Source organism: Phyllostomus hastatus, unplaced genomic scaffold, assembly GCF_019186645.2.
Source record: "Phyllostomus hastatus isolate PE091 unplaced genomic scaffold, TTU_PhHast_1.1 phas_scaffold_501, whole genome shotgun sequence".
Taxonomy (NCBI): Eukaryota; Metazoa; Chordata; class Mammalia; order Chiroptera; family Phyllostomidae; genus Phyllostomus; species Phyllostomus hastatus.
The window spans coordinates 48345987-49347224 of NW_025334033.1; the positions used below are offsets into that span (position 1 = coordinate 48345987).

General features: G+C 43.5%; 2 protein-coding genes, 3 long non-coding RNA genes and 1 pseudogene across 21 annotated transcripts; 4 read left to right on the forward strand and 2 right to left on the reverse strand.

Annotated features, from left to right (window-relative positions):
• Positions 1-20545: 20545 nt before the first annotated feature.
• Positions 20546-350647, forward strand: SIPA1L1 (signal induced proliferation associated 1 like 1). Of its 12 annotated transcripts, none has more exons than XM_045822209.1 (25): positions 20546-20606; positions 21239-21298; positions 55034-55128; positions 93657-93723; positions 175408-175470; positions 221972-223771; positions 243244-243374; positions 249124-249312; positions 261838-262012; positions 270800-270903; positions 274231-274388; positions 284197-284767; positions 285381-285655; positions 290916-291185; positions 306711-306860; positions 311621-311745; positions 314640-314758; positions 317267-317709; positions 330571-330810; positions 332093-332258; positions 337215-337461; positions 345337-345480; positions 346880-346988; positions 349627-349711; positions 350308-350647. In XM_045822209.1, the coding sequence occupies exons 6-25, from the start codon at positions 222274-222276 to the stop codon at positions 350449-350451; spliced, it is 5343 nt and encodes a 1780-aa protein (XP_045678165.1). In that variant the 5' UTR covers positions 20546-20606; positions 21239-21298; positions 55034-55128; positions 93657-93723; positions 175408-175470; positions 221972-222273; the 3' UTR covers positions 350452-350647. The 12 variants fall into 12 exon arrangements, with proteins under 12 accessions (XP_045678165.1, XP_045678164.1, XP_045678175.1 ...); XM_045822208.1 differs by having other exon boundaries at positions 20589-20655; XM_045822219.1 differs by lacking the exon at positions 20546-20606 and adding an exon at positions 314140-314202 and having other exon boundaries at positions 20942-21298.
• On the reverse strand, positions 107370-112680 carry LOC123808013. The gene is made up of 4 exons (XR_006783748.1): positions 112596-112680; positions 111778-111896; positions 108882-109179; positions 107370-108033 (listed from the first exon to the last, which is right to left on the reverse strand). It is a non-coding gene; the product is annotated as an uncharacterized LOC123808013 (long non-coding RNA).
• Positions 350648-453854: 103207 nt separating the features above from the next.
• Positions 453855-456008, forward strand: LOC123808968. Its single transcript, XR_006783859.1, has 3 exons — positions 453855-453983; positions 454540-454628; positions 455656-456008. It is a non-coding gene; the product is annotated as an uncharacterized LOC123808968 (long non-coding RNA).
• Positions 456009-473302: 17294 nt separating this feature from the next.
• Positions 473303-943626, forward strand: RGS6 (regulator of G protein signaling 6). 6 transcript variants are annotated; one of them, XM_045822473.1, is made up of 19 exons: positions 473303-473343; positions 497136-497239; positions 808496-808595; positions 860293-860343; positions 863546-863652; positions 864886-864937; positions 870899-870963; positions 873962-874038; positions 876397-876478; positions 877882-877956; positions 878691-878789; positions 879886-879947; positions 888414-888524; positions 896101-896226; positions 902869-903055; positions 918837-918926; positions 922648-922701; positions 934651-934717; positions 943159-943626. In XM_045822473.1, exons 2-19 carry the CDS (start codon positions 497156-497158, stop codon positions 943329-943331), a joined length of 1662 nt encoding a protein of 553 aa, XP_045678429.1. In that variant the 5' UTR covers positions 473303-473343; positions 497136-497155; the 3' UTR covers positions 943332-943626. The 6 variants fall into 6 exon arrangements, with proteins under 6 accessions (XP_045678429.1, XP_045678427.1, XP_045678431.1 ...); XM_045822471.1 differs by lacking the exon at positions 473303-473343 and adding an exon at positions 473664-474043; XM_045822472.1 differs by lacking the exon at positions 473303-473343 and adding an exon at positions 474222-474360.
• LOC123808372 lies at positions 651776-685212 on the reverse strand (annotated as a pseudogene).
• Positions 943627-974204: 30578 nt separating the features above from the next.
• On the forward strand, positions 974205-975613 carry LOC123807946. The gene is made up of 3 exons (XR_006783733.1): positions 974205-974314; positions 974550-974628; positions 975487-975613. It is a non-coding gene; the product is annotated as an uncharacterized LOC123807946 (long non-coding RNA).
• The last annotated feature ends 25625 nt before the right edge of the window (positions 975614-1001238 follow it).

The following is a 1001238-nucleotide window of genomic DNA, read 5'->3' on the forward strand; positions in this document are numbered from 1 at the left end:
GTTTTTGTACAGAGAATCTTAGCAATTAGAATATCTCATAATCGCCCCCTTCGTTTTTAGGTTAGTTCAGGTTTTTCAAGAGGCAAACACCAAGATGGGCTCAGACATGTAAGAGACTTTGGAGGGGAATGATCTTCGAAAAGTAAAGGGAAGGATGCAAGAGTAGCAGGGACAGCCTGCAGAACACAATGCCAAGTCTAACGCCTGGGAAAAGGATGGGGGAAGGAAAGAGGACTAGTAGGAGGAGCCCCAGACTGCTGTTCCTCAGTTCTGAGAGATTTGACCAGATAGATGGGAAGCTTTCCAGACAAAAGGCCACGACGGGAGTTCTGCCACCAGCAGGAACAAGCCTGCACAAATGTACGCCCACCTGCTCATGTATTGGCTGGGAGCAGCTCTGGGGGCGTGGCCTCAGAACAGACACAGTCAGGGATCCAGAAGACAGATGCTGGGACTGGCAGTCATCTACTGGGGGATCTGAAAGAGGGCCTCCTTTTCACGAGTGCTACAGCTTCGTCTCCCGGTATACACAACAGAGTCGGGGTAACACGCCGGTGCTGTCACCACCGATAGGATCACTGAAAAGGGTTAAAATGCTTATTATGTACGTGCCGTCTCCAGAACCCCCCTTGTAAAAATACTTTTATAGTTATGATTCAGAATGTAGTCACACACAATTAACAACAGGGGTATGTTCTGAGAGATGTGTCATTAGGTGCCTTTGTCATTGTGAGCATCATAGAGAGTTATTTACACAAACCTAGGTAGGTGTATCCCTGGGGTACAAGCCGTCCATTGTTGACAGTCGTTGTTAAGTTGAACGTGACTGCGTCGTCGTCGTCAATTGCATACTGCCTTCTCCCCCTTTCAACCCTGAGTTACGACGTTCCTATTTTACAAATCCGGGCTAAAGTTACGCACCTCCTCTCCCTTTACTGCCTCCTCAGTCCCTACCATAATCAATGTAACTTGACTTTAGTGTCTCCTTCCGTCTTTCAGAAAGGAACTGAAATTCGGACCATAGCACACACAGTCTGGTTAGTTATACGGATCTAAGTGATGGGTACAGGTAGGTCTATGGCGTGTGGTCGTACCAAACCCCATGACCCAGGGCTGACCTGATGGCTCAGTCAGCAGGTGGACGTGTGACCTGCACCCATCTTCCCATGCTGAGGTAACCCACACCCCAGGGCCAAAGCAGGAGTGCAACATCCATATGAATTTTTTTTCTTTTTAGTAAAACAGATCTTGAGGAAGACATAGTTTTGAGCAGGCTCCTGCGAAGACTGTTGGACATCAAGGCAGTGTGGGAGGCCAGGAGCAGAGTGTGTGGCTCAACCCTGCCGCTGGTAGAGGCGCTTCAGAGACATGCGGATCTATGTAGAGCTTAGGGAAAATTTCGTGGCTCTTAAGCACAATTTAAATAACAATAAATGGAGATTCATAAAGCAGCTGGTGCAGCAGAGCACTTAATTATTCTGGGAGCACAAGTTTTAGTCTGGGTTTTGTGTCTTCCCTCCCTTTCTTACTCATGGCCCCAGAGTTTTCACAATTCAAAATGGCGCTGTAAATCAGTTAGGTACACAGAGACAAATCCAGGCAAACTTGTATGCGTGAGAAGAATCCCATTAAGGTTCCCAAGATGAGGGCTCTCTGTGAGAAAGTGCTGTTGACATTTCTGATAGTTCGGCCTTGAGTGAATATGTGGAAAAGTTACAAAGGATCTTTGGCCTTCCATATGACAACTGATTAATTTTTTCTCTCATTTCCTTGATCTTTACCCAAAACTGAACGGTGCTGGCCTTCCAGATGCTGGTGGTCTGCCTCAGTGTGCTCACCAGGCTGCTGTGGAGTCCACTGTGGGGAGTCTTGTTGGGCAAAGCAACTGTCACCTGGCATGGGGACAGTAACTACCCAGGTAGAGAAATTCATTTCCAGTGCAACCATGCCCACTCCCAGTCTCCATCCACCTTACCTCTTAGATTTAAGAATAAGGATCAAAAAGCAAATGTGTTTCTGGCTTTGGTTCCTGATTTCTCTTCAGGGTTCAATTCTCCCCACTCAAACCAAACACCTCCCACCTGCCAAGAAAAAAACAATCTGGTGTTAAAAAAAATCAGACTTATAAAACAGAATATGGGCTGATTATTTTCATTACAAGATTTTTCATTTTCAAGGAGAGCATTTGCCAATAGATTCCTTTAAATAACCAATTCCCTGGCATGTCTAAAAGGAGATGTGATTGACAATGGCATGAGTTATGTAGAACTTTTTTGGTAACATATCTCATACATGTCGTTGGGGTGGGGGGGGCTTGCCAGACATGGACAGTGGAAATCCAGGTGAACCCAGGTTGCATTAAAATAGGATTTCTAGAATCACAGTGGAGAGAATTCATCTACGAACACCTGTTGTCTGACTCAAATGTTATAAAGCCAGGTTGTGTCCTGGTCCTTGCCCCTTCAACCAACATATTTAATTTGATTTGGTTTGCAGTTGGAGGCTACGGTAAGACTTAAGGTCACAAGCCCTAGAGGTTGACTGCCTGGAATTTGGTCCCAGCTGTGCCCCTTACTACGTCTGTAACCTTGGGAGTTATTGAACCTTTCGGAGCCTGTTTTCTCATCTGGAAAATGGTTGACATGAGGATCAAATGTGATAATATATTAAATGGGATAATATATGCAAAACCCAGTCTGCCTAGTATGTACTCAGTTATTAATAACCATTAAATGAGCAGGGTGCCATCTCTCAGGCCCAGCAAACAGGAGGACAGATGTCCTGTTCTATTCTGATTACACAATCCACGAGCCAAGAGTAGGCTCAATCTGCAGCTTCTCCTAATATCTAATTAGCACTGAGAGAACAATTCTAATTAGTTAGGCTACACTCCAAACTGCTGTCTTCAGCTAATACCTCCTTAGAGTTCAAATGGTCAATATTGAACAACTGCTTCAGGATACCAGTTTCTGCAGAGCACAAAGGGCCAGCTATACTCTCACTTCCCCTCCATCCCTGACAGATACCATTAGTGAAGCTGAGCATCTTTTCCATTGAGTCTAGATGAAATCTCAGAACCCTTTCCAACACAGTGCCCACAGCAACTACACTTCAATCAGAGTTGGCCTGCCGGGTCAGTGGATGGTACTCTGAGGTCTCAGGTAAGCATTCATTCAATTACTTGAATTTCCCTGAAGGAACATTGTAGCTTTATCTTTAGCAGTCAGGAGACCCTCAGGACAATAAAAAAAAATAAGTTGAATTTCTGAACTTTTATAATCAAACATCATCCCTGACATGTGCATACCTAGTAACCACAACACACGAAATTTCCCCCAGTTAGCAACATAGGCACCACGTCTGTAGTACAACCTCTTGCCAGAAAGCTCAACCTTGATCTTACTGCCATTCAATATTGCTAAACCGTGTTAAATGCTCAATTGACATAGTATTAAAGTCACATGTCACTGATCTCTTTACTTCTAGTTATTCTAATAAGCTACATTTCATAAGAAGCTAGATCACAAAAAATTTGTATAACAGGAATTGATTAACTTCAATCCCTTTGGGCTGTCCCCCTTCAAAAAAAAAGAAACAAAAACTATCTTTGTAAAAAGACTGTTCAATGGCTTTCCATAGCCTATATATATTATACAATAAACTGATAAAACCCCAGAAAATCAAAAACTTAGCAGAATTATGTGGGTGGCACCGATACCAGGTTGTGCAGTATTCTCAGCTCTGAGCTACAGAGAAAATGATAGGTTAAATAATTCTCATTATCTGCATAAAAGAAAGTATTTCCACTCTTCATATAAGACAATTTTCTGGAATATACATATCAGGATTTATACATGATGTTGTTATATTTGCTACTCTGCTTTTCTATGTTTTCTGACTTTCTGCTTTTACTTCTTTTACCTGAAAGCTTAGTCATCAAATCTTCAGTGGAGATTGGCCATACAGCACAAGATCAACCCACATATTCAGACTTGTTCTGTTTTATCACTGTTGTTGGGGTTCATTATTCAATGCATGAAACTTTCAAAAATTTTTCTTAGAAATGGAACTTCATTTTTCTTTGACCACACTGCGTAATAAATTGAACTTAACTTGCTACAAATCTTCATTGAATGAGGTCACTTCCTTAATAGCGTTTCTGACAGATGGCTATTGCTGTTTGTAATAGCAGTTGACATCCTTGGAATTTAAATATTCAAAGCAATTCAACAAGAATTTATTTAGTAACCTATTTATGTATCATAAACACCGTGGCTTGAGCTTCAAGGCATGCTAGGGGTTCCCAGTTAGGAGGAGGATTTGAGCTAAAGCCAGCCAGACCGAAATCCAATCCAAGTCCAAGTCCAAAATGAAGAAGTCTGAATAGGGAAAGGTAAAATGGGGCATGAAGCAGATATTCATGAACAACAAAAAGTTCTAGTTCTTAGGGGTCAAGTCTGAGTCCAAGATCAGGGACATTTGGTGAGATTGCTGAAAATTAAAACTGGTTGCAGGGTCCAGAGAAGGAGATTGTTAGGAATTAGCTGAATTTGTGGCTTCTATTTATAGCTGAATTTCAGGTCTAGCAGGAAACTGGAATAGATACCAGTAGGGGAAGAAGGGAGGCTGTACCAGGATGCATTGTTGCCCAAAGACTAATTTCATCCCCAAGCAACTTAGACATTGGCTACAGGACCGCAGATGACTTTCATGCTCTACCACGGCAGACACTGCTACACGCCTCTCTGGTATTTAGGACCTTTTCCTTCCTCCCTTCCTCCCTTGTTTCTGGGCAGCAATGTGCCCAGCCCCAGGCAATGGATTATGAAAGGTCTAAGCTAATCATAGCATTCATGTTCTCCAGGCTCCTAGACTCCCTTGCAGCAGTGAGTGTCATGTGATCCAAGTGTAGCCAATGAGACAGGGGACGTTTGCTAAAGATGCCTTTGGGAAAGTTTTTATTTTTCTTTTAGAAGGAACAGAACAGGCACAGTCCTTCACTCCTTTTTTTTTTCCTGACTTGCTTGTACTTATAACTAGGAAGAAAAGGCCAAGGGAATTGAAGCCAGCTCTGCCATCACTGGGCCACTGTAATAATGCCAGCAACCCCTGTTGTCTTGTCTGCTATTACATAAGAGTTATAAACCCTTTTCTTTAAGCCATTGATAGATATTCTATTATTCGCAATAGAAAGCATTCCTAACTGATACCCTACTCATAATGGAGATGGAAACCCTAACCATTATCACACTCAGAAATGGGTACTGAGCGTACATGTGGCAGAAGGTGGGAACTGGTATGTGCTTGAGGCTGAGGGCCACAGAAAAAATGGCAATGGTCCTGGCTTGAGAGTCTTATAATTTCATTTGGGAGACCAGACTCATGACATGGTCTAACCAGATCCCATCTGAGATATTTGCTCTAGTTAGGAAGACCATGTTTTAAGATGGACGTTATCTAAGATTAGCCTAATATAGTCAAGATGTTGGAAAGCATATCATGGAAGAAATAGTTGAAGTAAGAGGACTGCAGCAATGAGGATGTTGGTATATGGAAGGTGTTCCATAGAGGTGAAGTATCATTCACTCTTCACCTGTGCTCTACTGGGCAGCAGAGTGGTGGTCTCTAGCCCGTCATAGATGGTCCCAGTCTGGGTTCCAGCCCCTGGTGGCTATATGATCTTGACAGAGCTATTAAAACTCACTATGTCTCTAATGTAAAACATGATGACTGCAGTTGATAATACAGTATTATATAACTGAAATTTGCTAAGAGAGCAGAATTTAGATGCACTCACAAAAACAAGAAACAGGGATGGGGGAAAAGGCAGAAAACTACTTGAACAACAATTAAAATAAAAAAAAAACAAGAAACAGAAAATCTCACTATCTCTGTTTTCTCATCCTTTAAAATGGGACAATAATAGCACCTACCTCAAAGATATATGTGAAAAATAAATAAAATAATCCATATAATGATTTAAGTAAATGCATGGAACCCAGGAAATATTCAATAAATCTTATCAGTATTATTTTGAGTAGCAGTTGAGTACATGGACTCTGGAGTCAGACTACCTGGGTTCAAATTCTAAATTCATCATTTCCGGCCATATAACCTTGCCTGAGTCTCAGTTTCCTCATCTGTACACTGGGGGTAATGATAGCACCAAAGGATGATTGTGAGAATAAAATCAAATAGTGCAGTCGAAGCTCTTGGCACAGTTAAGTGCCCAATAAATGTTGGCTTTTATTATGATCATTAGCTAGACCTTGAACAATGTGAAATATATAGGATTGACTTCTTATTCTCAAAATGCTTATTATTTTAGTTTCTAAAAATTATATATGTGCAAGAGGAGATCAGGGAGAGAAATAATCAGCTGGGAATGAAAATGATAGGGAAAATACCCTGGAGGTAGTTTTACTTCAGTGATGGGTAAGGTGGGGATACTGAGGAGAACGGAGAAAGGACAGGGATTACCGGTATCTACCACTTTCAGGAGACCACTTTATACCCATGATTACTCTTCCCTCTCCTAGCCTTATCTTCCTTGAGTAAATGGGATATTTTAATGATGCGATTTAGAAAAACACAACATATGAAATAACTTACTGCTTATTTCATAACTGCTCAGCTAAGAAACCCAATGACATTTTAAAATCATTGTACAGTACACAGTTCAGATCATGTCTAAATGAAGAACTGTATAAGAACAGGCAGCCAATGAGCTCAGGGACTGGTACCAAGACTCAGTAGGTATTTGATCTCATATAGAAATTGTGTTTAACAGCGATGATTGCGGAGATATATGTAGCATGCAAACACTATTCTTTTTTTCTGTGAAATATGGCTTATGACTTTGGAAAGGGATCTATCTTGAGTTCTTTGAAGCAAGCCAACAAATTTCTACTTCTGGAGTGAGGAATACTGGCTTCAGAAACTTCAGCAGAGGACTCAAGTCTCTTCCTAACGTGGCCATGCCTATATTGCTAACCCTCCCTCCCAACATTCTCCAAGCACCTGTAGACACTGGTACTGGAATAGTCTCCTCAAGGTCTCCTGAGTGTGTCCTGGTTCCATACTTTGCTTCTGAGCAGCCAATGTCTGCCATGAAGTATATGCACAAAAACCACTGGCTGGAAGCCATTTCTTCCATGTGCTTCTGGAAGTTCATTTCTTACATGTGCTATTTTGACAGCCTGGAATCTTCTTCAACATCTGTGACTAGCTAACACTTATATACCCTATAAAAGGTCTTTTCCCACCAAGTGGGTCCTCACAGATCTCTCTCTTGTCTAAATAATAGCAGTTGTCATCTGCATCACTACTAGGAAAACATGTGCCTTCCAGATACTGGGCTACTTGGGGCCACTATTTTAGTCCCAACCAAATTCTAATGTTTTCCTTTCCCTTTTCCAGTATGACCCAGGGGTTCCAGGTGAGACAGCAACATGGGTGAAGGCCAGGGGCCCAAAAGAACATGGTATTCAGGGAACAGTTTATAGATCAGTGATTTGATGGCCATGTCCCTCAGGAGATACCCGCAAAAAGCAAAATCTAAACCAGTTACTCCATAGTCAAAATCTTTACTATATTTTTGCTTTCTGAATACAATATCCTGTTACAGTCAGACCATATTATACCAAACTCTTGCTAGACATCTCAAACCTGAACTAATTGTGACATGTCAGTCTGTTAAGCTAAGTGGCTTCATGCCTAACAGCTCTGCTTTGGGGCCAGGCAGCGTCCTAGCTGTAAAGCTGCTGCACTTGAAGCGTTGTCTTCCCTCTTCTCCTAAGAAGATGATGGGTGATTGCTTTCTCTTTCCTTTATGATCTTAACAATCTGTTACAAGAGTAAGCCTTCTCTGTGATTGACAGGCTTGCCAGGGGTGATAATTGGCTTAACCGCTTACCTTGCAGATGAGAACTAAAGTCATTTAGAATTCATTCCTCTATCACTGAGCTTGGATGGCAATTTCTTCTTAGTATGCATAAGATCTATTCCTCAAATAACTTGTCTCTGCCATTTATTTTTCCCTTTAACACTTCAAGCTTCAGCTCCACATCACATTTTATTTGTGTGCCCAGTATTATTAGATAAAGACATTTGAATTATAAGCAACTGGAGATTTTATTAGACAGTGGATTTTTTCCTCTTTTACCTTTAAAGTTATGTCCTTCTAAAATTCATCCCTAACTGCACTGATTTATTGTCTTGGAGAATTCCTGAAAGATGGTGAGTAGAAACTATGTAACACATCAGTTTCTCCTCTAGACTGTATGCTTATTAGTGGCAGGGAATAAGTTGACTTTCCTCTGTGTTCCCAGAGTCTTACACTGAGCCTGAGCCTACATGCTCCACAAACATTTGATGAATAATCTCTGTGATGTGATTAAAGATGGCCACATATTCTTTACTATTCCTCTCTCTTACTGCACAGGCAGAACTGTAATTGCTTGACAAATAGAATATGACAGAAGTGACATGCCATTTCCAGGTCCAGGCCTCAATGGACTGGCAGTTTCCACTTCCTGTGCCTCAGAACACTCAGGAAGTTCTGCCAGTAAGACTGACTACCCCGAGACTACTTTGCTAAAGAAGCCAGTTGGCAGTCCTAGCAAAGTTCAGCCTTCCCCCCATCCCTACCAAGATGTGGAGTTGGGAGTAAAGACTCTAGACTACCAGCTGGATGCCACTTGGAACAGAAGAATCATCTGGCTGGGCACTATCGGAATTCCATGAGCCACAAAATTGTGGGATATGATAAAATGGTTATTGTTGGGAACCATCCTGCCTGGTTTCAGAAGCTGTAACCCCCCATGGATAAGGCTGAGTAAAAAGACTTTGGGACCATAAGCCACTAAGCAGACAAAGCTTATCCTCCTGGCAGGGGAGCAGCCTCTGACCTCTTTACTTCACCCTGCTTGGCTCCAGGCAGATGACCGGTTAGCCAATGACAGGTAAGATTCCTGAGGGGAGGGACAACCTAAGACAGGCATGGTCACAAAGGGGCCATTAGGGAAGAACCTAGGGGATTATAGAAAAGGGGTGATGGACCCTTACCCCTCAGCTTTGTCAGAGCCTGAGTCCTCATTCTATGTGTAAGAAATCTCCTAATCTCTTGGCTGCCTTACTTCCCCTGCCTGACTTAAGCCTAAAACAATGCTGGGGGTGGGTTTGACTTTGTGCTAGAAAAGGAGGTTCCCTGAGGTGATCAAGCCTAGGACAGAATTTATAAAATCCTATGAAACCTGCTTTGCTAAGAATACCCTCAATTTAAGTGATAAGGGTCTAAGCCTAAAATGAGTTTGTTTCCCAAAGTTTTATGGACCTTTGGCTATCTGACCCTGACTCAGAATAAGTCCTCATAGTTCTTTGAATGTTATCTATTGTTTGATCCTTACTGCCTGACAATGATTGATGAGTTTTACCTGTATTCCTATGCAAATTAAACCCAGTAAAAGCCCATTGAGGAACAGGCTCAAGGACCTTCTCCTCTGAGAGATTGGCTACCTTTCCTCCCCAAGCAGATCACATCTTGGTAGACTTATTCTCATCCATAGCGGGCAGATCCCCCTCCTGCCCCCCCCCCTGTCCCCCCCCCCTTACAGGCTGTTTTTCAAAGCTTCTTAGCTTTAGGGTGATTTGTTATACAATGATAAATAATCAGCACACAATCCTGGGGGAGGCTTCATGTGTATTACTCAGAACCCCAGAGGTCAATGCCAGAGATACTTAGAGCTGTCATTAGCCTGGCTAGATCAGGATGGCACATGTGTGAGAAAAGTTGGGCAAATTCACTGCAGATAGTGATGGCCCAATAAATGTTGTTTCTCCTCTTGTGTGCTCCTGGTGATGAGACCAGAGAAGCAGACCAACAACAGGACACAGAGATTTCAAATAGGATTATGTCCGGCCCTTGGAACACAAGAGAACTGGGCCATCATAGTTGTTTCTTCTGATTATTGGAAGAGTCAACCACTGAATAGAAATAACATTTCTAATAGAATGGGATTTGATAAAAATTAAATAGGAGACGCAAAGTCTATTCATGGTAGAGTGATCACCACTGGACTAAATGAATATAATAACAGAACACAGATGCCTTTCCTTTCTTGTCCCAATGATAGGTCCAAAAAAATATGGTTGCAGAACTCAAACTGGGGAATAAGACAAGGAATAAGGTTAATTTGAGCAGAGAAGGAAGAAAGCCTAATCATTCTGTGTGTACTTGGAATTTCTGGTTAAAGTGTCTAAAAAACATCTTATTAGCATTTAAAACTTTTCTGAAAACAACTGAAGGGAACAATTCAAGAATAAAATAATGACAAGATAATGGCTTAATAAGAAAGCCTTTGGGTGGGATGTTAAGAAACCTCAGTTACAGTCCCAACACCTTGGAAATGATTTGACTTATTCTTAACTCTGTTTCTTATTGTAAAATAATACTGTAATAGAAATTATGTAAGTAGAACTACAGGAGAGGAGATAAAAAGTGGCTTAGAAAGAAAAAACATTATGTGATTAATAAATAGTACCAACTCTTGAGATGTTTAGAATAGAAACTCTTCCTTTTCAAACAATCTTCTTTAAAGAAATTAAGGTAAACAAATCACTCTTTTACTATTATATGAATGCTGATTATTCAGTTTATGCAAACATTAGCTGTGGTTAGATCATGAAAGAGAAGTGAATGAATTAGTGAGACATAGAAACAGCAATATTGTCTAGGAGGAATTCAACATCTAGACAGTTTCTGGTGCATCACAGGCTGTGTGATGAAGGTTAGATCAGCTGGTGATCAAGTGGCCCCTCTGGGGATCGAGGACATGAAAGAGCCTAGGAGGTGGCCACGGTGGTGCTGGCTGAGAACAGCTGTCCTAGGCCATTACAAGGGTCCTCATAGTCTGGTAGTTAGCTGCTGCCACCCAGGGAACACACTCAAAAGGAGAAGCCATTTCTTTTGCCTAGTAGGCAGCAACAGTGTAGACACCAGTGGTTCTCAAGCTGTGCTCTGCAGACCCCCTGAGGCACAACCCCTAAGGTGCTCACTAACGTGTCCCTTTGTGGGGCTCATCCCAGACCAACTGAATGAGAATCTGTGCACCAGGAGCCCAGCAATCTGGGTGCTTTCACTGTACACCCCACAGTTTGAGGGTAGCTGCTCTGTGCTGCCTTGTATGTTCACTCCACCCTCATTTCCTTTGTTCACTGTATCACCCCCAGGACCTCTCTAGTCCCTCCACCTTCTTCATTGCTTGGGCCTAGGTGAGCTGGCTTCATGGAACCCAACTTTCGATCTCTTTTTTCATAGCTTCTAATTATGCTACTTAATCCTGTCTTCTTTTCTAACCTCTTTCTTGTGTAGAGTCAATCCCCCTTCATAGCGTAATTCTATTCATTCCTGCGCAGGGCAGGTAGGTCCCACTTTAAATGTTTCTGAGTAGGCCTGTTTCTTAGCCATTTTTTTTTTAAGAAGTGCTTTTATTTCTTCTCTCCCAAAGAAGGAGGAAGGACAATGCCTATACACCACACCCACTGTTGCATTGGGCTTCATTGATTGGACCTACAGAAGCACAAGATTTCTTCTACCACTATTGATTGTTTTGGGGTTTATTTCTTTTTTTAAACATTATTTCCCTCAGCATCAAAATCAATTTTAACTGAAGACTCAATGTTTCTTAATGTTTTTCAACTACGAGATAATCCCTTTAAGTGCTAAAACCTAGCTTTCTCCTGTTATGTAACTCCTCCGCTCTACACATTTATTGCTGTCTGCTCTTTCTCTCCTCTGGGAACTGCCACCCCCCACAGACTTGTCATGGTTCTTCTGTGCCATTTTATGCAACATGGCCTGGACTCTTGGTCGCAGCTGATTGGTCTAGAGGCAGGCACCTGATCCAAAGCTGGATTAGCCGGGTCCATTTATCTCCAGGTATTTTGTAAACTTGGAAGATGTTTGAGTTCAGAATGAACCTAGGAGGTATTTTCTCTATGTTGACCAAAAAGTCAAAGAAGCATCCTACGGAATGAGGGGAATGCGGTGGAAGCAGCTGCAGAAAGAGGGGCACACACATGAGCGACGGAGAGAGTTTGGGTGGCACTGTATTTCTAGCTCTGGGAATCTGCTGGAACTCAGAATTTTCAGAATCAAGTCCCTGTTTTGTAGCCAGTTCTGGGGGCTTCAAGGAAGTCTGGAAAGAATGAGGACAAGAGAAAAGGGGGAGTGGATGGCTTTTAGGTAGCCAATCCACAGAGCCTAACCAAACATGTATTATCTCACTTAATCTTTAAAACAACCATGTGTTTTAAAGTATCATCATCACCATCATCATCATTATTGTTATTGCTTTAAGGTAAGAAAACTGAGGCTTAGGTTAAATAACTTTTCCCCAAATCATGTAGCTGCTAAGCATGAAGGTGAAAATGGGACTTGTGGCCAGGCTGACTCCACCATGCAGAACTGCTTTCAGGTGAAGACCAGTGGGCGTGACACTTTGATTCTTGCCCCCCACCCCCGCCCCCGCCCCCCGAGTATCAACCCATGCTAGGGGATTTGAATGAATTCCACAAGTCAGTCCTGCATCTTTGAGTTGTCTCCAACTACTTGGCAGGGACTGTGATTTGTGCTGCCCTCTAGGGGAAGTATGGAGCCAGTGACAGGTAACTGCCCAGTAGCCTAGGGACCTAGCAGCTGGGAGGCAAACTAGCCAAGGTGGGAGCGGCGGGGTGCAGCAGTCCTGAGGGTTCCACTGCCAACCAGAACAGCTAGTATGGGCTGGCCATGCCACAGCAGTGATGGAGATCCACTGTAGCAGTGCCAACCACAGCCACCAGGAGAGCACTACAGGAAGGAGGTGACTGAGGATTGTTCAGGGGTCCCCACCCCTCCCAACCCTCCCAGCAGGAGTGATGGTTGCTCTTGACATCTGAGATGGGGTTGTGGAACGTGGGTAGGGGGCAGAAGAGGTGAGGCGAGGGTGGAAGGACAGCACCAATAGGAATGGAGGGAGGTTCAGGAAACTTTCTCTTTTTCAGGCCTCAGATTCTTGACTAAGAGCATGTATAGACAGACCCCTGAGAGATGGCAACACATCAACATACAAATGTTTAGTATAGAAGGATGGGTCCTTAGTCCTCTCCTTTTGCATGTAAAGAAAGAGAAGTCCATAAAAATTAAATAACTTTGTTAGTGTTGAGCCGGTTAAGTCAGAGTCCAGAAACCCAAGCTAGAGCCTAAGGTCTAGTAGAATTTCTTCCACTCCACGGGGTGATATTTTCTTTGTGTATCTATAGGATACATAAAAAATTACATGTAATGGCCTTGGCCATTTCTCATACCTGAGTAAATATACTTACCACTATGCCCCAAAATGAAAAGAACAAATATCACGGAAAGACACTTTTGAAAGCTTTAATTTCTAAAAACTGATTTTTAAATCAGCAGGGTGAGTGCTGAGCTGTTTTAAGGTCCTAAAATATAGTTGAAGTATCAGCTTATTTTTTCCTCTCTTCCCTTAAATAAAGGTTCTATGGCTTCAACATTCCAGCTATGCTCCTCGGTATGCCCATAAAAACACTCTCATCATATCTGCTTCCTGAGCTCAGGAACGTGCAAGGGTTGACTTCTCCTGCAGGCTCTCCCTGCGCTCTTCTTGGATGCTGTTAGGCAGTTGCAAGGCAAGTGCCCTGCAGCTCCTGGGTTCTTGCGAATGTTGCCTTGACTCAGGCTGGCAATGAAACAAGCCAGATGGTTCTAGGAGTCCTCAGCCCACCACTTCCAAGTCATGAGCAAGCCTCTTCTCATTTCTAGGGATTTCAAAAAGACAAGGGAGTGCAGAGAGATCTTTTTTCCCCATTTTCCTTCCCTGACATTCTCGACTATGAAATCTGATGAAAGGAGTAGAGACGAGGGTTATTTGGAAGAAAAATTCCAGCTCCTAAGGAAATATTCAAGTTATTTTAAACAGTGCAAAGAACTCCTTGAAAGGAAATACTATTGGAGGGATGAATAAAAATTTTTTGAAACGGTTCAGAGAAGAATTCTTTAAAATATTAAAGCTGGAACAGCATGTGCTGTTGCCCACACAGAGGAAGGTCAAAAGGATTGGGGAGCCGTGGGATTTTTACTGAGCCCATGTTAACAAGGAAATCATCAGAAAACCAGGAGTAGTGTGAACCATAGCTCAATGGAATATGTTTCAAAAGAAGATATCTCTGAGAAGAAAAGATTATTTCTGAGGGTGCTTTTAATTAAAATGTTATCTAAATGCAAAAATATGTCAGCCACTATAAACTCCTGCCTCCTGCAGTTATGACTGTAGTTCTGACCTTTTCTCTGACCCATGAGTTTCTAAATCTAAGGCTTTAAATAGGCTATCCCTACCAAATGCAAATTTGATTATGTCTCTGCCTTGCTGAAATCCTTCAGGGGCTCCCAGTTGCCTACAGAATAAAGCCCAAGCTCCTTAAGATATCACACAAAGTCCCTTGTGACTTCTCTCATTTCTGTTGCTGACACTGATGCCTAACCCCTGGGTTTTCTCCCTGCCTGGGACCCCTATGTCTTCATGGCTTGAAAAGCTCAAAGGCTTCCTAATAGCAAGGTGTGTTCTTCCCTTTCCGAGGTCAGGTAAAGCCAGTTAAGTGATGTCACCACGCTATCAGGATGGGAGCTCTGATTCTGTTTTGCTATTAAATGTCATGTTTTAATCCCACAAACATTTATTGAGTGCCTTGCTTGTGAGAGGAACCACGATAGACACTAGGGATTTAAGAGTGAACAGGACCTATATCCTGTCTACAAAGAGTTCACACACTGAGAAAACTCTGTGTGTTAGTTTCCTATTACTGCTGTACTAAATTACCATACATTTAGTGGCTGAAAACAACACCAATTTATTACCTTATGGTTCTAGGGGTCAGGTGTCCAAAATGAGTTTCATTGGGCTACAATCAAGATGCAAGCAAGGCTCTACTCTTCGGAAGGCTCTAGAGGAGAATTCGTTGTTTGTCTTTTCTGGCCTCTAGAGGCCACCCACAGCCCTTGGCTCATGGCCCCTTCCTGCAGTATCAAAGCCAGCAGAGTAGCATCCGCAAATCTCTCTCTGATTCTTTGTCCATGGCCATATCTTCTTCTCTGACTCTAATTCTTACTCTCCTACCACCCTCTCACGAGAACCTTGTGATTATATTGGGTCCACTTAGATAATCCTGGATAAACTCCCCATTTCAAGATCCTTAACTTAGTTGCATCTGCAAAGTCCCCTTTGCCACCTAAGGGAACATCCCCAGGTTTCAAACATTAGGGCATGCACATCTGCAGGGAGATCGGTCTGCCCACCATACTCTGCTAGCCCTTTCACTTTGTCCTAGAAACAGCCCTATTTGCTCATTCAGCAAACATGTATCAGATGCCTCCTGTGTGCCAGGCACTGTTCTAGGTGCTGGGGATGCTGTGTGTTACAGCAATACTATATAGCAGTAACACACAGCCATAAAGCTCCTGCTCTCATGGATCTTACACTCTAGATGAGAGATAGATGATAAAACAACAGTTACGGAGTATGTCAGGGTGATGAGGACTCTAGAGAAAAATAAAGTTGGGTCTGGGAAGAGTGGGATTGGGGTGATTGCTCTTTCATAAAGGGTGGCTGTAACAGTCAAAGTCCAGTTAGGAGAACGGAAACCATCTTGGTCATTTAAAAAGAGGGACTTTAACCCAGGGGAACTATTACACAGGTGGTGGAAGGGTTGAGAAGCTAACCAGGATTATAAGGCAACCCAGAGGTTCTTGACACTAGATAGCAGCTGCTACCACCCATAGGCTAAAGATGTGACCAGAGCCTGGGAATGGTGCAACCTGGGGCCAACCAGGAGATGCATCTGCTGCTAAACACTGCCCAAGGCACAGAGAGAGGAGAAGAAAGGCTGGCCCCTTCCAGCTGTCCAAATTCCTCTCACGCTTCTCAAAGACTAAACCCATCAGTAAGCTCCTGACAGAGGACCCTGGGAAAGAGTCCAGGGTGGGGCGGGGGGGAGGGTTTTGGGGGGTGTTTCAGTCACAGAAGGGGAAGAGAGGGCGCCAGAGAGCAAGCAGGTAAATGACAGTACAGCAGCTCTGAACAGACACCTAAAGGAACTCAGAGAATGAGCCATAAAGTGATCTGGGGAGAGAGCATTCCAGGCAGAGGAAACAGCAAATGCAAGGTCTGTGCCTGGTGTATTCAGGAAACAGAGAAAACTCAATGTGGCTGGGGTGGAGAGGGGGAGGGGGAGGGGGAGAGGGAGATGAGACCAGAACTCTAGGTAGGGGTCAGAGACCAGAACACAGGTTGGGAACTTCGGCGTGTTCTCTGGGTGAGATGAGAGGCCCTGGTCACGTCTCTGCTCCAAGGCCTTCCAGGGCCTCTCAGCATCTCTTCACACAGAAGCCACGTGTAGAAATCATTTCAAGAATGACAGTGATCAGCTTCTTCCCTGCTCCTGAGCCCCACAGTGAGGTGAGGGTGGGAACTGACCACCGGATTTAGAAAGGAGGCAGTCACTAAGAGCCCTGAGAAGTTTAGTTACCTTCTCCCCGGAGTGGTGGGTGTGACAGCTCAGAGTGGATTCGAGAGAATGGGAGGAGAGGAACTGAAGACACGAAGGCGAGTGTGGAAAAACATGTTGAAGATTCCAGTGGTAAAGTGAAGTAGAAGGAAACATGAGATCTAGAAATTGTTTTATTTTTACCATGAAAAATAATACAGCACACTTGTGAGCTGTTAACATGATTCAACGGAGAGGAAGGCTTTCCTGATGCAAGAGAGAAGGGCAATTTCTCCATCAGTGAGTGTCCTTGAGTTGGAGGGGATGGGACTCGAACGCGGGTGGAGAAGTTAATCTCCGCTGGGAGCACTGAGAGTGCATTCTGAGCTCCAGGAGAGAAAGATATTTGCAGGTAGGTTGGTAGACAGGGAGTGTGGCTGAGTTCTCTTCTGATTGCTTCTGTTACACCAACGAAAGACGAGCACGGCCGTTAGCTGTGAGTAAGCTGGAGGGTTTGCTGAAGGAGGAGAAGCTATGAAATAGTCCTCGAGGAGAGTGGGAGAGTGGACAAGAAAGTGGAGTATCTTTGCTGAGGAATAGTAATTGATTGTAAAATAGCTGATGTTTTAAACATGTAATAAATACTGTTATGGAGATGAGAGGCTGAGGTGTTTTAAGACATCTAGTAGTATCCAGGCAAACAGTTATACCACACAGGACTAAAACAATGAAACCCTTGAAACAGCATTGCATATCATTTAATCTTTGATGATTTGGAGGCACTTTGGTTCTTTTTAATAGTTGAGTCATTTTTCTGAATATTAGTTAACGATGCCCTGTAGATATTATATGTAGCCAATAACAGGAAGTTGTGAACTTACAATAATAGGATGGATAAACCAGCTTTTAACTGCAAAACATGCAGATGTGAATCAATGTTTATGTTATATAAAAATATATATCAATTTTCCTTGTTTGGTAGGCTTCCATGTCAAAATTCTTTCTGTATTCAATATGTGAGGGCGTGTTGTTGAGTAAGAGTGAATGACCAGAGGGTAATGAATCCAGCTACACTTGAACAAACTAAGGAGTGAGCAGAGAGGGAGTGAGGCGGTAAAAGACTGGATGCTCATCTTATCACTAAGAAAGGTTACACCGCCCTTAGGTGTGTGCGGGAGGGGTTGTGCGGAGATAAGAGGAGCCCAGAAAGGGAGCAGACAGGAAGTGGGCTGAGACCTAATCTGTGCTTGGCAAACTCTCTACTCTTCATTTCCTTTCTCTGCCGCCCCTTGTCTGCTATTTTGAAAGCTCTGGAAGGTCATGGAGGATATAGAAGGAGTCTCTGACCCAGAGAATGTGCAGAAGCTGGAACCTTAATTTTGGTGGATTTTGCCTTTCATTTCCTTCAGAAACATTGGTGAAAGTTCTGCCACTATTGAGGGATAAACAGTAGCCCTTGAAAGAACAGTTTTTTTTTCCTCTGGAACAGTTTCTACTAGTTTAGGACACCTGAAGGTTAGGGAAGTTATCTTTGTAATTTGAGGCCAATACCCATTTCTTGAGCCTGTAAGAAACACTGAATAAAGTGAATAGATTTGGCTAGCACTTAGGTCAATTATTTCAAATGTATCAAATGGCTACCTGGAAGTCATAAAACAGGTGGCCCTGAAATTGCACTGTCTGGTGAATACAGATTGGCAGCCATCCTTTCAAGGGCAAAACTATGTTAAAAGTTGAGCCAGAGCAAAGGAGCAACGGATTGTGCGCTGTACTATGAGAGATGGTTCCTTAAATAGATCAGCAGCTTGATGGTGATGCTCCAAAAATGTTATAGTAAAAATACCAGTCTGTGGCCCTGGCTAGCTAGCTCAGTTGGTTAGAGTGTCATCCAGATATGCCAAGGTTGCATGCAGTTCCATCTCCCTTTAAGGCACGTACAAGAATCAAACAACGAATGCATCAATAAGTGGAACAATAAATCAATTCTCTCATTCTTTCTCCCCCTCTAAAATCAACCAATTAAAAAAAAAAGTCTGTGAATTTAAGGCCTTCTTTAATTCCTTCCTTCCTTTCCTCCCTCCTTTTATTCCTTTCTTCTTTGGTGCCATCCTTCTTCCCTTCCTTTTCACCCTCCTTCCTTCTTAAAGTTATTTTGGTGGGGGTGTGGATGTATTTAGTTTGGGTCTTTGGTTTGAGTTAGCATACTTATTAAATAATAAGAAATGTGTTTTGAGTTAGTGTAAAAGCAAACCAGCAACAATGGATTTCCTTTGAAATTACTGTAACATGGTCAATATTTTTGTTGTTTTTATACTTGAGACAAGAGAACTTTAAAATCAACTTGTCAACATGTAGCTGAGCTTTGTGAAACTGACCTCTATAAAATGAAACACTCATGTTGTTTTTATTCTGTTTGATGTAAAAAGAAAATATCTGTTATTTATTGGAACTTTTCTACGTCTAAGAGCTACAGAATTTTAAAGCTGTGATGCCCTAACATCTGGGCTACCCTCATTTTACAGATGAAGAATCAGAAAGATTAAATAACTTCTCACAGATACTCAATTATTAGTGACAGAAAAAACTCAAACACTAGTTTCCTGACTTTGTCTAGTGCTTTTTATCACCGTATCACAAGTTTCTAATATAAAAACTTTCATCCATGTAGCATTTAAGCTTGTATGTTAGTAACCTAAAAGAGTCTTCATGTACTTTTTTGGGTTTATAATTCTTTGGGATTGAGTTAAATAATGGTTTCCCCATATTGATGTAAATAGGGATGGAATCTATTTCAAAAATTGATTTATAATTCATATACCATGGAATCAATTTTCACTCACCCATTTTGAAATCTAAAGTTTAAAGTTAATTTCTACTTACAGTATCTACTTTATTTAGGTAGTGGGTATATAAAACCCCCAAAGAAAAGTTTCTAAAATTAAAAGAAAAAAAATAGGAATGAAAAGATTTCATATTCATGCTTAACAGCATTTTGGAATAGGCATGAAAGCATATAAAGAAGCTTAATGATTAAAATAAAATGGCCCCCAACCATGCTGATTAAGATTTTTTATGAAACAAAGATGGAGAAAGGAGGGATTATAACTATTAAAAACAGACACATTCTGTGTGAACGGAATTGAGAGGTTAGATTAGTAGAGCCAAAAACATAACTGTGGAGCAAAAACTTATGTTCTAAGCCTAAGCGTTTTTCCAGGGTAGGGTGAAAGAAAAGTTCAGGGACAGAGTATTGCGTCCATCCCCCACGTTCCTCGCCACACACACATTAAGTAAATACCTACTATGTACCAAGCCTGTGGAAACGCTGAGAATACCAAGATGAATCAGTCAAATCCTCTAGAAGCCCAGCCCGGTGGTGGTGGCGGCGGCGGCGAGATTTTGCACACGGGGTGATGGGTGGGGAGGGAAGAGAGGGAGGGAAGAGAGGGGGAGGGCATAGTGGGTGGGGGTTGAAGGATGCTATTGAGAGATGGTTGAAACATTGAATATATATATGGTAGAAATTTAAGGTGCAGATATGCATAGACTTCTTTGGCAGAAATCTGCCCCAGAAACTCTTAAAAACAATTAGCCTCATTTGCCAGATTTGGCCAGCTATCATGACGGTGGTCTTCTACAGATGTTTTCTCTAAGTCTGAAAATCCTCCTCCCGCTTCTAGCCCTCGCTTTCCCCACCATTAGGGCACGGGTAAGGGAGGGGGTAGGTTGAGAACTGCCACCACGTTTGCTGCCTCTGCTCTCTGCAGGAGACAGGAATCCAGGGCTTTGTCGTCGTCATAGCAACTAGGAGTTTCCGCGGTCCTCCACCTTCTTCCAACTCCTACTTCCCCCGTCGGCGGGGCAGAGCTGCCACTTCTCTCGCGAGATTTGCGAGCAAGGCTCGAGCAGCCCAGTGGTGATCTCACCCGAGACCTGGGGAGGGGGCTGTGAAGGAGGGGAGGAGTGGGGCGGGGCGGGGCGGGGAGGGGAGGGGCGGGAAGGGCGAGTGCAGCGCCGCCCCCGCCGGCAACTTTGTGAACGAGTTCAGTGCGTGCGTGAGCGAGTGAGCGAAAGTCAGTGCGGCGCTGAGTACCTGGGAGAAAGGTCCCCGGGGAGGGCCAGGTCTGGGCTTCGGAGGCCGCCCCCGCCCCCCACCCCGGCCACTCTCTCCTCTCCTGCCTTCGTGGCTCCCTCTCCGTTTCCTCCCCCCACCGATCTTCCCTGGCCTTCCCGCCCCCGTCAGCAGTTACCTGTCCCCCTCCCCCACTAGGCACGCACCTCCCCTTTCCTAGGCGCCTACTTTGGAGCTCTGGACCCCTGACCCCCAAACTCCCCGCACTCGCTTCCCGCGCCGGCCGCCCCTTCGGCTCTTTCTCCCGAGGGTGGGGGTGGGATGGGGGGCGTTGAGTATACAAGGCGGCGCGAGCGGGGACCCGAAAGCCCAGACAATAGTTGATGCCCGGGGATGGGGCACCTCCGCCCCCTACTCCGCCAGGAACATGCCCCCCGCCGGCTGCTCTCCAATCTGCATTCGGGGTCCCCTTCAGAGCCTGGCTCGGGAGTTGGACTGATTCGCCCCCGCCTCCCCCGGGCCCCTCTGAGCTCGGCGCCCGCCCCAGCCCGGCCTCGCCGCCTGCGGTTCTCTGCAGAGGAGGCGGCGAGTGAGCGCGCGCCGACGGTGTACACGGTTTCTTTTTCTCCCCAGGGAGAGCGCGCGGCGGACCCGCCCGGGAAGCGCGGCGGAACGGGGAGGCCGGGCCCAGCGGTAAGTGGCTCCCGCGCCCCGGGTCCCGGCAGGGGAGCGGGGATGCAGGACTCTTGACAGTTCTCACCCCATATCTAGCCGGGATTCGGGTTCAGGACCCGGAGCAGGACACCGGGAGGCCGGTCAAAGTTTTATTTCCGATTTGGTGGCGTGCTGATAGCTCAGCCGGGCGGGGGCGAGTCCGGGCTGTGCGCGCGCGCACCTTGGAACCCGAATCTGCACAACTATCCGACTGGCGCCTGCGGGAGAGGCTGGGAGACCCGCGCCCCGGTTGGGGTGACTGTGTCCACTCCGGGGCTCTCGTCTCCTCTGGGCGACCCTTCCCTTTCATTCACCTGGGTGAGCGCTTTGCAGGCTGAGCTAGAGGGGGCAGGCCGAGAGGTTCAATCGTGAGATGCGGAGAAGAGGAGCTTGGTGCTGTGGGTGGTTAATTTCTCCCCTGGGGGTCTGGGGGGCGGGTAGTGAAATTTCGGGATGCTCTAACCTGCTGCAAGTACACCGCAAGAGGGCTGGGGAGGCGTGAGGGTACTGCAAAAAGAACTTTTCCTCCCTCGCCCCATCTGTTTCCAACTTCCCTCCTGGCCATGAAGAAATTTGCGTGGCTTTTTATCGTTCCACGGCGTTTCTAGGAGGACAAGTAACCGTGTTTGGGCAGGTTGAAATTTCATTGGGTTCACCATTTGGAAAACATATAGACAAGGGAAATGGCTCACTTTCAGGGAAGATGTTTAACTGAGTCGTTGGTACTCGTTTTGAAGGGAAGCCTTTGGGGGACTGATAGCTCGTAGACGACGTTTACCTGATACTTATTTCTCATGACGGGAGACATCAGTCACAGAAATTGTTACTATTTGACAAACGATTCTATTTCTAAACTATTACTACGTGCTGAACGATTCTATTTCTAAACTGGAAGCCAGGGATAAGATGCAAATTTCAGAGTAAAGGTGTGGACTTTCATCAGGTTCCAGGTCTATCTGGATGAACTGGGGTTGCAGTTTCCTCTATAAAGCAAACCTTTCATGTTGAAACTCTGACTCAGACTCTTAAAGCAATTGTTTTTAGACTAGTACTCTGTGGGAATTAAGTGTCAACTTTCTCTTGTTTTCTCACAATGGGCTCTTCGTCCTAGGCAAAGGTTCTCTGACTTAATCTTTTGGAAGAGTACAAGATTAAGTCCTATGGAATCAACTCTCTGTAGCTGTTTTGTTTTATTTTATTTTATTTTATTTTATTTTATTTTATTTTATATAAGCTTGATTGGATGACTTTCACTTTTCGAAAGCTGCAATTAAGCCACTTTTATGAAGATGGAACAAAAAGCTGATGGGAATAATATAGAACAGTGGTAACAGCAGTAGTTTCAAATAAAAGGTTTACATAACGCAGTTTATGGTCACTGATACTCTATTAGATGACATCAGTTATTAACAAAAATATCAATATTAAAGCATTTTTCCCATAGAATAAACTATTGATACTAAAGCATTAGCAATTAACAGTGCGTTTAAAGTGACTTGGGTGATGATTCACACATAAATGGTTAAGGAGCAAAATGAGAGATTTGGGGGGATGAAAGGTTTCATGTGGCTGATAATTTATTTTATCTCATTATGCTTAAGTAAAGGACTGTAGAAGTTCACTATCATTAGATTTCTCTTAGTTGACTTGAGAGAACAAGTTTGGCAAGTGGCTCAAGACAGTCAGTAGGTGTTGCTGTTAGCTTCTCTGCAGTTGCTGGAACTGCTCCTTGAATGTAAAATTGCAACTCTCGTGCAAGGAGCTTAGATCTGAAGCATCAGGCAGTGTTAGTGGTGACTTGACTGTAGAATTCCATGGCACAGTTGACTTGAACTCTTGATAATAATTCCAAAGCAACTCATTGAAATTGTACATTGAGATTCTTTTAACATCAAACTTTCACTGTTTTCTGGCATTTGTATTTGCTTTTGCTTTGAATTAGGTGTTTAATTTTGGTGTCCCACCCCCCCACATTTTAAAACAGCTTTTTAAAAGCTACCTCTTAGTAACTTCATCAAAGTTATAGATTGAAGATTACTTGGGATAGTAATTCAGTAGACTTGGGGGGATCTTGGTTGACTGTGAGTTGAGGTATGTATATTTTCGGGTTTGCAGTTTGAGTTGTTCTGTACATGACTGTTTTCTGTCTCTTTAAGCTATAAAGCAGGAGCATGAGAAGAGATGGGACAGTATAAGACTACAGGTGCCCTGGATCTTTCCCATTTAGGGGAAAGTATATGGTGATTAACGATAACTTGGGAATGCTTCCTATTGGTCCTCTCTGTCATGTTATAATTTCTGTTGGTCCACAGCGGTGCACATAAAAAGTTTGAATAGTCTGAAGATTTTCTGGTGACATTTCAGATTTGAGGCTTTGGTTCCCTGACGAAATTGGACTTTCTCCAATGAGGAGATGAGGAAGACAACTAGATTCATCCCCATTAATGGAGAGTTAGAGCTCTGATGTCGCATGCTTCTTTCTTTCTTTTGACTCAAATCACACAAGTTCATATCTCAAATTCAGACACCCCCAATAATCTCACTTTATTCCTAACCTTTCAAGATTCGTGGTGAGTCAAACAGTAGTTAGTGAGTTTGGAAAGCATGCTCTTTGTTAAAGTGTGTTGTTCCTGGCCTCAAGGAACTTCTTTGCAGTGGGGCCATTTGTAGTAACTTTCCTGGTTTGGTGTTTTGATACCCTGATGCCCCATAAAGGTTTTGGGTAATAGGCAGTTATTTTTGAATTTTAACTTACTTAAATTAATTTTTGAAATAATTAAAAAATTTTTGTAAAATAGTTCTGAAATAATGAAATACTAAAGTGTGTGTTCTCAAAGGTCTGGGCTTGAATTTTCCAGCTATGAGAATCTTAAAAAATAATTGAGCCTTTTTCTGAACTGTCTTTCTGAAAAGCTTTTTTTGCAGAGATGGGCACCATACTTGCCTCACAGCTTTGCTGCAAAAATCGTGTGACAATACTTTGTAAACCATAAAGTCTTACTTGCAATTGCATTTGCTTAGTTTCTCATGAACAGATTCATAGATTGTTGGGAGCTAGAAGGGATTTTGAGCGAAAATCATTTGGCCCATCTTCCCCATTTTACAGATGGGTAAACTGTCAACCAGAAAGTTGAAGTGATTTGTTGAAGGTTATAGAACTAGTCAGTGATCAGGCAATTCATGGCAGGCAGGTTTTCTGAGTGAACTGTACCCCTGTTTCCTGTTTTTCTCCCCCTACCTTAGAGCCTATTATGTTAAAATTTGTTTACTACTTTTTTCCCTTTGCACTTAAGTGTTCAGTGTCCATTATACATCTGAAATGAGGACAACAAATCTTAAGGAAACAATCTGCATAAAGATTGAAAAGCTATGAAAACAGCATTGATACAGTGTTTGGTAACTAAGCTTTAGTTAGAGTTACTCAAATTACAAAGTTATGGAAAAAGAAATTATGAGTTAGTTGAACTATTTACATGGTAGAGCCTGTAGGCTTTTTTTTAAAAAAAGGAATCTTTGTTGACTCAAAGTACAACGTACTTGTATGTTCTTTAGAGAAGCCAAACTTAATTTATTCCAGTTTTCCATTTTCTTCCCTTTTTAAACTTGTTTTTCATTTGTAAAAGAAGTGGTTGTTATCTCCCTCATTTCTGGAACAGTGGCAACTCGTAGATCTTCTGTCTCAGCTCTGTGTAAGGGTCCCCAGGGTGCAGGGGTTGGGGTGGGGAGGGTCGGTCAGGTGGAAGGATAACTGCACGGAAAACAGGAAAATGTAGGAACTTCCTGTTGAGAACGTGACTGATTTATATAGTGCTGCCCTACCTTCCCCTGGGGTAATCTGAGCCAGGAGACCAGAAACATTCCCGCCAGTTGGGTGACTGCCCTTGGGGGAGGGCTGTCCTTGTTCCGGGGACGGTTAGGCCTTACGGTATTCCTTCAGTGCTCACTCGGAACTTGGGGTCTGGTTCCCCATACAATGCTATTTAAAATGTGGATGTTTCACTATCACTTGAACTTGACAATCCAGTCTTCTGTCTACTGCACTTTTATCTTTTTTGGTATAAAGTAAATTGGCCTCATTGGAATTGGGATTTTTGTTTTTCTTTAAAAAAAAGAACACCCCAGAACAACCCCCCCCCCCCCAAACTAAAGACATAATAAAACAAAGCCCATGCACTCACACTTCTATGGCACTTTGTTTCTCAAAGGTTATACAGTTTATCCTTGAACAACACAGGTTTGAACTGTGTGGGTCCACTTACACGTGGATTTAAAAAAAATGCTTAGAATGTTTTATCTCTTCCTTATAATTTTCTTGATAATGTTTCATGTTTTTCTAGCTTACTTTATTGTAAGAATGCAGCATATAATGCATATAGAAAACATGTATTAATTGACTGTGTTATCAGTAAGATTTCCCGTCAACAGTGGGCTCTTAGTAGTTCAGTTTCGGGGGAGTCAAAAGCTATAATCAGAGTTTTGACTGCACTGGTGGGGGGTGGTTGGAGCCCTCCACCCCTACATTGTCCAAGGGTTACCTGTATATAAGTTAATTATTCTTAGATGAAGCTAATTTATTCTTTCGATAGGCTCTTGATGAGCCTTGGAGTGGTCAGAGAATCTGGGTAAGACTCTCTTTTGTTTGGCTCTCTTCAACATCGATGATTTGAGTGGGGATGGACTCAAACGAGCATGAGAGGGTTTGTGATCATAAGGGGTAAGACGGTCTATCCGGTGCATCTTTTGAGGGTAGAGAGGCCAGTCCACATCCATTTTCTCCTTTCATTCAAGCTTGGGGAGAGTAAGGTGAATTCAGCTGCAAATAGAACACGAATGCTTCCTTGAAGATACAGAAAGATGACACCATAATTACACAGGGGGACTGTCAGGGGCTTCCTCAGCTGGACCTTAGTAAATGGCAATGCTTGGTGGGTGTGCCACTGAGTCAGGGGAAGCTGTTTCTCTTTGCCTCCGGAGGTCTGTGATGAGCATGTCCAGCCTTTAGATTTCTAATTTGTTACTTGTCCTGTTGCACTAAGTTGTCCCTTTAATTAGGTTTCTGGCATGCCTAACTTTAAACTGTGGGAAATGGGCAATTGCATAATGTTAGATTTCCCTTTTTCTTCAATTCAGGAGAGGCAGGGGGAGAATGCATGCTTGTTGAAGAATGCCAGCTTGGAGAGGGAGAGTTATGTTTGTATAAACTCAGGGATCGCCCAGAGGCAACTTGAGCAGATAGGACAGCCACCCGTGGCCGCCACTGGATTCCATTCTTCTCTCCTCCCAGAGAGCAGGCCCAGGTTGAATGAATTTCACAGACCCAGTAGTGACTGTTGGTTATTCCTCTTTCCTCTGTCCACTCTTCCCACAAAGCCTTTTACCGAAGCTACAAGTGTAGTCACTGATTGTTTTTTTGTGTGGTTTAGCATCTCGTTTCCTTTTAGAATGAGTTCTGAATTTCTCCGAATAAAGCTATTGAGAAATAAAAAGCAGAAGGCTATGTGCTGAATGATTGTGTTCCTGTAATCAGGACTGGACTGTAATCAGTGTCTTTTACTTTGTTTGGCTCCTCTATTCTTTTTCCATAATTCATTTTTGTTCATATTCTCCATTATTTGCCTAGGTAGGAAATCTAGTTTGATACATTGTGAGATCCTTGCATTTCCTCTAATAGTCTTAATGCCCAGAACTGATCGACTATTAGTATTTTAAGTTTATTTTCCGTTCTTGATGCTTGCAGAGAAGCAAAGTAATTAAACAATGGTATTTATCGCATTCCTTTAACGAGAGAGAGTACTTATAAGGAGATGCCTCTGAGATATGTAATTACAAATTTATAAAATGTTCTAAAATTTTCACCCCATTTAGCTGACTTTTATTGCTTTTTTCACTGGTGTGTACTTAGGGGAAAAAATGGAAAGCAATATTTTTCCATGTGTTTTTGCAGGAAGTGTAAGATGGTGACTTGTCAAGAACCATGCTACTTGTCTTTTGAAGGCTTCAGAAACACATGTTCTTGGTCTTGAAGTGGGGGTTAGAGTGTAAGTTGATTTGACACCTCCCTTTTCCCTAACCATCCATCCTTCTGGCTGTTCCAGTGAAGACCTCAGAAGTTTCTGCCAATATACTTTGCCGTCTAACCTCTGAGTAGCTGGCATTTCATGTGTAAAGAGAGTTTACTCTGTGTGTATGTGTGTTTGGGGTGACATTTGACCCCTGGCTCAAGGTGCACCCTTGGAAAACCTGTTAGGAAGACTTTTCCCGACTGAGTCTGAATGTAGCCCCCTAACCCTGTCTCTTTTCCAATTTGAGAAATGCTTGTGATTCTTCATAGAGTCTCAGTGTTACTTTATTTTTAAAGTTAGGATCTTAGTGCTGATCCTTTGTAGTAGGAAATGAAGATAATAATTGCAGAGCTAAACTGTTTTGGTAGATACACGAGAGGTTTTCGAGAGCTGCACGATCCACAGAAAAGACTTATTTTAAGTCCAGGAACCTCAGCCCTAACAATTGCTTTTAGATGTGCAGAATTGTTCTACAGGCCATTTTCAAGATATGTTTTTAAAAATAATGGTTTTCAGTGGCTCGGGTAGGATGTGTTTGGGGGAGCAGTGAGTGCGGGTGGAGAGGGGGAGAGAATCACAGTGAACGCTGAGGCTTTTCTCTGAGGGAGCGTGCTCGGTGAATAGGTGGTTTGAAGAAGCTCAGTAGGTGGTTCTGTTATGCTTCCCTCCCACCTAGTTGAGAACACAGTGGCTTTTATACCATTTTTGGATGTGTGCTTGACAATAGGTAAATAAGAGCGGGCTTAAACCAGAAAGGAACTGCCTGGGGATTGTGGGAACTTCATGTTGGATGGGAGAAGAAGAGAGCCTCCTACCCTGTGTGCAATTCCATTGATTAAAAGAGACAAAAGACGACTTGGAAGAAATTTGGAAGTGATTGTCAACAGCTGAAAGGGCCAGGCTGCTTAACCCCTGCAGCGGAGGTAGAACATGTAAATCCAGTTGGAATTGCATGTTGGCTCTTATCTCCTATTTTTTTTTTCCGTATTGGGGTAAGAAAGCATATAACATAAAATTTACCATCTTAACCATTTGTAAGGGTACAGTTCAGTAGTGTTAAGTATATTCATATTGTGAAACAGATTTCCAGAATGTCTTTATCTTATGAACCTGAAACTACCCATTAAGCAGCTTTCCATTTCTCCTTTCCTCATCCCTGGCAGCCACCTCATTTAACTTTCTTTTTTCTTTCTTTTTTTTTTTAAAGATTTTCTTTTCTTTTTTTTTTTTTAAGATTTATTTATTTATTTTTAGAGAGGGAAGGGAGGGAGATAGATAGAGAGAGAGAGAGAAATATCAATGTGCGGTTGCTGGGGGTTCTGGCCTGCAACCCAGGAATGTACCCTGGCTGGGAATCGAACCTGGGACACTTTGGTTCCCAGCCCACGCTCATTCCACTGAGCTACGCCAGCCAGGGCTCATTTAACTTTCTGTTTCTATGAATTTGAGTATTTTGGATACCTCATGTAAGTGGGATCACGCAATATGTGTCTTTTTGTGGCTTATTTCACTTAGCAAATGTCTTCAAGGTTTGTACATGTTGGCATGTGACGGGATTTCCTTTCCTTTTAAGGCTGATTAATGCTCCATTGTATATATACACCACATTTGTTTATCTCTTCATCTGTGGATGGATGTTTGGGTTGCTTCCACGTCTTGGCTCTTGCAGATAGTGTTGCTGTGAAGATGTGTGTACAAATATTGACATCTCTTTGAGACCTGAATTTCAGTTCTTTTGGTTATATACCCAAAAGTGGGATTGCTGGATTGTATGGTAGTTCTAGTTTTGATTTCTTAAAATAACCTCCATACTGTTCTTTATAGTGATCACACCATTTTACATTCCCACCAGCAATGTGCAAGAGTTACTCCTCATCCTTGCCAGCACGTTCTTTTTTTTTTTTTTTTGATATTAGCCATCTTAATGGCTGAGGTGATATTTCATTGTGGTTTTGAATTGCATTTCCCTGAGGATAAGTAATATTGAGCATCTTTGATTGCCTGTTGGTCATTTATAATCATCTCTGGAGAAATGTCTATCCAAGTCTGCCGGTTTTTTAGTTGAGTTATTTGCTTTTTTGGCATTGAGTTTTCGTTCTTTATATATTCTAGATATTAACCCCTTAACGGATAAATGATTTGCAGACATTTTTCCCATTCTGTAGTTTGCCTTTTCACTCTTTTGATTATACCCTTTGATCTGGGAACGTTTTTAAGTTTGGTGTAGCCTTGTATGTCTATTTTTGGTTGTGTTGCCTGTGCTCTTGGTGTCACATCTAAGACATCATTGCCATGTACAATGTCACGAAGCTTTCCTCCTATATTTTCTTCTAGGAGATTTATAGTTTTGGTTCTTATTTTAGATGTTCAACACATTTTGCGTGAATTTGTGTATATGGTGTAAGGTAAGGGCTCACCTTCATTCTTTTGCATGGATATCCAGTTTTCCGAGTGCCATTTGTGAAAGAGACCGTCCTTCCCCCCTGAGTGGTTTTGGCATCCTTGTTGAAGGCCAGTTGAACATTTGAGTGATTGTCTGTTTCTGGGCTCGCTATTCTGTTCTACTGGTCTATTTCTCTTTATGCCAGTGTCATCGAGTTTTTTTTTTTATATTAGCTTTGTAATATATTTCAAAATCAGGAAGTATGAATGGCACTTTTAATTTATGCTGTTGTAGGGGTTGAGTAATAGAGAAGTAATAGGGAAGTCAACAATAGAAAAACAATTCAAATAATTCTTCATTTTTTTGAGGGAACTAGGCACACTTAAAAAAATGAGGTAATGTGATTTAAATGGCAGAGCGTATGCCAGGCTATCAATTGGCAACCAGTATAGTAAGAGCTGTGGGCCAGCAGTTCCTAGTTAACAAATGCTTTCACACATGTTTAGGCCAATGGCTTGGGAAAGCTTCAAAAAGGTGATGGACCTTGAATTGCTCTTGAAGATTGGATATGTACTTAAATGTATATGAATACCCAAAACCATCTGTGTCAATTGCATTACAGTGCTGTAGGGAAGTCTTTAATGAAAGTCTCTAGTAGTCATGTCAAGATTTTCAATGGGCTCAATTATTGTAAGAACTGTCACTTGTGATATTTTTTCCTTGACACTATATTGACTTTCCTATTCCAGTCTAGTAGTTCCTGATTTTTCCAATCTGTTCATTGAATAGCAGTGGGTCACATACAAAGACAGAGTACTTAGCCACAGCACTGTTTTAATTTGTACAATGTGCAAAAAACAGAAAATTAACCTGTTTGGGTTGCACAGGACGAATTGAAGGAGAGAGATTTACCACAGCAGCAAATTGAGTGGCTGCTTTAATAATTTAGGATACTTAAGACCTACTTTCTCACCTTCTTAATAAAGCAGTGGGGATAATTTTGATTGGGTGTATTACTTGCAGGAACATTTGTAGAATTTCTATAGAGGAGAATTGTAGTATGCTTACATATAGTAGGCTTGTAGTAGAGAGTTATTTAACAGTGACCAGATGAAATTATGTTCACATGGGTAGGTCTCTAGGCAGTAACTTAGCTCATTTATCCCATAAATATTTATTGACTTCTAACTTTTGGTCAAGATGGAGGCATAGGTAAAAAACAGCTTGCCTCTTTGCATAAACACAGCAAAAATTACAACTCAACTACGAAACAACTATCACACAGAATCATCAAAAAATGAAGCCGTATGGAAGTCCATACAGCTCAATTAACCAAGGAATTAAAGAAGTCACATTCATCCAGATGGTAGGAAGGGTAGAGATGTGGAGACGTGTAAGTAGTGGTCTCAAACCCATGTGTGGTGGATAAAAATTGGGAGGATACCTTGGGAGCAAGGGATCCCAGCCCCTCACCAGACTACCCAGTCCAGGGTTTCAGTGCCAGGAAGATGAGTCCCCATAACTCCTGGCTGTAAAAACCTGTGGGAGTTGGGGTGGCAGATGAAACTGTGGGATTCTCAGGAATCTCCTCTTAAAGGACCCATCACAGACTTAGGACTTAACTCAGACTCTTTCTCTCTGGGCTCTAGGACTGGGGCGAGGGGGTGGGGGGGCAGCAGCTTGAAGGGCACCAGTGGCATATGGGGAGAAACTGAAGTGTCTGGCATCAGGGCAAGTGCTGGGGTACAGCTTCCCCCTGGACAAAACTCCAGAGCCCAGGCAGTGGCCATTGTCCCTTTTCTGAGCCCTCCCCCACACACAGCCACAGAGCAGTGACACCATATCTGAGACTCCATCAACCTGGTTCACACGGGTTGCCCCGCCCTGGTGATTACCTAAGGCTCTGCCCTGTCCAACTTACAGGTGTGCTTTTCTGCAGTTGGCCACACTACTAAGGCAGGGAGTCAGAGCATCTCTACCTAATACATAGAAACAAATGCAGGGAGTCAAAAAAATATGGCCCAAATGAAAGAACAGAACAAGACTCCAGAAAAAGAACTAAACAAAATAGAGATAAGCAATCTCTTAGATGCAGAGTTCAAAACAATGCTTATTGGAATGCTCAGTGAACTCCTTGGGTACTTCAACAGCATAAAAAAAAAACAAACAAACCCAAGCAGAAATGAAAGGTGTATACACTAAGTGAAATAAAGAAAACTTTGCAGGGAATCAACAGTGGAGGGATGAATCCAAGAATCAAATCAATGATTTGCAACATAAGGAAGAAAAAAAACTTCAATCAGAACAGCAAGAAGAAAAAAGAATACAAAAAAAAGTGAGGAAAGGGTAAGAAGCCTCCGGGACAAACTCAGACATACCAGCATTTGGGTCACAGGGGTGTTGGCAGGAGAAGAGAAAGATCAAGAAATTGAAAACTTACTTGAAAAAATAATGAAAGAAAACTTCCCTAATTTGATGAAGGAAATAAGTATATAAATCCAGGAAGCGCAGACACATCATAATTAAAATACCAAAGGTTAAAGGTAGATAGAGAATCTTAAAAGCAGAAAGGAAAAGCAGGTAGTTACTTACGAAGGAGTTCCTATAAGACTGTCAGCTAATTTCTCAAAAGAAACTTTGCAGGCTAGAAGGGATTGGCAAAAAGTATTCAAAGTGAAGAAAAACAAGGACCTACAACCTAGATTATTACTCTACCCAGCAAAGCTTTCATTTAAATGGAAGAGAAGATAAGGTGCTTCCCAGACAAGGTAAAGCTAAAGGAGTTCCTGATCACCAAGCCCTTATTACCCAAAATGGTAAAGGGACTTCTTTAAGAAAAGGAAGATCAAAACTGTGAACTTTAAAATGGCAATAAATTCACAGCTATAAGCAATTGAATGAAAAAAACTAAGCAAACAAACAGAACAGAAAAAGAATCATAAATATGGAGATCATTTGGAGGGTTATCAGCTAGGAGGGGCAGGAGGAGAGTGGGGGAGACAGTGTAGGGATTAGGAAGTACAAATTGGTAGGTACAGATAAGGCAGGGGGATGTTAAGAGCAAGTATAGGAAATGGAGTAGCCAAAGAACTTACGTGCATGGCCCATGGTCATGAACTAAGTGGGTGGTTGCTGGAGGGAATGAGAGGTCCCAGGTGGAGGAGGGTAAAGAGGGAAAAATTGGGGCAGCTGTAATAGCATAATCAATAAAATATATTTTAAAAAAGGATAGATACACGGTTCCTGCTTTCAGGAGGCTGTTTCTGTTCTAGGGATTGTTGGGTTCTTTTCAGTGTTCTGTCCTCTCAGTTGTTAGCATTTTCTTTTAGTCAAAGACTGCTTATGTTACTTCTGATCTAAAAACAATGGTAATTGTTTATTATGAAAATAGGCCTGTATTAAATACTCTTTGTGTAGAGGAAGAAACACTGGATAATTCTGCTTTTTGGTTTCCAAGGAGATATGTCTTGGCTACATTTATTTTATCAAGTGCTTTTCTAAGTAACAACCAAAGGAAACTGGCTTTAATGAATAGTGGTTAAGGTTTTCCTGAGGAACCAAATAAGGTTTTTAAATCTTAGTTTCTCTCTCACATCTGCTCTAAGAGGATCTATAAACCTGGTTTTGGCTAATTCTGGGTTTTTCCATCGTCAGATCTTAAAAGAGCCATATACCCTTTTTTGGTCTTCTTTCATTTGCTCATTTGTTTGTTCATGTAACAAATTTTCAATGTGTACTTTTTATATGCCAGGTTATATTTTCATTTGCAAAAGGAAGAAGGTTGAGGGTTGAAGAAGTAAGTTTCCCCAAAGGCCAGCTGTTTAAAAATTCTGTGAATATTAGTGTGATTTATTGATATTTGGGGGTTTTTGCAGATAGTAGAAATGTTTTTGAAAGAACTAAAGATATACAAATTTAAAGTCTTTGTTTTGAAATCTTAAGACATTTTAGTGAGAAAATTCTACAGTGCTGGATAATTTTAGCATTAGTTTCACTCTGATCTGACAACAATCAACATTTTAACTCAACTCTGAGAGTCTTTCCTTGTATTTTTGGTAGAAGACAGTTCTGAGTCTAATCTTTCCGCTGTTATTTGTAACACCCTAGAAACTTAATTCCTGTTTTGGGTGAGTGGTTTAGTGTCTGTGCAGGAGATTTAGAAATGCTCATCACCTCTAGCTGCTCAGTTCCGAATCTTTCAGAGCTCATGTCCTTTAAGTGTGTGGTGGCCTTGAGATATGGTGACATCATGGAACTGAATGCAGAAGTTACACAGAAGATACAACTGCACTGTGATAATTCCCTGGCAGTTGCCCATGTTGCCAAGTGTGTGATGTTCAGATAACCCAGTCTGAGTTCTTGTGGCTTTATAAAGTGATATTTTCATTTTAATTTGTTGTTAGAAATTCAACAGAGTGTTGCTTATGTGTTATTAGATTCAGTTATGCAAAGGAAAACGAAAATTTTCTCTGATGTGTATTGTAGTGTTGGCTGTTGGAAATCTGGCCTCATCGTCGCTAATGAACATTGGAAGATTTGTTGCAGATCTGGCTCTGATTTGGCCATTTTTCTTTCATTGCTTATCAGCAACGTTCACTGAGCGCCTTCTAGATAGCAGATCCTGGCCTCATCCTGGATGTATGGACAGCAGTGAACAGAGTGAGATAGGAAGCCACTAGGTGGTTCAAAGGGTTTTGATCTGACATATTTTTAAAGGACAAAACTCTGCTGTGTAGAGAATAGAATGAAGTGGGGCGGGGGAGGCAAAGGTGAAAATGGAAATGAAGCCATTTGGGGTTCTAGTGATAATGCAGGTGAGATGTGGTGATAGCAATAGCGGAGGTGATGAGAAGTGGCTGGATTCTGAACTTAACCCAAGTGGGGCTGAAGTAATTCGCTGACGGGTAAGATGAATGGAGTGAGAAAGAGTGGAGTCAAGGATAGCACCCAAGTTTTTGGCCTGAGCAGCTGCAATAATGGAGGTGCCATTGATTGAAGTGGGGAGGACTGGAGGAGCAGGTTTGGGCGGGGAAGTAAGAACTGATCTGTACACGTTGGGCATGAGATACCAGTGGCTGTGCAGGTGGGGAAGACAAGCTGGCAGCTGGGTAGGTCTGTTCATCTTCTCCTTGTGACATGGGGAAAGTGTTTGCACTTCTCAATTCTTGAGATCGAATGAGGAATAAAAAGGTAAAGCTTCTAAAGTTATATCCTATAGCGGTGATATTATTTCTGGAAAGTAGACTGTTACCACCTTAGGTACTTTGGGGTCTCTTTTGAGCTAGTGGACTCAGAGGCCGGAGTGCACTGTGGACAGTTGGCACTTGCCCTCCAAAGGCTGGCTTTCTCCCTGAGTGGATGCAGAAGACTTCTTGGGTCCATTCCGTGACTCCTGGGCACCTTCTGCAGGACGTGGTGTTGTGGTCCCTCGCAAGGTGTCACGGGCTTCACTTTGTGTGTAGCTGTTGGAGCACTGCAGGGGTGGCGCCACACTCGCCCCTTCACAAACACAGTTTCAGGCGAATGTGATTTTATTTGGGTGGGAGGATATGGTAGTAGGAAAACAAAAAGGCCCTTTCCTTTCTCAAAGTCTTTATTGTTTTAGGCTTTCCTTAACTTAGCTCGGTTAACAAGGAAGGTCTCATAGGTCAAAATTACTGGGGGGGGAGACCACTGTCCATGTTTCTTGGTTCAGAATACCTGCTTATACAAGTATATTCCTAGATTTTTTTATTGCTTAAAACTTTGATACAAGCAGGCAAAATATGTAAAATATATGTATTTAAACCCACTGAGTTAAAATTTAAGATACAAATTAAAATGTTGACAGAATCAGTCTTATAGCTCAACAAATGGTATTTTGAATTTATTAAATATTTTTCTCAGAGGTTGTAATATAAGTAGTTATGTCCTTAAAATGTAGTGTTTGTTGGTCATTGATTTCTTCCCACCAGTGAGAGGTTGCTTTAGGAACACCTGCAGTGACGAGATGCGGTGCCGGTTCTGGGTTCTGCTCGCCCGACAGGCAGCTCAAACAGAAATACTGCTGCTCTTTCCTCCCCGCCCTGCTGGTTTCCTCGTCTGTCTGTCTGTCTGTCGGTCTGTCTGTCTGTCTGTCGCAGTGATTTTCACCCCGGGTGCTGCAGGGCGCAAACACGCGATGCCTGACTAGTCGGGGGCGCTGGCCTCTTTTCCCTCAGATTGTTGAAAGAAAAGGACAACAGTCAAGACAACAATAGCCACCAGTGTGAATGAATCAAAATGATTCCTATTTTCTTCTCAGATGGGCAAAAAATACACGTTTTGACGTGTTGCAGAATTCAGTCATTAGCTTATGTGTGCCATGAGATGGAAGAGGTTGGAAATCAGGGGACTTCAGGATTCAGTCGGGCATCTGCTCTCTGTGCCCAGGGCAGGCGATGTGACTGAGACAGTGAAGTTGTGTGCCTCTGAGTGCCTGATGCGTGCTGATGAGTGGCAGTCGCCGGGAACTCTAGGTAAGCACCCTGCGTGTGCAGTGGGGCGAGGGCCGCAGTGGTTTTAATGAGGGGACGTGTCAGGTTACAGGAACTGTGTTTGTTGGTAGGGATGGTGGGGGAAGAAATTATTCGGGTTATTCTCTGGTGTCTTTTGAATGAGGACATCTATGTTATTGTTTTTGTCATATCTCAAATTCATAAAACAGACTTACTCATCTGCTTGGTAATTGTTATGTAATCTGCTTTTCACTGAATTGGCTAACATTATTTTATTTCAGCTTCTAAAAAACTGAACCATAGGTGTCTGGTATAATGCCTCCTGACGTAATTGTTGGAAAGCGAACCCGTGCCATTGTCTTTTCTTTTGTAGTACATATTAGAGTGTTTAGATCAATTGCGAAAAATAATTTTAAAGGAATATATACATGTTTAGTTATCTATTTTTCTTAAAGATTTTATTTATTTATTTTTTAGAGAGGGAAGGGAGGGAGAAAGAGAGAGAGAGAAACATCAATGTGCGGTTGCTGGGGGCTGTGGCCTGCAACCCAGGCATGTGCCTGACTGGGCAACACTTTGCTTCGCAGCCCGAGCTCAATCCACTGAGCTACGCTAGCCAGGGCTTAGTTATCTATTTTTTAAAAAAAATTTTTTAGAGTTTTATTTATTTATTTTTAAAGATTTTATTTATTTTTACCCAGGGGAAGGGAGGGAGAGAAACATCAATATGTGGTTGCCTTTCTCATGCCCCCTACTGGGGACCTGGCCTGCTACCTTACCATGTGCCCTGACTGGGGATTGGACTGGTGATCCTTTGGTTCCCAGGCCGGCGCTCAATCCAGTGAGCCACACCAGCCAGGGCAGGGATATATAAGTTTAAATCTCTACGTTTTCTAAGCTTGATTCTCTCTAAAAGGAGTAACACTCAGGCTTTCTAAAATATCTTTTAATATTTTCCAAATTATCTGATGGTTTTTATTTGAAGTCTAATAGTCATTTTTATTGGGGATATAGTCTAAGTTTCTGAAGTCACAGTACTTACTTATGCACTCCTGAGTTTTTTTTAGCACCTTTACTGAGTTATAGTTTACTTACTATTCAGTTCTCCCATCTGAAGTGTACAAGTCCACACTTCTGCACTTCTGAGTACACTTATAGAATTGTGTAACCATTTTCATTAACAATGTCAGAACATCCTCATTACCCAAAAAGAAAAACTCCAGCCCCATTCGAGCCCCAGGCACTCCCATTTCTCCGAAGCCCCTCTCCACCTCGCCACACCCCGCCCCGGCCACCATCAGTCATCTTTCCGTTTTTGTAAGTGTGCCTAGTCTGGTTGTTTCACATTAAAGGGGTCATGCAGGATGTGGTCTTTTATGACTAGCTTCTTTCACCTAGCTCTGTCAAAGCACATTTGATTTTTTTTGTAAGAATTTTAACTTTGTTGGTAAAGTTACAGATTTCAGATTCAAAACCAGATATTCCCTGAGTGCTGACACAAACTGCAGCCTGTGCTGGTACCAGAGAAAGTAGCAAAACCACATTACCAGGTGTGTTTGTAGCGTGGGGAGTGAACTTGGAAGCTTTCCTATACAAAAAGCCACCCAGGCACTAATCCACAAGTGCCCTTAGTATACCCGATGGCACAGTTATGCTGCCTCTCCTTGCCTGGGCATTGTCTGCTTCTTCCTGAAATTTTTAGATACTTCTTAGAAATCACTTCTGATTCTTCTCTTTCTTTTACCTTTGGTCTAGTCTGGGACCAAGCTCTGCCACTTTTTTTCCTGTTACATTGATTCTTGTTTCCGCTTGCTCCCCTTAGTTTTATCAGCACCGTGTCAGAACAGACTTGAGTTTTACATCTAGGTGGCAGTAGTGGTCTCGTTTCTGACCACCTGGACACCTGGTGCCCCGTCTCCAGCCCTTCTTGTCTGATTATTTCTAATGTATTATTGAGGTACAGGTGTCACTCTGCAGAAACTACAGTGGTTCCAGCACCTCACCACATTAAGCTCGCACTCTGCTGCTTGCTTTTGTGACATTTCTCTTGGGTCTCTTCTTCCTAGTGTATCTGATTTCTTTGGCCTTTTCAGGACTGTGCCTCTGCCTTCCTGTGCTGGGCCGCTGCTCTCTTCTCTGCCCAACTGTTGTGACTTCCATTGAGCCTTTGTTCATTATCAGTTTTAGTTTTATCCATAAAAATAGTTTGTGAAATCTACTAAGTTCCTCACTCATAGCTTTATCTCTTATCCACTTCCCTGCATGTGATGCCCCTTATCGTTGCCTTGTCTCCCTTTCCCCTCTGATGCGGTACCAGCTCCTCGACTCTAGTTTTATCTGTGCCTTTCTCATTCTTCAAGATCCACCTCCTTCACTGATAGCTTTCTGGTTTCTATAACGCACTTGAATTTCTCCCTTTTCTGAAATGCTGTTGTACTGTGTTGTGTGCTTAAAAAGCTTAGCATTTAATAATTAATGCATGACCTGGCTAGTGTGGCTCAGTGGATTGAGTGCTGGCCTGCAAACCAAAAGGTTGCTGGTTTGATTCCCAGTTAGGGCACGTGCCTGGGTTGTGGGCCAGGTCCCCTGTTGGGGGTGTGTGAGAGGCAACTGATTGATGTATCTCTCTCACATAGATGTTTCTTTCCCTCTCTTTCTCCCTCCCTTACCGTCTCTCTAAAAATAAATAAATATATATAAAAATAATTAACACTTGGCTCATCGAGAATGTTTAACCTGGAAAAAACTCAGAAGGGAAATCATCCACTGTCGGAAGACTTGAAAATCTGTCATACGGAAGGAGGTGAGATTACCTTTGTCTCCTCGGATCCACGGGGTAGGACAATGAGTAAATACAGATATTTGAATGAGCACCAGAAAGAGATTTTCTAGTAGAGTTGTGTGCAGGTATGGCAGGCGAGCACGGGCCTGGTCATGCTGGACTCGGTTGTAGTTAAGGGCGTTCAGATCGTCCGTGGGAGCTCAGTGACGTTAGTGCTTTTCAGACTCCAGAGAGTGTCAGTGCCACCTGGGGAGCATTTCAGGCACATAGGTCCTCAGTGTTTGGAAAGTTTAGATTAAGCAGTCTGTGAAACCCTGCTTGGAAACTCATCTGTTTACCAGATTTATCGAGTGCCTGCATGCACGACAATGGGAAGTTGTGGGTTTTGTCTTCGAAGGACCCGGAGTCAAGGGGGGATGAAGAACACAGGTAAAATCACGTGGTTTCTGGTCAGGTAGATGGGGATTCTCAGAGGATAGGGGCCATTTCTCATTTCGTGGGTTTATTTGCCCCAGAGGAATGGGCATGCTGGCATTTATTCTTGGGCGGCAGACCTGCTGTTTACTGGTTTACTCATTGTTGCAAGGCTTGTCACTCGTGTTCTTTGTTGTTGTCACACACCTTAATTTCTTGATTGAAAAGGAGCCACTCTGTCTACAGTTGCTTCGTGGCAGGTTCAGCCTTTTGATTTTTGTTGCTTCCTAGTAATAAGATTAACATGGACTATTATTTATTGAGTATCCAGCGTGCCAGGCACTTCATGTCACATTACTGCCAATCTTTATGACAAGCTGCAAGATAGACACTAGGACTCTGGCTGGGAGCCAGGATGTTGAGTTCCTGCTGTAGAATTTCTTCTTATATTAACATACATTGCGGCAGGTACTGAGCTGAGTAATGGTCCAGTGCAGTCATCTGTTGGGACTAGGGTAGTGGCATTCCTGTTTTAACTGTGTGCATAGAATATATCTTATTGTTTGGAATGCCAGAAAGCCTGTCTGCATATAATAGGGTAGCAGTGACCATCACCCTGTTGGTTAACTGGTAATTTGCTTTAAACGCTGTGCCACACTGATGATAGAAGCTCTCCACCCATTTCTCTAATGAAAGCCTGGTAGATTTTTAAGGCTGGGTGTGCAGTTTATCACTCATCCGTGTGGAGCCATGGAGTAGAGTCAGGAACTGTTTTCCTTCTATTTTCAGTGATGATCAGGATTTCCCGGAACTGGCACGTGACCCGCTTGGCATGTTTCCCCCGTACCAGGTGCCGGACTTGGGCCTGTCAAGGTGACCTCCTGAGTGCTCAGTTCATAAGGCTCGTAAATGTCTTTCGCTGAACTTTACCAATAATTGATTCTGTGCTAGTTTTCTTTTTTTATACCATCTCGTTTTGTCCTTATGAAACTCCTGGGAAATAGATACCAGCATTTACCCGACAATGAAACTGGAGCTAAGGAAGGTTAGTCACTTGCCCAGCTTTCAGACTCCCATCTGTTCACGTTTTTCCAGGGCTTGCACAGGAGTGACATCGTTTCTTTTCATTTCTCTCACCTCTTACTGTTGGCTTTACTAGGAAAAATTAAGTGGCAGGTGAGTAAACTTAGGAGGTGAAGGAGAGGAAGACTCCTAGAGCAAATTCTTGGATACTGTATTTGATTTTCTTACCTCCAGGGGAGTCAAGGTCATGGTTGTCACTGAATGTTCTCTCTGACCATCTTAACTGAAATCTGGGAATCAGCCTTGCAGCGGGCCCACATGTGTTGGAGAAGTTCAAGGCCTGCAGTTGCAGGTGTTTCTACTACAAATTGCTAGGTGAAATGTAAATATTTATAGTTCTGATGAAATAAACATAAATCTTCACAGAGGTTGTAATAACCACAGAATTCTTTTTCCTGGTAAGAACACTTTCACTTTACTTCCCAACTGAAGGCAAGACAGGAAATGTGAGAAATTTTTATTTTGGGGCACATACTTTCTCGCAGCCTGGGTTCTTCTGGGACATTGTCCTGTCACTGAGTTCTGGCTGTGGCCCTAAAATGATCATGCTGTCATCAGCTCAGCATCCGCTTCATTTTGAAATTAGTGTTTTAAGAGTCTGGAAGCCTATTAGAAATATATAGATTTTTAAGGAGAGATTAATGAACTGAAGTTAATTGAAAACACAAAACAGGTGTAAGATCAATCTTGGCAATCAAGTGTGCTTCTAGCAAATGTATTCAATTCATCCAACAGAATTGAAGTCACTTATAAAAGTTCACTTAGAGCACAGGTGGCAAACACAAGGCCCGTGGGCCAAACCCGGCCCTCCACCTTGTTTTATCCAGCCCAGCACCTTGTTTCTTAACTGTTAAGGAGCATTTATACAGTCCTAAAGTTACATACGGTCCTTTGAAGGCAACTGCAAGGCTGACGTGGCCCCTGGTGAAAATGAGTTTGACACCCCTGACTTAGATCATGGTGAAAAAGGGGAACGTTTTTACTGCTTTAACTTTTCTACTGAATTGTAAGCTATGTAGGTTTAGTGAATCCATTATACCCTTCTTAAGCTCTGTGCACAGGTCATTTCCCCAAACCCAGTATTTGAGACTTCTCTTTCCTTAAATAAATCCTCAAGATTTTCTGCTTTGGCTTATTAGATAAGGATCTTTGGTGGCGTGATAACATGGTTGGGGTGGTTTTATCGTAATCCCCTGCTTGCTTTAGTATTCAGGCTTCTTATTTAATCTTAAGAACAGAGATTAATTTTAAAGAGTATTGTTAAACTTTGGTGGCTGACCAAGGCCAAAATGAGCCTTCTAATGGGGCAGAGAGCTCGGAGGCAGTATAAGGAGTTCAATGCTGGGTGCCCTCGTTAGAGCAAGAAGCACACAGTCCTTAGGTTTGTTCACCGTCCTGTTCTTGGTTGACCACTGCAGCAATGAATCGCCTTGAGCAGCTCACCTGGTCTTCAGGTTTAACTGCTTTGATTGTTTGAAAGCTCTCTTTTTAACAGTGATGTCCAATTGAAATAATCCAAGTCCATTAAGGGCATGCCCCATTCTCTCCTTGGTTTACCTGCCTTCGGCTGGCAAAGCCCATTTTTAAGTATTACCTAATATTTGTCACTCACCCAACGAAGACTTACTGAGCTGTTTTGTGCCAGGCACCTGCTGTGGATGAGGGGCTGCGCTGAGTTTTGTGCAGAAAATTTAGCAGTGCTATTGTCAAGATGTTTCTAGCTCATTGGGGAACTTGGGAAGAATAGAGGAAAACGTCCAGCAGGAGATGAAGGCAATACTTGAAATATATTGTCTACTTTCTTTTTATTATTATAAACACATTGCTAAGGCTTTGTGGAAAATTTGGGAAATATAGAGAGTCTGAAGAAGAAAAAAAGTCTTCCATTTTCCTACCACCCAAGGAATACCATCACCATTAACATTTTCATGTCTTGAAAGGTACATGTTTCCTGTCTTTTAAAAGTGGCTTCTAGAAATAAGCAAAACACAGAGGTCTGCCCTGTGAAAGAGGGCTTTCGGGTGAAGTTTGACAGGGAGGAGAAACGAGGCACCCAGCAGACAGCAGTGCGTGCTCCATGGGAGATAGCGGCATCGCTCGCGGCAGCTTGAGGGAGGGGAGTCTGGGATTCCTGGGGGTGGGGGTGGGAGTGGGGTGGAAGATGCTGGGAGCACAATCAGCAGCGGCACTGACCTGAGGTTCTCTGTGCGTGGTTTCCAGTTTTCCAGTGCATTGTGTTCTGAACCTTGTGAAATGGTGGTTGGCATTCCAGTTGCTTTTCTCAAACATTAATTTCATTTTAGTCTATTCTAGATGAGTAAGACAGAGCCCGCCCTTTAGGACGGGATATGAGAGATGGTTTACAGATTACGGTGTGGCCACTGCTTGTCCGCGGTTTAAGGAACCACACGCACTGGAGAGTTCATGACAGAAGGAAGAAAAGAAACAATTTTAGTTTTGAGGATCTGTTATGTACTAGTACTTTTTTTCTCTTTTTTTTGTATATTGTCTCATTCGTTTCCATAGTGAGCATTTGAGGAAGGGCTTTTCCTCATTTTTCTAGTTTAGATTTTAAAAATGGATTCAGAGGCTAAGTTGCTTGTCTGGGTGACGTGGTAAGTGGACGGCTTTGGGATCAGAGACCTAGGTTCCGGCCTGCTAGTGTGACCTCAAGCAATTCCTTCCTCCCTGTCTTCTTTTTAAAGACAGGGACAGTGATGATGCTTATCTCACCAGGTTATTGTCACCATGAAATGAGACACTGTGTGTGTGACGCCCTTCCCACAGTGTGGATTCAGTTCCAGGAGGTGGGAGCGCTTCTGCTGCTGGTTGCGTGGCAGCGCGCACAGTGCACAGCGCCTGGCGTGTAATAGAGGTCCAGTAGGCGTCAACGACCCGCCCTTCCTTCTGACAAGCCTCACAGCTTTTCAGGTTTCCTTGAAGTGAATGATAAACTTCATTTGGGTTGTCGTGGTGGGTTCTTGGGATTTGTGAGATGCAGCTCATCTGCGTATACAGGAAAATCCCATCTCATCGGAAGCCCTCTTTGAAAGGTCATCCTGGACATTTTCCCTGGGTGTCAGATGGCGGAAAGCTAGGGGTAGGAAAGCTAAGAGCTGAGAAGGGGAAGAGGGAAGGGAGCAGAGGGAGGGATCTACTTGGGTACTTTCCAGTCTTAATGTGCTACCTGCCAGCCTCAGCAAGGAATGTACTGTGGCCAGGCGTGGCTGGGGTGTGTAATAGTGAGCAGAGGTAAAGAGGGCAGGGTTGGTGGCTAGTGGGAGGAACCTGGTTCTCCTTGCATACTCGCACATTCACAAACAGTTCAGTTGACAGCTGGTTGAAACTCTCTCCTCTGTTCAGGGAGGGCATTGTTAGTCTTGGGACCCAAAGGGAACATCCGTCCTCATGAGAGGAAGCCAAGTTGACAGACAAGTAACAGAAGATTACAACTTACTTTTTAAGTGCCAGGGTAGAGGGAAGCTGGGGGAGCTTTGTCAAAATATATTAAAATTATTTTGCTGCATTTGCTTCTCCTAGGAGACCTTGACGGCCAGGACTGTGTCTTTTGCAACTTTGTATTCCCAGAGCCTAACCTTCAGTGCGTCCCTGAATAAATATGTATAAATTCAAAGCTGGCACAGGAATAAGGCAGTCTATAAATAGTGCGTTTTAACTACCTGTATATTTGTGGAAATTGCAACCCTGTAAATGGAGACATCTGGCTTATTGGAAATTCTAGTTTTGGAAGAAAGGTGGGAATTGTGACTAACTGATTCATGCTGAGAACTCTGGATGAAAGTGGCTGTTTCATCTTGGGGTTTCCTTACCATGGAAGAGAGTATCTTATTGCCGAGATTTGTAGAAAGAGATTTCACAGAGCTCAGAGAAGATAGTATACCTTCAAGGCCAGCAACAGTTTAAAAAGGAGTATGGTTTCATCTAGGTGGGTGGGAACCTTCGAGAAACAAAAATTATGATGTGCAATTTCAGATCATACTCATAAGCGAAAGTGGGGCCCACCTCTGAGGAAGGCAGCACAGCTTTTAGGGCCATTGCAGAAGAAGCCAGATTCACGGGCATGGACCACAGGGTGGTGATGGCTGGGAGGAGGGGTGTATAAGGGGACTAAATGGTAATGGGAAAAAATGTAATAAAGATTATATATTAAAAAAATAAAAAAAATAAAATAATAGTAGCTTTATAGATATATGTAATTCACATACCATATAGTTAGTCCACCTAAAATGTATAATTCAGTATTTTTCGTGTATTCACAGCTATGTGCAGCCATCACCACAGTCAGTTTTGGGATGTGCTCATCGCCTCAGAAAGAAACTACATGCCCTTTAGCCCTCACTTCCCCTTCCCCCCCCTCAGAGTTAAGTAACCACTAATGCACTCTCTGTCCCTATAGATTTGCCTATTCTGGGTGTTTCCTACAAATGGGATCATATAATATGTGTCCTTTTGCGACTTGCTTCTTTCGCTCAGCGTGATGTCTTCAAAGTTCATATGTGTATCAAGTCCTTAATTTTTATTGCTGAGTAATACTCTGTTGTATGGATATGTAACATGTTTATCTACAAGTTGATGGACATTTGGGTTGTTTTCACTTTCTGGGTATTAAGAATAATGCTCCTATTCATGTACAAGAGTTTGTGTGCACACGTTTTCATTTCTCCTGGGTATATACAAGTACATACGAGCAGGATTGCTGGCTTCTGTAGTAACTCTGTGTTTGACCTTTTGAGGAACTGCTGTATTGTTTTCCAAAGCAGCAGTCTTCTGTTACATCCCCACTGGCAATGTATGGAGTTTCAGTCTGTCCACATCCTTGCCCACACTTGTGCTGGCTTTTCGTTTTAGCTCTCCTAATGGGCGTGAAGCAGTGTCTCATTTGATTTGCATTTCCTTTTTTTAAAACATAAGTTTTCAAATAACTTTGAAATAAATTATCCTTTTTTAATAATTTGTTTTTTACAAGTACAGTTGACACGTTAGTTCCAGATGTACAACATAATGATTACACGTTTATATAACGTATGAAGTGATCACCCCGTAAGTCTAGTTTCCATCTGACACCACACACAGTCCGTACAGTGTGGTTGACTGTATTTCCTAGGCTGTGCTTCACATCCCCTTGGCTGTTTTCACAACCGGCAGTTGGCACATCTTACTCCCTTCCCTATTTTTATCCATCCTCTAAACCCCTCCCATCTGGCTGATTTGCATGTCCTTAATGACTAATAATGCTGAGCCTCTTTTCATGTGTTTATTGGTTATTTGTATATCTTCTTTGGAGAAATGTCTCTTCAGATTCTCTTTGCTTTCAAAAATTAGTGTTTTTATTATTGAGCGTAAGAGTTGTTTATATGCCCTAGATACAAATCTTTGATCAGAGATGTGATTTGCAAACATTTTCTCCTATTCTGTGGGTTGTTTTTTTTACTTGTTCAGGAAGCCAGATTTTTGGTGGCGCACAGAGTGGAGACGGGCACATAGTGGGCCCGGAAACAAACAAGAGGCCGACCAGCTACAGACGTTTGAGAGGTTACACCTACGATGACCTGTGTCTTGTAGGAAAAAACCTGAAATTACAGTGATTAAAAAAACTCTTAGAGGTGCTACACATGTCAAGTACACAAATGATGAATGTACAGCTCAGCAAATTACCAGAAAACGAGTACACACGTGCTGTCACCACTCGGGGTCAAGGGGAGGACGTCACCAGCCCCCCAGGACCCTGTGTTGTCGTCCTGTGGTCGCTAGCCCTGCTTCTGCCTTTACAGTGACCATTCTTGTGACCTCTAACAGCATGGAGTAGGTTTTACAAACACACGGAAAAGTGCAGAGAGCACAGTGTGCAGTGGGACACATTTTCACAAAGTGAATATGTTCGTGTAATCAGGCTCAGATTACGACACATACTGCCAGCCCCTCAGAAGGCCCGGTCAAAGCTTCACCCCTTCACCATCAACACGACAGCTTAGTGTTTGGGGCCACTTTGGGAGCTTTATGCTAATGTGATTATGCATAATAGTTTGTTTCTGGCTTCTTTCCCCCAGTGTTGTGTTTGTGAGGTCCATTCATGTTCTCGCAAGTATCTGTGGGTTACTTATTTTGTTGCTGTGGAGCATTCTGTGGTATGATGACACCACAGTCGCATCCTGTTTCTGACTGGTGAGCGGCGCTGCCGTGGACGTCCCAGCGTGTGCCTCCTTGGTGCAGACATCTAAGGGGACTTAATTAGGAGTGGACTTGCTGGGTCCTGGGGTATGTATGTATTCACTTCAGTAGACACCGAGAAACAGTGTTCCAAGGTGCTTGTGTCAGTTTATACATCCATCAGCAACCTATGAGAGCTCCATATTCTTGGCAACATTTGGTGTTGCCTGCCATTTGCCTTAACTGTTTTGGTGGGTGTGTAGAAATATTCCATTGTGGCTTTAATTTGCATTTCTCTGAAGACTAATGCAGTTGAGCACCTTTTCATGAGTACTGGCCACTTGATTCCACTTTTTGAATGGAAGTGTTCTGTTTCTTCATCATGCTGGTGAGAAGTGGTCGACTACGGACACGTTTGGAGAGTGAGACTGACAGGATATGCTCAGGGCCTGGAAGAGGGCTTGGTGGCATCAAACCAGATCTGGGTTCAGCAACCTCCATACTTGAGTTCCAGCTAAGAAGGAATTCAGAGTTAAGACTCAAATATAAGGAAAATTTTATTTAGAAAGTCACAGAGGTAGAAGAGGTGAGCTGTAGAAGAAATAAGCTCAGGAAACAAGTTACAGAGGCCAAAAAAAAAGGGCCTTTGGAGCTTTGGAGAAAGAGAGGCAAAGAAAATGTGCCTGGGGGAAGGGGGTGGGGAATGGCAGGGGCATGCTCCAGAGAGAGAGCCCCACTGGGTCCTCCTTCTTGAGGGCATCCTTCTTATCTGGAGGCTCAGAGGTGGATCCCAATGGAATATTCATCAGCTTTCCAGGTGTGTCCTTTCATGGTCATGGTCTCTACAGATTGGTTGGTGCCAGGGCAGGGGGTGCTTCAGTCAGTGCTGCAGGTCCTGATGTCAGCCATTGCTTCGTCTGATTTTGTTGCTTTTCTGGGCCTGGAGCTGAAACACCGCTGAGGCCTAGATGTTACTCCCCAGGGTTCAATGCCTAAGGGAGTGGTCGTGCCAGGGCCCATGTGGGAGTTGCAGGAGGCCACTGTTCCCCTTGGCTCCTTGTTCCTCTTCTAAGGTTGTCTGCCACATGACTAATGACGGGCAAGGGGAAGAAAGGTCAGGGTGGAGACTGAACCCCTGACCAGCAATGTGCTAGGGGAGGAAAGGTTATCCTGGGGGCAAGGTCGTTGTTTCCCCAGTTTGCCCTTTGCTAGGCTCCTGGGGCTTTCCACCCCGGTGACCTTCTGTACCCGGCCCATTGTCCTTGCTCTGCTCATGTCTGTAACTGCCAACCACAGGGTGTGAAAGAGAGAAGTCAAGAATGGCATTAGGTTTTATTTCATTTACTGTTACTGTTTGCCTGCGTGACTGGAAGCGGGGGAGTTGGGATGTGGGAGACAGGAAAGGCAAAGAAGATCTGGAGTTAATTGTATCCAAACCTTTGCACTTTATGCATGTAATTCAGAAAATGTCAGCATTTTATAAAAGACCATTTGACTACCATAGAAATTAAAAAAAAAATGGAAAGGGCATAATCTCAGGATAAAAGGCAGCTCTTTAAATTGGATAAATTTAGCTTTATGAAATACTCGTGAACAGGTTCTTTTTTTCTCATTCCTCTGAGGGCGTACAAATGCCGGTATTGTTTTGTAGAACAGCTTTGGGAATCACTGATGGGTAGCATTATGTATCCTTTTTTCATTACTGTTAACAAATGAGCATCATATCCATCCTGAAACTTTCAGTGAGATTGATTGAGGTTAGAGTCTAAACATGAGAAACCATAAAAAGCTTCAGAGCAGGCCATGTGCCATTTCTAGCCGAGGAATACATTTCTTAAAGAGAGAGAGTGAGCCAGATGCCTCCACGGAACACATATGGCACACGTGCAGTCATAGTAAGGCCGACACGCATCTTAGTAACTTCCTTGCTCACAGGCTCTATTAAATTATTGTTTCTAAAAGTTTGTTTTGAAGTAGCCCAGCGCAAAGTTTTCTTTAGCAAATCGCCTTGCCTTGTCTTTAGGGACAAATATAGTTATGTTTTAACCTGCAGATAGTCAAGTGACTACAAACCCCCCAGGTGGGCAGTCAGTTGCTTAAAACATCGTTCAATTACACCAAGGTTGCAGATTCGATCCCTGGTCAGGGCACATGCAAGAATCAACTAGTGAATGAATAAATAAGTGGAACAACAAATTGATGTCTCACTGTCTCTCTCTCTCCCTTCCCCCCGTTTCTATAATCAATAAAATAAAAAATATTAAAGAAAAGCAAAGTGTACTAAAACGTGTTTGGGAAAAGCCATTCGGGGCAGCAGAAGGGGAAAAGTGGTACTGTGGTAACAGAGGTGGAGGTGAGTGCCTGTGACCCAGGGCCTGGTTGGCACTAACAAGCAGACTTGTCTTGAAATCTCCGCTGAGGCATACTTGTGCTTTCCTTTGGATTGAATACCCATCTTCTATTTGGCGGAGCTTTGGGACGCCTTCTCAATGAGTATCAGTGTCATTAATTGGCTTCAGAAGTGTGTAAGTGATCTCTGTGTAAAAGTGTTGCCTTTGAGTATTACTTGAGAAATATTTTGTGCAGTTTGTTAGTACAGAGTAATTCAATTATTCAAAGATATCCAATGTCCTTTGTAAAAATCTATGACTATGTTAAAGAACAGTATTATTAACAACTTTCCCATCCTGGCCAACTGGTTCTATGGGACTTAATAATGCCTTTCTTTCAAGAAGAGAACTTTTAACATGCATAATCACTTCTTAGCATTTTGAGTCTGCTTTTGGGGTTAGGTGACTTTGTCATATTTTAGTTACCTGATGTGTCTCTGGTTTTAACTTGACTGTCTCGCCCTGAGGGATGGGAGAAAATAAGTGAAAAGTTCACTGCTGCTTTGTGAATCCAGTGGGGCCTTGGCACAGGGCGCCGGCCACTTTGGCATCCAGACACAGCATGAGATCACCTTGTCTGCAGTTTGGGAATGTTCTCTGACACCTAACACTGCAGCGTTCTCCAGAAACTCGGGCCGGTGAAAAAGTGATGTTTATTGTATTCCGTTCTCAAATATCTTGCCAAGTTACTGTCATCAGACTCTTTACTGATAGAAAATTAGTTAGGCAAAAATCATTTTCTTCTCCTTGCACGGCAGAGGTGATGAAATTTATGAGAAAGTACCTAGAAGGAAAGGTTGGACGTGTTGATGGTGGATTTGAGCCCTGGCTTGAAACAAAGAACTCTTGACTTATAGTGGAATGTCCTGTGTATCCCTCGTTTCTTTCAGTCCCGGCGCTTGTATGTGAGATAATGAAAGGAATATGTGCTACGTGGATCGGCCAGGGTTTTTGGTTACAGACACTAAGATCTATTATATTCTAGATCATGCAAGCACAAAGGGGTTTATTAAGGGTGGTAGACAGCTTAGCAGATCATCAGCAGGGCTGAAGAAAGGGAGTGGTTGCCAGTGCTGCACGGTGGGACTGGCCCTCCAAGGGGCTGCTGCCCTCCGCTGCCGAGGCCAGCGTGCTGCACAGCAGGAAGCCAGGGCCAGGGTCTCTCTGCTTTTGTCTGCCAGCAGACTGGATGCCATGTATTCGGCCATCTTGCTTCTTTCCCCAGGTAGCTCTGTTCTCAAGGAGTCCCCTGTGTTGTGTCTGGTTGGCAGAACAGAATCCGTAAGTTTTCCTGTGCTAAAGGGTGGGGAGGCAGGACACGTAATCCTCCCATCTCTGATTTGTTCATTTGTTTCTTTTTTAAACTCTACATGGGAAGGTGGGCTTTACTCAGTAGGGAACTATTACCCTGTGGTGAGAATGGATCAAAAGTTTCGAGTCCCTTGAATAACAGTTGCTCATTACAGCATGCATTTGAAATCATAAAACTTGTTTCTGTCAAGTGAATACTTGGAAATTTGTTCTTGAGCTATAAGGAAAATGAATCACAGAAGTAAGAATTTTGTTCAAAACCACACTCGGGGAAAAACGCACAATGAGCCTATCTAGTCGGAGGTGTATGTTTCAGCTGGTAAACCAAGCCGCACACATGCAGGGGGCTTGTCTGCAGCTCTCTTCTGTTTCCTCTTCGGGGCTGTTGGTGAATGTGCCGCACACAGCTCTCTGCGGAAGGCGTTCGTCGTTCTGTACATAGTCAGCACGAGGTCAGTGTTACCAGGAAACTTCAATCTGGCTCGTTTGCCACCTCCTCCAACTCTTTGCCCAGACCCACCTTTGCCGTGTGTCGTCCCCTGACCTGTTCTGTCGAAGACCGTAGCCCCCCCTCCCCTCCATTCATTCCTGAACCCTCTTACTCTGCTGTCTGGCCTTTTTTTTTTTTTAATAGCACATATTCCCTCTATCATTATGTGTGTATGTCCCATGTAATTTATATACTGATGTTTATTGTGCGTGGTGTGTCCCTTGCAGGCGACAAGCTCCATAAAGGGAGGCTTTTCTCAGTTTGTGTAGCCTTAGCGTGAGGAGCAGAGTGTCTGCCCTGTACTGGGTATGCAGTAATCAGTGTTAAGTGAGCGAACTTGGCAAACGCAGGTTCTCTTCAGGATTCCTACCAGTAAAGACATAGATTCTCAACCCTAGTGGTTCTTTATTCATGAACTCATTGTGGACGGCAGAATCATCAGTTGGAACATAAAGAAGATAAGTGTTAAGTTGTGTTATATACGGTATTCTGGAACCCCCTTCTGTTGACTGCTTTTTTGGCAGTCAACAGGGAACTTGGATTCAGATTTTTAAAAAATCGTAACATTTTCAGATATTATCAGTGGAACACATTCTTTAGCTATTAAAATCTAGATTACTAAAGAACACATTCTTTAGATATTCAAGTCTAGATTACTAGATGATAAAAACACAGAGTTTTTGAAATGCAGACTTGAACATTAGCTGGTTTTAAACGATTTAGGTTTTCCTTTTCTTTTTTTCCACTTACTCATTTATTTTTATTTTCTACATTGTGGCAAAAACAAACAGGTTTGAGAGTGCCAGGGAGGGCAGAGGCAGGAACTGGGGTCTCTGCAGAATGGAAAAATGCTTTGGCAGAGCCATCCAGATGGGAGAGTACGTTGGGAACCTGTTTGGAAAAGCTGAGACATGAGACAAGGAGGTACATTTCATGCAATTACAGTCTGTAATGTCCTAAAATTTTCATTTAGCAAAGCTGGAGATAGTTTCCAAGTAAGTTCTAGGGTATAATATAGTTTATGAAGGCTAATTTTATTATTTAAAGATATACTTGACTTTTAGAATTCAAAGGAAATAAAGGTGATACTCAGCGTTTTAGGGAGATGTTAAGACAAAGCTTAAAGGACATACCTATAGTTCATGGCAGAATTGCTACTAATTTTTGTCACAAACTTTTACTGAAGTATTCTTAATAGGAGAGGTGTGTATAAACCTGTCTTTCAAGGTAATCCAGGGAACAATGATAAATTTATGTATAGATTTATGTTTTATCTTAAAAAATTTAAAAATTCATGCAGATATTTCATTCTATAGAAATTACTATGGCCTTCTGTTTTTATGCTTATAAGCATGTGGTTTTTTGTTTGTTTGTTTACAAAAAATGTGCTTGTTTGAGGAACTGTCATTTGGAATTTGAGGAAGTGAACTGAGTGAAAGACCAGGGTTACCGAGACACGTTAGGAGTACAAATTCTTGCACCCCCCTCCCCTGCCCACTCCCATTGAATCGGAGGGGCTGGGGTGGGAGCCCAGGTGATTCCGCTGTGTGCTGACATTTGTGCACCTCTCTCATCAGTGAGTGAACGCCGCTTCCCTGGCCACAGGTTTCTGCTTACTGCCAGGTCTCGGTCCCCAGAGCTCTGTCAACTCCTTCTGTGAAAGCACAGGTCGCTCCCTGGCTGTGGGTGGCTACATAGACAGTGGCAGGAAAATTGTGTTCAAAGGTGGCTCATTGCTGTCTGGGTATTGGGAAACAGCACATTACTCGCCTTGAATGTATCATATCCTATTTGATTACATCCCTTTCTATCAAACCTAATAAAGAAACAAAAAAAGAACGCCAAAAAAGAAAAATCACCTTTGGTTGTTGTCCTAGAAATGTTTAAAAAGAAATCAGAGTTTTATTAAAGAAAATAACGGAAATAAATCTACTTGAACTGTTTTGATGTTAAATATATTACATTAGAGGGAATTACTTATAGTACAGTGAAAATATCTGATGTAGAAAATATTTTAAACCTCAATTTGAGAAGAAAGCATTACTGTCTTTGTCATTTTAACATTCTGTGTAAATGAACTAAGATACTGTGTCTTTGCATCTTTTCGCTAGAGGTAGTAATTTGGAAGTGATTGCGTAAAAAGAGAGAGAGAGATGATTTGTCTATAGAATTTGTGCATACTTTTTCCTGACCATGAAATTAGACCATACTTGTATGGAGAAAGACGGCCAATCCCCACCCTACCCCTTCCTCAGCAGAGGATACTTGAATCTTTTATCTAAATTGTTCTCTTGTAGCACACAGTTAAATGAGATTTATCATGCAGCTGAGTAGTGACTTCATTTTAATGTGCTCCAAAATATCGATTAGAGAGCAGGCTGTCGTAGGAAGAACACTAAGCTGGCAGTCAGGAGATTTTGACTTAACATTGCGTGTAAAATGAAAGTTCTGCAGTGGTAAATGAGATATTGAGGTCTCTTCCAGCTCGGAATGCTATGATCTGTATTTGCTCAAGATCCGCTTAATGCCTCCATACACATAATTTCTAAAACTTAAACATACAAACTGTTGTGCGTATTTCAAATTTCATTGTCTCCACACAAAGCACTTCCTTTGAGATGACTATTCCGGTCGCTAGTGCCCCTTGCTGTAGTCTGGTCAGTGGGTTCTCCTGCGTGGCTACCAGAGAATCATGCAAAAGCTTGCCGAGCGGTCACTGGTGGCTTTAGAAAGGTCCTTTGCTGCCAAGCAGGGTGACTCTGTGAGCCTCTTAGCATTGTTGAGGCAACCTCCTAAGACATGGGGAATTTTCATGCTGGGCCTGGGATCTTTAGGTAATGGACAGTTGCTACCCCTGAGCAGTTTGCCACTTGGAATCCTAGTACTCATGTTGGACGTAGCCATCTGATTTTTTATTGCCTCGTGATTGCAAGCTTTTTGTTGATTGTAGATGTAAATGTAAGGAGGCCTCAGCAGACGTGTATGCAGCAGGTCCTCTCGTGATGTCCTGTTATAACTTAACTTTTATTTGTAACAGCCTGTGGCAAAACTGGTTTCATTATATGCCATTTCACTTAAAGTTGCAGAACCTATTGATGACACTAAGGGAGGACTTACTGCACACGACCGTTTTACTATGCTGGTATCGTCTACCCGTGGTCTTTTCTCCTGGAAGGCGTTCCGTTGTCTGTGTTTTCAGTGAAGTCCGCATCTCACCAGCTGGTGTACTAGCTCTAGGTGGAGAGGCAGCTGTACTCTACCGAATTATTGGAGTCTTACCCCAATCTGGCAGAGTCATGTTTAGAAGTTAATGTATGGAGTGTGTTGACAGGCACGTCTTGACAAATGCTGAGTGACTTGTGGGTGGGGAAGAAGTGCAGCTGTGGTTAAGACGACTGGGCTGGAAGCCCCTGCTCCACAGGTGTGTTGTTATTGTAGCTTAGCACTCCAAAGAGATTCACTTCTCATTTTTTAGAAATCATAGCTTGAAAGTCAGAGAATTATTTTGTGATTTTGCTCTCATTATTTTTTATATCTTCTGGATTGGAAGTTTTGAAGAACTTGGCAGTTTGCTCAGATATGGTCTAGATAGAATAAGCCATTAAAGACTTATTGTGAGCATGATTTGTGTGGGTCAGTGGGTTGGGCATCGTCCTGCAAACCAAAAGGTCACCAGTTCAATTCCTGGTCAGGGCACATGTCTGGGTTGTGGGTCAGGGCCCCAGTAGGGCATGCGAGAGGCAACTGATTGATGTTTCTCTTGTGCATTGATGTTTCTCTCCCTCCTTTCTCCCTTCCTTCCCCGTCTTAAAACAAATAAATAAAATAAAAAAAAAGACTTGTTGTGAGGCTGAAGAAGGCCTTTATTCCTCTTTTATTTTGCTAAGGTATGACAATATTAGAGCAGATGGAAGGCTAGAGTTTGAGCTTCATTTGTGTGAAAACTTCATCAGCCAATTGGCTGACTCTTAATAGTAAGACAGGAAGAACCACCCACGTTTTCCATTTTGGATTTGAGTCACAGAAAACAGGTTTCCTGCAGAAACCATTTGGCTTTAACAAGTGTACGGAAATTTCATCTTTGATCAGACTGATGTTTTTCTCTTCATTGTGCATGTATTTCAAATTAATTATTCCCCTCTTTTCAATCCATAGGTTCAGTTTCAAATTTGAATCTCCTGTAGTACTGACTGTAACCTGATTTTCAAGATATTTTTATAAGAAGTAGATCAAAAGGACTGTACTTTCAGGTAAGGATCTAATTTTACTTTAAATAATACACAGCTACTTTGGCAGAAGTCTAGGCTTACCCTTACCTTCTTTCACATGAATGAAAGTATAGGTGAATTTTTTTACAAGATGGCAAATTGAATTCTCCAGGTAGGTTTTCACACGTTGGGGATTACTTAAGAGGTGTTAATGGGGTTGGTTACTTAAAACATTTAGAGAAGCAATCTGTGGTGGCAGTTAATACACACACACACACACACACACAAACACACACACATGCGTGTGTGTGCCCATTTAAAGTGGCTTGTAAAACTGTGTTTAAGTGTTTTTTTGTTTTGTTTTGTTTTTTTAAGGGAAAGGAAATCATCCTTTCTTTTAATATCTGCCATTTCCCTCCCAGGCTGATGAATTGATCTATCATTTGCCTATCTATCTGTCCATCCATCCATCCATCAATCCACCCATCTGCCCATCCATCCATGTCTTTAACATGGACGGTTTTAAGGTTAATATTGCTACTTTTGTGACATCCCAAAGTACTTGTAATAGTTGTGGGCATGAGAGGATTAGAGAAGATGTCTGTACTTGAAACAGTGTACAGTTCACAGGGTTAGTACTTAGAAGTGAAGTTCCCCCAGGAGGAGAGGGAACTGTGCAGACCAAAACCACACACTCCCTCTCCCACAGCCAGACTCTGAAAAAACCTACGCCCCCACCCTCACAAAGACCAAACCCCCCAAGGCAGACCGCCCAAACCCCACATTGATTGCACAGAAAATAACTGTGCTGAGTTGGGATTGTCATAGTGTTTCTGGATACAAATGAAAGCACATTTTAGAAAAGTAATATATTGGCTTTTAAAGCAATTACCTAATTTTCCTAATTGATTTTGAGGTATTGAATCTAAATTTGTTTTTATACCTCTTTAGGATGGTGATTTTCTAATTTTAAAATATGTGAAACTCAGTTTTAAATTACTGGCATTGTTTGAAGAGGGGCTGTGGCAGTTAGCTCAGTTGGTTAAGGCGTCATTCATATATGCCAGGGTTAGGGGTTCAATTCCCAGTCAGGGCACATGCAAGAAACTACCAATGAATGCATGAATAAGTGGAACAACAAACTGATGTTTCTCTCTTTCTCTTCCTGCTTCCTTTCTCTCTCTAAAAATCAATTAAAATTTCAGAAATAACTTATTAGTAGTGCATTGTAAGATGCCTTTTGTAGCAGATTTAGTTTCCTAACTATATTATCAGTTAACAGGCTTTAGTCTGCAAAACATCAGCAGCACATCAACAAAGAGACAGCTGGCTTGGGAGAAACTGGCTTGGGATTCATAACACAGTATGGATGATGTGTGGACATAGTTTCTTCCAGTGCAGGCTGGCATCAGCCTTAATCAGAACTTCGTCGAAATTCTTAACAGTTTCCCGGTACCATTCTTTGTAAAGTTGGGTCTTGTTATTCTCTGCTTAGGGTACTTCAGGGCTTCCCCATTATCTATAGCAGTGATTCTCAAACCTTTTGGTCTCAGAAACTCTTTATATTGTTAAATTATGGAAGCCACGAGAGAGTTTTTATTTAGGATGATTATATTCTTCACTATTCATTATATTAGAAATTACAACAGAGAAAACTTTAAAGCATGAGAATATATAAGCTTATATTTCCTTAGTGCAGAGTGATGACATCATCACAGTCATGCAGCTTCTGGAGAACATACACTTAAGAGGAAGTACAAGTGAAAAGGGCAAATGGCATGGTATTATTTTTAAAAGTTTGTTTTATTGAGGTATGACATATAAAGTGAAACCCACCCTTTTCAGTGTACAGGTCTTCTCTGGGTTTTTGACAAACATGTGGCTGTGTAACCACAGTGAAGTTATAGAGCATTTCCCTTACTCCAAAATGTTCCCCTACCCTTAGCCTCAGCACCCTCTGACCTATTTTCTAGCCCTCTGGTTTTGCTTTTGCCTGAATGTCGTAAATGGAATAATACAGCCTGTAGCCTTTTGAGTCTGGCTTCTCTCATTTAACATAATGCATTTGAGATTCATCCATGCTGTTGTGTGTATCACTAACTTATTCCTTTTTGTTGCTGAGTCTTATTCCAGTGTATGAATATACTACCGTTTGTCTATTTACCAGCCGGAGGGAGTTTGGGTTGTTTCTACAGTTTTTGATGGCAGTGTATCTTAGTAGTATTATTAAAATAGTTTTAACCTCACAGACCCCCTGAGTAGGTCTCAAGTACCTCCAGGGTCCCGACACCTCTCTCTGAGAACCCCTGGCTGTCCTGAATATACGTGCCTGGGTGTGATGTGAGTGCCAGGATCTAGCCTAAGGTCTCCTCGTGCAGGGCTTCCTAAGCCCTCTTCCCACCATCACCCCTGTGCACCTTCGGGCCCAAGGCTGGGCTGGCCATCACGTCTTGGTGCTGCTGCTCTGGTTTCCCGGCTGCTCACTAGTAATTTGAGGCCGTGGTCGCTTCCCAGCTTCTTGAGGGCAGTGCCCCTCCTCTCCATCCCAAGCACGTGCCTGGCCATAGAAGATGCGGCACATGTTTGAATGACTAAGTAATAATAGTTCCTTTACGTTTGTAAGGCGTTTATTGAGTATAAGAGGCTTTGCCATGTAACATTCATCCCTCGTTTCAACTCTGTGAAATATCGTACCTAGCACAAGTGATTTTTATATCTTATTTTTTATCAGATAAGGATGCTAAGTCTTAAAGTTGTGGTCTTAGCCAAGCCGCACCTTAGAATAACCTGGGGAGCTTCTAATAAGTGTGCTCATACCTCACCAAGTAAGTCTGCACTAGGAACTTTCACGTGAAGAGAGAGTAGCACTGTGGAGATTCAGAGAGCCGTGGTGTCGATCCAGCATTTCCAGTTTGTGGGGGCATCGCAGCCTGAAGACCAGAGCACTGAATCTAGAGCCAGGAGACCATGTTTCCATTTGGGCCCTGCATTTATTACTTGTGAATTGGTAAATACTTGAGTCTGTTCTCGCTTTGAAAGTGAGGATGTGACCTTAAGTTCTAGAAGCTTATTGTAGGGATTGAATTAGGTAATATGCTCAAGGATTTATTTAAAAGATTACAAAATCCTTTTATAAACTATATAGTGCTTTCTAAAACTTATTTTTACTTGATTTTAGCCTAGAGTATTTATCGGCTCACTTTCCTTGGGGTTCATAAATTGCACAAATACAGTGGTACCTTGGTACTCGTTGTTAATTCATTTTGGGAAACTGACGAGTGGGGAGCAAGTGATGAGCGATGAAGCATTTTCTCTTGTGGGGAGGCGCCGTGGCTGCTACAAGTGCTAGGCAGTGTGACGGGGCCCGGGCGAGCGCCGAGCACTGCAACACTTCTTCGTTGTCAGAATGCGACGGGGATTGGGTTTGACGCGGTCTGAAGCCAGCGCGTACTGAGGTGTGACTGTGTTGCATGAAGACAGTCTCGCTGAAATAGTCACGTAACAGAATTATGGAGAGTAGAGCCCAGAGGTCATTGGTTGCATACTTGCGATGTTTTGTGTATAAATTTAAGTGCATAAATATGTATGCATGTAACATAAGTTATTTTTGGTTGTCTAAACATAGTCATGCTTTATGTTTTGCATTTTTTTAACTTGACATCATGTCTTAGATCCTGCCATATTAGTGTACATAAATCCCCCTCATTCTGTTGTAGCTGTTTAAGTTTTTCATGTATTTTTTATATTGGTAGACATTAGCCTGCTTCCAATTTTTTACTTTTGCAAAAAAAATGCTAATGAACATTCTTACCTCTTTTTTAATTAAAATATTAGTTAATTCTTATTAAAAGATGTATTCTGTTTTCAGGATATTGAGAGATGAAGTGGCAAATGTTTTGTGTATGAAATCTTAGACTTTGTATGCTCAAGTCATAACAGAATTTAAACTTTTTAAAAAGATTTTATTTATTTATTTTCATAGAGGGGAGGGAGAGAGAAAGAGAGAGAGAGAGAAACACCAATGTGCAGTTGCTGGGGGCCGTGGCCTGCAACCCAGGAATGTGCCCTGACTGGGAATCGAACCTGTGATGCTTTGGTTCGAAGCCTGCGCTCAATCCACTGAGCTACGCCAGCTAGGGTGAATTTAAACTTTTTAAAAAAATTGTGATAAAATACACTAGACTTTGGAGAATAAGTTTATATGGTTTTTATAAGTTTTGCTTGTTTTATTTTTGTGGTGTTCTCATTTCACTCTTTGGAAGGACTTTTAAAGACTGCTGTATTGCTCAAGTTTAGCTACTCCAGGTGGGGTCACTGCCTGCTTTTCCCTGCAGTCGTCATGGCAGCACAGCCCTGGCGACCAGTGCCTCTCAGTGCTGGGCACTGTTCTGAGAGTGTCTTACATGCATGGTCGCATTTCTTCCTCACGGTAACCCAGCGCAGTTGGTGGTCTTCTGCAGGTTAAGCACGTGGAAATGAAGAAGAGTTAAGTCACTTGTGAAGGTTAGATTTAGGACTCAGAGGTTCTGTGTCCAATTATAGTGTCAGGGTTTTGCAGAATATGAGATGGTACTTTGCATGTATGACATCATGTTTACTTTCTAAATTAATTCTATCTGTATATTTTGCTTTGTAATACCAGTAGTAATTCAACATATGCAGCGATAGTCTGTACTCTGGAGTTTCATTTTATAAAAAGTATTTACAATAAAAGCAATATACTAATGTAATATAATACAAGCAAATCTTATTGAATTTAATAATAAGAATGGTGTTTTAGAGTGAAAATGACCACTAAATGGGGAGTGATTTTGAATTCTATTAACTAATAGGATAACCTTGATAGAGTAATGCTGCTTCCTCCCTGGCAAAGAAAGTGGACTGAACAGTTCACTCTGTGCTTAACCTGCCATCAGTCCTGAGTAGTATTAGCGTGAGTAAGAAATACTTGCTAGAACATTTGGCAGTGGTAATCTGGATGAACTGTGAAATAGAATTCTAGTAATACTTCCCCTTACCTGGAGTACTAAGGAGAACATTTCCGGAAGAGTTTGTTGATTCATGAGAAATGAAGGGTTGAAATGATCTGTCCCTATTGATGGAAATACCAGAAGACATTGTCAGATTTTTTAAAACACACTGAAATGTATATTTTCATAATTTTATTATAGGCATAATTGAGTGTTTTAAGGAGTCATGGGTGGCTATTTCTCAGTAACGATTATTATAAATGGAATTTTAGCAAATACAAGATGGTTTCGGACTTCCGGCAAGATGGAGGAATAGGTGGACGCACTATACCTCCTCGCACAACCGAGAATAGAACAACAATAATTTACAATCATAATATCACTCAGAACTGGTAGAGGATTTATCTGAATGGAAGTCGGACAGCCAAGAAGTTGAAGTAGACCCGTACATCCAGACCGGTCGGGGACGACGAGCCAGGTGGGTGCGGGGCTGGCGCGGGTCGCCAGCGCGCGGAGGTCGGGGAAAATTTGGCGCAAAATCGGCGCAACAGCCATCCGGGGCGCAAGAACGCAGCGGTGATCCCTGAGTACGCAAGCTGTGGCTGGCAGACCCAGTGAGGCGGCGATTGTGGACCAGGGCAGAGCTCGCAGCCCAGGATCCCAAAGAGGTGTCTGAGCCCAGGAGAACGGAACTACCGCCATTGTTCCCTCCCATCCCCGTTCCCACTCCCGCCCCCGCCCCCACATATAACGTCACAATCTAGCGACTGGGGTGCCCAGCTCCGGTGAACACCTAAGGCTCTGCCCCCCACCGTAACAAGAGCGACCAGACCGGAAAAAAAAAAAAAAAAAAGGGAGACAGGGAAAGACATAAGACATGTTTCCAGCAGAACAGATCAGGCCCCCAGGACTCATCCTTTTGAGTGACCAAGAAATAGCCAATCTATCAGATGCACAGTTCAAACCACTGGTGATCAGAAAGCTCACGGAATTGGTCGACTTTGGGCGCAATTTAGATGAAAGGATGCAGGTTACCATAAAAGAGATGCAGGAAGATACGCGGAGGAGAGCCAATAGTGAAAGGAAGGAATTTGGGTCTCCAAACAATACAGTGGACCAGAAGGAAGATAGAATCAACCAAGCAGGAAAGCATGATGAAGTAAGAATCCAAAAAAAAAAAAAATCAAGGAAAAGCTTAAGAGCATCCAGGACACCTTTAAACGTTCCAACATTCGAATTATAGGGGTACCAGGAGGGGAGGAGCAACAAGTGGAAAAGTTATTTGAACAAGTAATAAAGGAGAATTTCCCCAATCTGGCAAAGGAAACAGTCTTCCACGAAATCCAAGAAGCTCAGAGAGCCCCAAAGAAGCTGGACCCAAGAAGAAACACACCAAGGCACATCATAATTACATTAGCCAAGGTAAAAACGAAGGAGAGAATCCTAGAAGCAGCAAGAGATAAGGGGACAGTAACCTACAAAGGAGTTCCCATCAGACTGTCAGCTGATTTCTCCAAAGAGACTTTACAGGCAAGAAGGAGCTGGAAAGAAATATTCCAAGTCATGAAAGACAAGGACCTACATCCCAGATTGCTCTATCCAGCAAAGCTCTCATTTAGAATGGAAGGGAAGATAAAGTGCTTCTCAGATAAGGTCAAGTTAAAGGAGTTCATCATCACCAAGCCCTTATTTTATGAAATGCTAAAGGGACTTATCTAAGAAAAGAAGATAAAGAAAAGACATGTATAGTAAAAGGACAGCAAACTCACAATTATTAACAACCACACCTAAAGCAAAACCAAAAGAAACTAAGTGAACAACTAGAACAGGAACAGAACCACAGAAATGGAGGACACATGGAGGGCTAGTAGCAGGGGGGTGGGAGGAGGAGAGAGGGGGAAAAGGTACAGAGAATAAGGAGCATAGAATGTAGGTTGAAAATAGATAGGGGGAGGGCAAGAACAGTACGGGAAATGTAGAAACTAAAGAACTCACAAGTACGACACATGGACATGAACTAAAGGGGGAGAACGTGGGTGGGAGAGGGGGTACAGGGTGGAGGGGAGAGAAGGGGGGAAATGGGACAACTGTAATAGCATAATCAATAAAATTTATTTAAAAAAAAGAAAAAAAAGATGGTTTCACACATATTCTTTGTGTACTCCTTTGCCACATTTCACTTGAAAGATAAAATAAAATGGAGGTTTATTTTATTTTTATTTTTAAAAAATATTTTATTTATATTATTTTTTTATCTTTTTAAAAAGATTTATTTGTGTATGTGTTTTTAGACAGAAGAGAAGGGAGGGAGAAAGAGATGGAGAGAAACATCAATGTGTGGTTGCCACTAGTGCACCCCCACCAGGTACCCGGCACGCAACTCAGGCATGTGTCCTGACTGGGAATTGAACCAGTGACCCTTTGGTTTAGTGACATGGTCTGTGTGAGTCCATGTGATGGTACTTCGTAATCCTTACTCAATCTCCTTAATGAATGAGAGTCCTTTTTATATTCGAAATATGGTGTCTGCATGGTTGAAGTAGACCTCTGGATGGGCTCTCAGCTTTACAGACTGATCTCTGTATTTTGTTAAGAAGTGAGAACATGTTTGATAGACCACAGTGAAGACATTACCATACTGTCTCATTCCTGGTTTTTAATTTATGAGTATTCTTTAAAGAGGTATTTTTGGCCAACGCATATTTGCGGACTGACTGACAGGAGAGAATGAGTGCATTGGCTCACCTTCCCGTGTTGACGTGTTCACTGAAAATTAGTCTGGCTCCACGGAGCGGGTTTGCATCACAGGAAGGATGGCTTCCTGTGGTGGTCCTGACTTCGAATTCATGTTGACACTCAGTAGATTCACCTCAATAACCTAGTGCCGACTGCTCTAAACAATACGTTTAAGAAACGGTTGCAGACTCTTCTCCTGTTTCTAGACCTGCTCGTTTGCTTGGCTAGATCCAGAAACCACGTTGTGCTTTATTGCCACCTACTTGGGGCTCCTTTCTGAGATGACACAGCACCCCCTTTGGAGGAATTTGTTCCTTTTCCCAAAACTTAGTTTTTGTTATTTTAATTCATGTTCTGTACTTACTTTTCTAGCTTTTAGAATTTAAATACTCATGTACATTCTGTCCTAGTGACTAAGGGGCATTATGTAAGGATTTTCTTCCCCTCTTTTAATATGTGGACATTACATTCCTTGGCCTAGTATTTGTTTTTGCATCTGTATTTCAGTGTAATCCTAACAAGTTCATTCAAGCAGTAGTTGAACGAGGTTAAGTGGTATTATGGTTGTTTGGCAGGGTATGGCCATAAACACTTCTCTTTAAACACAGAATGGCCTGGGGTGGCTGTAATATTCAGTTGCATAATCACAGATTACACTTGACAAACACTGGAATGAGTACATGGGCCAAACACATCTTCAGTGAGAAATTGCCCCACAGGATGGAGTCTACTGTAGAAACCATCTGTAGAGTTCTTTTGAGTGTTTCCTTAGACAATTATAATTAATATTATGCATTTAATTAGAATGTTTTTGATTGGGTGGCTCTATGAGTAGTTAGTCTGTCAGGGTTTCCAGAGGCTCCTACCTAACACCTAAAGGAATAGGTTAAAATGCTACCAGTGTTTTAAATGTGTGTTGTACAGATTAAATTTTTTTAATCATATTTTCTGCCCTTTCTTCCTCTCTTCTGGTATTTTTGTGATTTGAAAGCTGCTTTGCAAAAGATACCCTCAGAAGTGATTCACTCTCTGGAGACTGGATGGAGTGGGTTTAGCATTGTCGAATTTGAAATGACTGATAATGTGTCTGTTCAGAGCGGCTCTACTGTGGGTGTGAGGAGCTGCTCTCAGGGGGTATTGGACAGTGCTCCACGTCACTGTGGGCAGCCAAAGAAATGAGATGAAAAGCCTGTTACAGTGGGTAGAAAGGCCTTCTGGCCATGTTATGTATTTGTTGAGCCTGATGTGAATGTTTTTGAAAAAAATTTACTTCCTTAATTTTTCCTTAATATTTGCAATATTTATCAGAAAATTGGATATATTCAAAATGGGACTCAGTGTTTCCATAGTCTTGACTTTGACTAAGTGTTTTTTTTTTAACCACTTGTTCTTTAATTTACAAGTTCTTTTGTAACTGTTAAGATATGTTTCTCATGGATTTTATTCATACTGGTTTTGTCGGTAATCTTGATTTTAGAGCAACCAAATTCACCTGGAAATATGTCCTTGACAGAGGCCCCAAAGTTGGATGCTGTCGAATTTTTGGAAGTATTTCTTTATTATTTTAAATTTAATTAGTATTTTTAGCCAAGTAACAATATATCTGGTTTAAATAGTAAAATAGTAATACATCTTGAAATGAAGAAAATCCTGTGCTTCATTCTTCTTACCTCTCTTCAGAGGCAACCATTTTTAATTTAATTTAAATTTTTATTTTTTAAAGCTGTTTCTTCTGGCATTTACTGCCATATATCTAAATAGTTTATTTTTACTTCTACAGCTTGAGTTTTTCAATTCTAAGCATTATCTTCTGACTTCTTCCAACTGATGATGATGAGGAGGATGTAGCTCCCTGGCTTTCCTTTTCCAGTCTGGCCTCCAGGGAGCGGCCATTTGGAGACGTCTCTTCGCTAACATTCTGGGGATTCTCTTGGGGTTACTCTGCTTTGTGGGTCTTCTATTTTCTGGGTTCTATGTTATCATCTTTCTTTGTTTGTGCCCACACTTTGGTGGGAGACACATGGATATATACGTGTGTGTATGCATATACCAATATCTATATATCCATGTACAGGATTTAAAATTAAAGTTTATTTTTTAATTGTTGGCTGCTAGTATGTAAGAACACACTTAATTTTTTATATCAACATTGTATTGTGCAATCTTGATAAACACATTTATTAATTCTAGTAGTAGTGTTGTAGATTCCTTGGAATTTTCTACATAAATGATCTTATGATCTGCAAATAAGTTTTAATTCTTTCTTTCTGATCTTCATGCCTCCTTTCTTTTTCTTACCTTGCTGCAATGGCTGGAACCTGCAGTTTAGCATTGACCAGAAAGTGGTAGATGTGACCATTCTCGCCTTATGTTTTCATCTTGGGAAAACAGTACAGTTGTTCAGCTTTAACTGTGATGTTAGTTTTGCAAAGATTGATCTGTCTAAGGAAGCTGTAGGCCTGGGACGTGACTACCCACCATGACCTGCTCAGTTATGAAATCGTGATGAAACCATCCTGTGTGGTTGCTTCCAGTCACCGAGCTTCCAGTCCTGCCCCCTTGCCCTCTGAACTTGGAGGTTTGAGATGTAGCCCCTTTTTTGTTCACACTGTTTCTTTATGCTAGGCATTTAAAGTTCATTTTCCTGTTGAGAACTGTTTTAGCTGCAATCCGCAAATTTTGATGTTTTATTTTTGTTACCATTTGGTTCCAACTACTTCCTATTTTGAAAAATTTTATCTTTGATCCATGAACTCTTCAGAGGTATGTTGTTCAATTTCCATATATTTGGATTTTTTTTTCCAAATTGTTGTTACTGTTATTACTGTTACTGATTTCTAATTTAATTACCTTGTGGTCAGAGAATACACTTTGTGTGATTCTGATCCTTTTAAATTTATTGAGGCTTTATAGTATACCACATGGTCTATCTTAGTAATGTCCCACGTATATTCGAATGTGTATTCTTCAGTTGTTAGATTTCCTGTGAATGTAAGCAAGGTCAAAGTGGTTTATAGCGCTGTTTAGATCTCCTTTGTCTTTCCTGATTTCTTTTTTGTCTAATTATTCTATCAGTTACTATGATGGAACATACAAATCTCCTACTATAATTGTGCCATTGGCCTTTCTTTAATTCTATTTTGCTTCATGTATCTTAAAGTGTATGTACCTTCATAATTGTTAAGTCTTCTTGATAAATTATTCCTTTTATAATTATAATGTTCTTTTTTTCTCTGATAATATTCTTTGCCTTAAAATTAAAAGGTGATTGGATGCTCTTTCTGCCTGGTGGGCTGGTGTTTGTGGTGGTCTACTCTGAGTCAGTAGCCTGGGCTCTGCCATTTCATTGGGAGTCTCCTGATGCCCATGTCTATTGATCTTTTCTGTGAGGTTGGTCAATATTTCTGGAAAGCAGTCTTCTATTCTATGATTCTGAAGGGGACCCGTATTCTCAGGACAGAGACTCAGCCCTGCTCTCAGTCAGGCCTGGCCAGATCTCCTCCTGAGTGGCCAACGGAATAAACCCCAGTCTCATGCTCCTGAGTTGCTCAGCTGTTGGGTTAGGAAATTAACTCGTCCTTGATGCAGACCCAGAACCCAATTCCTTTTGTTTTCAGCCTTACCATTTACATAGTAGTGCAGTTTTACAGCCTTTCTGAAATTCTGCATCATGAGTAGACTTTTTCTTTTAGCTCAGTTATCTTCCTGGTGACCTCCTCACCTCCACCCCAGCGGTTAGCTTTTGCTAAATCAGTTCCTAGTTATGCATTGTTTTCCCATCTTTCAGAATTTTGTAGACATCTCTCATATGCTATTGTTTCTTCTCTCATTTTTTTTTAATTTGGCATTTTTGGAGGGAATAAAGGTAAGTATATATTCAGTCATCTGCTTTTATCCTATAGGGACTTTTTAGTTGATTTACATGAAGCCTTTTAATTAACATACATTATTGTTAACCCAATCTTTAGGAAATAAAAAACTAATTCAGTGTTATCTTTTGTTATATGTGGAAAAAAGAAAATATGTGTGTGTGGGGGGAGGTCCATTGTATTTTAGTGGTTTGAAAACTAATGTATTTCTTGCTGTAGATTTCATTTATACTAGAAAGTGATAGTGGTGTTTACTTTATGCTCGGTTTGGTAAACTGAGCAGTAATGTACACATCTTCCATTTTACAGTTTCCATAGTACTGTCATCTTTTGTTGATGTTGCAGGGGGATAATAATTGTGTACGGTGCTGTAAATGATTAGTTATATTTGTATTTTGAGAATGTATTAATTGTTACCGTATTCTTTCAAATGTCTGCTTTTTGAAAGTAAGCACATTAGGCCTATTATGTAAAACAGAGATTTCCTTGACTTGAATTACTGTTTTAATCTGGGTAAGTCCGTTAAATACATTGCCAGTTTTTTAACCTGTAAATTGGAAATATAAAGTTTATAGGATGTTAAGGGTGGGTATCTTATTTGTAATAGACAAGAAAGTGTTTTAAGAATTATGAAGTAGGACTTCTGTGTAAGGTAGTGTGTTGAGTAATTAATGTGTTCTTGGGAATTCAGGAATTAAACTATGTGTGTTTATGCTCTTCGGTAATTGAATGCTTCTTGCAAGTAACTTTTAGTTCAGTATTCTTCATGGTGTAAAACTTGTTCTGTGCTTTGTAAAATGTTGCTTATTTCATGATGCCTGTGTAGCCCAGGTTCAGCCCTGTGTGAAGGCTGAATAGGCAACTGCCTAAATGCTGTTTATGTAAAGGATGCTCAAGAACTCATAGATCTCTAAATTACTCCATGTTCAACCTGGGAATTTTGGGATGCTTTCCAAAGACTCCTGTTAAGTTGCCAGCATTATCACTAGAGAAGTTATAACTCGAGATGTCATCTGCTTATGGTCTGCCCAATTTAGTTTATCTGGAGAACAGGATCTTAAAGAATATGATATAGGTCTGTTTTTTGGAAGGGAGGGTAGAACATAGCTAAAATCTAGAGCAGTGTCAAGGTGGTAGGCCTTGATAGAGAGCCATAGACAGCTGCTCGCCATGGGAAGCCAGGAAATCATCTCAAGTAGAAGGGATAATACGGCTAGTTTGTAGTACGTTTAGATCCAGCCCTATCTCATCTCTTAACCACGATATTTCTGTGGTTATGGTCATACTTAAGCATAAAACCCATGGCACTTGAATCCTGAGGTCTAATAAATACCAGCAACTTAGCAACACTTTTTAAAAACATTTTATTTATTTATTTTTAGAGGAAGGGAGGGAGAAAGAGAGGGAGAGAAACATCAATGTGTGGTTGCCTCTCATGTGGCCCCCACTGGGGACCTGGCCCGCAGCCCAGGCTTGTGCCCTGACTGGGAATCGAACTGATGACCCTTTGATTTGTGCTCAATCCACTGAGCTATACCAGCCAGGGCTTAGCAACACTTAATATATGTCTCATGTAAGCCTCATAAAGCTGTTTTTAGATATGAGGGAAAATGGAAGTTTTCCTATTTTCAATTGGGAGAACTGGGGAAAAAAGGATATTAATAAATGGCTATTTCTACCATCGCATAATTAGCATGTAGACAAAGTATAAAGTATTAATCGGTGTGTCACTTATTTAATGTTTGCAATCTTTCCTTCCCTCACCTCTTCTGCTCTTGTTTGGTTTATTTGCAAGTAGCTAGATTATAGAGAAAATGATAAATTTATAGCAATTTTGTCAATTTTGAGATAATAATGATCAATAATACATTAGAAATATTAAAAAAAAAATAGAAAATAGGCCCTGGCTGGCGTAGCTCAGTGGATTGAGCGTGGGCTGGGAACCAAAGTGTCCCAGGTTCGATTCCCAGCCAGGGTGCATTCCTGGGTTGCAGGCCATAACCCCTAGCAACCGCACATTGATGTTTCTCTCTCTCTCTCCCTTCCCTCCCTAAAAATAAAATAAATAAATAAAATCTTAAAAAAAATAGAAAATAGACTCATCTAGCTATGACCTTTTATGTTTGTTGACATAAGGTGTAACTAGCTTCAGTGCTTGAAAAATCATGGGCATATTGGTTTGAGAAGCCATTCGAGTACATTGCATGTGCTTCTGGTTATTTGGTCCTAGAAATATTAAAAATCTTTACTAAAAGGTAGCATTATTATTGAATTGCACAGACTGACTTTGTGGGCAACTGCAGTGTGATAATTCTTTCATAGATTTCTGATACACTTTGTGTGTGCTGGTCAGGTTGCTCCTTCTTGGTACCCTAGTCTCTGTGAATGTATTTCTGGGGTGGTGACCTCACCTCTTTTCTCTTCTGTCCAATTCCTTCCTTTTGAATCCACGATACTCATTGTGATACTACGGAAAATAATAGCATGCATACATATTTGTACTCCTTCACTCATTTCCACCCCCCGGCACCCACCAGGCTGTTCTCTGTATCTGTGAGCTTGTTAGCATATATGTGTATTTTAAGGATAGGGCAGTACCATTTGAATTGTCTTTCTTGTTGTTTTGTTAATTTTAATGCTCTTTTTTTTTTTTAGAAAACTCACCAATACTGCATAGTAAATGAAGACTGTTTTTGAAATGCTTGCATTTGTTTGAATGTCAAAATGTTTTTATTGTAAGAGGAAGCCAATCCTAGTTAACACTTTTCTCTGCTAATTAAAGCTTAGGCTTTTAATCAAGTTATACTTAGCAATAAATACGTTACTAAGTTAGGTCAGTGGTGCTGCAGGCCTTGTGGTGTATTTTCAGTAGGGACAGGGCCACCAAAGGTCAGAGTGCTGTGTGGTTTGGTGCTGACGCTGTTGTTGTGTGAGCCCAGTGTTCCGGGTGGCGCCAGCTAGCTTTCCTTCACATGGGCAAAATCCAGACACAATAGGCTTGAGAATCTGGATAAGCAATGAGAATGGCATTGCTATGGAAACTTTGTTCCACCTTTTGCAAATATGTAACAGAAAAGTAACAATAGCCTAAACAAATTTATATTAGAACAGTGTTCAGAGAATTAAGGAAGAAGATTTGTTTACCCAGCAGCAGTCCCAAGGTGTGACTCAGGTTTGTCAGTTACTTAAGAACACCACCTTATTACTGACTTTTCTTTAGAATTCAGTAACAAAGGAACTATAGAAAACTGCACTGAGCTTCTCTCTGGGTAAGAGTTTTTACTAGGAAGAATAACTTGGCAGATGTTACAGCAATGTAAATCCTTTAGTCTGTTTGTTAGTTAAGATTCAGTCAGTCCTTGCTCTAAAGGTTGTTTTGTAGCCTTGTAGGGAAATCAGACATGGATATAATGATGATAGAGTGGTGAGTGCCCCTAGAGAGGCCAGGAGTTCAGAGGAGGGAGAAAAACACTCGATTCTGTAGTGAGTGAGGGGAGCAGGCTCAGTAAAGCTTCCTGTAGGAAGCGGTATTTGACAAGTGTCTTGCTGCTCGGGGTCTGAGCATTTGAAGAGCTCTTCAGTTTGAGGCATGGGCAAGTGCTGGAAATAGGAAGTTCAGATTGCTACAGTGTCTAGCACGGGAAGTAAGTAATGATGATGGCGGCATTTATTGAACGCCTAACTTGTTCTAATTATTGTTTGTTTTAATTCATTTCCTCATAACAATAACACAGTAACCCCCTGGGGTAGATCATCCCCATTGTACAGATGGCAGGCATTGATGTACAAGTAGGTTAAGAAACATCTTCCAAGTAGAACTTAGTAGAATTTGACCCCATGCTGGTTTGGAGAGCTCACCCCGACTTGCTGTGTTATCCCGTGGGAAGTGTAGCAAAGGTAGGTTGGAATTTCTTTATGTAGAGCCTTGAATGCCCACATGAATAATTTAATATATTGGAAGATATATATATTTTTAATGGTTCTATGTGACGGTTTTTAACACATTCTCTCATTTCTTTCAATGTGCCACATTTTGCTGCCTTTGGAATGTCTTTCCCACTTTACCGGGTTAAGCTCTACACAGACTTCAGTTCTTCGCTCACATGTTACCTTTTCTGTGAGGCTTTTCGCAGTTTGCCATGGAAGAAGGGGTTTGGATCCCTTTTGTATCCCTGGTGGTAAGCTCATCTTTGTGGTTGAATGACGCTCAGATAAATCTCAACTGATGGAAAGGGAGGGTGATGAATTTTAGACATCTTACTGACTTTTTTCATTGCTTTCTTTCTGAGTTATATGTGCTAGAAATACCTAGAGAGAAGGTAAAGCAGTATCTGATATAACACCTCGATTGATTGGGTTTCGGTGAACATGACAGAGATTATTCTGGAAGGCAGCTATGCTTACCACTATCTTCCAACACCGACGACAGAGATTATTCTGGATTTCGGGTTACCGCGGATGGTTTGAGCTAGGCTGGGCTTTGGGCTGGGTGTTAGGGGAGGTGTAACATTTACGTTGGCAGAGGGGACAGGGCGTGTCCAGCTGAGAGAGCAGCATGAGCAGAGGACAGAGAGGGGGCCACATGTGAAATAATGCTGTCTGCCTTGAAACGGAGCCTCTCTGCTTCCTGCTCCACCCAGTGGAGCATTTTGCAGCGTGGGGAATCTCTTGAAAGCCCTGATTTTCTTTTAGATCTGCCCAGAGGGATGTCTGGGCCAGCAAAATAGTTGCCTTATTGTGGTTTGAATTTAAGGTAAGTTCCTAACACAATATAAAATTCAAATGCTTAAGATGCCTTTTTGGTCGAAAAAGTGCTATTGAAAAAAGTAGGCCCATTTGGTCTGCATTAAACTTACCCCCAAGAAATTCCTTAGAACTGTAAAACAAGTTACCTCCCATTTAACTGGCATGTAGTCAGCCTGACTTGAGTTTCCTCCGACTCTTCTTTAGACCGGGAGAGACTCGGGTTGCTGTAATGGATGTGTGGGCTGGAGTCAGCCTCTTGCTCCTCATGTGCAAGCATCTGCCTGTGATGTGGGGAAGTAAATAAAGGTAGTGAGGAGAGACAGGGTTCCCTGGCCTGGCATGGAGGGGGAACGGCGGAGAACTCTCCGGATAAAGGAGGGTGTTGGAATCCAGAGAGAGGGTGTCGTTGTTAGGAAACATCTCCCAACGATTGGAAACCTTTAAAGTGCTTTTGAGACATATCCCGAAGTACTAAACACGATGCCTTGAAACTACCTGTGCCCCAAATTGAAAAGCCGTACAAAGTTTGGGTTAAAAGTGGTCATGTTGTCAGAAGCACCCAGCTCGGGGGGAGCAGCCTTCCCCAAGATGGTCAAGGTTATAGCTCACCGTTTGATGACTGACTATTCGGAGGATCAGGGTTCTACCTCCAGTAGAAGGAAGGACTGTCGGGAAGGTGTGCCCAGCTCCTGTGGGTCTGGCCTCGTCTCAGAGTCCTCCCTAGACACAGGTGCTGTTTTTCAGTTTTCCTTTTCTACAGAAGATCTTAGGGCCATAGATGTTTACATGTAAGGTCCGTGAGGGTGTGGACTTGGTCTTGTTCCCTAGTATATCCCAAGGTCTAGAGTAGCATTATCAAACCAGTATAATGTGAGCTTCCATACATTTAAAACTTATAGTTGCCATGTTAAAAGAGAGTAAAAAGAAAGAGGCAGATAACGTTAATAGTAGATTTAACCCACATATCCAAAATGTTATCATCTCAACATGTACTAAATATTTTAAAAACTGAGACTTTTTACCTTCTTTTGTTTGTACTGACTCTTCAAAATCCAGTGTATAGTTTATACTTATGGCACATCTTAATTTGGACTACTAGCATTTTTTGGAGGGGGGGAATTACTCTTACAGAAGGATGGGGAGAGTAAATTGTAGGAATACTGGAAGATAGGGAGTCTCTGCCAAGGGTTGTTGCATATTACTAAACAACTTTATATTCTGTACAGAGATGCTTTTAAAAAAGATTTCATTTATTTACTTTTAGAGAGAGGGGAAGGGAGGGAGAGAGGAGGAGAAACATCAATGTGTGAGAAGTACATTGATCACTTGCCTCCTGCATGCCCCCAACCAGGGACCTTGGCCTGCAACCCAGGCATGTGCCCTGACTGGGAATCGAACCAGCTACTTTTAGGTTTGCAGGCTGGTGTTCAGTCCCCTAAGCCACACCAGCTAGGGCTGGACTATTAGCATTTTGAATGCTTAATAGCCAATGTGACTTCTGCCTACTGTATTTGACGGTGCAGGTCTGGAACTATGTCTGATACATAGAAGAAGGACAGTAAATATCCGTTAAATTAAGGAAGAAGAAAGATAGGGAGAGAGGTAGGGAGGAAGGGAAGAAGGAAATGGCAAAAGTTTAAAGATAAGAAAACAGAGAAACAACATGTTACTTGTTTTTAGTTGGAAACTGTCCTGACAGTTTCTAACCAGAACAGCAGCTGAATGATGCTTATTAAAATTTTAGTTTAAAATCATTTGCAAACATGTTATCTTACTGATACATACCTTTTAGCAACCTTGTCTAGATAGGTCAAGTTTTTCTGTCTTTAATTTACAGGCTTAGCCCAGTTGGATGAATTGTGTGGTTTAGCCAGGATTAAAACTCTTTTGAGTCCTAGCTCAGTACTTTCTCTTCCTTCTGTGGACCTTCTCATTGGTTTGTGCGAGGTAGGCCCTACAAACACTAGTCGGTACTTCGATATGGATGGGTATTAAAAGGTAGGCTGAATTAATACTGTTAACGCAGAGCTCTTTAAAGCTAGTTATTAAAGGCCACATCTTACCCCTGGCCAAGTGGCTTAGTTGGTTGGAGCACTGTCCTGTACACCAAAAGGTTGCAGATTCGATCCCCAGCTGGGGAAAGTATGGAAGGCAACTGATCCATGCTTCCCTCTCACATCGATGTTTCTTTCTCTTTCCCTTCCTCTATCTCCTAAAGTCAGTAAAAACGTAGCCTTGGTGAGATTTAAAAAAATACCACATTTTAATAATTAGAAACTTGTCTAAGTACATAGCCAAGAAAGTTGTGTGTGTGGCTTACTCTAGGTGTTAAACGGATCTTCTGAATTATAAAAGGCACCCAAAATTGTGGTGAGTAAAAAGAGTATTTAGAACAAGATATGTGGTGATATGTGTTTGAAACTATGGCTCTGTGTAACCACTTTACATCAACAGACATTGTTCTCCAGTAGGAACATATCATAATTTTCCGTTCTAGCACATGGAAGAAATGTCTTGTCTCTTACACAGTGAGAAAGTGACTTCACCAGCATAATACCCCTCTAGTGCTTAAGTTATTGGATTTTGTGGCTTCTTTCTCGAGCCATTAAAATGGTTGGTTTTATTGTGTTTAACATTTAAACAAAATTGTAAAGCAGATACTTCTGGTATGATTCAATTTGCTGTGTCTAAAATGTTGGAGAGGAATTAATTTCTAGAGCATCAGTATGATTTTATGGAAATAGTACATTTCAACATTCCTTTGGAAAGAGGCCAATACTGATCACTTCTGTACTCAAATCCTGCTCTGCAGAGCAGTGTGTTAATGAGATCTGTGCACAGTGCGTATGTTATACAAGGTGTTCAAATATTTGACTTTTCGAGAAACAACTTCAGTTTGCAGAAATGGCATTTATTGAGAAAAAGATAGACCAACAATATAATTAAAAAAAAATCCTCACCTGAGAGTATGTTTCTTGATTTTAGAGAGAGAGAGAGAGAGAGAGAGAGAGAGAGGAAAGGAGACAGGGACACACACATGGATGTGAGAGAGAAACATCGATCGGTCACTTCTCGTACATGTCCCAACCGGGGATCGAAACCTAGGTGTGTGCCCTGACCAGGGATCGAACCCACAGCCTTTTGGCGCACAGGACAACGCTCCAACCAACGGGTCCACCCAGCCAGGACCAATATAATTTTAGCTTTTTCCAAAGTCAGCAGATATTGCAAAATACTTTGTTCATTGTTATCAATTTAAGATAAGGTACCATGAATTTGAAAAAAGTAAAGCAAATGTTATTCAGTAAAAAATTGTATATGCAGGTCTTTGTTACAGCACAATCTACTGCCTAGATTTTAAATGACCCAAGCTGTAAGCAAAGAAGTTAATTCTCATTTATCTTCCATATGTGGGAGATCAATCACAAGGAATTTTCTACAAAACCATAAATATCATTTTCTACCATGTACACTAAGGATTTGAGTGGATAGCTCCAACACATACTTCTGTTTCTCTTTTCATAGCCTGGATGAATGCTATGAATTCACATAAATGAATTTTTTAAGTCACCGAATCTCACACTTTCTCTGCCAAATCGCAGACTCCAAAAGCACTTTGGTGCCCTGCAGAGTCGCACCTGCTCTTCTTTCCTACTAGGATGACCTAGAGTCTGAGCAGATAGGGAGGGCTGGAGGTCCTCCCTGCAGAAGGCGGTGGAATCTCGAAGCGCACTTGAGTGCATGAGTGACAGATGACTGAAGGGCTGGGACGGCAGTTCCCAGCTCTGGCCGAACATCGCCACCGGAGGAGCCTTAGGGCCTTAAAGCCGCCAGACTCCTCTGATTTACATCGGAGTCTCCCGAGTGCATCGGACAACTGAGCCAAGATTTTAAGTTCTCACTGAAGAGCTGTCTTGCATCTGTAACCATGGTGTATCATATGGTTTTTACCACTATGCCTCTTTATTGGTAGTGGTTCTGATGAGTTTCAGAGACAAGGAGACTTGGTGAAGGGTGAGACAGAGCTGGCTCCTCTGCAGGAAGTCCTGAGGTGAGCAGACTCCCTGGCATTGGGAAGGTGGTGGTAGCTGGAAGGCAGAGGGAGCAGGAAGCCAGATCTCAGAGCCTGTAGGGCCTTTTCTGTTTTTTCTTTCTTTTTTCCGTGTGTTTGTGTGTGTGTGTGTGTGTGCGTGTGTGTGTGTGTGTAGGGGGGGGATACTGTTTTGTCTTCTGTTTAATTTAGTATGAGCAGTTTCCCATGTAAATATCTGTTTTTCAAAGGCATGGTCTTTATTGGTTGTTTTGTTGCCCATATGTTTTCTTTACTTGAACTACTTGTTGAAACACTGTGTAGGAATTGGCTTGGGTGCCTCTCCTGCGCAGGGGATGCTGAAGGAACCTCTACTGGGCTCTCACAGAAGGTTGACTTCATTGTTCCTATCACACTTACCGTATATCTTGTGTCATGTAATTTTTTTTTTTGCATACACATCTCGTTCTTCATCTAGTATTTATTGAACCCTTCCTTTGAAGAGGTACTACCTGTGATAAGACCTCACAATGCAATGGCAATGAAAAGGAAATAAAAAACAGAAACAGTTCTGTACCTGGATTCAGCATACTTAGTCCATAGCCTGGAGAGATGCAGACATTATTCAGATAATCACACAAATAAATGTTAACTACAACTGTTAACATGATTTGAAGGAGAGGCACATGGTGCATATGAGAACAGTGCCAATGAATAAGAACAAGATGTTTTATTTGATTGCAGGTTAATATGATCCAGATCTTGTGCTTCTGTAAGGTCAATGCAACCAAGAAATGCCCTCTTACACTCCAGGAACCTAACGTGCTGGAAGTACTCTGCTGTGGTTGAGGACGTTGGGGTTCTTTGTGCCTAGCTCTGACCTACTGGAGCACACTCAAAGGAGGGGTCCACACTGAAGAAGACTTTAGAAAGGGTTTCAAATGTGTCTGGTTAGAACAACTGTAGCAAGTGATTCTGAGAAGACACAGGGAGGACGTTTTAGCTGTTGCCCAATATGCAGTCACTGATCACGGTATAGAAGGGATTCTGACAGTCAGTGGTCACTGGGCAGTGAGACTGCTCTGCTGGTGCCCTCTGCATTCTAAGATTTCACAATTTTTACGTGATCTGAAGCCGTTCAACATCCAGTGGGTACCAGGAAGGCCCTGACAGTTGTTTTCAGCCTGTGTAAATTTAGGTGTGGAGGAAGAATGTCCACTCCACTGCCTGCCCAGTGACCCCTCCAACCTTCTTGGCAAGAGAAAGCCACAGAGGCTTGGGGACCTCAGGGAGAGCTGTGATTTGCAGTAACCAGTGTCTCCCGAGGACAGGCTCCTACAGGTGGGTAAATGAGTCAGGGATTCCCATAACCCACAGGGTGGCGTCTGACTGCCCTCCAGGGTGTCGGGCTGTCTTGCTTCCTTGCTGACTCCTCTCTCCTTGCTGTCTGTCCTCACCGAGACTTGCTTGTTCCACTGATGTGGAGATTCCTTGCATAACGTGGCATGCTTGTCCTTTGGTGTCCTTGCTGTCTCTTTTTCTTAAACATTCCTTTTTATTATTGAATAAATTATTATTATTATATTTTTATAAAGCAGTTTATATGTTGGCATCTGTAGTTTTCTGACTTCGTAGCATTAGTTACTTTATGGTATATACTTCCATTATAGTATTACTGAATTTTAAAATTTAATTGTTTAGCTTGCTTCCCGAGACTGTAAAGTCCTTGAAGACATGGACTGAGTATTCTATTGGACTTTTCAGTATCTAGAAGGCACTCAGTAAGTGGCACATCAGAATGAGTGATATAGTTCTCATTTGCTTTATCACATTGATAACCTATTGTGGCTTTGGCTTTGGAACTTATCATACATGAGATAAATAGTTGAATTTAATAAAGTTGATTAAAATCTTGAGAAGTACAGAAGCACAGTTTTCTTAAATTGTTTATTAAAGGTGCCAATATAGTGAGGCGTTTCCAATTTTTGCTAAAAGTATTTTGGGTTATCTTCTTTTAAAACTCCTTCAGAGTTCTCAAATTGTTGTGTTCACATTTTCATGAATAACTACACCTTAATCAGAATTAAGAAAGGGTAAGAAAAAATCGAAAATTACTGTTTTTTAGGTAATTTTGGTACAGAGGTGATAGGTATTTATAGAAAAATACAAGTATTTGGGATTGAAGGAAATCTGTAGTAAGAAATGTTTCAAATAAAATTGAGGGTGTGCTGTGTACAACTAAAGAACAGATTGTGTTCTGATATGATGCAGAGCTCAGAATTCACAAAAGCTGATCTCTGAGATGTCACTGGGCCACACTCATGCTGGTAGGACTTGCTTTAGAAAAGGCTTCCTAATTCATCAACACCAGTGGTCCGCTTACCCAGGGCCCATCAGACCTTGGAACATCTGATGGGCTTAAATAGACACTTCTGAACATCGATGTCTACTAGAAAATCAGTTGTTACCATGCAGTGACAAATGTATTTCCAAGCAGATGAGTATTTTATAGCGTAGTAGGGGAGTCCTGTCCCCAGCTGATAGATTACTGGGGCAGTATTGTCTTCAGAAAGCTGCGATCTGTGTGGTGGCATCAAGGTTGGCAAGGGCGGATGAAGGTGTTGAAGCTGATCAGATACTCCTATAGGTGGAGCGTAAGACTCGCTACCCAAGTTTGGTTCTTTGCTCCCCGCCAGCATGCTGTCCTAGATTTCTTCAGGGAGTTGTTCTACTAGGCGCTAATCTTTTTGCTCATAGCTTCTGGACGATTCTTATCAAAATAGGGTGTACCTTCCGTAGTATTCTAAACAACTTCAGGTCTTCTGGTCACCAAATTGCACAGTATTCATTTTCAAATGTTGATTTATTAAATGGAATCTCTGTGAGGGACTGTTACTTTGTAGGTAGAGATTTTGTAAATTGGCTTAAGTTCTCAGAATATTACCGATCTCTCATTCTGTTGATCTACTCTGTAGACTTGATGACTGATACTCAGATTTTTATTTATAAGAAAGAACTTTGTACTTGAGAAGCCTTCTCTGGTGTGACTGTCTCCCTCTGTCCAAATTTATTCTATTCTCCATTTCTCCAGCGATGTCCATCCTTTGTAAAATGTTCACTTAAGATCAGCAGTGAGTAAAGTTACCTTCATCCAGAAGCAAACTGTTTAGCTGCATGTTTGAGTTGGGTGATTTGGACCCACATTTCAGCTGAGTGACGTGGATTCATATGGACCTTCCTGAAGCCTATAGCTGAGCAGGATGCTCAAAGCACCTTCTGAAGTTAAGGTGAATTCCTCATTAACTCAGTGAGAGGAAAGGTATTGCTGTTTACTTCACCTGATAGTTAAGCAATAACTAGAAAGCTAGGGAAAGTAATTTGTGTGATTTATTTTGCCACTGACTCATAAGAGGAAACTATATTAGAACTTGTCAAAAGTTATTTTCACCTTTTTAATTATGGATAAGAAGTTTGAGGGTTTTAGTCATGTTTGGGCTGCATTGTGCGATAGAATGCTGTTGAATTATGAAAGAAAAAATGTATAAGGGGCTAATTATACACAAGTGTGCAGTTATTTTGGTCTCCTCAAGACGAAGCCTGGAGAAAGGCCTTAGGAAATTTTTCTTAAAAGGAACCCTCAGCCCAGAAATAAACCCACAACTTTATAGTCAGTTAATATTTGATGGAGGAAGCAAGCACATACGATTTGATAAAGATAATTTATCCAATAAATAGTGTTAAGAAAATTGGACAGATATGTGTAGAAAAATGAAATTAGAACACTGTCTTATACCACACGTGAGAATAAATTCAGAATGGATTAAAGACTTAAATATTAAACCTGAAACCATAAAAACTGTACAAGAAAACACAGGCAGCAAAATCTCAGACACTGCTTGTAGCAATATTTTATTGGATGTATCTTCCCAGGCAAGGGAAATAAAGGAAAAACAAACAAACAAACAAATGAGACTATATCAAATTAAGGAGTGCACGGCAAAGGAAATCATCAACTATATGACAACCCACAGAATGGGAGAGTACATCCTCTGATACATCTGATAAGGGGTTAAAACCCAAAATTTACAAAGTACTTACAAAACTCAACACCAAAAAACAAACAACCCAATTAAAAAATGGGTAGTGGACCTGAATAGACACTTCTCCCAGGAGGACATATAGATGACCAATAGACTACGAAAAGATACCCACCATCACTAATAGTCAGAGAAATGCACCTCACACCTGTCAGAATGGCCATCATCAATAAATAACAAACAAGCACTGCTGAGGATGTGGAGGAAGGGGACCCCTTCTGCACTGCTGGTGAAATTGCAGACTGCTGCAGCCACTGTGGAAAGCAGTTTGGAGATACCTCAAAAAATTAAAAATAGATCTGCTTTTTGACCTAGTGATCCCACTTTTGGGAATATATCTGAAGAAACTCGAAACAATAATTCGAAAGAACGTAAGCACCCCTATGTTCATTGCATTGTTATTTACAATCGCTGAGATACGGAATCAGCCCACATGTCCATCAGTAGATGAGTGGATAAAAGAACTATGGGATATTTACACAATGGAATTCTACGCGGCTGTAAAAAAAGAAAATTTTACCCTTTGGACAGTATGGACAGACCCGGAGAGCATTACGCTAAGTGAAATGAGGCAGTCAGAGAAAGACATGTGCCATACGATCTCACTCACATGTGGAGTCTAGTGAACAAACTGAACTAACAGGCAAACTAGAGACAGACTCATAGATGGAGAGCAGGGTGACAGCTAAGGTGGGGTTTGTGATGGGGTAGAGGGATGGAGCAAAATGGAAAAATGACTCATGGACATTGACAACAGTGTGGTGATTGTGGGGAGAGGGGAGTATATGGGAACTAAATGATGATGGGAAAAATACGATTAAAAAAAGGAAGAATCCTTGCTGATCCATCATTTTATCAAGTCAATATAACTCAGATATTATCAATAAAGTAGCTTTGACAATAGTGAAGAACAGTATGCTGAATTTTGGCACGTGTGAAATCGCCGAGCACAGAGCATGTGCTGGCTGTTCAGTTCTGCGTTTTGTTGCACTGGCAGTGTCCAGTCCCTCTCTGACTTCTGTGGAGGCTCGTGCTATGAGTGTTAATTCCTCCAGCATGTGATAGCTGGGTTTCTGGACGGATAGTTAAAAACGACCCTGCTGTCCTCCACTGGGACTCTGTGTCAGCACCAGGCTCGTTTCCCTTGGCCCAGTACCTGGAGAGATTTATGTTTATTAAGTACTAATTATGTGCCAGGTACTTGCTAGGTATTCAAAATATGTTATTTCAGTTAAGCCTTTTTACAACTTCAGGATTAAGGAGTTAGTCTGTACATTTCAGTCATGGACTGGTAACTTGTCCAGGGACACACTAAAGGCAGGTCTGACACTTGGCTTCCTGTCCAGGTCTGATGACGAGGCCCATGCTCTTTCCGTTCCGCTACGATATTCTGTGCCTGTTCCATTCCGCTATGATATTCTGTGCTGTGCCTGTTCCATTCCGCTATGATATTCTGTGCTTGAAGAAGGAAACACAGTGGCTGGTTTTTGTTTTCTCTTTCTTAAGGTGTCAGGATCTTTTTGAATACTTGAGCCAGATCAACATTGTTATTAAAAATACCTATTCATTCATCCATCAGCCCTAGTCATTTAGCCATCCATTCATTCATGCATCTAACAGATTTTTATTGAATACTTATTGTGTGCTAGGTGCTGTTTGAGAACCTGGAGCTAGGCTGGTTTCCAAGCCCTCTCGGGTTTCATAAAGCGTATACACAGTTATCCAAAGACTCATTCATTACACGTGAGGATGAGGTGTGAGAGGGTCTGGAAATCTCAGCCCAGTGCCAGACTTACAGGGGGCCCTCAGCAAGTCTTAGCTTATTTGCCGACCCATTTTTACCTAACATTTATGCCCCTGGCCAACTGTTGTCCCGCTTGTTCATTTATGGTTGCACTTTGCATTGTTGACTTGGGTGTCTGTGTTTTTCACAGTTCCAGACCAGTCTGTTCATCTTTAGAAACCAGCATGCTCCACAAAGAGGCGTGGTCTAAGTGGTTAGTACCCTGATATTGAAAGTAACAAGGCGGCCTGGTGTACAGACTTTCAGTTATAAGATGGACTTGGTCTGAGGATCTGATGTTCAACACGGGGACTAGAGTTGGTAACACTGTATTGTGTAAGTGAAATGTGCTAAGGGAGTAGAACTTAAATCCCCCCACCCGAAGGTGGGTATGTGAGGTGATGGACGAGGTAATTAACTTAACTGGGGGAATCCTTTCACAATGTGTATATACAGGGTGGGGGGAAAGTAAGTTTACAGCTATTCATATGGAAAATAATACAATAGTTAATAAATAGTAATACAAGAATAAACTAGGTTTTGTGTACTCACAAAGTAATAAACTTTACCTGCTTTTGTCCCACACTGCATTATCAGATCATCAAGTTGTACACTTTAAATATCCTACTGTTTTGTCAAGTATTCCTCAGGAAATGCGGAGGGGAAAGGAGGATGGCATGATAAAAATGATACAATTTTTTGTGACAGTATTATCATTGTAGCTCTTGTATTAGGCATTAACCCTGATTATGTTGCGTATATATACTTTTGTATTATTTTGAGTAGCATTGTTAATAATTTATCATATATTACATTACATGTGCTATTTTAAAAGGTTTACTGTATTTTAAAGTGGGATGTAATGAGTTAATGCTGAAACTCATTTAGTAGAACATGAAACATATTCTGTTATGAAATAAATTCATCCAGCCAATGCTATTCATTATGGAGAACTTGAGTTAGTTCTATTTTTAGAATGTTTCTTTTGTAGAATACCTTGTCTGTTTCGATAATTCTAAACCATTTATTATTTATGGATCTTTCACATAAACTAAATTGACACATTTCCACATGAGCATTTAGAGCTGAGTCTATTTCTAGGACTGGTTTCTGTGTGGCTAGTGGATGATTTCAGATGTTGTTGACGTTAACTAGTAGCAATCTCAAAGATCAGTTAAATGTAACCTTGATAAAAATACTACTTTTGAGAATAGTACAGTGACTTGTGTTATGATGGTGCAGTCCCTCACTCGGACAGCAGCGGCACTGGACTCGCTAGTTCATTAAGAGATTTTAGTTGATTTTGGTTCCTCTTTTCTCAGTCATTACATCTAATTGATTTTAAGTGTTGTCAGTTTTATCTCTCAGTCTCTCTTCATTCATTCCCGTCTCTATTCCCACTGGCTTGGTTCAGCCCCAATTTCTCAGCTAGGAAATAGCAGCAACCTTGTCAGTGCTTCTTCATTCAGTGCCTTCCCTCTTTCAGGCTCTCTTCCACTTCGCTGTTGAACTTGTTTTTGGCAGTGGGGGGTCGGAGAATAAAATGTATGTGTGTGTGTGTGCAAACACACATACACATTTTGTTCTGGTTGTAACAGTCCCTAATACACTTTTGGTGGTTCCTTGTTGCCTGTCATCTCATCTCCTTAGCAGGTGGTTTAAAAACTCCGTGGAATGCTCCAGCCTTCCAGCACCAATCCCTCAGTCCTCCTTGCCTTCCCAGTTAGTTCCAGTCAGAGAATTACTTTCTTTGCAGTTTGATTGTTAGCATTGATGCTTTGTTGGCATTTGCCAGGTGTGGTGTTCAGACTCTTTTGCCCAGGTAGCCTTATAAACGTACAAGCCACTATTTCAGCTTCTTTGAACATCTTATGTAAGTACATGATGAGACAATTCTATCATCTAAGGTAGCAGTGTTTGCATTCTGCTTTATAAAATTATTGCACAGAATATTTATTTATTTATTTAAAGATTTTATTTATTTATTTTCAGAGAGAGGAGAAAGGAGGGCGATAGTGAGGGAGAGAAGCATCCATATGAGAGAGAAACATTGATTGGTTGCCTCTCGTATATACCCCAGCCAGAAACCAAACCTGCAATCCAGGTATGTGCCCTGACTGGGAATTGAACCATTGTCCTTTCACTTTTCAGGACAATGCCCAACCAACCAACTGAGTCACACTGGTCAGGTCTAGAATATTTTATTTTTATTGAAAAGCTTATGGCCTAAATTGAATAAAATAACTAAAATTTAATTGCAGTTCTTTAGACCAATGTGTGAAAGTTATTTTTCCAATTTAGGCAGTGTTTGAACATTCTAAACTGTTTTTTTGTATGTAAAGTTAACTTTTCAAATGCATCATTAGAATGATAGCATTTTCTTTTGCAGTAAGACATACTCACTTATTTGGAATGTGTGAGGAGATAGATGTTAACTAAACTTACTGTGGTATTCATTTCCCAGTATATACGTACATCAATCATTATGTTGTACGCTTTAAACTAATACGTTGTTATACATCAGTGATATTTCAATAAAATTGGAGGGAAAAACCCACCCACACTCGCTCACTCACTCTGCTAGCCTGCCTCTTCTTGTACCGTGAACATGATCACCAAGCCTCATAAGGCATTAGCACCACTGTAGGTTTGCAAAAAATGCTCATTTATACTTTAGCTGCCTGACAGAATTGTAAATCCTCTAGTTTCATCTGAATGCGTCTCTGTCTTTGAAAGTGATTACTCACACTGCAGCACTAACTCCAAATGTGGTGCAGTGTGCTGATCACTGATGCCGTAGAGATGATGAGATTTGACAGTCTTCTTGGTGGTCACAAGACAATTGATCCCACACAAGTACACAGATGCCAGGAATGACATTGAAGTAGGCATCTGGCTCCCTGGCTTTATGAAGGTCAAGGCCAAAGCTAGATGACAGACTCTGAGTGGAGAGTGAAGCCAATTCATCTCCCCTGGCTCTTAGAGAAAATTTCCATGCAGCCTTTAGAGTTTAAGTGTTGCTTTGTATATTTGATCTTTAAAATGTGTTTCCATGGTGTATACTCTTTGTTTTCTCAAACACTATTTGCACAGAAGACTTTTTTGTCTTTATTCTGTTTCCTCGCCTGAAATGCTTTCCCTCTGTTTTCTTTGCCTGTTGGAAACTTATTTCTTCCCTAATCACATTGAGTTCATCTTCTAACCTTTGTGTTCTTTGCCATCTGTGAAGTTGTACCTACCAGCACTTTTGTTGGTATCATTGCTGTTTTTCCATATTGTCTCCCATGAATTAGATGGTAAACTTTTCGAAACAGACTGTGCCTTTGTGATCTTTGGAACTCAGCAGCATTTTGCTCAGGCCTTTATACCCTACCCTGTTGATGTTTAAGTGTTTGAATCAAAAGTAGATACTTGTTTTTAAACACAGCAAATAATTGTATCTCAATTAAGATTTGATTTGCTTGGCTGGTGAGAGTACAGATGGATCTCAGTTTTAATTGAGGCTGTGGAAAGTATAACATGCATTTTTGAGAATAAGGAAACACATAGGTGAAATTTTCTTTGTTGTTTTTAGGTCTAATCAGTTTGTGATGTTCATAACATGTTTCTTGATACGTATTCAAGTCCTGCTTCAGCCAGGAACTGCTGCATTTCTAGTTTGTTTCCTTGTTAACTGAGCATTTCTTAAATTCTAGTGAAAGGAAGAGGGAGGCAGTTGGTTATCTAGTGGCATTATCCAACCCATCTGTTTCCTGTATGTGACAACAGTTTTCCACTTCTTGCTTTTGCCCATGGAGTCAAAAGCACCACGCAAATGTGGCTTCTGGTTCTTTCAGTGAGAAGAACTTATGCTTTTTTCAGGCCACAAGCTTGCCCTTAATATATATCCTCTTGTCACTTTAATACCCAAAATGACTCTTTCTGGTGTGAAGAGTAGGTGGCACACTTTGTAAGGTGTCCTGAGAGCCTGCACCTTCCTGTGGTGGATTAGGACTGTCTGTTCTGGGTGGGTGCCATTTCAAGAGGTGAACCTTTTAAAGAGCAGGTCTGACCACTCTGTGGGAAATGGTCATGAATAAAAAGGAGATGAATGAGGACTCTGGGGCAGTTGTCTAGCTGAGAGCGAACAGTGACTTGGACCAGTGTGGTGCCAGTGGAGAGATGGAGAAGAGTGAAAGATTCAGATCATCTTCAGGAGGTAGAATTTATAGGTTTTGATGAGATGGGTATGGAGAGTGAAAGAAAGGAAAGGAGAATGAGTCCTGTATTTTTGGCTCCAGTAAATGGGTAGATAGAGGTGACTTTAACTGAGTTGGAGAAGCCTCCGGATGAAGACAGTAAGCCTGTAAAAGGACTTGTTTCCTGTGTCATACCACTTCAGTCTTTTTCCCAGCCACTTGATTTGCTTGCCCCTCTCTGTCTATGGAATTTTTATGCTTAGAATTGCAGGGCAAGGAAGAATAAGAAGTAGTTTGTACAACTTGGTATCAAAGAAACATTGGTTTGTACTTTCCTGGGAAGAACATTTTTCGTGAAGAACGTCTTTATGAGTTGTCAAATCTGTTAAAGTTAAAAAGTACCAGTCTTGAGTCCCTTTGATAAGTGGGTTGTCTCAATAACAAGTAAATTACATTAGCTTGGGAGGATTTATTTTTCAAATAGCTGTATTGATTTTTTATCTAAAATTTATTATCTGGGAGTTTATAATAAAACTCTTTAATATATTTCAGAGTTTCCCCTTTTTGATATTAATGTAATACATTTTTTTCTTATTTATTTTTTACATCTTAAATTTCTTCTAAAGCTGGACTATTCTTCCATAACTCTCAAGGATAATTACTGCTTGTCTTGTGATCGTGTAAGCTTAGAACAGCAGGATGGAAGAAACAAGTGCCTGTGGATTAATTTATTCAGTTTGTTGACTTCGTTCAGAATTCCTCAGGATAACTTCTGTTGTCTCCCTAATACCAGATGCTGATTTCAACAACACCTGATTGCTTTTCACAAAGAGCGTAAAAAGCTTTGGGGGAGAAAAGCTCTGGCCTTGTAGAGTTCTGTTAAATGCCTTCCCTTTTTATCCTGTGAGATTTATTTTTTTGTGTGTGTGCTTCTCATGTGCTTATTGTGGTTTTACATTTCTTAACCTTTATGTGTTGTAGAGAGTTCTAGGCCACCACATGAAGTTTGCATGAGTTTTGAATTATTTTTGTACCGTCTTGCATGTGTCCCTTTATTTCTTTTGTTCTGTACCATTTTCTTTGGTCTGTGACCTAGGTCTAGTTTTCTTCTTTGGAAAGAAAAAGTTGACAGGAAAGGTAATATAGAGCTTAGCAAAATATATAGACATACACATATGTATATATGTACACACACACATTTTTAGTTGGGGGAAGGCTAGGCTTAAAGTGATTTCTGACCGAATTTCTGCTTCACCCTCTGAGAATCAACAATGGGCGAACTTATCCCATTTTAAAGATAGACCAGAAAGCGTGAACTCCGGTTACAGAGCCCTTAGTGCTGGTCAGGAAACACTTCCGGGTGGCACTTGAGTTGTTGTCATGGCCTTAGTGGACTCAGGAGATATTTCCACCAGAAATTCAGTTCTTTCTGACTTTTTGAGAAGATAAATAACACTATCTTTTTTGCTTTTTATTTTTAATTTTTGTGGAGATCCATCTTTTTGGGTTTTACCAGTTGTGGAACAGCCCCAGGTATGGAGGGGTGTTTAAGCTTCCTAGGGTGTCTGGTCTGCCCTTCGGAGAAGTGGTGTTGTTCTGCTTCATTATCCCATTGTAGGCGTTGTTTAAAAGGGCTCAACTTTTTGTCACTAATTTCATGTTTCATGCTGTGCGCCAAGTGCTTTATAGTTTCACCATCAGCTGTGTTTGGAATTTCATGAGTGGGTTCCTGTCCTAGTCTTCTCTCCCTTGCCCCAGATTTCAAAACAAAACAGTTAGGAATCAGACTTTACTAGGGGCCTTGGAGAGGAGATTTTATGTAGTGACTGAATTGAGCCAGAATTTGTAGCCTGTGGATGGCGATGCAAACTCTCCCTGAAGGACTGTTCATATTGTAGCTTCAAGTGTGGCCCAGGTGTGTGTCTCTACCCGCCTTCCTTCCTTCAGGAGGACTTTACCCCCTGGTTTGGGGCCTAGACTTGCCCAGACCCTGAAAACCACTCTGGAAATGGTCCAGAGGCACAGAAGGAATCTGACCCTCAGAATCCTAACTCCGTTTCTCTTATCCTCTCTGTTTGAGGACTAGTAGAGAATTTGAGTCAGACCTGGGTTTGCGTCTGAGCTCTTGCTTATTACTTACATGACCATAGGCAACATGCTTAACCTTTTTAGGTCTCCAGTCTCAGATGTAAAATTGAAACTGCTCATGACCTTCTCATAGTTTGGTGATGCCCAGTTGTGTATGTCAGGGAGTTTGCACCTAACACTAGCAGGTGCTCCCTAAGAACGAGTGCACGATCGGTGCTTTGGAGCTACTTGTGTTCCTCTGTGATCCCGTCTTCCCACCTCCCCCTGGAGACGACCACTCCCTGAATTTTGTGTTCAGCATTCCCTTGCTTCTTCAGATAAGTATATCTGTGAACAGTCTGTTTTTAGCATTGCCTATTTGGGCTCTGTAAAACTGGTATCTTATTACATACAGGGTGGGGTAAAAGTAGGTGTACAGTTGTGAGTTTATTCTGGTATTATCAATTATTAATTATTGTATTATTTACCATATGAACAACTGTAGACTTCCTTTTGCCCCACCCTGTGTCGTCTCTGGTAAGAGTGCTTCATCACACCCAGGTGAGACTAGAGCTCCCAGCTCTGTACTCGGCGTTTGCTGATGGGGGTGAGTGTAGGGTTGCAGTTTTTTCTGTGGGATTTGGCTGGAGTAGAGTGACTTACCTAAAACGTTTTTGCCTTTCCCTGGCTGGTGTGGCTCAGTGGATTGAGCGCCAGCCTGTGAATCAAAAGGTTGTGCCTGGGCTGTGGGCCAGGTCCCTGGTTGGGGGTGCGCAAGAGGGAACTGATTGATGTTTCTCTCCCTCTCTTTCTCCCTTCCTTCCCCTCTCTCTAAAAATAAATAAACAAACAAAAATCTTTAAAAACATTTTTGTCTTCCTAGGCTTCCCCCTTACTGACCCTTTAGTTAGAGCAGGCATTTGCTGGTAATGGGTCAGAGGTAGGGGTAGCATTGTGTGAATCCAGTAAGGAAATAAGTTGAGGTTAATGGGAGCCAGATGTATGCTCTTACAGGAAAAGGAGAGGTGAGAATGAGCGTGAACCCTGTGGTGCTGTGTTGGAGTTCAGGGTGTCTGTATGACTCACGGTTTTCAGTACATATAGACAGATACAGGAAGGAAGGAAGGAAGGGAGGAAGGGAGGAAGGAAGGAGGGAAGGAAGGAAGGAGGGAAGGAAGGAAGGAAGGAGTGTGTGTTTGTGTATATGTACTTGTGTGTTTCTACTCACTCAGGTGACAGGCACAGTGATAATCCCATTACAATATGCACACTCAGATCTTAGTTTCTGAATACCATTTTTTTCTCACCAAAATGGTAGAAATGATCAGACTAGAAAATCACTTTTTGGCAGCTATCATAGGATCATTAATTTGGTCAACAGTTATCAATGGAAAGGTCATTGAGAAATAGAACATTTGTACAGTCTAAAGTATCACCTCACAAAATACTCACTGTAAAGTAACTTTACAGTGGGGAAATGTGGCGGATACTACCTTAATCAAGTGATTTAAGCTCACATTACCAGTCAAGGAAAACCACTGAAATAGTATACCACGCGATAGCATACAACGAGAGGAGTTCTTATGTGGTGTTCCTGCTGAAAATTGGGAACTTGAGTCTAATCAAAGGAAATTATCAGATAGACCCGAACTAAGGAACATTCTACAAAACTGGCCGGGAATCTTCAAAGTGGTCAAGGAAATTTTCAGGAATTCTAGATTGAAATAGACCTCATGAGATATGGCTGCTCAGTGCAATGTGAGATACTGGGGTAATTGGAGAAAGTCAAATCTGGTCTGCGCGTTAGATGATGGTACTATATCAGTGTTAATTTCTGGATTTTGGTGGTCATAATCTTTGCACTTCTGTAGGAGAGTGTCCTTGTATAGAAATTATTCACTAAACTCTAGGAGTGACTGGCTGTTTCCTTGGCTACTTTCTCTCAACTGGTTCAGGGAAATGAAGTTATGTGTGGCACTTTTCTTTTTGTAGGTTGGGCTGATGTTATTGAACAAAACAATCCCCCCTTCTGTTAGTTGATTTAGCAGTTCAAAATTGTTTGCTTATCAAACAAATCACTGGGAAGGTTTAAGGGGTTTGCTTCTCTGTGCTGTGTTGACTTACAGCTGCCCAAGTCGTGTGGCTTCCCCTTACATCTTGATTGTCTTTAGATGTTTGTTCTGCTTGTAGCTGTTTCCTGTCGCCTCACTGAAGTGTTCTTTTCCCCAGTCCATTCTCGTAACCTGTGCTTTGTCTTTGTACAAACTGCTTCTTTCAGCGGGACAGTGCGGTTTACAAAAGTGTGACATTTTACTTTGTACAGTCCTCTGATAATTCGGTCTTTCATTTTACCTTACTGTGTTATGCAGTTCTTTTCTCCTCACTCCGCTAGTGAGCTATTTATATTTAGGCTTTCTTTCTTTTTTGAAGATTTTATTTATTTATTTTTAGGAAGGGAAGGGAGGGAGAAAGAGCGAGAGAGAAACATCAATGTGCGGTTGCTGGGGGCCATGGCCTGCAACCTAAGCATGTACCCTGCCTGGGGATCGAACCTGCGATGCCTGGTTCGCAGCCTGTGCTCAATCCACTGAGCTATGCCAGCCAGGGCGCTTTCTTTCTTTTTCACCATGCTGTACCTTCCTCAGAACTGAGCATGTTTCAATAGGCTTTTAGTAAAAAGTGTTGGGCTGGTTGATTGCTATCTTAGAATTTAGAGTTTTCATAAAGTGTCAGCAGGGCAAAGGGAATTTGATAGACGCCGTGGAGAATGTGATACTGTACTGATCCGTAATCTAGTCAGCTCACACCTGTTGTTTGTGAGTGGTTAGTTCCCAAAAGTTTAGGATTAAGCATATTAGAACCAAGTTGGTCCTACTCTAAAAACGAGTGTAATTCAGAACGGGGGTGGGGTAGGTCTCGGGAGAAGGTTAATTGTCACAGCAGCCTTCTCTTTCTGAGCACGGCACATGTCAGTTTTGTGTTTGGTAGAATCTGTTTTTTCCCCTCAGCCGGGAAAACCGTGGGCTGAAGGCCTTGCGTTGCCCCCCATCCCCACCTCGTACCTTCTTTTCTTTGGTGGAGCTGAAGTCCATCCGAGGGCTTGTTTTCCAGATGCGTTGGAGGACATACTTCTCTTCAGCAGTTACACTAATTTTCATGTTTCTCTGAAGGACCAAGGAATAAAGCTTTTAAAAACCCAAAGTGGCAGTTACTTTGCACTTAGTACACACCCACTCATACAGACTTTGCTTGAGCATTTTATTTTCTTTCTTTTTCCTCACTGCCTCTACAGTGCAGGTGGCCTTCCCCGGATTGCTTTTGACAAGGAATTGAGCAACCTTTATTTTTTGGAACAGAATATAATAAAGACATTTTACTGCTGAGAGAAAAGAAAATGAAGTGTTTATGTCTTGAAATTTTAGGATGAGTTTTTATTTAAAGACCAATCTAAGTCTAGAAAAATGGAGGTAGGGGTTAAATTTCATATTGTGCACTAATATTTCTCAACCTTCTTTGTAATTTTGGAGCCTTTCATTTTTTTTTTTCCTTTCCTCTTTCCTCTCCCTCCTCACCTCTCCCTTCCCCCTCCTTCCCCTCCCCTCCCCTCCCACCCAGCTTTGGGGACCTTTGTACTAGCCAGATCATTGGGGAGCTTTACTGAATGGCGCGCCTTTGCCAAGGCAGGGCTAGCGTGCCCTCTAGATTCAGGATGCCCATTAAAGCAGTGTAGAGCCGTCACACCTCCACTACAGGAAGAAAACTGGGGAAGGCAGCCTCAGGCAGAAGCCAGAAAAATACCGAACTGCTCAAAGATGACTTCTTAATGTCCATCAGTGACCAAGAGAACAAAACAAAGTAATTTTTGTTTTACTGAGCAAAGTAATGTTGTGGCCTTTGGACCTTCCTTTCTGTCTACAAAAAGAAAAAGAGGAGAGGAGAGGGGAGGGCAGGGCAGGGCAGGGCAGGGCAGGGCCAGAGAAGAGCTTCATAGGACTCCCATACAAGCCCTTGCATGACCACTCCCTTTGGCATTAAGCCCCCAGGACAATGAGGTTCTGGCCCACATCTAAAAATCTTGCCTCAGGTGTGTTGAGCTCAGAGCCAGAGTTCTGGTCAAACTAGAGATAACATCTAGGCCTCAGTCGTGTTTCAGCTCCAGGCCCAGAAAAGCAGCAAAACCAGACAGAGTGTCGCCATGGCTGACATCAGGACCAGCTGCTCTGACTCATGACCCCCTATCCTAGTGTCAACCAATTAGTTGAGAACCTGACCCTAAAAGGACACACCTGGAGAACTGGTGAATCGTCTATTGAGATCTTGCCCTGAGACAACCCCTAACATCCCCACCTTTGAAAAACAGATAAAACCTGCTAGAACAAGTACTCTTGAGAGCACCCAGCTGTCCCCCAACCCCTTCTTCCCTCAGGCACGCTCGCTCTCTTTCCCTCTAGAGCATGCCCTCGCCTTTTCTCCACCCTCTTCCCCTCGAGGGGGGTACCCTTGCTTGCTTTCTCCTGAGCTCCAAAGGGCCTTCTTTTGCTTCTTGTTCCCTGAGTCCACACAGCCCAGCTGGCTCACGTCTACCTCTGTGACTTTCTGAATAAACTTTCACTTGTATTTGAGTTCTTGGCTCTGAATTCTTTCCTAGCCAAACTCAAGGACCGAAGTCTAACTTTACCAGTAACATCTGATGTTGTTTTGCCATGAACAGTTCTTGCTCATTAATTATGATTAACCAAAGTATGTATTTTGAGTATTACAAGTTTCTTGACCCATTCTGTGGGTGCAGCCTGTAGGCCAGTATGTAAAAAATGCATATTTTGCATGTTTTATTATCTGGGATATCTGACTCAGAATATCCTTTATAGGTTTTTCCCCCAAATTTTTGTCTGGTGCTTATACCATTTGATGATGGTAGGAAAGAAAAGACCTGTAGCAGGGTCCTCCCAGTCTCTGTACATAAGATGTTAGCGTGGGGACATAGCACGCCTTCAGTGAGGCTCGTTTTGCATGCAGTTAAAGTGAGCTTTGAGCACCTTTATTTTTGGCTGAATAACAATGGGAGTCCCACTACCCAAGTGATTGGCTGGGAAGTGGAACTTTTCTTTTTTTCTGCATCAGGTGTTGGGACAGTCTGTGAGTGAGACTAAGTTCTGGTTCTCCTTACTCTTAGCTTCTGTTTTCTATGTTTTGGAACAGGGTTTGGAAGTTAAAATAGTTTGCACTACTGTGTCACCTCAGCAAAAACTTAAAATTGGTTTCTTGAAAGCTCTTATGGATGTGTATAGTCTGAGTTATTGTAATATTTTTAGAATAGGTACATGTACTACAAATTATTAATATTGGGCATGTATGTGCATTCTTTTTAACTAATCATTAGCTTAGTAATCACAGGACATGTTTCTGACTGCAGTGGGAACCTGTAAACTTACCCGAAGTGACCAGTATGAGAACGGCGGAGTTTCTGAATAATCAGAATGGCTGGTTGCTTTGGACTAAGGTTTCTCAGCCTTAAGGTTATTGGCATTTTGGGCCAGATAATTCTTTGTACTGGAGCTGTGCTGTGCATTGCAGGATGGTTGGCAGCTTTCCTGGCTTCTGCCTGTTAAATACCAGTAGCACATCCCCTTCTTCTGTCGTGACAGCCAAAAGTGTCCAGGCATTTCAGTTGCCTGTTGAGAACCACTTGTTTGAGAACCATTTGAGAACCACTGGTTTGGGACAGTGGGTGCCACAGGCAGATAGATGATAGACTAACTACGTCAAAATCACCTTTTGTTGGGGAGGAAGGGTTTCTTGCTCATACAGGTTCTGGGGTTTCTCCCCATCTGTCTAGATGCTAAATAGCCAGGTTTAAAAATTTGTTGTGTAAAGTGGTAGTGGTTATTAGTTGGCTTACATCTCAGTGTGTTGAACTGCATATAGAGAGATTCCAAGTGAAAGAGGATTTTAGAGGTAAAGTATAACATTTCACAATTATGATTTCATTTCTGGCAGGGGTTTCCCGCCTTTATTCCTATGAAGTACAGTTGTATATTCTTTCAAACTTAGAAAATAACTTATTATACTGAAATTTATAATTATTTTAATCTAGGTTTTGAGAGAATACCTCAAGTTGGACTCCAAAGCAAGATTTACTGCTGACTTTGAAGTGGAAAAGGGTGAGTTGGTAGATTAGTCACAAGTTGTGTTGGGGGAAGGGACTGTCACTCGAACGTTCATTCTTAGAAGAACCTGCCGCTTACAGCAACATTTTGATGTAGCAAATGTGGACCCTATATTTTTTCCCCATTGGTTTTTCCTCCATTGTTTTATTTCTGAGAGGCAGAAATGAACACAGAGAAGAGGGTAGCTCCTGTGCAATTTTCGGTTGTCATCTTTATAGATAAAATAGTTCAAATATTTTTCTGACTATTTAAATTAGTACTGTGAAGGTTTTTGTGTATACTTATGCTTCCACTCCATAGTAAATGCATTTCAAAAAATCTTTTATGTGTTTATTAAAATGTGATGGGAGTTTATACCTCAGCCCATGTTCAAAATTAGAATCGTGTTAATGCTGATGCATTGTTATATAATTTGAAATACCAAGCATATCCTGAAAAACTGAGAGATCGTTGGATAACCTGTTTGACTGACAATGTATATTTGATCTTGCAGTGGTTGTGCTTGGGTACTGCTGGGTAGAAACCCAGTTCTGTCCTAGGCCTCTCCTAACATTTTAGTGGACATTTCTCAAAATATTTTAATCAGTTGTAAAAGGGTATTCTCATTGAGAAAAATAACAGCTTACTTTGAAAGAGACTTTTTTACAGGCTGAAAATGCTGTAATATGCTAAACTCATAAATTCAGATAAAACAAGTGGTTTGGGGTTGCAGAGGTTTCTTTGCTTTTCTTACTTGTTCTTAAACTTCACCTCAGTAAGCTGCTGAAACAAAGGCCTTGGGATTTTTCTTATCAGCTGCTTTGTCAAGGGCAGGAGCCAATTGCCTTAGGAGTCAGCTCTTCCGGAGCTGCTGCTTCCCTGGAAGGCTGGTCAAGGTTACCCGAAGCCCTCTGTGTAATCGAGGGCACTGCTTTCAAAGTGGCTTGCTATTTCTGACTTTCCTTGAATTTCGGTTAGAGAAATTGGGGAGTGATTATCTCTGAAAATGTTTTAAATTACATTAGGACACTTTCTTGGTAGCATGTACTTGACCTTCCCAGCATCCATTCTTTTTTAATATAGGTGGAATTTAGGAAAGAATTTTAGATCTCTATAATTTTTCTCCATGAAAAACTAATGTTTTTTATTAGCAGCACAAATGAGAAACTGCCTTTGAGAGTATGGCGTCTTTGGAACTGTCAGGAATTCCTTCGTGGTGAGCAAGCAGCCTGCAGGCGTGCTCCGTGAGGGAGGCTGTGAAGGAAGGGAAATCGGTGCCTACTGTTGAGAGGCCTCTCCTCCTCACCTCAGTTTTGTACGCCGTTTTCCAGACTGATTTTTTTCCCGGGAACTTGTTCCTGGGAACTTGTGTAGAAATGTGCACCTTCAGTGCAGTCTCCTAAGGTGTTTTAAACACTTCTAAATAAATAATTGCTGGTTGATAGACTTGATATACTTGAATGTGACAGTTTTTAGCACAGGCCTTAAGTTTTAGCTTTATTATGAGGCCAGGCTTGTTTAAGAAGCTTTGATGTAGTAGCAGCTACACCTTGTCTTTTGAATTAATTGTTTAGTTTAATAACCTAAGCACTTAAATCACGTTTTTCTTAATGACAGAGATACCGATGAGGCTGGTACTGTGTGTCCATTGGGTCAGGCGGCAGGTTGTTCTCTTAGGCGCTCGTACTTGCTCGGGTCTACTCAGACGACGGACGAGGGAGGCCGGGCGTGGCGAGTTTCCTGCACCTGCTGGAGGTGGGACTCTTTCTGGGCCTTCTGACTGTCCAGTCCGTCTTTCCCAAGTGCCCTCTGCTTAAGGGATGCCTAAAACCACTCCCTTCCTCTGAAGGAAAACAAAAATCCAAAACGACACACGCACAGAAATCAAACTCACAAAACCTTATTAAATCTGTTGTTTTTATACCTTTTTATTTATTTATTTTTTGAGTAGTACTGTTTTAGAATTACAAAATTTAATTAAGACAACACACTTTTCCCCTCCTCTTTAAAAACTTTTTAAATTGCTATATTGTTTGTAAATAGCCAGCAAGAAACATAGAATGATGTTAATTGATAGTGATCTCTAAATTATGCATTTTAAGTGTTTTTCCAAATATTCTATTTTAACTTCAGATTTTCCCTTTGTTATATAGATAATTATGCTCTCATAGGTAGGTTAGCTATTATTTAATTTTTTCAGTTATCTCAGCTAAGTTACTGCATCCCAGGCTTCAGATTTTAATTGAGGGAAATTTGGAAAGCTGTCCATTTTCTTTTCTTCAAAATAAAAAAGAATAACATTGATCACATTTACTTAGACTAGAGTAATACACAAAAGTAAAGACATACTTTTTTTTTGTTTTATGGGAAGTTCCAACCATTTAGTAAATGAAAAAAGAAAAGAAAAAAATGCATGTTATTGCATTCTACTAGACTTTTCTTGTGTTTTATGTGGTGGTAGCAAGAAACGTAATAATCATACGTTTAGACTAGAGTAACACACAAAAGTAAAGACATATTTTTTTTTTTTTTGTTTTATGGGAAGTTCCAACCATTTAGTAAATGAGAAAAGAAAAGAAAAAAAATGCATGTTATTGCATTCTCCTAGACTTTTCTTGTGTTATATGTGGTGGTAGCAAGAAACGTAATAATCATACATTTAGTGCTCAGTGCCTTCCATGGGCCATCCAGGCAATAGAACAACTATAGCGGATTCAGAGGTCAGTTAAAAAGTGGAAGCCTGGAGCCCTGGCCGAGTTGCTCACTCAGGTGGTTGGAGTGTCATCCCGATACCTCAGGGTTGTAGGTTTGATCCCTGGTCAGGACACAAACAAGAAACAACCAATGAAAGTATAAATAAAGTGGAAAAAATTGATGTTTCTCTTTCTCCCTCTCTCTCCCCTCCCCTTTCTCTTCTTTCTTCCCTTTCTCCCTTCCTTCCTCACTCCCTCCCCTTCCCCTAGTTCCCTTCTCTCTCTTAAAACAATAGATAAAATTTTTTAAAAACAGAAGCCCAGAAATCATTTCTTTCCTATCTCTCCAGCCTATAGACCTGTGACCTTACCCTTTCATGTCCACTAGATGCAACCTATCACTTTTCTCCTCATTATTCTTTTATTAAATAAAGAGTTTATTTATTTATTTATTTATTTATTTTGAGAGAGAAAGAGAAAGGGAGGGAGAAAGAAAGGGAGAGAAACATTGACGTGTGAGAAAACCATTGATTGGTTGCTCTGACTGGGGACCGAACCGGTCACCTTTCAGGTGATGGGACGACAGCCAACCCACTGAACCACAACAGCTGTGGCCCTCCTCAGTATTCTAACAGATGATATCTTCGTTAAAACATAAGAGCTCTTCACATCCAATACAGTTTCCAGTGACAAAGACAGTAAAAAAAAATACAGTAAGACTTTAAATATATTAACTCTAAGAAGAATGAAACTCAAATGTTTACTTTGAGCACACTTGTTAGATTCTTTGGGTCAACCTCAATTGAAGGGTCATGGTGGCACTGAGGATACAAAATGGAGGCCACTTTTTAAGATAAATACTAGATGAAATTGTATGGACTAAATGCTAAGTATAATGTGACAATATTAAAAATGCAGAATAGCAAAGGGGTGATTGCAGAGTTTTCTTTTTATCTTGGCCATGACTAATTTGAGTTGAGTTTGGCAAGCCTTGAGGTCACTTCAGAATTATTTCGTTATGCATATTCATTATGCAAAGCTTTCTTTGTTCTTAGAAAATTATATGAACTTTCTTGGTGTGCCAAATGTTTTTACCAGCCTTTAGGACTGTGATGTGACCCCTTCACATGCTCTAATGCCCTCGTACCCTTTTCCTCTTCAGTACGAACCATTCGTTGTCACCCGGACGGCCTTCGGAAACTTAGAGTGCAGCTGTCCACACCAGATAGAGAGTTGCCTCTTCCAGTCTCACTGTAGGTACAAACCGAGCACATGGGGATAGGAACTGAAGTCAGTTGTCGTCTTGGAGGAGCGCCTTACTTCTTAGCACAGACCTCGCTGTTTTTCTGAGCCTGGGAGTTGTGTGGCTGTGATTCTTTGTGATGCTGTAACGTGACCCACTTTTCTGACGTTCTAATTAATTTAAAATTTTCTGGTAGGAGTGATTTGAACAAAAGTCTTAAGTAAAGAAAGGATCAGAAAGTAGAGAAGCAAGAACATGACCTGTGTGTGAATGTGGGTGATGGTCAGGGTGGGAATTGGTGCAGACTCTGCCCCCCTGCCGCTCCTGCCTGCCCTCCTAGGCTGGGCGGGTGGAAGCCTCTTGGAAGACCTGGCTTCTGGGACCAGATCATAGGGTGGACTAGAGGTGAAACTTGGGGGGAGTTTGCATCTGCCAGTTCTTCGTGACATTCTGGTGTTTCTGAAAGGGTTTAGGAAACTTAGTGCTGGTTTTTTTAAAAAAATTCTGAAACCCGGACTTGAATTGGTTTGTCAAAACCGAAGCACACTTTGCATGTGAAAGGAAGTGGGAAATACCTGCGCTGTTACTCGAGTGGCTTTCATCAAAACTAGGCACTCGAAAGGCCGAAAGGCCGCATGGTGGTGAAGTCCAGCAGGCCGTGTTTTGGGGGTTTCGGGGCTCCTGGGAAAAGGGCTTCATTATGCTCTCTTGGAAATTATCGTTAAGCAAGATAGTGGAGAGATGAAGAGGCCTGGGGAAAGCTACTGCTCCTGTCTGCACGGAACATGCCAGAGCCTCCAGCACCTCGGTGATCGGGAGAGCGTGGGGGGTGTGGGCGTGCAGCCCTTCCACGCCGCGACAGCCTCTGCGGAGCAGGGGTGTTCTCGAACTATTCTCAGCACACGCCTAGCGCCGTGTTCTTCCTGGAACGGCTTCCTTAATCTAAAAAAAAGGACTGACGGGTACTCTGGAAGTTAAATAATGAGTGCTTACTGAAGAACTAATGGACTGATTTTCTTTTCAGGGAGTCTTTTTTTTTTTTAAATAAAGTCTGTAACTTAATTCAGTAAATGACCCTTTTCTGCTACTGACCAATGTGGTTTTTTTCTCTGGTTAACTGGAAAATAAATGGTTTGAGAAATTGACTAGGTAACATTTGATGGTGATTGGTCTTTGTAGGGGGACCTCTGTGCATGTTGTAGCCTTAAAGCTTTTGTAGCTACAAGAGGTGAGTCAATATTCTACTTCTGTTGCCACTTGTTTCCTCCCTGGATTTACTAGTGGAACAACTAATTCAATTAAGTAAATAATTATTTGACACCTATAATAATAGAGATTTTTTTCACTTAGGATAGAAATACAAAAAGAAATTTCCCTTGTAATCAAGTTGTTTTTCTAGAAGGACATAATTAAAAGTTGTTATTATAAGTTACCAAATGTAACGAGGCCTATAGTGGAAATACAAGTAAAATGCATTGAGGTGTCTGTAGAGTGAGAATTAAATCCATGGAGTTGGTTATTGAAAGATTCATCCATCCATCTACCCATCCATCTATGAAAAGAGGAACATTTATTTCTCCAAGTAACCCAAGTAATTCATATTTATTATATAAAATCTGGATGTTGCTAAAATGCAAACAGATAAAAGTAAAAGTCACCCAGTTCCTACCAGATCACTCAGTTTCCACCACCTAGAGGCAGCATTTTAACTTTTTGTTTATGAGATTTTTTCAAACATTGCATAAAGCAGAGCAAATAGTACAGTGAGGGAGGCCCCAGGTACCCATCATATAGCTTCAACATTTACAGATATTTTATTCTCATTGCCTCTGTCTTCTTCCTGCTTTGATTGATTGATTGATTGATTGGAGTTTCAAAACTTGACGCAGATATTATACAATACCACGTGACTTATAAATACTTGAGTTAGTATTTTTAACAGATAATGACTTTAAAAATTAGTCACAGTATCATTAACCTTAATGAAATTAATGATTATTCTTTAATATTAGTAGCTAGTCCTCTAGTCCGCGTTCATTTTCCTCCATTGTGTCAAAAATACCATTTTACAGTTAGTTTGCTGCAGTCAGGGTCTGAATAGGATGAACGTGTTGGGTTGCATTCCTCTTTCTTAAGTCTTAATTGTAACATTCTCCCTTCCCTCCCTTTTTTCATGCAGTTTATTGTGGAAGAAGCTGGGTCATTCGTTCTTTAGGACTGCTAATATTTTAATAGTTTTTCTTATGTAACCATGTATGTATTTTAAATGCAAAATTGGGATCATATTCTATGTGCTGTTTACAAGTTACTTTTTATATTTAGTGATATAATGAGGACATTTACTCTTCTACAATTAGTTTTTGTGTCCTGTTAAATCTTACCACATTATAGTAACTAAAAATGAGAAAAATGCATTTGATTGTATTTAAAGCAAATCTTACATTAATGATACATATTACAACAACAAATTCCCTCCCTCCTTCCCTCCCTTCCTCCCTCCCTCCCTCCCTCCCTTCCTTCCTTCCTCCAGCATCTGTTATGCGTAGATATAATATTGATGATGCAGTTCTCTGATTTGAGAGTTTATTTCCCCTCAAGGAATGTAGATAGACGGTTGTGTAAAAGACAGCCTGGCTGATGGTTTGCTGACAGGTTTGGGCACAGAGGAGGTGAATGGTGCCCATCCAGACCCTGATTTTCTGGAGAGTCCACTACACAAAGGGAACTCTCCTTATTATAATCAACTTATTATCATAAGTTGACCTTTATTAAAAAGTTAAGTTTGCATTCCCACATCAATGTAGGTTACTGGTGGGGAAGGAATCCTAGGGGTTAAAAGGGAACATGACTGTTTTTAGTGATGTTAACATAATATTAACATTTCTATATTTGGTTCTCTTCCAATTACAGCCAAGTTTCTAGCCTAGGAAAAAGAGTTGTGTGAAGGTTCACATAGTAATAATTGATCATACCAACTGAAGCCTCGTGTGGCCATTAAGATGACAGTCTTCTGTTCTTCAGCAAAAATAAGCAAACAAACACCCCCTCCAGCTTCATTTGTGATGTTATGATTGCTTCTGGTAGTTTGTCTTCTTGCATTTGATTAGTTTTTAATTTAGCAGTGGTTACAGGGATATCTTTATTTCACCCTAGTCTTTAACACTAAGTCGCTTAATAATCCTGTAAAGTCCTTATGGTGTGTTTTTTAAATTAATTGTTTTTTGTTTTTTTTTTTAAAATAGTTATTTATTTATTTATTTATTTTTAGAGAGAGAAGGGAGGGAGATAGAGATAGAGAGAGAGAGAGAGAGAGAGAGAGAGAGAGAGAGAGACATCAATATGTGGTTGCTGGGGGTTATGGCCTGCAACCCAGGAATGTACCCTGGCTGGGAGTTGAACCTGTGACACTTCGGTTCGCAGCCCGCACTCAATCCACTGAGCTACACCAGCCAGGGCTAAATTAATTGTTAATGGTAGTGATAAATGGGTCTGTACAGTTATGCCCCAGTTCTCCAGCCCCTTCCAGGTCCCCCTGCTAGCTCTCCAGAGGCAAATTCTTTGTTGGTTTGCTATTTATCATATAAAAGTATCGTATTTTTTGTGTTTTAAAACTTCACGTAATCAGTATTGTATTGAATATCAGTAACTTTTTTTTTCATTCAGTGACAAGCTTTGGAGATCTGTCCATGTTAGTTCATGTAAATCTAGTCCCTCCTTTTAAACTGCTGCTTAATGTAGAGACTAGTCACTTGTCTATAGTTTTTAACTGTTCTGTAGTTTTTAAAGTTAATTTAATTAACAATTTTACTATTTTTCTATTGTTGAACTTCTAGATTGTTTTAAGATTTTATTTATTTACTTTCAGAGAGGGAAGGGAGGGAGAAAGAGAGAGAGAGAGAGAGAGAGAGAAACATCAATGTGCAGTTGCTGGGGGCTGTGGCCTGCAACCCAGGCATGTGCCCTGACTGGGAATCAAACCTGTGATGCTTTGGTTTGCAGCCTGCACTCAATCCACAGAGCTACGCCAGCCAGGGCTCTAGATTGTTTTCGATAGGCCCTGATTACAAATAATCTTCAAAGAATAGGCTTGCCCTGGGCTCTGTGCACGTGGCCACACGTTTCTCTGGGTGATTGTCAGATCAGGGAGCACTGCAACAGAAGCTCCCATATTGTTTTACCAGGGGGGTTCCTGTCAGTAGTGGGCAGGTTCTTTTATTCTACATGTTTATCTAAAGAAATGGGATGGGGCAGGAGCTAAATTTGAACTAACTTGTTTATAAATAAGTAGACCTCATTAAGTTCTAATATTTAGTCTTGAAATTTTTCTTTAAGACTGGTTTTATTTTTCGACTATATTTTGCTACCAGATGTGAATTTATTTATACATAGAGAATTCTGCAATTAAATAGTTAGAAGTAAATTATGATACTGTCCACTGAGGTTTTGTATAAAAGTAACACCTCACTTGAGAATTTGTGCCTTGGAGTAAAGCTGGATGTGGAGGTTGTCTTAATTGCTTCGTAGGTCCGAAGGCTGCTTCAGTTCACTGCTAATCTCTGTTCTAATGGCTAGGGAATGTGTTGTGTATTCAGCATAATGATACCACCTCGTTATGGACACCACAAGCAGAGGGGATACATAATTAAATGAGAGCCACCACTGGGCAGGAATAGGCACGGTGCCTCCTTTGGTTTCCTGACAAGGACATTCTTCAAAGTAAAGATGGTACACCCTTTTCCTTTCCTTTGAGTGGTTGTCTGGCACGATGGGGAAAGCTGATATAGCGCCATACTCTTTTGATTTCTTAAGAAAAGAATGTAAAAAATTATTTTTGATTGATTATGGTCAGGAGCTGTGATTTTTGAAGTTGTCTGTCTTCATATGCTACTTTTTTGTCTATATAAGTTATGCATATTTCCTTTTAATTTCTAAACCCAGTAACTGGAGGCCTCATTGGGAGTCTGAGCCTCACTCTTTTCATCTGTCTAAGGGGGCTAATAAGCCACAGGCCTTGCAGGGTTGCTGGCGTCCTGGGTGCCACTGTGGTGCCTCATAGGAGGAGGCCAGCTCTCAGCTGCGCAAGACCAGAGAAGTCACTGAGTCCAGCCTTCTGTGACAGATGAGAAAACTGAGGCTAGGAGTGTGAAGCAACACCATTCGTCCCCCTCAGTTTGTCCTCATGACTGAAGTAATCTTTGCCATACATCAGATCACTTTGTGACTCTGCTTCTTGGGAAACCACAGAGGCAGCTTTTACACAACAGTGTTTTCCTTGCCTGGAATTTCCCTTTCTTTTCGCCACCTGTCAGCTTCCTTACCCTCCTTTGAAACACATTCAAGTTCAATTCCTCAGGAAGGCCTTTATGGCTAATCCTGCAGGTGGATATTATTTCGTATCATTCACTCAAGTGAATCTTTCACTGTCGAAATTTGAACTCATTTGTATAGAAAACTCTTAGAAAACGCTTAGCTGTCCCCATTAGTTATCTGTAAGGGATCTGTACCATAAAATGCTGGTTTTGTAGGGAACGGGAACTTCCTTAGAAGAACACCGTATTTGTTAGCAGTGTAATGTTATTTCTGTGTTTTGAAAGAAAATGTCAACTGACAGTTATAATTAAACCCTCAATAAACACCTGTGCCATGTTTTTAGCGTATTAGCTCCTACTCACAGACCTTTGTTCTGCCTTTTATATAGTCACCTTTGAAGCCAGTAGGTCAGAGCTAAGGATTATGTTAAATAAATTGGGACAAAACTGTCCACTGATGTCTTTGCATCTGGATGAGTAAGCATACTGCAACTTTCCCCATGCTCTCATCTTTTTCGCATGCCATGAAAGTGGTGAACAAAATAAAAATACCAGCATAACTTGCAGAAGAAGTTATATGCAGACTGATTAGTCCATAAAAGATCATATGAAAGCCAGGTTAGAAGCTTTTATAATTCTAAACATGAATGAATGCACAATTGAATGAATGTGCATGAATGAATGCACCGTTGTTTCACTGTACAACATATCACTTTAATGTAATTTCAACATGAAGTTGAATAGAGAGCTGCTTATATATGGCATCCATTTGTAATCACATTTTCTGTGTGTGTGTGTGTGTGGCCCTTCTGGGAATAGGGGGGAAGTATTATAAGTGGCTCCTTTCCCCAGTGTGCAGACAAACGCGCGTGTTGGGTGTGTCGGCTCATATGAAATGACTGCAAGGTCTTAGTTTATATTTGGGGTGTGAAGGAAAAGAGATCTAATCGCATTTTAGATTGGGAAGGAGCCTTAGCTGTCATCTGTTCATTTTATAGATGGAAAACAGATATTCACAGAGATCAAAAAGTTTGCCCGAGGTTGTATTACTTTACATGCTAAGGCTCAGAGCTCTGCGTTTGTGGAGATGGATATCACTATTGATGCTTTTCTAAGAAACTGTAGTGTCTCGCTGCTCATTCAGGGACCTCAGAGTATTTCCTAAGTTGTTTATCTTTTGTATTTTGGATACTTAGAAAATTAGGTTGTTGACAGGGTTTGAGGCTAGAATCTTTTTCTTTGAATATTCTTTAGCATGGTATCCACAGCTGTTGTTTTTTTTCTGAGAAGACATCATAGAAAACCAAAAAAACTTTGTTTAAATTGGAATTTTATTATTTTTTTATATTGCAAAGTAAGTAATTTTTTTGAAAAGCCTTTGGGTAAAACATTTTTGAAAATCCAAGACAGTTTCAGTTTCACCTTGTAAGTGTTGACTTTAAGTTAATTGTGCCTAACTTCTCCTCTAAAGACTGGATCTTAATTTATCTTTCTATTCCCTGCAGCGCCTAGCACAGAGCAAAATGTTTAGAAAGCCCGCTTGGAGGGCAGTTTATCTGAAATCTCTCTGTCTGTTTTCCTACCCAAATCCTTAGTGAGAATTACTTCATCCTTCTGTGTCCCTGGCTTTTCTCGTCCATGTCATTGTGAACCAAGGGTCAAAGGAAACCTCAAGAAGAATTATTTGGACCTTTGAAATACAAAATGCCCTTCTGTATTTCTTACTGAGCAAAAATTAGATCACTGGGCCAGGACATAATTTTGACTCTTGTTTGTTGAAGTCTTGCCGCATGGCAGATACATATTCTTTGAGTACGGAGATGAGTTGGCATGACCCACTCACTACCTTTAAGCATGGAAACTCTAATAGGCGAGGCAGGTGTGTGCGCAGGCGCTGTGGTGGGAGGGTTAGAAGTGTTGCAGCCATACATGCACCCTTGATGTTTCTCATTAGTGACATATAGAAAGGTATGAATACCCTGGGTGGGATGAGTTCCATCACAAAGTAATTAGTTTTTTAAAAGTTAAATTTTATGTCTTAAATAGCTAACACTTGCCCATAGAGTAAAATCTGAAAGGTTGTATTATAAAACACAACCGCATAGCTTTTACTCACATGTCACTAGTTTTTGTGCTGTTATCCTTTTCATTTCCAGGATCCAATCCAGAAATGTCATACTGCATTTAGTATGTATGCGTTTTGAAATTTAATTTTACGCAAATGGTAACATACTGTACCATGCTTTCATTCCCCCTCATTCTACCTTACGGTTGTACTTTATTATCCAATTTCTTAATGATGGATTTGAGTTGTTTCCAATCTTTTGATATTATAGTATTAACAATGCTACCGTAGCTGTCCTTGAACTTGCAACTGTGCTTAGAGAGGAATTTCTGGGTTCAAGAATATGTATTGAATATCTTCATATCTGTACTAAGTATTGCTAAAGTGCCTTTCATAGACATAGTGCAGATTTACACTCCCACCAGCACTGTATGCCTCTCTGCTCCCTCTCCACAGTCGTGTGATTAGACCTTGTGATTCTTGCCAGTTTCGTGCCTGGAAAGAGGAATGTTGTTGCTGTCTTCCCAGGCCCCTCACTTGCCCCAGGAGGCCCGGCACACTGCTGCATGCTGAAGGGCAGCTATTCTTGCTGCGAACTGACCCCTGTGATCATTTCCTCGTTTGTCCAGCGAGATAAGCTCTTTCAATAAGAAGTTGGCACTTTGCAATGGGAGTGCTGGTTTTTCCCACTGGGTTTATATTTTGTCATTAATGATAAATGTTGCCATGTATAATTTTATTATTTTTGTATAATCAGCTTTATTAGTCTTTTACTTTATGTGTTTTGGATTTATGTGCTACTTAGTTAGAATAGTCTTATGCTCTCCAAGAGTATGAAAAATGTCTCCTGTTTTGTTTAATACTTTTGTGGTTTCTTATTTTAATTTTTAAAGTGTTTGATCAGTTCCCGGTTTTTTTGGTGTGAGTTGGTCTCCTATTCTCTTTTCCATGTGGCTGCATAGTTGTGCTTATACCATTTATCAAGTAATTTACCTTTTTTGCTCTGATTTTAAGTGTTGTGGTTTATCCTTCATCCCTCTATCTCCAAATTATTTTTAGAATTTTTAGTTTATCCTTTGATTTGATGGTCTGTTCATGAACCAGTTTCACGCTTTTAAAATCACTACGTATTTATAACACATTTTACTACCTTGCATGTGCTATTCTCCTTTGTTGGTCTTCTCTGTCATAATTCCTCGCATTATTCTCGCCCATTTTCTCTCCCTGATGAACGTGAGACTTAGATCCTGAATTTCCAAAGAATATTCTGCTAATCTTATGGGGATTGTGATAAACTTACATATTATGTTATATATTTTTTAAAACATTGATCCTCTAGCAATTTGTTTGGTATAGCTCAAATATTTCTTATATGCTGCTTTTTAAAAAAAGTTTATTTTAAAAGGATTTATTACTGATAATATAAATGGCAGTTGTTACACATAATCTTACCTTCCTAGCACAAAAAAATCTGCTTTCATATATTTCCTTCTATTTTCCCTATACTTTGGTGATGCTGAGTCATATTTGAGAGTCTTTATTTTATTACTTCATGTTCTGTAATTAGCACAGTGCCATCCATACAGAAGGTAAATGTTTTAAAAAACTCATTCAGTCTACTGTGCCATCCTTACTGGGAAGTAATTTGGGAGTACCTATTAAAATTTAACACGTATGCACGCACAGTGTAACCCCACAGTTGCACTCCCCGGCGTCTACCCTAAGGAAAATGTGCATCTTATCAGTGGGGCCTGGGCTCCATGGACAGTGGCAGGTACTGCTGTTTGCAGCACCTACTGTCACCCCCTTTCCTTTTAGCCACTGAATTCTGTTGAAGATGTTGAATCTTGTAGAAGTGGGTTATAGCCCATGCTGAGTACTTCTAATCTGGGTTTCCACCTTACCTTTCAGTTAAAAACAAAAACAAAAATGAAACTCCTCATCATGGTAATCCTTAGAAACATGTTAGAATCAGCTAAATGTTTTTTCCCTTTCAAACTTCTTAGATCATCACCTTCGTCTTCCCTCATTTCTGATCACTCCCCTTCCCTGCTGAAAATCACCATCATTAGCTGGCGTTCCTGATTGCAGTAGCCTTGATGAGGGTGTGGGGACAGAAATACTCTCAGTCCTCTGTCGCTGTCCTCCTGTTCTCGCCCCTGCGCAGTCAGCATGATGAATCCTGTTCTTCACAGAGATGAGATCAACGCCACCCACTGTAGCCCTTATATCTCTCTCCAGTCGTTTTGGGAGTACAGCTTCTTCCTTTCTGTCTGTGATCTCAACTCCAGACCCCATATCTGTGAAATCTTTATTTCTATTCCAGGAATTCCTTATTAAGCAAACGTGTGTGCGCGCGCACTATGGTGGGGGGAACATGATTGCTTTCATGTCATACAGACTTGAACCAAGGTTGCAACAGAACAGAAAATTGTTCTGTGCAGAGTCCTAGAAAAAAGGCTCCCTCATTGTCTTAGCATTAGGTTGCTGAGGAATGGAGAGAGGAGAGAATCATCTGGTAACCTGGGAATTAAGGGAAGCAGGGAGGTGGAATGGGAATGTTTAAAAAACTAAGCAGCTATTGGATCGGTGCCTGGGGCTTGGGTCATGCTTCTTTCTGCAGCATGCATGCCTCCCTTCTGGACCAGCTGGAAATCCGTGGGCTGGTTACTATGGGAATTGATGGGTGCTGCTGGCAGTGGGAGAAGGAAAGTTCTTGGAATTGATTCAAAAATCAGAGGAGAGCAGAGTCTTTTCTCCTCCCTCTGGCTTCCTTGCTTACTGTTCTTTGACTTGATTAACTAACTTGATTTTAGCTTGGCGAGAGCATTCTAATAGCTCACGTCTGGTGTCCCAAGGAGAGGTGGAGCGGGCAGACTTCACAGAGAAGAGGGCAGCACAAAGGATTGCTAACTTGCCCCATGAATTCTGTTTATAGCAATTGGCTCCTCAGGCTTTGGTGAACTCAGAATTAAATTCAAGCTTCTGGTTCTTTTTATATTGTCAAGGAATGTGCTGTAGAGAAAGAGAGGGGAGAGTTAATGTTTAATTCCAGAATCACAACCTTTCTGTTTTCTTCACTGCTACGACCCCTTATAAAATTGGGGGTGGGAGGAGCGGCATTCAGATTTTGTTAGAGGTTTGCTGATTCTGAAACGTTGGAGATAGAGAACAGATGTTATTTATTTATTTAATTGATTTTTAGAGGGCGGGGTGGGGGAGAGAAACATTGGTTTGTTGTTTTACTTATTCATGCATTCATTGATTGATTATTGTATGTGCCCTGACCGGGGATGGAACCCTCAACCTTGGCGTATGGGGATGACACTCTAATCGACTGAACTACCCAGCCAGGGCTGAAAACAGATATTTTAATGAGGTGATACTCACATTGGAAAACAGTGAGTTCAAATATATTTTATAAGTCGACCTTCATTAGTTTGATTAATCAATGACTTTAAAAAGCCCTGCCATAAAAAATAAAAAAAATATAAAGTCCTAGCATAGTACATGCTAGTTTATTTTTATAACTACTCATGAATATGGAATGTAGAGCACTGATTTATTTTTCTAAGAAAAGTATTTGTCTTGGGGAGAGGAGAATATTCAAGTACCGTGGACATTATAAAGTTTGACAGGACAGAGAATTTCTCCCCCGACATTTTTGGTTTCAGTTCACTGTTTTCTGTTGTTTCTGATTCTGTTTCCACTAATGAAAACCTCATTCGGGGAAAACTTTTCTGCTTAATTTTTGAGCGATTTGGTTGGATCCCTGCCCTGGCGGTGAGACCGCTGTCTAGCCCTGACGAGGGGTCTGAGAGGTGGTGAGTCACTGGCAGAGTGGCGGTGCAGCGTTCACTCACCTCCTGATTCGGGCGATTTCTTTCCACGACCTCAGCACTCCAGTTTAATTCATTCAGTTCTGGCTCCCTGGTGGGGAGGAGGGACTGGAAGGGAAGGCCATTGCCCAAGGACCTCGCCCGCCTTCAGCTTCTGCTCATGGAGGTAGTGTGATGAAAGCAAAGCGCAGGGAAGGGTGTGGTCCACTGTGCTGGGGATGAGCCCCTGCAGTGTGGTGGTGGCTGGCTCCAAGGTCAAGTGCTCTGGTAAAGGTGGCTGATGTGATTTATTTTTCATAGTGGATTTGAACTTTATCTTTAGCTGTATATTGGAATGAAATTGAAATTGTATAAGTCTTCAGAATTTTGTCAGCTTGGTGAGTTCATGGCTATGAGAGGACTGGAAACATGGTGTTAGTCTCATAAATCTATTTGATTAGTGATAATTCTATGACTTATTTTACATATACAGCCACAGATGGAGGTTATTTATGGGTCTCTTTCAGATGCAAAGTCTTGCATGGGGAGTCTTTCCCATGAGGCATAAGGCCAGCCAAAGCATTTACATGGGACTCCTTCATGGCCTTCTCTGGGCTGGCTTCCCTGGTCCCCAAAAAGGGAACTCCAGCCAGGCCTCTGGTGGCTGATGTCCTTGTATTATGGCCTAGAAGTTCCCAAAGGGTTCTGATTGAACCTTTAGCCATCTCGATTATTTGTAAAACTATGCCCATCATACTGCTATTTGGAGAGGACTATACTTTTATACTTATTAATAAAAATGTTTCTCATTTATTAATATCAATGTAAAGAGAAAATTAAACTAGTTAGGACTGATTGTAAAGCATGGTTTTTCTTTTCTATTTTTTTTAAAGATTTTCTTCTTTCTTTATTTATTTTTAGAGAGAGGGTAAGGAGGGGGAGAGAGGGGGAGAGAGAGAGAGAAACACCAATGTGTAGTTGCCTCTCGAGGGCCCGCCACCAGGGACCTGGCCTGCAACCCAGGCAGGTGCCCTGACTGGGAATCGAACTGGTGACTCTTTGCTTCACAGGCCCACACTCAATCCACTGAGCTACACCAGCCAGGGCTGAAGCATGCTTTTTCATTGAGCCTAGAAGTGGTGGCACAGGAGGATACAGTCTGTAAGATTCCTACACTCAGGTACCAAGTTTGTCTTGTTCTTCATTGTCTGCTTTTGGTGTGTGGGACACAGTGAGTCCTAAGTAAATGCTTGTGGAGTGCAGGGGTGATCGTTGCTGTGGAGTAGCTATTGCAGTTGATGGAAAAACTGGTGAGGCTTTCAATTAAGTCGACTTTCTCCTGGTTCTACAGGTTTTGTTAGTGATAAAGGGTTTTTAAACACGTTTTTGATAGATTGCTTCCAAATGTTAATAACACTTTAAAATTCCTTTTACATAATATAACCAAATGGAACAGAAGTAACTAAAAATATAAAACCTTGTAGGCTAATTTAAAAATTGTAGAACATGTAGTATTTCATCTTCTTCCATTCTCTTTAGAAAGGGTCGCATTAAGATATCTGCCTTCTGGCCAAGATTTCGGTTACTTGACTCAAAGCCCAGTGTTTAGATGGAAGTGCAAGAAAGTTTGCACAAGCAAGGAACAGTGATGAGACTTATTCTGCCCCTAGCAAATTGGAATTTATTTTTGTAATTCTAGTAATTAATGATGAAAAAATGTTATTTTGTTGACATTTAATAGAAAGTTAATGTGTGTTAATACTAAGCATTTGTTTTTCTGATAAAGCGATACGTAATATAAGGAAAAGGTGATTATTTGGAGATTCGATCATCCTAGTAGAACCTTACGTTTCTTCAGTATAATGTAGCATCGTCACAGGACACGTTGCGCATGAGCTGCCTATTGGACTATCCTTTGGACGCTTCTGGACACCATTCCTCTGGGAGCCAGGATACAGAAGTCGGCGAGGAGATAAATTTTATGCTTATAGCTTTTGAGTTAAAAAGTTCTCTCAGATTTTATTTTTATACCGTGAGAAATTTCACAGGGCCATTCTGTCTCCGAAAACATTTAGCCTTTTGTAATAGCATGCTGTAGCCGTGCAGCCCAGTATCCAGAGTGAAGGACAGGGTGACTCACCACATGTGAGACCGTAGTGGAACTCTGGATACTGTCTGTTGTTTTGAATACTTTTATAAGGAAATAATCTTTTAGGCCAATCAATATATCAATTTGGAAAACTGCTCGCATTTCATTATTGATAAAGAGCTTTACCTTTTTATACTTGTTGTAGTTTCTCATAATCCTTCTGATGGGATTTGAATGAGTAAAAGCAAAATTGGTTTCAAATGGAAGCCACTTGTGAAATTGAAGATTTTAATGTGTTCAAGATGATTTACACAATAGAACCCTTGGAAAACAAACAAATACGTTTGCAGGAGCCCTTCCTTGAGACTGTGTCTCGATTAAAGAATTTTCTTGATGTTTACAATCTTGTTATGCTAAGTGGGTTAGGCAGAATAGTTTCTACTGCATGGAATTTATTGTTTTTTATTTTTATACTCACCTGAGGAGATATTTTTATTGCTTTGATAGAGAGAAAGAGGGAGAGGGAGAGAGAAAGAGAAATATTGATATGAAAGAGAAACATCAATCAGCTGCCTCCTGTACAGGCGCCAATGAGGGATTGAACCTGAACCTAGGTGTGTGCCCGGACTGGGCATGGAACCTTTTGCTGTATAGGATGACGCTTCAACCAGCTGAGCCACCTGGCCAGGGCTCTACGGTATAGAATTTAGATTTGTGAGACCAAACATAATATCTACATGTGTATGCACCTATCTGTGGCATGTATGTATATCTGTAGGCATAGTTACAACAGCCTTTTTCTTAGAAAGGAAGTCAGTAGGTACAACTTCCGTACAGTGGTGCCATACTCACCCAGTGCAGACCCAGACGCATCCTCCTGGTGCGGAAAGTACTTGCACAGAGACCCCCTCTGCGCAAGCTCTGTGGAGTCCATCCTTTGGTGCTTGTGTCGGTGGGAGGCAGGAGAAGACCTAAGACCCCCAGGGGTTAAAATAACATGTGAAATCTAGACAGTTTTGGATATGTTTTTCTTTGCTTATCAGTTTTTGTCCCGACAATCCTAGTATAGTCATCAAAACAAAACAGAACGAGGCATTTATAAAGGTTAGATGTCAGTGGTGCTAGAACGTTCCTTTTAGTGTGTTTTTAGACACTCTGAACCTGGGGCTCCAGTTTCTGTGTGTGCTTAGCAGGTGTGTCAGAGACAGCCAGGCAATTCATGTCCCTGAAAGTAATATCCGTGGCCACCTCTTAGGTGCCCAGAGCCTTGACAAATAGTGTGGAGCTACAGCCCGTCCCAGTCCTCTGGGACACAAGAATGGGTCTATTTACTTCAATGGGACCAGTGTAAAATTCTCAATCAAATTAGCATTCATTGTGAAGAAAATAGAAGTATGCCATTCTGTGCTTTTCCTGGGGGTTATAGGAGAATGTTTTCAAATCAGAGAAACTCCAGAACACAGAGGCTTAAAAAATTCCCAGACTTTGCTGATTCGTGGTTGTCAGAACAGGCAATGAATGGGCATCAAACTTTTCAAGGCCTGAGACTATTTCCCATCTACAGTTCCCAGGTTTTATTTCTTTTGCTCATCCTAGAAGATCAGGAGATGTGATTGATTTTTTTGCAAGTAGTTTGTGTCTTGAGCAGGACTGTGAGAAACAAGACTGACCTCTTTTCCTTCGGTTCCTGGGGAGCGGTGTTGACATTAGGTGCTGCTGGGCCAGGCCCGGGAGGGGCGTGCTGCTCACGCCTTTGTTTGCCCAGAGAGGACCGCCTGCTTGGACTCTTCGGACTTTACCCCCACATGCTGCTGAGGGCAGTTTTTGTATCATGTGAAGTAATTACGAGTGGCGCGTGGAGCTTCAGGAGAGTTTAAAGGTGCTGATTATGTGGTCCTGGCCAGTAAAGTCTGGAAGGGGGAGCTGGCTTCTGGCACTCGTTCTGCGCCCATAAGAACCAGCTCCTAAATGTGGTGGTGGGGGAGAACCTTCACCCCAGGACCGATTGGTGCCCAGAGTTAAAAAGCTGAGCAAAAGCTAGCAGATGCCAAGTTTAAGTATAACATGTTTGTGAGAATGAACTTTAAAATTGGGCTTACATTCTGTTTGGGGAGAGGAAACTTTTTCGCGTGAAATAGTTAAAATTTTAGTGGAAGACAGCATATAATCTAATTGCTTCATTGGCAGTTTTTACTTATCCAAGATTAGAAAGAAAATCCATTTAGCAAGCTGAAAACACAACTAGAATTTTTGACTCTCTGAACAGGGGGAAAGGATGTAAATTAGAGAAACTCTTCTTCAGAAAGTGTGACCTCTTCCATGTTCCCTGACATGTTGAGTATTCTCAGTTGTCTGAGGCTTTGATGGGAGTCTAGGATTAGAATCAAGGTGCATTGTCCCTCATTTGGAGAAAATACTTATTGATGTGTGTCTGCCCTACGTATTAAGCAAGATAAGCAGTTTTCCCCTGTTGCTAGTCCTGAGATGAGAGAAGTTATGAGCCAGAGCTGAAGCTGAATCCTGTACTCCTACCCTGATCACTGTTCCTTTCCTGGGGATTTTCTTTAAAATACAATCTGATGTCAGCCCAGCAGACTCTGTTCTCAGCGGTAAAGGGAGCGACAGTCTGGCAGTCTCTCTAATTGGTTGTACTGGTGGCTCACGGTTTCAGTGCATGTGTGCTATGTGGAGATATGCATTTGGAATTAACATGGCTCAGCATAATTATTTCTTACTTAAATGTGCGATGCTCTGATGAGTCTAAAAGTCTTTGTTGATGATAACAGTTGGATGCAAGTATTTTCTTACCCAGCTGCTGTTGCAAAGTACATTTCCCTCTCAGATTTTGTTGTAGTTGTACCAAATGAAATAAGTAATATAGATACTAGGTAATTTAACAGAATTTTCAATTAAAATCAAATAGTTTTTCACGCCTTTCTGTTTATTTTAAAGGATTTCTTTTTTCTGACCAGGTAATAGACGCTAATTTTAGCTAATTTGGAAAATAGAAAGGGACAAAAAAGAAACACTCATCCTTCTAATGTTAATATTTTCTCGATTAAATTATGAAAACTACATTTGAAAGCACATTGCCAGTTGATGAGCTGAGTAGATCCTGCGGCTAAAGAGGGCTGGCATCTAATCAGACAATGTCACGGGACAGGCGTTGTGTGCCTGACGTCTGTGATCTGCCAGCGCCGACCACAAGGAGGAAGTAGTGCCAGGGGCCTTTGTGTGCATGCGTTTGAGGTTGCAGAAGCCTGAACCGGACACTTTACCTTCTGTTAACTTCTACATGAGCATTGTAGTGAAAGGAAACTTTCTAAGACATAAGAAATAAAGAGTAAAGCTTAAAATTTACTTTATTCAGAAGTTCCTATCTGAAATAAGGTGGAGTTTAGCTCTGCTATGCTGCATTTGGTTGCGGCGCCCAAAATGAACTGTGCTGCCTCGGTTCAGTCAGGTTTCTCAGTGCCTTGGGGTTGCCTTTAACGTGACCTCAAATGCTTGCCCCCAAATTCCGAGTTCTGCCAGTGGAAGGCTCCAGGTGTGATATCAGCATCATTAGGTAGTGGAGAGTTTACCATGCAGTTACTTTTTGTCTAGCTGTTCTGGGATTTTGGAAAGGCGTATAGTTTTGATTTTTTGTGTGTGTGAATAACATCCAGAATATTCATGTATTGTCCACAGTTACGTGACTTAGGGCTCACTGTGAAAGTTTATTGTTTTCCACAGTTTATGAGGTTCTCTGGTCAAAGACAATGTATGCCATTAGCTTTGTGTTTTGTGGCTAAAGATGCTTTCTTGTGGCCTCCAGGACCAGCCCTGTGAGGCAGAGGATGGAGCCGCTGCTGTCCTCCCATTTTACAGATAAGGAAGCTGAAGAAGCTTGTCTGATGCCCTTTGGCTCTTACAGGGCAGCTGCTGTTCTTTTTCCCCCTTTCTTCTGGCTGTCTTCCTGGTAGTAAAAACACCATCCACACCAACGACTGTAGTAATAACGAGAGCTGAGCTTTACTGATTGATCACCATGTCCAAGGCAGTGTTCTGAGTGCTTTGCATGTATTGACCCTCATCTCAATCTTACAGAATGGGTATTGTGCTCTTTTTAGAGACTGAGGCATTTTTAACACTTGTGTCAGAGGGTAATTGAGAATCATAAATGAAACTATGTAAACTCTAAGCAGGTTCTGAGCTCTCTCAGTAAATGATAGTAGTTACAATGATTATAGCATGTGTACAGTTATAATTTCTGCTTATATATCATCATCTTCATTAGCATTGAGTTCATTGTCCACGGTTGGTACTGTTTTATTGTTACTGCTGAGTGATCCATTGAGCATATATGCAGCTGTATTCTGGGTTTTAGGGTTTGATTTCAGTTATGCTCTCCAGCATCTGGCCAATCAAGTTGTCATGTTTAAATCCGTATAGACTGGTGCTATACTGAACCCATAGAGGCCTATAGTCTGGCCACCCACCCCCATGCCTGGGGCACTTTCCACAGGTTGAGTTGTGAGGCATGAGCACACTGACCTCGACCTTTGTGCTAACTCCAGCCACTGGGAGTCTGTACTCTAAGCATCAGTTCCAACCTTCTGACTTCAAAAACAAGTACAGCATGAATTTTCAAGTTGAGATAAGGAGAATGTTGTTAAATTGGCTGAAAAGAAATTTGGGAAAGCTGAAAATATTTTTGCATTAGGATGTTCTGTTTCCCTTGAACTGCAGCCAAGAAACTCTTCATAATAGCCTGCATTTCAAATCCAATTGTACCAAAAAAAAAAAGTGACAACAGTGTAAGTGTAGCTGTTTACTTTCTTAGTTTTCTCCCTTTTGAAGTTGGGGTGGGAGAATAAGGCCCTTACTCTTACTCGCATGGGATGTTTCCCCTTGGAGTCAGCCTGTGTCTCCCAGGGTCGGAGACGTCCCGATGGCGTCACCACTGTGACCTGAGTGATCTTCATGGTGATGGAAGCCAAAGGGGCACCAGAGGGCAGCTGCCATTTTTGGTCCTACGGTTTTGATCTTCTTTGCTATGTCCAGGATGAAGGCTCTGTTTTTAATTATCGCAAACAAACATGACACTAACTTGAAGAAAGGATCAGGAAATTTAGATACTAATTTTAGGTTCAGTCCTGTAGCTCAGGGTGGATGGCTTGGTTGGCCAGGAAAGAGAACTCCACTTGGCTTTTGTTTTTTCTTTGTACCAGTGAAGTGACATTAGTTTTCTTGGGCAGGGCAATTGAGATAATGGCTAAAATTAATCCTCTTTTGCTAGGGAGCCGAATTATCCTTTATAGGGTATAACTAATGTTAGACCTGAGGCTATACTTCTGGCAACAGGGAAGTCTCTAGGTGCATATTTTCCTTGTTGTTCAGATACAGAGCACCTGGAACTTACGGGGTTTTTAATAGAAAACCATGAAAGTTCAATATGTTTAATTGGATCTTAGGAACTAAGAATGTCTTTACTAGCAAAGAATGACCACTTGGGTATTACAAAATCACAACTACTGGCTCAGGGTGGGATGGAGGTGGGGAACTGCCCCAATTAAGCATGATTTTTTCGGTGGGAGTGGGGGTTGAGGAAGGGTAGGGATATGGGGGATGCGCCAGTTTCTTGCCATTGTTCTCCCCTTATTTGTTCCGCTGTGTGCGCTTTGTTGGTATTTGCCAGCAGAGAGACCCTGTGGAAGAAGCCAGAAAGTTGATGAAAGTTCCCCAGGAGAAAAATCTTAAAATTGAGAAAATTTTCTCCTACCATTTTAATTTGTTTTGTGAATAGGGAAGAAGATCTCTATTATCTTATTTATTTTTAAACAGGGTTTAAAAATGGTTGGTATATGTTTATTGGAAATAATGCAAGCAATAATAGAAAACTTAAAGTAAAAATTACCCAACTCTTAACACAGAGATGTAGTTAATATTTTTCTAAAATATTCTTATGTAATTTTTGTACACATATAATATAAAAATACATATGTACACGTACAGTTTTTTATTTGGTTTTATATTCTGTCATATTCATTGCAAGGCCTTATTGATTTTTTTTAATGACTCCTGCACTGATGTCATAGATTTAATTTATCGATATTTCTCTGGATGTCTATTTATAGCTAGAGAGGATTTTCTCTGGGACCCTGTACCCATTTATATAAAATGCTCTAAAATCTTAGTAAGAAGATGAGTCTATCAATAAAGCAAAACTTCAGAGAAGTTATTGGTTCTGGGCAGCCAAATTTTTCATGCAGTTAAGCATTCATCTAACTAATGAATACTAAGATTTTTAAAAATAGCGTCAATGAAAAATTTTCTAGAGTGTATCAGACACATTCTAGCTGCATACTTTGGCCCGGGGAATTTATCCTAATGAAATAGAGACATCTACAAATATATCTGTACCACGGTGTTCACCGCCACGTTGTGTTTGAAGGTAAATACTTGAATATATTATGCAGCAATTTATGACCATATTCAATACTGATTCAACAATGCCACCATGAAACTTTTAATTCTAAAATATTTGGAAGAAGGGAAAATAGTCATAGTATAATAAAAGAAAAATGCTTGCTAGGAATTGTACACAGTACCAATTTTATTAAGAAAAAACACTCTGCTCTTTCAAATATATTTATGTATTTTTATCCTTACAAAAACATGTGTAGATGTATGCACTCATAACTTCATGCTTTCTCTCATTCAAACAGTGTGGCATCCACGTAGAAAAGCACACAGGTCCTAAGTTTTCACCTTTGATAAAGTTTGGAAACTCAACCCACATGTATAAATTAAAAATTAAACTATTACCAGCAATCCAGAAGCTCCTTCATATCCTTTCCCATTTCACCTCTGCCGCCTCCATGGTTACTAGAAGTAACCACTGTCCTGACTTACGTCTCCTTGGATTACTTTTGTCTGATTTTGAACGTTACAAAAGTGGAGTAATGTAATATGTACCCTCTGTTCTGACTTCTTTTGCTCAATATTTGTGGGTGTAACAGGGCCGCCCCACCCCCGTGTAGTATTCCTTCTTGTAACTATAGTCCAATTTATTTGCTACCAAACGTCTGTTTTTTTCCCACAGTTTTGGGCCATTATAACTAATGCTGTCATACACATTCTCATATTTGTTTTTCAGGCACATAACTGTACGTTTCCGTTGTGTATCTGTGACTACGAGTGGGGTGACTCGGGGTGGGTGTGTGTTTGTCCAGCGGTAGTAGACAACGCAGAAACCCTGTATTAGATTAGTTGGACCAGGTCACTGTCACTCACAGTGTGCAGGAGTTCCAGTGGCTCCAGGGATTCAGCAGCACTCACTCTAGGCCTTAACTGTAGCCGTTCCAGTGGGTGTGGAGAGGTACCCATTGTTGTTCAGATTGCATTTTCCTGATGACTAGGGAGTGTTAGCACTTTGACCCGAACAACTTCCTTTCCGAGGAAATCTTCTGTTATTAAATCTTGTGTTCATTCACCTTTGTTTCAATTTTAATGGGAACTGTTCTGTTCCTTTTGGCATTGAGGATGTATTCTGTGCCAGCCTCTCAAATCACCAGACCCAGCATTTATTCTGCATCCTTTAAGTGGGCTATCATCAGTAGGTACAATTTGTTATGCATCCCAGTTTTGCTGCTTGATGATCCAATTTAGTGTGATTTCTGTTTTGTGTTTGAAATCATGAAATATTTAAGGGTAATTATCTGCTTTACATTGTGACTAATTAAGATGTTGGTCAAAGAATTCAACTTAAGAAATTCAAAAGGAAGAACTTCCTGGCTTTAGTACAATACTTTTCTCTAGACCGGTATGTCAAGAGTGACTCATCATACCCTGTTTTTTTTCCAAGTAACTTTGAAAAGAACCTCACTGTGAATAGAAAATTACAAGTATATTTAATATTGGTGCAAAGCGAACTGGAGACTTATGTCTGAGTCCCATAGCTCCGTGGAACGTTTGTGGGAGAATTGTCATCCTGGAGTCTGGTTCCTAGCTGTTAATATTAAATTCTCTTTGATCATGAAGTGAAACTAAGAGATCCTTTAATTAGCAAATTGTTGGTCTCAGAACAGGGAGGCTTTGCGGTAGGACGTCAGTTTGCATCTTGAAATGACACGGAGACCCACTGAGTCCTGAGTGCCCAGGCTACCCGTTATCACACATGTGTTCTCAGTCAGTCCTCATCAGTCCTGTGGGAGACAGTGCTATACCCATATTATATATGAGGAGATTGAGGCTGAAAGGGGTTAAAGGAACATAATGAGGATAGGTGGCAGTTCCTTTACTCCGATTTTATGATTACATTATAGAAAATTACAGTATTTAGAATCTTCAGCTTAAATGAAACAAATGTCAACTCTTTAGATGTCCTGGGGCACCAGGAGTATATAAAAATGGGGTAGTTGTTGAATCCCAGATGAAGGCCAAATAGGGCATTGTATGGAGAGAGTTGTTCGTCTAGTTTTATTCTGTCTCATGTAAAGGTTCTCAAGCAAGCATCCTGATTAAAGGTGCATATATCAGTCAATGTATACCAAGGGCAGTGATGATGAAGTTAGAGCAATTTAGGGCTGAATGTCAATCTTAAAAAAAAAAAGCCCCCAAAGCATGCGTTTATTAATGTTTATTTTTGACCTTGTGGTACCTGAAGGACTCTGTTGAGGGACCTGACTGTTACGGGTCAGTTGTGTAGGATAACCTTAACACTGATGGAAAGGGACACTGGCATGATGCAGGCGCAGGCACCGGGCTACAGGAATCCACAGCAACAGGAGACACATTTCAGCTGAAGCCCGTGAGAAATGCTTTCTGGAGAAGGTCGTGTTGGAACTGCCCTTGGAGAGTGGACAGATTGTGGGCACTTAGAAATTGGTATCTGGTTGGGGGCAAAGCCACTGTAAAGTTTATCTTTTCTTAACTCTGAATAAATGCCAATCAATTGAGCACTGTAAATAAAACTTGGTTTTACAACAAAATGGTATGTGTTGTAAAACCGCAGTGTTTTGGATGAAGGTCAGGCAAAGCCTCTTTTGGCCCTGGCTTTGTCTCATAGATATCAGCCCAGCCACTCCCTTCATCTGCTCCTCTGCCCTGGAGGTTCTGAAGCACGTGCCGTGTGAGGCTGGGTATCCTGTGCCATCCCTTCACATTCTTTACCTATGCTCTTCCCTCTGCAGGAGTCGCCCTTGCTACCCTGTTACTATTTACCAGAGCTTGGCACTGAGTAAGAACTTGATAGATCCTTCCAGAGTGAATGCACAAGTTAAGGATTAAGTGAAATAGAATATCGTGCCTTTTTACTGAGTTCATATTTTACTATGAACAGGTATTTGTTTGGGTTAGTTGCAACCTGACCTAGAAAGTCATTGTACTGCAACAAGTTGGTTTAGAGGTCAGAGGAAGTGAGTGTGCAGTTTTGTAACTTTACGCAAAAATTGTTTATCTTTAGCCAGGATTGCTTGTGTGCCATTGTTTGACCAAGTGAATGACTGCTGAAAATGGTTTGACTCTGAATGATTGTTTTTGTTTTTCTCCCGCCTCATTCTTTTTAAAAAAATATTTGGACCAGGAAAAAGGAAGGAGAAGGATTTATTTCCACTCCCTGTATTGCGTTTTTAAATTTTTATTTTTTAAAAAATATTTTATTGTTTATGCTATTACAGTTGTCCCAATTTTCCTCCCTTCACCCCTTCACCCAGCCCACCCCTCACTCCCATAGTCAATCCCCGTACCATTGTCCGTGTCCATGGGTCCTTCATGTGTGTTCTTTGACTAATGCCTTCATCTTCTTTCAGTCAGTCCACACATTCCCCCCCCCCCCCAACCCCTAGGTTGCTTCCAACACTTGGCTATTGTATATTGTGCTGCTATAAACATTGGGGTGCATAGGTTCTTTTGGATTGGTGTTTCAGGGCTTTTTGGGTATAATCCCAGCAGTGGAATTGCTGGGTCAAAAGGCAGATCCATTTTTATTTTTCTGAGGAAATTCCATACTGTTTTCCACAATGGCTGCACCAGCCTGCATTCCCACCATCAGTGCACTAGGGTTCCCTTTTCTCCATAGCCTTACCAGCACTGGTTGTTTGTTGATTTATTAATGATGGCCATTTTAAATTTCTGTTGGTTTCTACAGTGTTGGTTGGGACCATGAGAAAGAATTCCTAAAGTAGAAATCTTTGATTGGTGTATTTTGTGTGTGTGTGATTAAATTTGGTTCTTTTACTTTATGACCTTTTGGTAATTACTAATCCTTGTTGAAGAAATTTTAAGTTAACTATAATAAAATAATAATAATAATAATAATAGTTACTATTAGTGAGTATTTTATTTGTACCTGAAACGTTGCTGAAAACTTGTGTCCATTATTTCATTTAATCTTCCTTTTCATCCTGTGAGATGTTGACAGATGTACTCACCTTACTAATAAGACTAAAATGGCTTCTATAGGTGAATTGTGCTGCTGTTCCACATAAAAGTGGCTGAGCTGTGATTCGAACCCACATCTGTCTGCCTTCAGTGCTTGAGCCACTATGCTTAATGTTCTACCCTGGTTTTTCTGTGTCCTTGTGCTTCTCCCGGCACATGTTATGATGGTAGGATGCATTCTTGCTTTAGTTTAAAATAACACTTTTGATTGTCACTAATCTTTATGTATTAATATTTTTTGGTTTGACATCTTAGCTATTCTGGTCAAAACTCTTTGATGTAGTATTGCGTGTATGATACTGAGAAGTTGCATTTTTTTAAACACTTAAAAGGAAGAACATAAATGATTTTGCTTTCGTGTGTTACTTTTTTTTTCTGATTGTCAGTTCAGTCTAAACAGGTTCTGACAGTCCTCAGACAGAACCCCGGAATTCAGGTGTTTCTTACTAATTTGTACAAAGCAACATCTCAGGTTGCTGTTGTGTGGTCTCACTGTGCGCGGACACAGTGTGTAGAGAGAGGCAAAGCAACCCTTTCACACTTTCGGTCCAAGAGCAAAGAGGAAGGGTAAACCAAGGAGAAAGGAGAGTTGCCCATGACCTGGTCCATTATCCATCAGATACTTAGATTTGCATTTGAAAAACGATAAATGTAAAAAATTCTTATTGTTATAAGTAGTTAACATCTACATGTTAAAAACATAACTATCAATTTTGTGTCCTATAATACTGCAGCAGATAACTGTTTATTATATATTGGTCTGCCAGTGCTTGTGGGGAAGGGTGGTATACTTTGCAAATCCAACTGAATGACATGTCTAGACAGAACCAAATGTATAATTATATAAAAACACAGCTCAGAAATTATGGCTGAAAAACTTTAATAATTATTGGCAACTCTATGCCATGTTATATTACTTCATATCCTTATTTTTTTGGCTGACTGTTGTAGAAGAGTTAAAGTAAAGTTTATTTTTAGACAAAACAAAAAATGTCTAAAATGTGATATAATATGAACCCGGTTTTTAACTAAAATATATTTCCCACACAAATATATGTTTCTTGATCTGGAAAATTGAATAAATGTAAATAAGAATTATCACTCTGGCATTAAATTTGGGTAGAAGAAACCTTCTGAAACTAATTTAATAGGACAACAAAACTGCCACTTTAAATCCAAATGTCCTTTAAATGTAGACTTACTATCACTGTGCACAGTGTATTTTTTAATTGTTCTGACTGTCCTGGTATCTGTCTGACTCTTTTTTCTTTGTTCTCCCTCAAGTAGTCTTCTGGGCAACTACTCTTCTCTAGCCACTAACCCTTAATTTTTCACAGGAGAGAAATTCTAGCATCTTCTCTTCCTCTGTTGAGTTGTTCCCTCCAAATCAGGCCATTGTAAACACGCCACAGTGAACACTTTATTGTTGAGTGTAAGAGTTCATTATGTAGCCGAGATGCCAGTCCTTCCTTTTAAAGATTCATCTTCTGCCATGATTTTTCCCATTTTAAAGCTGTCATTTGTTAATGAAAAGTTGTAAATGTGATTAAATCTAATTTACTATCAATTTTTTAAAAATGGCTATTACTTACCATGTCTTAGGAAGCCTTTACTTACCCTCCAATCCTTAAAACATTCTCATTTGTTTTCTTCTGAAAGCTTCATGGCTTTAGGATCTGTTTAGGTGTGTGATCCATCTTGAACTAATTTTTTTCACTGCATGCTATATTGTTAACATACAGTCTTTAAGAAAAGACATTACCTCCATTTTAGAAATGAGGGTTTTGGTGCTCTAGACATCATATGTAATAGCAAATTTGATTTAGAGTTTCAGAACCTTTTGAGGTTGATCACAATGAAGATCTATGTTAGGTCATATCTGTTACAGCATTTTTGGTTAAAATCTTTCTTGAGACATACCTCCATTGTTGTCACAAAACTATTGTCTCTAACAGATGAATATTCATTCGTTCTTTCGGTAACTGGGTTCATCCCATAATGAAACCGGTGGTATTGGGTGCAGAACAAGACTGCAGCCTTGATGTGCGTGTACTCTGCCAGGTGGAGATGTGTTTCTGTACGGATGTCCTGTGGAGCTGACCTGGTGTGATCTGCCTGTGAAGATACCAAACCATATTGCAATAAGAAGTTGAAGTGAAACAACCAAATTGATTGAGCCTGTTTAACCTGGCCTACTTAATTGTTTTTGCTAAATATAGTGTGGGGCTCAAAATTGCTATTAGTTTTCAGTTCTCTCAGGGTTACCTCTCTTACTCCTAGTATTTAAGGTCTGTCCTCTGACAGGGTGGAAACATCCCTAAGTACCAGCATCTCGGGCCAAAGAGAACTCTCAGCAATTGATATGGCTTTGTTGATGGTATATATTTTGGGTGCTTCTATGTGGTCATGTTGCAAGCATTATATGTCTTAAAACAATCTGGTTTTAAAGGGGTGGTTAAATGTTTTCATAGCACACACTGGGGGGTAGTGTTGAGGGGGAAGCTTTCTAGTAAATCTGAATGGTGGCTTCTCATAAGCGCCTACAAGTGTCTGAATTGTGCAATAGGTAACACTGGCATACACTGGTAATTCAGTCAATTCTGAGATGTGTGGAATACTTTGGGGGGAAAGGAAGGACTTCGTGTACTGCATGTGAGTATGTCTAAGACAGTGTGCTAAGGGGAGATGAACAGGACAGGAAGAAGCTAATATCATTTCTAAAGGGAGCTTTCTTTTGTTATTGGGTTGCCACCCATCAAAATGTATGATTACATTCATTTTAAACGTGCTCCTCATTGCGGGGAAAGGCTGTCCTGTATTTTTAGCTGAGCGAATGAACATGATGAGGACTGTTGGGAGACCTCACTGGAATGTACTCAGATTCCATAGCAATGCTGGTGTTGCCCATGCTGCAAATTGTGCTGTGTCTGTGCAAACAGCGAAGGAAACTGGCCAGGTTCTTGTAGTTCCCTTTTGAAGTGGCCTTCTCACTAAGGAAACATTAGCTTCAGCTGATAACTCTCAAAGAAACTAGGACAGTTCCCAGGCTGCTCTTTATTTGTAGAGATAAACAACTGGGCATTAATAGAACCATACTGAAAGCAACTAATAAAATTCATTGTGTTCTGATTATATCCTCTCAGCAAGGTTACATTAATTTTTTAACTTAAAAATTGTGCCTAAAATGAAGATGTGTATGCATTATGAGCTAAATTAAATTCTTTTTAAGGAAAGCATTTGTTTTCCTTAGTGTTTGCTACTTTTTCTGATTAAAATGGACTAGATTGATGTTTCTCATCTCAAGCATGTTGACCAGTTAGTTTTTATGAACTATTTCGTATTGTGCACAGGAACCAAATTTAATGGCCTTAGTTATTTTTTTCTTTCAGTTTATTTTGATAACAATTTTCTCTTTCATATTTGTTCTCTCCATTTTAATTGAATGAAGTAATGTTATGTGAATGCTCTCAATCTGTTAATGCATGTAGTACATAATAATTTTAGGGATATATGTCAAACTGGCTTTGTCTGATAACTCATAGACAAGGTTTTAGAATGTTGATACAGAACAATTTTCTGACTGCTTGGAACAGCACTTCCAATTGTCGTGTGAAACCAGCCTTCCTGTTCATTGCCATCTTAGTGTCCAGACTCGTGTCAGCACTAATTACCATTAGTGGGGGATCCTTCGAGTGCACACAATGTGTGAGGTTTATAAGTGCACCATGGGATGCTGCCTCATCCAAGTGCGTGTTGACTATTATTTACAGGCAAAGAACTCTCTTACCTTTGTAGCTATTGGGTTATTTGAATCAAGTAATATTTGCTTAGCTATTTATATGTTAATATGTTTAAAAAGAATTTTCTCTACAAAGAGGCATTAATCATTCACTATTTGTTCCATCAGCTGATGGCACTGACATTCTTATTGTGTAATCATAAAATAGCTAGTTTTGTTGTGTTTAATGCCAAGGGCAGATGCACTTCCTAGTAGAAACAGCATGCAAGCCCAAGTCTAAATGTATTATTTAGAAGCATATTAAAATCTTCATATTTTTTGTGACTTAAGAAAGTAATTGCAGTTTGCATTGTGTCGTATAAAAAAATGTGATTGCTGCCACAGCTTAAAAACTGAAGAAGGAAGATGTGGCCTTGTGTTTTCACGTATAATGTGTTACTTTGAGAGACTGTGTCCTCCATGAAGGTTTAGTGCGTTAACTCTGGAACCAGCCTTCCTGGATTCACATCTTGCCTGTGCTGCTTTGTGATGTTAGGCACTTACTTAAACTTCCTGTGCTTCAGTTTCCTCCTTTGTAACATGGTAATAACACTGATAATAGTGTGCACCTTTTGTGGTTGTCAGGATGAAATCAGTGGATATAAACAAATTGCATGGAACAGTGCCTGGCACGTGGTAAGGACAAATGAACAGGAGTTTAAAGGGCAAACAGGTAGATGTGTGTGTTACAGTGGCTTCTCCTGTAGAAGTTCCAGTTCTTTTGAAGTAAGTCTGTGATGTTCTGATGAGTCAATGGTATTTGAAGAGTCACTTTCGTGACAAGTGTTCTAGACTCTCCAAGGCATACACAGGAATAAAAGACATGGTCCCTTCTTTGAAAGCTTGTACTGTATTTAAACAGGTACACAAATGAAAATGTTAAGTAGCAACGTGTAAGTCCGAGGAGAGGACTTTTTTGTAATGAAAACACAGGAGATAAAGAAGTATAAAAGGTGAATTTTGACCTTGGAGGTCAGGAAACATAAAATCCCATCACAAAAAATCTGACCTTGGTTCTTGAGAACCACATATCTTTATTCTCTTGTAGAACTAGTCATTCATTTTAGGTGAGTTTGAAGTCCCCCTGTTTTTGTCTAAGCATCATCCTTGATTTCAGCTGAGCTCTCGTTACTTCCCAATAAAAACCAAGTGCTCCAACCTTGAGCTTCCTGTCTTTCCAGGTGTGTTGCCATCTTCAGGCCATTTGGCATGTGCTAATTCTGGAATACTCTGGAATCCCATTATTGTCACTCAGCCTCTTGGAGACCTTCCCCTAGTCTTCAAAGTTGACTTGTGTCTCAGCTCCAGGATACCTTATCCAGCCACAGGAATTAAGTCCCAGCTTCCGAGGCTTCAGCCTTAGTGCTTGGTTATTATTCTGGGGAGTGCTAAATCTACATGAAGGCTCTTTGAAAACTATGAAGTATAGTACAGATGTAGGGGGCAATGTTGCCTTATCTTTCTTGCATTTTTTTTTACCTCTTGTATGCTTAACCTTTCGCCCTTCTCCCTGCCCTGTCCCCCATGCTGATAGCGCCTGGAAATCAGAAGTTTTATGTTAATCCATCTTAGCCTGGAAAGATATCAAGGCAATAGGGAGCTGTAATGACTGAGTGAATTGAAGGATGCTCTGCTAGGTATGGGCAAAGGTAGGTACCACGGACACAGGTGCGGCTCTGTAGTCCGTGGAGGCAAGAGAGGAAGGACTTCGTTTTGACAGACTGGAGCAGGTGTAGACATCATTACAATGTGACACTAGCCCTGTTCTTAACTCTTTGTCCATTCACATCTCATGTGGAAAGTGAGGAAGGCAATGTTGTCGTGAACTTCCTGGGTGGTGTTTATGAGATGTGATGAAGAGATGTTTGTGGAAAAACTGTTTTGTCAATTTTAAAGTGCTTATTAGTTGTCTCTAAAAGCAAGCAGACAGACAAATGTTAGGCAGAACTCCCCATCATGTATTGGATAAGTTCCAACATCATGCTCAGCCCCAGCCAGGAGGTTGATGTGATCAGGTGAGTAGGGACAGGAGCTGAGGGGAGGCCTTCCTGACCGTGACTGTGTCTGGTCCTGAGCTTGTGGCAACAGCTGGGGTAGCGGTGGTGGTGGGGGTACCAGGAGCTTGTAAACACCAGGGTATTCAGATTGGGACAGGGAAATGATAAAATCAGTGAGATAACATTATTTTACATCTGTGGACAGTTTACCTTGGGGAGCTTTCTGAGTGAGGCCTTATATTACTGCATTTTATGAAGAACCTGTGAGCAGCAAATATGAAACCAGATGACAGTTACCAGCTTGCAGATGCCCAGCTGCTGTGTCTCTGTACTGGAAATTTACAGTAGATTCTGGTAGGGGTGGGTTTGTGAGAGAAGGAAATGAAGTAGGCAGCCTCAGCTTCTGACAGTGACTTTGGGATTTTGATCTGGGCAACTTGACTTAGTTTCTGTGTGCTGTGAATTGCTCTGATGCTTCAGCAGCCTCAAAACAAGTTGTGGGCTTTTCAAGTGGCTGTGTAACTGGGAACATTGTGAGAAGCCTCTTGCTGAATGTTTTCTTCCATACCCAGGATGAAAAAGTGCACATCTCTGATGTTAATTCAGCTCTCCGAATACTTGCAAAAAATGTTCTGTATATAAACAAAGGGAGAGGGGATGTTGGGCTGATCATTTGTATCAGTTTACATTTGCATTTGGAGCCCTGTGTTCTTGTGATCTTGGGTAAATTATGTAATTTCTGGACCTTGAGGTTCTCATCTATAAAATGACACTGTTGAGCTAGTGGCCTATTGTCACTTCCAAACTGGGAAAATTGCATATTATAAAAGAGGTTGGAAAATTTTCTCCTAGTCTTCTAATCATACATGGAAAATCTTCTAGAGGAGCCTGACATTTTTTAGGAGCCTTTTTCATTCTATAGTGTTTATTAAGGACTTATTATGTGTCTGGGAAGAGTTTGGGGGCTGGAGATACAGTCGCGAGCAAGGCAGGGTCCCTGCCCTCTGGATGCCTGCATTTTAAGGAGACGAGACAGGAGCTAAACTCACAGACACATGGGAGAGTGACAGGAGTTACTATTGCAATGGTTGTGTAGTACAAATGGGAAAAGTCAAGGACAGCCGTGCCATTAGCCTGAGCAGGGGGTGGTGGTGAATGGAACAGGCCTGGTAAATGGAGCAGGTCTGGATGGGGGTGGGGGGTCTGTATTCGGCTAAGTGTGACCTACTTGGGAGACAAGTTATCTAGAGTTTTAAATTTGAGAGTCTTTTCTCTATACATGTTATTTGAAGATTTGGGACTGGATGAGATCAGCTGGTGACTGAATTTAGATAGAAAAGGGGGGACTTCTGAGGACCAGTCCTGGGCTCCCAACACTTGCAGGTCAGGTGGAGGAGCGGAATAGAGACTGGTTGGTTGCTCTTGGCTTCCATTCAGCAAGTCTGTGTTAAAAACAACGTACACTGCTCTTCCTTTAAGCTCAGGCGCAACCTGTGTCTGTTTAGACTCTGTGTATATATATTAATACATGACTTTTAAAATCATAATACTCAGTAGTTGCAAGGTGCTGAGAGAGGAGAGCTCCCTACGGCGAGAGCTCCTTACCTCCTCCTCCAACACACTGATGCCTGTGACTCCAGCACCTGCAGGCCGGCAGCCACTCTAGATGCCTGTTTCCTTCTGGGTCAGCTGGTCGAGTCGAATGTTGATCGACTCGCTTATACTGATAACAAAAGCCTGTAGTACTTGTTACTGTAATTACCTAATTAATATTTTATGTAATCTGATTTTCCCTGGCCAGTGTGGCTCAGTTGATTGGATCATCATCCTGTAACTGTATGGATGTGGCTTCTATTCCCGGTCGGGGCACGAACCTAGGTTGTGGATTCGATCCGCATTCCGGGCATGGATGATCCCCGGGCTGGACGCATGTGGGAGGAATCTAGTCGATACTTCTCTCTCATGTTGATATTTCTCTCTCCCTGCCTCTCTCTGTAAGGAAGCAATGAAAAAAGTATCCTTGACTGAGGATTAAAATTTTATGTAACCTGATTAAATATGAATACTATTTTTCTAAAAAAATAAACTAAATAGCTTGAAGGCTTACACAGGAAAACCTCCAAAAAGAAGGTAAGTCTGCTGCTAAGTTAGGTAAGGTCATGGCAACTGCACAGGGTTGGGGGAGTAATTGCACTTCTGTAAGGGTTCTCAACTTGCTTCTGGAGAGATTTTGAGTCCACTCTAATAAAATAGGACATTGGAAATTATGGGTGATGCTTTTTTGGGTGTGGTTTGTATAAAAATGACTAGCCTAATAGTCAATCCAGAGACTGGTTATTTAGGGAAAAGACATTGACCCTGCATCAGGAAATGGGCACAAGCATTTATATTATTTTAATTTCAAAACAAAGTCGCTAATGTGTGTGTGTATATCATTAAGTGTTTAAAGCAGCCTTTTTAATTTCTAAACCAGTTATCCTATTATCTTGGTTAAGTGAGGTTTAGCTGTGTGAACTTCATAAAAAACAGTTTTAGTTCTAGCCAAGATGAAGGCATAGGTAGATACATGTTGCCTCCTCACACAACCAAAAGAAGGAAAACAACAATGATTTAAAAACAATAAAAATAACCATACCTGACAGAAAATCGAACTGTATGGATGACAGCCAAGGAGTTAAAGATGAAACATTCATTTAGACTGGTAGGAGGGGCAGAGATGGGCAACCAGGATGGAGAGGATGCATGGCAAGGCGGCAGCTGGAGGGCCAGGTGGTCCTATATTTGCATGGGGATAAACTGGGAGGAACAACTGTTAAGCAAGACAGACCACGAAATCCAGGGTTCCAGCATGGGGAAATAAAGCCTCAAAACCTCTGGCTGTGAAAACCTGTGGGAATTGTGGCAGTGGGAGAAACTCCCAGCCTCACAGAAGAGTTCATTGGAGAGACAGACCCATATGGTCCTAGAACATACACAAAGCCACCCACCCATGGATCAGCACCAGAAGGGCCCAATTTGCTTGTGGATAGTGGGGGAATTGACTGAAAGCAGACGAGGGCCAAACAAGCTTCATTGTTCCCTCTGGACCCCTCCCCCCACACAGCACCACAATGCAATGACCTGGGTTGCCCTGCTCAGGTGAGTACCTAAGGCTCTGCCCCTTAGAATGTAATAGGTGCTATGAGACAAAAATTATGGCCCAAGTGAAAGAACAGAACAAAGCTCCAAAAATAGAACTAAGCAATGAAGAGGTAACCATGCTATCAGATGCAGAGTTCAAAACACTGGTAATCAGTATGCTCACAGAAAAAATGGTTGAGTATGGTCACAAAGTAGAAGAAAAAGTGAAGGCTATGCAATGTGAAATACAGAAAAACATACAAGGAACCAACAGTGAAGGGAAGGAAATTGGGACTCAAATCAGTGATTTGGAGCAGATGGAAGAAATAAACATTAAATCAGAACAGAATGAAGAAAGAAGAATTCAAAGAAATGAGGAGAGGCTTAGGAACCTCTGGGACAACTTTAAATGTTCCAACATCCAAATCATAGGGGAGCCAGAAGAGGAAGAAGAACAAGAAATTGAACACTTATTTGAAAACATACTGAAAGAGAACTTCCCCAATCTGGCAAAGGAAATAGACTTCCAGAAAGTCCAGAGTCCCCAAGAAGTTGGACCCAAGGCAGCATACACCAAGGCACATCATCATTACACTATCCAAGATTAAAGATAAGGAGAGGATCTTAAAAGCAGCAAGAGAAAGAGAGAGAGTTACCTACAAAGGAGTTCCCATAAGACTATCAGCTGATGTCTCAAAAGAAGCCTTGCAGGCAAGAAGGGACTAGGAAAAAGTATTGCAAATCATGAAAAGCAAGGACCTACATCCAAGATTGCTCTATCCAGCAAAGCTTTCATTTAGAATGGAAGGGCAGATAAAGTGCTTCCCAGATAAGGTCAAGTTAAAGGAGTTCATCATCACTAAGCCCTTAATCATATGAAATGTTAAAGGGACTTATCTAAGAAAAAGAAGAGGATCAAAAATCATGAACAGTAAAATGACAACAAACTCAAAACCAGCAACTGAACCTAAAAAAAAAAAAAACAACAACAAAAAGAAACTAAGCAAACAACTAGAACAAGAACAGAATCACAGAAACGGAGATCACATGGAGGTTTATCAGCAGGAAGGGGGAGGAGGGAGAATGGAGAAAAAGGTACAGAGAATAAGAAGCATAAATGGTAGGTACAAAATAGACAGGGGGATGTTGAGAAAAGTAAAGGAAATGGAGAGGCCAAAGAACTTACATGTACTGCCCATGGACATGAACTAAGGGGAGGGGGATTCTGGTGAGGGGGGCATTGCAGTGTGGAGGGGAATAAAGTGGGGAAAAGTGGGACATCTGTAATAGCATATTCAATGAAATATGGTTTTTTTTCAATGAAATATGTTTTAACCCCCCCCTCCCCAAACAGTTTTATGGTATGTGCCAAAAGTTTTCAAAATAGTTATGTACTACTTGACCACATCTAGTACTTTATGTAAAAACATTTTTTTTTAAAGATTTTATTTTATTTATTTTTAGAGAGGGAAGAGAGGGAGAAAGAGAGAGAGAAACATCAAGTGTGGGGTTGCTGGGGGTCATGGCCTGCAAACCAGGCATGTGTCCTGACTGGGAATCGAACCTGCGATACTTTGGTTCGCAGCCCGTACTCAATCCACTGAGCTACACCAGCCAGGACTTGTAAAAACATTTTTTAAAAATTCACAAAAATTTATGTTCAGGGGTGGTTATTACTTTAGTGTTTGTAACATAAAGATTGAGTGCAGCCCGTATATCAAGTGTTGCAGACAAGGTTGAATTGTGACACGTACATCTAGAGGACTATTGTGCAGTGATTGAGCACCTGGTTTTTGAGGAGCACTGAATGATGTGGAGAAATGTGCACAGGATAATAATGTTCAAAGGATACAAAGGATACAAAAGCATTTTACATAATATAATAGCAATTTTAAAAACTTCCACAATATTAATGGAGTGTATCTCTGGGTGGTAGGATGGTGGGTGAGTCTTGAGTTTATATTTTGTACTTATTTTGAATTTTGTAATTTTCACAAATTACAAACAGGTGTTATTTTTGTAACTACATAATAACCTTATTATAATAATGGATGACTTGAAATACAAAGAGGCCTTTTGAATTTGGTTGCTGTCGAGAGTTGGTGTTTCATAGAATAACTTACTAAGAGAGAGAACATGAATGGAAATGGTAACAATTAGTTTTAGTCTTTAAAATAATAATTAATTACTTATAATTATGTAAACAAATTACCTTTATTTAATAAAGTAGATATATGCATATATAAATAAAATTTTCATTCATATAATAAAGATTATAATATATAATCTATAACTATAGAAAAAATTGCTTTCAATATTTATAATATTAGTACTCATTTATAATAGTTATTAAATCTTTATGATAACCAAGATAGTTGAACCAAATAGAATTTTCCTCATTTTATAAATAAACACAACCCCAGAAAGGGTACTCACCCTCCTGCTCCAGCTTACACAGTTGGTAGTGGCAGATTTTGAACCCAGATATTCTGATTCTGAATCTGTTGATTTTTCTGCTCCTGGCACTATGTTTTAATCTTTTCTTTAGTAAAGTTAAGTATGGAAAGACGGAATACTGGGAATCCAGCTTACAAGTCCTAAACTGAAGAACCACTTGTGGGTAGAAGAAGGTTAGATAAACAGGATGAGGCACAAATCTCTCTTTGAAACAGGCACTTGAGAGCAGAAACACTGTCGTCAGAAGGAGCCTGCCTTTATGTTTTCAGAATGGGTGCACGTGGCGGAGTAAGGAAGAAAACATTAGAGTTGTTACTGAGCCGTTGTAAGAAATAAACTACAGTTTATTAGTGTTCAACATTGAGATGGAAATGGGGACCCTCGTTTGGGTCCTATGTCAGATAATAGGTGTCCCCTCTGGAACACAGGTGCCCCGAGGATTGTTTGGGACTTCATCAGGCAGAGGGTGCAGAGGGACCCCCATCCTCTTGTTTGCTTTCGGCCCAGTGCAATGTGCCGAGTTTACTCAAATAGCTTACAGATTATGTTAACCGGTTTTAATTAAAACAACAGCTACAAAATTGACAACTGGCTTAAAAAGAATTCTACGAGGAACCATGGGTTGAAGGTAATGTTGATAATGCAAACACCAATGAGCTGTGAAAAATTGGCAGAGCTGAAACTTCTTCCAGTACAAGCTATTATTAACTGTGAAGTAAGATGAAAAGTGAATTTTGTCCAAGAAAATTTAGTTCTCCTTTGTGGATTATGCAGTTACCAGAGTCCTCCAAAGTGGTGGAGATGGTGCCAGTGGCCAGCAGCACCAGGACTGGTGTGTGTGTGCCTCAGGGACCAGTGGGTAATGCCCACCAGAAGCCACAGTTCTTTCCATGTAGTTCAATTTTTAAAAAAAAAATGCTTGCTACTCAGCAACCATTTGTCGAGTGTCTCTTAGGTATCAGGTGCCATGATAGGGTGATGAAGAAGGCAAAGCCTTTAAAGAGCTCACAGTAAAAGGTCTTAATTTTGTGCTAAATTGCAGGATGAGACTTTCAGTTGTAAGGGATTTGTGGAGTATCTCATCCATGCCTGTTACTGTTTAGGTGAGGACGTTTCTACCATCACCGCACAGGGGTGGTGCCCACTCCAGTATCGGGAACCATCGAAACTCCTCCTTGACTTGGCGTCATCAGGCTTCACAGAATGGCATCCAGTTTTTTCTTTCTTTACTTGGCTATTTACAGTTCTGTGCTCAGGCCTGATTTATGACCTAAATTTTAGCCAGTAGTCATTGCTCACTTAATTCAGTCCAAAAAAAACCCTTAAACTTGAATCATGCAAAATGATTGAGTTTTCTCCTTAAAAAAATTGTGTGTGTGTGAAGTTCTGTGTGTTCATTTTATTTAGAATGCAGAATATCTTTGCTGACTACTGAGATTAATAGAAACAACAGCATCCTAGACAACAGAAAGGAGCATACTGCTATGATGGTGTCATTTGACACCACCTTTCACTTTTGACATCGGTCAAAAAGGAGCATTCCCTGAGTCAAGGTTCCGCCACGATGGTGAGGTGATTATTTTTAAGTATATGTGTGAAAGAACCCCTAGAAGTACCACTTTCTAAAGAATAATATAGCGCATGTTTTAGACTTGAATTATTATAATCAAAACAGGCTTATTAAACACTCATCCATTCCTGCGCACTGCTCTCAACTGAGTTAAATCAAGGGGGAGTTTGTCTCATTAAAAAATAACTTGACTTTCCTTATGTTTTCAGCTGAATTATTTTTGTAATAATTGGTAACAGTAGCACTCTCTGAAAGTTTAGTGGATCTTACTATCCTCCCCCACTTTTTAGATGGTGATAGTGGTATATTAGAGTTTTTAAAATTTCCCTAAGAGCATTAACAATGAAAACAGAATAGCGACAGCCATAATTTATGGCAAATTATATCAGGAGTGGAGAAAAGGAGTTCTCCAACTATCTTGATGTTTCATTCAGCACACCTTTGAGAAGTAGAGAAAAGAATAGAAAGAAAAATTTATCCATAGCTTTACAAGTAAAATACAAATTCTACTTTAAAATTACTTTTTACAGCAACACATTTGTGATTATGTTATGCATTCGAATGGCCAGCATTAAATCATGCAGGGAAATACTCAAAAAAGGAAAGCGGTCTCACTGAAAATGAGATCGGGGTAACATTCATATTATCCTTTTCATGGTCTTATTGTTTGTCTTTGAAATAGGCAAAAGTAACTCCATAAGACATGCTCTGAGGTGATGTTAAGACTAACATATTTTGACAGAAATAGTGCAGAGATATGTCTTAGAAAGTGATTTCGTCATAGCCTTTTGGACCTGGGTTGGACCACGTCGGCTCAGCACGGCAGTGGAGAGCTGTCCCTCCCCTTCGCTCACTCTGCGGAGAAGAGCATCAGTTCTGACACGAGGCGTACAGAAGTTAGGGTCTGTTTCCCAAGTGTTGTGGAGGCACCAGCCCTTTGTGGTGGTAGTGATGACAGAGCTCAGCCGTTGTCAGTGAAACTGGTTTCCTTGACCTTTTCCCTTTGTATACATGCTCTTCAAATTCTAAAACAAACTATGTTCATGGAGTGCTTCCTGTTGAGGAAATGGAGGAGGCGTGGGAAGCTCTATGGGGTGGAGATGGGACCAGATCGTAGTGGACAAACTTTGGACGACTCTGAGTTCATGCATCTGTTTCCCAGATGATTCACCTGCTTGTGACATGAACATCTTGAAAGCCAGATGCCAAAATAACTAGAACTGTTGGGCTTTGTTGAATATTGGCTTTCTTTCTATTAAACAGTCATATGTTTGTGGTCGAGTTCACGTTAGAAAGAAATAGTTTTGTGATGCCTTTTAAAATGTCTTATAAGTAGGTTTAAATAATACTTAATACTACATTGTTCCACTGTTTTAAAACTCATTTCTATGGTAATATTCAATACAATCTTTGCATAAATTAGTTATGCAAGATGTTCTTGTAAATTTGAGCTATTTTTATGTTGGGTTAAAAAATTAACATGAAATAAAGTGGTCTTTATTTATTTGGTGTGTAAGTCTATGAGTTTTAACATGTGTCAGTTCGTGTAGCCATGCTCATGAGTGTTCCGTCCTCTCCAGAAGTTCCTCCTGCTGTATTCTCTTCCTACCCGTAAACCCTGGCAACCACTGATGTGTTTTCCATCCCTGTAGTTTTGTCTTGGCAAAGATGTCATTTAAATGAAAGCATACATTGTATAATCTTTTGAAGCTGACTTCTTGCTATCACATAGTGCCTTTGAGACTCATCCAAGTTGTTGTGGGAATGGAGAGTATGTTCATTTTAAATGCTGAGTAGAATCTATTGTTTGGCCATACTGCAGTTTATTTACCATTAACTGGTTGAGGAGCATTTCAGTTGTTCTAGTTTTGGGGCATTATAAATAAAGCTACTATGAACCTTTGTGTACAAATCTTTGTTTGGACATACGCTTTCCTTTCTCTTGGGTGGAACAGCTGTATTATGTGGTAGATGTACATTTAAATTTGTAAGGAAACTTTGAACCGTTTTCCAGAGTGCCAGGTGTTTGGCACCCTTCTTAGCACTTGTTGTTGTCAGTATTTTTTATTTTTATTTTAGTCATTCTATTAGATATGAAGTTGTAGCTCATTGTATTTTAATCTGCTTTATCCTAATGGCTAATGATATTGAACATTTTTTCATGTGCTTACTTGAAGTGTACTTGCAGCCATTTATATATACACTTTTGGTGAATGGTCTATTTTAAGTTCATTTTTATTTTTATTTTTTTGTATGATAAAATTTTTATTTTATTTTATCCTCTCTTTTTTTTATTGTTGTTTAGGTACAGTTGTCTCCATTTTCCCCCACCACTTTCCCCCACCTCAGCCAGCCTCCCACCCTTGATCCTACCCCCCTTTGGCTTTGTCCATGTGTCCTTTATACATGTTCCTGAAAACCCTTCCCCCCTTTCCTCCTGTTATCTCCTCCCACCTCCTCTCTGGTTACTGTCAGTTTGTTCTTTATTTCAGTGTCTGTGGTTATATTTTTCTTGCTTGTTTGTTTTGTTGATCAGGTTCCACATATAGGTGAGATCATATGATATTTGTCTTTCACCACCTGGCTTATTTCACTCAGCATAATGCTCTCCAAATCCATCCATGCTGTTGTGAGCTCCTTCTTTCTTTCTGCTGCATAGTATTCCACTGTGTAAAAGTACCATCATTTTTTGATCCAGTCATGTACTGATGGGCACTTAAGTTGCTTTCAATACTTGGCTATTGTAAATTGTGCTGCTATGAACATTGGGGTGTACAGGTTCTTTTGGATTGGCATTTCAGGATTCTTAGGGTATAATCCTGGCAGTGGAATTGCTGGGTCAAAAGGCAGTTCCGTTTTTAGTTTTCTGAGGAAATTCCTTACTGTTTTCCACAGTGGCTGCCTCAGTCTGCATTCCCACCAACAGTGCACTAGGGTTCCCTTTTCCCTACAACCTTGCCAACACTTGCTGTTTGTTGATTTGGTTGTGATGGCCATTCTGACTGATGTGAAGTGGTATCTCATTGTGGTTTTAATCTCTCTGATGGCTTGTGATGCTGAGCATCCTTTCATATGTCCCTGGGCCTTCTTTATGTCCTCCTTGGAGGAGTGTCTGTTCAGGCCCTTTGCCCATTTTTTTTTATTGGGTTGTCTTCCTAGAGTGAATTTGTGTGAGTTCTTTATATGTTTTAGAGATCAAACCCTTGTCCTAGGTATCATTTTCAAATATATTTTCCCATATGGTTGGTTCCCTTTTCATTTTGCTGATGTTTTCTTTAGCCATGCAGACGCTTTTTATTTTGATGAAGTCCCATTTGTTTATTCTTTCCTTTATGTTCCTTGCTCTAGGGGGCATTTAGGTGAAAATATTGCTGTGTGGAATATCTGAGACTTTCCTCCCTATGTTCTCCTCTGGGACTTTTATGGTGTTGTGACTTATATTTAAATCTTTTATCCATCTTGAGTTTATTTTTGCATATCATGTAAGTTGGTCATCAAGTTTCATCTTTTTGCATGTAGCTGTCTAGATCTCCCAACACCATTTGTTGAAGAGGATATTTTTACTCCCTTTTATGCTTCTGCCCACTTTGTCAAATATTGATTGGCCATAGAGACTTGGGTTTATTTCTGGGCTCTCTATTCTGTTCCATTGATCTATGTGTCTGTTCTTATGTCAGTACCAGACTGTTTTGATTACTGTGGCCTTGTAGTATAGTTTGATGTCAGGTATTGTGATCCCTCCTACTTTGTTTTTCTTTCTCAAAAATGCTGCAGCTATTCAGGGTCATTTATGGTTCCATATAAATTTTTGAAATGTTTGTTCTATATCTGTGGAATATGTTATTGGTATTTTAATAAGGATTGCGTTGAATCTCTAAATTGCTTTGGGTAGTATGGACATTTTGATGGCATAAATTCTTCCAATCCATGAACACAGTATATTCTTCCATTTGTTTTTGTCTTCCTTAATTTCTTTCTTCAGTGTTCTGTAGTTTTCTGAGGCCGGGTCTGTTACTTCCTTGGTTGGATTTCTTCCTAGTTACTTATTTTTCTTGTTACTGCAGCAAATGGGATTTTTTCCTTATTTCTGTTTCTGATATTTCATTGTTGGTGTACAGAAATGCCTTCAATTTCTGAATATTGACTTTGTATTCTGTTTTGCCAAATTCACTTATTAGGTTGAGTAGTTTTTTGGTGGAGTCTATAGGATTTTCTATGTACACTATCATGTCATCTGCAGACAATGACAGTTTTACTTCCTTCTTTCCAATTTGGATTCCTTTTATTTATTTTTCTTGTCTGATCATTGTGGGTAGGACTCCCAATATTATGTTGAATAGAAGTGGTGAAAGTGGACATCCTTGTCTTGTTCCTGATCTTAGTGGGAAAGCTTTTAGTTTTTGCCCATTGAGTATGATTTTGGCTGTAGGTCTCTCATACATGGCCTTTATTATGTTGAGGAATGCTCCCTCTACTCCCACTTTGCTGAGTGTTTTTATCATAAATGGGTGCTGTACCTTATCAAATACTTTTCTGCATCTATTGATGGGATCATGTGATTTTTCTGTTCCCTTTTGTTTATGTGATGTATTACATTTATTGATTTGTAAATATTGTACTATCTTTGCATCCCTGGGATGAATCCCACTTGATCAAGGTGTAAGATCTTTTTAATGTATTGCTGGATGCAGTTTGCCAATATCTTATTGAGGATTTTAGTGTTTATGTTCATCAGCCATATTGGCCTGTAGTTTTCTTTCTTTGTTGTGTCTTTATCTGGTTTTGGGATTAGGATGTGTTTAAGTTCATTTTTAATTGGGTTCGTTCCTTGATTTAGCTCTCAGGTGTGTGTGTGTTTACATGTTCTGGATACACAAATCCTTTGTTGCATTTGTGATGTACAAATATTTTTTTCAGTGTGTCCTTTATTTTTTTTATTCTTTTAATAGTGTCTAACTCAGAGCAAGACTTAATTTTGAAGAAGTGCAATTTATCTTTTTTATTTTTTTGCTGGATGGTGCTTTAGGGATAATGTCCAAGGACTCTATCTCCAGGTCATAAAGATTTTCTTTTATGTAGTTTTCTAAATTTTAGAGTTTTACATTTTACATTTAGAAGTATATGATCTATTTTGGATTAATAGTTGTATAAAGTCTGAGGTTTAGGTCAAGTTTCTTTCTTTCTTTTCTTTCTTTTTGCATATGGATGTTGAATTTTTCCAACACCTTTTATGGAAAGACAGTCTTCTCTCCATTGAACTGCCTTTGCATCTTGGCCAGAAATCAACTGGCTATATTCATGTGGGTCAATTTCTCTGGTACTTCCTGTTCCCCTGAGATTCTCTCTTATAGTCTCACAGCCATAAAGATGGAGCTTTAGAATGGGGTCATGAGCTTCCTGTGACTGCTTACATTCTGGACCAAGAGGCAGAGTGACAGAAAAAAGGAGCTGGAAATGTTTGCCCTGTGTCTTGAGATCATAGTTGTTCTTTTTTTTTTTTAGATTTTTAAAAAAGATTTTATTTATTTATTTTTAGAGAGGGAAAGGAGGAAGAAAGAGAGAGAGAGAAACATCAATGTGCAATTGCTGGGGGCCATGGCCTGCAACCCAGGCATGTGCCCTGACTGGGAATCGAACCTGTGATGCTTTGGTTCGCAGCCTGTGCTCAATCCAGGGATCACAGTTCTTCTGATTAGAGAGGAGGGTTACTTTCCTCAGAGGCTTAGGTGACTGTGGTCCCCTTTACCCACCACTACCTTGAGATTGCCTTGGAGAGGGAAGCAAGGGAATAGAGAAAAAAGGAAGAAAAATGGGGGATTTCCACCAGTCCCTCCAGGGTTTGGAATCCCTTCCTGCTTCTTCAGCTAGAACTCAAAAGGATTTATGGATGTGCTCCCTTGGTCTACATCCATTGCCTATTTCCAGGTATCTGTGTGCCTGGAGTCCAGGCTGGGGGATTTTGGAGGAAAAAATGGGGAAATTCATTACCGGTTTGGTGATGAATTATTCTCTTCTCTCCCAAATAATCTGCTATCATTTTACTTTTCAGAGCTCTCAAATAGCTGCTTTATATATTCTGTCCAGGCATTAGAGCTGCCTTCAGTGAGACGGGATGGAGTGTGCTTTCTGCATCTGACCCAGAGCCAACATCCTCTCTGTGCTGTTTTTAAATACAAAATTTGGGACAGTGTTTTGAGTGAGCGACATGTATCTTTCAACTATAGGTATTCTGTGAACAATTCTTTCTCATAGACTTTAAAATAAAAGTCATTATCTTGGCTAAATTGATTTACATTTATAAGTATGAGAACAAAGTACAAGCCTTCCAGTTTTGTGGTAATCTTGCGTTAAGATCACAGTGGGCTCTTTCTTTTGCTCTTCCTCCCTAATAAAAAAAATTAGTAATTTGAGGTAAACTTTTAAGTACCATATACAAATTTCCATTTCATCCCATTTGATTTTTGGTGCAGGAATGCACCTAGGAAGCCTCTTGTCATTCACTATTCTGTTTACATTGGCGTTCTTCTCTTTTGTTACATCAAGAATTGTCTGATTTTTAAGCCCTCAGTATCGAGATTTGCTTTGTCTCTGAGAGGTGCATTGATGCATCTTCATTCCGCACCCCTTGTATAAGCTGTAGGAGGAATTAGAGGATTTAGGGAAATCAAAAAAAGAGAGGCTAATTATTAACATATTCATTCTCTACTGACTTTAAAAAATGTGGACTAAATATAATTATTCGGACAGCTGGTGAAAAACAAATATAGCTGAGTGGATTCCTAGTGGAAACAATGACATAGTCTAGAAATTAGCAAATTTATTTAAAGTAATTTTCTATCAGTAGAAATCTATTAAAAATTAGAGAAGAATCATCTATAGGTGATCATAAATCTCTTGAAATCAACCTCAGGATGCCATGTTAATGGGATCACAGCAGGGTATAGGAGTAGACAATTAAAAAGGCCAAGTTAAAAAAAAATAAAAAGGCTAAGTTTAAGGTAATTAAGAATAACTCATTTGGCATTTAAATTATGGAAAGTGACAGTAATATATGAATATGGAAGATAGTTGGATAATCCTGTGTGTCATTCCTTTATAGATATATCACAGTGTTTTCCTGCTTTTAGCATCTGTTTTTCCCTAAATGATCAAGGTTCGAGGACTTGAATATTGTCTCTCCTAGTGCTTGCCATGCTTTATGTTATTTAAGACTAATAACAATGGGAACGTTTAAAGAGCTCTGTACCAGACGTGGTTCTGAGCAGGCCCTGTATGGGTTATCCCGTGTCATCCTCACAAGAACCTGTGGAGCTGGTCCTGAAGGACAGGGAAGGAAATGGCACAGAAGGGATAGTGCTTAGGATCGAATCCACATGGTCTTGCTCTGGAGTCTTCTTTGCCCCTTAACCTTTAAGCTATAAGATTGCCCAGGTGAATGTAGAAAAATTCTTAATTTTGTCCACTTTTAAGATTTTTCCCACTTTTAAGGAAGGGGTTAAAAACACCAAATTTAATACTAAAAATGTTCATTGCAGCATTATTTACAATAACCAAGATAAGAAAACAACCTAAGAATCTATCAGTACATGAATGCATGAAGAAAATGTGGTATATATGCCATGGAATATTACTCAGCCATTATAAAGAAGGAAATCCTGCCATTTGTGATGATGTGGATGGACCTTGAGGGTATTACACTAGTAAGTAAAATAGACAGAGGAAGACAAGATTCTGCATAGTGATCTCATATTCAGAATCTAAAAAAGAACCAAAACAAAACAAATACCCAGTTCATAGACACAGAGAACAGATTGGTGGTTGCCAGAGCAGCAGGTGGTGGGTTGGGTGAAGTAAGTTGAAGGGGGTCAAAAGGTACAAAATTCCAGTTATAAAATAAATAAGTTATAAGGGTATAAAGTGCAGCATGATAACTATAGTTAATAATACTGAAAGTTGCTAAGAGAATAGATCTTCAACATTCTCATCACAAGAAAATGAATTTTTTTGTAACTGAATATTGATGGATAACTTAGTGTGGTTATTATTTTGCAATACAGAGTGGGGCAAAAGTAGGTTTACAGTTTGTATGGAAAATGATACAGTAATCAATGAACAATAATACAAGAATGAACTATTTTGTGTACTCACAACTGTAAACCTACTTTTTCCCCACTCTGTTTATATGAATATTGAATCATATATTGTACATATGAAACTAATATAATGTTATATCAATTATACCTCAAAAATTAGAAGTAAAGAGGGTTTTTACTAATGTAGGAGCTTCAAAAATCAAGTACTGGGTTTCATGATTATCCAGTTTCACCTGTCTTGGTTTTATGATTCACTATGTCATCAGAACATTCCCACTGCTAAATTTCCCACATCAGCTTGGTGTAAGCAGCAACTTTTAATCACCACCTTTTCTGGAGTATGTCCAACTCATTCGAATTGTGCTGGAATGAGCTTTGTTAATCCTAGGTCAGGGGACAGAATCCAGAGGAAAGGTTGAGGTTCAAGGCGATTAGAATTTGGTACTTTTTTCATATGGATAATTTAGGGTTCTAATGCACTTAATCTTTTAAACTTCCCAAATGATCTTATGGAGCTGAGTCCTTATTTGTGTTCAAGAGATGATTCCTCCTCCTTTCTTTCCTCCCTCCCTCTCACCGAAATTAATTAAAATGTTCTTAAACCAGTTGGTTGATTTTTATACTTCTAAGGGAGAATAAGGCCCTTAAGGAATTGAGGAATGGTGCTAACATCCTGTCCAGATGGATATTTGTGCCTGGATGTTCATGTTTATACACATTTTTCTTTGTGAATGTACAGGCAGCAGCCAACTAAGAGCAGCCAGACAACTTGTGTGGTATTCTTCCTTTTTATGACCAATGCCGGTCAATAGCTAGACGCAGATAGGATCCACGGAACTGTTTTGTTGTCTTTTTGATAAGTGCCTTCATAGCTACCGGCCAGGGACATACTAAAGTCATTGGCAGGGAAGGGTTTTAAAAGTGGTCAAAGGTAAGGGCCATCAGTATCGGAATTTCATTTCTTAACCTAAATCGAAACACTTTTTTAGATAGTTGTTTACCCACATCCTAAAGACAGATGGTGAATATTCGAGATTCAGTTTTATTTCTGTTAGCAGTTGTGCTCCCACGTAGAGGCCTTTGGGTGTGAAACTGATGGTGGGGTTGTGCTCTCTCTGTGGCCTCTCACTGTGAAGGTGTACATTCCTCGTTATGAACGCGTTTCTGAATTCACTTTAAAACCAGCTCACTTGATTTTGTTCTTCATTGGGAGATTATATATGTACAAAACCTCTATAGAAACCAAGGAAGACCCAGCTTATTGTAATTCCTTACAAAAAATTCTGTAACAGTTTGGATTAGCTTAAAATGTGAATTCTAATTCTTGCTTACCTGGTTTACTATCTCATTCTGCCCCTGCACCCAGTTCATTTTCCACATTGCCACCATAGTTTCTATACAAAAAGCATGTCTAACTACGTCACTCTCCTGCTTAAAACATTTCCAGTTCAGCCTGCGGGAGAATGTCCTGGATTATTCATGTGGTGTTCCAGTCCTGTGATGGGGACCCGGGCAACACATTGTCCACCACTTCCTGCTTTGAACTTGGTACTTCTGACACACTGAGCTTCTGTCACGTCAGGGTGCTTATTTTGTTCCCTTCTAGCTCTTTCTAGCTCTTTATTCTGTAAGGCGTTACTCAAGGGGTTCCTTCCTTCTGACACACGGGATTGGACCGTGTGCCCCACCCCCGCACTCCTGTAGCATGCTGTGTTTTCTTCTCCTGTTGCCTGTCTCACTGTACTGTGTTCGCCTGCTCCTGTGGTGCAGCTGTGAATCCCTGAGAGCAGGGGACCATGTCTTAGTATTCAAGCCTCAAGCCTCAAGCCTCAAGCCTGATACAGAAACGGACATATACAGAAATAGATACCACCTTCTGTGAGTAGGGATGCAGCCTTGCATGGATGATGGGTTGCCCTTTGATGGAGGGAGTGTGCTTCCATCACTGGGAGTGTTTCAGGCAGGACCTGAGAGGACTCTGTGGTGGCTCAGAAGTTACTCTACCTCTCATTTTGTCTTTCATTTTTCTTGATGCTTTTCATTAGCTTTTTTTATTTTGAATTTTTAATCTTTGACAATCAAACAAATAAAACCTTTTTAGTAATTAGTATCATTATTAGCTACAAGATGCCTTATATATACATTAGCAGTAACTTTTCCAACAATGCTAGGAGGAGAATGGTAACATTATTTTCATGTTGCAGTGGTAGGAACTGAGGCCAGAGAGCTGTACATTAGTCTGCCCAGCTAACTGTTTTACCTACAGTTAGTGATTGTTAGAACCAGGATTCAAATCTAGGTTTGAATCTAAACGTGTACATCTCACTGTGTCACTTTGCCCATAAAGAAAACTGAGGTTTGTGTAATGACCTAATGTATAGCAGGACTTCCCTGGTTGTCAGGTAGCGGTGGCTTGATGTGAGTAGGCTTGTTGTTTAGTTTGGCAAAAGTATTTGAAAAATAAAGGAGTGACCTTTTTTAAGAGGAGTGATCTTTTTAAGGAGGTGAAGACAGAAATGGAAGTAGATTATTTTATGTTTAGTTTCTTCATTTGGATTTTGTTTCTAGCTTTAAACAAAACCTATACATTGAGTTGAAGTGAGTTGAGGTGGAAATGCTGATCCTGACTTTTCTGTAGTCAGTGAATTTCTGATTCTCCCCAAAGACAGCAGCCTTCTCTGCCGCCCCATCCCAGCCCTGTGGAATTATTCTCTTCGTGTTAGGCTTAATCTATTGCACACGATTCTTTAGCTGTTTTGATGGTAGAGGGTAGAGGAAGGAGTACCATACCATTTCCAAAAAAGTACAGTAAAATAATGTCTCTCATCTATATAGGCAAGTTGCTATGAAGCAACTCTAACTTCTGAAAATCAGAGGATGGGTGCCATGTAGAGTAAGAATGCAGTTACTTTTCAATCTCACTGTGGTTCTGTGACAGTGAGCAGTGGCAGCCAAGGAGTAGTTCAGATCATAGACCCTGATCCTGACCGTTACCTAACAGTTCTCCTGGCTTGTAAAACACGAAGAAGCTTTTGGTGAACAGCTTGCATTGTGATGTGTGATCGTTGTTCACCTCTTAATTCCCCCGTGCACTGCCCTGCACGTTTGTTCCCCTGGATTGCTCTGCAGGCCCCACTCACTGCCCAGTTAAGCTCCCAGAGTAGATCCGATGTGTCGAGAGCCAGATGCCTTTTGTGCCCAAAGAAAAAAAAAATCAGAAAAGGTTTATTTGGATTTGAAAGGATGGCTGGCTCATAAGGATGTGGATGTGTGATTAAAATGAAAAAAAAGGACAGTGTGTCATGAAATACGTTTTAATACTGTAAATTTATTTGAAATTGCTTTTTGTTAAGTCTTACCATGTATACTTTAATAATTCTCTGGCATCTGCAGTGAAATTTGTGCTGACTAGTAGGAAGAGGGGTCTGATTAAATAGGGTTTTATTTTCTCGTATAAAATGTCTGTAGGGAAACTGTCTGGGAGTGCAGTTCTACCAAGTCGTCAGGAGGGACGTAGTCTCCTTGTGGCTTTCAGCTTCCTCAGCAGAAGGCCTTTGTCCACTTAACCACAGGACACTGCCGGGGCTCCAGCCAAGATGTCTGCGAGAGGAGGGGGAAGGGAAAGGGACAAAGGAACTTTCTGGAACCTCCACCCATTGACTTCTACTTGAAACTCTGTGGCCACTGCTGTCTTCAAGGGAGACTCAAGTGAGATGTTTAAGTGGGCATATTGCCAGTCCAAATAAAATCAGATTTCTATGACTAAAGAGAAAGGGGAGGGGGGTGGAAATTGGTTTGAAAGAGTTGACTCTCTGCCACCAAATGCAAACTTTATTTTTTAAGTAATGAATCTGCCTAACCATCTTTTCAAAGTTTAAAGTGAAGTATATCATGTATGTTAAGTATTTCAGTTTTGGACTTTTTCCCCCCTAATCCACTGTTATGCCTTTGTAAAAATTTTAATGTCATTTTACTACTCTCTAATAAGGGGAACCTCCCTTATTAGCCTCCCACTTCAGCCCATGGACACATGAGGTGGAGAGATCAGTCCATCCTGGAGGTGAGGACCAGGGGACCTGAGCTCAGTGGGGTGCAGCGGTCTTCTACTGCTCTTTGCATGACTGAATGAGCTGGCCTTTCTGCAGACACTGTGCTGTAATTTCCAACCACAGAATTATCTGTCAGTGGAAGACTTAATTTAGGAGCTCTGTATTCATTTGCTTTAAGTTGTTCACTTAATACTTATTTAAGAGTATCTGCAAAACAGCAAGAATGAGTCTTATCTGTAAGTTCTACCAGGAGAGGGGATACCTTAGTGTGTAAGTGCTTAACTGAAAGATCAAAGGTATGACCAGAGAAGGGACTGGTGATTCTTACGTTGTTTTTCCTCATAAGTGCTGTTCCTTTAGCCTTGTTCTTTCAGATTTTAAAGGCTTGTTTATGTTGTATATGTATGAGACACCAGAATGTTGCTAGCAACAAGGAGGCAAAAATAGCATCAGAGGTTATTATACTCTGCAGTGCCAGTATCTTTGACCATTTGCTCCCTGGAGGTGACAACACTAAAGACATACAGCCTAGACCCTCTCTCTGAGCTCTTGGAAGGCGTCCATGCAGCCTTACGGTGTTTGCATGGTATAACCCAGTTACTGGAAGCACCTCTTTCCTGTTCTAAAAAGTGGAAGGTGGGAGAGAGAAAAGGGGTGCAATCTGAACAGAGTCAGCTCTGTTTAAGCAACCTGTCTTTGCTTAATTTTCTCAAAACACATATGTTTGTTTTTCCTTGGCCAGAATTTAGTCATTTGGACTCATCTGGCTGCAAGGGAGGCTGTGTGAGGCAGTCTTTTAGTTAGGTGCCTCGCCTCCCTGAGGGACATTTGGAGTTGTGTTAGGAACAAGGGGAGAGTGGATATTGTGTAATAATAAGCAGCCCCGGCTACACTGCTCAGTAAATGCTCCTTCGAAGAATGAATAAAAGGAGCGTGGTGGGATCAAGGCTTTGGGTGCAGATGCTATATGCGCTTACTTTTCATGGTCTGTAGTTTTTGAATCTTAAAGTCAAATTGATCTTTCAGATACCCAGAAAATGAAGTATGTGGATTTGCTCTGCCCTCCAAATCATAGTGTTACGTGCTCTTCAGGCATGCTGGACTGCGGCGGAATTGTAGGCTGATGAGAGGGGACAGGTTTTGTACGTGGCATACAAATGGGCACCTTGGGTATTTACGTTCGTTCTTAACTCTCAGTAGTTCAATTTATTTAAATGGGTGTGCTGCAGCCTGTCAAGGACGGGCAGGTCCACCCTAGCTTCAGGGAGACAGAAGAAAATGCACAGAGCCTTGGGGATGCTTGGCGTGCCTTTGTTCACAGTGGCGAGCCTGCACCCTGCAAGGTGCGTGTCTCTAGTGAGAAGCCCCTACTGTCTTAAGTACTAGAGGTGAACAAAGCTGGCAAACTACCAGGAAATTATGTAATATAACAAAATTCCGCACATGCGAGCCCACCTCATGTTATGGGAACAGTTTATGGGACCCAGTCTCAAGGCTATGAGAACACCACCTATCAGGCCCCTCCAAGGCTGTGGGAAACGGCTTCCCTGAGTTACCCAGACACCTGGGTGGGGAAGCCAGACTGCCTCCACCTACCCTACAGTGGGTTTTACTGAATTGCTGTTACCTTGGTTCATAGAAATAGATATATAATTTATGTCCTTGTATGTTTATTGATGTTTTTTCAGAGACGTATTTGTTTTATTGTTTTCACCTCTGCCCTGGCAGTGATTTTTCTAATGTGGACACCAAAATTAATAGAACATAGTTTCCTAAGCAATACAGTGTGCTAGTGCCACTCTCGTACCACTGTAGTGCCCTTGAAATGTGTATTTTTAAATTGTAAAAGTTCTAAGTGCTTTGAAGGTTCCTTAAACTTAAGGATGATAACAGTTTCCAAAATTATCAGCAATCAAGTGCTGTAATTATGTAACTGATATTTTGATGGGATATTTATGGTTTTCTTTTATCTTCCAGTTTCTGAACACAAAATTAAAAAAGGAAACTCTTCATTGTCAGTGAGACTGTTTTGGTCGGCATGGCTCTGTGAACTTGTACTTTCTGAAGAGAAGTGTATTGTAGGGAACCTTCAAAACTGGTTTTTGTTGGCTTCTCTGGGATGACATTCATGTATTCTGCACCCCTTTGGAAATATGTTTTATTACTTTATTCTGTTGCGTTGAGCAATCGGAAACTGGTGTTCCCGAACCGTCTGAATGTACAGAATGGCCTGCTTTTATTAGCTGTGTGAAGAAGTGAATTCCAGGGCCCTCCGCTGCAGGATGTGTCTTCCCTCACAGCTGCTGCTCTTCCTTCGCGGAGGACGCCAGTTGCTAAGAGAAGGCTTTGTCTGTTGCGTATAAAATGAACTTTGTTTGGACCTCCCTCAAGCAACTTCAAGTGCATGAGTGTCCAGCTGGACATTCCTTACCAGACGATAATTTAAATGCAGGTCAAATTTAGAACCCAACTTATATTAGTTTAAAAATAGACGCTGCCTTCAGAACGCTGACCTCTGATACATTTTGGGCTTGGGGATCGGATGGGCTGTTTCTCATAATTTACACAGCCCCGTTGTGGACTCAGAAAGGCAGCATGCATTTAGGCTCGATGAGAGCAGTGTCTTCCAACTCGGGACCCCAGCCTTCATGTTGTACGTTCCTTCCTTCCGTCCATGCTCAGCACTCCCAGGCAGTTCATGGCATCCTAGAATGAAACCCGATTTCTGAACATTGATTTCGTTGGATGTTTTCCAGTTTGGCTAGGAAAGGGTGCAAAACATAGAAAATCTAACAGGCCAATTTTAAGGTAATAAAACCAACATATGATATATTCTTCAGTTTTATTTAGATGAGTCGGACGTATTCCTCAGGGGACAGGGCGAATATTGGTAAGCCAAACGATGAGCAAGATAAGACCATTCATTGCTCTCCTCTGGGACACAGAGTTAGTTTATCAAATGACTAACTAAAGATTTATAATATTCAAGTGAATAATCAGTTATCAAAATATAGAGTAATTCTTTCATCTCCATTTATCACACCCAAGTGTAAGGTTTACAGAGAGTGTGTTCCTCAGAAAAGTTAATAGATTAAGGTTGGGTTGGGGGGCAGCAAGCATAAGTTGAGCTTACATGGACTTGTGTGCCTAATATCTTATTCAAAATCAAAACAAAATGGTAAGTGTAAAGCTTTAAATATTCGAGTTATTTAGACTTCATTAAAAAAGTAACCTTTATTAAGGGCATGTTTTTCTTCATGACTTAAAAAGGTAAAAATAAACATTTTTGAATGCAGTAAAATCTATATTTCTAGATACCTCTTTTCTTACAGTCTTAATGGTTATCATTTTCACTAACATATATGTATAGTAGTTTTTTTGAGGCTTATATCTTTAAACAATTAGTGTGTAACATTAAGTCTTCTTGGTGCATTTAGCAACATGGAATTATATGTTATTTTGTGACCCTCTTGTGTTTGTAATGTTTTTTTTTACATCAAAATGAATGCCCTTTATGAACAGAAAATGTGGAATTTTTGCCTTCTTTTTGTTCATGAGAAGTCAGAGTATATTGTATATGCTCTACGTGTGTAGACCCTGTTACTACAGTAATAGATGTGTTTTCAACAGAGGGCTACTACTGTGAACGCTTTTGTGTCACACAAGTAATGTTTGGACATCGCCAAAATTACTGTGCCATACTGGCAAGGATAGAAATACCATACAGCAACCTTATGTGACAATATTTTTGGGAGCACTTATGTATTGTTTTCTTTATTGTGCAACTGTTTGGGCCAGAGCAAAACATTTGCAGTACTTGTTTTTCATCATAATATAAAGTCTGAAACTATAAAAAGTAGAATTTTGTTCAGGAAGGCAGTGGAAGGTATTGAGTAACTACCTACTAATGATGTAGATAAACTGTAGAGAACATTTTCAAAGTCAGTGCTTTGAACAGGAATGAAGATGCCTGTTCCCGATACTGGGAAGTCTGTTTAACTTAGTAACAATAATGTTGATAATATCTTAATGTTTTTTAAAAGATTATTTATTTATTTTTAGAGGCAAAGAAACGTCAATGTGCGAGAGATACATCAGTTGGTTACCTCTCACAAGCCCCCAACAGGGGACCTGGCCCACAACCCAGGCATGTGCTCTGACCACGAATCAAACTGGCAACCCTTTGGTTTGCAGGCTGGAGCTCAATTCACTGAGCCACACCATCCAGGGCAATATCTTAATTTTTATGGTACTCTGTAGGTTGTTCAATGCTTAAGTAATTAAATTCTACCCTTTTTGATCATAAGAGTCATCCTTTCAAATAGATGGGACATCACATTTAAAACAAAAAAAAAAAACCAGGTCCACATAATAAATACATTTCTAAACAATTGGAAAGGAACTATCAATTACTAGATTTTCATCGGTCTTTTAGTCAACCTGGATTTTGTTTTCTCAGTAAAGCCTTCATTATAGTGGAAAACTCAAGCAAAAAACTAGATGTGGCTCTTAAAAACTCAGAGCTATCTCTGGTCACAGTTCTGTGAAGTTTAATATTGTTGGTATCATTGTTCAGTAATCATCATCCATTCATGGTTTTTTTTTTTCCCCCTTGAGCCCCTTTTCTTTGTCAGACATCATCATAGGCTCCGGGGACACTGTACTTCCCCAATGGGTGCCTACGGAAGCAAGTGATGGGGTTTTGGGTTACACTTTCAGCAAATGGTACGTGAAAGCAAGTAGTTTAGAAGTATGAGAATGTACCTGATACTCTCATTTTAGATCAGGGTGTGTCTGGGATATGGGTGGGAGAGGAGGGGGCGGTGATGGCAGAAAGCACTTGGAACACAGATGAGTGGGGATGATCCAGATTTTGACTTGGGAGGTGAGAAAATGTTTCAGACCTCTCCTGGCAACCCTCTCCACAAACAGGAAAGCTGAATATATTCCACAGTCTTATAGGTTAGTGAGGCTGGAGCTTCGTCCTGGGGAGGTGGTGCTGGATTGTCATGCAGGGTCTTTGAGGCTATGTCGGGGGTGTTCAAGTTTATTCCCAGTGTAACAGGAAGCCATGGAATGGTATGTTGTGTTTTACGAAGGCCGTACGAAGGTCTTGAGCAAACGTATTAGAAGATAGCATAAATAGATGCAGGGAGATCCAGCATATACAGTCTGGGGCGTAAAGGGGTTGACTTACTTTTTTTTCCTTTCCCAAAGTATACAGCTGGAATTTTTAGTTTTTGCATTTTGGATGAGTTTTGATGAAGGCTCCCCGAGGTCCTGAGGTTTGGGTTGTATTCCCTGCCATGTGCCCCTAACTTGGAGCAGAACTTGACACAGAGACAGTGCTCATGTTTCTGAACCGACTGATGGATGTCCTGAGAAAAAGGACCTTCTGTTTTCTGCTCCTCCAAGTCTGTCCACACCTTCTCCTCTGCTCCCCATCTGCATTGAAACCCGTCTGATGGTGACCGGGCGCAGGCAGGGGTGGTGGCATGGACTCTTGTCCTTGACAACAAGGTCTTTGTTTGGATGCTTTGGGGAATACTGGGGACTCTGCGGGCCGAAGTGCAAAGACAAGGTATGCGAGCTTTATGTTCTATGCCAGCTGCCTGGTGGCACGGTACAGAGAGGACTTGGCAGAAAGGGCAAGTGTGGATTGCTTGAAGGTTCAAGGGGAGCTGAGGCATGCCAGAATATAGGAGCATGGTGTTAGTTCTATTAGTTCAAAATTTTTAAATTTCAGTATAATCATGTTTTTCCACCACTGCAAAGGACCAACTTGATGTTTTATTTAAAGAAAAAAAAGAAGCTGCAGCAGCAAGAAGAGGGATTTGAGGCTGTTTTCAGTGTGTAATCAAGGATTCCTTTTATTTAGGAGAAAACTTTGAAACAGCTTGATAGATAGAGTTCTTTAATAGTGTGAATATCAGCAGAGGCAGGTAGCAGTTCTGTTCTCGGGTATAGATGATGTTACCATAAACCGAGTGTAAATGGTTTCTGTTCTCTGGTTCAGACTGGCAGGTTGTGCCACAGGCCCTGTCTCCTGCATACTTCCTTGGACCATCTGAGAGTTATTGTGTGAAAGCGGCCTTCGCAGGGCAGCAGTTGGAACCAATTCAGGCTTCGCCCTCGAGGCCAGCAGTGGTGCGGTAAATGCCACAGTGTGCTTTCCCTCTGCCTTTGGAAACCGCTAAGGTGGTTTCTTGCTCCATAGAGTCCAGAAGTAGCTTTAATTTTACTTGCAAAGATTGAGAGAAATTTCTTCACTTCCCCCGAGAGAAGTAAATGGCATTTTCATACATTTATCTCCCTTTTTGTAGCACTGGGAGGCAGGGCCCAGGATCCTCTGTACTTCTGTACTGTTCCCCGATTCCCAACTCTGCTCCCATCCAAGGAGGACATCTGTGATGTCTGTCCCCCTAACCCTCCCTAAAAAGACAGTGATTGAATGACTGCTTGGATAGATGCCAGGTATTGTTTTATAAGCATGTTTGTGAACAATACAAAGTGGCATTTTTTGAGTATGTGACTAGGGATTAGTGAAATAATTAAATTGATGGATGACTGAGGAGACCTTCACTCTGTCTGTCTCTCTAAGGACACAGTATTGACAAATAAAAAGGAGTATTTCATTATAAGAATCACTGTGAAAGTAGCCCTCATCAGAATATATAACGAGTTCATATTGAAAACTAGAATTATTCCTTTGACACAAACAGTGGAACAAAACTTATGCATGTTATGTCGGGGTGAAGTTGATATTAGAAAGCCTATATAATTTTATTCAGATGGACCAAGATAACATTAAGCAACATCTACACTAAGAAAACATCAGATATTTTAAGATGAAGATAATTTAATTCAGCAAATATTTTCTTTCTTCTGTTAGTCTTCAAATTGATACGTTCAGTTCCTCATTTGTATTTGCTAATTCCATCAAAGGCTTTTGTGCTTCTGATCACTGATAATGTCGACCAGCCAGACCAAGGGAAGCTGGTGGTTTAATATTCACCACACAAAAAACACACTGGCTCTTGTTTTTAAACAGGAATCATCTAGTTGGGCAGTGCGTGCGTGAGCTTATTAAAAAAATCTAGAGAATCGAGGCTTCAAAAGCTATCAGTTTTAAGTCTTTGTTGCACATTTGGGTGTCTTTTTGTTTGTTTGTTTTTGCCTTATTGAAGTAGCTAGAAGGTCCAGTAGAATGTTGAGTAGAAATGGTGGGAGTGGACATCCTTATCTTCTCCCTGATGTTGGGGGGAAGGTCTTTACTGTTAAGTGTGATGTTAGCTGTGGGTTTGTACAGATATCCTTTATCAGGTTGAGGATGCTGCCTTCTGTTCCTGGGTTGCTGAGGGTTCAAAAAAAAAATCACGAATAAATGTTGAATTTTGTCTGTATGTAGTGATATAATTATGCTTTTTTGTCTTTACTGTATTAACGTTGTATTATATTAATTAGCTTTCAGATGTTATGTTACTCTATTTTCAGAAGTTAAATCAACCTTGCATTCCTGGGATGAATCCTATTTGGTAATAGTTTCTAATCTTTTTTATATGTTGCTAGATTTGGTTTACTAATTGAGAATTTTTATGTGTATATTCATGAGGAATATTGATCCATTTGTTTTCCTCGTGATGTCTGTCTGGCTTTGAATGGGTCGGGAAGTGTTCTCTGTGTTTTCTGGAGAGTTAGTGAAGAGATGACATTATTCTTTAAATACGTGATGGAATCCAGCAGTGACGCCTGCCTTCTGGGTCTGGGTTTTCTTTGTGAGATTGTAAATTACTGGTTGAATTTGTTGTTATAAGTCGGTTTATATTTTGTTTCTTCTTACGTCTTATGAATTTGCTCGTTTCATCTAAATTGTCTAATTAGGAGGCATACAGTTTTTCATAATATTCTCTTTCAATAAATCTTTTTCTCTAGGGTCAGTAGTGATCCCTCCTCTTACTATTCCTGATTTCGGCAACTGATACCTTTTTCTGTTTTTCTTGGTTAGTCTAAACAAAGGTTTGTCAATTTTATTGACCTTTTTAAAGAACAAACTTTGGTCTCAGATTCTTCTCTATTGTTTTCAATTTCATTGATTTTTTTTCCCCCTCTAACCTTTACTTAATGCCCTTCCTTTTGCTTGCTTTGGATTTATATTACTCTTTATATAATCTCTTAAAGTGGAAGTGAATTGAGATCTTTTTTGTTTTCTAATATAGGCTTAAATTTAACGCTGTAAAATTCTCTAACAACTGCTTTAGATGCATCCTAGAAATTTTAACTTTTGTAAAATTCAGTTCAAAATATTTTAAAATTTTGCTTGCAATTTTTTTTCCTTTGACTTGTGGGTTGTTTAGAAATTATTGTTTAATTTCCAAGTATGTGGAGTTGTCCTAAATTTCTTTCAGTTGCTGCTTTAATTCTTTAGAGCCCCAAACATATTCTGTACGATATTAGTTCTTTGAACTGTATTATCGAGCCATGTTTTGTGACATTGCAAGTGGGCTGCGTTCAGCCTTGAAAGGGTGTGAGTTCTCACTGTGGTCGGATGGAGTGCTCCATAGATACAGGTTTTGTCAGCGTGGCTGAGAGTGCTGCTCAAGATTTAAACGCCAGTCTTGCTGACTTCCTGCCTAGCTCTTCTATCAGTTATTCAGACTGGGGTGTTGAACCGTAATTGTTGTTGATTTGTTTCTCCTTTCAGTTCTGTTTTCCTATCATTTGTTTTGGGGCTCTGGTATTAGAGTGCATATACATTTATAATTATTATATCTTCCTGATAATTGACCCATTTACCATTGTAAACTGTCCATCTCTCCCCCCTCCCTCCTTTTGTAATGCTTTTTACCTTACAGTTCCCTTTGCCTAATGATAGTGTGGCTGCTTCAGCTTTCTGTGGTTACTGTTTATGGTGTGTGTTTTTCTATGTTTGAAGGCTGTGGAATCAGTCATGTGTCAATATGAGAAAGAATGTCATCCTTTGTATATTTTTCAAATCTGCCACATTTTCATAGCATTTTATTTATACCCATGATAGTGAGTTAAAGTAAAAGGAGAAGGCTCTTAAATGATCACATAGTTTTAAACTATCATGCATGTGTAGTTTTATCAGTTTTAACACATATTTGTAGTTCTGTAACTTCCACCACAATCAGGATTCAGAATGGTTTCATAACCCCAAACACCGCCACCTGCAATCCCTTTACAGACGCTTCCCCTCCCACCCGCATCCCACACCAACCACTGGTCTGTGCGCCATTCCCGTAGTTTGTCTTTTTGAGAATGTCATTTAAGCTAAGGAATGAGAATGTCACATGGAGCCACACAGTATTTAACCTTCTGAGGCCAGCTTCCCTCGCTGAGCATGCCTTCCCAGTTCGCCGGAGTTGTTGCAGGTATGAGCTGCTCACTCCTTTTATTGCTGAGCCTTCCATTGTGTGGATGGACCGGTTTGTTTATGCATCTGCCTGCTGAAGGACACTCGGGTTGTTTCTAGCTGGGGCGATTATGAGCAGAGAGCTGCTATAAACATGTGTATTCAGGTTTTTCTGTTAACATCAGTTTTCACTTCTCTCGGGTAAACACCCAGGTGTGTGGTGCCTGGGTTGTAGGGTAAGTGCGTGTTTAACTTATAAGATAAACGTCCAAAGGTTTTTCAAGAGCAGTACATCACTCTGCATTTCCTCCAGCAGTGTGTGCGAGTGCCTCTTGCTTCCCGCACCACGTGGTATTGCCATGTTTTCAGTGCAGCCATTCCCATAGGCGTGCAGCAGTACCTTGTCATGGCTTTACTTGATATTTCCCTAATGGCAAACGATTTTAGACATCCTTCATGTATCTGCCATCCTTCTATCCTCTTTGGTGAAGTGTCCTCTTTAAACTTTAAATTGTCTGTGTTAACCGTTTCTGCGAACAATTGTTTTAAGTACACTGAATATAATCTTTTCTCGACAGAGGAGGTCATTGTTAGGAACTGTAATTACTGTATGGATTTGGAATTATCAGGAGCTTTCAAGGACTGCTGAGTGGTGTAAGGCTGCTTATGGCTCTTTCAGGCTTTACTCTTCTGCTGCCGGTGCACCTGATTCCCACTGCAGTTCCACTTCCCATCCCTTTCTAGTTGATGGCTTTCGTGAAATGATTGTGAATAAGCCTGTTAGAGTTGTGTTTATAAAAGAATAGTGAAGTGCCTCTCAGTAAATGCTGCAGGAGCTGTGCTCTAAAGTCCATAAACTGTAACATCTGTTTTAATGCTTCTCAAACTGAGGCCATGAAGTTGATATGAGGGGGTCTGTGAATGTGAATGTCTTTGCACTGAGCATTGTTTATAAGCTGAATAAACAATATAACTTGCAATATATGTTCTACTATTTTTCAGAAGTAATATGAATGCTATTGAGCAACCCTGGATTCATTATAATAGTTTTTTTTCCCAGTGTAATTTTTCTACCATTTCTGATGTTTCTATCCCCGCCCCCACCTTTTGGCCAAAGTGGGGTAAACAGAGGTTGTCAGATGGAGTTTTCCTCATAAGTGAGTCGTTGCTGTTCGTGGCTAGCCACGACAAGGTGCAGTATGACTTCTAGTTTGTGCTGTTTAACCATAGGTGGGTGGCTGACCACATGTTCTTTAGAACATGTAGAATGGCATATTTTTGGTGAAAGTCTTTTCATGAAAGTTAGGATGCTTGTAAGCTCTTCAAATTCTTTGAACAAGAGGGCCTATATGAATTGTTATTAATACCAACCTAAACTAAACTGAAAAGTCACAGGAAAAAGTATATTTCTCAAATCATCATTGTGTAAGTGAAATGTTTAAATCGTGGGTTGCAGGGTTATTCTTTTCCCGTATTCATCATGTCATTTGATGCATTTGCTATAAATAAAAGTTGATTAGTAGCTTGGTGGTTTAACACAGAGATTATAAAAGTAGTGAAGGAGACTGTTCCCACGCTGGTAATTTATATAAGCACAATGTCTACTTGTGTATTCTTATTTTAATAGTTCATTTTTTATTGTATTTTTTACCATTTACCCCGCCCCCATCAAATTCTCCCTAAAGTCTCCAAAGTGCTTTGCTGCTTTGCATGCCTTACACTGTCTGTCAAACAGGTTCTTCCAAATACATGCAATTATATCATAATATGATAATTTGTTATGCAGATATCATATCTTAAATTATCAATCTAACAGCTTTATTTTCCTCAGTTATTTTTGGCTCTCATTTCAGGGTGTGAAGTAAGATAGACAGTAACTCCTTTTATGTTAATAGAAGTTATCTAAGCAGAAGTATAAGAGAAAGATTGATAATGTACTAAATGATCAGCACCCTAATTTTAGTTATGAAATATTCAGGGATAAAATTTATTTTGGGGGCCCCTTTTTATTGTATTTACTTAGATTTCCAGATTTCTTTACGATATTCAAGCAAAACTTCTCTTTAAGAACTTCGATTTAAAACTGTTCCGGCGAGAGTCGGAATTGAAAATGTCCCTGGCCGGGAGGGGGAGCACTGATGTGGGGTGTGTCCCTCCGGAAACCAGGGGTCCAGGTCCTCATTGTGTCACGCTGAAATGTTCCCGGGATGTTCTCATTGGATAATTATCTACACTTAGTTTGTTAGAGGTTAAAATCTTTGAATAAACTTGTTTAAAGCAATTAACTTTATGTCATGAATATTCCAGTATAGTAATTGAAAGTAGTCTGAATGGTCCTCTTTTTACATTTGGGGAGCAGTGTTTGAATTTCACTGAGAGTCACCAGAAAGGAATAATCTCAATGAATTACATTGAGTTAAGAATTTCTCTTCATCAAAAAACATTGTTGAGGGAGCAAAAAGACAACCACTCAGGGAGAAGATATTTGCTATGTGTATTTCTATGTCTGCGTATGTATCTATATAGATGTATATCCAACAGAGGACTCAGCCAGAATATATAAAGAACTACAAACCAGATAGGCCAGAACCTTTATTCCCTCTTACCATTCCCCTGGTTAAATATATAAGATTTGAGTAGGCAGTTCGTAATGGAAGATGCTCAGTTGGCCAATAAGCCTTTTAAAAGGTTTTCAAAATCATTTCTCATAAGAGAAGCGCAAATTAAAATTGTACTGATGTATCATTATATTCTCACCAGAGTGCTGATTCCAAGTGTAGAGCAGCTGCACCGCATTCGCACTGCTAATGGAAGTATCGTCGGGTCCTTTGATCTGGCACTTCCACTCCTATGTGCGCACCGACTCCACAGAGACACACGCACATGTACCCCAAAGAATGCGTCCAGAATACTCATAGCAGCATTATTTGTGCTAATGCCGAACTAGAAAAAATTAAGAAGTTCTCAGTGGAGAAAAACATTGTATTTAGTATGTTCATATAATGGCACCAATGCTTGGTGTTCCAACATACACGAGGTTCACAGAATTGAGTGAAAGAAGACAGCGTACTCTTAAATAAATTGTTTTTCTCATGCTGTAGAAAGGCCAGTGCAAAACAGGCAGGGCCAATCCGTGGTGTGAGAAGTCATAATGGTTGCTGGCTTTGGAGGGCACCGGGGACCTGTGAGGGCGGCTTCTGAGGTGTCGATAATACTTTCTTGATTGACTGGTATAACAATAGTTACGTGGTGGGTTCACTTTCTGCAAATTCTGAAAGGTATTTTCAGAAGTTAGGATTTTAATACACACACATATGTATTTTTCAATTTTTATAAAAGTTAACTTTTAAGAAATCCATTGAACCTGTCTTTTTATTTCCTTCTGCATGTTATATCCTGAAATGGGAACAAGTAGTTTGAATTCTTTGTCTTAATTGTTCTTATAAACCTTTTTATCTTCAAGGACTGGTGCTTTTATTTGGCTATTTTGGTTTTACTATTTCTTTTGGGTTGCTGGGCCAATTCCACTGTGGGGGTGGGGTTCCTCACACTAATAAGCAACTCCCTAGACACCACCTTGGGTGTCCTATATTTCAACTTGATTCTCACGCCTGTCTACCCGGAGATACCATCAGGTTCCACAGGATAGGGGTTCCAGCCAGTAAGACTGCTCCTCTCCTCACCACCCCTCCCTTCTCGCACACGCTTCAGATGCCAGGCACAAATCCAAGTTGTTACCTGTGCTTCTGACCAACTAACTAAAACATCAAAGTTTCCCACAAACCCCTCTTTGGGTTTGATTAATTTGCTAGAATGGTTCACAGAACTCAGGAAAGCTGTCTACTCGCCTTATTATTGATTTATTTTAGAGGATTTTAAAGGGTGTGACTCAACAGCCAGATGAAGAGATACATGGGGCAAGGTACGAGGAAAGGGCGCCGATCTTCCATGTCCTAGGCAGGCGAGCCCCTCTTCCCACATCTCCAGGTGTTCACCAGCCTGGGAGCTTCCTGAACCCTGTCCTTTCGGGTTTTTATGGATGATTCATTATGTAGACATGATTGATGAAATCATGGACCCCTCCTATCCTTGCCCCCTCCCTGGAGATTGGGGGGCGGGGTGGGATTGAAAGTTCCAACTCTCTAATCAAATGGTTGGCTCCATTGGCAACGAGACCCTACCCTGGTTGCTTTCCAAAAGTCACCTCATCAATATTAAATAATTAAGCTCCCATCACTTAGGAAATTCCAAGAGTTTTCGAGAGTTGTGAGCCTGGAAGCTGACTGAACAAAGGTCATCTACATATTTGGTCACCTGAATGACTAAAGATATAATTCTTAACACAATTTATCACAGTATTATACTACTATAAAGATCTTTGTGAAGTCTGAATATTTTAGAAGGTCAAACACAAAATTTCTTGGCTGTTAGGGAAGGAATAAACTATAGTGGGTTTAGGGAATATGAAACCTGTCAGTGTTTAAAAATAATGTCGCAGAAAACTAAAAATAAGGTGCTGATAAGGTCTTATTACTAGTGATCCTGTTAGTCCAGAGAGAATATTTTTTATTTGCAATAATGTAAATATACTTACGGTGTAACCTACTTATTAGCTAATATAATTTTATCATTTTTGTGTTTTCATAAAACTCTAGCACTTAACATAATCTGCCGTATGTTAAGGTTCTTTCTGTTTCTTTCCCCGGATGCTGTCGTGTTCTTGAGGGCACGAACCGTTTGTTTCTCCTCACATAATGTGATGCTTACATGAAATAATCAGAAAATGTTTTTAAAAGGGATGAAAATCAATTAGCAAGTAAAAAAAGAAAATGTTGTCTTCACTTTTTATAGAGGACAGTGGTAAAGTCCTGGAGGTTGTGCATTTACTGTGTATTTCCCTTGTATATAGGACAAAATGAATTGCAGTGTCTTGGGTCATGATTATGTAACATCTGTCCTGGCTGATGCTATTGAAATTTTGTAGTCATACTCGGGACCTCCATTGAAAAAATGTGCTTAATATATATTAGTGTGATGAACTTTGTCCAAGTTTAGCCTCGAAAAGTATGGATAATATTAAAAAATGGCAGCATCTGGAGTTATGTTTAATAGAGTAGCTCATTTTATTCAAAGAATAGTGCTCGTGAAAGTCTTTGTAAATTGCAAAGTTGTGCAACTAGAAGGTCGTGAAGGAATTTTCTGGCATGGCGCCTATTTTGGCTTTGATGTTGAACCCACCTTTATATTCAGAATCACTTTAAAATGTTTTATGGGTAAATCACTGACCTAACATAAGTCAATTCTTCTGTAGAAACATTTTAAGATGCTAATTTCACTAATTTGATTGTCTTGTGCATTTCCAGTTGCATAGGGAGGGGTATAATAAATTTATTGGCTGGCAAGTTAGGTTTCCTTAGTTGTAAAACATTAAAAAATGTGTAGTGCGTTGCAGTTTGGAGTGGCTAATTGTTGTTGATTATGGTAATTTCCAAAGATGTTTGATGCTATGAATGTTTCATTAAGTATTTTTCTTTGGACTTTTACCTTTCCAGACAACCCACTTAAAAAATATATTTTATTGATTATGCTATTACAGTTGTCCCATTTTTCCCCCCTTTATTCCCCTCCACCCTGCACACCCTCTCCCACCCGCATTCCCTGCCTTTAGTTCATGTTCATGAGTTGTACATATAACTTCTTTGGCTTCTACATTTCCCATACTATTCCTACGGCTCCCCCTGTCAATTTTGTACCTACCATCTATGCTTCTTATTTCCCATACCTTTTCCCCCATCCCCCTGCCCCCACCCTGCTGATAACCCTCCATGGATCTCCATTTCTGTGATTCTCTTCCTGTTTGTAGGACCACCCATTTGTTGAGGTTCACGCACCAATGAAATTGCCAGTAAAACTTGTTAATATGCATGTATATAATTACTGATTTTAGTAAACTATTTTGGAATAATTTTAGATTTATAAAAAACTTGCAAAGATGTGAATATGCATTTTAAATTTCCCTAAGTGATAGTTTTTAAATTAATATTTCTATTAAAGTTTAATATTTTCAGTAAAAATGGCCTTTCCTCTGATTTTTGTTCAATGGAAAAGTATTGTGTTTTAAAGTATATTATGTTGAAGGGAAAGTATGCTGGTTTAGTTGTCCTTTTCTCCACAATGTCCATTTTCTTGCCGTGTAAGACAGCTGCCATTACCTGGAGAGCTGTGAGACAGAAATGTGCACGTGCGTGGCTGGTGTTCCGCATTCATGAGCGTGAATAAACTCTGTTGAATCAGGACCACAAGGATCATGTAATTACGGGGTCAGAAATATGCCTGGTGAAATGTTCACAATTTCATATTTTATAAGGTAAAGTGGTTTAAAATAGCATGTGCCAAGTTTTTATTCCCCTCTCTTTTCTCTTTTCCATTGTAGTAGTATAGTAACATGGGAGAGTAATTTATAAGAACAGAGGGATACCACATGTTACTGAGTTTAAGATGCTTTCAGCTGTAAGACATATCATTAACTTATATATCATTGAGAGAAAACACCACAGCCTTTTAAACTATGATACAATGCTCAGATGTATGTCACTGATAATAAGATACATCCTGATTTCAGCAATGTTAAAGAAAAATGTGAATTTTAGATTCATGCAAAACATTCATCATGCTGACACAATTATTTTATGTGAGGTTTAGCTTAGGACCTCTAGCTTCTTTAGAAGTCACTCTGAAAATCATTTATTTGTGTTGTATTGCTTGTCTTTAAAAGTTCAGACACTGTTGGAGACATGTTCTAATCAGTGTTTCTTACTTTAAGAAGATATAAAAATTTTCATTGAAGTATCAATTCTGTAGATAAATTGAGTGTTCTTCAGGGACAGAGACTAAAGAGCCAAATCCTGCTCCATGCACTTGAGTCTTTGTGCCATGCGGCCTCCAGAGACGTGTCATTGTTTCCAAAATTTCAGTTTCTCATTTACTGCTCGATTTTTCACTCTCCTAGATTGTAGCCTAAAAAACTTTTCTCAACCCTGATTCTTCCCCAAACTACAATTACATCTCTTTTTTCCCTCAGATTACCACCTGTTTCTTCTATCCCAGCATTGCCTGAGTCCCAGACACTTCCTTACCTGCGTTACTTAATCAGTTCTTTGCATACGATTTATGCCCCTACCATTTTGCTGAAACTGCTCTCTGAGTCCCAGTAGCTTTCTAATTTTAGTTCATTTGTTAAAACTCTTACTGCTCGCACATTCATTCAGCTCTGCCAGCGCTCTCTGTCCTCCCACCTCACTAAGGCTCCAGTTTTCATCTTCGTGCGGGTTTTATAATCCCATGGTGCCAAATTTCCTTCCTGTTTCATCTACTGGATTATTAAAAGAATATTGAAACATGAGAGAAACGCTTCATGTATCTATTGTTCCAGTATATTATTAATTATTTCCACTTTTTGAGTATTTCCATCCTTGGCTTGACTGCATGCCAGCACATTTTTCTTTCTTTTTTTTCCTCCTGGTTGTAATCTTGGTAGGCATATTATTTTATTTTCTACCTTCACATGATACCAGTTATTTTTCTGTGGTCCATATGGTCTTTATTATTGTCCCATTAAAAGACAGTAAACTATAGATTATAGTGTTGGTAAACTATAATTTTCTATATAATATTTCTATTGTTGGACAGTTTTATAGATGTTTTGTTTAGAATAACATTGTAGCAGAGTATATTTTCATTCACAAAACATTTTGCTTCTGTTGCATTATTTCCATAAAATTCATTCCTGAGAGTGCCATTGATTGCAAGGGTTTTGAACATTTGGCTAAACATTGCCTATTTTTAAAGATGAGATCCCAGTTTACAGGGCCACAGCAATTTTTTAAAAAATTTTATTTATTTATTTTTAGAGAGGGGGAAGGGAGGGAGAAAGAGAGGGAGAGAAACATCAATGTGTGGTTGCCTCTTGCATGCCACCCTATTGGGGACCTGGCCTGCAACCCAGGTGTGTGCCCTGACTGGGAATTCATTTGGCGACCTTTGGTTCATAGGACTGCGCTCAATCCACTGAGCCACAACAGCCAGGGCCACAAGCAGTTTTAATTCAGGCTTACCACTGTCAAATGTACAAAAATTATTTTGCTAATTTAATAGTTACAAGTGTACAAAATATTACTTTGGTAATTTAATATTTCTAAAATGATGACTACATTTTTGCTTTAATATTTCTTGATTATTAATGAGGGTGAGCATTTCCCATATGTTTAATATTTAATTAATATTGCCTTAGGGATTCTATCCATGTTATATATCCAATATATCTAGTAATCTGGGACAAAAGCCGTTAACAGAGAAGCCTATTTAGATGGTAGAATTTCTAAATTGTATTTTTTTAACTCAAATTTGCAGAGGTAGTCCTGCTTATTAAGTGTGATGCTTTAAATCCTTGTAAATCTCGTATTAAATGAACTTTCCCCCTCTCCTTGTTACATAGAAATTTGGAGGAAAATTTGGTAACTTTTTCCCTTTGTTAACTTAAGCCAGTTTTCTCACCATGGTAGTATAAGTGATTATACTACCACTTATATGCAACAATTTGAGGAAGATATTGTTGTTGAATTGTGTCTAATATTTTTTCTGCCTTTGTATTAAAAAATGCTTTTAACATATAAGATAAAACTTAAGTAATTTAGATATCATATGGTAATTCTGGTCAATGAAAAATGGCTTTTCAGTTCTTTTTTTTTTTTTAATTTTCTTAGGACATAGCCATTTTTTTAAAGATTTTATTTATTTATTTTTTTTAGAGAGGGAAGGAAGGGAGATAGAAAGAGAGAGAGAGAGAGAAACATCAATGTGCGGTTGCTGGGAGTTATGGCCTGCAACCCAGGAATGTACCCTGGCTGGGAATCGAACCTGGGACACTTTGGTTCCCAGCCTGTGCTCAATCCACTGAGCTACACCAGCCAGGGGGGGCTTTTCAGTTCTTGGTGTAACATTTTTATTGACAGTAGTGAGAGAGATGCCTTTCTAAATTAACCTTAACCAATTGATACAGAATACAGTTTCATGGGCAGTTTAGGCCTGATTTTTTTTTTTTTTCTGTTTATTTAACAATGGACTCCAATCTCTTTCTGTGACACTAATCTCACAACTGGATAGATCTGGGCTGTAATCTGCACCATCAACTTAACTCATTTTGAAATCTTTCTTGAACCTCTTTCTCCTTGAACGTGCCTTTCATTTACCACCACCTAACTGTTACCTTTCTTTTATGGACATGATGGGTATTTCCTGAAGTTCTGTCCATAGTTCTCATCTCCTTTCATACATTCTTTTTCTGAGCCCCGCCGTCTTCCATTTTGGACTACTTCAAGCCCACCTTAAACCACAGCCCGAGCCCTGGCTTCTCTTACCAGCCATATTTTCAATTCCTCTCTTGACCCCGTTCTTTTACAGCCGATTCACAAGCTTAAGTGCCTGGCCAACAATGTAGATGAGTAAAAGCAGGCCTTTGGATAAGAAAAAATATTTTTCTACACTAAGAAAAACAGCAGAGAGAGTGGAGTGATAAATGGCCGTTTGACATAGGCTCGGGTCGAGGAGGATGGTGCCGGGGACGGGGGAGAGTGGGAGACGCAGGCCCCAGGCAGGCTGTTTGGCTCCCGCCGTTGTTGCTGTGGGGGATCAGGGGCCCCGGTTACCAGATCTCCCTGTGTTTCAAGAGAAGCTGTAAATCAGGACTTGCATGTTAAATAGCCTGAGTTTTAAGGGTTGGTTTTGAATTCTTGTAAAACACTGCATGGGCCAAAGAAAATATACCTGTGGACCAAGTTCAGTTTATAGGCTCTTAGTTTATAACCTCATCCTGTAAAGGCTCTTCACGTTTTGTAAGTTATCACCAAGTGCTCCTGTATTTCCCGTTCTTCCCTTTGTTTCTGTGTTCACCTGCTGGGAGAACCAGGTATCTGAGGTAGGAACTTCCAAATCATCATCAACACCTCTCTCCCTCGTTACTTCTTAATTTTGGAGAGAGATCTGGGCCAAGGAAAAGGTTTTTTATGAATTAAGGAAGAGTTGAACATGTTTCTGGGCAGAAGGGAAGAGGCCGAGGGAGGGGACAGTGGATGGAGCTCACTGTGTCCACTGGGGATGGGACCCCGGGTGTGGAGTCCCGCCGCAACCCGCACGGCCTGACGCCGGTCTACCCTTCATGTTTCTGCTGCTCAGTAATCTTGCTTTAGCCCAAAATAAGCATTGCCTTTTTTGTGGGTGCCATATTTCCTTGACTTTGCTGAGGAACTATTTTATACTTTAAAATATGTTGTTTTTCCATATTAATTATTCTTCTTAAGTATTCTTGAACTTGATACTTCTTTTCATGTTGCTGATTTCCTAGAATGGATGTGTAGGGAAGGTAAATAAGTTTTTCCTCCACCCTCCTAGGGTCTCTGGCTGGGCCCAAGAAGTAGGTTGACATAGATTAGCAGGAGAATAGCTTACAATTTTTTTTCTTAAACATGTACATGGTAGCTTTCACAGGAAGATGAAGACACAGAAAAACCCAGTTAGGCCCAAGCGTGTATATATTAGGTAGAACAAAGAGCAGTCATTGGGAAAAAGTAAAATATATGAGGAAGTTAAAGGAAGATAATAGGGTTATTTTTAAAAGCTTTGCTTGCACAAATTTTTCTCAGCCTCAGCTCCCTGTCGCTGATGATCAGAGCGTTCTTCTCCTCCAGGTGTGGGGAGAGCATCTTTCACACGGGAGTTTCATCTCCTGTTTTCTGGAGGAAAAGGGAGGTCACAGTGCCTATATGCACCTGTTGTTTTTTAAGTCCCTTTAACTCAAAATAGCAGTCCAAATACACATGTTGAGGGGGGTCGTGTTCTAAGTTCTCTTTACTTTGTTATCATATGTTTATTTGTAGCAAATGATAAAACCAAGAGTTCAAATTCAGTGTCGTAGAGATTCTGTTCCCCCACAGGACCTCTGGGGCTTGATTTGTAGGAGCCATGACAGGTGGGCAAGCCATACTGGGTGGGGTGGATTTTCCCATAAGTTGTGTGGGTTTTTTGCTTTCCGAGAGCAGGTAAACTGCAAGTTGTAAGTTTTCTGGAACAGTGTCGGGGACCTCCACTTCCAAGGATCACTCTGGTATTTCTCGTGGCTTTAATGTAGGGGCTAATGCCACCCATAGCTTGTCACAGAGCGCAAATGGACTGATATCAGTGTCATTTTCTTTAATTACCTGGTTCATCATACGTGTTATGCTTCTTCCCCCAGAATCTGCTGACATAGTTGTTAGTTTTTTCTAGGTTCTGCTAGGAAGAGTATTCTGGAGCTCTAGCTTCTTATTTCTAAGGAGTTACTCGTCTTTCAGATCTGTTGAGTTTTGCCTTCAATCTGAATGCTTTCTATTTCCTAGAATTTCTCACTCCTCTGGTCTGCCAATGTCATCTGTACTGGGATTTCCTGCATTTCTGTGAATTTATGTGTATTTTTATATTTCTTATTAAATTTATAAGAGATAGGAGGAGGGACAAAAAGGTAAATTTGTGGGGTATTAACAGTTTTGACCAAGACATCTTTTCTTTTTATACAGTTTTGCTTTTTCTACTTCTGCTCATGCCATTTCCCTTTAATCCCCTCTCTGCATTTACAGATCTCAAATATAGTTTGCCATTTACTTCCATTATGTCTATGACTTTGCTCATAAGGGTTTTTGGTTTGGAATGGTTTTGCCCTGTTCCTCCTGGGAGATACTATTAGGGAAGCATATCATCTAGTAGCTAAACTCAATGCCTATGTTCAAAATTGGCTTCTACTACTACTTACTGGCTGTGTCACCTTGTAGAATTATGTCTCTAACCCTTCCATCCCTCCTGGGAATTATGGATAAATAATAGCATCTGCCACTTCACATTATTGTGACCAGTCAGATGGGAGAGTCAAGGTAAAACACCTGGAACATGGTGAGTCCCAAGACATTGTTAGCTTAAAAAACTTAGATGAGTAAGTTCTTACCTGGACACCTTCACTCAGGTGTGGCATTCTCTGTTTGTGTTGCCCGATTTCCTTCCCTCCCACCGCCTCCTTTCCCAGACCCGAAGCGAGAACTTATGTTCTCCTGCTCTTCCCTCAGCATTTTTTTTTATACCCATACTGTGGTGCACATCTCACAGTTTACTTCTGTTTTAGTTAGTCGGGGAGCATCTCAGCCATTAGCTGTACTTTTGGTAGGTTCCTGATGCCTTTGTTTCCCCAGGTGAGATTGAATTAAATTAAGACATTTCTTTACTTGTATGCCTTTAAATTTAAAAACCTGTAAAAGTCATAGTGGGATTCCCATTTTGTCCAACGTAGCAATCCAGATTGTGTATAAAAAATAGAACCAGTAGGAATACACAAGTTGATGTGTAAGTCTTGAGGTAGAATTTCTTCTTTAGGAAATCTTAGTCTTTGAGATTAAGGCTTTCAACAGATTGGAGGAGGCCCACCCACATTACCAAGGGTAATCTCCTCTACTTAAAAGTCAGCTGATCGTAGCATCTACAAAATACCTTCACAGCAACACCTAGAGTATCAATACTTGATGAAATAACTGGGTACCATATCCTAGCCAGTTTAACATATAAAACCAACCATGCCCCCTAGTGTGTAGGCTGAACCAATGTAGAAAGACACTGTCTTGATTAGTTAAATATTCTATTAATAGATTTTAAGCCATAGACACCAATGTCGTCAAACATCCAATTGAATATTCATGCTTCAAGTTCTTAACAGCAACATTGTTTTTAGTGACAGTAGAGCATGTATGGTGATGTGAGGTCTTTGCATGTTTACCCAACTTGTCTGAGAAGAATGGTCTCCCATTTGAGTAAATATGACAGTTATGAATTGAGCCTGTTTGCTTCGTGCTTATTTTTAGTGAAAAGATCTGTATGTTGGCTGAATTTCAAAATTTTCATAAAGAACCTGGTTATTTAGAATTCAGGCCAAATGCACAGTTGTTACTGTAGAGAGGAAAGCAAACACTGCCTTCTGATTATTCAGTGTGCTCTGGAAAAAAAAAAGAATGGAGAATTCATGTAGCAAAATTATGGCTTAATCAATTCAATGACTGTCAGACTGATACACTTAGTACATACCCTTGAGAATGAAACTAATGGTTTCCCTTAAGATATCTCTAGTGTATCCCATTGCAGTTCATTTCTTCTGTTAGCCCGTGTAATTGCTTCTTACGTAAGTAAAGATTGTCACTTCTGCTTAAAATAGAAATCTGTTCTATGGACCATGGAACTGCTCTTTTTAAAATAGTGCTGTTAGAAAGCAAACAAAATGAATTAGAGCTGAATCAGCTAGGACTGTCACTTGATGTCTTTATGTAATTTACCACCTGCTGTGAAGATTTTGTGCACACCCCCACCTATACAAAATACGGACCACAATATCCTAAATTCTGAACATTATTATGTAACATCTAAAAATCAAGAAAAATATATTGTGTCTTAGATGCCAAATTTAAATACACAGTTTATGCTTTTCTCCGTTGTTAAAAATTTGTTAGCCTTATATGGTGTGACGAGCCTGTGCTTTGAGGGTGGTTAGTAGGCTCCTGAGCGCACTTTGTTCTGACCTCGGCCGGGTGAGTGAGCTTAGCAAGTGGTGGTGAGGGCAGTGCTGACCACGGGCAGAGGGTAGTGGACATGACTGGGTGGCTGTGCTCACATGAGGGTTTTGTTTTCCATCCAGCTGTATTGGTTTGAAAAGTTAAAGTTTTTTATACATGTGTATGTATATATAATTTTTGGTAGAAAATATGTATAATTTTATGTCTGTATAAAATATACTTTTAAATGAATTCGAAGTCAATTGGTATGAGCCTAAGAGAGGCAATCACACCTGTTGTGGTAGCCACCTAACAAAGTAACAGATTTTAGAGATCTTTAAGTACTTTTTTCCTTTGGAAAAGCTCCAGTGTGGATGATGCCTTTTCAAGTGTTGTACATAGACTTGGGGAATTTAAGTGCCATCTTTTGAAAATAACAAGAAGAACTACAGTTTTGTTTTGTTTAACCTAGTGTTTGGCTTGATACTGTAATCAGACCTAGAGAGGATTATGTTACTATCTCTTGGAGGACTTGTTTGTCTGTCTTGGAAACGTTCACACCACCAAGCACAAAACTATGGGAAGCGTTTAATGACTGTTATGTGGTGTTGAGCCAGCCTTCAGTGAGTTTGTCATCTAACTTTTAAAATTTTAGTTTATAACTAATTGCTTTCTGACAAAGTATTTAGGGATACTGTCCACTTGAATTTTTCCACACTGTTGCATTTAGTATCAGAGTTCAGTGATTTTGCTGCAAAAGCAAACATTTTGCTTTTTTATTCTCCTGTTGGAATTTCGGTGGTCTGCAGTTTTCTTATGAACAGTTGACAGACGTGACCATATAACTTAGTGCTGGAATTGCCAGCTGGCTCGTTATGCTCACCCTTGACCATTTTCAGAGTGGTGGTGCCGTCCTGCCGCCCCCACCAGAGACTGACGTTCTGACGTTCTGACGTTTCCGTTGCTCCACACACAGCTCTGCCACACACCAACGTGGTCTGGCTTCTTAAACTTAGACCAGCTGGTGGGTGTGTAAAGGCACTTTTTATTTGTATTTCTCTAATTATCAACGAAACTAAATATTATTTCCTGTATTTAAGGACCTTTTGCATTTTCTTTTATAACTTCCATCCCCTTTTCTCTTGGATTGTCTTATAAATTTGTAAGAGATATATTCTAGATCTTATATTTTATTGGTTATATATTTCCTAATTTATGTTTTATTTTATTTTCTGTATGATGTCTTTTAAAGAACAGAACTTCTTTATTTTAATGGCAGAGTGAATTTATTTTTCTTCTTTGTATTGTTAACTTATTCTGAGGCCATAAAGTATAGTTTTATTGTCTACTAAAGGTTTTATAATCTTGGAGTTGATTTATATAGAGAGTGGAGTATGGATTAAATTTCATCCTCCTTCCCCCATTTATTTAAGTATTCAGGTATTTATTTTTATGAGTATGGACTCATGGATATTTGCTTTACTCTATTATAATCTATTAATGTAATTTTTTATTTCTCAAATTGTCGTAGATTTGACCCCTTAGGTTGAGACTAATGTCCTCTCAATAAGTCCCCATCTTTTTTGAGCCCTTTCTTATTTTCTTGTACCATAAGCTGTTCCAGGTTCATCTGATCCTTTCCCTACTCCAGCTTTGCAACTAGAAATTTCTCTAAGTACATCTCTCCTTTTTTAATTATCGGAAAGCAGTGTTTAGAAACAAACACCTGGGTGTCAGGTGTGCTCCTTGCTGTGGGGCATCATTATCCTAGGTTCTCTCAGAGGAAAAACTGGGAGATTATTATATATGTGTACAATTTATAGTTTATTGTATATGCACAGTATATAATAATATTATTAGATACATACATACGCACACGTACATGTATCTATCTATATTTATCTATCTGTCATCTACGGAAATATATATTAAAAACCATGATATCTGCGATTCAAGTCCAATATCATAGAGTTGATTCTGGCTCTGTCCCTTTATTTGTTTTGTCTCTAGCTTCAGAATACAGTCAAGATACTGGGTAGGCTACTTTTTTTTTTGCTGTGCTCCCCTACGTGTGGTGATGTTGTGCGTGGGTAATGCAGTTTCTGATTGTGTTTCATTTTGAGTTAACCCTAAATGTGGGTTGATTTTAATTATTTACTTTTTAAATTTTGTGAAACATTCACATGGCTATAAATGTCAAAACTACATAAAAAGATGTAGTAGGAGAACACCCACTTCCCCTCTATTCCTGTGTTCCACTCTCATTCCTCTGATCCCGGCCCCCGTGGCTCCCTACTGCCTATGAAGTAGAATTCAAACGCAGTGCAATTGTCAAGTCCCGCCATCACCTCCGTTTTAGCTCATTCTCGTACACCATGCTCAGGCTGCCTCGGATTTTTTGTTATTCTTCAGCCTTGACTGGCTTATTCATGCCTCCAAGCCTTCGGACATTCTCTCTCTCTGCTTGGAATGATGGTCTATTCCCTCTTACCCTGCTCATCTTTAATTTTTCAAAACCCATTTTAACTCATACCTACTATGTGAAGATTTCCTTTCCTTGCCCTCCTCTCCTTACTTCACTTCTCCTACATTTGTTAGTAACAGTTCTTCCCATAGCACTTGTAGTACTGTGTGACTTTTATGACAGTTTAAATTATTGATGCATACGTGTGTCTTGGCATCCAGTTCAGTTTCTCACACGTAATCAGTTGTGTGGGAAATGCTGTGTAGGGAATGGGTTTCAGTTCTTTTCACTTATTTATTCTTTATGCCTTTGCTCTTTATTTCACTCATGCTATAGCTTATACTCGTATGTGAATCCATATAATGTGATGCCCGTGGATCTTGCTGTCCTTGGAATTTTTATATTCTCTGCCACTCCTAATATATTTGGGCATAACCCTGGTAATGTAATGGCTTCTTATGACCCCTGGAAAGTTACAATATTCAATTAAATTTTAGACCCAGTGTACAGGGACACGATGACATCAAGGCATAGAAATGGCTTAAAACATGCAGGCCTGGAAAGTCCAGGACCGTTTGATCTTGCAGGGTTTCCTCCTCACTCAAAGAGCTGAGATTTTCTGCCCACTTAATCTTTCAGATTGGAAGAAATTGTCCTGGAAATAAAACCCTTTAACAGTCTTTTAAGAACCCTAGTCAGCTTTTAAGATGTCATTATTTTTGTCCACAATGCAAGTTCACCGACCTTCCAAATTGTGTTTCTAAGCTGTTTATGTTACTTTCTCATCTGTATAGATTATTCAGCAGATTATGTTAACATGTAGGGACTCATTTCCTCCAGTCTCTTAATCCTCCATCTGTTACTCTCCCTCACTCCCTGGGTGCTGCATTCTCCTCCTGACACTCCCGTGTGTCCCTCCGATCACAGCCCATTCTCTGCAGTCCTACCTGGGATTCAGAACAGAGGGTTGGTTGCCGTGCAGACATCACATTCAATAAGGGGAGGCTTCACGATCACACCTTGTGAGGACACATGGCTCGCTGGTGCAGCAGAGTGTCCGATGTCCAGGGAGAGTGAGCTGTGAGAAAGCGTCCACTTACAGAACTGACCTTTATCCTTTATTTATTAAAAAAAATAAAATATTTTACTTTTTAATGCCAGTGTAACACATACAAAGACAAGTGAGTCCTAAGTGAACACTTTGATAAATTTTCCCACATTGAACATAATCATGAAACCACCACTCACATCAGGGACTCCAGCATCACTGGCCCACGAGATTATCCCTTGTCCCCTCTCCTGGTCTCTGCTGTTCCCCACACTCAAAGGTAACTACGGTGCTGACTTAGATAATTTTACCTATTTTTGAGCTTTATAAAATGGCATCATGCAATATATTTTCAACATTATGTTTCTGAGATTCATTTGTATTGTTGCATTGAGTATAGTTCATATATATTCATTACTCTGTAACAATGAAACTATGGCTTGTGCTGGCTGTCTATTTCTGTAAATAAGGTTTTATTGGGACACAGTCACACCCATTCATTTACATATTGTCTGTGGCTGTTTTCACACTCCAAAGGCAGAGGTGAATAGTTGTGCAACAGGGCAGAGAGACTTTATGGCCAAAAATATTTACTGTCTGGTCCTTTGCAGAAAAAAGCTGACTGACCCCCGGTATATAGCATTCAGTTATATGAATATTCTACAATTTATTTGTTACTGAGTTTTTTACTTCTTTGGATATTCCTGTATGTGTGTTTGGGACTGATGCCTCTGGAGGTGCGTGCTGGTAGGCGTTTCCCTGGGAGTGGCATAGCTGGGCCACAGTGTGTATTTGCGCTCTGCGTCAGTGGACGCTGCTGCACAGTTCTCCAGGTCACACTCCCACCAGCAACGAATGAGAGCTGAATCGCTGCAGATCCTAGTACTTTGTGTCCTCAGATTTTCATGTTTAGTCATTTTGATCAGTATGTAATTTGATGTCACTGTGGTTTTAATGTGTATTTCCTCGATGCTGGATGAAGTTGAGCACCTTTTCGTACGCTTACTGACACTTTGGGTATCCTGTTTGGGTGGCCTGTCCTTTTCTTATTGCTTTATGTGAATTCTTTATGTATTCTGAGTCCCTTGGAGGATATATGTATGGAAAATATCGTTATTCTGACTTGCATCTTTATTTTTTAAGGTGTTTTTATTTTTTTATTTTTCTGAACCGGAAGGGGATCAGGAAATTGAGAAATGGGCTTCCCTCTGTGTGCCTGAAAGCAGGGCATACATTTTCATTTTCAAAGGTGCACACATCTTCCAGACCAAAAGAAGAGAATGATTTCTAGCACCAGAAAGTGAGTCTGCATAACAAGTCTTACTCACCAGTTGGTATCTGCCGTACATTTCCTACTCATCATACCACAATTTATCATCCTTAGGAATCCATGCCTTTTCCTTTGCCTAGTCACTTCTCTAAAATTAATTGCCCTTTGTTAAAATGGCATATAAGTCCTTGGGTCTAACTGCCTCCTTGAGTTTTTACTTCCTTTCTGGGATATCCTTACGCATGTAAAAATATTCACATCAATAAAGAAATAATGCCTTTCCTCCTATTAATTTCTTTGTCAGCTTCACTTGCATGCCCCCAGGAACTGACCCTGAGAAGGTAGAGGAAGTTTTCTTCCTCCCCTACAAACTGTAACTGAAGCCAGCAACACGGCTGAATCGCTCGTACACTGAGGGCAGTGAAACTAGACGTGGTGTTTGTAGATGCGTGGGCAGTAGCTGTCCCCAGCCTTGTCAGGGCACACTCTCCCCGGGAAACACCACGGCATCAATAGATTTTTATATATGTAAGTCCTGCTTAACTAAGAGTGTGATTTGCTGGATTGTTATTTGTCCTCTCCTCTGGGTAGAAACAAAGTTTTTATCTTCCATTTTTTAATATTAAAAACTGCTCTAGGCTCTCAGAGTCCCCATTTCTAAGGGTGTGTTTCCTGAGCATTCTATATCCATGCTGAATATTCAAAGATTTTATGAAGATGCGGTATCAAATATTTGAGTCAGAAATGTGTACTTTTTGAGAACTGTTATTTCCTCAGATGTCTGAGATTAGACATTTAGAAACTGAAGCTCATTTATCTAATTTTAGGTTGTATCAAATTGAATATAGTAGATACGTGTTGTAGGGTTAGAGTACATGATTTTTTAGATCAATTTAATAATTCTGTTTTTGTTTCAATTTTATAAATAGCTTTCCAGAACAGTATTACTTGATTAAAATATATTTTGTTTCTTTTGTTTTTTGGTGTTCAGATCTACAATAGACACAGATGATTTGAACTTGAAAATATTTAGAGATACTCTAATACTACAGATACTTTTTTCTAATTTCTAATTTAAGTGTAGCTGCTTGCTTTTAAAAGGCTGGTTTGCCTTTTAAAAAGATGAAACTTTTGTTATGTAACTTTTATTTTAGTGAAATTTCTTGTGTACTAACTTTCTCTATTTTAAACTATTTTTAACTTGTTACTTCTGTTTTTTTCTCAGGTTGTGCATTATTACTGGGGATGCTAATTGTCAAAATTTCTGTAGCCATGGCACAAGACTATAGTAAGTACTGTACCATACTTCCTATGACCTACCTTCTTTAAAATGTGCTTTGTCTTTAAATTTCTCATTGGAGCAGTGGAAATTTAGAATCAAAGTTTTCAAAATCTACTTTTCTCAAAGGGGTCAATTTATTTGGTCATCTGCGTCTGGAATCTTTAGCCAAATGTACATGTACATTGTGATAGTGATAAACAGTCTTGCTCAGGCTGCTCCGTGCACCCGTGTGCTAGTGGAATGGGCATTAGGGTTGGAGCCATGTCGTGTGTCCAGTCGATCCCCCATGTTACGGAGCTGCAGAGCTGACTGAAGCTCCAGGCTGGGCCCTGTGGTCAGAGCCAGTCCTGCCCCACAATCCTGTCGACTCATCGAGGACAAAATATCAGCGAGTGTAGGGCGCTAGCCAGAGGGGTGGTTTCAGGAGTGCTCCAGTCATTTTGTTCTAGGCTATGAGACTCCAAGGTAGGTTTGCCAGGAGTTTCTGGCAGAAGTCTTCTAATTAACAGAGCTACAGAGAGGGCCTGCCTCTCTCTTCTTCGGGATGTGGTTCTGTGCCAGTGTGAGGTCTGGTGTCTGTGCAGTCTGAGCAAGAAGCCACACAAAGTGGAGGGCAGGGAAGCCAGCCCTGGGGCCTGTCTCTCCTCCAGAAGTCCAGGCTTTTGAGCCAATACATTTCCTTTTTCATTAAGCCAGTTTGCATGGGGAGCCAAAACATCCCAAGTGATTCACTTAATTTCCATTTTATTTTTAGTAATCCATTAGTTTTCTCCTGGGTAATGTGGGAGTAATTGCAAAGTGAGGCAAAATAGTACCGCTGAATTAAACTGGCAGGGCTGTTGCTCTTGACTGGCATGCTCTTCACAGCTGACGGTTAACAGGTAGTGATTTCGTGGTCAAAGACAGGAGAATAGGATGTATCGCTTTTAGATGCTCCCCCTCCCCTGGAAGGTTTTTCCTTTTAGTCAGCCCACGTGGGCTGTGAATGCTGAACAGGGTTTTGGACTGTGCCTGAAAAATCATTCCCTTGCATAGGTGTGTATTTGGCAGTGTGGACCTGTTCCTAGAAGAGTCTATACCCAAACTTCTAATTCCTTGTTTGCTTTTCAAAAACGAGTGTGAATATTGCAAATATAGAAACTACATAGAGACTAGTGTAACAAGTATCCATATGTGCCCTCCCACGAACACTGGAGAAGTCAACTGTTTACCAATGCCCTGGAACAATCAAAAACCCAGGGGATGGACCCCTCCCTAACTGCCATGCCATTTTTCTGCCTCTGAGGTACCACTGTCCTGGTTTTGGTCTTTCTTCTCCTCATGCTTTTGTTTGTCCTTTTACCACACATGATTTTTGCATGTTTTTAACTTCAGGCAGTGTAGATATACACTATGTGATTGGTTGTTCAAAATCTCAGTTGAGAATGAGTTCAGGATCACAGAAAGAGGCTATAAATTTATTCTCAGATACTTGTCCAGAGACTGATTACTAGGCACCTTAGTGATCTGCACTGAAACATGTTAGATTTTAAGTGTTTGATGAGTTTAATCAACATACTGACAGCCGTTTATCTTATCTTGCGGAATCCGGTGCCTGGTCAGCTTCTGAGTTTCCTTTCCGTCCTGGATTCCACACTCCTGTGCAGGTTCAGCACCTACTGGACATTCTCAGACCATCAGTGTGTCATCAGTGAGCTTTCCAGAATGTGGTGGTTGCTTTTTTGCTTTAAATGCTTTGTTCCTACTGTGGTCAGTATGCTTGCCTTTGGCAGACTTAGGTAAATCTATGCATCTTTCTGCACTCTGACAATTAGTTTTGACAGCTACCGAATTTACTTCTGTGCTTTCCAAATTTGCCAGTGTGTTCCCTGTGCTGGCAGCGGCAGTTATAAAAGAGGCATCTAGTCCTATGAATAGACTGAGAAGTATGGAAACATAGTACTGTGGGAGAGGAAAAAATAATTTTACTTCTACCCTTCTAAGCTCTTCTGGCTAGACTAATAATCAAATTCCCAAAGTGAACAGTGTCCAGCCAGTAAAGTGTCCTGGCTGCCTTGCCAAAACTGTGGGTGAGGAAAAATATTATTTCTCCTACCCTTTTAGGTTCTTCTGGCTAGACTAATTAATTAACATGAGACAGATTAACAGGAGAAAATAACCAAATTTATTTCATGTATTTATTCTCACGTGAGGATATGTTTATTGACGAGGGAGAGATACACACACATACCCCAGTGTGATTGATTGCCTCCCACATGTGCCCCAGCTGGGGCTCAAACCCATGACTTAGGTTTGTGCCCTGACCAGGACCTCCCTGTGTATGGGGCGATGCTCCAAGTAACTGAGCCACCCAGCCAGGGTGAAAATGACCGAAGTTACTACATATGTACGTACAGGGGCTCCATACGAACACGAGGCTTGAGGAGGGATCGGGCAGATAAGGCTTGCATGCCATCTGAGGGGTGGGAGGGGAGCTATGGTTTGGGACTTCAGAGGGCAGGAAAGGAATTCACATGGAGATAGAAGAGCAGATATTTCATAAGTAAATGTTTGCTGGACTGTCCTTAATGGGACACAGGACTTGGATCAAAAGGGTTTTGCCGGGTTCCTCCCTATCACATAGTAGTTCGCATCAAACTGTAGTTATCTGCGATGATACTTTCCTTCCTGAAGCAAGTCCTCTCGCTAAATTCTTCAGGCAGTTAGGGGGAAGGTTAAGGGTTCTTTCTCTTTCTGAGTCTTCTGTTTCTTAAAAAATAACCAGTTTTAAATCATCAACATTCCAGAAGGCATGTTTTGGGGTGGCACACTCTGCTTTCCCTCAGTATCTCAGTCACGTGGAAACCTCAGACATCCTTGCTGTATTGTCCTTTCCTCTTGTGCCCAGTGTGAGCCTTGGAGACACTTACGTGTTAGTCATGTCTGAGATGTGTCTGAAGTCGTTTAACTTCTGCATTCGGAAAACTTTTTTTTTCTCTTTTTTTTTTTTTTTTTTTTGCTGTTAGAGAAATCTTTTTATTCCTTGTTCTTGTTTGGAATGTTGTTGTTGGAACTGGAAACTGGATAGTCATTTCCATTCAGAGATCAGTAATTCTTTCATTTGGAGAACATAATTATAGATAAATTGCCAGGGAAAGATTGATGACCATCAAAAGAGGATTTCATTTTTTTTTTCAGAGTGTTATCTTTGCTTAAATGTTTAACATGTGAACAAATAAAGGCAAAAACATTTTACCCCTTGATTCATATATCTTGTATCTATATTACAAGAAGGGAAACAGAAACATCTTTTATTGAAATCAAACTTAGTTTTTTTGTGCATTGTGCATGCTTTTTGTTGTTATTTTTGTTAAAATAATGCCTTCTTTTTAAATTTTACTTAAATGTAACTATTTTTAGGCTTTTTTCCTTTCTGTGTGGACCCAGGATCTTAAATTAAAATGTTGCCAGTGTTAGAAGATTGTAGCTGTCAAGTTGAAACACTTATCTAGTGGGGTTGCTATGCAGGGAGCTACTAAATCTCTCCCATGGGGGTGAGACCAGGATTCAAGGTAGTAAGTCGTTTTGGGCATCAGGCCAAATACAGACACAAGAAATTTAAGATATTTAAGCTATAATCCTGTAATATGTCTTATATATATTTTCTTATTTAAAAAAATCTTTAGTGTTAATGGGGTCCTTTTAAAGGGAAAAGGCCTTTTTAAAAATTTTCTTAAAAAATCAATTCAGTAAACTGATATTTTTTGTTTCTTGTGGAATGACATCCTCATATTGATTTATTTTTTCATATAAAGGGATTTGTAGACTTGACTTGTTTTTACACCTCAAAATGAAATGGTGCCTTTGTGGGGACGGCCCCAGGGCCGAGGGACTTGTAGATGGTGTGACTCAGGCCCTAACTGGGTCCTGCCCTCCGCACTCTTGTGGACTCGAAAGTGCTGGTGATCAACCATTTAGTCTGGGAAAGCGATACATGAGTCATCTGAATTGGCACAAATCATCTAGAATGCTGTGGAAGGTTTTCTACTCTCTGTTCTGATTGAGGGAATTAGGAAGGGAGAGTTGTTCTTTGAGTTTTAAGGTATTCTAGAGGGTAAGTCCATACCTGTGAAAGCAGCTGTCTACCCTAGATGGAATGCAAAGCAGCTCTGATGTAGAAAGCAGTTCCGATTTTGCCAGTCTGTGTCACAGCAGCCCTCGCCACCCTTGGTGGCCTTTTCTTTGTGAAGGAGGGGGGCACTGTTGCCTGTCTTATGGCTGCAACTCAGCCCCGCCCTGCCCCCACCACGTCTCTCAGGAAGGGGCCCTGCGGCTGTCTTGCTGCCTGGAGACACAGCGTAGCCCCCCACAGCACTTTGAGGTAAGAGGACCTTTTAGAAGTTTGTAGTGTCTCTGTTTTGCTTACTCTAAGTCGTCCTACTCATTGTTCTCTCTGCTGTTTAGGACAGACTTTTGATACCTTTTTCCTCCCCTTTCTCAAAACGTTGGAGCAACAGATTTATTGAGCCTATTAGGCACCTGGCAACGAAGTGGGTGGAAGTCATATTTTTTTTTGTCTTCACTATATAACTTAGCTTTGTTTCAGTTTATTTTATAACAGGACTTTAAACCAGTCATATTTATTCTGAAGTGGAGGACACGTATAAGTCATTTAGGAATACAGATAAAATAAGTACTTTTTTCAGATAGAAAGTAACCCTTTTAATTAGTTTTTTCCCCTTTTGCGTTTTCTCTGATGGTGCATTAAGGGGCCTGCCCAGTACTTAACTATCTTACTGTGTCTGCTCCAAAGAGAAAAAGACAAGCAGACTTACCCAGTCCATAGCACAGACACCAGGCTTCAACATGTGATGTGGCTTGACTTTCTAATACATGGATAGATGTTTATTTTCATACAGGAATATGTGTGAGTGCGCTTGCGGAAGGAATGCATCTTCTGACGGGAAGGAGAAGAAAGCTGTAGCTGGCTGTGCAATTTTGTGTTTTTCTGGCCCAGCTACTGTTTTGTGTCTGTGGGTAGGTGTGCACAAGCGTGTGGATGAGGTTGTCTTCTGTGGCACTGCTATTTGTTAGACACCATTAGTGTTCCCTGTGGAGTTGATAAAAATCAGGCAGTCAGAGGATAAAATTGTTAGTACATCTGCCAATTTAAGTCGAAAGATTTTTGAGTGAGTTTCTAAGAAACTGATTGGTAAAGTACTTCCTATCAGGGAATATCCTTGATAAAATTCCTTATTACATGGTTAGTTAAGCTCTTTTCCCTGATATAAACCACAAAGACCTTCATATTAGCAATTTAGGCTACTTATAAAAAGTGCCTGTTCACTGAGAACTGTGGTCCTGTTTGTTATGAGGACTTGTGTGGTGCCCAATTAACCTTTCCGCTTCATCTCTGTTTGCGATTAGGAGCCAAGAGACCATGCTTCAGTGCTGAAGACAAACCGCCCAACCTCATTATCCTCAGTTTGCATGTTGTGTAAATAATTGGGTCATTAGCCAACACCTCAACAGAGGGGCGTGACAGGTTTACCTTTAGTGGGCATGTGACATCACTTTATGGCTTCCAGATCACTTTGTGTAAATGATCTCTCCCATGGCAGTCAGGTCCCTCGGTAATGGGTGCAGTGACTGTTAAGACCAGCCAAGAATGGTGAAGTTCTTAGTAAGTGTAAAAATCCCTAAAGGAGTTTTCTGCTTGATTCCATCTTATCCCCTCCACAGTAGATGCCTTCTAACTTTGTGAAATGGTGTCTCAGTTTTCTGAATAAATGCTAATCTTTGATGAATGCTTCCCACCCTTATTTATTTTTAAGTATTTCTTCTGAAACCAGTTAAATAGCATTAGTCTGGTCTGTGGGTTTAGGTGCCCCCTCTGTAATTGGAAAAACTCCGATAAACAGTATGTGAAGATAATCAGCTGTCTTTCTTTGTGCCTATATGGTCCCATCCCTAACATTTGATATCTCCATTGTATTATTATATAGTGGCCTTGTTTGAAAGATGGGAACACCAGTGCCTGCAAGAGTATAGAGCTTGTTGGTTGTAGAAATTCAGGCCAAGGTCCAGCATTCATTGTTGCTGTTACTTGATCCTTTAATTGTATGTCGCTTATCATTTGGAATGACATCCATTCAGTTGTATTTGTTTGAAGCATCAAGAAAATCCCAATTAACACTCTGTCTCCCAGCAAAATAATACACACCATATTTTTTGCACTCCCCCCAACCGCAATTTGGGAGGAATAATGGTTGTTAGTGGTGCTGTTGAGTTCTCTTTACATTTACATTGGTGAAATATTGTTATTTATGTTATTAAATATTTTACCACATTTTTGCTTCAATTTTTTTTTCCTATTTTCCTCCACTAAAACCTAAGGTGTGGCTTATGGTCCAAAAAAATACGGTACTTGTGAAAATCTAGAAAGGTAGATAAACATAAAGGTGAAAATAGAACCTATTTTTAAGTTTACCATCCAGAGTAGTAGTTACTAACATTCACTAGAAATGTATCCTCACAGAACACAGTGCATTTCATTAAAAAAAGGGAAAACATCTCACACCAATTATTAATAAAGACCTGACTAAGGGCAATGGCAGCTGGAAACTCTTACATGCTTACACGTGGTATGTAGCTAATATCCTCTAAATTACAAGCATTTATTTCTATAGGTTGGGACTGTGTCTTCATAGGATACGGAGAGAGCCTCTTTAAAGAGAAGCTGGACTCTGGCCTATTCTGGTTAGCTTTCATTTCCAGTGATTTCCGAGGAGGTGTGTGTGTGTGTGTGTGTGTGTGTAGTGTGTTTTTCTGTGTAGGTATTTTTTTGTTGTTGTTGAAGTGAGTCATGCAAATTAAGCTGCAATATAGAAAGAGTAGAAGAATAATATACTTTTAAAAGAAATGTCTTCTGTTCCCCTGATAGAAAGACAGGAGAGTAAAGTCACGTGACCCAAGGCCGCACATGGTAGTTTCAAGGGGTAATTGTAGGGCAGAGTCCCTGCTGGATTTTTTTTAATACGGCGTATCTGTCCTCAGCCACATTCCCTCTGCTCCTTCCCGTGCTGGAACAGCTCCGTAGAACTTAACAGTGCAGCATTGCGAAACTCCTGGACTTCTGCCTTCACTCAGATCTCTGATTATCCTACTTCATGCTTTAATTTACAATAACTTGGGTTTCTGTCCGGTTTTCAAATCATCGCACCACAAAGACTCAAACAACAGACATTACCCCGGATCTGAAAGTATTTGCCTTTTGTGGTGTTTTGGTAGTTTCTGAGGATTTGTTTGCGGGCTTCCTTCTCTGAGGCCCAAAATAACTTGATGTGCCAGTTTCCTTAGCTTCCGGTGGGCTTCATCTGGGCGTCTGTCCTAGGAGGGGCAGCCTCCCTGAGCAGTGATGCATTTCAACCAGTTGGCCAGTGATGACCCCCCCAGGTTCTTACCCTGAAGCTATTGTGGAAACAGAACAAATGATGAGAGTTTTGTCTTTTGTCCTCTCTTCCCAGTAAAGAGTGTCAGAGTTGATTTAAAGAAAGTCTGCATTTTGCGGTATCATGTAGTTTTGACACTATGTTCGTTTAGATTTTCTCCTGGAGTTCTTTGGGAAACTCCACCTGGAAGAAAGTGGGGATTTTTAAGAGAATGTGTTTCAGCAGCTGTTAATGTTAGCAAGCATGTAGCACTGTCTTTGAAGATTCTCTGGCTCTACAGCACCAGCTTGCTGGATTTCACTTTTACAACTGTACTCTTTTCCATTGAGAGACTAATTTGAATTACATTAGGCAAATATTGCCAAGTTTTAGATTATTTTGTGTTTGTATTGTTGTATTGAGTGTTGGACTGACTTGCTCACTTGTTAACTTTGAGTCATTGGTGTGATCATATGTTTTCAGTTTTAAGCATCAAATTGAGATTTTAGTATTTAAACACTTAAATTAGAAAGCAAATTTTAATTTGCTTACAAAATTTTGCCACTAATAATAGTAATCCTATCTTTCCTGTCTGTTTTACTAATGGGTAGCTTCATGGGACATTTAGATTTTGCATAATCATGTATTTTTACCTACATTGTTAGGTTGCGTATTTGGTTGGTTTTCTTGCATAGTACTCAGATGTATTACAGTGAACTAGTCTCAGTCAGAAATAAAGAGCCCTCTCTATTTTTTATTTGCTGCTTGGACTCTTACAAGTTACTATACTCTCTGTCAGTGGGTTTCTGATTCTGTGAAGTTCTCAGATGCAAAGACAGGTTTGTTGTTGTTTTACGTAAGAATCCAGTGTAATCTCTTTTTGGAGAGGATTTGGATAACCCATTTTCAGTTGGTCTCCCAGTTCTCATTCTTGTTCCTTCAAAGTGGGCCATCTTTTCCCTCCTCTGTCTTCATTTTCTTCTCCTTTTTGATAAGGGGGAGAGAGAGGGAATGTTTGACCTTGTCTTAAGTGGAGGGTGGGAATAAAATTAAGTTCAGGTAAAGGATGCAGTGGTGCACCCAACCTGGAAAGAAAATTAGAGAGACGAGAGTTCAAGCGAGAAGTTTTTGGTCTAGGAAGTAAAATAGTGAAGAGAAATCTCTGACTCTGCCATCATTCCTTTAACTGCTGGGTGTCGTTGCCAATGAGTCGCACCAGGCAGCTACCACTTTCTGACTGAGCTCTGAGGACAGCTTTTGAGCAATAGCAACCTACTAAGGGTTCCCCCCCCCCCCCACTTCCATAGTAGATGCTCAGTTAATAGAAAGTTGGACTGACTTGCTCACTTTTTAACTGCAGGAAAAGGAAAATAGACTCATTCTTCCTTAAAATAGCTGTTGTGATTTTCTTCCAGATGAATTTCTCCTTTATTAATTCTGTGAGGAATCTATAAAATAAGTTGAATACTTTTTAAAATATTAAACCTTCTTTCCTATTGTTACCCACTAGCATCTCTTTTTTTCTCTAGAGGAATGAGAAGTATGAGAAGTTATTTTCTTTTTTTTTTCTCTGCAATAAAGGCATTCTAATCTTTATTGTATTGTTTCCATTACTTTTTAGTCCCCTTACTCCCTGCTCCCCCAGCAATCACCACACTGTTGTCCTTGTCCATAACTCCTTTTTCCTTTTTGCTCAGTCCCTCCACCACTTAACCTTCCCACCCAGCTAGCTGTCATCTGTTCTCCATCCATGAGTCTGTCCCCATTTTCCTTGTTAGTTCGCTTTGTTCATTAGATTCCACTATGAGTGAAATCATATGGTCTTTGTCTTCCTCTGACTGGCTTATTTCACTTAGCATGATGTTCTCCAGGTCCATCCATACTGTCACAAAAGGTAAAATTTTCTTCTTTTTAATGGCCGAGTAGTATTCCGTTGTATAAATGTCCAGGAGTTGTTTTATCCACTCATCTGTCAGTGGACAGTTGGGCTGCCTCCATATCTTGGCAACTGTAAATACTACAATGCACATATGGGTGCTTATGTTCTTTTGAATTAGTGTTTTGGGTTCCTTCAGATATAATCCTAAAAGTGGGATCTTTGGGTCAAAAGACAGAACCATTTTTAAATTTTTGAGGTATCTCTATACTGCCTTCCATAGTGGCTGCACCAGTCTGCATTCCCACCAATAGTGCAAAAGGGTTCCCCTTTCTCCACATCCTCACCAGCACTTGTTGTTTATTGATTTATTGATGATAGCTATTCTGACAGGTATGAGAGGATATGTCATTTTGATTTTAATTTGTGTATCTCTGATGATTAGGTGAGCATCTTTTCATATGCCTGTTGGCCATCTGTATGTCCTCTTTAGAGAAGTGTCTATTTAGGTCCTTTGCCCAGTTTTTAATTGTGTTGTTTGTTTTTTCAGTGTTGAATTTTGTAAGTATTTTGTAAATTTTGTATATTAACCCCTTATCAAATGTATCAGTAAACATATTCTCCCATTCCGTGGATTGTCTTTTTATGCTGTTGATGATTTCCTTTGCTGTGCAAAAACTTTTTAGTTTGATGTAGTCCCCTTTGTTTATTGTTTCTTTTGTTTCCCTTGCCTGAGGAGATATATCTGATAAAAAAAGTGCTATGACCAATGTCTGAGATTTTGCTGCTTATGTTTTCTTCTATAATTTTTAGGGTTTGGGTCTAACATTTAAGTGTTTGATCCATTTTGAATTTATTCTTGTGTGTGGTGTAAGAAGGTGGTCTAGTTTCATTTTTCTACATGTATCTATCCAATTTTCCCAACACCATGTATTGAAAAACTATCTTTAGCCCATTGTGTGTGCTTGCTTCCTCTATCAAATATTAATTGACTATAAAGGTGTGACTATATTTCTTGACTATATTGACTATATTTCTTGGCTCTCTATTCTGTTCCATTTATCTATAAGTCTGTTAGGGCAGTTCCATGCTGTTTTGATTTCTACGGCCTTATAGTACATTTTTATATTAAGTAGCGTGATTCCTCCAACCTTGTTCTTCTTTCTCAGGGTCGTTGTTGCTGTGCAGGGCCTTTTGTGATTCCATACAAGTTTTTGAAATATTTGTTCTACTTCTGTGAAATACATCATTGGACTCTTGATAGGAATTGCGTTGAATCTGTAGATTGCTTTGGGTAGTATGGGCATTTTAATGGTGTTAATTCTTCCAATCCATGAACACCATATGTGCTTCCACTTATTTGTATCTTCTTTAATTTCTTTCTGCAGTGTCTTATAATTTTTCTGAGTACAGGTCTTTTACATTCTTGGTTAGGTTTATATAATTTTTAAAAAATATTTGTACTATCTCTGTGGAGTATGTCATTGGAATCTTCATAGGGATTGTGTTGAATCTATGGGTTGCTTTGGGTAATAGGGACATTTTAATGATGTTAATTCTTCCTATCCATGAACACAGTATACACTTCCACTTATTTGTATCTTCTTCAGTTTCTTTCTGCAGTGTCTTATAATTTTTCTGAGTACAGGTCTTTTACATTCTTGGTTAGGTTTATATAATTTTTAAAAAATATTTGTACTATCTCTGTGGAGTATGTCATTGGAATCTTCATAGGGATTGTGTTGAATCTATGGGTTGCTTTGGGTAATAGGGACATTTTAATGATGTTAATTCTTCCTATCCATGAACACAGTATACACTTCCACTTATTTGTATCTTCTTCAGTTTCTTTCTTCAGTGTCTTATAATTTTGCTGTGTACGGATCTTTTGCATCCTTGGTTAGAGTTATTCCTAGTTATTTTATTCTTTTTGAAGCAATTGTCAGTGGGATTGTTTTCTTAATTTCCCTTTCTGTTAGTTTGTTATTGACATATAAAAATGCAGGTGATTTCTGGATATTAATTTTGTATCCTGTTACTTTGCTGAATTCATTTATTAGTTCTAGTTTCTTAGTGGAATCTTTGGGGTTCTCTATGTGCAGAATCATGTCGTCTGCAAATAAAGACAGTTTTACTACTTCCTTTCCAATTTGGATGTCTTTTATTTCTTTTTCTTGTCTGATTGCTGTGGCTAGGACTTCCAGCAGTATGTTGAATAAGAGAGGTGAAAGCAGACATCCTTGTCTCGTTCCCGATCATATGGGGAACACTTGCAGTTTTTGCCTGTTGAGTATGACGCTGGGAGTGGCTTTGTCATATGTGGCCTTTCTTATGTTTAGCTGTGTTCCCTCTATTCCCACTTTGCTGAGAGTTTTTATCATAAAATGGTGCTGGATTTTATCAAATGCTTTTTCTGTATCTATTGATATGATCATGTGGTTTTTATCCTTCATTTTGTTTATGTGGTGAATCACATTTATTGATTTGTGAATGTTGTACCAACAACCTTGCATTCCCAGAATAAATCCCACTTGATCATGGTGCATGATCTCTTTCTTTGATGCATTGCTGCATTTGGTTTGCTAATATTTTGTTGAGGATTTTAGCATCTATGTTCATCAGGGATATTAGCCTATAATTTTCTTTCTCTGTAGTATCTTTATCTGGTTTTGGAATTAGGATAATACTGGCCTTGTAAAATGAGCTTGGGAGCCCTCCCTCCTCTTGAATTGTATGAAATAGTTTGAGAAGGAGAGGTGTTAGGTCTTCTCGGAATGTTTGGTAAATTTCCTCTGTGAAGCCATCCGGTCCAGGGCTTTTGTTTGTTGGGAGTTTTTTGATTACTGCTTCAGTTTCACTAGGGGTAGTCTGTCTATTCAGATTCTCTGGTTCTTCCTGATTTAGTTTTGGAAGATTGTATGTTTCTCTGAATTTATCCATTTCATCCAGGTTGTCCAGTTTTTTCGCATATAATTGTTCATAATGTCTTACAATCCTTTGAATTTCTTTGGTGTCAGTTGTTATTTCTCCTCTTTCATTTCTGATTTCATTTATTTGGGCCCTTTCTCTTTTTTTTCTTGACGAGTCTGGTTAAGGGTTTGCCAATCTTGTTTATCTTTTCAAAGAACCAGCTGATGGATTCATTAAGCTTTTGTATTTTTTAATAGACTCTATTTCATGTATTCCTGCTCTGATCTTAATTATTTCCTTTCTTCTACTCACTGTGGGCTTTGTTTGTTGTTCTTTTTCAAGTTCCTTGAAGTGTGAAATTAGATTGTTTGAACTTTTTCTTGTTTGTTTGTTTGTTTTCGAGATAGGCCTGTAATGCTGTGAATTTCCCTCTTCGGACTGCTTTCCCCTCATCCCACAGATTTTGGATTGTTGTGTCCTCATTTTCGCTTGTTTCAGGGTGTCTTTTGATTTCTTCCTTGATCTTGTTGTTGACCCATTCATTGTTTAATAACATGTCATTTAGCTTCCATGTCTTGGCATGTTTTCCAGTGTTTGTCTTGTGATTGATTGATTTCTAGTTACATAGCATTGTGGTCAGAGAAGATACTTGATATCATTACAATCTTCTTAAATTTATTGAGACTTGTTTTGTGACCTAACATGTGGTCTACCCTAGAAGACACTCTATGTGCACTTGAAAAATATGTATATTATACTGCTTTGGGGTGAAATGCTCTGAAGATATCAATTAAATCCATTTGCTCTAGTGTGTTATTTAAGGCTGCTCTCTCCTTGTTGATATTCTGCTTGGAAGTCTGTCCATTGAAGTCAATGGGGTGTTAAAATCCCCAACTACATCTGTATTTCTGCAATCTCTCCCCTTATGTCCATCAAGATTTGCTTTACATATTTAGGTGCTCTTATGTTAGAGGTGTAAATGTTTACTAGGGTTATACCCTCTTGTTCGATTGTTCCCTTTATCATTATGTAGTGTCCTTCTTTGTCTCTTACTGTAGCCTTGGTTTTGAGTCTATTTTGTCAGATACAAGTATTGTTACCCCAGCTTTTTTTTCCTTTCCATTTGCATGAAATCTCTTTTTCCATCCCTTTACTTTTAGTCTGTGTGTATTATTCGATCTGAGATGGGTCTTTTGGAGGCAGCATATATACAGATCTTTGTTTTCTTATCCACTCAGCTACCCTAGGTCTTTTGGTTGGAGCATTTACGCCCTTTACATTTAAGGTGATTATTGATAGGTATGTATGCAGTGCCATTTTTGTAATTAGACTCTTTTCTTCTGTTCTTTCTTTTTTTCTCTTTTTCTTCCTCTTCTTAAAGCAAGCCCTTTAACATTTGTTGCAGTACTGGTTTTACTGGTTTAACATCAGTTAACAAACTCTGTTAGCTTTTTCTTTTCTGGGAAGCTCTTTATTTCTTCTTCAATTTTAAATGATAGCCTTGCTGAGTAAAGTAGCCTTGGTTGTAGGTCCTTGCTTTTCATCACCTTGAATATTCATGCTAGTCTCTTCTGGCCTGAAATGTTTCTGTTGAGAAGTCAGATGACAGTCTAATTGGTGCTCCCTTGTAGGTAACTACCTGCTTTTCTCATGTGGCTTTTAGGATTCTTTCCTTGTCTTTAAGTGAAATAATTTCTAAGACTGTATAAATGTAACTACTCCTTACCTGTGAAGGAGTTGAAATTACATTCGGCCCTTTGAAGGCAACCTGTGGCTGATGTGGCCGCCAGTGAAAATGAATCTGACACCCCTGCTCTATTGGTAATGGCCATGAAGTTCCTGGCCACATGAAAAATAACTGGCTTCTGTAATTACTGTTTGAGAGTCTCAGGCTCACTTCTCATTCAGCAAGACTGTTTTCTCTGAAAGCTAGACTCATAGCCTTTGTGAAGCTTTTATATAGAATTCTGCTTTTTGGGGTGATTAACTCTTTGCCCTCAGGCTTTTCAATCTGTACAAATTGATGTGAGGGACTCCTCTCAAGGAGAGATGTGTGCCTGGGAGTACAGACAGTATAACTTGCAAGAAGAAATAAGAGGAGGAGAGAGACATTTCCTTCTTCTTTCTCCCAGAGTAATCAGAAAGCAGAACTATTGTTTAAGTTCCCAAGCCCCTGTGGGTAAAGAGATGCTGTGTCGCTGCAGATACTATCAAAGTGGGCGCCTCCTTCAGTGGGACGGTGCCATGTCACAGTTAGAAGGGAGCCTGACACTGCTTCTGCGCAGTGGCAGGACCTCATCACAGATGCCTTTGCATTTGCTGGTCAACCTCTGCTTACTCTAAGGCACCCTGAGAATAAATACTGTGTCCTGGAGGTGGGACACCCCTTGCAGCTGTCCTGTAGTTTACATTGACATACCCTTAGGAGTTGTTTCAGAACCCGAAGCTCTCGCTGTCAGCAGCTCGTCCTGCCCAGGGGAGGAGCTGGGCTGACTGCCGCCAGTTCTGTGAGCCTGCCTGAGCAGAGGGACGTTGCTGAGCAAGTATCATCTGTTCTTTCCTTTCCAGCCTGCACTGAAATCAAGTTCTGTGAAAGGCTGTGATCAAGGTGACTCAGAGAATTTGTTGTCAGCTACTTTTGTATCTTGTAAAGTGCAGTATTATTGTATCCAGGGCTAACGAAAAAGTTATCTTAGCAGTGATGTCTTTGCTGAGTAAGAGAAATGATGTGAAACTCTGAGAGACAGAGAGAGACAGAAAATTTGAGATTTTGCTCCCCAGCACATGTCATCAGTTTGGCTCAAAGAAACTCTTATTTAAAAGAAACAAAAAAGGATACAGTAACAGTGGAAACAGACTGACCTGGTGAAAACATTTTAATTCCTAGGAAAGAGTTCTCCTTCAGAAGAGAGATGGTGTTTACAGTCATCAGTTGTGTAGGCGTCTTACATTGTTTGATCCTGTAGTTCTCAAAAAGGGGACTCTAAAAGAGAAAAGAAACTTGTAGCTTCCACAGCACCCAGACCTGCTCATGGTACGTGGAAGATGACTTCCTGTCCCTCCTTCTGGTCAGTATATTCCATCTGAAAGGAATTAACTCCTTTGTCGGGCCGTTTATTAAGTGTTAACTTGCACCTGTTGGTGAGTAAATTAACCTAGAGAGCATGTTCCATATTTAGAATGTTTGGCCAATCTAAGGATTCTTGTGTTTATTAGCCTGTGACAGCTCCATCTTAAGGATAAGTAAATAAAGGCCCAAATGCATAGTCATTTGTTCAAAGTAGCAAAACAAGTCCTCTGAAGAGCAAGAAACAGATGGGCCTTTGCATACTTTCTGTGAAAGTTAATCCATGTTGACGCAATGTATACATTATTTCAGAAGATTCTAGTCTTTTGTCAGATATTCTCTCACTATTTTAGGCAAGTTTTACAGCTGCTGCACAGTACCTCAAGATTCTCCTTTTGATACGTGTTGCATCAGATGGCACAAGGGAATTGAAAAGCTACAAAGGATCAGTAGTAATAGATTGACTACTGGGTTAAGAGAGAGGAAGAAATCAAAGACAGTTTTATGGAAGCTCATGGGTCCAACCTGTGAGAAAATAAACCCAATTCCAGCACCCCAATACCTTTTCCTCTGTGCTCCCTACTTAGCTGCATGCACTGCGGTGTCCGCTCCTTCCCACCAGTACCCTCTCCATCCCGTCTGCCCTGTGGTCCTCTCCCCTCCCCTGGAGGCTAACCCCGTGGTCACGTCATTCCATTCTCTCTCCCCCTCATCCCTTCATGCCTTTTCCTTGCCCATAAATATCCTTCAGCTCTTTCTCTCTCCAGCACTAATCCCCTCCACACCCTGCAGGAATCCCCCTCACTTTCTCTTTCTTGTTTCTAGTATGGGGAAAACAAAAAGTGGAGGAGAGAGGAGGATTGTTCTTTTATACCTTTATGAGGCACCAGACACACCAGTAGCAATAATGGGATTTCTTTGCAGTGAAGTTTGGGAAAGAGAAGGGCAAGGATGGACTATAATTCCGTTCCGTACACTTGGGCCCTTGCGTGACTCCCAGGAGAGGAGACTTTTGTATGTACGAATTAAATTTTTTTCTTCTGTTAATATGTCTTGAGTCAATTCAATTATTAGATCAGCCAAAAGAGCCAAGCAGGGTAGGGGGAAATTTTCCCCTCTTTGATACTTGATTGAAAATAAAATAAATTTGCATTGTTCAGTATAAAACTGAAATAAAAGGCATGATTATATAATGGGATATTACTTAAACTATTTGACCACAAGCAGTCCAGCCTTACCCTTCCGAGGTTATTATATTGTTTTTTTTTAAACCTCAAGTCTGCTCTTTTTGTTTTTTCCTTATGTAGGATTAAAAATGCTTCATTTCTATGGAGTTTAATAAGAGTTCCAAGTAATTCAGCATGTGAGTGTTTTTAAGTTCCAGACAGAAGTTTTGAAAGTCCTTTTGAAGGGTGACCACAGTGATGCCTTTGGCCTTAAAGAGGGCCCGCCCCACTGTGAATGGAGGGTCCATGCGTTAGTAGATTGGGACCTGTTAGTGTAATTTATTACCATTAACTCCTTGTCTCTGAAATTCTACCTTTTCAGTTATTTTGTCATCTTTTAGACCCAGTCTTTTCTGGTGAGAAATTTTTTGTTTTTAGTTCCCTGAGTCTTGCTGTTCCCCCTCAGCAGGGTGCTTGCCCTCCCTGGGAGAGAGCTGTCCCGCAGGGGAGCAGGCCGTTCTGCTGTGTCCCTGCCACACCCTAGGGCCCTTTGGGTCACTTCTGCTGTTTTTTATCCTCTTATTAGCTCTGCATTTCTGTGTAGGTTTCTGTGTAGTTGTTAGATTGGCCAAAAAATCCAGTTAGTTTTTTTCTCTAAAATAAAAGACACATTTTTCATGTTCACCAATAACTTTATTGATTTGGATATTTTGAGTATATTGGCTATCTCCCGTGTGGTAGAACATTGATTGTTCTCAATGTCTTAATTCGATTGTTATCAACTTCACCTGGTCTACCCAACCATGGGGCATCGTCCTGTGAGAAATTACCAGCACAAAACTTCATAAACCACTTTTGACACACTTGATCAGTCACAGCACCTTCTCTACACACTGCACAAGTCTTTTTTTTTTTGCATTTCAGTTGCGTTTTTACCTTTCTTCAAATAAAAAGCTTAATATGCTGAAAATGGTGCTTAGTTTCTTCCATCTTCAGTACTAAAATGGCTACACAAAAACTCATAGCTTTTGATAAGTTTTTTTTAGTACACTCTGATATGACAGCTGTCACAATGCAACCTAACAAAATTGTTTTGAATGATGTTAAAGACAACTAAGTGCTACTACAGCCATCTTATGGAAAAAAAAGAAATGAACTTTTTGGCCAACCCAATACTTGAGCTAGGTCACCAGGCACTTTGTATTTATCCCATAGTTTACATGGGCCATCTGTTGAGTCGCTCTGGTAATCGTTCCTTTTTTGAATACCAATGCATTCAAGTTAAGTTGCAGCCAGGGATGCTAGGAGTCTTTGCAAAGAGTCTAATGCACCGAACTGTGGGTCCCTCTCAACTGAAATGGGCCTTTGGAGAGTTTTTGTTGTCCACGTATTTCCTTCTGGATTCTCTTTCCTCAGGTTCGAGAGGGTGTGATTGTGGGAGCTGAGGGTCATGCTAGTTGAGGATAAGTAGAAAAAGGGGGGGATGGGGCTGGGAGTAAGAAAAAGGGACAAACGTCTGTGAGTAGTAATAGTGGGATTTATTTGCAGTGAAGTTTGGGGAAAAAGAAGGGCAAGGATGGACAATAAATCTGTTCCATACACTCAGGCTCTGCTCTGACTCCTAGGGGAGGGGCTCAGAAGCGTATACCTCGACGCTTTAAGCAAAGTAGCTTACCTAAGTCTCCCCAAGCATCTGACTTACTGTGTGTTTCTGATTTTCTGGAGGGAGATCTGGAAAGTAAGAATCAAAACCATGGAGTCTTAAGTCTGAATGGCAGTGGCTGTGTTGGTAGAGAACTGGACTGAGGCGAACATCTGTAAGAAAGTTCTCTGTGAAAAAGGGAAGTCCCAGCTCTGTTCTGAGCCCTCCTCCCCTCTCTCCTGTGGCGATACCATCTACTCGGTGACTTTAAATGCCATCCATCTGCCTCTGTGATTCCCAGTTCATTATCTTCAGCTCCACCTTGTATTTCTGACTGCCTTTCTGGCATCTCCTGAGAGATGGTCAACACAGAACTCGTTTGTATCTAGGGTGATCAACTCATTCTGGTTTCCCAGGACTTTCTCAGTTTTAACACTGAAAGCCCCACATTGCAGGTAGCCCTCAACCCAGGCAAACCGAGATGGCTGGTCATCCTTTTTATAGTTTTTAAAATCACTTCTCTCCCACCCTGAATTCCCCAGAATCATCCGTCCAGCTGCTCCATATCAATATTCTAGAGTTGTCCTTGATGCCTCTCTTTCTGAAATCCGTCAGTGTGTCATGTGCCTTAACCACCACTGATCTGTCCGCATGCCTTGTCGTTTCTGCCTCCAAAACCACCGCACGCTCTGCCCTTCTCCATCTCCACCGATTCCACCTGAATGCACGCCCTTTGCATCTCGGGCTGGGTCACATCACGGGAAGAGGCCGCGACACCCTGAAACCGCATCACGTTGCTCTTACCAAGGCCTCCGGGCTTTCATACACTGCAATGCCAACTGTCTCTCTGAGCCCATGTCATCCCTCGCCCCCCCCCCAGCCACACTGCCTCTCTTTACCTCGGACGTGCTAAGTTTGTTCATATTTTAGGGTCTTGCTTCTTGTTCTTTCATCTGCCCAGAATGTCCTTCATTTGCATAGCTGGTTCTTTCTTGACACTCAGATCTTCTTATTTTAAATGACTTTACAGATAAGTAGAAATTAATTGCTCAATATCTGTTATTACTACTATAAAATGTATGGTGGTGATACATTGTCATCCTTATTTTATGTTAGCTGAAATGTTTTAAAAACCTTTCCAGGTTTATTCACCAAAACATTTTCTCATACCCTATATTTCTTTTAAGTTCCTAAGTTATTCCCTGGTTAATTCTCCTCCTATGATAGCTTTCAGGACTGCGCCCTGAGTGTGCAGGTAGAACCCTTGCATCCAGCAGTCCTGGGCGAGGGCCGAGAGCCCGGGAGCCTTCTCGCTCGCTTTGACCTAAGTGACTGTGGTTTAGAACTTGGGTTCCAAATAATTCTTTGCATTTCAGGGTTGAAGATGCTGTTAAGCCAGGATCTCAGCCATGGATCTCTGGCATTCGAGCCACATAATTCTTGGTTAGGGAAGCTGTCACGCCATAGAGTGCTTGCATTGTCCGAGACCTCTGTGCTCCGGAGGCCAGTAGCATGGCCCCCTCCACGTTGTGACCACCCCACACATCTCCAGATGCTGCTAAGTGTCCCCTCGGGGGGCACAATTGAAACACAGTGTTCTAAACAATAATTACAGTTTTTTCCTATGTTCTTTACATTGGGAAATTACTAATTTAAAAAATCAAGTAGAAAGCTGTTTTAGGGGGGAGAGGGAATGTAGCGGATTTTTAAAAAGCCATTATAAAGGAACATTGTTGATTTTACATCATTACTGAGTTATAAGAATCTATTTTCAACATGTGCCTCTGTAATGCCACGGTAAGCTTTGAGTTAGAAACCCTAAAATATTCTGAGGGAATTTGTTCTTTCAGTGTTTCTATATTTTTCGCCTGCTCCCATCACCATGGAGCTAAACACGGTGAGAGACATGCGAGGTTAAAAACAGTGATGACAGAAGAGGAGAAAATGCTTTCTTCTGCTTCTGTTTCCTTCGCTTCTTCCTTACCCTTCGGTCCGCCGGATGGGACATACAGTCTGAATGTTTTAAAATTGGGCATCAAGGTAGGAAAGGCATGATTTTCAGAGGAACTTTTTCTTTCAGGAAAAAGCTAACATAATTTGAGCAGACCCACGAATTAATATTCTAAAATGAGGGACGTGTACCAGAACTCTGTAGGGAGGGAACATTTTTCCCTGTTTTGCACCCATTTATAGATCTGTGTGCATCAGAGTTCATACTGAATTGCTTAGGGTTCCTCTATATCTGACAGATTGTTTTCATAAAGGAAGTAAATAGCAAAGTGTGTGTATGCTAGGTTTTACTGTAGAACGATTGATTCTTTGAGTAAATGCAGTTCTTATAAGCTTTCTTAAACTGAGACCATAGCACAATATTATGTATGAAATATTAAGTCACCACAGATACTGTGCTGAGGAATTTGAGTTTCTTGTCCCCTTCGTAGTGGAGATATTGGAGATTAGTAGATGCAACATTCCTGAACCAATTACTTATTTGCCATAGGAAATGCAAAAGATGGTTCTGGTTGTCCTTCATATTTTTCAAGTTGGGTCTTTATTTGAATTTGTATACTCACCCATTTATTGACTTTAAGCCTTTTTGGAGTGGAACGGTCACATGTCCCAAGGATTAATATGAAATTGGGGAAAATTTTGTTCCCTAATATTTATGAATAGTGACTTATTCTGTTGGTTTGTACAAATATGTGCTAATATGTTATTTCTGCTCATCAAAGAAAGTTTGAAAAATTCTTCTGTTTAAAATACAGAAGTATATTTTCTAAACAAATTAATGTCTTTTGATATTAATTTCCAATCCAATAGTGGTTTCACTGTGTTGAAACCTTCAACCATTAATTTCAGGAAGTTTAGATACCTCATTTCTTTTTAAACAGTGTTACTGTTTCTTTTTGCATGAATGAATGATGTGGACACCGACCTGCAGTGTCTGTGGCATTATGGATGAGACGAAATAAATTTGCATGGACTACCAAGTTCTGTGGAGGAAAAGGGATGGCGTGGCCACTCTCTCAAGGGGATAGCACCTAGACCCTTGCCTTGAGAGACTTTTATTGGACTCAATTTGCATAGGAATACAGGGTGTATATGTAAAGCTCATTAATCATTATCAGGCAGTAAGGATCAAACAATAGATAACATACAAAAATTCAGAGGGCCTATTTTGAGTTAGGGTCACATAGTTAAATGGTCATAAAACTGGGGAACAAACTCACTTCCTGCTTGGACCTTTATCATTTAATTGAGAGCATTATAAACAAAGCAGGTTTCACAGGATTTTACACATTCTTTCTTAGGCCTGATCATCCTAGGGAACCTGCCCCTTCCAGCACAGGGCTGTACCCACCACTGGCATTGTTTCAGGTTTAAGTCAGGCAGGGGAAGTAAGGCAGCCAAGAGATTAGGAGACTTCTCACAGACAGAATGAGGACTCAGGCTGTGTCAAAGCCAAGGGGTGAGGGTCCATCACCCCTTTTCTGTAGCCCCCAAGTCCTCCCCTGCCCTCCCTTGATCGTGCCTGTCTTAGGTTGTCCCTCCCTTGAGGAATCTTACCTGTCATTGGCTAACTGATCAAGCATTGGGGGCCAGGCAGGGTGAAATAAAAGAGGCAGAGGCAGCGCCCCTGCCAGGGAGACAAGCTTTGTCTCCTTAGTGGCTGATGGTCCAAAGGTCACTCACTCGGCCTTAGCCATGTGGGGGTTACAGCTCCTGAAACCAGGCAGGGCAGTTCCCAACAAATGAAGATGTGATATTTAATTTAAAAGTGGATGACTTTAAAGAAAACTATGGAATTTAAACATCAGAGACTTAAAAATAATGGCAAAGATTAGAAACCAGAAAATTTAGAAACTTATATCTATGTTTGAGATATGCACTAATGAGCAAATCTGCTATTTTTCTGTTGCATTAAGTCTTTAGCTCTTTGTCAGTTACTCCCAGTATGAAACATGAGATATTTTTTGCATTCTTCAGTAAAATTTCCCAAAGGTGACCTTCTGTATAAAGAGCTAGTGGTGAATGCCTTTTTTTTTTGTTCATTTGTACATTGATAAGAACAATGATAACAGATCACAAATTACAACATCCTTTGATTTTATTCTGATAAAAATTTTTTTGGCTACTTTTGTATATTTTCTTTCTTGTTTACTATCCTGCTTTTGAATAATATTATGAGTGTAAATATAGATGCAGAGAGGTTTCTTCATCTTTGTTTTTTAATACTTCTCTGCTTGGATGTATATGTACATATATATGTATATATACATATATACACACCCACACGCATGCATGCGTATTTACATGTGTATATACATGTATTTACATGTGTATATACATGTATGTGTGTGTTTATTATTTTTAAATAAAACGTTTATAATTTTCCTTTGGCCTTAAATTTAGTCAACACATTTTTCTAAGTACATACTATGCATCAGGCACAGTACTAGGGGCATAGTGATGAGCTGCTAGAGACCTTGTCTTCTTAGAGCCTTAGAAAACCCGGAATATACAGTAGAATACAAAGGGAAAGATGATTAACCCTATTAACATTACCAGTCCTAAAGCACTACTTGCTTGTAGTATTCTCCCCATCCATGAGTGTGCTATATTGTTACTTGTTTTCCTTTTTCCATTGTTATGATCATATTAACACACACAGGTTTTTTTTATTTAAACTTAACATTATGCTGTGTTCTCTTGTGTAATTAAGGGCATTTTGAACATAATTTTAATGAGAATGTAATGTTGCATTTGTGGGCAGTCCATAATTTATGTAGATTGGGAGCATTTAGGTTGTTTACAGGTCTTTCCTGTTGTAAATGATGCTGTGATGATTGTCTTCTGTATACATTTTTGTCTTTTAGATTATTTCCTTAAGAAATTGTCAGGGGTAAAAGTATGTAAACATTTTAAAAGTCCTTGATACATAATCCTAAAACCAAGATCCTTGGTCAGCTGTTTCTTACCCACTGGCATTAGTTCTTATTCATGGGCTTCTATAAGCAGAATTTTTAAAAAAGTTTTGTGCAATTTTCTACCAAATACAAAATTTAATTTTTGAAATTTCCAGAAGGTGGTTTTCTAACTGTTGAAAGAATAAGAAGCCAACTCCCTCCCATTTAAAGTGGGAGATTTATGTAAGTTTATTTTTTTATAAAGATTCTCTTCATTTTTCTGAGTCAGGTTTGTCATGGAGCACTTTTTCTTAGATAATCATTAAAATATAGGCTGAGGGAATGAGACTTCTTCGTTAACACCCCAGATTTATACTTCCTGCGTAAAATGTTTGTGTATTTTAACTGGACTTTGACTACTATAGAAACTAAATTTAGAGATGCATCTTAAGGATCCAGTTGTTTTCTGTCATTTATTTATTTATTTGTTTGTTTGTTTCTTTATTCTACCTACAATCTCTTGTTTAAATATCTTTGATCAAGATATTGTCTACTCTTGGTAAAAACCAAATGGCAAGTATTTGTGAATTTACCTACTCAGGTTTGTTTGCTGCATCAGCTAGGAATGTGATCAGCTACAAGCACTAGAAAATACTCTAGTCACTTAAGCAAGATAAGTTTATTTTCTCACATAAGAAGCAGCACCAGAAGTCAACCCTCCAGGGCAAGTGCACACGCACAGGGATGCCTCAAGGTACATCTCTGCCGTCTGTGCTCAGGCTGGCCTTATGAATGTAAGATGCTTAATGCTCTCCCAGAATCCTGTTCTCCAGGAGGAATGATGCAGAAGGCTTGCTAGTTTGGTTTGTTTGTTTGTTTGTTTGTTTATTTTACTTTTTTATCGGGAAAGCTAAAGTTTGCCAGAAAGTTACATGGTGCAGATATCTGCTTACTTCTCATTGGTCTGTTACCCCAGTCAGCAGCCAATGGGGCATGAGAATCCAGGATTGATGTAGAGAATTCCTAATTTATCTCCTGGGTGAGGACAGGGATAGCCGGCCAGGGTGTTTGAGGGCTGCCTGGACAAATCGAGAGTCTATCATAGGGGAGACTTGGGAAGTGATACACGTGGGACAGGTGATGGGTAGTGTCTGCCACACCTGCTGGGATGAGGACAGTATGTGCTGGTAAGTTCAGAAGGCCTGTGCATTTTCGATTCCTGTGATTCCTTGATTTCCTGGAATAAATTATATACTTATTTTTTATTTCAGGTATTCTTATCTAGTCATCATAGCCTATCATTTCTGTCAGTGACTCATACATTAGGACAGCAAATGCTGTGTTTTAGTCTTCTTTAATATTATGAAAAACAATGGGACTTTAATCATAATACTCTAAAATTGGATTTTGAAATCTGTTTGAAGAATTTGTACTTTTTCAAAGGAGTTCTTTTTAGCAGCTGTCTGGAAGGTTAATTTGGTTTTATTTATGAGTAAAATACCTGGAAGATGATGACTCATTTTCAGAATGCATGAACAATAATCATATACAAATTCAAATTCTACTTTTTATGCTTAAAATTATATTGTAAAATGTTTCCCATGTAGCAGAGTATACCACTTTAAAAATTGCTTTGGTGTCATAATTTACTTAACTACTTTCCAATTATACATTTAGTTTACTTTCATTTTAAGATGCTATTAATAATGCTGTAATTTACATCTTTACTCGTGTAGATTAATTTTTAATGTTGTAGATTATTTTCTTTAGAATCCCCATGTTCTAATGGCTTTTGAAGCAGTTTGCTGATTGCATTCCTTATAGCATTGCACTAAAGAATTAGTTTGAATTTTTTTTGTAGGAAAGTGAAACATTTCTTTCATATTTTCTTTCTCCTACAAATCAGTTCTTTCTGTTCTTTACAACTTGTTACTTTTCTAAATAACAACATATATTTTTTTACATTGTAGAATTATATATTCTCACTGTAAAACACTGATTAGCCATAGCTGTCACCTCACAAAGAATGACTATTAATATTTTTTCTGAGCAATTTGTGTAAGCTCTTTATGTAAGTAATTCTTTATTCATAATATGTATACTATTAAATGAATCTCAGTCTCTGTGCCTGATAATTGATCAGACCCTGGGCATTCTAAGGTCAGTGTACTGACTATCATGTCTGTGATGTCAGCAAAGTAATGGTACTTTTGTCTCTCTTTGTAATATTTGGTATTTTTGCCAATTCTTTTTAGGTCATAGTTAATTAAACAATCTTTAATAATAATTAATGGATTTTTTGTTGGAAATAAGTGCCTTTAGTAAAAATAGAACCCATTCCTAATAGAAATTTGTGTACAATTTTATTAAATGCCTACTTTGTGTTTATTAAGTGTATTATAATTTTGTTCTTGTTTTAGTTATTTGTGTAGACTACTAACAGATTTAATAATGTTGCCTAAAGTTTTATTTGTGTACATAAAATTATTATTACAGTGCTTGGCAAATAGTAATTTCTCAATAAATGAAATATAATAATCTAGTTTACTTTTTCTAATGTCTTGAGTGTTGAGATTGGAACTCTGTTTAACTCACAATTGACCTGATAACCTGCTAGTTTTTATTTTACTTTGTTTTGTTTATTATGTGTATATTTTCCTGTGCATATGAAACACATAATGTCCAATTTTTTATTTAATTAATACATTAAAATTTCTTCAAGTTGGAAAGAATACCTGCAATTTCAGTATCTCAAATTTGGAAAGTGTTGTATTGATAATTTTTTGCTGCTTCTTTGGTTTGCTTGGTCTTTTCTGTTATGCTTTTCTTGCGCTGCGCTATTGTGTTTATAATAGGAAACCATGTGTTCAGATTTTAAAAAATTCTCATTGGTTTATATCTATCCCAATCTCCAATTTGTTACTCTCTCTTTTTTTGACATTTTAAAAATTATTTTGAGTAAATTTATTTTGGGTGGGGATTATTGTTGTTCAAGTACAGTTGTCTCCATTTTCTTCCACCACTCCCCCTCACCCCTGCCATCCCCACCTCCCTCCCTGGATTCTGACCTTCTTTGGCTTTGTCCATGTGTCCTTTACACATGTTTTGACAAACCTTTCCCCCCACTGTCCCCTCCCACCTTCTCTCTGGTAACTGTCAGTCTGTTGTTAATATCAATGTCTCTGGTTATATTTTGCTTGCTTGTTTGTTCTGTTGGTTAGGTTCCACTTATAGGTGAGATCATATGGTATTTGTCTTTCACCACCTGGCTCATTTCACTTAGCATAATGCTCTTCAGTTCCACCCATGCTGTTGCAAAGGGTGGGAGCTCCTTCTTTCTTTCTGCTGCATAGTATTCCTTCATGTAAATGTACAATAGTTTTTTGGTCCACTCATGTACTGATGGGCACTTAGGTTGCCTCTAGCACTTGGCTGTTGTGAATTGTTCTGCTATGAACATTGGGTGCATGGGTCCTTTTGGATTGATGTTTCAGGACAATTTGTTACTCTCTTATTTCCACTGTGATTTTTAGAGCTATAAGGATTTCACTGTTTTTGTCAAAGAATTATTTATTTATTTATCTATCTATCTATTTATTTATTTATTTATTTTTGTTTTTGTATTGTTCTTGCTATTACAGTTGTCCCAATTTTTTCTCCTTTCCCCTCCTCCACCTAGCCCTCACCCCAGGCAATCCCCACACTGTTGTACATTTCCATGACCCATGCATATTATGTTCTTGGACTAATCCGTTCACCTTCTTTCAACTGGTCCCCACCTCCCCCTCCTCGCTTACAACTGTCATTCTGTTCTATGTTTCTATGCCTCTGATTCTATTTTGCTCATTAGTTTTTGTTCTTCCTTCTCTTGGCAGGAATGTCCACTTCTCATTTATGTCCTCCCAACCAATCTCATAACCGAGATTCCCAGCAATAATTCTTCCCTTTCCTGCTCTGTTATTCTTTATAGCACTTTGCAGCTTGTCAAAAATATTTTTATTTTTTTGTGTGTCTTTCTCCCTAGACTGTAACTTTAAGAAGGCAGAGAATTTTGTGGCTTTCATTCAGTGTCTGGGTGCCAAGAATAAAACCTGGTGTAGAGTAGACATAAATATTTATCTAATTAATAACTGATTGTTTTCAGTTGCTTTCTCCTTTTATCCCTCAGTTTTGCCTTGATTTAACTTATTGGTACTTGACATAAAATTTTATTATGAATATCCTTTTATCATGACACCTAGCTTCATATTTTTCTTTTAATCTTGACACCCAATAATATTGCTTCCTCTTTTTTTAAAGATAGAATTGTGTTTAGTATTGCCTTTAAAATTTTGTCTTCCTTTGGCTTATACATCTTGAAAGCAAAAAAATGTGTTTTTTTAATTACAAACAGATTCTTTCAATAAATTGAAGTAATTTGCTTTTGTTTTTATATTTATGTTACTAAATTTTCTTTTTTTTTAATTTGAGAACCTGTATGATAGTTTTAAAGCTATGAATCCTTAAGAATTATGATCAGTTCCTTTTGACATTAACCATGATTTGTTTTCTTTTATAGCCTTTGGAGTGTAATCTCTGGACTAAACCATTTCTCATGACCCATTTATAGATTGCATCCCCACTCTGAATCCTAGTGTTATTATTCTGTAGACCTCACAATGCAGCGCGTTTTGATTCATCCCTTCCTGCTATAGCACATGCTCCTTTTTAGTGAACTACGCTCTACAAGCTCTGCATCCTGGCCTTATCCTATTTTACCTTCAAGATTCAGCTCAACTCTTTTCTCTTTGAAGCCTTCCTTTACTCCCCAGCTAATCTTAGGTTATTTGTCCTGTGTATTCTTACTGAGCTATGTGTATGTTTCTAGTCATTTTTTCCTTTTTGTAATTTTATTTCATCACCACTTATACCCCCCATACCCTCTTGCAGATTCACCGTGCTTCCCACAGTTCCTGACACACATGCTCAATAAATGGTGTCACCTGTGTTTTTTCTTCTCCCTTTTCCTCAATACTATTTTTTATAACCCACAAGGTGGTTGTACTCTTTTGTTCTCTATACTGCAAACCCACTTTTCTTTCTTTGGTTTGATGTGAATAAATGACTTAATTCTTTTTTTTTTAAATATATTTTTTAAAAATTTTATTTATTTATTTTTAGAGAGGGAAGGAAGGGAGATAGAGATGGAGATAGATAGAGAGAGAGAGAGAAACATTAATGTGCGGTTGCTGGGGGTTCTGGCCTGCAACCCAGGAATGTACCCTCGCTGGGAATCGAACTTGGGACACTTTGGTTCCCAGCCCGCTCTCAATCCACTGAGCTACGCCAGCCAGGGCTTAAATGACTTAATTCTTATGTGGTTTTTGTTTGTTTGTTTCATTTTTTAATGCACGGAGGCCTGATTTGCTTCAACATGCACTGCACCGAGAGAGATGGGCATTATTTCTTTCCCTTGTTGTCATCAGTTCTTGTTCTTGGTATTTTCTATCCTATCCTGAGACTTTCTCCACACAGTGTAGCTGTTTTCCTCAATTAAAAATAAGTGCTAGCTACTTTCACAGGTTTTTATTAGTACTTGACCATATCTGAATGCCTCATGGAACAATACCTTTTTTTCTTTTCCCTTCATTCTCTGAATCATGACCTCCATTTCTCTCCATAGAGAGCACTTGGATTTCACATCCTCAAATTCAGAAAAATTTTAAGTTGTTGGAGAGAATGTGCAGGAATTGGCCCTCTCTTGAAGAATTTTGATTCTTTTCTGTTTGTTCATATTGTCTCTTTTGGAGTTTTTATTTGGAAATGTTCATTTTATCCTAGAAGCTTTCATTTTCATATTAACTGAACTGTCTTTCATTCCCTTTCTTTCTGTGATAGTTTCCCTTCATTCTGTTGCTCAGTCGTTTTACTTACTATCCTTTTATCAGTTGGGTCTGGGTGTTATTTTTGTTTGTTTTCTAATTAACTTGCTAGGACTTAGAGAGCTAGTCTTCAAAGTGACTTTTTTATTTTTTTAATATATTTTATTGATTATGCTATTACAGTTGTCCCATTTCTCCCTTCACTCCCCTCCACCCTGTACCCCCTCTCCCACCCACATTTCCCCCCCCCTTTAGTTCATGTCCATGTGTCATACTTATGAGTTCTTTACCTTCTACATTTCCCGTACTATTCTTGCCCTCCCCCTATCTATTTTCAACCTACATTCTGTGCTACTTATTCTCTGTACCTTTTCCCCCTCTCTCCTCGTCCCACTCCCCTGTTGCTAACCCTCCATGTGATCTCCATTTCTGTGGTTCTGTTCCTGTTCTACTTGTTTGCTTAGCTTGTTTTTGTTTTGCTTTAGGTGTGGTTGTTAATAATTGTGAGTTTGCTGTCATTTTACTATACATGTTTTTTCTTTATCTTCTTTTCTTAGATAAGTCCCTTTAGCATTTCATAAAATAAGGGCTTGGTGATGATGAACTCCTTTAACTTGACCTTATCTGAGAAGCACTTTATCTGCCCTTCCATTCTAAATGAGAACTTTGCTGGATAGAGTAATCTGGGATGTAGGTCCTTCTCTTTCATGATTTGGAATATTTCTTTTCAGCCCCTTCTGGCCTGTAAGGTCTCTTTTGAGAAATCAGCTGACAGTCTGATGGGAACTCCTTTGTAGGTTACTGTCCCCTTATCTCTTGCTGCTTCTAGGATTCTCTCCTTCATTTTTACCATGGCTAATGTAATTATGATGTGCCTTGGTGTGTTTCTTCTTGGGTCCAACTTCTTTGGGACTCTCTGAGCTTCCTGGGTTTATTGGAAGACTATTTCCTTTGCCAGATTGGGGAAGTTCTCCTTTATTATTTTTTCAAATATGTGCTCAATCTGTTGCTTTTCCCCTTCCCCTTCTGGTACCCCTATAATTCGGATGTTGGAACGTTTAAAGATGTCCTGGATGCTCTTAAGCTTCTCCTCGTTTTTTTGAATTCTTATTTCATCATGCTTTCCTGCTTGGTTGATTCTGTCTTCCTTCTGGTCCACTGTATTGTTTTGAGACCCAGTTTCCTTCCCTTCACTATTGGCTCTCCTCCGTGTATCTTCCTTCATCTCTTTTATGGTAACCTGCATCTTTTCATCTAATTTGCACCCAAAATCAACCAATTCTGTGAGGTTTCTGATCACCAGTGTTTTGAACTGTGCATCTGATAGATTGGCTATTTCTTAGTCGCTCAAAAGGATGAGTCCTGGGGGACTGATCTGTTCTTCTGTTGGAAACACGTCTCTCCTTGTCTCTCCTTTTCTTTTTTCCGATCTGGTCGCTCTTGTTATGGTGGGGGGGTGGAGCCTTAGGTGTTCACCGGGGCTGGGCACCCCGTCGCTAATTGTGACGTTATATGTGGGGGCGGGAGCAGGGATGGGAGGGAACAATGGCAGTAGTTCCGTTCTCCTGGGATCTCAGTCCCTTCTCTGGGATCCTGGGCTGCGAGCTCTGCCCTGGTCCACAATCGCCACCTCACTGGGTCCGCCAGCCACAGCTTGCGCACTCAGGGACCACCGCTGTGTTCTTGCGCCCCGGATGGCTTTCGTGCCGAGTTCGCGCCAAGTTTTCCCTGACCTCCGCGCACCGCCAACCCACGCTTGCCCGGTCGTCCTCTCCTACCAGTCTGGAAGTATGAGTCTACTTCAACTTCTTGGCTGTCCGACTTCCATTCAGATAAATCCTCTATCAGTTCTGGGTGTTATTCTGGCTGTAAATTGTTGTTCTAATCTTGGTTGTGTGTGGAGGTACGGTGCGTCCACCTATTCCTCCATCTCGCCGGAAGTTCCAAAGTGACTTTTTTAAAGTCACTGCTTATATGTGCTCTTACGTTGGTCTTGAATTTGCTTTGGGGAAGGAGGTAGATAGGCCTGTCTTGTGGTTTTACTGGAGGCTCTACCTTTCATTAATTTTGTAATCAAGTTATTTTGAAAGTGCTTTTGAAAGTATTGTGTTACTCATCCCTTTCTCTTCCTGGAGTCCTGCTGCAGGGGGTGTAGTGGCATCGTGGCAGACTCCCTGCCGTTGGATTTAATGAAGATGAGGGGCTGCATGGAGCAGACTCATTGGTTTGCTAACCGACAAATCCTTTGTCATTGCACAAATACCCACGCATGGTAGGATGTAGTCCTTTTAAAAATACTCTGGCATATTTCCATGACTTTCTTACTGATCTCTCATTATTTTTAATAAAATGTTGGAGTGTATTTTATTTTATTGCACATTACTTCTAAACTGTTTTTTTTTAACTACCTTATAGCAAATACATATAAGGAAGTAAATCTTTCCTTCCAAAAAAAAATCAGCTATTTTTATTTTCCCACATTTCCCTGAAATCCTCATGCTTTTGCATATATGTATTTACAAAGTAGAGTATAGCACATTTACTTTAAATAAAATATCTTAAACTTAGGCCATGTTAACTACTAGCTAACTCAATAAAACAACAAAAGGAAAAATTATCATTTTGCACATGATTTGCCATCTAACTAGAAAAATCACAGAGAATCATTAAACTATTAATGCTAATAAGAGTTCATAAGACTACTGGATATGAACTAAATAAACATGAAATCAGTAGCTGTTTAGTACACTAACAGCAGTACATTAGAAAACATGATTGCATGGATGATCCCAGTTAGAATAACAAAATATTATAATGCACTTCATAATAAATGTAACAAAAGATATGCAGTGACTTTGTGGATTAAGAGATTCTAAAGAAGATCTAAATAAAAAGGAGTTATATATGATACTGAATGAGAAGACTCAATATTAAAGAGAATTTAAAGTTTCCTAAATGAATTTATAAATTTGATGCAAAAAGAAAATCAAACGACAAAACAAAGAGAGTTTGCCATGGAACTTGACTGAATGATAATAAAACTGATTGACGTAGAATGAGTGGGGGCAGCAGGGTTTATTACAATGCTGTGATAGTTGAGTTGTAGTGGTGTGTCACATGGATGGAGAACAGACTGTCCAAACAGAAGAGAGACGACAATAGGAGACCTTCATGTGCATGAAACTTGTTTTTGACATTGTATTACAAATTTCTATGGAAGGAGCAGGCTATTCAAAAAGTAATGGTGGGGCCCTGACCTGTGTGGCTCAGTTAGTTGATTGGGTGTGAGGATGCCGGTTCATTTCCCAGTCAGGACACATATCTGGATTGCCAGCCAGGTCCCTGGTTGGAGGCATGCAAGAGGCAACCAGTCAGTGTTTCTCTTCATCTCTTTATCCTTCCCTTTCCTTCTCTCCATCTTTCCCTTTCCCTCTCTCTAAAAATAAATAAATAAAATCTTTTTAAAAATGTGTTGTCCTATTATTAAATGTTGCAAAGACCATGTTACAAATTTGATTTTTAAAATATTTGATAAAAATGTAGATGAAAAACTAAATAAATAGCTTGGTAGTGAGTATCTCTGTACCTTAGGCTTTCCTTCTTATAGATTATAAAGTCACTTCTCGGTGTTTGTTGTACCACTTGTGATCCTATTCAGGTGTAGTTGAATTACCAGTAGGCCTCTACCAAGGACTAAGTGCCCTAGAGCTAAGTAGGTCCAGCCTCTGGCCTGAAGCAGTTGTGGGGGGTGGGGGTGGGCAGTCAGAAAACCTTGAAAAATCAAGATGTTCTGTATGGCTGTCTTTTATAGACTTTGGGAGGGAGAGTGAAGGCTAATAACCTGCAGGGAATAGGGATACTGGTGGAGTGGCAGAGCCTGTGGTCCCCTGAAGGGGTGAGGGCTGCAGAGCGCTGGTGTGAGCGTGAGGAGGGGTCCTACGGCTCAGCAGCGGAAATTCCCCGCCGCTCCTGAACAACTGAAACATCACAGAGCCCAACAATATGAGAATTTTCTGGCTTACCTACCATTTTTTAACTCCTGAAAAGGTTCTACCTGTTTCCATTGCTTCTAGTCTGTTTTACTGTAGCTCCATTAGCAGTGAATACTGACATTCCTAGAATTTTCCCTAGTTGCTATAAAGTGATGCAGTGTTGTTTTGATCTGTGTGTCTTTGTTGCTTGTTATACCCATGAATGTTATAACACCAGTTAGGCTTTTTCTTTTGCTTGTGTTGAAATTCTTATTTCTTATTCCAACATATTCTTTCTTTTAAACCTGAGTTAACTACAGTTTTGAAAAAAAAAAACCAAACCCTTCAATATCAGTTATTTTGTCAGAAAACTTAAAACCAACAGTCCTCTTTTTTTTATTTTAGCAGAGCTGATATTAGAAGGTAATAGTAAATAGTGAAACAATAATTTTTCTTTTTTAAATATATTTTATTCATTATGCTATTACAGTTGTCCCATTTCTCCCCCTTCATTCCCCTCCACCCTGCACACTCTCTCCCACCCAGATTCCCCTGCTTTAGTTCATGTCCATGTGTCATAAGTTCTTTAGCTTCTACATTTCCCATACTATTCTTGCCCTCCCCCTGTCTATTTTCTACCTACCAATTATGCTACTTATTCTCTGTACCTTTTCCCCCTCTCTCCTCCTCCCACTCCCCTGTTGCTAACCCTCCATGTGATCTCCATTTCTGTGGTTCTGTTCCTGTTCTACTTGTTTGCTTAGCTTGTTTTTGTTTTGCTTTAGGTGTGGTTGTTAATAATTGTGAGTTTGCTGTCATTTTACTATACATGTTTTTTCTTTATCTTCTTTTCTTAGATAAGTTCCTTTAACATTTCATAAAATAAGGGCTTGGTGATGATGAACTCCTTTAATTTGACCTATCTGAGAAGCACTTTATCTGCCCTTCCATTCTAAATGAAAGCTTTGCTGGATAGAGCAATCTGGGATGTAGGTCCTTCTCTTTCATGATTTGGAATACTTCCTTCCAGCCCTTTCTTGCCTGTAAGGTCTCTTTTGAGAAATCAGCTGACAGTCTGATGGGAACTCCTTTGTAGGTTACTGTCTCCTTATCTCTTGCTGCTTCTAGGATTCTCTCCTTCGTTTTTACCTTGGCTAATGTAATTATGATGTGCCTTGGTGTATTCCTTCTTGGGTCCAACTTCTTTGGGACTCTCTGAGCTTCCTGGATTTATTGGAAGACTATTTCCTTTGCCAGATTGGGGAAGTTCTCCTTTATTATTTGTTCAAATAAGTTTTCCACTTGTTGCTTTTCCTCTTCTCCTTCTGGTACCCCTATAATTTTGATATTGGAATGTTTAAAGATGTCCTGGAGGTTCCTAAGCCTCTCCTCATTTTTTTGAATTCTTATTTCTTCATTCTTTTCTGATTGTATGTTTTTTTCTTCCTTCTGGTCCATTCCATTGATGTGAGACCCAGCTTTTATTCCATCACTACTGGTTCCCTGTGCATTTTTCTTCATTTCACTTATTGTAGCCTTCATTTTTTCATCCAATTTGCAAACAAAATCAACCAATTCTGTGAGCATCCTGATCACCAGTGCTTTGAACTGTGCATCTGATAGGTTGGCTGTCTCTTGGTCACTTAAAAGTACTGGTTGTGGGGTTTTCAATTCTGTTTGAGCCATCTTGGTTTTTTTTTTCTTTGGTCTGTTCATGGCTGTTATGTATGAGGGGCGGAGCCTTAGGTGTTCACCAGGGTGGGGCACCCCAGTCGCTGTGTTGTGAAGCTCTATGTGGGGGCGGGGTCTGAGAGGGAACAATGACACTTGCTCTGCTCTCTGTCGGACCTCAATCCCTTCCGCCACTTCCCCTCAACAAACTGGGCCCCTCTGGTGCCAGTTCCTGCATGGGTGGGCTTGTGCACCCCGTGGGACTTTCTGGAGCCTCTCCTGTGAGGCTGGGTGTCTCTCCCTGCACCTCAACCCTGACAGGTGTTTTCAGTCAGTGCCCCAAGGCTCTATTTCCCAGCGCTGGGATCCTGGGTTGTGTGCAGTGCCTTGCTTCACAATTGCCACCTCGCTGGGTCTGCTGGTTGCCACCCCTAGGCCAGGGTCTGCCAGCTGCCGCTTGCACACTCAGAGTCTGCCTACTGTGGTCTTGTGTGCCCCAGATGCCTTATGCCCCCAGGCCCAACACTCTCTGCTCTCCACGCCGAGATCCACCCCCAGCTGCCCTACTCTGCCCCTCCTACTGGTCTGAATGAACGTGTCTATTTTAACTTCTTGATTGTCTGACTTCCATACAGTTCAGTTTTCTGTCAGATCTGGTTGTTATTCTGTTTCTAGATTGTTCTTGTCCCTATCTTGGTTGTGCGAGGAGGCATAGTGTGTCTACTTACACCTCCATCTTGGCTGGAAGTCATAAAACAATAATTTATTTAAAGCAGTCTCGATTTTTAATAAGTTACCTGCAGTCCTCTCAAAGGATGCTGTTAAAAAGGTGACATGGGCCCTGACCAGTGTGACTCAGCTGGTTGGGCATTATCCTGCAAAGTGAAAGGTCGCTGGTGATTCCCAATCAAAGCATATGCGTGGATTGTAGGTTCAGTCCCCCATCAGGGCACATACGAGAGGCAACCGATCAATGTTTCTCTCCCTCTCCGCTCTTCCTCTCCTTCTCTTTCCCTTCACATCACTCTAAAAATAAATAAATGAAACCTTAAAAAAAAAGGTAACATGGCAAGGGATGGGGTGGGGTGTGGACAGCTTCCTGGAACAGACTATGAGTGTACGCATGTGCAACCTTGAAGGAAAAGAATGAGTTAGGAGAAACTGGGATGGTAGGTAGGAATAAGCCAAGGGAAAGAGGGGAGAGAATTGCATGGACTTGTGTCTCAGCAGAAGTTTCCACTTGGTTTCTTCTGTAGGCACAGGAATGCACTCAAGGTGCTTTCGAGGAATCGCCTCTGGCTCCCTTTCCCTTTGACAGGCGCTGAGGGTTTGGAGAGTATAAAGACACCCGGTTCTTAATTAGGGAGATCTGTCACGCATTGGGGACATTCTTTATCCTGAAATCGGCAGGAATTTATTGTGAGGTTTAAGCAAGAGACTGTAAGTGTTGTGCTTGCATGCATGCACGTTATAAACAGTCTATTGAAGAGGCAGAGTGATCGGATTGTAAAGCAAGTGCTCTGCAAACACAAAATACATTTTAAGATCAAACTTAGCATTGCAGTTAGGGGTTTATTTCATGTTGCCACAAAAATGAAAAGGGTGCCAAGAAACAAAAGAACTTTCTGTCACAAGGTTTTATCTTTGAGCACTTGGTTGGTTTGCATTTTACTTAACTTTTTTTGTAGTGAAAGTTCAATTGTGAGTAAAAATCAGGGATTTTTAAGTTTGGGGGAATAGATAAAAATAATTTTATCTGACAGCTATATAGAATGTGTATGTATATTTGTATATGTATATATGTAGTAAAAAACATTGTGCATTGAATTAAAGTTATTTCATTTACTCTTGTCTTAATTTGCGTTGACAGGTTGCTAGAAACATTTGTAAAGCGCTTCTATTTTCAGAACCAGGATATATATAAAAGATTCAAAATGTGTCAGTTGTGAAATGTTTCATCAAGTAATTTACTTCAGCTTGGCAAGGGGCAGTCCTCTGTCTCCCCTGAACTTAGAAATTTTCATTCTTCATCGTCCACCCCTATGCCTTTGTTTCGTGGCTCTGTAAGGGTTGGATTAAGTCTCTTCAGAAATGTGCTATCTCATGCTCCAGTCCCTTTCTCTCCTCTGTCCTCATTCAGTGCTTGGCGTATTGTGTGTGTGTGTACAACCCACACAATGCGTGCAAGAATTCATAAGTGATTATTGGTTGGGTTGCCCTGAAGGAAAGATATATTTTTCACTTCTTCTGCACGATTTCAATTTTTTTAAGCAAGAAGGAAGCATATAAGTCATTATTAAAAACAACTTTGAAAAAGGAGGCAAGCAGTTGGGAAGGTGTTTGTATAGAAAAATTGTTTGAGGGTTAAAGATAAACATGATTGTGACTACCATTAATTTGATGGCAATGTGAGGACTTTTAAAATTTTGATTTCTCTCGTTTTTATCATCTATGCCATGCTAACCTCCCCTCCTTCCATTTTCCTGTGAATGTGTTTATTTACTTTGTTGGGATTTTTTGAAATTGATTTTAGAGAGAGAGAGAAGGAGGGGAGAAAGACAGATACACACACACACACACAGAGAAACATCGATCTGTTGTTTCACTTATTTGTGCACTCATTTGTTGCTTGTCTGTGCCCTGACCGGGATCAAGCCTGCAATCTTGGTGCATGTGGACAACGCTGTAACCTACTGTGCCACCCGGCCAGGGCCTACTAGCTGATTCAGTTGTGCATTGGTTTACATTTTAGTCATTTCATTGGCATGGCGCCTTATCCAGTTCTAACTGATTCAGTTCATGTTGCTCTTTAGAGAGATTTGTTCTTTTTTTATGCCTATTTTTCATGTCCTTTAATGAGTAGATAGAAGGGAAGAAGGTCAAACTGGTTATTTTTCATTCACTGCTGTTGCGAAGGCTTTTTATGGGAGAAAAATGAAGCTGAATTCTATATTAAATTTTTGTTGTGTGGACTTTTATTTTGACATGTCTCCCTCATACTATTATTTATGAGATAACCATAATTACATTTTAGATTACAATATAAATTCTGTTAATGTATCAGTTACTTTCTAATTCATCTTAGCTGAGACCATGTAGCCTTTGTTTCTCGTGATTCTGTTTCAAGGACACCCAACTCTGCTGCCTTGGGATAAGGATGGATGGTCTCTGCCCTCAAGAATCTAGTAATCTAAATGAGAAGGAAAGGCCCAACCGTGTGTACAGTGAATCACAGACTTTCAGAAAGGAGGAGCAGAGACGTTGTTAGGAGGGGTGATGCTCTGGTGCAAGGAACAGGATGGACCAGACCGCTGGAACAGTGCCGTAGTGTCTCTGAGCAGCTGGGGGCGGTCATGCACAGACTGTGGTGCATGATCCCTCCCTGCAGGCTGCTGTGGCGATGAATGATGTGGCAGTGCACAGTGACAGGTGCATGATGCACGCTCAGACGGCAGTTACATCGGGGGGCAGCAGACTGTAGAAAAAGCATACTCTGGAAAGACAGCCTAGTGTAGCAGGTGGGCTGGGAGGCAGGAAAGACAAAATCTGGCTTCAAATGTGGGCCCTGCCTGTCGCTGTTCAGCCTTCGATAGACTCACACTCTCAGGCCCTGAGACACCACGTGTGGAAAATGAGGGGTTCAGACAAGGTCTTCTTTCTAATAATTCACAGTTTTAAACTCTGAATGTAAGGTCAGAGAGGGACCCCCTCAGTTCAGGCTCCGTCATCCGGTAGAGCTTGGCGACGAGGCCCACAGTCTGTGTGGGGCAGACCTGTCTCCTGCTGTTACAGGAAGAAGGCAGCACTGTGGGGGCGGGTGCCAAGGGGTCCTGAATCCCAGGCCTGAACCAGGGCGGGGCTGCGGTTGAGGAGCCACTGAAGGTTCCTGATAAACACCATGGCCGCGCTAGCACTGTGAGGGAGTTAATTACCAGCATATTTTCCCCACCGGATGGGTTTCTGCTGGATGTAGAGATTCATGTCTGTGTTGGACTCAGAAGTGATACTCAGGCTGTAAGGGGAGGCTTTTTTTCCCTTTTAAATGTATTTTCAAAGTATTTTTTCTGCCATGAATTCTCAAACTGCCAGCCCAGTGTTTACTCGGAGGGAGGCCACTATGTAGTGAACGCTTTGTCAGAAAACGGTCTACCTGCCTCACTGAGAGCAGACAGGCTCAGAGAGCAGGGTGTGGGGGCTGAAGGTGTCAGACAGGGGAGTGGATGACAGCTTTGCCCTTGCGGAGCTGTACCAAGAGAGAGTCTGTACTCAGAAACAAGAGTGTGGTGAAACCATTGAGCCATCTGCATTTAATGGAAATGCTAAGGAATTGTGGAGTGATTTGATACTGTGATTTTTTTTTTGTTTGTTTTAAGCTTTTGGCCCTTGGGTGGTATTTCAAAATCTGCTCAGTGAAATATGGTTCCTGTTAATATTAATCACGATTAATAATGATTTGGATATTAGGGTTGTGCTTAGAAGGAACTTCATGTTCACCCATTCCTCTTACTGATGCTGCATTCTACTCTCTTCCTCAGCTAAATTTAAATTTGCTTCTCAAGTGCCCCTGAATTCTTTTTCAAATATAAATACTCAAATGGAAAAACCCTGATATTTTTAATAAGCCTGTTGTGACGTTCTATCTCACCGAACCCCTCTGGTTCCCCGAATTCTGAACTGCTTTTTCCAGTTAGGTCGCTAGGGATTCGAAGGTGGACTTGTTCGCTCTTTGTCCCCTCTTTCATAGTGACTGACTCAGAGCAAGCACTGAGCAGCGCCCAGGTAGCCCGTGTTGACAGCCTAGAAGTTGTCTTAGTGATGTAGGCTCTCAGCCGGGGGTCAGCACACGTGGATCCATCACAGTTTTCACGGCTTGTCTAATTTGAACCTGACGTAAAACAGTTCAGGCCATCCTTTCCCTTGTGACCTCAGAGGAGAAAGTCACTGTTACTAGACTCTTCCTCTCTTGGTTAAATATACAGTTTCAGTTCCTTTAGCCACGTAGCACTTGAATAATACTCTCCAGAGGGTTGGCCCAGAAGTCCGAGTGGCAACTTCCTTCACATTTAGCCTGACTCTCTGCAGCCCGAGGGTTGTGAGAACAAAAGGTGAGGTGTACTTGTCCGTGGGGTGGCAGGTGTGCCCAGGAAAGGGGAACGAGGGACGATGGCTCCAGCTCTGTCGTGTTTAGGTGTCCTCACCTGGTTTCCAGGTCATGGCAACCTGTGAATGAGCCTCGGGCACAGGGGCTTTTATGGTGATATTAAGCACACGGAAAGCATCTGTAAACAAGGAAGTACAAGCAACTGTGTTAATCATCTGTGAAGTAATTATTCAACTCCTATAAATACTGCTAATCTTATAATCTTTAGTACTCTTGTGTTTTATGTAGTTCTCTTTGGTTTCATTTTAATCAGGGGATTTAGCACAAGATCCTCTCATTGGAATGTTGACTTGTTCAAATGGTTGGAGTTGGAGGGGTAACATATGCAGCATTTTATAATTAATATTCAAGTGTGTGTTCAGTGTACCACATTCCCAGATCATGTTTTATTATTTGGGTTGGGTGTTTTTTTTTTTTTTTTAGCAACAGAATGATGGGTTTATTTATTTTTTCTAAGTTTTTTCTTTTGATTATAAAAGTTATACATGCCAATTTTAGAAAGTAAATATAGATAAATATTAAACCATTAGTCATAATTCAGTTGTCTAAAGACAAGCATTACAAATCCTTTGGTAAACTTTCTTTGGCTTATTTATATATCTGTATGTAACTTAAATTTATAAGGTATATACAAATTTGTTTTTATCTTGAATTCTTCTAAAACTAGGCCTGTTTGCCCCCAATCATGTTCAATAGGATACCCAGTATAAAAATGTTCTGTTTTTTTAAAGTGAGTTCATGGTCAAATCAGTTAAGAAATCTCTTACTTTAATAAAGTTAGTATTGTTGGTTTGCTTTTTTTTTTTAACTGGAGCTTTCATGGAGCCTTTAACATACTAGCATGTATTATCGTGTCCTGAGGGAGATGAAATGTAGTGTGTCTCTGCCTTATTAATTATAGAACCGTTTTCCTGTGAATAAATAGTTTGAAGAATTCGAAGCATGGTCTGGGAAACGTTGACAAGCATGTTCCCCTGCTTACGAGACCTCCACTGGCTGTCCACCCTGGCGTGCACCTCTCACACTCCCTTTCCTCTGCATATACTTGATGATAGGTTGTTTAGTGTCAGGTCGTGTTTGATAATCAGCTGTACAGTACCAGATCACAGCTGACAGTATCGATGAATACACTTTTAATGTATTTTAAATGAATATTGACAGGCAAACTAGCACATGAAAAACACTCACTGGCTTTATTGAGTCTGGTCTCTCGATACCCTGGGGCCAGGCATGGGTACTCTCACAATACCCCTGATGAATGGGTGCGCTCCGGTTTCTTTTCCTTGAAAGTATTAGTTTACTGCACTTCAAACACTTAGTCTTTTTCCTCTAATATTGATTCACCGTTATCTCTCTACTTTCTACCTTCTTGCTTTCAGCTCTTCAAACCTAGCTCATTGGCATTAAATAATCGCTATTGCACACATTCAGTCATATTTAAGTGTGAAAGATAAACACTCACACTTATGTGTATTTTTTATTTTGCCACCTATCGGATAATTTTACCACTTACCAATCATTCTGTCATGTAACTTGCTCTATGATTTCTTTTTCTATCAGCCCTCTTCTGGCCTCAAGCTTTCTGCTAATTTTTCATGTTTTCTTTCACCCTCAGATATACAAAGTATATTCTAGCTTTAGTAAGCCTTTGAAATATAATTTTATTTACTGAGCTTTTTTAGTTAGGAGAGTAGATGTGAGACAAGTGTTATTCTCTCTTTCGATTCTTACTTTGCCAAACAGGCATGTTTTAAATTGTGTTCTGCCCTGGCCAGTGTGGCCGAGCTGATTGAAGTGTTGTCCTATAAACTGAAAGGTTGCAGTATTGATTCCTAGTCAGGGCACATGCTGAGGTTATGGGTTTGGTCCCCAGTTGGGGCACGAATGAGGGGCAAGTAACGGATGTTTCTCTCCTCTCTCTCCCTGCCTTCCCCCCCTTTAAAAAAATCAATAGGCATGTCCGAGGGTACAGATAGATAAATAAATTGCTTTCTTATATGTAAATGAAACTCTATCCTTTTATGTACATATTTGTATCCATACTTATTCACTTGGTTAATTTCAGGGTAAGTTATTTAAATTGACTTTCAAGTCAGTGTTGTCTTGTTCAGACAGTGAACATTTGGAGAGCAGGAACTAGATTTACCAACTCCGTTTTTCCCAGTCCTTCCTGGGACTTTTTGTTACAGGGGAAATTCGAGTCTAAAAAGTTACGTGCTGATTCATGAAGCTTAAGTTATGGATGACACGGCACTGAGTTGTTTGTATGTGTTTCAGGCTCACTTGAAAGAGCGAGATGTCCCTTTATCTGAGCTGTTACTTGTGTGTAATGTGAGTGAATTTTAGGAAAGCCAAGAAGGAATATAAAGAGAATAGTTTGTCTTATTTGGTTATCTTATTTAATCTAATGTTCAAGCACTGAAGTCAAACTTCTGTTTGAAAACAAAATTGTCTATTATATTCTAAAGTAAGAATACTTATGGGTGTTCTAAATCTGTCTATTCAACCTCATAAACTATTTACATTGATGTTTTCATGAATGCTCTTAGGATCGTATAGCGTAGTTCTCAATTACTGGAGCAGTGCACTAGTTGTTAAAACTCCCGTTGCCCCGAAGTAGAGAGAGCTGGCTCTGCCCTTGAGGTTGCGCCAGCTAGGGAATCTGACAGATGCCATTTGGGACTGTGGAAGTATTTGATGAGGAGTGCTACACCTTTTTGGTGAATGCAGCATACTGTACTACAAATTGTGTCAGGAAAGAAACTGTAGTTGTTGGTGTTTTCTTGTTTTGTTCTTCCTTCCCACATCTTTCAGTGTAGCCTTTAAACTATTCTTTACGCCCCTGGCATAAGGAAGGTGGTTCGTTCCCATGCTGTTCTCTCCATTTGGTTCCTTGTATTATGTATTGTTTTCACTTCCTTACCACCTATTCATTTCTTGGGAAAAAAAGATTTTTTCACTTTTTCCTTGTCAGTTAATTGTATAAAATATATAAATAAGGAAGATATCAAACGAGCACTTTCATATATATTATCTGGAGTTTAGGGTAGCAGATCACAAGTAGAGATTTGGAAGTAACTACATAGATATTTAAAGCTGCAGGTACCTATAACATCACCAGAACACTGGCCACCACGCACATATCTCGTCAAGTAATTTCATTATTCTGTTTTTATTCAGTTGCACAGACAACTGTGGTCCAACCAAGTCAGCACCCTGCTTTCCAGGGTAATATGTTTACTCCAGTATACCCAGGTCTGCGATCACACCCTAAGGCACTCAAGGGCTCACATCTTAGTACTGTACCCTTCACAGTCCCTTCCAAAAATACGAAGAACGGTAAGAGAAGTAAGCCGAGGAAATCACCCTGGAATCACCAGCTTCTACATGGAGCCTCCCGGTGATACGGAGGAGTGAGCAAAAAGCGAGAGGCAAGAGAAAATGAAGAACACGGTGATCCTGGAGGTCCAGAGAAGAGAGTTTCAGAAAGGAGGGAGGGGTCAAAAGTGTAAATGTCTCAGAGAGAATGACAAGGATTGTTTTACACCTGCAGCTTCCCTTGGAAGAAGGGCCTGTTTTCTCAGCTGTCCCTAGCACCCAGTGTGTGGTTGATGCTTAGAAGAGAATGCAGAAAATCTGGGGAGGAGTTAGAGGCAAGGAGAAAGCACTTCTTCTGGAAGAATGGCGTTATCAGGAAAGGGTGGTAGGTTATGTTGTGCTAGACCGAGTGATGAATAGACTTTCAACTAGTAGGATTTGAATGGATCTTCTCGTTTTCTGATATAGTTTCCACCAACTCACGGAACTAAAAGTGGGATTGGTGTTCTAGCCAAATGGATCTACCATGGACTCAAATAGTAGCTCCAGCTGTAAAATTAAATATGTAACAAGGAAGTTTCTTATATAGCTTGCTCTTTCAACAGATGGAGGTGACATGCTGTAAATAAGTATTGTTCCTCTGTTTAATTCTATTGCTTTTTGCCATATTTAGTGATGCTTAGGCAGGTTTACTGATAATCAGAATTACTAATAATTGTCAGCATATGTTTGCCATTTCCATCGATCCTAAGGACTGGGTTTTGGCTGTTATTGATTTGTCAGCATACAGGCATACCTCATCTTACTGCGTTTTGCTTTACTGAGCTTCACAGATGTTGCACTTCTTATAAATTAAAAGCAAGACCCTCCCCCAGCAAAAAGATTACAGCTTGCTTTATTGCAGTAGTGGCTTTGTTGCGGTGGTCTGGAACCGAACCCGCAGCGTCTCCGAGGTATGCCTGTATTGCCCACATGGATGACATCTCTATTTTTACTCATAGTTTAATCCACAGCATATATTGTATTTCCACATAGGCTTAGTCAGCGTGCAAAGTTTATATTGCACCAGGAGGGGTATGATGATACAAATGAGGGTGGAGAAAGGGAGGGGAGAAAAAGGGAAAGTAGGAAAGAATGGGGAAAAATTGTCATTTAACTTAGGAGTCGTCTGTCTTAAACCTCCTAAGTCTCTATAGGTCATTAAACTGTGGGCACTCTCCTGCCCTGTGCTCATCTATATTTTGAAATGGAAAAAAAAAAAAAAGACAGTGCGTTGCTATAATAAAGATGTAATAGGAGGCTTGGCATGTCCTTTAAACTGTGATGAAATTTTTATGTTTAGAGTAAGATTTTTTTTAATCCATTAAAAATATAGGAAGCATATGTGATGTTCTGAAGAGAACTGCAGAATCAATAGTAATGATCAAGACTGGGTGTTTCCGAGTCAGTTCAAAGTTCAGGTGGTTGTATTTTAGTGCTGGCTTCTAGTTTCCTTCTACAGTGGATCAACTTCACATGTCCTTAGAAAGACAGTCCTGCAACATGCTGTTTTCTGAGGGAAGTGAAATGTGGCAAGAATGAGTTTTTATCCTGTTGGGACTGGTTTACTGGCCTTTTTGAGAATGAGAGTTCTGGCACTAAGGTGATTTATCTTGACTTTGTGAGAAGTGTGGAAAGCATCTGGTTTTTATAAAAGTCTATTTAGAATTATTCCTTATGAGAGTGCATTTTTTCTCTGAAAGATATTTATTTCATTGAAATAAACAGCATTTTTCCCTCCAGTTAAAAAAATAGCTCAGAAGATCTGGCTTGCACTGTCAGAAGATTGTTCCCTTGGTGATGGATGGGTGCTTACTTTGCATTTTGGCTCAGGTGACTGGTTTTCCTTCTGTTTTGTGACGGGCACCCCTTGATTCTGAGCTGTGGCCACGTGTGCTGCCTTCGGACGCAACAGTTAGCACGTTCTTCCACTTGAAGGCTTAATGTTTAAGAGGAGCCTGTAAAGTTCTGAAACGGAAAGGAAATCAGAGCACTGTGACAGCAGAACTCTCTAGAAAGCGCAGAAGCCAGGTTTAATTAGGTAGCAGTGCAAAACCATTATCCCCCTCACAAAAGGTGGGGAAGGGGAGGGGCAGGAGAACAATTGGCGTTTATCTGAGCCGCTGCCCAGCCCAGCCCGGGAGCCCAGCTGGAGCTAGGCTCGCCCTGCATTCTGCAGGCGGCGTGCAGTTTTTGAAACACCCCTCAATGTTCCAGCCTTTAAATAGCAGCGAGTCTTCTAAAATGATGCTGCGTACTGCAAGAGGAACTAAAGCCGCTGCCTTGCAGGCAGGAAGCCGACAAGCAAGATGCTTAATTATTGTGGAAGTAAGTGCTTGTTACTGCCGTGCGGAGTGCGGGGAGTGCGCGGGTCGCCCTCGGGTGTCAGCCGTGATTTGTAGACAATGCAGCCCTGTCAGCGCAGTGCTGGTTCAGCAGCATCTTCCCCAACATGGATTTGGCAAGAATTTAAAGGCCACCTCTTGTGCCTTTTGTGGAGTCCTGGAAAAGGGTCCTCTGCCTTTATTTTCAGGATGTACGCCACCATGCAGGATTTTGTACTCAGAAATTGTGCCTCTTGCCTCCTGACTGATGTGCACATGAGGAAGTTGGTTTTCTTCGGCCCTCACCTGGAAGGATGTTAACAGTTCTCTGTCGCCTCTTGGGGAGTATGCGGAGATCTGGCCACCGCAGCATTTTGTTTCTGCTTTCTTCATAAATTAACACTGAAGGGTGGGGTGGGTTGCAATGCATGAGGAGATGCCGGCATTTTGTGAAATAGTTCTAGCTTTAGGAGTGGATGGAACTGAAGAGAGCCTGGCAAGAGGTGGTGGTGAATGCTGGATTCGCTCTGAAATATTCCTCTTTGGGGTAAGTAATAAAGTGGAGGAAAATGCAGAAGAGTGCTCACGGATGTAATGGCTCTGGGAAAACACTGTTTTCTCTCGGTTGGGTTTGCTCTTGCCAACTATGTTAAGCCTTTGTAAAGAAACAAAAGACAAGATAGGATTTCGAAATGTAGGTGTTAAAAAATGAGTGTTGCAACATGTTAAATAATTTTTCAGTTTTTTAGCCTTGTTGAACACTGACTGTGTGTTGCTCTAAGTACTGAACTCGGTTGGCTGTGTCTCAAACTTCTGGTCAGCACGGCGGTTCGGATGCTCTGCTCATCAGAGGTCACTGGAGTCCCTGCTGGGTCTGTCCTAAGGGTTGGGGCCTCGGTATCCTGGAACGAGATCCTCTCTGTCTCCCAGTTACATGAAACAGTTCAATTAGGCTGAAGTATTAATAGTCTTTTAAAATGTATATAATTTAAAAGATTAATTTTATTAAACAGTTTTACTTTCTTCCTCTCTTTCAAACCTGCTTTACTAAAATACTGGGTTGTGAGCTGCGAACCACATCCATTATGAAGTCTTGTCTTTTCGTGTGTCTGGTTTTGGCAGTTGCGTATTTATTTTTAGATGTATTTATCGAATGCTAATTCCAATTGTCCTTCTCTCTTTTAGAGAAAGCATGGGATTATGGCAGCCACAGAGTCCCAGTAATACAACTTCCATTCAGTTTTTTCTCAAAGGAAGCCATTTATTAAAGTGAAGCAAAGAAACAATAGTGGATTATAATGTTTTGAAGATTTGGATTTTCAGAAGCTTGAAAACAAGGCATCATTTAACCTTTTAAATGAAAAAGATTAAGATCTTGAGCAGCTGCTGTCTTTGCTGGAACCCGTTCTCCGTAAGGGAAGTGCACATTTACAACTTAGATATGATGGTCCTTTCTGCAGGGATTTAAGTCCGGTTGCTTTCCCACCATGACCAGCCTGAAACGGTCGCAGACGGAGAGGCCTATTGCCACCGAGAGGGCCTCCGTGGTCGGCGCAGATGGCCCTCCCAAAGTGCACACTGACGACTTCTACATGCGGCGCTTCAGGTCCCAAAATGGCAGCTTGGGATCCTCGGTCATGGCTCCCGTGGGGCCCCCCCGCAGCGAAGGCCCTCACCATATAACCTCGACCCCCGGAGTTCCAAAGATGGGGGTTAGGGCGAGAATTGCAGATTGGCCCCCAAGGAAGGAAAACGTAAAAGAATCTAGCCGTTCAAGCCAGGAAATAGAAACCTCAAGTTGCCTTGAGAGCCTGTCCTCCAAAAGCAGTCCTGTGAGTCAGGGAAGTTCTGTTAGCCTCAATTCCAGTGACTCAGCCATGTTGAAGAGCATACAGAACACGCTGAAGAACAAGACCCGGCCGCTGGAGAACATGGACTCCAGATTTCTCATGCCTGAAGCCTATCCCAGCTCCCCCAGGAAGGCTCTTCGCAGAATACGGCAGCGGAGCAACAGTGATATCACCATAAGTGAACTTGACGTGGATAGCTTTGATGAATGTATCTCGCCCACATACAAGACTGGGCCATCACTGCACAGGGAATATGGTAGCACATCTTCGATCGATAAGCAGGGAACGTCCGGAGAGAGCTTCTTTGACTTGTTAAAGGGCTACAAAGATGACAAATCCGATCGAGGTCCAACTCCAACCAAGCTCAGTGACTTTCTCATCGCCGGTGGGGCCAAGGGTTCTGGTTTCTCTTTGGATGTCATAGATGGGCCCATCTCACAGAGAGAGAACCTCAGGCTCTTCAAGGAACGGGAAAAACCACTCAAGCGACGGTCCAAGTCTGAAACCGGAGACTCTTCCATTTTTCGTAAATTACGCAATGCCAAAGCTGACGAACTTGGGAAATCATCCGATCTTGAAGATAACCGATCAGAAGACTCTGTCAGACCCTGGACATGTCCAAAGTGCTTTGCCCACTACGATGTTCAGAGTATATTGTTTGACTTGAATGAGGCGATTATGAACAGGCACAATGTTATTAAGAGGAGGAACACCACCACGGGGGCTTCGGCAGCTGCCGTGGCTTCCTTAGTTTCAGGGCCATTGTCTCACTCGACCAGTTTCAGCTCCCCGATGGGCAGCACGGAGGACCTGAATTCCAAGGGAAGCCTCGGGATGGACCAGGGAGACGATAAAAGCAACGAACTTGTAATGAGCTGCCCGTATTTCCGGAACGAGATAGGTGGAGAAGGTGAAAGGAAAATCAGTCTGTCCAAATCCAACTCCGGTTCCTTCAGTGGATGTGAAAGTGCCTCCTTTGAGTCTGCACTGAGCTCCCACTGCACCAATGCAGGAGTGGCGGTCCTGGAGGTGCCCAAGGAGAACTTGGTGCTGCATCTGGATCGAGTGAAAAGGTACATTGTGGAGCATGTGGACCTCGGCGCTTACTATTACAGGAAATTCTTCTATCAGAAGGGTGAGTAGGTAGCTTTCGTTGTTTTAATTTTCTGTGTGTACTTTCTGGGAGTACTATTTGTTTCTTTGAGCAGTGTGACAAAAGTTTTCATGTATTGCTTCTTTTCTCTTGATGGTAAAATAGTTAAATAGTATTTGCTGCAATTTTTTTTTTGCATTTTTTGAGTTATTTCCTTTCAGGTAATAAAATGCCTTGTATGTTAAATATTCATGTTTTCAAAAAATAATACAGACCCTTTGATTTACTGTATGAGATTATAGTCTTTGTATAGAAGACTTGTTTTACCTTTAGGGATACATTTTAAAGTTGAAAATATTTTAAATATAGCTTTATCTTAAGGATTACAAAACTAATCTTAATGTAACCTTTCATTAATTAAGCACTTTTGCAATTGGTACAGGACTATTGCTTTTCCTCCTCAATGTTCTCATCAATTAATGGGAATTGTAATGCATTCTTATCTGTTTCGCAGGAATTTTAGTGGGAATTAATTACACTATTTCACAAAAGTCACAGAGCCAATGAGTTTCAGAGGCAGGAATCAAACTTAGGTCTTCTGTATTTGAGCAGAAAAAAGCACTTTAGATACAAGTACCCTTAACCTGTTGGTGACTTCCTTTCTAGTCTTTTTTTTTGTTGTTGTTGTTGTTCTGTAGGGGAAAAACAATACATATATTGGTGGATTATACTTTGTATACAGTTTTATCCATACTTTTCAGAAAGGCCCTGTGATTTATTAAACAGTAATTTAAATGAACTCAAAAGCTTTCTAAAGTGTTTTTGAGCAGCATTATTCATTGAAGAGTAGGAAGTTTGTCATAGAAACCTCCACGCTAGGAAACAGGATGCTCCCCAAGGAGGGACGTGCACCTGCGGTCCAGAGCACTGCCTGGCTCAGCAATCTCTGCGGCCAGGTGAGAGGCCGCCTGTATGCAAATGACTGCAGCCATGTTTTGATTTTTCACTTAAAACTGTTCTGGAGTTTTGAGTCTTACGTAGACTTATTCTCCCAAATGACATTTCATTTTTAGCACTCATTATTATGGCTTTAGAATGAATTTTATTGTAAGGTTATTACATGATAGACCCCATTCGAAAGGATCTGTTGACCAAAGAATCTTATCTTGTTACAAATACATATGTCTCCTAAATATTTATGGCAATGGTCCTGGAATCAATATGATAATGAAGACCCCAGTTTCATTTTTAAGCAGTCTTTATTCTCTCAATAATTTTCTGGGATTCAGATTTTAGAGATCACTTTTTTCTTGTACTGTCCTTTAAAATAATAGGGTTTCTCAGTATTGCCATCTTGGCATTTGGGGCCAGATAGTTTTCTGCAGGGGGGCTAGCCTATGCGTTGCAGAATGTTTAGCAGCACCCCTGGCCTCTACACCCTTGATGCCAGCAGGTATCCTCTCTCCCACCCGAGGTGTGACAACTTAAAGTATCTCCAGGCACTGCCAGATACCCCTTCAGCAGTAGTAATATTGCGCCTAGTTGAGAATGCCTGATTCATTCATTGTACCTGGGGAGACTTTCCACAGGTGATTCTGAACTGTCTCTAGGTGGAGGCCATCTTGCTCACAACTGATACTTGAAGTCCAATGTAAGAGAGAGCAAATTAGTTATACTCTTACTCATGTAGTAGTAGGCAATCTTTTCCAGTTAGGCAATATGATAGCATCAACAATGAACATGTTTTTGAGCACTTATATGTATCAGGAACTTTGCTGAACCTTGATAGGACATTCATTTTCTCATTACAGTTCTCTGCCCACTGAGGTAGGATCTCTATTGGTGACATTTTCCAGAGGAGAAAACTGGGCTTAAGTGACTCTAGTGCTTATGCTGTCATGGAGCTAGTAATACTGGAACCGGTCAGTCATGTTCTTAACCTGTGTGCCCTGCTCTCTTCTTTCCTCTAAAGGGGAGGAGCCTATTTTTGTGTTTCAGTCTGGTAGAAGTTTGTTTAAAGTATTTTTCTCTGTCCAGAGTTTGGGATAAAAATTTGAGTGCCTATATATCAGAGTAATCTATCTTAGCTCATCATACTTCATAAATTTAAAAGTCACCAATCCAAAGTAGTTTCTAATTTGAAACATGGAAAATACCCCTCTTATCCAGCATAATTGGAACTGGTTAATTGAAAATACCAGGTTAAATTGAAAAGGTTAATTGGGAAACCTTTTTAAAGTGTTATACATATTCAAAATATTATATTTTCATTAAAATATATTTGCCAAACTCTTGTGAGGCCAAGGGCATTTCTTTGACAGTGATTCTGCTGTTCTGAGTTCTATAATGTATTAATAGTATAGCCACAAGAGCAAAAACATCGACACTAGCAGAGCAATCTGAATATTATAAAACCTTGGGTTTCATATTTTTTTCTTTTCACTCACATCTCATTCAACAGCTTTCTTTTTAGTGATTTGTCTCTATTAAGTCTTTCCAAAGCCTTCAACTTAGCTTTTAGTAGAAACAAAGTTTATCTTGGGTGCTCATATTACATAAGCTTTCATAATATTTAATTAAATTTCATAATTACAGTAACAAGTCAACTGGCATAAACAAGTTTGGTTAGCATGACGTCTGGCTGGTGGGAGAGAAACCCTATGTGTGTGGCAGTGGAGATTGCCTGCTGGTGCCATTGGGCACTCGTCATCGTGGTTGACAGAGAGGCCGGAGCTGTAGTTCATCCGCAAAGTCAGTTCAGTGAAAGGCAGGCAGTGCCCGCTGTGTTTCTTGGGCCACACAACTTAGAATTTTTAAATCAAGTGGGTCATTTGTCACGATATAACATACAACAAATTATGGCTATGAATAACATCACTTGAAGCTGATATTAAGTCCCCTAAAGTATAACTGTACACTAAAACATTTATATAATATATATCCTTTTATCACTGTATATAATATAGTTAAGAAATTGTTTTATAATTTTTACATACAAATTGATTCACTGTAATTATTGAACTAACTCATCTTTCCTAATCGGAACCGTAAAGTGAGCCCATCCTTTTGAAGGATTACACCAGTGTCAGATGTAGTTTATCTTCCAGCTACAGGGTATAGTGCCCCAACGTGGTTGTCATTCTGACCCCTTTATCACCGTGTATTTTCCATTTTTCTGTTTAATTAATTCCTGGCTTCACTGTGGCTGAGTCTCTGGGGAAAACCATTCACTTCACTGTAGTATACTCTACTGGCAACATTAGATGTAAAATTTAATTGTGTTTGGTTGGTGAAGCTGCAGTTACTTTTTAAATATTACGTTGTTTTTATAAACACCATTATTTTGAAAATTTAGTCTTTAGAGGGTATTAGGCTTCAATATGTAAGTCCAGTCCCTTGCTGGATAGAGGCTGGACCAGCAGAGGAATCCCAGTGATGGCACTACTAAAATAAGCAACACACTGTCCGTGTTCTTTCCGGTCCTTTCTCCTGCCCACTTCTCTCTGCTGTCTTGCTAGTGTGTGTGATGTGTCTGCTGAGACTCACTGAGGATTAAACGATGGGAGTGGTTTATTGTGTTCTAGCTTCGTGCTCCTCACTTAGTGCTCAGAGGACCCCGAGGTGCAGTTGTCTTTTCCATAAGTACAAAGGGTGTAGTCACAGCCTTCCCAGAGAGGAGACACACACTAGGCAGTGGATAGCATGAAGATTAATCTGATCATCTCCCTTTGCGTCCATATATATTTTGTAGTTAGCTTTTATTTACACAGTCACCATGATCAAAGTACTAGGAAATTTGTAAGTGGAAAATACTAAGTTATAGAGTAATTGTTACCTACAGCTGCCATGGCTTATTGAGGAGGGGACTTTTTCCTAGCCATTACTCACTTCATTTGCTTCGCCCATACAGGGTTTTTTTGTTTGTTTTTTTTTTTTTTTCAGTTTTGCACTGAGTACACAGTTGCGTTGGAGGCATGACCTCCCTGAGTCCCATTCAGAGCTCTGCATTAATGGAAAAGAGAGGAGTCCGTGGGTTGCCTTGGCTGAGGTGTTTGTTTGCTGCTCCAGCGATCAGAATGTTGATAGGCTTATCTGATGCCAGGTGGGGCGTCACTCCCAAAGTCATTACTGAAGATGCTCTGATAGGGAAGGGCCTCGCCCTCCGCTGTGGCCCGGAGGAACTGCCACCATCTGGTCTGCAGCTCATCTGAGAATATTTTCCCACTCCTGAAAAGAGGGAATACCAAATGCTTGTGCACCTGATTATTCTTATAACTTTAAGCCACCAGATTTGATTGTTTTCTATTGTTCACCTATACCTGCACCTCTGCCCACCCCACCACACACCCGTGTTCTGGAGCTCACATGCACATTCCCACGCACAAATCTGGTCAGCAGCGTGTCGGGCCCCAGGATCACTGGTTTAAGGTCACAGACAACTCGGATTTCGGTTGTTATTGTAATGTCCAGCTTTCTTTATTTACCTTTCACCCCCTGGAGCAACAGGAGACACCATACAGTCAGTCACGTTTATTTGCAATAATCTTGCTTATTTTGTTTTTCTTTTTTAATCCTATGAGTATAACAACATTAGACTTGAAGAAACTACTGTGGGATGCCTTATAATTCAGACTTTAAAAGATGATTATGCTGTGTTTAGTTTTTTGATATGGGCGGTATTTAAAGTAAGTGATAAACTCAAGACAAATCTGTTTCTTTGAAACAGGTTGTACACTGTGCTCTTGAACTTCACAGTTAATTTTGGCCAAAATTAATCAGGAAAGGTTTTACATTTGTATAATTTATTGTTTTAATGTCCTTTTCTTTTACTTTTTATTGTGATCACATAAACTGTGAAATTTGAAGGGAGCTCTATGTAGTCCTTTTGAGGATGATTTGGGCCACTAACCTACTTCTTGAGAAGCTAACCTGGGAATGGTCTGCTGCTGTCTTTCTGTCTGCTCAGGGCTTCTTGTGGCAAGGAGGGCATTAGGTGCGAAAGTGTGCCGGCCTGCTCCTTTGAAAACAAACATCCTCTCCCCTCTTGGCTGTAATCTCCCGAGTCCCAGCACTGCCTGTTTGAATGCCCACCTAGAGAGCGAGCATTCAGGACTTCCTGTTTGTTACCTGTGCCATGTCAGGTTAGAGGGTTGGGAAGCTGGTTAAAAGGGCACATACTGCTCCTCCATAGGTTTTATTTTTAAAATCAGTACAGACCCTCAGAAGGCCACTTTTGTTTGGACATGTGACTACTCAAGGGTATCTTTTTAAAACTCCAGTCACGTAGAATTTGCTTTTGTAATAAAACTGATGATGAGGACATTGCCCATTATGTCATTCTCCAGCCCTTTTAGAAAGTTCCATGGGAGAGATGTATGTTAGAATTTGGTGCCAGGGATTGTTTTCTGGGAGCTGCCACATGCCTGCCTTTCTGATGATAGGCATGTTTTATTTGCTTGTTTTGTTTTGAACCATTTTCTGTTTTACCTCGGCTCCCAGAGCCAAAGTCGATGTTTGACTGTATGACTGTCATTAACACACTTGTTTCCACTTTCCTCTTTTATTTTTCTACTGAGCAGGGTTTATGTATTTCCTTTATTATTAATGACCTCAAAAATTCTTTTTGGAGAGATAGTTAGTATACATTTATATCCAGATAACATACCCTCATTCCCAGGCTTTCTGCTCCGTTCTGGCTACGTTTCTCAGCAACTGTCATCTGCTTCCACCTGGATGGTTATCTAGTTGGCAGTTCAGCACTGCACACACAGATTTTGTAAACAAGCCTTCCTCACAATTGTCCTCTTGCTGTAAATGCCACCACTGTTATCAGTTACTTGGACGTGCAACACTGATGTCTCTCTCTTCATTTTTCTCAGCCTCCAGTCAGTCGGGAAGCCTTTTCAGTCTGCCTTAGAATTGCTGCTGACTGCCTCTTTTTTATGGCCCATTCCCAGTTCTAGAGACCTTGCCCAAATTCCAGCAATAGATGTCTTAGTAACTCCATCTCTAGCCTGCCCTACCCAAATCCAACCTCTTGCCTTTGCCAAATGCAATCTAATCATATAACAACTTACATTTTGCATGGTTAAATTTACAATATAATCATGTGATGAGTATGTTGTGTCATTTGAATCCTTTGGGACGCAGATGTTGACAGAAGAGGTATGCAATTGGTTTGTCAGACTTGTGAAAGAAAAGGGAGGAAGCAGAGTTTTTAGCAGGGAAAGCCTTTAGTCTGTAATGCAGAGCTGATACCAGGCAGGGGAAAAGGGAAAGGAAGCAACCTTGGGCAGGGGGAGTCTCAGGCTGCAGCGCAGATCCGGCAAGACTCAGCCAATACAATGGAGTAAGGAGAGAGCATCAGAGAAGTCCGGTGTTGGGCAGAGGTTGCCAGGCCCCGTTCCCCTGGGCTTGCTCAGTTCCTGGATGGGGCTGCCCAGCAAGAGTGTGACTGGGCTGGAAAACTGGACCAGGTCCAAAGACACTACAGCCAGAGACTTCCAGCTGGTTGTATGTCTCGTGGTTGGATCAGCTGCAAGTCCTTCCTGGAAGGGAGGTCGGAGTGTTGTACCTCCAGAGCTGCCACGTATGCATGAGTGCCTCCTTCGAGCTTGGCAGGAAACAGACAACAAACAAATCACACAGAAGTGTGTGTGTGTGTGTGTGTGTGTGTGTGTGTGTGTGTGTGTATGCTGATTATAAGAATTAGTAATACAAGGTGGAAAAAGTAATTCCTCTCTTACTCTAATAATTTGGTTTGGAATCTATGTCTTTTCTTACACACACACAAATTTATTAATCACACTTAATATTAACAAGAATGCCCTTCATGTTTTTAAAGTAATTTTAAAAATTAACAACTGCCCATTTATACACTTATTTACTCATTCATTGGGTAATATTTATTAAGCATCTACTCTGTGCCACTTGTGGTGCCTGAAGGAGAACAAAGCAGGTATACTTTTCTTCATGGTATTTATAGTCTGCCATTCATGCTATTAAGACAAATGAGAAGATATTAAACATTATTTTTTTTTCTATTTTTAAAAAAATCTACAATTTCTTTGTTCCCTCTGTCCAGAACTCCATTTTGATGAGATGGTAGCACCTCTGGATTTATCCTTCATTTTTTTTTTAAAGGATTTTATTTATTTATTTTTAGAGAGGGGAAAGGGAGAAAGGGAGAGAAACATCAATGTATGGTTGCCTCTTGAGTGCCCCCCAGTGGGGGCCTGACCTGCAACCCAGGAATGTGCCCTGACTGGGAATCGAACTGGCGATCTTTTGGTTCACAGGCTGGCTCTCAATCCACTGAGCCACACCAGCCAGGGCCATGTTTTTCTTTTGTAATTTCACTCTTTTTATTTTTGTTCTATGTTTATCAGTTTTATCTTATGGATAAGGGATTGGTATGTAGCCCTCTGCATTCTATTATCTTGTTTTTTCACTTTGTTATTTCAACAATCATATTTTTATTCGCCAGGAATTTATTTTTTGTTTTACTGTAGGTATTTTTCATTATAGCTTATCTTTATTTTATATGCCCCACATTTCTCCATTAGTATTAATTACAAAATTTTTATCTAAGTTCTTTTCATTGAATGATCTGTATCTTCTGAATTGTATTTTCTCTTCTCATTTTTTCTTTCATGCTGTTGGCTTTCCTCAGTTGTCTAGTGAGTGTATCACATTTATGAACAAAGACCTAGGAGGATTGGGGTAGGAGGCAGGCTTCCCCTGCAGCGCTGTGGGCCTTGTTCCCAACTGGCCTCACCTTACGGGGCTGCTGAGGGCTAACTCCAGAAAACTGGTGAGTCCTCTTGTTAACAGGGAAGTGTCTTTGTAGAGTGAAAGCCACTGAACCAGGTGCAGGAAACCCCCGTGGCCCCCCCCGTGGCCGCTGGAGTTGTGAGGGCTTTATCACCATGCTCCACCCCTGCTCCACCCCTGCTCCACTCCTGCACGGAGCTGCCTTTCCTCTGCCCCAGGGCATGCACTGGAATGGGTTGTTCTTCCTTCTTCACCTGACAAGCTCCTGTATCTGGCTGGGCTTGTGATGTCTGCATAACCCCTTTCCTCGCAAAGGTGCAGATGGCTTTCCCACCACTGCTCTGAGTCACCCTGTGCCCCTTGTTTCTGAACAAGGCTTTCCATGGTGCACTGGTTCATAACCAGCCTGAGTACACTTGAAGGCAAGGACCACAGATTAGGCAGGCCCAGTCTGTGTTTCAGAGTTGAAGGAATGTTTGGCGCTCATGTGGAGTACAAGATCTCCTGAACTGAGGAACCAGCAAATCTTGTATTTACAGCATCAGGTAGAGGCAATGAGGGCCCTCAGTGTTTGACATTGTACTATATGCCAGACACTGAATTAATGTGTTGTAGTTCCTTTTCCTCTCTTTTCAGGAAATGAGACCACAAATAAATCTGTGTGTGGTCACAGTGGTTTTGTGGAAATTAACCAAGACCACCAACTGATCCCCACAGGCCCAAAACACCATTATGTAGACTGATTTTTTATTGCTGTAAACTTTATTAGATACAACTGATAGATGCTGTAATCAGTGGGTGACAGTTTGAGGAGAAACAGGAGGAGAGGCAGGATTTGCATAATCTCAAAGCATCTCTCTGGAGATATTTGTAAATGATAAGGAGGAAGATAGTAAGGTTATATGGTAAAGACACTTAACCAAGTGAATCCAGGCCCATGCCATGAACCCCATGAAGTGATGAACTGAGAAAGTTACATCATGTCTCCAGTTCTCTTGCTCAAAACGCATAACCTCAGGCCATTTCTGTGAAATCACCAAACCCAAATTGAGTAATAAAATCTCTTCAAAGGTGTCAAAGTCATGAAAGACAACTGAAGATTGAAAAACTTACAGACTGCAGGGGACTAGGGGGAAATAACAACTGAATGCAGCCTTGGATTCTAAATGGTACAGTGAAAAAGCTAGTGAAGTGCAAGTCAGGTCTTTGGTTAATGGGGTTGTACCAGTGGTGCTTTCCTGGTTCTGCTTAGTGATGGCTGTATGGAGAGTAGAGACGCACGATATTAACATCCACGGGGAAGAGGGGAGACTGGGTTAGGGATCTGTGGGGACTCCCTGTACTGTTTTTGGAACTTTTCTGTAAGCCTAAAAGCAGTCAAGATAAAAAGTGAAAAACAAACAAAAAGTCCTTCAGGTGCAGTTGGTAACATTGGCTAACATAGGGACCATCCGGCTATCACATGAAAATGGCCGTGTTTCCCCGACTTCCCGTGGCCACGAGCTTCAGAATGACACCATGCTCACTGATTCCCGTAGTCCGACAAATTCTGTGCTGTTTTGTGTCTCAAGATAAAAAGGGGCCTTTACATCTGTTACTTTAGGACAGTTGGTAACACATACTAGAGCTTGTCACCAGGGGTCCTGAGCACCAAAATTAAGTGCTCAAAAATATATTTGCTTTCTGTATTGTATCAGTTTCTCGCCTAGTCTTCTCATGGAGCCTCCTCTTCTCATGGGGAGGCCATTCATCTAAGCCTCAGGGCAGTGAGAGGAGAGATCTTCCTGACTGATTTCAAGTTCAAAGAGAAGCATTTGGTGATGTAAAACATTAGCAGAAGTAGTTAGTCAACAAGCATGTAGACTGTGCTTGGTCCCTGCCCTCATGAGCAAAAGAGACTTCTGCAGTGACTGAATTTCTGTCTGTCTTTGAGGGACTTCCTTCCAAATCATTCAAAAGCATTTTATGATGGAAGACATCTTGCTGCTCTATCACTGGTAACGGGTAACAAAGGGTGTTTTACGTACCAAAAAGATGAGTTAGAAACAGGTGTCTCGTTGTAATTTCTTTCATTGGGATGTTAAATGCTTTTTCTTTTTCCTGAGCTGGCATTTGAATTAGGATTAACTAACATTAAAAGTAATTAATATGCATCCTTTTAAAATATTTTTATACTCATGGACCATTTGCAAACCACGTACATTTTTATACTTTTAAAAATCTTCCTATTACTTCTTATATTCCTTAAAGAAAAATTAGTGACAATAGAAAATAAGAAAATCTTGTTTGATTACTAGTGATGTTATTTTGATCTCACCTTTTTTAATACAGGCATATTCATTTTTTAAATAAAATACGGATCGTTAAATGCAGTTTTATATAGCTTTTCATGATTTCATAATTGTTTATACCATCACATAAAGTTTCCAGCTGTTGTAAATTCAGGTTTTTCAGTTTCTTATTATAAAAAATGCTTACATCAGATGTTCGTAAATTTTTTCTCCCATTGACCTTTCTCAATTTGATGAAATGTATGGGCTGTACTTAGAAAAACGTTTTTAAGTGCATTAAATAGAAGTACAAAGCAATGTAAACATGTTAAAATACAATTGCAAGAGTGTTTAAAATTTTGTGACCTACCAATATGTTTCTTTATTGCATTAACAAAAGATCTAGCTTCAGGTCTGATAACTGCCATATTTTCAAAGCAGTGATCAGCATAATCGGTATTTTGATATGTCTGCAACAACTGTAATGTGGTATGAAAGTACCTGTGATTTCTATTGTCAAAATATGTGTGTACAACTAATATTACTGTAGTTTGTTGCCTACATTTTTAATGGGTAGAAATGCTACATTTCACTTAGAAGTTAATGAAAGTAAAGATACATTTTTTTCAAGTTTATAGGACTCCCCTACCCCATAATTTCCATCCACAGAGAAGTTTAAAAACCCCCAGCCTTATATAAATGACCTTGTCATGTAAATTTTTTCCCACATGTTCAATTATTCCATAAGGTAGAGTTCTGTAAATGGAATGGTGTGAACTTTATAGGCATGTCTTAAGAGAGCTTAGACCAGAAAAGTCTGACTGATAGGTTTAAGACTGTGTAGCTCAACGTGTTCTTGCCTGCATGGAATATTTACAGTTTTTAGTTTTGAACATTTATTATAAGCCCAAAATGTTTTTTTTCTTTGATCACTAGTGGTTGATAGTGGCCAATAAAAAAATCTCCCATTTTGATTGTTACTCTTTATTTTCCCTTTGTTTCGAGTAGAGTTTTCTTTGTACTTTTTCCTTGAGTCACTTTGATACAATTTATTAATGTCAACCTAACTTGATATAAAAGTCTACCTTTTATTGGCAAGTTTGGGGGCTATTAGGAGCTGTTTAGTCACATGCAGTTTTAAGCCCCACAATTTCATGCAGTTCTGGCAAATAGACCACCCTACATGTTTTTCCTTTTTAAAACATTTTTATGTTTTAATTATAGTTGACATTCAGTATTATTTTATAGTAGTTTCAGGTGTACGGCATAGTGGTTAGACATTTATAATTTATGAAGTGGTCTGTTCAGTAAGCCTAGTAGCCACCTGGCACCATACATAGTTATTAGAATGTAATTGACTGTTTTTCCCATGCTGTCCTTCACGTCCCCACGACTGGTCTGTAACTACCATTGTGTCCTTCTCCATCCCGCCACCTTTTCCACCAGCCCCCGAAGCCCTGTCCCGTGCGGCAACCCTCAGTTTGTTCTCGGCATCCATGAACCCATGATGGACCTCCCTGCTTCTTAAGTTACTCATGGAAAGAAGAACTGGAATTTCAGGAATTTCAGAGTACTGTGCACTTTGTAAATGTGGGCAATTACTTTTATGTCACAATAATTATAAGCTTAGGGGAATGCTTTGGGACAGAATTCTGGCAAGTGGCCAGTCCTCTATGTAAATGTCCCCCATCCCTTTCTCTGACCTGCTTTTGATTATGACGCAAAGTCTCAGGCTGTTAGGTTCTCAGGGAACCTCCACCCTTATTGCTAGGGTGAGCCCTCTGAAGGCCAGAGACTGAGAACCTCCGAGCGGGTGGCGTGCTTCTCTGAAAGAGCCGTTCTGTAACAGTCAGCCTCTTGTTTTCTTCACTTTGTCAGACCTGTGTTCCATTGCACGAACAGAATATGCTGCTGCTGCCTTTTAAAAAACAATTCTCTTAACTCTTGGACCTGTCCTTTCTTTCTAATCCAGTTATTAGTCGTATTAAGATGTAATAAGTTGCATGAAAACAAAACAGCTGAACTTGGACCCAGTAGGCAGAGATATAAGCAGCTTTAGAGAAGCTACAGTTTCATCCAAATTCTCTGTCTCATGAAAATACATTTTGAGGGTCAAAGTTCATGTCATTGACTGCACTGACAGTGGCACATGTGTAGCCTACCAGGGTGTCCAACCTTTCGGCCACACATTAAATACACTGCGACACGTAATCGCACACAGAAAAATCTCATGTTTTAAGTAAACTTACGATGTTGAGTTGGGCCACATTCATAGCCATCCTGAGCTGCACGAGGTCCGCGGACCACAGGTTGGACACCCCCACAAGACTATTTTACAAAAGTGTAGTTTAAAGTTGTGAAATAATTTTAACTCCAGCTAGTAAAGTTGTCATGGTTCTATTCTTTACCAGTATCTTCAGCATCCCCCTTCTGTGGTGACTGAAGGTGTTGCTGGAGAGGATGGGTTTTCATTTTCCCTTCTGTGTGGTCAGTCTGCGTAACTAAGATTGGGATGTGAGCCTTCCTGTGGTTTTAACATTTATCGCCGTGTTAGATAGACCATCTGTTGCTGTATTATATATAACATGTTGATAAGTAAATACTTTCTGAAATGGTTGGCACCAGGTCACAGTGCCACCACCAATGCCTGAAAGAATGTGTTACGCTTTTCCCACGGACCGGTTTTTGCTTGAGAAATGTCGCCACCAATTTTCTTAGGTGTGAGATAGTGGCTAAGTGCTACCTGCTTTCTGTTCCTTTGATGTGTGTTTATCAGTTTACTTTTTCTATTTAAAATTCTAAGTTAACAATTCTAAAGAAATTGTTAAGCCATGAATTATAACTTTGCATACTTTCTAGAACTAAGTAAAATGTATTTTCGTTTATAGCTATACACAGTCCAGAGGATGCTGGTCTCACTAGGGAAATGTACAACTGAATATTAATATGTAGTCTGCAAATGTCATGAAAAGAACAGTACAAGAAATCAGAAATTGCTAGCTGAAACCCTACAGCTCTTGGGATTGTGTTTTCTTTTTTCACAATTAAAATGTCAGGCTTAACTTTTTTTGCTTTGTGCGCACATGCTTATATGTGAGTCATAACCAGGTAATGTGAACTGTACTTGATCTAGTTACTTGGAGCTTTAAACTAGTTACTATTTCCCCTAAGAATGTGAAATTATTATTTATTACTGTAAATGTGTGAACCAGAAATATGGGTATTTATGTGGAATATTCTAATGATAGCAGAACTACTTGTTGGAACTCTTTGTACCATCCTTGTAAAAACTCACGAGCCAGAACTAATAAAAAAACTTCAGGCTAAACATTTGTTTACATGTGAAATATGAAAAATGGAGGGAAAACATGGCGCCCTCTCCCTTTAGGCACAGGGAAGCCTGGGCTCAATAGCACGTCAGGAACTAAAGCTTTACGTATGATCTGGCCAGTTGATCCCTTTAGATGCCAAATTTCATTCCATTATTTTATATAAGTTATAATACCACTTCAGAAACTTTGGGGAAGATAATGTTGTATATGATGACTAAGCCAATGAACTTTGGAGCCAGTAGTTAAAATAACGCTTGAATTCTGGCACTGCTGTTTAGTCATTGTGGCTGGGAAGTGCCTTGCTCTCTGTAAATTATAATTCCCACGTCTGTGAAAAAGAAGGAAGTACCTGCATTTTCATGGCTGATGTGAATGTTGGAGTGCTTGGCGAAGTGCCTCACTTTGCTGCCTTGTGTCATTCTAATATAGTGACTCTAACACAGTGATTGCAGGGCTGGCTTTGGACATTCCAGTGTGCCGGCACTAAAGCATCGTTATCATTTTTGGTCACATCATACTTGCATTTCAAGTCATCCGTCAGCAGACTTATCCACCCTGCTGTCCAGTTCCTCTTCCCTTCCTTTGGCTGTCGTCATCCTGAATTCTCTCATCAAAGGCTCCCCAGCCTTTAACACTCAAGGGCTCCCCAGCCTTTAACACTCAAGGGCTGTAGCTCCTCTGTCCTTGTTCCTTCTCTGCCCCTTCTCTTCCCCTCCCCCGCTCCTGCACACAAGACCGGCTGACTGTGGGTCTGGCTGAAAGAGCTCTCTGCAGTTGGTGGGCAGCTCCGTTAGCAAAGGAGGGAGGCTACTGGCAGGAATAAAGGAGAAGTGCTGCCCGAAGGCTGGGGCCTGAGGGAAGGTCCTTTAGGCCAGTGACACCGAAGGACAGGCAGAACCAAGAGTGGCCAGAAGGACCAAACCCAGAGTCCTTCCAAAAGGGCTGGTGTTTTATTTCAAGAAAATAATCCGAGTCATTTGTCTTGAGATCAAAGTTTACGGACTCAAACTCAACCTGAGGCCAGCATGCTGGAGTGTCCAGAGCCAACACTGCAGTCGCTGAACCGGACCCTTGCCACTGCATTAGGGTTTAGAATTAAAGCTGTGTTTGTGTAGAAATGGTTATTTTTCTGTACCTCTATAATTTTCAGGAGCAAACAAACAGGACAAAAAAAGAAAGAAAAAACAAGGCTTTTATTGTTAGAATAATTCTGACTCAAGTTGAAAGACTTTTTGAATAAACAGAGTCTAATCTAATTGTGATAATAGTGAATTTAACAGGAAGACCAAATGGAAATGCTTTTTGGAAATAATAGCTAGAGCTCTCTTCTAGTAAAAAAAAAGATTGATGTTTCTGCACAAACACACATACGAGTTTTGAAAGATCTTCCCAGAGTTATCAAACTAGAGATTGGTTTGTTTAAGGTAGAATCTGAAAAGAGTGTTGGAAGTTGGTTCACAATGATCTCATCGCCATTCTCCAAGCAGAAATGCACTTCCTAAGCAGCTGGGGAAAGTACACAAAAATGCAGTCGGGTGTTGCGATGACACACGAAACACATTGAAATGATCTTTAATTTTTCATTTTTTAATTAACATTTGTCATTTTTATGTAGGGTTTAGTTTTATCTAAAAATAGTATTGTATTATTATCTTATCTGACAATTTATACTAAAATGTGCTTTATATTTGTATTTTTATAAATTTACATTTTTGTGTTGTAGCATTTCTAAATTTTTGTATTTAAAATGTATTAAATATTTGGTTTCACTAGTTTGTATTTTAATGAATTCTTAACACTTTTATTTAAAGTATTAGTATTAATATGCAAAGTAAACACATTCATTTTTCTCCATTACTCTTTGAGATGTTTAAGTAATATTTCAGGATTAGAGGGCTTAGTCAAATAAAGAAGAGTTGTGGGAAGAATATTCTAGGTCGGAAGGGGCAGAGTGAGTTTGAACAACTGAGGGAAGCTCCGTATACGCAGTCCTCAGAGGGAAGAAGGATGATGGATAGGTCTCAGTTGAAACTGGAGTGATGGGCAGGTGACAGGTTGTGAGGGCCTTTGGGAAGCCGTGGAAAGTACACAAGGACCCTTGAGAAACCCGAGGAAGGATTTTAAACTTTAATAGTGATGGTCAGGTTTGCATTCTAGAAGGGTCCCCTGGCTGCTGCATAAACGAATTGGACAAAAGCTCACCATTTAAAAGACTTACAAACGTCCAGGCAAATGATGATGTGGGGGAGTCAGTGGCTCTCGGGTGGAGAAAAAGGAGATAGGTGTGGGAGATATTTAGGAACTGCAGTTCCCAGTATGACGGTGGATCTGGCGTGAGCAGCTAGGTGAATGTGCTATCAGTGGGTAGAAATCGGACTGCAGGGAGAGTTTAGAGTTTCATAGGTTTGGTGGAAGGTGAAGGGTTCACTTTTGCAGATGCCTGTGGGACAAACAGTAGAGTCCCCCCACTAGGTAAACGTAAAGATCAGTAGCTTAGAGAGGTCTGGGGTGGGCATGTAGACTTTCGAGAGTCATCAACATCAAGATGGCAGCTGAAATTCTGAGAGTGCATGGAATATCCAGGATGGGAAGAGGCAGGGAAATGGAGTAATAAGAGTGGTAGAAGGAAAAATCATGAGAGGATGCTGTCACAGAAGCCAGAAAGAGAGTTTCTAGAAAAAAATGAAATGATCAGCTGTGCTGGATATTAGGGAGAGTTTGAGCAAGAGAAGGACCAACATAGGTACTTGTTTTTAACCTCAAGGTTATCGTTGGTTACTGCACTGGAGGTCAGATTCCAGTAATTCTAAGGTAAGGAGCTAGGCAGCCCTTTCCAGAATTTTCCAATGGAAGAAGAGGAGTTGTCCTGAAGTGGGGTGAGGAGTTCAGGGTGTGCTATATTTACAGGTGAAGGAGACTTGAGCTTAGATGATGATGGGAATGAGCGAGTAGAGAAAGCTGTCATGGCATCAGAGTCCCTGGGAAGGTGGACAGCGTGGAGGCCACAGTTTAGGGTGAGATTGAGTTTTGGATTGTAAAGAAAAGGAAGCAAAAGCCTGGATCCAAGGTAAGTTTGTATGTATGAAGGAAGATGACATTTGCTTCTGAACTGGCTTCTTTATTTTCTCTGTGACTGAGACAGCATTATCATTTGCTGAGATTGAGGAGAAAGCAGGTGGGGGAGGTTGCAGGAGAATAGGGGATGTTTGAAATATCTGCTCCGGAGAAGGGGAGCTGACCAGAGGAGCTTGGGGATGAGATGAGATTGTCGAAGATGAATCGACAGTGGCCCAGTGTACAAGCTTGTGAGTTTCCCCAGCAGCAGAGAACAGCCGTCACACCTGCGCTTCCCGAGGTGTTCTGGGTAGGATGGAGGAGTTTCTAGAGAGTCGGATTTCCGTTGAGTCCCTTACATGCCAGGAGCAGAATATAATGAACGCATCTCACACTCACCTTTGACCCCTCCACTGTTGTTCTGTGCTGCAGTATTAAATTATTCTTGGAAGTTATTGAAGTGCGTTAACTCTTGCTCCTTCAGTAGATGGCCCCAGGCCCAGACTGCTGTCTTGTTTTTCTTTAAGTTCTTGTCTGCTTTTTTATACTATTTCTGTCTCCTCCCTTTGTTTTCTTCCTTGTTGTCAGTTGTTCTATCACATTGCTGTCTGCATGCAAGTCTGTATCAGCCCGCACTGTGGACTTTGTCAGCATCTGGAGTTGTCACACCTCTGAAATCAAGCTGTGGGCTTGAAGACCAGACAACCAAGCTTATTAAAATTATGTGCAAAGTAAGAGTAAATCACCTCTGAGTGTGATTCTCACGTGCTGTGCTTTGAGGGTGGACATAAGTGTTTGTACATAAATTTTGTGACATTTATTGGGTTGTTTCTCAGTTGTCCATATATGAGATGCTTGTTGCCTGTTATCTCATGTACTTTTTTGAATCTCCATGGATTACGATAATCTTAGAGAACACTCAGTATTTATGACTATATCATTTATAGTTTTTTAATACTTCCAAAGTATTTTCATATGTATTACCTAAATTTTAAAACTACAGATTAGATATTTTATCCTGTCATTTCTTATTATTCTCATGGATTTTCAAATACTTACATATTTTGTATGGGAATAACATGTATTTTCAAATGTTTGTGCATTTTCGTATGAGACTAACAAACCATGTCACATCTCGGTCATTTAGTCATATCACATGTAAATGAAATGGGACAATGTAAAGTATTTTGGAAGTTTGAAAAATACATTATTCTAGCTTTTCATATATTTCTATATTTTATGGACTTCCTCATCTGTGAACATCTCATGTATCAATAATTTTAATTTTTTAAAGAGTATATATATGTACATACACACACTCAGGCACACAGTAAATATCACTTTTAAAAGTTTTCTGTAATTTAATTTGGATCCTGACCTTTGTTCTTCTCAGGAGGAAGGCAGAGTCAACACCCTTCATCAGGAGGCTGTCCCCCAACTCCCAAGGTTGCACTGAGGTTTGGGGTCTTGAAGAGAGTTCCCTGAATCATAATACCTGGCCACACAGTTTACCTAGGAGAGGCCTGTCCTGCTGTCCCGGGCCAGGCCGCGTATGCCCTCCGGGTTCAGTGGTTTCATGGGATGATGCCTTTTGTGCTCATTCCATGGAAACAGCTGCTGGCGAGGCCCAGAGCTCTGGCACGGGGCTTCTTGCCCCCCGGGGGCGCACAGCTGTTTCCTCTGAACCCATTTCCTCAGGCTCCCTTGGCTCCCTTGGAGCAGGGGGTGCTCAGTGACGTACAGACCTTTCTTCTCGCTCCAACCCAGGAAAATCTTTTTTTATTTTTTTATTTATTGATTTTCAGAGAGAGGAAGGAGGGGAGAGTGGGGTGGAATGAAAGAGAATGAACAAGAATGAGAACATGAGAGCACAAGCAATTGGTTTGTTCCACTTACTTATACATTCATTGGTTGCTGCTTGTATGGGTCGTGAGGACTGAACCTGCAACCGTGGTGTAGTGGGACAACACTCTGAGTCACAGGTGGCAAACACAAGGCCCGTGGGCCGAATCTGGCCCTCCACCGTGTTTTATCCGGCCCAGCACCTTGTGTCTACCCGGCGGCAGCACCGACCTCCTTGCCCCGAGTTCAGAAGTAGTTACATTTATACAGTCCTAAACTTACATTCGGCCCTTTGCAGGCAACCTCGAGGCTGATGTGGCCCCCAGTAAAAATGAGTGACTCCCCTGCTCTGAATGACTGAGCACCCAGCCAGGGCTCAGAGAAATCTTAATTGGGGGAAATGCCTCTCTCTTTAAATTCTGTTTTCATTAGATTTAAGGGGGGTTTTGTTTGTTTGTTTTTCAGGAAAAGCTAAAAAGCCCTCATGGAAACTTTCCCTTAGGCAGGGAAGAGCGCACAGTGTAGCCCAGGGGTGATAAACTAATTTTCACTTGGTGCCACATCAGCCTAGAGGTTGACTTCAAATGTAATGTCAACTCCTTAACAGTTAAGGAGTAATTACATTTACACAGTTCTAAAATTATTTTGGCTCTTTGAAGGCAACCTCAAGGCTGATGTGGCCCCGGTGAAAATGAGTTTGACACCTCTGGGTGTGGGTAAATAGGCTACAAAGTAGCCTATTTAAATGGTAGGATATAGGGAGACAACACGATTTTTTAAAAAAGTAGTCATGTGCCCTGGCTGGTGTGTGTCAGTGGATTGAGCACTGGCCTGTGAACCAAAAGGGTCACCCGTTCGATTCCCAGTCAGGACACATACCTGGGTTGCAGGCCAGGTCCTCAGTAGGGGGCGCATGAGAGGCAACTATACATTGATGTTTCTCTGCCTCTTTTTCTCCTTCCCTTCCCCTGTCTAAAAATAAATAAAATCTTAAAAAAATAAAATAAAAAAAAACAATAATGTAGTAAGTTGTAGAGTGATAAAAATACCCAACAAACTACCTCTCTTCAGTGTTACCTGCTCTGAAACTACACCTATGTAGTCAAGTCCTTGTTTTTATAACACATTGAAGAATATTACTATTTGTTAAATGTGTTTGCATTTTATTGATATAATGTCTGAATGATCCAAACATCAGGCAGTTAGTAACATTTTAATTTTGTTTTGTCTTATTCTACTTAAGAACACTGGAACTATTTTGGGGCCGATGAGAATCTTGGCCCAGTGGCTGTGAGCATACGAAGGGAAAAACCAGAAGAAATGAAAGAAAATGGATCTCCTTACAACTACCGAATAATATTTCGGACTAGTGAGGTAAGTTGCACAGGAGGGAGGTGAGGCTTCATGGAAGAGAGAAGAGTATACTCACAGCAGGAGCAGAGCAGTTAAATTTAATATCGCATGGTTACAAATGTCTTTAGAGGAAACAAGGTCCCCTTTCATTCATTCCAGCGGTGATAGGAATGGATATAATGGTTAGATCTGGATCGTTTTCTTTCCACTTATCTCTGGGTAGATGCAATACATGAATGGGAGTTTTGATTCTGAGAAAGCTATGTCCATTAAGAGTGGTGCGAGGAAATTGGAGCCCTCAGAATCCCAAATGGGATATTGCCTATCCTGCCCAGGAAGCTGGAAACACTGAGCCAGTTGAGGAGCGAGGGTACTTAACCTATGAGGGTCACCCAGGACCTAACTCACTCTGACAAACTGTTGTTTCGGACATTTCTTGACCCAAGGAAGAGGGGAAAAGATTTTTCTTTTTCCATGTTCACTGCACTATCTCAGGACCTCTTCTCTGGTGCCCAGAACATGGGTTCTCGGAACCACAGGCTGCCCAGTGCGGGCGAGACAGGCCCTGGGAGCAATTTGGGGTGCTAAGAGCACAGAGTACATGAATTTTAATTTTAAAATGAAATCCAGGTTTAAAAGGGGGGGATAAAATACAAATAAACCATTTCTTAAACACTGAAGAACAAGTTTTGGATTGTGAAGTTACTGTTTTCTCTCTCAAATGTGCATTTGTGCCAGTTACCCATTTATTGCCGCTGAGCACTTCAGGATGGCTGTTGCACACTAATGCCTAATACCCCCTTGAGGTAGCTAGAAAATAATAGTTTTGAAACCAGTTTAAATTGGGCAGTTGGCTTTGTTTCCCCCATTGAGTTTCAGGGTTTGGCCTCACTTAGTCATTGCTCCTAAGCTTGAGCTCCGGGGAAATTAAACGTAAGACTTTTAAAGGCATGACTTTAATATCTGATGTGTTCTATGTAGTGGCCAGAGTGAAACGAAGAACTAACATGCTCCAGTGTGCTTTTTCTCTGCTCCAGAGCTAATTGTTAAGCAGCGTAAATTCTTTTGTTGAACATGAAAAACACAGAGAACGCACTGTGTTTCTGAAGCTGCATATAGGCAGTTGGTCGTTTCTAGCCTCTCAGATCCCACCAGGTTTCTTTTTTAAACTGTTTATGCTATTACAGGTGTCCCATTTTTTTTTTGCCCAGTTGCCCCCCTCTACCCAGCCTGCCCCCCACCTCCATGGTCAGCCCCTGCACAGAGCCCAGCAGATTTCTCTGAGCCTCAGTCACCTTCTCCCAAGTGTTTTTTTCCTCCCTGTTCGTATCTTTTTCTCCTCCCAAGGCCACTCTGATTGAAGCCACCTCCCACAACCTTCCTTTTATGTGTTTTTAATCCATTTAAATCCCTCCTCTTGCCGCTGTTCTAGGGCCCTTTGTGCCAGAAGTTGACTGTTTTCTAAACCAGCATTTTCTTGGTGGTCGATTGCCCCCTTCAGCGGCCCTTGCTGGCACCGCACAGCCGTCCCCGCCTCTCTCTCCAAGATGACTACCTGCAGCGGTGGGTGGGTGAACCACGCCCACTCCTGCCTCCCCCACCCCCAGCTCCCTCCTTTCATCTCTCTTGACCTCGGCCTGAAACGCGCCACCTGCCCCTCCCTCTGGCTCTCTGGTCTTGGCCTCAGCCCTTTCCCTGCTAACCCATTAGAGTGAATTAGGTCCCTTGGGTCCAGTTCCTTAGCCTTTGATTGAAACATCCAAGTCAAATGTTGTTCATGGTTCAAAAAACCATTACCACTTGTTTTCATGTTCAAATTAATGTTTAACTGATGACAACTTTATTATTCTAGTTCAGGCCAGAAACCATGAAGCCACACTTGACTCTTCTCTCTTCCTCCATCCATTCCCCCCACCCCAAATCTTCTCCTTCCTCTTGAACCCCCAAGTATAAGCAGCATTTGTTGACTTTGTCTTCAAAATATGCCCCGAATTCAACCACTTCTTCCATCCCACTGCCTGGGTCTGGGCCAGGGCCAAGCCACCAGCATCTCTCCCTGAGAACTGTTTCTGCTTCAGCCTTTAGACCCTGCATTCTTTCAGCCCAGTAGGGATCCTTTGGAAATGCAATCCAGATCTTGTCATTCCTCAGTTCAGAATCCTGTAATGGTTTCTCATCTCCCTCTGAGTAAGAGCCAGTCTCCTTGGTGGCCTAGGAGACCACGCACATCTGCAAGGGAACTCATGTCCTGTTCCCCCTCATTAGTCTTTCCCAGCCACACTGGCCTCCTTTCCCCCGTGGCAACCTCCGGACACCTCTGTGTCAGGCCTTGGATGCTCCCCGTTCCTCCGGGGCGTCATGCTCTTCCCCAGGCGTCCTCTTGGCCAGAGCGCTCTCATTTCCTTCTGGCCTTGACTCATAAATCACAGGGGTCTTCATCTAAAATTTCTACTCCCTCATACCCCACTTCGTATCCAGTTCCAGGCTTTATTTTTTCATGAATACTTGACACTGTCTCACATATTTTACTTATCTTTTGTTATTGTTCTTTTTCTGTCTCTGCCACCAGAGTAAAACTCAGTGAGGATGGGACTCTTACGAGTTGTTCATTACTATGAGCCTAATGCGCACGATACCAGTAGTACTGTCCCTTCCTTCATTCCCCTCTCTGTTCAGTTCATTGCCACTGGCTTTCGTATATTTTTTTCCTTTCCAATGAAAATCATCCTTAATGTGGATTAATTATGATATTTTTATGAGGCTTTCATAGAAGCTAAGGAAAGTCTTTTGATGGAGACTCTCTAGGTGTCCGTTAGCTCCTGGACTTGGTGGGGCAGGTGTGTGTGATAAAGTCAGACGGTCTCCATGCGTCTGCAGGGGCGGCTCGTGCCGTGCATTTCTCCTGTTAGCAGACACGTCGTGAAGAGAGAGTGTGGCCGCCTCAGTGCCGCTCCAGTAAATGGCATTCAGATAACAGATACAAGCAAATGTCTTTTGTTTCAATAGAAATATTCATTTTATAACAAATTTTTTAAAAACTCACATGTCTTTATAAGCATGACAGTGTGTTTATGAATAAAATCTTATGACATGTGCATGCTTTTAAGCATAGGTACACAGAAACATACAAGGATTCTCTCCTTTCTGGAAATCATTAACAAAAATATTGGTTATACTAGTGATGATTCAGACATAAAACCAGCCACCGTCTTTCTCATCGACTTTGGCTTTCTGGAGGGGAGCTGCTGTCCTTCCGTGGCACAGAATTAGCAACGACTAGCATGTCTGGTCCTGGTTTCTCCACCGAAAATACTTCCAGCCCTTGTAGTTTCTTGTCCCCAGTCACATGCTCAGTAGTTTCCCATGATTCAGAAAACAAAGCAAAACTATTTATGTCCTATTAGACATTGAGTCATGGGGAAATGATGTTTTTTACACCATTCGTTGTTTCAAACAACAAACAGGTATTGTTTGAAAACTTTTTAAATTAAAGAAACAATGTTAATCTGATTAATAGACTGCTAATTCTTCAAGTGCCCTTCTCGTGTGTTGGGAGTAAGGTATCGGTGAATTTTACTTTCCCTCCCCTCATCTCTCTTCTCCATCAGCTGACAAATGTTACAGGTTTTACTTTCCGGGTGGTTCTCCCTTTGGTTTCTATTTTTCCTCCTGGTCCTGTATCTTGCCCTCTTGGCTTATTACTTGGACACTGTTGGAACTTCCTTCTAACAATTTCTCTGCCTGCAGTTTCTTCCTTCTTGCAGTTCATGTTATTTGCCAACTCGGTTTCTTTAAGGCATACGTCATTGTCATCATCCCAGTTCAAATGAGTTCTGAGATTGCCCTTTGAAGCCAGATGAGGTGCACACCCCCGAGCTGGCATCAGGGTCTCCAGCTTTGGGGTTCCCCCCACGCCCACCCCTCCCTTGTGCTCTCTTCAGGTGAAGCTAAGCCCTAGCACGCACTCTTTCCCACTTGCAGCCTGTTCTTCCTCATCTCCACACCGTTGCGCTCTGACTTTTATTTTTGAGATTTTATTTATTCATTTTTAGAGAGAGGGGAAGGGAGGGGGAAAGAGAGGGAGAGAAACATGAATGTGTGGTTTCCTCTCACATGCCCTCTACTGGGGACCTGGCCTAAAACTTAGACATGTGCCCTGACTGGGAAACGAACCAGTGACTCTTTGGTTCGCAGGCCAGCAATCAATCCACTGAGCCACATCAGCCAGGGCTGACTTTTTTCTTTTTTCTTTTTGTAGAATTTTTTCTAGATTTCATGGCCCACAGCCCTTCCATGAAGGCCTTTCCTTATGCCCTAAATCCCAGATCTCCATGTTCTGCCCTTGGACATTCTTCAGACTTGAACTTGTCACTTTTCTTAGTAAATATATCCTTCCCGAGTTGCAGCTGTGCATTTGTTGCCTCTCATGCCATGGCACAGCATACCCATCCACTCCTCCCCTGATGGTGCCACTGCAGCTCCTGCGGCAGAACAGCACCGCAGCCTGCGGGCTTCTTCAGCATGCTGGTGTTTCCTTAGGTCAGCACACAGTGTTCTGAGTATAGTAGCAACTTTGTCGTGTGGACATTTTTGGAGATCAAGACAACTTTACGCTTCATGTCTGGTTAACTTTGCCCCAAGAAATCGTTACATAGGGAAGTTTCTTTGCTTATGTTTATATTTCATAATAATGGAAGATGTTTCCAGAAGTAAGGGAAAACTTAATTTTAGTGCTGTCGAGTTTGCTGACAAACTATGACCATTGTCCTATTGTAGAAGCATTTGGGAATATGAGTAGTTTGTGCTTGCCAGCAGTATATGAGGAAATTTAAAAATGTATCCCTCCCCTTACCTTTTATTATTCAAAAAGATTTTCTAAGCATTTATTCTTCAGATATTTCTCCGGAATACTCCCTTCTTAATTTCCTGGTTAGTGTACTTAGTGGCATTTTGTAACCATATAGAATTCTTGATCTTACTGAGCTCCTTAAAGAAATACTATATTTGCCTTTAAGTAAGTGTCCTTAGAAGGCTTGATTATGAGTTCCTTTGGACTTGCCTTGGTCTTCTTCAAAGTGTTGGCCTTGTTTTTTCATATATAGAGTATCTTATATCACTTCCCTCATCCTTTTTCCTGCTCTGGCTCGCCCAATCAGAAGTCGTTTCCAGAGAACTGAGGAGGATCGCAGTCAAGGCTTTCAATGCATTTGGTTGATGTACGGTAGTTCACCCTTATCGATGGTTTCGCTTTCCACGGTTTTAGTCACCCACAGTCAATCTCAGTCCAAAAAAATTAAATATCCCCACCTGTCGACATTGTCTGCCCCTGACATCCAACCATCAGCATCCAGGATGACCCAAAGCAGACGGTCCTCCGTGTGACCTCTTATCAGACACCCAACGTGATGTCACAATGCTTATGTCATTCTCCTCGCTTTATCTCATCACGTAGGCATTTTATCATTTCATATCACACAAGAAGGGTGAGCACAGTGCAGTAAGATAATTTGAAAGTGAGACCATGTTCACTTAACTTTTATTATAGTATGTTATGATAATCATTCTATTTAATAATTATTATTATCTCTAACTGTGCCTAATTTATGAATTAAACTTTTATCGTGGGTGTGAATGTATAGGGATAAACAGTGTGTATGGGGTTCGGTGCTATCTGCAGTTTCAGGCATCCACTGGGGGGTCCTGGAGCATCCCCTCATGGTTAAGGGGGGCCACTAGATTCTCTCCTCACCAGAATATGTCTCTCTCTCAGCTCATGACACTCAGAGGTTCGGTCCTGGAGGATGCCGTTCCCTCAACGGCGAAGCACTCGACAGCCAGAGGGCTGCCCCTGAAAGAAGTGCTGGAGCACGTGGTTCCCGAGCTCAACGTCCAGTGCCTGCGCCTGGCCTTCAACACTCCCAAGGTCACAGAGCAGCTCATGAAACTGGACGAACAAGGCGTAAGTGCGCCTCCCAGAGCACATTCTCAGTGCCCAGGTTTTCTGCTGGGCTTCCAGAGTGTAGACCTTGGTATTTATGTTTTGACAAGGACAACTGATATCATTTACTGTGAAGGATGTTCTCTTTGTGATTACTCATTTTCTCTTTTCTTGGCTTTCTGAACATTTCTCATCTGATGAAATTCTCTATGGCAGAACTGATAGATAGGGTACTTAAACTGTGTTTAACTCTTTTGGTAATCTTCCATAAGTTATAGCAATAACAGTAAAGATAATAGCTAACACTAATGAACATATTCACCATGCTCAATTCTGAGTGCCTTAAATATGTTAAGCCATTTAATCCCCCAGCCCTAGGAGAATGGTACCATTATTGTCCACTTTGGAGACAAAGAATCTGAGGCACAGACGAATTCAGTAGCAAGTCCAACTTCACACAGTTAATAAATTCAAAGCCTGTAGTGTTAGCTGCTACAATATAGTTTCTTGAAAGCTTAAAATTTTAAAGTCCACCAATGAAATATTTAAACCAAGATTTTTAAATACAAAATTTTAAAAATGTGGGTTCTAATTGGTAACAAAATGAAAATGCTCAAGATTTTCTCACTTCCATATTTCCTATACCTTAACATGAGGGCCATTAGGTCAAGATGCAAATGCCATTTTATGAACAATTTTGATAGTATTTCCCTAATTAAAAAATTTCAATTTTATTAAAATGAATGGGAGTTCAAAAAATACCACTTTCAAGGTATATTTATTCTTTTAGTTCAGCCAATAAGAATATGTTGTAGACCAGTAGTTGGATGTAACTTTTCTAATCATTGTTCAGTGTATTCATTTCACTTGTCATAAAGCACAGGTGTCTATTTTGTATATATATTTCAAGTAGGCTGTCAGTATTCATGTTTATAACATGTAAATGTGAAGCAGTTTGTATGCTTCAGAAAACTCGTGATGCATAAACTTAACTATCTGGGAGGCTATTTTCAAGTAAATATTTTGAATATTTATTCTAACACAGGAAGAGTAGAAAAATGATGGTGAGGTTCAACTTTATGGATTCAGTCTGTTTCGTTACTATGGACTTCAAGGAAAGTAACATTTAGACATTGACAATAAAATCATACCCCGAGCGTTCTAAGTTCTACATCAGAATAGATTATTTTATATAAAGGAGGTATGTTTTGCCATTTCTTCTTGTCTCGCCCATATGAAGTAAGAAGTTGGTGCTACAACTGTGTAAATTCCGTGAGGTCCCTGGCACGGTTTACGCCCCTTGGGGCTGCAGGTGTCGGCCCGCCGGCGGGGCCGCTCCGTGGTGGCCACGCTTCGGTCTCATCGGTGCGGGAACCGTAAGGACACTGTAATGACTTTAATTTAAACCTAAATTTGTTTAATTCACAAAACTGTCCATTATTCTGCAATTATGGGCTTCTTATTCCTGGGGGGGTTCTAAAACTTACTTTTCTTCATATATTATTGATGATAATAACATGGGTCAGTTTTTTAAAATGCCTTTGTTGGAAAAAATTAAAATTTGGCAATCTAAGTGAGTCTCCCCAGTTTTATTTTGGAAATTTGACAAGGTAGTGGAGTCTAGGAATAGTAAAGCCACTATTTTATATGAGCAGCAATATATCTGGACTAAGGGGCATCCCCACTTAGCCTCTGTCTTTTCATAGCATCCAAAGCCAGGGTTATGCTGATAAAAAGCAGATACACATGCTTAGGCTTTTAGTCTGGGGAGTCATTTTTTGGGGTAGGAAATCTCAATGCCTTGGAATCATTTTGAGAAACTGATTATTTTGGCGCCTTTACAAATACAGATTTTAAAACAAATGCTTATAAGTGCAGTAGATTATGCATTTGAATTATTACAAAAATGCTTTTGGTTTCCATCTATATCATCATTCTTTAAAATGTCATGCTTTGTACATCCTTATATTTGAAGGGATTTATAGTATGATACCAAGAAATTAGACTCACCAAAAGGTAATTCTAAATCTGCTTTTAAAGCTTACTTAAATGATTCCTTTAATATCTTCTCTACTTTAAGTGGCTTACGTAATTCTGTTTGATTGCTAGATGGTGGCATTTTGCCTCTCAGCTCTTTGGTGTCTTATTTTCTCATTTTACCACTTTTAAAAGCTGAAATGAACAGAACAACAAATGAACATTTTATCTGTAAAATATGAAAGAAAGCCTTTCACAGAAATATAAAAACTGGGCTTTTATTTGACTAGACTCTGATATGTGTGTGGGAACTGAAGTTGGCGTTTCAGCCCCTGAGGTTTTAGAAGACAAAGCCACCGAGGCTTTGCGGTGGACTCCAGCTCTCACGTGCTCCCCCCTGAGAGCGTCCCCGGCCCGCACTGTGTGCGCATGTCCACTCCCACCGTCACACAGTGGGCGGTAAGAAGATGAAAGTGACCTGCCAGGGATTTCCCACAGTCACGAATTTAGAACAGGTTGTGACTCAGAAAATTTTGTTCCCATCTGGATTTAGTCTGTCCACCGTGATCCTGGATCCTCACTTGTTAGGGAATTGAGAGCATCTCTTAGGAGAGAAGCAGATTACATGAGTGACTTGTTTACCTGTTGTTACACTGTTCTGAGCCCTTCAGCGGCATCACGCGATTTCCTCCTCACAGCGCCTGCGCGGTGGGTCCCAGCTGTGGGCCTCTTCCAGTTGAGAGGATTGAGACCTGGAGAATTCTCTGGTCCGTTTTCCCTTAGTAGTCCTGAATGCTGGATATAAATCTGCACACTACTCGCTTTTGTTTTTATGATTTGCAAGTTTTCATATACTTTTTCACATCTTGAATTTTTTTGACCCTCAAAACTATGCTATGAAATATCAGGAGTTTTATGATCTATTCAAGCCAACCTTAATACTATGGCCAATTCAGTAGCTTTTAAATTTGTCATTTTTCTTCATCATCTAAGAAAAAACCCTTTTTCTCATCTGTTGTGTGCAAGGGGAGTGGAAGGTGGTCTTGCCAGGCTCTGTTTCAGGTCCACACATGTAAGTGTTTAGTCCAGTGCAGGCACGTGGTGAACGCTGAAGAAGTGGCAGCTGTGACTGATAGCCATAAAATGATAACTTGTTATTAGTTAGTTTTACATGCATTAGCTTGTTTAATCTTTATGAGTGTCCTGTGAGAGAGCTGCTATTATAGGTAGTGGAATAAATTATGCTTACTTTTATGAATAAGCATAACTTTCAAATCCATAAATGCTCATTGAGTAACCACTCTTTGAAGGTTATTAAATACTGTAGAGAGTAAGTAGGCTGGTAATCACAGTTCTTACCTGTGGAGGAGACAAGGCCCTAAATTACTGTAATGGAAGTCAGGTTTAATATTATGAGCACAATAAAAAAACTTGCAAACAAAGAGAATGGAAATGCAGTCCAGTGGGGCCGAGTCATGATTGGTTAGATGGATCAGGACGAGATGGCCTTTGGAAGGAAAGAGGATGTCGTCAGGCCAGAGAACAGGCAGTACCGCACTCCAGACTCAGAACAATAAGAACAAAGCACAGAGAGACAAAAGATGCAGGCTGTCCGCCCAAGCAGGAGTATGAGGCACATGTAGAGAATAGTAAAAATGGGCATTTTTTTATTGAGCAATGACTAAGGCAGGCATTATGTGAACAATTTACGTGGACTGTTTTACTACTCAGCAGCCTTTGATGTAGGTGCTATTCTTGTCCTTATTTTGCAGATGAGAGCACTGAGACACAAAGGGGCTGAAAAAACGCTCCAGATCACAGTTAGGATCTGGTGGAGGCAGGTCTCAAATCCAGGCATTCAGACTGGAGAGCCACACTTTTAACCAACAGCCTACACAGCCATCCTCCTTTTCCCTCCCTGTGAGAGGCGGAAGAAACTGGAAGGAGGCATTTATGCTTTATTGCTGCAGGCTTCAGTGCCCGATATTAAGTATAATGTTAAACCCAAGTAAAATTTATGTATAGCTTAAAAAATGTTTAAAGTACAGTTGCCATTTTGCAGTAGAGAAAATTGGTAGTCCTGTTTTTATTAGGGTATGTCAAGTTTTATGTACATGGTATTGATTTTACCTAAATGAATATCTCCACTGTTTTTCTAGATATTAAAAAATACAAAGAAATGAAAATATTTACAGAGTTCTGTATTTAAAAATTTAACCTTCAAGTTATTGAAGTTAAGGGAGAAAGTATCTAATTAGCTCTGCAATATATATCTCAAGAATAGATGTAAGGAAAAAAGCGATGTTTATTTGATAATAAATAGCACTCATCCTTTGATTAAGGACATGGGTAAAATTCTTCGCTGACTTATCCTAATTCATTGCCCTGTTGCATTATTTTATTGAGGATGAATGAATTTGGCCAGCCACCTTCCCCTTTGATTTAGGCCGCTAAATTTAAAGTATGAGCCATGGGGTAAAATGTTTTCTTAAAACCCATTTTCAATGAAGCTTTGGCAGAATAATTAGCAATCCTGAAATTTTAATCTTTTCTTAGATTATGATATCAGCGAATGCTTGTTTAAAGTTAAGATGGTTCCAGACAACTCATGGGCTCGTATGCACATTATCAGGAAGGAAATATACGTGACAGCCATCAGGACAGGGAAAGAGGGCAGTGGCATTGGCAGCCTTGTCTCGTCTCTTCACAAGTAATGATCACCCTGTACTGGCTCACCCTTGCTCTTTTCCCCGCCGAGGCTGGGCTGGGTGACTGGATGGAGTCCTTTCAGTGGTCAGATCCCATGGTCATGGTGACTGATAGCACAGCACTGGAAGTCTTTTGGCTGTGGTGGGGCTGCAGTTTGCAGTGATGGAGCTCAGCAAGGCTGAGACGTGCAGTGAGCCTTCTTTGGTTCACTATCCAAAAAGGCAGAATAATCGATTGCAGATATTTCAGTCTTCTTAACTTAAATTATGGATTGTATTTTAAATTCAGCTTTAAAAAAAGTTAAACTAGTTTTCTTTTCTACAGGACTTACCTAGTCATTATCTTTAAATGGTCCAAAAACCAAAGTATCGATGATTGTACATCAGGTGGTCCCGTTTCTGCCTCGGTCCTATCTCCTTCCCTCCCCCTGGCCACCACTCTCCTTATGTATCCCTGTGTTTCTCTGTGCAGGTGTCGCCAGTTATACGTGCGCAGTCTTATTTCCCATTTTCTCATACAAAATACAGCACGCTGTGGACACTCGCTTTTTCACTTAGTAATATATTTTGGAGATCCTTCTACATCAGTACATAGATTGCTTTTCTACTGTGTTTACTGCTGTACAATATTCTATCATATTGCTATACCATGGTTTATCTCATCAGTTTCCCGATTGATGGGCATTGGGGTTGATTCCAGCCTTTTCCTATTACAAACAGGGCTGCAGAGAAGGGCCTTTCCCTGAGTAATTGAAATTCATCTCCATGTCAAATCACAACAGGTACATTATCAGTTTAATACCCAATATGAAGATTTTTATCTTTGTGAGAAATTTTATAAAACATAGCATTAGAGAAGATAGAGAATATTATTGCATGTATAGAATATTTCCTATACATTATGCCACAGATAAAAATAGATTAGAATATGTCTGCACATGTATAAATAATTTTGATAGCATCTCTGTCAGAGTTTTTAAATAAATTTTCTACCCAGCATCCATATGCCATTTTTAAAAGCAACTTGATTTTTCTTAGTAATTTCCAATGAGGATATAATTTTCAACTAGCATTTTGTTGAATGCTACAAAACAACACTGAATTTTTTCTGTGTCTTTGACATTTTTTCCAGAGGACAGTATAGTGATGAATATTTAGGAAGTAATTAACAGAGTTATGTGTATGAAGAACAAACCAAAATAAATGCTATCAGTGTGAACCATGAGAATTTTAACAAAATGGCCAGGGTCTTCATGTTCAGTGATGGCGCAGCTTGTCACAGACTAGCCCACCCACTCAGAATAATTAGAAGCACTAGACAAAATATTAAAAAAAATAAATTTGTACTTCTGGAAATAGGGAGTACATATATTTTTCCCTGTTTTTCTTGCTACATACAGCTAAAAAACCCTTGTACATGGTAATGTACAAAGTGAATCTGCAGAGGGAGAGAAGAAAGCAGATTAGGTAGGGACCCCAGGATATGAGGAATAACCCAGTGGTCATGCATGATCAAAACTGAAATACAGAGAAATTTCCTGAACTTGATTTAAAAGTAAAACCATAAAAACCTATAGCTTATATTATCATACTTAGTGCTGAAAAACTTAATGGGAACAAAAATGTATACTGTCACCACTGCTGTTCAGCATAGTACTGGAAGTTCTAGTCAGCACAACAAGGCAAAAAAGAAAAAAGAAAAAGCATGTAGGTAAAGGAAAGGAAATAAATATAAAACTCCCTATTTCAGATAACATGGTAGTCCATGTACAAAGCACCAAGGAATCTATAAAAATTTCCCAGAACTACAAGGAGTGTTCAGCAAGGTTGTCTGATTCAGCATCAACTCAAACAAATCAGTTAGGTTTATATGATACCATTTATAGTCCTTCAACCAAAAAATGAAATACTTGAGTATATATCTAACAAAATATACGTAGGGCTTGTTTGCCGAAACTGATGAAAGAAATCAAAGATGACCTAAATAAATGGAGAAACATACCATGTTCGTGAATTGAAAAACTCAGCATACTAATGATGTCCATTCTCCCCTAATTGATAACAGTTTTAACACAATTAGTATCAAAACCCTAGTAAGATTTTTTTGTGCTTATAGGCAAGATTATTCTGAGCTGTATACAGAAAGGCAGAGGAACTGGAAGAGCTAAACCAATTTTGAAAATGAATACAGTAGGGGAGATTATTCTACCTGATTTTAAGAGTTACTGTATAACTACAGTAATCAAGACTGTGTCTTATTATTTATTGGAAAGAAGGACACATGGATCAGTGAGACAGAATAGAGAAACCAGAAATTGTCCCACACAAATGTATCCAACTGACTTAATAAGGGTGTGAGAACAATTCAGTGGAGGAAGGATGGGCTTCTCAAACAAAGGTGCTGGCAGTTAGACATTCATAGACAAAATAATAAACTTGACCTAAACCTTACATGTTACACAAAAATTTACTCTGAAGGATCACTGCTTGAAATGCAAAATGACAAAAAAATTTTGACAAAAGCATAAAAAATCTTCGGGACCTAGGGTTTGACGAAGAGTTCTTAGATACAACACCAACAACTTTATTCAGAAAAGAAATAATTGAGAAATTAGAGTTCATCAAAATTAAAACCACTCTGCAGTGCTTCTTTTCTTTGAACATTAAAGGAACATTGCTGATTTGTATGAGACTTAGGGCTTGAGTCCAGCTTTTACAGATAAAAAGTATTAACTTTCACTGATTTCATGGCAGCTGCAGAAATAAAAAATAGAGGTCAGGGGTGACTGGAGAACTCGGATCTGTTAAACAATCAAATTGAAATTCTAGAGCTGAAGAAAACCAAAAGTTAAAATCTCAGTAGATGGGTTTAAGAGCATATTTGACACAGCAGAAGAGAAAATTGAGGAATTGAAGACTGGTTATCAGAAAAAATTTAACTGAAGAATGGGGAGAAGAAAACATAAGAAATACAGAAAAGTGTCTAAACTCATCTGAACCTCAATGGAATACATACATGTAATTCAGTTCCCAGGAGAAGAGAGGTTTTTAAAGCATCATTCAGTGAAAGAATCAGTATTTGAACAATTACTTACAGAGAAATTTCCAAAACTGATGAGAGACACGATTTTAGATAGAATCAAGGAGCTCTGCTTGCCCTAAGTAAGATAAATACAAAGAATCAAACATAAGCCCATCATAGTAAAATAAAATATTGCTGAAAATAAAAGAAAAAGAGAATTTTTTTAAATTGCCAGAGGAAAAATACCTCCATTGAAGAACAGTGAGATGGACAATTGACTATTAAAATTAGTATTTGCTGGCTCTAAAGCATGAAGAAAAGGTGGAAGTCAGAAGACATACCCAGAGTGGTGAAAGAGAATAGCTCTCACAATGAAGTTTACACGACAAAAACATTCTCTTAAAAGGTAGGCAAAACTAATTTGTTGTGAGAAAACAGAACAGTGGTTGTTTGAGGCTTTCAGTTAATGCAGGGATGCCTGGCCGAAGGAAACCAGGAACCTTTTGGGAGGATGGAAATGTTCTGTTCCTTGATTGTGGTGGAGGTTTATTAAAACTCATCAAATTGTGTGCCTCAAACAGGAGCAGTTTGTTGTTCAGAAATTACATCCCAGTGAAGTTGACTTAAAAGCTGAAGGCAGATTTTTGTGTTTGGCTAAGATTAAGAAAGAGACTAGATTTACCCTCCCATCTGAAACCACTTAGAAACTACACAAAACAATGATACGGTGATTTGTATGACATTGGACATCAGGCCATGAAAGATGGTGATCTCTGGGAGCTGGGGCGCCAGCGGAAGCCCAGAGGTCTCCCTGAGGTGACACTGAGATGTGAGGCCAGTGAGGTTTGGGTTCACAGAGCTGAGTACTGCCAAGTACCTGGTGGAGTGCTTCCTCCACGTGAGGAAACTACCTAAGGCCAGGGTAAGACTCACCTGAAAGCTTGTGAAGGGCAGATCCTCAGAAACTGCTCCCTCCAGGCAAACTGGAGAGCCTCTGCGTTCACATGGTCTGGGGTTGAGTCTCTGAATGGATTTGCTGCAGTAGTGGGGCAAAACTATCCTCAAGTTCAACTCTGCCCTGGTATGACCTAACAGCACGAAATGAAAGGATCAAACTATCTCCAAAGTGCAAACTGTTGTACAATGAAACACTTCATAGTGACTGTTTTGAATTTCTAGGTTAAATCAGGCAGTTTGGTTGGTTGTGTGAGAACGGTTAAGAGCTGGGTTGTCCTCACGGCCTGTGCCGCCGTGGCGGCCTTGCTGTGGCTGGGACGCCAGGGGGAGAGATGAAAAGGCAGCACTTCTGGAGCGTCCGGAGCACTTGGTGATTCCTGTTGGGAGTCAGGAGGGGACTCCGACTTCACATCCATCCTTCCGGGAACTCCGGGCTGTGTAAGTCAGATTGCAGTTGCTGTTTCTCTGATTTGCTATTAAAGTGCCTTTTTATTTTTTTAAATGAAAGGAAGAGCAGCTTTATGTGTGTCTGTTCCCCGCTGTGGGAGTCCACGCCACTTTCAACGGGCGCTGAAAAACACTTTGCTTTGTTGAGATTCACCTTCATCTCCAATATAACCTTAGTCCAAAAATTAGGTAGAATAATTTTCCCCACTTTATTCTTTCTAAATATTCTTTTAGCTGTTCTAGTTTTTTTGCCTTCCCTTATAAATTTCAGAACAATCTTGTCTATAGTTTATCTGTAATAACAAAAATCATCCCTTTTTCTAATACGAACATTAGTTGAGTGTCCAGACACCTCCATCAATGCTCCAGGCGAGTGGTTGACGTGCAGGCATGGACTTGCATAGCATGACCCCAGGATTACCTGAAGCAAAGCCCTAGAGTGGAGAGAAACCCCTCCTGTTCCCAAGGTGGCTTCTGGTGCCACCACAGCTCTATTTGGAGCCTTGCACGCAAGTGTTGTATGTCCATGAACATGAGCCCAGGCAGATGTGCGTCTGTGTGTCTCAAAACCCCCAAACGTTAGCTCTAATTTCGTTTACATTTGTGCTTTCGCCTGAAATGTTCTGTATCACGTTTACGTAACTCCTTCTTAACAACTTCTCACATTCTGGCAGGGAACGTGGTTGCTAGCTCAGGATTCTAGGAGCCCGAGTTCAGAGAATGCCACCTACCTTGATTTAATTGCAGTAGAAATTCAGGATGCAGTTGTGTTGTCACCTTAGAGGATGGAGCAGTGACATTTGGCACAGTTTCAAACTGGAGGAAATCTGACATTCTAAGAGATGTCCTAATCCTCTCAAAGAAGCCTTCCTTTCACGACCAGCAAAAACTTTTGTTCTCCCAACTGCAGGTGGAGTTCCCTAAACTATGGCAACTCAGTCCAAACAAAACGGCACTCAGTCTCATTGTCCTTGGATTCTGCTTATCCAGCGGTTGTGGGGAGGTTTCCTTCCTTATCTTCTCTCCTCTGAACTCCCTTTTTCCCCCTCTTTCTCTTTTCTTTTTTATGAGTGATTCCTTTAGAATGCTGCACAGTGAAATCTTAGGCCTTTATCTAAGGAGTTTTAAAAAGCCAGCCACAAATCCAGTGTCACTGATGCTTTCTGTTGAACAGGGGACTTTTGTCTCTCATTGTTGCACAAGAAGGCTGATCTGGGAGGTGCAGAGCCAAACAGCAGATGACTCGGAGCCCCTTCCTTTCTCTGGGCTGCCTCATCTCCATGGCCCCCCTGCAGGGAGAGAGCAAGGGCCTGGCTGGGTTGAGGACTTCCTTTGTAGTACATGCAGAGCTGGCCACTATGTTCTTTCTTGTTGAGACCTGATAGGGTACTCCATGTAATTCTAAAGCCAGGATGAAATCTCTACCTGTGGGAGTTCTGCTCTAAGCATACGCTGCACTCAGACGTTTGGAGCAGGCCAGCTGAGATAAGGCTGAAATGTCGGTGGTGTGCAGTGGGTTTTACTTGATTTCTTTTGTTTGGTTTTTCCTGCATGTGGTCTGCAAAATGACTGAGTCCTGAATCTGTTTTTGTTAATAATCACAATGGAGCCACGATAACAGAAGGTTGTATGCTATTTTAAAAATTTTCCAATATATCAGTATATTTGCAAGTTTCAACCTTGGGATTTTACCTCCTGATTCCTGGAGCAGGCCGGGTACAGTTCAGAACTTTTGGGCAGCCCTCAGGTCCACGGGTCATGTAAAGGCTGCCAAGCCACCTGGTCAGCTAGGAAGCAGGCAGTGGAGGGGAGGCAAGAAAGATCCTCCCCGCCCCGTGACATGTTCTGTGTTATCACTATTCGTAAACATTTGACTTGAAACGTTGAAAAGAGTTGTTCAGGTTCACAGTCCCTTGTATAAAATGTGAAGAGCTGGATATGTTTCAGAATTCAGAAACGTCTAGGTTTTAGCCAGGGAATAAAATGCACGTAGCATATAGTAATGTTCCCAGTGGGATTGGGGACAGCACCCCACAATCAAACAGGTTAATATTTCTCCAGGGGTGAAAATCGAATATTTACACAAAGAAGAATAAATTAAAAGTATTTTGTGCCAGCTCCTGTCACGTTTTGCTGCTAAATGTGTTTGCTTTAAACTTGGCTTTTATCTTTCAGCTTTTGGGTGGCGCCTAAGGGGCTGTGTGTTGCGGTGGTAGGAGAGGAGCAGGACCAGCTGCGCTAAGGCCTGGCTGGTGTGTTCAGCAGAGCCTGTCACAGGGCCGGCCCTCGTGACCACATGGCTCTCCCTGCTGGCTACTTTCTCCTCCGTTCTCTTTGCTTTTCTGTCAGACAGGAGTGATATTTGCTTTATGGGCTGTTGTAAGGATAAGCTAATGTTAAACAGGAACATAGTGATTGACATATAGTGAGTGTTCATTAAATGCTAGGGATTACAATTTTGCCTCGTCCCTCCCCCTGCCCGTTTATGGGATGAGAATGCCCTGGAGCAGCAGTGGCGGTGCCTCTGGGGGAAGGGGCCTCAGTGGTGTGGGTGGCCCTGGTTTCACTGCAAAATCAAAAACTCCAAATTTTTGTATTGAAAACTCATTTCTTCTTAAATGACTAACACCACCTTAAAATTGGTTTGCAAAATGATTAGACCTTTCAGTGCTGAATAAATGTTTTGATTAACAGATTTAAATCTCCTGAATGCTTCGTTATAACTGTATCTGCAGAAGGAATATTTACCCCTCGCTGATTTGCGGTTATGGGGCCCTCTTACAGTTTCTATCCAGTCCCTCATCTTTTAGAAAAATATTTGAAAAGGGCATCGTCGATGAAGCTAGTGCTCTAACAAAGATATAACTGAGGTTTATAATTTAGTATATTAGAAAAATAGCATTGGAAGATGTCTTCCAATTTTACCAAAAAAAAACCCCAAAACAAAACAAAACAAAAAAACTGCAAGGACATTAGAGAGCTTTGTAGGGCAAAACAATGTATTTTAAAGTATCTTTGGTAAAGTAAGCTTCTGCTTTTAAATTTGTAAAGGCCTTCCTTCTAAAAGTTGGGGCAGGGGGTGGGGAGATCATTGAAAAAGAATTGCCTTTTGTTTATAGCCTTATCTTGTACTTTGTAATCCATCAGCAGAAATTCCCTTAAGTATCAACATCTGTTCTAATGATGCATGATCTTCACATGCATGAGATTTTATTACTCTGGCCTTTTCTCGTAATTCATGAAGGCTTATAATTACAGATACTTGCTCTACTGTATTGTTTGGAATAGAAACAGAAGAATTAAAACAGAAGGTTTTCAAGAGATTAGAGATGTTAGCGCTTTGGTGGGCATCTGCTCTGCAGGACTTAGTAGCACTTAAGGGGGCCAAAGTGGATGAGCGTCTGTTTATTTGTATTGTGTTGCCTGCCTTCACAGCTAAACTATCAGCAAAAAGTCGGCATCATGTACTGCAAAGCTGGACAGAGCACAGAAGAAGAGATGTACAACAATGAATCAGCCGGCCCAGCCTTTGAAGAGTTCCTTCAGCTGTTGGGAGAACGTGTTCGGCTCAAAGGATTCGAGAAGTATCGTGCACAGCTTGACACCAAAAGTAAGAAATACTTACACGCCCTTACTGGGTTTATTTTCCTCCTGCTGTGTTGATGTCCACCTGCTAAACTGCGCATAAAACAACGCTGCCACTTGTTGCAGAAAACTCCCAGTGATGGAGGAGGGGAAGCCAGAGAGGGAGGGATGTGGCTGCAGAACAAGCAAAGGCCATAATCAGAGCGGCGAGGGTCAGACTGAAAACCAGTGTTGTCGGAGGAGTGGATGGAATACAGTAGTGGGTGCAGATCTGCTTCTTGGACAGTGTGGCATAAATCTCACTGTATTTAGCGGAATGTTCAAGTGATTAAAAACTCTAGCAACTTATGACCATCTGGTCGTAAGCCCTAGAATTTTCAACTTGCATTAATTCATTTCATGAGCCTCATGTTTCTCTTTGAGTCAGCCTTTGCATAGTTTTTATTCATTTTTGTATTCTTGTAATATCTAGGAAGTTTTTGTTAGCTTATTTTCTATTATTATTGTCCACCATCAAATCTCTTAAGAAAATAGGCTTCGTAGAGTCAGTATTAATTTGGCTCATAAAATGTGTTGATTAAAAGCACAATAATGAAGCAGTCTGTTTACTTACTGCTCATGAGCATGCAGGGTTGTCCATGCTCACTGCCCAAGTCACTAAGAAAATAGTTGAGTTCACAGGTACCCATTTTGACTAGGGGATGTGGACTCCTGCTGCGTGGGTGCATGGGAGCAATTTTCAGATTTGTCTCTAGATCCGTCCATCGACATCTCCGACCTTTGTCTTTGAGAGGGTCTTTGGATTCACACATCCATATTGCAGTCTGTAGTAATCTCTCTGATTTTCCGCACAGGAAATTAAATAAGAAGTTGAGTCATGAAAACAGAAAAGCATTCATAAACTACTGCGGGAAGAATTTCCTGTTGCCATGGTTTTGCTGTTGCCGACTTGGAAACGACATGTGAGGGAGACTGTTAAAACCCATAGATAGCCTAGACCTTAAAATATTATTTTAGCATTCCATGCTCTGCTTGCAACTGCACACAATTTTAAATCTCAGTATGTCCTTTAAATCTCAGTTTGTCCTTAAACTCCTTTGTCCAGATCTTCTGACATCTACTCTGCACAGACCATTCTGGTTGTCCCAGTTTGTTGTGTCCTGTGAGTTGTCATCACCACCGAGAGCTATCAGACGGGTCGGGGAAGAGAATGCAATAAGCACCCTGATTCTGCGAATGAACGGCCACACTGGGAGTCAATAAGATTATCTATTATTTGTGTGTTTACACATTCCCAGCCCCCTCTTGATGATGAAAAACTACATGACAAATGTATAGCAAGGCCATACTTAAGCACCATGGCACCGAGTAAGGCAGCAGAATAAGCAAAATAATCATTCTGTGGGCGTTTTGCCCCAATATCTCAGTGACCGTAAAGGCTAGAGGGATGTGAGCCTGGATGGCACAGGTTTCTAGGTATTTACAACACTCAGCAGGGAATGGTTCCTTTTCACTAAACTACTCTCCTTTAAGGCTTCTTGTGAGCTTTCAGAGCGTAGCTTTGGAGAAGAGCTCATAGTTTTCTGTCCCTTCAGAGTGCCTAGTTTCCTAAAGTGAATGAAAAGTAGGAAAGTGTTTTTATTCTAAAGCCCTTTAGAAGACAGTATGTATATTTATCTCTCCTACTCCAAGTTAATAGGGTCACAAACTAGAGGGGACCATTAGTCTCATCATTTAAACAGGTATTAACTGATAACAGACCACAGAAATAGGGACCAGCCAGCCTCGGCACACCCCAGCAGCCCCTTACTGGCTACGGCACACCCAGAGGTGAGAGGAGACTTGGCTCCATGTGCTGTGAGGTAGTATCGCCACAGTTCATCTAATTTGATTTTGTGTCAAGAAACTTTTCTTTCAGTGTAATCCTTAAAAAGAGAAAATGCTTCCCAGAACAAGCATTCCTAGAGAATGAGAACATCTACACGTGACAGTGTAGATGCCACGTGGATCTCTGGATTTGTAGTTTTTATCAAATTAAAACATTATTTGTCAATCTGCATTTCTCTATTTTTTCTGCCTCCCCTTCCCTTAATTTTTAACTGTTTTTTTCTGTTTTTTGTTTGCATAATTCCTATTAATATATATGCAAATTCACTGAGTTTTTCTTTTCTTCCACAGTGTCTTAATCTGCTGTTAATCCAATTCAATGAAATTTTCACTTAGAATATTGTAATTTTCAGTTACACTTAATTCTCTTTTCTTATATTTCCCTTTTTCTCTTCATTATGTTCATATTGTCCTTTAAATCCTGAACATATTTATAATAGCTGCTTTTGAAGTCTTCGTGTGCTAATTCCATCATCTCTGTCATTTGGAATATTCTCCTGCTTTTGAGTTAGATTTTTCTGCCTCACATGTGTGGTTATTTTTGATTGGATAGTGAACATTATAAATATAAATGTTTAACTGTAGAATGTATGGATTTTGTTATCTTCTTTTTTTTCCACTTTTTTTTTAAGATTTTATTTATTTTTTAGAGAGGGAAGGGAGGGAGAAAGAGAGAGAGAGAGAAACATCAATGTGTGGTTGCTGGGGGCCATGGCCTGCAACCCAGGCATGTACCCTCACTGGGAATCGAACCTGTGACACTTTGGTTCACAGCCCACGCTCAATCCACTGATCTACGCTAGCCAGGGTCTGTTATCTTCTTTAAAGAGTGTTGAGTTTTGTTCTGGTAGGCAGTTAAATTACTTCCAGAACAGCCTGATCTGTATGAATCTTGCTCTGAAGCTTTATTGAAGCATACCTAGAACAGCCACTCCTTTCTGACTGATTTAGCTCTCCTGCTAAGGCAGGACTTTTCTTGGGTGTGAATACCTGCCTATCCAATGAGGTGTCTCTACTCTGGTCATCCCCATGTGAGCCGTGAGAATTGCTTGCCTTACAATTCTCTGGTAGTGGTTCTTTCACTAATAGTTTTTCTTTGCATTGCTTTGGAATGTCATTCTATGTATGTGCAGTTTAATATGCAGCCTGCATATTGTGGGGGACCCCTGTGCAGATTTGAACCTCTATAGTAAGTACTACTAGAGCTATTTGAAGCTCTATAGTAAGTACTGCCGTGGCAGGAAAGGGAAGTCCCTGATACTTTTTACAGATGCCATCTCATGTAATCTCCACAGACCCTGGTAGGTATCAGTTAGCCCCATTTTACAGATTTTTTTTTTTTTAGATTAACCAACAAGTCAAAGGTTAGACAGCTAGTAAGTGTTAGGGAAAACAAACAGATCCTAGTGGTACAGTTAAGAAGTACTCGGAGAAAGCATAATGTAGAATTAAGGACAGCGAAGCCCAGAGCTCTGCCTTGTGGCTGTGTCTTCCATTCTCTCGGCCCTTGGACTGAAAATACCCAGTTCATCTCCTGAGACAGTCCACCTTGCCCTGTATTGTAACTGTATTCAGATTCTAGTGCTTTGGTGAAGGAGGGAGGGGCTTAGGGAAGGAAGAACTGATGGAATTATTCAACCATTTCTTCTTTTTCCCCTTTTTTATACAAAGTCCATTTTCCCATCTCAGAAATAAGGAGTTCTAACAATTAAGCTACAAATGTGTCAGGGGTTAGAACAGTTCTATAATGAAGGGATTCCCAGTAGTAGATTTTTTGGTTCCTTTTCTTGTTTCCTTGTTTGGATGACATAATCCCTATAGATACTTAACAATCCACTCATACTGAAGTAAATACAAAAATAAACTTCCCACCAAGCCATTTGTTATTTGAAAGCTGGAGACCACCCTCATTTTTACCCGTGAATATGGATTATTATTTTGGAAATTCGTTTCTGCCTGAGGCTTGTTTGTCAAGTCAGCACAGAGGAGGCTGAGAAGCCCTTTGTTAGTCATTCCTGCAAAGACTTCATTAATTCGCTACAATATTAGTGAATGTCTGTTGCTTCTCCCATCTTTTAACAGTGTGTGTTGCTAAAACACTATTGAGATTCAGGGTCTTAGAAGACACTTAGACTTTTCATAAAGAAAATAAACCCTTCTTTATTTGGAATATCTAACCTTTGATAAGGAAAACGATGAAACTAGCATCTTTAAAAGCTTTGCACATGACAAGGGCTACTTGGCGTCCCAGAGACTAATGAGAAAAGGAGTCTTTTTTAGCCTCCTAACTCTGAATTGTATTATAGTGTAAGGTTCTTTGTCTTTAAGTGTTCCTGAGATGCACTTGGCAAAGAAATTAAAATATATAAAAGGCCCTACTTAAGGAAACGATGCTTTTTACCTGCACAAAATTCTAAATTCTAATCTGTACATTTCTTGAATATCTTTTATGGACTATAGCTTTTCATATACATTATTTCACTTAATCCTCAGCACAGTGAGATTACACAGGAGCAGACAGGTAAAGGGACTTGATTGTGGTAATTTAGCAAATGATGCTACTGGCATTCAGATTCAGATCTTCTTACTTCCAAGTTGGGAATCCAGGTCATTGCAGCCATCTTGCAACGTGAGCAGGAGGTAGAAAGTAGTAGTGGCCGATTCCTAAGTGTCAGCCTCGCACCTTCTCTTGTCCTTTCCTCTCAGTTTTGAGAAGCCTGGAGTCCCAGGCTCATTGATGTGCACACTCACAGATCCGTTGTACTGACAGAGTATGAGTGTGCCTGTCGTGGAGAAGGGTGGTACAGACTCTGCTTGATCTTATCCTGATGACATTGACGTAAAGTTAACTCGTCTCCTGGTCATGGCTAAAGGTACACTGAAAAAATATTAGTGAATCTGGTAGATGGAATTCAGGTGCAATTCCTGACTTTCCCACATACGTCATTGGTGAGTGAAAGAAAGAGTACCACAGGGCAGAAGTGTGCCTGCCTCCTCACAAATGTGGGCCAGTGTTCCCAGGATCAGAGCATGGCCCTGGCTGGGTTTCTGAGCGTTGACTTCAGACCCTGAGGCAAGGTTGCATGGACAGGAGCTCTGGGGGTCTGCGGTGGACGGCCCCCGGCAGCCAGCTACCCATCATAATGTTTCAGACTGCGGCAAGAGTCAGACCCACAGCCTGTCTGATTTTTGTTTTGGCATTTGATGTGTTTTCCAGTGGCCAGGGCATTAATAAACGGAGCTTAAGCTTTCTTCATTCTGTTGATTTTATTACTCTACATGTGTTTATTTAATGAGATTACTTTTCTCCTTGTGTTCACAAATATTTAAAACTAGGAACTTTCCAAAAATCAGTTGCATAGGCTTGGTTTCTTTCATTTACCTTTTCTTAACTCAGACATATCCATTAGTAACCAGCAAATGGTTATATAAAAGTCTAATTAGCTTTTGCCTGATTCAGATTCATACACATAGACCTTTATCCTCCAAGTTTTAGATTAACTAAAAGCAAAAGAGCTGAGCCTAAAGAGAAGTCAAGGATGAATATGACATTGACCGTATCTGAAATCGCTCTCCAAACTTATTAACCTGTTCATACCATCTTCCAGTAGAAATGCCCACCAAATGTGTAGGACATTTTCACTTATCTGTACCTTTCAAAGCAGCTAAGAAGAATATTCTCATCATTGCTCAATTACTCGGTGTCATCTTATCATCTAGTTTGAATATTAGAAATTTTACTTCCCGTGGCTTAGCATAGAGTGCTGGCCTTATTAGTGGAAATTAACCACTCGCAGGAGGATGACTTGGAGGCAAATGACACGATTATCAAGATGACCCACATGCTGCCCAGACTTACTGTTTAAGTTTTAAAGCTCCATACAGACATGAAGGATCATTATCGTCTTTTCATTCCTCTTCTACAAGCATATTTTCCCTTAAAAATGAACTCAATATACCCTCCATACAAAGAAAAAATGATTCTTGTCATTTTTCTGATTGTCATTCTGTTAAATTTTTCATGGTTTCAGGGTTTTAAGGTTATTAAAAATATAATAACAACATTGGGTGCCTTATTCGTTAGTGAATATAACAAAACCTCATTTTCCGTTCTCTCTGGTAAAGCCTAGCAAATTCTACTGTGTACACAGTAATTTCAAGATTTGGAAATTCCTTTCTGAAAAGAAAGGAAAGTTTCATTGTTTTGGCCCTAGTTTCATCTTTAAAACGTTTGCAACTGTTTCCACACTGTTTAAAATCATCAACAAAACTGGGGCTTTCTGAGGTCTCCCGAGAAAGGCCGGTGACACAGCACACGCTGTGTGGAGCGAGGCAGACGGAGGGCGAGGAAGGACACCAGCAGAACTACAGAGCGCCCTCAGGGGTGTCTTCCTTGCGCTTTCCCCTCTGGCGACATCTTCCTCTTAGAGCTAGACATGTAAAGCAGAGTGTCTATCTGAAATGAGTAGTGGATGACAGTTTTTTTTTTCCTAGTTCATTAATTTTGCTTAAAATTGACTTGAAACACATGTAAGTACACGTCAAAGCTGACACATTCACTTTAAAGTTTTAAAATGTACTAATTTGTTCTAGAGGTATTTATAGCAAGGAATCTTAGTGATAGATAAGTTCTTCAGACTCAAGACTTGTCTTAAATAGTTCAGTTATTCATTGTAGTAATTAGTAGGGGTGTGTGTGGGTGTGTGTGGGGGGGGGGTGTGTGGTGGCAATAATTAACTTCTAGAAGGTATTTTTCTTGGAGAGTTATATATGTTGGTACATATATTTGCAACTTTTGAAAAGGAGTCTTCTTCTTTTAGCTTGTTCTTAAAACCCTTCGCATTTTACGTCGGCTTCAAAAGTCAGATCCTCCAAGAAGCTCAAGGTTGAAACTCAGGGCTCTAGACCTCCTTTACAGGTGTCTGCTGGTTACCCCTGTGGTCTATTCTTGGAACCTCGCCTAAGGGCAGTGGAACTACTGCATTACAGTCTCCCTGGGGGTGTGTATTAAAATAGATTTCTCTACCCAGCCCTACTCTTAGTGAGCAGTGTTCCTGGGGGTGGGGCATGGCAATTTGTCTTTTAAACTAGCTCCCCAGGAGACCCCGTGCATGCCAAATTTTTCGACTTACCACCCTTTCGATATATGCCAGAGGCCTTGTCTTGCAGCATCATTCTCGAAAATTCAGTGAAGTGTTTTGGTCCTCAGACTTATGGTTGAGGGAGGCTTGAGTTGACCCAGAATGAACGCACTTCTTTCATTCAGCAGCCTGGAAGTCCAGGTCCTTTGAATCTAAAGTTATTTCCTTTCAATTGAGCAATTGGTAATTCTCGGGTTTCCAGGTATTTAGGGCACATTGATTTATTAATGACTAAGGGGGTAAATGTCACTTTTGTTCTCCCCTAAGGAAGATGAGTGTAGAACACATTCCTAAAAAATTGTCAGACATTGCTATAATACCTACGTCATTCATTGTTAGAATCTTGGTAAATTCCCATCTGTTTGTTAAGAACAAAATAGTTTTATTGCTTGAATCAGAAATATTTGAAAAGATGTTCTTAACTTGATGTCTGTGAGAAGAAGTCAGAAATCTATGAACTTACATGGGAAATAATTTCACATTTATTTTCATTGACCCTGTCAACCGATGTTTGCGATGCCAATTCAGCACCAGCAGGATTCCCGAATTCGGAGTGTGGTGAGGAAGGAAACTATTCAGTGCACACAGCTCAGTTATGGTACAGCATGGCTGTGGAATGATATGGCCATGAGGCGAGGCCCCTCTCTGGCTAGACAGCTCTGCCAGCTCTTCTCCACGCTGGTCCGGAGAGGTGTCTTTATTGTTTTGCCTTTGGTGTTTTGTCTTTGGTGTTTCAGCTCTAGCTGGGAAAATTCAGTCTTCTGTGGAAAGAGAAGTTCATTCCCTGAGTTGGAGGGAAGCTGACTTACATAGAGAGAAATTCCTACCCTGGACTGTTTGGTCTGTCCTCATGCAGATGAGGACTGCAAATCCTTATAGTTTGATTGGTGCAAAAAGCACTGTCCTGATTGGATGGAGAAGATGCTAATGGGGATATAGCTGTGCAGCTCTGTTTGGATGGGGAATGTCTCAGTTCTATTGGCTATTGGTTGGAAAAGATGCTAACAGACAGGGGAAATCTCAGTTCTACTTGTTGAAATATGATTCCAGGAACTCCTTTATAAGAGTTGGCTGGAAGGCAGGAACACAGTGCAGGCAGGCCGTTTGGTTCAGGCTTCTCTGTAAAGCATGGCTTACATGAGAGGCTCCAGTTTAGAAAGAACCGCTAGGCTCTGTTTTCAAATTTGAGCCCAGGTGGCCATTAGGAGTCCTTCTTGGTAGGTATTGTCTCTCTCAGGGTCCACAGCCCCTAATTAAAATTCAGCATTTCCTTCTATTACCAATGTAGGCAACAAACCAGAGTAGTTAGTGTAAGCTCTACCTGTTATTTTACTGTCAAAAGAAAGCACAGGTCTTTTCATATCATATTGTAGGTTGTTGTAGATATTGTAAAATATTGTATCACCACTTCAAATTTATAATAGTTATTAGACCAGCTGCTAAAACGTGTTATATAAATCTTTTGTGAGTGTATCCTATTTTCAAATTACTTTGAAAACTGAAGTCTCAATATAATTGATTTCTGTTGAAACCTTATGTATTTTATTTCATGCATTTATAAATATTATTTGGAGAAGGAGTCTATTAGCTTCACTAGACTGCCAAAGGGAATCAAGTACTAAAAAATGGGTAAGAACGCCTGTTCTAGATCTTGTTAGGATCTTCTCATCCTAAACCATCTCCTCTTCTTGTTTTGAGGTAGTTCTCTTATGTTAACTATTTTCCCTGTTCTTCTAGTCATCTCATCATCCTTGCATTTTATTTTATTTTATTTTTTCCTGTAGCTGACTCCACTGGAACCCATTCTCTGTACACAACCTACAAAGACTATGAAATTATGTTTCACGTCTCTACCATGCTGCCATACACACCCAACAACAAGCAACAGGTAAGAGGTCCTTGTGTTATCTGAGTTTCTTCGCCCTTGAGTTATTTCCCCCAGAAGCCTAAATGGCAAGTTTATAAAATGTTAAACCAGAATTTAATGTTGCACCTGCCGCAGCAGCAGGAAACTGTACATTGTGGAAGGAAGAAATAGCAAATGAGTTGAAAACAAATGAAGAGACACAAATTCTAGGTTAACAGCCAGCTGGGTGGCTTTGTGAATTAATAGTTTGCTTTTCGCCCACGGAGACTGAGGTTTTTATGAAATCTGAAGAGAACAAGTTGAAATCATGCTGATTAGATGACTCCGCAGGGTTGCAAAGAACGTGTGTGAGTGGGTGAAGTTTCATCTCAAGAGGCCAATGTACAGAGCAGGAAAGTACTGAGGTTTCATTTCGTACTGTAAAGGAGAAACTAACCTGGAGAAAAAGTAGAGTGTCAATGGGATCTCAGAAAAGTGTTTTTTCTTAACATGTTTGTCAGGAGATAGTAAGGAAGATATATAACAATTGCATTTATGCATATCATACACAGAGTTTCTTTATAAAATATCTAAAAGCACAATGCCTATTGCTAAAATGTAGCCACTGAGAAACTACAGTGTGGAAACTAAGAAGGGACCGAATATTACAGAGCAAAATGGAAACTGACAGTAAGTATTGTTTTAGGATATATGGTAGTTGTTGTTTTAAAAAACTATTTCAAAATAAATAACACCAAACTGAAATTTAAAAGAACCAGAGCTACCCTCCTTTCAGTGGCTATTATAAACACAAGGAATCCAATATTACTTCTGACCTTGAAATGGGCATGGACTGTGTTACCGTCAGTGTTTGTGCTGACAGAATGCAGGCCCGCTGCAGCATGGATCGCAGCCTCCTGCTTCAGACTTAGCCAAATGCCGGTCTCATCTAACACTTTGTCACTTTGGGCTTGATTAAATCATAAATCTGGGTAATAAAGTTTTGCCTCTTATGAGTACCAAAGTAATCAGAATTAGGAAGCAAAGCAGTGAATCATCTGTAACTCTGAAATAAGCCAATTTTAAGATGAAGTCCCTGATCTGAGTTTGTTGACAATTTGTTTTCTGCAGATTCCAAGTTTTATATTTCTCTGAGAGGAAAACATCATGCTAAGAAAAATATGCTGAACCTCTTTTTCTGACCAGAAATAGACAAAAAATTTAATAACATTAACAAGTGATCTTTAAATGGGAGAAAAAGTCTTATTTTAACTGATTACTAACAAGATTCAATTAATTGTTTATTTCTAACAAAAGGAGTTGAAATGCTGAGCAGAGTGAGTTGGCATTTAAATGGACAGCTATCGGAATTATTTAATTTTGGAGTCCAATCAAGGCAGAAATATTATCTTCCTAAATTAGAATGAAAGAGTAATTGATATTGTTACGTAATAAGAAATTTTAGCAATGAGGGGAAATTGGGCCAACTGTAATAGAACAATAATAAAGAAAAAGACATTTTAGTTTTCTAGCTAAAGAATTTACTTCTATGTAGATTACTTTATGCTTGTGGGGAAAAACAGAGAGAATGCATCTTTTACAATCTTTCTGTGCCCTGACTGGTATGGCTCAGTTGGTTGGGTGTCATCCCACAAAGTGAAAGGTTGCTGGTTCGATTCCCAGTCAGGGCAGTGTGCCCGGGTTGCACGTTTGGTCCCAGGTTGGGGCGCGTGCTGGAGGCAACCAGTCGGTGTTTCTCTGTCACATCAGTGTTTCTCTCCCTCTCTTTCTCCCTCCTTTCCCATCTCTCTAAAAAATAAATAGAAAGAATCTTAATTTAAAAAATCTTTTTGCAGGAATTTGTTTAAGTATTTTCATTATATTTAATGTGAGATGGATAGATAGATTTATTTCTACTTGGGCCCTTTATTAAGACATTAATATTATGTATGAAGCCATCGTTTGAAGACAGAATGTATCAGAAAGACAGTGACATCGTGTAGGCGGGAGTGACATAATACACAGACAGATCGTTTGTGCTTTTGGTATGTCTGTGATCCTGAGTGGATTAATAGTCTTTAACAACGGGTATATTCTATATGGCAATCAGTACAGACCAGCCTTTATGTCCGTAACTTCCGATAATATGTCATGTTTAGAAACGAAGTAAGTGGCCTCATTAGAAGTTAATTTGGGATGGTTTAAAATTCCAAAGGTTAAAAGTACACTTCCTGAACATTCTAACTCCCAATTCTCAACCCTAATCTAAAAGGCCATTGTTTCTCTCAGCTGGCAGCCAATACTAGATCATTGATTTTACTGGTATGTACTTAGTTTATATAAGTTGGAGTCACTGAAGAGTTTTTCTTGTCTTATAAATGCAAGCTTGTGTCAATGGTGGACAATTTATATAAATGCCATGTTATTTTCCTTATAAAAGCTTCAATATAATAAATATGAGAAATACAAAATTTGGTTAATTTTTCTTCATAATGTTAGATTCAACTATCTAGTAAACACCTTCTGAAAAGGCACGGCCTGGGATGACCCAGGTGCCTGAAGTTGAAAGCCACCTTCCCAAACACCACGCAATGTGGGACAGAAGGTGATTTCAGGTCGCTTTCATGCTACTTAAAGAAGCTGCTGAAACTTGAATTTTAACCTGCTCTTTACAAATTCTAGAATATTACTGATTTCTACTTTCCTAGTTTGTGGCACAAAAAGTATATCAGAAAACACCTTAGCCATATTTCTTTAAATGAAAGCAATTAAAGCAGAACATAAATTGTGTTGTGATTACTTCAGCCATTCTCGTCTCTAAAAAAGCATTTTCCCTATGGCAAGTTCCCTTCTTATAGGGAAATGGAACAAAACTGTTGTTATGGAAACTAAGGATTTAGAGACGCTGGTACTTGGCATAATATTGGATAGATCTATTTGAATCAGCTATATATGCTATGCAAATTTCAGAATATTCTTTTCCATATTCTTCCTTCGATGAAATAAAGCAGCCTAAATATTGACAATAAAGATTACCTGCCTTAATATGTACTGATTAATAATGAATGTTTTTAGCCCTGGCTGGTGTGGATTGAGCGGTGGCCTGCAAACCAAAGGGCCTCTGGTTCGATTCCCAGTCAGGGCACATGCCTGGGTTGCAGGCCAGGTCCCCAGTAGGGGGTGCACAAGAGGCAACCACCCATTGATGTTTCTCTGCCTCTCTTTCTCCCTCCCTTCCCCTCTGTCTACAAATAAAAATAAATAAATAAATAAAATTTTGAATAATGAATATTTTCAATACTGTTACATAACAGAACTGAGGAGGAAAAAGCAAAACATCATTTATGTTTGCTTATTTTTTTCTCTTAGCTCCTACGGAAGCGGCACATTGGAAATGATATCGTAACAATAGTTTTCCAAGAGCCTGGAGCACAGCCATTCAGCCCGAAAAACATCCGATCCCACTTTCAGCACGTCTTCGTCATCGTCAGGGCTCACAACCCCTGCACGGACAGTGTCTGTTACAGGTATGGGCGCCGCAGCAGAGGCTGGGTGGGCCTTGCCTGGGGCACACAGACGGCCCCACCCAGCTCTGCTTTCTCAAGGGGCCGTAGGAAGTCTCCTACTGTTTATTTTTGTCTTTAAACTATGCACGTGGATGGTTTATTCACATGGTGACGTAACCTGATGGCTCTGGCTTTACCCAGACTGTTGGTTAGACACCTGCCGTTTCCATTTGCACCTCCTCCTTAGGTGGTGTCCTTCATCCCTGCCATCTGGTCACCAACTAATTACTCATACTGCTAATTATATTTTGCTTTTGGCATGGCAAGAACAGAGAAGAATGATCAGAGTAAGTAGGGAAGAGAAGGTTGTGTTTTTTTTAATTACTAAATATTTAAAGAGCCCAAACACCTGCTGAGGACTGATCCACGCTAAGGTTTCTGACTGCAATATTAGAGGCCTTCCTGTGCTTTATGAAGGTTTGGTGGAATTGTTTCCATGTCCCTCACTGACCCAGTCTCATGGGTCTCAGAATTCAGGCATCTGTCTGCAGAGGCCTGTGTGAGAGTACTGGAGGGGCTTGGTGTTGGGAGGAAGGTGCTGGGTTGATAGGGGTGTGGTGCCAAAAAACAGATGTGAAAGGGCGTTCTGGCCTTAGGAAGATGTTTCTAATATGAACCTGTCCTTTCAGAATGTGAAGTTTTGTGATACCTTTCAATCTCTAAAATTTGGAAAATGAGGCTTGGTTAATTTTGGATATTTGTTTTTGAATTAGTATAGCCACCTATGAAGAAAGTGGCCAACAGATTGGTAATTGGACTGTTGTGTGATCCACAACTGCCTCATTCTAGGTGTAATGCAAGTTCATCTACACGAGGTGTAGAGCAAGCCAGTTCAAAAAGCAAAACAAGCAAATGTTACTGTGGACTACTGCTGACTGTCCTTGGGGAGACGTAACTTGTTTGAGGTCAGCTGGCACTGGGCAGAGCTGCAGTTCCCATGCACCTAGTGTCATTCTAGCGCCCAGTGTCGTAATGCCTCCCATGCCTTGTGGAGCAGGGCTCTTTGCTGCCCCCGCTGCTGACTTACCAGCTAGGTGTGTGGTTTCCTCAGCTCAGGGGTGGAAACATAAACAGAGGAGACCTAGATCTGAAGCCTCTTCTCTAGAATATGGCCTCTGAAAGCTTCTTTAGTTAGGTGTGGAATAAAAGTAGGACATTTGACGAAAATTGGAATGGGTAACTGTTTGCATTTAGAAAATACCCCAAGCCATTGAAACATGCTGGGTTCCTGCAAAGGATTTCATGCTGCTTTGTAGATAAAAAAACTAAACCTTTTAAATGATCATTAGGGAGTTGGGGAATGTGGGAGCCTATGCAGTTCCGTTCAAGGAGGGATTCTTCTTCAAAAGTCTTGGTAGCCAATAGAAATGTCATACAAGCCACATGTAATTATATAGTTTTAATAGCCATGCTTTTCCAAATAACAAGAAATAGCTAAAATTTTAATGGTATATGTTTTTGACCCAGTAATATATTTTATTTACCTGAAAATACCTAAATATTTTTTCAACAAGTAATTTTTTAATTTTAAAGTTTTTGAGATACTTAAGTTTTTGGACTATGACTTTGAAATCTAGGGTGCATTTTAGACTTACTGCTCATCTCAGGATACTCAGTTTTATTGGAAATAATCTGTATTTAGATTTCTTAAAATTTGCAATTGGAAAAGGAAATTCATGTACTCATATTTTTCTATACGTGCTTTTTTAAAAAGCGTTTTAAATAACTGAATCGAGTGTCAGTGTTTGAAGTTCGATATACTTTAGTACTCCTTGGCACACTAACTGCAGTGGAGTGCTCAGTAGCCACACGGGGCCATGCAAGTCTAAACAGACAGATAGGGAGGGAAGTCCTCTCCGCCTCCTCCAGCACTTGGCCAGATGAAGAGGTGACACCTCTTTGTTCTTTCCAGGCCTGCACCTCCCACCCCCAAGCCTGATAATCATGTTTTTTGCTGTGGTCTTCTTATTTTTAATTTGTTGCCTGGAGAGCCCATCTCCTTAGCCCCACATGTGGTTTGGGGGCCTCTCTCTGCAGGAGGACCCCGAACACCCCCGCTGAAGACACGCAGCTAGTCTGGAGTCTCCTCGGTGCCACACTTGTGTGAAGACCCAGTTCACTGCTTGTGAACTGAACTTTCCCCTTTTGTAAATCCAAGCCAAATAGTCCGTTTGTAACACCACTGAAGGAATCACAAGAAACTAAAATAGTCTTCTTTTCCTGTTGTGAACTTAAGGCACATTAATTTTTTCGGTCCTCCTCCAGCTGAGGTAGGCCTGTTTCCTGGGAGCACGCGGTGAGGTTAGCAGAGGCCCAGAAGAAGTAGGGCACGTCCCTCGTAGTATCTAGTGCCTGGGGGAGGGGACCTGCGGGGTTTGTTTTCTTGCGAAAAGTACAATATTAGGGAGTAGAATGGAAAATTTGTACCGATTGTAAAATAAAATGTGGGTTTTCAAAGAGTGTTTATATCTGTGAGTTTTCTTATACTTCAGCCACTCCCTGGCCTCCTAGGAGTATGAATCTGTAGACCTCTCTCATCAGGAGTACTTCGGTTGAAAAGTTAAGCAATGCATCAACTTATACTCATTTTAGTTCGTTTCACTTATACTAATATTTAATTTTATTAAGTTTTATTTAGTTATTTAAATTTTATTTACTTAAGTTTATGTAAATATCCCTAAGTGATGTACAGTCATTGAAATGCTTTTGATCCTTTAAAGCCTCCTGTTCCTCACCTTCTCCACTGTGAGCACTCACATGGGTTTGCCGACGTCTGCTTGGTGCCTGCCGTGGAGAAAGTGCGGAGTTCGTTTCTCAAAGGAGCTTCTTGCTACGACTGTGCAGAGAAGCGCGGGATCCATACAGACCTAAGTCATAAGAAATGTTTAATGAGAAAATGGGATTTGGAGTGTGTTCCCAAGCACGGATGGATGGGATGCAGTGGGGGGAAGGACTGGGTCTCGCCGTGGCCAGCAGAATGTGTGGAAGTGCAGCCACAGGACAGTGGAAAGCACGGGGAGAAGGCTGCTGCTGTAGGAAAGCTCAGGGGCCAGTGGAGGCCCTTAGAATGCCGGGCCATCCGATAGCACTGTGCAGCATAAACAGAGTCTTAGGAAGGCGTATCCAGTGTAACCATACAAGGTAGTCTCAGAAAGACAAATTTAGAATTTACTCTTGTTGTTCGTTCATTTTTCACCATTCTTGACAGCCCTTGTCATGTATGTGCCGGGCAGTCTTCTAGGCCTGGGATACAACAGGGGAACCAGGGGAGAAACATCCTTGTGGTAGATGTGGGAATGAGGCCTGAAATGGGTGTTCTGTCTCCCTGGAAACTTGACGTAGGAAAAACTGACTAATTCAAACTAATCCCAGAGGCCAGCTAACCTTGAGTAGTAGACAGAGCCAAGAACTAAGAAATTAATCACCAAGTCTGTGTACTAAAGCTTACGCCCATACCTGGTAAAAGAGCCTCTGGTCTCTATTATTTTATTTGTGCTATTACAGTGGGCTTAATTGGTCTCAGTTGATGGAGCAGGTTAGAAGCAACAAATCAAAAAGATAAAGGAGCTGTTTAGTGGCAAGGATATACAGAAAATATCAGTAAGTGATGACTGATAAGGGAGAGATGCAGAAAAACTATTCACATCAAAAATACAAATTCCATAAGCACCACAGTCTGGAGTCATTTGGTTTGGTGACAACCAAACAAATATACCTGAGGGCCTCACTGTGCAAAAATGGTACAAAATTATTTTTCACCATGTTTAACAACTAATGAATTAATGGATATATGCATTAATCATGAAAGGCTACTGCAAATATCACCAAAAGAGACAAATGTCACATCATGGGAGAACACAACCCCGTGAATGAACTGGTCCTGTCCCCCCCTCACCTCCCCAGATTGACTCTGAATCTGATCACACCTCTAGAGAAGCCAACTCACAGGAAATACAAAAAATGGAGCATGCTTGTATTCAGCAAAATCAGACTCTGGACAACTCTATGTGACAAACAGTCCAACTTTGTTGATAAATAAGTTACAAGAAATAAGAAAGAGAGGTGGAGGAGAATACACAGAACAAAAAAATTTTAAGATAAAATTAATTGCAATGTGTTGGCCTCATATGGAAGAAATTGAGACCAAAAGGCTGTTAATAAATCTTACAGTGTCTTAATTGAAAATTGGAACATTGATTCACCGTTTGATGAAATGAAAGAATTATTAATTTTAGAACTCGTACAGTAATGTGTTTATAATAATGACCCTGAGTCTTTGAAATAAATGTTAAATTACAGTCAGTAACTGTGTTTGGGAAGGTAGGAATATGCATTACTCCTCTCAGAAAGATTTCCATATCCAGTGGTTAAAATGTAATACATGTTGAAAGGAGTTAGTATGATGTAGCCCAGAAAGCACTTTGAATCAGACCAGACTGTTAAACCTCTCAGATCTTAAATTTCCCTTCCTGTGCAGTGGACGGTGGCTTCACATCTTAAAATCTCATAAACATCTCATGTAGGCAGGGAGTATGCTACATGCACATTAAATGCCCTGTACTTTTTCTTCTCTTGAAAAAAAGATAAATAAATATGGAAACTTCAACTAGCAGGAGAAATCAAAGTGGGTCAAGCGGTGGAAATGTCTTTCAGAAAGTCTATTCCAAGCCATAGATAATTAGCATTCCTATTGTCCAATATAGCTGAACTTCCTAAGACAACAATCTGAGCATGTCACTCTTCGTGCATACTGAAACCACTTAGGGTGAAGTTCAGGCGGCCTAGCAAAGCCTACAGCATGGAGTCCTTCAGGTCTAGGGTCTCCTGTCTCTCAGTGTCCACTGGCCGGCCCCTCAATCAGTCCTCTCCTCACTCTCTGTCTCATTCCGGAGACGTGTAGAGCTACTTAGAGCTCCCACAACACACCGTGCTCTGCCCCTCCTCTTTGCACATGCTGCTCCGGGGTAGGAATGCCTCTCCTCATACATACTCCCCCGCCCCTCCTTCCTCTGATGAATTACTGCTTTTCTTTTTTCTCTGGAGGGCTCCCCTTACCTCCCAGGACTAGCTAAAGTGCTTTTCTGAAGCATTTCCAGTAGCACTTTGCACCTCCCCAGGGGAGCATGCAGACCACTGGTTAGAGCCCCCACCAGACATGGAGTTTCTGGAGGGCTGAGCCTGTGTCGTCTCATCCTTGATTCTCAACATTAGCACAGTGCCTCGTGTGTAGTTGGTGCTCAGTGAGTGCTGGTGAAGGAATGCTGGGAGAAGTCCAAAGTCCCCAGGCAGAGACTGGTGGGCACATACTTGTTCTGCCACTGGCCTTTTCTGTCCTTTGCTCAGCTCTGCTTTCTTGAAAAGCTGGAAATCTGATCCAGACTCCAAGAAGGGGAAACTTCCCTCTACTGTTTTAATGCTAAATCCCTTCCTTTTAAATTTTGGGCTGAGAATTGTTTATTGCTGTTGCCATGGTGTTTCAGGAGTTCAGGTGTCTTATTCTTCTCACTTTTTTCCATTGAGATTTCTGTCCAGATGTGTCTGTAATATTCCCATGTATTAACTTGAAATTGGTTCTGTGTATCAAGAACTGCTACTTCATCCAAGGTCAGCAAATGTTACAAGGTCCAGGCCCACTAGAAACGGCCTAAGGTGGTCTCTTTGGCCACCTGATTTTTGTGGGTGATCCCTTTTTCAAGTATCTCAAGACTAGGAGGTTTAAAAATGTTCTTTCAGGGAAAATAAGTGTGGTCTTGTCATAGAGCAGGCTGTTGACTGTCCAGAAGCTCAAATTTCCAATCCTGGCTCTCTCTGACAAGCTCTGGGCAAATCATTTTACTTCTCTGTTTCCTGCAGGAGTGAAGAGTTTGTACCAGCTGTGCAAATGCAGGTTCAAGGATGTGTCAAATGAAAGAGACACAGAACACCTTCCCGGTCCCTCAGTCGTACTCCAAGATTTTGGAGACAGAACATACTTTGTGTTAACAGGAACACAAATATTCTTCAGTAGAATGCAAAATCAAGATGAATTTTAAGACGGAACTCAAGATTTTCTTGGCAGAGTTTGAGGAACATTGAATTCTCTAAGTTTCCTTTCTCTCCAGTGCTCACTTTCCATGACTGTTTCAGCCTCTGAACTTCTGTCTGTGTCCTCTAGGTAACCTCCTTGAGTAGAGAACATCCTCGTCCTCAACAATTCTGAGTAAAGAAGGCATGGCTGTAATTTTAGAGAATGTGCCATTCTCTCCCTCCTCTTTTTTTTAATTGTTGTTCGAGTACAGTTGTCTCCAGCTTCCCCCACCACTGTCACGTCACCCACGCCAGCCACCCCCACCTCCCTCCCTTGATCCGCCCCCTGCCCCGCTTTGTCCATGCGTGCTTTGTCCATGTTCCTAAGGAGATGCCGTGTTGCACACATGGCGAACATGAGACTGCCAAGCAGACGCCCTTTGGAGTCTGCTTTCCGAAATAGCAAGAACCATTTAAAATTAATACATTTTAAGTACCTATATATAGCAAACTGAAATTCTAGAAAGGCTTCTTATATAGACAAAAATATTCTTTCTACTTAGTTTTAGGCAGCCTTATTATCAAGCATTCAGAATTCGTGGCATACAACTCAATGAGCTTTTAACCTTGTAGATAACCTTGAAAGTTAGTTTTACCCAAAACAAAACCCCTTATTTGAAAAGAGCATTCTAGGGTATCATCTTCCTCACCTTCTTCAGTAAGAATCCTATTTCTAATGATGTGAAGCTGATTTTAGTGTCTGTATTATTTACCTCCCCACCATGGTGAATCAGCAGTAATTACAGGTTCAGGATTCAGTTCTTTTCCCCATAGTTCATTGTAGAGGCTTCTAATTATTGTGGGGTTTTCAGTATATGTTTGTCTCAAGTTCTATCAGTTAATAAATAAAACTGTAGAAAGCCAGTGACTTTGAGGGGGAAAGGAGATGGGTGGTGCTCATATTCATACCCCCTGCTAAGTATTTTCCTCTCCTTATTTAAAATAAAATCACAGCTGCTTCTTGAGAAAAAACGATTTGAAGTGAAATTAGCAAGAAAAGAAATTGCCAATTTAAAAATGAAAGATGTTAAATATTTCTGGATCTTCCCAGGATTCCTCTTAGAAAAACCAGCAAATCTGAATTTTAGCATCTTTGCTTGACTTTAAAAAAAAAGTGATCAGATTTAAATTATACAGCTGTCAGTATTTAAGCCAGAGAGTTCACAGTAGACAGGAAAAATTGCCTCTCTAATACTGGTATAATTAGGCTATACTGCATATGGAGGCCTCTGTGAGTTCTTTCTCCAGTTAAAAAAATGCAGTGTTGCTTGCCGCCGTTCTTTGTCATGAAATGAACTAGGTAGTCTTTTTAAAAAATAAAAAATAAATTTCTGAAACAAATAGGCCATTTCATGGCATTTTTGACAAAATATATCATTTACATCCTGAGGTTGCTCTTTTTAATTTATTCTGTTTTCACAAGAAGTAATCTTTTTTTGAAAAACAAAGCCAAGTAGATAGATAGATAGACAGATAGACAGACAGACAAATAAAATAATGAGGTCTTTATGTTACAGAACAACAAGGCGGGGGGGCCTGGGATGATATACTGTTACTGAAAGGAACCCCCCTAGGTTCGGTATGTCCACCACCAGAGGAAAGATGTCTCTCAATGCCAGAGATTCGTGAAAAGGAAAGGAAATGTTTATTTAATGCTATACAAACTTAAAATAGTGACGTAATGTCTTCATCAAAATCCCAAAATCCCTTAAAACACCCACATACATACACAGTACTTCCTTCCCCCTTTGCCCAGTCTGGGGTACCGTATCTCAGGAAAGTAAATAGAAGTCCATGGCTCAGACAGCCCCCAATTCTTCCCAGTAATCCGTCTTGGCTGGGAGGCCTCCCTGGGTTCCCAGCACCATCAACTGTGTCGCTGGGATCTCTGCTAAAGCCATGTAGTGATTTCCCCTTCTAAAGCTGTGGGGGTCCCCACTCTGGCAAAGGCACGTGGTCCTCTCTCCACCGCTCCAGCTGCGTGGTCCTCTCTCCCCCAGGGCCACGGGAGTCCCCACTCAGCCAAAACTACGTGGTTCTCACTCCAATGGCTGCCGCATCTGGGTTTAAATCCCCACGCCAATCTTCCTCTGCAGCCCCATTTCTGACTCCTCCCACACTTGGCCATACTTGCCCTCAATCTCCCATCCTTTCCAGCTTTTCTGGCTGCCATCGTGGGTCTGGGCAGGTGTGGCCCCATGTCATGGAGCCAATCTTCTCTGAGCTCCCACACAGGCGCTGTAACTCGAAGGACCTGCCCCCCAGTCACATCTTGGGTGGGAGAGTCCCTTTCCATCCCCCTGGCCCAGAGCATGGCCATAGCTATTTAGCATATCTAAGTGACCAGCTGAAGGCTATAGGTATGTTAAATGACCATGCCATGGATTAGCTGCAAAGCTGTTGCTGTACAAAACAGCCCTGCATGTTCTTGCTCTGTGTGCCCCTTCCCCCAATTCACACCTGTGGGGGAAGGGGTGAAGACATCTTAAAATCTCCTGGACACCTTCAGTTCTGGACCCCATTTCAAATGCCCATTTGGGGTCCCCCCTCTTGGCTGCACCCTGTAACATTTAGTTTAATTTGAAAGGTCCAGCTGTGTGTGTTCTTTCCATTCTGGGAGCTCAGAAGAAACAGGTTTTGTATTGCTTTTCTCATATTTAGTACAATTGTATAGTTGAGTCGCTTTTCAGTAATTCAGTGGTTTGAGGAGGGGGATGTCTGACCCTCTCCGATCATCGCTGCCAGCCCTCTCAGACTGTGCCTCAGTCCTGCACGCACTCCAGGAACGGGGCAGAGGGCACACGGCCTCTTTGTTGTCGTTGGACTTCTGTTGTTGTTGTTTTAGGACCTTTTTTTCCCTTCTGAGATTAAAAATAATGGATTATTACCGATGTTTATATGATCCTTTTCTTAGGCCCAGTTTTAGCAATATACAGAAGTGACTGGAATGTGTTTTCTGACGTCAGTCTTGCGTAAAGGAATGGGAAAAGGGAAATACTCTCCTCACCAACAAATTGTCAAACACCGAAAGTGAATGTGGGCCAAAAAATAGCTCCATTTAAAAATAAGGTTTTAAAGGACTGTTGCTGTTACTAAAAAGATCAAAGTCATTTTAATATCTTACTCAAATGTCAGTTTTCATTTTTAAATTGTGCTTTTGGTTTGTTGCATAATGCCTGACACATAGGCCAACAAGAAATGTTTACTTAGAAAGAATTTTAATCCATGTCTCTTATGTCATGCATCCTTTGATATTTTCACGATAAGCTGTCCACTTTTGGACATCATATCTAAAATAGAGACCATGTTAATGTCCTTTTAGAATCTATGTTTGTTCTGAAAGGTCATGTGATTATAGTAACACCCCCTGGAAATAATCAGTAGGTATTTAAAATGTTGTCTTTTATGAAGACTCTTGGTAACTTTTTTCATGGAGTTATAGTTGTATTAATGAAAATAACATTTTAACTTTACGTTTTTTGGCCTAGAAAAAAAATTGTTCTATAAATTCTAAATGTGGTTGAATGAAAAAGTGTGCACATGCTAAGTGGAAGTGTGCACTCTTCCTTGTGGGACAGTGACAGTTCTTTTCCTTTTGAGGGACATCTTAGTCTTGGAGAAAGTGTGTTTTGTTCTCAGGCTTTGAGACTGAGAATTGTTGACCCATCCCTTTCTCATGGATCTTTGTTTTTTTTTCTCTTAGTGTGGCTGTCACCAGGTCCAGAGATGTGCCGTCCTTTGGACCTCCCATCCCCAAAGGGGTCACTTTCCCTAAGTCAAATGTGTTCAGGGACTTCCTCCTGGCCAAAGTGATAAATGCAGAAAACGCTGCTCATAAATCGGAAAAGTTCCGGGCTATGGCCACGCGGACGCGCCAGGAATACCTGAAAGATCTGGCAGAAAAGAATGTCACCAACACCCCTATTGACCCCTCTGGCAAGTTCCCCTTCATCTCTCTGGCCTCCAAGAAGAAGGAAAAGTCTAAGCCATATCCAGGAGCCGAGCTCAGCAGCATGGGGGCCATTGTGTGGGCCGTCCGAGCCAAAGACTACAACACGGCGATGGAAATAGACTGCCTTCTAGGGATCTCCAATGAGTTCATCGTCCTCATTGAACAGGAGACAAAGAGTGTGGTTTTCAACTGCTCCTGCAGAGATGTGATAGGGTGGACCTCCACTGACACCAACCTCAAAATCTTCTACGAGCGAGGGGAATGTGTTTCAGTGGAGAGTTTCATTAATGAGGATATCAAGGAAATTGTCAAAAGGCTGCAGGTGAGTCTTTTCCTCCTGCTCACCCACCTGCAGTTCCCCTTTTACAAAGCTGTCAGTACAGACCAGAGCCAAACTACTGGAGCTTGTACTCTTTATTAGGTCCTCGGAGAACTCCCCTTGATGATGTGAAGCAACACCAGACTTATCTTAGAATAAGCTGGGAGGCCACACTTCGTGTGTGTGTGTGTGTGTGTGTGTGTGTGTTGGAAACCCATTTGCATGTGACCTGATCCCACTGCCCTGGTGACTGATGAGGTGGCCCAGCCAGTCTGCTTTAGTTGTTGCAAAGAAGCGTTTGATTGGGCATCTGCTGCTTGGAATTTTTAAGGGCAAAATGAGTAGCAGAATATGGTTTCTCTTGTCTGCCAGCCCCTTATAGGTTTCTATGTGAGGTTTCCTTGTAACTTCAGTGAAGCTATTGAGTTCTTTGGATGCAACAAGTGTGTTGCCTTTGGCCTAATGAATGGAGACTAGTGAAGGGGAAGTAACCAGATGGCTGTTCAGCTGGCAGCACGGTATTCAGAAATGACCCTGCTTGCACTGTTTTAGTGCCATGTCTACCACTTAATGTCCTCTTTCATTAAACGATGCTATCTTCTGTTTCCTCATCTAGTTTGTGTCAAAGGGTTGTGAATCGGTGGAGATGACTCTGCGCAGGAACGGGCTAGGACAGCTTGGCTTCCACGTCAACTACGAGGGCATCGTGGCGGACGTGGAGCCCTACGGCTACGCCTGGCAGGCGGGGCTGCGGCAGGGCAGCAGGCTGGTGGAGATCTGCAAGGTGGCAGTGGCCACCCTGAGCCATGAGCAGATGATCGATCTCCTGAGAACGTCCGTCACAGTGAAGGTTGTCATCATCCCCCCGCATGACGACTGCACCCCACGGAGGTAGGTCTGAGTTGGCGGCTGGGAGCCCAGGGCCGGGCCTGTGTGCCGTGAAGCGCTCCTGCTGGGGAGGGGAGTGAGGTGCGATGCTGGACATTCTCTCCATGGAAAGTCTGACTCAGGACACAGCTTCCTTTTGGCATGTGGCAACAGCAGCTGGAAAGAATGACTAACTTGGATCATTCCCAGGATTTATAGCTCTCAATTTATAAAGTTGCTGTTGCAGATAGAAGGGTCTGGTAATAGCCATCTTAAACATCTTGCACCAGTAGCTGAGAAGCATTGCACACTTAGCATAAAAGATGTTTAGCACCACACACACTGTCAGACTCTTTCCTTTTGTGTTCTGTGACACACCCGTTCTTGGAAACCTCCCATTTGTGCCGTGCTGCTGTCCAACATTCCAGGTGCTGCTCTGACCCTGGCTATCTCAGCCTGGGGGGCTGAATGAGACTAAGTGTGACTGAGCAGGCTTTTTTATAACTGCATCCGTGTGACAGTAACTGGACTCAAATGAGCTGATCCTGCTCTTTGTCCTTTGGCTGTTGGTTCCGGCCTTTTCCCACAGGGAAGCCCACCAGCTCCCTGCCCCTCCCAGCTGCTGCCCAGCCAGCAGTGCTGTTGAAAATCTAATTTCTCTGCCTCTGGGGGGGGTTTCTTGATGGAACAAATTTAATCAACTGTTTCTATTTTCCTTTGGGCACACAAATGCTATTTTTGCTAGCCTACCCCCAAACTGTTAACTTACTTTGAACCCATTATTTTCTAAGAGTTTACCTTAATGTTTGTCAGTGACATGCTAGGCCTTCTAAAGCCAAGACAATACTCCTTATCCTGTTTTTTCCCCAAAACATGACCAGTCTGCACCTGAGCTTTCAGAGCTTCATGGACATCGGATGGTGGAATGTCCGGAAGTTACAATGGGTCATTGGTGTCGTTTAAAAAATAAGCAGCAATGACAATCTAAATGTACTTCAGTTCTTCAAACCAAGCATTACATACCAGACCATGGTGGCATCCCCTACTACTGCTGATCTCCTCGGTGGCCTGGAGACTCATGTGCCTCCATCAGAGTGTGGTGACACCCCTTCATCTAACAGCTGGAAGAAGTGCTCCATTTTGGATGACTGGATTTCTCTGGAAACCAGAATATATGCCACGAGCTTTTTATCTGAGCTTTTTTGAGAGGTGGAAGGAAATATTCTGAGATTGCCTTACACACATTCCCTGCCTTTGCGTTAACCAGGTCTCCTCTGGTTCCTTCAAGCTCATCCTCATTGGGGGTCAGCGTTCCGCTGAACGGGATTCAAGAATGGCTGCTGAGGTGCATGAGAAAGGTGGTGCGGTTCTTACACACCCTCCCGCTGCTCTGCGCTCGTCTGCCGTCTGTCCCTTGAGCTCCTCCTACAGGTTGCCGCCTCTCTGGCCTCTGAACAGGAAATTATAAACTGGAGAGGAACACCAGGCCTCGTGACTTCTCAACCTTAATCGCACACAGTAGAGTTCTAGCTACTAGTTTAAGGACTGATCTACCCAAAATGAAGCCCGGAGACCCCGTGCCACCGTCTTGTGTGTTCAGAGATCCTTCCCCTTGTTTCGAGTCCCCAGTTTGGATTGGGGGGTGGGAGGGTGAGGGGGAAATAGGTGTATGTAAGGAAACAGAGGGAGTGGGCAACACTGTGGGTGGTCGTTCCTGGGAAGATGGGCCCAGGGGCCTGGCCCTGGGTAGAGAGATCTGTGATAGGAGGGGTTTATCTACCATAAGATACTAGACTAGTATGTCTCCTTGTGGTGTGTTGGTAAAAACAACTAACATTGCTGAGTGTCTAATGAGCCAGGTCCTGGAAAAGCACTTTTACATGGATTAGTGCCTTCAGTCCTTCTAACAGCCCTGTTAAGTAATACTGTTAATATACTCAGTCAAGCTCTTAACTGCTACTTTGTATGCTTGGGGTGCAAATCCTTTCCTCCTATGCCAGCATAAGCAGGGACTTGGTGAACTGGCTTTCTGTTGGCTAGAAGAACCTTGATTTGGAACGTTTGCGGATTACTGCCGTGTAAAGACTCCCATTGCGGCCAGTTCCAAGCTACTAACTTGACACCACTGGATGCAGAGTTGGGATACAGGCTTGTCGTTTGCCCCTGCAAATCTGGCCAGGCTGCTCCCTCCCATCAACCCCGAAATGAATGAAATGTATTTGTCGTCTCCTCCCAACACTGCTCTGACTCACTAGCTGCCATCCTCTCTAGCCCGTGGAGCTGAATGCGACAGGACCGAGGGTGTTAGGATGCAGGACGGGGAGGCGGGGACGAAGGATCAGTGCAGTGCACAGTGTCTTGGGCCTCGGAGATGCACTCTGCTCCTTTCACTGCAGTTTCCGCCAGAAATGCCCCTGCCGGCCTTCTGAGCAGGTGTGACATGATGCCACAGGTGCCTTCGAGGGCTGAGAGCCCTGCTCTCCCCATCCCTCCTTCAGACTGACTTCAAAGGAACAGTTGAAGCATTAGCACCTTGCTATTAATTTTTAGCAAAATAAGATAATTCTCTTCTTTTTACCCTGTCTCCTCCACACTTCACACTCCCACTTTTGTTTTCCTAACAACTAATTAATTGTTCTCTTCTTTGACTAGTCACGCTCTTCAGTTGTTAACTGCTGTGCTGCGTGAGGCAGAACAGGCCCCCTGGGGGCACACTGCACCCCCCCCACCCCACCCTCTCCACAGGGTCACCAGTTACCCGAAGAGGCGATCTGGTGATCATACATAATTACGGACACTCATGTATGTTTTTGTGTGGGAGGGTCATTAGTTTTGAAAAGGCAGCAGTGTTTTAATGAAAAAATCCAGTTTAACAACAAGAAAGTGGGGCTTCAATAACAAATGTAAAATAGGGCTCTTTTCTCTGTTCTCAGGAAATTAAAAAAAAGACCCCTCTATGAATATTTGGAAGTAAAGTTTTTTAAGCAGAAGGGACAGGGAAAGTCTAGCAAAATTTCTGAGTCCCTCCTGTGTAGTGGGCTTTTTAAAGAAAGCTTCATGGCAACCTTATTAACAGGAAAAACAGTGCTGAGAATGGGGTTGCGAAAGGTTCCGTAGCTGCCCAAGGAGCCACCCACCAGCTGCTGCAGACACAGGTTTGCTGCTCACCTGCGGACTTGCCTAGGAGGCTTGCCACTGGAGTGAGACGGCAGACTGCCGGAGGGGCCCCTCACTCTCCTGCATCCACCACAGGCCCTGGAGGCCATGACCAGGGGTGATCTGTTGGTGTCGGCAACCTCAGCGTCTTCAGCAGGCGTTCTCTTGGCAAGAGGAGAAGCACCCAGAGAGCAGATTAAACTGCTGTGTTGCTGCCCCGGTGGCGTCGCACGGGAGGGAGCTGGCGTCGCACGGGAGGGAGCGGCGACCTCCATGCAGAGGGAGCCAGTGGCCCACGGTCGGTCGGTGAAGAGAGCAGTCACGGGCCCCTCGGGCGGGAGAGCGGAAAGCAGACACGTTAAGTAAAGGGACCAGATTACCTTGTAAACAAAACGGGTCACAAGGGTTTTTCTTCATTTTGAAAAACCAAGTATTTCAAAATGCAAAAGCTGGAAGGGCAGCTGTTAGAGGACATCTGGTTCAAACCCCTCGTTTTTCAGGTGAGGGTAAGTGCTTTGCCTGAGCCGAGTCGCGGGGCTCATCAGGGACCTCGCTGTCCTCAAACACCTAGTTTTTCTGAGGCAAGAGTCCAGTACGGTGTTTTTATTCAATATGCTGTTCAAGTGTTTTTCTGTCTGTATTTCTCAGTGTCTTAAGGAAAAAGGTGAGGGTAATAGGTAATAAGAAATTAAAGGAAACAAGTAATTTTTTAAAAACTGAAAGAAAGAGGAGATGAAGTGGTGTTTCGGTTAACTCCCGGTTTCAGCACGTCGCCCTGTGTCGCATTAGCCCTGGATTTGTAGTTCCCGTTGGCCGCAGCTCTGTACAGATCGCTGGGTTTTCCGTCTTCTCACAGGCTCCGCCCTGAGTGAAACGTGGTAAGACACTCGGAGGTGAAGAAATGTGGAGACTTGGAGTAGAAGTATACTTTCATTAGAGACTGAACTAAGACTAACCAAAAGTAGATTGGTTCTACTTTAGCCCCTTGGTTCTGTGAGTTCAAATCCTGGCTCTTGCACTTCCTGGCTTGGTGGTGCTAAACATTCTGAAGTTCCCCGCGTGGCTCGGACTCGCCCTCTGCGGCCCCCGCGGTGCCGCCCACCTGAGGGCTGTGTCCCAGCCACCGGCCTTCCCTTTCCAGATCTCCCCGCCTCTTCTCAGTCTGGGAAATTCCTCTGAGGAAGAAAGGCTTTTTTTTTTTTTTTTTTCCCCCACTTAGTGATGAAATTCAAAACACAGTTTGAGTTAATGCTTTAGTGAGAATAGGTTATTTTGGTAGTGTGTCAGTCAAGTTAATGGTTTCTTGATCTTTCTTTGGTCCTTTTGGGTAAAGGGAATGGACAGTGGACTTCATGTTTCCTAAGGTTTGGGGTTGGGGTGGCCACACCCAAAGGGGCTAAAGTGACAGAAGACGTTTCTGCCAGCCATTCCTCTCACCGCCTGAGGACAGCCCGGCTACGGGCTGGGGGTTCATAACTTGGGTGGGGGCGGTGCCGGCGCAGGGAAGAAAGCCTGATTTCAAATTACGCTTTGTTTCCTGGTAATTTGATAATTGCAGAATTTCTGTAATTGACATTTTTTCCCCTCTGAGCTAAATTTGGCTCTCGGTTTGGATTTCAAGATTTCTCCCCACTTTATTTTCTGACTGTCAGAATCCCAACAAATGCAGAAGCGAACACCCCTATGCATCCCCAGTCCACAGTCCATGGGGAGGGGGTGTGGCGCTGGGTGCCGGTTTCCCCGAGGCTCGTCCTAGGCAGTCTGCTCCCTGCCTGTCAGGCTGCCCTGGGAGCCTCCCTCCTCAGGCCTCTGCACTGACTCTGTTCCCAACACCCCCCCCCACCCCCCACCCCCCACCCCCTGCCCTACCACGGTGACCCTGGGTCTCTTTGTTTTCAAGGACTCCATATCTCAGACTTAACAGTTGAGATTGAGCAAAGGAAGTGTAAGACTTCCCGGGGTTCTCGTTTTTGAAAGGAAACTAATTATAGGGCCCGGTGATTAAAACATGGTTTGAAACAGAGGATGAAGTGTTTGATCCATTTTAACTGTTAATGAGAAGCAGTGTGGTTGCACCAACAAGGAAAAACAACATTAATTTCTCTTCTCTCTGCCCTTCCCCTAACAGGAGTTGCTCTGAAACCTACCGCATGCCAGTGATGGAGTACAAAATGAACGAAGGGGTTTCATACGAATTCAAGTTTCCCTTCCGAAATAACAACAAATGGCAAAGGAATGCCAACAAGGGGCCTCATGCTGCTCCAGTGCCGTCCCAGGTGCAGAGTCCCATGACCTCGAGGCTGAACGCTGGGAAAGGAGACGGGAAGATGCCCCCTCCAGAGAGAGCCGCCAACATTCCTCGCAGCATCTCCAGCGATGGGCGCCCTCTGGAGAGGCGGTGAGTGCGCCTTCTGAGGTTCGCTCCAAATCGCTGCCCCTGGTTTAAATAGCAGCAGATTCATCAGCACGAGCTTTAAGGTCTTCCCACGTTTTACTAGAAATTGAGAGTTAAGGCTGAGATGCCTGCACAAGCAGCTTTCAGAGCACAGTAGCATCCCAAAGCCATAGGGAGAAATGAGAGTCTCTTCGCACGTAGCATTCAGCTCCGCGTTACGGTATTTGCTCTGCTCTTGCGTTCCCACGTGGGATCAACAGAAGTCCTTCTTACACACTCAGTAGCCGTCTGGATTAGAACTCGGCACACGCTTTGAGGTGACATTGACCATGTTATCATCTTTGACTGTCTTCATTTTGGGGGGATAAGTGGTGGAATAGCAAGAGAATGCAGGTTTTTGGCTGAGTACCTGTCACTTTGTTAATAAAAAAAATTGTGAGAAATGAAAAGAACCAGTATAGCATGAACATATTTGCCAGTGCTCTGAAAGAAGGGGAAACAACAGTGGATATGGCGGAGCACTCAGTCCTGAGTGAAGGGAGCACGAGAAAGAGGGATTGATTGAGGGGCCCCGGAAGGTGGGCACCAAGCACTAACGCCTCCCTCACAAGCGATAACAGGGAAGCCCTGGCACGTTTGTCTGGAACTGATGCAAAACAAAGCACTTGGAAATAGAATAGGCCAAAAATCAAACTGGATTAAGTACTTTTAAAGTGTAAATAAAAATTGGCTGTAGCATTTTACATGGCACTATAAAAAATCTGTGCAGTTTTACCCCTGCTTACCTCCGTACTGAAGGGGGCAGTTTACTTTAGTGCCCTGCTAGTCATGTGCTAGAAAAAGCCAGCTTCTCTGTCCATCCATGGTCCTTTCCCCATCACCTCTGCATGTCTTGATCTCATCTCCAAAAGTACTTGTGGCTCCTGCGCTAGGGAGGGATCAGAAGCTTCAGCTGGAAGAAGTCTTTGTTCCAGGAGCTGGGTGGGGTAGAAGGAAAGTCCCTGTGGAGCCAAAATGTGACCCTGGCTCATCTGAGCAGCAGGGAGCAGGTGCCACAAGAACAGGGGGGCAAGGAAGGTAGGTCCTAGTGATGCTTAAACAGTCATTGGTTCAAATTATGAGCAGAAAGCTGGTGGTTTTAAAAATCACACTATGTTGTCTTTTATCTTAGTCTAAATTTTAAGCTATTGCATAAAAACATCATCACTTAGTTATTTCAGAAATACTAGAAAACCATGTATAAATAATTCAGTAAAAAACAGACAAAGAAAAAACATGAGTTGTCTTTCCAAAATTCTTCATTTAATCCTGGAGACTTGTTTACAGAGCCTAGCTGTTTATCTCAAACAATTCCTCTCCCAAAGTAGCTACGTTTCCATCTGGACTCCTCATTTTCATTATTTTCAGAAAGGAAAAACATCCAAGAGATCTCTGAATAAATTCTTTGTTCTACACTTTCACAAGATGGCTCTCTCTGAGGTGTGTGCTAACTGGAATTCGTAATTTGGCCTGCATTTTGAAAGGTGAACCCAGGAAACCATTGTTAAGAGAAGAAGCTTCTTTTCCTTTCAATGCTGTTTTCTCTCCAGAACAATCACCGGGCTTTTACAAGTGAAATTAGTTTTGGGTTATTTTCTTTACACAATCTTCCATATAACACAATAGCAGAATATATTGCAATCTCACATTGAGTTTAATTTCTGCAACAGCAACCAGATTGTTGCTGACCATACTGACCTCCAAAAGTGAAAATATGTTTTCTAGCTAATTAGCTAGACAAGGCATCAGTTCCATGTTTTTCAGATGGAACTCTTCGAGTTCTGGAGGTTATTTCTGCATGTACTTGTGTCTGCCCTTCATCTTAACTCCACCCAGAGGAACAGGAATCTCAGGGAGTGCTCCCTGTCAAAGCCTGTGACTCTCTAAGCCGTACATAGACACAGGGGCAGAAGTGAGGCCGTCAGTGTTTTGGTTGGAAATTTAACCTCAGTTCCCTCTCAGGCCTCTTAGTTGTGGGCATTCTTCAGAACACTGGACTTGGATTTCAGATGGTATGATGGAGGGTGTGGGTGGCTTGGAAAGTCCCAGCCCTACATTTTCAAGATCTTCAGGTTTTTTGGCTTGTCTTCATTTTGAAGTATATGAGAACTTAGACAGATATTCTTTTGTGAAAATTTAAGAGTTCGATTTCCTATCCCACCATTCTGTATTTTTAGTAATATAGTATTAATTTTTATTTATTTTTTATAATTCTGAGGGTATGTTTTTTGATTTCTTCTTTTTTTAGGGAGAGAAAGGAAAGGCAGTGGGCAGGAAGAGAGATGTCTGTGAGAGAGAAACATCAGTTGGTTGCCTCCTGTATGTTCCCTGACCCAGGATTGAACCTACAACCTCTTGTGTACAGGGACGACACTGCAACCAACTGAGCAACCCAGCCAGAGAATACCATTTTATTTTCTAAATTTTAACTCAAGTCATGTATAGAAGGTTATAGTTGAGAACTCTTATTATTTCAGGAGTATTCAGGTGTGGAATGGACTTGTGACCAGGAATAATTCCTGAGTCCTTTGTGAATCCACAGATTCGTAAAGTTTACCCGAGAATATAATTTCTTCCATAAAATATACCAAATTTAGATGAAATTTTAAGCGTTCCTTTTACAGTCTTCCTGAGAACCAGACACCTCGCTGAGACACAGAAGCGAGGACCCTGGCTGCACACACATCCATTTGATTCCCCCGCTTTGCACCAGCCCTGCCCTGGGCGCCATTTACGTTTGTGCCTGGGCAGCCTCTGCAGTGTGGTGTGGGCCTCTCAGGTGAACCACAAAGAACAAATGACAAGGTCTGCTGTAAACTGGGTCTGGCCTTACACTAACAGTGTGAGCCTAACATGGGGACCAGCATACTGCCTGTACATAGTTCCATCACCCTGCCTTTCCTCTCCCAGGCCAGGCAAGTTGTGTCTGACGGTAGAGCAAGCAGCGGTGTGGGCTCACCGCATGGATTAGCCAGTCCACCCTGCGCGTGCACCACGACTAGACCTGGGCCTTCACACGGCTGGGCCCTGCATGGCTCCTTGTAGGTGGAGACCTTAGTTTACTGCTTGTAGAACCACAGGTTTGCTTGAATTGGATGCAACATTCTAGAGTTAAAGGTCATCAGGAACAATTTTTTAAAACAATAGATGTGAAACGGGTTTTTTTCTTCTTTTAATACCAAGGTCAGGATTTTTATGACATACTAAAACGTGTTGATATTTGGAGGTTCTAACGAATTATTTGGCTGAATTGTGTTCTCTCTGTACATTAAGAGAAACTGATGCAATGAGAACAGAATACCTATTTGCCATCTAAGTAGAATAAAGTCTAATTCTGTGTGGTTTAAATATATGAGCTTTACGCTCTTCAGGTGGCCTCTTGAATACGGAATTTTATAGTACTTGTGGGGCTGGTATTTGTTAACAGAATTAGTATTTATTCAACAAAAACAGGCACTATGATGCAATTATTGTTTTGCCCAGATTTATCTGAGTGTAAGGGTAGAATTGAAATAAAAATGGCTGGCTGCCACACATTGAACTTCGCTGCATTTATACATAAGGCAGGATCAGTAATAAAACTTCTATCTGTCTTCATGTGCTCAGAAAGTTTAGCTATTTCAGGGGCTTTACATAAACGACAGGCATCTTAGCATATAAAAGAATGTTCCTTTCTGTTTTTCTCTTCCTTTTTAGTAAATATATTGGGGCAACAGTGGTTAACAAAATTAATACAGATTTCAGGTGCACATTTCTATAACATATCACCTGTATACGGTATTGTGTGTTTACTGTTCACCTTTTTTTCAGATGCAGTATTACCAGCTGTTATATAAATATTTGGTGTTGGATCTCATTGAACTATTGGTGCTTTTGAGTTTCACCTGCCTGCCACACTGGTCTCCTTTCCCTGCTCGTTTAGCTCTCAGTAGCTGGAAGGAGAGTGCTTCCTCTTGGATTACAATAGAGGCAGGGACGGCTGTGTTCGCAGCCCCACCCCCAGCCTCCTCAGCAGGCACTCGGTGGGAGGAGTTTGCCTGGCGGACACTGTTGAAACCAGCAGAGTTCTCCTCTCAGTGCATACTAGTAATGTGCTCATCCAATTTTTATTTTTCAGAAAATGTTCTCTTAAGTTTATTTCATACAAGTTCTGGGCTAATTTTCACTGCATCATTTTCTACTTTGAGACAAAGCAAGTACCTGTTTAATCCTTACTCTTCCTTTATTTAGATTATTAGCTGTGGTTAGAAGTTTCAGGACTTGTGTTTTCCAAATACAGCCCACCTGGCTCCTAGTGGTTTGACTTGACTTACAGATTGTTAGTTCATGGGGCTTGGGAGCTTCCAGGGGGCGGCTCAGGCTGCATCCCTCTGACTCCCGATTTGTAAAGCTACTGCCACCCTCCTTCAGATTCCTGTTGCTTGTCTTCCAAAACTTTACTTATTTTTTTTTGGTCATTTCCTTCAAATCTGTCTCATCACACTCCAAATCTTGTGTCCTCTACACTTCCTCATGTTTCTTTTAGCCCTACATGGTGCAATATCTTGGAATAGTTTGTTTCAGTAGTCTCAGCCATCGTCTGTGTGTGTGGGCAGTTCCTCAATAGTATATATTTTGCCCTGACCTCTTTTTTTTACTTTCTATATTCATATCCTGACTGCCTACAGAACCACCTGTATGGGACTGTCACAGCGTCTCCTGCAAGTCCACCTGACTTCAGTTTCCCTCTATCACCTCTCCATTCTTGTGTCACCCACCTCGCTGAAGGACTTTGCCGTCCACCTAAGTATCCAGAGCAGAACTAGGATTTACAACCACCTTCCCCTCCACCCTCATCCCCATCCCCATCCCATTCAGTTTTCAGGTGCTTAACATCTGTTGAGTTCCTCATCTCTAAGCCTCCTCCTTGTCATCGAGTTAGGGACTCTCCTTTCACCGGAGGATCTTTCTGGCCAAAAGTCTCTCCGTCCTTCCATGCTGCACATATGTGGGGCAGTCCAGTACAAATGGAAATACTCCTCGGGCTGTGCCTTTCATCACTGTCTCCCTGTGAGTTCCCGCCTGGCTCTTCGTCCCTGCCACCCCGGGCTCTGGGCATGTAGACGCCTCTGTTGCTGGGTTTCCTCTCTTCCCGGTGCCCCTGCATCTGCTGCTCTGCTGGGTCTGCCCTCCGCGCACTCGGCAGCGCAACAGCTGGCATTGTTACACCGAGCCCGGGCCTCACCGCCTCTGAGCAGGCTCCTTTAATTTCTCCGAAACACTCTCTCTGCCTCCACCTTGATTGCCCTTCCTGTGAAGAAAGCCTTTCTTCACAGAATTCATTTTTTTATTATAATCTTCATGCATGTTTCCCACTTAAGGCAGTCTGTCTTATTCGTGGTCGTATTCCGAGAACCAACTGCAGATTCTGGCACTTTAGCAGGCTCTCAATGAATTTTTTAAAAAACTTTATTTAGTATGAAACCATCATGCTAAACAACTTACTTGAAGAAGTGGGAATAGAAGTAAATCAATTCAAGAGAAAATAAATCAGGTTTTTTTTATTGTAAAATACACATAACAAAATTTACCATTTCGACCATCGTTAAGTGGTCCTGTGGCCTGTGTACATTTGCATTGTCGTGTCACCACTCCCATCACGCATCTCCTGCCTGACCTTTTTCATCTTCCCCTACGGAAACTCCGTGTCCATTAAACAGTAAGTCCCGTTTACCCCGCGGCCCCTCAGCCGCTGGCAGCAACCATTCTGCTTTCTCTCTGTGAATTGGACTACTCTAGGTACCGCACGTAAGTAGAGCCATGTAATGTTTGTCCTTTTGTGACGGGTTTATTCCACTTTAGCATAAAGTTTTTCAAGGTCCATTTATGTTGTAACGTGTCCGTTTCCTTCCTGCCTTAGCTCACAGGCTACTCTTAACACAATATTGCAGCCGGGGGCGGGGTTGGGGGGTGTTTAAACAACAGACATACATTTCTTGCATTTCTGGAGGCAGGAAGTCCAAGGTCAAGGTGCCAGCAGATGCAGTTTTTGATGAGGACCCTTCTCCTGCATTGCAGGCAGTTGCCATCTTTCTGTGTCCTCTTCTTAAAAGGCTCCCACCAGGAAGGCTCCACCTTCAGGACCTCCTCTAAGTCTGGCTACCTCCCACAGGTCTCCACCTCCTCCTGCCTGATGGGGTCAGGGCTTTAACTTCGGAATTCGAGGTGTGTGTGTGGCAAGGGTGGGTGCATTTAGCCACAGCCTTTCCTTTTTAAAACTGAATACCACTCTGACATTTCCTTGTGTGCAGGTAGCACATTTTGGTTACCCCTTCTTTTGTCAGTGGACACAAGGGTAAATCAGTCTATTACAAAGAGTAAATCATAGGTAAAAGTGAAATACTCCGTAGTCAGATAAAGCTATAGAAGTAAAGCTAGATTTAAGTAGAACTCTTTAATTTTTTGGCTAAGTTTATAATTCTCCTATATTAAAAATGTGTTGTGCTGTATAAAATTGACTCTAAGTGAAATGTGAGTCCTTGTTTGAATTTCCTATGAAAGGTTTCGGTTGCATTGAAACTGAATTATGGGAGTATTTTTTTGTGTGTTGGTTGGTTAGTTTGCCAAGATCAAGTAGAAAGAGGACCACGTTTGACCGAAACCCACCGGGCTCTTAGGCTCCATCTCCCCCAACTCTTTGAAGGTGCTGGCATACGCTGGGGTTAGAGTTCAGATGATTTGCAAGTTCACATTTTTAGATTACGGCATCAAGATGTTTCCTCTTCAAGATTCAGGACATGGGCACAGCGGCTTAAACTTGGCTGCCTCCCAGTTCCCTTTCCTTTCCCAGCTCCGGAGTGGTCCAGGGACGCCTGACCAGAGTGCCCCAGTGTGGCCCCCAGCTCAGGCTCTTGAATCGTTCACCACTGCGCAGGCCTCGAAATCAGCTGCTGTGTGCAGCCTGGGAGACATTCCCACGGGGCTTCCTGCCTGCAGGGCCACCAGTGCTTCCTGTGATCCACCCAGAGGCCCCGGCAGTCCAGGGGCTCTGATTTGCATTCCGGTCCAACCCCTTGAGAGTGATGTGACCCTAGGAAGTTCCTTATCCCCTCTGCCCTTCAGTGTCCCCAAGAATTCAGTGGGGCTCTAGCCTCACCTCTCCGAGTCCCTGTGAAGATGAAGGTAATATAGCCACTCTGTATCCAATCTAGCTCTCCCTTTGTGCAGACCTGACACACAGTGCGGCTACACAGATGTCAAAGAGGGTTTGTTCGAACTGAGCGCTGTAGGGTACGGGGACAGCTGGCTGCCTGGGCCGGCGGGTCCATCTTCAGTGTCTCCTAGGCCACGTGCGGGGTGGGTCAGTGTTTCCACAAGCAAGTCATGTTGTCTTCGGTGTCATGGTTAACCTTGGTGACACAGAGACGATGAATTCAGGAGGCCTGCAGTGCCGGAAACCCTCACAGTGAACGGTGCAGATAGAGAAGTTGTAGGAAATACTGCAGAAACTGTCCCTGTGAATTAGAATGGGCCTGAGGGATGATCTGTAAAACACAAGTTCTCTGTGTCTGAGAAGAGCGGTGCGGTGGCGTGTGGTCACAGTTCTCTGCATGTCAGTAAGGAACCACGCTTCCGTGTGCACCCAGCAGTGGGGCCGTGCCTTCCCGCCCAGCCCAGGGACTGTTCTGCCTGGGGACCACCCAGAGAGGCCTGGCCCAGCCACATCCTATAGGAGGGTCTACAAAGGCCCACAGTGTCCCTGGACCTTCCTCAAACCCTTCCCTCCCCCAGCTCACATGCACACACACACACACACACACACACACACACACACACACGTACACGTGGCTGAGGAAGGCCTGGGGAGTAGATACAGGTCCAACATGCGTCCTGCTGCAGCCCTCCTGCGAGGGAAGGGGGGTGAGAGCGGCGGGCCCTTCCCTGATGAGTGCATGTCAGATACATGAGCGTGTCTGCTACTGGGGATTTAATCACTCTCCAGGGGAAAAAGTGTTCTGCTTTATGTAGGAAACCACTGACATTTTTCTTTAAGATTTGTTGATTGTACAACACACTTTTAAACATGTATTGATAGAAATTAGTGGTAATGAAGACGAATTAGGTACCTAGACCCACCCCACCATCATCATTGTGAAATTTTCCATAAGCCTCTTGTTCGAGTCCCAGACACTGAAGCGTCTGCTTCCACTCGTGAAAATCCCTCAGTGTGCCACTGGCAGGGTGGCAGTTTGGGAATCTGCCGGTCAAGGCCTGAGTGGGTTTAGTTTCCTTTTTACCTGCAGGAACGACTGCTGGGAGAGAGTGAGGAGGGCGGAGCGTCCTCAGGGCTGGCCTGTGGAGTTGATGGGTCTCTCACCCGAGCGAGCAAGTGAGCGTGTTTCTGTGGGGTGGGTGTGTTTGCTCCGACCACAGGGCTCTAGGCTGGTGGCTGCACTGCAGGGGGCCTTCATAGACACTGCTCCAGGTCACGTACAGGTGGCCCTGGACCATCTGCTCGGGTCCCACCTCTTCAGGCTCTGCAGGCTCGTGGTAGGGTAAGGAACGAGCACTGACACGGGAGAGAGGGCAGAGGAGGGGGCTGGCTCCCCGGCCGGGGCCCTGCTTGCAGCGTAGGTGGGAGTTCACCCTCTCCGCACCGGTCTCCACACCCAGAGAGGGTCAGAAACCAACCTGGTGAAACAGCCTGTAGGCTCCCAGTTTATTGCTTGTTGTTGCACTCTTTTGGTTTCCCATTATATTTAAGAAATAGTGAGTGATGATGGCATACTAAAATGGCACAAAATGAAAGTGGGAATGTAGAGGTCAAGGCTTAATGCAGCCCTGAGCCACGGTCAGCACTGTGTTAAGTAACTGATGGGCTGGTTTGCACATGGGACTTTATTGTAGCACTCGACATTCTGAAAACTGAGAGCACTGGTGTTGGTGGAATTCTGTGGGAAAGGAAAGTAGCGCGAGTGAGTGGTGGTGTGCTCTTCTCCCAGCTCAGGGCGGTTGTGGGAGGGACCGGGCGTCTTGGAGACCATTCGCGCAGGGTGCACGTGGGCAGCTACTCCAGGCGGAAACTGGTGTGGCGTGCTGTATTCTGGCCTCTGCTTCCCGTGTATTTGTTTGTATGATGGGATAGGAAATGAAATTTTTGAAGTTTTTTTTTTCAGTCTTTAAAATCCTAGCATGCCACCAAAAAAAAAAAACGCATCAAAGGATTTGGTTGTTGACTTCTTTTTGTGAAATATTTATGAGTATTAGAGGAGAGGAGAGGTTTGCCAAAGAGGTTAGTATTTGTGGTGTGCTAATGATTCTTACCTCTCTGTATAGCTCTCGTATTTTAGACTTATCTCATCAGCTCTCATGTACTCTGGCAAAAAACAAAACAAAACAAAAACAAAAACAGATATTATTTGGGCATTCCCTTTCATTCCTGGTGACCCAGGACCTTCAGGGCCAGCTCTGACCCACACCACCGCTTTGCTGCAGGAACTTCAGTCCTTCCCTGCTGCTTCACAGGTGACGTCTTTGCTTCCTCAGCTCACCCTGTACGACCCACTCATTCCTCCAGTCACGGGCCCCAGCGATCCGCCACCCAGGTCTGCTGCTCCAGCCTAGCATGCCTTCGTGGTGGCCTCACACTCCCCAGTCCTAATTCCTGACTGCTCTGAAAATCTCAGTTTCCTGCAAGACCCACCAGACGTGCATTCCTCCATAAGGCGTTTTTCCCCTGGCTTTCCCAACTAGATATGATGTCCCACCCGCCTGAGCCCCCCTTCGTACTGCCCTGGTGGCAGCCTCATTTCACTTGGGTTTATTGTCGGTAGCTGTTACTGCACTCAGGCTCTGTTCAGAGTTCTTCGTGCAAGTTTTCTCCGTTAGTCCACCCAATAGCCTGATGAGGGTTGCTGTCTACCTCTTTTACAGATAAGAATGCCCAGGTATTGAGAGATGAAATAATTTGTGCCAAGTCATAGCTGGTTAGTGGTGGAACCGAGATTAGCGTCAAGGCCATCGGATTTTACAGCCCCATCTTTGCCACCTTGCTGTATGAATTTAACCCACCACCACACATAGACGGCACTCAAGACATGTTTGCCGGAGGAACGCATGCGTGTTGGCATGCCGAGGGGGCCCAGTCGCTTGCACTGTGGTTGGGACCACCAGTTGCATGGATCCCCATCCTTAGAAGAGCCCGTGCTGGTTTATGCTGTGCTGTCACTGCCGTAAAATCTGTGATAGTGTTTGAGCAAGGGGACCCACGTTTTCACTGTGCACCGAGTCCCACCAGTTGTGTAGCTGGTCCTGCCTGCAGCCCATTTTTCCTTTCTGTTCTTTGCAGTCACTCTTAGATACCCAGTTGCCTGTTCTAAAGAGACCCATCACGTGTGCCAGGCTGTGAACTTCCAACAGCCTGCCAGCAGCTGTGAAGTGACGATCCATTTATCACAGCTCGATGAATTGCCTTATTTTCCTAACTGTGCAAGAGAGTTATTCGTTGTGAATTGACCTTGTCACAGGAGGCTCATCAGAACAGGATTTCCATGATCCAATCAGAAGAGCTGACGTGAGTCGTGTGGTCCACAGGCCAGCGTAGCGCTGGTGCACGGAATGCACAGTAGGAAAATAGGAACCGACAGAGGATGAGGTCCAGTCTGAGCACATCTCCCCAGATCTACTCTGATTATAGCGCCCAAATGGCATGACCTTGAATCATTTCAGAGGATTTTTTATATATATATATATAATTGTAGAAGAATCTCGGATATATATCGCCAAAGACAGACTTTAACTTGATCCCGTTCCCTGGATGAATAGTGTTTTAATTGCTGAGTTGTGGTAAAATGCTGTGCTTAATTACAGACTCAAGTATCTAATTTGTCAGTCATCGCTGCTATTTGAGACCCTCTGGGTTGTTTTTGCCGTCATCTGCTGTTTGCGCCGGAATCACATGGGGTCTTATCTCCTTGGACACATCTAAGCGGGGCTGTCACTTCGGAGCAGAAAGCAGGAAATGGAGGCATGACTTAACCTGTACTGCCTCCCGACTCAGGGGAAAGATTTTAGCATCAGTTACACAGATACCGAGAATTCCTTATCCATAAACTGATAAATTGTAATTGGTCACAATCTGAAGAGATCAGTTTAACAACAGTCTGTCAGCGTTAGCACCGTATATGCAGTCCTGTGAGTTGGTTCAGGGAAGGATGTGGTGGGGGGCAGGGTAGGTTTATTAGAAATCTGGGATTTTTTTAGCAGGTCTTTCCTCCCCTCTGTCCCGGTGTGAGACTGCTTCTGCAAAAGTGAGGCACTGAGGCTGATCTTGGACCGTCTTTCCTTAAATGTCCATCCCCTTCAACTTCGCTTGCATTGCTACGAGCTGCCCTGCATACAAATGAAAAGCTGGTGTTTACCCTGCAGACTGTGGGAGTGTTGTCTGCTGGGCTCACGAGCGTGACTTTTCCCATCACTGCGCTCTTTGTACAGTCAGAAAGCCCTGGTGTTCTGTCTCTGCAGCGGGGACTAATAGAAAGCATTTAAGAGAACATTTAACATCAGTTACTTTAAAAACATTTAGTTATTTCTTGGCTAAAGATATAAAAATATAGGGAAGAAAATCTGAAATGAATAATGGTTTAGAAATTTCCTTTCTCACAGTGACCGGAGTATTCTTCAACAAGATTATTCCACCGAAATAGAAGATCTCGCAGCAGCTGGAAGATGAATCAATTTTAGTCCTCTTGAGCTATTTGGGCCCTAACATCTAGCATTTCCCAGGCTCATCAAGACTAAGAGAAAGCACAAAGATCTGGTTTTATTTTATTTCAAAAGGGAAGGAAAGACTTGCAACCTGTGCTGACTCTTCTTTGGCCTCAGCAACCTTTAAAGTAGAGTGAGTGGGAGGACAGAGACTCCAGAGGTCAGCATGCCCTTCCCGTGTGAGCCAGTGGGGGGTGCTCTTTTTCACAGAGGCAGGGCGGCGACCAACCCAGCGCCCAGCAGGGATCAGCCTTGGACTGACCCTAGCAGAAGTGGGCTGCCAGCACCGGCGGGCGTCCGTCCCTCGCCCTGAACTGGGTCTGTTCTCAAATAATATTTGTGTGATAGTATCGAATTCAGAGTATTTGGAAAGGATTGTAAGGCATGAGGAGAAAGGATAAATGTGATTTTCCTCCCCATCATCCATATAGCTGGAGCCCTAGAAACATTTAGGTGGCGTTCCGTCAGTTGCTGTGCGCGTGTGTTCCGTGTGGGTGAGCGGTCAGGAAACAAAGCCACTATTGAGTTATGTAAATGCAGCAGCGGGATGCGAATGAATGCTGGCCTTCTGGGAATGCTATTTTTCACTTTGGGATAACTCCAGGAACCAAGTAGAATTTTCTGATGCACTAGCCAAATAAAAGAGCTGAGGTTGAGAGCGAGCATGAGAAATTTTAGCTTAACGTTCATTTTGGAGAGCAGGGTAAGAACTGCAGGCTCTAAGTACAAATATAAATGTTACATTTTTTTTACTTTCCCAGTGGAATCGTGTTGTCATTTCTTCCTAGAAGCATAAACATTTTCACATTCACCATAAACACAAATCATTGGCATTACTTGTTTACCCGGAAGAGAGCTAAATCTTCAGGCCCCAGCCGTGTTAACATTCCACTGCTGTCTCCTGTTCTCCCGTCTTTCTGTAGCACCTCCTCCCCTTTGCAGTAAGCATCAAGGCAGCTACAAAACGAGACGGTATTTGAAGCTTCTCTGTATTAAGTGCATATGAAAGCCAAACTCTTAAGGCAGAAAGTAGTGTGGTCTCTTGTACATTAGGGTTTATGCCATTCCTTAATCCTCACTCAATTTCTCTTCTTCATACTCTCCTTCTCCCATACCTCCCCCCCCGCCATCCCTCCTAGTTATTCCAGCAGAACTAGTGAGATCTTTGGAAGATGTCCTAGTGGAAGAGCATCAAGGGACGCGTGGTTTATGGTACCCGGGTACATGTATTGATCTTTTGTCAAAACACCTAGTCCAAAGGAGGGATGAGCCAGCGTTCCAGGACCCCACAGCCTGTGACCCCACCGTCGCTGCCCCACACGTGTCCCTCTCTTGACCCCGGCATCCTAGTGAGGATGCCAGCCGTGTGGTTGGCCCTTATTTCTCCGAACCTGTGTATCAGTGACCAGATTAGATTGGTGATGTTAACCTGAGGGCCATAGGAACTCTGCCTCTTTGTGTCACAGTGTCCAAGGACCTAGGGTCCCAGGGCTCTCTGCTTGCCCATTTCACACGACATAGAGTTGGCGTCGCCAGTGTACATGTCAGATTGACGATATATGTGCAGGGGTGCCTGGGTATAATTCCATCATCCCCCTTTCTCACATTTAAGGAAGCATGTTAAGTTTGAGTGTTATCGTGTTTAGCAAATCATTCACAAAAATCTTGGCACTTTATTATTAGTGACTGTTCTTTACCTGATGTAAACCCACCATGGTTGCGAGCCCCTGGCTGGGGGCACCTGGTGTAACTGTGGCTCCTTATCCTGAACCACCCACAGTACTTCATTTTCTGCACTGCTGATGGGAATTCTCTTGCACACGTGTTACTCGGCCAAAGATAGAAAGATAAACGGGGCTCAGTCCTGCCCCTTAAGGGCAGACTCTGGTTGGTGGGGTCGACGCAGGTAAAAGTAACCATTCCATGGGATGTGCTGTAGTGGTGCAAAGAACAGACTGCGGTGGGACTCGACGTTCGCATTCACCTGTGGATTCAGGCGCGTGACGTTGGAATCAGGCCTTGGATGAGAAGGGTGTGTGTGAGTGGAGAAGGGAGAAGGTATTCCAGGCAGAAAGGACAAGCTGAGTGAAAGTATGAATTTGGAGGGTGCGTCTGAGAAAACAATCAGCAGGCTGCAGACCAGTTATCTTCTTTGTCTTTATATTTTCCAGCCCAGCACCCAGCGTGCCTGAGCACACAGTTCCGTGCTCAATGAATAGTTGAGCTTCATTAGACCGACCGACTGTGGAAGACGAGGGAAGGGGGGAGGGTGTCAATGTATTTAACTTGGAGCAACAAATATAGGAGGGGCAGGTTGAGGGCGTCAGGGGTGAGAACTGGAGAAAACATTGGTCAGCTTTTTGGAGGTTGGAGAAGTGTTGCTGGTGAGGGTGTCCCGCTGAGATTTATCTGAGAGACAGATGGAGGCGGCAGGCTCGTCACTGGGCACTCAAGCCTCAAGTCAGTTCTGCCTCGGGCCCACGTGGGTCTGGGAGTCACACCCTTTAGTGCCTATCCTTGTTCTTTTTCTGTTAGAGAAGCTTCTCGTTGGGATTCTAGTGTCCCCTCTGCCAACCTGCTGTACCCGAAACCCCATTCTTCCTGCTGCAGGAAGTTTGCAGCTTCACTGGAGGAACCTAGTGTAGTTCAGGGAATCAGGTCCCATCCCCAGACTTCAGGACTTTGGTGCAAGGGTAAGCTGCCCTTGTGTGCAAAATCGTCTGACCGTGCAGACCTGCTGCAAACTGGCCTGTTAAGAAAAGAAAACCCAGGCTTCTCTAGAGGACAGCAGGAGTTCAGCACAGTGTAGTGGGCTTAGAATCACAAAGCCTGGCTTAGCGAACGGTGCCTTCAGTTGCACTTCCTCAGCTGTAGCAAGGAAAGGCCTGCCCTGCTGCAGGAGTCGAACGTTTCATGCCAGCCTCCACTTCAGGAATAAAAGATCGTTGTTACTAAGGTTTAGTTCACATCGAGTAACAGTTGTCAGCATGTGTCGATATTCCGGTGGTTACCTTGTTGCCAACTAGGGTAGAGGGGGCAGAAGGAAAAAAATGTATCTGCCCTGACTACAAAGCTCTAGTTTCTGTGTGGAGAGCCAGTCAGCAGGGTGGAGAATCCATAGCTTTAGAAAAAAATGTATTGGGTGGTTATGCAGAGCACACCAAAATTCATTCATCCCACTTAAATTCAACAGCCGCAGTTCTAGGCTTTTTTTTTTTTTCATGGAAGTTTTTATATGTCGATGGTACTGTCAACCAAATTCATAAATACTAACTAGCAAAATCTGAATATTCATTCCCGACTCTTAAACTAGAAAACAAAGAAGCACACAAAGAGTGTACCAGGCTCGCTGTGGTCATGTGCTCTGGCAGAACTGGAGTGAAAACGTGGGATTAATTGCCGTGTTGATGTCACTGGGGTTCAGTTATGCTCCACGCTGCCATACCAGGGGACTGCATACACAATGCAGCCCATTGGATTCTGGCAGTTTTTGGAAACATACATGTTTTTCCCCCTGTTATTTTCGACACCCCGCACCCCCACCCCCTTCAAGGCAGTGTTCCAGCTGTTCCCTTAGGGAATAGTTTCATGGGGAAGTTTCTTTTGTTGGCTTCCAGCTGGCTTCATTTGCACTATCTGCATGAAGTCGCTGCCTGTCACATTTATGTGGTATTATCCATCACGCCTGCCTTGGGACTTTCCCCTTTGAATTGTTGACTTCGTATTTTTGGTTTGGACATGCAGGCTGTCTCCTGGTTCCGACATCTACGTGACGGTCTCATCCATGGCGTTAGCAAGATCCCAGCAGTGTCGTAATTCCCCCAGCAACCTGTCTTCATCCAGCGAGACCGGCTCTGGGGGAGGCACGTACAGACAGAAGTCCATGCCCGAAGGGTAGGTATGCTCTTTGCCCCTTTGTACCTGGTCCCAGCTGACACCGCTGTCGTTGACCTGTAGTTCAGACGTGCAAAATGACTTCCGTCAGCCAGCCTTCATCAACTTATAGAAGAACAAAAGGGAAAATGTGGTTGATATTTCAGATAGAAAAATGTTTTAGTGCTGGTTCAAGCCACTTCTTAGGATGTAGATCATTCTCTGGTCTCTAAGGACTCAATGAGAGAGAAATGAAATTACATCTGTTCTTCCATGATGTATATTGTCTATGTTCATAGTACAGATTTTGTGACTTCTTAATATTCCCTCCCAAGTGAACTCAGCAGAACTCAGCTTGCACTTGTTGGAGTTTGTTTTGCTGTTAAAATAGGGGGAATGATCATCATATCCAAAGCTTAAAAATTTTTTTTCACACCTCAAAAGTCTTCTGTGATTTCAGCCTGTGGGTTGGTTTTCGGTTTTGTTTTTCATGTTTTTTGAAATCACTAAGTACCCCGAAGTGTAACTATTTGCTTCTGATAAGACAAAGCAAAAAGCTAAGTGTACATGATTTTTGAAGCTGCTAAAAAGGGAAAAAATAGGAATATCTGAAGCTGGGAAGGAATTGGCAGCAACACTGTGCGGTGTGCGTGCGCACCGGCCTCTGCCCAGGGGAGGAGCAAGGGGCCCCTCAGGGACCTCCTGCTGGGCTGTCTCTCGGGGAGGGCTCGGAACCGACTGGAGAGCACATGTGAGAAGTTTATAAAAACTGATGTTTCGGTTCTGAGTTTTCCTCAAATATATGTTTTAACAGAGGCACCCATGATTTGTTTATTTTCTTGAGATTTTACCATGCTACAGAATAATCATGCTTCTAAGAACACCTTCCTAGGGGTATTTTTATCCTGTAGTGTTTTGTGGGTCTTCATAGCTGTCAAGTTTGATTTCTTTTTTGTTGGGAAATGGTGGTTAGCAGAAAGTAGATAATAAAACCACTATAACATAGACTGTCTACCCACCTCCCGTCCTCAGTGTCTCCCCCAGGATTTCCTTGGTAGCACATCTTATTTTAATTACTTTAGAGACAGAAAAAAATTTAGCTCTTATTCATGAGTTCCTGAGAAAGGTTTTATGAGTGAGGTATTATTATATCACACCACAAACCCAACTAATTATATTTTTTTAATTAGTAGATTTTAAATGGCCTAGTTTGACTTCAAAAATAAGAATTCACTGCAACTTCAGTGTCAGTGCAGCAATAAAATATAAATGAGCCAGCACCAATAATAAGAAAAGCATTGTTTTCTTCTGACCATGATGCACTTTTAGTGTATACCAAGTGGAAGTCGAAGCACTACTGTTTGGTGGACGTTTACATTAGATACTAGAAACATGGTTCCAGTGCCCTTCCGCACAGTTTGTAGTGAGGTGGCAGTCCTTCAGCCTGATGTGTGACAGAAGCCCAGCACAGGTGGCGGGGAGGGCCGTCCCCGCTGCGTGAGCTCAGCCAGCGACTGCCCGCCAGCCTGTGCAGCGCCCTCCTCAGTGTGGGTGATGCACGCACGGCCGTGACGCTGCGGACAACAGGACACTTCCCCCAACCTTCACGGTTCCTTCTCTGGTTTCATGACTAAATCTGCATGCACCAGGTTAACAAGAGAAAATAGCCACATTTAATTACATACATCCATATGAGAACCCCACATGCATGAGAGGTTCAGAGACAGGAAGGGAAGCTGAGGTATGCACGACATTCTGAGCTAAGGATGGCGTAAGGCACCTCGGGGCTTGAGAGGGAGGAAGGTCATTCCCAGGATGACAAGACTGATGTTCAGTATTAGTCATTGATCCTGTCCAATAGGTAGGTCATAAAAAGTTGTCAGTAATATCTTAAGGGCAAAGCCCCTAATTTAAGTTCTGTTTAGTTAAGAAGGGGGCTGAAGTTTCTCTTGAGCCCAAAGGGTCTTGGTTTCCTTTAGCTCCACATACAAATAATCCACATACCACAGAGTCACACCTTGGGGTGACACACTCTGAACCCCTGCGATGCAGTGTTTGCGCTAGATCCCAAGCAGTGTTGGCTTGTATCAGTGGTGCAAGAGGAACTGGTTCACCGTCTGATTCACGTGTGTTGCTCATGGGCCAAGTTTAACTCTAAAGTCACCCATACCAAGAGGAAAATCATTGCATCTGCTCCACAACTGAGCCCAGTAAAAATAGGTATGTGCAGGTGGACAGTGCACGCAGTGTGCTACAAACTCACTAATGTGAAACTTTCAAAAGCTTAAAAGCGTGAGGTCATGGCAATAGGCCAGTATACGGTCATCATCCATAAATGTGACCTGCTCTGTTTTGTTGTCCTCTCTCCAACTCAGTGGGCTTGGTGTCTGCACATGGAGGGTGGGTGTGCGCCTGCCCACTCCCTGGCCTGGTGTGAGGACGCTGAGACCCTCCAAATCATCTGAGAGGCGAAACCCGATAGGGTGGTTAAGCACACCTTCTCCACTTGAATGGGCGCAAAACGGGGCACCTGCATGAGTTTAGGGCGGGAATGAGTGGTCGTTCAAAGCCACTCTGTTGGAAGGACCTAGGTGGGGTCTTCTATCCTGCCGTCCTTGGAGACTCATTTGGGGGTCTCACACTTGGGAGAATGCCTACAGGTCAGGGCAGGGCCGGGGGAGGGATGGACTGGCTAAGTGAGGGGTTCAGGGGCTGCGGTGTGAGGAACATAACTAAGGACCTGCACACTGGAGAAGAGAGTTGCGGGGCGAGGAGGCCGTCCTAGGCGAAGGGTAAACATGTCTGTGAGGCACCTGATACCTATAAATGCCAGGTACAGAGAAGTTTCCAGCCCGCTATGAGGGAGCTGTTTCAAAGCCGTCAGCCGCTCTAGAGAGCAGTGGACTGGCTCCTGAGGGAGGGACTTCCTGGTGCCCTCACAGGTCTCATGTATCAGCCAAGGGATCACTTAAAAACTCCTTCCAGTCTGAACAGTGGCTCTTAATCTGTGTTAGGTGTTCCTCCAAACAGAGGTACAATGGGTCTCTTCAAGAAGAGGTACAGTGTAGCATTTGAACAGGTTTTGTCTGAGCTCCCCGAGAATGGGATCTTTGTGACCCTAATACCCTGGCACACAGTGAATGAGTGAGTGTGTGTGTGAGAACTGAAGTTAAAGGTCCGTGCTTCCAGAATGTTTCAGCAGAATGAAAGACAGCTGCACTTGATCATTTATTTAAAACCACACAGCCAGAACAGGGCCCGGCTGTAAATCCAGAGGTTTGAAAAGTTGTGTTTCGTTTCCACTGTTACCAAAAAGTAAAAGGAAAGCCAGAATTCAATCCTAATTTTTCTCTCTGTGCCTTTTGGAAAAAGTCTTAATTGAGTGCAAAGGTAGAATAGGATCACTCGGCCATTCCGAGGACATTCACTGTCCTGAACTAAACAAGGACCCTGCTTCGGGAGGCGGCAGCAAAGACCATAATTAGTGAAAATCCTTTTTTTGGAGGCGGTGGGGGGGGGAGGGACGCACAGTCATTGAGGTTTTCATAAATCAAGGTTTTGTTTTTAATGACAGAGGTAACTTTTTAGTGGGGCTTGTGATCACATTTGTAAGTGATTGTCACTTATGCAAAAGTAACCAGGGAGGTGGTATAGGAGGAGTTGGATGAAAATATGTTCCAGCCTTCTTGGCAAGTGCTTTCACACAGATTCTCCTCCCTGGATTCGTGGAATGGAATTGCCATTTTACAATGAAGGATGTGAAGGGGGAACTTGAGCGACTTGGGGTGGCTCCAGGTCTTCCTCTTCCCACCTCTTGCACCTCCCAGCGCTGCGTGGAGGTTCTCCCGAGCACTCATCAGTTCGTAGTGAGTAAGGCACCTGTCCTGTGCACTGATGGATTCAAGGCCTGTCTGCAGTTTTTTAATGTACAGAGTGCTTATGTAAGTTCATGAGTAACCGTACACAAATTTGTAAATTTCCACCTGAACATTTGAATTTATACTCTGGCCCTTTTTCCTGGTCTCAGTCAGGATTTACTGGGCTGTTATTGCTAATCAAGGCACATGCTTTCATTAAGTATATATTGTATTATTACTCTACACAGAGAAAAATAAAACCGGCCCTTTAAATAGCTAAATATTCTTTCCAGAAATAGACATTTGCCTTTATGTATGCCAGTTTACCCACCACTGAGGTGCCCTTCCCAAAAGCGGTTTAAAATTTATGTTTTGCAAGTGGTCTCTAAGTAATGTAAATGATAGCCATCTTTGTCTTTCAGACCTTAGAGTGCTTGGAAAATACTTGTTCCAGGAATGAGTAACTTAGCAGATTCAGTGACTTAGAGATTTAGCAGATTGCTGAGTTAAGAGAAACCCCTGAAATCCCAGCCGGAAGATTGACATGGCATGTTAAGATGGTGAAATTTTTCATTTGGCTCTGAGTGGCAGTCTGAGGTTGGCCACGCAAGGGCTAGAAAAATTGGGCTCTTGCTCTTCTGTATGTGTTAGGTCAGCTCGCTCGGGCCTGACGGCTCCCAGCCTTGTTTACAGCCCACAGACTGGGCCTGCATACCTTTCCGAATGGAGCGTGTGCTGAGCTCCAGCAAACAGAGTGCCGGCAGCCGTGTGCACAGGCACGAGGGTGAGCACACAAGCACAGACATGCAAGCAAAACGAGTAGTACCTGTCCTTAGAGCGTGTTCACTACGCCCAGGACTGCTTTCCCGTCACGGGTGAGGTTTCTCATGTCGTCTTCGCCTCTGTTTGGGGACGTCTCCGCAGGTTCGGAGTGAGCCGCAGATCCCCGGCCTCCATCGACAGGCAGAACACGCAGTCCGATCTTGGCGGCAGTGGAAAATCCACACCCAGCTGGCAAAGAAGTGAGGATAGCATTGCCGACCAGATGGGTAAGTAACTCAGTTTCTACAAAGTGCAGCTTGCCTTTACACCAAGGTGACTTTGGCTCCCTCTCGATGATGTCATCAGAGCGATCTGTTCTATTATGCAGCCCTGGTTAATACATGTGAACGAGAGTTAAGGCTCGGTTACATTATGTGCAAGTGAAAGCAACAGGGAAGACCTAAGAGAGAGGTCAAGGAATTCTAAGTAACCCCAAATCTAAAAAGTAGAAATGACATAGGAATTATTTTCAGGACCAAAATTAAAATGCCAGAATGGGAAACCACAGGTGTCCTAAGTATCTCCTTGCCCCCTCGTTTGTCTGTTTCTTTTTCCCTCTTACAAGGGCCCTGAAAGACTTGTTAGTATTCATACTGTGAGTTTAAAAAAACTTATATACAAAATAAGAAAGAGATACAATTGTTGTTTAGTCACATATGTAGCTTGGTAAGGATCTCTTTCCTCCCCTATGTGCTTTTTTTCCTCCACTTTGCTATTAAGCTGTCAGCTAAGGACGTGTCTTAGCAGGATAAAGCAGCTGGGTGGGGAAGATTTTCACTAGTGAGCCTTCATTTGGGTGTCTGGTACATAGTCCTCTCTCTCTGTATGTGTGCAGTTTGCTCCAATGACACTGTAACACTAGCTGATACAATAAAATTTTGCCGTGAAACATGATGAAGTCTCAACACAGTAGCATCAGAGATTGAGTAGCAACATAGTTGATACATCAGGGTTTTGAATCTACTGTTAGGTGTTTTTTCCTTTATTTCATCTTTAGTAGCATTACCATCAGTGTGGGATTAAAAAGAAGTACATTTCAGGTCTGACGAAGATACTTTTAAAGACAAAGGACCATCTTTTTTTTTTCACCCTCACCCAAAGATATGTTTATTGATTCAAGAGAGAAATAGAAACATTGACATGATAGAGAAACATTGATCGGTTGCCTCTTGTACCCACACCCCGACCAGGGATGAGCCTACAACCTTTTTGATGTACAGGATGATGCTCTGACCAGCTGAACCACCTGGCCAGGGTGAGGCCCGTCTTTTCATCCTCTCAGCAAATGCATTGTCTCGTTCGGTTTTAATGACTGTGCCCAGGCAAAGGTCCTAACCGTGAACATCAAAGGGACTGGAGAGGCATTCAGCTAAGACACACACAAGTTGAGGAAAAGAAAGGCAGTGCCTAGGTTCGGAAGATATGCCTTGTTCTGCTAACTTCAGTGAGATGTGCCTTGTTACGGAAGCCATCTGTCACTCCCCACTCTCACGCCACCCACCCACAGCACAGAAAACCTGAGCATATTCTGATCTGCTGCTCTGCTCTTGACAGAATGTTTTCGGTCCCATATGTTTTGATACTGTTGAGATGGCAACGGCACACGTGCAGAGGATCCCTTCTTCATCATGACTTTAGCAGCTTTTTTTGGCTCCTGGCGCAGGCTTTGAGCAAAGCTGCCAGCACGCCCTTTGTTCAGTGCTCGGTGGCACACTCCCTGCCCAGGTGGAGTCCTGCGAGGAAGGAGAGGTGTGCCGGGGCTGGGAGGGTGGCCGTCAGGTTCGTCCTAGACCCGCATTCACCATTTCACACAAGCCTCCCCCTGGTCTCCCTCCCCCCACTTTCCATGGGGGAGAAAACTCTGAAATTAACATCACCTGTTCATCTTGTTAGGCAGGTACACCTTTACTTTTTTTGGTTTTTATTTGCAAGACATCTATAGAGCCTTCCAGACGAGGCTTTTCACCAATTGGTGGCCTTTATCCGAAATACAAGTCTTGAAATAAAATGTTAAAGTAAAATAAATCTATAAGTTTTTACATTCCAGAACAATAACCCAGCCTTTTCTAATTGGCACATCAGACGGAATCTCTGGGGCTTAGTTGGTATAAGCCATGCTAGGGAGAAATCAATGAAAATAATTATGTTCTCATTAGTCTATATTGAGTGTATAAAGGTCAGGCCTTTAAACACTCAGTTTGTAAGAACAAAATTCTCTAATGACTTTCAGGTCACTCATTGAAAATGTCGAGGAGATTCTTATTTGTTAGCCAGACTCCTGTCTTTGTCCACAAATGTGTTATCCACTGTTGCCCCAGTGGAGACGAGGAGTTTAGCTTGCTTAATTAACTCCCTCCTATCAGTGGATGTTCATTTTCTGCCTCTCTGCTTTTGGAAGTGGTTGAAAGTCAGAGTAAAGGAGTACATTGCCCAGTCCGTTATGTGTTAGGGATGGTGCTGCAGGAGGCCAGAATCATTGCGGTTAGCTAGGGGCGTGTTAAAGAAGCAAAATCCCTTAGCTTTCACCTTTGGAGCCCCATCGTGAGCGCCAGCTTAGACTCCAAAAGGAAGCAATTGTTTTGAGTAAACTAGTTGCTGTGTGTCTTTTCTGTTGTGCTTAGCTTACAGTTATAGAGGACCTCAGGATTTCAATTCTTTTTTCCTCGAGCAGCATGAATATACAGGTAAAATATTTCCAAAGTGTCATGGTAAGTAACACGTGATTGCATCCATGCCTGTCTAGGTAACGTAGACCAAGCTAGGTTAGCTACACTTGGCAATGAATGAACATTATAAATTCAGTCCATGTATTTTAGACTTTTCCCCCAAACCGAAAGTGGACTCCTAACTCTGCCGCATCGTTCATGGCCTTTGGTTTGGTGGTACTTGGCTGTGCTAATGTGCGTGACATGACACATGGTCACCAGCTACAAGCTTTACCCATCGGCCACTTAGTTTCTGACATGCTGTCTATCGTGTAAACTCTCAGTGAGCTTATTGCTGAAATTCAGAGTTTGCTGGTCAGTCAACTAAGAGATGCAGTGGCAAGCTGTCTTCATTTGTCGACCTGTGCTTGGATGTGTTTGGTGCCCGCACCACAATGCCCTGTGCTGTATTCCAGAGCCGGCGTGCCACCTCCCCGCAGTGTCGAAGGTGCTGCCAGCCTTCCGCGAGAGCCCCAGCGGGAGACTGATGCGGCAGGACCCGGTGGTTCATTTGTCCCCGAACAAACAAGGGCATGTAAGTTCACTGTAAGATAATGAAAGCAATAGCTTCCTTGCAGCGTGAAAATGGTACAGATCTGTCGTGCTCTTCTGCCGCGTGGTCGGAGAGGACGTCGTCCTGGCAGGAGGAGGGCGTGTGCGGTCGCGGTGCTGGGGCTTCTGCTGCCAATGGCCCCAGGTTTGCTCTGAGATAAACTGAGATTCCTCTTTGGTGTGCACCTGCCACCCCCACCTTCTGGATGGAAGGCCATGTGATCCCATCACAAACAATCCTAAAGCGTTAGCGATAGAAATGTGTTAGGAACAGATTTTAGTTGCTTACACAATTGCAAGCATGAACTGTGGTCGGAGCATCCATCCAGTGGACAGACAGAGCCCTGCTGACTCCCCCTGCTGCTTCTCTTATCTTCCGTAGCTGCACACGTTTTTGTCCTTGTACCGTAGTTACACACAACACCTCATCACCTAGGAATCAGGAAAAGGAGATTATAATTTCCTCCCTCTTTTAAAGGCAGTTGATTTCGTTGGTGTGTCTGTTTACTGGAATATGTTTGTATTCATGTCAATCTATAGGATGAGGAAACACCGTATTTCACATTTACTTCTAAGATGCTCAGAGAACTTTTAATGAGAGGGCTCTTGTAAGTTTTGCTCTAGTGAAATGAATGTTGACACTAAACAACAAGAGAAGGCACGAGAGAGTGACAGAGAGACGGAGCACACCCATGTGTGTGCAAGCGCCCTGCACAGGCTGGGCAGAGAGAGATTTGCTGGTGAAACGCGATGTTTTCACAGTGCTGCTGTGAAATCTAATACGTTGCCCCAGTCAGTCTGTCCGTTTCCTCACCTTCATTAATAATCTTTATATTGATTACATGGTAAAATAATATTTTGAATAGGTTGGGTTAGAGAAAATATCTTCTTAAGATTAATTTTACCTCTTTCTTTTTACTTTTTAAAATTTGGCCACTAGAAGATTTAAAATTACACATGCAGTTCAGCTTATGTTTCTGCAGGAAAGGAACGTGCTTACACCCTCTCACGCATTTCAGTGCAGACCTGCTGCCTGGGAGGTGCTTGGTGGCCACATCTGGCTGGGGGCTGCCGGCGCCACAGCGCGGACACGGCCCTGAGGCAGCTCTGCCCAACTGAAATAAACGAAGGCCTGGGACACAGACGTTATTGAGGAAAACTGGAGTTGCCTCAGTATGAAGCAGAATATGCTCAGGATGGAGCAGAATACGTGGCCTTCAATGTCTGGCTTCTTTCACGTAGCTCCACGTAGTGTTTTCAGGGTTCATACCTGTTGTGACGTGTGTCCGCTCTTCATTTCTTTGTGCGACTGAACAGTCCTCCATTGTCCAGAAATGCCAGGTTTCCTTGTCTGCTTGTCAGTGAGTGGACACGTGGGCGGTTCCTCCTCTTTGGCTGATACAGATAATGCTGCTGGGAACATTCAGGAGGAAGTTTCTTTGTGAACGTGTGTCTTCATGTCCCTCGAAGGGACACCAAGAGAGGAACTGCAGCTTTCCCCGCGGCAGCCACCCCGCCTTCCGTCCCCGGCGGCTGAGCCGAGCCAGCCTCCAGTTCGAGGGCAGAGCCGTCCCAGCGTGTGACGTGTTGGCTCGCTGTGGCTGCACTTTGCATCTCCTCAGCGGCCAAAGACATTGAGGGTCTATTCGTATAACTTCTTTGGAGAAAAGTCCCTGCAGGTCCTTTGGTTTTTAATTAGGTTATTTGAAACAGAAGTTTTTAGTTTCGATGAAACCCAGTTTATCTTTTTCTTTATTTTTTGTGTGCTTTCGGTCTCATGTCTAAGAAACGATCGCATAATCCAGAGTCATGAAGAGTTAGTCATTCTTGTGTTTCCTTCTAAGAGTTTACACTTTTCGCTCTTATGTTGAGGTCTTTGATCTTTCTGAGTTTATTTTTATGTGATAAGGATCCAGCTTCATTCTTTGTGGGTGTCCAGTTGTCCCAGCATGTTTCTTGAAAAGACTGTCCCCACCCTGCCCCAAACTGACTCGGCACCTCTGTGTAAATTACACCGCGAAGCTCTCCTCAGAAAGCTGTCTCCTGATTGGATGCTAAGGGGAAAGCAGCTCTCTTTAGAGATAAGTCTTACATTATTCTGCCTTCTGTGTACTCTGAGCACAGTAGGTCTTTTCTAATTATAAGCCTTTTGGAAGTGTCATTTTTTTCTATTTTAAAATTAAAGTATTAAAGACTAATGACAGTTTAGATTTATTTTCTGATTAAAATTATCTCAGTACTATTTCATACTTTGGAACAAGTCAAATAATGAAAAATGAATTCTAAAATAACACTTCCAGCACGCTCTGCCATCAACACTTCTGCAGGGGTCTGTCCAGGCACCCCCAGTCTCACTTCGGTTTGTCGTCATTAGAATCCGTTGCCTTGAGGACCCCCTAACTAGACTCACGCCGCAGGGTCATTCTCGTGTTTTCTCCCTGGCGCCCAAGAAGCAAAACCCGCACCTGAGTCAGCCTTGCTTCCCTTGCAGTCCGACAGCCACTACTCGAGCCACTCCAGCAGCAACACGCTCTCCAGCAACGCCTCGAGCGCCCACAGTGACGAGAAGTGGTATGACGGGGACCGCACCGAGTCCGAGCTCAACAGCTACAACTATCTGCAAGGCACCTCTGCCGACAGCGGCATCGACACCACCTCCTACGGCCCCAGCCACGGCAGCACCGCCTCCCTGGGGGCCGCCACGTCGTCGCCTCGCTCGGGGCCAGGCAAGGAGAAGGTGGCCCCCCTGTGGCACAGTTCCAGCGAAGTGATCTCCATGGTGGATCGGACTTTAGAGACGGACAGCCATGGCATGGACCGGAAGGCAGAATCCTCCCTGAGCCTGGATATCCACAGCAAGGGCCAGGCTGGCTCCAGCCCTCTGACAAGGGAGAACAGCACTTTCAGTATCAATGACGCTGCTTCCCACACAAGGTAACCGCCCTTCCTGCCGCTCTGCCCTCCCCCAGGCCACCCGAGGCCGAGTTTGCAGCATTGCCCTACCTCACTCTGCTCAGGAGTGTGTAAAGAAAGGGGGTCTTCCATGCAGTGACAGTGATTTTATTTTTTTAAGGTTTTATTTATTTATTTTCAGAGAGAGGAGAAGGGAGGGAGAGAAACATCAGCGTGTGGTTGCCTTTCGCACGTTCCCAGCTGGGGACCTGGCCCGCAACCCAGGCGTGGGCCCTGACTGGGTATCGAACTGGCGGCCCTGTGGTTTCATGGGCTGGCACACAATCCACTGAGCTACACCATCCGGGGCTTTTTTTTTTTTAAACTTTTTATTTTTTACGATTTTATTTAAGTGACAGTTATTTTTATTTATTTAGTGCCTTTTATTTGCCACCAAAATACTTTCTTCCTCCAATCCTAATACTTTATTTTAAACTATGAGAGAAGTTTACAGATTTAGTCCTTGTAAAGTTGTCTTTGACTTTATAAAAAATTTCCTACTGTGCACCAGAATTAGAAGAATTTTGTAATTTGGGCTTTCAGCTAGTGATAGAGAAAGCAGAATGGACAGTCTTTTGAAGACATTAAAAGCAAATCTCGGCCTTACTTTTCAAAGGGAGGGATCGTTTCTAAGGCTAACATGGTGTTACTTGCGAGGCCAAGCACAACCTTGCTTTATTTTACACTGCTGGTCTTCCAGAGAACATCCTTTCCCCACGTCACCTGGTCATTTTCCACTGACAGCCGTGTGCTGAAGGTGGGGGCAGACCTCAGAGAAGCGTAGCTGAAGGTAGACATCCCCTCTGCCGTTCAAAACAGAAACGTGCACACTCCCCCGTGTTCTGGAGCAGGCACAGCAAGTACCGTTTCCATTTCCTCCTTTGGATTTGAGTCTCAGACCCAGAGGATGATAAGGTTCTTCCTTTGGGGAGGAAACACTCCATCACTGTCTTTCAGGGCCTGCTGATCTCTGCGGTGGTTTCTCCTTTCACCTCTGACTGTTGTCGCCCGTCACGGATCAGCCTGTGTGACAGCACCTGGCCCCGCTGTCCTCTGGGCCTCTGCTGTTTGCGCGTCCCCTGGGGAGACAGCAGAGAAGCTGGGTTTAGTTTGACTTTCTAAATGGGAGTCCAGACAAAAAAAAAAAAAAATCTGTCAGCAAACTTGGGATAACCTTCATGAGAGAGAACATCTTCCACGCAATTTGGCTTTAACCTGATCAGTTAAATATCAGTTGTCTTCATTGCCTCTATATTATTACTGGTAAGATTCTTGAGAGTTTCCCACCTTTTAAAATTTCAGTCTGGCCCAGCATTTTACATGTCTCTTTCTGTTTCCCAGTCCCACATTCCAGTAATGAAAAGTTTCTGTGGTGGGTCTGGGAACTGCATGGCCCCCAAACAATTAGCAAGGTAGCGGCAGTCCTGAGTGCCAGGCGTCCAGTTACCTTTCCAAGGTTCAGGAAGCAGAGTGTCTGTGATTCAAGCAGGTTAAGGAAGTGTTTGGAAAAGTGGAACAGAAAGCTGGGCATCCAATACCATCATAATATAATATAGAGGAGTCACATGACACAGAATTAGGACACTCACTGTTTTTGTCACACCCCATTTTTGAGTTCAGCATAGTTTCTCCGTTTAGATTCACTCTTGTTTCTTTGCTTTCCAGTTCTTTGTTTGGAAAGAAAGATGTCTTTTTTAACAATGATATTGAATCTGGGGGTATAGCTCTGGTCTCATTTGATGGTAGTAGAAGAAAATCAGTTACAGAGATCTCGTCTAGTGGGGCATCAGCATGGAGTAAGGTTGGGAAGGCTAGGCCTCCGAGGCCAAAGCACAGAGCATGGGCCATCGCCTGCGCCACCTAACAAATCAGACAGACCCCAGGGCATCTACAAAGTCCCCGCTGGAAGCAGGCACCTGGGATTGTATTTTCAGAATGTGCTGACTGGGGCTGCCTGAAGACCTCAGAGGCTAATCCAAATTTTCTGCTTCAAACTGACCATGCAAAAATTATTTAAGTCATCATGGAGAAATAACTCTTCTGTTGAAAGTCAGACTTACTGCAGAAGAGAAGAATGTAGCCTTTCAGGGAGGGTGGCAGGGCCTCCACCCGCGGATGGGCTGAGTCACGTTCGTTGCTCGGCCCTGGTACCCGGGGATGCTGTGTGACTTCAGTCTGTTGATCTTGGCAGAGTGAGCTGGATAATCAGAGCTTTAGCAGCCTTCCTCTTCTGGAGGAGAGGGGACTTGCCACCAAATGCACATTGCTAGAGAAACCGAAATCACTGAAAATTAGAGAGTTTGTGTCCTCAGAAGACGGGAACGGCAATTAATGTAGAGATCTCTTGACAGTGCATAAAAGAGCTGTACCTGGGACTTGGTGACAGGATCTAAATTACAGTGATTAAGTTCCACTGCGTATTTCTGCCTGGGCTGTGTTCCTACCCGCTCTGTCCTCGAGTCTCCCTGTTGGTGAATATGCGGGGGGAGGGGTTATTGTCGTTTTTTTCTTGTGGCACCCCATGAGAACTGCATTAATGTAGGTTGGTAATTACATAGGATGGTTATATTCAGATGTCGTTAGGAGAAGCCATACACACTAACTTTCTACAATTAAAAAGCCCATTAATTGCTGTAAAGTGTTGTGCCCTAGAAAAATGTATGTATTTTCTATAAGCCTTATAACATTAGGAAGAGATTTTAATTTTTTTTTATTTTTGTAATGGCTGTTTTACTCTCCAGTCTTAAAGACAAACCACACAATAAAATGATTTGTGGAAAGCACAGGAGAGGTGAAAAGAGTTCTAATTTTAATGTACTTTCACCAGCCAGTTTCACTTTCCTCTTAGAGTTCTGGCCTTGGCCGTAGGCAGTGCCACTTTGTGTGGTGACCGAAGATGCCCTCAGCCAGCGCGGCGTGCAGAGCTGCAGTCCTGGTGACCAGTGGCACTGCCGGCGTGAGACACTGGCTGAAGAGCACTCACTGTAAAGCTGAAACCTCTCCGCACACCTGACACGCCTCCTCAGGCCCCGGTCTGACTCGAGCGTCCAGACTTCTGCGCCTGCCCTCGCTGGCTGGCCATTCTGCCGCCTCCCTCTTGCTTCCCGCAGGTCCTTCCGGGAGCCAGTGAGTGCCCACTTAGGTGATCCCAGACACTCGTACACCTGTAGCGCCCTCCCGTTCCAGCGGGTTTCTCACCCACGGTGTTCATCCCAGCATCTTTGCCCAGTGTGTGCCCCTGTGAATGACAGACAGTTGCCCAGTTCATTTTGCTGAACAAAGAGGAGTAACTTCTTAATGTTCCTACTTTCTGCATGATGACTCAAGGCCTCTAACCCGCAAACCATGTCAAAAGGAGCAGAAACCTTCAACTCCTGACTCCCAGAAAACCACTTACATGTACATTTCAGTTACATGTGTAGAAGGGTCAGTATTTGCAGAGAGCTGCACTGCTTCCCATACAGCTGTGTGTGTGAGAGTATGTGCAGCATGGAGTCCTTGCGCAGCATGAAGTTTTAATAAAGTCATTTCTATGTAAGATTTTTTAAAATCTGCAAACTACAGGGACTGGCACAAATAACACCCCCCTTTTATTACAAAATCATAAGCATGTGATTCTGTAACATAACAATATCACACTCAAGCACCCCATATGACATTTGAAGTGAAATGTTCACATTGCTGTCCATCTCATGTGAGACATTCACATACCCTGCCAACCACACTGAAGCCAGCCTTCCTTCTGCTGCGCCCTGTGAAATAAGGAGGGGCTTCATAACAGCGTAGCTGCAAATACCAGTTAATCTGGGTATGAGTTGGTCAGTGTCTGAGCCTCACCAGAGGGGCCGGTGAAAGGCCAGGAGAAATGCCCCGCCCACAGCTGTCAGTATAGGTCTGTTTCAGGAATGCGCTTTTTCTGGTGGACCTAATAAGTTAACTATTCATGCCAAAACAAAACAAAAAACTGTATGCTTCTTCAGAGGAGAGGTAGAGAAGGGCTTTTTCACAGTGCGTTTACATGGGCGTGAAGGCACGCCTTGGGCTGCCAGGTGCCTGTGAGAGTGTTACAGCCTGGTGGTGGTTACCTTCTATTCTCTGTCCTCTTTGGCCTCTTCCGTGTGTGCCTGCCTTCTTTGTTTAGACATTATTTTGTTGTCTTTATCTGTAACGTTTCTCTCCTAAATCTCGTCTTCCTGGAATTTTTTAAAATAGCTGGCAATTACTTCCTTCTCTGTATATACTTTTTAAAGATTTTATTTACTTTTTTAGAGCGGGAGGGGCAAGGAGGGAGAAAGGGAGAGAAACATGTGCAAGAAAAACATAGATGGGTTGCCTGTCACCTGCCCCCTACTGGGGACCTGGCCTGCAAAGCAGCCATGTGCCCTGACTGGGAATCGAACCAGTGATGACCTTTCAGTCTGCAAGCTGGAGCTCAGTCCACTGAGCCACACTATGTCCACCAGCCAGGGCTATATTTTTTCCTTAAAGTAAGAACATGATTTTTGTAAGTTTTATGCACTAATTCACAATTGCAAAGTGCAGCCTATAAACCACAGCTGGCAATCACAAGGCCCGAGGGCCAAATCTAGCCCTCCACCTTGTTTTATCCAGCCCAGCACCTTGTTTCTACCCAGTGGCAGCACCGAGCTCTTTGCTGCTAGTTAAGGAGCAGTTACATTTATACAGTCCTAAAATTACATTCGGCCTTTTGAAGGCAACTGTGAGACTGATGTGGCCCCCGGTGAAAATGAGTCTGACAGCCCTGCTATAAATAGGTGAACCCAGGACTTCTCTTCAACCTGGGGTGGACTCAGCTAGCCTTATGTTGATGGATCATTTTCACTGATAATTTTTGCTTTGTGTTCCACACACAGTTAGCATTCAAGATTCCATTTCAGTTTGCTTTTGTACTACAGAACTACAGGTGATCTGTCCTGCGCTTTCTTGCCTCCATTTCTTCTAGCTTCTGGGAGTGGGTGATTATCTTGTCCAAAACTAACCTCAAAGACTAAGAAACAGAACCACTGTGGTTGAAATTTCAAGTGAACATTGAGAAAAGGAGACCTCTGTCAAGCCACAAATGTCAGATTGCTTGATGTGGAACTTGCCAACAAAGTGTATCATGACTTTGTTCTGTGAAGCAACTAATCCATTTATTCAGTCTATATGGAAAGCCCAAATTCTCCAAATGCCATTAAACTATAAGACCAGCATGGTTCTGAAAAGACAGAGCATCCATTTCTTGTCATATTTAAACCATCCTACCACGATGAGAATTTATCCAATTGCTTAAAAAGAGGCGGGGGATAATCTCAAGAAGAGAGGTTCCGCAACCTTTCTTAGCAATTTCAGTACGTAAGTCCTCTTCCTCTTCCAAATTGTGTTGCATATCTGCCTATTTGAAATTCCTCTAACTGCATTTTAAATATGCAGTTAAGAAAGAATAATATTTGGCAGGGGGGGGAGGTACTGAGTCTAAACATGAAGATTTTTTAATTTTAAGATCATGAAATCTGCAGGCACCAACAAGAACCCGCTTGGAAACAATTTTTAAAAAAAGAAGGAAACTTTGGAGCGGCCCCCCCGCTTCCAGGCACGTCGGGAGAGGAGGACCGGGAAAGCGGATCTGGGTGCTGGGCGCCAGGTCCGAGCCTCAGTCCCACTGACCAGTGAGGTGGCCTTTGGGCAGTCGTGCCGTCGCCCTGGGCTGGTCCCTGGCCTGCAATCCAGTAATGCCTGGTCCACTTTCTACGTGGGTGTTTTCATGTGTTTGCTGAGAGCAAAGATAGTTATCCAATGTATTGCAAACTGTAAACGTCCTTTTAAGACAGAAGGTTTTCTGTCATTTCTTTTTCTGTATTCTCCATCAGCCACCTTCATGCAGTTATCCAGCTACTTTTTCTCTGACAAACACGTATCTCTTTCAAAGTCCTCTTTTATAGTTTTGCTTGTCAGTTTTCCTCCTGTGTTTTCTCTGTCCTTTTGAGATGCCAAACCTGGACACGACACTCTCCTCAGCTATGCCTAATAAAGTGATAATATTTATAGCAGTCTCGTTAGCTTCCCATTAAGCAGCTCAGCACTGCAGATGTGTTCATCTTGCTGTGCATAGTCGCCCCTGAGGTCTCCTGCTGCACATGCGTAGCCGCATTTCCCTTTGCTTCATGCACCAGTGTGCTCTTGTACTCATTAACTATCCCTGTCATGGGCAAAGAGTTTTCTTTACTGCGGTCACTTGATTGTCCCTTTTGCCAGCTTAATCATTGCAACTTCCATATTTCTTTTCCCCCGATCGTGTAGAGTCAGTGTCTTCTGAAGACCTCTCAAACTGTCGAGCCCAGGACTGGATAGAATCGGCTAGTGCAGAACTCAGTGGGAGGCACAGGCCTCCTCAGTCATTATCCTATACATTGTCTGTCGTCCAGAGGTGGACTGGCTATTTGCACAAGGAATCCCAGGAAACCCTCCCAGCCCCCTCCCCTTGATGTTAGGCTACCAGCCAGCCTTGCCGCAGCCATTTGACAGGTGACTAATTGCTGCTCTACCCCTCCTGAAAATGTCACTCTTAGCAGGCCCAGCCTGTCTAAAATCCATCCTTCCGTGTCATCTCTGAGCAGTAATGACTCCAGGCATTTCCCTCAGTGGCTTTCCGCGACACAGAAGAGTGGCTGGCCGATGTTTCCCATGGGAGGAGGTGGTCTCCGTGATGGTGCAGAGCAGTTTCCGGGCCCTTAGAGCTTGGGGCTCCGGTTTATATCACCAGGCCGCCCCATCCTGTGCAGTTCATCCCTTTGCAAGGCCCACAAGCAGATGTGTGCCTCCTTTGTAAGGTGGCACTGCCGTGACTGGTGCCCTTTCTGCAGGTCAGTCTCTGGCATCCTTTCCTGCAGAGGTTCCGCAGCTGGGAATGTCCCACAGCCAGGCCGCAGTGCCTTTGGTTCACGGTTTCATCAGATCAGGGTGGGTAGTTTGGACACATTCAGAGCACCCCAGATTCCCAGTTACCTCACTGCCTCTCTTTTCTCTCTGCGTGAGGTGCCACGTGTATGTGTGTGTGTCCTCTCTTTCTTTTCAAAATTCATGCTGTGGAACAACCCAATGAATCAAAGGCCAGTCCGTTTTTAGGAAAGGGGAAATGCCCTGTTTATGTCAAGTGCAAAGCTAGTGATCTCTTCGTGTGGAATCCAGAAACACTGTGACTGAACTTTCAGTGGCTCCTCCAGTTTGGCCACACTCAACATTAAACTCACTTCGACGTAATGAGAAGAGGGCAGCCATTGCTGTTGTCACTGGTCACAGGCCTGTTGTTGGCTCATTACCTTCTTCCACAATTCCTATGGAGACCCAGCGTGCCATAGGTGATCTTCATTCACATCAGAGACAGGGGAGGGAGGGAGAAAGAGAGGGAGAGAAACGTCAATGTGTGGTTGCTTCTCATTCGCCCCCACTAGGGGACCTGGCCCGCAACCCAGCCATGTGCCCTGACCAGGAGGAATTGAACCAGTGACCCTTTGGTTCGTAGGCTGGCACTCAATCCACAGAGTCACACCCGCCGGGGCTGATGTCACCTTCTTGATCTTGACAATATGAAGTAGGATTTTGATGAAGTCACAACAATAGGAATAATTCAGTGGATTTTGAGCCGCGTGCACACTCAGGGGAGAGTTTGACAAAATACACAGCCCAGCACCACCCAGGTCAATTAAATTAAAATCTCTGGGGTTAGGGCCCAAGAATGTGTGTTTTAAAAACTCCCAGGTGACCCTCGTGTGCCTGTTGGATTAGGAGCCAAGTATGTACCAAAGTGCACACCTGCATGTGCTAGTCACACACATTAATGAATTCTTTGATTTTAACTTGGTTCCCAAATCCGATCAGTGGTTAAGCAGGGCTGTCTAGATTATCACTGTTACTGATCAAAAGAATGCTGGTGTTTCACGTCTGGGAGCTCGTGTCCGCCTTCACGTTCACAGGTAAAACCAGTTATCAGGCCTGTGGTCTTACCTAAGCAGTTACCCTTTCAAGAGTGCACTTGTGAACCGAAGTATAACTGTAGATTTAATTTCTTGCAATATAAGAACAGCAACATCTAGTTTTAAACACAGTATGAATAAAATACAGCATCTTCATGCATAACTAACTCTTCCTTACATTTAAATGGTTGAGTAATTATTTATTTGACAGTTTGTTTCATCAAATATCATCTACCTACAATGGCCGGGGACTACTCTAGGAGTGGAGAATACAGTAGTAAACATATCAGACAAAAATGTTGGCCCTCACAGAGCTTGCATCTAAACAAGGAGACAGACGGTAAAGAAGATAAACACGTTACGTGCATGGTGTGCTACGTAAACGCTGAAGAGAAGCTCTTTGTTCAACAGTTAGTTATTTTACTTGGAGTCTACTAAATCCTAGCATTGTTAGATACACAAGGGTGCTGAGGGCAGTTTCTGTCGTCAAAGAGTTTATAATCTAGTACAAAACCTTAAATGCCTCTCAGAGAAATGATGTAATTAAATTTGGACAGGAAGGGAAGGGCTCCAAAAACTGTATATACTATATGTATTGCGCTTTCCTTTGGCGTTTCTAAGCCTCTTCTGTAACTTCCCTTATTATGCAGTATCACATTTGGCCCAAACCAGCACAACTACTTTGTAAAACATGGAGGAATGATTTGTAAATTAGCAGACAATGCAATCTATTTTCTATTTTCATGGCTGATTATTTCTGTTCTGACCAAACATTTAGGCCTTGAGAGCCTCTGGGTTTTGAATGCCGATGTTATCATATCGAGACACTTGTTGCTGAGAAAGACAAAAATGGGCAGTTCAAAGGTACCTTGGGTACTGCGGTTTTCAGAATGAGTCAGGGACTGCAGCACTAGCTGAACACACCTTAAAAGTGCAGATCCTCATGTCCCTCCACCCCTCCTAGCTCACTGAATCGGAATCTCAGGTGGGGCCCTGCCATTTCTATTTTAACATTTATTTAGGATGTCAGAACCAGCTCTAGTAACTCTTAACACACTTGCACTCACTCGTGGATACTCACCAAGGCAGGTGGAGCAAGCACATGATTATCGAAGCTGAGAGATGCATATGCTAGACCCTGATTCGTTACATTTCACTTTATTGACATCTGCTTCTGACACCAACTGTGGTTGAGGTGTGAGACATACCACATCTGTGTTATAAATGTCTGTGAGGTAGGTATAGTCAGTTGAAAAGATCTGCAAACCAGGCTGGATCTTGTTGCTAAGTAACTAACAAATGGCCACAAGCCCGTCGTATTGTTTTAAAGTATCCGGAAGGGTGCACTCTCACCATCTCAGAAGCTTCTCCCTGTGTTAATTCATGTGACTGCTGGTCCGGGTCTCTGGTGTAGCTAGCTCTCAATGAGCTGATCTGCCTCTATCCTTGTATCTGTCCCCACTTTCTTTTTTCCTCTTGGTTCTCCTTTCCCCGCTTAGTCTCCTTCCATAAGAGAAACCTGCTGTTATTTTGCTCTCATTGATCTAACGTACTGCACTTATGCAAGAGTTTTGCATTCCAACTTTTCTTAATTTTAAAAGCAAACAAACAGGATAATTTGTTACCAAGAGGTAAAAACTAAATGAGATCGTGTTTCTTTTCAACTCATGTGAGAGATTTTGAGGGGTGTCCTCCCTACCCTTGAGGTCCTTTTGTTTTATTTTTGTGGGTGTTTCCACTGAAGCACAGCGTGCATATCAAGAAAGGCACAGGTCATGGGTGTGCGTCAGGATGAATTTTCACAGCGTGCCCACACCCACGTCATCACTCCCCAGGTCAAGAACTGGAACATGTCAACATCCAGACAGCCTTCCTCCCACACACCTTCCCCAGTCGCGCCCATCTCCTCCCCACCGTGAACACAGCCCTGAAGCCTGAACTCCTGGACTCACGTTGCCTGTTTGGGGGCTTTATATACATGGAATCGTACCACGTGTTTTATTCTGTGTCTGGTGCCTTTATCAACATTATGTTAGTGAGATTCACCCATGTGCTGCAGGTCGCTTCAGTTTCTTTTCATTGCTGGAGTATAATTACATTTCGGGAACACACCACCACTCATCCATTCTGTCGATGCACATTTTGAGTGTTTCCAGTGTGGGGATATTACAAATTCTCTTGCGTGTCCTTTGATGCACAACGTATATGAATTTCTTTTGCATGTTGACCTAGGAGTGGGTTGCTAAGTCATAGTATACACACAAACACACACGCACACACTCGACTTTAGCAGAGACTGTGAACCAGTTTGCTGAAGTGGTTGTAACCAGTAACACTCCCACCAGCCACGTGTAAGGGTTCTAATGGATTCACATCCTCTCTGTCACTTACTGTTGTAAGTATATAATTTTAGTCTTGCTGCAGGGTGTGTAATTGTCCCTCCTTGTGGCATTAATTTGCATTTTCTGATAACTGGTGATACTCAGCACCAGTGTGTGCTGGTTTTTGAGATGTCCCCTTTGGTGAGATTCCTTTTCAGATCTTTGCCTATTTTTCTACTGCGTTGTCTTTAGGAGTTGTGTGTTCTGGATAGAGCCCATAGTTGGAGATATATTTTACATCTGTTTTCCTACTCTGTATCTTCGGATGAGCAGAAGTTCTTTTAATGGGGTTAAACCATTTCCTTTATAGTCTTACTAAAGAACCTCTGCTTCTTTCATGAAAATGTTCTCACACATTATAGTCTAGAATCTTTAGTTTTACATTTAAATACACAATCCAAATGCAAACAATTTTTAGGTAAGCTATGAAGTGGGGATTTAAGATCTATTTTCACCTGTATGTATTATCTCAAGACCATTAGGGAATGGTTTTCGAGGGACAGAGAAGTTGCATGAAGCGTGCCCATGTGCCCTGCACCAGTTTCCCTTGTTGTTGTCCTCTCACGTGACTCTGGCGCCTGTGGGACAGCTGAGGCATTGATACTGATCTGTTATCACTCACCAAGGCACATACATTATTCAGATCGCCACCATTAGTTTTTCGCAAATGGAAGTGCTGTTAAAGGTTGCTTGGAGAGCGTCCTCTTAACTAAGTCTTCAGGCACATAGTCAGTCCATCATCATAGGAGGAGACAGCTGCCTTTGGTCTGAGCCTACGCTGGGAGAACTCTGCAGGGCTCAAGCAGTGTGAACTCGGGTCCCACGAGGTCACTGGGGAGGAAGTATGGAAATCCTGCGTGTAAAGGCCCTCCAGGTATTCTGCCTTTCTGAGTTTTAAAAGTGTAATGAGTAAGGAGCCTTATTCTTAAGTCCGATAGTCTGGAGTTTTATCATCTTTAACTAATGTTTAAAATATGTTTACGTTTAGTCACAGACTATACATGATTTATCTTACAACTGGAGTTTGTACCTTTTGACCACCTTCACCCATTTCAGCCCCTCCCCGACCTCTGGCAGCTTCCAGTCTGTTCTCTGTTTCCGTGAAGTTTTCTGTTCTGTTTTGTTTAGATTACATGTATCAGTGAGATCATACAGTATATTTGTCTTTGTCTGACTTATTTCATTTAACACAATGCCCTCAAGATCCATTTATGTTGTTGCAAGTGGCAGGATTTTCTTCTTTTTACAGCAGAATTCTATTCCAATGTGTGTATAATACACCGCATTTTCTTCACCCATTCATTCATTGGTGGACACTTAGGGTGCTTTCATGTCGTGGCTATCATGAATAATGCTGCCGTGAACACAGGGACACAGGTGTCTTCGAGGTAGTGTTTTTGTTTTCTTCGGATCCGTACCCAGAGGTGGAATTGCTGGGTCGTATGGTAGTTCTACTTTGTATTTTCTGAGGAAGCTCCACACTGTTTCCCACAGTGGCTGCACCGACCCTCAGTCCCACCAACAGTGCGTAGGGGTTCCTGTTTCTTCCCATCCTCTCCAGCACTCGTTGTTTCCTGTATTTTTGATAATGACCATTCCAACAGGTGTGAGCTGATACTTTGTCGTGGTTTTGCCTTGCATGTCCCTGGTGACTACTGGTGTTGGCCATCTCTGTGTCTTTGGGAAAACGGTCATTTCAGATCCTCTGCCCATTTTTAATCGATTTGTTTTTTCTCTCATTTTGTAGGTTGCCTTTTTATTTTGTTGGAGTTTTGTTTTTCATTTATTTTTGGCACTAAGCAGGTTTTTAAATTTGTGTAGTCCCACTTGTATGTTTTTGTTTTTGGTGCCTTAACTTTTGGTGTCAACCCCAAAAAATCATTGTGAAGTCAAGGAACTTACCCCCTATATTTTCTTCCAGGAGTTTTGTAGTTTCAGATCCTATACTTAAGTCTTTAATCCACGTGGAGTGGATTTTTGTGTTTAGTATAAAGTAGTTCATTCTGATCAGCTTTTAGATGCCCGAGGCCGTGGGTAGGGAGACCTCGGCATTAAGGTGCCCCTTTGACCTTGGATGTGTGTGGGAGACTGTGCCCGATACGGTCTCCTCCCCTGTTTTCGGCCCGGCCTGGGCAGCATCCCCACGGCCCCTAGTTCTGAGGAAGGCAGGACGGCAGCCCAGACTGCCAGGCCCTTTCCTGCAGACGTTCCCGTCACTCGCCTCCTGTAGACTTCGCTGTTCGCAAACTTAAGTGGTGCCAGCGTGCTTCAGAGTGTCCCTGACAGTCTTAACTGTTTGTGCGTGTCTTTCCCTGTGACAGCAGACGTTTAAATTATAGAGAGAAAGCAAGGAAGGCCAGCCAGTATTTCATGGTCTTTAACCCGGCAGTAACCCCCATCCTGGGTGACACTTTATGACACTTCCGTGGCTGACAGGCCGGCTCCAGATGCACACTTGGGTCACCCTGTCCTTGTCCCGCTTCCCGCAGCACCATGAGCTCCCGTCACTCCGCCAGCCCGGTCGTCTTCACCAGTGCCAGGAGTTCACCCAAGGAAGAGCTCCACCCCGCCGCCGCCTCGCAGCTCGCGCCTTCCTTCTCCTCCTCCTCGTCCTCCTCGTCTGGCCCTAGGACTTTCTACCCTCGCCAGGGCGCTACTAGCAAGTACCTGATCGGGTGGAAAAAACCTGAAGGAACCATAAACTCCGTGGGATTTATGGACACAAGAAAGTGAGAATTTTATTTGTGTCTCTTACCTGGTGATTTGCTTTTAACATGACAGAAAACAGAAAAGTTTGGGACGATTTTCTATGACCAAGGTGGCCAGGCTGGGAGGTGGGAAAGAGTTGATTTGGCAGGGACATTATTATTTTCCTAAGTAAAACTTGTCTCAAATTATTTCTGCCTCTCATTCCTTAAAAAAGATGGATTGCAACATGTTCAGATCGGAGAGCCCTAGATCTCCCATGAAACGGCACAGCCGTCCCCCTGACCCGTGGGAGATGTGTTCCGCACCCCCCGGTGATGCCTGAACCGCAGATAACACCGAACCCTACACATGTGTACTGTGTGTTTTCCTATCCATACATACCTTTGGTAGTTTCATCTGTAAGTCAGGCACAGTGAGAAATTAACAGCAATAACTAAAAATAAAATAGAGCAGTTATAACAACGTGCTGCACTGAAAGTCATGTGGATGGGGTCTCTCTGTGATAACTGACTTGGCAGCGGAGACCTGGCTGCGAAGGGACCCAGCGGAGGGCAGTGTGCACCTCCGGGGACGCGCTGGACACAGGGCTGGCTCGTGCCCCGGGCGGGGAGGTGCAAGGGTTCGTTCGTGCTACTCAGAATGGCACACCATTTAAAACGTGGGAGTTGTTAATTTCTGGATTTCCCCATCAACACTTTTGGAAGGCGGTTGGCGGTGAGTGAATGTGACCACTGAAAGCAGAACCTCGGGTAGGAGGGGCTGCTGGTGTGCCTGGAGAGCCGCCTTCAGAGTGACCAGCCCTCTGGTGCGAAGACCAGCCCTGTCCCTTCGAGGACATTAATCCAGCCTTTCCATTTAATCTTAACGGGGCCAGGCGGCACCAGAGGGAATATTAGAAAGTAAGGGACTGCATAGATAAAGGGCTTTTTACAAAGTACAGCAAAAAAAAAAAGAATAAATGATTCATTCCATTATTTTGTTTTTGCCTGTACAGAGATTGCATTTGGGATCCATAACCTGTGGTCTTTTATTAATGAGTCTGTTGCTAATTTTGGCTTAGTAGAGCTAATTATTTCCTGTAAAAGAATGATTGTTTCATCAAACTTTTTATTTTGTGTTTCAAATTGGTTTTGTTTCTTTAACAAGAATTTATCTGAGTAGCTTCTAATGTAGTTGAACAGAAGTAATTCTCACTTTTCTCCCGTATAATATTTCTCCATGACTCGCGTCCTTCAGAGCCCGTGGAGCCCTTCAGTCAGCCTTCCTGACCTCCTTCCTGCCGTCTCTCCCCTTGTATTCCAGGCGTCATCAGAGTGACGGTAATGAGATAGCCCACCCCAGGCTGCGCGCCTCGACCAGGGACCTCCGCGCGTCTCCTAAGCCAAGCTCCAAGTCCACCATTGAAGAGGACCTCAAGAAACTCATCGACCTTGAAAGCCCAACTCCCGAATCCCAGAAGAACTTTAAGGTACGAGACAGCTTGGGGTAAACAGCAGGTGGAGGGAGGCCAGGTGGGACAGAGCTGCTCACCAGGTACACCCTCCAAGAAGTGTCAGTTCCCAGCTCCTCCCACCATCCCCCATCATCTTCCCAATAGTCAGTTCGCAGTGCTTTCCAAACATTCTGTTCCTGTAGCCGCGTCCTTCCCGTCTGGGTTTAAGCCAGCCTGCCCCAGCCCCCGGGGCCCTTCCATCTCCAGGTCTCCAGTGCACCCTGCTCTCCGTGCGCAAGCTGCACTGTTCTCTAGTCTGCTGCTCCTCGGGCCTCTGCAGAGGCTTCTGTGGCCCCCTTGTCAGACAGAAACTCTCCTCTCAGGGCTTCAGTACCTTCTGCCCAAACGGCTCCCCTTCTCCCACAAATCGCCCCGCCCCGTGTGCCCACAGCACTCCGCACTCTGGCCTTGCTTCTGTCCGCTGGCCCTGGCCGCGCAGACGTGCTGGCTGTGCCTTGTGCACTCCCCAGTTCAGCACACTGCGCCTGCACACTTTCCTTCAGAACTCTCCGGACTCGCTCTGCTTCGTGGAGCCTTCCCTCCGTCCCCTCCCAGAATTCCAGGCTACACCTGCCTTCTCTAGAACCCAGCCTCCCTGCCCATCAAGTCCAGAGCACTCGCTCAGAGTTGATGTTCCTGTGTCAGTGACCGCACCTTTGCATGGCCGTGTGAAAGGGTTTGTTCTGCTCACCTCAGCTTGGAGGAGCCCGGAGCCTCCCTAAGGCTCCCCACTCTCGTCCTCCAAGATGTGCACGCGCACACTCCCGGGCTCGGAGCTGGTGTGTGCCGCCCAGGGCCCCGAGGTGTTGCCCTCTGAGTGTACAGCGCTCTGTCTGCAGTGTCTCTGGGAGCCCAGGACATGGGTGTCCACCCCCAGGGGGGTCACAGCAGTAAACTTGGGCGTGTTCTGTTCACTAGTGCTTAGTTAAGTGATTTGTAGTCTGTGTGAAATGACTAGCAAACTTAATTTATGAACTTGGAGAATCGATTGAAATGGAAGCCAGGCTATTAACTACTGGCCATCCCCCAGCTGTGATCAAAAGGCCAGGAAACGTGGCCATCTGGAGGAGCTGTGTGGTCCTGTCCCATCCCAGCTTTCTCGCCACGATTCCAGCGTGCGTGTTCCTCCAGATGGGGCAGATATGCCTCCTAAACCTAAAAATCAACACTTCCAGGACTGAAATGTACTCCCAAGACCACTCTGGAGTTCTGCAAAAAAAGCTATTTATTAACATATAAACATTAAGATCGTAAATCATTTTAAAGACTTGCCATTCTTGATTTCTGTTTTATAAGCCAGCACTTAACAGTTCTGACTCATCACCCAGAGTACAAATGGTTTCCTTAGCAACCGTGCAAAAGATAGTGCCTAAAATTTCTTTCTTTATCCATCGAAACCCAAAGAGGTGTATCAAAATGTTTAAGGACCAGTTTAAGAATAAAAATTATTTCACACTTTTCCTGTGATTCAGAGGAACATTAAACTTGCCATGAAAGGCGCCTTTCCTCCACTTCTCAGGTAGCCTGTTCGGACAGGGGCAAGCCCAGAGCACTCGTGCTTCCCGTCCACTCGTGCGCTGGAAGTAATTGGGAGCAGGTGTCTGTTTGCCATTATTTTTGGTCTTGGCTTTTATTTCCAAAAATGAATTACTTTAAAACATACCTATTTGAAATGGGGGTGCACATTCTTCATGTTGTGGTGATACTACTGTCAGACCCTCTGCAAAGAAAATGCTTCTGCCGGTGAAACTGTTACTGGAAGCAGGAGCTGGAAACATCCTGTATTTCCTCCAGTTGCGTCCTTTTTAGTTTGGTTTCAGATAAGTTCAGCTAAGTAGCTCCACGTGTCTTCTGAGATTTATCGTCTGAATGACCGTGGCTCTGCCGTGTCGGTAAGGCCAGTGTGGCCTGTGGAACATCTCCCAGGTCACGCCTGGCTCCAGGCTCCGAGCCGCTGCAGCTGCTGTGGGCGCCAGGAGGGGCCGGCTTCAGGCCGTGGCACTCGAAACCCACGCACACCACATTGGCTTTACTGGCCAGCAAGTGCTACCTGGGAGAGCTCGTCAGTTCGAGCCCAGCTTCACTCCCAGGCTCTTCTGCAGCTGAGTGGATACCGGATGTCTGGCGGCACCCTGCTGGGCAGGCTGCACTGTGGGGTGGGGCTGCAGGGCCCTGTGCAGAGGCTGTGGAGCTCCCACCTCTGCGGAAATGGCAGAGCTGTAGCGTTCTAAGAATCCTCGGCCTGCAGAGATAGAACAACCTTATTTGCCATGAGGGCTGCTTTACAGTGGCAAGTGAGCAGGCAGTGGTGCAAACCAGTAGTCCTGCCTTCCTGCCAATACTCTCAGGTGTAGACCAGAGGAAGAGGCCCAGGCAGCTCCAGTGTTAGGAAGACCTAATACCTGCTTGTTGCAAGTGCAGGGAACCCCATTCACTGAGAACCAGGAGGGCTGGAAAAGGGAGAGAACGGGAGACTGGCCTGGAGCAAGGCGCCACCTCTCTAGGCCCTATTCCTTGGCTTTGAAAGAGAGGACCAGAGTAGATCGATGGTGCTCAAATGGTTTTAAAGCTCAGGAACCAACCTTCCTTCCTTCCTTCCTTCCTTCCTTCCTTCCTTCCTTCCTTCCTTCCATTATCCATGGGAACTAATATGTAGAACTGCAAAAGCAGCATTTCTCTGATGGGAGGGGTGAACGTCATGAGCCCCTGGGTTCCACCTGAACATCTCTCCTCAGGAAGTGGTGTTGGGGTGAGCATCCAGGGTTCCTTGGAGTACAGTCTGAAAATCCCCTGGCCTGATGCTCTTTCACCTCCCTTCCCAGCAGACCATCAGTTTCATTGTGGTTCTTTCCACAGTGGGCTGGTAGCCCTGGGCAGGGCCAGTGGCAATCTCAGGTCTGACCTACAAGAAAGGTAGAGGGTGCTGCAAGAACGAGAGAGGTATGCACACCTTTAAGACTGGAATTGAAGGGGAATGGGGTGAGGAACCATCCGAACGAGTTTGGATGAGACTAGGTCCTGCTACTTTTTGGTGGGCGGAGCACATCTAACCACATTGCTTCCTTCCATCGCGTATCCTGCCTGCCTTTACTGCAGGACGTTATAACTTCTGGTAAAGCACGCTGCACCTAGGACCTCTCTTCAAGGCAGCTGTTTGCTGCTATGAGGCATATTAATATTTCCCAAAGGGACCGAAACTAGAGTTGGGAGAAATTTTCTTTCTTGTAAAACCAGCAGGGTGGGAATACTCACTGGAGAAAGAAATCCCTTTGCTGAAGCCAGAGGAACTGAAAAAAAAAAAAAAAGATCAACAGCAGGGCTTGAATGGACAGATCTGAGGTCCAACTGGGTAGGCAGAAGCCTGTGCGGTGGTCCGAGAGCCTAGTGGACGGAAGAGAGATGACCTGGTGTGTTTGTTGCTGTTTTAAATTACTATTGCCAAGCCATTTAACCTCTCTCGTGCCCACTCTTCTCTGTAAAGTGAGAAGAGAAATCGCTATTTCTGTGCCAACTTCCCTCCACTTAAAGACTCACGGAACACTTACCGTAGCACCTTCGTTCTCTGGGCAAGCACATGTGTGCCTGGGTTTGGCTCATCATGAATTTTTTAACATGAGCACAATTTTTACACAATTGGCTACTCCTGAGACTCATTTACAATGTTTTTGATTAGTACTTTTTTATGTATTTATGCAGCAACTGTGCACACCACATTGTGGGTAATGTTGACTTGGTTAACCCTTGAAGGGTGTGGTGAATGGAATTGTGTCAGGCCCAGAGCACATGAATGAACCCGAGTGTCACCTGTGTCCTCCGCACTCTTGAAAGGGAGCTGCTGCGGTGTGATGGCCTCGCTGCCTCTTCAGAGTGCCGTGGAAAGTCCCCCCGCGGCTTCCTGCCAGCCCTGGCTCAGCCCTCCTGCTCACATCTCTACCTGCTCCCCACACTGTTCTCCCTGCCAAGGGGAACGGTAGTCGAAGAGGAATTGAATAAATAGCAGCTTCATTGTCAACAGACCAAATACTCTGTTGGCTTTCAGGATACTGAATATTTAATTATTGTGAACGTGTCTGTTGTTTCTCAGTGAATGGGATTCTCAAAAGCTTGCTGTTTGCAGACAAATCTCAAGTAAAATCAAGTCCGGTCACAAAGACAAAGGACATCAGTAAGATACAGCTATCTGGAACATGCGTCCCTTTTCAACATGCATATAAATATTTGTCGTTTATAAAGATGATTTCCCTATTTTCATTTCATGAATAGAAATCTGTCTCAAAAAATACATGGTTGCCAAAACTCATTAAATGTAACTATAGCAGTTAATGAAGAGCCACCTATTATTTGGGTTATTATTTCGTGATGATCAGATGCTCTTGTTGTGCAGCAATCATGCAGTCACGTGACAGGCTTCTGAGGGTGCCTCCCTGGCGCCGTGGCTGTTCCCTCGGGGGTCCAGCATTATTCCCTAATACACCTCACTGATGTGTGCCACTGTGAACAGCCCAGTGTCTCACTTAACCCCTAGTAACCCAGAGAGGTGTCGTGCCCCTGCTCCATAGACTGGGACTTGGGCTCAGAGAGACGGCATGGCCTGGCCAACGACAGAGCCTTCCAGTGCGACAGACTCATGTTTGTGTGCTCCTCATCTTGCTCTCGCCCGAGACACAGTATTGACGGATCTCTTAATGACGTGTCTGAATGCGGCACTGAGCACTGATGGGCAGCGTGCTGGGCTTGGAGGTTGTGGTGAGCAGCAGCCCTCATTTTGGCTGTAAGGTGGTGCTGGACCTTGAGGCTTGCTTGTTGGGCTCCAGGATTTGACAGGGTGTGTCTGAGAGCAATGTTTTTGTTAACTCACCCATTCCCCCAAACCTGGGTCTTGGGCGTGCAACCGAAAAACTGACCTTCTGTTGTCTTTGCGCTGTTTTTCAGTTCCAGGCGCTCTCCTCGCCGCAGTCTCCTTTCCCCACCACCCCCACCTCCAGGCGGGCCCTGCACCGAACGCTGTCGGATGAGAGTATTTACAGTGGCCAGAGGGAGCACTTTTTCACCTCAAGGGCTTCGCTGCTGGACCAAGCCCTGCCCAATGATGTCCTCTTCAGTAGCACGTACCCTTCTCTCCCCAAGTCTCTTCCGTTGCGGAGGCCTTCGTACACCTTGGGAATGAAGTCACTGCATGGTAAGTTGGTCCGTGGCTTCAGCTGAATGGCCCTGCTGATGATGACAGTGTCCCCAGAAACAGCTGTCATTCACTTTGCTCAGGGAATGACAACTGGAGGAAGCACTGCTGACACGCTCTTATCTCAGCTCACCCACACCCCCTCATCCGGCCTCTCAGCAGCAAGCCCCGACCATGGGGTACAGTCCACCTCCCCAGGCCACGAGTCACCTGGGGTGCTTGTGGGGGTTTTTAATTAGGGTATAATTGACACATAACATTATATCAGTTTCAGGTTTTTAGCATAATTATTGATGTTTGTTTATACTGCAAAATGATCACCACAGTGAGTATAGTTACCATCTGTCACCATACAAAGTTGTTTTTTTTTTTAATGAGAACTTTGAAGATTTACTCTCCTAGCAACTTCCAACTATGCAGTACAGTGCAGAATGGGGCAAAATAGGTTTACAATGTTTCGTATGGAAAATAACACAATAATTAATAAGTAATAATACAAGAAAAACTTTGTGTTTCGTGTCCTCACAACTACAAACCTGCTTGTCCCCCCGACATCATTAGCCATACTCAGCGTGCTGTACCCCCTCAGGACCTGTCTTTCTCCGTCAGACATTTTACAGTTGGCACAGTGTCCTCCAGGCCCAGAGTGTTGCTGATAGCAAGACTGCATTTTGTATGGCTGAGTAATATTTCGTGGTGAATATATGCCACATTTTCTTTATCCATTCCTTCATCAGGGAACACTTAGGTTGATTCCATATCTTGGCTATTGCGAACAATGATGCAGTAAACATAGGGGTGCATATATCTTTTCAAATTAGAGTTTGTACTTTTGGGGGGTAAATACCCAGAAGTAGAAGTGCTAGATCAGGTGGCAGTTTTACTTTGAGGAGCCTCTGTACTGTTTTCCAGAGGGGCTGCACCAGCTTACCTTCCTGCCAACAGTGCACGAGGGATCCCTTTTCGGCACATCCTCGCCAACGCTTGTGTCTTGCCTTTCTGGTAACAGCAATTCTAACCAGTGTGAGGTGACATCTCAATGTGGGTTTGTTTTGCATTTTCCTAATGACTAGTGAAGTTGAGCATCTTTTTATGTACCTGTGGGCAGTCTGTAAGTCTGGGAGAAAGTCTGTTTAGATCACCTGCCCATTTTGTCTTCAGAGTGTTTGGTGTTTGCTGTTGAGTTGGGAGTTCTGTGTATTTTGGATATTAACCTCTTATCTGAAATATTATTTGGAAATGTTTTTCTCCTCAGTAGATTGCTTTTTCATTTTGTTGATGGCCTCTTTGCTGTGCAGGAGCTTTTCGGTTTGATGTAGTCACACTTGTTTATTTTTGCTTTTCGTGTCATCTAAAAGTGTATTGCCATAACCAGTGTCATTGCCGTGACTGATGTAAGGGAGTACGCCTACGAGCAGTGGGTTATGAAATTACCACCTGTGTTTTCCACTAGGAGTTGATAGTTTCATGTCTTACATTCAAGCCTTTAATCCATCTTGAGTTAATTTGTGTATGGCGTAAGATAATAGTCCAGGTTCATTTTTTCGTATGCGGTTATTTATTTTCCCAACACCATTTATTGAAGAGACTGTCCCTTCCCCATTTTCTGTTCTTGGCTCCTGTGTTGTTAATTAATTGACCATATATGTGTGGGTTTATTTCTGGACTCTTCATTCTATCCCAGTGATGTGTATTTCTGTTCTTATACCAATACTATAGTTTTGATTACTATAGCTTTATAATACAGTTTGAAATCAGGAAATGTGATGCCTCCACATTTGTTTTTTGTTCTTTCCCAAGATTACTTTATTCATCTTTCCCAAAATTACATTAGTATTTGAGGTCCTTTGTGATTCCAAACCAATTTTAGGATTGTTTGTTCTCGTTCTTTGAAAAATGCCTTTACTAGTTCGATAGGGATTGCCTTGAACCTGTAGATTGCTTTGGGTAGTGTAGACATTTTAATGACATTAGTTCTTCCAGCCCATCAGCATGGTGTATCCTTCCATTTATTTTTGCTGTATTCAGTGTGTTTCTGCAGTGTCTGACAATTTTCTCAGTACAGGTCCTTTACATCCTTGGTTAAATTTATTCCTAGGTATTTTATTATTTTTGATGTAGTTGTAAACAGAATGGTTATCTTAATTTCTCTGATATTTTGTTTTTAGAAACATGACAGATTTGTGTAGAAACATAACACATTTTGTGTATTGACTTTGCATCCTGGAACTTTACTGAATTCATTATTCTTACAGTTTTTTGGTGGAGTCTTGAACATAACACTCTCTAATATGTGTCATCTGCAAATAGTGAGTTTAACTTACTCCTTTCCAATTTGGATGCCTTTTATTTCCTTTCCCTGTTTAATTGCTATGGCTACAATTCCCAATACTACATTAAATAAAAGTGGTGCGAATGGGCATGTTTGTCTTGTTTCTGACCTTAGAGGAAAGGCTTCAGCTTTTCTCCATTGAGTATGATGTTAGCTGTAGGCTTATACGTGGCCTTCATTATATTGAGGCACATTCCCTCTGATCCACTCTGCTGAGAGCTCTTATCATAAGTGGATGTTGAATTTTGTCAAATGCTTTTTCTGCATCTATTACATGATCACATGATTTTATACTTTGTTAATGTAGTGTTATATTGGTTGTTCTTTCATTTGCAGATCTGTAGTTGTGGAACCATCCTTGCATCTCTGTAATAAATCCCACTTGATCCTGGTGTAAGATCCTTTTAATGTGTTGTTGAATTCAGTCTGCCAATATTTTGTTGAGGATTTTGCATTTACATTCATCCAGGGTATTGGCTTATAATTTTTTCTTGTGGCATCCCTGTCTGGTTTGGGTATCAGGGTACTACTGGCCTCATAAAATGAGGTAGAAATTGTTCCTTCCATTTCCATTTTTGGAAGAGTTTGCAAAAGTTAGTTTTCATTCTTCTTTGGATGTTTGGTGGATTTCCCCCGTCAAGCTCTCTGGTCCTGGACTTTTGTTTATTGGGAATTTATTGGGACGTTTGTGATTACTGATTCAATCTTCTTACTAGTAATATGTTCACGTTTTTCTATTTCATTATGATTCCGTCTTGGTAAGTTATATGTTTCTAGGAATTTATTTCTTGTAGGTTGTTCAGTTTGTTGGTGTGTAATTATTCATAGTAGTCTCTAACAATCTTTATTTCTGTGGTATCATTTGTAATGGCTTCTCTCTCATTTCTGCTTTTGAGTCTTCTCTCTTTATTCTTGGTGAGTCTACAGGTTTGTCTCTTTTGTTTATATTTTCTAACAACCTGTTCTCAGTTTTATTGATCTTTAATTTCTTTTTAGTCTTTGTTTCATTTATTTCCTTTCTTCTCCTAAATTTGGGGCACCTTTTGTTCTTTTTCTAGATCCTTGAGGTATAAAATTAGGTTGTTTGAGATTTTTCTTGTTTCTTGATGTAGGCATTTATTACTATAAACTTTCCTCTTAGAACTGTTTTGGCTGTATCCCACTGGTTTTGGTATGGTGTGTTTCCATTTTCATTTGTCTCATGGTATTTTTTTATTTCCATTTTGATTCTTCTTTGACCTGTTGGTTATTCAGTAGCATTTGCTTAAACTCCACATATTTGTGAATTTTTGTTTTCTTCTTGTAATTTCAACCTTCATACCATGGTGGTGGGGAAAGATGCTTGATATGATTTCAGTCTTTTTAAATTCATTAAGACTTGTTTTGTAGCCAACAATATGATTTATCTTGGGTAATATTCCATGTGCACTTGAGAAAAATGTGTATTCTGTCACTTTGGGATAGAATATTTTAATTTTATTTTTATTTTTTTAATATATTTGTTAAGTCCATTGGGTCTAATGTGGCATTTGAGGATAATGTTTTCTGATTGATTTCCTGTCTGGCTCAAATCTTATCCATTGATGTAAGTGGGGTATTAAAATCCCTTACGTTATTGCATTACTCTCTATTTCTCCTTTTAGGCCTGTTAATATTTGCTCTATATATTTAGGTGCTCCTCTGTTACTGTGTAAATACTTACAAAGGTTATAACTTGTTGAATTTACTCCTTTATTATTATGGAATGTCCTCCTTTGTCTTTTCATCTGGTATCAGTATAGCGGCCCAGTTCTTTTGGTTCCCATTTGCCTGGGATAGCTTTTGCCATCGCTTCACTTTTAGTCTGCATATGCAGTTACATCTGAAGTGAGTCTCTTATAAGCAGGAGGTATATGGGTCTTTTTGGTTTTGTGGGGGGGGATTGTTTTTTTTGTTGTTTTTTTTTTTTTACTTATTTGGCTACTCTGTGTCTTTTGATTGGAGCATTTAGTGTATTTACATTTAAAGTAATTATTAATAGGTATGTACTTATTGCCATTTTATTAATTTTCTGTCTTTTTGTAGTTCCTCGGTGCCTACTTCTTTCTCAGTTTCTTCCTTTGTGGTTTGATGACTTTATGTACTGGTTAGATTCCTGTCTATCTTTCGTGTATCTACTGTGGGTTTTTTTCTTTGTGGTTACCATGAGGCTTACATACAACAACTTATAAGTCTATTTTTAGTTGATAACAGCTTAAGTTTAAATGCATTCTAAAGCTCTGTGCGTTTAGTCTCTCCCCCAATACTTTGTTTTTGATGTCAGAATTTACACCTCTTTATTTTGTGTATCCTTTACCTTATCATTAAAGTTATCTGCACTACTTTCATCAACACTCATCCTAGTTTCATAAGTAATTAATCTACCACCTTTTTATATATTTACCTTTTCTAGTGAGATTTATACTTTCATGTTTTCTTGTCATTAATTAGCACTCACTCTTTCAGGACAAAGATGTCCCTGTAACCTTTACTGTCTGGCTGGTCTACCTGTCAGTGTGTCAAAGGGGAGGGGTTCAGTCAGTTCTTATATCCAGGCTGATAGGAAGCCAGATCCTCTGGCAGCAGCATTTACAGTCTGCAAACATACATAGTCCTGTGGGACTGTAGACATTGGCCCTGCCGGTCTTCAGAACCAGGCAATCCAGTGGTGTCACCTGGCAGCAGTCACAAAATTGAGGTGCCAGGTGACTGTATAAACTTCTTCCAGGAGCTGCTGGTGAACTGGAGTGAGGACAAGAAGAAAGGTGGCATCCATCAGCCCCTGTGCCCTGAGAGTCTCTTCGTAGAGTCTGGTTGGTTGCCAAATCTGAACCTTCCCCTGGGCCAAAGTTCCCAAACAAACAAGCCTTTTTCACAGAAAGACTCTGATTGGTGCAGTGCCTAGGGATCCCAGGAATGCAAGCCCCCTTGGCCACCAGAGTCGGGCAATCAAGGAACCCCCCTGCCTGGATCACAGCTGCAAAAACCAGGGCACCAGATGTGTGTGAAAGCTGCCCTTTCGGATCTTTTTTAAAAATACAGATTTCCAGTCCTTCCTCCAGACCTGCTGGATTTGAGTTTGAATACAAAGATGTATATTGAGAATTAGTATTTTTTACCAAACATCCCAGCTGCTGTTATGTTGGGTAAATGTGGGTAACAGCTTAGTTATTTCTTAGACACTGTATTCACTGCCTCCCTCCAGCCACCATGGAACCCCCCCTTGACCTTGTTCTCGGTCGTTCCCAGGCTGTGAAGGTGTTGTCTGTGGTGCCAACCACTTGCTTGTTGACTCTTTCATCCACTGAGTGAGCACGTATTTCAGGAAAAGGCACGTTGACGATGGGGTACCTCCACGTTCTTGCCTTTGTTCACAAATGCCCGTTTGCTCTGTCTGGATCCCACTTTCATGAAGGGCCATATCCTGGGACTGTGGATTGACATTTGTCCTTTTCCTCTCTCCTCTCTCCATCCAACTCCATTCCTTCCCCACCGTGACCCAGCACAGTGGATACCTGTTATGGAGCCGGTCTTCCTGCCTGTGTATTACACATACAGCTGTAACCACACCTCCCTTCTGCCCTTTCTTCCTGGGAATTCTGTGTCCATTCATTCACACCCACACTCCTTTTCCTTCTGCTGCTGCGCAGAGCAGTGTTTTCTTTAAATCTGCTGCTGGCCTGGTTTGCTTTCTCCGTGCATCTTTCGTGAGCTCTCAGCCCACCCTCATGAACGGCCCCCCAGCGTCTCCATCCCACTCACTGTTCCCATCCCCCCTCCACCCTGGCAGGCGTCACTTGGGGATCGTGCCAGCCTCTCCTTCTCCCACCCCTACCCAACTGTAGCTTAGATCTTGTTTCTCTTTGCTCGAGGAGGTCATCCCCAAAGAACCAAAATAGACACATGGAATGTCCACTTCTTACCATCCAGACTCTAGAAAAAACCTCGTAGTAACCCAGTAACCAGCAACCTTTTCTCCTTTGTTGTCCCTGCACTGGAGCCACCCTCCCCTGGATTCCATTGCTCCTGCAACCTTCTGCCTACCTTGAGGGCTTTTCTAACTTCCCTGCACTGTTTTTAAACCTTTGCAGCAATAAAAATAAATGCGTTGTAAAGGCTTCTCTGCATATGTCTGTCAAAGTAGGCCCTGTCTTCTAGAGACTCGTGTTCTAAGAGAGCAGCTCAGAAAATGCACACACAGTCCTCATTCAGCTGATGAATGAAGCCTGGGGTTAAAGCCCAGCCTGAGGAATGGGAAGGAAAGTCTCCCTTTCTGAGCACCTGCCCATCTTCCTCCTTTCCTGAAGGTCAGGCGGCAGCGCCATGGTCCTGTGTCCTCAACAGGGCAGGCCTTGCTGGGCTGACCCTCAGCCCCGGCACGGGTGTGAATACACTGCAGCGTGTTTGGGCAGTGGGGAGGGCTGACTTCTCTGTTCCCCCATGTGGAAATTTGAGCCCCAGCTCTGAAAGGGCAGAGGGTTATGAGTGACACACAAAATTGTCTGTTCCACCTCCTTACCCTTGGTGGGAGCAAATTTCAATAGAACTGAGCATTTAATATCTGGCGGTATTCGTTGATTTCTATTCACTCATAATTTGGCTAATTTTAAGCACATTAATAACTAGCAGCTGCTCTTCAGAGCAGTTCTTCATGTAATCTGAAAGGGAAAACAAGCACTAAATATACCCGAGTTTACCAGGCTCTCGTAATTGACGGCTCTTTTTAACTCCTTGTAAACAGGTATTTCTGGAGTTGCTTACATGTTTTTACTGAGAGCGTCACTTTTGGTTCTGTGTCTGCGTGGATGGTAGTAGTGTCCCAGTCCCATTCTGAGGGCTGAGCCCTTCTCGTAAAAAGGTGCACTCTGTCCCATTTCCCCCACCTCCTGCCCTATTGAGAGCCTTTACATTTCTTGAGCTCCACTAGCCTTCCCTCTCTGTTCTCCACACACATGAACTTGAGTGTAGCAGCATGCCCTTATACGGCATGGAGTGGCTCTTTCTCCAGTCCTCCCTGCCTCGGGCTAAGCAAAGGTTACTTGTTAAGATGGCTTACTGTTTGTATTTAAAATCTCACCTTAGCAGGGGCTCAGGATGCTAGGCTGCTGTAACCCCACCCCGATCCCAGGATTGCTCACTGTGCCCTTGGGAGAGAGAAGAATCCCTTCCAGCGCTAACCCCTTGCCTCTGGGAGGAGAAGTGAGGTGCCGGAGCTGCCTGGACCCCACCGGAGACAGACAGCTCTTCCAAAAGCAGACTCGTTGCCTCGGTGCAAACCTAACTTTTCCATGAGTCACACTACTAGAAACGAGGTAGTAAGAGGTTGTCAGAAAACGATTCAAGACTGGAGGAAGTTGATCTGTAGTTGAACTCAGCTTGGAACGGCCACTGAGGACCTGCGAGGCCAGGCTGATCCCAGGGCCTGAATGACGTGCCCATCTGTTGTGGTGCCAGGAGATGGGTAAGCTCCCCCGTGGCTCTCCCGTGGGCGTGAGAAGTGTCTGATCCCTCGTCTCCTCCCGCAGGGGAGTTCTCGGCTTCGGACAGCTCCCTCACCGACGTCCAAGAGACCCGCAGGCCCATGCCCGACCCCGGCCTCATGCCCCTGCCCGACGCTGCTGCAGATCTGGATTGGTCCAACTTGGTGGATGCCGCCAAGGCCTACGAGGGTGAGTCCACTGAGGGTCTGAGCGGTCCGACTCCAGGCTTTGGCAGGGCCTGCTGCAGGGTGAGTGCTCTGGTCGAATCTCCATTCCTCTGCTTCTTTGGACACGGAGACGGCACGTGCACGTGACTGGCACAGCCAGAAACCAGTTGAGCTGACGGTTATTGAGCACTCACAGGGACACACGTCTTCTGATTCGGTCGCATGGAACCTGGTGTTTCCTCTGCCTAGGAGTTCGTAACGTGGGTGCTTTCCCTCCCTGCGTGTGGGAAGGGCCGGCGGGAGAGGAGTCCCAACAGTCATTTGACTGAGAAGAACACCCTTCCTCTCAGCGTAAAGACATCCTGGGCAGGCGCACAGTTGGATGTGTTGGCACACTCGTCCTGCTGGGCCCCGCCCCATCCCGACAGCGGCAGGGGCCCCCCTTGGCACTCCCCTTCCCCTCTCCCGAGTGCAAGTGCAGCGCAGCACCAGGCTGAGCGCTGGCCTCGGCCGCTGGTTCCTAAATGCAGGCCCTTGGACGGTGCTGACGTCTGTGCAGCTGTAAGTAGTGCCATCCTGTGTGTGGTCACCGGTTGTCAGGTGCCTCTTGTGAAACAGACTGACTTCACTCTAAGATTCTCATCCCCAACTAGTTGCTGTTAAGTAGTCCTTCATAAATGAGGATGAGAGCAGGTGATTTCCTTGCGGGGGCGAAGGGGTGGGTAGCAGCAGTGTTTCTATTTGCTCTTCCTTGAAGAATTGAAAGTAGCTCATCAGTTGAGCTCCAACTTTCAGGAGAAACTGATTAAGCATCGGAATTGAGAAATCAGCAACAAGGAAACCTCCCCCGCCGCCCCCCCAGTAGCTGACAGCAGTCCCACACTAACCGATTGTAAATTTCAGTGTGTCACTCACTCGCATTTACATATGTATATCATGGTAGAGGTTTTGTGTGTCTAATGGGGGGGGTTAATTTGATTTTTTTGTTTTTAGATCAAGTTTTAAGTTGGTATGTTTTTAAGTTGGTAGGCACATGTGTGTGGACTGAGGTTACAGCCCTGCAAGGTGGTGAGGTGTCTTGTGGAAAACATACTTCAGGAAGTCTCGAGAAGCTTAATACTAGCTCTTTAATGCATCGATACCATCACTGAGTGGAAAGCCTTGTCTGGAAATTTGGCACAAGGCCTGTTTGCAGGGAAACATCTAACAGAATGCTACTTTGATAAGCGAGAGAAAAGGACTAAAAATCGATTCAGGACAGCTCCTTTTAAAAGGAAAATCACAGTGTTACAGCTTAAAACAGTTTTTTCCTGTGAGGGTGGGGAGATGGGGTCCGCAGTGCCCCCCCGCCCGGCAGTTAGAGGTCAGGGTGGGCCACGTGCTGGCCTCGGACTGCTGAGCCGTTTCTGCCTCCTCTCCAGTCCAGAGAGCCTCGTTCTTCGCTGCTACTGATGAGAACCGCCGCCCCTTGAGCGCCGCCTCCAACGGTGACCAGCTGGAGGACCTGGCCCCGATGAAGTCGTACAGCAGGTGGGTCCCCTGGGGGTAGGGTCCCCGAGTGTCACCCACACTGCTGGCGGACACAGGGGAGAGGAGATGGAGGCCACGCAGGTTGGCTGGGGGATGGACGCTCACCGCCATGGCACCAGCATGTGGCGTTTTAGTTAGAGCACTTTGTCCCTCACACCGCAGCCCAATTGAATTGTCCTCGATCGCTTAAAGTGGAAATTACGCATCGTCTTTGTTGTCCAATGCTATTATACAGTTATACCTGTGGGGCTTATCAGGTAAGGTCAGAAAAATCCTTTGCACTAAAATCTCCCTGATCCCCATGTGGTGAGTCCTTGAGTCTCCCCCACAGCTGTCTGCGGTCACGCTCATGTGTGTGTCTGTGTCTTAGCTGCTGCCGATGCACGCTGCACCTCGGTCACCAGGGCAGTCCAGGTCGTGCGTCACATGCAGAAGCAGTAACTGAGCCCCAGAGGGCTTTCTTACGAGAACACGGACTTTGACTTCTGTTTGCTGGTGCAGAGGCTGATATTTCCCCTCAGGTCCACGCGGTGTGGTGGGGTATTTATGGGATACCCCTGTGTGTGTGATGTCATTGTACCAAAGATCCTCGAGTAACATCATTTGTTGTGACAGCGGTGGGATGCTGTAGGAACGTAACTCTCGGTTGTGTCCATTAGCCTGTGGTAACACTGGTTGTTGTAGGTCACTTCACTTAAAGTGGCAGGACCTACATGTGACGCTAAGGGAGGACGTACTGTGCAGGAAGGCACCTCGGCAGTCAGCCATAGGACACGCAGTAAGCGCGCCTCGATGCAGGATAATTCCAGCAGTCTGAACCCTCTTCCCCAAAACCTTGGGAGATGGCTAAGAATCCAGGCACCTCTATCTAAAACTCGGTAACAGGCGAGGCGAAGGGGTTTAGAGCGCACAGATACGCCAGAGCTCGCGCCTGAAGACTCCGGAGCGAGTCCTCGAGGAAACCCTATCCGTGCAGCCAGCGTGAGAGCAACGGATCATCCTTCGTGAGTGTAGTGGACAGGTGCCGCATTCATGTCCCCACTGCAATGGCTGGGGAAGGAGAGTGGCAATGACATTGGCTGTTGACAACTTTAAAACTGCAGGTTTGGGCGGGGAGATTCCAGAAATGCCTTCTTAGGGTGGGGTCTCTGGCAGAGAGGAGTCTGGGCCGACAAAGTCCATTTTCCCGAGAAGGACTGACCACTGAGCAGCTCTTAAGCCTTTGTAGAATCATAAATGAAGGTGATGGTCGGCTCTGTTCTTTGTTCACTGTGATGAACAAATGCAAGAGGATTTCACTGTTTTTACAAATTATCAGCATCCACGCAGACACAGAATTCATTCTGAAAACCTCCGGAAGTCGAAATGGGCTCTGAGAGCCGCTTCCACGCTGACCACATGCAGTGGCTACATCAGCCCTGTCACAGCCGAGCGTGGCCTGGGTCCTTGTGAGCCCCCCAGCCTGCTCAGTGATCCTGTGTGGCGCCACCCTTACCTGCCCTACCTTTGGCCCCCAGCCCACCTGGACCGACCAGCTTGCTGCGCTGTGTTGGGCAGTGCAGTCACAGCCAACTGCTCGCCTTTGAAAGTCTGCTTGTTGTCAGCTTTTAACTGGTTGTCCTGTCTTAGAAGTTGGAAGATCGTTATCATTCCATTTATTTGCAGCCTGTGACGCTGTAAAAATAATACATTGTTTTACCTTTTGCGCTCGTTATAGCTCTAGAATTAGCAAAAGACAACAACACAACTCATTTTAGGTCAGGGATTCAAACTTTGATTTTTAAAGTAAAGAGTGCCTTTTATTCCATTATTTCAAAAATTCAGAGTCACTTCCTCCTCCCCTTTAACCTCTGGGAAGAGGCCGCTGCACTTTATCCCAATGGAAGGCATTAGGTTCTCGGTTGCCGGGCTCCGAGGTCGTGCCCGGCTAGGACTCACTGCAGAGCTTGGCGCAGCTGGAGTTCGGGTCGAGGAGAGTGGGGGGAGAAGAGCCACCGAGGGCCCTCAGCCTTGCCCAGCGTTTGGGGGGCTTTCTCCCCCTCTAACTCACCCTCCCTTCACTGCTCCAGCAGGGCATTCATTACTAGTCCTTACAGAAAATGAGAGAAAATAAGAAAACTCTGTCTGGCTTGCTGATCATAGTAGCAAAGAACATAAGACATTAAGATTGGACTGACAAGTTTTTGAAACATGTAGTCATTCTTTTAATCTAAGATATTTGGTCTAGGTTTTAAGATATGAGCACAGTAACTTGCGTGCAACTGGATGGTGGTCAGAGACTGTTTTCGGGGAACCAGAGGCTCTGTCCTGGTCGCCCCAAGGTACAGTCAGTCGCACTTACATCAGCCCTGCCCCCACCCTCTCCTCCTCTTACAGCCACTGAAGAGCTAGGAATCATTTCACTGTTTGACTGTGGTGCCTGCCAGAGAGACCATTTTCATTCACTACCCTAAATGTCACAAATGTAGCATCTTTAACAAAGGAAGCTACTGATTGGCCATAGCTCATGCTTGTATTGTATAACCTTATATTGAGATGGCCATTTTACAGACACAGCCGCCCCATTTTTAAAAATGCTCAACAAACCTGGCCATAGAGGCTCCTCCTGCCAACATGGTCTTTCATTTCTTGTTCCCAGCAGTAAAGACTCCTCTCCCACTCTGGCTTCTAAAGTGGACCAGCTGGAAGGGATGCTGAAGATGCTCCGGGAAGATCTGAAGAAGGTAAACACACGTTCTCGAAGCACATTGCCCGGGCTGTGCAAACGGCCCTTTTCAAAGAGTGTCAGTGCAGCAAGAGGCCGGTGTAGGGGGAATGCTTGGAGCTCAGCCCCCGCTGACACGCGTGATGCGAGATGGCCGTCAGGTGGACCCTTGGTGGGGAAGCCTAGAACCTCAGCCAGCCCCCTCTGAGCCCCGTCCTGGCCTCCGCTTCCCCTGTATGACGGGTCGGGAGCCCAGACCCCAGGCTATCCCTGTGATTTGTGCTTTTGTGCCAGGAGACTTGGATCTTGTTTTGTTTCTTGAGCAGCTTTGACTATATTAAGACAGCAACCACCAAAACAACAGTCTAAAATTTAAGACAGCCCTTATTAGCCAAGACATTAAAATCGACATTATTTACATTCCATAACAAACCCGCAGTGAACCGCTCTGGAACTCCTGTTCCCTGGGCTCTAACCCCGGCCCAGGCTTGTACGCAGGTGTTCAGGCGCATGAGCGATGGAAACAGGCGGGCAGTGGCACAGACCCGGAGCCGCCCCCACTAGCAGCCCGGGGAGGGGGCCGCCCTCTCAGTCCTTTTCTACTCTCCCTCGCAGGAAAAGGAGGACAAAGCCCACCTTCAGGCAGAAGTTCAGCACTTGCGAGAGGACAACCTGAGGCTGCAGGAGGAGTCCCAGAACGCCTCCGACAAGCTGAAGAAGTTCACGGAATGGGTCTTCAATACCATAGACATGAGCTAGGGCCGGCTCCGCAGCCCGGGTCACGCCGTCGAGCGCGTTCTCAGCCCTCCCTCCCCAGCTTCCTACCCACTGTGCCCTCTTTCGGGGGGTGCACAGCACAACACCTGCAGGTCAACAATCATTATCTGCCTTTTGTAGAAAAGAAAAACAAAAAAGTAAAAATTTTAAAAAGTAAAATAAAGTTTAACTGCTAAAATGTGAATGTCTATTTTTTTTGCACAATATCTTTATCTGTTATGTATTTTAAAAGAAACCGGGCCGAGGACAAGGTCCCCCCGCCCATCTGCCTCTATGTCCATCAGCTCTTTCTTCACTATTTCAGGTAATCCAAGCTTTCCCTTATTATCCTGACCAAGGTCATTGTTCCTAGGAGAGGAAACGTCTTTAAAAATTGTTTATTTGGGGCAGCGATGTCTTCACCTTCATTCCTAAAACGCCTGGGGAGGGAGGGGCCTGCCTCCCGAAGGACTGTCCTGGAGCTAAGGCTGTTCTCTTCGCACCTGGCTTACAGATTAGTAGCAGGAGGGGGTTGTTCAGTAGCAAATCAGTGCACCAGTGGGAGGCGGAGAGCGTGCCCGCAGGCCACACCCCTTCCGGTCCTGCTCCCAGACGTCATTCCCTCCCTCCTTTCCCCGGGGAGGAGGGTCCCAGGTGCAGTGTGCTCCTCAAGAGTTAGAGCCCTTTGGGTTTGGCTTAAGCAAATCCCCCCAAATTGAAATCAGCTCCTCTACAGCTTCCTGGCTCCAAACATTAATGGGTTTCAGAATTCCTTCAACCTAAAATATTGTTTGTATGTGTTTCGGCCGAAAGTATAATGTTTAAGATTTTTAAAGTTGAAAATGCAGCAAAATTGTATTTTTAGCTTGCTCAAAATGACCATATTTTAAACAAATTAGTAAATCCTCGTCTAAAAAGCAAGATTTCACCAGTATTTGTAACTAGGAAAAGTGAATGTTAATTTGTGAATTTTACCACCTGCTTGTTCGGAGCAATGACTGTGACGCTAGAATGGGCTTTTGAAACCTGCATGTCCCCGTGCGCAGTGTAAGCACGGCACTTTCTGCGCCCTCTTGCGGCCTCCAGCCGATCCTGCTGCAGAAATGGTTCGCGTGCTCTCCTGTCTAGTGACGCCGCTGCTTTGGGCACGTGGCCACTGTTTCAGGGCCCTCGGTCCTGCAGAGTAAAGAGACGCTGGGCCCACCAGTGTCGAGGGACCCAGGGGAGCCCCTGGTGGCCCTGTTTCTAGCCTTCATAATTGTCACTAAACTGACACCTGTGCCCTTTCAGGGGGAACGTGCAGCCATCTAGTGTCATCTGCTTGGACGTTCCCTGCTCCAAGTCATGCCGATTCGGTCCTCTCTCCATCCCTGAAAAACACGGGATGGACCCCTTCTCTCCCCGCCCCACCACCAGACTTTTACGCTACGGTTTTATTCATGGTGTGATTTCTCCATGGGGTTTTCTTCTTCTGGTGACATTTCTATTATGGAAATAGGAAGAGCTCAGAGTGCTTTGTAAAGATCTCAGTCATCTCTCTCTCTCTCTCTCTCTGACTTGTATGAAGGAGATTGTACATTGCCTGATATCTCTTTATAAATGAGAAATATCAGTAACATTTAAGCATTCTGAAGGCTTGCTTATCCTTCTGAGTTTAGTTTTCATTTTGTTTTACATTTTGTTTGGGGGCTTGGGGCAAGCTATTTATTAGAGTTTTGCAACAGAGTTCTTGTTTGAAGCCTTTAAAGACTACTTGTAAAATCCAAACAATAAAATTCATTTTAAATGCTCTTTTAAAACGCATTGGTGTTGTTGCTTGAGGTTTTATTTGAAAGAGCACCCAGTCACCCTCCTTGCCACCCTCTCTCTTCATCAGGCTCCATTAACACTGAAGATGGTTCTCGAAAGTTTTTGTCCCTCTTAGAATTTTAATGAGCGTTTTGACTCTCTATTCACATGTCCATAGAGAATTCCTAATTTGCCTCATCTGCTTATGATTTAATATTTGCCGAGCACTTTATAATTAGTTCTCTCTTCATTATCCATGTGTGGATTTTCCATAACAACACTGCCCTTCCCTGAGACCAGCGTGTTTTTGGACTGTGTCTCCCAGCTCTCAGTGTTAGAGGTTGTGCGCTCGGGGAATACGAGTGCCAGTTAATATTAGGCTGTGTGAAATGTAATTAGAAAAGTTAATCTACTGGAAAAAAAAAAACACAGTGCATTCCAAAGCCAAATGGAACAAAATTTAGAATCTCCCAGGTCCCTGTTCTTCTCCAGTGGTGCAGCTAATTGAGAGCTAGCAGTCGAGTTTCTTCCTTTTATTTGGTTCAACAATTCTACAAATTCCAGAATTAACAACAAAGGATAAGACAGAATCCCACAAGACACTGATGAACAAGCTAAAAAGGTCTGCTCAGACCCTAATCCTTACCTAGTTTGGAGAGTTTTATACATTACTTCTGAAGGACGTGGGTGTCGGTGGGGAGTTCCTGGGAGAAGGTGCTGCCGGACTATCCTGACTGGAGGTCTTTGTTCAGGGGTCGACTGGTGGGGCCAGTTGGCTGCACTCCACACCTGCTGCAGGTTACACACAGGTTGGGTTAATAACTCTTCAGATGGGGATACAAAGGATAGTCCAGGGGCAAAGGAAACGGGCCCAGCAAGCTTAAGACACTGGCCTCTAGGTAAATGTAGAGTGATGACCTCAACAGATTCCAGTCTCACAGCAGACGTATTCCAGCAACCAAACTGAGCAATGCTGAGATTCAAGCGCAAGAAGGCACCCCTTGATCAGAAACACATGTAGCCAGTGAAGACTTGCTCGTGGCTAAACATGAACTGTGTTTTTAAAGAAGGAATGATACCACAATAATGTCGGACACCGTTTGCCCATATGACCTGTCCGTACAGAATTATCATGACATTTGACTTAGACTGAGACGCAAATCCCAGCCATTACGTAGCACTGTCTCTTTAGGTAAATTAGCTTATCTTTTTGAGCTTGGTTCACTCATCTCGTGAAATAGTAACAGCCTTATATAATATGTACTTTTTAAGGATGAGGTGGGATTTGTGTAAAGCCAGTGACTGGAAATTGAAGACACGCAAACATGCTTCTCCTCTGTCTCCAATATGTGAAGGCTTTTGCATCGCTTTTCCAGGAGTGTCCTGATGTATGGATGGCAGAGTTTAGATGGGACAGCCAGAATGAGCCCGTACACTCTGTCAATACTGGCCTGGCCAGGTGGTTGAAAATCTTTGCTGTATGTTTTGGATAGTGACTCTCACTAGAGCTTGCATCAAAATCACCTGGAGGGTTTGTTAAACCACAGTGCACCCAGCCGCTTCCCCACAGACTAATTTAGCAAGTCTGGGGTGGGAGCTTAGTATTTATATTTTTTACAGTTTCCCAGGTGATGGTTTAGAAGCAGGGCTCCTGGAGAAAAGGGTTAACAGGAGCATGACTGTACTCACCAGTAACTAAAATAAATATAAACTACAGGTCAAGGCACTTAACTACGTCCAATACCCAAGTGTTATTTTGACAGGTTAGCTGACCACAGAGCACCTCACATGGGGAAACACGTTTAAACTAGAGCTAAAGAGAGTTAAGTTAGGTAAAAGGAAGAACTTTCTTTTTTACTAAAAGGGTAATTCAGAGCCCACAGTGCTTGAACACACAGGACACACAGTGTGCCTTCTAAGTACACGTAGAGCATGCTCCAAGAGAGACCATGTATTAAGCCACAAAACAAGCCTTGACAAATTCAAGAAGATTAAAACTATATCAGGCACATTTTTTTCAACCACAATGGCATGAAACTAGAAATCAACCACAGGAAGAAAACAGAAAGACACAAATATGTGGTGAGCAAACAACATGCTACTAAAAAACCAATGGATCAAAGAGGAAATCAACAACTATGCAAATGGAAACAACTTTCCAAAATTTATGGATGCAGCCAAAGCAGTTCTAAGCAGGGAGTTCATAGCTATACAGGCCTACCTCAAGAAGCAGGAAAAAGCTCAAATAAACAACATGAATTTACACCTAGAGAAACTAGAAAAAGAACAAACAAAGCCCAAAGTAAGTAGAAAGAAGGAAATAATAAATAACAGAATGGAAATAAATGAAATAGAGACTAAAATAAAAATCAGTAGAAAAGGTCAGTGAAACTGAGATCTGGTTCTTTGACAATCAAGAAGAAAAGAGAGCCCAAATAAATAAAATCAGAAATAAAAGAGAAATTACAACTGACACCACAGAAATACAAAAGATCATAAAAGAATACTACAAACAGCCCTGGCCACGTGGTTCAGTTGGTTGAAGTGTCATCCTGTGCACCAAAAGGCTGAGAGTTTGATCCGCAGTCAGGGCACATGCCTAGTTTGCAGGTTCGATCCTCGACTGGGGTATGTCTGGGAGGCCACTGGTCGATTTCTCTCTCTCTCTCTCCCTCTATCCTTCTCTCCCTCTCTCTCTTTCCCTCTCCCCTCCCACCCCTCTAAAATCATAAACATATCCTTGGATGAGAATTAACAAAATAATACTACTATGAACAATTATATGCCAACACATTGGACAACCAACCTAGAAGGAAATCTGAACACACCAATTACTAGTAATAAAATTGAAGCAGTAATCAAAAAACTCTCAATAAACAAAGTCCAGGACACAACAGCGTCACAGGTGATTCTACCAAACATTTAAAGAATTAATAGCTATCCTTCTCAAACTAATTAAAAACATTGAACAGAAATAAATGCTTTCAAACTCACCCTATGAGGTCAGCATTATCCTGATGTTAAAATTAGACAGACACCACAAAAAGAGTATATTACAGGCCACTACCATCGGTGAATATAGTTGTGAAATTCTCAACAAAATATTAGCAAACCAAATTCAACAGTACATTAAGAATATCATACACCATGATCAAGTGGGATTATTCTAGGGATGGAAAGATGGTTGAATACCTGCAAATCAATGTGATTCACTATATTAACATAACCAAGGATAAAAATCACATAATTATCTCAATAGATGCAGAAAAAACATTTGAGAACATTCAACACCCACTTATGATTAAAAACTCTCAACAAAGTTGTTACAGAGGGAACATACCTTGGTGTAATAAAGGCCATACATGACAAGCCCACGGCTGAAAGCTTTTCCTCTAATACCAGGAAAAGACAAGGATCCCCACTTTCACCACTTTTTCCAACATAGTATTTATATATATATACACAATGGATATTACTCCACAATAAAAAAGAATAAAACCTTGTCATTTGCAACAACATGGATGGACCTAGAGGGTATTGTGCTGAGTGAAATAAGTCAGAGAAAGACAAATATAATATGACTTTACTTCTATGTGGAATCTAAAAAAAATTAAAAAATAAATCAATAAACATACAAACAAAACAAACAGATTCATAGATACGGAGAACAAACTGATGGTTGCCAGAGGGGGCGGTGTTGGGGGGCACCAGTGAAAAGGTAAGTGGGATAAAGAACAACAAATTCCCAGTGATAACATAAGTCAGTCGTGGGGTGTAACATACAATACAAGGAGTAGAGTCAATAATATCATAACTTTGTGTGGTGATGGTCACTAGGCTTGTGGCGATCACATTGTAAGGTACATACATACGGAACCACTATGTCATACACCCAAAACTACTATATTGTATGTCAGCTATACTTGAAAGAGTCAAAGTTAAATAAGTAAACAAACAATAAATGAGAAATCTTTACCTAAACCCGCCTGCTGCATGACTGCCCCTTCTCTTGGCTACTGTATGAGGAGAAAGAAGGGATGCTAACCTTCCGTACCCTTTCATAAGCTGCTGCTCAGAGACTTGGAGCCTCTGGCTGTCCATGCTGAGATCATTGTAAACTTGGTTTTACTTTCTAGTGCTTTGGCCCATCCTTGCTCGCCGTTCTGCAGGCCTCCCACCTCTCCCCAGGCCTGCCACGTTGGGCTCCCTTGATTCCTTGTCAGACTAGCCTTGCCAGCCTCCCTCCTTGCAAATCCATCTCCTCCCATCTTGCCTTTGTGCACCAAGAGAGCTTTCATCGTCCCTCTCCAGCTGTGCTTGCCCTCAGTCCTGCGAGCATGCGCCTCTCCACTTCCCTTGCCTCACTTACTCTGCATGTACACATCTCATCTTGCCTCTTAAACAGCGCCTCTGCCAGGCACGGCCCCACCATTGAACACACACAACTCACTTCATCCTTCAGTTTATTCCTCGTGATCCATTTTCAACCTGAATGATCTCCCTGGCCAAATACCCTCTGGGCACCTTACTCTGTCACATGCTCTGGGGATGTGTCTGTCATTCCTCTTCCTCATCTGCAGTTCTGTGTTCTTTTAAGTGGGCTGATCTTTCTATGTGTTTCTTTGCTTTATGTCTCGTTAGCACTCTCCTGAGTCACTTAATGAGACACGCAGACACACCTCCCCGTGCCCTTCTGTAAGTCGGCATGTCAGGAGAGCGTCAGAAAGTGGCTACCCACCAACAAAATCCAGCTCCCTTGCAGACGGACGAATGACTTGGGGGCAGATGTGTTCTCCACATCACCACCGCCCGCTCCGCTCTCTACTGCCTCACACACGCCCAGCTCACGGCACGTGTGTGTGTAACCAGCTCGATAGGTAGACGTTTGAGTTGGTGTCCTCTGCATCCTATCACCGAAACCAAGTTATCCATTTCCTTCGCTGACCCCAGGCTCCATCATGCATGGAGGCGTGCATACATACACACATGCATGAGTACATACACACACATGTGCAAGCATGCACACACATTCACCCACTTCCACCACACCCCCATCCTCACCTACCCTGTGTTCCTGGGAGGGAAGGCCTTTAGCAAACACATTTAAGAAAGGAGTTTTATTCAAATTCAAATAGCCAACTAGAAGTGACTGATCAAGTTGCCTGGAGGGACTCCTTCAGTCGCTTTCCGTACAGAGGAGCTAGGATGGATTTGCAGCTGACCTACTAATGTTTCTCAAGAGCTTAAGGTATTTGAACACAGTTATTTCTCAGAAGCAGTTCAAATATTGCTCTGCAATCCTAAAACAATGAAAATGCTTAGCAAACTCTTTTGTTTTACTTGGTGCAAAGATAAATTCAGCCCAGTGTAAGCACATTTCACGTTAATGAAGCTACGCCCACTGAAATGTGCCCTGTGCCTGCAGTCCAGCTTATATTGGAAAGATTCCGGCTGGAACAGGACTAGGGCTTCATTCGCAGGCACTGGGGACGAGCAATTGTACTGAGCACCATCTCTAAGGATTTGACACGCCCTGGTGTGAAGGAGGTCCAGCCCTGACCCCTGTGGTCCCGGGGGCAGAGCTGGGCTCGGTGAATGTGAGTTGCAGCAAACAGATTATTGTCTCTGAGGTGGCTGATCAATGGTGATCTCCTGCGCTTGACGCCGAGCAGTGAGTGAGACCAGGAGCCCCTTGTGAAGATGCCATCCTCTCACCTTTTCCAGTGGACTCTTGTTCTCTTTAAATAAACTTGCAGCTACGAGTCACAGACTCCACAGGGAAAGGGACCTACATTTCAAGTTGTCCGGGTTTCCCTCCCAGCCCAGGAGGCAGTCTCTTCTTCCTCGTCCCGCTACGCATTCAGCCACCTGGATTGGAGCACATCCAGTGATGGGAAGCTCACTCACTACCTCCCAGAGCAGCGTGTTTTATGTTTCACCTTCTCTTGCAAGGCCTTCCTTTTATTCATGAAACATCCATTTCCCTTTCGTTTTTACAACTACTGCCAGTCCTACCACTTCAAATTATAGGAACAAATATAAATTTCTCTTCCCAAGTAATAACCATCCATATACTGGAAAATAGCTGAAAAATATCATCTTCCTAATGCTGTTTCCTCCCCAGGACAAAAATTCCCCATTCTTTCACCTTTTCCTTAGGTGCCATGGATGCTGGCCTTCCCCACAAGCATACCATCATACATAATATGCATTGAGGACATGAGTGCTCTATGTGCATCATTAGCCTACTGAGTCCTCACAATGGGCCTGTGAGGTAGGTGGATGCTATCATTGTCTTCATTTTACAAAACAAGAAACTGAAGCCTAGAGGGGTCAAGTAATTTGTTGGCAGTAAAACAGCTGGTGACTGGTAGAGCTGGGATTCAAACCAGGTCTTCCATTCCAGAGCCGGGATTTAAGCTGTACTTTCTCAGTGGTACTGGTCCCAACCTATGGGTCCCCTGCGTGGCCTGAATGCATGGGTCCTTGCTGAAGGGACCTGGACAGGGAACATCTTCATGGACACTGGGTCATAACGGGGTGGGGCTGGGGCCAGGGAAGACAGTTAACAGCGCACGTGAAGGCCAGAGGACGAGGAAAAGCCACCTCTTTGGGGGATCCTTAGCGGAGAGGGAGCTTTGAAGGGCTTCAGCATTCTCACACAATACAAATGTTCTCCTGACGAATTTCAGTTCAAGAAAACACCTGCTCTGTCCCGTGCTCGGCAAATCCGGAGGCACAAAAGGGTCTGAAGAGCCCGCGCCACTATGGGAACACCCTTTGGCAGCTCCCAGACATCAGCAGCACTTGGAGAGGTTGTTTAAACTCCTGTTCTTCAGCTCTCAGCTCAGAGGTTTGGCACCTATGGGTCTGGGTGCACCCCAGGATCTTTATTTTAATAAGCACCCCAAGTGTTTATGACATGGATGCTCCTGAACCAGTTTCTATGGGAAACTCCATCCTGAGCTTTAGAAAGCTCCAGGACAGCTATTCTGACCCCAGAGCAGTGAGTTAAGGCGAGGGGCTATCGGGGCAGGTGCTGCCTGGCTTGGGGTACCCAGGCACGTGGCTGCCCCTCTGCAGGGGGAGGAGGGCTGGCTGAGCCCAGCTGGCAGGCGGGAATCTCCAGTAGAGAAGGGCGCAGCTGCCATTTGAGGAGCCGTTCACTCAAGGGCTGATAAATTCTCAGCCCACTCTACACCGTTTTCCTTTTTTTTTTTTCTTAAAGCAAGGAACACTTGCTTAGTGGAAGCCAGTTAAATTCTTTGTTTCAAAACTAACTTCTAAATATTGTATATAACACTCTTCCCTCCTTCGGATAAACTGCAACGATGTTAATTTCACACTCCGGTCTAATCAGATCTCATTACTGATGTCGCTGTAATATCCTGCTACCAGGGCCGTAGCCCATCAGCAATCAGACAGGGGTCATGGATGTCAAAGTCCGTCACTGTTTTCAGCAACCAAAACCCAAAGAAGCAAGTTCCAGTTTATACTTTTAAGCCCATCTGTTAGAAAACTGTGCCCCAGGTCTTTGCAGTCTGCTTGCTAACGCGACAGACCGAGAGGACTAAAACAAGCCCAGCTCCCGAGAGCAAACCCTGGCAAAAAAACGCAAATGCTTCCCGACTGTCAAGGCTGTGGCAGGGCATCTGGGCGTCAGCGTTCCCATCCAGGACCTCTTCCTTCAGCCAGTGTGCCAGTGACGGATGGCCACTGAAGCTACAGACATACTTACCTCAGAGCTGCTGCAGGCTGGGGTCCAGCACATGGAAATAAAATGAGTCATAATCTTTTTGCTGGTGGAGGGTCTTGGCTTCAGTTTGTGTAAAAAAAAATGCAACCTATGTGAAATGCAACAAAGTGAAATGCAATAAAATGAGGCATGCGTGGGTTTGAACAACCCCATCTTACTTACACAGTTTCACAGATCAGGAACTGGGCAGGGCTCAGTTGGGTGACTCTCCTGCTCCATGTGGCAGCAGCTGGGATGACTCAGTGGTGCCCTGCTGGGCTGGGTTAGAGTTCAGGATGGCTTCACTCATATTCCTGCTTGTTCAGTGGGGACAGCAGAAGGCAGGGTTCGGCAGGGCCCCTTACCTCTCCCTCTGCAGCCTCAGCACCTCTCCGTGTGCCCTGCCAGCAGGGTGGTTAGGCTGCTGACACGGTGCCCAGGGCTTGAAGATAGCAAGGTGGAAGCTGCTGTTTTTCTTAAAAGCTATTGGGTTGGCCAAAACGTTCACTTGGGTTTTTCTGTGCGATGGCTCTAGTAGTGCTTCGTTAGTTGTCTTTAATTTCATTCAAAACAATTTTGTTAGATCGTATCGTGACAACTTTTATATGACTGTGCATTTTTTAAAAAACATCAATTTTTATGTAGCCATTTTAATATTGAATATGGAAGAATATATGCAACATTTTCGGCTTATTGTGCCTTATTATTTCAAGAAAGTTAAAAATGCAACTGAAACACAAAAAAAGATTTGTAGAGTGTATGGAGAAGGTGCTATGACTGATCGAACATGTCGAAAGTGGTTTGTGAAGTTTCGTGCTGGAGATTTCTCACTGGACAATGCTCCATGGTCGGGTAGACCAGCTGAAGTTGATCGCAATCAAATTGAGACATTAATTAAGAATATTCAATGTCCTACCACGTGGGAGACCACTGACATATTCACAACACCCAAATCAACAGAGTTATTGGTGAAAATGAAAAATGTGTCTTTTATTTTATGGAAAAAAACATACAGACTTTTTGGCCAACCCAATAGGTCCCAAAATGGCATAGGGTCACTTCCCCATGGTTGTCAAGCCCAGGGTCAAAGGCAGGGGCCCTAAACAGACCCCACCTCCCCGGCGGAAGCTTGTCAAAGCATTTGCACTGTCCCGCAGCCAGCCTCTCCTCTGGTTCCCACGTGAGAGTCATTCCACCCTCACAGACTCCTAAACCCTTCATTGACACTAGAATAGCAGGTTCTAGTTCAAGGTGGTGATATAGGAGGATCACGAATTCACTTTCTCCCATGGACACAGCAAATGTGCAGCTACCTACAGAACAATTGCCTCTGGGAAAAAAAGCAAAACGAAACTAGCCGAGCAACTCCTACACGCTGGGCGAACGGGAAAAGCACATCAAAGTGGCAAGGAGGGGCCTAGGACACATTCTCTCCGTGTATCTCATCCCTGGAGGGGCAACGCACCAACTGCAGGAAACCCACTCACCTGAGCTTCTCCCTGAGGCATGGAGGCTTTGAGCCCTACATCTGACACCCCATGTTCTAAGACTTGCACCTTAGAGACAAACTCCCAAAACACCTAGATTTGAAAGCCAAGGGCGTTTGTGTCCACGACACCCACAAGGCCACAGCAAACTAAGAAATAGTTATTAAAGGACTTGCCCATGGAGATGCCCCACCCCAGGGCCCAGAGCAGAGGCAGCAGAGGGAAAAGCACCCGTCTTCTGTGGGAGGAGCTTATTTGCTGGGCTGTGTCAACCTGGAACAGGCATCTAATTGAACACATCTAGGGGTCCACTGTGTCTTTCCAACGACGGAGGCCAGCAGGCGCCCTGCCTGCCCTCTCCCTCCACCTCGCTCCAGCTCCTCAGTAGTTTCCAGAAAGGCACTTGTACCCTCATCTGGCACCCTAATTTTTGCAGTCTCTGCCCAAGGGACACCTCTAGGTTGCTTGGCTCTGGTGGCCAGTGGCGATTATGCCCATGGGCCACACAGGAGTGTAACAAATGGAGGAGGAGCTAGTGCTTAGCCTGCAGCCACTGCCAGTGCATGGCAGAGAGGCAGCCACGCACCCAGTCTCTCTGAGAAGAAGGCCTGTTAGCTTATTTTCATAGCTGATGCCTGAGGGGCAGGCTTCCAATTAAACACACATCTCAGGGCCCACTGTAAGTCCTCTCCAAAGGCTTTGGGAGGCGGGAGCAATCTCTGCACCGTCCCTCTGCCACACTTCACAGGGCTGGTCTCCCTGGAAAGCCTGGGTGCCCTGATTTTGGGGGGGCTGCCACCCAGGGGATGCCCCTGGACTGCCTGGCTCTGACGGCCATCAGGGCTGGTGTTCCTGAGTCCAGTGGGTTGGTAACAAAGAGAGAAACAACTCACCCGGCTCTCACCCCAGGGTTCAGTGCACAACAGAGCGTTGAGGGAAAGGCTCATCTCCCAGACCTCCCGTGGGAGAGGGGTAGTTGCATATTTTAAAAAGCTTCTTCCACAAGGTCCGGCTTACAATCATCCCGAATCGAGGTGCTGACGGAGCTCCACCCCTTTGGGACACCGAGGGGTTTTGGCACACCGTCCTCACCTACTGGGAGCCACTAAAAATAAAGGAGGCTGCTTGGACATCACGGAGACTGGAGAACAGCCAAGAGCTAGGGAGGGCTCGAACAATGAGCTCCACCTACTGTGTGGGCCGCTGCTGATGCGAGGGGGTCAGAAGGTCCAAACTCGCGGCTACAAAACAAGTCACGGAGATGTAATGCACAGCACAGTGACTACAATGCCGTATTTTGCTGTGTATGATGCACACATTTTTGCCCACATTTTTGAGGGAAAAATAAGGATGTGCATTGTGCATGGGTAGTACCTGAAATACCTTGTGTCTGTTCCTGTGTTTTGTAATTATTTGTTTCATAAAATTTCTTGCACCATAATATGTGCAAGAATAAATGCTCAAATTTCTTTATAATACAAAAAACAAGTATCTAAATGTAAATTAAAAATTGAATTAAAAAATTAAAAGATTTTCCTGAAAGTTGGGGGTCAAAAACATGGCAAAACACAGTAATTATACTGTATTGTATTTTGAAAGTTGCTAAGAGACTAGATCTTAAAAGTTCTTATCCCATGAGAAAAATGGCAAGTAAGTGTGATAATGAGTGTTAACTAACTTATTGCAGGGATCATTTAAAAATGTATACAAATATTGAATCATAATGTTGTTCACCTGAAGTTAATATAGTCTATGTGTTGATGAGTCTATAGTCTCAATAAAAATAAAAGACCAGAATACCAGAAGTTTCATCAGGAGCCGTCAAAGACAGGAATACTAACGGCACCTGAGGACGACTGCCCCCTTCCTCTTGCAGCCCTGGGTTGCTCATTCCCATCATGCCCCTCTCCTCCAACCACGGCATGCCTGGGGGTCACCAGATGATAAACATGACCTTCCATGTTTGTCACCAGCTGGTCTGAGTGCCACGGTCAGCCATCGGAAGGGGCTGGCAGGGGGAGAGGACTTCAATCTTCCCCCAAGCCCCTCTTCCTACTAAGACCAAGACTCCCACCCCCAAACCCTGACAAATGTTGACAACTGTTTTGGGTCCCGAGAGGGCCTACAACCCTGAAGGACCAAGAAAGAGCTGGCTCCCTAGGTTCTCAACTCGTTCCTGAGAATGCAGGGATTGGGCGGCCCTTACAACCTCCAACAGACCAGCTGAGGACTGCCCGAGAAGAGCAAGCAGGGCAGTCGGGAGGCGGCTGGCGGGAGGGGGCCCAGAAGCCCCAGCCAGGCAGGCAGCGTTTCAGGTCCCAGGCAGAGCCAGCGGCCAAGGGTCTGGGGAAGTCCTCCAGCTGCCTCTGCAGCACAATGACAGGGAAGTGACACACCAGAATCTCAGTCTGTGGGGCCGAGGCACCCTCTGCTTGTCAGAGGGATGGGAGGCAGCCTGGCTGCCCTGCCTTCGGTGCCTCGGGCCGGGGTGAGCTCAGCGTGGGAGATCTGTGCACTTGATCCCCTGAACACCTCCCTTCTTCGAGCCCTTGCTCAGCCATAAGCCCTGCCAGCTGGGTCCAAACCCTGAACCTGCAGAGAACTGGCCACAGGAGCAGCAGGAAGTGGGATCAAGGAAAGCCCTCAGCTGGGGCGCAGTGAGTAGCTCCTGGCATTACTGTGACTTTAAGAAAGAAGCTATTGAAGGAGACACCCACCTCCCCCTGAGAGCCAACTGCCTCTCACTTCAAGGCCAGCCTCTCTCTGACTTCACCCTTCTAAGTCTCACTTCCTGGGGGGTGATGGAACCGCTGCCCCAGGTTAGGCACTGCTTCCCCCCAGTCCACCTGCGGGGACTCACCCCTCCCCCTGGACTGGCTGCTCTGCAGTGCAGAGGCCGGAGGGGGCCTGCGGGGGTAGTGAGATAGGGGCCCAGCACAGTATACTGTTCTCCAAGCAGAGCTCCCTGGTAAAGGGGTTGTCTTCTGGCAAAAGGGAAATACTCTTGCCACCAATCCAGCCAGGGCGGCAAAGTACACAAAGTGCTCTGTCTTCAGTGTATCACCACCCGAATGTTCGTTCGCAGCCCGCCTGGCCGGCACTCTGCGGAGGGGGAGTCCCAAGTGCTAGAGACTCTTTTGCACTCCAGCCCCCAAGCGCCCCCCTCGAACTGTTACCAAGGAGGAACAAGAGGAGCATGTTTTCCAGCAGCATTTCTGGCCCTCGGCTAACAAGCATCTCACACATATTTGCTGTAGTCCTATCCTGGAGGCCCCCTGGGGGCCCTGCTCCCAGTACCCCAGCTTTAAGGCAGAGGGGGCCAGGGGGGCTGTGGAGATCACTGAGGCACTAAGCTCCATCTGAGCACAGGCCTGCGGGGTCCCAGTGCCCAGGACCGCTGTGCCTCCCAGGCCCCCTGGGCCTGGTTCCATCCTCCCAGACCCAGAGGAAAGTGTCACCTCTCTTTCCTGGGGCCCCTTTGCACCCCAGTCTTTTCTTCTGGCCCAGGCACCCTTGGGCTTCTCATTGCCACGTCAGCCCCCTCACCGTGGGGTGACTTGTTTGCCTGGTGCCCTTCAAAGGGGCGGCAGGCAGACGCAGACACAACATTCCAGCCCTGGAAACCACAGGACTGGGAAGCACAAATGCCTGGAACCCATTCTGGGGCCCGGGTGCCTGCGGTGCAGCCGAAGACGCCTGTTCGTGCCCCACCCCCGTCCCCAGGAGTTCACAGGCAACCCCAAAACCTGCGACTTGTTCCCATGCAGCATCGGAGGGTGTTCCCTCCGCGCTCAAAACCTGACGTTCACCTCCATGACATTTCATCTTATGAGACGTCACTGATTGTTCGGGTCTGTTGAATCTGTCGCTTAGCACGAGCTATCCCTCGAAGGGTGCCACATGCAGATGTGACCCCCGTGCCTCACGGAGGCCGCTGACACCGTCCGGAGGCTGAGGGAGGGCGGGCGGCCACCACCGCCACCTTCCAGGCCAGGCTCCATCATTTTAAAAGGGGCTCCTTGAGGAGCCTCCTTCAGCCAGCTAGGAATCCCCCCTTCATAGTCGCCTTTCCCCCTCCTGGGTCCTTCCTGGCCCCCACCACCTTCGGGTGCTTCAGTCCAGGCTCCCTGGGGCGTCTGAGCCAGATAACCACAGACCTCGGTTCCTTCGATAAACTGCGGCAACGTTCGCCCCTCATCTCGAAGCTCAGTGCTTCTCGGTGGTGTCTCGCGACAAGGGCTGAGGTTATGACTCTGAGACCTCCGTGATGCCACCGAGAGAGGACCTTGACAAACAACCAGGCACCCGCAGGGCGGGACTGGAGTGGGAACGCTCCGAGCGAACGTCCGAGCAGACGCACGGGTGCCGCGCGGGGAGACCGTGGACGCCGCGCCGCAGTCGCGTGGAGCGCAGGCTCCTCCGCAAAGAGCAGCAGGAACTCGTGGCCTGGCGGGGCCCTTCGGCTTCGGGCGGCGCTGGGAGTGAGGGAGGCTGCGCCTGCTCTTTCTTCTTTACATTTTGCTCAAGAAACATGTCTCCGCGGGCTCTGCTGGGACAGGGCTCACCCCTCTTTGGCAATGATAGGAGTATAGCGCAAAGTGCAGGGGGACCTTGCTTCGTTAGCTCATAACCAACTTCTGACAGAGGATCGGGGGCCCCCAGAACCAGAGTGTCCCTCTCCTGCGTCCCCAGGTGTCCACAGATTCAACCATTCAACGTGGCACAGCGGGAGGAGGTGAACATTTAAGTTCCCAGGCAGGCAAGGGCTTGCATGCTGCAAAAAAGAAAAATCAGAAATGAAGGTAAATTCCCTCTGTAAGTCTCCGAGAAACCCAAGCCTGACTAGGCAAAAGCTGTGTTTCCACCTGGGTGGACATGTGAGAGCGACATAGGTGATGGATTTGGAAGGAAACCATAGTGGGCCCTTGGGAGGCATTCACTTAAGTGGTTTCGTATTTTCTGTGTGGCCCAGCTTCACTGGGGAAGAGCCAGCCAGCTCCCGGAGTAGATTCGCCTGGGACTCCCAGGCTGAGCGCGAACGGCGGGCTGCGCGCGCCCCCTGCTGTCCACTTCTGGGTTTTGCCTGCACGGGAAGGAGGAGCGCTGGGCCCGGGGAAAATCTGAAGGCAAAAGATTCCAGAAACACGAGCCTCTCCCGCCTCACCCCCACCCGCACCACCACCACACGTTTTGAACTTGAGCAAGACCCGAAGCCCTGTCAACATCCGAGCTGATATTTGGGGCTGGGAGCAGCCCATTCATTGACCAGGTGACCTCCAGACCACTATTTCCTTCCAAGACTTCAGGTACCTGAGGTGGGGGTGTACAGGGAGCCTCAGGAACCAAAGGGGTCCTCAGAGTGCCGAGCAAGCGATGAAGACTTTGCCTCAACCCGGAAGGCATTCAGAGGAAACAGAGAACTTCTGTTCATTGTTCCCCATCGCTTTCTGCCCAAATCTCCCTTTTCCTCTCCTCTGACTGATGGCGAAATGTCGCGCCCCTGAGAACCTCTCTCTCCAAACTGAAAGACCCCAGGGAGCCCGGGCCTTGCGGGAAAGATCCAGGGAGCAGGGCTGGAGATGAGGCCTTGAGCTCAAGGGGCGCTGCAGGGGCACTGGCTCCTCCGACCAGGAATTCTCCCACAAAGTGATCTGCAAGGGGTGGGGGGTGGGGGCGGGGGAGATCCGCGCACGCAGAAACACGAGTCGATTCTCCACGAAGGAAGTTCTAGAAGCATCGGGGTGGTCCAGGATGGAAGGCCCTGATGTCCACCCTTCCCCAGACCACGAGCTCCCTTCACTTTAAGATTGTGGGAGAGAGAAAAGGAGAAGAGAGTCAGGGTCTACTGAACTAATCGAGGCAGTGGATTATGATTTTATTGAACAAAATAGTATGGAAGAAATGTCACATTTCTTACTGTTCCAAATCATACCAAATCTAGCTAGGCTGGCAGGGAGCCAGTCTAGGGGGAGATTCCAGATCTGCTCACTGAAGCCCTCTTTCATTTCTCCTGCTGAGGCAGGGCTTGAGGGTCACTGTCCTGGGGGCGGGGGGTCACTGCCTCCCCAACGGTGGTCAGGCAGACTCTCTGAGGTCCTGTCACATCCCTGGGACACTGTGCCCAGAACCTGGGAACACTTGTCTCAGGCTTTCTGGACTTGAGGAAAGCTCTCAAAATCTCATTCTAGTCTCCCCGCTTCTCCATGCCCAGCACAGCCCATGGCCGGGTACCCCAAAGAGAATGGGCCCCTCATTCACAATGCCACCCTTCAACCTGGGCAAGAGGGGCGCCATCCTGAGCAGGGCCCTCCTATCACGCATCGCACACACCACACACACAGTGTGAGAGAGAGCCCCTGGGTCACTCAGGATGTGACCCCCGTGCCGTCACAGTGTCGCCTGTAACCCTAAACACTCTCCTCACTAACACCATCAGGCTCACAGCAACGCCTCTCCTCATCGTTTGCTCCAGGTCTTCAAAACCCAAGGTGGCTGCTGCACGCAGGCCTGAGGGTTCACGGCTGGCGCAGCGGCCCGTGTGGGGGCGGGGCACTGGCGCTGGAGGCCCCTCTGAATGCAGAGGGGGCGAGTTTCAGCATCAGGAGCGCCTTGGGTGAAGACGGACAAACGAACGAACTTGTCAGACACTTCCACCGAGACAGCGTCAGAGGAGTCATTTTGTGCACAACAAAGTGTCACTTCTCAGCAGCTCTGGGTCCGTTTTCTGGCTTCTTTTGGTTTCAGTTCAGGGTTCCAGTTCTGGGACAGTCCCAGCAGACGGACTCGGCAGAAACGTTTTGTAATGTTAATGCAGAGTGCTCTTAAAGGTGTGTGTGTAAAGGTCTAGAGGTCGCAGGTTTGAAGGGAGATACCGATTCCTTTTTATTTTTACATTTATGTAAAATTTACATTTGGTAATTTTACATTTTATGGTAATTGACATTTTTGAGAAATACTTATGAAAATTGTGTGTACTTGATTTACAACCCCCTTTAAATTTTTTAGATCCTCAAAACTGTGAGAACAAGCCAAGATGATAAGAAGAATAGAAAATATGAGAGCAGCTCTGAGAAAAGAAAACAGGCTGAAAAGAGAAAAAAATTCCTCAGGGAAAGGGACTTTGAGAACTTCTGCCACCTGGAAACACAGGAGTAAGCAGTTTGCACATCAGAATGCACTCATAGCACATACAATGGGCTACAGATAGTTTATTCAGTACGTGGTGTTGGGGAAATTGGACAGATACATGCAGAAAAATGAAACTAGACCAGCTTTTTACACCACACACAAGAACAAATTCAAAATGGATCAAAGTTGTAAATGTTAGACTTGAAATCATAAAAACTGTAGAAGAAAACATAAGCAGCCAAATCTCAGACATTGCTCATAGCACTTTTTTATTGGATATATCTCCCCAGGCAAGGGAAACAAAAGAAAAAATAAACAAATGGGACTACATCAAACTAATAAGTTTTTGCACAGCAAAGGACATCCTCAAAAATAAAAATAAAAATAAAAAGACAACACACAGAATGGGAGAACATATTTGCCAATACATCTGATAAGGGGCTAGTATCCAAAATTTACAAAGTACTTACAAAACTCAACACCTAGCCCTGGCTGGTGTGGCTCAGTGGATTGAGTACCAACCTGCAAACCAAAAGGTTGCCAGTTGGATTCCAAGTCAGAGCACATGCCTGGGTTGCAGGCCAGGTCCCCAGTTGGGGGCATGTGAGAGGCAATCAATCAATCAATGTATCTCTCACACATTGATGTTTCTCTCCCTCTCTTTCTCCCTTCCTTCTCCTCTCTCTAAAAGTAAATAAATAAATCTTAAAAAAAAAGATTAAAAGAAAACAAACTCAACACCAAAAAACCAAACAACCCAATTAAAAAATGAGCAAAGGACCTGAATAAACATTTCACCCGAGAGGACATACAGATGGCCAATAGACATATGAAAAGATGCTCAATATCACTAATCATCAGAGAAATGCAAATTAAAACCACAATGAGATATCATCTGACACCTGTCAGAATGGCTGTTATCAATAAATCAATAAACAACAAGTGAAGATGTGGAGAAAGGGGACTCCTTTTGCACTGTTGGTGGGATGGCAGACTGGTGCAGCCACTGTGGAAAGCAGTTTGCAGGTACCTCAAAAATTTTAAAAATGATTTTGCCTTTTGACCCAGCAATCCCATTGCTGGGAATATAGCCAAAGGAACCCAAAACACTAATTTGAAAGAACATAAGCACCCCTATGTTCATTGCAGCATTATTTACAATCACCAAGATATGGAAACAGCCCAAGTGTCCATCAGTAGATGAATGGATAAAACAACTATGGGACATTTACACAATTGAATACTACTTGGCCGTAAAAAGGAAGAAAATTTTACCCTTTGCAACAGTATGGGTGGACCTGGAAAGCATGATGCTAAGTGAAATAAGCCAGTCAGAGAAAGATAAACACCGTATGATTCACGCATAGGGGAATCTAATGAACAAAGTGAACTGACAAGGAAAACGACGACAAAATCAGAGCAGAATGACAGCCACTTTGTGGGGGGAGTTAAGTGGTGGAGGGATGGAGCAAAAAGGAAAAGGACTCATGGACACGGACAACTGTGTGGTGATCGCTGGGGGAAGAGGGGTGTCAGATGATTAACAGGTAATACAAAAAATACAATAAAGATTAAATTTTAAACAGTGCACTCATGCCATTACTAAAGCTGACAAAAGAAAACTGGATGAGCAGATGGTCAAGGTGTTCAACAAAGACAAGGAAACAGACGCAAAGGCCTGAAGTGGTATCGTGTGTCCACTGTTCAGACACATACTCGTATAATGATGCTTCTGATGGTGCTGACAGTGCAATGTTTACTGAAGACAATGGACATATTTTAAGTTCAACAGAAATGATTTTGAAATTTGATGCTAGAGTGGACAAAACATGTAATTTGGATAAAAATCGAAGAAATTAACTCTCCAGTGAAGAACTCAAAAATGAGATTACTAATTTATGAGCAATGAAGTGAGAAATCATACCTATGTTCAATTTAGCAAATGTACTAGAAACAAAAGTCAGGTTGATAACTAACATTTATTATACGTATCGTTGACCTATAAGAAGAAAAGAGTTGAATTTACTGTTTTTTCGTTGGCTTTGCAAATATTGTAAAAAATACTTTGTTCTAAGAACTAAACAATGTTTCCAATTTTAGGCATTGATTTGAAGCAGAGGTCTGCAAACTTTTTACGGAAAGGACTGGATAGTAAATATTTTAGTCTTTGCAGTTAGCTGCACTGTGCCTCTGGTCATTCCGGCTCTGTTCGGGAACAGAGAGGTCCCGTGCCAATCCCAGAGTGAGCCCGCCCCAGACGCACATCTCTAGGAAGTGCTGGCAGAGCTCACAGGATCCCCAGCCCGGGAGGCCTGCCCGGCAGGGTTCCTGTTTACAAATGCGCCCGGCTAAGGAAGAGGACTGAGGGAGACTTAGAGACCCCAGTCCGGATTTGTCAACATCCTGTTCACCACCTGCCACGGGAAGAACAGATTTAGCTGTGCCTGGGGCCCATTTTATTTAATCATCTCTTATGGATGCTGCATGTTTTCTTTGTGAATATTTTAGGATTTGGACCATTTCACTGGATCCCCCTGTCTTCTGAGGGATCCAAGCCGTTTGACCCACCAAGTTCAGTCTTCACATTGCAAATTCAATGTAGAAGAATTTCCTAGTTCTTTCATTTCTTTTTTTTTAAAAAAGGTTCTTTCTGCAGCCCATCCCATCACTTTCATGTTTCCAGAAAAGGGAACATGAAAAGAAAAAGAAAAAAGCCTTTATAACGGCATAGGGGTTTTTATTCCAGCCCATCACACCTACACCCTAAAGGAAGCAGATAGCAGAGTCACAAGTAAAACTTAAAAAGGTGAGACTATATTTCACTGTATGTCAGTAAAGTTTTGTTATTTCTATAATAACACATGCAAAGCTACCTTGAAGTTATGGAATGGATGCTGTGCATGTTTTCCCTTTTTTGTTTTTATTTTTATTTTTTAATGTACTGATAGGCTGGCTAGGGCTGGGATTGGATACAGAACTTCAGAGAGGAAAAAGTAGAAATCACTTGTCTCTTGAAGTTTGCCTGCTGGTCTCCTAGCAACTGGCTTCTTGCTTGAGGCCCAGTTGAGCTGTCTGGGGAGCATGAAGAGGCACAAGTTCGCTTTCCTACCAGATAATGACATTATTTGTAATTAATACAAACACTCCATGTAAGCGACAGTGAAGGAAAGGGGAGGAGTTTTGTGAAGAGCTTTTTTGAGTGGCCATGTCTGCCGTTAACGTTATGGCAGGAGAAGAAGGTGTGATCTCCACAGCTACGATCCTGTTCCTGTTCTCCCTGTTTGCTCAGTTTTTTCTTTTTCTTTTTTTTTTTAGATTCAGTTGTAGATAGTTGTGAATGTGTTGTCCTTTTAATGTCTATAGTTTTGGTCTTCTTCTTTTTCTTAAATAAGTCCTTTTAACATTTCATGGCGAGTTATCAGCTGGGAGGGAGAATGGGGGAAAAGGTACAGGGAATAAGAAGCATAAGTGATAGATACAAAGGAGACAGGGGGAGGTTAAGAATACTGTAGGAAATGGGGAAGCCAAAGAACTTATATTCACGACCCATTGGCATGAACTGGGGGAAATGTTTTTAAATTTCAATCAAACATTTTCACTTACTGGAGACCCCCGAGGGCCAAAATCTGAACCACGACCCTTGGCTTACATCTTTTCTAAGCAATCTTTGCTTTTTAAAAAAATCTTTTGTTTTCCCGTTTCTAAAGCCATGCACTTCCCCTTCCTGCAGGGTGAGAACCGGAGTGCGGAAGGCGTCCGCCTGGGAGTCCCGTCCCACCGCACTCTAACGCCTGTCCCCACTGGGGCTCAGGTCCTTCGTGGGAGGCTGCGAAGAGAGGCGAGCCGCGGGGGTGTGTGCGGGGCCGGGAGGGAGGCGGAGATTTGCTGAGGGCTTGCCATCAGAGTTTACAGCGGTGACGCGTGCAGTGAGGAAAACCGCAGCACAGTAAGAGACTAGGGCCTGTGTGCGTGTTTGGTCACGGGGCAGGGGAGGCACGGGCCAGCTTGGGAGGCTGAGCTCTGCTTTGGGGTACACAGGTTATGCAGGCAAACTCACGTAGTGACAAAAAACAGTAGAAACTGGATAAATCACCAAAGTCATGTTTGTAATGGCATCAAAGTGTTGCGGGAGCTGCAAGGATAAATGGAGTCCAGTTTCAGGAAGGGGACAACTGCCCAGAGGGGAGTAGACCGGACGAGTGGCTGTTCTTCATTCCCTGGGGTCCCTTTCTGGTTTGGGCTGAGCTGAGAACCAGAGATGGGCTCCGGCAGAGGCCACCGGCCAGGGTGGGTCAGGGTGCAGAGAAACTGGAAAACTCTCAGTGGTCCTGTGGGGCCGCACTGCTCACAGCAGGGATGCTAGGGGTCTCACACTCACAGCTACCTCCTCCACAAAACAGTTTCTGAATCTGCGGCTGTGTGGGGGACTAAAGAGTTAGGTGACAGGTTTGATATGGCAGAGTGAGCCCTGGCTGGTGTGGCTCAGTGGATTGAGTACCAACCTGCGAACCAAAGGGTTGCCAGTTCGATTCCCAGTCAGAGCACATGCCTGGATTGTGGGCCAGGTCCCCAGTGGGGGGCCTCACAAGAGGCACACATTGATGTTTCTCCCTCTCTCCTTCCTTCCTCCCTCTCTCTAAAAGTAAATAAATAAAATCTTTAGAAAAATAAAAAAGAAAAGGCAGAGTGAAATATCCTGTGGTCTGCGGTGCTGAGAAGACTAAAATGGTCAGGTGTAGGTGCTCCGAAAGCAAAAGGCAACTGAAGACTCAAGGGTGCTCAGCCTGGGCCGCATGCAGCTCAGGATGGCTAGGAATGTGGCCCAGTACAAAATTGTAAATTTACTTAAAACATTATTATATATTTTTTGTGATTACGCGTCGCAATGTATTTAATGTGTGACCCAGGACAACTCTTCTTCCAACGTGGCCCAGAGACGCCAAAAAGTTGGACACCTCTATGAGTGGTGCACTCTCGCCGAAAACCCACAGGCCCCGTTTACATGGGTCACTCATTCATTTTGGAAGCGTCTAGAGCTTAGGAATTCAGGCTTGTTGCCCCCCAGGCCTGCTGCTGATGGGAAATATGCTCATTTGCTTTGTGTTTCTTATGGAAATGTGGAAAAAATAAAAATGAGAACTCAATGAACTCAATTCATGGTAGATAGTGAACACAGTATACTAACTACTGGGAAGTTAGTTCATTAAAATATTGAAAACAAATTATACAGAAGAAAAATATGAAAAAATAAACCTTGACAGTGAGACATGGGGGTGGGGGGCAGGTGACTGGAGGCCCGGGAGGGGCGGAGAGAGGGGATGGGCTGGTGGCCAGGAGTCCAGTTCACTAGGGGTGTCGTCACTATGTGTGAGATGAGTAGAAAGTTTCTAAGAGAGAGGCTCTCCGACAGACTCAAGAGCCTGGCTGAGCGCAGATGTGTCATGACAGCCGCAGTATCAGCTGCTCCGCTGAGCGATTTCTGTGTCTGTCACCCCCATGCTTGGAGCAGGTGCTGGCGGTGCAGCGAGGGGAGAGACACAGCAAGGAGTGAGAGAGAGTGAAAATCCTCACTCTGGAAGTAGGTTGGATTTCTTGGAGATAACAAGCATAGGGGAGGAAAAGAAGGAAGCGACGACAGCTGTGAAACCACTTATGGGAGAAAAATCGGATTTGTTGTGCCTCATTTATCGATGAGCTCGCACTTAGCGGTGACTCTGAGTGAACTGACCCCAGACATCGTAACCACGGCACAATGATATATACATAGTTTAGCGCTGTGCACCGACCAACCAGCCTTCCCAGCCTGAGCTGGTGGAGGCGTTCCAATGGAGTCTTCTAGGGAATTTAACACTGAAGGAATCTGCTTTAGTTTGTAAAGCAGCACAATTTTTAATGGTACTTCTTCCTAATTACTAGGCAAATGAAGCACAAGCTTTGGAATCAGGCAGTCTTTGACCCACGTCAACTATATGCTAATGTTGACTTTAGTCCCAAACTGGATTATGTGTATTTTGGGAAAGATCTGCAGGCAGTTCCCGTCAACGGTGTGATGCCTGAAGCTGGAAGTACGACCATAATGTGTAAGACTTTATTCCCTGCTTAGATCGATATTTAAAAGGCTCTTTGTGTCCTATAAAACTGTTATTATAGTTTCCTTTGGATTTTTTCTCAATGTATTGACAGGTGTAACTTGGTGTGTTTTTATTTAGGTGACAGGAACCGTTCTCTGTGTTCTCGAAGGGTCTCTTGTGAGCCCCTCTTCGTTCCATAAATATAAAGACGGTTGGCCTCATTAGTCCGGATTTAGGAGTAACAAGATTCTAGAGTTTTTCGAGGGTCCTAGCACAAGCTACTTTATCTTGTGGAGATTTAATATTGTTTCACTAGCAACACCCCCCGAACTGACCTACACATTCTTATCAAAATTGCAGCTGGCTTCTTGGCAGAAATTGAAAACCGAATGCTAAAATTTGCACAGAAATTCGAGAGATCCGTAATAGCCAAACAATATTGAAAAAGAAGAACAAAGCTTTATAGTTCCTGATTTCAAAACCTTTCAGATACCTCCTGCCTCCTAATTAACTCTTGAGATCCCTGGCAGTCATGAGGACAAATCTGGCATTGGTCCAGCTCTGTGCAGGAGTCTGCCATTGGCCACAGCTTCTCCAGCCCACAGGGATCACACGTGTACTTTCCTGCACTGTTTAGTCTCCTACCAGTAAACTTCCCTGTTGCTGATTTGCAGAACACACACATACATCGTATGGACATGCAACCCCCTGATTGTTTATATAGGTTTGCTCTTACCCAAAACTGAAGACAGACAAACACATTTATTACATTCCCAGAACTAGAAGATTATTCATCGCAGTAAACAGGAAACCCAAATCTGCCCTGGGAGCTGAATTCACTCTTGCCTCTTTGGACAGTTCTCCTGGGTGACAGGAGAGAGCTGATACCAATCATTAGATGCAAGAACTGAACCAAACCAACCCATAACCTGAGGCACTGGAGAACTCTGAAACGACCTGGAAGAGAATTTTGAGAGGCAGTGATTATGTTGCTAAGTAGCCCCTGTGTAGCATGTCCTCCAGAGTAGGAAAGTTTTTGTCTGAATAGGCCAACATCCTTGAAATTTCATGTGGGTGAAAAAAAATGTCATATTATCAATGATAAATTAATTACAACATGGTTCCTTTCACTCACATAGTTATTTGACACTGAAAATAATAGCTTTCATTACAAGTAATATTATGTGATGTTTTGAGAGTATGGAGTTGGACATTTGGTTACATAATTATCATTTTTTAAATAACATGTTATTGATTATGCTATTACAGTTGTCCCATTTTCTCTCCTTTATTCCCCTCCACCCTGCACACCTCTTCCCACCTGCATTCCCCCCCACCTTAGTTCATGTGCATGGGTCATACATATAAGTTCTTTGGCTTCTCCATTTCCTATACTATTCTTAACCTCCCCCTATTTTCTACCTGCCATTTATGCTACTCATTCTCTGTACCTTTTCCCCCATTCCTCCCCCCTCCCCACTGATAACCCTCCATGTGATCTCCATTTCCGTGATTCTGTTCCTGTTCTAGTTGTTTGCTTAGTTGGTTTTTGTTTTTGCCTTTTTTTAAGGTTTGGTTGTTGATAGTTGTGAGTTTGTTGTCATTTTACTGTTCACATTTTTTTATCTTCTTTTTCTGAGATAAGGCCCTTTAACATTTCCTATAATAAGAGCTTGGTGGTGATGAACTCCTTTAATTTGACCTTATCTCAGAAGCACTTTATCTGCCCTTCCATTCTAAATGATAGCTTTACTGCATAGAGTAATCTTGGGATGTATGATAGGTCCTTGCCTTTCATGACTTTGAATACTTCTTTCCAGCCCCCTTCTTGCCTATAAGGTACCTTTTGAGAAATCAGCTGACAGTCTTACAGGAACTCCTTTGTAGGTAACTGTCTCCTTTTCTCTTGCTGCTTTTAATATTCTATCTTCATCTTTAATCTTGGGTAATGTAATGATGATGTGCCTTGGTGTGTGCTTCCTTGGGTCCAACTTCTTTGGGACTCTCTGAGCTTCGTGGACTTCCTGGAAGTCTATTTCCTTTGCCAGATTGGAGAAGTTCTCCTTCCTTATTTTGTCAAATAAGTTTTCAATTTCTTGTTCTTCCTCTTCTCCTTCTGGCACCCCTGTGATTTGGATGTTAGAACATTTAAAGCTGTCCCAGAGGTTCCTGAGCCTCTCCTCATTTTTTAAATTTTTGTTACTTCATTCTGTTCTGGTTGAATATTTCTTCCTTCTGGCCCAAACCATTGATTTGTGTCCCAGTTTCCTTCCCTTCACTGTTGGTTTCCTGTACATTTTCCTTTATTTTCTTTTCATAGCCTTCACTTTTCCCTCTATTTTGTGACCATATTCAACCAATTCTGTGAGCATCCTGATTACCAGTGTTTTGAACTATGCATCTGATAGGTTGGCTATCCCTTCATCACTTAGTTGGATTTTTTTCTGGAGCTTTGATCTGTTCTTTCACTTGGGCCATTTTTCTTTTCTTTTCTTTTTTTTTTTTGTCTCGGTGCACCTGTTATGTACGAAGCAAGGGGCAGAGGCTTAGGTGTTCACCATGTGGGGCAACCCACATTGCTGCGTTGTGATGCTATATGTTGGGGAGGGGCCCAAGAGGAAACAATGCTGCTTGCTCAGCTCTCTGCCGGATTTCAGTCACTTCCCCACTACCCACAATCAAATTGGGCCCTTCTGGTGCTGATTCCCAGAGGGGTGGGTTTGTGTACATTCTTGGACCCTGTGGGTCTCTCCAAGGAACTATCTTGTGAGGCTGGAAGTTTCTCCCACCGTCTCAACCCCACCTCAGGTGTTTTCAGTCAGAGGTTTGAGGCTTTATTTCCCGGTACTGGAAACAAGAACCCGGTACTGGAAACAAGAGGTTTGAGGCTTTATTTTCCCGGTACTGGTTGCCTGGTCTGTCTCACTGCCCAGTTGTTCCTCTTGGTTTATCTGCACACAAATATGGGACCGCCCAGTCCGCAAGCCACAGTCTTGCCACAAGTCCTCTCCACCTGGCTGCCCATCTTCACCCTTCCTACTGGTCTGGATGAATATTTCTTCTTTAACTCCTTGGTTGTGGGACTTCCATACAGTTCAATTCTCTGGCAGTTCTGGTTGCTTTTAAATTTGTTGTTGTCCTTCTTTTGGTTGTGTGAGGAGGCACAGCATGTCCACCTATGCCTCCATCTCCCAATTATCATTGTTTATCTGCATTTACCTTTGACTTTTCAAATCTTATTTTAGAGGGAAACATGTAAATTTAAATAATTACAATGTAATTAGGCCATAAAGGATTCTGTACAAACCAGCAACAAACATTAAGACTCTGACTCTCCAGGATCACATCTTTAGGTTGAGTCCCGGAGTCGAACGGCCCGGCTGAAAGCACTAATGCCGGTTGAAACCAGAGCTCTCTTTCCACCAAAGGAAAAATGGGGGTTGGGGGGCCATATCAAACACACTTGAGTTTCTTCCTGTTCAAGTCCTCAGCCTCCTGATTTACTTCTCATCATGGGCAGTAAAGGAAGGTCAGACATTCCCCTAAAAAGGAGCTGGAGTGTGAAATTTATCCAAAGTGAGCTGTCAGGGAGGGGGTTCTGTGGTGAGTAAAGATGGGGGAAACCGGTTATGACCAGGGCAAGGTGGCCGGGCCAACAATCTGGCGTCTGTGTGGAGGCAACCTCTAGGCTGTCACTCGGGGTGCAGTGGACCAAGAAGAGAGGTAGAGACACAGGGCACGTGCAGGGTCTAACATGTGGCTTGGGAAAGTGGCTGAGGAGGGAAAGACCACGCGTGTGGGGCCAGCTTTGAACACAGCAGCCAGGACCCCAGAGGGTGCCACGAGGACACTGCTGGATGCCTGGGGACAGAGACGGGAGTGGAGAGCATGCATACTGGCAGCAGGGGGAGGCGTGCTAGTTACAATACAACAGTGGGTGGAAAGGCCTCCTGTAAAAGGACAGTACAGTTGTATTCTTGGATTTCCAGAAGCTTCTGGCACAAGCAAGTACAGTGGGGTGATGTTTTTAATTGCCGGTAGTCCCCTTTAATCCCACCCTTCTGCCACGGTCAGTGGGACTTTGTTCTCAGGGGAAAGTTGTCCGAGTGAAGGGCAAAAGGCAAAGTGAAAACCTTCACATTTCTTGGGTTTTGAATTTTCAAATGGACTTTAACACTTCCAGTTGGGAGAAAACCCAACTTTTGAGTACCAAAGTCAAAGTTTGTGCCATTATATAATAGGCCTGGGAAGGAATCCTGATGCTGTAATGGCCAGTTTTGCTGCCCTGAGCTTGATCAAGGGTCTGCCAGCCGGGGAAGAGGGTCTGGGAGGAAGGTCAAAGCCAAGGTGCTAGCATGTGGCCCTGTGCTCTTGCCCCATCCACCTTTCTGGGGGCTGAGTCTGCAGAACAGACGACTTTACCTTTAGGAATCCAGGAAGGAGAAGAGGTTCGCTGGTTCTCTATCTGGTGGCCTGAGGGCCTCACAGATGTGTGGGTGGAGGCAGGCGAGGCTGGCATGGCAGCAGAGCAGGTGTCAGTGGCCAATCCTGGCCATCCTTCAGCCCGCAGAGGTGAGGGAGGGCAGGTCAGAAGTGAGTCATCTCATGTGGGAGAGAAAGCAATGAACACACAGCTGGCAATAGAAATAGGACCGGGAAGACGTCTGAAGTTGTTGATCTATGCAGGCGACTGGGTGTGGGGGGCCAAAAATTAAAACCCTTCTGGGATTTGGGATCTTTGGCCCAGCTTTCCTCTTGGGGTCAGGAATTCCACACGTTTATCTGTGCATTTGTATGCTAGTTTGCTTGGTTATTATTTCCATCATTCATTTGTTTTCGTTGTCTCCAGCACCTACTATATTTTTGGAGTTTAAATCTTGTATTAGCCACTGAACCAGCTCTTTCCGGCTGTAAGGAGTGCTCCCTTGCCCCTCATGGGCAGTGGCGATTGGATCTGGGTTGCCCTGCACACACCCAGCACGGCCCTGCACACACCCAGCACGATTCTGGATACTGTGAGCACACTCACCTTCAGCTGGAGAGGTAAAGTTTTTGGAGATTTTAAACCATGGAAAAAGAATCTTTGTACGAACATTTTACAGAAAAGGGAAACACATATTATCTCTCTTCAGAGTCTTCTACCGCTGTGGAGTTATTTCACTTCTGAGGAGACACGAAGGAACATCTAATTTTCAGAAGCCAAAGACATTTCAACCGTTACTTTGCAGGTGAACGTGTCCCTTCTTTGTGGATCTCTGGGTCACCAGGGCTCAGAGAAAACCTCCTTTTAACTCCAGGCTCCTTGGCTTATATTATTCTTCTCGGCCCTGAGTCTTTTAAGCAAATAAAATGATGGCTATGTTCCAGGCATTTCTGAGGAATCGAGGCTCCATAAATTTTGGAAACTCAATAAGCGAGCCATAGAAATGTAAGTGATCTAGGAACAGAAGTTTAACTGTTCCCGTAGGCTGTCAAGAGCTGCTTTCTTCAAGCTCGTTTTATTCTCAGGTTTCTCTGGAGAAGGATGGGTGGTAAGCAGATGTAAGGACTATAACTTGGGTGGATAAATCAACCTTGACATTTCCAGGAGAATCCATTAACATAGCAGTTGACACTGCAGACACTCTGCTTCCTGTGTGTAGAATACAATATAAGGTTATTTTCTACACATTGAAAAAAAGAAGAAGTGTGTATTTTTCAATACCTATTTTAAAAGAGAAGTGACTGAGGTATTTTGCCTAAGAAAGTACACGGATGTCTGGACTGGTCACCCTGACAATTGGAGCAACAGTAATGAAATCAAGGGTTTAGTCCATACTGAACCCTGTTAACTTCAAAGGGACTAATTATTAAATTCCCTGCTTAATATGATTTGTAAGCTCCTACCATTGGCTCAGTGCATGTCCGTCACCCCAGTAGAAGTAATGCCAAGTGCATGCTGCTAGCTCATTCCAGGCAGTGACAAGTGTCTTCCTTTCTGGTTGTGTTGAAAGCCAAAGCTTTTTTCTTATTGCAAAAAGATGCTATTTAAATTATTGTGTGCTGTTGCTCTGATGTGAGGACAGAAAGAAAGAGTGTGGCTTGCAAAGACCCTTTTCCCGCTGAGATGAAACTGAGGAGGACAGGCTGCAAGCTGAGGGGGCATCTGGTCTCCCTTCAGCCACAGATCCTGGGGCAGCAGAAAGGCACCTTCATTTCATTATAGGGGTGATACAGACTCAGAAAGGAAGCCTCCAATGTCATGGGCTTTCTCTGGGAGGAAAGAAGAGCTAATGAAGGAAGCCACAAAATGATGGCAAGGAAACCTGTGAGGAAGGAGTCTGTCAATAGCAATTTTCCCTTGGCTTTTGTTATGCTTAAGGTAATCCAGTGACATCTAAGGCTGCCTCCTCAAGGGCAGTCAGAAACAAACAGCTTGTCTGACCCAGTATCTGCAGTAGGTTCACAGATGAACTGGGTCAGTATCTCATTTGCAACCCAGCTGGTGAATGATGCCCCCGCCTTTCAGTCACTGTTGGGCAGTTTGTTCCCTGGGCTTTGAGACATTCGTGAGGATAACTGGTAAGTTGAAGAAGGATGTTGAGAGAGTAGTTGGTGTCAGCTGAGATGAACTTGCCTAGGGAACCCAAGCCTCACACTGAGTAGGCCCACACATACACATATGGTTTTGCTTGTGTGTTTAGAGCCACAGCTTAAGGGACTGACTCACACTCACCAAGCCCATGAGGCAGTTGCAAAAGCCCCAGTGACAATTCAGTAATTTGTATCAAGAAACTTAACACTTAGCCTGCTGTGTCAGCTGGTCAGCATGTTGGCTCCTGGGAGGGACGGAAAACTCCAATGCTGATGAGGACAGGCAGGTCAAGGAATGCTAAGTATTTTATATACGTTTTCTAATTAAATCCTCACAGCTACCATATGAAGTAGGTATTATTGCCCCTTTTTACAGATGAAGAAACTTTAGCTCGGGGAAGTCAATAACTTATCCAAGGTGACACAGAGGGTCACAGAGGGTCGCTGCACATCCCTGGGGGCACTGACATTGCAGACCCTGGAGCTAGTCGGTGCCCAATCCAGTCACTTGTTCAGAGTTAGTGCAAAGTGGTGCTGAGAGCTGACCCAGGGCGAAATCAGTGAAACTGAAATTCAGGCGGAAGGGAAAAGATAAATGCCAAGGGGGATTCAAGAGAAACCCCAAAAGGAAGTGGGAGATACTGCTAGCACAGGAGAGCAACCTCTCCAACAACATCATTCTGCCTGTGGTCAGTCCTACCCATTGGAAGAGCTGGCTCAGCTAAGAACCAGCCCCAAAGACCAGCAACGAGTTGCTTTATCTGTAAGAGAGCCAGTCTTGTTGAACCAGTGGGCTTGTTCAGCTTCTTTGATCTGATTGATATGGGAATGGGATGGACTTCCTGGGCCAGGTATTTTGACATTGTGTGGACAAGGTGGAATAAACAATCAGCTCTAACATCCAAAGAGTCTACGTCAAGATATGGCTCTTTCCTTGAACTTCCAGGGGTGAAGAAGGGTCAGAATGTTTGGTCAATCACGAGGCTTTCCCTGTTTATGGTGTGTCCTCTTGCCCTAGCTGGGCTTGAGGAAGGAAACATTTTCCTCAGGCTTAAAAATAAACAAGTCAGTGGGATGCTATTGAAAGCCACAAGCGAAAAGAGTCCCTGGAGAGCAGCCAGACGGGAGGGTTATCGAGGTGTGGCAGCCTTCCTGAGCGACGCCAAAGCAGCTGCATGTCAAAACCAATTGCAAATGGAACAAACAGCCTTGGAAGTCTAGAATGTTGGGTCTGGAAGGGGCTTCCGGCTATCTACCTTATTGTATAAATGGGGGAACACTCAAGGACCAGAGAACGAGAGTGACTTACCCAAGATCACGTGCACGGCCGGTAGTGGAGGAGCGCAAGGAGGAGGCTTCCTGAAGCTCCTGCCTTTGCCAGGGAGGTGTTTCCACCATCCTTGAGGTCTGTTGGGGGATTTAAAACAAATAGTTGATTTATTAGTGTTACAAATTCAAAAACCTGGTCGTTTTCTAAACATTTACATTCAAGTTATGTCTTACTATTTTACTTATGAAATAGCCCTATTTAACCCAGTTAATAACATTATTTTAAGTCATTTAGGCATTATTAAATATATTCCACTTTTAGTTTTAAAGGTTTTTACATGTCTACATTAAAAACAATTTCCAAGCGCTTAACACGAACAAGTCTAATAAATGTACCAGACTTACCAGTGCCTATTAATCTTAGGTGCTCTATAAAGTTGTAATATTCTCTTAACAATCTTAACCACAAAATCTAAAATTAACTCCTCAATCTTACTTTTAAAATCGGAATAACAAGGTAATGTTTTATTATCTAATAAACCAAATTTAAGACACTTTAAGCATCAGACATACACAGATTGTACCAATGTTCACAGAATCTGTTCTTAAACCTAATAGGAAAGTATTTATTCTCTGGGATTGGTGGACTTCACCATCTCTGCAAGCCTAAATCTTCCCCAGGGCCATTGCTCCATCCCAGGCTGAGATTGTCATCTCAGTGAACCGAGGTTGCTAACGGAGGCCCCTGAAGGATTTGGCTGTGACGGGCAGTCCTGAGCCGCCGGCACGTGGGGAGTCATCCCTGCAGGCACACTCGATTTTGAACCTTTCAAACCTGTTGCTCTGATAGGGTGGTCTTGCAGCCCAGGATCTCTGGTGTAAATTAAACATTCTTTCTTTTGAGTACATCCTCATTCCCCTCTCGCTCTGCAGAATGTGCTTTGCAAATTGGTTGGGTGGTGCTAATCTATTGACTAAGCTGAGTGTGTTCCGAAGCTTTGCCCCTTGTTTCTGTTGCCCAGGCCCCAACTCTTACACAAGGGAGGACCAAAAAACCCCACAGAATTTATTTATAAAAGATTGTGTATTTTTCTTACATGTTTAAACTTTAGTCACCTTCCAAGTACTCTCTGTTTGATGCAATACATCTATCAAGACTTTTTTCCCAGTGCTTACAACAGTTTTTGAACTCATCAATTTTGATGCCCTTTAGTGTTTCTGCCATTTTTGTTTCACCCCTTCCACACTGGCAAAAGGTTTTCCTTTGAGGATTTTTTCATCTGGTAAACAAACAAAAAAAGTCACTCAGGGTGAGATCAGGTGAATGGGGAGTAAGGAATGGGGATCACCCCGTTTTTGGTCAAAAACTGCTGAACACTCAGCGTATAGGCAGGTGTGCTCATAAATCACCCATCATGAAATGGGCAAACGGGTTGAGAGAGTCTTCAAAACAAATTCACTGAAGCCAAACATAGCCTCTCACAACAACGCCAGCTGGTCCACTGATAGAGATGGGTTTCTAGAACACTTACCTAGCAGGAAAACCTGTACTACAAGGGGCCCACCCTCCAAAAGATAATTCTGGGTTTTTTGGGGGAGTCCCCTCTTGTAGATATTTAAATGACATGGTTTTTGGATTCTGTGTGTTTTAGAGCTTTCTTGGGGTCTGTGGTCACTTGATCCAATGACATCCCAGAGGCCTCTTCCTCACACAGCCTTTCCCCTTTGGCATAGTGGTCAGCCTCTGGGGAAAATCTGGGAGTGGCTTGTGTCTGCAGCCCCCTCCCCCATCTCTTCCAAGGACATACCCCCCAAATGCCCATTGCCTTAGAGACCTCTGAGGCAGGGCCCAGTTCTCCCTGGAAGCAGTCCCCCCAGCTGCGTACAGCCAGCCTTATCATGACAGTAGATTCACATGGAGGAGATTTCAATACAAAGGTTTTTAAGGTAATGAGATTTCTGGTGTCTCTTAACACTTCCTGTGAATATAAAACATGGAGGGTATGTTTGGGTGATTTTTTTTATATCCTCCCCTGAAAATATGTTTATTGATTTTAGAGAGGAAGAGAGAGGGACGCATCGATGTGAGAGAGGAACACTGATAGGTTGCCTGCTGTATGTGCCCTGACCGGGGATCAAACCCACAACCTTTCTGTGTATGGGACAACACGCTAACTAACTGGGCCACCTGGCCAGGGCTGGGTGACTTTAAAATCGATAAAATAATGAAAGTTATGTGATGTGCCCAGATTTTACTTAGGAGGACTCTTGGGACCTGCAAAGTTTTTGGAAATCGCATTTCAGAGAAACGAAAAGTTTGGTGAGGTTTCACAAAATCACATTTCAGAGAAACCAAAACCAAAACCTATGCACTAAGATACTGTAAACCGAGAAAACAAGCTATGGTTTCAAACACGAGTCCTAGATCAAAAACTAGCTTTGAGCCCTGGTTGGTGTGGCTCAGTGGATTGAATGCTGGCCTGCGAACCAAAAGGTCGCTGGTTCGATTCCCAGTCAGGGCACAAACCTGTGTTGTGGGCCAGGTCCCCCACTGGGGGTGTGTGAAAGGCAACCAATTAATGTATCTCTCATGCAGTGATGTTTCTCTCCCCCTCTTTCTCCCTTTCTTCTCCTCTCTCTAAAAAATAAATAAAATCTTAAAAAAAAAAGAACAAACTAACTTTGAGTGACAGGTGTTGATTTGCATTTCTCATCAGCATATTCCAGGAAGGAATGATTGAACAGGCCTGACTCTCTGCACCATACGGAGGTAACCTGGACTTACTGTGTGCATGTCTAATGTGCGTACAATGTGTGTGTGCATACATACGGTATGTGTGTATCTTTCAAATTAGAAAAGAATTACACAGAAGTTCCTGTAGCTACTTCATTTACTTGCAAGAATATTTAGCGGAGCTTAATAAAATTTCTGAGAATGTGCAGCAGATGTCGTAAACTTGTGTTACTCTGGTAGAATCCAGACTGCAGACAAGGTGAGTTTAGTCTGTCAGTCAGTATTGGCCCGTACGGTGTTACCAAAAAAAAAAAAAAAAAGAAGAAGAACCCAAATTTAGGAGTAGGAAGGTAGGCCATAAATACTGGTGTTTTTTGACACTCGGAATAGCGGGCTGCACAGGCAGGGCTCCCGCACAGTGACAGCGCTATCCCCACTAGATGGGGCTTGTACTCTCCCATCCTTCACAGTCCCCGTGATTCCCCGTTTCCACCTGATACTGAATGTCAGCTGCTGTTTCTCATCTCACTCACCGTATGTTTTTTTCTTATAGTAGCATAAAGAAGAAGTACCATGATTTGGAAAAGTAAATAACCAAAATAATTATGTGTTTCAAGGAATAAAAGAGAGCATTTTTCTGTGTGGAAATAAAAATCTATGCCTATGGCCCTGGCTGGTGTGGCTCAGTGGATTGAGTGCTGGCCTGTGAACAAAGAGGTCACTAATTCAATTCCCGGTCAGGGCACCTGCCTGGGTTGCAGGCCAGGTCCCCAGGGAGGGGTGTGTGAGAGGAAACCACATGCTGATGTTTCTCTTCCTCTCTTTCTCCCTCCCTACCCCTCTCTCTAAAAATAAAATCTTTAAAAAATATGTTTTTATGTTTTTAATATGCAGGGTTGTCTCAGACACAGATAGCACTGACTTGTCATCTGGGGGCTCTGTTGCCACGTGAATATGCAACCCAGGGGTAGACTGTGCTTGGGATTAGAGCCTCCCTTTGGCTTCCTGACAGTGATGAGTGTCAACAAGATGTAACTCATGGCTCGGAAGCACGTGAACTTCACCGACGTCCTAGCAGCCTCCTCTGTAATTTCTATTTCTCATACCCCTAAGGGCTTAGAGTGAGCCCTCCTTTCTCACTAAATTTTTTTGTGCCAGTCACACTAGCTCCACTTCACACAAATTTAATTGTCTTCACTAGTGCCTTTTCCTTTTCCAGCCTCCCTTGAAATAATTGGGTTATTGCACCAGGAGTATTCCTGGTGATGGGAGACTTAAAAGCTAATAGAGATATGTAACACAGAAGACTCGGAGTCCCCTTAGGAAATTACTGTGCAATAAGTTGAAAGGGGGACGATATTAAAACCAAGATGATGTGGAATGAGATTGAAAAGGAAACACTGTAATTGGGCAAGAGGACAAGAAAGGCGTTGGAGGAATTTCTTGATTTTAAAATGTATTCTATTAAAAGGACCCGATTTAGAATGGGTCCTATTCTTAGCTTTTGATGAAAAGGTTGGAAGAAGCAATGAATATTTCAGACCTCAGTATGGGCAGAAGTAGCAGCATGGATCACTCATTTTAAAAGGGAATGAAGGGTATGTGTTTCCTTGCCATGACGGAAATAGTGCTGAAAACAGGGCACATCTTTCGCAAACTGGATCTACTTAAATTCAGGGTCTGGAAAAGCATAAAAACATAAAAACACTGAGTCACTAAGATCAATCCTCTTTTTTACATGTGAGACGTGAATGAAGACCTTCCATAACCAACGCAGTGGACATACAAGACTGACTTTTAAGGTGCAGCCCAAATAGGGTGCAGCCTGTCTGTGCACCCCCCACCCCCAGGCCCTGACTCAGATCTGCTCTGTGTAGCTTTTTCCCTGACTCTCAGAGGACATCTAGGGCAGGGGCAGGTCCCAGATTTTTTTGGTCACTCTCTGATAAGGAAAAATCTTCTGGTTATCTTAAGTCACAAAATCAGTCTTTTCTCAGTAATTAGGATGTTGGCTTCCAGGAAAGAGTTAAAACTTGAACTACATTTATTTATTTTATTTTATGTTTTTAAAAGTTTAAACATTTACAGGAACAAGTATAAAGGACACATGGACAAAAACTAGGGGCGGGTGGAAATGGGAGGGAGGTGGGGAGGGCTGGGTGGGTGGGCTGGGATGGGAATAAAAGATAGAGAATTGTACTTGAACAATGATTAAAATAAAAAAGTTTAAACAGAAATATGTTTAAAAATGCATGTTCTCATTTTCAACAATATTGAAGTATATCATTATTTTTTAAAATTATCTTATTGTTGTTCAAGTACAGTTGGGTAAATGCAGACAACTACACTTGAACTCCAGCTACATTTAGAGTTAAAGGTTTCTTTCTTCCTCCTTTACCTCAGGACTGCCCGAGGAAAAGGGGGTCTGATTGGGTTCTTTAAGATTTCCAACCTAGCACTGCACCAGCGCTCCCCACCCTCCTTTCCCGGGCTGCTAACCACAGCGGCTATTGGGTCCAGGGGAAAGCAGGGAAGGGGGAGGAGAGGGAAGAGGTCAGGAGAGGTTTTACCGGATGGGTACGGAGATGGCCGGCATCGGGGCTAGGATTAGGACACAACATGCTGTGACTTCCTTATATAAACTGGGTCTAACCTTATCTAAGGTTTGCAAATATTTTCTCTTTTTCTGTAGGTTGCCTTTTCATTTTGTTGGTTGTGTCTTTTGCTGTTCCAAAGCTTTTTAGTTGGATGTAGCCTCACTTGTTGATCTTCAGATTCTTATAGACTGGACGGTGGTTGTCAGCTAAGGGTTGCATAACTTTTTTTTTTTAAAAGTAACAGCTTTATTAAGATATGATGTGCATGTAATATTCTTCAATGAGTGTAAGTGTATTCATAGAGTGTTTTGTAATCATCACCACAATTTCATAACATTTTTGTCAGCCCCCCAAATATGACCCATACCCACTAGCAGTCACTTCCTACTTCCCCCCGTTAGTCCCTCCAGTCCTGGATAAGAACTAATCTGCTTTCTGTCTCTATGTAGTTCCCACTCCTGGATATTTTATATCAATGGAATTATACAATATGAGATCTTTTGTGATTGGCTTCTTATACTCAGCATAATGTTTTCAATTCATCTGTGTTATAGCACAAATCAATATTTCTCTCCTTTTTATTGCCAAATAATATTATCTTGCATGGAGAAGTGTCTATTCACATTCTTTGCCCTACATATTGAATTATCTATCTACTTATAATTGTGTTATAAGAGGTCTTTCTATGTCCTGGATAAAAGTCCTTCATCAGCTATATAATTTGCAAAGAATTTCTCCCACTCCATGGGTTGCCTTTTCATTTTCTTGATGGTGTCCTTTGATGCACAAGATTTTTAACTTCTATGACCTATGTATCTATTTGATGTGAAATTTATCTATTTTTTTCTTTTCTTGTTTGTGCTTTTGGTGTTGCATCTAAGACCTTCCCTAACCCAAAGTCACATAGGACTTACTCCTATATTTTCTTCTGAGAATTTTATAGTTTTAGGTTTCCTGTTGAGATCTTTGTTGGGCTTTGGAGTTAGTTTTTGTTTATGGTGTGAAGCAGGGGTCCAAATTATTTTTTTTGCCCTGAATATTCAGTTGTCCCAGTGCTGCTTATTGGAAACATTATTCTTTACTCGTTGAATTGTCTTGGTATCCTTGTTTCAAATCAATTGACTGTAAGTGTAATGGTGTATTTCTCAGTTCTCTTCTGTTGACTTATGTCTAGTTTATGCTAGTACCTCCGTATCTTGATTACTGTAGCTTCATAGTAGATTTTCAAATCAAAACTGTCCAACTTTGTTTTTCTTTTTCAAGATTGTTTTGCTATTTTGGGTCCCTTGAATTTCCATACACATTTTAGAATCAGCTTGTCAATTTCTGCAAAGAAGCTGGCTGAGATTTTGATAGGGATTGCATTGAATCTGTAGATCAATTTGGGAAATATTGTCATCTGAACAATATTAAAGCTTCTGATTCATGAATGTGAGATGTCTTTCCATTTATATAGGTCTTCTTTTAATTTCTTTCACAGTGTTTTGTAGTTTTCAGAGTATAAATGTTGTACTCCTTTGTGAGATTTATTCCTAAGTATTCTTTTTGATGATATGGTAGATGAAATTGTATTCTTAACTTTATTTTTGGATTTTTCACGGTAAGTATGTTGAAATATAATTCATTTTTGTATATGGATCTTCTATAACTCATTTATTAAGTCTAAGAGTCTGTTAGTTGATTCTTTAGGGTTTTCTATATATAAATTCATGTCATCTATAAATAGAGATAGTTTTATTTCTTCCTTTTCAATATGGATGCATTTTGCTTTTTGTTTGTTTTTTTTTCTAATTGCTCTGGCTAGAACCTCTGGTACAATGTTGAATAGAAGTGGTAAGATGAGACATTCTTGTTTTATTCCTCATTTTAGGGAACAAGTATTGAGTTTTGAATATTTCTCCTTTAAGTAAGACAGTGGTTGATTATTCATAGGTGTCATTTTATACCTTAAAAACTTTCCTTCTAGTTCTAGTTTGTTAAGTGTGTTTATCATGAAGGCTTTTAAAAAATGTATTCAGATTTTACTCTGCATCTTTTGAGATGAACATGTGGTTTTTATCTTTAATCTACTAATATGCTGTATAATATTAATTGATTTATGGTTGTTAAATCAATCTTGCATTCCTAGGATCAATCTTAGTTAGTCATGATGTATAATTCCTTCTTTATGTATAATCCTTTAGGTTTGGTAGAGTTTTCTTGAGGATTTTTGTGTCCATATGAATGAGAGATACTGGTCTGTGGCTTTATTTTGATGTTGGGTAATGCTGGCTTTGTAGCTTGGGTTGGAAAGTAGTTTCTCCTCTTCTATATTTTGGAAAAGTTTGACAAGGGTTGGTATTAATTCTCCCTTAAATGTTTGACAGATAGAACTAGGCAGTGAAGCTATTTGAGCTTGGGCTTTTCTTTGTGAACATATATTTTCTCCCCCCCCCCCAAAATCAATGAATATATCTTCAGGTGAGGATTAGACACCCCCCCAAATATGTATTTACACTTAAGGAGCTGCCCTTCCTCTAGAGTGAAGTACCTACATAATTTATTTATAATTTTCTACATAGATTTCTCATTTATTAATTTACTCAATAATGCATTTGTATTAATAGGACTCATATTTCATTTCTTCTTCTGTTATGTGTAGGTGTTTATAAAACTGGTTTTGAACCAACTCCTGAGCAAGTGCTTTCGAGTGACTATCTGTTAGCCACCTTTTGGGGCTGAGTGAAAACTTGCACTAAATGGCATCTGAACACCCGGGTGTACTCACAGCAAGGTTCCTTTGTACTTTACCAACACATTCGTCTTTTATGTACACAATAGATGTGCACTTATTTCACATTGCTGTGGTACTGAGCCAAGTCCCAGGGCAAGAAGCATCCTGTGGCTGGGGATTACCACGGCAGGAAGTTGGATTTCTCATGGTCACAAAGGTTACTTTCAGTTTGATTTAGGTGTGCCCTTGGGCTCCTTGTACAGCTGCAATTATAAATTAAGCAGAGTAAACAGGCAAATCTCTTCTAGATTATCTGATTAACGTAGACAAGCGTGTGTGTTTATATGTGCAGGAAGTGTGGAGAGAAGAGATGGGATGTGGAGAGATGGAGACAGTAAATATTTGCAATAGTTGAGGTTTAGTCCATAATCCAGACAGGAGCCCAGCAGCAACCTCAGGGCAAAACCCTCAGGAAGTCACAGTGACTTCAGGGGTATGACAGCTTGAAAATTCTTACGGGCACAAAACCAAAAAAAGTAGTTTATTTGAAATAGGATGTACCCTGGCCCACTTCCTTGCTTCCTGGTTCTGAAATAAACTAAAGTTGGCCTTTGGCTTTTGGGAGAAAGACCGCCCGGGACGGACTCCCGGGGAAACTCGCATCCACTGGGGGAAGACAGTGCTTTTGTGGCTTCCCAGGGCTCTGACACTGGCCCTGGCTGCTCCGTAATCTGCAGTGTGACCTTGGGCACGTCCTTCAGCCTCTCTGAGCCCCAGCTTCCTTACCTGGAAAATGAGACTGGAGTGGACTAAGTAAATGATCTCTAGGGTTCCCTCCAGGTCTGCCCTTTACGTTAGATTTTCTGGCTGGTTTTAGCCCATCTTCTATTATAAAGGAACCCCTAAAGAAACATAGAGTATTAATTAATCTAATATTTTCCTCTTCTTTCTTTTTCTCTCTTCACCCTTGCTTATGCTATTCTTCCCTATAGTTATCCAAATGCCAAAATCGCTCTTAAACTTTAAACTGGGATAGAAATGAAAAAAGACATGCTGATTCCTTTAAAAGATATGTACCTTTTACTTTAAAAAAAAAGATTTTATTTATTTACTTTTAGAGAGAGGGAAAGGGAGGGAGAGAAGGAGAGAAACATAGATTCAAGGAAGAAATATCAATTGGTTGCCTCTGGTATGTACCCTGACTGGGGCCCAAACCTGCAACCCAGGCATGTATCCTGACCGGGAATTGAACTGGCGACTCTTTGCATTGTGGAACAATGCTCAACCGACTGAGCCACGCTGGTCAGGGGCCCTATATGTTTAATAAGGTAGAATGACTGTTTCAATTACTAAAGGAAGACCTCTACAAGCATAGCACAAAAAAGGGTTCTGGAGGGCATACCCAACTTTGTTTTCATTCAGGGCATTTTCAGCTCACAAAACATAACTAACAATGAAATAGAAGCAAAGCAAATCCATTTGTACTCATTTGCATTCTCTTCACAGGGCGCTGCCTAATTTTCAAAGTGATGATGAAAAATTACAACGAAGAGCTCTGTTGTTATTCATTTGGTAAACAGCACACTCCAGTTCTTTTCAATTCACAGAAGGTTGGGGAGGGGGTCAAATATCATTAGATCGAAAGAGCCTTATTTGGCAAAAGCTCAGTGAGTTTTTTATCCATGTTGTCCCTGGGCCTCCCCAGACCCACTGAAATACCTTTTCTCCTAAAAATATTTCACAGAATGTTTTGGGGGCACAGAGGAGGGGGAAAGGAGAGAGGATTTATGAGGGATCGACCCAGCACCCCATGCCAGAGAAGGCCTAGAGCTCCCCATTTCTCAAGGATGTCAGCAAAGTGTGACCGGAAGCGTGCTGGATTTGGGGTCAAAGGCCTGGGTTCCCAACCTGTCTTGCATTTGGAACCTGGGCCTCCTTAACCCCAGCACAGATCAATGATGAGCCCTTGCCTTGTGGGATTGCTGGGAATGCCAAAACTGGATTCATCCAAGTGCTTTAAAAACAGCAGCAATTCATGCTGGCCATTGTCATGAAGAGGCCACACTCCTTGGAGAGGGAAATGCATTTCAAACAAAACAGGGATTGCTGTGAGGGGGAGTTATGTGGGGATGGTGAGGGCTTTGAGGGTTTGTACCCCAGCCTTCATCTTCCTGTAGAGACAGATGTGGAGGCCGTGAGGCAGGGCCCACGGGGAGTTGCTGGGGGTGGTGGGGCAGCAGCCTTGGGAACTCAGGCTGCTGAGGAGTTATTTGACGACCTTGTGATGCTCCAGGGAAGGGGTAGCGCCCTTGGTGTCTCAGGGAGTAGCTGCAGCCTGCCTGCTGAGGACTCGTTACCCCTCCTTTCTAGACAGAACACGTGTTCAACTTAGATGGACAACTATGTCTTCTGTTTCTGAGGGTTCAAATAAACATCACAAAGAAGTACAGTCAAAGGTCTAGGAGTTGCTGTTCCTTTCAGTTCCCTCATTTCCTTCTGCTGCCCAAAGTTCTTGTCCTTGGCCTTCCAGAGAGCCCAGCTCCTCCCGGCTTCAGGGCCCCCCTCCCTCTTGCATCAGGTCCTTCCTGCAGCTTTCCACGTGCACCCCTCCCTGCACCACTGCCATCCCCAGCCCTCCTTCTCTCGCAGTCCTCCACCACTCCTAGAGATCTTTATTCCTTCCTACAAAATGAACAAGTCCCGACCCTGTGTTCTCATGTGTTGCAAACTCTGGCCACGTGAGTTTCCATAAGACACATGCTGATGAGTCTTTGCTGACTCTACCTGGTGTGTGTGGTAGGGAGGAGCAGCAGAGGGGCAAATTGCTATGGAAGGAAAACGTAGTTGTGGGATCTGGTGTGGCTTTCTGATCGGTTCAGGTCAGGTGCCCCACTGGCCCAAGTTGGGTTGAGTTTCCTCCTAAATTAACCAGATGAGATGAAGCATGAACAATTCTGCATCTATGTGTGCTTGTGTGTGTGAGACAGAAAAAAATCTTAATATCATTCTATTTTAAGTGGTTTAATTTTAAAATTTAATTTAAAAAATTTCAACTGGGAGCATGAATAGATGATTGAGAACCATTCAGAACAAACTAAAGGAAGTGAATGACAATTACTGTAGACATGGAGTGGTCTTGGGCGCCATAGTGAATAGCAAAGACTGCACTACCAAATCCATAACTAGCAGCTCATGTATCTGATTGAAAACTTGTTTAGCTTGACCAAAAAGAAGTTTATGAATCAACACATTTTCACCTACACATCATTTAAGATGGAGTAAACCAAGCACATTACAATGCCAAATTATTTTTTTAAATATTTTATTTATTTATTTTTAGAGAGGGAAGGGAGGGAGACAGAGAGAGAGAGAAACATTAATGTGCAGTTGCTGGGGGTCATGGCCTGCAACCCAGGCATGTACCCTGACTGGGAATCAAACCTGCGACACTGGTTTGCAGCCCGCGCTCAATCCACTGAGCTACGCCAGCCAGGGCATACGATGACAAATTCTTTAATAGCTTTAGTCAAATCTGAGGTAAAAATGGGGTTGACTTTAGTCTGTTAGGGTTTGAGTTTATCTTTCAAACACATAAAAATGCATCATTTTGTGAGGCTGCCTCTTCTTGAGCCTGAACACATCGCCATGGTCCATGTTTTCTTTTATTAAAGTGATTCTGGAATAAACTTTAAAGAAGCTTCAGCCAATGTTTATTTGCTTTCTATTGCATTATCACTAGCCCAGATATCTTTTTTGTTAGCCACAAGAAGTTTGAGACTCATTGAAAATTTGCATAACTCATTTAAAATTTTTTAAAATTATTGTGAGAGAGAGAAAGAGAGAGAAACATCAATTTGTTGTTCTACTTATTTAGGCACTCATTGGTTGATTTTTGTGTGTGCCCTGACTGGGTTTGAACCTGCAACCTTGGCGTATTGGGATGATGTTCTAACCAACTGAGCTACCTGGCCAGGGCTGCATAATTGATTTTTAAATGTCACTGCAATAAATGGTTCTTCCTTGATCAGTTTTAGCACACAAGAGATATAACATTTTGGACTTATTTGCATCTCTACAATTATAAAACCCAGTTTTAAAATAGGCATTTAAGTACATCCTGCATTTTTAAAATTGCCCACAGCTTACTTGTTATGTTTTTGGAAGCACCATTGTCTCTTTTATGAGATTGTACCTAAGGGGTACATTCAACTAGCATAAGCATATGCTCACGAACACACGTGGGCAAGGATCAGGAGAAGCTGCCTGGACTGCAGCCTTCGCCACAGCCAGGCACACTACAGTCATACCACAGTTGCTTAGGTCACCTTACCTCAAAGGGTCTGCATTAGTCAGGGTTCTTCAGAGACACAGAACCAATAGGACGTGTAGAGATACACAGAAAGAGATACTCTTCTAGGAATTGGCTCAGGCGATCATGGAAGCTGAGAAGGCCTGTAGTCCTTCTGCAGTCTAAGGCCCAGGAAAACCTGCATTGCAGTTGCAGCCCAAACCTGAAGGTCTAAGAACCAGGGGAACTGGTAGTCTAAGTCCCCGTTCGAGCCGGAAGGCCTGAGAACCAGGGCTGCTGATGTCCGAGGACAGAAGATGGATGCCCTGAACAAGCAGAGAGCAAACTCACCCTTTCTCCACCTTTTCCTTCTCTTCGGGTCCCCTGTGACTTGGATGGTGTCCACCTGCATTGGTGAGGGCCATCTTCTTTATTCAGTCGGCCAATGCAAGGGCTAATCTCTCCTAGGAACACCCTCATAGAGATGGCCAGAAATAGTGTGTTACCAGCCGTCTGGGCATCCCTTAGCCCAGTAAATTGACGTGCAAAACGAACCATCACAGGGTCTGCCTTGGTCTTGTCGATGGGCACCAGTGTTCTCAGTTTGCTCACTGGTCAAAATAGTTTGTAAACTGGGAGACCAGGGGTTTGCACGCTGGCCTTCCTAGAGAAAGTTGACAGCTTTCTGCCAGCACCCATCTGTGTGCTATCTCAGCTGAGAGAAGGTCCTCGTTAAACATTTTCAGGCAAAGACTTAAACTGTCTTTGTCTTTGTGGAGAAAATGTAAGAACGTGTGGCAAAGGTAAATGCATAAACTTATTGCTGATTTTATCATTGACCTTGATGATAAGAAGTGACTGACAGAGTTGCCTTCGGCAGCAGATAATCTTTTTGAGTCTGAATGCTCTCATTCAACAGGAAGACAAAAATAAATATGTTTAATTGTGCTTTATTTGATCACAAATACAAGGAAGCTTGAGAGTTGCATAAAGGCAGTTGATGGTGAGGACTGTGAGTCATTGAAGACTAGCGAATTCTTTGGACTGTAAGATGCACCTGGGTTTTAGAGGAAAAAAATTTGAAGCAAAAAATGTGGTAAAATATTTAATAACATAAATAACATAGGCTACCCCCCCTCCCAGGAGCCAGGTAAGCTACATTCAGACTATAAGATGCACCGCCATTTCCCTCCCAAATTTGGGGGAAAAAGTGTGTTTTATAGTCCGAAAAATATGGTACTTACCTGCATTAATGGTAAATTAAGAACATTGGTAGTCATCCGGTATCATGGAAAAGCTGCTTAATAAATATTCTCTGATAGAGTCTAACAGAGGTTCCTTATAGGGGTGTCTGACCCTCAGCCCAGGATGGCTATGAATATGGCCCAACACAAAATTGTAAACTTATTTAAAACATTATGAGATTTTCTTGTGACTATGTGCTGCAATGTACTTAATGTGTAGCCCACGACAACTCTTCTTCCAGTGTGGCCCAGAAGCACCAAAAGGTTGGACACCCAGAACATCACGTGGCATGAGCAACTTGATCTCTGACCTGCCCAGGCTGCCCTGGTTTTCACTGATCAGTTCTGTTTCTCTGCTGCTGCTTCTCTCTTTTTCAAACTTGGGTAAGCAGGTCACATGAGGATCACTTCCTCTTTGTGATGTAGTGAAAGGAGTCCTTATTGACCCAGGAGTCGCTGTCTTTGCAAAGTGCTCTTGAAATTCTTTTTGGCCCAATTCCCAGTTTGTAGAATAGATACTTAATCAATGTTTGCTGTTGAACGCTGTTCAGCTGCTGTTTTGTGGGCTTCCCCGTTTGGGGTATGTGGGCTCTCATTCCAGTTGTGAAGAGTTCTTTCCAGTGTGGCATTCTCTTTGACTTTGCTGGTTTGGAGTGCCTGGTATTTTTGGTCCTTGGCATGCTCTTTTTCCTGGGTTTCCAATAAGTGGCCTTTTAAATAGTCTCCAGGCTTCCTGTGGGTTTGTTGGCTTATTGTCTTTTTAAATCTTCTCTTGAAACTCTTCTTTTACATTTTTCCCCTAAGTAGTGTCCATATAGTGTCAAATTTCTCTTTTCTAACACTGAATATCTATGCGATAAATATCCTTGGCATTCTCTCTTCCTATGGGTAGTAGGAGATGTATAGAGTTGGGGTTGAAAGCAAAGAACCAATGTGTTTGACTTTGCTTGCAATTTTAATGAATCCTCACAAATGCACGTACCCAAGATCATGTATAATAATAGCCAATATTCATGGAGCATTTACCACTTTACTAAAGACCCAGGTTTTGCTAAGTGATTTATGAGTACTATCTTATTTTGTTCTCATGACAATTCCGTGGGGTAGGTTGTATTATTCCCACCACTTCAAATGTGAGGGACTAAGGCTACGACAGGTCAAGTGACTGGCCCAAGACCCCACAGCTCTGAGTGGCAGAAGTGGGCATCACACTGAGCCACAGCTTCCGCAGCTGTGCACATGAACATCCCGCCAACAGGTGCTACGGCCAGGTCTGCAGCCAGGTCCGCCTTCCTCCATCCACCACGGCACACCTGCCGCCCTCGCCATCACGTTATTAAATTCCACTCCAGAGCGTGTAATTTAATAGTCTTGTGATTACTGGCCCGTGGTGAAAAGGTAATATCCCTACATTGCCTCTAAAGATGTTTAAAGCCATGATATGGCTGAACAACTGCAGGTATGAGTGGGTATTAAAAATATAGTCAATTGACCTGATTTACCCTGAATTTTGAATAACTTGCAAGAGGTTAGATGATATTGAGGGGTTATTTCCGTACAGCATGCAAAAGATTCACCAGGGCTCTTCTACCTGACCACGTTCCCATTGGCCCACATTTGTGAAACAGAGAAATTGAGCCTCATAAGGACTCCAATTCATTCGCTCATGAATCCATTCATTCCTGCGTTTGTTAATTCATCCATTCAACACAGATCACATTAAGTACCAACAATGTGCCAGGCACTGTTCTAGGTAATGTGGTTATAAACTAAACAAGACAGATGAAGCCCCTGTCCTCTTGAAATGTGTTTTAAGGGTGGTGAGAGCCATTGGAAGGTTCAGGCAGGGCTCACAAATTGTTCTGAAGTTGTAAAAGGATGGCTCTGGTTGCTGCAGGGAGAGAATGAGGGAGGTAGACTGATGGTTTGGGCAAGAAATCATGGCAGTTTGGATGATCAAGAGCACTAGAGGTGGGAAGGATGAGAGGAGGCTGAGGTCAGGACACATTTTGAAGGCACAGCTAATGGGATTTTGCCAAGAGGTGAGCTGTGGGTAGTGAGAGAAAGAGGGAGAGACTTGAAGGTGGCTTCCAGTTTGGGGGCCGGGCAGCTGGGTGAGTGGAAATATCATTTATGGTGTAGGGGAGCCCCAGGGAGCAGCAGGCTTGGAAAGGAGTTCCCCGTCGACTACTCTAAGTAGGGCATGTCCCTCAGGTGACTGTCTGGGTGTGTGTCAGGGAGGTGGCAAACGTGCGGGTCTGGAGCGCAGGGGAAAAGTCAGGCCCTCCCCGTGGCTGACCTCCCCTCTCCCCCCAGGTCATTCAGAGACATAAACTGGGAGCAGAGCTAAGGTTTCCTGCTTCTTCCGCTGGGCGGTGGGCGGCCCAGCCTCACAGGGACCTGGAGGAAACACACACAGTGTCCCTGACCTGCTCTCCCGAGAGGCGCCGACCCCCCTCCCACCACCCCGCCAACATTTCCACAGAAATTTCCACAGAAGACATGGCTCCCAGGGCTCTGGGAGGGAGACCCAAGGACCAGCTGGAAGAGATTTTAATCAACTGACAATGTGCTACACTATATAACTTCTCTGCCTTCCGCCCCGATCCTGACCCCTTCCTAGATCTGTAGGATACTACTACTACTAATGGTAAATACTTTATAATGCCCACAGGAACTGGGCACTGTTCTAAGCTCTGTAGTACCGTCTCGTTAATCCTTACAATGGTCCTCGTGGAAGACACTCCTCTTATCCCCCCATTTTCCCCCTTCCGCTCCCTGCTGACAACCCTCCATGTGATCTCCATTTCTGTAATTCTGTTCCTATTCTAGTTGTTTGCTTTACTCATTTTCGTTTTTGTGTTTTTAGGTTCAGTTATGATAGTTGTGAGTTTGTTGTCATTTTACTGTTCATATTTTTGATCTTCTTATTTTTTTTATTTTAGATAAGTCCCTTTAACATTTCCTATAATAAGGGCTTGGTTATAGGGAGCTATTCTGCATGGCGTGGGAATGTAGCTCAGCCTCCACAAGGAAAACCAGTGAGGAGCGAGTCAGCACACAGGACCCACGCCCACAGATAGGTTTTCCCATGGGGAATCAGGCATGCATTGTACCTAGGCCAATGTGAGGGTTGCTTTTGCTAAAATTCCCTCACCCTGAATTGAGGCAGCTTGCAACTTCCTAAAATCTGAGCTAAACCTCCCAAGTGTGGAGTGTAACCAGTCCAACCACTTTTCCCTTTACATTAGCAAATATCCTTCTTCTTTGATGTAATTAGCAACATCCTCTCCTTTGTTGTCTATAAAATGTAACCACCTAATGTGAACCTGTGCATAGTAAATGAGGACCATCCTCCATGTAATATACCCAGAAAAGCAATAAAAGTCTGTCCAGGTGGGGATTGGGGCCCTCTCTCTCACCTAGAGAGTGGCCATGCCGTCCCTTTTCTCCACAGGGTTTCTGTAGTCCATGTGTATTTGTTCAAAGTAGCCACAATACACACAGATCCTGTCGGCCAGGATCTGCATCACTTGGTGATAATGAACTCCTTTAACTTGACCTTCTCTGGGAAGCACTTTATTTGCCCTCCCATTCTAAATGATAGCTTTGCTGGACAGAGTAATCTTGGGATGTAGGTCCTTGCCTTTCATTGACTTTGAATACTTCTTTCCAGCCCCTTTTTGCCTGCAAGGTTTCTTTAGAGAAATCAGCTGATAATCTTATGGGAACTCGTTTGTAGGCAACTGTCTCCTTTTCTCTTGCTGCTTTTAAGATTCTCGGCTTATCTTCAGTCTTGGGTAATGTAATTGTGATGTGCCTTGGTGTATGCTTCCTTGGGTCCAACTTCTTTGGGACTCTCTGAGCTTCCTGGACTTCCTGGAAGTCTATTTTCTTTGCTAGATTGGGGAAGTTCTCCTTCATTACAATTTCAAATAAGTTTTCAATTTCTTGGCCTCCCTCTTCTCCTTCTGGCACCCCTATGATTTGGATGCTGGAATGTTTAAAGTTGTCCTGGAGGTTCCTAAGCCTCTCCCCATTTTTTTGAATTCTTGTTTCTTCATTCTGTTCTTGTTGAATGTTTATTTCTTTCTTCTGGTCCAAACTGTTGATTCGAGTCCTGGTTTACTTCCCATCACAGTTGATCCCTGTACATCTTCCTTTATTTCCTTTTCAGAGCCTTCACCTTTTCTTCTATTTTGCAACCATACTCAAATTGTTCTGTGAGCATCCTGATTACCAGTATTTTCAACTCTGCATCTGATAGATTGGCTATCTCTCTGTCACTTAGTTGTGTTTTTTCTGAAGCTTTGATCTGTTCATTCACTTGGGCCATATATATATATATTTGTCTCGGAGAGCCTGTTACATAGTAAGGGGTAGAGCCTTAGGTATTCCCAGGGCAGGGCAACCCATGTTGCTGTGCTGTGATGCTGTATGTGGGGGAGGGGTCGGAGAGGGAACAATTCCACTTGCCCAGCTCTCAGTCATTTTTCAGTCACTTCCCCCACTATCCACAAACAAATTGTGCCCTTCTGGGGCTGGTTCCCAGGTGGGTGGGCGTGTGTACATTCTAGGACCCTGTGGGTCTCTCCAACAAATGTTCTTGTGAAGCTGGGAGTTTCTTCTGCCATCACAACCCCCACAGGTTTTTTCAGTCAGAGGTTTTGGGGATTTATTTCCCCACACTGGAACCCTGGGTTTCCAGGTCTGTCTTGCTCCCCAGTTTTTCCTCCCAGTTTATCTGCATGCAATGTGGAACCACCCACTCTGTTAGCCATGGCCTTGCCCACCCGTCCTCCAGTCGCTGCCTTGCTGCAAGTTCTCTATGCCTCAGCTGCCCATCTCCACCCCTCCTACCAGTCTGGGTGACTGTTTCTTTAACTTCTTGTTCTTTAACTCCATACAGCTCAATTTTCTGCAGTTCTGGTTGGTTTTTGTCTTTAAATTGTTGTTGTCCTTCTTTTGGTTGTGTGAGGAGGCACAGTGTATCTACCTACATCTCCATCTTGGCCAGAAGACTTAAAAACATTTTTTCCCACTATATCTACTAACTAGTTACTGTTTACATATATATATATGTGTGTGTGTGTGTGTGTGTGTGTGTGTGTGTAAAAACTGATTTTGTATATTTATTTTACATCCCTATAGAGTATTGAACTCTTACAGTTAGCAGTGAATTTCCAGTTGATTTTCTTTAGTTTTACAGATATAGAGTATTATCTCCAAATCATAATGATTTCTAGCTTCTGTTTAATTTTTTATACTTCAATTTCTTACTCTCTTCTTACTGTGTTGGTTAGTACCTCCAGGATACTAGCTAATGGTGGTGGTAACATGCTTCTTCTTAAAAAAGGAAGAATGCTTTCACCACCATTAACTCTTATCGAGTCATGAAATAGATGTATCTTGTTAAGAAGTATTCATATATTCTTACTTTATTGTGTGTTTGGATCAAGATAGGTTTATTAATTTTGTTAAATGCCATTTCAGCATCTCAAGATTATGTAATTTTCTCTTTAGAGCTATTAATATGATAAGTTATTCATTGTTTTCATAATAGTGAATCATGTGGGTGTTCCTGGATAACCTCCACCTGGTCATGATGTGTTACTTCTAAATGAGCTGTTAATTGAGAACTGACATGCGTACATAATAGTGATCTATATTTGGTTTGTTCTGTACAAGGTTTGACAGATTTTGTTATCATTACTTTACTGGTTTTATTAAAAAACAGTGAACACTTCCCTCCTTTTTCCATGCTCTGAAATGGTTTGCATTAGAATCTGTTCTTTGAGGGTCTGGCAGAATTCCTCTGCGGGACTCCTTGATGCCATCTTAGGATCTCTCTCCCCTTTTCACGTAAAAGAGGCCAAAAATTTTCTCTTTCTTCTGGGTTAACCTTAGGAAGTTATATTTTCCTAGAGAACTGTCCATTTCATTTGCATTTGGATGCTATAATTCTCTTTCTTTCTTCTGCATCTGTGGTTATTGCCCTCTTACCATTTATCATTCTGGGTCTGTACACTTGTGCCTTTCTCTCCCGGCTGGGCTAGCTACTGGTGTGTTGGGAGCTGGTCCCCAGGGGAGTGGACACTGAGGTCGTGGTGAATGCACAAGGCGTTTATTGGGAAATGCTGCCAGAATGAACACCTGTGGAAGGGAGGGGAGGGGAGCAGGCGTGGGTGGAGGGAGGCATTGCCTGTGCTGCTGGTCCAAGCACCACCCCTGGTGACTTGGTGGGCAGCTCTGGAGACAGAATAGCCATTTGGTATTGTCCCTCACTGGACTGGATGTCAAGTCTCTACTCCCCCCTTCCAACAGTGAGTGGGTATGGCCCACTCCAGAAGGGCTGTGACCTTGAGTGAGGTGGCTCTCTGTGGCTGCAGCAATCCCAGAGCTGCGGACAGCTGACGGCTTTCTGCTGACGGGGCTCCCAGCAGCTGGGGCGAGCCTTGCGCAGCAGGGGGAGCTGGGGTGGCATTTCTCACTGTCCCCCCACACTCTCACTGTCCCCCCACTAGGCTCATCAATTGTTTACCCCTTGAAGATTCTACTTTTTGACTTGTTTATTGCCCCTGCTGTTTTTTCTAGCATATTCATTTCTGCTTTTATCTATAATAATTTCTTATGTTTTCTTTCAGTTTATTTTGTTGCCATTTCCTAACCTTTTGAGCCAGATGCCTAATTCAAATGTTCTTTTTTTTTTTACTTCTGTGTTTATTTTTGTACGTATTTTTACAGTTAAATATTTTCCTTTGGGTACTTTAGCTGTATTCTGTAGGTTCCGATACATCTTTGTTATTTTTTTCCTCTTTAGGAAGTCCACAATTTCCATTTGTATTTACTTTAGACACCAAAGTTGGTTGAGAGCATTACAAATTTGCAAATAGAAGGAACTTTTGTTTTCTGATTGTTATTAATTTCTCACTTTATGGCCTTTGACCAGAAAATGTTGTGTGCACTATTTCTACTATTTAGAATTTATTGAGGTTTTCTTTATGAATTGAATATATGGTCAATGTTTGTGAAAGTTCCATATGTACTTGAAAAGAAAGTATATTTTTAATTTTTCAGGTGTACAGTTTGATGTATATCAGTTTATATATACTTTATTAATTATTTAAGTCTATATCTTACTTAGTCTTTGTTCCACTTAATGTGTTTTGGCCTGGATCCTCCCTGACCTTGTGTTTGAGCTGTGACCTCTGCTGTGTGTGTGTGTTTGCCGAGTCTGTCCTTGCACAGACTTCCTTTCCCAAACTTGTTGTAGAATGTTTCTTTCAGGTGTATAGTTTGGATGCTGCAAGATGCAGATTTTGCTTTGTAATCCAATCTGAAACTCTTTTTATTTTCAGAAGCAAGTTAAGCCATTTATATTAATTGATGTGACAGATATATTTGGTTTCAGTTCTATTGTTTTAATTTGTGTATTGTCTCCTGTATTTAGGAATATTTTTTTGAGTGTGTAGTCTTTTTTCTTTGCATTGGTGTTCTGGGCAGTACTTCTAATATTTAGAAAGGTATCTATTTTTTATTTTGTTAGTAAATAATAATTTATAATGGAATTTCATTTAATGCCTTTAGCCCTTGGCTTCTTTTGAAAATATCTATCAATTCCTTAATACAAGAAGTATAGAGTTAGATACTTCCCCTCCTCTTCCTTTTCTCCATCACCGGGTTTTCTGTGAAGTTATCTTCCTGAGCATGTCTTTTGAACCATTGTCTATATTTATACTTTGAGTACTTGTTAACTTATGTTTTAAATCATATCTTTGGCTTTCATTTTTACACATGAGACCATCTGTGAAATTATTCTACTTCCTAACATCTTTCCCCCTTTCTCTCCCATTCTTTATTGTATAATTTTTTACACTGTCAAGAACGACATTTTCCCTGACATACAGTGTGCCATTTCAATATGCATGATCAAGGGAAGATCTCTTCAACTTGATGTTTAAATGGTTTTTTTCTTTCATTGCCTTGGCTTTCTTCCTTCTTCTAATTAGAGGTATATTGGGTTTGTTTGATCTGCTCTCTTAGCCTATCACCGTTTTCTGTACACATTTTAAGTTATTCCGTTGTTGACATTTCATTTCAGTCTTTGTTTTATTTCTGTTGTCTGGGTCTCTTATGCAATGCCTATGTTCCCTGTGCCCCTTCCCAAGTTTGCTTTCCCTCCCTTTGATCCTTCCCTGAGTTTCACTAGCTCAACTGTTAGCTCCTCCTGAGGTTTGCTGTCTCTTCTTTGATATCTTCTATTTGCGCTCTGTGGATTTCCCTTTGTAGAAGAAATTACATCAGTTATTTGAATTCTTAACAAAATATCTGTTCACCATTTCCATCCCTTTCGAGAACGTTTTTCTGATAGCGGTTTTATCTTTTGGCAAGTTTTACTACTCTTTTCTGCCTTTTTTCCCCTCCTGGTATCTTTGTATAAATAGTGCGTCAGTTCCTTTACAATTACTCACCTTTGAGTGAGATGCATTTTTGCAGAAGCTATTTGCAGGAGATTCCTTTGGGGTAGGGAAGCAAGTGACTTTTAAGTTTCCGTAATTCAAAGGGTCTGTCCTATCTGCCGCCTCAGAGATTGCTTGCTGTAAACAAGGCTCAGCTGGTGATTCCTTGTAGTCTGTCCTCACTGCTTCTCCAACGCAAGCAGGATCCAGGGGGTCACCTGCCGCGGGCCTTACTTATCTCAGCTTCCACACCTGTGCTGTAAATCAAAGATCGAGTTTTGTGTGGTGGGTGAGCCCGTCATTTTCAGGAAGAGTATTTTATGGCAGTTTCACAGATACGATAGAACCCACTGGCAATCCTCCATGAGGCTATAAATTATATTTGTCTCCCAGTATACCTGAAATTGCATTTGTAGATTTTATTTTTCTTTATTGCTTCTGCAAAATTTTCAGGAGAAGGGAAAAGATACTGATTTGCGTAACTTTGGTTATATCAGAAGGTCTGAAGAATGGCCTGCTTAAGATAAAAACCAGTTATCCCCAGCATAAAACTCTTCAGCAGCTCCACACTTCATACAGAATAAAGTCCACACTCCTTTGTACGGATAAGTGTGTGCGGTGGTCTAGTCTGTTTGGCTTTACACTCTCACCTTAAGTCTCTCTTACATACTGTGCTCCAGCCATGTGGATTTGGGGAGGGGGACGCTTGGGATATGCTGAGTTCTTGCTCACCGAAGGGTCCTTGTCCATAAAACATGACCTTTGCCCTGCCTGCTCTGGCCTCAGCATTCTTTACATTATTAGCTCCTCGCTTTATAGGTTTGAGCTTAAATAACACATTTTCAGAGATGCCTTCCCTGATGGCTCTGTCCCAGCCCCCTGCTTGTGAAGGGGAGCAGAGCACGCCGCCCCCGAATACACCACTTGGTATATTGATTCTTTTGAGCTGAAGGCACTGGTACAACAGCAAATGCGGGGACAGCCTTTCTCTGAACTCCCTCGTCTGCCTAAAGACAGATCCTCCAAAAGGAACTCACTTGTCATCGAGTCCCCTCCCCAGAGTTTCATCAACCAGGGGAGAGTGACCCTTTTCACAGGAGAGGGAACTCGGAGTTGGCACCACACCCAGACAGACACCTCGTAACAAACTGTCATCCCGCCCCTCTATTCTTCTCGGAGCCCATCCCTCTTTCCTAAACACCACTTACTCTCCCCCGAGGGACCGGCATTCCTCTCCTGTTTCCCAGTTAAGGTGATTTTAATATTCAGCTAAGGCTGAGATCTAGTGCTCCAGAGATTTCAGAGTTGAATTCCAGAAAGTCTAGGCTGGGCCAGTGCAGGTCCCTGGGAGGTGAGGCTCTTCCTCCCGGGCACAGCGGACCGCAGGGGAGCCTGGCCCTCCGAGCTGCAGCTGGCCCCTTCAAGCAGCGCTGTGCGAGCTCCCTGCCCTCCGACAGATTCCAGCTAAGGCAGGGAGGAGGGAGGCTCGGTATAAATGAAATGTGATGGATAACCCAGAGCTTGCGAAACTAAGCCCCACATTATGGGAAGGGGAAGAAACTGTGAAAATAGAATTGTCACAGGCAACTAGTTATGTTCAGGTTGGCAATAACCTACTATAAAAGATCTTATTGGAGGAGGCCAGAGCCAGCCCAGGGCCACACTTAAAGAGGTTACACTTCCAAATTAATATAACACGTTAAAGTACACACACACACACTCACACACACACTCGAGGCAGAAATGTAGATCTGCTAGGGACAATGTCTGCCTCAAATAGCTCAGTCTTTCTCATGAACAGTCTCTCATTTTTCCCCCTTCGGTTTTAAATTCTTCTTTCACACTGTTTCGTCCTATCAGTTTCTTTCTTTGGTCTCATACGAACTCTCACTCGTTCTTTTCAAAAGGAATAAGACTAATGGCCCTGGTTTCTGAAGTCTCCCCAGAGCCAGCAGAACGCCAAGAGCCTGGCCGATTACCCCAGGCTGAGGTTCTCGAAAAGGTAGGGGATCCGAGCTGGAGGTGGCGGGGAAATAAGAGGAGAAGAGAGCGCTCAATGGGCCCTGTACACCCCACTCTTCTTCTAATCAAACTGCGGTGAAACCCAAAGCCGTCTGCAGACAGAGCGGAGTCCATGGGGCTTGCTGGGCGAGGGGCAGCCAGAACCCCCTTCTCCGACTCCCCAGTCTCGGCTGCCCTCAAGGCCCTCGAGGGTTGCAGGTGGACGGGTGGGTAACGGGGAGCAGCCTGGCTTGTTCTAGAAATATCCTCCGTCTTCTACGACACATTTAGACCGACTTCGGTTCTATTCTCATTTTAGATATTTTAACTAGACACCTTGTGACAGAGGCTGCTGTTTATTGCCCATATATTAATCTCTCCTCCTTTATCAATTCAGCCAATATTTTTAACTAGGCTAATAATTACCTAGAATGAAAGCCCCTCTGCAGTTTGTTGGGGTCTCATGGTGAAGTCTTGAAAATAAGCGATAAATGGAAAGGTTATGTGAGGTTATGGGGGATGTTTTGATGATCTCCATTTGCTATTTCATCAATTTCTGTATTTATCTTTATTTTCTTCCATTGCCTTTGAGATTATTTTGCTAAACTTTTTCTAAACATTTATCTTATATCCAGCCTTTTCATATATATGGCTATAAATATCCCTGTGATTCCTATTTTACCTTATCTCCTAAGTTTTTATATGTAGTAGTATTTTATGACTATTCAGCTTTAAATAGTTCCTATTTTCTTTATGATGAGAAACAGTACAGCGCTTTGATTACAAGCATGGGATCTGGGGCTCCACTGGTTGAATCCGGCCCTGCCAGCTGCGTGGGCCTGGGTAAATCACTAAAACTCCCTGGGGACATTGATTCATTTGTTTGTAGAAATGGGAGGAAATAATAACAAGGTCTATCTCAGGTGGATTTTTGTGCAGATTACACAGAGCCCGGCACACAGTAAGAACAAGGTAAATGTAAGCTGTTGTGTGTTAGCTATTATTTCATCTTCAATTCATCTGTTATTATTCCTTAATTTCAAACATGTTTTAATGCTGGTTATACTTTACAATTTATTTCTAGGTTTACTGCATTGTGATCAGAGAACATTGTCTATATGATTTCAATTACTATGTGACCCAGTACATTGTCAATGCGGGAAACATTTGAGAAGAAAAATGTATCCTGCTGTGTTAAGTGTAACATTATACTTTACTGTTATACTTTATTACTGTAACTGTCAGTAATCTCTTGGGGAAATGGAAACCATCCTAGGTATTTTAAGCAGAGAGAATTTAATACAGGAAATTGGCTACAAATTTGTTACAAGGGCTAAAAAAGCAAACATTTAAAAAGAGCGGGGAGCTTAGTGATGATAGAAAGCAATTAGCATCTCCCTTCCCCCAGGAAAAAAGTGAAAATGGCTTTATCCAAGAACCCCGGAACCCTGGACATCGGAGGGTGCCAGAGCCCCCACTACTGCCACTAGAACCATGGCTGTTGCTCTGTGCAAACTGGGAAGCTGCTCAGTGACAGGTGATGTAGGAGTCCAGCAACCTGAAGTCACGTGGATTACCACTGCTGCTGCTGGAATCGCCGTCAGACACAGGAAGGTAACAGGGCTTCTCTTTTGCTTCTGCCTTATCATCTCTGACCAGTGCCTCCTCTTGGCATAATATGAACTGAAGCCAACAGACAAAAGAATCTGGAAGTGTATTTTGTAAGATTAAAGCCTATTTAGAAAAAAACAATGCTCAGAATGTCTGGAATGAAGCAAGAATGGAAGTTAGGTGACTGACCAACTTAAATGCTTTGAAATCTTCTATATATTTTTTATTGTTTATTTTTATCAGTTATTGAGATAGTGAACCAGTATATTCCTCCTTATAGTTCTGTCAAGTTTTTCCTTAATTATTTAGAGGATGAATTACTGGATACATATAAATTTAATATTTTAGATCTTTCTGGTAAACTGAATACTTTTTAAAAATTATGAAGTGAGCCCTGGCCGGTGTGGCTCAGTTGGTTGAAACATCGTTCCATATGCCACAAGTGTGTGAGCGCCGTTCCTGGGCAGGTCACGTGTCTAGGTCGTGAGTTCCAATGCTGGTTGGGGCGTGCGTTAGAGGCAGCCAATGTTTCTCATGTCTCTCTCTCTCTCTCTGCCTTCTTTCTCTCTCTAAAAAAAATCAGTAAAACATATCCTCACGTGAAGATTGAAAAAATCAGAAAGTGACCCCCTTTATCTCAAGCAAGACTTTTGTATTAAAATCCATTAATGTGATATTAGAGTTTGTCTTTGATCTGGTTCAGAGACAGGGATTCTAATGCAAACTCTGCCATTTCACTCATTTTTAAGTATATAGTTGATTGGCATTAAGTATAATTATATTGTTGAATAGCCAACATTGCTATTGATTATTTGTACATGCTGTCATAAGACTGAGAAAATTTCCATTTTTTTTTTTCTGGTTTGCTGAGAGTTGTTATCATAACTGTGTGTTAAATTTTGTCAATTTTTTTCCCTGCATCTGTGAAATTATTATGTTTTTCTCTCTTATTCCATTAATATCATAAGTCATATTACTTTAGACTATTCCATGAAACTATTTTGGGTTAAGATATGCTTGCTCCTGGTAGATCACCATTTTATTTTTTTTAATTTAATTTTTTTTTTTTTTTTAGACAGAGGGGAAGGGTGGGAGAAAGAGAAAAAGAGAAACATCAACATGTGGTTGCCTCTCATGTGGCCCCCACTGAGGACATGGCCTACAACCCAGGCATGTGCCCTGACTGGGAATCAAACTAGCTACCCTTTGGTTTGCAGCCCGTGCTCAATCCACTGAGCTATGCCAGCCAGGGCTCTGGATCACCAATTCAATATATTGATGGATTTATTTTATACTTTGTTAAGACTTTTTTAGTTTATGTTCATGAGTGGCATGGCTCTGTAATTTCCCTTTCTTTTAACATCTTCATCAGCTTCGTTGCTGGTCTCATCTGTTGGCCTGGAGTTTTCTTCGTGAGGAGGTTTTGATTTCACATTCAATTTCTTAAAACAGGTTTTCTTCCTCTGCCTTTGCCTTTGTAACTTGTGTTGTTGGCCAAGTATTCAGCTGCAGCTTTCCCCTATCCTTTTAGTGTCCGCAGCATTGGCAGTTACGTTCTGGTACTGGGATTTTAACTTTTACCGTTCTCTCCTTTTCCTTTCCAGTTGTGCTACTGCTTATCAACTTTATTAATATTTTGAAGAACTTTGATTTTCTAAAAGGTCATTGCTGTTTTTCTATTTTGCATTTTTAAACTACTATTCTTACCTTTATCATTTCCTTCCTGTTATTTGTTTTGCACTGTGGATATGTTCTATTCGCTCTGTTTTGCCTACCTCTTAATCTTAGGTCATTGTTTCAAACCTTCCCTTTTCTTCAATGATCAGCATTTATAATTCTAAATTTCCCTCTGAGCAGTACTGTACAGTACACATTTGTTGCATTTTCAACATCCTTCACTTTAAAATATTTGCTAGTTTATTTATGATTTCTTCTTTGACTCACGGGTCATTAAGAAGTAGGTTACATTATATTTTTAAATGGGGAGGTTTTCTAGACATCTTGTTGTTATTGATTTCTAATTGAACCCCACTGTGGTCAGAACATACACTCTATGACTTTAATATTTTGAGTATTTTTGAGATTACGTCAGGGCCCATCAGGTGGTCCGTTTTGGAGGATGTTCTGTGTGCACTTCGGAGTCTGTTCTGCCAGTTTGGGTCATTTCATTCTTGAATGTCAGTTAGGTTGAGCTGGTTGGTCATGTTCACATTTGCCGTATTCTGATGGGTTTTAAAAATGTACTTGGTCTAGCTATCATTGAAAAAGAAGTGTTAAAATTTTCAGCTATGAATGCAAATTTGTCTGTTTCCCCTTTAGTTCTGTTGAACCTGCTTCCTGTATTTGAAACTCTATTACAAGGTATACATAATAATTTAGGATTATTATGTCTTCTTGATGAACTAATCTTTTTATCTTTATAAAACTTCCCTCTTTATCTCTGGTTATAGTCCTTGTGATTTTTCTGCCCTTCCCTTAACACTGAGGGTCAAAACAGTTAATTTTCCTTACAGTCTCCTGATTGAGTGTGGGCAGAATAGCTCAGCCTTACACTAATGATGTAGTCGTTCAGGGTTCTGTCTCGATAGATGGTGGTTTCCACTTGATACAGTCATATTATACTTCAGATTCCTAAGAGCCATGCAAATATAAGTGGAGATAATTCTTGAGCCTTTTTTTTTCTACGACAAGCACAATCCCAAATAGTTGTACTAGCAGATTTAGTATTTGTAGCGGCCATATGAGGATCACATTATGATTCTCCTTTGGAGGTGGGAAACTGAGGCCCAGGGAAATGAAACGACTTCCAGAGCCAGCAGGAGAGGGACAGAAAATGTGAGCCCAGCTCTGACGCTCAGGAGCCCGGCTCTGGACCACGATGGGCACGTGGCAAGTTGTGCTCTCAGGTGAACTTGGACTCTGAGTCTGACAAGTACATCTGATCAGGACACTTGACTGCTCAAATCTTTTTAATGGCTTGTCATAGTTCTTAGGTTCAAGACCGACAACTTTACCTTTTCTGCGTGTTCCTGTAAGATTTACTTCCTGCTTCCTGCCCCAGCCTCATTTTGAGTTCCTTTTTCCCTCGGTCCACCTCATTCATAAGAATCACTCATCTTGAAGTATTTCAAATATAATAGGATTCCTCTTCTTCAAGAACATGACACATACTGGACCCTAGGCCTGAAACTCTCTTCCCACTCTATCCTTGCCTCATCGTCTTATAAATTTCAAATGTTACCTCCTCCAGGAAGCCTGCTTTGATGCTCCTTGGTCAGCTTCTCCAGCCTTCCATGCTGACAGCGGTCTCTAATACTTATCAGTCTTGGAGTGTCTTATTGCAGGCATGTCTTTCCTTCAGGTCCACAGGGTCGGCAATGGTGACTGTCTTATTCAAACCTTGATCCCTATTACTCAGCAGAGGGCTTGACACATAACAGCCACAATAAATATTTTAAAACTATTTGCTTAAGTCCCAGAAGTAAAAATGGCATCTCTGAGACATAGTCCTCTCTCTAGGCCCCAGCTTCTGAAAATTTGGAATATCTTATAAACACTTAAGTTACTTCACAGGGCTAATATCCAGTTAATTCACTATCTGAAAATCAGGTCAGCATTCTCCTGGGACCAACCCTCCAGAGATGAGATAGCTGGGAGTTTTTGCTTTATGCAAGTCGGAGAAACATTTCTCCTGGTAGGTTGACCTCAGAGAGTTCAGTCCCAGTTGGAACCTACAAATGTAAAGTCATGTATATTTATGAGGGGAAAAAAGCATTCAAAGCTGTGAAATAATCCTCTTTTCAGATTCCAGTAAATTTGTTTAAACCAATGAGATGAGGGCTCAGGGAACATTATTTATCCAGAGATTGATTTAAAGTTTGAAGTGGATGACTGCAAAACCCTGACACCCCAAAGTATTTCCTTGCTGCTTCCTCAGGTCCACTTGTAACATTTGTTTGTTTTGGATGGAAGCAATGGCCTCCTTTGAAACCAGGGGGTAAGGGGGCAGAGCTAAAGGAGACAGGATGATGAGACCTTTTAGAGTTCATTTGTATTTTTTCACAATTTTGTGTGAATTTGTAAATCATCTCGTTCCCAAACTACAGACACATTGAGAATCATTTCCATGAGGAAGAAAAGAGAAAAGACGAGAGGAGGAGTCACTGCCAGATGATCCTTCCTGGGAAAGGGGGGGCCACCCCCGAGTTCCAGGTGAGCCAGAAATGCTGTCCCCTGCCCCCTGCCTGTGTGGGACAAGGACAAGAGTCCTGTGTGGGCAGGGGGGTAAAGCTTCATAAGGAAACCACACTTGTTTGCAATGTCCCAGGAACAAGTTTGTCTTTTTCCTTCAGCTTTGCTTAGTGACCTGAGCATGCCTCTTGCCTACCTCTATTTGTTTGAAATAAGGAATTTTTAAAAGACAGCTTTATTGAAATATAATGGGCACACAATAAACTGAACATATTTAAGGTGTATAATCAAATATCCACCAGTCCCCAAAGTTTCTCCCTGCCTCTTTGTAAACCCTCCCTCTTGCCTCTTACCACCCCCTCCCTCTCGGAACCACTGATCTGCTGTCACTGTAGGCTTATTTGCATTTTCTTGAATTTGACAGAAATGGAATCATACTGTATGTATATATTTTCACTTGGCTTAATCATTTTGAGATTCATTCATGTCAAATGTATTAATAGTTAATGACTTCATTATTCCATTGTATGAATATGCCAGCGTTTATTTATTTATTTACCTGATGATGGGCATTTAAATTTCCAGTTTTTGGTTATTACAAATTAAGCTGCAATGATCACTCATGCATAAATCTGTATAAATCTCTGTGTGAACATATGCTTTTAGTTCTTTTGGGGAAATACCAAGGACTGGAATGGCTGAATCATATGGTAGGTGCATTTTAACTTTTAAAAATACTGTCAAACTGTTTTCCAAAGTGACACACCATTTTCCATTTCCGCCAGCAGTGTGTGAGGGTTCTGGTTTCTCTGTGTCCCTGCCAACTTTTGGTATGGTCACACTGTTTAGCTTTAGCCGTTCCAGTAAGTGTGCAGTGGTGTTTGCTTGTGGATTTAACATCTTAATCACTGCTGCTGGTGGGCACCTTTTCACGTGCTTGTTTGCCACGTGATGTGCCTGTTTAAATCCTCTGCTCATGTAAAAAGTAGGTTTTTTTTTCTTTTTGAGTTTTGAGAGATCTTTATCACCTGGGTATAAGCCATTTATCAAATGTATGCTTTGCAAATTTTTCTCTGCCTTTCAGTAGTCTTTTTGTTCTCTTGCCAATGTCTTTTAGAGAGCAGAAGTTTAACTTTAAAGATCACTTTATCACATTTTTGCTTCATGGACTGTCTTTTCGGTATCATGTCTATAGGAATATCTGTCTAGTTCAAGGTCACAGATTTTCTCCTATGTTCTCTTCTAGAAGTTTTATAGTTTTAGTTTTTGTGTTTGGATCTGTGGTCCATTTTAACTTTTGTAGATGGTGGAGAATTGGACAGAAGTTCTACATTTTGGCTCATGGATATCCAATCATTCTAGTACCACTGGTTGAAAAGACTACCTGTTCCCCACTGCATTTCCTTAGCAACTTCGTCAAAACACAGTTGTCTGTATATGAGTTGTCCATATTTATGGACTCTATTCCATGCCATTCCTTCATTTTTTAATCTTTATGCCAATGGCATGTTGTCTTGATTATTGTAGCTTTATACTAAGTCTTGAAATTAGGTAGTGTTAGCCTTCCAAATTTTCAAAGTCCTTCCTTTTCTGATGTACATTGTTTTAAATATTATTTTTTAGATTTTTGTTCACTTTGTTAGTTGCTTTAGGATGGAGGGTTATTCAAGTCCCTGTTACTCTATCTTTTCTGGAATTGAAAGTTTAAGTGGTTGTTTTTTCTTTTCTTTTTTTTAACCTATAGATTTAGGGCATTCTACTTATCTCCTCACTGAGTCCCTAGAGAACAGGCTGGTCGCAAATTTAATCCCAGGGAGGTCCCTACTGGGATTACTTTAGGACCTCAACTCCTTCACTGTCAAACCTCGGCTTTCTGATCACGATGAACAGTCAGCGCCACAAGATGGATTTCTCCACAAGGGCAGGAACATACTTTATTTAGCCGTGATTTTTAAGAATAGATGTCAGAGTTATTCTGTAGATTAAGAATAATGAGTAATTCTTTTTTTCATTGATATCTCTTCAGTGATGATAATCACAGTGACTCTAGAGTTTCTTAAATGTATACTCCTATTTCTTTTTTTCCCCCATAACATCCAAAAGCTCTTAACAAAGAGAGCAATCGATACACAAACTAGGAACAGAATCAGAGGGGATTTTTTCTCCCCATTTCTCCCCCACCCCCCCACCCCCCACCCCGGTGTTCTGGGCCTGCTCAGTCTCTCTGCCAGGCCCTCGTGGGTCTTGCACGTGTTTCCTCCTTTTCCCCCATTCTCTGTGTCTATCTCTCTTCCTCGCTTATTCTTTCTGTCTGTCTTTTCATTTCTCTTTCTTACTGCATTGGAACACTAGACATGTAATTTATTTTATTTCTTAATTATTACTATATCTGTGAAAATCTAGCTAAGGCACTTCGACGTCCATTGACTTTTAACAAAATAATAATAAAGGTTAAATTTGTTGTCACCTCTCTATCTGACGGGACCTGGGTGCTAGGTAATGGAGCACGTAGGTAAGGTTTTCTCAAGGTTAATAGATTTCTGTCTCTTATTTAGTTCCTACAAGGGCTTAGGGCTGTGTTTGGTGCTATACTGAAATAAGTTTGGGGGTGGGCTGGGGCCAGGAAAGAACTACCAAAGGAAGAAAGGAGCCTCAGGTAGTTTACAGTCTTAAAATGCTATTCTCTTAAATGCAGATCCTGCTTTGGCCTCTTAGAAATTACTGGGGCCCATTATAATTGGACACTGTTTACCACAACGAAGTTGCTTTTGTGTATGTGTGGGTATTCTCCTGCCCTAGCATATTTGGATTTAAGCACGAAGAATGTTTTGAATTTTCAGCCCGGTAGCCATTTTCACAGAGACAGTGACTCCGGCTGCCCGCAACGGACCAGGATAAACAGCTTTAGCCAGCTCTCCACAGCCACATTTTCCATGTTTTCCTTAAAGAGTAATGGAGTCAGATGACATGGGTTTGTTAGGACAGGAACCTCTGAGCCTGTATCTTCATCTGAAACACGAGAACACTCTTCCTCCTACACAGGGTTAGAGTGCGAATTAAAGGAGATGCTGATGTAGCTCATTGAGTACAACGCTGGCAGGGGGTAAGCTCTCCATTGTCAGCTACAACCATTATGAATCATCTAATGTCTTCCTATTGAGTATCTACTAGGTACCAAGCCCTGGACCGGGTTCTGAGATATTCTAGTGAAAAAGCTATCATCCCTGCTCTATCGTCTCTGGAGCAAGGTCAGCTAACTTTTTTTTCTTGAAGGGCCAGAGGGTAAATATTTTGGGCTTCTTGGGACATACAGTCTCTCTCATCACTATTCCACTCTGCTGTTATGGCTCCAAATCAGTCATATACAAGACACGAGCAAAAGGATATGGCTGTGTTCCAAAAGCTGCACTAGTTTGCCAACCGCTTCTCTAGAGGTAAGACAGGTATTCCAAGAGGCCATTACAATTCAGTACGACAAGGGCTATGATAGAGGACACGGGGAAGAATCTGTCCCTTGCTACTCAAAGTACGGTCCTCAGGCCAGCAGCACCAACGTAACCAGGAAGCTTGTAGAAATGCAGACTTTCATACCTTGCCCCAGAACTGTGGAACTGGAGTCTACATTTAATAAGAGAAGTTCTGAAGGTACCCACTTCATAGAAAGAAGGACATTTCTTCTGAAGAAGATTTGATTTGAAAGCTGAAGGATGAGTAGGAGATTTTGAGGGGATGTGTTGGCCTGGGGAACACAGGCGTGTTCTGTCTTTCAGGCAGAACGGCAAGTGCAAAGGCCTGGGGCATGCCTGAGAAGCTGAAGAAGTTGGGAAACTCGTTAGCATTGTTCAGGTGTGAACACTACTTTGAGGTTAGAAGAGTTGAAAGCAACATAACAGTCAAATGCAGTGACTTGATTTTGTTTAGATTCTATCTTAAAGAGATCAAGTATTAAAAGAGACTTTTGAGACTATGAAAAGTTTGAATATAGAATGGGTATTAATACCACTGTTTGTGAAAATGGTTTTTTGTTTATATAAGAAAATTCCTGAGTTTACTAGGGAATACATAGAGAAAGATTTAGGGGCAAAATGATCTGATGACAGGAATTTGCTTGAAAAATTATTTGCAAAAAAGGAAGATGGATAAAAAGGAATAGTTGAGGCGAGTGAAGCAAGAAGTGAGTCACTGTGGAATTAGGGGGTGGGGACATGAGGTTTGTTATATCATCCTCTCCTCTTTTGTGTACTTGTGGAAACTTCCATTGAAAAAGTTGAAAGAGAATTTCGGACTTCATCAAATTTCTTATCTTCACTTTTACACGAAGCTAAGCTCATGATTAAACTATCCCAAGAGCCGAGCACAAAGCAGGATTTGCCCTCTTTGAACACGATCCAGAAGCCCTTGACACAAGGCCACTTTGAGCCCAGCGGATCTGCGTGCATTTTCTTTTATTGGAAAGAGCAGGAAAACAATGGCTTTGTGGAGCTTTTACTCTGTTTCTTTAAGCAGACATATTTGAACCTGGGGACGGGGCACTTCTACCCAGAGAGGGCACAGATCCTCACCCAGAGGCACCCCAGCGGGACAGGCACAGCCACATTACCGCTGGGTGGGCAGCATTCTGAAGCGGACACAAGAAAAATGCACAGTTCTGTGCTCCTGGGTCTGGAATCATGTCTGTACCATATTTTGTCATGTATAAGGCACACTTTCTTTGCTCAAAATTTTTAGGGAAAAATAAGGAAGCACATTATCCATGGATGTAATGATTACATGCTAAGGGTATAATAATGGGTATGATAATCCCGTGTATGATGCGCACAAAAACGTTGGTGCATGTCAAACACGGCAAGATACGCTAGGGACAATAGTGGCCTTCCATGTGAGGATTACAGATGTTTCAGTGAGGGACCGCATCCCTGATAGGGTCAACAGCAAGGAAATGAGAGAGTAAACAGGGATGGATGTGGAGCTATTATTTGTCAGCTGTGTAGGTGAGAAAGCCCTTGGTCTCTTAAAGTCTCATTTTACCATCTGTGAAATTATTTCACCTACTCAGTTGGGTTGCTCTGAAGATTTAATGACTTAATTTATGCAACAGCTTGGTCTCCTTGGAAGCTGTAAGAAGTGATCAATAAATGATAATTGCATTTTTCCCCCCTTAGCTGGACTTCCTAGTATTCTCTACTATTTCTTGGGTGTTTTGTAAAGCTTATTTTTGGCCCTCAAATTTTACTGCTCCCTCTGGTACCCTGTCTTCATCTCTAGTGCAACTAATGACCGTTTAGCATATACCTTTTAAACTGGATCTTCTTCTCACCTGGAATGTTGATGTGATTCCTAGAGGTGCAGCAGCCATCTTGCCATCTGGAGGATTATCCAGCAGCTTAAGTGTGTCCGAGCAGGAAGCCAGAAGAAGTCTGCCTCCCTGATGCCAATGTGAGACCACACCAGAGCTGGACTACTCACAGAATCTCATCCCTAAAGAACATGTAATCTAGAATTTAAAACCCCAACTGTCTCTAACATAAGAAATAAAATAGCTATAGGCAAGGAATTATGGCAGAATACTGATTAATGATGAATCTCAAGAGAATGTGTATATGGGTTTACTATACCTTTTTCTTTATTTCTGTGTATGTGTGCAAAAATTTTCTTAGTATAAACTTAAATTTGAACTTCAGAGAATTTCCCATCTTGATTATGTGAAGCTCCACTTCATAGCTGAGCTCTTCCAAGAGCAGAGCACAGTGGTTTCCTGTGGCAGAGTTTTCTTTGGCCTCACCCACATTCCCCAGGCCTGCCTGAATATTCCTGCCGCGCTGCTGCCCCCTGCTGGTCCCTGCCACATGTGTGTGGGGAGTTAACATTCTACCTTGTCTCAGGGTCCTGGTTGTGAGCTTCCCCCACCGAAGATTTTAAGGAAGAGAACTCCCTTGATTTCAGATGATATTTAATAAGTAAATGTCCCTTCTATTCCAAAATGTTTAATGCCAGCTTTTACAAAGCACCAACGGCCCTCCAAAATGGCACATGAAGAAGTACAGGAGACATAAAACCCTGAAGTTCACGTTTTGGGGATGAGGATTCATAAACTTTCCAGCTGGAGAAGATGCTCTCCTTTTCATTCTCATTCCTCTGATTTCTTCAGTTCCCTACTCGTGGACATGTTCTGAGATGTATTTCTAAAATCCCATCCTTTCTGTCTTTATTTAATTTCAGGTTTCATGGTGATGCTGGTGAAATATCTGTAAACTGAGTAACTGCTCGAGGTGAGCCAGGGAGAGATAAGGAGCTGGGTATAGGTTGCTGAAGAGTGCTGGACTCTGTCCGCAAGGCGTTTGGAGGTCTGCCAGCCCCAGGGAGTTACTGGACATCCCACATTGGACTGGGGTCCTGGCTTCTTGATAAGCCAGCCGCAGTCTAACTGGGCAGAGCAACTACTCTTAATTACCCAGCAGAATCCTGGAGTATTGGCATGTCACCAAGGATATTATGGAATCACTTCTGTGACCCCAGATGAGCACAGAAGTCATACCATTAAGGCTGGCTGGCAAGGGACTGAAGAAGTTGCAATATCTTTTCTTTTTTTTTTAAAGATGTATTCATTTTATTTTTAGAGAGAGGGGAAAGTAGGGAGAAAGAGAGGGAAAGAAACATCAATGTGTGGTTGCCCCTCACATGCCCTGTACTGGGGACCTGGCCTGTAGCCCAGGCACGTGTCCTGACTAGGAACCCAACCGGCAACTCTTTGGTTCCCAGGCTGACACTCAACCCACTGAGCCACACCAGCCAGGGCTCTTTTCAAGTTCAGAAAAAATGAACAGATTCATATCCTTCTGTCTTAATATTACAAACGTTGTGGAAACTGCTTGGTAGGAAGAAACTTTTTTGTATCCAGCTCCTCCAACCCCATGGTTTAAGGGTGAGTGAAGACAGGGCTTTGCAAGCAGGTTGTGTACTCCATGTCCATTCATTCAGGAACAGATACATTGTTTCGTGGTTGATGGCAGGTGGACAGGCAGGAAGCTGGCTCCTTTCTGTTTATTCATGGAAGGGCATTTCTAGGATGGAGAGAAACTTCTAGAGATGATCTAATATACTCTTCCCATTTTATAGCCATGGCAACTCAGGCCCGTATGAGATGGGGTGATCCACCAGGTGTCCCGTGGCTAAGTCAGAGGCAGGCAGGCCCAGGAGCTCAGATAGTCTTTCAAGTGCACTTGGAACATTCACCACGATAGACTGTATTCTGTGTCATAAAAGAAACCTTAACAGATTTAAAGGAGTTGGAACTACACAGGTATGTTCTCTAATCATAATGGCATTAAACGAGAAATAGGAAATAAAAAGATAACAGGAAAATCCTCAAACCCTTAGAAAATCAAAGAACATACTTTTAAAAGATCTATGCATCAAAGAATAAGGCTAAAAAAATTTAGAAAATATTTTGAATAAAAATAAAAATATAACATATTAAGTTCTGTAGAATGCCACTAAAGCAGTGTTTAGAGGAAAATTTGTAGCATTAAATGTTTATTTTAGAAAATGAATGTTTCAAATTGATAATCTCAACTTCCACCTTAGGGAATGAGAAAATGAGAGTGAAATAAGCCCAAAGCAAGTATAGGGAAAGGAACAAGGATGAAAGTAGATATGAATGGAATTGAAAACCCTACGCATCAGAAATTGGGACTGAATGACCCAGTCAAGATTAAAAGACTCCTCCAAAGTTCCTCCAGTTCCATGGCAGATTTTTCTCAAGCAGTTCCTTTGGAAAATACTAAGGAGAGCTATATCTGTATTTAATTTAACTGCTTACAGTACTATAATGTGTCAAAACTCCATCTCAAATACTGGAAAAATTATAGAATAATAGAGACAAAAGAGGTAGGTGTTTTATTTATCATTGAAACAGTCATTTCTCTAATGTGTGAGGCAAGAAGATAGGTTGAAAAATGAGGAGGCATGCTCTTGCTCTCTCCTGAGCCGCCCTGCCTTTCCCCACCCCCTTCTTTCCCCAGGGTGCCTCCCTCTCTCAGGAGCACCCCTCACCTCTCCCCCTCTCCCTCCCCCCGGGTGAGTTTTCTTTGCCTCTCTCTCCTAAGCTCCAAGGGCCCTTCTTTTGCTTCTGTAACTTGTTTTCTGAGCCTACACAGCCCAGCTGGCTCACTTCTGCCTCTGTGACTTTCTAAATAAACTTTGGCTTGTGTTTGAAAAAGAAAAAAGAGTAAGGAGTCATTCTAATCTTATTAGAAGGTGTTTACATTTCATCAGGAACTTTTTTGATCACAGCGATTTAAACACAATAGGGACCAAACCTTCTCTAATTTGTTAAGATTGTAAGATTAAAAGTATCTTTTGTTCCTGGAAGCTTTCAGAAAGAATTAGAAGTTACAGTTCCATACTGACTAGGTGTTGCCCCGAGTTGAGTTCAGTGTGGCTTTCAGCCTAGCCGATGAGGTAGGACTGCCCAATGGTTGGGGCTCAAGTCTGGGTTGGTACTCAAGGTTCCCACACATGGGGGCGAGCAGAGGATTCCAGCAGTTCTTCAGTGCCCACTGCTATTTCAACTCTGGTCCACTGTGAGGACTTGGCTGGCCTTACAAAGGGTGGGGCATGTGCAAAGTTTGTTTTTGAGTTTTCCATTTTCCCAAAGCACCATCCTTTGTTCCTCTCCTCAGATATCTGTCAATGCTATTTCCTGGGAAGCACGTTTGCCACTGTCTTTCTCTTTTCTCACCGCAACCATCCATGCCTCTTCTTCCCAGCTGTGTCTTTGGTTCCAGTCTTTTCCCTCCACTCTATTGTGATGGCCCACGTGTGGTTATAAGTAAAATATGGAAATATATCTGTGCATTAATCAGGGTTCTTCACAAAAATGGATCCAATAGGATATATATTTAAAAAATGGGCATTTACTCATGGGACTACGGAGGCCAGAAGTTCCAAGACCTCCCATCTGGAAGCTGGAGAACAAGGAAAGCCAGTGGTGCAGTTCAGTCCCACTCAAAGGCCTGAGACCCAGGGGAGGCAACGTCCAGGGCAGGAGAAGGCGGACGTCCTGGCCCAGGCAGAGAGCAGGTTCTCTCTTCCTCCACCTTTTTGTTCTTTTCGGTCTCTCCATGGATTTGGAGACGGCCACCTGCATTGGTGAGAGCGGTCTTTATCTAGGCTGCCAATTCAAATTCTGATCTCTTCCAGAAAGAGCGGTACAGACACACCCAGAAATAACATTTTACCAACTATCTGGGTACCCCTAAGCTCAGTCCAGTTAACACATAAAATTAACCGTCACAACCTGCACTTATATGGCTTTTGGGCCCAGCAACAGGAGGCACTGAGTAGCCAGAGAGCTCTGCATGAGTTTGGGGGTGTTTAAGCTGATAAAATATAGTGGCAGTAATAACCACAACGACAACAGTAATAGCAAAACGTGCAGACTTTCAGCCGTCTCTAAACAGAACCACCTAGGTTCTGTGGCAGTCACTGAATTTCCAGCCCCTAGCCCCTCCGTCCCACCATGGAAGCATGCACCTCCAGACTTATCAATGACAGAGTTTGCACTTCTTTGCCTGAGACCTTCTCTGGCTGCAGGAGCCCACTTTGCTGCTTATGTGGCAGGCCAGAAATGCCAAGGAATGAATGCTCCCTAGGAGCAGCCCTCAACCAGTGGTTCGTGGGCACTGGTGTATAAACAACCCCTCAAGCAGGGTAAGTCTGCTGCGGGCACTTCACCCTGGCTGCAGAGTCTCCCCAGCGGGGATGAGCTCCAAGCATCTGCGATGGCGGTTGCTGTAATAACACCTTTACCAACTACAGGTGCTCTTCCCTTCAGCTCCAGAGAGACTATTTATCCTGAAGTCCTTGTCTTGGGGTCTGCTTCTGGGGAAGCCCAAACTAGGACAGTTCCCAGAAGAGAATACTATGAGAAATCGCACATCCAAGCAGACAAGAGATGTCACTAATTTCACACACTTACATTTAGGAGGGTTATGGAGTCTCACACTAAGGATTTAGCTCTTATTGCTTTGTATCAATTCTAACGTAGATATCTATTTTCTAAACCGAGAACAGACTAGAGGTAAAACGTTAGAAGGGAGTAGTTTCATGCTAAAGGAAGGCATAAAAAGAACTACAAATGAATGCCAGGGAAGGGCAAAAACATGATTTAAAAATAAGCAGTTATAATCATCGGTATCCACAGCAGATGGGGGCCGTTTTGTTTTGGACAAACAGCTCTGCTCCCTTCAGGTGGTCTCAGTGGGTCAGTGTTTATAGAATTATAGATGAAACCGTTCAAATTTCGAATTCCTTGCCCTTGACCTGATGTGATAATCCACTTCCCACTGCTGTTGCCCAGGTACAGACTCTTCTTGTTCTTGCTTGCGTTATTGGAGCAGCCCCCACCCGGGCTCTTCGGCTCCAGGCTCACCTACCCTTCATTCACCCCCACGGTCGCAGCCAGGCAGTTCATCTTAGAATGCAAACCGCTGTGTGCTTAGAATCCTTCAGCAGCAGTATTCCCAACTGGGCACTCACTGTCCCAGATGTCTCACGGGCCCTTATGCCCTTAAAGTTTTTTTTTTAAATTTCCTATTTCAGTTTCTATTTTTTTTTTTGGAATTTGAAATATGAATTTTAGGGAGGTGGGCGGGATAGTAGAGAGCAACGGGGAAAAATTGGGACAACTGTGATAGAACAATAATAAAATAAAATAACAAAAATAAAAGATATGTGAATTTTAGAATGATTATAAATCCCCACCTGCTAACGCTGAAGCCCTGGCTGCCCTCTGAGTGGGCGGGCGCGGTGGATAACGAGCTGGGAGGAAGGGAAGCTCTCCAGATGCCCTTACTCGACTGGGATAGCGCGAGAACACTGGTTTGCACAATGGAGTTTCAGCTTTTCAACTATTTAAAACTGTTTTTAGTTTGGGTCAAGTATTTTACAGTCTATACCTGTAACAGATTAGTGGCTGAAGATAGGACACATCAAGGTACTCCTGTTGAGATGCAACCAACTAATGAAAAACAAGAACATCCTCTGAATCTCTTCAAGATGATTCCCTCAGATTTAGAAGTGTCAGTTTTATCATAAAACTTCTTATATAGTATATCAAGGTATCTCTGACATGGGGGATTGTTATATGAGATTGAGTGTCCAGTTTATTAGGAATAGAGCCCATTAACACCCGTGATGCCTTATTCACTAGGAAGAGCTGGGAAAGAGCCGCCTGAAGCCCTTTCTAATTCCGTCATTTAGAAACAAACATGGACTTTCAAAAATAAACCAGTTGGTATTTTTTTTCTTAGCAAAGGCAAGCATTCCAACATTGGGTCATGAAAGCAGTTTTAATCTATTTTGGATACTGAAAAATGTGGTCAAAATCATTCTATATTAGGTGTGTTCAACCTCGGAAAACACCCACAATACAAGATGTTAATGTGAAATGTGTTGGTCAAGAAGCCTTGCTTTCCCTTCCGTAATTAATGAGGCGAACTCAGGAGCATGTGTTGCTTGTTAATGGAACAAGGAAGAATCTGTCTTTTAAAATATTACTCAAGATTGTGTTAAAAAGTAAAACTTGTAATATAATCTGTAATATGTTAATCTAAAAGTATTTTAAACTTAAAAACATTTATTTATCATACACCATGTATAAACGACATTAGAGTTTGTAAATCCCCAGAGAGTATCACAAGCTTATCTATCATCTCTCTGTGAAAGGAATTCAAGAGCGCGCTCAGACCCTTCAGCATAAACACTGGCCCCTCTGAGAGCTGGCCTCCTGCCGTTCACCCGTGGACACTGCCGCTGCCCTCCCGAACTACTGGGAGTTCTCCCCTAGACACGCCCTCCAACTCGGGGGTTTTGCGCATGCTTTTTCTGCCTGAGATGCTCTTCCATCATCCTCACCATTTCTGAACCAAAGCATTTCTTTCTTTACCCCTGACATCAGTTTCTCTCTAAACATCTCCCTGTCTGACAGTCGGGGAGAGTTCAATATTGCTTTCTGTTGTTCTGCACCATCCTTTCCACAACTAGTTGGTTAGTTCTGTCTCTCCCACCAGGCTGTGAATTCTTTGCCATAGGGATTTGTTTTTATATGTCTGTATCTCCTTGGCATAGTGCCTGGGACGAAAGTGTTTAAAATGATGTTCCATAAGGTGATCCCCATCAAGAAAAGACTTGATTCTATTTTATATGGGGGGGGGGGGCAAAAGTAGCTTTACAGTCGTGAGTATGTAAAACAGCTTATTCTTGTGTTATTATTTATTATTGTATTGTTTATTTTTATAACTGCAAACCTACTTTTTCCCACCCTGTATATTATGTTTATTTTTTCAAAAAGATTTTATTCATTTATTTTTAGGGAGAGGGGAAGAGAAGGGAGGGAGAAAGTGAGGGAGAAAAACATCCATTTGTTAGAAAAACATTAATCAGTTGCCTCTTGCATGCCCCAACCAGGGACCAAGCCTGCAACCCAGGCATGTGCCCTGACTGGGACTTTCGGTTTGTGGGATGATGCCCAACCCACTGAGCCACACCAGTCAGTGTGCACCCTGTATATTCTGTTTAAAAAGCCTGAAAGTATAAAATGTATTTTGAAAAAATATTATCATCTGAAGTGTCTAACACAGAAACAAAAATGTTGATGCATCATAGCAGGGTGCCCACTCAGATCTTCACTGAGCTTTTCTGCAGAACCCAGTGCCCAAGGAATTCTGGGTAGACAGGCTGTGCTTTGCTCAGAATTGCCTACTCGATGAATGTGACGCAGGTTGGTCCTTTATCCGCATCACCAACTTCTGGTTACCTTTGGTGAGGGCTCTGTTACTAGAATTAACAAGGTGAAGTCCAAAAAGGACAAAGGAGCCGGACTATGATTGCCATAACGTTATTTTCATGCCTCACAAGGAGAGAGCTCCTTGGAGAAATGAATCCTAGTATGCAAGCAGGAGAGGTTATATTTAATTTTGCTGCAGAGAAATCCTGAGAAAAGCTGAAGGAAAGCGGTGGTCTTTTTCTCTTTCTGGCACAGGAATCAAAAGGAGTGAATGTGGAAGCCTCCTCATTTCTAATAAATCAGGGCTGGGTGGGTCTGTTGGGAGTCCCTGCTTTATATCTGAAGAATGTCAGAAAATCTCTAATTAAATATTCTGAAGAGGCACTCTAAAGGTTTTGGAATCTTGTTTGAGCAAAACCCGAGGGATGGGGAAATGAAAAGACAGGTCTTAAAAGTCTACGTTCTCTTTCACGATTGAAAGGGCACTAGCGCATCCTACCAACCTCACCCTAGCACGTCCTTAAAGAAAAGGATGCAGGTTAAGTGGGTCGCCCTGAATGCCTTCCAAGAGAGTTTAATTATTTAACTCAGCTCCAGGAGAGTTGGCTGAAAGCAGTTTGAGCAAAAGCAATATGGTTGAACATAAGTTGGCCAATAAGATAATTTTGGTCAAAAATGAATGCTTCTCGGTCATTGATTTTTCATGTATTAATTATTTTGGCAAATCATGAGAGAAGTTTTGCAAGTCTTAATGCATTTTGGGGGGGCATTTTTAAAAGATTTTATTTATTTATAGAGAGAGGGGAAGGGAGGGAGAAAGAGAAAGACAAACATCAATGTGTGGTTGCCTCTCATGGGCCCCCAACTGGGCATGTACCCTGACTGGGAATCAAACTGGCGACCCTTTGGTGTGCAGACTGGCACTCAATCCACTGAGCCCTGCCAGCCAGGGCTCCCTCTGCCTTTCCTAAGTTCAGTAAGGTTTTTTTTCTTATTCTTTTGCTATTTTAAGTTTGGAATACATTTTTAGACAATTTTTCCAGCCCCACATTGTATAGGACAATGAAAAATTGGAAACATCCTAAATAGTTACAAAAGAAAATTAGTTGAAATAACTTCCATGTCCAATAACAATAAGTGAATTGCTTAAATAAATTATAGTATGTTTCAAAGAAGTATGAAAATCCCCAGCTATACCCAGATTAGCTACTTATCAAGATCAGACCTAAGGATTATGGATGTGTAACCAACCCACTCTTATAGGAAAGACATACTGACACAGAAAAAATCTGAAAGCTGTACTCCTTGGTGATTGTTTCTGATGGGTGGACCTGTATGAGGCTTGTTGATAATTGCCTTTGGTTTGTCATTTTTTCCTTTTAGAAACATCTAGTGTTTTAAATTTTATTTTGATGTATGCATGTATGTATTTAATCCTCACCTAAGGATATGTTTATTGATTTTAGAGAGAGAGGAAGGTGGGGAGAGAGACAGAAATAATGACTGGGCTCCTCCTGTACATGCCCCAACAGGGGACTGAACCCATAACCTTGGTATGTGCCCTGACTGGGGACTAAACCCGCAATCTTTTTGGTGTACGGTATGATGTTCCTATCAACTAAGCCACCTGGCCAGTGCTTTAGTGCTTTTCTAATAAGAAAAATAATTTGAGAAACTTCCTTAAGAAAATAAACGATGAAAGAGAATGATGCAGAATTTTCATGCTTTGGGGATGTGGAGAAGCTTGCAGTGACCTGCCTACATCACCATCATGTTATTTGAGGCAGCTGTGCACTCGGCCAGAGGGCTGCTTTTCCCAGCCTCCCCTGCGGCTGAATGGACCGTGGGACTGGATTCTGACCTTAGCAGAGGAGCAAGTGATCCTCCTAGAACGTCTCCTTAAAAGGGGTGGAGTGGGCCTTCCCACCTTCTGTGCAACTGTTGCCTGGAGCTTGGATATGATGGCTGACACCCCAACAGTTAAGGCCAGGGCTAACTGACTGAAAATGAGCTAAACAATGAAGGGAAAAACAGCAAACCTCCCTCAGGAAAACCTTAAATTTAGAAAAACAGACAAGAATTTGTGGAGGCTGCAAAGTCACACCAGAAGGCACTAGAATTGTACACTTGGAACCTATATAATTTTATTAACCAATATCACCCTAATAAATTTAATTAGAAAAAAATGTCAGGGACTGGGGATATTTACAGAACAGAATGCAGTTAGGTGCCAAGTGGGAGTTTTTTCTTGTTTCTGTTGGAGCCGATGGCTATCTTTACCGCTGAAAACAAAACCCCGAGTTTCCCCACATTGTGAGGGCAGACAATGGCCAGCTACTGTCAGTGGCAACGGCAAATTTCCAAATGCCCTCCTGAGAGGCAGAGCCGTCAGAAGGCCCCAGACCTCCAGCCCCAACCTCCCAATGCTCCCCCAGTCCCATCCTGAACTCCCTCACCGCCTTCCAATACACGACTCGGAGTGAGAGAAATGGTATTTCAAACAGGAAAACATTATGAAGGACAGCTGTGAGGCCTCCCCTGTGTTTCGCTCCTCATGGCAATGGGAAGCGAGCTCCCAGACCAGTAGAAGAAGCAGGACCTGGAGACAGTCATGTGTCCAACTTCAGAGTGTCGTCAGGGGCAGGCTGACATCTCATCTGCTGGTTGGAGCTGGAGAAAGAGCCCTGGGGGAGATGATGAGGAGACACGGCCAAGCAAGGCAAGAACAAAGATTGTCCTTTAAATCTCCCATTCCTAGAGGTACAGAAAATAGATCCCACTCATGCAGATTCCAGGATTATGGGCCTTCTCGAATTGATGAGGCGGGACTAGGGATGACTGGGGACTGTCCCAGCAAGGAGCAAAGAACCTTCCACAGGTACAGCTTAAACTTCCCAAGGTCGGAGGGTGGTCATGCTGAAGATGAAATCACTTCTCTTGAGTCGTCCCAAGACACCTTGGGAAATGATGCCTGCTGAGACCATCACCCATCAACATCATCGATATCCAGAACATAGGAAACAGCTGGAAAAGTAACTATGACAAAGCATGGAAAGGGTTGTGTGTCCACTAGCCTTTACGGAGACAGTGCCGTTTTCTGGCGCTCCCCTCCCACCACGCACCAGAGGGAAGGGGGAGGGGGGAAGAGGAGGGTGTACCAGGGAGAGTGGACCGTGCCACCGTCATTGCTCCAACCTAGTCTGGGCTTGGTGGGGAGGGGGCAGGATGGGGAGTTTTGAATGGAATTTGAAATGGAAAGTTGCAAATAAAGAGGACTGGATTTTAAGGACTAAAATGAGATGGTTTTGATGACTGAGGAGCTATGGGCTTAAACTGAAACACTGTTAAGGAAGCTCAATCTGGCAGTGGGGAAGAGTGTCCCACGAAGCCTGGTGGAGAGCAGACGCCGGGAACACTGCCCCATTTCCCGTCTACACTCCAATGCGGGTTCCCCCAGCAAACCAGTTCTGTCCCTTTTCAAGAAAGAAAATTGTCCAGTTGATGATTCAAACCAAATGATATGCCATTTCCCTTGCCTGAAGGCTTGAGGGGATCTTGTAATAAGGTGGCCACACAATGTGGGTATGGAAGAAAGTTCTGGAAAGCCAGTTTGTGGTGTGTTGTGTTAAATACAGTTCATGAATCATTGCAAACCCTCTGGATGTCACCGGTCTTCAGGACCTTTGGCCACCTGACTGCTCCAGCAAACATTTTCCGAAGGGCTCCAGGTGCCTTCGGGAGGGCACAGCTCCACAGCCCCTCCACCTTTTGCTCTACGGCAGCCCTCACCCCTGCCCCGGGGCATCCCCGTTGGTGGGGAGCCATGACTCTGCTGTGACATCTCCTGGGGTGCTGAGGCACAACCCAAAAGTGTGGGATGCATGCCCTGTGGGGTGAACCCCTGACTAATGAGAGACAGCCCCTGAGGATTCCTTCTCCTTTCCTCCAGGACAGACGGCCTTGACCTGAAGTTTGCAGCTGGCCTTTGAGATTGAGGCATCAGTCGGCCTGACACCAAGGCTCCCTCCTCTCCCTCCTCAGCCCTCTTCCCCCTCACTCCTACCTCCCTGGGACTGAATTCTTTAATAAGGAGTAGCACTAAGCCTTTGCCTCAGGCTCTGCTTCGGGAAACTCAGGCTGGGGCAGGCGTGCAAGCCTGCCTTGATTTTCAAAGTAGTGCATCTTCAGTTTCTGTACCCGATTTGCCTTGAAAATCAGCTTGGATGTGGTGTTAGCACTGATGTTGTTGCCAGCAAGAGGCAAGCAAGCAGGCTTCCCGCTGGGTTACACCAAGTGCCCGGCGGTCTCCCAGGACAAAGCAGAACTGGAAATGCTCTCAGACGCCAACCCCGGTGCCACCACCAAGGCTGGACTAGAGTTTCGTGGCTCCTTTCCCGGGTGAGGAGACACTATCCCGCACTTTGCAGATGCAGTCAGGTTGACATGACAGTCACTGGGGAAACAAAGCCACTCTAGACATTGTTGCTATAGTCACTGCCGAGACTAAGACTAAACCTGACAAGCTTTCTCAACAAAGGAAAGCGACTTAGCAGACAATGCACTAAATTAAAAGTAAAATATCCATTTTGAGAGAGAGGAAACTGGTTCCGCCTGCTAACGAAATGAGGCAAAACCTTCGGTTTAAGCTCCCCAAACCACCTGCTGAGCCAACAAAACTTGAACATAGGACAGTTTACCAAAAGCCTAAGCAGCTCCACTCCAGGCCAAGGTCTTGGGGGCATCACCCTGTTCGGCCCCTTGGCAAGCACACGAGGACCAACCCTGAATGACAGAAGGCAAGAGCCACCCCTATGATCTTCAGCTATTTTTTTAAAAAATTCAACTATTGATCCCTTCACAACTAAAGCCACAGAAAGCTGAGCGGAGGCAGGACACCAGTGACGTGAGTCTGATTCACCCCCAGTGTGGGAGGAAAAATAGAATGGGAGAGTCTCCCGTGTTGGTAAGCACACTGACAGCTTTGCCTCCCTGGGAGATGCCCAAGGCTGTTCAGCTGGAGAGTGCGGAAGAGTGAGGGGTGATGTGGGCAGATAGCCCCCTGGGCGCTGCCAGGGTAGCCAAAGAAGTAGTTTAAGGTATTTTCGCTGAAGATACCTGGGGAGGCTGAGCACTCACCAGAGGGAGGGGGACTGAGGTGGCTGACGTCTGCCTCAGCAGGCAAGGAGCGAGGCGCCTCTCCGTTGGATACCGGCTTGGTGTCCAGCAGCCAAGAGTCCCCAGAAGAGACAACTGCGAAGACTATGGGGCTTGGTTGCTGTCACTGCCCAGTTACACAGCCCCCTGGAGGCCCTGACACAGCACCTGCAGGGAGGTCACTTGCAGGCAGCGATGCCACCCAGCTACCAGGGTCCTGTCCCTCCAGTGTGTGCCCAGGGTGCTGGCCCTGTCCACTCAGACCACCCAGCTCAAGGCTGCATTCAGGCCTCCTGCCCTGGGTCACCCTGTGAGGCGTAGCTTTATGCCTGTGCCTCTGTGGGAGTGACAGGGGTTGTATACAAGTCCTCCTGGGGGTGGAGAAAAGGACAGTAATGAGGTGGGATCACTAAAGTCAAAGCAGCTGCTTACCAGTTCTGCTGAGGTCCCCCACCCAGGGGTGCCAGCTCACTTCCGGATCAGCATGAAACAGCACGAGGAAGCCTTCCTCTACTGAGACCCCGTTCCCGTAGACCAAGCCTCCTCAGGGGTGAGTCCAGGGTAGTTTGAATGGTGAAACCAGACCCCAGGCTTTTAAACAACGACTAGGGAAAGAGACTGGAGGGGGAGATCTCCAAACAGAATATTTCATCGAGAGTCTTCCATTCGCAAAAGTGGAGGCCAGCATGTACTATAGATTTGTGGTTGACAGAAGCCGAACTGCCTCCCAAAGGCATCCAAATCCCTTACAGCTTTTCCCTGAATGACTTCCATGTTTTCTGTCCTGTCTCTGTATTTGGCGTCTTCTCCCTCTTTCTGACCATCACTGTGAATTCCTAACGTTTTTGGTCTTTAGAGCTTTGCTCTACTTTGTCTCTTTTAAGAACCAATTCTGAAGAAGCCACTCTCCAGATATCCTCACCTCTACAGACTCCTCTAAGTCTATCTCTACTCCTGCCTACCTATCGACCTTTCTACGCGGTGCTCCTGTGACCCAGGTGTCCCCAACAAACTCAGAACCGTGAAGTGCTCCTTGAAGACTGTCTCCTCCTCTACCCCACTCGGGTGGCCATCACATTTAGGTGATTTGCCCCTTCCTTGGTTGCTGTTTCCATGCCCATCACCCTGACCTAGGTCTTCATCATCTCGCACCCGAGTCACAGTGTCAGGGGACTCGGCCGACAGCATTGTTTTCCTCTGCAGTTCACTTCTCACTATCTGTTGGACGAATCTTCCTTGAACATCTTGCACTGTGTCCTGTCATCCATTTACAGCCAAACCGCCAATACTCTTTGAACTTGACCTGCATGGGGGGCGGGGAGCACAGATGAGAGGGGAGGTGAGGAGAGCAGCAAGGCAGGCCTCCCTCTCTTAACAGCTTTGCTGGGGGTAGCCGGTGGGCAGCCGCCAGCAGGGCTCTGGCTCTGGTTTAGACTGAGGTTTATTTGGTTTTAATTACCAGTGAACACAATCCCACCCCCACTCCTTAGCCACTAACTCATTTACTCTCGCTAAGAGGAGCTGAAATATGAGCAGTTTTCCACACTTCCACCCACAAGATCGGATAAAAGGAGAATTGATTCAGTGACTCAGGGCTTCCTTCTCCCACTGACAATCCCACCTCTTGCCCGCGGTGCACAGAATTCCCCAGGATTAGGTTTGTGTGGTGCGGCTGGGTTCTCTGATCAGGATGGAAAAGGAATAATTCCTTTTCTCTCCAGCTCAATAAAATGCTTTCTTTTCTCCCTGTGGGTCCTAACCCAGTTTAAGGGGTACTCACAGACTGCTGTGCATCCCGAGGTCTCTAACCATTCCTTTTGCACAAGGGCCCCAGGGCTTTCTTGGTCTTAAAGGGAGTTTTTAATCTAATATATGATATGGTAGAATCTAGCAAAATGGAAGTGTTATTATGTGTAAATGTAGAACATTTTTTCCAAAACCCAATAGAAATGTATTAAAATTCGGCAGCTTGTTTTACCCTTGCTATTGCTCCCTTTCTTTGGGGATGCCGACTGAGAATTATTTTTCTTTAGTCCCACCAAGCCTTTGCTTCTGGGTCTGGTTTTGTGCCATTTCAGGCATATTCAGCATATTGGTTAGTTTTTGTGGGTGTCCTCCATTTCACGGTAAATCCTCTTTCCTGCCCTGCACGACCCCTCGTCTAGGTTCTCGCCCCTGCACTATGCTGAGACCGAGGCTTACGAAAAGGGAGTGGAAACTCACTGAGATTAGGGCCTCTAAGCCATAAGAACTTACTGTGGGTTTATGGGAGACGGCTATTTTCATCCCCCCCTTTGAAAGGACAAAATAAAAGAGTTTGGGATATGACAGGACATTCTGCAATTTGCTTTATTCAGAAGCTGAAGGAGATTTGACCACGTAGAATAAGAGGCATAATGAGGAGTGCTGCAGAGCCTAGGCTTTGAACAAGACAGACTGTCTCTGCTGTGTGATTTAGGGGAACTGATTTAACCTCTCTGAGTCTCTGTGTTCTCATCTATAAGATAAGTGGGATAAATCCTCACGGTGTTTTGAAGATTAAATGACACGTACTTAGCACAGAGCCTGACCCACAGTAGCAGACAAAATCACAAAACCCCTACACTAAAAGTGAGTCCAATTGAAGAGCACTTTCCTTCCTTCCTTCCCTCCCTCCCTCCCTCTCTTCCTTCCTTCTTTCTTTTCTCCATCCCTCTTTATTCGTATAAAATATGCATAACATAAAACTTACCATTCTAGCCATTATATGTGTGCAGTTCATTGGCATTAAGTACCTTCACACTGTTATGCAACCATCACCACCATCCATCTGCAGAATGTTTCCATCACCCCAAACAAACTCTGTACCAACCAAACATTGACTCCCCATTCCTTCCTCCTCCTAGCCTCTGGTAGCCACTATTCCACTTTCTGTGTCTTTGGATTTGACTATGCTGGGTACCTCATATAAGTGAAATCAAGCCCAAATCATGCAGGCCTTTTGTGTCTGGCTTATTTTAGTAATCATAATGATGTCAAGTTTCATCCGTCCTATAGCAGGTGTAAGAATTTCCTTCCTTTTATGGCTAATATTCCATTGCATGGATATGCCACATTTTGTTTATGCATTTATCTACCAATGGACACTTGGGTCTCTCCCCCTTTCAGCTCTTGTGAATATGCGGCTGTGCAACCATCTGAGTTCCTGCTTTCTGGACAGTACTTTTTTAAAAAAAATCTTTTTTCATATTTGGACATTTTAAAACATATTTTATTATTTTTATTTTTCAATTACAACTGACATTCAGTATTATTTTATAACAGTTTCAGGTGTAGAGCATAGTGATTAGACATTTATATAATGGACAATATAAATGTCCATTTATATATGGACATATATAAATGTGTATATTTACACATTTATATATGTGTATATTTACACATTTATATATGTGTAAATATATAGGTCTCGATAGGTCATTTATATAATGGACAATATAAATGTCCATTTATATATGTGTAAATATATAGGTCTCGATAGGTCTAGTACCTACCTGGCACCATGCATAATTACTGCCATATGGCAGGGGGTGGGGAGTAGGTTTACAGTTGTGAGGAGACAAAACACAGGATTTATTCTTGAATTGTCACTGATTATTATATTATTTTCCATATGTACAACTGTAAATGTACTTTTGCCTACCCCTGTATTATTGACTATATTCCCTATGCTGTACTTATATCCCATGACTATATTTTGCAACTACCAATTTGTTCTTTTTAATCCCTTAACCTTTTTTTCCCAGCCCCCAGGCTCCCCTCTCATCTGACAGCCATCAGTTTGTTCTTTGTATCTGTGAGCCTATTTCTACATTGTTTGTTTGTTTATATTGATCTATAGATTCCACATATAAGTGAGATCATCTGCTATTTGTCTTTCCCTGACTCACTTTATTTTACTTATCATAATACCCTGTAGGTTCTCCCATGCTGTCATGAATGTAGGATTTCATTCTTTTTTTATGACAGAGTAATATTCCATTGCATATAGGTACCACATCTTCTTTATCCACTTGTCTATTGATGGGCACGTAGGCTGCTTCCATATCTTGGCTGTTGTAAATAACCCTGCAATGAACACAGGGCTGCACATATTTATTCAAATTAGTGTTTTGGATTTCTTTATATAAATACCCAAAAGTGGAATTGCTGGATTACAAGGTAGTTCTAATTCTTTTCAAAGTTCTTATTGATTAATCTTCTCATAGAAAATCTGCACAATCACCACAGATAAAGTCACTAAAGAATCTTTAGTTTGCTATGTGTCAAGGACTCATCAGGAGAAATACAAGTCCTTACACTCAGAGGTAAAGAAGAAAGCACAGTATCTTAAAGCTCAAGAACTTGTGGGTGGGATTATAAGGAGGGTGTGAACACCCCATCTGGGGGAGGTGACTTGGAGGTCAGAGGCCTTTCCAGCCTCCCATGGTGCTTTTTTGGCCAAGACTCCTTATCCTTGATTGGAATCTTCATTTTTTACGGAAAATCCTTCCTTCTAATTGGACAGTTCAGACATACTTCCCTGCCCCAGTTCAGTTTATGGTTTATGGTTGCATAGTATTTTAGTTTGGTGATGGACAGGGTGTGGAAGAGAGAGAAGAACATGAACAAATGGGGGGGGTGGTCAAAATCACAGGACAGGTTTTTATAACCAGCTCTCTTGTCTCAGGAAAGCGAGCCAATCTCTTCTAAGCCAAGACATGCTTCATTCTTCTCAGCCAGAGAATGAGGTCTTTTTTTTTTTTAATGTAGTAAATCTGTTAACTTCTCACCAATACTGTTTTCCACCCTTTCATGCCCATTTGTCAGGACTAAGAGAATTTGTGTCTGGATCCACTCACTTTCTTGTAGCCCTAGCTGAACTCCATTCCCAGGGCCAGGACTGGGAACAAGACGCAGGGAGTGTGCACAGTGTTTAAGTTCAGCACCTGAGAGTGAGGGCCTCCTCACCTTTGCACCCTCAATGCTCAACTGCCTTATTGTAGGCCTGGTCCTGCTAATCCCATCCTATGGACGTTGGCAGCATAGATATTCTAGAAACTTCCTTTCCAGTCCAATCTCCCACCTCAGCTGGGCTCAGAATGCTCTCCCCATCCCTCCTTCACTGTCATTAGCCCTGACGATTTTTCGAACACATCTACTAAAAGATAAAATTGTATTTAAATTGTAAGTAAATTGTTGTTCAACCAACACTAAAGTAAACAAACATTCATTTCTACTCCCCTAACACAAACAAGACCAAGTTAAAATTTGTTTCCCTTTCATACAGTTGCCAGATTGATTCAGGATATAAAGACATGTGGCATTAATTTCTAGAATGCCTGAGTTAGGCGATATTACAGAAGTCTCTAGATTTTAGAAATTAAGTTTTCTTCACTTTACTTCTTACAAGAGCAAGTTCTGAAGGAGGCAGCTCATTTTGTTTTGAGAGCTCAAGTGGTGGAAAGAGGGCAGAGCACATGGGGAAAGTCTTGGTGGATCTCCTAGGACTTCATGAGGCCTCACTTGAGAGTCAGGAATGAGAGAACCAGAGAGGATTTGAGGAGAAACAGTGATTGAGGCTGTTGGAGAGTTGAAACACACACAAGGACTACAAGATTAATAATACAATACATTCTTCTGAATGTAAGAAAGTTCAAAGGCTGTCCTTGTGAGATATTAGTATTCTTTCCAGCACTATCTACTTTCAGGGAAGACCCTCGTCTTAGGTCCTGTCTTTCACCCAGACAGCTTCTCTCTGTGGCCATGGAAGAAGTATGTTTAATAGTGCGATAAGATTGCTTCCTTCCTTCCCTCCTCCCGTTCACCTCTCCTTCCTTTTCTTTCTCTCTTGCTCTCTCTCTCTTTCTCTGCCCTTTATTTTCTTCAGAATTGCATGTGATCCTAAATTCAAAGAAGAGAAGTTGACCTCTATGTTTTTGCTAGTCATTAGAAAATAATTAGTTCTCAGGACTTGGGCTGTTTAGATTGAAGTGATTAAGCTTTAAGCCATGTTGATATGACAGTAAATGTTGGATGACAGTAAATTATGATTAATATGCCCCCCCAAATACTGCAGGTAAAGTAGCTCCACTGCTTATCAACATCTGAGAGTCTTCTCATTCCGTTTAAGAGTTGATTATGTCTTCCTCTGTTAAGCTCATTGAGGGCACTGACTGTCATATGCACATGTAAAGATCCTCAGTAATTTCATCGTGCACATCACACAGTGGGCAATAAAGTGATATTGATTGAATGAATGAATGAGTCACATTCCACTAAGTAGTCTAAGTATGTAGATAATAGTGTGTGTGAATACTTTCATTTAGTAGTCATTCTATCTCATGTATATTTGGATACATACTTGGATGCAGGCAGGGTGCTAGGCATGGAGGATAAGGCAATGAATAAGACCAATGCAGCTGCTGCCTTCAGGGAGCTTAGAGTTTCAAAGGAAATACAAGCAATAGACCAGTAATTTCACCCTACTGCATGTTTTATAACGTTGAATTTTAAATTTGTTTGTTTGTCTGGAGAAAAACAATTGATGTGTAACTTGAAGGCTATTGGGTACAGCGTGACAAATTCTTGAAAGAAACCTAGGGCTTCTGGCGGGGCCTATCTATTTGTGATTGCTTTTGCCTGCATGTATAAGAATGCTGACTACGAAGGCTTAACCACACTGGGATTTGTTTTTCATCATACAATGAGTAGATTGGCCAGGCAGGCTAAGGCTGGTGCCGTGGCTCCATAGTGTCGTCAGCTCCATAATGAAACACTCTCCTCCTGCTCTGCCACACCAAGCATCAGACCTTACTCTTCACAGATGCAAAAAAGCTGCTCCACCTGAGGCATCATCATATTCACTTTCCATTTATTAGGAAGGAAAAGGGAGTGATGAGTGATAATTTCCCTATATTGGGAAATTAAAATCTTCCTGGAAGCCACCATGAGATTTCCTCCAAAACTGTGTCATATGGCTCATTTGGGGGACTATAGTTGTTTTTTTTTTCTTTTGAACCTTGGGTGAAAGCTATAATGGGGTAGGGGAATGGAAAATGCTGCTCCATTGAAAAGATCAGGTTTCCACTAGCAGGGAAAAGAGGAGAATAAATAGGGTATAAACAACTAGCAGCTAGTAACTAGAGTGAACAAGGAGGACAAAGCAATGTGATGCAATGTATTACCACCCTAGTCACCATATCGCAATGAGCTGCAAAGAGACAAGGGACACAGCAGGCTATTCAGCAGGTGTGTCATTAAGTGCACAGGATTCTACCATGGCATTTGCAAGGAGAAACCACACCTGGAGTAGCTTAGAGAAGAAAAAGAGGAGGAGAATGTATCTGTTTTGCTTCCTCCCATTTCCTATTTCTAAGTGATCGAGGTTCACTCCACAGGAAGCCTACTCTCCCTCTCCTCCAGGTGTATCACCTGGCCCCTCAACAGCCACTCAGACTGGCCAGTTCTCATGCTTTGCAGTAAGATATTTTTAAGTCCATAAGTAGAGGGGTGACTTGGCACATGCAGGACACCAAACAAGAGAGAAAAAGGAGGTGGTCAAGCAATTTGAAAATGTGCAGAAGTTTCTGTCATAATTACAAGGATATATAGGATATATAAGGGTTCAAGATGACCTGCTTTGGTCTAAAGGGTCATTTGAGCTGCCTCAATATATCTACTCCATTTGGCTGCTAAGGAGCTAAAAACACATTCTTATACTTATTCTTAAGAGTTACTGCATCGTGAAAAGCAACAATGGAATATATTACCTCCTTGGGAAGAGTACCAAATTAGGATTTTGGTGTAGATTGTCTCTTGACTGCAGCATTGTCATTTCTAATGCAAGTTGGGTGTGAAACATGTGCAGAGTGCATGATATTGTCACTGCCCTCACTGAGGAAAAAAATATAGAAAAGTGAACAGCATTATAACACAGCATGGGCTATGGGCCAAATGAGTGATATAGAATTCGGAGCAGGACACAACCTCTAGGGCTTGGGGGCAGAGAAGAATGCTCTGTGTAGATCGTCAGCTTTGATCTGGTTCTTAAAAGAAAGGTGGACTTAGGTATGTTTGGAGTGGAACAAGGGTATTCTGGGTTGCCCTTTGTCTGGGGCAAGGCACAGACGAAGATATGGTTGTGGGAAAGAACATAGTGAACAAAAGCAGCAGAAGAAGAAACAATGAATGTTTGCCTTTGTCTGGAGAAGGAAAGAGTGAGAAACATAGTTATAAAGATAGGTTGGATCTTAAATTGTGGATATTCTTAAATACTAAGGTGAGGAGTTTGGATTTTTTCCCTAAGGGCAATGGAGATTCAGCAGAGGGATTGTAGCACTCAGAGAATGGAAAAATGGAGGGACAATGTTTGGTGGGTGGGGGAAGGGAGTTTGAAAAAGTCATATTATGGACATTGTCCTTTAAAAAAGATCCTTAATCCAGTAAATCATACCTACTTGGTCAGAGAGGGAAGAGTTGAGTGGGATATGTCTGTGGGGCTGTATACTTCATGGGATGCAAGTGTAGACAGGAAAAGCAGGAGGGCGATGAGAATGTTTCTGTGTTGTAGTTTTGCCAAGTTTCTGCTCTGAGGGGACCACACACTTGGCGGGTCTGACTTACATTGAGTTCTTCTAACACTGCGTGGGAGGCAAGTCAGTGCAGGAGAGGTCTGCCATGAAGAACTGCAGTAAGAAATATTAGTCTGATTTTGTAGTCTAAGATAATTGTGTGTGTGTGTGTGTGTGTGTGTGTGTGTGTGTGAATAAGACGAAGGGGAGGGAGAAGGAGAAGAAGGAAGGGAGGGAGGAAGAGACAGATGTGAAAGAGAGAGAGAGGGAGAGAGAGAGAGAGAGAGAGAGACCGACCTTGTCTAGAGCCTGAATGGGAGTTGGCCTGGACTCCCGGTTTCCTTCCAACCTCTCATACATTATGGCACCTGCCTTCCTGTTAGACCAATTGTCAGATGATTTTTGTGAGCATGAGATCTTTGTTCTAACTGACTCTATAAGTATTATTTTCCAGGGCCCACTGCTAATCCTCGGTGTAGTTAATTCCAGGGCTGTCTGCAGACTGTGCCACTGGTGTTTTATAACTATTACAACTTATTTTTTAAAGATTTTATTTATTTATTTTTAGAGAGAGGGGAAGGGAGGGAGACAGAGAGGGAGAGAAACATTGATAGGATGCTTCTTGCATGCTCCCAACTGGGGACCTGACCTGCAACCCAGGCGTGTGCCGACTGGGAATCAAACCAGTGGCCAACCTTTTGGATTATAGGCTGGTGCTCAATCCCACTGAGCCACACCAGCCAGGGCTATTACAACTTATTTTTGAAAATTATTTGAGATGTTTTCCTTGTACTGTTACCTTTCCAGAGAGTCTTAGGCTGCTACCCACACACCACATGAGTCACAACAGAACTGGATTGAGAGCTAGTGAAACTTTTAAGAATAAAGCTGCTGTTAGTGAAAAAGGTTTAGTTCAGGAACAACTAAGGAGGATTTGATTCAGCTTGGGCTTAAAAATAAAAGAGTTTTAAAATAAACATTTCATCTTTATATCTCAAATCTATACGTTTTGAGAAAACACTTCAGTATTCAGTAGTACTTCTGGTAAAATAAAATGCAAGAAACCTGATTCCAGAGGTAGGGGGTGATTTACTTCAGTTTTATTTGATGTCTGGAAGAGAGGGGCGCTCTCCTAGATCTGGAAAGAAAAGAAGGCTCCAAGGTCCTCAGGGCAGTTTTCTAGGATCAGACAACAAACTCACTTTTTTTTTCTTTTCAAGTTTGCCTAGTGCCATTCACAGAATACTCATTTGTAAAATACTAGTTTGTAAAATTTGTACCCAGATCTCCTGTAGGTCAATGAATCGGTCCCCATTCTGGTTACCGTTGCTGTAAGACAAATTATCCCAGGGATAGAAGCTCAAAAGGGCTCATCTGAGCAGTTCTCACTTGGTGTTTGTCACATAATTATGGCCAGATACCTCCTGGGGCTGCAATCCTCCAAAGATTTGACTGGGCCGGATTTCCAGGATGACCTACCACATGGCTAGCAGCTAAGGGGGCCTACTGGCCGACAAGAGTGTCTACACATGGTGCTTCCCTCAGAGCAGACATCCCATGTAACTGGGTGCAGGCTATTCAGCCATTTCCAACCCAGCCTCAGAAGTCACATGGTGACTACTGTTTGAAGCAGCCACAGATCCACTCACACTCAAGGGAAGGAGGCAGAAACCCCACTCTCGATGGGAGGAGCCTCAGCAAAATTGCAGCCACTAAGACACAAAAAAAACACAAGCAAACTGCCACATTCTATTCAGCCAGCCTCAAGATCCCTCTGAGCACCTTTCTAGGGATTCTTATCATGTTTTTCTTCCTTTTCTTTCTATTTACTTGGACAAGTCACCTTAGATATCTCTTCTTCGTTTTTAAGCACTTTCTAGCTGATTTGTTTCTAATCAGTTAATGGATTTCTAACTTGCAGGTAGAATGTCTGTCATAAAATGTTATTTTTACATTTATTACAAAGCAGAGATTTTAACATAATAGCTCATTCTTTCAACTATCTTTCATAAGACTACATTACACATGAGTCTTATAATACACATCACTTTAGAATAATCAGTCTGTGTTGTTCATCTGAACAGTATTTAATTGCCCTTCCATTTCAAACAAAACAATGAAATTCCTTCACCATAAAATACCATGGACAGTCTATGGGAAACAATTGTAATGGGCTGGGCCCGTGTTAGAAAAGGAAAGCTACTGAGAGCTGGTTGAATGCCTGAGAAATTGTGTTCTAACATTTTCAAGCAATTAGCCACCAATAAGCCTCATAAAAATAGATTCTTCCCAGCTTTAAAAGCTGGATAATTGCCAATATTCTTCAGCCAGATGGTTACAGCCTTCCTACAATCACCTTAAATTTTCCTTTTCTGTCTTCCCAGGTCGGCCTTACAGTTATGCTTGAATTAGCTGCTTAATAATGAATGAGCTCAGATTGACAGGGTGGGCCCCGCCCACTTCCCCCTGCTTGAGTGAGGATGCTGGAACGGTTTCTCCTCCTCAGGAGGAAGTTCTGCTGACGATGGTGCCAGTGAGCAGCAGATGTCAGAATAGCACCTGAGCGTTTCACACTGAGAATGTATAGACTTTGATTTGCAAACTATTTAAATTGGCGGAGCAAAAGGAGATGGTCAATTTAGAAGGGATAGCAAGCTACCGAGATGGCAACAGGGTTATTTAACAAACAATAAACTCTTTGTTAGAAATTAAATGTAGTTTATGTAAGACAATGGTCTATTAGAGATTTATAAATATATGGTTTCTATAAGACAAGGGCATATATGGTTTTTCATGATGATTTTGTATTAATGTTTTATATACATTAATTAGTGTTGTCTTATAGGCATAGTGTAACAAGATGATTGTTTCATCCAGCAGGATAAATACCCAGAGCCAGCCTCGTGGATGGCAGTGTTCTGCTCAGTGCTAATTGTTTGTTATATTGTTTTCCATTTACTTTAAAACACTTCCACATAGGACTGTAAAATCTGTAGGGGTTGGTTTTTACCTACACTTCAGAGGCAGTAAGTTAATGTTGGAAGTATTCTACTCAGAAATTACACACCAAAGGGATGGTTAGTTAGCATTTGAAAGTTCTCAACAAAGCCCACACTCAGAGACAGCTGATAGTAGAAAGATTTCAGCATTCCCTATTTCTGATCTACACTAGACGCTTTGCTCAATATACTGGATGTGAGAATTTGGTCACTGGTTGAATGAGTGGCCTTCAAATGTGTGGACCATGTTTGGGCACGTCCCCCTTTATTTAAACAAGAGTACAAGGATCTAGCAGGGCCAACACCTTCTATCCAGGATTTTGATTCCAGACTTGCCTTGTGCTCAGATATGGACTGGAGAAGTTTTGTGACCCTGCTTTGAGTTGGCAGCTGAATCGGCTACTAGAATATTACCACACTGGCTTTGAGTGAGCTTTTCAGAGTAGATGCTATCCTAGTACCCCCAAAATACAGAAAGCTGGGGCTTAATCAAGCTTATGGAATAGGATATATGGCTCTTTTGTGTTTACACTGTTCAAGAAACTTCTCAGGCAAATTAATGGCAGACATATATCAAAGGTATTTTTCAAACTCACTGCCAGGGAAGGGGCTTATGAGCACAATACTGACAATATTTCTTAGTTGATAAATATTCTGTAGGAAAAAAAGTTTAAATAATCACTATTAGACTGTACTTTAAAAAAAAATGTTTAGCCCTGGCTGGTGTTGCTCAGTGTATTGAGTGCCAGCCTGCAAACTGAAGGGTTGATGGTTCAGTTCCTGGTTGGGGCACATGCCTGGGTTGTGGGCCAGGTCTCTAGTTGGGGGGTGCGAGAGGCCACTGATTGATGTGTCTCTCACACATGGATGTTTCTCTCCTTCTCTTTCTCCCTCCCTTCCCCTCTCTCTAAAAATAAATAAATAAATCAATAAAAATATAAAAAAATAATGTTTAGATAAAGGTCATTAGACACCCTAGAGGACAGGTCATAGGTCGCCAGACAACTGCTGAGGTTGACAGAAGCTGGTGGATATGTTAGTCAAGGTCTTGGTAAAAAACACATGACTCACTCAAAAGGGCAATGTGGAAACAACTGAATAGAGACTGTTGTGGTGGGTGGGGATTTTAATAAGGAGTAGTAGTGCAGTCCTCGCAACGAGCAATAATGGGAGCTGTTACGGGCAAGGGAAGGGATCTGTTACTAGGCCTGAAGAAGGGAGCCACATAGAAGGTGCTCTCTGCTGGGGGTGGGGTGGGAGGTAAAGCCAACCCTTGGTGTGTCTGCAGGGAGAGAATCAGGGCATTTATACTCAAACTCACTTTCCTCCTGCCCTTTGCCCCCTAGTCTCCTGTTGGTACTTCTCACTGGCCCAAACCAATCCAAGTGGAAAGGCTCGGGAACCCAGGAATGCAGTCCATACCACCTGCTTCCAGAGTCAGCAGGTTGGGGAAAGGTGTGGAGTGGAGCTGAGAGGCAAACAGAAGATCCAGAACAGTATAAATTTTCTAGAAAGAATTCTTAACCTCATTGAGATCTATCAGAAAATACCTTATTTGATTTATCAGGAATGGTAATGACCTCTCCAAAGGGGCCTATAATCATGTCAGACCACAGAGTTTAGCCTCAGTTCATGGACAATTTTCTTTCTCAGTATGTGTAGCAGAAATTGGTCTGGCCTGGCTTTTATTATAAATCAACACCTGGTAGGAGGCTTACCGCTTCATCTACCTCTGAGTGGCGGCGGCTATCAGGAAAAGATTATCTTCTTGATACCTCATAACCGTGAAGGGTTTGATAGGATCAGGTAAGCTTCTTACACTTCTGAACTCCACACCATTCTTTTCCCTCACCGCACTTATTGCCACTCACAATTATATATTTATTAGTTTGCTGATTTGTTTATTGCCTCTGTCATCTGACCCAGTTACCGTAATTCATGAGGGCCAAGAGATGTGTCTCCCTACACTGCCCACCACAGTGCCAGGCACATAGTACATGTTCAACATTATTCATTAGATGGATGGATGGATGAATTAATTAATTAATTAATTCTCTCATTATCTGCCAGTAAGAAAGCATTAGTGAAGTGCAGAGAGTATGGGTTCTGGAATAAGGAAGAATTAGGTTTGAATCTTGGGAGTCAAGAGTCCTTAGCAAAGTGTTTAATCTCTCAAAGCTGCAATTTCCTCCTCTATAACATGATGGTTATAAAATTTACTCACTTCATTGTTAAACTTTGAATCAGATATGCTAGTAAGCACCTAGCAGGGCTGGGAAGGAAGACAGTTGGGAAATAACATGACACCTGCTGCGGGTCTCATCCACCCATTGTTAGGTTTTATAAAAAATTGTTTACAGCCAGGGAAGGCTCCTTTCAAAAGAGTAATGCTCATTTAAAAAATAATTTTCTTTAAGGAATAGCCAGGGGCTTAGCATACAATATAAAGGCTCTATTTCTTTTAGGGTTATTGAAATTTCTCTTTTAAATGATCATTGGTCACTGATCGTGAGTACAATCTGGTGGAAACACATTCAACCAAGTCTAAAGCCTTTAGCATTTATGACAGAGTGTCCTATGGAATTTGCATGGGGCACATGCAATAGAAATGTTACTAGAAATATGTAGGCAAACTTTTGTTAATTACAGCATATTTTAAGTGTAGTAGGAACATTTACCCTATGAAGGATTCTCTTCTATGGCTAAAAAATGGCTACAATATTATTATTTTTAAACACAATTTCCTTTAAGTAACATGGATGTGAAAAAACTCATATGCTGGTAGTATCTTCTGCATTGGCTTTCCAAGGACTTCTCAATAAGGTACCCCATTTCCCCTTTTTAGAAGTGGCCTTTAAAATAATTTAAAACCCACACAAGTTGACTATAGAAAAAAAAAGTTACAGGTGAGCAAAAAATATTTTTTTAAAGATTTTATTTATTTCTTTTTAGAGAGGGAAGGAGAGAGAGAGAGAGAGAGAAACATCAATGTGTGGTTGCTGGGGGCTGTGGCCTGCAACCCAGGCATGTGCCCTGACTGGGAATTGAACCTGCAGTGCTTTGGTTCGCAGCCCATGCTCAATCCACTGAGCTACGCCAGCCAGAGCAAGCAAAAAATAATTTTTAAAAATGTAAAACTCACCAAGAATACAACTTTTTAAGAGCTAACTTGTACTTCCCTTTACAAGCTTTAATGATAGAATTCTTCATCTGAGCTGCTTTCTCCACCTCAGAGTATCAGCAGTGATTCACCAGTTTCAGTGAGTACTTTTGTGGAATGAGTTCCTTTTGCAAATTTCCCCCACTTTCCCACTCTAAGAAAACACTGATAAGAACCTGTGATTGAGACCACCTCCTTACCCCTTATAGAAGAATAAACTCAAAATGGATTAAAGACTTAAATGTATGAATTGAAACCATAAAAATCCTAGAAGAAACTGTAGGCAGTAAAATTTCTGACATTTCTCTCTTAGCAATATTTTTTTTCTGATAATCAAACTGAAAAATGTTTTCATGCAGAAAGAAAAACATAAAGAGTGAAGAGATAATCTATTAAATGGGAGAACATATTCATCAATGGTACATCTGATAAGGAGTTTTACTATCCAAAATATATAAAGAACTCATACTTCTCAACATCAAAAACAAACAAATAATCCAATTAAAAATGGGCAGAAGATCTGAATAAACACTTCTTCAAAGAGAACATACAGATGGCCAACAGACATCTGAAAAGATGCTCAATGTCACTAATTATCAGAGGAATGCAAATTAAAACCATAATGAGACATCTACTCATACCTGCCAGAATGACTATCATCAATAAATCCACAAACGAAAAATGTTGGTGAGGATGTGGAGAAAAGGGAACTCTTGTGCACTGTTGGTGGGAATCCAGATTGGTGCAGCCTCTATGGAAAACAGTATGGAATTTCTTTAAAAAATTAAAAATGGGTCTGCTTTATGACCCAGTGATTCCATTTCTGGGGATGTATCTGAAGAAACCCAAAACACTAATTCAAAAGAATATATGCACCCCTATGTTCATTGCAGCATTATTTACAAGAGCCAAGCTATGAAAGCAACCCAAGTGCCCATCAATAGATGAGTAGATAAAAGTGCTGTGGTACATATATACAGTGGAATGTTACTCAGCCATAAAAACACAATTAAATATTACTATTTGTGACAGCATAAATGGACCTAGAGGGTATTATGCTCAGTGAAGTAAGTCAGTCAGAGAAAGAAATATACCATATGATTTCACTTATATGTGGAATCTAAAGAACAAAATAAATGAACAAACAAAATTGAAATAGATTCATAGATACAGAGAGAGAACTGGTGGTTCCCAGAGGGGAGGGTAGTTAGGGCATTAGGTGAAAGAGGTGGAGGGACTAAGAAGCACAAATTGGTAGTTACAAAATCATCATGGGAAAAGAAGTAAAGTGTAGGAAATATAGTCAATAATATCATGATAACTACATATGGTGCCAGTTAGGGAACTGGAAACATTGAGGGGAACACTAAGTATAGATCGTCTTACCTAACCCTAACCCATTGGTCTTTCTTCTTTGTAATTAATATATGTGCATTTTAACAACGATATTTTAGAGACAATTTACTCAACTCAGATGCCAAAGGAAGGGCTCCAGTGGTTGAAAGCCAGGCCACCCTTAAGATGAGAGTCGCATGACTCCCTCAAAACTGCTTGGGTCAATCCCCATTCTTACCATCACTTCTTTGTTTCTTGCTTGGTCTTGGTCACAGAAGCTATTGATTATCCACACAATAACCCTTCTCCTTGCAAATAGGAATCTAATTTTGTATAGTTATTGGTCATGTAGGTAATTTAGGGGATTAAATCTTTTTTTAGAGATAATTTAATTTATTTTTTATTTTAAATATTTTTTAATTTTTAATTACAGTTGATGTACAATATAATATTAGTTTCAAGTGTACAACCCAGGGATTAGACATTGTATAACTTACTAACTTATCAACCCAATAGATCTAGGACCCATCTGATACCATATATATTTATTGCAATGTTATTGACTATATTCCCTATGCTGTACTTTACATCTCTATGACTAGACTATAACTACCAATTTGTACTTCTTAATCCCTTCACCTTTTTCAAGCATCTCCTGATCCCCCTGCCCCATCCCATCTTAAGGAAGATCCTTTAACATTTCTTGTAATACTGGCTTGGTGGTGATCGACTCCTTTACCTTTTACTTGTCTGGGATGTTCTTTATCTGTCCTTCAATTCTAAATAGTTTTGCTGGGTAAGTAATCTTGGTAGTAGGTTTTTGCTTTTCATCACTTTAAATTAATTTCTTGCCAATCCTTTGTGGCCTACAAAGTTTCTGTTGAGAAATTAGCTGACAGTCTTATGGGAGCTCCCTTGTAGATAACTGCTTTTCTCTTGCTGCTTTTGATTCTCTTTTTGTCTTTAACCTTTGGTATTTTAATTATGATGTCTTGGTGTGAGCCTCTTTGGGTTTATCTTGTCTGAGACTCTGCACTTTGGAGACTTTTATGTCTGTTTGCTTCCCTTTCATAGCAAAAGGGAAGTTTTCTGTGATTACTTTTCAAACAGGTTTTCAATTTCTTGCTCTCTCTCTTCTCCTTTTCGTGCCTCCATGATGCAAATGCTGGTGCCTTTGAAGCTGCCCCAGAGGATCCTTATACTGTCCTTATTTTTTTTAATTCTTCTTTCTTTTTGCTGTTTTGATTGGGTTTTTTTCTGTTTCCTTATCTTACAAATCTCTGATTTGAGCCTCTGCTTCATCTACTCTATTGTTGATTCCCTGTACTGTATTTTCATTTCAATTAATGTATTATTTATTTCTGACTGGTTCTTTTTTATGCTTCCTAGTTGCATTTTTATGTTTCCTATCTTTTTGTTGATGTTTTCCCTGAAGTAATTGAGGATCCTTATAAACTGTATTTTGAAATCTGCTTTTTGTAGATGGCTTGTCTCCATTGTGTTTAGTTCTTTTTCTGGGGTTTTGTTATTTGTTTCATTTGGGACGTGTTTTTTTGTCTCCTCATTTTGACAACTTCCTTGTGTTTGTTTCCCTGTATTAGGTAGAGCTGTTACATCTCCTGGGTATGGTGTAGTGGTTTTATGTAGTAGGTGTCCTGAAGAGTTCAGTGGCACAGTCTCCCAGATCACTTCAGCTGGGCACTCCAGGTATGCCCCCTGTATGGGCTGTGTACACCCTTCTTGCAGTTGAGACTAGATTGCTGTTGGCATATCAAGGGGAGGGATTTGTCCCCAGGCTGATTGGCTGGGGACTGGCTGTGACCACTGTGGAGGATCAGCTGTGCAGGACCTGACCCCATGGAGCAGGACTTAGTTCAGTGGGGCTCTAGTCCCTGCTGAGTCTGCCTCTTGAGTGTGCTGCTTGGGGAGGTGGCGCAGGGGCCTCCTGGGAGGTGCAGGTCAAGGTCAGCCACCACCTGTGTCTTGCCTGGGGCCACACAGCATGAGCCATAAAGCAATCTGCCCATGGCTGCTACTTGTGTTGGGCTGGTGGTGCCCAAGAGAGGACAACCTGTTTACCAAGGCTGTAGCCACTAGCACCAGGCCTGGGGCCACTTAGCAAGAGGTAAGGGGTGGGCTGAAGCCAAATGCTGCTTGTTGAGAGATTTTAGAAAAGTCTGAAGCATGAGCCAAGACAGGGTGTTAGTATGGAAAAGCCAATGGAAACAGCTTGGGTAGGCTCACAAGTTGGATGGGGGTGGGATCTCAGGGTATCACCATGACTGGGTGAACAATGTTAGCCAGGTTAATAGAGGCTCAGACATGGTGCCTGCCTGCTGGCTCTGTTAGGGGAGGGCTCAGAAAGGGAACAATGGCCTCTATTAGCCCTTCTGGGAGAGAGCTGTCCTTCCAGCTTTCACCCTGATGCCAGACAGTTCAGTTCCTCCCCATATATTCCTAGTGCCTTTCAAGCTGCTGCCCCAGTGCTGGAGTTCAGAGCAAGTGAATATGAGTAAATCTATTCACTGTGTGGGGGCCCTTTAAGGGAAACACAGCCCTCTGTGTCACTGAGCCACAATCCCTGCTGGTTTTTTCAGCAAGGAGTTATGGGGACTTCTCTTCCCAGCACTGGAACCCTGGGCTGGGGGCCTGGCTTGGGACTGGCTCCCTCACTCCTCAGGGGGGACCTCCATAGCCAAGGTATCCCTCTCAATTTTTTATCCATCTCGTGGGTGTGGGACCAGCCTGTTCCACATCTCTGCCCCTCCTACCAAGTCTCAATGTGGTTTCTTCTTTAAATCCTTGGTTATAGGACTACTGCTCAACTAGATTTCAGGCAGTCCTGAATGATGGCTGTTCTATAGTTCAACTGTAATTTTGATGTGATTGTGGGAGGATTCAAGTACCGTCTTTACCTATGCCGCCATCTCGATCAGAATCTCCAGGGACTAAATCTTGTTAATACCAATTTGCACACATGATACATTTAGAAATGGGTGTATAATATTATCAGTTCTAGCCAATAAGACGTAAGGAAGACCTTTTTTTTGACAGGGCTTCTAAAAAGAAAACTTTCTTTCAAAAGGCAAATAGAACAGTCTGTCTTCCAACCGGTGGTTGTTGGTGTGTGAAGAAGTGAGGCTTGAGGTTGCTGTAGCCATTTTTTTTTTTTTATCATAATGTGTCAAGCTTGAGATGAGAATCAATATTCTGAGAAGAAAAAACCTGGTTCTTGGTGACATTGTTAAATAACCGAAAACCAACCTGAATCAGAAATTCTTGCTATATGGTAGATTTAATCCCTTTATTGTTAAGCCATTTAGAGTTTAGTTTTCTGTTACTTCCATTAAAAAAATCTACGGAACATGAATAACCTATTTTATCCTCTTAGATATTGTACTTTTTAATCAGAGAGAAGCAGGCTGTGGAAAAACATGAATTGCTCCATTCAATTTATAAGCAAAAATTTGGTAAAGTGTCTTCTGGAAACTCACAATTTTCATAGTCACTGGAGTGACATAAACTCTTATTAGGCTTCACAAAAAGCAAAACTGTTTTGTTCCTGCTATCTGTGGAGCATTGGGCACCTCAAAGAAAACTTCAGGTATCTCTTGGGACAGTTTACTTCATCAGTATTGTTTTTAAAAGTTTGAATGCTCACAAACAGTAGCTGTCTTTTGAGGTGTGTTCCTCAGAGAGGTGTTAAACTATTTGGAAACAGGAGATTCAGATGGAGAAAAATCCTCTTAGGGACAAGAGGAAAACTATCGGAACTGTAACTACTGGCAAAGTCAGTATAGTTAGAGTAAACAATGCTGCCTTGGGATCATATTATGACAAGGAAATAAATATATAAACTTACTTGGCTTTTGAGAAGAAGGAATTGTTTGGTATTTATTTAAAGGCAGATCAATTCCTCTCCCAGGCTAAATGGGTAGAGATGAATTGAAATGTTAATCAAACATAAAATTGGGCTTTGCAGATGTTGTCTGCAACCATTGTAGATTGACAAATAAGACAGCCAGTCCATTTACCTTATTGGAATGAGCTCTGGGGAGGTGACACACCTGATTCTTAATCTGGGAATCAAATCTTGACATGCTGATTACCTCACTCACTGGATAAACTAGGTACATTTCCAGGCTTCTTTGGTTCCACCAATGGAAGAAATAATGACATTGGTCTAGGCATGGTAGGGTTAATTCCAACATTATGTTGAAAAGAACTCTAGGAATTTGAGATATAGGAAGACCTGACCCTGTTAGCAGCATTACTAAAAAATAAATCTTTAAAACTGCAGAAGGGGAATGATGTCTCTTGAAGAAAGCAAATGTTATCACCATTGCCTCTCTCTCTCCATGTCTGCCATCTTTGTAGTTGCATGCCTTCTTTTCTGGACTGGTTGAGCTCCTTGAGGGCAAGGCCCCTCCCCTATGAATCTCTTCTAGGCACAGTGCTCTGGACATAGTAGGTGTTTGATAATTCATAGTTGGCTGACTATTGAGGTCAGCCTGTTCTTCAATCTACATTTTGAAAGGTTGGGTTCACTATTAGTGAGGCTGTCTTTGAGGATCATAGGGGATTAACAGATTGTGGTACTAGTGTCTGACATCCAGTTTTCTGGGGTCAGAAAAAAGGGGGGTATCCCCCCTTGGATGAAGGTAGCTCTTGACAGAGAAGTCCTGGGAGCAGTCAGACAAGTCTTAGCATTATATTCTGAGTCTGAATGCTTCTGTGTAACAAAGTGAAGAATGGGAGGCTAGAAGCTGGACGAGCAAATCAGCAAGTGGAGTTCACACTCTTCTTTGGGGACCCCTTATTACCATTATGATGGTGGTCTGACTGCTGAACACATTGAAGCCTCAATCCATTGCCAATCCATCAATTCATATACTGAATGTTAATAAAGTTTCCCTTTATTCTGAAAAAAATTAGGCAAGAAACATAAATAGAAATTCTACTATTGTCTTTGTGCAACATACTTTCTTGAACGTCTTACTTTGAAGACTGCTTTTCTACATACAGATAAGCAAGATAAAATCTCTGACCTTGCAGAGGTTATAATCCACTGAAGATTATTAATAACAAAACAGGCCTTTATAATAATGTAATACCAACATTCAAATGTAGAACTCTTTACTTAAGATAAGTGAATATTAACTGAATAGTAACATTTTTGTAAAATTAAACAGATGAGACTATTTCTCAGCCATTGTGGGGAACTATTATAGCTTCTACTTCCTAGCATTTATTTTTCTTTTCCTGGGAAGGATAGTCTGAGTTTTTCCTTAGGACACTATCTTCCCTTTCCCCGTACTTCTGATTCATGGGGTCTGGTTGTCCATCTACCACTTCTCTCCCCAGATCTAAGGGTAGGAAAATGATACAGAACTATGCAATATTGTATTTTAATCCCTGACCAGAGAGATTGTTTAAGATTTTATTTATTTATTTATTTTTAGAGAGAGCAGGGAAGGAGAAAGAGAGAGAGAGAGAGAGAGAAACATCAATGTGCAGTTGCTGGGGGTCATGGCCTGCAACCCAGGCATGTACCCTGACTGGGAATCGAACCTGCAACACTTGGGTTCGCAGCCCATGGTCAATCCACTGAGTACGCCAGCCAGGGCTAGAGAGATTGTTTTAAAAGTAGTCATATGACCCAAGCTAGACCACTCAAAGGTAATCCTGGGATATTTTCTTTCCTGGAATATCCTAGGAAGAGGAGTTCTCTTTATTCCAGCCTTGGAATCAAGTATTCCAGAGGCAAAGGCAGAAAGACTGAGTTTCAATGATGTCTGAGCCCCTGAATTTCTTGGAGACTGACTCTACCACTATACTTTCCCTTTACAAGGACCAATAAATTCTTGTTTTGTTTTTTGTTTTTTTCTTAACCCAGTTTGAATTGGGTTTTCTCTCACTTAACACAAATTTGGTACCTAATTTACTAATTTTCAGCTACTCTAAAGCTAAGCCAACCATGTCCTTGCTTGATGTTTGAATAGAACTCAACTTTCTAATATCCTGCAATTTTTCTTGGATTTGTATTTTACCTAATATTTGTCTTCTATCCCTAAGCTTTTAACAATATGATGTATTTTGTATACAGTTACCCATTTTCCCCCTTATTGTATTTTAGCTATCCTAGCAGTTTTCTCCCAGGTTGTTTTGGAACACATGATGCCCACTGAAAATGCAGATGCCTGGGCCACACGTCATGAAGGTCTGACAATGTACATTTTTACAATGCTCTCAAGTGGTTCTGTTATGCACTAAAGTTTGAAAACCAGAGCCCTAGCACTAGCCCCTCATCTATGATTGCTTCCTGCTCTTCCCCCAAACCCTTGGGTCACTGTGCCCTTGATCAATTTCTGATCTCACCCATGGATAGAAGATGAATGAGAAACAATAGAACACTTACATAATGAAATTCTTCACAGCAGAAAGAAAGAAGGAGCTCCTACTTTTTGCGACAGCATGGATGGAACTGGAAAGCATTATGCTAACCAAAATAAGCCAGGTGGTGAGAGACAAATACCATATGATCTCATCTTTAACAGGAACCTAATCAACAAAACAAACAAACAAGCAAAGTATAACCAAAGACACTGAAATTGAGGACAGGCTGACAGTGACCAGAGGGAAGAGGGGAGGGAATTTCAAGGGAAAAGGGGAAGGGTTTGCAGGAACAAGTATAAAGGACACATGGACAATAATAAGTGGGGGTGGAAATGGGTGGGAGGCTGGTTTGGTTGGGGTTGGGGGCAGTGGTGGGGAGAAAATGCAGACAACTGTAATTGAACAACAATAAAGTAATTTAAAAAAAAGAAACAATAGAACAACACAGATTTCCCATCTGCCAGTGTGACCCTGAGCTTTCCCTGTTATTCACTTAGCTGGGCAATTTCCCCCAGATGAACCATCTCAAAACCCAACTCTTTGCCCTTTGGAAATTGGAACTTATATTTTTGAATGAAGCACATTGATGTGTATTCTATTGTATTTTTTGCAGCTGTAGTTTTTGAAAGAAACACAGAATTTCTAAAACTCAGACTGGATCAGAAATTGAAAACTATATGCCCAAAAAGGGCAGAATAAGATGTTTAAATGTTTTCCTTCTATGAGAGGTCTGAGGCTGCCTGCCCCTTCTTCTGTAAGATGAGCCCATTTATCCTGTGGGCTTCTATGGCAGAGCCATATCAAGACTTTTCAACAAAGATATCCAATGACTTCTTCAAATTTGATAGGACTGTTGATGATTGTGATACACGAGGCTAAAAGAAAAGTTATGGGAGAGGCACAGAAACTAACTTTAAACTGTAAGACTTTCCCATGACCTGTGCCCCCAAAATAGTAGCTCTCTGCCAGCAACCATCTGCAGCCTTGATCTGACCCTGCCCCGAACATTTGGCATGTAGAAGCTGGCCCAGCTGTCACAGAGCACACAGATAAACTTCCCAGTGTTTACCGACTTCTCTTGGACTTTTGCATATCCTCGCAATAATCATCATATAAAAACACAAGCTAGAATTCAGGAATGTGCCAATAACAACTCCCTCATCACAGGCTGGGCTAGATTTCCAAAAGCATCAGATGCTGAACACAGCTTCTCCAGGAAAGGTGGTAAGCAGGGTGCTGGGGGTGGGGGACAGTTGGGGACCACTGTCCTTTCCTCTTGCCCCTAGGCCCACCTCACTCTAAAGCTCAGGACTGGTACACTGCAGACCAGGGAGATACAGGTGTGGGCAGAGTGGGTGAGGAAGGTAATCTCACCTTTTACATTAGCTTCTCCTAACTTTCCTTTGCCTTGAAGTTCCTGCCATTGTCTTAACTTCTCTCTCTCTCTCCCCCCTCCCCCACCCAAGAGACAGATTGCATAAAGCTTCATGTAGAAATTATTGAGTCACCTTCCTCTACACCATTTATTCTCCCTCTGCCCTTCTTTCCCTACATCCTCCATAACATGAGTGAGCGTCTAAGACTCCGGCTGCATGGAGATGTTAAAAAATGTGTATTTTTAACTTAATAAGGAAAACCATATATGAATCTTCCATTGGAAAAGAGAAATTGAGAGTGGCAATGTGGTTTATTTAGGGACCCTTCCCTACAGAAGATCCAGGCAGAAGTCAGACCAGTTTATGCTGAAAAGCATTAATACTAATGTATTTCCGCACTTTAGGGAAATTCAGGGAAAAAACCCTCAACCTAGTGTATACAGAGAGTTTCCATCAAAAACACTGAGGTGAAACCAGAGAGTCCACTGACCAGGTGAGTTAGAGGACGTGCTGTATTTAGTTGCAGCAAGATTTTTATTTCTCGTAGAAAGGACCTCTGCATGAAAGGGAGGCTTGGGCTAGCTAGGGGATTAACATTTATATTCGTCAACAAATAATGAGTGTCCTGTCTTTGCCATGCATGGTATTAGATGTGGAAGGTACAGGGTAAGCAAACAGGTGGGGTTCCTGCCCTCATGGAGCTACTGTTGGGAGGGTTAATGCTAGATCTGAATGATGAGGAGGAGTTAGGTAGATAAAGAAGGGGGCGGGGGGCAGGGAGTAAGCTGGGTAGTGAGACTAGTGGGCAGAAGGCACCGGAGTAAGGATGGTGGATTAGAGTAGGAAGAGTGAAACTGGAGGGGTTCAAGGGCACAGATCAGGAAGAACCTTGCTTGTAGACCATGTCCAGGATTCTAGTCTTTACCATGCAAGCAACAGGAAACCATTGAGCTGTTTTAATTGGAGGTGGTGGGCATGGGAGTGGGCAGATTTGTGTTGGAAAAGATGTTTCTGGCTACAGTGTGATTAGAGGTTAGAGGAAAGGGGTAGATTCAAGGTAGAAAGAACAGACAGGAGTGTCTTTAGTAGCTCAGGCAAGAAATGATGGTCACTCAGGCTACGTAGGTGGCAGTGATGGGAAGAGAGATTAAGGGGCAAAAGCAACAGGGCTTGGTGTGTGTGCCTCCCTTATCACCTTCAAGCTGCGTCAGGTGTAAATCTAACAGAAACCTGAAGGTAGCATGCCCACTGGTGCATAAGAGAGCAGGTCAAAGCTAAATTACATTGTCTGAACAAACAGCACTGGTGCTGGATCCAAGGAACACTTTCCAGCCCTCCTGCATCTTCAGTGTGAGCAGACACTGAAAATGCAGAGCAAGAGAAGGAAGCAGGCACCCAGGTTATTTTTAGCAGGCTATAGGAAATAGCCAACATTCTAATATGAATGCTTCTCATTAAAACCCAGAGCCTAATCCCACCCAGTTCTTGCTTCTAACATCTGCAAACTTTTCTTTTTCCAGGTAATTGACAATAGGTCTCCATGGAAGTCTTCCCAGCATTTCTGCAAAAATTTAGAAAACATTAGGTTTGATACCATCATCATGTTTGCCAAGACAGCAAAAATCCCAGCCGGCAAAACTTCGAGTGTGATGAAGCAGAACAGTGAGGACAGCACGGAATCACTGATCATTTCAGGATGCCTTTAGCAAGGGTTTCCAGTGAGGGAGTTTTCCATCGCCTCTGGAGCAGAAGCGGTAGGGCGTGGCTCCTGTGGGGTCAGCCGAGGTGATGTAATGAGGATTTCCTCCCCTTTCCTGCCTTTCCTCTCTGCCCTCAGGTGGTTCCTGGAGTTAAAATTATTTTTTTAAATACTTTCATTTAACAACAATAAAAACTTTTTTCAAATTCATTAAGTTGAAATTGCATAGAATAGTCAGTGTCTCAATTATTACTGAACCCATCATGTTGCCTTCCAGGCCTTCCACGTGCTTGACCTGGGCATGTTATTTAGCTTCTCTGGATCTTGATTCCTTTGCCTGAGACGTGAAGAGGTGTTGTATCAGCTCAGCATTTCTCCAGCTTCAGTCCTTTGGGTAACACCGTGATATTTGCCTTGTTGACTTTTCACTTACATAATTACTTTCTCTGCATTTTTCCTCTAAATTGACTCATTTGTTATAAATTGACTCATTAAGTATAAGTCCTTTTTAAAAAATAAGTCTTGTCTATAACATCTAGGAAATCATGGGACAGATGTGATGATGACTTTTTTAATATGCATTATAAGCACATAAGTAAAACGAAAAAGATTTCTGCATATATGTAAAGTCAAACTGCACTCTACCATGATGATTTGTAGGCCCCACTCTGGGAAACTTTGGCCAGGCTGATTTCTAAGCTCTCTTGGAGTGCTAACGTATGATTGTTCACACCTGGCCTTACCTAACCAGGCTTATTCTCACAGCTTCCTGAAATAAAAGTTCAGGTTTGGACAAATCAATGTCCTTGTTGCTCTTTGTAGACAGTGTATATGCATTCTGGTTCCTTCATCTAGAATCAATAATTTACTATGGAAAGAAAAACCCTGACGTAAGTAAGGAGGAATGAATTGATAAAGCACGTGATTGGATGAACAAACTTCCCTTGACTGCTAGGTCAATAAAGTCCTTAGGGTTGGAATTTATTGGGTAAAAGTCAAGTAAGATTGGTCATTTATGGGCTATTATTTTTTTCTTGAAAAGGAGGGTTACCTGTTTACTGGGCAAATTTACTGAACAAATTTCTGAGTGTCTCCAGGGTTTCTTTAACCTCATCTAACAGAGAAGAGATCCAGTTTGAAAATCATTGGTGAGTAATCACCAGTCCATCTGGGTAGAGAAGTAGGAGGGAAGGGGAAATAGCCTACATGGTTTGTGATGGCCCACAGACCATCACATTAATTACTATAGAAATTAATGAAATAATTAGTTAATTTACAATGTGTTTATTCCATGCTAGACACTGGATATACAGACGTGATCGGGCGTGTTTAGGGTGGAATGACCATAGACTAGACACTGGATATACAAAGATAATTAAGATAGTTCTCTACTCTCTAGGAGCTCAAGTTTTGCAGTAAATAAGTAAATAAGTGAGTATGATAAGGCATCACAGGCCCCCAAAGCAGAAGTATGTATAGGACATAAGGTGGCCAATGGAGAAGGAATGTCAGTTCTATTGGAAAATCAGGCAAAGCTTCTGAGGGGATATAACCCTCAAGCTGGGTCTTGAGTTATAAACAGTATCAGTTAGTGCAGGAGGGAATGCCCTTCCAAGGAGAATAAACAGGCAAAATTATCTGGCATATTCAGAAGAGTGAATGTAATTTATTAAGGAGGGAACATCTAGTTATCTGTGTGTATGGTGTGTGTGTGTGTGTGTGTGTGTGTGTGTGTGTGTGTGTAGAAAGAGAGAGAGAGATTAGACTCCAGTGTATTTGAGAAGCTTTTGAAGACTTTTAATCAAGGGGTTATGTGTTCAGAACTGCATACTAAAAGCTCACTCAGGCAGCTGGGTAGTGGATGCCTGGGTTGAGAGGGGTTCCCAAACTACAGGCAAAGAGCCCAGCTGAAACACTATTACAAGGGTACTGGTGAGAGGTGGTGAGGACAGCAGCAGTATGTACAGAGAGAAGGAACAGATCTCAGAGGTTAAAAAGGATTAATAATGAGAGAGTGGGAGATGTCTAGGAAGATGCCACGATTTTCAGTTTAGGTGACCGGGCAGTGGGGGCCATCCTCAGTTCTCGGTGTGAGGACACAAGAGGAAAGATGCAATTTGGCCAAACAAGAATTTCTTTTGGAATTGGGTTCCTTGGGGCCTGCATGGCAAAGTGACAGGGTATGGAGGGTATGGAGCAGTGACACCTGAGTTTTTTCTCCAGTTCTGTTGGCATGACCTTGTTTGACTTTCCAACATCCCTGAGTCTCATATCTTTGTCCATAAGATGTATGGCCAGCCCTGGCTTGATTTGAGGTCTCTAAGACAATAGATACGTGAAAGTGTTTTTGCAAATGTCTTCATAACTGTAAATATTTATGTCTCCAGAAAAGTACAAGATGTAAAACGCAGCGTCATCAGCACATTTAGCTTATAAATAGGCCGAGTGAGTGGCTGCTTTGCATTGTGACAGAGCATCCAGCAGAGATTTCTCTGCGAAATTGCCAATATCGCTGCTTGTCCTCTGACCACGGCGGCTTAATTCCTGTGAGACTAAAAGGTATTACTTTGCTCTGCAACACTCCATTCAAGAACCATTACCACTGTTTATTTTTTCTAAATCTCATTAAATTGTTTCTCCATTCCCACTTGCCAGGGTGGCCAAAACATTCATCTTCAATCCAAATTGAGATTCCCACTGGATCACCCAACAAGCCTGTTTTTCACTGGTGAAATGAATAGGGTTCAAGATATGCTGGCTAGAACTCCTGCACAAGGAGCCCAACCTTGCATCAACAGGGTATACTTGCTGACTAGAAATACTGCACAAGGGGCCCGACCTTGCATCAACAGGGTATACTTACTGTTCTAGGTTTAGGCAAACTTCTAACACCTGTTAATTCAGACCCAAGGTCTCTGAGATCCTTACCCCCAGAGCTGAGAGGGCATCTGTGCTAGAGGTTTACATGCCCAAGACAACTCAGTAGCATTATCATCCAGGACAAAAAATAAAAAAACGTTATCTACTTTTTGGTTGTTCTTGTGTTCAGAGTTTTCTGAAGAATAATCATGTTCCTATAAATGAGAAGAGTTGTTATGTCAACATGTCAACAGTGTGGGGAGGATCAAGATGGAAGGGAAACCCCCAAACTGTGCAGCGGACGGTGGGGCTGGTGAGGAGTCTGAGGGGTGAGTCTACATGATGGAGCTGAAGTCTGCTGACAAGAAAGAGGTATGAATAAAGATTTGTCTGAAAAAGAGGCCAGTGTGGAGAAAAACAGGAATCAGAAAGCACTTTGAGTTAATTAAAATGAACTAAAAAAACCCTTACTTTATTATTCTTTCTTGCAAATTGAGAAACATTTGACTTGGAGCCACCAACCTTAGAATAAACATTTCTGGTCAGAGTATTTAAAATGCTAATTCACCTCCTGGGAGGAGAGAGAGCCCACATCTCTCAGACAGGGCTTCTAGGGCGACATATGGGTCCTACTAGTAGCCTGTGAGATGACTGGAGATATAATTTTTAAACATTTTTCTATTTTAATAACCACATGTTTACTTTTTTTGTTTTTTTATACTGGTAAGAAGTTTGTTTTTTTCACTCCACCTTACATTTTTTTACTTTAAAAAATACATTTTATTGTTTATGCTATTACAGTTGTCCCATTCCCCCCACTTATTCCCCTCTGCCCTGCACCCCACTCCCACCCACATTCCCCCTTTAGTTCATGTCCATGTCTCATACATATAAGTTCTTTAGCTTCTCCATTTCCCATACTGTTCTTAACCTCCCCCTGTCTATTTTGTGCCTACCAATTATGCTTCTTATTCCCTGTACCTTTTTACCCTATTCTCCCCCGTCACCCTCCCCACTGATAACCCTCCATGTGATCTCCATTTCCCTGATTCTGTTCCTGTTCTAGTCATTTTCTTAGTTTGTTTCTGTTTTTGTTTTTTTAGTTCAGTTGTTGATAGTTGTGAGTTTGTTGTCATTTTACTGTTCATAGTTTTTATCTTCTTCTTTTTCTTAGATAAGTCCGTTTAACATTTCATATAATAAGGGCTTAGTGATGATGAACTCCTTTAACTTGACCTTATCTGGGGAGCACTTTATGTGTCCTTCCATTCTAAATGATAGCTTTGCTGGGTAGAATAATCTTGGATGTAGGTCCTTGCCTTTCATGACTTTGAATTACTACTTTCCAGCCCCTTCCTACCTACAAGGTTTCTTTTGAGAAATCAGCTGATAGTCTTATGGGAAATCCTTTGTAGGTAACTGTCTCCTTTTCTCTTGCTGCTTTTAAGATTCTTTCCTTACCTTTAATCTTGTATAATGTAATTAAAATGTGCCTTGGTGTGTACTTCTTTCTGAGTGTCCTGGACTTCCTGGAAATCTATTTCCTTTGACAGGTTGGGAAAGTTCTCCTTCATTATGTTTTCAAATAAGTGTTCAATTTCTTGCTCTTCCCTTTCTCCTTCTGGCACCCCTATGATTCAGATTTTGGGACGTTTAAAGTAGTCCTGGAGTTTCCTAAGCCTCTCTTCATTTTTTGAATTCTTCATTCTTTATTCTGTTCTGGTTGAATGTTTATTTCTTCCTTCTGCTCCAAATTGTTGATCTGAGTCCTGGTTTCCTTTCCTTCACTGCTGGTTCCCTGTGCATTTTCCTTTATTTCACTTTGCATAACCCTCACCTTTTCCTCTGTTTTTTGACGATACTCAACCAGTTCTGCGAGCATCCTGATTACCAGTGTTTTGAACTGTGCATCTGATAGGATGGCTATCTCTTCATTGCTTAGTTGTATTTTTTTCTAGAGCTTGTATCTGTTCCTTCATTTAGGCCATTTTTTTTGTCTGGGGCACCTGTTACATAGTAAGGGGTGGAGCCTTAGGTATTTGTCAGGGCAGGGCAACCCATGTTGCTGAGTTGTGGCGCTGTCTGTGAGGGAGGGGTTTGAGAGGAAGCAATGCTTCTTGCTTGGCTCTTGGCTAGCTTTGAGTCACTTCCTCCATTACCCACAAGCAAATTGGGCCCTTCTGGTGCTGATTTTCAGGTGGGTGGTTTTGTGTATATTGTAGAACCCTGTGGATCTCTCCAACAAACTCTCCTGTAGGCTGGGAGTTTCTGCAACACCCATAAGTGTTTCTGCAACACCCATAGGTGTTTTCAGTCAGAGGTTTTGAAGCTTTATTTCCCTGCACTGGAACTCTGGGTTGTGCTGTCTCTCTCTCCCCAGTTGTTCCTCCCAGTTTATCTGCATGCAAATGTGGGGCCACCTGTTCCACCACCTCACCTGCTGTGGTCCTCCAGCCGCCACCTTGCTGGGAGTCCTCTCTGCCCCAGCTGCCCATCTCTGCTTCTCCTACTAGTCTGGATGTTTCTTCTCTTTAGCTCCTTGATTGTCAGACTTCCATATGGTTTGATTTTCTGTCAGTTCTGGTTATTTTTTGTTTTTAAATTTATTGTTGTCCTTCTTTTAACCAAAGAGGCACAGTGTATCTACCTACCTCTCCATCTTGGCTGGAAGTCTCCTACATATTTACTTTATGACTGTCATTATTCCTCACAAATCATGGTGTTCTAGAAAAGGCAATGACAAGGCATTTTATTTTAAAATAAACTTGTTTAAGCAAAAAAGTGGATTGATTAACTTTAAAGAAAAAGTATTTAAAAAACAGGTGGCAGAGTATAAACAAATAGAAAGGCAGTGTCAGAATGACTAAAGTTTGGGAAACATTGAAGATTGTGCTACCTTTGGGTGCAGAAATGGGAAGGAAGAAGAAATAACCTGCACGAATTATGATGGCCTACAGACAGGTACTTTCTCAGCCAGGTTACTTCCCATGGGCTTTTCTCTCATGAAGATTATTCTCTGAAAATGCAAGTAAGATGAGGAAAGGGTCACATCTTAATATATGATGAGCACATTTGTTTTTTTAAAGAAGACTTTATTTCTAGAGAGAGGGGAAGGGAAGGAGAAAGTGAGGGAGAGAAACACCAATGTGTGGTTGCCTCTTTTGTACCCCACATTGAGGACTTAGCTCACTACCCAGGCATGTGTCCTGACTGGGAATTGAACAGATATCCTTTCGGTTTTCAGGCTGGCATTCAATCCACTGAGCCACGCCAGCCAGGGCTGATAAACACATTTCTTAATGATCTGCTTACATTCTGACCAGGACATATCTGCAGGGAGAAAAATTCCTGGGCTGCACTGCAGTGAAGGGGAGTGGACTCCAAGACAGCTTGTCAATCTCACAGTTTTGTCCAAGTCTTGAGTAGAGAGAGCCCTTGGGTTCTTACCTAGCCCAGTGCTGACAAGTGGATTGAATTCAATGACCTGAAGGTTTTAATGCAATGATGTGCACTCCTTAAGAGTAAGCGTGAGGCAGTGCAGCCTTTCTTTTTTTGGTTTGTAGATGCTGCAGCCCCTATAACAGTGTTCTGCAGATATACAGGTGCTCAACAAATAGTTGTGAAAGAGAAGAATGAGCCACTGTGAAAATTGTACAAAATTTTATGTATATATTTACAGATGAATAGAAAGAACTGAGGTTTAAAATGATAAAAAACTGAGTTCACATCCCATTTCTTTCCTTTATCTGCTATGTAAGTTACTTAACTTCTTTGGATTTTATCTATTGAATGGATTTAATTAACCAGTGGTATTTGGTAAATGTTTTGCAACAAGCTCTCTAGGAAGATGAAAAGCTCGACTTGTGATACTTGCTGATATCCATGGTATAAATCTTCCCATCAAGCTAATAACTGTTTAACATCTAGCTTGCAAAATTCCTGCAAATCTATAAATCAGCTCTGGTGAGCCACCAGATACAGATCACCACCGCAGGTAATGATGCCAACCTCAGGCCTCAGGTGTGTCCCTCATTCTCAGAGCACTGAGTACCTGCTAAGCTCTGTGCTCTTGGATTATCCCATTTATTGCTCACAATTATGCTATGGGGTAGATACTATCATTTATCCCTTTTTAAAATATTTTTATTTATTTATTTTTAGAGAGGGGAAGGGAAAGAGAAAGGGAGAGAAATATCAGTGTGTGGTTGCCTCTCACATGTCCCCTCCTGGGGACCTGGCCTGCAACCCAGGCATGTGCCTTGACTGGGAATCAAACTGGTGACCATTTGGTTTGCAGGCCACGCCAATCCACTGAGCTACACCAGCCAGGGATACCCCTGTTTTAGGGATAAGGAAACAGTGCTGGAGAAATGAAGAGATTTGTGAATGAACACACAGCTAGCCTGTCTACCAGACTGCCTCCCCTGTTCCCCGAATGTAATCAAAAAGGACAAGTAGCAAAGGCAGCATTTGCTTATTTAGTGTTACTTTCCTTTCTCCCTTTACCATTTCTGTGAAAAATATGTTGGTAGAAAATGTCCTGCACCAGATCCCTGGGAAGGTCTAGTTATAGAACAAGACTAGAAACATTGTTTTTTTTTTTTTTATTTTTGAGAATTACCTTAGGTATTGGTGAAGAAAAAAAGAACAATATAAGAAACTGTGAAGATACAATAAAATCCAGGTGGAGTTTCAAGTAGTATTTCAAAGATTAAATTATTGTCTAATGATCCATTTTAACAAGTCAAGGACTTGGAACATGGATGCTTACCTCCACCAACTTCCTGCCCAGTAAAAGGATTTGTAATGATCTACCAGCAAAGGGCTTGAAGGGAGGATGGCCATGTAACTGACCTAGTTCTGTCAATGAGGCTTAAGGGAAAGCATGCTAAGGGGCTTCTAGGAACAAGTTTCTTTGCTGAAAAAAGCAGAGATGGGCAAGAATAAATTCCACATCTCCCTCCCTACTTCCTTTTTTTGACATTACCCTCTAAAGATGACAGATTTGGAGTCTAGCTAGCTAGATGACCTGGAAGTGCGTACCTCTCCCTTTATTATTAGGTAACATAAAGAAACCTTCTTACTGCCTGAAGCCTGTTAATCTTGTATTCTGTAATTTGCCGTCAGAGCATCCTACACAAATAATTAAAATGGATTATCAAATTAACCTGCTAGAATTTAACTGTTGGAACTCCTGGTTACTAAAGACCCACGACCCACTATGTCTGTTAGAAAGCTTTTTGCTGCAAGTAATTCGAAGTCCTGAATGGAAGTGGCTAATAGAGGGAAGTTCATGACCATGTGTAGCAGGAAGCACGGAGTCAGGGTGGGCTTCAGGAGGCATGCACACCCTCGTTCTGCTCTTCTGAGACTCTCCTATTCTGCTGTCCCCTCTGGGCGAGTTTGGTCCTTATGTCAGCTGACTGATGAGTTCTAAGCACCATGAGCCAACAAGACAATGCCTAGTGGAAAAAGAGGAATAGTCCATTCATGTGTCTTCTCAGGGAAGTGAGGAAAGCATCTTTGTCAGCCATGGTTCATTTTCTATCCTTTCCTAAGTGAGTCCTGGCCATTGGGAACAGGGTTGCTGCCACGCTCATGGGATGTATCTGGGGTGGAGTGGGTTTAGGGGAACCTACACTAAGGAAACAACTCCAAGAGTCAATTGTCTTATTTTTCCTCTTCTTGGAGATCTTTCATGGACCTTGGTGAGGTTGTTTTCTATTTAGAATCTCTGGGAGCCCTAATGAATCTTTTTAAAAAAATTTCCTTTTAGGTTGGCTTTGAGCCTTATCTCACTCAGCTACTAGCTGACAAAGTGTTTCTTTCATTATGTTAGTTGGTTTCTCTTAAAAGAATTGATCTTCTTTGTTTTGGGGTACTTAATCTTTCCCAAAGTTGTAAAACAGGTGTGTTTTTTTTTAAAAAAAGGTGATACCAGTTTCTTCACAGAAAAAAAATCTAGATATACACACTACTGTTTTCATGGTTAAAAATGTTTTACTTCTCTTTGTTTTGAGAATATTTTTATGCTCACAGAGAAAACAGCATACCTTTAAGAATGGATACCTGTCAGATTTTTAAACTGACAAGAATTTACTTGAAGAAGTGTTTACCTGGGGAAAACTTCAAGGTTCAGTTGGGGGAGTTAGAGGAGGGAAACTCATGTGTCAGGTAAACCCCTTCCTCATCCGATCGAAGCTGTGCCTTCCCACTAGCCCTCATGTCGCCTTTACAGAGCGATTCAGGTGTGGCTGATTAACCACCACAGACTTACTTTAGACCTGGTTTATGTTGCTTCTAGTCAGAGAGATGCCTGTGAATCCCCTAGATCAGGGGTGTCAAACTCATTTTCACCGGGGGCCACATCAGCCTCGCAGTTGTCTTCAAAGGGCCGAATGTAATGTTAGCACTGTATAAATGTAACTGCTCCTTAACAGTTAAGCAAGAGCTTGGCGCTGCCACAAGGAAGAAACAAGGTGCCGGGCTGGATAAAACAAGGTGGAGGGCCGGATCTGGCCCATGGGCCTTGTGTTTGCCACCTGTGCCCCAGGGGAACCTGGAGCTAGAAGAGCTGTTTCCGCCATTGTAACTCATTCCTTCCTCCCCCTACCTAAGGGGACTCAGTATCCACCCTGCTGCAAACAGCCTGTGTTATTAGGGGACTTCGCTGCCACCTACAACTTCAGGGTGGGATTAAGTCAGTGCATCTGCAGTCATTGGTCCAGGGGCAGGCATGTGACGGAAATGGTTTCTTCAGGATGACTCTAAGGACTATTTTGCTCAGAATGCCATGCAGGCCCACTCTCCTTCCTTCTGTGGTATGCAGCTGGGGAGTTGGGTGCTGCTTACACGATGGAAGGCTGGGTAGAGACTGAAAACAAAACAGAAAAGCAGATGGAGAGAGAATGAATAAAGCCAGGTGTGAAGCCTGACCTGGCTCTGGACCACCCAGTGATGGGGGCCAAGAAATCTCTTCGTCGTTGGTTGAATTTTCCATTAGCAGCAACTTAAGGCCCCAAGATAGAATGGCTTATCTCTTGTGTTTATGGGCTGAGGAAGAAGCTGTCCTCAAGAAATTTTAGTAAATAGGTCTGTATGTTTTCTAAGTCCAGGTTACTCGAGGTAAATATGTTTTATTGCCCATGAAAAAGAGGGAAATGAATCCGTTGTGTTTTGAGGGTTGGAAAGAAAATTAGCCTGATTTCAAGCACAGAGCTGCAAGCCTGAGGGACAACAATGTTTCGGGAATTCTCCAGAGGCTGAGCCCACACCCATTCAGAAGCAGCACCGCAGAGGCATGGAGACTCTGAGGGGGCTGTCCCAGCGGGGCTTGAACAGAGCAGGCAGTTAGGGCTGGGGTGAGCCTGGAGGAGTGGCTACACAGGTACCTGCTGGCCCAGTCAGCCTCGTTTCCATCAGGGGTCAGCAGTGCAGGGCGACGGGTCGGGGACCGATGATCCACAGTCACGCTGTTTGTTAAAATGCAGAGTCCCAGGACATGGCAGAGTCACTAAATGAGAATCCCTGGGAGCACAGTGTCCCAGCTAATTTTTAGGTGAGTGTCATTTGAGGATCCATGCCTTAGTGTGAAGAGGATCAAGCTGAAAAATCACAGTTCAGTTGTTCCCTGGCCAGGCAGGAGAATGGCTGCCCAACACGGGTAGCAAGAAAGCCCAGGGTCGAGGTTCTAGCAGCTCCAGAGACAGGGTGCCATGGGCCACCACTGTGGATCTTACACTCATGGGTTAGACTGCCTGCAAATCCTGGGACAGCAGAGACTGTTAAATAGTGTGGAGCGGAGATTTTCAAACTTGTTCATCTCATGGCACATATAAACTGATTACTAAAAATCTGTGGCACACCAAAAAATATATATATTTTGCTGATCTGACAAAAAATATGTATAATTTTGATTCATTCACACTGAATGGCTATTGTTGTGTTCACTGTTGTAATTTTTTAAATTTGACAGTCTAAGGAAAAAGAGGTCAGTGCCCCTGACTGAATAGTCAGGTATTACATGGTTTTTAAAAAATATATTTTATTCATTTACTTGTAGGCAGAGGGGAAGGGAGGGAGAAAGAAAGGGAGAGAAGCAGCAATGTATGAGAGATACATCGATTGGTTGCCTCTCACGTGTCCCCATCCGGGGACCTGGCCCACAACCCAGGCATGTGCCCTGACTGGGACCTGAACCAGGAATATTTCGGTTCACAGGTCAGCACTCAGTCTACTGAGCCATGCCAGCCAGGGCAGGTATTGCATGCTTTAAGAATTCTTGCAGCACACCAGTGTGCTATGGCACACTGATTGAAAACCACTACTTTAGAGTTAATTTTACCAATTCTTCTGATACTAGGACCACTTTTAGTGTCTCCAAAGATCTTAGACTTTTCTCCCAACTCACTGGATTGCCCTGCCAGCTTGGATGGTGTGGAAACGTGGGATAATAAGCCCTGATACTGTCAGAGCACCCCTGGCCTGTGCCAGGGTCACACGGTCCATGCAACAGACCTCACCACAGGGAGGGTGCTAGGTCAGTGTCATGTACCACTGCCTCCTGCCACTGCTTTTAAAAGTATATACACAGCAGTTTGGCAGGGGAGAGATTTTTACCATTGTTTACTGATGCAGACAGAGGCACTGAATTATCCTACTACTCCACAGTCAGGAAACAGGGAGTTTGGGACATGGGAACCACAGTGGTTTGTACCTGGGACCCCTAAAGGTTAATAGAAGGCATGGCCTGGGTGGAAGATCCCCACGTGGCCCAGCTACTCCTTCTCCTATATTTTAGTCCTGAGTGTTCTTCAGCTAAAAATCAACATGATCCAACAGCAGCAACAACTTTGAAAACGGCCATTAGGAAGCATGCAGGGCTGGAGCCAGGAGAACTGATCTGGTTCCAGCTGCAATTCTGTAGCATGCCAGGGTTCTGTCTGGGCCTGCTTCCTCATCTCCAAAGTAACTAGCAGAAACTCACTGCAATCGTCATCTAGAACTTCTAATGTTAGTGTCTGTGTTTTCTTGTCAATTTAAGCCTCTCTAATATAAGGTGACTTGGAAGAATGCTTTAATTGCACATTTTGTACTGGCGATTCTAATATTTTTCAGCTTGAGTTTATCTCATTTGGAAAACACTTCTGATATTTATCAGTGAAATTAAGGATGAGGCTGCACTCACCATTTGCAAGCTTGTACCCACTTGCTGCATTAAATGAGTTGCTAAACCCTGATCCCATGAAAGGATTAGCTAACAGATTCCTTTTCTTAATTTTGTCTAATTTTAGAGGCCCCCCAAGAGAATGAAAACATATAGTTTATTGGCATTGGGATTTTATTACTGAAGTTCTTTACTCACTAATTGAAAGGAAAGAGATACAAACAGAGATCTAGTTTATCCCCAAAATAATTTTGTGTTCCTACTTGAGTTGATACGGTAGTTTAAAAAAAAAGACTCTCCTCCTTAAAAATACTCTCTCAGTACAAATATTTGTGTGTATATTTTCTTAAACCTTGATCTTTTTCCATTACACAAAATAGTTCTCATTGTTGGTATGCAATTCTGTTAAACAACTGATCGTCCTCACAAGTAAGAATGCTCGTAATTTCCTTGGGGATCGGTTTTTCATCTTCATTTTCGTCAACTGTTTTATTTTTCTAGGGATAATATGATTTTACTGCCTACAAAGACATGTATTTGAATAGAAAGGAAACATGATATATGGTGAGCAGTGAGAGAGCTGACTTACTATGATAAAGGTTTGTCTGGAACTCACCTGATATACAGACCAGCTGTGGTTTCTAGGCACTTGTATTTAAAGTACTCAAAATCTTCTCCTCTTCTTGGTTAGAGAATAATTTTTCTTTCTCCCAGAAAATGAGGTTCCCAGCCGAGTCGCACATGGCCTGCCCTAGAGCTGTGGTAAATAGGAAAGAGACAAGGGCCCATTTCCTTTGCGGCCGTGTGCCTGGAGAGGCTTGGGAAACTCCAGATAAGAAGTGGGTTCTGTCATCTGCGGCTCATAAATTCTCACGAGTTCCTCCCAGTGTCTCTATGGTGTCCAGCAAAGGTTCAGCCTCCAAAGGGGAGAAGAACGTGGTTGCTTCTTTCCTTGGCTTGTGCAGGGTTTTCCAGAGAAAAGGCATATGGGGGGCAGGGCAGGGCTCCCCTTCCTCTTACTCTCTACAGCAGGAGTCATCCAACTCTAGGGTCTATCAGAAACACCTGAATCACCCAGAGGGCTTGCTACATTGCTGCTTTTCAGACCCCAATGCCAGAGTTTCTCATTCAACAGACCTTTGGGGATGAGTTACCTGCATTTTGACCTGCATGCCAACCAAGGTGTATATGAGTCAATTAAATTCAGATAAGCAGGCAGTTAGTTGATATTTGCAATGCCCTAGTGAGAACACCTATTTGAGGAGTAGTTAGGGAGTTCAGAGACACTCTGATCAAGTGCCTGTGTGTGCATGTGCAGGGTGCGGGGAAGCAGCCTCTGTTGTCTTTATCTCCCGTCAGCACCAGGGGACTTGTTAGTTAGCATAATGCATTTTGAAATATTTTTTTCATTGGTGAAATGAGTGTGGTTCAAGATATGTAGGTAAGGTATAATAATCACGCAGTCATCCTACTCCTGCCTGAATAGGGTGTAGTCATTGCCATAGGTTTAGGCAAACCCACACCTGTTCATTCAGACCCAGGTCTTTGAGATCCGTTGTCCCAGGGCCGAGGAGAAGGTAAGTCTGTGATAGTAGCTCATCTGTGCTAGTGGTTCACATCCCCAAGACAGCTCAGCAGCATGATCATCCAGATAAAAAATTTAGGGTCTACTTTTGCTTGCTATTTACTGTTTTGCTGTAGAATAATCTCACAATGTTTTAAGCAAATTTACCATTTTGTGTTGGGCTGCAGTCACAGCCATCCTGGGCTGCATGCGACCTGTGGGGCCGCATGTTGGACACCCCTGCAACTGATTATAAAACAAACAAACAAGCTGTGGAGAGCCCAGCATCTAGCACACAGGTGGCAAACACAAGGCCTGCAGGCCGAATCCGGCCCTCCGCCATGTTTTATCCGGCTGGGCACCTTGTTTCTACCTAGTGGCAGTGCTGAACTCTCGCTTAACTGTTAAGGAGTAGTTACATTTATAGTCCTGCAATTATTTCAGCCCTTTGAAGGCAACCTCGAGGCTGATGTGGCCCCTGGTGAAAATGAGTTTGACACCCCTGGTCTAGCAGGAGGGTGCAGGGCTGGAGTGAGGAGCAGGTATTTTTGGTTGAGGGGACCTGTCCAGCACTTTAGTCACATTATACAAGCAAGTTGCCTGTTCTGCCAGTTCGGACCAAAAGATCCTGGATGGTGGTGCCTGAGAGAGCTCCTCGGAGGTGATGTGATGAAAAAGCTGGGTCCAAACAATTGGTGTGGAGAGACTGGCATGGTTATTTTGGGGCTGGTGTAAGTTTTTAAAAACTTGTTATTGTTTATATAAATTTTCTTCCATATGGATTAATTATACTGATACATACCCATGCACCCTGATTATTAAGCACTGGGACTTTGTAAATATGCATTCCATTCTGACATAACATTACTTCTGATTTTCAAAACATTACCATTCCAGCACCATGATATAAACACAACCATTCCCAGACACTCACATGATTTTCAAAGCCGCAGATCAAGTGCTAAACTGTCATCAGACTGAAAAGAGAAAAATTCACTTCATGTTGTAATCAGCTTGTCTGCCGCCAATTCCTCCTAAGAAGGGGATTATGCAATTAGTAGTAACAGAAGTCCTGGGCATTCTCTGAAGGAAGCACCCCGCATGCTGTGGGTTGGTCACACATTTTTGGAGGAGGTCATCAAGAGGATGTGATCACTGGTTGACCCCCTCTGCCAGGGGCCCAGGCAGCCAGAGGCTCCTCACCCCCTTCTCCCGTGTCCTTGGAATGTACTTCTGCCCACTGATCCCAGAGTGTTCCAAGGACACAGCCTTGAGAGAGTAAGGTGTGGTTGAGACCAAGTGGATGGTTTGTGTATGTGACTGAAACCCGGTAAAGGGACTCATACATACATGTTTAAGATCCTGGTGGACGGGTGTGGAGATCTACTCATCTTGCAGCCACCCAAGGCAAGCCTCGTAGGTAAGTTCACTCTCTCACTAAACCTGCCACCTACCGATCTGGAGTCGTCTGCCTCTTTCTTTGGTCTCTCAAAACAGTTTTTGCCTTTTGTGCACCACATGTTTGCCTTCTGTGAATCAACCAATTTTTGTTCACAAGTGGGTTTCTGGGTCCCATCACTAGAAATTTCAATTCAACAGGTGTGAGATGGGGTCCAAGCATCTTTACTGCTAGGTTTTAATAAGTACCCCAGATGATATAGATCCTGTGGCCTTCAAGCCACCCTTTGAGAAAGACCCTTTTCTGAAATGTCTAAACAGGAAATTTATTTCCCATTTAGTGGGAGGCAACGTCGATCTTTTGCTTTTAGGCTTCCTTAGTGGATGGAGCTAGAATATATATCAATATACACACACACATACACATGAACATATATTTTCTTTCTGTGTACCTATCTACATTAGAAATGATTTTACCCCATCACTTCTGATTTCAAGCAACACTCCTGGGTTTACTCTAGTTTCCCCCCTTTCTATCTCTAATTCTCTTCTCCAGCCATGTGAAAGCTGCTTCCCAGTGTCTTTAGTGCATTTGCTTGTTTGCTCAGTTTCCCAGTATATAAACCAATCTGCTGGCCATCTCAACAAAAAGTGTAGCCTATCTTTATTAAGTTGTGTTTATCATTATATGTAACATATAAAAACTGCAATTATGAAAATTATGTATGTAAAAATGTAATATGCACACATATGTATATAATGTAGGCATATATGTGTACATATGTAATAAATATTTTATATCAAAGGTAAATGTAATACTTTCTATATGTATATAAGAAATTATGTAACATATATTAGCAATCCCATATAATATATAAACTATATCAATATAAGTAACTACATATATGTGATTTCATATGTGTTTTCCCCAGCTCTGTTACAATATTTTTGACATATCACATGAAGTTTAAGGTGTACTATGTGGTGATTTGATAGACATATACGAAGGGGGGACCCAAAACCCCCCAGAATTTATTTATAAAAATTGTGTATTCTTATATGTTTAAACTTCGGTCACCCTCAAAGTACTCTGCATTTGATGCAATACACCTATCAAGAAGTTTTTTTCCACGGCTCAAAACAGTTTTTGAACTCATGGATTTTGATGCCTTTTAGTGCTTCTGCCATTTCTTGTTCCACCTCTTCCACACTGGCAAATTGTTTCCCTTTGAGGACTTTTTTTCATCTAGGGAAACAAAACAAAAGTCACTCCAGGGCAAAATCGAGTGAATAGGGAAGGTAGGGCATGGAGGTCACGTCATTTTTGTCCTGCCCAATGCTTAGCACAGTGCAGGCAGGTGCGCTCATAAATCGCCCATCATGAAATGGACAAACAGTTGAAAGAGTCTTTGGAAAAATTCACAAAGATGAACGCAGCCTCTCACAACAACACCAGCTGGTACATTGACACAGATGGGTTCCTAGAACACTCACCTAGTGGGGGAAGCCTGTACTACAAGGGGCCTGCCCTCCAGAAGATAATTCTGGTTGTTTTGGGGTCCCCCCTCAAATATTGCAAAAACCATTACTACAATAAGGTTAGTTAACAACAGTTCAGCCCCTCACATAATTACCAGTAGTGTACATGGGGATAACATTTAAGATTTACTCTTCATCCATTTTGGGTGTTTAGCAGAGGGTCTAACGCAGGGCAGGTACTAATTACTGTCTATTGGATGAAATAACCAATGCATTCATTAATCAATATAGAATGGAGGGAAGAGGGGTATACGTAGGAAAGGAGGCCTTAAACTTCAACTTCTGGACCCGCATGGATGAGAACAGTCCAAGTCTCCCATCCTTAGAAACCATTAGGTAATTTTATTTCAAGAGCCCCCCTCCCAATATAAGAATAAATCTTCAATTCATTCTTGATATTGATAACATTTATATTGCACACCAATCTTGTGTTTACCAGTTGGCACCAACAATCTTATTTTAACTTCTTGGATCTTTAACTAAACATCAAATTACAAAGCTCCCACATTAAAGAATGTCATCAATTCAAGTTACCCTTTCTTATTTTCTGTCAACTTTTCCCAAGAATACCTGCAGAGCTAATTTTTCTGGGAAGTTCTTTTGTGGTGTTTCGAATAAGAATAATCACAAAACGCTCCAAATACAGCTTGCGGTGTGAATGTTGAATCAATAAAAATGACGAGGTCAGTAACAATGTCCCTGACGACTGCGGTGGCCCGTTTTAATTTAGAGGGCGCCAGCCACACACGTCAGCGAGATTCAAAGGCTATCGTGTAAACCACTCCGAACCTGGCATCCCTAAGACAAACCTGACGCCAGTGAAGTTTCCAGACGCACCCAGTTCTTGGAATTGACGGAAGGACCTTCGCAGCGCGGAGCCAATCTGCCAGTTTTCTCGGCGGCAGCTAAAGTATCAGAAATTTCGAGGTTTTCTGTTTCTAGGGGCACATCGCCGCCTGCACCTGCTGCGGCGCAGGAAACAGGTGAGCCAGGAGGCCGCGCGGTCTCCGGGGCGCGCTCAGGTGCGTCGGCCCCGCCCGGCCCCGCCCCGCCTGAGCCTCCAGGTCCCGGCGCAGGTGCCGGCGCCTAGGTGCGCGCGGCTGCAGCTCCACGCCACACCCGACAGCGGGCGCCGCTGCAGCGGCTCCAAGCGGCGGAGCGGAGCGCTTCGCGAGTTGGGGCAGCTCCTGCGCCCGGCCCTACTCCGCGGCGAGAGCTCCGCCCGGGCGCCGGCTTCCCACGGCTGCGGGAGCGGGCGGGCGCCGAGGGGGCAGACCGACTTCCGCGGACCCCGCCAGTTCCGGGCGGGGAGAGGCGGGCGAGGGGCGAGCGCGAGGGAGCGCCGGGGAGTGCAGAGAGCGGGGCCAGCCCCGAGCGCGCTGGAGACAGCCGAGCGTCCCGCGCCCCGGCACCATGCGACCCGCCGCGCCTCCTCGCCGGCCCGGGGCTTCGCTCTCCGCTCGCTGAGCCCCCGCACTCGCCACCCCTGAAACTCGCAAAGACGAGGCGAGACGCTGGAGAGCAGCGAAGAGACTGACCCAGACGTCCCCTTCGCCCCTAAAGAGGCTGCGGATCCCCGTTTTCTGGGCTTCTCTAGCTTTACCATGAACCTGGTGCAAGATTGGCTTTAGGACAAATTCGGAAGCCGGAGGGGGGAGTCGAGGCAATTCTTTGGTTGCTAAGGTAATTGTAGTTGTGACAACAATGGGCGAGAAACTAGTGGGGGAAAAGGTGCTTTAAAACGGCATGCCCCCCCCCCCCCCAATTCCTCTGTGTCGATGCCATCTCATCGCCTGGGTGTAGATGCTGGTCGGTTTCGGATGCGTGACAGGTGTCGGGCGTGTGTGTGTGTGGTTTGGGACTGTAGAGGCACGATCTTACGTAAGTGGCAAGGCGAGCTGGCGGTGGACTTGTGTGGGATGGGTGCAGGTCTGCACAGAAACCGCGTCCCCGGGCTGCGAGGGGCGAAGCGCTCACCGCCTGGGACCCGCGTGCGGCCGGTACGTGCCTTTAGAGACTTCCAGTCTTTCCGTGATTTGGGGATCCCAGGTAGGGCAGCTTTACTTCAAAAGCAGACTGTAATTAACTTTTCCGCTGAAGAAGCTCGCCCATCTGTGGTTTGGAGGAAGAGAAAGCGAGTCGTAGGGGTGGGTGCCCCGGGCTGGTTTGGGGAAAAAACTGCGGCAGGAAGGGGAACCGAGGTGCTCGCCCCCGAGCGGATGACAACTAAGCTGGTGGCCTGAACCCCTTTACAGTCACTGCCGAGCTGCTGCGTAGAAAGTGGCCCAGAGAGATAGGAAAAGTGACCCAGAAAATTTAATTTTGTTCAGAATGAACGCTGCTGTATTTTTTAATATGATGAAGTAGGGAGGCATATTATTTCTCTCTCTCTCATTAAGAGGAGTGGCATTTCCTTGCTACAAAATGAAGATATTTTGTATCTTGCTGTTGGCTTGGAACTGATCCCCCGGCATTAACTAGTGCTTAGGAACTGGATCTGCAGGTAATTTCTAATCAATACCTTTTAGCAGCCCCTAAGTAAAACTGCCAAATACGCAGGATTTGGTAAAGCCTGACGTTGGGACTTTTTTTCTTACCAGAGGGGGATGACAAGTGGAAGAATGAGGACTGGGCTTGTACATGTCCAAACGGAGTGTGAGACTGAGCTACAAGTGTGTGTGTGTTGTCAAGACTTGGTGGACCGAAAGGTAGCAGTTAGAGTTAGCTTAGCAGGTTCAACAAGGCTTTTACAGGTTCATTTTCATAGGCAGATGGGTCTTCATATGGAGTGGGCACTGGGGAGTTGGTGAGCAACTTTCTGTGAGTTGTATATTGTTCATGCTACTTATTCTTCTTATTAATTTATTAATTTTGCAATGCATGGGACTACCTCAAAGTGATTTGAGGACAGAGGGGAATGTGACACTCTTTGGAGATACACCTTTATCAGCAAAAGCTTGCATGCCCAACAGAGAAAACTAAGATTTTTCTTCTGACTTCTCTGATACTGTTGTCAAGCTAAATTGTTGTGTAAATGTGTAAATAGTGTGGTATACATATATATTCCCCCCCAATAACTTGTCTTTTCTTGAAAGTGTCGGTAATTCTAGAAATGTCAGCTACTGTGATGTATTTTAATAATGTAGGTAGCTGCTGGTATTTCCTTTTTTATATTCATTACATTGGTTCTTAACTTCTCTGTCTCCTTCAAAAAACTTAAATTGACATTCACTGATATATCCCTGAGAGTTTCAGTAAAACAATGCTAGGTTTTCCACAAGCAGCAAATTTTAGTTTTCAAGTGAAACATTCATTACAATAGTGCTTTTATTGCAGAAATGTCTCTTTAAATGAGACAGTTATTTATTTATTTATGAATGATTTGTGGAATAAGATAGCCAGCATAGATATATTTTAAACAAACATTTCTTGTGAAATGAAATTTCACATACAAAGAAACATGTTTTAATTGAAGTACAGTTGATACACAATTTTATATTGGTTTCAGGTGTCCAGCATGATGATCCCACATTTGTATGCACTGTGCTACGATCAATAAGTGAAGTTACCTTCTAAAAGGATATTTAGGAGAACAAAATTGGCCAGTAATTTTGGATGTCTGATGGTCCACAGGGACAGAATTTTATGTGAAAGTAGGATCGTTCTGTTTCTTATTTCTCCGGTAATCTCCCCTGTATTTTGTCCCCTGGACTTCTTGGGCTTTGCCAGGAACTGCCGAACATTGTGTTTCGTGCCAGGGGTTAAGGGTCAGGGAGATGTGAGTAAGGAGCTCTGTGTCACATCAACACTCTTCCAAAGAGACGCCCTCCGAGATCTCAGTGCCGGGGTGAGTTTTCCTTTAGCCTCACAGTTATCTTGTCTTAATTCATAATGCTTTGAACCTAGGAAAGCGTTTAACCTCTTCATTTTTAGTGCCAGCTGGAAGGGATATATTTACCGAATTTCATCTTCATTGTAACATATGGCATGATATAAATAATTACTACACACTGTCCTGCTGTATGGAGAGAAATAGAATTACAAAATAAACCTTCATGTTCAGTTATATGGATGTAACAGTTCAAAAAAAAACCCAGTTTTACTTTTTTTCTTTATTACCAAGGTAATATATAAGCATTGGCAAATGGTCAGAAAACTACAAAGAAAAAAGGATTACTTGTGATTCCCCCACAGATGGTGAACCACTGTTAACATTTTTGCATACTGTATCTTCTTCCAGACTTTATTCTGATCACACTGTTCATTGGATTTTTGCCCCTCCCTTTAGCCCACCCTGAATTTCAGATCTGTAAATGGAATTTGGATATGCGTTAAAGGTTTCGAAGATTACTGCTAGACCAGGTTTTCATTTTTGTTAATGATCCTTATTTTCAAAGAGAGTAGTTTCTCTGTTTATCTGTTTTCTTTGAAAAGCAAGATTTGCACCTTGAGTCAGTCATCCTTGGGACTCCCCTTAAGATTCAGGGATTAAAGCATCAGGAAAGAAATGGAACATTGGCCGTTCTGGGCAGGAGGCCTTAGTTTGGGTTTCAATCCCTTCACCAACTCACGTGGCCTTTGACCTCTGGGCCTCTGTTTCCTCAAAGGACAAGTGACAGTTGCAGATTTAGCTCAATAAGCTAACACAGTATTTGTTGTTTTTATGTTTGTTGAGGATAATTTTTGCTTGAAGTGGGCTCTTTAGAACACAGATGGCTGGGGGGGTCACCCCAAGAGTTTCTGCTCAGTTGGTCTGGAGTGGGGCCTGACTATTGACATTTCTGACCAGTCCCTGGTGATGCTGACTCTGCTGCTCTGGGGGCCACACAGAGAACTGCAGAGTAAGCCCCTTGGGGGCACAGCACCGTTTCATTTTCCTTTGCATCTCCCTCTTCCACGCCCAGTGACGTACCTACCTGCCAGGTGGTGCACAGTAAGCATTTGTTCAATCAGTATCAGTTTTTCTCTCTGGGGGAAAGTTTTCTGAAGTGGTCAAGAGAAGGGAGAGATAATCACCCAGCATTTGGAACTATGAGGTCTGTGATGAGGGTAGTGATCAGTCATGAAATGAAGTTCTTCAGACTGCAAGAAAAGCAAAAACTCCCGCAACTTGGCGGTTAAAGTGAACATTAGGCCTAATGAGTTGCATTAAATAACGGCTCAGAGCACCTGCTTGAGATGCGACAAGCCACGGAGCTTACCAGCGCTTCACTGTCGCCTCCCTGAGGCAGTTCATTTTCTGCCACCTCTACATTCCAGTAAAGAGAGAGGGAAGAAATTTGCTATTAATTACTCTCACTACTAAAGCAGCAGCTAAAGAAAGCAGGAGTCCAGACGCCACCCCCTACCCACCCCTACCCACCCCTACCCACCCCTATGCACCCCTACACACACAAACAAAAGGCAGAGCAGTGCCCGTCAGGACACCACAACCGTTCTATGATAGGTGTGTAGGGGTGTGTAGGGGTGTAGGTGAGATAGGTGGTCGCTCAAGTCTCTTATCTTCCCTTCTTACGCCTGCCACCTACCAATCTGGAGCGGTCTGCCTCTTTCTTTGCCCTCCATTCTATGAGAAAGTTAAGAGAGGGCATTGATGGGGTGCATTTTACAGCTAGGGGAGTCTAGGAAGCTGAAATACCCCTCCTTTGGTCACCCTTGTGTGGCTACTTTGTGTCTAGAAAATGAACCCTTCCTTTCTACTTAGGTGTTGGACACATAGGGTGCAGCCATTTTTATCTATGGCAACCTTAAAAAATGTGTAAATACAGAATCTGGCACAAATAACGCCCTTTTTATTACATAAAAATCTTTTATTACAAAATCGTAAGCATGTAATTCTGTGACATAACACTATCCCACTCAAGCACATCATATGACATTTTAGGTGAAATGTTCACATTGCTGTCCATCTCATGCGAGACAGTCACATACCCTGCCAACCACACTCAGTGCCGTTACTTCTGCCGGGCCCTGCATTTGAGTTCAAGCCAAGCAGCTGCTCCTGTAATGGAGGCTACTCCAATGAGTTGTGGTGGAGACTAGCTGTCTTGGATTCTCTAAACACTTTCGTGAAACCATCAGAGGAAAAGCCATCTTGAAGTTCTGTTATTCACTAGTGTCCTACCCAAGATGCTGCTTTCTTGCCCAGGGGAGAGTGCACGTTAAACAAAGCCTTCTGAGATGAATGTCCTGTGTGAACGTGAACTAGCGGTGACAGCCCCTCGGAAATGCTCAAGGCGCCTGTGTCGCACTGAGACAAGGCCAGCCCCAAGCCGTGACAGAGAACTGTGATCAATAGCTCTTCAAGTAGCACAACAGGCCTTGTGAACCTGTTGTGTTTCTGAACCTCAATTTCCTCATCCATAAGTGGTAATAAAAATATATTCCTTGAGTGTATGTGGCTATGAGGAGAAAATGGTACACCAGGTAGTGTGTACAGGGCAGAGGAGGCATAGTAACTTGAGAAGAAGGACCTGGCACACTACACTATTTTTCTGGTAATATTAATAATCAGATGTTGGTTTGCAACCTCAGGAATTCCCTCGGTGAAATCTGAACCCAGCTCCCATACACAGAGGGCAAAGACCGCTCCAGATTGGTAGGTGGCAGGTGTAATAAGTAAGGGAACCCATGAGGCTTGAGCGACTGTAAGAGTAGTTTTCCTCTCCTGCCCCCTTGAATCTTGAAAGTTTATACAGAGATACCGAGGTTGCAGTCCAGGTCCCTTGTTGGGGTCCATGCTAGAGGCAACTGATTGATGTTTCTCTCTTTCTCTAAAATTAATGAGCATGTCCTTGGTAGAAGATTAAAAAGTTTTATTTTAAAGTTTATATAGAGGCCTTAATGGGGTTCAGTCATATACGCTGACCAGGTGGTCTCAACAACACCATATTGTGTCAAAGCTGTGTTCTTGAAAATGGCTCCCACTGTGGAAAGAGTGGGCAGAACAATCACTCTAAGATCGGGGGAGGTGAGGAGCTGCCAGGTGCCGGGATCCCACTCTTGAGTTAACAGACAGTCACATCCTCTGAATGACTTCCTCCAAAAGGAGTCTGTTGGGAAATAAGGATTTCAGGGTAATGGTTCCCCCCATTTTTTCTGTCTCTGCTTCACAATTGTAGCATTGGATTTGAGGAGGCTTGTAGGAAGTGACTCGCCTAGACAGTAGGTGGAAAGGGTGGAGTGGGGAAGGCCTTCATCGGTGGCAGCAGAAGATGGTGGGTTCCCTGGAGCCCCAAGGCCATCAGTCACTGCAAGGAAGCGAAGTGAAGCACGGGGACTGCTGTGCCCTTGGTATCTCTCATGCCAGACAGACGGTGGCCCCCACCCGGAACAAGGCCCTGTGCTATTTTTTTCTGTACCCTTGGTATCTCTTAGAGCCAAGGCACAGGGTAGGAGAGGATAACTGTTTGCTGAGTTACTGACTTTCAGAGTGGCGGCTATGGGGGTGGAAATGGGAGGAAGGGTGGACTAGTATTGGTGCAGACACACGGACTGTTTCCGGTGTCGCTGTATGTATGGACTGGCCTGCGTGCAAGTGCACAGACAGGTTCAAGCATGGGTGCAGGGACTGGTACAAGTGTGAATGCAAAGTGCAGATGGTTTTAACCCCCATTCTTGTGTGCCTGATTCTGCCTTCCTAGATCCACCTCGAATCCTGTTTCGTAGTTAGTTATACATTAATGCTTGTCTTTCTCTTGGTGCTGTGGTCTGTTCTATTTTTTAACCATAATTTTATCCTGTCCCAACACAAAGCCACACACATAGTAAATGCTTGAGGAAAAAATGGTTTCCTGAACAAAAAGTCGCCCAGGCTACAAAACTGGATCTGTCCTATGGCAATGGACTGATCTTATGAAATAACAGCACTTTTAAAGCTTTTTGCAAATCAAAGCCTTTTAAGAAAAATTAGGTGGTTTTACTCCCACTTTACAGATGAAGATACCAAAGCTGAAACAGATGTTCAGCACTTGCCTGATGTTAGCTATTGAGTAGAGAAACCAAGATTTAAATTCGGCTCTTATCTGACCGCAAGTCCCAAGTGTCTCCGATGTACCACAAGGTGGCAAAAAGACAGAAACCCTACCCTCGAGAAAATCATTTCAGTTGTCCTGGAACTGATAGAAACAAACAGATATTAACAATCAAGGATATTAAGTGGAAAGGAATATGTGGAATTTTGTAAGTCAGATTAGATAGCAAATAGATGACAAAGAGAGTAAATACAGTTCAGTTCAGAGAGAGAACATTGTATAATCAGATCTGGAAGAGATAGGCTTTGGGAAATAGAAATTGCATGGGTGAAGGGAGGAAGGACAGCAAGCTTTTCAGGTGAGAGGTATTGATGATAATTGGTTGTTAAACCAATTATTGCTTGCTTTCAGAGTAAGAACCAAGTTTTTGAAACATGAGACCCTCTGGCCCATTTTGTATAGAGACACTCTGGTTTTTCTCTGAAAGCCCAACAGCCATCCCTGTGCTGCTGAGTGGCATCAGGCACTGGGTCCCAGGGTTGGGCAGCATCAGGGCTGGGTGAGGGCTGAGTTAAAGCAAAGAGTATGTGCTGCTCCCCTGTTGTTGGCATGCATTTGAAATCGTTAGCAACTAATTCTGATTAGAAAAGTGTTGGGTAGATTTCTACTGCCCAATCTAAATCAAACACGTGCTTGAACTGACTGGGTTTTTCCCCCCCCCTGTTTGTGACTTCTGAAAGAAAGACAACAACTTTAAAAAATGCCCAGTGTATTTTTCTCTTAAGCTGCTATGTAAATGCTACTGTGTACAGATTTCAAACCAAGCAGGACGATGCCATTTTAATATTTTGCAGGCCATGCATCCTAAAACAAAGACTGATTCAGCAGCTGGTCAAACCCGAAAGTATGCATTCACAAAGAATAAGCATATTTATTGTATTTTATATTTCTTTAGGAGAAGGCACTTTAAATTTCAGAATGGCAGGTAGTTTAAGGGCTTGGCTGCTAGTTTCTGCCCCTAGCCCCATAGGGGCATGTGACATTAGACAAAGAAGCTTCATACTGCTGATCTCCATTCTCCCCTGGTGCAGAAGAGGGCTGAGAAACTGTGACTGCTTTGAAGGCATTGCTGAAAGAGAAAGTGTTCCTGAAAATCTCTGGTTAGTCAACTCTTAGTCTGGGGGTCGTGGGGAGAGTGGTGGGGGTTCCTACCCCAGGTCACCCGTTGGTCTGAGATCTCCATGCTCTTCCCTGCTCCTCACTCTGCTCATCCACATTGGTAGTAAGTCCAAAGAACTTCTCTTGATAACAATGATCAGATATGGCTGTTGTCAAGAAGTTTAAAATTATGTAGAGGGAAAAGATGGAGAAGCAGAATGTGGTAAGGCAGGCACATAGGAATGGAATGAGGGAGGGGTTGCTTCCCACTGAGAGATTTCACGGAAGAGGTTGAATGGATGAGTTGAACACTGGAGGGCCAATGGTTTTGGTGGCAAGAGTGTGCTTGAAGCACTTTAGTGTAAGTAATAGGATGGAGATAGGAAGAATTTTTAATACCTCCTACTGAGAGTTAGGTCCTTAGAAACCTTTCAGGCAGGAGAAGTCTGTGGATGAACTTAAAACTAAGGGGCAAACAGGGATAGGTGAAATGTATTTTGCAAGCAAAACTGTTTAATAAATATGTTTACTGAAAGAAAAAAATGGGAAAACAAAGTCGATTATGAATGGCATTTATCTTGCCTTATGTTGATAATAGAGGATGTGCCACAATGAATTCTAGTTACTTCTTACTGTTTTTCAGGATATCACTCCCCTACAGTGAAATACTTTTGGTGGTTTTGTTATATTACAGTCAGTGCACAATTCCCATGCCCAAATATTCAATGAATGCCTTTTAGACTTTCAGATGGAGAGGTTGACCACCAATGCCTGGCTCTTCCTGTGGCTCAAGGGTGAGGTGGATAAATCTTGGTATATACTTTACATAACTTTCTTGGCATGACTGATGAGGAAGTTCTCAGGCATCTCACAGTAAGCACAGGGTATTTAGCTTCACATCAAAGTTCTTACTATCAATTTCAGATTTTCATTTCTTTGGCTTCCTTTAGCTTTCAAAAGCATCTCTGCAAAAACCACTGTCCCTCCCTCCTATTTACCTTGCAACCCTCTCCTGCACTTAACAAATCTGTTTAATCCCCAGTTTCTTATATTTTCTACTTTTCCTTAACCAGAGCATCCAGTGGGCTCTCAAAAGTATATTTGGAAGTAGGTTGGTTTAAGTTGCTTTGCTTACTGGGAATTCATGGTGGGGGAGAGTTCCCTGGGGTTGAGATTGGTCATGTTGTTAGTTATGTGAAGATGAACAGTGATTGACAAGACAAGAAATGCAAATTAGGGTCAGTTTGTTGAGGGACTTAAGTGTCACATAAGTGGTGATGATGATGTTGGTGGTGGTGGTAGTGGTGATTCAGGGCTTTCTTGTATATGGATTAAAAAACTGAACTAAAGCAAAATCAAACCAACTCAAGCAGAAAGGAATTTATCTGACACATGAATCTGGGAATTCAAGCATGGCTGGATCCAGGGACTTTAAATGATATCTCAGCACTCTTACTTGATACCTCATCATCTTGACTTCCCCCTTAACTAACACTAGAGAAAAAGTGTATGGTCATTAATATCTCCACTGTTACGTCCTTTCAACACAGGGATGGGATGTTTTTTATTATAGTGTCCTTATCTCAGTCTCTGAGAAGGACCCTGATTAGTCCTGATTAGAGTCAGATATATACCTTGATCCAATCAGTGTATCCAGTGATGCAGTATATTCTGCCCGAATAGTTCACAGTCCCATCCTTCCCTATCAGAGGAGCAAATTCCATAGCAAAAAATAAATAGTAACTGTGCCCATCTTCTAAACTGGCTGAAGGACTTTGAGTTTTATTTGCTGGGCAGTGGAAAGTTATTAAGAATGAATATAGAATATTTCAACCACTCTGAAATATTTTATAAGAGTTAGAAGACTTTTATTATCCAAAATAAAGCTTTTGGATAATATGGGAATTCCTTCAATGGTACGTTTCTAATATCCTTTCACTTCTGTACCAGTTCTCTCATTCAGTGATTGTGGCTTCTGATCAGTGCACAACATCAGGGTGAGTGTATATAGTGGTAACAGACACAATCTCTGGCTCCTCCACCATCCCTGTGACCGTATGCCTGCAATTGTATAATTTTTTGTATTGCTCTTTCTGAGATAGCTGAAGTGCCACCATGCAAACAAGAGATGCTGTATCCTTCTTCCAGAATATTTGCACTATTATTTAAAACATAGAATTCTATTTATTTAAAACATAGAATTTATTTAAAACATAAATTTATTATTTAAAACATAGAATTCTATTATACAACATATTTACAGGAAAGTACATGAATCATTACTTAATGCATTTTTTTAATTTTAAAGATTTTATTTATTTATTTTTAGAGAGAGGGGAAGGGAAAGAGAAAGAGAGGGAGAGAACATCAATGTGTGGTTGCCTCTCACACACCCCCTACTGGGGACCTGGCCTGCAACTCAGGTATGCACCTTGACTGGGAATCAAACCGCTGACTCTTTGGTTCACAGGCCGGCACTCAGTCCACTGAGCCACACCAGCCAGGGCAGCTTAATGCATTTTAAATACTATATACATCCATTCTTTCAGGATATTACAATTCTGTCAGAAACTACCTCATGCACCTTCCCAGTAACTACACACTCCCTTTCTCCACTGTGACTACTAACCTGATTTCTATCATTGTATGTTCTCATTTTTGAAATATATGAAATACCTATGGAATTATATATATGTATATACTCCTTTTTGGATCTTTTTATGCAAAGCATTGTTTGAGAGAGTCACCTATGTTGTGATGTATAGCAGCAGTTTATTCATTTTATTGCTGTATAGCAATCTACTTTATGATACTTAACAAACTGTTTATTCATCTACTGTGGATAGGCATTTGGAACACTTCCAGCCAGTTTAAGGCTACCATGAATAACATTGCTATAAACTTTTCTGTATGTGTTTTTTTGGTGCACATGTAAGTATATTTTTGTTTTGTATTTATCAAGACTGGATGGCTGGGAAATGGAGTACATATGTTCAACTTTAGTAGGTAGGTCCTTACAATGAGTTTTCCTAAGTGGTGTATCAATTTATACTCCTGTCATTAGTTGATGCATGTTTCAATTTCTCTACATATTTGTCAACACTTGGGATTGTCAAACTTTTCCATTTTAGCTATCATGGTGGGTGTCTAGTAGTGTTTCATTGTGGTTTCAGTTTGCCCTAGTAACTGATGATTATGTAGCTTTTTAATATGTTTTTTTTGTCATTTTAGTTTAATCTTTTGTAGTCCCTATTCAAGTTCATTTCCTTTTTCAATTGGATTGTCTATCTTTTTCTTAGTGATTTGTAGGAATTTTATTTTTTAATACAAATATTTTTACCAGTCATGTATACTGAAAATAGCTTTTCCTATTCTGAGGTTTGACATTTGACTCTCTTTTGAAGAATAGATATTACTTTTAACGTAATGTAGAATAGATATTACTTTTAACCCAACTTATCTGCCTCTTCCTTTATACTTATTTTTCTCTGTACCTGCTTAAGAAATTTTTGCCTGCTCCAAGGCCATGAAGTTTTTCTTCTAATTTTCAGAAACCCTTTTTTTTGCATTTTATCTTTAGGTAAATGAATTCACCTGAGGTTGATTTTTATCTATGGCACAAAGAGGAGATCCATATTTATTTTATTCTTACACATGTACAATTAACCCAGCATTACTTATTGAAAAATCTCTTCTTATCCACTGTTTTGAAATGTCACCTTTGTTATAAATCAGGTGATTATTTATACATGGGTCTCTCCGCTTTCTAGCCCCTTTCATTGTTCAATTTGCCTATTCTTATACTGATGCCACACTGTCTTAATTAATATAGCTTAATAATGTCTTGACATCCAGTGTATGTCCTCCAGCTATGTTCTTATTTAAGAATAGCTTCATTTTTCTTAGCCATTTGCTTATTATATAAATTTTAAATTTATCTTTTGGTGGGATTTTGATTGGGACTGCGCTAAGTCTCTAGCCCAAATTAATGTCTTTAGAATGTTGATTATTTCCATTCATTAATATGCTATATCACTTTGTATCACTATGTATTTAGATCTTTCATTTCTGTTAGTGCTTTGTATTACTGTATGTTCCAAAGGTATTGTGTGCCTTTATTGAGATATATTTCTAGTATTTAAAGTTATTTTATACTATTACAAATGATATCTTTTAAAAACATCATTTCCAGTGGTTTGTAGTGGGTGTATACAATCAATTTTTATATATTGACCTTATATCTAGTGATTTTGCTAAATACACTTATTAATTCTAATAGCTCCATGTAGGTCATTATGGATTTTCCATGTATACAATCAAATTACCAGCAAAACAGTGTTTGCTTTTTCCTTTGCAATAATTGTGCCTTTTATTTCATTTTCTTGCATGTTGTATTGGCCAAGGCCTCTAATATAATGGTGAATAGAAGTAGTCATAGTGAGCACCCTTGTCTCGTCCCTAATCTCAGCGGGAAAGTTTTCAAAGTGTGACTATTAAATATTATGGTTGCTGTGTTTTATACATATCCTTTGTCAGATTAAGCAGTTCTCTTACATTCAAAATTTACTAATATTTTCATAAACACATGTTGAATTTGACCAAATGGTTAAAGCGATACTTGCATGGGATGTCTGGCTCACCTCCTCTTTCCTCCTTTTCTCCTGGATCTTGGTCCCATGTGTACTCATTGATGAGGGAGCTCTCTTTTTAAAGCTTTATCAAGCTTTTCTAGTTCTTGAGGGTTGCTCTGTTGTAAGTTAGACCCTCATTGCAGGAAGTGGTACATTCTAATCATACTACATTTGTCTTCCATCTACATAATATGAGTAAAACTGTAACAAAGGACCCTCAGACCTATTCAATGGTTGTTTTTTTACCTATGTTGCTCGTGCCTGATGACCTTTATGAATACATTTTTCGTTGTTGTCTGCTGTCTCCAGCAGAGGAAAAGCCTGCTGTTGCTGCTCCACGGGCGTGCCTCATGGATCATAGAGGAGACGCACTGGCATTTAAATGCCTAGGTTTGGTGGAGAAAGATACTGTCTTTACCCGTCCTTTTAAAAATGAAGACAGAAAACAACAAAATTCCAAGGAGTAAAACTGACATTCTTTTTTAAAAAGCCAAGAGGAGCGCCTTTCTTCGTGGGTCCCCTGGGAACACGTCATCCTCTTCATCTCTTAGTCATGCCGGTCTCGTGTATAAAAACCAGCAGAGCTTCTCTGTCACTCCTACATCTTCTCTGGCAGTTGCAAGCTTTCATGTAAAAGGAAAGAATAATAAAATGTTAGTTCTGCAGTCTGTAGAGCCAGTAGTACTAGTAGTATTAGGCAGTATCATCTTTGAACCCATACTTACAAAACGTAAGTTCTCTCATGTGAGAGGAGAGGCATCGAGGATCTCAAGACCCACGTCCTAATTCTGGTGCTATTACTAACTAGCAAGATGACATTCGAGTGTCACTCCATCTCTTTGGGCTTTAGTGTTATCCTCTGAAAAATTAAGCGATTGGGCTTGTGCAGGAAACACAGGATCATTTTTTAAACATATTTATGCCTTCATTTTCACAGAACCTTTTATGTAAAGGACGAAATAGTAAATATTTTGAGCTCTGTGGGCCATATGGTCTCTGCTACAACCATACAACTCTGCTGTTGTAACATGAAAGCAGTCATAGACAGTGAGCAAACAAATGGGGGTTTATTTATAAAACTTTATGGACACAGAAATTTGACTTTTACGCAGTTTTCATGTGTTATAAACACTCTTCTTCTTTCAGCTTTTTTCAACAACTTAAAAACGTAAAGGCATTCTTAGCTCATAGGTGATACAAAAGCAGGCAGCAGGCTAGGTTTGTCCCTCAGGCTCTAGTTTGCAACCTTGAACTAATGATGGCCAGGAGTGATTCAGGAACTCTGTGTTAGACATTGATATAGACATTTTTAAAGATATTTTTTCTTTCCCATGAACATCGTCCAAAAGAGTCTTACTGCTTTCTCTTAGATTAAGAAATAGTAAATAAGAGCTTTTATTTTTCCTTTGTTTCTTCCTTGATGCTTGTTCTTCCTTTTTGTAGACCCAAGTTTCTGTCCCGTATAAACGAAACCCTGCCTGAAGAACTTCTTTTAGCATTTCTTGCAGGGCAGGGCAAATTTGTTAGTGAATTTGCTCAGCTTTTGTTTGTCTGAGAAAGTTATTATTTTTCCTTCACTTTTGAAGGATAATTTCACTAGATACAGAATTCTAGGCTTGTGGGTTTTTCTTTCAATATTTCAAGCATTTCATTCCACTTTCCCTCTGGTTTCGTTCAAGATTTTCTCTTTGTCTTTGATTTTCTGCAGTGGTTTTTTTTTCCCTTTCTTTTTTTAACCCTGATCGGTGTGTTCTGATCTGCCTGGATCTGTGGTTGGTGTATGCCACTCACTTTCCAAAGCTGTCAGTCATTATTCCTTCAAATAAGTCTTTTACTGCTTGTTCTGTTTCTTCTGCTATTCGAATTACACTTAGATTAGTTACATCTTTGATACTGTACCATAATCTTGGATGTTCTGTCCCATGTTTCAAAAATTCTTTTTCTCCCTCATTTGCGAAGTTTATATGTTGAGCTTCATTAAAATTCACTGATTCCTTGGTCATTTTGAGTCTGCCAATGAGCATTCTTAATTGGTCACACTGTTTTTGACTTTTAGCATTTCCCTTTTTAAGGATTTCTTAAAAAACAAGTTTCTGTCTCTCTGTTTTAATTACCATCTACTTTTCCCATTATAGCCTTTAACATATTTAATCACAGTTATTTTTGATTTCCTCTCTTTTTTAAATCTTCACCTAAGGATATGTTTATTGATAGAGACAGAGAGAGAGAGAGAGAGAGAGGTAGGGAGAGGGAGAGAGAGAGAGAACGGGAGAAAGAGAAAGAAAAACATCAATGTGAGAGAGAAACATTGATGTGAGAGAAACATCAGTCAGTTGCCTCCCATATGTACCCCAGTCAGGGACTAGGAATCGAACCTGCAACCTAGGTATGTGCCCTGACCAGGAATCAAACCCACAACCTTAGTGTATGGGACGAGGCTCCAACAAACTGAGCCACCTGGCCACTGAATTTCTATTCTGATAATTTCAACACCTGTGTCCTATCTGGTTCTGACGGCTGCGTAAAAGCCAAACATGATGTTTCGGATAACAGGAGCTGAGATAACGAGGCTTCTAGTGCAGGCTTTTATTTAATTTGTGTAGGAGTTGGGCTGTGCTTAATGTTTGCTGTAGCTGTAGGTGCCAGAAGCTTAAAATTCCTCTGTTTTCGTCTCCTCTCTTGACTTTAGTTTCCTAAGTACTCCTCAGAGAGTTTGTGTTTTGGAGGTCTTTTTTAACTCACTGTGTTATACTAGAGCCCCATGGGTGTGGTGGTGGTAGGAGAATTGTGCTATAACCTCCCAATGAAGAGCAAAACTGGAGCAACTTTTCTTTCGTAAATGCAGCAACACTTCCTCCACTGCAATAGGAGGGAAGGCCAAGAACAGGATGGTTTAGGTGAGGGCGTCCCAGAACGAGAGACTTGCCTTCTGCTGGCTCCCATTTCTTCAGTGAAGTTTGAAGTGACCCCATTAACTGAGACTGTGTGCAAAGTTTGAACAAGCAGAAGATGTGAGATAACCAGTTCAGAAAAGGAGATCAGACTTGGTAGGAAAACATTTTAGATTTGGTGGGCAGTATTGATGAACTCATTCAAAGTTTGTGCTCATGAATTTAAAATGCCACTAGTCAGACTGGTTGTGTTATTTCCTTCTTACCCCCACCCCACCCCAAAGTGTTCAAGTGCTTGGATGTGAACTTGGATATTGAAGTGCCGTGTTGATATTGTATGGTTCCGTCAATGCTGGAGACCTGCCGGTAGACATGACACAGAAAGGGGGAGGTGGTGGGGGGAGGATGTTTGCCAGGGAGCGAGTGAGTGAGTGACCATAATGAGCCAGCGAGAGAAGAAAAAAATTTAAAAAGTTGTAGGTTGACGGTGTAAATTTGAAGAGTGTTTGCAGTGAATGTAGAACAACTGAGCTGTGAAGTGGGGAGGGTGATAGGGTAGGTGACCTGGGGTGGGACAGGCACTGGTGATGATAAGGTTCAGCACATGCCCATGTGAGGTGGTGGCTGGGGAGGGGGCGTGAAGGAAAAGTGCTCAGGTGAGGAGATAAAAAGGATGGAGAAACCAGACTTTCAGTTAGGTCTTTGATTCTGGTGTTACAGCCCCTGAGGTTGATTAAGAAAGTAGACTAAACCTCTGAGAACCGGCACCAGAACCCTGTCTTCAGGGAATGAAAGGGCAAAGCAGGAAGGAGGTGGGACGCAGCAGTGACCATGGGTAGAAAGGGGTGTAGCCTGGTGATCTGAGTGTCATAAGAGCTGGGGTCTGAGTAGGAGGATGGGAGGGAAATAATTTAAAATAGCAACAGACAGCTGGGAGGATGCTTTACTTTCCTTCCTGGTCTTGAGATACATGGGGTGAGGACAAAGGTCTGCAGGGGCATGAGTTTGGGTGAAGCCAGTTTTCCATGAAGGTCACAGGAGGTTAAAGTTCAAAGAGAAGGTAGAAGGCCATAGGGGGCATCTGTGTACAAAAGAAGAGTGCAAATGGCAGGAGGAGTCAGTGGGGAGCTGGCAGGGTCTGAGGCTGTCCATCAGGGTGGAGTGCAGAGCCCTGGTCAGAGGAGCTGCCTGGGTGGACCTGGACTTCGAGCAGCGGTTGTGTTAACAGGACTGGGAGGTGCATCACACGGCCAAACACATCCTGTTCTGTGGAAAACTTTCTCCTTCTCACTCCCAGCTTAATTTTTAGGATTACTGTTTAATATGGTGGATGCAAAAATATTTTTCTTTAAAAGTGGCTTTGATGGATTAGTTTGTTTAGGCTGTCAAGCAGCTGTTGGCAACCCAGAGAGGATTGTGTTTATTTACATGTCTTAAGATAGGCTTGGTATGGGAAAGTCAATTTCACTGATGCACTAGGACTTAGAAAGAAATTAGTGGGAATTAGTAGACAGGAATTAGTAGATCCACGAACTAGTTGAGGACCTACTGTGTAACAGTTGTACTATGTACCAGTAGTACCTACTACTAAGGACTTTATATATAGTATATAGGTGCTAAGCATTTTACATTTAATATATACTTAAATTTTGTATAGTTACACAATTTTGTTTTAAATCCTTTATATAGATGATTTTACTGGAGACCAAGACCTACAAATTGCAAAGTCTGTGGGTACTGGAGGCAGCCCTGAGTTTGAGTTTTAGTTTCCTGACTAACAAGCTGTGTTACCTTGAGCAAGTTACCCATGTTCTGAAGCCTCAATTTTCTCATCTGTAGAGTAGGAATAATAACATCCACTTGCTACAGTCACCATGAAGCACTGCCCAGGTAATTCTGATGAGTAGGCAAGGCTGAGAACCATTGATATAAATGAGCATAGCGGTAAGTGGCTCATGGTCACACAGCGCCAAAATAGAATGGCCAGGAGTGAGAGCCAGTTCTTTGATACCATGACCCTTGCTTTATCCATTACATTGAATTTTTGCCTAAATGCAGCAGAATGTAAAGGAGCCCCACCTCAGCATGGCTGCAACCTGGGACTGGAGGGAGGGATCAGGTGAAGAGAAGGCAGGCTCCATGGAATCTAGGTCAGTGGTTCCCAAAGTTGCCCATGCTTCCAGATCACCTGGGGAACATTGAAATCATAAATCTCTAGGGACCATGGTAGGCTAACTGGATTAGGATTTCTGGAGCATGGGAACCAGGAACACGTACCTTTAGAATCTCCCCCAGGTGATTTTGAGGCTGCTAGTTTGGTTCAGGTCCTTGGATCAGCTTTTGGGAATTACTGAATTCTAACTGAAGTCCTGAAATGATCGAGCAATTATATCCTAGTAAAATACTGGGTGCCTGGCATTGCCACCAAAATTAGCTCTTGGGGGTAGAGCGTGGTCACCTTGCTTGAAGATCTTTGGTGCATTACCTGAAACACTCAATCTGTCATTGAACATCTGAACTTTGAATATATAGAAAATGTCAAGTTGGTAGTCTCTGCTACAACAGGAAGAGTTATTTGTTCTTTATAGCTGTTTTCTTCCTTCTTCCCCCTTGAGGTTCCTGCCCACTCAGTTAGATTAGAACTATATCAACAAGCTTGTACTACTGAGCTAGCACGCATATTATAAATTTTTCTTCTGAAGTGCTTAACATTGTCAATGTCAGAAAAAAATCCATTGAGTTTTCATGGGCTGAGGCAAACGATGTGAATTTGATGTATATGGGGGAGAGGAAGTAACATCAACAGAATTCTTATTCGGCAGCATAAATATTCAGCCTATATTACAGTCAGCAGTTGATTACCTCTCCTACAAGATATTTCCCTGAATAGAGTTTTGAGGGCTGGGCACTAAGAGCAGTAGGAGTGACATCTTAAAGCTTTTAGCTGCATGTGACAATGATTTTAATGGCACTGTAATATAATTATAGTGGTCTACCTCTTAGTCAAGCATCAGGATTACCTGAGGAGCTTACCTGTTGGCTTCATCTCGTATGTACCCAGTCAGAATCCCTGAGAGTGGGGGAAGGCCTTCTCCAGCGATTCTGGTGCAGGTGGCCCAGGAATTTCACTTGGCCAAACACTGGCAGAGAGTAAGACTGCTGATCCATTTCTACATTCATTTATTGCTAGAGAATTTATATGGCTTATTTTATTATCCCTTCAAAAGCAACCCTGCAAAGGAGAGGGTTCTCGTCTTCCAGGTGAAGAGCTGGAAGTTTCTGCCTGGTGCGGCCTTGGCATGACCAGAGCTGAGATGCAGTTCCCAGTTTGACTGCAAAGTCCCGTCCTTTCCCACATCATTGGGTCTTTCCTACCTGCTCTGCTCAGCATTGCCGTCTGTTGGGCCCTAGGCTCTGATTGCTGTAGAGAGGCTGTCATTACAAAGGAAAACACCTGGCATTTGTTAGAACTGTGAGCCACAAATGCAGCAGAAGTTTGGAGTAAATTGCAGCCCTGACTTTCAAAAGATTTATTAATCAGAGTTTGAGTCAGAGATGCTCGATTGTTCTGTTATTCAAAGGGTCTCGCCTCACCACACTTCCCACCCTCCCACGTATTCCTTCTCACCTAAATTCCTCATGGGTTCCAAAAGTGGATTCCAGAGCTCAGAGCAGAGCCACATCAATAAACCCTGGGGAAAACCTTCGTGTGCAATTCCATACATAGGTCTTTGTTGAGAAAGAGCCTTCTTTGTCGAGCAGTCCTAATGCCTCATTATCTAGATGAGTGTTCCACAAGGAGTATGCTTGCATCTTGGTAGAATCTTATCAGTCCCATCATTTATTCAAAAATATTTGAGTACCAACTGTGTTCCGGGCCCTGTTCTAGGTGCCAGCAATAGCGGGCGAACCCCACCAGCAAAGATCCTGCCCAGGCAGAACTGGCTTGCTGGTGGAGGAGACCCCCGATGAACAGGTAAACAAAGCCATGAATCCAGAGGGGTGGGAATCCCTGCTATTTCACCCCCCACGTTTGGCTGTTCTCCTATTTAATGTCCTTGAGATCAGATCATTCCCATTTTTTTCTTGAGTGTCCACTTGTGGGTCTTCAGATGTCCACCCCTGTGTTGTCATCTAGGCTCGAGTGTCCTCTTCTGCCTCCCCCAGACTTATGTTGGTCCTTCTGCTCTGATCTCAGTTGCCCCCTCCTCCTGTTCTGTGTTGTCATAACTGAACACCATACATTACAATGTCCTGCTTTTGTGGACATGTCTGTCACCCCTCCTGGACTCTGGACACTTTAATGAGAGTATCTGTGTCTGATTTATCTTTACATCTCCAGGGCCTAGCATGGAGCCTCGAGAGTGGATGCTGTTTGCTCCAAGAACAAGTGTTGAGTCCTATGGCACCTAGTGGTGGGTGGTGGTATTACAGGAGTTGCTTTTAGGGGAGGAATGCTAACTAAGTCTGGGCGGGAAAGCTTAACCCCAGTTCTGTGATTTTTTGCGAAGTTCAGCATGAGCACTGTCATGAATAGAGGCGTTGGGCTAGGATGTAGGCAGTGATGATGAAGAGAGATGGCATGGAATATTCTGGCGAGTCTTTGAAGGAAATTTAGAAGTTCGAAGTTCTGAGCTCTAGGTCAGAACTGGAGGGAATACTAGTGGTGGTGGGTTTTACAGCTAGCATTCAGTTGGGGTGCAGGGAAGCTGTGGCTTGACTGGGTTCCAACAGCTATTTAGTTGCTGATCAGGTGGGGGAACCAGGCCTCCTGGTCCAGAGGCTTTCTGCTATGCTGGGACCAAGGTTTGTGACAGGTAAGGAAACCAAGGCACCGAGAGGGGAAGTAACTTGCCCAGGACCACTCAGCTGGTGAGCAGTGGAGCCGGAATCCAGACACAGGTCTGCCTGGTGACAGAGGCCAGCTTGTAACCACTACACTAGCTTGTCTTTTCTTGGAGGTTATGAAATGCACGTCTTAACACATTTGCAGTTTTCCTCTTCTGTTAGCTGTACGCCATTATAGGAAAAGAATATTAACATGTTTCCTTTCCATTGAAATGTAGCTGTGTGTCTTCAGAAAAACACTCACATTCTTTAGTCATTAAAACCAAAGTCCCTGACTTATTTACCATGTGTATATACATGCAGGGTACATAAATAACATGAAGGTTTTGTTTTTCTCTACCACTAAATTTAAAATACTCCTATTTCTATGGCACGTCATTTAAAAAGTAAATATTTTATACTATATTGTAATGAATGAAAATCTACTCTTTTAATGTCATGTACACCAGCTTTGCTGTTAATGAATTTATTCAGAACATCTTTACCTAGGTAGGTTTTGCATCCCGTTCTCCCTGACAACTGCTGACATAGGGTTAGAAAGTGTTTTAGAAATGACTCTTTCTAGACACAGAAAAAGTAAATGACTTGCTTGAGTTTGAAAGCAAGTTGATGGAGGAATCGAAAATAGAAGCTTGTCTACTGCCTACTAGACTCACTGAAATTCCTGGCTGCGTTCGCGTAGCGGTCCGAAGTCCAGATCCCGGGACATCAGCCTGTTTTACGCACAGACGTGTTCCTGTTGGGGGCAGGGAGGAGCATCGGGCACAGGCAAAGGGAGCACTGACATGGTTGTTTCTAGGTCACTTCCAACCTTGCCGCTATAGCACAGTTTTCTAGGTGGAAGATAATATACTCATTAAAGTGGAAGTGCTCATTTTAAAATAAAGCAATAGGAGCTCAGAATGCCTCTGTGACATAGACAAATGAGCATACATAAGTGGACTCAATTTTTGTTTTTCATGCACAGTCATATTCTATTTAAGGCAAAGGAGTAGGTTATTTATGAATAACACAGTGTGTTATTCATTTAACTTTAAAAGCCACTGATTAGAATAATAATCACTGTATTCATAGAGTTACTGATATCGCCATGAGTAGAGATAACAGAATGATGCTCTTTATCGCTTCATGTAATCTAGCTTTTAAAATGCACCCTAATTCATAAATGATGAAGAAAGCAAACAGCAGTATACAAATGGGATACTTTGGGTAATTAAATAAATTACAAATTACCATCTCTTCCTCATTATTTGCCCAAACTTATTTTTATGGAATGACCTTTGGTATCAACTCATTTTATAATAAAATGTTTCCTGAGTTTTTTAAAAAAAAATTGTTATGGCCTTTTCTGTCAAGTATGGTATTTATAAAAGTTTCTTTGATGAAAAGCCTGTGAATTTTGTGCAAATAATGCAAGCAGGTTCTTAGATTAGTGATAACATTTGTATAGGACTTTTATAGCTTTATATGATACTTTTACATTCAGTTTATTTAAGTCTTACCTGTGAGCAGTCAGTAAAATTCACATTTTCCTGATGAAAGCAATGTAGAGAAAGGTGCCATGGCATGTTTCTGGGTACATAGCAAGTGTTCAACATATATATTTTAAAATAAAATTAACATAGGGAACACAATATCCAACAGGTTATTTAACTTGCTTGAGGCCGCCCAGCAAAAATATTGTCATACCAAGAACTGAACTGGCTTCTTTACTCGAAAATTTCATACGTTCTCATTGCCTCACTGCTATCCTTTCAGGCATTTTAACAGGTCAAATTAAAAAGGATCATTTTTCTTAATTGAGGTGAAATTCACAAATGCGTGAGTTTTTATTTGGAATTGCAGTTGCCTCTCTTCTGTCATGACTGTCTTTATCATAGCCCATCTCCTGTGTTCCTAACAGCACTCATAAAATTAACCATTTTAAATCACACATTTCAGAGCACTTAGTACATTCACAGTGTTCTACATAGCCATCACCTCTGTCGAGTTGAAATATGTTTTGATCATCCGCAAAGGAGACCCCATCTCCATTAAGTAGTATCCCCAATGTCTTCTCTCCCCAGCTGCTTGTAACTACAAATCTGCTGTCTGTCTCTACAGATTTCTCTATCCTAGATATTTCGTGTCAATGGAATCCTACAATATGTCTCTCCTTAGTCCATTCAGGCTGCTGTAATGGAATACGATAGACTGGGCATCTTATAAACTACAGACATTTATTTCTCACTATTCTAGAGGCTGGAATGTTCAAGACCAAGACTTGAGCAGATTTGTTGTCTTGTAAGGACCTGCTTCCTGGTTCATAAATGGCTTGCTCACTCGTAAAACATCTCTCTGGGGTCTCTTTTGTAAGGGCACTAATCACTTCCCAAAGCTACCTCCTAATACCATTACATTAGGGGTTAGGATTTCAACATGTGAATTTTGAGGGGACATAAACATTCAGCCCATCACAATGATCTTTTGTCTCTAGCTCCTTTTATTTAGCATAGTGATTTCAGGATTAATCTATGTTGTAGCAGGTATCAGTGATTTATTATTTTTTTGTGACTGAATTACATTCCATTGTAGGGATAGGCCATATTGAGTTTATCCATTCATCAGTTGATGGACATTGAGCTATTTCCATATTTTGGCAATTGTGAATGGTGCTACTGTCAGCAGTCATGCAAGTATTTGGATACCTAGTTTCAGTTCTTAGGAGTGGAATTGCCAGGTTATATGACAGTTCTGTTTAACTTTCTGAGGAACCACCAAAGGTTTTCCATTTCCTACCAATAATGTACAAGGGCACCAATTTACCCACATCTTTTTCAATGCTTGTTATTTGAGGTTTTGCTTTTATTACTATAACCTTCCTAGTGGGTATCAAGTGGGTATCTCTTTGTGGTTTTGATTTGCATTTCCCTGATAAAATATTCATATTTAATGCATAGAATTAATCATAAGATGAGCTTTGGTAAGAAGTAAACTCAGCCTCAAAATGAATGGATTTATGTGTCTTCAGCAGATTACTTAAAACAGTGCACAATTCTGGGCTGAAAAATAAAGAACACGTTGCTTCGGGATTAAAAGGATGTATGTAGACAATAAGACCACAGTCATCCCCTAATTTTTAAAAAAATACTGTTTAAACTGATGAGGCAAAATAAGAAATTACATCACATTTTATTTTCATGCCACCTCCCAAAAGATACTTAGATCTTTGCATTGCAGAGTTCTCTTTATATAATCTTGCGTGTCTTAATGGCCTATTCATTTATTTTTGCAGTGTGAGTGAAGGCATCCAGGATGGCTCAGGGATCCGGGGATCAAAGAGCAGCGGGGACTGCTGACCCAGAGGACAGCTCTCCAAACATGATAGTCTACCGCAAAGTAAGGCACCTGGTTCAATGCTGCAGCGCTGCCTGTGTGCGTGCGTGTTCTGTGTAGGGTTGACCGATGGGTGGCAGCTCAACAGACCTTTCTGCCTACACTGCCTGGACTGATAAACGAATAGCATTTTCTTCTCATGTCCTCTGGTTCTCCAATTCTAAAATTCAAGGAAGTTAGTTTTATTCATACATGGTATTGAATACTTGGAAAAACATTGTGTGATTTTTTTTTAAACTCAAAGATCACCTAAGCAATACAGGTGGAGATACATTCTCCTTTGGTATAAAGGCCTTACTGTAGCATTTATTAATTGGATGTTCTTCAAGCTCATACTATGTATAAGAACTGGTCTAGATGCTATGGTAGATACAGAGGTTTATTTGTATTAAATGTTTACAGTTGGTGAGAGATATAAAATATACACAGATAACTGTAATATATTCTAAGTGTTCATTTCTAAAAGAGAAGTGCAGGTAGATTGTTATATAATCTTAGAGGAGGGAGTGATTACTTCCAGCCTCAGAAGTCAGGGACCGGCTTGTGGAGGAGTGGTCTTTGAACTCAGCTTTAAAGGATGGATAAGATTGCTTATGTGGAAAGAACATTCCAGGTGGTGAGATGTGTTCTGCAAAGGCAAAGAGCTGGAGAAAATGAGCAGCAACCGGAACTGGTTAGCTTGCATGTAGGGTGAATTGGTAGAAGTAAATGGAGGCAGGATTCTGAGAAGAGAGGCTGGATGGAGCCAGGTTTTAGAATTCGAAATCACGGAGAATTTAATCATGGAGAACTTTTATGCTGGGAGTTGTAAGATCAACATCTCTTTGGGATTATGAGTCTTGCCCCCACGTGGCAAATGCATTGTTATCAGGGTAGATAGGAAGCTCCGGGAGGGATATTTCCGTGTCTGTGAGAAAGGTAAGGAGGACACTAATCTAGCAGGGGGCACGCCCTGCAGATTTGAGCAGGACTGAGCAGAGGGACTAAAGAGTCTGAGTTAAAAATGACTTGGAAACCAAGTGGATACGGAATTAGGAAGCAAATAGAGAATCAAAGACAACTGGGTTTTTTGACCTTGGGTTATAGAAAGACATTGATGTTACTAATTAATTCAAATAGAGATGTTTGGAAGAATATATGTTAAAGGAAGGAAACATGGCACACAACTTTTATTTGTGCACAATACTGAATTTAAGGAAATAACTGTGTCTTCTTATATAACTTTTCAATGCTTGGCTGTGAAAATTTAAACTGACCATATTACACATTAAGGAAAATGAATTAATGTTCATTCATTTTACTAAATATTTGAGCTGTCTGCTGGGTTCTGCGGATTCTGCGTGACTCTGTGTTCAATCTCTTAATCATATGGGCAATGTTGAACTAGATATTTCTGGATGATCAGTATGATGAATTTCTCTCTTTTCTGCATAGAAATAGAACTCTCAAACTATTTCTGCTTTGAGTATCAAACTCCTTAATTTGCTTTGCAAGAGAATGCTTTGATGATCTGTTTCTAAGAGAGATGCTTATTAAGTTGTGGTAAAGAAAAAATAGTTTAATGGGGCTAGCTAATTAGTGACTCATATAATAATAGATTTTTGTTCATCATTACCTTCTTAATCCATCTCAGACTGGGAGACCCTATGCCTGGCCTGTAGAAACATGGGGTTTGGATTTGGACCAAGGATAAAGCTGCAACCCTGCCACTTCTACAGGTGTGACCTTGAGTCACTTGTTCAACTTCCATCAGCCTCAGTTTCTTCATTTATAAAAAAAGAAATGTAACTCAGGAAGAGGGATAGTGCCTGTGGGGTTATTGTGAAGCTTTATTTAGATCAAGGAAGTAAGGCATCTTAGCTCCTGCTTGGCCTGGAGGTGGTCCGTAATGAATGCTGCTGCTTCTTTTCTCTCTAGGGCTTGTAGAGACAGTGACACTGGTGACGAAATACATTATAAAATGTATAAATGTTGATGCTGTTAATAAGTGGACTCAAGTATGTTCATACAGTGAGTTGCTTTTTTAAGACACAGGAAAACATTACAAATATATTTTGTTTATTTAGGAGATTGCAAATCACTGTGTTATTAAAGGTTAATGTAAAGGTCAAACAATTCAAACACCTTTCTCCTGGAATCCTTGCTGTTATGTTGGAGGGGAGACTTTCTACAAGTTTGTGGGGACTTGATTTTTACTTTTAAGGGAGTAACAGGGAACTCTTTTTTTGTTGTTTGTTTATTTAATTGAGAAGCAAAGTTGTGAATTGCTATAGTTCTTTAGAGAAATGACCACTAGTCATTTGTTTTTTATATTGAAAATGTATCTTGCTTCCTCATGACAAATTTGTGGGCAGGGGTATGCATGTGTTTGTTATTTGACATATTAGTTAGTTTCTATAAAAGGGATATTGGGTATGTTCAACCTATTAGAAAGAAGACACACTCATTGCCTGGTATGGGTCCAAGGACCTGGAATCCTTTAAACGTAGGTCAGCTGACTTGCTTAAGCCATGGTTGTATCGGCAATAGAATATTCACCTCGTTTTCTCCACTCTCAGAGCTTTAGAGTAGCTGTTGGCATGGCCAAGACGTACCTACTGCAAGACCCGATCCTCCAGGTGTAGTAAAGATCGATCCTTGAAACCACAGTCAATTCAAAACATTTTCTGTGGATGTCCTCTATGTAACAATTTATTCAATGTTGTGGCTATAAAACCAGACCTTTACTTGGAGGTCTGCAACAAAAATTTACACTTAAAACACTGTAAATAGTGATTTCATTTTTGATTTCTTTCTCTTGTTTGTTGTTTCTTTCTCTTGTCAGACATTTTCAGTGTGAAATTTTTGCTTGGACTGTGTTGTGTTGATTTAGATGCTGACATTTTAAAAGCCAAATCTAGAAAAATGGAGCTTTTGGATAGACTTCCAAGTAATAAGCAGGATGATTATGTCCATAAAGTTGTTGTGACTTTTAAATGCCATTTAGGGTGGTAACCTTCTGACATATGAGTAATAATGGGCGTATTTCCTAAGCTCACACATTTCAGAATACGTTCCATTTTCTTTTTATGTTTTCTATGTCACTAATTGTAAGAAGTCATACTTTCCCAAGACATGATTTATTTATTGACTTGAACAGACTTTTTAATTTGGTTTTTCATCCTGCATATTCTCATTTCAGATTGGAGGTGTGTATGAAAAATGTATTGGCCCCATTAAAAATCTATTTAAAATAAAAGCTTAATTATTCGTTAAGTTACCTGGACCTGCTAACCTTCTTTGTATTCCTGGGTTCAAAAGATCCTTGGTCATTGAAATGCTCAATGTAGTGATGATATTTGAACCTGGCTATATATCAGATCATTTATAAAAATTATAAAAATGCTGATCCTGAAAGATATTTTTATTTGATAGAGCTGAGCTGGGTCCTAAGAATCTGAGTTTTAAAATGTTGGCATCTCCGCAAAAATTTAAAACTTGAGCTGTATTATGACCCAGTGATTTCATTTTTGTGAATATATTCAAAGAAAACCAAGACACTAATTCAAAAGAATATATGCACCCTCATTTCATTGCAGCACTATTTACAATCACCAAGATATGGAAGCAGCCCAAGTGCCCACCAACAGATGAGTGGATAAAAAAACTTTGGTACATTTACACAATGGAATACTACTTGGCCATAAAGAGGAAAGAACTCTTAACCTTTGGGACAGCATGGGTGGACCTGGAGAACATTATGCTAAATAAAATAATTCAGTCAGAGATAGACAAGTGATTTCACTCATATGTGGAATCTAGTGAACAAAATAAACTAACAAAATAGAAATAGACTCAGAGATAGAGAATAGACCGACAGCTATCAGAGGGGAGGGGAGCTGCAGGACTGGGTGAAAAAGGTGAAGGGATTAAGCAAAAAAAAAATACAGCCAAAACCAAACAAACCTCATAGACACATACACAAAAATAAATAAAATAAATGAAATGTTTTCAGGAAGATCTGATACCCAACTAAGTTTGAAACATGCTTATTTTGTATCTTTGACAACATCCAGGTGGAGTATGCATAACAAAGAAATGGGAAAGTTGGTGTTTTGAAGTGGATTTTGGATTTCATAATTATTTGTACATATCTCCAAATGTAGAAGAACCAGACTCTTGTCATAGAGTTAAAATTAGGGATTTTAATGTGGGAGATGGGGCAGGGGGTGGGCTGGGCAGGGGAGAGCAATGGAGGAAACATGGGGACAACTGTAATTGAACAACAATAAAAAATTTTTTAAAACACACAAAAATTAGGGATTTTAGTAGCTTCATCTTAAAGACTTTCTAGTTAAGACCCTCAGTTTATAGGTGAGAAAACTAAAATAGGGAGAGGATGAGTAACTTGCTTAAAGTTGCTCAGCAGTTTCCCAGTGATTATGTCCGGTAGCCTGCGGCCTGCAAGCTGCCCCCACCCCACCTGCCCACTAAAATCTTTTTTTACCACCATAGTGTCAACCGCAAGCAACCATTACCACATTGTCATGGCTCAACAGACATTGGTGAAATTAAATACGTGAAAAATACTCTACAGCAGATCTTTTGTTCTTGTGCTTATTCTTGGAGAATTGACTTGGGTTAACACTGAACATTTAATGCTTAAACCTTCATTCTTCTTGCTGGTCCTCTTTTTTCCTGTGTAAGGACTTTCTCAAATGTGTACTTTCTTTTATAACTGGAAAATTTTTTGAGTAGGTTACTTTCTGATTTTGTTTGGTTCCCTAGTGGTGTTAACAATGTCTCCTGACAAACTTCCAACCAGACTAGTAATTTGATTTGGTAGAACTCAGGGGTATTAGATGGTAGGTGGACAGAGAAAATTGTAGCTTCATGTGACCCGGGCTTGGGTCAGGAGGTGGAAGATGCCAGACGGGGAGCTGAGAGCCCTGGGCATGTGGTTCCAGCTCCTATGTCTGTTGGGTCTCTGGATAGGGAACCTTCTGTTCTTGGTCTGTGTTTTATTCTGCCTTCTTCCTTTCCTCTTTCTTTTTCTCCTTCTCAATTATGCTACTTCTTACACACACACAGAAATAATATATTCAGTGTTCATGTAGGTGGAAAGAAGCATAATGCAATGAACCCTGTGCACTTATCATCAAATTAATAAAATGTGACTTCGACTTCATTTTCTCCTCTGTAAAGTGAGGGGCTTGGAGTAAACAATGTGCACATACCTTTCTGCAATGATTTCAGTTTTCATTCTGTAACTTTTTAATCTTTTAGAAGTTGATACCTTCCCTGATGTCAAAACAATGTTGTGAGACTATGTGTATGTCTTTTGAACTTTTCTTTTGGAAAATATTTTAGACATTTCTAGGTAATCCAAATTGGATTAACATTAAACCAAATGTAATCAGACATCAGAAGAAAAAAAAAGCATAGTTGCAATAATTTAACATTCAATAGTTGAGGCACCTTCTTGGCGGTGACGTGTTTGGTTTGCTAATTACACTTAAGATATTTGTTCGGTTACGATGTTGCAGTACTGATTTTATGTTAGACAGAGAGCAGCAGCGATGTTTAAACAGCAGCACTGGATATTGTCGGTAACATATGGTGTCACGGATGGATTAGGAGTTTTACAGGAAGAAGAAAAAGCCAATATTCCTGGTTATCAAAGGGATTGTTAAATAGCATGCCATTGCTAGCTACTGTTTATTAACACCTTTTCTGCTAGAATTTGGATCTTACCTTTGTGCTTCTCTGGGACCCCCAAGGTCACTTTTCCCTAATGATCCAGGACCCTTGAAGTCCTGGACAGAAAATGGGTTAGGCATACTTCCAGAAAGTAAACGTAGCACTATTACTAGTTACGCAGGCAGTGGTATGCACCAAGAAGAAAACAAATCTAGCTGGAAAGAGGCAAGGGTGGGGAGAAAGCTGGGAATAGGGTGTTATTCTGGAATTCATAAAAGGCAGTTGTAGAGGCCAGCACAGTTGAGTCAGGGAACCTGCAGATGCTGGTGCCCATGACATGATGAAAATTAGAAACTAATCAGCAAATCTATATTGTCATTTGTGTGTCAGATGCTGGAAGATGTCAGGAATGCATGATGAGGGCTATTCCCTGAATGAACCCACAGGCCAGTGGGGCAGAGATGGGTAACTAGACCATTACAGTACTCGGCGAGGCCAGCTGAAGGGTCTGGGAGGATATAGAAAGGTTATGTGGTCCATATTAAGAAAGAGAATGATGGTGTCATAGAAGATATCGAGAGGATTTGGCGCCTGCTTTAAAAATTCTTGAAATGTCATTAGAATTAACCTGGCAGGGAAGGGGAGGAAAACTGAAAGAGGCAGAAGGACCAATGCACGGGAAGGGGCCGTGTTGTGATGTTTTAAACCGAGTTCTGGAAACTTTAAGTGGCTGTTCAAGAAGCTACATTTCTGGATGGAAGGGTTGAGAAATAGACCTGGATGGGTAGATTAGGGACAGATCATGAAACCCTTCTACATCATGCAAAGAGTTTAGAGGTTGTGCAGGTATCTTCCCTTTGTACCTCCACAAGGTTGCTCAACTTCTGTACGTGCTGCTTGCATGTGGACACCTACCGGGCTTCAATGACCTCTGACTTTCCATCGAATTTGGCCAGTAGAAGCCTGGGAAGAGATGGGAGGGAGGAAGAAGAGCAAAGTCAGGGTATTTCTTCCCCTGACTCCTTGACAAGGTCTTGCGCTGGCTGTGTCCCTTGACTGAAGGTCATCGCTCCTCTCAAGGCAGATACTCTCCCCTTGTGGGTCCCGACACCTGTTTTCTCCACTCATCCTTTTGGGCCTTGAGGTTCGAGTTTCTATTAATGATCTATCTATCTGTAGCAGTTTGCCCCCAAACTTAGTGGCTTACACACATTTATATGTCATGGTTTCTTTGGGTCAGTAATCCTTGTGCAGATTAGGTGGGTCCTCTGGTTTAGGGTCTCTCATGAAGCCACGATCAAGATGTGGCCTGAGATTGCAGATTCATCTGAAGCCTCAGTTGGGGAAAAGGTCCAATTTCAAACTCACCCATGTGGTTGTTGGCGGGATTCAGTTCCTCGAGTGCTGTTGGGAGGATGGCCTCAGTTCCTCACTGGCTGTTGGTCAAAGGCCACTCTCAGTTCCTTGCCACATGTGCGTCTCCCTAGGGCAGCTCACAACCAGCTTGTGTCATCAGAATGGGCCAGGGAGAGGAGCCAGAGGGGTGGGGATTGGTAGTGGGAGTCTCACTATTTTATAACCTGATGTTGGACATAGCATCTCATCTCTTCGTTAGGAGCAAGTCCATCACTAGGGGAGGGTTCCTGGACACGAGTACAGGAGGTAGGGATCTCTGTGGGCCACTTAGAAGCCGTGGACCACACAGCTGTGCTTCCTCATGTCAGAGCTTCCTGAGTGCTCCCTTACGGTTCTCCTAAAACTTTTAGATGGAAGGACCTTTATACTTGGCCCTTAATGAAATAATTCTTCCTTGAATTGTCCTGTATTATGTGTGCCCTCTGTTTACTGATAAGGCTCAGACTCATGCAGGTATCCCAAAAGCAAAGGGTAGCCATTGAGACCCTGTTTTTCTTCATAAGGAAATTCTCCAGGAAAGGATTTGAAACAGACAAGCCATATGTTTAAGACGGAGAATAGGCTTGTGGAGGGATGGTGTAAGAGAAATGATGGGATTGTAGGCAGAGGATAGTTCGGTGATTTTACCACTGGTACATTAGTGGTAGTGTTTAGCACCAGTGGCAGTGGTTAATGTACAATAGAAGGGATGTGTTTGGCAGGTTGTTAAAAGGTACTAAAATCAACAGAATTTGGTTACTGATAAGGCATAGGGAAGATCTGAAGGTAATGAGAAGGAATGAGGAAGGATCTTTTTACTAGGTTATACCTAGGAGCTGTTTGTTAAACGTCTCTTGGCACCAATATGATTTTGAACCAGATTCTAATGATAGAATTCGATCGCCTGCCCCTCTTTTCCTTGTATGCGGATGAATCAAGAGTGTCATGGGAAGATTGTGTAACTGGGCCAGGGTATCTGGGTATTTATTGTGGCTGCACCATTAGTTCACTTTTAGCTGTGCACAGGTTGTTTCTATGTTTCAAGGTTAAGTCCAGTTCTGCCATTTGCAAAGTGAGGGGCTAGCTGGGCTGGGTAATCTCAGAAGTACTTCCAGTTCTAACATTGTAGGTCTTTCATTAACTAAAGAAATGAACATCTTTATTATCTGTTTATTCTTTCATAGCCTCCTTTGCTTTCTTTATGGGTTTTTTTAAATAATTAACCTAAGCAAAGTTTTTAAAACAGGTAACACAGTATTTTTAAAACAAGTGCATTTTGGTCTTGACCATTTAAGTTTTTCTTTTATTCTTTTTTTAACATCAAATAAAATTCACAAGACAAACTTTAGAGAGTGTGCTGGGTAACTAATTTAATTTTTCAATCTGCATTTTAAGATTCATTTTATTAAATATTTTGAAGGTTTTTTACTGCTGTAGGAAAAATTATTGTTTTCCTTTCCCTCGAGGATTATCCTGGCCAGAGGAAAAACTCCCCATCACGTTATCTTGGTTGGCAGGACACAGGAGAACAGGCACGTCCGAGCCCAGTGGTATCAGTGTCCACAGATGAGAGGGATGCTATTTTTAGTGGGGGGAATAGCTCAGCGTGGTTTTATGATGCATTTCCATGAGTATAACTTTCTAATTTGAAAAGCCTTTGGTGTTTTAAGACTTCATTTCTTTCTTTTTTTTCATTTTATGTCAGAGTCTAAGATTTTACATTTTGCAGACAGTTTATTACTCTAGCTACTGACACTCCTATATCCTCACACTACGGAGAACATGAACGGCCGCAGAGTAAATTCCCCATTCTCAGTAGTGTGAACAAGAAAAACTAAAAGCTAATAAAAACTAAAAGCTAATAGATATTGGTGATTGGACAATGGACATGTTAAAATCACTGGGGATAGGAGTATTATATTTTAAAAATCTGTTAGCTTGCAAATACAAATCAAAACTTGAAATGGACAAATTTTTTGGGTCAGCATTTCTGCTTCTAAAAAGTTACCACAATAAGGGAATGACAAAAATATACAAAGGTAGAAATACAGGTATAAATATTCATCCACTCCAAAAGAATATTCATGCCTCTGTGGTGAGTGACATACAAAGATGGAAATAAATTGAGTATCTGTTGAAAGGAAATTAGCTAAGTAATTTTAGTGGGATAGGATTCATGTTTGAATGACCCCACAGTTAGGTTATTGGATTTCTGTGTTGGTAGACCTAACTGTCTTGGAAAGAAGATGGTTACTGACATCCTGATATATGGTCATATTGAATATTGAAGAATGTTTATTTTAAGACCCTATAAGAGTTCACCATTTTTGTTTTATAAAATTTTGTTTTAGCCCTGACCAGTGTGGCTCAGTTGGTTGGGCATCATCCTGCAAAGTGAAAGGTCACTGGTTTGATTCCCAGTCAGGGCACATACCTGGGTTGTGGATTTGGTCCCCAGTCAGGGCACATACGATAGGCAACCGATTGATGTTTCTCTCTCATGTCAATGTTTCTCTCCTTCTCTTTCTCCCTTCCTTTCCCTCTCTCTAAAAATAAATAAATCTTTAATATTTTTTGTTTTATTTACTAAATATAATGGTTATATGTATTTACTAAAATTATTGTTTCATTGCTCTTTGTTATTTTCTGAATCTCTGTCCTTCCATCTAGTATCATTTTTCTTTTGTCTGAAGAACTACAATACCTTTAGTATTTTAAAAAATTTTTTAATAAGATTTTATTTATTTATTTTTAGACAGACAGGAAGAAAGGGAGAAAGAGAGAGAGAAAAGCATCCATGTGTGGTTGCCTCTTCCTTGCCCCCTCTTGGGGACCTGGCCTGCAACCCAGGCATGTGCCCTGACTGGGAATCCAACCAGCAACCTTTTGGTTCACAGGCTGGCACTCAATCCACTGACCCACCCCAACCAGGGACCTTTAGTATTTTCTTTAGTGCAGGTCTAATGGAGATAAAGTCTCTTGGTTTATGTTTGTCTAAAAATGTCTTTGTTTCATCTTAATTTTTTGAAGGCTGTTTTTTCTAGATATAGAATTGTAGATTGCCAGTTATTTTCTTTCCATAACTTTTTTTCCCTTTTCCATCAGTCAGGCTGAGGCAGATCACCTTAATCTAATTAGGTGCAGAGATTCTATGCAGCCAGATTTTAGTTCTTGTTAGGGCTAGTATATTTCTAGATCACCTTTACTCTCAGAAGTGAGCTCTTCTGGTCCCAACCAAAACCCTGGATGTTCACTCTATCTCCTTATTTTTGTCCCTTAAGCTCCATGAGTTGCAAAAGGAGCTGATCAGCTACTCAGTCATGCCTTTTGCTTAAGATTTTGGCACTGCTTTTAAGGGGGAAAGCAGCTCCAATTGCTAGCCTCACCTTCTTAGCTGTCTTTTTTCTTTCAGATCTTGGCCTCAAGATTCTTTGTCCCTTGATAGCCCTCTAATTCCTTCAAACATATATAAAAAAAACCCATTTTCAGCCTTTCTAGTTACTCTCAACAGGAAGGTTATTCTGAAACATTCAGTCAGCCATTGCTACAAGTAGAAAATCAGAACACTGGCTTCAAAAGAAGATGGATCTGTCTCTGTAGCCTCACTTTGCTCTTAAATTGTTTTAGGAAAGAGATTTCCTGAGTGGTTTATTGGTCTAGGATGGTGGTAGTGGCAGAGATGAAGAAAGATGAGAGAAACTTTCAGTATATTTAGGAAGTAGAATTGACATGGGAAGTGACAGAGAAGGATTTGAGGCTGATGACTGGAATTTGGGCCTTGGTAGCTGGGTGGGTGGTGGCACCAGTCACTGGGTAAGTAGTAGTAGCAGGGTGACACTCAAGTGTACTGTTACCATGGTGTCAGAATGACGTTTGTTCACACCGACCTAGTTCTTCAGAACTCTCGAAAGGGGGAGTATATCAGGCAAATAACTCTGATATGAAATGGGCCTGAAAAGAAGCTTTTACTAGAGGAAATCTTACCTGGCTCCACAGACCTAGAGAACAGTCAATGTGACACTTCTGAACAAATACTCTGTTAGTTTCCTGGGGTTATCATAACAAATTACCACAAAATAATGTGTGGCTTAAAATAATAGAAGTTTATTTTATTATAACTGAAGGAGCTAAATGTATGAAATCAAGGTATCAGCAGGGCCATGCACCCTTTCAATGCACTAAGGAAGGATTTTTAGGAAGGAAGGAAGCAAAGAATCCTTCCTTGCTTCTTCCTAGCATCTTGTATCTATCACTTACCCTTGGTGTTCCTTGGCTTATGGCTGCAGACTCCAGTCTTTGCTTCCATCCTCATGTGGCCTTCTGTTTCTGTAGTCACATGGCCCCTTTTTCAAAAAAAGGAATTAATTTATTGAGTGCTTACTGCATACATTTTATCTTTATGAGCTCTCCCTCCAACTTTGAGGGTAGTATTATTATTTCACATATCCATTCGAATGTTTTGGACTATAAGTTTTGGACCAATCTCAAAATGGCTCAGGCAATTGAAGACATGGCTCCCTCCACAACTAGAAGCCAAGAACATGGGGTGGTTGATCCAGTTGCTCAACATGCTCCCCAAGATCCTTCTGATTCTCAGCTGATAGTCTTCTTAAATGGATACTAGTCCATGGATACTAGTCCACTAGTCAAGTAGATTTAGGACCCACTTGAATCCACTCCAATTCAGGTCTCATCTTCACATAACTCATTACATGTGCAAAGACCTCCTTTTCAAATAAGACCACACCACAGGGATAAGACTTCAGCATACTGTACATTTTGGAGAATACAATTTAACCCACTACAGTTTCTAATTTGTCTCTGCCTAAAGCTTAGTGCTCCTTGCAAAGACCAAATCAACTTGTAGTGTATTTGTTGAGCCTTTGCTCTGGTACTGGCAGGGTGCTATACTTCATTCCCTACGCACTGTTGTGTGGGGAATAAAAAGTGGTATAGCACATGGTCCCTGTCCTAGACAACTTTACAGTCTAGTTGGGGAGACCAGGAGTGGTGCAAGATTGAGCGAGAAAATAAGCATTTGTTAGCTACCAACTATAGCTAATATCATACCAGATACTGTGCTGGGTGCTTACATACACTGGATCATTTAATCATCAGCATGGCTTGTTAGGTAGCTGGTGGTCACTCTATATTACACACAAGGAAACTGAGGACCAGAAGAAGTAAATAACTGGTATTGGGATTTGAATCTGGTTTGCCTTATGTTAAAGCTTATGGGTTTTTTTTTTAAAGAACTGAATTATGTAAAAAAAAAAAGACAAACACACTCTCAAGGCTGTTTGTAATTAATGATAAGAGAGTTGGTGTGGACATGGTGGGCTTACAGAGGAGGAAGACATTGGAAAAGAAATTAATTGTATCTTTAAGAAAGGGCAAGATTTGGCTCAGTAGGAAAGAGCTTAGAAATAATTTTAGGTGATGGGAGTTGTATGGCCAAAGGTGTGATGATAGACAGTATAAGATGTTTAGGAAACATATCTATTACTAAATTTAGGAGTTGTACCTCATGTAATAATAGCCTCATTCTTCATATGGAAACCCTGAAGGAAGAAAACAAAAATTTTTGTTAATGAAACTCACATGGTAAGATATTGGTAAAGCTGAGCCTTCTGCCAACTGATTTTCATTCTTCCTTTTCCTTTAAAAATAATTGTTTGCTATTTTAAAAGTAATAATTCAATTCTAAAGAATCACAGTATGAATTACAGAAAAAAATGTCATGTATTCCTGCAACAAAATATGACTACAGTTAACATTTTGGTCTGTTTCCTCCCAGTCTTTTAATTCTTATCAATGATATACTGTGTATGTAAAAATATATGATATATAATTAATATATAATATATAACATGCTATCCTAGTGGGTAACCATAGTGTATATACTTTATGTATGTATTTTATGTTTCCCTGTCATATCCTAAGCATTCATCTGAGCCATAATATATCATCATAATCATTGTTTCAAAGGTTATGTAATATACTAAGTGGATAATATACCATAATTTAATTATTCAGTCTCTTATTTTTTATTAATAGCAAAAGTTAGAAGTCCTAGGTCAAAAGGCAGGAACTGTGTCACAACTCCTGACAATACATTGTGTTCTAGAAGGTCAATATTTTTTCTGCATAGATAGGCTGGGCTCCCCTGGGTGATTGTTAAAACTCAGTGTCATGAAACTACAGGATGAGAGTGAAGAGTTTTCTAATAATTAGGGCCAGTGTGCTCCTTACTACATACCTCTAAACCAGATCCCCATCCTAGTGTCTGACTAGCCTTGCAGTATCTATCACTCTTTATCTTAAGAGTCTCAATGCTGGCATGTTCAGAAAATTTCAACTTGGAGTCTTTCTAAGCCATTGGCTATTATGCTCTCTATTTGTTTTTCTCAAGCAGCTAACTAAGTCAGAATAACATTTCAACCTCTTCCCACTCCCCACAGCACTTTTCCTGCCCTCAACTACTTCTCCCTGCAGTTTAACCATGGGGTTGCTCCTTATACTTTAAAGCTGAATACAAAAGCACAGTTCTGAGAAGCAGCCAAGTTCTGTAGCCAAGTTTGAGGAATAAAACTTTAAAACAGCTCTTCTGTCACACACTTGAGATGGGAGGCAGGCTTTGCTATAAATAAGTCACATTCCATTTCTATCTCATCCTTTGCAGTCCTCTTGGGTAATGCTTTTTGTATATGACTTTAGCATTCTCTAGCTGCCCACTCACCCCTTTCAATCTTCCATTTTATATCTCATTTTATTTAAATGTTCAGTAGCCCTGGAATTTAGGGATCCTGCAAGAGAGAGGAGTGGACCTTTCCTTTCATTCTGCAGAGTTAGGTGTCATCAGATAGAGTGGCTGACTTGTTAGAAGCTACACTTTCTCTGAACATTTTTACTAGCTGCCTGTATTAGTTTCCTGTGGCTGCTGTAACAAATCACCACAAAATTAGTGGCTTAATACAAAAAACAATTCTCTTACAGTTGTGGAGGTCAGAAGTCTAAAATGATTTCCCAAGGCTGCCCTCCTTCTGGAGGCTCTAGGGGAGAATCCATTTCCTACCTTTCTGCAGCTTCTAGAAGCTTCCCACATTCCTTGACACATAACCTTGCATCACTCCTACCTCTGCTTCAGTCATCACATCTCTTTCTCTGACTTTTACCCTCCTACCTCCCTTTCACTGGAATTGGTGATTACATGGAAACTGCCCAGATAATCCAGCATGATGTCCCTACCTCACAATACTAATTTAATGACCCTTGCACAATCCCTCTTGCTGCAGAAGGTGGCATATTCACAGGTTTGGGGGATTAGGATATGGGCATCTTTTGGGGGGGTGGTTATTCTGTCTTTATTTTGTCTATTACAATGTTTATCTTAGAAAAGGGAAGGGAAAATAATTTTGGAATTTTACCTTTTTTTTTCATAGCTTGGGAGAAAATATGCTGAAAGATTGGTTTTCCTTTCAGTGTTTGGGATGTAGATGTGTAGTAAACCTAAATTAAGTATGGGACATCCATTTGGATTGGCTGAAGTCCATTTGAGGGCAGAAGAGAGGAGCCTTTCAGTGACTAGGAAGTGAGAAATGGGGGGATGGATGTCTACATTAAAAGCCTTCCGTCCCTGCTTTCTGCATGCCCATATTAGGCTCTGCTTGGAGCACAAACAGGGCCTTGTCATTGAGGGGAAATGACCAAGCAGGTGCATTCTTTTATTGGAGCCCCATATAGTGTGGCTTCCTTATAGGACTGCACTATCTCTAGTTATATTTTAGAATATCTAACAATTATGGTATTGAGCAATATAACTAATAAACACATTCCTCACAGCAGGCAAGCCAGTACAGTAGAAGACTATGGCCTTACTTTTTTTTTAAGTAATTAGGAGAGAGTGCTGGCAAATGTGCGTCCCTGTGCCAGAGGGGAACGTGAGTCTGCTTGTTGACTCTCTGGAGGCCTCTCCTACCGTTTTTCATGTGCTGGTGACACAGATGGTCGCTAACAGGTGCACAAGTGACAGTGCTGGCAGGAAAACTGCCAAGGAAGAGCATGACCCTGGATGCTAAAATGACTCAAGGCAGATGAGCCCTTCCAAGGAGCGATCAAGGAAACAGATGAAAAAGGCTACCTGTCAGTGAGGGGATAGAGTGAGCTTTTTCCTCCTGAGAGGAATTACGAATATCATTAACTTCACTGCCTTCCCAGGAAGGAGAGGTCGGTAATATCAAAAGCAATCCGCTGTCTTCTTCTGTGGCTGATACGTTACACATTTAGGGCTGTGGTTGGCAAACTACTTACCCGTGGGCTTAATCTGCCCCCATGCCAGGCTTTGGATTGCGCCCAAGTTATGAACAGTTTTTACATTTTGAAATGGTTGGGGAAAAAATCAAAAGAGAAGCAGTATTCTACAACACTTGAAAAGTGTGCGAAATTCAAATTTCAGAGTTCGTAAGTCCAGTTTTATGGAACACAGCCATGCCAGTTGCCAGTTGTCTGTGGCTACCACGGAGTTGAGTGACTGTCACAGAGATAGACCATATAACCAGCAAAGCCTAAAGTATTAATTAATTGGCCCTTTATAGAGACATTTGCAGGCTCTGCTCTTGGGAATTTGGAAGATACTAAAAAAGCATTTGCGAACATACTTGTTGGGACAATATTTCCATAGGAACCAAGACCCAGTGATCCTTCATAGCGCTGACTCATTTCCAGGAACCGATGGAGGGTCTAATGGGAGAATGGGTATACAAGATAACTCAGAAGCTTGGGCATGTTCACATGCCCTAAATACACAAGTCCTGCCTTTACCACCTGAACAGGATGTTTCCTTTACTGAAGGGTCACAGAGTTTATTCCAGTACATTACTGAAGATATTTTGGGATTTGGCTGTTTGTTTTTTAAATTAAAAAAGAGCATATTGAGCTGCTGGAAGTGTTGAGCTATGTTCTGAAATATCCTGGTAGGATAAGTGCCAGCTACCTACATTTCAGATGCAGGGTACAAATGGCTCTCGTTTGTCCAGGACCCACTTCATCCAGGCGTTGGGCCAGTGCTCTGACACATGATAGTGCATGCTGACAGCACCCTGGCAAGACCAGTGTCGTTGTCCCCACTCTGCCTATGAGGAAAGGGGCTGACAGTGGGGAGGCCTGGGGTTCCACTGTACATGTGCAGCCGCTTCTTCACAGACCACACCCTCCTGGAAGGCACAGGCCAGCCACCTGGGGAGGGAGCTGCGTAATCTTGGTCTTTTTTCTAAGCTAGAAGGGCTCTCAGAACCTCATAAGGGAAATGCTCTGATCGCTGATTCAGATTACTCGGTGATATTAATTTCCGTCACTTTGGGTTGTTTCTATATCTTTATCGTTTTGAATAATGCTGCAAGAAACATGAGAGTGCAGATATCTCTTTGAAGTACTGATTTTGTTTCCTTCGGATATATACCCAGAAGTGGGATTGCAGATTTTATTGTAGTTTTCTATTTTAATTTTTTGAGGAATTTCCATTGTACTTTTCATAATGTTTATACCAATTTACCCTTCCACCAACAGTATACAGGATTCCCTTTTCTCCAGATCCTCGCCAACACTTGTTATTTCTTGTCTTTTTGGTAATAACCTGTCTAACAGGTGTGAAGTGATGTCCCATTGTGGGTTTGATTTGCATTCACCATAACTGAGATATGTAAACAAGCTGTGTTGTCAGTGGATGAATGAATAAAGGAAATTAATATGTATATACACTGTAACACTATTCATCCAAAACAGAAGAACTCCTGCCATTTGCCATTGACATGGATGAAACTGGAAGACTTTATACTACATGCAGTAAGCCTGACAGAGGAAGACAGATACTGTATGATTTCACTTATATGTAGAATCTAAAAAAGAAATAAATTTGAACTCATAGAACCAGAGAGTAGAGTAGTGGTTGCCAGGGGCAGGGAGTGGAGAAAAGGGGAGGTACCCATCAGAGGGCCCACCCTTCCAGTTCTAAGTTGAGTAAGTTCTGAGGATCTAATGTATAACATGGTGATCACAGCTCACAATACTGCATTGTATGCTCGGAAGTTGCTAAGAGTGTAGAGCTTAAGTATTCTCACCACACACATGTAACTACATGAGGTGATGCAGGTGTTAACTTCTTCATGACAAATATTTCACAATGTATATGTGCATCAAATCATTACATTGTGTTCTTTAAATGTGTACAATTTTATTTGTAGAGTACACTTTTTAATAAATTCAGAAAAAATATAAACTTTTATTTTGTAGTTTCTTCTAGCACTTTATAACTTTCATATTATGTTCATGAAAGTCCCGAGATATTATTTATCTCTACTTTGTAAATAAGGAAACTGAGAGGCAGAATGGTTAAAAGACTTGTCCAGGGTCAGCCAGCCTTGAGTGGCAGAGCCAGACCTTCTGACCTGGGGTCTGGTGTCCTGTACACTACTTCCTGTCACATCAGGAGCCTTCAGCCATTGGGCCATGTCACTCAACCTGATCTTAGCAGAGGTCTGTGCTAGCCAGGGGTGTCCCATCTGTGGCCCTGGGCCACATATGTCCCAGGATAGCTATGAATGTAGCCCAACACAAAATTGTAAATTTACTTAAAACATTAAGAGGCGTTTTTGTGATTTCATGTCACAAACTATTTTGTGGTTTCATGTCACACCTGAGCCAAAGTGTGGCTCAAGACAATTCCTCTTCTTCTAGTGTAGCCCAGAGATGCCAAAAGGTTAGGCAACCCTGGTAGGCAGTTGGAATTTAGGTGAATCCTAATGGTGGTCACTAGCTAACCTCCAAAGGTCAATTTTGCATCCTGGGTGTTTGGGGCCATTCCTCTAAAGTTGTGACTATGCCACATGCAGGGTCCTGTTGCACCCCTCTTTCTTCCTCACCACCATATCTGTTGCTTGTGTTTCAGCCCCCAAAAAAACAAAACATAACCAAAAAATAGATTCCCCTTCATGTTCCTCTTACCACATGGCTCCCAGTGAGGACAGTCATAACACATACATCCTGTTGAGAAAAAGGCTGAAAAATTGTAGGGAAAGGCATTGTCAAAGACAGCTTGCATTCTCTGGTACACAGAAATATATCATTAATTACACCTGCTATTTACAGCTCTACAACTTATTAAAACAGCTCCTCTTAGGCAAATTTTAAATACTGGAGGAGATCATTCTTGAGCACCTTTAACAAGCACTGTGCACTGGTTTCACCCTGATTTCTACACATTCCTCCTCAGTCTTCATCACTGGAGCAGCCTCCTCCACCCATCCTATGAATCCTCGACTCCTTCTTCTTAGGCATGCCATCCACAAGCAAGCTTCTGCTATCCGTGCACTGATTTGGGGATTTTCCAAATCACTACCCTCTCTCCAAACTCTAACTGCCTACATCCAGCTACCAAAGGCACATCTCTGGATCTTCCTTATTTACTGCAAACTCAACCGTTGGAACATAACTCCTTGTTTGCCCCCCTGAAACTGTTCTCTCTTTGGGGTCCAGTGGTTGGTATAACATAACTCACCCAGTTAGCATCTGAATAAAAACCCAAACTTGATTCCCCTTGACAAGAATTATCACCCACCCCTCCATGCCATGTAAATGTTTTTATTTTTGTGCATGTTACATTTTGTGTCTGTTTCCCTGTGATATTGTAAATGTTTGGCATCAAGTGAGCAATAAATTCCTGTTTGGTTGCTGGAACTGTTGGTTAAGCATTCCTGAAACATACCCTGTTCCCTTTCCCAGATGAGATTTGGTGCCACATGACTTCTTACCCTGGGTAGATTGTGTAACTCATCTTTGGTGCACAGATTGGTAGTGTCTCTCTAAGCTTTGCAAACATATTTATCTTGAGAATGATTAAGCCTGGCTGCTGTCCAAATCATGAAACAATTCTGCTATCACATTCTTCTCCTTGCTTCTTTCTCTGTCCTGCCCCCATTTTTCACATTCCTATCTGTAGGAGAGAATGACAAGAAACAAAGACAAGAATACGAATCCATATTTCTCTCACCAGTTAAAACTATCTTCCCATTTTGTTTTACTATTAAATGAGTTACTTATCTTCTTTCTATGTCACAATTACAGCCATTTATTTTCTGCTTAGTTTCTTTAATTTTTATTGCAGAAATGATTCATGTTTACTATAAAAATGAAACTATGGATAAACCAAAGAAGGAAATAAATATATGACGCCCCTCACATACACTTAGAGAGTTATAATTAACTATTGAAGTCCCTACTTCCATATATTTTTTTTCTTTATACTTATTTTAACACAAATAGAGACTTAAATATACTTACTGTTGGGAAACTTCTTTTCACTTAATAGACTGAGATTTTCCCATGATAGTAAATAATCCTTTAGGTCAGAGTTTGGCTACTTTTGTCTGTAAAGGGCCAGGTAGTGAATAATTTAGGCTTTGTGGGACATACTGTTTCTGTTTGAACTACTTAACTCCACTGTTGCAGTGAAACGGCAACCCCAAATTATATGTAAATGAAGGAGCATGACTATGTTTCAATAAAACTTTATTTACAAAAAAACAGGCAGCGGGCAAATTTGGCTCATGGGTTGGGCTATAGTTTGCCTATCCTTGCTCTAGAACACCATTTTAAATAGCTAAACAAGATTCTACTTTATCAGTACATCATGATTTACTTAACCAATCAGATAATAACTAATGAGGTTGGCACATTATTGGGTTTGTTCTATTTCCTTTTCCTGCCCACAACCCTGTAAAGTGTAAATGCCATCCTTTTTAACTGACAAAAGAAGACACTCAAGAACAGGTAGGTAATTTGCTTGAGGTTAGATGGCTAGTAAGTAGAAAAGACAAACTTTGAATGTTTTATTTTTTTTAGCGGCCAAGATCTCAACAACTTATTGTAATTTTATGTACATTGGCAGTTATTTCCTTAGGATGAATCCCTGGAATTAGAATAACCATGCATTTGAAGCCTTCAGTCTGTGTTGCCATGTTGATATGTATGGCTGTTGTATTTCTAAGGTGGTATGTGACGGGGCTGTGTTCCTAATGCCGTTACATTTATCAGGAACTCTTTTAAACCTTTGCAATAACACCTCTTTGTTTTAAATCACATTAAAAATTATAGATGCAGATGAACACTTGCCTCATGTTTATTTCTCATCTATGTTTCTTCTTAGGTACGTTTCTCATTCATGCCCTTTCCCCGTTGTTCTATAAGAGCATCTGTCTTTTCTATTGATTTGTTGGAGCCTTTCATAAAAGAGAGTCCTTTGTGGTTTAAGTTGGAGTCACATCGCTTGTTAAGAAAATGGCCCATTTACTTTCAAGAGATATTGTCATACAATGGGAGAGAATTAAACAGAGAACTATCCAGTTTTAACATAATAGCACTAGCAGACTTCTGGGATTAAACAAACGAACCAGCAAAACCCCCTCTAAGGGAAGAGAGAACTTATTTTTGTTGGGGAGCTTGTCCTTTTAGTTTCTATCTCTTAAGTTGCTAGGATTTGTGCTCTTTAATTGGAACTGCTGCTTTGCTGTGGCCATGGCAACACATCTTAGCTGCACACACCTTGACAAAATATTTTTTTAGCGAGTGACTTTCAGATGGAATTTATTATCCAGCGTATTCTTGGAGAGTCTAGAAGAATTAATGGGTGGTAGACCCATAATTATATAATAATAACAGTAATAAAAATAGTGAAATTAACAGTTACTATCTACTCCTCACTTACTGTATTCCAGCTACAATGTTAAATACTTTATATTATTTCCTTTGATCTTCACAGTAATCCTAGGTCATGGATATTCTTATTATCCTTATTTTATATGTGAAGAGAATGAGACACCACAAAGTTAAGTGGCTTTTCCTGGGCTGTACAGATGGTAAGTATCAGGGCTCGCTACTGGCCCTGATGTCCTGCTGTCTGAGTCTTACAGTAGGACATCAGGCTTATTACAGAATGATTTGGGGGGATGTGCTTACTTCAACAATGGTAGCATGCGTGTGGCAAATATCTCGATTGTCAAAGCTCCAGTCAGCAGACTAGACTAAGACAAGAATCAATGGATGTAGTGAGTCTGACCCAGAATTTTATAACTTGTGCTCTTATAAAGATCAGAGTTATCATACTTTATTGGATTTCAAGAGCCCAAAGGGTAGCTGCCCCAATATATTCTCTTGGACTTCTCCCCAGGGCCACCGAATTGGAAGAGGGTGTCTGATGAGGAAAAGGCAGAAGTATAAGTCTTCCTAGGCAGTAGGACAGAAGAACCACCTTTTTTTCTTTCAACATTATTTAGGTGTAATTGACAAAATTATATATTGTAATATTTAATATACTATATTAGATATGATATATGGTATACAGCATGGTTATTTGTTATATGTGCATGTTGTGAAATGGTTATTATAATCAAGTTAACTGAAATCCATTACCTCACATAGTTAACCTTTCTTTTGGTGATGAGAATACTGAGGATCTACTCTTAGCAAATTTCAAGTATGCAATACAGTATTATTAACTATAGTCACTATCCTGTACATTAGATCCTCAGAACTTATTCACCATGTAACTGAAAGTTTGTACCCCTCCACCAACACCCTCCTATATCCCACACCCCTAAGACCCTGGTAACTACCATTGTACTCACTGGTTTTATCATGAATTCAGCCTTAATTTTTTTTTAAAGATTCCCCATATAAGCCAGATCATACAGTATTTGTCTTTCTCTGTCTGGCTTATTTTACTTAGCATAATGTCTTTCAGATTCATTTATGTTATTGCAAATAGCAGAACTTCCTTCTATTTTTTATGGCTGAAAAAATTCTGTTTTATATGCATACCACATTTTCTTTGTCCATTCATCTGTTGATGGACAATTAAGTTGTTTTCATATCTTGGCTACAATAAACATGGGAATGCAGGTATCTCTTTAACATACTGATTTCATTTCCTTTGAACATATATCCAGGATTGGGATTGCTGGATTGTGTGAAGTTCCATTTTTAATTTTTGAGGAAGCTCCATAATGTTTTTCATAATGGCTGTAACAATTTCCATTCCCACAACAGTGTACAAGAGTTCCCTTTTCTATACATCCTCATCAACACTTGTCATAACTTGTCTTTTTGATAATGAACAACCCAGCAAGTGTGAGGCGGTACCTCATTATAGTTTTGATTTGCATTTCCCTCATGACTAGTGATGTCAAGCATCTTTTCATGTACCTGTTGGCCATTTGTATGTCTTCTTTGGGAAAATGTCTATTCAGGTCCTTTGCTCATTTTGAATCAGATGGTGATGATGATGATGATTTTTGCTATTGAGTTGTATTACTTTCTTATATTGTTAGATATTATTTATCCCTTATCAGATATATGGTTTGCAAATATTTTTCTCCTAACTGTGGATCACATTTTCATTTTATCAATTGTTTCCTTTGCTATACAGAAGTTTTTATTATTATATAATTCCACTTGTTTATTTTTGCTTTTGTCGACTCTGCTTTTGGTGTCATATGCAAAAAAAATTATTGCCCAGACAATGTTGAGGAGTTTTTTCCCTGTGTCTTCTTCTAGGAGTTCTATGGCTTTAGGTTTTACATTTAAGTTTTTAATACATTTTGAGTTAATTTCTTTTGTGAGTGGTGTAAGGTAGGGATCCAGTTTTATTTTTTGGATGTGGATATCCAGTTTTTTCTAGTACCATTTATTAAAGACACTACACTTTCCCATTGTGTGTTTTTGGTACTCCTGTCAAGTATTACTTGACATTATATGCGTGTGTTTATTTCTGGGCTCTCTATTCTGTTTCCTTGGTCTATGTGTCTGTTTTTATGCCAATATTGTACTGCTTCAATTACTATAGCTTTGTGATATAGTTTGAAATCAGGAAGCATGGTGCCATTAGTTTGTCCCCCCGCCCCCCAAAATTGCTTTGGCTATTTTGGGTCTTTCATGTGAATTTTAGGATTTTTTATTTCTGTGAAAACTGCCATTGGAATTTTGATAGGAATCACATTGAATCTGTAGATTGCTTCGGGTAGTATAGACATTTTGTTTAGTATGGACATTTTAACAATATTAGTTATTCCAATCTATGAGCATGGGATATCTTTCTATGTATTTGTGTCTTCAATTTCTTTCATCACTGTCTCATACTTTTTAATACACAGGTCTTTCACTTCCTTAGTTACATTTATTCCTAAGTATTCTTTTTGATGCTGTTGTAAATGGTATTGTGTTCTTAATTTCTCTTTCAAATAGTTTATTTTTAGTGTATAGAAGTACAATTGATTTTTGTATGTTAATTTTGTATCCTGCAACTTTACTGAATTCATTTACTCATTTGTTAGTTCTAACAGTCTTTGGGTGGAGTCTAATTTAAAGGACTTTTAAAAAATATGTAAGATCATGTCATCTGCAAATAGACATGATTTTATACCTTCTATTTTAATTCTGACCTCCCCTCCCTTCCTTCCTTCCTTCCTTCCTTCCTTCCTTCCTTCCTTCCTTCCTTCCTTATTGTTCTGGTTAGGACCTCTAGTACTAAGGTGAATCAGAGTGGTAAGAGTGGGTATTCTTGTTTTGTTACTGATTTTACAGGGAATGCTTTTAGCTTTTCACTGTTGAGTGTGATGTTAGTTGTGGGCTTGTCATATATGACCTTTATAATGCTGAGTATATTCCTATTGTACTTTTACTGAGAGTTTTTCTTATGAAAGAATGTTGAATTTTATCAGATGCTTTTTACACATATATTGAAATGAGTATATGCTTTTTGTCCTTCAGTCTGTTAATGTGGTGCATCACATCTATTGATGTTGAACCATCCTTGCACCCCAGGGATAAATCCCCACTTGATTGGGGCATGTGAGCCTTTTGATGTGCTATTGAATTTAGTTGACTAGTATTTTGTTGAGGATTTTTCCATCTATCTTTATCAGAGATATAGACCTACAACTTTCTTTTTTTGCAATGATATCTGGCTTTGATATCAGGGTAATTGAGCCTCATAAAATAATTTTTTGGAAGGGTTTGAGAAGGATTGTTATTAATTTTTTAAATGTTTGGTAGATTTGACCATCTGGTCATGTGCTTTTCTTTGTTGGGGTTTTTTTGATTACTGATTAAAGCTCCTGACTCCTTATTGGCATTTCATTCTTTCTATTTCTTCATGATTTAACCTTGGTAGGTTATATGTTTGTAGGAATTTATATCTTTTTTTGTAGTTTATCCAGCTTGATATATAATTAATTGTTCATGGTATTCTTTTATGATCCTTTCATTTCTGCAATATCAGTTGTAGTGTGTCTTCTTTCATTTCTGATTTTACTTGTTTGAGTTTTCTCTCTTTTTTCTTAGTGTAGCTAAAGCTTTGTCAGTTTCATTTATATTTTCTATTACTCTTCTAGTCTCCATTTATTTCTACTTTGATTTTTGTTATTTACATCCTTCTGTTAACTTTAGGTTTAGTTCTTTTTCTAGTTCCTTCAGGTGTAATGTTAGGTTTATTCTTGCTTTTTAATGTAGGTATTTATCACTGCAAACTTCTCTTTTAGAATTGATATTGCTGTACCTTGTAGGTTTTGGTACATTTTGTTTCTATGTTTGGTTTTTTGAAGATTTTTGTGAGTGTATTAATATACATAAGTTATTTGTTTTTGCCTTGTAAATGTTCTTGCATATTTTTTTAAAATATATTTTATTAATTATGGTATTACAGTTGTCCCATTTTTGTCTCACCTCTGTTCCTGTCTGTCCTGCATCCCCCCTCCCACCAGCATTTCCCCCCTTAGTTCATATCCATGGGTCATACATATAAGTTCTTTGGCTTCTCCATTTCCTATACTATTCTTAACCTCCCCCTGTCTATTTTCTACCTACCATTTATGCTTCTTATTCCCTGTACCTTTTTACCCCATTCTCAGTCTCCTGCTCCCTGCCAATAACCAACCCTCCATGTGATCTCCATTTCTGTGATTCTGTTCCTATTCTAGTTGTTTTCTCAGTTTTTTTTTTTTTTAGGTTCAGTTGTTGATAGTTGTGAGTTTGTTGTCATTTTACTGTTCATAGTTTTTATCTTCTTTTTTTTCTTAGATAAGTCCCTTTAACATTTCATATAATAATGGCTTGGTGATGATGAACTCCTTTAACTTGACCTTATCTGGGGAGCACTTTATGTGTCCTTCCATTCTAAATGATAGCTTTGCTGGATAGAGTCATCTTGGATGTAGGTCTTTGCCTTTGATGACTTGGAATACTTCTTTCCAGCCCCTTGCCTGCAAGGTTTCTTTTGAGAAATCAGCTGCTAGTCTTATGGAAACTCCTTTGTAGATAACTACTTCCTTTTCTCTTCCTACCTTTAAGATTCTCTCTTTATCTTTAATCTTGGGTAATATGATGTGCCTTGGTGAGTGCTTTCTTGGGTCCAACTTCTTTGGTACCCTCTGAGCTTCCTGGACTTCCTGGAAGTCTCTTTCCTTTGTTAGATTAGGGAAGTTCTCTTTCATTATTTTTTCAAATAAGTGTTCAATTTCTTGCTCTTCTCTGTTTGAAGATTTTTTAAATTTCCCTTTTGATTTCTTCTTTGACCCATTGGATATTCAGCAGTGTGTTATTTAATTTCCACATATTTATGAATTTTCCAGCTTTCCTTTTGTTATTGATTTTTAGTTTCATACTAGTGTGATTGGAATAGGTACTTGATATGAATGTAATCTTCTTAAATTTGTTAAGACTTGTATGTAGCCTAACATGTGATCTATTCTGGAGAATATTCTGTATACACCTGAGAAAACTGTATTCTTCTCCAGCTGGGTAGAATTTTCTGTATATGTCTGTTAGGTCTATTTGATTTAACATGTAGTTTAAGTCCAGACAGAAAACCAATAAGGAAACATTGGATATCCAATTTCTTTCCTACCAATTAACTGATCTACTAACTAATCCCAAACTGTAATTTTAGTCTCCTAAAATTATATGAAGTATTCTAAAATTACATGACATTCCCAGTTTTGGGGGCAGACAGACCTAATCCAACAAGCTTTTCCTTCTCTTTCTTCTTTGTTCAACCTGTTCTATATACTTGGGATACCTTTCAATTTCTCTGCCCCAACCCTAAATCTCCATCTGTCAGAATTCTGAGCATCCTTCAACACTGGGATCAAATACAGTTGACCCTCGAACAACTCAGGGGTTGGGGTGCAGATTTCCCACATGGTCAAAAAATCCACATATAACTACAATCAGCCTGCTGTATATGTGGATCCCCAACCACAGAGTTGACTCTTGGATGACATGGGTTTGAACTGCATGTACTCAATTGAAAAACTTGCATGTAAGTGGATCTGTGCAGTTTGAACCCCCATTGTTCTGGGGTCAACTGTACTACCTAAGGATCAATGTCTGATTTTTACACTCAAAAGTGACTTATCTCCTTCTATTTGATTCTTATGGTGTTCATATTCCTTTCAAGTTAATTACAACCTACTTACTTGTAGGATAGTTTTTGTGCATGTCTTCTCCCTCCAGCTCCATTGAAAGATGCACAGGAATTTAAGATCTAACTCATATTTGTATTCCCTACTAGCATGTTTCCTCGAATGTAGTAGTTTTCCAATGATAAATGATGGCATGCCTTAATCCTGTTCTTAGGGATCCTGACTCTGGAAGAAAGGAAGCCTCCATTTAGAACTTTGCTAAAGATTGAACTGTGCCTCCCACCACACCCATCCTACAAAGCCACATGTTGAAGTCCTAACCCCCTTTACCTCAGATTCTGACACTATTTGGAAACAGAGTCATTGCAGGTATGGGTTAAGATGATGTCATACTGGAGTAAGGTGGACCCTTGATCCACTATGACTGGTGTCCTTATGAAAAGGGGAATTTGGACACAGACACACACAGGGAGAATGCCATGTGAAGACTGGAGTTGTGCAGCCATAAGCCAAGGAACTACCAGAAGCTGGGAGAATAGCCTGAAAGAGATTCTGCCCCAGAGCCTTCAGAGGAAACTCGACCCTGCTGACACCTTGATCTCAGATGTCAGGTCTCCAGACTGTGAGACAATCAGTTTCTATTGTTTAAGCAACCAGTTTGTGGTACTTTGTTATGGGAGCCCCAGAAAATAATACCAGCTTGGTTTTCCCACCATCCTCACAACAAAAAAGAGGGGGTGTTTTAGATGATCATTTTCTCGGTGGACCTGAGGGTTGCAGTGGGGTGGTCTCGTGACAAAGTCACCAGAGCCTTCTCTGTTTCCTGCAACTTTGGTCATCAGCTCTAGCCCCAGAGTTCTCACAGCCTTCCCGGCATCTGTAGCACCAGCAACTCAGCATACAATCGTTTATCTCCAAAATCTCCTCCTCCTTCATAAGCCCATCTCTGTTATTATCCTCAGTTCCTCTGGCTGAAACCTGTGATCCCTCTTTTTTCCATCCCCAGTTAAAAAAAAATCTGGACATCTGCTGTCTTTTGAAAAATAGGAAGATCTGGCAACATCAGACCTTCATTACTACATGGCAGTAATTGACTAGACCAGCAATTTTTAACTGGTGCACCGCAAGAATTTTTAAACCATGCAATAGCTGACTATCTAGTTAGGGGCACTGACATCCTTTTTTTTTTTAGATTGGCAAAAAATTAATATTTTTTTGGTGTGCTGCAGCATTTTGGTAATTAGTTTATGTGTGCCATGAGATGAAAAAGGTTGAAAAATCTCTGGATCTCTGGACTAGACTGATGAGCTCCCCTTAACACAGGGATCATGTTCTCAGTCTGTCTGTAGTTCAGATCCCCTCTTGCTGGCACACTGGGACACTGGCAGGGTAGAAGTGAGAACACTGCCCCACCCTCCCAGGTGTGTAAGTGCAGAGCTGCTAGTCCTGGGTTCTGAGTCCTACTGCAGGTTGTCATCTGGCTATGACGTTAGCTGGGGTAGGGGACAGCCATGGGAGGTTCCTTAATCTCACTGGGCCTCATCTTACTAACCTGTGAATGAGATAATAATGGTGCTCACCTCATGGGGGCCCTGACAGAATTAAATGATGCACATGAATAGAGTTCCATAAATGTTTACTTGTATTGTTGTGTATTCAAGAAAATCTCTTCAGCATTTATCCAAACTGCCTTACTGTTTTTTTTTATAAAAGATGTATTTACTCCTTAGTTTTTCTTTGCTTTGGCCCACCCCCCACTGATTCCACACACACTCAGAAATGTGGCGATAGTTTATAGACACACACACACACACACACACACACACACACATTCACTCATGGCTGGCCTAGCAGAGAACTTAGAGGAAAGCTCCTGGGATCTAGCTTGGCTGAGCTCCTGTGCCTCTCCTGGATGCCAAGTCCCCAGTGCTTACCTGCCTTCTATGTTTTTTAGGTTCCAGTGACCAAGGGTACAGCTTGGTGACTGGCCCCTGGAGGCCTCTGAAGTTGCCAGGGGGTGCCTCTAATTAGGTACACTATTGGGCACACAGGTATTTATCCTGGAGGCAAGAAGGGCTGCTGGGAATAGCTGCTTAACATGAAAGCTGCAGTAAGTCCAGTGTTAGTCAGAAGCAGGTTACCTATGATTCGAGGCATCCACAAAACTCAGACAAGGAAACAGTGAGCACTCACTCCTTCACCCCAATTGTTTCCATTGTATTCCCCCTACAGGGCCACTTCCAAGCAGAGCTGACTCATTCAGCTGGTGTTTACTGACTGAATTTTCCTAATCAATAGGGATTGACTAAGCAATTCCTGAGTTCCAGGTACAGTATCAGGTATCACTAATAAATGAAATGATGGGTAAGATATAGTCCTACTTGTAAGGAGCCTATAGCCTGGTCATTGGGAGAGATGGGTGAGCCAATAGTGGTGGTGGGGTTGGGGAATCACAGATGTGGGTTATGGAATCCCAGAGTTAGGGATCTTGACTCAGTCTTGGGTTGAAACTGGGAGCACCTGGGGGATCATCATACTTGTCATTATTGATCTAATGCCCCTATAAAATTGAGCTTTGTCAGGAAGAGTTGTGACTGTCCATTTCTAGTGCTAGCCCAGTTGGCACATAGCAGAGGCTCAAGAAATATTTGATGAATAAGGGAATTAAATGACATCTAAGCTGAGAACTGAAGGATGAGGGGTTAGCCAGGAGGAAAGGGGGGGGGCGATAAAAGTGGGTAGCAATAGGAAACAAGATGGGGAGGAAGTGGCATGTGCTCCTTGGGGGTGACTGAAATTGTAGTTCTGGGAACCAGAAGCTCATATGGTTGGAATGAAACAGAGTCATTTTGGGGAGGCATGGGGAGGGTGACTATGAGAAGAAAATATGGAGTTATTAAAGATTTTAAACATAGGAAAGACATTAAATTTGATATGCAAGTTTTAAGGTCCAGGAAATGAATTGGAGAGGACATAATGGAAGCAGAGAGGTCAATGTGATGGTTTCTGCACCAATCTTGATTTAGGGATGGGGTGGCTAGACAAACTGCTATAACTGAGATGGGAGTGTGGATAGATTCCAAAGTGACTAGGGGCATAGAATCGTCAGGACTTGGTGATTGTCTATGGAGAAGGAAGGACAGATGTCTGCACGATGCCCTCACCTTTAGAGGGTGCTAGAATCATTCACTTACATGATAAATAACAGAGGAAGAGGAGCTGTGGGAAGATAAAATCACATGTGGACTCACTGGGTTTGAGTTGCCTGTGGGAAGTCCAGTGAGCAGTTGGAAACATCAGTCTTAACCTCAGGAGAATGATCTGGCTTGAGATACAGGTTTAGATGCTCATAGTACTTAAGATCAGGGTTTTATAACCTAGAGGTCCATAGATAACAATTCAGAAGCACCATGAACCTTAGAAATTATATTGAAATTTTACTGCATGTGCATTTGTTCTGGCAAGTTAGCTTTGTATCAACTTCTACAAATGTCCATGTCCCCGAATAAGTTAGTATTTGATCTGTGTGGTTATGGAAGCTGGTAGGAGAGATGAGATTTCTCACATAGAGTGAGAAGGGAAGAGAGTGGACTGCGCTGTAGGGAAAGTCGTTGTTTCAGGGTGTGGAGGCACTGTGCTAAGTCAAGGGTGAGGGAGGGTCAGAGTATGGGGATAAGATGAAGATTCAAAGAAAACATTGGCTGAACTGTTTATACAGCACTTTCATACATTGTCATTTCATGTCTAGGGAACTCAACTAGATATTTATCATTTTGCTGTGTGTCAGTGTTCAGTACAGAAACTTGGCTACAAATTTTAAACAAGAATGGATTTAGTACAGAGAATTGGGTGCTTATAAAACCACTAGAAGGGTGAGCCTCAGGAAAAGATTTCCAGAAAAAGAGAGAACCAAGTTCAGAGTGCGCCCCTGACACTGGGATCAGAAAACTGCGTTGGTTCTACCACCTCTGCACTGCTTCTTGACCCTTGGAAAGCTGAAGAGGGTGCAGGGACACAGCTGTAGTTCAAAGGTCTCTTGTTTCCATGACCTTTCTGGACAGCAGTGAACAGTCCCCCACCCCCACCCCCTATCTTACTTCTACCTTTTAGAACTCTTTGCATGAGTGTATTTAATTAGTGGAACCCAATTAACCCCTGCACTCCTAGATTCATGGAAGTTTGGAAGATATTGATAACTATACCCCCTCTCCATCTTATATATAGTGATTTGGAGAAAAAGAAGGGATAGATAGTAAATATTTTAGTCTTAGTGGGCCATGTGGTCTCTATTGTAGCTACTCAGCTTTATAATTATAGTGCAAAAGCAGACATAGACAGTACAGAAATGAATGGGCATGGTTGTGTCCCAATAAAACTTTATTTATAAACATGGGTAAAGGGTTGGATTTAGCCTGTGAGTCATAGTTTGCCCACCCCTCTGTAAGCAAGTAAATTCACAGTGATTACCATAGGTTTTTGTTCCAGATGAAGAAACTAAAATCAGAGAGATTCAGGGTCATTTAGCTAAGTGCAATAGAAAACATATTCTGGTTATTTTGGTTTCAAAGTTTATGCTCTTTTTAACAAACCATGATTCTGAGGCCCCTCCCTTTGGGGAGACTTGTGATGTAACAAGAAATTAAATGTGTGCTTCCTTGTTATAGGCCAGGTGAGGAGCCCCAGGAATGGGACAAAATGTGTTTGTACAAGGCATTTTGGGCAGAATAAATCAGGACATGTTTCATTGTGGAAGTATTTTGAGCTAGGTGTTGAAGAAAGATATAACTTTAACAAGTGGAGATGTTGGGGTAGGAGTCGGGGGATGTAGGGCTCAAAGAGCATTTCAGATAGAGCTGGAAACTTTAAGGCAAGTTTAGGAAAACAGGTAGGAACCCAAACTCCTCTGAACATTGTGACCTAGTGTGTTAGCAGAGATAAAGCTGGATTAGGGAGAGCTTTAGGTGTTAGGATGAAGAGTCTGGGCTTCAAAAGCAGGAGCACTGGCATTTTTGAACAGAGCTGGGACACACACGTTACTTCAGGAAGAATCATCTGGTATTGTGATACAGAATTTTTTGAGAGTCAGAAGATACTGCTAACAAGAGTCCATGTCAGCAGTTATTGCAATATCTTTGCATGAGACTGCAAAAGAAGCATTGGTTGTGAGGGACATCTGAGCCATTTGTGGGACTTGGAAACTTACAAATGTAGGTGAAGTAGGATTGCTTTGAAAGTGAGAAATGGGAAGAATAACAAAACTTGGAAAGCTAGGAGTAGGAGCTTGTTTTTGTATGAAAGCTGGTGGGTTTCATCTTGGATATAAGGTGGTGAGGGGACAAATGGAAATATGGCCAGGCAATTGGAAATGTGGTCTTGATCTTGAAGGGAGAGGTGGTTGAGAGTTGTCATATACAGCTGGACATAGAGCTGCAGAAGAGCTCAGATGTCCCAGGGAGTGAGGGTAGTGGAGGATGCCCAAAGCACAGGTCAGGGGGCTTAGGCAGCCAAGAACCAGGAGGGCACCAGGGAGAGGAAAATGGAGTAGGGAGTAGAGCCAGGTCGGGTAGGCAGAATGCTGGGATGGGTATTGTACCAGAGGAGTCAGGGGAGAAGCTGTTTCCAGAAAAAGGAGTGGTCAGTATGTTGCATGCCACAGGGAGGTCAGGAAATATTCATGGAAGATGCCTGGATGTGGATCACCCGGTCATGGTGGGTGACTGCTGAGAGAACTGTTCAGTGTATGGTGAGTAAATGGAGGCAGGGGCTGTAGTGTAGGCTGTTCTCTTGAGGAGTTTGATACTGAAGAGAAGAGAGAAGCTGGTGGGTTCAAATTTTTGTTTGTTTTAAAGTTGATTAATTCTGCCCTCTCTGGCCCCTCCCCCACAAGCAGTGCTGCAGCACAGCAAGGAGCGGTGCCCTGCCCGGGTGAATACCTAAGGCGCCACCCCCCTACAGGTGTGCTGAGACAAAGAAATAGAGCCAAATGGAGGAACAGAGAAAAACTTCAGCAAGAAAACTAAGTGATGAGAAGATAGCCAACCTATTTGATGGAGAATTTAAAGTCCTGGTAATCAAAATGTTCACAGAACTGATTGAACTTGGTTGAAAAATGAAAAAACAAATGAAAGATACCCAAAATGAAATAAAACAAAATATTCAGGGAACCAACAGTGACAGGAAGGAAACCAGGACTCAAAGCAACAACTTGGAACAAAAGGAAGAAATAAACATCCAACTGGAACAGAATGAAGAAACAAGAATTTAAAAAAGTGAAGAGACTTCACTTTTCCTCTGGGACAACCTGAAATGTTCCAATATCTGAATTATAGGGGTGCCAGAAGGAGAAGAACAACAGCAAGAAATCGAAAACTTATTTGAACAAATAATGAAGGAAAACTTCCCCAATCTGGCAAAAAAAAAAATAGACTTCTAGGAAGTCCAGGAAGCTCAGAGAATCCCAAAGAGAAACACACCAAGGCACATCATCATTAAGCTATCCAAGATTAAAGATAAGGAGAGAATCTTAAAAGCAGCAAGAGAAAAGGAGATAGTTACCTACAAAGGAGTTCCCATAAGACTATCAGCTGATTTCTCAAGAGAAACCTTGCAGACAAGAAGGGGCTGGAAAGAAGTATTCCAAGTCATGAAAGGCAAGGACCTACATCCAAGATTACTCCATGCAGCAAAGCTTTTATTTAGAATGGAAGGGCAGATGAAGTTCTTCCCAGGTAAGGTCAAGTTAAAGGAGTTTATCATCACCAAGCCATTATTATATGAAATATTAAAGGGACTTATCTAAGAAAAAGAAGAAAATAAAAACTATGAACAGTAAAATGACGACAAACTCACAACTATCAACAAATGAACCTAAAAGAAAAGAAAAACAAAAACTAAGCAAACAACTAGAATAGGAACAAAATCAGAGAAATGGAGATCACATGGAGGGATTTCAGTGGGGAAGGAGAAGGTAGGAATAGGGGGGAAAAGGTACAGGGAAGAAGAAGCATAATTGGTATGCATAAAATAGATGGGGAGAGATAAAAATGGTATAGGAAACAGAGGACTCAAAGAACTTATATGTACGACCCATAGACATGAACTAAGCAGGGTCGGGGGAATGCTGGAGGGTTGGGGGAGCAGGGTGGAGGGGGGATAAAAGGGGAAAATTGGGAAAATTGTAATAGCATAATCAATAAAAAATACTTGAAAAATAATAAAATAAAAATTCATCCAAAGATTTTTTAAGTTATTTTAAGATTAAAAACCTTCTATCCTGGTTTCTGATCATTACTAGGTCCTTATAAAAAAATAATAAAGTTGATTAATTCTTTTTAAAATCCTCACCAGAGGATATATTTATAGATCCCAGAGAGAGAAACAATGATGTGAGAATTGCCTCCTGTATGCACCCCGATGGGACCAAACTCAAAACCCAGGCATGGGCCCTGACCAGGAGTTGAACCTGCAGCCTTTCAGTTTATAGGATGATGCTCCAACCAACTGAGCCACACCAGTCAGGGCAAAGTTGATGAATTCTTCAGGGCCTGAATACCACCAATGACTTAACTTTTCAGAATATATCCTGATTTCTCCTTTTTCCCCGTCAGGCCTTCCTAAAGAAAAAGTGGTTGAAAGACGAACACCATCTAGTTCTGCCTCGATCTCAGGATCCATGTTTCGGTCAGTTGTTTGTGTCTGACTTGACTGCTTTTTGGCTCTGCCAGGGGCCTCTCCTGGCAACCTGGAGGCAACAGACAAATGTGTGCAGTCGTCAAGCAACCACCTCTAGTGGTTGCAGCTCTGCTAAATTTGGAACACGTATGAGTCCCAATCTAAGTCTTCACTCAGTGGGAAAAAAAATAAGCCCCCGACTTTGAAATGTCAGAGGTTATACATTTGTGGAATCTAAAATCAGCAGGTTGATGATGATTGTCTCACTTCACAGGATTTCTTTAAAATTCACTAGAGAATAGCCGGGCAGTGCTGTGAAAAAATTTAGTTCTTTCCAGGATCTTTTCTAGGAAAAAAATAGGTATGCCCAAGCCCCAAAAGGAACTGAGTATATTTTATATATCAGTGTTTTCTGTGGTAATAAACAAAAGTAACGCACAGCAACAGAAACAGCAAACCAAACGAAGTCTGGAGTTTCAGATGGGAATGATTTTTATCAGTCTCAATTAAAGACACATTCTAACTCTTATTTCCTTTTACACCCTGGTCTGTGGATTCCACAAGAAAATCAGTTTGATCTCAAATGGGTTATGAAACGGATGCCAGAAGAGGTAACTCGGATGAATGTTTTTTCCTCAGTGGAATTCATTTGCTCACTCTCATATTTAAACTCTCATATTCACTTTCATATTTAGTGTAGCTATGCTACACTAAAATGGCTCTAAACTGTGTTTCTCTAGAGCTGTTCAGGGATTAGAAGTATATAGTACTCTTTCACATTCGTATAGAACTTTGGTTTTTGAAGTGTTCAGACATCTATCGATCTCATTGGACCTCACAACAATTCTGTGAGGCAGGCAGCACAATGTCACCATTAAGCCCATACTGCAGACAAAGGGACTGAGATTCAGAGTGGTTCATCAACTGGCCCAGGGTCCTACAGGTTGCAAGCAGCAGATTTTTAAGGCAGAAGTTCAAGTTTCCTAGCTCCAAATTCAGGTGTTTTTTTTTTCATTATGCTTTGGGTGGCATTTTTGACATGTGTGTTTTCTTTCATTGTTAAGCCTTTCAGTGTATAACATCAAACTGGTTTCTGGTCGTTCATTGATTGTGGAGGGCCAAGAGCAGAAACCACAGGCTTTAAATGACAGCTACCCGTATTGGAGGTCTGGCCTTTATTGATCGGAGGTCTCTTGTTAAGGGAAGGTATACATTGATATAACAGGCTTGTCTGTCTTTCAAAAAATGGAAACTTGGGGGGTGGGTGGCTAATGATGATAATTATGGTAGAGTTTGCAAATGTGAAGTACCTTACAAGGCCTGGAGGAGAGGTGGCGGACTGTATGTTTCCTGGGGAGATAGATTTTTGCATCTGTTATTTTCCGGACACTGCTGTCTTTGCCCCATTGTTGTCATTATAAATAAGTCTGTTTTGCTTCTCTTTTAGGAATGGTCTGTTGTCTGGCCTTGTGGTGGTTTTCTGTATGCATGAGCTTGTGCTTCCGTTACACTGAACACTTGTACAACTGCAAAACCGAAGTGAGTGACGTTGCCAGTATCTTAGCCCTCGAGTAGTCTTTAAATATTCTCAACCCTGGGAGCTGGCCCAAGAAATTGCTTATTCTTTTCTCTGTACCACTCAGCACATAAATCCTGAAGTACTGCTGATCAAAGATACATAAAGTACAAATCAATAAGCATTTTGTTTCTGTATTTTAGGGAATGAGGCAATGGGTGAAAGAAAACTCCTCGATGAGGGCTTAAAAATATTGTCATTGTTATACGAATTAATAGAGCCGAGGCTACTGTTTTGCTCCTTTGTTGGCCACCATGTCATCCACCCTGCGGTGAGAGGATTTTTTAAGCCGCTCCATTGAGATATAATTCACATATCAACACATCACCCATTTAAAGTCTGCAATTCAGTGGTTTTTGGTATATTACATTATTCATTTTTTAAAGTGAAGGTACAGTATACACCACACAAAATCTGTCATTGTAACCATTTTTGATGTACGATTTAGTGGCATTAGTTCCATTCACAATTTCATTCAATCATCACCACTACCTCTGAAACTTTTTCAGAGCTCCACTCAGAAACTCTGCTCATTAAACAAGAATGCCACCAGAACAGAGGTTTTGATAACTACCTTCAGCTGTGTCAGGGCTTTGACGAAGAGTTTATTTATTCTTTAGGGAAAGTTTATTCTTTGCAGGGGTGTCAAACTCACTTTCACTGGGGGCCATATCAGCCCCGTGGTTGCCTTCAAAGGGCCGAATGTAATTTTAGGACTGTAGAGATGTAACTACTCCTTAACAGTTAAGTGAGAGCTTGGTGCTGCTGCTAGGTAGAAACAAGGTGCCAGCTGGATAAAACATGGTGGAGGGCCGGATTCAGCCTGTGGGTCTTGTGTTTGCCACCTGTGTTTTAGGGGAAGTTCCATACAGTATGTAACACTGGTTGGGTTCTTTCAGGAGGCAGCCCCTGAGGTCATGCTTAGGGAATCTCTCAGGGTCAGTGCTTGTGGGGAAGGGAAGGAGGCAGGACTGGGCAGGAGAAGGTGGGCTGCCTTGTGGTGGTAAGGCCTCATCCTATGCAGCGGGAACACTGGACCTGGGCCACCTTCGCATCCTCCAGGCATAGGACGCGGCAGGCCCAGGAAGAGACAGGAGCAAGGGCCGTTGGGAGGGGGTTGGCTGCTCAGGGCAGGGAGCTAGCAGCAGTCCCAGTTGCCGGGAGATGAAATCTTCAGTCAGTTGTTCTCAAACGTGACTGCCCTTTAGAATCGCCCAGGCATCCTCAGAAGAGCTGTGCCTGGTTGAACTGACTTGGGGCTGAGAGGTGGGCCTCAGGAGTTTTAAAAGCCCCCCTGGTGATTTAACGAGCAGCAGTTTTGGAGCACCTGCTGTCAGTCCTGAAGATGCACCAGCATCCTGTGTGTCACAGTGGGCAGTGCCTGAACTTCGGAGTCAGGAAAATTTGAACACGGTTCAACCATGTACTGCCTCTGTGAGTTCTTATTTATGTTCTACTGGTAAGGCATTGCTACTGGGCTTTTAGAAGTATGGACAGATGCCCGTTTGAGTGGCAGGGCACTTACAAATCAGGACAAAAACAACGAACACGTTGTGAAAATTTGGCAAAAACCAGGAAGGCATAATTAACAAAGAAAATGTTCACATGGCCTTTAAACATTTGAAAATGTATTGTCTTAATTTATCTTTCATGTCTGAAGGAATGAAAATTAAGACTCTGTAGTGGTGAAGGTGGTGGCTGGAGACATTTCACATTCTTGCTGCAAATGTGTATTGGTATAAAATGTATGGTGGAGTGTGCAGGAATTTGCACAAACATTCTCAAAAAGTGAGTGTCTTTTGACACAGCAAATCTAATTGTAGAAGTTTATTCTGAGGAGACAACAGATGAGTATGTAAAGATGTTTGTACAGAGGTGTAAGTGTTCAGCCTTGTTGGCAACTGTGGAAAGTTGGGTGTGGCATAGAGCTCAGTAGGGTATTGGTTAAGTAAGTTATGGTACATACCTGTTCTGGATGGTACATACATTAAAAATAATGTAGCTATGCTTGTATTAACAGAGGAAGGGAGCCACTATGCACTTGTAAATGAGAGAAGCAGTTAACAAAACACCCAAACCTATTTTTGCATCAAAATCATATTTTCATTGATAATGTCTGTAAAAAAACACTCAGATGTTAACAGTAAACTGTTTTATCCCTGAGTAAGAGTTACAGGTGAATTTTACTTTCTACTTCATATCTCTTCATAATATTTAGACTTTAAAAACATTACCCATATATGAATTTAACTTTGATGTGTTAATTTTATATTCATGAAAAACAGAGCCATTTCTGAAAATGACATACTTCCAAAATTATGTATTTCCAAAATTTTGTGTGCATGTGTAGTATGTATTTATGTACCTCTACCTATTTTTTAAAGATTTTATTTATTTATTTTTAGAAACAGGAAGTGAGGGAGAAAGAAAGGGAGAGAAACATCAATATGTGGTTGCCTCTCATGTGCCCCCTACTGGGGACCTGGCCACAACCCAGGCATGTGCCCTGACTGGGAATCAAACCAGTGACCCTTTGGTTTGCAGACTGGCACTCACTCCACTGAGCCACACGAAAGCTATATCTCCACTTATTTATCAGCAGTCTAAAAGGGGACAGTAAATAATCCAATTAATGGTTATCCCTAGAATTTGAGGCCATGGGTGATTTTTCTTATGTTCAATTATAGTTTATAGATCTTTATAATGAGGTTGTATCACTCTGATAATGAGAAAAAAAAGTAGCTTTTAATATTTCAGCATCTTTGCCTGACCTACTTTTCAATCCACTCTTGCATCTGTTTCATGTGAAGGGTCCTTTGGTTAGCATTTCTTTCTCCATGTCTTTCTTCTTGCCTTCTTATTTAAATAATCACTGTTACATGTTGAATAGTTATGTGCATTATTAAATTATAGACATTTATTCCGACTCTCTCATTTGTTATCAAGCTGTGCATTTTCACTTTATTCATCATCCCTCCAATAACTTTTGACCTTTAGATGAGGCATTTCCAAGCATAGCATCTGTCATCTACCATTATACTTTTGATTTATCTATTAAATGATAATGTGTCGTCAAAAAATATTGGTATTAAATTAAGTCATTCCCTGCTTGCTTTCAGGAAGAGCTCTGAGGTTTTCAGATGCACCAGGCAGGTGGGATACACCACAGAGAGATGCGCTGAGGCTTCCACAGGCAGAGGCTCATTCATCCCTTCGGGCCCCAAAGTAAACGTAGCCTCCTCTGTCAACTCATCCTGACTCCCCTGGGGCAGCTGGTGCTGGTGTCTTATATGCTTTTTTATGGCTCTTATTAAATTTTATTGTAAATATTTGTTGGTATCTATTATCTCATTAGACTTCCAAATAGAAAGTGTGGTAGCCATCCACCAAGATGGTCACTACCCCATGGTCGCTACCTCCTGGTATTCATGCCCTGGACAAGTAGATTATAACAGAAGTGATATAGGTCATTTCCAAGAATAGGTTATAAAAGACTGAGCTCTTTCTCTTGGACCACTCAGTCTACGGAAAGCCAGCTGCCCTGTTATGAAGAGAGTTGGGCACTATATGGAGAGGAGTTCATGTGGCAACAGCTAATAAAAAAACAGAGGCTGGCCAGCAACCAGGTGACTGAGCTTCAAAGTAGATCCTCTCCTTGTTGAGCTTTTCGATGTTACAGGCCCTGCCATCAGCTCGATTACAACCTCATGAGAGACCCTGAGCCAAGTCTACCCAGCTAAATGCTCCCCAACTTCTGACCCTCAGACACCATGTGAGGCAATAAATCCTTGTTGTTTTAAGTGCCGAGTTTTGGGGTAACTTACTGTGTGTCGGTAGGAAACTAGTAAGATTTTGGACGCTAGACGTGGAGTGCTGACATAACAGAAAACTAAACTGTGGTAGAGACTTTGAATCTAGGCAGTGTGCAGTGTGGAAAAGCTGTAAGGATTTTGAGGAACATGTTAATAACAGCTTAAAGTGCTTTGAATACATTGTCAGTAGAAGTTTGGACTTTGAGGAGGCTTCCAGTGAAAGCTTAAAGAAAAATGAGGAAAATTGTATTGGAAACTGAAAAAGGGAGTGTCTTTGTTATATAGCAGCAAAAAATTCATCAATACTGTTGCCTGCAGTAATGTGAAAAGTAGAAAATTTATGTAACAAACTAGATAATATAGTTGAGATTTCTAACCAGAGTGTTGAAAATGCCTTCTATTTTTTTCTTGTTGCTTATAGTAAAATTTCAAGAAAAAATAAACTGAAGGCAGAAGTAGACAAAAACACAGCCAGGACTTGCTGTTTTTGAAGATTTCCATCCTCTCCAGATGGCACATGATGCTAAAATTGAGAAATGGCTTCTGAGCAAAGATCAAATTTGGGGCACTTTTAGGAAAACAAGTTCCAAACAAGAAGTGAAGAATGTGACTGTAAAATCTTTTCTTAAGATCCCCAAAATTAAAGATGGTGTCTCAGAGTACTGTGCAGTCAGCCAAAAGGTTTTCTAAAGAAATTAATGGTTTGCCTTATAGATCCTCCCAATCAAACAAGGCTTCTTGGAAGCTCAAGGGCATTGTCCCTCAGCAAAAGCCCAAAGTGAGGAAGGATCACTGCAAAGAGATTGTGGGTATAGCTTTTGTCCAATGGAATGAACCCTAAAAATGTTCACAGAAGACACTCAAAGTTATAGAGACTTATACTCGAAGAGATGCCATCAGCTTGAAATGAAAGGAACGTGGAGAAGACAAAATGAAAAGGGACATTTGGACCCCCGAGTATCACCAAGTAGGAAACAGGCTGAGAAAACTAGTCAGCTGCAAACACTGCCTTTAATGAAAGTGGAAGGATGAGCAAGAGGCCGAAACGAAGAGTCCAGAGAGTGAAGTCAAGGGTCACAGAGAATTATTCTGAGACTTTAACTCAAGACCTCTTCAAGGAACTCAAAACATTTGCTTGGTGGGATTTCAGCATTGCTGCCTCTACAGACGTCCCATTTCCCCCTTAGTGAGCAGGAGTGTCTGTAGCAGGTATCCTCTGCTCGTCCCTCCACTGAATGTTGAGTGGGTGGGCACAGACAACTTGTTGCTTTAATTGCACATGTCTACAGATTGAGAGAAATCATATTCAAGGATCCATAGTTCAGGGGCTGCATTCAAGCATCCTCATCTGTACCTAGACATTTTTTTAGATAATAAGGATCTGGACTTGGAGCTGATGCTATGATGGGATGAGACTTCTAGGCACCATGTGAGGGCTTAGTATGTATTACATGTAAGAGAGGTGTGAATCACTGGGAACCAGAGGTTGGAGCTATGGTTGGCAGCCTCCAGGACAGCCAGCCCCCAGGGATCCCTACCTCTTGGCATTCAGAGTTTGTTACTCCCCTCCCCTTCCCACAGTGTAGTAGGGTTGGTCTTTGTGACCAAGAACAGATAGAATAGTATTTTACTTTGAGGTACTTATTAAAGACTGCGGTTTCCACTTTGGGCATACTCTTCCTCTCTCGGATCACTCACTGTGGGGAATGCCAGCTGCCATATGTTGAGCATGTTCAGGCAGCCAGCCTTGTGCAGAGCCCCATACAGTGAAGACCTTTCAGCCTCCAGTCATGGGAGTGAGCTTCCTTGTAAGTGTGCTCTCCAGCTCTAGTCAAGGCTTCGGATGATGGAGCCCCAGCTCACAGCCTTGACTGCAGCCTCCTGAGACACTGTGGAGAAAAGAATTAACATAACAGGCCTGAGGCTGCTGTTCTTCTAAGGGCCCACTTATAAGATTGGCTCTTAATAGCATCTGGGAACTTGGACTTAAGGAGGGTTCCCTTCATTCTCTAATTGATGATGAGTGGTTTATTGTACCCAAACTGTACAAACAGTATTATTTATGATAAGCACCTGCTTCTAACTTGGAGTCTGGAATTTTGGTATGTGGTAGACAGAGGGTGTGTATGTGAGCAGCCCCAGTAGAAACCCTGGGCACTGAGTCTCTAATGAGCTTCCCTAGTAGACAGCAATTCACCAGTGTTGTCATAATTCCATGTTGGAGGAATTAAGGCTGTTCTGTGTGACTCCATGGGGAGAGGACTCTTGGAACCTTGTGCCTGTTTTCCTACAAACTTAACTCCATGCACCATTCCCCTCTGCTGATTTTGCCTTACATCCTTTTGCTGTAATAATTCATGAGTAATATTATGTGTGAGTCCTGTGAATCCTGCTAGTGATCCCTGAACCTGGGAGTATTCTTGGGGATACCCATCACAGAGACCTTGAGCCAGAATCAATTACTCAGAAACTGAGATTACAATTGTTTGTTATTTGAAGCCACTGAGTTTTGGAGTATTCCCTACCCCCTGGCCCCACCCCACAGCAATAGATAGCTAGTACAAGTAGCCAATCATTTCTCTCTCCCCATCATTGAGTTTAGTGTCTGGAATGTAAGTGTTAAAGAAATATTTGTTAAGTGAACTGCTATTTCTGCCTTTAAAGAGTTTTATATCTGATTAATATATCTGATTTATATCTGATTGCAGGAAAAATTTAAACCCTGGCTTTGTATTATGAAGCAGGCTTTCCTTCCTTTTGTCTGGAAGAACCAGTCCTAGTGGCAGCAGACTACCTTATATGGGTGGGCCAAAAGGTTTGTTTGTTTGTTTTCTGTAAGTTGGCTCTTGTAGTTGTCTCTAAGTTTATTCAAAAAAGTTTTGTTAGATTGTTGTGACAGCTGTCATATCAGCATGAACTAAAAATAACTTATCAGAATTGGTGAATTTTTGCATAGCCATTTTAATATTGACAATAGAAGAAATATGCAACATTTTCATCATATTATGCTTTATTATTTCAAGAAAGGTAAAAACGCAACTGAAATGCAAAAATAAATATTTGTGCAGTGTATGGAGAAGGTGCTGTGACTGATTGAACATATGGTTAATGAAATTTAGTGCTGGATGTTTCTTGCTGGGCAATGCTTCACGATTGGGTAGACCAGTTGAAGTTGATAGCAATCGAGTCGAGACGTTAATTGAGAACATTCAATGTTCTACCATGTGGGAGATAGCTGACATACTCAAAATATCCAAGTCAATGAAGTTATTGGTGAAAATGAAAAATGTATCTTTTATTTTATGGAAAAAGTAAATGGACTTTTTGGCCACCCCAATGTTTGTTAGACCCCACCATCTTCCTTTTAGGATGGGCTCCATGGCATAGGAATTCAAGTGTGACCATGCTTCCTCTTTGCTACTCACCTTTTCTCACCTTGGCTCCCTCCCAACCCCATGCCTTAGTAGCATTAACTATCCTTACTGTAGGAATAAAACCTTCTTCCTGCTGAAAAATTAATTACCAAGTGTTTCAGGGCCTTATAAGATATTAATATTTCTCTACCAAGTCTTGCCTCTTTATCGTAGAAGTGCCGTGACAGAAGTTCAGGTAAATGAACTTTTTGTTACTTGTTTACATCCCACCCCCTGCACACTATCTTGAAACAGTCTTATATGCAAAGATAGCAACTATTCATGTTAAGAAGACTTTAACGTAGAAGAAAAACCTAAAATATATACTAGAACTGGACTCCTTCAAGTTATGCACAGTTTCTTAAAAAGCGTTTTAATCAAGGGATATGTGTGTTCTTGTGTACATGTGTGTGCACACACCCCATATTGACTCACTTTTTGGTAGTTGTAGAACCTTTTTCCTCCCTTCAAATTCCCTTTAGTCTTTTCTTCAATTTTTATTTTTATGTTTCAGTTACAACTGGCATTCAATATTATATTAGTTTCAAATATACAGCATAGTGGTTAGACATTTATGTAACTTATGAAGTGATCCCCTCATTAAGTCCAGTATTCACCTGGCACCATACAGGGTTATTATAAATTGTCTTATGATTCATTCACTCATTTTATTTTTAATTCCATTTTATATTCAATATCCATCTGTGTCAGTTTCAGGTATACAGTATAGTGGTTAGACAATCATATATTGACACTTTACAAAGTGGTCCCCCTGATATTTCAAGTACTCACCTGGCACCATTAAAAGTTATTAAAATAGTATTGACTATATTTCCTGTGCTGTACTTCACATCCCAGGACTTAACAGATGACCTTGATTCCTATTTTCCTGATCTCAGGGAGATCTAAAAGAGCTCGCTCATTTGATCTCCTTTCCACTTAATTTTTAATGCGTTTTTTCTTCTTTTATCAAAAAATTGTCTACCTTTTTGTCAAAGGATTCTCCCCTCTACCCCTCTCTCCCTCTTCCTGAGCATTATTCTTCTATTATTTTGCTTTTCACTCTTGCATTTTCTTTCTTCCTCTTACCAATTTGTATAAGGATGCTCATGTTCCTCTAACACTAAGTAAGTAGAACACCACCTCTTTTTAAGGGGTCTACATGTCAAGCCCATATTTCAACCAATAGGTGAATGGATACCTTGAATTCAACAAATTCCATGTAACCAAAGCCAAAGTTTGTATTTTCCTTCCCCCAGACAGCTCCTTCTTGTGACCTCTCTATTTTTGTCTGATCCTAGGGTCCGGGTCCACTTTTGTTCTCCTCTACCCTCAATTCCAAAGTCCTTGAGCTCTAAATCAGACATTCACACACAGAATATTTCCCCTATTCGATATCTTTCTTTTCCCACTACCACTATTACTTTCTCCTAATTACTATCTGTCTCCAGTCCTACTTTCAATCCCATACACTGGGCCCAGTGATTCTTTCCAAAGTGAAATTCTCACCCCCTTCTGTAACACTGGAAAGCTGTCGGTGGCTGTTTCCTGATGCAGAGGGTCACCATCTCTCCCCCACTCCTCCCCTCTGCACCCTGTGCCCTCTTACCTGCCCTGGCTTTCCTGCTTCTGTCGCACTCATGCCCCCCCCCCCCCCCTTCAGGTTAGCTTATTTGAGTAGAATCTGGCTTTGAAGGCAATTCTGGGGGTCGAACAGAAAACCAGCAGTTTGGAGGAAATTAACGTTTGCTCAGAAACTTGTGCATGCACATCACTTTTGCCTGTTGAAGTCGTCCTTACCTTTGAATTTTTCTTTCTATGGAAGCTTTTGTGCTTCCCCAATGATAACACTCAGTTCTTCTGTGTAATGTAGTCATTTATTGCTAGTACTCTGATGACACGGTGTGTTTCTGCTCTGCTGGTACTCAGGGTCTGCATGTGATGATCCATTAGGATATGAGAATACAATGTTAGAACTGCTTTTTATTTAAAAAAATTCTATGCTATGAAATTTTAAAAGATATATAAGGTTAGAGAGTATATGTAATTTCAAAAATAACTAAATATCCATGTATTAGAAGTACATGCCCCAATTTTTTAAGTGACTGGGGAAAACAACCAAAAAGATTTGAAGGCCAATAACATTTATGTAATACAAGAGATTTTATAAATAGTCTTTAACATTAATTTTGCATATGCTGACATTTGACACTGAATTGACTATTTAAAAAGTATCTGCTGCCCTGGCTGATTTAGCTCAGTGGATTGACCATGGGCCTGTGAAGCAAAGGGTTGCCAGTTCAATTCCCAGTCTAGAGCACATGCCTGGGTTGCGGGCCACCTCCCTAGTAAGGGGTGTACAAGCATCAACCACACATTCATGTTTCTCTCCCTCTCTTTCTCCTTCCCTCCCCCTCTCTCTAAAAATAAATAAATAAAATCTTTTAAAAAAAGTTTCTGCTTTATAAAGTTTAAAATTTAGACAAGCAAAAGTTAACAAATTAAAATAATTTATTTTATTAATTATTAATTTTTTATTAATTTGACAACTCACACATAACTATTATTAAAATTTTATTGTATATTTCATCTAGTTTTACACATATGGGTATTATTTTTCTTTTACAACAGGAAAGATATTATTTATAATTTTCATAAATTCTGTACATTGCTCTTTGAACTTTAAAGAATGTCATAAACATTTCCTTTGATACTAAATATCCTTTTTAAATATATTTAATGGCATATTTTATGAAGATATGAAAATAGTTTATTTAGATAACTTAATTCTGTACCATTGGATTTTTAGGCTTCTCCAATTTTTCCTTCTCCTTTTGCTATTTAAACAGGTCTGCAAAACAGGAGCTATTCATCATGTTTTATAATCTGGGATGTTTTCTTAGGAGAAACCCCTAAAACTTGCAGCTCCTTTTGGGAGTTATGATTTTTCACCTCCATCCTTTTTTATTGGTCTATTTCTGAGGCTATTTTGTGTGGTGGTAAAGAATTGGACCAGAATTTGAATCAACCACTTACTAGCTGAGTGACTTCGGGCAATTTGCAAACTCTTTTTTGTATCATCTTCCTCGCCTGTAAATTGGGGATAAAATAATGCCCACATTTCTGGGCTGCTGTGAAGATTAAATGAGTTGAATGGAAAGCCCTTACCAGTGCTTGGCATAGCATAGCATAAGCAAGAATAAATTTTGGCAATTATTACTAATGTATGTCCCCTGTCAAGTAAGTCAAGTTAATCACCAACTAGGTCTATAAAATAAAGCACCACTACATTTTTTAATAAAGCGAAGTACATTTTAATGACTTCATTTTATCAGTTCTAATATCCAGGAACCATTAACACAGAGATCTCAACGCGTGGTAGTTTATAGGGAGTGTGTGATCTCCCAGATTTAAAAGGTAAGTAGGAGCCCTTTTGTAGGCAGGTTCATATAGTGGTAAAGGAGAAGAAATTAAAACCTTATTAGAAGAAACTTTTCATTTGTTTTGTGAACAGCGTAGTTCATTTACCATGCTCTTGATGAGGGCAGGGAGGTGGCTGTTTCGGTTCACATTTGTCGACCAGCGCAGCGCCTGGTCACAGCAGGCACTCCATGTATACTCGTGAAGTAAGTCGATGTTAACGAACAAACAGGTCTGTGCTCTGTCGAATATCTTTCAGTGTATGTTGCAAACATAACGAAGGCTCTGTATGATCAACTGACAGCTGACAAAAGAATTCTTGTCTGCAGAGAGAGATAGGGCCTTTCGGGCCTTTGTCCTGATTGTTACTGTCTTTGAGGGCGAACCATTCAGAAATGATGCAGGCGTCTTTTCGTGAATGCCTCACTCCATGCTGGTCAGGTTCTCTGATTCCTCCGCGGTTCCCTCTGTGTGCTCTGGCCTTATTGCAGCTGCTGGATCTGATCCCGCTGTGAAAATAGTGTTTCCTTTCTGCTGCCCCATAGGGTTCAGTGTTTGATTAACAAGTTTTCCCATTTTCTGAGCAATATACCTAGGCGAATCTCCCTTGGCTGGTGCGAGGATCTGTAATAATTTGCAACCACCGTGTGAGCTTTGTGTTGAATGGCATGTTCTTTGTGAGAAGGTGGTGTCGTTTATAATGCTGGCGCCCCGCCCACTGCCAGGGCCCTCTCGGTGCGGTGTGTTGACTTCCATATTGGGAAACAGTGACAGCCAGGAGAGGAACGACTTTGGTTGCTGCTGCCGAATTTAAAAAAAAAAAAAAATCAGACTTACCCTATAGATGGATTTTCAAATCCATCTCTTCAAAGTGGTGACCTTGGGATAGATGTAATCCTTTGATTCCTCCATTGATGTTGCTATTGCACCAAACATTTCCGGAACCCTTCTTTTTAAGTTACCTTTGGGGGCTTATGGCCCATTCTCTTGAATATTTTCAAGGCTGACAAATACTCATTCTTTGTAGGAGGCTTTGATTTTTGGATGAAGGAGTCACTCACTGGCATCGAATCCAGCAGCTGAGGTGGATGAGACCAGACAGCGCTGGTCCAGCTGGAGGCAACATAGGGTTTTAGACGCGGCCCTCCCTCACTGCCGCCCTCCATCCCTCTCTCACTCCGTAGTCAGGCCTGTGCGAAAATCGCTGCGCTTCATTCCCAGGTGTGTTTATGCCTTTCCGAGGGAGCATTCTCAAGTTTACACCCATTGCATTATCCTGTGTACATATCCCTAAGATGCTTTTGAGATTTATCCACGCAGATCTGCTTTAATTGCTCTGTAGCATTCCAGGATTTGAATAAATCAGTGTATTTATCCAATCACCTAAGAGAAGGTTAAGATGGTGCCACCTTTTTGCTTTACAAATAGTGTTGCAGTAAACGTGTGTACATATCCTGCTTAGGAAAAGGCGCTAGAGATTGTCTAACGCAAGCACCTAGAGGAGACACTGTTAGGTTCCAGAATATGCATGTCTTCCATTCAGTGGATGTTTCCAAGCTGTTCTCCAAAGCCATGGTCTTCATGTTCCCATTTGCAGTTACTGCTTCCCTCTGTCCTCCTGGTTTATCAGATTTTTAATTTTTGCCTGTCTGATTGGCATGGAATTGTGTCTCATCATTTTAATTTTAATTTGCAGTTCTCTGCTTGCTAGTGTAATCCAGCACCTCTTCATCTACTTAGTGGCCATCTGAGTTTCCTCTTTTGTAAATCATCCATTCATATCCTCTGTCATTTTTTTCTACCGTCATTGGCCTTTTTACTAATGATTTATAAGAATCATTTATGTTCTAGATACTAATTTTTTCTTGGCTGCAAATACCTCCTCTGCTCTGTGGCTTATGTTTTCAATTTCATATGATGTCATTTATTCGACAGGAGTCCTAAATTTTAATACAGTTATATCGATTTCTCCTTTATGGTGTGATTATTTTTATATATCTTGTTTATGAAATACTGCTCTCTACCCCAATGTCATAAAAACAGTTTTCTATACATTCTTTTCAGTATTGCAATATGTAATGTGCTACAGTGACCTAGAATTGATTTTTGTGTATAACATGACACTAGAGTCTACTTTTATCTTTTTCCATATGGATGTCCAGTTGTCTCAGTTCCATATACTGAACGCTTTCACCACTGCCGTACGTCACGTTGCCACATACACGTGGATTGTCCCGTGGCTTTGCATTCCTTGTCAGTGGTGTGCTTGTCTCCTGTGCTCCCGCTCCTCTAGTTTAGTTACTTTGGGCTTCTAGTTCTGGGTTGAGTTTTACCTTCAGAATGTCCTGGCTACCCTTAGGCTCTTTACACTTCCAACTATGCTGTAGGAGGTGGAAGCCTTATTTTGTTTTTGTTGGAATTATTCAGCTGGTTTTTAGATGCATTACAAGAATTTGTCCTCTTATTGTGCTGAGTCTTCTCACCTTCTATAGACATAGTATAGCTGTGTATATTTAGTTTTTAAGATGTCTTTCAATAGAATTTCATAATTTTTGCCATACTTTTTACATATTTCTATTAAATGTTTTCCTAAGTCTCCCATAGTCTGTCTGTATTTGTGTTATTAATGGCATCTTTTTAAATCTTCTCCTGGTGTTGCTGGTGTGTAGGAACATCATTTGTTTGTATATATCTCATTGAACTCTCACTAATTTTCATGGTTTGTCTGTAGATACTCTTGTATTCCTATGCAGATAGCTATATAATCTTTTGATAATGACAGATCTTCTTTCCCCTTCAAGTTGTGGCTAAAGGAAAACTTTCTCTGCTCACAGTGTTTCTGACCAAAGGCAGGGGCTTTCCGTACATTTTGGTTTTCCAGTTCTCTGTGGACACAGACTGGCCGTCCTACGATCTAGTTCAATTCTGGCATTAACTGTCTAGAGTTAGCCCAGACCCCACAGGTTCAAGGGCTCAGTTCCACAAGACTGCCCCCTTTTTAGCTGCCAATGGCAAGTCCCAGTTTCCCATATTTCTGACCAGATGGGCTATAATCGTGGGTGGCCATGTCCCCTCGCTCGGGTTTGATAATTTGCTCAAATGGCTCAGGAAAGTGCTTTATGTATTATTACTGGTCTATTAGAAAATACACAACTCAGTGTCACAGGTTCGATTCCCAGTCAGGGTACATGCCTGGGTTGCAGGCCATGACCCCCAGCAACCGCACATTGATGCTTCTCTCTCTCTCTCTCTTTCTCCCTCCCTTCCCTCTCTAAAAATAAATAAAATAAAATCTTAAAAAAAGAAAAAAATACACAACTCAGGAACTACTAAATGGAAGGGATGCATAGGCCAAGGTATGGGGGCAGGGAGCACATGGAGCTTCTGCGTCCTCTCAAGGCACAGCCACCTGGCACCTCCACGTGGTCACCAAACCAGATGCCCTCCAAACCCATCATTTAGGGTTTTATGGAGGTTCCATTACATAGGCATGATTGATTATGTCATTGGTCATTGAAAATCTTTAGCCCCTATCCCTACGCCTCTGATAGCCAGCACCGTCCCTCAAGATTCATGTTATTGGCATAAACTCAGGTATGGTTGAAAGGAGCTGATTACAATGAACAAAAGATGTTCCTCTCACCCCTACCACTCAGGAAATGCAAGGGTTTTAGGAGGTCTGTGCCAATCACCAGGACAAAGATCCAAATCACTATATTTTATTATATCACAGTATCACAGTGATTTTTACTTATTTTTCTTGTATTGCTATACTGGCTTGGACTTCTATTATGCCACCTGTTTTTATAAATAAAGTTTTATTGAAATGTAGCCACACTCATATTGTCTGTGGCTCATTTTGCATTAGGATGGTAGACGACTAGCTTGGACACCAACTTTCTCGTTTGCAAAGCCTTAGCATTTGCTGTCAGGCCCTTTACAGAAAGTTTCCCAACCCCCTCAACAGGGTGTTGAACAGAGGGAGTGATAGAAACCTTCTTGTCTCATTTCTGACTAGAAAAAAGAGAGCTATAATGCTCTGCCTGTAGGTTGGTTGGGGTGCACCCCTTATTGGGTTAAGAGAACGTCCTTCTATTCTTAGATTTGTAAGAAGTATTTTCTTGCTTGTTGGGTTTTAAAAACTAATTTTAAAAACTAATTGATGAATGTTGAATTTTATCAAATGTGTTTTTGGCATCTCAGAGGATTTGTTTTCCTCTCCCTTTAAACATAATTATATTCTCTTTTAGATGATTCTATTTCTAGTTCTTGGGGCTAGAATCCTCCTGTTTAATGTGTTTTTATAACTTGTGAGCTCAGTGGGCCTGACTGTTCTGTGGGAATTGTCTGCAGTAGGGGCTGTGGGAGTTTGCTCTAGTTCTTCCCATGCCCATCATCGGCCCAGAACCGATTTATATGTTAATTTCCCAGGTTGGGCATTTTGGGGTATGCAGGTAGCCTGAATTTGTATCCCAAACAGTCTGGAGGCTAAGGTCTGGGGTTTAAATTTTGCAGGGAGCATTTTATTCTGCTGTCGTGGAGCCAGAGATAGACGAGTGATCACAACCGATGGAAGAATGCTTCCCAGCCCATTTCCCCTGTGGTTGCAGCTCTTTGAGGGCTCTCATGTCAGGCAGCAGCCTCCTCCCTTGGGCAGGCCCTACAGGCTTTGCCTTGATTGTCCCTCTGTGCTAGTTGACACCTAAACCCTTACCTCCCCTGGATCAATACTTGTTCCACTCCTTCTTCCTCCCTGTGCACCGCCTCCCCCCCACCCCCCCAGGGGCAGCTGCCCAGTTGATTCCTTCACTTACTTCTGGGTTTCAGTTGCTGCTTTGGTTCTGGCACTTGGTAATTCCCCCTCTTTATTGCAGGTTTAACTACACACTTAAAAATATGTCTGTTTTTTTCAGGTGCTTGTAGCAGGAGTGTGTGAATGTGTGTGTCATTTTAGTTCATTATCTTGCTGGAATGAGAGGCTGCTCTGTAAATGCAATGTCAGCATTCAACAAACAAAAACAAAAACAAAGCAAAATCTAATAAAACAAAAAGCACTCTTCCCTCCCACAGTGGGATCCCTAAAGGAACTAACCACGAGCCAGGCGGCATGTGCAAAGTCCTTTGCTATTAGCTCATGTAATTCTTTCAAAGACCTTATAACTGTTTTTACACAGACAAGTCAAGTAACTGGCCCAGCAGTTTGTTGGAGGCAGAGCCAAGCAAGAAACTCAGCTTTACCATACGTTCCTCTTAAATGGTCTGAACAGTGGTAACACCGGGTATTAGTGTGCTCCTTCTCAAGGTGACCCCTGCACAAGCCCACAGTATTTTCCATCTAACATTTCCAATATATTTACACATTTGTCTCACTGGGTACTTCTAGAGTATAATCATGATTGTGCTTGTCTGTGAGAATTTGCAATTGTGGGTGGATTGAAATTAAAGACAAATCTGAAAGCAGTTGATTAGGAGTTTTCAGCACCTGAGAAAGGAACCACAGGGACATCACCAGTACTTCTTTCTGAGCAATACGGAGCTCCAGGGAAGTAATAGGCACCCGTTGTTTTTCATGTTGCCAAGATTTTGGGGGAAATGTACCTTGCTCCTAGGTGTACTGAGACATGTTTTAAGAATATATTGCCATGCATGTGGTTTCAGGAAGGCCACAGAAGAGATAGATCTTTATATTCCCTCTTTGTTTATTTACTCATGCTCTGAAATCTATAACTCTGTAAAGAAGGAATCAGTGGTCATTATATTTTGTCATTAGGGGGTTGCAGATGGCTGACATTGTAATCTCAGTAATGGCTGAGGGTGGACACCAGGGTACTTAGTTCACCATAGCTCACCCTTGTTCACGATCTGATTTAGCAGCATCCTGGCCGCTGTTGAAAGACAGCCTTGGGAATTTGTGCTCAGTGCTTGTGAGAGCATTCTGGAACACTGAGCGTTTCCTGATGCTGCCTGGGAGGAAGTGCTCGGGCCGTCGTGGCTTTTCTGAGCCCTGACCCGTTTTCTGGGAGAGGCTGAGAAGTGGTAGAACTTCTATTCTACCAGCAGCATAACACTGTATCACTAAGCTATGAGGCTGTGTTAATAACTTTGCCAAGAATTTTCTCAATGCACTGTAGGCCTATTTGCTGGAGGAGCTGATCTGGCAATCTCCATATATCTGGAGCAGCCAATTATGAATCTGCTAATTAGCTTGATGTTTGGTCTCCCAGCTAAATGAGCTCCTGTGAACTCTGCCAGAATCTGTATTTCCAAATGATCTAATAAGAGGAAAGGGAAAGATTGGGCCAAAGAGGTCATTGCAGGTCAATTCCTTAGAGTCAGAAATTTACTCAGTCCAAGCGCCTGCCTTTTTTTGTTCCCAGAAAATACCAGTTCTTCATCTTTCAAAGCTACACACGTGTCCCCAGGATAAACTAGTGTTGTGGCCCTTTTCTGTGTTCAGGATCAACACTTGGAAAAGCCTATGGCTACATAGCTTGAGGTGTGGCCTCCCCAGGGGGCCGATCTCACCTCTCTGCCTAAAGGAGGCCCACATTTCTAATCTTTGTAACTCCAACCGCTCTCTTAATTCTCCTTCCTCTTCCTGGTGTGACTTTTCCAAGGTGCAGCGCTTCCCATCTGCCTTTTCTTTTTGCAGTTATTCTTTAGATAATCACCAACAAACACTAATGTTTATTGAATGTTTTCTATGCCGGGCAACTTGAAAACCCTTTAACAACAACAACTGATATTTATTGAGTATCTACTGTGTGTGTGCCAGGCACTGCTTTAGTTCCTGGGGCTGTGGAGGGCACCAAACAAAGGCTGTTGCTCTTGATGCCTATGTTTTATTGGGCCAGCAATGAGGCAGTAAAAACCACCAGCACACAAACATATACCATGTCAGGTAGTTACAGGAGCTCCGAAGAAGAAGTGGGGGTGGAGAGAGACCGTGTGTGCGGAGGCTGGTCGGGGGAAAGCCTCTCTGATGAAGGGATCATTGGAAAGAACAGAGACTCCAAGGAAATGAAAGAACAAGCCCACTTTCATGTCTCCTCCTGTGTCGTGCAGGCTCAGAGAGAGCCTGTCTGATGTGGAGCCCTCCCACCCCTCGCCGTCTGTGCTAGTGGCAGCACTTTCTCCCAGAGCCCAGCCTCCGCACCTGCACCCTGACCCTTCCCTCCCCTTTCCTTACCCAGTTGCCAAAAACCTTTTTGACTTTCCTCAGAAATATCTGTGCCCGTAAAACCTCCCTTTCCCCTACCTGGCAGAAAGGAAGCCACTGCTTGGCTGAGCGCTTTGCTATTCCATTTCAGAATTACTGTCATAACAGACTCCTAAGTGATCTCTCTGGGCTTCTAGTCTCTCTCTTCTCACCAGTCTATTACCGCCCCAATGCTGGGACATGTAAGCCATCATTTAAGAGCTTACTCTGTCCAGGCATGGGATCCTCACAAGAACTTTATGATGCTGTTACTATTATTATTCCTATTTTACAGGTGAGGGAACAGATTCTCTTATGGTCACTCACTGGTCCAGTAGGTGGTTAAGCCAGGATTTTCACTCAGGCCAGACTATATCCAAGGGCCTCTCCTAGCCACCAGCCTAAGCTGCCTCTACCCTGTGGCTACATCTGAGTAAGAATCTACTTTGATCACTTCCTCCTTAACTCAGAACCCTTTTTTTAAAAATCCCCACCCAAGGATATGTTTATTGATTTTAGAGAAAGAGAGAGAGAGAAACATTGGTTGGTTGCCTACTGTACTCACAACCTAGACATGTGCCCCGACCAGGAATCAGATCCACAACCCTTTGGTGTATAGGGCAACGTTCCAACCAGCTGAGCCACCGGCCAGGGCTTGCTTCAGTGTCTTCTGTGCTTCCCCTCGTCTGTGGGGAAAAGTCTGACTGTTTCGGAATAGTGTTCCAAGTCTTTCATAACTCAGCCATGTTTTGCCAGTCTTCCAGTTTTGTATCTGACAATTGAAGGGGAGCCGAATACACCACCCCAAAGCATGCCACTTTGGCAGGTGGACTATTTGCAGCTGAAGGCAATCAAGACCAAGCAGATTCAGAAAAAAATCCTTTTATCTCTCTCTTAACTACCTAAAAAGGAGTTAGATGAGGGCATGCTCAGAAGGAGAACCATTACCAGAAACAAATCTTTATCCAAATGACCTATCTGCCTGGCAGGGAGCACTTCTAATTACCAAGCATCTGCTCTTCTCATCGTCTTGTGAGTCACCCAGGCCCCATCCCATTCCTTCGCTCCGGAGGCACGTGAGCCTCAACTGCCCACCTTGCCCTTGGCTCTTATATCTTTGGGGCCCCCTTATGTACAATATGAAATTAATTGTTCTTCCTGTTCATCTGTGTTACGTCAATTTAATTAGACTGGCCAAAGAACCTAGAAGGGGAGAAGGGAAAGGTTTTTTCTGCCTCTACACAACCTGTTCTTGCTGGGAATGCCCAGATGTTTCACACAGGTAAACACAGCTGTAACTGTGCTCACTAGGTGGGCGCGTTTTCATTCTTTCTCCGTAAACTTACTCTCTTTATGCCCCAGCTCAGACTCTACCTCCTCTCTTACCTTCATCCACATGCACATTTACCTCCAGCCTGCTTCTGCTCATTGAGAGCGTCCTGCCTGTTTTAGGCCCACCCACCTTCAGAAGGTGCACGGGGCCTCCCCTGAGCCTTTGCAGCTCTCCAAGCCCTGACCCCCAACTTGCCATTCCCCCTGGTTTCCCCAGGGGGAGAAAACTTGCACATCAAAGCGAGTGTAACTTTTCTAAGCAAGGGTCTTGGGGTTATACTTATTTCACTCAAGCTCCTCAGAGCACAAAAGGCATTTAGAGGAGCTCCCTTCTCACCATTGCCTCCGAGCTGCCCAAGGAAGTCAATTTTCTTCCTTAATGGCTGAGACTCGTGTTCGGGCTCATGATGACAGGAGCCCAGTCCAGTCACACATCTGAGTCATCAGTGGAAATTCCATTTAAGATTTGACTATTTCCCTAAATCAAATCCGTCCTCAAGGGATATTCACTATAATGCGCCACGGGAAATTTTGAAATGAGAATCCCGAAAGTGTTTGTTTGAACTGTCAGGGGATGAACCCGGGAGAAAAGCAGGACTGGAATGTTCCTCTTATTTCTTAATTCATTGCCCCTCACTTACCTGCTTCTCAGAAGCGAAGGGAGAGACGGGAAGCATGGGAATGAAGGGGGAAGCATTCAGAGGTGGTTTGAGTCATGGGAGCATGGGAAGCAATTAAAACCTGCAGAACAGAAAACAAACAACATCCCCTCCTCAATCCAAGCCCTCGTCAAGAAGATTGAGCAGGAAATTTTATTTGGAAAATAGAATGAGACCTGGTCTGGTGCATTGGAAAGATGTATGGTGGCGGCAGAAGGAATAAGGTAGAAAGATCTAGATGCACTCCTGTAAAGGAATGACACTTATTTGCAAACAATTCTCCCAAGATAAGGATGAGAATCCCACAGACAGGGGGCCTAAGGAGTAGAGAGCTTGGCCCAAGTTAGACCAGGATCTTTGATGGACTTTTTCCACTCTTAGCTACATGCAACTCCATCACTCAACAGATGTCTCAGCAATGAGCTCACTGAAAGCTGCCACTGAATTTTATTCTACTTTGTACATTCAGCACTTAGCACTTGTTTGGCACATAATAAGGGCTCAATAAATATTTGCTGAGTGAATAAATAAATAATTGGTTGCTGGAAGAGGTTCAGAGACTTATGCTGCATTGTCATTTCTGGTAGCGGCCACCAGGTGGTGACTTTGTAAGAGCAGGAGCAAATAGAGTCTTCCGTGGAAGCTTTAGGTCTTACCCAGAAGCACCGAAGAGCATGCCCTCCAGCGATTCAGCATGCTTCCTTATCCCTAATGTTGAATGTGCTTCCAGAATTCAGGTAAGTGGCTGGCACTGTTTTCACTTAGATCGATTTGACAGGAGGCCCAATGGAATTCTTCAGAAGGTTTTCATTTACAGCTAAACTTCGGGATGTGATACCAATTCTACCCCAGGCCTGCACAGTGTCAAGTGGGTTCCAGTTGTTCCTAATTATCCCCTGTTCTCCAAGAGAACATATCTTCCCATTGTTTCAGTGTTTCCTCTGAGATTGTTCCCCGAAGTCATTTGTTTTCATTATTCTGAAATTCTTCCCCCAAGTCATTTATACGTGGCTCTGGCAGCCTGTGGGTGGAAGTATTGGGTACCCCTGCATAATTGAAGCTGCTACCTGATGGGGACCTGCTCTGTGCCTGTGGCTTAGATGTTGAAATTCTCAGGATGGTTCCACAAGATGGGCATAGCCGAGGCAGCCAGCTCAGCAGGCTTCGGCAGCTTTCCCAGAGTGCCACAGCTAATAAATGGGAGGGAGAGGATTCAGACCCACAGGACTTGCTGTGATCTTTATTACATTGTACATAGAGAGCAGTTTAATTTACCTGTATTAATGAGATCCAGGGACAATAACAATATAACAAAATTCAGATAACGTGTGGCGATGCCTCATAGAGGGAGTGGAGCTCACTATCAGTGTGAGCAGATGCACACCGCCTTGTCAGTTTTCAGACAGTTCCAAAGGAACAAATACTCAGCCTGAGGCTCCTTGGTGCCCATGAACCTAATTAAAGGTACTACAGATCCTGATTGGCAAGAGCTAGAGATGGAGACGCTGAATATTACTGTGTGTATTCCTGTGTGTGTGTGTGTGTGTGTGTGTGTGTGTGTGTATGAGAGAGAGAAAGAGAGAGAGAGAGAGAGAGAGAGAGAGAGACAGAGAGACAGAGAAGAGGGGAGGGGAGGGGATGACCTCTAGAGCCCTCAGCTCCAGCAGGGCCAATTCTGTGTCTGAGTGTCCTGTTCAACACTCATCTGTACTGTGTCTTGCTGTCTCAGGTTTCTGATATACAATAAGTTGAGGTGAATTGGACAAGGTAAATTAAATAAATAGATCAGCATAATGCAGTTGCTGAACAGTATTCCTTTTGGGAGAAAATGATGTAACTCAATTAACGTATTTGCAGGCATGAGGGATGTTAGTGTGGGGAATATCAGGAGTGACTGACCTGTGAGGGAGGGGGGGGTGAGGGGACACGAAAACCCGGGCGGTGACGCGGGCTGTGGTTCTGAGAGGATTGCAGGAAAGGGGTTGGGAGGGTTTGGGGTCAGGAGCACCACTCGGCATCTTTTATTTCACACCTTACTCTTTGCCTTTCCGTAGTGCTAAGCCTGATCATCCTGGTTTTTATTATCTGAAGTGTCTTCTTTGAGCCTTTTAGAAACTTTCCGAGCAGTACTATCCATGATTCATATTTTTGAACAGGTAGCAGGCTAGAACCTGGGCATTATGTCCATGATCCTCAGAAGAGCCTTGGGAGGGAGACACCGTTATTCTCTACTCCGACCCTTCTTTTAAATGATGAAATGGGGTTTCAGTAAGGCCGTAAGCTGGTTAATGGCAGAGCCGAAATTCAGAGCCAGGACTATATGATTATAAAATCATGCTTTTAACCACTCTATTATGCTGTGAGAATAGTGGCAAACCTTAAAACAAAAACATTCATTATCAGTAATCTGGCAAAACATTTGTGTATTCATTTAATAGTGCATGTGCCAGGTGCTATAGTAGGTATTAGGGATATAAGGTAAATAAAACAGACAGACTCGGTTGCCATGGAATTTACCTTCATAGAATACTAGAATAAAAAAGTTTCAAAAACTTTGAAAAGCCTGATTGTTCTGTAGCCATGGTAACAAGTAGCCATCAGAACCCATTTTAACTGCTCATTTGATCAACAACAGCTTGTCATAGTGAATGCTGGTTTCAAAAGCAAACCAGTGTCAGGCCCTCACTTCTGAAAATCAGCCAGTCAGGGGTGGACGCTCTCCAGAAAACCTGCCTCTAAGTGCCAGCCAACCCACAGCTGCCTTCCCTGAGCACTCACCTGTGCCTCTGAATATCCACCAATCACAGGACCCCACACTCTCCAATGCCCTCTAGGAGAGCAGCCATCTGTACTACTCAGGAAGACCTTTTTTGGCTCATCCTTACTGTAGTGAGCAGTCAACTCAGCTGTGTGGTTGGATTTCAGATAGAGCAGTATTCCCCTTGTCCTTTGACAAGACAAACAAGTACACCCATGCCAGGTAGTGTCTGGCTACTGGGAAAATAGCACAGGTAAGAGGCTAGAGCAGGACAGGTAGGGGCTGTTTTAGATGGGAAGCTCAGCTCAGCCTCTTTGGTGGCAGAATGTCTGCGGAGAGACCAGAATGGTTTGAGAAGGGTCCGGACATGCATAGAGCGAAAGGTTCTGGCAGGAGAGGGTGCCTGTGTGTTTGCGGAAGGAGGAGAAGGAAAGGCTGGAGAGGAAGTGGGTAGAGCTTGGGGATTTGGATTTTGTTCCAAATGTTATGGACAGGCAGGGAATACCCGGGAATGGACCATGTCTTCTGCTTTAAAAATGATGTGTGTGCACTTGCACATATATGTGCACACATAAACACACATATTTTGAAGTCAAGTGCAAAGACCCTTTACATCTATAACAGTGCCTATGCCACTGAACATGTGAGTCTGCACACCTTCCAGTGCATGCTACTGAAACTAGAACCCTCTCGCACCGGGGCCCCCATACATGAGGTGATTTGACTACTACTCATGTGGTCCAGTGGTGGGTCTGAAAGGTTGTTCACTTCACTGTAAAGCTGCTGTGTTGTCTCAGGTCCTTAGTCTGGGGAGGCTGGAGGCAGAGTAGGGCTCCGAACTGTTGTGAAGCCTACCCAAGTCAGAGGAGGGATTGATCTACTTCCAGAGATACCAGCCCATTGTTGTTCTTAGTCATTACCTGCAAAGCTCAATGTCTGCATTTCTCCATCATGATTTATCCTGATCTGACAGATGGGGACAGGTGCCAATCAAAAGACTGAAATATGCTCATTTTACTCCTTTTGCATAGTTGTTGCTTCAGCGAGATCACCCAACTGTCTTTGGTTGGGGGAGTTTTTGTTAGTTCATTCTTAAAACATGATTTAAATTTGCTTTGGGATATGAATGCCATATATGCTCATTGTTTTAGTTTGGGGACTTTTGCTACACCAGGTGATGGCATGTTTATGCTGCTGGCTCTCGTTGACATTGGATTTACACTGTGCAATAAGGCCAGCCTCACAGTTTTGTGTGAGTGGGTAGGCTACCTTTAATTCCTGGCCACTTTGTCCTTCCAAAAGCATGAACTCAAATTAAGCTGAAAATTATTCTCTTTGTCATCCATCCCAACTATTGAATCTGTTCCTTCAGCCACACCTCCAGACCACCTTGGACGCTTGGGAATGGGTTTTACTTATTCACATTTGAACGGCAACCTGACTTATGGGTGATCCCTCCCTAGATTGGCAGAATTCTGGGTACCAGTTATACTGAGTAGCAGGAAACAAAAAGATAAGCAAGGAACTGGTATAGCTAAGAGGGCAGCCCTGTGTCACTTTTCTTTGTTAGCACATCTTTAGTTATCTCTGAAAGGGGAATTTATGTAAGTGTCCAAAATACTGTGGATAATGACTTTTGTTTTGGTCATGGTAGTAGCACTGCTAATGTTACACTTCCAAATGCAGTGACTAAACCTTTAGGAAAATATTCTCACAATATGGTTCCAGAGGAGATGCCTGCTTCTGGAACGACATGTTGCTAATGTTGTTGTTACTTTAAAAAAAAAACAAACCAGCACAGAGAGACTCTATTCTAAGCCTGTGTCTGTGCTCCTCTGACCCTGATGTGATTCCACATGGGTAGCTGAAGTAGCTATAGACTTACTGCTTGTTTGACTTCGTGGCTCTGGTGAAATTCTCAGAACACATAATTGAACAACCAACATGAGCTGACTCCCCTCTTTGTTGCTTTTGGTTGTCCAGTAAATCAAAAAACAAGATAGTCTTTTTGATGTCTTTCTGACAGTCTCTCGTCTATAGCTGAAGTCGTAACTGAAGTACGACATAAACAGTTGGAGTCCTGGAGACAGCTATGGCATGCCAATTAGTTTCTAGCATAACGCTGACTTTTATAGTTTGGGTTCTGCTGGTAAGTAAGGCCGGGTTGTATTTTGTTAAGAATGTCCTATCATTGGGAATAGTCAGCAGTGGAAAGACAACATGTCTTGGAAATGGACATTGCTTGTAAGTCACAGTGCACCTGTGAACACTAGTAAGTGTCACCTGTAGCAGGAACCAGTTTTTCAGGATCCCCCTTGCAGTGACCACTAGCTGGATCTGTACCATGAAAGCCTACAGCACAGTTTCAAGTGCAGCAGCAACTGCATAATTCTTGCTACCCAAAGACTGCAGATCTGGCCAGAACATGTATAATAATGGCCTTGCCGATTATGGACCTACACTCACCTTGTCACTTGGCCAGGTAAGAAAACTGTAGCTATTGCTGTGCCCTCAGAATGTGATTCAGCTCTTGGGTTTCTTGGTTATGGAGGCATCAAGACCACCTGATTTTGGTGATGTGACCTCCTGTGAAAGTTCCCAAGGCTTATTCTGCTGGGTTTCTAAAGTTATGTGCTTATAGAAAGGCCCTTCCTCTCACACAGTCTGCATCCAGCACCCAAAAGTGCTCTCGTTTGCCGCAGGAGCAAGAACTGAACTGAACTGGGGATGTGGTGGGAAATGTGTCGCCTGGTTCCTGCTAACTAGCAGTGTGATGCAATAAACTAATGCAGTGCCCGTGGAAGTACCCTCCACATTTATGCGATGAAAAGCATTTCTCTCCCATAGAGGGAAGGGAGTTGGATAATGCTGGACTTCCAGATGGGGAGAGGAAGATCAAGTGTTTTATTCTTTCTGGGATGAGAACCGGGTCATCACAGAACTGAAAATGAATGCTGAGTATTATTTAAACTAGGGGCAGTGTCAAAGTGTTAAGTAATGATGGAATTTGGGTTTCTTTCTTGAGGAGGCCAGAAGCCTGCTGTCCTAGATGGAAGATTCTGAGCTCCAGCCTTTTTTCTTTCTTTAATTTTTCATCCTCTCTATTGCTCCCTCGTCGTTCTAGAAGGGGTTAAAACATAAGGAGTTCTAAGGTCTTTTCATTGTCTGGGAAGAAGTAGAAATATCAATCAATGTCACTCCTTGAGAAGTTAAATAACCCTAGATCACAGGTGGCAAACACAAGGCCCATGGGCTGAATCTGGCCCTCTACCTTGTTTTATCTGGCCCAGCACCTTGTTTCTACCTAGCAGCAGCACCAGCTCCTTGCCCCTAGTTAAGGATTAGTTACATTTATACAGTCCTAAGATTACATTTGGCCCTTTGAAGGCAACCTCGAGGCTGATATGGCCCCCAGTGAAAATGAGTTTGACAACACGCCCTAGATAGTAAAACAGGGTATAACTTCAATGCTAACATGATAAAAATAAAATAATTAAAAATAAGCCATTGACAATAAAAAAAAGAGGAGAATTTCAACATCAGGACAAAAAGACTTCATGCAATGGTAGATATAATAAACCCAAATAGTTCAGCAAGTATGTTACATGTAGATGGGCTAAATGCTAGAATTAAAAGACAAAGACTGTCATACAGATTTTTAAACATTTTTAGAAAACATTTAAAAGATAAGGAAATAAAAGTTCGAAAAGTAAAAAGGTGGAGAAATATATCCTGCAAATACTAGCCAAAGAGAAGCAGATGCCGCTTGATTGATATTGGTGTCGATCATACCCTGGACACGGTTGATTATGGTGTGGGCTTATGCTTTATGCTGTATATGTCTTCACGATCAGAGTGTCTTATAGTTAGAAAAAGTAAAATAATCAAATTCTATGATTACTGGAAAACATTTCATAATCGTAGCTGATTTCTTTTTTCTTTTTGATAAGGATGTAGGTTTGTGGGATGCCCCATCCCGCGGAGCTCTCCCAGCCGCCGAGGGTGAGAATAAGTCGTCCTGGACACAGTCTGTTGTTCTGGTGGGAAAGGGGGTGGCGATTCCCTCTAGTGGAGAACGCCCGGAGCCTTTCTCTGAAACAGGTGTTATTGGGATCAGCGTGGGCAGGGGTATACAGTATGCATGCAAAGTTCTTCAATCCGTGTCTAAAGGCCATGGTTTCAGAAAACGGATATTATCTACAGATAACAACTGCGGAAACACGGAGATCTGCCTGAGGTCAGGGTCTGCAAGACATGCTGACAGCAGATAGTTGTAAAGGCGTGTTTCATGACGCAAGGAGTTTGCTCCCTTGTGCTTTGAACTTAAACATCTGGTTTATATCAACGGGGCCATACAAAGTAAACCAAGCTTCAAAGGCTACAATGTATTCTTCAGGCCTGATTTCCCAAGAGAATCCTTGGTGTCAGTATTGGGTCATGACTGTCTCGTGCATTCCCGGCGTGTCGGTCAAGACTTACAGACCTCTTTCAAGGCCTTGCTTGTGCGGGGCTACAGTCTCCAATACCACACAAAGTGGTTCCCAATGTAGGTTTTTTACTGCATCTGAAGAGGCTTTTCAATCATGATGTACACGATGTACCATTATGTAAGATAGCTATTAAAATAGAACATAAATGCTTTATTTAAGCAATTGTAATTTAATTGGAAACATCTTGTGTTAATAATACCATTATTTCAATGGTGAAAGAGGTGGAGGGAAGGCAATGGAAATCAAGCTCTCTGGGGAGTAGGTTATACAGCCAAAAGTAGAGTCATTTTTTCCTGACCAGTGACTTAGTTTATTTCGGAGTAAAACAGGTCAGTGATGTTCTCTAACTAAAGCAAGCTTTAATTGGATTCATTTGTAGCTTATAAGAATTCTGGGGCCTGAATAGCACTTAGTTATTAAATTGGAAATTTAGAAAGGAGAATAAGTAAGACCACTAGCAACAAAAAATTCCAGGGTTTGAGATTTCAGGGGAGCATATTTATGCAAAGGAATAACTTTCTGGAAAACTGTAGTTTATAAGTATTAAGTAATAAAATTTCCTTCTGAACAGGAAGAAAGGAAAAAAGGAAAATTTCCTTTCGTTTTTTAATTGTGACTTTTATGCTCTTTAAGGAATGTTATTTTACCCATTAGAGATAATCTAGGAATACATGCTTTTTAAAAAACAAAGAGCTACGAAATATTCCCCATGTACCTATCAAAAGATAATCCTTACTAATATTTGGGTGTTATACCCAGTTTTCCTTATTATTGATACCTTACATTAGTATGGTACTTTTGTCCTAATTAATGAACCAATATTGATACATTATCATTAACTAAATTTCATACTTTAATCAGATTTCCTTAGATTTTACCAAATGACCTTTTTTTAGTCCCATGATACCATCTTACATTTAGCAGTCCTTTCTCCTTAGGCTCCTCTTGGCTATGACAGTTTCTCAGACTTCCCTTGTTTTGGGTGCTTTTGACAGCTTTTAGGAGTACTACTCATGTATTTTGTGTAATGTCCCTCACCTGGGCTTTCTCATGGGTTTTTCTGAGGGAAGACCACAGAGATAAAGTGTCATTCTCAACACATCATATCAAGAGTACATACTGTTAACATGAATTATCACTGTTGATGTTGACCTTGCTCATCTGGCAGAGGCAGTGTTTGTCAGCTTTCTCCACTGTAAAGTTACCCTTTTATTCCCCCTCTTTGGAAGGAAGTCACGCTGTGCAGTCCACGCTGACAGTTTGGGGAGTTATGTTTCTTCTCCATGATAGCAGAGTAGATACATAAATTAATTGGAAATCTTCTTCATGGGAGATTTGTCTCTGCCCCTTTTACTTTCTTATTCAATCATTTATTTTGAACAGTATGAACTCATGAATATTTATTCATACTTATTTTATACTTTGGGTTACAATCCAATACCACCTCCTTTTTTGTTTCCATTTGTCCAGCTTTGGTCATGGAAAGTTCTTTCAGCTGGCTCCTGTGTGCCTTTGGCAAACCCCTATCATTGCAGATACGTGTGTGTGTGTGTGTGTGTGTGTGTGTGTGTGTATTTGCTGAGCACTTTCTATGTTTCTGCATTAGAAGTTGCTACAGGCTCATCTTGTCTGTTTTCTGCACAGCCATAGAATCTACCATTTCTCCAAGGAGTATGGAGTTCTTTTATCGGAGAATGGTATTAAAAACTAAGATCTGGGTTCTGGATATTTTATTACCTTTTAAAATCATTTTTGGAGAAATTTTATTTACAAAATGAGTTTATTGCAGATTCTCCATATTTATCCAATTTCTCAGGTGGTCTGATAGTCCAATAGTTGTGTATCTACCCTAGGCTAGTCACTGGGGAGGGCACAGGAAGTGAGACATTTTAGTGGGATTCTGGAAGCATGTATTCTAGTTTGTGTCTGATGCAGGGGTGGAGAGTGGGAGAAATAAACCAATGAATGATTTTGATGAAAGATAAGCAAAAGATAAAGAAAGGGTTAATATAGAGAATGACTTGGAATTGGTGCTCCTTAAACAGTAATCACTGGGAAGGGTTGCCCATAGGGGCTGCTCTGAGTCACTTAGATCATGCAAAGGAGGCAACCCTCAAGATCAGGGGGAAGACTGTTCCCAGCAGAAGGAAGTGAAGGCAAGGAAATAATTCAACACATTGGAGTGACAGAAAGAAGACCAATGGAGGACGAGCTGGAGGATAATGATTGAATAAGAAGGTGGAGGGAGAGGAAGTTAGAGATAGAGGCAGGGCCAGGGTGGTGGTAGTGGAGGTCATTGTGGAGGAAACTAGGTCAGGGATATATTAAGGGATACTGTACTTGGGGCTCCACCCACTTCACCTCCCCTTCAGACTTTGCCCCTCTCTCTCAAGCCCTGAATGTCCTTACTTTCAGGTTTCCTGGGGGCATTTTGGCCCTTGTCTGCTGTCTGAGTCCTGGATCAGAAGGTTTGCTTCAGGAAGTGGCTCAGTTGAAAAAAGATCATGTCTTTGGATTTGGAACGTTCTGAATTTGAATTTTGTGTGACCTTGGGGAATTTACTACCTTCTCAGAATTCCATTTTTTTTTTAGAAACTTGCAAGTTTAGATGTGATATATGTTAAGTGCTTTGGTAGTACACAATGGATGTGGTTTGTTATTTGTAGTCTACAGTTAATTGTACACCCTGAGAAGAAGTTTCTGGTATAAACTCTGTGCAATTGAATCATAACTCCTCCAGAGTAACTCCTGATTACATATTCTCACAAACTGTTAAGCAGATCCAGTAACTTGGTTTAAATTTAGAAGTTATCCTTATAGGAGCTACCGGGCAGTGCTGACTTGCCATTGACCCTCCCCCAGCCCTCCAGCCCCCAGCTTCCACTCAGTTTCTAGACCTGCTTTTTTGGTTGTCTGAGTCTCACCTGCCTGCATTCTATAATCTGCTGCCCAGCTGCCTGTGCTGAGTCTCAGCCATAGTCTGCCTGGCACTGGGGCGCCTGTAACCACATATGCTGTTGTGACTCTCCTTGTGCACACCAAGCATTTTACAGGTTCAGAGACTTCACTGAAGCTAAGGGTGGGGGCCACAAAGAGGGCCACATTCCTTCCATCTGGGCCTCCCTCCTTTCCCTTTGTTCCTCTTCTTCCCACTAGCCTTCGGGAGCAAACCACCTCCTCTCCCTCTTTCTGAGTCAGCCCTTTGGAGGCCCCATCTGCTACTGCAAGTTGGCTAACCAAGACGTTTCTTCCAAAAAAGAGACTAAATCTCCCTAAGAAGAAATTCTATGATTAACATTTCTCTCCATTTTTTTTCTGAGCTTGGCTTTCATGTTCCTTGAGTGACTACTCAAATTTCATTTCCTACGATAGACCTTTTCTGATTATTCTATCCAAAAGCTTCCTTCTTCCCCCCAACAATGTTTTTCCTCATGGTGTTTATCACTACTGAATGCTATTTTATGAGGACGTTTATTGCTCCATGAGCAAGAACTTTTTAGTCACTCTCACCAGAACACTGTAGGTCTCAATAAATAGTAAAATATATATTCTTTGATAATCCATTGTACCAGGCCCATGGAACATAAAGAGGAATCAGACCATCAGATAGTTCATGATTTAATATAAAAAAAGAGACAGACACACGTGCACAGTAGGTGCTTGGTGGGAGTGTGTACCACAAGGACCCAGAGAATGATGTGGTTAGTGTGTTATAGGTGAAGAAGATGAGGGTCTATCTATAGGAGAAAACTTACAAACTGAACTGATAGAAGTCTAGGATCTCAGTGGAGGAAATGCATTCTAGATGGACAGTGCCACCTGCATGAAGACATGGAAGGGTGGCACTACTTGCACACTCAGGAATTTTCAGGTGGAGGGAGCAGGGAAATATGTGGGAAAGCCAAAGATACAGTTTTTCAGGATGGAACTTGATGTACATGCCAAGATGTTATGTCCCAGGCTCTCACTCTAGAAAATTGGTTCTCCTTACCAGGCAGGCCTTATCTGCCCAGACTTCTGTACCTTAGCCCCTAGGTTTTCTCTTTTACACACTGAGATTCTGTTCCTCATTCACCTTTATGGATTCCACCCAAGGCTGCCTTATTGCACCACGCCAAGGGGCATTCCTTACATGGTGGCTCTGATTCACTTCTCTTCCTCACTTCTGTCAAGAACAAACCCCTGCCTTGGGTCCTCTTTTTCTCTTATTTTATGTTTTATGTTGTGTTTATCTGTGGGGTCTTTGCCTTCCCCTCCCACTGTTTCATGGTTCCGTTGGCTCTCGTTCTACTCTCTCTGGTTGCCTTTTGATAATTTTGCACTGTTAGTGGACTGAACGCTATTATATGTCTATCATTTCTTTACATCACCTACATTTATATTTTAACAGGGTCACATCAGCTGGAGTCAAGAGAGAGTAGATGAGTACAAACCAAGATAGAAGCAAGCTGGCAGAGGAGACTCACACTAGATTTGGATAAGTACTTTGATGCTGTCCCAGAGGTGTTGCTGCTCTAAGGAGCTAAAGCACATGATGCTGTCTTAACATATGATGACCATGGTTCTAGGGCAGGTCCCAAAAGGTGAGCTGTGTGCCTGTGTGTGTGTGTGTGTGTGTGTGTGTGTGTTGAGAAGGTACTGGGGTATTTAAACTCTTCCCCAAAGAGTTTGGTAGCTTCGAAGTTCTGGGAGGTCTTAAGTGTCTCCGTTTGTGCTCCAGAGTCTCATTGGCATCATCCATTCTTACTTACAGAGGTCAAACAGTATAAGTCAGCATTTCCCCTGGGGGGTTTTTTGTTGTTGTTGTTATTTGTTTTTTTTGTTTTTGCTCTTTTCAAACTGCCAGGCTAGTGTTAGAGACAGATTTGCTCCTTGAATTTTGTTTTTCTTACCCATTTTGGCTGTAAGGTTGAAATTTCAGTTTTGGACTTTTAGACCCGGCACATACACACACCTCTCAATTTATTTTATTTTAATTGCTTTTTAAATTTCCATGTTCAGTGTCTATTTTTGAATCTTATGTTTGGCAACCTGAAACATTTTATTTCTGAAATTAATTCTCTAATGTTGTAGAATTTACATGGCTTGTGATGAAGACACCAGTTAGGGAAAGTTTAGTATCCAACTCTTAATGTTTTCTCTTGTTTTTAAGAGTAAATAACTTATTTTGGCTGGTATAGGAAGAGGAGGTTGAAAGGCTTCTGGGTGTGGTGTAGTATGTGCATGCACGCACAGACCGAACAGCTGCCCCGCCTCCCCACTCCATCCTTGTCCTACTTCCTCTTCCCTGCCTCTCCTGCGCCACTCAAAGGAGTCATGCTATTGTTAGAAATATCCTCTAATGATGACACTTTTCAGATAGTATTATCATTTCAGAGTTGGCTAGCTGATTACAGGGGATTCTAGGACAAATGTCAAATAGGATAAGGCTCTTTGAGTCCAGACCAGGCAAGAAAGTTATCTCTCTATGGAAGTCATATTCATTTTTCACCCATACTGAGCAACTTGTGGCCTTCTAATATTAACATAGAATAAGCATTGACTCTACATAATAACACCATTATTCCCCCAGTCTTATGGCCAGCTGTCTGATTTTGCTAGATAATCTGATGGGTGAAAAAATGCTCCAAGGCTAATGCTCAAAGAGTAAATCCCCATTTTCACTATGGTTGATGCGTTCTCCACAAAATACCAGCTTTAGTAGTAATTTGAGTAGGCAGCCCTTCTCATGGTATTGTAATGTAATGTACACCCAGAACTGGGGCTGCCCAGGCATTACTCCACTTTGGCAAACTCTGATATCTGGGATTTCTTCTTAGCAACTTTGGATTGTGAAACCATAGAAGTCCATGATTAAACTGTAGTGTTTCTGGACAGAACAATGGAATCATCAAAAGTGGCTTTTAGGTAGTGAGTACTTCCTGTGTCCCAGGTTCTGAGCTAAGGGATTTACATGCCTACTTTGTTTAATCCTCACAACAAACTTGGGAGGTGTTGTCTCCCTTTTGCACATGAGGACACTGAAGGTCAAACAGCTAATGAGTGGAGCTGCTAATAGGGTCTTTTCTAGCCACTAATATCTATTACCTCCATCATACAGACACACTTTATCAGATTAGTTAGTCAGTCAAGTGACTGTTGTGGAAATGGGTCAAGGGAGAGCTAAGTAACGCCTAAGAAAGAAAGAGTAAAGAAAGTTTCATCTCTTGTGGGAGGGTGGATCTGGTGTTATTTGAGATAATGTCTAACCGTTGTGGCAGCAACAATGATTAATGGATATATTCCAAATATGATATATATGACCTTTATCTTTCCATCATAGTTTGAGTTTGCAAACTTTAGACGGAAATATCACCTCATGTGTATAAAACCTGCCAGTGAGTTAAGCTGACATATTTGGAACCTGAATTCCCCAGTAACCACCCTCTCCCCTGCCCCCACTCACACGGGCACACAGACCACATTCTAGGATATGCCCCAGAACCACGTCACTATGGACCACGTCACTATGGATTATGATGGTAGTATTTGCTTTGGTTCCTTAGAGCAGCAAGACCTCTGGATGAGACCTTAAGTTCTACTTGTTACCAGGAAAGACCTTGTTCTTCTTGCCAATGCCATAAAGTATTACAAATCAGCCAATCTACTAGCGTGCAAGCAGGGTTTATTGGTGGGCCTTGCCCAAGGGAGGGGGTGAAAGGCATAGGTTCAGGGCAAAGCAGGGTAAGGGTGGCAAAAGTAAGGGTGGCCAAGGCCAGGGTGTTAGGCATGTCTGGTCCTTTGTTCTGAGGATTTATATAGTTGTAGGGGTGGGGGTGAAGACGTTACATGTTGATTTACAGGTAGAGCTGGTACCAGTTTGGGAGGCGGGGTACTGAAATGTGTCCTTTGGGCACTGTGGGTGTGAATACCCAGAAGCATTAATGGGCTACTTCCCTTGCTTTCAGCCTCCTGTATTAAGTTCTTTGTTAGATTGCAATAGTGAGGGCCCTGCCTTTATTCTCCTTCTGGCTGCTCATTCTACTGTAACATTCCTCCCTCAAGTATAGTGTAACAGGGATTTGTAATGGGGTCCATAACTCAGGGTGTTCAAGGAATGTAGGATATCCCCACCCCCATAAGTCTAGCTGGGGGATGGACCCATGGAGCAGGGCCATTGAGAGATATTTTGCATATCAATAACAGCAAGATAGCTTCATACCTGATATGCAAAAATGGTTATTCTGCGTATCAACTAGTCTAGCTAGGGAGATGGGAGTGACTTTGACCCATGATGTAACTGGGAGGCAGCTCCTCTTACACCTCCTGCACAGATGGTTCACTCCGCACTGTGGGGCTGTGCCTGCGTGGACTTCCTTAGGCAGCCCAGAAAGGCTGAAAACTGTGGGAGCGCTGGTAGGTGTAGCTGATTGTGGGAGAAGTAGGAAATGGGGTTACAGAGGAAGATTCACACAGGGATTTAAACCCAGGCGCAGCAGCCTTGCTGAGCTTGACCATGTGGTTTGGGGAGCAGAGAGGGGGCTCCCTTGACCACGTGGCTTAGGAAGCAGGAAAACATGATGTAGTAGCTACGCAGAACTCTCTCAGTGGCTTGAAAGGGTGCAGGACAGACAACGCAGGACTAGGGACAGAAACTTTACGGGGGCGGGGGGAGGTGGGGACAATGCGAGACCATACAAGAAGAAAAGGGGTGAAAGGATTCTTGCTGGCGGGCCATGAGAAAGTGCCTTCTGGTTTTGGATTAAGAACTGCAGATGGCAGTGACACAGCTGATGGTGCTGGGAACTGTGGGAGGTCTGCTCAGCCAAGCGTGGATTACTGGGAGGAACCAGCAGTCTAGCCGGGCTGTGGAATTCTATTTCTTTTGCTGAGATAGGATACCCCTGACTGGTTTGACTGGCCTGACTGGGCAGAGGGGGGAAGGAAGGACTGTGTGTTTGTGGGTGTTTTAAGGCACTTTGGAATTTTTAATGGTGACATTCTGCCATTACTCTAAACCTGTACAACTTTTGAACAAATAGTTCCTTTCCTTTTCACCAAACTCTGGCATTAAGAGCCGTAATTCCTAACACCTGGCAGTGGGCAAAGATGAACCTAGTACAGAAGGACACCAGGGGAGGGAGCTTGTTTTGGTAACAATATCTGGGCCTCCCATGGGTCCATTCTGTAACAATAGGAGCCCAAATCTTTGGGGACTTTGAGTTCAGGACTGCTGGGTTAGTGGGTGAGATATGTCTCCCTCCTCCTCCCTGCCTTGGTTCATTATCCTACCTAACATAGTGACCCAGGAATTCCCAGGGACAATGAACCCTGATTCAGATTTTTCTATAGCATGTCCTAGGGTAAATGATCATTAAATTATCACCCATCTCTAAGTACTTTCACTTTAACAGCGTTACCAATTATTGCTTTAAACCTAATTTCCCAACAAACTTCAGAACCACATTTTTTTTTAGTCTGTTCTAGGGTTATTTGAATTAGTGAGTCTTTTACTCACTAATTACCCAGTAGTCCTTAACTCAAAGTCCCCAAAGTGATGATACTCTCCAGGTATCATCACTCCTATAGTCTTTTTTCTCCCCAAAGGCGATTCTATAGCACCTTCTTTTCATATCCTTTTAGTGGAAAGTACTTATTTTTCTTTCCATTTTCCTGGAGATCCCACTGCTTTCTGCCTTTCCCTGCAGTGCAGCACACAGAGAAATCATGCAGCACTATGAAATGGGGACGTTTCTGGCTGATTTTCCTTTGGAATCAGAATGGAGATTTAGGGTCCTACTGCATTCCATCAAGCATTTACAAGTTTTTAGGCAATCAGGGCTCTCTTGTCCGTGGTCCGCACAGGCAACCGGGTTAGCCTGCTGTCAAAGTAGATGCTCTTTGTTACAGGTTCACTTTTCCTTTTGGCAGATTTTTTTTTTTATAAGCAAAGGAAACAGGGATATAAAGTTGTTTCTGTAATCTCTAAAATAACAGACCAAACCAACATCATTCCAGTTTTATTTGTTAAACTTTTTAAATTTCATCAAAATTACAAAGCAATTGTGGAATTTCTTTTAAAAATAGAGAAGAGCTAAAAATCAGTAAATAAAGGCCTCTATAATCCCACCACCCAGAGATAAGTTCTGATCCTATTCATCCCAGAAGCTCCCTGCAACTACTGCATTCTCTGTTGCCTATACATTAAGTATTGGGAGACTAATATTACTTTTATTATTATGGTGTTTTAAAAATAATTGTCCAGAGTTAGTTCACAGAGATTTAAAATTATGACCATGATAGAAAGTCAAGATTTTATTTTCTCAGTTGGAAAATAGAGAATAAAAAATGCAGCAGTGAACAATTTTTTTCCAAGTGTGTATTTGTGTGAATGAAGTGTTCTAATTTCAACTCAGAGAAAAGCTTTTAACTCCTGCCTCCTTGATTCATTCTTAGAAATAAGTAGAATTGTTTTCCCAACAAAACCTTGGAAAACCCCCAAGCAGAGAGGAATTGTGATAGCAAGAGGAATATGGGAGTGGGAAATGGCAAGTTGAAGGATTTTAATTTAGAAACTGCCATCTTTGGGAATACAGAAGAGCTGGCTGCGGCACTGGCTCCAGACTTTACTTGTCCTTAATATGGGTTCAAAATGAAGAAGGGGCTTCGAGCCACAGGTCGGGATGTAGGGAAAGTTCAGCAACGTGACGTTAAATCTCTTATGCTATTTTATGACAATAAGCTTACAGCTCATTGCTTCCCTTAAAGTGAAAAACAGATATACCGTATTTTTCAGACTATATGACACAGTTTTTAAACCACATTTTTTGCTTCAAAATTTTTTTTCCTATTTTCCTTCTCTAAAACCTAGGTGCGTCTTATGGTGCGGACCCCAGACACACCTAGGTTTTAGAGGAGGAAAATAGGGGGGAAATTTTTGAAGCAAAAAATGTGGTAAAAATGTGCATCTTATAGTCTGAAAAATATGGTAATCTTTTGCAAATGTCGTGATTCCAGCAGTACAAAGTGAAGGAGTGAGTGAGCCAGGAGCTGTCAGTCTGAAGCAAACACATAGGTTGGACATATCATCCCAATAGTCCACACAGAGTGGCTGGCTACAACATTTGCCCCTAAGATTGCCTTGGTGATCACAATTAAATAGAGTTGGAGATTCGTTTCTGAGCTTTTTCCTCTTGTAGTCATCTGCCTCATTTTCTGATGGGTTTCTGTTCTTGAAACTTGGAAAGGGAAAACTTCTGTTGACCCATCCTTACTTTTTAGACAGGAGAGGACTAGCAATTTTGCCTTCCATACATAGTCTCTAAAATTTGTTTTGAAGACTTTATATGTCAAAAGAAACAATTTAAGAAAGTGGAAAATGTGACAACTTAAACAGAAAATAGACACTAAAAAAGTAGAGCTGAACAGTAGATCTGGCCAAAATTGACCAGCTACTTCTGGTCAAGATGACAGCGTGGGCAGACATGACATGCCTCTTTGCATAACCACATCAAAATTACAACAAAAATATAGAGCAACCATCACTCAGATCTGTCATAAATTGAGTTGAATGGAAGTCTGATAACTACAGAATAAAAGAAACCACATCCATCAAGACTGGTAGGAGGGGTGCAGACATGGAATGGGCTGGCCCCTGACCCATGTATGGTGGATAAAAATTCAGGAGGTATATCTTGACAGCGAGGAGTCCCAGCCCCACACCAGGCTCCACAGCTCAGGGTTCCAGTGCTAGGGAGATAAGTCTCCACAACTTCTGGATGCAAAAAACAGGGAAAATTGAATTGGTGGAAGAAACTTCTGGAGCCCCATGCAGTTCCTCTTAAAGAACCCACACTGGACTCACCCACTCAGACTTACTCCCTCTGAGCTCTAGCCCTGGGGTAGCAGCTTGAAAGACACTAGTGATATACAGAGAGAACTGAAGTATCTGGCATCAAGGTGAGCAGAAGCCATTGTCCCTTTTGTAACCGCCCCCCGCCCACACACACAGAACTGGCAAGCTGGTTCCATATCTGAGATTCCACCAACCTGGCTAATACTCATAGCCAGAGGTCTTTCCTGGAGATCTCCAAAGACTCTGCCCCACCCAACTTAAGAGCCCACCCAAGCTGTTTTTCCTTACGAATGACTATCTTGGCTCCTGCCTCACAACTTCCTAAATCCTATCAAATGAACAAGGGCCAGCCTCAGTGAGTCCCAGGCCCAACACTAATAGCAGCCAACCTAGATTCACAGCTTGGCTTCACCTGGGAATCTCCAAATCCAGCCCAAGTAGCAGCCACCTCAGATTGCTTTATAGTTCAGGCAGGGGTTCCTGGGCAAAACACAGGTGGGGACTGATCTTGGTCTGCATCACCCCGGAAACCCCAGATACTGAGCACCCAGTGAATAGCTACAGACCATGTTGGAGTACCACCACCCTGCCCCTGCATAGCTGATCCATCACAGAGGGCAGAGGCTGGTGATCAGTGGTCACAGCCAATCCTTGCCACTGATTGGCCTGGGTAAATCCCTACTATCGATCTGCCAACACCAAGGCTCAACTACAAGAGGAGAGTATACTGTGCTCACACAAAGAGTCCACCTCGAATACCCAGCTTGAGTGATTGGGGAGGCTGTGCCACTGGACCCCATGGGACACTTACTACATTAGGCCACACTGCCAAGACATGGAGTCAGAGCAGCTCTACCTAATACATAGAAACAAACACAGGGAGGCAGCTAAAACAAGGAGACAAAGAAACATGGCCCATATGAAAGAACAGATCAAAACTCCAGAAAAAGAGCTAAATGAAATGGAGATAAGCAATCTATCAGATGCAGAGTTCAAAACACTGGTTATAAAAATGCTCAAGGAACTTAATGAAGACCTCAGCAGCATAAAGAAGATCTAGTCAGAAACGAAGGATACACTGATTGAAATAAAGAAAAATTTACAGGGAAACAACAGTAGAGAGGATGATGCAGAGAATAAAATCAATGATTTGGAACATAAGGAAGCAAAAAACAATCAAAACAACAAGAGAAAAAAGAATCCAAAATAATGAGGATAGTACAAGCAACCTCCAGGACAACTTCAAAAGATCCAACATTCACATCATAGGAGTGCCAGGAGGAGAAGAGAAAGAGCAAGAAATTGGAAATCTATTGAAAAAATAATGAAAGAAAGCTTCCCTAATTTCTGGGTGAAGGAAATAGACATGCAAGTCCAGGAAACACGGAGAATCCCAAACAAGATGGATGAAGAAGCCCACATCAAGACACATCATAATTAAAATACCGAAGGTTAAAGATAAAGAAAAAATCTTAAAAACAGCAAAGGAAAAGCAGTTAGTTACCTGCAGCGGAGTTCCATAAGATTGTCAACTGATTTCTCAAAAGAAACTTTGCAGGCTAGAAGGGATTGGCAAGAAATATTCAAAGTCACGAAAAGCAGGGACCTTCAGCCAACATTGCTTAATCCAGCAAAGCTATCATTTAGAATGGAAGGGCAGATAAAGTGCTTCTGAGACAAGGAAAAGTTAAAGGAGTTCATTATCACCAAGCCCTTACTATATGAAATGTTAAAGGAACTTATTTAAGAAAAAGAAGATCAAAACTATGAGTAGTAAAATGACAAAAATAGAAATCTATCAAAAATTAATCTAAAAAACAAGCAAGCAAGAAGAACAGAGACAAGATCATAAATACAGAGAGCATTTTGATGGTTGCCAGATGGGAAAGGGTGCGGCGGGGGCGGGGAATGGATGAAGAAGTGAGTGATTAACAAGTACAAATAGGTAGTTACAGAATAGCCATGGGAATGTAAAGTACAGAATAGGAAATGTAGTAGCCAAAGAACTTACATGCATGACCCATGGACAAGAACAATAGTGGGGGGATTGTCTGAGGGAGTGTGGGGTGCTGAGTGGAGGGGGAGCAAAGGGGAAAACACCAGGACAACTTAGTAGCATAATCAATAAAATATAACTTAAAAAAAACACAGAAAATTGACCAGCTAGATGGTCTTGATAATGAAGTAAAAATATGTTTATTCTGTCAACAAGGAAAAAAAAAAGAAAGGAAATTAGAAATTCCTGGAAAAACAAAGTTACGAAGGAAATCCCAATTGAAGTATAAAGTAAAGTAAATGTGAAAGAATTCTGAGTAACTGAAGAGGTATAAGAAAATAGAATGCCTGTGAACTTGATGCTTGGAACTGGTGTAGTGACAGAGGATTCTGTCTCTTTTAACTGATCTAGTCTCACTGGCTGATCTGAGTGAATAAAAATATTTACCTAACTGTAATGTTAGAAATGTTTTACTAGTTTTCAATTTTTAGTATTAATCTATATGCAAAGCATGAAAGATAAATTATATTTACTGAACAAAATGGAAGTGCCATACAGCTCAACATTGTAAAATAATGATAAAAGTGATAAAATGTAAGAACTTGAAGGGCCTGGAAGGTGGAGTGAAGCACAAGGGGATACATTTTCTCCCATTTCATAATGGATAATCAAATGGTACTCTTGGTCTTGATAAATGGATAAATAGAGATTTAGGAGTATAATTATGTGACTAAAGTAACCAATAAAAGAGTATATCATAAAGGTGACATAAGGGAAGGAGACACTGTATCCTAAAATCTTTTTCCCTCATAATAGGCAACTAATACAATCACTTACAGTATATAGAGGCATGCATGGAAGCAAGGCAAGCTCTTCTCACTTTATGTCCTTGTTTAATTTGTTTTTTTTAAATACCCATGTGTATCTTTTGAAATTAAAAGATTAACCCAAAGGTAAATGCATGATCTATAAGAAACTATGATAAGCAATTAAACTAGCAAAACTTTCCCTGTTAGAAGAAAGAGTCTCAAATGCAGTAAAAAAGCACAGTCTGCCTCTGCAAGAGAAGTGCTTGAACGTAACGGCAGCACGTTTGATAATAAATAGGCACCGAGTCTAGACAAGTGCAAGCAAAAACAAAACAGGCCTGATGTTAGTCTGGGACAACTTCGAGGCAGAACTCATAAGTGGGCCAGTGGAGATATTTTGTAATAATAAAATTTACAGTCCACCAAGAAATTACTGCCATCATGGGTCTTTATACATGAAAAACCAGCACTGCATTTGGTAAAGAAAACCTGCTAGGAGATGAAATAATTAAAAAGTAAGGTAAGAGAATGTAAGTACCCAGAAAATTAGAATAACAGTTAAATGATTCCATTTAATATACAGAAAAAAAAGAATACACTTAAAAAATAGTCTGCATCTATAAAGGAATCTTGAATGGCAGGGCATTTGGGAGTTGGGGTGCAAAGGGGGGTAGAAGCAGTTTATCCAAATCATCAGTGTTAGTCACTTTCTAGTAGAAGGAAGTTAAAGTTTTATTTCTATGACATTTTCTTATGGTAAAATGCCATAAAATTGAAAACTTTGAGATAAAGATGTTATCAGGAAATACTGTCATGATTTTAAGGTGAGCTATAAATTCTGTTCTTATCGCCAAGTCAGTGAGAAAGAAGACTGCTGATTTTCCCAACTCTGTAAAACAGAGTGACTCAACCAAAAAACAATTCTGTTGACCTTCATTTTTCTCCATCCAACCCTAATACCCTTCCTGCTTCTGTAGACTCTAGTCAATACAAAAATGCTGGTGGCATGGCTCACTTCCTGCAATGGATGCAAGTAAAAGGAGGTCTGTGATTTACCTGTGCAAATGTCAGGTGTGGGGGTGGGGAGGAGGCAGGTAGGGGACCGAGGAAGATGTGCTTTGAGCATCAGGAAAAGCTTTCCTGGCACTAGAGATCTGGAAGAAAAATCTACATCTAAGCCAGAAGAGGGTTTTTTTTTTTTTTTTAAATAGCTTCCTGGCATATGTCCATTAATCAAATAGCATTGTGATCTTATTACATTCTTAGGACAATAGATATTTTCAGTGCATTGGATGCTTAACATAGAACATGTTAATGCACTGCTTTATCAAAAACCTTTAGAGGAGTTTATTAATGGACAACCAGAATGAACATTCATGGTAGCAGTTCCTTACTCTGATCCATCCCTCCCCCAACTTTCCATAATGTACTGATTTGAAAGATTCGTGAAATCAATACAGACAAATTAACTTCTTGGGTGACTGCTCCCCAGTGTCTGGCTATAGTGCTGAGGAGGCTCCTTCAGATGGGCTTGATACCAGCGGGCATACAAGGCTTATTCCGACACATGGACTGAAAACAGGACATATCAGTGATCTGAATCATACCTGTTTCAATGTCTTAATCTATTAAGATCTCAAGGAGGTAGATTTTCCAGTGTGAAGAATTTTTCTTGCTGGATTTTTAAATGCCATTGTTTGGCAATAATTTATTTGAATTCAAACACCAGGGGAGCTTAGTTTTCCCAAACTAAGGAAACTAGCATTTTCAAGCTATTGAAACTGGCCCAACACATATTTTTGCTTTTGTTTAGTTCCTTAAAAAATTATTTTATAGGTAAGAAAGCTGAGACCATTTTGCAAGTGTATTAAGTCACAAAGGCCACAAGGGTATCTTTTAAAACTTATTGATAAAGTTGAGTGGATACAACTGCAGATCCCCAGAGGTTCTTTCAATGTGTCTGATGTCCAGAACAGAGCATGTCCTTGTTCAGATTTTCATTGAAAGTCATAAGAGGGGTCTCTCACATCGAATGGCTCAGAGTATTAAGAATGCAGGTTCCTGGTTCTCTGCCCTAGTTTCTATTTGGTATGTCCAGGGCAATACTTAGGAATCTATATATTTTTAAAGATTTTATTTATTTATTTTTAGAGAGGGAAAGGAGGGAGAAAGAGAGAGAGAGAGAGAAACATCAATGTGCGGTTGCTGGGGGTCATGGCCTGCAACCCAGGCATGTGCCCTGACTGGGAATTGAACCTGCGATACTTTGGTTCGCAGCCCACGCTCAATCCACTGAGCTACGCCAGCCAGGGCGGAATCTATATTTTACCACAGTTTCCAGGAAGTCTGTAGGCATCCCAAAGGCTGAGAACCTCTGCTAAGGGCCATAAATGTTTCTGCAGGCAAACCTGTTTTTCTGTTTTCATTTTTGAAAACAGAAAAACTCCTCAAAGTAGGACCTTATGGATTTATTTTTGGTAAAACTGAAACACTGTCTTCAAATTAACAAGAGCCTTGTTGTGTAGGAAAAATAGTCTCTTCACAGTTCCTCTATGAAATTGATCTCAGAAAGACCTGCTGACTCAAATGCTAAACTAATCGGTCCTCTCTCCGGCGGCTGCCTGTCATCACTGCTGACCTTTCGCTTATGTATTCAAATGCTTCCTGAAAGTCAAAACATATTTTCCAAAGTTTCTCATGGAAAAGAACTGAGCCTGTCACTTGGTTTTAAATGGAGGAAATTAAGATAAGACAAAATGGTTCAGATAAATTTTACATCGCACAAGGAGAGAAAGAAGAGAATAAACATTTCCGTAATTGCTGTCAACCATCTTGCAGGTGAAGGTTCGTGAAATAAATACCTCCTCCCTCCCCAAGCAACAAGAAATACCGGATAGAGCCGTTATGTCTAATGATTCCTGCTGTGTCAGAGATGAAACTGCTTTCATTTCTTATAGAAATAGGAAGAATACAACTCTTCAAAAACTGGGAATTGTGACATCAGATATTGGATTTATTTTTGCCATTATTTGGAAGGCTTTCTTTTCCCTCTTCCTTCCTAACAACTCTTAATTAGCTGTACCAGAGCCACCTTCGGCTGGAAGGTGAAGGAGCCAGTGTGCTTGAAGGTGACAGTCTGTACCTTGGCCTGACAACTGAGATTCCTGCTTCTAAAATAAGATGAAATCCGGAAGATGGAATAAGTCCAGCTTATTAGAATTTGACTTAGAATCATTGAGAGTTCCCTGGGATCATTTGAGATCTTGCTTCCAGGCATGTCATCAGTATGGCTCAAATAAACTCTTATAAAAATTAAAAAGAAAAAAAAAGTCCCCTGCATTTCCTTCTCACTAGTATTGGGCACTGTTGTCTTTAGTGATAGCATTTTCTTTTTCTCCCGTTCTTCAGAACTCTAGTGCACAGAATTGAAATAATCCTAATTCTTGGCTCATGACATACCACAAGCTGTCCATTCATGGCCTCTTTTTATTTGACTTATTTTTTAAATGAAGGCCTGTGAACACATTGTCTAATCCAAGAATTAACACATTACTTATTTTTTACATCTATTTCTGTAATCCTCTTTTATCTTTTTCCTCCGCCTCCCTATCCCTCTGCCATCAGAGGAAACCACTATTCTCACTGTTTGTCATTCTCTTGCCTTATACCCTCTTTGTCTACACGTGTGCTTAAGTGATACACTGTTCATTTTGCCTGGCTTTGCACTTCATGAAGAGAGATCATCTCTGGTTGATCTAGTTTCCTGCCACTTGCTTTTTCATTCTGTGTTACATTACTGAAATTCATCTACGGACCTGTCACTGCTGTGGAGTATTTTGTTTTGCGACTGTACTGCATTTCATCCATAAATTATCACATAATTTATGCTATGATTTATCCTTATTTCTGTCACTGGGCATTTAGGGTGTTTCCAGCTTTTGCTTCCGTGACCAGGGCTGTGATCTGGTACAAGTGTGCTGCGGCTTTCCTCAGGAGTGCATCTCAAGGTAGATTGGCAACTTCACCTGTGCTGCAGGATGTGAGGTTGTTTAACTGCACAGGATAATGCGCAAGTGCTTTCTAAAGGGGCTGTTCCGATTTATGCTCCCACTGGCCATGCAGAAGAGATTTTGTTAATCCACCTTCACCAAGCCTTGCATTTTCAGACTTATTTAATTTGGTCAATTTTGTGAGTATAAATATACTGATATATTTTTAAAGTATTTTGTCTAACACATACAAAAAGGTAGGGGATAAGAGTCAGTTCCCTTCGTGCATAATTATGCCTGGTTAGTCTAATGGCACTCACATTTCTCTCCCCATTATCACTGTATGTAGTTGACATTCTTTTCTCATACTTGCTAAAAATATTAAAATCTTGCCTGTACAATGGGACCACTTGGGAAAGTTTAAAAAGTATTAATGCTTCAGCTCCACCTCTAGAGACCCTGAATTATTTGTCTGGGATGCAGCCTTGAACATGGCGGGGGGGGGGGGGGGTGGCGGGCTGTTAAAAGCTTCCCAGGTGATTCTAATGTTCAGTCGAGGTTGAGAATCACTGTTTTGAATTATAGAAATCTTGATAAACAAATGTAAGCTCAGGGTAGCCTGATGCTGTTAATTTTCCACCTCTTTTCCAAAGTATACATTTTAGATTATTTTGGAACATTCTCATGAACTTGAAATTCTCTAATTTCAAATTTCAAGTTCAGCAACCTTGGAGATTTGTGTGTGTGTGTTTGTTGGTGGTAGAAGTAAAAGGATGTTCAATCGAAGTTATTATGGACTAGCAACTGTGCTTGGCACTTGTGTTTACAACTGTGGATCTCAAAGGTTAGTGTATATAAGAGTCACCTGGGAAGTTATTTTGTTGATTCAAAAGTTGTGGCTTTTAGCCCAGGAAGCTGTATGATAACAAGCATGCCAGGTGACTATGATGCAGGTGGTTCTAGGAGCACTCTTGGAGAAAAAGTACGTACCTCCTAATAGTCCTGCAGCGTAGGTGGTATTCTCATTTACAGGTGAGGGGGTGTGAAGCTCAGAAAAGTTAAGAAACGTGCACCAGGTCACACAGTTACCTACTGATCAACAAGCTTTGGCTCTGTTTGTTCCTAGCCCTGCTCACCGGAAGCTTCCAACAAGGCCCCGGAAGGTTGGGAAGTCTGCCAGAGTTTGGAACATGGGTCGTCTTGTCTACACTTATGCTCATGCTCTTTCCTAACCTAGGGATGGTGCTGTCTCTCCAAAATGAACGAACAAACAAACAAACAAACAACAACAAAAAACTTTACTGTCCTGTGAAAATCCACTTCATTCCTGCGAACCTTCAGGTGGGCTTCATTCTGGATGTAGTTCTGGCCTGTCTGGTGTGACTCATTCTGTAGGTTTATAACCAAATGTTTTCTTTTAGACTTGCAGGTAAAAGTTGCATTTACTTCTGGATATTGATGATTTGGGACACTTTGGGTTGCAAGGGAGCAAATACCAAGCCAGGCAAGCAAAGAGAAACTTAACATAACAAAGAGCAGGGCAAGGGCACCATTGAGGTTCAGGGACATCTCAGCACTCAGGTCCCAAGCCTCTGTCCCTCTCTGCATCCTTCCTTCCGAGACGGGCTTTTCCTGCCCGGCGGCAGGTGTGGCTTTTGGTAAGAGTTTTGACTAGTCCTTCCCAGCTTCACTGGGAAGGGAGAACACTGCCTATCCCAGCTCCAGAGCGTCACCCCGGGAAGGCTTTGGCTTGGTGTTGGTCACCTGCCTGACCCAGGATCACTTAACTGTGCGTAGAAGGTGGGGCATTATGACTGTCAGTCTCCTGGTGGGAATGGAGAAAGGAGCAGTTTTCCTGTAAAAGGGCGTAATGTGCTCTGGATAAGGAGTTAGGGGGCTGCTGGGCAGTCAAAGCAATTGATGTCTAATTCGGTGTGTCTGTGGCTAATTCTGGAGGGGCATTGTGACTATGTATTTGGCTTTTTGTACAGTGAAAATGTTGATCTGTGCATGTGCACCATCTCCACTGATAACCAAGGAAAAGGTCAGGAATGTTTTTTTTGCCTGCCCTTGGCTCAGAGCTCTTAATTTTGATTTTGAGGTGGATTAATTTTTCTGAGAAAACTATACATAGACAATTGTTTATTAAAAACTAAACTTGCAAAAACACGTGTTATATTTTGGCTTACCATTGGCCCTGAAACAATGGCTTTAGTTGACAATGACTTCCATGGAGCTTTAGATTATTCCTAAACTCTTTTTTTTAAGATTTTATTTATTTATTTTTAGAGAGGTGAAGGGAGGGAGAAAGAGAGAGAGAGAAACATCAGTGTGTGGTTGCCTCATGTGGCCGCCACTGGGGACCTGGCCAACAACCCTGGCATGTGCCCTGACTGGGAATCGAATCTGCGATGCTTTGGTTCGCAGCCCGCGCTCAATTCACTGAGCTACGCCAGCCAGGGTTAATTCTTAAACTCTTGTACAGTGAATGAAAATATTTTCTGTTCATGTTTTAAATACTTATACTCAGTGCATGTTCTTCCCCCAGATTAGGACTTTATCATGAAATCTGGGGCTTCAGCCTGTGTGTTTTAAATTATGTCCATCTTGCTCTGGCTGGTGTAGCTCAGTGGGTTGAGTGTCAGACTGTGAAGCAAGGGTTGCCTGTTTGATTCCCAGTCAGGGCACATGCCTGGGTTGCAGGTCAGGCCTCCAGTTGGGGGCACACAAAGGGCAACCACACATTGATGTTTCTCTCCCTCTCTTTCTTTCTCCCTTCCCTTTCTCTAAAAAAAATAAATAAAATATTTAAAAAATTAATTATGTCCATCTTGTCCTGTGTCTGCAACCATCTGTGATACAGCTGTGTATGTCTGCATGAAGCACGGTGTTTCTCATGGTGATGTTTGTGTTCATGAAAACCTCACAGCCATTCTCAGTAATGACAGATCCTTCTCGTTACCTGTAAGACATGCAATGCTATTATATGCATTGGCATTATGATATATGCTTTTTGTATGCAAAGACACTCCTCTTAAGTATGTTTGCTACTGGCGGCATATTTCTGTCTGCACCATGTGACATGTTAAAGGTATATTTCAGTTTGTATCTCTAGCTGCTTCAAGAAGTGTGTCATAGGGTCTGTGGTTACACTCTCGCCTAATTCTCTTCCAGTTATTTACCAGGTCATATGCTCCATGAGAGCCACCGTTTTTGTTCACTGTGTGCAAAGTTTGTTGACCTGTTGATTCTGTTTGCCATTACAATACTCATTGCTGAGCTGCTCCGTAGGAGGTTTTGCTTCACAGTCACCTTTCCCCACTTTAATTGTTCTCATTTTAATTCTTATCAAACTGGCAGGCTTCAGTTACAGTGAATTCTTGAATGACTTCCAAAGACTTCATTTCAAGGACCTTTTGAGGGTCATTTTGTGCTTTGACTTAATGCTCAAAGTCAACCTCTTATAGAACAGCACTATCACCCATGATTTCTCTAAGTTCTCAGTGTGTTCAGAAGGTCAGAATTTCATTCTTTGTAGAATTTCCATCTGGCTCGGCGATTACTGCTGGATTAGCTGCACACACTTTCTCTGAGTTTCTCAAAGGCTATGCTCACCTCTTCACTGGGTTCCATTTCAGGATCAGACCCTCTCTGGAGACTATGAGGGACGAATGACATCTATGAGTGACTGCCATTAAATCTGCTCTGATGATCATGTTTGCTGGTATATGATGCTGCTGATTGTATTGTTGGTTCCTGACTTTTTTTGCTTGTCATCTTCCATGTGAGTATTTCCAGAGCACAGGCATTGACTTGCAGAAGGCATGGCTGTAATCAATCCAGTTTTCCAAGATATGCTGAAACTTCAACAAGGGTCTTAAAAATTTGTTAGACCCACATCTTCAGAAAATTTTCTTCGATGCTGATGCAATGAAACAGCTGCTGATTGAGCATGCATTTCGAGGGGTTTTCTTTTAGTGGGAGTATGTGCACATCCTTACTCCCTTTCCAGTGTTTCTGTGTTATGTATTTTAAGAGAGCTGGTTAGAGTCAAGAGTTCCTTCTTTGGTCACGAAATGTTGATAGCGAAACTCTAAAATCACATGGTTATTCATCATCAGAAGCAGGGTTTTTTTTTTTTTGTTTTTTTTTTGCGTCCATTAACTCATTTATTCTTTATAATAGCCTCTGCAAGGTTGGCATAAAAAGTGTTTTTGTGGGGTTTTCTTTTTCAGCCAAGTGTTACTTAAAAGTAATCACAAGGCTTTAGAAAGGAAGACCTAATTAGGGATTGTCCACTCTAATCCCTTCACTTTACGGATGAAGAAACTGTAATCAGAGAGATTAAGTCACTTGCTTGTGACCCCATGGCTGGGTGTGGCCCGACAAATGGTTTCACATTGCAAAGATGGTTTGTGGGTAAAAGCACCTTGTTGGAGACCTGATTCTCATGTTTTTGACTGTGTAATATTGTTCCAATTACTTAACATTTCTGGGCCTTTGTTTCTTAATCTGTGAGATGGGTTATTGTGAATATTACATTAAACTATATCTAAAAAAGCAATTAATGCCAGTGTCTAGCATTAAGTATTTAATTTATGTTAGCAGGTCACAACGAGGCTTGTTTTCAATACTCTTTTCTCAGGGACCTTGGGAAACAGTAAGGTGGTCATTTTTACTATGCCTTCATTTGGAAGCCTCGCACATACGCATTTGTTGCAGCATTTGAAACTCTTCTAAAGCAACGGAGAAGGATTTACCCTGGAAAAGGAGCGGGGACATTGTGTGGGAGAGTCTGATGAGAGAGAACTTTCTGTGTGTTGGTTCACTCAAAAGATGATGAGGTCATTTTTCTTATTGGGCATTTTCATTTAACTGTTAGGTACCATGGCACTTAAAAGAAGGTACTGCGTTCTTTTACACCCGGCACTGTGTTTTGAACCCATGCTTCAGAGAAGAGTCTGTGTTTCATTATCAGCCAGTGAAGGCATTTGTCCTACAGCCAATTTACATGTTGAAACGCTAACCTCCACTATTATTGCATTGGGAGATGGGGCCTTTGGGAGGCGATTAGGGTTACATTAGGTCATGAGGGTCCTCATGACTGGATTACTGGCCTAATAAGAGGAAAGAGAGAGAGAGAGAGTGAAAGAATGAAAGGGTGAATGAATGAGAATGAATCTGTTTGAGCACAGTGGAAAGGCCGTTGGACTCAGCAAGAAGGTGGCCATCTGCAAGTCAAACATTGAACTCTGCCAAACCTTGATCTGGAATTTCTAGCCTCCAGAACTGTGAGAAAATAAATGCCTATAGTCTGTAAGATTTTGTTACGGCAGCCAGAGCAGAGGAAGACACCTCTGGTGGAATATGTGTTCAGCCGTCTACGTCTCTGTTCGCCCAAAGTGCACACTTGGAGTGAGTCTCATGGTGGAGGAAGCGTGACCACTTAGAGGTGTTAAGAATTTCTCTTCTCTGTCCACCAATGTTCTGTGCTGTGAAGGGACACAGGGCCAGGTGGTCAAAGGGGGATCAGTTGTCAAACCTATTTCCATTAGGTCTTTGATGATTTAAAATCTCCTCTTATATAAATGAAAGAATTGGGAAAGCATCGATGTTCATAGGTCTGTGTGGAATATGAAAGCTTTATAATGAAGTTAATCTATATGGTATATAAATTCTCTGTAAGCATTCATTTATTTATTCTTCATTTTCATAATTCCTTATAATTTTTTCTTTATACTAAGCATTCCTGTTCCCCACCTTTCTTTGTTGTTTTTTTTTCTTATGGTCCATATGATTTTATGTAACCAGAAGGCTGGAATACTGCAGATATTCCTCCATTTTCATTTTATCTGTCATATTCCAATCTCTGCATGGACACCAGTACATTTTAGCTATTCATTAATCTGGTTTGTTGGCTTCTGGTCATCTTTAGCCAAATTTGACATCACTAGGTCAGGGCTCATTTTCACTTATGTAAGTACACAGGTGCAGCTAAGCCTGGCTTATAGCCAAGAAAGATCTTCCATCAGGTGCTTATAAAATTAGAAGCATTGCCAAGAAAGCATGAGCAGAGTTTTGCTTACTGGTTTTATTCTAAAATAAACTTTATGCATTAGCAATAGAAGCTTTTGGTTGCTATTATGAAACTCCTAGGAAACATAGCTTTGTTTAATTTTGCTTTTTATGTTTGAAACATGAATTTTTTTCTTTCTTCTTTCCAGGGATTTTGCCACAGGGTTTGGGGCTCCCCACTGAAGGCCTGTTGTGTGATCACACATGTGATTGGGTAGAATGAATGAGCTAAATAGAAATATCTGTGCCTACTCTTATGTAAAAGCTATTATTCAGGCTCTACAGGAGGAATGTGGCAGTTGTAAAGGCTGTAAATATTCTGGCAGGATTGTAGGATTTCACAGTCTCCCCTCCTCTGAAGGTAGGGAGGAGCCATGTGACTTGCTTTGGCAAATAAAATGTGAGCAAAGTGTCGGAAAACTGGTACTCGATTCACCACATTTCATCCCATGCTAGAGCGATTGTGAAAGCAAGTGTTGAGATGGAGCTTCCATCTTTCTGAGTCCTTAATCAGCTCTGATAAACTGAATTGTAGCCAACCAAAAGGTAAATATGTATCTTAAGCGATATTCTTTTGTTGGCATTTTGTTGGGATAAGGGGCTGATTTGGCATACCTAGTGTAACCTAACCTATTCCGACTGTTAAAGGGGACCAAAGAGGTACCCCTATAGTTAAATAGCTTGTGATCTAACTGGGCAGAGAAGATGCATTTGCAAAGTGAAGAAAGAACTAGGCATTTCACTGGACCCCTTATTTAGCCATACTTACTACTGAACAAGAGAGAAGCTGATTATCATAAGATTGAGATTTTGAGCATATCCCTGAGACCCTAATTTCAACTGGGAAAAATAGCTTTTTGTCCCCATGAGACTTTCAGATCGCAATCGATCAAAACAGCTATGCAGGGGACTACGATTTTCTGTGAAATAGCCAGTGGATGCGTGATATCTTTAATCTGAAACTGGGGGTGAAAAGACCAATAAAAAGTAATCTCTCTATTTTATTATCTACCTAGGAAATAGAATGAAGAGTATTTAAAATAATATAGATTTTCTTTGTATTTTATCTCTTTGGTATATGGGGACAGCCTGCCTTACTGCTCATGTTAGTTAAATTGGTAATTCATTCAACAAACGTTTATTAGGCATCTGGTATAAACCCGACCCAGCTCTAGATGCCATGGGCACAGTGAGGAATAAGACAGACCTCCAACTTTGTGAATCTTACATTTTAGTGAGGACATCAGTTAATAAACAAGTAAGCATGTAAAGATACTGCATAACCTTAGTGAATGCGTGCTGTGGAGACACATAAAACAGAGGGTGGAATAGACTGGCAAGATGTATGATTTCAGATCGGGTGGTCAAGAAATCCCTCTCTGAGAAGGTGACATTTGAGCAGGAAATTAAAGGAAGTGAGGGGGAAAAGCCATGCCAATGCCCTAGGCAGGAATGCTTCAGAGGACAAAAATAGCAATTGTGAGGCCAAGGGACATGATAGGGTGTTTGGAGAACAGCAAGGGGGCCAGTGTGCCTGGAGAGGGGTGGGCAAGGGAGACTCTGGGAGGAGATAAAGCTGAAGAGGCGGCCAGCAACCAGACAACCGGGGCTCTCCAGACCTTTTCTACGTCTGATGGGAAGCCATCAGGGTTCTGAATGGGAAAGAGCCATGACTGGCTTTCTGTTTTGTTTTATTTGTTCACATTTTTTTATTGTTGTTCAAATACACTTGTCTCCATTTCCCCACCACCACTCCACCCCACCCCAGCCATCCCCAATGGATAATCCCTGAGTGGTCTGAAAAGGGCAAGAGAACAAAGACGAAGACAGGTAGAGAGGCTTACACGTGAGTCCAGGTGGGGCTTGGGCACAGTTGGTAAGTGATGGCGGTGAAAGGTGGTTGGATTCAGGATATGTTTTGAAAGTATTGCTGTTAGGATTTGCTGACTGGATGTGGACTTTGGCCTGAGCATCTGGGTGAATAATTTCATTTTCTTAGACGAGGAAAATGTTTGAGATGCTGTTACATATTCAAGAGAAGGTCACCATTGCCTGTATGAGCCTGGAGTTCAGGAGGAGGTTAGGGCTGAAGGAATAAGATTGAGTGTTTGGGGTGCTCCCAGTGTTGGGACATTGAGGAGCTACAGAAGAACCAGTAGAGGGGACTGAGAAGGAGCAACCACCGAGGATGGGAGGACAATCAGGTAGGTGAGGAAGAGCTGTAAGAAGGGAGGGCCGGGAGCAAGGGAGGAGTGAAGAGCTGTGAGAGGATGAAGACCTTGACCACCACTTGAATTCTGGATGTAGCAGCGTGAGATCTCAGAGATGTGGATAACGTCAGTGTCAGTAGTTGGGTGAGGGCAAACACCTGATTGGAATTGGTTCGGGTGAGAAGGAGAGATGAAAGAGACTGATGTGTAGATCTTGAGAGATCTTTTTCTATGGGAAGGAGTAGGGGCAAGTGGCTATACAGGATATGAGGTCAGAAATATTCAGCATGTTTTTTAAAGATGAGAGCTATTGTAACACGTTTGAAAACTGATGGGAATTATTTCATAGAACTAAAGGAATGAAGAGAAGGATCTCCATAAGTAGGCAAGAAGGGATCTAGTGTATCAAGTGGTCGTTTGGGCGTTTTAGCTGAAACTAAAGGTTTGCATGTTCTCTGTTTGTCCAGATACATGTAGGTGGGTATACACAGCTGTGGGAAGATGCTGTGTCATCTTCTGCTTGCTCCTGTTTTCTAAGAAAAAGAAGAATTGAGACCATCAGATGAGTGTGAGGGAAGGGCAGAAATATAAAATCATTTTTTAGCAATAGGAGTGCACATTGGCCAGGGACGTTGGTGAGACTGTTGAGCAGAACTGAAAGCCTTTTGAGGTTTGTGTCCTGTCTTTATATAGAACATGCCAGTATAGTTGTTTATTCTCTCCAGATTGGGTAGTTTCTCTAGTGTAGGAAGAAAATCAAGGATAATTATAATTAATCAGGGTTGTGGTTTTACCAGCCAAACAGTAATGAAGCAGAAAGAGGCAGAGATGGATTGGGGACAAAGGCAAGAGAGTAATTACTGTGTAGCATGGTGGGCCAGGCTGGGTGACGAGGAAGGGGACCCATGAGGCCAGTAGATGACCATGAAGAGCTGGGCAAGTCAGTGGGTTCAGAGGCCACTGATAGTGAACTGGAGAAGTTCAGTCACTGGCAGGAATGACCTGATAGTACCTTTGAAATAACATGTTGGCAGCTTTCCTCAGGCTTAATTTTAAAAAGAGACCTTTAAAAAAATTACTTACCTTTGCTGCATGGCTGGGGACAAAATGTATTTTTCAAATATGAATTCCACTCATTTTGTAGCAGGATAGTCACGCTGATATTCTTGGGCAGGTCATTAAAATTAGGCAACTATTTCTTTGTCTTCATCCGTAAAAGGAGATGAGTAATAAAGCAGAACCGAATACTTAGTAGTTGTTAGATTCCCCTGAATTATACTGCTTTGGTCGCAATTTAACTGACAGGCTAGAATTGCAGGGATGTCATTTCATTGGGCCACCAAGTCTCTCATAAGGAGATAAAATTGGAAGATAAGGTCTTGGTTGGCACAACAAAAGAAGCTTTGGTTTGTCACAAGTGAGAGATCATTAGACAGATGTCATCTATTTGGTGTTAAATAGTAGAACACAAAGAAGTCTTCCTCCTCGTGGATTTGTCACGTGTATTTATCTTGTGAGACTTCAGTAAATTAAAAAAAAACTTGCTTTGAAAATATAAAAATGTCATCAAAGATATGGCAACCATAAAATATGTTATATGTGTAAATATATATGGTATCACAGATGAATCTTGTCATTATTTTTACACTATCTAGGGTACTACTGGCTGGAACTATTACAATAATCCAGTTCATTTCAACATATTGAAAAATCTACTGTAAACATTCTCACAATACATTGTGTTTGTAGGAGAAATTTACCGATGATTAACATGTTATCTAGGAGAATTTTCTGAATTGAAACTGAAATATGATAACTACCACTTTTAGGAAATATGCAACTGACACACTTTAAAAATGTTATCTCAGCATCTAGCATTGTTTTTATTTTGGCTCCCAACTTGCCTATATATTTTATTCTATTTTGGGGTATGGAAATTCATTTTTTCCCTCCATTACTGGTTTTTATAAAATAGTTCACAGGTCGAGGTTTGTGGGTTTGTTGGGGGCTTTTCCCCTGGTAACAACTTTATCCCTATTGCCAACAACAATATTTTTAAATAATTTTAGATGGATTCCTATAGTAGTATATGTTTGAGGGTGAACCGATGGTGTGCAGTATCTTAAGAATTAATATATGAGTGTTGTTTAATTCGGTAGAGTTAGGAGATTCGCTCATTGTTTAATTCATCCATCTTTGACGTCCCAGTAAAATGTCTCCCTTTAAAAATGATCATTCTGTCCCACATATGAGTCAAACCTGGTGGTTCTTGTCCTTTTCCACCTACTTATTTCAGGTAGCATGATACTTTCGAGAGTCAGTCATGTCATTGCAAATGGCAGTATTTCATCATTTTTTACGGCTGAGTAGTATTACATTGTATACATGTACCACCTGTTCTTTATCCAGTTGTTGTCAGAGGACACAGAATGCAACAAACGAACAAGCACCACAAACAAACTTAGAGACACACGAAATAGTGTGGTGGTTTCCAGAGAGGGAGAAAAGGGGTGTGGGCATGAAGAGGGTCAAGGGGGTCAAATATAAGGTGATGGAGGGAGACCGGACTCTGGGCAGTGAGCACCCAGTTCAATATAAAGATGTTGTATCATAGAATTGTATACCTGAAAGTTATGTTATTAACCATTGCCACCCCAATAAATTTAGTTAAATTAAAAATGTTTAAATGATCTTTCTATTGCCATTCTTTTCTTATCCTTGAAACAACAACTAAAAGCCTCAAAAATCACTGGGATCATCAGGATGTTTATTTTCAAACCTTTGACAGAGCCTCTCTCGGCCACTGAAGGTTTTCAAATGGACTATTTTATCTTATTTTTCCTTTTAATTGAATGTAGTGGGGTGACACTGGTTAACAAAATTGCACAGGCTTCAGGTGCGCAGTTCTGCAACACATCATCTGTGTATCAAACTGACCACCTGGAAAGGGGCAGGGAGTGGAAGGCACTTGTGCATCACGTGGCTTTTGAAAGTGGCCCTCATTATGAAATCATGCCCGATGATTGATGTGTTCACCATCATGTACTTTATGGACTGAGGTCACAGTGTCTGCTGCGTTTGGAAGTATGTTTCCTTTCTGTGCAAGTGAGATTTTTAAATTGTCCATCAGACGTGCAGGGATTGCAGAAGGAACAAATGCAGCAGCACCTGATCTGACCACTTCATTGCTGCCTCGGGAGGACTTTTCATCTCCGAGGCTGTGTGGTGTGACTGCGCGGGGGGCGAGGGGAACAGGTCCCGGGAGGTTTTGCCTTTGCTGTCTCTCCAGGTTTCATGCTTTGTGAATCAAAGGTAGATAACTGTTTGGAAAAGCCCTGTATGGGACCAAAGATTTTTCTAAAGGTTTTTATATCTATCTATATATAGCTCTGTGTGTTACTACTTCAAACTCAGCAACTGGCAATTTTGGTGTCCCTGTATGGTGTTTTCTTTAAATACAGAAGATAATAGCACTTTTCATATGACTTACATTTTACACAGATGTATTTTATTTAATTATGTCAAAAGTTTTTCTCATCTGATTTTAAGCTAATGGGGCATCTCTCTCTTTTCAAAGAATAGCACATCTGAGGAGAAAGCTCTGCCTACAACATGCCCATTGGCTATCCACTTAAAAGCTGAAATTAGGTCAGTGTTATTTTGTTTTCAGGTAACAAAAATAAAACCCCAAGTGAGTAATGACTTGGAATTTTACTTTAGTACTTAATTTCTTGAAAAACACATTTTGAGACTGAATATGTATTACACTAATGAGTAATTGTATTTTCTTCCTTGATCCCAGTATTGTTTTACTTGTAATAATGGGTCCACAGTCCTGTACCCAAAACTGCTGGCACAGCAATTTTAATATTTTTTGAGACAGAGGGTAAGGGAGTATGAAAGAGAAGGAGAGAAACATTGATGTGAGAGAGGAACATCGACCACTTAGTTGCCTTTTTGCACAACCTGACTGACCACGAACCAAACCTGCAGCCCAGGCATGTGTCCTGACCAGGAGTTGAACCCCGGGGTGACCTTTCACTTTGCAGGACGACGCCCAACCAACTGAGCCATAGCAGCCAGGGCAGGGCAGCACTTTTTAATCAAACACACTAGGATCTCAGTAGTGAAACACATGAACATTTATACTGAGATAAAGGCTAAAGGTAAATGATAAAGGTAAGGTTTTGCTTCTTGTGGAGTCTTGGTATCAAACTTAAAAAACCAACCCAACAAAACTTTTGAAGTTTGGGCTTGCAGTTAGCTCCTGGGCCTCTCCATGCTTTTTCTCTGTGTTCTATCTACTTTAGTTAATTAGTCTATTTGTAAAACAATTAAGTCTACATTGACCATATACTCCAATTTTTTACTACTCAAATTGTGCCCAGAGCTAGCAGCATGGCACTACCTGGGAGCTTGCCAGACACACAGAGTCGCTGGCCCCGCCCCAGAACTGCTGAAGCAGAATCTGCATCTTAATAAGTCCCCAGGTGATTTTTGTGTACATTAAAGGTCACGTATTACACTGGCTTTAACTTAAGAGTTCAAGGCTGGCAGGGCAAATGCTCACATGGGAATATTTTTGTTTTTAAACCCTTGGAGAAATAAGTTTTCTATGTCTCCCCCCTTTCCCGTGGCATCCCCTTCTCTCCTAACAACCCTATTTCCTTTTTCTTTTCTTTTTTTAAACATCAATGTGACAACATTTGACTTTTAACTGGGTCATCTATTCCATTTATTCTTAATGAATTTGGATTTATCTCTTTCATGGTGTACTTTCTATGTATTCTGCCTCGGTTTATTTCTTGAAGTTTTCTTTGGATTGATCATTGTTTTCTTATCACATCTCTTCCTGTGCTAGTTTGTTACATATTTTATTTCTAAATTTTAGGCACAATCCTAGAAATTTTAGTATGCATACTTTACTTATAAAAGTCTAAATTTAGTCAATCTTTTTCCCCCTTCCCCTCTCTCCAATAATACCTTAGAACATCTTAACTTATTACTCTCCTTTGCTGTGTGTTATTGTGTAGTTAGTCTATTTAAGGAAAATTATTAATCACATAAGACTGTGTTACTGTTTAAAGAGGATGTTCATCTACATTTAGCCACACATTTGCCATATTTTTGCTTAATAAATTTTGCATTTTTGACCATTTATCTGGTATAAGTTTTTCCCACCAGAATTTTTAGACTTGCCTTAAGTGGGAGTTTCTTGGTGACAAAGTCTCAGTTTTTGTCTGAAAATGCTTTTATTTTGCTCTTATTTTAATCTGTTGTTATATCTATCATCTTGTTTTTTATTTTAATTTCAATATATTTTTATTTTTAGAACGTACAGGTTTTTTTTGAAACTTCTTAATATTTGCTCAGTTGTTGTTTTTTTCTCTCTCTTTTTTTATTTTAATTATTGTTCTAGTACAGTTTTCTCCCTTTTACTCCCAATCCAGCCCACCAGTTGTTTTTTATAATAGTATTTTTTTGACCATGTTTTCAAGTGTCTTATTGCTTTAAACATATAAAGTACATTATTTTGTGGATATACTTTGAATTTGATAATTCCAGTACCTGATGTCTTTGTGAGTCTGATTCTGCTGGCTGTTATTCATCTTGTCTTATTTCTTAGCTTTTCTGTGTATATGTAGATTAATTAACTAATTAGTTGATTCATTTAAAACTGTCAGCTATTCACTTTTCTCATGACTTTATCTGTGGGGATTTTTCCAGGTCTAGGTTATGGATGAATTCTTCCAGAAAATATTTGTTTCCTTCTGCTGGGTGCCTGAGGTATTACCAACCATGACCCCTAAGATTAAATTTTCTGCTTCAGGGTGTTTGGGGACCCTGTTTTTTATGTAAATTTATGCTGCAAACTTGCATGGATTTGGGTTTGTTGTAATACATTCTTAGGGTTGATTTTTTGTCTTTTTCTTCTTCCAACCATGGCCAGGATTTGAGAGAGGCACATCTTGCATTCCTCTGGGAGCATGGCTTGATGAGTAGCTCTTGGTGGTGGCATTGGGGCGCTGGGGAGGATCTTCCTTAGCCACCCTGTCCTCAGCAGGCCCTGGGTTTTGTTTAAGAGTCCTGAGCCTTTTGAGCAGTGCTTCTGCTAGCCTGTACGGCTTCTTCATGAGAACAAAAGGGCTGCACTCTTATACATGTACTATGGTGGGTCCATGTAGGTCTGAAGCTTGGTAAAAGGAGTACAGGCTAGGTTTGAACAGCTTTCCCACTTTCTGTGGTCCGGCCAGCTGGGCCCGAAGCCAAACCTGAAGTACTTTGGAGGTAGACAAGTGACCTCCAGGCAAGAGCCAGCTTCAGTGCTGAGCTTCTGCACAAGAATCATGCTCTGATGTGCGTGGGCCTATGTGTAGTAAGTAGTCACTTAAAAGGGTCAATATGTTCTTGGAAACCACGACTTTACATTAAATGACTTCTAACAAAATCAGTTTTACCATAGGCTAATTGATATAAACAGGACTTAAGTTCCTAAGGGACTATTTCTGGTCACAAAAACATCACCAAACTTCAAAATAAAGACCCAAGACTGCTGACTTCCGGCCAAGATGGAGGCGTAGATAGACACATTATGCCTCCTTGCACAACCAAAAGAAGGACAACAATTTAAAGACAAAAAACAACCAGAACTGACAGAAACCAAACTGTATGGAAGTCTGACAGCCAAGGAGTTAAAGAAGAAACATCCATCGAGACCTGTAGGAGGGGCGGAGACAGGCAGCTGGGCAGAGAGGACTCTCAGCAAGGCGGTGGCTGGAGGACCGGGGAGGACAGGTAGCAGCTGGTGGACCCAGCAAGGCGGTGGATTGCAGACTGAGTAGTCCCACATTCGCACGCAGTTAAACCAGAAGGAACAACGGGGGAGCAGGATGGACTGCCCAACTCAGGGCTCAATGGCAGGGGAAATAAAGCCTCAAACCACTGATTGAAAATACCTTTGGGGGTTGATGCAGCAGGAGAAACTCCCAGCCTCACAGGAGAGTTTGTTGGAAAGACCCACAGGGTCCTAGAATGTACACAAACCCACCCACCTGAGAATCAGCACCAGAAGGGCCCAATTTACTTGTGGGAAATGGGGGAAGTGACTGAAATCCAGTAGAGAGTGGAGCAAGCACCATTGTTCCCTCTCAGACCCCTACTCCACATACAGTGTCACAAGACACCCACGTGGGTTACACTGCCAGGGTAAATACCTAAGGCTCTGCCCCTCACTACATAACAGGTACATCAAGACAAAAAAAAAAGGCCCAAATGAAAGAACAGATCAAAGTTCCAGAAAAAATACAACTAAGCGATGAAGGGGTAGCCAACCTATCAGATGCACAGTTCAAAACATTGGTAATCAAGATGATCACAGAATTGGTTGAATTTGGTTGCAAATTAGATGAAAAAATGAAGGCTATGCTAAGTGAAATAAAGGAAAATGCACAGGGAACCAATAGTGATGGGAAGGAAACTGGAACTCAAATCAATGGTGTGGACCAGAAGGAAGAAAGAAACATCCAACCAGAAAAGAATAAAGAAACAAGAATTCAAAAAAGTAAGGAGAGGCTTAGGAACCTCCAGGACATCTTTAAACGTTCTAACATCTGAATTATAGGGGTACCAGAAGGAGAAGAGGAAGAGCAACAAGTGGAAAAGTTATTTGAACAAATAATAGAGGAGAACTTCCCCAACCTGGCAAAGGAAATAGACTTCCAGTAAGTCCAGGGAGCTCAGAGGGTCCCAAAGAAGTTGGACCCAAGAAGAAACACACCAAGACACATCATAATTACATTAGCCAAGATTAAAGTGAAGGAGAGAATTCTAGAAGCAGCAAGAGAAAAGGAGGCAGTTACCTACAAAGGAGTTCCCATCAGACTATCAGCTGATTTCTCAAAAGAGACCTTATAGGCAAGAAGGGGCTGGAAAGAAGTATTCCAAGTCATGAAAGGCAAGGACCTACATCTGAGATTGCTCTATCCAGCAAAGCTTTTATTTAGAATGGAAGGGCAGATCAAGTGCTTCCCAGAGAAGGTCAAGTTAAAGGAGTTCATCATCACCAAGCCTTTATTATATGAAATGTTAAAGGGATTTATCTAAGAAAAAGAAGATAAAAAATATGATCAGCAAAATGACAGCAAACTTACAATCATTAACAATCACACCTAAAACAGAAACAAAAGCAAACTAAGCAAACAACTAGATCAGGAACAGAACTACAGAAATAGGTATCACATGGAGGGTTACTAACAGGGAAGTGGGAAGGGGAGAGAGTGGGGGAAGGTACAGAGAATAAGTAGCATAAATGGTAGGTAGAAAATAGATGGGGGAGGGTAAGAATAGTATGGGAAATGTAGGAGCCAAAGAACTTATATGTATGACCCATGGACATGAACTAAAGAGGAGGGAATGTGGGTGGGAGGGGGTGTGCAGGGCAGAGGGGAATAAAGGGGGGACAATGAGACAACTCTAATAGTGTAATCAATAAAATATATTTAAAAAAAGACCCAAGATCCTTCTAATATTAAACACTGAAATAAATATGAGCTATATAAACATTTAAGAAAGATAAATAACTAATATTGAATGTAAACTGTAATTGAAAAATAAAATTAAAAAATAAAAAGTAAGTTGGGGAAAAAAAGAAAGATGAATAAAACAAGTAAGATAATTCTTTTCCGACCCACCTATTCCAGTCCAGGGTCTTGGGTGCCTGGAGCATCTCCCACAGCTCAGGGCTCCTGGCGGGAAGCAGCCCTTGACAGGGTGTCCTTGCATCGCAGGGCACACTCATACCTACACCCACACTCATGCAAACTGGGGCATTATAGACACACCATTGACCTCATGTGCACTGCCTTGGGACATGGGAGGAAACTGGAGTACTCGGAGAAAACACACGCAGACATGGGCAGAATGCGCAGACTCCCACAGACAGTGGCCCAACTGGGGTTTGTTTTTTTCTCATCAATGTTATAATGAAACAACGTTGGATAAAAGGACCTTATTTGAGGACCTTCTGTATATATAAATGTATACATGTATATATATATGTACATGATACTATAGGTATATATGATCTAATAAATACATAGCTTACATATAGAGAGAGAGCAGGTAGATGTAAAAAACATTTTAAAGAGGGAATAGTGTTGGGGTGATGGGCAATGTAATTAGCTCCTTTTAGCACTAGTGTAACCCATGAACCCATATTCACACATCTACCGGAAAGCCTGAGGTGTTTTAAATTAGGAGGCAGAAGCTCTGTTCTGAGAAAGCAGTGGTTTACAGTCCTTTCCGGTAATTGCCAGTCTTCCATTCAATTAACAACTTAATGTATGTTTTATAAATTAAGTTAGTTTCAAATTGGTGTTAATTTTTATGTCAAAATATGTTAAGCAGATCAGTTTAGAGTTAAGGTTGACCTTGTAATCATTAGAGCAATATAGCATGTGCTGTGGTTCTCCAATTTGGCTGTACCTTGGACCTACCTAGGGAGCTTTATAAACACTGCTGCTTGGGGATCACCCCCAGAAACCATGATGTATCTAGTTTGGGTGTGGCCTGGACCATCAGTTTTAAAAGTTCCTAAGTGCTTCTAATGTGCAGACAAAGTTAAGAATTACTTGGTAATAGTTAATTATTTAGGCACCATATTCAAATCCTGGCTCTGCCACTCACTAGCTGTGCGACGGTAGGCAAGTTTCATAACATGGTTCCATATCATCCGTACAATGAATGAGGAGGATGATAATAGCATCTATATCTCAAAACACTGTTGTGAGGACAAAATGAGTAAAAATGTATGTAAAGTGCTTAGAGGAATGGCTGGCACAAAATAAACATTTATTGCTATTTTAAATATTCAACTGATAAAAACTATTAATATTATTGGATATTTTCTGTCTCAAAATCATTTGTGGTAGGCTAAGAATTTAAATCAAATTAAGTTTTGCCTACTACCAATGTAACCTTGGTGTTTGGTTGGTTTTGTTTAAACTTTTTGTTACATAATTTTATTCAGAAGTTAGTTCTAATCACCCTCTAAATCTAGGCAGTATCTGCTGGAATTATTTAAGATATTTGTTTCCAAAAGACTGCAGAAATTAAATTGAGATATTTGCAGATAAATGACTGACAGCTTGTAGGTGGACTACAAAAAGTACTCCCTCCAAAACAATGAAAAAAGTGTGCAATAGGGAGCATTTCCCTAAACTGGAAGTCCGTGCCTTCATTATAAATTAACATATGCCACTATTGATGAAAATGCTCAGAATTTCAGAGGAAATCATCAGTAATATACAAGGTCTGTCTGGGAGAAGTCCAGCCATTTAATATAACAATTACAGGTTGCATGACATCAATGTAACCTGGCAGCCAAGGAGCATAGACTGGAATGCACATGCGTGAACAATGACGACTTCACTGTACTAGCCAGTGGGGGCCGTAGACACCTTTGAGTGAGCATGTGGCCGTAGCATTCAAAATCACTGAGTGAGTAGAGCAATGAAGCTGCATCAAATTTTGCATTATGCTTAGACAGTCCTCTGAGGAAACTATTTTGATGATTCAGAAGACTGCAGCTATGGGCAACTGGTGATTGGCAGCTTTCATCACAACAATGTGCCCACTTAGGCATCACATCTTGTGTAGTTTTTTTGTGAAACATCAAATCACCCAGGTGACTCATCGCCCCTACAGCCCCTCTACAGCCCAGATTTGGTGCCCTGCAACTTCTGGCTTTTCCCAAAACTAAAATCATCTTTGAAAGGGAAGAGATTTCAGACCATCCATGAGATTTGGGAAAATACTACAGGATAGCTGATGGCAACTGGGAGAACTGTGTGAGGTCTCAAGGTACCTATGTTGAAGGGGACTGAGAGGTCATTGTTGTATGTACAGTGTTTCTTGTATTTTGTGTCTTCAATACATGTCTCTATTTTTAATATTACATGGCTGGATACCTTCTGGACAGACCTTGTAAATTATATTAGTTTCTGAAGTTGTATTGGGGTAGAGACTGCTTTTCCAAGGGACCGCACATTAGGTGCTCATGTTTCAGTCATTCCTGAGTTTTTTCTGTCCTATATCCTATATCCTATATCCTATATGAGGGTTTAAATGTTTTGTGTTCTTGGTTTTATGTTTATATTTCTCTCTCAAATGGATAGAAAAAGTCATCAACAGAAGTTGAATTTGAAAATCATATGCTGTTTTCCCATTAAATTATTTGATAATTTCAGGGAAAATTTACTCCCATTTTTTAATTTGTTTTCAACTAGCAATGCCTCATATTTCAGATCCTTATATTTAGCTTCTGTTCCTCCTGATGTGAAAAACAAACTTTTTAAAAAAGATTTTATTTATTTATTTTTAGAGAGGGGGGAAGGGAGAAAGAGAGGGAGAGAAACATCAATGTGTGGTTGCCTCTCGCTTGCCTCCACTGGGCATCTGGCCCAAAACCCAGGCATGCGTTCTGACTGGGAATTGAACTGGCAGCTTTTTGGTTTGCAGGCCAGCACTCAATCCAGTGAGCCACACCAGCCAGGGCATGAAAATAAACTTTTAAATACTACCTTTTGACAGAAATTTTTCAGTAAGGTATAGGATCTTTTGCAATGTATATAATGCTTTGTTTAAGATTTTTCTTTCTTTTTTTTTTTTTTGAGAAATCTGCTATGTTCCTTTAAGCCTGTGCCTCCATACTGGAGGTGCCTGTTTATATAATTTCTGATTATTTATCTCAGTCTGATTTCTTCAATTAAATTGCATTATCATTAAGAAAATTGGTTCCTTTTCCCACCAAATTTAAAAGAAACCAGGACTCGTGGTATCATGCTAATCAAAACATTTATGAAATATTAATTTCTTTGTTCTCATCATAGAGTCAGTTTCATTAATTCATAAATTTACTTATTTATTATTTGTATACCCCAAAGATAATATAACACAGCCTTGCACTTAAGGATTCTATAGTCTAGGGAAAAAATACACACACACACACACACACACACCACACACACACACACACACACGTATACACATACACTCCCATGTCTAAAGATATGAACAGCCATAAGATAAAGGTGAAATCCCAATCAGACTTTTTTACATTTGTGTTCCCTATAATGTAGTCTGTCTTTTCTCTCCCACAAAATGGATTACTTTTTGTTTTAAACATAATGCATGTTCCCTGTAAAAGAGAGATAAGATATATAAAAGAAAGAGAAAATCACCCGTGGTCTCACCACCTAGAAGTAATTAACTATTGTGAGCACTTTGTTATTTACTCCTACAGTTTTTGTGTGTGTGCACTGATGGGCTGACGTTTTTCCTGCAGACATTTTCTGTCGCCATAGGCTGCTGTTCCAATCCCACACCGCCTATGCAGGCCATCAGGATGAGCTCCTGTCATTCCTCATTCCGGGGTACACTGGGTGTCCTCAGACAGCTATGCAAGTGTTAGAACAGGCGGGCTGATAGGATGGTGCTAAGACCTAATTAACCCTCTTTATTTATCTGACTAAAGCCAGTGGGAAGAACAAGAAGTCAGAGATACCTGAGAATTCTCCCCAAAGCATCATGGCTCCAGTTAATTTTGATGCACTCCTCAAATTCTTCCTTCAAATTCTAAGACTTTGCTTTTTTGGAGGAAAACATACTCCCAGACTCCTATCTAGACCTTCTCTTCAAGAGGTTCTGCCGAGAGCACTGTGAATTTACCTCTATCTTTCAAGCATTTGTATTTTGCTTCTTTTTTTTTTTTCCTATAATGCCATTGCTAGGGGCAGTGGAGACCACTGCTGCAGCCAGCTGGGGGTAGGGTGGCGGCTCCTTGGGCGATCTCCACAGGCACTGTGACCCTGATGGCTGAATTCCACTTGCTTCTTCACTCCACAGGGTCCAGAGAGGGTAAAATGTTCTGTAGCCACACTTCTTTCCTGTTCATATTTTGCCTTCCTCACCCTAACTTTATTACTAATCTTGCTAGTTTTACTTTTCCAATGATTAATCAAAGTTCTTTTTATTTATCCTATTTAGTATAATTTTAGTTACAGCATTGGGTCATGTTATATTTTATGCTTTCACCTGTTTACTTTTTATTTTTTGATGGATATCTCTCTATGTCATTGTAACTATATCAACATAGTTTTTAATAGTTACATAACATTCCACTATATTGATGTGCTCTTAACTTATATAATCAACCATTGGCATGACATTTAAATTATTTTCAGTTTTTCAATACTCTAACCAACACTACAATGAATATTCATTTACTTGGAACTTATTTCTGCATGGAAGACTGCTGGAATAAAAGAGGCATCCGTGTAACACATGTATCTCCGGATCATTCTACAGAAGAATTGAGCCAATTGACATGCCTGCAAACAGGGCATTACAATTTTCTTTTCCAGGATCTGTGCCAAAACTGGTTACTTAAAGTCCTTTCAAGCTTTGTAATTAAGATAAATAAAAGCATACTCATATTGATTTATAGTTGTTTACTGGTGACACAGAGAATCCTACATTATCTTTCTTAGATAATTCCCTTCCTTTGTATGTTAATTCCCTCTTTGTATTTTTGCTCACTTTCTATTGAATTGTCTTCCTTGTTGATTTGTAATGGCTCTGTGCATAGCAAGAACATTAATCTTTACCTAGTTTATGTCCTGCAAATATTCTCCTCAGTTTTCCATTAGTCTTTTAATGTTAGTTTTTTTCTTCCAAATGCTAAAATTTGTGTAATCATATTTTCCCATTTTTATTGTTTCTGGGTTTGATGGTATACATAGAAAGCCCCTTCCCACCTTAAAGTTATAAAACTATTGGAAAATGTAAAAAATGCCACTTTTAACATTGACTAAGTGCTCCTGCATAATTTGGAGTGCAGAAGCACTCCAACTCTTTCTTTAACCTGCCCATGCCCCCCTGCGTCTGCTCCACCCCGATGTGAGTACAGCAGGGTGCCTGGTTACATCTGCATGTAAAGGCACACAGGGATAGCAAACACACCTGTTACTCTCCTTGAGATTTTTTATCCTAATTTGGGATGCTTATCTTTTAAATAAATGTTAAACATATTTTTGAAGTTCCAATGAAAATCTCATTGGTATCAATAAATTTTTAACCAGTTCATAGGGAAATTGGCATCACTGTAGTACTAGGCTAGCAACTGGGCATTGTCAGCCTTTATCCCCTTAAGTGTTTTCAGGTTCTCAGTGTCAGTGTTAAAATTCTCAAATCCCCCTCCGCCAGGACCCCTCAGTGTCCCGGCCTGAGGTCACACTTACACTTCCCTTCACAACTCTTCCAGGTCATTGTCTCCAGTTTCACCCACCCATCGTGGTTGTAGCTTACATCTTTGACTTTATTTCTCCACCTTCCATAATAGTTATTATTTTAGTATTTTCTCTTCTGTTTTCTTCTATACTTTTATTGGTTTTATTATCAGAATTTGTATGCCTCCTTTACTCCTAGTAATTTGTTATTAAGTCAATTAAATATACCTATTTTGTGAATTCTCATCTTCTTGTTTCTAACAGCATATCAAACTGTATTTTTCCACTCATACACCAAAATTCAAGGAACTCATAGGTATCCTCCCGCAACGGAAATGTTCGTTGCCATGCCCCAAACCCACGCTATCCCAGAACTGAGGTGGGGCATTTGGAAGGCTTTTGTGTCCTCATCCCCTCCACCCCCAAACCTGGGGCTAATTGCATTAATGTAGAATTTTAATTTTAAAATACTATTAACATTTTACTTTTTTGTGGCATGCTTCCATTGTTTAGTGAATCAAAGCTTTTTAAATGCATTACTAGTTACACTTATATTAATCTATTTTTTTATTGTTGTTCAGTTACGAGTATCCCACCTTTTCCCCCGTTGCTCTCCCCTGCCCCACACCCCACTGCAGCCTACCCCACTCCATTGTCCGTGCCCGTTATTCCTCTACTCCTGTTCCTTGACCTGCCTCTTTCCCAGTCCCCCTCCCCCACCTTGGAGGATCACTGTCAGTTTGTTCTTTATTTCCATATCTCTGGTTCTATTTTGCTTTCTTGTTTGTTTTGTTGATTAGCCTGTTTGTTTTGTTGCTTAGGTTCCACTTATAGGTGAGATCCTATGGTATTTGTCTTTCACTGCCTGGCTTATTGCACTTAGCATAATACTCTCCAGTTCTATCCATGCTGTCAGGAAGGGTAGGAGCTCCTTCTTGCTTTCTACTGAGTAGTATTCCATCGTGTAAATGAACCAGTATTTTGACCCACTCACATACTGATGGGCCCTTAGGCTGTTTCCAGCACCTGGCTATTATGAATAATACTGCTATGAACATTGGGGTGCATAGGGTCTTTTGAATTGGTGTTTCAGGATTCTTAGGGTATAATCCCAACAGTGGAATTGCTGGGTCAAAAGGCAGTTCCATTTTTAGTTTTTTGAGGAAATTCCATACTGTTTTCCACAGTGGCTGTACCAGTCTGCATTCCCACCAGCAGTGCACTAGGGTTCCCTTTTCTTCACAACCTCACCAGCACTTGTTGTTTGTTGATGTGCTAATGACGGCCATTCTGACTGGAACACTTACATTATCTAGTTTGATTTAACTACATTATCATATACTTAACCTATTTTCATTTTTAAAAAAGTACTGCTCAGCACTAATGCTTACATTCTTTATCTTCCCCTTGAGGTCTTGCTTTTGTTTAATTTTTACTCAATGGGACACTTTCTTAGAGCCCAATGTTGGGCACTTTCCTGAGTTTGTTTCCAAAAGTATCTTTTCCCCTCAAATGTGTATTTCAGCTGTGTGGTCTTGAATTTCAGTTCTTTTCCCTCACATGTGTGTAAACACTTTCATTGTTATCTGTCATCCAGTATTACAGATGAAAAGCCTGATGTCAGATGAATTATTTTTCCTTTTTAAGTTAGTTGGCTTGTCTTTATGGAAGATGGCATATTTTCCCCATTGTCCTTGAAGAAGTCTCTCCAGAATATATCCAGATGACTTTTTAATTAAGCCTTAAGGATTTCTGAGCTTCTTTGTTCTGAAAACGCAAGTCTGTCTTCAACTCAATAAATCTTTTCAATCTGAAACCGAAGTTTGAAAATCAGTGAGGCTTTCTCTACTTTAAAAAATGATTACCATGCCTATTTGTTTACCTTAAAAAACAACAATCAGAAAGCAAAGAAAATAATTAAGTTCTCATTTAGCCCAAGCAAGTGTTAACTGTTAACCTTTTGTCATGTTTGTTTCAAATATTTTTAAAAGTATAGTAGATTTTAAAACATTATCTAGAAGACTGAAGTTACAATAGCCATTCAATCATTCCTTAGTAGTTGTGAATTAGAGGATAATAAAATAGGAGGAGTGGCAGAAGCAGCAGAAAGAAGTCTGGGGGGAAATAAGCATATTTTAAGGCGTCAGGGGCCTTGAATCCTGAATATGAATATTGTTTTCTAAATATTTGCAATGCACAGCACAGTAAGAATATTGCCTCAGAATGGTCTGGCTGCAAGTTGCAGAACAACTGTGACTCCAATTGGCTTGAAGTAAAGAAATAGTGGGAAAATGGAGAAAACTGTACTTGAACAACAGTAAAAAAATTTAAAAATAAGAAATAGTTGTCCTATGATAACCAAGGCTGCTCAGCTTTGTCTCAGGCCAGGCCCTCATATGGTCACACTGTGGGTACAGCAATTCCAGGTGTACTCACACCTGGGGACAAGCCTTCAGACAAAAGTGTCCTTAAGGATGAGAAATGTCATTTGCCTTTCATGTTTCTTATGAAGAGTGAGAAAACCTCTTCCAGAATGCCCCTGAAGAGCTTACCTATGGGGTCTCAATAGCCAGAATCACTCACGTGGGTAAACCAATCAGTGATAAGAAAAAACAGAATTTCCAGGACTGCCATAGACAAGTGGTTCCCAACCAGAGAGTACTTTATCCCCAGGGGACACTTGGCCAAGTCTGGAGACAACTTTAGTTGTCACAGTTGGGGCACAGCATTGGCATCTAGTGGATGGAGACCAGGGATGCTGCTAAACCTCCCACGCAGCCCCCCACAATGAAGAGTCACCCAGCCCAAAATGTTAACGGTCCCAAGGTTGAGAAGCCTTGTGAGACAAATCAGAATGTTGCCCATTGGCACGGAGGAGAGTGCTGCTAACACAGTGCAAAAGAGGGCACGTGGGTGTTGTCGAGACCACCGAGAGAGCCCACTACACCCACGCTCCCCTGATGACACTGGTCTCCTGTGTTCCTCAGAAAGGGTGCCTGAGAACTGTGGGTATGAGGCGATTGCTATAAATTTACCAGCCACACTGAATTTCATGCTATTCTGGAATTCATTCCCAGTCTTCTGGTTTGCCAAACTTTCTGTTGAAGATATTTTTAATAAATTAAAGAGGTAGTTATTAAAAATATCTGAGAGCCCATGTGTTATTTGACTAAGGGCCAGAAGTGTCCCATGGGAAAAATGTCCTAAATTAGACAAGATTGCCCCTCAGTCTTGTACATGGAGACTGGCACAGTTTGGAAGTTAAATAGAGAGGTCATTCAAACTTTTTTTAATATGTATTTTTAAGATTTTATTTATTTATTTTTTAGAGAGGGAAGGGAGGGAGAAAGAGAGAGAGAGAGAAACATCAGTGTGTGGTTGCTGGGGGCCGTGGCCTGCAACCCAGGCATGTGCACTGACTGGGAATCAAACCTGCGATACTTTGGTTTGCAGCCCGCGCTCAATCCACTGAGCTACGCCAGCCAGGGCATCATTCAAACTTTTAAACAGAGAACAGTTTCCCTGTACTTGTACCTCTGAGCATGGGCTTGAGAATTACTAGAAATCCTCATTGCCAGAAATGGCAATAGTCATGTGATGAAATTCCACATTGCATAGGCCTTTGCAGTTTTTCCTCCTAAGAACATAGTGACTTTGGAATTAGAAATATACTAGGACATTTTAACTTGAACAGGGAAGGGACTTCTGCAAATCCTAGCTTGACCACTCAGCTCTGGAGGGAGACTATTTTCAGCTGGGTACCTCACCTGTAAAATAAAGAAGTCAAATCACAAAATTGCACAGGTCCCGTAATTCTCCTCACCTCAGATAAAACATAGATCCCTTTCTCCATTTTCAAGAATGAGTGATATTTGACGGTAGCTATGGTGAGCGTATGCTCATGCCTTCATTGTTTTCAGCAATCAATGGGAAGTGCATCAGGTGAAATCTCTCCAGCCTGCATACGTGTGGTCAAAGCTCACTTATTGATTTTTTACTGAAACTTGAATGTGTGTGTGTGTGTGTGTATATAGAAAAGACCAAAGTTAATTTTCACCAGCTCAGTGTATAGTATTGTAAAGAATATAGTATTATCTCCCTGAATCCCAAGTTGTTCTCAAATAATAAGGTAAGCTGGAAAATCTTTAGAACTTTGACCAGGTGGAAAAAGCCTTCATGGAAGAATCATAGGTTTGTGTACTTAATGTTTAATCTCAAATACCCTGGCAGCACCCCTGATTTGTTTTGAGGGAAAATCTACCGCCTTGGGCAACATTATTTCTTCCCTGTCAGCATGAATGTATGCTAATTACCTGTAATATTCCTTATATGGAATAACTTTTTGCCTCACAGAACTTGGTGGAGGCTCCATATATGTAGAATGACTGAGAGTAATTACCTCTGCAACAGCAGGCATATGGGCAAGGAATCAAAAATGCAAAAGGAAAGAAATTAACGTTATGAGATGCCTTCTGCATAACACCCCCTGAGAGATCTTATGTTAATCATATTAGGTCATTACTATAACCTTAATTTACGTGTGAGGAAATTGTTGCCCGGAGAGGTGAGGGAACTTGCCCATCATCCCTTGGTATTAATTGGCAAAGCAGAGACTCCAGCCCGGGCTGTCAGTCTCAGAGCATCTGGGCCACCACCTATGAAACAGGGTCCCTGTCCAGAGGTCCTCCTGGGCCGTCATTTCTTCAGCAAACACAGGTTATTTCCAAAAGTGCAGAAACTGGGGCTGTGCCTAATGGGATGAGAACCACCATCAGAAGGGTTAAAAGGACCCTCAGGAGGAAGAACTTTCCTGACCCATAGCATGTTGTCTTTGCTTCATTTCTCAGTAAATGAGGGAAGTTTGCCTTCCCCGGGCTCACTCATGTTTGTCTTATTTCCCTCCTCTTCTTGCTTATGATGCCAAGGTTGTGGTGTTTATTTCTCCTCTTTTCTCTTAGAAATATACTAACATTGTTTGAAAAAATCTAAGGAATGAATACTGAATGATTGCTGCCCTACAAAAGACTCAAATTAAGCTGTGTGTGCATCCAGAAAAGCAACAGGCCTCGCCCGTCTCTGCCTCCAGCTCCCTCCTGATGAGACGCTAGGGGCGAGCCGGCGGTTTTCCCAAAGCGTTCTCGGAGACATCAGCTGGAGCACACCTGTACCCTCCCTCGGTCTAAAGGCATCAGAGCTTTTCTCCCACCATGTTTGGCTTTGTCATTTTTAAAATATGCAGCCTGCTCATCAGGGGTTCCTCTCTTTGCATTTATATCTGACTCCTGACCTCCAAAACAAGTGATATGGATATTCTACATGGAGGCCGACATTTTTTCTTTGTAACATCGGCAGTGGTTTCAGCAGTATTTTGCTTTCTGTAAAGGCTTTCTCCCTTCATCAGAGCATATTTACTGCTTCTCCCCCACAAAAAAACCCACACCCACAACACTGACCAGAAGGAGATATATGGGGTCTCTTCCAGGGCATGCCCTCACGCCGCTGCAGTGGACAGAAAAGTATCTTGTGAACTGGTTCCGAAAAGCATGGGATAATAAATATAAGATTTCTAACTGGAAGTTAAACATAAAAGTTTTCTTCGTGACTCAGTTTCTAATCAGCTAAATAGTGTCGAATGGATATTTATAGCAAAGGAGCGAGGCCCCCACGCAGTTAGTTGTCCTGACTACTGAATACCTGAATCCCCCTTTCCCTTCAGTATTTATTACCGTGTTCTCTTAGGACCATAATTATAAAATGCTCAATTAGGAAGACTTAGAATATTTTGCTCTGAGTGTTTTTGTCTCCATCAGATAAGAGAAAACATGTTTTTGTTTTTGTTTTTTAATAGGGAACACAATGAACCATTATGAAATAGTGAAACATAAATAAAGTGTAGATATACTCAGCATGGATAAATCTTAGTAATGACTGGGAATGAAAAAGGAAGTTCCAGAGAAACCCAATGAGTAGGATATAATTTTTATAAAATTCCAAAGCATGAAAACTTCAACAATACCATCCTTCCCCTCTTTTTTTTACAAAGGAAATAAATGTAAAATTCAGGATAGTGGTTAGGTCAGGGGTGGAGGTGAGCCCCTAAGTAAACATTGGTAATGTCCTAGTTTTCGGGTTAAGTCATAGGTTCGTGGCCCTTCATTATGTTACCAAAACTAGTTTCTTTCAAGGCGCACATGTGGTCCGATGACCGTAGTTTCTCCTGATGATGACCAGTCGGTTCCAATCATCTAAGATCATTTGAAATAAGTCACATGGATGAGCTCATTCATTCCAAATTTGGGAGTTTTAAAATGTCTGCTGTTCCCTCTTCTTTGCATCTATAACCATGATCCTCAGGGAGCTGTTAAAAATTATTTAGATACTTGCTGAGTAAAGATGGCATGGATGACTTTATTCAAAGCGGCCTCCTACAGTGGGGTTTTGCAGCAGGGGAGAGATGTGGGGCCCAGTTCTGAATCCCACAAGGAGAAGCAGGGATGTTCATCCAAGGAGCATGGGGAGGGCCAGTGGATGGCAAATTATTAAGGGGAAATGTCGGAGGTAAGGAAGATTCTGGCTGCACTATGCAACAGAATTCTTGCTGAAGGCAGACCAGGGCGATAAGACATCAAAGGTGGGAGATGAGGAATTTGATCAGATATTGAGGGTGATCAGATACCAAAAGGTGAGGGATTTTCGCTAAACTGTCTCAGCAGGATTCTTGGTAAAACTGGAATGAGCAGGCTAAGGACAGAACCCAAGGGTAGGGCCTGGTCAAAAATAGGACTCAGAGGAGCCTGACTCAAGTTTGGTCAAGGACAGAGCTTTTGTCAGAGCAAGCAGGCCTCTACTAGTGGCAGAAACAAAGGTCAGAGCAATCTCGGCACCATGGGGCAGGTTGGGTGGGAATGGGCAATCCAATAGGTAGGCACCTGGGAAGAAGCGTTTGTGCTTTGGACCAAGCAAAAAGAAGACCAGAGTCTTTTTGAACCATCTATTTCTCTGCATTTAAGATTGAACGTAATTGTGAAAAAGAGAGGCAGTTTTCCCGACCCTCTGTTGCCAGCAGCCTGAACTGCCTTTGGTGGCAGGGTTTTGATTAAATGGTATGCTTTGCTCATCAGCGATCTCTGGGGCACATCTTGTTCATAAGAAATAAATGTGGGTGTCATTCATTTGACTTGAGACTGAAACTGCCAGCTTGTGACGCACTCCTGCTTCCCGTTTTCCCCTAAATGTGCTTTGAGTGCACGGCTCCTGGTTTCCGCAGGCTGCTCCGCTGCTGGCTGAGAGGTCAGCTCAGCTCAGCATCCACCACGTATCACTACGTTTCTATTGAGGCTTCTGCTCTCTTTGGCAGAGCTGAAGTGGAACTTCATTGGAAATGATTCATTGAAATGCTACAAAGGGGAAGGAAACCATTTCATTTACAATTATCGACATTAAGTTGCCATCATCTTTTGTCTGGACAACTGTGGGGTTTCCCTGCTCCCATCGTGCCCCCACCCCTGCCTTCCCAGCGCATTTCTGTCTCCTCCGCCAGAGTGATCTTTGAGGGCTTAAATTAGACCAGATCGTTCTCTCACTTCAGAACTCTTCAATGGTGTCCCATTGCCCTTAGAAGAACATCCACATTTTTATCATGACTAGTGCACCCGCCTGTGCTCCCCATGATTAGTGGGCCCCCAATCTGTGGGCCCCTGTCTGTGCTCCCCACCTCATCTGGTGCCCCCTTCTCCTTGCTCATTATGTTCTCATCACCCTGAGCCAATTCCCTCCTAAATGCCTTTGCACACACTGTTCCTCCGCCTAGAATGTCCCTGCTCCCGATCTTTACAAAACTGTCCTATTCTCACTGTTTCCAGAAGGGTCTTCCCTGGCCATCCTGTCTAATGTAGCCCCAGCCCCACCTTGAGAGACACTGTCTTATTGCACCTCTAGGTTATCTTCCCTGCATTTACCGCTATCTGAAGTTATTCTGGTCACGTTTAATTTAAACTGGTCATGGCAGTTTACAGCGGCCCCATTGAGAGTGAATTTCCATGAGGAGCATAGGAATCTCAATTGGCTCAGCACTGAGTTTCTGGTGCCCAGAACAGTGTCCGTCACAGAGAAATTGTTCCGGAGGTGAAAGCAGAACTGAGGACTAGAACTCCCTCACTGCTCTGTGTGTCTATCACATACTCAGATGGTTCCCACTGAGCACGGGGGACAACTTCCCATTTTTCTGCAATAATAGGACACAGTATGGAAAATAAGTGCACACAGCTGGAAAGGCACTCTTACTGCTGTGACCCACTGGTGTACATTTAAATAAATATTGCCAAGAGAATTAGGCCAACATCAGAGTTTATATTCCTACACATTGTGTATTCATTTCCCGATGATCAAAACTGGGTTAATTAGTCTACGTTATGTCTTTCCTGTTAGGGGTGTGATGATTATCTGTTCTATTCAATTCATTTTTTCTTCGCTAAGAAATCACTGTCGAATTTTAAAAGCGACCTGCCTGGCCCTGTTTCTTAATCTTTTGATGGAATTGGTGTAGTGGGAAGAAGTATTTACTAGAACCAGATAATTATATTGTTTTATGTATTTTTCATAATGCCTTTTCCTTCTTTTGAGGGATAACTCTGTGGCCTCAAGCAGAACGAGCAGGGTGATTCTCATCCCTTGTCCCAGACTCCTTCCCTGTCCAGGGCTGGAATTGCCATTTTGTCACCAGCTCACAGTTGCGCTGTGGTGGGAGCTTCTCAGGTTTCCACGGGACAGTCCTTCCTCTCCTTGCTTCACCAGTTCCCATCCGCACGCGAGGACATCAGTTCCCAAGTGGGCTGAGGGGAAGGGAGATTGGAAATAGCTTTACAGTTTAAAACAAGGCATGTTGTAAGATGTTATGCAACTAGAACACATCAAATTTTATTAAAAACAAAAAAGTTTTAAGGAAATTAATGTCTACAAAATAATGCTCTTGGATTCTCATTAAACCAAAGTTTACACAGGTTTGAAAATGAGTGAGTGAGTGAGTGACCACAGTAGCCACCCAGTTTACAACTATCCACCAGGAGTCAGATGACCCAAATGTGAGTTCTAGGTGGAGAGGAGAGGGAAAGAGTGTACATATGTTGAGTATGTGTGCTTGGCTCTCTTCTGGGTGTTTGTGCATCTCAACTTGGTTCATCCTCATGTCTGTCTAAGGCAGATATTACATGTCCCACTTAATAATTGTATAAATAGAGGTTCCATGTTTTGGTGCAACTTGTCCCTAGGTGACAGTGCTAGAATGGGCACTGAATCCTTGCAGGCAAGATCCATCCTTGGTCCAATGCAATATACATTCTTTGGCTTTATCACTTAAAAATTAAACTTTTTGCACATTAGTCTCCTCATGTTTAGAAGGAGGCTAAGGTATTTTAAGAACCAAATGCAACGTGAGACAACTTTGAAAACTATGTGGAGCTCTACGAATGTAAGAATTAACAATAAACAGTGAGGAATTATTTTTAAAAGTCAGAACCTATATCCCACCACAGTTCCTTCTCCCTTTCCTCTCTTCACACTTGTTCTCCTAACCTGTCTCTGATTCATCTGAATCCCTTCCCTGCACGGTGATGATAACATCCTCCTTCTGCCAGTTTCAGGTTGTCCAGCAGGAGGACTGAGCTTAGATGCGGAACGTACCCTCTGTCTCGCCTCCTGTTTGGGCTTCACCTCACTGTGATGGGGCTGTGCCCCCTCCACTCCACTGACACCACCAGTGTCTTTGCAAGCATATTTGGCACCCTTGAAACAGTTAGGAAAAATGCATCCCTTCCTCTGAGGGGGTGATTTCATGAGCACAACACATGCTGGCTTTCTCGTTCCATCAACAGCATGTACAACTCTGTTTGGTCAATGAACTCTGCTTTGGCAAAGGTTGTCAGTGACCTCCTACGGGCCAAATCCAATAGGCACTTTTGAACTTCCTCTTAAGTCCTTTTTGATATTTGACATTGCTGAAAATTCCCTTGTAGAACCCGCCTCCTTTCCTAGTGAAGCTGATACCACTGTCTCCTGAGTCCCCTCCTGAGGTCTGGCAGTTTCTCTCAGACTCCTCCCCAGCCTCCTTGTCCTCTGGCTGCTACTAGGTCCTGTCTGACTTGAGCCCTCTTTTTCCTCACTCCACACCAAAAAAAAAAACCCCACCAAAAAACCAAAACTTTAAAATGCTTCAGTAGTGGCTACACATCACCTGAATCCTTTTAGATATCTTATAGTGCCCCACAATTCCTTTACACTGTGGGTCTTTGTTGGCAAAGTTAATTGTGTTTATAGGCAGCTTTCCTTTCAATGGTCAAATCCATGCATGGACCAGTTGAAAAAGCGGCTCTTGCTAGGGAAGGTTGAAGGGAAAAGTTCTTTCTTTGGAGACCTCCAGGCTAGTGTAGTTGGTGGAATGGAGCATTACCCAGATCAAGCTTGACCTTGCTCATGTTTTTTATCAGTGCCCTTGAAATCTGCACAGGATGGGCTCATGCCTCACTGCCACACTCCATGAAAGTCCTCTCTCCTCCCCAGTCCCTCTCCTTTGCAGGGGCTCTTCTCTGGGTCATCCGGGCACAGAAGTCCTGCTTCCGCAATTTCCACTGAACAGACAGACCACTCCTGCTGAGCGTTGGTGAGTGTGGTGGACTTCACTAATGACAGGGGAAAGGGAGTGACACAGCAGTTATCAGGCACGAGGGCAGGAATGTCAGTACCACTTTCAACAGACCCTCCAGCCACCCTACCACAAGGAGGGGACTTTCCATTGGTCACCTCCCCAGAGACTAGCTCTGCCCTTTCCATGTCTCAGGCCCCGTCCCTTGCCTGCTCTCAAGCACAGCCCTTGGGCCATTCTGCCTGTTGTACTGGCTGTCCCCCTAGCTCAGGCCTTTCGCTGTCAGCAGTGAGGCTTACATAGTTCCCTCCCTAAGAAGAGCCCTGGTCACTGCTGAGGTCACATTTTTCCCTTGCTCCCATGAGGAGGGCACTGGGTGCCGTTAGCTTCTGTAGGGGCGCTGTGGAGTGAGAGGACCTTGACCAGGTGGCTGCACCTCTCCGGACTCTGCCTAACTCTCATCCTTAAATAAGGAGGCCGCAGGAGCTGAGCACCAGGCTCCTTTCCGGCTCTACGTTCCTGTGACTTTCATCTCAACTGAGGTTGGCTTTGAGAGTGCAATGCCTTTTAAATACATCGGAATCCATGTGGCAAAGTCGTATCTGTTGTGGAATCTTCTTTACTCCATTTCACTTTAAAGAGGATGTAAATAGTTTGGCTGCACTCAACTATGAAAAAAGCAAGCAGGACAGAGAAGCTGCAAGGAGAGAAGCTGGGGATTGGGAAGAAGCCAAGCCAAGCCGGTTAATTAGTGGTTTGCCGTGGGCCCGTGTTCTCGGCTGTCCTCGCTTCATGGGAACAAGACTATACTTGACTGCTCTCCGGCCCTTATAAGAGGCAGACTTGAGCCATCTGATATTTGAGGGAAATACAGCAATCTAGGGGATGTATTAGCTTACTGTTCTCTGAATTCTTTTCTCTAAATTAGATCATGAAAAACCAACACATTCAGACTATGTTATCTTAGCTACCCATAAAAAGGCCGTCACTAAGCTTAGTAGTTAGTTGGAGCTTATGCCCCTCATGAAGTGTTGCTGTAAGGTAGGGCCACTTGAAGAGTGTTTTTGTGTTGTTTACTGTTTAAAAATAGACCCATTAGAATGGTTTTAGCTTTATAGAAAAATCGTAATATGAGGAAATCCCTCATATACCCTCCATCTCATTCTTCCTATTATTAACATTTTACACTAGATAGTATATCTGTTACAATTAATTAACCAATATTGATACGTTATTATCAACGGAAGTCCATACTTTTCTTCTAGTTCCTTAATTTTTACCTTATGTCCATTTTCTATTCCTGGATCCCACCCAGATGACCATATTACACACACTTTGTTGTCACGTCTTCATGTCTCCGTAGGTTCCTCTTGTCTTAGACTTTGTTTTTTTCTTAAGTACAAAAGTGTGTGTGTGCGTGTGATCGGTACAACCACGGTTCAGTCTCAGAAGCAGGACATTGCAGATGAAGTAGAAGCCCTGTGTGCACCCTTCTTAATCCCATTCTCCTTCCCTCTCCAAAGGCAATGAATATCTTAAATTCAATGTTTTTGTTCCATACATGATGAGAAACAACCGTATATAGTGTTGTTTTGCATATTTTAAGACGATATGAATGTTATCCTGTAAGCCCTGTTCTGTAGTTTGCTTTTCTTTCATCACATTTTTTATTTACATTGCTCCAGTTTATTTGTTTTAATTTCTCAGTCAGATGCCTTTGTGTGAACCCACTGTCTTATTGAGGGACATCTGGGATTTTTTCCTTTTTGTTGCCATGGTCATCACAAACAGTGCCGAGCAGGTACACTTAACACATCACCTTATGCATGTGTACAAGCATTCTACCTTGGGGCTTGGGGAGGGGGATTTCTGGGTTTTAAATTTTATCTTTGATAAAATAGTTGGTTCACTCATTCATTCATTAAATATTAAGCCCCTAAAATGAGCCAGGGTCTCAAGGTAAACAAAACAGAAAGAAACCCTCCCTTATCGTGGGACTTAGTGTCTATTTGGGAAGACAAACATTAGAGAAGTAATTAAAGATATATAGGTACTGCACGGATATATTATTAAAATAGAACAATAAATTGTGTTGTGTGCCATGAAAAAAAGACCATGGTTATATTGAGAGTCAGTGAGCCTTAATATTTGTTGTATACTATATCACCAAAAGAATCCCTGCCAGGAAAAACCTACTCTGAATTTTTGTTTCCTTTATCTAACAACAGAAGCAATGCAAAGGGTTTCTCTTTTTGCCTTAGCTGCCAGGAATCTCACATCTAAGTGTACCACTAGCTACAGAGCCTGGCACATCCCAGTTACCTGTAGTATATTTATATTTTGTCTTTATAAATAAGGGGTTTTCTTGTATTTGTATATGTCTTGTTTTTCATACCAAATCATTTTGTTAGTAAGTAAGGTAAAAATAAATCTTGGAAGGAAGATGAGATGTTGAAAAGCTGTTGGTCACCCCCACTTTAGCTCTTCAGAGACGAGCAGCCTTCCTTTCCTTGTGGTTTGGAATGTTTGTGTAGGGATCTTGCTGTGCTGGCATGACTGCTTGATTTCAATATGAAGTCTCCAAATTAATTTACTATCCACCCATCAAAGCAATTTATTCCCTAAATATTCCACTTAGATGTTGATTCTTCTTTTTAATCACCACCAACACACACACAAACAGAACTCCTTAGCAATTCCACGTGGGTCTACTGCTATCTTTAGGAACATTCTGTCTTCCCTTAACTACTCTCCTTTTAAAGATATCTAGTTTTCTGTGACACTGTTTACTTTCATTATGCCTTAATTATGGGATTCTGATAACCATGGAGGAGTAGAGAGACAATAAATGGGGCTTTGTGGGTGATTAAATGCAAAAGCAAAGCTGAGATGTTTGATAACCACAACAGTTGTTCCTGCAAGTGTATTCCAAAGGAATATTATTGCTATTATACAATAGCACAAGCAAGGCAAGAAAAGCCTCCCACAGAGCACTCTATTTCTCTTAACCATTGTGCTTTTGAAAGTCTGATGCTCCTTCATTTGATATTTTTTTTATTGCCTGTCTGAGTTGTTGGCTGTCTGTGGCAGAAGGCTATTTAAAGGACAAGTTCTCAGTATGACTGTGTCACTTACATAGATGACTGGTGGAAGTGGACAAAAGGTACCTCATTATGAACCATGCAGACCATAGTGTATTGTTTTCTAAAGAAAAATTGTCCTTGAGCAGCTGTGATTGAGCTCAGTCTTACCAGGGCTTATCAGTTTTCAATGAAAAATTTAGCACTATCAAGCAGAAATGCATTTGGCTGCAGGTAATAGAACACCAAGTCAATGGTGATTTTAACAAGTAGGGTTTCTTTTTTTTTCATGTGGCAAAGCTAGAGATAGGCAGTTTCTAGGCTTCCTCCAGCTGCATGGCAATGCCGCCAGAGACTGAATTCTTTGGGGCTTTCTGCTCTGCTCATCTTAACATGTTGGCTCTTATCCTATACTTATTGCCTCATGGTTCCAAAAAGGCTGCTGTTGTGACTGCTGGTATCATGGCCATATTCTAGGAGTGAGATGTGAAGTGGTGGCACTGGCCATAATTCTTCCCCTTTGTCAGGACAGCAGAAAGTCCCTTGAGAACTCCCCAGTACACTTGCCCTTAAGTCTGAATGCCTGGAACAGTGTCACATGGTTGTGCCAGTTTCAAAGAATGTTCAGAAAGTTGGGTATTTAGCTGATATTTTAAGGTTTCAAGCAAAGTGAAGGACATCACCAAGGAACACACAGGAAATGGATGCTGATGAGGCAGCTAACTTCCACTCATAAGCCTATCATATACTGCACATGAGTGCTTTGCTATTAAGTGTCAAATATAAAAATGAATGCTATTACCCTGAAAATCGAAAACCATTACAGTTCTAATGTCATGCCAGTTCCATAGTTAAAATAAAAATATAGGAAATGCTGGTGCACTGCCCATATCAATGCATTTGATTATTGACTGCATCGTATAAAGGATGTTGGTGGAGATAAATTGATTTTGCTTTGTTTCAGAAGATTTTGCTTTTGCTTTTCCCAGCTAAAAACTAAACCTTGATAACTAAAAGTAGACATATGAGATGGAGATTGTTAATTCTGTATATTTTCTCAGAAAATGAATACTTTTATGCCTTGATTATCTACAGATGATGACTAGGAAAGGGGTCAGAGGTAATTAATAACTATACTCAGTTTAAAAAAAAACTCAGGCTACAAATTTCAATCTAATTTTCCATGTTGCCATGGTTAGAAAAGGATGTTCCTTAATTTCAGGTTTTTCTTTTTTTTCTTTCCTTTTTTTCCTCTACTTTTCTTTTCCTTTCTTTTCTCTTTTTGGTATTCATCTTCCCATTACGTCTCACTGTGTAATAAGCCATAGTTCTGTGGGTTGACTGAGCTCAGCTGGGAGGTTCTCATTGGGGTCTCTTATGTTTTTGCTCTCGCAGGGTGGCTGGGACAGGGGTCACTTGAAAAGTTGGCTTAGCTAGATGTCCAAGATGGCTCATGTGGCTGGTAGTTGATCTCAGGTTTGACTCCTGTGCATGGCCTCTCCATGTGGCATGGGCTTCTCACAGTCTGCTAGCTGTGTTCTGAAGCTGAACACTCCCAGAGATCCACGTGGATGCTGCAAGTCTTCTTTGGATCTTGCCTTGGAAGTCCTGTAGCATCCTCCTTCCACTGGTTATGCAGGACAGCCTAAACAAAGGGCCACAGGAGACATGGGCCACTGGGGACCATCTTTGCAGACAAGCTACAACAATCTCCTTGTTTTCCACCCCTTGGGGATTCAAAGGCCATCAGCAGCCAGTCATAAAGAGAAGGAAAACATGAGGATACTGCTGCATGTAGCAAGCAGTGGACCTAGGATCCGCTAGGGTGGCTAGGGGCTGCCACCCTGTACCCTAACCTAGGGCACCCTTTTCATGCCACTTGAGACATGGCAATGGTGGCTGTGAGCAGAGCTTAAATCTTCAGCTTTATACCTGTACAATTTTTCCATTCCAGAGCAAAAAGAAGTAAATACTATTTTTTTAAAAAAATCCTTTTAATATGAATAATTGCAAACAAAACACAAAAGATATGACAAATCTAAGCTCAAATCAAAACCAACACTGAGCTTTGATGTGTGATTTCTATTCTTTGTATGTGAATATCTCCTCTTGTGTTGGAAACCAAGCAGAGAACTCTATTCCAAAATAAATGAGATCAAAATTGGTTTTATTAACAGCATTATCTTTCTTTGTGTCGAGACTATAGGGACACAGATATATATCTGAATATAGCATAGGCTTTTAACAATGGTCTTGGTTTTTCATCTTTGTTGCCATTTCATGTGAATGAATGGCAACCACAAAGCAAATTTTAAGAATCTTTAGGGTTCTTCAGAGATTCCCATCTTGCTGAGATGCAGGCGGGTGGTAATTAGCAAACAGGCCAAGAGTGAAGAGGTGGAAAAGAGGGTGGGTATTTTTGCTGCTACAAACTACTAGCTTTCACCATTCGAACGCCTTGGCCTGTGTTGCTGCTGCTACCTGGAACACCCTTTCTCCCCCTCCTCTGCCTGTCAGACTCCCACTCATCCCCAGATGCAGCCCAGCTGGTGGCTGGGCGGACAGGGTGCTCCACAGCCATGATCCCTGCATCTGTCATCTCGTATCAGTATTGTTGACTCCCTCCCTCATTGGACTGTGGTTTCTTATGGGCAGGGACCATCTTCAAGTCTGGTGCCACCAGCCAAGAAAGCATGGTGTACAGAGGCTTGGGAAAAGTTTGGAAGAAGACACAGTCAGCTTCACCAACATATGTTCTATTTATGATGATGGGTGGCAACTGTGTTAGGTAGCTCATACTTTGCCCTGACCCAAATGAAACAAACAAACACTAAAAACAACGGATCATACAAACTTTTCCAGTGTCAAGAATGGGAGAGATGTTATAACCACCTGAGACAGTTGTGCTGTTTGTTGCTCATTCACCTCTATTGCCTAGAGCGTACACTTCTATATTCTCCAAAGGCTCCTCCATCCTTGTGGTCTGGCTCAGGACCCCTGTCCTCCTTGAGGTCCTCTTGGAGTCTCCCCCACCCCCTCTGCTTCCGAATCCCTATGGTGTGTCTAATGGGTTCCCCATAGTTGATCAGGTATGCATAACTTAACATTTGCTCTCATTTCACTTGCATATGTCTGGCCTCTTTGCTGAGATGTGAGCTCCTGTCCTTACACTTTCTCCGTGCCCCAAAGGTGGCTAAGCAGTGTGGATATGTGATGTGGCAGACACTCACTGGAATTGCCCTCAACTGCCTGCAGCCCGTGCAGTGGGTGGACACTTGCTGAGCACTGACATTCTTTCACTTTCACGTAGTGGGAATTGGTTCTTTGGAAGGTGTGGGCTCTAGGGGATATCGGTTTAGGGGTGTCATTTTTCTTCAGGCTTAAAGAGCACAAACTGTCAGAGTTCAGCTAAACTTGTCTCTCAGATATATTTTGTTTGACCTGCATGGGGTCCTTTTAGAAACAATTGAAAGAGTTGTCAGTATTTCATGATCAGGAGACTGTACATAAGAATCCAGAGTTCTAGCCTCTCTTAAAAATTTGGGAGATTTGGCAAAATTGGACCTCGATTCCCAATTAGCAATAGCTGATTTGAACCAAGTGGTGATTGTTCCCCTCTGACAGAGGATGAGCCTCCCTTTCCTCACCCCCTGTGAAAGTGTACCTACGCCCTCTTCTTTCATCCGTGTTACCTTGCTGGTTCTGAGATCCATTGTTCTAGAAAGTGCCTATTGAATGTATTGCTGTACTACTACGTTCAGGGAGCCCTAGCACACCCGGGGCTGCCCGAGGAAACCTGGTAGGTGAACAGCTTAGCTACGGACTTCTTTCTTACTGCACACATTTTAGGAGGTATTGGGACCTCTGTGCCTCCCTTAGAATTGCCTGGTTTTTCCATCAGTTGGTTTATTTAACAGTGACTATAATAGCTTCCTTTTTTATTGAGAACTTACTATGTACTCATGTGACCCATGAAGGGTCACTGGTTAGATTCCCGGTCAGAGAGCATAGCAAGGCTGTGGGTTTGGTCCCTGGTCAGGGCATGTATGAGAGGCAAGCTGATTGTTGTTTTTCTGTCTCACTGACTTCTCTCTCTCTTCCTCCCTTCCCCTTTCTCTAAAAAATAAATAAATATATATATATATATTTATAAAAATGCTCAGATAATATATATCCAAAGCCATCACAGTGCCCATTCCGTTTGATCAAGTAATGCAACTTCTGGAAATTTAATTTTAGGAAGTATTTCATAATATGGAAAAACCCACATGCATGGAAATTATTCATTTTAGTTCTATTTATAATAGCCAAAAATAGGAATTGTTTTTCCTATTATAGTAAGCACATGTCCTCAGTAGGGGCATGCTTAAGTAGATTAAAAACATTTCCTTGGTGGAATGTTATGCAACAATTAAATGATGATCTTGAAGACTGTGAAGTAATTTAAAAATCGCTCAAGTATAATTGAAAAGTATGGAAGCAATTGTGCACTGTGACCAAAACTATATAAACATGCATAGAAAAAAAAGATGGACAGGAAATACAGCTAAATGTTTACAATTGCTGTGTTAGATATGAGATTATGGATGTAAAATGACTAAACTGTGAAATGACATAGATTTAAACATGTAGCAATAGCACTGTGGCAAGTGTATGGTAGAAGCAGATGCTGGAGCCTCAGCGTGCTATGTGAGCAGAGTCAAAGGCTGCTTCACCTGGGAGATAATGGTGTGGTTGAATTAGGCTCAGGGTCTGGCTTGAACCAAGGTCCAGGAGATGGACAAAACGGTGCTGCAGAGGTGGGCAAAGGCCAGATGATGGCAGCCCCACTGATTTCAGAGTGAAATTTGACCTGCCTCTACATCCAAACCCTGTCCTTTCCACAGCTGGTTTGCCAAAGGGGATACTGATTTTTCTCTTCCTTCTTTGGAGATTTCCTTCCTCTTGATTGGTTTAGCAGGTCTGGGGTCGCTCTCTTTGGGAGCTGCTGAGGACCCATGAACAAAAGCTGAGCCAGATGTAGTTAGATGTCTCTGCCACTGGTCTGGTGAGGACCTGGCCTCCTCCCTTCCCCATGGCTTCAGCTAGGATTATTGTTTTTGGACACATTCCTTTTTGTGAAAGTGACAGTAGTGGTCATCATTGTACGGTCATGGCTAAGAGCACTGGCAGTGCCAGATGTTCTAGTAAGCACTTCCAAACTCAAGGAAGGTATTTTTATTACTCTCCTACTTTATAATTGAGTGCATGGGGCTTAGATATGTTAAGTAGTTGACTCAAGATTATACAAGTCAGTGACTGAAATACAAGTAACTTTAAAACACCTGTTTATTATTTTTAAAATATCTTATTGGCTTTAAAAGTTGGCTATCTAGTATTTTTCCCCTAGAAGCCTACTTGTTTATAAAAACTCAAGGCCTGGGAAACCCTGGCTTAGTTTCTGAACCTAAAACTTGGGGTTCATGACCAAGAGCCCATGACTTGGCAATGGAACAGAACATTTAACGTTAAAAGTGTTCCAGAAAATCCAGACTACAAGGTTGCTGTAGTTTCTGAAGAAGAACCAATGACTCAGCTTGTTTCTCAGAGTTGAACACTACATACAAAATATCTTAGGAGTATTTTGAAAGCGCCGTTATTTAAGAGGGAGGAAATAGCCCTGTCTTGGCTTTCGTACAATCTTACCTGTCTCTCAGCAAGCCAGGCCCCATCACCACGCTGTACCGCCTTTCTGGGCCATCCTTTCCCACAGGAACCCATGCCATGATCACCTGGCCAAACATCTCCGTGCCGCATGGTGGGGATTGCTGAGTGTCTGGTGTGGCGGGCACTGTATTTAAGTACCACTTGGGAAGACAAGTGAAAAATCCTCATACTTTGAAATGAGTTTTAAATTAATGTCTTGGTGAAAAGTTCTTATCTATGCAACTAAATCCCTTTTGTGCAATGCTAGCTAAGTTCTTGAAAACATCAATTTGTCCTTGGGTCTCCTTTTCTCCCAATAACAGCAATCAGCCAGCGAACTCTGACCCCTTCCTGTTCTCTTCATAAAGACTTCTAAAGAGTCTCCTATATTTTGCACATACAGCAACTTAGGGGAGAACACAATAGTAGAAGAAGACTTTTCCCCTAAACAAAAGAATTACAGAAAATCATTACAATATTGTACCCATTGAGTAAAGAAAATCAAATTATGAAAGGTTTTTATTTTCCCCCCAGACTGAAATGAATATGCTTGGGCGTGTTCCCAAGGCACAGATAAGAAGGGTTCTCAAAGTGTGCAAGGGCATTTGAAGCCCAGACTCAGAAATGGCACGTCAGCACTTCCTCCACATTCCACGGCTCGAAGCAAGTCGTAAAGACCAGCCAGATGCTAAGGGTGCAGAGACAGATTCCACCTGTGAGAGAAGGGATGCAGCCATTTGTATTACCTACCGAAGGAGTGACTTTGTCACAAGTTATTAATACAGTTAAATGAGTTAATGTAAGTAAAGTGCTTAGAAGAATGCAGAAGAATGCCTGGCACATAGTAACTGTTATTTTGCTGCTATTATTATTAATAGACATTTCCACATTGCTTATTGAGTAGCCTTTAATCTTAACTTTGTTTTCTGTTTTAAAACTATGTAGGAGAAACAGCAGTGACTTTTCAGGCCCCAAAAATGTGGCTGGGAAAGGGCATCTGGAGGGGCTTCTGAAGTAACCGGCTGTGTTCTGTTTCCTGACCGAGGTGGTAGTGACAAAACGTCCTCCTGGTAATAAATAGTTCCCTGAGCCAGTGGGTCTCAAATTCAAGCACTCATGGGAATCTCCATTTTGCTGTCTCTCCCTCTAGGAGGTGCTGTCGGGGATTCCCAGGTAACCTATATTTTCATGCTTTTTCCTTTCTTCTCTGTCAAAACGAATTCCCTTGCCTTAATCTTACCATTGCAATGTTTATCGAGTATGAGTGATATTTCCCTTTTAAAAGAATGCAGCCTTGTGAATATAGGTGTAGAGTTATACTGCTATTGTAATGCATATGTACAAACATAAAACTACACATAATTATGCTTGCTTATAGCTTTTATGCATCCATACAATTTTTAAAAGTTGAAAATGAAATTTTAACACAACATGTTTGAAAATTACAGGCAAGAAAAACTTCAGACTCATAAAATAACAGCATTAACCTAACATGAACAAAAGTGATATTTTTACTGAAATGATACTCTGACTCCAAGCACCCATGGACTATATGATACCTTAGCTTTCCTATAGTTTTCTCTGTTAAGATGACTGTAAACCCTGCCATTTCACAGTGTGCTGTGACATTATCCAGTCTCTGTTTGGCATGAAAGCATCATTTAGATATCAAGTCCATCTCTGTTCACTTCTCTTTTTTTTTTAAAGATTTTATTTATTTATTTTTAGAGAGGGAAGGGAGAGAGAGAAAGAGAGAGAGAGAGAGAGAAAGAGAGAGAGAGAGAAACATCAGTGTATCAATGTGCAGTTGCTGGGGGTCATGGTCTGCAACCCAGGCATGTACCCTGACTGGGAATCAAACCTGCGACACTTTGGTTCGCAGCCCAAGCTCAATCCACTGAGCTACGCCAGCCAGGTTGTTCACTTCTCTTTAGTCTGCAAACTGGCATGGCACTTCGTGGTGTCGAGTTGATTATAAACACAAATATGAACACTAGGGTCACCTAGCAGTGTTTGGTTACAAGATCTCATTTAGAGCCTTTCAAATTTTAATATGCGAATGAATCCCTGGAGGAGCTTTGTAAAACGCCCCCTGGTCCAGGAGGACTGGGGTGGGGCCAGGGGTTCTGCATTTCAAACAGACTCTTAGGTGGTGCTCCCACTGCGGGCCCAGGGACCACTTTGAGTATAAGGATCTGATTATGCCCGTATACGTATTTTTAGATTATTTTAACAAAACACACGAACATTTGTCAGTAGAAAATTCACATGTCTGGGAACATGTCCATGGTCCTCTGTGTAAGAACCACTGCACTAAAACAGGAAAGGCAGCTAGGTTATCAGAGTGTTGTGCTGGCCCAGTAGGAATCAATTCCTGGCACTACATATGAGGCCACATGTATGGAATGGCATCAGCCAGTAAGCTGCACAAGAGGGAATGAGGACTATACAAAGCCCTCTCTGGACGTCCCAGACGAGACCCGTAGGTGACTCTTCTACCAGTGGTATAGGCTAGCTGTTTTTGCTTCTAATAAATCAAATCTCCCTCTTTTTACCCAAGCAAAAAATTTTTGTACCTTTCTTTCATCACCACTCACATTTTGCCTGGCCTTAAACTTAAAAATGTGTGGAGCTTTCCTTTTCAATTTTAATGTCCTGAGGGCAAAGATTATGTTCTATTCATTTTTGTGATTTCACACAGCAGGCATATAAACAGTTGCAGAATTGAATTTATTAACTAGATAAGTCTTGCGAGTGCCCTTTGCTATTTGCATAACCAAGGTTTGATTTTCTTAAGATTCTATTTTGCTCTCTCTTTTATATTTCAGAACACTTATTACTTTATTTACTATGTCTGTTTCTCGTTTTCTAGGAAATGTTCCTAAAACTGAAATGACTTAAAGCTTAGTCTCTGATATTTGAGCACCACATTTTCACTCTTAGCTCTCAGGCACACTTTGCTTTTCATTTTGGTCTGAGGATAATGGTAGAGAAGATAAGAAACATTTATTGATATTTAGTTGATCATTTGTATGACCAGGATTTACTGATCTTTTCTAAATAGTCTCATAGTAGTCTTCTGGAGAGAAGTCCTGCCAGAAGCTACAATAAACTTGTCTTTAATAAGAAACTACAAGATTGTAGAGAGATAAAAGATCTTTTCTATGAGATCAAACAAAACCGTGCCCAACATTATCAATTTACTATTACAAGATGTCTTCAGCGTGGGTACAAGTACATTTCAACTCTTCTTTAGGATTGAGAAACTCTCAGATATTGATTGGAGAAAAAGATCCAGAGGTCACAGTATATGCAGCGGGATACCTAGCAAATATATAAGTTGTGTAGCACTCACTGAACAGAGAGAGCCCAGGTATGTAATATATGAGTGGTAACGCAATCTTCTCATGGTACTGATACGATTTTTATCCTAATTCTGTCATCTGTCTGTCAGTCTGTTGTCCTTTTCACCCACCCAATCCACCCAACCCCTCCACCCCACCCCTCTACTCACCCATCCATCCATCTATCCATCCATTCATCTATTTATAAATCATTTATCTAACCTTTTATTGAAAAATAAAAAAGACCTAAAAAACCCTACACAAAACAAATATAGCTTGATGCAAAGATTCTTGATGTATGGTGTAGCATTGACATTGTCTTAGAACTTTCTAGAAATACACATGTTTGAGCTTCTGTGGAGACTTATAGACCATGAACTTTGGAGGTAGAGCCTCTTTTTTAACAGACCTGCCAGAAGATTCCCGTGAGTGCTTGAATTTCGGGACTGCTGGCTTAGGGAACTATTTATTACCAGGTGGACATTTTTGTCACTACCACCTCGGTCAGGAAATAGAACATAGCCAGTCACTTCAGAAGCCCCTCCAGATGCCCCCTCCCAGCCACAGCTACTTCCTCCTTTCAAAAAATAAAATAAAGCTCCCCAAACCCACTATGTTGAGTTTTACAGCAATTGCTTCCTTGTTTACATGTAGTTTTATTACTGCGTTGTACATCCCCAAAGATTAAACTATGGCTTAATCTTTCCCATTGATATTAACATTTTGTCTGAGAATCTACAGGTTCCCACTACCATTGCTTTCTTCTCCATGCATCTGTTGAAGAACCGAGTCGACCTGTTGGAACTTCCCAGAGTGTCGATTTTGCGAACTGCGTACTCACAGTGCAGTTCAACACGTTCCCCCGCATTTCCTGCATGTTAGCAGCTGAATATAGAAGTTTTATGAGACCCAAGCTGGATCCTTTTGCCAAGACCATAGGTGGTGTTGAGTGTCTTCCTCAGAAGGTGCATAACGTCTGGTTTTATTGTTCTTGTGTGTTAGCAACCATAGATCCTCAATTCCTAAATCTGGAAGTATATAGTGGTGTCCTTGTCATTTTACTTCTATTTGTTAGCTGGAGTAATTTATATAGAATAAATTTATGTCACTAAACAGCTTCCCAGTGATAGATTCTTGCATGGAAAGTGGCTCACATGTTCGTCTTTCCTTCCATTTACCTAAGTTTCAAGATGGTGAGTTGCTTTCCTGTCTCTTTTAGAAGACAGCTGCTTTTAAAGAATGTGTATCATTATGAACTACTAGGTTTAAACACATTGGAAGGGTATCAAACAATGGCAAATCTTACCCTTTTTTAAGGCTCATATCGTCCCATTTTTTGGCCAGTGGGAGCCTCTTCACCTTGGTTCCTGATTCCTTTTGATGTGGCTCTGGCTCTCCGCTTCCTTCCCTCTTTGTTCCAGCTTATCTTGTACATTTTTGCCCCAGACCAGGAATCAGCCATTTCTTCAAGAAACCTCTGTCTCTTTTAATGTAATTAATAACTAAAACCACGGAGTAGGCACTTCTGGCTACTTTGTCCTTCTTTTCTGCATCTTTTCCATGGTGAAGGTAGGAAATATTTATATCTATGTATCTTTTAATACCTGTATATAATCATAATTAATTTATATATAGTATAGTTCAATATGTATAAAGGTAAAATACTTAATAAGTTTATCCTGATATTTACCATTCAGGACTTTTTACTTAACCTCTTTGATATGCCATCTGTATTTCCCTTCTTCCATCTTAAGAATCTTGGTTCTCAAGAACAGAGGATGCTAAATTAGAATATTTTGTAATTCCTCATTTGCTCTGTTCCACATTATGCACTCAACATTATTACTACCATCACCAATTATAATAACTAAACAGTTTAATTTTTTGTGCATATGCTATTTTATTTTTCCATAATACTTTATAGTTATACTAATCTTTGTTATCAGATGACAGTTATTACATGCTGCATTAAATATTCTCTCTGACTTAGCCCTCATTTAGTGCTAATTCTTAATTTTATATATATAATGCTTACTTACCTCCATCTCTGTGTCAATGATCTATAGTCATTTGGCCGTCTGAAATTCACTCTTTAGTAGATTCCTTAGGAAGAGGTTATGATTCAATTTTGCTTGAAATAAAATATCCTAGGCTTATTTTCTTTCCTCGAGTACCCCGAATATGTTATTCAATTTTCTTCTGGTATAGATAATTGCTATAATCCAGTTTTCTTTCTCTTATAAGTCACATTCTCTGTTTGCCTAGAAGCCCAAAGAATTTTTTTATTTTTTCTTTAAAGCCTTGATATTTTCTTAGCATATATCTTGGTGTTGGTAGTTCTGGGTCATTGTTCTCACATATGTAGTTTCTTTTTTAATTACATGTTAATATGTAGTTTCTAAATTTTTTGTGTCTCAGAAGTTTTCTTCACTAAAATTTTTTAATTTGTTATGTTTTCCTTGTTCCATTTTTTTCCTTTTCAGAATCTATTATTCTTACATTGCATCTTACTTGCTTATCTTGAAAATTTGTCACTTTTTCTTGTAACATTTTTATCATTCTTAATTTCTTTTGATTTTTAAAACCTTCCATTTCCCCCTCCTATTTATCTTAAGTTATTATGTTTTAAAATTCACTCTTAAGTTCCTTCTAATTAAGTCTTTATTTCTAAAATATCTAATTAAGTTCTATCACCTTATTTTGAATTTTTTCCAGTTTTTATTTATTCTTGTTCCTTTATGTCTAAAATACTTTCTAAGTGTCTTTGACATATTTTGAATTTTTTTTTTACAGTGGTAATATGATTTTTGAACCTATTTTTCTTGGTGTTCTTTTACTGGCTGTGGCAATGTTATATTATTCTGTTTTCTCTTTTTTTTCTTATAAGTACTATTATGTGGAATTTGATTCATTGCTTTGCTCATTTTCCAGAGGTTTTAGAAACTTTACATAGCTTTTCCTAACTTCACTGAAGAGCTTTCTTCAGTTCATGTAATGTTTCATTTTTTTTAATTAAAAAAAAACTTGTCCTCTGAAATTTCTTGGTTTCCTTTTCCTTCTTCACTCTTCTTTGTATTTTCTGTCTTTTTCATCTTTGTTAGTCGTGTTTTGCTCAGTGCTGACTTTCCCCCCTGTAGTCCCTCTCCAGGGTGAGGTCTTGTGCTGGGAACAGGCGCGGGCTGGTCATGGACCTGTTGATGGTTTAGTCTTCCCTGCTTGTACAGGGTCTGGCACAAATAACACCCCCTTTTTAATACAAACTCTTTTATTACAAAATCATAAGCAAGTAATTCTGTAACATAACAATGTCACACTCAAGCACACCATATGGCCTTTTTGGTGAAATGTTCAAATTAAAACTATAAATTATTGCACCCACATTATTACCCTACCAACTACACTCAAGCAGGTGTTACTCCTGCCGGACCCTGTAGTTTGGTATTTGTGGAATTATCTTGTCACCTAGTTTTGTTTAAAATGTTGTCCATGAATTGTCAATTTTCTGTTTATTTTCTCTGTTTATATGTGTGGACTCCAGGAGATCAAAAAAATTACATTGCTGCAACCGCTGCCATCCTCCCCAGTTTTTAAAATTATAGTGATAGAACTTTGGACTCTAGAACTTGAGAGATACAGTATTTTTGGAATTGGGACAAAAAAATTACAAATATAATTATGAAAAGTAATACAAAGAATTGGCTTCTAAAATGTAATGGATTATAATGCAGACGTGGGCAAACTTACTCTCTTTGTCTTACCCAATTACAGACAAAGGGGTAGTAATGACAAGACAGAAAAAGTAAATGCGATCTGAGGCAGAAGTCAGTTAATCCATGCAGTTCCGTCTCCTTTTCAGGACCTCCATGTTATTTATTTCTTCATCAAGTGAAGAAACTTACATAGTTCCTTTCAATGAACAGATACTGTCTCGAGTGTTTAGAAAACATGTTGACGCTTGCCCGTCTGGCTGCTCTCACAACGCTCTCGATATTGACACCACGTACACAGGTCCTGGGATAATTTGGCAAAGCGACCACCCTGAGAGGGAGGCGGCTTGCCCCGAGTCACTCAGGTGCTTTGAGAACTAGACCTCAGGTTGGGATTTCCTGGATTCCCCCAAGATTCCTTGCTACAACATTCTGCCTTATCATTAAGTATCCAGAAAATAGGTTCCCTAGCCAAAAATAAAACTTTCTGAGATGGAACGCATGCCATTTTTTTTGCAGAATACTGTGAATTACCCTTTCTTCAAAGTCAGTGTTTTCGCCATCACAAGAGAGTGCTTTTGTTCAGGCTCTAGTGACTGTCACCGCTCTCCGGCTTGCTGTCTTCCAGACCTGGCTGGCTGCTTCGCAGACAAGGTCTTACTTATGTTCACTGCTGGCAAAGCACTGTCACCATCCCTGGCTGACATATGCGAAGACTTAGTACAATACAGAGTGTGTTGCCCAGAATTACCCTGTAGATAAACTGAGGATCTGTGGAAATAGACGTCCTTTTCGTTCTAAGTGCTCAGGGCAGCAAACAACAGCCTCTCTTCTTCCACTGTAGACACGCTGGTCTGTGTGCTCCAGTAGCCTTTCCTCTCTGCTTGCACACCACGTGCACATGTTTGTACACCACATGCACATGCTTGTACACACACAAATGCACAGCCAGGAGAAGCTGGGGGAGTACACTGCATAGATGTCTTGGAAGGAGGTCTGTCCTGTCTGATGGGTCTTCTGGAAAGAGGCAGCCACTTTTGTTTTCCTGCATTTTCTCTTCTCTTCCCATTCCCCTCTGTACTTAGCAGTTAGTTCATCGAGAATGAGAGTGTAGATCCAGTGTATCTTCTTTGTTCAACATGTATAGTTTTGTGCCATTTTCTGTGCAGAATTTCTACCCGAAGTCTTAAAACCCATTGGTTTGGTGTATAGGGATGTTGAATCAGCAGTAACTAAAACCAGAAATGTTTAGGGCAAAAGAACTTTGTGTCTGATTCTTATATCCATTGGCCCAAGTAATTGTCAAAAGGACTAGGTGAGGCTGGGGGACAGGAGGCGTGGCCCACGACGTTCTGTCAGGCCTTCGTCTTTTGAACAGTTAGTCACATGCACTAGCTGCCTCCCATGTCTCCTTGCCTTAACCTTCATCTTTCTCAAATCCATGAAACCTACTAACCAACTCAGGCCCCAAAACTCTTCGCTTGCTAGGTCGCATTGCTACCTAGACCCACTGATGCTTTCTCATTGTTCCCCAAATCAAATCTAACCCTCTGCCTGACTTTCATGACCTTCTCACCCTACCTTACTGGACGGAGGGTCTAGGGTTATAATGTTCTGTAATCCTCCTCCTCCCCCCCTGCCTCCCTCTTGCTTTCACTGACTAACATTTTCTTTTCCAGAGTTACTGTAAAAAGAGATCGATTCTTTTTAGCTAATGTAAATTGCATCCAACTCTCCTTACATGGAAAAAAGGCACTAAAGTGCTGACAGATACCATCTTGGGGTGGGTGACGTCCTAGCTGTTTTTTTCTCCAGGATGATGAGAAGCAGATTTAACTGGTGAATGGCCATTCCCTGTGGAAGAGGAGTGGTAACAGATGCTCCATACCTGTACCTCCCCGTACAGTTCTCAGCGTTTCTACATAATTTGCCACTTACAAATTAGAAATCCAGTAGAATCTCAAATGGGAAGACAGCATGGGTCAAACACTCTGTCCCTGTTTTTAAAGTACAGCTTGAATGACAGAGCTACATAAACATTCTAAAAGGCCTATTAACATTTTTAAAAAACATAAAAATGGAAAGGCCTATTAAAAGGAGACTAGACTTTGGGTGGGGAGGACACAGCAGAGTATATCATGAATTTCAACCTGAAATTGACATGATGTTATTAATCAGTATTAACCCAATAAATTTGATATAAAGATTTCTAGAACATAGTAGGCCCTCAAAAACTCCAATTGCCATTATATATTATTTACAACATCCTCGACAGGGTTTTGATAAAATACCTTTTCTTAACAGAGGTTTTCACCTCCAGAGGTCAAGAGATCTGGTTAGGACCATATTTGTATCTGTGTGGCCAACAGCACGGGGTGGGCGGTGGGGGGCGCGGTGGAAGGCGGGTGGAATCGGGTACGTGGCTTGAGGGAGCTTCAGATAGTGTGTACTCAAAAAGGGAGCCTCAGAGAAGCATTTAGATCATTTTTTAAAATCATTATACACCCATAACAATTGGAAGACTTGGCACCTTAAACTAGTGGTCCAGGAGTTAACCCAGGCCCAGGAGGCTTCTAACTAAAAACATTAAAGGAGCTGGATGGGTCACTCTTTACTGCCACTTTCTCAGTGTTGCCCTCCTCCTTGGCTACCACACTTCTTGTCTCTTTGGTATAATCCCTCTGTGAGGCCAGAATCCACTGGGAGGGCCCTGGGTCTTAGAGAAATGGGGCTGTAAAATGTAGGAGGTTTATTCAGATGGAACTTGTCACACTGGGCAGATGGTGCCATTTACCATGTTGATCGGCAAGGAGTGTTTGCAATCACAGCCACAGATGGGCCGGGCAGCATCTCAGCAGCATCTCGGCCCATCTCGGGCAGTGCTCTCAGCGGCATCACATTCATCCCCTGCGCCACACACCGTGGCAGGTAGTTAGCTGCTCTCCTTCTTTGTTCCCAGAGCACTATGCTTGTGTTTCATGCCATCCATTGGTGGTGGTTATGAACATCTGTCTTCATGCATGTTCCCTAGGAGGCTGTCAAGTCTTCAAGGGCAGGGACCTGACTTCTACTCCAGGGATTAAGAGCTTCTGTACTATGCTCAAGGTCACCAAGCAGCTGAGTGGTGGTGATACCAGGTTCTGAGCCTCTTTCATCAACCTCCAAAGCCCAGGCTTTTCATTAGAAGGCCTGGCGTGTCACAGGAATCATTACGGTCTTCTGAGGGCAGAATAATAGGCATGAAATAGTCCATCATCCAGTGATAATTACAGTAGCAATTGTTTATTGGGTTCCATTTCATGGACATTACTTTAGTTAATGCTTCCAAAAATCGTATGCATAGATCATGTGACCACTGTTTTCAGGTGAGGAAACTGAGGTTCACAGAAGTTAAAAGACTTGCCAACCAGGTCACACAGCTAGTAAGTAGTTCCAACTCTAGCCCAGATGGTTGGTAACAAAGCCCTGGTCTGTCTGCTCAGCTTTAGTGCCTGTTGGCACCGACGGGCCTTGGGCAGCTGAGGACGGCCCAGGCCAGGGGCCCTCGTCTGTGTCTCTCTTGCTTTGTTGGAGCCCCAACTCTGCAGACCATCTGTTGCTGCTTTGAGTGTAAGAAAACACACAAAGGAATAAGCAGACTTTTAAAACTATATATAACTTGTCACACACCTAAGTCCAATTGTAGAAAATAATTCTCTTGTCTGTTGTCCCACTTTTCACTTGGAGTCAGGGGGGAGCCTGGGAGGGGTGGTTGAAGATCACCAGCTATAGCCTCTCTCTAACCGCCAAACTCCCCAGACTTTTCACTTAGACTATGGAGAAGGGGGTGGCTCTGGTAAGTCTGCCCCACCCCGTGGGTGACTCTGGTGGGAGTGTGGTGGTGATGGTGGCAATAGTACCTTCTATCAGCGTACTTTGTATTTTTACACATGTTCTGATTTGATCTGTCTCAGAGGTAGGTTGGCTGAACATTTGCATTTTTACTCCCTTTTTCCTCACATAGGAAGGAACTCAATCTCTAAGGTGTTTAAATAGCATGGGGTGGATTCACACACAGGACTTCAGTTTTCTGATTGAGCGCACTCTCTGTTTAGAGTGGTAGTTTTCAAACTATGGTACATGGAGGTGCCCAGACACTCTTGTAATGAGTGGGGATGAGAAGGCTGAAGGACCTGCATCCTGCCTCAGATGGAGCAGCCCTGCTCCTGTCGGATAGACTGACAGGGGGTCTGTGTGAGGTTTTGGTTTATGAAAGGGTCTGGCATTCTAATATTCAGCTTTCGCTGTGTAACAAACCACCACCAAAATTTAGTCAGTTGTTACTGTGCATGCACATGTCAGTTGGTGGGGGTCTTGGCTGCTCTTTGCCAGGCTGCTGTGCGGTAGGGCAGCTTTGCCTCCTATTGTAGGCACTGGGTCAGCTGGGATAGCTCTGCTTCATAGGCCTCTTACCTCCTCGGACCACTGGCTGGCCAGGGCATGCTTTTCACTTCACCTTCCAGGCTTAGAGTTGGGACTGGCATACTGTTACCTCCGAAGCAAGTCATGTGCAGGGCAGTCCACTCCTCATAATGAGGCTGTGACAAGGGCCTGGAGGCAGAGAGGGGTGGAGAGTTGGGGCCAATAATGCAGTCTACCATAGCTCCCTTTAAACATAGTAATATCACCGTACTGTCCAAATCTGAGAGTGACTAAAATTCTTTAAGCCACCTATACCAGTAGGATCCATAGGAGGTGGCTCCTGTGTGGGTAAAGGACAGGAGATTTGTACCCAGAGACAGTCAAGCTGGAGGGATGTTGCTTGTGAGTGACTGCCAGTTTGGGTCGTGGTCAGTGTCATCTTTTTTTTTTAAGAGAAAAAGCATTTTTTAAGATTTTATTTATTTATTTATTTAAGAGAGGGGGAAGGAAGGAGAAAGAAAGGGAGAGAGACATCAATGTGTGGTTGCCTCTCAAGTGCCCCCTACGGGGGACCTGGCCCATAACCCAGGCATGTGCCCTGCCTGGAAATTGAACTGGCAACCACTTGGTTCGCAGGCCGGTACTCAATCCACTAAGCTACACCAGCTAGGACTCAGTGTCATCTTTTTATCTCATGCTCAGATAGGGGGATATTTCAATGTGTGTGTACAAGACACAGAGAGAGAGGCTCAGGATACAAAGGTGCCTCTGTCTATCAACCTTTTCAGCTTCCATCCTTGTTTTGGCTAAAACCTTGATTCTGTACTTTCCCCTGCCCTCCTGTCCCTGCTCTTCCTCGGCATTCATATTAAGTTGGTCTATAGAATTGGTTTCTTTTCCACCACCATCTCCTTGGTCGCTGCTGTCAGCCACACCTCTGAGCTCTAAGCCTTTACCTGCTGAAAGCCCTCCCTTAGTGGTTTGTACCTTCTGACCCTAACCTGGCTAATTTGCCTTCATAAGCTGTCAGATTCTGCTAAGATCACTTAATTCTGTCTTCTTCATAATGTGGTTCAAGAAAAATGGGTAAGAGGCCAAACAATGAGAAATCTTCCCTGGAACACAATGTGCCAGCAGCGCTGTATTTCATCACTGAAAAAGCAGTGCAGGAGTTACCAAGTAGAATACTTATTAAAACAGATTCCATGCAGTGTTTATAAAGACAAATGCAAGTATTTAAATGTGCAGAGTTACAGTCACAATACAAATATTAATTCTGGGGGCTTGAGTGGTCAGTCTCCCCATCTGAGTTGATCCTAGGAAATTTAATAACTTGGGTGACAGTCATTACACATTGCAGGTCACACATGCCAAGTGATCCAAGACATCTGAGTGGGACTTTGTGGGACAAGTGATTATGATTAAGGAAATAAGAAAATCATTAGGGGGCACGAAAAGGTGTGCATGCATTCTGTTTAGTCAAAGTCATTTTCAATGACATTAAAACAAAGGAAAGAATCATAACCATAGTTGCTCTATAAGTATGACCACTTTATCTGATTTAGCAAGTCATTTTCCAATTATCTGGTGTCAAGCTGAGTGTTGCTACCTGCTAAAATCTATTTCCTCCTAAAAAGATTCCATTCACCTAGATCTCAATTATGTGGCAATCTTGTCGGAATATGGCAGGATGTAGGAAGGCCACCAAATTGTCAACCCTAGTGACTTAGTCAGGGTTTGAGCAGAGAAACTGAGCCACCAGAGTTTACTGTCCGGGTTTCAGTTGGGCAGTTGTGGGGTCTGGTTAAACAGTCAGTGGAAGGTTTGCATCTGTGTCTGATACTGGAACCTGAGGTTGGCAGGGCAGGCAGTGAAAAGGAACCTGAATATGAAATGCAGGGAGCAAAGATGAACTTGAACCCTTGAGGACAAGCTAGAACCGATGGGGATGGCCTAGAACCCACATTGGTCTCTTTCTGCTTTTAAGCAGCTTCTGTGATGGGGATGACCTCCAGCAGAAGCACACTGACCTTTGTCATGGAACTGAGCATGTACCCTGCCAGAAGACAAAGAAAGTAAAGGAGATGTTCCAGAAAGGGCTGGACCAGCCCCTTTGCTGGCTCTTGACAACTAGGTGGCCAGTGGATAAATGATGCACAAGAGCTTCAACAGCACCTGGCACTTTTCATTGATCTTTCAAATGCCAAGATTACACCTGCTGCGTCACTGCCTTCTTTCAAATCTCATGTAGAATGCCTGTGTGGTCCATGCCAACCTAGAACAATGCAGGAGAGGGAAGCATGGGAAACACAGTTCCAGCCTAGATAGGCTACCACGATTTAAATCTACCATAGCACATTTGTCACATGCGGTCCACCCAGACTGGAATAATCCCTGTCAATCCACCATTTTATAAGGGCCACTTTTTACCTAGTTTGCCCAGTTGGGGCAAACATGAGTTCTGTATGCCTGTTAAGGCTCTACTTACCTAATAAAAGTCTTCTACCTCTTGCATTTGTAATAACATCAAAAGGATTGTTTTAGAATAACCAGTGATATAGCGTAGCACACTGCACTTACAGTCATATCTGATGTGGCAATACATAAGTCAATATGAATATTATGTACACATATGTGCACAGATGTAGTACAACCATTAACATAACATGATTTAGTCATGATTCCAGACAGTCCCCATCAGTGAAACCTAGGATCAGCGGTAGGTTAGTCCATTGACCAATGTTGATTGACCACCTTGCTGGGTGTCAGGTAGTTAGGGCTAAAGGCACGGGATACGGCAGCTATGGAGCGGTATTGGAGCTAAGGAGCCTACATTCTATTCCAGGGCTTCTCAATCACAGCCCTGTTACATTTTTGGCTGAACGAGTCTTGGTTGTGGGGATTGTTCTGTGCACTGCAGGATGTTAAACAACACCTTTGGCCTCTGTCTCTACCTACTAGATGCCAGTAATTCTTCCTCATTCCTCTCCCACTTGAGACAACCCAAAATGTCTTTAGATGTTGCCAAATGTCCTCTGGTAGGCAGAATCACCACATCAGTGGAGAACCACTATATCAGGGGGAAAGACAGATAGTAAATGCCCCTGAGATATTGTCAGGCACTAATAGGTAGGACAACATGGTTACGTGACCATGTTCAGGATGGTTAAGAAAGGCCTTGTGGAGGATTGGTGTTTGGTTTGAGATGCAGGCAGCCCTTCAGAGATCTGGGGAGAGCCAGTGCCCAGGCCTGGGTGGGAACACACTGGGATGTCGGGGAGCAGAAATGCCAGGAGCCTTGGAGCACACATGAAGAAGGGGGACAGGAGTGAGTGGGCCTTGACATGGGGACTTTGTTACAGGGGGCATGGTATGGAGTCTGCATTTGACTCTGGCTACTCTGGGCAGTTGTGGGAGAGATTTCATCAGGAGAGTGATGTAATCTGAATTATTCCTTAGAAGGACCATGCTGGCTGCTGTGTGGTGGGTAGCCAGATGCCTCATTGTCCTGCAATGTCAGGCACTGCTCCCTCCGTCCAGTGGCCTGCGGGGATCTTCGATAACCCCCTGCAGCTGGGTGTTTCCCTCCAACAAGACTGATCAGCAATGGTGGGAAGTCTTTTTGTGTCTCTGTGTCTTCCAGTGGTCAAAACTGGACTTGAGAATAGGACACTTTCATCATCGACATTTCTTGAATGCTGGCTACTTCTGTTCATGGTGCTTGTGTGTGCATAGTAATATCCTTACTACACGTGCTGGGCCCCAACCTCACCCCCGACTTTTAAAAACACATCTCCCTGCAGCCTTTGGTGAACATCAACTTCTCCCTAAGGCTGTAATTGGGGGACCGTATAGATTTTGACTTTGAATGAAATAAAAAAGTCTGCTGCCTGATTCTGCCCATAATACTTTTTTTTATCAAAAAGCCTATACTCTGTGGGTTCTTACTTTCCATCTACTTCCCTCCTCACACACCCCATACCTCCATGAGGTTTCACTCTTTATGGGTTTTCTGCCCATTTATATTTGAAATACACAAGCAAAATCATTCGTGCTCTTTACTCACAGAAGAGGCACTCTGTTCTCCTGGAAAATTATTTACTTTGATTCTGAGCACCATCTGAATACACTTGGTAGTCTGAGTGGAAGCAGACAAGCCAAGGCAAGAAGAGTCCTGCTGCAGGCAGTGATGAGATGTGGCACCTGACAGACTGGGAGCAGGACAGTAGACCTGGCATTCAGAATGTCTTCCTGCGGTCAGACGTGATCAGCAGCCCCAGACACCACCGTACCAAGTCATCCGGGGGCGTGTTCCGTGTGTCAGGCCAGCGTGGCAATAGATTTCCTCATAAAGATCGGGAGACACTGAGGTCAAATTATATATATAAAATTTATATACAAAATATATTCAGCATAGTTTATTTGGCAGCCCAAGAAAATGTTACATTTTTTTAATTATACTTTACTTCAAAATGAAAAAAAAATAGGAGTGGTTTTAGTGTGTAAGGAGTTATTTGAGGGAAAAAGTTGATTATCAGAATATGTCTCTAAAGGTTACTCCAAACTTTATTATTTGGCATAGGTTTCATTGGAATCTTCCAAAAGACATTAATCCATTCTTTTGCTTCAATGCATGTTTTCTTGATGGATATTACCTATATTTCTATTATGCTGTAAGGTTTCCAGGACACACAAAAAATGGAAGATACATGGTTGATGCAAAATAATGCTATAGAGTAATGAGATTGATTTTGGGGGGTAGTTTATAGAATACAGATGCCTTTCTTTCAGTTTTCCTGAATAGATATAAAAGGGAAGGGAAGGGACAGCATCTGAAGCTAAGGAAGGAAACACGTAAGCTAAGGGGTGACTCCACAGGAGTCAGATTAAACCTTTTGACACAGTTCCGAGAATGGTTGACTTAGGCCACGGGCGAAAACTAGCACTGTACGCACTTAGGGGCATTTTTTGTTGTTGTTACATGTTATTGGGCCTTGACAGGAAATCATGCCACAATTGTCCTGAAGGACAATCAGCACTAGTTTTCCATGGGCCATTTGTGCCAGTGGTAGTTTCACGGGAGGAAAGATTTACAAAATTGACCATGCATTTGAAAGGTTATTGAGGAAGGTAAGCTTGTGAGTACCTGTCCCACGGCTGTCCTTTAAGTTTTGCCCTTTCTGTGAACAGCCTGAATTTTCACTTAGTTTAAAGATTTAGGAAAATAACAATCACCCATACTCACAAATCGAATTCAGCCAGTATTGATTTTAGCCTTGTATGAGCAAGAACTATTCTTGGTGCTCTACATGAGCCAAAGGATGGGGGAGAGGGAGACAGGAGGACTGACTGGCTCTGGCTCTTGTGATTTCTAAGGGAGGATAGAGGTACATGCACCAGTAACTATGGTGCTGCGCACATGTGTATTCTAATGGACACGCAAAAATCACCTGGGGTGTTTAGCAAGGTTTCTAGAAAGGTATACATTTCAATCTGGTTGAAACTCAAAGGATGGAACCTTGGCAGATGAAGCCAGCGAGAATATTCTGAGGGCAGACATAGCTTGGGCCAGGGTGCAGAGATGGGTGTTGCCTATTTTGATTTGTGAAGACAAGGTTTCTGTGATTGGAGCAGTGGGGCAAGTGGAAGCTTTGGGGGTTATCCTTGAAAAGTATCCAGACAGCTTCGGAGAGCAATTGCGAAGGTCTTGCTGATGGATTTCTATTGTATTTTCCATGGAACACAGGATCTATTAGAAGAATTTGAGTAAAAGATTGTCATGGAAAACTTAGAGGACATAATTTAGATATAAACTGTGAAATAATTTCCTTGAAACTATTGAAGCATCGTAGATTCTCAGAGCTAAAAAAAGGACAGAGATTATTCATTAGGTGGTTTTCAAATATTGTGTGGAACGCTTCCCTCAAATGACACCTTACACAAATGCCTCGTCTGTAACACAGATGGAAGTCTTGCATTTGCTATTTTCTCCTTCCTTCACCCCTGTAGCATTCCCCAAGATGTCTGCATAGAAAACTCAAAATCCCGGGACAACCTGTCTTTTTTAGGTGAAGGGATTCAAAAGAAATGAAAACATACATTTATAAAAAGGCAAATACAATCATGTACTAGCAGCCTTTTTCATACTAGCTAAAAACTGGACCCAACCAAGAGATTAGGTACACAGATCATGCTGGGCTCAGAATGGTGGGGTACTGCTCACCAGTAGAAGGAGCGACCTCCAGATACACATAACAAAGTAGAAGAAGCATGACTCAATCGAGTGCACACTCTCTGATTCCATTTACATGATATCCGAGAATTTGTTAAACTAATCTGTGGGGAAAGAATTTAGCTAGTGATTTCTGGGTGGCAGGGGGGAGAATGGACTCAAAAGGGGTACAAGGGGACTCTCTGGGGTGTTGGAAATGTTCTTATCTTGTTTTGCATACTTACATTTGCGTATTCAGTTGCACCAAAGATGTGCATATCTTACTGTATGATAATTATACCTTAATAAACAAAAGTTATCAAAAGTCCTGAGAGGGAACGTTGCCTGGTTCTCATAGCCAGTTATGAGAAAGAGTATGAGAAGCTTAGATTTCCTGGAGTGTAGGTTTGCTGGTCCACTGCTCCTCACATATCCCCCTCCCTCAGAGTCATGCAGCCTCTTCACCGACATCACAACATCACAACATCACAACGTCAGGGCTGACTCACCACCACCCCCACCTCCACCACTAGCTCAAAAACTTCACTTTTACTAAGAAGTATCAATTTGACAGCACCCTAGAGATTCTGACTCAGCTTTTTAATTTCCCCATAGTGGGATCAGAACTGGCAAAACAACCACGCTTTTCTTATCCCATGCCTCATCTGTACTGCCAACCCATTGGTAAACAGTGCCCTATTCCACAGCCATGAGGGCTTGTGTGATTTGGCCAGGCTGGATGGGAATGGGGCAAGGGAGAAGGCACCGGTGGCTCTCATCGGAGACCTGTCTACACTGGTGGACTGTCAAGTCTCAAGGCACACCATGTTGCTGCATAATCTACTGGCTCAGCTCACCTACACAGATGTGCAGTTGGACTCCATTAGTGAACAACAACCAAGTGCCACACGTGGATACCCTGTGTGGCCTGTCTATTAACAGCATCCTTCCAGGAGGGGGCAGTGGTGGGAGTTTATTACCGCCTTCTGAGCCGTGGAAGCATTGGACAGCAGGGCAGCCCCGGTGGGTTTCTGACTGCTCTTCAGCAGGATCTAGTTCTGCACCTTTGTTTGTGGTCTCTGTGCCTCGAGTCTGCCGGGCTACGTGGCTCATTCATGTCACACATACTCATGTCAGGATCTCACTCTACTGAGAACTTTCAAGGACTGGGATTGTATCTTCCTCTCATCTTCCCCTTCTTTGTGTTCCCAGTATGCATTCCCACTACTGTGTAGTCTGGGAAGATAGGTGTTAACTGGGAGCTATTTTGTCCCTAGCACCGCAGGGGACATTTTGCAATGTCTGGAGATGTTTTTAGTTGTCAAAAACTTGTGTCATGATGTTACTGGCGTCTAATGAGTAGAGGTCAGGGACACTGCTAATCATTCTACAGGGCATAGGGTAGTTCTCCACAACAAAAAATGACCTATCCCAAAGTGTCAGTAGTGGCAAGGTTGAGAAACCCTTGTCTAGTATGTGGGACCATTTCGTGTGGCATGGGAATGTAGCCCAGCCCCCACTTGGAAAGGCCAGTGAGGAGCGAGGTCCGGCACACAGGAGCCACACCCACAGATAGGTTCTCCCGCGGGGAATCAGGCCTGCATTGTACCTAGGCTGCTATGAGATTTGCTTTTGCTAAAATTTCCTCACCCTGAATTGAGGCAGCCAGTGCTTACTGTAACTTCCTAAAATCTGAGCTAACCTCCCAAGTGTGGAGTATAACCAGTTCAACCACTTTTCCCCTTGATCTGTAACATCCTTTTCTTTGAAGTAATTAGCAATATTCTTTCCTTTGTTATCTGTAAAAGGTAATCACCTACAGCGAACCTGTGCATAGTAAATGAGGACCATCCTTGATGTAATGTACCCAGAAAAGCAATAAAAGCTTGTCCAGGCAGGGGTCAGTGCCCTCTCTCTCACTTAGAGAGTGGCCATGCTGTCCCTTTTTCTCCACAGGACTTCTGTAGTCCGTGTGAATTTGTACATTGCAGCCACAGCACACGGACTTCTAGGGCCATAGTCCGCATCAGCCTACCACCTACTTCATCGTGCAGAAGGTAATAGGTCAACAACGTCATGGACTCATTGCTTACCAGGGCTGGGTGGGGCCAATGCTGTCCATTATAATGGATCTCTTTGCTTCATTACCATTTTTTATTCTCTAGGCATCTTAGTCAAACTCTAAGACGGGGAGCACCTGAGTCAGGTAGTTACTCGCCAAACTGGAATAACCTTTTGGCAGAGCTGGAACCAGTCCATCTCTTAATCCAGAGTTGCCTTGACTCTGGTTTAGGTGTCTCATCCATTAATCCGTAGCCATAATAATAGTAATAATAATAGTTGGCATAAACTCTGGATATCTGCCCAGTCTGCTTACAAGGAGTCTCTAGGACTGGAAAAAGAACTCAGATTAAATATACTTGCCCAAGGCCACACAGCTAGTGTGTGTTAGAGCCAGATTAAAATGCGGGTTGCCTGAAGGCTCCCAAAGTCGTCATTTGTCTTGTATGTTTCCTTTTTTAGCTTTCTTGAATTTCATTAAATATTCCCTCCTCTCTTTAGTAAAATTGATTTTCCCTTGTCACAGATTCTCTGGGAATCTTGGTCTATGGCTTCATAAATGCGGGGACATCACCATGTTTGTTGTGAGCTGTACAGTCCTCTGTTCTGAACCCTAATCAGGCCAGCACTCAGGGTCCTAACTAATCTTTTTCTTCCCTGTGTATAAGTCCTAAGAATCTTTTCATTTGTTTAAGGTAAACATTGAAATGTAGGAAAAAAATGGAATGAAATGAAAAACCAAACATTTTCTAGTTAGGTGGCTAATTATGTGGACTAAGGGCAAGTCACTTATAAATCTCTTATCTTTAAAATGATGAGCAAGATCTCCTTCTAGATCTTAAAGTCTATCATCACAGGGCTATTTTTAGCTTTTCTGAGTTTAAAATTTCAGTATTCAACAGCTTAGAGTGTAGGGATCAAGAAAGAAGAACTGTTCGTCAGCAAAAACGACAAGTTTCAACACATTTGGTAGAAATCATGAAATACAGTTTTAAACCGTGCCTGGGGAAGCTACTCCTCATTTCTCCAAGAGCACTTGCTTCTCAAATGGTCTATGCCTCGGCTTCTGCGTGTTCTAATGAGGAGACCCAGCGCAGACTGACACCGTGCACAACGCAGCATCGGGCTGAAAGTGTGACTAGCACTTTGGAAACCTGGCGTGGCAAAGTCAGACTTGGAATCAGGTGCAGGAGGAGTCACCTTTTGTTTCTGAGATTAGAAAGTATTTGTACTATTGAGAAATTAATAAGAGGGTTCCTTAAAATAACAGACCCACTTTTGAATTTTAAGCAATGCCGTTTTCAAAAATTTGACCCACGCAAAACTTTTCACAAGCGCCTTATGTAAAGCAAAGGTATAAAGGTGGTGTATCTTAACTGAGACATGAATATTCCTCAAAACATGTTCCTTATGTAAAGGTGGTGTATCTTAACTGAGACATAAGAATTCCTCAAAACATTGAGAAATATTCAAAAGCCTCAGATGAAAAACATGGAAATGGAAATGCCCTCTTCATGACTCCACAATTGATGTCCCTTGTCTTTAAGTCTTTTCAAGGACTGGTTGTATCCCCCAGTTGGCCAGAGTTTGCTGACTTCGGGTAATGACTGTAATGGCCCCAAAGGATCAGTAAGTGACAGAATATACAGAGTCAAGTCTATAACATCCACTGAAAATTCCCCCTCCAACTGCCGGCTGGCGCACCGATGGAGGCCTGACACGGAAGCAGGTGACGTGCGCCCTGTGGCCTCCTGCAGCCTGAGCTTGGGGCTGAGTTCTTCCACTTGCTGTCTAATAATAGTAACAGGCGTTTAATCTCTTTGTCAATGCAGTCTCCTTTGCTGTATCTTGTTTTGTGTTCCTTCTGAGCTTTCCGTATGTGTTATAAAAATGTCACTCTGTCTGTAGCTGCATTTTTCATTTTATAAACTCCCAGGGATCTCATCAATTTAACCTTCTTGTACAGTTAGTTGGCAGCAAACCACTACAGGCAAGGTTAGGCTTAGTCAACGTTTTTTTTTTTTTTCTCTCTCAATAATGAACTCAATACACAGGAAAGCATAGCAACAAATGAGCCTGTGATTCTAGGTAAAGACTTATTATCTGAAAATCTGTATTTAAATTAAGGGCTTTGTAATGGGATTCTTAACTGTGCAAGAAGAATCACCATAGGATGCTTCCAAATATCAGTGTGTCCTAGGCATTTAAAATAGAGTTTAATCTGTAAACAGTTTACCCTGGGTTTTAAACAGTTCATTGCTGGTAAAAAAAAATCTAAATTATTTAAAATAGAAAAGGATTTGCACTAACTGGCTATTATTGTAGCTACAGAAATACAAAGTAATTTCCTTTTGTGTAATTTTTGAATTATAAATTGTTTATCTTCCCTTAATAACTTTTACTATAGAAAGAAATCTTTTTCTTTTTCAGTTTACATAAAAGTGTCTGAAACAGTTCTGTGACACAGATGTTGGAAATTAAACACTGAATTCAAACTAAAGCTTTTTACCCCACCGCCCCACCCCCACACCCTTATCCAATGTTAAGTAAAGGCCTACCGTCAGACAAAATGATGGGAAAAGAGAAGGTGACAGCACTGGGGACAAGGATGAGGCTGTCTTCTATAGTGGAGAGACTCCTGTTGACATTTTCCAAAGATTTTTAATGATAATCATTTCCCAATGTTCTCTTCTTACTAGTCAACAAATATAAATTATATCAACTTCCTTGAGACTTCACCTGCTTATAACAGAATTAGGAAGCACTCTTGCTTTCCCTTCAGACATCCTTTGAGGGAAGTCCCTGCTGGCACCCAAGGCTGAGTCATTCATAACACCTGGGGACAGGTTGCCTGGCTTCAAAGGGTGGCACCAAAGGGAACGGAACCCCCCATCAGGGGCTGAACAGGGCTTTTCCAGATGACACTAAACCGGCTGGGTGATCATTGTGCACCTGACGCTTCCTCAACAGTGCTGTAAAAATGCTAAATCACCTGTTTGGTGTATTACGTTGGGTGCTGAGCATGTGCGGTGGGCTGCCTCCTTACCTTTCCCGGCAGCCCAGGCCCCCACTCCATCTCCCTTTCAGGTATAATAAGCGATCTTCTGCCCAACTGTACAGTGAACAGATAGGATCTAGCTACTTCTCTAGTACTTTTCTGAGAGGTTTAGGGTGAGAATCTTTCTTCCTCTTAGTTTCCCTTTAAGAGATATAAGTTCTCACTTTCCTTACATGTTCATTAGCCTGTATTTACTAGAGATTTGTGGCAGGTGTGCTGGAGAAGGGCTGCCTGTTGGGTTGGCTGACCTCCTGGTAGAGACCACTGCTCAGGCAAGTGGCCATGCCTGCTGGCAGCCCCATCAGCTGAGGGAGAAAGCCCCCATGGGGTGGTGTGGACTGCACTTCTGCAGGAACTTCTGACTCTGACCACTGGCTCCTGAGCACTGAGAGGTGCACAATTGGAGTGGCTGTGTCTACTGGTATTTGTCCCGTGCCTTCTGGGGGGCTCCCCCTGCTCACACAGAGCCTGTGGCCAAGGGGTGGTCCTCATTCCCACAAAGGAGCCCTGACGATGGCTTTCTGTCCCGCAGGATAGTCCTGTGGCATCGTGAGCACTTCTGTCTCGTTGTGCATTCGGTTAACTGATGCCTTTGAATGCTGCCATGCTTAGAGTGTAGGGATTAAGTAATAATAGTAATAGTAATTGGGTTATATTACTTTTGGGGAGGGTGCTATTTGGGCAATTCTTACTAAGGAAATAGAAAATACATGAGTTCTCTCTTTGTCATGTGGCAATCTTAAATCAGGGTGCTGGAAGTGACTGACTAAAGCCAAGTGACTGACTGTATGTGGGCAGGTCCATGAGGCTGTTTGGATCCAAAGAACATTTATCCCTGCTGGTCTGGTACCGGCTGGTCCGAATTAGCAAGGAAAACATAGCTCTTGCCACTGCGTTGCTTGTCTTTTAAATGACTATGTAATGTACGAAGTGGTCCATCCCCCTGCACTACTCCATTTAAGCACCTACCCCTGACTCCACACCCCATCACTTCTCATCTTGTCTGTCAGTTTCAGTCCATCCCATGGGTGGGGACAGGGGTGGCACGAGGCTGAGGCTGCGTGTGTGGATTATGCATTACTGGGGAGAGAAAAATGGAATGCTAACTTTTTTTAGGTTTAGTAAGAAGTCCCCAAGTCAAAAGAGTAGCCTTAAAATTGTGTTGTTAAAATGTTCCCTGCCTTTGCAGTTTCCTGTTTAAAAAGACTGCCATGAACTCCACGGCCTGTCCTGGTGAGGGTCTTGAGAATGTGCTTTAAGATTAAAATGATAGGGAAAGTGATAAAAAATAGAAAAAAAGAATATGTTGAAATAAAGTCACCAATCTATTAAGCCACCTTGAAAATGGTGGGTAGAAATAGCAGTATTGCTAAAAAATATGAGTTATTAACCTTTACTTTGAAATTAATATGTGAAGGAACATTTTGTTTACTACACTAAATCTTCATTTTTAATTTTTAAATTATGAGATTTATGTCACCGAAGTACAGCCTAAATACATTTTAATATTCATTGTTTAATTTTCTCTTTAAAAATTTTAAGATTTAAGCCCTGGCTGGCGTAGCTCAGTAGATTGAGCGCGGGCTTCGAACCAAAGCATCGCAGGTTTGATTCCCAGTTAGGGCACATGCCTGGGTTGCAGGCCACGGCCCCCAGCAACCACACATTGATGTTTCTCTCTCTCTCTCTTTCTCCCTCCCTTCTCTCTCTAAAAAGATAAATAAATAAAATCTTAAAAAAAAACAAAGTTAAATTTAAAAAAAAATTTAAGATTTAAGATTGCTCTGATTTGAAAACAAGTAATAATTCTTAAGCTGAGTTTCTTGACTTTGAGAAACAAGAATATTTTCTAGTAGAATACCTTAATGATTTTAAAATGTGAAGTACTGAAAATACAGTATTCACTTAGAGTTTCAGCAGAGTTCTAGCACAGAACACAATTAACCAGGACTTTTAAAAAAAAATTAAACTTGTAATTTTGATGTAATTGTCGACTCGCCTGCAGTTGTAGGAAATAATACAAAGAGACCCTTTATTTCCCCCACACCACCTGTGGTAACATTGTACGAAACTGTGGCTCAGTGTCACAGCCAGGTGTGATATTATCATAACCAGCTGTAGTAACCAGGGTATCAACATGGATATAGTCAAGTACAGTTCAGTCCCCTTAACACAAGGCTCCTCTCTGAGTTCCTGGTTTACAGCCACACCCCCTCCCTCCCATGTCTGACCTCTGGCAACTATGATTCTGTTTAGTTTCTGTAATCAGTCATTTCCAGAATGGAATCATGCAGTATTTAATCTTTGAGGAGTGTCTTTTTTTCCCCTCAGCGCAATTGCCCCATGATTGATTCATGCATGAATCAAGAGTTCACTCCTTTCTCTTGCTGCGCTGTAGTCCATGGTGGGGTGTAGCACAGTCTACTTTACCATTCACCCACTGAAGGACATTTGAGCTGGTTCTCATTTTGCCTGTCTAATAAAAATGCAAGCAGGACTTTTAAAAAACAGTTATTGATGTGCTTATGATTGTGTCTTATTACAGAGTATTTATTGGCTGGGTAGAGTAAGATTAAAGGTTTAGAGTCATTAGAGTCACTAAAATAAATGTTATAAACTATGACAGTCTAGCACAAAATAGCTGGATTTCATAAATGTAGTTTATGTGTTTAATCAAACTTAAGCTTATTATTGGCTAATGTCCATCAATACAATTTATTAGTGGTTATACTGTGCCTGTGCTTTCATTTCTGTTCTCAACCTAAATAATTGCTCAAAATGCACTATAAATATTCACTTTTATTAAGCATTGCACACACATCTTACTGTGTTTCTAGCAATGTGATAGCACATGATCGTGTTGAGTTTTCACTGTCAAGCCCAATTGTTGGATGTTTAAAAACATTAAATACCCATGTGCAATCGGAGTCTCTGATGAAGAGCCTTAATTAAATAAACATTGCATTGCATTATGAACAGAAGTGCCAGCGCTGGAACAATCTGTGAAGTTTACAGCTTATTGATGGATGGTAGGTAATTAGTTGAGGGACACTCAGAAACACGTGGTTCTGTTGGCAGGGAGTAGGGAAGACCTGTCTGTATCCCACCAAATATCTGTGTGCATCTGCTCACATGCCACGTTAGCCCTGGAGGGGACTGAGAAGCAGGGTGACTTCTTTTAGTTCCAGTCCTGGGGCCAGCTCAGATGCACAGGGAGGGGAAATGAACGCTGCCCTCGGGTCTCCACTGTGGTTTTCCAGCAACCGCTGGGCATCCTACAGTTCAGCTATATTCTGACTTCAACTATCTGCAGTTAGTGCAGATCCCACAAGTTAGGGGCTAAGTCCCCCACCTCAGACACCAGCCACAGGTGAAGTATCCCCACGTTATCCACATGCAGGAATGTGCAGTCCGCAGGATCAGTTTACTGGAAAGACCACGAATGAACATCCGGATGAAGAGGGAAATGGGGTGAGGGCTGGAAGGATCCAGTCCCCTGGAGTTGGGATGCACCACCCTCCCGGTGCGTTCACCAACGAGGGAGCTCCCCCAGACCTCATTATCATGGCCTCATGGCCTGGGCCTGGTTGGTTAAATCATTGGCCATCAGTAGTTCACCTCATCTCCTGCCCCCCTCACCTCCTCAGAGGCTGGAGCTGAAAGTGCTAACCCTGGAATCACAGGGGTGGCCAACCCTTCCCTTGAAACTAAGGGCCCACCTTGTGTCACCCTGGTGGCATAAACTCAGGTGTAGTCCGAAGGGGCTCATTATGCCATAATGAAAGACACTGGTGCCACCCAGGAAATTCCAAGGGTTTTCAAAGCTCTGTATCAGGAACCAGAACTGGGGACAAAGGACAAATATTTTTCTTATAGTACAGGGCAGGAGTGATAACAAAGAATCCGTGATCTCTTTTAATCCACCACCCTGGTCCTCCACAGACTCAAGCTGGCTTGTTACCTGAGGCAAAATGGATGGGATTTTAAGTGATTGTTTTCCTATCATTTACCTGGAAGATGATCCTGCAGCCTGTTCCCGTTGCCATAGAGCAGGCCCCCAGAGAGCTGGTGTTGCACCCTAGGTGTGCATGCCAGACATACAAATGGAATTCTCAGAAAAAGCCGTCCAATTGATGTGCGAGGCAGGGGAGAGGACAGTGACAGGAAAGCCTTGGGGGGCAGCCCTCAGTGTTGGACTCTGGTCCCCATTCAGGGCCCCTTGGGCAGCCACTTTCCTGATCCCTTCAGTTCTCCTTCCCCCTGGGCTCTGCCTAGGGGGATATAGAAGTTTGAGAGCTCAAACTTCTCTGCTTTCCTAAACCTGACCATCGCCATCACTTCCCGCTGCACCCTGTGCACCCTTGTTCTGTTCACCCGCACCCACCTCGGACCCAGCTTTTGCCTATTTGTTTTCTCTTGCTCACAGACTATGTTCCCTTGGGCCACGTTCCCAGGTCCTGCCAACTCAATCATATTTTCTGGCTTCTCAATTTTTTTTCCAACCCCATCTTGCTAAAGAGGGGTGTTTGGGTTGAATGTGGCTTTTGGCATCCTCTCACGAGGTCAAGCTTGGAGGTTCCTTTGGGATCTCCTGCTGGAGTCTGGTGTTTCTGGATTTGCCTGTCTATAGCATTAAAAAAATCATCATTTTGTTCTAGGTAGAACTTTATTGTCTCCATTTGGTTATTTAAATGTCCTTTGTATGCTATGTATCTAAATACACTATACAACTAGAGTTTCATGTTTAAAAAAACATTTTCTGATAAGCTGCCAGTTGCAGCCTATAATCATGCAATTCCATGTGCCCTTTGGGTTAAATAATAATCTTGGTGAGGTAATTTTATCCCCTTCTCTCTCACCGCATAACTGAAAAACCCTCAAGTGTGAATAAACTTTAGTATCTTTCTCACATCCCAGAGTTAGTCTGGAGTGTGGCCTTGGGCCATAACCAACCAACTGTGCCTTGAAGACAATTCTCTGGGGAGGTAATTAGGATAGGCTGAATAATTTATGGCACAGTTTTGGTGAATTAAGTAGAGAAAAGAATTGGGAGTGACAAGGGTTGAAGCATCCCTTTCTCCATTATTTCAACTCTTATCTCTACTTTCTTAATAAACATTAAAGAAAAGTCAACCTGCCCTGGCTGGTGGGGCTCCGTGGACTGAGCACTGGCCTGAAAACCAAAGGGTTGCCCATTCGATTCCCAGCAAGGTCCCACGCCTGGGTTGCGGGCCAGGTCCCCAGGAGGGGTGTACAAGGGGTAACCGACACTGATGTTTCTTTCCTTCTCTTCCTCCCTTCCCCTCTCTAAAAATAAATAATAAAATCTTTTTAAAGAAAATGAAGCTCTCAGTTTAAAAAACAAAACAAAAGTAAACCTGTTTTATAAATTTGATATGATTAAATTGATTTTGGTCCTTACCAGGGGCCCACCATTGGGCTGGGCTCCATGGAGGTTTGAGTTGTAATTATAAAGATAAGCTTTTAAAATGTACAGTAAAATCCTAGGCAGTCTTCAGGATTAGTCATTCGCTCATCTACAACCCATGTAACTTTTTGCACAGCTATACTACAACTCTGTGGCAGAACTATTGGCTTCATTTGTTTCTTCCATCACTTTAAACATCTGGATCATTCCGGGCACTGTATTTGGTCCTAGTGTTTCAAAGAATGAAGACAGTTCTCAGTTTGTATATATTCTGTATGGTTTTTGCATGTGCCCATCATTTTGCAGCTACATTAACACTTTTTGTTTCCTATTTGACTATGATTGTGTAACCATGTTCCCTGAGCTTCACATCACATCTCTGGTCAAAGGTTTAGAAGCTGCACGTGTTTTGTTTGTAGTCTTTTCTCTGTCAGTTACAACCTGCCCTGTCAGCTTCTGACAAACTCTTTTAGGCCAAGGACTTGGTTTCATTGATCTTAGTCTCAGGGCGCACCTTTTAGTCGAAAGGTGTTTGGCATCGGACTAAAGGAAGTCTGCTCTACTTGGCATTTAAATCCCTATGGTTTATTTTCAAAGCCAAATTGTCATGGTTGATTATTGAGAATGTGACTGACTTAACATGCACTGGGATGACTTCCTCTCAGAAGAAGGAACCTGGGAGTCTAAGGGGATGTGGCAGAAGCAGAAACAACAGGTTCATCTCTCCAGGAGCAGTGACAGCCTCCATTTATCAGTTCCCGCATCACCTTCAAGATGCTTTTGCAGCTCTTACATTGGCCGCATCTCAGAATTTCAAGATCTGTGGGAGTAGTTCTCTCCTGTACCTTTTTCCTACATTACCTTGCTATTCAGTATTTCTCATCCTTCCAGTGTTCCTGTCCTCTCTCATCTGCTGTTTTGTTTTATAGATTTTGAGACATACTGTAGTTACCTGGCTCCTATCTTAGAACTAAGGGACTGAAGGAGTCCAGAGTTTCCCACGAGGTACCCTTTGCTACACACGAGAAAGGGGCCCTGAGAGGAATGATGGAGGCCTCAGCAGGAAAATCGGTCAGCGCTGACCATGCTGAACAGTGAAGTCTGCTACTGTTGTAGTTCTGGCTCTCTCCTTCAGAGCATTCACTAGACTTTCCCTCTCCCAGACTTTGCTGCTGTGCCCTGGCTTACAGTAACCCTCTCCTCTTTAAAAGCCTGTGCCTTACACATATGCCTTTTCTACGTGTTTCCTCCATTCAGAGGATGGGAAGATACTGCATGTTAGGGAGCCACAGGGTCTGACTGGGTGGACATAAGTGAGATCGCCAGTTCTTTTGCCATCAGGTAAGTCCCTAAGTTTGGCGGCCCCACTACTCTCTGACTACCTTCTGACATGAGCCAAGCTTGCCTGTTACAGGAAAGAACACTAGCATGATTGGCGGCCAAACTATATTGCTGCCTCCTAGAAAACATCTTTTACGTGTATATTAAACCTGTCTTTTTATGCTTACAGGTAATCCTATGGCCTAGACTTCATGGAACTGGGTTTCTCCATGGCAGGTCCTATTACTCTTTCCCAACGTAGACATAGCATCTTTCTCAACACAGAGTTCTAGGCAACCTCTTTCAGTTGGCTGAAGTTGTCATTCACAACGAAGCCCATTGGCATTCCCTAGTAGCTTCTCTTCTCTGGCCTAGATCGTTCCTCTGCACTGCTTTCCTAACCACCGCATCAACCCTCTTGCATTTAACATTTAGACTGCTGTCGTAATTCCCCTTCCATTGTCACCTGTACCTGCGTTTTGACACTCTCTGGTGGTTTCCTGCCACAACCAGTTACCTTTGAGTGTGTTGGCCATTTCCAGAGGATAGGTGTCACGTCTCTCCACACCCACACACTCCACATTCACAAAGGCTTCTGTCCTTTTGTCTCTATTTGCCCATACCTCTGTGGTCATATGTGGTGGCCAGTGCACCATTGATTAGACATGGTATTAACAACTCCCTTCCCCGAAGGCCACACATAGTTGTTCCAGAGTCACCTGGCACGGGATTCTAATACTTCGACAGTATGGAGGCTTCCAAGTTAACCTTGCAGCAGCATTTCCGTTTTCAATGGGTCTTTGTGCACAGACATAACCATTAATTACATCTTTGGGCACAGAAAATGAAGCTGGAATACGCCATTTAATATGCTTCCCACGTGTATTAAAATAGTTTAATTTTTTATCTTGGGTTGCAGTAGCTCATGGACATTGGTAAGGGGCATGCTGAAACTTTAGGGGCCCCCCCAAATTCTCAGACGCTACAAACTAAGGAGCAACCACTGGGTGTCAAGCTGGGTTTCCTCACTAGTATCAGAATTCCAGTTGTACACATACACATGCGTGCTGGGGGCCTTCCACAGACCGTTTCATAAAGTCCTTCCGACAGCACAGTCTGTATTAACACTGGTAGAAAGCACTGCATGCAAAGTTTACACTCTAATAATAGAAGACAAATTTATGGAATCCTCAAATGCCAAGGGCCTGCCAGATACTGTGTGTGAGGATATAAGTTATGTCACCTCCTATTGAGAACCAGAATGCGAGTGTAAAATTGAGCAAGACCTCTGCAGAGATACCTTTCCAGTGGCATCTTAGAAATGGATATTATGAGTATACTAAGGAAGCCTACTCTTCCTGGGGTAGAAATTGTATTTGTATCCTCTGTGACAGAAAGGGATACTTCACCACAATGGGTCTTGACCTGTTCTTTTTCTTTGAGGGAGGGTCCTTCTAGCTTAGAAGCTGAAATGGCTGGATATTCCATCTTCCTGTCCCCTGGGAAGAAGGTGGAATACACTTCTCCAATCAACCCTCTCATTCTGGGCTTCAGATCAAGAGGCAGTGATGCCGAGACCAACGAATACATGAGACAGGTTCCGGGGCAGGAGTGTCAGTGACAGTGAGAGGAGCATCCTAGAGTCCCGTGCACTCGTGCTGGCTGCCGCACCTCAGGCGGACAGCCCCGAAGGCAGCTGCCCTCAGTGGATGCCCGATTGTCTAACATGTCTGTCAATTCTCTGTTCTTTCATGTTCTTCCAACACATTCCTTTGCTGCCTAAGTAGCCAGGCAGAACTTCTGTTGCTCACTACCAGTCACCCTGTATAATTGAGTCATTTGTATGGCTTTGCTGAGTCACCTGGCACAAATTACCTTCTGCTTGGCCAGTTTAGAGATATCCACAGTCCATATGAATCACTACTTTTTCTTCTGTTTCCGAAAACATTTGAAAGTTGTTTTATTTATGGTGTCAACTTTTAAAAAGTCACTAAACTAAAGTTAACTGAATAATAAACTAGGTAAAAATTGCTTTACAAAAAGAGGGAAAGCCCAAAATGCTACTTACAATAGAGAACCCACAATTCAGGGTTTTTTAAAAAGATTTTATTTATTTATTTTTAGAAAGAGGGGGAAGGGAAGGAGAAAGAGAAGGAGAGAAACATCAATGTGTGGTTGCCTCTCAAGCTCTCCCCTACTGGGGACCTGGCCCACAACATAAGCATGTTCTCTGAACTGGGAATCGAACCAGTGACCCTTTGGTTTGCAGGGTGGTGCTCAGTCCACTGAGCCACACCAGCCAGGGCCCACAATTCAGTTTTATTCAGAGCAAAGAGAAAAGAAATTTTTTGAACATACTGAAAGAAACTCAGCCATAGGTTTGGAGTCTGTACCCAAACAACACATACAATGAGGACAATACTCTGCTAATACAGTTGATTTGTTGCTGCATTTGTCTACTGTTTGTCTAATATTAACCATATAAACAGAGCAGAGCAACTAGTATTTGGAAGAACCCTTACAGTGTTATAGTGTTACGTTTCACTTCTCTTCGCACCACTGGTTCTCTTTGCCTACCTGGGCTTCCTCTTCTTCGGTAAAGTCGGTTTTGATGTTGAAGGTCTTGCAAATCAGGAGTTTTCCCCTCAATCATATTGGCAACAGTCTTGCATGTAGCATCAAACAAACCTTTGATGTCTAAATAGTTTGCAGCCAGAGTAAGCTCAAAAAGTGTTCCTTGGTCAACTTTCAGGAATTCTTGGTCCCATACAGGGATATCATCAGTTCATTTTTCTTTGGTCTCCTCGTCCTCAGGAGGAGGGTCCTGCTTGCAGTGGGTGCACCATGGATGGCCTTGGTTAACATTGCTGCGTTCCATTGGGTAGAGGAACTGGGTCATCATCGCCTTCACCATCCATTCCCAAATCTTCTAACATGGTCTTGACAGTCACAGATTGTTTGGCAGTTTCAACATCAACTTCAAATATCTCTCCATCAGAACTTTGCAACTTAGTTGAAGGCACAGTGCTCAGTCTCAAGGAGCAAGCAGGCCGGAGGCTGACGAGAGGGAGGCAGCGTCAGCAGAGACACCAGGGAAAGGCAGAGAGCAAGGTCCCTCTGGGTCACTATTAATTTAACTTTTGTGGCAAAAACTTGTTCCATGCAGGAAGCAGGGTTATTTTGATTTGAGTTTGTTTAACAAGAAGAAAACAAAGGTAAAGAAATCCTATTGGCACTGAGGATTAAAATATAAGAAAACAAGGATATTGATATGGTTTCAGTGAAGCTCCAAAGGTTTATTTGTTAGTTTGTTTTCTCATATTCATTCAGCAATAGGAGCTAGTGGTATCCATGGCAAGGAGAAAACAAAGCATCAGAGAGTATAAAAATATTGAATTGGAATAAGTACTAGGACCCAGAACACTTATTAACATTCAGTCTGAGAGTACTTCACATTTCTCAGGGGGATTTTCCTCCCCACTTTGTATTCTGTGTCTACACTTACATATTTAAATAATAATTTTAATGTCACATAAAAAGTGGACAGGACTTTGTTCTCATTTGACTCGCATTTATTTCAATTTGATGAGACTGGTTTAGGAAACCATTTAATGTTGTAAATGCCACCAAGTCATTCCAAAGTGCCGATTAGAAATTCTATCACCAATTCCAAGTTTAAAAGGTCCTGATGTTTCTGGGTGGAATCGGTCTGTGATCATTTACCAGCGACATCTCACCTCCATGCAAGTGGCCTCCCCTGGAGTGGGCATGACTTTGTACAAGGTAGAGAGAAGCCTCATGGGCACCAACAGTCTTGAAAAGCAAATCACATTCACAGGTAGCTTGAGTGCTAGGCAAGATCTTTTGTAGGCGGACAAGGAACTATACTGCTATTACTATTTCAGCTTTTATACATCAAGTCTCTATAGTTGAGAAGGACTTTATAATCACTTTAATTAGTGGTTGCTTACCTAAGCCCTGGGTGTGACATGACTGACATCTTGTTCCATGAAAACCGTAGTTAGTTGCGTGGAACTGACACAGGATGCTAACCCGCGGCGAGCTGGTGATGGCAGCGGTCTTATTCCGTACCCTGGGGAGCCATGCTGTTCCCTCAGTTTGCCTTTTTAGAGGTCTGGGTAGGGTTACAGGAAGGAGTTCATTATGATTGTTATAACTGAAAAGGGCACTTTAAAAGCCTCATTGGAAACATTGACAGAAGTCTGTTACAGGATTAAAGTAGGGCTTCTTAAAACACATGCCCATGGGAAAGCACCCTTAATACATTAGCCAGCATGCAGCCAGCATCTGAAATCGCATTTGGATTTGCCCCTTTCCAGAACTGGCCTGAGAATTTTCTGCTTGACCCTGGGGATAGGGTTGAGCTAGACACATGGTTTTTAGGTTCTTTGCAGTGGGTTGCTGGCAGGCCTGTCTCCATCTTTCATGCATAAGCATGGACTTGACCCCTGCTGTCTTTCCTTCATGTGGGGAGAGGTAGGTTTTATCATCCTAACTCTTTTCTGTGTACAATGTGCAGTCAAGACGTAATAGACTGTATCTGAACATGGCTTTGCCATTTGCTGTTGTGTATAGATGGTAAGTTTGATGAGGGCAAAGACCCTGTCATTCTCTATTTGTGTCGTGAGCAGGTATGCAGAGGCTCAGGTACATTCTCAGTCTGTATTATTGATTAGCACCTTCACCTGGAATTTCTGGGGCCATTCTCTCGCTCAATTAGATGGTGACAGAGGCAAAGGCAGGGAACAACACCCAGTTAAGGAGTGTTCACACAGTCTTATTACCCTAGCTCCCATTCTGCTGGCTCATCTGTGACTCAGAAAGTGCAGTCTTTGTACAGATTCCATCACCGTGAGGACTGAGTTCAGAAACACGGCTTCTCAGCAGCCCCAGGTTTCTCTGTTCTCTGCATCCAGTAGCGAATCTACTGCATTTGCCAGTCTCTCCTGTTGCTGAATTTCTCCACCCCCTCTCTGGTCAGTGGCCAGTCACGATGCCCCAGTGGGCCCTTTGAGACAGCTCTGAGTTTCCACCCCTCCTTGTAGGAGCTGATTTTTCTGGGCAATATCTTAAGCTCCAAAGCTGAGAAAGAAATCTCTGATAACTCTCAGAGTTCAGATCCTTGTGGCTCTCCTTGAGCTTGTCCTCCACTGGGCAGTGAGAAAGGGCACAAGGCCAGTCAAAGTCCTTGACTCCAGGTGAATTCTCAGATCTGATGCCTTTTCCTGGTGTACTTTTGAAGAGCCCATCACATGTTGGCTGTGTCCCCGCTTGGGTTCCTCCAGCATGTACAATCAGCCCTGAACACATTTCACCACATTCCCTCATAGGACCTTGGGACCCGTGGTAAACATTTATACCAGAAATAACCTCAAGTACCCATGCTCTACGTAGTTCCTTATGGACTCAAATTATATTCCTAGATTATGCATTTCACATTAAAAAAAAGAATCCTCCAGGGACTTCCAGCCAAGATGGAGACATAGGTAGACACACTGTGCCTCTTCGCACAACCAAAAGAATGACAACAACACTTTAAAAACAAAAAACAACCAGAACTGACAGAAAATTGAACTGTATGGAAGTCTGACAACCAAGGAGTAAAGAAGAAACATTCATCCAGACCAGTAGGAGGGGCGGAGACAGGCAGCCTGGCAGAGAGGACTTACAGCAAGGTGGCAGTGGGTAGACCGGTGAGACAGCGGACTGTGGACTGGGCAGTCCCATATTTGCATGCAGATAAATGAAGAGAAACAACTGGAGAGTGAGACGGACTGTGCAACCCAGGGTCCCAGTCAGGGAAATAAAGCCCCAAACCACTGATTGAAAACACCTGTGGGGGGTTGAGGCAGCAGGAGAAACTCCTAGCCTCACAGGAGAGTTTGTTGGAGAGACCCACAGGGTCCTAGAATGTACACAAACCCACCCACACAGGAATCAGCACCAGAGGGGCCCAATTTACTTGTGGGAAGCGGGGGAAGTGACTGAAATCTGGCAGAGAGCGGAGCAAGCACCATTGTTCCCTCTCGGATCCCTTCCCCACATACTGCATCACAGTGCACCCATGTGGGTTGCCCCACCCCAGTGAACACCTAAGACTCTGCCCCTCACTATGCAACAGGTATGTCAAGAAAAAAATGGCCCAAACAAAAGAACAGATCAAAGCTCCAGGAAAAAATATAACTAAGTGATGAAGAGATAGCCAACCTATGCACAGTTCGAAAAACTGGTAATCAGGATGCTCACAGAATTGGTTGAATTTGGTTGCAAATTAGATGAAAAAATGAAGGCTACACTAAGTGAAATAAAGGAAAATGTACAGGGAACCAATAGTGATGGGAAGGAAACTGGAACTCAACTCAATGGAATGGACCAGAAGGAAGAAAGAAACATCCAACCAGAAAAAAATGAAGAAATAAGAATTCAAAAAAATGAGGAGAGGCTTAGGAACCTCCAGGACATCTTTAAATGTTCTAACATCGGAACTATAGGGGTACCAGAAGGAGAAGAGGAAGAACAAGTGGAAAAGTTATTTGAACAAATAATAAAGGAGAACTTCCCCAATCTGGCAAAGGAAATAGACTTGCAGGAAGTCCAGGAAGCTCAGAGAGTCCCAAAGAAGTTGGACCCAAGGAGGAACACACCAAGGCACATCATAATTACATTACCCAAGATTAAAATGAAGGAGAGAATCCTAGAAGCAGCAAGAGAAAAGGAGACAATTACCTACAAAGGAGTTCCCATGAGACTGTCAGCTGATTTCTCAAAAGAGATCTTACAGGCAAGAAGGGCCTGGAAAGAAGTATTCCAAGTCATGAAACGCAAGGACCTACATCCAAGATTGCTCTATCCAACAAAGCTTTTATTTAGAATGGAAAGGCAGATCAAGTGCTTTCCAGAGAAGGTCAAGTTAAAGGAGTTCACCATCGCCAAGCCCTTATTATATGAAATGTTAAAGGGATTTATCTAAGAAAAAGAAGATAAAAATATGATCAGCAAAATGATAACAAACTCACAATCATTAACAACCACACCTAAAACAAAAACAAAAGCAAACTGAGCAAACAACTAGAACAGGAACAGAACCACAGAAATGGAGGTCACATGGAAGGTTACTAACAGTGAAGTGGGAAGGGAAGAGAGGGGGAAAAGGTACAGAGAATAAGTAGCATAGATGGTAGGTAGAAAATAGATGGGGGAGGGTAAGAATAGTATAGGAAATGTAGACGCCAAAGAACTTATATGTACGACCCATGGACATGAACTAAAGTGGGGGGAATGTGGGTGGGAGGTGGTGTGCAGGGCAGGGGGGAGTGAAAGGGGGAAAGTAGGACAACTGTAATAGCATAATCAATAAAATATATTTTAAAAAAGAACCCTCCAAAGTGTCCAGAACCACACTGGATCCTTAATAAATGCTTGTTAACGATGGAACATCCATTAAAGGTATATCAAAGTAACTTTTTTTCTCTGGCATTTCTCTCTTCATCTTCACCGTTAGTTAACTGTCATGCTCCGGGAACCACTCAGCCAGCACTTGCTGAGAGAGAAGAATTAGTGTACTTAACAGTCATCAGAGAGTCACTGCTATGGTGCCGAGTTTTTAAAAAGCTGCTCATTGTACTAGCTTAAGAGTAAATTACATTCTCCTCTCTTTATACAATGGTGATGATGATTTTATAAATGCTGGTAGGATAACACTGTAATTAGTGGGCACCAGCTTCTATTTTGGTAACAGTTTATTCTTATACCACATGTAAAAGGTTTCTCTTCCCTGTGGTTATAAAAAAGGTAAAAAGAAAAAAAAATGACTTCCTTTTTTATAAGGCATCCCGAGCAGTGTAAGTACTTATGAATTATAAATGAAAACTTTTCGGTGCTTAAAGTAAATATACTGACGCAGTCCCCTCCTCTGCGTCATTGCTTCATGAGGTCTGTGTGAAGATCACTCAGAGGAGGTCCCGAGGGTCTCTGAGGTCACTTCCATCTGCTCCACACGTTTCTCTGATGTGGATCAGAGGGGACCTAGAGCAGTGGAACTCCAGCGGGTGTGAGGAGAGGAGCTCGCTCTTTCAGGGCCGTCCTCAGCCAAGTGCTGATGGTCAGAAGGGCCCTGGGCTCCAGCTCTCCACAGACTTGTCCTTGTAGTGATGGCCTCCTAAGGTAACCCGGTCTGTGTTCTGTTCCCTCAGGAAGTAATTTACGCCATTTCAGGTTCAAGGATGCTTCTGTTCCCTTTCCTCCATGGGTGGGGCTGTACTGAGCAGCACTTGAGAGCAGGTGCTGGGGCAGATGTTTAAGCAGTCTTTTACCTTCCAGGAAAGGCCCGTAAACTGAGGAAACTTGAAGACTGTTGCTCCAAAAGAAGAGCTGAGCACAATCTCAGGTGGATAGTAATCAATATTAATTAATATCATTTATGAGAATCCTTCTTTTCAATTTCTGAGACTCATAGCAAAGCTTGTACTGCATCAGTGGTAATGGAGTAAGAAGTTGGTAGTAGAAAAATAGCTCTCAGAGACCCAAGGGAGAAGAGGGGAAGCCTGGACAAAGAAGAAATCTTCTAGCTCTGTTTCTTCCTCTCTGCCCTCCTTTTGCCTTCTATTTGATCAGTTGTTGATTAAATAACATTAATTTCTGTTGCAGACTTGTATGTAAGAGACTACAGGCCTTATAATAAAATAAAAAGTATAATAAGTTTTAGAGGTCATCAGTTCTAAAATAGCTTATTTTGTCAATATGATTAACAGCTTTTGGGGAGCAGCTAATATCCAGGCAAAAGCAATGAACCCTTCAGCAAACAGAAATGTGGTTTCTGAGCCAAGGGAATAGTCACTAAGCCTTTCAGAGACCTTTCTCCTGTCAGATAACGTCCACATTTCTAACTTAGAGTCTCTTGTTGGTTTGTTTAGATTATTAAATCATACCTTTCTCTCAGCAATGTATATAGCAAAATATAATGCAGGGAAGGTGGTGCTGTTACTATTAATATTTATTGGCATCAGATTAGAATCAAGTTAACCTCAGATTAGTAAGAAGCATTTCAGTCACAGGACTATTAGCAGTGATAGATAAAGTAGACCAAAGAAATTGAAGAGACACAACCGGTCTCATCTTGGGAGAATTTCAAGATCATATTTGAGACATAAGCTAAACTAGAAAAGTTATTTCTGAATCTTCAGCCAATGATGCCCCATGATCAGGCCATTTTACCATTATGTATTCAGAGAGTGTGATGCTTCTTAAGTACTTAATCTATAAAACCTTCACCCTCAAAAATTAGAGAAAAATTACAACTACAATAAATATGTCTCAAATGCATGGATTCAGGAGACCACTCTCTTATCATTTCTTACTGTTTAATGTTGGTTTCAACTACTGGCCACTTACCAAAGGTTTAGAGTTATAACTGACGAAAAAATGGAAGCTATTAGACCTTTAAGGAAAACTCTGCAAAGTTACATCTTCTGTTTTTCAGCACCTTTCCCCAGTGAGCCGTGCCACACCCCCAGGAGAACTTTCTCTTTCATGAGCTTGCAGATCAACTGTTGGAAGATGGTTGTATTTTTGAGCCTTGAGGTTTTGTGTTTTCTCCCCTAAGCCTTTTATCCTGCAAGCGCCCTCTGGAATGACTTGAAATAGCATTCTCCATTCATTCATAATTTATTGAAAATCTATTTGGAGCAAGGTATTGTGGCAGATTTAAAGATAGACTTCATTCACTTCAACAAATATTTACTGTGTACATACCACGTAGCTAAGAACTGGGAATAGCATAGAGAGCGAAAGAAGACCCCATTCCTGCCCTCTTGGAGTTGTCTAGTAGAGGAGACACCCATGAATCAAAAATCGCACAAGTGAATGCAAAGTTACAACTGTAGTGTGTGATATGAAATGTAAAATGGAAGAGATGCATCATCTGGGGTCAAAGAGCTTCCGTAAAGAAGTGGTATTTAGGGGAGATTGAAGGATGAGGAGAGATTACTTGGTAAGGAGTGTGGTGCAGAGCTGTCTTGCTGGTAGAGGCAGCAGCTGGTGCCAGTGGTCTGGGCGAGGAAGAGCACAGCACAACTGAAAGAGTGAACCGGGCCACTGCACTGGAGCCCAGAGAACAAGGGAGCTCAAGGGGAGATGAGTGGTGTGGACGAGGGGGAAGACTGTGTGGGAACTTATAATCATGTTAAAGGTTTAGAGATGTTTTTTTCTAAGAACAGTGGGAAGTCATGGAAGGGTTATAAGCAGGAAATGCGGAGGGAACACAATTGTGGTTTGCAAAGATTACTCTAGTGCCATTGGAGTGGAGCAGTAACAAAATCAGTTAGGGCACTAGGCATGCAGGCAAAAGGTGACAGTAAGTCAGGTGGACATCATGGAGCAGGGAGCTATGAATGTAGTCTAGATATGTGGAAGAGGTAGACCCAATAGAACTTGGTATTTATCGAGTCTGGCTGGGGGCAGGGTTGTTAGAACGGCCCCAAGTTTTTTAGCTTGCTCAGTAGGATGAAGTAGTACTGTTCACTGAGCTGGAAAGCTGGGATAAAATAAGAATTGTGGGTAAAGCTGAGTTTTGCCTTGAACCCTTGGAATTTAAACTGTTACATACACAGTGTCATAAAGTAATGGCTTTTTTACATAGTCTAAAAAAATAAATGGTTTTAAAAAGGTCAAGATGGCTGGAGATAGAGTATTCCAATTATCTAATGTTGCAGAACACACCTGACAGTTATGGTTTAAAATAGCATTTATTTTACTCAAGCCTGAAATTTTGGTAGAGCTTGGTGTGGACAGCTCATCCGTCGTCCACTTGGTGTCAGCTGGGGCAGCCTCAGGCCTGGGGACTGGAAGCATCAGAAATCGTGCTCACTTCTATGTACGGCAGTTCTGTGTATTTTCTAGTTCTGCTCTATAAATTATGGATCCAGTGTCCCCCAAATTAAACTGCTGGCATGTTCCCATGTCTTCACTGGGCTTTGTGGTTTGCCTTATTCCATTTGGAAAAAACAAACAAACAAACAAACAAAGCATGCCTGTGACTGGCATCCCTGTGTGAAAAGGCGAGGACACAGGGGCAGAGGGCAGAAGGCCATGTGCAGAGGCAGAGACCGGAGCTATGCATCTATAAACCAAGGATTGCCAGGAGCCGCCAGAAATGAGAAGAAACACGGAAGGATTCTCCCCTAGACCCTGTGGTGGGAGCATGACCCTTTGACACTTTGATCTCAGACCTGCGGCCTCTGGAGCCGAGAATACATCTCTGTCGCTGTAAGCCACCAGTTCGTGGTGATTTGTTATGGCAGCCCACGGAAACTCACATGAAGGATTAGAGTCAGGCAGAAAAAATGTGAGTGTTTGTTTGCCAGATGCCAGATAGAAACCATTTTGAGGCTATTGATAATTGTGTATTATTTTTTGTACTTATACCTTTAAGAAATGAGAGGCTAGCATGTTTCTTTTCTTAATTTAGTAATGGCTAAGTATTTAGACTGAGAAAGGGGAAACAAAGAGCAAATGTGGGCCCCACCAACGGGCCCTCAGGTAACTAGGGGCTAGCCCTTCCTGTGCGAGGTCATAGCAAAGGAAAAGGTAAAACGCAGCCTCACACGTGCAACCCGATGGCTGGCAGAGTCGTGGCTGCTGTGCACCAAGCGAAGCTGCTTCCTCGTCTCTGTTATGGTAAACAGCAAAGAAAGCCAGCCTTCCTATGGCGACAGGGGATTTTTAATGAGGTAAAGGAAACAGAGGAAGGGTCCCAATGGAGGGCAAAGTGTGTCAAAAACAGATTGTGCACATAATTACTTTCTCAGACCTTCCTGACATTATCAGCAAGACTGGTGTTTTGTTGAAAAAACTTAATTAAAACTTAATTTTTTAAAGTGGAAAATATTCAGCATGGTTACAGGAGAATTGAAATCAGGGAGCTGTGTAATTTTAATTGCCTTTAAGAGGTGCGCTCCAGGAAGACCACTGTGGAGAGAAAGAAGCCACAGGGACACAGTCACAGGTGAGTGGCTGTGGCGAGTCCCCAGCGTTGATGAAAAAGCAATAGCTCCGCGTCTGGGTGCACTCCCCACCCCCCCACTCTTATGGGTGACAGGGCGTGAGCTCAGGTTCCATGGGGACCTTCTCAGCCCAGAGTAAGGGAGGCAGTGGGTCTGTTTTGGAGTGTCCGGGTGAGGCCACACTTGGGTGCACATTGTAGGAAGAATGTCAATTTAAAAAAAAAATTAAATCCCCTCCTCCAAGAAAGAGAAGCCGGAAATTGAGGAGCCTAAATATCACCCAGGCAGAAATTTCTAAATGCTGATCTCTGAATCAGTTCTGTCAGAACCACGGACCTGGCTCTGATTCATTAAATCTGTTTGGGAACATGTATATTTCTTTTTTCTGAACAAACCTCCCCTGGGGATTCTGGGAGTCAGGTGTGGGAACTGCAGGTTTGCCATGAAAGGAGCAGGGACTTGCAAACAAGTAAATGTGAGCTGTGCCTGTTGCTTCCTGTGTAGGCCCCAGCTGATTGCTCAGCTTCCTCCGTCGAATTGGGATAATGAGCTTACCTGGTGGGGTTTTGTGAGACTCAGAAAGAGAACATTGGTAAAGTGGCTGAGACATAGTACGCGACTAAAAATGATAAAACTGTGTGAGAAGAGATGAGTCAGGCTGCTTGCTAATTTGGGAGACAAGGCAGCTTTCTTCAAATATTTAAAGGGCAGCTGTGTGGAAGAGGTAACAAACTTATTTTTGGTGACCTTTAGAGGTAGAAGTCATGGGGAGATAAATTCTAATGCAATATGAAGTGGAACTTTCTAACGAATAGTCTAAGGGTGACATCGGCTTACCTCAGAGGGCAGCACCTTCTGATTCACTGGAGCAATTATAGCAGCTGCCATGTTGGAGCAGCTGCCAGGTGACCACCTGGGTCAGCTTTGTGACGGGATTTCTGGCTTCCTGTGGAGCGATGGCCAGCATGCAATTGTTTTGCAAACTGTCAGCCTTTGTTTGAAGGAAGTTTTAGCAAAAAGCACATACAAATAAGACATATAAGAATGGGGTTGCCCTTCCAGGGGTCTCTACCAAAAACCTTATTGTCACCTTCACTCTGGGACTTTCAGAAAGGAATGGGGGCCCTATTTGGGTTCCCCTAATGACTGGGGCACTGTACTAAATTGTAGGGGTGGGAGCTCGATCTATGAAGTGTGCTGAAATGAGCCTCAGACAGTGAGAAATTATCGCACCCCGAACGCCAACGGTGCTCTGCTGAGAAACACCGCCCCTTGTTGAAGCCCAGATGGTCACCTGTAATCAGCCCCTGAGGGTTCTGTTTTGGAGTGTAGTTTGGAAACCTGTGCATTGGGAGGGGCTGGGCTGAAGAGTTGCTCCTCCTTCCATCCAGAAGGTAGGCTGAGCCCCTGCCATAAAGCCCAGTGTGATGAGAATGGTGGGAGGTAAAGGCCATTGACCTCCTTTTCACTGGGGACCATGTTCAGATGAATTCTGACCCACTTTTGAGAAGCACAGTTAACTATTTTCCAGGCTATCCCTCTTGTTATGAACAAGACACTGGGGGATGCTTTGATGTGGGTTAGGGGAACAGTTAGCGTGCATGGAGTTGGCTCTCCCTGCGTGGTGCTAACCAGGCCGTGTGGGGAACAGATGTCTGACTTCGGCCTTGGCATCAGGCTCCAACCAACTCCCATGAAAGTCATTTTAATTAATTTACTATTAGTCCCAGCTAACTCAAATTTCCAGATCTTCCCTGCCTAAATAGATAAATGATACTAGGTGTTCCTTCTGACTGCCTTATTTTTATTATTATTTTTTGCAAATACCTGTCTTCAACTATTATGTTGTTTTGCTCTAATTGCTGCTTTCCCAGTAAGTGGGAGAACCCCACATCCCTCCTCCACTGGTGTTCCCCGGTGAGGCTGGTTGGCACAGAGAACCTTGATGAGGTACAAGGGCATGGCCATGTTACCAAGCAGCGTGCTAAGAAAACACTTCTCAGTGCTGCTCTGCAAGCTTAGGAGAGGTGACACACCATTTGGGAGTGGGCAGCAATGAAAGCCTGGAGAGAACTGTGTGCCCTCCACGAAGGGGATCCAGGGTGAGGCAGACGTTTCTACTATGACATGGTTCACTCTGCAGGCTTCATCGCTGGCTTTCTGGGAAGCCAGTAAACCAGGTGGAGAAATGAAGTGTCACCTCCCAAGTAAAGGGGCACCTCTCACCCACCCAGGCCTCCTGGCTGTCCCTTTGAGTCTCACGTCTGGCTTTCTGGAACTGGGATGATTGTCTCTAGTTAGCTCAGATCTTGCAGCAGTACCAAATCCAACCAATGACATTGTCTGAACAGCAGGGCATTCTGTTCTCCTGGCTTGGTCTAGTTCTGCGGAGCAGCAGAGCAGTGGCTCAGGCAAACAATAGGTCACTTTCTACCCAGCATTCTCTGGAAGCCTGAGGGGCTTGTCACCTGGAATCAAAGACTTGCCTGCACTAAAGAGGATCTTAAAGGTCAGCTTGATCGGCCTCCCACCCAGGATATGCTCTCCAGAACTAACCACCCACCTCGCAGATTAGTAACATTATGTGTGGTTACTTGATGCATTTGTGTCTTTGTGGGAGAAGCAACCATGCCCCAGGTGTCATGAAATCCATGGTAGTGAGCTCAGCTGGGACGGAGGTTTACTCTGGTTTCCAGCCTTGACCATTAGCAGTTTGAATTCCTTAAGTTTATGATGGGTTTTCTGATTAACAGTTATGATTCACTACATGCTATTGTTTTAAGGTAACGTGAAGCTCTGACCCACTTTCAACAGCACCGTTGCAAATGTCCAACAACTGGCAATTTCCTCTTCTAATATCAGCCATTGAGGTTGATCACAACCTTCTAAAATCACAACCTTCTAAAATCACAACCTTCTAAAATCACAACCTTTGAGGTGTCTGGAGACGACTTTGTCTTCATTCGGTCACCGCCGTATTATTTTCTGCACTTGTCCTGTATTCCTATCTAGGTGCAGCTCTGTGCCATGCTGGGAGCTCAGCTCCATGCCAGTGAGGGATGAGGTTCAATGGGGAAAAGGCCTGAAACAGCTGTTCTCAGACTTGACTACACAGTAGAGTCACCTGAGGACCTTTTAAATAATGCAGATGTTTGGGTCCCACTTCTGGAAATTCTGATATAATTGGTCTTGGGTGCAGCCTGGGCTTTAGGAATTTTATAACAGTGTGCAGGCAGTGTTGCAGACTAGTGACTGGGGAGACTGGGCTGCAAGAAGGGCAGCCCAAATGGTGGTGGCCAAGGGAGCTTACAAATGGAGTTGTGGTATGGGATAGCGTTTTCACCCTCAAGGTCTAATTGGATGGAAGCAGGAATTTTGGGAAGGATGCTTGCTCATTAGGTGGTGAGGACGCAGGGACAGGATGTGGCTGTTAAGGGTTAGATTGATGGCAAGGACTGGGAAGGTTCACAGTTCTCTAGCAAATAAGGTGGGATCTGCAATTACAGCAGAAAAAGGTCAAATAAGAAACTCAGACAAGGACCAGTGGTATAGGCTGTGTCCAAGCTGTGGTCATAGGAAAAGGCCGCAGCCTCATTGTCCTACTCTCATCGGGCTTGCGGCTCTCAGGGGCAGCAAGGCTGACTGAAGAGCCTGCCTTCCATCTGGGGGATGGGGATCCTCATTTATCTGCAGGCTCAAAGCTGCGCCTTCAGGGAAACAATGACTAGGGATTCTTATGTCAACCAAGACGGAGACAGTCAGAGTCTGCCAGACTGGGAACCGGGGGAGGTCTAGATGAAAAGGCTGGCTCTGAGTCTGTTGTAATTATCAGGGAGTCAAGAGGACTGACTGGAAAGGTGAAGACGTTCTTTGTCATGTCTTCTTGTGAAAGTAATTTCATCTCCCCAACCAGGCTGGTAACGTTCTTCAGCTGTCATATAGGGTGCCGTGGAATTAGATCATGTCTCTAAGAATCTCTCTGGATTCCTTAAGAAAGAAAAAAGATCATTTGAACACCATGTATAAGCAGGAAAGAAAATGCAATTTAAGCACTGTGCCATGGCATTCAGTATATTCACCTTGAAGTGGACTCCTGGCAACTAGAAGCAAGGGATTCAGCGTGAGAAGGCTGGATATCCGGCCGGTGGAGACAGGGATGTAGCTCAGGATAATGCAGCGCTGTGAGTTCGAGATTCTTTTGATTTCCAGGTGCTTATGTCTGTTACTCACTTGAAAGTGAGGCACGTCTCTGGTGTAGAAAATCTTGCTGCTTGTCCCCTCACAGCAAGGGTGGTATGCGTAGGTGTAGGACTTCTTCCTTGCTTGGGGAGAGGAGCTCCAGGTGTCCTGCACCGCAGGGCTGTGCACGTGTGCTGCTGTGATGGCATGTTTCTCATTCTGTGGTTTAGCAATGACAAGATATCTTCAAGACCACTTGGGAGGAGTTTGAGCTTTTTCCTCGAGATAGTGGGGAGCTCCTGGAGGTGTTTGGACAGGTGGACAGCATGCTGAAGGAAGTATTTTAGGAAAAGACACTTGGCAGTCATGTAGGTGGAGGAGGATAATACTTAACCACTGGCTTGTTGTAAAGAGTAAGTGAAGTGATATGAGTGAACGTGAAGATGCAGGACCACCCTTCCTTGATCCATTCTTTTACCTTCTCTGTGGGCTGGTGCCCCAAAGGACACACATATTCTCTTGACCAGTGTTATTAGTCTGCTAGTGCTGCCATAGCAAAGCACCATAGGCTGGCTGGCTCGAATAGCAGACATTTAGTTTCTCATAGTTCTGAGGCTGGAAGTCTGAGATCACCACGCTGGTGGGCTTAGTTCCGTCTCAGAGCCATGAGGGCAGGATCTGCTCCAGGCCTCTCTACTTGGCTTGTAGATGTCTTCTCCCTGTGTCTTCCTGTCCTCACATGGTCATCCCTCCGTGTGCATGTGCGTGTCCAAATTTCCTCTTCTTACAGGGCATCGATCCTAATGTATATGGCCCATTCCAGTGACCTCATTTTAACTAAAGTACCTTTGTAAAGACCTTACCTCAAAATATGGGTCACATTCTGAGGTCTTGGAGGTTAGGTCTTTAACATATGAATTCAAATGTGGGTGGAAAGGGGAGACATAACTCAGCCATTAACAACTAGTTTTTTTGGAGATGTTCTCTTTTAGGGCCTTATACATAGGTAATTACAGGTTACTTGAGTATGTTTCAAGAACCAACAACCCCTTCGTCTACATACTGTACATGCAAAATGACATCCGTTATCCTTTGGTACCTGTTATCCCATCACTAGAACTACTTGGTTAAATAAAGCAGTGTTTTAAGATAATTTCTATAAACATGCACTTCTTTTACATTAGAGGAGTAATGATAGCAGCTAGTGAACCACTGGGTGCATTTGTTTATCAAATTACAAACAAGCACTAGTGTATGATATTTACTTAGGAAAACTAACATGTGTGTTATAGTAAAGGAATTTTAGAGTATTCCATACAACACTGTGGGAAAAAGCCAGGGCTGTTGGGGTCAGTCTGCCTGGGTTCAAATCCCAACTCTGTCCCTTTCTCTCTGTGTGGCCTTAGGAAAATTTCTTAGCCTCTCTGATTTTCTTTCTTCATCTGAATAATGGGCATAGTAATAGCACCTTCCTCATGTGGTTGTTTAGAAAATAAATGAATTAACACATGCAAAGTGCCTCGTCTGTAGTCAGGTTTTGGTAAATGTTGGCTGCTACCATCATTGTTGTTGTTGTTACAATGCTTCATGAATTACAAAGCACATTCCTGCTTTCTTCTTTGCCCTTATGACAACCCTGTAGAGTATGAAGAATTAGTCTTATTTTAAAGATGAAGAAACTGAGGCTCTAAGACATGAAGTGAACCATCGCAGAGTAAATCACCACTGAGGATGCCTCTTGGGAAGGAAATAGAGCTCAAAAAATGTAAACTTTTCCCCAGGAAGGTGAAGCCAGGGTGTGGGCCTTGGAGCAGAACAAAGGTGTAAGCTGCCCGAGTGAGGCATCCTGGGAAGGGAAATGATGGGAGAGGCAAATGTTGGGTGAGAAGGATCTCAAAGAACTTGGCCTCTTGGTCAGTGTGTCACAGGTTGTAATCCTGTCTGGGTGGCTGCACTTCGAACCCTTCTCTGCTATTTGAGGCTAAAGGCAATCTTTGAATGTGATGGTTTTCTAGATGTGGAGTACTGTTGCCTCAGACTTCCCAGTGCTGGACCAGCTCCACCAGGTAACCTCCATGTGTAGGGTTTACGGTGTTTCCAGTGTTCACCATACAGCCAGTGAATTTTTTCTAGGACTCCTAGTTATACACTTATTGCACTCAGCTGGAAAAAGTGCCTCCCTCTTTTCTGAAGTGTGGTCCTTACCAGGGGGGCCCATATTGCATCCTCGAGCATGCATATCCAAAATAAATGGGGGAAGTCACTGTTCTCTTAGTGATGAGGGAGGATTGTTGGAGGACATTGCTAATGTGACCTGTATTGCCCACTTAGAATTTTGCAAATGACTGTAAAGTTGACCAATCTTGCTGATTTCAAAATTTTAAATTCAATGTAAAGTGCTTTGTAAAATTATTTTTATCATATTGAATTATAGTCATTTATTCATATGCCTTTTAACACATTAGATTATGAGTCAACTCATGGGTGAGCACTGAGACCTACTTAACATTGTACCAGAGAGCTCAGTAATACCTGGGAAATAGTAGTTGTTCATAAATGGTAAATATTATTCAACTGTATTAAAAGATTAGATACAATCTAAAGCACCTCCCCGGAAGTGCCTTGAAGCACACTGAATTCAGATTCAAGAATAGGAGTTATTTTGACAAACCCAATGTGCTTTGATAAAGGGAGAATTACAGCTATTTCTGTTTCCTCTTCATATCAAAACAACCTATGAAATTGGAAGCTAATATGAATCATCAGGTGTCAGATGGGTTCCATACTTTTTGGGGTGATCACTTCGTAAGGTATATAAATGTCTAATCACTATGTTGTACACCTAAGACTAATATACAATAATATTGCATGTCAACTGTAACTGACAATAAATTAAAAATTATAAATAACTAAATAAATGTCACCAAATGCCACAGAAGAGGGGTGCCATTTGGTTGACAACCTGGTTCTTGTTGTTTAACTGCATATGGCAGAAATGAGCAGAGGTGGTGTAAGGTGAAGAGAGACTCAGTCTTGTTGGTGAATTATTTATCTTGACCACAGTTGTGGGCTGATTTGTGTCTCACCTGCAAACTCATATGTTGAAACTCTAACCCCCTAGTACCTTGGAATGTGTATATATTTGGAGTAGGGCCTTTAAAGAGATGAAAGAGATGATTAAGCTAGGGTGGGCCCCAATCCAATTTGACTGGCATCCTTATAAGAAGAGAGCATTTGGGCACATAGAGTGACACCAGAATGTGTGTGCACATAGGAAAGGCCACATGAGGACATAGCAAGAATCTACCATCTGTGAGCGAAGGAAAGAGGCCTCAGAAGAAACCAAACCTGCCAACACCTTGATCTTGGACTCCCAGCTTCCAGAACTGTGAAAAAAGAAATGTCTGTTGTTTAAGCCACCTAGCCTGTGGTATTTGGTCATGGCAGCCCTAGCAGACAAATATGGCCACCCGCTCATCAGCATTTGCAAGATCCAAGGATTAGAGAATGTGAGAAATAAAGGGGAGGTGATGATAAGGGATGTGACCTTTGCTTGTTTAATGGAAGTGTTATAAATGTCACAGTGGACTGTGAAAGAATCTGTGTGAATTTTACTTGTATGTCTCAATTCTGACCCTAAGAACCAGTCTTGGAAGAAGCTGAGTGAGATCTTCCATACAGGTGTCATGAGTTAGATGGCTCAAAACAGACACTGTGGCAAAGTCATTATTGGACTATTCTGTTCCCTAGAAGTTTCTACATGTTTCTGGACCCTCCTCCTCCAACTGTAGCAAGTAGCAAAATAACAAGAGTGCTGAGTAACGATGCCTTTCATATAGAATCTTATTCATGGCCAGGCTTGCTTGAATTAAACTATTTCACCAGATCTACCGACGAGAGTGCTGGATAATGAATGAGAAAAACTAAATGGGAGTATCTTTCTTACACTTTCTTTCTAAATGGGAGTACTTTCGTGTAATGGTATTTCTGCTTTCTTTGTTTTCCTCATACTCTTAAATTCTGTGGGAAACACATGGGAAGTGGGAGCTTCTGTCCACAATGTTTAACTTCAAATCATTTCATCTCCTTTGTTCTTTCTCTCAGCTATCCCACTGTGTTTTTATAATATACTCAAGGGCTGGAGTAATAGCACAGCAGAATTCTGCTATGAAATTTGAGTGATATGAATTCTTTATCAAAATTTCAAGAATAAAATTTTTGATGATGATAAAGCCCACAATGCCAGTTGTATGCACTTGACATTATCGATTCACATTAACTAGGGGGAAAAATGTTTAATTAGTGCAGCAGTAAAAAAGGGAAAAGTGGAGAAATGACTGTTCTTCTGTCACCCATTTGAGAGAAGGGTTAGACTTATTTGGATTTATTTCAATTCTTTAGGAAAAATACCTTTGATGGGCTTTTCAGAGTGTGAAAAGAATTATCAGGAAGGATCCTTCAAAACAGAGATAAGGCTGAATTACTCTACAAAATGAAATCAGAGGAATTTTATGAATTATAGAGAGTGGGGAGGAGAGAGGTGAGATGTGACCAGAATAATGGGTCTGGTTGAAAGGACATCTGGAGTGAGGGACAAAGGAGCTCAGCCAGGAGAGAGTCCCTAAGGTGCAGGACGGGGCAGCAGGGAGCTTTTCTGGTTTTTACTCCGCCAATCACACTCCCCGAAACCTTAATGAAAGACTCCTCTGTCTACTAGAGCCTTGTTTCTGGAAAGTTAAAACCCTGAAGCTTTCCAAATTAGAGTTAGTATGAGGTGGCAAGAAAAGAATTCTTGCAGGAGATGAAATGCAAATGAGATTCTGTGGGAGCAGCACAGGTAAGTCAGCAGATGACGGAGACTGTAAACCTATCAGGAAGCCACACGAATTTCAAAGACCTCCACAAGTACGTGAGCCTGGGGAGGGTTTGGGTTGGGCCATTAAATATATGTACATTAATAATATTAACACCTAGAAAACTTGAGATCTTGGGAAAAACCCAGACCAGACACTTGGGCTTAAGCAAAACTGCAGTCATAGAAGCTTTGAAATCCCTACTCTGAGAGAGTAGGGAAAGAGAATGTTTCTGTTCAAGTACCATTTAAGACAAAGGCTATTAATCTTTTTCTGGGGATTGTGGCAAAAGGAGGGCATGTGAAGCAGGAGGTAAACAAGATGAAAATGTTCCATGTGTTGGCGGTTAGCCATCTAAGAAGGTTTTAGGAAAGAAAAATAAAAAGACCCATTGCAGCAGGCAAGCTGGTTAATTAAACCTGCTGTCTCCCAGAGTCCACTGCCCCTCCCAGTCTACAGCCTGCCTTTCAGTTTGTAGTATGTTGTGCTCTTTTATGCAAAGAGATTGCTTGTGAGAGTGAGGGGGAGCCCAGGAGTGGATGGCATTTCTTCCTTCTGGACCCAGGGTTTCAGAACTCCTCCACTCCTCTGCGGTGGTAGAAAGCAAGCCAAGTCTTTGGTTTTCAGATTGTTTGTTTTGCTCACTGTAACAGGTAAAACTCAGATGGGATATTTCATCCAGCCATGTGAGGCTGGGGAGCCCCTGCCTGCTCAGCCATGAGGGAGGCATGGAAAGGAAGTGGGAGGAGAGAGAGAAGGACCTGGAATTCATTGTTGGAGACCGTCTCTGTGTCAGACACCTTAATGAGTCATCTAGTGGCATCCTCTCCATTCTATACTTCATAGATGAGGAGACTGAACCTCAGAAAGACTGAGCAAGTAGCTCATAGTTATGAAGTGTCATTCCCCAAAACAGTGTTCTTCTGTCAGAGGAGGGAAATTTCATCATTTAACCCTCCCTCTCTCCATTCCTTTCTCCATTCCTTCTTCCTTGCATCCTTCCTTTTTGTTGTGTATCTTAAGATGAATGGGCATAACTCTTAAGTAGTTCGAGGTATATTTTGAACAAATAATAACTTATTTAAATGGGTAGCCAGATTTTCTTCTCAAATTTTAACAAAGGTAACGTGTCTGAAGCTGTTTTTCAGTAAGCCTGAAAAAGTGCTATATGACTGTGACTGTTGTCACTTATTTTCTAGTCATACATTCGGGGTAAATTGGCAAACCTCTAAAGAGGACATGGTGCCAGCAATCAACAAGGGCCGGGCTGGGACCAGAGAGAAGGGAGCTCATTATAGTTCCACCTCTTCTGTCTAAGGGGCACATCCTTCCACAGTAGCTCAAGTAATACTTGGTGAGTTCCAGCAAGGAGCCGAGAATCATGCTAGGGGCAGAAAAGCAAAGAAGCGAGGCATCTCGTTTTGAGCTGCTCACCATGTCTAGAACATGAGTCAGGCTCAGGCAAGGAAAAATCACATAACCTATGTGTGCTGCAGCCTGGAGATGCAAGAAGGACTTTCTGGAGACTTTGACCCAAAAGGTGATGCACTTTTATAGAGACTAAAGTGTGAGGAGGAGGAGTAAGCAGTTCAGTAGTTGCTTCATGAGCAGAGAAGATGGCAGCAGTAGTTTCCCTTGGCCTCAGCCAATGAGCAGTATGCAGGTAGTGATGCCTTATGCCCAATAGCTTTCTCTTGGCTCATGATTCAGAAGAATTCTGCTGGGTTTCCTCTGGGACCCTGCATTTATTTGTTGTGGTCTGGTGGTTTGTTCTGGCAAAATGTACTGCATGGATTTTTACAGCTTGCTTTGTGCATGGGCATCCTTCCACCCAAGCAACATGTTTACAGACGCCAGCCCTTCGTTTTCTGAAAATACTGCTGAAAAGAGCAACTGTGCTGGGATGTGCCATGTGTTTGGGGAGACCAGGCAGCCAACCACCAGAACTCACTCTTCCTGATGTTTTTGCTCAGAATCACTCTTCGTTGTGCCTGGCTCTCCCGCATTCTGAAATCCGGACAGGGCCTGTTTGCTGTTGACTACACTGTTACTTTGGAAGTTAAAACCCTTTCGGGAAATTCCTGCTATGCTTAATGTAATAATGTTAGAGTATATTGTCACATACTCTAGAAAACCCCTGTTTATAAACTCCCTGTATTACTGAATTTCTCAAAACTCCTTAGGGAACATATTCTGAGATCTTTCAGTTAATCAATACTAATAACTAATACAATAACTACAATAACTAATCTGAATTTTTAAAAATGAATCCTCACCCAAGAGTATACTTATTAATGGGGGGGGGGCGGGGGAAGAGAGAGAGAAAGAAATTGATCGGTTGCTTCCATTACATATCCCACAGGAGTCGGACCCACAACCTAGGTATGTGCCCTGATCGGAGATCAAATCTGCAACCTTTTTGGTGTACAGGACAATGCTCCAACCAAATGGACCACCTGGCCAGGGCAACTAATCTGAATATTTTAAAATTCATCTTTCCTGAACAAGTCCCTTCAAGCTACTCCCTTTTACTGTCCCCATTTTTGAGAGAGAGAGAGAGAGAGAGAGAAAGAGAGAGAGAGAGAGAGAGACTCTATCATACCTTACTGGTTTTCAACAATGGTCAGATAATTGTCTCTTCTCTATGACTTCCATTATCTTCCTGCCTTCAAAGTCTTCGCTTCTGGTGTAGTTTCCTGTTTCTTTTGCTATATTTCTTACTTTCAGAAACATATAGGTAAGTGTAAATTAAAGGACTGCCAATTGTTTGTTACATTTGTAAGCTCCTTTGTGTATTTATCAATGTTTTCCCAGTGTTGATTTTTTAATTTCTTTTCTTTAGAAAGAGAGAAGAAGGGGGAGGGAGGGAGAGAGAGAGAGAAACATTGATTTTTTTTGTTCCATTTATTATGCCTTCATTAGTTGCTTCCTATATGTGCCCTGACCAGGGATTGAACCCACAACCTTGGTGTATCGGGACAATGCTCTAACCAACTGAGTTACCTGGCCAGGACTATTTCCCCAATGTTAATTCTGAATACAGACTAGCAAATTTATATGGAAGAGGGAATTTATAAGGAACTGTGTTGTTTCATATGCTCAAGAGGTTCCCAATTCAGGAATTTTCTGGCTGGGGAAGATTTTACTATGTGGTAACACCAGCTAGCCCAGTGTATTACTGAAGCTTATCTGTGATAAACTTCAAAAGTAGACCAAACATGGAAGAAGTCTGAGAAATCCAAGGAAGCGTAGGAGCCATTCTTAAGGTCTGAGGTCAAAAATAATTGGTAGGAGAGGGTCCTCCTCATAAGGAAAAAGAATGCCACTTCTATATACCTGTTGATTTTAGCAGCTATAACCCAGATGGTGAAGGGCAGCGATCATCCTTCAGACTACCACCATTCTATTTTCTTCCTCGTCATATGTTCTTAACTTATTGTGAACGGTTCCCTTACCTATTACAAACAGTAAAGAGCAAAGGCCCAGTTTTGACCATGGGAAATGCAGAATGTCAGGAACTTGTCCATCACTAGACTGGGTGCTCCTTAGAGCTTCGCGGATGTCTCAGATTACCCACTACCGTGTTTTGGAATTGCAGTGTGTGGTTCTCCCCTCTCCCCTGAATGATTGCAGGTCTTGTAAGTAGCCTGTGCTGCTGCTGTTATTATTTTTATAAGATTTTGAAAGCAACACCCACATCCCTTAATAATATGGGTCTGGATTAGGATACAACAGAAGACCAAATGCCATATGACTAAATATTGAAAAGATATACATCAAGCCAACAAAAGAAATGTACTCCATCCTCCAACTTTGGCAAATGTGCCTTTATAAGGACCTGCAGGCCAGGTTTGAATTTAGAATTCTTGGGCACTTTCAAGGCCAGTGCCAGCACACTATGGGGTGGAGGGAGAGCCAGCTCCTGGCCCAAATCCTGCCTCCCTTCTTTTTCCACCCCTGCCCATTCATTCCTCACTGTGAAGTGCCTGGCACAAATTGGTAGTAGCCAGCCTGGATTTTGAGTCTCCACCCACACCCCTCTCAAACAGCTGCTCTTTGGTTCCCCTTGGACATTGTAGCAGGCTCAGGAGAGGCTCCCTCGGTCTCTGGGATTGGACTTGGGATCCTGTTGGTGGAGAATTCCAGGGCTCACAACCCAGACCACGTGGTCATTGAGCACTAGATGAGATGTGCTATAAATGGAAAGCACACACTAGATTTTGAAGACTTCGTGTGAGAAGTTAAAGACATAAAGATCTTACTAGTATTTTCATGGTGACTACATGTTGAATTCATATTTTGGATATATTGGGTCAAATAAAATTTATTATTAAAATAGATTTTATCTACTTCCTTTTAACTTTCTAATGTGGCTACTCACAACTTTAAAATTATATATGTATCTTGCATTTGTGGCTCCCCTAGCATTTCCATTGGGCAGTGCTGGTCTAGAAGAAGGAAGTGGTAGTCCTTGGTAAGTTGGACTCCTTGTCCTGTGAGGGGGAAGACTTAGAGCAGAACCTCTAAAGCATGGGGTCCCAGGCAGGGGCCCCTCTGCCCAAGGGAGGTTTTACTTTAAGATGAGGTATATAATTAATTTATTCTCCTATCCTCTCAGGCCTAAATGGCCTCCAAATTTCTCTCCCCTTTGCTCACAGGTGGTTTTACCTGAAGCAAGTAGTCCCTGCCACCACCACCACACTACGACCACTTTAAATCAATACTCACCAGACATAGGAAGTTATATATTAAGGATTATCTGATCTGGACCCCGGCTCGTGGGGTCTGTGACATTGTGGATGGGGGAGAGACATTCACACAGACTACTGAGTCCTGTGGAGGAAAAGGGCGGGTGACTTCACTCTCAAGAGGAGCCAAAAGCCTCAGCCTCCACTATGACAGGCCTTTATTTCTTTTTGTGGTCACATTACATGATGGTTCTCATTTACTATGCATCAGTTGGCTTTTGGTGATTACCTTTTACAGAAAACAAAGGAGCCAGTGCTGCTAATCACATCACAGAAGAGGAATATTTGCAAATGAAAAGGGAAAAGTAGTTGAACCCATTACACTCATCCTTGGAAGGTTTAGCTTGGATTTTAGGAAGTTACAGTAAGCACTTGCTGTCTCAATTCAGGGTGAGGGAGTTTTAGCAAAAGCAAATCTCAAAGTCGCCTAGGTACAATGCAAGCCTGATTCTCCTTTGGAGAACCTATCCATGAGTGTGGGTCCTGTGCATCTCCAAGTGGGAGCTGGGCCCACGACACACAGAAATGTCTCCTACAATTATCTTTTGCCTTAGCTGGGTGTCTCAGATGCTTGGAGCATCTTCGTATACACCAAAAAATTGTGGGTTTGATCCCCAGTCGGGGCATGTATGGTAGGCAACCTAACAATGTTTCTTTCTCAAATCAATGTTCCTCTCTCTCATCCTCCCCCATCATCTCTCTCTAAGAAGCAATGAAAAAATGTCCTTAGGTGAAAATGAAAAAAAGAGAATTGTCTTTTGAGAGGCTGTTGTTCTTTGGATGAGACAGAGTCCAATCATTAAGCAGCTCTTTGAACACACTGAGCCTCCTTCCTCATTCTCCCTTCAGTTTGGAAAGCACATTTGTCTTTCTGAACTGATTCTTCGAGAAGAATGATGGCATACGGATCAGGGATATTTTTTGGATTCAAGGGATGAATGTTTTTCTGTGTGTGTTAGGGGTCAACATAAACTCTGTTGAATTACAATACAGATACTTTCTAAGAAGAAAATTGACTCATCAAGTCTCTAGAGGAAGAAACTTTAGACAAATCCCTTATGACTTGTTTAAGAAGTTCATGTTAATGGTATATTTCTTTATGACAGCTTCAATAATTTATAATGAATGCTTAGACTATGGCTTTAGAGTTTCAACAGAAACAATGGCTTATTTAAGCTCTTGCTCCCAAATAAATTTAATGGAAGCTTACAAGTAGGAAGGATTAATGATTTAGATGTTTGAAATCTCTTTTAGTTTATTACTTCTTTTTTTATTGTGGCAGAGAGAGGCTAACTATTAATAAACCTGTTTTTCCTCCTGAACACAAAGCTGGATTACATTACCCAGTCTCCCTTGTAGTTAGGTTTGGTCGTGTGACTGAGACCGGCCGATGGATGTTAGTGGAAGTGATGTAATCCTACCCAAACAATCATTTACTCTTTCTTCTTCTGCCTGTGGATGTGGATTATCCAGGGGAGAGATTTGGACTCTGCATTTTAACAAAATTCCCAGGTGATACCTATGCACATGACCATTTGAGAAACACCGCCCTGGGAGATGGCAGAGCAACTAGATGGAAGGAGCATGGATCCCTTTTAAGCCTGTGGCTCAAAGGAGAGCCACCCAGGAGAGCTGCCCCTAGGAATATACCTTAGATTGGTGCATGTGTTAGAAGTGGAATTTTATTAGTATTACCACTGAGATTAGGGAGTTATTTGCTACAGCATTGGCCTTCCCTGGCTAGTATACTCATATTTTATTTATTCCTAGTATAAGGTATAATCCAATCAAGAATAATCTGTTGTACTATGACAGGTAAGAAAAGCCCTCAAAGATCAGCTTCTAGTGCTGACCGTTATGGCTCAATTGGTTGAGTATCATCCCTCAGAGCAAAAGGTTGCTGGTTCAATTCCCAGTGAGGGCACATGCCTGGGTTGCGGGTCCAGTCCCCAATGGGGGTGCATTTGAGAGGGAACTGATTAATGTCTCTCTCCCTCTCTTTCTCCTCCTTTTCCGTCTCTCTCAAAAAATTATAAATCAAATCTTCTTTTTAAAAAAGATCAGCCAGTAAGGCATTAATAAGAGATTTACTGATCTCTGTTTCATTTCCTATAGATCTGGAGATGCAAGGTATTCACAAGATGGATGAGTTCATTGAGAGCATGTGTGTGTATAGCTGAGTAACTGTGCTGGATTGTGCACAGCCAATATTTAAGAACCTTCATCAGAATTCCCTACATTTATACATTTTTAGATTAAAAATCTAGGTAATTTTTTGCTTATTTGCTTACATTACTTATAGAAGTAAGTTATTAAAGCACAAGTATGCATAAACCTAATCATTTCCCTTCATTAGACACATATGTGCACACACACATGCATGCGCATGTAAACACACACCTGCATGCACACACACCCCTCTGCACGCACACACGTGCTGAGTAAAAAGAAGGAAGAGCAGCTGAACACACAGAGCCCTGAGCTTCTCTTCTTTTTTTTCTCCAGCCAGTCATTGCAGAGAGGGATGACAACTTCCATTTGTTGCAAAACTCAAGCAGAAGAATATCATATACAAGAACCACCAGTCTAGTGGTGGAGAAAAGAAGATTCTTTGAAGCTTTCTGCAGTCAGTCTAGACTAGAGATTGACAAGTATTCCTCATCATGGGGATCCGTCCAAGGTGTTGAAGCAATTAGATACCACTGGGGGAGATATGTTACCAAATTTTAGCTTCCTGTCACTTCTCACCTAAAATATCTTCTTGGGGATGATATGTGAAGAGATTTTTTTTAAGGAGGAGATGTCTCTTTCTGAAGCAGGAGGAGAAAGAAATGCATGTCCTCTGGTTTTTATTGTAAGGCTTCATAGGCGGATAGCACATCTCAGCTCCATTGTTACTATCGTTAGTGTCAGAGGAGAGGAAACAGTAAATGACCTCAAAGCAAGAGTTCAGTTAGCCTGAACTTTCACTGACATCTGAATTATTGGCAAATACTGTATGTGCACTTTCTCATTTAATCCTTACAACAACCTCTTAGATGGGTACCATTATTAGCCCATTTTGCAGAGGGGGAAACCGAGACACAGAGAAGTTAAGTAACCTCCCCAGCATCTCTTAGTATGCTAACCCAGAGCTTCTGGCTCCAGAACTGGACTCTCAGGCATGACCCTGTAGACGATGGGCTTGCCTGTGCCTCGTGTCACTCCCTGGGGCCTTGCACTTTGTGATTCTGGGTCTGGCTAACTCAAATTTGGACATTTCACAAAGATTCAGACTGCTTAGGGATATGAATTGGCTGGTGGCAGCGTGGGACTTCAATGGAAATCAATTTCATTCCCTTCCAAAGGGGCTGTGCTGTTCGAAAAAATCAAGAACTGTGATGATTTAAAATGCATTTGAACTCATTTAGATTTCCACAGAACCTTGCTCAGCAGTCCTTTCAAGATGATGTCACAGTTCTTCTGTGTAAGCTGGCAATGCCTTCCAGGGGAGGAGGCCAACATGGCTCACGAGTGTTAGCTTATCCTTACAATACCCTTGAGACTTCAAGAGTGGTAGTTACCCTTGAGGGACTATAAAAATGAGGTTGTGGTTTTTAAAGTTTGTTTTTATACCAGAACTCACACACTTTTATGTATATACTGTCTAGCTATTATTATATGTTATGTCTTATATGTTATAAATATATATACATGTATATACAAAAGTTTCAAGAAACTTACTCTTGGTATAGGTGACATACCTTGGTGTATTGCATTCTGTTCCATTCCTTTTCACTAGAGAGAATGCTGCTTGTGACCCCCAAAACTGAATTCATTGCCTATGGATGTGATATAACCTACAGTTCGAGAAACATGGCACGCAGGGACTCCCCAGCATTTGTGGAAGTGACTCAGGCTGTACCCTGCTGACTCTGTTCTGATACTTTGCAACTACCACCAATTGTGACTTTAAAATGCTCTTTAGATACATGAGAAGTTAGCAGTTTGGCATCAGATCTAGCACTATGTCCTCAAATCCTTCTCACATGCTCAGGGGATATTTAACGAATACCAACAGTAACTCAGACGGAGCTCCTCCACCTGAGGACCAGACCGTCTGGTAGGGGAATCAGAGAAGAAACAACTACATCATCTATCAGGTGCTGGTATGTGCTTCTGAAGAAAAATAAAGTAGGCTGAGCTTTGGTGAGATTTTGGCAGAGGGCTACTTCCCAGTTCTCACCTTCTCTGAGGGTGATTTGGGCCTCCCAGGGGACATTGGCTATATCTGTTGTCCCAGCTCGGGGAGAGGACATTGCTGGTATCTGGTGGCACTTCTACAATGCACAGGATGGCTCCTATACCAAAGAATCACCAAGCCCAGAAGTGTCAGGAGTGCTAGAGAGAAAACCTTACTCTGGAGTGTGCTCAGGGGTCTGGCACCCTTCCCAAAGTGGGCGTGCAAAAGCAAACTCATTTTCCCCCAGGTCCCTTTTTCTGACCCAGGAAAGCCTATGCCATAACCCGTCTCAGTGCAGATGGTGTTCTGTAGAGTGTCGGTGTGAGTGACAGTGGGATGCCGCCCTCGTGCATAGCCTTGCCCAGGATGCTCACCAACAACACGGGCATGCAGGGAGAGAGTAGCACGACAGACCACAGTGTTTTAGTTCTTCTGCATTAGCCTCGTGCCTTGAATAGGCTATGGATATTTCAGTAGGAGCTGGCTATCTGGATTTGGGGACCCTCTTGTGAATTTTGTTTAAAATACTCCCCATGACCCCAAGTCTCTTGGTATCTAAACAACCTATTGCCACTCTCCTGCCCCCTCCACTCAGTATAATAGTTCAATAGGAACATCCTCTTTTTTATGGCAATGGCTCCAAAAGAACGTGAAAGATTCACTTGTTTTTCAAAAGCACTTCGTCCTTCTCTCTTTTGTATCCTCTTGACAACTGGCCCTCCACTGCTAGAATCTCCCATCCACAGAGTGATCTGACAGGATGCTCAGGCCACCTGCCCAAGGAAACACCCTTTTAGACTTCTGGGGCCCCAGCCTCTCAGGCCGTGCGTCGAGCACACTGGCAGGCCCCTCTCCTGCCCTGAGTGTGCAGGAGGGAGGGTGCCTCCTCACAGATCTGCTTCAGCCCCACGTGCTCCTGACTGAGGCAAGACCACAGGGGACTGCTAAGCAGCCTGGTACAGAACCAAATGCCCAGGTCTCCAGCAGTTCTTGGGAATGGTCTCTGAGCCCCCCAGCCAGAAGGCCGGAAAGCTCCAGGATGTTTCCAGGAGTAAGCTTGAGAAGGGATTCTCAGAAGAAAAAACAACTCCCTAGAATATCTCATATAATTTAACTCTTGGGGGTCCCTGGAAATACCATTCTCTGTAGCCAAGCCTGAAGTGGACCCAGTCAGGGTGTATGAACCATTGGCTGAGATTTATGTTCCTGGTCTCTGTCCCTCCTGCAGGCCTGGGGCCTTTTCAACTACCCCCAGGTCAGGAGAGACGTGGCCCTTGATAGAGCTTCAGATGCCCTCCAGGCCATCAGGCTAATTCACCAGGTGGTGCAAGGCTGTGAGTCTGAGGGTCACAGTGGCCATCAGGAGGTGGCAGCTTGGTGGCTGGTGGCCCTCACAGGGGCGTTCTTGCAGAATGGACCTATCACATTTTTCTCACTGGGTATGAAATGGGAAGGGATTCAGGACATTTAATTTTGCACAGAAAGGAAAGCAGTCAGCATGGTTCCCTGGGCCTCCAGGTCCCTGGAAGGCCTGTTCCCTGGGGAAACAGTAAAGAGTTGATTTCCCCTGCCTGGGAGCTGTTCCAAATGTGCTGGAGGGACTATATTGTGTATCATGGGGAATGGCCATTCACAAAATGCAACTTTTTCTCCTGCATCAATTAAGTGTCTCCCTGGCAACTTCTTTTCTTTGACCAGGAGTCACACACACCACCCCCCCTCCCCTATCCCCTGCAATCATCGCCTCAGAACCCTGGATAATTCCCTCATTTTATCTTCTATTTGCATACCTTACACCTAGAACTCTTATATTCCGGTCAATATTCCAGCAAAAGTAGGCAAGAGACGGTATGTCTGAACATACTATTACTTTCAGAATTTTCAGTTCATCATACTCACGACCTCACCTTTCTTTTTTCACAAGACGCAAAGCAGCACAGTTGTATCTGTATGACTTGCTTCATTCCCTGGTGCATGCATTCATTTATTCTTTCAGTAAAACTTTGTTGAGTGTATAGCATGGTCTAGGCATGGGGCTGTGCTGGTCCAGTGGGAGATAAAAAGATGAAATAAGACACACACCTCCTTTCAAGCAAGTCCGCGTGGCATGGAGAAGACTAGATGTGGGCTTGCAAACGGTACGCCATCCTGGCACACAGTGGTCCCTCATGAGACAAGGCTGCACAGATGTCAAGTGAGCACTCAGCAGTGAGAGCGCTCACTGGGTGAGAGTTTCTCAGAGGATGGGGGCTGCTGAGGTGTCACTGTACTGTCAGTGCAGTGCCTGGGGGCTGGTGCACGCTTCGTAAGTGTCAGCTGCTCTAGTAGTGCTGAGGGGGAGGGAGGAGGGAGATGTTTTCTGGAATGGTCCACAGAGGAGGAGGAGTTGAGGCAACTGGCCTGGGAAGATGGGCAGTGCTGGCCCCCACTCTTTCTTAGTCTGGTTATGAATGAACTCTCAGCCCATGGGGTTCACATGAATGCGTTTGTACCTTGATGCTATGAAGTACCACTAAGAGTTGCCCTTCCTTGCTCCCTCAGCTTACAGCCAAGGCTCCTGTTCCTCCCCATCTCAGAACTAATAGGACCTTGTGGAGGGAGCTCTCAGTTGAAAACAGACAATAAATTCCAAGTGGCAAATCTCACGTGGAGCCCAAAGTTGCTATGCAGATTCTTACGATCTACACCTTGGTTGGAACCAAGTGGAGTATGTTTGCTGTCCTGTAACAGCAAAATATATCAGTTGTTTTCAAGCATTTTGGCTGGGTAGTAGGGGAGCATGCATTTCGGAGAACCACATTTAAGGAACCCAAGAATGTGATGCATTGTCCCTTCTCGCAGCCCTGTGGGGAGAGATGACACAAGGCAGGCTTCCCACGCACGCTGGAAGTGTCCGGAAGAAGGGGAGGATGGCTTTCTGCTCCATGACTTAAGCTTTTTGAGGGTAGGGCCTGCATACCTTGTCTTGAACCATCAGAGCTCGGGGGAAAGATCACAGAAACAGAGCCACCAAATGGGCTGAGGAGTCCAGTCAGGGTGCAGGGCCAGCTGAGGACATGGCCGTGAACCAGCTGTGCTGTGTTCTGTTCCCACCGACATGCCTTACATGCCAGACTCTCCTCTGTCTCTGCTGCCAAGACAGAACAAAGGGCAAGCCTGCAGGCTTCTGGGGATTCGGGCACTGGGGAGTGGAGCGGGAGACTGGGAAAGAACCGGTGTAGGGCTGTGAAGGGTGGTGAGTTCATGAAAATATTTGGATCTGCCAGAAATTTCACCAAGAAAGAGTATTTTTAAAAATAGAAGAGGCTGAAAATATAAAGTGCACTAATCTTAGCTGTCTCAGTGTGCACGCATGCTTGCACACACACATACACACACCTATATAACTTTCACCTGGGGCAGGATATAGAGCATTCTACCACCCTAAATGGATCCCTCGTGCCTTTTTTCAGTATCTCTCCAAGATAACTATTTCCTGACTTTTTTGCCATGGATTACTTTTGCCTGTCCTTTCCTTGAACTTCCCATAAATTGAGTCATATACTATACACTCTTTTGTGTCTGGCTTCTTCCTCTTAACATACTGTGTATGAGGTTTTTCTGTGTTGTATGTACTGGTAATGTTCTTTTCCTTTTTAATGTTGTGTCTAATTCCATAGTATGAATAAAGAATAACTTGTTTATTCATTCAGCAGTTGATGGAAACTTGAATTGTTTCCCATTTTTGATACTTTTGAATAAAACTACTGTGACCATCCCTGTGCATGTCTTTTGGCAAACAACAGCACTCCTTTCTCTTAGGTGTGAGTCTAAGACTGGTGTTATGCATTGTCAGGTAGGCCTAGGTGTAGCTCTGTACACGGTTTGTTCTATTTTTCTGCCCAGGACAAAGGCAGCAAACAGGGTGTCTGAAAGCAGGGAGGTAGGTAAGGTTCTTGTGAGCAGCACGAGTGGGCGGCTCGTGCGGGGGCAGAAGAGCAGGTGCTGGAAAGACCCCAGAGGCAGCCTGATGCCAAGCCAACCACAGGTGCTGGCCCATTTCCTCCCCAGCTCTCCCTGCTTCTGGCACTGCTCCTGGCTGGTCTGCCGGCTCGTCTATCCCACTCACTGAAAACCACATCTCAGGATGGACACAGGTAGGCAGACGGTTTCTTTCCATCATTCACCTCTTCACAAAGTAACTCTACTCATGGCCGCTGCAGCCAGCACCTTGCACACTGAGCCATCTGATACTCTTCCTGACATTTATCTATGGCCAATGGTCCCCGGCCCCTGCCCACTCCCAAACGTGGCTCTCCCTTCTTGACTGGGGCTACATCACCAAAAAAATCAGGAAGTCCCAGAAGGCACTGCTGCTGCCTCTCTCTCAATCTGTCAATTCAGGGACTGGAGAAAACAGTTCAGCCCCAGCCTTTCTGCTGCCCACCAGGGCTTAGAAAAGACCTTCCGCTAAGACAGGAGGGGCCTGGAGAAATAAGATGGGTCCCAAAGGGGTAGCTAATCCACAGCCTACTGGATGGAGCCCACACCTGTGACACCTCAGGATGCTTCCTCCGCTCAGAGCCCAGCCTCCCGCGGGAGGGAAACCCCTTTCTCCTAGGACTTCCCTGCTCCTGGGAATCGGCATATGTTACCAGAGGCCATTCATCCTCACCTCCTCCTACTCGAGAGGTTCTAGACCTCACGGAGTTCTAGTTCTTTCCTTTAAGAGCTCCATCTAAATATCTTCACAACTTGTCTTTATGCTTTGTGGAAGTTTAGCTATTTTTGATAAAGAATTATATTTGAGATAAAGTAAGGGCCGTATCAGTCCATCTTTCTATTCGTGGCTCCTAGCCTGATGTCTAGTATCACTATATACAAACCCTTCGGTCGGAATAAAGAGAAAGCTGAAAGGAGTTTTGCGAAGAGCCCCACTCAAGCCTGAGAGATGCTTGTGTATGGCTGCCACCAGGTAACAAGTTACCTAAATGGCAGGCATATGCAACAAGACAGGACCTTGACAGTGAACATCACAGGTAATACCACGAAGTTTTCAAAGGGGAAAGGTCTTTGTGATGCCTATAAAGAGTTCAACATTTCACCTCTAGAAGAAGATAGTCCCGAGCTTGTGGCAGTGCTGTTACGCATCCAGATGTGTTTGATATGAGCTGATCTTGGGGAAAGTCTCTCCTGGAAGTTTGATAACACCAGAAAATCTAATCTCTAAACATTTATATTCCACATCTGGTCATTGTTCTGATCTGGTAAGAGCTAAGACAAGCTTGGTCATAAAAATAATTAGAAAATTATAAAGCAGATATTTGGTCCAAAACGGTTTCATGCAAAAATAAGAGGCCGCTTTGAGAAATGAACAAAGACAAATAGCCCTAGCACTGGAACAGATTATTCCAAAGATTGCCAGCAAAGATCCGTTATCTGTTATGCAAGTGCATCTCCTTTGCTCCTCTTCTGGGGCTGAAACACGGGGCTCGGCAGAAGTAAGGCCTGCTTGACTGTGGTCGGTAGGGTTCATAATATGGGTGTAATGGTTTATAGTTTTAATTTGAACATTTCACCCAAAAATGCCATATGGTGGGCTTGAGTGTGACATTGTTATGTTATAGAACTACATGCTTATGCTTTTGTAATAAAAATTTTTGTAAAAAAAGAGGGAGTGTTATTTGTGCCGGACCCTGTGTGTGCTCAGGCTGCATCTGAGTGCTGGCTCCAGGCGTGGTGGGCCTTCTGGGACCCCTCAACTGTAGCTCACTTGGTTAAAAAGGGCTATCAGGCTAGATTTCATGTTCAGCAATTTCTGCCCAGGCACCCCGGACTGGCAAGCACTGCTCAGTTCACAATAGCGCCCGGCACGTGGTGGGTTTAGTGTTGGTTGGACTAGGAGATATTCCCACCAGGCATCGGTGGCGGCGGCGGCGGTGGCGGCGGTGGCAGCAGTGGTGAAGAGCATTAACATAGCCCCATGACAAAAACAAGGAGGGCGAGCTGTCTCTGAGCCCCTGCTATGTTTAGAGCACAGGTGGCAAACACAAGGCCCCTGGGCTGAATCTGGCCCTCCACCTTGTTTTGTCCGGCCCAGCACCTTGTTTCTAATCTTTCTAAGCAGCAGCAGCACGAAGCTCTCACCTAACTGTTAAGGAGTAGTTACATGTGTACCGTCCTAAAGTTACATTCGGTCCTTTGAAGGCAACCTCGAGGCTGATGTGGCCCCAAGGGAAAAAGAGTTCGACACCCCTGGTTTAGAGCACATGACTGGTCACAAAGGAAGTAGGGTGTATTCAGCCAAATATTTGTGCTGACTCAGGCTAGCACCAGTTTTGTATGACCTCACCTCGCTGTTCCCCTTGCCCACTGTGCTGCTAACACCATAGTGGAAGAGGCTCTACTTTTAGGTTATTTGTGAATGGAATCCTCTAGTGTAACAGTGAGTCTCGAAGTTTGCTCCCTAAGTCAGCAGGAGGCCATCACCTAGGAATCAAACATTGGGCTGTGTGGGGCAGAATAGCAGTGTTTCAATGGGCCCACCACATGATTCTAGTGCACAGTAAAGCTTACGAACCAATGCTGAATGAGGGCTGATACCAAGCCAGCATCAGTGTGAGAAGAACACGACTTTAAACTTGCTTGTTCTGATAGGTCAGGTGCTGTCTGTGTTGGTTCTCCCCCAGGTCTTTTCTCCTGGTAGTTACTTGGATTCTCAGAATCAGACATGAGAAATGAATGGTAGGTGAAGAAGGAAGTTTGGGCTTTCATTGGTGGGAGAATCATAAGCCAAGTTTATTTCTTCCCCATTATTTATGTGACAACTAAAACTGCCAGAACTGACGTGATCTGATAACACGTCAATGCGTTACATCTCCACTTTCATTTGATAACCAACCAAGTTTATAATGACCTGAGACAGACTTTTTACAAAGAGAAGTGAGAAAGGCTGTGTATCATAATGGCTAAGCTCACAGTTGTCGCCATCTGTCTTTTCTGAAGTTTGGAGTGAGCCCCTCAGCAAGTGCATGCATTTTATTCAGTTACACGAACATCGCTTGAGCATCTTTCACATTCAATCCCAACAGCAGCTTCTGTGCTCATGTGTCTCGGGTCATTGTAAACTCAATTGGCAGTCATGGGAGATTCTGTCTCAGAAATGCCCCCAGATCTAGTCTCCTGAGGCATAATTAGGTTCATCATCAATTTAAAAAACTGAACATTTGTCCTGGCTGGTGTGGCTCAGTGGATTGAGTGCTGGCCTGTAAACCAAAGGATCGCAGGTTCGATGCCCAGTCAGGGCACATGCCTGGGTTGTGGGCCAGGTCCCCAGTAGTGGGCGTGCAAGAGGCAACCACACATTGATGTTTTTCTCCCTCTCCTCCCTCTCTTTCCCTCTCTCTAAAAATAAATAAATAAAATCTTTTTTAAAATTAAAAATGTATTCTATGTATTTTGAATAGCCAAAACAGCCAGAGTGTAGGAAACCTCCCATTTCATAACTCTCCACCGTTATTTGTATTCAGGTAGATGTCTTAATTTTGGAAAGTCTGGTCAGAGGATGGAAATTTGACATTGTAATGCATCCCTTTAGTGTCTCTACAGTGCTGCTTTAATTAAAAACACTCTGTTTTATCTGTCCCCCTTCAATAATAACTCACATCTTAGAAAGCCACCGTTGGGTCTTCTGGCTAATTCACTGTAGGAAATGGTTATTTCCATCCTTGACCTTCATGACTAGGTGTGGAGCAGATGAAATAACTTGCTTTGCAGGGTGGTTATTATGCCGCTGAGCCAAGTAAGGCTCTGTTACCTGAGGTTTTGATCTAGACGCTCGTAATTGCTGTGCAGACACTGTTCAGAGCCGAGCCCTCCTGACCATAAGGTGCCGACAGGACATTTATTTTCGCCATCATTCACTACTCTGCAAGAGAGCAAATTGCTTATTACTTACCTGTGTCTGCCTTTGAAGAATAAAAAGCTGAATTGACACTGCTGGGACTGGAGCCTCCAGGTGTCGGGTTTGGGGAACCTCGGTCTGCCACAGCACGGGGCTGAGCAGGGCTAAACTGATTCCTTCAGCACAACAGTCTGTACCCTGGCCTGCACCATGTGGAGTGAAGACCTCTTCCCCAGATTGGGAAGAGGAGCATTGTCTTGACGATACCTTGATGTTATGGTAAAGCCATTAGGTTCTCACTAATCTCGAAAACAAGCAAGCTCTTTCTTTGATAATTCTACTAACAATACGAGGTTCTTTATTCTTGAACCGACCTTGGAGTGCCCTCCATGTGCCTAACACAGGATGGAAGAGTAGCTCACATTACCATCAATTTGAGTTGCCAACAATTTGTCTGTATTATACAAATATAGTGATTGTCAGTAATACATGTTTATACACCCACAGATTAAGCTAAGTGACCATTTCACCACAAAAAAAAAACGAAGGAAAATTACTGAGATGGGTTGCTTTCTGCTCCTTGTTTTGCAATTAGGTTGAGTTTGACTTTTCCCAACAATTCCAAATGAAAATTGTTGTGTCCTAATGACGTCAGCTTTGAGTTTCTGTCTAAATTTTTTTTCTTCAGAACATGTACAGCTTATTTTTCTATTAAAGTAAAAACGCACACAATTTAAAATACTAGGTTGGGGCTGGGGTGCAGTCCAGCCCTACTGTGCTTTTTAATTCACTGAGGGAGAGATGGTGAGTGGGGTATCCTGGGAAACTCTTGACAGGGGCATCCATCCACATCGAAAGCTGAATAGACATTTGGTCCAGGTGAGAGCAAATTAAAATATGGATGATGTTTTCAAAGAAGTGAGGAATAAATCAAGGATGCACACAGACATGGTATGGAAGGTCAGCAGCAATTTTCTGGTGTCTAAGAGGGAACACCCGTCCTGGGGAAATCTGCCAGTGACTGTTTTTGGTGAAGGTTAGAATGAGTAAGAGTTAGTAGAGTGTTACACGGTGCATTTTGAAGCACTTTAATAAATCTTCTAGTGTTGTTGCCATTGATGGTTGTTGTTGTTGTTGTTTTCATGCTATCTCTTGTTCAGGTCATATGTGAGTAAAAGAAAGAAAAATGTAGTCTCAGGCCACTTTCCATGGACCACCTTAAGCTAGTACTTTCTTCAACCACATTTTTATTACGGTACATTCACCGTAATATTTGATGGAGACCACCCAGGTCCAAGGTAAATGCTTTTGTGGCTGTGATTTTGGAAATCCATTCTCCCTGGCCTTAGAGACACTCTTAATTACAGGTTCAAAAATTCTCCTCTGTTTCATCTGATAGGGTAGCTTACTTTATATCACCCTAAAATGAGGACAAGCTAAGCACTGCAAGATATAAAGTATTCAGTGGCGGTTTTCCATTTCTGCAGGGACAAAGAAAGCCGGCTTAGGTAATTGCTTTGTAATGCTCAGTGTAGCTGAATTGCCTCTGTCTCTGCAAAGCTCCCTTCTGTCGTTGACATTCACCACGTACATCTCTCCTGCATGTAGGGCCAAGGCCCGGTGCAGCCACTTGTATAATGTGCACAATTAATGGACCCTGGGTCTGGCCTGTTCCTTGTATTGTGGGTCTATAAATACTCATAGTAATATAGGCATCATTGCAGGTACATTTTTATATCTGTCTGGTTCTCAGTGGCTTTATATCATTCATTCACTAAGAACAATTGTGAGCCTTTAACCTCAAGGCAGAACACCCAGTTCTGAGTTGGTACCTAAACGGTACATCAGTTTACAGTGAGATGAGGGCGGGGCACGGTATAGTTTAAAGGACATAAAATGATACACTAAACCTGGAGCATGGAGGGGTCCTGCAGCAAGTGAAGAAAGAAACTGCAGGGAAGTTTAAAAGAAAAGAAGAAAAGAAATATCAAAAATACAATAAAAAATAAATTTAAATGTTTTAAAACGCCAAGTCTTAAAAGTAGGGTTAGACTAGCATTACTCACAAACCTAAGTGGGTATTCACCAGTGTGACATGGCATACTGTTTTACAGAAAACGGTTTTTATAAGTAGAAAATTTTCACTTAAAATAACAATAAAAATACAGTAGAGTAAGTGCATAAACCGGTAACCCAGCCATTATCACCATTATCAGGCACCAGGTACAGCAGGTAAGCGTGCATGCTGTGTTCGTGCGCGACTGGCAGCGCGGATTTGTTTCCTTGAGCATCGCCAAAATGTGTGGTTCACGTAGTGCACTCTGACAGTGTGACAGCTGTGATGTCGCTAGTTGGTAGAAACTTTTCAGCTCCATTAAAATCTTATAAAACCTAAAAAAAAAAAACCCCAGTGTGCTCACATCTGAAATTTGATGTGAGGAATTTTCTCCCCGTGTATGAATCGGAGCCACCTCTGTGGGACCGCATGCACCTTGGGCGCCACCGTGGTGGGCACTGGGGATGAAAGTCTGCATCTTGGGAGATACACTTGTTTGTGCTGGGTCAGCTCTGGGTACATGTTCTAGGTGATCGTTATGCAAAAACCTAGTCATTTATGGGATTGTTTATACACGTTTACAGTGTTTCCTGCCAGCATGTACCTTCTGTAGATTCTAAAACAGTAGAGTCAAAGGTTTGCTTTGGAAAGGAGTTTTCTAAACAAAAGCAAATTTCTCTTCCCTGTACATGTCTCTCTGCAGCTCCATCTCACACATTCTGTATGGTCCCGATCAGATGTTGCTCCTCGTCCATGAAGCCTCTTACGGGCAGGAAGGGGACCGCCTCCATCTCTTTTCTTGTCCACGGTGCCCTCCACAAATACGTATTGAATAAACGAAGCACACAATTCACAAAGCGAGTCTGTGAGGCTTACAAATACCTTCTTTAAGATATTTAATAAACTGATAAAAGTACTGGCATTTAGTGATTACCTATTCATACAAAAGAAGTATTTTACCTACCTACCTACACACACACACACACACACACACACACACATTCACACTTAAGGGAAATCATAAAATGATATAATTGTTGCTAGTTACTGAGTGTATGATTCATATGTACTTTCCCCTGAATACATAGTACACTCGTTATGTAATAGTTGCAAGTAAACTGTGACTGTTTCTGTGCCTCTCACAGATCTCCCAGACCCTGAAATGCTGTGTCTGAAACAATAGGCAAGACGACTTAGGTATATATGCCTTTATGTAGTTCACCTTGGGTCTCGTATGGAGTAGATGCAAAAACGTCACATTTGCATTTCTGTTATTAGGCAAAATTTATTATTTGCCTAAGTACAGAAAGATACATACTTCCCTCCACTGGCACAAAGCATTGTTTGCACAAGTGTAAAATTCTCTTAAATATATTTATATGTATATTTCTGAGTGTTTCTGTTAATCACATGCTTCATTTTGTGACAGGTCTAATCCTATGAAAATGTCCTGATAGAAAACTTGGTAACACTAATGATTATATCCAGGACATCTCAAAAACACATGTTTTGCAATCAGCATCAATATTTAATTCCACAAATGGCAATTGCAAATGAAGAATAGGGTGTGTTTAATACTCTATGGCATGCATTATTTGGACTGGATTGTGAAGTTGACATACATGTTCCACATGAAAGAAATTTCAGTAATTATAAATTTAAAAATTAGTATTTGTACACAATTTTCTGAGATATCGACCACTTTCCAAACATCGTGGCATGGATCCTCGATCCTTCTGAGAATAGTTATGATCTCGTTTATATACATGGGACACATGGGTTTCTGAGAGGGGGTTGGCCCTCATAGGGGATTGGCCCTTTGGCAGCTGGTGAGGGTGTCAGTGATTTGAATCCAGTGCTCTCAGCTCTGAAGCCTGGACTAGAGATGTCGGCTGGTGCCCTTGCTCTTTCGCAGGTCAGAGCACCCACCACCTGACCCCATTCCTCTCCCGCTGAACCAGACGGAGACCAAGAATCCTTCTCAGTGTAGACAAAATCTGTCTGCCCTCCTGCCCTGTGTTCTTTCTGAGTGTACTTGGCCGGGCGTTCGTGCAGATGAAATACAGCCGGAGTTTGCATAATAGCTGCACAGTACGTCACCACCCTAACCGTGAGCCTGCGCGTTGTCCTTGGTGGAAGGAGGTGGATTTGTGCAAGTGGCTTTGATGTGTTAATCTTCTCCAGGAATTTGGGTCTACCTCCTTGGGGACCAGAGAGGTCTTCTGCTCCATATCAACTCCTTTTATTTCTTACTTCACAAGGACTTGACTCTAATTGGCCAACTCAGAGTGTGCTGAGGGGGCCTATTTCTGTCTGGGATAACAGGAACATTCCAGATGACTGACGTCTTTTACTGGAGACCGTCTGACCAGACTCTGACCCTCTGTTCTGCTTGCCGAGCAGAATGACCACTGACAGGCCTCAGTGCCAACTGTTTGAATGTTTCATCCACATTGTTTTCCTATTTTCTTATAAAAACAGAGGACTTGTCCAAGTGCCTAACTACTATGGCAGCCAGTGCTATTTAAATAAGATGCTGAACACACGTGTCCCAGCCTCAGCGAGGCAGTGGAAGCAGCTGTGGGGTCTGAACTGCACACATGCCTGGAAATGATGCCTGTCTCTGGGGCAGCAGAGCCCCTTTCACGCACGCTCTTGAGAGCACTGTGCTCAGACTCAGAGCACACATGGCCGGGGGAAGGGTCAGTTTTGCCCTGCAGGGAAAATGTCCCAAAACAGGGCTACTTGGACTTTCTGCTTTGTAACCACAACAAAGGCCTCAAACAAGAGAGAGGGAACAGGAAAGCCCTCAGAAGCTCTAAAGAGTTTGAAAAATAAAATGTAAAGCCATTGTTACTGGTTTAGGGTTTTTATTTGCCTAAGTAAATGTCCTAGCTTATTCGAATATATGTATTGATTTTTTTAAATATGCAGCTGACATTAAGGAACTGGATCCTAAATAAATGAGCACTGCCTGACAGAACGCTGCCGAACCTGCCCTGAGCGCGTTGGGAAGCCACGCTGTGCCGTGCACAGTTACAAGTGCAAAGCATGCCTGATCCAAAGACCACACTTTCCGAAGATGTCTCCGTCTTGCGACTACAAGCGCGTTGTGCTGACCCTGTCACTCTATAAAGCCAGGACACGTGGCTGGTCTATTAGTACTCGTGGTTATTAGTTCTGCCATAAAAATGGGATTTGGCTCCTTAGATTAGATTTCTTCAAAGTTGGCAGTGGACTTGAGTGCCTACATGTACACACAGATTAGCAGCTTTTTCCTGGGCTGCAGTGGGCAGAGAGGCAAAGAACAGGCTTAAAATTTCCGTCAAAGGTAAGTTCAACATTAGGAAGGACTTCCTGATTTTAAACACTCATTAATGTTCCCTAAAAAAAGGCCTTACACACCTTCTGACCTCTCTTCCCTTCCCCGCCCTTCTTCCCTCTTCCCGCCTGTCACCTTTCTCTTTCCCTCTCATCAGAGTGTCCCCATCCGTGAAATGGAGAAAATAATAACACGGGGTGGGGCAACACTGGTTTACAGTTGTGAGTGTGCAAAACGCAGAATTTATTCTTGTGCTCTTATTCATTAATTATTGTATTATTTTCCATATGAACAACTGCAAACCTACTTTTGCCCCACCCTGTACATTCAATCCTTGTTATTCACAGATTTCACATTTGTAAGTTTGCCGCTCACTAACATGTATATGTAGCCCCTAAATCCCTGCTCACGCTACATTCTCGCCCTTCTGCAGACAGCACCGAGTGGTGGAGAATTTGAGCCGCTCGGTGCACATGTTCCTGGTGACATTGGACAAGACCCTCTCCCTGCTCATCTCAGCTCCATGCTGAACACATAAGTGTCCTTTTCTCTATTTGGTGCCACATTTTTCACATTTCTATACTTTCTGTTGGTGATTTCACTGTTCAAATGAGCCCTCAAGCATGGTTTGGTTCTGTGAATTGAGTGGGGAAAGAGAGAGACAACATCTCAGCATTTGTGTGCGTGGTAGATTGTGGGAGATGGCTCTGCTCCTGGCATCACGGCCACTCACAGGACGACCTGAGGTGGCTGTGGCAGAAGAAGAGGTCTCCTGAGCAACTGCCCAACAGCAGATGGCTAGTCCTTCTGATACTTCAGAGGCAGTGGAGAGTCACCAGGCATGTCTCAGACCCCAATTCTTCACAGACTGCACTGGGCCGGGGCCTGGGCACCTGTATGGGGCTTCCTGGATGAGATGTGTTGTGCACGTATGTGGGAAAAGCCCATACGGTTATAGAATTGCATGGAGGAGAACTAGGAGGGTGCACCATGGGGTCTGAGAGTATGAGATACATAGTTTATTCCTGTTGGTGTGATCCCAGCTCTCCAACAGGCTGTGGGCCCATCAAAGTGTGGATTACACTGTTAACATGCAAAAATGCCTGACTGCTCCTCTCTTCCAGCTGTTCAATCCTTATGTTAGTCCCTTTGAAATTTCCGTAAACCCTTGAGATTAGAAATGTAGGTTGTACCATATAGTGAACTTGTCAAATCACTACTAGGCATCAGGTAATAACAGATTTCTGTCTCCTCACTAACAATATGTTTATTTTCACATGATGGTAAGAAGAAAAATGAGGCCATCACCCTGCAGACGGGGAAAACGGATCTCAGAGAGTTCCACTGAACTGAGTGACCAGCAGCCTGTAGCACAGCGAGAACTCATCCTGGGTTTCGTGACTCGGAGCTTTGTCGTCGTTCTCCCCCCACTAAGCTCGCTCTTTCAGGAGACTCCCCTTTCAGCTTCCAGCAAAAAGACAAAGGAGATTAGGAACCTTTTCTTAGCATTAATACCTTGCCAACTTCTAGACCTCCTTTTCCTGTTAATCCCTTAAAACATACAATTTGCCTGTCTTTGCTCTTAGGGGTTGAGGTTTTGGTGTAAGCTCACAGTGAATAAAAGGCTATAAAATAAATAAATACATGGCAATAACAGGCATCTCCTGCTAGAATATAATTTTCTTTCTTTTATTCATTCTCTCAGGATTATTTTATCCTCTGAACCATGAGGGACTTAATTGGAACTGGCTCTCTTACTATTCTTCAAGTTAAATTGGCATCCACAGAGGCACTGTCTCTCCTATTAGTCTTTTTCACTTGATAGACCTTTGCAGAAGTTAAGCACAGACTGAAGTAGTCATTAGTGTAAGGACCCAACAGTTGGTCTGAATTACTCCATGTGGCCACAGTAGAAGTCCTTTTCTGCTCTTTGCACTTCTGCCTGAATCCTGCTGTGGTAAAAGGTCAGGCCTTGGAAATATTCTGTTGGTGGTGATCCCTCTAATTCAAGGCCACATTATTTCCCACATAGACAGGGCGTGCCCCAGACAGAAATGGGTGCTACCTCACTCGGTTTCCATTCATTCATTCAACAAACATTTACTGAGCATCCACTGTGTGCTTGGCATTTTTAGACTCTGTGGATGCACAGTGAATAGCTCAAAGATTTCTGTCCTCTTGGCATTTACATTCTCAAGAGGGAAACGCTCGATGGACAAATAATCAAATAAGTTTTATTTCCAATATAAGTGCTATGGATAAAAATTAATTAAGAGAGATCAGGGATTGTATTTGATTAGGGTGGAAGGTAGCAGACGGGATGGTCAAGAAAAGCCTCCCGAAGAGGTGACATTTGAACAGAGGCCCGAGTGACAGGAAAAGAGAGCCACGTGACCAGACAAGGTGTGGAGCACGTGTAGAGCGCTGAGTCCACAGTAAGGCTGAATGTTCAACAATCGACATGGGGCTACTGTGGCTAGAAGGCATGAATGAGGGGAGGGGTGGCAGCAAGTGAGACCAGAGGTGTGGGCCGGAGCCAAAGCAGGTGGATATCATGCAGACCATGATCTGCTATGGAAAGGCATTGGAGACATATGAGCAGGGGAGGGACATGATCTGCTTTATGCTTTAAAAGACCATTCTGACTCATGTGAGCCATCAAGCATGGCTTCTAGTAGAGCAAGATGGGAGTGGGGCAGGGAGATCTGGGGAGAGGCTACTGGGTTAATCCAAGTAGAAGATAATGGTGATTGGGGATACATGTTGGCAATGGAGTTGAAGAGAAGGGGTCAGATCCTTGTGCACTGCAAAGGTGGAGCCCATTCACAACTGTTGCTGGGCCAGATGTGAGCTGCGAAGGGGAGGGATGAGTCGGGCACCACTTATTAGTTCCTTTATGAATGTACAGGGTCCGACACAAGTAACACCCCTTTTTCATTATAAACTCTTTTATTACAAAACCACAAGCATGTCCTTCTGTAACATAACAATATCACACACAAGCACACCATATGATATTTTAGGCAAAATGTTCACATTAAAACTATAAATTATTACACCCATATCCTTACCCTACCAACCACACTCAAGCAGGCCTTACTTCTGCCTGACCCTGTGTCTACTGAACACATATCATGGACCAGCCTTTGTTCCGTGTGCTGGAATATATCCCAGTGAACAAAAGAGTCAAAGATCCCTGCCCCTGAAAAGCTTGCATTTTTACAGGGAAAAGATAGAAATAGAAAAAAAATGTAAAATATAATAAATTATAATGGCATATTCAGAAAATGGTGTATATTATGGTAAAAAAGAAAAAAAAAAAGTAGAGCAAAGGAGGAGCCCAGAGAGGGGAGCAGTTGCAATTTTAACTCAGGTCAGAGCAGATCTGCTTAAGAAGTCACTGAGTTTTTGGCCTGAGTGGTTAGATAGACGATTATGCTAATTAATGAGTTGTCTGAAGGAATAAATAAATAAAACTGGAGGAAGGGGCAGGCTGGAGATTTCGGGTGGTGTAAATAAGTTGTTGCTGTGTTTTAAGTATGGAGCCTGAGCTGCCTGTTAATGAAGACATCGAGTAGGTAATTTAGATATTCAAATCTGGGCCTTAGAGAGAGGTCAGAGCTGCAAATATAAATTCCGGAATCATCAGAGCCCAGAAGGTCTTTAAAACCTTGAGACCAAAGGAGATCTCCAAGGACATGAGCGTAGAGATAGAAAAGAGTGCCAAGGGCTAATGGGTTCCCTAAGGGGAGGAAAGAAATGAGGAATTAGCAAAGGAGACTCAGAAGGGCAATTGGGAAGGCAGGGGGGGAAATAAGGAGTTGCAAGATAGTGACAGGAGAGCTGAACAAGGGAGAGAAATCAACCACGTCCAAAGCATCAGGTAAGATGGTGAATGAGTCGGGAACATGAACAAGAGCTTTTGTACAGGCTAGTTCTTGGGCAGCACGTAATCGAGTAAGCCTGTCGCCACCATCTAACTGTGGTGCGTGGTGTCACAGAAAGGTGTGTTCTCACCGTGTGCCCAGTGAAAGAAACCCCAGGGCTGAGCCCTTTGCGTGCATTCACTTGATGTGGTTAACTTAGCAAATACTTATTCCCCAAAGCAGTGCTGCAGGTCCAGATCCTGGGGGACTGAATGCCACTCGGAAGGCTGCATCCTTTATTTCACAGGCAGTGAGGATTTAGGTAAGATATTTAAGCAGGAGAGTGTCATACTCTCATAGTATGCAGCTGTTTCACATAGCTATTTTGGGGAGCAAAAGGGAGGATGGGGTTGGGGTGGGGGGTAAGCAGCAATAGGCTGGGTGACCTAGTAGGAAGAGTGTGTTGGTAGTTGAGGCATGAGCTGGGGAGGCTTGAACTAGGGGAGAAACAGTGAGAATACAAAGGGGAGGGCAGATAGGAGCGACCCGTAAGTAAGAAGGTAGATCTGACAGCCTTTGATAAAGTGATGGGGGCTGGGAAGTTATTGAGAGGAAATACTGAAGACAACTCTTGGGTTTACCCTTGTGTAACTGGGGGAACAGAGCCCACTGCGGAGTTTGCTGAGAGATCAAGGAAGGGGCTGACAGATCAACCAGTTTATGGATTAATTATTAAGACACAGCAGGGACCCGGGAGCTCCCCTCCGCCCTGATTAGTTAGCTGGTAATTAGGCGGTGGCTGATTAACACTATTGCCTGCCCCCTGCGGTGTGGGAGGAGAGGAGCTGAGCCACCCCTGGAGTTGCCAGGGTGGTGCGTCAAGGGAGGGGACTAGGAGCCTCTGCCGTTGTGTGAGGTCCTCTCTGCTCCTCCCAGAAACCCTGAAGGGGTATCCTGGACATCAAGTTTTCTCTTCTCAGAACTGTTCAGATGATCTTTGCCAAATGGGGAAAAAGCAGAAAAGGGAAAAATGTGTCCTAAGGAACTACCATTCTCAGTAGTACTGTTTTGCAAAAATGCCATGGCAACTTTCCTCTTCAAATACTTTGAATTTGATTTTCATTCGTCGGTCAAGTGCACATCCAAGTTTAATTTTCCACACTTTGGAACAAGACCTGGGTTCTGCTTCTCCCATCTTGGGCTTTTGTCCTCCTGAAATGTGCTTGTTCTAATAGGAAATGAAAGTTTCCCCAGGCTGAAGTAGTAGCTTAACACTAAGTGTTGGAGAGAAACTCTGAAGTGGAATTTGGCGAATGCTTTTGAGATCTAAATTCCCCAGACACCTAGGTCCCTTTAATTCATGAAGTACATTCTGACCTCCTATTGCAGCCATGCGAGTACTCAAGAAAAGGTTGTTGAACTGGAAGAAATGTTTAGAATCCCCCTTTCTCTCCCCCTACGTGCAGAGCATTCTCCGACATTTTACTCAAATACCTGTGTCAGCACGTCTGGCTGAGACTTCATTAAACAGATCTGTCTCAGGCAGGAATCCTGCATCTACAATGTTCCCCATCCTTCGACAGACGCAGCAGCAGAACACTTTGCAAATGTGAGAAGACCCAGTAGAAACGTGGGTAAGGAATTCAACCCCCTAATCTGCGGATGTGGAAGCTGAGGCTAAGAGAAGAAAAGTGACTTCTGGTCGTACCGCCGTAACTCAGGTTAGAACCTGGGCTTCCAGATCACTTCCAGGTCCGAAGGAGCCAGTGATCAAGGCAGAGGAAAGAACAAAGTAGATGCCAGTGTCGCCTGGATGGTGACAATGAGAAATTCCAGGGAGGCTTTCAGGGAGGGCAGAAATCACTGCAGAACTATGCTTCCATAATCCAGGGCCCACCACAGTCATTCTCGACCTCCAGTGCCCAGGCGCACTCTCAGGGGACTTTGGGTTCCCGTCAAAAACTGTGAACATGCATCTGTTCTGATCGCCTGCTGCTGAGCTGCGGGGATTTTGTTTGTTGGTCTGAGTGCCATGACACTGTCCTCGTCAATGAAGGGGAGGCAGAGGGGAGTTAGTTGACTTGCAAACCAAGTGTATGCACTGATAAGGCCCCATGGTGGCCTGAGGATGTCTGCCACAGTTCAGGGCTGTGGCAGGGACATGATCACATTGCAAACAGACTTAGCGACAGCAGAGCACCGCCATCCATGGCCTGACGTTAGTGCAGTTGACTGCTCCTAGCGTTGTTGTATTTACTTTGTATATTTATTTTGGTTTCTGAGTTATACGGGAGCTATGAGCAAGAGCACTTTGCATGGACTTGTGTTAGTTTTATAAATATATTTATTTAAGCAACAATGCAGTAAAAGTAATCTAAAACAGTGCTGAAGGTCCAGATTTTCTTTTTTGAAAGGAGCCTATGCATTATTCAAGGTTGTTGTATACACTGACTGCCTTTCACATTTTCATTGAAGTAATGAGAAACTATTGGCAAGAGAGATAATTCCAGGAGCATGAGCCCTGCTGTTGTCAGAGTGAATTTCTTAGAAGGAACTTTGTATGAGTGACTGTGCTCTTCCTTCAGCAGGGGGCTATTCCCGCAGGCAATTCTAGAATCTAAGAAGCAATTTGTTTTTGTTTTTTTTCCAACTTCATTTCATGTAGTTGATCACTCCGTCCCTTGAGACAGTTTCTTCATTTCCTTTTTTTATTCTTCAGTTATAACTGACATTCAGTGTTATATTAGTTTCAGGCGTACAGCACAGTGATTAGACATTTATGTAACTTATGCAGTGATTTCCCAATAAGTCGAGTACCCACCTGGCACCATACTTAGTCCTTCCAATAATACAGATCTGTGACCACTCTGTAACGGCCAATTTGCACTTCTTAGTCCCTTCGCCTTTTTCACGCAGCCCCCTAACCTCCTCCCAGCCGGCAACCATCAGTTTGTTCTCTGCATCTATGAGTTTGTTTCTGTTATGTTTGGCTTATTTATTTTGCTTTTTAGATTCCCACATATAAGTGAAATCATATGGTATTTGTGTGACTTATTTCACTTAGCATAGTATCCTGTAGGTCCACTCACGGTGCCACAAACGGTGAGATTTCATTCTTCTTCGTACAGGCAACCCCATCGTACACATGTAGCACATCTTCTTTATCCACCTGTCTGTTGGTGGACACAGGTTGGTTGCATATCTTAGCTATTATAAATAGTTCTGCACTGAACATAGGGATGCATACGTCCTTTAGAATTATTATTTTGGATTTTGTTGAAGAGGCAAGTCTTACTATTGTTTTGCTACATTTAGAATCTGATTCTTTATAAGATGTTATGATGTACAAGGTCTGAGTGGCAAAAAGGTGTATCTCCATTTAACATGATATAAGCTAGAGGTCAGCAAATCACATACCTCTTGGCCTGCAGGCTGTTTCTGTCAATAAAGTTGTCCGGAAACATAGCTACACCTGATTGTTTACATATTGCTTGTGGCGGTGATGGAGACACAATGACCCACAAAGCCTGAAGTCTTTACTATCTGGCAGGCTCCTGGGATCTGCATTCTAAATACAATAATTTCTGCACTGTGTTTTCAGCTTATGCCCATTTCAGTTATCTGATTCTCCAAAGTGATTGAATTCATCTGTCCTGTTTTTACAATTAGGAAATTCTAAATGGCTGTTGCCTTGTGTAAGATTCTTTGATTTCTCTAGTGAGAGAATCTAGCTGATTCTCAACATCGATTGCTGCTTTTTTAAAATAGTTAGGAAGTTGGAGGCTGGCGAAGTGCTGCTTTAATCATCGACACATACCTGGTGGAGCCGGCCTGAGGCTGAGCTGTGAATTAGGTGCTGGTTTTCATCTGTCGGCCTGCCTTGCTGGGTCTCTGCCTGCACCAGGCCTTTCTCTCACCATCCTTGACTCTTTCTTGACTCAGCCACATCAACAAAGACTCTGACACCTCACTTTTATCTCCATTTAAATTCGCGTAGCATGTTCACTTCTTATTTCCTCCAAAAGTAATTGCACTTGAAGCTTTTTATCCCTGCCATAAAATGAAAAGCTTTGGCCTCCCTCAAAGATTTGACAGACTTAGAGGTGTTGAGGGGGATCTGGAGGTCAGAGAAAGCGCAAAGACAGGGGCTGGGGACAAGGATTTCCCTGGAAATGGTGCCAGTGCCCCTCTCTGACTGCATGGCTCAGGGTCTCTGATCCTGAAGCTGCTGTGAAGATCAGTGCGCATGCCTCCCTCACCTCAGTAGCTCTGGATCTTTAAGGGGATATCAGATTTAAAAAAAATTCTCTCCATATGGTTGGCTTATTTAAGACTAACACAAAAATCAGAAGACTCAGATGCTATTTGGGACACTTGACTAGAGATGACTTCCTACTTAGACATACCTAGGGAAATCATCAAAGAACGAGGGGGATATGGTATGATTTAGGGACAGTTCCGAAAAGGATATATTTACTGGCAAATGTGCTTTGCAGGTGGAAGGGAGGGAGGGAAGGAGAGAGGAAGGGAGGAAAGAGAAAGAGAGAGAAGGAAGGAAGGAAGGAAGGAAGGAAGGAAGGAAGGAAGGAAGGAAGGAAGGAGAGAAAAAGAAAGAAAGGTAGAGAAACAGAGAGAGAAAAGAAATTGCTGTCGAGAGCCACCAAAAGGCCACTAGAGTTCGTCTTACCAGCTTGGGCCATTCCTGGCCATGCTGGCATGGCTCACCCTTCACCCTCTAAGGCAGTCACAGTGCGCACCTCTGACTGACAGATGATTTAAGAACTAGTATACATCGGTACATTTTAACATTGGTTTAAAATCTAGATAGATTCAGGTTTAAATTAAAATAGAATATTCACCTCTTCCCTGATAAATATTAACATGGTTAGCTTGCTGAGAAATCTTTAGCACTCAGGTCTGTTGTGTTTGGATGCATGCCTATTTATACAGATTGGGAACTACTCAATACCTGTGTCAAGCCAGTCGTCTTCCCCAGCAGGAGAGGAATAAAACCCAAACCACCGATGAGGAGGTGAGAAGGAAAGAGACCGGGTATCATCACCCCCCTGAACTGCTAGAGGAAGGGCCAAATAAGTTAGCTGAGCCACAAAATTTCTTTCTCTGGAAGAGGGATGTCCACAGAGAGTAAGAGCACATGTGGTCTGTTCAGGAAAGTGTCCCTTGTCCTCCAGATTCTCCAGCCGGCCTGCATGGACCCCTTCCTGCAAGAGGCCTGTCTTTGGCTCCCAGAAGCTCAGTTCTTACCCATTCCACACACACACCCCTCTTTAGAGACTTTGGGAAGAACTTACACAATCAGTCTATGCCCTGCATTTCATAGAACATTTTAAAGCAATGGACTCTCCTGTTTCTGTAGCCAAACACCTTCAGCAAGGCCTCTTCCTCCTCCAGGAGAGGAAGTAAGGCCAGTGCACAGGTGTCCCTGTGGTGTCTCTGCCTCCAGCCTTGCTGCATCCTAGAAAAGCTACTTCTCTACAGGAACTGAAGATGCAGACCCCGGAAGGAGGGGAGGGGGAGAGCAGTCATGTGCTCACAGAGGTAGCAGATGAAAACACGTATGGCTGCAATTGTCCATTTCTGTGTAAATGGCAAATCAGTCCCATGATAGGAAGCCATTAGGTAGAATGGATCCTGTTTGGAAAAAGTAGACTGTTAGTACACCACTCCATATATTGTCTCTAGCACGGTGCATACCAGGTACATAGACACATATACACATCTGAGTGAATGAATAAATAACCAGTAAATTATGACCTCAGACTCTGAGGACAGGCAAAATCAGGTCTAAATCCCAGCTTTTCCAGTTAATAGCAGTTAGTTATCTATGGCTGCACAGCACATTATCCTAAATCTAATGGCTTCAGTTACTGTCTCTGAGCTGCTGAGGTTAAGCAAGCTGGGCCGGACTGACTTCAGTGGGTACCGCTGGCTCAGGTTCTCTTCCAAGGCTGCATTCATCTTGAGGCTTGGCTGGGGAGGACCCATTTTCAACCTTCTTCCTGTGGCAGTTGACAGGGCTCAATACCTACCTAGTAGAATTCTGCTCGTATTCAAGGGGAATACCACCAAACTTTCTACTCATCAACATGAGATTAAATGCATGACCTTGAACCATGAAGTTCGACCACCTTGGACTCCAGATTATGCCTTCCTGCATAGCTTCTTGGATTCTCCATGATGGTTCAGTAACTGTTACATCTTTGGATCCTGACAGCAGGAACAGAAAGAGGACAGAAGCAGAGGCAGAACCGTGGAGATCTAGAATATGGTCCATAAATATTCATAGTATAATCTTTATGCAAAGCAGTGCTTCCTCTACAGAAGCAGCCTGCTCTGGACAAAGCTTAGCTCATGTGTTCTCATTGCACCGCCTCTGGGAATTGGGCCACCCCCCCAACCTCAGTTGTTCATATTCACCACCAAGATTCTATCAGCATTTCCATTATGGTTTCCTCTCTTTCTTCATGTAAATTCCCAAACATCTCTTTAATGTATCTCTTCTCTTTCCTGGTGAGCTCTCCTGTGCTCTGAATAAGAAACAGCTCCTCTGGAGCTCTGTGCATGTGATTATGCAGTGAGCGAGCAGGCTGCTTTTAAAACTATTCTTCGAAAATTTCCAAAGTGGCAATGTATACGAGTATTTCTGTTCTTGTCCCTTTCACAGATCATTGCAAACGCCAGCTTGCAGGCATCCTCTGGGGTCGCCCTACAGTTCTCCCAGCTTTACCTGCATACTTCTGCAGTCCTGTAGGAGACCGTCGATTTAAAGCCATAACTTATCAGCTAGAAATTAATTCAGATGATAGTCCATTGAAGTAAAAAAAGTGAATTAATATTCTGTACAAAGGTTTCCAGTGATAAGTATTTTGGAAAGACCATTAAAAACTTTTGAAATAAAAATAGTTTACTGGCTAATGTGCAAATCCCAAGAATAATTACTGAACAATGTTTTCCAAAGTATGTTCTGTGGAATAAAATGCTCTTTGTTTTGCCCACTGACCAAAATTCAATGATAACCTCTAGGTGCAGTGAGAGTGGGGTGAGCCAGTCATGACCTGCCGGCCGCCGGGAATGTCATGAGGCATCTCTCAGCAGTCATTGTGGCCGTGTCCGCCAGAACACCGACTGCTCATGCCCCTGGGCCCAGACGGTCTTCCAAAATTAATTTTAAATCATCTTTGCACATATACAAGGGGGGAGATATATATATATATATATATATATATATATATATATATATATATATATATATATGTATGCACACACACACACAGAGAATTTCACTGCAGTACTGTTTTCAATAAGAAAAACTTAGAAACAACTGAAATGTTCAGCAGTAATAGAGCGGGTATATCAGTGACATGACATGAAATCATATATATGATACATTATATATATATATATATATAATATTATATGTGAACCCAGATCTGGAAGGATACACATCCTTAATAGTTGTTAATAGTGGCTACTCTCCCTCTTGGAAAAGAAATAGAATTTTCTAAGGGATGAGAGAGTTGGTTCCCACTTTACTGTATGTACTTGCGTATTGTTTGAATTGTTTACAATTAGCAATGCCTTTAGAACTTCCATGCAACAATTTAAAAATCGCCTTTTAAACTTATTATAGAAGTAACATGTTTATTTTTAAGCGAAGAAAGAAAAAGAACCCTATGATCTTTCCACCCAGATACAATTACCATAATCTTCCATACCTTTTTCTACACATGTATTATTTATAATACAAAATGTAATGATTCCATATCGATTATTTTGTACACTACTTATTTTAGTTTAAATATATATGATAAATGCAATTGTTCCCTAAAGTGTTACATAATAAACACATTTATGTGTCAATAGTTATTCAGTTATAATATGTCTAATGGTTATCATCTTATAGTTTTTAGGTCCATGAGATTGCTGGAAACTGGGAATTAAAAGTGGGGCAAAGTAAACTTTTAATGCAGGAACCTGTTACCTGGCATTGTCTTGTCCATCCCTGTGCCCACACTTCCCACACTCGATATCTACACCCTGTCAGTGTCTTGAATAAACTCTTCCATGGCTGCCCATCGCCCCCACGATAACATTCTATCTTCCTTATAAGGATTGCAAGGCCCCTCACTTGCTGGCTCCACTTACCCTCCAGCACGTGTTTGGTCAACACCTTTACCTCCAACCCCTGTTGTCCTGCCGCCATAGCCTGGCTGACTCCCACTCCTCTTCCAGGCTCCAGCTTCAGTTCCTCCCCTTCAGACTCTGGTTTTTGCTGCGCCCTGCACTTCCCCTTATGCTGGGCACCTCTTGTTTGTGCCTCTCAACGGGCCTTCTCCTTCTCCCTGACAAACCAGTTCATCGTGCGTGCAGACTGGAGCCAGGTTATTAAGCAGCCAGTGCTTCAAGCGCATCATCTAGTAATAAGATAATAATAGTATCTACGCCCTAAGGTTGTTAACTGGAGGAAGCGAATAAATATATCTCAGTGGTTTAGAAGTGCCTGGTACGCGATAAGGGCTCTGTCTGTTTGTGGCTATAGTTTCTCTTATTGGAATCACCCTTCTTTAACTCAGTTCATCTGGTTTGGCTGAGATTGGGCCTGCCTTCTGCTCTGGAGGTAGGTTCCTGATTAGCAAAAGTGATCAGCTAATCTCCTACTCTAAATTGTGTGATTGGCTCAGGAGAGGACACATGACCCAATTTAAGCCAATTAGAATCACCACAAAACCTTTACTTTTCTGAAAGAGAGAAACTCTCTTTTTTCTCTAGGTTTGTACATAATGTGTGCCAGGCTTTTTGCTGCTACAGCCAGGAGATTACCAGTGGGAACCTCTCTGAATGTGGAGCTGACACAAAAGCAAGCAGAGCAGAGCAAAGAGAGAAACGCTGTCCTGGTGACACTGTGTGGAGAAGCGTTAGTGATGCTGTACCCGATCAGCCCTCACTTCGACTCCTCAATATTTTGAGCCAAACTTAAACCTCATGGGTTTGGGTTTGCTGTCACCTGCGACCCCGAGTTCCGAGGCATGTATCCCAGGTCTAAGCAATATTCTATCTTAGTGTAACGCTCAGTCTCTTGGTCTCTCCTCCTCTTAGATCTTCAGGTCTGTGAGGAAAGGCCTTGGTCATTTTTACCTCTGAATCTCCAGCTCCCAGCACAGTGCTTTGGAATGGTAGATGCTAAGTGTTTGTTGAGTGAATAAAACGCCCCAGAGGCTGCCTTGAGAGATTAGCACAACCTGTTCAATGCCGTAGGCTTATCCTGCCTAAAATCCTTCCGATTCTATCAGAAAGACGTAATAGGAGAAGGGGAAGGAATTAACATTATTGAATGCCTATTAGGAGCTAAGTAAGGTATATTTTATTTTATATTATAAATGTCACTTAATCCAGAAGCCTAATTGAGCTTTCTCTTTTCCTGCCTTCCCATGATAGATAGGTGAGTGATTTTATCTACCAATGAAAAAAGAACAAAACAGGAGCTGTCTTTAAGCAGCTAATAAGAAAAATGAAAGGCCAGTAAAAAGTACACAAGTTATCTTCTTTAGGGGAAATAATCATTTGAGTCTTTTGAGTCCAAGATGCTAGGCTTTAGACATTATTTTTTAAAGGGTGATTTCATTTCAATATGCCATTTCCATTGTAAAACATTTCTATTCAAAAACCCCTTAAGGTTACAGAAAGTGCTGCGCGTGTGTCCACACCTTTGTATCAGCGAGGGGAAGTGATGGAGTTGTCCATGTACAGGCCAAAGGGAGAGGTCACAGGAAACTCTCTCCCCTCTCCAAGCTGCCAGTTCGTTGTCCCTTACTCGGTAACATCTAGCTTGGGGACAGATGTCCAGGAGAGAATCACTGGACAGCCTTGACTCCACTTCCTTGTACTCGTCTCCCTTCTCTTGCTCGTGGACCGTGCAGTAGTAAGAACACCTGCATTACAATGCTTGTCCTCTATCTCTAGGCAATTTATTTTTTAGGTTAGTTTTTCAGAGCATAAGATTGAAGATTGCAGTATAGCCCAGCTCTATCTTGTATAAATGCTCTTCATAAAGCAGTCTACAGAAGTACATTGACCAAGTCAATATAGTCATTCACCATGCAGGTGTCTGTATAATGGTGCATAAAAGTTATTGGAACTGGTTATTTCATCCACTCCAAGGCCTCACCGCCATTACTGCTAAAGCATGAATCCCTGGGCAATGCTTTGCGGCCATGGAAATGCTGATTATGCTAAATACCCATGATTAGCTGTCTAGTCTTATTTTATATTGTTAATTTAACCTAGTCAGAGACTCACTTCAGCCAAACTGACCTTACTGATTGCTTGTGTTGACCGCCAACAGCCTCATCAGAAAAGAGGGTAATGGGGAAACTGGGGGCTGATTGTGTTATGATTTATGTGAGGCCACGGAGGTAGTGTTTCTGTCAGTGGGAGCTGTGAATAGATTCTGTGGGCAGCTGGATGTGGTTGAGATTTTCAAAAAATTGGCAGGCATGTTACAATACTTCATCAATGCTTGTTTCCCCATGTATGTTTGTCACTGTTCTTAATTTTGGAAGGTACAAGAAAAACCTCAAATGAGTACACGCCCACTAGGAGTGATTCTCTAGTCCTTTAGCTGGACACAAACCCCCAGAATAATTCCTTCTGTAGGCTCATGCAAGAATAAAAGAATTCAACTTCCCCGATGGTGAGGTAGCCAAGCTCCAATGGTGTCAGTTGGTATCCCGTACATCAAGTGAGGAGGGAGAGCGTCTCCTTGACCCATTCACATCATTTTCTGAGTGGACCGAGGACATCCAAAGCCAGGACCATATGCAGGCTCTGGGCCATTTGTCCCTACCAGGTCTGTAAACAAATTGTATTTTATTACCTAGGTAAAGGAGTAAAGTGGGAGGGAGTGGAGAGGAGACCAAGGCTGGTGAGACCAGCATTCCCCTGGATTATTTTATAGTCTCTTGTGTCAATCCTAGGGATTTATTTATTAGGGCTGGGGTTAACTAGGTTTCTTCTTGGGGGAAAAATAGTTTCCTAGCATTTTTTTGCTGCTTTCCCAATTCTTAACACTACTCCGGGATAGTCCCCTTTGGGAGCTATGAAATGCACAGGATGGCCGCTCAAGCCTTTCTCTGAGTGCCACTTTGATATCACTTCTGGGAGCTTCTGAAATGCATCGAGAGAGATGCCCTGAAGCCACAACGTGCCAAGGTTAAGTCCGAACTCTCCTCTTTCCCACCTGGGACTGCACTCTGTTACGTGGCCTGCCCGGGCAGGCCAGAGGCTCCCATGAAGCACTCTAGTCACAGCACTATCCAGTGGGAAGGAAGGCCCTTCTTCCCAAAGACGTTTGCTTCCTCCTCAAATTCTCATTAACCACATCTTAAGAGACAGTGTGTAAGGGCAGACTTTTAGGTTATTATCAAAATCATAATACTTTGGAGCTGCATTGCCTAAAGTTGACATAGCAAACAGTTTTGGTAGGCGAGTCCTAAATATCAGCAATTTTTGGTTCAAAGGGAAATTTTTCTTAACTACAGGCAGTGTTGAGCAGTCATCTCAGCCCTGTGCTTCTGTCAAAAAATAACCATTAAAAAATATCTCTACCCTTTTCATCCTGAGAAAGAGCTTACTGCAGCCACCTCCCCAAGATGACATACATAAAACCCATGGATGACCCTTTTGTTCACTTATGACAAGGCCAGACATAGACCCTGCGAAATCCCGTTCTTTGTCTTGTGAATGATTGCATGAATGTATCCCACTGACCAATCTGGACAGAATGCCTACTGCTGTAACTTCATCAAACTTTAGTTAAATCTACAGGCCTCCGCTTGCCGCTGAGGTTAAGTATTAGAATCCGGAACAATCCATCCTTAATTGCCCTTCCTGAGAATCAGCTGGCTGCAAAGGAAACCTTTCCTTCGCCACTGTCAGATCGCGCCAGCTGCTCACTCCCTTCTCCAGCTCCTCCTAGCCCTGCTTCTTCTATTAAAAGATAAGCCCTCCTTGCCTGACCTTTGAGATGCTTATAGAGCTTATGGTCAGAGCCGTCTGCCTAGCGCACTAATTCTCCTCCCCTTTCAAAGTAGTCTTTTTTAAATAAAGCCTTTCCTTATCTAAGTCCAGATTTATTTTCATTTGATGCTCTCTATTTTATATTTAGTACTGAGTATATTGAACATGACTTTGTCTTGATGACCTGGCTTCCTCCTTGAGACCATAAGTCATGGCATTGTGCCAAAGAAGTAACTGTTGATGGTGAAGCCGATTCTGGGTGGGAAATTAGCTGGCCTGGCACTAACAATGAGCCATTTATTTCTGGGATAGAGCAGCTACATTTCTTGCACATATATCTTTGAGTTACACTGAGCTTATTTCAGTAGGATATATTGGGAACCTTTCAGTTGGGCAGAAAAGAAGAAAACCTTGTTTAAAAAAACAATCCTAGAGTTCACACTTTCCATCTCATTATCTCTATCTTTACCTGCTTTACGTTTTTCTCTGTTTTCCTCTTTCTGTGCCTTTCGTGAGACATGTAATTTTTTACTTTGAGCAACAAGGTTTCAATTATTTTTGATAATTACATAAACTGATAACATGCTTGTTTTCAGAGGGAAGAAACATTTAATGACTTTCCAAATGTAGAAAGGAAAAAACAAACTTTGATTTTGTAGTGAAGGTCACCAAGTCCATCCTTCAGTAATGGAAAAAATAGGCATCCTGGGGATGTGGGTCTCATGTGATAGTGACAGCTTCTCCTAATGAGAACCTGGAAGGAAACTGATGAAGTTACTAGTTCCTGGGTCTGAAGGCCGACCCTTATCTCCAACAGCTTGCAGGTAAGGAAAATCAAGATGTCCCCTGAGGGTTAAACGAGGGTAAACCGACACACAATGCATGCCATTAGCCATCTGTGGTGGGAAAGAAACAGATTTTCAATCTGTGCCCAGTGAAAGGGTATGAGAACACCCGAAACTCTCATCAAGGTGACATGGGAGCCATTCCATGGGAATAGCATCAGACGATGGCTGCATTTAGCTGTAACAACCTCATTAGCTGTATTTCCACAGGAAGACTGTGTAGCTAGGGGGGCGATGTCAGCTCGAACTTGGGTTTCTCGCAGTGTGATGAGGAGACCAGTAGCCAGAGAATCTCCTGAGGCACCTGAACATGCAGGTTGGGCCTTCACGGCACAAACACTGGAAATTTGGGGTGGAGTCAAAGCATCTGCATTTTGTTGATTTACATCCCATTGAAGTTTCTTTTTTATATTTTCTCTTTAATGTGTTTTTAAAAATAAAATATGTATTCACTGTAAATAAGTGCACATAGGACGAAAAGAAAAGTAAATCCTACCTGGTGCTCCTCCTTCCTCCACCCTGAGATAGTAATACTCTCTACCCCATTCTCCCCACTCCTCATGCTCACGTAGGTGCAATTACTGAAGGTCTTCCTTCTTTTTTGCTCCTGTTATTTATTTTTATAACTTGAGTTATATTACACACATTATTTTCCAATCACAATAGAAAACCCTCCAGGCTTAAAAACATATATGTAAGATGCGTGTATGTAAATACATACACACACATATCAGGTTGCCCAGAAATGCAGTGCAAAATAGATGGTGAACTCCATCTAAGGCTAAATACTGGCACAAGAGTTGAGAACTCTGACAGAAAGTAGAAAAGAGCCTTGAAGAAATGTGCGTGTGTGTGTAAATGTATAAATTCTTTTGAATTGTTGTGTAATTTCCCATGGTATGAGAGAGGATATATCAAGGTATGCAAGCATTTCTCCCTGAACGAACATTCAGGTAGTCCCCTATTGTTGTTGTGTTTTATTTTGTTGCCATTACACAGAATGCTTTTATTTGGGGTGGGGGGCATAGATTTGCAGCGATGGTATTTCTGGGTCAGAGCAGGCACATTTGTGAGTATGGGACCCACGAATAACAAACATGGACTATATTCCCACCAGCAGTGCGTCTGCCATGCTCATTGTGCTTCATCGTCACTGCTACCATTTTTCAAATATTTGTGAAGTTTTTGTAAAAAGTACTTCTCTGTTGCTAACTGCTAGTGAGATTGAGCATATATTCTTGAATTTACCATACGTTTGAGTGCAGTCTTTGATCATTTACCGGTTCATATACTTTGCCCTTTTGTCTACTAAGTCACCTATTTTTTTTTCTCATCAATTTGTAGAATCTTAAGATATACAATTACATATACAAGTTGTTATAAAGCTATTTTCTCATTCTGTTGCTTGTCTTATTTTGGGTTTGAGTATCGTGCTGTATTTTCGAATAATTAAGCATGTATGTCTCCCTTTTGTGATTTAAGTTCTCCTGTTTCTATATCTCCAAGATTACACAGACTTCAAATTTTTATTTGGATATTTTTGTGGTATAATTTTCATTTAAACCTTAAATCTTTCTAGAATGTTCTTTATATATGGTGTCAGATGGGGTCTATGTTTACTTATTTTTTTTCCGAATGTACATTTTCCAGTTGCTCTGTTGCTAACTACCTTTGAAAGCAACCAGCCCATAGCAGAACATAGAACCCTGATAAACCACAAGTTGGTAGTACTCATTCAAGCACTGTGCAAAGGAAGGAATACCCTAACCAAAGATACGATTGTATATCTGTGTGTATCTCTTAAAGCAATTAGAACCCACATTGCAAAATTAGACAGCCAAATTCAAATGGCATAACTAATGACAAATTCATTCACTCACCTCACTGGAAAATGGGTTTAATCTAGCAGTTCGATGATATTTCCAAAGACCCAGTTTCTTTTTATTTCTTCTGCCATCTCGCATGTCAGTTTTAACCTCGTTGGCTTCACTCATGTTCTTAAGTGTTTATCAAGAGCACTGAGGGCCACATTCTTCCTCATTCATGCACAGTGGTGGACCTATTTCTGCATCGGTGTAACATTTTTCTGCGGTGGTTGCAACTGCGCTTTCAGGATCCAGAACCATGTAGCGCTGCTGTCACATAACAGGCATCAGTGCAAGTGGTGATGTGGTTGAGTGATTTTTCCTGCCAGGGTTGTTTCTGGATCTGCTGCACCCAAGTCAGCTTCCCAGGCCTTCCCTGAGGTTCTGTGAGCTACCTAATAGCCTTTATTGCTCTTTCTCCACTCAGCCTGGTTAAAATGGAATCTGGTTTTTGCAACTAAGAATAGTAATTGGTACTGGAAATGTTTGCACCTAACAGACTGTCAAGGAAATAGGAACCCGAGATTAGTTATTCGACCTAGTTGGGTTTGGAAGCATGTGGAGTGAAACATTTTCTTACCCATTGTGCTTAATTGGAGTGAGTTGGAGTGGATTGGAGTGTGGCTGTGGAGGGCAAGGCTTTGGTGGGCTCAAGTGGCTGTTTCTGTGTATTATGTTTTTTAATGTGGTTGCACTGGCTACACACACACACACACACACACACACACAGTCAGTGCAACCACATATATATGTATATATAATTGTGCTACAGGGCTTAAAAAAAGAAACGGGCTCAATGTTTTGAATTCTTGCCTCAATCTATGCCCAGAAAACAAGAATTCCTATGACTGGCCTAAAAGAATATTATCCTGTGTAGCCACAAGGTTGATGAAGCTGAGCATCAAACCTAGCCTCTGATCCTGTGGCTTGTCTAATTATAATATAAAATGAATTCACTGACTTGCTAAGTTCCTTAAGTGAAAGCTCGGGCATTGAAAGAAAAAGAATGGGACTCCAAAAATTGAAATGAAGACACTTAGGAGAAAGCAGATGACTCATGGCTCACTCATACCTAAAGACCTTGCCTAGCTTTTAAAGGATGCTGATTCCTCATTACCTGCTCTCTGACCTCCTCATTGTTTCCATTCATCTGAAGTCAGGTCCCAATATGTCCCAGGGAGCTAATCGTAAAGTTTTACCTTGGCAAAAATATTTATTTTATTACTGTTACTGCTATTGCAATTTTTTATGTGGCAAAAGAGATTGGATGATTCTTTCAATTTATATATAAATCTGCAAATATTCACATAATGTTATCTATTATACACCTTCATTTTCTTCTTAACAGGAGCACCTGGGTTTTTTTCCATGACTCAACTAAAATACTACATTTACCAAACTCCCTAGCATCTAGGGTGGCCATGTGACATAGCCAATGAGACACGCTGTAAGTCTGCTGATTATTTCTTTCAACGTTTTGCTTTCCAAAGTGTTCCTCTTCTTTCTTGTGCCTTCCTCCTTCTTACTACCTGGACATGGTCATCATTTCTGGAACTGTAAAAGTCATTTTGTGTTCAGGAGGGAAAGGCCAGCAGGGTTGACCTTTAGATCTGACCTTTTTAAGCCCCTGAACAGATGACAGTGATCACCTACTACTTTTCTTATTACTTAATTGGGAGGGGGGAGAAATAGAATCCATTTAATCATTGTGTAGTTGAATTTACTCTTACATTCAGCCAGACACAGTCATGAACGGGTAATGTGGTAGATGGAAAGCATCTATTTCCCCTTTTAAAAAATCCTTCATACCACTGATTGGGCCAATTTAGATCTCAGACTAACCCTGTACGGGATTACTGTGGCAAGAGAAATGCTGAGTGGTAATTTGCTGAGGCCAGTTTCATTAAACCTGCTTCTTGTTTGCAGCTCCACAGGGGAGAAGTGCTCACAGGAATAAGAAAGGGAGGTTTGGATGTGAAGTGGACAGGTAACCTTCCTACTCCGTACCTATTGTGGATATGCCATTAAAATTTATTACTAATTCCTCTTATTTTGCTATCATGATCACTGAGCAATCTGCTGTTTAGATTTGTTTCCCATGTAATTTATACCAGAGTGATAGGCACTACCGACATGAGCCTTGTGGTCTGATTGCCAGTTTAGTTAATACATTTGCATTCACGACTTCATGAATCAGTGTCTCTGAGCTCAGTTAATGTGAGTCCTCCATTCCCATCTCCAAGATATGGATCTGGTTCGCCTGTAATAAACCACGTCTTGAGTCTGGGAGGCTGAGGGCCAGATCCTGTACCAGGGACTTTTCCAGATAAATGGTACCTTGAAAGCCCTCCTGGCATCGAGCCAACTTACCTTCTGGGGATCTCCCTCTGCTGCACTTCTTGACGTCTGCTTGAAGTCTTTAAACTCTTATCGATGCCATGAGTGTTATGTTTTCCACATGAACTATTTCAGCATTAACATTTGCCTCATACCCAGGAGAACCCAAGATACTGTACAAGGTAGGACAGATCCAGTTTACTTGTATATTTTCATTTTAGAACCTTCATCACTGTAAGTTAGAATCACATTGATTAGCTGTAATTCAGGTTAAGAGTTCTGTGACAGAAAAAAACAGGATAATATTAACCACAAAAATGTAGGGTGATTTTGAAGAAAAAAAGATTGATTCTATAATCCTATGTCACCAAGCACCCTAGCAAAAAGTCTTGGCTGTAGGTAACTGGCTAATATTTATTGAGTGTAATGAAATAGATATCTGATTAATAATATCAATAATAATTAATAGGATAAAGGGAGTTCTGGATTTGAAAGGAGAAGCCCTAAGTGCTCATTTTGTTTACTATGGGAACAACTATAAACAAATCACCTTGTTTGAATGGTCCTCATGTTTCCTGTGAGTTCCAAAACTAAGAAATCATTAGGGTTAAATATTTCCTGAGCAGTTTTATTTATCTCATTTACTTAAAAAGGCCTTTCTTCATAGCACAAGGTCCAATTTTATTGTGGTTTTTTAAGAAATTATAACAAATTTTGTGTTTGTGGAATCCAAATTAATGAGGTTCAACTGCATGCTCATTTAAACTCCTTAGAATTCTATAAAGACTTTCCCTTCAAGAGTTCAAGTTTATTGATGAAATGTTCTCATTAGGCCTCACAATAAGTTTGGGGAACAAATGATCAGCCTAGGGTATTTTACATACCCTCAAAAAAATGAAATTAAATTTTTAAAAAGCCCTAACCAGTGTGGCTCAGTTGATTGGGTATTGTCCCACAAAACAAAAGGTTGCTGGTTCGATTCCCAGTCAGGGCACATGCCCACGTTGCAGATTCGGTCCCTGGTCAGTGTGCATATGAGAGGCAATGGATTGATGTTTCTCTCTCATGTTGATTTTTTTCTCCCTCTCTTTCTCCTTCCCTTCCCCTCTCTCTAAAAATAAATAAATAAAATCTTTTTTTAAAAAACCCTAAGATATTCTTCCCAGTTTTGATTATGGAAGGCAGTGACAGAACAGCATAGAAATCTAGCTTTCTATTTTGAATGTTGCAGGAAACTTGCTCTCTGAAAGAGAGCCTTGTAATGATTAAAAACCAAGCTGTGATGTTGCAGTGGCTAGGCCTTCATCATATCTCTGGCTGTGATTCCTAATATATTGAATTAACGTGTTTTTTCATTGTAATCACTAGTCCCTGCCAGTTACAAGAAGAAATGTTTGTGTTCAACTTCTAATGAGTGTGTTAAGTGGTGTCTATGCTTTGAACACATATTGGTTGTGGTTTGGAGAATGGGGTGGGAGGTGACCTATTTAAAAGCCATTCATGCAGATACAGCCTGGGAAGTTCAACTAGAACAGCTGAGACAAGGCAATACCACCCAGTCTCGAAATAGAAAAGGACAGTTTAGAAGGCCAAGAGTCCCAGAGTCTGAAAGGAAAGTGGTAATTGCTTCAATCCACCCAGAAGGGGCTCTTGCAATGGAAAGAAGGGTTGCTTACATCAGGCCAGTTTTAGTCCAAATGTGGTGGGAAGACTGCGTGCATCACAGTTATTTGGGAAGCTTGTAAAAATGTCAGCCCTTGGGTCACACTCCAGAACGCTGAGGCTAGGGCCCGGGAATCTGGTTAGTTAATAAGCCCTTCAGATTTTTCCTAGGCTCACTCAAGTTTGAGAACCACCACATCAGAGCATTTTATAATAAAGTATTGGGGAACTTTCAATTTGTGTTTATTATTGGGATTTTGCCCTAATTGCCTGAGATGAACTAAAGGGTCAAATTTGTAACGAGTTATAAGAGAGTAGATTTTTGTTGTCATTTAGAGGTTTCCTTTTTTATTTTCTTGCTCTGTGTGGTCTTGTTTAGTTATGTGTATTTGAGTTGATGCATAAAATAATTTCGGTGTTTTCTTATCATACATATAAGAAACATGGATATGCTGAAATTTTCCTACTGAAAAGTTGTGCATCAGTCATTCACAGTTTTTTTTCTGGGTACTTTACAGTTTGGGGATTTGATGCAAAACATGGATTGTGATTTCCACAAATGCATGTACATAAATGTGTAAAATTTTACATTTAATTTCTGCAGTGATGGATAGACCTTCCCCCTTCTAGTCCATGGAGGCCAGATTAATAACCTTGGCCCTGAGCTTAACTAATAACCCACCAACTGCCCTACAAACTCAGAAGCTCCACCTGTCACACAGCCACAGCAAGGAGGAAAAGGGCATGAGTTGTGTGGAGCAAGGGATGACAGCAAGCCTGAGGAATTCAGCATCCCTCAAGACCTTGACCCAGACCTTCAAATCCATCAGAATTGTCACAAAAATACTTGCTTCCCCACAAGAATATTAGAAGCTTACCTATCTCAGGTGGCAAGTCCCAGGTTTCCCCCTGTTGTGTCATTAGGTACCAGAGAGAACTAAAATTATAGGCAGTGTGAATGCATCTAGGACTCTCCACTAAAGACAATAGGCTCCCGACCAAGCTTAGCCTCTGTATTTATATTTTGCTGCAATAAATAAGAATGATGTTTAGCTTTTTATAACCTTAGTTTAGTCTAGGGATATGTGGAAGTGGCCCTCAGCTTAATCTGAGCCCATTATAAATTAGAGTTTTAAAAACTGTTCACTTTGGGGGAAAAAATCAAATCTCCTATAATATCACAGCTCCAAACACCTAATGCTACTATTTTAGAATGTGTTACCCTAGCACACATTCTATACTTTTTTCCCAAAAATAGGGTTATACTATACTTAGTGTAATCAAATCTGATTCCTTCACTTAATGTATCTTAAATATCTGTCCATATCAATAAATACATTTATTTGATCATATTTCCTGCTAGCTGGGTATTCTGTAATATTCTGCATACATTTTATTCCACTAAGGGCCCATTAATGGATGGTTAGGCTCATTCCATAAATTGAGCTTTTTAATGTCTTTCTGTGCTTATAACCATTAACATTTGGGATTCTTGCTGCTGTTATGGTTCATCTTGAAGTCTCTGAAGAAACAAGGGCTTTGCAGAGTCCAATTTTCTTGCTTAAAATCAAATTCCTCAGAGTCAGAGGTGCTTAGATGTAATTTTCACTTTATTCTGGAAAGCAAAAAACAAATAACACTCCAAATCTATAACCAATGTCTACCCCGCTTCATGAAAGTAATCAGCCTCGGTCTCTGAAATTTCAAAGGAAAAAAACTGAAAATGCCACTGAATTCATTTTTAATTAGGCATTTAGCAGCTCCTACAGCAAGTTATAAATTGGCCTGCAAAAACAGCATGTTTAAAGAAGGGAACATATTCATTGGTATATTCTTATTCAGCATACTATATCCGATGGTAAAGTTTTAGAACTTAGATGTCATATCAAAGTGTGCTAGTAAAAGAATATGACCTCTGTCTTCTAATGAGCTAAACTACAACACATAACCGGATGCCTTTGTGGATCTCTGATAGAAAGAGGAAACTCTTCTATTAGCTATGGCTTCACATCACTTTGGCCGCTCAAAGCTACCACTTTTCTGATGGAAACCCTGTAGAGCCTCAGGACTCAGAGTGTGGTCCACGGACCAGAGGCATCAGCATCACCTGAGAGCGTGTTAGATGAGGACAGTGAGTCCCACCCACTGGGACTCAGAATTCCCACTTCTGAATCAGAATCTCCATCTTAGCAACATCCCCAGGAGATTCTTGTACACTTTCAAGGCTGAGAAGCACTGCTGGAGAGGACACCCAATAAGTCAGACCAACCAAATAAACACACACCCTCCATCTATTGCTCTCCATTAGATATAGGGTTAGCCAAAAAGTTCATTTGGTTTTCTCCATATGATGGCTTAGTAGCATTTGGTTGTCTTTAACTTCATCCAAAGCAATTTTGTTAGATTGTATTGTGACAGCTGTCACATCAGCATGCATTCTTTAAAAAACTTATCAAAATTGGTGAATTTTTGCTCAGCCATTTTAATATTGAAGATAGAAGAAAATACACAACATTTTTTGACATATTATGCTTTCAGGAAAGGTAACAATGCAACTGAAATGCAAAAAGGATTTCTGCAGTGCATGGAGAATGTGCTGCGACTGATCAAAAGTGGTTTGCAGAGTTTCTTGATACAATTGACATTTTGGCCAAATAATTCTTTGCTATGGGGCTGTCTTATGCATTGGAAGATGTTTAGCAGCGCCCCTAGCCTCTACCCACTAGAAGCCAGTAGGAGGAGATAGCCAACATACGCAACATATCCAAACCAATAAAGTTACTGGTGAAAATGAAAAATGTGGTTTTTATTTTACAGAAAAAACTGTACTTTTTGGCCAACCCAATATATAGCATTCCTTTCAAAGGGATTAATACTTGCAGTGGTGTTTATAAAGTGACTTCAATATGAAGGTGTGTGTGCCTTCGTATTGGAATGCATGTAATCAATCACACTGACATAAAAAGATTTAGGATAAAAAATTATGAATCTTACTTCTCACTTTATTTTCATTATAATATTAGATGTTTGCAGATTTTGAAAAATATCTCACTACATAGTATTAGGATAAAGAAAAGAGCAAATTAAGGTGCTTGCCAAACCCCTGGCATTTTGACTAACAGTGTTCTTAAAGGCTTTGAGCCACTTCCCAACACCAGCCATTCAACAAACTATTCACAAGCACTTACTGTGTTCCAAGTACCTCATTGGAGAGGAGGGAAAACAACTCATGCGCTGGTCATTATAAAGATAGACGTGTCCTGGGATTAGAGGAGGCACCTAATTTTGTATGAAGGCACCAAGAAAGCTGAACAGTGGAAGGGGCATTTGAACTGAGTCTTGTTCAGTGAGCAGGATTTCTCCAGGGGAACCAGAAAGAAAGAACATCTCAAGTAGCTGTAAGGATGACTATAAAAATATAAAGGTAGGTTGCCACGTTACCAAAAAAAAAGTGTTCTTCATCCTTTTGATAGTAAGGAGCCATTGGAGGATTTTAAGCAGAGAAGTGACATGATAAAATTTGTATTTGAAAAAGGTGATTCTGGTGTTCAGCAGAAATAGAACAAGGTGAGGTCAGAGGTAGGGAGAGCAACAAGGAAGTTTTAGCAACAATGTGAGTGATTGAAGATGAACTTGAACTGTGGCAATATAATAGGGCTAAGTTCAGAGAGGTGCTCACAATAGAACTGACAGGGTTAGGGACAAGCAAAGAGATGGGATAGAGAGAGTAAAAAAGACAAGAAAGATAGGAGATTCTAGCCAGGATAACTTGATGGCTGTTGGCGCCATTAAATTAGGATGTAAATTTAAGGTGTTTATCTACTTTTTCCACTTTTCTTCTTCTATAATTGCTCCTTGCCTGCAACCCCCCTTCCATGTGAAATGTACCAAATGTAGGCACATTTGTAGGAAATATTAACACAAAGAGATCAGTGTACCTTTAAACCCCATGTTAACATCTTGTAAAACAAGCCCCTCTAACGATGTTATCATATGTGAACACTTTTGAGTTAAAAATATCCATATATTTGTGTGCTTTTTGCTGATTTTTAAATACTTCCCTAACCTCCCAACCCCTCCCCATCCAATGGCTTCCTGTCCCACACTCTCCTGATGGAGCAGATCTTGACCCTGATGAGCAAAATCATGCCCCTGGTAGTCACCAGGTACCCAGTATCCTTCTGGTCCCTCCAGCCCCTGGGGCTGGTACCTGCAAGCTGGTGCCCACACCCACACCAGAGTCACCCTTGGGTGTCTGCTTATAGGGACTGTAGCCTCAGCAGTGCTCTTTCCCATACTGTTAAACATGTGGCAGTTTAGGACACTGATTCTGGCCCTGGTTCTGCCCAGATGACTGACAGAGTCTCTTACGGCCCTTGTTCCTCATTTCTGGGAAATCTGTTCCTATGGTAGTTAGGACTTTGGTGTGCAAGTGACAGATACACAGATCAAATTGACTTAAAAGACACAACGTATTAGCTCACTGAAGCAGGAAGTCCAGGGGTAACTAAAGCTCCCCTTCAAGATTCCTGGGGCTCAAGTAATATGATCAAGACTCTCTCCTCTTTCCTGTCTGTTGACCTCTTGCTCTTCATGTTGTGATTTACGTGGCTGTTGGTGGGTCTGGAGTCATATCCTTACAAATCAAAATGATGCATGAGGAATAAGATGAACTTGACTGGGGAAGAGTTCTGTTTGTCCTCATTTACCTCCAGTGCCAATCCCATGGGCATGTAAGATATTGTAAATGATTCGACCTGAGCTATTGAACATCTGTTGGTCCTGGGACTGGATGATCAAGTGTGCATCCTTGACAGATCCAAACGGAAAGGGAGAAGTGATTCTTCCAGAGGAAGGGCTAATGCTGGGCTGGGTCGAACACCTGATGTCCGTTTGAGTTTGTTTGGATGAGCTGTCTTCTGTGGTGAGGAGGAAGGGAGTGTCATGTGATGCCATAGCTGTCCATTCTGGGAATCGTGGTCAGTGCCAAGAGAAAGAGGCAACGGTGACTGCAAGCAGAGACAGGCTGATATGTGTGAAGGTGGATTTGAAAGAGTGCTCTTTACTGTATTATTTAACATGCAGCATGAATCCTTAAAGCACTAATAGTTTTAACTGTCTTCATGAAACAGAAAACAAAGTCACCTACTAAAAGAGAGTAGGGTGGAGTGGGGGTAACACAGAGCTAGTTGATTGTTTTGAGGAATGAAGGGTGTAGTTGATCAGGAACAATGAGAAGAACTGCTCAGAGGTACTGGAGACCCAACTGCGACTGACACTATATCAGCCAGGGTTCTCTAGAGACACAGAGCCAACAGCATACATGTACATGTAGACACACAGCAGAATGGATGTATAAGTCTATACATATACCTATGTGTGTGTATATATACACACACATGGAGAGAGAGGTTGATTTCAAGGAATTTGCTTGTGCAGTCGTGAAGCTGGCAATTCCAAAATCCTCAGAGCAGGCCTGCAGGATGGAAACCCTCAGACGGGAGCAGATGCCGCAGTCCTGAGCCAGAATTTCTTCTTCAGGCAAAGCCTGTTTCGCTTTTAAGGCCTTTCTACTGATTGGATGAGGCCCAACATCATTATTGAGAATAATCTCCTGTACTTAAAGTCAACTGATTGTAGGTGTTAACCACATCTACAAAGTACCTTCACAGGGTACTGTAGCCTAGCCAAGTTGACATACAAAACCACATGTCACAGACACCATAACTCTGTGGATCAATCAGCATGACGCTTGACTATTTCTTTTCCTCTTCAGTTCAGGAGAGCTAAGCATCCAGCCTATAGGAGCAGAGAAGGTAAACTGTTAAACTGATTCAAGACTGCGGGTGTTTTCAAGGCCATGGGAAACTAAGGGGCAGGCAAGGGGAAGCCGCTGTTAAAGAATTATTGAGTGATGACCCTCAGGGTAGGGGCTGGACTGAGAAGTCAGTTCCCCAACTGCAGAGTGGCAATAACATGAATATCAACCTCATCGGTTAAAATAAATGACACATGAAAAATACTTACATTGGGCCCTGAACTAAGTACTACATCAATTTTAAAATATTGTCATTGTTGTGGTTTCACTTAACTGTCAAGGGCACTTTCCATAACGTCAAAGAGTAGATTTACTAAACACAAGAGAATGAGGCAAGTGTGGTATACTGGAGTTTATTTGTTTGTTTGTTCATCTGATGATCATTTAGTAAGTCCATTTACGAGCCAGGCACTGCTCTCAGTGCTGGAGATGCTGCAGTGAACAGAGCAAAGTCTGCCTGCCCTCGTGTGGCTTCCATCCTGTTAGTGGGAGGAGACATCAGCTAATAAGCAAACAGCTTCAGTAAACAGAGGAGCAACCAGTCCTGTGATGAAAGTGCTGAGACAAAAAATAAAATAGAGTTAGGCGATAGAGAATGATGGGGCCAGGCAGGGTTGGTTGGGGTGGGATGATAGAGGTACAGAAAGCCTTTGTGATAAAGTGACATGTAAATAGGAATCTGAAGGAACAAAAAGAGAGAGTGTTCCTTCCAAGTTTAGAAAGGGGTACGTGTGAAGCCCCTGAGGCAGGAGACTGTTCCTCCGGTGAGGAGCAGAGTGGTGGGACACGCGCTCAGGAGGAGGAGGTGCTTCTGCCCTGCTGGTCTGGAAGCCTAGACAACCTCTGCTGTGTAAAGACAACAGCCCCGTGAGCCAGAAAGTCCTCCTGTAATCACCGTGACTGACTGCCCTGGGTCAGCCTATGGTTGAAATCTGCTTCATTTTTTGTTTTTTTCTGTTTTGACTCTTTATATGGGATAAAAATATCAAATCCCAAAACCTTTTGAAATAAATAAATAGTTTCTTCTGCTTAAAAAAAGAAAGTTAGATGGCAAGAGGCCAGGTCAAGTTGGGTATGGTAGGGCATTCTAAATTCTCTGGAGTTCACGTCCATGAAGGCAGCAAGCCAAGGGAGAATTTTGAGCCGAAAAGTGACGTGACCTGACTTACTTTTCATAAAGGTCACTTTGGAGGTCATGTGAGGAATGACAACAGGAGAGCACGGTAAAAGGAGAACAGCTAGGAAGCTGTTCCCATAATTGAGGCGAGAAGAATTTGTGACTTAAAAGCAACACTAGGCATTAGTGGGGGCGAGCTATGGTGATGGGGACACATTACCCCAGTGCTTGCTGGCAAAGGTCAAGGTGATCCAGGACCTTAGAATGGCATTTCTGGAACGGTCTTCTACACTGACACGGAACTTGGATATGGGGCAGGACAGATAGAGGTGGGGAGAAGGACTGTGAACTGGGTTCTGACGTCCTACATGAGAGAGGGGTGTGACAAAGAAGGTGGTAGAGGACAGCTGCAGAAGGTGTAAAGAATAGGTTTAGCTGGATGTCAGGTAGGTTCTTGAGGCTTCTGCCACAGGGCCTTTACCCGTCCTACTTTCTGTCTCTGGAATGTTCTCTTCCTAATAGCCACATGACTTACTCTCTTTCTTTGTTCTTTAGGTTTCTTTTAAAATAGATTATAAGACTGATGGTCATAAAATAGAACCTGTAAGAACCAAGAAAACAGTCCTGCCTCTGGTCCTACATCAGCTGGCATGTTGAGAATGAGCACTCTCCACCTGAGAAGTCTGACACAGAAGTCATGTCCTCAGGGAAGAGGCAGGTCCAGGTTGGGGTTGGAGGTGGAGGGACTATCCTGTGAAAGGGGTAAAAATTCTGAGGACTTTATTGACCATGGACCAAGAGTTTCAGCAGGCACAATGGGGTTAATTGTGTCTGAGGGAGGTCAGTAGAGGAAAGTATCTAACAGGGAGGAAGTAATGAGAGGATTGGAAGGAACAGGGACTGGAACAGGAGCTTAGGACCCCAGATAGTGACATCAACCAACTTAGAGCCCCTGGTAAGACTGAGGCTGGTAGTGTGTGTGGCCTACACTCTTCCTGGGGCACCAGACATGACATGAGTATCTGTGAGTGGTGCTAGTGAGCAGTGTCTGAGGTGGTGTGACGAGCAACCAGGTACTAAAGAGCATGCTGCCTAGGGGGGGCCTCAGGATGCTGAACTATTGAATGCGCTGTGGCCTAGGAGGGCTTGAAGGCATTAATCCAGACCAGGAGTAATTGGCATAGGGGGACCAGCCCAAAAGGGTCTTTATCCACAGGAGTCAAATTCTTCATACTATCACACTTTGGGATCCTGACCTCTTATTTTCTTCTTTTTTTAATTTATATTTCAATTACAGTTAATATACCTTATTATATTAGTTTCAGATGTACATGAACCTCCGCATTTTCAATGCAATTATCTTTGCCCTTGCATTTGCAGAAAAGTGAGTTTGCTATCCTTAAAGGTATCGTAAGCAATTAAGTGGACAGCTTCTTGGAAGGAAAGTAGAGGAAGCAGGCTCAAACATTTCTTGAGGGCTGAACTAGATAACCTTTATTTTTCCACTTGGCCTTGAGCATCTGTCATTCTCTGGCTATCAAATGCTGCCTTAGTATTGACCTCCATAAGGTTAGGGTACAGGCAAGTTGCAGGTGAATAAATTGTTTATAGAACTCGAGATTTGTAGGACTTTAGAAACTATTTATAAATATGGGAATTGAATTAAAAATGAATTGTGTTCAGCAACTTCCACAACCTTTGAATATGAAATGTTGCTTAAATTTAAATCCACACCAGAGGATCTGGGTTGGCTCTTTGCATACTTACAATTAGCACGATGCATATAGTGCCATATTCAGTAAATGTTTTTTAGTGCATGTTTGGCAAAGCTGGTTATATATTAACCTTTTGAGTGAGTAGAGACAGCATGGTGCCTCCCTCTGTGGTTTCACAGTTAGCCATAAGGGAGAGGGTCACAAGTTTCTGTGAGACAAACTGGAAGCTAGAGGCGGGGACAGTACCATGATCCTACATGAGCATCAGCAAAACTGCACTCTGAAGGGCAAGCCGTGTCTCCAAGACCATGGCTTTTTGTGGTGCTGGTAGGAAGAACACAGCAACTAGAAGTCTTTTCTGAATGTCTGTGACGCAGGGAGATTCTCACCATCGCATTCAAGGGTGGTGGCCATGCCTAGGGCTGCTTAAAGGGATGGAGAGCTGTTGTGGTGGTGTGCTTGACAGCAAAGTTCGCTGCCCGGATGGGGTGAGAGCCAAATCCTTATTGTGCTCTGTGGCTTATATCTTCTCCAGAGCACCTACTGTGCTCTATGTTCTGATAAGCACTTAGTATGCATTGCCTTTAATTTTTCCAATCATTCCATTTTGCACTTGGAGGAAGGCAAACAGGCTGACCCCCTGACAGAATCCCACACAATGACTGTATCTCAGAGGGAGAACCATTTCCCGAGGCCTGGGTCCCAGCTGTGTAGACTCAAAATTCTGAGCTGTATAAGCAGGAGTGAATGGATGTTTGGAGGACTGACACGCAGTACATGGCACAGTGTAGGTGCAGGCAGACAGCATAAATACATGTCGGACAGATGAGTGATCAGACACTCAATCCAGGTCTGTCTGTCCCTAAAGACACTGTGGCACACCCAACCTCAGTTTGGTGAGGTGATGTAGGAGAGGGAAATCTGTGAGTATTGGAGTCAAAATGAAAATCGGGTGACTACCCAGGGCATGTTCTGGGGTGCATCTTACAGAACCAACCTGGCCTGGTGGGGACTGGAACTGGTGACACACTGACACAAGGATGTTGCAGGCCTTTCTCTGGCGTGATTGAAACAAACTTTGATGCTAAGAAGGAAGCAATTTGCCCTACTTTTATAATAATATCTTTTTAGGTGATATCTGGAACCAGATGAATAATTTACAATTTCCACTTCCTTTATCATTTTTATTTCAAGCATTTCCATCTACAGTGCTGCTTCCAAAGGTGACACTGCTTACTTGGTAGTCACTCCCTGTATGTCAGGCATTAATATCGAAGAGAAAATAAATTGGCTCAGAGTTGCCTTTTTATAACCCTAAACTCAGCATGTGATTGTATGGCTCCAATATACTCTGCTAATTTGCTAGTTGTTAGCAGCTGGTTGATGGATATATGTGCATATTCTGCATATTTTATTCTGTGACTAACCCACCAAATTTTAACTCGTGTCCAGGATTGCCTATGGAATACATATCAGATACAGAGATACATAAACTCTAGAAATTGTCCAGTATTTATCATATTGCAAAGTGGGATTATTTTCTCTAAATCTTCTTAAATGCCATTAAAATATCTTGTTCCAAATCAAATGGAGCTACTTACTGCCAGAGAGTTTTGTGCATTCTTCAATAATTAAAGAAAGCAAGCAAGATTTATAGACAATGCAATTTTCATGATGCATTGAAAAAAATGTGTTCTTACAGCAGCTGTGTTTATTATGCACTCTCATTTTCTTAATATTTTCTAATTGCTTGGCAAAATGAAAGGGAGGGGAGAGTGATCAGGGACCTTCCCATCAGTTTATTAGGATAATTTTTAAACAAACAGAAAATCTGAAGGAATCGTACTCATGTACCAGCCACCTATATTTTACAATTACCAACTTGCTGTTTCCTCTATCAGAGTCTGTCTATCCTTCCTCTCTCAATTATTTTTGATGCACTTTAAAGTAAGTTGCAGAAATCAGTATACTTCATCACTGAACACATCAGCATGCATATCATTAACTAGAGTTCAGTATTTGTTTATGGGGGTTCTTTAGACAAAATTTACATTCAACCCTGGCTGGTGTGGCTCAGTGGACTGAATGCCAGCCTGCAATCCAAAGGGTTTCCAGTTCGATACCTGTTCAGAGCACATGCCTGGGCTGTAGGCCAGGTCCCCAATTGGGGGCATGCAAGAGGCAACCACACATTGATATTTTTCTCCCTCTCTTTCTCTTTCCCTTTCCCTCTCTCTAAAAGTAAATAAATGGAATATTTTTTAAAAATTTACATTAATTGATCCAGCAATTCTGCTGCTAGGATTATACCCTAAGAGCCCTGAAACACCAATCCAAAAGAACCTATACACCCTAATGTTCACAGCAGCACAATTACAATAGCCAAGTGCTGGAAGCAACCTAAATGCCCATTAGCAAAAGAGTGGATCAAAAAACTATGGTACATTTACACAGTGGAATTCTACACAGCAGAGAGAAAGAAGGAGCTTATACCCTTTGCGACAGCATGGATGGAACTAGAGAGCATTATGCTAGTGAAATAAGCCAGGCAGTGAGGGACAAATACCATATGATCTCACCTGTAACTGGAACATAATCAACAAAAGAAAAAAGCAAACAAAATATAACCAGAGTCATTGAAAATAAGAACAATCTAACAGTAGCCAGAGGGGAGGGGGGAGGGGACAGAGGGGAGGCGGGTTTTCAGGAACTGCTATAAAGGACACATGGACAAAACCAAGGGGGAGAGTGGAAGCAAGGGAGGGAGGTGGGTTTGGAGGGGGTGGGGGAAGGGATGGGGAGAAAATACAGACAACTGTAATTGAACAACAATAAAATAATTTTTAAAAATTCGCATTCAATGACATATACAAATTATAAATGTTCCCTTCAACTGAATTTTGACTTGCATACACCTGTGTAATGCCAATTGCACAAAGGTAGCCAAAGTTGGAATTTTTCTCATGGATTGGTTAGCCCCTTTTAGAATGTCATACAGTTCTAGAATTATAAATCAATAGTACATATTATTTTGGATAAGTAATATAGTATATGCTATTTTGTATAATCTTTCAGCATATTTTTGAGATTCATCTTTTTTTATATATCAGTAATTAGTACCTTCTTTAGTTCTGAATATTCATTTGTATGGCTGTACCACAATTTGTTTATCCATTCCCCTTTTAGTGGTCACCTGGGCTGTTTCCAGATTGGAGCTCTTATGAACAACACTGTTGTAAACATTATTGTATACATCTTTTTGTAAATCTATGCTTTTTGCTTACTTTTGAAACCCCTAGAATATGTAGTTTCACACTGGGTCTTTGCAGAATAATTAACATTTATTGACCTGGTACAGAACATACATGATGTCCTGGGTTTTACAGTGTACATGACGGACTCTTTTTTCTCATCTGTTCTCACGTGAGCTTCATAACTCTGGTAAGGAGGCAAAGGCAGCCCACAGAATGGCAGCTGACAAGTTAAGGCACTTGCTCCTGAGTTGTCAGAGAAAACTAGAACCTAAGTTTCCTGTCTCCTAGTCCAGTGCTGTTTTGACAGTTATCCCAGGGCCAGACTGAAGGTGTTCCACTTTACATGCTACCTTTCTTCCCCTAAGCATCTGCTCTGCACCATGGTTAGGGCCTTTAATAGTTTCTGGTTTGTACTTGAGCAAAACAGAAAACTAATGGTTAGTGCAATTTAAGCTCCTGGTAACAGAATTTAAGGACTTTTTCTCTTCTACCTCACCTTGTTTACCCACTGCTAGGCCTTCTCTGTGTGAAGGGGTAGGGGGAGTCTCTGGAGGGCATTAATGAGAAGTGACCTGAGCCAGTCTGGCAGTTCTTGTCAGTGGCTGTCATTTACCTCCGATGAGAGAAGTCAGGCATGAGGACCTTCAGTCTTTCTTCCTTGCCATCTCTCCACCAGCTGGGTGTGACGATACAAACCAGTCTCAGACCTGATTCTACCAAACACGGAAACATTTATTATCAAGCAGATTCAAAAGCACTCAGGCAACCTGTTCTGTAACCTCCAGGAGTCCCCCAGCTGTCATTTTAGGAGCTCCAGTGAGTGCCTCCGTTGGCACGTGGCTCTGACAGCAGCTTCCTCCTCAGGACAGTGGGGCAGATGGAGCTCTGGACCTCAGCCTCTCCACAAGCGTCTGGTCACGGAGCTGGCCAAGCCTGACAGCCCTTTCGTTCAAACCTCGAGGTTTCAGGTCAATTCACCCATCCCTCATATTCCTCCTTCATCACTGAAAATGATCTCTAATATCCCTTCATGCTAATCAGTGAACTTTCTGGTGTTGATTCAGAGAGGGGTGTCTGAAGCTTTTGTAAAAGCCCCTCTAGCAGCATGCACTTCAATTGTGATCCTTCGCAAGCTCACGAGCACCATTGCCTATAGCTTCCTGCTTAAGGTACTTCACGTTAACTCTCAGAGGGGTGGCTTAGCATGAATCCACACACACAGAAAACTCACTCACTGTTGATGCTGAAGTGTTTCAATGTAAAACACCGATTATGTTGGGGAGGTAGAAGAATCCATGTATCCATGCTGCCCCCCACCCCTTATTCTTCCTCTCCACAGTGTCCCTGTGATCCTGGCATTTCTGCTGGAATTTTGAGTTTTCAGATTGAGGGAATCCTTTATGTGTGATTTCCCACCTCTACACGGAATGTGATTAGAGCTCCGGCCCTGATGCCAGTCTCCCTCACCATCTCCTACCCTCATTGACAGCGAATCAGTGAGGAGGCAAGCCAACTGGGAGTTAACCAGGGGAAGGATTTATTGAAATTTCTTCCTGGGGGATTCTTAAATGCAAGTCTGATGTTTAAATGCAGCCCTGATTATGCTTCTTGGCTATCGGAAGTGACTCTCATTTGGATAGAGAGCACAGAAACTGAGTGGTGACAGACGCTTTCAAGAGACTCTTCAGGCTATTAAAGCGCCACTTGTTTCATAACTATTGCTGTTAATTAAGTTACAGCCTTATTATTAGTTTCTGGCTCTGCTGTTGTTATTAATTATGTCAATATGAATTTAAAGCAGTAGGTCATTCCTCAGGGAATTTTTTAAGTTGTCTATTAAAATTAGAAATAATAAATATTTAAGTTTCCTTATCAATGTACTAAGAGGTTAGGGATTTTATCCCCAGCACTCTCTACATTTGAAAGATTGTGTGATGGCTTAAGAGTCGAGCCTTTAATTGCAATTTTTCCTTAGTGAAGTGATTTCTTTATGGTTTGCAGCAGAAATTTCTATAACATTTAACCATGTGGTTTAGTACTTCAGTGTTTAGCCCATTCAGTGATAACTTGTGGCAAATTCCAACAATTGAAATTATGCATTTACAAGAAAAGAAAAAGAAAATCCTGGTGTGGGATTTTGCATACAATGCGAGCTCAGTGGCATTGGACATGTATGGACATAAACAAATCCACTTGTATATTGATAAGAATTCCCCCACCGCCAACCCAGTTAACAGTACTGTGCACTTATGCTCTATTTCTGAAAAAGCTTTAAACCCTTTCCTGTCCCTTGATCCAGCTCTCCAGGCAATGTTTGCTCACTGGGCTCATAGGGTTTGCATTTGTTTGTTTGTTTTTGCTCACATTAGGGAGAAGAAAAAATCATCTATCTTCTCCAGGTTAGAGAAAACAACTATTGGCATTTTAATGATTTTCTTTCTAGACTCCTTTCTAAGTATATATGAGGTCTGTCTAGAAGGTATCCAGCCATATAATATGAAAAATAGAGACATTTATTGAGGAAGATACAAGGTACAAGAAACATTGTACATAGGACAATGATGCCTCAGTTCCCTTCAAAGTAGACACCTTGGGACCTCACACAGTTCTCCCAATCACCATCAGCTGCCCTGTCTAATATTCCTGAATCTCATCAATGGTCTGAAATCTCTTCTCCTTCTTAGATGATTTTAGTTTTGGAAAAAGCCAGAAGTCATGGGGAACTGAATCTAGGCTGTAGGGGGGCTGAGTCCCTGGGTGACTTGATGTTTTGCCAAAAAAAAAAACTTTGCATGAGACGTGATGTGTTAGCAAGTGCACTGTTGTGATGAAGCTGCCAATCATCAGTTGCCCATAGCTGTGGCCTTCTGAATCATCCAAATAGTTTCTGCAGAGGAATATTCACTTAACACAAAAGTTGATGCAGATTCAATGGTCTATTCCCTCAGTCATTTTGAATGCACACATAGTACACATGCTCATTCCACTGCATCTACCACCCCCACTGACTGGTACAGTAAAATCATCATCGTTCATGCACACACATTCCAGCCCACTCTCCTTGGCTTCCAGGTTAACTAGGTGTTGTGCAAACCATTCTTCTTATGTTAACAATGGTGGGAATTTTTCCAGACAGACCTTCTAAATCAAGCATAATTTAGATTACATAGGCTTTTTTATTTTATTTTATTTTACCCCCTAGCATTCTATTTAACTCTTTCATTGAATATCTAAGTTGCTTGTAATTTTGGTACTTGTAAAAATAAAAATATATTGTGTTGAGCAGCTCTTTAAATAAATATTTGAGAGTATCTCTAATTATCTCTTTAGATGCCTGGAAGTGAAGTTTTTATGCCTAAGGGCATGAACATTGTTAAGGCTCTTTGATACATATTGAAAAATTGCTTTCCATGAAATTGTATGAATTTCCAGTCCTCTAGAAGCATTTTAAAGTGTCTGACTCACTGTAGCCATACCACTTAGTATATTTAATAATCTAATAATAGTATTCACCTGTTAACTTAATAGTTTTTAAATTCAGAAACTTGATGAATGAAATAGACTGAAATAACAAGTAATGATCTATTTCTTTTTAAAGCTTCATTTTGCTTTTTCTGGAAGGGAAAACTTTCCTCCTCCAAATTGGGTCCAGTGGTTGGCATCCTGCAAAGTAACTAACAATAGACAGAGTAACAGGAGAGAAGACAAAGCTCTTTATGCGTGCATGCGGATGCTGAACAGTAATGGAAAACTCACTGAATATCCAGAAATAAAGATTTGTAGACTAACTTAACAAAGGGCTGGGGATTGGGAATGAAGTGAGTGAGGGCTTCAGTGGGAAAATATGGAAGGTCCTATTGGGATTTTTGATGCTACTGGAAATGAGCAATCAGTCCGTCCGGCCCCTAAATTTGCAGGAAACTCCCTCAGAAGAAGGTTAATGGCAGCTGTGTTTTCTGGAGGCTCTGCCTTAGATAAGGGAAGGTCAGATAGGATTTCTTTCTGCATCTTTTGTAGCTCAAATGTTTTCACTTTAAAATAATCTTTATACCAACATTAGGAGTCTGAGTGCAAGCATTCCAGGAGCCTGGGGACCTGAGGGTCTGTAACCCACTGTGGGTTCTTGACTTGGCACAGGAAAGGATGCAAAATCAAGCCAGCACAGAGTTTAACGTGAAAGACAGTTGAGTAGCGAAGCAGTGGGACAGAGAGAAGGTTATTCCACAGACAGAACAGCCCCTCCCTAGTGGGCTTTACTTCTTTTACTGGGGCTCATTTAACCTAGGGGGAGGGCATTCAGTGAGGGGGAGGAATATTCGAGATCTTTTGGGGAAAAGAGTAGAGACTTCTCAGGAGAGCCCCATCAGCCATTTTATGTCCTTATATTGGCTTTTTGTTTCTGATCATGATGGCACAAGGTGGGTCGTTTAGTATTCTAATGTATTACAATGAGTGTATAGTGAAGCTAGGGATTACTGTAAAGTGAAATTAGTTGTCATGTTGGATTGAGCTGGTCTCTGCCATTTCTCCAACAGAAATCCATTGGGGTTGGCCTTGCTATCTCCTTGACAGTCCAGGTTACCCTTCTCTGTTATGGCCGTTTCACCACATACCCTATGGTGCCCACACTTTCTATCTTTTTAATATCACAAGTAGATGTGCTCAATGATAAACAGATTTTTATATATCATTGCATTATGCTGAGGATTAGCAGAAGGGTGTTTTCTGCCATTTTAACAGGTAAAAATTTCCAGTGGGAGATGGTGTAAGAGGATAGAGAGGAAAAGCAAAAAGTTCCCAAGGATCTTTTTATCACAGATATTAATGTATTTTCTTGGAACTGACAACTCCTTTTAGAAGAAAATTAGGCAGAAATTGACTCTAGTGTATTGGGGTGCACAGTTGTTGCATTTCAAAGAATTTTTAACATACCTCTGGACACAGTATTACTTGGAGTTCATTTATTTAAGGTGCATTCATAGAGTATGCTTAAACCTTGAGTTACATCATTTGGGATAAATAGTCATAAATATCAGGGGTGGAAAATTAGATTAACTTCCCCTTGTTTTGATATTTACCTAGGAAATAGTTTGTTATTGCAGATATTATTCAAGCCAGTCAATGTCAGTTCCTTGAATCTTGACCTTTGCCGCAGCCCTTGATTGGAGCACCCCTAGCAGCTTTGTGGGTAATGCAGTGTGCGAGACTTCACTGAAAGGCATGACAAGTGAGAAAAATGGGTTACATACCTCAAAGCAAAGGCTCATTATCCATGACAATGTGATTCATTTGGGCTCTCCATCGCAAATTTGCCACATATATTCATTGCCTTCCAACCACTTCCCAGATCCTTTTGCAAGTCCTAAATGAATTAATCACTTGAGTTGGAGAATATTTCCATTTCAACCAGAAGCTAAATGCATTGTTTAGAGTGAAACCACCTTGTCTCCTTTTGTTTGGGGAGGGGCGGTATTTAAACATTTTCTCTAGGAAAAGCACCTTTTTTCTCTAACTTCCTAACCCTGGTATCTCATGTTTCACGATTCAGTTATTCAGTCTAGGGTAAAGTGGCTTTCAAGTTTCTAGAGCTATGAGGTAACTCTAAAGGGAATGCAATTCACCCTGTTAGAGAAATAACAGTCTGGGAGTGCAGGGACCAGAAATGCTGTTCTCCAAAGGTTTGTTAGAGCTTTACTTTGAATTTTATTCCTCAACATTTTTGTTGGCTTGAATCAGTGACTCTAATTATATTTAGAAGATAGAAACAGCAGATATATTTAGCAGGTTGGAAAAATCCACACAGTCTAGGAAAAGCTAAACATATGGAGCCAACCTGAGACTCTGAAGACCCCATTTATTCCCTGAGAGATATTGACTATTGATGTCTGTAGCACAGGGGAACTCAGCAGAGCTGGAAGACCAGACAAGGAAGGTCTTCGAGTAACACCTGCAGGAAACTCCCCAGCCCCCATTCATGCTTTTGTTTATGATTTGGCTACCTTTTTTTAAAATTTTGTAGGCTTTCTTTTTCAGACTTTCATTACTTTCCTCCTGTCAACCCTACCTCCCTCCCTCTAAGTGAACGACCTACACACACTACTTCCTGTGAAAACTGTTACCAGGTGGGTACCAGCTCCCACTGCTTTATAATCCAATCTATTCATTAGCCTGAGCTTCCCACCTTCCTCTGTCTCCACAGGGACTGGCTGTATTCGAGCTCTTGGTGTCAGTCATCCCTTAGAGCTCCGCTGGGAAGTTCACCCAGAACACTCACCCCACTGGCTCCTTCCCTCACACCAGGAAGCCAATTAGAGCCACAAAGTAACTGCAGGGGAAAAAGATAAGGGAGAGCTAGAGGGGGACCTAGAGCCAGCTGCCCCCACCCTGCACCCCACACTCATACTCCTCCCTCCAGGGACCCAGCCTGTGGTGGTGAACCAAGGCGAGGCCAGGAATGCCATCAGCCCCAGGTACAGGCAGTAGGGGTGCATTGCCATTGCCTGTGGAAAATTCTAAAACAATAACAAACACAACTGAAAGTCCATCAGCTTTTTACCACCGTGTTCCAGTACTTCTAAATGATGTCAGCGATATAATACTCCTCCCTAGAAAGCTCTTTTGTTGGCCTAAGTTCTACACAGTTGCTGCAGTGATTAAGTCAATAATAATAATAATAATAATAATAATAATAATAATAATAATAAATAATAATAATAATTAAAAAGCACATTTATGACTTATCCTTTAAGAAATATTGCACTGTACTTAGAAGTGAACTTGTAGAACTTCCAGTTATACCATTTGACTCCCTACACACACAGATTAAGCTATACACAACCAAGTGTGTGATGGTTAATTTTATGTGCCTGCTTCCTGGCCATGGGGTGCCCAGATCACACATTATTTTTGGGTATGTTTGTGTGAGAATGTTTCTCGATGAGATTAGTATTTGAATCCGTGGAGTCAATAAAGTAGCGTACCCTCCCAGTGTGGGCAGGCATCCACCAACCCACTGAGGGCCTCAATAAAACAAAAGGCAGAGGAAGGAGAAATTCACCGCTTTTTTCTGCCTCACTGTTTGAGCGGGGACACTGCCTCTCATCTTCTGCCCTGGAGCCAGGATTTGTACCTTTGGCCCCCTTGGTTCTCAGGTATTCAGACTTGGTCTGAACGATGCCACTGGCTTTCCTGGGTCTCCTGCTTGCAGACAGCAAATTATGGAATTTCTTAGCCTCCATAATTACAATCAATCAATCAATCAATCAATCTAGCATCAATCATCTTCTATGAGGTCTGTCTCTCTGAAGAATGCTAATATAAAGTCTAATTTTATAAGGAATTATGTGAATTTGCTCCCAGCACAGTCTGTGTCTCTAATCCCTGGGACACCACACATTCCTGTGTTTAAAGGGTAAACTCAAAACAATGATAACACAGAATTGTAAAGATAAAGGAGCAGCGCTGACCTTACCACAGTTCTATGTGCGAAATCTTTCTCTGAACCTTGTGAAGTTTACTCCTTTCAAAGTGCTTCTCTTTTGTGTCTCTAAAAGAAATACTCCCATGTAACTAAAAATTATTAATCCATTACTTCCCCTCCTTTTTGTATTGCAGCAGCTAGGGTATAATGCACACTTATTATGCCCAAATTTTTGAGGGAAAAATAAGGATGCACATTATACATGGGTAATACCTGAAATACTTTGTATCTGCTCTTGTGCTTTATAATTATTACATAAAGTTTCTTATATCATAACATGTCCAAAAATGAATGCCAAAATTCCTTTATAATATAACCAACGAGTATTTAAATATAAATAAATAAATAAATAAATAAATAATTGAATTAAAACAAAAGATATTCTTCCTGAAACTTTGGGCCAAAAACATGAGTGCTCATTAAAAATGGCAAAATACAATACTGTCTAAATATACACACAACATTTAATGAAGACAATTTTCTAATATTTTCATTTTTTTTCTGGCTTTTGTTATTACCTGTTTTATTGAAAGATCAATTTCTGAAGATAACCAGTTGTACAGAGGCCGTAGGTGTGGCGCCGCCCTGCCCCCCGTCCCCACCGCCCCGCTCCTGCTCTCTCCCTGGTCCTTCCTCCCCCATTCCCATGCCTCTGGAAACACCTAGAAAAACTTTACTGCTGATTATTCTACCTCCTTTCTTCAAATTCCTCTAACCTGTTACAGTTTCCCATAAGATGTAGCACATGGTGGTTTGCCAGTTTAGCTTTCTTTCTAAGATTTTTTCCTGAAATAGAATGTAAGTGCCCCAAAAGCCTGCGTCATGCCCCATATGCCCTCTTCTGTGTCCCCGCAGCACACCTAAGGGAAGCACCTGTTGATTAAGGTGGGTGCTCTAGTGACAGCTCAGATCCTTCCAGAGCAGCTCCTCTGCCCTTAAAAACTTCACTGCACTCTCAAAACTTTACATGACCAATTTTTAAATCAAGTTTTTCTGAAACTTTGATCTGGGTGACCAAATACAGCTTTTAACTTACCTTCAAGGAACCAAGGCTTGCTTCACACGTTCACTCTAAAGTCACCTGAAGGGAGGGAAGGGGAATCAGTAGCCCCGGTGAATTCTTGGTTTTACGCCCAGTACAGGCACTTGTACAACACTGAACGGGAGCTCATTGAAGAGACACTAGCAGACTCTCAGCTCTGTCAGTGAAAGCCTTCTTTATTTCAATCAATCCTTTACCTTCAGCCAGCAGTTCTCCAAGTATGATCCAGGGACCCCTAGGAGTCCCAGAGACATTTTCAGGGGTCCCATGAGGTCAGATGATTTTCATAACATTATTCAGACATATTTGCTTTTTTCACGTCCCTCTCACAAGTGCAGGGTGGTGATTTCCAGGAGCCACATGCCATGCCACAGCATGATAGATTAAGTATGGAAGCAGATATGACGATCCAGCTAGTAAAGAGATTTGCAAAGAATGCAAAACAGTACCAGTCTTCTCACTAAATTTTTTGTTTCAAAAACTATACTTAGTAGTCCTAAACATGTTCTGTTAGTCCTAAAAATACTGTTTATGGTAACACATAATGGGTTGAACTTTAAATAAATTAATGTGTTTTTAAGTCCTCTTGTTTAAATTTTACTATTGTTTTCTTAAAATTTTCTTTATTTTTTAAAATAATTGTTCTGTTTGTCGATTTTTTTAAAGATTTTATTTATTTATTTTTTAGAGAGAGAAGGGAGGGAGAAAGAGAGAGAGAGAAATATCAATGTGCGGTTGCTGGGGGTCATGGCCTGCAACCCAGGCATGTGCCCTGACTGGGAATCGAACCTGCGATGCTTTGGTTCGCAGCCCATGCTCAATCCACTGAGCTACGCCAGCCAGGGCAAAATTTTCTTTATTTTTAATTGAGATATAATTGACATATTAGTTTCAGGTGGACAACATAATGATTCAGTGTTGTCTCTTGTGAAATCCTCACCACAATAAGTCTAGTTAATATCCATCCCCATACACAGACAATTTTTTTTCTTGTGATGAGGACTTTAAGATGGACTCTCTTAGCAACTTTGATATGTGCAATGTAGGACTACTAACTGTAGTCACCATGCTATACATTACATCCCCATGGCTCATGGCACATTCTTGAATAACATTTTGTTCAGTGTTGATTTCCTCCCAACAACCCAAATCTGTGTGCATCAGGTGAACTGGTGTGTCTACAGTGTCCAGTCTGAGTGGGTGTGGGTGAGGGTGTGATGTGCCCAGCAATGGAAGGCCATCCTGTCCAGGGTAGGTGCCCACCTGTGCCCCAGCTGCTGTGAGAGGCTCCGGCCGCCAGCAGCCCTGAACTGAAATCGGTGGGCTGAAAAAGAATGATCTTACTTGTTTTTATTCATCTTTCTTAAATGTATGCCCAGGTCACATGAACTTCAGTGTTTAACATTAGAACTGTTTCAAGTCTTTATTTAGAAGTTTAGTTATGCTTTTGTGATGACAAACATGCCATAGAAACCTTTTATATCAGTTCACCTGTGATAAAGCTGGCTCCATTGTACACTGTTTCGCTTAAGGCTGCAGTTCCAAAAAACCTGTTGATGGCATTAGTGAGGATTTATGTATTTATTTCATAACTCTAAGTTTGTACCTGAGGTTTACACCCCCAAATTTTAATTTTGAACACAATACAGTAAAGATGTAACCCACACAAAGAAAAGCTCTTTGGGACCCTGAAGAGTGTAAAGACCAAAAAGTTTGAAAACTGATGTCTTAGATCAAGGCAGATATTTTAAGGAATATATTGGGTTGGCCAAAAAGTTTGTTTGGTTTTTTTTCTGTACAATGACTCAAGTAGTGCTTAGTTGTCTTTAACTTCATTTGAAACAATCCTACTAGATTATATTGTTACCGCTGTCATATCAGCATGCATTTTTTTTTCAATTTATCAAAATTGGTGAATTTTTGTGCAGACATTTTAATATTGAAGATGGAAGAAGATATACAACATTTTTGGCTTATGCTGTGTTATTTCAAGAAAAGTAAAAGCACAACTGAAATGAAAAATAATTGTGCAATATATGGAAAAGGTGCAGTGACTGATCAAACATGTCAAAAGTGGTTTGCGACTTTTCTTGGTACTACTGACATTTTGGCCAAGTAATTCTTTGCTGTGGGGCTGTCTTATGCATTGGAAGATATTTAGCAGCACTTTTGGCCTCTACCCACTAGAAGCCAATAGTGAGAGATAGCCAACATACTCAAAATATCCAAATCAATAAAGTTATTGGTGAAATGAAAAATGTGTCATTTATTTAATGGAAAAAAAACTAAACAGACTTTTTGGCCAACCCAGTATTTTAAAAGTTTTGTCTTTGGTTGCTTAGCTCCAAATCAAATCAATTTATTGCATCTGAATCCAGCAGAAAGATTAATTAGCTCTTAGGTTAATTCTTTGGCCTTGCCACCCGAAACCTGGTCTTTGGACCATTGGCAGCTGTTAGACATTTAGAATCTCAGGCCTTGCCCCTGGCCTACTGAATCGGTGTCTGTATTTTAACAAGATCTCTGGGTAATATTAAGTCACATTTTAAATGTGAGGAGCACTGCTCCACTTTGCCTTCCTGAACTTCCTGGGGTCTGTTTCCAGCTTCTTCAATCAACTCTCTTTTCCTTTGATTCTCCCCTAATCAGATTTTCAGCTGTAACTCAGCAGTTGTATCCTGGTAAAACTTAACTCCTAATGAAACCTGGTGAAGGGCTGACCTGTCTGACATTTATATTCACTTTGCAGTGTGAACGGAATGAAGGATCAGATTGTAATTGTATCTTTTTTATGGCCTTTGGGTTCATAGAGTGGACAGGTGGGTGAGCTGACACATGAAGTCAAGTGAGGAGATGGGCATAAGCACCAGTCAGAAATGCTTCCTTCTGTTTCATGATCCTCGCAACCTCTCCCACAAATTCTCTTTATTCTCCTAGAATCCCTCCACCTTGAACTTACAAGCAAGTGGCCTTTGCTTTTGCATGAAATCCAGGTAATCGAAAAATCCCAAAAAGTGACAAGATTCTCTTTGAAAAAAGTTTATATGGTATGGCTGTGATAATAAGAGAGTTTCCCAGAATCTGACAAAGAAGGGAGAAGTACCCTGACTCTCAAAATTAAACTTTCTCATTTAATCCTGGAGTAATAGTCACTGATGCATGCCAGGGGGTTTTGACATTGGATGCACACTAGAATCACCTGCTAGTTTTAAAACAAAATACCTATAGGCAATTGAATCAGAATCGGGTAAGGGCCAGGCATCCCTCCTGTATTTTTCAAGTTTTGATGAGGTGATTCTGCTGCACAGTGAGGCTTAAGAACTGATGACACAGTCAAATATGTGAGCAGATACCCAGCAAAGATTATAGTTTTTAAGTGTGTGGATTCAATCATTTATTAAATTAGCCTCTATCCAGGGCTATGGCCCGCCTGCAGACTTCAGCTGAAGTCCTGTTTAACACATAAATGTTTTATGACCTTACAGGCTGATTGTTCACCCCAACGGGAAACTTGTTCAAGGTGAGAGAATTGTGCTCAGTTCCTCAATTACACTAGTTTGTCTCTCTGGGTGAACGGTATTACTGTAATGAAGACTCCAAACGGAGCTAGAAGGAATATGTTAGAATAGATTTTTCCTTCAGCGAGGGTTTATCTATGTTTCTGTGGGCCAGTGATCCCAACTCATGGGCCTGAGACCCAGAGAGCAAAGGAGATTTTAAACAAATGCAAATTCATACAAATGCAAACATTATCATTACCTACACATGTCATGTGGCCAACTTACATGTCAACTCACATGTAAGTTGGCCATTCTTTTTCGAATGCATGGGCTTGATTGACAGACAAAGTAAAAAAAAATTTTAAGTATTATGGAACATACGATTGCTTTTATCAATTAGTTCAGAAATATTTAATGAGCATCAATTGTTTACTAAGTCCCTGGAATACACAATTGAACAAGACAGCCCCAAGACCCAGAGACACACAAATTAGCAGACAGTGGCCATCTAGTGAATTCAATGCCAATCCTATCTATCTGTGGCATAAATTTAGGTGTCTGTAATTCTGGGAAAACTGCCTTTAAAGCCAAGTGTGTCTGCTCCCTCCTCCCTGTTAGCCTGTACAAATCTGCTCAAGTGTTAATTAGCAATCTCAGGAGAAAAGTACTGTCATTCATAATTGTCTCAGAATTACCTTTAGGCATAGTAAACAGTGTCCTGTAATTGATGGATGTCATGGTTTTAGCCAAATGCCTTTTCTCAGTCTATAGTCACTCAAAGGAAAGCAATAGCCATGGTGACACTCAAAACACCTTGATGTGAAAAGGTTGAGGACACTGATGCAGTCCGATTGTCTCAACTTACAGGGGAGGAGCCTGAGGTTCAGAGAGAGACAATGGTTTGTTGTAAATCCAGTCTGTTAACTCTTTTCACAGTAATGAACTGGCTCTAGCATAACAGGGTGCCTTCTTCCCATCCTGTGCCAGCTATTGGTGCTGTCCCCCAGACTGCTTACCTGATAGGGATGGTCAATTATATCATTGTTCTCTCTCTGCTAGAGTATCACACATCCCTGCACTTAGGGAGCTCACAGTGCCTCTTGGGGGCGTGTAGAGTACATTTCATTACCCAAGATGTCAGGCTGGGTCATGTGACTATCAGAGGTCAATAAAATGTGAGCAGCAGTGATGTAATTATGCACAGCCATGATAAAGCTTTAAGAACTGGTGTGGGGTGCCGCTATGTGCTTTTCTCTGCACCATGGAAATAGCATATTGTGACAGGGAATATCCATCGGCCTGTGAAGAAGACCCAAATCAAAGCCATAGCCTGCCCACAACCAACATGTAATGTGAATGAATAATAAATCTTAGTTTCGTAAGCCTCTGTGATTGGGAGGTTTTTTGTTGCCACATACAGCCTAGCCTGGTAACAGCTAACTGGTACAGAAGGCCAGAGATCCGCACACTTTCTCTAGAGAACCAGAGTGACTGTTTTAGGCTTGCGGACCACATACAGCCTTTGTCACAGCTACTCACCTCTGCGGTAAATGCAGCCATGGACAATTGGTAAATAAATGGGTGCGTCTGTGTTCCAATAAAGCTTTATTTATAAACACGGAGGACTGCCCCTTGGGCTGTAGTTGGCCAGCCCCCTGCAACAGGATTTTACTTCCCTACCTTTTTCGAGTTGGATGTGGCCATGAAGTTGGGTATGACACCCGCTTTGGCCAGTGGATGGAATGCATGCTGTTTTAAGAAGTAGTATAAGTGGTGGCTACTCTCTCTGTCTGAGTCTTGAGAGAGAATATTAGAAAAGGTGAGCGCCAGCCAACTCGTGATGAATGTAGAGTGTAACTGAGAAATAAACCTTATTGTTTGAAACCACTAAGACTTGTGGGATGTTCGTTACCACAGGATAACCTCACCCATCTTTACTGGTACAGCTCTGTCTGGCATTACATTTTAAAGAACCCCTGCTCCCTGCCATCCCAGTGGACCTCGTGTGACATTCTGCATTATTAACTTTTGTAATGTGTGGGTTGTTGATCATAATGATAGAATTTACTTAGATGATGTTTCCGCTGTGGTATACGTGTGTGTGCAGGGGGGACTGTTCTACTGAACCAACATGACTGCAAATATTTTAAAAATGGTCAGTTAACTTTTTGAACCCTTGAATGTTCTCAAAAGTATGAGATCATCTGAAATAATTTTTAAGTCAAATTTATGGTGGATAAAATCTGTTAGCAGTTTGATTCACAAGGCTTGTCTTTGAAAAAGCACAAATCAGAGACTGCTGCACCAGCCATATGTTCCCTGGTGTGAAAAGGTTAATTATCGGAATGTCACTTGGTGATGAAAATGCGAGTTCGTTGAAGTCATCACATGACATGACCAGAAGCAGCCGTTCTTCAACACCATCAGGTGTAGGCCTTTGTGTGATGATCTGTGTGTGCCTGTGGCTTCCTGTCTTCTTCCCTTCCCCGTGTGGAGCCCCATCTGCTTCCTGGCAGTGCGAGAGCTGTCCTTTCCACGGTCCCTGTCCCTCCCCCGAGTCTTGTTCATTGCTTCTCTGTTGAACATGTTGACCAGCGGCCTTCGATTATGGTCCAGTCTGAGCCTGCCAGAAACACTTCTGCAGCTACCCTGGGATCTCCACTATTATTTCTGGAAAATTCCTAATTCACAAGGGGCTCTTTGCTTCCCTTCTTTATGCCCATGTGAGAAGCAGCCATTCCTCTGTGTCTCTAACTACAACTCCTGGCTGGAGCCACAGAATAAAAGGCAGAATCCGTTGTTGCCCAGAGAATACCCAGCCCCGGCGCACCTCTCAGTCTCGGTGGGTCTGGGCTCACTGGTGCCTTCCAGACACTCCTTCTCGCACCTTCCCGGTCAGTCTTGGAGCTTTTCTCTGTAGTGAAAGGTTATGCACTAGTGTTTTAATCATGGTACCTCGGGTGAGGTGTGGGGAGTCCAGATGCAGATCGAGAAAGAGGAAAAGAGTTTTATAGGTTTGTGACACCCTGATGGGCCACTCAAGGAAAGCACCAGGTTCAGTTACCAGGCGGAGGGAGGTGGGGGAAACAGGTCAAGATTTGTTGTAGTTCCCACCAGAAGAGGCTGAAGCAGAGCAAGTCAGTTCAGGACTAGGAGTAACTTCAGCAGCCCCCGGGGCAATGGGGCTGTGCTGTCCCTGCTAGTCTGGTGCCCAACACCAGGACATTGGGGTGGGTGCGCAGTGGCCCAGAGTGTGACAGCCCCATAAGGGAGGTGGATGGGCATGTGGGCCTAACTGACTGTCCATGAAGGGGAATTGACTGGCCTTTAAGTAGGACCTCAAAACTGGGCGAGGACAGGACAAAAAACTAGAGCACAGACACCAAAATGCTGGGGGCCTTGCACCTTGCACCCGCCACAATTACTGCATTAACTGAAGTCTTGTTATATCTAGTAAGAACGAAATTAGCGGGGTGTGTGTGTTAAGCTGCAGTCTGTGTTTGTGCAGGCAGGTTCTGAGCTTGTTTCCTCACTGGTCCCCAGCGATGGACTGAGATGTGTGGAGGCCTCGGCAGGGTGAGGGGCAGGGCACCAACATTCTTTGTGCAGTTGATCCTTTTCAGTGGCAGCTCCCAAGCTGATTTTCTGTTACTAAAAATTGCATACTTTATGTTCAAAGTAAGTATTTATCATGTACACTAGATATAAAAGAGCATTTACTTATTTGGAAAACTTTTCTTTTTATTTCACACCTTTCTGCCACTCCTTAGTAAATGACTTGCTCACATTCACTAGGGATAGAACTAAGTAATAGCTGATCATGAAAGTCTTACTCAGATATGTATATATTTTTTCCTGGCTTTTATGTCAGTAACATGTTTCCCCTTTTGTGTAGCCTTCTTCTGCCATCTCTTTTGTGACTTTGGAAATATACAACATCTTTTGACACAGTAAATGTTTTAAAATTTAAATAGTAAACCACTTGTTCCTGGTAAAAAGTATTATCTTATGCTTTATTCAGTTTTAGCATTTCAGTTGAACCTAATAACTACAGGCAGCTGTCAACTTACTGGTCTGGGGATTGGGCAGGACCCGTAGCAATACTCTGTGAGGTGTATGTGCCCCCAGCGCCATGTCGTGGAGATGGGTTGACAACAGCAAGAGGAGTGCTTTTTAAAATTTTTTCATGTGAAGATGCTTCCTATTTCAGTGGGAGTCTTGCCAGTGATGTTAGAAGTTGCTGTGGAAACCAGAATTAGCTGGCACTGTATTTCTGATTTATTCCGGTGATGTTATATTGTTCCTCATAGATCATCGCCCCGGCAGTTACTAGATTGACAATATGTCTTGAAAAGGAATAGTTTCTGAGTCATGTTCTATGGAGCCCAAACCCTAAGATTCTTTTAAGTTAGAGGTTCCCTTAGACATTTGGATCACATTAAAGCAGGCTCTACACTAAGACAACAGCTGGGGAACCCTGAGGGTTGGCCACCCTGGAGGAGAGAGGGGAGGGGTCAGGCTGTCTGTACACCTGCTCTGATCAAAAAGGGCAGCCACCCAGGGCCAGTCCACACGTCTCCCTCTCAGCAGTCTTCCAGGCATGGAGCACTGAAGTTGCATGAAGTGTTTAGGAAAAAAACAGAGTTCTGCTTAAAATGTTTAAAAACCACTGCCCTAGAGTTGTTCATGAGAAAAGAAACTAAGAACGAGCACAATACTGAATTTGAACTACTAATTTCTTAAGACCTAGGAACATCCTGTGCCTTTATACAATTATAATTTAATCCAAATACATTGGAACCACGCTATAATTCAATTCTAGGCACAGAACAGAGTTCCGTACATAGCAGATTCATTCCGGAGCACTCTCTGGGGATTTCGTTACAGAAAATCGAAAGGATTTCTTTGTGTTCTCTCACTCATAAAGCCGCCTCCAGCCCAGACTTAGGAGACAGCACTGCAGTGACGGCCTCCCCAGGACTCATCAAAGAAAGCGCAACCTTTTTTCCGCAGGGCTCATTTGAATTGTGTTCTGTGTGTAGTGTGCCCACGTATTATATTTGTCCATATTTTACAGCCTGGTTCTCTAACTGGGACTCCAGTGCAGCCCATTAATTTGTTGTTGTTATTTTTAGCACAGTGGATGTAATGCCTTCAGAAGGGGCATGCATGACTCAGCTCCAGGGGCGCCATTTGTATTGTGATCCTGCTGTGTACCAGGGAAGTGCTGTGCCCCTTCCCGATGTGGTGGCTTTGGGCGAGGCCCTCTCCAGCTCCTACCATCTGCAAGTCTGCATGTGATGGCCTTGTTTTTAATAGTCAGTGTAACCCTGGACTGGGAGTCAGAAGAGATAGGTTAGGTCTTCACACTTTCCAATTTGAAGGTTGGTTAATTATCAAGTCAGTTAACCTTGTGGAGCTTCGATTTATATTCACCTGTCAAATGGACCAAGAATGTCAATGTCACAGGGGTGGTTGTGAAGATCATTCATACCTTGCTTTGTTCCAAAGAGGATTTAAGGTGGACCTATAGTTTGTATAAAATACAGCAAAATGACATATGTCAAAAGCAAATGAAAAAGAGGGCAAATGTATAAAATGGGGCCAAGAAGTTGTATTTTCTGTCCAGATCTATATGCTTGCAAGGCGTGAGCCACAGATTTGCATCTGTGCTTTCTGGAAGCCAAGGAGAAGATGAAAGCTTGGTCATCTTCTTTACTTCCAGTGTCCAGAAGTGCAACAACAAACTAGGAGCTCAGGAAAAATATTCCTCTCCCAAATATCTGCAGGAGACTGCCCCACCCCAAGGGTCTGTGTGGAGAAGACAGTGCATCACTCAACCAGCAGTATCTGTCACAAAGAAAGGTCACAAACTGGCAGCCCACAGATGTCTGCATTTGCAGGGGTTCTGCTCTGTTTTGGCTTATGTCTAAAACATTTGACCCAATGTTTTCAAACATCCATATATTTTATGAAAAACAAAACTTAAAATTTTCTTTTTTAAAAAACCAGATGATCAGATAACATGGGAACTGCATGTCAAAGTCAGCTGGCACTGGGCAGCAGCTGCTTCCTTCATGAATGCAGCATGTGATGTCAGGTTTGCCGCAGTCCCCACCGTTCCCTGCTGTTCACTTCCTACATTATATTATTACCTGCGTGGTAACTTAAGCATCTGATTTAGTGACTCTCATTCTATCCTGTTACATCCTCTCTGTAGGCTCAGCAATGTGTTTTACCCCCGAAAGGACTGATTGAGAGAGTGTGTGGGAAAATGCTGGCACGCCATATACATCACTACGCCGCAACAGGAGTGGAGAATGTTGCTGCTGTTAGTAGTCTGTAATCAGGTCGCTGAGGGTGAAACAAACATAGTTAATGAATAAGAGTTTCAAGTAGCTAATTAAAACAACCTCAGCAAAATCATAAATCTCCCAGAGTACTCTGCTCCTAGCAAGTAGCTTATCCAGACTCTCTGCTCCATTTGCTCTTTAATCGAATAAAAATTTAAGAATATTTCATTTAAATATGTATATAGCTGTATATTTTAATAAAAAAACAATATGATAACAAAGCATGTTCTTCATACACTTTACATGTATAAAGTGTGACTGGTTGTAATAGTCATTGCTGTCAGCGTGGAATCCCCGGGAGGCTGGTGTTTTAGTCAAGGTCCACTTCTGGCTTCTACACTCATTGAAGTTGGTCAGCTGTTTTCAGTACTGAGTTGCTAATTTTCCAGAAACACAATTGGAAATGAGGATATTGAGTGGGACTTTTCCAATTATCAGGGGGAATGAATACTCCAAAGTTGAAAATGAGTGCTGAGAATCTAATGCTCTAAAACTAGCACTAGACGTGGCTAGGGAGTGTTTAACAGAAGGTGTCAGATCGGTCCAGTGACTACCAGCCCCCATGACAGCTCTAGCTTACAGGAGAGATGGCTGGTGACTCAGAAGGAGACGGAAGAGAGTCATCTCCGGGAAGAGTCACGGGCCTCATGAAGACTGCCAGGGCCTTTCCTCTTCCACTGCCATGGGGCAAGGAGAGGAGTGCCAGAGGGGAGACGCTCTGACCTGAAGATGGGCATCGTGGCAACGATGGGAGGGGAGCGCCTCCCTCCCCGAGTGGACGCCTGCAGAGCTGCATCTGGCCCGTCGGAGTGGAGCACAGTGAAGGGTCTGGGCATATGTGAATAGAGACAGGTGCCTGCTTCCCACGCAGAGAATTTGGTAGCTGGGAAGTTGCTAACTCAGCCCGTGGAAGTGTTAGGCAAGGAGAGAGGTGTCAGCAGTGGCAAGCTCAGCTCCCAGCACTTGGCAGAGGGAGATGGGTATGTGCTCCTTGAGCCAAGCAGCATGGGAAACGTAGAGTTCGAGCAGTTGTTGCTGATTCCTTGCCCAGAAGGTAGACTTTTGGGGTGAGGTGACCCAGGTAGTGGGCCCAGACTGAGAAGTACAGACTGAGGTAGGGTGTGTGTGTGTGTGTGTGTGTGTGTGTGTGTGTGTGTGGTAGTGTGTAGGTGGTAAGGGAGGCATCAGAAAAGTCCTGTCAAGTGGTTCTTCAACCATGTTAGGGAACTGGGCATGAGGAGTTTCATGTGGGGCCTCTGAAGAATCTAAAATGCGCCCCACGAAAGTACCGGTGTGCGATTGCTCGCCTCACACAGATGACGCTGATAGCCGAGAGAGAATTGCAAGTAGCACAGACTGATGTAAAAAGGTACTCATCACCCTCTCCACTGACCTCACTCCCCCTCGTGTTCACCCTAGAGGAGCTACTAGCAGCAGGGCGACGGGGGCAAGCAGTGAAAGAGGCGGGAGAGACTGGAAGGGAAGGCCGTGCTCCCCTCACTACCAGAGGTCACGTAAGATGGAATGGCAGGAGAGTACCTTTGAATTGACTGATTGAAGTTTTAATATAAGATCATTAGACCTTTAATTAAATGAGGGAGTCTTAGCTTCCACAAATAAGACTGTCCTTGTAATGAAATAGAGACCGATTCATAGATAGAGCAGTGGGTGGGGAAGGTGGGGAGGGGGGAGGGATTGAGCCAAAAGGAAAAAGGATTCATGGACATGGACAATGGTGTGGTGATTGGGGAGGTGGGAGGGGGAGTAATAAGAGGACTAACTGGTCATGGAAAAAATACAATAGAAAATTTTTTACAAAGAAAGTAGTTGAAACTGTGGGGTCTTCCTGAGATGTTGCCCAGTCACCGAGAAGGGAGGTCCAACAGATAAGTGCCAAAGGTATTGATGAGAGAAAAATAAAACCATACCCTTAAATTCCCACCATTTGCTAAACCACTTACCCACTCGCTGGGACACTGAGACATTGTTTGTGAGATTCTAATATGAATCTTTCTGTATAAGAAGGTTTCTTCTCTTACCATCTTATACATTGTGTAACTAGTTTTCGGTGGGTGTTTCTTATTCAAAATTGAAGTCTTGTAACCAAAAAGTAAAAACCACATTCTTCTAAGCTTTGCATGAAAATACTTTCTGTTACAGTTGAATTAAATGAATTATCTTCATTAATTAGTGTCAAAGGTGAATCTCTTCTAGAGATCATTTTGAGTCATAATACGTAATAGTCACAAACTATATTTGGATTTTGATCTCCAGTCATGGTGATTTCAAATGAGATTATTAAATCACTGTAACTTCATGTTTGGTGGAAGATACGAAGAAAATAACCTAAAACACCTTGGACTGCTTTCTTTATTGTGTTACAGTCACCAGTGCCTTCTGGTATTCACAGGGTTTGGAAGGCAGGCTCTGACTCCTGTGGGTTCTCATCATGGCTTTCCCTTCTGGCAGGGGGTGGTGGTGGTAGAGAATGCAGGACTGAGGGAGACCCTTGCAACATAACGGACCGTCGAGTTGGCTCCACCAGAAACTTCACAGCGAGTGTGTCGGGGGGCCTGCTCAGGCCACCATGACAGAATCACTAGATGGGTGGCTGACAAAACAGACATTTTTTTTCTCACAGCTCCAGCATCTGGAAGTCCAAGATCAAGGTGCCCTCAGAGTTGGTTTCCAGTTAGGTCCCCCTTCCTGGCTTGTGGATGGCCACCTTCCCTCTGTGTCCTCATGCGGCCTCTTGTCTGTGTAAGGAGGGGGTGAGTGGAGGGAGACGCATCTGATTTCCTTCTCTTATAAGGACATCAGTGACATTGGATTAGGGCCTCACTCTATGACCTCATTTAACTCTAATCACTTTCTTAAAGGTTCTATCTCCAAATACAGTCACATTGAGGATTAGGGCTTTGACATATGAATTTTGGGAGGCCATAATTCAGTCCCTAACAGGGAGGAAGGAAGAGATTTGTTTAAAGTTTTCTCTTCTTAAAGTTGACATTTCTGAAAAACATAACCTCCAAATTTAGGAGACTTCTAGAGCCTCCTAAATTAGGGGAAAATTCTGTAGAATTATGAGCAAAACCCAATGCAAACTGACTGGAGCAAAACTGGCCATTTCTTGGCTCACAGGGTGTATGGCTGAGGGTCCAGTGTGTCAGCCACAGCTGGATCCAGGGGCTCCCGGTGTCAACAGGTCTCTGTTCTCACCCCCAGCCCTAGTTTATATTGTGTTGGCTCCCTCCCCAGGCGGGTCCTCTCCCTTGGTGGCACTGATGACTCAAGGGAGCTCCAGGCTGACCTGGTCCTTAGCATTTAAAGCTTTAAAAAGAGACACCTTGTCTCCCAAAGGACAACCCTGACTGCCCCTGCATGGAGTGGGGACACTTGCTGGCAGCCTGGACCTCTGTGCATGTGGGCTGACGGCCCCAGCAGGTGGCAGAAGTCCAGCTCTCAGACAGAGAAGACCCCATGCAGGTTCAATGGTGAGACATGCCACAGTCTTCCCTAAGTTTCTGAGATGAGACAACTTATTTGTACTGAAACTTCTACAATTTTATAACTGGTGGTTCAGAGAAGGTTCAAATTAGTTCATCCTTTACACACTCTAAGAGATTCTATTTTAAGGTCCTTAGACTCTTTTTGAAAGCCAATGGGTGTCATGTTGACCTTTACAGGTGTCTCTCTGCAGACCCTTCAAATGACAGAGCCTTGTCACTGTCAGCAGATATGGTTCTAGCATTTTTGCTACCTGCCAGCCTTTGATAGGATGCCCTTTGTCTCTGCCCCACTCCTCCAACCTCTCCCTGCCCTTCTCCCCTCTGCACAACTGAGGGTAGCCCCTCTCATGGGGTGCAGGTGCCTGGTCCCTCAGCTAAAAGTCTCAGGGTCAGGCACATTTCTAATTTTAGAAAGGTGACCCTGTACATATACTGTATACCTATACTCACAGCAGAATCTGGGGACCTACCCAGAAATCCAACTGATGCCATGTCTTTAGAGCAACATGGGAATATTCACACTGGGTAGGAATAAAGAACATCTCTAGTAATAGTCTTACATCAGATCAGGCCAGGTCTGGCCATCCAATGAGTCATGGGTGATTCATTTTCAGGGCTCTCTGTGTTTGAGACATGTAAACAAGAGACCCTAGACTTCTCTTGGCTTGTACAGGACAGGTGCTCGGGAATACTTCTGCTGGAATTTCAGTTGCTCTGGCTGGCTTCCATGAAATTGAAAACTTAAGGAATATTTTATCTTAAAGCAATTAAAGCAGCCCTTTCCTCTATTTAAAGTACAGGTGTGGACCTGTGCAGGTAGATCACCATGAGAAAGAACAGGCTGTGTCTAATCATCCTAGACTTCTCTCATAGCGCTGGCTTGGACTGAACCTTTGAGAGTGTCCTGACTGGCAAAGAGTTAGAAAGCCACAACACCTGAAACTGAAAGTTGTCATTGATTCATTTCTTTAAAGAACAATGGTCTATCCAGGGGAGAGGAAAGCATGCTGCCCCAAAACAGTTATTTCAGATGAAATGAGGTCAACACGAAACCTGCTCATGACTCTCCCTGTCAACCCCTGTGGGGCTTTAACCAAAAGATTTTCCAAATCCTTTGTCTTCGAGCACAGAAATTAGAGAACACTTACCAGGAGTGAAAGCGATTCAAGTATCCAAAAACAAATTAGAGTACCACTTGAAATCATGAAGTTCAAGAGAATTTTCTAGTTTACGATGCTTGGTCTCCCCCAGGGAAATGCAGAGGGCAGAGTTCATTCCAGTTTTGCTAAATGATACTGCCGGCTTGTGTCAGCCATTTACCATCGTGATGGTACATCGTAACTGTACCATCAGTTATCCCACCTGTCAGCCCGAGGAGTCCTTGATGTAGTTCAATATACCATGTTTTCAGGAACTTTTCAACACTGCATTCTGGTGCTTGGCAACTGTCGTGGGCAGACTGGACGTGCCTCTCCCTGACGCCTGCAAAGAGGGAGCTGGAGGGTTGGCTTAGAGGATCACGTGGTGAATCCAGATGATCACATATGCGCCGCATCAGTGTGGGGAGCGGCATTGGGGGTAACTGTCTTGTAGGACTGTGGAGATTTACTTTTCAAATGCTCTGTGTGAGGGCATTAGGGTTGGCCAAGTGGGTGTGAAATGTCCTAATCTGGGAAACACTGGAACTGATCAAATGAGTGGCGTGTGAAATGGGATTGGTTAGGGTGGTGGCACAGGACTGCATCTTTGCCTAAATGAGACACCAGAAAACTGGCAAGCCAGGGGCTCTGCCAGCAGGGCAGGATTTGGGGGGTGAGTCCATTGACCCTGTGTCTCTTTCCACGTTATATTTCCGCCTGGTTCAGCCACAAGCCTGGTGGTTCAAATGGAGCACTTCCTGCTGGGTGCTTGGGGTGCTGGAAGGCAAGGCAGACCACCTGGGGGCTCCGTGCCTGCACAGAGCCTCCCGTCGTATTCCATCCAGCCTCCAGTGACTATTCTTCCTATAGCTTTTCCTAACTGCACCAGCCCATGTGGACCTTTTCCTCCTCTGAATTTCAGTCATACCATTTTGGGGGCTGGGAGTGGTAGAGCACATCTCTTCACACATGCTGCTTATGACATGTAACACACTACCCCAAAAGTTAGTAGCTTAAAACAGTAAACATTTTACCAGGTCACGTCTCATGGTTTTGTGGATCAGGCATTCTGGCAAAGCTCAGCGGGGAGATTCATTTGCTCCTCGTGGTATCAGTCAGGGTTACTGGGTGGTTTCAGTTGGCAGATGGGTGATCTGGGGGATCCTAAATGGCTTCATTCACATGCCTGGTGCCTTGGTGGGGATGGCTGGAAGGCATGTTCGGCTGGAATGTCTGCTGGAACACCTACACCCACACCTACACCTACACCTACACCTGCACTTGGTAGTCTTAGACCTCTTGCCTGGTGGCTGCTTCCCCGGGAGTAAGCATTTCAAGAGAAAGGAAGTGGAAGCTACAGGTGTCCTAAGCCTGGGGGTCACTTCTGCCATATGCCAATGGTCAAGCAGTTACTAAGTCCTCCCAGTTTGAAAGGAGGCAAACCTAGACCCCACCTTTTAACAGGTAGTATAGCAGAGTTGGCTGCCATCTTTAATCTACCACACTTGCCTCCTTTGTCATCCAGCCTTCAATATTGTCAATATTGTGCTACTTTCTCCAAATTAGACTGTCTCATACATTTTTGGTACTTAAGCCAGGATTCAAGAAATATTCATTGAAATGAAAAGAGATGAGGGAAAGAAGGCTTCTCTCTTTGACAAGTTTCTCAAAGAAATGTCAGGGCATCGGGGAACAATTTGTAGACACATCTTCTTGTCTCATGGCTTGGAGCTCAGAATTAAGGTGGTAGTCATTTCCAGGTTTTTTCCCAGGTGTGTCAGGTTGGAGGATGTGAGATACTTCTCTTTCTACTCGGGGCTCGACTATGTCAAGGCGGAGCCAGGGGGCAGGTCTCCTTGTCAGGCTGAGTGCAGGCTCATTGGTCATATCTCCCAGGGGAGGAGACCAGCAAACTGTAGCCCAAGGGCCAAGCCCAGTCTGCCTCCTGTTTTCATGTCACCCATGAGCTGAGTGGGTGCTGATGCAGCAAGGGGAGAAGATACAAACCGTTATGAGCATTAGCAACAAATATGTTTTTTGTCATTTCAATTCTATGGAGCAAATGATTTACTGAAAGTCAGAGAAGAAACTAATTACTTAACTGGGAGAAGAATGAAAGACCTCTGTCATTAGAATATTCTTAATACTCGAATCCTTTCAGCTCGCTATATATTAGTGATTCTTAATATACGCAAAAAAAGAAGTACTTTTGTCCCCTAGCCAATTAATTTCTACCCTGAAGCACAGAATATGATTTCTGTCATTATCATTAGTTTCCAGAGCTACTGATGACTCACTGACATTCGGATGCTCGCACATAATCACATACACACATGGGAACGTTTATCAGAAGGATCTGACTTAACTTTCACAAGTGATAATTTTCCCCTAATTATCCTACCAATGGTTTCTGCAGTATTTATATTTTGTATATTAAAACTGGCTGGGATCTAGGCTTGCCTCGCAGATGGTTATTATTGTATCCCAGCCATAGCAGGACACGTTCAGAAGAGGCCCCTCAGGTTCTGGGTGAGCTCGCCTTTCTGAAACAGCACTGACCCCTTGGTCGGCCCTCTCTTGTTAACCCAAGGATGACAAGCTGGGACCTGAATCTGAGTTTTTCCTGAGATATGGTATTGGGAGTTCTCCTTCCCTCTTCTATGGTATGTTCTTAATTCCACAGAATTTTTAAAAACCTCCCCACATGGTGTGATAGATGGTGAACTTCCCCTCATCGGTGGTTTCCACCCGAGGGCACGAGACAGCACACCCCGTGACGTTTTTCTTGCTTCCTCTCACTCTCCGTTACAGGTCACCGAGACAGAGGCTGCATCCATGTGCTTAGCACCCACTCGGCAGCATGTGATTTTTTAGCCGCTTTCCCCTGAAATGGGGTTTCATTCACCAGTTATTGTACATTACTTGTGACTTCTCATAGACTTTGCAGTGCTGATTCATTTACCCTTGGCTCGGAGAGAGAAAGATTTTAGGTGAAGAAGGGTGGTGACAGGAGGGGAGATGGGTGGCGGAACATCTGTGGCAGAAACCCTCCCAATGGGCCGTCACAACATCAGCGTTACATGCTTTGTCCCAGGAAAGGTACCACCTTACACGTTCTCTCGCTTGAATCTTACAACCACTCTGTAAAGTGAATAGCTGTTACTGAACACAGAGCAGGGAAGTTGAGGTTCAGAGAGGTTAAGTGCCCTGCCCAGTGATGTACAGCAGAACGCTAGACCTGACCTTCCTGCCAACACATGCTGCCTTAGCCTCCCCCATGCTGAGGGTCAGGGCCGTCTTTCAGGTGCTCCTGTCAGACACCTTGCTGGGATCCACTTCTCCGATATCCTTCTTGTACAGTATTCTACTTTTAGCCCAGCAGTGAATCCCTATGGGTTCCACTCTTAAAATATACCCAGCATCTATCACCTCTGCCACTCCCACCCTGTCCCAAGCCACCATCTCTCCCCGCACCACTGTGATGGCCTCCCTTCTCCCTGGCCTCCCTCCTTCTGCCCTTGCTCTTTTGAAGTCAATTTCCAATGCATAGGCACGTAGATCAAACTCTTGCCTGGAAATCCCATTTCATTCTGAATAAAAGCAGAAATCCATACAAGAGCTACAACCTGCCTCCTAACCCCCATGATCCCTTGGCCTTATCTGCCATTCTTGCCTGTGCAAACTCACTCTGCTGCAGTGACGCTGGTTTCCTTGCTGTCTTTGAACTATTTGGGGCCTTTGCACTTGCCATTCCCTCTGCCTGAAACAGTCTCTTCCCAGGGAACTGCATGATTTACTCCCTAACCTTCTTCATGGCTTTGCTGAAATGATGCCTTTCCAATGACTATCCTGTGTAAAAACTTTCCCAACTCCCTCCCGCCACACCCAGCATTCCTTATATCCTGTGTCTGCTTTATTTTTCTCCACAGCATTATTCATAGTCTGATATACTGCATATTTTTCTCATGTATTTGTTTATTGTCTGTCTTCTACTGGAATGTAAGCTCCACAAGGGCATGGCTTTTGTCTGTATCCCTGGTGGTGGGTCCCTGGTACCTTTCACATGGTATGTAGCAGACACTCAATAAACTTGAATGAATGAATGAATGACTCAGTCCTAGGACTTGTAATCCATGCCTCTCTGCTCTTTCCAGATTCCATGCTACTGGTTATTTTTATATGATTACAATGATAGAAAATGGGTCATTTTTAGGAAGTAGCTGGAGGATACATGTATAGGAGAGGAAATTGGGTCCTGACATCCACTGGGAATTTGATATTCTGTGATTTAAAAGGCTGATTTTATGATGCAAAATTGTTTCTGTGTCCTAGAGGATAGGTTTCCCAGATATGAGGTGCCCTTAGCTATGGATGTCATCTCTTTGGTCCTTAGCTTTCCTACCTGTAAAATATGCAGGTTGGTAGGCAATCATTACCTTTCTTTCCACTTCAAAAATGACATCATTTGCTCCAGTGAATTAAATAAAACAACCTGCTGTTTAGTTCGTTTGCCTTCTCCTGGATGGCTACCAAAGGCTTCATAAGCTTTCTGACAACCAGAACTACATTTTCTTTTTCTTGATTTATTTTCTCACAGTCCTAGATGTAAGGTCCTATTGTCAGCTGCGTGTCAATACGCATTGTTGAAACAACGAAAGACACAATTAGCTTGAAGTCTCTCAGTTGATGAGTTAGTGCTGAGAGCATGGTCCTCGTTGCCAACGGCAGAGGCCACTGCCCTTCTGGGCACATGCGGCTGTGTCCACAGGCACTCTAACTAATACCTATTTCTGTTTGGTACCATTAACTTCACATATAGATTAACATCACAGGCTGCCAGGAAATACTGGAAATAGATGGGAGATCTTCATGCTGGAAGCCTTAGGATTCTGTGAATTGGTAGGAGATTCCAAGTTCAAGAGCCATCTTAAATGAAGATATGAATATTAAAAATATCAGCTTGGCCTGATCATCACTGAGGGGCTATTCTTTGTTACACAGGATAAGAGGAGAGTGTGTATGGGAGAGGAAACCCTCTTCGGTGCCCTAAATCCACAGGCTCAAAGAGATTCAGGTATTCAAGATATTTAAAAATGGCTTAAATGCTGATGGATCTCCAATGACTGTGATCTTGTTCCTTAGATTTTTAATGATTAGTAACTCAGGACAGATCTATTTTAATGTTACGGTCATCACATTTGAGGAAGAATGTGTTGGTATCCCCTTAATGATGAGATTTTGAAAAACATATATTATTTTAATACATTTCATAGATAATATTGTATAAGAGCACAGAAAATTTTTCCTCCAAAGGAGCACTTCCTTAATTTTATAAAGAAAGTAAATATTTTAAAAAATCTCCCACTCAAGCACTCTATCCCCTCCCCATTTTATAACTTCGATGTAATTCATCAAATATGGCCTTAGTCCCTAGCATGCAAACTGTTTTGTAGGGAAATCAGAGGACAAAAAGATAAAGGGCATGTATGTCCTGCCCTTGGGAAGTTTACATTTTGGAAGGAGGAGAAAATAAAAGCTAGAATTTGTTGCAGCATAATATACATGCCAAAAAAAAGTTACAAAGGAAATGCTGTGCAGGGAGAACCACTGGGCAGAAATCTGCAGAGATTTCCTGGAAAAGGGGCTAGAATAGGACAACTGGCAAACTGATGAGTTAGAGCAGGTTCCCTTATGCCGCACTCTCTTCTTCGCATTCGAAGTGCTCTTGTTTGCAAGATTGCGGCCCATGTGCAACTTTTCTGGCAGTCGGTCATCATCTGAGACAAGGTCCATGCCCACAGTGCTGGTCTGCAGAAAAGAACAAGACTGGGTGACAGCCAAAACAAATGGAATCCGCTAGGGCAGGGAGGAAAATAAAGAGAGAGGAAATGAAATGGCATAATCCCAGGAACTGCCAATGGGAAAGTGTGGGAGAGAGGACAACTGGCAAAGACTCTGACATGCTGTCTGTTCATTGTCAACCGTCCAGCCTTTCAGGTGTCACCCGAGGACACCGCCACAATTAGCGTGCAACCAGACGCACAGGATGACTACACATTTTGGCTTGGTTGGTGGCAATAGTTGAGTCTTAAACAAAAGCAGTTTCAGTGGCAGACCTTGTGCCAGGCTTTCAGAGAAAGAGAATAAATTGGTTTGCTGTGACAAGCTGTTTCATTGTTGCAACTAAAGTTTGGACTCCCAGCACTGCCTGTCAACCAAGCCCTAAAATACATCTTCATTTGTTGTTGGGCAGGTGGGGAAGACAAGTGGTGAAGGAATTTTATAATAGATCAAAGGCCGTGATTTCTACCTTGTATGTAGTCATACCTTACCCCAGCCCTCGCCGTTTCACAATAAACAGTTTAGAGTATAGCAAAAATTAGAATGAATGCCTTTCTTTTACTTAGGTGCTCTGTAATATTCCTTTGAGTACTGCAAAAAGACTGAAAGCATTGTCTTTAGGTATGAATTTCAGCTCCACAAACATTTACTGACAATTTATCATATGCTGAGCCTCATACTAATTGATGGATGCAGAAGTTGTGGTTGGAAAATCCATGTCTTTGATTCAGGTTAACCGTGCAAGAGAAGTAGCATCCACAATGTGTTTGGGAGGTCAGGGGAAGGAGAGGCTGTGCTTTTGAGCGAGTGAGAAACTGCTTCATCCATTCATTCCCCTTGTTTTCATTGTAGGTGCGACCGGGTTCACACCTGGTCAATAGTCAGAAGGAGCTGGCTGGAGAGCGGTGCCACCCCTTACACATGTGGTCGATTTGTGTGGAGTCGTTCCAATTTTGTAGTGGTTTCCTATGGCCACTATAACAAATTACCACACACTCGGTAGCATAAAACAACACAAATGTATTGTCTTACAGTTCTGAAGCTCAGAAGTCTGATGTGGGTCTCATTTGGTGAAGGTCAAAGTGTTGACAGGGTGTGTGCCTTCCAGAAGGTCTATGGGGAATCTGTTTTCTTGCCTTTTCCAGTTTGTGAAGACTGCCCGTGTTCTTCGGCTCGTGGTCCCCTTCCTTCATCAAAACCAGCAACAGTGAGCCAGTCCCTCCCCCATGGCATCACTGACCTTTTTGCCCCTCCCATTTTTACGGACTCTCGTGGTTACATTGGGTCCACCTGCATAGTCTAGGATAATCTTCCTATTTTTAAGGACAGCTGATCAGCAAGCAACCTTATGTCCATCCGCAACCTTAATTTTGTTTGCCATGTGCCCCAACATATTCACAGGTTCTGGGATTAGGTGTAGACGTATCGGGGGTGGGGTAGAGTATGACTCTGCCTACCACACTCCCATCCAGTCTCCAAAACCACGGATAGGGATGTGTACCCTGGGCTCAGGAGAGAGGAGGGTCACCTGGCCTTTGCCAAGAGTGACCTCATCCACCATACCTTATACCTGGTGCAACTGAGGTTACTCATTCAAGGGAGAAAGGATGGACAACCTGTTATACGGAAACACCACTTGCCTTGTTATCAACAGACTTGGATTTTGGTTTTTCTTCTGTAAACAAACTGTTGAATGACTGTAGGCAAATCGTAGAACCCTCTGTGTTGTCCTCTGTGGAACAAAGGTGGTGGGTTAGATATTCTCAAGACCCCTTTTAGTTTCCAGCCCTCCTCGATGCTGCACTAAGAAATGTGCTGAACATGGAGGAAGGCTGGCCCGTCGAAAATGTATTGCCGTGATTTCAGCCACAAAATGCTGGAAGGGTGTCCAAATGTTGTCTCTGCCTCTCAGTGTCTGCACCATTTTACCCCCTCCTGGGTCTAGCCCCATCCCTCTGCCCCTGATGACTGTAATGCACAATTTCCATCCCCAGTCCTTTTTTTCCTAAAGTGAAGATTATGCCCAAAGAGTTAATGCCAGCAAATTAGATGGATTAGAGCTAAAATTGTGGCTCGACAGTTGAGACACGTCTTGAAGAAAATCGACTTGGAGATGTATGAGGTCACATATCACTGAAAGCAAGCATTCTAGAGTGGCTGCAGAAAGCTGACTCAGGCTTTCAGAGCTTGCTTGATGGGTAGGAAACCTGAGCCGAGAAAGAAATGATACGCATGTGGGTCAGCATCTAGTGGGTCATTAGACAACCTCTCCCTCAATACCTTTTTTCCTTTAATCAAAGAACTCTACGTATGCAAGTAACTGGATCACCTGTACTTCTCACCTTTTTTTTTTCTTTAATCACAACTGAGAGGAAAGTTTCCAGCTGGGCATTAAATTGGGTCAATAGCTAACCCAGCACGAGTGCAGACAGCGGGGACAGCAAGTGGTATACGCATAGGAATAAACGACACCGTGCAGCCAGCATTGATAAGCTGATGAACAGTGCAAGGACCCGATTAAGATTTAAAGTAATAAGATGAGATGAGACGAAATACGGCTACCAGCATCTGATAAACACTCCTGCCTTATGGAGGCATTCGTTTCACTTACTTCTAATGCCTCCAGTATAATCTCTCATGGTAACCTTTATCCCCAGAGCCAGCTTAAAGAACACCTAGGAAATGTCACCTTTGTAGTTGCTCAAAATATAACTTTGGGTGGCTGCAGGCAGACCCGAAAAAATTAAGTATGGCAGGTACATGGAGTTGCATCCCTTTACAAAGGCTGTCATTAATTCACCTTAGGAAGATGTAAAAAAGACGCCCTTGACCCTGGTATGTGCAGCTAGAAATGGAGTTTTGTCAGGTGTGTACATGGAAATGTGCCTGGCTGCAAAGGGGCGGGTGTTCTCTGTCCAGGCAGATAGATGGTTTGGAACCATTTATTTGTTACCAAACAGGAGGTTTTTGTCTAGAACTTCCAGAAAGAACACAGCCCTGCCACCCATTTTAGACTTCTGACCTCCCAAACTGTGAGAAAAGAAATCTGTGTTACCTTAAGCCAGGTAGTATGCGATGATTTCTAGTAACAGCAATAGTAAACTAATGCGGTTTGCTTTGTTCCCTCCCTCAGGGTTAACCACTTTATTAGTTAATTAACAAAAGTGCATTCATTTCCTTCAACAGAAAACTTACCCTTGACCACCAGAGTGAAAGTTTGCCACTTGGGCTCCCATGAATGCCACACACCCCTATCACAGACTAGCCCTGGGCAGGTCTGCTTGTCCACTAGTGCATTTGTTTTCACATTGCAATTGACAAAATGTTCGTGTGTCTTGTGTGATGGAGGGTCAGCTACTATTTCTACTATTCTGATTTTCTAAACATGTTTTAATGCATTATTAATTCTGTGATTAAAGGACAATTAAAAATTTTTAAGGAAAGAAGAAATAATCTGTTTTTTCTATAGTGTCCTAGTGTTACCTTATCCTTAATGGGAACATGAGTCTTGCTTGCCTAAATAGAAAGCAAAAGGAGAAAAACAGAGGAGCAGTCCCATCAGTGAATGCCATTAATTACCTCTTATGCCAGGAACAATGCATACGGGTGAGTCTTGCCTGTGGATTTCCGGATCGTCACGCATTCAGTAGACAGAGTTGTAAAAGAGTCCCTAACTCCTACCCTGCATAATCTCTGGGTCTGTGAACATGATGGATTTTGCTTCTATGATTGGACAGGTTATATGGCCCCAACTGTAACAGGAGATTATTTGGGCGGGCCTCACCTAATCACATGGACCATTTAAAAGCAGAGAATTTTCTCTTGACTTGTAGCAAAAGAGGAAAGCAGGCTTGAAGCATGAGGAGGATTTGCCATGCCATTGGCGGATTTGTAGGATATATTAGTGAAGCTGCTGTGTCACTCCTGTCTTCTAGGTTTCACACATGAAGGTCTCCTGTGGCCCATTCTAGTCAGAAAGATATAGGACAATTCTAGAAATATACATGTAAGAAATTCTGGAAAATACAGTTGAGCCTACCCCACGGCAACACACGGCAAAGCCACCTGAGTCACTAAAGAGGGTTGTGTCTTGGGTCAGGGGAGATGGGGGTCTTTAACAGTCTCAGATGAACAATGGACAGCTCGGGAATAGACCCATGTCCTTTGGCCCTTTGCTTGTTGATAAAAAACTACACCCTTGGCTATTAATAAAAGCAAAGGAAGGGTGCTGTAGTGATGGGGTGTTGGTTCAGAGTTAAAGACACAAGAACGAGAAAGGTGGTGTGAGGATAGGGATTGTGATGGCCTAGATTAAGTATAGAAATACAAAATAGAGAGGGGGAAAAAGTACCTCCTCAAAAAAACCCAGAAGAGTCAGAGTATATTAATGCAGAGTAAGGCATATTCATGTAGCAAGCCAGAAAGTGAGAGATCACACAAGATTCTTAGGATAAGAGAAAACCAGTGGGAACTGGGCATTTATTTCATGGACTCACTGACGTTGAGTCTCTACTACTAGAGGTGCCCATTACCGGTGTGTTTGGTGCCCATTGAAAGGATGAACATAGGGCTCCTGTCCTAAATTGTTTGAGGAAGGGGTTATGAAGTCAGCACAGTCCCCATTGCCCCGCCACCCCAAGCACCAAACATTCTTACCTGTTTCAGACACTATCTAAAAAGGAAAGAATCTTATTCTTCTTGAAGGAGCTGGAGGCAGTGGATAAATGCAGAACTGAAGGGTTGAAACATTACAGCAAACATCAGAATAGAGAGATGTGTTTCTGACATAATGGGGGGGGGGGGACAGGAAGCAACTCACACAATTTGTTTTAGAATTAAAACTCTGCAAAACAAAGGAAGTAGCATGAATGATCCCTGAAATAGGCTATATAGTATAGTATTCATAGTTTAAAGTTCCTTATTCTGTCCAATTCACTTATGTATATTAGATTATTAGATTAGTCTGGGTTCTCCTGAGAAACAGAACCTATAGGATATGGGGGGAGAAAGCAGGGGGGAGAGAGAGAGAAAAAGAGAGAGAGAGAGAGGGAGAAAGAGAGATTGTAAGAAACTTGCTCATGCAATTCTGGAGGCTGACAAGTCCCAAGATTTGCAGTGTAAAGTCAGCAAGTTCCACTTCCAGGAGAGCTGATGGTATGATTCCAGTCCAATGGCCAGCAGGTTCGAGACCCGGGAAGAGCCAGTTTTTCAGTTCAAGCCCAAAGGCTGGAAAAAAAATAATCCCAGCTCATTGGCAGTCAGGCAGGAGGAATTCTCTCTTATTCAGAGGAAGGTCAGCATCTGTGCTCTATTCAGAGCTTCAGCTGATGGGATGAGGCCCACCCACATCAAGGAGAACACTCTGCTTTCTGCAGTCTATCACTGTAAATGTTAAACGCATCCAAGAACTCCCTCACCCAGAGTAACATTTGACCAAATACCTGGGCATCCCCAGGGCTCAGTCAAGTTAGCCCATAAAATTAACCATCACATCATGGTACAAAGAATATGCATGTCACAGTCATCAAGTCTCAGCCCCGCCACACTGGCCAGTCTTCTGTATCCTCACTTGTGAAGTGAAGAGGAGGTATTTATCTCCCAGAACAATTGTGACAACCAACTGCTAACATAGTTACTCAGCAAACACAGTGAGCACCAACTGTATGGCAGGCACTGCTCCCCGAGCTGTGCACAGACACACAAATGATGAGGGAGACCACGTTCTTGCTCTCATGCAGCTCACCAGGTAGTGAGAAGAGATGGATTAAAGCAAATAAACAAATAATTGATTGTTTAATCTCTCAAGGCCCAGTATCATAGAAGTCGCACCTTCATGTGCATCCTGTGAAGTAGTTATCAGTTCCTTTTTACAAATGCTGAGGCAGAGGCCACTTGCCCAAGACCTCTCTGCTGCCGAGTGTCAAAGGTAAACCTGAGCCCAGGTCTCCCCACCCCACCTCTAGGTCTCCTCATGCAGCGAAAGCCCTCGTCCAACTGAAAGTATGAAGCTGCAGTTTTCACACACTTGCAAAACATAAGCAGAGTACATTATCTCAAGTGGACAAATGATTATGACTTTACATACTAAAAAAAAACCTATCGAGGCAGATGTTCAGCTGCTGACAAGAATTAAAAACATGACCCTAATTAGTGGATTTGCTGAAAGTTACTGGCTGCTCTGAATACAGAGAGAGAGTTATTGGTGTACTGATGCAAAGAGGAACACATACGAAGCAAGCTAAAAAGTGAGAAGTAAAATCAGGTTCCCAAGGCAGGAGAAACCACGGGGAGCTCATTTATTTCATGAATTCAAATGACACTGATTTTCTAGCCCTAGAGTGGTCATTGCAATAAAGATAAAAGAGGGTGGTGGGGTCAAGGGACTAGGGGAGGAGGCCTCTTTATTCAGTTGGTCAGGCAAGGCTGCTGTGAAAAGGTCACTTTGAGACAGGGCCTGAGGGGCACACATGCAAGAATCTGGAGGAAGCCCACCGTAGGAGAGGGGCTGCAGTCCAAAGGCCCACGAGGCAATAGAGTGTGCTTGGTGTGCCTTTGCAGCAGAGAAGGGTGGCTGGAGGTTGGTGAGCAAGTGGAACATGGTGACCTTTGTGTCTGCAGAGGGAGGGGAGACCCAAATCCCTCAGCGTCTGCAGCCCACAGTGGTAATTTGAATTTTAGACAAAGTGCAGCAGAAGCCATTGGAAGATTTTTAAGCAGGACTGAAATGGTATCGATTTGTGTTTCTTTAAAAAAGTCACTGAAGCTGTTAGAAAGATATCATCATTTACAGGGCACTTCAGGCGTTTCAGTCTTTCGTAAAGATTGTTGTGCCTGAATCGTTCCTGCGTTCCAGGCTCAAAATGGACCCACAGAGGGGAACTGGGAACTTCTGGAGTAGAGAACTGCTCGGACCTTGGCCCTGGTGCACACCACAGAGTTGTGGCATCTGTGAGTGCTGGGTGTGATGGCAATGTGGTCCCACTCATCACGTCTCGCCACCCAACATGCCTGCCTTTCCCACAACCCTTTCCATCCACTGCTGGTAACTGGGTGACAGGAGATTAGCGCTGTCCAGGTCTAAGTTCCAGGTCTTTGTGACAGACAGCCCATGTGTCACCCTTCTCAGGTAACCGTGTTCCTTCAACCACTGGCAATGCCCAGGCTGTCGTAAGGCCCTACGTGTGGCTCTGTTAGAGCTGGGGTTGCCAAGGCTGCCACATGCCACAAGGAGAGGGCTGGGCAGACAGGGCGGCGCACAGAGGCCGCGGTGCCACCTGCTCTGCCCATGCCTGTGCTTCCCCCGGTCTAAGACCTGAGCCAGGATCTCTCTTCAGCTTGTGGGGCACCAGAAATGTTGTATGTGTGTAATTTATAAGTCAATGGCACTTTGGTGCCATTGTCCTTCAAAAGGCACCAAAAACTCATTCTTATTTTTAAGGCTCTCCTATTTTTCTGGCCCCTTGGCTTCTTAAAGTAATGCCTTAACACTGAAAATCATTCCATTATACCATTGAAAGAAAGAGATTCATTGCTGGAAACAGACTTTATATTTGACCAAATACAGCCCCTAACACTAAGATAAGTTGTTGTCGGGGTGGGGGGGGCTGCCCCAGGGGTGATGGGCAGGTCACAGGGTAAGAAAGTCACTTTCTGGTTGGGGTGGATGAGGAGTCATCCCAGCGGTCTTCCAGAGTCTGCCAAGTCAAAGTAGGAAGGTGACGTCGCAGGCTGGAGGGAAGTCAGTCATCAGCTGGGAGACCAGACTGTGTCTTGAGCTGGAGAGACCAGGCTGATGTAGAACTGTAGGTGGCAGTGAGAGTCGCTGGCCGAGGAGATTTGGAGAACGAAGTGAGGAGTGAGACCTGGGGGAGAAGGCAGGCACTTGAGAAGGCCGGGAGCTCTCAGAAGCATGGGCAGGAGTGCCTGGCAGAACGGGAGCTCCCTGATGGTGGTGCGTCACCACGCTCTGTCACGGTGTCTCACCCTGCCAGAAATATCTAGCTGAGACAGCATTTGGGGCGGGAGGTATTCAATAGAATATTTTATTTTGAATATTTTTATGTATTTACCTTCAGATTAGTTTCTTTTTTATTTTATTTTTCAATTACAGTTGACATTCAATATGATTTTATATTAGTTTCAGATATATACCATAGTGGTTAGACAACCATGTAATTTACAAAGTGGTCCCCCTGATAATTCCAGGACCCACTTGGCACCATGAATAGCTGTCACATGTTATTAACTATATTCCTGATGTTGTATTTTACATCCCAGTGACTACTTTGCAACTACTAATATGTGCTTCTTAATCACTCCGCCTCTTTCACCCACCCAGTCCCTGAGCCCCTCTTTCATCTGGCGACCCTCAGTTTGCTCCCCACATCTGAACATCTGTTTCTGTCTCGTTTGTTTTGTTCTTCAGATTCTCCATGGAAGTGAAATCGTATGGTATTTGTCTTTCTCTGTTTGACTTCTTTAATTTAATATAATACCCTATAGGTCCATCCATGTTGTTTTTATTCTTTTTTATGGCTGAGTAATATTCCCTTTGTATATATACCACATCTTTTCTATACATTCATCTATTGATGGGCATTTCAAATTAAAAAGTTTTCACATGGCAAAGGAAACTGTCAATAAAACAAAAGGAGAACCTGGTGAATGGGAGAAGATAGTCACTAATGAAATATCTGGTAAGGGTTTAATATCCAAAATTTATAAAGAATTTATACAACTCAGCACACACACAAAAAAAACAAACAACCCCATTAAAAAATGGGCAGAGGACCTGAATAGACACTTCTCCAAAGAGGACACACAGATGGCCAATAAACATGTGAAAAGATGCTCAATGAGACTAATCATCAGAGAAATGCAAATTAAAACCACAATGAGATATCACCTCGCACCTGTCAAAATGGCTGTCATCAACAAATCAACAAAAAACTAGTGTTTGGGAAGGTGTGGAGAAAGGGGAACAGTGGGAATGCAGACTGGTACAGCCACTATAGAAAGCAGTATGGAGTTTCCTCAAAAAATTAAAAATGTATCTGCCTTATGACCCAGCAATTCCACTTCTGTGTATATATTTGAAGAAATCCAAAACATTAATTCAAAAAGATATCTGCACTCCTGTGTTCACTGCAGCATTATTTACAAAGCCAAGATACAGAAGCAACCCAAGTGCCCACCAGTAGACAAGTGGCTAAAACAACTTTTAAAGAGACTTTTAGCTTCCCTGGTGGTTTGTCCCATTCTGGCTACCTGGGTCTTGATTCTAAGACTTAGATAAAGTCCACTTGGTCTAAGTATTTATAAATGCCAAATTGAGGGGAGTCCTTGAAATAGGAATGCTATGAAGATAGCAAAGGGCTCTAGTGAGCCATTAAACCTGCATTTTGAAAGGCGGATTATAACCAGTGCATAGCTAGTAAACTAGAAAAGATTATACAGTGTTACCTGACACCAGTCTTTAAATTCTCCCTACCAAGGAATTGGTGTTGACCCCCAAATAGCAGCTCTGAGATTCATTTTTAGACCAGTGCGGGTCTTCGGTTTTGTATCTCCTTTACTGTCTGGTGATTGACCTTTACCCACATGATCTGGAAAGTGCTGCCTGAGGCCAGATCTCTTACCCTGCAAGCTCCCCTCTCTGTTTTCTTTGGCTCCCATGTTCTCCTAGGGAGTTAGCATTCTCTCTCTCTCTTCTAAGATGTTGAAGGCTCGTTGGCAGTATGAGTCCTTTATTGCTTAGAGCTCCATCTGTCAACGAATTGCCCATTTCACAGCAGCATGAATGTCATGCTGTTTCCTGGACAGCACAGCTAAGTAGTATTCCCCGCCCCTACCCTTAGCAAACATTCCTCAAGAAATTATTGTTTTGCCCTGGTTGGTGTAGCTCAGTGGATTGAGTGCTGGCCTGTGAACCAAAGGGTCATTGGTTTGATTGCCAGTCAGGGCACATGCCTGGCTTGCGGGCCAGGTCCCCAGTAGGGGGTGCATGAGAGGCAACGGTACATTGATGTTTCTCTCCCTCTTTCTCCATCCCTTCCCATCTCTAAAAATAAATAAGTAAAATCTTTAAAATAAAAAAGAAATTGCTTAACCTCTCAATGCCTAATACCGTAAAAGTTATACATTCACTTGCATCCAGGGAAGTAGTTATCAGTTCCCTTTTACAGATACTGAAGCAGAGACCACTTGCCCGAGACCTGTTTGGTACCAAGCATCAAAGGTGAGACTCAGCCCAGGCCTCTGACTCCACATCCAACTCTCCTGCAGCTAAAGTCCTCTTCTGACAGACAAGAAAAGCCTGCGGTTCTCACATACTTGTAAAACTTAAGAGTGCATTACCTCGTGTGGGCAGATGGCTATGACTTTATATACTAAGAAAACCTATTTAGGCAGGTGTTTAGTGGATGACAAGAAGTGTAAACATGACCCTAATTAATGGATTTGCTGAAGGTTATCAGTTGCTCCTTGTCAGAACTGCTGTTTTTTCCTGTCTCTCCTCAGACTAAATACCAAAAAAAAAAAAAATTAAGAAGAAAGAAAACTAGCATTTAAAATGTGTTCATTCTTCACCATCAAACTACATAGAACTTTTCATTCCAAAAAGAATGAACTTTTCATTTTGGTGTGGGAAGTCACAAATAAAAAGAGAACCGAGAAATTAGAGGAAGATCCATCTCTCTTCAAACAAAATGAGGAAATGGGAGAAATGACTCCTTGCAAAGAATGCAGCAAGAGCATAAAGGCTCAGATTGGACTGATCTCCGATTCAAGTGTTCTAGCCAGTGTGTCATAGCAACCTTGCTCACTGTCTGGGTTCATTCTCAAGAAGACAACATCATTGCCACGTCTCTTCCTTGATCCCCCTTTTATTAAACCACCAGCTCTTCAGGCAGTCCTCAGTCTGCCTCCCCATTCCCTACAACTCCACTATGACTGGGGTCACTGCAGGCCCAGCAGGTGGCAGGGGCAAGGAGGAGGGGTCCCCTCAGACCTCCTCCAGCACCCCCTAACTCTTCGCCCCTCCACCACCCCACTCTAGTCCTTTTAACAGCTTCCGGTTAAGGGGTTTTGGAAGCCCCTCTGAACTGATCCTTGCTCAATAAACCCTTTTATTGAGTCTCAGACTTGAGAAAGTTCTTAAACTCATAGGATTCCCCCTTTTAGTTGACACCTTTGAGGGCTGATTTGCAGATACATCACTGTTGCTTCTGCTGCTGCAGAAGCAAGGGGGAGACAAGGCGTGTCATGGAGAAAATGTACGTACTTTTTTAGAAACCAGCCCTCATAGAGGGTCTTAAAGGAATCATTCAATTTGCTCCTGTCTTACCATATCCTCACACTACTGCGCCCAAATCATCTACTCCCACCAGTGAAACCTTTATGGCTGAGTTGACTTGTTTATGGCTGAGCTGATTTCTCCCCTGCAAGGGAGAAGGGTTTGAATCTGGCATCTCTTAAATGCCTACAGTCTTTCACTCTGCAGACTCTGAGCGGCAGCATCTCAAGGGACAAGATATGGCAGAGCAGTTGCATGAATTTTCCTCCTCCTTCTGCCCTCCCCAGGTGACCACAGAGACTCTCCGCTCTGTCCTCCCTGCCCGTGCTCCCACTCACGTGTTCCCCATCCCATCCACCGTGACCAGTCTAGCGCCTCATTCTTCTAATTGATCTCCCAGGTCCAGCTTTTCAGCTTCTCATGTCCTCTGTTATTAAGCTCAAGCCCTTGGCAAGGCATTCCCCGTGACCTCCCAGTGTCAGTCTCCACCCCCCAGCCTTTCCCCGAGTTTAGCAGGCAAGCCGCAGTGGACAGCTGCTGTCTCTCTGCCCTGTTCCCAGACCATCGTTTCCTCCCAACTGCTTTTCCTCTCTTCCTCACCTCAGGAAACCCTGTTATTCTGCATGGCTGTCTTCAAATCCACCTCCCTCTCCCCCTGGTAAAAGTTTCTCTTTTTTTAATGCTTTTAAAGCACTCCTCTTATACCAGCGATGTAGCATGGTTTGTTCTGCTCTGTATAAAGTAGTTTGTCTTTTCTTCCCACTAAATTTAAGGTTTTCAGGGGTTCGGTCCGTGTCTCATTCACCTCTGTAACCTCACAGCACCTAATAGAGTTCTTTGTACAAACCCAGTGTTGAAATGTGTTTGCTGAACTGAGAACAGCAGGCCAAGCTTTCTGATGAGCTAAAAAGATACAGCTAGAAAGGTGGCACAGATTAGCTTGTCTGGAGATGTGAAAGGTGAGGCCAACCGAGACCTTGGTCTGAGAAGGATTTTCTTTCAGCAGCCACATCGCTTCACTGTAGCAGGTTTGGGGGGGAGTGCTGAGTTCATCCGTACTTACTGAGCGCATGAGGATACGGGGCCAAGCATGGCATATAATAAAACAGTCATTTAAAGAAAGAGGTTGTTTTTTATTTTTTAGCTTTAGGAACTGATAATTTTTCAGTGATTTTCCTCTAAGGCCCCAGAGTGCATTCTGTTGTTAACCCTGACATAACCCTGACATTGTACACAAATGTCTAGCTGTGCACACACACTAGTATGTGCAGATTCTGTCCAGAAAGTATCCAGCCATGTGCTAGGAAACATAGAGTTATTTACTGAAGAAGATATAAGAAACAGTGTACCTGGCTGGGGTAGCTCAGTGGATTGAGTGCGGGCTGCGAACCAAAGTGTCACAGGTTCGATTCCCAGTCAGGATACATGCCTGGGTTGCAGGCCATGACCCCCAGCAACCCCACATTGATATTTCTCTCTCTCTCTCTCTCTCTTTCTCCCTCCCTTTCCTCTCTAAAAAATAAAAAAATAAAATCTTTAAAAAAAAAACTTCTATAAAAAAAAGAAACAGTGTACATAGGACAATAACACCTCAGTCCCCTTCAAAGTAGGCACCTTGGGCACTAACACAGTTCTCCCAGTCACCTTCAGCTCCCCCATCATATTTTCCTGAATCTCATTGACGGTCTGAAATCTCTTTCCTTTCAAAGGTGATTTTAGTTTTGGGAAAAGCCAGAAGTCACAAGGTGCCAAATCTGGGCTGTAGGGGGCCTGAGTCACCTGGGTGATTTGATGTTTCACCAGAAACCTCTGCATGAGACATGCTGCATGAGCAGGTGCATCATTGTGATGAAGCTGCTAGTCACCCTTTGCCCATAGCTGTGGCCTTCTGAATCATCTGAATTGTTTCTGGGGAGGAATGTTCAAGCTTAATGCACAATTTGATGCAGATTTGTTGCTTTACTTGCTCAGTCATTTTGAATGTGACGGCCACACAGTACACATGCTCACTCAATGGCATCTACCACTCCCACTGACTAGTACAGTGAAGTCATCATTGTTCACACATGTGCATTCCAGTCCACTCTCCTTGGCTGCCAGGTTACATAGATGTCATGCAAACCATTCTTGTTATATTAACAATGGCTGGACTTTTTCTGAACAGACCTCTTTATATACATAAAATAACAATATATATAATATCAAGATTTTTTCTATTTTAATTTTTTTATTTAAGTTATTGTTGTTCAATTACCAAGATTTTTTTTTAAATCTGGTGTTATGTAGCATGTTTCAAAGGAACCCAAGTCTAAGAGACAGGAGCACAGTCACTTGATCAAACCCACTGCTGCAGAGCAGCATAATTCAGACCATCCTGAGTGAAAGAAGCGAAGGGTAGAGATCCTCACAGCAGAAGAAGTGGAGCCTGCTTCCCCCAGTTTATGTTTTTCCTGATAGCATGGATTCAAGTTAATCCCTACCAGGAATTCAAGCCTTGTATTTAGTAAATTTATATTCAAGTCACAGCACAGATCTGACACTTTCTGTCTGGTCACCTCCAACTGTCTGCCCTGCTCTTCTCTCCGCTGGCACGGGGGCTGGAACCTGTATCTCAGATGTCATAACACTTCACTTTTCCTGGCCACACACACAGAGGAGAAGTGACAGCTACATCTCCCACTGCCAGCAAAAGACAAGAAGGAAGAAGGAAGGCCGAGCCTAGGGAGTAGGGAGTGGAGTTAAAAATGGCCAAGGAATCCCATATATATAGAATTATCCTTATCTGCGGGCTCTGTTCAGCTTGCTTATATTTTCCCCATCATGCTGTTTTAATAGTGCCCTCTACAGGCTATTTACAAAACTACAGCGCTCTCAGGCCTTAACCTGCCTTCATTCACTTTTTGTTTAGGAATTCCTTGGGCAAGATGGGCTGAACCTCAAGCTTTATTGACGTAAGCAATACATTGCTGATTTGTAGCTACTTAAGAGCATAAAAGTGAACCATCCCATTCCACTGGAAGGAGGGACTCTTACCCTTGTAAGAGATTTCTTTATAAAGGTCCCCTAGGATTTGAGAGTCTCATCACCTCCTGAGCTGCAGAGAAAGGTCCCGAGCGGTCCTGCAAGACACGGTGCGGAACCCTGATGTGGGCTAATGGATTGAGAATACCATAGCCTTTTCTGAGCCCATCACTTTGCTGACAGCTCTCCACGCATATGAAATGTTCTTTCTTGTATGCTCTTGGAGCATACTGGTTTTTCTCTGGTGATGATTTTATTGTGGTTATTCTGCATGTGTCAGAACTTCATCCCATTTCAACTCATTCCTTTGACAAAAAAAAAGGCACTCTGGGATTGTTAGTTTCTCTCATCCCCTCAAAGAAACTCTAAACAAAAACATGCATACAGTTATACCAAATAAGTGTTTTCTTACTAGATATTCCCATCAGAACCTGCCCCCCCCCCATCTATTTTGGCTCATTTTAAGCCACTACCATATCAAACTCAAAAATATTGGGTTTTTATCCTATTATTATTCATGATCTGCATGTTGAAGATTATTGAGGCAGTACAAAAAAGTAATAAAGCAACAGATGAAGCCTATCTTCTAAAAAACTAAGGAGCAGATGCATAATGTCCCTCAAATTGTCCTTGGGGTGAGGCTTTGCAAGTTTCATCTGCGGGGCTAGCTTTGCTTTTGTTTTCTCCTCACCTGCCCTCCCTTAAACAGAAACAGAGTCACACACATTCTTATAATCAGTAGACGTGATTTATCCTTCCAGAGAGCACACTGCTCAACATTGGGGGGGGGGGGGGTGGGGAGGATACTCCTACCAGATCCCAGCATTGCATTGTGTTTAGTTATTTTATTTTTTTATCTTTGCATTGTGTTTATAAGCAAATGTTTACCCAGTGGCCCAAGTACTCATTCAATTCCAACACAAGTTGTATATTCCGTACCGAGTGGCAGGTTTATTTCATTATTTAGGAGTATGGATCTAAAGAAAATGAATATCAGACATGGGCAAAGCCAAGGGTCAGTGGACTTTTTCTATAAAAGGCCAGATAAATACTTTCAACTTTTGAGCCATATGGTCTTTGTTGCAACTACTCTCAATTCTGCTTGTACAAAAGCAGTCACATATAGTAGTAAACAATTGGGCACGACTGTGTTCCAGTTAACTTACCTACAGGAACAGGTGGCAGGCTGGATTTAGCCCACGTGCCCTTATTTGCCAAGTCCTGGGCTCAGCTATTGCAGGGCCACCACTGACAAATGTGCAGGCAGGTGCCTGCATGACAGGGCCCCCAGCCAAGGAGGCAAGTAGGACTGGAAATCCAACCCATGCTCTGCTTCTCCCCACCTCCTACCACAAGGGGCACTTGTTACAAATTGCACAAAGTTACCATCTTCTCACAGGCTGTGTCCAACCAAAAAAAAAGCACCTTTCCTAATGTATTAGTCAGAATTCTCCAGAAAAAAATAGGGCCAATAGAGTGTATATAAACAGAAAGAGCTTTATTATAAGGAATTAGGTCACACAGTGATAGAGGTTGTCTCTTGGCTCTTAGGTCACTTGGGATAGAGGTCCCAAGATCTGCAGTGGGAGTCAGCAAGCAGAAGACCCAGGATAGCCGGCTGTGCAGTTCCCATCCAAGTCTGAATCCCAGAGAACCAGGAGAACTGATGTTTCAGTTCTAGTCTGAAGGCTGGCAGGCTCAAGACCTAGAAAGAGCCAACATTTTGTTCTGTGTCTGAAGGCAGGAAAGATTTTCTCTTACTTATAGGAGGATCTGGCTTTTTGTTCTAGTTGGACCTTCAACTGATTGGATGAGGCCCACCTACACTAGAGAGGGCAATCTGCTTTATTCAGTCCACTGAGCCAAAGGTTAATCTCTTCTAGAAACACCTTCACAGACACTCCCAGAATAATGTTGACCAAATAGCTGGGCATTTCAAGGCCCAGTCAGGTTGACTCCCAAAAATTAACCATCACACTTAATTTGCAAAAAGGTGCCACATGTGTACAGTAATGCCAAGCAGTTTGCTTTTCCTGGTGAGCTTTTCTTCAAAAGTAGGTTGTCACTACATCTGTTTTAGTATCCACATCACTCTTTATAGACACAATTATCGTGAGCATCATCATCAGGACCATTTGACTGCAGGGAGTAGAAACCCATTCACCCCCCCCCCAAGTCAAGGGAGAGTCTAAAAAGAAAGGAGGGGACAGAAGATAAAGCATAGTAGACTATATATGGCCTGGGAGGTGACATTAGTCTCCTCTCATAAAACCATATATGGCCACCCTTATTCCTGCCTCTTTTTATTTTTTCACTTTTCTCTTCCACTTCTACTTCAACAAGGTCTACCCCAGCCCTGGCCCAAAGGGTCCTCTGATTCCAGGCATTTGCATGCTCACCTCCAACTCTCCAACTGGTCTGTTGCTTTCTGTCCCAACCCCAGTTTGAAGAGAGAGGGACCTGATTTTCCTGGATTAAGGTTAAGGTCAACCTTTGATCCAATAGGATTCTCATACAGAGAGAAGTTAGTCACGAGCAGTATATAAATCCAGCTGAAAAAAATACACACATATACGTATTCCCATTCAGTACTATCCAAAAAGGGGGATTACCCCTATTTACCTTTAAATTGTTATAGAGGGAATAAAAAGAAAGGAAAAGCCACTTGCAGCCAGAGAGCTTGGAACCTTTGAACCGTACTCATGCCTCTGAATGCAGACAAAATGCTGTCAATCATCAAGTCATTTCATGCCTTTTGCATTTAACCTCAGAATCTTTTGCTTTAAAAAGCCTCTCTCAATAGGGATAGCAGAGTGAGCCACCTTCATGTTGGTGCTTGGTTTCATCTGGGGTGGAATGTCCTCTTGATTTTAACTTCCTATTTTTAGCTTCTCCGTATATTGTGTTGTGTGTTCATTCTCACTCTCTACCCCCACACTCCAGAGATTCACACACACATCCCCTACAGGTAGACATGAAAACATTTAATGTGGCTTTGGAGCTGTTTTGTGTGGTGGGGGGACCTGTTGTCAGCCTGCTACTGCCTCCCTACTGACATCCTCAGGTCCCTGAGGAAGAGAGGGCACAAGGAAATGGAAGTAGGAGCTTGAATTTCTTGACGCCTTGGGTTATAAGCCATAATAGGAAAAAAAAATGTATCGAGGCCAGGAACCTTGATTTGGTTCCTGAAACCTAGCACACTGGCTGGGTCATGTTTGGCTCATAACAAATAGCAGTTCAGTGAATGAATGACTAAATGGATAGAGAATGAAGGAACACACTTGTGTTTCAACAGGAGATGGATCACGCACTGACTCAGTGGCTTTTCCAGTTTTTCAGTATGACTGAAGCTGGCAGCTTGCACGTTTGCCCTTGGTTTATGAACATCCCCTTAACCCAGTCCTCATGCAGTAGTGTGAACTTTAGGTTGGCTACTTGATAAATACGGTTTTACAATTAATTAATGCATTTGAAAGAACACATGCATTGAAAGCAGCACCAAGTCCTTCTAAACTATACTTTTATGGAGAAAAACCACTGGTGACAATGGCAGCGGACTAGCCCCTCCAATCCCTGGTCATAGCCTGTGGAGGAGAGAGCCCACCATTACAGGCCGCTGGTGTTGTCTTTTCAGTGGCTGGCCGAAGGTCAATATCTAGCTCAGAGAATGGCTTGGTGGTTGGAGACCTATTCTGGATACCAGGACCACCGTTTTGTCCCAGCCTTCATTTCCTGGCACTCCCATTCCTTCCCCTCTTCCCTGGCCCCACACTGGTAGAAACTGAGTTTTATGGGCACACGAATGCCTGTGTCTGCTCTTGGAGAGGTCAGCTTCTCTCCTTCTTCCTCCCCACCCTTCCCTCTCCGCCAGCTCTTCACGGCACATCAGTCATCCATTATTGATGACCCTTCGGCACCGTCTCCACCCCAGTGTTCCCAGAGGCCTTGAGCACTGCTGGGCAGAGACAGGTGCAGGGTCTGGTGGGGGGCCGGGACTGTGGCTCTCAGCTGCTGGGCTCCTTCCTCTTCCTGGCTGCCAGAGAGGACGCCTGGCACTGGAGATTGGATGACAGTGGTGGTGGCAGCCGGCATTAGGGAGGGTTTGTTTCTCTCCTCTGTTCTCCAGGAAGCAAAAGGTTAAACTGTTTGCTATCAGAGACACCCTGGGTATACAATACTGAGCTTGGTGTTTCTGGAGTGGGCTGATTCCTGGGCTGTTGACCTTTACTCCAGCTCATCAGCTGTCCATCCTGAGCGTGGTTTTTCCTGCCTTCTGTTTGGTCAGGATGAAGGAGGCTAATGCATGTGGTTACCTTAGTTATTGGGGGCAAGCATTGGAGAAAAAGAAACTGCTACTGTCCTACCCTCTTATTATTCAACCAAGTTTTGACAAGTTATAATCGAGTGAATCATTTCTATAGAATGCCCTTTCTGAAGCAAATTCAGAGAAAGATGGAGCCACGCCACTGGGAAGTGTCCACCTTTACATTTGCGTGCATAATTCACACACGCCAGCTTCATCCACGTGTCCACAATTAGCCTCCCCTGGGGCTTCGCAGCACGCTCACTGCTGCTTTAGGCAGTGTTAGCAGCCACACCCTTCAGGGATTCTTCTGATGGGCTCCTCCCACCATGGTCAGATTTCATCTTGGAAAATTCAGGATTTGCAGGGACCAGGATAATTTTAGGGGGGGAAAAACAGCTATCTACCTCCCAAGTTTGAGAAGTTAAAATAGATTTTTGTGGAGGTTTTTTTTGACAGAATAAGGAAACAGGTCCCTGCTGTGTCCCGGGCACCCAGCAAACTTGCCTTAGAATATTCTAGTAAGTGAGAGAGAGCATCTTGCGTGCTCACTCTGGGAAAGACCTGATTGCCCACAAAGAGCATGCACCTACCGCTTTCTGAGCCTTGCTCAGAATTCTGTCACAAAAGGGACAGTCCTTTGCTTCACAAAATATTTTAAGGAAAGCAAAACAGAGACGAAGAGCCTCATGTACTACTTTCTGCTTATTTCACATCTTCAAAGACCTTTAATAATCTCTGTTATGTGGTGATGTGATTTTTATCACACAATCTCAGACTCTTACATTTTTTAAATAATTCACCAGCAAGAACCAATGTCAGAACTAAATGCTAATGAGATTTGGTCCGGGAGACTAACATGGCAAGATTGTTAATGTTTAATGCACTCACATCAAAGTGGGATAATCCTGCTCCTGAAGGTCAAGACAGCCTTTTTTTTTAATAGAAGAGAAAACATTGTAGCTGTTCCGTTTTTCTCACTAAAATGAATCTAACATAAACTTATTATATGCAAGCCCAGGATAGACATTTCCTGGCGATCTGGCAATTTCCCTCGTATTGTTCATGGGTTTGTCTCTTTCCTCTTCCTCTTTGTTTCTAATGACCGTGATGAAAAGCCTCTCTGGAACATGCCCCATCTTCCCAATGCTGCTCTCACTGTCACTCCAACAGACCACTGTTGGGTTGCCTTCCAGTCATTGATATGCACAGTTAACTTGCACACGGAACTGTGGTTTGGCTTCAGAGCAGTGGTAATGGAAGGTGTTGCTTCCGGTGGGAAGAGGAAGAATGACCTTCAGCAATGCAGTAGGAAATTGCAGAGTTCTGCTCTCAGCTCCCTTGCTAAATCAAAAGCTTGCAAGGGTCAGGATCGATTCCTTCATTTTCTTTAAGCAGCATTCTGAAGAGGCCCCAGCAGAAAACTCCAGCCCTAGGACTTCCAGTAATTGAAAAAAGAAGCAGCTGTTCTTGGGTACTATGCGATGCCCATCAAAGGCCACCAGCTCCGGCGTGTAGCCTGGAGGTACCGGGTTCAGCCTACATGTTCTGCGCAAGGATGGCCCCTGCAGAGTTTCTGCTGGGGGTGCGCTTTGGTGTTCAGTGTGAAGCTTCTGCATAAGCTCTTAGACCTGCTTTGTTGGGCTGGTAGTTTTTTTTTTTGGCACTCTGCCCTAATTTTCCCTGGCAAATACCATAGCTTTGAGATAAATGCACCCCTTGAAAACTCTGGAATAAATTCTCATGTGCTTCTGTTATCACTCATCTTTTTTTGCCAAGAAGCACTAGTGAAGAAAGCTGTGAAGTGGTTAATTAAGTTTTTGTGTGTTTTGTTTGCTTGTTTTGCCTTTTTATCTTTTTGTGTTTTAGTGGGAGAAGAATCCATCGAAGATGAAAGGACCAGGTTCTGGTTTTAGCTCTGTCCGCTAACTTAATGTATTTCTTTATGCAAGGTCTGAATATTTCTGGGAATTAATTTTTTTATTTGCCAAATGGAGCTAATAATACCTGCTCCCACTGACCTATACATGGTAGTATGGGCAAAGTAAAAGCACAGATGTGAAAGTGTTTGCAAAATGCTAAAATGTTTAGACAGCATTACCTCATGTGTCAAGGGGGGTGATGAATTACATCCCTACAGCAAAAAGATGATTATGTGGATTGAATGTGAGAGGGCTTAGTAGAAACCCTGGCACATACACAGTAAGTGCTCTACAGACAGCAGCAGGAAGACCAAGCTTTCGGGGCATTTCCCCTGAATCCCTTCTCTCACCTCCCTCCCAGTGAGGCAGAGAAACATAGCTAGCCTCCAAGATCAGTTCAATGCATATACTCTTTGGCTTTGGAGATTTTGCATTTGGGGGGCCTCCCATTCCTACTTTCTGGACATGTGCAGAGTTTAGCTGTCCTACCAAAAGGAATCCAGCATCAACAAAGAACGGCCTTGGTATTGGAATGACCTTGGAACTGGAATGACCTTGAAGCTGTAGCAACTTGTGTTGGAATTCTAGCTCTGTCCTGACTTGCTAGGTGTGATCTTTAACCTTCCTCAATACTTGGTGCCTCCGTTTCTTTGTCTGGGGATGGCGTTATACCGTCTGCTTGGAAAGGAAGCTACAGGTTGAAATGCCACCAATGCCAGAGTCCGAAGAGGCTACCTAATTTGCAGGGCCCAGTACAAAATGAAAATGCAGGGTTTCTTGTTCAAACATTATTGAGAAATTCAAGATGGTGAGAGCAGAGCGTGAAACCAAACCTGTGGTTCAGTGCAACTGCACAGGTCACACCACAAAGCTGGCCCTGGCACAGGGCAGCCTGCCAGCTCACAGACATGCAGCGGAGACTGTGTACTGTTCTTTCTTTTCCTCTCCGCTATCCTCTCTTCTCTCCTTAATAGCTAGATATCCCTAGGGAGAGTTGGTTTCACTCTTTTTTCTTATTGTTGTTCAAGTACAGTTGTCTCCATTTTCCCCCTCCACTCCTTCCCCACTCCAGCCATCCCCACCTCCCATCCTCGATCCTACCCCCCTTTGTTTTCGTCCATGAGTCCTTTATACTCGTTCCTGAAAACCCCTATCCCTTCCCCCCATTAGCCCTTCCCCACTCCCCTCTGGTTACTGTCAGTTTGTTTTTTATTTCAATGTCTCAGGTTCTATTTTCCTTGCTTGTTTGTTTTGTTGATTAGGTTCCACTTATAGGTGAGATCATACGGTATCTGTCTTTTACCTCTTGGCTTATTTCACTCAGCATAACGCTCTCCAGTTCCATCCATGCTGTCGTGAAGGGTAGGAGCTCCTTCTTTCTTTCTGCTGCGTAGTATTCCATCATGTAAATGTACCATAGTTTTTTGATCCATTCATTTACTGATGAGCACTTGGGTTGCTTCCAGCACTTGGCTATTGTAAATTGTGCTGCTATGAACATTGGGGTGCATAGGTTCTTTTGAATTGGTGTTTCAGGGTTCTTAGGGTATAATCCCAGTGGAATTGCTGGGTCAAAAGGCAGTTTCATTTTTAGTTTTCTGAAGAAATTTCATCCTGTTTTCCACAGTGGCTGCAGCACTCTTCATTCCCACCAACAGTGCACTAGAGTTCCCTTTTCTCCACATCCTCTCCAGCATTTGTTGTTTGTTGATTTGGTTACAATGGCCATTCTCACTGGTGTGAAGTGCATTCTGATTGTGGTTTTAATTTGCATCTCTCTGATGGCTTGCTAAGCATCTTTTCTCTGGGCCCTCTGTATGCCCACCTTGGAGAAGTGTCTGTTCAGGTCCTTTGCCCATTGTTTTTTCTCTTAAGCTTTCTACTACAATTTCTTTCACAAGCCTCTTAAGATGGTTCTCTCTGATGATTAAACTGTTTCTCTCTTCTTGCCCCTGAGATCAGGGAGCCAGGTGGTAGACGGAGAGAGGAGAACTTACCCATACAATGTTCCCATCCTTGTATCTATATTTCCTAAGCTCATTAAAATGCAGCCCAAGAAGATAAAGAACTAACAGTATGGTGATGCAGAAAAAGAGGCTAGAGAGTGTAAATGGATATACGAGGGGAGGATGAAGGGGGTAACTGAGTCAAAGAAAAAGAATACAGGAAAATGAAAGTATTAAGAAGACAAGAGCCTGCACTTCACAAAAGACACCATTTTGCTACCATATCTCCAAGCACAATGGACACAGACTAGTTGGAATAAAGCAACCAAACATTTTCTGAGAGCTTGGTTCCCTTGTTTCTAAGTTTCTCATTGACAGAGTATTTTGCTGTGCATTCTTTTATTCAGAATTCACAGTTACCTGTGTGTTTGGGTTTGCTACTTATAGCTTCAGTTTGTAGAAGGGGAGAGAAAGTGACCTTCCACAGTTACCGTGTCAGTTGGGGGGGAATATTTCAGCTCCAAGTAGCAGAAAACTTGAATTACTGTGTCTGTATTTGGGGGAAGAGGTCCTCCTAACAGGAGGCTTGGAAGCAGATCTCTGCCACAGGGCCTGGACAGCTCACACATATCACGGTTCCTCTCTGCTGTTCACTTGGCCTTCCTTCAAGGTCACAGGATGGTTGCTTTGGCTTCAGGCATCATGACCATGGTCAAAAGATGAAGAAATGTGGGAAAGAGCAGGATGAGCCATACTGTCTCCTTTTCTCGTGAAGGTTAAACTTCCTCAGGCATCCTCTGGCTTGCAGATGTCTGCTTATGTCTCACTTGCCAGAACTGTGTCACGTGGAAGTTCTTGGCTCCTTAAAAGGCTGAGAAAGTGGATGGTTCACTGTCCAGCCTTTACACAGGTGGTGAGAGAGCAGGGTGTGGAGACACCTCCTGGGTGAAGCCAACACAGCATAGGCCCTAGTTACACAGATAGCATGTGGCAAGGAACAACACTGAACCCAAGCCCTCTGATCCTGAGTTGAGGGGTTGTACCACTCTGCCGCACTGCTGTTCTTTCAAAAATGTGTTCAGCACTTTCTGACTCAGCCACCTCCCGCTGAGATGAGCAGACAGAAGTCACTCCACGTTATGGAAATTTTAAAATGGAATACATTTACTATGCCTAGCCTTGAGCTTCCTCAGAGAATCCCCTCCAAGGTATATAAAACTATATGTGGCACATAGAGAATTTATTCCTCCTGTAAGCAATCCAGTGCATCGGAAGTTTCATGGAAATAGTTGCAGTATATGGTAACCCCTGTAATCCACAGGGGTCCACTCCAAGACCCCCAGCGGGTGCCTGAAACCCACAGAGTACCAACTTCTATATACACTACGATTCTTTCCTATACACACATACCTGTGGTAAAGTTTAACTTATAAACCAGGCACAGTAAGAGAGTAACAGTAAGTAATAATAAAATAGAATAATTATCATAATATACAGTAACAAAAGTTATATGAATGTGGTCTCTCTCTCCTGCTCTTTCTCTCTCTTAACATATATTATTATACTGTACTCACCCATCTTCTTGAGATGATAAAATACCTTATTAGGTTGAGAACTTTCACCTTTTCATTAAAAGGAAGCACTTTAGGGCTTCTGTTTGGCATATGCAAATTGCCAGGATCACCACTCTTGGGCTTTGGAGCCATATTAAATACAGTCAGGGCGACTGGAACGTAAGCACTGTGACACCAGGACAGCCAATCTGATAGCTGAGACCGCCGCTAAGTGACTAAGGGGTGAGTGGTGCCTACAGCTGAGCAAAGAGACGATTTGTGTCCTGCAAGGGATGATGTGAGATGTTACCCCCTGCAAACAGTGTGCAAATTAAAACTTAGTGAATGGCTCATACCTGAAACATTCCATTTGCTATTTTCAGGTCATGGTTGACCGAGGGTAACCAAAACCACAGAAAGGGAAACTGTGCACAAGTGCGGGGGGGAGGGCTACTGTGTCTGGAAACACATAACAGAAATCATGAGAAATGCTTTGTTAGGCCCCTCCTCCCGCCGTGCTGCCAGTCACAACCAACTTGTTTGCTGGTGGGAACTGTTTACATTTGAGGATCAGTTGGATGCCCTTAGCAATTTCTTACACTCACTGGCTGAGGCAAGACTAGCGTCATAAACACGCATTAACGTCAGTTTGAGAGATGAGAAACAACAGCCAAGATGGAATTTCCCCACTATAATCACCAAACGCACTTACCACGGCAGGGGAGCCGAGCTGTGTAATCCAGTGCAGGGCAGAGAAATAACAGAATCTGGGAATGTAAATAGGTTTCTGTTGGAGACACTTAAAATAACATTATTGCCAGCTTTTTTTCTTTTTAGCTGGGGAATACTGTGTGAGGAATTTCTGTTGTATTTTCTTTAAATGCTACCAGCAATAAATTGGAAGTATAGTACCTGCTAAATGTTTAGTCAGTAGTTGAAACATTGAATAAATCATGAAATCGGTAGGGAACTGAATAATAGCTTCCCTGGAGAGAACTGTAATTCAGTGTTGACAAAATAAATCCCCTTGCATTTTCCCAGAAAACCTTTTATTTTTACCAAGGGTGTTTGGTACTCCTATGTTAATTAAGAGTTTCGACAGGGAATGTTATCAAGCCTAGTGGTAATGTTTAAGGACTGCTGTTTATGTGCTAGGCATCAGGCTAGGCGATTTTATAAGCATTAGATCATTCAATTCTCACCCAGCCTGGTACAGTGCTTAGCTCTGTTTTTCCACATGAATAAGCAAGACCCTGCGAGGTCATGTCAGTTGTCCAAGACCACGGCTGGGAAGGAGTCAAGTTCTTCCACCTCTTAAGTTTTTTCTCAGGCAGTGTGGGAGAGCCAGCAGATCGGCTCAGGTAGCCCTTGTCACGACCTTCTTCGATCTTGCCTATTTCCTCCACAGAGGTCCATGGAATTCCCAGTCTTCCTGTGGCTTGGCTCGGGGTAGCCAGGAGACACAGTTCTGCCCAATGGTGTGTAGCAGAGTTCCCTGGGAAAGTGTCTCTTCCCCCAGATAGGAAAGGCTGGACCAGTTGCACTAGGCCTGGGCTGCCTGACACCGGATTCCTTATTTTACAGAACAAATAATAATCTCTTACTGTATTCAGGAAGCAGGTAATTGGTGTTCTGTCTCCCTGCCCACCTCCCCACCCCCAAAACCAAATCAGTAAACCTGCACTTCTGAAAGGGGCCATCTGGTAGCTCCTAGAGGGGAAGTTTTTCACTAGGAAAACAGATACCTGAGAAAAGTCACATAGGGTGATATGATTCAGTATTGCTTTTAGAATTAGACTGGGACCTCCACTGAAGTGATAGTATCAATTAGGTAACTGAAGATTTACAGTGATTAAAGTCGAAGATGTATTAGGCAGATCTGGGTTCTAGTGCTGGTTATGGCACTTACTGGTTATGTGACCTTGAGCAACTGATTTAGTTAAACTTGCTGCTCCCCGGTGAGGATGACAATAGTTGCACCTCACAGGGATTGGGGGCACTTGGCACTGGCTCGGGCATGTAATCAACACTCGGTCGGTGGTATCATGGTTGCTAACTAACGATAATAACAGTAGTAGGATTACTTAAGACTTACAGATTGAGGGAACTTTTGCAAAGTATATGACAACTGAGGTAAAAGTGTTCTAATTTTCTCTCTCTGGACTCATCTGTTATGGTCTCTTTTAACTTAATCTCACATTAATATCCTCCCAGAATTAAATCAATTTTTTTCTTAAAGGTCAATGACTTCTCATCCTGGAGAAGCTCCTTTGGGGCCTTTGGAAGGGTGATGGGGTGTGTGTCTGCCCCTTCTCTCTCCTCCATTGTCAAAGCCTCAGCAACTTTACCTGATCATTGGAACCGACTGTTTCCTGGCCCTCCTGGCAACTCAAAATTCAACACTGAATTTGGTTGCTTTGGACCCCAGTTCCCTGTAACATGCTGATTTGTAAAACAGCAATTCTAAATGCTGAACTGGAAAGAAGACCAACATGAGTCCGCTATAAAAAAGTTGGAAAAGTAAAAACAGCATGATGCACTTTAGATTTCAAGATGTCATCAGAAAAAAGGCTCTCCCCATTTTCCTCTTGAAAATCACAAAAGAGAAAAACAGGAGTGAAAAGCGTAAATTACATTTTCATTTTTTAACTTTATTTTTATTGTTGATGCCGTTACAGATATCCCTGTTCCCCATTCCCCCCTCACCCCGTTTTGCCCACCTCCACCCAGCCTGTGTCTGCCCTCCCCTCTGGCCACCACCACACCATTGTCTTTATCTGTGAGTTATCCATTTGTGTTCTTGGGCTCATCCCTCCACCTTCTTTCACCCAGCCCTCCTCTTCCCTGTCCCCTCTGACGGCTGTCAGTCTGCTCCATGTACCCATGCTGCTGTTTCTGTTTAGTTCATCAGTTTATCTTGTTCATTAGATTACACATATGAGTGAAGTCATATGGTATGTGTCATTCTCTGACTGGCTTAATATCACTTAGCATAATAATCTCCAGGTCCATTCATTCTGTCACAAAGCGTAATAGTTCCTTCTTTTTAATGGTTGTGTGGTATTCCACTGTGTGAATGTACTACTACTTTTTTGTCCACTCATCTACTGATGGGCACTTGGGCTGCTTCCAAATCTTGCCTATTATAAGTAAAGCTGCAGTGAACATAGGGATGCATATATTCTTTCCAATTAGTGCTTCAGGATTCTTAGGATATATTCCCAGAAGTGGGATCACTAGGTCAATGGCATAAATTCCATCCTCAATAAAGCCAGATGATTCTGTATCCACAAATGACTGTGTACGGTGCAGGGCTAGCCAAGTGTAATGGAGCAGGAGGAGCTCAGGAAGAGCTAAGAGAAGAAGACTGTGACCAGCCTGGAGATATGGATGAAGCAAGCAGAAACCACATCTCCAAAACTGGCACACGTTTGAAAAATGGCAAGAGTATTGCAAACAGAGGCATCCTTGTAACCTACCTAACCTCCATCTGTAGTAGCAGATGAAGCTGAAAAGGAAATGCACAGTTATGCTGTATATATAAGAAGCTGTCTGTTGGTAAGGTGTGACTGCAGCCTATTGGCTGAGAAGCAATGGCTAAAATAACGCATAAACACACAAGCATTTGTAAGGAGATTTAATAGTGAATCAGAGTAAAGTTTTACCCACTCACAACATCCTGCCTCTTACCCAATACAAATTTCTTCCCAGCATCTGGATCAAGAAAAATCCTTTTCACTCAATGATAAGCAACAATAAAAAGAAACCAGCACAGGATACTGTAACATACTACATGCTACTACAAAGATATTTCAATAGAAAAGGAGGGAAAAAAAGGAAAACCAATGGCAAATGCAGAACACTCACTATTGGCAATTCTAAGACAAAAATGATAAAATAATATGACCATGAATTCATACAATTTAAAAAAACACCAAAGACCTCAAAAACAAAGATAAAGAGGTCAGGGATGCCATGGTGAAATGAAAAGAACTGTAAATGATATAGCCCCCCCGAGCAGTGAAGGAGGAAAATCCTCACCAGTCAGAAGACGATGTGATACAAACACTGCTGAAAGTAGAATGGGGGATCAGAGGGACAGGGTTATCAAAGCAAAGAAAGTAACATGGAAATAACAATTTAATAGGATTAGAGATAAAATGGTAGACTTGAGTGACAAAGATGATGCCAAAATACATAATAAAATATCTCTGAAGAAAAGAACTGTACAAAATATCTCTGGAGAAAAAATCATCAAAGATGTAATTGTTTACCACTTTAATAAAATGAAAGATGACTTGAATTTATAGATTGAAAGGGTATACTGTGTTCCAGGAAATTTTGCTAAAGGGTCATCAACACTTCACTATGTTTTAGGAGTATTAATAAGCTTTAGAAATAAGAAATAATCATTTGGTCAACCCAGAAGGAATATCCAGACCACAGTTTTTTTACATCAGACAAGCTACAGCTCCGTTACAGAAACATGCAAAGACAGTGGAGACAATGCCTGTGAAGCCACCACCACAAACAATAACAGCAACAAGAGCTGTGTGGGCTCAGAATTTGTTCACACCCAAACTGCGACTCAAAAGAAAGTCAATAGATGAAATATGTCCAACGCTTAAGAACCCAGAGAAGACAGCTTCCACGAGTCACTCTGTAAAAAATGATTACAGGGGAGACTTGCTCACTGAGAGGCGGAGCAACCCTGGCAAAAGCACTTCCAGTGTCACTGAACCGTTCAACTTTTGGACTAAGTCTAAAATACATATGGAAATATTTTTTACAGAAAAAAGTATGTTATCCAGCCTTAATGTATATAAATATTGTAACTAATGTAATAATAAGGATAGAGAAGGAAATAGGTACTGTATGTTGATTTTTCACCATTTATAAATGAAGATAAGGGATCTCATTTAAACATGATAAATCAAGTAATTGATGTATAATTAAATATACAAAGGTAAAAAGTGTGAGAATGGACAGGGTGGGCAAAAATAGGGTTACAGTTGTTTATATGAAAGGTAATGCAGTAATTAATAAATTATAATATAAGAATAAATCGTTTTGTGTACTCACAACTACAAATCTACTTTTGCCCACCCTGTGTGTGTATATATATACACACACACATTAGTTTTACATATATACTTACATGTGTGTTTATGTAAACATATATATATATTTAAACAAAATTCAGGTATTGAAAGGAAAATAGAGAAGAACAATTTTTATTATTCAGAATGGGAAGTTAAATGTCAGTGTTTCACTTAAGAAATGACTTAAAGTAATTGAATAAGGTTTAGTTTAAAAGGTGATGACTGGAAGAATTAATCATAATACAAACCTGCTTAAATAGTGCAAGGGACACTTACAAACACAAAACAAAGAAAATATAGACTGGGGAATAAGATTTAAAAATGATAAATCAATAGAAACATAAAACATGACACAAAATACTGTGAATTAAGAACAAACATGTGTGTCATATTAATAAATACAAGTGGGCTGTGTGCACATTATTAAAAGAAAAAGATTCTCAAACTCAGTAATAAAGTAAACTTAACCATGCTCTATGCCAGACATACACCTAAAGCAAAGCGACTCAGAAACTTGAGAATAAAAGGGTGAAACATGAATATTATTAAATGCCAACAAAAAAAGTAAAGGAAAGGCCCTTAGCATAAAACAAAGTCGAATTTAGAGCACAGAGCACTGAGTGAGAGAAACAAAGACCCTTTGGATGGTAAGGTGTGTTTTCCACAAGGGAGGTCTAGGGGTCATCGGTGTTTCTGTGCCAGCTGATGCATACAGCGTGAAAGGTCACTGAGCAAAAACCACAGAAAATACAAGGAAAGGTAGAAACTTCAGGAGATTTGACAAATAAAAGAAACAAAAAGAAAATAATAATATGGGTGACCTAAATAATATAATTAGCAAAGTTTCATATATAAAACTCTAGCCCTAAAAACTCATAATACTTCATTCTTTTTTATGTCCATAGAACATTCTAAAAAACCAATTATGTCACACAGAAAACTTAAGTACACTTCCCAAATCAAAAGTAGTATCCTCTAATCACTCTGAATAAAAAAAATGAATTGATCTGAAATTACAGAGTACTTAAAATTAATGATAGTGATTATAACCAAATTTCATGTTCTATAGGATCACCTAGAGCAGTTACTCAAAGGAAATTCATAAACATAACTATTTCAGTTTATGGACAAAAGAGATAGCAAATTGATGCATTGTCTTCCACTCATGAGGCTAAACACAAGAAAAATAAGATTAATCTAAAGAAAATATAAGGAAAATATGAATGATAATAAAGGCACAAAACAGTAAATTAGAATAAAAAGAACAAATAAACTTTAGGGGGAAAAGCCATAAATCATTTGTAACCTAACCAAGATAGATACAAATAAATCATTTTATAAATACATAAATTACTGAGCATGACCCCTGATAAAAAGAAAAAAACAACTAAACTAATTAACATGGAAGTACAGAGCATGGACAAAAAGGAAACCTCTTTACAGAAAGCACCAGGCCCAGAATATTTCAGAGGTTACTTCCATGCAACCGTAAGGAAAAGCTAGGCCCTGTATAATACAGGGCCTATTTCCACTCTTTCAGCACATTTAAAAGAGGGGGCCTCCTAATCCTTTCTTTTGTCTGAAGCTAGCATACATCAGTCATATATTTATAAAGAGACTACAAAAAAGCAAAGCATATACGAGTATTATTGATGAATACCAGTGCAAAATGTCCTAATTAAAATAATAGCAAATAAGTCTAAGAGCTCACAAAAACAAGAATTTACTATGAGCAAGTAGGACTTATTCTTTTAAAATTGTAAGACTGTTTCAAAATTCAGAACCATCTTAATTTAACTCATATAGTATTGTCAAAATTTAAAATCTAATCTCTACAGAGGCATTTGACAAAATTTATTTTTTATCTCATAATAAAATGATACATTACACAGAGAGACACACACATATCTATTCTTGCACTTACTTAGTCACATTTGTCCCCAAAGCTACTAATACAGCCACTGGCGAAAAAATAGAAACAGTGCCATTAATGTCAGCTGCAGTAAAAGATAACTTAATCAACGGCATTAGTTAACATGACTTCAGAGCTCCTGGCCAGCCCAAGTGGAGAGAGGCAGAAACAAGCACAGAAATTGGAATCGGGAGTTAAAATTATCATTATATGCAGTGGTATGACTGTATACTATAAAACACAAAAGCAAATGAGAAATATAATAAACAATAAGGAAATTCATTAAGGCAATAGAGTACAAAGATACTGCTAATAACCTTTCATATACAAACAGAAATTCTTAAGAAAATATAACTGAAAAGATTCCACTTACAATAGAAATAAATATAACAAGAAGCATACCAAATGTGTACAAGTAAAACGTTGTAATGGTACTGAGAAGAATAAAAGATGATTTAAGCAAATGAAAAGATACTCTGTTTAACCTAAAGATGTCTTATCCAAACTAAACTACAAATGTAATGCAATGCATTCAAACACCAATAGGTGTTCTTAGAAGTAAGTAGTCAGGATGATTCTAAAGCTCAAATACGAATAAACAAGCACAGCCTGAAAACTTCGACCAAAGAAATTGAGTGAGGATTGACCCTTCTCATATTAAAATATATGGTAAAGCTACAGAAATTTAAAATGACAGAATATCCAGGAAGATCGATGAAGGAATGGTTATAAACAAACCAGACAACAGATGATAAAGTCAGTGTTACACGTCAGTGGAAAAAAGATTATTCAAAAATGCTATTGAAAGTATTGGATACCTCTTTGGAAAAAAAAACAAAAAACAATAAAACTGAATTCCATCCTCAAAACTGACACCAAACTAAATGCCAGATGACTCAAATATTTAAATATTAAAAATAAAACCACAAAGACACTAGGAAAAAATGGAAAAATTTTATTAGCCTGATGAGGAGATCTTTCTATTTTTGACCAAAATGTAAAACTCATATGTTAAAATATTAATAAATTCTATTAAATCCTATTATTAAGAAAAACACTTCTACATTGCAAAAAACACCATAAACAAAGAGAAAAATGACATACTGAGAAAAATAATTTGCAAAGGACTTCTTAACATATTAAAAATGATAGTTAATTTAGTATTGTGTGACTCAGAAATTCCACTTTCAGGAATTTATTCTATATTGCAATTGTGTGCACTGAAAAATGCCCATTGCCTGTCACCTTCGTGGTAGTGAGCACACCTGGCTTCCAGATCTCGATTCTAGTACATCACTCCCCACTGCAAAGATCCAGGCGCCCTTCACAAAACTACTGAGTCCAGGGCTGGGGCTGGGAGAGTAAGCCTGGACCATCTCGTGCCAGAAGTAAGAACATGCTTTAAAAATGCAGGCTTGAAGGAACTCCCACTGGCCAAACCTGGAACCATCTGAGCATTGGAATAAATACTAGAGTAATGGACTATAACCCATTGAATAAAATCAGAATCCATAGGTCCATATTGGCTTAAGTAAAAAAATAAGGGAGAAAGAAAGGCCCTTGCAATGAAAGGTGAAGTCATACATGCAGAAGGAATGATAGCATTTAAAAATCACTCTGACAATCATCGCAATTGGATCCAGGCAAGGCCTTCGATGTCCTGCAAGGAATGGGATATTCACATAACTTCAAGTGACCTCCCCACAGATTCACCGTTTATTACAAAGGGGAAAGTAGTCACTGTACAGCACAGAAAGGTGCTGTATTATTACTTGGAGGGCGTGTCCAGGACTTGGTGATCAAAGTTACCGTCACCAGTGTGGAGACACGTCACAGTCATCTGCCACCGGACGGGATCAATGAGAACACAGTGTCGCTTCTGCGGGGTTCCTGCCACCTACACGCGACCTGAGCCTGATGAAGCGTCAGACAAACCCAGATGGAGGGACGTTCTCAAAACAACTGGCTCCAGCTCTTCAAAATGTCAGAGTGGAGGGGACAAAGAAAGATTGAGACTGACCCAGATGAGAGAAGGCTAAAGAGACATGGCAACTGGGATGCCACTGGTCCCCTGGGATGGGGTCCTGGACCTGAAAAGCCCTGCTACAGAGGACAAGCAGGACAACGGGTGAAATCGGAACAAAAAACTGGGTTGGCGAAAAAGAACATTCATCACCACATTGTTTGTAAGAACAGAAGATTATGAACTGAATGGCGATCAATACAGACGCATTACCTCAAAGATCTGCTCGACCTGCACCAAGGAACACGATGTGCTTTGAGGGTCCGAACTCCAAGAAAATAGTGCTGACAGTTCTGTAGGGCATGCTGCCGTTGCTGCAAACAAACGACAGCAATAGTAGAACACCCCTGCAGGTGTGCCTGTGAACGGGACAACAGCGAGTACCTCTTGAAAGGGGACTTGGCTGAGGTCAGCGGTGAGAGGCAGGCTCGCCTCTTCTTAATGTGTTCCCTTTCTATCTGTTTCATTTTGTATCGTGTTTCTGCGTTACCTATTCAAAGAGTCCATTTTAAGTTAATTCAGGTCCAAATTCAAATCCTACATCTGCTCTTTCCAGCTTTGTGACCTTGAGCTAACTATGCCCCACGCTGAGGCTCCGTAGAGCAGGGCTGATGCCAACCCCCTCCCAGGCTGGGGTCGGAGCCGCGGGAGATAATCAGGGAGAAGCAGCCTGCTTGGGGCCTGGCGGCGGTGCGCCATAAATGTCAGCCACCTCTTTTCCCCGAGAATTAAAGTGAGTCGCGTCTAAGTACTGCAACTTAATAAGCTGCGTAATGGTGCTTTGCTGTGTTTTTAATTATCTTTACAACGCACGAATGACTTTAAACATCTGGCTTCCTTGGCACAATTAAATCAGAGGGAGAGCAGTCTATACCAGTCAGGCGTACTTGCTTCCCTCTTGTAAAAGTAACACTTTGTATTTCAAGAGGAGGGTCTAGGTAGTAACCAGCCACTGACACCACTAGAATGAGATTGAAAGGACGGGCGCTGTGGAAGCACAATCATGTACTGGCCTTGGACTTCAGACACCTGAAGTTCAAACCCTGCCCCCGCCACTACTGGCTGCCACTCGGCAGCTGTTCCTCCCAGGCGATGAGGTGTTACTTCTCTGCCTGTCTACAGCATCACTGTGTAATGGGGTTGCCTGCTTTGCCGTGGTGCTGTCTGGATTAACAACAGTCGGTCTAGAAAGTCCCCTGATACATACTCGATGAACAAATATTTTTGAAAGAGTATCAAACAGCCGCTCTGAGCAAAGACAACAGATTTCCCTCCTTTCAGAGTCCTTAGGAGTGAGCAGGGAGATGAAACAATGACTCAGCCGAGTCCGGAGCCATTGCGTGGTAGGAAATGAAATGAAGAGGGAGGCAGGGCTAATGCAGAGTGACCCCCAGGGAACCGGGGGCACGCTGACGCACCGTAGACAGAACACCAACGAGGAGAAGCACCAGCATGGTGACAGCCAGTCCTACACGCTGCAAACCACCCACAGGCCCTGGGGGGTCCCAGGGCTGTTGGGGACAAGAGGAAAACTGGGGTGAGATTTAAGTAACAAAAAGCAGAGGCATTTTAAATTTCTCTGTGACTCCGAAAAATGTGAACTATAAACAACACTCGAGCACATCCACGTGTTTGTTATTTTAGCTGTTGGAAAGTTTCGATAAGAATTCTCTCGCTTGCTCACACTCCCTTATGTGCACCTACACACAAACACACGCACACACATGCACACGTGCCCTTGCACACGCGGGGGCATGTGCTCCATGCTGCTTCCTGCCACTAATGGTAATTCAGTGGAATCTTGGTGAGGAGCAATAAATCAAGTAAAACCCCCAGCCACACCCCCGGGCCAGGCCTCCGGGGACCCTCACACTGGAGGCCTCGAGGCAGCAGGCCAGCAGACCCAGCGTTGCCTGGTCACAGGGAGCATGTGGAAAAAACACAGGGCGGCTCCCAGCAGATGCTCTCCCAAGCAGGCTGACACTGGCATTAACTATCCAGAAGGCCCCTGTGCAAATTCTCTTATTAGGAAGGCAAGTATCAACCAATCAGAAATACAGGGGGTTTTTTCATTGTAGGAAAAGAGGAGGGTACTAGAATTACAGGGCTTTCAGATAGGTTCATAGAAATGTCACTAGTGGATTGGCAAACGCCATAGTGTGGAAGCACTTTTAAGAAGGAGCCGGTCGGGGGGACATGTCAGTGAGGGGTCTGGCGGTGGTGGGGGCAGGTGGGGACTGCCATGAGGGCGACAGGCACTGGTGGTGCAAAGGAGGGGGAAGGGGCATGCAGGACTCTCCTCTAAATGGGGTCTTAAGAATTGCCTTTCTTCTCACCACTTTGGACCATCCGACTTCCTGCCTCTCTCTACACAGGGAACTCGGAGGTCTGAGGCCTCAGAATCAAACTTCTAAGTAAAGACTCCCATGTGGTGAACAGCAGAACATAAACTCCTTGATGGTTCATGTACTTTCGAGTTCCCCGCAGGCGCTCAGTAAATGTTAGTGAAGGACTGGCGTGGCGGGTGCACATGTATCTCCAGCAATGGGGCTCCCGACCCGGATGACACCTTTAGAACTTCCCGTTCACTTCTCTCTGCAGTTGTCGGTCTTTGTCCGCAACAGTGGATGCACGCAGGGCCCACCGTGTGCGTGTGACACTCAGCCAGTGGGTGTGAGTGTGGCTCTGCAGAAGGAACAACACCTCTGCTACAGAGCAGATTTTCCGACTTCTCTTCTTTCCTTGGCATGTCTGTGATTTTGCGTACCTTGCCACACCCTCCGCTGTAAGGGGTGGAGGTAAATATGGAAGAAGCAAGTGAGAGCCCGTGTGCATCCTTGGGCCAGCAGCACCCCGAGCACCTGTGACCTGGAGAAAATGGAGCACCCGAGGAGGATGAACACCCTCTTAGCCCCCTTTTCCTGTTCCATACCAGGAAGGTTGTTGCCAGGTTGAAAAATCAAGACTTTTGCCCTGTTTCTCTCTGAGTCTGATCCATGTTCAAGGGCATGAAGTTTTCATACACTTCAGCTAAGTGGTGGGGTTTAAACACCTGGGCTAGTGATAGGATGTTTAATTTCGGATCCACAGGGCCCACATCTAAACTTAACATCGCATGCGTGTTGCGTGTCAGAATGAATTCCAAACCTCTCACAGCCACCCTGCGTGGGACCCAGAGGCTCCTGGCCAGGCAGGGGCTGTAGGGGTTCCATCTCGGCTTTCAGCTAAACACCTGCAAGGATTTTTTTCTGCGATAACATTTAAAAAGTTCTTGGAGTTTCATCTTCCCAAACAACGTGAGAGTTTCTGTCAGCGCTCTTCCAAAGGCCAGTGGTCTGCAGGGGCCTTGGAGCAGGGCTTCCTCTGACCCCAGTGAAACAGTTTATCGGAGAGGATGCAGACAGGGCTGCTGGCCCGGGCCACCAAGGGCGTTCAGCTGAGTCCATATGGAGGGTCAGTGTGCAGAGAGGGTTCCGCCCAAGGCAGCCAACTGGCCCAGGATTCTGCTAGACACAGAGAGGAGGCCATCTGGCCAAAGGCGAAGGTCAGAAGACTCAAGAAGGGGCTATGGGTCCTCGTGTTACCTTGTCCCTTAGCACCTGCACTGGCTGGCTGTGCTAATCCTCCCCTGGGCTTAACACCACCCAGTTCTTCCTGCACATTGAGCCGTTTGCCCTTGGGGTTTGAACCCTTTCCCTACTGAGGATAGCACTTTGTCAGATTTTATTTGCAGTCTGGGAACAGACCCCAGCGGCTCGTTTATGCCTTCTGCTCCGGCAGACGGGACTGCCCGGCTAAGTCGTTACCACCGGGAGTCAGACGGGACAGCACGGTCACTGGGGGCGACGGCTGGGCGCTCGGCCTACAGAGGGGCAGGCAGGGACTCCCAATGTGGAGCTTCGAGGTGCCTTTCAGACCAAGGCTCCAAGGTCAAGGGTGTACAGCCCCTTTTTTTCCTCAGTCTCTCCTTTCCACTCACTCTTTCTCCCTCCTTTTCTTCCACCGCTTTTGGGTGCCTTGGAGCAGAGGGCAAGAGGTACCTCCCACTGGCCCTGAGAAACTCTCTTAAAGGCTACTCGCCCCAGGCAGAGGAGAGAAATGGAAGGCGTGTCCAATTCTTATTGTTAACAAAGTCCGTTTTGTCTTTCTCCATGGGCTATCGGGATGAATGGTCCTTTTACAGTTAGTTTGTAATATTTTGTTCCTTCCAGAAAAAAAGCCATTACAAATGTGAAATTATTGTGATTATTACTTGGCAATGCAAAGAGTTAAATGATGCATGAAATCACCTGTCAGCGCACATTAGACTGGCCTGTGTTTAGAATCCCAGAGGCGACCTGTGAGTTATTTAACAGAGTGGACCCTCGGCCCAGCGCTTGGCTTGAACCTAGACAGGGTTCAGCCTGACTCACTTCGGAGGTGCCGTTTGCAGCCCCGAGCTTCCACGCGGCTGAGGAAGCTGTGGCAGACACTGTGGGCTGTTGCCAGAACCGGGTCTCCTTGAGAACAACTTGAACTAAGCTCCTACGGGCTCCAGATGGCTCGCAAACTTCTGCAGAGCTTTGCAGAGTCCTGAAATCTTTGCCAGAAAAAGAGAGAGTCGGCAATGTTTCGATCGAGGCACCAGGTTTGCCTTCATGCTTGAACTCCAGGGTTATGGTTAGGGTTTGAGAGAGGCCATTTAATAACACGCCCGGCTCCCATCTGAAGGTAGAACAGATGAGAGAGAAGATAGGCAGATGAAGATCAATGTAGCACCTTTATTAGCAAATGATGTATGGGAGAATATCCTGGGGGAGAGCATGGGAGGAGCAACCCCGGACATCCTGATTTGGAACCCCAGGAGGGAGGCACACCCCTCACCCAGTGCTGGAAACCATACGCCTCTCACCTCATGGGGCAGGATCCCAGTTCCTTTTACCCTGGGGCAGGGAGCAGAGATGAGCCACAATTTCTGCAAACTCCAGACTCCTGAGAAGCAGCAACCAGGAACCAGTCTGTGGTACACACTCACCTTTCAGCTGCTTTCTCCTTGCTCCTGTGGAGGAAGGGCAGAGGCTGTGGCTGGAGGCACCGAGGCACAGAGGTGTTGTGCGTGGGTCACTGGCTAGCAGTGACCACGGAACGCTGTGGATGGCTCGACAATAAACACGCGAGAAATAACAACATGCACAGAGACAGACTAGTTTCTGTGGGGAAGTAGGGACAGAATGGCCACCCCCCCTAGTGGGGAGCGCGCTGATTTACCGTCCGTACCTGCTTTTATTAGGCTCATTTTGCATAATAATTCAGGTAAAGTACAGTACTCATTAGGGGAAGTAAGGAACTATAGAAAACAAAGAACTCTGCCCGTCTATTGAGTTGGGGGTCAAAGAGCTGTAAGGCTGAGGAACAAACTAACCTCCTCCTAAGACCCTTCTCATTCAACTGAGAGCGTTCTAAACAAAGAAGGTTTCACAGTAATTTACATGTTCTTTCTTAGGCCTGATCACCCCAGGAAATCCGCACTTCCCAGTACCGAGCTGCACCACCCTGTCATTGTTTCAGGCTTAGGTGGAGCAAGGGAACTAAGGCAACCGAGAGATAAGGAGATTTTCTCCCAGACGCTGAGAACTCAGGCTATGTCAGAGCCGAGGAGTGAGGGTCCATCACCCCCTTTTGCTGCAGCCCCCCAAGTCCTTCTTTTGGGGGGCCTCCCAAAAGTGATCGTGCCTGGCTTGGGTTGTTCCCCCCGTGGGGAATCTTACCCGTCTTTGGCTAACCGACCAAGCTTTTTGGGGTTCAGCAGCAGAAGCAGCATTCCTGCCAGGGAGATAAGCTTTTGTCTCCTTGCTGGCTCACGGTTCCAAGGGCATTCCCTTAGCCTTAGCTAGGCGGGGGTTTCAGCTTCTGATACCAGTCAGGGCGGTTCCCAACACAGAGGCATCAGGGAAGGAAGCTTCCTCAGGCAAAACAGCATTCTGCTGTGCCCTGAGATGTGACAAGCTGTGGATTTGGAGGACAGAGTCTTGGTGATTATAAGAGCTGGAGAGGCTGGCAGAAGCCGTTGGAACCCTTTTCTGAGCAGAAGGAAACTGAGGCACAGACGTGGCCATGGTTACACAGCTAGTCAGGGGCAAGGCTGAGTTCAGTGGCACTTGCTAATTTAACCATGCTCGTCTCATGGTGTGAAGAGCGCCTGAAGGATGGCACAGCAGGGGTTTTCACACCAGAATCTCACCAGGGCAGGGGTCAGGGAGAGCACACTACCTCCAGCCCATTGCGGGTCTCAGACCCAAGTCCACCCCTACCTCATCTGCCCGCCTTGGGAGTGGGATGCACTTCGAGGATGCACAGTAATCTGACTGCTATTCCAAGCACATTTTAATTTAGAAAAGAAAAAACTATCTTAATGTCATGAAATTGAATTAAATAGAGGTGTTTGTTGATGCTTTTTGTTTCTGAGCTTTTTCAACTCTGGACAGACAGCTGGGGATGCGACCAGCTCCTGCCTGAGCTGGAAGGTAGGACAGCCAGCTTGGGGAGGGGCAGGGGACAGGCGCAGACCTAATGGGTGTGTCCCTGGGAGAATGCTCCGGCCTCCCAGGCAGGTGGGGATCATTGTCATGCCTGCGTCTGGCTGCTGGTGCTCAGGACTCTGGGCAGCTCCGTGGCTGCTTTCTGTCCTCTGGACACAGTCCCCACTGCTGTGTTTACCTCACCAACAGTTCCCACTGTCAAAACCACATTTCTTCCAGCCACTCCCTGCACTGCTAGATTTGTGCACTGTCTCTTCTTCAGCTGGGCTTGGGGCTCAAATCCTGAAAAGCTGTAGGCTGGTCCCTTGGGGAGCACCCATGCCGTGTGCCAGAGATCGCAGGAAAGGACCCTTTCCAATGTGTCCGGTGTCCTTGGGGAGGACTTTGCCGTCACATCCCCCTCCCCAAAAGACTCTCATTTCCTCCCTGCTGAGTGAGGAGCAACTGAAGTCTAAACGCCCACTGGCTCAGTTTTATTTCCAGCCCTGCAAGGTACCAAGTACAAACACTCACACACACGCTCACACCCTGGATTTCTGTGCCCCTCAAATCTCTGCATCCCAAAATGACCTATATGTTGGCAAAGGCTTTCTAACTGTCAGAAGTCATTATCAAATAGGAGTTCTCTCTCTCTCTCTCTCTCTCTCTCCACTGCACGTGCATTACCGCAAACACAGGTTATGCACTTTCCTCTCCCTCGCCACGATCCCCTCCCCCACCCCTCCGCCTCCCAGCCTCCCAGGCTCTGGAATGCCCGTGGAGAATGTCCAAAGCCAGCGTGTAACGGGTGTCCAAAAGGAGGACCCTTGAGGACAAAAAGATTCTCATTTTTGAGAATCCTAAACCATATTTTTAATGGTGCTGTCCTTCTGCATAAGGCTCAGTGCTAGAAAGCACCCCCAACCATGCCAGAACCCCACCCCTCTCCAGGGGCGTTGGGCCCAGGGGCTGGACCAAGTACAGCTGGGAAGAATGAGCTGCCATTTACCTCATCTGAACCCTCCACTAACCTGGGGAAGAGGCCAGACAGGTGGCTGAGAGGCTAAGGCCACAGGGTAGGTGGTTGGGGAGCCCTTCTCCTTCCTTACCTCTCCACTCCTCCTCCATGGAACGATCATTTGACCTTGAAGGCAGAGGGAGGAGGAATGATGGTCTGGATTGGCCTGAAAACACCCAGAAACCCAAGCAGCGCCCACTGAGACGCTCGGATTTCAGGGAAGTGGGGACGGTCTGTCTCAAATGTTTCCTGCGAAAACGCGCAGAGGTGACTGAGACCACAGAGGGGAAGCCGGCTCCCTGTGCCAGATGAGGGCACACACCACATGCAGAAAAGCCACTCAGGGATTTTGAGGTGAGAGCCTCACGGCACCTCCATTCAGCATCTCTCTACCCTCCTAGACACCCTCTCTCCCCTCGGGGCCTGGCAGTCTCGGAACTAGAAACACCCCTAAACATGCCAGAACCTCCCAGAGGCTCCTGCTGACCTCCCAGGACTCAGGCACAGTTGTCCCGGAAGAAAGGCAGGGTTCAGCATGAGCCTAGATGTAACCACGCCGGCTTCGCCCATGTCCACCCACACCCCTTTCCCCTGCAGCCCCTCACCTGGGCCTGCCTGCCTTAGAACTCAAGCCTCAGACTCTGCCCTCCTCTCACCCCTCACCGCTCCCTTCCCCAGGCCTTTAGGGTGGTCCTGTTCCCTGGTGAGGGTTAGCTCATCGGATGAACTAGTCCATCCTAGGGAGGACCGGGCTAATAGGTGAACAAGTTTCCCTTCCAGGCTGACTTAGTTGCATTTTAAGTGACTCCTAGGGACCAGGCCTTGGCTCCAGAAGTGCTCCTAGAGCCGGAGAATGGCAGGGCCAGGATCTCTATGTATTGTGGAAAGGGCCCAGGGCTGCGGTCCTCGCTCTGGATGCTGCATTCGCGGAGCAAACACACTTTTTACTGGGACTGTGCTTTTACCTCAGTTGACAGATATGCCAACCTCTGCCCCTGCCATTTCATGCTTTCACAAGATCTAGGTCACGTGCTCTATGCTCACGGCAGTTTGTGGATGTCCTCTGGAGTCTGGGCTGGAAGAGACGGGGGATTCCTGAGTCAGGACAGATGAGGGTCCTATTACCTCCTTCGGTCAGTGCTCGGTTTCTGTCAATGTATCCAAAGACCAAATTACCTTTTCGTTGTTGTTGTTGTTGCTGCATTATATTGTAAGTTTTCCAGTTGAGCAAGATCCAAATATATAATTTGTGCTGTTAGATCATTTCTCTCATACTCTCCATGTGGTGTTCCATCTACGTACCTGTACCCTCAGTATACATTTATTCCTTACTACAGGTAGTTTTGGAACCAACAAATGGCCAACACTAATCAAAGCTTTTCTCACTCTTGACTCTGGAAAACAGTGTCTTCCTGACCCTCCTGGCCTTGAACCTAGTCTAAGAATCTTGTGTTCCTCCTCGGCCCTAATGTCAGACACGGTCTTAGCTTTTACAAAGCCAGAGCTTTGAAACAGTGTGTGTGTGGCTTCCTGGGAATTAGACAAAACACAAAATACCAAATTAGTCAGTTTGGTATGTGGAACACCATCTAATCTAGAAATAATTAGTCATCATCATCATCGAGAAAGGGAGAGAGAAAGAGAGAAGGGGGAGCTGGCGGAGGGGAGCAGGAGAGGAAATCATTTTCACTGTGTGTTGAACATGAAGCCTTGGAAAACAGTTCTGTAATCTGTAAGGTCATGAGGGGTGTGTCAGTCTGCCAGGGCTGCCATCACAGAATGTTACAGACTGGGTGGCCTGAACAACATAATTCTATTTCCTCAAAGTTCTGGAGTCCAGTGGTCCAGAATCAACGCACTGTTTGAAATCAAGTGGTTTCTCACATTTGCATTCTCCTCTCCACCTTCTGGTTCCCTGCAACTTCCTAACCCACAAGAGGAAGGAGAAGGTCCTTTTCATGCAGCCACAGGGGCTCTGTATATGACCTTTCACTCTCCCTTCCCTCCTGGTGACCGTGAGAGGCAGACAGTAACATCTCCGTGTAAACGTGAAGTTAGGCTGGAAAGGCAGTTTGACGCCAATGACCCAGGACCTTGAATTCCATAGTCAGAAACTTGGCGTTTATTTTGTAGCGGTAGGGAGCCACAGTGGGTCTTTGAGGAGGAGGTCATTTACATAAACTATTCCAATCTCTAAAATTCACTCCAGTTGCCAGTTCAGCTGTTCAGCTTGGAGTAGGGGAAGGTGTGGAGGGAGAGTCAGAAAGGAAGTGAGTCAGAAAGGATGAGTGATTCCGGAGTCCAGGATGTCCTTGGGGTCAGAAGCCGGACAAGGATTTGTGTTCCTTGCTCCTCTCCAGGAGCAAAAAATGATAATATCCTAGGACACGGAATGGACCAGTTTTTCGTTGGAAGCAAAGATATTGGTTGGCCTCTCCCTAGCAGTAAGGGGAAAGTGGTATACATGTCGAAACTAGAATATTTCTGTAGAAACTTAATGCGAAAGGCCTCGTGCTCAAACCTGGAGCATTTTACAGTGCTGGCTTAGTTCTTTGGGCCGTGTTGCCACATGGCATTCCTTGTACCCTTCCCCTTGGTGGCCAGGTAAAACTTGAGGTGGGAAGTAAAAAGCATATTTGCTTTTCTATATGTAGAATGTGGTGTTGGAGTTAGTTAATGAGCTACTGTGGCCCGTTTAAGAAGCTCCTGGAAATAACGGCTGAGCCTCCCATCTAATTGGTCCCAGGTAGACCAGAACCTGGAGCATATAAAATGCCATGGAAGCAATTCAGGTTACAGACAGACATCTCTCCTGTGCTCCCGCCAGTCCTCTCCCCCGACGCAGACCGCCGCCGTTCCCGGCTGACCTGTGGTTTGGCCGTGGAGCCGTTCAGAAGGAAGAGAGAGCAGTGGAGTTAGAGGAGACTCACCCACTCTTTCCCCAGGAGGAGAAAGCACTAACCTGTTTGGGAATCAATGCAGAATACTCATTTTCCAAACAGCTCTTCATGAGTAGGGGGTCACTGTACGTATTAGTTTTGTATTGTTGCTGTATAACAAGTTACCACAAGTACAAATACAACCTACATCTTCAATCCTGTAGGACAGAAGTCTGAAATGGGCCTCTCTGGTCGAAAACCAAGGGGTTGGCAGAACCACATACCTTTCTGAAGGCTCTCGGGGACAGTCTTTCTTCCATGCCTTTAATGGCTTCTAGAAGCCACCTACCTTCCTTAGCTTGTGGACCCTCCCTCCTTCTTCAAAGCCAGCAAAGTCCCACCTCTCTGATCCTTTCTCTGTGGTCACATCTCTCTCTGGCTACAGCTAGGATAAGTCCTTTCAAGGACTTATGGGATTAGACCATCCCGGATGACCCAGGATAATCGCCCTGTCTCCAGGTCCTTAACCCTAACCACATCTGCAAAGTCTCTTCGCCAGGAGAGAGAACATATTTATAGGCCCCACTGGCGAGGATGTGGGCATCTTTTGGGGGGGCCAGTCTTCTGCCTTCCACACGGTGTATTAAACTTTGCAACATAGGATGTGGCCCCATCTTCCGCATCTTCTTCCCTCAGCCAGAGCCTTAGATGAACTAAGGCCTCCTCCCCAGGAACTGCCCTGGCAGCTGGTGTAGTGAGCCTGGGGGGGCCAGCTCAAGAGCAAGACTGCCTGGGTTTGATACCAATAATCTCATTATTCACCAGTCTCATTTAGCCTTGGACAATTTACTTTCCCTCACTATCAGTGTGTTTATCTGTAAAAGGGGGGTGGTTCTCAATAAACAACAGATGGCATACTCAAATTAGTGTAATTTGAGGAGGTTATAGTAAAGAGACTTTAGGTGCTCTGATATTGCTAGAGTGTTTCACTGGTCAGTGTTTATTTTCCTCGTCTGCATTGTAGCTGGCCTTCTGCAGCCAGAGATTCCTTATGGTTTCCTCTGTGGTTTGCTTGAAGGGCCTGCTTCACTCATGTTTCCAAGCAAACAACAGATTCTTACACAATAGAAACAGTACCTTCTAAGGCTTGGGAATCCAGCCGAGCTCAGGGGAAAGTAATTCCCCCTAAAACATCATCAAGAAGCCATTTGTTCACTGACCTAGAACATCGTTCTTGCTGGCTCTTCTCTTCATTTAAATGGAGAAAAACCCTTTTCCATAAAAGTAATTTATGAAGCAGTACATATGGTAATATTAAAAATGTAAGAATAAACCTCCAGGAGACAAAACAAATAACACTGCTTCATCCTTCTACCCTGGTACTGCCCTGGGTCATGAATGTCACACACGGTCCTTTCGGGAGCTGGCTCCTCATTCAACTGGGTATTTGGGTACCTGTGAAGCAATTCCTTGGACATTGTTGCTAAGGTTTATGGAATCTTGAGACTTCTGTTTATTTAACCCATTTCCGAAGCAGAATGATCTTAAAAATGTAAATAACAAAGGACAGGTACTGCCACCCCTAAGGTACTGATATGTTAAAGCATCCCATTCAATGCAGGAATCCAAGATAAAATTCTTTAAGAATATAGCACTTATGATATTCATTCATTCATGCATGCATTTATGCATTCATTCAATAAATATTTACTGAGCACCAACTATCAGGGTTAAATGGCAAGAAAAACAGTCTAATAAAAAGTACAAGTACAAATTAAAGTGAAAATTGATATAGAGGGAAGAGAGAGGAAATAAGAGCTAATAACAGAATAATCACAGAGATAGACTTTAAGCAAGGGAATTACATGATCATATTTTTTCTTAAGAGTATCACACAGGCTGAAGTGTGGAGAACAGATCAAGAGGAATCAAGGCCTGCCCAACCATCCTTTATGAATGTTCTTTAATACAGGGTCTTCATGGTAAGACAGTGTTACTTGGTTAAGCCAACCCCATTTCCATTCTCTTCTGCTTCCGTGTGGTGTAGAAGCTAGAAAAGCTAAAAATACCCTCTTCCCAGTTTCCTTTGTAGCTACGTGTAGCCATGTGATCCTATTCTGGCCAATAACACTAGAGCAGAGATCTCCTGGGATCTTCTGGGAAGGAATATGCTTTTCCAGGTAATAGGAACAGGTACAGTTGTACCTGCACTCCCCACTTCTTTCCACCTCTCTTCTTTTTTTTAACACAGAAGTGAGGCCAGGAGCTGGGGCAGCTACCTGGCAACCATGAGGGAAAAGTCGAGATGGTAATTCACGTAGAATTGAGCACATACAGATTGCTTGTTATTTGTGAAAAATAGTCCCCCGTGTTTGGAGGTTGCATTTTTTTTTTTACTTTCTATCAAAATCATTCTAGACATATACAGTGATTCAAAAGTAAGTTTAGCTGAAAACAAATTAGCTGGCATTAATCATTGTCAAAGCTAGCACAAGGAATCTGAAGATTTCCTTCCTATTGTTGAAATCAGACTTTTGAACATGATGACAAAAAGGTAGGGAGTCTTTGATGGCTCCCCTTCCGAGGACCTCTGAGAGTGCGGTACTCCTTAGTATTTCAGCTCCTGCCGGCTCCTTTCGAGCCCATACTTGGCTCTGCTGTTTCTAACACATCCTTAATGGTGAGCTTAGATCCCTGAATCTTTCTGAACGATTTTAGTCCATGATAAAGGGGAACAGATTTAGTCTTTTACCTACTTTTATTACCACACTAGCACAACAGTGCCTGGCACGTTGTAGGTGCTCAATAAATGTCCACTAAACCAGTAAGTGAAGCTGAGTACACTTACAAGTTGAGAATAGCAGTGTGCTGTGTTTTTGAAAATAAAAATGAGAAATGGCCCTATCTTATGGAACCCATATGGGATACAGCATGCTTAGTGAAGCATGCATGTTTTGGATTAAGAAATATGATTATCATTTGCCAGTTCTGATTTCTGCCTCCAGGCTGATAAGATGTGTCCAAAGAGTCATTTTCACTCACTCACAGATGCCAAAACAAAAGGGTCTTTAATGAAATACAGGAGCTGAACTGACAGTTATTAGTAGCTAGAAATAGGCAACTGATTGCAAAGTCAAGATAAACACTTCAATAAAAAAAGACCTTAATGCCTGAGGCATACTCTGCCTTCTTTGCTTAACTTGTGGTGTTTTGTTTTGTTGTTGTTATTGTTGTTTTCAAAAAAAATAATGACAACAGAGTTTGCCTATTCTTAAAATTTTTTAATCTGCCACTGAGGCAAAATTGGAGGAGCTACATAAATGAGCTCATTGGATAATTAATTTTCAGAAAAAAACTGGTATTGGCCCCTTGTCATTTCCATTAGAAATGTCATCTGTATGAGCAGAGAGAAGCGGGCAGGGGCTGGTCAAGAAGAAGAAGTGTCAGGACCTCCTTGTTCCATGTCTCAGTCTGGCTTCTGATGCCATTGGTCCAGAAGGATTTCTAAAACATCAAAACGTTGGGGTCCTGCCCAGCACCCTTCCCCAACCTCATACCTCTTAGCCCAGGGAAGCACTCGAGATGGATCCACTCGGAAGATAGGCAGCATGGGGAATGGGAACCCTGAGGTCTGACTGCCTGTCCTACCCTTTCCTCACAGACATAGATTTGCATTTGTCAAGTAAGACAAGTCTCCTATGTTTTAGAACAAGAAACGTTACTTAACCAAACCTATTGCTGTAGAGATGAGGGAAGTGAAGTCCGGAGAGGTTAAGTGACTTGTCCAAGGTCAACACAGCAAGTCGGTGAAGCTGAGGCTAACGTTTCCCTCGGGCCTCAGACCTACTGTCCTGCTGTCCTGCTGTGGCTTTAGTTTGAAAAGAGAGGATTGCTACTCCTCACTCTCTCGTGTACCCCATGGCTATCTCAGTGAATTATCTCTAATGTCTCATAGTATTCCTCTTTTCAAAGAAAATCTACCCTATGGTATAATGATTCCCATTTTTCCTGCTGTTTAGAAAAATGTTATACCTGCATGTCAGCGCGGAGGTTTGAGCCCCTTGGAGAAGGACATGCTGGTTGTTGTGACCCAGCCAGGCAGAACCAGCCAAGCTGGCCACGTGGCTTCTCTGCATCGCTTGGCTGTCAGATAAGGGTCACCTGTTAATTGATTGGCACAATGAAATGTAGGTCCAACACGCTCCCCAATGCCACAGAACTTCATATTCAAGAATGTCAGGGTATTGATGCTGCTCTTCTTCAGGAACAAAAGATGTCATAAATTAGATAGACCTGAACAGTCAAGAAAATATGTGTATATACTTCCCCATCTCCCTGCTCCCAACCCAGAAGATGTGATCTATCAGTAGAAGATAAATCCCAATAAGCCCTTGGGACAAAGACAGAGAATGCTGAGCCCCTCAGTCATTGAGCCAAAATCAATTCAGAGATGGTTAATAATCTGATTACCTGGATCAATTTCTGTTTCCTGCTCTACCCCCTTAGGACTGAAGTAAACTTTCTCTTCAATACAAACAGTATTAAGTGCCTGTATCTGAAAAGCATGCCAGCAGGCACTGGTTAAGGATGCAAAGATCAATCTTACATTTGATAGACAGAGCTTGGGCATTGGAGTGAGAAAGGCTCGGGCAAGAATCCTGGCTTTGGCCCTGATGGGTGTTGCTCTGTTGGTTGGGCTTCGTTCTGCAAAGTGAAAGGCTGTGGATTTGATTCCTGGTCAGGGCTCACGCCTGCATTGCAGGTTTCATCCCCATTCAGGGCACGTACAAGAGACAACCAACCAATGTTTCTCTTTCACATCAATGTTTCTCTCCATTTCATTCTCCCTCCCTTCCCTTCTCTATAAATAAAAATAAATAAATAAAATATTTTTTAAAAAATAAAGAAATAATTAAAAAAAATTTTTTTAATATTTATTTATTTATTTTTAGAGAGGAAAGGGAGGGAGAAAGAGAGAGAAACACCAATGTGCGGTTGCTGGGGGTCATGGCCTGCAACCCAGGCATGTACCCTGACTGGGAATCGAACCTGCGACACTTTGGTTCGCAGCCCGAGCTCAATCCACTGAGCTACGCCAGCCAGGGTAAAAAAATTTTTTTAAAGAATCCTGGCTTTGCCACCTACTAGCCTTGTGTCCTGGGATAAATCCCTTAATCCTTCTAAGCCTCAATTTCAACATGTTTACCTAGTAAATTTTAAAGGTGAGAAATAAATTAGATAATTCATTGAAAACACCTAGGACAGTATTGATCATGATGTAGGTGTCCTGAAAATGTTTGTCATTATAATTTATGCAATCTCCTAGGAGCTCACTTTAAATTTTTTGATATGTCTATACCCTTAGTATTCCTCCAGAAACCATGACCAAAAAAAATTTTCAGAGACTGTATTATTAGCTACTGTTGTAGTGGCCTGAGCTCCAGAATCAAACTCAGCTCTCACAAATTTGCCTGACACAGCAGTGGAGTGGGTTGTGGAGTATATAGGCCCTGAGAATTTTTAGCAGATAGTGAATGGTGTAGATGGAATTTCTCCATTCTCAAAATGGGTTGGATTCTAGGATATCATCTAAGATTCATTGATTCTTATTACCAAGTATTTGCTGTGGCCTCAGCAATTTTTAGTAAGTGCATTTTTTCAGGGCACTGTTGTCAGTCAGCTATAGCCACAATTCTGCTGCCTAGCAAACCACCTCAACCTCAGTGGCATACAACAAGAAGCATTTATTTCTCACTCATGAGTCTGCAGGGCAGCTGAGGTTTGACCGATGTAACTAAGGGTGGGTCCCTTCCTCTCTAGATGTCTCTCATCTTCCATGGAATAACAACTATCTGATGCAGGAGGGAAAGAGTAAAGGTAATCCTAATCATGCAGGGATACTAAAAGCCTCTGTTCCTGTGATGTTCAATAACATCCCACTAGCCATGAAAGTCACACAACCAAACTGAAAAGTCAAAGAGCAGACCCTGCCCTCCATGAAGCCAGAGCCAGGCTTTAGACGTATATTAATAATACAGAGGGGTCAACTGGGGACTGATGAAACATTCTTTTACACCTCTGATGTTGTAAACTACCGCTGGGATGTGACGCCTCTCTGGTTGGTTAAGGAGATTGTCCTTGTGATCTAGCCGTGACCTCTGATGAGTGATATACCTCTTGGTACATGTGGACCAAAATAGAATATAGGTCTTGGGTGATCATTTTGTAAGTTTACACAATGTTGGATTATGATGTTATATACCTGAAACTTATATAATAATAGTAAAGATTTAATGGTAAAGCAACGAAACAGAGCAGAGGATAAGAGCATCATGGGGACTTCCTCTGCACAGCCCATCTTTCCATCCAGCTCACATCAGCAGAGAATGGAAATCATTTACCCACTAATGACAAGTCCGGGTTCCCACTGAATTGAACTATTGGCTTCCCTCCAATTCCCCATGACTTTCAGGCCATTTCATAAAAAGCAGCAATGTAACTCATATGGTGGGTTTCAGATAGCATACCAGATCAAAGCATAGCTTACTTTGAAAATGTCCATTTCTCTAGGAGTTACTCCCCTTGACTATCAGTAATACTCAATCTACTCTAAATCGTTAGGTTGAATTTAGAAGACAAGGGGTGGGGCACCAACTGAAGCTGTTAACATGAATGTGAATGAAATCCTTCTGTTCCTGTCATCTAACAGAGTGCAGGTCTTTAGAGAATGGCTCTCTTTCCTAGCTGATATATCCATCCACTGCCTGAGGGGTCAGAAGCTTCAGATTCTCTCTCACTAGTTGTACCTCTCAGAAAAAACCCAGAGATATTCAGGGGAGAATGGTCTCCCTGCTTGACTGGGTTTCTGGGGATCTTATTGGGTGGCAGAGCAGCCCAGGGGTTGGGAGCCTGGCAGTCTATGACTGGGTTCAAACTCAGATCCACAACTGAGCAGTCATATGACCCCGGGCAGGTTGTTAACCTCTGTGATGGCACTGATGCTACTCACAGGTGGTCAGTTCCCCTCTCCTCCTGGCACCTAGACTGGACCCCCTGGCTCCTTTGTAGTTGGGTGGTGCCACGTAACTAGTTTTGGCCAAATGATTGTGAGTAAATGTGTTCTGTATAACTTCTGGGCTATAATATTTAATAACCAGTGCAAGATTCTCCAGAATTTTTTGTTCCTCTCACACAATGACCAGCAACATTCAAGATGGCGGCAGCTTTGTCGGCCTGGGTCTCAGAATAACTACCATTAGTATAGTCCCTGGTGACCTGCAATAGACTTGGAGTGTAAGAGAGAAATAATCTGGGTTTTATTAAGCCATTGTGATTATGAGAGTTTTTTGTTACCACATCTTAACCTAGATTGGTACACCTCATTAAATCTTGGTTACTTTATATGAAAATAAGGATAATAATACAATCTAGTTTATGAAATAATTATGAGGATTAAATAGGATACTATATATAATAACTAGCACATAATAAATTCTTAATATATTTTATCTATTATTTATCATTATTATTACTATTATTATTATGAAGTTATGCCATATCCAACTTTGCCTCCAGCAAGTTAATCTATTTATTTCAAAGAGGTTATTAGTCATATAACTGAGAAACTCACCCTCAAAGTGCATTACTAATATGTTAGACTAGGTAAGCTACAGCTTTAAATTTCTAGATTTAATATCATGTGACTCTATTATGGAACATTCAGAAAACCCATCCTGGTGTTTCAAAGATACCCTATTGCTCAGTGGAACAAAATGTATGAGAAAACTAAACATTATCTTCCCCCCTTTTCCAGGTGCCCTCCCCCTCTCTACTCCCCAAACAAACAAACCCTATGTCCTTGTTACAGATTTTTCTATATCCTATTCTGAAAATTTCTGCCCAAGCTTGTAAATTCTTAGCTACAAACTGGTAGTTTGTACCTAAGTTTCCCAGTTTAGGTACCTACCTCCTTGATAGTCCATCCCCTCTCTCTGTTCTGTTTTTAACATATATACATAGTATCTGGTCTCTTTTTTACAACTTTTATTTATTAATTTTAGAGAGAGGCATCAGTTTATTGTTCCATTTATTTATGCATTCATTGGTTGTTTCTTGTATGTGCCCTGACCGGGGATTGAACCCACAACCTTGGCATAATGTGACACTGCTCTAATGAGCTGAGATACCCAGCCAGGGCCCAGCGTATCTGGTTTCATCAGTAAGTTTGCATCTGGCTCCAGGCCACAGCCTACCGTGGCCTTTCTCCTGAGAGTATGGTCTTCCTTAGTCCTAAAGGACAGAAGTCTATCCTCGCTCTCCATTAACCCTGGCTCAAGGTGGCCACCCTCACACCACCACCACTCACAACCACTGAGACCTGTCCTCCAGCCTCTCAGTTTCAGAGCTTTCCATGTCCTGATTTATAGTCTTTTTTTTCTCATAAGTGACTCTGGCTAGGTCTTTTTCTGATCCCAAAGGCAGCCCTGTCCAGTATGTTACTACATTAGGTTAAACTATAAGAAACTGCCATCATTTTAGGTTGAATATGACAAATTCATATGGTTGAACCTATATCTGAATTTAATTTGAGAAACAGGAGAAATTTCACCACATACTTATTGAATTACCATATTTTTTGGACTATAAGATGCACCCACCCCCCACATTTTGGGAGGAATAATGGTCGTTAATGCTGCTGTTGAGTTCTGTTTACATCAACATTGGTAAAATACTATGTTATTTGAGTTATTAAATATTTTACCACATTTTTTGCTTCAAAATTTTTTTTCCTATTTTCCTCCTCTAAAACCTAAGGTGTGTCTTATGGTCTGAAAAATACAATACATGTTGTATCCCATCAAGACTCCTATGTATTTCTCCCTCCTTACCTTGTGAAACTGTGGGTTATTCTTACAGACCATGCATTGTGCTATTGTAAATAAGCCTCTAACCTCCCACCCACAGAACATGGTCTACAGAAGATCCTGCTACTGTGTTTCCTGACTGACCAGACAGGGGCTTTTCCTGATATCTATTGTTGGCATCCATGTTCCCACATTTTGACTATTTTTGAAGATATCATTTACTATTACTTTGTGGGAGACAATAATACTTCTTTTCTCTAATTTCAGATTGAAGACATCATTACAAAGATGCAAGATGACAAGACAGGGGGTGTGCCCATCAGAACAGTCAAGAGCTTTCTCTCCAAAATCCCCAGTGTTGTCACAGGTAATCATTCTTCTTACAAGATTTTGGTGGCAACAGGAAAAGGCTACTGAAGAGATGTGTAGCCTTGATTCTGACCAGGGTTGGGGGGGGGTGGTGGTATCTAAGAATTTGTGAATAGTAAAGATGATACCTTCAACATGCTCCTTCAAGTTGAGTTCTGGTCCTGGTTTCTAGGAAGAAACTATTCTTTTTTGATAAGAATGGTCTTAACATGCATGACCAGCCCTTCTGTGTAGAGGTTAAGGCTCTGGGAAATAACAAGCACATTAATAAACAGCCCAGCTCACCAGCAATTTGACAACATGCTCAAGTACAGAAATATTAAAGAAATCACTTTAGTGTCAAATGAACTTTAAGAAAGTCTGATGTTGAAATTCTACAAAAAGCTTTTAAGTTTTTTAACTCTCTCAAACTCCTAAAAGAAGAGGTTTTAAAGGTGTTTTTCTGCATTACTTTGGGCATGGGTTATGTGTTTTTTGTGATCATTCACCAATAAAAGGAGAATGAACATTTTTCTTAAATGTTATATGTGGAGAAGAGATCCTTGGTTGCCAGGGATTGGGAGTTGGGGGAAGAGTGTGATGACAAAGAAAGAGCACAAGGGAATTTTAGGACGTGATAGGACTGTTCTGTATCCTGATTGTGGTGGTGGGGTAGTGACCTAAATCGGCAAAAGAAACTGAGGAGTAACTGGAGACAATGAAGAAAGTAAGGAGGATGTGGTTTCTTGGAAGTCAAATTTTCAAGAAAGTGATTTAAGGAACAGTGGAGCTGATCTATTATGCCAAAAAGTCAAGTCAGATAAAGACTGAGAATCAATGATTGAATTTAGCAACATCAGATTCATTGCTGACCTTGATAAGTGTACATTCCATGAAGCACTGAGGGCAAAAAGCTTTATTGGAATTGGTTCAAGTCAGAATGGGAAGAGAGCATTTGAGGTAGTGAGTATAATTAAGCTTTGAAGAAATTTTCTTTAAAAGGAAAAAAATGCAATAGTATCTAAATGGGTGAATGGGGTCAGGGTTGTAGGATTTCAAATAATATGAAAGTGACAATATGTTTATAATGATGAGAATGGCTCACTCGAGAAAACTGGTGCAGGAGAAACAGGGAAAGCTCAAGAAGTGATATCAGCTAGTAGGTAAGAGATTAAACGTAATGCCTAGATAGGTGGGTAGCCTTGGCTAGAAACAGGTACAATTCATTCGTAGGAAGAGAAGGGAGGCATAGTAGATGCACAGAGGTAAAAATAAGTGTAGAATGTGGTGAGAGCTCTTAGGAGTTTTCAAATTATTTCTGTTTTCTTAGTAATATGGGAAGCAAAGAAGGCAAGTTATTGAAGGTCTAGGGAAAAATTAGAAGCTATCAAATAGTCATCTAGGAGAGTAAAGAAATTGACTAGGGAAATAGAGTTTTGAGTGGTAAGTAGCATTTAGGATTCTCCTGAGATAAATATTTATGAATTTAAACAGAAGCAATTCTTTCTGCAGCCACATTTAGCTCCACAGGTTTGGGCACATGACCTCATTAAAGCTATGTCAAGTATGAGAGTATGCTAAATCAAGAAAGAGGCAAAAGAACAACCAAGATGATTGACCATTAAATTTTAACTGAATAAGAAGGAAAGTGAGAACATGAGATGCATGAGGAAGGGTGAAGAATAGTGATTGCAGTAAATTGTAGGCCCAGTAACAGAGGAGTTTCGGAGTTGGAGGCGAGAGTAAGAGAGCTAAAAATATACGAGGTGGTAATTGGGCAGTGAGATATCTAGGCTGAAATATATTGGTGGTGACAAGGAGTCAGGTATGACTATGGGAATAAGTGACAGATGCTATGGAGGTCAAGATCTTTGGAAGAGAAGAGGTCAAGGAACTACGAAGGCATGATTGTGGAAGGCTGAGCTATCTGGACATTGAAATCACTACCGGGGCAGTGTTGGAGAGGGTGGATGTCGACCTGTCATTAAAAACTCTGTAGAATGAGAGACAGAGGCCTAGGGATCAATAAATGACCTTTTCATCTCATGGCATGCATAAACTAATTACTAAAATTCTATAGTACACCAAAAAAAATTATATATTTTGTTGATCTGACAAAAAATAGTTATAATTTTGATTCGTTCACAACAGACAGCTATTGTTGTGTTGCTGGTTGCCATTTTTTTATTTGACAATCTAAGCGGAAGTAAGTCAGTGCCACTGACTAAATGGTCAGGTATTGCGTGGTTTAAAAATTCTTGTAGCACACCGGTTGAAAATTACTGTTCTAAACCATTTGTGATGTTGGTGGGAATGCAGATTGGTATAGCCCCTGTGGAAAGCCATATGGAGTTACCTCAAAAAGTTAAAAATGGAACTGCCTTATGATCTAACAATTCCACTTCTGAGAATTTACCCAGAGAAACCCAAAACACTAATTCAAAAGAATGTATGCACCCCTTTGTTCATTGCAGCCTTATTTATAATAGCCAAAATTTGGAAGTAGCCCAAGTGTCCATCAGTAGATGAGTGGATAAAAAAGGCTGTGGTATATTTACACAGTGGAATATTACACAGCTCTAAATGAAAGAAGGGAAACTTATCCTTTGTGATAGCATGAATGGACCTGTAAAGCCTTATGCTAAGTGAAATAAGCCAGTCAGAGAAAGACAAGTACCATATGATTCCCTTGTATGTGGAAGCTAATGAACAAAATAGCTAACATGCAAAATAGAAACAGACTCACAGATACAGAAAACCAACTGACAGCTGTCAGAGGAAAGGGGGTTGGGGGACTGGATGAAAGAACTGAAGGGACAGAGCAAAAAAAGAAAACAGCTCACAGACACACACAACAGTAGGGTGATTACCGGAGGGCATGGGGGGTGGGAAGAGGTAAAAGAAAGTAAAAAGAAGAGACTTCCGGCAAGATGGAGGCATAGGTGGATGCACCGTCCCTCCATGCACAACCAAGATTAGAACAACAACAATTTAGAAGCAGAATAACACCCAGAACTGATAGAGAATTTATCTGAATGGAAGTTGGACAGCCAAGAAGTTGAAGTAGACCCGTTCATCCAGACCAGTAGGAGGGGCAGAGAGGAGCAGCTGGGCGGGGGTCACAGTGCGCAGAGAACAGGGAGAACTGGGCGCATAAGGCAACCAGGAGCGCATAAGGCATCTGGGGTGCACAAGATCGTAGCAGGTGGACCCTGAGTATGCAAGCAGCAGCTGGCAGACCCAGCGAGGCAGTGATTGTGGACCAGGGCAGAGCACACAACCCAGGATCCCAGGGAAGGGACTGAGATCCCAGGAGAATGGAGCTACCGCCATTGTTCCCTCCCGCCCCAACCCCACATACAATGTCACAATCTAGCGACTGGGGTGCCCAGCCCCGGTGAACACCTAAGGCTCCGCCCCTCACAGTAACAGGAGCGACCAGACCCCCCCCAAAAAAAAGATAGAGAGAGAGAGAGACATGTCTCAAACAGAAGATCAGATCAATGCCCCAGGACTCATCCTTTTGAGCGACCAAGAGATAGTCAATCTATCAGATGCACAGTTCAAAACACTGGTGATCAGGAAGCTACAGAATTGGTTGATTTTGGGCACAAATTAGATGAAAAAATGCAGGTTACCATAAAAGAGATGAAGGAAGATGCATGGAGAACCAATAGTCATGGGAAGGAAACTGGGACTCAGAACAATAGAGTGGACCAGAAGAAAGAAAAAAACAACCAAACAGAATGGAGAGAATGGAGAAATAAGAATTCAAAGAAACAAGGAGAAGCTTAGGAACCTCCAGGGCATCTTTAAACATTCCAACATCCAAATTATAGGGGTATCAGAAGGGGAAGATGAAAAGCAACAGATTGAACACATATTTGAACAAATAATAAAGGAGAACTTCCCCATTCTGGCAAAGGAAATAGACTTCCAGAAATCCAGGAAGCTCAGAGAGCCCCAAAGAAGTTGGACCCAAGAAGAAACACACCAAGGCACATCATAATTACATTAGTCAAGGTAAAAATGAAGGAGAGAATCCTAGAAGCAGCAAGAGATAAGAGGACAGTAATCTGCAAAGGAGTTCCCATCAGACTGTCAGCTGATTTCTCAAAAGAGACCTTACAGGAAAGAAGGGGCTGGAAAGAAGTATTCCAAGTCGCGAAAGACAAGAACCTATATCCCAGATTACTCTATCCAGGAAAGCTTTCATTTAGAATGGAAGGGCAGATAAAGTGCTTCTCAGATAAGGTCAAGTTAAAGGAGTTCATCATCACCAAGCCCTTATTTTATGAAATGCTAAAGGGACTTACCTAAGAAAAGAAGATAAAGAAAAAACATGTATAGTAAAAGGACATCAAACTCACAATTATTAACAACCACACCTAAAGCAAAACCAAAAGAAACTAAGCAAACAACTAGAACAGGAACAGAACCACAGAAATGGAGATCACATGGAGGGTTAGCAACAGGAGAGTAGGAGGAGGAGAGAGGGGGAAAAGGTACAGAGAATAAATAGCATAGATTGTAGGTTGAAAATACATAGGGGGAGGGTAAGAATAGTTTGGGAAATGTAGAAGCTAAAGAACTTATAAGTATGACATATGGACATGACTAAAGGGGGGGATATGGGTGGGAGAGGGTATGCAGGGTGGAGGGGAGTGAAGGGGGGAAAACTGGACAACTGTAATAGCAAATCAATAAAATATATTTTTAAAAAAAGAGAGTGAAAGGAGGATAAAGGGTGATGGAAGACTAGACTTGGGGTGGTGAATGCACAATACAACACAGAGATGATGTATTACATAACTGTATACTTGAAACCTATATAATTTTATTAACCAATGACACCCCAATAAATTCAATAAAAATAAATAAATAAGAAATTACCAAAACTGATATATAAAGAATTTTAAAATTGAATAGCTCTATACCTATTTAAAGGAACTGAATCTATAGTTAAAAATTTCCCCAAAATCAAAACTATAGTCCAGATTGGCTTCTTAGGTAAATTCTATTAAAGATTGAAAGGAAGAAATAATACTATTTGTACATTGACAAGGTGAGAATACTTCTTAGATCATTTTATGAAATTAAGATTATCCTGATACCAAAATTAGAGCAAGACATTACAAAAAAAGAAAAACAAGTACAATGTCTCTCATGAAATCACGGCGAAGTTTTTTAAACAGAGTATTAGCAAACTGAGTCAAATTGTATATTTAAGCTAGGAGCTGGCAGACTGTTAAAGCCAAGTGGCAAATACTGTAGGCAATATGAACCATACAGTCTGTTGTAATTATTCAACTCTGCCCTTGTAATGCAGAAACAGCATAGGGAGTATGTAAATGATAGCAGTGTCTGTGTTTCTATGAAACTGTTTTTATAAAAATGGGGCACAGGCCATAGTTTGTACCTCCTAAATAAGATATTGAGCCAAGAAGGCAATGCAAAATAATACATATGGTATGATTCCATTTACATAAAATTCAAAAAACAAACTATGAAATGATAATATTGAGGGATCTATAATAGGTGACAAAAGTGACCAGAAAAGTATAGAAGTGGCTACCATTTGCCTCTAAAGGACAGGGAGTACATTGTGATTAGGATATATACTCCAGGAACTTCTGGAATATTGGGGGAATTTTTTCAAAATCTTTGTTATGGTAACATGAATGTTTTCTTTGAATAATTCAAACAGTACATATTTATATGTAATGTTTTATGATTTGTGTAAGTGTTCTTCTTCCTTTTCTTAAAATAAAAAAGTAATTTGAAGTCAGGTTAGTGAATAAGGTCCAGGAAATGCCAATTACCCATGCAAAGTGCCAATCTTGGTTTTAATAAGGCATGACTCTGCATAAACGAAGCTGGTTTTCTCATTGTCCCTATAAACTGGTTCATAAGTTTAATTCCAAAAAGGATTTCCAAAACCATCTGTAGCACAGCCGACACTAATTGAAACAAGGATATAGCCTCCAAGGGGCCAACTCTGAAAAAGACAAAGCTTAATTAAATATTGACTATGCTGTGTTTGCCTTAACAAGTATAACTCAACTATCACGCATTTTCTTTAAATGCATGCCTTTTTCTGCTTTCTTCTAATGAAGTTCATTTTAGTAACAACATCCTAAAATCCCATCAAGTTATATCATGAAAGCAGAAGGTGTAACTCTGGTATTCTTGGCCTTTGTGCCATTAAAATCCGACTCGAAATGTCACATTCATTCATCTTTTTCACATTTTTCTTGTTGGATGTTTTTCCTTTGAGAAGAAATGCTAAGTGGAATAAAAGAAGGAAAAGACAGCTCATTTATTAAAGGTGAAAACACACCACACAACCCTCTAATTTGTGCTGTAGAATGTCTTTTTAAACACTTCCATTAAAAAGTCTGTTTCAGAGTGAGCTAAAATTTAAGAAGAGACTGAAATTCAGATAATTGTAATTGACCCAGAGTCGCTGAGACTTTTTAAAGGGAAAAATTAGGAAACCAGTGTAGGCACTGGGCCTGTGTGCAACAAAGGATAGTGGGTTGGCAACAATGGCTGTCGATTTTGTTGAATCAACTGTTGTCTCATAGAATTCTATGTACTAAAACAGCTGGGCATGTGGCTGGGAGGAAGACACTAGCAAAATCAGGTTGCCAGTAGAAAGTCTGTGCAAAGATTGTGAACATGGAGACTATTAATTTTCAGTTTAGCTGCTTATGCAGTTGATTTTGTCATTTTGTTCTACTGAGCACAGTGGTACCAGATAAAGCTATAATTTAGGGAAACACAAAACATTTTTAATAACGTTTAAAATAATTGTGGCATGTATTATATATTTAAAATTTTTAAGCCAAATTTAGATGTCATTGTGTCATCTATGAAGGGTGTTTTTTCTTAAACATATTGACTTCAATAAGGTATGTTCTGCATGAATAAAGCCTAATTCTACCTTCAGTTGCAACCAGAGGATATTTGAAGTTATTTTTATGTAAAACTTGTATTGCCCTGGCCTGTGTGGCTCAATTGGTTGGAGTGTCATCCCGTAACCAATAGGTTGAAGGTTTGATTCCTGGTCAAGGCACATACCTAGTTGCAGGTTCAATCCCCATTCTGGGTGTGTATGGGAGGCAACTAGTTGATGCTTCTCTCTTGCATTAATGTTTCTCTCTCTCCCTTCCTGTCCCCCTAAAACAGGGCTATCAAACTCATTTTCACTGGGGGTCACATCAGCTTTACAGTTGCCTTCAAAGGGCCAAATGTAATTTTAGGACTGTATAAATGTAACTACTCCTTAACTAGGGGCAAGGAGCTCAGTGCTGCTGCTGGGTAAAAACAAGGTGCCAGTCTGGATAAAATAAGGTGGAGAGCTGGATCTGGCCCAAGGGCCTTGTGTTTGCCACCTATGCCCTAGGGTATCAGAGAATTAATGACAGCAATGTTTGTTGAGCTCATCATAGCTAACACTTGTGTCTCAACATGTCTAAAACATTCCCATCTTCACCCTTATGTATATGAGCAGGCTGCTGGGGTCAGGGGTCAACTGGAGAATCCAAAGAGGGCACTCTACAGAGTCACTGTTCATAAGTTTTCCTAAACACTCTGTAAATCCAAGTATTTCCTTCCTCTAAACCAAGTGAAAAGGGCTAGCAGATAGGGACCATAGTGTGGTGCGATGCCCAAGAAAAGACATATTGAAAACACTAACCCCCAGAACTCCTGTGACCCCTGGAGTCTCACTGAAGGACCTCAGTGGAGATAGAAGGACATAACGGAGAGATGAAGTAGAGCTTACCCTACTCCACCCCAAGACCCTCGAGACAGGGCTGCTTGAAGGGAAAGCAGTAAGAGTTAAGTTGGGATTTAAATTTTAAACTCAACTACTTGCAGGTAACCAGAAATCTAAAAACTCTAAGACATCATTAAATAAGACCAAAGGGGACTTGACTTTTCATGTTCGAGGATAGTGATTAGAGAAAAGTGAAGTCATTTCACGCCCAGACCTCACTGAGTTCATATTGTGCAATAAACTGGATAAAACACTTAGCGGCAAAAGGAATCTGGGGCTCCTGCTCCTGCTCACACAGCCAACTAGGTGTCAGAAGAATGACCTGTGTCACAGAACACTGGACTTGTGACACAGTGTGGGACATCTTTAGAGGCTCTGACCCAGAAAGTGGGAATCCAGAGAAGTAAGCTAGTGTTGGATCAGCCTTTTCTCAGAGGACATCTGTCAGTCCAGGGTGATCCTGAGCCTGGATTTGAAGAGCTCGTGCATGTGAGTGTCAAGCAACAAAACTGAGAGGGAGACAGTCACTTCAGCACCATCACTGGGTGAACCAGACAGAAAAGGGCCTCCAAAGGGAAGGTGATGAGAGTACTGGTTCTAGTCTTGGTTATTACTAGAGTGAAAGAAAGGAGAAAAATTATCTCCCTAGGTAATTCCTAATCCCAAATCTCTTGCTGGTTTGTTGTCTTACCAAACCCCATGTGGTGCAAAAGAGTCAACAAACATATAAAATTTTCTTTGTGATATGAACTTTTATGTCAGAATGGCCATCGTAACCAAATCAACAAGCAGCAAGTGCTGGCAGGTTGTGGAGAGAAGGGAACCCTAGGGCACTGTTGGTGGGAATGTAGACTGGTGCAGCCACTGTAGAAAACAGGATGGAACTTCCTCAGAAAACTAGAAATGGAACTGCCTTATGACCCAGCAATTCCACTGCTGGGATTATACCCCAGGAATCCTGAAACACCAATTCAAAAGAACCTATGCACCCAATGTTTATAGCAGCACAATTTACAATAGCCAAGTATTGGGAGCAACCTAAATGCCCATCACTAAATGAGTGGATAAAAAAACTGTGATACATTAACTCAATGGAATACTACGCAGTAGAAAGAAGGAGCTCCTACCCTTTGCAACAGCATGGATGGAACTAGAGAACATTATGCTAAGCAAAATAAGCCAGGCAGTGAAAGACAAATACCATATGATCTCACCTATAAGTGGAACCTAATCAATAAAACCAACAAGCAAGCAAAATATAACCAGAGACATTGAAATAAAGAACAAACTGACAATAACTAGAGGTGGGGAGGGGATAATGGAGAGGGAAAGGGGAAGGGTCATCAAGGAACCTGTATACAGGAGTCATGGACAAAGACAAAGGGGTTAGGATCGAGAGCGGGAGGAAGGGATGGGTGGGGAGGGGGAATGGTGAGGGGAAAATGGAGACAATTGTACTTGAACAACAATTTTTTTAAAAAGAAAAGAAAAATAAGTAAGTACATAAGTAAATAAGTAAGTAAGTAAATAAGAAATATATAAAGTTCTCTATTTCAGTTCTGCTCTAAGGTACCTGGCAGAAGGAATGACATCACATGTCTGGAGGAACACACTTTAAGTATGAGCCTCAAACAAAAATCCCTAGAAATCCCTAGAAATCCCTAGAAATTGTACTTGCAAAAGGGAAACGAACCTACATGAGTGAAAGTCAGCAGAAAGCACAAGTAGCAGAATCCAACACATAGAGACTGCAGATGTTGGAATTATTGTGTACCCATATACAAATGAATTGTCAGGTCAAACCATGTCAAATTGCCATTTTTATAAGTCAAAACTGGGCAATATCTGAAATTTCACATATTTAACCTAATACTTTGAAAGAAATGAGCCCTGGCATGTGGGCTCAGTTGGTTGGAGTGTTGTTCTGTAACCAAAAGGTTTCAAGTTTGATTCCTGGTTGGGGCACGTGCCTGGGTTGCAGGTTTGATCACCCAACCAGGAGCATATGGGAGGTGACCGATCAATACTTCTCTCTCACATCGATGTTTCTCTCTCTCCCTGCCTCTCACTCTAAAGAAGAAGAAGTAAAGATAAAAAAAAAAGATATGAAGTATTAGAAATATAACCTCTTACAGTAAAAGACAAATACTATATGATCTCACATTTAACAGGAACCTAATCAACAAAACAAAGAAACAAGCAAAATATAACCAAAGACACTGAAACAGAGAACAGGCTGACAGTGTTCAGAGGGACGAAGGGAGGGAATTTCAGGGGAATTTCAGGGGAAAAGGGGAAGGGTTTACAGGAATAAGTATAAAGTACACATGGACAAAAACTAGGGGTGAGTGGAAATGGGAGGGAGGTGGGGGGGCTGGGTGGGTAGGCTGGGATGGGAGTAAAAGATAGAAAATTGTACTTGCAAAATAATTAAAATAAAATTATTTTTTTAAAAAGAAATATAAGATTTTAATGAATTTTTTAAAATATCCCCACAAATAAATTACCAGTTTTTTGTACATGGGTTCTGCAAACATTTGATAAACAAATAAATTCAATCTTATATAAACTTTTAGAAGCAATAAAATAAATAACTCAATAAGTCTCCAACTCATTCTACAAGATTAATTCAACCCTAATATCCAAACAAGGCAGTGCCAGTGTGGCGTAGGGAAATTACAGCCCAACTTGTTTCATAAACATGGATTTTTAAAATCCTAAACAAAATAATAGAAAACTCAATCTGCAAACACTAGGGGGGAAAGAGATCACTGTTCTTGTGGGGTAAAGAAAACAGAAAATCCAAGCGTGACCGAGCTCTTCCAAAGAGCCGGAGACCCTGAGCAGTGGAGGAGGCGCAGGACCGTGCCTGGTGCTGGGATCACCTCGGCTGGGCCGTGCATTTGTGTGTCCTTTGCTTCTCATCATACATTTAACACTGGAGTTGTTCAGAACTGCATGACGAGGTCCATGCTTTATGTCTAAACTTCATACCTTTTGTGTGTGTGTGCATTTTTATTAAGATATAATTGACATGTAACATTATATTTGTTTCAGATATTCATAGTATTGTGAAATGATATGTCTAGTTAACACCACCGCACATAGTTACGATATTCTTCTTGTGATGAAGAATGATAACATCTAGCAGTTTTCAAGTATACAAATGTTATTATTAACTGTAGTCACCATGCTGCGCCCTACATCTGATGACTTATTTAATAACTGCAAGTTTGTACCTTTTGACCCATTTCTCCCACCCACACCCCCCACCTGCCTCTGCCAGCCACCAATCTGTCCTCTGTATCTATGATATCAGGTTTTTGGTTTTTGTGTGTTATTGTTGTTGTTTTAAAATTCCACATACATGTGAGATCATGTATACACCCGGAAGGTCTCTTTGCGCCATAACAAATGTCAGGATTCCTACCTTTTTTGGACTGAACAATACTTCATTGTGTACATGCACTACGTTTTCTTTATCTATACACCCATCAGTGGACATTTCTTTTATGTATATGTTAATTATGCATTTCACAATGAAACCTTTGGAGTTTATAATGGTATATAGTCTATATTATCACTACAACCACTTAAAAATTAAGTATGCATGCACACAGGAGTGTGTGTGGGTATGTGTGGATGGCAGAGGGGAGAGGGACACAGAGAGAGAGTTTAAAGGAATATAAAATAAAAGTATATCATGAGGTGGAGATAAGTGAACGTGTTCACTCTCAGAAGATGAATTTGATTTGGCTGTGCTTTTGGATCTTACCCTGCGTCCTAAATCCTTGGGCTTTCAGAAGGCAGGAGGCCATTAAACACCATCCGAGTTTATGTACTTCCAAACAGCTGTCTTACTTTGGGTGCAGTGTGTTTCCCCCACGTTGTCAGGCTTCTGTGGACAAACCTGCAACATGATCCACCTGACTGCTCCCTAGTTATCATCCAGTTACCACCTATCCAGCTTGTTAACGGCCTTCAACAGCTATGTTCGGGCATGGGGCTGGCGCCCTCCCTCCATGGGTCACAAATGCCACTCCGAGCAAGACTGTGAGGGGAAAAAGCAGAGAACTCCATCTTCATTACCAAGTTCTCTCACCTCATTTTGTCTGTTTTACTCCTTCCCGAGGAAGGTCGTTTATCCTTGAAGAACCAAGGGCATGGCTGCAGGAGCCATCCACTCCAAATGCAGGCATTCAGTCCCTCTGCTCCACCGGTCACCATGCAGTTCTAAATAATGCTGGTGTCAGCCCTGGCTGGCGTAGCTCAGTGGATTGAGCGCGGGCTAGGAACCAAAGTGTCCCAGGTTCGATTCCCAGCCAGGGTACATGCTTGGGTTGCAGGCCATAATTCCCAGCAACCACATTGATGTTTCTCTCTCTCTCTCTCTCTATCTCCCTCCCTTCCCTCTCTAAAAATAAGTAAATAAAATCTTAAAAAAAAAAAGAACTTCATTTCCTAAATACGACTTTAAAAAAATAATAATAATAATGCTGGTGTCCAAGTACTCCTCCTCCTCCAAAATTATTTTGTTGATCTAAGAGTTTTTGATTGCTACAGTTACTATCGAGTTATAATGCTATATATGTAAGTTTCAAATTAGCACATGTTAATTACCTATTCTTAACCTCATATTCTACATGGAAGTTAACCCATGCACGTAGCAATGTGCATTCATTTTGAGAGTAAATGCTCAAAAGTTTAGAATGAAGAGCAGTTCTGTATGTACCACAGGTTAAAGTGCAAACTGATAGCACAGTGACCATAAAGATGAAGAAACAGAACTTAGGTTGTTTTAATTCAGTCATTCCGTGTAACCACTGGGAGTTTATAGTCTTGGTTAAATTTTGTATCTGAAATTGAAAACAGTAAAAACTGCAAGGTGTCACAGTTTTGTTTGGTAGATATAAGTTTCAATTCATGCATTAAATAGTTACTGAATTTTAGAAATAGCTTTAAAAATGAAATTTATTTTTTGTCTTGTTTTTGTTTTTAAAGGAAAAAAAATCAAGAAAAAGACCATTATGTTACTGAGTGGTACAGTTGAGTGGCTCCCTGAGTTGTGCCTTTTGCAGATGTTTCCATTTTATTGCAGTTCCCTGATTGGTTATTTATTCTCAGTAAGGAGAAGGTGTTAAATGCGTCTCAGGTATCATAACATGGGGACCCTCCTTTCCTTTCATCTCCCCAGGGTCCCAGGGAAATCTAGAGCTAAGGGGAAGCAGAGGAGGAGTCCCCTTTAAGGGGAGGGTACGTGGTTTGGATAGTTTGGGGAAAATTTTCAACTTCCACCTGTTTTCCTCGACATGGCCTGCCTGAGAACGCACCTGGCGTGTCATTTTGCTCGCATGGCAATCCTTTTCCATAAACCGAATGATTCCAATCTCCAAGGTTGTGTCAAAAACATATGCGAGTTTTGGGGGGTCATATACATTACATCTGAAATTACATCCTTGCTACCACCTTAACATCTTTTTACATGTTAAGGTGTTATGTTAAAAATATATAACAGGCTGCCTAGCTTCTCGACATCCTTTCGCAGGTAACAGGAGGAAAACTTTTTGAAGGCTGCCGCTGTAAATCGGTGTTGGCAGATGGTGTGCGCACTGGTGAGCCTTTCAGCCCTTGGTGGCCAGGTCTCCTCGGTGTTTCTTGTGGAAGAATTCTTGAGAAAGAAATTTCAGGCAGTTGGGTTGCGTTCCTTAAATCACGTAGTAAGGAACCTTGTTGTTGGGAGCTTGCTACCGGTTAACCACTACTCACGTGTTTTCTTATTTAATACTCGCAACAATGCAGCGAGGCAGAGCTCTGTGGGCCCTTTTGGTGAAGATGAAGCTGGGGGACTGACTCGCCCTGCCCGGGACTCCAGGCTGTCACCCAGCGAGCCATCAGAATTCTCTCCACCTCCTGTGTCCTGGTTTAGGTCTGGCTTTGATCTTCAACCTAATGCTGAGCAAAGAATTCCAATGGGACGAGCAGAGAAGGCAGCACATTTCCCAAACTGCCCTTTAGTTTGTTAACACGGCCAGTATCTGTTTTCAGTCTCAGACATTTGCAGTCATGAGTGAGAGTGGAGACCACTTCCGTCACAAGTTGGCCTTTCATTTTTGCCATCAAGAAGCTCCTCTTAGATGTTGTAAAAGGGATCTCATTCTCGCCAGGGAGCCTGGCAAACCTTAGGAGTTTCATGCTGTTGGCTGAGTTTTCTTACTCGGGGTCACAGGCACGTGCAGGAAGTGCATGGAAGGAAGGTGACTGTCATCTTAGGGCAGCAGCAGCTGCCTGCCTTCTATTTCCAGTCCTGGCACTGACGGCGCCCCTTATCTTTTTGTCTCACTTCCCTCCATATGGAAATATTTGCAGAATCATAACTAATGGTGACCCACTTTTATAGCAAGTGATACCGGGGGGATTTCCCCAGAGCACTGAGAAGCACCTGTATGTGAGCAGTCAGTGAGCAAAGGGCCATCCCAGTATAAACCCGGCAGGAGCTCTCCTGGACGGCATCCCTTAGACAGTCTCATCGTGCCTGGTCTCCAGGCCACATGTGCCACTGCTGCATCCCCTTCCATTCTGACTCCAAGGCCTCTGGAGCTAGACTCCCTGGGCTTGCATCCCAGCTCCACGCATTACTGTCTGTGTGCCCTGGCCATTTCGCTCAACCTTTCTGCACATCAGTTTTCTCATCTATAAATTACAACTGTCAATAATAATAATAGTATCTACTTCATAGGAGTATTGAGATGATTCAATGAGCTAATATCTAAAAATACTTAAAATAGTGTCTGCCTGTAGTAAAAGCTGTATGTAATTTGTGTTTCCTGTTATTCGTATTAGTAGTAGTATTGTTCTTGTTATTTCACACGCTTCCTTGGTGCTTTTTTTTTGGAAGAGCATAAAATACTAGACTGACCCCTCTTGGCTGTGAGAAAGTCTGCCGAGCATCTCGGGTAAATCTACTGGACACGTTATTTCTGCTCCCACACCAAGCTAGGGATTCGGTTTGTGGAGCTGGATCAAGGAGATGTGGGACCTTGCCCACTGTGCGCATGTCCCTCGGGAGCTGGAATAGGACCGTATCACCCATGACCTGTCACCAGATCCCCAGAGCCTGACACAGGTCCAGGGAACATTTGGAAATGAATTGTCATGAGCTGTAACAACCTGAGTGGTATAATTTTTACTTCCCAAGATCCATCAATACTTACAAGATTCTTAGTCATTTAGTTAGTTACGGATTATTTTAATTATTTGACACGAACTGTTTTTCAAGACTCGGTGGGGGTGGATCTCACAATGAAACTGTTTGGGCAGTTTATATTTAAGTTTAAGTGCTTCATATAAATTAATGAAGTTGAAATCTCCCCCATGTAAATAAAAATCTTGGTGTCACACTAATTAAATGAGCCTTTTGAATGCATTTTCATAAATTCTTCCAATTCAATTGCACATCCTCAACTGAACAACAAAAGTTAGACTAGAATTTAAAGTTAGGGTCCAGGTGGGGCACACGCTGAATAAGCAGGCTGGTGTAGTCAAAGACCCATCCACAGATGGTAAGAACAGTAAAGTATAGGGAAACTGCAAAAAAAAAATCTTTAAAAAGTAAATGGGTCCTTAAAAGAGATGAATGCCAAATAAAACAGGAGCATGTAAATTGCCATCATTCTTAGTGGCAAGTGATGCCTTTCACGTCAGCGAGAATGGTAACCTGGAAGAGGATAAGTATGGGTGTGATGAGAAGGTTCAATGGGAAGAAGAAAGAGGACATTGGGACAGTTATGAACATTTTTATTTTTTTTAATATTTTATTTATTTTATTTTCAGACAGGGAGGAAAGAAGAAAGGGAGAAAAACATCGATGTGTGGTTGCCTCTTGCGCGCCCCCTACTGGGGACCTGACCTGCAACCCAGGCATGTGCCCTGACTGGGAATCAAACTGGCAAACCTTTGGTTTGCAGGCCGGCACTCAATCCACACCAGCTGAGCCACACCAGCCAGTGCAAACATTTTTTATTATAAACCATCATTGTCATATAAAATGAAAGTTTAGGGATACTTTCATGCAAAAAGAATGTTATACTCAGATTTAAAATGTTTCTGTGGGAAATGTTCGTAAGTGAAATGTTTTCAGGGGGAAAAAGTATTTCAGGGAAGCTTGAGATAAGTAGTGATTTCATAAATTTAGCTATTACACCATTCTTTCCAAAAGTTGTTGTATTTGTCTGGTGAAAGCCATTTGCTGTGACTGCTGCCAGAAAGAGTAAACCTCAGTGTCACCATATGCCCACGTGTAAAGGTCCTTTGCGCTCCTCTGGCCCAACTGACTCCTTTACAGGCAAGGAAGTGGAGACTCGGAGAAGTTGCTTAAATGAGCTTTCCAAGGTCTCATGCTGGCATCAAAAACTAAAACCAAGTTTCCTACTTCCTTTGGGGGCTGCAGATCTTCTAGAACCTTCTGATCAGACCTCATGCTCCAGAGTTGTGTTCAAAGCTCGGGAGGGTGATGCGCTCACTAGGCTGGATGCAGAGATTGTGAGATTCAAACGTGCCTTAGCAAATGCTAGGACACAGACAAATCAAATAAAGTCAGGACAGAAAAGATTTCTTATGTGACTTGGCTTTGAAAAACCAAGGTGAAAACTTAACCATAATTCATGAATGCACCCATTGGTTTTTCCTCCCACACTTGCTAATGTATTCTGAAGGGAATGATCCATCTCCAAATTCCACTTTTATGTTAAAGAAACTCAGGCTTCGAGAAAAAAAGAAGTTGAACACTGTTGTGGTTGCTTCAATACTTAAGCATATTGGCTGTCATGACTTTGAAAAGTCATGAGCAAAAACTGGCCGTAGGAAAGGGAAATGTGTCTAGTTCACAATGAACATTCATCTTGCTTTAGCAATTCCTGATCTCTTGCTGTGCACTGTCAGGGCCAGCTCCCCACAGTGGCCGGCCCTGCTGGACCCCAGGCCTGGCCGGCCTCCCAGCCCTGACTTCCTTCCCATCTCTTCCCCCCGTCACTTCCTGCTGCTCCTCCTCCATCTTCGTCATCTGTCTGGCATCTTTCATTTATTCAGTTATTCCACTGATACTTTTTGGGCCAAAAAGAGAAGCTAACTGCATGCCAGGCAATGTGTAGGGTAGAGAGAAAATACAACAGAAAGCAAAAATAGCCCTCCCTGCCCTCCTGGAGCTTAGAACCCAATGGAAGAAAGATACATTAGACAAGAAACCCCAAATAAGCCATTACTGATGCATGTGGGGACACTCAGAGGAGAGATACACAGGGATACAAAAAATCACACAGGAGAATTAGACTAGATGGGAAAGATGAGTCGCCAGGTACAGGGCTAGCCAGGTAAAGACAGCTGAAAAGAGAGGGCCAAGCAGAGGGGACAGCGTGTGCTGTCCCTGTTGTGGGTGAGACCACAGCAACCACATGGGACTAGATGACCGTGGTGGCAGATCAGAGAGAAGGCACAGGGTGGTGTCATGGTGGAGGGCGAATGGGGGCTTTGGTCCCAAGAGCAGTGGGAAACCACTGAAGGTTTTAAACAGAAGCAATGTGAGCAGACAGGGGTTTTGAAAAGGTCACTCAGGGGTCAACCCGAGAAGCAGAACCATGGGGATATAGCATTATATGTATTTGTTTGTGTGTGTATACACATTCATATACTTATAGTGAATATCATTATAAGTATACATATGAGTATGCAGGGGTGGACAAATGTAGGTAAATTAAGAGTCATCATTTTCTAAAAGATAAATCATAAGTAAGGATAAGAAATAATAGCAATAATCAGAAGACAAATAATATAATAGTTAATAAATAATAATATAAGAATAAACTCTTGTGCTTTGCATATTCATAACTGAAACCTACTTTTGCCCATCCCTGTGTATGTAGATAGATGATAGATAGATAGATAGATAGATAATAGAGATAGATGATAGATAGATAGATAGATAGATAGATAGATAGATAGAAAGAAAGAAAGAAAGAATAGGAATTTGATGTTATGCAATTGTGGTTGCTAGTTAAGCAGTAAGGCTGTTGTCTTTACATCTGGTCATCTAATGTTAGAGCTCAGAGTCCGCAGGACAGACAGTCAGCACGGGAAGAAGGAAGTAAAGCAGGGACAGCGAGGACAAGCTGGGACCACCCACACACTCAGCCCCATGAAGACCACCTGAAACCCATGTCAGTTTTCACAGCCTCCCTTGGTGATGTAATTGTCCTGCAGGACGCACTGGCTCCATCATCACAGAGATAAGCACACACTGGCCCAGGAGCCAGGGGAAGGTGGGGCAGTGGCAGGCCTGGCCGTTGGCCCCCCCACAAAGTGGGCAAGGTGAGCCTACAAATGTGTGAGCAGCACAACGCCTGCCCCTTCACTTCCACTCTGCATTCTCTGCTAGCAGTGTCTCTGGTGGCCCGCCCTCACTGGGGAAGCGTTGGGGAAAGGGGATCTGGGAAAGGTGGTTCAGTCTAACTAAGCCGACATTTTCCAGAGCTCCCCAGGCAGCCTGCTGCAGTGTGGGGATGCCGTGCTCAAAGCCTTTCACATTCCCCCCACCGGCAGCTCCCACCCGAGTCTGCTGGGTCAAGTGTGTACTTGCAGGGGCATCTCCTCTCCACTCTGCCATACCGGTTGTACTAAGAAAATGTGGAATTCCCCAATGAGTCGCCAATGGATCAAGGTTGGGAAGCAGGTGCTAATAACATTACAAGTCCATTTGGCAGTGATGCAAACCCTCCCCGTCACCATTAGAGCAAGCGCAGGGAAAAGAGACTCTCTTAATGGCCAAATCAAATTAAAGGTGGCATGCTTCCGAAGATGATACCAAACCCTACGTGACGTGTCAGTGGAACAAAGAATCTGATGTCATTTTATCAGTGCATCTGCTTAGACAGATGGGATGCTTTGCTCTCTTCTCCTACCTGAGGATCTCCAAGTCACACACATGAGAATCCGCTGCAGTTTGGCCACCACTCTTCTCCGAGTTTGAGGAGCCAGGACTGAGCCTGCAGTAAGGTATTCTGTGATGCAAGGTGAGGCCTGAGAGAAAGGGTATTTTGGTGATCAAGTAGCTCTGTGGTCCTTAATCCTGACTGTGCATTGGAATGAGCCACAGGGCCTCACAGCCTGTTTTGTGTCTAAGCTCCCAGATATATTTGGAAGCAGGCAAGGCTTCCCTAGTTGGTAAAGCTTCCCAGGTGATTCGAATGTGCAAGCAGGTTTGAGAACCAGGGATCTAGCTTCATCCTCCTGTTCTCAGGTAATAAAGCTCAGTCGTGGAGAAGCTCGGTGTGTTGACCAGCAGCGAACAAGGAACAGAACTCAAGTCTCCTGACTCTTAATTAAACTCATCACTTTCCACAAGAAATGTAAATTAAAACTGCACTCTCTCCTGTGTCCTGAGAATGTGGTGATTCTGGAAATACATGGTATTTCGAGAAGACAGGTAGTGAATCTGACACTCGGTCATTCACTCAAACTCCTAAAGCAGGTAGACAAACACATGTGACCCTACAGTCTTCATGCTTCCCCGTGGTCCCAGTCTATTCGTTTACCTGGTCCATAGCATGAGGAAGAAAAAGGAAATTGGATGAGTCTAGGAATATATTGTTCAGTGGAATGCACTTTGGAATGAGTCCATAAATTACAGGAAAGCCTTAATAGCCAATAATTAGGTCTCCTATAATGGAGCCATCTTGGTCACATGCTCAGACTAAAAGAGACTTGAGCCAGGGTGTCTTCAACCGTGTGCTTTAGAAACGAAGACAATGGGGGGAAAGCAAGGCGAATTGGATTAAGAAGGCTTTTGTGAATAAGCAAGGCAACATTCAGCCTACACTCATAATTATCATCAATTATTTCTTTTAAAAGAAACAAAATCCAATTATTGGGCATTTTCACTCTGTGGCAATAATATGATATACCAATATCTATTATTACTAATTTCTTGTTTTATTCTTTAAAAATTCAAAGAAAAATTGCAGTGTTGTCTCTATAAAAACCAAACAGAGTTGGGCAAAAGGAGGTTTACAGTTGTGAGTATATGAATTTATTCTTATATTATTTACCAGTATTACTGTATCATTTTCCATACAAACAATTATAAACCTACTTTTGCCCCACCCTGTACATATGCATGTGTTCTATATAATATGTGCACATATTATATATATCATTTATACACCTGTACCTAGTGAACGAAAAGGCTGGCCAACTGGCAAGATAGACAAACTATAAAATTGGGATCATACTCAAATGCTTTTTTAAATTTAACAAATATATAGCTTCAGATCAACTTCACTCATATACAGAAGAAGTAAGGAAAACTGAGCTAACACTGGAGGAATTCTGAACCTCATAAAAGTGTTTCTTTACTATCCAACATACTGTTTCTTTAAAGAATCCTTAACAAAAGAGGCTATGAAAGGAGAATATTAATACTTCACATTTCTCTGTCCCCCACCTCCCAGGTTTTTGCAGTTGACTCTCATTCTTTCATTCCACTGGTGTTTATTGAGAGGCTACTTCATGTGAACCACTGTCGAGGTGCTGGACCCATAGCTATGAACTGTAGACAGAACAGATAAAATTCTCACCCATCATGGTTCTTACATTTTAATAGAGAAAAAATAAGTTACAATTTTGATATTGTGCTTATTCCATTCCCTAGCCATAAGCCTCGTGAGATTGCTCAGCATCATTTCTATACTCAAAATCATTCCATACCTATGTAAGCAGAAGTCTGGAAGACTCAAGAGATAGCCATACACACTTTTGTGAAATGGAATGATACTAGAAATTCAACTCCCATTATTAAAAATCAGCCCCCTCCTTTACTTCCTACCTTCATTTTTCCCCAAGTCCCACTCTACTTCTGCCTCTTTAGAAGAAAAGGTTCTTGCCTTTCCAGATTCACAAGGACGTTTCCCCATCATGAGAAATCCCAGGTTTGCTTCTGAGGAAGGGGAATGAGAGGGAAACAGCTATCAGCTGAGCCTTCCTCCACTGCGTCTCTGCAGAGCATCCTTGACCACCAGCTTGGGAGCCTGTGGTGTTATGTTATGTCCCTTCCATTTTGGGGTTCCTACTGATAAAAATTTCAGTTAGCTTTTACTATTTTGATGTTGTCATTGTTCACTTTATTAATTATTGTTAGATTATAGAAATGTCATGAGTGACCTTCGCCATCTTATCTTTACCCAAATTCTAACTCTTTACTTTAAAATACAATTACTAACACAAATTCCTGATATGAAATCAAACCATGATGTGTTCCCTGGAGTAGGGGCAGAGAGAGATGTTAACTAAATCCTCCTTGTCCACCCACATTGCATCAATTCCTAAAGAATAACTTCCACTCCATCTCTTCCCAAGCCCTCGCCTATTGTCCCCAAGAGCTTCAACACAGGTGGGAGACTCTTTGATAACTGGCTAGATTCACAAGACTCATTATTGCAACACACTCCATCATCTGTGAGGGTGTCTCCACTATCTTGTTAGTAGAAATGGAGAGCAAAATTGACAGTGGTTTTATATATGTGAGATGTTGCTCAAATAAAGGGATATAAAATGAGAAGAGGTTGCCTACGCGACTCCCAGGTCCCCTCCAACCTTGAGATTCTGTGGCAGTTGGGCATTCCCAGATGATTCTAATGAGAAGGAAAAGGGAAAGTCTCTAAACAAATCAGCAGTACATAGGAAGCTTTCAGAAGAGCTCAAATTGTAAAAGGATGCATGTAGCAAAATAAGGAAGGTAAGGGGAAATAAACATAAAGCATCCGAAGCTGAAGGAGAAATGTTCAGATAGGCTAATGCTGAGAAAGATCAGAGTCTCATGAACTACCCAGAGGTCAACAACAACAAAAAGAGACAGATTTGGAGTGACAAGCAGGATGAATGAAAGGTCTGAGAGGAAACCCAAGGTTCACTGGGGACATTTGAGGAGATTTTAATAAAAGAACTTTTAAAAGGTGTGGGTAGAGTACAGGAAGGTGCCCAGAGAAGGACCAAGCTGGAATCTGATGACAGCAATTATTTGGCAAGGGGCACAAGACAGAAACAGTGGCTCTGAGTGGTGGAGCCCAGCCAGTCCCAGCCAATCCCAGCCAATCCCAGCCAATCAGGCAGAGAGTGAGCTGGCCCCACTGTCTTCACTGCCCCACCTCCCTCTGGTGCTACCTCCCATGGCCTAAACCCAGAAACCAGAGGCAAGAGAGCCCAGTGCTCCTGTCTACCCAGGACAGCCCCTCTGCCTCAGAGCAAGGTGGATAAAGGTAACATTTCAGGAGAGACAAAACAAAGACCCTAGCAAAAAGGACAAAGAGGGGACAGAACTACTAACTACTCAAAGAGATTGAGTTATACAGCATTGTACTTGGCAATGAGAAAGCAGATGAGCTCAGTACCCACTTCACACGTACCTGTCCTGTCAAAGGCCATGGTCTCACTGAAAAGAGCAGACAGGGTCGAAGGCAAAATGAAGCCCAAAATGGTCAAGACAGCAAACCAACACTTACGTACTTTCAACTGGCTCGGTGGACCTGTGTGAATTTTATCTAAACGTGCTGAAAAAATTATGTCTGATTTCCACACAGAGTCAAGATAGTCTATTATTGAATCTGTAATAAGAGTCCTGAGACGAAAAGGAATGTTAAAGGTCTCGGGTATCTTACCCCCAGGGAGGTATTTGATGGCGCCTCTCCCAGTGTGGTTGGGAATGTTGCTGGAGAAATGTTCGTACACAGTCAGCGTGCAGTTACCCCAGGCCCAACGGTAATGGACAATGCATGTCAATTAGCAGGGATGTGTACGTGGCGTTGAGGAAATGGGGCTCGGGGTCCTCTCTGTGACCCACTCCTGTCAAGTTTTTGCAAGGACTCAAACAAAGACAGGAGGGGTAGGCATATCAAAGTTATGATGGATTCAGAGCCAGAAACGGAAAGCAATTCTGAGCAACCCCCTTCAGATGCCTCGGAGTATGATGCCTCGGGAGGGTGGAAGTGCGGGTGGATGGAAAAATACTGCCTGAAGCTTGAGGGAAGGCTTTGACCGAGTTTGTCTGATATGCTCTGGATGGAACCAGAGCCAGAGCGTCCCTTCTGTGCTGGACCAGCACTGCCTCTCAACTGCACATTCTGGCTCCTAAGAATGGCGCTCCACCCCTCAGGGAAATCCCTGAGTCTGGTCCCCTTGCTGTAACCAGAATCCCAGTGAGCTGTTGCCAGGAATGCCAAGATGCTGCTAACAGCCCTGCCTGGCAGCCCTGCCTTCCTCGGGACCTTCTCTGTGTGTGGCCCCACAGGGAAAGTATGACAAATAGGTCAAACTTTAAGATCCCAATTGATGGGCGAAATGAAATAGAATGTTAAGTAGTGGATTTTTATGGCCTGCAGAGCTAGTTTGTCCACCTTATGCTTAAGATGGGCCTGAATGAAGGCCAGAGGAGTGACAGGGTGGCCACGGCTGTGGCTGCCCCTGGTGGCATCACGGTGTCTGAATTAAGACAAGTGATGGTCCTCTTGTATTCTGACAAAGCCAGAGCTCATCAGAAGTGCTGTGAATGAGATGAGGCATCCATTTGAAGAGAATGATGACACAAATCTCAGCTTCTCACAAGGAGAGTGACCAGCAGGGTAACGCTGGGAACAGTGAGAGGAAGTGGAGACCCCAAAGAAGAGAAAAAGCGGAAGGGGGGGCGAGGAGGGCACGAAGTCGAGGAGGGCAGAGCCAGGCGAGAGGAGGTTGCCGGGGAACTGGTTTCAAGGTCATTGTAAGGGAGATGGGTGGAAAAGGTGAAGGGATTAAGAAGGACAAGTCGGTAGTTGCAAAACAGTCACAGGATGTAAAGTACAGTGTAGGGAATGTGGTCAGTGAACTGCAGTAACTGTATATGGGGCCAGGGGATACCAGAAATATCAGGGGGAGCCCTTTGTGAGGTGTATGACTGTCCAGCCACCATGCTGGACACCTAAAACCACTACTAAATAACACTGAATGTAAACTGTAATTAAAAAAGAAATTTTTAAAAAAGAGTGCAGAATGTTATGACAAAAATGCATTCCCATTAAAAAAAATTCTTAATAATGATATTGAAGTTATAAAAATAAAACTGTCCTCCTAAATAAAAAGTGTTTTTTTAAAAAAATCACTGTAAGGGGGAAAAATCCTTGGGTGATCAGAGATGTTTCAAAACAACTGCAGTTTTTGGAGAGGGGTCACTGTGGCAAGAAGGTAAGGAGAGGGTGGGCGGCAGCACCCAAGGGCAACTGGGGGTGGGCTCTGCTGTGTCCTCCCTGCCTCCCCAGTCTGCTCGCCAGGAGCCTCTAAATCATGGAGTGGGGGGTGGGGGGTAGCATGAGAAAGGGCTTTTTCACCATATTTTATCATCTTTCATTTCCCCCTCAAAAGTGACTAATCAGTCTCCTCTTGGCAGGAGAGCAAACTGCCCCAAAATGACCACTAAATAATAAGAATAATCCCTTACATTTGTTTAGCTCTTTAAACTTCTGAAGCGATGTGAACAAAGCAAAGGACAAAGGACTCACTTTCAGAAGGACTGGAGTCAGAGTCTGGCTCCACCAACAACAGGTGAATGGTGTCACCTCGGTCAGTCCCCGAGGCCTTACCTTCCTCCTTGGGGAAGCAGTGCTGTCCCCCGAGGGAGGCTGTTGAGATCTTCGACACGATGACATAGACCACATCTGTATGCGTATATATACAGACCTGTGTGTTTGTGTGTGTGTGTGTGCGTGTGTGTGTGTGTGTGTGTGTGTGTGTGTAAACGGTGGCCCCTCTAACCTCGCCTCCACATGTCATCACACACGGTTCTCAGTGACCAGTTTGGTGGTGCCCAAACCTTCCTATTTATACTGGGTCTCCTTGCCTGCCCCCTTAGCTGAAGGGACCTCCTCTGGTGGCGGCATCGGCATGTAACCTCCCCCTTCCTGAAATGCAATCAGGTTTCACTTCCGACGGTGGCCGCTGCCTTGTCCCTCTTTCAGAAATTAGATTGTCACCCTGGTCTCTCAGTGCTATTGTTTTCTTTATTCAGCACGGCCCCCTTCTTTTCAAGGTACCCTCGGGTTGCTGGGGATGCCCGAATCCAGATGTTCATGTCAGTGCAGACAGTAGAGCAAAAGGAAAGAGAAGGGGGTGTTTCAGTGTCTCCAGAGGCCTGGGGTGAAGGCTCTTGACTGCAAAAGAAAACGGGACTCGGCAGAACCTGGGCTCAGCCCTTCGCTGTGCCCTCCGGAGTGTGTGCTGCTGTGAGAGCCGGGGCGGAGGCAGCTGTGTGGGGCTGCAGGCGGCTGTGGACTGAAACCGCATGGAGGCTGTCACCCTTCACCCTCTCATGAGGGGAGTGCAGGCTGCTGCTCGTGTCTGTCGCCAGCCATCAGACTCATCCCAAAGATGGACAAAACTCCACCTGTGGGGATGGCTCCAGTTTTGTGTTTTCTGCGTGTTTGATGATGTCTGTTCTCCCCTTGCAGTCGAGGTGCAGCTCCGTAGGTGTGTTCACCTGTGTATTCAGGGCCAGGACTCACAAACCGGCCACTGTGCAAAGGTGTCTGTTGGTCACAGAAAACAGACTCAGGGGAGTGGGTTTCTGTAAAGCTGTATCTGGTAAGGCACGTGGTGGGTGGGCAGCGGCCACCTCTTTGATGTTCCCACGGTGGGCATCAGTCTTGATTTCATGGTCGAGTTGCCCACGCTGTTCAGGTAGCTCCATGTAATATTAACTCCGACTTGCTGAAAATCATGAGAATGATGAAGTCACATTTGGTGATGAAAACTATATATAATTTTCTTTTGTTACACTGACACTGTTATATAGTGTTCCAAATTAATTATACTGACTTGTATCGTATCATACTGCATTGTGGGTTCAATACCAAGTCCCGGGGTCTTCCTTCCTTAAAGACCAGTGACCACCGGGAACTCCTGTGACACTTCTGGAATGTTCTGGGTCTCTCCCGTGTCTCTCACAGAGCATGGTCCCATGGCAGGGTGCCCACATTTTCATGTGTGTGTGTGACCTTCTTAGTCTTTGCTTTCACTTGTGTAGAGAACTATGGTGCAGTGATGGGTCCGTACTGGTTAATGTCCATGGGAAGCTTTGATTCTCCCTGGAACACTCTGGTGTTGCTGTTCCCTGTCCCTCTGTGTGCTGTCCCTTGAGTGCTGTATTCTTTAGCTGCCACTCTCACCCCAGCATGTCAGTGTTATTCGAGGTGGAGAGCTGGAGTAGCCCCCTTGGTCAGGAAACCTTACTTCCTTCCACAGTCTGACCTCGTGTGAAACACAGGTGCCGTGACCTTTCTAATACAATGACTTTAAAATTCCACCCCGGTAATTGAAGCTCAAGGGAAGTAGCTCATTGCTCTCATGGCAGAAACACCCCGTGGCCTATCGGCAGACTGAGAACACCATTACCGTTGTCCTTTTCTTACCTTGTGCTTTACTGTGACCAGAGCAGTTGTAGTCTGTGTTACACAGGAAGGTAGACCCTTGTAGGAAAAGGGGCCCCAGGCTTGAAATGGCACCACCAACTACTGAACCTCTGGGTTAGCTTTGCTTTCTTCTGTCAGTTAGGCAGTCTGCCTTCCACTCCACTGGAGAAAACTAGAGGCATTTAGTCTTGCTTTACGCAAAAGAGAGGCTCCCAAAAAATGTGCGTAAACCAAGTCTTGATAAACTGACTCATGCTCATGGATCCACTCGTAACACTTACTCAGTAAAGATCATGGGAAGAGCCCTCGGGTGGTGTTCCAGCATGAAGACAGGCTTGCATTAAGCAGTTGTAGATTCAATGGGACCACTTATACTAAGATCTGCAGATCCCTGGTGGTTCTCAGACGACTTGAGGATTTGTAAACTCTACTGAACTTTTTAATTTTGTGGGTTTTTTATTTTTAAGATCATTGTTTCCAATTTGTATGATAATCTTTTCAATGTTTATGAAGATTATATGTACAAGGTCTGTCCAGAAAGTATCCAGCCATGTAATATGAAAAGTAAAGACACTTACCGAACAAGATACAAGAAACACTGTACACAGTGCAATGATACCTCAGTCCCCTTCATAGTAGGCACCTTGGGACCTCACACAGTTCTCCCAGCGTCTCTTCCACTGTTGAAAACACTCTGCAAAATCTTTTGTCGGGACCACCATCAGCTGCCCCATTATATTTTACTGAACCTCATCAACAGTGTGAAAGCTCTTCCCTTTCAAAGGTGATTTTAGTTTTGGGAAAAGCCAGAAGTCACAAGGCGCCAAATCTGGGCTGTACAGGGGCTGAGTCACCTGGATCATGTGATGTTTTGCAAAAAACTCTGCATGACACGTGATGCGGGAGCAGATGCTTTGTCATGATGAAGTGGCTCATCATCAGTTGCCCAGAGCTGCAGCCATTTTCTTCCTACTGCATCTCTCAACTGATGAAGACCACTGAGGTAGTACTCCTTATTCATCATTTTGCCCAGAGGGGCATACTCGTGATGGACAACACCTTCCCAATCAGAAAATGCAGTTAACATGGTCTTCGTCTTACTGCGACTTTGCCACACCTTCTTCGGGCGTGGAGAAGCAGGCAACTTCCACTGGGATGACTGGGCCTTCATTTCCAGGTCATAGCCATAGACCCACGAATCATCTCCAGTTGCGGCCTTATTGAGGAAATCTGGTTCATTGGGAGCGGTTTGAATCAAGTCATTAGCAACTGCAGCACAGTGTTCCTTCTGCTCTGGTAGCAGAAGCTGCAGAACAGATTTTTCCATGACACATTTCATGCCAAGACCCTGTGTCAAAATCTCAGACACAGTAGTTTTTGGAATCCCCAGGTCAGCTTCCAGTTCCCACACTGTCAGCGGCCAATCTTTGTTGAATGCAGCCCATGCACATTCAACATTCTCAGGTGCTCTGCTTGTTGCAGGCCTCCCAGAACGTGGATCACTTTCAAAAGATTCTCAACCATCTTCAAAGCATTTGTGCCACACTTTTATTTGCACTGAACTCCTTGCATCATTCCCAAAAGCCTTCTGAATCATCCTAATAGTTTCCGCAGAGGATTGTTCAAGCTTAACACAACATGTGATACAGATTTATTGCTCTACTCTCTCGGTCATTTTGAATGTGATGACCACACAGTGCACATGCTCACCCAGCGGCATCTACCACCCCCACTGACTAGTACAATGAAGTCATCATTGTTCACACATGTGCATTCCAGTCCACTCTCCATAGCTGCCAGATTACATCAATGTCGCACAAACCAGTCTCATTATATTAACAATGGTTGGACTTTTTCCTGAAAAATCTAGTGTATATATAACCTAAACTACCACCTTATAACTTGATACTGCCATGAGATTTCAGCGCCTGCGTTCTCAGCCCTGCTATTAACCCAGACATCATCTAAACTACCATCATTTAACTTTAAATATTTGCAAGGCACACCAGACCGTCTCAGCTGACAACATCCGTCTTGTACTCATTCTGTGCTGTGTGGAAGTCTGTCACCAGGTGAAAAAGCAAAACTTCTCCTTTGCCATGGCAGTTCACAGTTGAATGACATTTTTATAGACCAGAAGTATAGTTTCTTAGAGTAGTTAATAAGTCAATTTGGCATCATGGAAATTACAGAGCCCATCAGAGTCATATACTATGCAAAGTGCCACAGTCTAATGATAAAGGACAGAAAAGGGCAAATTAGGTCATTGATACATGTCTGCTAAATGAAGTCATGGCAGGCTGAGTGAGCAGGAGTTTTGCAGTGGAGGACTTGGGAGGATGGAGCTGATGGGGGAATCGAGTCGGCCCTGTAGCCTGGTGCCTGGTTTACCTTGCTGGCCAATGTCTTTGGTTCCATCTTGATACCTACCACCATAGCAGAAAACACAAAATGACCCTTATTTGGTTGACACTAAGTTTTAAAGCCATATATTTCAGGCTACACTTGGATTGGCTCTACAAAAGCTAGCATATTATTTAAAAAGTCAAGAAAAATAATGGAGACCCCACCGAGGAAGTCCATCTTGTTCAGAGCCCAAGGATTCAAGGCAAGAGAGATGAGACGCGTGAATTAATCTCTGCAAGCTGCAGAAATGGCATCTGCCTGTGGTTTCGACCTGACAGGCACAAGGGTGGCAGTGTGTGTCGGCAGAGAGACATCCGTCCCAAGAACCGATGCCTCTGAATTTGTGTTGTGCGCATCTGTGTCCGTGTGTTTACACTCATTGTCATTTGGTTGGGAAGTTTGCATAAGAACTAAAAACATAAAAAGTGTGTTTCTTGTTTTACGTTGGTAACGTTGAAGTAAAAATAACGTCAATCAACACCAGAGCACCACAAGAATGTGCTCGTTAACAGCGCTCTGTGAACATTCTGCAATTTTGAGGGATGTGGGTCTGAATACTCCCATTCCTCGTGGACCCCAAGCCCTGGCAGCCAGCACTGAGGCAACTCTCCTTTCCTGCTTGTCGCCTCTTTCAGCTCGGAGTGGGAGAAGTTTAGCAAATATTCCAGTACCACATATGAAGCCTAAACTCATTAAGTCTCAGATTTGTAAGTGACGTTGGTGGTCTTAACTTTAATTTCTCAAAGTAGTTTAAGTTCATTAAGTTAGCCCCACCATTAAAAGGGACACCGCCCTGCCCCCTTAAAAGAGTTAAACTTAAGTCATTCTGTTTAGTATCTTAAGCCTTTTGTTAAAACTCCACAGCTGCCCTAAGGAGATAGCAGGAGAGGCCTGGCGTTAGACTGGCATTAATAGAACCAAATCAAGCCCTGGCTGGTGTGGTTCAGTGGATTGAGCACCAACCTGCAAACCAAAGGGTCGCTGGTTTGATTCCCAGTCAGGGCACATGCCTGGGTTGTGCCCCCAGTAGGGGGTGCATGAGAAGCAACCACACATTAATGTTTCTCTCCTTCTCTTTCTCCTTCCCTTCCCCTCTCTCCAAAAATAAATAAATAAAATATTTTTTAAAAAAAATAGAACCCAAATCAGTAGCCACCCACTGCGAGCCAGGAGCTGACCCCTCTTCCTCCCCCAGACTCAACCCCAGGAGAAGCCAGTGCCTGCCTGTCTCTCTCTCTCTCTCTCTCTCTCTCTCTCTCTCTCTCTCTCTCTCTCTCAGCTCTCTGGGGCATCTGGAGCACATGGATAAGAGTGTAGGCTTTGACAACAGTCTGGTCTGCCTGGAGTCAAATCCCACCTCCAACACCAGCTATGTGGCTCTTAATTTCTCAGAGCCTCAACTGCAAAATGGGTTTAATAATAGTGTAAGTACCCCCATGGTGGTGGTGTGAGCATTAAACACCTTAATTGATACATAGAAAATGCTCAGAACAGTGCCTTCAGTAAAGGCTACTGTTCACACCATTATTTCTGTTCTCATTCCTACTGCCGCGGCTGGATAGAAGGTCAAAGGAACTTAATTAACCCCTCAGGTACTTAGCAGCCTTGCATCCTGAGTGTGCCGTCTGCATGCAGGGAAGAAATGGATTGTAAACAACCAGTGTCTGGTTTCAGGTGTGCTCCCTGACAGCTAGATTGTGTGATAAGCACCAGGCTCTGGCAGAACGGGAAAGATTTATTGAGATATTGATTATGTCACTGTCAGACACTCCCCGTCTACTGTGAGGCCTGCTGGCTGGTAAGCCTGGGAGGGCTCGGTCCTTCCTGTCCCTTATTTGTTCCCTCACATTCGCTCCCTCCCTTGACCCCCCCGTGGGCTGGGGTTAAGTGTGTTTGGGAAAAGGCCTCCGCGGAGCCTGGAAAGGTGGCTCAGCATAAAGCTTAGAAGGGGCAGGAAGCCAGGCTGAAAATCTTCAGTTTGTTTATTTTTTTTCCAGACAACAGGGAGCCTAGATGTGAAGGCAAGAAGTGTGTCTAGACCCTCTGGTACTGTGGTAACAGTGCCCCTACAGATAAATCGCTCCTGGGAGGCAGGGTAACAGGTGGAGAGCCCGAACCCCGGAGCTGGGTCCGGGTTCGAATGTTGGTTCTGCTGCTCATTGGCCGGATGAGCTTGGGCAAATTATTTAGCAAATCTGTACCTCGGTTCCCTCACCAACAAAATGCATGTGAAATAGCACCTCACAGAGCTGTTCAGTGCTCTCACAGGTTAATCTGTGGAAAGCGCTTGGAATGCTGGCTGGCACATCACCGGAGCTGTGTAGGCGTGCACTGTCCCTGCTTCCAGCTCTCCGGGCCTCGGTTTCCACATCTGTAACAAGAAGCAACAGGGCTGCATAATTGCACATCCTTTTGTACTCAGGTTTTTGATGGGCAGATCTAAGGCAGTGCTCTCAGCTGAACATGGCTGGAGGAGATGTGAGAGCTTGAAGACAAGAGGACAGGTTAGGCTACCCCTGTTTCCACCATTCACCCTCCTTCCCCCCATCCCCCACCTCCAGGCCGCACATCCACGCACGGAGCCGACCCCGGTCCATGGGACTCAGGTCGTGTTGGAGAAGCACATGGGGCAGACTTTGCCAGGAAATGGAGCTGAGAGGAGGCAGAAGGAAATGAGAGCAGGGTCAGAAAGACAGGAAAATATGGTTGGTTTGCTTGGTGGTTTTTTCTGAAATGATGGTGCAGCCAGGGTACAGACTGGGCGGACCCCAGATAGAAGGCACACCCAGGGCTGAGCTCAACGCCTGAGAGAGAGCATCCCAGACCTCCCTTCATGGAAGGGGACTCGAAACACATTCATTCTGCTGGGTTGTTGTTCCTTCTCACCTCTCTTTGTCCCTTTTCCTGTCTCTGTCCTTGAATCCCAGCAGATAAAGGCGCAAATCTGCTGAGAGGATACATGTCACAAGTGGTCAGGTGAATTACAGCCGAAACACCACACAGATAAGAAGCGAGGCTGGCGCCTGGACGGGCCTGGGAGCAGGCGGGAGGGCACTCACCGTTATCGAATTGTGCAATTTAGCAAATGGCCGGTCACAGGCTGGAATGATAGCAAGTTAATCTGTTTTCCATGCACTCCGGGCCTTTGCCAAACGCACTCTGCAGACGCGAAGCTGGAGCCCACCCAGGGAGCAGGCTGGCTGGATGACCTTCCCAGCCGCTGCAGAGGGTGCCAGTGAAACTAACCAAAGACAGGAGCAGGCACAGGGTTCAACGCAAGGTGATTTTTTTTCTTACCGTCAAAGAAACTTACTGCTAGTTGGCAAGAAGTCCTGAGGTGTTTCTATTGTAATCAATAATAAAAATACTATTCCAAGCTAGCATTTTTGGGAGCTTGCTTTACATTGGGTACTTTTTCAAGTGCATTACAAATGATAGCTCATTTTTTAAAAGATTTTACTTATTTATTTTTAGAGAGAAGGGAAGGGAAGGAGAAAGAAAGAGAGAGAGAAATATCAATGTGTGGTTGCCTCTCACATGCCCCCTACTGGGGACCTGGCCCACAACCCAGGCGTGTGCCCTGTCTGGGAATGGGACCGGCGACCCTTTGGTTTGCAGCCCACACTCAATCTACTGAGCTACGCCAGCCAGGATACAAGTTATAGCTCATTTTATCCTCAGGGCATCGCTGGCAAGTAGCTGCTATCATTTTCTCCACTGTGGTGATAAGGCAGGAGACACACAGAGAAGTTGTATAACTTGTTCACACAGCATCCTAAGTGGCAGAGCCAGACTATGAACTTGGGCAGTCTGGCTCCAGAGTCTGAGCACCACCCTTCTTTGTTCCTGCCTGTGCTGTCAGGAAGAGACAGCGTGAGGACACCAGGGACGAAGTCCTGCCAGCTGGACACCAGCGTGTTTAAGTCCAGTTCAGATCCTTTACACAAAATACAACGCTTTGCGCACAAATGACTGTTAAGTTGATCCGCCGTTTCCTGTATTCCTGCTGCGTGCTGGCCACTGGGTTGGGCCCTGCGGTGTGGATGAATCATAGGCAAGTCACAGTCCCGGAGACTTAGTTAGGACAGAAAGGTTCCCAAAATCATGATAACAATGGCAGATGCCAGAAAGAGGTGTAGATAAAGTTCTGCAAATTCATAAAGAACAGGGAGACTGTTTGCACCCACAGTATCAGGGAAGGATTCTCAGAAGTGGCTTTGGCACTGGGACTTGATATAGTAGTAAAACTTTGGAAATGGAGTGAGTGGAGGGAGGAAGGACCTTCCAGGAGGGGAAGTTGAGCAGAAGTGAACAAGTAGGAAAAAGAGGTTTTGTTCTGGGCACAATAAATGGTCCAATTTGGCCACCTGGGGGTGTAAGATGGAGAGATGGTTCAAAAGACCAGGAAGGCTGTCACCTGTGCGCTGGGCAGGGGGAGGAAGAGTGTTTGTCAGAAGCAGGTGCGCTCAGAGGGCAGTTTAGCCAAATTCCTCCATTACAAACGATGCACCCGAGACACACCTATTATTGCTCTGCACAATATAACCACTAGTGGCAGAACTGAGTCTTCAACCTAGGGCTTGCCCCCATTTATTTATTTTTTTTTTTAATTTTTTTACTCCTCGAAGAGTGCAAGCACGTGGGTAATGAAGACCTCACAAAGCTGGGAGAACTTTACTTTTTTATAGCACTGTTCTCTATGAGGGTCTCTCACTGCATAGCCTTTAAGTATTTGAAGTCAGTATTAGCCAAATACTACACCTGTCTGCAGGCAAGGGTATGCGCCCAGGGAATACTGGGAGAAGCTGAGGGAATTAAGGTTTTCTGCAGATACTTTGAAGAAGCGAGGCCCCCGATCCACAGTCTCCTAAATTCTGGAACTGCTGGTGCAATTACACTTCTTTAATAACCAGCCATCGATGCTGCATAATTTACAGGTGTGCTATAACAGGGATCCTGTTCACTCCAGCTAACTTTGCCCGCCCCCCTCCCCCCGCCATCTCCTGCCACCACTGCCTTTAATAAAGCTAAAACTTTGCTTTCCTGACCACTCATTGTATTTGTTTATCTTTTGGACCACCACGACTAACATGTTAATTTAATATGCATAACCTGAAGGTTCAGGAGCACTTTTAAACTCAGAAAAACCTGCGCAAGTAGCTTCAGCTATAACCAAAGGTTGCCCTTGGCTTTCATTATTTAGCCTCTGGAAAACTCTATAAATGACATTAAACAGGCTTCAGATCTTCACCTCTAGAACTAATAAATTAAACAGTCATTCAGAACACCAATGATTATTAATTTAAAAGAAATAAGAAATCAATATTACAATTCTGGATCCAGGCATTTTTTCTTAACTGGAAACACACCGACAGCCAAAGCACTGTCGCTTTCAAGAGCCACAGCGCCTCTGTGTGGTAATAGTGTGCATTGCACCTCAGCAGCAGTTGGAAACTCAAGGTGGGACAGAATGCTGGCCTCCAGTCAAGGACCCCATCCACCCCCAGTAACCTCTACTTTAAACCAATAGGCTGTTTCTGCCAAAAAGATGAGCACAGTTAGATTTTATCGTACTGATATTCTGCCTTCAAACTTGGAGATCTCTTTTTCCCTGTGAAACCAGGAAAAGAGCAGGCAACAGGGTGGGAGGGTTGAAATGTCCACGGTTAGAAAGTGTGGAGCGAGTGGAAGGAATGGGACTCGAGGGGGGGATGAGTCGGCTGATGACCTGAAAAGCAGCTCAGAGATGGGGAGTCGCAGGCTGGGCTGGGCGACAGGAACTGAGGGAGAATACGATTTACCTGATAATAAAAACTATGGGAAATGTCATAGCTTGTATTGTAAATGGAATCAAAGGCTGCACAGAAACATCGTGTGCCCAGAGCAGAGAAATAAAGTGGTGCCATCAAAATTCAGAATTCCCAGCTACAATGTGATGCCTCTGGTAGCTGCCTTCCCACCTCAAGCTGACCCCGCACACTCGCTTGGAAAAAAAAAAGATTGTGTTCCTTCCGACTGTGAGCTGAATGTATGGGGTGCTGCCCTCCAGGCACCTCCAAACTCACCTTACCCCACCCTCTGAGGGGCTAGGGTGGAGAAGGACAGGCACTGGGCTCGAAACCCCAAGGCTGGGCTCAGTTCCAGCATCAGTGAGGTAGCAAGGAAAGAGGGCATTCATCACTGATACTCTTTATCGTCCTTAAATTCTCCTTGGGCAGCGCACTGATTGCCTGCACCCCTCCTACAGGTAGCTCGTGCCGCCACCTCCCTTGGAGGCCGCTGTACACAATTTAACCTGTCCCAGTGCCACAGGGGAGCTGGAGCCCTGGTCTCCCCATCTGAAAAGTGGTGGCCTTACAGAATCATTTCAAGGGCTAAATCAGATGTAAGGGTGGAAGTCTTACCTCACTATAACTGTAATGTACAGCTATAGCTGATTGTAATAACATACTCTGCACATCTCATATGAAAAGCTACCTAATATCTTTATTATATGTTATAATGAAGAATGAGATGATTTAGTCATTTCTTCTTAATTGCTATACTCTTGGGGAAAACAAATCTAGAGAAATGAGAAGTCTAAAATTGTGCTGTGGAAAGGTACCCCTGGAATTAAAGGGTTAAAGTTAAGTGAGTGAGAGAAAGAAGTCTCTCTCTCTCTCTTTTTAGGAGGACTCAGGTCGAGGTCAGTCAGCCAGCCCGGGAGACCGGGAGTGCCCTGCCTACTCGGGACAGCAGGTGCTCCTGTGAAGGTGGGGTGGCGTCAGACTTGAGGGGCATCCAAGGGTCAAGTCAACTGACAGTATACACCGAGGAATTTGCCACTCAATAGGCATGGGAGGTCAAATTCAAGTGGACTCATTTATTAAGACCATAAAGAGGACCAAGAGCAGACAGCCATGTGAAGACGGAGGCAGAGATCGGAACGATGCATGCAAGCCATGCATCGCCAAGCCAAGGAGCGCCCGGGATGGCCAGGAACCACCAGCAGCTGGGAGAGAGGCAAGGAACGGATTCTCCCTCGCAGCCTCCAGGGAGAACCATCTCCGATGATGCTTTGATTTCAAACTTCTGGCCTCCGGAGGATGGTCCTCCAGCAGTGTTTTGAATGAGGAACATGACTTCAGAAGGATTGTTTCAGGAGCCACGAGTGTCAGGGCTGGCCCTAGACTAGATTGTGAAATAGGCAGAAATGCGTCCTCTTTACAGGGCCATCCATTCCTTTTCCACCCATGTGCCTCCTACTAATGCCCACTTGTCCCTTGTGCACAGGCTGGATGGCCTCGGGCTGGCTTTCTCATCTCAAGAGCAAATGGCTAGTCCTTAACTCTGAGACGTAAGGCGGTATAGAAATAACAGGCTGCAAAACAAACAAACGAGCAAAACAGAACCAGAGACTTGGACATAAAGAACAAACTGACAGTGACCAGAGGGGGTGAGGGGATAACGGGGCAAGAAGGGGAAGGGTCGAGTCAAGGAACACGAGCAGAGGACTCCTGGGCCAAGACAACAGGGAGGAGGGCGGATTAAATGTGGGAGATGGAGAGCATGGGTAGGGCAGGGGAGAGTAATGGGGGGAAATAGGGACAACTGTAATTGAACAACAATAAAAATGTTTTTAATTAAAAAAAAGAGAAAGAACTGCTTGCAAGTTATTCATTCCAAAGTCACTTCTCACAAGTTAGGAATCTGATCCCTGCCCCCTAACCAGGAATCCACAGACTAGGAGAAAGCTTCACTCCCATCCATGCATTCATTCATTCAGCACTAAGTCAGGGTTATGAGGAGCAAAACCAGACCCTGTCCCCCTCCTCATGTGGCTTCCAGTCTCCTGGAGACAGGTACTCAGGCAGTGAAGCCACACAGTTGGCGTTTCAGGCATGAGTTGGTTCTGTAAATGGAGTGGGGGGTCGCCACCTGTGAGGGGGTTTCCTGGAAAGGCCTGGCTCTTGGCCTGTATGTAGACACATGCGTGTGTCCTCTCCCAGGTCAATGATGGCAGGTGAGCATCCTGTCCTGTTCGGTCTCTGCTAGGATGTCCCAAGTGTCGTAGGCTCGAGTCCTGTACATTTCTTACAGGGCACTGGTTTTAAGCTGAGCTTTCTGGGACTTCATTATGTTTTACTTCAGAATAAGAATGGTGGCTGGAAAGATGTAACGGGTAACAAATAATCAGAGGCTTGTTCACTTTGGAGTCGGCATACCCAGGGGCATTTCGCCTTTTCTCAAGTTGATGAGGTCCAGCCGAGAGGCTACAACCCTGTTATGCTATTTCTCGCTAATAAGCCTTCCTCTGTGAAAACCCTCTAAGGAGGGGTAATTCTTCCTTTGCCGGGACTTCTTGATTCAGAAAGCTTCTAAAAAGAGCCCTCCGAGATACACAGTATCTGTATTTAACTTACTAACAAAATGAAAAGTTGTATCAATGCCGATTGTTCCTTTAGGGCCGATGTGTCATTTCACACCTTCTCATTCATGGACATTTCCATTTCCTTCACATCGTCATGCTTATATAGATCCCGTTCAGTGTGAAATGCCCTGGGATCCAGGAATCTGAGTTCTGGGCGGCATTGCTAAATTTCTGCTCAGGGTCAAAGTCTGCTGTGTGGTGGGTCTTGCAACATAGTCGGATGTGTTTTGAGTCTGTACTGCTGGTCATAAAAGCTTCAGTGACCCCCATGCTTATTCTGGGTTCAACTCTATGCTTTTGATGGTACTCTAGGGCTTAGAACAGTGCCTGGAAAGTAGGAAGCATTCAGGAGGTATTTGTTGAATGAATGGACAAGTGAATGCAACAAAAACTCATAAAGCCTCATCCCTTTAACTGTCTTGACAATATCACAAGCATGACACCAACAGCAGAAACTGTCAACCAAAAGTTGATGGGTTTGAACATAAAATATTTGGAAATTCTGCCACTAGCTCCAATCGGTGTGGCTCAGTGGGTTGGGCATTGCCCTGCAAAACGAAGGGTCCAGGGTGCGACTCTTGGTCAGGATACCTGCCTGGGTTGTGGTTGCAGTCCCCGTTTGGTTGCACGCTCTCTCGCACGTTGGCATTTCTCTCCCTCTCTTTCTCCCTCCTTCGCCCTCCCTCTAAACACAAATAAATAAAATCTTTAAAAAATAAAAATAAAAACTCTACCACTAAAGGCATCTTCATTTAGAATAACAAATGGGTGGGGGAAATTGTATGGTACAATTTTCAGATAAAGTGTTGTATCCTTAATACTTAATGCATTTCTAGCAATCAATATAAAAAGATGGGTACCCCAGTAGAAGAAAAACAAATGGTCAATACATGTACTAAAATCATGTAAATCTCATTCATAAAAAAACGTTACTTTCCTAGTGAGCTACCGTTTTCTCCCAGTCAGATTAGCAATGATAGCCGACAGTGCAGATGTCCAGTGCTGATTAGGGCGCAGAGATGGAAGCAAGAGGGCCCCCTTCCAGGGGAGGGAGAATTGGGTTCGGCGTGTTCTCGAGGCCAGTTGTACGGTAGGTTCTGAAGCCTTGAAAATGACCCAGAATTTCACTTGTAGAAACTTACTTCAAGGAAATCATAGGAAGTAAGAAAATAGCTATGTTGTTCTATAGCAGCCACTACAACTTACCATACATTTAGTGGCTTAACACAATGCAATACAAATGTATTATCTTGCAATTCTGGAGGTCAGAAGTCTGAAATGGATCTTGGCTAAAAGTAAGGAAGAACTACATTCCTTTTGGAGGTTCTAGGGGAGAATCTGTTTCCTTGCCTCTTCTAGCTTCTAGAGGTTGCCTGCATTCCTTGGCTCCTGGTCCTTTCCTCTGAGTTCAAAGTCAGCAGCTAGCCAGTGCCCTCCCCCCAGCACACACACACACTCGTACACACACACACACCTCTTCACCTCCCCCCTCCTCTCCCTCCCCCCTCTCCTCCCTCCTCTTCTCCTCCTCCTCCTCCTTCTCTCTCTCACCCCCCCCCCTACCCAAACACTCTCACCTCTCTCTTATAAAGATCCCTGTGATTGCATCAGTCTTACCTGGATACTCCATGATAATCTCTCCATCTTGAGGGCCTTACTCAAGGCCCTCCTTGAGTAAATTATATCTCCTTTGGCCATGGAAGGTAGATAGACACGGTTCTAGGGATTCGAATATGGATATCTTTGGGGAGGGGGCATTGTTCTGTGTAACACACTGTATAAGTAGAAAATCAGACTTCTGGAAACTACAGTTAAGGGAAGGTGTCTCTATTGGGAGAGGTACTCTTTAGCTTTTCTGCCTTTCCTTCTTCCTCTTGCCTGAAACTGCGATGTGATGGCTGATGCTTCAGCAGACATTTGGAACCACAAGGTGACCTTGGGGGTGGAAGCCGAGTGCTGGGAAGGCAGAAGAGAAACACTAAAGCGTCAATTCCTGAGGTCCCCATATAGCCATCTCCAGTCTTCTGTTACAAATACATTTCTATCTTGTTTAAGCCACTGTCATTTTGTTGGGGGAGGGGGGTTTGTTTTGTTTTATTTTGTTTATCTGCAATGTCCGGCTGAACCTAATCCAAATCCATCAAAACGATACACAACTCGTTTCTTAATACATTCCAAACCTGACTCCCTCAGCCTGCTACTCTCTCATCAGCAGGTGTGGCCATGCTGAGAACATGTTTTGGAAAGATGAGCAGGGTTTTCGTTGCGCATCGGTCAGACCCCAGCCTTAGTTCTGCCTGCCTGCAGTCTGAGCCGTACAGCCTCAGGAGTAACCTGGGCTTCTGACGTCATTTTGGAGCTTCAGCCATATCGGACTATAATACCTCCAGGAGAATCAGGACGGGCAGTAAGGGGCTCCTGACATATCAAGTTCTAGCCCTGAATCACTTAAAATAAGGTTGCGTGTTGGCCCCCACTTCTTTAACACACACACAGTCTGCAACAGCAAATAGTAAGGTAACTCCCCTCACCAGTGATCTGGTCTGTCTTGCTATCAAGATTCAGAAGTGGTCCCGAGAAGTAACCAGCCCCATCAAAACCAACTTCTGGGAGAAAAACACAGCCTAGTTATTAAATATACCAAAATGCAAATTATTGATTTTGAATGACATTCTTTAATATGTTCGTCAGATGTTTGTTATCTAGGAGACAGAGGGACTGGGATGAGACACTGAGGACGTGACGAGGAGGGAGCCAGCTGCAGCAGACCTTGGGGACCTCATTCTCCTCCCCTCAGGGCCCCTCCCTCTCCCCACACATGGGTGTGTTATTGACCCGAGAACCTGGCCTGCAGAAACCAGGGCAGGTGTGGAGGGCTGGCCTGTAGATGCTAACAGCCCCCCTCCGTCTCCGGTGGCTGGCTTCACTTTTCTCTCAAGTCCTCCAAAGCCAGACTTTGACCCCTAATTTAAAGGCCGGCTGGGATTATATCCTAAGAACCCTGAAACACCAATCCAAAAGAACCTATGCACCCCAATGCTCATAGCAGCACAATTTACAATAGCCAAGTGCTGGAAGCAACCCAAGTACCCACCAGTAAATGAGTGGATCAAAAAACCATGGTACATTTACACAATGGAATTCTATGCAGCAGAAAGAAAGAAGGAGCTCCTACCCTTCGCAACAGCATGGATGGAGCTGGAGAGCATTATGCTAAGTGAAATGAGCCAGGTGGTGAAAGACAAATACTATATGATCTCACCATTAACTAATGGAAACTAATCAACAAAATGAACAAGCAAGCAAAGTATAGCCAAAGACATTGTCATGGAGAACAGGCTGACAGTGACCAGAGGGGAGAGGGGAGGGGATAATGGGGGAAAAGGGTGAAGGGTTTACAGGAACAATTATTAAGGACACATGGACAACAATGCGGGGGGGGTAGAAATGGGGGAGGGGGAGTGGAAATGGCAGAAAACTATACTCAAAAAAACAATAAAAATTTTTCAATTTTAAAAAATAAAATGAAGGCCTGAAGAAGAAAAGGATTTAGGGATTTCAGGAGGAAAGAGTGGGACAAGAGCGGGGGCAGTGTGGACACGCCCTGGGCTCTCACTGATGACCGTCCTGTCCACCTCTGGTTATCCAGGCCCCCCGCCAGCCCTCAGCAGGCTCAGGATACACAGGCCCCTGACCAGCTCCTGCCACTCATTCCTGCCACCGCTTCTGTCTTGTGCTCCCGGGCAACCCTGCACCCTCAGGCCCGCCCGCTCTCTGCCCTCGGCACTCAGGGCTGTTGTTTGAGGTGGAGTCAAGGTGAGGGGTCCTGGGGAGCAACATGTCAGCAGACCCCAGAGAAGCCCAAAGCCACTGAGAGATGGGGAGCTGGGGACACCGTGGTGGGCTACCGTGCTGCACACAAGCTCTTCTGGGTTGGGGGACCTCAGTGAAGCTTGAAAGGGGCTCTGGACCCCGGACAGTGATGGACAGTGCAGGGGCAGAGGCTGCAGACTGGCCCAGCAGCACAACACCTACCACAGGCAGACTGCAGGGAGGGCTCACCGCGATGCTGGCCGGGGCCACAAGCCCCACGATGAGAACAGGTGGAGGAAGGGACAGACTCCATCCTGATGCCGGGAACCCATGAGATCATCGCTCGGCAGCTCTGAGGTCATTTCGTTTTAGCTCTTAAGCTGGGTTCTTCTGACTCATGCTTGGATCCCAGCCCCTGATGTGCAGCACAGCACTTTACGTGCAGGCGGAGCCAGCGCATGCTGCTGCCTTTTGCCCTCCTAGGACCCCGTGCCCTTTCTCAGAGACTCACTGTTTGTCCACCTTGATCTGGATGTAAATGTCACACGTCACACGGTGTCCTTGGTGAGATGGCTTCACACTGCTCTGTGAGAGCCCTCAGCTCCACATCCAGTGCTCCTCGGGCCCCCTTCTCTCACTGTCCCCGCCGACCCCACGCACCTCCCTCTCTGTGAGCCGCTTCCCGACACTGAGTCTGCTGGAACTGGATACTCCTGGTCTGCGGCCCCATAGCACCCCGAAAGTACCCCAGCCAGGGCCTGGCAGCTCGAGAGTGCACCATTTCTTTAAGAACAGAGCCATCTCATTATCATTATAGGTAAAGGGATAAAAGTGTTCCATGGGAATAATGGCCATGATAACAACGATGAAGTCAACATTTACTGGCCATGTGCTGTGTGCCGGAGGACATGGGGCTGAACCTTTTACAAGCATTATCCCCATGTTCATGCACTCAGACTGCGCTTTTCTCATATCTTATAGAAACTGGACCTTAGGAAGGTCAAGGCACATCCCCAAGGTCACAGAGCTGGCAGGAGGGGGACCTGGATTCACACCCAGGCCACCTGCCCTCCTGGCCACTCCCAGGGGAGAGGCTGGCCTGAGGGCTTGGCGGGAGCTGGGATGGAGAAAGAGAGAGCTCGGGGTTCCTGGGGGTCCTTTTAGATGTTCGGCATCGAGAACTGGAAACTGGTCCAGGAGTAAATCCTCTGCTGACAGAGAAGGTCCCTGACTGATCTTTGAAAGGACAGGCTCATCTGTCTGCCTGGAACTGAGAAGCTTGAGAGGGCCAAGTCAGAACGAGCTCCACACCGTCCTGGGGACAAGGGGGCAGAAAGGCCTAACTCCACGGCGGGGCTCTGCCCAGGGGACCAGCTCCGAGCCGGACTCCGCTTGCGCGGATGGAGGGTGTGCATCAGTTCAGTGGCAAAGGAAGGAGAGTAACCCACATCCGATGGTGTGCCCCAGTTGGGGCCAGGGACTGCGCCAAGGGTCTGTGCCATGTCCTCATTTTTATACTTAAAACAGAATCTAGGGTAGATTCTGTGAGTGACCCCATTTTGTAGGTGGGTAGACAGGCTCAGAGTGACTGAGTAACTCACTGGAGGTGACGTCCTAGCCCATGACAGACCTGGGATTTGAACCCAGGTCTGAGTGATTACAAAAACCAAGTCCATGTCACTACGATGGAGCTCCAGGGAACCGGAACTGGAATCGGTGCCATGCCAATACAATCTTTGCCTAAGAACCAGCATCCCAGACTCTGCTCGAAACCCAGCCTGCTCACACTCCCTGCTGGCACACCTCCCCCGCCCCAAGGTGTGCGCAGACTTCAGGCACACTTTGCAGGCCTCAGCCTTGAAGCACACTGTGGATGTTTATCAGGATCATTGCCCTGGGGGTGGACGGATCCCATTCCAGGTACCTGACAACAGCCTGCAGAGCTGGGCGTCACAAAGGCTACCTCTTGACTCTCCTCTCCTGCTCTCCTCAAGAATGCCTGAGTCCCACAGATTAATGTAAATATAAAATGTCCATGAACCATGTTTTCAATTCAAATCTGCACACATGAGAGGCCTGTCAGACAACGCTGGAAGGTAATCGAGTTTCTGATGCCTTCCAGCCACTGGGTCCCCTCCAGCCCTCCCTGAAATGCTCAGGAGCCTTCAAAATATTTATAATGCTCTCTGATGCCACTGGACACCTAGCATTAGATCACTTCTCCCCAAAGCCACAGCTCCACGCATTTGTTTTTCATCCCTGCCTTTGGGCTGAGTAGAAGGCAGGCATCCGTGGCCACCACCCTCAGGGAACAGAGGTCACACCCACAGTGGCGGAGATCCTCCCTTCCCCGAGCTGAGGCCCGATCAATGCAGCCACGTTCAGCCTTTTCTTTAATAAGCTGATCGTGGGGCTAAATCCTGAGTGCTCTGCACCTCGCCCTGGATGCTTTTGATTGACAAAACTAATCTCTCCCCACCCCCACATCTGCCACTGCCCACATCCTCTTGCAAATCATGTACTCGGCTGCTGACAATTAGATAGAAGACTTGGGATTCGGACGCAGGAGGGTTATGAGGTTATGAATCAATCGTGGGGGCTGGGGCGAGATAACTATCCGGGGGAGCCCGTTCCAGACGCCTCACCACAACCCTCAGAGCCTCCGGTTGATTTATGAGTTTGTAATAACCTCGCCTGGTCTCCTGCCCCCTATTATTTTTCATAATGCACACGGAAGCTTTACATTTCAGAGAAGGGGAAGCGCAGGGGCTGGGGGGAGGAGGCCCACCGGGGGTTTTCCATCAGCTGGTTGCTGGTTGTCTTTCCTGCTGTACAGGCCGCGGGGCTCTGGGGGCGCAGTTGCCACATGGCCTTGGAGGATGGGCAAGCCAGTTTGCCAGGCCCGCTAGAAGACCCCAGGGAGGTGGCCCTGGCGGGGCCTGGTTTAAGACTGGATAAGGCGGTGATGCCTGGGTATCTCTGGGTTCAAAATCATACCCTGTGTGTCTGGATTTAATTCCTCCAACCTGTTCAAAACCAAGTCAGATGCAGAAGGCACCCTGTTAAGAAGCAAGAATCACACACGTCCAAAGCCAGTCACAAGACAGCGTGAACTTCGCAGTCTAGAAGCCAGTGGGCCAGCAGTGGGGAGAGCAGACAGAGAGTAGCAGCCAGTGTCTTTCAGACCCTGCAGGAGAGACTGGGAGACTTTCCCTTTCCTTCTACTTGCTGTTCTCTCTGACTGACATCCAGCATTGAATGAGGGGGGAAAAAGTCTGAATTGCCACCCAACATTTTTTAGTGCATTCATTTTTTGAGATTTCTCTTTGCAAAAAAAAAAGTGATATTTGAAAGAAGATAGTGTTGGTGGATGAAAAACCCTGAACCTGTCCTCTAAAGCAGTGGCTGCAAAATGCCCATGCAAGGTCCTTGCTGGTCTGTGATGAGGTTTCTATGGGCCACAAAAAATTGAAAGAATGTTTTAAAATGCAGTGAGTATGTACATATGGATGGATATATATTACGTGATACCTATTTGAATATAACTATTGGTCAGTAAGCATTTATTAAACCCCAATTGCATGCCAGGTCTCTGCTTGGTGCCAGAGGCAGAACAGCATCACACAGTCCCCCTCACTCAGAGCTGCAGTTTAGCCAGTGCTGAGAGTTGAACTGTGTCTTTCCAGAATTTCGTATGTTGAAGCCCTAACCTCCAATACCTCAGCGTGCGACCTTATTTGGACATAGGGTCGCTGCACATGTTAGTTAAGATGGGCTAGTTAGGGTGCGCCCTAATCTAGTATGACCGGTGTCCTTATGAAAAGGGGGAAATTGGATTCAGAGGCGCACACGCAGGGAGAAGGCCGTGTGAGGATAAAGGCAGAGCTGGGGTGATGCGCCTACAAGCCAAGGAACACCCAAGGCTGCCGGCAAACCGCCAGAAGCGGGGTGCGGGTCGTGGCAGGGGAGGCGTGGAACAGACTCCCCCTGACCACCCTCAGTGAACCAGCCCTGCTGGCACCTGGATGTCAGACGTCCAGCCCCCAGAACTGTGGGACAATAAATGTCCATTGTTGCACTGCTCGGTCTGTGGTACTTCATTACAGCAGCTCCGGGAAACTAGGACAGAGAGGGAGGCAGGCACTGATCAAATAAGCACATCGTAAATGTCTAATTCCAAACTGAGACAAGTGCTCCAAAGAGAAGGAGCCCGATCCCTGCAGATGAGAGCCAGAGGGCCCGGACCTGGTGTGGGGAGCTGTGAAGGCTTTCCCAAGTAGGCAGGGCCAGGGAGTCAGTGGGAGGGAGCGGTGGCCTGGAGAAAGGGGAGCGCATTAGCAGCCCAGGGAATGGTGTGTGCAAAGGCCCTGTAGTGGATGGAGACAAGTGCCTTCTGGGAGTGGAAAGCTGGTCCATGAGGCAAAGAAGAGAGGGAGGGAGAAGGGGGTGTAAAACACTCACAGAACCAGAATGATGCCCAGTTGGTTACATTCGACTGAATGACAGTGGGGTGAGGGCACCTGTTTGGCTTTCCACCCTCAATTTCCAGGAAATGTGCTCCAGGGGAGCAGGGTCAGAAAAGCACCAGAAAGGGGACCCACTCCCCCATGGAGTCCCCATCAGGATCCTAAAGCTTCCCTGCCACGCCTGCCTTCGTTTCTCCTTCCGTCCAACAAGCTGTCCACCAGCAAATCCCTTCCTAAAAACATCAGAAGACATTTAAGATTCTCTGAGGCCTAGAATGAAAAAGCAGACAAATAACACATGAACTTCACCTTGCTGCTATTTCTCCCAGCCATGGGGATGACTCGGTCAGACCCTTGGCCCCAGTACAAGGGTCCTGAAACATGGACCGCATCCACAGCTAATGTGCGTTACCATGCTTGTGCGCCAGCACCGTGCGAGCATCCCCGCACTGCAGCCTTTCCTTTGACGCTCCGAGCCCGTGCAGCAGGTCCCATCATTGTTTTCCTCACTTTCATTTGGGGAAAGGAAGGTACAAGGATGCAGGCGGCCTGATAACAAACAGTCCGTTCCAGCAAAACGCTTTCTTTCCCCCAGCTGACTCGGGAAGAAATGGAGAGTAGGTGGGTGGCGGCCAAGAAACCTGCTCAGGGTCACAGAGTTCGGCAATGACAGAGCATGGGTCAAACCCAAGTCTGTCTGACTCTGTAAACACTGTTTTTTATGGCTTGATGTGCTCGGTAAGCAAGTGCGTATCTGTTAAATCTGTCACGTCTTTCCTTGGAAGGGCTCCAGCCCATGGACCGAACAGCCCGCCCCCACAAGGCCACGAGGCCCTTCCTCACACGCGCCCTTCCACCCGCATCCGCTTCTGTCTTACGGCCAGCGGGTCGTGCGCCCACCTCCGAAGCCCAGTTTAACTGTGCCTCTTGCTTTCTCTGCTAGCTAATTGTTGTATTTTAAAGTTCTTTTTTCAACTAAGGCATAAAAGAAAAGTCTAAAACTATAAAGACTGTCCTCCTTAGAATGTCCTTCAATTTATCTGCAAAAAGGAAATAATTTATTTACATCACAGGCTTATTATAGAGGGATTATTCCAAAGTCTGAAACATAGAAAGTGCTCAATAAATAATACCGCAGAGTAGCAATCATTATTATCACTAAATTAATGTCTCTCCTTTGGGGGGAGAAGTTGAGTGCAAAATATTACTTTTCTGGTTTTTCTGTGTAGTATCCAGAGAGTTGTTCAGACATAAAAAAAGCAGATGGTGCAGTGGAAGTAATATTTGTCACGAGAGTGCGTGGATTTCAACCTCTGCTCTGATACGTGCTAGGATGTGGCCTTGGGCCTCTCTGGGCTTCATTTGTTAAATGGGTATAATAGTTACTACATCTCACACACTGACTGCCAGGATGGTATGTGCTAACAGGGTCAAGTGCACACTCTGGCCTGGTACACGGCGGGCACTCAGGAATGTCGCTCCCCCTGCAGGAGCATTGGCCTGGAGTGGCACCTACATGCTTGAGGAGGCGGCATAAAGCCGCCTTCTTCACGCACAGGTGCAGCTGAGACTTTGGGAGGTCTGTGAGAATCCGGCGTCTGACTGAGTCATAACCTTGACTGAGGAGCAGGAGCCATCTTATCCTTTGCTGGGCTCTAGGAACCGTTTACTCAAACGGAAGTATCTTTCCCTAATGGTGAGGATTGATAAGTAAGTTATCAATTGCTTCAGTTATCAATACTATGATACATGAGCTACCAAGTTTTAGGCAAACTGGAATTTGCAGGTGAAGGAACCAGTCTGTTTATCAAGTTTGCGTAATTTAGTCTGGGCTCAGATTGATACAATCCTTTGGGAAGGATGGAGGGAGTGTTTCTTGTAGGATCTGCTTGTGATCTGACTTCTTTGGCAAGAAGTTCCATGTATCAATATCTCTAAATCCTCAAGCCAACTTAAAACACCTGAAGACAAAGGCCAGAATAGAACCCTTTTATAATAAGGGTCTCCCCAAAACCAGAAAGAGAACTCCTTAAAATATTGGAAGATCTTACCAGCTTACTCAAATCCAGTTTACATTGATCTAGAGTTACTACCACTTGGGAAGTCCCCGGGGAGAGATCGCGGAGTCTCACACCACACAAGCAAACAGGAAACAACAGACAGAGGGGGTGTCGACAATGAGGGTGTGGGGCAGGTTGTCTCCCCCCGCCCCCGTCCAGGATTATGGCGAACAGACTGGGAGAATCTACAAAATGCCACTCTGAGGCTCTGGGGCCGGTCAGATGGCCAGGGAGAGGGATCAGTGTGAGGCCCGTGGGAGAGCCTCACACGCTCACTCCTCACTCCTCGGGAAAAAGGCCGCTGTGCGAGCCCTGCCTCCGTTCCCCCTGCGCTTTCCCTGGGGAGCAGCGGCCGGCTGGGCCGGGCTGGGGCGGGGCCCAGCGGGTCCTTCCAGCCGGGCGCTCTCCCCTCTCCGAGTCCGCAGCCGGGATTCTCCACGTTAGCCTCAGAGGCCAGGTCTTGCCTCCTGCTCTTTAAAACGAAAAGTAGTTTTCTCAGTGCAAAATAATGCATTACCTTCTATGAACTCCAATGATAAGGAAATATAAAGAATAGACATTTCCTATAATGTGACCTCCCCCCTCCCCAAGATAACCAAAAGTTAGCAGTTTAAATGCAGAACTATCCTCCCTCTCTGTATATATCCATCCATGTGTGACTAGTAGAATATAAATACAAGTATATATTTTCTATTGTAAAAATGTCACTGTATGATGTACCCTGTTTTCAGTAGGCTTTTTCATTTAATATAATAGATATTCAATAAATACTTACTATATGATGAGCCATAATTTATTTATACAATCTCCTACTACAGAACTTTCGAATTGTGTCCAAAAACCCTTCCAATAAACATAATTATATATATATGGCATAATTGAAATGCATACATACAATACTTATAGAAACATAAAGCGTGCCTGCATGTAATAAATATGTATATAAATATGCTAACAAACCACTGTATTGTAAAGAAGTGTTTCAGGTGCTTTCTGGTGTATTTCATTGATGCCCCTGCAATGTGTGCTGGTAAGTTCACCTCATCTTTAAGCCAAGAGTTTTAGGACCTTTGGGAATAAAGGGCGACTGTCCCACATCTGTCCCAAAGTTTTTATGTTGATTTTCATCCCTTGGCAGGGCACCTTGACTAAAACCAGAACCAGAAACCACCAGTGATTCCAGAGCTCAACAATGAATTGAGGACAGAAAGGAAAAATAATCATTTTGAAATTCATTTTATAATAAGATGGAAAGAATGATTGGGGAAGCATGGAAAGAAAGACGAAAGGAAAGAGAAAAAGAGAATGGTTTCTCCTGATGGTCATTTGGACTCTTCTGGTCTGATCCTACAGTTGTAAGAGTCGCAGGTCTTTTCATGGAAATAACATTATGACAGATTTTTCTTCCCGACTTCTTCCTGGGGCTGAACATGCAATGGTTTACTCTTGCCGCCAGGCTGGAGGCCAGCCCCTCTGGATCAGTCCTCGGGAGTCTGGAACACCCCACGCCTGCAGGAGGAGCGTGTCCACAGCCCTAGGCACCGTCGTGTTTGCTGATGCCACCACGGGGTGCCACTGGCGGCGGAGGGGTGGTGGGGAGGCGGGTGCTGCTGCCGCCAGAGGGCAGTGGGCCAGGAGTGCCGGGGTGGCAGTGCAGCCCTCCACCAAGGCGGGACAGTCATACCAGTCCTCAGATGGAGACCCCGACTGTCACGGTGGCTGCACTTGGGACCAGAAACCGAGGCCTGTGGTCACCACAGCACTAGGAGAAAAGGAAAAGGGCCTTTGTGACTTTCCCATTTTTACAAAAAAAAAAAAAAAGTGTTTAAAGGATCCTTCAGCTCTGTGAATGCAAATGGGGCCTGGTGGACTGGGGAGACAATTAGGCTAGACACTGAGCCCAGAAAGCCAAAAGCGGGTAGAAATCCAGACAATAGTGCCGCAGGCTGGGGGGTGGGGGGGAACGGATATGACAGCGAGGAAGGGGTTTCACTGTGAATGAATACTAATTAGTGACATGGATATTAATGATGACAGTAATTAACAGGGGAAAGGAAGGGCTGTCATTGTCCCAGGGTGAGTAATCAGTCTTGGCAGGTGATAAATAATGGTTCAGCCAGCTCAGCAGAAAGATAATCCGCCCGCCCGGGGGAGAGCTGTTGCTGATGCTGGAAACCTCTCCGTTTCTAGGCAACCCACAAAAGAGAACTATTTTTCTTTTGAGGAAAAAACAGGTTAGAGTCTCTCCCCCACCCCCAACTTGGGATTACAGTTCTTATTTGATTTCTGCTTTGTTCTTCATTTCCGAGGACAAATGTTGAACTTGTATAATTTGGCGGAAACGGACCCACACGCGCAAGCACACAGACAGACTCTCCCTCTCTCTCAAAGAATGCGAATGAGGAGGAGAGTTTTGGGATGCAAAGTTTAGCTCATAGACGCCAGCCTGGAGCCAGAGCCAGGAAAAGCTTAGAAGTCCTGCTTCTGAGGTGGAGAAGTGAGGGGCTTGCAGGCCAGTGTCAGGAAGCCAGTGCTGGGGGTTTGGGGGGGCGCACAGAAAGAGCAGGATGGGACCTCGGCAGTTTTCTGTGCAGGGTTCACTGACGTTCCAGAGAGCCAGAGAGAAATACAAAGTCTAGGCACTCGGGCCTGACCTGGTCTCCCCTCTGGCAAGCAGTCCAATTTCCGGAACCTTATTTCTGAGTGAAGGACGGTAGTCAGACCCCTCTGCCCTCTCTCCAGCCTTCCAGCTGGGAATCTGTCCCAGGGGAGCCACTGGTAGGCCCTCTCCCTCCCATCCAGCCTCAGACCCACACCAAGCCCCGGGTGCCTAGAAATGGTGCGCTTTCAGGCTGTTTTCCATCCCACCTCCCGTCCTGAAAAGACAAGGCCACCGTGGAAGGTCTGCACTCATTTAAAGTGAGGTGTGGGGGTGACAAAGGTGGACTGATCCGAAGTTCAGAATTCACCAGAAAATTGGACTCCTCTACTCCCCCGTGAACTGTGCTGCCCTACGAAACATTGGTTCTAGGTGCCACATTGTCAAAGGGAGGGAAACAAAAGGGAATTGGGACCAAAATGGGGAGGGGCTCCAGGGCCTGTCGGACAAGGAAGCAGTGAGGGCCCCCCCCCCCCACCGCCGGCATGCTTCACCCAGAGGGGGAACTCGAGGAGACATTGACAGTGTGTTAGGTGAACTGCCCGAACATTCGAAGAGCTGTCTCACAGAATGAGAAGGTCTGGGTTTGTTTCTAGTATCAGAACGCAAAACTGAGGCCAAAGAGAGTAAATCGCAGAGGAAGTTATGTTTCTGCTCATACAAGTCAGAGATGATTTAACCAGGACAGGCTGGCTAGGAGGGGTTTTGTGAGTTCCGAGGTTCTAGGGTTTTCTAAATGCAGATTACAGCACCTCTTGTCCAAGGTGTTGCGGATGGCACTCCTGTATCGGCTGGGGCGGGAGTGGATCAGCTTTTAAAGTCCCTTGCAACTCTTAAGATTTTACATTAGTTAAGATAATACGAGGTGCCAAAATAGGTAAGCTCCACATTTGGGGGGATTAACACAACAAACTTTCAATCAGGTCAGACCCAAAATGGGCATCAATTTTCATGATTCTTCAGAAGCCCAGGTTCCTTCCACATTGTGGCTCTGCCCGCCCCGGGCCCTTGATGACCTCTCCATTCAGCCAGCAGATAGGGGAAAAGGGTCTGGGGCTGTGGAGGGTCATGTGGGAGTTTGTGTGGCCCGGGTCTAGAGGGGGCATGTGTCACTGCCACTGTCAGAACCCAGCCCACTGCAGGAGAGTCTGAAGTGTAATCGAGCTGTGGCCCACGGAATAGGCGAATACACAGAAGTGCTTCCACAGACACAGGGGTACTTTCTTTCAGGGTGGGCCCATGCCAGAAGAAATTAGAGATTCTTTCAGGAACCTGGTCAGCCCTTCTCAGTAAAGGGTAGGTAGCTGAAGGTACCTCTTCCCACAGGAAATGGCCTGAGGGCCAGGCATGATCAAACGTCACCAGCCTGCCTTGGGGAAGTCCCCCAAGTCTCTATTCACAGGAAGTCTCCGTGTGCTCCCTGGAAAAATGGACGCAAGATCTAGTGATCAGAGTGGAGGTTTTTTAGAAAAGATGGGATTATGACTGTGGAAGTGAACTGATGGGTGGAGTTTGCTGGATAAGAAAAGCAGCTCTCCAGGCGTGTGCTTATTCGAATTAGGAGTCTCTTAGGTGAACTTGTTGCTTCTGCCACGGAGCTGAGCACCCACGAGGTCTTCAGTCAAATCGCTTTATCATTGCAGGTACTGACATTGTGCAGTGGCTTATGAAGAACCTTTGCATCGAAGACCCAGGTACTTGACCTCTGATCCTGACTTTGCCCCCTGTGGTATCAGTAAACATCCCATAACCAAGTTCCAGACTCAATTTTCCTACCCTCCTGAGGACTGCGCTTATAGATGCAAATTCTAAAATGTAGGCTCACTCTTCTTACAAATGAAACTGATTTATTTTTCTCTGCTGAATATCTATCTTTAAATTTAAACCACCCTTTGAGAAAATGAGCAACCATTGAGAATGCCAAAGAGCCCAATACAATAACATGCGAAATGAGATGAATTCTCATTAGCCACAGCAATTAAAGATAAGTTGTAGTGCTGTTATGGAACAGCTTTTGAGAACCGGATCTTAAAATTGGATTGCCTGATCCACAATTAAGATGTTTAATTATTTGCCAAGATGCCTTCTGTTTTCTGCTTCTGCAAGTAGTGAAGGAATGATTTTTTTTCAACTTTAATTGTGCATTTCAATTAGGAAAACCTTACCAGAAAAACAACAGCAAAACTCTGGCCAATCAAACAGTTTCCAAAGCTGTCCTCCCACTAGTAAATAAGCATTAAATTTTATTTTATAGCATAATTAGAAAATAGGGAGTTCCCCAAAAATGAAAATTCTAGATAAGTATAGCTTATTACCCATGTGTTGTTAGTTAATATTTTTCTGAATTTATTCACTCCCTGTCTTAACTGAGTATTCTTGATGCCTATTGTTCATGTTTATAAATACCCACATATCTGTATTCGGATGTTCTTATGGATTAGACCTATTGGCCCCAAATTAAATGGCCTCCAAGAGCTATGATTTTTAAAGACTTTTTCAAGTGCCCCTTCTAGGTGCCCGTTCTTCAGCTGTGCTTCCTTGCTGGGGTCAGGATGTCAGCTCGGGCATTCCTGTATTTTAATCTGACGCTCCTAATATACTATTGACTACAAAACAATACAATTTACATAGAGTTTGATTAAATGCAGTTGCCAGAAATCTGAGTGCCAGAAAAAGCAGGTCGTTAATGGAAGTGACAGTAGCCTTTTTCACCACCTTGATTAATGACCATTCTCATGACTAGTGAAAACTCTTAATTCTAGTCAAGTTCTTTATCCTCAGGGGAAAACTCTACATGCTAATCCTTTTAAGGAAAGAAACTGAATCAACTCATGTACGTGTTTTTCTTATGCAGCCTGGACTTCTTCTGGCTGTCCGCTTATAAAAACTAGACTAAATACGTCTCTACTAACACTAGATGAAAATACAGTTTCGTTCCACATATTTAAAGCCAACATTTCTTTTGATTACAATTGCTAAACTGAGGACCGCCTTTCTTCACAATGGTCTCTTCTCCAAGAGCACTGTTTTCTCGCCCTTCTAAAACAATCATTCTATTACTGACATATTTTATTATTGTTGTTGTTAGTAGTAGTACTGACAGCAGTAATAGTAGTAGTAGTAGTAACACTCCTGGTTAGTAGTAGTATTCTCAGAATCCTAAACCAGCTGGTGGTAGGAGAACAGGTTCAGGAATCCTGAACTGTCAGCTGGTCCTGGTATGAAAAGCTTCTGTGAAAGGTCCAGAATGACAATGGTCATGGCTGGAAGGTCCACTGTGCTCTGATGCCCTTGAGAGGACATCCAGGTGTTGGTACCTGTCGGGGCTTCTAAGAAGGGGTTGAGCAGAAGAAGTTAAGAACAACTAGCCCTGGCTAGTGTGGCTCAGTGGATTGAGTGCCAGCCTGCAAACCAAAGGGGTGCCGGTTCAAATCCCAATCAGGCTACATGCCTGGGTTGAGGGCCAGGTCTCCAGTAGGGGGTATGCAATAGGCAACCACACATTGCTGTTTCTCTCCCTCTCTTTCTCCCTCCCCTCCCCTCTCTAAAAATAATAAATCAAATCTTTTATAAAAAAAATAGAACAATTCACCAGCTGGGAACAGAAGGGTAGAAATGAGACAAAGGCCCTGGGAAGCCAGGCTTGTCTCACTTCCACCCCCCTCTCTCTTTCTTCTTCCTGTCTGCCACATTTCTAAGCAAACGCCCCTTTTCCTGAAGAATGGAGTGAGTTCTAGCCCCTAGACTGGTGACAGGAAAGTCACCTTCTTACTGGACTTCATTCTTCCTTTCCTGGGGAAGGAGCGACTGCAGGTGATGAAACACCCCTTTCGTGCTGGACCCATGGTTTTTAACGCAAACGGGTCATCACTAAACAAGTAAACTAAAACTCCACTCCCTTGATTCCACCAGTTACAAGTGTATGTTCCTTCTGAAGCAGGCCTGGTGCTTCTTAAAACATAAAACGCCTGGATTATATGCAACCTCTTGAAAAGTTGACAAGTAAAACCAAGACAAGTCACTTAAAAAAAATTAGAGCTTGTGAAATTAATAATTCCTAAAGACTATTCTTAGTGTGGATAATTTCCACCTCCGAAAATTAGTTTTTACCAGTAAGAGCACTTTTATGTTTGTGAAGAATGCTTTTATATTATCATGCATGGTAGAATCATTTCAATTTATTGTTTTTCTTAGCTCTCCTCAGAATACACATAAGTTCCTAATGATTTATGTGAATGTATTTATGGTTGGTCCTAAATTAACAAAACATGTTTATTGTTGCAAAAATATAAATATTTTTATCAGATTGGCCTCCCTGTGCCATTGCCCACTACACAGCTCACCACAAAACTGAGGTTTTCCTTTATGTTCAGAAGAGAAGGGACTGTCACTTCAGGGAGTGCAATGTGAGTTCAAAGTCTCTACGGGCAGGGAGGCTGCATGCTCATTTCTGAGGGTAATTAGAAAGGATGACAACAGAAATATGAATCAGAGCTGCCAGCACTTAATGAGCACTGACCCTACCCCAGACACTGCTCAGCACTTTAAGTGAAATAGCTCAGTTAAGCACCGAGTCTCACGATCTTAACCATGAACACCTTCTTCTGGAAGTCGTGGTGGTAGGGGAGGTTAAAGCAATGTCAGACTCACAGCGGGGATCCAGAGAAGTCTCAGACACATGGCAGCACTTCCCAACCAAGGACATCGTCCCCCAGCCCAGTGCTATCGTGTCGTAAAGTTGTCAATCAGTCAGTCAGTCAGTCAAGCAGTTATCTAGGGGTGATGACAGTTGACTTCCGGTTGCCTTTCTGCTCTCACAGCCGACATTTCAGCTGAGTAGCCCTGCACTCTGACAGCTCCCTCATCACTTCTGTCTCTTACCCCCTGTCCCCACAGGGGAAGCAATACACTTGGGAAGCCTCATAGCTGCCCAGGGCTACGTCTTTCCCATCTCGGACCACGTCCTCACCTTGAAGGACGACGGCACCTTTTATCGTTTCCAGGTAGGCCCGCCAGTTCCTCCTCCCAAAGAACCTTTTCTTCTCATCATCCTCTGATCGCAGTTTAGAACCACTTACAAATACTGGGGCCATTTCAGGGAGTAATCCTTACCTCCCACCAGCTCTGGGAAAATCAAGAAAACTTTTGTCTGGGCCATTTATTGCTTCACCCAAACAATACAAAAAAGCTTTCATGGAGAACCTACTATTTATTGGACAATTTATCCATATTTCCTCACTTATTCTGAAAAACAAGCATCTGGGGGACAAATATCACAAATGGGAAAACTGAGGTGTTCAGAGAATTAATGGGGCACTTAGTGAATCTGAGAGACAGCCTTGATTTGAGCCTAAGTCAGCCTGATGGCAAAGTCCTCAATCTTTCTACCGTACCATGCTGACTTCCTGATGTGACACTTCTATTTGCTACCTACTAACCCTTCACACCCATTTTCCACTGTTTTTCTCAGACCCTGTCCTAGATCTGGGGCAGAGGATAAGGGGTTGTATCAAAGTCAAAACCAAAGGGTTTGGAAGCAGAGTTCTCCAGACAGGGCTGAAGGGTATCTTAGTTTGCCCAGGTCACCTTAACAAAATACCACAGACTGGGAGGCTTGCCCAACAAGCATGCATTTCTCACAGTTCTAGAGGCTAGAAGTCCAAGGTCAAGGTGCCAATAGTGTCTGGTTTATGGTGAGCATGCTCATCCTGGCTTTCAGACAGCTGCTTCTTGTGTTTGAAAGAGAGAGAGAGAGATGCTGTTTCCTCTTATAAGGACACTAATGCCATGGGATCAGGGTCCCACCATAATGGCCTCATTTAACCTTATTTACTCCCTTACTCCACAGACAGCCACACTGGGGGTTAGGGCTTCATTATATGACCTTGCAGGGACAAAATTCAGGAACTTGGGGCTTGTACCCAGTAAACCATGCCAGTCTGACTTCTGTAGTTAGACTTCTTTTGTCTCAGGATAAGAAATGTTTGCCCTGTAAACTAAGTTTCTCACTTTCTCATTTATTTTGTTTACCTGGTTTCATTTCTCAACACTTAGATTAAAATGTCAACTGGCCTCAGCTGCATTAAGAACAGGAGGGGGTTGGGCTATGGTGTCAGCATGAAGAAGATGGAGACAGAGCCTGTGCTGGGTGCAGAGGAGGGCTGACCCTGACCCCTAGACAGAGGCGAGCAAGTGCTGGCATGCTTCTGAGTCCTGACACCTCTGCTCTTTTGCAGGCTCCATACTTCTGGCCTTCGAACTGCTGGGAGCCTGAAAACACTGACTATGGTGAGCAGTGAAGCCACAGCCCACACTCAGTATCACTCTGGGAAGTGCAGAAGACAAATGCCTGGTGTCTCGTGACCGGAGTGCACGAGGAGGAGTCCCTCTACCCTGCTTAGCCCTTTGTCATACACTTGACATGTAATAAACATCCTGTTCCACATAATGAGAGAAAGGCAGAGGGCCCTGAAAGATGCAGCCATCAGAAGGAAATGGGGGAAGGAAGAAGTTTATAGAGTGTGGCCAGTATGTTCATTCTGTGGGACCATGGAACACTAGGGTCCCCAGCTATACTGTAGAACAGTGGCTGTTGACTGTTCCCTCCTGGGAGGACTAGATCAAGAGGCCACCTCCCCCTGACCCTTTCTATTCTCACAGACTTGCTAAGGCTTGCTGATAACTCATTGGTGTTTTTGATCGTTGGAATTTATGGGAAAATGGAGACAGACCAGAGAGGGCTGTACAGCAGTTACTCTGGCCTAGAATGACAAACAGTGGGTGAAGTTGAGAGCTGGGTAAGCAGGGAGTTACCTTTGTAAAAAGAGGGATCATTAGACTCTTGTCATATACTCTCTGTGGAGACTTTATTTCTATGTGCCAATCCTCTAAAGGAGTGATATTGACCGTCTACTTCAGATAAAGAACCTGAGGCCTAGAAAGGCCACCTCCTCACCCTTATCACACTGTGTTCTACCTGTCTGGAAGCTCCATGGTGGTGGGACTGTTCCACCTAGTTCACTTTCTTATCCCCCAGTGCATGCCAGAGGCATAGCAGGTGCTGAGTATTTGCTGATGATTCTGGTTCCTTATTAAAGGTTCTTAGCAGACGCTCAGCAGAGGCAGCAGAATTTGACCTCAGACTGAGTGGCTCCAAGGCCCATGCTCCTATCCTGGTCCCGTGCATGACATCATCACAGCAGCACGCATCCCTTTGTGCAGCATCCTCATCGCTGACTTAGCTAGTGGGCGGTCCACAGTGGTTTTCTTTGGCCCTGGGACCCCTGATGAGAGACTTGCAGCCTCTCCCAGGCTCTTTGCAGGGTCATTTGCACAAGAAGGCAGAGTTAGCTGCAGTGGGTGGTGTGGGGGTGGGGGCAGTCTGGGAGACCCATGCGACAAACTACACCCTCCTGATTACCCACGTGAGGGTAGGGTAACTAGCAGTTGGAAGCAATCCTCAGGATGGAATGTGGATAAGTCATTGCCTAATCAGGACACGGATGTTCTGTTTCCAAGTCTGGAAAAGGGCCCTCACCCAGAGGACAGACCCCTCTGCTGTCTCATCAGCTGTCTGCAGGCACCATTGTGGGACCCTCTGGACCTGTGCTGTGTTCTAAATACTGTGGGAAGTGGATCCAACAAGGCTCCTGGCTCAGAGTGGGAGCTACATTTGGCTGCCCATAAAACAAAGTGTTTCTGAGGCTGAAATTTTGCTAACAAAAGCCCAACTTGGAATTTGAATAATTGTAGCTCAGTTTCATGCAGCAGCCATGTGCCCTTGTGAATGTGGAAGCCAACATTTTCCCAGGCAACAGGGAAGGTGGGAGGATGGTAGACCAGATAACTGGGCCCAAGTAAGATTAAAATATTTACTTGAGTATGAAGCATAGGCCATCTGATACTCCATACAACAGGCATTATTTCCCTTTCTCTACAGGTTTTCTCCATTTTATAATTTTAGTTGTGCAGCATACATAGGAAGAGAAATAACAGCTTATGTCAGGCTCTCATTAAAGCAAAATTATTTTTTAATTCCTATGTCTCGATTCTGGCAAATCAGATGAAGTTAAAGTGCAGGATTCAAGATCACTCACAGCACTTCCAAAGCAGTTTAGTCAGAAAATAAGTACCAAGAATTCAGCACAGTGGGCCATAAATTGACTAGCTCCACTAGCTATGTGGTCTTAGCAGGTTACTTAACCTCTCTGTGCCTTAGTGACCTCATATTAAAAGCAGAATGATAATAGTAGTTGTCTGCTAGTGTTGTTTTGTTAGGATTAAATGAAATGCAGGTAAGGTCTGGTGTGTGGCACATAGTAGGGAGTCTATAAAACCACAGTGGTGGTTGGTATTATTACTCCTAGGCTGACATTCGATCTTACTGGTTCTGTGATGGCCCTTTTGCCGGGAAGGATCTGAAAACTGAGGCTAAGAATTCAGAATAGGTATGGTTTGGAATGGCAAAGAACCAGAAACTTTTATTCATTCAACAAACATTTCCTGATCACCTACTCCGTGTCTAGGGCTCTGTCACAGATTTAAGTAAGTCACAGTCATGCCCTCCAAGCATGCCAGGGAAGTGGCATGTGGGGGTGAGAAGGGCGTAGTGAGGAGTCTGCTCTGCGATTCAAAGGTTTTAAGTTGATGAAGAAAAGATTGAGAAGGTTGAATTGTTTGGGAGGGACAGATTTCTTTAAAAAGCCTTCATGGACAAGGAGAGACATTTAGAGTGGATCCAGCAGTTTCAGGGAGCCATGGTAGATCCCCAGTGGTGGAAGATGACCTGAAAAGGTTTCTTCATCTGTGAAATGAGGATAATAAGAGAACCCATTCCACAGGATTATTATGAGGATGAAGTAAGTGGACCTCTGAATGTCGGGAGGTGCCTGGCATTCAGGGAGCTTCATATGCGTGGTAGCTGCTTTTATGGTGACTTCCCCAGCACCTAAAACAGGGCTTGGCACATAAGAGACGTTCAGTAAAAATTTTAATGAGTAAATGAATAAGTAAATGAGACAATGAATGCCATAGTAGAAAAAGCTCTGAACTAGACCTTAATTCTATTTCCACCTCCTCCACTAACTAGCCCGTGCGTAAATCAGTTCACCTCTCTTGGCCCTCAGTTTTCCCAGCTGTCGATGAGGGGTCTGCACTGGATGGTTGCCAAGGTTACTTGCAATGCTAAATTTCCATTGTTCTAGAAAGTAATCACAGGGTATGGGGAAAATAGAGAAATACATACTTCCTATGTTCCCTAGTTTAGGAGATTGAGGTAAATAATGATGCCGTCACTGGTAAAGGCAGTCTGGGAAAGGAGTCAGTTTTTTAAAGCACAATGGAAATAGGATGAGGTCATTTTTTTTAAATGTTTAATTACACATGTAGCACATGAATCCACTCTGTCTATAAATTGTTTGTGTTCCATTTCTTGATGATTTACATTTTTATTTTTAATTTTTAATTATAGTTTACTTTCAGAATGATTGTGTATTGGTTTCAGGTCTACAGCGTAGTGGTTAGACAGTCATATGCTTTACAAAGTGTCCCCCTCCCCTTATATTTTTAGTACCCAACTGGTGCCATACACAGTTGTCACAATATTATTGACTGTATTCCATATGCTGTACTTTAAATCCCTGTGACTGTTTTATAACCAGCAATTTGCACTTCTTAATCCTTTCACCTCTTTCACCCAATCCCCAAGTGACCTTCCCTCTGGCAACCACCAGTTCACCCTCAGTAACATGTTCTATTTTTGTCATGGTGATACACCATGAGCTTGTGATGACAGCGGGTCATCCAAGTGAGATGCCAGTCGGGCAGCAGTACCCAGTGTGAGGGCAAGAAGACAAAGATTTTTTAATGAGAAATTAAATATCCAAGAAAGACCAACGTCTGAGCTTAAAGCCAGTCCCCCAGATGCCCTGTTACAGGACTGGCTGTTGTTGCCAATGGTCATTTGATTGCTTGGATGTTAGAGCAAGCACTGTTGAAGGCACCATGGTAGCGTAGACAAGCCTGGGGCCTGTGCCAAGAAGAGGTTTATTCAACAACTCCATCCCACCCCCCTAGTTTTGGTGAACAGATTCCCTAATACGTGACATCAGCCACAGGGGAAGTGAGCCTAAAGCATGCAACCAGGGAATCATGGTCATCAGGAACAGCACCAGCTTTCCATTCCTTGCATAGTACTTGACACTTCATAACCCAGCTGGCCCATTTTGACCCAGAAGGGTTGCAAATTTCTTGGGATGATTCTGCCTAAATAAAGCCCCAATCTGACTTAGACTTTCTTGAGTCTCACATTTGACCAATCCAAAATGTGTCTGAGGCAGCATTGTTAAAGCAGCCACTACCTCCACTGACCTGCACTGCTCCTGGGTCATCCAGACCAGGCCTGCTGGGGCCGGTGACGTGCCAAGCTTCCTGCTCTGGGTTGCCCCCAGTTCCACAGGCCACCTAACTGGTGGTCCAAGAGAGGTGCCTTCATCAGACACAATGGAGAGCTGTAGCTGCTTGGTTCATTGAAAAAGTTGGTAAATAGAGAATCATGAAAAATGATATAGATCTAGCTTAATGACTTTATATTAATGTAAGATATACAAAGAAATATTCATTTGGCAGCCTTTCAAGGTAGGACCAAAGAGTCACTTTGATTATAGGTCCTAATAATTTGGGTTTTTTCTTAAGCAAACCACACTCAAAATAAATCATCCAATTTGGGCATCTTTAAAGCACATACAGGATTTAAAAACACTTTTGAAACAACCTGTATGTTTACCTCTCTGAAAATTCTTATTATTTTTTCTCTTTTTTTTTTTTCAGTTATCTCACCTGTCCCAAATTCATCAGCTGTTGTCTTAGCCAACTCCTCTTTATCAAGTTTGTTCTGAACCATTCAATTTCACAGGAACGACTCTCTCTTTTCACATTCATTGCATCAGCGTATGTAATATTTAGGGCACTGGCATTAGTGAAATAACAGGCATGCCTAACATAAGCAGATTTGAGAACAAACACAACTGACTCTCATCCACCTACTGCTTGACTGGTGTGAGCAGAAGTGTGGGCAGACAGAGTAGGCTGCTAACCACAAGGTTCTGGCATATCCTAGGCTGCTGTCAGCAAATTTTTTAGACCACATGGAGGAGGTTGTTTAATTCAGCCAGGAGCTGACTGGGTGTCCTGGTGTACTTAAGTTGTCAAACAAAAATAGGTCCCCTCCGGCCTTCCCCTCTGATTATTCTGTTGTTCATTCATACCACTTATCTCTTGCCTTCTTTGGGTGGGTCTGTGTGGCACTGGAGACAAAGGGAGATACCAAAGGAGCAGAGGCAGGAAGTGATAAAGGTCATGTTTGAGGAAGAATGTCAACTGGCAACTGAGGGCCAAGAACCCTTTCTTCACTTGGGAAGAGAGACCAGAGGGCACTCTGTTCGTTGACTCCGCTGGCAGACCAGGCCCCAGGCTAGGTAGGACACAGCCTCTGCCCTTGGAGAGCCTTCAGCGTAGAGCAGGGCACCGTCTAGTAAGCCCACTATTGCAGTGCACTGGGACTGCATGGTTGCGGATGGATGGATGTGACACCGAGCTATCCAGATCACCAAGCTGGGCCTTCAAAGATTGATAGGAGGTGACCAGATAGACAGAGGGAAAGGAGAGGGGAAAAGGAAAGGGCTTTTATGGAGCAGACACATTTACAGGGGACTGGAACTGAAAGATGTTTGGTAGTCTCACACCCCTGAGTGAGAAAGGAAGAGACAAACACACTGGATCTTAAAGAACCAAATCTGCTACTCACAGGAGCCCAGCCTTTCTTCTGAGGTCACTGAGGAGTCAATGAAGGCCTTTTAGGCAAGATGGTAACATGGTTATATTTGAGAAAGAACATCCTGATGGAGCATGTTTGGAGTGAAGGAGAGTGAGGAGGACGGAGGGGGGTTGTCTGAATTAGAAAATAGGGTCCTTGCCTGATCCTGACCTGCAGGAAAATTCCTAGAGATAGGGTGTTATGGATTGTATATAGAAACATGTTCTTCACAGCACAGTGCTGGGGACTTAGCCAGCTGGGCTGGCTGGCTGGCTGGCTGGCTGGATAGATGGATGGATGGATGAGTGGATGGATGAGTGGATAGATGAGTAGATGGAAAGATGGAAGGAGTATAGATGAATGGATGGATGGATGGATGAATTTGTGATTCCACCACACTGGTTTTGCATGTGTTATAATTTCTCTTTTCCCCTCAGCCATCTATCTCTGTAAGAGGACAATGCAGAATAAAGCAAGGCTGGAATTAGCTGACTATGAAGCAGTAAGTATGATTATTTTCCAGAGTGGGTATGGGAGGAGAGTACAAACATATTTGCAACTGGTTTTAGCTCATATTTTTCCCTTTTCCACACCCCAGTCTTTTCTAGACAGTGGAAAGGAAATGTCTTCTATTTCCCCTCCTTTGTTCTCAGCTCCTCTTACCATCACAATAAAATTGCATCTTTATGTAAAGGACTCTTAAAACTCAGTGAACAGAGAACAACTAAACTTATAAATGGGCAAAGAACCTGAACAGCCACTTCACCAAAGATGACAGAAGGATGATTAATAAGCTCATGGAAAATGTTCAACATCATTCACTAAGGAATTACAGATTAAATCCATGCTAGATACTACCACACATATTAGGATGGCTAAAATAAAAAGTACTGATAATGCCAAGTGCTGGTGAGAATGTGGAACAACTGGAACTCTCCTACACTGCTGGTGGAAATGCAAAATGGTACAGCCACTCTGGAAAATGGTTTGGCAGTTTCCTGTAAAGTTAAACATATGGTTACCATATAATCAAGCAATCCTATTAAGTTAGAACTTAGGTTCACACCAAAACCTGTGCAGTAATGTTCATAGTAGTTTTATTTGTGATGATCAAAAGCTACAAACAAGTGTCACAGGTTCGATTCCCAGCCAGGGTACATGCCTGGGTTGCAGGCCATAACCACCAGCAACCGCACATTGATGTTTCTCTCTCTCTCTCTATCTCCCTCCCTTCCCTCTCTAAAAATAAATAAATAAAATCTAAAAAAAAAGCTGCAAACAACCCAAATGAACTTTAACACATGAACAGTTAACTAACCCCTGATACAGCCTTACAGTGGAATACTACTCTGCAGTGAAAAGGAACAAACAAGTAAATATATGCAACCACTTGGATGAGTATCAAAGACTTGTTGCGTGAAGGAAGCCTGTCTCAAAAGATTACAAACCGTACTATCCCATTTATGTGACATTATTTTAAATACACAACTCTCATGAGGGAAAACAGATCAGTGGTTGCCATGAGTTATGAGTGGAGGTAGGATGTGGCTGTAAAGAGATAGCACGAAGGAGTTTGGGGAAGTGAAGGAACTACTATGTATTCTGATTGTGGTGGTGGTTACATGAATCCATGCATGTGTTCAAATTCATAAAACTGTATACCAAAAGAGAAAAAGTAAATTTAATATATAATACAGTCATTTTTAATATACTATATGATAATTTTTTTTATTTTAGAATATGATGATTTTTCATGGCATCTTTATATCCAAGTCACCTCACTTGGCAGTAGATCACGATCTGAAAACCAAATTCAATCCAGAAGATAAGATAGATGAATAGCCTATGAAGTATATATTTTCCCAGCTGCCTCCTCCTCCACCTCCTTCAAAAAGATGTGACTCCATGCAAGAACTGGAGGCCCATCATCACACTCATATCCATGCCCATTAACAAAGACCGTCTCAAGAGAACTTGATTTTCACAGATAATTTTTTAAATATTTTTAATTTTTGCTGACAGAATATTTCCCCCTAGCCAAACTTTATATGGGTCACTGAGAGTGGGGGCAATGGGCTAAATTTTCACAAACTGTCCAGAGGAGGTAATATTCAGTCTTTTCTTCTCTTGCCACATAACGTTCTGCTTTGGTATTTGTGAAGAATGTGGCATTGACATGTTTGTTCAGGTTGAGGTTCTGTGTAAAAGTGGTTAGAAACAAAAAAAAAGTATTTTGTTTCCAAAATGCAATAATTTTATTATTACATATGCTCTTGGTAAAAACAAACATTCAAACAGCAAAGAAAGGAGAGGAAATCAGCTGCAAGCCATCTCCCCAAAGCTTCTTCCTGTACATACGTTTTTTTCTTTACAAAAAGATGTGCATGATACCATAAACGTTATTGTTCAAGCCACTTCTTTCCCCAATCTTGTACTGTAAGTATGTTGAGAATCTTTTCATGGAAGTAATAATGATCTACATTGTCATTTTAATGGCTGCCTAGTATTCCATGGTATGGCTGTGCCATAATTTATATAACCACCCCGCAAGTGCCTGGCATTTAGGCATTACCAGCTTTGCTTCCAGTAAACAATGGAAGAATCAAAAGGACAGGGGTTTTTTGAGGTACTTGTACACCAAGCCTAAATAACTGAATTTCCATGTGTTGATCTTCAACTGAGGCTCCTTTTATATTAATAATCCACTAATGGGAGTAATCAATTTGTGCTGGCATGAGCTCTATGAAAATACATAGCATAATGTGGGCTCCAGCCTGGCATTCCATCAGCATTAGGCAGATCATTAGGGGACCTGTCAAACACCCCTCCCCACTGTCCTGTTGTGCCACGAGGTAAGTCCACAGACTTAGAGAAAAGGCTTCTTCCCTCTTCCTCTCAAGGTGGCACTGGATGCCTTTCTTTCTCTCTGTTCTGGGATTTTCCTTTCATGAACATCACAAACACAGACCCTCCTTTTTTCCCCGCTACTGAACCTGGGCCTTCAAAAACCTTGGCACTTCATGAGTGCCAAGTCCTCTGGATTCTTTCCTGCCCCTTTCCGAGACCCCTGCTGGGGGATGAGTCTTGAGAAATGCATTCTTAGTTTTGCTTTCAGAGATGTCCAGCAGGTTGCAAAGACTGCCTTGTTTCTTTCCCTGCATGAATAGCCACAAACCATTTACCTGCGCTTCAGTAGCCTTGACAAGGGCTGCTTGAGTTATGTTCCCGTAAAACACATTGTGTGTTTTACAGGAGAGGCATCAGATGAACCACAGAAACTTCAGACTTAATGGGTATGTAAATGAATATTGATAGTCCTGCTCCAGACAGCAGGGTCTGGTGCAAAGTCAAATTGGGTTCATGTCCAGTGGATTTAAAGTGGGGCCCTGCCATTTTGTTGGGAGAAACCAAAATAGATGGCTGCCCTGTAACAAGCACAGGTGCCGATGTGCAAACTTACGATGACTAATGCCTTCTTGTTCATTTTTATTTCTCACTAGGAAAACTTAGCAAGACTCCAGAGGGCCTTTGCAAGGAAGTGGGAATTCATCTTTATGCAAGCGGAAGCCCAAGTGAAGTAGGTGAACCGAATAGAGACTCTTGCAAAGAGAAAAAGTCTCTGGAATTTGGAGGTGGTGTGAGTGTGGGGTTGCCCAAGTTCTCCTTCCACGGCTGGCCAGTTGTGGTTAGTCCTTGTCATCTCTCATGAGAGCATCTGAGTAGAAATCAAGGTCATCTTTATAACCAATGGCACTCTAAAATAACTTCAAAAATGTGTGTTCATTCCTCCCAAATGCAGAACTCTGGTTATAAGACGATGTATTTATTCCCCAAAGAGATGTTCAATTCTTCTCCTGTGCTCAGAAACTGAAAAACATCAGACCTGTAGATCTGGAAATTTTGTCTTCACAGGAAAACACAGTTAGTTTTAAGGAGGCCAACAAGTAACTCCTCACCCAGTTTCACCACACCCCACCCCCAGGGGTTCAGAACCAATCAAAACTAAGGCACAGAAGTCAGACATCTGGAGTCCAAAATATCAGATTATTACTGATAAAAGCTAGATACATAGCACATGACTTTGGATGCATGGCCATAGACCTCTACCCTGGAATTAAAATTGCCCGCCATGGGCAGAGCTGGGTGTCTGCAGGCACCCCCACCAGGGCAGAGTTGACCCCAGTAAGCTTACTGCACTCGGAGAACAAGCGTTCAGAAAGAACCAACCTGAGCTTGCTCAGGTTCTTCTCTCCAATCCTCCAGTAAGTTAAGTCGTTCTTCGTGCCCTGGAGTGCACTAAATGAAAGAAGGAGATAAGTCAGAGTGTTTTCCCCATATTTTTCCTCCCAGAGGGTATAGTGGAAAGTCCCTCCTCTCTGAGGAAACAGGAGACGTGGGCAGTGAGTGTCCCCAGCCCACATACATGGTTGTCAACCAGATTCTTTTGGTTCCGGGACATGGACTTGCTCCACCCAGGCTCCCTCTTAGCCTTTCTGCCAGGGGTCTGTGGTTTCATCAGGAGGGCTAACAAAAGAAATGGGTCAGAGGAGGGGAGGGATAGGGATGCTGAGCTGGGCAAAGGTGAGTACCTTTTCTCTGGGTACCACTTGCACCTGAGCAGAGCCCCCCTTGAGGTCTTCAGGGGACCCCCTTTGATTCTCTGGGCAGTGTTGCAGCCCATCACCCAGGGCCAGGTCTCTGGCTGTTTGGGTGAGCACTGATCATGGATATGGCTTAAAATGACCTGAGGTCATTGGGTCCAGTGGCTGGCACAGTGCCATGACCCTCGCCCTCCCTTTGCAAATCTCTGCCTTTCTCCCATATGGGACTCCAGGCACCTGCTGCCCACCCCAGTGCTCCCAGCAGCCTCTAATGGAGATGGGCCCTGGCACTGGGCGCTAAGCTGCAGCAGGACCCTGAGGAAGGAAGGAGAAAGCAGGAGGGTGGTTGAGTGGGTAAAAAAGAGGCAGAATTGAGCCCATGTACTCAGAAGCCACCAGGAAGCAGAGAAGAGCTAATTTGTGCTTTTAGAATCATACAACATGGTGTGTTGTAAAAGGAGGGGAGATTGTCACTTTGTACATATATGGTATTTCTTGATTAACTTTTTTATTAACTCTGTGATTATATTATAATTGTGGGCCATTTAAGTGCATGGTAATTATCACAAAAATCACAGGGTGATTATGGGTTTATTTCAGTCCAGTAAACTAAATTGCTCCCAAGAGGGCCAAGAACCAGAGGTTACACACAATTAATCTGAGTTACTTTTTACTTAGAGAGATGACACGAAGTAATACAGGCTTTTGTGTTTTAAAGCCTCTTATCTACACTCCTGATCAGCACATAGAATCTGTCTTTGTCACCTGCAATTTCCCTCTTGCAATCTGTGCCTCCCCCAGCTGAGGCCAGTGATACTGGCCTTCTGAATCTTGTCACACGCTAGGGCTATTACTCTGCTATTAGAAAACCAGATGGTTTAAGTGACTCTTAAAACACATAATTGCAGCGTTCTGAAGACATTTTCTACCGACTCAGAATCTAAAGCTGACTTTCAAATTGAGGATAAAACACGTGAGCCTATGGTTAGTCCTTCCTGTAATTTGAGTGCACAGTATCCACTTTTGATTGTCAGTGGATGATTCAGTTCTTAATAATCTAAATAACAATTCGAGTGGACAGGAGCAGCCCTGTCCTCTCCTTGGGCCCACCATGTCCATTTCATATGTGTGGGAATTAGCCGTCTACCCTACAACAAGTTCTCCCACCCCATGCGGACTTCCTGAGGTTCCCTTGGGGGGCTTGTCCACCCGTACTTTACCGCCCTGCGCACGGCAGGGACCACGCAGGTGCCCATTGTCCCATGTGCGCTCAGCTCCTGGCAACAGGGGGCTCAGAATACAAAAGATTTCATTTCCTTCCCTTTCTCTTCCAGGATTGATCGGAAAAAGGACAAGACAGAAAGGAAAATTCTGGATAGTCAAGAACGAGCCTTTTGGGATGTCCACAGGCCGGTGGTGAGAAAGCTCCGCTCGGTTCTCTAGGTTTTCTTATTTTCCCACTTCCTCCTCCTGAAAGAAATGACTATCTTTAGCCACCAGATGTCTCATTCTTAAGAAAATCGCTAAGGTTTGTGAAATGGTTTTGCCATTGTTTCATGTAATCTCAGCAGATTTTCTGGAATGCATGCCAGTTCTACCTTTCATAAATTATCCGTCCACGAAAATACAGAATTGAAACTGGGAATTCCACCTGGGACCTTTGGGCCCCCGAAGTTTACAGTCCCAAAATAAGCAATCTCCATATTCACTGTTGTTCAATTCTAAATCTTAGAATATTCCATTTCAAATGCAGCCAGTTCTTATTATTCACAGTTACGTTCCATCAAATGGCTGCAGACCCTGAATCAGCGAATGCTGAACCGACGCGGAACCGCTGATTTGAACCATTGCATCGGCTGATCAAGGCATAACCTTATTTAATGGGAGTTTCCGTCTAAAGACGCCTTACCATATACTGTGGACTCATGAACATGGAACTCACAGCCAGCAGCGCTAGATCTCAGGCCAGAGTAAAGCGTATCTAACACACGTATTTTATCCACGAGGCACATAGGAGCCCTACGCAGCCCTTCAGCACTGTGCTTGGTGGCCATTTTAAACAACAAAATCACCAACAACAAAAAAAAAAACACAGAAATGTGCAGAGTGGCACTAAACAGACGTTGGAAAGGACACTTATTTACAGTATTAAGAGTTGAAACAAGGAGTCAGGCAGAGTGTCACCTTATTCAGCCTCAGCTGGGAACATGCACAATGGACAACTCAAATATTTGCGGCTCTGTCAATGCCCATAAATGACCGTGAATGCACCCGAGTATTGATTTAAGGGTTATGAGTAAGTTTTAGCAGGTAGGCAAATTCACAAACATGAAATCCACGAGTAATGATATCTGACTGTATTTCTAATCTCGTATTACTAATACAAATCTTGCATTTCCCTCATGAAATGGAACTAAAATGAATATACTATTTCAGCCATCCTAAAAACTGAGTAAGAGCAAAACTAAAGAAATAACTCCCCATCCTGATATTGGAACGTTTTAAGTTGGTTAGACCTGTGAAATAACAAAGGCTGTGACCGAAGCGACCTTGTCACTTCAAATAATAAGTTTGCTCCTATAAACTGTGCACTATACTTTACATAGCATCCCGAGATAAGTAAGCCTTTATATTTCCTATGAGAACTCTACAGAGGAACACATTCACATCTTTGTAAAAAAATTGTAAATGGCAAAATGGAGATAATCGTGCAGTTATGCATAATGGGAAAGATAAAGATTGGCTCTGATGGTGTCACTTGGGCTAGGCTGGAAGGGTGATTTTGGCTCAGTAATTTACGTGATGATTTTTTTTCTCAGCCAGGCTGTGTGAACACCACAGAAATGGATATCAGAAAATGTCGACGCTTGAAGAACCCACAAAAGGTTAAAAAGGTTCGCTCATTAAGCTGAATTAAAATTTTTCGATGTGAATAGCCCCTGATTTCAGCTGTGCATTGTATACCCTCCAGGATTTTCTTCCTTTCCCAAAGCAAAGATCGTCTTTAATCTGCTTCTGACACCAACAACAGCTTAAAAAGTAGCCATAGCTGTGGGCAGGCATGTGAAGAAACTGAGGCTAGAAAACTGTTTACCTTAAAAGCACAAAATCCGAAACCCTGCCGTCTCAAGTTTGTCTAGACAGGCACGTCATGTGCAGGCCAGCGGAGAATCTAGGGACCTTTGTGCATAATCTTCAGCAATTGTCCTCGAACTGGCTCGTGTCTCAGAATCACCTGGGGCAGTTGAGAAATGTACAGATTCTTAAGCCCCACCCCCAAAGATTCTGACTCAGTAGGTCCATGTGGGACTCAGCAATGTGCATCCTTACCAGGTGCCCCCAGGTGTTTCTTTGCAAATGGTCTATGGACCATGTTTGGAGAAACACTCATATGCAAGGAGGCCCCAACAAAAGGACAGATCTTCTAGCAGTGGTAACCCACAGATAGGGCAGGGCTGCCTCAGAGACAGAGTTCCCATCACTGGAGAAATTCAGGAGGAGGCTGATCATTTATTGTTGGGACGTCAGTGTGGGATTGGAAGCACTGGATGAGTGGTTGAGCTAGCTCACCCCTAAAACCCCCTTCAGCTCGAGGGTGCGTGACTCCGTTTTCTTGCCTCTTCTCCAGTCAGTGTATGGGGTGACAGAAGAGTCCCAGTCGCAGAGCCCCGTGCACATACCCAGTCAGCCAATCAGGAAAACTACAAAAGAGGACATCCGGAAACAGGTAAATCAGTTGACTCCCACCCTCCCAGGAGAAGATGTGGCAAGTGTGAAACCCTTTTAGTGTTCATCTCTGCAACGTTAGTGAGCTTGGAGTTCCTGGAAACCACAGCGAAACCCAGCTGTGGGGGACTTGAACCTTTGAGTGCCGTGTGTGGACACCCCATGGAAGCCTGAGAGTGAAAATTCTCTACCAAGGTCCTGCAGCAGTTACGAGAGAAGGATGTAAATAAGTTATCCCAATGCCGCGGGGTGACTGCTACAGTGGGGTCTCCCCAGAAGCTGGAGCAGGGAGGGACTTGTGTTACAGGGTCCTTAATAAAATTGTAATGTGCTTCCAGAGCAAGCTAGTCCAGGACCACTGACTTATTGCTGTGATATAAAAGGACTGTTTACGAATAAAGTAAGCTCCACTCCCAAAGCCATTTTGGTATTATTTAGTTGAATGTTATGCTCATGATGAAGAGTTAACCGGTCAACCCAAGTTGGAAGACAGTAGCCAATTACATTACTCCTTTTTGGGGTTCACTGATAATGAAGTAACTTCAAGTCTACTCCTTACCTTATGCTCTGTTGGCTTCTGCAGGGGCAGGGGGGACCCCAAGGAGCTAAGTGCCTGCCCTTGGCAAGTGTATTATTGGGTGGGAACGAGGAGACAGATGCATGTAAAATGGCTATTTGATGATTCTAGTCAAGTACACTGAGCTCATGGGTGTGACGTAGGTGTGAAAGGCGTGCCGAGGAAGATCACTGGAGATTAGTCAAACCAGGTGTTACAGTGTATGTCACCTGTCCATGCTGTCGCTAAGCTTTGCAGAATGAGTACTACCTTCACGTTGGCCCTCCCTCTGGGCCTCAGGGCCTCAGCTATAGCACAGTACTACTGGAGAATGTACGGCAGAGGCTGAACTGTGAACCCCGACGGCAGTAGGAATCTTCAGCAAGGCAAAAAGGTTGCTGAAGGGCAAAAGTGGAAGGTTGAAGTCTGTCCAGAGGAGGTGCTAGGATCTTGGTAGAAATACAGGATTTGGGTTCCCGGGATGAAAGGAGGAAAAGAAATTCTAGTTTGCTCTTAACACCTCTGTTATGTCTTTCCCCAGATAACGTTTTTGAATGCGCAGATTGACAGACATTGTTTAAAAATGTCAAAAGTGGCTGAAAGGTATGTTTCCCTCAGTAAAACCACTACTCTCTTCTAACTTAACCACAGAGAAATGTTACGGGGTATGGCTAGTAGGTGTGTACCGTGCCAAGAGGCAGACCAGAGGCCTCCCATACACCGACGGGTGAAGAGGCCACAGGGTCCAAGTGCGTAGCATACAGCCAAGACAGCAGACCTTCCCTGAGAGACGTCAAGAAATGTCTGCTGCTGAAGCTTTTCGGGACCTTGTCAATCGAGGTCAAATGTCCTTAAAAGCTACACAATACTCTTTTGCCTTCAGCCCCTTGATTAATTTAAGTGGAATGGCTCCCTTTTCAGCTATAAAATGCCCAGATTCACTTTATAGCAGGAAAGACATTGTGTGCTAGCCGTGCAAACAGGAGGGGACCGCACCGTCGGGAGGCGTTCCGCCTCCACACACCATCAGCCACTGAACTGCGTCGAATCAACTGTAAAGAAAATATCTGGCACCCCCGGCCTGGCTTCCGCACAGCGTTGGCGCTCCAGTCTGCGCCAGGAGCTGGTTCCACTCTGTTAACTCATGGGAGACTCAATTTTGTCAACGAAATAGTCTGTTTTTGAACTCTCGGTGAAGAGGGGAGACCACCTGGGGAATCTGTGTGGAATAAGTCTGATCAGGCAGCACGCAAACCGAACGTTTTTTCGTCTATGAGCTACTGTTAAAGCGATGACCAATATCTGAAGCATCGAGGGCTTAAGTCGGGTCCTAGTATTTACTGGCTCTGAGAGGAAAGTGGGTCTTTAAGCCCAGCTCACACAGGGGGGCTGGATGTGTGCTCAACCTATAAGCCTTTGCCTGCTGGTCCCTTCCTTCTAGATAAATAACAAACTGAGGCTAAGAAAACCTCCCTCCAAAACTCAAAGCCCACATTAGTGCTCTGCCTTGAGGTGCCCAATCACATTCCTGGATCAGAGTTCATGTTTTTGGTGGCATCTCATATCTAGCCCAGCGTTTCTCAATGGTGTCACTATAGACATTCTGAGCTGAATACTTCTTTGTGGTAGGAGGCTGTCCTGTGCATTGTTCGGTGTTTAGCAGCATCCCCGACCTCTGCCCACCTCACAGCTGTGAGAACCAAACATGTCTGCTGACATCACCAAATGTACCCTGGGAGGGCAAAGTCACCCCCATTGAGAATCACTGATACTCCTCTTTCCCCGATGCAAATGCTTCAGGAGGTGGCCGGGGCCGGAGCTCAGCTTAGACAGAGACCAATCGTTCTCGAGTCATAGTTTCAGCCAACTGTGTGGGCTATGGAGCCACCTCACCCCACTGTCATAAAGTGGGGCTTTGGGGTACCCAGTTTAAAGTTGCTTTTTAAATCTCACAGTGGGCGCCTTTGTCCCGGGAGGGTACGGGTGAGTGACATAGCTGGGAGGACCTTAACTTCTTTGGTGTGAGGGATGATGAGCTACTTTCTCTATGAACAAGGGACAAGAATGGCTGTCCCAGGATACTGTGAGGGGCGGTGTCAGCAATGCCTGCCTTCAAAGGGCACCTGAGAGTTTGCGATCCCAGGAGAGTGTGTGTGAGAGCATCTTTCCCTGGTGCTAGCTGCTCAGGTCCAGTGGTTCGGAGCATGATGATCCAGGGGAGGGAGGGGATGAAGCATGGAGATCCCCACCCCTAGCTCTAGAGATCTGAACTCAGGGGTTCAAGGTAGATCTAAGGAACCTGCATTTAGTGTAATGTGCAAGTGGACTGCCCAGGTCTCTGAGGACTAGGTGAAGCCATCGTCCGCCACTTAGAGCTCACCTCAGAAGGGACACCCAGCTTTATCTTATCCTTGTGTTCTTGGTGGAAGTGGGGCTCTTGCAGTGTCTAAAGGAAAAGAATTTCTTGAGACCCGCACAGGAGGATGTGGCTGTGTGGTATGGTTTATTGACGATGTACATTCATCAACATTAAAGGGGTTTCCCTCCTGACTTTCCAATGTCCCATCTCCATCCGTCTCACCATGGAAAAATTCCAGTCTTGTCTTCAGTAGGACCAGGACAAAGGCCACTGTGCAGAATTTCTGCTCCATATTGAAGTACAGTGCAATCCAGCTTCCAGCTAGCCTAGCATGGGCTTCCAGCTGTAGTCCACTGCTGTGCTGCAGTATTCAGGCTCCCTCCTGGAGGCCACGAGGGAGCAGGTGCATGCAACGTGTGAGTGTGGGTCACAAGCAAGAGGGCAAACTTCTTTGTTCCCCTGGGGTTATAGCCAGGAGCTTGGGTTTGTGTTGGACCAGGTGCTTTCTCAAAATGATCAATCAACTTCCCAGGTTTCCATGGGCTTTGGATAGGGTCCATTCCCCACTTAGACTGATGGACCTCTATGGTCCAGCATCTCCCCAGGGACTCTCCAAAATAATCCAACAATCGAGAAGAGTGTTAATTACCTTGGTGGAGCAACACTGTAATCCCCTGGGGTATGAAGCTGTTGCTATCTGTCTACAGCTTCCCAGTGGATTAAGCTCAGTGTCTGGTTCCTTTGCTCCCCTTTCCTTGCTAAAGGCCTACAGTAACACTCGGGGTGTGAGGAAGGAGCCTGAACCAGTCAGCACTAGGGAGGCCCACACAGGCTGGCGTGCTGATAAGGGAGGAGACACAGCCACAGTGAGGAGGGGGAGCCCAGCAGGGTCCATTGTTCGTTTGTTTTCTTGCTGTAAGGGGGGCCCCACCTGGCGCCATCTCACTTTGCTTGAGAGGCTACTCACCTTGAAGAGATTATTCCAACAACCACTCTTCCCTCCCCAGTTTGAAACGTTCGTGTGTCTCTGCCTAGCAGAAAGTGGGTTTTATTCCCAGCAGCAATAACTGGCAACTTTTCAATGTGACACAAGGGTTTTTCATTAGAGTCACCAGGAAACTCCCGATAGAGAGCAGGAGGGAGAGGAGTGGGTGTTAGCAGGAGATAAAGCAGCCTGGAGCCTTGGTCTGCTGCGGGCTGTGCTGGGTGGGGGGCAGGGAGGTGGCGCTGGCAGCTGGCCTTGGGTGCAGACTGCTCAGCCCCCCAGAGGTGAAAGCTGAGCTATCTCAGGTGGGCACACACATCCCCATGCAGGACCTGGCCTGCTTCAGGTGAGCCATGGTAATTAGCCAGAAGCCATCAGGGAAGAGGCCTCATCCCCCTGAGAACAAGTCCACCCCACTTTTCACTTAGTCCCCTAGGCACTGATGTGGGGACAGGTGGGAGTGCCGGTGGTTGTGAAAGTCCAGTCCAGTCCTAAAAAGGCAAGCGTCAGGGTTGGGTCAAAGGGTGCTGCCCGACCCAGTCAGGAAGGGAATAAGGGAACTCTGCAAACTAAAGGGGCAGGACAGAACAGTTTAGGGGTGGGTGTGGAGCCAACCATTGGGTTTGGATTCTCCCTCTGTAAAGGGGACAGAGCAATAATACTTAGCTTACAGGATTAATGAGTTAACCCATGGCATGAGCTTGGTCCAGTCCTTGGCACTAACCACACATACCATGAATGTAAGTGGTAATTGTTATTATCCAGTGTGGGGCTAAACAGTACTTTGGAAACGAACAAGTTCAAGGGCATGAGGTAGAATGAACTGGGTGTGTGGTGTTCTGAGGAACAGACGAAGGGCAGTCTGAGGAGTGAGGCTGGACCTTGCAGGTGGCAGCTCTGTGCCAGTGTAGCTCTTCCCTCCCTCTTTCTTCCCAGTCTCCTAAACAGAGAGCCCTGCCCTGCACACAGCCTAAGGCTGGCCCTGCCGTCCACATGTCTGTTCCCCTTGGCTGCCTCCTATGGCACCAATAATGTGGTGCCTTTGGGAAGGGGGAGGCCATGCATGAAGAGGCTGGCTCTTCATAGATTTTCTATGGTCCACTCAGTTTCGACTATTCTGTCCCATTGTCCCCAGAAGTGGTTAAATGTTTCCGAAATGCCAACATCCTGGCAACCAAACTATATTTCCTAGGCTGCCTTTTATAGCTGGAAACAACAGTACAAAAGCCAGTCTGAGGTGTTACCTAATTTTTGCTTCAGGAAGTATGGTCCCTGCACACACAAATGAATTCTCCAGATAAATAACACTTAACACCTTAAGCTTTTTATTGGCACTCTTATAAATGAGAATCTGTCTTCATTGCGGTTTATGTATTTGCCTTCTTGAAGAAAGGACACACATTTCAGTTAATTTTTCTGGGTGGCTCAGGGTCAGTGTTCTTACACTGAGCTTTAAAATTCTGTGGGTGTTCAGGGTCTTAAAAGTGCCACAAACTGCTTCCCCTTCCCCACGTTCCCAGGCCATTATGTCCTTTGAGTCTCTGTTTCTGCTTTTTAGTTGTTGGATTGTATTCTTGTTCCTGTCAACCTACTTGTCTCCAGTAGCCCTTCCTGCTCCCTTAGTAACTCCCATCGCCAATCTGTGTTAGACCATGTGTAGCAGGTAGCTATTGCTGCATAACAAAACACCTCAAAAAATGCAGTGGCTTCAAACAACAGGCAACATATTGCTGCTCACATGACTCTGTGCCAGCTGCCTCTGCTGGGTCTCCCCAGGTGTCCACGTGCAGCTGTGCATTGGGTAGGCAGCCCGGTGATGTTGGCTGGGCTGTCCTGCATGTTTGGCTTCAGCTGGTTTAGAATGACCTCAGCTGGGACAACTGGGCTCACACCGTCTCCTATCCTCCAGCAGGCTAGCTTCACTTGTTCACGTGGGGGCAGCAGTATTCCAAGAGAGAGAGCAAAAGCATGTCCAGTCTCTTGAAGCTTGGAACTGGCACTCAGTCACTTCTGCTGCACTTTATTGGCTAAAGCAAGTGACAAGCCGAGACCAGATTCGAGGGCTAGGGAAACAGGCTTCATTTTCTTTACATTGATCTACCACACTCGGAAATCAAATAACCAAGTTCCTTAGCCTTAATCCCAACACAAGAGTCTTCACTGAGAGATGCGCTCTTACGGATACCAGACAACGAGCCTTGAGGCATAGAGCTGATTTCACTGCGGAAAGAGGCCCTTTTGCTCACGTGCCTCACTATGTTCTCTCAACAATTTAAGTTGTCCAGTAAAAGAGGTCTTACTCTTCTTCGTGAGAGTCCTCGAGGAGCCCCTTCTTTACTCACCCAAGACTTACAGCACGGGACCAACCAACTCTGAGAATGCAAACATCTACATTTCAGTTCCAGATGTCCTGGAAAGTCTCCATGTTTGCTGGGTGTCCCCAGAGACTTCTCCCCACCTGCAGTGGCCCTGCAGGAATCACCCCAGACTGCCACACACGGAGATACCAAGCTGTGTCCTTGTATGTCTGCTCCGGTGCTCGGCTCACCCTCACCCTTCCCGGGGAGCATCTGCGCCTCACCGCTGACGGCTGAATTGATTTTTTATCATCATCTTGCCCGCCTCTAGATTGCTGCTGCTCCCTGAAATTGGATGCCGTTTCCTCCTCTGCCTCCTGACCCTCTGTGATCATGAAATGTAATTAATAAAATGAGATAAGACAGCAAGGGACTGTGGTGCCCTAAGGGTCTATTAAAAACCTGCTAAGGTGATAGAAGTCTGTGAACTTAATGTCTAATGATAGTTTCAGGGAAGGGGGAAAAACAGGAGCTAAGGAGGTCATTACAACTTTACTTTTATGGGATTCAGAGACTGCAGGGTTCTTGCTCCTCTTTTCTCCCAGCCCATCGTAGGTGACAGAATAGAAAATAGCAGAGGTAACATTACAGCCAAGGTGATTGCCTTCAGACGGTGCTCTAGGAGGGCTGCTACACCTGGCCTAGCATATGCTCTTCTTTCCAAGGGGCTGAATTCACCTTCCCATCCCTCACTCACCCTGAGATTCTCTATTGAATATATTGTCTCTGACTGACCTGCAATTAAGGAGTTCTTTCTTTATAGTCTCTCTCCTCCCTCACCCTCTACAATGTGAAAAACAAATTCGATTAATGAATTCATGAGAACTAAACTTCCTTCTTTCCTCTCTGTAATGCTGCTCTGCTTTTTGTTTCCCTTTCTAATTGGACCCCCTTCCTACCTATTTTTTTTTAATCCTCATCCAAGGACATGATTATTGATTTTAGAAAGAGGGGAAAGAAGGGAAAGAGAGAAGGAGAGAAACATCAATGCAAGAGAGAAACATCAGTCAGTTGCCTCTCTCATATGTGCCCTGACTGGAGACCAAATCTGGAACCCAGGCATGTGTCCTGACCAGGAATCAAACCCCCAACCTTTCAATTAATTGGATGATGCTCCAACCAACTAAGCCACAGTGGATAGAGTCATATGCATTCATTTAAGAATTGACTATGGCTGCTTTTGTGCAAAAGAAAAAAAAAAAGCTGAGTAGTTGCAACAGACACCATCTTGCCCTCAAAGCCTAAAATATTTATTATCTGGGTCTTCCAGAAAAAGCTTGCCTACCCTGCTCTAGAGAAAACTAGATGTCCCCAGAGGAAAGCAGCCAGATCCCTCATTTTGAGCTCTAGTGGAAAGGCTGGCAAGCCACCCAGTGACCCGACAATGAAGCCCATGAGTGGGCTTGTCCCGTCCACACACACACACACACACACACACACATACACATACACACAGAGTCTCCGGACAGGTTTTAGCAGCTCACTCTTAAGCACAAATGGATGTCCACTGGTTTTCCAGACACTCAAGAAGAACCCCAGTGTGAAGAAGTGAATGAAAACAAACAAAAGAAGCGACTTGGAGGAACCAAAAACTACTGAAGAAACTGAAAATAAAAATATAGAATAGTATCCTCAGAAGTATGAGAAGAAGTTCCATTCATAAAACAAGAACTAGATACTATGATAAAGAAGAATGAACTCTGGAAACTTAAGAAAATGATGGCTCAAATTAAAACAATAAAGAGAAAGTTTAGAAGAACTGTCAAACAAAAATACAAAAAGATGAAAAATGAGAAGTAAAATTATATTATCAATCAATTCAAGATGTCTAAAGATGTAACTAAAATGAATTATAGAAAGGAAAAATAAATGGTGTGACACTGGCAAAGAAGTAATGTTTATGGGAAATATATTGCATATTTTACTTAGCACAGTGAACCAAAAACAACCAGCAAGGGTCATAGCGAAACTTCAGAGCACTATAACAATAAAGAGAAGATTCTAAGTTTCCAAAGAGAAAAGAAACTGTTTAGAATCAAAATGGATCCAGACTTCTCAATGGTAACACTGAATAGAGGGGAGAGGGGAGAAAGAAAGAGAAGGAAAGGAAAGAAAAAAGAAAAGACCAATGCCTTCAAAATTTGGGCAGAGTTAGTTTTAACCTTGGGTTCCATGGCCAGCACTATAATTCTTGGGAAACTATTAAAGGATGTGCTTCAACACAATGAGGGAGTAAAAGCAATAGACAGGCATGGAATCCAGGAAACAAGGGCTTCAGCACAAACATGAAGGAAGTCCCAGGATGAGGATTTTGCATGAAGCCTGTACAGCAAACAGTCCAGACTGGAGCAGGAGGATTCAACACTTCAGGGGCAGGGAGCTAGAACTGACTGGTTACCTGACATGTTTAAGATACGGAAAAATTACTGCTAGATGTTTCACAGATTTGTAGGAACACTTGAAATAAGTAATGTGTTGCTTTGCTCAGCAGTAAACAACTAGTACAGTACTGTGGATACTTACGATTGATTTAACAAAAATTGTTATATGTCTATGTGGAGGATCATGGGAGTAAATGGTAGGAGAATTGGGAACTAGTGAGCAGAAAGTTAAATGCTCATCTAAAATTGATGATGAAGAACAGGTATAAAAACATATAATTTAAAAATTCACAGGTAAATGCTAAAAGAAACAGAAGGGTGGAAAGTGGATGCCCCTGTGAGAAGGGGTAGAAGGAAATAAAAGCATCGCTACTGCTTTCTTTGTACATGAAAATCACTTAGTATTATTTTATTGTTTTAACTATATCCATGCCTTTTGATAAAGTTTTGCTTACAAAGATTATGTGGCTATTTAAATTATAACCAGAAAAACTAAGTTGTTTTTTTTTTTTTGGAAAAATGCTTATAATATATTAACTCCTGTGGCCTGCCAGGATTTTAACATCTTTTCAAGCTGGGAGTGCTGGGCTGAGAGCCTGGAGGAACCGTGGCATCCTCTGTATGTCCCGGATGCCTTGGAAATCCGCAGGCTGTGTCCTCAGAGAGCAGTGCGCAGGCGGGTGTGGACCAGTGCATCAGTAAGGCTAGCGTAGCCAGGGAGGGAGGCCCCCAGGTTCCGGGCAACAGGAAGTGGGGAAAAGATACAAAGCTCATCTGTGTGCTGTGACTGCAGTCATGCAGAACGGTGTGTTCAAATGAGAGGGGACAAGGGCAAATGAAACAGTCCAGTTTGTCAGAAGTGGGAGTGGTGGTAATTTTTCCCTTTTCACTTAGAAGCATGATAAGACTGCTAGAACGTTTGAGTGAGACAGAATAGAAGTTTTTGCAGGAAACCGACGGCATTCTTTGCTCTGCTTCCCCGTGCAGCTTAATTGCTTACACGGAGCAGTACGTGGAATACGATCCCTTGATAACGCCGGCCGAGCCATCCAATCCCTGGATCAGTGATGATACCACTTTATGGGACATGGAGAAGAGGTAAAACTAAAAATAATTTTAATAATAATAATATTTGAGAGTGGGAGAGATGTGGAAAACAATCAGGAGATCGTAAGATTACATGACCCCCTATCTTAATTTGACTTCATCACTTAATAGAAACCCCTCAAGTACCACCCCCACTAAGTTCTGCTTACTTGTGGTTTTTGCCCCCTGATAGTTTGGCTTCCACGGGGACCTTTGTGCCTTCCCTCTGCCCCCTCTCTGACCCTTTGGATATCATAACAGGGACAGTCCCTCACATGTCCTAGCTCTGATTGCCAGAGGATAAGAATCTATTGGCCAAATAGTTTTATATTTATATATATATATATATATATGGCAGTAGCAACAGTAGTAGTGTGTGCCTTACGTGGAATCCCGCAATAAGCAAACATTATTAACATTATTATTCTCCCCACTGAACAGATGAGGAAACTGGAGCACAGAGCAGTTAGTGAACTTGCTCAAGGTCACACAGTGAGTAGGTGGCAGAGTTAGTATTGAACCCAGAGAGAGGGCACCAGAGCCCAGGTTTTCATCGCTGCTCCTTGAGAGTCACCTGCAGGGGTGACTCCATCCAGGAGCTTCTCACCGTGAGGGAAGCCAGTGTGTTTTCTCGCTTGTTGGGGAACCGGCACCCAGAGGGACCAGGGGCCACATTTCCGGTCACAGAAGGAAACGCACAGACAAGCCCGCCGAGGCGCACCTGGGCCCCGGGGCCCTCTGCCCCTCGTTTCTCTATATCTCTCTCCCTCACTTGCACTCTTGCTCTTTTTCTGGATTCTGTTGTTAAAATGGAAAAACTTTATAAAAGGTAGTAAAAAGCACAGGTGCTTATTACAGCGGTTTAAACTACTCAGACATACACAGTGAAGGAAGTTCTCTCCTCCAACCCATTCTCATTTTCTAGAGAAAACTTTGTTCAGAGTCTGATGCCATGGCTCCCAAACTGCACCAGGGCACCCTGAGCCACTGCGGGGACCTCGCAGGGTCACCACAGGACAGCCTCAGTCTTCGAGGGAAGCGCAATGATGCGTGACGTATGGCAGACACTGCACAAGCTGCTAGTTAAGGTCCTTCACCGTTTCCAACGTTAGGTTCCCTGCCATCCCCTCCAGCGGTATCATGTCTTTGTAAATCTGGGCTTTCAGAGCGGTTGGCGGTGATCAAAGCAAGCACAGTACAAACATCAGCGTGGAACCGGAACCAAGGGTGATAAGGTCCAATCCGATTCCAAAGGTTAAGAAGACGTGCCGTGCTCAACAGCTCACATGTGTCTATTTAAGAATGAAGTAAATATCTTCATTGTCCTGCCAATGTATAGGCACCTCATATAGCTACTCACTTGTTAGAAAATAAATACATACCAAGTTCTTTGGACCCGACTTTTTAATAAATAAACATGCCCTAGGCCGTTCCTTCTAATCTGATCCAAGAACTTAAATCTTTTTTAACTCAGGATGTTTTCTTCCCATTTTTTAAATCACTGCTATGCCTTTTTCCATTCTGTCTTCTCTTTTCAGGAAGTCCTTGTGTAGGAATCGCGGGGCCTCTGGCATGGAGCAACCGTATCTCGTATCTGTTCTCTGTTACCCTTTCTATTCTACACTCAAGGATAGAATTCCTTGAATTACTCTTCAGAGTCACCAGTTTTGTTTTCAGTGATGTCCATTCTGTGATGTTTACACTTGAATGAGTGTTTCTTTTCCCGCTGAGTGTTGGGAGGGGTGATGACAATCTTGCTTTTCGTTTCCAGGAATTCTTCCTCTTTCCTGGACTGCTTCCTCTCAGTAGCCTCTCTGATGTTTATCCCCTTGCACCCCCCTGAGGGTGGGATACAGAATTTTTTTCTGTATTTCTCTCCTCAATTTCTGCAGCTTAGCCTGCTTCCCAGGGGGTCGCTGATCGGCGAAGTGTTGTTTCTCCTCATTGTTCCATTGTTGCAGTCACTGTTCAGAGCAGGTCCATCGCTTCATCTACCCAGAAACTGGGGGGACTGCAGGTTTTCATAAATGAAGGTCTTCACTTTCCACTCTGGCTATGTATTTGACTCACCTGGGGCATTTCTGGGGAAAAAAAAATACCATTGCCCAGTTTTCTCCCCGGACCAATTAAATCAGAATTTAAATCAGAAGTGAGGCACTGCTAATTTTTTTTATATCTCCCCAAGCGATTCTCGTGTGCAGCCCTGGTCCAGATGGACTATGCCAGTTGCTGGTGAGGGTTCCCTCAGCAATTGTGGGGGTCACTGGTTCTCAAAACACAGGGTGGTCAGAATCACCTAGGGCGCTAATTAAAAATACAGCTGCCCTTGAGGTGGTTCTGGGTATCTGTGGTTTCAGCAAACTTTATAGGCACTTCTGAGGCACAGCACGATTTGAAAATTCCAGGTGTGGTTTACAGAGCTCCCCCCCGCCAGCAAGCTCTCCCCTGAGCAGTTCTCGTGACTTCCCCTGAGTATATTAATGGGAGGGCACAGGTAATCTCTCTCGAGGTTCCTCTCCAGGTCCTGGCTATGCGGTCTGAGAACAGGCTGAAAGACTGGGTCCTCTCTCAGAGTGGGACTGGTGGCTACGGGGGCCCATGAGTAGTAGACCCCACCTTCCCTTAATGACATCCCTGCAGCCAAGCGCTCTGCTCCCAAGCTCTGATGGGGTTTCTGACGTTCTTCAGTTTCCTCTGCACAGTGCTCCCCAGTGAGTACACTCTTTCTCCTGCTGAGGGACCTTAGGAAACCCGGTCAGATCTGCAGAAGCCGAGAGAAACAGGAAAAAGCTGGCATGTCTTCAGAAAGCTCCCCCTATATTTGCTGTTCTACACCTAGGTTACAGCAGCACTACCTGGCTTTAGCGCTGTATTAAAAGCTGGCCAGAAAACATCTCCCTCTTTGTTCCAGAGATCCTCTCTGCCATGGGGAGACCGTGGTCCTCATTTCTGAGTATCTTCCACCTGCCCCCTGTCCGATGCCCACTGACAGCTCCTGCCTTCTGTTCTGCTCAGAGCCTGGGGTTGTCCCAGGGTTGGGGACACCCAACAACTTTCTTCTCAGACAGACCCGCTGAAATCAGAAGCAGCCCTCAATCAGTTGTAACCAGTTCAGTTCATCTGTGTCATCCCTTCCTGGGATTTCTCATAGTTGGTCATCTGCTCATAGAAAGTTTCTTTACCTTGACATACTGTGGTTTTCTGGTTCATTTTGTTTGGTTCCACTGAACGCCAGACTCCTGCCTGTCCTCTATTCCTGGACCACTTCCCCAGGTCTGCACGGGCTGACTCCTCTTCTCATTCAAGTCTCACTCAGCACTGGTGTCCCTTCCTCAGAAAGGTCTTCTGTGGCCATCTAATCTATAGTGGCCACCCCATCCATCCACTCATTCTGTACCACATCCTTTCCTCCTGGTTCTCTTTCCAAATAGCACTTAAAATTATTTTAGCACCGTCACTTAGGCCTGGCACTCAGCAGGCATGCAAAAAGTATAGGTTGAATGGAGGATAGACAGAGTAGTGACTCTTTCTTTGGCCACTTCACTGGTATTTGGGAAAGGAGGGAGAGGTAAGTACATGAACTTGATTCACCATGATAACGCTGGGATTCCCTCCTTCTTTCTTGAAAATCAACAAAGAAGCGCGTGATAGTTTGGGGAAATGGTGGTCACCTGACCTGTTGGTTTATTCCAATCTGTTAACACTTTGTCCCCAGGAGGGTGCTACCTGCCCCTACAAGTGGTGCTCTGGTCGCTCTTACTGTTCTGTCCACCTTCGAGCAGAATCGGGTCATTTAGCTACAAGTGAAAATGAGGAGAAGCTGTGGAGACCTGTTTCTTCTCCCAGGCAGACGTTCTCAGCCACTCAAATGCTGGCAGTGGCCAGGGACTGTCCCTGGAGGAGCACAGTTGGGGATCCGTGCCAATGTCCCACTTCAGCCAAGAGATGGTTCCTGTCCATGGAACAAAGACCCATGATGATCAGTAACATAAGCCAGTTTTTCTTAGTTTAATGCAATGAATCTATTTTAAGAACCTACTTTGGGCTATGTTCTGAGTTGGGAGATCAGTGAAATGAAAGACGAATTCCTACACAGAACCACCTGCCTTTGCTGTGTGTTGGTTTAGGCTGCCCAGTGGGAGTCAGGAATTTGGTGAAATCAGAGGGCAAATAAGAGTTAGGAAAAGACATCCAGCTAGCAATTAGAAAACACTGTCAGGGTAAAGACACGTCACTCACATCACTGTACACACTCCTTACTGATTTCCTCTTCCTGTTGAATGTGCTGTGTGAAAAGCACTGTGGTGAGTACAAAGGCACAGGAGATGCGGCCTCTGCCCACAAAGAGCTCACACAGCTGGAGAGACAATGACATAAATCTTTAAAATCCTGAATGATGATATAAAACTATCATAAAAACATGTCATAAGGAAGCACTTCTGCACAATGGATGGAAATAAAAGGAGCTGTGAGTTCCAGGGAGTATTTGTTTGAGTTGGGCCAAGAAAATTTATTGTGCTAGTCATCTGGGGATGAATGTCTAGAGGGATTTTAATTTTCCAAATCGTTTTGTAACCACAGAGACCATTCAGTAGTAGCAACATGTTCAAATCTGATCTTGAAACTTACAGGGAATGTTTGGAAATATATTCAAGTAGTGCAGCCAACACACATATAGAGACATTTACCCGAGAATCTTTTAATAGAATAGGTGCCAATGGCCAAATGTGCTAGAAGGAAAAAGGAGCAGAGGTGGGGCATCTAGGTGTAGAGAAAGGATTGACTGTGAATAATGGATATTCGAGGGAACCCACATGTCCTGGGTTGAACAGTGCCGCCCAAAAACTCATGTCCTTCCCAGAACCTCAGAATGGGACTTTATTGGAAAATAGAGCTGTTGTAGATGCATTCAGCTAAGTAGTGAAGTAGGGCAGGCTCCTACTCCAATGTGACTGGTGTCTTTGTATAAGGAAAAAACAGAGACACAGACACACAGGGAGAACACCACGTGACAATGGAGACCGAGATTGGAGCGATGCACCTGCAAGCCAAGGAGTGCTAGGTATTGCTGGCAACACCAGAATCTAACAGAAAGCCACGGAACAGATTCTCCCCAGGGGCTTTCAGAGAGAGGTGACGCTGCCAGCACCTTGACTTCAGACTTCTAGCCTCCAGAGCTGTGAGAGAATCATTTTCTCCTATTTTACACCACCCTGTTGGTTGGTACTTTGTTGCAGTAACCCTAGGAAACCACCGCACCAGGGCATCCTGTCTCTCCAGGCCTCCTTGTTTCTGCTGAAGGCTGCTGTCCTTGCAGCTTTCTGGATGTTCCAACCTCTGTCCTAGGCCTCTGATTCTGCATCTAGCATGACAATCTAAGCTTTTGGCCCACTCCCAAAGTTCTGGCCCTTCTCCCACCCCTGTCACCCCCAATGAATCTGGAGGAGTGAATGAGGGCTCTTAGCTTGGGTACCAGAAAGTAGAGACACCAATGGTGGGTATGTGTCCAAGAGGCAATCACGACAAACACTGAGATACTCTCCATACCTAGTGTCCAGGCACAGCCTTTGATTGGGGTGCAGCTGCCACCAGCACTGTCCCCGCAGAGCCTGCCACCTTGGCTGGCAAAGAGCAGGTGGCTGAGCCCAACCCAGGTGACAGCTTGACCCTGGAAGAAAGAGATGATATCCCACAGCTCTCCAGGGCTTACATTTGCTGCTAGCCTCAAGCCCAGGGGATTTCTTTATTAACAGGACGTTTTGTCTCCTGGAACTTGATCGAGTGGGGTTGGCTCTGTGACTTGAGTTTGAAAGAATCCAGGACCCATCATCTTGGTTCACTGTAGAAAGCCCAGCTTGGTGCTTTGGGGGGGGATTTTTCATGGAATTCCCCACTGGTTCACCTGGTGGACTTAGTCTTCTCCTGGGACTGCACTGGGCTAAGCTGGAGATGGAGAGCAGCGCACAGGAGCTTCCTGAGTCCGAGCACGCAATCTCAGACTTGGAATATCCTGCTGCTGCAGGTTACGTCTCATGGTGCAGACACAGAAGGGCTGGCCTTGAGTCGCGTAACTCCACAGCTGTGCTTTCCAATAGAGTAGCCGCTAGCCACATGTGGCCACTCAAATTTAAACTTTAATTCTTTAAAATTAAGTATTCAGTTTCCTTTTCACACGGCCCGCATATCAAGTTCTCAAGAGCTCCCCGGGGCTAGTGGCAACCATGTGGGAGGTCACAGACAAAGACTGTTCCTGTCATCACAGAAGGTTCTTCGGGGCAGCCCTGGTCTAGAGCTACTTATTTTTCCAAACCTTTCAACACACATGTTTTTGTTTTCCTTTACTAAGTGTAATTTTCTAAGATAAATATTGAGACTATGTCAACTCCCTAACACAAGGAAATTATTTCACTTACTTAATGTCCATTAGAAATAATAAAACCTATGTGTCGATTTTTAAAAAGAGGAAAAATAAGTATTGCTACGCCAATGCCTCCTAGAATTTAATGGGCACTGAGCTCACCCAGGGTCCTATTAAACCGTGCATGCTGACTCCCCCGTCTGAGCTGGGGTCCGATGTCCCCCGTGCAGATCCACAGACCTCTCCTTGCCTGGGGGCTACAGCATGTGACTTGTGAGCTAGGGCCCTGTTGCTGCTTGGAGGGTCAGGGGAATAAACACAGCAAGTGAAGTGTAAATGGAGAGACAGAAGCTGAAAGAAACATTTGCATCTTCCAACACCAAAAGAATAAGACCACCAGGCCCCCTCCTCACCCCCCCGCATCGGTCCTCAGAGGGCCACTGGATGTGACGCCACACCGCAGAGTTACAGGTAGGAGCTGCACTCGGAGCTGCACCATCTGGACTTGAGTCTTGACCCCCTCACTTTCTGGGGTGTCCTTGGGAAAATTATCACCAGGCCTCAGTTTCCCTATCTGTCATGTGGGGATAGTGCTAGTACATGTTTCATGGAGTAGTTGTGAGGACTCCGTGAGTTAACAGATGTGAAATGCCTAGAATCTCATAAACACTATGCAGGTTCAACCAATATACGAACACAACATTCTGCTTCTAAACACGCAAGCAGGTTTTAGCGTGGATGAGTTGTTTCCTTTCTGACCAGCGGGAGGTCACTTGGGTCCAAACAAGACCCAGTTTCTCCCCTGTGGGAGACATCTCTGATGAAGGGTCGGATTCACAAGGCATCCTCAGTTATAACAACAACAAAAAGTAAAAAGTGATGGAGTCCGGTGCTGGGCCCAGAACTGACCAGAATGGTCCAGGGAAGCCGAGTTGGGGCGGGGGATGATTATAGTTGCGACAGACAGGAGCCGCTGGGCACGGCTGCTGGTGACTGTAGCCTAAATGTCTTCCTTAAAGAGACTTTTTACCATCGGCTGATGTTGGTGTGCAGAAGTCTGCATGTAGAGTTTGTACAGGTTTTATGGAATTTATTGCTTAAATTTGTGGAATTTCCCATTAGCGTGTGGCAGCAAAATAGATTTGACTTGCTAGAGAGAATGTGACACAGGTTCTTGCCTGGTATTGATCCTTTTTTAAACCTTTGTTTCCCCCCACTCACCCCCAAAAGCAAAGAGCCCAGCCAGCAGCGAGTCAAGAGATGGGGCTTCTCGTTTGACGAGATGCTGAAGGACCAGGTGGGGCGGGAGCAGTTTCTGCGATTCCTGGAGTCCGAGTTCAGCTCAGAAAACCTCAGGTAAATCTCTCGAAAGTCTGAGCTGTGTGCAGGGTGTGTACAAAGAATTTGCATGACCAGCCTCTCTTTCTGCCTCCCCTTTTCAGTCAAATGTTATGTTCAATCTCAAATGCCGGCTAATCTGGCCAAGGTGGACATGGAGACGAAAAAAGTTTATGTGCAGCTTTGCAGTCGCCATGTTAGCGCTTACCAACACCAGCATTTACTGTTCTTTAAGCCCCAATGACATTTCTTCAAGTTACTGGGCACACATCTCCAATAGCAAGTACATAGTCAAATGGACTTGGAGACTCCACCCTTTAACTAAAACCACAGAGCCAGGGGGTTTCAGCCCGAAAGACGGCTCAGGTGTCCTCTCCTTCACAACCCCCCAAGTCCGGGGTCCTGAATATTTAGCAGGCCAACCAGAAGAAAACGGGGTGTGTGGCCTCATTTCAGAATTTCAAAAAGCAAGAATAATAAACACCATGCAATAACTGCAGACACAACTGTAAAAGCTAAGTAAAATGTGCTTTTCTTTGGGGGGGAATTCTGTCAGCTCTCGTGGTGGTTATTCTGGACGCCTGATGCCAGTGAAACATCCGACCGTGTCTATTGGTCTATGACTCATCAGATAAGGGAAGATGTATTCCTGTATTCATAATTACTGTTTGGTAGAAAAAATAAAGCTCTCAAAACGTGAGGTCCATCGAGAAAGGAAGGAAAGGGGGTGCATTAACAGGGAAAGGGCCCGTGGTTGTGAAAAATTGGAAACTTGTGGTTTACCCAGGCTTTTGTTGTACTCCGTGTAGATCAGAGACCTGTGGAACATGGAACTTAAAAGAGCCTTTAGGGGTGATATTAGCCAACGGGTGACTTCTCAGTCAGGAAGCTGGGAATCTCTGGGTTTTTTCTTGGTACCACATTTTCTTTTATATGCAGGTTAATTCTCATCTTCCAATGGTATTTTTTAAAGTGGCTTTATGAACTTTTCAAAATATTTTTGAACTTTTTAAAAAGATTTTATTTATCTATTTTTAGACAGGGGGAAGGGAGGGAGAAAGAGGGAAAGAAACATCAATGTGTGGTTGCCTCTTGCGCGCCCCCTACTGGGGAACCTGGCCTGCAACCCAGGCATGTGCCCTGACTGGGGATGGAACTGGGGACCCTTTGGTTTGCAGGCCAGTGCTCAATCCACTGAGCCACACCAGCCAGGGCATTTTTGCACTTTCATAAGTCAGGGCACATACTGTGGGTAAGAAACTGCCCACTCCAGTGTTAATGTGCGAAGTCCCTATTATTTACTCGGAGTGAGAGACCATGTCCATCCTTCACATGGGCCAAGTGGCATGTATTACACACCTGTGCCACACCGAGCCCCGAGAGGGTTTGCTGAGGGAGGCAAGGGAGTCAAAATGCATGATCTTCTCCTGCAACAACCTTGTAGGTCCTTGAGGAAAAAACACAAGAAGCTATTAAATCATTGCATGAATCTAAACAAGTAAAAACTATAAGGATCCTCTTAGAAGTGTTCTTAAAAGGGAGGGAGGAGTGTAAGAGTAGAACGCGCAGGATACCTGCCGATAGATGAAAAAGGGAGAGGGCATGTTCTGAGCTGGACGACCCTGTGGGCCACAAAGTCCGGGGAGGACGTGTAGATGCCAGTTACCTGACGTCTTGATGCCCTTCTAGGAGGCGAGTGCCTACCACAAACCAGAAAAGGCCGAGTATCGGTTTTCAGGTTCTGGCACGAGAGTTCTTTCCTCGTGCCGAGGCATTATGCCAAACACAACTCAGAGCGTTGCTTTGTTCCTAATCAGGTATTTGTGAGGGAAGCCTTGACTTCAGCAGGGCGGTGCTCAGACCAGCCTCGCAGGCTGTGCTGGACATGGGTTCTGCTTGGGAGGCCGTGCCCTCTGCGGCCAGCATGAGGCATTCAGCAGCCTCTCCGCGGGGCCACTTCAGTCCCAGGGCCCAAGCCAGCTTGGTCCCAGTGAGCCTCACGGATCCTGCTCCTGGCTCAGCACTGCTTGCCCGCTCTGAGTGTAGCCTCGCCCACACAACGGCTCAGACCAGTTTTATACAATCAGACCGGTTTTATACAATGCGCATCACGTTTACAGCTGGAGTGCATGTAGGAAAGTGTCCCTGCTGGGGTCTAGCGCCTGAGCCTGCCATCGCCTCTGGGCCTCCCCCAGCAACTTCCTCCTGTGCCAGGAGGGCCACGCTCAATCTGGGGCGAAAGAGTGTGTGGGGGCATGGGTAGCGTGCCACTGACCAAGCTACATGTGAATGCCTTACATCCAGACTTAAGGAGGGTCCCCCTGATCCATGTCGGAAGAGAGGATAAAGGAAATATAGAACTGCCAGAGATGTACGGGACAGCCCAGGAGCTTCTGAAGTCCTCTCTGGAGGTCTGAGTCCCACTTGGGCGACATTCAGTGTAGCTGGGCACATCGGGGCGAAGGTCAGTTTCAGGTCACACAACTTCAGGACCCTTCGGTCACTCATAACCAGATGGGCTCCCCCCTTCCTGTGGGATTCATTCCTTCAGCCTCAGATACTGGCTCAGTGTCTGTCATGACCCCGGCCCGAGGACTCAGAGCTCACTGCGTTTTTGCCCCTCATCCAGGTCCACCTCCACTGCAGCCCACGTGCATGGGGCAGGGGGGTGCCTAGGGCTGTGCAGTGTGGCACAGCTCAGGGATCCTGCCTGTCCATGGTGTTGGCCATGCTGGGGTCGTGCCTTCTCCCCAGGCTTGGTCAAGATCCCAGGCACCTGGCACTGGAGCATGGAAGGGAAAGAGAGAGAGAGAGACTGACCGGAACTCAGCTGGATGCAGGGCAAAGGGCCTCCGAGCGTCGGTCTCCCTGTGCCCCCTTCATCTCTCCAGTGAGAGGGAACTAAGATCCTTGTATCTTTGCACCGCACCTGGAGTGCCAGCTGAGTGGCCACATGGTCGAATTTATATCCGAGCTTCAGAATGCAGAACAGAGGAGCTCCAAAGAGACACAGGAATGGCTGTCACAACAGCAAAGGGTCACCCAGGCTCCTTTAAGGAAAGATGTCTGTGGTAATACAGTGTACGCTGAAGTCCCCCCTGGCCACTTCTTGGGGAGTGAGCCTGTGAGCCGAGGGAGAGGCGTCATTTCCAGGGCCCACGGGGGGACAACCAGCACATTTTGCTGCAGATGGCACAGCATGTGACAGCACACTCTCTGTGGCACCCGGAGCTGAGCCCAGGGTCTGTTTGGACTGAGTGGCCCCTGGAGACAACCGTGCGCTTGGGGCCTTTGGAAGGCAGGTGGCCTCTCCTCCCCAAGGTGGGCGCCTCCCGGTCCTGAAGCGGGGACTTCCAGTGAGTTATCTGACGTCGCTCTTCTCCCTTCCCTGCGCATTTTCCCAGAAGGCTGAGGGGAGCCCCCTGCCACCTTTGCCCCTCTCCACCTCTCCTGCACAGATCTTTGTCCTCCCCGGCTCGACGGCTTCTGCCACACAGCAGGGCACGAGTTAAAAATCAAAACCCGCAGCTACGAGCATCCCCCGTACATTTTTTATGAGCTGTGCCGCCTCCAGAGGGAACGGGGTTGTTCTTCTAACCTGCAGATTGATTATCCTGGTTCCGCAGAGTGTCGGCTGAGGGGAGAAGCAATTAAACACAGCACAGGGGAGCTGCCAGGTTTGTGTGGAGAGCCACCCCTTTCTGACGGTGGCCCCGAGTGCCAGAAGACCTCGAAAGGTTCACCAGGCCTGGTGGGATTCGCCACTAACCAAACACAGGATTAATTGGGACAAAGGTGCCTCATGCAGCACTGTGACAGTCTGTGGCGTTTCAGCCATGGTCCGTGGCCCATAACTCAGCCTCCGAGGTGTGGTGCTGGCGGCCTCAAGGATGGGCCCAAACACACGGATCCCAAGTTGGATCCCTTGTTCCTGAGTCTCCGTGGCCAGCAGAGGGCACAGAAAGCCTTCCTTTTGCATGGAGTTTGCTATTTCTCTGCAAACAAACTAAAAGCTGGATGTTTCTAACCCATGAAAACCCTAGTTTATGAAAAGCTGTGTGAGCTAGGAACAGAGGGGCTGCCCAGACCTCCTGGCAGGCTTGAGAGTGGTTTCCCCTGTTCCAGCCAGTCATGAGCTCATCGGCATCGCGATGCTGCGGGAGCCAGCAAGTCCAGTCCACTGCTGCTCAGCTCGGTGGTGTGGAGCCCAGGCTCCTCCCCCAACGTCCACCGTCCAGCCTGCATTCCTGAGCCATGGACACTGGTCACATGTGGGCACACGGGCCGCCTGCCTGCGCTCCGATGACTCGGGCCAGGCAGGACAGGTGGTCTCCCTGATACCAGGGCACCCTCGCGGACTGCCAGTCACAGCAGCCCTTCTGCTGCCCGCCACAGAGGCTTAGTGCAGGATGGCTGGCTTTGCCGCCGCCGCCGGCAGCCTCCTCCCTGCTGGCGTCCTCCCGGAGCAGAGATACCTGCAGACTTCTGATAAGGACAGAAGCTGCACGAGCCCCCGTGGGCCTCCCAGCCGTTGGTAAACATGCGGAGGGGAGCTTCCAGGGCTCTTTCAGGGAGGCTGTGACCGGGCGGCCAGCAGCCCAGCTCAGGGCCCCAGCTCGGGCCCGTGGGCTCACAGGCAGCACACACACACACCAGATGCTGCTCTGAATCTCAAATTGACACAAAGCTGCTTCAGAGCCAGTGGTGGTGAGCACATGTGCGATATCAGAATGCTGTTGTGACGGCATTTTTGCTGTCACTTGAGAGGGATGACACAGGTCATCTCCAAGGTACACAGGAGGCCGAGAGGGTCTCCATGCGTGCAGAGAGAGAAAACTACTGTCAGGGGATGTCATCCCTCCCCTGCCCTTCTCCCCTTCTCTTCCTCTTCCTCCTCTGCTTCCTCCTCCTCCCTCCGCATGCCCGTTGTTTCACCGAACCTGAGCATTTCCAACTTACACCTGGACGGGAAGTTCTTCAAAAGCACGTTGCATGTCCCTCCATCCACTCCGCACCCATTTTACAGGAAGGAGATGGCTGGAAAGACGCAATCCCCAGACAGCGGCATAGCCAGGATGGGGACAAAACTGGGCTTCCTCGTCTCTCTCCGCTCAGGGAAGTTATTAAGTCTCCTCGGCCTTCAACTCATGCTCTTCAAAATCACCAAGGGAACCATGACAGTTTCTTCCAGGAGGTTATTAGAATCCCAGATGGCACACCAGGGGGAGAGTTGGAGCCCACCATGCACACATGCACACACACACACACACACACACACACACACACACACGCACGCGCTTGCACCTGTCTTCTGCCCCTGTGGAAATGGAGCTGCATTACCCCAGTTGGCCACTAGGTGGTGCCTTTGGGCCACACACTTGGCTTCAAAGACAGGTCTCTGAACAGCAACAGAAAAACATGCTTAACCTTTTAAAAAACAACAAGTACATCTTACTTTGGGTGAAATTCGATGACAGACTGAAAGCACTTTCCACCATGTTGTGTTTCGGGTTCTCTCGTCCCTGCCCTTTCGTTGACTGGACTGTGTGATTCCCGTGGCTGTGGGAATCCTGTGGGGAACCGTGGGGGGCCTGTCCCCGAGTCTCGCTGCTGGGGAAACTGGCCCGTCCTGTTCACGGGCACAGAGTGCACTGCCCACACCGGGGGCCTGCTGAAAGCCCTCCCACGGCTGCCTTGGAAGCCGCCCTCAGGACCTGAGGAGCTGCGTGCAGTCTGAGCTTGGGCTCTGGTCGCTGCTGCTCCAGCAGGAAAAAGCTTGCGCCCAGCTCCCCCGAAGGCTGCTGCCTTGCTGACGCAGAGGGATTTATGGCGGGCAGACATGGACGTGAACAGGAGGGTTTTCTCTCCGGCACTTCTGGGGCATGTTTTGGCAGAGGTTCCCCGCGGATGCCCCTTCAGCTTTATTGCGGATGAGCTCATCCTCCATCCACAGCCATTTATTGAGTGCCAGCCACACGCAAACACCACGCCGGACCCTGGTGCCGGGAATCAACTCATCTGCAACGTGAATAGCTAGGTCCTTCCCACTCAGGTGTCCTTTGTGATTGCAAGTTCTCTCTGTTTCTGTGCTCTTTCTTTCCTTTTGACGCCTCACACTGATCCCAACCAGATATGACAAAGGGACTCACCTTTGTCTGTGTCTGTCACGATGTCTCTGTGCAGCAGTGGTCCTCAGCCAGGGTTGGTCGTACCTCCCAGGGGACACTTGGCCATGTCTAGAAACATTGTGGGTTGTCACTACTTGGAGAGGGGTTGCCACTGGTGTCTGGTGGGTCGAGGCCAAGGTTGCTGCTAAACATCCTAGATGCACAAGGCAGGCTCCACAATAAAAACTTATCCAGCCCAAACAGCAATAGTGCTGTGGCTGAGAGACCCTCATGTAGAAGGAGAGAGATCTCTTCCAGGTGATCAGAAACACAGTGATCTTCCAATGTGCACTACTTGTCGGTTCTCCACGAGAGCGGAGCGCCACTTGTGTTTTTGGCTGTCCCTACAGTCTTTGTCACCTGAGCAGACACAGCAGGGAAGGCTGGAGGATGCAGCAGAATGGGTCTCCTGGGAGGCCAGTTCTGGGACCATGTCCAGCAGAGTCCAGACGCTAAGTCCCCCGAAACCGACTGTCTTTATACTTCCACGCAGGTTCTGGTTGGCTGTACAAGATCTTAAGAAACAACCCCTACAGGATGTGGCCAAGAGGGTGGAAGAAATCTGGCAAGAGTTCCTGTCTCCAGGGGCCCCAAGTGCCATCAACCTGGATTCTCACAGCTACGAGATAACCAGTCAAAACGTCAAAGACGGAGGAAGATACACATTCGAAGACGCCCAGGTTTGCTTAACTGCTCGAACGGTTCTATCAGAACGTGTTCATTTGTCCACTCTACCACCCCACCCTTCAACACAAGTTCAAGGCCTTGCGTATAGTTAAAATTCCAGGTTTTATTATTTATAAGGGCATCAGTGGGAACCATTCCAGGTAGGTGCACAGTGAAATTCCAGGAGTAGTTTTCCTAGACTAGTTACGTTATTACATAGAAAAGTACAATTGTATGCATTATCTTTCCCAGGAAAACCTCAGTGTTTCACAAACTCCAAAGTCCCATAGTAAGTCACTAGTGGAATCTATAACACGACATCGTCTACATGGGTGTGGAGCTGACAGGGCCATGGGTCAAGTCCACATCTAACCATGAAGCCCACCCTCATAACCACCACCCTACACTGAGTCTATAGTGGTTTCCAACTACAGTAATCCCCCTTTACTGTAAAGACCCCCAAGACCCCCAGGGAATGCCTGAAACCACCAACAGGAACAAATCCTATATATACTGTGTCTTTTCCTATACACACATACCTATGATAAAGTTCAATTTATAAATGAGACACAGTAAGAGGTCAACAAAAATAACTAATAACAAAACAAGACAATTCTAACAATATACTATACTAAAAGCTATGAGAATGTGCGCTTATGTGAGCTTTCTCTCTCTCTCCAGCAAGTTTTATGTTTCTCAGTCCAACCTGTTACTGAATCTGTGTGACCGTCCCTTACTTGCAGCAAATGGCTTGGTGTCACTTGTACAATAGAGGGTTCTTTGCAGAACTCTTTGCCTTGGCTCAGCACGTTGCCATAGTCTGGTGCACGTCTTCTGTTGGTGCTCCACCCACAGACTGAATGCTTTTTCCATCTTAACTAAGCACTGGTCGCACTCTGTGGCCGCACCTTTCACACACAGCTTGAGGTGCAACAGCCAAACAAGCCTGAATTTCTGTTTTCTTCTTCATAATTTCATGAGAGAAGATCCATTCTTACTGAAGATCTTAGCAACCTCAGCACAAGAACCTTTTTCTTTGCTTCTAAGGTGAGAATTTTCACCCCTTCATTTAAAGGAAACACTTTGCAGCTTCTCTTTGGCATGTCCAAATCACCAGCATCACCACTCTTTTGCTTTAGGGCCATTATTAAGTAAATAAGGGTGACTTGAGCACAGGCGAGCACTGCAGGGGCAGGACAGCCAACCTGATAACCGACACGGCCACCAAGTGGCTCCCAGGCAGGGAGCGTCTACCGTGAGGAGATGATGGACAAAGGGATGACTCACACCCCAGGTGGCAGGGAGAGAGACAGAGCAAGATCTCATCACACTGCTCAGGACAGTGACACTGTCACACCTATGAGCTGTTTATTTCTGGAATTTCCCATTTAACACTTTCGGACCATGGCTGACCACGGAAAGCCATGGCTGACCTTCTCTGCGGAAAGTAAAACCGCAGAGAAGGCGGGGACTCCTGTAATGGCCATGGGAGGGCAAACTGCTCGTTCTCCACGGGACCCTGCAGGTGAGAGAAATCAAATCGAGAGAGCGGAGGAGATAGAGCAAACCCATCAGCCCTGTCCCCGGCTGCAGGATGGTAGGAGGAAATCAAAGTTAGAGACCAGGAAGTAACACACCGATTTGACACTTGATGTTCGGAATGGCACATCCCAGCCCTCACTTGCACTTTAGGGTGGATTGTGTGGCTTCTGTTTATCTCACCAGCCTCACTGGCAGCTGTGCCCTAATTGTGCCACAGAGTTAGGGGTCCCTCCTGGGGGCTTCCTTAAACCCTGGAGCGCTCCCTTTTGAGGCACTTCCTCCACTGGCGAAATTGCCCATTTCCTTGTTATCCACCCCCCCCCCACACACACACACACACTAGGCTGTAATCTCCTGGAGGGAGGGGCTTTTGCCATTCTTTGCAGTATCATATCACATTGCACAAGGCCTGGAATATCAAGGTGCTCCCCAAATGGCAACCACATACAGTGGTCCCCCTTGTCTTCCACTTTCCACAATGTCACTTACCCTCGGTCAGCTGCAGTCTGAAAATATTCAATGGGAAATCTCAAAAATAAACAAGTCATAAGCTTTTTTAGAAAGATTTTATTTATTTATATAGAGAGGGAAAGGAGGAGGAAAGAGAGGTTGCCTCTCGCACATCCCCCTCTGGAGACCTGGCCCGCAACCCAGGCATGTTTCCTGACCGGGACTTGAACTGGCGACCTTTCTGTTTGTGGGACAATGCCCAGCGCACTGAGCCACACCAGCAAGGCAACAATTCCTAAGTTTTACATTGTGCACTGTTCTAAGAAGCACGAAGAAATCTCATGCCACCCCGCCCCCCTCCCCAACCTAGGACGTGATTCATCCCTTTGTTCGGTGTATCCGTGCTGCAGACACTCCCCATTCATTAGTCACTGAGTAGCTGTCCTCGGTTATCAGATAGACTGTCATGCTATCACAGTGCTTTTGTTCAAGTCACCCTTATTTTACTTAATAATGGCCCCAAAGTGCAAGAGTTGTGATGCTGGCAATTCAGCTATGCCAAAGAGAAGCCACAAGGTGACTCCTTTAAGGAAAAAGGTAAAAAGTTCTCCACTTAATAAGGGAAGAAAAAACATAGTGTGCTGAGGTTGCTAAGATCTACAGTAAGAATGAATCTTCCATCCGTGAAATTGTGGAGAAGGAAAAAGAAATTCACGCTCATTTTGCTGTTGCACCTCTAGCTGCAAAAGCTACAGCCACAGTGCATGATGAGTGCTTAGTTAAGGTGGAAAAGGCATCACGTTTGTGGGTGGGGCGTGAACAGAAAACATGTCCCAGTGGATGGCAACCTGTTGCACCAGAAAGCACGAGTCTATACTAAGACTTCAGAAAGGGGTCCCCTGAAACGAGTGACACGAAGCCATTTGTTGCAGGTAAAGGATGCTAACATAAATTCAGGAATAGGTTTGGGCTGAAAAAGATAAAACTACCTGGAGAGGCCACATCTGTGGATGAAGAAGCTGCTGCTGTATTTCCAACCGAGCTGAAGAAGTTGACTAGGATCTGTTCTTTACATGGTTGCAGACATCCGCTAGGGGTGTTGGAACACACACCTCCTGGCCCCCCCATCGATATGGGCAAGGGGACTATTGTGTTATCTAGTTTAGGAAACTCAGAGGCACCGATGCAAATAATGGCATGAAAACACAACCAGTGTCCCTTGTCATCCAGATTGGCCTTGCCATTTGCTTAGAACTTCAGGATGGACACACCCACCAACCTCAACACTATTAGCCATCTTTCCTTTCACCCTGATCACGAACTCCACCGAGTGGCCATACAAGGAAGATCTGGAAGCTCTGTGGAGTTCAGTGTCTTGTGCCAGCCCCTCACACCCATTCCAGCTTCAAAGCAAAATATTTGTCATGAGAAATCCTTTTTTGCTGGTAGATTTTTGGGCGTGTACGTGAGTGTGCTCCTGAGCACATGTCCCAAAGGAGAGGAGTACAGAAACTCCGTAGGTGAATGGCCCAAAGTAGAAAGCCCAACTCTTCATCGTTCCTGAAACCTTAGGAAAGGGGTCCTGGTCAGAACTGTGATACGCTAAGCCTGGTGTTAGCTCTCTGAGCATGACATTGGGAAGGATTTATTTTAACGTTTTGTTATGAAATGTGTAAATGTCGGAAAATGGAAAGAGCAGAGCAACAAGTCCGTATGGACCCTCTCTCAGCCTCAGCGGGCATCAGTACAACACTGATCTCTCTCTCTCTCTGTGCTCCCCTTGCTTTTGCACCTACCACTGGGTTAAGCAAATTTAAATATATATTTATATGTATATGTAACTATAGTTTTCTATATTTGCTTATATATATAAAATATGTATTTTCAGATATACAAACCGAGGCATTAGATAATTTTATCTCTAAATACTTAGGTGTGTATCTCAAAAAGAAACTGACCATTTCGTTGCGTTGCCACAATACCATGATCATATCTTAACAAATCAGCAATAATCTCTTAATATCATCAGAAGTCAGGCAAGTGTTTGAATTTCTAGTAGTTCCATAAATGCCTGTGTTTAACCCTTACTTACAATCAGAATTCAAATAAGGGCCACGCATTCCAGTAGATCAAAGTGTCTTGTAAGTGCTTCTTAATCTACGGGTTTCTTTTACTTCCCCCTCCTCCTCTCCCGGCTGCCTTGCAACGTATTTGACAAAGAAATCGGATTCTTTGTGACGTAGGGATTCCCACAGTCTGGATTTTCCTGAGTGTAGCCCCATGGTGCTATTTAACGTGTTCTTCTACCATCTGTATTCCCTATAAATTAGTGGTTTGATTTAGATATTTAATCATATTTACTCTTGATTTTTGTGGGCAACACTACCTCTGAGATTGGACTGTGCTCTTTTGTGAGGAGATCACAGTGCCTAGTGGCCTCTGTTCTTTGTGGTATTAGCAGCCGCTGGTGTTTATTGCTTATAGCCACTAGTTAATTGGGAGCTATAAAATGGTGGTGTGCTAATCTTATCATTCTTCTTTTGTTAGCTGAAATAATCAAATACCTCTATCATTTGGTTACCTAGTGATATAGGAAAAATAGGATAAATGATTCTTTCCCTTTCTTTGCCAGTTTTCAAGATAATAACTGGTTCATTATCATTGTCCAATGGTAGCCAATTAGGACTTTCTATTGTGTTTTTAGTATCTTTTTAAACTCCTAGAGTTAAACATAGTTGGTGTGTTTTAACCCATTTTGTTTATTGTATTTATTGATGGTTGAATTGTGCCATCTCAGGCCAGTTGGTTCCTTCTCACATGACCTTAAAGTCTGATGTCATCCAAATAACAAGGAAGAAAAGATATTCCAGGCCCTGACCCAGACCTGGAATCAGCCATTCCTCCAAGGATTCTTGGTTTCTCTTAAGAGGGAAATGGTTTTTAGAGACCATAGTCTGGGCACTTGGGGATGCTCTTTGTTTCTGAGTTGGTCATCACTTCTGGGCCTCTTTAGCAGACAGAGCTGAGAAATACATGGTTGTTGTTTGTGGTGAAAATATATCCTGAGATCAGACTGATACTTTCTATTCAAGTCGAAAACTCCAGAGGATTTTTTTAAGCTCTCCTTTCTTACATCTGCACCTCCTTTCTCTATGCAGAGAATCCTGGTTCTCAAGGATGCCGTGGATGACATAGCATTAGTACCTTACATCATTGCTCATTAGCTTTATCCTGCATTTCCACACAGCAGTCTCAAGACCATACTGCCAACACCAGCAGCAGCAATATTATTCTTGCCAGGTTCTTTAACTGCCACATAACTTCCATTGCGTGGAACAACCACAGTTTGATCAATCCTCTGTTCTTGACATGTGTGCTGTTTCTAACTCAAGAAGGATTTGATGGGGAATCTTGGGAAGCTGGCAGGTTGTGCCCTGAAAAGTTTCTGAAGACACAGCCCTCATTGGCGTAGTGCTCTGCCATTTCTCAGGTACTTCCAAATACACACGTTATACCTTATTCTTGAGGATACCCTAAGCATCTCTAAGTTCCTCCTCCTCTGTTAAAATTGGTCTCCTATGAATGCAAACAAAATGCTCTTCCTAAACCAATTTCTGGTTTCAGCCTGTTCCCTTCTGTTCGTGTGTTTCCACCATAAATGTACAAAGTGCTTCTAACTAGTGGCATGACCCTGGGCAAGTTCTTACCTCTCCGAGCCTTTCTTTCCTCACCAGAACAGAGATGTCTATGCAGAGGGGTAGAGAGGGGATTAGGTGAAGCGGACCATGTCAACAACTAAGCGTCTGGCCCACAGTGTAGGCTAGGACAAATACTTACTATTTTATTTTCCTAATGTTAATATTTTTATACTCTTATGTTAAGCATGTTTGGTGAAAAAATCAAATAATTGCATGTAACCTTAGCTCCCAGAGATAACCCCTATGTTAGTGTATTTTCTTTCTCAATTTCAGTGTGCAGGGTGATTATGCAAATAGGGTGATTCTGTAGCCTGCGTTTCACACTGAACCAGGGGTGTTGGTTAAAGATGAAACTTTCTCTGTAAGGGGCCAGGGAGTGTAAATTTTAGCCTTTGTGGGTGATATGTCACTACTGCTGCTCCACTCTGCCTTATAGAAACAGCCACGCAGTGACAACATAACAATGTAAGTAATACAAAGGAGTGGGCGTGGCCATACCCCCAAAAAAACTTTATTTATGGACACAGTTCAATTTTATATAATTTTTCATCAAATATTATTCTTCTTTTGATTCTTTTCAGCCATTTAAACATGCAAAAAATCATTCTTAGCTCATGGGACCTAACAAATAGTCACTGGGCTGGATTTGAGCAGCAAGCCTCAGTTGAAGACCCCGGTGCGTGAAAACCATTGACTCGCTTTGAGAAATCCGGAAAGATCAAAGATCAAGGGTTGGGAGTGGCTGGTCTTCAGTTTACAGAGGAGAGTAGACTACTAGACCTCGTCCTAGTGTGTTGACAGCAACACACCAACCTGCAAAGGGCTGAGAGGCACAGAGAGTACCTAGGAGGTGCCAGCCAGTCCCACGATACCCCAACTGCCTTCCCCTTCCTCGCCAGCATTGCCACCAGCACCAGCTACACAGCTGTGATTCCGAAGTTTCCAGATAAGGGAAGGAGGTTAAAAATCCTTAGCAACCCCTGACCAGCCAGGACTTGCCCCCAGATGTCCCAACTTGCTGGCCAAGGGTCTGCTGTTCAGAATGCACTGCCCCAGGGTGGTTGGTGTTGAGGGCTTGGCTGTTACGCTGGGAGCTGGAGAAACTCTGGTCCGCAGGGAAGGGCCCAGAGCCAAGGACTAGGCTTGGGTGGTGTTTCTGCCATACGCTTTGTCTAGGAGTATACATTTAAGTCTTTCCAGCTTGCTCTTCTCAGTTTGCCCATCTGCAAAATGGGCATGGTGACACCTAAGGCCCTCCTGCACCTTGATCAGGAGCTCTGGGTGGCTTCCTCAGCTGATCCCATCGGTTCTCGGAGGCCCCCTGCTGTGGTCAGAATGCCGACGGAAGTGTGAGCATGTGCCCTATTATTAGGGGTCAGTAGCTGGAGGAAGGCCCAGCCAGATTTATGGACTCATTTGAAATGGGGACTGGGGCTGGTGTTCAGGCTCTGTCTGAGGATTTGCTTTATCTGACCGCATGCATTGTTACAGCCAAGTTAATTGCCTGTGTTTGCTTCCTGTGGAAATATTGCACAAGCTACCCTGTCAGCATGAGCCCAGCATTTGCACTTGTGTTTTGCTGATCCATTTGGCTTTTCTGAAAATTTGGGCCAAGACCAAATCTTCCATAAAGGCCTGTGGGCTGTGACCAGAGCCCTCAGCTGTGTGCTGTGTTGTTCCAATTTCACAGATTTAGTCTTGTGAGGGGAGAAAAAAGAAAAATGGGCCGTGATTTTTTTAAAGGACTCAGTTCTTTATGCCAGTGATTGAAATCTCTATTCTCAATTGTGGAGCATCAGAGGACCTGCATTCCATCCACTTGCTATGTGGCCTCAGGAAAAGATCTTTGCCTTCATACCTTAGTTTCCTCATCTGTAAAATGGGGGTGGTGTCTTCTCTTCACCACCGCTAAGGATTTTTGAGAAATCAGATGAGCTAATAGCCCTGAAAATTCTTTGAATAAGTACAAGTGCTAGATATGTGTGCATGTGTACTTACAAAACTGAATGGCTTTAGTATTCCCTGAGGTCTCACAATTCCAAGCTAGATCAAAAAAAAATCCTCCCAGAAGAAGCCTGCTCTTGAAAGTTCTTGGTAGGGGGTGGAGGGGGAGGGAGATGCAGAAAAGTATATAGGACCCAAATGTGTGGGCCCTGGAGTGTCATCATCCTAGGAATATGCACTTTTCACCTTGAAGACAGTGGGAAAGCTGTGAAGACTTTGGAGTCATATGGTGGTGGGCAGAGTGAGCTGGAGCCAAAAGACAGAGTTGCTGGTGGGTTTTGGGGGACAGACTGAAACCACAGGGAGTACTGGGAACCTAGGGCTTCCTCGCAGGGCATTCACCTCTTTCCAGAGCCTCCACCAGCTACAGGAGGGAGAAGCTGGCTGGTGCCATGGCCACCTCGCTTCAATTTTAAGTCTCAGGGTATCCAAGGATGCTGCAAGTACTGTATCACTGGGTCCATTCAACTCATCTCTCTCCCCCTCTATTCACTTCCTGAACATCCATTCTCCCATTCAAGTTGGGAGACCTTGACCTGTGGGCTACGAACAGAAATTGCAAAGGAAATAGAAGGTCCCGATGGCTTTTTGCCACCAGGCAGAGCTTGTCTAAGAGCACATCATTCTTTACAAACAAAACAAAACAGGCCTAAGAAAACACTTCATTGAGATTGGATTGGATTGGATTGAATTGGATTGGATTGGATTGGAAATCTGTTCATCAAATTGATTGACAGTTGAATAGGGTGGACCAATCCGGCCCATTAGCTTTGTTCCCTGAAGGTTCTTGCACAGGCTTCTTAGCTAACCAAGCCCCACTATTTTCCTGACCAACAATAGATGCTGAGATGCCCCACCCCACCCTGTATCTGCAGTGTCTAAACCTCTAGCACCTCTAGATAGAAAAGTTCTTTGATGGGAGTAGGCATTTGGTCTTCTTTTCCTTTTGTAAGTCCCTACAACACTAAAGTAGTGCTCTGCACATGGCTAGGCTTTTAAAATATATTTCCTTGACAGCTCAGCTCAAAATGACTCTCAGCTCTACCTATCATTAAGAGGGGTGGGGGCAAGTTGTCCCTTGGCTTTTCACTTTGAACAAATCTTGCCAAACAACCTCAGGGAGCACATACAGGTGATCAATAAATACTGGTTAAATTAAATTTCTACCATATGCCAATTCAGCAAAATTTGGAATAACCGTAAGGTCCAGATGTTCTGGACTCTGGGGATACACAGACACATAGGAGGGCCCCTTCCCTTAAGTGGACTTCAGTCTAAGTTACCAAAACTCCGCTTGGCCATTGTGTGCGCGTAGAATGACCAAAAAAGCAACCTCACGGCCAAAATGAAGTCAGGGTAACACAAGAGCTGAAAATACACCCCCAGGTCTATACCCACCTGGAGCAGACAAGAAACCGTTAGTCCACTGGTTTTATTACCACCTAAACTTAGATATTTAAAAGCAACTTGGTTAAGGAAGGTAAGGCTTCTAACATTTGCATTGTTTAAACACCAGCGCCCAGTGGAGCACATGTTTATGTTCACCCTCAGTTAGGTCTTCTAGCCTGGTGACAGCTGTTCATCTTTGCCCCAGTGGTGGAGGTGGTGGCATTGTGTGCTGGTATCACAAGACTGCACCAAGTTTCCTGATCTTAATCCTTGATTGGAGGGCATTTCCTGGCAGACTTCCCATGCCAGACATATTTTAACAAGGCATGCCCTGGCTCTGCTTGCTCCAGAAGTTACTCATTTCACCCTGTGGGTGGTTTTATTTAGGGGAGAGGAACCGCAGAGGGAGGGATGCATTTTGAAAAGAACAAATCAGTTGTTTGTGGTTGGGTTCTGTTTATCAGCACACAAACTGGTAGTTTCTGGAGGGAAGGCACCAGAGAACTAAATTCCACAATGTCCTTGCTGAGCCTTCAGAGCGGAGAGTTTCTTGCACCAAGCCCCATGACCTTGAAAAGGAAATGAGAAACGCAGAAGTGAACACCCCTGGTACCTGGGTGGGTAAAAGGCAACGTGCAAAGCTGTCTTTGAAGCCACTCTTATCTAAGAACAGGAGTTGAACTGCATCAGTATACTGTGCCCTTTGGTCAGAGGCAAATGCTCATTTACTCTCACACTCTCGTACAGCTAGATCACTGCAGCGCGTGGAAACGGGCCCCCATGTCCTGCTTAGAAGGATAAAGAAATCCAAATGGGGGTTTCTCATTTAAGATCCACATGATCCTAGGACTGTCATCCACAGCTGCATCCATGAGGACAAGCAGCTACTGTCTTAGACTCAAGTGCATGTCCCCATGGCCGTGGAGTCTTTTCTATCGCCTCTCCTGTGTTTATTAAGTGGACACTCGCTCAAGGTCCAGGTTGAGTCCCGACCCCTGTGCAGCGCCACCCTCGGTCCTCCCACAGGGCCCGTGTTGAAAAAATGTTCATTTTCCTTAGGCTTCAGTTCGTCATGCCGAAGGTCTGAAGACCTTTGGTGGAAAATATTCAAGAGTCTCTTGAAAGGTGAGACTCGGGGATCTTCTAGGTAAATTTCTTTGATACAGACTTGCTGCTTAGGACTTCCCAAGGGCCCCAGGGAGCCCTCAAGGCTTTGCCAGGCTGGGGCCTTCCTTCTGGTATGAGAGGCAAGTTCTACACAACCCGGGAGGTGAGAAACCAGAGCCCGTGTCGCCCTGGGGGACCTGTCCGCTGCCATCACTGACAATGGGGCAGTGAATGGTGAGCCGTGGCTGCATCTGCTACTAGGATGACTCAGATTGGGACCCGAGGGGGGCCCTGAACATTTCCCCTGACCACACACCGGGGACTTTGTCTCAGCCCTGCAACACTAACTGCTCTCGAAACCCCAGCTCGAGGGCAGTGAGGAGCACCATGGTGTAAGGGGAATGTGAGCTTTGGGGTCATACAGTTCAGGGCTCACATTCTAGCTCTGCCCTTGAGCAAGTCACTTAACCCTTTAGAGTGTTCCTGGCCTCATCTGTAAAATGGTTTGTTTAAACCTAAGCAATGATTCAGAGCGAACGACAATGGCAATTAAAATAATATAGCTGGACTTTGCTCCCATTCCCTCCTCCCCTAGGAGTCTTCAGACTGTGGTCTCATCCCCATGCCACCTCTGGCAAGGACAGCCACACCATGAAGGCAGTGATGGTTACTACCTTACATGGTTATAGTTTCCGTTGTGCTTGCACTTGTATTTCCTCGTTGAATTTATGTGATAGGGCTGGAAGAGGGTGGAGTCAGGACCTGAATCCAAGCTTTGGGCCACCAGCCCAGCTCCCCTTCCACTACCCTACACAGCAACACCCCATCTGCCCCACAGCCTCATCTCCCTGCACGGGACTACACAGGACCCGGAAGCTCCCAGAGTCCACAGGTTGTTCCATGAAGCTCGGGGATGGAGGGCAGAGATGAGGCACACACACCTGCAAACAAGAGAAAAGGACACTTGAAATCACAGGAAGGACTCTTGGCAGCCTTGCAGTGCTCCAGCTGAGAGGTCTGCACCCCTGGGGAATGAGATCCTAGGTGCCTTAGGAACCTGCAGCAAAGAGGAGACATAAGGGTGTTTTTAAGCAGTTCAGCTGCTCCAGCAAGCGTGGGGCCCAAGGCCACAGGCATTTGTCTGATTACCTTCCCAAGGCTTGTGAGGGTCATTGTGTTTTATCTAAAAATAAAGGAGATTTCCAAATGAGTACTGTCCCAGCAAAACATCAGCTTGTGCCAGGGGGTGGTTCTGAGACAGCTCGCACCGCTCGCTCCCTCCGGCTCCCACGAGTGTCGTGGGCCCTACCGATTCCAGTTGTGTTTGCTTCCACCTTAGCGGCCCAGACAACCCAATCTCCCTGTCCCAGGGCTGGGCCCACAGAGGGAAACAAGGGGGCAGAAGAGACTCCGCCCTGAGAAATGTGGTTAGGAAGGTCAGTAGGACTTAGAGCCTTATAGCATCCACTTCCCAACCTGTGGAGAACCATCCGCACCCTGGAGTGGGTGCCTCCCCCTGCGCCAGGACCACAGATGTGGGCCCTGGTAGTGCTGCTTTTCACAGTCAACTCAGTCATCTCTTTTTCAGGAAGAGAAAGGGAGAAAGAGGGAGGAAGGGGGAAGGAGGGAAGGAGGGAAGGAGAAAGTTACAACCAGGAAAAAAAGAAAGAAAGACAAGAAAAGAAACAAGACTAACAAGAAGCAAAGAGCAAACTCCTTGTCCTCTAGCTCCTCAGGAATTCTCTTGCAGGCGGCCAGCCGGTTTACCAGTGGCTCTCTTGCTCTTTGCAGATTCTGGATATACATTTCCCTTTAAGACTGGTTGTCTGCAGAGCAGGGGAAACAAACCAGAACCCCCCATAAATCAATAGAGGTCACTGCCAAGAGCTTTGTACACTTGCTGTCCCTGGCAGTGATAAACTCATTGCATTTGGGAACTGGCCAAAGACCCTGAGTCCTATCTTAATTCTCATTCCCAGAAAAACCTCAGCGCTCCATTCACCCAGCCCGTTTACTGTCTTTGTGTTTCCAAGACAAAGCTGGCGAGGAGGAAGGAACAGAGTTCCATAACTGGGTACATCAAAGGCTCCATTTCTTTGCTTGGGGGAGGAGAGGAGGGTGGAGGAGTCTTGGGTCTGTAGACTGTGGGAAAGGAAGGCCCAGACCAGGGGGGCCTGGAGTCACCGCCCTGCAGGGGGCACAGGAGATCTGCAGAGGTTTCTGGATTCTGTTTCTCTCGGACCATGCCCTGCATCTGCTACTGTTGCTTTGGTTGGTTGTTCCCTCATAGGGTAATTGGAGACTGTCCTAGTGATGGCCAAGGGCTAGCAACAGGGCTGGCAGAGTATGGTCCGAGCATGCAATCCACCTTCAACAGGTCATGCTCTCACTCTCTACTTTCTTCCCACACCGTCGCCATCTTGGTTCTGGCTTTGCAGTTGGCCATGTGACCCGGGGAGGGCGGCAGTGGTGCCCAGACTGCTCCTTTGGCCCCCATCACCGCCCCTCCCAGGGAGTAGACCGCCACTCTGCTGCTCCCTCCTCCCTGCCCCTGGATTGTCCCTTTTGCTCTGGTTGACCAAACTATGCAGCAGCAAGACTGCACTGTCCCACCCTCAGTTTCCATTTCCATCTGCTAATATCTTCCTACCTTGATGAGGACCCTTCTGGTGGATAGACGAGAATTCCCCACCTCTGGCAGTGTAGGTCAGTCCATTTACACCATTCACAACACTTTCTACTTGTACTTCTTTGTAGCCTTTAGCTCGAATATGCCCCATATTTACACAAGCAAGGTTCAACCCTAATGATGGGAATGGGCCCACTGCAAGGAGCCAAGCACAATTAAATAGTGGCTAGGGTCTGAGACAACTTGGATGGCAGGAGTCAATGACCCTCATGCATCAGCTGTGCCTAATAGAATCTAAGCTCTACAGCAGCAGGGACCTCATCTGTCTTTTCAGGTTGTGATCAATGCCTGACAAGGTGCCTGGCACCTACTAGATGCTCAGTAACTAATTGCTGACTATTTTTGTGATTCAGTGTGTAGGCACCTGCTTTATCCTGCTCTTTTTTTAATTGATATATCCGTTCTTTTAATGATCTAGGCTTTTCCTGCCCGTGATGAGGCTGGAGGAATTAACTGGATTGGGGGTGGAATTCTTTGCCAAGGCCAGCAAGGTTGGGCCAGGGGAGGCTTCCTTACTGCTCCTGGGGTCACAGGGTATTCTGTGAGACATACCTGGGAATTCAGATTCCTGTGAGAAGTCAGAACGAGAAGCAGGGGCCTGTGGCCTCGGACAGGGGTGTAGAGAAGGTCCAGGCGTGACCGGCGGTCCTCTCCAGATGACTCAGGAGCCACCTGGCTATGTTGGCCAGACAGAAGTGATGCCTGAGGCGAGAATAAGGAGACAGTGAGTCATTTTTACTCTGGGTTAACATTTTTGCCTAAGATTTAAACGTTAGGACCATTTAAAGAGAGGAAAAACTGCAAACAAAGACCATGATGGCCCTCAGTCTGGGCTCTGAGGCCATTAGGGATGGGCCAAGAGAGTTGGTCTCCTTGGACTTCCTGGGGGCTGAGTGTGCCCCCCACGCCCCTTGCCTACAGAGAGCAGGAATCGATCCGGTCGTAAACCGAAACAAGTATCGAGCCTGCAAACTTGCTGAACCTTAGATTCAAACAAGCATTTCAGCAAACCAAGAAACAACGTGAGTTCCACTAACATTTGACCCCGGGTTGGATGCTATGCATAGATGAGATAGAAACATATTGTTCCCTCGAGGAACTTAAAACGAGAGTGGGCTGGAGTTTTGTCTGAAATTTGCAGAAAAACACTTGGTGAGGCATGTTCTCACTAAATGTATTAAATCAGAACACATCTGGACTATCAAAGTAGGCTCGGATCCAAGCCACTATTTAATTTTGCTTGGCTCCTTGCAGTGAGCTCATTCCCATTAGTAGGGTTGCACCCTGCTTTTGTAAGTATGAGGAAGAATGAAGCTGATGCCAAAACAGGCCTGCTTAGGGTCCAGCTGAAGATGGGCGGAGAGGGATTCCCATGTGGCGCAGGGGTTTCTTGCTTTCTGCTTTCACTTTCTTCTTCGGTGGGGCGGGACAGGGTCTTGGTGAGCCCTTGTCATGCCCTAGCTTCCCTGGGATGTGCCAGCAGTGTGGCCAGGTATCTCTAAAATGTACCTGCCTTCCCCCACCTCCCCTGGGAAGACTCCCCAAGGAAGAGGTCCTTCGTTACCAGTCCAGCGCTCAGCTGAGCACTGTTTCCTCACTGACCAGCTCTCCGTTCTCCCGGGGACTGGGGCTGTGATTTAACTTCAGAGGATGAACTATGTGTGGACATCAGGGAAGACCCTTACTTACCAGGCCAGCCTCTGCCTCACCGTCCCACCTCCCTCCTCACAGGTCCTCTCTTGGAACAGCCAGGTTCCCCCGTGCAGCTGAACTGTATTCCATTTCGGCTGATAAGTAGCCATTTTTTCAGTGGACGGACTCTCTCTTTTAATGAACCAGGCTTTCTCTGCCCTTCATGAGGACAGATCTTTTCAGAAAGGACCAGGAGGCAATAGGGATTAGCTGGAAGTCAAGGGTGAAATTTGTTGCCAAGGCCAGAATGCAAATACCTCCAGGAGCCCGGGAGAAGGGAAGGCAGCGTGCCACAGCATCTGCCCTCCTGGATGGGAGCCTCAAGCCCGGCCCGTCTGCCCACGTGCCCCCTGCTCTGGTTCCCAGGGCAACCTTCCAGGATGAGATGGTGGCCTTGACATACACAACTGACCCAATTGTATCGTTGCACATGGTGTTTTTGTTTTATTAAACTTTTTATTCTGAGATGCTGCTCGATTCACATGCAGTTGAAAGAAAGAATGCAGAGATAGACCATTTGCCCAGTTTCCCCGAGCAGTAACACCTGCAGGACTATAGCGCAATGTCATGGCCATGATACTGACATCGCCACATCCACGGACTCTACCAGATTTTCCGGTTTTACTTGTCCTCGTGTATCATGTATGTGTGTTAGGTTATGTACAACTCGATCACATGTGTAAGATGTGTCCATATATCAGCTCTTCCACCACCACAAGAATCCTTCCCGTTGTCTTTTTAACCACACCTCCCTCCCCTCTCCTTATTCTGCCATCCCTAACCTCCGGCAACCACTAACCTGTTGTCTGTTTCTACAACTTGTCATTTGAAGAATGTTACATCAACGGAATCGTGCAGTACATAGCCTTCTGGGGCCTTTTCACTCACCGTAATTCCCTAAGATTCACTCCAGTGGTTGGGTGCATCAGGAGTTGGTCCCTTCTTGTTGCCATGCCTGTGGTTTAGTTATGAAGTAATACTGCACCCTAACTTGGCATCCAGGACATGATCCTCAAAGATCTTTTATTCTAGGAGATATGTTTTGCTTGGTGTTTCTGAGTGGGACAAAACAAAACAAAACTACGGTGCAAGTTTTCCTAGGTGCACACAAGCATACCTTGGTCTATCTGTTTCTTTCCTAAAACAGTGGCTGGTTGGGTGGTACTTCCCTTGTAGCCTCAGCTGACCGTTCCTTCTTGTGCCCTCTGCCCCCTCCCTCCCCAGGAGCACATCTACAAGCTGATGAAGAGTGACAGCTACGCCCGCTTCCTCCGGTCGAATGCGTACCAGGACTTGCTGCTGGCCAAGAAGAAGGTATCTTTGGGAAGGGCAGGCTTGCCTTTCTTAGCACTGTTGGTCCTCGCCTGCTGCTTGCTGCTGGTGTGACATGAGAAAATCCTCCCTTGGGTTTTATTTACTTTCTCTTTTCTCCTTTCCCTCCTCTATCTGCTCCCACTCCAACGGAGGACAGTTAGGGTGGTCACCACCCCAGGGTCCCTGGTGTGGCATCCTCTCTCCGTGTGCTCAGTCCCTCCATCTGCGCGTTCCGCCCACAGCGGGGAGTGTGACCACACACTAAGGCCCCGGTGGCTCAGCCAGGAGTACCAGGCCACCAGGGCCACCAGTGAGTCCCTGAGGAAACGAGCCCCTCACTACAAAGCCCAGCCCTCGCCCCACACATTGTCTCTCCCTGACCAGCTCAAAGATGAGTGTGATGCAAGGATTGGGGCAGCCCCCTCATCGGATAGAAAACCTTATAGGCCTTGCTCCCTGAGATTGTTCTGTGCCTGACACCCACTCCCTCTCCCTCACCCGCCCCACAGTGTTTGTGTTCTCTTTCAATGAAGAAGTCACCGAACCCTAGTTCCTTCCTGCTCCTCTACTAGCCCCTGGCACCTGGATTTGGGGGCCCAGGGACCCTCAGCACGTAGGCGGTGAGGGGTGACTAAAGCAGGGGTGACAGCCGGATCCCTGGGAGGAGGGAAGGAACAGCTGGGAGGGGTGTGGGGGCTGGGAAAGGGCAGGCAGGAGAGAGGGTCCATGAGTCCAGTATGCCTGCACACCCTCTGCACTTTCCAGCTCTGAGCTGAGGCCCACGTGTGGTTAAGTGTGTCTCTCCTCGCACCAAATTCCATGACTTCCATGCCATGCCACTCAAGGAACATAAGCACCGTCATCCTTTCTTCTCCCTGCTCAGCCTTCCATCACCAGGCCCCGAGCATGTGGCCATCCATCGACACGCTCTCTGTCGGGCTGCCTGTCAGCCATGCAGCCCTTCTCTCTCTGTGTACTGTCCGCCTCGTGTGCCAGGACCCTGTCTGCGCATCTAGTTGGTACCACATAACTCCAGAGTCTCAGTGAGCACTTCCAGCCTGCTCTCCTCCCCTTAGGGAGCCCTGAGGACACCCCTGGTAGTCTGAAAAGCAGTAAAGGACTTCTGGAGTACCCAGATGGTCAGAAACGCAGCTTTCTTGGCTGTCTGTACCCCCTTTCATCAGGTGTCATTTCTTTGATGGAAAATGTGAGTCTTGGCCTCTTGCCAGTTCTCTTGCAAGAGAATAGAAGTGGAGAAGCTCTGATGGAGGGAGCTGATACCCCCACAAATGTTTCTGATGCCCATTTTTTCAAGGAAGGTTAGGGAGACTTTTGGTATCTCCAGGCCAAATCTCACAGGAGAACGTCCAAGTAAGTGTTTCTAATTTCTTACGGCTCAAGACCCTGGACTGATCCTAATTTGGGGAAGTTTGGAGGCTCTAGCCATCTGACCGACCTGGGCCTGTCTACACACCCAGAAGCCAGAGGCCATGTGGTCTCCCTGTGGGTTTGAGCACCAAGAGGAAAGGCAGCCCTGCTCAGGGGGTGGGGCTGACACCCCTGTGCCCCCAGGTCCTCCCATAAAAGGATAGAAATCCTCAGAGGTTCCAGTGGGGCCATCAGAGGTCACTTGAACAAGGAAGGAACTCATGGCCTCCGTGTGAAATGTTACAAATGAGATTCATTAGAATTATCCTCCCAGCCCCCAAATTAAGGGATGTTCTTGTGACAGAAAGCTCTTGCAGATGCCAGCAGTTGTTTCCAAAACCAGTGGCAAAACCTGCTTTTTCCCCCATTTCTCCCTGAGAACCTCCAGGTGTGGACTGCATTTATAACTCAGCACTTTCAGGTAGGCCTAGAGCATCTTCTGACTTCGGGGATGGGCTTACCATGTGATATGAATATCCAGGTCATCAGAGGTATGTGAGAGTCACAGCCTCCTGCTCAGAGAGGATATGAATGGGCCTCGCTTTTCTGCTGAGCAAGGCCCCTGATGGGTCTGGGGACACAGCCTTCTGATCCTCATCCCTGACTCACCTTCCATGCTAGTATCTCCAGTGAAGAGGTTAGTCACTTTGATGTGCCACGTTCCCAAGGGGCAGGTGAGCTGGTTTTGACGGCTCCTCCAGGACAGTATAGTACCAGTGACAGTGATTGTCCAGAGCAGCTCAGAGGGGCTGTGCAAGACAGAGAAACTTGACTGAGTCAGTGCTGATGGCTCCCCTCTGTGAGCCGCAGCTCAGTAGCCGGAGCACAAGGATGGTAGGCACAGAATGCTAGCTGCAGGGCCTGGCACCAGCCAGCCTCGAGCCAGGCGCATGCCCCTTGGAGCTGCCTGCAGTGTTGAAGCTGAGTTCTGCCATCCCCAGAGCGGAGACTTGGTGTGGTTCTCAGGGTCCAGCGTGGATCCTTTGGTCCTTTGTGCAATGAGAGAGATGAGCCTGGCTCTGCAGGGCTGGGCAGTTTATGTTGTGTTTCCTTCTGCAATGTCCTGTCTTCGGGCAGCCAGCTGAGGGGAAGGGGGTATGACTGCCAAGGGCCCCCTCTGATCTGTCCACGGACAGATGGCCACCCTTTGCCTGCCCCCTCTGCTCCCAGCACATCCTGCCCACCCACAGACACCTGGCTGCTTCTTTAGCTCCCTATTTTCCATTATTTGCTCTGTGTGTGTGTGTGTGTGTGTGTGTGTGTGTGTGTGTATCCATGTGAGTGTGTATCCTCTCCAAATTTCCCAGTCATAGGTTCAGAGCCCTGGGACAGCGCTCTAGGATGAAAGAGCAGGTATTAGAGATGCAAGTTTCTCCCCAAGGTCCTTGAAGAAGAAGGAAACTTGGGAAGAGGGTCCACCCTCTCCTCCTGTGGCAGTAGTGGGAGTGAGCAGCTGGCCCTAGCGAGTGTCCAAGGGCTTGGTCTCCTCTTGCCCCTGCCGGGGGCCCCTCAGCTGAGAGTTCCCAGGAAGGCCCCTGAACCTCCTGCAGCCTGCCATGAGTGAACCTTGGAAGGGGTCACCTGCCTGGGTACTGAGAGAGCATTTTCTTTCCAGAACATTCCTTCTGAGGACCAAGACCCTTTGAAAAGGACGTGGGTAGACTTTCCTTACTCTAAGGACGCAGAATGAGAGCCATCAGGGGGCCAGTAGCGAGTTACCAAAATTAGTCAACTTTCTAGCAGCATCTGGGTAGAAAAATCTGAGCGAGTTGTGACCTTCAGCCACTTCTTGAATTCCCGTCAGCATCCCCCACACATCTGCAGGCCCCGAGAGTTAATCTGCTCTGTGTCCCCACTGGGGGCCCCAGCTGGCTGCCTGTGGTCTCAGGGGCTCCCCGTGCACAGACACCAGGGGCGCCTGCCCATGGGCAGTGCCCACAGGAAGCCGTGAGCAGGCAGCTGGGAGTGCTGACCGGGCTGTGCAGAGCTGCTGCGGCTCCTGCTCAGAGCCCTGAGGACGATGAATGCGCCCCCACCCCCCAGAAGCACACACCCCTCTCCTCACTGCTCCAAGGAGGAAGCACTATTTCCTGTGGGCTCCTTTTTTCCTGTCTCTCCCACTGACCCTCGCATACAGCGCTGGCTGCTTCTCTTTTCCCGTTTTTTGCGCCCTGTTTTGCTTCTTTGTTCATTAGCTGCCACTGTGCTGTTTGGAAACCATGTGTAAGCTGAAGATTTTTTTTTTCTGTATTTTTCTCCCTACCTCTTTTTTGTTTGTTTGTTTTTCCTAAAGCCAGAAAGTGAGCAAGGTCGTAGAACTTCCTTAGAAAAGTTCACTCGCAGTGTGGTAAGTTCAGCTGGTTTTGTTCCCCCACATTTCTTTTGTTTTTCTCGTTTTCTCAGTTCTCCTTTGTTGTAATTTCCTTCGGGGTGGGAGGGAGTCCAGTGCTTCCCCCTTCGACATATCCCTTTTCTTTTGCAAGTGTCTGCAGCTTCACTTCTAGGGATGGATTTGCAAAAGACCAGGCGGCTCCCTCTGCAGAAGGTGCACACACGGCTGCCTAGCCTCGAGCTTCACATTTGACCTTCAGGTCTGAGTCCGGGGGCTGCGCAGTCTGTGCATCTTCTGCAGTGGCCCAGGGAGAAGGCCATCGAACTGTCTCATGAAATAAATTGGCTCAGAACCATAGTGCATCTAAAAAAATATATTCCAAATTTCCCTCTGTGAACTCTGGCAGTCACGTGGGAGCGGTCCGCAAGCTGATGCTGCTGCGTAGGCGGCTTTTGTGTGTGCAGGAGGCGGCCATGCTGCATGGGTTTTGGCGATGTGGTCTAGCTGGAGTGTGTTAGTGGCCTCTGCATGAGTCACAGCCCTCGTCAGCCTCATTTGCATAGTGTGACAGGGAGAGGAGGACAGGTAGCCCTGGGTGGAGTGAGAAGCAAGTCCCTGTGCCTTTCCTGTGCTCCCAGGAGCTAGGCCTTGAGGAAGTCACAACAGGCCACAGGTTCACTGTCCCTGTAGGGAAGTGGCCTGACCCCATGCACAGTCGGTTTAGATGGAGTAGAGACCGGCACAGTGGCACATAAGCGACCCCACGGTGACAGGGGAGAGTGCCGAGTGAATAGGAATAGGTTTTCCCCGTGGTGCTCGGCAGAGATGCTGCGCTGTGGCCTGTAGAACAGCACCGGCCCGTCTCCCCTTTCCACGCCATCTCGGGCTTTGTGCGCAGGAAGTATTCAATCCCACTCATTCACTGGCTTGTCAAAAACAAGCTGCTGAGTTCAGGGCCGCAGCCTGCACTGTGAATATTAAACCGGAGGGAATCAGTGTGGCAGCCAGGAGCAGGGAGCCCACAAATGGAACTGGCCACACTTCTCTTCTCAAAGGTAGAAACCCCCTGATGCCAGCTCGCCTTCCTGCCCCCCACCCCACCCCACCGCTTGGCCCCACTGCCCACCACCCACTGAAGAGGAAAGCCCTTGTAAAACCTAACTACTGTGTGATTAGTATCCTTATTTATTTTAATATAAAATCTAAGAATTCCAGGTTGAATGCAACCTAGTTGTTTACTTACCACACCTACATGCATTTTAACTGAATTTAAACATTATTTTGAATCTGCTAGATGTAAACATCATAGTAGCCCTGGTGAGTGGCAATTAAAACACAGGTGCTCATCTTTTCTCTTCTGAGATCTTCTGTCTCTATGGTCTTCCCTCATGAGAAGCCAGAACTTGGCAGAACACATGGCCTGCTGGCCCGCTATCTGTCTGCATGGCCAGTGTGCCATGGCCATGTGGCTTCACACCCCAAGAAGATGCCGCAGGTTGTCAAAGGCAAGGCCTATGGAAGTTCCTGAACTCCCGATGGCCTGATGAAGAGTGGTCGGAATCCACTCCTCTCTGTCTCTTTTGAAGCCTGGGTGTGTGAGTGGAGGATGTGTAGGGATTTTATTGACAAGCTCAGAGTGTGCTGTGGGGCAGCTCGGACTGTCAGTGCAAACTGGGAAAGCAGAACCCCCAAGGGCGTGAGGGAGGAAGACGGGTACTCAGATGAGACATTCAAACATCTCCGGGCTGCTTCTCATGAGGAGACAGGAAAGGCAAGAATGACCTCGAGGAAGCTCTGTGAAGAGCATTTACTGATGTCCCTTCATCCCAGAAGTGGCACTGGTTCAGTGCTTCTCCAAGGTCTGCTAACAAAGCATTTGGAACAAGAAAGCACGAAACACCTTCCCAGCATCTGAAGTGTGCAACTGGGAGAATTTACAGAGCTGTTTTCAGGGCCAGCTGAAGGAGAAGAGTCTTGTAAGCTCCCCAAACTTTTAGTGTCTATATGATAAAAGGCCCAAGCTTCAGAAAAATACCCTAAATTTCCTGCTCTTCTTTTATGAAGATTCTAGTGGGTGGTACATTCTGATGTTTTAGTTCCAGTGGTGGAAACAGAGATGGATTTGCACTGATCCATTTTGCCCTTTACGCTCTTGGGATGACACCACATCCCCACAAGAGGCAGCTGAGTTCAAGGCAGCAGCCCATGGCTATAGCGAATGGCAGCTCTTGGGGTATTTGAGGCTGGATCCCAAGAACCTGGTCTCAACAGCCCAGGGTTCTAATCAAACAGAATTAATTAACTGACCAATAGGCCTTGCAATTTGATAGCCATTTTCTAGATATAATATACATAAAGTGCTTGATTTCTATCAAAGAAGTTCTACATGAGTATTTCATCTGCTACATACTGTGAACTATAAAACTTAATGAAAGGTTAGTTCAGTAGCATTCTCATGGTGCTGGGAAAGATGTGTAAAAAGACCATCTAGTCACGGGGCTAATAATGGAAACAGGAAGGAGCAAAGCTGGGCAGCTCATGGATCAAGGATGGGAGACCAGCTGCTCTTTAGGACTAACTGGTGGCAAGAAATGTTGACTTGGGTGGTTGGTTAGCTCAGTCAGCTCACTTCTTATTGAGACTGAATCTAAATCCAAGATTTCTCCACACCAATGTCCTTAATTTTCTTGGTAAAGGAGGAACATTTGGAGAAAGCAAATTGTTCTTTCCAAGACTCAGGTGTATCACGAATGGAGGGATTACCTGATGAAGGTGACAGATGCCCCCTTTTACATGAGACCCTTGAGAGTTGTTTAATGCAGTTCATGGAAGTGCTAGGGCCATGCTCATTCGGGTGCAGAAGGGGCCTTGCAACCCCCTGAAGAGGCAGTGTTGTGTGAGCTCCTCCATCCAACAGAAGTTTCCTGAGTCATCCAGGACTTGAACATACAAAGCGAATGTCTGGGGATGCGCTGTGCCAGGCACTGTGTAGTTTAGCAGACTGGAGACCCCAAGGCTGCATATAGCACTGCTTATCAGAGAAGGTCCAGGTTCAGAACCAAACATAACCGGAAGTTGTGGCATGGCACAGCCTGAACTTCACCTTTATCAAAAACAGAAAACAGGACTCCTTCTGATGGGCCCAGCCTCACGGATGCACAGCTAGCCCAGCAAAGCACAGGCTGGATTTCAGCCACTACTTGACCTTCAGCTGAACTTGTACAATGAATGACTCACACCACTGTACCTAGTGGCCCTAACCTGAGGAGCCCCAATCTCAGGAAGAGCTATAACACATAGCAGCTTCTCAAACGGGGCCCCACACATGGCCTCTAGGCAGTTGAATGGAGCCTGTCTCTCCCTGGCCCTGTCCACCGAGAAGCTTCCTTTCCTGGTGGCTATACAACATGAAAGCCAAAACTCTTTCCAGTGTGGCTCAGTTGGTTGGAGTGTCATCCAATAACTGAAAGGTTGTGAGTTTGATTCCCGGTCAGGGTACATGTCTAGGTGGTGGGTTCGATCCCCAGCCCAGGCATCAATTCCTGGTCCAGGCGCATATGGGAGGCAACCCACGTCGATGTTTCTTTCCTTTCCCCCTCTCTCTCTAGAAGAATGAAAACATGTCCTCTGGTGAGGATTAAAAAAAGCAAACAAACGTGAAAGCCACAGTAGGAAACATCTGGCCCATCTTTGTCGGTTGCCTTTGCATCCCCCGCCTTCTCCTCTTCGGGTGCTCAGGTGGGAAGTCCCAGGCATTACTTATGGAATGGGGGAGGAGGAAGGTTCTCAAACTAAAGGCACTTCCTACCGCTTGGTGCCGACCAGCCTGCTGGTCTCTGCCGTCTTCCTGACTTAGTGGTTGGCAGAGGAGGATGTGAGGGTGGCCATAGCTGCAAGGCTCAGCCTCTCCAGCCTCTCTTAGGCATGCTCATCACTCCAGGGTCTACCAGAGTGAGGAGGACCTCACCAGGAGCTGACTCTGACTCGGGGGCGCGAAAGGAAGCAAAGGGCCTTTAGCCAAGACTCAACAGCAGTAATTAGATTGTCCGTTTTGGGATGGTGGCCAAAGTCACCCAGTGAGAACTCCAGCCTGGGGAGAAGAAGCTAGAGAAAGCCCCCTGCTCCTTGCGTACAGTTTCATGGAGTGATGGCACTTAAATGAGAAGTGGCAACGCCAAGTGATGCTGGCATCATCCTCCCTGGACACCTTTTTCTGGGAACTCAGTTGAACCCTCAGCTGCCCCCTTGAGAGCCTAATCAGCTGTAGCCTGGGGCTCTGAACATGGGAAATAGGGTTATTGGTGCCTGAGCCAGCACCACAGGGGCCACAGGGGAGAGTGGAGATTTGGACCAGAGCCTGGTGTATTTCTCCACCGCCTAAGAAAACGTCACAGTTGAGCTTTGTCAAGGTGTTCCTTGGAACTGAAACAGCAAGGACCAGGGGCATGTGCTGAGTGGTATCTCTGCAACTGGCATTTCTGCCCTGCCTGCCAACAGTGTGGCAGGAAAATCAGATGGAGACCAGGAAGCCAGCTGTCACCCACCCCCACCCCCTCCCATACCGACCCTCCCTCTCCCTTTCCTCCCTCCCCAGCCAGAAGCCAAGGAAGCTAGTAAGAGCCAAAAAAGTCAGCAGCTTATCCCCTCCCCCCACTTCCAGGTAGCTCTGCAAGAAGACCCCCCTGCTCCTAGCAGGTGGGGCAGAGAGCACACACCCAGGGTGGTTAGCCAGCCTGGCATTAGTGGCTCCTTCCCAGAGAAGGTTGCTTCCAGGCCCCCTCAGCCAGCCATGGGGAGCAGGTCTGCAGTCTGGTGGAACGAGTTCTTAAATACCTGGACCCAGCAGAGCCTCCTGAGGGCTTCGACCTCAGCTGAAAAAATACTTGCCAGCCTTCAGCAAGGGAAAATTGGCTACAAATCTTTACACCGGGTTGGTTTTTATTGCAAACAGGCCTTGGGCCCCTTTGGGACCATCGGGTCATGGACTAAACTGCCAGCATCTCACGCATCAGAGACCTGAGATCCAGTGGTAGTGAACCCCCAGCCTGCCTAGAGATGGAGGTGGACTCCATGGCAGGACTCGGGAGGGAAAACATGGAAATCGTCCTCTGTGGGCCAGCGAGGACTTCCCCTGGGGTTCTGAAACTACTCAGCAGCCCCAGGCAGGGTGGTTCCTGCATCCAGCCTTAACCTACTAGCTGTGTGGCCCCGGGTTAATCCCTAGCCCTCTCTGTGTGCTGGTTTTCTCCTCTGTACAATGGCTTGGACTGAATAGTCTCCATGGACTTTTCCAGCTGGTAGTATCGACAGGCCTGTGCTTCTCTCAGTCCTGAGATCTCTGAGCTAAGCATTCTCAGGATGAGAGAGGAGCTGCCCTCCTGCCCGGAGAGTGGCTGCCAGCCCTTGAGGCCAGGAGATAAGCCATGGAGAGAGTTGTGTGGGATGTGGGTTTAAACTTTTTTGACAAGGACTTGAGGCTGGAGCACCAGAACGGAGAGTACCTCAGGCTACCTAAGCCACAGGCTGCCCCCTGCATTGCTCAGGGATCCCTCCCATGCCATGACCCCAGGGGGGCAACTTTGTCACTTCTGTAATCCCCTGCACCTGGCGTGTTGGGAGGTGGTGGGTGAGGTCAGCTGGGCGGAGAAGTGGGCTCCACTGTGGGGCATGGAAGGGAATGACGTGTGAGCGTTTGGGGACCTCAGCAGCGCTCTGCTGCTCACCTGCCTCCACACTTTCTGGTTCCCTGGAGACCTCTGGGCCGGCTCTTCACTGTCCTCTCTCAGAACTGGGCAAAACGAGGTCAAAGAGCCCGTGGTTGGTTAAGTCTCCTCTGGTCTCTATCCCTCCCTCTCCATCCTGGCTCCAAGTAAAGTTTGAAAAAGCATCTTCAATATTACAATTTTGCAGCTGAGAGGTGAAAATGTCTACTTTTTATAAACAAACTGTAAAAGGGAAGACGGCCGAACCAGCTTGGTGGGTAGCATACAGAGAAAACGAAATGATGAAGTGATTCAACATGGCGGGGGATGGAGCTTCCCTCTGAAACTCTGGGGAGGAGTGGGATTTTTATGTGTCAGAAAGGCTCAGAGATGGTCACTTTTGAGTAACTCAGCCCTAGGACCTGCCACTTTTTGGGAAAAGGACTGACTCCCCCGCCACCACCCCCCTGCTAGCGGTTGCCGTTGATGGTTCCACCTGTCAGCCAAAGGTGGTCAGAAGCGCCCTCCCTGTGGAGTGCCATTTAGAGGAAAAAACACAGCGATGACCCAGCCCCTGGCACATGGGGACACTTGGGGCGAGCAAGGCTCTGCGGGGCTGCGCCCTGCCTCCCCTCCCCCACCCGGGCCCTCTCCTGCCTCCCCGACCCCAATGTGCCGAGCAGTCGAGTGAAAACCAAAGTCCTCAGAGGCAGGAAGGCACAGCTGTGTGTTTACAGCCACTGATTCGGATCCAAATCGCATCCCCTGCCAGTCCCCGCCCGGCAGGCGGGGGGCAAACTGGGAGCATGTGCCAGGCAGGAATCTATTTCGGGAGGTGACCTGCAGCCCTTTGCCATCCTGAGCCTGCCTCCCCTCCCCCACCCAGGAAAGACAGCCATCCAGAAGGAGTTCTCACCTCAGAAGTTGCTTATGGGGTTGTGGGATTTCAGCCGGCTCCTTGTCACTCATCCAGTCAGGCTTCTGACAGCTCTGGGCTCCCATCTGTCCAGGGAGAGGACAGGAAGTGAGGGTGACTACGGGGCCTTCAGCGGGATGGACAGTGGGAAGTGCAGACCACTCAGGGGGCAAGACGCCCACTTGTGCAGAGGACAGAAGCCGCCTCTGTGATTCCCCGGGGAGCGCCAGCACCACCCAGGGGGCGGGAGAGAGAAGCCGCCAGGCATTAGTCAGGAATCTAGGAAGGGGACAAAGCTGCCAGAGTCAAAGTCAGGGAGAACAGACCCAGCTCTTCCTTTGTGCAGACTGGAAAGTTAGAAGTCAGAGAGCTCAAGGTCAAAGGACTTCAAAGGCTGAGAAGTGAGACCGCCCCAGCATCCTCCCCACAATAAGCTCCTGGTGAAAACCACTCGGAGCCTTATCCCCTCTAGGCAGCAAATGAGAATCCGGTTGTAAGCGAGTTTGGGAAGCACGGTTGCCCTCCTGGGGTAGGAGCAATCTGCGAGTGTTGCTGTGAGGCAGAGTGGTGCAAGGGACAATGACAAGAGCTCAGAGAGCGGGGTTTTCAGGTTAGTGATGTCACTGAAGGCCATGAGAGGGAGGCCCTTCGGTGTTTGTTCAGCGGTTCCGTGACGGATGGGAAGGTGGGCAGGGTTGGGAGTGTGTGGTCACCCCTGCAGGGGCAGGGCTGAATGGCAGTGGTTCTGCCATGGCTCCTGGCCTCGGTCCAGTCATTCTGTCCTGAGCAACGGTGCCACAGCCCCAAACAGGAATGGGCCTTGTTGGTGTCAGATTTGGCAAGAACTTTCCACACCCTCCTTTCAGCTTACCGCACAAGGATGACTATCATGACTACATCCTCTGCTCCAGGGAACACTTGTCTGTGACCTGATGTTAGTGCAGGAAGGTCGAAACTGATGTCCACTTCCGCCCCCCTCCCCTCACCTTTGCTCCCTCTATGTTGGCCATAATTAGGTAAAACAATATACCCACAGTGTCTGAATGGCTGGTAAGAGGGCAGACCCATAGCTGTATGTCAATGGGAAAGACCATTTCTGGTTGTGGCCACAAGGGTCCCGCCACAGCCCTGTCCTGTCCAACCTCCTGTCCCACGACTGGGACGGAGAGACAGGCAGGCCGATCGTATTCAAAGACCCAGACTTGAGAGGTGTTGCTCACTTGGTAGATAATGAAACTGTATTTGAAAAGTATTTCCTTTGGGTGGGATGATGGGCCAAAAACAAGTGGATAAAATTGAACCAGATAAAACTTATGTTTAAAAAATCCAGCCTCACAACTACAGGATGGCATTTGGATCCTTGACTTTCATTCAAGTTTCTGGGGTCGTAGTCAGCTACAAGCTTAAGCAAAAGCAGGAGGCGATCATTTTTTTTTAAGCAACGTTAGGCTGCGGTGACACAGGTGACATGGTCAGAAGACAGAGAGGCATGGCCCTGCTGTCTGTGTTGTTCTGGACCGTGTTGAGTCTCGGGTCTAAGCCCCCACACTTTATCAGGAACTTGAACCACCCAGAGAAAATTTGGAAGGGATACCTGGGGCGGCTGGAAGCCGTGTCAGCTAAGAATGAAGTAGATAAAGACGTTGAACTCCTAAGGAGACCCAATAGCCATCATGAGATATACTTGTTTGTCTTCCAAGGTGAGTGCACATTTCTGGATTGCTCCAGACAGAGCCAGAACCAGTGCGGAGAAGATGTGGGGAGGGTCTTTCTACTGAAGCGTAGTCTAACAGCAGCAACTTCCCAGAGGTGGACGTTGTCGCCGCAAGGAACAGGGCGCTCGCTCCTTGGGAACACTCAGGAGCTGCGTGGCCTGAGGATATCGCAGGGTAGTTTTCTGCGTTGGATTCCATCATCTCTTCCAACTGGAGTCCTCTGATGCATTCAGTGTCTGTTAAATGGAGCCCCGCTGCCTTTTATTCCGTGGTTTGTACATACGCTGTGGAAAAGAGGGATGGGTCATGTGGAGGGAATGTGCGGAGACTGGAGGGATCTGAGAGTCAGATTAGACACTGCCTTGAGGGTGAAGCAGCCCAATGATGACACACTCAAAGCCAGGGAAGCTGTCAAGGAGTGGAATTACTGCCTTCACATGTCATCCTTGCCTTTTGGAGGTTTCTTGTGTTTCACCTTTTTTTTTGTTTTAACCAATTGCTGCTGTAGCAGCTGAGCTCTAACAGCAGGGCTCTCCCCCGAATGCCTGAAGGGAGGTCAGTGAGCAGAGTGCAGAGGCGCCTGCTGGCACTGGGAGGCTGAGCCCCGCTGGGGTGGCCGTGGGCAATGGGCGCCCTGGCCCTGCACTGGGAAAAGCTTGGCCTGTCGTTATTCCCATCCGGAAAAGGTGTTTTGTTGAAAGCAGGAAAGATGACAAAGGCAGCTGCAGACTTCAGGTCGTCAAGTTGCCACCCAAAGCATCTCTCCTGGCCGGGAGCAGAACACACCCCCAGAGGCCTTAGACGGGAAGGGGGGGCGGGGACTGCCCTCTTGGGGCCCCTCCTCCTGGGCCCTGCCTTGAGGACTCGCCTTCAGCCCAACTCAGGGCAAGGGAGGTGCTCGCCAGACTCATGCTCTTCCCAGCTGTCCTGAGGATCAGCCCGACTCAAAACTCTCTCCCCTCTCTCCGGCTTAGCCAGGGCTGCTTCAGCTCGTCATGGGGTTGTATAATTATGGTGATTATAGCTGACGGCTTTTTCCTCTCCTCATCTTTTGCTTTCAAATTCTTTGAGGCCTCTCATTAAACGTGGTGATCCCAGTAAAGTTTTAATAAGACATTTTTGAAAGCTAAAGAAAACCCAGAGTTTATTGTTACTGTATTTTCTCAAACACGCCTTTAAAACTCTGTCGGGCACGATTGGTGCCTGGGTGTAAGAGGTAGCAGGGAGAGAGGTTTGGGCATCCAGGGGATGCCCGTACTTTTTCACAGTGTCGAAGAACCTTTTTCACCCTCCCCTGCCTGGCCCTTCTCATTGGCACCAAGAGCGTGGTGCCTCTGAGCCCCGGTGCCTAGTGGGAAAAGACAGACCATCAAGCGAGGATCGAGGGCCGGGCCTTTCCATCACTGCAGATTTGGCTGGGAGATGGAGATGGAGCAGCGAATGAAACATGCAGCGCAACCTGTGAGCAGCAGCAGAACCAGTGGGGAGGTGCCGGAGGGAGGTTTCCTGGGCCACGAACGGCACAGCTGCAGAGCCCGTCGTTTGCAAGCCCTCAGTCACAGCTTTCCTGATCACCGGGAAGAGCTGCAGGTGGGGTGGAGGCCATCAGGGAGCCCCACACTGCCCTTCAGCTGCTTCGCTCAGGTTTGGTGTTAGGATCCCCTTCCTCTCCGTCCTGCCCAGGGCCCCATGGTGATGCACAGCGAGGTGTAGAGGCACCTCTTGGCCCAGCAGGAGTCCGTTTAGTGAGGCTCTGACTGGCCACCTTGGCTGCCTGCCGCGAGCCACCCAGACTTCCCTAAATCTGTCAGTAGCCAGCCACGTGGAGCATGACTGAGCACCACCAACCAGCTGGGGTTAAATGTCAAAAACCTGGCAGCAACCTTTTCCCCCAACGGCATTCTCATCCCCTACGGAAGATGAGCTACTGGCTTTGCCCACTGCAAGTAGCGTCCCTTTCGCGCCCACTAGAGTGTCGGGCAGCGAGCTGACTTAGACAGGCAGCCCCAGTTGAAAACTATTTCTCCACCTGGGATCGGAGTAAGGCCGTGGCAAGTCGCTCCCTTGCCCGATGGGTATAATGAAGCGTCCTGCACCGAGCGGCATTGGCATTAACTGAGGGCGTGGCAGCAGTGGCTTCCATTTCTTCAGGGCTCGTCATCTTATGCTGTGGGGGTCTGCATCGTGCTGGGCGCTGCCTGAGAGGAACTTCAGCTCTCCTCCAGCCCTGCCACTTGTCTGGGTGACTTCGGCAGCTCAGTTGTCTCTGCTGTAGAGGAGAGCTGAGGGTAAATGATTAAAGGGGGAAAACATACGGTGCTTAGCACTGTTTGCAGTGTGTGCGTGCCAGCATAGTTCTTCGTATTGTTATTTTCATTATTATGGTTATCTGCAGCCCATGCTTTGCTCTTATTACCTTATTTAATTTCCAACAATATTCTGCAAGGTAGGTATCGTTATATTTACTTTGTAGTTAAGGATGGGTAGGTGGGTATCTCGTATATGACAATGTGTACAAAGCACATTTGTTTATCACGGTGAAGTGCTCGATGACCTAGTCACTAAATCCTGGCTGTTATTGTTAAGGTTGGCTTATTTTTAAGGTGGACCCAGAGAGCCAGTTTCTCTGCTTTCCCTGGGAGCAGAGGGACTGTGGAGCCCAGCAGGCCAGCTTCTGCCCTGTGGTCAATTCCACGGGCGCCCTAGAAGCTGTGGGCGCTGTGGGGCTCATAGCTGTGTTGTGGCAGGAGGTGGCGAGAGTGACTGGGAACGTGGCGGACATGGTCAGGACTGGGCATGTGCCCCCCACTGAGTTTCAGGACCCTAAGACACCTCCAGCTTCCAGACACAGATCAGAAGTAGTTCTCCGCATGACAGGAGCATGAAATCCAATCCTCCGGAGGCAGCGCTCAGCACTGCAGAAGCCTCGCTCCTGGAGACCATCTCCTTGTGCGCTGTCTGCCTGCCTGGAACCACCATGAGCGATACGGCCTCACCAAGCCCCTCACTGGCTCCATCTGCCAGAGAGACAAAGGCTTCTGTCTTTAACCACGCACTACCAGGTGGGGCTGCTGGTGGAGCCAGGAGCAGGTGGCGAAGGATACTCTGAGATCTTAGTAAGCCAGACCCCTGGGGTGCACGCTCCTACTGCTTGTAGTATTGACAGAAACAAGCTGAGAGGTCATTTCCACGGACACAAATGGCTTTTTCCTGGGGAAAATTCAGTGTTTATATATGTATCTTAAGGTAAATGCTTTAAGGTCACAGTGTTTGTCATAGATTGGCACCTTAGGAGCCTGATGTTAAAGCTCTACAGCCAATCACGATGTGGTTGCTTATGCACCTTGCATGAGATGCTGACGTCCACGGCTGTGGTGTAAACGTGCACATGGACGTGTGCACCGCTGCACACATGGGTGCCTGTGCTGCCTGCCAGATAGACGCCTCCGTGTTCAGTGTACGGTACGTGTGTGGCATGCGCTGCAGACCCGCATGTCCCCCATGCATGGATCGCATGCCTGCCGCGGCCCTGTGCGTGTCTGGGCAGGGGCTCCCCCAAAGCCACAGGTCTTCATGGTTTCAGCTGGATAAGTTATTCTTCACTTCCCTTCCTAAAAACACAATTGCCTAGTGCTGCTGGCGCAGAGTCAGAATGGCCGCTGCATTTCACCCCCGAGGTGGCTTCCTTCCAGCAGTGGGTGAGTGACCCCGGCGTCCGCACTCTCTAACCTTCCTTGGGACCCTTCTGCACAGAAGGTGCTCCAGAATTCCGAAGAGATGATCTGTTTGTCCGTGGCCTCGCCTCTGCCCTCCACTCCTGTTTTCACACCCTCCTCCCATGGACGGCAGGAGGTACCCATTGTCTGGTGTCTGCATTTCTCCTGCCCATTTTCTGCACCCACAGTAGTTTCTTCCTAAGAAACAAGGAGCGGAGGGGTCCAGCAATGACACTAGGCCCCTTGTCCCAGAGACAATGCACAAATAATGTCATTAGGTATTGATCCTTTAACTCACTTCTCCCGGACCCCTAGCAGAACAGGACAGAAATGCCCACCACATCTGACAGAGCTTTTAAACCCAGCGGCAGCAGGCTCAGGCTTCATCTCCTGATGCAGCGTCTGTAACGCTTGCTCCGTGGCCCACAGCCCCGTCCTGCGGGAAACGTGGCCATCTAAGTCTGGGTAGTCTGTTCTAAGAGGATTCAGGCAGCTCTGCCTACCCCTCCATAGGGGACAAGGCTGGCAAGCCACCCATGCACTGTCCCACAGGGACCAAAAGCATTGCAATGGCACATGGAAAGGATCTGTAAGTAGATAAGAAGGTTCCCTGTGGCCAGGAACTCCATCAGCCCAGGTTTCTATCCAGAGAGCTTGACCTGTCCCCTGCTTCCCTTTCTCAGGTTAGAAAACATGTCTGATTATTGCCTGCCGAGCTGCATTCCTGGTGGGAGAGAGGAAAGGGAAGTGAGCCGGCCCTCTTTCCGTGTGTGTCCAAAGGGACGTGGACTTTCATGGAGAGATTATGCATCTGGGTGGTGGGGGTGGTCAGCATGTTGACAGCCCGTGTCTCCAATGTTCTGCCTTGGCAGCTGGCTTAACCAAAGTGCCCCGCCAATGGGCATGTTGGGAGTGACTGTGTCTGCAGGAGATGAGAAGTGCCCTGCGGAGCATGGGTCTAGAGTCGCTGTGGGTCCTCAGGAGAATCACTCGCCGCCAAGCAAGCTATTCCTCCCACTGTCTTGTCCACCAAACTTCAGCGGCACTCGCCCCTGTAGCCATCGTCAGAGGTCACTTGAACTTCCTAGTTGGAAGAAAGTAGCATCAGGTTGTTGCCAATAGCAACACAGCCATGTCCCTGTTTCCTTGTGTGTTTTGACCTTTGCCTAATTTGGAGTGAACCAGAGCTGAGATGCCAAAGTCCATTTGGAGAGGAGGAGGCGAAAAAGAGTCGGGCCTTGCACAGGCTACCAGAAGGCAGGCTACTGAGGGGACGTGCGAGCAGATGGCCCAGCGCCGCTCCGCTCTGGAGTCCAACAAGGACTCCTGCAAGCTGAGCGTAGAAAGAGCGCCTGCCTTGTTCGGTCAGAACTAGAGGAAGGAGACAGGAGGGGGCCAGTCGTAAAAGGGGGGCATTTCTCCTGCACAATGAGAATAAGGCAGGAAAGTGGGAATGTAAAACTGGGAAAGGAGGCCAGGGTGTCTGCGTCTGGGCATTGTGCCACCAGGGCGGGGCACAGCTGCTGAGCCTCAGTCACTCCTGGCATGCCCGCCTGGTGCCAGATTTGTCCCTGCACTGCTGGAGGCCATGCAGGAAGGTCCCCCACCACCCGTCAGAAGTAACAGGCAGCGGCTGGCCTTCTCAGAGAGCCTTGTGAGTGATGGGTATGGCAGGAGGCAGAGAGGCCAGGAGTAGCACCCAGGGAGGGTTCCCCTAAGCTGAGCTGCAACACCCCAGTTTAGGCACTGGGTTCTTACTGGGGTAAAGCAGCTCTGCCTGCCCCCCCTTTGAAAGGTAAACATCGAACCTGCTTCTCTCCTCCCTGGAACGGTTGCTATGGAGGTCCCAGAGGCATTGGCACCTACAACACAGGGCCCCAGACACAAGTGGTGGCTTCGCCTGGCCTGTCCTGCAGACACCACTGGTGTGGTGTGGGTGGACATGGAGGTGTCCTTAGTCCTTGAGTGTTTTCAGCTGCCTCCTTTTATAAAAGATTTTATTTATTTATTTTTAAAGAGAGTGGAAGGGAGGGAGAAAGAGAGGGAGAGAAACATCAGTCAGTTGTCTCACATGCCCCCTACTGGGGACCTGGCCCGCAACCCAGGCATGTGCCCTGATGGCAAGTCGAACGGGCAAGCTTTCATTTTGCGGGATGCCGCCCAACCCACGGAGCCACACCGGTCAGGGCCGTCTGCCTCCTCGTTTGAGAGTGGTGGCCAAGAACAAAGGAGGAGGCTTTGAGCCATGAAGGCCGACCCACTCAGCTCTGCCTCTGACTAGCTGTGTGCTCTCAGGCCAGTGGCTCAAGCTCTCCTTGAGCCTGTGTCCTCATCCGCCCAGTGCGGGGGACGATGTAACACCTAAGTGGCAAGTGTCTGTGAAATGTCTAGCCTGCTTGACACACAACAGCTGCCCCATGTTCAATCAAGGGCGACTGTCGGTAACTGTCCTCAGCACCAACCTGTGTCCCCGGTAATGAGACCATCCCCACCCTGCCCCCACCAAGGTCTGGGTGAGCTGAAGTGGAGGGCACTTGGGAAGGAGGTCCAGGGGACATCGAGGCCACCCCACTGGGCAGGGATCGGAAATTCAAAGAGCGAGCCCCTGGGAGACCGGGGGATAGGCCGGTCCTTTCAAAGTTAGTTCAGACGGGAGGACTGGCAACTCACCTTTTGTAAAGTAAAAAATTTTAAAAGAAAACAAGTATTGATAGTTGACAATGCAGGCCAGAGGAAGGAGTCCGGACCTGCTGCAGGTGCAGTGACGCTCTGTGAGAATCGCTTCCAGAGGATGAGACTCCTGGCAGGTTCCACAGAATGGGAAAGCCTGCTTGTTTGTAACACTGTGCCTTACACAAGGTGGTGAGTGTTGCAAAAGAATACAGAATAAGAATTATTTTTAACAAGCTTAAATATACACAAATTATATATTCTTCAACCAGTGAAGTTTTTTAACAACCTTCAATATACACGAATTATATATTAATTCTTCAACCAGTGAACTTTTTTATTAATTTCATTTTCACCTATTTCTTGATTTTTTTTTTAATTTGGGTGTTGTTTTATGTATGTGGTATCTTACTTTTAAAGAGTCAAATAAAGAGAATATTTTAAAATCAGATAAAATGCCCTTTAGCTCCCGAGAGAGATCAGAAAGCTGGGCAAGGACCCCGGAGTAACACAGACCCCAAGAGCGGATCCGGCCGCTGGGCTCCTGCCCCTCCCGGCTGAAGGGTCAGAAAGCCAGGGACAGCCACGCCCCTCCCGGTGCTGCTCCGCCCCGCTGCTGTGGGTCAGCAACGCTCGGCCCAGAGCAGGTCTTCCCGTTTCATCTGCCCACCCTGCCTCCCAGAATTCAATAGAGGATGACTACAGGTCGAGTTGAAAAGTTTTTTGAAAGTAGTCTACATTAAGTATTTTTCTACCATAGGGCTGGACTTTTCTGCCATCCCCTGCCAGAGTTGCTCACACCTCTAAACTATCCCAAGCAAGTGGCACTCTTTCCCCCACTTTAAACAACATGGAGAAAGGAGATGCCACAGAATTCCTTATGCTCCCTCTTGAAATCATTCCCTTTGCTTTCTTCAGTGGAGAAGGGGCACCAGGGGCACCAGCCTGCAGGAAAGTCACCCGAGGATGTTAGACGGGTCCTTGGCTTCCCCTCCTCCTGCCAAACCCACGGTGGGGGGGGTGGGGGGCGGGCCCTCGCCTTTCCACCGGGCTCTCAGGCTCCCGACTGCTCTTCTCAGCAAGTTCCCCAGCACTGTGATTCTACGCATACTCATCACTTACGAACTGGAGTGTCATCTACTCCTAGATGTCACCTCCTCCATTTTCCTTAGGAGGACGGCTCCTCTCTGGGGCCTCCCCCTTCTTGTCCGCTGGGGTCACTCCAGGAGCCCTGCTCAGCAACACAGCACTTTTCACCAGCAAGGATGAAAATGCCTGTGCGTGGGAGCACGGTGGCTGGTTTGAGTCCATGGAGACTAGAAATGGCGTTCTGTAGGCACTCGGTTGCGAATTCTAGCTCCTCCGACAGGAGAGCCTAGGTTTCCCCTGTGCTGGGGCGGGAGAGCTGACTTCCTCTAAAAGGCAGCAGGGGTGGCAACTGAGGAAGTAAGAAGTGGGGAATTTCAGAGCTAAATATGATAACTAGGATTTTTTTCTAATTTTTTTCTTTTGAAGTGTAACTACATGTAGCCAAATGAACACATCTGAAATATACTGTTCAATGAATCTGACGAATGTATGCACCAGTGGAACCCACACCCCACCATGCACGCCCTACTCCAGTCCATTTGCCCCTCTCCCCCAGAGGGAGCTGCCCCCAGCGGGGAAATTCCCATCCCATAGCAGCGAGGATGTAGCCTTGGGGGGCCTGAGGTTTGTGACCCCGGTCTTAGGTCATCTGGGCAAATCAGCAAGAGACTCTCATCAGCAGCTCAGATGTCTTTACCCCTCTTAGCGTTGAAAAGGGTCCCGCCTGAGCCATTAGGGCTTGGCTGCGCTGCCCCCAATGTGCCATCTGACCCCAGGGCTACTCTGAGCCACGGTCCTCTCCTGGCCAAACAGTGTAGCATCTCCAGTCTCCTACCAGGTAAGTGACGGCAGGGCTTGGTAACCCGGATGGTGCATGTTTGTTGATTAGTATCTGCAGGTGCAATGCACAGAGCCACAGCATGTCGATCAGCATGGTGATTTTCCTTAAAGCACTGCCCAAAAGGGAGCTATTCCTTTTGTGCCTTTCCTTTTAGAAACAAAGGATTCTGTGACCACCTTCTTACAGGCTTCTAGCCGTCAAGAATGGCCACAGAGCTAAAACGATTAGCCAGGGTGGGAATGGAACGTGTGAGTGTTTGTGAGCCCAGCCCTGAGCCTGGGGTCCATGACAGGAAGGATCCCAGATTCCATTGGATTAAACTTGGCCAAAGTTCTCGAAGGTGAAAAGCGCTTTGTCTGTAGGCAAAGCTTTGATGTCCCTGGAATGTACCTTCTGTAGCTCAGTCCTCAGTCACCGTATATTTTTTCACTTGGACAAAGGCTGCCTGCTAACAGCACTTTCCACCACCCTCAGCTGCTTCACTTAGCCAAGCCAAGGCCTCAGTCTGAGCCAGCTGCAGCTCCCTGGCACCACGGTCGGTTCCCACCTGACCAGCACTGGGGATCGTCACACACCCAGACGCTGAAAAAACAGCTTCCCCTGTAACTGTACTAGATGGCAGGCAGAGGCAGAGGCAGAATTACGCCTTCCCTTGCTAGGTGTTTCCTACAGAATCACATAAACTGGAGGCAGAGAGAGGGGAAGAGGAGGGAGAGCCGTAGAGGACGTGGGCAGGAGTTCTCTCTGGGCAGGACAGCTAGCTCAGGGGCTCCCAGCAAGCCCCTGGCAGCAGAGACCTGGGAGCTGCTCTTCTCTGAACAGAGGTAGCCTCTGCTATCTGATCGCACTCTGATCCCTGGAAACCACAGGAATCTCAGCTCTTCAGAAGGGCGGCAGCTGCTGAGCCAGAGTGATTGCAGGATTTCTTCCCCAAAGCCCGAGGCCAGGCATCTAGTCCTGCCTGCGTCCTGCATGAGTAACCGCCTTCCAGCCTCACCCGGGAGGTCACTGCACAGAAGACAGATTGCAGCTGAGCTGAACAGAGCCCCACCACCACCATCACCAGCCCACCGAACCCTCACGACCTTCTTTAGTAGCAACTGGCATTTGGTAAATGTGTGAGCACAGGAGTGGGGAAAAGCAGAGAGAAATGCCAAAGCGCACCACCTGCACTGCTGAGAGGGTGGAACAACCTCAGGGCCTGTTCTCTGGGCTGGTCATCAGCAGCCCCTGCCCCTGCCCCTACCCCTGAAGTCTGGAGAAATAGAAGCAGCTGAGGGGAGGGGAGGGGCTGGCCGCTGGTCCTCCTCTGAGCCAAGGCAGTGAGGCTGAGCTCCAGGATCTAGGCAGGAAGAGATTAATTAGAGCCTTCAAGCCCAGCCCACTCTATAGACCTGGGAGGTATGGAGGATGGAGGAACCTCAGGGTCAAATTCAGCTGAAACACATAGTCACACAAATCTCCAGAAATGGAGCCTCCAGTCTCCCTCACCCCACAGCCCCCTCTCCAGCCCAAATGACCTCACTAATGAGGAAGAAGCTGTAATGAGGGCTTGGATGCCTGGTAAGCCTCACCTTCTTTGTCTCTGGGCTTTTAACATACCATTGGACAGACTGTTACGCAGAAGCTTTAGTGATTTTTTTTCACATTCACCAGCTAAATCAGAGCCCCAAATGCTGTGGATGGCAAGACTGGAATCTATGTATTTGGAGACATAATGTGTAATTTGTGGGCCTGGGGGAGGAGGGGTGGTGGTTCGCGGGGAAGGGGAGCTGGTGTTTCGTGTGTGGCTACCGCCGCGACGAGGAGCACCAAGGGGAAAGCAAAAGTCCTTGGTGCCTCTCCTCTGAGCTGGGATGGACACGGGCAAGTGGGGTGGCAGAGGTTTGTCAGAGCTCTCAGCCGCGGGGTCCCTAGACTCATCAGCACCACGTTTCCCCAGAGAGGACCCCCGCAGTGCACACACACACACACACACACACACACACACACAGCCGTGCTTTCTGCCTTCAGGCCTGCTTTGAGAAGGCACAGTCCCAGGTGAACCCACTGAATGACAAATGCCTGGAGCGCCATCTAAGAAAGGGCAGTCAAGGACAGTGCCAGCCGAGTGTGCCTGAGAATCAGGGCTGGGGGAGCCCTTGAAGGTCAGCCTCTGCCTCCTGTGAGCTCCCGAGGCACCCAGCCCATGCTCCATGGGGGAGTAGCTGCCCAGCCTTTCGTGATTGGCAAAGACTGGCGCTGCCACCCTCTAGGATTTTAATTTGATTTAAAATTCCTCAGTTTAGTATAAATGTATCCTGCCACAGGCTAAGTTTAGTATATTTGGAGATTTGGATGAGGTTGGTGAAGGGGCGTTGTGTGTGTGTGTGTGTGTGTGTGTGTGTTTTAAGGTGGGGAGAAAAAAGTGAAGCTTGTCTTACTCGTGAAAACAAGGAGTGAAAGAAAATGACGAGGTGGAAAAAAGAAAGAAAGGGGGGAAAAGAACAGGAGCAGGAAGACGCAGGCGTCCCGACCGCTCCTGAGAGCAGCTCCGGGTCTGGACGAGCTCCCATCCACGCCATCAGAATTCTCGGAGTCAGGCTGCCACGTCCCTCCACGGAGCGCTAAGCCAGATGACACACTGTCCTGCATCCAGCAAAGTCACAGCCCATGTCGTCCGTGTGTTAGATATGCCCATTATCCATCAATTCATCAATCAGCAGGTTTATTGAGTACCCCACCAGGCTTCACAGGCCTGATCAATTTTTTTAATTACATCCAGCTTACGCGCAGCCAAGCCCAGTAAACAAGCTGAGGCCGCACACCCCACTTGGAAATGAACATGAGGAACTGCTGGCCCTTGTAAACACGGCCGCCCGCGCTGCCGAGCCACCGCACGCTGCCCTTTGCGGATGGCAGGGGTGTCGCTGACCCCCTGTCAGTAACGGGATGGGCTCTGAGTGTTTTCTCAGACACAGCGACCCCGCCACCCTCCCCGCTGGCCCCTCCCTGTCCGATGCTGTGGATTTCTGAACAGGGGACTGGGAAATGGACGCAGTTACCTCCTCCCAGGCACGTGAACAGTTGGCCTCTCTCAGGCCCTCTGTCCCTCACACACGGGACCTCGCAGTCCAGGCCATTGTCTTACTTCTCAGGAAGACCTGCTGCCTGGGCGGGAAGGGAAGGGCGTGTAGCATTCCTGAGGTGGGGGCCCCCGGCGCCGCAGAGCGAGAGCCGAGAGGGTAGGCGATGGCAGGAGCGCACTGTCCGGGGCCCACGGTGGTGGCGCCTGTTCGCCTGACCCTCGGCAAATCCCACTTTCATTGTCTAGAACCGGGTCATCAAGAGGACCTGAAGCCTGAGCGTCTCTCCTGTGTATCAAACAGGATTCCCAGGTCTTCTGCTAGTTCATTCATTCGCGTCTCATCACCCAGATGCTTAGCCAGCATCTATTTGGGTCAGCCCACCCTCTCTGATCTTGCTACTCCCAAACCACCTTTTCCTTCCTCGCTTGAATAAAATCGAGTTCAGGGACAGCCCACAGGCATTAAGAGACGCTCTACCTGAGAGCTGAAATGCCTGGTGTGAGGTGAGTAAAATTCTCACACTCCCAAAAGAGTACAAGCCACCCACCCTCCCTCCCTAACCTGCCCCAGACTCTGGGTTGTTCCAACTGTCTCCAATTTGCAGTCCCAAACCCAGAGATCAAAGGGGTCAGTTTGCTAAGTCATTTGGCCTCCATGGCTCATGCAACAATTAATCACTTACCTGGTTCTCTGTCTCTGTCCCTCTGTGTGTGTTTGTGCACCTGTGTGTGCCTCTCTGTCACCTGTCTCTGCAGGGAAAGTCGCTGGCGGGCAAGCGCCTCACGGGACTGATGCAGTCCTCCTGACGGTTCCCACCGCAGGCCCGGGGCCGGGGCCCGAGGACCACGAGGGCAGGAGGCGGCGCTCCACATCCGTGGACAGAGTGTCCTTACGGGGAGATTCGGTCACTGTGAAAGAGAAAGAGTGAGGGCGCTAGAGGGCGACCACAGGGAGACCCAGTGGGTGAATGGGGGGACCTGAGAGAAAGGCCACAGAGCCGGGGGTCGGCCCAGTAGAGGCCCCTGTTTACAACCCTCCCGTGCTTGTACAGTTGTGCGCCGAAACCCCATTTTCTAAGAGGTCCTCGTCCCTAACTCATTCAGGGGAGAACATCTTGTAGGGTGTTGTGACTGTCACTTGAGATATATTCTCATCATCACTCCTCCCGCTGTATGGGGGATGATGCCATCCAGCAAACACAAGAAGGACCAGCTGGCCCTGAGCACAGCCTGTGTTTCGCCCCCTCCCCCACTGTCTCTCTGGTGCACCCATAGCACCCACCACAGTTATAGCCACTGTGTCCCCATTGCCTCCTGCCTCCCCCATCTTTGTGGCCACCTGCCCTCACGCAGCCCATCCCAATCACGTTGTCCTCAGCACTGAGCAGCCTCGGGGTTAGCTGCCCTGCAAGTTCTTTCAACCCCGTTAGATATGCCCACGGCCCCTCAATTTGTCCATCAGCAGACTCATGACAAGGTCTCCACAGGCGTGCCGCTGCCCTCTGCTCCTGGCAAATGTCTCCAGGGTCCAACACCAGAAGAAACACCAGAGTAGATGAAAGAGCTCGTGGTTTAACCGATTCTGACCATCTCTTTAAAAATTCATGATTTCATAATTTGTTGTTTTTGCCCCTTCTCCTTGGTTTGTTCCCTCATGTTTTACTCAAAATAAACATGGCCATGAACTCAGGGGCCCTTGGGATCCTCTCCTCCAGCAGCCCCAGGTGGAAGCTGGGAGGGTTCCCAGCAGGGGGGGTGCGGGATCACAGGGCCGGCAGCCCCCACAGGATGGGCATGGCCAGGCTCCTGCTGGGCCAGGAAGAGAATCTGCCACAGAGGGCCTAGGCCAAGGCCAGAGAGACCTCTGATGGCCCAGCAAAGGCACCCACTAAGCAATGCCAGGCATCCAGGGGAAAAGCAGACAGAAAGCAACACCTGCAAAAACCTGCAAAAGATCCACTACACTCCCTTTGGGTGTGTGTCCAAATGCCCACCTGCCAACTGGTCTGTGAGGTGATGTATGTAGAGCACTGAGTCAGGTGCCCGATGCATAGTAGGTGCTTAGCAAATGGTAGCCATTGCTCTCATCATTGTCATCACCATATGACTCCCAGGAGCCCACGGACAGAGTAGTGTTAAACAACGTGGTTTTGAATTCAGATACTCCCCACCTGCCATGACTATCCTCCTTTGATCTATTTTTGGCCATAGGTGAGAAATCTCCCTGGGGAGCATATAAACAGCAAACACAGAAGCAAAAAATCGATCACTGGTATTTCTTCACTCCTGTAGGCAAATTCACCACTGGCGACCAGAGGCACATGTGCTCATTGCAGACCCTGCCTCTGGGCTGCTCCCATGAGCGCCTTTCCAGCCCCCACCCCTAAGCCATGTGGCAGGTCTGACGCTACCGAGCCCTGTCCCCAGGGCCCCAGCCTTTCTATCATCACAGCGGAGCCACTGTGGGCTTTAGAAGTCTTGGTTAAGGTCATACCCTCGTGGGCTCTTGACCACCATGCCTTGGTTTCCCCCACTGGCAATCGTTGCTCCCTCTGCGAAGGACAAACTAGGATGACACATGCTGAGTCCTCAGAGTGTCTCCAAAGGTGGCGTTGTAGACCCTGATTCCACACAACCTCAGCTCAGAGCCTGGCACCTGGTGGGCATGAGATAATGACTAAAATGAAGTTCTGCCCCCATGTTACGGGGTCTTTTGAGCCCTCCTCTCCTCCTTCCCCCCTTTTTTTGTCTTGTTTCGCACAGACCTCCTGTTTCAGAACCAAATTGCAGCTAAAGTTCCTCCACACCCAACATGGCCCAGAGGGAGCTCCTCTCTGCTAAGGGTCCCCAGGCTATGCTGACTTCGAGGCGTAGGGTACGTGGACAAAGGAAGTTCCAGAATAGCAGGGGCCTCTCTGCCATCCATTATCCAGGGCAAGGGCCCAGATGCCTCCTGCTCTCCCCCATAGCTGCAGACAGGACAGGGCTGGCATCCCCCAGCCCTGTCCCTTCCTCCTGGCTGCTGTTCCTGAGTAAAGCTGGCCTGAGACCTGGCCCATCCCGGAGGTCCCCAAAGGGCCCGCCTAAAGCCAACTGGACAACAGCCTTGAGACAGAGCAGGCTGACAGCTTTCTAACACCTCTGGGGACATCCAGAGAAGAGGGCCAGCCAGCAGGCTCAATAGCATTAAGATCACTTAACATGGATTTGAACCCAGAGCAATAACCCCCTCACCTCACCTCCCAACCAGGCACACTCAATCCTGTGACCACCTCCATGTGCTGCTAGTAGAGCACGTCTACCAGTGAAGGGTGGAACGGACTTGCTCTGCCCAAGTTGGCCAGTCCAAGGTCAGTGTACTGCGCAGAACCTAGAATGAAAATACACTTGGGAAATCTGGTCTTGACCAGGTCCTCATTGGCTTGGTCTGCATAGCCAAAGCTTCAGACCAGATTAGACTTTTGAAGGCAGTTCTGCAACAAATCATGTTCCCCTGCCTCCAGAAGCTTCCTTAGCTCCCCTGACTGGGCACAGCCTCTGGGCCCAGAACCCTCCCCACTAAAGGCTCACAGGGCAAATATGTTGACATTCCCATGGCCAAAGCATCAGGACAGCCTCAGAAGCGACCACCACCCACCAGGACAGACACACAGACACCAGGCACCGGACATATGCCTCCATGGGAAGAGTAAAGCGAGCAGGCTGACACATAAATGCCCACCGGCAGCCAAAGGACCTGCCTGCGCAGCAGGAATCTCTGGGCTGGGGAGAGGGCTTCTGCCCTTCCAGGAAGTGATGCTTTGGTCTTCTGGGAAGGTACCGCCGTGCCCCAGGAACCCAGCAGGGCCCGGTCCCCCAGTGCAGTCGCTGGCCATGCTCCAGGCCCACCACTGCCGAGGTCAGGCACAGAGCAGCACCCAGGAGATTACCCTCGCCACCCTGAGTTGCTTCTTGGACCAGTGAACAGCTGAGAACATGCTCTGGGGGCGTTTCTCCCGGCAGGATTGCTGGTGTATTCAAACTACCTCACCGACAGGACACTGAACTGGGAGCCTGCCACCCATCTGGCCCCTGGGCTGGTTGTAGAAGTGGATGTTTTTCCTAAAATGCACCCCTCCCATTGTGCTCCAAATGCATGGACTTCAAAAGCCAGCACTAGGAAACCTTTCCAGAAGCTGGAAAGGATTGTATGCTGTTGGTGTGTAGGTCTTGCAAAATGTATTGAAGGGAGGTGTTCCAGAAAGGTCCAGGAGCTAGAAAGCCCTGGAGTGGAGGAGGTAACATGCCACCAGCCTCCAAGGGGCTGGCCAAGTTGAGTATGTAGCAAGGACCATGCATGGCACAGTCTAACAGCGGCCAAATGAACCCCTGACAACTCACCATGGCACCCTCTGAAGAGAGGCCTGTGCTAATGTAACCATGGCAACAGCAGACGCCAGCAGCCTATTCATCAGTACCACCCGGTGATAGACATTCCCTGGGCACAACCCAAGGGCCCTAAAGTAGCAAAGTAGCAAATGTAGCAATAAGAGGCCCAGGGCCATAGAGGGATAGAGTCCAAATGACCTGGCCTCAGCCGTCTTCCCAACCTGATGAGGGTTCAGAGCCAGGGGCTGTCAGCTGTCAGCTGTCCGGGGAGGGAGGCCCTGCTCCATGCCCAGGGCTCCTGGTCTGTATTCTCCGCCCACTCACCGCATGATCACGGACACGTCGGAATGGCCTTCTCATAGTGCATGTGGTTCTCATTAGTTTATTTTTCTGGAATTTGGTGATTGGATCCCAGAACCAAACATGCTGGTACAGTCTAAAAATAAATGACTTGAACCCACTATAATGCAGCACCTGTGTGGCTTCTTGGTTTGGGGGTTTACCCGGCACGACTTACCTGAAAATCTACAACCCCTCCCCACTCCTCACCCTGCCCCATTAATGCGTGCACATGCGCACACACAGCCTGGGAGCCAGGGGAATGGCTCCCAGGCAGGATGCTGCACAGCTCAGGGAAGCTGGATCTCTGGGACGAGGCACTTGTCCTGGGAGGTCGAGACAGTTGTACCACCAGAAGGCTGAGGCCCCTGTCTCTGCCTGGGACTCCTTGGCTGAGTGGTCTGTATGCCCCATTGTCTGTGCGCAACCACAAAACCCAGTGGCCTGACAAACAGCATTAGTGGCCAGGCACCACTATTAAATAAAGTCCCAAGATTGACGTCTGCTGCATGTAGACTGTGCTCCTTCTATGGAATCTCAGTTTCCTGAGCGACAGACAGTCTCATCTCCCACTAATGCCAAAGCAGTGGAACTTGGAGAACCTGGAAGTCAGGTTGACCAGAGGAGGAAGAGAACACGGTGAAAAGAAACTATGATACTGTGATCCTATTAACAATGAGGCTGGCACCTGGCAGCTCGCTTCAGTGGTAGAAATCTTGCTCCCAAATGTAGAAATGATCTCAGAGGCAGGGGAATGGGTCTTTGTCATATTTCCATAGAAGTGAATATGTCTACCAACCCCTGGGCCAACTCTTAGACTTCCTGACCCACAAGGTCAACACCACAGTCACACCTATAACAGCACCTGAAATGTCAGGTCTATAGCATACCCTACTGCCACGCCCTGGCCCACCACAGAAAAACCATGCTCCCCTGTATTCCCTGATCACGGCCATGACCTCCAGGGAACCTGGAACTCCTCCTACCCCGCTGAGCCATCTGGCTTATTTCCAGAATCTTTGTTTAGCAAGCTGTCACTGTGTACACGCACGATCCTGCTGACCACTAGGAACAGAAATCTGCTTCAGGTCCAGGGTGGATGTGGGGACTAGAGGCTCCCAGTTATAACACTAAAAGCTGTGCCCTCCCGAAATTGTCTGAGATCCACCCTTACTGCTTCCTCTCCCCTCGTGTGCTTTAGGGGACATCTAGCATAAAGAGCATGAGTCTGTCCCTTCCCTTGGTGCCAGCTTCCGATGGCTCATTGGTCCCAGCCTCCAACGGACCCTCAGGGCCTCTGACGGGTGTCTCTGATCCTAGCTAGGGCTTTTCCTGGGATGTGGCAGCCTCCAGACTCTGTGGCTTAGAGAAGCGTCCAAGAAGCCCTAGGAAGGACACGTCCCTCCTGCACCACAGAGCTCTGCTGGCATGCTTCCCCTCAACCTCTCGTCCTGAGCAGAAGCCCGCACATGAACTCCCAGCTCCCTTTATTGGGACTTCCTTTAGTGCCTGCAATGGGGGCTACAGGGCCTGTCCCAGACACCGCACAAGGAGAGGCAGGTCTCCCTGACCAAGGAGAGGCTTTGGGGTCTAGCTTGTTTAAAGAAGCTTGGGGTGGGAGTGTCACTGGACTTGACCTCCATCTGGAACAGACGCTCCTGTTATGCTCCTGCTCCCTTAAAAACATGGGCTCCGACTCCTTGGAGCCTTGGAACTCGCCCAGCCAGGACTGGCTTATTTCAGCAGACAAAAAACGGTTCCTGATTGAGAGGCTGAGCCACACACCTCAGTCGGAGCGTGAGTTTCCTCATTTGTAAAACAGCAATAAAACGTTGAAATCTTAAGGTGGTTGCGAATTACTACAGAGGGCCTAGCCTGTGCCTGGCACAAAGTGCGTGTTGATGGAACGGGTGCTGGGACTAGCTGTGGCTGCCCCCGAGACAGGCACTGAGTGGTGGTGAAGGTGGAACACGTTTGCAAATCCCCACTGGGCAGCTTGCCCCACGGCCAGCCCTGCATGCAAGTGGGAGGCAGTGGGCTTTGTCTGGGCCTTAGCAGCCTCTCTTGCTGTGAAAAAAACCTTTGCTTTCTTCTTCCCAGCTGGGGCCTGGTTCCCTTACTGTCTGTCACTTCCGGCCTCAATCAATAATCCTGCGTGAGGCTCAGTAAACAGCAGAACAGAAGGCTGGGGACTCCTCCTCCAGACCCTGCATGGAAAACGGAAGTGCGTGCTGTCCCTCTAGACCCCCACGTGTCTCCCAGCCTCCGTGGCTGCTTCACTGGGATCTGGATTCTGAGCTCTTGTTCAAAAATATTCCAGTTCAGGCCAATAACCCAGACCCCGTGCCTAGGATGAGGGGCCCCTCGGGACATCCAGCATGCACACAGACACACGTGTGCCTTGTTCCTAACGTGGCTGATCAAGGAAATAAAGCTTATTTAACCTCTTTCTCCCGTCACATTATGGAGGCTCTTTTGAGTTGAGAGGAGTAGGAGGAATCAAGGAAGGAAGGTTTAAAAATGAGACAAGGCCCTGGATACACAGTCTGGCAGAAGGAAGGCCTGCTTGAGTGTGGTTGGTAGGGCAGTAATATGGGTGTAATGATTTACAGTTTTAATTTGAACATTTCACCTACAATGTCATATGGTGTGCTTGAGTGTGCTATTGCTATGTTACAGAGCTACGTGCTTATGATTTTCTGATAAAAGAGTTTGTAATAAAAGGGGGGCATGATTTGTGCTGGTCCCTGTATCTCTTCCTGCATTTCCTGCCCACGACCACAGCCACAGCCTCAGAAGGAAATCAGTGAATATCAGCACTGAGAGGGACTGCAGGGACTTTTCAGCCCAATAGTGACCGTGTGTGTTTGCATTTTGTTTGCATATTGAGCTATAACTTACATGTAGGAGAATTCACCCTTTTTAGATGTAGTGTCATGAATTTTGACCAACTTATACCAAAAATTAAGGTAGAGGGTAATTCTATCATCCGAAAGTTCTGTGGTGCCTCTTGGTGGTTAATCCCCTTGTCCCACACCCCTGTTCCAGACAGCCACTGAACTGTTTTCTGACCCTATCATTGTCTTTTACAAAAAGTCACATTGAGGAAATCATACAATATGTGGCCTTTTGAGCCCGGCCTCTCTCACTTAGCACAGGGCACATTTCTGCCTATGTCAGCAGTACATGTCTCAATGGCTTGTTTTTATACATAAAGAAACTGAGGCCCAGGGGGAAGGCGGAGAAGAGGTGGAGGAACAGGGCCTACAGTCCAGGTCCCCACGACCACCCACTCTTCAAGCCCGTGGGCCTCAATTTCTTTAATAAAAAAATCACCTTTTTAACCACCCCCAAATCCATGAACCCCTGTTTGAGAAAGGACATGATCACAGAATTGGCACACTGGAAAAATAAAAAGCGTTATTATTCATCCTACAGAAGCTACTTCTGGGAAACAAAGGGAGCAATGGTGCATATCAGAGTGAGGCATTATTTATTCAGTTAGCAAGCAGTGCTTCATAGACCCCTACCAATAACTCTGGAGCTCTCCCATGCTTTCTCCAATAGATTAGCATGGAATAATGAAGCATTCAAAGCTACCTGGAAGCAAAGTGCTGGAACAGACCCAGGGACAGAGGGATCTAGGTGCCGTGGTGCAGCCATGACAACCAGGCCAAGTGGAGGGGACATCCTGGGGGTTCCCTCAGCTAGAGATCTCAAAATCCAGAGGTTGCAAATAACTGGAGTATCTATAAACTCACAAATTTAAATACATGTAGTTTGTTTCAGTCCATCACATTTATTTTCTTTATTGATGTCCAAAGTGTTCCATTCTGGGCCAGTAAGAACCTCTACAAGTTGACTCCTGAGTTTTTTAGACATGACCTTGGCAGTCTTTGATAGCTTCATTGCTATCTGGTATGGCAAGATACTGCAGAATCATCTCATACATTTGCTGTCTAATCCCTAAGTTCCAAGTGGGTGAAAGTTTAAAGGAGGCTTTACAGCAAAATCAGTGTTTCTGTGATAGACTTTGTCTGTGGAAACTGAGTGCCCAGAGACACTAAGAGTCTCCAGGGGTGTTCCAACCTGTGGCCCACAGGCTGCACGTGGCCCAGGATAGCTATGAATATGGCCCAACACAAAATTGTAAACTTACTTAAACCTTATGAGATTTTTTTTGTGATTACATGTCACCGTGTATTTAATGTGTGGCCCAAGACAACTCATCTTCTTCCAGTGTGGCCCAAAGATGCCAGAAGGTTGAACACCCCTGCTAGACTATAAGAATTGAACATTCCTTTAACAATCTAGCTTAGAGACTAGCTTAGAGACTTCATTCTACAGAATGAAAAAGAGAGGCCCAGAAATAACAAGTGACTTACCTAAGGTTATACAGGACCATGACAGTGCAAAGATTAAAGACTGGGTCACCTGAATCCTGATCTTTCGTGATTCCCACAGCCCAGCCTCTTCATACATATCCCCAGCCCATCTAGTCAAGCCCTGCCACTCCAGCCACGTCCCAGCCTTCACTGTGTGTGCTGAAAGGTGGAAAATCTGAATTTCAAAATTTACTATAAAGTTACGATTATTGGGGTAGTATAAGAATAGACCAACAGACCAATAGAATAGATTCAAGAGTCTCGCACTAAATCCATACATTTGTGGTCAATTAATTTTGACGAGTACCAAAGTAATTCAATGAGCAAAAGAACTGTCTTTACAAGAAATGGTGTTGGAAACTAAATGAAATTGAAGTTAAAAGAGTAAAGTTGGACCCCTACCTCACACCATTTACAAAACTTAACTCAAAATGGATCAAAGATAAGAATACTGTAAAATTCTTAGGAGAAAATATATAGATAAATCTTCATGTTCTTGGATTAGGCAACAGTTTCTTACATATAGCAAAAATACAAATAACAACAAGAAAAATAGATAAAATAAATTTTATCAAAATGTTAAACTTTTGTGCTTCAAAGGACACCATCAAGAAAGTGAAAAAAAAAACAACCTTCAGATTGAGAGAAAACATTTGAGAAGTATATAACTGACAGGTACTTGAATCTGCAACTCAGTATGTACAGAAGGCTTAAATTCAATAGAGTCAAGACAGCAGCATGAGTAAATGTACTTGTATCCTGCCATGACCACATCAAAACTGCAACTACACTATAAAACAACCATCATTTTGAACTGCCTGAAATCTAGCTGAATCGAAGCCCTACAACTAAAGATATAAGAAAAAGCCACATTGAGACTGGTAGGAGGGGCAAAGACAAGTAGAATGGGCTGCTTCCACACCCAGTGTGGTGGATGAAAATGGGGAGGGATATCTTAGCTGCAGAGGTCCTCCCTGAGGAGTGAGGGGTCCCCAGCCCCATACCAGGGCCCCCAGCCCAGGGTTCCAGTGCCAGGAAGAGAAGTCCCCATCACTTCTGGCTGTGAAAACCAGTGGGGATTGTGGCTGAGTGAGATGGAGGACTTCTAGAGTCCCAGGCAGTTCCTCTTAAAGGCCCCCACACAGACTGACTTGAACTCACTCCATCTGAGCTCCAGTGCTGGGGCAGCAGCTCAAAAGGCACCAGGGACATATGGGGAGAAAATGAATTGTCTGGCATCAAGGCAAGAGCTGGAAATGCAGCTTTCTCCCAGAAAGAAGTGCTGGTGAAGGCCGTTTTTCCTTTTCAGAGTCCTTCCCCCCACCCCTGAGCCTGCAGGTAGGCACCATATCTGAGTCTCCATCAACTGGGCTATCACTGTTCGCCCTACGCTGGTGATTCCCCGAGACCCTTCCCCACCCAACAGGCAGGCCCACCCAAGCTGCTTTTCAGTGGCTTTTCTATACAAATGACTTATCTTGACTCATACTTCTGATTTTCCTAAAATCTCTCAGAGAAGAAGCATCTGGCCTCAGCATACCCTGCACCTCTCCCTATGTGGCCCCAGGCCTGGCACTAGCTACAGCCAGACTTGGGTCACAGCTTGGCCTTGCCTGGGCACCTCCAAGCCCAGCATAAGTAGCAGCCATCTGCAGATTGTTTTGTAGCTCGTGCTAGGTGGTCCAAGGCAGAACACAGGCAGAGGCTGACCTTAGTCTGCACCTCCCGGAAAGCCCCAGATCCAGCACACCTGGTGGACAGCTTCAGACCATGTCAAAACACCACCCAATCACTTCCACAGGTGATACACTCCTGGGGTGGACTCAGAGGGCACCAGAGCCCTGCTGAACTAAGTCCTGCTCTGTGGGGTGGGCCCCTGCACAGCTGATCCTCCATAGTGGTCAGTGTTCACAGCTAGTCCTTATAGCTGATTAGCCTGGGGGTAAATCTCTCCCAGTAATGTTCCAACAGTAATCAAGGCTAAACTACAACTGGAAGGTATACACCGTGCCATTAGAGAGTGGGGGATGCTTCTTGAGTGCCCAGCTCAGGTAAACAAGGAGGCTTTGCCACTGAACCCTACAGGACGCCTTCTATATAAGGCCACTCTACCATGCCCAGGGGCTGTAGCAGCTCTACCTAATACATAAAAGCAAACACAGGGAAGCTACCAAAATGAAGAGACAAAGAAATGTGTCCCAAGGGAAAGAAAAGAACAAAACTCCAGAAAAAGAGCAAAATGGAGACAAGCAATCTACGAGATGTAGAGTTCAAAACACTAGTTATAAAGACATCAGGGGATAAGTAGATGAACTCAGTGAGAACTCCAACAAAGAGCTAGGAAACATAGAAGTGCAACTAGAAAGAACCAGTCAGAAAGGAAGAATACATGAACTGAAATGAAGAATACTTTATAGGGAATAAACAGTAGAGCAGGTGAAGCAGAGAATCAAATCTGAGATTTGGAATACAAGGAAGCAAAAAACACCCTATCAGAACAGCAAAAAGGAAAAAGAATCTGAAAAAGTAAGGATGGTATAAGGCTCCTCTGAGACAACTTCAAGTGTACCAACATTCACACCATGGGGGTGCCAGAAGAAGACAGAGGACACGAAATGGAAAACCTATTTGAAAAAACAATGACAGAAAACCTCTCTAACCTGGGGGAGGAAATAGACCTACAAACCCGGGAAGCAGAGTCCCAAACAAGATGAACCCAAAGAGGCCCGTTTGCGGCAACATGGATGGACCTTGAGGACATTATGCTGGTTGAAATAAGTCAGACAGAGAAAGACAAATACACTAGATGATCTCTCTTATGTGGAATCTGAAAAACCAAGCTCACAGAAACAGAGAACAGATTGGTGGTTGCCAGAGGCAGGGGTCTGGGTAAAGAAAATGGGTGAAGATGGTCTAAAAGGTATAAACTTCTAGTTGTAAAATAAATCAGTTCTGGGGATCTAATTCACAGCATAGAGACTATCGTTAACAATACTGTATTGTGTATTTGAAAGTTACTAGAAATCTTACAAGTTGTCATTACAAGAAAAAATTATAACCATGTCAGATGATACATGTTAACTGAACATGTCGTGGTAATTATTTCAATATACATCCAATCATTATGTGGTATACTTTAAATTAATACGATGTACATGTCAATAAAATCTCAATAAAACTGTGAGGGGGGAGTAATCCTAAGTGATTCTGATACACAGTCAGATGGGAACCAATGGACTAGATGCTTCCTATCATTTTTTTCAGCCTGATAACTGCATGGGAAGAGAGTGTGAAGTCCAGAAAAAGCCCTACCTGTATCCTTTCCAACCAAAATGCTCACCTCCATTGTCCACAGGGCAAAGGTCTGTGCGCTGTGGTCTGGCTGCACCCAGAATTTCCCCAAACCAACTCCAACCCCCTCTGCTGGCTCTCTGCTTGCCACCCACACAAAGCAACCTGGAAGAAAGGTTCTTCGTTCAGGGTTAGGATAATCCGTGAATGTGTGCACACACGTGCACACGTGCATACATGCACATGACTATGAGCTGATCTAGTGAGCAGTTCAATGCTTCTATTCATGTGAGACTTTGCCAGAGTGAACTCGCTGAGCCTGCAGATGAATGCATCAAGTCAGGAACAAAGGGAAAACATTGGGAACCAACCAAAAGATAAATTACCAATTGGACCAGTGGCTCTTCTTCTCATTCTGCTGTGGAGGCATGTTACTAGCTGTCAGAGCACGCCCACTGGCTGGCAACACCGCCAAATACAAACACACACACACCATCCACAACCTCCTCCCTGGTTAGGCAGGAAGCAGAGGTGACTTTGACACTTCTCCCTCCCAAGCCTTTAGCACTAAAGTTCATGACTGAACTCAAGATTCTGAGATTTGGGCAGGGAAAAATGAACTTTCCCTTTGGCTCTTGCACATGGTACCAGCTGGCGAGCCCACGGAACTTCTGCCAGTTCACTCACACAGTGTTCTGTGCCATTCCCCAGACTCTGCTGCCCCTCCCACCCCCTCCAGAGCCCAGCCTCATGTTATGACAGAGTAGGAATGACCACCCAGCAACTGGCCCACAGAGGAAGGAGAAACTGGAAAAGGCAGGGGGGCGTCTCCCCCAGAGAAGATAGGTGGGAATGAGGTAGGACTGCACGTGGCCCAGGGGCAGGTCTGATGGAAGGCACATCCTGGGAAACTTAAGTCTGTAAGTGCTTATTGAGACTGGCCCTGTGGCAGGGGTTGCACTAGCTGTGGAGCTTATGGAGTTGAGTAAATGTGGTTCTTGTCCTCAGAAGTGACATCTAGTAGAATGTACAGACATGGTCAACCAAGGGGACATGAGACAGAGGGGCACAGGTACAAATAAAATGCACATCACAAGGGGCAACTACCAGTCCCTAAGAGAAAATGAGGAAGGAGGTGGCCTGAAAATCGCTGCCCTGTTTGGAGCAGTGAGTGGCACCTGTAATGAGCATGCAGATGTGGGGAGGGCTGGAGTGGGCATGCAGGAAAACGAGTCCGAGCTAGAGACCAAAGAGAGACGTCATGATGGCCCGAACTAGGGCAGGGCCCTGCAGTGAGGATGGAGGGAAGGGACAGGGTCAGAAGATGCAGTGGTTAAATATAAAGCCCCGTGGTGACTCGGTGAATATAGGGGGTGGAGAGGAAGAGGGGAGTGTTGAGTATTTCAGAAGATTCGAATGAGGGTGGAGGAATGGTGTGGAGTCAGCAGACCCAAGACTCATCCAAAAGGGTGTGAGGGTAGGGCTGGCAGGCTGGGAGTGGATTTCCTGGGACTAAAAGCAGAGAAGGGGGTGAAACGATGAAGGCGGCATTCAGAGTTTATTATTTCAGAGGCAGAGGAATTCTGAGGCATCCAGGGTATGGCCAGGAGAGTGGCTGAACTGGAGAGGGTGGTGGAGAAGGTGGAGAGCATCATCCTGGTGAATGCTGAGGTCACTTGGAATGACAACAGGAGGTGGAGTGGGCAAACGGCCTGGGAGTCAGTGACTAGGGTTCTTGTCTCTGGAATATGGAGATGTGACCAGGAGGGCCATAGAGGAGGGGACTGAGGCAGAGCAGAGGATGGAATAACCCACTGATGTTCCCTCAGAAGGAGAAGGGTTCCGAGACAGAGGTCACAAGTCAATGGCCTGAAGGCAGCAGTGAGAGGGAGGGGAAGAATGTGTCTGCATCCGGCCGCACCCAGATGGCCCTTAGAAGTACAGCTGGGATGAACCTTTCTCCACCAGCTTCATCACCTCAACAAATAAAAGCCAGCCCCATTTGGAAGCCGATGCCATGTGTGGTGGTCTGCGCAGAGCAGGCCCTGGTGTGGGTGGTGACCTCTGCTCTCACTGCTCTCTGGGAACATGTCCTAGGATGGCTCAAGGCTGCCCATCCCAGTCTTCAAGGGCTGCCTGGTGGGACTGCCTCTTGGAGAAACAGTCCAATGATGACATCTCTTTAACTTTTCAGTCATTAGACCCCTCATCAGAGTTCAAGGCAAAGTGTCTTACACAACCGTGTTCAGCCTCCACGAACACAGTTGAGGAAGATTCTCCTTTGTATGCGGTCCCCCTGTCACCTTTGGCTTCCCTTTCCACACAGGCAGCACATATTTTATTCTCCCAGTTTTTTCTATTTAGAGCATTTCCTCCAGTCCTATGGGACCAGCACAGGTATGTCTCTGTTTGGCCATGCAAAGGCAGGCACCTCCCCATGTGGGCCCACATCATACTGAGTCCCCAAAGCAAGATCATGTCATTCTCCCACAGAGTACCTGCAGAGTCCCCATGGAATCACATCATCCTGTAACTGTAACAGAAGTGAAATAAATGATCGTCCTCACAGGGAAGGAACCTAAGCCTCCCACATGATGATGGCATGGCTTTAATGCACTAGGAAAGCAGCAGGCAGGTTAGAGCACCTCTGCAAGTTCACAAGGTGCTTTCTTGAAGTATAAACCCTTTTGTCTGTTTTAATCATTTGCAACAGAACTGTTTGCAAAAATGTCACCAAAATTGCATAGTTTTGTGATACATTGCTATCCTTGGAGCCATGCTGTGGTCCCATGATGCAGAGAGATTTGGAGATCTGGGATCTGGCTCTTCACTTCCTCGTTGTCAAACTGGGCTTCTCAGCCCGATGGGTCCAACTGCCCTTGTCCAGGCCCTCAGCTGCAGGTGATGCCTTGGGAAGAATAGATGGTTTTTGAAGGAGATCTGATATCAAGCAAATTTCATTAGTAAGGTTAATTTACACCAAATTCTAAATCCTGGCCCCAGTTTGAAAGCCAAAGGCTCTGGGATGCCTTGTGCCTTTCTGGTGGAAATAAACCCACGGGCTTTGTGGCGGCACTGGCTTCTGTCCACAGGGCTCCTTCCTTTCATTTCAGGAACCGCTAGTGCGACCTGAAGAGTGAGGCTGCTGGGAGACGCCTCCAGGTGCCTGAGGCTGGGCCCCATTTTGTCTGTTAAAGTCATCTTCACACCTACCTTCACCAAAGTGCCCAGCAGGGGGCTGTCGCAGGCAGGGATATTATTTGACAGTAACATCAAAGCCATGAACTGTCTCTAACTCAGGGGTGAAACCAATGCTGTCAATAATTTTCTCTTGCCCAGAATTCTCTATTCACATCCACATGAAATACTCGTCTATAAGAAACTCTTCGGAGCAAATACATTGAGAGGTTGAGATGTTCTATGCTGAGGGCTGTCTATGGTGCCTAAATTGGGAACAGTTGAGCAAAATTTCTTGGAGGAGAAACAGCATTTTGTGTGTTTACTCATGGCCCGGGTCCCACACTTCTGTAGCCTCCGCCAGGTCTCAGCACTTCCCTCTGACCTCCGTCTCCCACCCTCCCTCCTTCCAGAGTTGGCCCCTTTTCACCTCTGAAAGGCACATGCATTTAGTGCAGCTCTTTCTTAGCACGACAGGACAACAGCTGAGATGTCACCAGAAAAAATCAAGATGAGTGCTATTTGAAGAATCTGGGGTTGCCCATGTGGGTAATAAATGCACACAGGCACAGGTGTCTTCCCACCACACACCTGCCTGAACCGGACGTTGAGCTCTGGCTACGTGTGCCATCTGTGGCACCAGCTACCACTCAAGGCTCAAGGGGACTTAGCTTTTCCTGGTGTATAGGGAACCGGTCCACGTGGCAGTGGTGAATGTAGCCCAGCCCCTGACTCGGGAAACCGGCAGGAACGAGTTGGCACACAGGACACAGGCCCATAGATTGGTTTTCCCGTGGGGAATCAGGCCTGCATTGTACCTAGGCTGCTTTGAGGCTTGCTTTTTGCTAAAACTCTTTCACCCTAAATTGAGGCAGCTAATGTTTACTACATATCTCTAAAGTAATTTTCTAAAATCTGTGCTAAACCTCTCAAATATGGAGTGTAACCAGTTCAACCACTTTTTCCCTTGCATTTGCAATCATTCTTTTCTTTGAAGTAATCAGCAACATCCTTTCCTTTGTTATCTATAAAAGGTAATCACTTAAACCTGTGCATAGTAAAGGAGGACCATCCTCGATGTAATGTGCCCAGAAAAGCAATAAAAGCCTATCCAGGCAAAGGTCGGGGCCCTCTCTCATTTAGAGAGAGGCCATGCCGTCCCTTTTTCCCCACAGGACTTCTGCAGTCCATGTGAATGTGTTAGTTGCAGCCACAGTACACAGACACTGCTGGCCAGAGTCTGCATCACTGGTGTGCCTGGAAGGAGTCCAGCATAGGCCCCAAAGAAGAAAGTCACTTCCTCATGTCCCTGAACTGCTATTGCCAGATCTGAGGGACACAGAGAGAGCTCAGATGAGTGGCAATCTAACCTGGGTCATCAGCCCAAGTAACAGATGGACATTTCTTTCAAAATGCACATCACATCTCGCTTTAAATAGGGGAAGAAGTCAGAGTGTGTCACCATCAAGTGAGGCACGGAGGCTGTATGAGTGGCCTGGGAATTGGCACAGGATAAAACCTCTTCTCTCCCTCCAGGGGCCAGAACTCTGGCCCCTTACACTGCCCCAGCCCTTTCAGCAAATAGTTGAAATTCCCTTAAACCTGCATTCTGACTCATGGCTTGAGTACTCCTCTCTTCAGCCCAGAACACAGGCAGCCCATCTACCTGCTCTGACCATTAGAGCTTAATTCCTCTCATTTGAAAGACCCTCATGTTACTAATTTGGAAAGGGAAAGGGCCTTTGAATTTTTCTTTGGCTTGGGAGGAGTTTATTATCTTCTGGGACTCACCCACATCCTCTTCCTCCTGTATGACATGCCTGCCTTGATGATACCCCATGGGCCCCATCCTAACACCTCGGAATAAACCTCTAACCTTACTCCTCCAGCCTCCATGCTCCACCTAAGATTGAATCCTGTCGATTCTGCTTTGCTCCATTCTTTCTGCCTCTACCTTAGTGGAAGTCCAGAGCTTGACCTTGATGGTTTGCAGTAACATCCCTGTCTTGGGTCAAAAGTCTCCAGCACTATCAAAATGTATCCATTTTCTGCTTAAAACATCTCAGTGGCTCCCCACTGCAAGTGGCATTCACTCAGTTCAATTTCACAAATGAGTATTGCGTGCTCACAGCACACCAAGCCCAGGCCCAGGACACGAAAGCAGAGGAGGCAGAGCCTGCCCCTGAAAGGGTTTGTAGGATTCTGACAGCGGCCTAGGCACACAAATGATTGTGGCTTTATGTGGACGGTGCTAAAGTAAAAGGAAGTATAAACCATTTGGGAATGCTGGGGCCAGAGGTTGGAAGACACTACAGAAGGCTGGTGACATTTGAGCTGAGGCTTAAGGGGTAAGTAGGCATTTGTAAGTGGATGCTGACAAAAGGGATGTTGAGGGATCTTTCAGGGAAAGGAAAGGATCTGGACAAAGGCACAGACGTATGGAAGCCCCTGAGTGTGTCAGGGCTCCAAATGGGTAAAACATTGTCCCGAGCCATCTGTGTCAATTGCCACTTGCACCATCTTTAAGCAGAAAACCATCAAAATTAGGCCACACTGCTACTCGGGTGGGAATTCAGTCACCCAAATAACAAACCCAATTCAGAAGGCAGCCCCTTTCCCACAGGCCTACTAAAGGGCTATGCACGGGCAGGAAGGAGCGGGAACGTCCAGCCCTGATGCCCAGAGACACTGAAGGAAAGTCTATGGACCTGTCTTCATACCCAGTGACCACAGCCAGCCCCACTGATGTCCTGGAGACCCTCCCTCAGAATATTGGCTGCTCAGCACTAACCAAGTCCTGCGGGGACCATGAAAATAGTACATAAAGGGCATTGTGCCTGACCACGAGCACTTACAGTCTCAGCATGTGTGTGAGACCCACGCAGAGCAATGACTGAGCATGGCAGCATATCATGAAGTGCCCAAATGATGACATTACCAGGGACTGGGCTCTTCAGATAGTGTAAGTCAGATCAGTGTGGGCTGGAGTCATCAGGCGTGGGTTCAAGGAGTAAGTGGGTAAGGTGTGAGCTGAACTCAGGCAGTTGGGTGGGACTGGGGTAATAAGAAATAGGGAACACTCTCAGCTGAGGCAAGAGCCAGGACACCTAGCCCCTTAGAGCTGGAAGCTGTCTTGGTTCTGGTCCATGCAAATTCTCAGCCACCATTAACCCCTCCTGTAGCATGCCATCCAGCCAGGCTCTCAACCGGGCACTGTCAGGGAAAGAGAAATGAATTCACTGGAGGGACCATGTGGCAGACACAAATCCCTCCCTGTGCCACCTTTCGTGATAGTGATTCCTTTCTTTAAGAAGCCAGCATCCTAAATCTTAAAGCATCTTTCCTTGATGCTCAGGGGACAATGCTTCCCCCTGACCCTGCATCTCAGCAAAAATGTCATCCCCACCAGGGTTTGCCCTACAGAATAGAGCAGTTGGCCTCCATCTCCAGCATCCATATTCATGGGAAGTGCTCATGCCCTGACCTGGAGCCTGTGCGGGATGTCAGCCCGGGAGCCCGAGCTGACGGTCCCCAGAAGTGCACTCCAGGAATTAGCCCACAGCCATCTGCCTCTCTTCCCAGTAACTCGGGTCCTGGGAGGAATAAACAGCTGTTGTCATTGCTGTCCCAGAGAAGCATGAAATCAGGCAAGGAGAACGGGGGGTGGCACCTTTCAGAGCCAAGGCTGCTCCTGAGAGTGTTTGAAGGTTATTAGTGTGGCTCTAATCAGGCCATTAGCCAAATGCAGGTGGAGAATGTAGTGGCTTTGAAATTGCTTTCCACAGAAAGCAGAGCCTGTGTGGGTATAATCTATGCATATGACCCCTTCCAAGTAGCTCTTCAGCTTCCCTCATGACCAAGTGGCTAGAACTCGGGTCTCCAGCTAACCACAGTCAAAATTCCCCACTTCCTTGGCCCTTAAAAGGCAGCAGGGCCCACCAGCCAAACCTTGTCCTTTGCCTCTTCCACCTGCCCCATATGAGTCAGAGTCCAGGGACTAGTTGGCTCATAAACACTTCACTTTAGTTCATAGGCAGCTGGCCTCATTATGCACTCCAGTGTAGGCTGTGTCCAGTGCCCAGTACCCAGTGTGGTCATCCTGTCCCCCTCAGGCTTCCTAAGGAGACTCAACAGCAATCTGATTTCTAGGGAGAGATGGGAGAGGCATCTTCAGAGTCCCCTGTACATGAAGCTTCCTCTCAAGGCCCTTGGGAGCCACTTAACTGGTGCAGGCCTTTTCCTTCAGAGGCTGCAGAAAGAGGAAGATGTGTCCCAGCTGCTGCTCCTTGTGGTCCCTTGTCTTTGCTCATGACACCTCCATCCATCCATTTCCCCACGACTGAAGTTTGGCTCTCATCCTTTCGTGCAACCTCCTCTACATCTGATCAATTACAAATTCTATACTTACATCCCCTCAGCCCAATCAGCCCCTTCCCACCTCCCTCCAGTTGTTCGTAGCTTCCAACACAACAGCCTGCCCCGGCCCTCTGCTTGCAATCCTGTCCCTCTCCAACCCATTTTCCACACTCCAGCCAGGATCATCTCCCAGGAATCTCAGGTCTGATTCTCTAATGCCTCTGATCAGTCCTGCCATAGCCCTCGTTGTCCGTAGGATGCTGTCCAAACACCTCGCCTGACCCCTTGCACCTCTGAGAGTCTACACTGCGGCCACACTGAAACTGCTCACGGGGCACCCACAGTTCCGCACATCTCACCAACAGCCTCTGTACATGCTGCTGCCTCTGCCTAGAATGCTTTCCTTTCTCTCCTCATTTGACTAAATTCTGTTCCTCCTTAAAGTCTGGCTCAGGTTCCCTCTGCAGGAACTTTTTCTGATCCTTCTTTCCCCTAAGTTTGGGATAAGGGTCCCTTGTTTCATACTCACCGCACTGATTATTCGTACATCTGCCAGCCCTCCCTGTCCCTGGGTTCCTTCAGGGCAAGGCTGCCATTGTAGTCAGCTTTGTATCCCCTATGCCTCTTACAGCACAGAACACTGGGAAAGCATGTTGAAGTGTCAAGTGGATGAATTCAGGAGAGAACAAATAAAATAATGGTCGAGGTTGCAAACTGCCCAATGAGCCCATGGGGCAACAGCTCGGGGTAAATATAATTGGACATAAGGTGGCCAAATCATACATGTAAATCACACATGCAGAACTAAGAAATGTTTTCAAACAGAGTACCTGCAACTTCACCTCAGTTCCCTCTACACTTTTGACCCATGTAATCCCCCAGACCTATCCAGTCAAATGTGTTACATCTTGGTTCTGTGAGTCTTATCACTGACCTAGGTGACAACGTTAGGTAATTAGCACGTCACATAGCCTGACTCACACTGGATGAATGACTTGGCTGGGATTCGAGGACTAGGAGCATGCACATAGCCTTCATGTCATCCAGTTCCCCAACCGTGGGAACACTGATGTGCCAGGGTGCGCTTTTCATCCCTGGGTTGAGTAAAATAACCTTTGACACATCTGTCCACCCTCATCAAAGTGGCTTGGTCGGGGTGAGGCAAGAACACAATCTTCTGAGCTGGTGTTTGCTGGTTCCATGAACAAGTGAAGGGAGGCCAATTGAATTACTGCCTGACTCGCAAAGTGGAAATGGCTCCATCTGGCTCAGGCTTCTTCTTAGGTCAATTTTTCTATCAGTCCTCCTTGGTGCCCCCTAGGCCTCCCCAGGTCTGGTTCACACTCTGGCAGATGTATTCGATGAAATGCTGGCAAAATGACATACAGATGGTCACCCATATGGTGCCGGTTTGGATCTGACTCCTGGAGAAAATTCTGGAAGCCCACTCAGCTATGAAGGACACCCACCAGCTTCCTACACTAAGGTCCAAAACTGACTGCTCATGGGGGACACAGGTGGGAAGCAGGTGTTTCACATAAATGGACCACCTTCTGCTAATCACCACCAATCAAGCCAGTGGTGCAGGAGAAAACAAAATGAGAAAGAATTGTCATCCAAGAGATGAAATGAACTAGTAGCCTAGGAGACAGGGGATGAGCCTGGATTCCCATAACATAAATGCTCATATTTCAGACAGACTTGGCCTTACAGCATGCCAGAAACTTGGAGACAGAGGGTGTGAGGACTTCAGATTTAATTCCACTTGATGCAATATCCGGGGATGTTAAATCTAATAAGAGACCACAGCAGCCAAAAAAACAGATTCATTCAGCCAGTTGTTCATTTTTTTTTGAACACCTACCATATTCCAGGCATTTATTGAACACCTATCATGTGCCAGGCACTGTTCTGGTTGCTGGCAACAGAATGGTGCATGATTCCCACGAGGACCCTCCTTTTAAGAGATTGACGTTCCATTTGGAGGAAGACAGAGGGACAAACCAATAAGAAAATGTCAGATAGTAATACGTGCTATGCAGAAAATAAAAGAAGGTGATGTCAGAGAGAAGAACTGGGTGGCTCTGGGAGACTGGGTGACTAAGGGGGTTCTCTCTGAAAAGCTGGTATTTGAAGCTACAATCTGAATGACAAACAGGAACCAGCTAACCACACAGGCATCGAGGAAATAGAACAAAGGCCCAATGTGATACAGATTGATGCTCAAAGACAGTGGAATAGCACTCCCCTGATAACGGCTGACTCTACAGAGTGAAACTCTAACCAACAGTGAAGGGTTCCAGAAACTGATAATCATGGGTTGAAAGCATCACCATCTACAGCCAAAAGTCTGGAGGAGGCAGGAATTGACAGTGACTAGATAACAATATTTACGATTGGGATGCTCAGAATTCTAAGAGAGATTCACACCAGGAGTAGGTGTGGCATTAAATCATGGAGACAGGGAGAAAAGCCAGGTCTTGGGAAATTGGGTCAAGGCTGAAAATGAAGCGGGCATGTGTAGGAGAGGCTGGAGCTGAGATATTTCTGGAGGGTGGGGTTGAAGCAACACTAGGGTTACATTCTAGGCAAGCAGAAATGAAGGCCAAAATAACTCAATGAATCAGGAACTCAGAATGAAGTCAAGAGCTAGATATGAAGCCAAAGACGAAGAAACTCAAGGATCATGACATTTCCATTTCCAGAAATTTTGGTATATGCTTCCTGCTAGGACAGGGGCCAAGCCAAGACTTGAACTAACCCCAGAACACTAATGACTTCCAAATCTATACGTGCAGTCTACACATTTCTCTTGAAATTTAGCCCCAACTCCTGGAAAGTCACAGGAAGCTAAGCTCACCTTTTCCAAAGTTAAGCTCATGATCTCCCTCCCTTTTCTATATTCCACACATCAGTAAATGATGATACCATCTACACTGCTTACAGACCAGGAGTCTGGACATCATCCACTGTAGGTTCAGGTTGTCCATGAGGCAGTATCACAGATGAGGATTGGCAAGAGAAGATGTACTGAAAATGCTCTTGAGATCCACATCTGTGGATGGGAAGGGAGGAAAGCAGGATTGCAAGAAAAGACAGGGAGCTGTAGTAAAGTCTCAACCAAGGTTTCAGCCAACCCTTCAGGATGCTCCAAAGCTGGGATGACCCTCAGAGTTGTCTGGAGGTGGGACAAGGGGTCAGGGATGTATCTTTTATACCTTAAGGTTGACCAGTCATTGGATGTGGGCTATCCCGGAAGAGTCTATGTGACCTTGGACAAGATACTTGTCTTCAGCCAAGGGCAATTCTTCCAGCAGCTGGAGGAGTAAGTCCTTTGGTCTGAGGGGTTCAGGGTGACATATCAATGCATCTGCTTCTTCTCCCCTTTGCCTCATTCTGTCATCACATGGAAGATGAGACATGGCCTAGGGGTCAGCCTTCTCCACCTCTCTCCTGCCCATCCTCTCCTCTCCTTCCACCTTGACGTCAGTTCAAGTCTCAGAACTTGTCACCTGGTCTAGGTCTTCAGTCTGCTCTCCCTGGCCCCTTCCAGTCTGTCCTCCACACAGCTGTCTTATCTTCCTCCGACACAAATCTGAGCCTATTACTCTACTGTTGAAAACTCCTCAGCAGCTGTCTTCAGAACAAAATCTAAATTCTCTTAAGGCTGAAATCTGAGTTCAGATCAAGGAATTCCAGATCCTTCATGAACTGACCCCTCTTGAGGCCTCTGTCCTCCTCTCCCCCCACCCCTACCCCGGAGTCTATGCTTCAGCCTTTCTGCACGACTTGGTGTTTTCTACGTGTTTCTTAGGACATGTGGCTTTTGGCCAAGAAGGCCTCTCCAACTCCACCCTCTCTGGCCTTTAGGATTCATTGCAGGGCTCACTCTGTCCTGAAACAATGCACCCAACACAATCCATCCCCACTCCACCCCCCACCCCAAGTCATCTTGGCCTCCCTCTATCCCAGTACTCTTCAGCTCTCTCACAATGAGCTATGGCTCATCCCCCTTCCCTGTGACATAGCAACATCCTTAAGAATAGAGACTGTATCATATTATTTTAATAACCCCCAATAATTCACAGCGCATGGCACATACTGGGTATTCAGTAAATAATGAATGAATGAATCAATTAGTCAACCAATGAGAAAGAGTTAGTAATGTTATCTGACTATTGAACACCCAAACACGGTAACTCTGAGGACGTTATCTACCAGTAGGGGTGTAATAGCCACAAGGTTGGAGAGATCGAATCCACACATCAGGGCAACAGCTCCCGGAGTGTTGGACCTGTGTGCAGCCATGACAGCCCTTTCTCCCTGACTACAGTTTCCACATCAGCTGAGGGTCGGCCTAGTCTGTGTGTTTCCGGTAAGTGGGTGGGACATGTCCACCGTGGCTCACCTAACACACCAGACCCCTCTCACCTGCCTTCCTCCCCCGGGGAAACTAAGCCCTGAAAACCACATCCATTTCCAGACCCAAGCAATGCACCCATCAGACAGTCAGAAAATGAAGGTGAGTGATGCGAGGTGGCAGCCACACACTGCGAGATCAGAGAGGCATTTGGTCTTTGGGAGAAGCTGTGCTGGAAGCTCTACCGCCTGGCCCCTGGCCTCAGAGGTGATGAAATGGGTCCAGGTGGGCCTGTACGTGGGTTTCTGCTCCTACTGTTGCTGGGCATTTCTCCTGGCTGGCTCCGGCCTCTTCGGGAACATCAACCCCCTACTTTGTAATACATCCCTTTATTATCCTTAAACTAGCAACTGAACAATACGCTCCTTTACAAGAAGACCTCAGATTCTCCTTGGACAGGGTTCCTCCTAGGGGGAGAAGCAGGCAGATGGGATGAACTTAACAAAGCAACAAAAAGCCTCTGTTGTCAGAAGGATAATTCTGTCCTTCGATGTGTCCCCTGGGCCGGGCCACTAAGACGTCTATACGACCCCATTAGGAGCGGGAGAGCTATCAGCAGCAGCAGCAGCAGCAGCAGAAAGAACTGTCGACTGACACTGCGGAAAGTATTGAGGCGTGCCAGCCCTGCTTAGCCACCTCCAACAGCGGGAAAGACGGGCTCTACCCCACGTTGCCTCAAACCGTTCTGCAGCTCTGGCATCGCCAAGGCTCTAAGTAGAGGGGACACTGTCACCTACAAAGAGACAGCAGTGCCTGGCCGGACGTCCAGAGGGAGGCTCTCGGACACGGGGAACCTCGAGCTGAGGAGGTGGCTGCGCTGGAGAGCAGAGGCCTCATCTGTGAACTCAGGTGCAAGTCTCCTTGGGCACCCCCAGAATATTCGGGCGGGGCACAGGCTGGGGTGCCAGTGTGAGACACTACCCAAGGACCCCACTAATACTGGGGGAACTCTTATCGGTGAGCCCCTGTGAGACACCCCTGGGAGTTCCCAGAAATACTTGAGGCAGACTTGTCTGTGAGCTGATATATGGGGCTCCCTAGGGACACCCATGAATGTTGTCAAGTGGTCTCTCACATGTGAGCACATGTGGGACACGCCCTGGGGACTCCCAGAAAGACCTGGGAGGGAGGGTCACAGGTCAGGGAGCCTCCTGCATGGTCATTTCAAAACAACGTCCAGTGAAATCGGAGGATCACAACCCTTGTGAACTTCTTCCCAGCCACAGGCCTGGGGCATTTTCACATTCATTTTGATTACTGAGAACCGCAACCCCCGCCCCGCTCCTGAGGGACAAACTCATTATTTAGGTCTGGCAATTCTCTTGTTGAGGTACTGTCAACAGAACGGCTTGGGAGCCATTTCGACCCCAGCCGATGACCTTACATAACACCGCAGCGCTCCGTTAGGCAACAAAGTTACAATTTAACCAGCAGAAGGCAAGTTTTGTTCCTGCTTTTTGGAGACTGCCACCAGCCCCCCATCCCACTCCCCACCCTGCAGTTCTGGCCCCCAGCTATTTACAGACAGAAATGGGAGCTTTCACCAGCTGGTTGGCCTGTGTCAAGAAAGCCAAGTGCGGGGTGCCTGGGCGTCCTGGGCACCCATCAGGGCAGCGCCCCGCTCTCCGGTGGGCCGCCACACGCTGCTCCCCTCCCCGGACTGTGGTGCCCAGCACCCCACCCACTGCAGCTTCTCTGCAGCATTGGGAAACGGGCCTCAGAAACCCACTGGTGAACAAAAAAACATAAATAAACAATTCACAGAGGAGGAAAAATAAATGACCACTGAACACTTGGAAAGATGTCCAACCACACTAATAATTTAAGAAATGCACTTAAAATGACCACTTACAAGCACCCAAAGCTGGCGGTGATGGTGTAACGCTGATTTGCCCCTGCGGCTGACGGTGTTTGTACTGGCGCGAAGCTTTCAGGAAGCAGCCTGGCAGGACGTATCCGAAGTCTCTAACAAGCTCTATCTTTTGACCTGGCAACTTGGCTTCTAGGAATCTATTAAGGAACGAACCAGGATAGGCATTTTACTGCTGTTAGAGCAATCACAAAACAAAGTGTGGACATAACTGTTCAACAATAAAAAACTATTAAAATAAATAACAATACATGTATATGTCAGAATATTAATAAGTATTAAATACCATGTTTTCAAACAGTAATTGCATGAAGACTCGCTTACCCTACGATATAAAGTGGGCAGGCATAAGGTTCAAAAACACATCGGGGCTATCTCACAAAAAACCTGACTCTAAAACGTAAAGCAATCACACACCTAAAAGGGGCAAAGGATTGAGGGTGGGAGGGGGAGATGGGGGGAGGCAGGGGGGAATGGAGACAGCTGCACTTGAACAACAATTTTAAAAAATATATTATAAAAAATAAAAAGAAAATGACCCGATTAAAAAGTGAGCAAAAGAGTTGAAGGCACTTCACAAAAGAGGACCATGTGAAATGAATAATATGCACAGGAAAAGGTCAATGTCACTAGTCATCAGGAAGTGCAAGTTAAATCAATGAGATACTGCTACGCACTCACTAAAATGTCTAAAATTAGAGAGGTAATAACAAGCATTGCAAAAATGTGGAGGAACTGGAACTCTCATGCATTGCCAGTGGGAGTTTCAAGTAGTTCAGCAACTTTGGAGAAGAGTTTGGCAGGTTCCCCTAAAGTTAAACACACCCTTACACATAATCCAGCCATCCCGCTCCTACCTAAATATGAATGCTCATCATCTCCTCATCAAAACTGGCAACACCTAAATGTTCACCAGTGGGTGAATGGATAAACAAACTCCGGCCCCTACATACAATGGAAATTATTCAGCAATAAAAAGAACACAGTCCTGATGTGTACCACAACCTGGAAGAGTCTCACAAACCTTACCCCCAGACAAGGAAGCCAGACACAACAGTACTACTTACTTGTGGTGTGTGAGGAGGGCCATGTGAGGACTGAGTGGGAAGGGACACACAGGGACTGTTTGAAGATGGGATGTTGTCTATCTTGACTGAGAAGCATTTGTTAAAATTCAGTGAACTACCACATATTGCCATATATAATGCATACTTTTGCCCACATTATTGAGAGAAAAATAAGGATGCACATTATACATGGGTTGTACTAATTCTGTATCTACATAAATGTTTTTAATTCTTTTATTTATGCTTATGCATCAAAAGTGTAATTCTAGAAAGCAACAAATATATCCATATGCTAAATAACACCCTGGAATATAATAATTGCTTTTTTCTAAATATAAATAAATAAAAAATTGAATTGAAAAATTAAAATGAAAGATTTTTTTTTCCCCTGAAACTTTGGGCCAAAAATGTGGGTGCTTACTACACACGGGAGCATATTACACATAGCAAAACATGGTACACACTTGCAAGTGGTGCATCTTAATTTTTTAATTATATTACAATAAAGTTTTTTGTTTAAAAAATTGTATATAGAGACTTTCAGTGAAAGATGGTACATTGATTGCATACATCTTTCTCCAAGCCCCCACTCAATGATAATAAAGAAAAAAAGAGCAAGCAGGGGGCCCAATTTCAAAGATGTGAGCAAATTGAAAACAGAGTGGGAACTGACCCAGCAGGGGATGGGTCACTCGACCTAGAGCACCGGCACTGGGCGAGCTGGCCAAAAGAATGAGGCCGGTGACTGGGAAATGCCAGCGTGAGGACGGGCAGCAAGACCGTGACTGCAGAGGAAGAAACTGAATATCGTAAGTGGGACAGTTGGTTCCCTTCCGCACCATGCTGTGGCACAGAAAGCAATCCAGTACCCCCTCCACCACCCCAAAGGAACCATCAGTGTGTTCCACTCGTAAACACACACGCACACCAAGATACAGACATATAGGTGTAAAGGACCCAGACAGATTCACAGGAACTCTCCATAAAAGTGAATCAAACTAAAAAAAAAAGAAACAAAAGATAAGGAACTCAAGGCTCAATCCAGAAACTCCATAGCCTAATATTAGGAATGTACTAGGACTCAAAAAGTTTACCTCCTTTACACCAAGTTTTTGGCAGTTTCTTGATGTACCGCACCCAAACAGAAACATAGATAAAGGAAGACACAGAATCCATGACCAGGAGGAGCCGAGGCAGGAAGCGAGCGAGAGGAGGGGTCAGTGGGACCACGCAGCCGGCTCAAGGGCCGTGGGTCCAAAACAACAGCACAAACTCGCTGGATACCTGATTGGGTGAAAAGGTGGCATGAAGGAGAGGACTTGATAAAGACAAAACAGACAATGAAAACCGAGGAAAAACAGAGCTGTCCAGGCGGCAGAGGCACTCTTGGAGCACTTCTTGACTCCGCCATGGACCGTACTGGACACAGCCACAGTGACAAAAACACGGTTTACTGGTCCTTCATTTTCCAAATGAACCTGTAGGAAAGGTGGAAAGCGTAACTGTTGTTGCGGAACCCCCTGTAAACACTGACATCGAAAAAGCCGAAGTACTGTGGACAGCAGTTGACCTGTGGAGTCTGAGGAGGAAAGCTGGAAGAGGTGGTGGGGTGTGTTAATAGCCTCCCTATAGAAAAGGAAGGGTCAAGATAACGAAGATCAAGAGATCAAGACTAAAAGGACATATCTGTTGCTTACAGTAAAAAGTAACCAGCAGAGAAATGACCACCATGGAAGAGACAGGGGAGAGAAGCTGTGGCGTGAGAGCAGGAAGTCTAGTGGGCAATGTCTGACACTGCGGAGCAGGAACCATGGTGGACCGTGTCAGCTGGAGGTGCAGGCTGGCGTGACCCCCAGAAGCAAATGCTAGAAGGGCCAATAGTAGCTGCCTCTGAGGAACAGGACTGGGGACACGAGGGGTGGACAACAGCTCTGCTTCTCATCTTATGCAACTCTCTACACCATTTTTATTTAAATATGTGCACATGTTATTTCGCTAAATTAAAAAAAATTAAAAGAACTGCATGTGGTATATGGTTGCCATTAATATAAAACATATACAAATAAATTCAGAGAGAAAGGACGTGAGGGAAATACAGGAGCTACAACTGGGTGGAAATTATAGAATGCTAGTTAGCCCCTTTAAACTCTTCCATCTTTCCACAATGAGCGTCCATTATTTTTAAAACAGAAAAAAACATGTTATATAAAGAATCATAACAATGTTTAGGGACAAATTTTAAATGATATTGGAAATGAGGTGAAGGAAACAAAATTGAATATAAAAATGCATTGAATTACTTAAACAATATCCATGAATGTAGAGAGATTTAAAAATATATTAACAGTAATTATCTTGGTGGTGGAATTATGGGTGACTTTTGCCACCTTATCTTTCCTTTTTTTCCCCAATATTTTTTTTTATAATTAGCACATTAAAGCAGTTTGGGCTGGAGAACTAAATTTGATCTCTCCATTGACTTCAGACCGAAATAATTATGTAATGCCTGTGTGTCACGCTGACACCAAAAATGCCCTCAGGGAACACGTGTGCCATTAACCAACCTCAGTGTGAAGCAGGTCCTCGGGTGACTTCTCCTAATGGACCCATTGGCCTTCGGTCACTCATTCAGCATTCTGTGCCTACTGTGTCTAGTGACCCGCAGAGGCTGCGTGGGTGTTGGCAGTGGAAGGTGCCAGCAGACTTGTGCGGAAGATGAGTTTGCAGAAGAGAATAAATACCCACATGTGAAAACAGATGGAAAACAGCCCACAGCTACAGCAAATGGCTACATCCAGCCTGAAGACATGGGTATCCATCCAGGCCAGCCCCACACCCCCGCAGGCTCCTTCTCCCATCTCCTCAATGCCCACTTTCCACTCCTGCCACCTAAATCCAACAGAGACCCTGGGAAGCCAGTTCCCTCCTCCTCTGCAGCCCCAGGAGATGAGAGCCCTCCGGATGTGAGAGAGGATGAATAGCAGCAAACACCTGGGATTCCTTACCACCCAACCACACCTGATAGGCTTAATCAGTCTTCCCGAGGAGAAGTGAGAAAGCCGAGGGGAGCGAGATAAAGAGCACCCTTGGCGTCCCTGACAGTGCTCTCCAAGGGAAGGCTGAAAACTCACCAGTACGTTCTCCAGCTAAGTCCATTCCCCAGGACTTGCTGATGACTCTAGCCAAATTTGCTGGTTCCCAAGAGACTGTCAACAATAAGAAATGCGTGGCAGGACATGGACCCACAATGGTTTTTCATTTCTTTGGCAACACCTATCTCCACCTGCAATTGCATCAAGACCAAAGTAAATGGAACAACATAGTAAATTCAACTGTCGCCCGAGGCACCATGACACGACAGAAATGACATTCTGATCTTGTGTCGGAAGATGCAAAATTTCAGAGATCCAAAAATTTGTTACAGAACTCAAACTTCTTATCTATACCCACACTGAAGATATAAAATGGTCTGGCTTTTAGAAATTAAGGTAAAGAGGGTTTGTAGAGAAAATATACTTGGAAAAAAATGACTGATGTGCTATGAGTTCCATCCCTTCCAAGAGGGTGGGTGAAAGGTACCTGCCCCTTATCTCAAATCTTGTGAAAGCATTTTCAGAGAGCTTGGTATGAGTCCCTATGATTGGCTGCAGAGGGAGGAGGGAAGAAGGGGTGGGATACAGAGGACCAGTGTTGTTAGATTAACCTGGAAATCTAATCGGCAGGGAGAGATGGACTGGCTGAAGGAGAGAGTTCTGCAGCCTGGGGACTGACCTATGAACCCCCAGAGTGTGTCTGGGCAGGGACACCTGAATGTTTCCATTGGACCCAGTGTGAGCCAATCATGCAAGAGAAAGCAGGTGTGGTCACTTTGGACCTTGCCTGAAATAATCTCCAGACCCTAGGGGCTGTGGGAGGAATGTGGTAATGAGCTGGAGGAGGAGAGGGGCCGCCCTGGACAGCAGAGCTAAGGGGTAGGCCCTAGTGGTGGGGAGCCTCCTACCCACACAACCACATCAGAGAGAAAATATCCACCTTCCCTGCTGCTGTCCAAGTAAGAGCCTCCATGCCTCTCTCCTCTCTCCTCCCCTGCCTGCTCCAACCCAAGCAGGACCTTAATTCTGACTGGGGAGCTAGAGACCAAGGAACTGAGACCAAAAGAAGAAACGCCTTCCCCAACCACAGCTTCTGCCAGCAGCAGCCCTGCCTTGCGGAGACTGGTTATTGCAGGGCCCTGAGCGTTCGAATATCTGGGCTCCGACAGTGTGACTGAGATGACTGCGGGGCTTTTATTATCGAAGGGGGAGCAGAAAAGTCACAGAACTGCCCGCGTTTTCATTCGAGGAAAAGGGAAGACCTTTCCTCCAAGAACACACTGAAAAGGACAATGGAAAGGAAAACAGCATTGCTTCTCGCTGATATCTCAAGGGCCCTAAATGTTCCACATCCGCATCGCTCCTTCCTCCGTGGAACCCACTGCTCCTCCAAAACCGAAGAGCTCCCCACCGTGGAACTCAGTTTCCCCGTCCTTTCCCTGGAGCCATCGGCCGGCGAAAGAAAGTATTCCGAGGACAAAAGAGGAGATGCCAGAGAAAGCAAGGAGCATCATGCATGCAGCACACCCTACAAAGGGAGGTGTAAGGTTGGTCAAGCCTCCATTACCATTTTCAGGACCAGGAAACTCTGCAAGCACCAAAACAGGAGGTCCAGAAAGTTCTACCAGCTCTGCCAGCAGCATCAAGGGAAAGTAACCATGGATAGAATTGTGATGGGTGGGGGAGAAGAGAAAAATGAAACTAACATTTCGGTGAGCACTTTACATGTGCTGGTAACTTTTACACACATCATCTCACTTAATTTTTGCCATTGTCACGCAGGGAAATGGCGTTATCCCCATTTGGCAGCGGAGACGCTGGGACTCACAGAAGCTGAGTGACTTGATCCTGGATGCCGTGGGTTTGTAGAGCCCATCCCCCTTCCACCACACCAGGCTGCGTTTCTATATTGGTAAAGAGTTAGGTAGTGACTCTAATGGGCAATGCAACGTGAGAGGCTACGGAATGCTTGGCTGGTGGCTCATTAAGTGATGCCAGAAAACCAATACAGAAAGACAGTGTGTGAGGTGGGTCAAGCCCTTCAAAAGGAGTCCTTCCCACAGCTCTGCCAAGGGCAGCAGATCCCAGACCCCCAACCCTCATCTCCAACCACTGTGCTGATTTTTCCAATGGCTCCCAGCCTGGACATGGGCCAGAAGCCTATAAAGGGATCTTGTATCAATCAGGGTTCCACAGAGAGACAGAACCAATAGGAGAGGGAGAGAGCGAAAGAGAGAGAGAGATTATAAAAAATTGGCTAACACTACTATGGAGGATGAGAAGTCCCAGATGTGTCGTTGCGAAGGCAGAGACCCAGAAGAGCCAGTGATGAGGTTACAGTCGGGGTCCAAAGGCCTGAGACCCAGGAGAGCTAACGGTGTTAATTGCCAGGCCCAGGGCGGGAAATTCCACTCAAGTCATCAGGCAGACCAGGTCCTTATTTACTCAGCCTTTCGTTCTATTCAGATCTCCAGCTGATTGGAAGAGACCCACCCACAAAAGGGAGGGCAATTGGCTTTACTCGGTCTCCCCAGTCAAATGTTAATCTCATCCAAAAACACCCACCCAAACACAGTCAACATGTCTGACAAAATGTCCGGTTACCCTGTGACTCGGTCAAGTTGACACATAACATTAACCAGCACACATCTGGAACAAAACCTCTACCCAAACGGGACAATGAGGATTAACCAGACCCATTAGATTCTCTCCAATTCAGGGCAAGAGTCAGAAACCAGTGCGGCAGCAGAAGCCAGCAGATACCCAGAGAAGCCGTGGTGCAGACCCATGAGTAAGCGGAAACTGGGGAAAGCAGCAGCTGGGAGACGGAGAAAAGATATTGGCCACAGAGTGTGAGCTGGTTGATGGGCAGGGGCAGAGGATCTCCGAAGCGGCAAGAGAGCAAGAATCCTGGCTGCCCAGGAGGCAGTAAGCCATCCGGTCCTAGAGGATAGCCTACCCCGTTCCTGAACCATATATTCTGAGACCCAGGGGGTCTGGGAATGCCGCCGTTCTCACCTTCCCAGGAGATACCTATCTTCCTTTAAAACAAGCATCAGAAAACTTAGGCCCACGGGGCCGATCTAATCTGCCACCTGTTATTATAAATAAAGATTAATCGCAACAGCCACGCCCTTGGATTTCAGTGTTCTTTACAGCTGCTCCCACACCGTCATGACAAATTTGAGTCGTTGTGACAGAGACCATGTAACCCATAAAGCCTGAAATATTTGCGATCCGGCTCATTACAGAAAGTTTGCCTTCAGGTGACATTTATTATTGAAGTCTGTCCCTATGCCAGATACTGGTGTTCTCAAAGCTTTACTGACAAAATCTCACTTTCACTCACAAAGCCTCTGGGAGGTTAATGCAGTCCTTTCATTACCCAAATTTTGCAGATGAGGAAACAAAGGCTTAGGAAGGTTAAGTAACAATTTGCCCCAGGTCACATACGGTAAAGGCAAACTCGAGCCTCACAGCCTGACTCTGGATTCTGTTCGTTTCATTTCTGAAGCCGCACTGCCATCCTGCTATGTAGCTCCACTGTAAATACCTCGTTAGAACACAAGCATTTTTATGTCAGAAACATTTGTTTTGAAAGATAGCCCTGAAAGAATGTTTTTAACATTTTTACCCGGAGCAATGTCCAAGAACCGTGTGCAGTGGGGTGGCGTGTCTGCTGATGGGTTGATCGGCCAGCCTGTGTGGCAGTGGGTGCCTCACTGACACTCCCGTCCCCGGGAGCTGGGCAGAGCTGGACAGAGGACAGTGGGCCGTCCTGGGGACATCTGCGAGGCTGTGGTCTGTCCCCAGGAGGGCATATCATTGCTAGTAAACAGCCTTCTATCGCACTGAGAGGAGCCAAGGGGTGACTCCTTGCAATCAAGAGTCTAATGGGCATTCAGAGGAAGGTGTACGATGTGCCCCCACCAAAAAATAAAAATAAAAAAATAAAAAGAGCTAGCTAGTAAGACCACATCAAAGCAGCGAAAAATGAGGAAATCCGTGCGTTGTTTTGGGTTTCAGCTTCCCCTCACAAGGTCAAACTCTAGGACTTGATTATTGCTTTCATGAGGGCACACAGGGGCGACACTGAAATATTTATGTGACAGCTGTGTGGCACAGGTACCCATCAGCCAGAAATGTGGGCAGAGACCCCCTGCGTGCGGTATTAAGGCCTCGACGACTGGGTCTTGCAGAGGTGGGACAGGGTCCTGGGAGAGGCCCCAAGCAAGAGGCTGGGTTGGGACCCTACAGAGAGGTAGGGGCACCAGCCTTTACCCACTGGATGGAAGCGTTTCCTATTTTGACACAATATGGCCAGACCCGTGCCTCTGAGCTGAACAGAAGCTCGGGATGGAAATAGTCACAGACTTTGACCCCAAAGATCATTTTGATTCATGTTTTCCCAACATACCTGATCATATGAATCATCTGATGTGCTGGTTAAAAATGCAGCATTCTAGAAGTGCTGGAAAACTGTATTTTTGCATCCACCCTAGAACTCTTAACATCTGATATGTTCAGGAGACAGTAATCTAATCCAGAGTTTCCCAAACATCTCTGGTGACAAGAAACAAATCCCTGGGCCCATCCCACCCTTTCTGAATCAGAACTTCCAGGAAAGGGGCCTGGGAAGTCGCATCACTCAGGGAGTGAGGGGGCACCAGTTGTGCCCCTTCACACTCTTATAACACACTGGGTTGGTGGTGCAGATGGGGCCAGAACCGAAATCTCCCAACTGCCCCAGGGACAGGAGCTTGTCCTCCCACAAGCTCCTCTCTCTCTCTCTCCTTCTCTCTCCCTCTCTCTCTCTCTCTCTCCCTCTCTCTCTCTCTCTCTCTCCCTCTCTCTCTCTCCTCCCCCCCCCCACCTAACAAGGTAGAATTTGGTGAGGTAAGTATTTTGACCCTTACTTTACAGAGGAACCGGGAACTGGTAAAGGGACCTATTCAAGATCCAACGACTCAGACGCGGTGGATCCAAGTTTTCAAGCAGGTCCTCCTGCCCCCGAGTGCGGGCCCCTGCGGGCCCCCACTTCCTCTCCCACCAGCACCACCTCTGCTGCAGGAGGTCTGCCGAGATTCAAGCACACCTGCGAGAAACAAATACACTTCCCCTCAGTTACAACTGCAAAGGAAACAAAAAGCCTAGGTCAAAGTGAACCCTTGGGCAAACTTCTGCACTGTTCTTTAGTTAGCTGATTGCTTCCCCCTAGCCTTCTAGAAAGATCTTAACAGGTTCTATTTATAGTTGACCCAGAGAGCACCAGCTCCCTCCTTCTTTGGGCTCCTGAGGCCCCTAGCATTAGGCTATCACAGCTGCCATACTCTGAGTGTGGGCAGAATGGGGATTAAAAACTTTTTTGCTGGTTACCCAAAAGCCTTGATAATATCACACCATCTTTCGCAGGCTGTGCTAAGAGGAAACCACTTCCTCTCTCCCCTGAGCTGCTTGCATATTTAAAAGTTAATTGCCCAAACCTCTGCTCTGTTGACTTAATTGCCTCCCTGTTTAGCTGACATCACCCTCCTCTGGCCTATGGTGGGAATAGGAAGGAAAGAAAGGCAAGGGACCCCCCACAGCTTGGGGACCACCACATGGTGGCTTCTGAAGGCTGCCCCCTTGGGCTCAGCCTCTACCCACACATTTTCCCTTCCACCCTGGAGGCTTACCTCCTTCCAGCAGGTCCGGCCCTGTCTCTGTGGTCGGTAGTCATGCTTGAAAGCCATCCAGAAATAGTGACGAAATGCCCTTAACAGCCATATTTCCATAGTCTCTGCTAAGCATGGTGTCTCCCATAAATGATTCATGGGGGGACTCTAAGTGCATTTTATTTTCTAATACCCATCTCTCTCTGCCAGTCCATTATAGATGAACTAAGATACAGAAGAGTGGTGAACCCTTATGAAAGATTACCCCCCGTGTGCCCAAAATGACCATGCTGACCTTAGCAATATTAATCCCTGGCCCAGTTTTTGCTGAATATGTCACACCCCCCCGCTCAGGTCACCGGGACTCTGGTTCAGTGTATCTTTCCATCTGTATTAAGTAACTGGCATATATATTTTTCAATCGTGAGTGTGCAGACACAATCACCACACTTGGGTCCTAGAATCGAAAGATGGCAGGAACTGTCCAAAGGTCTTCTAATCCATCCCCTTGCATCTCCCAAGGCATTGGCTAACTCACTCTAGACAGACTTATGTGTAACTTGTTGTTTAAAAGAAAACCAAAATAACAACAGCAATAACAAAAGTGTGAACCCCAGAAAGAAGATGTGAAACCCTTGTCTGTCGTCTGATTTGGTGCCCAGCGGGTCTCCGGAAGGTCCTCACACCGCTGTGCTGGACTTCCTCCTTTTTCTTCCCTGTAGACGGACAGCAGCCCACCAAGTGAATGAGGCTGGTGTGCCATGAGTAAATTACGAGACGGCGCCTGTGCTTACACTTCTATTTTCCATCAAGGCGTCTGTTGATTTAATTGATGCCCTCTGCCTTCTTTAAAGGTTACTCTGATATTTAGCAGGGTGTTGGGAGAGGCTGAGGAGTGATCGATGGTACCTGCCTTCACTCTTCTCCATCATCACTGTCACCATACAAGTAGAAACCTTTGCAGCCTAGCCTCCACCTATCCGGAGCTGCTTAGCTTGCTTAATTGTATGGAAAGCCTCTGGTGAACCAACAATAGTCAGACTTAATGATCTCTCCTTGGTTCTGATATGGCTTGAACTCTCTAAACACTCATTTGAGGAGCCCTTAAAGGAACCAGAGTTATACGGCTTGGATGAGAAGACCCTCAGGGGAACAGGATACCGGGTTTAAGAACTTGATTTGCTTGGAATGCCCCTGTGTTTGTTTTCTATCACTGTTATAACAAATACAGTGCCTTAAAACACAAATTTGTTATCTTTGGCTTCTGAGAATCCAAGGTCCTAAAATTAAGGTGTCAGCAGGCTGTCGTCCTTCCTGGAGGCTCTAGGGGGAAATCTACTTTCTTGCCTTTTCTAGTTTCCAGAGGCCCTTGGACTCCTCCTCCGTCCTCAAAGCCGGCAATGGCTGGCCAAGGCTTTCTCACATCACATCCCTCTGAAGCTGGCTCCTCTGCCTCCTTCTTCTGTCTCCTAAGGACCCTTGTGATTGTGTTGGATCTGTCTGTATAAAACAGATTAATCTTCCTATACTGTCATCTGATTCGCAACCTTCATTCTATCTGCAACCTTAATGCCCCCTTGTTATGTAATGTATTATCTTCTGAGGATTAGGATGTGGACATCTTCGAGGTGCCACGATTCTGCCTACTGCAGCCCCTAACGGGTAGACTTAGAGCTGGTAGAGAGAAGCTACTGAGAATCCAATTCCAGGCTGTCCAAAGTTCAGGAAACAAAGAACATTTTAACAGAGCTGTCTAAAGGTAGAATCGATGGCTAGTAAAGACATTGAATCCCCGGCTCCTACAGGACTTCAAGCATAGGCTAACGGGCCGTTTCTTCATAAACAAGTGGTTACAGTGTGCCGAGCACAACGCTAAGCCCTTGTCACAACTTTTATCACATAATCGTCACCCGAGTCCTACAGAATAGACGTCATTGTTTTGGAGAAGATAAACCTGATGCACAGAAGGACAAAAATGAGAATCCCAGCTCTGCTGACCTTAAGCAAGTTCCTTAACCTCACCAATCCTCAGGTTCCCCATCTGTGAAATGGGCAGAATGATGGGGTCCACCTCAAGGGAGAGTTATAAGGATTAAATGTGATAACAGCAACTAATACATTGGTTTATTGAATCTTGTATGAAATATGCTTAGCCCAGTGTCTGTCTTATTGTAAAAGCTTAGTAGCTCTCACTGTAATTCAGCACCTTACACTTAGTAGGATGCTGTGGGCCCCTTGGGTATCTTCCCAGGACCCAAAACCTCCCTGAGTCAGATTATGGGCCTCAAGCAGCCATGGCCCCCTCATGTCCCTGATCCCCTGGCCATGGCTCACCGTGGTCCCCTGATTCAAGCCAAACCACTTGATATTCTCCCCCAGGAGTCTGGAATCAGACCCTTGGCAGGCATTTGACTCAGTCACTTTCCCTGGTCTTGGTGTTGTAGGATATCCCTTTTTTCACCAGAGTACGCAGAGTCTTGAGAAAGAAAGGATTAGAACAGTTGCCCAGAAAGGACGTGAGAGAAGAGACAGCAAGACCGGACAGCGCCCCACACCCTCCTTCTCCTCCCCTTCTGGATGCACCCGTTGCCACTCATGTGTTCTTAAGACACCCTTGTGTCCTCCTAATATGTCCCTGTTTCAGTTTAGTGGCCTTGAGTGGGTGTCTGTTATTTCCAAGAGAAGAGCCTTAGTGTACAGGGTTCACAAATATTTGCAGACTGTTGGAGCAGGAAAGGACCTTCAGCCCCTTTCTTTGTTTACTCATCGGGGGCATTGTAGCGCAGAGAGGTTAGGTGGCTCATCCCAGGCAACAGTGAACCAGTGGCAGAGCCAGGACCAGTACCTAGAACCTCCTGGAGGCCCTGGTTGAACTCCGCCTGTAACCAAAATGCAGGTCCGGCTGCCTGCTGCTACCAAAGCCAATACTCGAGAGGCAGGTGCTGATGGAGAGGAAAGTGGTTTGTTTGCAGATGCTGACCATCTGGAAGATGGAGACTCATGTCACAGAGCCCATCTCCTGGAAGATGGGGGACTCACGTCTCAAAGCCCATCTCCCCATCTCAATGGAGGCAGAGGTTTTTTATAAGGAAGGAGAGGGGAACAGAACAAAGAGACCAGGGAGGGCGTGCAAAGTTCTCTGCATGAAGACGAGCACAGTGCATTCCAATAAGGCAAGCGATGGGCCGGTGTGCATCATCCTGGTTTAGTCATCCTGGCGGCACGTCGTCCTGGCTCCAATGGTCGCAGGTCAGCAAATCTCCCAGAGCTGGGATGCCTGAAGGTCAGGGTCTGCACCTTTTGAAACTAGTTCCTAGGATTCTTAAACAAACATGCTGTCACTCTGCAAGTCACATATTAGCCAGAGTCAGCACTTACAGAAACAATGTGAAAAGAATGGGGGGGTATAATTTCCCACCCTTACATGCCCACCACCCCTGGCTATCTCCAAACATGTTTCTTCGGCTCTAATTTATAGCATTTGGGAAGCTAACATGACTGGCAGGTGGTGCAGTTGGGGACTGGGAAAGGTCACAGGGTCTTGGAAGAAGTTCAAAGGAAATTTCACATTGAGAGACCAAAAAGCCTAATTTTGATGCAGAATTTGGGACTCTTCCAACAGCACCTGGGCCTGCCCGGAGGATGCTGGGAAAGAGAGGAGCCAGGAGTTCATTTGCATATATGCAAACAAGGCCTTCACAGCTGTCCAGATGCCACCTCAGCTTGGAGCCCCCAGCTCAGCAGCCGGGGCCCCTTTCATCTATCTGCTCAGCCTTGGAAGAGAGAGATGGGCTTGCCAGAGCTTCCCACCAAGCTGACAAGGACACTGAATCACCCCAGCACCCCTGAGCTGGAGGAGCCAAAGACTTACACTTCCAGAGTCTAAACTGGAGGAGTCCCTGCCTCTCTCCCTTACCCTGGACAGGCGCAGAAGGCATAACCGAGGACCCAGGATTCTAGTGGTGGGGTGGTGCCTGCAGGAGATTCCCCCCCTTTATGGGACTCCCACACCACATGGACAATGCCTTCTCCACTGTAAGGCTTCTGCTTCCCTTACTGATCCCAGGGAGAATGAAGAGACCAGACCCCTGGCCTGGGGGTAGGGAGGCCTGACCCAAGACACAGCTCAGCACTGGATCCCCTATTATCTAAGTCTCAGCCTTCTATAGAAGGTTTCCCTTCTATAAATTTGGGGGAGGAGGGCAGGGAGCTTACAACACATGTTTATAGCCAAGGAACTCCTTCCCCAACAAAATTTTCAATGGACCATCCATCAGTGACAGCTGTGCTGCTCCGGTTGTCACAGCACTAGTGGGAGAGGGGACCGCACTGCCTCTGCCCATCAGAGCACGTTTCAGAAAGCACTGGGCTTCCTGGTCCCTGAGGTCCCTTCCTGCTGCCAGCATCCGTGGTTTCAAAGCCAGGAATGGATGTCTGACAGGAGTGGGGACTGAAGAAGAGTGAAAAAGAATATTAACAGCAAGCCCCAAGATCAGCCATCGCGCTGTGTTATGTTCTGCCCTCAAGTTATGTTCGTGGATCAGCCCTCGAGAGAATCCTGGTGGAGGCCCTCAGCCGCCGTCCACCGTGGACGCAGCCCCAAGGCCTTGGGCGGACTTCCTGAGGTACGGAGGGCTTGCCCACCTTATGTGCCCCCAGGCTCACTCTCTGCCCTCTGCTTGCTCGCTCTCTCTCTCTCACACACACACTCACACACACATATTCTCTCAACTTGCTACTGCTTTCTATCTCCCTCCCTCCTCTCCCCTCCCCCCTCTGGCCACCGCCAGTGACCCAGCCCAGCCCAGCCCAGCCCATTCCTGGGAAAGTACCTGAACAATACCTGGAGAAGGGGATCAGGTAACCTGGGCTGGGGGTAGGGGAGTAGCCCCTACAAAACACACAGATGGTTAATTCCCTGGGCAATTCTGGCCTTTCTTTCCCTGTGCCCTCCCTCTCTCCTCTGGTTCCACTCCTGGGCCGGCTCCCAGCACCCCTGCTCCACTGACCGGCGGGTTGGCCCCAGATGGCAGTTAACTGGTTGTGGGACCCAGTGAGTCACTCTTCCTCTCTAGGGCGCAGTTTCCTCACCCAGGAAAGGAAGGAGTTACATTGACAAGAGGTGTTTAAGCTTTTTGGATGTCACAGACCCCTTTGAGAATGTGAGGCAAGCCGGACAGACAGGCACACACACCATTTTACAGACAAGCTGGAAGCTCATCCATGGTCTAGAGAAGGGCCATCCATCTGCTCACGTTTTGAGTCTAGGACCCTAGTTCCAGATCCTCCACACCATGCCCGCTGCACCTGTTCCTGGGACGCCAAAGGAGTCCCTTGGCCACCCTCCCCCACCGCGCCGGCATCCCGCCTTCTCTTACCCCTCCACATCTCCGGCAAGAGCCCCACTCCCTGCACGGCCCCTCGCCTGCCTTTAGCCCTCACCCACCCGCTCAGCCGAGTGAGGGAGATGAGGAGGAAGGCAGGAGAGGAAAGGTGGGAGAGGAGTGGGCCCCTCAGTGCACAGGTAGAGAGCGGCCTCCAGCCCCACCTTCTGAACCCCTGAACCCTGGCTTGGGGACTGTGGTCTGCAGCGTGCCCACAACATACCCACGGCGTCTGGACATGGCCCAGCAAGTCTGGCCTGTGACCACCGGCAGGCTCTAAGTAATAGGCCCTGGTCCAAGAGCCAGGGGCCGCTCACCTCCCCTCGAATCCACCTGCTCAGCGCCGTTCATGCCCCCTCACTCGGGCCCGTGAGCAGCTCCCAACACTCTGTTCCCTCAGTGAAGGCCTTCCAGCCCCGGGTTCCTGTCTCACGGCCCAGGACTCCTGTGCACACTGGCCAGCCTGGACCACGAGCCACATTTTCTCCTCTCTCCCTCCACCCACTCCCATTATCTAATGTCCAACTTAGTTCACATGTCGCCTCCTCTCTGAAGCCTTCCTAGCTTTCTGCCCAGTTGGAACTCCTCTCCCGCCCCGACCTCTCGGGGAACATTACCTGACAGCTCTTGCGGCCTTTGCCACATTCCCCTCATCTCCATGAGCAGTAAATGCCACAATATGAGAGAACACGACCATGTAGTGGGTGCCTATTGTGTGCCAGGTACAGGGCCAAGATCTTTACCTAAGTTGTCTCATTGCACCTTCTGACGATGGTAAGATATAAGGCAGATGTAAGTATCTCCATGAAGAGACAAACAAGAGGCAAAGCCAGGGCCCTCTGACGCCCAAGCCACACACTTTCCTTGGCCCCATTGTGCCACCTTGGTTTCTCAAGGAAACTTATGTCTTGAGTGTTGCGCGTGGGTCACCGGCCAGCAGTGACCACGGAACGCTGTGGATGGCTCGACAAAACACGCGAGAAAAAACAGCACATGCACAGAGACAGAATAGTTTCTGTGGGGAAGTAGGGACGAAATGGCCACCCCCCCTAGTGGGGAGCGCGCCGATTTACAGTCCATACCTGCTTTTATTGGGCTCATTCTGCATAATAATTCAGGTAAAGTACAGTACTCATTAGGGGGAAGTAAGGAATCATAGAAAACAAAGAACTCTGCCGGTCTATTGAGTTGGGGGGTCAAAGAGCTGTAAGACTGAGGAACAAAATAACTTCCTCCTAAGACCCTTCTCATTCAACTGAGAGCATTCTAAACAAAGAAGGTTTCACAGTAATTTACATGTTCTTTCTTAGGCCTGATCACCCTGGGGAATCGCACTTCTCAGTACAGAGCTGCACCACCCTGTCATTGTTTCAGGCTTAGGTGGAGCAAGGGAACTAAGGCAACTGGGAGACAAGGAGGTTTTTTCCCAGACGCTGAGAACTCAGGCTATGTCAAAGCCGAGGAGCGAGGGTCCATCACCCCTTTTGCTGCAGCCCCCCCAAGTCCTTCTTTTGGGGGGGGCCTCCCAAAGTGATCGTGCCTGTCTTAGGTCGTTCCCCCTGTGGGGAATCTTACCCGTCTTTGGCTAACTGACCAAGCTTTTTGGGGTTCAGTTATGAATAAAGCAGCAGAAGCAGCATTCCTGCCAGGAAGACAAGCTTTTGTCTCCTTGCTGGCTCACGGTTCCAAGGGCGTTCCCTTAGCTTTAGCCTAGGCGGGGGTTTCAGCCTCTGATACCAGTCAGGGCAGTTCCCAACACTTGAGGGCAGGATCTTATTCATCTTTTCTCTTAAAATCAAGTTATCGCTACATCTGTCCTTAAGTGGGGTAAGAGAGCGGCGGGAGAAGGAAGAGCGGGGGAGGCCCCATGGGCCAGGCACTGCTCACATGGGATCGTCTTTAACCTTCACAGAGGCTCTGCCGAGTGGGGCTCATCATCCCCATTGTACAGATGAGGCAACTGACCCTCCCGGGGTCATGCAACGTGCTCAACAACAGTCACTGTGAGCGGCAGCGCGGGCCCACACTCCACGCCCCTGCAGCCTCAGTGCACACTGAGGCAGGAACGAGCCCTCCCCGAGCCCCCCTCCAGTCAGGAAATGGGTCCGCACGTGGTCGAGTCCAATGACTTCTGTACTGAAATGTATTTTCTTACTGACTTCCATTGTGTAATTGGATCTGCATTCCCAGGAGTAGTCATTCTGGCCTCAAGACATAATTAAAAGCATACAGGAGTGCAGTGTATATTTTTAAAATGGCATCACTGGAGGAAAGCTAATGACTTCATGACACAAGAAAAGCACAACTGTAAGGTCACCCCAGAGCTGCCTTCCACCCCCGCTCTCCCCCCACCAAAGTTGGAGGAAGACAGACCCGAATGCTTACCTAGGCCTTTAAAATCCAAGGGTAATGACGAGCCACCAGGTGTAAGTCCTGTACTTCCAGGTGCTCTTTAGCAGCAGCTTGAGCCTGTAGTTGTCTGTTTAGGGACTAACCTAATGTATTTTTTCAGGGTCCTTTGTGCGCTTTAAAGAGGAAGCTGGTCTTTTTGCCCCAGAGAGGCATGGAGATCCTGTTCATAATTTATTGTATTATTTCTTTAAGTACAAAGTGGATTTCCTTTAAGAGGAACCCAGGGCAGCCCACTTAACATAGACCCCGTTAATAATGCAGTGAAACTTAAGGATTTGAGTTTTAAGTGGGCCGTGTACCCAGGAAAGAGAGATGGGTAAAGGCTCAGCCACCCCGTCCTTCCCACCCAACAGAGCCACCTTCCCCCTCCAGGGCCCAGGGCCTCCGGCTGCAGTCTGCTGCTGGTTGTGCCAGGGCCTGGCCCCAGAGGGACAAAGACCATTGTCTGTGCTCCATGCCCCACCCCCTTTATTCCCTCTGGTTTGCTTATTCATTCATTCACTCACTCACTCACTCACTCACTCGCTCACTCACTCACTCCCCTATCCATCATCCTTCCAGTCACTGAACATGAACCAAGGCAACTGGGATTCGGCAGTGAACAAGACGGAGCCTGTGCCCTCAGCTGGTCAGTCTGATGGGGAAGGCAGAGAGCAAGCAGACAGATGGGGCAGGGAGCGCCAGGTGCTGCAAGAGAGGAATGTACTGAACCCGACGGGGGGCTCTGTGGATAGAGCGGTGCTCCCCGGGCAAGTCAGAAAAGAGGAGAGAGGGCTGAGTTGACCTTGAAACTGCTATGGGTGGGGAGAGCGTGGCTGCAAGTGTGTGGGAGCCCGGAGAGCTGTGGCACTGTAGACGGACACAACTCAGCCCATTCATGAAGGGCAGAGTGGAGGGTGGAGAAGCTGTGAGTGGCTGTGGACCATGAGGACCGGGATCGTAAGAAACCACTTAAAAAAGATTCAGACTAAGGCTTAAAGAGCTGAGAATAGCTTAAGGAGCTATCTTTCAGAGGATGCTCAGGGCGGGGGGGAGAAGGAGTAAAGGAAGGAGGCTCTAATCCCACACATCAAACACAATGGCAGGAGAGTAGCTGGGAGGCCTGCGGCCCAGCTCGCACAGGCTACGGGTTCCGAGAGCCTCTGACGCCAGCCCCCAGCTTCAGAAGAAGACCCTCAGGGAAGGCATGACGGCAACTGGGGCTCCGTGGAGGAGTCTGCCCTAGATCTGGGGTGTGGCCCAGGTCTTAGTGCCCAAGACATGAGTCCAGGCCAGCCCAGTGTCCCTAGAACAAGGGGGCGGGGCCTTTGTTCACATTGCCTCTCCAGTTGGAAAACCCACCCCAAGCCCCAAATCGCTGCCATCTAAGTCCTGCACATCTTTCCACGCTCTGCTCCGAGGCACCTCACCTTCCTGGACGTGCTCCCTGCCGGCACACATTCGGGACCACACATTGTCCGATTCACACTCCAAACTAAAGTGCACCTCCTGGTGCCCTCAGTGGGGCCACGGCTTCCTGTGGGAGGTTCTGTTGCTGGCAGCGAGCTTTGCATCCTCCAAGTCTGCAGCCCATAGTGGACAGTCAGGTTGTGCTCTTCAAAAATGGCTTCCATAACCCCTCTGAGCATCTCTGCAGATGCAGAGGACCCAGAGGTGTGAGGGGAGCGGAAAGGGGCAATAGCCAAGGGTCTGGACCCCTTTTGGGCCCTCCTCAGTCCCTGGCACCTGGGAGGCCCTCCGAAATTGTGTTTTCCCTCTGTTTGGGGTTGAGCCTGTATTTAGTCCCTAGAGGGACTGGCATTATTTTCCTCAAGGTTTCAAGGGGGTTGAAGAGCAGTTCATATTTCTCTGTTTGGCAAATAATCTGTCCCCTGCCTCTCCTCCCAGCAATCAGGAATCCCAGAAATTAAAGCCAGAGGGACTCAGGTTTCTTTCTGAGGAGGGGCCGAGGCGCTGAGCCTGGGAAATCCAGCCAGGAGGTAGGGGTGTGGGTGGGGGGCCCCAGACCTTGGGTTTTCTCTTGGGGGGGGTTAGTAAAAGAAGGAACTGTCCTGGATAAAAAGCCCCAGTACTTGGAGGGTGGGCTCGGTTCCCCGCCCAGGTGAGAATCCTTTCTTTCAAACCCGAGTAGGCCCCGGAGGACCTGCAGCAGCCATTCCCTCCCTCCTGTGGGCAGGGCTCTCTCGGGCCGAAGGAGAGAGAGCAGACGCCAGCCAGAGCCGTTTCTGTGCTGGCGAGGGGCAGGCAGGAGTGCGTCCCAGCTGAGGAAGGCAGGCTGGGCCCAGATGCCAGCAGACAGGGAGCCCGAGCAGGGGGAGGCATGGAAATGAACCAGGCCTGTGAACAGAGGCCCGGAGATGGCCGGCGGGCGCTCGCGCTCAGAGCAGAGCTGACACCTGAATCTCGGCTTGCCTCCCCCTGGAGAACACTTTAATGAGGCTCACAGCTGTAATATCACAGAACGAGCATTAACAATGCTAATTACCTAAAGTTTAGCCAGAACATTCTCAACCCACCAGCCTGGGGAACACACTGTTGTTCTGGCCCCAGTAAAGGCAATGCCTGGCTGAGGCTCCTCATGAGGGAGCTGCCAGCAGAACACCTTGGTGGGCCGGGGTGTGGGGGAGGCAGGGGCCGTGTGGGGGAGGGGGGGAGTGAGCACCGCAGGCTGCAGGGACCCCCAAGGGAGGGGGAAGTGAAACCTCCTGGTCACCACGCGGATGCACCTCTGCTCTGCTTAAGAGAAACCAGGGGGAGAAGGCTGGGTGGAGGTCAGGCCCCCTTTGGAGAAAGCTGGGAGCAGAGAAACTGTCCATTTTTACCTGGTCATGGGGTCTGGTGGCCACACCTCAGCACACTGCCCTCCACAGCCGCAGGGGACACCCCTTGAGCCCCTCCCACCATGTAGCCCCCAAAACGGTTTAAAATTGTTGCCTTTTTTAAAGCAGCACAGCCAGCACTCTATGAAAGATAAAATCAGAGCCGAGAGTTGGAACTCAGCAACCTTCCTTCCACCCTTGGACCCCACCTTGACGGGAGGTCTCTGGGCCCCACAGTCCCTCCCATCTGCCTAGGCCTCTGCAGAATCTCCTTGGCCAACCAGCCTTGCAGGACAACCTGACCCCCGGCTTCATGCTGCCTGGCATTTAACGCATGGCATTTAAAGGAGCTGTGTGGGGAGGGACTTTGTCGGAAGGCCCCAGGGCCTCCGACACAGGTGAGCTGGGGTGCAGCTAGGGGAGTGCAGGGACGGCCCTGGGTGCTTGCATGCAAATCCACCCACACCTGCCTCAGTCTAGGGCTGGCTTTACAGAAACTTGTGCTTGTGCCTACACATGCCCAAAATGACCCGCCTCGGTAACATTAAGACCCAGAGCTCTGTACTCCTCTCCCAGTGTCCTCTCTGCTCCCCAGGAAGGGGAGCCACATCACAGCTCTGCCACGAGGCCACTCCCTTGGACTCTCTCTAACAAGGGTGCCGTCCCATCGGCCCTGTCCCTTCTTCTCTGCACCCCCCCCACACACACACCGTTTGCTCTCCCCAAGGGAAAAACAAAGGAAATCCATTCTGCTCGGAGTTTGCTGGACCATCATTTGGGTCCCTCTCGTGGGCCCCTCCCTCCCCTGTCCCTGGGACTCCCCAGTCTGGTATGTGTTGGATAGCTCTCCCAGGCTCAGTCTCCCTTGTGTGTCTCTTGCCCCCCTCCCCCAAAACCCTCACCGGGGGTGGGGTGGGGAGTTGACACACAGATGCAAAGCTGGGTTCCCTGGGGCCAGAGTGGAAACATCACAGCCATCCCCGCAGATGGAAGGCCTGTGCGTGGGTGTCTGTGCAAACTTTGCCTGCCTGGGCTGGGTCAGGAGCCTGGGTCCCCCCACGGCCGGCCAGAATGAGCAGCTCAGAATCGCCAACCGGGCTCCCACCTGGCCTTTCTGCTCTGGCCCCTGGGTAAGGACGTGACTCCCTCTGTGGAGGTGGCTCAACAACCTGCTCAGTCGCCCTTGTCTGCAGCAACAACCAATGGCTCCTCTGCTAGAAGTAACGCCCCACATTGTGCTTCAGAAAGGAAAGGCTGAGGTCACACAGTTGCTGTTGAGGAGCAGGGTAGCGCTTACTAAAAGAGGGACCAAGGCAATCTGGCATTTCTGTTGCCATGTCCACCCGTGTCTTCCCGAGACACAGGTAGGTTCCCACTGAAAGCACAGGGACTAAGACCAGAAGCCCCGGCTCCAGCTCCATCTCCCCCACCCCCGTTTCCTCGTTGCCTCCATCCACCACGTGCTGTGCTGTTACCTGCCTGATTTGTTAGCCCCATGAGGATGGGGTGGGGCCTTGTCTTCTCTGCTGCATTCCCAGGGCCTGGCACATGGGAGAAGCTTTATTTACTCATTTAACTTAAATTTGTTTATGGACCACCAACTCCTAGCTTTCATCCTCGGGAGACCAATTCCTTTGTGGCCCAGGAGCCCTGCCCCAGGAAGCTGTTCCTTTAAGGTGGTTGCTAGGCAGGCTGGGGGACTCTCAGGGCAGATGTGTCGTCTCTGGAGCCCTGTGCTCCTTGCCCAGGGTGCCTGCCACCTCACTGCCTTCAATCGAAGGGGGTTTCTGGCCCAGAGAGAAGGATTGATGGCTCAGCTGCCCTCTAGATGGGTCCCGAGCCTCAGCTCTTCCTCCCCTGCCTCAGCTGTGAGTCACCTCTGAATCATTGGCCTCACCTCCCCTGGAAGTTCCATCGTTCTCTTCAGAACGCCCTGCCATCTTCCCAGAGGGGTGTCAGGTGAAGCTCTTGGCTGAGCTGCCCTCGATACCCATAAAAGCTGCTGTGATGGTGGCTTCCCAGGAGCTTGTGTGGATGTCGGGGTCAGAGTTCCATCACCAGAAGCAACCCAGACCTGGAATGCGTTGCTCCTGCAGTCTCCTCGCAAACGTGGAAGCACCAGCAGCTCTCGGAAGCCTGACGTACATGCATGCTCACACACACGCACACGGCACGCACACAGGTAGTCTCACCACACCCCCCACAGGGGAAAGGCTCTACTTCCACAGGATCTATACATTTGCACTGACTTTTTTTAAAGACTGACAGTGGGGGAGGGGGCAATAACCAAAAGTTCCCGAGAGTTTTAAAGACTTTTATTTGTTTACACATTCTCTAAATTGCAGACAAAAAAAGATTCGCTACATAGGTCATCAACACTGCTAACCAACCACAGAACAATGTACTCACCACAGCAAGGGAGGGACGGGCCTGCGACTTAGTCTTTGTGGACGTGCAAGGGCTCCACAGAGGGGCTGGGATGTCCAGGGTTCCAAACATGAAGGCTGACCAGTGCCTGTCTCAAGGTGGCCACAGGTCACGACTTCCCCACGCCCCACTCCCAGAAGCCAGCCAGGACGCAGCCAAGGCAGGGAGAGCGGCAGGGGTCCTGGTTCCAGGGCGGCCCTTCCAGCCAGCCCTCTGAGTGAAGCCGTTGACCCTGCCTCAGGGCAAGTCCTCGTTGGTGAGTCCAAATCCGGATGTGAGCTGTTTCCAACCCGGAGATCTTCCTGGAGACCTTCCCAGGAAACCAGCTCCCTGGGAAGTCACAGAACCTGCGTATCCTCTTAAGGCGGGTGGGGGGGGGGGTGCACATGACAGGGCCTCAGCTCCAAGACTGAACCACTGAGAGATCTCGGTACGTCCCTCACGCAGGGCAGAGACATCACAGCACTTTTCACGTCGGGAGCCACAAGAGCGTGGGGACTGGACACACACAAGATCAGAGCACCCCCAGAAGACAGGGGCAGAGCGACACACACAGCTACAGACTGAGACCACAGTCACATCACATGTCAAAGGATTAGTGGGGGAGGGGTGGGGGCTTTTGTCTGTCTGTCGCCATGGTTGCTGTAGAGAAGCCAGTGGAAGTGTCTTCTTCAGACCAGGACATGCAGCCTCCTGAGTCCACAGCCTTCTCTCTGACCTCGTGAACGCTGCATCAGCTCAGTCCTGGACTGTCTGAAGTCCCCGAGCAGCTCAAGGCAAAACCTCTAAGTTGTCCAGTCAGCAGGAGGCAATGTGGTGATGGATCCCAAGGAAGGGAGTTCAAGGGGGTCTGAGAAGAGAGCCCTTGTCAGCAGACGTTTCTGTTGCGGGAGGTCAACTCCCTCGGCCACGCTTTATGGCTGAGGATTTGCTCTCAGGGGGAGCTGGAGCATGGGGTGAGAGAGACAAGTTGGAATGACGCAGATGTGCTGGAGAAATGGCTTCCCTCTCATGCTCACACCTGGAAGAAGCGACCCCAAGTTTGCATCTATCTACAGGTCTAGGGATATAAATGGAGACGTGGCAATCAGAGACCACTGAACCATTTCTAAGGGTCTCCTTTCCGACCTTCACCCGCAGCAATCCGGGGCAGTTGCTGAGGCTGTGGGGCATCCGGGTCTATTCAGCAGCTGGGACAGGGCAGTGATGGCTCATCAAACCCCTTCCCGGCCTCCTCGCACTCTGGCTCCACTGGAGGGCTCCCCTGCCCTGCACAAGCCGGAAGAGGCAGGGGCTTCCCGCTGTGGCACTGGGGTCTCCTTCTGAGGACCTCTCCACCTTTTCCACCCCAGGGCCCAAAGCCCACCCAGAGGGACCCCAGGGTTCCTATGTGGTAGGAGCCCTCACCAAAGCCCCCAGAACTGGCCTCTCCCTGAGGAGGAAGAGGGGGCTTCAGACAGCTAGCAGAAAATCCACTGCTTGGGGCTTCCTGGCAGAGATGCCCCGTTTCTTGGCTCTCAAGGGGGAATTTAGGGCAACTGCACTTTAAAACTGTCCTCAGTCAAAACACATTTGGACAAGGAGGAGCAGGCCTGGTGGAGGACTAGCCCTGGCTCTTGCATGGAGGGGCTGAGTGACGTAAGCCAGTCCCTCCTCTAGGTCTCCATTTCCTCGTCGGTCCATGGGCCAGGATCCAGTCGGAAAGGGGTCTGAGCAGACTGTATTCTCAACCTGAGAGTCTGCTCGAGTGTCTGGGAGTCTGGGGGACCCTCCCAGAGCTCAGCGCTTTGGACCAGCACAGTCCCTCCCTCATGGGGCCCAGCGGCTGGGGCTTCAGGTCCCGGGCTGGCTGCCTGTCTGGCCTGGATAGGATTCAAGTCAGATGACCTTTTCCTGTCTCCTCCTGCCAGCACAGGAGACCGAGGGAAGCCAGGTCATTCAAAGGAGGCTTGGTTCAAAAGAGCCTTGCCCACAGGCTTTCAAATGGACGGGTGGATTGAGCCCCAGAAGGCATTTTGGATTCTCCAGTGCTTTAAAACCAGATTCACAGCCAAGTGTCATGAAAGCCTGTCTGCCTGACTCTCTCCACAGAGATCAGAATCCTACCTGCTGGAAGCCATGCTCTATCCAAAGGGCCCCCCCACCCTCAGCCTCCCCCACAGAGAAGCCTTCAGGCCAATTCTGAGCAGACACCCACACAAGAGCAGATAGTTGCCCACCCCCAAGCTTTTAGCCTGAAAGCGAGCTCAGGGCAGCTTCTTCAGGGAATAGCTAGAAGCTGAAATCTGGCTGTGACATGTGCACAGAGAAAAGGGGCGAGGGAACAATGGTTTGTTCCTGATGCTGCCAAAACAGAGAATGGGGAGTCTAGTGGAGCATGAAGCTGGGATCTGAGGAGCACCTGGCCAAAGGTGGGCACGGGAGGTTTACTGGAACCGTCTCTGACACTGGGCTGCCTCCCCCACACTCCTCCAGAAACGCCCTGCGCGGCTGAGACAGCCCGGCTGGGGACTCCGTGGAATCCACCCAATCTGTGCACGAGGACCCAGCGTCTCCATGTTCTCCAGCGGGGACTGGACAAGACCATCGTATGAATTGCTTCCCAGCTCTGATCAGGCCCTGCAAATGCCACCTGCCTGCCCACCACCCCAGGAGTCCAAAAGTGCCATTTAGGGACCCAGGCTCGGGTTCCCTTTGGCTGCTGTCACACTCCAACCCAGATGATGCCTTCATCATCTCACAACGTTCACCTTCCTATGAAGGATGTTCACCTTCCAAGGGCAGCCAGAGCTGGGGAAAACATGAAAGCAACTAGGCTGAGGTCAGATGTGCTCTCCCCAACCCCCAGAGGTAGAAAAACCAGATGCTTGAGGCTGCTCATCTCCTGACGAACATGCAGCCGAATCAGAGACTGATACACACACACCTTCCCATATGGCACGCTACTGGACGTACGGTCAGGATGCCTTGGGGGAGTGTGGTTGTAGGACTGCAAAGCAATTTGAAGGTTGGGCCAGGATGTGGTTTACCCCTCCAGCCCCCATGGGATCCGGAGCACGAAGTCCGTGCCCCTGCCAAGTGTCTCAGCCGGCACCAGCCTTCCCAGCAACTCCCTCACGGGAGGCGAGAAACGTCCTCTGGGGACGAAAGCGCCCAGAGTGGGAAACACAGCAGATGAGGGGTGGGCAACTAGGATGGACACCCCTCCCTTCCCTGGCCAGAGGCACAGATACTCCCTAAGCATCTGACCATTTATTGCCGAAGCGTGACTTCTCTGCTTTCCCAGACGCCGCAGGACCAGATGCATCAGTGTGCCAGGTCTCTGCCTCCCCACCCGCCTCCCTCCAGCCACCTGCTCCCCACCTCCCCTGCCCTGAGATGCGTATTTTCATGCTCTCACTCACAGATTATCTAGCAGTGCCTTGTCTTTTTTTCTAGTATCTCGTTTAGGCCTCTTCAACGACATGGTGAGAATGTGCAGGGGGTAGGTTCACTTTCCCTTTTGTGCCACCGTTTCTCCCCACCCCACCCACCTGTGGCCGGAGGGGAGGGACAGGCGCAGGAAGTGCGGAGGCAGGATGAGGAAGAGGAGAACCAAGGCCTTGGGTGGGGAAGAAACACCGAAAGGCAAAGTCAACACAAATCACACCCCCAATTCTACACATAAAATCTTGGTGTCCCTTCGATAGAAAGCAGAACCAAGACCTTTTCCCCTCCAGTCCCCAGTTACTTCCCAAGGTCTTCCTCCCAAGCAGCAGACACGATGGGGAGAGAGATCAAAGAGACCTTGCAGCCAACGGCTTTCCAAGCACAAGGCTCTGTACAACTCTGTGGGGTCGTGCAGGGCCGAGCGCCGGGGGAGCCGCCAGGAGGACCTCCGGAGACACGCGTCTTGTCTGGAAGCTCTGGGTTATGGGCAGGTTCTCCCTCTCCTCCTGGAGCCACACGTAAGGTTCGCTCTCATTCATTAAGCAAGGCGTGTGTGTGTGCACATATGTGTGCGTGCACACGAGCACATTACTGTTGACATCAGTATTAATGATGTTGATGGAAATAATAGACACAGAGAGGCGAGCACACAAGATGCAGGGCGTCTAAGTATAACCTGGAGAGGTTACTAAGGGAAAATGTAGGTCCCAGGGGCTCACGGGCCTCCCCCATGCCCTATGGGGACCGCTCACCCACCTCCCTCCCCACCCCAGCAGTGTTTGTTCACCAGACGGGGCTGGTGCCGTCCTGCATGGCCACTTCGCTCACTGCCTGGGCTAGAGGTCATTCTTTGTAATTATATCTCTGTCAGAGGGTTCTGGCTGCCTGCCAGTCCTGGTTCCTGCCTTCCTCTGGCCTGCCCTGGGAAATGTCACCATCAGCACAAATACTTCCTTCTCCTGGTGGGGCCAAAGAGCGCGGAGACCCTGCAGTGACCCTCATTCAAGGTACTGGAGCCAAGGCATTCCCGTGCCCTGTGACCCCTCTTGTACACCTCACATCCTCGCAGGATGCTGGACAGTGACCTCAGGTCTCAGCCATCTGAGGGGACACAGCCAGGTTCACTCAGCCCAGAGAAAGCCTTCCCTGGGAACCTACCCACTTCCAATTCTTCCCCTCACACAGGGAGCGCTCCTTCTGGGACACCAAGCAACTGGATGAAGCCCGGGTGAGGCCCCAACACCCGCACCCTCAGTTTCCTGGAGGTCCCTCCTCTGGGCCTCTCTTCCCAGCAGCCTGGGCCGGAAGCATGGAGAGGGTGCTACACGGCCACGCCTTCCTGGGAACGGCCGCTGAGATGCTCAAAGGAAGCTCCCCCTCCATCCGTCTGGGACTCCATCATCCTCCCACCGTCAGGGACCCTGAGCAGGGGCACAGACTGCGTCCTCCCTGCGCCCTCCTCCCTCCCAGGACAGTCACCTCAGCTGTCCCCCCACAGGGGCTCTCCCCCACTTTAGGAAGGACCCAGCGTCCCCAGGGTCAAACACCCTCCTCTAGCCAACCCAAAGGCCCTGAACTAACCCATCGGTCCCGCAGCTTCTACAATGTAGAAAGAGTGTCAAACTCATTTTCACCGGGGGCCACATCCGCCTCGCAGTTGCCTTCAAAGGGCTGAATGTAATGTTAGGACTGTATACATGTAACTAATCCTTGACAGTTAAGGGAGAGCTTGGCGCTGCCGCCAGGTGGAAACAAGGTGCTGGGCCGGATAAAACAAAGTGGAGGGCGGGATTCGGCCTGCCGGCCTCACGTTTGCCACCTGTGTTCTGCATCCGGGGCTGCCAGCTGTGGCCCCTGGCAGAGAACCGTAAAAAGACCCTGAGCCCTATGTTCGGGAATGGAGAAGGGAGCCCCAGCGCACAGCCAACTGCAGAGCCGCCACTCTGACCACTGACCCGTGAGACCCCAAAAAACAGCAGGGCCGCACGCAGGTCGCGGTGGGTCACTTGCAGGCCTGAGGCAGCTGAAGTATCTGTAGCTTCCTACCATCTCCCCCAGTCCTCATCTGGTGTCCAGAAGAAATTGGGCCGATGTGAAAGCCAAAAGCATCCTGGGGGGTGGGAGTTAAGATTCCAAACAGGGAAACACTCAAGGGGAGGAAGAGGAGCCTGACGCACTTTGCCAGGTGGTGGGGAGGCAGGACTGGCCAGGTTCCCCCCTCTTCACTTCCCAGCTGCTGGCCTCCTGGGCGTGGGCACTGGAGAGGCTCCTGGGCCCATCCCCTCCGGCAGCAGTGCCCGGGAACCCTCCACTCCCCCAGGCTGCTGGCCCGGATCTAGCCAAGCGTTTGCTGCCATCTCTCCTCCCACCACACCGCCTCTGCCCAGCCACACCGGGAGGGGCCTGGCAGCTTATCCCAGAGTCAAAGGAAACACTCCTGGTGGGAGTGGGATAATCCACAGGGGTCCAGCCAGAAGACCCCCTGACCCTCCCAACATCCAGCCAGGTGAGGGGCACTGCTTCTGCCTAATTCACCCTCAGAAGCCCACAACCAACAGGGAGCTAGAGGCCAGGGGCCCCCAAGAAAGAGGAGTCTGGCTTGGTGTCCAGAACTGAGCAAAAAATTAGTTGTAATAACTCTCCCTCCCCACCCCATGCCCTCCAGAACTTCCTCCTAGAGTGGAAACCAGGTTTCTGGCCCCTCGTCAGGTGCCCCCTTCCTCCTTCCCTCTCCAGCGGTGTGAACCTACTGCAAATGACCGATGCGCACCTCCAGGAAGGGCCAGGCACGGCCTGTCAAGGCCTCCTCAGGGCGAGTGGGGGCGTGGCTCTGGCCCAGAATCACCCAGTCCCCCGGGGTGTGACGCAGGGACACTGGAGGAGGGCCCTGCAGTGGGCAGCGCGGGGGGGCCCTGAGAGAGGAAGGGAGGCCGCTGTCTCGGCACCTGCAGAGCAGGCAGGGGACAGGCCTGCGGGGCAGGGGGGGAGGTCCTGGGGCCCCCACCCCCACACACTGGGACTCAGACCGGCAACGAGGGGCCCCTCTTCTCTGAGCCCCCAGGCCTCAGGTTCCAGTGACCTTCCTTCAAGAACACAGAGGAGCACAGCCTGGCCCCTAAACTTGCCCCCCTTGGCAAAACAACAGTAATCATCTCATTTTTCTTCCTTTAACCATCTGAAATTTTTAAGGGGAGGGCCAAAGGAATCGTGCTCTGTTCGAAGCACAAGAGAGGAACCTGCATTGTCAGTGTGACTCTCCAGGGTATCACGAACCATCACTAAGAAACCCTAATGCTCCCCCCACCTTAAAGTCTGTTATCTTCCCCGCTCTGAAGGAATCTGGTCCCCCGCCCCCACTAGCCAGCGGGTTCAGTCAGTGAGCTGAGCCTGGGGAGAAGCCTCTCTCTGGTCTGCCTGGCCCTGGGGCGGTGACAGGCGCAAGGGAGCCTGGGGACCTGCAGGCTCCTGCCTCAGGTGCCTCCCACGAGCCAGTGGGGAGTTGAGAAGGAAAGCTTGCATCTCCCAGCGGGAGCCTCCTCTCTGTTCCCTCACAACATTGCCTGCATTTGCTGCAGGACCACACAATGGTGTTTCAAAAACACCTACAGGAAACAGAGGGTTTCAACTTCCAGCGGGGACTCTGAAGCCTCGCCTTCTCTGGTTGGCGGGAGCCACATCGGGGTGAAACCAAGGTGCCCTGGCTGCTCCAGAGCTCTGAGCTGGGAGTCAACAGCATCACTGTCCCCCTTGGTGGCCCCTGTGCACAATGACAACAGCTACTGTGCTGTGAGGACCTTCGTGCCAGGCCCCCTGCCAGGGTCTTTGGGAGCATCACCTCTAATCCCTGTAACCACCTGCTGGACAGGCTACACCTCCCCACCATGCAGATGTGGAAATCAAGGCTCGAAGAGATCAAGTCACTTCCCCAACGTCAACCAGCTAGAAAGTGGTGGAGCGTTGCTTTACACCGAAAATGTTGAGTGAGTGTCCCCCGGACTGGATCACAGCTGTCAGCGGGAGTCCGAGCCCTGTGCCAGGCTGCGCTGCTCGAGGAGAGGAAGTATCTCGAGTAACTTCATTCTGAAGCCCCCAACGGAAGGGTAAATCCCTCATCTCCCACCACAGCCGACCGTGCAGTCACAGTGTCCTTGTTACAGCTTTGGCCTAGTGGCCCTGACCATAGGCAGCATGGCCCTTAAAACATAAACCCCCTTTGGTCAAAATGGAGTTTCTAGGAAGGCATCTAACCTTGGCTAACTCACACTAGAAAGGGGACATAGAAATCATCTGGAGTCCCTGCCTGCCAAGCACTGCTCTCCAGTGGTTATTTATGTCACGTCACCTGCTTTAGGTCTCCCAGCGTGGCTGTGGACAGGCAGGGCAAGTAGTATTATCTGCATTTCACAGGTGGGCAAACTCAGGTTCAGAGATGTCGAGTGACTTGCCCGAGGTCACACAACTACTCAACGCCAGAGGCAACACTAAAACCCTAATTATCCATGTGCACCCTATGATTCTGACTCATTCTCTGGAGCTCAAAGAAAGACCAACATGAAGTGTAATAGCCCCTTCTTTCTTCCAATGCAGAAGGTGACACTTGTGACTATGTCTGCTGGAGTGCCCTGAAAGTGCCGTCTGGCTTGGCTAGCCCCGCCTTCCGGGTGGGGAAACTGAGCGCTCCAGGGAGGGAGGGTTGGGGCCCATCCTGCAGGGAGTGAAGGTGAGAAGGGAACTCTGGGCCTTCCTACCGTCCATCCAGAGCCTGACCACCCCCACCACGTGAAAGGGTACAGCGCCCTCCCGGTCTGCAAGGCTCATCCCCACCTGGACGGACGGCTTCAGAGGGCAGCCAGCACTGCTGGAGGAAGGCCGGGGCCTCCCCGGGCGTCTGCGTTCGGGTGGGGACAGATAGGCACAAACTCCAGTGAGGGCCCATCGAGTAGTAGGGCCACAGTTTTGGGTTTCAGATTTGCTTTTTTAACTTTTAAGCCATTGTCATATTTGGGAATATTTCGGTAACGTTTTTCCTAAAATTAAGTTGAAGTGATTTTCAGAACCAATAATCGGCCTTTCAGGACACCTCACTTTGGGTCTGGGGGTGGGGGGCAGAGAGCCAGAGCAGTGGGGAAAATGTGTCCCTCTGACGTGACGCCCCTCCTGACTGAACAAACGACGTGACGACACAACACCGCAGCTCTCCAAACCCTCCCTGGGCCTCCAGCATCCAGCACGGGTTCACCAACCAGCAGGGGGAAGGGACTGTCTTATGAGAAAGACGAAGTCCCATCTGGACAGGGCCCTTTAAACGAGATCATTACGTATGCATGTAACGCACTCCAAGGCCACAGGCCCCTGCAGCAGAGTGACCCCCGACTCTTGCCACAGGTCTCTCGGCGAAGAACTGAGGGAGACCAGCACGGCTTGGCTCCACGCCAGGCGGCCCTGGGCCCACTGGCCAAGAGCAATTAGCCAGGGAGGAAGGCCCTCGCCAAGTCGCAGAGCGAACGCCGCAGCGGGCTGAAGTGGCCCAACTAGCCCCCCGCCTGCAGGTCTCCGGGGGCTTCTTCAGGAGCTGAAGGGCTAAAAATAACCTCGGCCTTTGTTGTGAGCAGCCGGACCACAGAGATGGCGCTGACTTCAGGGAAGCCGAGCATGCGCAGGGGTCCCGCTCACCGAGACCTGCCCTTTGGGCAAATGATTTTTCCAGAAATGTGTCAGTTATTGTGTGCTGCTGCTGTTGCCACTGCTATCGAGATTCAAAGACAGCCCAGTCCGCTCCAGCCCACGGGGTTGACTTCCAACACAGACTTCTCGCAATCTGAGCCTTCCCACCTCTTTCTTCTCTGATACATTAAATAAAAAAAAAAAAAAAGGCAAGCGTCCATCCCGTACTGGGGAGCTTAGGAGACAAAAGCAGCCCTCGAGCAGAGGGTGCTGCATCGCTTGCTCATAAATAATCACACCACCTCAATTGTTTGTTCAGGTAACAATCATCTCTCCTCTCTCCTACGATGTCCAGTCAGGTCTCAGTAGACAAGGGCGGACACACACTTCATGGAAGGGAGAAATTACTCGAGAAAGGAACTCCCAGCGTCGTCAATACTGAAGAGTCCCTCAAAGCTGCAGTCCTTTCTACCAACACTCAGTTTTGACTGGGCGGTCCTCTCCACTCACCGTCCTGGTTCTCGAGCGCCACCAGGGAAAGCCCAAGACCCAGGCTGGGTGGAAGGCAGAGTCTTAACGCCATTCTCTGCTCAGAGGCCGTGGCCTGTCTCGTCTCGGGGGTGCTCTGCTTCTGAAGGGGAAGGGACAGTGCAGCCTGGTCCCTGGAGAAATCACTCCTGGT

Coding starts and splice junctions, on each gene's coding strand:
- SIPA1L1 (XM_045822219.1), top strand. CDS start 222,274: ATGACCAGCCTGAAACGGTCGCAGACGGAGAGGCCTATTGCCACCGAG. Junction 285,656..290,915: donor GACGACTGCACCCCACGGAG/GTAGGTCTGAGT, acceptor TTCCCCTAACAG/GAGTTGCTCTGAAACCTACC. Junction 349,712..350,307: donor TCCGGGAAGATCTGAAGAAG/GTAAACACACGT, acceptor TCTCCCTCGCAG/GAAAAGGAGGACAAAGCCCA.
- RGS6 (XM_045822473.1), top strand. CDS start 497,156: ATGGCTCAGGGATCCGGGGATCAAAGAGCAGCGGGGACTGCTGACCCA. Junction 879,948..888,413: donor ATGTCAAAAGTGGCTGAAAG/GTATGTTTCCCT, acceptor TTCCCCGTGCAG/CTTAATTGCTTACACGGAGC. Junction 888,525..896,100: donor TTATGGGACATGGAGAAGAG/GTAAAACTAAAA, acceptor CACCCCCAAAAG/CAAAGAGCCCAGCCAGCAGC.